The sequence below is a fragment of the Dermochelys coriacea genome, chromosome 8 (genome assembly GCF_009764565.3).
Source record: "Dermochelys coriacea isolate rDerCor1 chromosome 8, rDerCor1.pri.v4, whole genome shotgun sequence".
Lineage (NCBI taxonomy): Eukaryota > Metazoa > Chordata > Testudines > Dermochelyidae > Dermochelys > Dermochelys coriacea.
Window position 1 is genome coordinate 13,383,751 of NC_050075.1, and position 909,730 is coordinate 14,293,480.

At 41.0% G+C, this 909,730-nt stretch overlaps 1 protein-coding gene across 4 annotated transcripts; it reads left to right on the plus strand.

Annotated features, from left to right (window-relative positions):
• The first annotated feature begins 210,104 nt into the window (after positions 1–210,104).
• Positions 210,105–703,483, plus strand: FSTL4 (follistatin like 4). 4 transcript variants are annotated; one of them, XM_043490835.1, is made up of 17 exons: positions 210,105–210,194; positions 225,652–225,701; positions 234,820–234,955; positions 267,529–267,562; positions 376,333–376,581; positions 503,847–504,037; positions 512,753–512,873; positions 633,066–633,232; positions 660,430–660,550; positions 673,520–673,681; positions 674,656–674,790; positions 676,425–676,451; positions 681,850–681,968; positions 685,424–685,573; positions 686,172–686,279; positions 691,574–691,683; positions 697,630–703,483. In XM_043490835.1, exons 3-17 carry the CDS (start codon positions 234,830–234,832, stop codon positions 698,330–698,332), a joined length of 2,523 nt encoding a protein of 840 aa, XP_043346770.1. In that variant the 5' UTR covers positions 210,105–210,194; positions 225,652–225,701; positions 234,820–234,829; the 3' UTR covers positions 698,333–703,483. The 4 variants fall into 4 exon arrangements, with proteins under 4 accessions (XP_043346770.1, XP_038270904.1, XP_038270907.1 ...); XM_038414976.2 differs by lacking the exon at positions 225,652–225,701 and having other exon boundaries at positions 210,144–210,194; XM_043490836.1 differs by lacking the exon at positions 210,105–210,194 and having other exon boundaries at positions 225,289–225,701.
• Positions 703,484–909,730: the final 206,247 nt, after the last annotated feature.

Sequence of the window (909,730 nt, forward strand, 5' to 3'; positions counted from 1 at the left end):
TTAGTTAAGGACATTGAAGTCAATGGTAAATGGGACAAAATACAACATGGTTTTACAAAAGGTAGATCGTGCCAAACCAACCTAATCTCCTTTTTTGAAAAGGTAACAGATTTTTTAGATAAAGGAAATGCAGTGGATCTCATTTACCTAGATTTCAGTAAGGCATTTGATACCGTGCCACATGGGGAATTATTAGTTAAATTGGAGAAGATGGGGATCAATATGAACATCAAAAGGTGGATAAGGAATTGGTTAAAGGGGAGACTGCAACGGGTCCTACTGAAAGGTGAACTGTCAGGCTGGAGGGAGGTTACCAGTGGAGTTCCTCAGGGATCGGTTTTGGGACCAATCTTATTTAATCTTTTTATTACTGACCTTGGCACAAAAAGTGGGAGTGTGCTAATAAAGTTTGCAGATGATACAAAGCTGGGAGGTATTGCCAATTCGGAGAAGGATCGGAATGTTATACAGGAGGATCTGGATGACCTTATAAACTGGAGTAATAGTAATAGGATGAAATTTAATAGTGAGAAGTGTAAGGTTATGCATTTAGGGATTAATAACAAGAATTTTAGTTATAAGCTGGGGACGCATCAATTAGAAGTAACGGAAGAGGAGAAGGACCTTGGAGTATTGGTTGATCATAGGATGACTATGAGCTGCCAATGTGATATGGCTGTGAAAAAAGCTAATGCGGTTTTGGGATGAATCAGGAGAGGCATTTCCAGTAGGGATAAGGAGGTTTTAGTACGATTATACAAGGCACTGGTGAGACCTCACCTAGAATACTGTGTGCAGTTCTGGTCTCCCATGTTTAAAAAGGATGAATTCAAACTGGAGCAGGTACAGAGAAGGGCTACTAGGATGATCCGAGGAATGGAAAACTTGTCTTATGAAAGGAGACTTAAGGAGCTTGGCTTGTTTATCCTAACTAAAAGAAGGTTGAGGGGAGATATGATTGCTCTCTATAAATATATCAGAGGGATAAATACAGGAGAAGGAGAGGAATTATTTAAGCTCAGCACCAATGTGGACACAAGAACAAATGGGTATAAACTGGCCACCAGGAAGTTTAGACTTGAAATTAGACGAAGGTTTCTAATTATCAGAGGAGTGAAGTTTTGGAATAGCCTTCCAAGGGGAGCAGTGGAGGCAAAAGACATATCTGGTTTTAAGATTCTACTCGATAAGTTTATGGAGGAGATGGTATGATGGAATAATGTGATTTTGGTAAGTAATTGATCTTTAAGTATTTAGGGTAAATAGGACTAATCCCCTGAGATGGGATATTAGATGGATGGGATCTGAGTTACCCAGGAAAGAATTTTCTGTAGTATCTGGCTGGTGAATCTTGCCCATATGCTCAGGGTTTAGCTGATTGCCATATTTGGGGTCGGGAAGGAATTTTCCTCCAGGGCAGATTGGAGAGGCCCTGGAGGTTTTTCGCCTTCCTCTGTAGCATGGGGCACAGGTAACTTGAGGGAGGCTTCTCTGCTCCTTGAAGTCTTTAAACCACGATTTGAGGACTTAAATAGTTCAGACATAGGTGAGGTTTTTCGTAGGAGTGGGTGGGTGAGATTCTGTGGCCTGCGCTGTGCAGGAGGTTGGACTAGATGATCAGAATGATCCCTTCTGACCTTAGTATCTATGAATCTAGATTGTGTATGTGATTTTATCTTTAAAAATCATGCGGTATAGTTATTTACTTTTTACTAATGTTTAAGATTTAAAAGATTAAGACTCTTAAGTGCTTGAAGGATGGAGATGTCTAAGCATTTTCAAAGTGCATGCAGGGTGCTAGCATTTTTGGGTGCTATATATAAGCCATGCTTCCGTAGGCTAATTGTGCAGAAAAAGAGCACAGTGCTGCAGTTTCATCTGCAGAATGGTGTGATTGTGCAGAAGTGCTAACACTTACGGACTATGGAGTCTGCTTATTTCCTTCATTTTTTATTATCAACAAAACTTTAATTACAACTTACCTACCACCTTTTGCCTACATTTTACAATGCAATAAATTTCTTTTCTCTCCATGCAATAGGCATCCCGAACAGGGCAGTGCATATGCAGTGGGAAGATATTGATTCCCTGAAGAAATTATAACAGCATTTCTTCCCAAGTAAACACACACACAAAGGCTATTACAATGCCCCCCAAACAGTCAATTGTCTGTGCTTTATTGAACAACACAATACTAGATTGAAAACACAACAAAATTATCATAAAGTGATTGCTGGAACTTAAAGGGAACAAATGCAGGTTTTGGGGCAGGAATTCTGACAGGACTTGATTGTTCTCTCTAAAGAAGACATTTTCTGTTCAGAAGTTTTAGACTTATTTTTTAAAAAAGAGAAAGTTGGCCTTAGGAATCTTAAAATGAATCTTGAAATGATTGTATGTTTAAACTAATCTTTCTATCTGAGGACATCAATAAGATATAGCTATGATTGTGAACTGTGTCCTTTAAAAATGTAGTCAGTGAGCTTTTAGATAGTAGAAATAAGATTAGAAGGAAAAGCTCAAGGTTACTAGTAGCTGCACATGGGGTAAATAAAATCTCATAAAAATCCTGTCTGTCATATTGCTGCTGATTGGAAAATATATATACAGTGAATTAATTAAATTGAAAAATGTTGGTTCTTATTCAAAGGTTGTGTTAATTTGCTGTTAATATTCAATGGCTTAATTAATACAGTAACCAATGCACTATCTGGCTGACCTCAAACAAAGCTTTGTCAGGTGCCTTTATGCTTTATGAAGAAGGCATTCCAAAATAACTTAGCTTTTAAACTCTATGGGCCAGATTCTCAGCTGATGTAAACTGGCAGAAATTTAAATCAATGCAACTATGTCGATTAACGCCTGTTGATGATCTGGCATGCTTTCTCTCCTTAGAAGTTACACAACCATAGTATTTACTTTGAAAATCTTATTTATGGGTGTGGTGTGCTGCGGTGGCTCACTGTTAAAATCAAGAGAGACATCAGAAAAGCTGAAAATTACAAGTGGAAAAATTAGTGAAATCTAACGTTAGTGACAGTTGTATTTTTACTGTTGACAGAAAGAAATCAGCTAAAAGTGTGATATGATTCATGCAGCCACAGGGAAAGGAAGCTGTAAGGGAAATACCATGCTGTCTAGCATTTTTGCAGCAATCTCTAATTCACCAAAAAATGATTTTGGATGAGATGTGAAACAGAGATGAGCCCCCATTTTTATTTACACAATGATGCTTGCAAAGGGAGAGTAGGACCTAGACTAGAAAAAGGTCCCTGTTCTTTCAACTAAATATCAACAAATTTTGATTTATCTCTAATCTTCTTTTGTCTTAAAGCTAAACTGTTGTAATGGGAAGAAGCAAAGAACTAGAACTTAGTTCTAAAAATGTTTCCAGGACTATAGGCAAAAAGCATCTGTGGTACAACATATGTCCTGTCCCCAAAGCAATGGCCTGAAATACCACGAGGCCAGTCATCTGAAAAATCTACAAAAATCACAAGTTAGGCTATGGAGGGAGTTGAGGGGGCACACGTATTCCATACATTACAGTAGTAATGGAAATTTGGGCTGCCATAGGTCGTCCACCAACATCCATTGAAGTCAATGGACCTTTTTTAAACTCTACATATCACAGTACGTGTCTGAGATGAGATTGGTTTTTGCTGTGGCCATAGGAATTGCTGTAAGGGTGCTCATGCTGATGTTCTATATCTGCCCCATTTGTGTATGCTTATGTACCTTTTGGTGGCTACTCCCATGGTTCCCTATAAAGCGCTGTTCAGCTGAATGAGAGCATATTCTGTGATGCAAATTGCTTTGCTGCATTGCTGTGTACTTATCCAAGCTATTGGGTTCCTTCCACCGGCTTTTTGGCTGAAGGTAATTAGAATAAATTTTCTGAAGGCATTAAGTGCATATCATATTTTCTTCTTTTAGGATGGTCACATGGTTAAGGCACTAGTCTAGGACTTGAGAAATGGGATAAATTCCCTGCTGTGTGGTACACACATCCTGTGTTACTTTTGGCAAGTCACTTAATCTCTCTGTGCCTCAGTTCCTAACCTCCTAATGATGATGTAAGGATAAATTCAACATTTGAAAGGTATTCAGATGCTTCAGGGATGGTCGCTTCATAAGTGAGGTATAGACATTCATAATTTAAAAAAAAACTGGTGCAGTTCTTGGGTACAACAGTAGGTGGCGGTTAACTGAACTGAGGGGAAAGTTAAACTGCAGGAATTTTAGAGAAAAAAGTCTGGGATGTTGAAATAAAGAACAATTAGTTAAATATAGGGTTAAAACAATACTACCACATTCTTCAATTCCAAACGGCTGCTACTCTGAAATTTGTTTGTGAAATCCATCTTCCATGCAGTTTTCTATCTGTACCCTCTTTATTTTTAAGATCAATTCCACTGGCAAGTAACCAGACAAACCAGTACACACTAAAAAAGTTTAGATTCCAACCCAGGTTAGTGTTCAACTCAAATATAGTCAATAGTAAAGGAATAAACTAAACAATAAAGTCTGCATATTATGGGAAAATGAGAAATATCAGAGGTGGGTCCCATAAGAAATTGTACTTTACACTAACCTTTTAAAAAATAAGAGGAAGAATTTTCTAAAGGAATTATGCTGTTCTTGTCAAAAAGGCTTCCCTTCATTTACATGGTATATATCAAAAATCATGATATCAAAAATAACCAGTTGTAGTTGCCTTACTCCAATAACTGTGGTTTAAAGACCTGTTTCTGGTCATACTTATAGTGGTTTTGTACCAGTGTAACTCCATTCACTTCAACAGGTTTCAGAGTAGCAGCCGTGTTAGTCTGTATTCGCAAAAAGAAAAGGAGTATTTGTGACGTCTGATTTGTGACCATTCATTCTTTTACGTAGAGACTGTCCAGTTTGGCCAGTGTACATGGCAGAGGGGCATTGCTGGCACATGATGGCATATATCACATTGGTAGATGCGCAGGTGAACGAGCCTCTGATAGTGTGGCTGATGTGATTAGGCCCTATGATGGTATCCCCTGAATAGATATGTGGACAGAGTTGGCAACGGGCTTTGTTGCAAGGATAGGTTCCTGGGTTAGTAGTTCTGTTGTCTGGTGTGTGGTTGCTGGTGAGTATTTGCTTCAGATTGGGGGGCTGTCACCTTAAAGACTAACAAATTTATTAGAGCATAAGCTTTCGTGAGCTACAGCATCCGATGAAGTGAGCTGTAGCTCATGAAAGCTTATGCTCTAATAAATTTGTTAGTCTCTAAGGTGTCACAAGTACTCCTTTTCTTTCTCCTTACAGTGTGTATGATAAACCCATTGTTTCATGTTCTCTGTGTGTGTATATAAATCTCCCCTCTGTTTTTTCCACCAAATGCATCCGATGAAGTGAGCTGTAGCTCACGAAAGCTTATGCTCTAATAAATTTGTTAGTCTCTAAGGTGCCAAAAGTACTCCTTTTCTTTTATTCACTTCAACAGTTACTCCCAAATTTACATCAGTATAGGTGAGATCAGAATCAGGCCCTATACCTCTATAAAAATAACTAAAGGAATATAGTATTAACCATATGAACAAGCTTTTTAAAAAACCACTTTGTGCACCAGGATACTTATGCAAATTGACTGAGCTATGCCTAAAAGAGAACAGTTTTTATATATTCACTTATATAGAATCTAACAAAAATAGCTGCAAGTTCTTATCTGGGAAAAAATTTACAAAATCATACAAGGAAGTGTTTAACTTGGGAAGCCAAGTGTTTGTTTTCCCATGTGTTGATGCTGTGTAATGCCTCAAGTTGCAATGTAAATCCCAGAAAATACTGGACTCTGTCAACCATAAATTAAGCTCGTAAGTGCTGTAAATAAATAAATAAAACCATAATATTAATAAAAACTTAAAAGCATGTAAGCTTTGTTCAGATGGGCTTCAAAACTAACAGATTTATAATGAAGCGGCACTCAGATTTCCCATAGGGAGCCCTGAAGTCTACAGGACCAGTTAATTTTCAACAATGATGCATTAGCTAGGGACTACATCATATATGTATCACATGCTCTGCTCCAAATTGAAGCTTCTGGAAATCTGGCACCCATTTTAAAATTAAAAGCCTTGAAGACACAGAAAGATAGGGTATAAAACAAACCTTAGTTAAACAACTGCTTAACTGACTACCCATACCTGCTTTCTTATGATAATTTTAATTTTGATTGCTTAACTAATATTAAGTTTTATTAACTATTCTTAAAAACAGCAAATAGTTGTATACAATATGAGAACACAAAAATAATATTAGACTATGATTTGGCTAACAAACTAGAACATTTGTTGCTATAATCATTCAGGTTTTCAGACTCCGATCACATAACTGCAATAGAAAATATGTTCAATTGCTATCCAGGGAAGGTGACTTTGTTTAGATTTTTGACTGGGTTTCTTAGAATGGAGCCTAACCTGTGCCAATTGGTTATCAGCTCTGGTGCTGCTTACACAACAGAGGAAAAACAATCCAAAGCTGGATCACAAAACAATTGGGTCACTCACCTACACGCCAGTTTACCAAGGTCTTCTTGCCAATGGCTCTATAATAGTCAATCCTTGTTACCTATTTCATAATCAACATTAGCCCCAGAATCTGACTACTACACCTAAATATCTAACATAAACTACAGTTATGACTGACAGACCATACAGACTGAGTGCAGTTCAAAAACTTGGTCTCATTTTGTATTTATAAACACCTAGAATTTGAAAGCAGTGTGAAATCATTAACTATGGTGGACGCATGTGTTCTACATCTTAGTTAACAGTAACTTGTTCAATTTTAAAGCTACTGTACAACAATCTTTGGAACCTGTTACAAAAGTAAAACACACACTGTAACAGTGACTCTTTAAAACAGATGCATAAGCATGTACGCTTCTGCATTAATTAGGTACCTAGTTTCAGAAAGTGGTCATTTGACAGATGTTGGTCATCACCAAGAGAAAGTTTGTGTTATTTATTACGCGATGTTTGTTCAGCCATCAGCTTTCAGTTCAATTATTGTTCAAAGCAAGAGTTGACACTCAGAACAGGTGGAGTGAAAGACAGACATGACAAAAGACTGTTCCTAGTGTGGTAGTGGGCAACCCGAATTGCTGAAAAATAAAGGTGCCTATCCCAGATACATAATTGGTGTTATGAGAAGGACTCCCAGGTAACTGGCCCAGGACCCCAGTCTTCTTTCCAGGTCTCTTTGGCTTTCACAAAGTGATGTGCTGAAGGAGACAGGCTGTTTTAGCCTATTTCTGCTGGGTGGTCCAACTTGGTTCCTCACCTTGGAGATACAGGAGTGGACCAATCAAATGGTGACTCATAGTACTTCTGAAGATTCAATATATCCAACCAAAATGACACCATCCAAACAGGGAATGAGACATCAATTTGAGTTCTTACAACTGAGACTGGAATTTTGGTCTAGTGTGACACATTTTGTTTCACATGCTTGGGTAAAACAAGTTAGGCCATAACTGTTGGTACAGCTATTTTTGGACATACCTTGTACACCAGCTGGTTTGCTCCATTAGTGACTTATTCCACAAATAACTTTTGTTAGGTCCTTTTGTGGTGCATCCCTTGAACGTGTTTGCAAGTATGTTTGCTCAAATTACAGTTTTTCCATTAACATTCAGCTAGTTAATGAAATGCCCAGTTTAAAATTAATATAATTTATACGAAGTCCTTCCACATTGTTTTGTTGCTCTTTAAACTGGTTTTAACAGTATAATTATACAATGCAAAGTCACTCAAGAGCTGTTATACAGAGGCCAGAACAGCCGTATGCATCTTCCATTTCTGATCTCCTCATTAGAACAACAATGGTGGGATCTTGCTATGTATGGCTGAGCTGAGTCTGTGCATTGTTAATCAAAGAGTTACATTTCTGATTATTTCACTCTGTGGTCAAGTGTCCTTCTGAAAACGGTATGTGGTTTCAGTTCCCCTCTCAGCTCAGGTGTGTTTTGCTAACTTGATATCACAAGCATTCTTGATGGCAAACATTATCCTCCTTCATACTACTTAAACTAAAAGACGTCACTATGAACACAACCCCTTTTTCCTAAACAGATTGACCCTGAGGGAAACACGCAATAAAGTTGGCAATATTCTGCCCAAGAATGCCTCATCTATAGTTGACTTCTCTACACATTTTAATTGTTAGATTCCATCAGGTTCCCCATTTTCCTACTGTATTTGGAATGTGATCTATCATCGATATTTTATATTAATATAATATGATTTTAAATTCATTTATTTATTCACAGACTGGAGGGGTGGGGGGAAGAAGGAAGTCTTTTTAGCTACACCAATAGTACACTCTTGTGAAAGCTTGCAGCAACTGTTTCCTCAGTCTATTGAAAAAATTAGCCATTAGACCTTGGGTTTTTATTCTGAGTCATGTATTCTATCTTTTCTTAAAGGCATTGGTATGTGGGCAGTTATTAAATAGTAATAACTCATAATTTTGTGGGCTTAGTTACTACAAAGGACAGGTTTATTCTTGAAGACCAGATTTGTTTAAAAATAAATGTTTTTATTGCAGGTGTCTATAGTAGTAGTTCCTCCTACTGACACTGTTGACATTTAAAAAAAATGTTGTTTTTATTCTTTAATTAGTGAATATTTCCTGATAACAAATATCTCTCTCCTATAAGGAATATCTCTCCCCTATAAGGAATGTTTGCATGAGATTTTCTGTACTTCATTATGGTTCTTGCAACTAAGTAACCTATAGAAAGGGTGTATAAGGATACATACTGTTAAGATTTAACATAATTGAAAGTATCAATATTGTGACACTGCTTCCCATATTTTTCATAGTAATATTATGATATGATTGACATAATCAGGGCTTTGGAACAGAGCCTGGAGCGCGGAGCAACTCCGGAGCAGTGGAGCGGCAGATTTTTGCATGGAGCTGGAGAGGAGTCAGAGCACGGCTCCAAAGCCCTGGACATAATCATAATGTATTTTATGCAAGGTAGGCATGTGAGAGATCATTGGAAAGGTTATGATTTACTAAATATGATTATTCTATTTGTATGCATGTATAATTTCTGTATCTGCAGTTAGGAATATTGACGATGTATCTGTACTGCAAATTGTGTTTACATATGGGGAATGCCCACTAGACAGAATGCAATCAGTCTAGGGCTAGCTGGGAACAAGTCAATAGACCATTAGGGAAAACAATAGGTCTTAGAAGATGCTAATCTCCTATGTTCCTGGGAAGTCTTCCTGAGGATGCTATAACCAGGCTTTGAGTTATGGCTTCAGGGTCATGTGATCAAATCACCTGGTATTGGAATCCATCTTGGAATACCAGTGTTTTTCCACTGACTGCTGTGAGAACTAAGTTTAGAAACAAAGGGTTCCTGCCATATGCAAAAGCTACTTAAGGCAGGGGAGTGACCTCAACATGGTTGGTTCTTCACTGTCTCCCCACTCAAGATGACTGCTGTAAACATCTAAGACTGAACTGGAGAAGAAAGGACTGAATCTGGGCTGGAGGGGATCTGGCCTGTGAAAGAAATACCTGGAGTTTTACGTTGCAAGCAAGAGCAGCTTGCCTTCAAGAACCTCTGCAGTCTACCTAAAACAACATTCAGGGTAAGAATTTGCTAGTTATAACCAGTTTCTTTAGTATATTAAGCTTAGCTTGCGTGTTTTTCATTTGCTAGGTAATCTGCTTTGATCTGTTTGCTATCCCTTATAATCACTTTAAATCTACCTTTTGTAGTTGTTTTTGTTTTCTCTGAAACCCAGTGTCTGCAGTTCATAACTGGGTGGTGGTGGGGAGGGGGCAGAAAGCTGTTGCATATCTTACTCCATGCTGTACAGTTCTTTGTGCAGTTCAAGATGTATAATTTTGAATTTGAATTCCAGAGGGGGATGTGCACTTGAGTACTGGGCAGTTCCTTAGCTGATCTCAATGTCTGTGTGTAAAGATGCAGCAGGGTGTGTCCCTACCTGTGTGTGTACTGGTAAAGTACAGTCTGAAGCCTGGGAGAAAGCTTGGCTAGCTTGCCTCAGAAGTACAGTGAGAAGGGAACTCCAGCTAGTGAGTCAGGCGGGCTCAGTGGTACCCCAGTTCCAAGTGGCACTCTGGGGGGAACCCATCACAAATATTTCCCAATAGTTAGTGTTAGAGTGATGTAATAGATGTATTCCTTTTCCTTTGTGAGGTGGTGAGAGAGTATTAAAAACCTCTTGAAAAGCAACAAAGATTTTGTTTAAAAAAACCAAGAAAATCCTGCTACTCAGGACTGGATGGTTTGTGGATTAGAAAAATTTAATGCAGTTTTTGAATTCAGCCTAGGTTGGTAGTGATGGAAAGTTGTTACAATTTGATGGTTCTTTGGTCTTGGTGAAATAAGTTTCTGTGTCTCACACCTGGACACCCAGTCTCCCTCCTCCTCAGCACCAACTCATTGTGCCGATTCCTCTGTATATGGGGGCTAGGAACTTCTCTTTCCCCCACAGGCTGGGTGAGGAGGTGGCAGGTCTTCCCCTGGGTTCCTCCTGTGGGCCAGGGCTGCTTCACCTCCTGTGGCGTGTGTTTCTACCTGCCCTTCCTCTCCACGCCAGGCAGAGAGGGGTGCTCCATTAACATTCTGTATGGGTTGGGAGGAGGAGTAGCATGAGAAAGCACACAACTCTGCCTTCCTCTGGTGGCCCATCCTTTCCTGGGGCCTCTTGCAAATGCAGGCTCTGCAGTCCTTTACAATCTGCCCTGCCGACAACATTTGTGCCCTAGTTTAGGATAGCTAGGGGACAAGACTAGCCTTGTTCCTTTGAGACGAGAGCTGCATACATTGCCACCTATGCTAATTTATACAGCTTGATTGAGTGGGTAAATGTCACCACCTCATGAACACACAAACATTGCCTGCCTGCCTGTGTTCCATTGCTAAGCAACAGGGATCTTGCATTTAGTCTTTTCTGGTTTTGCGTAACAAAATTTTTGCGTTCAAGTTCCCATCCTGTTCTTTCCCCTAAAATGTGACTACTTCTGTGTGCACAGTGAATGCATTATGGATGGGAGTATCACAATCTATTTGGTCTGTGAAAATTAATATAATTATGAATGCATTGTATTTACATTGTACATTTTGAGATCTTCAGACAAAAGGTGCATGTGCGTGATCCCGTGGCATCCTACACTTGTTGATTAAGCCTCAAAACATCCCTGTGAGATGATTCACGCAATGAATCAGTGACAAAGCTGGGACTTTCCCAAATTCTAGCTGCTGACTGACAAATGTTTTGACGCACCAGAGATTATTAGAATATGCTTGAATTATAGGTTGTGTCAAACAGTCTGTAAGTGGTGCATGCTCTTAGTCTCCGGGATTGAAATAAACTATATAATATTAATGAAGAAAAACAAAGGTATTGCCATATGGATCAGCATTGGTCCATCTTGTCCAGTATCTCTGCTTTTTGCCAGACTTAATCAGACAATTGCTCTAACAAGACCACTATCCTAATTCTTACCTACAACCATATTCGGAGGCATGTGGTAAACACAGAGGATGTGCTTCTTTTATACTTGTTCTGATCCTACTTTGTCAAGGTAAATTAAATCTCAACTTCTAAAGGCTCTTTGTTTAATTAACTAAGCATGTTTTATCAATTTACATATTTGGGCTGTTTTTTTTTTATCAAGCCAGCATTTTTTCTCTGCAGTCAAGTGATGTATGGAATATCTAATATACTTGGATTTATAGTAAATGTGGTAAACAAATGTATTTGGAACCTCATGTTTATCTTCAGGTAGAATCAGTTGTTTGTGTGCTAGAAGCTGGAGAAATGGAGGGGGGCTTTTGTGAACTTCTTGATAACTGGCCTTTGAGTTAGCAAAGGAAAATCTCAGCTTTTATTTTTTTATTTTTAAAACCAGATGGACTTCCTTGCAAAGAGAGCCTGACTGACGTAAACTTATACAAGTTGATTGCCAAGACTGAAAGAGAGAAGCATCTTGGTTTTCCTTTTTTCAGCTGGAGGCTCAAGGATCTTAAGACTCCTCTTCCCCAATCCTCCTCCATGCTACACATAATTTTTATGCAAGTTAAGTTTGAGCTATGCTAAAGAATCTCATTAACCCTCCCCCCAAAATCTTTAACCTGGCCTTTGCATAGTATAGTGATAATTATAGGTTTGTTTGATTTTTTTGCGAGGAAGCAAACGATTGTTTTGTGACCCGCCTAAAAATGCTAAGGTCAGCTCTGTTTAATAGAAAAGGAGGACTTGTGGCACCTTAGAGACTAACAAATTTAGTTGAGCATAAGCTTTCATGAGCTACAGCTCACTTCATCGGATGCATCATGAAAGCTTATGCTCAACTAAATTTGTTAGTCTCTAAGGTGCCACAAGTACTCCTTTTCTTTTTTGCGAATACAGACTAACACGGCTGCTACTCTGAAACCTGTTTAATAGGTGCTGGGGATGCTGCTGTACCCCCTGGCTTGAAGTGGTTTCCATTGTATACAGAGTTGACAGTTTGGTTCAATGGCTGTCATCACCTCCCGCCCCCATAAAAATTGTTCCAGCACCCCTGGAGCTACTTACATTGGGCCTGGTCTGCACCTAAAATGTAGGTCGACTTAGCTATGTCACTCTGAGGTGTGTAAACATTCACATTCCCAAGAGTCATAGTAAAGGTGACCTAAAACCTGGTATAGACACTGCTAGGTGGATGGAAGAATTCTTCTGTCAACCTAAGTATTGCCTTTCGAGGGGTTAAATTCACTATAGTGACAGAAAAAACTCCTTCTGTGGCAGTAGCAAGTATCTACATTGTGGCACTACAGCAGCACATCTGCAGTTCCATAGTTGTGCTGCCGTAATGCCTGTAGTGTAGACAAGTCCTTGGAATACAAATGAGTTGTGCCTGTGAAATAACCAGGGTGGGTACCTCATTCATACTATTCTTTTCAAAACACAATCAGAGGTGTGTCTATTTCTCTCTAACTAGGGGAGAGAACAAGAGGTAAGAGGTCTTTAAAACAAATCTGAATGGTTATTTCATTTACCCAAGACAGGCTGGACCATGTGTGGAATGACTACATTTCCTTGCGTAGACAAGCCCTAGAGGAGCATGTGTATTTGCATACATTTTCAGATTGAATAGAAAGTGATAGAGACAAAGCTAACAGGCTAGAAGGATTCTTCCTCTTGTTTCCAAGTTTCACTCTGATTTAGCTAAAACTTGTATCTTTTTTTCAATCCTCTCTTTGCTAGCAAAAGTTATATCTTGGGTATCTGTCCATTTCTTAATGTCTCGCGTCCATTTTACTGATCTTTACACTTGCTGCTTTTGATTTATTTTTAGGCATCTGTGAGTTGCCATCTGACAAGGGCCTTGTCTACTCTAGCTCTCTCTCTCCTGATGTTCAGAAACAAAAAATGCTCAGATTGTGAAAGGGCATATCTAACTGTTTAATTAGATTGCATTTTGGATTAAGTGCATGTCATTTTGGTATGAGAGATCGCTGGGAAAATGATTTATTAATTTGGTTAAAAAGAACCTGATCATTGTCCATGGTCAGGTTCTACAAACCAGATATCTGATGACTAAATAAAGTTTTTTGCTGTTGAATGCAACCAGTTACATTACTTAAATTAATTACATATTACAGTACTGTTTGTATTTCTCAACTTCTTTGACATGGTACATTCAAAATCCTAAATATATCTTTAACTGGATAAAGAAAGGACCATTGAGTGATGATATTCCAGTTCCTCAAAATCCAAGAGAATTAATGGTCAAAGAATAAGAATTGCATGGAAAATAGGGGATATATAATATTTCTACCAGCACTGACCAAGATCAGAGGTTATTGAATACAGATATAAGGATGCTCAATAGTTATCGGTGTTAATGCTTTTAATTCAGTTTGACCTCAGAGCCTGTAATGTTGACTCTTCTAAATCAATAATGCTTCCCTTCTAGGAAGGTCTGACCTTGAACACTATTACATGTTGTTTAGCACATCCCATATCCAGGGTAAGCAGGTGAGTCTATGCATCAAGGGTTTATATTTTCAGTAAGCTGCCTTAGTAATTAAAAACAAACAAAACAAGAGATTGAAATCAAATTTTCCTGTGTCAGAGGGACTGGTGGAGAAAAGACCAGCCAGCTCCAGCCTCTCTGTGACCTGTGGAAGAGCTAGAGGGTGAAGATGGAAATCCATTGACATTCATATTCAGGAGTTCCAAATATTACCTTAATGATCTAAACCTCAGTTATGAATAAAATTGTGACCACAATGTTGACCATGCAGACATTTAAATGCATGATTTCACCGCAAATGGAGGAATTAAACATAGTTTAATTGATGTAGTATGAAATGTACATGACATAAATAGGGAATTAAATATTTTTTGTTATTTCTATCTCTGTTACAAGGAGAAAAAGTGCCTATCCACAATTTTTGAGAAGAATTAAAAATACAGTCCTTTAAAGCTGTCCACAAATCCAGCAGTCTGTCCTCGTCAGAAATAAGCCATAAATAAAATTGTACCCAGTCTTGTCACATGTATAAGAAATTCTCACTGAGCTTCCCCTTGCCCCCAAACCTATGATAATACATGGGCTTTGCAGTGTGCCTGAAAGGTCAAGAAATCTGGGTTGTTTTGATCAAGCTGAAGGTCCCACGTGGAGGATGCTTTCTGTTCAGGTTTCAGAGTAGCAGCCATGTTAGTCTGTATCTGCAGAAAGAAAAGGAGTACTTGTGGCATCTTAGAGACTAACAAATTGATTTGAGCATAAGCTTTCATGAGCTACAGCTCACTTCATCGGATGCATTCAATGGAAAATACAGTGGGGAGATTTATATACACAGAGAACATGAAGCAATGGGTGTTATCATACTTACTGTAACGAGAGTGATCAGGTAAGGTGAGCTGTTACCAGCAGGAGAGCGGGGGGGGGCAACCTTTTGTAGTGATGATCAAGGTGGGCCGTTTCCAGTGGTTGACAAGAACGTCTGAGGGAACAGCGGGGTGGGGGGGGAGATAAACATGGGGGAATAGTTTTACTTTGTGTAATAACCCATTGACTCCCAGTCTTTATTCAAGCCTAAGTTAATTGTATCCAGTTTGTAAATTAATTCCAATTCAGCAGTTTCTCATTGGAGTCTGTTTTTGAAGTTTTTTTTGTTGAAGAACTGCCACTTTTAGGTCTGTAATCGAGTGACCAAAAAGACCGAAGTGTTCTCCAACTGGTTTTTGAACGTTATAATTCTTGACATCTGATTTGTGTCCATTTAGTCTTTTATGTAGACTGTCCGGTTTGGCCAATGTACATGGCAGAGGGGCATTGCTGGCACATGATGGCATATATCACATTGGTACATTTGCAGGTGAAAGAGCCTCTGATAGTGTGGCTGATGTGATTAGGCCCTATGATGGTGTCCCCGAATAGATATGTGGACAGAGTTGGCAATGGGCTTTGTTGCAAGGATAGGTTCCTGGGTTAGTGGTTCTGTTGTGTGGTGTGTGGTTGCTAGTGAGCATTTGCTTCAGGTTGAGGGGCTGTCTGTAAGCAAGGACTGGCCTGTCTCCCAAGATCTGTGAGAGTGATGGATCGTCCTTCAGGATAGGTTGTAGATCCTTGATGATGCATTGGAGTGGTTTTAGTTGGGGGCTGAAGGTGATGGCTAGTGGCGTTCTGTTCTTTTCTTTGTTGGGCCTATCCTGTAGTAGGTGACTTCTGGGTACTCTTCTGGCTCTGTCAATCTGTTTCTTCACTTCAGCAGGTGGGCATTGTATTTGTAAGAATGCATGACAGAGATCTTGTAGGTGTTTGTCTCTGTCTGAGGTGTTGGAGCAAATGTGGTTGTATTGTAGAGCTTGGCTGTAGACAATGGATCGTAGTGAGCTGTAGCTCACGAAAGCTTATGCTCAAATAAATTTGTTAGTTTCTAAGGTGCCACAAGTACTCTTTTTCTTTTTTTGAATACAGACTAACACTGCTGCTACTCTGAAACCTGTCATTATGCAAGGCACTGAATTTAGCCATATGGAGTGGAAATCTATCAACTTCATGAAAAATCTCGTACAGATGCAGACAGATATCATCTTCCTCTCGAAATGCAAACTGATGGACAACATACCAAAAGGACTGAAGGTAAAAATTCCATTACAATCTACATACCACACAGACTATGCTGACAGCTTGTGCCACACACTCAAAGAAACTGCGGAATCACCTAATCAACATCCTCTACAGCAAACAGGGAAAGATTAAGAATGAGCTCTCAAAACTGGATCCTCTCATAAAAAACCAACCTTCCACACACACTTCCTCATGGCTGGACTTTACAAAAACTAGACAAGCCATTTACAACACACACTTTGCTTCTCTACAAAGGAAAAAGGACACTAAACTATCTAAACTACAACATGCCACAAGGGGCCACAACAGTGGTTCCCTTAACCCACCCAGCAATATTGTAAATCTATCTTAGCCCAGCAGAAGAATCTGTCTTATCTCGGGGCCTCTCCTTCTGCCCCTCCACCCCCACAAACATGATACAGTTCTGTGGTGACCTAGAATCCTATTTTCGACGTCTCCGATTCAAGGAATATTTCCAACACACCTCTGACCAACATACTAACCCACAGAGACCTTCCTACCAAGACTACAAAAAGAAGGATTCTGGGTGGACTCCTCCTGAAGGTCAAAACAACAGACTGGACTTCTACATAGATTGCTTCTGCCGACGTTCATGGGCTGAAATTGTGGAAAAGCAGCATCACTTGCCCCATAACCTCAGCCGTGCAGAACACAATGCCATCTACAAGCTCAGAAAGAAACAACTCTGACTTCATAATCAAAAAGGTTGACAAAGGAGGTGCTGTCGTCGTCATGAATAGGTCGGAATATGAACAAGAGGCTGCTAGGCAGCTCTCCAACACCACTTTCTAAAAGCCATTACTCTCTGATCCCACTGAGGTTTACCAAAAGAAACTACACCATTTGCTCAAGAAACTCCCTGAAAAAGCACAAGAACAAATCTGCACAGGCACACCCCTGGAACCCCGACCAGGGGTATTCTGTCTGCTACCCAAGATCCATAAACCTAGAAATCCTGGACACCCCATCATCTCAGGCATTGGTACCCTGACAGCAGGATTGTCTGGCTATGTAGACTCCCTCCTCAGGCCCTACACTACCAGCACTCCCAGCTATCTTCAAGACGCCACTGATTTCCTGAGGAAACTACAATCCATCAGTGATCTTCCTGAAAACACCATCCTGGCCACTATGGATGTAGAAGCCCTCTACACCAGCTTTTCACATAAAGATGGACTACAAGCCGTCAGGAACAGTATCCCCAATAATGTCACGGCTAACCTGGTAGCTGAACTTTGTGACTTTGTCCTGACCCATAACTATTTCACATTTGGGGACAATGTATACCTTCAAATCAGCGGCACTGCGATGGGTACCCACATGGCCCCACAGTATGCCAACATTTTTATGGCTGACTTACAACAACGCTTCCTCAGCTCTCGTCCTGTAATGCCCCTACTCTACTTGCGCTGCATTGATGACATCCTCATCATCTGGACCCATGGAAAAGAAACCCTTGAGGAATTCCACCATGATTTCAACAATTTCCATCCCACCATCAACCTCAGCCTGGACCAGTCCACACAAGAGATCCACTTCCTGGACACTACGGTGCTAATAAGCAATGGTCACATAAACACCACCCTATACCAGAAACCTACTGACCGCTATGCCTACCTACATGCCTCCAGCTTTCATCCTGACCACACCACACGATCCATTGTCTACAGCCAAGCTCTACGATACAACCGCATTTGCTCCAACCCCTCAGACAGTGAGAAACACCTACAAGATCTTTATCAAGTGTTTTTACAACTACAATACCCACCTGCTGAAGTGAAGAAACAGACTGACAAAGCCAGAAGAGTACCTAGAAGTCACCTACTTCGGGACAGGCCCAACAAAGAAAATAACAGAACGCCACTAGCCATCACCTTCAGCCCCCAACGAAAACCTCTCCAACGCATCATCAAGGATTTACAACCTATCCTGAAGGATGACCCATCACTCTCACAGATCTTGGGAGACAGTCCAGTCCTTGCTTACAGACAGCCCCCTAGCCTGAAGCCAATACTCACTAGCAACCACACAACACAACCATTAACCCAGGAACCTATCCTTGCAACCAAAGCCCGTTACCAACTCTGTCCACATATCTATTCAGGGGACACCATCATAGGGCTTAATCACATCAGCCACGCTATCAGAGGCTCATTGACCTGCACATCTACCAATGTGATATGCGGCAGCAATGCCCCTCTGCCATGTACATTGGCCAAACAGGACAGTCTCTACATAAAAGACTAAATGGACACAAATCAGATGTCAAGAATTATAACATTCAAAAACCAGTTGGAGAACACTTCAATCTCTTTGGTCACTCAATTACAGACCTTGAGTTGCAATTCTTCAACAAAAAACGTCAAAAAAGACTGCGAGAGACTGCTGAATTGGAATTAATTTGCAAACTGGATACAATTAACTTAGGCTTGAATAAAGACTGGGAGTGGATCGTTCATTACACAAAGTAAAACTCTTCCCCCATGTTTATTCCTCCCTTCCCCCACCGCTGTTCCTCAGACGTTCTTGTCTACTGCTGGAAATGACTCACCTTGATTATCAGTACAAAAGGTTTCCTCCGCATCCCCCCGCTCTCCTGCTGGTAATAGTTCACCTTACCTGATCACTCTCGTTACATTGTGTACGATAACACAATTGTTTCATGTTCTCTGTGTATATAAATCTCCCCACTGTATTTTCCACTGAATGCATCCGATGAAGTGAGCTGTAGCTCATGAAAGCTTATGCTCAAATAAATTCCTTAGTCTCTAAGGTGCCACAAGTATTCCTTTTCTTTTTGCTCTCTGTTCAGTAGTCAGCAAGTACAGATCATGGAGACTAGTATTGTGTGAGTCTGGCATATGTCATTTAATAAATAAACTACCAGGTTCTGTACCAGCTTCAAGGAGAAGCCCCATGCAGAATGCTTTGATATAGTTTAATCTGAAGGGACAAAAGCATGGATTATAACAGCTTCATCCACATCCAGAAAAAATGCCCTATCTTCTGTCTACACATAGATAGCAGCAGTAACAAGGATATTATTTTTCTATCTGATCATCTAGCAGCATCTGGAGATCAAACCAGTCTCCCATATTGCCGCATATATCACAAATGGCAGATACTCGTCTTCTAGTTGACTTCCTCAACCTATCAGTATCATTTTAGACTTATCCAGATCCCATTCTCAACTATTTTTTCTTCATCTATGCTCAGTCTGTGTTATATACTGGGTAGAGAATTCAGTAGCACTGGTTGTCAGTAGAAATGAAGACAAGCTGCTGGGTTCATTAGCATACTGTATCTCTTCCCTATCCATCCTAACCAGTGCATGCATCAAACAAGATAGTTGAGGAACCAAGTATGAGTAAACAGGGTGTGTGTCTGTGTAGCTGTTTGTCTCTTTGAGAAAGAGACAGAGAGAGGAATTTGCTTCTCCTACAGAAATCCAACTGCCTCTGTGGTGGAATGTAGCAGTAATTCAGCACTGCATAGTCAAACTACCCAACAGGTTAAGATATGAAAATGGGAATGGTATCATAGCTATTTAAAAGCAATGGCTGCCCTGTTCCATCATACAACTTTTGTTTACTGGTAATTGATTTTCTCCTTAAAGTTCCCAAGGGTTGGTTTATGAATCCTAGAAAGGGCTAAACTTGCCTTATTTCAATCTTGTTTAGTTTGGTCATTGAAATAACTACCTCTGAGGTTTTAAAATGCATAATGTGACAGCGTGCATTTACTGTCTGATAGGAGTATAAAAATACTCTTGGTGCACACACTGCTTTCATCCCCACTGACGTACTGTTTGGCGATGCATGGTCATTCCTAAAATACTGTACTGTCATACTCCAAAGGGGGGTGTGATAGTTCTAGCCAATCAGTATTCAGAGGTGGCATCATTGGTTTGAAGTTGATATTTCTTGGTGTGGCTACTTCCATAAGGAGTATGTCACCTTTGCCTTTTCAAATTAATAGTTACAGCAGGAATATCTTCAAGGTGATAGGAATCTCCCTGCTCAGAATTGTCTGTATATCTGAGATATAAATACTTAAAAAGTTCCTCAGACACTTTAAAGTAGATGCACATCAATGTCTCATGGCAGCCTTTTAAATATGTATGTATGAGTGACTGATTGTGTCAGTTCCCTCCTTTCTAAGCAACATGGTAGTCAAGATTTTGGTGAGAGCATAAAATATGTGACACTTTTATCAGTATTTATGTAATTACATAGATCAGCGAAGATCCACAGGACTCAGAAAAGAATTTCCCATTTCCCCCTAGTCTCCTAGACATCATTTCACAATTGGCTAGATGCTTTATGGGTTTTTTCACCTTCCTCTGAAGCATCAGGTGTAGACCGTTGCCATAGGCTACTGGACTTCCCAGACCAATAGTGTGATCTATTATGACAAATTTTCTCATTGCTGAACCTTGTAAATTATTTGCACATAAAAGGGGTTTCTTCATGCCTATAATTGAATTACATAAATAAATTGGTGCTCAGCTAGCTTCATCCCTTTGCCGTGCACTCCTGCCTAAAACAGACACTGCAATTTCCTTTCTGAAGTTTTTATGTAGGATTTGCGCTCCAGAGTCTTAAAAAAAGAAAAAAAATCACAGAACAAAACCCAAACTTATGCTGTATGTATGGTTTGTTTGTTTTTTTTTAAATGAAGAGAGCTTAGGTTATAACATTCTGTAGCTGACTTTGCACCCCAAAGTAATTCTGGCTTGTATTTAATAGCAAAAGGTAAGACATATTGTTCCTTTAAGGCTGGATTTATTGTTAACCTCATATATATATTTCACTTAAATGTGACCTCACCTGAGAATATAAATAGTTCCTGAGCTTTGTTTTAAGTGTATCGTAGTAGAAGTACAATCACTTGATGACAGCTCAGTGCAGAGGAAAGGAGTGCTGAGGCAGGAGCTGAATACACTGTTTCCGCTTGGCTTTGACAGTAATCAGGCCAGGCAGATATCTCTGACAGCTGCAGTTAATGGGCTGCCATACTGTGAGGGTACCAGACCTGTAAATTCTTTATGCTCCACAGCAAGTATGAGGACCTTAGTGTAGAGGGAAAAAAAATCAAACCCTTTGGCATTTAACTTTATTATTAAATTCCGGCTTTACTACTAAATCAACAAATTGTCACAGTTTAAACTCCAAAGTCTGTTTTCCACACAGGGCTGTTTTATTTTTCATTTGTTTGAAATAGCTATTGAAATTATTGATAGGAGCTTAAAACTGAGCTAACTCAGTTCAATTTATCCAATACACAACTATTTATAATTAACAGAAAAGCAAAGGTCACTTCAGTGCGTAATAGCTGCCAAGTCAAATGAATAACAATTAGGCAATTTTTTATGCTAAGCTAAAAATTATTCAAGGACTACCTTCCGAATAGCCTTGAAATGATTAGAGAGAGATTCAGGTGATAGGCTCTGGGTAAATAAATAAATAAATTTGGAGCTCTCAAAACTATATACCTATTTAGCTGGTTAGACAGGCCATGTTGGTCCTGAAAACAAGTAATCTTTTAAGATCAACCTGACTGTTAAATCATAGTGACAGCGGAAGCTATTTTAAATGCTTGGCCATACATAATTGAAAAGGGCAAAGGGTGAGTTTTTACATGAAAGGATAGGGTTTGAGTAGTAACTTGCTTCATCTGTGGAGTCTCAAAGAATGATAAAGGAGTACTTGTGGCACCTTAAAGACTAACAAATTTATTAGAGCATAAGCTTTCGTGAGCTACAGCTCACTTCATCGGATGCATTAGCTCACGAAAGCTTATGCTCTAATAAATTTGTTAGTCTTTAAGGTGCCACAAGTACTCCTTTTCTTTTTGCGAATACAGACTAACACGGCTGCTACTCTGAAATCAAAGAATGATGTGCCCATTGTGCAATCCCAAAAGCCATCAGTATGGTTTAGTTATCTCCGAGAGTAGCCTTATCCATTATGTAACTTCCTTTTTAAGAGAGTAGGAATTTGGTCCTAGTAACTCTCTGTAAACTCTTGCATGCATACTGTATGAGGGAGCTAGACATAAAGAAATTGCCTTGTTCTTTTATTATCTGGGTAATGTGTTTCTGTTTGTACAGGTTATTTTTTTCAGCATGGAGCGATGAACAGTAAAGGAAAACATTAAGCTAAGTTACAATACCAAGTTACTCCACCAAAACTGAAACAGATATAAAAAGTAGCAACAATTGCCTAACAGAGCAATAAAAAAGAAGCCTCCTTTGCCTTTACTTGCAGGACATAATATCTGTTCACAACACAATATAATTAGATTGCCACATCACCCCTTGTAAAACTAGAAGGAAAAGAAATTTAGGGAGCATTAAAACTCCTTTCATTTTTTAATGCTGTTAGAGCGCTATGGGATGTAGAGGACTTGCTCCAGCAAAAAGCTCTAGTGAGCTGATAGGTTTTAAACAATTTTATAGGGTATTTTTTTTTATCAGAGCAAGTTTTTCAATACAATGACTTTGTCCTCTCTCCCTCTTCTTGTTTGTCACGTGGTATCAATTTTATGAATAGCATTCTCTGTAAAAATAAGTCTAGGCTAGTACGAAGGATGGTATCCTGCTTAGCTGTCCTCTTTATCTTCTCTTTTAATAAGTCTTTTGCTGAATTTCTGAGGAAGATTTTTTTGTCCGTTCCAGGTCCCATAGATAATGGGAATTAAATGACATTTTACAAGGAAGCGGCTTCCCGCCATCACTTTTGATGGGCAAGATTTGATTGAAACCTACGGGAGGAAAGCAGGAAAAGCGCTCTAGTCAGAAGTCAAACTGAATGAAAACATTCAAACCACTGGCAAAAAGCCTCACTGTGCAGGTAAATGACATATTTTTGCTTGCCTCTAAAATTTTTTTGGCTAGAAATAAACACCAGAGGATGGGTTGGAATCAGAAAATTATTATCCAATAAGGGAATTTCGTTTTCTGCTGTCAAAAGGTGGAATTTGCCTTAGAAAAAGGCATTTAAAAAAAAACCCTTTATTGCCTGGGGATGCTTGGAATTTGCCATTTTCAATGAGAAACAATGTTGCTTATTCATGGAATTGCCAGATTTTTGTCTTGGGTCAAACATGAAAACTTACAGAAATGTTAGTGTTAACATACACATGAGAATCAGATGGACATGGGTAGTTTTGCATAACTCTATCTAGGTGTTAAAAATGGAGCATTAGAGCAGCTGAAGGAAGGCTTTCAAACTGAACACTGGGAAGAAAAATGTTCCTAATTGATGCAATAAAACCTCAAACAGTTTAAGACGCTTTTATGGCTCTGAGCCGGAGGGCTGGGGCCTTGATCATGAACACATCCACCTGAACAGACCCCTTCTTTAGTGGAGGCGCAAGGCACAATGTGAGTGTATGCTCAGGGGAGCACACTTAGTCACTGCGGGAAGGGAGGTGTGTCTTTCTTTGCCCCAACACGTTCCCTTTGTGGCTTGGAGTCCTACAGTCAGCATTGATTGGCTTGCACACTAGCACACCTGGATCACTAGTAACCAAATTGTGGTTCTATTGGAGGAGAAAAGGTCTCCCAGGACTCTTTCCCTGGTCTCAGAACCATGATGGTTTAGCCCCGAGAGTTCAAATTTGGGTTGGTTCTGAATCTTCTCTACCTTTTGAGTATGCAGAATCAGGCTGAAATGTTATGATCATAGGCTTTTTAATGACATTTTCAGACCTTTCACTTCTGATTTGAGTCTCAAAACCTTTTTTTGCCATGTTTTGGCACATTCATTTCTGTGTAAGTGTAGCAATGATGAACTAAACAAAGAAATTGTAAATGATCCTTTCAAACACTTAAAGTTCAGTTTAGATTTAAATCTAAAAATGGATGAAAGTTCGAGTTGTGGGAGTTTCTGAACTAGGTCTCCTAACCTAGTAAAAAACCGGTGAGGGCTGGTGAACTTGCTGAATGAATTACAGAGGCTACAGAAGGTGAGGATGTGAAAATGATGGAAGGAGGGCAGACTGCATTCTCATGTGCTTCCTGAGGCAAGATGCTACCAACTGGGCCATGTTAACATGTTCTGCATTTTAAATATGAATAAAAATTACAAATTGCTGCCTAGATGATGGCACATGCATGTACAACAGCAGGACCTGTATTATTACTCTTACTTTATTTTATGTATATACTCCCCCACCCTCCTACACATGGGTGTTTATAAGTATTGTCCTATTTTAAGATGTGGACAGAGATTCAGATTTTCTGTTAAATTTGCAGTCCCCAAATGAAAATGGGAAGGGGACTCTTTTTGGCCTTAGCTGTTGAATTCTGTTGTACGTTCCTTTTAGTTAATATTGACGACTATTTCTGTGTGTGGTGTAGTAGACATCAGTATAAGTTAAATGCATATAATACCTTTGTATCAGTTCTACTGATGGTTAAAACCTTGATTCCAGCTGAAATGATGCTTGCCTCTTCAATCCTTAAAACTTCTTAGCTTACAAAAATCATTATGACTGCAAGTAGTTCTGCAGGATGAGGATAATTACAGCAACCCTTACAATGTGAGGCAGCATATCAGAGGTATGCATGAGTCTCTTTTGTTGGCTTTGGAATCAGAGGGAGGAATAGCACGATATCCAGATTTATGATCACATGCTTAGGTGGTGTAAATTGGCATCTCGCAGTTGACTTATAACAGCTGAAGATCTGGCCCATGGCATGTTGTTGCTGGAAACATTCCATCAATTGTCTATAGCAGGATGAAAACTGCTTACAAACACAAGGCAATTTTTAGCTCATCTTAAAGACGCTACATTTAAAGAAATATATTTATTATTTATATAGTGCCATAGGTGTGCCTGAAGCTTTACAGGCAAATAAGCAGGCTCCCTGAAAGGAGGAGATTGTAACCTAAATTATACCCTCAGTAAAATGAAACCTTCGCTAACGGCCACCTCCAACAGGTGACACCTTGTCTTCAGCAACTACTCTAAAGTGCCCCCAAAGGTTCCAGTGCAGTTTTGTTTGACATTTAGTTAAAGATTCAGTGCTACTAGCTCACAGAGTTTTGCTGGTCTCTTGGGCGGCTGCTGAAGACATTTCAGCTACAAAGCGAATGGCAGTGGATAGAGCTGAAAATGTATATCCTCAGCACAGGAGCCAAATTCATCCCTAGTGCGATTCACTCCACTCCACTGAAGTTACTCCAGGGATGAATTTGGCCTCTCCTGTAAAAAGCTTGTGTATGAAGATCCCAGGCTTGTCCCTGTGCTAACCCTCTCATATAGCCGAGAATTTGCTGTTAACTACAAAGGGATACGTTATTGAATCTTTGTCAATGCTCTGCGTAAGGAGGGGTGCATAGCTGGGCCACCCCAGGAGGAGTCATAGGAAGATATTGTTTCTTCTCCATTCCCACTTTTGCTTCCATGGAGGAATAACTTATTCCATCCTTTAAAAAGTGGAGGTTATGCTCACCCCTTCTACCAGCTTCGCTCTGCTGGCCGGCATGTCTTTTCCATCTCCCATCTGCCCACCTGCTATGGGGGAATATCAGGCACACATTCCCTGCTCTCTTCCCCATGGACAAGGGGAGCTCTAATGTAGTCACACACGGGGAATGGGATAGGGTTTTACTCACCCTTATCCTCTATGGGCATTTGAATTAGGCAAAGCCACAATCAGACCCAGAGTAATTCAGTGACGGGTATGTTCTCCAAATGACAGAAAGATGTTTATATGGGAACATGATTTGCAGGCTATTTAGGAGTTTTTAAGGTTACCCCATCAGCATGTTGCATGAAAAACTGTATAATGACCACATCATTGACTGGGATTGGGTGCAAGTATTGTATCTCTTTGGAACTTAGTGTAAAAGGGAACACTGGAGAAAAGCAAATGAAATAAAAAGTAAAAATGTTTCTTAATTGTGCAATAGTCACAATCCATCCCTTTGTCAAGCAACTGGAACTATACACTTCCCTTCAACCCTATTTAGTCTCTTCCTGCAAGGTAGAAAGCTGAGGTTAGAGCATAAATGACAAAACTATGAACATTTTCTAGATTTGTTTGAAAGGACTGGATGAGCAGAACACTGCCTGCACACAATAGTTCATGAAAAGAACAATGTGCCTAGCACAATTCTGGGCACTGTGATTAATGATAACAATTTAAGCTGTATGAGAAACCAGTGTAAGGCAGATAATTGTAAAATACCATAACAGAGTGAACATTAAACTGTCAATAATTGCAGATTTTGAATGCACTTTCTATAGGTAATGACTTAAAATTATGCACAGTATAATTCCCAGTCATGGTTGGACAATCAGTTTCCAGCAATACCCAAAGACTGCCTTTTTTGTTGATCTGCCCAGGGGACTAGCCGTTTCTTCCCAGTTCATATATCACTGCTGTTAGCCACATCTTTGTCACCTCAAGGCTAGACTACTGCAATGTGTTCTATATGGAGCCAGTGATGAGCTGCCAAAATCTTAACGGGTTCCTTCCTCACCCCACGAGGGGGTCGTTGCCCATTCCTGCCCCATCCAAGCCCCCCGCGCTCCTTGATGCCCCCCCGGACCCCTGCCCGATCCACCCCCCTTCCCCTGTCCCATGACTGCCAGAACTGGGCAGGAGGCTCTCGTGGACCACCGTAGTGGGTGCCCACCCCACCCCTAAGAGCCAGAGGCACCTGCTGGGGGGCGAGGTGGGGAGTCCCAGCGGTGCTTACCTGGAGCAGCTCCCAGGAAGCATTGGGCAGGTCCCTCTGGCTCCTGGGGCGGTGGAGTGTAGCTGGGGGGGGCAGCGGGAGCGGCCGCTCCCTCCACTGAACACATCAAAAGTGGCGCCTTAGGCGCCGACTCCCTGGATGCTCTGGGGCTGGAACACCCATGAGGAAAACTTGATGGGTGCAGAGCCCCCACCAGCAGCTCCCCACCCAGCCCCAGATCACCCCACCTCTGCTCCGCCTCCTCCCCTGAACGCGCCGCCCTGCTCTGTTCTACGCGCCCCCACCCCGGCTTCCTGTGAATCAGCTGTTTGGCGGGAAGCCTGGGAGGGCTGAGAAGCAGGCTGTGGCTTCCCGCTCAGGCCGAGGATGGCGGAGGTGAGCTGGGGCGGGGAGCGTTTCCCCTGCATGCCCGCCCTCCCTCCCCGGGTTACCTGCTGCGGCGTGGGCGGCCCTTCTCGCGTCCCGGCTCACCTCCACCTCCCTGGGCCTAAGCGGGAAGCAGCGGCCTGCTTCTTAGCCTGCCCCAGCTTCCTGCGCGAACAGCTGATTCGCGGGAAGCCTGGGCGGGGGGGCGGTAGAGAAGCGAGCAGGGCAGTGCCTTCAGGGGAGGAGGCGGAGCGGAGGTGAGCTGGGGCCGGGAGTGGGGCGGGGAGCTGCCAGTGGGTGCTCTGCACTCACCAAATTTTCCCCTTGGGTGCTCCAGGGTTGGAGCACCCATGGAGTCGGTGTTTAAGGCACCACTTTTGTCCGGTTAAATTTAGAAGTCCTTTTAGATCTGGTTGTCCCTTGCGGAACAACCGGTTCTAAAAGGGCTTCTAAATGTAACAACCGGTTCTAGCAAACCGGTGTGAACTGGCTTTAGCTCACCACTGTATGGAGCTACATCTTAAATACATTTGGAAATTGAAGTTAGTGAGGAATGTGGCAGCTTATCTTTAAAGTGGTGTGTGTATGTATTTATTTGCATTACAGGAGCCTCAGTCATGGACCAGGACCCCACTGAGCTCGGCATTGTGCAAACACAGAACAAAAAGATGATTCAAAGACCCTGCTTCAAAGTGCTAACAATCAAAGCAAATCTCGTCACAAACAAATTGCTAGTATGCTAGCAAGGACTTTTGATAAAGCTATCTGTTCGGGTGTAGTATTGTGTGACTGGAGATGGCTAACATTGTACCTATATTTCAGAAAGGGAAAAAAAGTGATCTAGGCAATTACAGGCTCGTTAGTCTGACCTCAGTAGTATTCAAAGCTTTAGAACAAACTGTGAAGGAAAGAATTAAATTCATGAAGGTAAAAGGAAAAGGAGATTATCTTGCCAATCTTTTTTCCAAAGCCTAATTTTCATAAAGATGAGGAAAGAGTCCATACTGTGGACATCCACAGGGTATTAGCTTTTTACATGGACTGGACTAAATGTTTCAGTGATGTCTCCTCAATTGTTCGTCTCCCTCACTGACAAGATAAAGGGGCAACTTGTCTTTTCTCAGAGGATTTCCTCATGGATCTCTTCCTGCATCCTGCTGTGTTATGGTATCGTTAAGTATCCTCCATGTGACAGAGTTTCAGTACACTCTACAAGAGTACAAACAGTGTCAGCTGCTTAACTTTGGTCATGTGACCCTCAGTGACATTTGCAGGGCTGTGAGCAGGTCATCTGTTCATACCTCATTATGCTCTCTCCCAAGCCTCAAGAGATCATGCTAGATGTGAGAGTTGTGTTTGATCCTTGTTCATGTAGACTCCAATACTGCCCCGATCTCGTCCTGCTTGTGAGTCACTTGAAGTGGAATAAATGTTGCAAGCAAATGAAGAAATAAAAAAGGATTACGTACCTGTTTGCTAATTGTTGTTCTATCCTCCTTCCCCTCTATATCAGTCAGAAAATTTGGGATTCTGATGTGAAGGAACTGAGGGGGGTCAAGGTGGATCCACCCTTTATGCCTTTGGAAGGCAGTACAGGTGTGCAAGAGGGCACATGCACTGCCCAAATGGGTACCGCTATGGGAAAAATACCTGGTTTTGGTGCACTGGTGTGTAGACACTTGAAGTGGGACAGACATGCGCAACACATCTCAAAGAACAACAGCTACTGCACAAGTATGTAACCATTTTTTAAAATCAAAGGTGTCTTCAGTTGGTGACTTTTCAGTTTCTAAATCACTCGTTCTATCTGATCTTCTCAGATCAGTCTACATGGAGACATTTTTCTTATAAATATGTGCCCACAGCTTGGCTTTGCTGTGATACTATGGCTTCTGCGTAGGCTAGTGAAAAAGGGCCTAACCTAATAAACCAATATTCTCAGTTGCACTCATAAATGATACAGAGATACTAACAGTTTTTGTAGCTGCTTCTGATGTTTCTAATCAGTATGCTTAAATGCACTCCTAGATGCTGCAGGAATAGGAACTCCCCCCCCCCCCATGCTTTGGAGTGGTTATTACTGACCATCACTAGATTCTTTTATGCTCTTATGTTTTTAAAAAAATGTCTTTTGTTACAACATGTGTGCTTAGCTTCTGGCAGCTTGGGTGATGGAGGGAAAAGACCATGCTACAGCCTGTAGCAGTTAGTTATGAGAACACTTTAGATCTGTATTTCCATGTGGGAGATCTTAATCTGGTGCCACATTGGCAACACTTCCATTTGGAAGGCGGGCTCGCTGATATTGATGGTAGAGGGTGACAGGATGTGGAGGCCCAGATCAAGACATGGCACGCAGTAGGTTAGTGCGCTGCGGATGCAAGGGAACCTGGGCTGAAGGCTCTCTGAGTACAGTGAGTAGTTCTATAAAATGTCGTCTTTAGTGATAAGAAATATCAGGCAGATTTGTAGGGAAAAGATCTTTATGCTGAGTGCTCAGTGTTACATGGCAAACAGGCTGTGCTCCAGTTTGTGCTCCTGAGTGCCTTACCAAAACCGATTTGTATCCAAAGCCTTTGTTAGATTTTTCTTAGTTAGACCTTAATTAAAAAAAAATCCACATCCAAGCAAACTTGAACTTTTGGTGTTTGAACTATGGTTCAAAACTTCGTGACAGTCTTAAAGGAGAGCTCTCTGGGTGAAAGACATTTCCCCCTATTGGATCAGTTTGGGATGTGCTGCCATCTAATATGCAACTCCCTTTATTTTTCTTTGTTCATGACATGCAGACACCGCATTTGACAAACGGTAATGCTGTCTTGAAGTTGTGGCACTGGTTCTGATATTCTAACAAGTTCAAATTGCTAGACAATAGAGACCAAGCTAACAATAGAAGTCAGATTAAAGAGAAGTGTAACATCTGCCTTGCCTCACTTGTGTGTATTATCACTGCATTGATTAGCCCTCGCTGTCTTGCCTTTCTGATCTTAGAAAGCTGTAATTCTGTTGACCCAGAAGCCTCTATTTAGGTCTAGATATTTTTACTAAAAAATATTAAGAGCTAAATCATAGCTTTGCCATATGGCTTTGTGCTGCCCCTGAAGTAGATCATGTCACAATCTGTTTCCTTGTTCCTCCTGCTTCAGGAGGTGAGCGCTGGGGAAATAATCTGTACAAGCCTTACATTTGGTGCAATTTACTTCATCAGCTCACTGATGCGGAGACAGTGACTGGAGTGTAGGTGGGAGGAGCCAAGTTTCTGCCTGTTTCGCACGCTTGTCAACCCACTCTCCACCTGTAGTACTTATTGCTGTGAGGTGTAATAGAAGCAAATAGTCGAGTAAGAGTAAAGTGCTTAGGGTACCAAAGTGCTTCAAGTTAAGCATATTTTAAGTACCTTGCTGATCTGGTACCTATATGCTAAGTGCCACAGCACCATCCCATGCTATACCTAGCTTAAGCCAATGTTCAGTGAGGGCAGGATTTTCAATGCCTGCACTTGTACCCAAGTTTAAAAACTTTGGCCTAAGTCAAAAACAGTACATTCACCCACAAATCTGAAGAGAAGTGCCAGAAGTGCCATGTCCCTCCAGCTCAATCTGATGGCTATTGTATTGCCTTTAGAAGTAGGATCCAAAGAAGGGGGTAGGTTCTCTTATTTTTTTTTCCTGTTTCTTGCTCTATTTTTCCTTCTTTCCAGACTAATATTCAATGGCTTTGCCTGGATGTTAATGAGATCTAGCCCACAAATCAAAACCCTTTGTCACATTAAAATGATCAAAGTGCATTATGATATAATGAAATTAAATACTTGTCTACTGCTTTGACAAAAGATTGTAAGCAGCACAGAGAAATGTGCTATAAAATCCACTATGAGATGTAGCCAGAAACTGCCTTCAGCACTATATCACAGTGCCCTCTCTGTGGACTCAAATTTCAAAACAACTTCCTGGGAAAAAAATGTGAAGCTTGTAATAGGAGAGTAGATTAAGGATTTATTTTGTTTGTTTGGCTTTTGGATTACAAAAGCCCATGATTTAATAAAATAAAATCCCTGCTCCCTGTGCCCAGTCAATAGAAGGGGTGCTTTGAAAGCTAAAAATCAGGCTAACAGTATCCAGTAAATCCCTTAGAATAGTGAAAAGAACGAGGCGTACTTGTGGCACCTTGGAGATTAACAAATTTATTTGAGCATAAGCTTTCATGGGCTAAAACCCACTTCATTGAATGCATGGAGTGGAAAATACAGAAGGAAGGGGTGTGTGTGTATATATAATATATATACACACACATGAAAAAATGGGTGTTGCCATACCCACTATAACGAGAGTGATCAGTTAAGGTGAGCTATTATCAGCAGGAGAAAAAAACAAACCTTTTGTAGTGAGAATCAGGATGGCCCATTTCCAACAGTTGACAGGAAGGTGTGAGTAACAGTAGGTGAAAAAAAATAAGCATGGGGAAAGAGTTTTACTTTGTGTAATGACCCATCCACTCCCAGTCTTTATTCAAGCCTAATTTAATGGTATCGAGTTTGCAAATTAATTCCAATTCAGCAGTTTCTTGGAGTCTGTTTCTGAAGTTTTTTTGTTGTGGTATTGCGACTTTTAGGTCTGAAATTGAGTGACTAGGGAGATTGAAGTATTCTCCGACTGGTTTTTGAATGTTATAATTCTTGACGTCTGTAATTGTGTCCATTTATTTTACGTAGAGACTGTCCAGTTTGGCCAATGTACATGGCAGAGGGGCATTGCTGGCACATATCACATTGGTAGATGCGCAGGTGAACGAGCCTCTGATAGCGTGGCTGATGTGATTAGGTCCTATGATGATGTCCCCTGAATAGATATGTGTACAGAGTTGGTAATAAGAAAAGGAGTACTTGTGGCACCTTAGAGACTAACAAATTTATTAGAGCATAAGCTTTCGTGAGCTACAGCTCACTTCATCGGATGCATCCGATGCTCTAATAAATTTGTTAGTCTCTAAGGTGCCACAAGTACTCCTTTTCTTTTTGCGAATACAGACTAACATGGCTGCTACTATGAAACCTGTCATTATGCAAGAGTTGGTAATGCGCTTTGTTGCAAAGATAGGTTCCTGGATTAATGTTTTTGTTGTGTGGCATGTGGTTGCTGGTGTGTATTTGCTTCAGGTTGGGGGGCTGTCTATAAGCAAGGACTGGTCTGTCTCCCAAGATCTGTGAGAGTGAGGGATCGTCCTTCAGGATAGGTTGTAGATCCTTGATGATGTATTGGAGAGGTTTTAGTTGGGGGCTGAAGGTGATGGCTAGTGGCGTTCTGTTCTTTTCTTTGTTGGGCCTGTCCTGTAGTAGATGACTTCTGGGTACTCTTCTGGCGCTGTCTGTTTCTTCTCTTCAGCAGGTGGGTATGGTAGTTGTAAGAACGCTTGATAGAGATCTTGTAGGTGTTTGTCTCTGTCTGAGGGGTTGGAGCAAATGCGGTTGTACCTTAGAGCTTGGCTGTCGACAATGGATCATGTGCGTGCATGCATGCATCTGATGAAGTGGGTTTTAGCCCACGAAAGCTTATGCTCAAATAAATTTTAGTCTCTAAGGTGCCACAAGTACTCATTCTTTCTGCTGATACAGACTAACATGGCTACCACTCTGAAACCTTAGAACAGTGAGTTAGTTTTTATCTTCACGTCACTCTCTTTGCAAGGTTTGTAGGGGTCCTTGGTGTTACTCTAGCTAGTTAGTCTACTGTTCAAATTACCATATATAAAATAAAACCTAATACTACCTCCCACTCAAAAAACTGAATTAATCTTGAAACCCTGAAAGTCCCCTGCTTTTCTCATCCTTTCAAATGCTGATTTATACTTGGGGCTAGATATTCACAGGTATTTAGGCATCTTCATATGCAGCTGCATATCTGGCTGGATTTCAAAAGCATCTAACTTGCTTAGGTTCATAACTCCTATTGATGTTAATGGAAGACGGGCACTGAAGCAGATTAGGTGCTTTTGAAAATCCCACTTCATTCTTATCTGCATATTTATGCACCTTAATATCTTTGAAAATCTCGCTCTTCGTGCCTCAAAATTCATTATCAAACTGCATTGCTTACATCAGTAAATAGCTGCTCTTGCTGAGAGCTACTGGCACAGCTATGAAGATGCCATATTGACAAGTAGTTCTAAAAATTCTTTTTAAAACTAGCATAAATCTTTATCTGATACACAATTATTTATCTATGTAATGGAATATAATTAATAGCTGATGTTTTTTGGTGATCAAAAAGATCTATTTTTTCCTGAAAATTCTCTGTGATGGGTATCGTGCTTAAATTCCTTAAACAATTAGGGGTCACTAGCCTGATAAATCTTGAGGGTAAATATTCAGTGCTTGGGGAGGGGGAAGTCAGATGGATTAAAGTTACTGTTCTAATTGGAGCTGGTCAAATACAGAAAAAAACAGATTCATATATTATAAGTGTATGACTTTTGCTTTGTCACTATTCCCAGAGTAATATGATTCAGACGCCTGCTGGGAAGCCATGAAAATATTCATGAATCTTGACTGTTTCATGAATTTCAGTGCCATAATCAGCCAAAGGAGATGTCATCCCTTGGAGATTAGATGGTGAAACATACTTTTTTTTTTTTTTTGCTCCATATAAGATGACACAGATTTTAATTGCATGCTTGAAAAGTCCAGGGTTGTTTTGAAGTGAATAAGTGAATCTATTAGTGCAGTTGTTTTTGAATATAAACACTCTCTGATGATGAGTCAAAACCATTGCTTTTGTTTTACTAAGGACTGTTACCTCCATGTTGTTCAGTTGTTCAGAGGCTGAAAACACCATTTAAATTGGGGTCTTAAAAGGTTAAGTGAACAATTAATGTGAAGTGCCACTGAGCCTCTTAAATTGAAATGGTTTTGAGATTGTAAGAAGAGGTATACCGTAACCTTAATGATTCCATCAGTTATTGGCGATAGAATGCAGGGAATGGACCTTAGATGGTGCCTTATTTATGCAGAATTAAAGAGACAGATTTGCTTTGGAAATCAAGGATGTTCCCCTCCCCTTGGAATTAAGGAATATCTTTTCTCTTAGTAGGATTAATCTGGAATATTTGGGGGAAAGAGATCCTTAATGCCCAAAATGCTAACAATGAAAAACACTGGGAAGTTTCTTGTGCCAAATACATTATTGTAGGTCTTATTTCAAACAACATATTCTGAAGTTGAATGGCTCCAATGTCCTGAATCTTTCTTTAGCATCAGAAACTTTGTAATAGCAAAGCAGAAACAGTAAATGGAACTGGATGCCATCCGTATCAAGAGAGAGACTATGGCCTACACAACAGTCTAAAAGCTTTGCTGGTATATCTAACCAAAAAAAATGGTTGAAAAATTCCCGACCAGATCTGTGCAGCGGTGCTCTCATTAATGCAGGATTTGTGTTTCCCTGTTCTCACTTTTGATGCTTATATGCACTGTACAAGCCTGAAATTGCATCCTTTCACATTCTGATCCCTCAGAACTGATGAAAATAAATGAAATGATTGAAATGCAGAATTGTGGAAAAGATTTATTCCTGCCTTTTTCTCCCTAAAATGATGAAAAATATTGCCATAATGAGACATGTTCAAAATTAAGTAGGACATTAAATATGAATAGGACATTAAAGACCTGATTCTGCAAGCCCCAACATTGGTGTTACACTGGTACAAAACCAATGTAACAGAACGGAGAATGAGACTCTAAATCTCTAAGTCCAATAGACTAAATACATCCTGGAATAAGAAAGTACCACTTTAAATCAATGTAGTTACACTGGCTTATGCCCGCTGTACATTTACCCTTATGCTTCTTGTGTGGTTGGTAAATAAACTACACAAGAACTGCAGTTGGCACAGCTTTCAATACCTCAAACATAGCTGTAATGATGTACAAATAGCGACAACTTCTATAAACATAATGAAACTAAGAATTTACCCTGATGTTTCTCATGGGATCTAATTTAAAACAGTGTTCTTGGTGAAACTCGGGTCAAGAATGCAGCAGAAAAAATTTGAGGGAAATGCAGTTTGACAGCACAGCTGTAATATCACCGAGTATGCTAGGTTTAACTATGAGGGACTTTATGAACAAGGACTTTTGGGAAGAATGTGCTTCAAATGGCAACTAACTGGAAATACATAGTAAAGCATTTTTTGTGTGTAATTTCTCATGGTGATATCAGTGCTGCTTGTTCACAAAAGCCGGGAAGAATGCTGTTGCCTCAAGAGCACACATGCATTGTAAGAGCAACTCTGCTATATGCCTGTATTCTGGCTGTGAACAGTTTTAGACAGGACTCTTTCTGCAAACTCTTTTCTTTGCATGGAAATAAATTGGTAAGGGATGGAGAGGGGTGTGTGTATGAGCGTGTGCGTGCATGCGTGTGTATTTTATACAACCACCCTTGGCTTAATCAGGGCAGATGAATATATTTTGCATTATAGGAGACATGATCTCATGCTTATGTGCAGTGTATTATTTAGCCACTGGGGGAAAAGGTTCAATATGCCCAAATCCCATTTTCAAAAGTGGCTTGGCCCTTGTCTTCACTAGGAAAAAAGGTGTGCTCTTAACTCATTTGAACTAACACATAATTACCAATGTGAGACAAAATCCTATTGAAGACCAGGTAGTTAGTAGTTTTAACATCAGTTAGCTGGTGGAATTAAACTCTCCATAGTCTTTACCTTGACTTGCAAATTCATGTGAAAACTATGAACTGCCTTGTCTTCATTACGATTTTATCTTGTGTTAGTTGCCACATGTTAGCTAATCTGAATGAAGGTTATGTAGTGAAGATACTCTGTTGGGCTTTAGATACGTATCATCTTGACTTTCAGTGGGATGTAGGCTCTTAAGATCCTAGATCCTTTTTGAAAAAATGACTTTGTTTTACTTAAGCAGATGTACCCTCAATGTGTCTCTGTGCTGTCTAGCATTTCAGTCAGGTTCTGGTTCCTGGTTTAAAAGATGAGACAGACAAAACTGGAATAGGAGCTCTAGGGCAGCTTGTTTGCTTATCTGTAGCTGTAGTTCTTTTATTTAATAAATGCCTCATATTTAAGAACCCGTTGTGATTTCTGTATGTCATTAGTTGTCTCTCCCTACCCCCCATCTGCTCTCCTTCTTCCTTGAGATCCAGGCTATGGATCAGATTTGTGGTCCCAGTAGCAGCACACCTCTCCTAAGAAGTTATGGGGGGAAAAAACCCACAAGAAAAAATACAAGAGGAAAGGTAAAACTTGAAATAACTGGAAATCGTATAGGATCATGAGCCTTCTGGAACTTCTATTTTCAGGCTAGACATATCTCATGCTACTTTTAGTTCTGCGTTAGGAAGAGGGGAGAGAGGGATTATGATAAAATAAAATGAGCCTATATTAATAGTATATATGAACTTCTGAAAAAGACTAGATCTGTCAAAATGTTTGGTTAAGGTTTCATTTTAGCCAAACCAGTTGATCTGTTTGCTATTCACAGAAGACCAATTTCAGCCCTCACGTAGAAGTCACAGTTACAGGCATTTACATGGGCAAAAATTGGGCCAGTGTATTTGTGAGAATCACATTAGTTAAGGGAGAAAAAGTTAAAAAGACAGAGGAGGGTGATGGGGGTAAGAGAACATACTTTCTCGTTTTAGCCTATTCTTGACATAAGAGAAGCAGAGAATCACTCTAAAGTGCTCAATTCTCTTTAATTTGTTTTAAACCTTTGACAGAGGTTCTATAAATGAAGGGCACGGGGTCCCCAGAGAGAAAAGTCTTTTTACAATAAAAGCAGGAGCCAACCAATATGACTTTTGTGTGGCTTTTTGGTGATATAATGGGATATTTAACTGCCTTTGTATTCTGACTTTTTTTTTTTTGCAAGGGGTGGTTGGAACATTTTAAGTATATAATGTCCCATGGGGTTGTCTGAATTAAAGGTTTTTCTGACTTAAAAGGTATAGGACTTTGAGAAAATAAATGGTGAGACCACCTGTATTCAGGGGTTTTCACATTTGAGGCATACTTTGTTTTAATAAGCCAAGCTCCCTCAGGACTTCTTAAAATGCTACTTTTAACGTGTGGTAGGTTTTCAAGGTCCAAAAGTTATCAGTTTAAGATAAGCTTCTTTTGTTGCATTTAGGAGGAGGGAAATGGATGTAACAGATGTAACTTACCTCAAAGGGAGGTAAAAATGGATGCAAAATTTAATTGTTGCAAGTTTTAATATAGCATTGTTAAAAGCAGGGAGGAGAGTGGCTTAAAAATTTTTCTGCCTCTGGAGAAATATTCTTACATGGGTGTGATTCTCCATTTATTGGTTGAACCAGGCTTGGGGCTGGATGATACCTTTTGGAGTGCAAAGCAACTGAATCACAACAAGAGAATCTGCTCCAGAATATTTTTAAGTATATTAAATGTTCTAGAAATAGATGATTGTTTCATCAGGAAATGGAGGGTCATAGCGGTCATTAAAAATCAGAGGAAATTGTACGAGATCATCCAATTATTATGAAATTAACTTGTGTCAAGCCATTCCACTGCAATAGTAGTAAGAGGAAAACAACCTCACACTAAAAAAAACAAACCCATCATCTCAGATCAAGGAAGGGGTGTAAAATGGAAACTTTTCAACTTTTTTAATCAAAATTGTACTTTGTTACTATGAAAAGTAGCAAGAATTACCATTAGGCTTGTAGTCTTTCTTAATAGTCTTGTACCCAGCTGTTGCTGTACACTGTTGTAGAGTTTCTGAAATTGATCTGCCTTCGAGAAAGCACAACTTTGCTTGATTTCTCATATCCTTTCAACTTTACAATGGAAAATCACAGGCTGTTATGAATGACCCAAATCTTCAATTGCTGACATGGGACAATAGGAGTTAGTTTTCTTCTTTGAAGAAAGTATCTTAAACTGGAACAGAGAATAGGGATTTTCTCCTATTAATGAATGTCCAACCTTCAGCACTGCTTTGCAATCCTTTGCCTTCAATTTAAAAGAGAACACATACTTTGGCATGCACATTTTCGAGACAGGTAATTTGATCTACATTGGGGCAGAGGGATCCAAATCAAGTGATTCATAATATTCCCGCTAATATTCTATATCCTGGAGACAACCCATCCTTAGGGTTGCCGGTGTGCTCTTCCCTTTGACCTCCCTTATATTTAGTAAGTCTTATGGCTCATATGGCTCATGTATTTTAGGTGCATATTTTCTCTTGAAGAATCTGTGCTATAAGCATAAAAGGAATGCTTTCAAGAAAGACCTTTTTGGCACCCGACAAAAGTCATCTGCACATGCCAGCAGCTCCTTTAAAGTAACTTCTCCAGTGCAATTGTGATACAGTGATGTGTTTTCAGAATTTGAAAACCTGCTCGTATGTCCTGGAGTTTGGCTGCTAAAAGACCAGAGAGAGAGAGATTTGGCTTCTTCAGAAAGGTTAAATCCAAAGGTGGTCTCCCCAGGGAAAGAGATTTGTTAACATTAATATTATGGAAAATAATACACAGTGCTTACTGGTACAGAGAAGTCTGTGCAAACATTTACCATTAATTCTTTTGATATTCTTGTGTTATCCCCATGTTGCAGGTGGGTAAAACTAGGAACTGAACCCCCCTCTACACTAGAGAGAGTAAGAGTTGTATTTGAAATCAGTTTGAATATATTGTTCGAGCAAGGCTCCCTCCTACTGTTTTTGACAGTTTTGGCTGCCAATGCACAGAGGGCCAAGTCATGTTCAAACGGGCTTCAGAAGAGATGTTCAAACATGTAGCTAGAACCTAATGTTGATCACACTTTTGGAAAACTGTTTGGCTCTTTCTGTACCAGCCAAATGACATTCATGTTTGATTTAGAGCAGACCCATGTTGGATCTCCTTAGAGCAAATAGAGGGCCAGAAAGTTTACATTACTAGCAAAAGGGCCACACAGAGTGTCAGTGTGAGAGTTGGGATTAGAACCAAGGAGTTCCTGGCTGCAAATCTCCAGATTGTCAGTGAAGCAAACTAAGTGTCAGACTCCAGAGAAGAATGGGGTCAAAGAAAAGCATTGATGTCGGTGTAGTAACACCAGCAGGGAGTTTTGCCAAATGGGTCTAAATAAAGAAAGGATCTAACTGTGTGGGTAACAGATATAGGAGCAGGTCTTTGGTATGTTCTTTGTGCTTAGTCAAGTTTGCTGATGACAGGATTTGACCCAGAGTTATCGGCTAACATTCTTTAGAAATCATTTTAGATTGCATCATAAGAAAATTATAGCATTTGAAATGAATGACAGTTAATTATGATGCAATGTTCTGCCTAGATTGCAGGTCAGAGTATATACAGGGTATTTCACCTTATGTGATATTCCATCATTTTATAAACTAATTAGGCTTACTTGCATCAGTTACTTCCATCCTGACCTACTCCTCAGCCCTGCTGTGATTGTTCTGAGATGCTTTTAAGAACAAAATGCTTAATTGTATGCCAAAAATCAATGGTGATTTTCATACAATGGCCAAGCAAGGCCAAATTTATCCCTGGAATAAACAGAATTATTCCTTACCCCAAGGATGAATTTGGCACATAGGGTAAGGCGTGCAGTAATTCTCCAAAAGGGCCACATTTTTTATTTTTAATGTACTCAGCCTACATATCCCACATCATACATCATTTGAAAGCTTATTTTATGTACATTTGGATGATGTATGATATGGAGCTGTCAAGTAAGCCTGTAGGTGAGATTAAACAATGGTACCCAAGATGAGTGTCCTCTTTCGCACAGTTCCAGAAACACTGCAACATGACTGACTACCAGTTTTACATTAATTTCAACACCTTAGTGTGGAGTTTATTGGTCAAAGCTACCAAAGGACAATGTATTAAAAGTCACCAGAGCAAACATGTCCTTCAGTGATTGGTCCTGTTGTGATGTTTGCTGGAGATAAGCACATAGGAAAGACAAGAAACTTCATGAACAGAAGCATTTGAGAGAGCAACCAGTCTAAGGGAGGCAGCACTTCAAAGAGGAGATGATTACATGTTGCTCAAAATATCTGTGGAAGACTTGATTGCTAAGAACACAGTTTATCACTCAACATGCCTTTCTTCCTATTTGAGTAAAACAAATCTTAGACCAAAACCATCTAGTTACACTGCAACAATACAGTCACCTTATGACATTGCATTTTATTAGCTGATTGAAGGGATAGACAATGATCTTATGTACAGCAAAAAGCTCTTTTCCTGTCCAAGCTGCTACAAAGTTGTAGAAACCGTAGCAAATTACAGGCAAGATTAGAAAAACACTATTGTTCTGCATTTCAGTCTATACACAGCATGGACAAAGCAAGACTATCATTGTTCTATGCAACACAATAATATTAGCTGATTCTTTTCAAGCTGCTAGTAATCTGAAGCAGGAATTGAAGTCATCCAAATGTTTTGTGGATGATCTTCTGTGAGCCTGATGAACAAATGGTTTTATATAATACTGCTTCAATCCTTCAGTCTGAAGTAGCCAAAGTGAAGGCCTCAGAATATTGGAAAATGTTTCAATGGCAGCTGTTCTTGGTCATCCGATAGGATCTTGGCTATATGCCTTCTCCATGCTGATAGAATAATGAGAAGAACAGAGAAAGCTGAATTAAGGCATCAGGTGGAAGCTCAAACTGAAAGAATCCATGAGTTAAGAGCATGCAGCAAAGAAATCACAGTTTACATGAGAGATGTCATTGCTGTCGTACAAATGATGGCTGGAGACAAATTCCACACATTCCGTGAATTGGCTGTTGAGTACTTGAGATGGGTCCTAAAAGCATTTGACAAAGCTATTTCTGTAATTGAATTGTTTGACAAATATGACAACAGTAACTGTGAAAACTTCAGGAAGTGTTGCATCCAACCTTAGATCATGTCCAAGAAATACCAAGTGATTGGTGGATGCCCTATACTTCCATGGAAAATGTTTCTGAATGTGACTTCCAGCAAACAGTCACTTATAAAATTCTTCTGTTCATATATGGTTCAGAATGCACCTGAGTGTGTAGGAGCATCCCCAACATAAATACTCCTTCTTGCTGGAGGCTTTTCCAATGATGAAGTAGCGAAGTTCATCACCAGTAAAGGTGTTGAAAGAACTCAAGACTTGTACAGTATTCAAAAGGAAGCAGACACAAGGATACTTCTGCATGCTGTATGTGCTAATATGGCTTTTGGGTCTCTTGGTGTCAAAGGAATCATGGTAATTAAGTCAGCTGATACAGATGTTTTGGTCTTTCCCTGTTTACTACTGTCCAAAAAAAAAAAATACACAGATAACATGTGGATTGAAACAGGCACCATTACCTGCAAAACTGAAGAGTGTCACTTCATATCTGTGCATGCAATTTGTGACTAACTCACTCCAGACCTTCTGCAATATACTTCCTGCTTTACATGCATTAACAGGATATGACTCTGCATCATTCCTGTTTGGTATTGAGAAAAAAAATTGTTTGTTGTCAAAACAAAAGGAGCTTACTGATTCATTGATCTCGCCAAATTGGGGGAGAGTTATGGACAAGCCGCAATTTCTGAAGCAAGGAAGTTGGTAGCAGTAGTGTATGACTAGAGCAAGAGAGGAAAAGAAAAGAGACCCACAGAGACCTAAATTGTTTGCACCTCAATCTAGCCATCAAAAAAAAGAGCAAGTCATTGGCCAAACACGTACTATATGAGGACAGTTTTGAAGAGCATGCCTAAAGAGCATGTTGGCAAACAAAGATTTGGATCTCTTCATGCACACAGATATTGGATCACCATTGAAACCTGTTTGGAAAAATGTAGATGATGAAGTACTACTTGTATTCTTCAAAGACCAAATGGATCTGAGCCAAAATCATATTTGTGGCTGTACCAGTAGGGGTTGCTACACAAACAACTTTGTCTATAGTCAGAACAACATACCCTGCACAGAACTGTGCTCCTGCCAAAGCAATGAAGGCTGTGGTAACCCATGCACTTGCAAAAGAGATCATACTGATGAACGAGATGATGCGAATGATGTTGACTAGAAATGTCATTACCACCACTATATTTCAATACCTGCACAAATGTATTATTAGATTTTGTTTTTACCCTTTAGATTGTTATGATGTGTTGAAGTCACAAAGAAATTCAATTTTGTTTAGAAATAATACATGCTCATTAAACTAACAAATAAATGCAACTATTTCAAAGTGGCCATTTTAATCTGTTGATCGTGTCATTGTTCATCCCTGTTTCTACGGTAATGGCAGTTCCACGTTATACCTCTACTTAAAATAGACATAAATTTTCAAATGATGGGTGTGTGTGTGTAGAGAGGGTACATTAAATTCACCAAGTCACTGGTGTTTGCTGCTCACCTGTATGCACCACTTAAATCCCGTTTAAGCTCTTGATTAAGGATTAAGCTATTGATTTGTAGATTATATTTTTAATTTACAAACCAATATCTTAATCCTTAATCAACAGCTTAAGTGGGGCATAGGCCTTGTATTAGACCTCTTCACAGAGGTAAATTTCACCCCTAGTAAAATGAAACCACTAGACTCTTCTTCCTTAATAAACTGCAGTTTGAAATCTGGTATCTGGTAGTGAAAAGCTTGTGCAGCAACCCACTGAGTGACCTCACCTCTCTCACCCAAAAGTTACTTATAAATTAATTTAACTTAATTATCAAATGACCTAACATTAAAGTACAATGCTCTTTTCTGGCCAAAGAATTCCACTGACAGTTTTCAAGGTACCAAAATATTTTTTATCTACAAATCAATAGCAAAGCTCCCCAACACTTGTACTATCAGTCAATCAAAGCAGTGATAGCATTGTAATCAGTTATAGCCGCATAGTGCACAATACAGACTACTAATGACATGAGTGTTATCTGAGATTTGCAGGACCTAGTCAATTGAATAGAACAGTAGTGACAATCAATAGCTTTCTATCTGAAACCTGTCATTATAGCAGCACTGTTCAAGCAGCCTGAGTAAAAAGTTGGTCAGCATTTCTATTTTATACATCTTTTGGGGGTTTTTGGTAATTTCAAAATGCTCGGAACCGACACTTAATTTACAGCATACTTGCTCAGAAGTAGGTTTTTCCCATATGCCAGAAACCTCATTCGTGTTTTATATTTTTAATTTTAAGAAAGTTGCTTAAGAAAGAAAGTTCAGCACATAGAGAAACCACACAAATATAACACACACCAAGAGCATATAAATGCAGTGCAATACCATTGCATTCAGAAATGATAGTCCTGACAATCAGGGCTGCTACTCCGTACCTCACCTCGTACCTTTCGCCTTTCATGTGTATAGATGTATGTTTGTGAATATTAGGGATAAAATAATGCAATATAGTTAAAATCTTGGTGTGTCATAAATACAGTGATCATATAAAAGAAATTCCACAGATGAGCCCTATATAAGTAGGGCGCAGGCATGTAAGCCTTCTAAACAAATGTCTTCAAAAACAGAAGCCAAAATTAAGCTCCTAAATCCATATTTAGGCTCCACACTAAGAGACCTGTTGTTTTTAAGGTGATGAGATCCTTACATCTTCCATTGATAGGATGCTCAGTACTTTTGAAATGAGATCACTTATTTAAGATTTCAGAGTAGCAGCCGTGTTAGTCTGTATTCGCAAAAAGAAAAGGAGTACTTGTGGCACCTTAGAGACTAACAAATTTATTAGAGCATAAGCTTTCGTGAGCTACAGCTCACTTCATCGGATGCATTTGGTGGAAAAAACAGAGGAGAGATTTATATACACACACACAGAGAACATGAAACAATGGGTTTATCATACACACTGTAAGGAGAGTGATCACTTAAGATAAGCCATCACCAGCAGCAGGGGGGGGAAAGGAGGAAAACCTTTCATGGTGACAAGCAAGGTAGGCTAATTCCAGCAGTTAACAAGATATCAGAGGAACAGTGGGGGGTGGGGTGGGAGGGAGAAATACCATGGGGAAATAGTTTTACTTTGTGTAATGACTCATCCATTCCCAGTCTCTATTCAAGCCTAAGTTAATTGTATCCAGTTTGCAAATTAATTCCAATTCAGCAGTCTCTCGTTGGAGTCTGTTTTTGAAGCTTTTTTGTTGAAGTATAGCCACTCTTAGGTCTGTGATCGAGGGACCAGAGAGATTGAAGTGTTCTCCAACTGGTTTTTGAATGTTATAATTCTTGACGTCTGATTTGTGTCCATTCATTCTTTTACGTAGAGACTGTCCAGTTTGGCCAATATACATGGCAGAGGGGCATTGCTGGCACATGATGGCATATATCACATTCGTAGATGCGCAGGTGAACGAGCCTCTGATAGTGTGGCTGATGTGATTAGGCCTTATGATGGTATCCCCTGAATAGATATGTGGACAGAGTTGGCAACGGGCTTTGTTGCAAGGATAGGTTCCTGGGTTAGTGGTTCTGTTGTGTGGTGTGTGGTTGCTGGTGAGTATTTGCTTCAGATTGGGGGGCTGTCTGTAAGCAAGGACTGGTCTGTCTCCCAAGATCTGTGAGAGTGATGGGTCGTCCTTCAGGATAGGTTGTAGATCCTTGATGATGCGTTGGAGAGGTTTTAGTTGGGGGCTGAAGGTGATGGCTAGTGGCGTTCTGTTGTTTTCTTTGTTGGGCCTGTCCTGTAGTAGGTGACTTCTGGGTACTCTTCTGGCTCTGTCAATCTGTTTCTTCACTTCAGCAGGTGGGTATTGTAGTTGTAGGAATGCATGATAGAGATCTTGTAGGTGTTTGTCTCTGTCTGAGGGGTTGGAGCAAATGCGGTTATATCGTAGCGCTTGGCTGTAGACAATGGATCGAGTGGTATGATCTGGATGAAAGCTAGAGGCATGTAGGTAGGAATAGCGGTCAGTAGGTTTCCGATATAGGGTGGTGTTTATGTGACCATCGCTTATTAGCACCATAGTGTCCAGGAAGTGGATCTCTTGTGTGGACTGGTCCAGGCTGAGGTTGATGGTGGGATGGAAATTGTTGAAATCATGGTGGAATTCCTCAAGAGCTTCTTTTCCATGGGTCCAGATGATGAGGATGTCATCAATGTAGCGCAAGTAGAGTAGGGGCATTAGGGGACGAGAGCTGAGGAAGCGTTGTTCTAAGTCAGCCATAAAAATGTTGGCATACTGTGGGGCCATGCGGGTACCCATCGCAGTGCCGCTGATTTGAAGGTATACATTGTCACCAAATGTGAAATAGTTATGGGTCAGGACAAAGTCACAAAGTTCAGCCACCAGGTTAGCCGTGACAGTATCGGGGATACTGTTCCTGACGGCTTGTAGTCCATCTTTGTGTGGAATGTTGGTGTAGAGGGCTTCTACATCCATAGTGGCTAGGATGGTGTTTTTAGGAAGATCACCAATGGACTGTAGTTTCCTCAGGAAATCGGTGGTGTCTCGAAGATAGCTGGGAGTGCTGGTAACGAAGGGCCTGAGGAGGGAGTCTACATAGCCAGACAATCCTGCTGTCAGGGTGCCAATGCCTGAGATGATGGGGCGTCCAGGATTTCCAGGTTTATGGATCTTGGGTAGCAGATAGAATACCCCAGGTCGGGGCTCCAGGGGTGTGTCTGTGCGGATTTGTTCTTGTGCTTTTTCAGGGAGTTTCTTGAGCAAATGCTGTAGTTTCTTTTGGTAACTCTCAGTGGGATCAGAGGGTAATGGCTTGTAGAAAGTGGTGTTGGAGAGCTGCCTAGTAGCCTCTTGTTCATACTCCGACCTATTCATGATGACGACAGCACCTCCTTTGTCAGCCTTTTTGATTATGATGTCAGAGTTGTTTCTGAGGCTGTGGATGGCACTGTGTTCTGCATGGCTGAGGTTATGGGGTAAGCGATGCTGCTTTTCCACAATTTCAGCTCGTGCACGTCGGCGGAAGCAGTCTATGTAGAAATCCAGGCTGCGAGCCATCACTCTCACAGATCTTGGGAGACAGACCAGTCCTTGCTTACAGACAGCCCCCCAATCTGAAGCAAATACTCACCAGCAACCACACACCACACAACAGAACCACTAACCCAGGAACCTATCCTTGCAACAAAGCCCGTTGCCAACTCTGTCCACATATCTATTCAGGGGATACCATCATAGGGCCTAATCACATCAGCCACACTATCAGAGGCTCGTTCACCTGCGCATCTACGAATGTGATATATGCCATCATGTGCCAGCAATGCCCCTCTGCCATGTACATTGGCCAAACTGGACAGTCTCTACGTAAAAGAATGAATGGACACAAATCAGACGTCAAGAATTATAACATTCAAAAACCAGTTGGAGAACACTTCAATCTCTCTGGTCCCTCGATCACAGACCTAAGAGTGGCTATACTTCAACAAAAAAGCTTCAAAAACAGACTCCAACGAGAGACTGCTGAATTGGAATTAATTTGCAAACTGGATACAATTAACTTAGGCTTGAATAGAGACTGGGAATGGATGAGTCATTACACAAAGTAAAACTATTTCCCCATGGTATTTCTCCCTCCCACCCCACCCCCCACTGTTCCTCTGATATCTTGTTAACTGCTGGAATTAGCCTACCTTGCTTGTCACCATGAAAGGTTTTCCTCCTTTCCCCCCCCTGCTGCTGGTGATGGCTTATCTTAAGTGATCACTCTCCTTACAGTGTGTATGATAAACCCATTGTTTCATGTTCTCTGTGTGTGTGTATATAAATCTCTCCTCTGTTTTTTCCACCAAATGCATCCGATGAAGTGAACTGTAACTCACGAAAGCTTATGCTCTAATAAATTTGTTAGTCTCTAAGGTGCCACAAGTACTCCTTTTCTTTTCACTTATTTAAGAGTTAATGAATGTATTTAGAAGCTTAACATTAGGTTACCGTTTTTGAAAAATCTTTGCTAGTTTTTTGTGAGGTCATGTATTCTGTGTGCATAATTTTCTGGAAGGGTAAAATGTGTGGTCAAGAGACTCACTCAGTTATAAGTATTTGCAGGATTAGGCTCTTAGTTAGGATGGAGATAACTGAGCAAAGTGGCAGGCTATGTAGGGCTGCATATGATATAATCCTTCCCCCTCCCCCTCTATGAACCTAATCCAGTTTCTGTTGAATTCAGTGCGACTCTATCCCTGGCCTTCAGTAGATCCTGGATTGTGCCATATGTGAAGGTTGTAGCACTTGCAGAAGTAAGCTCCCCAGAAGACCTGGAAAAGAGGCGTGGCTGCTGCAAAGGGGTAGCTAATCATCCACTCATCCTGGAACTCCTCCATAGCTCTTCCTCCTACAGGCTCGTTAGTTGTAAGCATTCCAGGAAGCCTGGTGCTTTCTTAAAGAGCTTTGACACCACCTGTGGCCAACAAGTAAACCAAAATCTGTATTTGTGTGAGGGGAGAGTAAGGGCTCATCCTGTGGGAGCCGGAGGAGTGGTGCTGAGCCCAGCAGACAGGTAGACAATGGTATGGTGCTCCTAGGCCAAGCAGACAGCCTTAGGAGCTGGATGGGGCCAATAAAGATGAGGAGCAAGAGTTGACCAAGGATCCTTGCCTGCAACACAAAAGTTTTTTTACCCTGGTGAATAGGGGTTGATGTTTGGAAGCTGGTTGTAAGACCAGCTGAAAAAAATGGTTAGTCTGTTAGATCAGATACTTGGGTGTCATGTTTGACTTGGACCTCTCTCACATGCAGGGTATGTCTAAAGATTTGCCTACACAACCATCTGGTTTGATGCAAGCCAGAGTACAGTAGGCAGCCATGCTCTAGCTGTGCATTTGTGCCCTACTCATGCACATTAACCATTTGTTAATGCTCTTTGGTCTAGTCCTGTTTCAAAGAGGCTAGTGAGGGTAGATTCACATCCCAGCTTGCCACAAACTAAATGTTCCTGTAGACAAACCCTAACTCTTGCAGATTCTTTCTGTATAATCTAAGATACAGCCTTTCCTATCCCTCCACACAGCTACAGCTCTCTCATCCAGGGGCTCATCTTATGTCTCAATTACTGCAACTTCCATGTCTTCACTTTTGAGGCCCTTATTGGCCTGTCCCCACCCTTCCTATGAACATAAATGGGGAGGGCTCTGAGTTACTACAGAAAATTCTCAGGGATCTGGCTGGTGGGTCTTGCCCACATGCTCAGGGTCTAATTAATTTCCATGTTTGAGATTGGTAAGGAATTCCCCCCCAGGTCAAATTGGCAGGAACTCAGGGGGGGGCGGGGGGTGTTGCCTTCCTCTACTGCATCGGACGTGGGTCACTCGCAGGTTTTAAACTAGAGTAAATGATGGTTTCTCTGGAACTTGAAGTCTTTAACTCATGGTTTGAGGCCTTCAGTAACTCAGCCAGAGGTTATGGGCCTATTACAGGAGAAGGTGGGTGCAGTTCTGTGGCCTACAATGTGCAGGAAGTCAGACTAGATCATGGTGGTCTCTTCTGACCTTAAAGTCTATAAGTTTACCTATCAGTTCTCATTCACTATTGCGAGATTGATTTTTGCCTCTGATCAGCCCATGATACCAGCCTCCATTTCCCACTTGTTAAATTTTCAAACAAGCACCTTTGTGCTTTCTCCCATGCTGCCCCCTACACTTGGGAGGAACTCCTTGTAAATGTCTCCAAAGCTGCTACTTCATTATCCTTCAGATCTCTCCTTAGAACTCTCTTTTGCCATGATGCCTAAAAAAAGTGACAATGATTAGCTGCTGTGATACTGAGAACACAGTCTGTATGCTGACCAATATCTCATTGTTTCTTTGTATTCCCATCTATCTGTATCCATCCGTTGTCTCTTGACTTACATCTAGATTGTAAGCTCTTTGGGGCAGGTACCATCTTTTGATCTGTATTTGTACAGCACCTAACACAATGGGGTCCCAGACCATGGCTAGGGCTCCTAGATGCTACACCAATACAAATAATAAATAAAGCAGATTTAAGGCCATATATTGCAAAGTGCTGAGCACTCTCTACTCTGACTCTTGCTCTCCGGCAAACGATGAGGCTGTTAGCACCTTGAAGGATCTGACCATAGTTTAATATTCCTTCAGTATTTCCTTGGGTAAATCAGCCAGTGAATATTTTCTCATAATCTCTTATGTTATCCCTACATTCATCAATTTAATTGTGTATTACAGCTGGATATGTATTGGTGGATGGATGAACTTTTTATGCTCCCAGACAGCAGCATATCTCTTCGTAAATTCTTTATCATGTTTGTAGAGAAATATACTATCTCATTTGAGTGTAATTAACTTTGTCACTACACAATTAATTTGGAGGATTTATTAATACAACTATTAAAGCTAGCTAATAAACCCTTGAAATCCCTTTGTGCATTTTCATCCACAATGCAGACAGGCAAAATAAAACAAAAACTTTTTGTATTCTTCTGCGAGTGGGAATCCTGGCTCTTACTTGAATTTAAATATGGTGTAAAGGATGCGTCTGATAATGGTTGAAATCCTGAGGTCCTTCCTTATTTTGTTTGGTACATAGGGAAATTCCCATTGCCTTCGCCTTAGACTGAATGAAAAGTCAGGGATGCATTCTACTTGGCTCTTTCACAAATGTGTAATGATCGGAGGGAGGCCTAAGGACTTTATTGAGGTCTGTATATAAAGGCCAAGTACAATTGCAGTCCCTGTAGTCAGGTCAATTCAGCCATTATTTTGTCCTTGCTGTGGGGGTGCACAGTGCCCAATTAGGACACTAGCAGGAAAAATAGGGCTGGATGAACATTTGTGAGGCCTTTTATTCTGTCCCTCTTACACACCAGCCTGCAAAACAGGACAGGTGCATAGGGGAGTGCAGGTTGGACCTCATAAAGAGCTGTAGTCATGTACACATTTGCCCTGGGCTCTGGGAAGCATGGGGAGGAATTCATTCTCTGAAGCAGATAAGTTCTTTGTGCTCCATCTCGCATGATGTGGTGCCATCCTACCCTACCCTGGGCTGTTCGCAACTATCTAGCGCTGAGTAAGAGTTTCAGCATTTGCTCTTGTGTGTTCACTGTTTCTGAAGGAGAAATATTGGTCTTCAGATTTCTTAGCTATCTGGGAAAAAAATCATGTTAGCTTCAAGGTCACTTTATAGTTTAAACTAATCGAAGGGGGAGAAAAGCATACAATAGATGTGAAGTTTTAACTGACTCAAAACACAATTTCCGCAATGTAACTTCAATAATGCTAGTCCGGATTTACACCAACATAACCAATGGTGGAATTTGACTCATTGCCAGCTGCCCTTATTTGTGACAGCAATGTAATTTTCCCAGTCTCGGCTGTTAAAATGGCTTTATCATTGGACTAGTTATATTCCTCAGAAGAAAGAAAAGGAGTACTTGTGGCACCTTAGAGACTTAGAGCTTATGCTTATGCTCTAATAAATTTGTTAGTCTCTAAGGTGCCACAAGTACTCCTTTTCTTTTTGCGAATACAGACTAACACGGCTGCTACTCTGAAACCATTCCTCAGAAGATGATTGTTTACGTTTTTGCTGTGTTCGCTGCTATGGCCACATTTGGTGTATCTTGAAAGCAAATCGATAGTGGTTAATGAGGCACTGTTAAAGTGCACAAGAATTTCATGATTTTAGTGTAATGTTTGAAAAGTGTGTTCCAGCTCTGTTTTTCTTACTCCTTAAGTCAAAGCCTCTACCAGCCACATCATTAATTTGTCCAGAAATTAGAAAACAGAATTTTTATGTTCAGTTTTTACACTTTAGATAAGAGGAAAAAAGTTCAAGTTCTCACTGCAAGATTTTTAGACTCAACTTTGGCTGGATTCACCTTGAAATGGCTAGAATGTGTGGAACATGAGGGAAAAATGTAAGGGAAATGGACAGGCGATGTTTTAAAATAACAATGGGGAACAATCATGCTGAAGCTCCTTGCCCTACTCCTAAGGATCTCCTAGTAGAAATTCTCCAACCTTTTCTTTTTTATCTTAAAATGATTGAGATGTTCCACTAAACAAACAATTACTCCCTTAAATGAAAAATAAATGTTAGTAATAGCACAGGTAAGTGCTGTTAAGGCCAATAGGCAGGCATAATTTTAGCAATAAAAATTGGGTTGAGACACAAAAGTCATGATTCAATCTTTGATTGCTATTACAGCAGTGAAATAGGATGGTGTTTTTATTTTACAGTAGCTGGCTATGGGCTCCAGGACCTACATGGGGAGCCAAGTTTCCAGAGTGGCTGCCGGGCACCTGGACAGAAGTCAGCAGAATTTCTTAGAGGTGGAACCTCAGCACACACAGCCTGTAGAGGTGCTGGATTGCAATGTGCTCATCCTCCACCTTTACTCTAGCTACTTGCCAGGCATATGCTCATGCATGCACATAACTTTTGGTGTATGTCTTTGCTACACAGTTAACTTGGGCTCTCACCTGGGCTTTAGCCCAAGCTCCGGTACCACCCACACAGAAGAACTTCTGAATAGGTTTAGAGTTACTTTATGCCAGGGAAAGCTGGTACGGCTGGGGGGATAAGTTAAATCCCAGGCTCTGCTTTAACTTGGTCTAGAATCTGCATAGTGTGCAGTGGGGACTCAAGCAAAATCATTTGAATGCTGATAGTCCTCTAATGCCCTTCTATCTGAAGGGCAGTCAGGTTCTTCTGCAATTGGCACAATGGACTGTAAAAGAGTCCTTGAGTGTCTCGGCACAAAGAACTATGAGTTATGCCATCTGGCACACACTGATGAGTGTAGAAACAGTGAGGACACAGCAAAGTGCTTGGGCTTTGCAGTGGGAACACTTGCACTGAGTCTAGGCTAACATGGGTGCTCAGACCCAAGTGCCAATCACTTGGGCTAATTGTGCAGTGAAGACATGCCCTAGTAGTTGGTGAATTTGGGGCTACTTAAGTAAGTAAAATTTAAGCATGTGCATGATTGTTTGTGGCATCAAGGCCCTGGCTACCATTCTTTCAGTGTCCATCAGTGCATCTCCTTAATTATCTGGGGGTGGCTGCTGAACAGGACATTGTTTCTTCTTTCCTGACAAGCACTGAACAGAACAGCTGTGCATCACTCTAAACCCCTGCCATTTCTGGGAGCAGGGCACTGGGAACTGAACTTAGGTGACCTTAATGAAAGTGTAGAGGACAATTAAACATAGTGGGCCCAATTAAAATAATAATGGCAACTTGAGGGGACCTCTGAAAATCAGTCTGTGAAATCTCTCTGTGCCTCTATTTCCCCATCTACAAAATGAAGATAAAATTACATCAGCGGGGAAGTTAATGTTTATAAAGTGCTTTGAAATCTTAGGATGAGAAGTGCTGTCTGGCTTAAGTACAAGGCATTATGATTAATTTAATTTTTTATTATTCTTTGAGTGGATTAATTTACAGGTTTGGTTACCCATTGAAAGCAGATATTTATGCCCACATATATCCAGAAAGCCAACATTTCAGAACCTCCCCATTTGAAAAGAGACAGCTGTTAGCAGAGTGTATAATCATGGTGAGATTAATCCTTTGTGATGGTGATAGGAAGATTGTTTGAAGCATTCTGGTATGATAGCTGATCATGGGGGGAGGGATAGCTTAGTGGTTTGAGTATTGGCCTGCTAAACTCAGGCTTGTGAGTTCAATCCTTGAGGGGGCCGTTTAGGGATCTGGGGCAAAAATTGGGGATTGGTCCTGCTTTGAGCAGGGGGTTGGACTAGATGATCTCCTGAGGTCCCTTCCAACCCTATGATTCTATGATTCAAGTGCATGCTGCTGTGAAGAATCTTACTAACTGAACATGTTTGTAGCCAATAATTATATATAACAAAGACCACATGAAAAGATTTTCCTATGAAAAGCCAGTCTTGTCTAACTTCTTGTTAATCTAATACAATAAAAGGGGGGGGATCAGCTTTGTGTACACCTTCCAGGTTCTCCCATTTCGTTTTATGTGGATCACCCCTGCCTGCATAGTGCCTCTGTCTCCCCTGAAACCTTCCTGCAAAGAGGTGTAAAGAGAGAGATTACAGAATGCATTGAGGTATGAATTTCCTGTATCTGAGTACGGAAAGCAAACTAGGAAAGAATGCAGACAGAGAAGAAATCTGGAGACAGTATATTTCTTTTTGTTACGGGTGGTCATACACTCTTTCATAGGATTTGGAAACAATATGCACAATTATTCAAACTAGGGCTCCTGTAATTGGATTTGATGGGCAGACCCATGGGGCTCTACATGGGCTGTGGGGTCTTTTAGTCAAAAATAGAGGGATTCTGCAGTGGGTTATGATGACTCTTGAGTTTTTGCAGTTTAATTTTATAATGAATAAATTTTTCCAGATTAGGAACTGTCATTTTCCCTTTTATTTGTAAAAATCTGCAAAAGTGTGTCTAACTCAGTTATATATTTGTTATCTGAAAATTGATTTTCCTGTCTGAATTGGAGATGCTTTACCATATATCATGAAATGAAATGAAATTTCTGATTGTTATCCAGGCGAAGTATCAAATGGAGTAAACGTTCTATTTAGAGATTACAACTATTTTTGGAGTAATTTTTTTTTCTTTTTTTGGCTAGTTTTGTTTGCAAAACACACCATTGTGGAAGATAGATATGTGCATTCTTTATATTTACAGTATATAGTAAACAGGTAGTTATTTAGAAATTTTAGTTTGTGAATCTGTTTACAGGGAAGAAATTATTTGCATATAAACATTAAATGTAAGTAACAATGACAACTACCACATACCAAGGCCCCTACATATAGAGTTTGATTTCCAAGATTGCAATCAAGGCTGAAATTCTGGCTCTATTGAAGTTAATGGGAGTTTTGTCATTGACTTCAGTGGAGCTTCAATTGCACCCCAAGAGTAGCTGGAGTCCAGGGCATCGGTTTCTTCCCCTTCCAGAAATACATGTCTACTCTCAGCAATCCGCCTGGGAACTCAAGAAACCCCAACTGTAATGACGTAAGTTAAACTACCCATGACAATAAGGTATCCTGCTGTAATGAAGAAGGATCTTTGAGTTCATATGGTTGATCTGAAGGGCATGAGAGCTGACCCAGAGAGTTTAGGGGTACAGGTCAGAGTTGTCTATCAGCCAAGGAATGTACCATCAAGCCCAGATATAAGCCCATGCCATTGGTTGCTATAGTTCACTTAGGAAGGTTGTGTCTGATGTACTGAGAAGTGAAACCATTTCAGAAAAGGAGTGCCTTGACTTTAGCCATGTGACTTGAGATGAAATTGTGAAGTAAACTGTCTCCATAGTTGGCTCCATGAAGTAGTCTGTCCAGGGCTCTGCCTTTAACCCTCATTGCTGGGGGAGCAATGGTAACCAGCACCAGAAGGTTGGAGACTGGAATTGTCCTGGTCATACCATACTTAGTTAATTGCTAAGTCCAACTTGCCTCAATAACAGTGCCAATTAATATTCAGCAGGGGAAATAAGTAGAGCATTGGCAGATGTCTGAGGTTGCTGTAGTAGCATCCAATGACTTGCTGGCAAACCTGCAGAGGAGTACATCTCTCAACTGGCTCTTACATCGTGTCTTAATGTGTTGTCGAAAGGACAGAGAGCAATCAAGCTTTATCCCCAAATAAGTAGGATATGGTTAAATAATGATTGGCTAACTGTTCAGAAAAACCTGCAACTGTCAATGAGCTAATTGATTTGTGAGATGGAAACAAGATGACAGTCTTCAGTGTGTTTAATTTGTTGTTACCTTGGCCAAGTACTTTTTCAAGTATCAAGGTCAAATAACAAGAAGGACTTGAGTTCCTTCAAGCGCCTTCTGGCTATTACCCAACAGATGTCATTGACATATACAACTTAGCTGCCGAGGTACATGGCAGGTCAGCTGTGTGTAGAAACATTGGCGTGAGTACAGATCCCTGGGGAAGTCCGTTGTTCATATGACATGGGTGACTTGAACCATCTCCATGAGGAGATGAAGGAAGAAGGGGACATGCATCAGGGCCCTTATTGTGCCCTGGGTGATCACTACTTCCCACCACCCAACACAGATGTAATGAGGTTGAGTAGTGCCCATATGAGAGAAATTAAAACTACTAATTATTCCTGAAAAAAGGTTTTTAATGACTTCTGGCTATAAAGGCAACACAGACAAAATAAGGAAAGAAAGATTAAAGACCAGCATTGAATAAGGATTAATATAAATGGCAAGTTTCAGAGTAGCAGCCGTGTTAGTCTGTATCAGCAAAAAGAACAGGAGTACTTGTGGCACCTTAGAGACTAACGAATTTATTAGAGCATAAGCTTTCGTGAGCTACAGCTCACTTCATCGGATGCATAGAATGGAACATATATATATTCCAACTTGTATGTGTGTACACACGTGCACACCCACACACACACACACACACACACACATACACACAGAGATAAGTTGGAAGTTACCATACAAACTGTGAGAGGCTAATTAGTTAAGATGAGCTATTATCAGCAGGAGAAAAAAACTTTTGTAGTGATGATCAAAATGGCCCATTTAGACAGTTGACAAGAAGGTGTGAGGATACCTAACTTAAGGAAATAGATCAATATGTCTAATGTCCCACCCACTCCCAGTCACTATTCAAACCCAAGTTAATGGTATCAAGTTTGCATATTAATTCAAGCTCAGCAGTTTCTCGTTGGAGTCTGTTTTTGAAGCTTTTCTGTTGCAAAATTGCCACCCTTAAATCTTTTACTGAGTGGCCACGGAGGCTGAAGTGTTCTCCTACCAGTTTTTGAATGTTATGATTCCTGATGTCAAATTTGTGTCCATTTATTCTTTTGCGTAGAGACTGTCCGGTTTGGCCAATGTACATGGCAGAGGGGCACTGCTGGCACATGATGGCATATATCACATTGGTAGATGTGCAGGTGAACAAGCCCCTGATGGCGTGGCTAATGTGATTAAGTCCTATGATGGTGTCACTTGAATAAATATGTGGACAGAGTTGGCATTGGGCTTTGTTGCAAGGATAGGTTCCTGGGTTAGTATTTTTGTTGTGTGGTGTGTGGTTGCTGGTGAGTATTTGCTTCAGGTTGGGGGGCTGTCTGTAAGATGCAAGATGGATGTAGAAGCCCTCTATACCAACAATCCATACAAAGATGGACTACAAGCTATCAGGAACAGTATCCCCAATAACGTCACGGCAAACCTGGTGGCTGACGTTTGTGACTTTGTCCTTACCCTCAACTATTTCACATTTGGGAACAATACAAACCTTCAAGTCAGTGGCACTGCTATGGGTACCCACATGGCTGAAGACAAGCACAAGTACATGTAAAGTTATTATTTATTAACTAGTTACTACTATTCTTAACACTCTCTGACCAAGTGGGTTTTTACCCACGAAAGCTTATGCTCCAATACATCTGTTAGTCTATAAGGTGCCACAGGACTCTTTGCCGCTTTTACAGATCCAGACTAACATGGCTACCCCTCTGATTCTTAACATTATAGTATCGATACAAACTTAAGATCAATTCAGCTCAAGCAACTAGACTTCTTTACTCCATAATATTACCCTGCATTCATCTGAAAATACGTTACCCTTCAGTCGGCCGTTTTCCGCACTGGCCAGGTACAGACAGTCGAGAAGTGCACATCCCTTCAGTTCAGGGAGTGTGGGTCAGGTTTCCTGATCAAAGACTGGTCCCCTTATGACCAAAACACATACCTTTAGTCCTGTGCCTTCGTACTTTTTATCTTATCTGTCGGCCGTGTTTTAAAACAACCAACCAATCAGGGTGGACCAAATTCTTAGTGTGGTTGCTTTGATTTTATAAGCTATGCGTGGGTGCATAGCTTATCTCCATGTAGCCAAGTATCTCAAATGTGGTCAATGTGTGTTGATAATCCATGTACAAGCACATAGATTATCTCAATACGTATGAGTCAGCCTAAAGTGTTATCTGGTTGCAGCGCATTCTGACCACAAATTTCAGTTTAATTCTGCAAAGCTTGCTTTCTGAAGCTTCCAGAAGTTTGAGGCCTAACATTGACAATATGTTTGTCCATTTTAATCTTGACAATCCTTTTGTTCATATTAATCACACACTTGATAACTGCTGCTGTTAGAAGTCATCTGCATAAAGATCTCTACAAGTTTCTTATCTGGGACCATTGAATATAATTTTAGGACCAGTTCATGGTGCCAAACTATGTCGTATACTGACAAAATGTCAACAAAAACAGTGACAACCTTCTGTCCTGCCTCACAGGCATCTTCAATACAAGATGTCAGTCAAATCACTTGATCCTCAGCACTATGGCTTGATTGGATGTCTGGTTATGAGGTAATCGTGGGCCGATTAAAGACAATAGTTGTTTAAGTACCAGTTTTTCTCTCAAGCAGTTTAAATGTGATGCTGATCAGAGCAATTGGGCAGTAGTTCTTTAGATCATCAACCTTCCTTCCAGGCTTAAGACATGCCACTATGTGTGGCCTTTGTCAGACCTTTGAAACTGTACAGCATTCCAGAGAAGCATGGTAGAGTCTTAGCAGAAAGTCACAACAGGATAAACTCATGTGATGCAGGAGCTCCGTATCAATGTTGTCAAGCCCAGGACCCTTGTTTAAGAAAGCAATCACTGATTCCAGATCTTCCCTACTGAATGGCTGGGATGAGCTGGAGTTGTCTGAGGGGGCTGACCAAATCTTTCTGAGAGGAGTCAGTACCTTCTGATTGTGATCTGTCATTACTTGTCAGCTGTTTGCCACAAGGTGGGCTGCCACAGCATTTGCTGAGATGGGTAGGGTATCTAGGCTTCTCTGTCTGAAGGTGATGGTGGTCCCAAGTCCTATGGCTTCAGTATGTGAAGTCCAGGCTTTTAACACATTTGTGCCATCTTTCCTATTTCTTAACACTAGGACATTTCATTAACATTATTAATGGCTTGTTTTGTCCCCTCAGGAGAGGGAGACTGTCTGACTTTTCTATAGCGGGTTGTCACAGACATCCTAGCAGGAGATACATACCTTACCGCATGGAATCGACTTTCTAGCCACACTTAACAAAATTTCACAGACCATGTAAGCCAAGTTCATCTCATCAGCCACAAACCATGACTCCCTGACTCTCTGAGGAGTGAGTCTGCTGTTCTCTGAAGCAATGCCAGTTGGCACACTTCCATCTCTTGTATATGTATACTTCAGCCACTATGATCTTTAGCCCTGCTATCACTGTTAAAGGGGCGATGGTGAGAGTGTGGGTAATTTTCAAGTGGTAACTTTCAAGCTGAGAGATAGAAAATGGAGCATCCAAAGAGGTGAAAACAAGATTTGATGATGACTCAGTACCTCAATGGGTTTAAGTAGAAAGTATGAAACTGCTTAGGGTCATAAAGGCAGGATAGATTGAAAGCACTTGCTCAATCAAGAAGCATTCCACCATCAGCAGAATTGGTGGCATGGCTGGCATTCATGTAAGGTGAACTGAAGTCTCTGTACGCCACTGCAGGATGTGGGGGGAAAAAAAGGAGTGGAGGTTGCCACTATTAAGAAGAGGGGTGGTAAACATTCATGAGATTTACATCATTTACAGGTAGGTAGTGCCAGGCGATGTTGCCTTCCTCATGTTGTCCGAGTACTTGAAGCTTCAAGTCTGAGTTTCATATAAGTGCAAATTCTGAACTGTTGATGAATATTAGCTGCAATATGATAACTCTGTAATTGAGAGTACTTGGTGGAATGGGCTTCTTGGAGGATTAAAATGTTCATAATCGTATTAGCAGCTTGCTGCTGAAAAACATCATTCTTGGGGGGCAAAGATCCCCTCTGTATTCACCTATAAGATGGGTAGAGTGCCAATGGCCAAGTTTGCAGGATTCGTGCTCCCCATCCTGGGGGATTAATGGAGGACTCCAATGTGAAGGTTCCTGACATGTCCCCCTAAAATCTAAATTCACCAAATAACTAGTTGTTTGCATATTATTCACTAGCTCAAAAGGACAGAATTAAACAATTTAGTAACTGTTCAGGTGAGGGGCATGGTCAGTACCTGGCCCAAGCTGGGGAAGCTAGTGTTCCAATTAGCAGATCAAATTTGGTGATGAATCCTGGTAAAGTGCTACTTGAGGCACGTTGCACATATGCTAAGAAGACGACTGTTCAGGTATCCCCAAACACAAAGCTACCTGTTTTATTGAGGGAGCCACTAGGCTGTATGTTGTCATTTTTCTTCCCATCTCTGCTGTGGATGATTTTGATACTATATCCAATACCCAATAGAAATATAGCTTCTGAGAATGCAAGACACTTACCTTTGTAAGTATCCTAATAACACCAAGAATGCTGTTAAGTTTTTCTCATAGCCACACTCCTCAGCATTCTTTTAATGTGACTTCATAATCTGTTTTTAACTTCCCCCTTTTATGGCCTTTTGTCTCTACCTGCTTAGTACAGCTCTAAAACTGAGTAATAAAAACAAAATCCAAAAGAAAACAATTGCTTCTTGAAACCCAGAACTGTCATCCCACCTCTCACAATCACCTTTTCACTTGAGTTATACTGACATAGCCAATCCATCGTTATTCTGTTGTTTACTGTGTAAGCAGTGGACTGTCTTTGGCATCTCTTATTGTAGGTCTTAAGTGATCTTATCGGTCTTTACATGATCTATATCTATTGTGGTTTTTGGCCACATCTCCTTATTATCTACTGTTTCTCTGTCATCCATTTCCAAATAGGACTGTCTTTTTCCTTTAATGTTCTGGCATCAAAAATTGACATGGTTTGTAATCATCTTGATATCTGAAGTCAAAAGAGAAGCATCGGTATTTTTTCCACATCAAATGATATTAAGAGATGTCTATTTCGTATTTGCGTTGACCTTTACCTACGCATTTCTGCATCAATGATCTGTGCTAGGTTGATTTTTTTTATTAAAACAAAAACTGCCAGTGACACTAATGCATAAAAACAGACTTCTTTTGACTTGTACTATTTCTTGTTCATGCTGAAATCTTCCAAAGCAGTTTTAAAGTTTGATCCCCCAACGGCATTTTCATGCCCAACTTGGATTTGTTTCAGAGTAGCAGCCATGTTAGTCTGTATTCGCAAAAAGAAAAGGAGTACTTGTGGCACCTTAGAGACTAACAAATTTATTTGAGCATAAGCTTTCGTGAGCTACAGCTCACTTCACCGATGAAGTGAGCTGTAGCTCATGAAAGCTTATGCTCAAATTTGTTAGTCTCTAAGGTGCCACAAGTACTCTTTTTTTTTTTTTTTTTTTTTTTTTTGCAACTTGGATTTGGTGATCATAAGTAAGCAGTGTTGCTCATGCTAATTTAGGAACTGGATTGTGACACCTCTTGAAAATGTAGCCCTTCAAGATAAAGTTTGTTTGAAGGGCTAAATTTTCAGATGACCTCCTTAGCTGCCCCTGCGGAAATTGAGCCCACTTACTTAAACATATAAACCATCATATTTCTGCAGGCAAGCTTTGTAACCATGCGGGCATATGCAGGATTTTGCATGCACAAATAAACGCTTTCTCAAATTGAACACAATAAGGAATATCACTGTAAACTTTTCTTAGTGTCAGTAGAACAGTGCTGCATTATGCGGTGTTATAGCTGTGTCGGTCCCAGGATATTAGAGAGACAAGATGGGTGAGGTAATATTGTTTATTGGACTGACTTCTGTTGGTGAGAGAGACAAGCTGTGTAACTTTTATGATGCCCACATCTGTTACATATATCTATACATTATTTATTATAGATATTACAGCCTAGAGAGGGGTTCCAGTGTACTATGCACTGAACAAACACATTGTAAGAGAGAGCCCTAGCCTTGAAGAGCTTAAAATGCTAAATAGACCAGACAAACAGGTGGGAGAAAGGATGTAGTATTATCCCAATTTTAGAGATGAGGCACTGAAAAATAAACAACTTGCCCAAGGTCACGCAGGAAGATGGCAGTATAGCTGGGAATTGAACCCTGATCACTCAAGAACCAGTCAAGTGCCTTAACTACAAGACTGACTTTCTTCTCTCATCATCTGGGGCTGAGTTATTACAGGAAGTAGTCTTCATACTGTTTCACCATCAACATTTGCAAAGTCATCTTGAAGTATTCAATTTGGTACAGTATAGTTTAACTTTCGTCTTTGGTTTTTATGCTGAGCCACTCTCTCACTAAGGTCCCTTAACATCTGGGATTCCAGCTGTAAAACTTTTACCTTGTTCCCAATTTTCCCATGCTTGCTGCCGAACCTGAATTGCTTTTATGACAAGATGATGACAGTCATGTCTATTTACAGTTAATTTGTTCTGACTTATCAGGGCATGGACTAAAGGCTTAGTTTCCCGATACTGGAAATGTCCCTTGGTACATTTAATGTAAAATAATGTTCAATTTCCCTGAAACCTGCTATTCCACTTAGAGCACCGTTGCAGGTTTTCTTTTCAGTATGACATTTAACATGGAGCTCCTTTTTGTGTGTCCTTTTACTGAAGACCTGCTCAGCTAGTCACTGCATTAGAGAATCTGATCTTTCTGTCTTAGGTGAACTTTGTCATGCCCAGGTACTTAAATACTTATGTGATCATTATAACTAAAAAATAAGAGTCCATTCCTTACTATTCCTTGTCTTATTTCATTGACTAAAACAAGACTACTTGCATTTGAATTGCAGGAACATGTTTTGGGTACTGTACATTATAATTGAAATTCAATAGTTACTGAAAATTGAAGTTTCTACTATTTTATTTTTAATTAATTTGATAAATTGGGGGACATTGGGAGACTAGTGGATAGAGTCCAGGAATGGGAACCAGCTTGCTGTGTGACCTAAAGTAAGTAATATAATGTTTATTCCTCTATTTCCCCTCTCTGTAAATTAAGAATAATAAGTTACCCACCTTTACAAAGCACTTTCAGATCACCAGAGAAAGTGTGCTATGGAAAGGCAAATCATTATGAATTATTCAAATGTATTTCTGTAATCGGTTTTATTTCTCCTTGATTGCTTTGCGAGTTAGTAGAGCCGAATCCTGCAGTGCTCATAGTATCTCTTACAGGATGCTGAGCACTCTTATTCCTGTTTATGTTCAAGAGAGCTGAGGGTGCCCCAGCACCCATCTGGGTGCACTCAGAATCTTACAGGATCAGACCTTGAGATGGTATGGCTGGCTTCTCATTTTTGGTAAATGCTACACAATACAGTGTGCTCCATCCCCATTTGTAGTGCCTTAGAAAGCATAAGGCTTTCCATATGAGGCCACTGATGATTAATATTTGTTTATCAAAATACTAACAGGTATAATGAAATAGAACTTCTGTAAATGAAATCAGTCAGGAGAATTCATGATGCCACAAAAAGAAAAGGAGTACTTGTGGCACCTTAGAGACTAACAAATTTATTTGAGCATAAGCTTTCGTGAGCTACAGCTCACTTCATCGGAATGAATGATGCCACAGTTATTCCAGAGATGATACAGGGCACTGTGTTAGTTCAATGACTGCAATTTCTAAGGCCTCTATAAATGTTGAGTGGCTCTTGTATTCCTCATGAAATGGTTCATGGTAGTTATTACTGGAGTTCAGATGCTCATGAGCAAACATGATTTTGGGGTAGAAGAGCTGTTCAGAGTTTCATCAACCAATAAAAATCAGATGCATCTTCTGCCTTCAAGCAAAGCAAAGTGCTTATTCATACAAAACAGGGAACCAGAGTGTATAATATTACACTCTTATTGGCAATCCAGTCAGAAGATGGGGCTAGTTTCTCTGTCTTTCAGAGCTGCATAGGGACAAACAGCAGTTGTTAGCCAGAGCGCCAAATTTACTGCTGGTGTAATTGGGCACATAATTCTGTTGGTGACAGTGAGGTACCTCTTCTTACGGCAGTGCTGAGTTTGACTCAGACTCTAAAAGACATTACCAATATTTGCACATATGGAATGTTAACTTGGTAGAGTCAAAATATTGCAGATGTTTGTGCAAACACTTTTCCATGCCTCCTTCAGGGTCATTGTTGGGAATCACTTTTTGCATAGCAAAATACATTGGTATTAAAAAATGTATTACACATGGAAAAGGCTCCCTGCCTAGATTTTCATACCTAATTGTAAGAGAAATTGCTATTTCTGATACATCGAGTACAGGTGTTATCCTTTTAAGGGCGTATCTGTACTGCAGTTAAAAACCCACAGTTGGCCTGTGCTAGCTGACTCAGCTATTTAACTCAGCTGTAGTGTAGAATTCTGGGATCAGGCTGCAGCCAGAGTTCTGGGATCCTGCCACCTCACAGAGCTCGAGGTCTAACCTGAGTCTGGAAGTCTACACTGCAATTAAACAGCCCTGCAGCCCAAGCCCTGTGAGCCCGAGTCAGCTGGTGCAGACCAGTCACAGGTGTCTAATTGCAGCATAGACATACCCTAAGTGTAAGTAACTGCTCACCAGTGGAAGCAAGGGGTTCACAATCTGGCTTTTCAGCATTAAGCATTTTCATATTTGTGCACATATACAAGTGCATACCTATCCTTTGTATGTTCAGTCACTGAGCTGCATGCTCAAATGATGCATATGGGGAAATGGTGGTTATTCATCCCTAAATGTTCCAAGTGCTGTCTTCAGTTTCAGCTGCTCTGCTCCTGCTGAACTAATGAGCTTGCTAAACCCCACACGGAGTTATACCTAAAGATTCAAATTAGTCTGTCCCTCAACTCCAGTAAAACATTAGTCCTGGTAAGATGGTATTTTTAAAAAATATTGTTTAGCATCTTAAGCAGGTCCTTACTGGGACTGTCTTTTCTCAGTGGAGTCAGAAGAGGGGAAGGAAAGTGCAGATGGACTTGATAGCTGCATTTTTGTGGAAAGCAAAGTCCAGTTTCTCTGCATTATCCTCCCCTGTGATGTAAAAAGATGATAAAATGAGTACAGAGGGTTAAACGCTCTAAGTACTTATTTTCTAAGCGTAGCTTGCAAGTTGGGCCTATTTTACCTTATGTCTAGGATATTTAAAAATAAACAAATGTTCTCCTTTAATATTCTGTCTAGACTGTATTTATGCATATAACAAGGAAATTGCACTGTATGTCAACTTAGTATCTGTGTTAGTGAGCTTATTATTACACAAAGTTTTTTTTGATTACACATGAGTGATCTTCTAAAATTGCTTTCATATAATGCTTGGAAAATATGTTTCAGTGGTTTAGCTGTTTTTTTAAAAAAAAACACTGTGTAATCAGAGATCAAGACCCATAGCTGTTTGAAGGGGGGAGGGGATGGGTGATGAGGATAGGTGGTGTTTGGAGAACACTTGGCTTAATTTAATTCTACAGATTTTGTTTATTGTCCAAAGCTAGATGGTAAAGGTGAGTGCCTGGGGCATAATATAAAAATCAGATTTTAATAATTATGCCATCCTTCAGAACAGTTTCATGTCACAACTGGGCTCTGAGGTGCTCTCTATGAAAGACTAGAAATGCCTAATTAATTTAGCAGGTATAGATTCTGTTGCTTTTGGGCTGTGTCTTCTTTCCATCCCCTGCTGGGGAAAAGAAGAAAAGTAAAGGGAGGGGTAAAACTTGAAAATGAAAAAAAAAATTGAAGGCAGCTAAGAAAAACATGAGCAGTGATACAGGTGCAGTGAACAAAGGGGACAGAGACATTTAGCTTGACTTACAGGACTAGAAGAATTAGGAATGCTTGTCACTTTAAATATAGCAGTTTTCATTTTCTTATCAAAATCAATAATGATAGAGCCACTGTTGTGGTGAGTAGCCAGGCTATTGTGCTGAAGATGGATACAGCTTTATATATTACAGCTGGGTACAATGTATTTTCCCTTTCCCCTGCTGAGCTGTCCTTCGCTCACCAAGTTCTTCGGATGAATTTGACTCCGGCATCTCTTTCTCTCCCATCACCCACGCAGCTATAGATGTATAAGATGTGTAAAATTCATGGCTGGTCCTCGTGAAATCATGTATTTGAAATTAAAGGAAATAACATTTTAGTTTTAACCTGAAAGAAAAAAAATTAATCAACAGAAAAAACAAAACACTTTTTTCAGTGTTTGGGGGAAAAAATCTCCCACCCCTTTATTGTTTTGCTCAGTGAGTTAATTTCCTGCGAAGGCAAATTTTTAGGTAGTTTCATGCTTCCAAATCCATTAAGGCAACTTAGCAGAAATGTAAAATGTTCAAAGAGCATTTTTCAATATGCAGTGTGAGAATCTTGTTGCAGGGGCAGGCCAAGGGGAGAGCATGATGCCTTGGTGCTTTTGATTAACCCAGGACAAAAATGCAGCAGATTGTTCCTTAATCAAAACAGTCTTGTTGAAATCAGCGTGAAAGGTGCCATCGTTGACCTGGGGCTTTGTCGACTGGCTTGTTGTTTCCTTTAGCAGCAAGTGCAGGGCATGTACCTGTGTGGAATAGCAGAAACCGAAGTGTGTGAGGGCATCACCCGCTCCCTCCTTCAGTTCTGCTGTTGCTGTTCCTGGTGAGGCCAGCATTGGGTTTGCCACCAGAAGTAGAGATGCTTGACAGAGAATAAAAATCCCCTTCCAATCTGTTACTCACAAAAGTGCACTTTGATGGAAAGGCATGCAGGGCCTGGAACACACTGCAACCACTAAAGAAAAAAAAAATCCAAGCAATAAATGCAAAAGTGTATGGACCATATGCCTTGTCACTTGTATGGAAAAGCCCTATAGACTTTGTTACTCTGTGGTTGCTATAAATTATGCTGGGGCATATTCAAATGGGTTTGAATCAGTGGGGCACTATAGAAAGCTGATAGGGCACTACAGAAATTATTTTAAAAAACATGTATAATTTCATGGAGAATGAAATCCTTTCTGTAGGGTACTTGTTTTAACCACCCCCTAGAAATTCTAAAGCAGGGATATAATTTTCTGTTCCAAGCTGTATGATGGTGCAAAAAAGTTACTATTTTCTATTCAATTCTATTGAGTTTTTCCATATCAGTAGTCTGGTAGATAAATAATTGTACCTCTTGGGAGCCAAGATTAAGCATGCGATTTTATGTCAGTATAGTGCAGCTTGGTCATGTTCAAAGATTTAACTCTGCATCAGCATTATAATATGATGTCTTCCAAATACCTAATGAATATAACTGCCAATGGAAATCAATACAGTTTTGAACTAATGAAAAACAGCCACTTAACCTTCATCTGCTTTACTCAGATGTTAGTCCCAGTTGTATGAATTATTCTGTTCTTACCTGACTCACTTTACTGACTTTTTATAGCATGACATAACAGAACAGATATTCGGTATTTAAATACAGCCAGTCCAGCAATAGTTTGTACCTTTCTGATACTGACGTTATGTGTAAGTGTCACCATATGCTTGCTATGCTTCCATTGCTATGACAAATGGAATTAAGAGAACAGGGTTTCTTTAGTCCAGAATATAGTTAGTTTTGCTGTTTTCAGCTTATAAAATGACTGGATTGTTAAATGGGCCTGCTCTGAATTTCCCCCCATATGAGCTGGTGCAGTTGATTTAAGTTCACAGTCCTCAAGTACTGCGACATTCATTACATTTAGCTCATTTCAGGCTTAACTAAAGAAACAGTTCAGGTTTAGATGTTTTAAAGACCACACAGCGTTAGTTCTGATATATTTGCCCAGGACTCTGTTTATCTCCGCTCAAATTCCATGTACACTGTTACAGGAAATGTTTGCTTTCCCATACATTTTAAAAAAAATCCTTTAATTTCCTGGACCCCAGCAGTGTTATCGATTTTTCTCATGTTTGCAAAGATCTGTCTTTGGACAAAATGCTTGTCTATGGAGCAAGCCCATAGAAACCCCTGTCTGAGCGAGATGTAGAATTTTCTCCATGTGCTTCTCCCTTCCTGAGAAATTGTGCCCTAGTGAACGAGGTGACTGGAATCAGAGAGCCCTATCATATACATGCCCCAGGCTGACACATCCATTGGGGAGGGCTGTGGAGAAAGGAAGGGGTGGTACAGCACCTTTCAAATGGGAGAAACTGGCCTTTGTGTGGTGAACTGGTAGGATTGGAACAACCAAGGGATGAAAACTTAGTTAATTTCAGGGGACTAGTCGGGAGTCCTGAAGAGACCCTGGAGATGCAGGAGGACCAGGTCAGTGCAGTCAGACCTCATGCAGCAAGTGGTGAAGAACTGGCAGAGGAAGCAACCTGGTGACTGACTGAGAGAGACGGAAGGAGAAAGAGGCATGTCCAGTCTAGCGGGAACAGAGAGAAATGGCACTGAGCTGGGCAGGATCAGGAATTGGGCAGCCGTTGCTGATGGGGTGGATTGTATGCTGGTAGGGGAGCTGGTTGTGGTATCAGAACTATAGGCAGAAGGGGAAGGGAATGCCAAGAGGAGACTTGGAAGTCTGACCAGATGGGTAGTAGGTGATAGGGTATGTGAGTTCAGTGGGGACAAGTGACTGTTGTGAGTGGGGGTCTGCTGCACTATCAGATGGTCAGTGGTGATGTGGTGGGGAAAGGCGGTGTGAGAAATAGGAAAATTGAAGGGGGACCTGGGGTATGACCAGGATGAGAGAAGGCATAGGTGCCCTCCATAGTAAATTCAGTGAGACCCACACAAACCTTTCATCCTGGAGCATAAGTTACACCAGCTACAACCTATTAGAAGTAATAGAGGCATTTCTCTCCAAAGAGCCATCAGATGAGCCAGGGCAATTCCTGCTGAGGGATTCAGAGGTGCTGGCCTCTTTCAGAAGAACCACATTCTCTCTCATACCTGTGTACACCTGGAAGCAGAAAAGAGTCAGGGCAGAGCTTTGACTGCTCTGCTGCACTATCAGTGTATAACCCTAACCCCATAGACACATGACACTCACTGCACTACTTCCAATGCCTCTGACCCTTCCACTGAGCAGTCAGCAGGAGGAGAATTTACTTTAATATTTGTCAAAACCCTGAACGAGCAAAATGGGCTTTATGATACTTGGAAATGCTCCAGGGTTATGATCTGGGCTGTTTCTGCATTTGTATTCACATCTTCCAGAAGAAGGGACCGGATGGACCTGGTAGATAAATTTCAGAATTACAGGAGCTTTCAATTTGTACCTGAAGTAACTTTTTGGATCCAAGAGCTTCTGTATAATTTATATGTTGGTCTGATATCTCTATTTTCAGTGTAGTTATGAATGTTGTTGCTAACATATCATATAGTCTAAATACTGCGAATTGGGCACAAGGAGATATAGGGTACAATGAACATAAATCTTTCCTATAAAGAAAAAGGAGCAATCGCATGGTATAACAATAAAACCTTCAGTCCTCATATTATATAAATGTGCATGGACAGTTGCTTATATAGGACCATAGATGTGCAGGATATTTTACGTTTCCTTTTTTTTTAATGTTTGTATTACAGTGTTTGTAAAATAGGGAAGATATATCATGATCAGTGGAGCTGGAGTCAGAGAGCCCATTTCACCTTGGAGAGTTAGTTATTGTGGGGACACCAGGAAAACAGGGAATGTGAGCGTCACTGATTAGGGCAACTGGACCTGTATTCCCGCTCTATGGTCCACCCAAGAGCACCCATTCTCAGGCTTCCAGCTCATCAGCTCTCACCTCTCTTGGGTGCAGACCCACATCTCTCTCCCTCCTGACCAGAGTGACTCCAGGCTGCACAGTTCCCTGCCTACTCTGTGAATTTTCTAGCAAGTCAGCCTGCCTAAGCAGGCCTGCTTTGCTTTCTCCTTGGAGGCTATAAACAGCAACATTACCCACATTTACATTATCACAGTTTTTTATAAGCAAGCACATTCATTTTTAAGGTAAAAGCATTGCAGAGAAAACATATTAAAATGATAAAAGAACTCTCACACATACTAAGAAGCTTAACAGAGATTATTACAACTCCTAAAAGGGCTCTGGCAACTGATCAGTCCTTCAAATCCCACCAGGGTGTTTCTCTGTGGTGACAAGTTCACAGCCACTATGGCTCAGAACAAGCACTCCAAGAATCTGATTTACTTTTTTATACCATTTGGGTCTTTGATGTGTCCTCATGTAACAGGTAATCATCAGACAAAGGTCCCCATCCTTAGGACAAAGCTTCAAAAGGCTGAATTCTATCATAACTGGAGGATTTATATTTGCATACACCTCATAACCGGAAGGTTTATATTTGCATACAACTTTTTGTAAAAAGTTTCACATGTTTCAGCATGTCCTTTGAAGCTCATAAAACTTCCCAGAGTTTACATTAGTCAGGTGTCCTCGCTAGAGATGTTACATAAAATCCCATGATAATATATAATACAACAAACTACTTAGATACATAAACTTAATTCATTGAGGTTTTACTTCTAAGGTTTGTCAAGGGTATTGCAGGAAATTGCCATTCCTGTCACAGTGAGCAGTTGGGTTGGAAGCAAAGGGCCGCATGGACAGAACACTGCACAAGGTCTCATAAAGGTCCATTTGCCCAACTTAACATGCATTCAGCTTCACTCTTTGCTGATGAAACATGGTTCTACTCTAAGAAGTGACTTTATAAATATGGTGGCTTCTTCCTCATCTGGTCGTCTTCTTATATATATTCAGTCATATTTGCTTTATCTATGTTTGTTTTTACTACTGAGAGCCTTGAAGAGCCAACACAACTATTTCAGGGAGAAGGGGTGGGGGAGAGAGAGATGGATTCAATTTGGCTCATGCTCCAACAGAATTGTTAACTATATTCCAACTGCTGGGCTAAAGTCTTCTCATAGTTACACCGATGTGACCCCTTTGGAGAAAAACAGTTGTTGCAACTGTGGGCAGAGTTTATCTAGTAAAATCTCTATTGATGTACATGTCAGAACTTGTTTTTCAGGTTGAGGCTACAGGCTGAGAGAAAAAACACGTTCTTCCACCTAAGCTTGACTTGGTATCATTGGGCAACAGCAAACATGTGAGAGCACCCCACAAAACTATTTTTAGAGCCACTTTTCAGAGAAGCACCACTTTTCAAAGCCAGCTGGTCCCTCCTCTTCTCACTTTCTTTCATCCGCATCAGTAGAGATGTGTGAAATCTATGCTTTGTGAACTCTCTTGCACAAATAATTTTGTGAAGCTTTGTAGATCTGTGCAAAATTGGTCCCAGAACAAAATGCTGCCATATCCAAAAAAGGAAGGCAGTATTAGATGGTGAAACTAGGAAATAATGCGATTCTTAGCTGTGTCATCACACCCATCTTACAAATGTACAGCAGTGTCAGTAGGCAACTCCTAGCAACACATGCATATCTTGGTATATATGCACTGATCCTGCAAGCACATAAACATGTGCCTAACTTATATATGAGCACCCCCATTAAACTCAGTGGGACTATTCACATGTAAAGCTAAACATGAACATGTTTGCAGGTTTGGGGCCATATATTGTAGGATCATGGGTGGTCTAGAAATAACTAATACAGATGACAGATACTATGTTCCACTTTCCGTAATGTTCTGTATGGGGATGTTAGCCCTGGTGTTCTGGTTGTGTTCTCATGCTTTTTAAAATTCCTTTATAGTACTATTTTGATAAGCCAGTAGTCATTTTCTCTCCTGAACTTTAGGGTGGAAGTCAACAGTGCACAACAAGAGGTAGCCCTGACTACATTTCAGTGATAGTCCAAGTGATTCTTGTTGTATTCAGTTGGGGAGGTTTGGCTGAAGAGTGCTGTCTAAATGTAACTGTCACTCTCCATCGAGCTATGCAAATATACAATTGTTACCATTTAATATGTTGCTGATTCTGGGTCCTAGTCTAAGTTTCTATTTTTAAGGCTATTGAAACCAGACTAGATTAGCTAAAATTTAGACCACTGAGACACCTAAAAGAACATTTTATTATCAGTTATTACTATAACACTAAGTGTTTAAGATCCAATGATTGTTTTACATTACTGCTGACAGCTCCTACACTCTTCCTCATTCGAATAAAACTTCTCGCCATTCCCTTATGGCTTCCCCTGTCTAATGTATTTTTCAAAAATAACAAGGGGAAAGAGCTTTCTTTCAGCAGTTAGATAATAGATGGAAAAAAACCTCAAAGACTTGGGAATCCATTAACTTAGAATCAAGGAGCTGTAAGTGAATGCTTAGCATTTCAGTTATTGTAGGAACATAGGAGTTGCTATAGCAGGTCAGGCCGTTGTTTGTTTAATGCTGGAAAAGAATATTGAATGTGAAATCCCTGTGTAAGTCCTCAGCTTGGTAGACTGCATTTTTCCCTGAATTGTCTCACTTTTGGTGATACACCTCTGATGCAGGTAAAAACTTCCGATAGAAACCATAAGACTTTGCCTATGAATGAAGTACGGGATCATGTATAAATTGGTCATCAGTAGAAAATAACTGTTGCTTTAACACCATAGCTCGGTGTTACTATTAGTAGTCTGGAGGTCTCTGTTTTCCCTGAACACTATATCGAAAAGAGTAAATAGCTATTTTTGAATTCTAGAGGAAAATTTTCAATGTGGTTTGTTCAAGATTCAACAATGATCTTGGGTGAGACATTGGTTAACAATAAGATGCTTTTTATTGGACATTATAGTAACAGGATGTCTTTATGTGGGCACAAAACAAAGTGAATACCAGGTTGCAGAGGCTACTTAACCTCATCCTTTACCTCTGCCAGAATTTGCATTGTGATGCATTAAATACAAGAATGGGTACTACAGCATACGATAACCATCACAGAAAATTCCCCAGGAAGTGGTGGTAGCCAAATTCATCATTGGGGTTGAAATTTGCTCCTGTGCCAAGTGTCAGTATAAGGTTTATTCACTACTTATGTCTTCAAAATGCTGTATTTTAAGGACATAAGTGGCGCATAGGCTTTGTGTTGGCTCTCTTCATAGGAATGAATTTGACCTTATATGCTCAGAGTTACTCTCATAGAGTAGACAGTGAATTTATTTAGTCTGGAAAAAAAGCTATCCTTCTGGCAAGTGTGACAGTTTTAACTGATCAACAGTGCATCTGTGTCAGATGATGGATTAAGTCAGAAGAGAGCTAGCGTTAACACTATGTACTCTACCGGTGTTTCATAATGATGACATTTTCTATAAAATACCTAAAATATCAATGTGTAAAAGTTGAGCCAGCTGTAACAAGACAATAAATACTGTGTTTTGAAAATATAATTTCCTGATAAGTGTTACGTTAAAGCAGAAGCTGCTGGCCTCTGTCTGAAGCGTCTTCTGTATTCTCTCTCTCTCTCATGCCCTGAAATAAGGTGCCCATGCTGTGTATACATTGCAGCATTTAGGGCCCAATCCAGCCCCCACTGAAGTGTCCGTGGCAGGCTCTACAATGGTTTCAAGGGTTGTAGAATTAATCTTTTTTGTAGATCAGTGTCCGGCATTAATGGTTTGTCTCCAGGAAAAAAAAAAATGGGGCCATCTTTTAGAAAACGATGCTTTCTTACCGATTCCACAAAGGTTACTTCTATCAATATCAAGATAATTAAAATTTCTGTGATCAATATTCTAGCTTTTGTGCTAGCCTCTCATGTATATAAACAGGTGTTCTTGTTGTCCTCATGTCTCCTCATCCTGCCCAAGAGGTCTGTTGGAATCGAATAAGAACTGAGTCCAAAAAATGAACCCTTCTGGAAGCTTGGAAAAGTTTGTTACTTAAATGCTTATAAAAATGTTCATGCTCCTCTGCATTTCCTGCTCTCATTTGAGGCTGGAAGCAGAAGCTGGAAAACACTTTAGAAAAAAAAAAAAAAGGGAGGGGGGCCATTCTTGCGGTATGTTGTATGATAAAATAATACTATAGGGCCCAATTCTACTACTTTTACTCAGACTAAGTAGTACCTTTCATTGCAACTAGTTCCATTTAAATTGATCTGAAGGAGACATGGGAGGTGCTTTGTGCACAGGGAAGACCTAATTAGGCACAGTGTTGTATATCATCAAAAAGGTGCCAAGCACCTCTCAGAAAATGCTCAGCACCATCTAGCATCAGGCCTGAGTGGTTATACCACTTGTAAGTGGCAATGAGCCAAAAGGCATGGACTCAAGAGTGGGAACAGAGAGCATTTGTAACGGAAGATTGGGCAGACTATTGGGAGAGCAGGGGATCATGGCCTAGATTGTAGATTAGCTCTTCCCCCCCACCCCCAAAATAAAGGTACTCAAGAGACAGCTAATTATCAGTAGTGGTGGTTATTGAACACAAAACATTAAATATTTATTTCATGTTTGTTAATATTTCTTAGCACATCTAAGTGCTTGTGCCAAACAGTTGTTGCAAACCAAAAAATCCCAATTTGTACAGGTTGGATGGAAATGTTCAGATATCATAGTGATGAGGGACATATAATTGCATAAACAGACGAAGGTGCAAATGTTAGATGCAGGCCCAAGGGTGAGTAAGAGGGGTGAAGGTGTCAGTTCAGAGGTTAATTTTCATTCGGCCTAAGGGTACATGTTTTTACTCGATAAGTGGTTTTGTTTGATTTTTGTTTTTCTGGGACTAGAATGCCTGTGCCGTATGGTTTTTCCTCTACCCAACAGCAGGGAAGCTGCAGCCACCCACACAAGATAAAGTAAAAACTCAGTCTCATGTAGAATTTCACCAGAATTTGAATTGCTACTATTTCCTACTTAGAATAGAAACATTTAAAAACATGGTGGTAATGGTAAGTAGAAATGGATACCAGTATCAAAACAACCCTGAAATCTTGGGGCAGAGGGCTGTTCAGAATCCTGCATTTCAAATTCATATGGGACCCCTCTCCCTATAGTGGACTGCACCAACACGGTGGATGCAAACAGCACTGACATTTGGGAATGTTGAAATCTACAGCTGGATTTAGATCTGTAATTTACAGCTTGGAACCATCTCTAATTCTAACATTTTGTCCCATTTGCACCAACCACTCAAGGTTAAACATGCTTCCTTATGTTGAGGTAGGCAAGCAATGTCATTTGTGCTCGTAAGTCAATTACACACTGAAAATCCTACTCTGTTTCATGGCTCAGAGTATACAGGGCCAGGATTAAGGATTGCCTACTGCCTGACTCATAATTGTTCTATGCCAAGAAGTATTCCTCTTACAATTCATGCAGTCTATTACCCTTGTAAAATGCTAAATTCGCTTTGAAAAGAGAGAGAGCTTGGCTCACAAGTTTTTGATGGCTCTAGATGTTATGCAGAAGTTACAGATAGTCTATTTCATGCAAACAATACCTTGTCACCAAGGTAGTTTTTCCATGTCAATAACTGCTCTTAAACATTTTTCACCTATAGTAGACAAATTTCCCCTGAATATCCTTGGTATTTTTTCTCTACTCCGATTTCTAATAAGATAAAATTCCCAGGTCTACTCTTCCCAAATCCCAATAGAAAGAGATGTCTTTCCAAGAAATAACAAAACACAGGAGTGAAAATATTCACAGCAACTCAATTTCTGCGCAGGAAAAGAAATCCGTAAATGAACAAGAAAAGTAGAATATAAATGTAATTATAAACTGTAATTTTGTGGGTCAGATTTTGAAAGACTTGCATAAATAGGTGACACACACAGAATGTGCTTGCACTAATGAATATTCAATGAACCCTGCCGCCTTCACATGCAGAAAGGCAAAGTTTGCCTTTGTAAATCAGGAACATGCACTTGCAAATAAGTAGATAATTCCACAAGCCACTAATTTGTGCATCCAACATCCACTTGAAGACACAAATTTGTAAGTGTAATAGATGTACACACTTCTGTGCTAAAGTGATGATTTGAAAATTGAATTGCCACAATTTTTGCCGCCACCGCCTTTTTTTTTTTTTTTTTAAAAAAAAAAAGCAAACAAACCCAACATTACCGTGTAAGAATATAATTCAGACATAGATAATCAGCTTGTACTCTTATGGATCAGTATAACATTTCCTTAGGGTTCCAACTTCCTAGTAGAAAAGCTGAAATGTCGTTTGTAAGGAGCCATAGGAGACTTCAGTAAGCATTCAGTGGATAAGAAGGTGCACTGCTAGTGGTCAGATGAGGAGGCGGCACCAGAAGCAGCTTTGAGGAAGTCTGAAATATCTATCTGAGATCAAAGCCCTGGCACTTTCAATTTCCTGAAAACATGACGAGACTTTTGGTGAAGGTCTCAGCCAGTATCAAAATCACACCAGAGACGTAGAACTGAATCTTTTGATCCCATGAAATGTGCAAAATTCACATTTAACAAAGGACTCAAATAGCAGTCAAGTCAAGAATATATGTTCGGGGAGGGACCAAACTGATTATGCTGCATTTCTAAGGATGATGTCACAAATGGTCTTAGAATTTGTCACTAAATTAAGTTCTGTTTCCCTCAGTCACCAGGTAGACTGCCGTAACAATGAGGCCCAGTCCTACAAGGTGCTGAGTTCCCTTGATGTCCAGTGGCAATGGGAATTTAGGATGCTCAGCACCTCACAGGATCAAGGTCATGATTAATAATATTAGTTATGCTGCTGCTGTTTCTGAATTTCTCAGCTGTCCTAGGCTTCCCCGTTAGTTATGCCTTTGAGTGAATGGTAGATATCTCTAGTCAGGGAGACATTGTGACAAGACCTATTTGACCGTATTTACTCTGAAGTGGAAAATGTATTTAGTACCAGCAAGGGGGAAAAAAAAGTGAGCACAAAGTAGCTAAGGATATCTCTGATTTCATTAATGGCCCGATCTCTATCTCTCTCACATTGAAGTCAGTGAGATGCTCCCAATGCTATGCCCATCTGATCATGAGGAGTTTTGCCACTGACTACCACTGCAGTCATGTGAGAGCATGATTAGACCCTATAGGAGAGGCGAGAGGCCCCGTTGAATAGAATGTTCAGTCTTTCCATTCAGTTCTTATGGTAAACCAACAAACATGCCAGGGGCCCACTCCTGCAATCCTCGCTCCATCTAAACTCTAGTAAAGACTAGTCAAACATTATATCCTGAAAGCAGCATTACTTGAAGAAGCATTTTATAGCACCTTTTTCTTTCAAGTGACATTTTGCTTTTTCTTTTTCTTTTTATTCTTTAGGCTTTTTCTCATTAATGTTTATGAGCAAATAAAAAGTAAATTGCTATATTGGGCTCTTGGATCATTTAGGACTGTACATTTATGGACCTCTAATTTGATATAACTTGTGAATCTCTTTTTTAACATTTGCCTCCTGATGGGTTTCTGATCCATTTCACATTCTAAGATACGCACATACATTGGAAATTTAATTCAAATTGGAGGTGACCCTAGTTACTCTCTTAACCTCAGGTGAGGTTACGATTGTTTTACTTAGATCTTGTCATTATGTTTATGGGAAAATAGGGTGCATTCAAATTGTCCTTTTTCATTAAAATTGTACTTCAGACAGCACTTTGTAAGTTTAGGAATGAGACTTTATATCTTAGATGGTGAAATACAGTAGAAATGCTTTAGATTGTTGTAATGTTGCAGATATTTTTTAGAAACTGTGAAACTGCCCATTACAAAAATGCTGTGCTAAATCATTCAGCCCTCACTTAGGCAAAGCTTGCATTGGATAGGAATAATAATAAATAATAATCACACATGTGAATGTTGGCTTAGTAAAATGTGCTAGAGTTGGCCTGTACAATAATCAATATATTTTAAATAAGAATAGGGGGAAAAAATCAAAATCATTCTGAATGAGCAAGTTAGGTCTCTCTGCATGTATTTTTTCCAGAAAACTTATTCTGAACATTATTCAAAAGTACCCAGATTCAAACTTCTGGAGGAGGAGAGGGTTTAATTTTGAAAGAGAATGATAAAAGCTGAAAAATCTAAAGCAGTGATCCAGTTGCCAAGAATATATATTGAGATCCAAGGATACTTCAGTGCTAATACTTCAGGCTTGGTTGGCATGGAACTTTGGGATCATGGGCTTGAATGTTGTTGTTATTTGTTTCTTTTTTATCTAATACCCAAAAGTATGCTATCTGCCTCAGACAGAGTGCATCACTACTTGTTCTGGTTTGGGTTAGTGCACTCTTATAAATTTGAAAATACAGTCAGCCATATCCATGACCCTGCTCCATTCCTTTTGCACCACTTTGGTGGGGCAAAGAGGACTGAAAGCTGGTTTAAACATCTTGTGTAGGGGAATCATTCTATGGCATAAAGTTAGCATCATTGAAACTGTGCCATCTGTTCCTTAGCCCGTTGGCAAAGGGGTGACCTGGACATGAGCAGCCAGCAGAACTCAGAATGATTCTAAAGATGTCAGGGGTCCAACTGGTTTTAGGTCACCCTCAAAACTAGGGAGAGGGAAAGATAGAAAAGTGGTGTGATGCCACCTTTGTCCACATCTCAAGTCTGCCAAGGACAGCTCTGGCCAATATGAGAATCTAGAATATTTTTCAGGTTACACAAAACAAACTACCAATGTGAGACCAGTGAAAAAGGCCTTCACCCCTGCCCTAACATGTTAAGTCTACATAGTATTGTCTGGTTTTGTACCGTCTTGTCTTGCAGCTTTGACAAGCTTAAAATTGTGAAATTCCATAGTTCGATTGGAGATGCTGTCAAGTGTGCAATATTTGGAACCATATACAAGCCACAAGTCATTTACCTTTTTGTATTTTTCACTGTTTCTTTATGAAAATCAATTTAAAAAACCTAATCTTAAAAATGAGGAAGGCTGTAAAACAATAATACAAGAGGTATGAATTTCAGACGAGTAACTTGTTACACAAGAGAAATCAAAGGGCAAAGTTTTGCCCTCAGTTAAATTGGTGTAAACATGAAATAACTCCAATGACTTCAGTGGAATTGCTCTTGATGTACTTTTGATAACTTAGAGGAACATTTGACCAAACTGTCCAATACCTTCCCAGAGGTACATTTTAAAGCGAGTGCTTGCTTTCTCTCCTGTGTATTTTGGGAAAGACACACAGAGCACCCAGCGTAGAGGGCCAGCATAAAGCCCAAGTGCAGACTGAGCGTTCAACATAGAGTTTAAAGAGGACTTGCATAGAATGTGGACTTTGTGCACTGGGTGGATTTCACATCATGATGTGAACACAGCCCAGATCCAGCCATCTTAACAGTTAGACCATTTGCTTTCCTTCTGCTTTCTGGTATCTGAAAATTCAAAGTTTATAATCCAAAAATCTAACAATGCATGGAAAAAGCAGAAACTGACAGTAATGGACATCAAACATTTTTTGCCTAGACCTTGCATGTAAAAGAATATCAGCAGTTTATCTATGCTAAGAACCAGAATTGAATATGACCTGAGAGGATAGATCAGTTGTACCTTCCACAGAATTTGAGTACAGATTACTTATTTATTTAAGATGTTTGAAATGAATATATAATATATTTCAAACTGATTTTTTGATGCTTAGAAGGCTGGTGGATTTAAGCCTTTAGTAATTTTCAGTGGCTTAACTTTTTTTTTCCCTGTTGCACAGCAAACCAAAGCTCTTGACTACTGTGACGGGGCAAGGCCAGATGGCTATGGGAGAGTAGTGGGAGATAGATATATTAGCTCCAGGCTAAACAAATCCCTGGTATCAGGTTAAGTGAAATGGAAGCTGCTCCAGGTCAATGAAGACACCTGGGGCCAATTAAGAACTTTCCAGAAGGCAGGGAGAATGCTTTGTTGATTGGGACACCTGAAGCCAATCGGGGCTGGCTGAAACTAGTTAAAAGCCTCCCAGTTAGTCAGGTGGGTGTGCATGTCAGGAGCTGTGGGAAGAAGATGTGCGGTTGGAGATGCTGAGTAGTATACACCATATCAGGCACAAGGAAGGAGGCCCTGAGGTAAGGGTGAAGTGGAGCTCGAGGAAGTGAAGGCTGCTGTGGGGGAAGTAGCCCAGGGAATTGTACATGTCATGTTTCTAAAAGGTCAGCTACCATAGCTGATACTATTAGGGTCCCTGGGCTGGAGCCCGAGTAGAGGGTGGGCCCGGGCTCTTCCCCCCCCCTCAATCTTTGCCCCCTGATTAATCACTGAGACTGGGAGACAACAGAGACTGTGCAAGAAAGAATAACTTCTCCTCACCTCCCTCGTTGGCTTACGATGAAAATGGCTCAGTAGACTGTGACCCTTGTCTCTAGAGAAGGGTTATGTGGAGGGTCACAGTGAGCCTCGGAGGCTAGCGAAATCCGCCAGGAAACGCGGGACCCACAGAGGCAAGGACAGAGCTTTGTCACACTATATACAAGTATAAAATTGGACAATTGCTTTTTAGCTCCTGTAAATTGATACTGAATCTGTGCATTGCAGGTAGCTTCTCTGTTAAGAATTGTTGCAAATTTTACACTGATAGGCAAAGTTTAAAATGAGATATTTCAAAGAAAGGATTTAACAAAAATCTTAAATAAAATCTGGAAATAATAAAAGTATTTATAAGCTTAAAAGATTGCCATGCAATAGTGATAAGCATTGTTGAGTTCCTGAAAGATTGAGTAGTGTTTTTGTGCTAGCTTTGAAGGAGATAGTATTCATCTTTATTTGTGCTACAGTTTGCATAGAATGGACTTAAAAGGTAGCACACACGAGCTGTACTCCAATTTACAGTAAGAATGACAGTCTGATTTTATCCTTGCCAAAAGCAATATGCCGTCTTGTTTTCAGTAATCGTACAGAAATCAAGATACATTTTAAACTGAGGTGTAAAGTATTCTTTTGTAAGAGGAACCAAGGTGTCCAACAAATGTTGTATTACACAGAACTTCAGCACTATCTGGTGGCACAGTTGCAGAGTGGATATATATTGCTAAGTATGGCATATGAGTCTGGAATATGCAGAGATGCGGCTCTTAGCATCAAAAAGATGGCATAGTAGGGGCTGGCTATCCAAACACAACTCTGGGTTTCAGTTTGTCAGTATGTCTCCCTGAATTGCTGTTATACAATGTTCTGTTAATATCAAAAGAGGAATAGCAAAAGTTATGCATTTGAATGAGGTTGTTGGATTTACACCCAACTTTTGTAAATTCAAGTGAGCAAGGTGTTTCAGAGATCACGAGGAGGGATGGACTATTCTGAACTGATAGTAGCACTGGCATAAAAACACAAAGTTATTGAGGCGAAAGTAAATAAATAAATAAAGATGGTGACATGGCTGGAGGGCTGTGACATGAAGAGGATGCTGCGGAACTTGGACTGAGGAACCACCTGGGGAGGGTGCCCTGGCTGGCAGAGCTAATCCCCAAGATGGCCAGCAGGAGGTGCCACTGTGGTGAGTGAGCCTATTTATATATATATAAATGCAGACGTTGTCAAACCACAAAAGATAATGTTGCCCAAATAAGGGCTGTGAGACTGAATTAGGGCATAAGCCATACAGTATTTGTTATAATACACTAATGTGATAGAGAATCACCTGGCACAGCAGCATTTATGGAGGAAAACTAGGAGTAGATTTCAAATGGTCAGAAGGCTGCAGAGAAGTTTCTGTAGAGGAGGGCGTGAATTAGGAAAGAAGTGCTAATGTGAATTAGGAAAGAAGTGCTCACTCCCATGGCACTGTAGGAAGGCAGCTCATCTTTAAACTTCATTAATTATTTCCATGCTTTATATAGCAGGGTAGGAGTGTAGCCAGAAAAGTCCACTGGAGGTCAAGGGAATTCTATTTGAATGTGGAGGTGGTTAAATCATATGAAGATGAGTAGCAATCCCTGAGTTGTGGGAGTCTGCAGAGAGCACTTTGTTTCCTTGTTAGAAGCAGGTTTGGTGGTGACCTCAGTTATATAGGAGAGTTTGTCTTTATTAATGTGGCTATTTTTAGTAAATCTTACCTTCAGTAAAGCTGCAATCTTTCCCCGTTTTTGGCGTTTTCATTCCCTCATGTCTTGGGGCAATCTTTATGATGTACATTACTTATGAAGTCTCTCTCTGTGTTAGATATAACAAAATATAAGTTCACACTTTAAAAAAAAAAAGTTCATTCTATGCCAGTTCTTCCCTTCACCTCACTTCAAGGTTTTACCCTGTTGCTTAATACTGTTTGCTGAAGTTTGCATCTCTTATGAAGCATTCTTTGCAGCTCTGCTATTAAATTCTCACTCCATTTGTATTTTTGACAGTATATACAAAATTGTGCATAATTGCATTATGTTCTGTGTATCAGTGAGTGTCTGGGAATAATTCTGGCTTGTAGTAATGAATCTTGGTTTATACACACAAAATGCTGTTTTGGTAGCAAAGTATTGGGTATGTTTTATAATGGGATATATATCATTATAAATGGGATACAGTTACAAAATATTTTAAGAGGAAGGTAAATTAGATCATGAAAAGTGCATAAGAGCCATAAATTATGCAGTAGCCTAAAGAATTATTATAAAGAGATCTGGTCCCGGCTTTAGCCCATGAAATCCTTAATTGTGGCCATTAAAATAAATCATATCAGCTACTTTCAGCCTCAGAAGAAATATGACATCCCATGGAATTAACACCTGAAGCTTCAAAATCTCTTGCAGTTGGAAATAAGAATGGCACCTAATTCTTGATGCAAATGTTTTTAATGAACAATATTAAAATAGGAAAATTATAGATACATATAATGAAACTATTATATACAGACATTCAAAAAATGTTTTCCCCATGATGATATTATTATTCTTGGACCTAGAATTTCTTTCCCTCTTAATATCACAAACTAAATCAGAATTAAAACTTTGTCATCTGTGTGATGTAGTAGTGAAATATCATGAGACGGAGAGTTTTGGCATTTGAAGTAGTCATTAACATAGCAGTTTTGTCCATGTCTTAACAGGATATTGTAAAAGTGTCTAGTTTCCTGTCCAAAAAGAGCACCAGTCCTCTTCATCTCTTTTTCCCTCACCCATGTACTGAGCTCCTCTTACTTCTCCTAGATGTGCATTGATGTAACTTCACTGACTTCAACAGAGTTTCTCCTGATTTGCACTGGTATAAGTGAGATAAGAATCATACCTTGAATTGATGACCACTGTACTTGAGTAAAATTACTATAAAAAAGAAAATGGCTATTTTTCATAGTGTCTGTCAGCCTGGACTCATATAATCTGAACACATTGCTTGGAAGTTTTTAAATTTTACTCTTGGGGAGATTTAGCCCTTTGTTTCAACTGATTAGTTCTGGTGCGTTTTCAAATTATATGTTTGACATTTTTTTCTTTGTGAATTGGAAAATATGTTCCTTTTGTAGGTAATTTGTCCTGGCCAAACCACAAGGCTATAAAATAAGAGTTTGGATGCCCCAAAGGGGCCAATTCTTCCTAATATAGACTATTCTTTGCTGTAGCTTCTTGTTGTCGATGTAGACTCTAAGAACTGCAGCCCATGCCAGGCCTTGGTTCTGTACTGTAACAACAGTGATAGGGGGCCAGTATACCTTGTTGCACACTGACATTGGCTGACTTGGGCAGCTGGAGAAATAGGAACATGGGGCAATAGCTGGTGGTGCTTTATTTTCCAGCCCTCCCCTACCTCAGTTTCTTCCAGGCCATCTACATTTGAAAGACCTGCTGTGGTCCACCTTGAATACCTCTGCAAGACATGCTATCGGGCCATATTGTAGTCCATCTGGAGCTTTGCTACTAACTCCTAAAACTCCCTTGCAAACACAATATTTTGGATGGATGCTGTGTTCAAGTTAAAGTGGTAAATAAAATGGTTCTTTTGTGACCATAATCCCTTAATGCTGTGGCCTTGGTGGCAATGTTAAACTGAAATAAAACAGCCTTGAAATAGGAATATAGACTGCAAAGAGCTACAAAAGAATCTCACAAAACTGGGTGATTGGGCAACAAAATGGCAGATGAAATTCAGTGTTGATAAATGCAAAGTAATGCGCATTGGAAAATATAATCCCAACTATACATATAAAATGATGGGGTCTAAATTTCCCAAGTAGCTTTACTTAGGAGTTCACACTGCCATTTTCTCATAATAGTTCTGTACCCTCTTGTAACAAGGAATCTGTCCCTGGCTCTTCATTTCTAGAATGCTCTCATTAAGTCACCCTGTCGCTTGGGTTTTCCATTAGCTTTACAGTTATTTCTAAAACTGTTCAGACTTCTCTGAAAAGGAAATCATTGAGCAAAGGACTAATTGAGATTTCCCAGAGGAGATGCTTGAAGGTGGCTATGACTCAGTGGTTGGCCAGCATTGCTATAAGCCATCCACATCTCTTTGTCAAGGTTAGTTAACTAAAAAGCTTTCTCCTATCATGGACTGTCAGACTGAATTTGTCCTCAGGGTGAGCATGAATCAATGAACTGATTAGCAACTGTTAAGCTGGTTATATTTCTAGAATTGTAACTAGTATGATTTGCATGTGTCTGTACATGCTGTTAAACACAAAGGGACATGCTAACATTTGGTGTAAACGGATGTAGCTCTTACATTCTTCCCTTATGTAAGCAAAGCAACCCACTTCTGCAGAGAAGAATATATCCTGTAAGATTTTCTAATACAAGAAATCAATTGCCCTTCCTTCTTGCATTCCATTTCCCTTTTTTTAATTTTAATGACACTGATGCACTAACCAAAACTGTATCTGAAAAATCAGTTGTCCTACAGTATGAATTTAAATGTGACCCATTTTTGCTATATTGTACATATACTACATAAGGTAACAGATTGCTAAGAGTTTTATTTTTGTTTTACTTATTTCCATCAGGCTTTTGCAGAAGGGTAATATCTTAGGAGAGGAAGATGGCATTAATTTCAGTTCTTACTAGAAAGGGGCACAAATTGAAGCTTTACTCTAGAATCCCTAAGCACACCAAAGCTGTCTGGGATCCTTATCTACGTACTGTTGCCTGAACCCACGGCTAGTTCTTATCTGGTTAGGTGTTTAGTTGATTTTATTTAGGTTTCCTCCCTCCCTGCCTGTGTTTTCTTCTTGTCTTTTAATTGCATTTCAGTCTAAGCCAGTTAATAATATACTGTTATCTTTGTAGGTCACTTTGTTTTTGTTTTGTCTTTCGATTTATTTCGTCTTTGGTATTTGGCGTATTCCCCTGTCCTCTGTGTATTCTCTTTCCAATTACTGCCATGTTTGTTTCCACTTATTGCTGTTTCCCTTGCCCACACTTCAGCTGCCACTGTTGCTTGTCACCTTCCATTTGGCTCTGTGTCTGCTGTTTCCTGTGTCACTGATTCTGTGCCTGCTGCTGAGTGAGAGAAGAGTAAGAAAAGGAGCTGTCTCTGAGCTCAGGCCATCAGGATGGGGGTTTCACATAAAGCAGAACAAATTAAAAAGAGATGAAGTTTGGTGAGATTAGGCCAGTGGATTAAATCGCATCAGGGAGGCCTGAGAGCTCACATAAAAATATATTTTTTCCATCTTTATTATTAATGAGACAGATGCTTCACAGAAGCACGCTCCTACAGTTTAGTTTAAATAGCACTACGCAGACAGCATGTTCCCCACACTCAGGTCTTTGTTTATTAACAAATAAAAATTGAGCAAAACTCAGTACTTCACTAAGGAGCAGATTGTGCTTGCTAGGCACTGGCCCATATTATGGGAAGGGTGGAGGGGAAGGTTGGAAGATTGCACTGCCCCAGGAAAGGAGCTCCTAGGTATAGGGAAATGTGACCAGTACTGACAAGGTCACTATCCGGGAGTGGTCTCTGTGTTCAGGAGCTATCCTTTGGGTGGTGAAGCTGAAGGAGAAGGCTCCTTGCAACCACACCCACCTTGCATGTGAACAGAGCAGTTAGGCAATGCAATCTGGCCATCCATAAACAGGGTATATTTTGTGCTGAAATCATTAAAAAATGACAAAAAAAACAACCCAGCAACTTTAAATTTTATCTGACCAGGTAGTATGGAGTGGGAAATTCTAATGAGACCTGAAAGTGCATTCCAAAAGGAGGTAAATATCAATACTCCCAATTTTACAGATGAGCAATCTGAGGCACAGAGGTGACTTATCCCAAATCACCCAGCTGGCTAGTAGGAGAGCTGGGGAATAGAAGTCGGGTCCAAGCCAGTGCTCTATCAGCTAGTCAACACTGTCTACATAATAACGTGCCAACATAATTTAGCTGGGCTATAATTTACATCACAGTGTGTGTTCCACAGGATACCAAATCTTACCAATTTTGTAATATTAGTGTCTGTATGATCAACATGCCACTCAGTTTCCCCCTTTGGAGAGCAGTCCCTCATTTTAGACCCAAATCTACTTCTGTGAGTATATTGTAGCATTTTACTTTCATTACTGGGCGCTAATGGCAACCAGTATTTGAAGCTAAGATTATAGACAATAGCCTGAAGTGTCAAAAGTGACTGACTACTGTGGGTGCTGAACTTGTAACACCTTTACGTGATCTGATATTTTTTAGAGGGAGTGTGCCCAGCATTTTCTGATCATCAGGCCCGTTAGTGATCCATGGCACTGTTTTTGACGCTTAGTCACTTCTGAAAATTTAGGCCACAAATCCCAAATTCTGTGAAGTTTCTACTACTGTTATTTTTTTCCCCCAGGTCCTCATTTTGAATCTTCTCCTCCTGTTGTCTCTCCCTTGTGGCCTTCGGAGTGTGGAGGGATATGTAGATAGGGAAATGCAGGGGACTTGTGCTCTTAAATCATTTGGAAAATCCCACTCTTTATGTATGATAGAAATAGAATGTGGTATGTACTGACTGTCGCTACTATAAAATTACCAGGTTGGTTTCAAAGGCCCAAAGGGCATTTAGGCTCCCAATTCTCAGGCAATAGGAGTTGGACACTGCTGCCTAACTCCCATTTATGCCTTTGAAAATCTCCCTTACATGGATACATTGCCTGTGGTTCAGATATTCATCCTATCCTATGCAATGAATACCTGCTTAATTTGTACAAGAATCCAGCCTTTCTGGGGCTTTCCATATAATGATGCCCCAAAATGTACAAATAGCTTCATGGCTCTCACCTGGTGCCTCAGATATGTTTGTTCAGTTCATAGCAGGCTGAGGCGCCAATCCAATTGAAGCCTCTAGGAACCACAGTAAATATAAATGTTTAATAATAATGCAAATTTTCCTTCTCTGTTTAATTACTGTTTAAAGCCAGTTCTTTGTTAGATGGAAAAATCTCCATTTCTCAAGTAAAATAGAAGCCATGTTTGGGAATTGTCATTAGTAAGACAAAGTAACCCTGCTGAACTCTATAAAGCAGAAATTTCTCAAGGGAATGCATTATCTTGCTAATCTGCATGAGATTTGAAAGAACATGTTGAGAGCGCTAAGCGATAAGTTTATAAAGGTACCCTAGAAAGAGTTAATAAAGAGCACCATGTTTATAGGAATGCATCTTTTTAAAAGGTGTGCACTGCAATTACTACAAATTTTGCATGCGGTTAATGTTATTTCAAAGAAAATAGTGCTAATTGAGCTAATAAGTGACTAGTTGGATGTCTAACTGGTTGTTTGCAAGCGCAATTACTACATACAGTTACTTTTATTGTATATACAACTGCATGCACACATTTAAAGATCTGGGGATTTTAATCCATCTATAAGCACACAGAATTATACCAAACTATACACAAACTCTCACTCTGTCCTCACACATTACAATTGGTATGGTATTTTCCCTGGAAGGACAATTTGAATGCTTCATACTCTACAGGAGTAAGGGGATTTCAGCTGCTCAGTGGTAAATGACGACAAAGCTCACTGATACACACTGATTATCTGTCATCAGGAGAATTTTTGTGCTGGATCTATTCATTCTTCTCCTTATCTTGATGATCTTACACAATACATCTGCTCAAAATGTATTTCCTCGGACAATGTTGCCTTGTTTTGTGACTTGTCAAATTCAGTAACATTGACCACGTACAGTAACGTTAAGGTGGCATGTGCTGAAATAACTGAACATCATGTGTCACAATAACTGATAGTATTGATACAGGGGACTTGTATAGGTTTCAGAGTAGCAGCCGTGTTAGTCTGTATTCGCAAAAAGCAAAGGAATACTTCTGGCACCTTAGAGACTAACAAATTTATTAGAGCATAAGCTTTCGTGAGCTACAGCTCACTTCATCGGATGCCCTTCATCTCATTGGAAGTTGTCATGGGGCTGTGGAATAGTGAATGGTCAAGTGCTCCCTGGATTCAAGGAGAATTAATAATAGTAGGGTTTTTAAGGGAACTAGAGTCTGTCTCAGCTCACCATTCACCAGTTATTTTGGTTGAAAACAATGTCCTGTTCATATTTGCTAAACCTTTGATTTTATCATTTGAAAAACCATGGTCACTCTGCTGCAGAGCAACACCATGGTGTGGTTTCTACACTTCTGCTTTAAGTGCCAAGCGCAAGAAACCAAACTCTTGTGAATCTCTATAGGAGCCTACATCCCATTGACATTTTGCGGCACGTAGGCTCCTCAGAGCCTAAGTCACTTTTGAAAATGAGGCTTAGGCTGCTAAGTCACTTAAGTGCTTTTGAAAATTGTACCCCATGTGGTTTTAAAATAGTGAACTACTGGTGAGACTTGATATCATTACATTACTCCCTGCAGCTGAACCTTCTCCAGAGAGTTCTAACCTGATTTAGTTCTTGGTGGGTTTTGTTGTTGGCTGTTTCTATTTTTCATAAATGGCAAAAAATCAGCATTAACATATTTAATACAGATCTGGTATAAACTATCCAAGAAGACTTACATTTCATTATACGCATTCAGAAACTAATCTGGCCGGAATAACAATTGTGTCAGCACAATTCTTAACGGAATATGATTGTTCTATAATAGCAAAGACAAATAATATATGACTACAACAGGATGGCTAACTAGTGTAATTGGATATTGTATCACGTTACATAACTTCACTTTAGAGACAGTAAGCAGCAATCCAATAGCATGGAAATTTCATAGCAACATTTGATCTATTGCTTCTGCAGGTAAGTACGATATAAAAACTGTCTTACCTTGCTCACTTATTTCACAGTACCTATACACAGATGAAAAAGCCAACAGCTCCTATTTAGACAGCAAAATTCATGTGCACAGCACTCAGCAGCTTCTACTGATTTATAGACTTCATTGTGTGACGTGGACTGTATGGATCAGGATAACAAAACAGGCTGTTCTGATGGGAGTCACCAGTTGGTGCTGTTACACATAGTCTTAAAAGTTCTTTTTGTTAGCATGTGAGCAGTGTATAGCCTTTGAAGCAGTGTTGTTGTTTTTGTAATGTGGATTGCTTGGGAGGAGCTGTGAAAAACAGTTTGCTCTCTGCCTTCATCTTTGTAACTAAGGTCAACTCTTGGTGCAGAATTGCTTCCGGTGACCTGGGCACTGGTGTTGGGTCTGAGACTCCTGTAATGGAGAATTGCCTGTGCACCATTTGTGAACACCTCTGTTCAGAGACTAGTGTGTACAGTGTGAATAAACAAGTTGCACTTAGAAATACCTCATCTCTGTGTCACTGTTTTCTCCTCAATGGGCAACCAACCCCAATATCTGCTATTGTGTAGCAGAGGGACAATACCATGTGTTCAATATACTGTGTCAAGTTTTATTTTTTCTTGTACTGTGAAAGGTTCCATAATCTTAAGTACAGGTAAATGATTAAAAAAAGGTAAAATGGTCCCTCAAGAATGTTGTTTGTAAAAGGGGCAAAGAAATAAAATGGTGTCTTTTTTAATTCAAGTTAATATAGCATGAAGGAAAGGTGCCAGATTAACTAAACTAGAAACTAAAATATAGAATGGGTATAGCACAGCCAGTAGGAAGGGCAAATTTCCCTGCCTAACCAATGTATCTCAAACCTCTCTTTGACATGGCAGTCAAATCACTGAATCTCCATGCACAGACTCATTCCCTCTGACACGCATGTCCCTCATTCTCTGTACCCCTGATAGCTGTGTGCTGTCCTGTAACCTCCATGGTTTGGTGTGTTTGGATGTAACGGAGATAATGGGCTGTGAAGCTATTAGTGATGGTTTGGATGAATAAAGGTAGAAATAAATAAATTAACCTCAACATTGCGTAAATTAATGATGCTGTTGATGATAGGCCACTGTAAACAGGAAAGGTTCATCTTTCCTGAACAGGACCTTGCTGCTTGCTTTCTAGGTCCATGAACTGGAAAATTAGTATGAGCTCTTACAACTGTTGTGGTTGGAAATGCAGAGCTGTTGCATGTGTTTCACCAATATGAATTTTTAGATTCTGCTTTAAAAAAAATTGACCTGTTCAACAGAATATTTTATGTCCTTAATGGTTTTGCAGTACACTTTAAGTGAACAAGTGATTTTTTTATAGAACTAAACTAGGGGTCTCAAACACGCAGGCCACATGTGGCCCACAGACTTATTTGCTACGGCCTGCCAAGCTCCCCTCACCCACCGCCCCCCCCACCTCCAGTGTGCCATGTCCCCACTCCTCTGCCCACCTCCATGTGCTTCCTGCCACCAAACAGCTGTTTGGCGACGCTTAGGACTTTCCAGGAGGGAGTGGGGAGAAGCAGGGAGCTGCGTGCTAAGGAGAGGAGGCAGAGAAGAGGCAGGGCAGGGGTGGGGATTTGGGGAAGGGGTTGGAATGGGGGTGGGGAAGGAGCAGGGCCTTGTGGAAGGGGTGGAGTGGGGTCTGGGCTGGGGACAGCGGGGGGGGGGGGGGATGTCAGTGATGTGGCCCTCGGGCTAATGTACTAGTCCTCATGTGGCCCTCCTGGTGGTTTGAGTTTGAGATCCCTGAACTAAACTATATAGCCTTACATTTAAAGAAAAACTCCCCCCACCCAAAAGAAGTGTCTTCAGTGCACTATGAAAGATGATTACCGTGTGAGCCATAGACTTGCATTACCCCATAAATCCACTATTCGGGTTGTTTTTGGTACCCTGGTGAGTTACAACAGTTTTTTATTTCTTTCCCAGTCTTGATCTACCATAACTCTAATTGGAAGTAGTGAATTATCATGGTAATTTGAGATATTCTAGGAAAAAGATTTATAAGCAGCAGGAGGGGATGAACACCATTTTTGACTCACTGCTGGGTAAGAAGCATAGGAAAGATGTTACTGTGATAAAAACTGCAAGAGTGAGTAATATGAATACAAATTAAAATTTGAAAGCCAGAAAAAGGTAGAAAGAACAATGCTTTTTCCAGTGGAGGGGAAGGCACCAATGACATGGAAAGCACATGGAAAAGACCCTCAAGGATCTGATTTTCTTAAAATGAGGGCCACAGGCTGTTTTTTTTTTTTTTGTCATAAATGCACAAGGCTAGACAGGTATCTCTTTAGCTATATGCATCGGCATTCCCCTGGTTTCCAGTGCTTCATCTATAACAGGGAGTCCACAGACTGTCTGAGATTTCCAAAGGGGTCTGGCACCTCCATTTGAAATTTTTTAGGGGTCCGCATATGAAAAAAGTTTGAAAACCACTGATCTGTAAGCTAGCTTCTTGTATGAATCATGTCTCCTTCTAGTGGTTGGTCCCAGTGATTACAGTGGCCTGTTTCTACTGAAAGCATTCTCTTTTATCTCAAGTGACAGAGAAGTGTGCCTTTGGTGCTGAACATTTCTGGTTTGATCTCCAGTGTCTGGATATATGAAACTATGGTCTGATGCACCTGCACAAAAATAGCCATCATCCTTGGGCATCATTTTATAAAAAATCTCCAATGGCATGCAGCTAACAGCAGTTCTGTAAAGACTAAGCTCTTTAGAACAGGGACCATGTCGTTGTGTTTTGTAAAGCACCTCGTACCCAGAGGGTGCTGCCAGAAACAAATATATAATAATTCAGTATAAATGATCATGAAAATAAAATATTTCCTTCTGTAGAACTAAAACAGACGTGTCCACGTTTTTTGCTTTTGCATTATTTTCCTTTGGTGGTGGTGATAAAAACAAACTGGAAAAACAAATCTAGGAAAACTTTCTGGGTGCAGGGAGAGTTGTGATGAGGGTGGCAATTTTGCCCTGCTTAAAAAAGAAATACTTGTTTCTGTTCTGACATTGCTGGACATTTTGTTTTACTTCCTTGCTCTGTTCTCTCCTTCAGCCCTGGACACGGAGCAAGGGCACATTCTACTGCTCTCTGTGAATAATCCTTCCTTCCCATATAAAATCTCTGTTTGTTTGAGAAGTCTTTGTGATTGTTAAGCACATTCTAGTTCTCCTCACTCTCTAAGAGTGTAATGATTGTGGATTTTGTCCTCTGGGTGGCTATACTGCAACACAATTTCTTGCCCCATTACTTTGAGATTTAGGCATATGGTTATAATCTGTTTTTTCAAGGTCAGTGATATGAGCACTGCCTGTAATGTTTAGTTATTGAGCAGCATATTAGACATGTAAATATAAATAGTACCCACATTTATCTAGGCACTGACCATGTAATCTGGGTCAAGTTTTCAGTCCTTCCTTTGGCAAAACTTTTTGTGAAATCAGTGGGTGTCTGGTGTTTCAAATGGTCAAAGCCCACTCACAAAAATGAAGACGGAATTATATCTATAATCTGTACTTCCAGTTACAGTGACTTTGCTGGCAAACTAGGTACATGCAAGTGCAAATGGACAGGTAGCTATTTAATTGCCCATTAGCACGTGTTTCCCCAATTTTGTGCACATTTGTGACACCTGCATGAACAAATTATATGCAATTGCAAGCATATTTTGCATGTTGTGTTATGTTCTTGATTTTCTAAAAAGCAGATTCTGAGAGTTTGCCTAGTGTAAGGACTGTAGGATCTAATCCCATCTTTTTTCGGTGCAAAAAAATACATAGTTGGTGTGTAAAGTTTTTAAATATATCTGACAGTTGTCATTCAGCCACAATAAATACAAAAATGAACAACTAAGAGCATTGTATAGGATAACTATGCAGCTGTTTTAAATGGGCACAACTCTATGGAAGCCAGTTAAAAAATAAAACACAATTTTCACCCTGAGGGAAGAAATGAAAATGATAGTCGCTTCATGTAATGCAATTCTGGAAGATAGTAAGGTGATGCATGTGGTATATGAACCTGGTTAGTAGAGAGAGGGTGAAATCCTGGGCATTTTGTCATTGACTTCAGTGGGGCTAGGGTTTAATCCACAGTCTTGGGCCCCTTTCCATCACACCTGTTTTTATCTGTGTGTGTATTCAATTTTTACACAAGCTGATAATTTTTTTGGCTGAATGAGGGTGATCTTACATTTATATAATAACTTTACTTATCAAGAATTCCAAAGCACTTGGCAAATTAACAAAACATTTGCAATCTTTAGATGGAAAACATCACATTGTCTACCACTGAAGAGCAATCACCTCTGGCATGAATTGTAGCAGCTCTTACGCAACAGTTTTAGGAACAGAAAATCCATTTGTTCTGTTATAAAATCAAATGAATGGGAAAAGTCGTCATTATTTCTGAAAAATATAAACATGCTGCTACTTAGGCTGATACCTTCTTTTATTTAAAAACGAATGAATAACCCAGAGAATATTCAAACCTTGACCTTGCTGCAGTTGATTTGCAGACATAAAGAGCCACATTTTGTTGTTTGATAGGTAGAAGACAATGAGAGCTCCCTACATGCCCCTTGAGGATTGGATTTTTCCCAAAGTTGCCTCATGTAAAGGAAGTCTGAATTATTCGTATAGGTCCCATCTAATCGAATCTAAAATGATACAATGAGAAGCCTCAGATTGGGGCCCAGCAAATAAAATTATCATGTACTCTGTTTTAATTTAGAAGTCACCCTCAGTTAGTAAGCATATCTGTACCATGCTCCTTTAGTGCTCAGGCTGAAGGAGAATGTAATTAAATTTAATAGGAACTGCCCTTGTTTTGAAGACGCCCTGCATTTAAAGCTGCCATGAATGCTAAACAAAGACGTATGATTAAGTAATACACAATGTCCTTTTTTTTTAAAAAAAATTAAATTCTTATAGGTCTATAGCAATATAAATAATAACAGACTTCCTCTTTTGCAACATACCATATGGGTGGGTGGACGGACACTCAGTCGCTCTCTCACACTCTTTCTCTCTCCCTTCCTCTCCCCCAGCATTCAAATTCCAACTGAATTTTCCCTCATGCTTCCCCTTTTTCTATTCTCCCATAGCATCTCAAGAATGATTTGAATGCAAATGAGAATCTAAAATATATATTTTCACATTGCAAGTTCTGAGAAATGAGGGTAAGCATTGTGTATTGGTTGTGGCATCTGAAGTTCTTTGGTATTCATACAACATGAGAGATTTGCGTTAGCAGAAGTATGTATTGTTTTATACAGCATGGAGTAAAATAGATCATGACAACAGCTTAAAGCCGTGTTATGACCAGCTGAGCTGTGGCATACATGTTACTGGGTTCAGTCGCCTCAGGAAAGTCATCATTGTTGCCCGCCAATGCAGCTAACTACCTTTTAAACCATGATAGGCATGGTTTTGCTTGGCATTGGTATCTGATCTTTCACGCTTGGATGATGATGTCTTCACCTCATAGTCACGATCAGTCCTAGTTAGATGAGTCTGGCTGATTCCTGTTCGACTGGTCAGTGTCGGGATGGAGCAATTGCTGTGTTTGAGTTTTGGATGGTTTTTTTGCTCTGTGTGTTGCTGGGGGAATCGATGAACCCATCATGCTATGGTCTGGGAGTTGGATCTTTACCATTATGACTAGTAAAGTTAAATAGAGAGGTAGTGAGTCCATTTCTGTCTGAGGTTGCCAATGCCATTCCTGAGTAGGGTAGGGTGCTAAAGTCTCTTAAACAAGCAATGGGTTAGGCCCTTGCTAATGAAACCATCTACTGACTGGTGCAAACATTCATCTTATGACCCTGTGTTATAATTTACTCCGTTACTGAGGAGCTGATGTGCTATTCTTTTTTGAAAATTTGGCCACTTAGTTTGGTGCCTAGGATCTTAGCTCTTCGGAAAACCTGGCCCCAATTATAGGCATTAGACCGTTCTAGGCTCTCCTGGTACCTTTAAATCTCAGTTCTGATTTCCTGCTATACAAGCTGACAGTGCTATGGAACCAGCATGTTCAGCCCTTGGAGAAAAGGACTGGCCAAGTTCAAGGGGAATCCTATTCATTCCTTCTCAAGTCAGCAGGATGTCGTTGAAATGGCACAGGGCCAAGGGGGGGAGGGTGAATTAGGGGAAACAAAGGTTCTCAGCCTCTTATATAAAGGAAATGAAGGCTTCTTCAGAAGAAAATAGAGTGAAAAAACACCCTTAATGTTGTTTTTGGTAATATGTTCTTTCCATACATTTAAAAATAATGACAAAAAGCCATTAAAAATTACTAGGCACCAAGAAGGCCACTGAAGGAAAGCAAATATCTATTGATTTCTCACTTTGCAAATATGGTATTTATCCTCTTTAGTAACAGTGCAGTTTTGCCATTGCAGCCGTTGTGAGGACAACTATTGTAATCAATAGAATGCATCAAATGACCAGGAAAATCCTATTTAGATTTGAAGAAAAAATTTCTGTAATAAATGCTTCAGGGAATTCGGTTGTCGGAATTAATTTTCTTTTCTGCTGCATGGAAATGATTTTAGGCACCTTCTGAAGTGGGAGCATTTGTGTTACCTGCTAAATAGTGTACAGTATTTTTGTGTAAATGGGATTTTTGCTTTGTTCCAATCCAGGGCACAATCTTGTGTGGTGCTGAGCCTCCTATCAGCTTCCCAGCTGGCAAGCTTCCCAGCTACCTCCTAGGCTGGGAGCCTGGGGAGAGAATCAGCTACAGAATCTGGGAGTCTGGCAGCCCTGGCCTGGCTCCCAAGCTCTCTGCCAGGAAGGTTGCCAAGGAGCTGGGAGTCTGGGACCCTGGAGAAAGTGGGAGCCCCGGCACACAGGGATAATTGAAAATACAGTTTCCCTGCTCTTTATTCCGGTTCTCAGTGCAACAGCAGTCCTAGCCAGCTGGAAGCAGCTATTGCTGGGATAGTCCTTCTCAGCTGCTGCTGCCCCAGGATGGAGCATGCTCAGTGCAGATGGAATCTACAGAAAATTTAGCTAACAAACTCTTTAAAAAACAACCAACCAACAAACCTCTGCTGAGCATGTGAGAACTGAAAATTGCCAAAGGCTACCTTGGCTAAATTAGGGCATTTTTTCCACAAGTGCACCAAAAGAGACATCCCTGACATTAGGGCTATCCCTGGCCAAAGCATGGAGCTGGTAGAGCTTCTTGATCAAACAATTGTGTAAAAATGTTTTTAATATGGGTGAAATAACATATTTTTCCCTAATCTCTTTCTTGGAAAGGGCTGAACTGTTTTTGCTGAAACTTTCCAAAAAAATTCAGCCTGAGACAAACATCTGCTATGGAAAATTTTAGTCCAAGGGGTTCAATTTTGGAAAGTTTTATAAGCTTTTGAAAACAGAATTTTATCATGGGAAGTGTTGGGTAACCTTAACTATAGGTGGTGTGACTGTCCCCACCTATAATAACCTAGGCAGATCCTGGCATTAGTATAATCTTTATAAAAAGGAAGAAATAGGTCTTTTGGTGTGTTTAGGCATTAACACATTCCCGATCAGGTGGGTGTCATCTGTTTTGCACTACTTTTTTTTCTATTCTCTCTCTCTCTCTCCTACCATAGCTGAACTAACAATTCAGTTCAGTGTCTTCTTCAAAACCTTTGTTTCAACTTTTCCCCAGTCGTCTTACATTAAGAAGCTGGTGACCTCTTATACTACTAGTAATTTTGCCTTTTGGACACTGAAATAGGCAAGTGAAGGTACATTGAATCTTCTTGTTCCTCATCCCTCAGTTGATCCAGCAGCAGAGGGAACTGAAGCAGTATCTCTAATGCTGATTAAATTAAATAGCTAAAGGAGATTCCAGTGTGTTGTTCCAAGTATGGCCCTTTGGAAAGCCCGTTAGATCTGTTTTCAAGGATCTACAGAGTTTAATAAAACTGTGGCAGTTATGTTGCATACAGAAATAATTTCCCCCAAGCATCTCTCTTGAACTTTCTCTGAACATGCAGAGTAAAAGATTACCAAACTGCCAGTTACCAAACTGCCGTTATACATGTAACTGTAAAACCTGTGGAAAGTCTGTATTTAATCGTGACCTGTTTACAGGGCAAAAGGTGTCAAGAGAAAACAAAGCACCAACTGATTTTCCTGTTGTACTGGACTAGCCTGTAAACCACTCTCTGCAACGCCTACTGCCAGCTATAGAGAATGCCTTTGCAAATTTATTTTTTATTGGATTTCCATGTCTGTACCAACTTCAGTGTTTCATTGCATCATTCCCAGCCATTCTTTTCACTCTGTCATTTTCACTCTTAAACTTCATTGCAATCTTATTTTCAGTCAATGTTTTACACTCTTTTTCTTAAATGGCTACTATCATTGAATTGCCTCGGTAATGCTCTAATCTTATGATTGCTTTCATTTTTATACTGACCTTTTATTAACCTCCTAATTGGTTTAGTTTTTTAAACCTTCTTTCCTTCTCTGGCACTTACATTTTGCATGTTGTTTTCTCTCCCATTTTCCCTGCTTTCATTCTTCTTGATCTCTTCCATGTTTGCTACACATTTTAGTCAGATAACTTTTGACTGTACTTTTAATATCTCATTTGTTGTATCACTGAATTACACACAATTACTCACTAATATAGCCCCTTTCATCCAAGAATTTCAGAGCTGCACCAACATTAGTTAAGCTTCAAAACAATTCTGTATCATTATGCACATTTTATAGATGGGTCAATTCAGGCACTGAAAAGTGAGACTATTTGCATAAGATCATATGACAAGTATGTATATAGGATGGCTAGTGAGAAGGGACATGATTTTCAGAGTTGCTGACCTCCTATGACTCCCATGGTAGTAGCGAGTACTCAGCACTTCTGAAAATCAGACCATAGTAGATTGGATACTGCCTCTCCAATACACACACTCAGGAAAGGCAGAACAGCCATGTAAGTTCCAGGCTAAGTCCAAATGGTGTTCCGTCTGTGAGGCAGCTTTTAAAGTCTCTTCAGAGGGTGAATTATGCTACTTCTGCCTGTTCTCAGTCAACCAACCCTGGTATTACTAGGACGCAGTGCTCTGAGCTGGACAGGCAAGTTGGGTCCCCAATGCCCCAAAAAGCTGCGATTCCAACATAGAAGAACCCAACCAGGAGACACAGCAGAACAGGGAAAGGCTGTAAGGATGAGGAGGGCTTCATCCAGATGGCCCGGGGGTAAGTGCCAGGGTCCCATAGGACTAGAAAGATAAGACCTTGAAATGCACTTGATTTCCTTGCCCCAAATCCTAAATTGGGCCTTAAATTGTTTGGGGAGAGAAGCAGGGCTCATATCTAGTCTCCCTTTTCCCCAAGAAAGTCAGGGAACTCTGGCAATAAGACCACATTTCCTGGGGGAGTGGGACCCTGAAGGGGAGGACTCTGAGGGAGAAATTTCTAAAGGGCTCAAGACTCTGCATAAGGTAAACTGCAAAAGGCCATGTGCTGGCCACAGCCAGACAGCAATGCTTGCAAAGCAAGCCAAAAAGAGTAAAAAGGGAATGAAAAAGTACAGAAAACCTCGGAGGTCCTCTGACTCAGACCTCTCCTACTGAGGATGGAGAGTGTTCAGATTCTGATTTTGAGTGGGACATGGGGAAAAAAAACACAAGAAAGGTTTCTTCTGCTTAAGAGATTGAAACTGTGTGCAAAAAGGTTGTATCCACAGTCTAAATCCAAGCTGAACAGGCTCTCGAGGACAAGCCTCAAAACAAATACTTTCCTTCCAAATCCATCCCTGAGGCAATGATTCGCTGGCACCCATCCTTTGAGGTTGTTATCAGAGAGGAGTGGGAAACTGCTGACAAGGGTAAATGTATACACAAGCATTCACATTAGAGTAACAGTAATGGCAGGTTTTAGCTCTGAAACTTGTAAAATCTAAAGGTCGAGGCTCCAATGGCATCATTAGCGAAAGATATGGTTATCTCATCAGAAAGGGATTTCTTCCTCACAGATCCAGTAGATAGGAAGATGGAAGCTTTCCTCGGATGGGATTCTGAAGCTTCCTCAGCCATGCTCAGAACACCTCTGGCAGCTACATGCTTTGCAAGAGCTAGTGTCCTGGATGGAGGTCCTTAAGGCCCTGAAGGACAGAATCTACTTTCACTTCCAGTCTACTCTTCAGAAAATCTCCATAGCAACAGCATTTGATGCAGATCCCTCAGGGGAAGCAATAAGATTTTCAGCCAGGGCCAGGGGCCCCATCTAGCTTTGTCCCTGGAAGATGAATGCTCATTCCAAACAAATCCTGTGCTCCTCCTAAATTCACAGAACCTCTTCTTTTTGGAGAAAAAACTGGATAAGATAGTGGTAGAAAGCACTGCCAAACTGAAACAGGCCCTCCCCTTCCCACTCAGTACTTTAAGGAGGGACCACAAACCTACTAATAGACAGAAACACTCCTCTCGTTCATTTTCCTCACAAAAGTATCAGAGGAAAGACAACAGGTATCCCTGGAACCGGGGATCAGATGGAAAGTCAAAAGGTGGCTTCACTGCCTCTAAGTGCCCATTATGGCAATGAGCAAATGTGCCTCTATCCAGATCTGAATTTAGGAGGCAGAATCTCCTCCTGCTTTTCAGAGTAATGGTCTGTACTGACCACAGACAAGTGGGTGAGAGAGAGAATGAGTCAGGGATATTCTCTTGAGTTAAGGGCTCTACCCCATTCCTTCTTCATCCAGTCCCCCATCTCCAGCATCCCCCACCAAACACAAAATGGTCTGGAATGAGTTCTCCTCATCTCCTGAACATAGGAGCGATAGGAGGAGTTCCCTCAGCAGAATGGCTTGCAGGACTTGTTTCATGTTCTTGTTTAGAATTGCACCAGGAGTGTCCGAGCCATTCTTGGCCTCAAGCATTTCTACTAAGTGAAGAAAAATGAAATTCTGAATGGATACCCTTGCTTCAGTGATGACATCTCTGTCGCGGGGGGACATTCTGAACTCTGTGGATCTGGTATACACATCTCTCCACATGTGTCCATGCCGCCACAGACTGCTGATGTTTGTGTGAAGCACAGATTGCTACCAGTATCTAACAGTCCCGTTCAGTCTCTCGTTAGCCCCCAGGGTCTTTACAAAGCTACTGGGGATAACCATAGTCAGACCCAGAGCTTAGAGTGGTCACCTATATCCATTTTGGGACAACATTATGATCAGAGTTCAACCCAGGCCACAGCACACAGTGTCAGTCTGGACTCATGATCCGTTACAAGTGCACGGCTTTGTATTAAATAACAAAAGGGCTTCTTGATTCCTCAAAAAAATAATTCACCTGGGAGCAGAGATAGATAGGTGGCAAAAATCTTCTCATCATTAGACAGATTACAGAAGATCCAGGATTTGATGCCCATGCTGGGTGAGTATTTAATGCCAACAATAGCTCAATGTCTCCCATAGGTGCTGACCCTGTGGGTGCTCTGGGGCTGGAGCACCCATGGGGAAAAATTAGCAGGTGCTCCACACCCACTGGCAACTAAGCTCCCCAATTCTCACCTCCTTCTCCCCCACCTTTCGCCAGCGCGCTGCGTCTCTGCTCCTCCCCCTCCCTCCCAGTGCTTCCTGCCCCCCTGCCACCTAACAGCTGTTTGGTGGTGCTTAGGATGGGGGGAGGAGCAGGGACATGGTGCACTCGGGGGAGGAGGCAGAGAAGAGGCGGGGTGGGTGTCGAGCACCCACTGGGCAGAGGGGAAGTCAGCGCCTATGATGTCTCCAGCAATTAGGCCTCCTAGTGAATAGATTCTACTAAGATTCCAGAGCTACCTAGAGGGCAACCATGTCTTGGTCCAGTCGGACAACTGTGGTATATATAAACAAGTAAGAGGGAACAAGGAGTATAACTCTACATGAAGACATGATGGTGATAATGGAGTGGGCAGAAAGGACTCTCTCTCTTCCTTTAAAGGCAATACCTATAAAATGCGGGATGAACCAAAAGGTAGATTGTCTCAACATTCACAATAGTCTTCATTCAGGTACCATTCTTACACTCTGATATTGTAGAAGTTCAGTCGCTCCTCAGTTAACCTTTTTGCCAAAATGACCAAAATACTTCACCAGGAAAGCAGACCCCAGTCCAGGGGTACAGATGCTCTGGCACACAGATGGCTGTTTTACTTATTCCTGCCCTTTCACCTCCTAGGAAAGGTGATCCAAAAGATAAGGCGAGAAGAAGCAAAAGTGATAGTGCTAAATCCATACTAACCAAGGAGACCCTGGTTTTCTGATCTGATAGACATGAAGGTGGAACCACCACTAGAGCTACTGCTGAGACCAGACATCCTTTACTAAGGCCCATTCTTCTCTTCAGATCCAGACAGTGTTCAGCTGACAGCCTGGCTATTGAAAGGGAGGCATTAGCTTCACTTGGCCTCTCTCCCAATGTCATCAGGACTGTGCTGGCATCCAGGAGAGTTTCCATGCCAAAAGCCTACTCCTCCATCTGGACTACGCTTAGTTCATAGTGTCAGAAACGCAACACAAATCCAAGAGCTCCTGGGATTCTGGTTATTCTGGACTTCCTTCAAGAAGGTTAGATAACGGGGTTCAGGCCAACACCATAGTGTTCCAGGTGTCAGCCCTAAGTGCAGTAGTATTCTCGGGATTCGTGGGTACCTTGGCAGAGAATCTTTAGGTATCCAAGTTTCTCAGAGCTGTCAGACTGACCAAACTAGTGATCAGACTTATCTTCCTAAAGTGGGACCTGCCACTGGTATAGAAAGCCCTAACCACCATCCCTGTGAGCTTCTAACATCATCTAGATGGGTCAGACTATACATTGTTGAGGCATACAAGGCATTTGGGATTTCTGTTCCAGGAATCAAGGTGCATTCCACAAGATCCATGATGACCGTGTAGGCTGACAAAGTGTGCTTCCATCACAGAGATATGCAGAGCAGCTACATGGTCATTGGCTAACATCTTTATCAGACACTATAAAGTGGACTTTGTCTTCCGCAGAGGCCTCCTTTGGTAGGAAGGTGCTGCAGGTGGTGGTCCAGTCATAACCTTGCCATTTGAGCATTCCTTAAGGGGGTCTTTCCTTTCTCATTCTGTTCATTGTCCTATCTCTCCCTATTCCAGTTCACTGCTTGCTATTTCCTATATGTACAGTATCAGAATTATGGGAAACTTTAAGCAGCAGAATGGAAAATTTCTCACCTAGTAATATCCTTTATGCCAGCAGCATCTCCCATAATTCTATCCACCCTAGATGGCTTCACAACCGAGGGTCAGCATTTTGTTTGGATAGCTACCAGGTAGGTAGGCAGTGGCCTTGCTGTACACAGTTAATTGGGATCAAAGCTATTGGTACTAATAATTTTCTGAGGTTTTACACATCTTTGGAATGAATCATCTGGTAGCAAGCTGGAGATCTAGTAGCAATCATGGCTAGCATTGACTGTGCTGTAGATTTGAACCACCTTCAGAAAACGCAGATAGGAGGGAAATAAACCATACGTATCAGAATTATGGGACACACCACAAGCAGAAAGGAAAATTATCAAGTAAGAAGTTCTCCATTCTGGTCCCCTGTGCCCTTGCTTATTCAAAGTAACTTGAACACATTCATCATGACTAGGTAATGTTTTTTTTCATGTGACCAATACCACAAGGATCTTGTTTTGAGGTGCAACAAGGAGGACACCTAAATGTAAATGCCCTGCCTCTTCCTCTTTAATTTACCCTTTTAAATTGACTTTGGAAGTCTTCATGCTAATAAAATTAAGATTGATAACTAGAAGTTGTTAACCAGTTTTGTTTTGTTTTAGTTGACTGGATCTGAACACACATTTTTTGACAAAAAGAATGAAAAAAAATTCATCCCAATGATCTGCAAGAGAAGATGGGGACATTCAGAATTCAGATTATAAACTAGTTAAGTGGCTACATTAAAAATTTGAAATCATGTCAAGGAAATAAGATCTTTGCTTTAGAGCTGTGAAAGGAGGTACTGTATGTTGTTGCTGAATCTGTGGTACCAGATAGAACCAGAGAAGGTGGCTCTCTGTAGAGTCTGATTCAAAGCCCATTGATATCAATATGAGACTATCCATTTACTTCAATATTCACTTGAACATGGTGTCGTCTTAAAAAAAAAGGCAGTATCATGAAATACAGTGGCTTAAAAACAGCAGAAGACTTTATCACATGTCAAAATTACAGCTCCCCACCCATGGAATTCAATGGCAGAACTTTCATAGTGTTTAATGGTGGTAGGCCCAAGACTCTAAGGAACCCATACATTGAGCCAGTAGCAAAAGAATGAAACTGCTCAGAACAGATGAAGTGGTGAGGAGCGAGGGATACATACATGTTGTGATTCTGGAGCTGGTGGAAACATAAATGCAATTCATTCTTTTGACTTGCATATAAGGAGTTTGGAGAGCCAACTCTCTTCCAACACATTGTGTTGACTATGCAATTGCAAAGTCAGTACCACATAGTAGCAGGTTATTTACAAGGGGGCAAATCCTCATCCTAGTGTGCTGTCCAAATAATAAGCTTGTTCAACAGAGGTTTCATGTGGGTTCAGGGGAAAGAATCCTCTATAAGCATCCCAGTGCATGTGGACAAAGGGGTTGAGCAATGAGGCTCTTGGTAATTGTTGTGGATCTATGACTACAACTCTAATCACCATTAATTGTACATGACACTCCTGCAAACTATTCTATTGGAGCTTCTTCCACCCCTTTCTTTGGATCTTGTACACATCCTTCTAAGCTTTTAATGGAAGTCTAGAATGCAGGGTGGTGGTGTATATATCAAAACCTACATGCCTGGGGCCACTAAATGGAAAAGATGTGTTCTCATTCATGCATGTTTTGATGAATGACTATTAAAAATAGAAGCAGAGTCTCTTTTATCTAAGAACAATGTATTTTCCAGTACAACTTGGCAATAAATCAGATTGCACTCCTATTTTTAGAAGTTTTCATGGGTTCTGACTACAAAGTTTCTTAGCAATAGCGATTGAAAAATGAAGAAGAAAAGCATAAAGACTTATGAGATTTTCAGTTTGTTGGTCCTTTTCAGCATTATCTTTGGGCATTCGGCATAGTGTGGGGAGCAGAAGAGGATGGTGGGTGTTGCAAATGCTGTAAAATAAAATATAAGAACATGAAAGACTCGTTGAGGAAAATAAAAGACCCCTCTGAATTTCTGAGAAATGGAACAGTGGCATTGCCTATGAGAGAAGATTTCTTTCACTGAACAGTTTTAAGCTTTTGTCTTTTAGAACTTTGGGAAATGGCAGGGGACATTCTTGATGCATTTACAGCTGGAGTGATGCAGATTGCTTCATGTCTGCAGGTCATGGTGATGTCCCACTGAAACTTTCTGCTAAATTGCAAGAGATGCAATAATTAAGAATATATCTCATTGTACTAGGATCCTGTCTACCATGGCAGAAAAACATTCCTAATAAAATAATCTGAATGAAACTGGGAGGAAATTTATGTATTCAGTACTATTCCATAGAAGAGAGTCTGCTAATTTTTGACTAGGTGAAAGTGAACTACACTAATCTGAACGTCAGAAGTTCAGATTGAAATTCTGTGATGAAAAAGATGTGATGAAATGCAGAATAGGGGCTATATCATCCCTTAGATGTGTTTTCACAGCCTTCGGTACAGGAAACGGTCATTTTGTTCATGGAGTTTCTGCCTTTTAAAAATAAAAGAAAATAAAATATAAAGTTTATAGGCAGGCTTTATACCACACCTGTGGAATGGGGAAGGATGCCTTCCCCTAGACCTGCAGTTATCTTTAAATCTGTCTCTGGTCATAGCTAACCATGTGGAAGCACTGGTTTTATTTGCTTGCCCACCCCTCCATGACAGCATTGCTCAAATGGGATCCATGTTCCTATTGGCGCTTTCATTATATCCCTTGGGTGGGGATGCATATTATTATAGAAATGTAGGGCTGGAAGGGACCTCAGGAAATCATCAATTCCAGCCACTTGTGCTGTTTCATGACCAAATAAATCTAGGCCATCCCTGACAGGTGACCTGTTTTTAAAAAACCTGCATTGATAGGGATTCCACAACCTCCCTTGGAAGCCAGTTCTAGAACTTAACTACCATTATAGTTTGAAAGTTTTTCCTAATATTTAACCTAAATTTCTCTCGCTGCAGATTAAGTCCATTACTACTTGTCCTATATTCACTGGATATGGTGAACAATTGATTACAATCCTCTTTCTAGCAGCCCTTAACGTAAGACTGTTATCTAGTCCATCCTTAGTCTTATTTTCTCAAGACTAAACATGCCCCATGCTTTTAACCTTTCCTCATAGGTGAGGTTTTCTAAACCTTTTATCATTTTTGTTGCCCCTTTCCCTTGGATTCTCTCCATTTTGTCCATATCTTCCCTAAAGTGTGGCATCCAGAATTGGACATGGTACTCCAGCTGAGGTACCAGCTCCAGGTAGAGCAAGGGTCGGCAACTTTCGGCCCGTGGTCCATCAAGGTAATCCACTGGCGGGCCGTGAGACATTGACCATCCACAGGCATGGCCTCCTGCAGCTCCAGCCTATGGTTGCCGAACATTGCTGACCCCTGAGGTAGAGCGAGGCAATTACCTCCAGTATCTTACATACAATACTCCAGTTAATGCACCCTAGAACATTGGACTTTTTCGCAGCTGCATCACATTGTTCTCATATCCAATTTGTGATGCACTATAAACCCCATTTCCTTTTATGCACTATTACCACCTAGCCATTTATTCTGCATTTTGTAATTGTGCATTTGATTTTTCCTTCCTAAGTGAAGTACTTTGCACTTTTCTTTATTGCATTTCATCCTGCTGAATTCAGACCAGTTCCCCAATTGTTCAAGGCCTGTTTGAATTCTAATCCTGTTTTCCAAATTGCTTGCAGCCCTGCCCAGCTTGATGTCATCCACAGATTTTATAATTATAGTCCATTACTCAAGTCATTAATGAAAATATTGAATAAATATTGAATATTGGACCCAGGATTGACTGCTGTGGGGACCCACTAAATATGCCTTCCCAATCTGATAGTGAATCATTGAGCATTGTTCGGAGTATGGTCTTTCAACCAGTTGTGCTCCCACCTTCTAGTAATTTCATCTAGACCACATTTCCACAATTTGCTTATGAAAATGTCATGTGAGACTGTCAAAAATCTTAGTAAATCAATTTATATTACAACCATTGCTTCCCACCTATTCACTAGGCCACTAACCCTGTCAAAAAAGGAAATTAGGTTGGTTTGACATGATTTGTTCTTGACAAATCAATGCTGGCCATTCCTTATAATCCTATTATTCTCTAGGTGCTTTCAAGTTGATTTTTTAAAATTATTTGTTCAAGTATCTTTTATGTTTCCCAGCAGTGTTGAGAAATGCCCGGGAGAGTGGCTGTACCCACTCCCTTCCAGCCCAGCCCACTGACCTAGCTGTAGATAACTTTTCCCATAGGACACCCAGGAGGGGAACCATGGACTGAGAGTAAATGAGATATGATTGTGCAGAGGTAGCATTATCCTTCCCCCCCCAGGTCCACCAGACCTTAATCTCCTCCAAACATATAAAAGCAGCGAGGGGCTGATCTATGCTTGTGCTTGAGAAAATTCTCACTTCAGAAATTTTTCTGAACCCCAGTTTTAATAACATTCAACACATTCCTCCATGGTCTGAAATATTAATTATAACTTTCTATTCTTAATTGTGCTGCTGCAGTTTTGTATAGTCCAGTAGATTGTTTTAGATGGCTTAGGGAAAAAATTATTTTATAGGACCTGGCTAGCGCTGCAAGCAAGGAGAGTTGAGAGTGCAATTCTGAAATGACTGGTGTGCAGCTTAGAAGGTTGCTAGACAGGGTTATAAATTATGTCGTGGGTGGTTCATCAATTATATAGACAAAACTGTGAAGGAGAGTGGTTTGTCAGGAAAGATAAGGAAAGAGGGACTGAACCTAGATATATGTTCTATGCTGATGATCTAGTCATTTTTAGAAGTGAGAAAAGTCAGTTGTAGAAGCCACTTAATAAATGTGTAATGACTGTTGGAAGGGACAGGATGAAAAAGAGCTAGAATAAAATGTTAAGTATACTTGCAATTGCCAAAATCACCACATTCCTTTATTAAGTTTACTAATGATTGTAGATTGTGGTCTGAAAAGAAACTGTAGCATGAAAAATCAAGAGGTTTCAGAGAGTTGATTTGTACAGGCATCTGTGTTTTACCTTGGGTCTTTCCAGATATCGCTGAGGAAGCTCGACTGGTGATTAGGCTGAAAATATAGGAAGGTCAGGCTTTCTCAGAGATTTCCCATATGCCTAGATATGAAATACCGTAAGAACAATGTGTCTCTGGTTAATTTTAGTGTTCCCTGTTGTGTCCCAACCTAAACCAGGAAGTGGCAGGGGACAACAAAATTAAAATCAAAGTGTAACTAAATTTTTTTGGGTGTCAAAAACTGTCGTTTTGGTTCATCTGAATGTTTCCCTCCCCTTAGTTTGTTGCAACTCTTATTGTAACACATTTAAATAGCCAGCATTCCTTTCACCACCTCTTGCTAACAGCACTAATCACTCTAGCCAGGTGCTAGTTTCATATTTATACTATCAGCTGTAATTACTTTCTGCCCTGGTGATAGAGAGGTAGTGCCTGTGTCAGGGTTCCCTCCCCACTCTGAACTCTAGGGTACAGATATGGGGACCTGCATCAAAGACCCCCAAGCTTATTTCTACCAGCTTAGGGAAAAACTGCCCCAAGGCACAAACTCTTTGCCCTTAGAGGGTACGTTGCCACCACCAAGTGATTTAACAAAGAATTAGGGAAAGGACCACTTGGAGTTCCTATTCCCCCCAAGCCCTTACACCCCCTTTCCTGTGGAGGCTTGAGAATAATATCCTAACCAAAGTGATCACAGACCCAAACCCCTGGGTCTTAGGACAATAGAGAAATCAGTTGGGCTCTTAAAAGAAACAGAACTTTATTGTGACTAAGGACTGCAGGATGTCCTTGTTTCATGACCCTCCCTTTCAGAGGAGGACTCTGAGAGTTGCAGTGTCTTTGCACAGCAGGGTCACTTGTATAATCATCACCTTCATGCTGATTATTTTAAGAGCTCATGAGGCTGAATTTTAACTGCTCTTGGCAAGTGACTACTTGGCTCATTATATCAATGTACCGTATCACCTCTCAGGGAGTTCGGGTTTTGACATTGAGAAATGCATGTGAACATAATTATCAGGGCTGTAAAATACATAAAATAAAAATAAAATAATAAATACCAATGAACATGAAACAATTCAAATGGACAGGTTTTCATCTGAGATAAATCTCATTTGGCCAAATTCACCTTTCACCATAAATCTGTGCATATCAAGCTTTACCAGGTTGCACCAAGAGTGAATTTGGCTCATGATCGGCTTTAAAGGTTTTATCATAGAATATCAGGGTTGGAAGGGACTTCAGGAGGTCATCTAGTCCAACCCCCTGCTCAAAGCAGGACCAATCCCCAATTTTTGCCCCAGATTCCTAAATGGCCCTCTCAAGGTTTTATCAAGTATATTATTTTTTAAAAATGAAGCAGCAACTGTGAGTGGGGTGCAGAGAAGGGATGAGCATGTTAAAGGGACTTTTGGGTTGCTGGTCTTAAGAACATGAGGGGAAAAGGATACTGCCCAACTTACTTGGGGGGTGGGTCTTTTGCTCATGGTTTGTTTATGAACCTTAGTTGGAGAGTTTTCCCAAATTAATGTTGAGTTACTTGCCTCCTTTTAATAAAAGTTTTTGCTATATTCAGATTCTGTGCTTGCGAGAGGGGAAGTATTGCCTCTTTGAGGTGCCCAGGGGGTGGTGTGCAATTGTCCCAGGTCACTGGGTGGGGGCTCAAGCCAGTTTTGAGTTGTACTGGTGAAAAGGAACCCCTTTAGATACTGAACCCGGCCCTTATTGCTGATGGCTCCACCTGGCAGAAGGGTTACAGTATTAATCGTAGAATGATATAATAGAATCATAGGGCTGGAAGGCACCTCGAGAGGTCATCTAGTCCAGTCCCCACTCATGGCAGGGCTAAGTATTATCCACACCACACCTGACACGTGTTTGTCTAACCTGCTCTTAAAAATCTCCAATGGTGGAGATTCCACAGCCTCCCTAGGCAATTTATTCCAGTGCTTAACCACTCTGACAGTTAGGAAATTTTTCCATTAATCCATTAGGTCTTTAGAGAAATATCATGCTTCTTATGCAATGTCAACACCTCCTTCCATTTACTCTTACTCTTCAGAAAACACAGCATGAATCCCAGATGCTGAAGCTTGCCTGTGTCCTTGACCAATTGGAGTGCTATGAGAAACTAATTAAAGGAAACAAATGGATGAGGGTTTAATATTGGTAAAAAAAGAACAGATTCTTGTTTCCTTTTTCTGAGCTGGAATGGGGGTCTCCGAAGTTCACTAAGCACAGTGAGGTTAAAAATTTTCTTCTGGATCACATGATTCCATATTGGTACTTTCTCAGGGCCTGAGGTCTGAATAGTTTCAGGAATGCTAGAGGGTTTTTGTTGTTTGTTTAAATCTACTTTGTATAGTTGCATCCAATATTGATGTCCAATTACCAGAAAACAGAAAGCAAAAAAGGCCTAATGTTGCTCTGTAACTACATAATTTTCTCTGTTGAGTGAGATAGTAGGTAAGAAAATCAAAGTGAAATGAAAGGATTGCTCAGTAATAGTATTTTGTTTTTGTATAGTCACAGAAAAAAATCTGCCGAAATTATTTTATGAATCTCTCCAAACTGTAACCTTAGATAAAAATCTACTGTACTTGGAGGGAATAATAATCAAAGTGTTGAGATTCATTCAAATGCTTGAACAATTTTAGTACAAAAGTGCACAAAAACTGGTGTTTCTAAAATGTAACATGAATATTAAGCAAAAAGAAAAGGAGTACTTGTGGCACCTTAGAGACTAACAAATTTATTAGAGCATAAGCTTTCGTGAGCTATAGCTCACTTCATCGGATGCATTAAATGCATTTAAATGCATCCGATGAAGTGAGCTGTAGCTCACGAAAGCTTATGCTCTAATAAATTTGTTAGTCTCTAAGGTGCCACAAGTACTCCTTTTCTTTTTGCGAATACAGACTAACATGGCTGCTACTCTGAAACCTATGAATATTAAGCTGTTCCATTTAAATGATCAGTTTAAATGTCTTCACATAGTGATGTTTCTAATAACTGAAAACTAGAAGTCGTTTTTCAAGTTCGCAAAAGAGGTGTTTTTTGGTTTTGCCTCAAAATTCTTACAAAAGGTCTTCGCAGCACAGTTGATTTATTCTTCAACATTGGTTATTTTGAGGTGGGAAGAGAAAGGAATTAACTGGGCCATTTTTGTTGGTACAAGACTTCCTCTATTCTAAAACAAATAAATTGAACCCCCAAACTCTTTGCAGTCATCTTTAATTATATCCTGAGAACTGTACCAAGCTCCCACAATGTCACTTGCAAATAAATCCAGTACTAGTGCACATTTTTCTGACTTCCTGTAATAAAGATACTCTTCCTTCAGGATACCTGGAATTGTATGACTGAAGGTTGAAGTACCATATATGTTTCAAGTCCTGCAAAACCCATTCTGTGGAGAACTAATACGTCTCTCGTCAGTATTATGGCTATTACATTCTTTTATTTTAAAATTAAATCAATGTTTGTCAAACCTTTTGAGCTCTAAAATTACTATATAAATATGTTTTTATTAAACCTGGGGGAGGGATAAACAATCCAGGAAATGTGATATACCTCCCAATAAGAAAAAGTCCCTCAAGATTTCCAGACCCTCAAAATTTTCCGATAAGTTTCTAAAAAATATTGAAGTTTGTACATAGTTAACTGGACCGGTGTTTCTAAGCTTTCTTTACCTGTCACTTACATCAATCCAGTCCAATGTATAATGTTGTTGCTGTACCTTGATGAACTCTGTGCTGTACTCATTTTGTGTGTCCCAAAGAGGGGACTAGGTTCTAAGTACCAACTGCTGCTGCTGATAAAGTTATTAGGCTGTTCCTGAGGACTGTCCTTCTCATGCATCGGGCACCCAGCCTCCCTGTTGATAAGCTCTGCCAAGGAGAAAGAGCCAACCCAGATCAACCTGTGCACAGTAAATTGGATAAGTACCTGGGTGGTAGTTAATTAGTTAAGGAACACCTGGGCCTTATATAGGGTTATGAAGGCTTGGGCAGGGGCTCAGAACACAGAGAGAAAAGAAGTACTTGTGGCACCTTAGAGACTAACAAATTTATTAGAGCATAAGCTTTTGTGACTACAGCTCACTTCCGAAAGCTTATGCTCTAATAAATTTGTTAGTCTCTAAGGTGCCACAAGTACTCCTTTTCTTTTTGCGAATACAGACTAACACGGTTGCTACTCTGAGAACAGAGAGAGGATGCTTCTGGGAAGAGAGGTCCTCGGGGGAGCTGAATAGGAAGCTATCCAAGAGGAGTCTCCCTGGAGAGCAGAGGCTGCTCGAGAGAGGAACAGCCCCCGGAACACAAAAAGAGCTCTCCAGACAAGGAAGTCTGGGAGATGCTCTTAGTTAGCAGGGGAGAGACTGAAGAGCTCCAGGCAGTGGAGAAGCCTGGGGACTTCAAGCCTTCTCCTTGTGCTTTTTTGCATACCACATTTGGTGGTGATTAAATAGGTTAGATCTCTTCAGGGGCATTGTTCATTGTATGCAGGCATCATTGGACTTACTGAAAACACACTAAGGGAAACTGAGACAGGGATGCTGCTGTGTTTCTGCACCACACTGCCATGGGGTGCTCCAGGGGTGAGTGCCCGCCGTTACATAGGGTTATTAAGGAGAAGAATATAGGGAAGGAATAAGCCATTTCGTGCTCTTTGGTAAAAAGGTGAGATGCAGAGGAAAGACTTGGTTTTAAACTGAAATGGTTTATTTCAAAAAATACTGAGACACACAGCAGGGATATTCAGAAAGCAGAGAGGAGAGCAATTTATGGAGGCAGGAGGAGGGAGCTGTATTGCTGGGATTTACGGATGGCTGTCAGTACCACAAGTCGAACAGCCATGAGAGCGTTCAAGCAGCAAATATGTGCAAAAGAAAAAATACACACCCAGGCAGATACCCTGAAAAGGGAAAATCGGGGCTGCACTTAGAATACAGGCTGCTGCTTTATTTGGAAGCTGGCTGGTTTGTGTATATAGGTAAAAAAACATCTAATTCTATTTGTTAGCCCCATCTCACATCTAGTTCCCACATAAGTGAGAGCAATGAGTTGGTTTCTCATTGATCTAAATGTTTTGCACATCTCTAAAATACTCGGCATAAATGGGGTACCACCATGTATGCACATTTGACCTCCCTGAGAGAAACCTGCCAGCAATACATAGTGAAACAGACCCAATCCTGTTCCTGTTGAGTCGGTGAGTTGCATTTTCCAGTCTACTAAGTCCATTTTGCACTGCTTGCTCAAGCAGTACAAAGTGCATGGAAACTGGTCAGAGCTGGCCATGGGAGAATTTCTTCTGTGCAGATAGCACTCTGCTGCCATGTGACTGCCAAAGGCAACCCTTTCACCACCTCTGGCATAGAGGAAGAGGCATATTGGTGGTGGACTGGTAGCAGGGAGGGACGTGGTATAGCAGGACTTCACTGTGCTAATCATCTACTGGAATAAGGTCACTGAGGGAAGCTAGAGTTTCTGAGAAGCAGCTTTAATTTACATATGGGATTAAGGAGCTCCTCTCTGACCTCCTTCCCCACCCAGTAGGTGCAAGAAGCCCAGACCTGGATGAGAATCTAATCCAATGAAAGATTTTCCAGGTTGTCCAGGTTTCTTTGGAGATTGAGGACTAATACCCTGAGACAACCTGCTTCCCTAGAGAAATAAACCCCTTGTGACTATGAGCCCTTATTGTCACCTACCACCCCATCCTGGAACCCACGTGGGGTATCATCAAACTACAACCCACACTTGATGGGGACCACATCCTAAAAGAAATGTTTCCTGAATGCCCTCTTCTGGCCTTCAAATAACCGTCCAAGTTCATCATCAGAAGCAAATTCCCCACAGACCAAGACCTACCGACTGAAAGCAGCACCAGATCCTGTCTGAACAACAGATACAAAACCTGCAGACATATCTCTACTGTTACAATGATTACAGAACACACTTTTCCACATTCATGTGTCATACACATGCCTATCACAACATGTGGTGAACCTCATCCAGTTCACTAAATGCCCCAATAACCACTATGTGAAACCAGTCAGTCACTATGCTCTTGAATGAACTCACACAGGAAAATAAGACAAAAACATCACGTCACCTCTGGGTGGACACTTTTAACAAAGTGATCACTGTATTTCTGATCTATCAGTCCCCATCCTCAAAGAAAACCTGCAGAACGCTTTTAAGACAAACCTGGAAGCTTAAATTCATAACTTTGCTAGACACTAAAAATCATGGCCTTAATAAAGACACTGGATTTATGGCTTCTTATAATAATCCATAACCCTCTAACTCCCCTTTTTGTCCTAGGACTACAGGGCTGTTAATGGGCCACTTCACATTGAATGGTTCCTTAGAATATGTGCTAACTTCTAATGCTAAACTATCTGTTCGATCTTGTATTTATCTGTACTCTCTTAGTACCTTTTCCAGACCTGAGGAAGAGCTCTGTGTAGCTTGAAAGCTTGTCTCTCACTTACAGAAGCTGGTCCAGTAAAAGATATTACCTCATCCACCTTGTCTCTCTAACCCACCTGTAAAGTAGGTTAATATTATATCCAGTTAATTTGTGTGTGGCAGTTTACTCATATGATAAGTCAACATTTTTCAAACTTTGGAGTTTAAAGTGAAGCACATAAATTGATATTTAGGCACCTAAATCAGTGTCCTGATTTCCAGAGGTGTTGAGCGCACACAGGGAATGAGAGCTGATAACTTTACGCATCCAAGTTTGAAAACTTTGGCCTAAGTGATTTATCCCCAAAGTCTCCCAGCCAGCCAGAACAGAAACAAAAGACAGCAACAACACCTCTGGACAAATTGTCCTGATGCTGAATTTTCTGGTAGGAACATTTGTAGCCCAGAGGTTTGGTGTTTGAAATTGACAAAATGGGTGATGTCATGGTGGGTGTGTGCTATTAGACCCCTGGACAAGGAGGATGAGGTCAATGAGGCTTTCTTTGGACAATTAACTGAAGTTTCCAGAACACATGCCCTGATTCTAATGGGGGACTTCAATCACCTGACAACTGCTGGGAGAGCAATACAGCAGTGCACAGACAATCCAGGAAGTTTTTGTAGCATGTTGGGGACAACTTCCTGGTGTAACTACTGGAGGAACCAACCAGGGGCCATTCTCCTCTTGACCTGTTGCTTACAAACAGGGAAGAATTGGTAGGGGAAGAAGTGGGTTGTAACCTGGGGAGCAGTGACCATGAGATGGTTGAGTTCAGGATCCTCCCCAAAGGAAGAAAGGAGAGTAGCAAAATACGGACCCTGGACTTCAGAAAAGCAGACTTTGACTCCCTTAAGGAAATGATGGGCAGAATCCCCTGGGAGGCTAATACGAGGGGGAAAGGAGTCCAGGAGAGCTCGCTGTATTTTCAAGAAGCCTTATTGAGGGTGCAGGAACAAACCCTCCTGATGTGCAGAAAGAATAGCAAATATGGCAGGCAACCAGCTTGGCTTAACAGCGAAATCTTCAGTAAGCTTAAACACAAAAAGGAAGCTTACAAGAAGTGGAAACTTAGACAGATGACTAGGGAGGAGTATACAAATATTACTCGAGCATGCAGGGGTGTAATCAGGAAGGCCAAAAACAACTGGAGTTACAGCTAGCAAGGGATATGAAGGGTAACAAGAAGGTTTTCTAAAGGTATGTTAGCAACAAGAAAAAGATCAGGGAAAGTGTAGGACTCTTAATGAATGGGACAGGCAACCTAGTGACAAATAATGTGGAAAAAGTTGAAGTACTCAATGCTTTTTTTTTTGCCTTCATCTTCACAGACAAGGTCAGCTCCCATACTGCTGTCCTGGGCAACACAGTATGGGGAGGAGGTGAGCAGCCCTCAGTGGTGAAAGAACAGGTTAAGGACTTTTTAGAAAAGCTGGACATGCGCAAGGCCATGGGTCCAGATCTAATGCATCCGAGGGTGCTGAGGGAATTGGCTGATGTGATTACAGAGCCATTGGCTATTGTCTCTGAAAATTCATGTGATCGGGGGAGGTCCTGGATGATTGGGGAAAAAAGCAAATATAGTACCCATCTTTTAAAAAGGGAAGAGGAGAACCCGGGCAACTACAGACAGGTCAGCTTCAACTCAGTCCCTGGAAAAATCATGGAGTAGGTCCTCAAGGAAACCATTTTGAAGAACTTGGAGGAGAGGAAGGTGATTAGGAACAGTCATCATAGATTCACCAAGGGCAAGTCATGCCTGACCAACCTGATTGCCTTCTATGATAAGATAAATGGCTCTGTGGATATGGGGAAAGCAGTAGACGTGATATATCTTGACTTTAGCAAAGCTTCTGATACGGTCTCCCACAGTATTCTTCCCAGCAAGTTAAAGAAGTATGGATTGGATGAATGCATTATAAGGTGGATAAAAAACTGGCTAGATTGTCGGGCTCAAAGGGTAGTGATCAACAGCTTGATGTCTAGTTGGCAGCCGGTGTCAAGCGGTGTGCCCCAGGGGTCGGTCTTGGGGCCGGTATTGTTCAACATATTTATTAATGGTCGGGATGATGGGATGAATTGCACTCTCAGCAAGTTCACAGATGACAGTAAACTGCGGGGAGAGGTAGATATGCTGGAGGGTAGGGATAGGGTCCAGAGTGACCTAGACAAATTGGAGGACTGGGCCAAAAGAAATCTGATGCGGTTCAACAAGGACAAGTGCAGAGTTCTGCACTTAAGACGGAAGAATCCCATGCACAGCTACAGGCTGGGGACTGACTGGCTAAGCAGTTCTGCAAAAAAGGACCTGGAGATTCGGTGGATGAGAAGCTGGCTATGAGTCAACAGTGTGCCCTTGTTGCCAAGAAGGCTAATGGCATATTGGGCTGCATTAGTAGGAGCATTGCCAGCAGATCAAGGGAAGTGATTATTTCCCTCTGTTTGGCACTGGTGAGGCCACATCTGGAGTATTGCATCCAGTTTTGGGCCCCCCACTACAGAAAAGATGTAGACAAATTGGAGAGAGTCCAGTGGAGGGCAACGAAAATGATCAGAGGGCTGGGGCACATGACTTACGAGGAGCGGCTGAGGGAACAGGGCTTGTTTAGTCTGCAGAAGAAAAGAGTGAGGGGGGATTTGATAGCAGCCTTCAACTACCTGAAGGGGGTGTCGCAGGGTTGAGCCAGATGGCTACAGGAGAGTGATAGAAGGCAGATATATTAGCCCCAGGTTAAGCAGATCCCTTTTCCTTGGGTAAGGTAACAGGGGCAGTTCCAGAGCAATCAGGAACTTGCTGGAACCAATTAAGGGAGACAGGCTAATTAGGACACCTGGAGCCAATTAAGAAGCTGCTAGAATCAATTAAGGCAGGCTGATAAGGGAACCTGGTTTAAAAAGGAACTCACTTTGGTCAGTGAGGGGCACGCAAGGAGCTGAGAGTGAGAGGGCATGCTGCTGGAGGACTGCAGAGTACAAATGTTATCTGGCATCAGGAGGAAGATCCTGTGGTGAGGATACAAAAGGTGTTGGGAGGAGGCCATGGGGAAGTAGCCCAGGGAGTTGTAGCTGTCACAAGGTGTTACACGAAACACTGTAGACAGCTGTGATCCACAGGGCCCTGGGCAGGAACCCGGAATAGAGGGTGGGCCTGGGTTCTTTCCATCCCCGCAACTCCCTATTGGATACAGGAGGAGTTGATCTGGACTGTGGGTCCCACCAGAGGGGAAGGTGGACCAGCAGAGACTGTGGGGATTGTTCTCCTTCTTTTTCCCCATGCTGGCCAGTGATGAAGGTTAGTTGAGTGAACGACAGGTTTGAGCCACTAGCAAAAGTGGCCAAACTGAGGTCTGCCGTGAATCTCTGAGGCAAGCAATCCGCCAATAAGTGGAGGACCCACTTTGTCACATGGGGTTCCAAAGAAGATGGAGCTCGGCTGTTCTCAGTGATGGCAGATGACAGAAAAGGAGCAATGGTCTCAAGTTGCAGTGGGGGAGGTCTAGGTTGGCTATTAGGAAACACTGTTTCAGTAGGAGGGTGGTGAAACACTGGAATGGGTTACCTACGGAGGTAGTGGAATCACCTTCCTCAGAGGTTTTTAAGGCCTGGTTTGACAAAGCCTTGGCTGGGATGATTTAGTTGGTGTTGGTCCTGCTTTGAGCAGGGGGTTGGACTAAATGACCTCCTGAGGTCTCTTCCAACCCTAAACTTCTATGATTCTATGAAAATATGTGTCATGAAGTTCTGAACTGAATCAATAAAATTCCCAGGTTGCCACATTTCTCTTGGTTCAACCAAAGTAATTCAGAGTGTGTTTTTAGAATTTGCTCCAGTTCATTTGTTCATTAATTTGTATTGGACGCTGGCCCACTAACATCCCCATAGACTGAGAACTTGTGTTACCCTGCTTTTTAAATTTAATTGCCTTTTTTCTTTTAGGGCAGTTAGAAAACTGCTAATAGAATGAGCTTGTTATGGCATGTGATTAAGACACACCAGTAAATGTAATATTTAATGTGCATTTCTTTCTACATGATTACATGCACTATTATGTTTAGGTAAAATCCTTCATAAAATCAACACAGGAAGTATTCTCTTTATGCCAGTATGACTTGGTAAGGTAAAATAATATACAATAAAACTACAGTGGAGTGAAACCCCACCTGCTTCCTGTGGCTGGATTTCCCCTGTAATGTATACAATATAAACAAGTGACAAAATGGAAAACTACATAGATCTTAGCATCTTGCTGCTGCCTGCGACAGGAATCCATTTAGATTTAGTCTTGACCTGGGTTTAGAAGTCCTGAGCAAGTAATGTGGGATATCATAGATGCTTTCCAAGACAATGGGAGAGCTAAATTAATGGGCAATAACCCTAACTGAGTCAAATTATTATATATGTAACAAATACTAAAAGATAATAGCAGTTTGCCAAATGAAAGTGCAGCTCAGGCTAAGTATATGTGTAATTAAGGAACAAGCTTTCTAAATCTGATTATGTTCTATCATTTTAGTAGAGACTAAAGCAGGTAACAGAAAATCGGATTGCTGAGAGGGTACCTGACAAAGTGACCATGTTTTTTCTCTGAATTCCTCTCTCATTCTGACCCACTATAAAGTTTCTGTGCTGTGATTTTTGTGTTTTGCAACACTTTGACAGTAATTAAGTTATGAAACTAGCTGCTCACCAAGATCAGAGAGGAGAGCAGAGTTGGACCTAACAGATCTTTGTGAGTTCTTGTAATCTCCAATATTTCCTCTTCCTGTTAGGCAAAAGCTTGTTAAAAGGGAGAACAGTGGTTGCAATCAAAATCTTAAAGGTTATCAGGGAGCCAGGAGAATCAATGTTGAATTAAATTCCCTCATACTTTTTACATAGGATTTTAGGAAAGTGTTTCATAGTAAAACTTCTTTCGCTTTGAATCTCAGCGCAATCAATGTTTGTTAATTTTATTTGTATTCTGGAACAAAGCCAGAAGTTTCAGTCTAAATGAGGGCCAACTAGAATGGAATGCCTCCCATAACTTCAGTGGTAGATTGAGTCTAGATGAAGAGTATGGGGGCTGGATCCTCTAGGATGAGAGAATGCGTTAGTAGGTAGATCGCTGGTTAAATTCCTCATTCCTCATTCCTAATTCTTGTGTAACTTTAGAAAATCCCTTTATCACCTCATGCCTCAGTTTTCCATCTGTAAAATGGAGATGATCCTTTCTCATGGGGGTGTTCTGAGGATAAAATCCATTGATGATTGTGAAGTGCTCAAAGGCTACCGTGATGAGGATCCTATCAATACCTAGTAGATTTTGTTTTCCACTATGGCTAATAAAATGCAAGAATAGTCACTTTTCAGCTGTTGATTTTTCTCTTGCTTTTATTTCACCGCGAGCAAAACTCCTCCTCCTGCCTCCTTTGTCTTGCTTAGTGGAAAAAAAAAACATGTCCCAGTGGAGGATATAATATAAAGCCAAACTATCTCCATTGATGTCAACAGTTATTTTGAATTTCTCTTAATCGGGAGCAGGATTGGGTCCAGAGTGTAAATATATTTGCTGCAGCAAGTTCTCACTGGTTAACTCTTCTCTACGTGGTCATTCTTGTTCCACCTCAGGAATGGTGGCAGCTGGAGAACAAAGCAACTTGCCTAGGCATCCTGGGACATACATAAAAAAAAAAATCACACAAGCACCATAAAAAATGCATGGTAAGGCAGCGAAATAGACTAAATTGCAGTTTTCATTTTGTTAATGATTTCCTAACCTTTTTTAAAATTTAAAGTGTTCTATTTTTGCTCAGTACAAAAATCCATAAAGAAATATACAGAGGATTAGAAGAAAATAAAAATGTATAACACTTAGGTTAAAAATGCACTGACTGAATCCCAGATAAGGGAAAGACTCCACACTGTTATGAGGACCTTGAGGTTTAACGCTCATAAAAAGGGAGGGTGTCCAGTAAGAAGAATTTCTCTGTGCTAGAATATGATTTCAATGACTAATGTGTTAGAAACTACTCAGTGCTGCTAAATGCCATGATTTTATTAAGAGTCTTGTGATTTTTTTTGTTATTTTCCTGCCAGGCCTCTTACTGGACTCCAGACTGTATTAATATCTCAGCTTTCATTTAAAAAAAAAGGGGGGGGAGGGAGGGGAGGAGGGTTAAGTTTCTAATTATCATGGTTGTGGAGAACAGTTTGAAAATATAAAGTGAGTTTACTATGAAAGGCAAATAAAAATAACCCACATGTATTATTTTAAAACAGTCTCATGATTCTGAAGTCAATCTTGTGATTTTTTTAGGAGGCCTGACTCATGATTTTAGAACTCTTGGGATGGGCAATACTGGCAAGCTCAATTTTCTAATATGCTAAAACAATTGTGATTTTGGTGGTTTGTCTGCTTTTATTTTGATCAGCCAAGTCACAAAATGAAACTTGTTTAATGTAAGCATAATTCCTTGTTACGGCAAGGAAGTTTAATCTAACTTCTTATACCAGGTCAGGAGTGAGGTACGTTCCCACAATGCATCGTTGGAAAGCTTGCCTGGTTGTTTCTGTGCTATGTCTGTTTTGTGCATAAACGGAAGACTTTGGTACCTTTCATGAGTACTAAATAAATTTTTTTAATGTATTTTAAGTGCTGGTAATGTGTTTGGTGCTGGACAGAATCCAGACAGCTTGAGACCTGAAGACCTTACAGACTAGGCAGAGCAGGCAATAGCAAGGATTCTTTTTAAAGGTTGTATTAAATCACTGATTCACTTCTTGAAGGCAACATACTTGGGTATTTAAGGGTGAAATTCATACATGTGCTGAGGGCTTGCCAAAGCCTTTAAGTGCTAGGTTGAAGGCATAAGAGGGACTTTGTGCATAGATCTTGCACTGACCACATTCACATGGGTGAATTTTACCCACATAATGTTGTCAAAGCATTTTCCAGAGGAAGATAAATATCCAAATGCATCCGATGAAGTGAGCTGTAGCTCACGAAAGCTTATGCTCAAATAAATTTGTTAGTCTCTAAGGTGCCACAAGTCCTCCTTTTCTTTTTGCGAATACAGACTAACACGGCTGCTACTCTGAAACCTATCAATATCTCTATTTTACAAATGAGGAAACTGAGTCACAGAGAGATTAATTGACTCGCCTATGGTCACTAAGCAGGTCAGTGATAGAGCCAGGAACAAAGTCCAGGTCTCCTCAGTCCCAGTCCACTGGAGGTTGCTGCTTCATTCTGAGTCTTTTGGAGTGGTTTGACATTGAAGAAATGGAAAATAACTAGAAAAATAAGTCTAGGTGAAATACTGAAACACCACAGTGGTTTTGATTAGCTTTTAACGAATCATATTGGGTAAATTAGATGATATCTCTCATGAATTTTGGATGTTGAAGGAAAAAAAACACCATTATAGTGCCTATTGTTTTTTTCTTCCAAAATGTTCTAATGCTCTTTTCAAAAAAAAAAACAGCTCCCAGACAGCAAAAAATTCCTGCTTGGTTATGCTCAGCTTTGCTTTTCTCCCCCTCTCCACCCCTCCCCCCAATATGCCACTGAAATTTGAGCTGTTCGCTACAACTCCCCAATCAAACTTTAAAGCATCTGTATCTTTAATAACTAGTACTGGCAATCTTAGCTATTCAATATGGCTGGGTGATGAAAAGATTTAATTTTCACCATAAGATGTACTCCAAAACTCGCTTTAGCAACTGTGCAATTAAATTCAATTTACAATTAAATCTACAATTGTCCTGGATAACAAAACAAAAAAAAGTACTGTTAATTTCTGAAGAGTACATTTGCAAGGAAGAAAGCTTTGTTATAAGTGAAGTGATGTATCAAATGTACATTGATATTGAAATACATAGCTGACCTCCTCTGTGACGGCTTTCACTGTACCTGTGGTAAAACCATAAAAGCCTACATTTTGTGTACTTATGAGTCATGCTGTAGTGTTGCTTTTTAAGAAAGCAGATAAATGATTAGTTCTCCGAAACTTTTCCTGGCTGTATTTTGTCATGATTCTGCTGCAGTTGTCGGAAGCCCTATCTGTTCTATCACTTCGTTGTAACCAAAAGATGACAAAAATGGAGCTGTCTTATGTGAAGCCTTTACTTCTGAGAGGAAAGCATCTGCTTACTTGAATAAAATGTTCTTCCTGCCCTTTCACGCTTACCGGTCATCTGGAATTGCCAGCCAAATTCAGGAGTGGAGGCCTGCATTTTAGCAATGACCTTTAATGTGTAGTATTAAATTCTGCCTCTCTGTATACCAGTTGCAAGCCCACTGACTTTGTTTGGGTTGCAAGTTGTGGACCTTGAAATTCCCCTCTTCGTGTACAGGTTTTGTGACCTGGAAAATCACTGGAACAGGACTGAAATTAACAACCCATTTCATACTGGCCACCAAAAACTCTTGCAGTGTCAATGACTTTCATTCACTATCAACAGGGGCCAGTTCCAACTGGTGACCTAAAAATAAAAGGCTCCATATGTCATTACTATAAAGCCACCAGTCCTCCACAAATACACTTAATTTCTTTCATTCCTCCACACAGCAAATGAGCCAAGTATTGCATCTTGAAGCATAAATGCCATCTAGATGATAAAAAAAAATACCTCATTTTGTTGCTAAAATGCTAATCAAGAGAAAGTTAGGTTAAATATTCCAAAGCTTTGCCAGATATGATGTAAAAATTTAAAAATACCAACAAACGTCTTTTTTTCTTTTTCTTTTTTTTTAATTCCTAGTTACTTCCTGCTGGCTTGTTCTTTCTTGGGTAATTAATTTTAGTAATGAACACCTGTGATTAATTTTTAATAGGTCAGAAAATACACTCAAAAGGATTATTTTCTGTGGCCCTATGGATCCACACTGGGTATTTCAATTCCAGTTTTTTTCTAATATGACAGAGCAAAAGCTTTCCTACTTTTACTGGCCTTGGTTTTGCAGTAGTTAGGATAAGGGTGACCATTTGAGAATTAACCATGGAGCCTCCACAATCCACTTTAGTTGCCACAAACTTTTTCCATAAAAGCCCAGTTCTTTTATTTAAAAAACAAACCAAAAATACTTCATTTTTGCACAACATGTGGTTTTCCATTTGGATCAGAATCAATGGAGTCAAAATATCAGGAGAGAGACTGCCCAATGTACATGGAAGCCGTGGATCATATGAGACAGCTTGTTTTGATTAAATTTGCTGAACAGTATTGGCCACTGGAGAGATGGATAGTTGGGCTACGGTTCTGAAAAGTATCCAGACCTGTAGGTGTTTATCCCAAGTGAACCTTTTGATGTTCGAACATCAGGTGTTTTGACTTTAACCAGGGTCCCCTGCAACATGTATGGCAGTATGCTTATTTCTCCTCCTTTCACCAGATTTAGGAATGACTGTCAGGGTTATGGAGGACAGACAGACAAGAGTAGTGGTTTAAGTAGGACTTAAGTGGTCCTCCGCCCAGGGGTTAATTTCACCCACAGAGGATAAAGTGACTGTTTTATTTCCTTATAAACTCAAATTGAATGGCGAATGGCTTGAACATCTCATTAAGAAAAAGAGGTGAGTTTAATGCAAGCAAGATAACCTGGGTTCTGTGTTTTTCATACAGAGTTCTGCTTTCACACAGGCCATCTCATGCTTACAATCTCAAAATCTGATGCCTAAAATTCCATTCATCTTTGCAAATGATGAGGAAAGTGTAAAAATCGGAATATTGCCCCCTTATTCTCATACAATTTCAAACTTGAATCCAAATTCAGTTTGGGTAAACACATGTTAGCAAAACTGGATACAATCCCAAACCTTAGTTTTCCATCTATCCCCTACAAGTACACAGATCAATTTCTGTGGTAACGTTTTAACACTACAGAGTAGGACAGAGTAGTGCAATCTATTAGTGTTTGCCTTACCTGTTCTCTAAAGTTAAACTGTTACCACAGAAACAGATCTGTGTTCTTAAAACACTCAAATTTTTAAAGCTTCTCTTACTTTTTTTTTTCTTTGTCTCTAGAAATATTTCTGTGACCCTTGGGATTATTTTTTCTTCTCCTTCACAAGATGCTTTTGTGTCACTCCATTTCGAACTTTACAGGCTGCCATCTACTTTTTCAATTTCGTTGTGGAGAAGTACAATAAAAAGGAGAGAAGAGGTGATTTTTTGCTTCTTTCTTCTGTCAACTAACGGTTTGGTACAAACTGTATAGGTTTGAGATCCAAAGCTTTGATTTCTCCTGGATAGAAGATTATAGCTGTGTTGCCAAGGTTGAAAGTCAATATTGAAAAATGTCATAAGCAAAAGCTCTGCTAAGAAAGGACAGAACTTCAAAGGGCTTTTCTAGTAGCCCCATTCAAATTTGCTCACTATGAGCAGTTCTTGTAGACATGCTAAACAGCATAGTAACTCCAGGTACAGGTGGATAATTCTGTGTTAACATGATATGCTGATCTTATTACTGGAAAAATAGGTATCAGAAGAGAATGACTTCTGGCTGTGCAGTTTGTGTGTGTTTGTTCAGCTACTTCCATTATTTATTATTATAAATAATAATATTTATATTATATTATATTTAATAATAATGTTATTTATATTGCATCAGCAGAGAGAATAATGCAGTTGATGATCTAGGGCTCGGTTCTTAGACTGGGTAGCTTCCTTCATGCAAATTTCCCCATCATTGTAGCTTCACTGAATGTATCATGACACTTGTTCCGACAGTTAATGCATGTATTGCCCTCTCTTCTGGAAGTTAGTTTTAAATTTTCTTTTTTGATTATCCCAAACAACACCACTGTAAAAAGGCTCTTTCCTTTCACGTACTGGTACATTTGCCTAAGAGTCTTCCTTTTTAGAGACCTTTGCATTTTGGTGGGAATGGGGATGGTAATCGTCTTTGGTTTTTATACAGAAGATCGTCCCCTTCAGGATGTCATTTAGTACTTAGTGTCTTCTCTCCCACTCCAGTCTTTCCAGTGATGGGCTGGTGGGGTTCTCAATGACAATCTTTACTCTTCAATGCTTTTTGACTGGGCACTGAAGGAACCTTGATTGGGGAAAATAACTTCTAACTACCATAGAAATACTCATCTTTGAGAACTCAACTCTTAGAGCAGATCTTTGATTTATGAAAAGCTTATATGTGCTGCTAAAAGCTTATCCTTATACTGCACCTCATATGAAAACTAAGACATCTTACTATCAAATGGACACTACCACATGATTTATGTGCACAGTTAGTACTCAATTATGCTTCTCATGAGCTGTACAATTGAGGAAGAGGTGCACTGCCCCACCAACAACGCCTGGAGACCTTATGGTGCAGATTGTTCCTTGACATCACGGTCTTATCTTGGGGGATGTGCGTGTGTGTGTGTGTGGGGAGGGCGGGGGGGGGGAAGGTTGGTGCAAAGCAGTCAAAAGAGGCAACAACGGGCAGGTGGGGTCAGCCTCCACCCACACCTGAATCCTAGCAGTGGTTCCCTACCCTGAGCTAATGGATCTGTGGATCCAAGCTAGCCACAACTCAGATTCCCTGAGCAAAGTGCTCTGTGCTTAAACTGTTCTTGCATAGTTGTGGCGGGGGGTGGGCTTACATTCTGGAAACTCCAAGGAAATTTTCCTGTAACTCTGTGGCCTTGTTTTTATGTACATCCCAAACTTGCACAGAGCATTTTGCCATATTTACAAATATTCCTCACTAGCCTATAGTTCGCTACTGTGAAATGGGTGAGGCAGATGTAAAGCTGGAACAGCCCCATCGCCTGACATGGTCACTGCAGACATAAGAACAATTGTAAAATAGGCAGGTGAAGAAAAATTTTCCTCAGTGGAGTTACAGGAGCCTAGCAATTCCTGAAGTACATTGTATCCTTTTTATAATATCATCCTTGGAAGCTGATTATTTTGAGGTACATCATAAACAGGCTTTGTCATAAGAAATGTAAAATGAGGTTGAATATACTTGGATACCAAGCTAGCAATGTAGCCTTCTCTATGAGCTAGGGTATTATAGATAGCATCATCATTATAAGGGCAGTATTGTTTTCTTTTTACCTTGTAATACGCAGCAACATTTAATGACTATCTTGTAATAGCGGCTTAGATTAAACTGAGAACAGGAGTTCTTTGCATGAGCTATATCTAGTATTTTTGTGTGTCTACCTATATATTTAATTGGAGACCGATGCCCTTTTCATACATGGGCATAAAGCAAAATCTAAGAAATGCTATGCACATGTGGCAAGGGGATAACCATAAAGAAAAGTGGTAGATTTCCAGAACCAGAACCTGCCTGTAAGCTGCTGTTCACAATTCCTATAGCAAAGCATATCAAAATTGGGATGAAGCCTGGGAGGACAGAAAAGAAAACTGGAAACAGTTGTTCCATGTGGCGCATTTTCTTTAGAAACCGTGCAAAATGGGGACAGTAATAGGAGAGGGGTCAGTGATTCACCCTCCTAAAATAACCACTTGTTTGCTTGTGTATATATGTGTGAGTAAGTAGGTGCATTTGTGTGTCTCGGGGGGGGGGTGGTACAAATAAATTAATGAAAAACACAACTTAATTCCTCCTCAATAACTGCTGGAAGTGGTGAGGTCCTTTTCGTAGTCCAGCCTGGGTACAGCTCCTGTGAACATTCTGTTGCTTGCACTCACAAGCCTCCCACAATTGGTGAAGAGTCGCACTGTTCTGTTGGAAAGTAGCTGTCAGTGTAGGCCATCGTCATGGGCGGAGACATGATTACACAGGAAGCTATGGTCCCTATCTTGGAGGGATATTGTGGAAGAAGGAATCCATAAATAAAATTATACACCTGGATTTTTGTTGTTTTTTTCCCTGTGGTAATGCAGCTGTGTGCAAAATGCTTATCTTCATTGCACATGCAGTTATTGCAACTATGTTATTGCCATGCAGATATTCAGAGCTGTCTGTCTGCAAACTCTGATCGTAAATGCAAATCAGAGAGCATTGTACATGTGTAATTGTGTGCCTACAGATTTTTAAAAATCATGCCCAATAAGTTGTAGCACATCCATAATCAGAGCTGATATGCAAAATCACACACGAACATAACTAAAAAAATCTAAAATAAAGTAAAAAATCAAATAAACTGGAGAGTCTGCATCTCACTTCACTTACCAGTATCAAGTTGGTCTGTATAAACCGCTGGGAGCCTTTATTTATACATAGGATTGATGTTCCTGCTGTAAACCTACTACTTTTCTATGTTGGACAAAAGCTTTCTATCTGTGAACTTTGTGTAACATCTCCATTTATATTCAGAACACTCAGAGCTCCATCCCCATAACCATTAATGGATTTTTGTATTCTCTTCAATGGATTTGACCTGAAGTCGCGACTGGAGGAAGGTTGGCATTCAGTGGTTAACATTCTGCTTGTCTGATTCTGTGCAAAGCTCAGCTACACCTTAAGGATGTGGAAAACTAACCACTTATAGAACTATGCAGTTATAGAACCAATTGTATACATTTTGCTTTTTTAAGTAGAAAATAAATTTGTTTTATCTGATTTTGAAATCAATTGCATAATGTGGGCTTGAAAGTTGAATTGCAAAGCAAGAAATGGAGAAGGTAGGCAGTGTGAAAAAGAGGAAACTGGGGGAAAAAATCAGGGATGGGCAAAGAGAAAATTCTGTTGAAAAAATAAATACAATCCAGGACACATGCAGTGATGGCCATTAAAAAAGCAGCACTTGCAACAGTTATCACATGATAGTATCTCAACTACAGTTTCCCCCTCTGCGTACAAGTGGAGACAACTGAGGAAATGTCTTTTTAATGGTGTTCATACCATATGTAGGGACCTTGCACATCCCAGTTGGTTCTCCAGTCTCTGATATGTACCATAGGCATCCCAGTAGCTAAAACATGTTTTAAATATAATCCGCTTGGAAACAAAGAAAAATGGGGCCAGACCCTCAGCTAGTATAAATTGGAATAGTTCTAATAAAGTCAATGAGAGCTGCTGGATGTTCACTTGGCGTTTATTTAGAAGCCTAAATTTGGACAGTGGAGCACCATATTAGGCACCCAGTTGAGATATTCAAAGGCATAACTTGCAGTTACACTCCATTTGTATTTATGAAAACCTCCCTCCTGTTTCCTAAGTTCTTCTGTGGGCCTAAAGCTAGCAGTAGATCATGTGACAGCTTGTATCATTCTTTTCTGCGTGCCTTGCCATAGATAACCACTTGTGAAACAAACCCTTCCCCTTTCCATGGATCATCAGTAGGGTTTGAACCCAGGACCATCTGTGCTTAAAACCATGGGCCTCTGCCAACACAGCTAAAGGAATAACTCTATTAGCAGTAGTAGGATCTCATCCTCATATGTGAATTATTCACTAGAGGGGGACATGTTACACATACGCACAAATACCAACACTCTTTTTGCTCCTCTATGGTTTATGGCTGCTTAGTGGGGCGGGGGAAGAAGTCTCTGAGAACTTTTGACTGCACATTTTTATTTGCCATTAATTGTTTCTTTCCTGTGTTAAGCTTTGAGTATGTTCAGACAAGATCAGTGGGTTTGTATTTGTTAGAATGTATTTTGTGAAGATAGGTTTTGATGATTTTTTTTCCTCTCTGTTGTGCGTGTTGCCCTTTGAGATCTTTGAAATGCATTTTTTTCTCCTGTTGTATGTGGCTAACACTGATGTTTTCCCCTTATGATTTTCACACAAACCAACATGACTTCTGCTCCATTTAATACACCCTTTGTGTGACAGCAGCATTGGTGATGTCAGAAAAGGTCAGGGAATAAGATTTGTAAATTACAGTAACTTGAGCTCCCACTGTGGGAGCTCAACAGTAGCAGAGCATAAAGTTCAATTACTTTGTCTTTCTAAAGTCTTTTTTCCTCCCCTTTTGGTGATGCACCAAAATTTGATTAGACATAAGGAAATCTGTTATCTTCCTGTTACAGCTGATTTCATTCAAGACCCTTTCAGCATCCCTTTGTAGAGTCTGATGTACCTGGACAAAAAAAAGCATGACTGAAATCATCTGATGGCCAAATTCTTCTCTGATGTATACTGATTTCACTCTGGTGTGAAGCCCTTGATTTACACTGGGATAAGTGAGAAGAGAATCAGCCCCACAGTGTAGGAGCACGACTGTATGATTTCAACAGGGTACGACGTACATGTCTTTCCTTCCTAATCTCAGTTATAATGCAGGAAGGTGTTAAAGAGGTGGCCACCAGGCTATCAGTAAAACAGGGTCTGCGATGGAAGGTTATATTTTTCAGTAGCAAATTTTGATGGCAAAACCTAGAGAAATTTAACAGCCAGTCTACATGTGCTTATTGATTACCAGAGAGTTTATAAATTTGTCTGTCAGAAGTAGATGTAGATGGCACTGTTTGATATGGATTTTCCATATAATGTAATTGCATTACTTCAATCACTATAAAACTATGAACAGTCGATTGCACAAATGGAAGGGCTGATTGGTGTGTGAAAAGAAAGCCAATGACTGGGATTGTTTTAATGTGATCATATCTGATCTTTATTGTCCTTGTTAAGATAGTAATGAAAATAGTACAGAATAATAAAAATAGTAAAAAAAAAAACTAATTGCAAATCCATTATGACATTCTATCACCATATATCTGGACACCCACAGACATAATGAAAGCTAAATCCTAGAAGTGACCCAGTTACCGCTTGAATTTGAAATTTTGGTTTACTCATGTTCATGGTCCTTTCTGTGTTCAAATTCCTCAAACATCCAAGCTTTGTCGCTCAAATACTCATCGAAAGGCAAGCTTTTTGGTTGAATGTTCAAATGTTCACTAATGGCAAATTTTAATTCTCTAATTGATTATAATCTTTGTGGTTCATGTTTGCGCTGTACTGAGCCAACAGAGGAACTTGTAAACATTGCAAACTAAGATACAATTCTAAAGTGATGGAGTGGGGAGGTCCACATCTAGCTAGTACAGCCTCAAATGTGAATTTCATTTTCAAGAATAGTGTTGCTGTTCCCCATTCCATTTGTACACTTCAACACTACTGCCAATAGGAATTAATCTCATATTTGAAGGATGATTATAACTAGATAAGAATGACATTTTGCAGCAACCTTCCAATTTGTTTTGAATGAAGGATTTTTTTTGTTCACAAGACAATGTGTCTTAATAATTGGCAGCAATGATATGGTCCCAGATTTGTGAGTAAGAGGTATCCAAGCTCCTTTGGAGAAGTTAGTAATTGCTGGTGAGAGGAAATGGTGGGTCTTTTGATTAAAGGGATTAAAGTAGTCAACACTTTCTGATAAAGAAATTACACACACTGAGCATTTTGCCTCATCAAGAACTGAGTAAGAACTTGAGTATCTGACCCTTTCTTATCACTGGTATATGCATTTCCATTTGTTGAGTGCTAACAGTGTGCTTGGTGTTGTATGGAACACAATAGAAGACATGGGGCCAAAGTAATCCTTGGCATAAACTGGAGCAAATCCCATCACTGTCAATGAGAGTTGCATGCGTTTACTCTAGGAATGAATTTGCTCCAGGGACTCAATGTAATTTCAAAACAAAAGAAAACATTATTCAAACTCTGTCTTCATCATGCAACCATTTCATGTATATACTTTAAAATTAAGTAGAGTTAAAATTGAGCACTATTTTCTAAAAGCGGAGGGAGGCTGTCAAAAAACAAGGCAAAAAAATAAACTATTCAATTCTCCAGGTTTTTTATATTGATAGAGTGACAGTTTCAACAACTTAATTCATTCTTAATCCTATCATACTGAACTATTTATTTTTTTTGGATGGTTAAAGAGTAAAAAGTGTTGTTTTCTCTAATTCTTTTTTGTCAGAGACATATGTCATGTGGGAATGCAGCTGTTTGAGTCAAAAGGCCTCCACAACCCATTGCAGAATTTCTTGCCTTCTCATGTAGCTGCCCTTTCCTGTCTCCCACAGTTGTGTCAGTGGAGAATGAAAAAGAATTCGCTTCTGTAGGCTTGTGGTAAACAAGCTTCAAGTTGGAACATTACATGCTTTGGGAATTCTTATATTCCTGAAATATCGATATTAATCTATGCTTTGGGGCACTTAACTATTTATAATGTCATGAATGCCATATATATATTTCCCCATACAAACTACCAGTGGCTCACTTCCAGTAATCATGTCTATTGTCAACAAACTCTTCTTGGCATGGAGAATTAAACAGTAATTATAGCCACAAGCAAACCTATTAACACATGTTAGTTGCTAATTGTCATGCCTATCTTTTGGAAAGAGGAATTCCTTAGTAGTGTCTTATTTAATCTGTCCTGTTTTTATTTCTGTGCTATGTTTTGATTGCTTTATTTGTTGTTTTGTATCTCGGTGGTGGCAGTGTGGGGTTTTTTTGTTTTGTTTTGTTTTAAGCAATTGCCTCTGCTATCTGAGGTGGATGGTGGGGATGGAAAGATTAAACTTTTATTAAGATAGTTATTCTTAATTTTACCAAACAAATTGTAATTGTTATCCAGTCCAGTAGGTGGCATAGGACCGTGACCGCTAAGGGTCATTGTAGTCAGCATGAATGCAGCTGAAACATCTGCAATGGCTGAGTGAACACTATGGAAATATTGACAAGTAGTACATTGTTACCTGCCTTTATTTTGCTAACCGACTTGGTTAGACACCATACAAACCAAGAGCTAAATGCTGGTCACAATGAGTTTAACATATCTTCCCCACAAAAAGTGAAAACATCCCTTCCATAATACCCTGGTCCTTTTTTTTAAAAAAAAAATCTCTTATAGTTACAGGTTTTGTTTGAGACTATTGAATTAGGTTGAACAGTGATGCTAAGGAACAGAACACAATGCTGTCTGATTTACAGCACAGCTGTACAAAGCAATTCAAAATCTGATGGTGTGTTTCTCGGAAATGGATGATCTGATGCCGATGAGTTTGGGAAACTTTATTCTTCATGTTTAATCTATTCCATGTGCAGATAGTCACATTTATATTCACCTTTTTCCTCATATAATTGCAGAAGAAGAAATGGTCCCTTAATCTACTACAATTAACTGGCTACTCCATGTGTTCATGGCATCAATATGTTTTTGTCTTAACCTGTAGTGAGAGCTTTGTAAAGTTATTTACAAACGTGTCAATACAATGACGTTTAGGTTTGACAACTTTTGGCCACCATTTGTTCTTTATTGATCGATCATGGTGCATTGTTGCTCTCCTCAGCTATATTTTGCATTATTACCAGCGATAAGAGAGCATCAATAGTGCTATTACTGATATATATCTTTTGCCCATTAAAATGCAAATTTTAAGGTGTGCTGTGGATAGAAATCTTTGCCCCTTAAAGTGATGAAAGGCCTGGCTAATTATGACTCAAACTATTATTCAGATAACTGAGCAGTAAGTCATTATGAAATTTGTAATCTGAATCATTTTATTTCTCTCCCCTTCCCCCCCTCCCCCCACTCTTGGGCAACAGATAATCTAATAAGGCAGGCTCTCATTTCTGGCATTAGTGCCTAGGATTTTTTTTTCTTTCAATTAAAAAAGCAAATAGAGCCAACAAAATCAACTCATTGTACCAACAACTTAAAACTCAAGCCTCATAAATATTAAATAAGCAGCTAAATGGTGCATAATTTATGTGAAAAGAGATCAAAAGTTTAAAGGCTTAGCTGTTGTGCTGCTCTTATATGGCCAGTGTATCTTTCATACAGGGTTAGTGGGGAAGTCCAGTTTCTGATGCTTTCTATCCTAGGGCTCAGCAGAAACATGGACCTCTGTGCTACTCATGAAAAGTCTCCATGACACTTCTTGGTTCAGTTGTTGTTGTGCCTAATCTTGATTAAGGAGACGAAAATATCCCCTTCGCTTTTTGTTCACAGATCTGAATCCTGGGTTTGTGACCGAAACAGGCAGACATGCCTTTTTCTTTGCCAAAATATAGCATAAGGAAGGTGGTCCACAATAATCACTAGTAAGGACTCAGTTAACCATATAAACTTACATCACGGAAGGCTCTCAGGTTGTGACTGACAACACCCCTGTGGTTTATTACCTTGAATGGGAAAAGCACTGCATTTTGGTTAGTTTGCCTGTCAGCAAAAACTCCCAGGCTTGTGTAATCTCCAGATCATAGTAGTCAGACTTCATGTGCAGCAATACTTTCGTAGAGAGACACATTTTTGGTAGGTCACTGGGTTGAATTCTAAACACAAATGTCTGGTAACGTATCAGCAAAGGAACTGTTGTAGCAGATGCTCAATAACCATTTTTTTAGGATACTATGTGTAGCAGCACACATCCATATAGGTGAGATAGAGTTAAGTCCTGGTGTGTTGTTTTGGCATTTTTTTTTGGACTTAGCCTATACTTGTACCTGAAAGCCTACAATGGGCAGAGAATGCTATGGTTTTAGTGTAGCTTAATTAACTTTGTCACTAGAGTGTTACTTTAACCTTTATTTTAGCATTTTATAGTCATCGTTCTTTGAATAGTGGCATCCCATCGTCCTAGTCATGGCATTTTGTATTTACAAATGTTGGCACAAAGTGAGGATGTGGGACAAACCTGATCTGCTGTGTGGGGTTTGGTTTTTCAGTTTAACGTGTCCTTCATTTTAATTGTCTCTTTCATCTCTCTGTTTCCTGATCTATTATTATTATTATCTATTATTCTACTCTATTTAGCACAAACTTAAAATATTTTTGTGTTAAAGGCAGAAATAAGCTGTTTGCCCCTCAGCAGCTGTTAACCTGGAGATGGTGGATCATTTTGTACAAAATACAAACAGACCTGAAACTTTGTTCCAAACTTAAACAGAAGCTTTCTTGAGAGTTTGGTTAATTTTTCCCTATCTGTCCTTCACCACCTTCTGTAGGTTCAGCCACCAACTGGCTTGTGAGACATAACCAAGTTCTTTGAAAGATCAACAGCCACATTAAAGGAACTGCAGAGAACAGATCTGTTACTTAAAGCAGGTTAAAATGGGAAGCTCCATAGAGGAAGCTATAATTACAGAAATACACAGTTATTTTTACATTGCAGCAGGTAGTATTGGCTGCATGCATCTAATTTAGGCTAAATTTAGCACAGGGTTCAGGGGAAACATTCTTTAACTCCCTTTTGCAGGGGTTGGTGAGAGGATGGAGAAACTTTTTTTTATAAACCATCATAAATTAGGAGCTTTTGGGAAAATGCATCTCTCTCTATAGCAAAAATAGGGTATCCCCAGAATCTGACTCTTATTGGGTAGCTTGCAAATACAAAATGAAACACCTGGGTTCCAGATGGCTCCTTTTGTGTATGGCACTGCCAATCCATCTGGGTTATGGTAAAACTCGCATGCCAAATCTTTCCTATGTGTGGGATACAAAGGGGATTTTAGTAAGTATGTAGCAGTGCTGGAAATATTGATGGGCTGCTTGTGTCTGCTGTACAATGAAAAGGATTCTATTTTGAAACAATTCTCCTTATTGTTGGGCCAGTCATGTCTGATGCGAAACGGTGGAAAGATTCCATTTTTAGACCTTTCTTTGACACAAGTTTGGTCTGTCATTGTCTTCTACCTCGGACCTTGGCTATAAACAGGGCCTCTGTTTCTTAGTGGCTTACCTCCTGCAGCTCAGCTTGTTTCCCCACCCAAAGTAATGAGCCACTATTTGTAACTAGCCACTTTACAATTATTATCTCACAAATAGCAAAATAACGTTCAGGTGGTGGTAGGGGAAATGGCTTTGTAGATTAAACTAAAGGTGAGATGAACCAAAACCTCAGATCCAAAATCCACTGACCTTTGGGTGAGTTCAAAATCTGACCATGAATCCATGTTCAAAATTTGCAGAACCTCCTTGGCCAGATCCTCCGATTGTGTAAATCAATGTAGCTCCTTTGGAGCCAAGAGAGTTATTCTAATGAACACCTACTGAGGATATGACCCACTTTTCTTTATCGTAGCCTGATGTGAAATCCCATATTCCCAACCCCTCTCAAGTTAGAGAGATTTGGTACCAGATTAGAACTGTATGGCCTAGGCCTTTCCCTTTAAGGATACATCTACACTATGAGCTAGAGGTGTGATTCCTGGCTCACGTACACATGCTCACACTAGCTCTCATGTGAGCTAACACACTAAAAAATAGTAGGGTAGCCATGGTAGCATGGGCAGTGGTGACACGGGCTAGCTGTTCTGAGTACAAATGCTCCTAAACCCCCTGGGTACGTACTTGGGGGGGGGCGGCTGCTGCTGTCCATGCTACCCACACCTATGCTATTTTTTGTGTGCTAGTGTGAATATGTATGTGCGAGCTGGGAATAACACCCATAGCTTGTAGTGTAGATGTAGACCAAGACACAAATATCTTGGATTCATGTCTTTGTGCATTTGGCATGTTTCTGTCAACTTTAAACAATAGGGCAAGAGAGACAGAATTTTGCAGACAAGAGGTGATGTTTTCTGCCCCTGTTCATTTCTGATCAGTGGGAGTCTATGGAAAGCCTGAGCCTGAAGAAAATAAAACAATGGAAGAAAGAACTCTTCTCTTAGGTGATCATTTGGGACCCCCTAGAATAGCATTTCACTCCCCAGCCCATGAGTCTCATCCAGCTAATTTTAAGTCCTTTAATGTTTAATGTTGTTTGAGGGCTTGTATTCACAAGAATTTTTTTATCTCAAGTTAATTTATTGTTAATTAATTGATTTCCACAAGGTCATTAACATCTTTGTAAAGGCTAATCTGGATGCTCCCCAAACATTTGTTCCTTGGCTTGTGTCCCTAGGCTGATCCTTGGGGTTAAAAACTGTAGTGCAGATGTACCTGAATAGGAATATTCTGTGGCGTTCCTATAGCTGTTGCTCTGCCACACTGTAATAGCTAACGTGATAAAATCCTAGTTTAGATAAGGCAGTTGTAATTTTGATACATGTTGGGTTAGTCCTAGGGGTGAGGAGTAGCAGCCGTGTTAGTCTATATTCGCAAAAAGAAAAGGAGTACTTGTGGCACCTTGGAGACTAAGAAATTTATTTGGGCATAAGCTTTCGTGAGCTACAGCAAATGCATCCGATGAAGTGAGCTGTAGCTCACGAAAGCTTATGGTCAAATAAATTTGTTAGTCTCTAAGGTGCCACAAGTCCTCCCTTTTCTTTTTTCCTAGGGGTGAGTTAGCTAAAATACATGTTTTTCCTAGAGAAGACAAGGCCTAGGAGTGTACAGTAATTTTGCCCAACAGTATAATGGAGGAACTGAAGAATAACATCTTCAAATTAAATCTATAGGGAGAATTTTAGGTTGGCAGAAATATACCTACCCAAACTGAAATTTGACTAAATGTCCAGGTTAACATACCATTAGTCTTTCAAAAAGTGCCTTTGGATATTTAGCTTTTATCAGTAGTCAGGGCATTTATATTTCAGCAGAAAGACAAATAGTAAATAATGAGTGGGTCTAGCAGCAATTAGCCTATTATAGAAAACTATTAAAATGTCAACAGTTATATTGATAATGCCACAATTCACATCACTCCTCTGTCAGTTTAGAGCTAGATTGCACATGTAGCTAACACCCTTGTACCATTATACTTGCATGCATAATATAAAACATCTTTCCCATAGAGTCCATCTCTTTTTAGTTATATAACTTATGTCTGCATAATTAGATTTTATTCAATCTTTTACATATAAATGAGTTTTATTGAACAAATGTTGTGGCTGTCCACCCGCCAAGTTTCAGTTTAGCACTGTGTGACTGTATTGTTTATGGTTCCTATTTGATTCTATTGCAGAAACAAGTTTGTTTATTGCTTTTAAATCTCCCTCACTGACACCATGTAAAATTAAAGGCAAGGTTAAATTCTTAATCATTTCAGAATATATATATATATATATATATATATATATATTCTGAAATGATTAAGAATTTAATATATAATATTTTACATTTCTGTAACCTTGGATGCCTAATGTCACAAATCAAACAAAAATGCTAGTTGTGCTCTGGCTCATAAGAACTCTGGCGGCTGGCAAAACTGCTGCAAAGCTTCCAAGATACAGGAACAAGTTACTGTTCAGATTTATAGTCTTGAAAAAGTACATCAATATTTGCAGCTATTCAAATTTGTTTCTCTTTGTTTTACAACTGTGCCACCCACATGCCAATATGAGGCTGCATAAATCTAAGCTGTGGATCAGTGGAGTGAGTGGCTGGGGGTGTCTGAATCTTAGAGACAGAGATTTGCTAACTTTTTACTGGTTTCAGAGTGGTAGCCTTGTTAGTCTGTATCAGCAAAAACAAGGAGTCTTTCTGGCACCTTAGAGACTAACAAATTTATTTGGGCATAAGCTTTTGTGGGCTAGAACCCACTTCATCGGATGCATGGTGTGAAAGTACAGGAGCAGGTATAAATACATGAAAGGATAGGGGGTTGCTTTACCAAGTGTGTGGTCAGTGTGAGGCTTTTATCTCATTAGATATCGAAATTTGATTATATCAGCCAAAAATGTGTCAGCTCCCATGTTTGACAGGTCCAGCCCAGGCTTCTTAAATAATTCTGGTGCCTGTATGCTATGTTGGATGAGAAATTACCAACCCACGTATGCCAATGGTGAATTTCGCCACCTCCCTATTCACATACCTCCTCACCTTTTATGTTGAGGGGGCTTCACAGCTTCCTGCCACACTGTGCATTGAAACATATCCGACCAAATCATTTTTACTCTTGGAAAAAGTTGCAAGATCTGCCCCAAGTCCCTCTTATCTCTGACCACTAAGTCCACCCCTTTACACGTTCCCAAATCATTTCCCCCAGATGAATCATAGTCATATCTGGTGCCTTCTCATGGGCCACAAGGCTGTACAGAAGGGGCATCAGCTGGTCCCATAACATGCCCCTCCTCCTGTGTTAGATCAGGACTGCTTCATCACCAAAGCCCAGCTGTGAACCACCTGACTATCTGGAAGCCTGCCTGAGCTCCCAGTAAACAATACTCTGCCTGCAGAGCTACACCACCATCTGCGTGGCCCTTCTGCCAGCATCTGTAATGCAAATACAAAGGAAAATTAACATTGATTCCCCACCTGGGGGGTCTCATGTTCTGTATGCTTCAGAGTGCCAATCAGTTGAATTTGCATTAGCCCCCAGACCCAGCTGGGCCTCTGGTGTTGCCTTCCATATCCTTAATGAGTGGGTACCAAAATCATGTGCTGGAAGCCCCAATCTTGTCGGTCCCGGTCTTAAAACTGTAACAATCTGGTATGTTTGATTCATGGTGATGGGAGTGCCCTCACCATGATTTAAGAGGGGCCCATCGCTCCCTGACCTTATTGTCTCACATGTCCTAACAGCTCTGCAGGGCAGATCCTGGGCTCACCAGCCTGTTGTAAAATAATGGGTTCACCCCGGCTTCCTTGATTTGTTTTTTACCTCCTCAAGGTTAATATCACCAATCTCCCCTTCCAGGGGGAGATATAAAATATATCGTATAAAATGGTCCTTCAGAGAAGACCCCCAAAAGGTTAAAGTCAGAGGGATGCTCCACAAGTGCTCAGAAAACGGACTTGATATCGCACTTGGCTATCAGTGCCCCGGGGCCACAAGATCTAACTATGCACACAGCCTCATCAGTGGAAGAATAGTGCATGGAACACAAGGAATTCCATCGCTAACTGAGCTACCCCATGGGTATGAAAGGTGCTCAATAAAGTGATATTTGCCTGGAGCCTTGTTAGGAACCAAGCTTAGGGGAGACACCTGGAAGTTCTATATAGATAAGCAATTGAATGGCCTTGCTACTCTCTTCTCCTTTAATTCTTGTGTAATCTTTTTCTTTGCAATATGACTCATTCCCACTAAGGATTTCAAAGTTTTGGACATCACATGACTTTACTCTGTAAAGGGGTTCCTAAACCCCACAGCAAACCCATTCCGCTAATATGCTCCATCTATCTTGTTAGGGTTATTTGAAAAGGAGAACCCTTAACACCTCCAGCTTAAGCGGAGATGGTGCTTTTGTCCAGCTCCCCCATTTTCAGTCACCCCCCCACCCTCCTCTGCTGTGCCCTCCATACGCTGCTCCTGCCCTCCTGGGTATACAGGCAGCACCTGACTTACCCCATTCTGTTTCCATACTGCACCCTTCCCTGACTGCAGTGCAAATTGCAGGCTGTAGGGGTCCCAGAGCACATTCCATGAGCATGCCTAAATTTGCAGATGCTACGAAAACAGCCCTGCTTTCGTGAAATGCCCAGCAAATGTCATTATGAGCCTTAGGCCCTTGGCGGGCTTGCTGTGGAATGAACAGACCGTGGTGAACATGAAAACCAGCCCTCCATGGTGCCAACCACTCTAACCACAGCATATGATGTGGTATGTCCCACCAGGTTCTGGTTTGTGTTGGTGCCCTCAATCTAAACTCTTCGTCATAGTTAAACCAAGCCAACAAGTGTATCTTATGCCTGCCTGATTATATCCATATATTTGAATAATGCTTGGCTTCTGTCTGGGTAAGCCTCTGCAATAAAGTCTGCATAGATTAGGAAGGCGGCTTCCCAATTTCCCCATGTTCTAGCCATCCTTGGCTGCTTGGGCATTTCGTTGCCCAGGCTTACTCTCTGTCAGCATCTCCCTGTGCACAGTGATAATATGTGATATTTCCCTCTCAAAATGTTATCCTTAGTACTATTAAGAAGGTGAACTCCCATCAGATCATCTACCCCAGCATAACCATGCTCGTGATTGACCATTGAGGCACCCTTAGTGCTCTGTTGCCCCACAGCTGCCTTGGGGGCAGCAATTTTATCCCACAAATTCACATTCCCTATTGTTGGGGGAGTTGTAGGGTGCTCAGCAATCTCTCTTCCCCCTCTCCCCCCCAATTAAGTACTCCCAACTTCTGGTGAGGGTTTCCATTATTACCACTTCCAAACCCCACCACACATGGACGCTCCCAGCGGCTGCAACAACTGAAGGTTTGCTTCTAACAGCTGTGTAATGCCATTAGCTTCTATAGAGGTGCCCATACTCCAGATACCCCCAAAATAGCTCCTAGGAAACCAGACCCCTCCCTGTAGCCTATTTGCATTACCTCACTAGGTTCGGTGTCTCCTGCCCTCCAGGGTGGGCGGGGTAAGTGGCCACCCTCCTCTCCAGCTCTGCCTTGTCCAGGTAAAAGAGGGCTTTTCTTGCACTGGTGTGGACATAAATAATACCCCCTTTTTTCTGGTCACTGCAGGGCGGGGGGAAATAGTTCAGTGTCCTCATGCTGAGCTATTATGAAGCTGCTGCAGCAAGAAACTCTCTAGGCCAGTGGTTCTCAACCTGTGGGCTGCTTGCGGCCCAATCAACACACAGCTGCTGCCCATGTGACATCCTCAGGGCCGTACAGGTAGTATATATTGTGTGGATGCAGCCCACATAACACACACAGAACTGCATATGCGGCCCACAATAGTAAATAGGAAGAGAACCACTGCTCTAGGCCTTAAAGGGCAGCACATCTCTTCCAACAAACTGGACAATAGTCTCCACTGCTTAACATGAGGTGAAATCATTTTTGTGTGTACACATGAACCGTTCAGGGTAAATCTTTGTACCAACAATGAAAAGCAAGAGCACTGCAGTGTTGATTTAAAAGGGCTTGTAAGGCACTTAGTCTTGGCAGATCTAAGGACATAACTAGTCTGTGTTAATATATATACAAATACTGTAATTATAACAGGATTATTCTGACTTCTCACTAGTGTAAATCAGGAGTAACTATGTTGAAGTCAGAGGAGTTCTATTTTTGCAAAAGAGATGACAGCAAGAACAGAATCAGGCCCAAGCTATTGATAAAACTCTGAGGATGAAGTTCACCCCAATGCAGAGTCTCAGCACAAGCTTGTGCACCACTTAAATCTCACTTATGTCCTATTTTGAAGACATAAGTGCTGCATATGCTGGCCATTTGCAGGGGCAATTTAAATATAAAAAACAAACAAAGTTTGTTTGTGACATGATCTTCCAATCCAAAAAGGTGACTCAAAATAATAGTGTGGTGGCTGAGATATGTATGGAATATATATTTGTCAAATGGATATAGTACTGATTTTAATTTCCAGCTCTACAGTAATTAAAAATAATAATTAACAAGGGAAGTTCTGGGATTTGGGTAAATGGAAGAGTTTTCACAGAGCAGAGTGTTTTATCTGTCATGTATGTAACAGAGAGGCCTTTTTTCTTTCCATTTCAGTCCAGTAAACCAGGCGAGTGGGGAATATATAAACTTTTTCATCTTCAGTATATGAAATTTGATTTGCTTTTCAGCTTTTAAAAGAGCTCTGTGGTTATCATTCAACAGTCTTCCCCTCTGTGCAGTCTTCCCTTCTCCAAGTCTGGAGACTATTTCCCCATTAAAGTTGGTCATTGAACTCCCCTTTTACAGCCTATGCTTTGCTACAAAGAATTACGTTCTGGGGTCATGAGAGCTGGCTTAAACTGGAATGAGGCACTTCCCCAACACTTCCAGGTAAAGCATTGTGTTAAGGAAATAGAAGGGATTTCAGATGAGAGCAGTATTGGTGTCCAACTCAATTGACAGAGTTGTCAGGATATAGAGCCTAATCTAATGCACACTGAAATCAATGGAAAGACTCCCATTATCTTCATTGAGTGTTGGACTGTGTTCATAATTGAGTCATGACCAAGTTGTTGTCATTGTTTTAAATTGTTTCTGTGTGGTTAGTTATTACAGGCACAGTTGTGACCTGTGTTATGCACCTATGCAGGGCAATTTGAAGGGTAAGGATAGAGATTGCCCCACATGGCGGGTCGTAGTGTGGGAGGAAGAGTAGCCACTGTAGGGCCACTACTCTCCCTCCTGTGAAGCTAGGCATGGAGTTGTTGGACGGAGCCTTGACTTGACTACCCCTGAGCAAGTTGGCATGGAGGGGAAAGTAAATCTGTTCCAGGTGTAGGGCTGAGGCAGATTACTCCCCCCCCCCCCCGCCCTGGATTAAGGAGCAGACTCAGGAACCATATGTGACTCTTTTTGCTTAAGCAGGTTTAAACTGTCACAAATAGTTTGAATGTCTCCAAGTTTATTTTACCCACTTTAAATCACTGCAACCATCCAGTCCATTTGTAGGATTCCCTCCTGTTTATATCTGCATGTGGCATGTTAATATGGTTTTGACTTTAAAATTATTATGGTTCTGACTAAAGCCCGAAGTGTACTGATGCTACACAGGTATCTATGTGGATTTAGATATTAAATGTAAAACAAAGGACAGCTTAAGGACTTTTTTTACTAGAAAATATAGATTCTATTCTATATAAATTCCTATCCTGCCTTCATCACTGTATATCTGGACTCTTTCAAGTCATGCATTAAGTGAGGTGACTAGTATCAGACATATGTGGTTTATTCTCTCATAAAATGTTTCACAAAAGCAACAGTAAAATCTTTGCATACAGTATATATTTGGCATGCCTACCTTGAAAAAAAATTCTGATATGCTTCAAAGAATAGCATCTTTCTGCCATTGATAATATTAGATGCTGAACTAAAGTTCATGGAAAGAAATTTTTAAATTTTGACATGGAAGTATTAGCATTAGAAATGTTTAGTACACTGATTCAATCAGGGAAAGGAAATATAATAAAGACCATGTGATTTGTCTGGTCAATCAAACTAATGACCCAGCTTCAGCTGAATAGGAAATAGAGAGCACTTCCAAAGACTTATTTCCAGTCAGTCATAGAGTCAAAAATGTTAATCAAATGACTTATTTTGCAGTAACTGTGATTTTGTTCCTGGATATCTGCAAGCAAAAAATGAAGCCAAATTTGTTGCATTTGTTTATTGTAAGTAATGCACTGAGTTTTAGTTCTGATACTCAACTAGTCTGCATTCATTCTGCTAAATCTCATCAAAATGATACTGACCCCTGCACGGCAGACCGATAGGTAGCAACATTTCCATAGTTGGAGAACGTGGTAAGAATGTTGAAATATACTGAATGATACTGACATTGCTACAATATTTTCCCAGTCTACAAAATTCACCTATATTGCAGTGACCCTGCCCATAATGCCTAATTCATATAAATGCACAAAACATTCTCTTCTTTGAGCCACAAAACAGTATGAGCAACGAGATTAAAGCCTTCTCCTGCTCTAATTGATGCCAGTGGCAAACTCCCATTGAATTCATGGGCCTTGTCAAGGTTCCTTCCCCACTCTGAACTGTAGGGTACAGATGTGGGGACCTGCATGAAAAACCCCCTAAGCTTATTTTTACCAGCTTAGGTTAAAACTTCCCCAAGGTACAAACTATTTTACCTTTTGCCCCTGGACTTTATTGCTGCCACCACCAAGTGTCTAACAAATATATAACAGGGAAAGAGCCCGCTTGGAAACATCTTCCCCCTCAAAATCCTCCCCAAACCCTACACCCCCTTTCCTGGGGAAGGCTTGATAAAAATCCTCACCAATTTGCATAGGTGAACACAGACCCAAACCCTTGGATCTTAAGAACAATGAAAAAGCAATCAGGTTCTTCAAAGAAGAATTTTAATTGAAGAAAAAGTAAAAGAATCACCTCTGTAAAATCAGGATGGTAAATACCTTACAGGGTAATCAGATTCAAGACACAGAGAATCCCTCTAGGCCAAACCTTAAGTTACAAAAAGACACAAAAACAGGAATATACATTCAATTCAGCACAACTTATTTTCTCAGCCATTTAAACAAAACAGAGTCTAACGCATATCTAACTAGATTGCTTATTAGCCCTTTACAGGAGTTCTGACCTGCATTCCTGCTCTGGTCCTGGCAAAAGCAACACACAGACAGAGAGAACCTTTGTTCCCCCCCCCAGCTTTGAAAATATCTTGTCTCCTCATTGGTCATTTTGGTCAGGTGCCAGCGAGGTTATCCTAGTTTCTTAACCCTTTACAGGTGAAAGGGTTTTTCTTCTGGCTAGAAGGGATTTAAAAACCCTTCCTTTTATATTTATGACGGGCCTGAAATGACATTACTGTTCTCTGTACGAGCAGTGCATGTGCTAAAGACTTAGATATAAATAACCTCATATAAACAGTAAAGCTGTTTTGCACCCATCTTATATTATACAGAGGTACAATACTGCCAGACAGCAATCTACTTGAGCTAAGTGGCTTCAATAAATGGAATTATTATATGATCAAGCCAAATAAAACACTACTATTCCTTATATAAAGATGTTGAATATCTATTTACTCATTGTGTTTCATCAAAGGGATAGTATCATACAAGAAACTGTAAATGATTTTGATGACTATGGATTTGCTAGGGAGTTTTAACCTACCCAAATAATTGCATACCTCTGTCTGTGTGAACAGGTGGTTAGCATTGTTGGGCAAGAAGAGTGCTCACCTGAAGTATTCTGTAAATATAATATCTGACAGCTAGACTTCCTTGTATTCTGGAAAGGTGTTTGGAATAAAAGTCTGGCCCTATAGCCCTTATTCATGGAGATACTCCCGTTGAAGACTGGGCTGGTGTAAATCCATTGCAGTCAGTGGAGCTACACGATTTACATCAGCGGAGGATCTGGTCCAGTAGGACTACTTGCTAATGAAAGAGGAGATCAGAATGGGAAATTGCCACAAAGGATAATTCATGATTTTTTCCCAGAAGGTGTAGTTTTGCCATTTCATCTCCCAAAGACATTTAGACTAATTCCCAGAAAAGTAGCACAGGTAGGAATAATGCTAACTCCAGGACTTTTCAAATCCTGATAGCAATATATTTAAAGCAACAATTTTCTTCCCAAACCAGTTGAATTCAAGAGTTACTAAATAACTTATTTGAACTCTCTTTATTCAATGCTTCAGAGACTCCTGGTAGAATAGACGGTTATGTACAGGTAGAGAGTAGGAGGACATTGTGTCCTGGTTTTACAAAGGCAGTCCATGTTACTTAATGTGCTGTCCCTGCTGGTTTTCATCAGGACATTAAAATGACCCAGTTTTCTTCTGCTTTACTATGGTCTTCCCTGCAGCTTACAGGTACGGGTGATATTTAAAGTCAGCCTTTATTGTGAAATGTCAAATGCAAAGGAGACAGGAGAGGTAATGAAAACAACTAACAGAAAGAGGGAGAAGAAGAATCAAATAAAGACTGCCAGCATGAAGTCATGAGAACCCAATAACGAGGCCATTTTGCTCATTGCACTGCCTCCTATCTGTGGGGATATACTATGCCCCCCCCACCTTCCTTCCCAAAATTAGAGAACAGCGTGTGGGCATGCGAATGTTTTGGGAAAGAAATATCCACAGTTTGATGTGGGATATGAGCATGTTGTTACACATATTCAGTCTCCATCCAAAATGAGGAAAACTGGTACTGGTGCAGCATAATAAATATAAAATGATCACTGCCATTATAGTCTAGTCCTGCTTGAAATCTGAGTGGTTTGGACTAGAGTTCATTTTTACACGCCTCTAAATAAAGTTACTGTGTTTTTTTCCCCTCTCTGTCCCTCCTTAAGTAGATACTGTAGCTTAATGAACAAAAGGCTTAATCATGCTGGTATCAAGATATCCTTTTTACAGCCATGCAAATGTTCTTTGGTATATAATTTATACATGCTTCACTCATCTATTACCATTGTTCTTCCTAAATGAGCAAATGCAAATGCTACACTAAGGGGCCCATCTTCATAGCTTACTGAATATAATTCCTGACAGCAACATGAAGCTATTTAGCATAATTTTCCTGTTAATAAACTGCCAATTACAGTAATTTACTTTTTAGCTTCTAAAGACCGCAAGGTAAATGGTGATTTCCAACCCCCTCCCAAGTCATTTCTCGTTTTATTATTTTAATGTTTCTGTGGAAAAAAAAGAGAAAAATGGCACTGACTGGGTTGTTTAAAGATACCCTAACCTAATTTGTTTCCTTTCACAAATTCAGAAGTCTTCCTCATTAAAGTGCTATTTTGGTGTGCGTAGAGCATATGGAATATCAATATTAAACATGACCAACTATGAGGTGGCATGGAGATCTTACAAAACCAGATTGTTTGTGAAGGCTGCAAATGGTTAGAAACACCTGCCTAGCAGTGAAAAGGCAGGTTGTTGTTTATTGTTGTAGCAGCTGTTACTCTTGGGGGAATTCTGTGCTGCTGCACGTGTACAGAATTCTTGTCTCCTTTAGATTTTTTTGCTTCCCCCCAGAAAAATGACTTTCTGACAGGGAAGCAAAGGGAAGCTGCAAGAGCAGTCACGCATCACTCCCTAGCGGTCCAGGTACATCATTTCAGGCACCCAGAGCAGCCGTCAGAGAAGTGAATCACTGTGGGGCTGGGGACACCCCAGCCAGTGGCTCCTACCCTGAGCCAGAATTAGCTGCTAGTCCTGGCTGGGCTGGAGGCAGGAGATGATGGGGCTTCCTCTTCCTCTACAAGGAGTTGCTGGGATTGTGTCAGACCCATCCCTAGAAACCTTACCCAGCTGCAGGAAGCTCAGTATCCTCCCCTGCTTCCTGCCCCCAATGCTCCTCAGCTCTCTCTCTCTCTCTCTCTCTCTCTGTGTGTGTGTGTGTGTGTGTGTGTGAATCACTGTACGGGGAGCTGCTCCTCCATTCATCCAACCCCCATGCATCTGGACTGCCGATACTCAGACACCCCTGCCAAGCCTCACTGGGTACATTCAGAACTCCCCTAGCCTCCATACCTGAACTGCACCCCCACTGAATCTCAACCCCTGCATCTGTAGTCCCCCTGCACTCAGACCCCCTGCCTCTGGACCCCCCCCCACTGATCTCCCTGCACTCAACCCCCCCAACCCTGATATTCCACCCCCTGATCACCACATCCAGAACTCCACACCACTGACTCCCAACTAGCTACACCCAGACCCCCACCCGCACCAAGCCTCACCCCTGCTGAGACCCCCAGTCCCAGACCTCTCCGCTGAGCTCCAATCACCTTCACTTGGAAGCATCTGCAGGGTCCCATTGCCCCTGCATCTGGAACACCCCCCTCCCCAACCCAACGAGCCTCTGTGCATCCAGATCCCCCCACACCTAGAGATCCTGCTGAACTGCCCATTGGCAGACACCCAGATTGGCCCACACAGAATCCTCTCCCCCAACACCTGGATCCCTCCACACTGAGCCCCTCCACACTTGGATCCTGCCTGTCCCACACCTGGTGCAGAGGGGCAGGGCCTCAGGCTGTTTCTGGGGCAGGACCAGACCTTGTGCCATGTCAGGGTCGAGTGCAAACTCGCTGCTGAGTCTGTGTTCCAGGGTTGGGGGTGGGGGGGCTGCAGGGTGATCTCCCACCTTTGTGCAGCCAGTGGCCTGTGGACCCTGCTGCCATGCTGGAGCCTCTGCATTTATTTATTGACAAATAAAACTTGCAGAATTTTTCATTTTTTGTGCAGAATTTTTTATTTTTTGGCGCAGAATGCCCTCAGGAGTAAGTTGTTAAAAAGCTCCCCAACCTCAGAGGCTTATGAAGAGCTTTATTAAAGTCAATGGAGAAATGTACAACAGGAAAAAAGAATATTTAAGGAGGTGTTCATAGTGGAAAAGGTTTAAAGATATTGCATTTAGATACAGTTTTATGTTTTGAACAGGTCGTCATGCACAGTATTTTTTGTACAGCTCTCTCCTCAGCCTTTGTTATTAAAGGGAATTTGCATGAAAACAGAATCTTTGTTCCTTATCTGATCTTCCTGCTTATTTCCTCCTCTTCCCTGCTCCACACACCCACACCTACACCCCTCTGAAGTTATCATTTGTGTCTGATAGGCTAGAACAGCACCCTTAGGTTTGATAGTACAGGAAAATGGTGAACTCAGGAGCAAGCTGATAAGCAGAACAGGAAAAGCATAGACTAAACAGAGTGGCGTGATCTGCAATAGTAGATTGCTTATCAAACTGAAAAGTAAGATCTACAAGACAGTAATTAGGCCTGCACGTTTGTAGGGCGTGAATGCTGGACATTGAGGAAGAGACAGGAGCAGATCTTGAATACAGTGGAAATGAAAATGTGAAGGTGGATAATTGGAGTTACAAGGATGGGACATGTTCAGAACAAATTAATTAGGGCAAGCGTGAAGGTGGTACCAATAAGAGAAAAGCTGATAGAACCTAGGCCTAGATGGTTTAGGGGTGTGGAAAGAAGATCAGAATAAGATATAGGATACAAGGTGTTCAACTTGGAAGTGGCGGATAACAGAAGGGTTGGAAGACCCAAAACTAGATGGAGGGATGTCATATAAAAGGATCTGATTAGCTGTCGAGTTTCTGAGGAAATACTTCAAGACAGACTGGAATGGAGAAAAGAACTTGAAGAGTTGAACCTATAGATAGGACTAAGGCTAGAAGAAGAAGAAGGCGTTTCTGCAGTACCCATTGTGTGACTTTGAGTGGGAATAGGCAGTAGAAACAGATGGACTCTAGAAAACAAAGGTCCTCAGTGGTTAAATATAAGGCAGAAAGATTATGGGACAAAATTTTCAGAAGTGACTTGTGATTTAGTGCCTCAATTTTTGGGTCCCTTAAAAAACCTGATTTACAGAAAGTGCTAAAAGGAAAGTACATTGATCCACTCTGAAAGTCAGTTACTTTTAAGGCTTCTCAAGCAGGGCACTTAAAAATTGAGGCATCCCAAATCTCTAATCATTTTTGAAATTCTTGGCCTGGGTGCCAAAAGTTAGGCATCTAAATCTGGATTTATGCCCCTAAGTAAACATAGCCCATTGACTTCAGAAGAGTTATATGTGCTCAGCACCTCTGAAAATAAGACTGCAGCTTTAGATGTGTAAATATGGGTTCAGGGACCTAGCATGTGTGAAAATTGTGGCCATTGTATGTAAGCATAATTGTTTGTATATAGATTAATTGAAACAACTCTGTTCTTAATGTTTAAATACCTTTAGTTTGGGATCTGCTTAGATCTAGTGGCAAATAAAATGTAAGAAGATGATAGACAACAGTGAACATGATAAATTTTGGCTTTCGTTTTGTCACACACCTAGAACTGTTGTGGCCATTTAGAGGGGCTCTCTCTCAAGGATCTGGTCTCGGAGCCTTGTGTTGCTCAGCACCTGCTGGGTATACTGGGTATTCAGAACACTTACTGGAAGATAACTGTGCTGTAAGGCCTGTGGGTGGGATTATATTAGGGAAAACTACTAGAGCCAGATAGTAAAATCGGTACTTACCGTTACAAAATTTCACCTGCCTCCCCACTTTTGGGTGCAATCTCTTGCAGTAAATTCAGTTCATTGTGACAATACATCATAGACATGAGCCGCATTGCTTTCACCCAGGGCGTAGTTCTCTGACCTGTGGGATCAATTACTTGGGGTAGGACTGTCACTGCAAAGCGAACAACCTGCCTTCCCCAGTGTTATTGCCTTGGTTAAAGTATCAGTGAAGACACACAACAGGGCTTTTAATTTGTGTTAACAGCTCAAGTTAAACCCCAGCTCCCCTGTAGGTTTTAACTTGAGCTGCTAACGAGTTAAAAGCTGTATCTTCACTGCTAGCTAATTAAAGTTAGTTAACTGGAGTTCAAAATGCACCATTTTTTGCAGTCTAAACATATCCTGAAAGACAGAGTTTGTTGGATTATTTACTGTGAATAATATTACTCTCCCCTTCCCCATTTGTTAGTAGTTTATGGACTTGTCATGACTCCTACCAATGTATTATTTATTCCTAAGAATTCAACCAATAGAGCATGTAAACGAATTTTACTCTAATCACCCATCAGATCTAATCAGATCATAAATGACTTTAACTGCAGTTGCCATCAGAACAAAGCAACACCCGTTGCTCACTGGATCACCCATTTCTGCTGCTGATCTAGGATTGTGGTAAATCTATCCGGTTTATAGATTGTTTAACACAGAACACAATTTTTCAATTACCCCATTACCTTTTTTTTGTTTTTTAAATTCTAGGAAGAGCTAACCTATAATATCTTGAAAGCTAGCAGCAGATGACTTCTTTATGACCTGATCCCTGTGGACAGCCTTGGTTTATTGAGTACAAGATGCTTATGCTGACTTTCAGAGTTCTCAGATTTGCACCCAGTTATTCAATAAGCTTTGTTCATCATTATCCACTAAACAGAAAGAGGTCTAGCTAGCTAAATTACTGAACATCAACATGCCATGGCCAGGTTCAATTGTCTTTAGACAGCATGATTCAATGACACCCCAGCCACTTCCTTTAAACAGATCACTGCAAAATGAATAAATTTAATTGCATTATTATTATTATTATTAATAGCGTTTATTTGACACTTCAGCTTCAAATGGCTCTACAGAGAGTAAGGGCCATATTGTGAATTGCTCCTGCAGGGAATGAGGAGCTGAGAATTCCCTTTCCTTACACATCCACTTAAGAGCCAGTAACAATGGTTGTGCAAGGTGTGTTTGATTCTCGCACTTCTTTAGGCAGTAAGTTCTCCAGAGGGAAGCAGTTTCTGACTGCACCAGAAAGCGGAGTTGGCTCCATACTGGGGGAGGGGTGTTGCATTCTGCACCCAATCCCATGGCAGCGCAGAAGCTGCATCTCTCCTTTCTCCTGGAGGCATTGTGCTGTACTGCGGCATAATGCCTCCAGCATCTGTAGATGGGGTAGTTTGCCTAAGCACCATATCTTACTGTGCAGTCCATTGTACTGGAACAATTTATATTCACTTGCCAGTTAAGAAACAAGCGAGGGAATGTTTGTAAAGAACTGTTATGCCCTGTGAAAAACTATTCAGGAAAAACTCTGCCTTGCATCTGCACTGCAATTTTTTTTATTCCTTCCTCTTCTGTTTTACTAAGGACAAGATCTCTAGGATGTTGATATTTAGTGGCACTGCTGGAAATAAACATGCAGACTTTCTCAGTTGTGGGACAGATAGTGGTTAAGTTTCCTAGGGAACATGTTTAAGAATATTGACTTGAGTATCAAAACAGGTGCTTCAAGCTCAGATGGTAAATTGCATTCTACAGTTCTAGATAGAATGAATTGATCTGTAGATGATGGGTTAGAGCTGGATTAAATATTCTTGTTTCCAAAAGAAATTGTCCCAAATGATTAAATTTGCATCTGGATTCAGATCTAAGTGTCATTAAAGTTAGAGTTTGAATGTGGGCTTTCAACTGTGGATCCCTTTCTATCTTTCTTTATATAGTACTTTTTCCTTAAAAAGCAAACACACGACCCTCACCCTAGCTTTCAATCATGGTTTCAAGGAAAAGATCTAATTTTTATTGTCTAATCCTATCAGTCATGTAGCATTTAGTCACATCACAGAAAACACAATGTGACTGATACAACCAGGATACGAGTGAATGCTGTATCAGATCCTAACATCTCAGTTTAAGAACTTGAGGGATTGCTTTTCTAAAAAAGTTTAGGTAAGGGGGAAAAAAAAGACATTCTGTAGCTGTTAAAAATGCATCTACAAACATACAGACACCAATGCTCACTCCTTTAATCATAGCTTGAGAGCCTTTTTATGCCAATTTCGTGCTGCTTGCATATCTTCTAGTTTTCATGCTCACCTGGTGAAATAGTTCTAAAACCATCAATATATAATGAATCTATGGTTACACAAATATACATGGACCATGGTTATCAGCAGGAGTAGATGGAAGACTTTCAGCACAGATCCTGCGCCCATTGAAGTCAATGGCAAAGCTTTCATTGATTGTGCAGGTATGGTGTCAGGCTTGAAATGCAAAATATTTTAATCTTTCAGTTCGCTCTCAAGTGTCTGGGTCCTCAGGAGAGAAGGAGGAAAAATTGATTAACTGCACAAGCATTCAGCTTAATCTGAGTCTGCTCTGGCTTCTGGAAACATTGAGGTGGAATTTTCAAAAATGCTCGTATTTGGTCAAACTAGTGCTTGTACAGGAAATAAACAGACCTCACTGGGAGTGCTTTTAGGTCAGTACTGAGTCCCTCTGTAAATTTCATCCCTACTTCTTACTAGGCATACTCAGAAATGTAATACAGGTATTAGCATTGCCATACCCCTGCTAGCAATACAGAATCATATTTGCATACTCTCTCCCATAATAGTAATTTGATAATGATCCTTTGGCCTCTAGCACTTGAACAAAAGTAGTGACTCTACTAACTGTGACTAAGTAGGAGATCCTTGTCATTTGTGTGAATTGATCACAACATGGAAAACAGGGTCATACATACTTCGCCAGTGTATTACATATTCTGTGTTAGATGAAGTTCTGAAACATCCTATGTCCACAAGATTTTAAACCTTTTTGGGAGTACCATTTTGTAATAGTTCCATGGCTTCAATCCTACAGATGCTACATTCCTCAATAGGGATAGAACTCTTGACCTTTGGTACCAAAAGCACCAGCCCAAGCTCTTGAGCTAATGGAATAACTCTTAATTCTCCGTACCATACCAGGTAAGATTTTATTTTCTATGTGGACCAATCATTAGACAGAGACATGATCCCACAGGATTAGTCAGTGTCTTGCAAGTGCATAGACGAAATCCCAATGAACCTTGGCTGAAGACGTTACACACATAGGAGTCATCCCATTACGCCTCTCAAAATATTCTAATGTTGATGGTTAGCTCAACCGGCCAAATTCATCCCCAGTGTAACTCCACTGACTTTCACAGACTAAGGCTCAAATTGGCCTTTAGTGTGGAGTAGGTTCAAGTAATATTTTGAAAGCTAAAATTGAAATAGACAATATTATTGAAGTTTATTAAAGTGTAAGAAACCACCACTCCACACACCAAGTACTTACTTTTCATTATGTTTAACAGTCATTGCACTTTTTTTTAACCAAGCACTAGAATTGTAATATAGATTCTCTTCGAGATACTCTTGATTGTAATGGGATATATATCAAAAGGGGTTGTTTGGAGTTGCTACATTGGTGTATTCACGTACCTCCCAATTTGTACTAATGGAAGACAAGTGGGAAAATCCTCCACACAGAGATGAGAAAATATACCCCTAAAATACATGTAGTAATGATTATATTCACCTTGTCAGAATATTATTGGTAAGTACTGAAAGTAACTGACTGTTGAATTTATCCTATGGACACTTTTAGTGTGCTGAACAGTGTATGGATATCACCTGTATATCAGGATAAACAAATTTGGAAATAAATTTGAGATGTGGAGTGTTTTGTTGCTGTCTAAGATTTTCATAGGCTACAAACTGTGGTATTAAAGTATATGAAATCTCATGACAGTGTTACATTTTTAATGCAGTTGACTGTTCAGTATGAGATGAATGACTCAGATTAATCATATCGCTTTTCAGCTGCCCTTGGTTGCAGGTTTTTTATTTATAGACTAGAACTGTAGGGCCTTATAGTACTTTTTTCCTGGCCACTGTTGCTAGCAAGTACTTCTTTCTAGCCTGACCCGTCTCTCCCTCTCTCCCCGTCCCCAGCTGTAAACTCATCACTGTAGCCTGTGGCTGGAAGAGCCTGACAAGCAGTTGCCCTGAAACTGGTGTCAAGCTCTTAAACAGAACAAGGAAAGAATTCTATAAGAGAGTGACACTATTGCTAATCTGCCCTGGACCATTAACTCTTGGCTATGTGCATTACGAGTATGCATTGCCAGCCTAGAGACCAAAAGCCCCAAATATACTACCAGCATTTCATCTTGTATAAAGCAGCATGAGGTGCTGCTGACATCCCATTGCATTTACTTAGTTCATCAAAAAACCCAAAGATGATTTAACCTGATGAGATGGGATGAGCTTTCATCACTAGAAAAACTACAATGTGTTTGTAATTATAATTAAGAAATGTGCTAACCCTGTTCACTTAATTGATGTGAAGTCTTGATTGGGTGGAAGGTTGAATTTCCTCAGCTGATGTTAGTGCAAGATGAGCTTGAAATGGGAGTTGTATGAAGTGTTGCCAGGTTTTATGCAAGTTTCTGCTCAGCCCTTTAACCATTCGTGAAGGAAGAAGTAGTTAGCTGCATTTTCAATGGCTTACATGGCTATCATGGCCAATAAAAGAAGAGCGAAATGGCGCTTTAAATAGTCAGGAGCAGCATTTTCTAGGCCATCTGGATAGGGCCAAGGTGCAGAATCTTGGCTCTGGCAGTTGGAAAAATGCTGAACTGTGTCCAGTGACAGACTTCCTGCTCCAACAACCAAGAAAAACTTTGTTTATGCTGAGATTCTTATTGGCTGACACACTTAGTGACTGAGTAGAGAGATGGCAAAACAGTCTGTTTTTTAATACAATTCTTGGACAAAGTAGCTGCTGCACATTTTTAGAGTGTGAATTAAATTTGTAATGACAAAAAAACTGCAAAGCAATGTTGGCAGAAGTGATTTTTTAAAAATCCCTTGGTGAGATGTCGAGGACAGCAAATAAAATCATGTAGGGCCAAATTCTGTTACTTTGTGGCCAAATATAGGTCAAGTAATTTAATCTAAAGGCAGAATTTGGCTCTAAATGCCTATAATAGAGTCCCACTGATATCTACAGGACAACAATTGTATCCAATTTTATTGTTTAGTATATGAAGTCATAATATTAATATTCTCAAGGATTATATGCTCTTTACATCTTCCCAGCACTTTACAAACTAATGAATTAAGCTAAAATAAATGTTTCTGCAACATCAGCTTTGCTGAAGCCCTATCTATAAATGGAGACTGAACAAAATGACAAGAAGAACCTCACAATTAATAGACATGAGCTTATTATAGTATAGCAGGCAAGTGTTTGGAGTAGCATCCACACCTGCTAATTGGCAGTGAGCCATAAAAATAGCTATACTGGTCCACCTAGCCCAGTATCCTGTCTTCCAACAGTGGCCAGTCCCAGATGCTTCAGAGGGAATGAACAGAACAGGGCAATTATCCAGTCATTCATTCCCTGCCGTCCAGACCATGCTTCTAGCAGTTGGAGGTTTAGGGCCACCTGTAGCATGGGGTTGCATCCCTGACCATGTTTGCTAATAGCCATTGATGGACCTTTCCTCCAGAATGTATCTAACCCAGTTATATTTTGGGAAATTCACAGTATCCTATGGCAATGAGTCCACAGCCATGGCACAAGTATTAAAGTGTATTCCTGGCTGTCAGTGTTACTTGGACTATATGCTGGTCATAGAAGCTACCAATGAAGAGCACCCTGAGAACTGCCAAAAGATACTTGTGATGACATCTGAATATGGTCTTGGAGCAAACTAGTTAAAATCTGAATTTTTCCAGTTATCGATTGTGGCATTATCATGGATAAAGAAGTTTTGAAAAAGCTACAAGACAAGGTCGAAGCTATCTTAAAGCACCCCAACCACAAAGTATTTTGTCATTATATTCCTTTCTGGGGATGGTCAGCTATTACCATAGTTTCTTGCTTAGCATACCAACAGTGTTGCATCCTGTCATAGGTTATGCCTGCTCTGAAGTGCCCCTGCTGGCTCAGTGTGATGCTGCAGGCACACTTCTTCAGTTTCCTCCTCCCATGGGTTTTCTGTCTCTCCCAACATTCTTGGGGCTAGGGCCTCTGCCTGGGTCACTGAGTTCAATCCTCTTTCAAGGTAACAAAAGTCCTAACAAAACCGAAAGTATTTTCAGCCCACTTGGGCTTCTGGCTTGGTTTGCAGTCCCTTCTTAGTTACCTTCAGTCTCTCTGTGGCTCTGAAATGGAGTCCTGACTCCCAGAATCCTTCCCTAGAGTCCCCTCACAATCTCCTGCAGAACATCTTCCAGGGCCTTCCACAGAAGCCTGCCCATTCTCTGTGATTCCACTCTCAATCTGAGTTTTCTAGCCCTTTTAAATAAATCACCTAGTTGATCAGGACCAGATGGATGGTGGGGAGTATCTAATCAGCACAGGTGGGGCTCAGCCCAACTTGTCTTAAAGGGACAGCCAACCTGTGACACATCCACTGAATGGACACAATGAATAAATGTTGTTGATCCACACAGCATACCAGGGCTTTTAATGAGGCCCAGAAGTGTATAGCATCCAAAGTGGATCTTATACCAATGCATCTTTGTCTCCTCATGGAGAATGGGTGAGGTCCCAGAGGATGGAGAAGGGCAAATATAATACTTATCTTTAAAGAGGAGAACAAAGAGGACCCAGTGAATTATAGACCAGTCAGCCTAACTTTAATACCCAGAAAGTAGTCCTACTGAAAGGAGCTAGGTGTTCTAGTGGATCACAAATTGAATATAAGTAACAATATGATGCAATTGTGAAAAAGGCAAATACTACTCTGGGGTATATTCATTGTTCCACTCCACTCCACTCATCATGTGAGAGCTCTCAGCTGAAATATTGTGTCCAGTTTGGGTACCCCATTTTAAGAAAGATATGGACAAACTGGAGAAAGAGTCCAGAGGAGCAACAAAAATGATAAAAGGTTTAGAAAACCCAACCTATGAGGAAACGTTAAAAAAACTGGGCATGTTTAGTGTTGAGAAAAGATGACTGTGGTGGTGGGAGGGGGAGGGTATCTGGTAAGTTTTCAAATATGTTAAAGAATGCTATAAAGAGGATGGTGATCAAGTGTTCTCCCTTTCCTCTGAATGTAGGCCAAGAAGTAATCAGCTTAACCTGTAGCAAAGGAGGTTGATATTAGGAAAAAAATTCTGCAGGGCAAGAATTGGGCTCCTCAGACACTTAAAAACTCACCAGTGAATCCCTTTGGCAAACATCATCCTCACATCGAGGGATAGATGAAGGAGGAGTTAAGTACTTGAACAGATTACCCAGGGAGGAATCCCCATCACTGGAGGTTTTTAAGAACAGGTTGGACAAACACCTGTAAGGGATGGTCTAGGAATACTTGTTCCTGCCTCTGCATGGGGGGATGGACTAGATGACCTCTCAAGGTCCCATGCTGCCTTATATTTCTATTCCTGCCCTGTGATTCTATAAAATTTGCTTGTGACACTTCTTGATATGGAATAGGAGCCATAATTTTGCATGTGATGGAAAATCACATTAAAAGACAGTTGCTTTGCTTCCAGATTCCTATTCTGTGAAATGTAACTGTTCTCAAATTGATGGAGAAGCTCTGAACTTATTCTGGGGAGTTAAAAAAAAACCCTCAGTATCTTTATGGGAAACAGTTAACTCTGGCTGCAGATCATCAACCTCTAGTTTCATTCCTTAACTCAAAGAAAGGCATCCCAGAAATGGTTGCAGCATGATTACAGAGGTAGGTGATATTCTTCGGTGCTCACTATTCTACTAAATTCAAAAGTACCAACCAATATGTGAATGTAGATTGTTTGACACATTTGCCATTGGATGTAGCAGGTAAAGATACTGAAGGGGAACCAGAGACCATTGAAATGTTATATGTGGCACAAATTGAACTCTGGCTAGTTACAAATGTCATGGTACAATTCAAAACTAAAAATGATCTAGTGCTGGCTAAAATGATGCATTAAATGGATGCTTCCGCCTCCCCCCCCCGCACGCAAACAACTGTTTTGAGCTTTCTTTGCTGAAAAAGAGCAGGAAGTGAGTGTCAAAGTTGCCCTGTGTGTGGAGCCAGGGTGGTTACTCCTACAAAGCTCAGGCCATGTGTTCTCAAAGAATTACATGAGGTGTCATTTGGGAATTGTAAAAATGAAAGTCCTGGCTCGGAGTTCTGTGTGGTGGCTATGGGTTGATACACAGATATGATACTGCTTTGCCAGTTCCTCTGATTGTCAGCAAATGCAACGTATGCTGAGAATGCTCCTTTGCATCCCTGGGAATGACAAATGAGTCCATATAGGCTATAATGGACCATTTATGGGAATGTATATTTTTGATTGATGTAGATATCCAGAAGTATTCTGTGTGAATTGAGATAATGGAGGAGTTAAGCCTATTGTTTTCCAGAATAGGAGTTCTTGAGCAGATTGTAAGTGCAATGGAACTCAATTCACATCCAGAGAGTTTAAATTGTTAGTCAAAAGAAATTGTATCAAACATGTCACATCAGTTCCTTGCCATCCTGCCACAAATGGGTTGATGGAAAGATTTACCCAGGGACTGAAGTAAGCGATTCATGCTATGGCTCTAGGTAACAGTAGTTTAGAGCACAGAGTTACAAATTTTCTATTGGCCTATGGGAATGCCGTTCATACTAAGACTATAAATCAGACACAAGTGATGATGTTTATGGGGCATAATTTAAGGTTGCACCTGGGCTTGCCTAAGCCTGATCTACAGAGGTCTCACACACAATTTAAAGGGATACAACTCAATTCCTATACACTACATGTAGGTATGTAACAATACTCCCATTTTACAGATAGAGATTTAGAGTCTGATCCAAAGTCCACTGAATCAATGGGAGTCTGCACTGACTTCATAAAGCTCTGGATCAGGGCTACAGACAGGATAAGTAAATTTTCCAAGGCCACGGCCTGACTGAGTTAGTGTCGGAGTTGATATTTGAACACAGGGCAAAGCACATGATGGGCCAATTTTCATAGAGACCTCAACCCCAAATTAATGTTAAATTGTACATGTGAGAGTTTTGGGCAAACAAAAGTTGATGCTCAGATATCTAAGATCTTGCATGTGCATACGCACCCACTTACAAAATGAAAAAGATTTAATTCCCTTGAGAAAACGTGCAAAATATGGGCATACAGTTTTAGGAAAATTGGCTAAATCAGAGATTAATGTTCAGTAAATCTCTGTTCTCTTCTGACAGAAGTTTGAGATTTCTATTTAAATCTATATAGCTATGTAACTTTTATTGGCATGACTGAAAGTGAAATATTTGTATTCAGCATTCAGTATATATTGAGGACGGCAAAGACCACTGGTGCTGATAGTGGGGGAGGTGTTGCAAAAGTGCTTTTGATATTATTAGCATATTGAAAGCCTCTGAAGGATCATTGCGATTAATAAGGACAATAGAGGCCGTCAAAGGCCAGCACTTCAAACTGAAAAGGTTACAGCTATTGGAGGGGAGTTGAGACACTGTAAATTTACAAAGGTCTGCCTTGGAAATATTCCTTAGTGAATGCTAAGTTTGGTTCAGAGCTTTCCGCCTTATTTTGGAGCAAAGACAAATTCATATGGTACAGAAAAGAACACGTAACGAGGCTGGCAAAATAAAATGTGACATTTCCAGCAGAGCTCTGCTAATGGGCCAGCTGCAAGCATTGCAATGCATAGATCACATACTAAAAATGATTCCAGTTTTGGAGAGAGCGAATTAGTAAAACCCTGTGCGATTTCTCCCGATCCATTTTCTTTTGATAGAATTTGTGCTATGTTATGTAGAATATTCCAATTACCTCTGCAGGAGTGCGGCTATTTGTAATGGGATAGAGCTAAGGCAGATCTACTTAGTGAAGGCGGCTTGCTTTTGTTGTCATGTTGTCTTTTCTGGTTGAGTTAAAAATGCAGGTGGCTGCTATAAAGACTTACTGAGTTTGGCCCTGCTCTCGTTTAAGTCAGTAGTAAAACTCATGGGATCAAACCCATACTGAGATTTGGGAGTCTTCTGAGATCTGATCAGAATAGGGCCTGATTTATAGTCCTTAACAGGAGAGGCTAAGAATGGGATCAAACTGAAGGAGAATGACATTATTAAGGACAATGGTGCTTCCTCCTCTTGGTCTTTGGTGCCAGTACACATCAGTATTTCCTATGATAATGTTTATCATACAGTTACTATGCTGGTGAAGGTGTGAACAAGACATGAAGGGGATATCAGCGTTTCTGAGAATCCCTGAAAATGAACAGACAATTCTAAGGATGAAGGGTTGGTGTTATTCTTTCACTTCTAAAATCTAGAAATTGCTTTTAGCTTTGGTAGGAAACTACAGTCTGGGGCATAGATCAGCATTCATGTCGCACTCTCCGTTAGTGCCCGGCCCAGGGAAGCTAATGATCCAACCAGCAGACCAAATTCATTGATGAATCCTGGTCACGTGCCACCTGAGGCACGTTGTGCATATGCTCAGAAGGGAACTGCAGTAAGAGAGGGAGCCAGGAGGAAAACTTAAATGTGAACTTTTAATGTTTAATATTGGACCTTAAAACTGGGCCTCCACTTTGTATGCAAGAGTTCCATGGCCTTTTACCTATTTATCTTAGTAACTGATTATATTCTTATGTCTGTGTTCAACCATGAATGGACACACTTTTCTACTCACAGACACACAGCGATGCTATAATGAACAGAAGGGATTATATGATAAATTGAATAATCCCTCTTTTTATGAAGTTAATCTGTTTATGTACAAAAAGATTTTAACGCTTGAGTCAACTGCAATATTTCTTACCTTTTGAAGAAACAATGTAGAGTTCTTGGCAGCTTAACAGCCCTGTTAAAGATGCCCTTTTTTGCCTGATTTATAAAACTATGTATATTGTGTTGTGACTGTAAAAAAGGGGTTGACATGTTATGGGGAATATAGTGATTATTTACCTCTAGGAAGATCAGTATCAGCTCCCATCTGCTGCACTCTGCTGTGTATTCATAATGATGACCAAATTAAGAAACTTTTTCTAATATGAATGCTAACATTGGGAGAATCACAACTGTTTCCATTTTGGATGATTTCAAAGGTTCCTATACCTACTGAGAAGGGCTGAGTGAATACTGGAAAAATTTATTTGCAAATATGGCTTGGAATAACCATTACAATTTCACGTCACCTGTACTCACACTCCATTTAGTTTTTTTCCAGACATTTGTATGAGTGAATTATTCACTCGTCTGTAATATTTATCTTTAAAATGACTAGACAGTTCATCCCCATATAGAGATGTTCTTCAATGTGAATTCATAAATCCACCATAGCTGGCAGAACACTTTCTTCAGGGAATGATGATCTATTTATTCTCTGTTTTCTCATCTGCAAAGGTTAGCTCAGGCCTTCTTTTGTTTACATGAACTGAAAGCAAACAGCTTGTGTAATATTTTACTGTTTCCTCATTTGCATATAAAGCTTTTACAATGTACTTCTCAACTACTGTAGCCCATCAGGTTAACAGTTCTCTCAGCTGATTATAAGACAGCAAAAGCAATTTTGTAGGACATTTTTTCACACTTATATATACACCCACCCACCCAACACCTATAATGAGCAGAAGGGATTATTTAATATCTTGAAATGACTGAGGAAAATGAGGAACTTTTAAGTGGACAGGGAAATTCGGAGTCTTTGGTACTTTTATTGGCCAGCTCTTCAGCTCATGACTAAAATGGCAGCCATGCTGTAGCTGCTGCCTAGTGATCCTGAGCCAGTTCTTGATCACCACAGCAACACAAAGGGGCCATCCAACTGGCAAATCTAGCCATCTAAGAATTCCCCCAGCATGAGGAAACACTGAATGTTTTAGTATCCCAATTGGAAAACATAGTATGCTTTAGCATAGTCTATAAGCAGCTCTCCTCCTCTTAGCCAGTCCAAATAACTTCTTCAGAGCAAGGTAGAATGGTACTTTCATTCTCTCTAAAATGGATCATACTTTTCTTCACATGTCTAATGAAAATGAATACAAAATAGCCGTGTGTGTGTGTGTGTGTGTGTGTGTGTGTGAAGGAGACACTTATTTTTAGTTAGGCCGTTTATGAAAGGATGTGTGCTGAATTTCTAATTTCTCAACTCCTTCTGCATCATTTATTTATTACTAAGGCTTCTGTCTCAATGACATATATTTAGCGAGAAATCTGAATCAAAGCTAAAAAAATTAGCCCTGAGTATTCTATTTGCAATTTGTGTCCATGAACCTCGTGAAGAGCCATAAAAAGTACAGTGCAGTGGTTCCTAATCCTTGCCTTTTATATCTCTCTTGTGCTGGCTTGGTGGATGGGTGGACACCTCCCTTCTTTGGCCCTTTTGTGCCATGTCTCAGAACAGTTGCTACTATTCTATATTTCAATCCAATCTTTCCTCTCCCTTTCTGTCTCTGTTCCCTCTTCTCTTTATCATTCTCATCTGTCTTTTCCTTTCTGTATTTCCAATTTTTGCCCTCTTTTTTTTTTAATATTGTTGCTCTTGTTTGTACTTTCTCCTGCCTGTTCCCTGCTCAGCAAGAGGCTGAATGGTATTTGGGGTAGGCACAGTGTTCCTTGCCTCTATCCATGAGGGTAAGATAACTGTATCTGGAGGGAACTGCCATTCTGACTTAGAGGAGAAAAGAAATAGTATGTATTGCAATTGATAATTGTTCAAGCTTAATTCTTGGAAAAATTGCTCCAGCTTCTTTATCTTAAGAGAGTTTGGGCCTTAAAGAACATTAATAAGACTTTACCGAATCTTAAATAATGTCCCTTGGTGGTCATTAATAAAGCTAAGCTTTGTCTGGGCAACTCACAAAAGGGGAGATCCATTTTGACAAGCATAAGGCACCCACATTTAAGAGAATAGAGATTTCAGGCTACATCTTCAACTGGTGTAAACTAGGGTAGCTCCACTGATGGTGCTGATTTGCACAAGCTGAGGATGGGTCTCTAAATATCCGTTCTCTTAATTGTGAATCTGCTTAAGAGTTTGCTCCTGAAAATGAAGTTCCTAAGATATACTGACAGGATTGATTGAAGGTATGTTGAGCATTGAACAATGAACTGAAGTGTGCAGTATATTTGATCACATTTTATTGGTAACTGATGAAGTTAACTATTGTTATACTTTGAAGTCTCTTTTGAGGGCTTAGATACTCTGGTAATTAGACAACAAGTACCCCAGCAGAACTATTGCTGGTCACTACTCCTCTGAGAAGTCTTTTATTCTTTCCCCACTCTTTGCCCAGTGGAAACACAATAGTTCTGTTACAAGAGGGCTTTCCTCACCCAAAAAGGACAGGCTGGGATTTGTCCCTAAGTGCAAATTATTCCCAAAAGTCTGTCATAAACCTTAGGCCCATATCAATTTGATCTTACCTTGAAAATGAAATGATTAGATCCAATGAATCATAGAATCATAGAATCATAGAATATCAGGGTTGGAAGGGACCCCAGAAGGTCATCTAGTCCAACCCCCTGCTCAAAGCAGGACCAAGTCCCAGTTAAATCATCCTAGCCAGGGCTTTGTCAAGCCTGACCTTAAAAACCTCTAAGGAAGGAGATTCTACCACCTCCCTAGGTAACGCATTCCAGTGTTTCACCACCCTCTTAGTGAAAAAGTTTTTCCTAATATCCAATGAAGAGCTTTGTTGGGGAAAGCAGCTAAAATATTGTAATCTATTTCTACTGACTTCAGGATTTAACTTCTGGTAATGCCTTGTGTATCCTTTGCTAATGTCTCCATGAGGGATACAGGGCTTTAAATTTGAACTGTAATAGCTGAAAGTAAGAATATTACAGATGCAATTGTAGAGTCACAGATGTGCAACGAACAAATCATATCCACATCAGCTGTATTAGCTGTTTAGTACCAAAGAGATGATCTAATGTATAGTATATAAGTTTCCCATTGGCATGGGAAAGAAGATGGGTCCATTAAAGGAAAAGAGAGTCTAAATCAATGTTGCCCTGTAGGAACTTTCTAACCTGTGAAGTTTCTTTACTCTATCTAAGCTAATATCTACAATGTACACCACTCCACAATGATCTATTTAGAATGTTAACTGATGTAACATTCTGACATAGCTAAGAGAATGACACTGAAATTTTAGTTGAATGGACAAATTAGCTTTGAATTTTCCTGCAGTCATAAAAGCTTTTATTATAATTTTCTATTTCTGCTGCTGGCATATTTGCATTTTGCTTAACAATTTATCTGCAGTCATTTGTCAGATATTATCAGTCTCTTGTTAATAAATTAGGACAGCTTACATTAAGACTTTTTGAATACTACCAGGCTCATTGTCTTCTAAGGGCTTCCTCAGGCACTGGCTCCACAGCAAGCCCATCCTCTTCTGGCCTTAGGAGTGAGACTCAGGATTTGGGAATTGAGCATAGATTTGTCATGTGCAGAGCATTAACCCTTAGGGCATCAGGCTGATCCAGTGACCTGCCAGTCTAATTACCAGCTTGGAAAACCACACAGGCAGTATGGTTCACTATCAGTATAACAATACAGTTGGTCGGGGTGTGTGTGTGTGTTTATCCTCCCATAGTGTGTCTGCACTTTTGCTTTCTACTGGAAAGAATAAGTAAGACCCTTTCGAGTTTGGGTGATCATGTGACTGACCTGCTGATTGCAAACTGCGGAGTTTCTATGCCCTCCTGGTGCTTATTCAGTCGGATGTGTCTTCAGTGTACCAGCCTCTTCCTTTGGTATCTACTCATTATCCAACTACTAGAAAAATGGAGATAAACTGGGACCATTTCTTCAGAGCAGAGATTCTGTCTCTCTCTACCTTCTTAGATCCCAGTCTTCCGTGTCTAAATGGCAGAAGGCCCTTGCTCCTTAGCTCGCTTATACCACTAAAGCACAGCTTCCACTACAAGGTACTTACAATTGTGTGGCTACTTTATGTCCTTAGTTTTTATCTGTCTGTCACCCTGGTGTCTAAGAACCATGCGCATGGGCCACCTCTGGATTCAGCTACCATCTCTGTGATGTCAGCTTGCAAATTTACCTTGCCACTCCTGACCTATCTCCCTCCATTCAAACTCCCATCTCAGCAATTTTCTTGGACACAACTTCTGGGATGTTGCACTGTCAGATTACATTTAACCTGGCTAAAATTGAACTCCCCATCTTTCCTCTGAACCCCTCCCTAGCACTGACTTCTCAGGAACTATTGATGACCCCACCATGTAGTTACTCAGACCTGCAACCTGCCGTTTCCTCCCCGTTACATCCTCTCTATGTCCAATTCTTGCTGCTTCTTCCTTCATAATCACATTCATTAGCTCTGATCTTTTCTCTCTGCCCATGCAACTGCAACTGTCATCCAGGCCCTCCTTGTTTCTCATCAGCCTCCTCTCTGGATACCCTAACACCCAGCTCCACCTATCCAGTTCACACAAAATGCACAAAGTTCACCTTGCAACATGACCACATCACCCCTTCTCGCTGAATCTCTCCATTGGTTCCCCTCTCTGTGATATCAAGTAAATCTGCTTGTTCTCACTTTTTGCATTGTCCATCCCTTGTTTGTGTCATCTGCAAATGGTTCAGACCTTAATGCATGTTAGCTTTTTGAGGCCATCAAGTGAGCATGAAAAATTTGCCCTACCTCTCTATTAATCTCTACAAGCCCCCAACTGTTTTTGAACTCCTTGCTCATCTTTCACCTTGTACCATCACATCCAGGCCTCTGTTCCTTGGACAGTTCCTAGTCTAATTGATTATTTCACCAGCCATGCTGTTTTAACAGCCTTATTAAAGTCTGTGTAAATTATATCGCCAGTCTCACTCCTGTTCTTTTTCATTGTCACTTCCTCAGAGATATGAATCAGACATTAATATCGATTTATCATTTAATACAAGTCACAAGGGAAAATTTGCTTTCATATAATTCAAAGTATTGTTAATGTGGTATGGAGTTTTCAGGATGGTAACGTCCTTTCCCTTCTGTTTGTCTTTGGTGTTAAGAGAAAAGTTAAGATGTTCATTAGGAATATGCAATGTTCTGACACTTTTGGTCTGCATGGAAATATGCAATTGAAGGCATCCTCCCTCCCAGCTTGTCTAAACTTGGAAAGGTGTCTGTATAGGTATATCACGCCCAAATGGCAGGCTGAGAGACGTAGATGCTGTCCTACTGCGCTCTCACAAGTATTGCTAACGTGCTGAATGTTAGCATCTTAAAGCTTATTGAGAATCTGATGCGTGTCTTCTCTCTGTTACTTTTCTATTTGCTCAAGAAAAGTGCATGAGAGTAAGAAAATGCGGATGAAGAAATATAGAGAAAAGAAAAGGGGGAAGTTAAATGCAGAAGGAGGCTGGTGAATCTGAAAATGGGAAGGCAAAATTGACATGTACACTGAGCTGATTTATAATAGTGGGTGAAGATCTTTCCTAACTCAGAACAAGTACAAGCACCCTTGGGATCCCCCACAGTGTAAAGTTAATTAGAAGTGAAGCGAAGAGAAAATGCAGGGAGGAGAAGAAACACGCAGCAGAGGGGGACAGAGGGGAGAAAGAAGTATAGGATGAAAGAAATAGGGAGACCAAGCTGGGGAGGAGAATAACAATATCAGAGGAAAAATGAAGATCATATCTATCAATAAAAAAAAGCAGTGGTATTTCTGCTGGTAGTAAAAATGGTCTCTTCAACCAAAGTGAGTGTAACTCCATTGAATGAATTGAGCTACTCTGGGTTTACAAAGCTATTACTGGGTACAGACTTAGGGACATTGGATTTAATTCTACCTCACTTTTATGGGGCTGTGCAGGGGTATACAAGGGAAGCTGCTGTAGTTATGAAGCAGTAGGCAGCTAGTAACGGATATAAAATCAAATCCAAAAGGTGGGACGAAAAGGAACAAGCGAACCACCCAGTCTGGAAAGCTGTTGTTGCTCTTGAGAAATCAGTTCTGGCTATAAAAGAGCCACTGTTGCCCTAGGTGGTTTTTTGTCATGTACTTTGAAGATACTTCAATATTTGTTATCTCTTGATTATTTGATCTTCAAGTCAAATGCAGTAGCTGTTAAATTTCTGGAGGAGCTCATGAATGAAAGCGAATCAGAGATATATTCAGGAGGAAAGATACAGGATAAATAAAAGGTGGTACAAGCTTCTAAATCATTATTCAGCACTAGAAAGACTTTCATTTTCACTATGCTGTGTAATGAGAGTTTTTGCTTTAATTTTCCTTTTTAAAGGGTACTCTCCATGAATGACATACATCCTGTGTAAGTAGGAATGTAGTGAACTATACATTTAAATTAAAATTCATGAAGTTCTTTTCATCCCTGTGTAAAAGATATTTATTTGTACTTTGTGACCTAAACAATCTGAAAACCCTGACTTGTCAAACACAACTTGGAGATTGGTCCCCATACACTAAAACCGATGACCCTAAACTTTCCTAGAGTCAACAGAACCAACTTTACTAAATTAACCTCACTTGGGTACACACCTGAAGCTGTGCAGGCTACAAATACTGTCATGCTAGGAAATGTAATTGGAGTAAATGTCAGCCCCATTTGTTGCTTTTTATCAAAAACAGTCATTGTATTACTTCCAAGACCCTGTCAAATCATCCTAAATTATGGGCTACTTCAGTGAAAAAATAAATAAAGAAACCCAATTGTTGTCATTGATTGTGAACAAAATTTGAAGAAAGTTTCCAAGCAAGAAAATGGTTTTGTTTCAATAACTCGTATTTTATTTGTATTCATTCTTCATTATTATTATTTATTCATTCATTCTTCATATCGTATTTATTCTTCATATCAATTATCATTTGTCAGGATTGGGACTCCAATGTGCAGGTGCTGTACAAACATAAAAAAAGAGATAATTCCTGACCTGCAAGGCTTATGATCTAAAGACATAAACAGGAGAGGGACAGTGAATGTGCAATGCAGTGTATGAACAAATGAATCTACTTAGGCTTTTAGTTACCTTTTAGTTTAATGGGGGTAAAGGAAGGGAGAAGGAAAAAGAAAGGACAATATCAGTCAAATCTTGTCATCTGCCCAGCTATGGTCAAGTCTGGGTTTTGTAGAGATTACAGAAGAAGCGAGTCATAGGAGGGATTTGAAGGAGGATAAAATAGGGGCTGCTGAGATTTTCTGAAGGATTTTTTTCTCCATGAAGGTGAAGACTAGAAGTACATTTGTATTTGATGTGGAGATGAAGCAGGAGCCAGGGAAGGACTCAGAGGAGTTTGACATGATCAGAGTGATGAGCCAAGGAGATGATTTTAGCACCAGCATTCGGAATAGACTTGAAGGGAGCAAGGTTACAGGGCCAGAAAAATGTTTTCTTGTATCTATTTGGTTTTGTCCTTACCTTTGGAGGCAGTATGGTCTAGGGAATAGGGAACTGGCTCAGGAGACCTACTTTCTATTTCTGGCTCTGCTACGGACAACTCAACTAACTTTGGGCAAGTCCATGTTATAGCTCTGTGCCTGGGTTTCCCCATCTGGAAAATGGGGATGTGATGCCAGGATACTGTGAAATATATGGATTAAAAGGGATATAGAAAAGCTAAGTACTATTTGTTGCACAAATGAAAAATTAGGAGGGGAAAAAGAAAGGCCAGCCATTGAAAGAGCATGGAAAAGGAACTACCCTTTCACTGATGAAAGTTGCCCCACTTGACTTGAGCAAGGCACATTTGGGTGGGATGTTGCATGATTGAAATTTGATGCTGTGCCTGTTCTGGGGATCAAGAATTTTAGTCTATTTCCAGAGCTGTTAATCTGATACTTTTAACCAGATATCTGTATAAAAAGGGCACAAGTGATAAATCATCATTCTTAAAGATGATTGTTAAATATTCTTGTTAGAGACTGTTTTCAATGGTCCATAGCTTTAATCTGCTAAGAGTTTATCTTCCTGGCTGCTGTGCAGATGAAGAGAGTGACTGAAGAAATATTCCAAAACAGGGGATATTAAGCATGCACACTGGTGACTGATGTCTCCTGTTCTCCCAATGGAGTTATCACCTGTTTGATTTAAGTTGACTTCAGTGACACTTTTGCTCTTGAGAATTTCTCCACTTTTGGGCAGAACTCTCTGTACTTTACTTGAAGTTTTGTAAAGAGCTGTACAGCAAGGATACCCTGCTGTGTAAATGTGGCTGGTATTCAGCAGTGCTGGTATTCAGCAGTGCTTCTCAGTGGCACCGTCAGTCACTGGTGCTCTGTGATCTGTATGGGCTGCCTCATTGTTTCTGGATTGAATTTAAGGTGTTTATTTTGACCTTTAAAACCCCCAAATGTCTTGGGACCTTCCTTCCTGAGAGACCCCCATTTCTCCTCGAACTGTACTGCCATAGTTGTGATTGGCAGAGGTGTTCGAGCTAGATTCCCCCTCAATTTAAAAAAGAGGGGACTGGCAGTACAGCATTTGCCATGAGGGGCCTTCAGCTCTGGAACAGTTCAGGACCCTCTGTAAAGTGCATCTGTTTGGGCAGATGGCTGTTAGGGTGGGATTTGAGGGAGCGGATCTCTTGTGGGTGGAGGGAGAATTACATGTTCTGCTGGCTGCTTCATATTATTTCTGTTAGTAATTCATGGCCAGGGTGCCTGGAGCACTGGATAAGTGACCCTTTTTATTGTGGAATACAAATATAAATATATTACATAAAAGAACACAGTAAACTCATCCAGTGTTGGGACAGTAGACGGGGGCAGGGGGAGTTGAATAAAATGTAAACCTGGCATTGCCTAACAAAAATAAGCTAATCTGTAGATAATCAAGTTTCAGAAAGCAAAGGTGGGCCTAAACCATAACTCCAGACTTTGGAGATGTTCAGATCCACACATTGACTTTGTAACTTGGTCTTGTCTCTTCCAAAAAGTGCACTATGCTGACTTGGGGAAATGGCCAGGTAGACAGTGAGATAATCTCAGACTGTATAAGGCCCTATGATGGCCTGTGTGAAATGGGTGGTGGTTCTCAATCCTGTGACTTGCAGATAAGTGTTGGTGTTCACAATACACTGCAGCAATGCAACTGAGCATTTATGGGCAGTTTCAGAGCAAGCACAAGGATTAATTTACCTTTGCACCCATAGGGGCAGGGAAACTGTAGTCTCCTCTACAGAGAGGTGCCACAGCTTTGTGGCCAGAAGAAACAACATAATAATCTACTTTCAGCTCCCTTAATTGTCCTCCACTGAGACAAATGGTAATTGTTGTAAATAGTGCAATATTAAGCCCCATTAGAGCTTGTCTTCTACTAAACAAAGACTCCCTGTTGTTCCAAATGGTAGATGCAGATCCACAAAGGATCATGAAACTCATTTAGTAGATTTAACTTCACAAAATCTTGTCCTTGTATGGAATTTTTACTTTATTGTTTGATATGACCCATATCCTTGAAGCCATCCATTGAGTTATGAAAGGCTGAGAGAGCTGAAAATGAACCCCTAGGTCAACTTCTTTGAGCAACTAGGCCATGTGCTAGTGAAAGAAGTGAAAGTATATGAGGAAGTGAATTTCAGCATGGTGCAGAGGGAAAAATTGAACCTAGTTCTTTGCTTCACAGAGTATGTCAGAGAACTGTGAAAGAAAATTGCTTTTGTCAGCTCACAGGAGAATGCAATTTGTCATTTTCTCTGGAAGCTACATTACTACCTTTATTAGGAAATATTGTATGGCTTCTAATTTTTAAGATAGTGAACAAGAAAAGATATAATTGGAACAACAAAAGCAAGCTACATTGCTGGGACTGTGCTGGGATGCAAACGTTGATGTGACATGGCTAGGATGCATAGAGGGGTTCCTCTTACCTAGATTGTACTATTGATTTTATTCATGTAAATTGGTCATCTCAGTGGTCAACTTGAATCTTGTGGTTGGAGGCACCTAAGAAGGGTTTGTTATGACAGTGTTATAAATTTGTTATGACTGTGTCTTGGTCAGAGAATAGATAGGACATATCTCTTTGGCCCAGAGTGTTGCTGAAAAGATTAGAGATATATTAAGAGAACCTGTCTTCTCTTGGGTGTGAAATTATGCCAGCAATCTGTTGCCACTTCATTTGCAGTGCACAGAACTGAAGACTATTGCAGGAAATAATCATGTGTGTAGATGAAGTATAAAATAATAAAAACAATACTTAGCATATTGTAGTTATATAGCATATAGAGCTTCCAATTACAATTATTAATGAATGGGGGCTCATAACACTGGTTGTTGTGTAGGTAAGTATTACTATACCTATGTCACATATGGGGAATCTGAGGTCCAGAAGTGATCAGTGACTTGACAAAATCACACACTGAATTAGTGACAGAATCCAGATTCTCAGCCACCCCTCCAACCACCAGATGACACTTCCTCCCTTTAAAGAAGCATATTTCAACAAATTGGCCTGTGTAAAAGGGGGTGTAGAGTGATGTACATTATAATATGCAGCTGCACTAGAACCCCTGTCTCTGCGTACTCCAACAGCTGGGTGCAGATTTCAAAAAAAAAAGGGTAACTTTCTGGATGTAGAATACTGGGGAATGACCAAAGACAATGAGTATCAAAGGTCAGTGCAACTATCATACCATTTTTCAGTGTAGCAGCCGTGTTAGTCTGTATTTGCAAAAAAGAAAAGGAGTACTTGTGGCACCTTAGAGACTAACAAATTTATTTGAGCATAAGCTTTCGTGAGCTACAGCTGATGAAGTGAGCTGTAGCTCACGAAAGCTTATGCTCAAATAAATTTGTTAGTCTCTAAGGTGCCACAAGTACTCCTTTTGTATCATACCATTGGCTTCTAAATACCCCTGTGTTCAGAGCAAACCTAGAACTTTTTTTTTTTGGTGCTTTGTAATACTTTGAATTGACAATTGTCCAGATAACTGCAGAATTCTTATTTCATATTCTTCAAGTTAGCAAACAGTCCACATAATGGATCAGGTTTCTACCGTAATATGATCCATTATGATCAATCTAATCAACTCTAACTTATTTTAGAAAGCACAGAGTAGTTTCTGCAAAGACTATGTGGAGTGGTTAAAGCTGCTTCTTTCCAGTGCACAGTCTGAATGTGCTTCCGGCAGGGCAAGCAAGTTTAAAAAATGCCTCTGCATAAAACTGTCAGCCTTTATCCTCCCTGTAAATTTGGCCAAGGACTAGACTTGTTTTAGGGCACATCATACAAAGAAGTTTTAGAGTGTGGTAGAAAAGAGTCGTAGCGCTGCAATTTACAGCAGGGAACATTCACCTGGACAGTAAGTCTGGTGCGTTGAGCTGCAAAATATGCTGCAGTGTATGGTATTGGCTTGTTTGTAATAAAACACCAGTGTTGTGTATTTTATTGTCTTTTACTGCCATTTATTGTTTTTGTTTTCAGAAATACATGTGGTAAGCAAAACCAATAAGATAGTTTATTACATAATAAATGTTAATGGAAAAAAAAAGACCTGACAAAAGAGGCATTGTGTGATACGCTAAAAAACATACTGAAAGGGTCTCATCGTAAGGGGCCAACATGGTGGAAAGTGTTGATCATTTACTGCAAAAATATGGGGAGTGTTTTGCTGCTGTGAGTGGGTTGTTGTTGGGCAATAACCCATGCATTTCTTAAATGTGAGCCCAAATAAATGTTAATTCATCTGAAAATCCATATCAGAAGCACATTGTTCACTATTTGTCATTAATCACTCTCCTATTTTAAAAGTTTCAGTTATTGAATGAGGGAACAGGAAGAATACCATGCGACTCTGGTGATCAGTCACACAGCATTTTGACTAGCTCTAGCTGTGGGAGTGGTCATAATGTACAGTTGTTCCAAAATGTTAAATACTTACAATGTGGTTCCCTTGACCTTTCTCTCAAATTACCAGAGGTGCTTGCTTTAAATTTAGATCCTGCAAAAACTAACACACATGCTTATCTCTGCTCACCTGAGTAGTCTTGTTTTCTTCGGGGGACTACTCATATGAAGAAAACTTACCATGTGCATTAATGCTCAAGGGAATTTAATTCGATCATGGTTAGATTGTGGCTTGTAGTTATGGTGTGCCTTGATGAGAAGCCAGATTAGGACTTGGAGCGTCACACTCTCAATTCTGTTTTCTTCCGTGCTCCCTTGCAGCCTTGGGGAAGAAAGTTAAGGAACCATATCACTTCTATCCCTGGCACAGATTACTTCCTCCTCTGTCCTGGCTCATATCTACTGTCTGGTGTGTTTGAAGGGGCATAGTCAAAGCTCTGTGTACTGGCACTGGGTTTCACTATGACTCTCAATATTGGGTAGCCTGCTCAAGATATTAAGGGGGTGTTTTAGTAATATTAATATCATATGTTGAATGTTGCTATATAGATCCTCTGTGGTGATCCATTTGGTTCTTTCCCTTGTTTGACCATCAACCATAAAAGGATGTATTTGGACAAACAAACTCCTTCAGACTTTGTTGTTTCCGAACTTTCATGATGTTCTAATCTCTTAGGTAAGGAATGATTGATACATAGTCAGTCACAACGCCAATATTTCAGCATTTTGAAATGCTTGCCGTGTCCCATGTTTTATTCAACCCTCTATAATAGAGCAATTCTTTCCAGCACACCTACTACAGCTTCATCCTATACTACAGGAACCTATTCCAAGCTATTACTGCGCTGCTTAATGGTCCCGTGCAGCCTGTTTTGGAAGAGTAGTCTTTAGCTGTGTGTCTCACCTCAGAGATTTTAATAGGCTTGTATATCAAGGCCAAACCTCTATAATTCCTTTATTTCTGTCGGTATTCTAAATCATAGGGGAGCCAGGAGCTTCTTCCAAGCAGGAAGAAAATGACTTATAGCAATTAGGCAGTACCTATTTTTGACTGACTAAAAATATCTCTTAAATTTGCATCTTTAATTACATCAATTGATCAAATTCAGTGTGGTGAGACTGGGAGGAGCTAATCACTCTTTTAACATTAATGATTGAAATTTATCATGTAAGAATCATGTAAATTTATCATGTCTCCTTCAACAATGATCAGTATCATTTTTGGCTTGTATTATTGATTTTGGGTTACAGATGGGTTTGTAAACTTCTTAGTTTTTCTAGGCTGTGGGTTATAGCCTCATATTCGTGTTAGAGGGAACAAAACACTTACAAGCTTTCAAATCACATCACTTCATATCTCTTATTTAACAATCTATGCAACACCAGTGAGCAATTATAACAAGGTTATATTACCATGATAGCCACATTCCAGTTGCTTTGTTCCACAGAGGTTATTACACTTATCTCTGAGCTGCTCCATGTCATACATGGACCGTCCCACTGAACTGACAGAGTTCATGATCCTGCTCTTCATTTTTTCCCTCTTTAATGGGATCTCCTTTCAGCACTTCAGTTCTACAAGGCGGTGTTGGGAGTGCCCATTTATACGTTGCCACTGTGCTTGTTTCTTTCACTTGAGCCACTTACTACTATGAGGTATGTGTTTCCAGATCCTGAAAGAATTCTCTTGTCTCTTCTTGTGTCCTCAGAGACAGTCAAGGATTTAAAAAAAAAGAATTTTAAAAACATTTTAGATAAATGTAAGTTTATCCGAAAAGGCAGGATACAATGCTAACGTTCTTCCATCTGCATCCTGTGCTGTGAATGGGAGTATTGCTTAAGTAAGAACTGGAGGACTGTGCCCAGGGAGATGAAATACTCGTGGTTAAAGCAAAGAGGGCCAAATCGGTCGAAGCATTTATATTTACTCCAGTGAGCTTTGGATCACTGATATCTGGGTTTTACTGAGAGTGGAGCAAAACTGTGTAATAACATTTATCTACCTGTGGCTATGGATATTGGGAGCCTCATTTACTACTTAAATATGATTACAGTACGTTGGGGAAACAGGTACAGAGGGATAAGAGTCTTTCCCAGGGAGGGAAAGGCACTGAACTATTGGTCATAAGACTGGGAATCAAAAGCCCTTGGTCGTAATACTGGTTCTGATGCTGAACCAAGGACACGTCACTTAATTACTGTGAACACTGGTTTCCACATCTCTAAAATGAATATGTGGAATCATGTTCACGTAAGCCTTAGTAAAAATGGATGAGCAGGATAGGGTGCCCAATCTTGCATTAATGAGAGTATTGGAACTACATATGGGTGTGGTAGCTCCTCAGCTCAGGCTGTGCGGGGATGATAGCCAGGGGATTCCTATAGTGGCAGATCCCACTGCTCCTCAGTCCTCCTACCCCACCAATCCTTACCGTAGCTCTGAAATTACATCACGTGAATTGCACCAGTGGAGCCTGATTCTGCCACACATTGCTACTGGTTTTGGCAGAGATAAGAGATAAGAACCGGATTGACAATATCATGATCAATGACAAATGGCAATGCTCACTGACAGATGTGAAAGTGAGAAGAGGTGCAGATGTTGGCAGCAACCACCATCTTGTGACAGTCTCCATCAAGCTAAAACTGAGAAGTGTGGGTCCACCAAATAAGGGACATAGACTTTAACATTGATAAGCTACAGTCCCCTGAAATACAGAAAGCCTTTGTTCTGCAGTTAAAGAACAGGTTTCAAGCACTTGCAGACCTTGATGAAGAGGAGGGGAATGCAGATGAGGAGATCAACAAGAAGTGGGACAAAATAACATCAATTTATAAACAGAGCAGTGAAGCCTGTCTAAGCTACAGGCAGAAGAGAAGGAAGAAGTGGATTACACCCAACACATGGAACGCCATAGAAACCAGATAAGCTCTGAAGAGAAAAATTTTAGACACAAAATCTCAGGAAAAAAAGGACAAATACCATGAACGGTATAGCAAGGCACACTGGGAAGTCAAACACCTTGTGAGAGCGGACAAATGGCATTATATTGATAATCTGGCAACACAAGCAAAGGATGCAGCTGCTCATGGTGAACAAGGAACAGTCTACAAAATGACACATCTGTTACGCATATGCAGCATAAGTTAAGTGGTAGTGTGCACAGTGCTGTGTCGGCCAGCTACCATTGCTTGTTGGGGTGGTACAATGATGTTGAGAGGAGAGCTCTCTCCCGTCGGCATAGAGTGGCCACATGAGAGAGTTGCATCGGTACGTGCTGCTGTAGACATAGCCTTAGTCTGGTGAACTGAGAATATTGGACACCGCTACAGTGTTGTGTAGTTTTCTACAACCTTGCAGGACCTGTTAGAGCCAAATGTCTTTCCTTCTCACTCTCTCCCTCTCACAAGGTAATTACTTATTATCTGGAGTAATAGGTGTGTTTTCCTTGTTTGCTTTGAAAAAACTCATTGGAGATGACAGACAATAGAAACAAGCCATGAGAGTGTTCAGATTTTGTGTTCTGAAAGAACTAATGGGAGCAAGGGGGCAATTTGAATTTTAGTCTGATAACTACTCTTACTTTTTTACCCACTAACTTTAGTGTTGTTTCCTTATTGAACAGGTGCCATTTTGGACTCTACAGAGCTTTGTGTAGAAACTAAACACCTGTAACGTTCCTTCTATGGCTTCAATGTATCCACTGTGTGCGTGTGGCATACCCTACCCCATTATGTTAGGAAGAGACATTCAGATATGGTCAGGGATTTATTGGAATGATCTCCAAGATCCCTGCTACCTGCTAAATTCGTGATGAACACACATCTTTCCCCTACTCCGTTCTGCTAAGGAAAGGAGAGTGGGAAACTCTTCTAACTTTTAACTTTAATTATTTTAACCTGCAGAATTTTCTGAGTAACTTTCCTCAAATAAACCCATATGTGAGTAAAGGTGGAATGCTCTGTTCAGGGAAGTGCTCCAGAAGTCATGTGTAACTATGTTAGTAGGGCTAAATCTATGTTTACTTTAGTTTTTTATTAGTCATCAAAACACAATCCTAGCAAGAATAATTTTCTTATTGACAGATTGAATGTATCTTTGAGTACGTGAACACTTTTAAAATATATAACCTAGTGAAAGTCTGACAGCTCAAACTACCCTTCAGACTTCTAAATGACTTTGTCATTGATGGTGTTTTGATTTCCTTAAATGTGTTTAAACTGGTTACAATTTTATTTAGTGACTATATTTAGAAAAGGGAAAGCAGCTAGCTTTCGGGTTAATCCAGACATCCTAGCAAACAGCACTCGGAAGCACAAGCAATGACTTGCTAACTAGGAAAGAGAACAAATAGGCACCTCTTGTACATTCAGACAAATGTAGCCCATATGTTGTAGGACTACTGCTTACTAAATTAAGGGACAAGAGCCACAGGCACCAACTTTCCAAACTGCCAGGGAGTGCTTGATTCTTGGCTCTGCCCCAGACCCTGCCTCCACTCCACCCCTTCCCCCCAGGCTCCACCCCACCCCGCCTCTTCCTGCCCCTGCTCCACCCCTGCCCTGCCTCTTTCTGCCCAGTTCTGCCTCCTCCCCACTCCCTCACAGCCTCCTGCATCTTGTGAAACAGATGTTCGTGGTGCATGGGAGGCATGGGGAAGTGCTGATCTGTGTGGCCCGCCGGCGGGTGGGAGGTGCTGGGGGAGGGAGGGGAGGGCTGATAGGGGGGCCGCCTGTGGGTGCTCCATGCCTGGAGTGCCTTTGGAGTTGGAGCCTATGGCAAGAGCTCCTTTCGCTTAGAAGTTAGCATAAAACAGTTTGTAGTAATCTCCCTGGAATCTGTTTGTTCTCACCATATTTACAGGTTTCAGAGTAGCAGCCGTGTTAGTCTGTATTCGCAAAAAGAAAAGGTTGCTGCCTTTGTCATGGTCTGTTTTAATGAATTTGAAGTCTTCATTAAGGGCTGCAGAAATATAATCCTAGTAATTCAGCTTTTTATATTTTTTTAAGTATCCTAGAAACACAGAACCATCAAAACCAAGAAGCCATCAGCATAATTTGCTCATGTAGAAACTTGAAAAACCTGGAAGTACCTTCAAGATTACATAAAATGCATGTTACCTATGGCTGGATCAGCATTAGCCTTGGGGAGGGGGTAATCGAAATCCATATTAATAGAGTAGCCCAAGCGAGTTCATACTCTGCATTATTTTGTACAAAGGTCAGCTATCATTCTTTCCAACGTCACAGTTTCAGACATTTATTTTCTCCAATGAGCTCTCGATGGAATAGCCTTCCGTTAGAGTTACAGTGGGTGCCATTAAATGTGCAGCCAATAAATGATGGTTGACGAATTGGAAACTCCATTTTGATAATCCAGGAGGTTTCCACTAACCTAATAAGTAGTAATAGGATCTGCTGGAGGGAGTGGGGGTCTGAAATCTTTTATCTGAATGATGGTCTTGTACATACACACAAAAAAGATTATGAGCAGGAAGACTTTGTGGACTGCAGGGAGTCCTAGAATTTAACAAATATTATTCTAGGTTTTTTTTTAATACAGATAGTATGGATGAATAAGGATGTTGTATGGACCAAACTCACTAACGTTGAGTTGCTATCATGTGCAGTTCTATCTCTTAGTTCCATTTTGAAAACTGTTCTTTCAAGTTACTGGTTTTCTCATGGGACATTCCACTGCAGATTGCAAACCTAACAACTTCTTTCTAAATAAAGGACTCTATTATGGCAATTAACAATTTCTGGGTAGCCATGGAAATAAACACTTTTTCCTGACCTAACAAATAATTTCCTTTAAATGTATTCATTATTCTACCCTTATGCTCACATTGTACAGCTCATCTTAGTGCATAATTTACGTGAGTCTGATTTAAATGAAAATATAGGGCATAATTCAGTTGAAGTGATTGCTACATCCGGGGATAAATGCAGCCCTTTGATGTTGCATCTCTAACAGTATCCTGATGCCAGTTGGCACACAGTTGTCATGATATGCACCCAAAAGGTGGCATATAATATATCTTTCTGGAAAACTAAGGGTATGTCTATACTACCCGCTGGATCGCCAGGCAGCAATCGATCCAGCAGAGGTCGATTTATCGAGTCTAGTCTAGATGCAATAAATCAACCCCCGAGCGCTCTCCCATCAACTCCTGTAGTCCACCGCTGTGAAAGGCGCAGGCGCAGTCGATGGGGGAGTGGCAGCAGTCAACTCACCACAGTGAAGACTCCGCGGTAAGTAGATCTAAGTACGTCGACTTCAGCTATGTTATTTATGTAGCTGAAGTTGCATAACTTAGATCAGTTCCCCCCCACCCCCAGCGTAGACCAGGCCTAAGAACTCACTGATCATTCATATTCTTGCATGATGTATGTACAATAAATCCACCAAGGACTTTACAGATATTTGATGCAAAAAAGATGCCAGAGGCAATCTTGGCAATTAGAGGTCGGTAAGCCTAACTTCAGTACCAGGCACAGGGGCCAGAGCTTGTGAAATTGCAGAACGTTGGATCATTCAACCACAGGGGCTGAACTATCTGTGAACTGAACATGGGTGAGAAACCTGCTTAGGCAAAGATTGTAACTTGCTGAAATTTAAGTTTTAGTCTTAGAAGTGTATTTTCCTTTTGTTTGTTTGTAACCATTTCTATCCTTATTCCTTATAGTTGATATCACTTAAACATATGACTTTTTATTTAATAAACTTGTCTTACTTTCACTATAAACCAGCTCAGTGCTTTGATTAAAACAGAATGTTTGCTAACCCCAGTTAAGGTAATAAGCTGCTGGGTACTGTTTGTTTAAGGGAACAACAAACTTAACTTCTTTAAATGTTCAAGGAGAGGGCTAGGAATCTACTGGGCAGACAGTTTGGGGGAAATTAAGGCCTGGGAGGATGTTGGAGTCACCCTGCAAAAAGTAACATGACAGTGGAAGCCAGAATATGACCAGCATGCTTGTAGGTATCAGGGCTGAGAGTCACAGCAGCGTAGCATTTGAGGCTCTCAGAGTTGCAGGACAGGCACTGACACAATCTCTTACTGGTCCAGGTTTAACCTCCAAAGTGTCACAGATGTATGCGGGCAACTCTCATTGCCTAGAAGGGATGCCATTCTCACTCAACTAAGGGCAGAATTTCACCCATAGTTTTACTGGAAGCGGAGCAAGGACTTAGGTGAGAAAAAAGATGGAATTTTCTCAGAAGAGTAAGATGCAGATATCCTGCACCATAAAAATAAAATGTAAAAAGGTGAATAATTTAAAGCTTCTCAGGTTATTGTTAAATTATTAATTCCTCAATTATATGCAATTTTTTCTTTACATGAATTATCTCCACAGATTTTGCACAAAATCAGCCCATACACCCCTTCATGATATCAATCGTGTCATGATGATTTGCTTTATTTGGGTCATCAAGTCTCATTTGCTTCATACACATTTTTTGGTACTATATGATGTATCATAATCAAATAGGGCAATCAGAGAGAAAGTTCAGGTTTTTAAGCACAACTTCATTGGCTTTACTCACACATTCAGTATGCATATTAAAGATATATGAAGCAATGGTAAACTTTAGATTTAACTAAAAATATTAAACCGAGGGAATAATTTGCAACCAGCAATGTATTTTATGAAATCATCCACCTTTCTGCCCCTGAATATCCACTAACAGACTGCGATATCCTCTTATTTATTGTTGAATCAATTTTGTTTTCCTTTCTGTTATGCTATTCTATGAATATAATTAATTGTGAATGGTCTGAGAAGTCACATGACATTTCAGGTTCCTAATCTTACAAGCAGTTCAGAATTAAATATTCATGCAGATTTACAATATGATTTCCATTATCATATGTGTGACTTTGAAATTCAGTTTCCACAAACATTTAAGTTAATGCAGTTCCGTTGCTTGATTGTTCTGGGAAACCAAACACAAAGAGGGCACAAATGTGGCCAAAAATAATTAATTTCAAAATTTGGATGAATATTTGCAGATTTTTTTTGTTTATGCACCCAGTTCCACTAAAAACCACTAAAAATAAAATGTAATTAAATAGAGGGAGATGCATTCTGCGGACTAAATTATGCAGTTGTAAGAGTCTACTTTGGCAGTTGACAGTTGATTGCCCATTGGTTTCAAAATGAAGGACTCTATGGGACTTTTTCAGTGGCAGCTGAGACTGAGTAACCAAGCTCTATATGTTTTAACATGTGGTCTGATCTTGTTTGGATAAAGTGGATATTTTATCAAGTGTCTGTATTTGGATTTTTAGCAGAAGGCAATATGTTAAACATTTTGTCCAAGTTTATATCAGAAAAGTCATTAATGGATCCCATCAGTTACTATCTCCCAGTTCAGTGGGTACCTTTGAGTTCTCCCTCAGAGATAGCCATGTCCTGTGAACAAGAAGAATGTTCCAATAACTCAGATGGAAATTCTTTCCTCTTGATTCAATTGGATAGAGCACTCAGCTTTGAAAGAAGTACTTAGTATGGTTTTCTGTTTGTCTCCAACATGCACTGGGCTTTTTGAAGCACCAGTTTCTACAACTATTATATTATAATGGAGACCTGGTGTATCCTGCTGTTCTACTTACTCCATTGTGGTGTATGACTCAACATGTTTGGATGGCAAAAGGACATTAGTTATAAACTGAAGAACACCAGTTGCTAGCAACATCTGGTTGGATATTTTACTACTTAAGCAGTTGTGCTCTACAGCCTTAGTTCTGTGTTGAGGTCTGCAACCAAGTGAGGCTGCTGCTCTACTAACTTGTTGCTCTGCCTACCATTTTCTTTTGACTTCACTTTCCAGTTTGGGATTCATTAGACTTTTTATCCTTCTATGAATGAGTTTCCACACTGATGTCCAAACTTTTTACATGAACCAAACATTCAGTTTACAGCTTACAAGAAAAAACAAAATATTTTAGACATTAACCGGCATTTTTTTTTAATGTAGGTGAATTTTACTGCCCTAGAGATCAGTTATCTGCTTATCAACAAAACAGGTATTGCACCCATAGGATCACTTCAGGTTTCTTTCTCACCACAACTTACCTGTACCCTGACTAAGGAGGGAGAGTTTTTCAATAAGTCTTGGAACACTGAGGAAGTTCCAGAGGACTGGAAGAAAGCTAATGTTGTCCCAATATTTTAAGAGGATAAACAGGATGACCTGGGTAATTAAAAGCCTGTCAACCTGACATTGATCCTGAACAAAATAATGGAATGTCTGAGATGGGATTTAGTTAATAAAGAATTAAAGGGGGTAATGTACTTAATGCCAATCAACATGACTATGTGGAAAATAGGTCCTGTCAAGCTAACTAAATATCTGTTTTTGATGAGATTTCGAATTTAGTTGATAATGGTAATCTTGTTGATGGAATATTCTTAGACTTCTGTAAGGCGTTTGACTTTGTACTGCACAATATTTTTAAGAAGAAACTAGAATGATACAAAATAAACATGACACATAAAATGGATTAAAAACTGGCAAACTTGTGGGTCTCAAAATGTAGTTGTAAAGAAGGAATCATCATCAAGCGGGTGTGTTTCAAGTGGGGTCCAACAGGGATCAGTTCTTGGCCCTATACTTTTGAACTTTTTTTTTCCCAATGACTCGGAAGAAAACCATGACTGATAAAGTTTGTGGAAGACACAAAAATTATGGGAGTGGTAAATAATGAGGAGGACAAGTCACTATTACAGAGCAATCTGAATAGCTTTGTAAAGTGGGTGCAAGCAAATAATGTGTGTTAATACAGCCAAATCTAATGTCATACATCTAGAAAAGGAGTACATGTGGCATCTTAGAGACTAACAAATTTATTAGAGCATAAGCTTTCGTGAGCTACAGCTCACTTCATTGGATGCATTTGGTGGAAAAAACAGAGGGGAGATAGATATACACACACAGAGAACATGAAACAATGGGTTTATCATACACACTGTAAGGAGAGTGATCACTTAAGATAAGCCATCACCAGCAGCAGGGGGGGGGGAAAGGAGGAAAACCTTTCATGGTGACAAGCAAGGTAGGCTATGTCCAGCAGTTAACAAGATTATCTGAGGAACAGTGGGGAGTGGGGTGGGGTGGGGGGGAGAAATAACATGGGGAAATAGTTTTACTTTGTGTAATGACTCATCCATTCCCAGTCTCTATTCAAGCCTAAGTTAATTGTATCCAGTTTGCAAATTAATTCCAATTCAGCAGTCTCTCATTGGAGTCTGTTTTTGAAGCTTTTTTGTTGAAGGATAGCCACTCTTAGGTCTGTAATCGAGTGACCAGAGAGATTGAAATGTTCTCCAACTGGTTTTTGAATGTTATAATTCTTGACGTCTGATTTGTGTCCATTTATTCTTTTATGTAGAGACTGTCCAGTCTGACCAATGTACATGGCAGAGGGGCATTGCTGGCCCATGATGGCATATATCACATTGGTAGATGCGCAGGTGAACGAGCCTCTGATAGTGTGGCTGATGTGATTAGGTCCTATGATGGTGTCCCCTGAATAGATATGTGGACAGAGTTGGCAACGGGCTTTGTTGCAAGGAAAGGTTCCTGGATTAGTGGTTCTGTTGTGTGGTGTGTGGTTGCTGGTGAGTATTTGCTTCAGATTGGGGGGCTGTCTGTAAGCAAGGACTGGCCTGTCTCCCAAGATCTGTGAGAGTGATGGGTCATCCTTCAGGATAGGTTGTAGATCCTTGATGATGCGTTGGAGAGGTTTTAGTTGGGGGCTGAAGGTGATGGCTAGTGGCGTTCTGTTATTTTCTTTGTTGGGCCTGTCCTGTAGTAGTGACTTCTGGGTACTCTTCTGGCTCTGTCAATCTGTTTCTTCACTTCAGCAGGTGGGTATTGTAGTTGTAGGAATGCATGATAGAGATCTTGTAGGTGTTTGTCTCTGTCTGAGGGGTTGGAGCAAATGCGGTTATATCGTAGAGCTTGGCTGTAGACAATGGATCGTGTGGTATGATCTGGATGAAAGCTACAGGCATGTAGGTAGGAATAGCGGTCAGTAGGTTTCCGATATAGGGTGGTGTTTATGTGACCATTGCTTATTAGCACCGTAGTGTCCAGGAAGTGGATCTCTTGTGTGGACTGGTCCAGGCTGAGGTTGATGGTGGGATGGAAATTGTTGAAATCCTGGTGGAATTCCTCAAGGGCTTCTTTTCCATGGGTCCAGATGATGAAGATGTCATCAATGTAGCGCAAGTAGAGATGGGGCATTAAGAGACGAGAGCTGAGGAAGCGTTGTTCTAAGTCAGCCATAAAAATGTTGGCATACTGTGGGGCCATGCGGGGACACCATCATAGGGCCTAATCACATCAGCCACACTATCAGAGGCTCGTTCACCTGCGCATCTACCAATGTGATATATACCATCATGTGCCAGCAATGCCCCTCTGCCATGTACATTGGTCAAACTGGACAGTCTCTACGTAAAAGAATGAATGGACACAAATCAGACGTCAAGAATTATAACATTCAAAAACCAGTTGGAGAACACTTCAATCTCTCTGGTCACTCGATTACAGACCTAAGAGTGGCTATCCTTCAACAAAAAAGCTTCAAAAACAGACTCTAACGAGAGACTGCTGAATTGGAATTAATTTGCAAACTGGATACAATTAACTTAGGCTTGAATAGAGACTGGGAATGGATGAGTCATTACACAAAGTAAAACTATTTCCCCATGTTATTTCTCCCCCCCACCCCACCCCACCCCCCACTGTTCCTCAGATATTCTTGTTAACTGCTGGAAATAGCCTACCTTGCTTGTCACCATGAAAGGTTTTCCTCCTTTCCCCCCCTGCTCCTGGTGATGGCTCATCTTAAGTGATCACTCTCCTACAGTTTTCAGAGTAGCAGCCGTGTTAGTCTGTATTCGCAAAAAGAAAAGGAGTACTTGTGGCACCTTAGAGACTAAGAAATTTATTAGAGCATAAGCTTTCGTGAGCTACAGCTCACTTCATCGGATGCATTTGGTGGAAAAAAAAAAGCTCACTTCATCGGATGCATTTGGTGGAAAAAAAAAACCTTTTTTTTTTTCCACCAAATGCATCCGATGAAGTGAGCTGTAGCTCACGAAAGCTTATGCTCTAATAAATTTCTTAGTCTCTAAGGTGCCACAAGTACTCCTTTTCTTTTTGCGAATACAGACTAACACGGCTGCTACTCTGAAACCTGTCATACATCTAGTATCCAAGAATGCAGGCCATACCTATAGCATGGGGGATGCTAGCCTGGGAAGCAGGTTAGATGTCATGGTGCATGTCAGGGTTCCTTCCCCACTCTGAACTCTAGGGTACAGATGTGGGGACCCACATGAAAGACCCCTAAGCTTATTCTTACCAGCTTAGGTTAAAAACTTCCCCAAGGTACAAACTTTGCCTTGTCCTTGAACAGTATGCAGCCACCACCAAGCGTTTTAAACAAAGAAAAGGGAACGAGACCACTTGGAGATGTCTTCCCCCAAAATATCCCGTAAACCCTACGCACCCCCTTTTCTGGGGAGGCTTGAGAATAATATCCTAACCAATTTGTTACAAAATCATCAAAGACCCAAACTTCTGGATCTTGGAACAATAGAAAAATCAGTCAGTTTCTTGAAAGAAAGATTTTATTTAAAAAAAAAAGGTAAAAATCATCTCTGTAAAATCGGGATGGAAAATACTTTACAGGGTATTCAGATTCAAAACAAGAGGATCCCCCTCTGGGCAAAACCTTAAAGTTATAGGTAACAGGAATAAACCTCCCTCTTAACACAGGGAAAATTCACGTTAAACAAAAGATAAACGAATCCGCCTTGCCTGGCTTATCAATACTGGTTGCAATATTGGATTAGGATGGGTCCCAGTCCCAGTCCCAAGAGAGAACAAACACGTAAACAAAGAGCACAAAACAAAAGCCTTCCTTCCCCCGAAATTTGAAAGTATCTTGTCTCCTTATTAGTCCTTTGGGTTAGGTGCCAGCCAGGTTAGCTGAGCTTCTTAACCCTTCACAGGTAACAGGATGTTGCCTCTGGCCAGGAGGGATTTTATAGCACTGTATGAAAAAGGTGGTTACCCTTCCCTTTATATTTATGACAGTGCGTAATCAGCTGAACGTGGGTACCTAATGTGGTGCTGTGGTCAGAAGGGTTGATGCAATTGTTGGATGTATGAACAGTGGAATCTCAAATAGGAGTCAGGATGTTATATTGCCTCTCTATTTGGCACTAGTGTGGCCACTACAGGAATACTGTGTCTAGTTCTAGTGCTCCACAGTTCAAGAAGCATGTTGATGATTTGGAGAGGGTTCAGAGAAAAGCCATGAGAATGATTACATGATTGGAAAATGTACCTTATAGTGATAGACTCAAGGAGCTATAACACCACTCTGTGGCCAATCGGTTTTGTGCAAGTTTCAGAGTAGCAGCCATGTTAGTCTGTATCCGCAAAAAGAAAAGGAGGATTTGTGGCACGTTAGAGACTAGCAAATTTATTTGAGCATAAGCTTCTGATGAAGTGAGCTGTAGCTCACGAAAGCTTATGCTCAAATAAATTTGTTAGTCTCTAAGGTGCCTCAAGTACTCCTTTTCTGTTTTGTGCAAGTGATTTCTGTGATCTGGACACACATTCGCTAGAATGTGAGAGACTGCCAGTTCTTGTCACATGAGATATCACATAGTGACAATGTAATTTCTATCAGTCTAAATTTGAACTGATGATTTCAAGGTGAAGTCTGTGAATTCCGCAACCTTTTACAAATCCACTGAGTCATCCAGACCTCCTTTTTCATTTATTGCAAGACGTGTGCAGTCCTGGAACTTAGCAATTCTACCTGTACTGCAGGAAGTCTATTTAATTTACTGTAACTCTTTGTTGTTCAGTGGAATAAGATGTATGTGGCAAGAAATCATGCTCGTAAAGGGGGATTTTTAAGGTTCCAGAGATCACATTCTTACCCTTAATTACGTCTCGCCGCCTTCTGCTCTCCATAAGTACACACATTTCCAGGCAGATTCTGCCCCAAACATGTACAATCATAAAACGTCATTGGGCAATCTCTGATAGACTCTGATAGTTGCGAGAGATGTACAAACAGTGATCTCTTCTTACACTCATTTTAAACATGCTCTTTTAAAACACTGAAGTATTGAGTCTTAAGAATTAATGCCCTGTGATCTTTAAAGCACAAATGAAACTTTTGTTCTTAATAAGAGAATATGGGTGTCAGTCATGCATTATATAGTTTTGTAAAATGAGAATCCGCATAATACCTTGCATTTGAATATTTCTCATGGATACCTCTTGCTTACACTCATTTTTAATCTAGAGATTTGAATGAAGCCCCAAACAAGACCTTTCCCAAATCCTGAGCTTAATTATCCTTTTAATTCCAGTACAGTTAATCTTCCTATATCTATCTGCTATTTCCTGTCAGCCTTGGTGCATGAAACATATAATAAAAATGATTTTTCTGTATGATACACAAATTAAGCAAAAGGCACACACAAGCATTGTGAAATCAAAAGCTAATCAAGGCTGATTGTTAGATTAGCTAAACAGGTAGACAATTAGCAAAGTTAATATTACTAACCCTGTCTTTCCACACTAAACAGTTAAGGAATTTGTTTTAGTTCCAGTTCATGTTGTCAATATTGCAGGTCATGGGATGGATTTTTTAAAAATAAGGATGTCTATTGTTGGCATGTTATGTTTTTTCTTCATTATAGGCTTTATGCAATAATGAAGATAAATGGTCTGCACGAGGTGGTAGCAGCTCTTTAATGAATTGTGGATTGTTTACTAGAGCAGGGAGAAATTCTGCTGTTTTGATTTGAAGGGACTTAGAATACGTAAGTCAGAAAGAACCTAAATTCCCCTTTCTCCTGCAGAAGCCACACTAAGTTTCATATGGGACTTCTGATTCAAATTAAAACTCAGATGAAGCTGAGTTTTGCCTACATCCAGAATGAAACCATAAATCTCTTCCATGCATCTGAAACTTGTCCCAAGTTCACTCAAAACTTGCCCTCCCACTGGAAGATCCTCATTATGTTTAAATTTAGCTTGAACATCCCATAATCTCAAAAGCCATATTCTAAATTAGCTTGTACTTCCAAGTCATGTTCAAGTGTAGCCTGATGCTCACAGTAATTCACGCTTTTGTGACCACGCTAGGAATGCCTAGCTAGCAGCAGATACAAAAAGTCATTCAAGCATCAAAGCTTGTCTCTCTCACAAAGAGAAGTTGGTCCACTAAAATATATTACCTTATCCACCTTCTCTCTCATTCCAAAAGCAGTAAATGCTTCCTAAAAGCACCAGTCAGTTGCAAACCTTTTCGACAAAGGCTGAATGGTACCATGGTTGCTGGCAGTAAAGAAGGACCTAAAACAGATAGACAATAATGGGTTCAAGAAACCTGCCCAATGCACAAGATCTTTCTCCTAACTCTCTAAAATCCCTTCTGTCTCATATGGATTGAGCTTTACTCAGCTGGCTTTGTTTCCTAATTAGACTCTAGGAAAGCACAGACACTGCAGATCCCAGGTATAGTAAAAATGAAATGTAGAGTTGCGACTCTCCCCCTAAAGGTGATGCCTGAACCCAAATCTCCTTGTATACTCACTTAATAGCCTTACATATGCACATGGGACAGCTCACATCGTAGAGCTATTGGCTTTGTTCTGCTCTCTCACCAATTTTACAATGGTGTAACTCTGGTGACTTCAGTGAGTTATCCCTGATTTACACTTGTATAAGCAAGAGGAGAATCAGACCTACTGTTTCAGGCTGTCCCACAAGATGCTTAAAACCTGCAAGTTCTATATGAGTGACTTCAGGAGGAAATGTGGGTACTCAGCACCTCTGTGGATCAGGCCATGACTACTTTGTTGGATTTCCTGAAGCATTCAGTAGTGGAATTTGGTTTTTGTAGCAGTGCAAGATGTTGGTGGGTATAGGACAATAGTTGGCCTCCTTGCCATCAAATGAGGTCTAGTGAGTAGCTGGGAGAAAATGAAGGTCTATATGGTATGATCTTATATGGTAGCCAAGAATACAGTGTGTTAAATTCTGCAGCGTCTGTTTTTCCCTCTCAAATCTGAAAGCAGACCGATCAAATCCAGTCTAAAAATAGTCAGTTGTTCTCAGCAGAAAAATGCAGAAGGTCAAGTGCAATTACATTAACAATTACAGTTACAGGCTTGGGGGTTTCCCCCCAGTAAAATATTTTTTTCTTTTGATCTTCAAAGGCCTTCTGAATCACTGTTTCCTTTTGGTAGGGGTACATTCTGGAAATTCTGGGAAATAAATCATAAGCACTTCAGAGATTGATATGAAGCCAAGACCTTTTGGTGTTCCGTGATGTTAAATGTATGATGGACTGTCAGAGTGAGAATTTTTTTTTTAAGGGTGCCTTTATTTCATCAAGATTTTCTTTTTCAGTGAGCTATGCATAGAGGAAGTGCTGATTTTAAGGTACCTCTATCAGTTGTTGGTCTACAACTTGTAAAGAAATAAGTGTTTCTAAAATGGGGGGTGGGTGAAGAAATAGGGTGAATCTAAGAAAATTAGTTTAACTCTTCCCTACCTCAGTTTTTCACTAGCCAGGCTGGGAGATGCTATGCCTGCTCCGGTATTTCAAGTTACCATAATATGCTCTTACCTTAAACACAACTGCTGCTAAATTTGCAAGGAAGATTTGCCACTGGACCCAGCAGAAGAGTGTGTTTGGCCTTGCAACTGTAGTTAGAGGTGCTCCTGCAAATAAATGAGACTGGCAGTGGAGAGAGGAGCCCTCTCCTCTGTGAGAAGTATTTGGCTGAGAATGGTTGAAACCTGATGCTGGATTTTGGGTAGAAAAGGCTAGCTGGCTATCTCATGACAAAAAACAACCCTGAAGTCAGGTAATTGTGTCCTGAGGCTGTGTTGGAGAGGAACAAGTATACCAGGAACAAGTATATAGCACGCAGCAAGCTTTCAGCACAAGTATGATGAGTAGGGGCCTTTTGGGCACAGGGAATAACATGAGGAGGGAGGATCTTGGGGCCCAATGAGCTATGTCTCTAATGTTCAGTCAACTCAGAGATGCATTCTTCACTATTGGTAAGTTCCATATTATTTCTGGGATAAAAGGTTGCAGATTCATGGGTTTTTACCAGGAAACTTACTCTTTTCCTGTTGCACTGATTTCTATCACATACAATGCCATGATAATCTACAGCAGGCAGCCAAAACCATAGCTAGTAGGTGCCAGGTGGGGACAGGCTATAGGCTTTTCACCAAGGATTTGTAATCTTCTTCTAAAATGGAGTAAATACCCTTATTATTTCCTTTCTGACCTCTTCCAGTTGCTGTCTGTTTCTGTTGTGGAACACAAGCCAGTCTTGTGCCACACACTCTCAAAGAAACTGCGGAATCATCTGATCAACATCCTCTACAGCAAACAGGGAAAGATTAAGAATGAGCTCTCAAAACTGGATACTCTCATAAAGAACCAACCTTCCACACAAACTTCCTCATGGCTGGACTTTACAAAAACTAGACAAGCCATTTACAACACACACTTTGCTTCTCTACAAAAGAAAAAGGACACTAAGCTATCTAAACTACTATATGCCACAAGGGGCCACAACAATGGTTCCCGTAACCCACCCAGCAATATTGTTAATCTATCCAACTATACTCTTAGCCCAGCAGAAGAATCTGTCCTATGTCGGGGCCTCTCCTTTTGCCCCTCCACCCCCACGAACATGATACAGTTCTGTGGTGACCTAGAATCCTATTTTCGACGTCTCAGACTCAAGGAATATTTCCAACACACCTCTGATCAACATATTAACCCACAGAGACCTTTCTACCAACACTACAAAAAGAAGGATTCTGGGTGGACTCCTCCTGAAGGTCGAAACAGCAGGCTGGATTTCTACATAGACTGCTTCCGCCAACGTACACGAGCTGAAATTGTGGAAAAGCAGCATCGCTTACCCCATAACCTCAGCCATGCAGAACACAGTGCCATCCACAGCCTCAGAAACAACTCTGACATCATAATCAAAAAGGCTGACAAAGGAGGTGCTGTCGTCATCATGAATAGGTCAGAGTATGAACGAGAGGCTACTAGGCAGCTCTCCAACACCACTTTCTACAAGCCATTACCCTCTGTTCCCACTGAGAGTTACCAAAAGAAACTACAGCATTTGCTCAAGAAACTCCCTGAAAAAGCGCAAGAACAAATCCGCACAGACACAACCCTAGAACCCTGACCTGGGGTATTCTATCTGCTACCCAAGATCCATAAACCTGGAAATCCTGGACGCCCCATCATCTCAGGCATTGGCACCCTGACAGCAGGATTGTCTGGCTATGTAGACTCCCTCCTCAGGCCCTTCGTTACCAGCACTCCCAGCTATCTTCGAGACACCACTGACTTCCTGAGGAAACTACAGTCCATTGGTGATCTTCCTAAAAACACCATCCTAGCCACTATGGATGTAGAAGCCCTCTACACCAACATTCCACACAAAGATGGACTACAAGCTGTCAGGAACAGTATCCCCGATACTGTCACGGCTAACCTGGTGGCTGAACTTTGTGACTTTGTCCTCACCCATAACTATTTCACATTTGGGGACAATGTATACCTTCAAATCAGCGGCACTGCGATGGGTACCCGCATGGCCCCACAGTATGCCAACATTTTTATGGCTGACTTAGAACAACGCTTCCTCAGCTCTCGTCCCCTAATGCCCCTACTCTACTTGCGCTACATTGATGACATCTTCATCATCTGGATCCATGGAAAAGAAGACCTTGAGGAATTCCACCATGATTTCAACAATTTCCATCCCACCATCAACCTCAGCCTGGACCAGTCCACACAAGAGATCCACTTCCTGGAGACTACGGTGCTAATAAGCGATGGTCACATAAACACCACCCTATATCGGAAACCTACTGACCGCTATTCCTACCTACATGCCTCTAGCTTTCATCCAGATCATACCACTCGATCCATTGTCTACAGCCAAGCTCTACGATATAACCGCATTTGCTCCAACCCCTCAGACAGAGACAAACACCTACAAGATCTCTATCATGCATTCCTACAACTACAATACCCACCTGCTGAAGTGAAGAAACAGATTGACAGAGCCAGAAGAGTACCCAGAAGTCACCTACTACAGGACAGGCCCAACAAAGAAAATAACAGAACGCCACTAGCCATCACCTTCAGCCCTCAACTAAAACCTCTCCAATGCATCATCAAGGACCTACAACCTATCCTGAAGGATGACCCATCACTCTCACAGATCTTGGGAGACAGGCCAGTCCTTGCTTACAGACAGCCCCCCAATCTGAAGCAAATACTCACCAGCAACCACACACCACACAACAGAACCACTAACCCAGGAACCTATCCTTGCAACAAAGCCCGTTGCCAATTCTGTCCACATATCTATTCAGGGGATACCATCATAGGGCCTAATCACATCAGCCACACTATCAGAGGCTCATTCACCTGCACATCTACCAATGTGATATATGCCATCATGTGCCAGCAATGCCCCTCTTCCATGTACATTGGCCAAACTGGACAGTCTCTACGTAAAAGAATGAATGGACACAAATCAGACGTCAAGAATTATAACATTCAAAAACCAGTTGGGGAACACTTCAATCTCTCTGGTCACTCGATTACAGACCTAAGAGTGGCTATCCTTCAACAAAAAAGCTTCAAAAACAGACTCCAAAGAGAGACTGCTGAATTGGAATTAATTTGCAAACTGGATACAATTAACTTAGGCTTGAATAGAGACTGGGAATGGATGAGTCATTACACAAAGTAAAACTATTTCCCCATGTTATTTCTCCCCCCCCACCCCACCCCACTCCCCACTGTTCCTCAGATATTCTTGTTAACTGCTGGAAATAGCCTACCTTGCTTGTCACCATGAAAGGTTTTCCTCCTTCCCCCCCCCCGCTGCTGGTGATGGCTTATCTTAAGTGATCACTCTCCTTACAGTGTGTGCGATAAACCCATTGTTTCATGTTCTCTGTGTGTGTATATAAATCTCTCCTCTGTTTTTTCCACCAGATGCATCCGATGAAGTGAGCTGTAGCTCACGAAAGCTTATGCTCTAATAAATTTGTTAGTCTCTAAGCTGCCACAAGTACTGCTTTTCTTTTTGCGAATACAGACTAACACGGCTGCTATTCTGAAACAAGCCAGTCTGAGACTGTTTTTTATATAATCACAGATTTCTAATACTCTTTAGCACAATTTCTCCTCTTACAGATTTTACACCATGGATTATGTATTTCATGTGCACATTTGTGATGTTTTGTTTTTAAGAGTACATTAATTGTGCCTAGTACAGGGAAAAGTGGACTTCCAAGATTTTCAAAACACAAAAAGCACCATCCTGATGTAAATTTCTCCATCTCTAAATGTTTAGAGGACTGTCTAGAAATGCTCAAAAGTTCAGTGTCCCTGAGACAGAAACACCAAGCCTCCAAATGCAATCTTAATCCTTATAAGAGACTTGTCTGCTGTGGTGTTTTGTTTTTTGGCATAGTTGGAAAATCATTAAAAATCCCAGAAACTCAACAGACTTTTAAAGGACCCTTGTGGTGGATAACCTGATGAAGAAGTTCTTAGTATACGTCAGGGTGATATTGTTTTTAAAAGAAATGTTTTAAAGCCTTTAGTGTACTTAATGGGTGATGAAATTCTGTTTCCCTGTGAAAAGCAGCTTTCCTTTTAAAGCCTTCAACAGTGTTTGGCATAGTGCAGGACTTGGGAGCCATCATAACCCAGGGCATACTGACTCTGCCCATGCTTCTTTGAAGTCAGCAGAGCTCAGGTTTAAGAAGTTAGTTTACTGAAGCTTATTACAGCTTTTGAAGCCTGATCCCAAGCCCACTGAACTCAAAATAAAAGCTGTCACTATCATCAGTGAGCTTTGGATCAGGCCCTAGGAGGCTACAGGGTTCTGAGGCTAATGATGAAGTAATGGATTGTGACTATCTTGAACTAAAAAGGAAAAGGACAAAACATTAGAACTAGAATAATTTGTGCCAGGTAAACTGCACAGACACAATACTAGACCTTTGATTGCCCACACTAATTTATTAGAGCAACGATTCAAAATCTTATGAAATCCTAAAAGTTAGTGTCACCGGTAAAATCTGTTTTGCTAATTTGCCTTTTCTGTGGATATATAAATTTTGTGAATATATAAATAATGTAAACCCTGATCCTGCAAACCCTTCTGCATGTGGTTAACTTTCGCTGTCAACTGAACTATTCACAAGTGGGAAGTTAAGCAAGTGTGTAAATCTTTAGCTACTTTGTTGTCTTTCTGGCCTTTTATTTTCTCTTTCCCTTCCTCTTCTTCTCTCATTGAATTAGTAATACGCCATATGTACAGTGAATAAATACTTTTAAAGTAAAGGACATACAAATACAGTATATTTTTACATAATTGGTTAAACCTTGGCATTCATTGTGTATTTATTTTTACCTTTAGGTTAAACTATATTATTGAAATCTAATAAAAGAAAATATTTTAAAAGAATAATTAGTATTCAGCAATGTCTCCATGTAGCTAAAGAAGGGAAGGAAAAGAGATCTGATGTTTAGGGCTATTTGTTCTCTTTAAATAACTCTGTGAGGATTGTTAGAATTCATGAAGCAATTGTACGGCAACAGTCATCAATAATCACATACCCAGAAGTCATCCACAGCTGCATCTATGTTCCACTCCATCCACGATCCAGGGCTTTTGCCTCTATTTTAAATAATAATCAGCTTTGATAAACCTGAGAACTGATTCAAAGATGCCCCCTTGCTGGCCATAACCCATATTTAATGACCATGGGGCAGATTCTGCAATTTTTACTCACATTGTATAGGACCTTATTCTATGAGCAGTCCCATGGAAATATTAATTTAATCTCAGAGTAGTGTACTATTCAGTGCGAGTATGGGTATCAGAATCTGGCGCCAGAGGAGTATAGAAGGTCAGCTGCCATTTTCAAAGTATTGTGGTGTAACTTTGGTCATAACAGACAGTATGTTCCATTTTTATTTGTCATAATCTGTGTGAAAGCTTTATTTTTTCTGCTCTTCTCTGCTTTGAACTGTATTGAACATCACAAGGTCTCCTATGACCAGAGCCTAAAATCAGAACCTGCCTATTTTCAAAGCAGTTACCAGCACTAGCTTTTATTGCTTCCCTAACGGTAAGCTCTAGAGGAGATACTAGTACTAAAGACTCCATCCTTCAAGATCTAACTTTAAATGACCCCAAAATAATTATTGTTCCACAGTATAATGTAGTCTACCTGCATAATCTTGACAATAAAGTCCATAATTAAAATCGAAACTTCTAAAATGTGCAATTTAAATGCTAACACATGAGGATGTCCTGAGGCCACTGATATTTCAGATTGAAGGTCAGATCCTGAAAACTGCTGATTCTCCCTTACCCCCTTATGATACAGGGGAAGGGAAGGTGCTCAGCGTCTCTCAAGAGGTATTTCTCCCCTCAGCATGTTGCAGGAGTGAGTCGTCTAGAACAGCATCTATGATCATGCATCTTCAGAAGATCTTTCTACCTGCATCTTTAACATTGGAGAAATGTAACACATGTTGCAGCAGATGCAAAGAATGAGGAACAAGAATACGGTTTAAAATGCTAGCGGTGCATAAAGGTTGTAGCTATGTGGTACTAGACTGTGACTCATGCTTCAGCACCGCTCCTGCAATCAGATTCATGTTAAGCTGACCCCAGCCTGTACATGGATTCCCACTGATGTTAATGGGATTCCATGTATGGGAATTAGTCTGCCCATGAGGATCCGATTGCAGGATCAGAACCATAGACCACTAAATCTATTGTTTTTCCAAATAATTGTTAAATTAACAATATTTTGAGTGTTTATTTTATTTATACAGTGACCCTCCTCATCTCTTGACTAAAGAATGCTGGGTGCTGCAGCAACATAAAAATCCCAGTACAAATAATAAGCAACATAACAAAAAGCCAAACAACGCAGCCTAATGGGCGGGGGGGGGGGGGTGATAATTGTAATTTAAAAGGGCTAAATATGGAATCAGTCAGTTTAGGATCTGAGTTCTGTTTGATTTGTAAATCAGAGTAATTAATATAAAAGGATTTAACATTATTAAATATCATGCATAGTCTTCAATTACCTGGAAATTTCTAAATTGATTCAAGCATTAAACACATTTGTCTTTTCAGTTTGAACTTTAAAGGTTAGCAGAATAATGTATCTTTTGAACATCTGAGCTTGTAAAGAAACTGTACTTTGTGTCCAATTCAAATGTTCTTTATATTCCCAGCACTTATGTAAAATGAAGAACTTTAAGGATTTTCAGAATGTGTTTTAACTGTAAAGCTTTAGATTACTAAAGGACTTTAATAATGCAGAGACATTTCCTCTAGAAAAAAGAAACAAAGACAACCCCCCTTTAAAGAGTCTTTGGGAAGAACTGAGAGCTAGAAAGAGCACTAATTAATAAAATTTTTTTGTTAGGTACAGAATACCTTGATATTTTTTTTTCAATCAGTTTGAAACAAAACATATTGTTTAACCTGAATGAGAGGATTCCATTTTTGTAGCTGTGTATGAATTTGCTACTAAAATCCCTGTTCATCTTGACTGTCCATAAGACTGCATACTGGAAATGCATGGGAAGGTTTAACACCACAAACCAGATACCCCATGAATATTATTTTATTAATATTTCAGTTTGTTATAATTAATTCACGGTGGGTGGATATCCCCAAAAAAATCTATTTTATATAGATTCTTATACCGCACTCATCACTCTAGTATCTGAGCTCCTACCAGTAGTGCATTGAGCAATGTGACTATCATCTGTCACATGCTTATTTTCTTATCCTCTCCTCAGGAGAAGTGTGTGCAGTGAAGTGTTTTGCTTTGAGGGCGGGGGGAAGCATACACACACACACAGAGATATATGTTCGTGTTAGATAAGGCAAGATTATGGGAGTTCATTCCACTGTCTTGGACCAGGCGTTGGAAAAATTCTGTATCGTACCCTTATTGTAGAAAATTCCATTATTCCAGAGGAGCATATTTGTTGACCCTGCATAGTTTTCATCCTGGAATTTTAGCCGATCTTTTAGAGGCAGGGGACCATGCTAGTGAGGAGAAGGACCAAGACATTGAACTCAGTTGGATATCTCCTGGGAAGCCAGTGTAGGGAGTGGGAGGACAGGTTTGATGTGTTTGTGGCAGCATGTGTTGCTGAGGAGGTATGCAACAGCAGCTGGAGTTTTTTAAGCACTGAAAGCATCCTGCACAGCTTTCACTGGAATGCTGATTCTAAGGCATCAAGTAACAAAACCTTACAGTGAACTGTGTCTCCACTCAAAACACACCAATGGTAATTTGAATTTGAGATATCAAATACTTACAACAAACTGCTTGTGAATCTCTTACAGACCAAGAATGATTTAGCACATAATTTCTACTGAATAAATTCAAGAAAGTCACACCGCTCGTAATTGGTAAGGGCCAAATTTTCTGGCTAATGTAATGGCTGTGGAAGGGCTAGAATGCAGCAGAACTGGTGCCTTTGCCTTGTATGTGGAAGGACAGTTGGTCAAATAGCTGCCCAAGGGCCATCTAGAGGAGTTATTTGAGGATGGTGTAGTAAAGGGACGGGGGTATGGCCACTGACTTCATGACTTTATGGGCTTTCTCACCTAGTTTCTCTCACACGTACTGCTGGAATAGGCATGAAAGGTACAGTGACCTACCTACCTACCTCTTTCCTCCATGTGGTTTGGATTTTGTTTAGTGGCTAGAATTTGTCCTTAAGATCTAGAAGTACTCCTTTAAATACCTAATTGGCATTTGTTTTGCATTCTTTCCTGTTGTGCTGTGTAAATAAAAAAACAAAACTAAAAAAACCTTGCGTGCAAGAGGAAGACCAATGACAAGGTAGGCCCATTACTTAATGAGGAGAGAAAGACAGTAACAGAAAATGCAGCAGTGGCCAAAGTGTTAAATGCCTTTTTGTTTCAATTTTCACCAAAAAGGTTAGCAGTGATTGGGTGACTAACATAGTGAACATCAGTGTAAATGGAGTAGAATCTGAGGCTAAAATAAAGAAAGAATTTCTAGAATAGATTCATAGATTCATAGATACTAAGGTCAGAAGGGACCACTCTGATCATCTAGTCCGACCTCCTGCACAGCGCAGGCCACAGAATGTCACCCACCACTCCTATGAAAAACCTCACCCATGTCTGAGCTATTGAAGTCCTCAAATCATGGTTCAAAACTTCAAGGAGCAGAGAAGCCTCCCTCCAGTCAACCATGCCCCATGCTACAGAGGAAGGCAAAAAAACCTCCAGGGCCTCTCCAATCTGCCCTGGAGGAAAACTCCCTCCCGACCCCAAACATGGCAATCAGCCAAACCCTGAGCACATGGGCAAGATTCACCAGCCAGATACCCAGGAAAGAGTTTTCTATAGTAAATCAGATCCCATCCATCTAATATCCCATCTCAGGGGATTTGGCCTATTTACCCTGAATATTTAAAGATCAATTACTTACCAAAATCCCATTATCCCATCATACCATCTCCTCCATAAACTTATCGAGTAGAATCTTAAAACCAGATAGATCTTTTGCCCCCACTGCTTCCCTTGGAAGGTTATTCTAAAACTTCACTCCTCTGATGGTTAAAAACCTTCGTCTGATTTCAAGTCTAAACTTCCTGGTGGCCAGTTTATACCCATTTGTTCTTGTGTCCACATTGGTGCTGAGCTTAAATAATTCCCCTCCCTCTCCTATATTTATCCCTCTGATATATTTATAGAGAGCAATCATATCTCCCCTCAACCTTCTTTTAGTTAGGCTAAACAAGCCAAGCACCTTAAGTCTCCTTTCATAAGACAAGTTTTCCATTCCTCGGATCATCCTAGTAGCCCTTCTCTGTACCTGCTCCAGTTTGAATTCATCCTTTTTAAACATGGGAGACCAGAACTGCACACAGTATTCTAGGTGAGGTCTCACCAGTGCCTTGTATAACGGTACTAAAACCTCCTTATCCCTACTGGAAATGCCTCTCCTGATGCATCCCAAAACCGCATTAGCTTTTTTCACAGCCATATCACATTGGCAGCTCATAGTCATCCTATGATCAACCAATACTCCAAGGTCCTTCTCCTCTTCCGTTACTTCTAATTGATGCGTCCCCAATTTATAACTAAAATTCTTGTTATTAATCCCTAAATGCATAACCTTACACTTCTCACTATTAAATTTCATCCTATTACTATTACTCCAGTTTACAAGGTCATCCAGATCCTCCTGTATAATATCCCGATCCTTCTCCGAATTGGCAATACCTCCCAGCTTTGTATCATCTGCAAACTTTATTAGCACACTCCCACTTTTTGTGCCAAGGTCAGTAACAAAAAGATTAAATAAGATTGGTCCCAAAACCGATCCCTGAGGAACTCCACTGGTAACCTCCCTCCAACCTGACAGTTCGCCTTTCAGTAGGACCTGTTGCAGTCTCCCCTTTAACCAATTCCTTATCCACCTTCTGATGTTCATATTGATCCCCATCTTCTCCAATTTAACTAATAATTCCCCATGTGGCACGGTATCAAATGCCTTACTGAAATCTAGGTAAATTAGATCCACTGCATTTCCTTTATCTAAAAAATCTGTTACTTTTTCAAAAAAGGAGATTAGGTTGGTTTGGCACGATCTACCTTTTGTAAAACCATGTTGTATTTTGTCCCATTTACCATTGACTTCAATGTCCTTAACTAATTTCTCCTTCAAAATTTTTTCCAGGACCTTGCATACTACAGATGTCAAACTAACTGGCCTGTAGTTACCCGGATCACTTTTTTTTCCTTTCTTAAAAATAGGAACTATATTAGCAATTCTCCAATCATTCGGTACTATTCCTGAGTTTACAGATTCATTAAAAATTCTTGCTAATGGGCTTGCAATTTCAGGTGCCAATTCCTTTAATATTCTTGGATGAAGATTATCTGGGCCCCCCGATTTAGTCCCATTAAGCTGTTTCAGTTTCGCTTCTACCTCAGATATGGTAATATCTACCTCTATATCCTCCTTCCCATTTGTCATGCTACCATTATCCCCAAGTTCCTCTTTAGCCTTATTAAAGACTGAGGCAAAGTATTTGTTTAGATATTGGGCCATGCCTAGATTATCTTTAACCTCCGCTCCATCCTCCGTGTTAAGCGGCCCCACTTCTTCCTTCTTAGTTTTCTTCTTATTTATATGGCTATAGAACCTTTTACTGTTGGTTTTAATTCCCTTTGCAAGGTCCAACTCTACTCGACTTTTAGCCTCTCTGACTTTATCCCTACATCTTCTGACCTCAATTAGGTAGCTTTCCTTGCTGATCCCTCCCATCTTCCACTCCCTGTATGCTTTCTGCTTCTTCATAATCACCTCTCTAAGATGCTTGCTCATCCAGCTTGGTCTACAACTCCTTCCTATGAATTTTTTCCCCTTTCTTGGGATACAGGCTTCCGATAGCTTCTGCAGTTTTGATTTAAAGTAATCCCAGGCCTCAACTACCTTTAGATCCATAAGTTCTTCAGTCCAATCCACTTCCCTAACTAATTGCCTTAATTTTTGAAAGTCAGCCATTTTGAAATCAAAAACTCTAGTTGCAGATTTATTTTTGTTAATCCTTCCATTTAGTTTGAACTGAATTAGCTCATGATCACTTGAGCCAAGATTGTCCCCTACAACCATTTCTTCTATGAGGTCCTCGCTACTCACCAAAATTAAATCTAAAATGGCATCCCCTCTAGTCGGTTCAGCAACTACTTGATGAAGGAATCCATCAGCTATCGCATCTAGGAAAATCTGAGCCCTATTATTATTACTAGCACTGGTCCTCCAGTCTATATCTGGGAAGTTAAAGTCTCCCATGATCACGCAGTTTCCATTAGTATTTACTTTATTAAAGACATTAAAAAGGACTCTATCCATATCCAAATTAGATCCCGGAGGTCTATAGCACACCCCAAGCACTATCATAGGAGAGGCTTTACTAGTTTTCTTCCCCAATGTAATTTTTGCCCAGACAGACTCTGTCTTATCCATTGCATCGCTTCTTATTTCTTTACATTCTAACTCATCGTTGATATACAATGCTACTCCACCCCCTTTACCTTTGTTTCTGTCTTTCCTAAACAGCACATACCCTTCAATACCTGTAGTCCAGTCATGACTACTATTCCACCATGTTTCTGTTATCCCTATAATATCTGGTTTTACTTCCTGCACCAGTAGCTCTAGTTCCTCCATTTTGTTACCTAGAATATTTAAGGGACTGCCTGAAGAGATCTCTGAGCCATTAGCGATTATCTTTGAGAACTCATGGACGACAGGAGAGATTCAAGAAAATTGGAAAAGGACAAATATAGTACCTATCCATAACAAGGGGAATAAGGACATATCAGGGAATTAGAGACCAGTCCAGTTAACTTCATTACCCAGAAAGATAATGGAGCAAATAATCACAAATCAGTTTGTAAGCACCTAGATGATAATAAGGTGATAAATAACAGTCAACATGGATTTGTCAAGAACAAATCATGTCAAATCAACCTTGTATCCTTACTGGCAGTGTAACAAGCCTAGTGGATAGAGGAGAAGGAGTAATGTCATATCTCAACTTGTAGTGATGTCCTACAGTCTCACACAACCTTCTCATAAACAAACTAGGGAAATATAGCCTGGACAAACCTACTATAAGGTGGGTGCCCAACTGGTTGGAAAAGCATACTCGGAGAGTGGTTACCAATGGTTCACTGCCAATCTAGAAGGACATACTAAGGCCACGTCTACACTACCCGCTGGATTTGCAAGTAGTGATCGATCTATCGGTGATCAATTTATCGTGTCTAGTGTAGAAGTGATTAATCAATCCCCAATCACTCTGCTGTCGACTCCGGAACTCCACAGGGTGAGAGGTGGAAGTGGAGTTGGTGGGGGAGTGGTGACCGTTGATCCCGCGCCACGAGGACGTGAAGTAAGTGATTCTAAGTTGATCTAAGATACGTCAACTTCAGCTATGCTATTCTCCCCCAGTGTAGACAGGCCTAAGTGGGGGTCCCACAGGGATCTGTTCTGGGTCTGGTTGGATTCAATATCTTTAAAATGATGTGTGTAATGGCATAGAGAGTACACTTATAAAGTTTGTGGATGATACCAAGCTGAGAGTGGTTGCAAGTGCTTTGGAGGACAGGATTAGAATTCAAAATATCTTGACAACCTGGAGAAATGGTCTGAAATAAATAGGATGGAATTTAATAAGGACAAAGGCAAAGTGTTAGACTTAGAAAGGAAAAATCAATTGCGCACACACACACACAATGCCTAAGAAGGAATACTTTGGAAAAGGATCTGGGGATTATAGTGGATCACACACTAAATATAAATCAACAATGTAATACTGTCGCAAAAGAAGCAAACATTCTGGGAAGTAGTAACAGGAGTGTTGTAAGCAAGACACAAGAAGTAATTCCTCTACTCTACTCACCACTATAAGGCCTCACCTGGAGTATTGTGTCCAGTTATGGGCACCACACTTCAAGAAATATGTGGACAAATTGGAGAATTTGCCCTCCTTTGGACTAAAAATGATTACATATCTAGAAAACATGACCTACGAGGAAAGACTGAAAAAGCTAAGTTTGTGTAGTCTGGAGAATAGAAGACTGATGGGGGGACATAACAGTCTTCAAGTATATAAAAGATTGTTATAAAGAGGACAGTGATAAATTGTTCTTATCTACTAAGGACAGGACATGGAGCAATGGGCTTAAATTGTGACAAGGGAAATGTAGGTTAGATGTTAGAAAAAGCTATGTCAGGATAGTTAAGCACTGGAACAGATTACCTAGGGAGGGGTAGAATCTCCATTGTTGGAGGTTTTTAAGAACAGGTTAGACAAACTGTCAGGGATGGTTTAAATAATCCTTAGTCTTGCCTCAGTGCAGGAGACTGGAATAGATAACCAATTGAGGTCCCTTTCAGTTGTACATTTCTATGATTCTATTATTGAAGGGAAACAAAAAGAAGATGAGCATGGGCAGCTGTGAAGAAGGAAGGTGTAGACAGCAGACTGGAAAATAGAGAATTTCAGAGTGGAAAGAGCATGTAAATGAAAACTGATCTCACTGCCAGCATAATAGACATGATAGCAGTTTGTGATAGTTCAGACCCATCTTATCAGGATGACCTTGATTTAAAGTATATTCAGTGTTTTGTTTGACTTTGATATACAACTAGGCTAGCTTTAATAGGACCGTTAAAGACATTTTATCATGTGCTTTGTGCAATATTAGCTTCCTTCAGGAAAAATAACTAAATGGGAGACACTCATTTGTCCGTTGGTGTCCACATAATTCAGTGTTAGATGGCTGATCTTAAGTCTCAGTTAAAAACAAATCACGGTATTGTGAGCATAGCCAAAAGTGTGGTTGTAAAAATGGGGACATATCTGAGTGTACAGAAAGTGTTTATAGACTGTCTATTATGCTGACCAACGTTGTCTCGTTGTTTCCTTGTAGTACCCCATCAATCTGTCTCCATTGGGTGTCTCTTGTCTTATACTTAAATTGTGAACTCTGGGGCAGGGATCTCCTTTTTGTTCTGCATTTGCACAGCATCCAGCGCAATGAGACCCTGGTCTGTGACTGGAGCTCTTACAGTATGTCTATACTGCAGTTAAACACCCATGGTTGGCCTGGGTCAGCTGATTTGGGCTTGTGGGGCTGTAAAATTGCAGTGTTGATGTTCAGGCTCAGGCTGGAGCCTGAGCTCTGGCACCCTGCGATTGGGGGAGGGGGTCCCTGCAGTTTTACAGCCCATGAACCCAAATCAGCTGATCCAGGTCAGCCATAGATGTGTTTAATTGCCATGTGGGCATACCTCTAGGCACTACTGGAATACAAATAATATCATGAAAAGGAGCAATGGAGGAACAACATACAGACATTAAGGCTTGTATTGACAAAGTTATTAGAGATGATGACTAGGAAGAGCTGTAGGACCTTGCAGAAAAATTCCAGTAGCGTCATGTTTGGTGCTTTTCACTATATGAATCTGATTTTAAGCAATGGAACCCATTCCTCCACACTTACTTTATCCATCTTTTGTGGGCTACTTGGAGAAGATCTGTAATCTTTTATCTGTCTCAGCATTTCACAAGGTAACACCTTCTGTTGGTGAAAAAGACAAGATGTTGAGCTACATGGAGCTCTTCCTTAGGTCTAGAGAAGGTAGCCAGAGTGCCTAAGCTAAATACAAGGTGGGACACATTGTTAAACATAAGGAGCTCATACATGCTGTAGGAGACCACTAAAAATGAGTTGGGCATTTAAGGGGTTGCAGGCATTAGGGTGTGTTTATAAGTTGTAATGAGACATAACACTAGTGTCTCTGTTAAGTTCATGGTTTTTAGTGTCCAGCAAATTTATGATTTTAAGTTCCCAGGCTCATTTTTTGAAGGTGTTATGCAGATTTCCGTTGAGGGCATGTATCTCAGGTATGTCATTAGTTTCAAGATCCGTGGCTCCTACACCTGTCTATCACAATATGTAGTGTACCTCATCCAGGGCATCAAATGCCACAACAACAACTATGTGGGTGAAACCTGATGCTCCCTGTGCTCCCACATGAATTCTCACAGAAAAAATGATAAAAGGCATAAACAGCATGTGAGGTGGCATTCCATATGCTTTATGAAAATATGCTTATGCTATGAATATGCCATAACTGAGGTATATGTTATGCAAGATGGCCCATGTAAGGTATCATTGGAAAGGTTATGATTTTCTGAATATGATTATCCCTTTTGTATGCATGTAACATTTTTGTATCTGAAATTAGGAATATTGACCTGTGTATCTGTATTTCATATTTGCTACTTTGGGTCACTCCCACTGCTGACACTGTAGGGACTACAATGGAAAAGCCAGACAGGGCTAATGGCCCATCAACTAATACAATGGACTGTGAAAAGGCTTGGCCTTCCTGTGGACATTCCATAATGCTACTGACTCATGGACGACAGAGTCAGGTGATCTGGTCACCTGATACTAACCAACTCCTTGGTCTGATGTACTTTTCCATGGAGTGGTGGGGAATCAAACAAAGGATTCCTGCCTTATGAAAATTCTATATAAGGTGGGGGAGGAAAACAATGATTGTCTTCAGCTTGCTTCACCTCTGCTCCCCACCCCAAAGAGATACTTGAAAACACCTGAAAACAAAAGCACTCTAACTGAAAGGGTGGGGGAAAACTGCTGGACCCGGGCTAGAAAGGACACCTCTGGCCTGGGAAGAAATCTACCTGAACCAATATCTAGGGTGAGGAATTATTATTTGTAACCAGTTTCTGTAGTGAATCTAGCGTAGTTTGCGTGTTTTGTATAATTTTCTTAGTAATCTGCTTTCCTCTGTTTGCCACCTCTCTATCCACTTAAAATACACCTTTTTGTAGTTAATAAAATTATCTCTTGTTTATAATATAACCAGTTTATGCAATTTTGAACTGGGGGGTGGGAAGCTGTTCATGCCTTCCTCCATATGGAGGGAGGAGGCGAATTTCATACAACTTTGGGTTTGTACCCCAGTGCGGGGGGTGTGAACATCTGGCTGCTTTAGTAAGTCCCTTAAGATGCGTCCTCCCAGAGTTGATCTCAGTGTCTGTATTTTCTGCAGCTGGGGTGACCCTGCCGTTGTGCTTTGCTGGAGGAGGCTTAAGAGCCTGGCTCAGCGAGATAGGATTCAAGGGAGCCCAGGCTGCCAGGAAAACGTGGGCTCAGTGATATCTTCAGCATCTCAGCTGACATCCTAGGGGTTCCAACCCATCACACAGCATATCACCTATGGGCGAATACTTCACAAAGCAATCACTGCATGTCTCACCTCTCAGTCCTCATCTTCAAAGGAAACCTGCATAATCTTCTAAAGATGTGCCTGGAAATTTGCATTCGTAACTCTGCTGGACACTAAAAACCATGGACTTAGCAGAGATACTGGTTTTATGGCTCATTACAACAACTTATAACACAGCCACCTGCCTGTTAACCATTAATTTTCCACTTGGTTTTAAGTGGTCTCCTACAGCACATTTGAACCCCTTATGCTTAACAAATCTGTACAACCTTGTATTTAGCTCATACAGTCTGGATACCTTATCCAGATCTGAGGAAGAGCTCTGTGTGGCTTGAAAGTTTGTCCTTTCCACCAATTGAAGTTGTCCCAATAAAAGATATTACCTTTAACTACCTTGTCTGTCTGTTATTATTTAACATTTGTATTCCAATATCTTGAGGGTAACCAGATTAGGGCTCTCTTGAGCTCGGTATAATATGAGCATAAAGTGAATGACATTTTACAGTTACAGATTAACAATACCTGGTGTGACAGGGTCAGACCAAATGGCTACAGGAGAGTGATAGAAGGCAGATATATTAGCCCTAGGTTAAGTAGGTCCCTTTCCCCTGAGTAAGGTAACAAGGAAGATTCCAGAACAATCAGGAACTTTCTGGAAACAATTAAGGAAGACAGGCTGATTAGAACACCTGCAGCCAATCAAGAAGCTGCTAGAATCAATTAAGGCAGGTTAATTGGGGCACCTGGGTTTTAAAAAGGAGCTCACTTCAGTTTGTGGTGCGTGCGAGAAGCTGGGAGCAAGAGGCGCAAGACGCTGAAAGTGAGAAGGCATACTGCTGGAAGACTGCAGTATGATCAAATATCAGGAGGAAGAGATGAGAATAAAGAAGGTGTTGGGAGGAGGCCCTGGGGAAGTAGCCCAGGGAGTTGTATCTGTCACACAGTTGTTACAGGAACCACTGTAGACAGCTGCAATCCAGAGGGCCCTGGGCTGGAACCCGGAGTAGAGGGTGGGCCTGGGTTCCTTCCATCCCCCCCAACTCCCTACTTGATACTGGAGGAGTTGAACTGGACTATGGGTTCCATCAGAGGGGAAGGTCTCTGGCCTGTTACCCGATCCACTAGGTGGATCAGCAGAGACTGCGGGGATTGTTCTTCTTCCTTTCCCCATGCTGGCAAGTGATGAGGCTAACTGAGTGAATGGCAGGTTTGAGCCACTAGCAAAAGTGGTCAAACTGAAGTCTGCTGTGAACCTCTGAAGTGAGAAAATCAGCCAATAAGCGCAGGACCCACCAAGGCAGAGGAGGAACTTTGTCACAATGGCCGTACAGGGATGTTAGAGGGAGTTAGGATTGTATTCCCCACCTTTCATACACTGCATAAGGATTTCCCACAATCACAGCCTCTGGGCTTTTGAGCACTACGCCACTGGAAACAATTTCTGGAAAGGAGGCAGGAGATAAAACCATGGCTAAGCCCAGGGGTGAAAGCAAGTCTAGGGACTTACTGGTATGGGGCTGGGCTGGGGCTGGCTCTGGCCCCCGGAAGGGGCGGGGCTGAGGGAGGTCAGACCCAGCCCCGGCCCACCCTGTACTGGCAAGTGCCTCCTTCTCCCTCCCCGGGGTAACAACGGCAGCAGGGGGTCTGGCAGCAGTTTAAAGGGCCCTGGGAGGTAGCGGTGGCTGGAGCCCTGGGCCCTTTAAATCATCCCTGGAGCCACGCCGCCGCTTCCCCAGGGCTCCGGCATCAGGGCTCAGGGGATGGGGCTCCGGCCGCCACTACCTCCCTGGGCCCTTTAAATCGCCGCTCCAGCTCCGCTGCCGCTGCTACCCCAGGGCTCCAGCAGCGGGGCTCTGGCAGCAATTTAAAGGGCCGGGGGCTCCAGCTGCTGCTGGGAGCCGCAGGCCCATTAAATTGCGCCTGGGGAAGCTGATCCACCCTGGTACGGCACACTGGTTCTTGCCGGTACGCTGTACCGGGGCGTACCGGCTTACTTTCACCTCTGGCTAAGCCCTTCCTATGTGGCAGCCAGCAGCAGAGCTTACCAGTTGCGTGGGGAGGAATGTGCTTTGCTGTTTAAAGGGTTGCAGCTTATTACTCCTTATTCCCTCCACCAGAGTGGTTGTGGAGCTTTTGGAGCCACTGTGCCTCCTTGAGGTAGAATGCCTTCCAGTGCTTCCCTGGAGTGGCGGAGCTCAGCATCCTTTCAGATGTTGGGCTGTGGCTAAGTACCACTGTTCAAACCTGTTATGAGTGATTATAGTCATTGGTTCAGAAGAGAAGAAATTTGCTGCTACAGTGGAGGAGGGAAGATAGATGTAGAATAAATGCCTAAAAATAACATGCAGACCTTCAGAGTGTGGCTACTGCTCAAAATGTTTTAAAGACAAATAATGGGGAAATTATGTTGAATATAAAATCAGATTTTCTGCATTTGAAGAACTAGAAAACTCACAGCATATAAAAGCCACTGCAGTTTTGTAAATGGATTTTTAAGAAGCACAGTTGAGGAAAAAGCTCCTATGATTTTAAAGATCCTTTTTAACCACAAGGCTTTTGAATTGGATGTACCAATTTACATATGACTAAAATGCCAGCAGATCCCAGTGAAACATTAGAATTCATGTAATGGTGCAGAACACCAGGTCCCTGCAGATTCTGAAAGAAGTATTGAATAGCATAATGGGACATGAAATCATGAGAATTTAATTCTACTTATAATTCATCAAGGTTGTGGTTTGATGCCAAAAGGGAAATGGAGACTCAGATTATAGACATCTAAAGAGGCAAGTGACTTTGTCTTGCTGGTTTATGATTTACTTAACAGCACAGTTTCAGAAAACTTACTAGCAAAATATAAGGCCTTGATTCTGCACACTGATGCACATGGGCAGACCTCTACCTGATGTTCTTTACAGGTGCAGGGATCCACCTGTACAGAGGAGCTTGCAGAATTGGGTTCAAGTATTGTAAAGCTCTTAGAGTTTGAATTGCAGAAATACAATGAAAGGTTATTAAAAGTGTCTGATAGCTGAGCTAACCCCCAGGTTACCGTAAACAGGTATTTTGTTGGATAGCCAAAATCTTTGTATTTTTCTTTCTGGGTAAGGGATACCTAATGATGCAATCAGATGGAATTTCTTGAGTGTTCAGGTCATATTTAAAAAATGTCACTCACTTGCAAGCAATGTAAATAAGAAGAAATGTTATTTAACTTCAGTAATGCTAGAGATGGCTGAACTGGTTTAGATGAAATACAAATTACCTTGAATATTTGTCCAGAACTTGAAATGAACCATTTTTCAGGTTTGAAGATTTTCAGTTAGCTTTCATTAATTAATTACTTTTCAGTTTCTTATGTGTCTTCACTTCCAGGGTTTGTCTGACCTCACTTACACAAGTATACTCTGTTTCCTTTAATGGTGTTCATTCTGATGTATACTGTTGTTAGTGAGATCAGAACCGATTGCTTATAGATGAAAGGAGCAATTCTAAATTACCGTAAGCAAGACTGCTTTTTATGTATATATGGCCTAAATGAGGGATGGAAGTGTCTACAATCGCATAAGATAGCCTTTTCATGATATTTCCTGCTGAAAAAGGACCAGATAAGCTAAGCACCAAGCCAAGATTTGTAAAAATGACTAGTAATTATGGATGTCTCCATTTTGGGGGAAGAGATTTGAAAGGAGCTTGATTTAAAGAGGCAGATGCTTAGCTGTTTCTGAAAATCAGGTGACCTTTCAGGTGTCTCAAGTTGCACATCCAAAAATTCAGGGACCCAAAATCTCTAGTCAGTGCCCCCAAACTTCTGGGTGTTGTCTGAACCAAGTCTTTTCGGATTTATCCATTACTAGTTAACACAGGAAATTGTTGTATCATGCAAAATAAAATACCTTCATAAATAACGCAGGGAAAACCCTGCTTTGTTTACAAACGCTACTTTTTATGAGTGGTAGTGGACATGAAAATTGTGATGCCAGTAAAGACTCCTGGTTATATCTATTTTCATTCGAAAATGCTGAACGCTTTTCTACCTGACAGCTAATACGTGGTGTCCAATCACATGGAAGCAATTGTGAAAGGCCTGGATATGTTTGTGTGCTGTGCAATGTCAGTAAAAACAAAAAACTATTACTGATCAAGAGATCGTGGTTACAAATAAATGAATAGCTCTAGATAGAAAGTTAAATCTTTTGGTCTTGACTCATCCACATCAGAACTGGTTGAAAGCTATCCCAGGTAATAAAAAGACCTTGCTAAAATAAAAGACCTATCTAACCTAATAAAAAAAAAACTTGACAGAGTTACAGTGTCGTTTTCTGGGGAGCTGTAACTGCTGTGTTATAGCCAGTTCATTCAGAACTAAGCTTGGAGCCCAGACACTGACAAAGCTTCCAAAGAGAAATGAATTGTTTGGATCAGACATACAAAGAAGTGCTGTGGTAGAGGTTGAAACCATTTTGGGAGCTGAATACCTTTCTTGCTCAGAAAAAGACATGACAAAGAAACAATGAGGTTGTTTATCAAAATACAGAGAAATCATTTCATATGCAAGCAAAGCTCTGAATAATGTTAGATAAGATGCAACTCATGAGTAAAGAGTCTTTTCTGTAATATGGCTATAAAATAAAGGAGTGACTAAACTTGACATTCACTTGTGCAATCAGATTTGTTGCTTGTGAAAATGTCAAGGTTGAAAACACATTGTTTATACCAAGTCACTTTATTAATTGTGGATAATATTAATTGCAAATGTACCTTTTTTTTGTTTGTGAATCATTTGTGAGCAATCCCCAACCTGTGCGATTGTATTTATTGTTAATAACTATTACTGTATTAGTTGAATAATTTTCAGCCTATGAGTTTTTCACAACTTTTTCACTGCAACAATTTGCTATTTGTTTATCATGGCCTGTGATTGGTCACCTAAGTTAGATAGCGTTGTTTCTGGATGACTGTAACTTTTAATCAGGAGAATAATGAATAGCATGTTTGTATGAATTTGTGAATACTCATTTGTACTAACACTTGTGAATACTCTCTGATTGTTTGTGAGTATTTAGACAACGTATAATAACCCCACAAATAACAGTAAAGTCAATACATTTATTCATAAACCTATTTGTCAATCTGATCCCCCTCCTGCTCACTCCCAACTGTGCTTATATATCCTTGTACATCAGACTTTTGCTGACAAAGTCGCCACATGAAATCAAATTAAGTAAAAAGTTTACTCCCGGTGAGTCATCTAAACTATTGCCCAAATCCTGATGTCCTTATTCAGTATTTACTCAAGCAAAACTCCCTTTGAACTGTAACAGGAGTTTTACTCAAATTTGAGTTTTTCGGATCTATTTCACAAAGAGAAATTACCAGGCAGAGATGAAAAACCTGGACTACTTTGAGTGAAACCCTCTTTCAAAATGTGCTTAAAGTATAAGTAGTTAAGTATTATTTTCACAGGGAAGGGCATGTTCACATGAAGGTATAGCTCTAGATTGAAGAGGAAATTCCATGGACCTTTTAAAAATACAAACTACTTGTCAATTCTTGTTGGTTTGTAGAAACCATTGCTGTACTGTTAGTGATAAAAACAGCAGCTCAAAATAAACCATCAGACCCAGCAATGTGCATGGTTTCTGTCTAGGTCAGGTGTAGTTGTCTTACCTCCTTGGCAATCTAGAAAGTTCATAGAATGTAAAATTTTAGAAACAGTCCAGTAAGGAAAGCTGCTCTTATGATTTAAGAAATGACGGTGCTGGGGTATGTACTCCTGGCTAAAATTTTAAAGACTGGGTGCTTGAATTAGGCTCTAACTCTATCTTTAAGTACCTAAAGAAGTCATTGCATTGTCAAAGTGATTCAAGGCAAGCTGGTATATGGCATTCAAAGCCTAATTTTAGGTAACAATTTTAAAAGTCCTGTTCCTTATCTCTGGGGAAGTGAGGAAGGGGTTAATCTATCTCAAACTAGAAGGGCCACAGCTGTTTGACCTTATTGTGGGGACTACAAGGGAGTGGAGTGAGGTCAGCTGTGGGGAAGGCAGTGCCTGGCTCCTACAAAAGGGAGCTGAGTGGAGAAAGGGGCTCAGGAGGGAAATGGAGGCTGTTCCTGAGTTAGAAGCAAGCCCGAATGGATAGGCTGAGGTAAACCTAACTTCTTTTCTCTGTGCATATGTACTCTTGATTTGAAAAAAATATTGTTTGGCTTGACCTGCTGAGAAACAAGGTGCAGTTTTCATTTTACTGGTTACCTGTAATAATTGTAGCCTGAAAAGCTTTGTCCTGTTGTGGATGTGCCCACCCCCTGCCCTGTACATCTGGTATTCTTCAGTCAGTTTAGGGGATGAAGAAGATTGTGGAGATATAGAGATGACAATGAATTAAGCACTTACACAAAGTGTTCATAATGAATTTATGGGACTGTAATATATCATCTGGAACAAGAACTTGTAAGAACTACAATACTGCACAGCAAATAGTTACCCACTATCCTTAAAGTTGATTTTGCTTGAGTCCAAATACAAAAGTATAACTAAATGTTGCACATGGCTGCTCTAAACCCCAACTATCCTTGTTGGGGGCATTTCATTTTAGGAGGGCTGTGCACTTCACTGGCCAACGGGGATTCTCGCTCTAGCTGCATGGGTGTCAGTGATTTGTTTTTTGTATCAAACCGCCAATGACAGCAGGACTAGTAAAGAAAAAACTGACTACCTGTCCCCTCTCCCTGACAGCAGGCCCACCAAAGAAGAACCAACCTCAAAGTCTGAGTGCCACTTTCAGCTGGAGTTGTGGCCTCCATACTTGTTTGTGGCCATAAATATCTTAAGGCTGGCTCTGGCTACACATTTACTAGCCATCAGGAAATTTGAAAGAAGCTATTTCCTTTTCAAACAATTTCCAGACAGGTCTGATTCAGAAAGATACATCTGGAGGCTGTAGCTTTATGGAGGGTGGAGCTTTACATGTAAAGATATGATTATGTCACAGAGGTCACAGAATCCGTGACTTCCAGGCACCTCTGTGCCATTTTCTGCTTCACCCAGGGCAGCAGCATCCAGCTGTTGCAGGCACCCACTTCCTCCCCTTGCAGCTCCCAGCTGCTGTGGGAGGTGAGGAGATCCCCCCCCCCCCAAGCTGCTATGGGTGGGAGACACCCTCCGGCAGGCAGCGGGGACCCTAGAGCTCTCAGCAGCTGCAGCTGCTGGGCCCTCCTTCCTCCCCATTTTGTCATGGCTATTTTTAGTAAAAGTCAGGGACGGGTAATGGGCTTCTGTGAATTTTTGGTTATTGCCCATGACCTGTCCATGACTTTTACTAAAAATAGCCATGACAAAATCTTAGCCTTACTTATGTGTTATTGGCTTGATGTTCCTACAGCATACTCCCTAGGAGTCATGGAGGAGGCAAATAAAGAGACCTCTATTTATATAATTTTCAGACAAGCATATTGGGTTTGACCCAAACCCTTGAATCTGAACACATTGAAACTGTGAAGTTCTGAGTAGGTACCCAGGTGGTAGGATTACAAGCCAAATGGAGAAGAGGAAGTAGTCAGCCCTCTTGGGCTGGTCCCTTCAGTTAAAAAGTAGAGGAAAAAATGATGATGAGGTTCATTAAGAACATATAAAAAACTGGAGAGGCAAAGGCAGCACCAACTGCACCTGTAGTCCCTGCTATACCTCTCCACTTTCTACTCCAAGTAACCTGAGCTAAAAAAAGCAACAGCTATTCCTCCTGTCCACTGTACCAAATGACATCTCAGAGTGCCAATCTACCTTGACTAGTATTGGCTGCTAGTCTCTAAGGGACTGCATGGCAACACTCAGAAATAAATTACCCATCAAAGTTAATGAAATTCATAGCTATGGCTTACTCAGGGCCCAGCTGTACAGTTGTGAGCACCCACATCACAATTCCATTTAACTCAGTGGAACTATAGGCAAGAGAAAGGGCTGTACAATCTACCCTTAGGGAGTATATCTCTGATCTGCTCCTAGTTAGTTTTGGCCCCTGTGCTACAGTTATTCTGTACTATCAATGGGGATGTTTATCATGCCACAGGCACTTAAAGGTACAAGTCTTAAGCCTAAAAGAGTGTAGCTTCTTTCTGCTGTTGTAGAAGAAAGAAACAAAGTATTAAGTGCTTTGAATGATGCTGAGTTAATGATGGGTTGGTGAGGATGAGTAAGCTAGTTAAGATGAAAAAATAAGAAAACTCCTGTCCTTTCATCTCCAAACATTCACCTTAAATTGTACACGAAATGTTGAGGTCCTAACAGGTTCAATGGATATATTATGGCTGGTGTCACCTGCTAGAGCTGCTACGTAGAGTCTTACCAGTCATTTTTCTTAACATGCAAGAGAGCTTTGACTCTTGGGAAGACATGCTGTGGTTGTGTTAGTTTGGGGTATACAATGCATTGTGTAGCGGTAGCTTGGGAAGAGAGGGAGATGCATGAGCTGCAGGTGAGTTTGCTGTCTCTGGGCTCTGACTAGTCAAATCTTGAGACAGAGTTGCTTCCTGGGAACTGAGCATTGGTGTTGGGCTGATATTTCTGGGGAAAGGGATTGCCCCTTGATCACCTCATTTCAGGTGATCTTTGAATATACCCAGACACTTTCACTGATTTCTCCTCCCCTGAGAAACCAACCTGAGACCACAGTCATCTGCTGATGCTCAGCAGGGGGATGACACTGGTGTCAGAAGAAAGGGCAACAATATAACTTGCATATCTACATTCTTGGGTCAGGCCTGGGATAGAAACAAAAGTGAACATCTGCTAGTATATATAGGCCAGCTAAGTTGTCATCCTCACTAACTTCAGCTAAAAGCCTATATTGTGCATGAGTACGTAGCTAAGTTAGGTGACTTCCTCATGACTCTCTATTTGAGAAATAGTATGTGATCATATAGCTAATGGCAATATCATAATGCATCCATGGAAGGGGAATATTCTCAGAGGAAAAAGTACCATTAAACTGTGGAAGAAACTGACTTGAGGAATCTGCTGTAGTAGCAGCAACATATGAGAGGTCTGATCTGTGTACCTCAGGCTAAGCAAAAATAGACAGTGAGAATGTTTGACCTGGAAAGTTGTAAGGAGAGTCAAAGTCTTGGGAAGACAGTAGCCTAAGGAACTGCCGTAACAGTATCAACCACGTCTGTGAGAGCATGACCTTGGAAACTGTAGATATAAGTGAAGGTGACAGTAAAAAAGCCAGAATGAGAAACAGAACTCGGTTTTTCCATGTTAAAACCTGTATGTGTGAGTGTATTACATATTTTAAATCTCCAGCGGTGTTATGAAAACTGAAACTGAATTCACATCTTAAATGATAAAAATGTGTTAATTAAGATACAGTAGTCATTAGATTATCAATCAAGTAACTGAATTTATATTACATGCGATGTCCAATTGATTTTTAACTTCCTCTCAGAAAATTGCTTTAAGACAGTGCTGCCTAGTGGTTAAACCACTGGACTTAGGTTTTGGGAGATCTGGATTCTATTCCTGGCCCTGGCCCTGGCCCTGACCTACTGGGTCTGGGTGACCTTGGGCAAGTCACTTGGTCTCCCCTTGCCTTGGTTTCCCCAAATGGTGATAATGATGTTTGCTTCCCTTGTGAAGTGCTTTGAGCTCTACTGAGGAAAAGCATTACATAAGTACTGGTATTAATAGTTATGTATGGATCTAATGTCACTAAAGATGTATAGAGTGGGGTGTAGTCCTGATGTTTTAATGCTGAGTCACTTGGATGTACATTGATTTCAATGATATTACATACAAGAGGAAACTACTAGCTCATGATTGGCTGAAAGCAGTTCTGACAGCTTGCCCCTCCTTTACTGGGATGCCCCTGAGCCTGCCTGTTCGTCGGGCCTGGGCCCCCTTTATCCTGTCTTGCTGAGCCAGGCGCTTAAGCCTCCTCTAGCGTGCGCGCACACACAGGCAGGGCCACACCCAGCTGCAGAAAGACACAGACATTGAGATCAGCTCTGGGAAGACTCAGCTTAAGGGACTTGCCCCAGCAGTCAGGTGCCCACCTCCCTGGGAGTGCAGACCCAAAGGTATATTGTCTTGTGCTGTATAGAAAAATCTGCACAGCACAAGCTCATAAAAATTCATCCTCTCTCTCAATGTGATGAGAGATGCACAGCTTCTCCTTCCCCCCCACCCCCGATTTGGATTGCACAAACTGGGTTATGTTATAAACAAGAAATAAATTTAACATTTACAGAAGACTGATTTGAAGTGATTATAAGGGATAGCAAATAGAACAAAGCAGATTACTAAGCAAATAAAACACACAAACTAAGCTTGATTTACTAAAGAAACAGGTTACAAAATGTAATTTCTCACCCTAAATGTTGAATTAAGCAGGATGAAGAGTTTCTGTAGCTTAGAGTTCCAGTTATCTCTTCTTACAGACTGGACCCCTGTCTCAGTCTGGACTCACCCCCGCCTTTCCCCTCGGGTACTTTCAGCAGTCTTTTTTTCTTGGATAGGTAATGGAGGAGAGTCAAGATTAACCCCCTTCCCAGCCTTAAAAGCATTTACCTAAGATGGGAAACCTTTGTTTGATCCCCATTCCCCTACAGAGGAAAAGGATCAGCAGTGTCCAAGGTGTTATTTTTTTATCGGGTGATCTTATCACCTGACCTTGCAGTGTCAAAGCAACCATGAAACCAGGTTTATTTGCAATGTCCACAGGAAGGAACTCCAGGAAGATGGGAGATCCACATCTTTAAAGACTCATTGTCTTTTTCTAAGGACCCATCAAGGCTGATCGCTTATTGTCTGGCGGGCATCTCCAAGTATAACCACAGTTGTAATTGTTACATTGTCAATATTCCTAACTTCAGATACAGAAATGATACATGCTATACAAATTGTATAATCACATTCAGTAAATCATAACCTTTCCAATGATGCCTTACAAGACCCATCTTGTATAAAATATATCTTAGGCTATATTTGTACCATATTTCTATGAAGAATATGGGATGTAATGTCACAGCAGTCATGTGATTAAAACCAACATTTAGCTTTTGCTTAGTTATGCCCATGTTTCTACTGTACATGTCAGAGCTGGCAGTGAAAGGTATTTACGTGATTTAATTAGAGAAGGATCATAGTATTTATTCTAAGGCTCTCTAAAGCTTGAATCTTTTCTTTGTCTCATTCCTGGTATAGAATAACAAGCATCAACCTATCCAGGTTAATGTACTGTAAGTTTAAAGGACTTCTAATTCTTTTCCATCCACTGTGATAGATTTTCTTTCCATGTTTGCATGTAATAGGACGATATGAAGCTGTGTTTTGCAATAAGATTTTATGTGACGCTTCCATTAACTTCAGTGAGTGTAACACACAGAATGAAGGCAGGATATAGCACTTGACATATAGCTAGATAGCCATCATCCTGACCCATTCCCCTTCTTGTTTAGATTAGCTATACAACAATACCACTCCAATAATTGTGGCAGGGCAGTACTGTTTATTAAGGAAGAAGTAGAAGCTGAAATTTGCCTTTTAATTTTAGACAAACAGCCTCACCAAAGCTGCTTTGGATGGTAGTAATGCTGCTGGAGGAAACAGAAAATACCAATATTATTATTTTGCTACACCATAGATTGTGAAGGGTCTGTAAAAACCATGTGTGGTGTCTAAGATATGAAAATGAAGTAATACTGAAGATGAATCTGCTGGGCCAAGTTTTGGTTCCATTGAATTCAGGGGGAGCTTTACTACTGATTTCAGTGGGACTGGGAATTGATCCATTGAATGTAACTTGTCTGTGGAACAATAAGTCTTGAAGTCTTTACTTTTATGTTCAGTTCTTTACTTAACCTTGTGGAAGGAGAGGGCATTTTTAGGAAATGATTTAACCACAGCACTCTAGTATGCAGGGCTAAGCTGTCTACCACTGGGCTCTGGCTCAGAGCATAGTGGAGAGTGTGGGCCTGGACTCCTGCACCAGTCCCTATAGAGGGGCAACTGTGAAAGCCTGTCCCTTGGCAGGGAACTTTATTGATGAAAGACCCAGAAGATACAAGGGTCCAGTCCATGGGGCGCTGACCAAAGGAGGAAGCCATGAACCCCACACTTGATCCTGAAGACTTCCTCATTATTAGACCCTTTATATATACACCCTGAAATGGGTGGACTTGCAGATTTGACTTGGCAGGGGAACTGAGTCACTGAGAGGACAGACCATGGCAGGGGAGCAGTAGTGAGATAGTGGAATACCTGGGAGGCTGGCCCACCTGACCACCAGGTGGCACTGGCTGTGAGTGTTCCCCTTCACACCAGGGCTTTAAAAAAGAAATCTCCATAAAGTTGCTCTGACATCATGATCAAGTTCTTTCCCACTTACTCCATTCCTCCAATGTTGTCCTTTTTTTCTCTTCTTGCCTATTGTTGTAGGTTGTGTTTGTGTCCCATCACCCTCTGCTAGTTGGAATCAGATCAGCTTAAGAATTTATTTAGCAGTGCGGTCAAGTGGCTGCTCATAGGCAACTATAAGCTTTGAAGTTATTCATAGCAGAGAATCTCTTTAGCTCAGTTGGGTAGCGGGCGGCATTATGAAGCAAAGGGTCCTCTGTTCTGTTCATCATTGCTCATCTGTGATATTTAGCTAGTGACTGGTTTGTGAACATCTGTGATCCTGCAATGTGTCATCTATCTGTCTTTGGTGTTTGTGACATGCTATTCACTGTAGCATCTCTCTGAAGCCAATGGAAGTTGCAGACCCATTTTATCTTGTAGGAAATACTCAGCAGCTTGCAGGATAAGTCTCTGGATTTGTGTGAGCCAATCTGTAAGGCAGGGGTCTACATTGTGTAGATGTGCATGCAGGCTGAGTGCACAAGAGCTTTAAAAAATTGTGCATGGGGAGACCCAGGGAAATGGCTAGTCTACTTGAGAGCTGGAATGCAGTGATGGCAGCACAAAGGACCAGCTTGTGAAGTTTCAGTGTAAATTTTTTTCTTCCTTAGGGGCAATAAGTAAAAATAATAACCTTTCCCATGTGTTCAAATAAGAACAGTGTATGTATGCATTAAAAGATTCAAGTTTGCACGTAGGGTCTTGTAACCCTTATCTTTGCAAGTTGGACTCCGTATTAACCAGTTTTTACACATTCATATATGCACAGGAAACCTGTTGCCTTGGAGAAGAAAACAAAACAAAACTGAAGGCTTAAGGGTTTTTTTAAATTTTATTTTATTTTTTAATACTGGAAAAGGAGGAGTACTGACAAAAAATTTCCTGTCCTGAGTGGTGGCAGAACTTTTCTTCATCCCTGCAATCACTGGGAGTGCTGGAAGCTTTAGTCGCTGTACAGAGCTGTTGTAGCAAAATTGGCTTAGCTCCTCTTCAGTACTCACTGGTAGCTGACACGAGGACTGGGAGCCAAGGATGTATCTTTTTCTCCCTTCCTATTCATTCAGAGAAGAGGACAAAGTGGTCTCCTTCAAATGTAACACTTAATATCTGCTGGAAGATATTAAGACCTACATTCCATGCCTTTTAAGTCAGAGGAGACTCTGTATAATGGAGTTGTAATTAATTTCTAAACAGAGTGAAAGTTCAGTATAAGAGATCTGTCCTACGGACATGTATGCACTGTACATCCAATGCCAGTGACTTTTTGCCACATCACTCTGTGATTTTAAATCTATTTTAGGAATAGATCTTAATCCATCTGAGAAACATCTTTCCTTATTTATTTTGCAATAATCATTTATAATTACTTTAAATGCTATACAGAAAGGACATCTTTCTGTAGCAATGAATTGGCTATCAATATCAATAGCCAATTACTTTTGTGTGGATGGGTTCCGGATGGCTGCTGATGGACTGATAACTCTTCCAGGCAAGAAACTATCATTTCAAAGATAGACTGGCTGGCCCTTTAATTTTCAGGTATTACAAAAATTGCACCTTTCACCTTTAAAAATTGTAAATGGCTGAAGACCTGCACTAAATTACTTGATCTCTCGGCGAGTCAAGTTACTCTATCCTCACTGTTACTTTGTAAGGGTTTGCCTTTTTCTGCAGCTCTGGAGCCTCATTTCGATCTTGTTTCATATTTTTTTCTTTCTTGAAGAGCTGTGACCTCCATGAATGTTCACATCCTTCCAGGCTTCCCTCTAGCCATCTCACTGTAGGGTCAATACAAAGAGTACACAGCACGTTTATCCTTGCTCACATATATTATTTGAGCTTGAATTCATGCTGACTGAGATATGTTATGCTAGTGGCCTGTTGAGACCTCTATTATTTCTACTAAACTCTATTTTAGTACTACATGTTCTCACCTACTTGCAAACCTTTGTCTGTTGCATCCTGTCTGACCTCTGGACTTTTAACCATTTGGGATACAGACAATGGGATCCTGACCCTTGATTAGGCTTCCTGAAAATTACTGTAATATATATAATAAACAATTGGGTTTAAAATATGTGAAAGTTCCTGGATTTTTAACTTTCTTATGAGACCAAGGGGAAAGAGTTGGATGGGGGGATTTGATAGCTGCTTTCAAGTACCTGAAAGGGGGTTCCAAAGAGGATGGATCTAGACTGTTCTTAATGGTAACAGATGACAGAATGAGGAGTAATGGTCTCAAGTTGCAGTGGGGGAGGTTTAGGGGTTGGATATTAGGAAAACTTTTTCACTAGGAGGGTGCTGAAGCACTGGAATGGGTTACCTAGGGAGGTGGTGGAATCTCCATCCTTAGAGGTTTTTAAGGTAAGGCTTGACAAAGCCCTGACTGGGATGATTTAGTTGGGAATTGGTCCTGCTTTGAGCAGGGGGTTGGACTAATGACCTCCTGAGGTCCCTTCCAACCCTGATATTCTATGAGCTTGTGTGTATGCACTGAATTCGTGTCTATGACTTAGCTTTAATTATGAAAGCAACTGAGGTCAGAAAACTATGTAGTCAAATTTATTTTTCTGAGTACTTAGAGGCCTAATTATCTTTCTGTCTGTATATGCATAATTTCCACTGACTCCAACAGCAGTCTCTCCCCTGTGTCTGGGGGAAGAAGTTGGTTCATAAATCTAGAGCCAAATCTGACCTGAGTGAAGCAGGTGCCACTCCTTTTGACACAAGTCCAATCAATGAAAATAGCATGTGTTCACACTAGCATTGACCTTGGCCCTGTGTATGTTTGTTGTGGAGGGAGTTGCTGAAAAATGTACACATATGCCATATTGGTTTTAATTCCTCTATTTGAGACTATTTATTATGAACCATTATCCAGTATCTCCTACAGAGCAACAAGCTACCTGTACTGACAGCTTCTAAGTACATAAGAAATATATCTTGGGTGCTGTGACATTTTGTTCCAAACTTTGCCCAATGGCTGATGGTTTCTTCCTCAGAGTGACATATTGATTGTAGGTACATGTAGGGTGGGTATGATTGTGTTCAGTATTTTGAGCTCATCATGTGTTATCCCATTCTTATTGTCATCCAAGGTCCAGACAGTATCAAACTGGAAGCAGTAGTGTAGAAAATTACAAACAAATCAAAAAAGACTACAGCTGTGAAATGAATCAAGCCACTGTTTCTACATTTAGTATTTTCTTTGATGTAAAACATCTGATACTTTTTTGGGGGGGGCTTACAGCTATCAAAGCAAGAATGAAGCTTCGTAACTGCTGTTAGACAATATAGCACAGCCTGGTCATTCAAAGTAACTGGAATCCAGTGGTGTAGTATCTTCATCAAATGTGTGATAATTTACTAACATGTGGCAATGAAATATTGGGTGAGATTTCTTGATCCAGTGGTACCCACAGTGTCCCTGAAGCCACTTTAACCAGCTGAGGGAGGATCATTCCAGTGTCAGCAGCAGTGGTGTAGCTAATGTAAAGGCTATTTATTACCCATATTCTTTGCTGCCAGCATAACTGGGAGGGTGTGGCCAGAATGTCTTTATGCCACTTTTGTCTTGGACTGCATTTTGGCTACATCTAACTGTTGTATTCTAATTGAAGTTGGGAAACTGGCCCTGCTCAGAGTAGTGACTTGGTCAGAAGAGTACAAATATTAGCTTTAAACCACCTTTGCATAGCACCCACTGACCAGTGTTCTGTGGATTTCAGCAGCATCCAGAACTTGGCCCTAAGTGTGTGAGCTTGTGTGTCAGTGGCCACAGGCTTAAGTGACTATCAATGCTAATTGTACTGGCATATGTACACAAACTGACATAATCCCTAGAGGTTTGAAGCTGCTATTAAGCTTGTTCCTTCCTATTAGTTTTTGACCAAGAGGATAATGAAAAGATGACAAATTTCAAGTTGACTTACAAGTAAGAGATATAGAGTTACCATGGATAATTTTATGCACTGTCAAAGCAAAAAGGCTTAACTAAATGTACGTGGGCAAAGAGAGATGCTGTCATCTTAATAAGAAATTAAAAGATGGACTCCTAATAATTGAATCATGTCTCTTGTCACATTTGTATTTGTTTAATGCATGTCTAGTTTTGTTTGAATTTAGTTCTCTGTCACTCCTTTTTAATCAGTTTTGATTCAGGCTCTTGGTTCTACTGTCATAAATCCCTCTGTCATGTTACACTTCCAGCTTCCTGGTAGTATAGCAAATTGTTCCATAACAGACCTGGGTTCAAATTACCTCCACTGTAGGATTTTGGATACTAAAGGAAATGACTTGCTATACTTTAAACCTAAATTTTCAAATAAGATAATCTTATCTCTTCCCCCTCCCCTCTTATTTAGGAGCACTTCCAGTGTAGCATAAAGTGGCCTTAGTGTAAATGAGCTTCAGGCCTGCTCTATTTAAAAATATGATCCTAAATTGCAGTGCAAGGATCTGAAGGCTGGGAGATGGAAATTGGTTTTGGAGCCTTCTTTTTAAAAGCATACAAATATATTCAGGTTTAAGTGAATGTAGATAAAGCCTGAACTTCTGTGGCTTCCTCCATGACTAACCTGTCTTTTCCTCTTCTTACTCTCACTGTATTTACTCATATTTATTTTATAGAGCACAAGCTATACTACCTCGCTGCTTTGTCTTCTGAGTTTCCAAAGATCTTTCCTTTGGGTTTTTAGTTTCCAACACGCTTTGAGCCTGAAGAAAATAACTTTCTCATCTTCAAATGAGCTGGTTTCAGGTCAGCATTAGAGATCACTGTCCAGTCCCTGTCTGACAAGGAACTGCAGTGTCTTGTTTCATTTTTCTCTGCATCAGGAAACTCCCCATTCCCTGTGTCTGACCTAAAATAATCCCTTTTTCTTTTCTGCTTTCTACAATCACCATTTTCTTCTTTAATAAAAATGTTTTGGTCCCTTTCATTCCCAGTTAAAGATATTGCTGCATTGAATTGCTTCAAACTCATCCATCCCTAAATATTCAGAATATATCCATTCTTCCTCACCAACGGTGATAGTGGTTTATTTCTCCCACCCCATCTCTGAAAGTCATTTTTGTTGCCCGCACATGTAAGCTGTGTGAACCAGTAAAGAGTATCTTGTGGCACATCAGAGCTTTACAGATCACACCTTTCAAAAAGTGCCACATTATCCAATGGAAATCTTAGAATACATCTCAGTCACACAGATGCCAGTTGCTGTAGCTTAACTACAAGCTTTCTATTCCCTATATAGCATAAAGGCAAGCAGGGGAAGATGTCAGCTCGTTAAGTTATCGGAGGAGGGCTTCTGGAGGACAGAGAAGAGTGGTAGACAGTAGTTTAACTTTTTTTAAAAAATTATTAAAATTTTATTTTAAAAAGGTGGTAAAATATAAATACAGAAAGGTACCAAATTCTTAGTCTAAAATGTTCAGAGATGCCAAGAACCCTGGTCTGCCATGAAAATAGTAGGAATTGAGAATGCTCAGTGCCTTTGAAAAGAGGGCCACACATTTATGTGCCTAAATATGGAGTTAAGTCTAAAAATATTGGTCTTTTTCTGGGGTATGTAGCTTTCTGGATGGTAGGAAATTGAATGGTCCTGATTATTTTCAATGGTTAATGAGTGAATTTGGTGTGAGTCAATTTATATTTGTGTGTGTTTTTAAAAGGACATTAGAGTCAGTGCATGAATATTGTGCAGCATTGTGTTAACATCTCTGCTTTTCCCTGGAAAGCTGCACTTGGTGCGCTCACTTTTGCTAATATGAAAGGGCATCCATATCCTTTATGGCACTTTTTGCTCCCCTTGGCACATTGCTGTTATGTAAATACAGTCCCATCCCATTGAAATATCTGTGGATTCAGAAAGTAGTCCCCCAACAGAATTTACCTTCATCATTCCGTTGCATGTTGGTGGACAGTGTGTTCCCACCTATGCAATGAAGAGTAGTTGCATGCCAAAGCCCACAGATGGTGGTGGAGCTGCAAGAAGCCATGGTCATCCATGACTTTCCCAAGGTATCAAAATTCCCGGACAGCTCTCCAGGACAGCTGTTTAATGGGGGCTACCTCACTATGGATGGGGGCTCTGTGAAAAGGTCATCTCTGTGTTGCCAGTCTCCTAGTAAACTCTGTCGAGTGGTGCCATCAATTTCCCAGCTTGTGAGCACTGACTTTCTGTCCCAGGTTTGCCCAATTCCTATACCAGCCCCTCCACTGTTGACAACTTCTGACCCCCCAGAAGACTCCCTCCAGTGTTCAGTGTCTCACCTAAAACTCAAATCTGGAAGTATTTTGACTCTGAAATGTTGGTGCAGTGCATCATGGGAGCTATAGTTCAGGTGCCTCTTGCTCACATTAGCATGGCCCCCGGTCAGATTAAATCCTAGATGATGCACCAGGGTTTCCCTTCTTGATGAGAGGAGGTGGCCCATCATTGAACTTGCATGGCTGTAGTGTATGAAGGGAGACGAAGTATAGCTCAGGAGCCTGGCCCATACAGGAGAATGGGAGCATGAGATGCCTGAACAACTCCCATGAGGCTCTGTGGTGACATTTCAGAATAACACTATTTTTATTTTCAGCTGAAAAATTGTTTTGGGGGCATTCAATTTTTCAACATCAACATTTTCTGTAAAAAGCTGATACTTTTTGTGAAATTTTGTTTAATTAAATCCAATTTTAGACAGTTCAAACAGAACACTTGTGATCAATCCCAAAACTTCTGTATTTACTGTTTTTTTTTTTTTTTTTTCTTTTGAATCAAATGAGAGTTGTAGAGAAGAGAATGGAAGACTATTTGGATGCATCCAATGGTGGGGTAATATGTCCGAGGTTCAGGAAAGAATTAGTCCAAGGTTTGAGAAACCAAGATTTTCATATTAAGTTACATGCATAACAAAAAGGTTAGCCTAGCTTGGAGAAAATATAGAGACCTGAATACCTGTGAACTTTGAAGCTTATCTATACTTTTTTATCTCTGGTCCATTTCTATAGAATCTTCACATCAGACCCCTCAGAACCTCCATGACCAACCAATCCTCTTCCGAGCCCTGTAATAGTATCAATAGTATCTGGAGTTAACTTGAGGGAGATAGGCCACTTGACTTCTCTCCCTCATCTGGTAACATTTGGAGGTATAACACTTCCCCTTCCTTCTCATGCCTCCGGGAACAGTTTAAAATAGTTTCTGCTGAGCACATGAAGTAGTGTCATTCAGTGAAGGATCCCCAAGAAATACCATGTGACTTCAATGCTTGTGTCAAAATGCAACAGTCCAGCTCAAGTCTGAACTTTCTTGGGATGAAAATGCATCAGAATTTTCATTCCCATCCCAATAATAGTAATTGTGCCCAAACTCAGCTTTTGCTGCTGTAAAACCTGTAAAGAGTGCCACATTTTTACAGCTGCTTTTCAAACCTGACGAAGGGCAATGGCACTGTATGTTTAATTTGGGGATGGCTATTTCAAACGACTTTAGTAGTAACCCATTTCTCAGAGGATTTTTCACCAGGTATGATTGATTGATTGATTTTGCTAATACATCTTCTATTTTTTTCTTTAGGAATTAGAGCAGTTCCTTCAGCTTTCTGTCAGGGAGTCCCAGTCCTCATTAAGCAATGCAGCTGCTGGTCCCACCAAGTCTGTATTCTAGCTCCTCCTGGAGATTTTAAAACCTGTTTTTTGTTGTTTAGTCTGTAGCAGTATCGATGGGGACTGACTTTGGCACCTTTCTGGATAGAGAGGAATAATGACTCCACATTCAGTAGCCACAGTCAGTGTGATTCTAAACTATGTGGAGCCTAATAACAACCTTGCATCACCTCCATCCCTTGGGGGGTTGCCCCATCACTTAAATGAGATTTGAAAACAGAAGTTCAGCAGAAGGGACATCAGCTGCAGATAAGACAAAAGTTTGTCTTGTAATGCATTTCTTCCCTCAACATTTATTTACTTGAGTCCTGCTTCTTGTCTGCCATTGTAAGCCCTTACAGCAATCCTCATTACCCTGGCTGAGTCATTCAAAGGCCAGAGAGTTCCCTACTGATCAGCTGAGTTTGAGATCAGTGACTCAGAGCCTGGGAGCTAACCTCTGCTCACCCTGGAGCTATTGTCTTGAGTGATCTCTTCAGATATGAAAGCTAAAAAGGAAAAGTCACCTCTTGTGGTCTCAATCGGCCTGATTCACAATTACTCTGCACGTCCTGCCGTTATTTACACCAGAGCAAAGTGAGTGTGACATGCTGTATTCTGATTTCAGTAGCTCTTTTGCCAGCATTTGGCCCCAATGTCAATGGCCACAAGACGCAGGGCAATAGAAAATCGTGCCTTTTGTCAATACACTAGTCTGAATACTATGACTTTCCAGGTGATAGGAGGTGGAACTGAAAGGCAAAGTGACCAATGCTACTCAAGAGGAGAAGGTTATTAAAAGCACTTTCTATCGGCCAATGTGCGTTAGAAACAATAATGGATTAAGCCTGGCTATACCACGAGGAGGGTGGTATCATCTCCATTGTACTGGTAGGGAAACTGAGGCACAACGGGGCGCCGCACCTGGGTCAAGGTCACAAAGTGAACTGGAGCTAGTAAAAAAGCACCTGGTTCCTAGTCCTGCCCTCTAGTCGCACTGGATGTGGGGGCTGGCTCTGTCTTTACCCAGCCCTGCACAAAAACCGATTGTCACTCAGCATTCTGCTCAGGAAGTCCTGCTGACGGATCCTCTGTCTGGCTCTGACCCCTCTCCCTTCCCCCGTCCTACCTGGCTCTCCCGGAGAGGGAGCGCCCGCCTGGCTGCGTGCGGGACTCCCTCCGCCCCGGCTCCCAGCCCCGCTCCTGAGCCCGCACAGGTGTCCGCTATTGGGTAGAATATGCAAATGATTGGGTGACGTCAGGCAGCTCTGGTCCAAGCTGCAGAAATAGGGCAGGATTCAGCATTTACACCTCCTAGCTCCTGGATTGCGACTGACACCAGCGCCAAGATTGTGTTGTGATTTTTATATATATATATATATATATATATTTTTCCGGTCTTTTGTTTAATCTCCCTTGGTTTTTCCTTCAGGCTCCAGCCTTTCATGATTTCCTTCCCTCTCCCCCACAAACGCTCCGGCAGACTTCTGTATCCTTCCTCCCCTTAAGGAGATTTAAAAAAAAAAAAAAAAAGCAAACACACCAAAACTCTGACATCCTCTTCTTCTTCTTCCAGCTGCCACAGGCTTTAAACTGTGTTCAGTCCCTGCCACGGGAATACTACAGGTAAGTAACATGATAGAAGCATCTGATTACATGGGAGTGTGGGGGTAAGGGAGGGCTATGTATGGGCAGTATATCCCTGCCCCCAGTAAGGTTAATGTGTCAGTGTTGTGGGGTTTTAAAACGATCTCCTGTTCCTCCCAGTGTCCGGCCACATGTAGGCTCGCAGAGGGCTTGCTGATCTCTGGGCTGGTGTTAATTCAGAGTCCCTAATGATGACTGACAGAGTTTGCAACATTAACTTAGCGGATGGTAGCCTTGGTTGCACGGAGCGATTTCTGCTCCGGAATGCAGCGTAGGGGATGTGGTTGGGGGGGGGGGGAAGGCAGTAGTGGGAAGGAGGAACAGCTTTGGAGGTGCAATACTTTAACCCCCGTGCACTGGACCGGGATCCCGCAGCCAGAACAGTCTCTTTGGGGGAGGGGGTGCAGTCCCAGGCTTGCCATCTCTCTCCGGTTTCCCGGGGAGCATTTCCCGATGGGCATCGTACGCTCTCGGGGCTTAGGGGAATGAGCACCAGAAGCTATGGGGGGGGAGAGGGATGAGCAGCCGCTATAGCATCTGACCGTTCATTTTTGCAAAAGCTGCTTCTCCTGCATCTTCCTATGGGTCTGCCCTTGCTCCTGCTCGTGTTTACAAGTTTGAATGTGTTACAAGTAACTGCAGAGGCAGCAAATCTGCGAGGAGCAGGAACCGGTGGTTGAGCCTCCGATGCAAGGGGGCCAGCCAAAAATCGCCAGCCCCCCAAAAGAGCTGGTTCTAACCATATCCTAGAGAACCGCTCCTGCTCTTGCCCTGGAATTGCTCTTTCCCCTTCTCTCTCTCCTCACTCGCTCCCTGGCTAGCGCTGGGCTCACCCTCTTCATCTTCTCAGACGCCCCTGATGGAAACCCGGGTTTAGCAACAAGACGTTTTGATAGGGCCCACGGGAGCAGGAGAGCTGCCCGGGTCGGTTTCCCCACTGAACGCATCTACACACAGTAGTTATAACAACCGGCTGTCTAGAGACGCCCTTCAAGCCAGCAGCATTTCCACGGCTGGAACTGCGTTCTCAGATAACGTGCCGGTAGATTTCCCAGCTCCAAGAGCGAGCCTGGCAACCTTTCTTTTTTCATTCTGGGGGCTGACAAAGGAGCTAGGAAACCATGGTCATGCACGTTCAGGTTCTCCCCCTCCCCCGCGCCCTATGACAACCCAGCCTCCTGCACACGTTTACACACCCGGCTAACTCCGTACCCTCTAATCCGGTCTTTCTTGAGTTACTTGTTAATCGACACCTCCAATCATTGGAGGGTGGGTTGTTTTTGTTTTTCTCCCTTTCTGTTGTTTGTGCTCCCCTTCCCGTCCACACCAGCCTCCCTTTCTCCCCTCCCCCGTCTTTGGCAGTGGATTTGGTTTCAGACGCTGTGATGCTTTTGAGATCATCAGCGGTACTTTAAGGCAAGGAGTTAGCTTAATTATGGGGAAAGGGGAAGCCAGAGGCAGGCTGAATTTCCACAGCACCGAACTGTATAGAAGGTTGGCGTCTGAGAGAATTCTTCCCCCGGGCTTCTGAAAGGCTGGGTGGGTGGGTGGGTGGGGGAGTTTAATTAGTTTGAAAATATTTCTCCCATTATTAAAAGGCCACAATGCTCACTTAAAAAGGCAGCTTTAAAGCTGCCCATTGCCTCCTTGGTTATTAGATGAGATCAGGCTTGGGGAAGGGGGGGGGGGGAAGAATAACCCTTTAGCGTTTGTCTGATTTAGTTCATAGTATTCTTTAGGATCGTATCTCCAAATGTAGCTTGGCGTGTGTGTGTGTGTGTGTGTGTGTGGGGGGGGGTTAAGTCCTGGGTCGTTCTGAAGTATTTCCCAGCTCCTTCAGGTTGCAGCGCAAAAGAAATATGAGAAACTTCACAGGGCTCGGGTTCCTTTTTTTTTTTTTTTTTTTTTAAGTCTCTTATTTGCTGAGCAAGAAACCAGGAAGACTGTGTGTGTGTATTTGGAAACGGAAAATGGGGGAGTGAGCATGTTCCATTCCCGGCATGTGCGAATTAGCTGACCCATGGATCTCTCTCTCCCGGCGCCTCTTGATCTTCCCGAAATAGACCGGGTGGTGCGAGGGACCGGCGGGCTGAAGAGAACACAGCCGCCCTTTGGGCTTTGCTGGAGAAAAGGAGCTGTCCACGGACTGTGGTCCTGACATGGCCCCTGGAGGCTGCCGCTGGTCTTTGGCCCCTAGGTGTCGCCTCGGTGGTGGTTCTGCCTTTTACCGTTGTAACAAAATGGTTCTTTAAATAAAATAATAATAATTACACCACAACAACAAAGCCCCACAACAACTTGGAAATTACCAAAACTCACCCGTGCCGGTTGAAGTATTTGTGACAACCCCGTCTCTCCCCGCAACTTCACGTTTGCTACACGGGATTCCGCTCCTTGCTGCGCACGGGGCTGTATCACAGCACGCATTTAAGGGTAGAAAAACCATCATCACAGCGTCGTGTAGACGGGAAATTGCCCCATAGCTCGAAAGAGAGACTGCTTCCTACCAGACTAAAGGGGACGTTAATGATTATCTTCAGAGAAGCTAGGAAGATGAACGCGGAGACATGCATGCAAATCAAGTTTTCCCCTTAGATAAATGTCATTAGTACTGGGAATGGATGGTTGTGTGTGTGTGTGTGTGTGTAATTTGCCTCTTTGTGTATTTACAAACTTGGTTTTTTTTCCTATAGATCTGGGTTATTTAGATCATGGTAACATCCAAAATGTGCTTGGTGTTTTCCAAACATAGAGTAAGACTCCCGTCTCTGCCCTGAAAAGCATACAGTTTGAAAATGTAAAAGGGAGGTAATAGGGGGAAAAAAGGGGGAGGGGAAACTAGGGAGGAGAAGACAGTACCTACCTGCTAGTTAGTGTGTGTGTTAAAGTTGAACATACTCCGTTTTAGCTCTTTCAAGCTCTTGTGTGACAGTGAGTGAATTTTTATAGATAGATAGATTGATAAATGGTAGAGCAGGGGTTCTCAAACTGGGGGTCAGGACCCCTCAGAGGGTCACGAGGTTATTACAGGGCGGGTCTCAAGCTGTCAGCCTCCACCCCGCTTTGCCTCTAGCATTTATAATGGTGTTAAATATATTTTAAGTGTTTTGTTTTTTTAATTTATAAGGGGGGTTGCATTCAGAGGCTGCTATGTGAAAGGAGTCACCAGTACAAAAATTTGAGAACTGCTGTGGTAGAGGAACCAACCAGAGTGAGAAGGCTTTTGGTTAAAAGTTTAGATATTTTAAAAAATTGACTGGATCAAATGTGGACGCCCAACTAAAAAGATGTCACCAATCTTGAACCAACACAGCTGGTCAATGAGAAGCAATACTGCTCAAAGTTGACTCTCAGGAACTTTCTTAAACCTTGGACCATAGTCTATTGCTGTTGCCCTTAACCAAGGTCAACATCTGTGTAATGCAGCATACAAAGAGAAGAGAGACTGTATTCAGAAAAGGGGCTACTTTCCCACCAAAAATAACAGTAGAATTGCACACCACTTCTTCAGCTGAGGATGACCTTGAACCTGTGATCATTGCATTCATGATTTACCATCGCTTACCCTGCAACTGACATTGAAGAATGCTGAGTTAATAAAATATCTGACTCCTCTCCCACATCACCCTTTTAAGTCTTATTTATGGATTGTGCAAACAGCTTTCCAATATTAGTGACATTTAACTAGTCAGTCATGTGGGGGTAATGAAGTGATATTGTAGATAACCATGGGACTAACCATCACATCAGAGGTGATGCAGCAGTTGAAGATGCAAACAGAAGGTCCAGTCCTGCAAGGTACTGAGGGACTCCTGAATGTCCTTCACTCCAGTTGATGTCAAAAGGACTTGATGTTTTCAGAATCTCTTCAGTAGCATGTAGTACCTTGCAAGAATTTAGACAGCGATCAAAACAGCTCTCAACAAAGTATTCCGCTGTTTAAAATTTGTGCAAATGCTCCCTGTCTTAAATAGGATGTGTGACACAATTTTACATATTGTACTTGGTACCATTTAGGCACCTCATTCATCAAAATTGAAGTATTAATCAGAGATGGTGTAAATAATTAATTGGAAATGTAATTTAACGTCATTATGGTTTGCTGAAAGGTTACCTTAGAATGATTTTTCATGACTACTTTTCTTAGATTTAGTAGCATTTTACAAAAATGATGGGTATCAAAATGATTTTACAGGTCACAGAAACACTCGCTAATTATATAATAAAGCAAACTTGCATCTTGTACTGGAGGAGCTAAGGGCCAGATTCTCAGCTGGTGTAAATGGATCCAAGTTATGACACCTAATTTGGCCCTAACATTTTCTCTATAACAACCGTCATAATTTTAGGAAGCTAAGAAGTTTTTCTTTCTAATGTAGGTTTGGCAGAAAAAGATTAGTATCTTACAATAGTTCTTGTCATTCTCTACCTTTAGAATGAGATGCAGCTTAAAAACCTGAAAACAGCTGTGTTAAGAAAAGTCATTCTTAAGTTCTTATTTGTATTATAGCAGCACATCTGGGACCCTGTCATGATTCAGGGGCTCCATTGTGCCAGGCACTACCAAAATAAGGGATTCTTTATAACAACTAGAGTGGTTATTCTTTTAATTATGGCAGATTTCTGCCACCCTTATGCATTGTAAGTACTCATGGGGTAAAGCACTGCTGTCCAGGAGCAAACATTTTAAAATCTAGCTCAGTGTGGGGGAAGGAACCGCAAATTATATATGTTTCTATAGGTTTCATATTGCAGCTTCAACTTAAATTATTAGGGCCAAACTTATCCCAGATGTAATTATACTGTAGCTAGTGCATCAAGCATGAATGTGGCCCCTAAAAATTCATCCATTCTTAAAACAAAATCCGATTTACTGAGACTTTAGATAATTTAAAATTATCTAATATATTGGAATAATTTTTTTCCTTGCTTGCACACAGGTTGTGAACGGTTGGTGTTTGACAGATTTTTTTCTGAGCTCTCAAGAGATTTCTAGTGTTCAGCTAAGCACTTTGTCCAGTAGTTGCTCTCTTTTATACAGATCAGCTTACCTAGGCAAGTCCAGACTGAGAGACTTATTTGGAGAAGGACTGCCCATGTGGGCTTATGTTTTACATATTTGTCTCCCAAATTAGGAGGAAAAAACTGGTGGCACATCACCAATGATGGGCCTGATCCAAAGCCCATCCCTGATCAGTGGATGTCTTCCTACTGAATTCAATGAACTTTGGATCATCATTTATTTTAAATTTAATTGAGCATTATACAGCCATTTAAGATGCAGTATTTGAGAATTAAGGGCCTGATTCTGCAAGGAGCATAGCCACTCTCATTTAACTATCTCAACCCGTAACTGAAGCAGCTCCATGCAAGACAATGCTGCTGAGCTCTCCAACAATTTGGTTCTAATTAAATTCCTAGCATCTGGGACTCGTGACAAAATGGGAATTTTTGTTCAATTAAGGATTATAGAACTTGGCCCACATTTGTATTTCTGGCATCTGAATGAGCTAACCCAGAGAATGCACAGACGTATACTATGTATTAATATAAATGTCAGTATTATGAGTAAAACTAATTAAAATATTGTCAGACAGTGTTGCTATAAAAATAAGTAATCTGTAAATTGAACTGAGAAAGATACAAGTTGTTCAAATCACATTAAAATCTATTGGTGTTATTGGAAGGCAGTTGTTGTGCTGGTAGTTTTTTGATGTTATATGCAGCTATTGTCTTACCTAATCTGAACAATTTAACATCCTGTTTCCATGCAGTTAGTTACTAATTCTAACTGGGCATGGCCAGTTCTTTGATGTTTGAGCTCTGGAGTCAGAACTTCAAACTGCAGATAAGTCAGAAATCTCCAGAATTGCAAAATGAAATTGTTCTATTTGCTGTGATTGTATCAACAAATGATACAAAATGCCTCTATAAAAATGTAAGGAGTAGGACTGCTGTGTCAGTGGTTTATAATAAATGTATAATTTGTAGCGTATTGATATAGTGGCTTTGGTTTATTGCACATTTGTTTATGGCTCTAATAGCATTACATCTGAGAGTTTCTAATTAGAATTTAGAAAGCCTAATAAATTCTGATTTCACCCTGATCTTTCAGTTGATGGTGTTTAGAATAGTACTGAGGAATAGTGAGGACTTAAGCGTGCTGATGAGTGTGCAGAGCAGCAGTAATTGGTGTTTGTTTTATTGACCGTACGCATTCGGGCAGACAAAATATCTAGGACCAAATTCTGCCCTGGTGTAAATGGGCATAACCTTTGAAATCCATGGTGTTAGACCAGGACCAGATACAGTCCTTCACTTGTTTTCCAGCATTTTTGTATCATTGACTTGCTATCTTTCAGGGGCCCTGGTGAAACTCTATTGACTTGAATACAATCACTTCTATTTACTCCTGGGCTTAAATTGGCGACTGCCATGTAACTTGATAATGTATGGTGTTCAGTCCTACCCTAACCAGTATGCTTGCGTCTTTCTATGGAATCTAGTCCAGCTTTCCTCTGAAACACAATATTGCAGGTGGTGTTCATTTGTTTGTTTGGTTTTTTTTAATGTGAAACCAAGAATAACTGGCAGTTTCACCTCATCATGCTTTGAGGAGACTTTTGATTTGAATATAAGGTTGGAACAAAACCAATCTCAGGAAGTTGGGGGAACATGCATCATCCCACATCAAGCCCAACCTGAAAACCAGGCAAACAGTAATGCCACCCTGGACTGTTCAGCTTTTTGCCTGGAGCCCTTGTCCATACCTAGAAATTCCTCCTTGAATGAGGCAGGCCTCTTTTTGGGAGTCCCTGGCAGTGCACTGCCAACTAAATTATGCTGCTCAAGTGTTAGGAGGAAGCCTGGAAGGTGGGAAGGGTTCCAAAGCCAACTCAGAGGCACATGCCTGGAGAAGGTGGTGCAGTGTGAAAACAGATCTACTGGCATTTCTTGGTCCACCAGATGGAATGATTTTGGAGGATCTGCTGTGAGGAAATCTTGGAAGGGTTGTCTCCCCTTCCTGGGATACTGCCACAGGATGAAGTGATCTGGGCCATAGCTTGGGAAATCTCATATGCTCTCTTTAAGAAGTAAAACTCTTTATTTATCAACTCAGTACATGTAAAATACATTAAGATCCTGCAACTAGATCTGTGTAGATTGACTCCCTATACCAATGAAGAGTCCCAGTGAAACCATTGGGGGTCCACACAGGAACTGGGGTCTTCCTCTGCAAACTAATTGGTTCAGTCCTTGCTCAGATGAGCTGGGATCCCACTGGTTCTGCCCATTCAACCAGCTTGGATTTCCTTACCCTGTCCTGGCTGTGCCAGGCTCTCAAGCCTTCTATAGCACATATGCACAGGTAAGGCCACACCCAACTGCAGACACAGACTGAAGTCAGCTCTGTGTGTGAGAGGATTCACCCAGCACTCATGTGCATACCCCCTTTTGGGGAGTAAATCCCAAATAATATTGTCTTGCACTGTATAGAAAGTCTGCACAGTGCAAGCTCATAAAAATTCGCCCTCTCCCTCAATGTGGAGAGAGATGCACAGCTTTTTGTGTCCCCCCCGCTCCCTCACAGCTATGAATTGCATAAACTGGGTTTTGGAATAAACTAAAGCGAAGTTTTATTAACTATAAAAGGTAGATTTGAAATGATTATAAGGGATAGAAAACAGAACAAAGTAGATTACTGAGCAAATAAAACAAAACACCAAACTAGGCTTAATACACACAAGAAACAGGTTACAAAATGTAATTTCTCACCCTAAATGTTGTTTTAGGCAAGCTGTAGAGTTTCTGTAGCTTAGAGTTCCAGTTACAGACTAGACTCCTGTCTTCATCTGGACTCAGCCCTCAGTTCAGTTCCTTTGGATCTTCAGGTACTTTCAGCAGTCTGTCTTCTTGGGCAGGAAGGCAATGGAGAAGAGACCTGTTTGCCCTATTCCCCAGCCTTAAATAGAATTTACATATGGTGGGAAAGCCTTTGTTTTCAGTGGGAAAGTACTAGCAGTGTCCAAGGTGGTACTTTTTTATATATTATCACCTGACCTTGCAGTGTCAAAGGAACCATGAAACCAAGTTTATTTGCAATGTCCACAGGAAGGAACTCCCAGAAGAAGGGGGTTCCATATCTTCAGACTCATAGTCTTTTTCCTAATGGTTCATTAAGGCTGATTGCTTACTGTCTAGTTGGCAACTACAAGTGCAACCACAGTTGTAATTGTTATATAGTCAATATTCCCAACTCCAGATACAGAAGTGATATATGCATACAAATGGGATAAACACATTCAGTAAACCATAACCTTTCCAATGATATCTTACATGAGCCGTCTTGCATAAAATATATCTTAGTTATGCCGTATTCATATTCTTTATAGAAATATGCTTATGATATAGAGCGTCACATCACACTATATTCCTGTAGAGGCTGTAATGGGATAGACCCTTCCTGTACACACAGGGACAACTCCTGCCCCCAGAGAACCCCAGTTCTGCAATATGTTCTGCATAGGCACAAAGCTCCTCCCATGTGGAGCAGCTTGTAGGATCAAGGCCTGTGAAGATGAGCAACACGTGAAGGGCAGGGATAAACCATCTTCTTCTCTTTATCCCATGAACTGGGGTTTGGGTCATGATGCAACCTCCACCATCTTTTATCTGTCAAAGGTGGCACTAAGAACCACCTGTTGACATCTTCTTCTATGCAATCTATCTGTCGCTTCCTCAGCTTTCCTTGGGGTCTCTTTTCTACCACACTCTTCTGCCATGCTATCTTTGCTAGGTCTCCTTCATTCAGTCGTACATCAAATTACTAAAATAAAGGAGCATTTTCCCTCGGAAATTGTTGTTGCACATAACTTGGCAAGTGTACCCATAGGAACTCATTATTCCATTACTTGTGCCATGTGAGTGTAAATAGTTCCACAAGAAACTTTTAAATGTATAGCTGCCATAAATTAGTTGAAATTTCAGCTGAACTACTGAATCTACAAGCTGCATGGGGGTTGGTTTGTTGGTTTGTTTTGTTTCTGTAGGTTTTTTTCACATGATCGTTTGATAGTTGTCATCTTGTTCTCAACAGACTTGAAATAATGAAATCAAGAAGCTTTTGGTCACTTCTGGTGTTGCTTGAGTTTTTCCTGTCAGTCACTTGGGGGTGGATGGAATCGGACAGGATCAGAAGGCTTTATGCGGATGCAGGGAGGTTGCAACAAAAGGTACTGTGAATCGGCTGTCATTTCATGTTCTTTCTAATGCTGCTTTCAGCTTTTTCAATGTGGTATGGGAAAAGTGGCGAGGGTCATATTGTGAAGATAAATACTTGCTGAGGGGGACAATGGAATTACTAACTCTGAGCTATATGTTCTTCTTCCCACCTGTAGTTTCTTTTATTAGTATATTACAATAGTGTTCAAAGTCCCCAATTTGCCAAGTGTTGTGCAAACACGCATGAAGACCTTGTCCCTACCCCAAAAAGTTTACAGTCCAAGTTCTCAATCCTCCAGCTCGTTCTGTGTTGGTGAAACTCTGTACCCATATGAAGCCAGTTGCAGGATTTGGGTCTAAAAATGTATTCATATAAGTAGTAATAGTTACTATTTCGCCACTATACATGGACATTCACCTGAGGATCTAAAATCTTAGAAATTGGTATTCTCATTTACAAAAGGGGACACTAATCCACAGTTGTTTCCAAGTGGCTTGCCAAGATTCTCACTCAGAACCTTCCCACATTTCACTAGATTCCCCAAAACTGAGGCTTGTGATGTAATATGGGAAAATGGAAAGGATTTCTAAAGGTATAATAGTTCATCGTTGCTTACTATTACTAAGACTGCATACAGTCAACAGAGTAACTTTATAGTGGGTTATTTGATCACAAAGCATGACTTCTCATTCATTGTTATATAATTGCAATGCAATCTTAACCATACAGGCACTAGACTTCTGGGAACTGTGCAAGTAACTGAATCTGTGTTTTCATTGCTGAAGTTAAAAAGTTGGCTTTCTTTGCAGTGATTAAACAGAGACTCTCTATAAACTCTGAATAGCATTCTGCATCAGTATTTCAAGTTAAAAATATTCAGACTGTCCTTATCAGTTCTTGAAGTGAATTTGTTCATCATAATAGGTATGTAAATATCTAGTAAGCTCAGATTTTAAACTTATTTTGAAATAATGAGGCCCAGACCAAACTTGTTGGGAAACAAGAATATTTTTAAATGTACAATGAGAATGATGAAACTTTTTATTTTATTATATTTTTGACTTCCAATTTATCATGAACTTTCTAACAAATTGCCTTATGTTTTCAAAATGAGTGACTTTTTTTAAAATTGGCAGACTCTTGAAGCAGTTATTTAATGGCATGCTTGAAGTATGTTAATTGTTACGTCACAGATTCTGGACCAAATATTAGCCATTAAAAGTATTTTTATGAAGGAACAGCCACCAAGACATCTTTATTTTTAAGAATGTTGGTTTTCCTGTGTGTGTGTGTGTGTGTGTGTGTGTGTGTACGTTCATTCTCTCAATAAGATGGTTTACATGATGTGTTTCTCAAGATATACTATAAGTACACTTATTATTCACTGCTGGGGATCACTTCAAAAAATCAATTCTAACCGAGTTGGTGATGACACTGCAAAGATTGGCTTTGTCTCTCACACTCACAGGCACTCTTTCCTTGATTTTTAGAGCAACGAAAATCTGTTACTGTTTTGAGCTGTCGTACCTCTATCCCCCCGCATCATACCATCTATTTTTCTGCTTTGTAGCACTATGCAAGATGCTAGTGCTTGTAATGTTAAATTAATTTAGTATATGTGCTTTAAGATCCACTCGTGTCTTTTGTTTCAAATTGCTTTTTCTTTCTTTTAAAGATAACTAATTGTATCTTGCATGCTTTTTGGATTTAAAAACTGTTGTGCCATTCTTCATGAAGTACATGCTTATTAGAAATTTGATTTTCTTAAAGAATGTTACTCCTAGAAGTGAAATTCATTAATCAAATGATTTAGTATAATAGTTTTATAGTTTATATTAAAATACTTGAAAGACATTCATTCATTTGATCTTGCTCTAAAACCATAAAGTTATTACACCAATTACTTGATTTTGCTCAGGGTGAAAAGATCTAAGCTCCTGTTGTATTTGTTCAAAGATTTGTAAAAGATTTATAAGAAGTGTGAATATTATTAAAACATTGAAATGTTTTTATGTACAAAGGCTGTAGCTGAAATAGCTTCAAGGGGTATAACATTTATAAATGCAGATTAAATAAGAAAGTAGCAGCACAGAAGGCTTGTTGAACAGGCAATACTGTTTGTACAGTGAGGAGTAGAATACCAATAGGAATTTGAAAACAAATTACATGCAACTCTATTCCAGACAGTCAGTGGAATTGTGAAATAGCTTGTCATTCTCTTAATTTCTTTCAGAGTGAATGCATTTCACCCTTTCAGAAAGTACAGCTTGTTCATGCCACTGTTTATCACAACAGAAACTATTCAGGAAGTTCCTATTCTCTCTTGGCTGTATTTGCTTCTGTTTTAACTTCTGTTTTATTTCCTGTCCTATAACATCAGCAACTTTACTGTTCTAGAAATGGAAACATAGTTTCTCACAGTTCATGGATTTAGAACCCGTGACAGTCAGTTGCTTTGACGTGGTGGTGGCTTGTTCATGAGAAATGTCTGTTAATTATCAAACAAATTGTTTCTGATTTATATATAATTGCTGTAATTCTACTAGAAGACATTCTAACTGTGGAATGATAAATGGCAAAATTCCTAAGCTGTAACTAACTAAAATTACGTTTTAAAGTTAATCTTCTTCGAATAAGAAAGGGCTATTTCACAGGTCAAATGATCTCAAGTTAATTTTGTAAAGAGTTTAGTTCAAAATATATCAAAACAAGGGTAAGGGACCCAGTAAGAGTCCCCCACCTTTACAAGTGTTTGCTCTGATCTTCATAGACGCCAGGTAACTGAATCAAAAATATATTGCTTAATTTATGTTCAAATTTCTAAATCTATTTCTTGCTGGTCTATAGTAGAACTTCTTGTGTTTGTGCTTTGAATTTATAAAACAAAAGCAAGATTTATGACTGTTCACTGCTCCCTACGTGTGCAATGTATAGTCACCCTTATGTCCAACAAATCTAAATCTATATTATCATGGCAGAGTGTGTTTTCCTGATGCTCAGCAATCCTCCTCCTTAAAATTATAGGACATTCTTGAGAAAATAAAATCGTATTTCTTCTTTGAGTAGTACTTTAATTAGAATAGTAACAATATACATACACATTTATCGGGTCTAAGTGCCTATGGATGCATAACAAATTAAAACTAATACCATAACTTATTATTAAGCACCAGCAGAGTGCTCAGCAATGTACATGATCCAGCAAGTCTCAATCCTTCAGAAGCTCAATCTTAAATAGCCTGATTCTACAAAGTGTCTATTAGCTCTTGCCAGAACTTCCATTGGAGTTTAGCGAATTCACTCTCCTTGCATGGGATCAAAAAGAGTCAATGTGGCCAGGACACAGGAGCAAAATGCATTGAGTCTTTTAGAGCAAGTTTCTCTCTTAGAATACTTACGAGGTAGGTGACAGCATTTTTACTGAGTTTAGCAGGGGTGGGTTTTGTGGAGGAAGTAAGACTTAAACATTGGACGAGATTCTGGAATCCCAGAAGTTGGGAAAATCCATAATAGCTGCTCTTTTACCCATTGAAACAAAAAAGCAACCATCCAAAATCCACATACCTAACAAAATTATAATGTCTTCACTTTCAGTCTCAAGTAAGGCTATCCAGAAAACAATTCCATTTCACATACACTTTTGAGGTTTCGAAATTGTGTTTTCATTCCAACATGGAGCAAAACCAAGACCTTTTAAAAAAAAAATTGCAAAATATTCCCGTAAGACATTGATGCCCTAGAATAACACAATTCAATCCCTGCTCCAAATCAGACAGAGCAGGGACTAGAACGTGGGTTTCCCACGTTTGCTGTGGGTTCCCTGACTATTGGGCCATTGGCTATTCTGATCTCTCTCTCTCTCTCTCTCTCAATCAGACCTGGAATTCCATCCTGGACCTGAGAAACATTTTAATCAAAACAGATATGTTTTTCCCATGAAACATTTAAGGTTTTGGTGAAATGACCTTTTTTGAGAGAGATTTGTTGACTTTTTTTTTTATTTTTTAATCAGCTGTAGTCACAAGGAAGCTACTGACAAATTTTATCATATTAATGGAGAGATATTATTCAAAAATAAACATTGAACTGAGCTCTTAACATTTAGGTTGTTTTCACATACAGCAAAAAATGGTGAGTTATTTAAGACTAGATCATAACATATGGAATTTAAACATTTGCAGGCTTGAAAACACACATAATCAATCTGGAATGTTTTATGAAGCTTCAGTGTGAAATCTCAACCCTCCTGAAGTTAGAAAGTTTTGCCATTGACTTCAATGGGGCCAGGATTTCATCCTAAATTTAAGCACCCCAAAATAACAACCACTTTCCAAGTTCTAACATTCCTTAGATGCTGCAAATCACATCTGAGCCAATGTATAATGTCTTTGAAGTTTGGCTTATCTGAGAATGGGAATATAATTGTTGTCTTTGGTGGTACAATATTCTCTACACTGCTTTAGTTCCTGAGGTCTTGATGATGTGATGTAGTTCAGAATGCCAAGAAAAGGCTACAACTTTATTGAAATGAAAAACGGAGGAAGTATATTTCCCCACTCTAAACTAGTTTGGTGTTGAGACACCACCTCAAATGATCCAGCCAGAGAAGCTATTCAGGCTCCTGCTGCCAGAACCATATGCCACAAATGCTGCTAAACCTAGGTTTAGCTGGCTTCCCCCTGTTTTAGGTTCCAACCAGGCCTACAAACAGATCCAAAGATGATTAGACCTCAGAACTAGTAATGGGTTCAGGAGGTGGGGGGGTCATTCAACTCTGGATTGCCCTTAAACTAGAGTTTGAGTATGAGACTGAATCAGGGCTTGCACTATAGTTTCATTACCTTGAATGATGGAAATATCACTAGATTGGATATTGTGAGTTGTCCACTATCTTGCGCTGAAATCTTACAAGCACAACTATTTCCTGATAGTTTAGTCAAACCCAAACTGGAACAAGAAAATAGGCTTAGTTTTAAAATCAAACCCAGAACCAAAATTATATAGGGAGTTTTGCACCCAAGACTAATTCAAAATTTTTGGGCAGGTTTTTATTGGAGTTTGGAAGCCAATGGGACTACTCACATGAATCAGAAGTCCCTGCAAGATCAGCACCTATGCCTGTACATTTAGCCCCAATGAAATTATAGTTTTGCAAGTGGGTTAAAAAACACCCAATATTCCCACCATCACTGTAGGCTTTTAAAAAGGAAAGCTATGTTTTATTGAGCATTAAATTTAGATGTTGCTTGAAGAGGGAAGTTAAGTGAAAGTAATTATGTCAGTGAAAGGCAGGTTTTATACACATTGCTAATGTGGTATGAAAAGTTTTTTGCCATATTCCTTCAAGTAATGGCCAGACATCTTCCCTCTGATCTGTGGTGCAGATGAGATTATCATTGCATCTCTTTACTGGATATTCTACATGCAGAACTTCCATCCGCTAATGGGAGTTCCTCAAACAAAAGAACATGCATCACTGCATATCAAATGGAAATGTACCACAAAACATAATACAACATTACTGGCAAATAGCCCTGGACAATATTATCATCCTTTGTCAATGAAAATGGAAAATATTCTTGTACCATTACAGGTATTGCTTGTGGCTTTTTGCTTAATGAACAAAGGAAATATTTAAATGCCACTGATTGCTCATAATGTCTAGTGATTGGCATAGAAGGCTTATTGACAGGACTACTGGGTTCTGTTCTTGGCTATGCCACTGAACGGCTGTGACCTTGGGGAAGTCATTTAAACTTTTTGGCTTACTTTTGCCACATCTGTAAAATGCAAAGCAGGTTGAGCTACTCAAATGAAAGCCACTGAGCGCAAATAATGACATGCTGTTGGTGATAATGAATAATCCCTTGGGTGAAATTTACCCCAGTGCAGAGGACTTATAAGGCTCTAAACACCATTTATGTTATATATAGTGATTTAAGTGAATTGAAAAGTCTTGTGTAGACTGGTGTGACTTCCCCCCCCCCGCCCCCCATACTGCTAGATTGCTCATACTGAGGAGTACCTTACTCGGTTTGTGATCCCACTGAAATGCATGAGTTTACCTGTGGAGTGAGTGCTACTAAATGTGAATGAGGGATCAGAGTGTAGACATAATAACTAACTGTAAATAAAAGGATCCATCATCTAAGGAATCCAACTTCCTTGATCACTTGTATGGATGGCTTTTGCAATGTTTGTATCACCTCATGTCCTGGATACCTATTTATGTAGATAGCTAAAGAATATAACTGCCATTCATAGCTATGCTGCCATTTAAACTGTGGCTTTAAAGAAAACATTTCATACTCATAAACAGAACTGCCATACATCTTAAATGATGCCATGATTTTCTCTTTGCTGGCATTTGGCAGGCGTCAGCATACCAGCGCACCAATCATTTGCCTTACTGTTTGCATGGCATCTGAGTCACTTAAAATTTCAGAAGGCAACAAATGTCACATTAGTCTTCATCACAACCATAAATAGTTATATGTGCACACCAGATGTCAGTGATACAAGTAGGCAGAGTGAATTGTCCATCTGGAACCGTCATTGCACTCATAATAGTTTTTGTCTCAGTCCATGTCTAGGAGTCTCGATTGCTTCTGTTGGAGATCTCAAATTATCTATAAGGTCTAAAGGTCATTGTGCTTGCTCTTTCAGATGAGATCCTAGCTTGCTATTTTAAACAACATAGAGGCCTATTTCACTTTTTGTATTATCCTTCCAGTGTTTCAAAATCCTATGAGTATTGTACTGTTATGGCTGAGTGTAATTCACCCCTATGCGGAGGGCCAAAAGTAAAGTGAGAAATTATTCCAAAAGGAACTCAAGGTGGTACCTAGAACTGTGCTGGCTCTCTTAAAGGGTGAAATTCACCTACATGCATAAAATTTTTATACTATAAAAAGGAAAACATTTAATTTCCTACATATGAGTGACAAAAACAGAACTATTTTCATTTAAATCTTTGACTAAGTAGCTCCCACTGTGTTCTTTACAAGATGTGGTTTTTTTGGTAAAGGCTTGGAGGGACAGATTCTGCTCTCGTTGACTTCAGTGGGAGCATTCAGCATCTCTGAAAATTGAAGACCCATTTGTCACAGGTTTGACACCCATAAAGTGAGGTGCCAAAAATTAGTGGACACTTGGAAATTGTAGGATTTCTCTCTCTCTCTGCTCAGATTCCTTATCCGACAAGTAGGAAGCATGCATCCTGCATCACAGAAGATTTGAGTAGTAAATCAATCAATACTTGTTAAGTACTTTGAAGTCAAGGAATAGAAAGTGCATAGAATCTGTGAACACTTGTGAAAATGTAGGCCAAAGTGAATGTAACTCAGGTCTTTTGAATCTTGGTCTAGTGGTATAACCACAAGAACATTGTTTGGTTTGCTTTGCTTTGGCCCTGAGGTGCACTTAAAGCTAATACTGAGCTGAAATAACAAGACCTCTGGGGGGGGGGGGTGAGAGAGAGAGAGAGAGAGAGAGAGAGAGAGAATAGCTTGCTTGTGAGATTTCTGAAATTGCATCTTCTATAACCTACAAATCTAGAGCTAAGAAAAAATCAAGGGAGAGGAAGCCTTGCAAGCTGTCTGGAATAACAAAGGTGAAGTTTGAGTTCACCTGGTGGGATGTGTGAAGGTTCAGATTGTTTGTTCGTTTTGGTTCTTATGCTAACCACATAGGAAAAATAAGGTCAGTAGAAATGTTTAGATGCTTTTCAATAGTGTTTGGAGCAGTCTCAGGTCTAGAATAGGAGAGTAGTTGTGCCTAATCTAGTCTTAATTAGTGCTAGATAAGGAGTATAAGTATTTCTAGACTAGGGTAAAAGGATTTTTCCTTATAAGAGCATGTTAGTGTGTTTTAACTAACCCTTCTAAACCTCTAATGTAGACAGTGCTGGTCAAAGAGAAGACCAAGTTTCTCCTTCGATTTTCCACTCAACTAGCTAGCACATTCTAAAGAACCATTTACCTTGTTTATATAGCATATGCTAGTTAAATCCCTTTTTATATTACACAAGGAAAAGACTCTGTGTTGAGCTAGCTGACATTTTTTCAACCAAAAAAATGAATTATTTTGCAGGAAGATGTCACTTTTAGTTGTTTTTTTAAAATTGTTAATAGGAAGTTTCAAGATTAAATTAAAATTTGAAAATTGAATTTTTGTTTCTCTCCCCTTCTTCTTGTTTTGGGTTTTCAGTTAGATTTGGTTTCCTCCATCTCCACCCCCCCTCCTCCACAAGGAAAACAAAGATGAAAATTCAGTTTGATACTAAAATTTTAATCTCATTTTGTCAGCACCATTGTGTCAGAACATTTGAATTTGAATTTTGTGTTTTGAAATTCTATATGGGGTAGAAGAACCAGATTTTATGGCTAGCTCTACTTCTACTTCTTGAGAAATACTTTATAGCAGAGGACATGCTTAGGGGAGGGAGACTGGGGAAGAGAATGATCCTACAGGAGAACCCTGAGGAACAGCTAAGTTCTGAATGAAAAAAGGGAGTTTGCATAATATACCTGGAGTGTGTGTGCTTGCACATAAGGTATGTACAATACGGTGAGTGTGCTTTTCATTCCAAGTTTGCATCTTCATCCCTTGGATCCGTTTTATGTTTTGTTTCTCCCTTTACTTTGAGTCTCAGAAATGTACAACAGAATTTACATTGGCGTGTTTTTTGAATCCATTCAACTGTGTTCCCTCATCCAAACAGTTTTTTCCTTATCTTTAACTTCAGTTCAGGAAATTTCAGTAGGTAGCTCGGAATGCTTTCCGCCCACCCCCCAAAGGGGGGTAATTTGACCTTTCTCAGCCGTAGGTAACAAGTTTTCTAGGTACTTCATACATTTTCCCTCCCCGCCCCCCCCAGCTCTGAAGATTTGTTGATAAAGGCTTTCTCCATTGTTTAGCACATGAGCTTAAAGTAGGACTGGAATACTGTATCATTCATTTTTATAGGCAGCAGTACACCTAAGAGCTTGGCATTTACATAAAGAATTAATATCAGTAATGCATTCTGTCATGCATATGTCATGCTCTTTTTTTTTTTATTGCAGGTAACTTGATGAAAACCTTTAGCAAGGGAATGAGAGAATCAGACTCTATTTTAAACAAAATGGGCCAGATTTCTCTCTCGCTGTACTGCTTATTCAGCATTAATTGGGCATAATTAGGCATAATGTTTCTGGTGGAGCAGTTAGAGTATAATTTTTTTCATTCTGTGATCTTCAGTAAATTGTACCTGTGCTCACTCTAGATAAACCTAACAATTAAAACAATTATGTTCTAATTATTTGGAGATGGCAAACGAACTTCTGCTCTCAATTCTGTTCAACAAGTCTAGACTATGCTTGAAGATCAGGTAGTTACATATCAAAGTGCTATGAACTCTGTCCTTCCTCCCTCAAAACCAAACACCTATAGAGCCTGATATACTAATACAGCCTGCAGAGCATTCATATGGGTGGAAGGGTAGAAAATGCAAATATTCAATTGCTTGAAACAAGACAATTGTTTCATTTTCCCATTATTTATCACTTCTCAATTTATACTTGACAATGCACAGAACCTAAACTATTGAAGTCTATGGAAATGGGCAAAGTCAAAAAGTGAAGTTGATAGGATACTTGCTCAGTTGGTGCACATCAAGTATTCTTTAGATCTAAAATCAAGTTTTAGTACTTGCAGTTGCCTTGTTTCTATTTTAGTTTTGATAACACATGCAGACGGTTGCAATGTCTAAGGTGTTCTGTCCAGGCAGGATGTTGCAATGTTCAGTCCACTAGGGAGACTGTCATATTTTTGTTGATAACAACTTGGACCACCAACTGAATACAGGAATGTGACTGTACTGCAGCTGCATTAGAGATTGCTTAGATTCTAATGACTCTGAACATCTGTAATATTAATGCTCTAACTCAGGGTTGGGCAAACTTTTTGGCCTGAGGGCCACATCGGGGTTGTGAAATGGTATGGAGGGCCGGATAGGGAAGGCTGTGCCTCTGCAAACAGCCTGGCCCCCTCCCCCTATCCACCCCTCCAACTGATTGCCCCCCTCAGAACCCCCAACCCTCCCCACTCCTTGTCCCCTGACCGCCCTCTCCCAGGACCCCCCGCTCCCTATTCCCTGACTGCCCCAACCCCTATCTACATCCCTGCCCCCTGACAGGCCCCTCTCCCCAAACCTCCACCCCATCCAACCACCCCCGTCCCCTGACTGCCCCCCGGGACCTCCTGCCCCTTATCCAACCCCCTTCCTGCCCCCTTACCATGCTGCTCAGAGCAGCAGGACTGGCTTATTGGAAAGCCTGGGAGGTGGGCAGGTGCAAGCTGCACTGCCCACGCAGCAACATGGCTGTGGGGGAGGGGTCGAGGGCTAGCCTCCCTGGCCAGGAGCTCAGGGGCCGGACAGGATGGTCCCACGGGCCATAGTTTGCCCATCCCTGCTCTAACTAAAAGTAGCTAGATTTTGGATGCTCTTGCTTTATGCTGAACTGCAGCACAGACTGACATGGGCAGGAATCAAATGTTGATAAGTTCCAGTAGTGTCACAGTCATGTGGCTGTGAAAAATCACATCTGGGTTGGAAAATGCAGGTAGATTCTCATAGGAGAGTTTAAAATCAAACTAAAATGTATGTTGTTGAAAATAAAATTCCCCTCACTTATCTAGTTATCAGGCAGTTATGTAATGGAGGGGTACACTTTCTGATATTCCTGTTGATAAACCATGTAACCTTAGCAGGTGAAATGGTGCCTATTTATTTCTGAAATGTAAAGTCTATGTCCATAGCATATTTCTGGAAATGTGTGAGGGGGATGGGGAAATTTCCCATTAGTGTCAAGATTTTTGTATCATCAAGAAGAGGAGTTTTAGATGAGAAAGGAACTGTTAAAATGCAGATGTGTTCTAACGCAAACTTCCAATGAGCTTTCCTGTGATGGTGTAGAGATTTATTGAGCTATACCTGGGTTTATTATCTGAATTCTAGAAACAATAGTGAGTATAATCAGAGATGCAGCAGTTATCTCAATTAGATACCGTATGGTGAACAGATGACACTATATGATTTGAGCCATCAAAGCTTCTCTGAATGTTTTTACCAGAAAGAGCAATTTAAAATTTGTCCTTTCAACTTCTATACTGAAACCCAGCTTCCTCAACAGTGAATGTTTGTTTGTTTTTTTTCCCCAGCCTGGCTCAGAAGATAGTGAGGGAATGTTTTGTGCTTCATTAGCATCTTTCATGAAATACAGTAAGTCACAGGCGCTGACTTTCAGCTTTCCCTGAAAGTGCTCCACCCCAGCTTGGCCCCGAGGCCCCACTCCTACTCCACCCCTTCCCCAAGGCCTCACCCTCGCTGCACCTCTTCCTACCCCACTCTGCCCTCTTTCCAGCACCTTCCACCCACCACCAAACAGCTGATCAGTGGGAGGCAGGGAGATGGGGAGGAGCTGGTTGGCAGGGCCCACCAAACTGCTGATTGGTGGGTGGCTACTAGTGGATGCTGAGCACCCACTCTTTTTTTTTTCATGGGTGCTCCAGCAGTAAGTTCATAATTTAAACAATAAAAATCCTAAAGTTTTAAACCAAAGCTACAAATTTAAAGTTACATAAATGTTGCAAAGCCAACCAGCTGTAGGCAAACTACTGAAACATCAGGGCTCTACTATGCCTTTCAGGCCTCTTGCTTGTGATAGGACAGTGCAGAGCTATACTGCTTTGCAGAAGATCCAGGAGGCATTATGCATCCTAGAGCTTTTCCTAGCATAAGCATGGAGCATTGCTGTGATGCCCAGTATGCACACCTATCCTTGCACCATTCCCATCCTAGTGCACCCATTCAGCCTCCAATCTTAATGCCTTTCTCGTAAGAAGCTTGGAAATACAGCTTCTCTCCATGCCTTCCTTTCTTTCCATGGCACTATGCCTGCAGAGAATGTGGCCCATTATATATTGCAGGGTTGGGACAACACAGGAGACTGGCTTTGGGAGCTGCAGTTCAAAACAGCTAGAGTAAGCAGCCTACTCCAGTGAAAGAGGCTTTCATGTTGTTCAGTTTTTAGAAACTTCTTTCTTTAAAGGAGCTTCCTAGATGTAAAAGGCACTGAAAAGATGACTGCTTACTGTCTGCTATTTAGGACCAAAGTCATCGGAGATGGCACCAATGCTGAATTTATCCCCTGTGCATCCTGTATCTTGTTGAGTTAAACTGAACTGTGTAGGAGATTGACTGTACAGCTCAAAAGCTTCTCTCTCACCAACAGAAATTGGTCCAATAAAAGATATTACCTCACCCACCTTGTCCCCCAGGACTATCACGGAAACCAGTACACATATTTCAATAGGTTGTTCCAGTGAGCAAAAGCTTATAGGAGTAATAGTGTTATTTGCTTTAATTCGCTACACAGACAACTGCTGTTGGCAGGAATGTTTTATAGCACTGAGAAAAATGCTCATTAGAGTAATGCTCCAGAATAGCAACAGGTGGTTCTGACACATTGTTTTCAATGTGCTTACATCAAAACAGTGGCAGTTCTAAAAATAAAAATGCCATCCAACACAATCTAATTGAAAAAACAGACTGACTAACTCTGCTGAGGTTCCAGACCAAGTCAAAGCAGGTTTTCCTTTAAAACATTTATTTTAAATAAAATAAACTTTAAAATGGGGGAAAGTGAAAAAGGACAAATACATCCAGCCAAATTTTCAAAAATGGGCACTGATTTATTTTTGGGCGCCTCAGTTTCTGGGTGTCAAATGAGAGAAATCTGGGATCTGGCTATTCTCAGTTTGAGGACCTGCATCTCCCATTGAAACCAGTGATATTTGTGTGTGCTCAGCATCAAACCTTATTCTAGGACTATGTCCACTGCATGCACATATATACCTCCTACCCCACAAAGACAAACGAATAAACAAAAAAACCCAACAACCCAGTATTCTTAACTCAGGATCAAATAGCAGTGAAGACAATACAACTTGGATTTTAATTTGGGTTAGCAGCTCAGTTTAAACCTGAGTTAAAACCAAGATGCATTGTCTTCACTTCTATTTTAACTTGACTTGGCTAACCTGAGATAAGAATACTCCAATCCCCACCAATGTAAATATACTGTCAGGGTGAAGTCCTGCCCCAATTGACTTCACTGGTGCCAGGATTTCTGCTCATTAATTGACTCTTGAGCAGAATCCATTAACGCCTCTTTGAAGGGAACTCTGACCCTATCATTGTAAAAACACAAGTATGTTACATTGGTCTATAATTCTCAACCAATGCATTATGTAGTGCATTGCTCCCACTGTCTGTTACCTTTGCTAAAAGGGTTGCATTTGCTGCCATGATTTGGGGCCTTAGTGGCTTTACCAAAGCAAAATGTCATAATTGAAATGTATTACTTTGCAAGTGATTCCTTAATGTAATTGCTTCATATTAATTTAAAAAAAAAAAGAAAATGTGATTCTGCAATACCAATCCCTGCCTGTTCTTTCAAGGCACTTTCTAGGCATTCAAGAAGAGATGGTCCCAGCCTGGAGGGGCTCACAGTTTAAGGAAAGGTAAACAGACAGAAGTTAGGAGATGGGCCAGAAACCAAATACGAATTTGTTTAAAGTTGTCTAGATTCCATTTAGACAACACAATTTCTTGACTTTTTGTGATTTTTTTTTTAAGCATGAGTAACTTTAACATTGTATTAATAGATTTTTGAGTTGCACTTTATTTAAAAAAGCATCTTTTTTATTAAATAGCTTATGAAAGGTTAATAAATGATCATCAATTATCATAGACTCTGGGTCAGTAGGCTGCTTATAACCATGTAGAACAGTTCTATGTATATACACATACAGCTCATTTCTGTAAGTGTGTGTGCACGCGTATGTGTGTGTGTATAATGTATAAATAAACAATATCTATTAATCATCTTTACAAGCTGTTAAGGAATGTACCCTACTTTGGTGCTAGATCTTACCTTTCTAAAACACCCAAACTGAAAAAAACCAAACCTCCAGAACTGAACATCTGGAAAGTTTGCAGTTGTATTTTAACTTTGTTATTTGGGCCAATCTCTATTCTAAATGTGCCTGGGTCCATTATGTTCACCAGTAGACTGAGTGCTGAATTGCCTTTGTTTCCAAATGATCCTGTTGGAGATGACACTGGAATCATTATTTTATGTAGGTAAGCAGTTCTACACAGAAATGGTTTATTTCACTTAGTTGTTCCCCGAGTGTAGAGGAAAATTTAGACATGTTAAGAAAGAATTCCCATGAGGCACTGGAATTAGATCATCAATTGCGAACAGTTAGGACAATCCAGTGCTGGTAGATTACTTGTTCAGTGTGATAGACCACTGATTACCTTCCAAATCAAAATGTTAATTAGTTTTTAATTTATTTTGCTGGCAGGTGTGTGTGTGTGTGTGTGTGTATGTATGTATGTATTTATTTGCTGGTCTCTTAATGTAACTTGTGTGCAGATTAACAGCCATAACAAGTTGAAATGGTCAATTACTAATTAACTTCACTTTAATAAAGTTAACCTGACATGTATAAGGCTAATTTTATGTGACAGTAACACAAAGAGAGAGATTTATTTTAACTTTGTGTTTGTTTTCTTGTATTACTTCTGGTAAAATGCATTCAGATTTTGAAATTGCAGTACAGAGACTGGAATATACCACAGGGATATATAAGCAAAGCAAGAAATGTTGAAGAACCAAAGATTTCCAACATAAACTGAAGTCTTATATGATTCCACCAAAGACTGAATTAAGGGCCCAAACCAGTGAGGTGTTGAGCACTCTTTGGAAACAGTGAGCATGTATAGATGTATTTTTCTGAACAATATGCAAACAAAGAGCAGTAAATGGAATTTGAGCCACTTAATCAAACTATACATTATTTGTGAATATTCATGTGATTCCCAAGAACATTTGCACATCATGAAAGTTTTGTTAATTCATGGTGGAAGTGTTTTTTTGCTATTTGCAAAAAGAAAAGGAGGACCTGTGGCACCTTAGAGACTAACAAATTTATTTGAGCATAAGCTTTTGTGAGCTACAGCTCACTTCATCGGATGCATTCAGTGGAAATTCACTTATGCTCAAATAAATTAAGTGAATTTCCACTGAATGTATCCGATGAAGTGAGCTGTAGCTCACAAAAGCTTATGCTCAAATAAATTTGTTAGTCTCTAAGGTGCCACAAATACTCCTTTTTCTTTTTTGCTGATACAGACTAACATGGCCGCTACTCTGAAACCTGTTTTTTTGCTATTTATTATTCTCTTGTTTAACAAGCTTGTCATTAGAGATGGTCAACATTTTTTCTGACAGAACAGTTTTCCATTGCAAAATACTGATTTGACTAAATCAAAACATTTCATGAAGTAATTTTTTTCTCAATTTTTACAGGCAATTATTGAAACATTCCATTTAGACTTTCTCATGATAGTTTATGATATAATGGAATGTAATAAGTAAATGTTTTGACTTATATTTTATTATAGATTGAGTCAAAATGAAATTTTACCTTCCCAAAACGTTTCCATAAGATCAAAACATAATGTTTAGAATATCTTGTTTCATGTGAAGTTACAAGACTTCAACTTTTGATTCAACTTCAGGACAAAAACAAATGTAAAAATCTTGGAATTTCCTGCAGGACAGATTTTTTGGGGGGGGCCAGCACTACCTGTCATCCACTTAGGGACACCATGAATAACAAATGGTGGACAGTTGTAGTGACCTAGTTTGTGAAACTAGTGAGACTAGGGTATGTCTATATAGCAAAAGTGTTTTACACACACACACATGCGCACACACACCTATCCAACCCAAGCTAGCTTAAATCCACCTAGCACAGTGAACACAGCACAACTCTGGATTCAGAGCGGGCTAATGAACTGAATTCTCAACCAGGGTCTATGCCGGGTCTATATTAGCCATGCTGAAACCTATATAGCTCTCTTTTTACTGCTGTTAAGTGAAGGACACGGGATCATGAGGAAACCCAGTCCTGTATTATTGAGTGTTTTCTTTGCAGGAAAAAGGCTTGAGGGGAATGTTTTAGCTGAGAACCTCATTTGTTAATGGAGGACTGTCACCGTGCCTCTGTAGGTCACAACTAAGAATACCAAATTCAGGATAAACTGCTGAGAAATAGGGCAAGCACACCCTGAAACTGGTAGTTATTCCCCCATAAGAAAAACCAAACCAGCAACAAAAGTAAACTTCTGTTTCACCACACTGGCCAACAAGAAGTCAGAAAAGCAGCTTCCTGAGGCATTCCCGTCCTTGTAGCACAGTGGTTCTCGAACTTTTGTACTAGTGACCCATTTCACACAGCAAGCCTCTGAGTGCAACCCCCTCCCATACATTAAAAACACTTTTTAAAATATGTAACATTATTATAAATGCTGGAGGTGAAGCGGGGTTTAGGGTGGAGGCTGACAGCTCGCAGCCCCCCACCTAATAACCTCACAACCCCCTGAGGGGTTATGACCCCCAGTCTGAGAACCCCCTGTTTCACCACCATGAACGCTAGACTTAATGATGAGTGGTTATTCAATTTAATCAAACAAAAGGGTTCTTTTGATCACAAAGGACCAGCCATATACCTTCAATATACAACTCAAATCTTACCTAATAATCAGGCTGTTGCCAATCCTTTAATATCTAAAATCTAAAGGTTTATTTATAAAAAGAAAGGGGAAAAAAGGTGAGAGTTAAAATTGGTTAAAAGGAATCAAATAAATACAATAAATGCAAAGTTCTTGAATCATGCTCGTAGCAGTAATGGAATAAACTGCTGGCTTGTTAAGTCTCTGGGGTTGCTTCCAAATCATTGGAAGGGTCTCAGTCGAATGGTTAGAATGCTCCCATTAGTCTAAATTCATAATTCAGAGATTTGAGCAGGAAAGAGGCAAAATGGAGATGTTTCCAGGGTCTTTTATAGCTTCTGCCAAGTGAAGAGAAACCCATTGTTCTCACTGTAGAAAATTATGGGGAACAAGATGGTGTTTGGAGACACATGGGCAAGTCACATATCCATGCATGCTTTGCTTAGTCATAGTAGAGGCCACCAGAGGAAAGTCCATTAAGTGTAGATAGGCATCTCCCATGGTCCATTGTGAGTTAGGTGTTTCTTGATGATTCATTTAACTTGAATAGTCCCTTTAAGATGTGCAGGCTAAATACCTTGGTGTTACCACAGGAGAAAACATTTTAAATACAGGTACAGAGTTAATATTCATAATTTCAGATACAAAAAGATACATGCATACAAATAGCATAATCATATCAGCAAATCATAACCTTTCCATAGACCCCTTACTTGACATACTTTGTACAAGATCTGTTGCAATTATATAACAGTGGTAGCAACAACGATGTACATGGTCATATTTTAATCAGATAATGTCACAGAGGACCATACTTAGGTTTTGTCTTAGAGACATTCACTCTTTGCCCCTCTTTATCTTGTGCCCTTTTGAGTAAGGGAGCTGATGCACAGGGTCTTAAGTTATTTCTGCTCAGTACAGAGGTCAGTGCCAAGTTCTTGACCATACTGCATCCATACACATAGCTTCCATCTGCAAAAGAAATTTGCACACTCTGCTCTGCACAGAACAGCATCTTGTAGTGTTAGGCCAATTTGTGTGTGTGGAGATGTATTGATAATCAGTGTGTGTATTTCACTGTACACACACGCGTGTGTGCTACAAATACATATTTTGAATATCATTTTGTTGTACAAGGCTTCATTTGCATTCATCTAGGTTAATCAGCATAACTCTTTGTTTTGCTACTCAATCCATCCCCAAAGCGCATCAATAAAACCTTTATGCCACATTGCCATCATGCATCAGACTGCATATACATCATGTTATATAGCTAGATCTTACTTTTCTCTGTCACTCTGGAGAGTATTTGCCTTGGTCATTATAAAGAAATACATTCTGTCTAGAACTGTTTTGCTTTTTCTCTTAAGGAAATCTGATAGTCCAGGGGTGGCCAACCTGTGGCTCCAGAGCTACATGCGGCTCTTCAGAAGTTAATATGCAGCTTCTTGTATAGGCACCGACTCCAGAGCTGGAGCTACAGGCACCAACTTTCCAATGTGCAGGGGGTGCTCACTGCTTAACCCCTGGCTCTGCCACAGGCCCAACCCCCACTCCATCCCTTCCCACCCCCTCCCCTGAGCCTGCCGTGCCCTCCCCTCCTCTCCCTCCCCCCAGAGCCTCCTGCACGCCACAAAACAGTTGATTGGGAGGTGCAGGGAGGGAGGGGAAGGTACTGATCAGCGGGGCTGCCGGTGAGTGGGAGGCTCTGGAAGCGGGATTGGGGAGCTGATGGGGGGGACTGCTGACATATTACTGTGGCTCTTTGGCAATGTACATGGGTAAATTCGGGCTCCTTCTCAGGCTCAGGTTGGCCACCCCATGATAGTCCATTTCAAAATACTCAGTTTATTGGCAAAAGCCATGGTTCAACATTAATCAGAAGATTGTTACACAAAGTATCCATTCTTTCTTCGTGTGGCAGCTGGAGACACTTCTTTTATAGCAGCAGAAAAGTTTTGTGCAAAAATGTTGTCAAATTATATGTATGTTCATCCAGGTGTCTGAAACCACGATTTGAGGACTTCAGTAGCTCAGACATAGGTGAGATTTTTCATAGGAGTGGGTGGGTGAGATTTTGTGGCCTGCATTGTGCAGGAGGTCGGACTAGATATTAGAATGGTTCCTTCTGACCTTATTTCAGAGTAGCAGCCGTGTTAGTCTGTATTCGCAAAAAGAAAAGGAGTACTTGTGGCACCTTAGAGACTAACAAATTTATTAGAGCATAAGCTTTCGTGAGCTACAGCTCACTTCATCGGATGCATGCATCCGATGAAGTGAGCTGTAGCTCACGAAAGCTTATGCTCTAATAAATTTTAGTCTCTAAGGTGCCACAAGTACTCCTTTTCTTTTTTCCTTCTGACCTTAGTATCTATGAAGTAAGTCAGTGTTATACGGTGGCTCAGGCAAAATAAAGCTGTGTTGGAGTAGCTGGCAAGGGGGACATCTGAAGAAATATGCTATTTCCATTATATTTTTTCCATATCAGGTCGTAATAAGAGAAGGAGTACTTGTGGCACCTTAGAGACTCAAATAAATGCTCAAATAAATTTGTTAGTCTCTAAGGTGCCACAAGTACTCCTTTTCTTTTTGCGAATACAGACTAACACAGCTGCTACTCTGAAACCTGTCATTATGTAAGGTAGTAATAGTGATTCACACTTGCTGACACTACATCTACTTTCAAGTCATAAGAATGGTTAGTCCTCCAGAAGGGCAGCCCTCCAATAGATAAATGCCTTGTGAATAATGATACATATTACATTGATTTTAGAATAAACAATGATTATGCAGTTCAAATACCCAGTTAAATTAGACCTTTTATAGAACTTCATTTTTTATTTTAAGTTAGTTCAATTAACTAACATTAAAAAGGAGGATAATAGGTGCTAAAAGTTAACCTTGATGACTAAAGCTGTTGTATTGTATTAGATAAATGGTATTTAAAATGATTTGCAAGCCACATTCATGTAAAGGTTTTGTAGAGTGAATGAAAAACCTGAAACGAATTCCCTCTTCAAAACATATGATTTATGCTGTGATAAAATTACATTTTTAGTTAAAGAAATTTGCAGTCATTAACGATGCCCATGAAATAAGGGTCATTTATGACCATCTGCTTTACAGCTTCTGTGGAAAATTATTCTTCCTCAGGCTATGCATCCAAGTACTTTAGTGTCATTTCTGTCAAAGTAGTTTGGTTCTGCACTAGTATATTATCAAACTTCATTGTGCTTTTACTTAAGAGGAACAATAATAAATTCTTTAAAGAGAGCTAAAGTGCTTTTTTTTTTTTCTATAAGGAGCTGGTTGAACACCTAAAGTCTGATCTCAGTTACACCTTTGTGCTTTAACTCATTTCTTTTTCTTAGCTAACAAATCCTTAGTTTACTAGAGAACTGGCTACCGGTGTTGTTTTTGGTGTAAAATCCAGAGTACCAATTGCTTTGGGACAAGTGATTGTTCCTTTGCGATTGGGAGTAACCAGAGGTGGTGTAATTTTTGGTTTTAATAACCTTTTAGCACAAAGTTCAGTTTGTCTGGGTGGCAAGATTGGCAGGAGCATCTACGGAGACTGTTTGTGACTGGTATAGTGATCCAGTAGTTCACATTTGTTACACACTTGTTAAAATATAATGACAGAATATACCACCAGTTTGGGGTGTCTGTCCTTGTTTTCTAACTGTCTGCCCTGAGATACAACTGTGAGTGCCTGAGCCTCTCCATACAGCATGACAAAGACAATCACATTTCTTTTGTAAAGCATATTAACATCTATCGATGAAAAGCCCTATGTGAAAGACCTAAGCATCATTATATATAATAGATTATTAAATCTCATCAGGGATCACCGCCAATAAGGCTAGTTTAAATGGTTGAAAGCCTTGTATCTGTTGCGTCCAGAGGTACAGAATTTTAGCAGACATATTCTAATCTCAGTTACTCTAAGGTAAATCCAGAGAAGGTCCACAAAGTCAGATATCTGGATTTACCTTAGAGTAACTGAGATTAGAATATGTCTGCTAAAATTCTGTACCTCTGGACGCAACAGATACAAGGCTTTCAACCATTTAAACTAGCCTTATTGGCGGTGATCCCTGATGAGATTTAATAATCTATTATATATAATGATGCTTAGGTCTTTCACATAGGGCTTTTCATCGATAGATGTTAATATGCTTTACAAAAGAAATGTGATTGTCTTTGTCATGCTGTATGGAGAGGCTCAGGCACTCACAGTTGTATCTCAGGGCAGACAGTTAGAAAACAAGGACAGACACCCCAAACTGGTGGTATATTCTGTCATTATATTTTAACAAGTGTGTAACAAATGTGAACTACTGGATCACTATACCAGTCACAAACAGTCTCCGTAGATGCTCCTGCCAATCTTGCCACCCAGACAAACTGAACTTTGTGCTAAAAGGTTATTAAAACCAAAAATTACACCACCTCTGGTTACTCCCAATCGCAAAGGAACAATCACTTGTCCCAAAGCAATTGGTACTCTGGATTTTACACCAAAAACAACACCGGTAGCCAGTTCTCTAGTAAACTAAGGATTTGTTAGCTAAGAAAAAGAAATGAGTTAAAGCATTGACAGGTAAGTTAAAGTTTGCAAGTCCAAAATGATAGCCAAGATGTAGTAATCTGCTAGTTTTCCAAATGTTTCTCAGGGTCACCCAGAGTAACTTGGGGGATCTCCACCTAGCATCTGGAACAGTTCCCTGTCAGTGTCCAAACAGTTCAGAGATGAAGGATCTTTCTTTGAATCCACCTTTTATATCTTCATCACACAGAAAGCTAGCTGACAGCTTCTGTACCCATGTGGGCCTTCCTTTGTTGGCTGTTCACAAGGAATGCAGAATGAGTCTGTGAATTTCCATTGTGAACTCAGTGGCCCTTGCTTTGAAGTTAGCATCTTCTTTGATGAGTAATTTAGCTATAGCGATATACATAATGCAAATATCCACCATTGCACAGCAATAGATAAGTGAGAACGGTACAAGTAATATTCCATTAATTTTCACAAAGTTCTAACACCTTTAATCTAGGGTTATTTAATTACAGGGTATACATAACGTACTAGTAATGTAATAGCAAACTACGGGATACAGGCAGATGGAAACCATACAATCTACTTCTCCTTTGATATTCATATGCCAGTGAATTGTCCTGAGGATCTCACATGGGCTGGCACTTGCCTGTCAGCATCACAGTCTCCATTTACATTTGCTGGGGCACAAGGAAAAGTAGGTTGCCTGAGGTCATCCAGTAGGCAAATAAGATAAACTTGAACACTGGCCCCACTGTGGCTTCACCAACACAAACACTGAAAACCTTCCAAAGCCTCTCTCCCCATCCAGCAGTGGCAAAAGCCTGTGGCCTCTGTCCAAGCCCTACCTATTAACCAGGCTCAATTTTTGTCTTAGTTTTTCTTGTGTTGTGGTTTCTCTATAGAAAGAGATGATTTAACTCAAGCTTTTTAAAAACATAAAGCACCCTTGTTCTAGTAAAAAGAAAAGGAGTACTTGTGGCACCTTAGAGACTAACAAATTTATTTGAGCATAAGCTTTTGTGAGCTACAGCTCACTTGATCGGATGCAGTGAGCTGTAGCTCACGAAAGCTTATGCTCAAATAAATTTGTTAGTCTCTAAGGTGCCACAAGTATTCCTTTTTCTTTTTGCAAATACAGACTAACACGGCTGCTACTCTGAAATTTAATCTAGTAGTTAACAAGGAATGATGGATTGAAGTATGATGTCACCTTTTCCTATTGCTTTTCCACCACGCATTTTCATCTGCATTTTGTTTGTTTAATATTAGGTTTAATCAGAGCTTTTGTTTAAAGGGCCAATATGTTACAAGAAGAAAAGGAGCTTCCGTGTAAATTTCACAGAGCCTATTTTTACTGATATACCAAAAAGAGTGGGTGAAAGGGTATTGACTTTTCTAAATGTTTCATGTCTTCGTTTTATTTTGATCAATGTAATGGTTGTATTACTATTACAGTTGCTAAACCTTTAAACTATGAAGAATTAAACAACTTGGTAAAAGGTGGGGCTCTAGGGTAAGGTTAAAAGCACTTTTCATTTTTGCACATACTATATGTACACAGACTGAATGATATAGGAATGTATCTGTGGTCTTTCTACCTTGAGCCTCATCTCTCAAACAGCAATATTGGGGAAAGCATTGAGAGGCCCCTGGACGTGTAACTGTCTACGTATTTCAGAACTTCACTGTATGAACAGAATAAATGCTTAAAAAGTCTTATCCTAATCCTGGCTGCCATTTTAGACATCCCTGTAGATCACACAGGTTGTGTCTGTTGAGAATTATATTATAAGAAAATATCCAAACATAGCTGTTTTTTCTACTTTGGCCTGGAGTTAGATGAGCCTCGCCAACTCTTAGTTTGATTTACATTTCCCTTCACTCTAGTTAATGATACTGAGGATAATCTCAAAAAGAAAAGGAGTACTTGTGGCATCTTAGAGACTAACAAGTTTATTAGAGCATAAGCTTTCATGAGCTACAGCTCACTTCATCGGATGCATTCAGCGGAAAATACAGTGGGGAGATTTATATACATAGAGAACATGAAACAATGGGTGTTACCATACAAACTGTAACCAGAGAGATCACTTAAGGTGAGCTATTACCAGCAGAAGAGTGGAGGGGGAGGGGGGAAAAACCTTTTGTAGTGATAATCGAGGTGGGCCATTTCCAGCAGTTGACAAGAATATCTGAGGAAAGGAGGGGGGGATAAACATGGGGAAATAATTTTACTTTGTGTAATGACCCATCTACGCCCAGTCTCTATTCAAGCCTAAGTTAATGGTATCCAGTTTGCAAATTAATTCCAATTCAGCAGTCTCTCGTTGGAGTCTGTTTCTGAAGTTTTTTTGTTGAAGTATTGCCACTTTTAGGTCTGTAATCGAGTGACCAGAGAGATTGAAGTGTTCTCCAACTGTTTTTTTTAATGTTATAATTCTTGACGTCTGATTTATGTCCATTTATTCTTTTACGTAGAGACTGTCCAGTTTGACCAATGTACATGTCAGAGGGGCATTGCTGGCACATGATGGCATATATCACGTTGGTAGATGTGCAGGTGAATGAGCCTCTGATAGTGTGGCTGATGTGATTAGGCCCTATGATGGTGTTCTCTGAATAGATATGTGGACGCAGTTGGCAATGGGCTTTGTTGCAAGGATAGGTTCCTGGATTAGTGGTTCTGTTGTGTGGTGTGTGGTTGCTGGTGAATAATCCATTTCTAACAGTGCACTTGAAGTTTCCAACCAGTCCTTTAGTCTTATTGAAGATTATTATTTAAGGAACCCGGCCAAGATTCTACAGCTCTGTGGCATCTGTTCAGGTTGGAACCTCAAGTTCAAGGGATGTCACAGAAGAGGAAGAAGGTGTCACTGAAGGAATTGCCACATACTAATGAATACATTGCACACAACCTATAACTAACAAAGCTCCAAATCCTGTAGCCTTCATTTGAACAAATTTCCCATAAGGTTCAGTGCTACATTTACCTGGGGTGGGGGAATAAAAAGGATTTGGGATTAGAAGCTTTAATAGTTGGAAGTCCTCCGTATACTCTGTTGTTTTTGAAGTCTGTCCAGCTTGAATGTTGGATAATCAGGCTTGGCAGAATTTGTTTTTTGTTTTTTATAGTTTTGACAGATAATACCAATGTTTATTTTTAAGCACTTTTTTAGATTTCTCTCTCTAAACTTTCACAGTTGTGAAATTATGGGAGGGTGAAACAATTATTTAATGACAGTATACAGTGAGATTAAAACGTTAAGGTTTGTAAACTGTTAAAACACAAACTGTGTATTTTGACGTGATAGTAACAAAGTAAATATCTTGAAATCAACAAATCATACCTTTTTAAAAAAATAAACTATTCATTCCCTAGTCCATTTGTAGCAAGCCTAAATCAAGTCTAAATCACTGGATTTTCCTCTGTAAGATCTCAAGCAGTATTTTTGTTACATTGCCCATCTGTAAATTTTGATGATTATAGATGGAAATTTTTTTTATTGTTTTGCGTGCCTACGGTGAAATTGCTATTTACCAACATTTGCTGATAAAAATCTAATCCTTTGATGCATATGGACAATATTCCCCAAAGGAGGGATAAATCATTATTTTGTTATTTTTATTATGGTATCCCTAAGAACCCTAATCAGGAATTAGGGCACATGGTACTAGGCATTATACAAACAAATAACATAAGGACATCCCCTATCCCAGAGATCTTACTATATATATTACCTAAGTACTAGAGAGATGAAAAAAATAGACAAGTAGGACAGAGGACAAGGTAACAACAGAGAGAGAGATGTGTTTGAATTAGTAACTAGAGTGTTCTCAATTGTCTCAGATAGTCACAGCTTTAAGTGCCAGGGATTTAAACTGGAAGTTCTTCTTCGAGTGCTTGCATATGTGCATTCCACTGTAGGTGTGTGTGCACGTCTGTGCGCTGGTGCTGGAGAGGTTTCCCTCATAATACGTACAGGGACAGCCCCGTCCACATTTGAGCTGCTCCTGCTCTGAAGCCAAAGAAATAAAGGGTGTACCTCCCCCCGCTCCTGGTTCCTTATTACCGTGTGTGGTCAGAATGTATATGTTCACTGTGAACAAACTTTTCACTACTTGCTTGCTTCCTAGTGATACTCATTTTTTCATCATTTGACATTTTTTCCTTTTTGTGTCTTTATTTCTTATTTCATTTAAAAAATTGTATTCTTAATTTGTTTTCTTTCCCCCAGTCAGATGGGCCTCACCTGGTCCTAGGGGAGCATACACCATCGTACCAGGGTTTCAAACCTTGCTTAGGTTCAGAAAGCCTGTGCCGGTCAATGACCCTCATTTGTGCTGTTTCAAGAGCTTAGGCCATATTAGAGACAGGTGTTAAATTTTTCACAGCTTCCAGACCCAAGATGAAGAAGCTGTGGGAGGAGCACCTCTGCTACATCCTGTCTATGGACCAGCGTTAGAAACCCCCCTTTGGTCGTCCAAGGCAAGCTCTTTGACGACTCCTTTCTGTAGTGCTTCCCAAGCTTTGCTTGCAGATAGAAGCTGAAGAAGATCCTCCATTATTGGGACTTCAGAGCAATACTGGCCTCGGAAACATAAGAGGTCAGCTCTTTGAAATCTAGGGTGTAGGATTCAGACTCCAAGGTAGACTCTCGAGTTTCACAATACCAAGAGTCCAGAGCTTTCTTCCAGTTCCATTCCCATACTCATCTGTGTAGGTTTGAAAAGAGAACAGCTAGGGTTTGGTACGTTTGGGCCAGACATACCCGGGGCTCAGTATTGTATCAGCCCCTGCATTTGCCCGATTGGATTTCCCCAGCATCTAGATAAACATCGCTGCTATCTTGTTCCTGGGAGGGAGCTTTCTTCTGATGGTACCGAGAACCTGTACTGATCAGACTATGGTGTTTCAAGTTCAAGATTTGACCCTACCCTGGTTCCACAGGACCACGCTTAGGAGCACTCTCCCCTGGCCTCCTCTTCATGCATCCTCATTAGCTGATGAGGCTTAGATACCAGAGGCATTCTCCCCGGTACTAGATTACTTTAAGGTGTACCAAGAGCTTCTCTGGAGAGTGAAAGTTGCTTTTGTCATTCAGATGGCGCTAGTGGAGGAGAATACCCAAAAGCTGATTGATATTCTCCATCCTGGTGCGGCAGGAAAGGTAGCTCTGCCTAAAAACGATGCCATTATGCATCCCATCAAAGCACTGTGGCAAATGCCTTTCTCCATTCCAAAGGAATGGAATGCGGTCAGGTTCTGTCCCAGGGGTTTGCACTGTTTTACTTGCATCCTAGCTGGGTTCGCCTCGTTGTGGCTGAAGTGAAGGAGGAAAAACTGTCAGGACCAAGCTAAGGCTACCCCAAAGAAAAAGATGCCAACATCTTTTTGGCAGAAAGATTTATTCTGCAGCAAATTTACAGCTCCATATTGCCAATCATCATGCACTGTTGTCAAGATATGGCTATTCTAACTGGGAGGCAGTCTTTCAATTTGGGAATAAACTGCCGGAAGGTTCCAAAAGAACAGATTTCAGTGCCTTGTTGCTGCCTCTTCTCTCAATCAGTTCGGCAGGTCTCCTTGGACACAACGGATTCTGCAGCCATGGCATAGGCAGTAATTATGCACTGTTCTTCCTGGTTTTAGTCCTCAGGGTTTCCTTTGGAGGTATGACACAGAATTGAGAACCTATCCTTGTTCTCATCTAAAACAGATGAGGCTTTACACATGTGGAAGAACTCAAATGGTTTAGAAGTCCTTAAAAACAGCGAGGAGTCCGGTGGCATCTTAAAGACTAACAGATTTATTTGGGCATAAGCTTTTGTGGGTAAAAAACCCACTTCTTCAGATGCATGGAGTCTTAGAAGTCCTTGGGTCTCTACACTCTGGCTACCATGAGGACAAAATATCCTCAATACCAGCCTAAGTAGGAGTATTACCCCTTCTATTAGACTGACTATTCAACATTCTGGGCCTGAAATTAAACCAAGAATAGTGGACGGTTTTGCCTCTTCTTCTAAAGATAGAATTCATCGGGATAGTCCCAGCTTCGACCTCTGCTGGAGCACTTCTGTCTTTTCCCAGATTTTAGACTATACACAACCTCTGTGTATCCATCAAGGATCACATGCAGACTACTGTGAGGAATTGCCTCAGGCTCATAGGCCACATGGCTGCGTGTACCTATGTGACCCTTCATGCCAGGCTGCACCTCAGAGTGTTACAGGTTGGCTCGGATCTGTCTACCACATCCACCACCTGGACAAGCTAGCTTGCATCCCAGGTGTTGCTGTCTCTGACCTGGTGGATGAGTCAAGATGATGTCTGCAGGTGAGTTCCCATTTTGCCACTTCTCCTCTCTGAGTGTGGTGACAGATGCTTCAGCCATGGGTGGGTGTTGCATCTGGGGAGTCTTTGGGCTTAAGGTTGTGAACTGTGCATGAGGCCAGGCTGCACATAAACATTTTTGAGTTATGAGCAATAGTTTGTGCATGTCAGCAGTGCCTGGCTCACATTCAGGGCAAAACCATCCTTGCTTGCCAACAACACTACAGCTGTATTTTATGGGAACAAACGTGTCAGGTCAGACAGCTTCTGCCAGGAGACAGTCAAGTTGTGGAATTTATTCATTCAGAGCTTGGTTACTCTCAGGGTGTCTCACTTGTCGTGGGGTTCAAAATGGTCTGGCAGATTGTCTGAGCAGGTCCTTCAACTTAGACCACAAATGGTCTCCTCAACACAGTCATTTTAGTCCTACCTTTAGTCTCAGTGTTCCACATACAGATTTTTCCACTTGCGGATCTGTTGGCAACACAGAGTGTCTCCACTTCTGTTCCAGGGTGGATCACAGTCCTGGATCACTATCCAATGCTTTCCTTTTTCCATGGGACAAGGACCTATTTGTATGGACATCCACCAGTGCCTCTGATCGTCAGTCATTCTCAAGCTGAAACAAGATCATGGCAGAATGATCTTCATAGTGCCAGCCTGGCCAAGACAGCCATAGTATTCAGACCTGTGCAAGCTGTTGACTTGAGAATCTTTGCTGTTACTAATAACCAGAGACCTCATCACAGAGAACCATAGCTGGGCACTGCACTTGAATCCTAAAAAGCTGCATGACATGGCATAGTTCATCACTGGTAAAAGGCAGAGGAGACTCACTGCTCAGCAGCAGTCCAGAATGTTCTCTTAAAAGCAGAAAACCTCCCACAAAAGCTGCTTACCTGTGGAAATGGATATGATTCTCTGTCTGGGCAGCCTATCGCAATATGTCACCTACTCAGACATTCTGGACTATTTTTTATATGTTAAGGAGTCAGGTGTAGCCCTCAGTTTCTTTAAGGTGCATCTGGTGGCCATCTCAGTGTTTCTCCCTCAAATCAATGACTATTTTACTCACCCTATCACAACCTGAAAGGGCTAGATAGATTGTTTCTGCCTATCAGGGATCCAGCACCACTATGGGATTTGAATTCTGTGGTAACTGCTCTTATGGATCCTCCTTTCATACCTTTAGCTTCATACCTTGTTTGCTTCTACATCTTTCAGCAAAGGTAGCTTTTTTAGTGGCCATCACCTCCACTAGGAAGAGTGGGAAAAGTGAATGCATTGGTCACAGATCTGCCATATGCAGTTTTCTACAAGGACAAGGTTCAGTTTAGACCACATCCTAAGTTTCCACCTGAATTAGTCTATGTAACTGCCAGTTTTCAAGAAAGTACTGGATGTGAATGCTTCATATCTTAAAATTAACACACTTTAAATTAAGGTTATCCAATTACCAGAGTACATAATGGGATAGCCAGGAACAATTCTTCATTAGCTTTCATATCACCTGCATATAAAGTAAGTTCACTTCTAAACACTAAATACAGGCCTTTTGACCTAATGTTAATTAAGTAGAGTCTATGCATAATGTAAAGGTAATTACAGAGTTACAGGACATGAAAAAGGATAGAGCAACAACAGGTTAATTTAGTTACACTAGTGTACATCAGACAGGATGTAGGTAGATTAAGACAAATACAATTAACATCCATTTTAACAAGTGAATTGTCCAGGTACAAAATAGTATTTTAACGCTCCTTTGAAGTCACCTACCAGTGAATTGCCCAAGGGCTCTGATCTGAGCTGATCTGTCAGTATCACAACCCAATTTACCTGTTTTACCTTAAACCACCACTTCTGTAAATCACACAGCATTCGTGAGCACTTTTAGTGAAACAAAAGTGAGGTTGTATAAGAAAGAATGAAGATTTAACTAAAAATAAGAGAGAACCGATGGAGGAAAATTGTTACAACACAAAACAAAATAATAAAATGCAAATAAGTGTACACTTATCATAGTCTCCTTTCCTATACAATAAACTAATCCCCCTCAACCCCCAAGTTCAGTCTGTTTCAGAACTAAATGGTTTCACAAGGGCCAAGATCCAAACAGTCATGAACCCCCCCGCTCCTGAAGAGGTTTCCTCAGTGAATGAATACTGAGTGCCTTTCTCTACAGTCTGTTATACTGAAACAACCTTTTGCCTTTGTTCATAGCCAGGGCAATCTCCTGCCTGCTATTATGTTCCTTTTCACCTCCAAGTGGTTATGATCATTTGCAAGTTTCTTTGATGGTTTTCCATTGACAGTTCAAGGTATAGCAAAACTAGACAATAGAACCTTGTATTACATCAGCAGCTGACTAGGGAGGGGTAATAACTCCTGTTGCTTGAATGGGTCATCTCCAACACACATTACCCTGGTGACTAATTTTCACTCCAAGTTCATAAAGCATATGTTCAACTTTAATATGTTGTTCTTTATATATTATCTTTCCATACTTCTTGCAATGATTGAGTCTTGACAAGTTATGTGCTTTCTGTAGATACCTTAATGTTACTCTTTATGGATAAATATCCTGCAAGACGAATTTTTCAGGTCTGAAGTGAGAGTTGTTTCCTATGACCCTTTGCCAAGTAGCTTCTGTCACTTGGGGTATGTCTACACAGCAACTAGACACCAGACAAGAATTTGTTCCTGGCTGTACATATCCATATATGTTAATAGTAACAATTGCTTTGCACTGATCAGAGTAGGTAGGATATATTGGTTGTGTCACCAATTTCCAAGTCAATCTGTGAACGCAATGGTTTAATTCTCTACAGAGGATGGAGAAATTTGGGCCCACTAGAAGGGACCTCCTCTCTATAAGTTGATAAGCAAATATGGAACTAGAGCTGGCTGAAACTCAGGATTTAGGGACGACAGTGCCAGATTAGCTAGTCACTCAGATTGAACCCATGTGCCCGGGTCCCCAGCCCTGGAGCAGCCTGCATGACAAGGCTCCCTGTTAGCCTGCCAGTTGATCTGGCAGGGAATTCTGTCTACGACTCAACAAGTTTGTCAAACCTGACTGACCGTCACAAGAAATTTCCGGTTCAACAAATCAGCATTTTTCAAAGAAACTCGGTTTTGTCAGAAAATTTTCAACCACCTCTATTTGGAACTCTTATGCCCTTAAGATAGATGAATTCATCTACAGTAAAAAGTTCAATGTATCTAATATATGACTAAATATAGTACCGTGTAGCTTTGTTACATAACGTAACTCGATCCAATGCTAAATTTTCCTGCTAACTAGTCTGAGGTAGTTAATAATGTTGTCCACTACATCTTAAGTCTTGATTTAGCTTGGTAGGAACTGTCACCTATCATCACTCCTATACCCTGTTGTTTTTCGTCTCAGTTTCAACATCTTTTTACTTTTAGAGTGCACTCTCTTGGTATCTTACCATATGGCAGGAGTTCCCTGCCTGCATCTGGTTGTAGGTATAGATAGACATGGCATTAGCTATATGGTGCTATATTTTACTTTGCTTTGTTTAAATGTAGACCACTGTACTTTAAAAATTAAAATAATAAGGTCCATACGAAAACGGAATAAGCATCATATGAGCATGAAACTCTTGTTATCTAGGGAGGCCAGGTGTTACTTCACTCTCAGAGGAAGAAAAGAAGTAAACCTTTGCTTATTTCCATGCTTAGATAAATAAATTTATAGAAACAGTGAGTGCTAAGGGAATGAAATGAGGTTAAAGAGGCCACCATCTGTAACAACAGAGGACTCTGAGCCTATGTTAGAGGATTGAGGATCTCAGATGTACAATGTATCTATACAACCAAGGGCTCAGCAGCAGATGTAAGAGGGAGGAGAAACAGTTCTCAAAATCTGAGGGGGGAATCATCAAAAGCTAATTTTATTGCACAAGTAGGTGCAACAAAGCAAGGATTGAGATCTTATCTTCCAAGTTGGTGGAAGTCAGCATCTGGCTCTCATTGTAAATAAAGGATATAGCTTGTGCTTCTCTCAGCATCCTCCCCAGTTCCTCAGTCTCAGGTATTGGTTGTTAAAGGTGGTATTTTATTTGGGAATTTTCATGAAAATATATTTGTGTGTAGTCATGAATTATTAGCTCAGCTTTAAATTAGAACACCTACTTATGTTCTTGTCAACTGCTGGAAATAGCCCACCTTGATTATCACTACAAAAGGTCCCCCTTCCCCCCCCTCCCTCCCGCTCTCCTGCTGGTAATAGCTCACCTTATCTGATCACTCTCGTTACAGTGTGTATGGTAACACCCATTGTTTCATGTTCTCTGTGTATATAAATCTCCCCACTGTATTTTCCACTGAATGCATCCGATGAAGTGAGCTGTAGCTCACAAAAGCTTATGCTCAAATAAATTTGTTAGTCTCTAAGGTGCCACAAGTCCTCCTTTTCTTTTTACACCTAGTTATGGTTACACACCTACTTATGGTTGAGATTCAAGAGATGGCATAGAGTCTGGGAATATAAGTCTCTTGGTGACTGTTCTGTAGGCATCAAATCAAAATAAAAAAGCTTTCTTTACTAGAAATGTTTTATTAATTAATAAATAGTAATTAATGTTCTGCAAGAGAAGCTGTTGACAGCGCTGATCCTGCAAGGACTTAAGCACATCCTTACTTCTAAACATGAGTAATGCCATCAATTCATCTGGGACTATTCACTTCCTCAAAACTAAGCACATAAATCTTTCCAGGATTGGTATCTGTTTTGCAAGTAAAACCAACATAGTTAATATAACAAAATCCCTTCGACCTGTGATCTTGTAACCCAAAAGGGAAAAAAATATTTATTTGAATTAAGGTTTTATGCTTTTCACTATAATTTGATCAAAAATGATGACTCTGATGGATAACCTACTGATCCATTAAATATTTGAAGTTTGTAGCTGTTTAGTTATTGATTAGAGCCTCATAAGCACTTCACTCTGACAGGGACTATGTTTTAGTGGGTCTGTGTTTATGCTACCTATGAACTATTCCTGTATACTTAAAAAAATAATCTCTTTTTTATAGGAATCGGGAAGCTTTGAAGCCACAAGAAGAAAAGGTAGGAGAAATATAGTGTTTTTTTCCACAATTTGTTTGTCACTGTTGAGTGATCTTGAGGTAACGTGTTGAAACAAACGTGAACCTACAAACTTGAAAGAGGCTACTGTTGTCCAAATTTTCAAGAGCCTGCTTCATAACATTTGTCTGTCAGATTTTATGAAAACCCACCTCCAGATGTTTTCATGGAAAAATAATTCAATGCAAAGTAGCATGACAGTGTCTTGGGGATGTGTGAGATTTTTTTTTTCTTTCCTCCTAGTGTCACTTTTATAAACACATTAGCTGACTAGGGATTCAGACTCACACTTTGAAATCTGCTAGGGAGAAAAAAGAATTACTTGGCCCAAATCCCCTGCAGTTGGTGCTCTGAGAATCTCCATTGCAGGAAGGGAATGTCGGTGTTTGAGGTACTCCCACTAAGGCAGGCTTGAAAATAACAGAGGTGAGCATTGATCATGAGCTTGTTGTGGACATCCTTGTTATGAATAATTAGGACAAATAAATATCCATCTTCCCATGAGCTGGCACAAAGGTACCATGTATATAGACGGAAGGTCTCTGTAATGCCTTTTATCTATTCAATTAAAGACTTTAAATTCTATGAATAAATCACATTATACTTTACTGAAATGAAATTGAAAATCCTATTATCCTTTTTGCTCCTGTAAGTTGCCATTTTAATGTATTTCTCAAAAAGATATCTGCATATAGGGGTTTGGATTTTTTTTAACCCAAATCGTGATGCTAGAATATTCCCCATGAGCCAACTAGTTGGAAGCAACACATGACGGTACCTGATAAGTTAGAGGGGTTTTGGAACAGTAAAGGGGGAGGATGTTTTGTAAATATTGCCTGGGGAGGTGGCCCAGTTGTATAAGAGGGGAAGAGAAAATTATAAGGTTGGGATGAGGACGGTTAGAAGTAAAGATGGAACATTTGATGCTTTGCCTTCCCTGTACTGCCACAAATGCAATCTCTCTCTCTCTTTGGTTCAGGATTTGGGCAAAAGTGTGATACTAAATGGCACACATCAGAGTATTAGGTCTGTGAGCAGGTTACTTATTGTAATCACCAAAGTCCATCTATACAGGTGTTTTTAAAACCGGCATTTTACCTGAACTGGTAACATCATTCTGAGTTTTAGCAGTGAAAGTGGATGCAGTGAGTGGCCAGTTTAATTACTTCTTGTCAGCTGCCTCTCCAGACCATCAACAAGATGTCACAGACAATTATATGATTGCTTTGTGAATAAAGACCATCCAGGGTTTAAAAAAGAAAGGGAGAATGCGATCAGGAGGTACTGATGGATAATCACTAGATTTTTTTAATATGCATCCACAAGTGCGTGGATACAACCACTGGCTATAAACTCCAGGAGAGAAGGAAGAGTGTGATGGGGGAATGCCATCACCAAATGGGTAATAACAACTACAGCAATTAGAAAGTTTGTTCAAAGGTACATACATGTTAAATAAAAGAGTCATGCCAGTGTACTGCTTCCTGAGCTCAGATCCCACTTTCTAAAATGGTTTTTGAATTAGCAACTAATTGGCAGCTGTCTCTAGCAGCTCTTTTATTGTTATAGACAGATGGAGGAAAATCAGCTATCAAAGAACTCATTCTGTTTATCATTAATTTTGATTTTGTTTAGCAGATGTTTTCTGGATCTCTCAGTCACCTGCCTAATCTGTTTTGGTATAATGTGAAGTGGATAACAGTCATCCATTAAACAGATTAATAAATTCCCTAATTTCATTCCCTTAGCTTCTTTAATTGCTCCAGACATACAGAATTCTGAGAAGCAGGCTGTAAACCATCATGGGTTTTATTGTATCTTGGATAATAAAAGGTCAATTTAAAATGTATGTTGCCATCTGGGCAAATATTGAGCTCTTGTTTTAATTTGCGGTAGGTTTGTGTAAGAAGGAGTTCTGTAGGTTCCCAAGGAAGTAGGTCAAACTGAGACAGTAGAGAGACTTTATTATGTATTTTTGTTATATGACCATTGTTATAGGAGAAATCTGATTAGCTGAGTGCATGTACCTGCCTCAAGAGTAGCTGGCACTCCAGAGTTAACTTGCTAAAAAGTGTATCGCTCCTTTAAAAAAAAATCAAGATATCAAGTTGTATCAGATGCCCATAAATCATAGGTGGTTGAAATTCCTTAGGAAGGAATTTTCAAAAGTGCACACCATTGGCCTAACTCTGTTCCCACTGAAGTCAATGAGAGTTTTAACATTGATTTAAGTGGGACCAGAATTAGCCCAACACGGAGCACTTTTGAAAATCTCAGACTTGACAATAATATCTCTTAGGCAGATGGACGTTTTACATAACTCTGTGAGATGGTTGAAGACATTTACTCATATAACTCGTATTACTTCACAACACATTGGGTATCGGTATAACTGCATTTCCAGTTCTGTTGCTATTTATCCATATAGATATAAAGTACCAAAACTGCCAAAGAAGGTATGCTGTTGCCCAAACAAAACTGTCTGTTCTCTTGACTGACAATTTTGAGTCAATGCTGAATATGAGATCCCCCTAAAAAAAATCTGAGGTTATGTGCATTGAAATTAACCCCTTAGTAAACCATATATTATTGTGATTCTTTTTTAAATTCAGGCCAACAAGGTATGAGGTTCAGCCATTTTCTGTTTGTTTGTTTTTTCTGGGGCAGTTTTACTACTTAAAATAACTGAACCACAGTTTTATGCCCATTGTTTATTGAGGATGCAGATATTAGCTGCTAGATGTCTAATAATGTAATAATTCAGTTCTGTGCCTATGAAAATAAAGGCCATGAGTAAAACTTTCAAAATTGCCTAAGCGCCAGATTTTTAAAGGTATTTAGGCATGGAGTGGTATTTTCAAAAGCATCTAGGCCCTAATTCCCACTGATTTCAAAGAGTGTTAGGTGCATTGTTGCTTTTGAAAAATCATACTTGGTGCCTGAATACATTTAAAAATCTGGCCCTAAGTAATTTAGGACCCTAACCACCATTTTCAAAAGGGACTTAAAAGATGTAGTCTCACTGAAAATCGTTGAGGTTTAGGCTCAAATCTCTTAGAAAACTGTGGGACTTAGGCTTCTAAGTTATTTAAGTGCTTTTGAAAATCCCCCTCTCCCCTGAATATCAGTTAATATTGTCTACAGTTCTCTTATTGTTATTGGCCATGTCAGTTTTACTTAAGTCTGATTCACCACTGCCTTGCATCTTTTGTGGTCATTTACACTGGGCAAAGTAGGTGTAAAATGCTCCTAAATAACTATGGTAGTATTTTATGCCCACTTTACACAAGTGTAAATGGTCACATGAGGAACATGGCAGTCTAGAATCAGGCCCGATAAGTATTTCTGGTCATAAGCATGTTTTGTTGCATCACATGCATTTTCTCCAAGCCAGTCTCAGTGCCATGAATATGATCTGTCAATGTGAATTGCCCAGAATATTGGACTGCAATACAAACAGTCTATGGGTAAAGTGATTCTCCAGTTCTGGGGTAATTCAGCCTATCTGTAATCCAAGTATGTTTGTAGAATTACAAACAGCACAGAAGTCAAGAATTGAATGTTACCAAGTATGGTAGGTGTGTGTGTGTGTGTGTGTATATATATATATATATATATAATATATATATATATATATAGCTGATCACAGAAAAATGTGAAAAGATTTTCTAAACTCGATGGACATTTTTATTCAGTGCTTCCACATATGTTATTCAATGTCTTCCTTTCCAGAAAATCCCTTCAGCTGTTCCTGAATAAAACAGTTTGTCCTGTAATAGTGTTTATAAAACAATGAGGAAAAATGGCATTAGAACAGGACATGAAAAGTGTTAAAAGAATATGATTTCTGCCTTGCACAGAAACATTTATTATATGTCTGTATTAAGAAATCGGATGATCCAATCTGAGATTTAGGTCTGTTGTATAATGACCATTTGCACTGACACAATGGCTTTTATCTGAGGATCTCAAAACTAGAGCTGTCTGAAAAAAAAAATGTCCTGTGGAAAACTTGAACTTTTTGACAAAAAAATTTTTAAAGGAAAAAGTTGGAACAGACTGACTAGTTTATACCCTATTAGTCTTTTTATATAACCCTCGCTTCTCCTTTGTAGAATAAATAATCCTAATAATTTTAATTTCCTTTCATAAAGAAGCCCTTTGCGGCTTACATTTAAAAATATCCATTGCTCTTCTCTAGACGTTTTCTATTTCTAGTCTACTTTGTATAATTGTATCACCAAAACTGCGTGCAATACTTGAAATGAGGATGCACTATTGAGTCACATAATTCTCATTTTCTGTATTGTTTTCTATCCCCTGCTTAATACATCTGAGCATCCTATTCAAAGTGAATTGCATAGACATCTTCACTGAGCCAGATGCAGTGTGATCAGTGTCTGACCTAGGCCACACATCCATTCTGTTTTGCTCTCTGAGCAACGGACTTCAAAGTGAAACTTACTAATATACTTAGTAAGTTTAAATTGTTAGCTTCCTTGCAAGTTCCTTTGTGCTCACTACAGGCTATAAAGGGAAACATAATACATTTTTAAAATAAATTTGACTTTGTAATCTGCTGAACTGTGTAAAAGAGTGAAATATTGCCAGAGAACAACTGGGACAAGAGAACAAATGAGTAGACAGAGAGGTGAGGTAAGGGAAAACAACAGCTCAGGAAGAATACAAAGAGGAACTGTAGGCATTGCAAATAGGAGGAGGAATCCTGAGCCCAGAGAGAGTGCGAGCAAAGATGCAGCAGACTAAAAGGGTAACCGAGAAAATTGGGTGGGCAGTTGGGTGGAATCAGAAATGGGCTCACATAAGTAGACCAGAAAGGAGGCATTTCATCTGACTTGTGAAAATGTCCATTGACTGTTTCCAAAGGAGCATTTCCAAATGAAGAGAAGGAATATTTGACTTAAGGGTGGGACATTTTACCTTTAAATGTCAATGAGCTCTCATCATATAATGAGCACGGATGAATAAATCATACCCACCAGTTCTAATGTGTATAGAGAATTCCAGTAGGTTAGACCATGCATGATTTAGCATATTAAAGCCTGAAGATTTGTCCCGATCAACTTCCACTCATCCAGCTGATTTATTATTATATCCTTTACTGGTTTTCTCAAGCACTTAGGCCCCAATCCTGAGATGCTGTGTAATCTCTGGAGGTTCTGAATGCCCTCCTTCCCCTCCCCCTGACTTCACAGGAGTGGAGGCATTCAGCACCTTGAAGGATGAATCCGTTAATGTTGACACTGTGTGATGAATATAAAATGTGTGCCTAAGTGTATGGTTAATTATAAGCCTAAAGGGCCAGTTCTTCAGCAGATGTAAATTGTCAAAGCTCCATTGAAGTTAATGGAGCTACACCACTTTACACAGCAGCTCAGGATCTAGCCCAAAGAATTTAGTCATCCTCTTAATTTGTTTTTATGTTGCTCATATTCATCCATTCAACAAATTAGTGTCAAAAATGCTTTTTAAGTCATCCACCCAAGAAATAATCAAACTGATTTCTTCTACTCTTTGTCCAAACGACTCTATTAAATGAGATGCATGTCAAGACTTATTCACAGACTAATAACAAACTAGCAGAAAGATCACAATTTTGACTACTTGTTCTGCATTAAAATGTTAAAATCCTGCTTAAAAGGTGTTAATTATGAACAGCTCCATGTAGTATGCAGTTTTGCATTATTTATATTGCATTGATTTTAAATGAAAGTGTTAACTGAGCTTTTCTCATTTTGTTCAGTAGTTGTACAGTGCTTATTTCAACGATTTCCCCACTGTGATAACATAATGAACCAGATCCTCAGCTGATGTAAATGTGCATTGCTTCACTGAAGTCTGTGGAGCTGCACCAGTTTGCACCAGCTGTGGCTGGGCCCAAGAACTTCAGTAACATTTAATTTCCTATCACTTGATAGCAATTCCTAATGCCCTAGATGTTCGATTGGCTCAAGAGTTTAAAAACAATGTAAAGAATTGCCATTCCTTCCTTGCACATTTCAGAGGGCCACAAAATATCCTTAGGGCCTGATCGAAGACCCATTACAAACAGTGGGAGTCATTCTATTGCCTTTAGTGGCCTTTGGCTCAAGCTCTTAGTCATGATGGCCAAAGGGCTGGAGGTTATCCCAGGAGCTGGATTTCTTGGATTGTTGCACTGTCTCGGGCCACCTCTGGAAACCATATTCCATGGCAGCACCTGCCTTTTAAAAAACCTAAACAGTGGCCAAACTTCAAACTCTTAAATAAAAATACCTATCTTTTGCAAGGTCATAAGGAGGAGAAATTGCCTTGTACATTGCTTATTTTACTAATTTTAACAATCATTCTCTCTTTGCTTGAAGCAAGAATTCACATCACTATAAATCTCCAGCTGTTTTATCATTTCATATGAATTTTTATCATTACTGGATGTTTTCAGGGCATATATTGTCACAAAATTGCAATCTGATTGCCTAGAGATGGGGAATTGGATGAGGTCACAATAATAATCAAAGGGGAGGCTCACATTAAAAAAAAATAGACCAGTGCTGTAAAATTATAATACTCAAAATGGTATTTCCAATTCCTCCTTCATGTGCGATACCCCTGAAAAGTCTGATGCAATGGAGTAATTAGCTTTGAGGTTGTGGTGTGGGGGAATGGATAGAAATTAATGAAGGTAAAGACAACTCTTCTAGCAGCTGTCAAAGACAATCTTACACTCTTTTTGGAGTCAGATCTTCCCAATGTGAATAAATGGTGAAGTTAATTACTTTTGTACAAACCTGTCTGTAGTGAGAGTTAATTATCACTTGACATATTTCTTGGTTTAAAATTAAAACAGCCTGGGGGTTGGGGGGAATAGTAGAAGAGTCAATTCATTAGCCAGTGTCAAGCACAGTATTAAACAGACAGAACAGCTGATCTCAGACAGATCATCCTTTAGTTGCTTCTGATATGTGCATAGATGTGGAATTCTGGACAAGGATGAGCCAGCCAGAAATGTATCAGAGTGGTCAGTTTCAATGAATTCAAATAGTTTAAGTCCCATTTTCTAATATAAGCAGTGTTAACTCCAGTAGTTATGTTTGGCTATCTAATTATTTTTCACACTCTGAAAATATAAATCGATTCATAGTCTGCTCCAGCATTTCCAGTGGTTACAATAAAATGTGAATTATGTCCTCAGAAAAGCTGTATTTATTGATAGAAATAGCAAGGTGGTGTTCCCTGAACTAAATGCACTGATAATTTTCCACATTTGGATAGTCTGGTTGTGGTGGAGGGAATAGGTAACTTTCCATGGCTGTGAATCTTCATTATACAGTTTTCAGACATGTAACTTTGCTAGTGTCAGGAGTTGAACCCCCTAGATGGATTTAAAAACCTCCTCAAACAGCAAGAAACAAGGTAGCTGCTACAAACAAACCAAATATTAGAATGGGGCATGCAGACAAGCCTAATTTGCAGTATGTCCCGGACTCCCTAGAGGGCAGGGAATATGCACCAACAGTGCAAGAGAGTGGAGAGATTTTGTCCGCGCTTAATTTGTAATGAAAGAGGTGCCAGGACTCAAGCAATTTTGTTTTACATTCACAATTGATGCTGCAAGCCCAGAGGTGCCAGGGCTATGAACTGCCATGCCCTGGCACAAATTAACCACTGGATTTGTGGAAAAAATTAGAAGAGGCCAAATAAGAAATGTTCCTTGTCATGTGATAAAGTCGTCAGTTGCTGAAAATTACTTTCTCTTCTGTTTGGATGTGGCTGAAAGCAGCTGAATTTTTCCATTTGAATACAGAATGAACTGTACTGGCAGCTGAATAAAAACACCCCTACAGGTTTCTTCCCTGGCATGTTTAGCTGCTACACCAAGCTTCCTGTCACCCATTGAAAATGAGACACACAGATTGAACATGTAAACAAATATATTCCTTTTCTCTTGAGCTCCTTTCATTGTCTCTAAGAGTAGCCTTGTCTCCAAGAAGGATCCTGCTAGGTAACCATAATACTCAATAAGAGCAGCTTCAGAAATCACACTTTTTCTCTGGTAAAAACCTATGGTTTAAAGAGATCCTAAAAATAAAAATGTTTCCAGCTATATGGGAACTGACATTCTTTTGGTCAGCCTAGTGAAATCCATGGTCTGACTGGCAAGAGGGCAGGGATGACAAAGTGCAGTGATATTTTTAAAGATGTGTCCCTTTTAGATCACCACATCCTAACCTGAACATGCTGGAGGTTAGTCTGTTGTCTGAGCTGTTAGAATGTGAAGCAGACAAAGCACAAGCACTCAGTCAAAGCTGCCTGGCATTTGCACTGCAGACATTGCCAGCATTTGATATCCATGGATGCAGCAGTGGCTCAGCAATATCAGAAATGGAAAAGCAGGCTCCGAAATCTGTTGGCTCCACTGGAAGTTGCAAGTCCAAAATGACAAATTGCAGCTCTGCTACACTATATGCATTGCTCTTTTACCCAAAGTGGTGCTGTGAAGAGCACATTGGAAGCCTAATTCAAGAAATCGGCAGATGTTGCAAGATGGCAGATTTAAGATTTCAGGGAGTTCCCAGGCTGAAAAGGAAGTGTTTGAGAGAGAACTTCCAAAGTGAAATAACTGATGGAGTTATAGACTTGAAGAATGAGAAGGTGTTAAAACGTTCAGAGGCTCAGTATACAATTGAAGTTTTTGTGGCAAATATAAACAAGGACGCAATGAAGCAACTGCTGGAGGGATTTTGGATTGATGGTACAAAGAAGAAAATGCAGAACCTGGAGGCAAATACATCCTACCTAACATTCTGGGTTGTTTTACAGATATCTTGGGGTGGAAGAGGGGAAATAAGCAACTTCTTTAAGGAGCAAGAAGCCACAAAGAATCCAGGACATCTGTTGATTTTGAAGTGACTCCAAATCACAGCAGCTCATTAAAATGTGTGAAAACCAAATGTCCTTGACAATATTTCAAATGAAAGGGGGCTGTAGTGGAGCGCCTGCCCCACTCCATTAGGCAGGGGCTTAAAAGCAGCACTGGAGAGAGCTGCAGCTGGGAAAAGGAGTGAAAGCACCGGAGGGAGTAGCTGACCACAGCCATGGCCAGCTCAATTAGGGCCCTTATAAGAGGGCTGTGGGCCAGAAGCTGGAGGAGTCTCACTCTAGCCCTGGAGTGGGAAGGGCTATGCCTGGGAGCGAGGTACCAAAGCAGAGCAGTGCTGGGGAAGGGCACAGGGAGCTCCAGCCTGGTAAACCCCGAGGCTGCAGGCCTTGTTGAAGGCCTACAAAAGGTACTGGGGCTGCAGAGGGGTAGCCCGGGGATAGGCAAAGGCAGCAGGTCTTAACCCCTTTCCAATGCTGAATGGCCATTACAGACTGCAGTCTGCCCCAGTGAGCAGGGGCTAGATGATGACTGGCAGTAGCCCCTGAGGCTAGATGGGTTTAGAGGGTTGGGGGTTCCCCTGGAAGTGAAACCCAGAGTAAGGGGGTACTGCTGGGGGCAGAACCCCAAGGAAAAGGGCACCAGGGTCTGGAAGAGACATGGGGCCAGCAGCAGGAGACACACCGGCCTGCAGAGGGCGCTCTGTAAGCTGGAAAAGAGCTAATTCCCATACCACCAGCAGGAGGTGCCACACCCGTGAGTCTCAACCTCCCTAGAGGGGCAGTTGTTTTTTTAATGTTGTCGTAGGAGGAGGAGGAAGCCCAGTGAGGAAGGTCTTGAGAATTGACTGTACTGGGACCAGTCCTATTCAACATATTCATAAATTATCTGGAAAAGGGGTAAACAGGTGGCAAAATTTGCAGATGATGCAAAAATACTCAAGATAGTGAAGTCCCAGGCAGACTGCGAAGAGCTACAAAAGGATCTCACAAAACTGGATGACTGGGCAACAAAATGGCAGATGAAATTTAATGCTGATAAATGCAAAGTGATGCATATTGGAAAACATAATCCCAACTGTACATATAAAATGATGGGGTCTAAATTAGCTGTTACCACTCAAGAAAGAGATTGTGGAGTCGTTGTGGATAATTCTCTGAAAAATCCACTCAATGTGCAGTGGCTGTGAAAAAAGCGAACAGAATGCTGGCAATCATTAAGAAAGGGATAGATAATCAGACCAAAAATATCAGATTGCCTCTATATAAATCCATGATATGCCCACATCTTGAATACTGCATGCAGATGTGGTCGCCCCATCTCAAAAACGATGTATAGGAATTGGAAAAGGTTCAGAAAAAGGCAACTAAACTGATTAGGGGTCTGGAACAGCTTCCGTATGAACAGAGATGAATAAGACTGGGACTTTTCATCTTGGAAAAGAGACGGCTAAGGGGGGATATGATAGAGGTCTATAAAATGGAGAAAGTAAATAGGAACACAAGAACTAGGGGGTCACAAAATGAAATTAATAGGCAACAGATTTAAAACAAACAAAAGGAAGTATTTCTTCACACAACACAGTGTCAACCTGTAGAACTCCTTGCCAGAGGATCTTGTGAAAGCCAAGACTATAAAGGGGTTCAAAAAAAACCTAGATAAATTCATGGAGGATAGGCCCATCAATGGCTATTAGCCAGGATGGGCAGGGATGGTATCCCTAGCCTCTGTTTGCCAGAAGCTGGGAATGAGCGACAGGGAATGGATCACTTGATTACCTATTCATTCCCTCTGAGGCACTTGGCACTGGTCACTGTTGGAAGACAGGATACTGGGCTAGATGGACTTTGGTCTGACCCATATGACCATTCTTATGTTCTTATGTTTTGTGAGAATAGGGAACCTTTATAAGAGTGTGTATTAACCTGTTAGGGGTTTGTACAGCACTGGGGTAGGGAGGTGACCTGTAGAAAGTAGCCTGAGAATTCCAGCACCTGCTGGAGGTCAGTTGGGTTTATAAGTTGTTTGGAGCAGATGGCTGGAGCTTCTCAAATAAAGAACATTAGCCCTCTATCTGTGTTGGTGTGCCTGCCTGGTTTTACTTCTCCAAGACACTACAGTATTAAAGAAACCTTAACACTCAGCAGTGGAGCAATACATGTTGTTGTTTTAATTTATAAAATGAAACCATTCAAGGCTCTGGGTTAATAACAATTCACTATATAAAATGTACGCATTTGTCCACAATGTCAGCACAAAACCCCTCCATCCTTCCCCACAAAACTTGAACCACTCCCCATTCAGCCCAGTTCTCAGGATCTGGGTAGAAAAGGACATGATTACAGTGTTCCCTGAAGGTCAGCACTCAGGCTCTCTCCTAGCCTGAGTTGAAGGAAGGAGGAAGTAATTAAAATAGAATGGCCTGCTTGCAGGTGGAGAGCTGTTATCAATAGCCAGGTTAAAATGCAATGAAGGCATCTGGTTTTGATTATCCCAGGTAGTGCATTGCTATCCATATGAAAGATTCCTTTTTTCTCCCCTACCACATACGCCTGCCTAAATGTCTTGCTGTGATGCAAACCTTGGCCCAGGGTGACTGGGATCTCCAGTACAACACCTGCTTTGTGTTCAGGTGCTGCTGCAAGGTGCAAATTGATTTGAACAGCCTTAGAGAAGTACACTAAACATATGCTATCCTTGTTCTAAGGGTTAAATGAAAAGCTGGCAACAGCTATTTCTGCTGGTCCGCATGGAGTACGGTGTGTAAATACTTACCAGCAAACCAGGTTATCCAGCATCCTCCTGAAATTAGTAAAATGAATTACACAGACTTTAGGCCACAAAACCCTATAACCAGGATAGTTTATAGGCTCTGTCAGAGATTTTCTGATTCATGATTAACCCTCCCGTCCCCCGCCAGGTCCCAGCAGTCTCTCTGCTACACAATAATAGGTTATATTTTCAATTGTAGATTTATTTGCTCTTAAAAAAAATAGGGCTTTACGTTGTAGGGGGCCAAGGACCAATTTCATTTTAATGTAAAATGCCATTTCTGTCTTCAATTGACATTTTAACCCAGAGGGAAATCAATTGGGTTAATGTTTTCTGAGCTGCATCTGATACTCAGAACACTAAAATATAGAAATTATACTGCTCCTATCTACTTAATTTGGATGGCTATCATCAGATGATCACAGCTTTTACCTATGACAAATGCAGTACGTGTGTTTAATAATCATCATGGATAAAGTGAGCTTTTGGGCCCCAATCCTGCATTTGGTTCGATGTGGCTACACAATGGAACCCCAGCGGTAGCATATCCAGAGTGACTTGCATGAATGCAAAGGCGGTGATAATGTAGCAAATGATTGTAAAGCACTGAAGGCTGCTCTAATTTATGGACCTAGTGAGTCAACTGAGCACTTGGGGATTGTCAGAGCACTGGGAAATCCAGATCACACTTTTCTCCTGCCCGTGCTTCCTTTACTCTCCATGGAGAGGTGGCATAGGAACCACTACAGTGGGTCTATGCTATCAGAAGAGCCCCATATGCTCTCCAAGGGGAGATCTTCCTCTGGCTGGGTAAACTGACATTAGGGAAGCTTTGTTCCACCGTACCAGCCCAAACCTTCAGTAATGCACCAGAGGATCTGGCCACAATCATGGAACTGTCACATGAACACAGTACACCCCACCTCCTATGGTGCATAGAGCACTTCCTTGGAGGAAGACCTGCATTAAGTATTGAAAGTAAACTCTACTTTTTTTTCATTTGTATTTCAGTGTCATCTTCCAGGCATTTATTGAAAGGTGCCAGCTCTAACACATCATGTCATGAAGGACATGCTATCTAGGACCACTAGAAAATAGGAGATCTGCATGTGCAGACCTGGGAATGGAGTGCTGATTACACTAAGGCCTGGATACACAAAAGGAGTTAGGTGCCTAAGTTCCTGTTTTAGGCTCCACTGTACTCTCCAAAACTTGTGCTGAACTCCTAAACTCACTCGGTGCCTAAATGTTTGCAATAAAAGTTCCCTAGAAGCCTAGATGCTTGAATGCCTATCTCCTGCCCAAGCCCTAGGGCAATTCACAAACTAGGGGGAAGATAGGCCTCTGGCATGCCTTGCAGATTGGGCCCCTGAGACGAGCTCATACAAAATAGCCAGGGGGGCTGGAAAGGAAGAGGGCCTCCCTCATCACTATTAAATAAGTTCTGTCGACCAAGCTACTGCCACTTGGGGAGATGGAGTTCCTACAGTGACAGGAAAAAACCTTCCGTCATTGTAGTCTGCATCTACGCTATGGGGTTACAATAGCATAGCATTGGCACCATCCCTGCCTGTAGTGTAGACATGGCATCATTTTGTGCATCCAGACTTAAGTGTTTCAGGAGAGCTCTTGAAGAATTGTGGCAGGATGAAGAGCTGGCAATGCCTGGAGATGGTAAGGGGACCATTTATCATGTAAGGGAAAGTTTCATCTTTAAAAAAAGAAAAGGCTCGGAAAATCTCCTCAGACCCAGCAGCCATGAAACAAAGCATCATATTGGTGTATCATTTTAATCTACTTCATCCAAGTCCAAACATATTCCCCTTTGGAGCAAATAATAAAATTCAAGGATAGATCCTCAGTTGTCTCTTTCGGCATAGATCTTTTGGCTTCTATGGAACACTGATTTTACACCCGCTAAGGAACTAGCCACAGTTTTCAGTACTCAGCAGCAGTTCTGTTATCTTATCCCATCAACACAGCTCTCAAGAATCACTGGTGTCTGTGGTTTGGGGGTCGTACTGTGGCATGATTACTGGTACAGCAGCGTGTTTATGGTTCCAGAGTTTAGACTGCATCAGATTTTCTGTTGTAGACCCTTATTTTTCAGGGGGTTTCTGCTTCATTTGTAAATGTTCAGTCCAGGCTACGTGTTTGCAAACGATATCCCATCTCAGTAATTAATGCACGCGTGTGTGTGTGTGTGTGTTAATAATAATTTATGAATCTGTAAAATGGTCTAGTTGTTTTTGGTATTTGGAAAAGAAAAATGTACTGTATGTATGGTAATGTAATTACTTTTCAAAGAAATTTCATAAGGATTTTTATGTGCCTAAATACACATTTACTGTACTCAATAGACCAGAATAGATCTGAATAAGCCATTTTGGTCCATTGAATAAATAAAACAGGTTTCTAAAGCTTTTATAAATATGTGTTTAGTCAGTAGATCTCATTGGCTGCTCTGGAGCTGTTCAAGTCTCTCAAATAAATAATACAAATTTAATAACTTTCCATAAGTGTTTCCGTGCTTGTCATAACCCTACTGTTTATCTAAACCATTCCACTTGTTTATAATATTTAAAGCGGTCATTGGATGAGTGCTATAGAACTCTAGAGCCTTTACACATTAATGCAGTGCAGAGTAGCATTCTTATATCTGATTGTTTTGCTAGGCAGCTGGGATAGGGAGAGGTGGTGTTGCATATATGTAGGGATGTTATGAAAATTGTCAGGCAGCAGCACCAGTTCCTTCACTTTCTTTGTCTTCCTTCTAGCTGGAGGGTCTCACTACTCACTGTCTGTCCTCACGAGGTGCCTGCTGCTCTGTTTAAGAGGAAAAACTTACTTTCCTTCCACTGATCTCTGCTCCAGTTATTTGGCTAGCAAAGTGGGCCATGGGTAAGGGATGCTGTATGTGGCCACACATTAACCTGTCCCAAGGTTTGGATCTGGAGATAGCAACGCCTTCCAATTAATTATAAAACTATTGGACTCAGATTGGGAAATCTTAGTAGCTAATACATTTTGCCAAATTGAAATTGGTGTTTTTAAAGTGGCCCTGGATTGATGGTCCAACATGCTGAATTCCTTCACTGCACAACATGGGATCTGGCAGTGTGAGCTTCCTCACCCTGCTCTGTCAAAATTGTAATCTGAAAGACCACTTCTCTAGTGGGGAGTCCAACCTCTATGCACATTCAGTACTTGGCCTCTCGACTGAGATTGTCACTCAGGGTACCAATTCTAGTGGTTTGTTGTGATATGGAAACCTATGGGAAGACCTCTGATTGATTTCACTGAGGCCATCAGATAATAACACAAAGCCCCAGGTGAAGTCCCCTGAAACTTGGATTTGTCTTCGAACCTTTTGTGTCTGCACAATTGAACAGGAAATCTCACAAAATGCTGCTTCTTACAAGATTTCAATTAACTTCTCATTTCAACTGCAAAATGAGAAATACTGTGCTTTGTTCCCTTGTGGTATTTCTACTTCCCATCCCAGTCAATCCCTAAGGGTGGATTCCTATGGGAATATATTTACTTTAAGCTTACTTAATATATTTGAACATTTTATGATTGTTTCGTTTAAGCAGTATGTAATTTTGGGGGGTAAAGCAACAGTTTATTTGGACTAGTTTTATTCATTTTCAGTATTTACATGTATTATTTTGTTCTTATTCTCTCTTTGTGGGATATTAATGATGTTTATATAGTGTGGGGTGTGTGTGTGTGTGTGTGTGTGTGTGTGTGTGTGTGTGTGTGTGTGTATATATATATATATATATATAATATAATTTTTTCAAAAATTGTCCTTTAAAATCTGCTTTCTTTTATTTGCATTAATAAAAAAAATCTTTTCTTCCTGTCATGATGCATTTATTTTTCCATTCTGTTACATACTTGTTGTTATCATACCTCTTGACTTTCCTGTTTCATACTTTTATATTTCCCATATTCTTTCATGTTTTCTTATTTATTTTTTCCCTATATTATTATGGTTTTATTTGGTTTTCATCTCTTCCTTATTACCCACTAAACACTGTTGGTTCATTGTCACCTTTTAGCAGAGGCAACACTGGCAAAATTTATTCTCTGGGAATAGAGTCACTGAAGCTAGAAATTGGATGCAGTATTATGTGGCTTCTGTGTTCTTACCAACCTGTCCAACTCTGTATTGGCATCAGTGCTGATGAGAGATTATTCAGTGCCAAAAAGGTTCATGAGGAAAAACAGCAATTCATAGAAACAGAGTAGTAATTAGAGCAGATGCAATCCTGTGTATATGGGATGGACAACTCCACACCCTGGGTGAGAGAATATTGACAGCATGCACCCAGCATGCTCAGTGCAAGACTTGAATGTTGTTATATTGTTTATGGAGGAAAGACTGACTTTAAAAATATCAGTTCTGTTTTCATTACACTGCCAGAAGAGATGATTGTCTTTAAAAACACTTTGAAATGCCCCCCAAGAGCCCCCTACACACTCCAGGTTGAAAATTCAATGGCTGGAGTCTGTAGCTGTAGAATAGTAAAATGGTTTAGCCAAACTTGATGAGACCATGGACAGACCTGCTAGACAGGAGATCTCATGTCCGTCAGGTTATTGTGTGCCCCATTCGACACCAGCAATGTTAAAATAGCTGAAAGATTTAACTGAGTTCATAGATACTTTAGATGCAACTGGTCATGAAAATTTTCCTGGCGCACATAATAGCTTAGGTCATGTTAAGGGCTAGGTGAGAATGCTGTAGGAAATGAATACAATAAAAGCGGGGTAGTCGCCATGATGGGAGAGGAGGTGGCTACGTAGGGCTGTAAAATGCTTCAGTAAATGTGTTCTGGGTGCGGGCCTAAATTGGTCTACTTGTCTTATGGCAAGTAAAATCTAGGTTGGAGGCCTCCTTAAAATGGGCATTCTCAATAAAGTCCTGGTACATCTTGGTCTTGACTGGATGTAGATACCCCTGCAAATTTTCTTAACAAAAGTCTGCCTCCAGACATTATGGAGACATGTTGAAAAGTCACCATGCCTTTGTGAGCTTCAAAGAGCTTGGTAAGAACATGGAGCATACTGGAAATGTCTCTTCATACCGTTTGACATTCAGTTACTATAAATCACATCAGAATAGGTCCATGCTGATTTCTTCAATATCAGGCAGTGTAAGTCACTGTACAAGGAACTATATTCATTGATAATTGTTTGCTAGAGCTAAGCAATACATGGCTTCTATCTGCCTGATTAGATATCTCAATTATCTTTCAAGCATTCCTTCCTGAGCTCTTTTTAGTCTTTAAAAAGAGAAAAAATTCTTAATCTTCGGTCTTATATTTTTCCTTCCTTCCGTGCATGCAGGAGCAATTACATTATTAGTTCATGCAGGAGAGGGGGTGATTTATTTTATTATTAGTGCATGCATGAGAGAAAGAGAGAAGGGATTTGTAGGAAAAAAAATTAAACAAGTATCTTAGGAATAGCCAAATGGTTAAGCCAAACCTGATAAGACCATGGACAGACCTGCTAGACAGGAGATCTCACTGTCTGTCAGTTTATCGTGTGCCCCATTATGGCACACAGTTTATTGTGTGCCTCACAATGTTGAAATAGCTGAAAGAGTTCTGCTTTCTTTTATATATACACACACACACATGGGCACACACATGTTTTGCAGTTAGCTCTGAAAACAGGAAATCAAGTAGTCACTCAGGGTGTTAATCCATAGTCTTAAATTCAGTCCCTATACAAATGGTGCACTGCAAACATAGAATTATGGGGTCTGATTCTCCTATTAACACTGCTGTAAATCAGGAGTTCATTTAAGTCAATGTAGTTACATTTCTAGAAAACTGAGTCCATACACTCCTAGAATAGGCTTAAAAACTCATAAAAGAAAGAGATAGAAAAGACCTGTTGAGTCATTCATCATCTTGCCAATTCAATGTTGTTTCCTACACATGGCATTTTCTAGTACATTGTCCATTCTAGTCTTATTTGAATCATGCAAATGAAATAGTAACAAGACTTGTCTTGCGGTGTGTCATGCGTGTATGACACTTAAATGTCACCCAGCACCCATTTTGGCATACACATTTTATTTAGAGTAGCAGCCGTGTTAGTCTGTATCCGCAAAAAGAAAAGGAGGACTTGTGGCACCTTAGAGACTAACAAATTTATTTGAGCATAAGCTTTTGTGAGCTACAGCTCACTTACTGAATGCATCCGATGAAGTGAGCTGTAGCTCATGAAAGCTTATGCTCAAATAAATTTGTTAGTCTCTAAGGTGCCACAAGTACTCCTTTTCTTTTTTACTTTTTTTGTGTTTCGAGCAATAGGTCTTCGATCTGACTTTCCTAGGTCCAAGGGGACTATTCTCAAAACAGTTTCCTTCAGGTAACAGTTCAAAATAAAGAGCCTTTTTTGGTACTGTCTGACCTTTGTTGAAGGTTTAATCAGAGCATGGAGAAGGATAGCTCTAGATTGAGAGTCCCCTTAGTATGCAATATCCAGTCACTTTTTATGATCTCCTTGGAAATGAGGAAAGGGTTTTATTTTACACTTGTTTTATGCTTTTAATTTTTACTTAGTATACAGTTTTTTTTAATAAATATCCTTAAAATTCCCCTCTTCAGGGTTGGAGCCCCAACTTGTGTCTACAGTCTCATGGGGTCATTTTTTTTGTTGAGCTGCAGATTCTGAATGTGGGGAGGAGAGTTTAAACCCCCTTTAAAATGTATTTAGAAAAGGTCAAATGTTTTGTGCAAATAAATGCTTAATGAAGCCTTTTGTTCATTGCTGTCTAGCCAGATTTTCAAAAGTACTCGCCACCCACAATGCAGGGTGAGGGGGGATTTTCAAAAGAGATGCAGCTCTGGCTTTAAGCCACTCGGCTAAATTCCTACAAAAGTCTGTGTCAGGGCTGGATTTTGCACTCAGATCTCTGAGTGCCAGTCCAATGCCTTCTTCGAAAGAACATTGCCGTTTTAGAATTTTGGTGAGTTCTTGTTTGTTTTTTCATTAACGTTACCACATTCCTGTGGCTCAGCCATGAATTAAATAGAGAAGATAGAGAAGATACAGTGCGACCAGTTCTGAGTAGGTGTAGGTTGAATGAAAATGTTAGGGACAGCTGTGGGAAGTGTCTTTGCCTTGGAGTAAAATGAAATGAGATTGCAAAGAATAAAATAGCATCTTTATCATTGATCCTAGAGAGATTATGGATCTCATCAGTGCTAGTGGTATTGAAGACATAATTCATGCTGTCTTTTGCTTTTTGGGTGCCTTTAGGAAATGAAGCCGGCGTCACAAGATTGTATATTTTTCAAGGCAGGGAAAAGTGGTTTTAAAAGTACCTATCACAATGGGATGCTGGATTGGTTGTAATACAAATGACAACACATTTAAATGTCATGCTTTTAACTATTGGCATTCCCAGTTGAAACCAGAAAGAAAGAAAGAAAACAAAAAGTGTGATAGTGGGATTGTGGTTGACTGTAGGGTGTACTCTGATGCAGGAAGCTCCCAGGTTCTAGGCTAGCAGAATAGAAATGCTGGAAGCCATTTGCTTGCCTTGAAACACACAAAAGAAGGAGGAACAAGAAGTGAGCTGCTGGTTGTGGCTAGGAAAGCCAAACAGCTATGTAGAAAGAAGTGGGGGTGGCTGTGCAAAAAGAATACTGCTCATTTTCTTCAAACTAGGGCTGTCGATTAATCACAGTTAACTCATGCGATTAACTGAAAAAAATTAACCGTAAGTAAAAAATTGATTGTGATTAATTGCAGTTTTAATCACACTATTAAACAATAGAATACCAAAGTGTATAGTGCTCACTTTAGATTATTATTTTTATTACATATATTTGCACTGTAAAAATGAAAAACAAAAGAAACAATATTTTCCAATTCACCTCATACAGGTATTGTAATGCAATCTCTTTACTGTGAAAGTGCAACTTACAAATGTAGGTTTTTTTTTGTTACATAACTGCACTCAAAAACAAAACAATGTAAAACTTTAGAGCCTACAAGTCCACTGAATACTTCTTATTCAGCCAATTGCTAAGACAAACAAGTTTGTTTACATTGACGGGAGATAATGCAGCCTCTTCTTATTTACAGTGTTACCTGAAAGTGAGAACAGGCATTCGCAGCATCGCACTTTTGTAGCCAGCATTGCAAGATATTTACAGGCCAGATATTCTAAACATTCGTATGCCCCTTCATGCTTCGGACACCATTCCAGAGAACGTGCTTCCATGCTGATGATACTCATTTAAAAAAAGTGCCTTAATTAAATTTTGACTGAACTCCTTGGGGGAGACGGTATACCTCCTGCTCCGTTTTATCTACATTCTGCCATGTATTTCATATTATAGCAGTCTCGGATGATGACCTAGCACATGTTGTTTGTTTTAAGAACACTTTCACTGCAGATTTGACAAAATGCAACGAAGGTACCAATGTGAGATATCTAAAGATAGCTACAGCACTTGAGACAAGGTTTAAGAATCTGAAGTGCCCTCCAAAATCTGAGAGGGACGAGGGGTGGAGCATGCTTTCAGATGTCTTAAAAGAGCAACACTCTGATGTGGAAACTACAGAACCCAAACCACTGAAAAAGAAAACCAACCTTCTGCTTGTGGCATCTGACTCAGATGATGAAAGTGAACATGTGTCGGTTTGCACTGCTTTGGCTCATTATTGAGCAGAACACATCATCAGCGTGGACCCGTGTCCTCTGGAATGGTGGTTGAAGCATGAAGGGACATATGAATCTTTAGCGCATCTGGCAAGTAAATATCTTGCTATGCCAGCTACAGCAGTGCCAGGAGAATGCCTGCTCTCACTTTCAGGTGACTTTGTAAACAAGAAGCGGGCAGCATTATCTCCTGCAAATGTGAACAAACTTGTTTATCCGAGTGACTGGCTGAACAAGAAGTCGGACTGAGTGGACTTATAGGCTCTAAAGTTTTACATTGTTTTATTTTTGAATGCAGTTATTTTTTGTACATAATTCTACATTTGTAAGTTAAACTTTCATGATAAAGAGATTGTATTACAGTACTTGTATGAGGTGAATTGAAAAATACTATTTCTTTTGGTTTTTACAGCGCAAATATTTGTGATTGAAATAAATATGTAATGAGAACCGTACACTTTGTATGCTGTGTTGTAATTGAAATCAATATATATGAAAATGTAGAAAACATCCAAAATATTTAAATAAATGGTATTCTGTTATTGTTTAAGAGTGCAATAAATTTTTAAATCTCTTCACAGCCCTATTCCAAACATTTCAGTACTTTCTTACTGTGCTTCAATGCTTTATTACTGTGGCTTCTTGTAAAAAGCAAGTTTCTATAAGTAAATTTTATTAACTATCTGACTGTAAAAAATATGTAACTTGTGTCAGTCAGCGTCTTTGGAATTAACCAACACAGAACACATTTCAGTTTGAATTTTTAACTGTAAATTCACAATGTGCAAATAAAAAATGTGCTGAAGAATTTTGAAAATTTCAAATAATGAGCAAATATGATAATTTTGAGATCTGGTTCCTAACACTTCAAAGACAGATAAAGACAAAATTTCCTGAATGGATTATATCCAAACATTTTCTCATCTCCTATTGTAATGATGAATGTATCATTTAACTCAGATTAATGACTATACTAATATTTTTTTAAAACCAGAAACATTACAAATACCACGTAAGAACGTATCATTTCCCTTTTAGCATGCTTGATGGCACAAAGGCAGTCTGAGGTTTTTATGAACTTATACATGAGGTCTAGGGAAAAATCTCTCGGTCTTGGGGAGGAAATAAATGCAAAATTCATTTAGCCTTTGGAGAGTATAGAAGAAATGTCTATTTAACATCAAGATAAATATCTATGTTCTCTATGCTTATTATTTATTGATCACAAGTATATGAGATGTCATCACTTTATTCTTTAGCTGAATTTGTTATTTAAAAATTGCTATAAACATAACCCATTTTCCTTGCTGTCTGTTAAAAATGTAATTATATGTTTGTCACTTGCAGTGATAAAATGACTTTCTGGTCTCCCTTCTAATCTCTCTTGTTTGTCTCTTTTTTTTATCGTCCCTCTCTGGTTGAAGGAATAATCTGACAATATTGATGGAGAACACCTTAGGGCTTGTCCAGTTACTGCAGTATTGTACTTCAGAGAGACAGTAAGGTAAATTACCTTGATTTGCAGTGAAGTATGGAAAAGCTATTGGAGGTTCCCTGTAATAGTTGCAAATCAGCAGACTGTATGGCTGTGGGATAACTAGTGGAAACAATGAGATCATTACCTGTTACTAGATCATTACCGGTTAGGTTCACTCCCTCTGGGGCACCTGGCATTGGCCACTGTTGGTAGACAGGATACTGGGCTGGATGGACCTTTGGTCTGACCTAGTAGGGCCATTCTATGTTCTTATGACATATTTGTCTTTAAGCCCCATAGTCTCTTTCTACTGCTTTTTTTTTAATTTACTAAATTCACAGTAGCCCCAGTCATTAACAAGGACTTTCTCTTCTCCCTTACTAATCTCCATAACCTCTTACTCTCCTCTAGCTCTCTCTCCTCACAATACAAGTGTGCTTAGAGTCTCTCCCATTTTAAAAAACCCACTTGCCTCTCCAACTATTACATGATCTCCCTTTTTCCTTTTATATTGAAGCTCATTGAACATGCTGTCTGTCATAGCTGTCTGAAATCCTGTCCTCCAGTTCAGTCCTAGACCCGCTCCAATCTGACTTCCTCCCCTGGCATTCCACTGAAAACACTCTCACCAAAAGTTTCTAATGACTATTCCTAGCTAAAGCTCAGAACCGCAATACTCCATCTTTATTTTCCTTGACCTGTCAGACACCTTTGAAACAGTCAACTGTGCTCTTCTTAAAATCTTGTCCTCCCTCGGCTTCTGTGACTTTGCCCTCTCCTAGTTCTCCTCCTACTTCTCTAATCACTCCTCCAGCATGTCCTTTGGAGAATCCTCCAGCGTTCTATGGGGGTTCCACAAGACTGTCTTTGTTCCCCTTCTCTTCTCCCTCTACACCTTATCCCCGAGTAATCTAATCTTCAAACACAAATTCAACTACCATCTCTGGCTACTCACCAATCTACATCTCTAATCTTTAGACCTGTGTTTTTCTGTCCAAAGTAAAATCTCAGCCTTTCCCTCTGACATGTTATGGATAACTAGCTGTCAGCTCAAGCTCAAAATAGCTAAAACAGAACTCCTGATCTCTCACCCCCTCCCTCTACTTCCTTTCTTGATCACCATGGACACCACCATCCAGCCTGTCACTCAGACATCTACTTTGACTCAGCCCTCTCAAGGTCCTCACATCCAGGCTATGTCTAAATCTTGCTGATTTTTTCCGCAGAACTTCTATATGGCCTTTCCGATCCACCTGCATGTCTAAAACTCTCATCTAAGATTTCAACACATGTCTCAATTACTGTAACATACTTCTTTCTGGCCTTGGCAAATACAATCTTGTCCCACTCATCTGTTAAGAATGCTGCTGCAAAGATCATTTTCCTAGCCCGTTGTTTTGTAACCAGCCACTGGATCCCCCTTCTCGACTGTATCAAACATAAGTTACTTCTCTTTACATTCAAGGCCCTTCAGGGTCTCCCCCCACTCTACCTATCTTCTCTCATTTGCTACTGAGATGTTGACTCCTGCCTCTGGTCAACCTCCATTGCCCATTTGTTAAATTTTCAAACAAGCATGTTTGTGTTTTCTCCCATGCTGCTGCTCAAGCATGGGAGAAACACCTGCAAAACTAACTCCTTATCCACTTTCAAAACTCCCCTTTGCTATGATACCTCCAAAAACGTGACCACAGTAGGACTGCTGGTGTCCTGAGACCACTGCCCCACTATGCAGGACAACATCATCTCATTGTTTCTTTTGTGCTACCCTTCTGTGTCTCTGAATCCATCTGTTGTCTCTTGTTATATAGTTAGATTATGAGCTCTCTGGGGGCTGGGACCATCTTTTTGTCGTGTTTGTAGCACACAGTGGGGTCCTGGTCCGTGATTAAACTTCCTAGATGCAATAGTAATACAAATAATAAAAATGACCTGCTTGTACTAGGCACTGTGCAAGCACGGAACAAAAAGGCTGTACCTGTCCCCAAAGAGTTTACAATCTAAGTATAAGACAAGAGACAGCAGATAGACTGTCTTGCTGTTGTCTTGTGGTTCTCCATCAATTTTGGTCAGCATGGGAGGTCTCAGGACACCAGGAGTTCAACCATTGTCTCAGTACACCAGGAGTTTGACCATTGTCAAGGCGTTTGCAGTCCCAGTAGAATTTTAAGGGAAAAAAGATGCGTCACAAATTTGCATGTGCTGAGTTCTAAGTGTAAAATACAGCCAAAGTGTGTGTCATGCCCCTCCCCTTGAGTAACTGTCCACTGTTATGCCTACCTGCTGCTTCCAGCCAGTTGAGCTATTCCTTTAGTTCAAGTAGAGATCTGTGCTGTGAAGATGCATTTTCTGGGTTCAAACCCTGCCAAGAACACACGGGGTAGCTGGACATTACACTGATTTGATAGTTTTTCTCCTTGGGATGTGACAGAGAACTTCTAATTAACTAGTGCGAGCATATATGCAATATATGTTGTACATGAATCTACAGGTGAATAGGCTATTCTTGGTAACCACATGCAATCCATATATAATCTGCTCAAAGATACTGGTTTACACAATGTTCCATCTCATGCTGAGCGAATTAGGCTATTCTAAATTAGAACCCAAGTAGCAGAATGTTCAGACAACAATCTCTTTATCAGCAGATGAGGTTACTATTGCAGATCTGAGCTCTCTGCTCTTAGACATGATGAATGTGGTAAAGCTGTGTCTTGACCTGCCAGCTCATACAGTTCTATAAATATTTCAACGAGCAGTTAACTTTCTTTATAGCAACAATTCTATACTTGTTTCTTGCCCTAACTAGAGGAATTAATTCTGATGGGAGTATTTAATACGTTATATCCAGTTTTCCAGCTATACCGTTGGATACTTTTTTCTCTTTTTATCAGCACTGTTGTGGGGGGATAAACATGTCCCATTGGGCTGAAGATGTGGTGAGTGTTGTTGTTCTGATAGTACTATCTGTTTAAACTGTATTTTCATAATATTTACATAGCTTTCAACCTGGTATAAATCTCTGTCCACATCATGGCTTCTCTTACACAGATCCAACCAATTGACTTCATTGTAATTGTAGTACTTTTCATAATAGGCCACTTGTCCATGAAATAACAAATCCAGGAAATGTGCGAATGGAACATATTCTGCTGAAATTAGTGTGTAGATCAACTAATTCCTTAGGCAATACAATCTCATGGTGAACTGGGGTACTGGAACAATTTGTATAGTGGAGGTGCTGAGAGCCATTGAACCAAACTGTAAACCCTGTATATAATGGAAACCACTTCAAGCCAGCAGGTGCAGCAGCACCGCCTGTGCCCCTAGTTCCAGTACCTATGATGGTGAATAGCTAACATTTACAGGGTAGATGCATCAGTGGGAGCAGTACTGTTTGGGAATGTTGCTTCCTTAAAATCACAAAGAAATATAATGCATAGATGAAAAAAATAAAATCTTCAGGAAGAGCCATCAGCTCCCACAAGCAGAAACAACATGTAGTTTAGCTTTCTGACCTTTCATCACTTAACATTTTGAGCCCAACCTCTCTTCAGGGCTATATTTTGAGGTTAGTGAGTTAAAATTGCAACCCTTTCCAACTGTAATAAGGTTGTGTTCTGATGAAAATGACCTACTCCCCAATAAACTGAGTCCCAGAAAAGTTGCAAGGAATTCCATTAACAAGGAGAAAATCATCCAAGCAGTGGGAAGTCAGGAAAGGAATCTCACCCTACTCTGCTGTTAACAACCATCTTGTGACACCACATGCAAGAAAGCACTTCCCTGTGATAATCTGGAACAATTCACAGGACATGGTCAACAGGTAATTAATCCATTTTGGGGTAGGAAAGAAACGGGTAGTGGTTGGCAACCATTAGTTGAGCTTTGCTTGTTTTTTAAATGTCAGAAATGTAATAAATGAGTTAGCATTTAGTAGCTGTGAAATGTGATGAAAACATTGACAGGAAACACCCACTTTTTTAACATAGTAGCACCAACTCTTAGAGTTCTTGCAAAAGCGAACAAAAACACCATTAATTTGACTCTGTTGCAGTCTGTAGTTCGCTGTCTACTCCTCTGGTGCTACCAGCACTTTCAATCTTGGAAGCAAAATTGATACTTATGAAAATATCTGAGGGAAATAATCATCAAATGGATCCCTTAAGCTATATAAATCTATATGGTTTGTCAAACTTCTATATCTCTGTGTATACCCCAGGACTCCATTGCCTCATAGTTCTCCTCTACCACAATATGTGTCATGGCTTAATGTGGACATTTTAGACCCCTTGGAACTTTTCATAATAGTAGGGTATTTTGTAAATGCTGATTTTAAAATATTGACCAATGTGCTAGCTAGCTACCTAGACCTGGTTATGATGAAGCTGATTCTTACAAGGCGTTCATGGACCAGATAATGCTAGGGGGTGATGAATGTGATTTTACATGGCTCAATTGAAGGGCCTAACTACAGTTAATCTTGGAGCATTAAGCCCAGGCTTTTGATCAGGATGAGTGGGAGTTCTTCTTTCAAACTCTACTAAGAATTAGATTTCCAGACCATTTTTTTAACTTTCACTATTTTACAATTTTAAAACTAGAAGAGGGATGTGACAGGGCCGCATTCTCTCAGCTTTTCTTTTTGATATATCACTTAAGCCCTTTGACTGTTGGGACAGAGCAATAAGGAACATACCAAGTACAGAAATCAAGACTGCATAGATGATGTCCAGCTATTTCTTTCTCATCCTGAACAGTCTATAACCAATCCTCTGTAGGTAATGGGAGAAGTATTGCAAGTATGGTTTGGGTTCCATAGCTACATAGGAAAATCATCTGTGTTAGGGACTGCGACCAATTGTACAGAATGTAAAATCGCCTATTGATTATAAATACAATAAAAAAAGTCACTCTTCCTCTTTTTCGCCATCTCACCACCATGCTGCTGCTTGTGCTGCTGAATGACTTTTTAGGAAGCTCAATAATTTAACATGCCTCTCATCTGGAGAGTTGAGACACCCTGGTTAAAATAGTGAGTAATATAGGACCCTAAAGAACTGGGAGGCCTTGGCCGCCCAATTTCAGATTGTGTCACTGGGGGCAGAATTTTTAAAAGTGCCAAAGGAAGTCTACTTGCAACAGGAGTTTGGTGTCTAGATCCTTTAGGCAGTTGTGATTATCCCACACTGGACTTATAAATTCCATATATTCCATTATGGGTCTAACCTTTCAGTCCAATCCCACTGGATAAAAATGGTCGTCCTATTTTTGAATGTTCAGTATTAGCACAATTTGGTAGTGGACCAAATTAAACCAAAGCCAGAGTGTACAGCTGATCATTTATTTGCTCTACCAGTTGTTGCAGTTTGGGTCAAAATAAAAAACAAAAGCTGATCATGCCTCACCATTCACCACAATGGACAATGAATAGGTCAGGGATAGAAAAGTTTCCCAAGAGGTGATAGCCAGTCTCATTTTGAAAGGGCTGAGGAGGATTTCTCAACTCTTTCAGTGAGGAATCTTTAAAACTATTGCTTTTAAACAATGAGGTGTCAAAACATTTTTAAAATCTGCAGTTGAAACTGTTCTTATTTAGTTGCATTGCTCTGGAAATCCCAGATCAGGGCTCCATTGTGCGAGGTACTGAATAAATACACAATAAAAAGATGACTGCCATCCCAAACTGCTTACAATCTTAATAGTCATGATCCTGAATATAAAAATTAGTGCGTTAAACAATCCATTTATATTGAGCAGCACTATTCTGCAGAAACTACTGAACTGCCCACCATGGAATGAAGGGCTGGAGAATCCACATTAATGGATCCTCTGCCCCTGGCCCACCCTTAAATGCCTCCAGTGCACTGCCATGCAAGCAGCTCCCATAGAGACCCCAAATCCTGGAGCAGGTGATACCACCTGGACTGAAGGATGAGTCTGTTTCCTTCTGCTGAGGAAATTAATTTTCCTGAATGCTTCCATAGTATTATAGCAGAGGCTGGAGTAGCTGGTCTAATAATAGAATCTGCTCAATTAAATAAATTGTGAGAGTCTGTTGTAAAGATGAGCTTTGAGCAAATGTTGCAAATGTACCTCTGCCTAGGAATTTTTGTTAACAATAGGTGGCAGTTTTTTAAAGGCAATGTCTGATCCAATAAGAGATGTGGACTTTAACCAAATAAGCATTTCTAAAATGTCTTGAAGTAGCTGAAATAACATATAGCTGAGCTGAGCATTATCTAGATAAACCTGAAGAGAAGGCTGATTTCCATTCTTACCAAGTGGCACTAAAAAAAAAGGTGGAAGACATTTATATAGCACCTTTCTTCTAAGGATCTCAAAGTGCTTTACAAAGCAGGTTAGGTTTGTGTGGCGAGGTTAAATTCACTGAGGTAGAGACGTGTATCCCCATTTTGCACATCAGGAGACTGAGACAGAGAGAGGTTAAATGTCTTGACCAACGTTATATTGTGACACATTCAGGATTGGAATCCTGAGGTCCAATGTCTTCTCACACGATACAGGAAATTCACATTGGTTCAGAATTGTAGCTCACAAGAGATAACTAAATACAAGCAATTTCAACTCCCAATCTCTCTCCTCTTTTTGCACTAAACCAGAAAATTATAAGATTAATGGCACTGAGATTTTTCTCGATTAAGTGGCAAGATTAGGACATTGTTTTTTTTTTACTTGCTGCTTTAGAACTTTTCAAATGAATACATATATATGGTATGAATATTGCAAATATAAGGTACATTTTTCAAAGTCACCAAAGTCATTTAGCCTGTGTCCTATTTTACATAGTAATTTTAGAAGCCAAAGTCTGATAGAAAGCCAGTGGTACTTTGGCTCCTAAACCACTTAAGCATTTTTGAAACATTTACCTCTTGGTCAGTCAATGTAAGGATGGAAGGCCCACAGCTATTCACGGCCTTTAGAGTATTATTTTTAATCTTTTTTTTTCTTCCATGCTTTAATGCATTTTTAAAAATAGCTAGTTTTCTGTAGCAAGAGTGCTACATAGAATACACTCATATAAATAACCATGAGCCTTAAGTGTTTGGTATTCAAGCTGTGAGACCAAATATTTAATGGTAAAATTTCATAACTCTGTTTGAAATTAGGCCTTGTCTACACTACCAATTTTTGTCACCAAAAACTACCTGTTGGCAACAAAACAGCAAGAGCGTACACGCTACAATGGGACTTTTGTCACGAAAAACGCCCTGTTTTGGCGACAAAAAACTTCCACCCCTACAAGAGACTCTTGTCTTTTCCCCTCCCTTTATTTTCGACAAAGAGCCAGTGTAGACACTGCTGATTGTTTTGTCAACAGAACTGGCTTCTGCCAGTATCCCACAATGCCTGCCCTGATTGCTCTGCTCAGTGTTTTGATCTCTGCTGCCCTGCAGGCATGCGCCCCTCCCATTTCAAAGCTCTGGGAAGTATCTGTGTGCTGCTCCCTTTGGGGAACAAACAGGAAGCAAATAACTGGAATGCTCCTGTTTTGCCCTGGGCTAGGAACACAGTAGCAGACAGACGGCTGCGGCAGGGGAAGGGGGACAGACTGCTTTGCCATTCCTCAGCATGGAGAGCTCACAGAGCTACTCATGATGCTGCTCTCCGCAGCTGAGGAGCTGTGGGAGAATTTGGAGAGAATCCCAAGATGCTCAGTGATCAGCTCTTCCTTTCCACAATGCTGCACCTTGGAATACATACCCACAGTGCATTGTTCACCCTGTCGATGATGGTGTCCCCGCTGTGGGCATGATCTGTTGACAGAGGGAGTAAGTGTGAACATCCCTTGGCCATTTTTGTTTTGTAGACTTTTGGGTGTCGACATAAGTTTTGTCAACAGAACTTGGTAGTGTAGACAAGCCCTTTGTTACTAGATGCAATGACAGCTTCTTTTGTTAATTTCACTTACTACTTGCTAATGTATCCAGGACAGCCAGCAGAGTTCAGTGTGAAATAGTTAAGACTGGCACTTAAATGAAAGCCAAATCAGAGGATAAAGTGACAGGAGTAAAATGAGAAAAATCTAAATTAACATAATGGAGGACTTCATGACAGAATATTTTTTTAAAGGAAGTTTTCAAAATTATGTTTCAAAGCAGTTTCTGTCTGATGGCACTGGATTCCCTGCTTAAGGGAAAATGGAGATTGAGTTGCATCCGTTCAGAGGAAGAGCAGGCGTGAAGGCGTAATGGAGAGCACATTTGTTTATTGGAGCCAAACTTGTTCTGAGCTAATGCTAAGGAGGGGAAGGGCATGTAAAAGGGTCAGGATGCAGCAGATTTTCATAGTTTGGAAAGTAGAAAATGTGGTAGGTGCGATGGTCTTGCGAATAAAGCCAATTGCAGGTTATTAAAAAACAAAACCTATTTTATGTATTTAATTTTGTGGTTAAATTTGATAGTCATGGAAGTGAGGGACTGACTGATGAGCCCAGCCACCTAGATTGGTTTCTGGAGGAGTTGCCACTTGCTAGATGCTTCCTGAGTAATAGTTATTTAAGCAGTTCTGTTTCCACTGCTTATTCTACATGCAGTGTCAGGGCACCAGAGAATCATAGAATATCAGGGTTGGAAGGGACCTCAGGAGGTCATCTAGTCCAACCCCTTGCTCAAAGCAGGAACAATCCTCAACTAAATCATCCCAGCCAGGGCTTTGTCAAGCCTGACCTTAAAAACTTCTAAGGAAGGAGATTCCACCACCTCCCTAGGTAACGCATTCCAGCATTTCACCACCCTCCTAGTGAAAAAGTTTTTCCTAATATCCAACCTAAACCTCCCCCACTGCAACTTGAGACCATTACTCCTTGTTCTGTCATCTGCTACCACTGAGAACAGTCTAGAGCCATCCTCTTTGGAACCCCCTTTCAGGTAGTTGAATGCAGCTATCAAATCCCCCCTCATTCTTCTCTTCCGCAGACTAAACAATCCCAGTTCCCTCAGCCTCTCCTCATAAGTCATGTGTTCCAGTCCCCTAATCATTTTTGTTTTCCTCCGCTGAATGTTTTCCAATTTTTCCACATCCTTCTTGTAGTGTGGGGCCCAAAACTAGACACAGTACTCCAGATGAGGCCTCACCAATGTCGAATAGACGGGAATGATCACGTCCCTCGATCTGCTGGCAATGCCCTACTTATACATCCCAAAATGCCATTGGCCTTGGCAACAAGGGCACATTGTTGACTCATATCCAGCTTCTCATCCCTAGGTCCTTTTCTGCAGAACTGCTGCCTAGCCATTCGGTCCCTAGTCTGTAGCGGTACATGGGATTCTTCCGCCCTTAGTGCAGGATTCTGCACTTGTCCTTGTTGAACCTCCATCAGATTTCTTTTGGCCCAGTCCTCTAATTTGTCTAGGTCCCTCTGTATCCTGTCCCTACCCTCCAGCATATCTACCTCTCTACCCAGTTTAGTGTCATCTGCAAACGTTGCTAAGAAATGAAGAACTCTGAATACTGAGAAGGTAGATCAACTCACATTCTTAAAGGTGAACACACAGGCCCAAATCTGAACACTGAGAATGGAAAACAATTTGACATTCAAGGGAAATATGGAGGCTTTTCATCAAGATGCTACTGCACCATTTGCTGGTAGCCTTTCTAACACTGATAATATGTAATGTCAGTCCCCAGCTACAGGCTACAGCATTCTGGAAAGGAATGCCCTGGAGATCTGTGTCCTGACTTTCCTGCCTAAAAGACTGGGCAATTTTCAGGCAAAGCTGTAAAAACAAAAGGCTTCCCAGCTAGTGCTGTGGCCAGTCTGTTATGCTGAATTTATTTTGGAAGAGTAAATAATTTGAATTGTGACTCAGCCAGGGACAGAAGGGAAAGCAGTGGAGTACAACAAGAGAGGCAAGGTGGACTATTTTTCATTACAGTCCTGCTAGGAAGATCAAGAAGTAGCTGTCCCCTGAAAGAGTGCATAAACAAGAATAAGTTAAAAGCTTGGTTAGTTGGGGATTTTTAGCACAGAAACCTGGGCTTCAACCATCCTTCATTTTAAAGCAATGTTCTGACGAGTCGGACAATCGTCAGCTGGTGTGAATCAGCATATGTTCATTGACTTTCAGTGGAACAATGCCAGCAATGCATTTGTTTTGTACAGAATTTCTTGTATTTAGTGGCCACAATAAATGGATGCTAATATCTCAAAGATGCCTTTGAGATGAATGTTTGTCCTACTCACAGCTCAGTTTAGCAGTATGTGCTTTCAAAAGATGCATAAAACTGCTTTTCAAACTAGTGGCCAGCATTTGTGTCTCGCTCCTTACCCTGGAACAACTCCTACAGTCCTTAATGAGCCAAAGCTCCCACTGGTTCATAGATTTTAAGCTCAGCAGGGAGCATTAGATCATCTAGTCTGACCTCCTGTATAACATAGACCATTAAATTCCATCCAGTTACCCCTGTGTTGAGCCCAATAAATTGTGTTTGACTAGAGCATAACATTTGATTTGAAGAGATGGAGAATCTACCATTTACATTGGTGGTTTGTTCCAATCGTTAAACAATCCTCGCTGTTAAATTTTTTTTGCCTTATTTGTCATTTGAATTTGTCTGGCATTAACTTCCAGCCACTGGTTCTAGTTAATCTAGTGGAGGAAAGCATAAAGAGCCCTTTGGTATGTGCTATTTTCTCCATGCAAAGATATTTATACACTAATCAAGTCACATCTCAGTCATCTTTCTGATAAGCTAAACAGATTGGAGCTCCTTAAATGTCTCACGGTAAGAGATTTTTCCTTTCAAATTATATTTTTGGTTCTTTCCACACCCTCTCCAATTTAAAAAAAATCTTTTTAAAATGTGGATGCTGGAACTGGCTACAGTATTCCAGTATCAGTCTAACAAATGCTGAATGAAGAGGTAAAATCACCTCTGTACTTCTACTCAGTACTCCCCTGTTTACACATCCCAGGATTGTGTTACCCCTTTTTTAGCACAGCTTTGCACTGGGAGGTCATGTTCAGTTGTTTGTTCCCTAAATACCTTTCAGAGGCACCACTTTCCAGGATACAGTTCCCCATTCTGTAGGTATGGCCTGCATTTTTAGCTTCTAGATGTATGACCTTGCATCTGAATTTATTTAAACACCTTTTGTTTGAATGTGTCCAGCTTACCAAGTGATTCAAATCCCTGTCCTCATTATTATTTATCTTTCTGTCAGTCTTTGTATCATCTGCAGATTTTATGAACAATGATTTTATATTTATCTCTAGAGCATTGATCAAATAGAACAGATACCTGTAGATCCCCACTGAAACAGCCACATTCAGGAGTGATTCCCTATTGACAATTTCTTTTGGAGAAAATTGAAAAGAACACATGTCCTGACCATGTAATAGGAGAATGATCTTGAAATACAGTTTAATAGCACTGCACAGGATCTTTATTATATTTGAATAGAGTGCTAAATAGGTACAAGAGTAAGGCCAAGTTTTTTATTTTTTTTTCTCATTAAGTGCTATAAGTCACAGAATAAGTTCCTCCAAAAGTTAGCATATGTTCTCCAAACAGCAGGTGTGAAGTACACTTGTTTCCTAAAATACCTGTTCTTCCAGGACTTCACAGTGAGCTTTGAAACATCCACAGAAGAATGGGACGGATGCCAGGAGGTAGGGGAAAAATCAAATAAGACCTAATCTAATTTCTAACCAGCAGCATGAACTAATGCATGTAAGTCTTGCTGCATCTTCTGTAGATACCTTCAGGCCCAATGGAAATGATGGCCAAGAAGAGATCCACACTATTTCCCTTCTTGCTTTTTAGTAAAACAATAACCTTAAATATCCCTAAAGAATTACTATGCTTATGTGAGAGATAGACATGCTAAGGTTTTCTCTCTGTTAAATACAACATCTCATTCCTGGAGGATCTGTTGTGATTCCAGCTGTAGACTCTGAATCTGTTAATCTACAGCTAATACTAGTTGCAATAAATCTAGCCAAGGACTTTTATATTGTTTGTTGAAAGTTAAATGGACTTTGAACCATTATGTAAAATGCAATGCAAGAAGGAAGAGGAGAGGACAATACAATGTGTATATAACAAATGTCTTCACAGTCACTTTTCCCATTAGACATATTTCAGACTCTTAGCCAATAGGTCTCCTTCCATGTCAGATTCAACTACTGGAAGCGGGTAGTGCAGAACTATCCAAGAGAACTCTCTCTCATGCACAAATATATTGCATGTAGCAACATTCTATAGTTGTAGTTGTAGGTCCATAAGCCATTTCAAGGATTCCTCTGTGACGTCAATATCATCCAATTCACCTTTGAATCCGTATTTGGGGAACTGCATTAGGATGTGTTCAATGGTTTGGATGTTCTCACTGCAGTTGCAAGAAAGGAGGTCTTTGACTTTCCACTTATACATCAAATAGCCACATCGTCCATGGTTTGTTTGGATGCAGTTCAATGTGGTCCAAAGTCTGCATGGCAGGTTGAAACCGGGAGGGTGGCTTGTTGGGTCAGTAATAGTGTGCTTTTTTGGAATGGTAGATGAGATCCAGACACTTTGCCATTCCCGGGCCAGATCCAGAGACATGAGGTGGTCACATGTGGTCCATGGTGGTTTTTGTGATTTCAGGCATTGTTGGGATATGTTATCCATAATCTGCCAGATGAGTAGTTTTGTCTAGTGTTCTGCATGTTTAAGTTCCCGTGCTGTGGCTATATCTCAATGGATAGGTGGACATTTGATATTTGCTAATACAGAAAGCCAGAGTAGAGGTATTGATTTTACAGTTCACGTAGTCTGATTTAGTTGTCTATCCTCAAGTTGGTGTGGAAGATGATGACCTTCATGAGGTCCATTCTGTTAAGTGGGAAATCAGGACTAACATCATCAAACTAGTGACCCAACATTGACTGTCGACCTCCTGGTCAGAAAAGCAACAAAATAATATGCAAGAATAAGAGCTATATATAGTGAATACTCTTTAAAAGTCCATTCCAGTTGTAGTGATATCGCAAGCTTCAAAGATAGTCCTTATACCTAAAATGGGGAATATTAATAGAGGTGATAATGTCTCTAGAACCAAAATAAACTTTTTAAAGCACATCCATTGTATATGGGGGTGGAGGTGGGGGGAAGGTACCTGAACTTTATTCTTTAAAATGTTTGGTTGAGTTTGGTTGTTATTTTAATTAAACCTGCTCATCCACCATTAATTATTATATGACTAATCTTGCTAGGCAGAGTTTCCCTCCCCCCACCCATCCCCCAGAGAGATTTGACCTCAAGCCCCATTTAATGTTAATGAGAATTAAGCGTGCTCAGCACCTGAAGTACCAGGTGCTGTAGATCGTCTTGCTCTCTGAGAGTCATGCTGAATGTTTGCTGAACATTTGAAATAACACTGGTGTCAAATATTTTCTCATGCCGATGGCCACATTTAAAGAACACGGACAACTATCGCAGAAGATGAACATTATTTATAGAAGGACTGTATTGTCAAAGTCAAAACAACTTTTCTTTTTAGTTGTATTGAATTCTTTTTGAAAGAATTCCAGTCATGTGTACCTACTTTATATGACTTTTCTCTGTGACTTACGGTGGGTATACAACTCTGCAAAATAGCTTTGTATACTTCTCTCTGGGAAAGGCAGCCCTCTACACTGAACTAGACATATAATTGCAAGATTTACAATGATCTTCCTTTAAAAAAATGCTCAGTTGCCTGAGGTAACTAATGTTACCTCAGTATTTCCTCAGGTAGCCCCTTTATTAAATATAGGGAAGTTCAGGTAATATTATATATTTCAATATATTGTAAAGACAACATTGGAAAGATTTTATGGGCAACAATTGTAAATGGATATTCTTTGCCTAGATTAGAGGCAAACCCATGCATCTGTGATGTGGTGTAATGGAATAGCTGTGTGTGTTAGTTTGCCCTTTTCTCTTACTGAAATGCCAGCCTGACAGCAAGAACAATATTGCTGGTCGATGCTTGATGGGGTCTGTATCAGTGGAGTCAGTTGAAGCAGAGGTCCCCAGATTTTGCAAGAAGGGCCAAATTGACAACATGTCAGGAGCCTACAAGCTGCACATGATATGCATTTTAAAAAAATGCCTAAGATTTAAAATATACAGGCATCCATTTGAAATATACAACTTCTTATTTTTTGCTTGTGTAACCCCAGATAGAATAATAGAAGCTGCTTGTTTTCAGGGCATTTAATTTATATGCTAACTCATCTTAAGAGCCAGAGTTTCACAATACCAATCTGTGTGGCAACCTTTTCCAGAGTTTGCACAGACTTGTTTAGAGACAAAACACAGACCAATTTCCCCCTCTATAGCCCTTAAAATTCTACCTGAAATAACTTCTCCTGGTTTTCCTTTCTCTCCTATATCTTGCTTAGATTTATAAAATGCCTTTCATATACCCAACACATCTTCTCTTGAAACTGCCGTGGTGCTGTTTTGATAGCTGCTATCTGGGTGTCAACAGCTACTTATTCTTTCTAGACTATTGTACCAGAGCTAATGTTTGATCTTATAGTTTTTTTTTTTTTGCTTTGCTGGTTTGTGTGTGGTGACAGACTGAAAAGCACTGTAACTCTCTGTCTTCCCATATGCTCCATCTCTTAAATGTGATATTGGTATTTCTAAATTTAATGGTCAAATTAGTTAAATGATATCCTCTCTTTATGGATACATTTAATTCTTCAATTGTAGCTATTGTTATTTATTGCTATTACAACTAAACTGATTTTTAGGTAATTCTTTATTGTCTTTCAGGTTTCAGAGTAGCAGCTGTGTTAGTCTGTATTTGCAAAAAGAAAAGGAGTACTTGTGGCACAATGAGTACTTGTGGCACCTTAGAGATTAACAAATTTATTTGAGCATAATCACGAAAACTTATGCTCAAATAAATTTGTTAGTCTCTAAGGTGCCACAAGTACTCATTGTCTTTCAGTAATTTTTCATTTTAAAAACAAAGAAGTGTCTGGTTTGAATTCACCAGCATTAATAACCTGTCATTGATCAGCTTTGTACAGTACTGCTGTGACCCAGGGACAGAGTGTCTGTGCACCATATTTAGCCGTCTGACTGTATTGTAGACATGCAGTTAAATCATGAAGCATATGATGTGATTCTGTTTCAACAGTTCCTTAAAGGTATATAAGGACTAGGGATGGATCTGAATAAATAGACTGGATCCAAAAAACCCTGAACTTGGTGGGGAGGGAGCGGGTGTGTGTGTGTGTGTGTGTGTGTGTGTGTGTGTGTGTGTGTGTGTGTGTGAAATTTGAATCCAGATCCAAATATCTGCAAATGAGCCGAACCACCCATACTTCATCCAAACTCTGCATCTAGATGTCCCTGACCTTTGGAGTATATGAATCAGGATCCAAGCTTTGTGGTTTCAGTTCATCTTTAATCGCAGAAAAAATAAAATAAAATAATAGGTGCAAAACACACATACTGAAACCCTACTTGTGTTTGAAATACATATGTCAGTGACATTATTTATTACCATTCCTTTTCTTCATGATCAATTTTAGCCTAAATACTCATAAAATTTACCCCAGCACGGAGAGCGTGCACAAAGACTTTCTCCACAAATTTGACCTTCAATGAATAATGACTCCAAACCCATTAAAGCCCATGGATAGTCTCCCTCTTTCACTCATCTTCTATCTTTGAGTGTTTTATTCTATAACTCAAAATAGGGATTTGCAAACCTTTGTCTATTTTATCATTACTTTCTGGTTGCTATTTATGATTTAAAAGCCTCTAAAAGTGCCCTGTTCTCCTAAAAGCTTTCTTTGCTCCCAGCTAAGGTTGCTTGTGAAAAAGGTCAAGGACTATGCTTGAGAGTGGAGGAGGAAGGTCATGCTTCTAACTTACATTTGACGGTCAGACAGAAGAGAAGAACAATTCCTTAGACAATAGTCACTTGGGTCAGTATTCATGGATGGATAATATATTAACTTCAATATTCTACTTGCATACCATGGTGGTGAGTGAGCTGTAAAGAACAGGGCCAGAAATAGGAACCCTTCCTACTTAGAGTTCCTGGATGGGGTGATCCAATAGCAGCCCTGTTAGAGGGCCAAACTCTGCTCTCATTGAAGTATATGGTAAAACTTGGATTTACTTCAAACTTCAGACTTCGATTTACTTTTAGATCTGTCCTTTCATGGAAGTGCTGATGTGATTCTACCTTCCTTCTCTCTGGAAAGTTGCAACTTACTGTGAGCCATCCCATTGAAATCAAACAAGGTGCTACTCCACAAAAGGCTGGCAGAGTTGGACTCCATATATCTTTTATAAGCAATAGGATAGCGGCAAGTGTGTGGGGCCAGAGTCTGTTTCAGATGGTGTGTAATGCAGTTATCCAGTTCAGCTTTCTGTCCTCCTTACTCAAGTGTTTAAGCACAATGGTCCACATGTTCACGTGCTAAATGCAGTATTTTTTTCCCTCAACATTCAATATTACGATCCCATCCATAAATACTGAGGAAAGACCTGAGGATGATTTACCTTTACAAGCCTATCATACACTGAAATACAATCTTATCTTAGGCTCTGTCTGTACTACAGGGGAAATTCAATCTAAGCTACACAATTTGAGTTATGTGAATAGCGTAACTCAAATCAATGTAGCTTAAATCTACTTACCGCGGGGTCCACACTACGCATGTCAACGGGAGACGCTCTCCCATCGACTCCCCCTACTCTTCTCGATCTGGTGGAGTACAGGAGTTGATGGGAGAGTGATTGGTGGTTGATTTAGCGGGTCTTTCACTAGACCCACTAAATCGATTGCCGATGCATCGATCACTGTTCTCTGATCCCTCGGTAAGTGTAGACAAGCGCCAAAAGACTGTAAAGTTACTTCTTTTGGCTAATCTCTATCCTCTAATTACAATCTTTTTTTTCCCTTTCAAAATAATGAAACAAATTTTGTTTGGGGAGAATCATTCTTATCCACACCACTGCCAAGTCCCAAAATATCATACCAAAGGTACTGGATTTGCGTTCGATAAAGGATAGTGGAATCTTGATTTCCTGCTTGCTAAAAACAGCACATTTTCTTTATCTGCCAATATTAAAAACAATTGTGTAACTTCTAATATCTCTCATTTTGGATGAAGTTTATCTGAGTGCCGATGCACAGCCCATGCAAAAATCTGCACATTACTTAAGCCCTGAGGGAAAAATTCACTTTATCTTTGAGATACCAGGCTTTATGCCAATGAAATGCACAGAGTTATAAAATTCCCATCTCCAACTCAGAGTCAGGGTGACCCCCACAGACAGTCCAGGCTGTGACCTGCTATAGCAGCAGCAACAGTCTCCAGCAGGATATAAAGGCAACTAGATCGGTGCATAAACACAGGAACTGTAGTCTTGCCTCCCCCACAACCGCCATCACCACTTCCCAAGGCATCTAGTTCCTCTGAGACCTTTCCACCTATGACTCCCCCATGCTTTCCCTCATGTGGAGTCTTGCATGAGCCTTCGTTACAGGGATGAATTTCATCCCAGTACATTCTCTGTGTGGATGGAATGTCTAAATCATACAGCTAGTCAATCTTATTAAGATTCTAGGCCAGGGATTGGCAACCTTTGGCATGTGGCCCACCCTAACTAACTAACTAACTAACCCTAACTAACAAATTTATTTGAGCATAGTCTCTAAGGTGCCACAAGTACTCCTTTTCTTTTTGCGAATACAGACTAACACGGATGCTACTCTGAAATTTTTCCATTACTGTGTTTCAAAGAGTGAAAAATCTTCCTTTTCTCTGAGGATTTAGTGGAATTAGTTACTGCTGTTTGCTGTTTTCCATGGCGTATTCTTGCAAATGTGGATATAAATATGTTCATCTAAAATTTATTCTGCAACCTTTTGGTTTTGCTTCATTTTCCTCAATGCTTTGCTGTCCTTAAGGTGGCCACCTTCAAAGTACCTTGCAAATGGCTAAGAAAGTGGATGCAGCTTTTCCAGTCATCAACTGACAATGTGTAAAGTGGTCTATTGTTGCATCAGGGTACTTACTGGCACTGACTCAGATAATTAATTTGGGGACATCCGCACTGACTTTGAAAACTCACTGATAAAATAAAATGGTTTTGCATGAATGACCTATTTTAAGAATGAAATGCAATAGTAAATAAATATCTAATGATCCATTTTCATAGAAGAGTGTTTGGAATTCCCTGCTGGTCTCCCAGCACAGGGAGGAGCATGTACTGGCTAGCCTGAAGCAAGCTGATAGCTCTGACAGGCCCCCCAGTATGACATTGAGTAAATCGAATCATGCATGCATGTGTGATGTGTGAAAAGTGGGCTTTTATCATCCTGGAGGTTGAAAATTCCACCTGTCTCTCGGGAAGGCAGTGCCTTTTCTAATAAGAACCTTGGGTTACTCAGTGGAATTTATCCTGCAGGCCAGGAATAATTTTAGGGCTTCAGCATTCATTGTAGATGCTCAAAACACCACTGCCATGGTATCATTCATCTCTATCAGCAAACCAGTGTGTTTATAAGGGGAGATGGGCAAACCCTGTAATGATGTGGAGAAACAATCTGGATGCTTATTGAAAGCTAACTGCCTCATAGAGGCCTCTGGCAGCTGCTCCTCTCTTCTTTGGTTCCACCTTCCCCATCAGTCACCCCATTTTGATAGCCCCTGCTATCAGTATACTAGGCCTCTTGTATAGCCTCCATGCTTCTTGGAACTCTGATTAGGATTAGAGGGCCGGAATATGATTAAATGAGGAGAGTGGAAATGGGAAGGAGGGGTTGGGAGTTTTCTGGGGTGGGAGCTTGCAGTGGGAACCAACAGTGGGACTGTGCAAATAGGAGCTGCCAATGATTGGGGAGCAATGTGTCAATGGTTGAGCTGAGTAGGAGCTTTGATTCAGGGTAGGAAGTCAGTTGGGACTTCAGTGGGAGCAGAACAAGAGAATAAAAGGCAGATTTGGAAGCGATAGGGAAACTTCTCTGAAGAATGCTTGGGTTCATGATGGGAGAAAGTTCATCCAGGTTTCTTTTCAGCCCAATCAGCCCAGTCATCTCTATTTATAACTTATAAGTCTGTTCTGAAATCAGCCGTCCCAGCTAGCAGAGCTGGGAGTACAAGCACCACAACCAAGCCAACAATGACTCAAGCTGTGGCCAGCCAAGCATATTCAAATTAGATCTGTGCATAATGCTTTTAAATCACATTAGGTACATCTTTTGTGTTCTTGTTTGTTTTTTTTGGACAGATGACATCTGCAAAGAGCTTTCCTGCCCACAATGCAATTATACTTTTGTTGTTTTAAACCCATTTCCCTCCTTTGAAACTCCGTGGTCTGATTTTCCTCTCACTTACCCTGGTGTAAATTAGGAGGAACTCCATTGAAGTGAATTTGTACATTGGTATAAACAAGGAGAGAATCAGGTCCATTAGGCACAACAAAAGCTTTTTTTTCTTCACAGGATGCTTTAAGAACATTACTAGCTCCTTGGAGTCTTATACTTCTTTTCTATTTCTTGGGCCTGGAGCAGAGGAGACTTACATATGGGTGGAGGAGTGAGAAGGGTAAACTTGTTCAGAGATAAGGATACTCCTCAGTCCTGACAACACCTCTTTCTCTAGAGGATCTTAATTAAATGGAGGGCTTGTCCCTTGGCATATTGGTCATTCTGTCTGACCATCCTCTGCTGAGGATTAAAATAAGATTTTTCAATGAAATTCAAGAGGGTTTTTAAGGTTTGATGTGATTGTTTCACAGCAATGTATGGCGAGATCCCCACCCGTGCAGTGGACCTTTAATGCAGTGTAAAGGGGACCTAAAAGCGTGGAAACTTTCATGGGGAGGAGTCTCACAGTGAAGATATTATGGAAGAGAGCTATAAGGCTGTCTCCCAAGAACCACCTCACAAGCCCTGGCATGGGGGTGTGCTTTGGGGCAGAAGAGTAGGGAGGGGAGGAGCGTGGCAGGGCAGAGCTGCAGCACCCTGTTCTCTGAAGGTTCTGTGCAATGCTGAGGAACATATAGTAGCCCTGGGGAGGCTATAAATTATACAGGGCCCCGGGGCTGCCAAAGTTATGCCAGGAGGCTCTCCATCTTCTAAAGCAGCCCAGGATTGGAAGGATGCAAATGTAGTTTAAATCCACGTTAGCCATCCCTCCCCTGGCTGCAAGTGCTATGCTGGATTTCTAAGAGTAAAAATATCTTCAGCAGCTCATCACATTTTAGTGCTCACCAAGTAAAATATACAGTAGATAACATTTTCAGAAGTGCCTAAATTACTTATGAGCCATCCCACCTTGGCACTTAGGAGTCTAAGGCCTGGTCTATACCGGGAGGGATTGATCTAAATTACGCAACTTCAGCTACGTGAATAACGTAGCTGAAGTCGACGTACTTAAATCTGTTTCCCATGGTGTCTTCACTGTGGTAGGTTGACTGCTGATGCTCCCCCGTTGACTCCGACTGTGCTTCTCCTTCTAGTGGAGTACCGGAGTTGACGAGAGAGCACTCGGCGGTCGATTTATCGCATCTTCGCTAGACGCAATAAATCGACTCCCGCTGGATCGATCACTCCGGAGGTAAGTGTAGGCATGTCCTAAGTCTTGTTGACTTTCAGTGAGACTTAGGCAGGAAAACTTTAAAAATTTTACACTGAATCTTGTAGAAATCAGTAAGGAAAAGGACATATATATAGTAAAGAAAGGGGACATTTGCTGGAGCAAAACCAAGGGGATTTATGAAAAAAACATTAAAAAATATGTTGGCATTTGGTATGAAATATCAATGGTTTAGTTCCCATATAGGGAAGCATTCTGCATATGTTCTGTAAACATCATGGGTGTATAAATGTTCCCTTGAGCTCTGCCAACTAGATAACCATTTGGTAGGCTGGCCACTGGACTATATCAGATTCAGGTTCATCTTTACAGATGGGGTTGTAATGAAAGACTGGATTAGATTATATACTGATGGGTCTTGGCATTTTGAGTCAGAAAGTGAAACTTTGTAAATCTTGAAATGTGAGCATAAGTGAGAGCTCATGAGCTTGAATGAGGAAAGGTTTAGGCCAACAAGATCACACACAGGCTGGATTCTAGCAGATGGAACTGCCACAAAAGAATGTTAGACCAGAAAAATTAGGTCGTCATTTTTTCTTAATAGGATTAAAGTCCATTTTTTCTTGCTAGGATTTTTGTTTGGTTTTATTGCCTTTCTTCATCAGAAATTACAGCTGCATAGAAATAGGCTATTGACATAAAAAAAACCCCATCCTATACATAATGTGAACATTGTGAGTATATAAAAGACACCTCCAAAACCATTACACGGGGATTACTTCAGTATATATCATTGGATAGATATGGTAATGCTTGCGAAATTTACAGGATGTTCTCAATCTGACCTATGATGTTAGTGTCATAAGATATTAATGATCTCCCTGAAAGCAATATAGAGGCAAAACCGAGTCTTTTGGTAGGTTTGTAAAATTTAATTATTTTAGAAGGATAAACTCAATAGGTAGAATTCATTAATAAATCAAGTTGAAAAAGAATTCAGTGTAAATCAGTTCCTCAAATGTTTAACTCCACTAGTAATAAACTAATGCGATTTTGAAAATTAGGAAAGTGATCCAAATTTTCTACAGGGCCTTGAGACACAAAGACCCTGGTTTCTGCTTTGTCAGAGCTTTAAATATGACAAATGGAATGCTTGGATTCCAGCTGTGTAACACCAATATTTTCACTATACTTAGGACACCTAGTGATGGATAAACCCTCAATGGTTTTAGAGGTTTGATCTGCTTAAGCATCTAGAACCACATCTTAGGCCTGGACCAAAGACAATAGACTGCCACTGTCTTCGATAGGCCTTAGATCAGGCCCATTGAGTCTACAGACTTGGGTCCCAATCCTGGAAATGCTTGAGCATGTGTATACCTTTTCTAGTATGAGTAGCCCCATATAACTTCAGTGAGACTACTCATGTGCTGAAAATTAAGGGTCTGGACAGAGTACCGAACAACTTGCAGGATCTAGCACCTGGAGGGATGACAGAGGCAATTTAATCTCTCTCTTCTCTGTGCAGATTCCCAACAAAGGGAATAATTATGACAATTATGCTGTACTGTGAATACTTTTCCACCAGGCTGCAAACTAAGATAATTTTACATAAGCCTTTGAACTGCTGTCAGAGTGTGACATCTTTTGGTTACTAGCAGCCTGGGCCAGACTGGACACAATAAACAACCAGTGAAAGGCTCCATCCGATTACCAATCACTCAAACCAAGCAAAGAAACAGGTGCCTCCTAGCATTGCTGACTAATCTTTCAATCAAATGTGCATTTATACTGTTGTTTTACACTTTGGAGTATTCCCGTATTTTTATATCTTCATGTGTGGAACATATGTGCAACACAAATCACTTTAAATCATTCTACAGTTGAGAATTTAAGAGCTCATACAAAATGTGAAGTGATACAACAATTTTCTATTTGTAGTGGGGAGTAATTTTTAAGTCCATAAGGGCACGTCTGTAATGTTTTTTTCTTTTAAGTTCTCAAATCAAGAACATTTTAAATGGATAACTTTAACACTGCTTGTGCAGTGAATGTCTAATAGGAGGAATGAGGGTATTGCTGAAAATAGTGGCTTCACAGCACACACACACACACAAAGAGTTGTCAGTCCCAGCTGCTTGATAGGTTAGCCATAAGTAGAAAAAATAATATAATAAATCCCTCCAGTATAGTCTCCAATAATGTTATAGCACAGTGCCATGTGAGCTCAGATGAGCTGAGTTGTAATAAACTGGGGTAATATAGGGGCATTGTATTAGTTCATCAATTCTTTCCAGATTGATTTCCACTGACATTTCATGGATTTATTTGCATTAATATTATTTTCCCATCCCTCCCACCCCCTCCCCCGCCAGCCTTCTCCATATTTTTGGGCAAGATTTTTTTTAAAAGTTAGAGACACAATAACTTTCTTAATTTCTGTGCCAACCTGCCCCACTCTTTCAGATGCCACTCGAACTCCATGTGCCAATGCAGAAGGGGAAACAAGGCCACAGCCGTACCACCATCCCATTCCTGCCCCTTTGATTGTCACTGGGCTGTAGGGAGGAAGGAGTTCTTTGTGCTACCCAGACAGCAGATCTCATAAAGCGATTCTTCACAACTGCGCTATGTGCCCTCTTTCATTCACATAAGGACCAGCTACATTCTGGCTCTGTGTGTTTATTATACACACAGTATCCTAACTGGCAAGTACAGCTGCAATCACTGTGCATGCAAATAATGAGCTCATTTGTGTGAGTAATTCACAGATTATGGTAGCACTTCTTTATATTCTAGCCTTAATTGCCTGTTTTGTGTGTTTTTTATTTAAAAATTGTTTAACGTTTTAAGTTTTGCTTTTATATCATGGCCTGATTATAATTTTTTTAAAATGAGTTAATAAAAAAGACTCAGAAATCAATTACATTTATTTGACTTGTAATATTAGAGTTATGTTCAATCATAACAGCATAATGTAAAACAGGAGGCTGTAAAATATATTCCAGAGTGAGGTTACACCAAAACTAATCATAATCATATAACTACATTCAACTGTTTATGATGTGTACTGATCTCTAATTAAAGGACAATTCGAGTAACATGATGGGAAATATTTAATTAAACTGAGGTCGGAATGTAGTAAACATCATGACATTGTCAATGAAAGCAAAATGTATTGGGGCAGTCAGAATTGTTAAGTTCCTAAAATGCATCTATAATTATGTCCTTTTGAAATATGTTTCAATACCTCAGTGAGTGCCTTCAAATTGATTCAAGGATGTCCTGAGTGTCACAATATATTTGCTTAAGCTTTCAGTCAAGATTGCAATGCTTTTCACTTGCAATGAAAACATTCCCAGTCAGGAATACATTCCATAAATATAAAAGCGGCTGCTACAAACAACGCTGTTAACTGAAAATACAATTTGCATTTGAAGGACTTAGGACTGTATTGTCACAGATGTCAAATACTCCACTTGTGGTGGTGGTGCAGAGAAAAGCCTGAACATAAGTGAAATTTTTCCATGTGCCATTTCTAGTCTATTTCTACTCCTCCTAATAAGTGTCAAAATGGACTTTGTAATTCAGCCATATCTGCTAATGTTATTCCACATGCCTTCTCCCATTTTATTGTAAAATTTCCAGATTTCCTAGAAAGGGGCTAAGTGCTTCCTGAGACGTGCTAAAGAGTTTCAACCCCTATTGGTTTCATTTTAACACCCTATAGGATAGGACATATATTGCATCATATGGCCCTGTAGAACTTGGTATAACCTGTTCAGATATGTCAGGTCTTGCACAAATGTGTAGTAATGTTTTGCTTGAGAAAATCCTCATAAAGCTGTGGCAGAAGAGTCTCCACTGTGTTTATTGTGAGTGGATTTGCTACATAAAGGTATCAGAACTGGAATTTAATTTGAGTTTCCTGGGCACCTTGAGAAAATAGTTTAAATTGATTAGTTGATGAATTAATGAGGGTTCCATCATTTCCCAAGCAACTGTGTTTCAAACTTAAACTGTATACAGAATCTAAACGTGCTTTTTTGTTGTTTAATACATGGAACTCCTTCCATAATAAGGGCTGCCTGAACAGGTCCTAATAAAATCATACAGATCCTGAGTCAGCAAAGCACTAAAGCACGTGCTTAACTTTAAGCACTATGAGTAGTCCTTCTGACTTCTATGGGATTACTCACGTTGGAAATTAAGTATGTGCTTAACATACTTTGCCGAATGGGTGCCCTGATCAGCTGCTGCCACAAGGATGCTCCAGACTGTCTTCAGTAACTCAAAGGCAAGGCATATTTTCTCCCCATAATCAGACCTTAGATGGTAAATTTTGAAACTGTGCAAAAGCTAATAATGAAATATTACATTTGTGCACTAGCATTTCCTGTCATCAGAGTGGATTTGAAAATAAGTGCTGCGTGAGCAAGAGAACACTGGGAAGCCCAACAAGGTTTGTTGGGAGGAAGGAAGAGATTTTCCATAACTAAAGGAGGCATACAAAAGGTAGGTGGATAGGAGGAGAAGCTAGGCATCTTGGAGATGCAGACCCCATACCTCCTCAGCCTGGATTGTTATCAGAGATGCAAATAATTCTTTCTTTACCCACTTTTGGGGGCTTGTCCAGCTCAAGTGACTGTGTGTAGGATGTGACTAGCAAACACCAGTAGCCCAGACAATGTTTTGAGTAGTCCATAAAATTCAGCCCTAACTCCCTTTACTTGCCTTGAATACAAACATCCACTTATGCACCACTGTGTCCCATTCACATACAACATGACTGTCATCACATAAGCCAACTATCTCACCACCAGCCCCTGAATTCCTTCTGTTTTGGACCTCTCAGGGCAAGTCATCATATCCTATCCTGAGTCCAGGTCCTCCCCTTCCCTCCCACCTTCCACACCCCTACTGTACCTATCTACCTACTTTGTTCCCTTTGTTTGTTACCTGCATGGGGGAGCAAGTTGGAATTTACTGATAATGCTGCCTCTTAAATCCACCACTGTCCTCACAATACAAACAAAGCAGCTATGACATTTCTTTTCAAAGCCAGACCAGTGCATGAATGATGGGAGAACCTGTGAGGTCTACAGAGCTTGTGTTATCAACGTTACTTTGCTGGTGCAATAAATAGTATCATCCAAATAATTTTGTAAATTTCATTTTTAACCAATAAAGCTGCTCTTTCTGCTGCTCATTCTATTGTTCAAAATATAAACTTTAAGTTCAATAAGAAACAGGGTGATATTTTATGTTCACTTTATGAAAAAAACCTAATAAAAATATAAGTGCAAAATAGATGGTAAGCGTTATCATTCTTGGGGAAATAACAGGGTCATGAATTCCAAGTTTGTAATTGTCAGTTTTCAATTTCGGAAAAGTCTGGTGATAAATTACAGGACAAAACCATATATAAAAAAAATTAGAATGTGAAGAACACAGTTATTAAATATAAAAATAGTGAGCATAAAAAACTGGTTCCTTGAGGTGCCCTTTGTAATAGGAAAAGAAACTGTAAATCAGACATTTGGGCCTTTATCCTGCATCTGGTTCATCATGAAGAGATCCTTGTTCTACAGTGATTTAAATGGGACCCTGCATAGGCAAAGTACGCCCAACTGAATTATATAGAGATAGGAATGAACTAGAATATCACTAGACAGCCCCCTCCAATTTCGGGGTTACCAGTAATTTCGTTCCGGATCAGAACTTTGCAGCTTGGGTCCAGCTCCAGTTTCGGTCAGTCCTTGTAAGATTGGCACCACGCTTGATGTAGTGGGCTCAGGCAAGGGTATTTCTACACGTCAAGCTGGAGATGTAAATTCTAGGTTGAGGAGACATACTCATGGTAGCTTTGATCGAGCTAGCATGCTAAAAATAGACTGTAGTCATGACGAAGCACGTAACAGGAGGGGCAAGCTACCTTGAGTTTGTGTCTAGTGTTTCAGACATGACTAGACCTTCCTGCTATCTGTATTGTTGCTGTGATACTGTATTTTTCACACAATAGCTCAATCTGAGCTAGTGTGGATATGTCTCCTTGACCTAGAATTTACATGTCCAAGTCAAAGTAGTCTGACTTCTCACCCTCATCTTTCCTTTTTCTGTATATCCAATCTCTCTCTCTCTCCCTCTTCCCTTGATCTGGTTATACGATGACTAGAACTCCACTTGCCTGCCCCAGATGTACTTTGCTCTCTCTTACTTGCCCAAAGGTTGTTTTTGCAACTCCGATGCAGTGTCGATTTTGTTCCTTAATCAACCACCTGTAATGTGTGGATTTGCATAATATGAATAGGCTACTTTCAATCTACCTTAAGATAGCTGCTCCTATCACATAATTTTTATTGTCTGCATAGAAAACCCCCAATTTAAAATAAATACATTTAGAAGGTGAGACATGACTATGATAAGCTAGTCTGCATGACTCATGTTATGGAATTTCACCTAATGCAAATGCAGGGAATTATTCTTTCTAACTGTGTAAGTGAATGCTGTCCTGACTGATAATTTATGGTTGAACTAGAGCATATCTTTTAGAAAGACATCTAGTCTTCATGTAAAGACTGAAAGTAACATCCAAAATGTGTTTGATACTGTGTGGATGTAGAGGAAGGACCTGTCCTGAATAGCTTATGATGAATCTGAGGCACTGCATGGAACTCTCTTGCATTCATTCACCGTAACTGGAAGTATTAAGTTGCACCATGAAATCTGCCTGAAACAAAAAAGTTTCACCTAGCTGTGGTGATCAGTGTCTTCACTTAGACCTCCAGCTACACATGAATGTGTGCTGTGGAAGTGTGTTTCATAAATCATGCAGTACATAGAATGCCAGATTCATCTCAAATATTCAGAAAATGTGTTTGTGTGGGAGGGGAAAGCAATGATGGCTTTTTTTTTTTAAAGTGAATCCATCTTTTTTAAGTTAATTCACATCTATCATGAGAGGCTTGAAAGAATCAGTGGTTTCTCACTGGAAACGCAGTTTTAATGTAGATAAGTAAATCACTCCAGTTATCCATCCATGTAAAAAGGTGCAATGTTGTTCTTCATGAAAAATTAAAAGCTAAACTTGATCTGATGAAAGTCATAAAGGAAACTGATGAAGCAACTCAGTGGATGAACTCAGTCACTGTTGATAAGAGGAATGATAAACTATATTTTCTTGATCCCAGGGATCTAAATAGAATCTTTAAAAAGAGAACTACTGAAGAAATTATTATTAAAGTTACAAGTGCATGATATTCAAAATGCATTCTAACAGCTGAAAGGGAATGGTATCATTTCCTGAAAATGTATAATTTATTCTAGGCACATTACAATAAGTACAGAGTTTTCCTTCTCCATCCGAGACAGTGTCAGCTCGCTAAATAAACAGACAGGTTGACATGCAGAACACTCTCTTGCTCATTAATAAAGTCAGAGATTCAAACCTCTACTTGAGATATTTATAGAATGAACTGTGTGTGTGTGTGTGTGTGTGTGTGTGTGTGTGTGTGTGTGTGTGTGTGTGCATGTGAGCATCATAGACAGTCAAGTTGCAGGTCGTATTGTCTGGAAAGCTAAAACGTGGCCTGCTGGCTACATTAATACATATGATTAAAAGAAAAGCCCCTAAACTGAATATGCAAGTCAACTCCACTTGAATTAATGAAATCCATGAAAGAAGTAATTGCTTTTTTGTTTCATGGCAATCAAAGGAAAACCATAATTTTAAACTCTCAAAAAATTATCTCCTACAATAGCAAGTTCCATTCTGAAAGCTCAGAAAGAAATGTATAGCACTGGTGTCCCTGTATTGATATTTGTCTGGGCTGTCATTTACTATTGAAATCATATAAGCCTGACAGTAAGGAGCATTTTTTGGTAATTGAAGCATGAAACTAGTTGCAATGCCCTCAATGAGAGAGATGCTGCAGTATCTGAGAATATGGTGGTCAGTTCTACGGGTAAACTTCTATCTGTATTCTTTACAAAAATCAGAACCCCCAAAAGTGAAGGGTAGATTTCTGAACATAAACATAGGAGGAGACACACAAATTTGAAGAACACTCTCTTTCACAGGAGCTGGCACAGACGGGCAATTCAAGCAGCCCTATTAACATTTTAGCAAATGCTTCCTGGACAGAATTGGAGTCTACAAAAATGTTCAAGGTCAGGGGCTACCTGTATCCTCTGTATCATAAGTGGCTCACACTGGGAGAAAATCTGCGTCCATTGGAAAAAATGCCATTAGCTGCTTCTGCTGCTCCTGTTTCCAAATAATTGTGTGGAAAGAGTTTTAAATGGTTTTTATTTCTGAAATTAGTCAAAGATTTTCCTCCTGTGAATTGCAGAGTTAATGAGTAAGTTACGGAGATATAAGCTGATACTTTTGCAAACCAGGAAAACTCATATCCTTCATGGTTTGTGGAACATTTAAAAGGTTTTTTTTAACTCATTCAGATTCCATAATGTGAAAACATATCACTGAACAGACCTTATAATAGGATTTGTGAATATAATTCCGGTAAGCATTAGTAGCAACACCAAAGTAATAAGGATTCCTAACCATATCATACTGAAATGCTAGCACAATAGGAGGTTCACACAGCACCAATTTATGAGCACAACAGGAAGTATCTCCTGCCATCATTGATAGATAACAGAATCCAGGTGAGTGCAGAAAAGGATGTCAAGCAGTGAGGTGAGGAGTGGCAATGGCCTGGAAATGCTGAGTTGTTAGCTTTAGGTGAGGCACAGATGGCTGGAGAAGAGAAATAAGTCCAGGAAGAGAAAGGTCTCTGTGTTGGCATAGCGGCCCCATTGAAGTCAATGATATAACTCCCATGGACTTCAGTGGAGCCAGAATTTCATCCATGGTAGCTAAGATAGGAATATATATGTAGGAAAACAAAAGGAGATACAAATATGAGGCATGAACACGGAGAGAGAGTGCGGAAAAAGCACAGTTCCCATCGTAAAGAGGTTCTAGCCAAGGTTTTATTAATTTTAGTTTTGCCTAAAGAAATATATTGATGTGTCTAATGGGCGGGGGGATGTATTAAATATGCTCAGAGAGAAATCCAAGCTTCAGTTTGAAAAGCATTCAAACATTTTGATACGTTCTAGAGCACTTCAAAGATTTTTTCATCCTTGTCTGATTTGCTGTGAATAGTACCTCAGCAATATGAAAGGAAATTGTATCTTTAAACAAAAAGGCTTCTAAGGCTTTGTGACCTGATTGTCACTTTCATGCTAATAAGTTATTAGAGGCTGAATCAAACTGAAGCCAAAGTAGACAGAAAGGAAAACTGTGGGATCCTTTAAGGGAAAACAAATAGGGATCTCACTGTCTCTTGCTTCTGTCTGCATGCAACTCATTTTTTTCTTTTTACTGTAAAGTCAGATAAAAAGTAGACCAATGTTCTCTATTAATAGAGTAGTCTCAGCCAATGGAAAGTGAATATGTATAAATGGGAAAGATTGATTGACATTTTGCTTTTCCAGAAGTTTTCACATTCTATAACACAGTCATGAACTCTGTGATGATAGAGACATGCCTGATTTATACCTGTTAGCTTTGATAACATAAACTGTGGCAAAAAGTCCAGACATTTAGAGGGTCTTATAGGACACCTGATCCAAAAGTGGGAACATTGGTTGAGGAAGGGAGATAACCAGCATATTTTGGGAATGGGCTGATTCAGTGTATAGTCTCTGCTGGCACAGCTTCTATAGAAGTTCCCTGGAGTACTTTCTAGGGGCAGAGTGTCTGCATCTGCTATCCCACATGAGTGATTCCTCTCACTCTCAACAAAAACACAAACTGCAGTGGGCCTTGTGGATGCAATTTGCATCTCTTCTTGCCAACAAGAATTAATCCGAACTATTTACCCAGCATTTTAGGATCTGGCAACGTCAAATTGATGCAATCATTAAGGTTCTATGGACACTCTGCTCTCCTACCACCCTCTGTCATTGGATAGATGAGAAGTGTAAATCAAAACCACATATCTTTAGAAAGTAGCTGAGTGCTAGAGAATCAATAGAAAATTATGTATAATAATCCATTCTCTCAAATAATATGTGGTTTCAACTCATTTATGAACATTAATACCCTGCTGTCTGCTTAAACAGGGAGAAAACTTATGAATTCTGTGCTATAAAAATACTCTGGCATATGGGAGCTTAAATTGTATACAATAGTTCCTATTGTATTCAAACACTACAGGTTCCAAATACATCACTATGCCATGAATACACTGTGTATTAAACATTGTATTTTAGTAAGATGTTTGTGAGACAATATGAATGTGATTGATAACACTTGTTTAAAATATAAGTATAATTTGCCAATGTATATTTCCTCCCACTTTATCTTTGTATTGCAGAAGCTCATACAATACTTTAGAAGTTGCAACAGGAAAACTTAAATGGTCTGGATGTTTAGCCAAGTTTGGGTATTTGGCTGCTTGTGAAACTCCTCTAAATCTTCTTAGGCCTTCTCAAAATGGTGACAGCATTTGCAACACCTGCCTCATATCACAGGAGTATTTAGCTAATGTTTCTAGAGTATTTGGAAAAAGTAAAATGCTAAGTGTTATGATTTTCTGGACATGAGCCAGTACCAAATTTCTGAATACAAACATCCCCAAACTGGAGAAACCGGGATCTGAATCAGCATTTTACAGCCTAGGCCCTTCTGTTATTTTTCCTTTTCTAGCTCTCGTCCCCTAGGTTGAGGATGCACAATATCATCGGGCCACAGATCCCACGCTATGCTATCCTGCCCTTCCATCTTACTCTCTTTCTGGAGGGTAGTTATCTCTCCCACTGACCCACTCAGCCTGGATCAATGACCCCTGTTTTCCATCTTATTCCCCCCTCCTACATTAGGTATTGCTCCTTCTGTAGTATTTATAGGTACTGAGATGGAAGATTCATCCTTAGAGACAGATTTGGGGTTCTCATTCTTCAGACCAGAAATGGTGATCTCAGTAGTGGGGGAAAGATTGCATGATAAAGAAGGTATCAAGTTTGTGTCATATATAAAAAAAAAATTAAATAGCAGCTGTCATAGTGAAGTTATAATTCCATCTCAGAATCCTACACAAACCACTACAGATATATTTTCATCATTTGGTCTAACCAGGCACCTTGATCCAGTCAGACAATAGGACTATAATTTGTGGTTGTTTGTTTGTTATTCCAAAATGGATCATGTAAATAATAGAGAGAAACAATTATTTCAGTGTGCTATTATATAATCTCAGAAAAGCTACCTTCACCTGAGACTTGCTAGGAGCAAAACCAATTAGTTAAACTTTTAAATGTTTCAAACATGAATAATACTACTTGGGAAAATAGATTAAAACCCTTTAAGGTATTCAAACCATTTTTAACTAGATGCAGATATAAAAGTAGCATTTAAGAGAAACTCCCAAATGTTGAGAAGTAAACAATCCCCCACAAAAAAGGGCTGGTTTAAATCCTGTAAGAGTCTAGCTCACATGTAGGGCTTTGATAGTCAGTCTGCAAATTGATTGCAATGCTCCAGAGAAGGAATTGATTAAAACTTAAATGTTCTGAAATGTATTCCCAGTTGTCCAAATTACTTAGGCACTGGTAATTTACAAGTGGTGTTAATGCTCCTGCTTCTGTTGGAACTTCATACGTTCCACAGAGGAGTGTACCTGAAGCCTAGTGGTAAATTATAAAGTCAGATACTTATGCAAATAAATGGCCTATCTCCTTCAGTTACACAAGTTAACCTATCAGTTCTGAGTTAAACTGTACATACTATGAATTCTCTCAGACTCAGACAGAACAAGGGACTGTAAGACAATGTCTACACTTGGTGCTAGGGGTGTGATCCTCAGCTGATACAGACATTCCCACACTAGCTCTGCTCAAGCTAGCATGTTAAAAATAGCAGCTGAATATAAACCCGCCTAAATGCTTGGCTATGTAGTCAGGCAGCTAGCTAGAGCCACTGACTGTGCTATCCCTGGCTCTGCTGCTATTTTTAGCACTCTAGCTTGAGCAGGTGTAGCATGTGTCTGTCTGCCCAGCTAGGAAACAGACTCTACAAAGTGCTCTGAAAGCTTATAACACTATACCAGCAATTGTCATGTTTAGTGGGAAGCCAGGAGGTTATTCTCAAGCAGTACACTGGTTCTGCAAGATTTTTCTGATATGATTCAGAAATGTTTGGTATTTTATATTTGATTTTTTTTCTTTTAAATAAATATAACAATCATAGTTACCAGCATCAGTACAAAGGAGGACAAAAATACATATAACTGATATATTGTTTTATGAATCAAGTATCAATTTTCATTTATTAGAGCACATCTGACATATGTCTTTTGCAAATACAACAAGAACCATACGCAATCTGAAACAACAACATCCATATAATACATATAGTGCATTAAAATACCAATCAGAACTTCATAAAAACTCTCTTCTTTGGTGCAATGCTAAAAAGGCAAAAACTTACCACTGATTTAATTAGTATTAGGGATTGAGAAAATACTAAAACATTATCTTTTGAGGTGGTGATAAAAAATATTGTACAAAAGAGGTAGAACTCAGCATCTGGAAAATTCTGCAATCCAAAAAATAATGAGGTAGATTTTCCAACACTCCAGATTGACATGGGCAAAAACAAAGATATGAAGGAACTTTTTCATATCTACCTTTAACAGCTGTTTCTGTAGTTTGAAATCTTAACTTAGCATATGCCTTATACAAATGAGAATTTGGTAACTCATTAAAATACAGTAAAAAAAATGGCCGTCTTCAAAGTAGAAAACCAAAGAAAAACTTTGAATCATTAATCTTTTTGTTGGGTAATATCTGTCACTCTCTGTTTAAATAGTGGATTACAATGATTAAAAGATGTTGACAGTAATTGATTAATAGAAACACCCAATCTAACTATAATAAATTGGAGGGTCATATACCATGGCAATAAGGAGTACACAGGCTATTGCTCCATCTCCTGAATGCAACAACAGGACACTATAATCTGGAGGACTAGAGAGCTTAGACCAAAATTTAAAAAAAAAACAATACAAACTTTCCTGCTTACTGAAAAAAAATATCCACCTTGGCATATAAAAATGAGGCAGGGGTAGAATTTGGGACAATTAAATCCCCTGAACATTTTTTTGAATAATCTCTAAAACCGAAATTTATCCTCTAATGATAATCCAAACCTTGATCCTATAGAGCTTCTCCTATATTATATTAACAGAATTAGAAATTCTTCGTTCTGGGGCAACTCTGTACCCACCATATGAGCAAAGCTAAGGGCTTTTTGTTTTAAGCCTTTAGGATAAAAAAAAAAGTGGACCATTGTCCAAATAATGAAATTTTATCCATAAGTAACTAAAAGCAAGATTACTACTACAAGGTGGCCTTCTATTTCCACTCAACTTGTGGAAGATTCTTCCTAAAAATCATGATCTTGGTCTTGTTATAATTGACAGCCAGGTCTTGAGAATTACAATAAGAAGGAAAAGAAGATAAGCAACAGAGTCCTCTTGGAATCTGTGATAAAAACGAGCATGTAATTGGTATGTAATAAAACTGGGAGAGGTCTACCCTTAATCTGTAGTAGAAAGAAATTACCTTTCTTTGACATATACCACAGCAAAAATAAATGAATTAAAAAGAAAAGGTGCTAGAAGGCATCCCTAACGTACTCCCCTACAAGCAGGGAAAATGTTTGTACGTCCTCCATTGTTTTTAGTTCTTACCCTCACCATGTTGCTCTGGTGTAGTGCCTCCAGAATACATAAAAAATTTAAATCAATATCCGTCCTTCTTAATTTCACACAAAATTTGTCTTGGCTCATAGAATCAAATGCCATCTTAGAGCTATAAAAGTGGCATACAATCTAGTACCCTTAACCACAGTATATTTATAAATCACAGAGGATAAAATGAAACAATTATCTATTGTGGCCCTATCAGCCCTAAAGCCAGACTGCTCTTCATGTAGTAAATTAGCCTCTAAAGCCCATATTTCAAATTTAGATAGTAAAAATCTGGAATTAATTTTCCCTGCCACATCAAACAGACTAATACAGTAGAACCTCAGAGTTACAAATACCAGAGTTGCAAACTTATCAGTCAACCACACACCTAATTTGGAGCCGGAAGTACACAATAAGGCAGCAGCAGAGACTCACACAAAAAAGAGCAAATACAGTATGGGACTGTGTTGCACATAAACTACTAAAAAAAGGGAAAGTTTAAAAAACAAGATTTGACAAGGTCAGGAAACTGTTTCTATGCTTGTTTCATTTATATCAAGATGGTTAAAAGCAGTATTTTTCTTCTGCATAGTAAAGTTTTAAAGCTGCATTAAGTCAATGTTCAGTTGTAAACTTTTGAAAGAACAACCATAATGTTTTGTTCAGAATTACGACCATTTCAAAGTTACGCATAATCTCCATTCCCGAGGTGTTCGTAGCTCAGAGGTTCTACTGTAGGTCTGTATGATGCAGGATTCTTTCTGCCCCCATTTTAAAAAAATAGGACCTATAGTAATAGACTTAGAGCTAGACAAAATCCATCCAGTATGATTAATGACAATAAAAGCCAAGACTAGATACCCCCTATCAAGAGTCTCTTGGAAAACTTCAGTGGGTAGAAAATCTTCCCTTGGAGCTTTTTTTCCTGTTGGCTAAAATAAATGACTGGACTTCACTGTCCATTACTGAAGGCCAGAGTGGTAAATCAGAGAGAAGATTTGTCATTGAATCAATTATGGGAGAAGTATATAAAAAATGGTGGGAGGGAATAGTTAAAGACCTGGCCAAAATGTGCAATCCAGGCTTCATCCTTAATATGGGATTCCTCAACTGGAGTATAGCCACCAAAGCCAAGATATGGAAGAATTTTTATCTCTAACTGCTGCTTCAATATTCTTCCACAAGGATCTAAGATATTCTTGGTTTTTGTGATATAATAAACCTTTATATCTTCTTCGGATACCTACTAAATTCTGAAATAAAACTGCATCTTACCCTATAAGCTGTATGCACCACAGCAGACTTTTCCTTTCACACAGTCCACATCAGCCCAAGTGTGCTCATCTTTGAAAGCATTTTTGGAATAATTAAAACCAACATCAATTTGTTTAGAGACAGATGCTGCAAGGACTTTACCAGTAACTCATATCCTTCACAAATTTGAGAGGAACTCTCAGATTTAATAATTACATCTCTGAGAAATCTAACATCATAGTCCACCAATTTCCTAGATAATTTGTCACAAATGGCTGGGGTTCATTTTAGTCTTTTACAACCACATTGCTCCAGAAATTGTAATTAAGGCATCCTCACCCATGAGACTAAAACTCTCTCTAAAAAGAGCACAATTGTAGAGAGAGGTTGATGATCACTATCTGGGGGAGAACGTATTGTGACAGGGACAAGCCAGAGAGCTACAGGAGAGTGATAGAAGGCAGATATATTAGCCCCAGATTAAGCAGGTTCCTTTTCCCTGGGTAAGGTAACAGGGCAGTTCCAGAACAATCAGGAACTTGCTAGAACCAATTAAGGCAGGCAGGCAGGCTAATTAGGACAACTGGAGCCAATTAAGAAGCTGCTAGAATCAGTTAAGACAGGCAGGCTAATCAGGGCACCTGGTTTGAAAAGGACCTCACTTCAGTCAGTGAGGGGGCACGCAAGGAGCTGAGAGTGAGAGAGCATGCTGCCAGAGGACTGAGGCATACAAATGCTATCTGACATCAGGAAGAAGGTCCTGTGGTGAGGATAGAGAAGGTGTTAGGAGGAAGCCATGGGGAAGTAGCCCAGGGAGTTGTAGCTATCACACAGCTGTTACAAGAAACACTGTAGACAACTGTTATCCACAGGTCCCTGGGCTGGAATCCAGAGTAGACGGCGGGTCCGGGTTCCCCCTATCCCCCCAACTCCCTCTTGGATACAGGAGGCGTTGTCCTGGACTGTGGGTCCTACCAGAGGGGAAGGTCCCTGGCCTGTTCCCCGACCCACTAGGTAGATCAGCAGAGTTGTGGGGATTGTTCTCCTTCTGTTTCCACATGCTGGCCAGTGATGAGGTAAACTGAGTGAATGGCAGGTATGAGCCACTAGAAAAAGTGGCCAAACTGAGGGCTGCCATGAATCTCTGAGGTGAGCAAATCCGCCAATAAGTGCAGGACCCACAAATGCAGAGGAGGAACTTTGTCACAATATAGAAAGTATGGAGAAATCCTGGTAGAGGGACTCAAGTTTCCTGGAATTTCATCGACTTGATGAAATATGTGTAAAATGTCTTTCTCTACCCTTCCCCCACTTTTTCCATTTACAGATATCAGACTAAATGTATCTAATAAAGCCTTTAATTTAATAGCTAACCACTTGATCTCTAGGGTTTCAAGGGGAAGTTAAAAAATCTTAATATTTTCTTCCCCTAATAATGAGTTTGCTGGAGGACGTATTCAAGCATTAAAATCTCCCAAAATATTTAAATTAGCCATTGGGAACTGAAACCTACCATATCAATTTGCTCTTCCAGGCACTCCCACAATGATCCAGAGGTTATGGGCAGGGCAGGATAAACATTTAATATTAAAATTTTGGGATCAGGACATTTTTTTTAAATGTACCTTGAGTGCCCTGACATTTTGATTCCAAAGATAAAATGTTAGCTTTCAGGCATAAAGAAACCAAAGTGGCAAGTCCTCCTGATATACAACCCCTTTTTTGATAATCCACTTCCTTCTTGGAGCAAGGATTCAAAATCAGAAAAGACTCTGATTTCAGGCCCAGTTAACTGTTTTTTGTTAAAAAATCAAATAAAAAATTCCAAAACTTAAAAAAAAAAAGCCCCTCCATGTAATTCATTTTATTTTTATAACCAGATAAATGCCAGGATAAAATTGTTCTGATAAAAACTCTCACTGGGTGGAGGGAAAGAAATTGGACTATCTAGTCAAATATAAGAAATGGACCAACAGTCTGATGGAAAGAATTTGATCTCCAAATACCACATTAATCTGTTGAGTAATCTGTATTTTGTGTGTTAAACATATGTTCATTCATTTTGACTTTATTTTTGTTTTAATATGAGGTCCGGCACAAGGGTATTAAATCAGTGTATGTTAGCTACAAAATGTAGGGTGGGATCTTCACATGTTGTGCTCAGCATTGGTTTAATTCTGTTCCCACTGAAATGAGTGGTAAAACTTCCTTTGACTTCAGTGGAAGCAGTTAGAGCAACATTGGGCCATAATTGTGATGATGCTGGTTTTAGTAATGACATCTTGTATAAGAACTTACTTTATCACAACCACATTTATGCAAATTATAGTGTATTTTCCTCCCTTTTGTTGCCCATGTGATGTTATTTTCTCCATGAAAGGTGGGTTTGACCATTCTGAAAGTGTTCTAGATGTCCATTTTCTGGGTAATGTATGTTTTGCTACAAACAGATATTTCTGGTGTCCATTGGCAGATATAATTCATCTACCAATTCTAGTATGCAGATTTTGAAGCCATGTATATCTATATATTAATTACTGGAATAAACTGCTGCTTCTTCTTTGTTTCTTTTAATTCATTGCAATTCATTGAAAAATCACATGTTGCACAGATTAGCTGCTGCTTGGCATCTTCAGTATTTACTGCAGTTGGTTGTACCAACTTTGTGTAGTCTAATAAAATCTATTTAAGATTTTGTTCTGGAAAAAACGTGTAAAGATAATTCGATTTATTTCTGATGTTCTGCCATTATCCTTCCATTTTTCTTATGACTACAAGATAATGTAACTCAATTTCACATATATCTTTTATCTTCAAGGGCTGCTAAGTGCCCTCTGTCACTGAACTTCTTAATAAAATCCTTTAGTGGGGAATACATATTTATTTTTCCATGTTCTGCCCAATGGCAGTCATATAACTGATTGTATTAAGTCTGTAGAAGGTGTATGATGGGAGTATCTTTGATTTTTATAAAGTTCATATCTTTGTGTCAGAAAGAGAGCAATAGAGACTTTCTGTCTTCCCCTGTAAAAATCTTAGTAATGTTAAAAAGTGTAGATTTATTAGTGCAGATGGTATTAATCTTCTGAGTAACTTTGGAGGTATATGTTATGTCTAGAAAAGCACTTTGAGTATCATCTACCAATACTACTTACTTGAACAATATTCTGATGCAGTTAGAAATATCTTAATTTTGGTCCTCTATCTTGGTTTTCAGGGAGGAGTTTAGAGCTACATCAGCCAGTGCAGTACTGCCAACTATTTTGATATTTGGGGTCTTTCTTGTGTGAAAATTTTGGCATTCATTAAAAAAATGTAAGTTTCAAATCCTCATGATTGATGAGAGAAGATTGAAAACATTAACCCTAAATGTTAACATTAACCCTCAAATCCTAGGAAGAAATTTAAAAATAAACAAACCCTAATTTAATTATTTTTTAAAAAACCCATGATTGTAGGACAATCTCTTAATTTTTGGGCTCTGACACCTGATATTTGATTGTTAGGGTTTGTCAGTACTGCAATGTTTGATGATGGTGGCATCCAAGCCTGAAAATATTCTTGCATCTTGATTACTTGCTTTAGCACATAATTTGCAAAGCATTATGAAAATATGGTTAAATATAAATTGTGTACTCAGAGCAGCATAAATCCTGTTATCTATTCATCTTTGGTCACCTTTTAAATTTGCATGACTGACACAAGCTGGGTAAGTAGCACTGTATTAGAATTTGTCAGTTTTTTTGCTCACATTTGAGATGCAAATGAAGTGTTGTGTGTGTCCAACATATATTGATGCTTAGCTTCTGAGTCCTAGCAGCTTTAAAGGTGTTGTGACTCTTTAGATCAGTGCTGGGCAACCCACGGCCCACACGTGGCCTGTCAGGGTAATCTGCTGGCGGGCCAGGAGGCACTTTGTTTACATTGGCCATCTGCAGGCACTGCTGCCCACAGCTCCCAGTGGCCGCAGTTCGCTATTCCCGGACAATGGAAGCTGTTAGCGAAGGCAAGGTCAAAGAAACATGCCTTGCATTTGGAGCAGAAGGTGGTAACGTTTCTGAGAGGAAATTATTCTTGGACCACCCCCACAAGAACATTGTGTCTCCTCACAGACAGCCTTTACCCTTATTGTAGAGTTCCATTGCTCCAGAGAAGCGGAGTTGTCACAGGCTTCATCCCACTGCATGGTCCATTGTGTACTTTTTTCCCCCCTTATCCAAAGAAAATATCATGAAAAGACGAAGATCTGTTATCACTAATAGAGACTAAAGAGCTTGCCTCCTTCCAGCTGTACCTCTCAGAGATTATTTTAACTGGTGACAAACAACCAAGAGTTCCCAACTGTAGTGTAAGGGAAAATATCCAACTATTATAGAGAGTAATAGACTACAAGTGAGCATAGTGGTTTAGAACATTTGAACCTGTTATAAGGGAGAGAAGAATTCTGCTGAATGCAGCCAGTGGGACAGGGATAATCCCTCAATGTGGTGAATGATCCTCCCATTCCTGCAAAAAACCACTACCCAGACAAAAAACAAGAACAACTAAAAACAGACTATATAACAAATCTGATAGGACAGGAACAGTATGTACCAGAAATGCACAACTGTGTCACTATAAAGGCAGCTGCATTGCTTGCCATGTGCCAGCCGCTGAGGGAAGTTGGGAGAGTGAATTCAGTTAGAGAATGTCCAGGGTAATTAATAATTTTCATTTTCTTTGCAGCTTTCATCTCTTTTCTTTTTTCATTCAGAAAGTGCTACAGTTCCAACAAACATTGATATATCTTCTGACACTGATAGTATCTGACACAGCATTAATGCAGCCACACAGGTGAAAAACAAAACAAGTAGCACAGATTTTTTTTGTTTTGTTTTGCAACTCATGTCTTGGGAAAGTTAAGTTCCCTTTTGTAGATGGAGTGAGTTTATCTATGGCTTGACAAACTGGAAGGGAATAAATACATTAGGATCTGTTTCTGCTCCCACTGTAATGAATAGCAAAATTCCCATTGATTTCAGTGGGCTCAGGACTGGACCCTCAGTAATTCGTGTAGAGTGGTGGTTCTCAAACTGTGTGTTAGGACCCCAAAGTGGGTTGCGACCTCATTTTAATGTGGTCGCCAGGGCCAGCATTAGACTTGCTGGGGTCTGGGACTGAAGCCAAACTCCATCCCCACCCGGGGCAGCAGGGTTTGGGCTCTGGCCCTGTCAGGGCTCCCTCCCCACTCTGAACTCTGGGGTACAGATTTGGGGACCTGCATGGAAGACCCCCTAAACTTATATTCCACCAGCTTAGGTTAAATACTTCCCCAAGGCAAAAATTCCTTTCCTTGTTCTTGGATGGTATTGCTGCCACCACCAAGTGATTTAAATAACCATTCAGGGAGGGGCCACTTGGAGACCTATCCCTCTCAAAATATCCCCCCAAGCCCCTTCACCCCTTTCCTGGGTGCGGGGGAACTTGAGAATAATATACCAACCGATAGGTTAACAAAGTGAGCACAGACCAAATCCCTGGTTTTTAGGACACTGAAAAATCTTAAAAGAAGAATTTTATTTAAAAAAAATAGTAAGAGTTACACCTGCAAAATCAGGATGGAAGATAACTTTACAGGGTAAATAAAAAGATTTAAAACACAGAGGATTCCCCTCTAGGCTCAACTTTAAAGTTACAAAAAGGGAGTAAACCTCACTCTTAGCATAGGGAAAATTCACAAACTAAAACAAAAGATAATCTAACACATTTCCTTGCTATTACTTACATCTAAAATTATAGAAACTGTATCAGTTCAGGATTTTTTTAGGAGCTGGGTTACCTTGGTCTCTCTCTTTGTCCTGAGAAGGTACCAACAAAGAGAGCACAAACAAAATCTTCCCTCCCCCTCCCCCTGCCAGATTTGAAAGTATCTTCTTTCCCCATTGGTCCTTCTGGTCAGGTGCCAACCTGGTTAATTGAACCAATTAACCCCTTACAGGTAAGTGATTCTGTACTTCTGGCCAGGAGGGATTTATGTTACTGCTTACATAAAGGTTGTTACCCTTCCTTTTATATTTATGACAGGCCCTCTGTCCCTCCACCCGGGGTCATGTACTAATTTTATTGTCAGAAGAGGGGTCATGATGCAATGAAGTTTGAAAACCGCTATTGTAGAGGAAAGGTATTTTGGGGGTACTCTGTCAGTACTGTGAAGTAGCCATTAAGGTCCAGATTCTCAGACCCTTACTCAAGTTGAATAGCACCTTTACTTCACAAATATTTTGCTTAATTAAAACTTTTCAGAAGGCCTCCACCACAGTCCATGACACTTTCTGCCACTGAAAGTAGCAATGATTGATGCTACCATGCAACATTTCCCAGACATCCCAGGATACTTTTATGATTACGATTTAATGCTGTCCTACCGTGTTACACTTCTCCTCAGAGTTTGACTAGTGTGCCTAGGCTATCAAACGGTTTGAAAAAAACCATCAGGTTTGCTAGTCAGATGGATTGCCTCCTCGGTATTCATTAACTTTTGAAGAAGGGTGGATGAACCTCCACCCCTCTCATAAACATGCTAACACCACCTCACATCCTTTCTTTATTATTTGTTACTTTAGTATCTCTACAGTGCCACACTTGCAACCAAAACACATTTTCTAATTGCAAAATTTGTAGGCCCTGATGCACCCCTAGGTCTCTGTAGTTTCTGCTAGTGTAGACCTTGGAGGACATGCCAGCAATGGAAAGACAGGAAGAAGAGGATTTGGTGGTGAAAAGTGATATATGATCATTGCATCCGCTATGGTGCAGCACAGTGCTGCTCCAAAGAGAGTGTAGGCGGTTGGTGAGGGTAAGAGTGGCCAGGAACACTAGAGGGGACACACTGGTTCCTATGGAGGCATGATGCAACTTAAAGCTGCCCTTCCCCCACAGAAACCCTGATGAAACACAATAGTAGCTGGGGAGAAGGATCCTGGCTGCTGCTGGAATGTTTAATTAACATTTCTTTGTGCTAACTTTAGTAAATCTAGCCCAGGGCCTTAAATAATGTTGCTGATTTTTTTCATCTCAATCCTAATACTTCTGAGTCCACATGAAATATGTGTTGCATATCTAGTCCATTTTAATTTGAAAATCTTTACAGGAAAATGAAAGGCAGTTTCTGTGGGTGGAAGTCTGCAATTTAGTCACCAAAAAACAAAACAAAAAATACACAAAACCCCATCAATTTTTATTCCAAAATGGTAACTTTTTCCTATGAAAATGTGTGTGTGTTTGGGGAATGGGGGAATGCCTGGAGAAAAGATACATAATTTTTCTCTCTCACTGATTGCAATATTTGCTGCCAACAATGACAAAGTTTCAGCCAAGATCAAATTAATAAAAATTCAAGAAAATAACTGATTTTGTATATGAGTAGTCAAAAAGCAAAAGAACGGTAGCATGTCACAGCCCCAATAAGTTGCATTAAATTTGCAAATCAGCCTACAACTCTTTCATCCAAATTAGAATGAAGGTTGTTGCTCTTACATGACTTAACTGCCTCAAAAACAGACAGAAATATCAATCACTTTTCTTCCTTGTTGAGTGGGGAAATAATTTTACAAGCTATTTTATTGTGTTTTAATTATTACTCACCTGGCGTATAAGACCCCTGGGGGATCTCTCTATTTTGTACCCTTAGAAAATATACTTGTGTAATGAAAAGAAAAGGAGTACTTGTGGCACCTTAGAGACTAACAAATTTATTAGAGCATAAGCTTTCGTGAGCTACAGCTCTCTTCATCGGATGCATTTGGTGGAAAAAACAGAGGAGAGATTTATATACACACACACAGAGAACATGAAACAATGGGTTTATCATACACACTGTAAGGAGAGTGATCACTTAAGATAAGCCATCACCAACAGCAGGGGGGGAAAGGAGGAAAACCTTTCATGGTGACAAGCAGGTAGGCTAATTCCAGCAGTTAACAAGAATATCAGAGGAACAGTGGGGGGTGGGGTGGGAGGGAGAAATACCATGGGGAAATAGTTTTACTTTGTGTAATGACTCATCCATTCCCAGTCTCTATTCAAGCCTAAGTTAATTGTATCCAGTTTGCAAATTAATTCCAATTCAGCAGTCTCTCGTTGGAGTCTGTTTTTGAAGCTTTTTTGTTGAAGTATAGCCACTCTTAGGTCTGTGATCGAGTGACCAGAGAGATTGAAGTGTACTCCAACTGGTTTTTGAATGTTATAATTCTTGACGTCTGATTTGTGTCCATTCATTCTTTTACGTAGAGACTGTCCAGTTTGGCCAATGTACATGGCAGAGGGGCATTGCTGGCACATGATGGCATATATCACATTGGTAGATGCGCAGGTGAACGAGCCTCTGATAGTGTGGCTGATGTGATTAGGCCCTATGATGGTATCCCCCGAATAGATATGTGGACAGAGTTGGCAACGGGCTTTGTTGCAAGGATAGGTTCCTGGGTTAGTGGTTCTGTTGTGTGGTGTGTGGTTGCTGGTGAGTATTTGCTTCAGATTGGGGGGCTGTCTGTAAGCAAGGACTGGTCTGTCTCCCAAGATCTGAGAGAGCGATGGCTCGTCCATCAGGATAGGTTGTAGATCCTTGATGATGCGTTGGAGAGGTTTTAGTTGGGGGCTGAAGGTGATGGCTAGTGGCGTTCTGTTGTTTTCTTTGTTGGGCCTGTCCTGTAGTAGGTGACTTCTGGGTACTCTTCTGGCTCTGTCAATCTGTCAATCCCCCAACTAAAACCTCTCCAACGCATCATCAAGGATCTACAACCTATCCTGATGGACGAGCCATCGCTCTCTCAGATCTTGGGAGACAGACCAGTCCTTGCTTACAGACAGCCCCCCAATCTGAAGCAAATACTCACCAGCAACCACACACCACACAACAGAACCACTAACCCAGGAACCTATCCTTGCAACAAAGCCCGTTGCCAACTCTGTCCACATATCTATTCGGGGGATACCATCATAGGGCCTAATCACATCAGCCACACTATCAGAGGCTCGTTCACCTGCGCATCTACCAATGTGATATGTGCCAGCAATGCCCCTCTGCCATGTACATTGGCCAAACTGGACAGTCTCTACGTAAAAGAATGAATGGACACAAATCAGACGTCAAGAATTATAACATTCAAAAACCAGTTGGAGAACACTTCAATCTCTCTGGTCACTCGATCACAGACCTAAGAGTGGCTATACTTCAACAAAAAAGCTTCAAAAACAGACTCCAACGAGAGACTGCTGAATTGGAATTAATTTGCAAACTGGATACAATTAACTTAGGCTTGAATAGAGACTGGGAATGGATGAGTCATTACACAAAGTAAAACTATTTCCCCATGGTATTTCTCCCTCCCACCCCACCCCCCACTGTTCCTCTGATATTCTTGTTAACTGCTGGAATTAGCCTACCTGCTTGTCACCATGAAAGGTTTTCCTCCTTTCCCCCCCCTGCTGTTGGTGATGGCTTATCTTAAGTGATCACTCTCCTTACAGTGTGTATGATAAACCCATTGTTTCATGTTCTCTGTGTGTGTGTATATAAATCTCTCCTCTGTTTTTTCCACCAAATGCATCCGATGAAGTGAGCTGTAGCTCACGAAAGCTTATGCTCTAATAAATTTGTTAGTCTCTAAGGTGCCACAAGTACTCCTTTTCTTTTTGCGAATACAGACTAACACGGCTGCTACTCTGAAACCTGTGATTATGCAAGGCACTGAATTTAGCCGTACTTGTGTAATGAAATTCTTCTTAATGCATTATTCATAGCTGACCAAGGGATATAATAAATAACAAGCTTCTTACAAAATTCTTAGTTATGAACATCTCTGTGCGATATACATACTCCATATATGATTTCTGCCATTCATATAATGAAATATGTATTTCTGAAGAAAAGATTGGGAATGTTGCAATAGTGCCCAGAAATACTGGAGGAGATACCAATCAGTCAGAAGATAGGCTGCTCTTGCTATGGCTCTGAAGTATCTGGATAGTTGGTGGCCAGTCAATGCCAGGGTTCCCTGGAAGGAGAGAGAACTTCATTTTATTGATTCTGCTGTCCAAAATCACCCTCAAATGTTCCTATGTTTCTGGGTAACTGTTCATCACCCCAATTTCTGGGTGACTAGACATCAGGCTATATGGAGTTTTACTAGTTGCACTAGGTACCAAGTGCATAGGAATTCATTGGTGATGTGTCGGTGTATGAGACTGAGAGAGAGAATTTGGTTTTAATTAGCCCAGTGTTGAAAATTTTTAAAATTGAGTACAAAAAGCAAAAACATCAAAATCAGCCTATCTGTCCCTTTGTTAACATTGAAGCTTTTACCAGTATCAGCTCTTTGAGGACATCTGATAAACCTTTTTCTTGTGCAGAACCTCTTAGCTGCTGGAGAGTATATCTTTATTTCAATCTTGCAAGTTATTCATTAGCAGAAAAAATGATCGTTTTATTGTGTTGTCCTTTTGAACAAGTGGATAGTTTGACTTCTCTGTGTAATCTGAAGAATCCCAGCTTTGGGTTCTGTAAAGTATAGAGGCACGCTGATTATAATAGAGACGTGGCAATGCATTCTCCCTTTGACTTGAATGCCCAGCTATCATTCGTTCTATTATCGCCTTTGCTATTGAATGCTACTGCAGCATTCGTTTTGAAATACTGAAGTTCAAAGTGAATGTGGTGCACGGGGCAGGACCTCGTATGCGTCTTGTCTTCTGTACCAGGTATGTGAAGCAGCACTCAAGTCCAGTGAAGTGGCACTCAAGTTATGTACCCACCAGGAGGAGAAAATACTTCAAGTCTTCAAGAAATCTCTACATGGATCAGAACGAGAAATGCATCTCATTTAGTTAAGAAAGCATCCTGAAGGCACTAAGCATTTATGATTGACTATTTATTGCTGCTAAACATTATGGGTCACAAAACTGTGAATTTGACATTTCCAAAAGGCTATATTCCAGCCTTTGTCATGTTTCATTTAGTTTAACATTTTGTTTCAGTAAGGATAGGGGGGAAATGCATTTCTCTTATATGATCTAGTTGTATCCATGTGTGGAGTATGGGAAATATTATATGTGCCTTGGTTTATCTGCTTGATGTTGTTCTGCCTGAGTACAGGGAGTTACCCCAAAAGGGGGTTGTTAATAGAACAAGTAGGAAACTAAACAATGGCCAGATATAAGACATTTTTGGATAAATAACAAGAAGTGTGTTCAGGGAGCAAAGGCTAGAACATTAACTGGGAAGATGATATTTCTAGACACCAGCCAGAAATACACAGTCAGTTTTCCAAAGCTGAGGGGACACGATCAAAAGGACACTAAACAGTCTCTAAAGAGAGGGTGGGGTTTTTTGTTGTTTTTTCTTCAGTAGTCTGGGGGCAGTATGCAGACAGCAGTTGGACAGAGACGGTAGTCCTGTATGTGGTTCCACTCAGAGAGAGGTCAAGGTAGTGAGACCTGTCACCTGAGGGGTCTGACTTGAGAAAGCCCTATAGCCATGAGATTACAGTTAGCAAAACAGAAGGTTTTGTAGCTTGGTGATCCAGTCTAAAGTGGGATGAACCATGGGGTCCACTCTGGAGGAAGTGCAGGTTGAGTCCTGTCACTTGGAAAGAGTACCCCCCTGGAGAGAGATCGCAGCTGCAACTTTGACCTAAACCGTGACACCATGTTCGTGAAGGGGTGGGGAGCGGGTTGTATGTAATATTTTAAAGGCAGAAGAAGGAAGTAGAAAAGGGGTGGGAATGAAGATGTAAAACTTTTGGAATGGACAGATAATGAGTATTCTCCTTTCTGTGTCCCTGATATCTCCTCAAATAGAAAAAAATCCAAAATGAAGCTGAGACAAGTTTGTGTTAAATGACTCATCCATATAACAAGTCTTGCTAGAGGAATACCTACAGCTATGCCACTTTGGGCTGTGATTGTGTCAAATGTAATAAGCTATGTAAGGTTGAGGCTAGTCAATACTTGGAAGGGAGATAGCCAAGGGGAATCAAAGTACTTCAAGGACTCCTCGTGACTTACTATGTGGGACTCTTTCCTCTGGGTCAGTAGTGAAAAAATCCCCCAGCAGGTGTAGAGATTACAGAGACTCAGCACACCATAGTTGGAGTTTCAGAGTAGCAGCCGTGTTAGTCTGTATTCGCAAAAAGAAAAGGAGTACTTGTGGCACCTTAGAGACTAACAAATTTATTAGAGCATAAGCTTTCGTGAGCTACAGCTCACTTCATGCAAGACTGACTTTATTCTGTTTACAGAGACCCATACCTCCTTGCTTTATGCCCCCTGAAGGCAGCATTTTGTAATGTAAACATTCACAACTAACACCACATCCCTTTCTGAAAGGAGAAGGGTAATAAAATCTTTATCCAAATTTTATATTAAACAACATATAACAAGAATAAAATATTAACACGAATAAACAGCACAATGAAGGACTGTGTAGACTGCCTGAAACTTTGGTCTTGTGTTAGGGTTTTATTCTGCCCTTTTAAGACATTTGGCAACTAGTCTCTGACTTTCTTGAATTCTCAAGATCTTATGTAATCCTCCAGGAGTGCAGGAGGCTATTTTTATTTTACTAGATCTGTCCTTGCAGAGAGAGGAGCAGTAGGACCTGTGGCAGTTTTATGTGAGCAGATGGGGTGCTATTCACAGGTTCAGTCTCTTGGTAGAGATCATGGTGAACTGGAGAGCTATCCGGTGACACAAGATGACACTGGTTCTGATGAATGATTCCTGCTGGCACACTAACCAAGTAGGATCAAGGTGTCCTGGCACTGTCCACTTTTCTTGAGAATCTCTCACCCAAACGTGATCTCTGGGATTCAGTACTCCCAAGGATTTGACTCTATGGCATCTGTCAAAGTCCCTTTTCTGTTGGCTTTTATATTGATCTTCCTTCTCCTGTGGTCTCGGGAAGCCATCTGGAAGGGATGGTTAGGATAGTGGACCACAACTTCCTTCCTATCAACAGTTCTGCAGAGCTGAATTCATTTGCTAGAGGTGTTGATTGGTATTCCAACAGGGAAAGATGAGGATCTGAGGATTTTGAAAGAAGTTGTTTTATTGTCTTTACTGTACATTCTGCTTCACCATTTACTCTGAAGGATCTATGGACAGGATGTGACCCAAGTGAAACCATAGTTATCTGCAAATCTCTTAAAGGTGTTGTAGGAAACTTGAGGATCACTGTTAGAGTTGATTTACTGTGGAATCCCCAAATGGACAAAGATAGGTTTTATTCTCTCCACAGCTGTACTTGATGTTGTGTTGAGCTGCCTGACAACTTCAGTGAATCTTGAGAAATAATCAGTCACCAAAGATTGGTTGTGTTATCTAGATAGAAAAGATCAATCCTGACTTTCTGCCATGATCTGCCTGGTAGAGAAGATGGTAGTAACTGTTCTGATGGACTGGTTCTCGTGCGAGCACAAATATATATCATTTCTCAACTTTTGGTTACCGTTTGTTCAGCCCAGGCCACCAAACAGACTGTTTAGCGCTCTCCCCACATTTTGTGATGCCTTGGTGTCCTTCATGCAGTCTGTCAAGGATTTCCTGTTGCAGTGATGCAGGAATAACCAGACTTGTTCCTTTTCACAACAAAACTTGGTTTATGGGAAGACCCCGGAAACTGCCCAACATGGTTTTATAGCAGTTTCTTTCTTAGTCTGTTTTGTCCAGCATTCTTTCCAGTGAGTCATGAGTTGACTCAGTAATTCATCTCCCTCTTGCTTCTTTTTCAGTTCTTCCAGGCCAAGAGCCAAAAAAGATTTTGACAGCCAAGGATAGTGTCCATTAAACATGAAAGGAAAAATGTTCGCCTCTTTGTGTATATGGGTTTAGGTGTGTAGGCAGACTATGGGGAGACCTGATTTAAATTCTCTCGCTGTTGGAAGGGGAGAGAGAAATCACAAATGAACCTAAATTCTATTCCCTCTTCTTTGCTGATTCCCCCCCGTCCCGCCCCCGATGTTGTAGGAAAATATAACTTGTAAATTCTACCTGAAGCACTTTACACTGAGAGTTTGTGTGGTTATGTTAAAATAAGGGATCCTCACAACCATATTTCAAATGTCTACCTTATTCACAAGTGTTAACCGGAGCCACCAAGACAGCAGTCTGCATCCTTCAAGACTACGACCGGAGGTCTGTTGGTGTTGCACAAGAGAGAAGCAAATGTCTACTTTGAATTATCGGTTCCCATGGTACAAACTGCCTTATGATCCTAGAATGCCTGAGCTTTTGGGTTTGTTTGGTTTTTTTAATTGCTGCTGTCACTTGTTATCTGAACCAGAGAAAATAAAATATCCTTTCTTTGTTGCAATGTATTCATCAGTCTTAGTGTTCAAAAATAAGTCAGGAAACATCTTGTCTTGTTTGTCATAGAGGTTTTGTATCTCTGTACATAGAATGTAGAAAGGTGACTTCTTGATTAAGGATTCATTTTCTGTCCTGTCACAGACATTAGTTCATAGTGGTATTCTCACACCGCACATTATGTTTTATATAACTTCATTGCACATCTCAATTAAGCGGAGTTTAAACCCTCCTCCCCCCCCCAAATAACAGCAAATACCCAAAGGGGACGAGTGAAGGGGGAATCCAATAATGCAGTAGAAATGTGGAACTGACAAGGTAACAATGTGAAAGCATCTGGATATCTACAGCTGCCGTTTTCTAGAAGGTGTATCCTTTCTTTCCAAAACAGATGAGGCCTGAGTTTGCAAGTTGCTGAGCAATTGACGGGGACAACAATTCTTATCAACACCCAACAACTGCAATGAGAGTTGAGGGCACTCCAGACCTCCAGGATTTGCTTGGCATCTTGCAGGTTTGCAAGATCCATGGTTCTTTCCAAAGCCAGGGTTCAGATCAGCAGCAGCAGCCACTTTCAGAATGTCAGAAAGTAGGCCTGCCTTGGTGACTGTTTAATGTATAAGCACAAATTTGATTCCACATCCATGTATCATATCAGCGGCATTCTCCTTGTAGTTGTGTATATAGTTTTTCCCTGGTCAATGCAGTGGGATAGTGAAGGTGAAGAATGCTTTACTAAAGGCTAATTTACAATCTCAAATGTTGCCTCTTGTAGTTCTACTTCCAATTCTTTTCCATCTGGACGAGTTATGTCCAAAGAATTCCATTTAATGGTAAGTTTTACTTTTTCAGCGTTGAAAGTTTTGCTTAAAATTCTCTGATTTTGTGAAAAAATGCTCTTCTAAACATCTGTGGATCTAATAATCTATGGTTTCAGTCAGACTTTGAAACTGAAGCATTGTGCCTATAGCTAATTTAGATTGAACAAATCAATGATCACCTTCATTCTTCCTGTTTGAACTCATTTGACCACCTTTTGAGTAAAGTCATGTCTGAAGAAATTGGTGTGTGGGGGGGTACATTTACAGCAACAGGGAAATGGCCCCTCTCAGGAGACAATGTCCAGATGATCAAAAATCAAAAAGGGCTCATGTAAATGGAGACCCTTTCCAAAGTTGTGTGCCATCCACAGAAGACTATCTTGTAATTTTTTCATCAAAGATGCCCAGTGCTCTTTCCTTCCCTTTTGCCCCTTTAATTTTACATGAAGCATCCTTTCTAACCATTGTTTCATAAAACTTTTCAGGGTTTTTTTTCCTTCTGAGTACTTTCTTTTGTCTGTGTTTGACTGATTAGTTTTGAAAAGTTACTGGTAAAATCTTGCATTAAGTCAGCTGTTTATGAAGTAAGGCTGACAGGTGTGATGTTTTCCTGGGGATACTGAACCAAGAAAAGTATTACTTCATGCAGTAATGGAGCTAATGGTATTACATTCAGGACAGCTGTGGATACATCTGGTGTTAAAACTACCGTTATTTAAACTTTATGATGCGGGAGACTGCCAACTCTCCCAATGGCAGCATATAAATTATGTCGATTGCTCATGCACTTTTTTTAACCCTGATTTCTCCTGAATTATGGATGATAGACAGGGCCAGAATTTGCTTTTAGTGTTCCCTTGTGACCATCTGTGTGCTGAGTGCAGTGAGCAGTCATAATCTCAGTGTGTGCAGTCAGGGGATGCATAATGTAATTTGCTCTGTGACCATATAACTTGTATCCTAACCATTAAGGCAGCTTTTACATCTGAAGCTCCCAAGTTATTTTTGGTTAGTGTGGTTATTTCCTTTGAAGGGGAAAAAAACACTTTGCTGCTAGGTCTGTGCAGAAATTCAAGGCTAGAATTAGAAAGGACAGCATGGTTCAGAAACATGAACTCTGTGTCCCACATAGCCAAAATAGTTTTCTTCCCTGAGAGACCAACACACTATAGAGAAAACAGAATGACAGCCTTCAGAATTTCCTTATGCTTAAAACCAATGCTACATATTTTTAACAAAGGTATTTTGTACAGTGTTCTTGCAAGTTTAAGTCAACACGAATGCCAGTCAAGATCTGTTTTTATAAAGTAAAGTAATGCACTTAGTTGACTAAATGTGCTCGCATGCTGGCTAGCACGCAGATGTGTAGCAATAAATAACTTTGGTTGTGTCCTGATATATTTTCAAAAGTCTAAACTCAGCTTGCTCTGAAGTAACCTGATAGAGTCTAGGTTGTTAGCACTGGTCGCCCATTTAAAGAGTAGTTTCAAAATGACTTGCAATGGTTTGAAACATAGCTTCTTGTACAACTGCTGACAGGTAGGTTAGATGTCAGAATATGCTGTGCATATCTAGAATGCTGTGTGAATATGGAGATAAGTAAAGGAAACTGGAACATTGTGTGTCTACATTCACAGGTAGGGTTGGGTGGTCCTCAAGAGGGTTGGCGTTCTGGTTCAGTTGCAATAAGCAACAGCTCTTGTGAGTATTGCACTCCTGTATCAGCCACCTCATGTATGAGCCCAAGTCCTGATTTGCCATTAGAAATCAAGAATCTTTGTTCTGAAGTCAGTAGCGTCAACTGAGCCTTCAATGTATCCATATGACTCCTCATACTACAAATGGGAATTATGTGAGACAATCAAAAGATAACGGGTGAAATCCTAGCCACAATGAAGTCAATGGAAGTTCTGCCACTGAGTTCAGTGGAGACAGGATTTTGCTCAATATATTCTTTCCTTAAAGTAACAGTAAACACATTTAATACATTTTTATATACTATACAGATAGCATATGCTTTCTGCAAAAACAAATCAACACATATATCATATTTATGCTACTTTGTGGTTACTGTTTATTGAATTAGTACCTATTTTAAAATGTATTAATTAGCAAATGTTTGTAAAGCCTGTAGAACATTTATAGCATGATATAAATATTAAGTTTCTGCACTATTACCATGCTTGAATTCTGCACAAGGGTTAGTAAAGCTATCTTCATTCATGTTAATAAGGTGTATTAGTATTGTGCAAACATCTGTGATATTTGTATCTGTTTACAGTACAAACATTTTTCAATAGTAAAGATTTATTTGAAATGTTTCAAACTTGCCACTGAAATAAAGGGTTATATTTTAAAAATAAATGGTAAGTTCTACTCCATAGTGTATTGATTTCAATAGCTCCTCAGGCATGATCACTTTAATAAAATATTACTGATTTTTTTCAGTGCATTAGCTGATCTGTAGGAGTAACTAACTCTGCTCCCACTGAATGATAAAAGTCTCATTGACCACAATGGGTGCAGTTAGGCCAGCTTGGAGCTCTTTTGAAAATCCCATTCTATATCCTTCCAAAACAATTTATATCAGCTGGGTTGTCCTTTTGGGCTCCTTCAAGGTTTATTCTGAACTCAAAAGGACAGAATCTTATCATTGGTTGGGCCGTGTCCCAGAGTTTGTTCTCAAGCCTCTTCTACACTAGAAAACAGACCCATTGCTGACAGTATTTGTCACAATGGACCCTGCTGAACTGCTGTTGAAAATAATTTAGCAGCTAGTGTGGAAAATTTGAGGCACTCAAGACTGCTACAGAAATCACTGAAACCAGTCCCACCTGTGGCAGTTTTCCAAACTCGGGGGAAGTCTGTCCTGTTTGGGTCAATTTTTTACATGCACACTTATCTCGATGTTTCCAGTTGTTACCTTATACGCAGGGGTTGAAGGCTGAAAGTTGGTAGTGAGCACTGATGGAGATAACCACTGAGCCTGTGAATTATCTCTAAACAACGATATTATTTTGATGTCTGTCCTTCCTCTTCCTTCTCCCAGGTGTACATTTCAGTGGTGGGTACTTTTGTAAATGATTTATATAAACAACCCCCTGAATTAACTTTGAGTTTGGACAAAGATTTTTATAAGAAATGATGGTTCTTACTTCCCCGAACCAGTTCACCTATCCCCACTGATAACTGTGTTTACTCAGGGCCAAGTCCTGTCCCCTGCTGCACTGCTACACTGTGGAGAAAAGAACCCCTTTCTCTAGAGAGCATGGCTGGAGCTCTGCCATGTGTCAGGAGATCACTAAGACTGGGGCTCATATTTCACAACCCCAAAAGTCAGGCCCCCAGCTGCGTAAAATGTATGCCACAGTCAGTAGCACTTTGTTAGCCCAGAGTGCACTGTTCCTTTGCAAAAGAGCCGTAATGTGTGATCAGCAGGATATTCCTTCCTCTTCCCCTACTTTACCCCCTGCCCCGAATCATCAATGTAGCAGCAGTAGGAAAGTTCTTGCACCGTGCATCCGACTGGCATCATTCATCTCCTCCCACTGCATCCTTCGTACAGCAGGCTAATGTTTATCACTATGCACCTGTACCCCTGTTACACAAAACACTACAGCAGTAGCGTAGTATAAGACAGCCTGTCTATAATACCCTTAGAAGGTTTGGGATTATATTGTGGGATAATCCCTAGTGCCTTTAATATACAAAGCAGTGGGTGCTTGCTGAGATTAATTAATAGACAAAGTGAAGTTGAGGTGTCTAATCCATCTCAAAAGGCACATTTTGCCAATCTCCTGCCAAGTCAGCGAGCTCAGCACTAATATTCAAGATATCCTAGCATCAAAAGGAAGAAAAGCTCATGTTTCTTTCCTTGTGAGCATTTGAAAGTGCTTTCCTGCTAGTCTATCAGTGTCATAGTATTTTTAAACACAGCAAAATATTAGCTGTGATTTGGTCACAATCAATCAGTGGGAGCCATTGCTGGAATTTAAACAAAGTACACATAGACAGTGGTAGGGCTAATTCAAGGATCAAAGGAGATTAACTATGTTCAGAAAAAATCATGAATGTAATGATGTATTTACATTCAGTGCTGAAGCTGCATGGCACATTCCATACCAGCAGGAGTACTTGTGGCACCTTAGAGACTAACAAATTTATTTGAGCATAAGCTTTCGTGAGCTACAGCTCACTTCATCGGATGCTTGCAGTGGAAAATACAGAGGGGAGATTTATATACACACACAGAGAACATGAAATAATGGATTTTATCATACACACTGTAAGGAGAGTGATCACTTAAGATGAGCCATCACCAGCAGCAGGGGGGGAAAGGAGGAAAACCTTTCATGGTGACAAGCAAGGTAGGCTATTTCCAGCAGTTAACAAGAACATCTGAGGAACAGTGGAGGGTGGGGTGGGGGGGAGAAATAACATGGGGAAATAGTTTTACTTTGTGTAATGACTCATCCATTCCCAGTCTCTATTCAAGCCTAAGTTAATTGTATCCAGTTTCCAAATTAATTCCAATTCAGGAGTCTCTCGTTGGAGTCTGTTTTTGAAGTTTTTTTGTTGAAGGATAGCCACCCTCAGGTCTGTAATCGAGTGACCAGAGAGATTGAAGTGTTCTCCAACTGGTTTTTGAATGTTATAATTCTTGACGTCTGATTTGTGTCCATTTATTCTTTTACGTAGAGACTGTCCAGTTTGACCAATGTATATGACAGAGGGTCATTGTTGGCACATGATGGCATATATCACATTGGTAGATGTGCAGGTGAACGAGCCTCTGATAGTATGGCTGATGTGATTAGGCCCTATGATGGTGTCCCCTGAATAGATATGTGGACAGAGTTGGCAACGGGCTTTGTTGCAAGGATAGGTTCCTGGGTTAGTGGTTCTGTTGTGTGGTGTGTGGTTGCTGGTGAGTATTTGCTTCAGGTTGGGGGGCTGTCTGTAAGCAAGGACTGGCCTGTCTCCCAAGATTTGTGAGAGTAATGGGTTGTCCTTCAAGATAGGTTGTAGATCCTTGATGATGCGTTGGAGAGGTTTTAGTTGGGGGCTGAAGGTGATGGCTAGTGGTGTTCTGTTCTTTTCTTTGTTGGGCCTGTCCTGTAGTAGGTGAATTCTGGGTACTCTTCTGGCTCTGTCAATCTGTTTCTTCACTTCAGCAGGTGGGTATTGTAGTTGTAGGAATGCATGATAGAGATCTTGTAGGTGTTTGTCTCTGTCTGAGGGGTTGGAGCAAATGCGGTTATATCGTAGAGCTTGGCTGTAGACAATGGATCATGTGGTATGATCTGGATGAAAGCTAGAGGCATGTAGGTAGGAATAGTGGTCAGTAGGTTTCCGATATAGGGTGGTGTTTATGTGACCATCACTTATTAGCACCGTAGTGTCCAGGAAGTGGATCTCTTGTGTGGACTGGTCCAGGCTGAGGTTGATGGTGGGATGGAAATTGTTGAAATCATGGTGGAATTCCTCAAGGGCTTCTTTTACATGGGTCCAGATGACCTCACCCATAACTATTTCACATTTGGGGACAATATATACCTTCAAATCAGCGGCACTGCGATGGGTACCCGCATGGCCCCACAGTATGCCAACATTTTTATGGCTGACTTAGAACAACGCTTCCTCAGCTCTCGTCCCCTAATGCCCCTACTCTACTTGCGCTATATTGATGACATCTTCATCACCTGGATGGGGACACCATCATAGGGCCAAATCACATCAACCACACTCGTTCACCTGCGCATCTACCAATGTGATATATGCCATCATGTGCCAGCAATGCCCCTTTGCCATGTACATTGGTCAAACTGGACAGTCTCTACGTAAAAGAATGAATGGACACAAATCAGACGTCAAGAATTATAACATTCAAAAACCAGTCGGAGAACACTTTCATCTCTCCGGTCACTCGATTACAGACCTGAGGGTGGCTATTCTTCAACAAAAAAACTTCAAAAACAGACTCCAACGAGAGACTGCTGAATTGGAATTAATTTGCAAACTGGATACAATTAACTTAGGCTTGAATAGAGACTGGGAATGGATGAGTCATTACACAAAGTAAAACTATTTCCCCATGTTATTTCTCCCCCCCACCCCACCCCACCCCCCACCGTTCCTCAGATGTTCTTGTTAATGGCTGGAAATAGCCTACCTTGCTTGTCACCATGAAAGGTTTTCCTCCTTTCCCCCCCCCGCTGCTGGTGATGGCTCATCTTAAGTGATTACTCTCCTTACAGTATGTATGATAAAACCCATTGTTTCATGTTCTCTGTGTGTGTATATAAATCTCCCCTCTGTATTTTCCACTGCAAGCATCTGATGAAGTGAGCTGTAGCTCACGAAAGCTTATACTCAAATAAATTTGTTAGTCTCTAAGGTGCCACAAGTACTCCTTTTCTTTTTACAAATACAGACTAACATGGCTGCTACTCTGAAACATACCAGCAGGATGACTCATTAAGTTCTAATGCTCTATAGGTGGTTTTTAGAAAGAGTTGTACAATGTTCGGGCCAGTACGTCATTTAATATATACAGGAAGAGATAAGTGTAAATAATTATCATGATCAGGGAATAAACTGATAGGTTTGGATTCAGGGAGGAATCCCACAATTGGCAAGGTGCTTTTGGGAGAGCGTGTGTGAATTTTTCACTTTGTTCTAAAGCATCATGTATTGTCCATAGTGGGAGACAGGACACTGGATTTGGTACTGTAGTGTAATGATTCAATATGACAAATCTTATGTTCCTTTCATGTTTCAGTTTTTCAGGTTGTCATTTATACTGTAAAATACTGAACCCAACAATTATCACCACTGCAGGAGTTGCCTCAAAATAATTCCACCTAAGCATCCAAGGCAAAACTAGAGTGATGCTGTGCATAATTCTGTTGGCAGTCTTCTACATGCTATGCTAAATGAGAGATAATCATTATGAAGTGTTGCTGAGGTTAAAGTGTACTTAAAGCCATAAAAGTGACTATGTAAAAATGAAAAGTTCTTCCACAATGCCTTGATTTATGTGAGTATTCTACGCATATCTTCTTTTCGTTATTGACAAATCAACCTCCTTTTGGAACCAAAGTAGATGTGGGGAAATATCCGGATTCCATTCTACTTAGTACGTATTAACAAAATTATTATCTAATACCAAATTACAGCATGTTTATTACCGGTAATGAGCACAAGGAAGAAAGAACCCAGCTTCATTTTCAGATCTCATGTTGAGTTTGAAAAGCTGCCTGTTAGAAAAATCTTCATTTGATTTGCCAGCTGGATGTATTTGCTAAAGGAAAAGAGTGAGCCAATGTGGACCTGCACGGTATTAGTTATATATAGTCACTGTTCTGACTGCAGTTGCTCTTTTAAGAAACCATCTTGATGAGATTCAACAAACGGGTGAAATTTACCTCTTCCTCATGTTGTCCATATCAATGGGCTGTGTAATCTTCTGATAGAATTCAAAACCAAACTATAAGTTACCTGTCTCTGTAACTTTTGTTCAAAAGTATGCTTTGGAGCAATGGCTGCTGCTCCCCTACATCCACTACACAAGGTTTTTTTTTGCTTCAGGACTCAAGTAAGAATCATTGATCCCAACAGCATCTCTTGATGGTTCCATCTGTGGTATGTAACCATGTGTGTGTGCATGCGCGCGCACACACACACTTGATATTTTATCATGAATCTTGGGATATTACATATATTTTTATGGGGTGTTCAAAATATGTGAGGATCTCAGATTTCATAAAAGAGAGTTTCTATCCCTCATGGTTGTGGAGAAAACCTTAAAAATGTAACCATAGTGCACCCTACAGGCTCAAAAGCCATAAGGTAAATAAGAACCTCATATTTATTACTTTAGGCCAAAATATCAGGATTTTTTAATCTCATAATGTCGTGGTCTAACTCATGATTTTTCAGCGCTAGCAGCTGGTGATACTGCACACACTTTGGGTATATTGCACTCCCTTGATCCCTATACTGAAGACACATTGAAGTCTCTGGGACAAACCCAGTACTTTTTCAGTTTTAGATGTAACTCCAGATGACTGGCAAGGAAGAATAATTGCAAAAGAAGAGACAAAGCTTCATTCATGAGTTACTACAGAAATTAGACTTTTAGAACATGCCTACATGGGGACCTTCAGGAAAATTAAACTGAATTAACTACAGGTATGAGTTTTAGGAGTGCTTTAGTTAAAGCACATTAATTTAAGCTAAAGTGAACTAAGGCCACTTTTGCTTCTGAATGAGAATGTCCACACAGAGATTTAATGCACTTTAAATTAACATCTTTAGTTAATTCGGCTTAACTTCCCATGTAGACAAGCCTTTAGAAGAAAATAACAGGTTTCAGAGGAGCAGCCATGTTAGTCTGTATCCGTAAAAAGAAAAGGAGTACTTGTGGCACCTTAGAGACTAACAAATTTATTAGAGCATAAGCTTTCATGAGCTACAGCTCACTTCATCGGATGCATACATATATACATATAGTGGGGAGATTTTATATACACAAAGAACATGAAACAATGGGTGTTACCATACAGACTGTAACATATGGCCAAACTGGACAGTCTCTACATAAAAGAATAAATGGACACAAATCAGATGACAAGAATTATAACATTCAAGGACCAGTCGGAGAACGCTTCGGTCTCTTTGGTCACTCGATTGCAGACCTGGGAGTGGCGGTTCTTCGGCAAGAAAACTTCAAAAACATACTCCAACGAGTAGCCTACCTGCTTGTCACCATGGAAGGTTTTCCTCCTTTCCCCCCCCCTGCTGTTGGTGATGGCTTATCTTAAGTGATCACTCTCCTTACAGTGTGTATGATAAACCCATTGTTTCATGTTCTCTGTGTGTGTGTATATAAATCTCTCCTCTCTTTTTTCCACCAAATGCATCCGATGAAGTGAGCTGTAGCTCACGAAAGCTTATGCTCTAATAAATTTGTTAGTCTCTAAGGTGCCACAAGTACTCCTTTTCTTTTTGCGTATACTCCAACGAGAGACTGCTGAATTGGAATTAATTTGCAAACTGGATACAGCTAACTTGGGCTTGAATAAAGACTGGGAGTGGATGTGTCATTACACAAAGTAAAACTATTTCCCCTTGTTTATTTCCCCTCCTACTGTTCTTGTAAACTGCTGGAAATGGCCCACCTTCATTATCTCTACAAAAGGTCCCCCCGCCACCCCGCTCTCCTACTGGTAATAGCACCTTTCCTGATCACTCTTGTTACAGTCTGTATGGTAACTCCCATTGCTTCATGTTCTCTGTGTATAGCAGAAAATGGAATCTCTTAATTAGGAAATGGAGCATGTAATTTTTAAAAAAATGGATAATTAAAGGATCAGATTTTTTTACCCGAGTTTTATACTTGGATGGTGTTAATCTGCAACAATATTCTTTGAGCTGATCTCTGCTTCTAAAATGTCATCTATTGAAGACCTGCTGTGGATCTTGTAACTTGAGGGAGAGGTACTCATTGGAAAGCTTTCTCATAAAATCATAAAATAAAATGCAAGGAAGTTAAATGATTCTTGGATATTTTTCACATATGAAAGCAATGAGTTCAGTTGACTACTGTTTTTGGAGCCATGAATACTGGAATAGAATCATAGAAATGTAGGGCAGGAAGGGATCTTGAGAGGTCATGTAATCCAGCCCCTGCACTGAGGCAGGACCAGGTATATCTAGACTATTCCTGACAAGTCTTTGTCTAACCTGTTCTTAAATATCTCCTGTAAAGGGGTGTCCACTACCTTCCTTGGAAGACTATTCCAGTGCTTAAATATCCTTATATCCCTTACAGTTTGGAAGTTTTTCCAAATATCATACCAGCATAAGAAAGGAAGAGCCTGGGGCAAATAGGCATGAACATATTGGCACAACTTCTTAATTTAATCATTAGGACTGAAAAAAATGCTTGATACCTTGAGAAAGCAAGCTCATACTAATATTTAAAAGAAAAGGAACTATACAAGATAACTGCTGTGGCATTAAAGGATAGCCACATGATGAAGATCTGAGAGGAAGTTATTGATAGAACACTACAAAGACAAGTAAAGATCGGTGAGAATCAGTGTGGATTCATGCCAGACAATTCAACAATGGATGCTATCTTTGCATTTCAGAGTAGCAGCGGTGTTAGTCTGTATCCATAAAAAGAAAAGAAGTACTTGTGGCACCTTCGAGACTAACAAATTTATTAGAGCATAAGCTTTCATGAGCTACAGCTCACTCACGAAAGCTTATGCTCTAATAAATTTGTTAGTCTCTAAGTTGCCACAAGTACTCCTTTTCTTTTTATCTTTGCATTGAGATTGCTGGTGGAACAATCTAGATAGAAGAGGTAAACCCTGCACATAGTATTCATTGGTCTTGAGAAGGTTTATGACCATGTTCTGAGAAAAGTCGTTTGGTCGTGTATGAGAATGAATGAAACAGATACCTGCAGACTGTATCAGACTCCTCCAGGAAATGTATGAGGGTGCTGTAACCACAGCTAGAAAGTCAGGTAGAGAAACTGAAAAATTTCTAGTATGAGCTGGAGTACATTATAGCTCAGAACTAAGTCCCCTTTTAATTCATATTGCTGCTCAATGCACTTACAGAAAACATCCAGAGCGTAGCACCCTGGTAAATGCTTTTTGAAGATGATGTACTGCTTGTGAGGAAGATCAACGAGGAAGTGGAAGACGAGATAGAAAGATGGAGGTGCATACTTAACAGTAATGGCGTGAAAATCAGCAGAGATAAAACAGAGTACATGGTTTGCAGATTTCATGATATCTTGCAGGATGACAACAAGACTGGGGGGCCAGCCACTACAAGAGGTACACAAGGTCAAGTATCTGGATTCAATAGTACAGGGTAATGGTGAGCTCAATGACGAACTTTCATCAGAACACGAAAAGCATGGACTGAAGGTGAAAAGTGAGTGGAATGAACTGCAATGGAATACCTATCAAATTGAAGGTCTACAAGACTGTAATTTGGCCTGCATTTTTGTATCATTCCCAAAGGCAGGCACCGAGGAAGAGACAGGAGCTGATCTTGAATATGGTGGAAATGAAAATGTTAAGATGGATGCTTAGAGTTACAAGGATGGATCATGTTCAGAACAAATGAATTAGGGGAAGTGTGAACACATCAAATATAGAAAAGCTGAAGGAATCCATAGGAAAGGGAGTTAAACTTAGAAGTGAAGGGTAAAAGAAGATTTGGAAGACCCAAAACTAGATGGATAGATGTTATACAAAAAGATTTGATTAGCTGGGGTGTTTGAGGAACTGCTTCAAGACAGAGTGAATGGAGAAGGTCTCAAAGAGCTGACCTCATGGCTAGGACTAAGGGTAGTAGTAAAAGAAGTGTAGTACTTTGTACTTGTCTTTATTGACTTCCATCCTGTTGATTTCAGACCAATTCTCCAGTTTGTCAAGGTCAGTAGGTAATTGTGAAAATTTTTATGAAGCCTGATATTTGCACAAAGATTAGCACAAATGATTATTCATCTAAAATTGTATCAAATGTGAGTTATTCATCATTCAGTGTTCTCACGTTTTTAAAAGGCTTCAGTCATGCAATCAAAGAGCAGATGCAATATTATGTGACTGAGGTGAAAATTCACACTTCACAAATAGTCAAAGTGAACAGTTTATGAACAGCTCACAGGCTAAAATTTGTCTACTATACTTTATGAATAACTGATACAGCTGTAGAAATCTGGATTGGTTCATAAATCATTCATGAACAGAATAAAGAGCAGAATTCACAATGTATATTATTCACAGTAAATAATTCAACTAGTTCTAGTGAAGCAGTTATCCAACAATGTTTATATTCTCCACTACTATCACAAAATAGGGGGCGCAGAGAAAGCTCCCTTTGCATCAATGCTGCTCTTTTAGTTTACAGTACACTGTTTAAAATGTATCATACAAAAATCCTCCTCCTGGATTTTGTTTGTTATATTCTTCATCAATATGTCTATGAAGTTTTAATTAGCAAACGCCATAAGTAATGTAGGTGGAGTCTTCGCTGTATTTCAGAGTCTACATAGGAAATATGAGGATTAATTTTATGTATCTAAAACATAAAATGACCCCAGGTGGGATTTTAAAAAGTTCCAAAGTCACTTATGAGTATGGGTCTTTCGATTTTTCACTGCAACTGGCGCTCCTAAGTAATTCAGGCACTTTTGAAAATTCTACCCCTCAATAACACACCATTAAAAAGTGTAATCTTTCATCTTACAGTCTAGCAAGGGGCAATCCCTGTCCTGTACACATGCATGCTCCTCACATCAGTCCCAATGTGAACCAAGGAAAGAATCTTTCAAAAGCTTGAATTTACAAACCTTGCAGCATGGCCCTTAAGGTCACCAAACTTAGGCTCTGGTGAACTCCTGCAAGGAGTAAGTTGCAACAGTATGAATCTTCTGCCACTGGATAGAGACAAATTAGCATTAGGAGGCAATAGTGAGAGTGATCCAATGGATTATATCTCCTACAGTGCGTCTCTAGTTCTATATGTTTGTATACTGTATGTTGTCCGTAGAAAGTTATTTATCAGAAAATACAAGTGAAGCAATATCCCCTACAGTACATCTGGCTGTTCAGAAAATAACAGCATGAGCAGGTCAGAAGTAGCAGAGCGTGCAGCTCCAAATCAGTGCAGGCAGGAAAGTCGAGTCTTTTAGTCCCCATGACATTTCATTAGTTTAGACTTCTCTGAAGTGAAATGAACCACTTACTCCTTGGGTGAACAAATCTGACGCTAATGCCCTGTACTTTGTTGTATGCTATGATCTAATTGAGAATTAATGCATTCTGGTCTGTCCCTTGCATGAACTTTTCTGTGTGTTCCCTTTGGACAATGCAGTACAAGTTTATCATCGGCAGCTTTCTTTGTCATATCTCATTTTCTGTCTTCAAAGACCTAAATGTCTTTTAGGCACTTGTCGTGCGACTTACACCCATGAAGTTAGAATTGTGCTGAAGACTGCAGACTGCAGAAGTTTGTGTTTCTTTCAAAAATATGTATTTGTTTTAGATCGGAATATTTAACTGTCATAATTTTATTCTGTTTTATTTCTCATGCTTCAAAACTGCTTCTCTGTTACCAAGTGCATCAGAGACAGCAGCATCTATACCAGCATGGCTGTACCTATCATACTTATGTAATATTTTAATGTAACATCAATTTAAATTATCAGCACAGACGTGCCCATGTAAATCCATCAGAAGAAGGTTTTAAACAGTTTCCCAGCACAATTCTACTGTGTCAGCTCATGGATCAGTGGCTTGTTCTACAGTTAGCCTCATTGTTTGCAGAAGGAATATTCTAGCAGCAGTGAACCTGTACTAAACTCCCGTCCCAAAGATTAAGAGAAACAACTCTACAATGTACTTAATATCTCTGGTATTCAAAGAAAACTAAAAATTGATCTTCTAGTTAGAAAAGGAGGAAATTTCTGGTTTCACTGATACTTTGGGGCCTAATTTTCACATTAAACAAAGAAGTGGCATAACTCTGATCCCATTGAAGTCAACAGGAGTTTTAGAATTTTTGAAAATTCTACCCTTTGTTTATTCTTTATAAATAAAATCTTAGCTCTATAGAAATTCTTTGACTCCTGTATTTAGATTGCCTGAGCTATGTTCTCTGGTGACGTAACTGAGGAAAATGTTAATGATTTTTGTAATTTCATGTTAATCAATAAGAACTTTTGGTCCTGTCAACTAGATCTCAGCTGGTAGAGAAAACTGGATAAACCTCTCTTCTACTTTCTGATCCCCACCCGTCAGTGAGTTCTGTAGAATTTGGGAACTTTAACTCCTCTGTTGTTAGGTTGTTGTCTTTCAGGAACCCCTTCCTTCATTCACTCAAGTTTTGCAGCAAACATTCTACCGCATCCCTAGATGTAACCTACCTGTTTTAAGACCAGTTATTGTGGGGGGATGGGAGATGGGCAGGAGAGATATGGAGACAGCAAAACTAGGCTGAAAACAGAAACTCAGTTGCTACCTTAACTATGAAGCAACTGCAGTCATTTCATTTTAGTGAGGCTGAAAACCACGTTTATCATTTATAATTTTGCAGCATGTTCTGGTATCTGTCCTCCCATATTATGTCTTTGATCCTGATCCTGGGGAAACCATGGCTTAAACAACAACAACCACAAAAGACTGGCAAATATTGCAGGTCAAAGAAGTTTACCACAGATACTAACACACACTTTGTGCTTCAGGCATCTGTACAGACACAGCCTTGGGCACTCGTCCCTCTTACATTTGCCGCTATCTGAGTCATCATCACTTGTTTCCCCTCATGTTCCCTGGAAATTGAATGCTCTGACTCAGTGTGGTGAACTGGCATTGACAGGAAAAGACAAATTGAGCAGATACTTGCATTGCCCCTTAATTTTAAGATAAATAATTTGTTCAATTTTTGTGAGCCACCAAGAAATTAGTTTGAACTGCAAGTTAATAAGAAATTTGATGAGTTCCAGCATTAAATCTTAAATATAAAACCCTGTCCACACTTTGCTCATTTGTTGCTAATTTTTTTTCAACTTTATGGTTTGCATATTAACAGAAAATTTGGTTTGGTTGCTACATAGTTCCTTTTTGATGTTTTTCTGTCACAATAAATAAAGTTGCCATGTGAGAGACAGAGTAAGAAAAATGCATAAATTGACAGCCCAGTAACAGCTGTAATCTTAAAAGCTGTCCTCATTGATCTTCACACAAGCTAGCAGTTCTGATAATCTGCTTAAAGGAAAGAGGAATAGTGTTAATACTTGGGAAAGCCCCCGCAAAAATACCAATGCTTAGCAATTTTTGTCACAGTTGGGATGTAAAAGTCATTTAGATTTCTCATTCTTCCTTGTTTATTCCTTATGAAGGGGCAAAAGGGAGGGAAGCATTCTAAGAATCTTTACTCCTGTTTTGACCCTGCCGTTTGCATGGAATGCCATTGGTTGGACATAGTAGAATAGTGTTATATTTCAATTCTGCAATGTGCGTTGGCTGCACCATCACGATCTTGCAATAGAAGCATGAAGCTAAGTTGTTGTAACTCACTCTCCTGGTTGGACTGCTCACTTGCTTGGTGCTTGTTCAGAATGCGGAAGCATAGTTGTTTACATTTTTGTGGTCATGTTATCCTCACACAGCATTCCTTATGTTGGGGTTGATTAGAATTTGGCACTCTTGTTTTGTTTTTTTAAAGCCCGTAATGGTGTTGGCCCTGGCTACATTTGAGACTTAGTCTTTGAGCCTTGTACTCATGGGTATCTATATATGCATGATGTGCTCTTTAGGTTTTTCTCCTTTGTGTCTCAATTCATCTGGTGAGTACAAAGTTACTGTTATTCAGTTTGTGTGAAACATGCCCTGTCCTGAAATTCATTTTATTTCATTTGTCCCTTCTCTTAAAAATCACCATAAAGATTTTTCTCCCTCAGAAATGTGTTTAGGATGATTGATGATGTCTGTTTATTCCTAACCTTTTATCCCAATCCCTTTTGCTCCCTTTTTAAATTGGATCCCCCCATTTGATTTAATATCTTTATATTGTAAGGGACATGGTGCCACCTTATAGTTTTTAGCATATGGGTTTTTACTCTGTTGTATACAGCATTTTGAAAGGGAGAGTGCTGTGTACATATATAATTGCTCTATCTATATTACCTTTCAAGTTAGGATCTCTGTGCTTTACTAACATTAATGCATTTAGTTTCCCAATATCCCCTATGACATAAACATGTATTAATATCTTCATTTTACTGTAAGAGGTTAAAGCACAGAGAAGTTCTGGTTTGCTCACAATCACATAGCAAGTCAATGGCAGAACCGGGAGTAGAATCCACACCTCATAACTCCCAGTGTGATGCTTTAACCCCTGGACCATATTCCCTCTTTACTCTAGCTGTCACTTTTGTGGCAGTGGGGAGGAGTGGCTATGCAGAAAAGGGAGGTCCTACATCTTTCCACTCCAACAACACATACGACTAGGTATTTAATCATCACAGAATAAGTGTGTGGATGAACTTTCGTTTTCCATCGTTTGCACTACAGTATTACAGTTCACTAGTAGATAAGTGATGTATAAGGCTAAGATTTTGTCACGGTTATTTTTAGTAAGTCACTGACAATAAACAAAAATTCATGGAAGCCGTGACCTACCTGTGACTTTTCCTTCTGCAGCTCCATAGTTTCTCTTGCCGCAATGGCAGCTGGGAGTTGCAAGGTTCTCTCCCGCACCTCCCTGCAAGGCTGTCCCCAGTCACTGGAACCCTGAGAAGGGCCCCCTGAGGAGGCCATCGCCTGTCACTGGAAACCTACAGGGCCCCATTGGCTGCTAGCTCCAGTCCCGCAGCCCCCAGGGCTGAAGCAGAAAATGTCAAGGAGGTCTCTGGAAGTCACGGATTCCATGACTTCTGTGACATAAAGGTAGCCTTAGTGATGCAGGACTAGACAGAGGAACGGTCATGAGGTAACCTTAGCTTAGAGTTTTCTTGCCAGTCTTAGTGTTATTTTCATATAAATTGGACCATACCCTCAGCTGATGTAAGTTGGGGTAGCTCCACTGAAGTCTACTTATGCTTGCTTTTTATAAAGTACACGCTAAATTATTACAGTAGGCAAGTTCTGTCCATCTCAACCTCCCCTCAATGTTCTACATTGTGAAGAGGATTATAAACCCCAAAGACTATGTTTAAAAGAGCATTAAGAGTGTAACAAAACTTCATAAAGCCGTGACATTCAGAATTTAGGCTGTCATTTTATCCCCAGCTCCTACGACTGTGGATAAAACCGGAACAAAAGAAAAGCAGCAGGAGCTAAGGATGGTGTGTCAGTGTTAACTTTCAATTTCAGCATTTTGTCACTTTATGTAACAACATGAATGTTTTTAAAACTTAAGGGTTCTTTTACCCCCACCATTTTTAAAAATTATTTTTCAGAAGGTTTTGAAAAAAATGCATTTATCTTTTAACAAATTGGAACTGTTCCATCAGGCAAATACATATTTGCTATGAACAAAATAAAGAAAAAGTCTTGTAATCTAACAGCAGTAGTTTTAATTCTCTCCATCTCACTGTGTACCTAGAAGTACGTATACATGAGGACTGGGGAAGAGGAACATGGGTGGAAAGTTATTGCTGCTGTTTTGCTTGTTTAAGTGCTTAAAGGTGTGTTACATATTCTGTTTTTGCCAGCATAGTATATTTTAAAGGCTTCTTATTGTCCCCATGTTTCCACCTCTGGTTCTGGCCAAATCCAGAAAGTTCAGATGCCTGATAAAATGTAAGCCAATGCATGGTGGAAGGTGGGGAGAAGTTATCAGAATTTGTCAGGTTTCAGAGTGGTACTAGACAGTTCAAGTTTACCGAAAAATCTCAGTATTATCAACCAGATGTTCTTTTACTAGGATGGCTATGTTCTCAGCATCTCTGCCAGCCTTAAACTTTGTCCCTACACATCCACAAGAGCAATCAAAAGAGCTCAACAGTTGATATTCAGAAGCAGGAGTCCTGTACTTAACTATTAGATCTCTAGGGACCACTAAACAGTACCTTAAAAAAAGAAAAAAGAAAGAAATCGTCCATGAGAGAATCAGAATAATTTCCTCTCATGAGGAGAGAGTGCAATACTTTAGGAAGAGGAGCTGATTAGCTGTAATGCCCCAGGGAAGAAGCTGTAAAAGGCAACTATTAGCTTAGAGGCTGTTAGCTTTGAGACATATCCAGTAGAAAGGTCAAAATGTCAACGGTTTGTCTAAACATAGCTAAAGGACCCTGTGAAATAACAAAAGCCCCAAAATGTGTCAAAGTGACAAAAAGGACCAAATTGAAATGCATAGGGCATATACTAGTGCTGGAGTAACATTTTCTATTGTAGTTAGGTGACCATACAAAATGCAGCTCTGGGAGTTTGCAAAATCAGCATGATGAGCAACAGAGCTAGATGCTTTTATTTTGAAAATAATGTTTCTCTATATGTTCACTAGCCCTGGAAAGAGCTTCAATAAAGATATAAGAGGACTCAAAGGGAGGAGAATAAATGCTCTTGTTAATTGTATTGCAGCTTGACAGCATTTCGCTTTGGTCTCAAATCAGGGTATATTTAGGGCTCACTCATATTGGTCAAAACTGAAATAAAAGCTTATGGCCGCTCCAGTCTCATACCTTTAAGAACATTAGGAGTGTCCAAAACGACATCCATTCTATGAACTTTTTAACAGCATATCATGTATTTAGTAGATGTTTCAATGGTATCCATAAAATCAGGTAGTTCAATTTGAAAAGGGGTGCATCTAACTTGGGTGCACCATTGTACATCTGGTTGGCAATGACTTAAAAAGATCACTATGCAGTTTTCAATACCATTTTGTTCAACCTTTTAGTTAAAAGCCACCTCGACTAAGCAGCCAATCATTGCTTAGGACACCATCCACTGTTATAAATATCTGCACATACATACTTATGTGACTTTCCTACTCTCTGCAAATGTTTTCTTCTAATTCAACCTGTTTCTCTTTTATTGTTTTTTTTAAATGAAATTGGTTTTCAATTTTCTTCACTTTATAGAGCTCTTTGTGTGCTGACTGGGCTCACAGGGTTTCCTTTACTTCCCTAGTTTCAGAAGAGCTCTAAAATATGTATCAAAAGCAATAAAACTTTAAAGAAATCTCTTGTCCCTATTGGTTTTAAAGGAATTTCTGGTTTCTCTCGTGCCTCCTCATTTTTGAAATTCCCTAATCCCAAAAGAAGAGATCTATGAAGGGTTCCTTTTGGGCTTAGAAAATGGGAAAGGTCTTCTCCCTCAGAGGTTCAAGTCTCAATCACACACAAACAATAATATATATAATGAGGTCATGATGCAGCAGTCTCATTTGGACTGTTATTTTATGCCTCAGACAGTGCTGTAAGAACCCCTGGACTCCCATGCTTACAGCAATTTGAATTTTTCTGGTGGCCCAGCACGATATTTTTGCACTTAGGCTCACTCCTCAGGTTGACAATGTTACAGTCCCTTGGTAGGCTGCCTCTGCTGAGACGGTTTTCCTGCCCCCCGATGGACCCTTTCAAGTGGCAGGTCCATGCTTCCACTTTGTGTAAGTTATTGGAGCTCCTTTTTGAGGCGCCTCTTTACATCAGTGATTACTTTGGCCCAGTGATTCCTTTTAGAGAGAGAGTTGAACATTTAACTACATTAGACTCTTAACTGCTGCATTTTAAAGGTTGACAAGATCAAATATTTGGAAGGAAAAGGAAGTAGAGGAGGGATAGATTTCTACTGTCATAGGCCCACAATTGTAATGAAAGAGCTAGGGTCTGTCTGTCTATTTGCACCATGCATACTACCATAGTGGCTAAGAAACACTCTCTTCCCCTTCTCTCTTTCTGTTTCTCTCTTCCTCCACTTTTATCCCCCCATTACAGCCGCCTCAACATCACAAATGATGGTCAAGTAATAGATATGGACCACCACCCTTCTGTCATCTGTCTACTTTTCCCCCTCAATTCATTTGCATACTGCAATCTTATTGACTAGAATAAAATGATTAATTAAGGGAGAAGTTAGGGAATGCAGACTGGCAGGCAAATGACTTATTTACACTGAGTTGGTGAGTAGGTACCGCCACTAGTTAGTTTCCTTCTTGAGTAACAGCTCAAGATTGATTTATAAAAATGTCCTTCCTTCTGTGTCACACACGGATGTAATACATCCTCATTCAGTTGTTACATGACTGTAATTCTCCCTGTAATGGAACTGTTTGGCTCCTGCCTCATACTTTTATTGTACGGTAAGTCTTCTTTGGGGGGGAAAAAATCTGAGAAGACTGTGTAACCTCAACAGGTTTCAGCAAAAAGTTTGTGCTGATTGGGATTTGATGTCGGAATGATCCCAACCCCATTTCTGAACGTGCTTCTTCAATCAAGTAATGCAGTAGTGAGTCAAACATGCAGTATGCTTTGAGCAGTAAGCTTCCCCCCCCCGCCCCGAAATACCTGCACTAATATGAACCCATTATAGCTAAATGGCTTTATTTATTTTTTTCTTCCCATTTATTTTCTGAAACTGGCAAATTTTACATCCAAACATATTCAAGCCCACAAATAGACTCTTAATAAAACTTTGTATATGCCCAATCTATCTTTTTAGCACCATTATCTATCTTTAGTTATTCATAGGACGCATAGGAAACTAAGGTTTCAGAGTAACAGCCGTGTTAGTTTGTATCCGCAAAAAGAAAAGGAGGACTTGTGGCACCTTAGAGACTAACAAATTTATTTGAGCATAAGCTTTTGTGAGCTACAGCTCACTAAGTGGAACATTTCCTTAATGGGTTTTGTTAATTATTTGTTGGGATTTAAAACTATTGGTTTAGTCTCTCTAGACCCATGACCTGAAATTTAATCTAATTTGGAAAAAATAAAATAAACTATAAAGTGACTCTTGTAAAAGAGGCCATCCTTGTTCTCTCTTGAGACCACCTAAAATATAGGAGCAGGGATATGTGTATGTATTTGTGAGGTTCATATGAATGTTCAGGTTTTAACCCTGTGTCCTTTCTTGCTTGCGCAGTTAAATTCTTCATTCCTGAAAATTACTATGTATGCTCTATTCCCACTAAACAGAGGATAATTTAATGAATTTTGTGGGATAATTTAATGAAGAAAGCTATAGTATTTATTTTATTTTGTTAGTAAGGAGATGCCCAGGTCATGATGCCAATCTCTTTCGTTGTCCACCAGTGAGAGCATTGTGTGGAAGCTTACACTGCCACTCATTTTGTACCTATATGGCCTGCCCCGAGAGCACTTAAAGTATTGTTCCAAGAACGAGACTTCTGATGCCAAGACACAGTTGCATACCACAAAACCTAAAATAAGGAGTTGATATTGGAAATGCTGACACAGGCTTCACTATCATGAAGTCTATATCTCTCTATAATTAATCACATCATTTAGACCTCACAGAGCAATAGCATAGCTTGGGATGAGTGAGGATCTATCTTTTTTTCCCCAAGAGCGGCATTTGAGAATAATGTAATAAGAGGCCAAATAGGTATTCATTAAATATATCTATCTCTTCACCTGCTCATCCTGCAACCAAAAATAATAAAATAAATTAAATTCAGATATGTTTCCATTTTTGGGACAAATATGCTGATGAGTTATTTTGGTTCTATGTGGAGTCTTATAAATTGATATACTGAGTGAGAAAATGAATAATCAGGAAACTGAAAAATCAGTCTATCCATTATGCAGTGCCATCTGGTTTATGCATGTGTCAGGGAGAAATATGTATATAATAAATGAGAAAAGTAATTTTTCTCTTGTAAATGAGTTTACTATGAAGTGGGGCAGTGGATGACCAAAATCAGAGACCATGAGATTTCAAGACTCAAAGGTCCTTCCTCATATCAGAGTTTAGCTTCTGTTGTTTCTGAACCATGGCTAATAATACAATAGAAAAAATAATTTTCACAGTAAATGAGTTGTTTACGCATAGGAATCATACAGTGATGGCTGTTGGTAGGTTCACCTTTTGCTGCAGTGTGGTGCAACATACTGATGGATATTGCTTTGATCCTTCTCCAAGCAGAGATGGGCCTGAGCTGTGGATTTCAAACACAGACTCGTCTCTCAATCCAAACTCTTCCAAAGTTCAGGAGTATTTGACTTTGCTGTTCTAATGGGACCCAATAGAAAGAGAGAAATGATCTGGATCTGAACTTCTTCAAAAGCCATGGAGGCTTACATCTGACTAAGAACACGAGATCTATTTCCACCACTGCAAAAAAATATTATTGAGCCAGTTATTGAAACAGTGTGAAGCGAGAACTCTCTTATTCCAGGGAAGGGGAGAAAAGTTTTATGTGGATGTACACAGAATCACAGCAATTTATAAAGAAGGAAGGCAATTTTTAGAGAAAGAAAGTTAGCTTCCTTAGAGAAATAAATAGGTATAGGAGAAAGTGGAAAGTGTGACCAATGCAATGGTCAATCAAGACTTGAAAAAAGGCTTCAAATATGGTTCTGGAAAATATTAGAAGAGGGGAAGGGAAACGTTTATGTGGATAATTTACACCAAACCCACCAATGTTGGCATAAAAATTAAAGTTTAATAGAAAAGCATCAACAAATAAAGATAAATAATCAGCCAGAATTAATCTCGCTTCTGTTCTTTGCACTGGGAATATAGTTGAAGAAACAGACAAGTCCTTTCTAATTATTACTTTCACTTTCTAACCTTTCCATATACTCTGTCACAGGAAGAAAAGGAGTACCTGTGGCACCTTAGAGACTAGCAAATTTATTTGAGCATAAGCTTTCGTGAGCTACAGCTTACTTCATCGAATGGCATCCGATGAAGTGAGCTGTAGCTCACGAAAGCTTATGCTCAAATAAATTTGTTAGTCTCTAAGGTGCCACAAGTACTCCTTTTCTTTTTATGAATACAGACTAACACGGCTGCTACTCTGAAATCTGTCACAGGAATTTCACTTAAGGAATAGCAGGTGGATACATGACCGTGAACTATTGATCGCTCAGATCTTTTACAATAGCATGTAGAATGCAAGCACTCATTGCAGTGTCAAAGGGTAAAAGACAACTGAAAACAAGAGGAAGGGAAGGATGGTCCTGAAAGTCAGATTGAAGACGGGGCAGTGAGAAGGGCTAATGGAAGAAATTAAATGCAACAGGACCAACTTTGAGCAAAGTTCTATAAGGATTTCATATCTTTCTTTCAGAAGTGTGTAGGGTATTGAACTTTAATGGTTCTGTTTCCAACAGTTACTGTGATCCAGAACCTATCAAGCAGATACTGGAGTGTTTCTTTATTTCTATGTGCTTCACACTATTTTGAAGCACTGTGATAATAAAGACCTAAACATAACAGAAAGATATGCACATTAACTCCTGTATTGAGTTGTTCACTAAACTTTAAATTTGGGTACCTTGGAATAAATTAAGTTTTAAAAAGAAAGGCCTTCTGATGGATGAGGGGGATGTAACTGTAGAGTCCAGTAATGTGTCTCATTACTTCTGTGATTTTTTTCAAAGGGATTTTCTCATTTCTTTCATGATATTTCCAGTCACCCAACCCAGGGCCAAATTCTGTCCTTGGATCAATATGAATCCCAATGACACAGCAGCCAAACATAATTTAGCCTTTAAACTATATTTGGTACATTGTAATAATATCATAAAATTACATTCACTATTAAATACCTATGATATATAATCCTCTAAATAAGCCAATAAGTCTTGATGACTGATCTGCTTCAGGTTTTTCTCACTAAAGAGAAGAGAATGGCCCCAAAGCTTGACTGTCATACATTAATAGCATGGATGTTTTGGCCAGTTTTTTCAAACACGGGTTTACATTTTTCTTCTGCAATTATCTCCAGGTGTAATTTACATTATTTGCTCTTTTGATTTGTTGGTATCCATGCCCTCTGTTTCTTGTTTCATATTCATAAATATAACACCGTGCCAATAATGTGTTAGCACCAAACTTTTGATCCCACAGATATGGATAAATATGGATTTTATATGGATAAATATAACAAATTAAGCAGTTCCCTCAGTGCACATTTTTGGGATTTCAGGCTTTTGCAGTTCAGTCACAGAAAACTTATAATGAAAAGTCTTTTCAGGATAGGTTTGCCTTTTCTTGTACAATTTTATATTTTCCCCTGCTACTACCAGTCTCTTTGATATATGATTCTGAGGATTATACATTGTTAGGAAAGAGTTCATCCTCTAACAGTTATTCTGGTTGTCCATAACTGGAATTCAGTGATATGTTTGGAGAGTGGGAAGGAGAATTGCACTTGATTCAGTGAATTCATGGTTCAGTACCTTCAAAGCTATACTCTGGGAATCCTCTTAAAGGATTGATCAGGTTCAAATTGGACACTTTATAGGAACAGATTGTATCCTGCCCTTTGGTTACAAATGCACATTTTTTTTTCATAGAAGCATACTGATTATGGGGACTTTTTCTTTGTTACTGATTTGTCCTTATTTTATAGGTTTCAGCTGTGTCAATCCAAAGCTTCAGAGTAGCAGCCGTGTTAGTCTGTATTCGCAAAAAGAAAAGGAGTACTTGTGGCACCTTAGAGACTAACAAATTTATTTGAGCATAAGCTTTCGTGAGCTACAGCTCATTGCATCCGATGAAGTGAGCTGTAGCGCACGAAAGCTTATGCTCAGATAAATGTGTTAGTCTCTAAGGTGCCACAAGTACTCCTTTTCTCAATCCAAAGCTTGTTTCATCTCTTCTTGTATCAGCAGCTGTTTCCTTCACTGATTCATATTGGGGCATCCACTTTATGAAGTGTAGCTAAATATTGCTTTCATGGCTGCCAGCTTTATTTGCTTTTCTTGATTTTTGGCATATTCGCCGTTTAAAATTTATATATGCCATGTAGAACGTGTATCTTGAGTTGATAAGTTGGATTTAACAGACACCTTGGACTGGCTCCCCTGAATTTTGCGCACAAGAGGCTTGATTCTGCACCATAAAAATCAATAGCAAAATTCCTATCAGCTTCACTAGTGTAGGGTCTGGTCATAGTCCACTCCATCTCTGCCAGGACTTATTCAAACATTATTTACAACTGATCAATTTCAAACAGCTGCTGTTAAGTAAAAAATCTGCAAGAGAAATGTTTCCTCCTTCCACTCCAATCTGGCATTTCTGCAAAACAATATATTGGGGCACAGAAGAGACACTGCTTCTTTCTGCACTGTGGCAGGTTTAATGTCCAAAGTCAGGACATAGAAGTATAAACTTTATATTACTGGAATGGAGAGATTCCTGCTTTTCCACTGGGGAGACAGTATTTGCTTGTAGGCCTGGAAAGTCTAAAAGATTGGATCTGAAAACCCCAACATTCTTACGTATAGAAGAGCTATTTTTGGTCAGTTTTAGAAACTTCTAAATTGTGCCTAATCATTTTCATCTCCATCAGAGTCTTTTTCTGCTGGAATCATTCTCACTAATTTACCTTGTATGATATGCAGTGATATAGTAACGAGCATCAATTTAAAAAAAATCTCTAAAATTGTGAGGTAATTTTGGAGGTGTTTGTTTTTGGTTTTTAATTTAATATGTGGCATCCTCAGAAAATAAAATAGTGCAGTTTGGTATAAAATTCTGTTGGTACTCTCTTGGAATGACTTGCATTACCCATCCATGGCTTTGGCATTCGTAAGCAATGTAGCTATCTAGAGAGGTGCCAGTGTATAAAGATACAGAAAGAGAGAGAGTGTGTCTGTTTGTTTATATGTATGTGAATGTGTACTATAACTGAAACAATTATAGCTTTATCTTTTATGGCTTTTTGAACAATATTGCCATGTCATCATTTAGATGCAGTATCTTCCCTTTCTGATAGGGCCTCTAGATTAAAGTAGTGGATGATAATTTTCTGTCCTCCTCCTCCAAGGCTACTGTATTTCTTTGGAAAAGTGAGTGAGAAGTGTGTATTTCTCTCCCTAGATAGTGCTTGTGAATAATGCACATGATCTCCAAACCTTCTTATTACCTGAAAGAGTGGGTAGTCCTTGTAGTTATAAAACCTGCTAATCTTTTCAATAGTACAGTAGTGCCAAATGTCATGAGCAAACTTAAACTTTAGCAGGTTGCATCATTAGCAAAACAGCTTGAAGCATATGTCCCATTTTCTATATTTTTCTTCCAGGATGAGTCACCATCTTGTTAAGAAAGAAAGAAAGACTAGCAACAGAAATAATGGTTGTGTTGGTAATGATGCAGTCAACACCAAGTAGTTTTTCTGAGGTGAATTTCCTTTTGCTGCTGCTCCATTTTCATAATAGGCATGCAATGCAAAAAAAGAGATTTGCTTAAAGAGTTATGCAGATTGTTAATGAATTTTTGCCCATTGCTTTACACTAAATTTACAGCAGCAATGACACTGGATACACATATTTGTTAGCTGAACAAGAGGCAGTGCTATTTGTGTATGTCTGAACTGATATTACTTCAATGCGTGAATTATTCTATGAACATATGATATATATGTGCTAGTTAGAGAAGGTGGAAAGTCCCATGCTGTAGTATTTGCAGTTTTATTATCAGCACAAGCAAAATAAGTTATGTTAAGTCAAGTGTATGGGAAGTTCCAAGCAACAAATGTATCTACAATCTGTATTCTTCCCAAAAATTAATATCTAATAGAGATGGGATCATATTTTTGCAGGACTAGATAGTACGTGATTATTATAGGTAGCAACCAAGATGCACAAAAAAATCTGAACTTGAAACTGCGGTGAAGTAATACATGAACTGTTGATTTACTGCAGGTTTTTTATTTAGTAGAGGTTATATTTTTTTTCCTTTTCATCCTCTATCCAGTATATTCTAGTAGTAGAAAACCACTGCAATTAAGGTTGCTTATGTTTTCTCAGATGAATTTTTTCTGGGTGTAAATTTTCCATGATTAGGCACAGCTCAGTGTATGTGTGTTGGATCTTCCTCATCTCAGTTGTTATCAGATAATTTCTGCTGTGTTGGGCTTCTGTGTGTTTTCTTAAAAAAGAAAAAAATAATCCACCTCTTCTATATGTTCCAATCAGAAATGATGTAGACACATAATTCAACAGTGGCTGAATGAATTTTGTTATTTTTTTTAGATTTCCATGAGATCTAAAGGACAAACCAGGTTGGTTCCTAAGAAATTACTGCAGTAGTTTCTGCAGTTCTGAGGATTTGATTTTCATGCAAGTACAATAAAAATACATTTAAATCACATAATACTTTGCAAACATCACTGAGTTCCTATCACTACCTATGAAGCAGGAACAGACGATAGATCCTCTTTTAAATAAGGAAAAACTGAGGACCAGGAAGACTAAGTAAATAATCTTTATTCTGACAGCGACTTGCTGTGTGATTTGTGGCTTTGTTTCCCACATTGTAAATCTGGAATAGTTAACAACTTCCAAAAGTGTGTCTATGGATATTAATAAGCCTAGTTTTCATCTCAAATAATTTGCAATCTTTTTATTTATGCAAACATTGTAATTTGCATTTTTGTGATTTACTGGTGCAGAATTACATAATTACAATTGGTCAGAAGCCTGATATAATGTATCTATTTTTTGCTGTGACTTTAATGTAGGGTGTGATGATGATGCCCAGTTTATTATATTGCTCGTCATTCAAGCTAACTTTGAATTGAACTCCTTGGGAGTTTTGCCAAAATAAGGAATAGGGTTTAGGGATGGGAAAATTATGAAAAGTTGACTGTACATTGTAATATCTTCAACAACGTATAAAAGGCAGAAAGGACCTCGATCTTCATGAATTAATCAGTAGTTAGAGAATGCATAGCCTCATAAATCTGAGGATAGGAATTACATCTTCATTTTGCCTTTGTCTTTTTATTTTGAAATAGACAAAACCCTGTTAAAGGACTTGACACAGCTCCTGAACTGCAGCTGTATTACCAACCACATCTGGCCTTTGTTTTTCAGTCAGAATCCCAAATTTCTCACATTTCCAGCCAAAACCCCATTTGAGGAACAGAATCTTGTCTTTGATGGAGACAAATGAAGTTCCGCTTCTCATCAGACTAACTTGAATACAGTATAACTCCTTAGTCTCTGGCCATGTTTGGTAAATTTAATTAGTGTTGAAAAGTGGCTTGTTTTACAAGATGATCATTTTTTAACCTAGGTAAATGACTTTCTTTATGACTAATAAATTAAACGAATTATATCTTTTTCATGCAGTGCTGTGGGGCTCATAAATACTGCAAGCAGTTAGCTGGTAGTTTCACTTGATTACCTTTTCCATTATTGTTTTTTATAATCCTTGTAGGAGTGGGAAATTCATTCCATTTTCATAATGTGAAAGAAAAATATTGAGGGGGTTCTTCTTTAATTAGTGAACTACATCCCAGGTTTCATTCTTGTCTCAAAAGCAGAGAAGTTCAGTGTTTTAAGCAATGGTGTAGTCCTGAAAGGGCAACAACTGGAATAACTCCGCCAGCATGACCTTGCACACATCATGATGTGCAGAGGACGCCATGATGATGATGAGCCATGGAAATGCGATGTTTACTTACAGTTGAAAGCTCTTTGAGTCGTTATGAAGTGTGTTCTAAATTGCCATTACAAGAGGTAGCCAGAGAAGAGGTAGAAAAACATCTGTCAGAAATGGTTTAGATCAGTGGTTCCCAAACTAGGGGTGCCGCTTGTTCAGGGAAAGTCCCTGGCCAGCTGGGCTGGTTCGTTTACCTGCCGCCTCTGCAGGTTTGGCCGATCACGGCTCCCATTGGCTGCAGTTTGCCGTTCTCGGCCAATGGGAACTGCAGGAAGCAGCGCAGGCCGGGGGACGTGCTGACCGCCACATCCCGCAGCCCCCATTGCCTGAAGTGGTAAACCGCGACCAGTGGGAGCCACAATCGGCCGAACCTGTGAACGCAATAAGTAAATAAACGGGCCCGGCCCACCAGGTGCTTTCCCTGATCAAGCGGCACCCCTAGTTTCAGAACTGCTGGTCTAGATAATACTTAGTCCTGCCAAAAGTGCAGGTGACTGGAATAGATGACCTCTCGAGGTCCCTTCCAGTCCTGTGATTCTGAGACTTCAGAAAGATTTTACACTGAATGACCAAGGTCAAAAGTTTAATGGGGGACTTTTACTTACCTTAGCTGCTAATTAATTAAGAATGTCTTTTAAAATCCTCCATGTGGCTTCTGGACTGCTCAGTGTATCTTAAGCCTTTAAAGTCCGTCTGTTAAAGGGTATGTAGTGGGATGCACCACACAGTCTGGGGCACCACAGTAGCTTCCCCATGTGGACCCTTCAGTTAGATAATCCTTCAGTTAAGTTAATCGCTGGGAATGGCAAACACACAAATATTAGCATGACATTAAATTTGCTTTAGTCTTTAGCTGGTATAAATCAATGCAGATCATTGACTTCAATAGCACTATGTCAACTTATACAGTTGAAGTTCTGGTGCATTATTTCCTAAGTGGGGAAATGTCCCAGTGGCATCGTTGTCATTAACCAAATACTTAATTTGCAGCCATTTGCAAAGGTAACCAAAGTATCAAGCACTGCTACGCTGAAGGTTGTTTCAGGATTTTCATTTTGCAGCACTGTTTGCAAGGATTTAACTAAATTGTATGTAAAAGTTTTCCCTGTGACCAAACTATGGCACTCGGTTGTAAGGTCTCTGGGGCAGGGATCTTGTCTTCCTTTATGTTTCTACGGTGCCTGCCATAGTCATTCCCTGCTCCTGATTGGAGTCTATGTGTGCTACTATAATGCAAATAAATATTCATGTTCCAATTATAAATAAATATGGGGAAGAGAATATCACAGCTGAAATGAGCAAAAATTTTGTGCCACTGGGACCATTGTTCCAGTGCCACAATTGGTGACTTCTGTGAGGATTCCTCTTGTATGACTGAGATCCTCCTACTCATAAAAACATAAGAATGACCATACTGGGTCAGACCAGTGATCCAATATTCTGTCTTCTGACCGTGGCCAATGTCAGGTGCTTCAGAAGAAATGAACAAAACAGGCAATCATCAAGTGATCCATCCCACATTGTCCAAACTCAGCTTCTGGCAATCAGAGGCTAGGGACACCCAGAGCATGAGGTTGCATCTCTGACCATCTTGGCTAATAGCCATTGATGGACCTATCCTCCATGAAATAATCTAATTGTTGTATGAACCCCATTATAGTTTTGGCCTTCACAACATCCTCAGCAAAGAGTTCCAAAGGTTGACTGAGTGAAGAAGTACTTCTTTTCGTTTGTTTTAAATCTGCAGACTATTAATTTCATTGGGTGATCCCTGTTTCTTGTGTTATGTGAAGGAGTAGATAACACTTTCACTTTCTCCATTCATGATTTTATAGATCTCTATCATATCCCTTCTTAGTCATCTCTTTTCCAAGCTGAAAAGTCTTTTTAATCTCTTTTCAAATGGAAACTATTCCATAACCTTAATCATTTTTGTTACCCTCTCTGTATCTTTTCCAATTCTAATATATCTTTTTTGAGATGGGGTGACTAGATCTGCATGCAGTATTCAGGGTGTGGGTTTATATAGTGGGATTATGATTTTCTGTCTTATCTGTCCCTTTCCTAATTATTCCTCACATTCCATGAGCTTTTTTAACTGTTGCTGCACATTGAGTGGATGTTTTCAGAGAACTATCCACAATGGCTCCAGGATCTCTTTCTTGAGTTAACTGCTAATTTAGATCCCATCATTTTGCATGTATAGTTGGAATTCTTTTTCCAATGTGCATTATTTTGCGCTTACTAACATTGAATTTCATATGCCATTTTCTAGCCCAGTTGCCCAGTTTTGTGAGACCCCTTTGTAATTCTTTGCAGACTGATTTGGACTTAATCATCTTGAGTAATTTTGTATCGTCTGCAATTTTTACCACCTCACAGTTTACCCCTTTTCCCAGATCATTTATGAATGTGTTAAATTGCACTGTACCAATACAGATCCCTGGGGACATGACAATTTACCTCTCCCCATTCTGAAAAATGACCATTTATACGTACCCTTTTTTCCTGTCTTTTAACCAGTTACTGAGCCATAACAGGACCTTCCCTCTTATCTCGTGACTTCTTAAGGTTTACTTACTCATGTTTGATGGACCTAAATCTTGGTCATAACTATTCTTTATTAGTAGTGCTGTCTAAGTTAACTTAGGGTATGTCTACACTTACCGGGGATCAACACTGAGGCGATGGATCCACTGGGGGGTTGATTTAGTGGGTCCAGTGAAGAATCACTAAATCAACCACAGATCGCTCTCCCATCGACTGCGGTACTCCACCGGAACGAGAAGCATAAGGTAAGTCGATGGGAGAGTTTCTCCCATCAATGCAGCATTGTGTAAACACCTCAATAAGTCAACATAAGCTACATAAACTAAGTTATTCACGCATTCGCCCCAAAGTGTAGACCAGACCTTAGTGAATAAAGAGACCTGTGCTTTTGGAGTCAAACATCTTGGGGCTTTTTCTCCTATTGGGTCCTTATATTTCATATTCTGTTATTGTCACTTTTGCATGCCATCCATGTGTGTTGGTTGGTGGCACTTGTATGATGCTTCACACCTTCAAAGGACTGTACAAATATTAATGTAATTAATAATTAGTGTTAATGAATTGGTTAATATCAACTTTATTCAGGTTCTGGCCAAAGAGATTCCCATATCTGTACACTTCACCTTGGTGATCTGCAGATTCCAGACATGTAAGGCCACTAAATGCATGTCTAGTTTACTGAATGGAAAATAAACAGCTTTTTCCTTTGTTGTTTTTGGGGTTTGGGCAGTTAGTGGAATCTAGCCTGCACTAAAGTTACCATCAGGAGTTCTATGGCCAGTGGAATGGCATAAATCTATCCATGAACAAAAGCCAGAAATGTTTTAAATGATCATTTTGTTGTATGTAGAATAGGAAAGGCTTGAGCTACCTAGAGGTCTTATATATATCGTTACTTACCCAAACTTGGTCACAGCATTAAAGATCAGTAATATTTGCTTTACAGTGGGAACACAAATGTTTGTTTTTCAAGAACACAGATATTGTGAGAGAAACCAACAAAAGACAAAAAAGATCAAGATGAAGCTGATGCTAAGGTAGAAATTTTGTCCTTGCCAGTCCAGGGGAATAAATATGCAATGGGGGCAGTGTGCTTTTTCTTCAAAAAGGGCAGCTTGCAGCTCCCACCTAGTGTTAGCACCACACTGCAGAATATACACCAGAGAGCAAAGTAACTAGCAAATGGCCCACCTTGATTATCACTACAAAAGGTTCCTCCCACCCCTGCCCCCCCCCCCGCTCTCCTGCTGGTAATAGCTCACCTTAAGTGATCGCTCTCCTTACAGTGTGTATGGTAACACCCATTGTTTCATGTTCTCTATGTATATAAATCTCCCCACTGTATTTTCCACTGCATGCATCCGATGAAGTGAGCTGTAGCTCACGAAAGCTTATGCTCAGATAAATTGGTTAGTCTCTAAGGTGCCACAAGTACTCCTTTTCTTTTAGCTCTGCTTTATGTACTAGTTAGAAATCTAGCCTCGCTGAAGGATGTCTGTGTGTGTGTGTGTGTGTGTGTGTGTGTGTGTGTGTGTGTGTGTGTGTGTGTGTGTGTGTGTGTGTGTGTGTAGGGGTGGATAGTTTAAGATTACTAAAATCCCCTCCACAACCCAGCACATCCACACAATCCAGGACAGGTTACAGTCCTAAGCGAGCAACCAGGATTTGCAGGAACTCAACCTTTTCCATCCTCAAAAGAATGTCCGTGGACTCCGTGTGGGTGATCACACTGTAGGATATCTGGGATCTAAGAAGAAAGCATAGAAACAGATCTAATTTAGTTCTGATTTTTGTAGAAGGGGTGGGAGATCAATGATTTTACCTGAATCAACAAACAAAACACAAAAAGTATAATCTAAAATAAATATTTTACCTTAAACTGCTGACATATATTTCCTAGTGTGCCACATTCTGTTGAACAAGCCAAGCAACTATAATAATGCAAGTTTAGGAGGGTTTCTTCATTCAGAGATCGCAACCTTTGTTCTGACAAATGAACAATAGATACTGTAAAAAGAAAAGGAGTACTTGTGGCACCTTAGAGACTAACAAATTTATTTGAGCATAAGCTTTCGTGAGCTACAGCTCACTTCATCGGATGCATTTGGTAGAAAATACAGTGGGGGGATTTATATACACACACAGAGAACATGAAACAATGGGTTTTATCATACACACTGTAAGGAGAGTGATCACTTAAGATGAGCCATCACCAGCAGCAGGGGGGGAAAGGAGGAAAACCTTTCATGGTGACCAGCAAGGTAGGCTATTTCCAGCAGTTAACAAGAACATCTGAGGAACAGTTGGGGGGGGGAGGGAGAAATAACATGGGGAAATAGTTTTACTTTGTGTAATGACTCATCCATTCCCAGTCTCTATTCAAGCCTAAGTTAATTGTATCCAGTTTCCAAATTAATTCCAATTCAGGAGTCTCTCATTGGAGTCTGTTTTTGAAGTTTTTTGTTGAAGGATAGCCACCCTCAGGTCTGTAATCGAGTGACCGGAGAGATGGAAGTGTTCTCCAACTGGTTTTTGAATGTTATAATTCTTGACGTCTGATTTGTGTCCATTTATTCTTTTACGTAGAGACTGTCCAGTTTGACCAATGTACATGACAGAGGGGCATTGCTGGCACGTGATGGCATATATCACATTAGTAGATGCGCAGGTGAACGAGCCTCTGATAGTGTGGCTGATGTGATTAGGCCCTATGATGGTGTCCCCTGATTAGATATGTGGACAGAGTTGGCAACGAACTTTGTTGCAAGGATAGGTTCCTGGGTTAGTGGTTCTGTTGTGTGGTGTGTGGTTGCTGGTGAGTATTTGCTTCAGGTTGGGGGGCTGTCTGTAAGCAAGGACTGGCCTGTCTCCCAAGATTTGTGAGAGTGATGGGTTGTCCTTCAGGATAGGTTGTAGATCCTTGATGATGCATTGGAGAGGTTTTAGTTGGGGGCTGAAGATGATGGCTAGTGGTGTTCTGTTATTTTCTTTGTTGGGTCTGTCCTGTAGTAGGTGAATTCTGGGTACTCTTCTGGCTCTGTCAATCTGTTTCTTCACTTCAGCAGGTGGGTATTGCAGTTGTAGGAATGCATGATAGAGATCTTGTAGGTGTTTGTCTCTGTCTGAGGGGTTGGAGCAAATGCGGTTATATCGTAGAGCTTGGCTGTAGACAATGGATCGTGTGGTATGATCTGGATGAAAGCTAGAGGCATGTAGGTAGGAATAGCGGTCAGTAGGTTTCCGATATAGGGTGGTGTTTATGTGACCATCGCGTATTAGCACTGTAGTGTCCAGGAAATGGATCTCTTGTGCGGACTGGTCCAGGCGGAGGTTGATGGTGGGATAGAAATTATTGAAATAGATACTGTAATTACAGATGACCTTGACAGTAGGTCATGTAGATGTCACAATATTTGTATTGCTATGGATAGTTTGAAGAGACATGCCGAACAATTAGTGAAGTGAATAAAGGATATTCATATCTCCCTCTGAGGGACTGTACTTTTTAAACTGCTCAGAGACACTTTTGACTTCTAGTTTATTATGGGTCAGGAAAAAGTCAATATTTCTTAGCCTGCCAAGGTGTAGGAATTTTAATGAGTTATTGAGTCAAATAGTTAATCCTCCAATAACAGATTCTTTTCCTTTCGAATTTACAGGGATAAAAACAAAAACATAACAAGGAGCAAGCAAAAATGGGTTTTGTTACATGTGGCAACATTGACTTGCATTTTGTAAAACTATTTTTAACCCTTTGGTGTTTGCAATGGATCCAGAAGTCTTGCTTTTTAACACTGTTGCATTTTCTATCGGCATGTAGCATTGGGAAATCATAAATGGGCAACAAGAGAGATTAATTAAAGCTTGCAGTAAAACGTTGGTTACCAAACTACCTTCATGTTTTAATTATTCATTCTGCAACATCCTTTTGTAATTCTCAATGTTATGCTTATTACAATTAATGCAGCACAGTAATCTTCTAATTTTCCAAAACTCATAATGGAGTGTAATGCAAGTTATTACTCTTTGTACAGTGGCTTATTTCAAAATGTCCTGTCCTCTATAAATTATGTAATAATAGGTCTGTTGTAAGCCCTTCAGTGCAGAAATTTTAGGTGTAGTGCTATTACAGCCTAGAATTAAATTCCCTAGGCTAATAATAATATAAAAAATAGAAAATACAAGTAATGTTCAGTTCATCATATTGTGCTAATACCTAAAAGAAACTAGACATTATTTATTGTTATATCTACATAGGGCCCGGTGCTGATGGCCTCACTCATATTGGGAAGCAATTAACTCCATTAGTAATTCCATTGACTCTAATGAGACTCCTTACAGGAGAGAGATTTCAGAAGCTCTCAGCATTGGCCTAACTTTGCTTCCATTGAAGTCAATGGGAATTTTATCATTGACTTCACTGGGAGCAGAGTTAGGTCAACATTGAGCACTTTTGAAAATGTCACCCTGTAGGAAGCTGATAGCCAACCTAGGTAAGGATACCAGTGTGTCTGGCACATAGTACATGAGGTGCTAAATGGAGGTTTGCATGGTTAGAGTATCTGAGTGATTTGTTTATTATGATATAAAAATGAAATAAAAGCAATAGATTAACTAATAGTTAATAAATATCTGATGTTTTGCTTTTGTAGAGTGAGTTATTTATAGATACCTATCGGCAGACCGCTTATAAATGTATTAAATAGATATCTATCCTGCATATAACTAAATAATGCAAAATACTAGAATGAAGTTAAAGAACTAACCATCCCTAATATACGGTATAGCCAATGTGAACCAAAGCATCTACCACAAAGTTAAGCTTGCACATTAATATGATTAATTCCACCCTACACAAAAATGATTAATCTTTGATTCCCTGCTATGGATCGGTCCTACACATTTTTTTTCTTTCTTTTTTTAATTTTCACAAGTTCTCAGAGTCTTAATTGCATCACTGATAGCCACTGTGGGTTCTGCCAGTGTCAGATGAGAGGACCAAGTGAGTGACCCCTGAGTAGACTTCTCTGAATTCAATAACCTTTAGTTTTACCAGAAAAAAAAGATCCGCATCTAGCTTGGTCATCGATGCTTATACAGGCCAATAGACATTGATTTTTCAATGTTTAAGTTGGGAAGGAAGAATATAATCCCAACAAAGTCTTAAAATACCACATCAGAACTGCAGAATGAACATAGTATAGGTTTTAGTCACTGAAGGCCATGGTTCAGCAAAGCACATGATTATCTTTAAGCACATTCTTATACCAATCACTATTCAGCAAACCACTTAAGCACACACTTTAATGCATTGCTGAATGGGGGCTGTAGAACTGCTAGCCTATGTATGAAGATACTCTCTGTATCACAGTTGCAATATTGTCCATAGGATGCCCATGTATCCTTGGAATCCTTATATCCTATAAGCTTGGAATGTACATGCTAAAACAAAAGAACAATTCAATTCTGTTAAGGAAATATAGTAAATGTTTAAACTTTCTACTTTTTCAGTGCTTTATGGGCAAGATGGCCTACATGCATCATGCGAAAAAAAATACTGTGGCCGGGGAAGTAAGTGTGTTGTGAACAAGGAGACTAATCAGCCTGAATGCAAATGCCTAGAAGACTGCAAGCCCAGTTATATGCCAGTATGTGGATCTGATGGCAAATTTTATGAAAATCACTGTGAACTCCACCGAACCTCATGCTTGCAGAGGAAGAAAATCTACATTATCCACAGCAAGGACTGTTTCTTCAAAGGTAGGATATCATTTATTATATGTGTCCATCTTACCTCAGTTGTGATAAATGACTGTGCTACATGTTATTTCTAAGAGATACATTTTTGAAGGGTGATTTATTCCAGCACGACACTTTATGAAGCTATTAAATCCATGAGCATTGTTACCCAGAATGAAATCAGACTGGTAACTGGTAAATAATGAACATCATTGTATACATTGTATGCATTGTGGTCAGTAGGTACTTAACAATTTCCAATGTAATAACACTTTACTATGGAATTTGTTTTGTAAGGCTTTGAACGGGACAAACACATTAGCAATAGTACACTTTGTTACATAAGGGTTGAAGTGGAAATCGTAAGTGCTCTGTGAGGGGAACAGAAAATCATAATTTTCTCATATAACTGAATGGGGAAACTTACAGTGTCCTGCATTATTGGGGTTTTGGCAATGGATTCCACAGTAGGTGAGAATTAGAGGATTTGTGGATGTGCCAGGGATGTTTCAGCAACAATCAAGAAAGAATTGTATTGGTGGTATTTGGCTATACATCCAATTAATTATCTCCCATGCCATTTGGATCTCTGCTGTTGTGCCAGCAGTGAAAAGAAGAAATAGTGGGATGAGATGAGAGGGATGGGGGAAATAGTGAGTGTATATATGAGAAATAATAGGCTAAAACTGTCATGACCAAGGCTGAACAAGATGAGAGGAATAATTAGCTGGTCAATTTAACTCATAAATACATCTGCCCAATAAAAAGTGAAGTATGTCCTAAGGCTAAGGCATCCTGGAGTGAGATGCTCCCACAGACAGAGTGACCCTAGAAGTTATAATGCACACACCACTATTCACAAATGTTGTCTGTTCTGACAGTGGCAGAAGCAGTGATACCAGTCTTGGAACAGCTGTATTGCTGAATAAATGCATGTCCCCTGCAGAAAAATCAGACATAGCCAAAATGCAGGACGTGAACAATTCACTTAAGCAATTAAAATCTGGATTCTACCAGAATTAGTGGCAAGAGCTAAAGTTAACACAAATGGAACTCTCCTCCAGAGACAACCCCTCTCCCCCATTTAGGATTGTCCTTCATCGTTTCTGTGATTTCTGTTTTTCGTTTCTTCCAAGTTCAATCAGAAGTGACCTTGGTATTGAGCAAATCATGAATGCAGCAGGGAATACATGCGGTGATCCTGAAAAAAGTGTTTTTCTTTTCTTTACGCTCAGCCAGTTCATTGGCGTTCTTTAGATATCATTGAAGTTTTTGGAAACTGGTTAATTGACGGAGATCAGAGAACCTACCTCTAGATAATTACTGTGAAGAAACAGGTTTCAGAGTAGCAGCCGTGTTAGTCTGTATTCGCAAAAAGAAAAGGAGTACTTGTGGCACCTTAGAGACTACAGTTTCTGCAGGATAACTACTGCAAATGTTTTTCAAATGGTCTGTTACATCAAGCTGCGGGTATCTGGGACTTCTGAAAATCAGGACCAGTGTGTCTCAAGTTGGGCATCCAGAAGTTGAGACACTTGGAACAAGTGGCCACTTCTGAAAATTTTGTTGTATGTCTAATACAAGTTAACCTCTGAATTCATTTGGACCAGTTCAAAAGCAATGTATGTGGACTAAGGACCTGATTCTATTTCACGCTAGTTTTATACCAGCATGACTCCATTGACTTGAAAGGTGTTCCTTTCGATTTATAAGAGGGACCGTTCATAATGAGTACCTATACTAACTCTCAATTTCAGGTCTACCTGGAATGCATGGGATGTATAACTCTCATTAACAATTATGGGATAGCATAAAAATGGGGGGAAATTGAATTGAGAGAAATCAATTTCAATTGCATTGCTCTAAAATAATTTTAATAGTGTAGTCTCTTCTGTATTTATTTAAATTTGCCATACAATCTCTCTTTTGGAAACTGTACTTCTCCACTCATTAACCTGTGAAATTTTCAAGACAGAAACATTGTGAGAACCAGCATGTAGGAAGATAGCTACCTACCAACTGGGAAACTGTTGTCAGAGCGCAACTATAAACGTCCCTTTTAGAAGTTGCCTTCCATATCAGGAGTTTCATCTAACCACCCCAATATCATCATGAGCCATCCAAACAGCATTCCTTGTAAAAAGAGAAAGAAAATTAAGTGGACCAAATTATCTGCTTGTGCAAATTGGTGCAACTCCATTCACGTCAGTGGATCTATAACAGTTTACACCAGCAAAGAATTAGAGTTGGTGTCAGCAACTAATCTGAGAAAAGAGGGAGAGGTTTAGATGTATAACTTACACTGCTGCTTAAATATAATGAAGATCAGATGGCATTAGAAAACCCTTTCTACAACTAGTCTTTACCAAGTTCTCTTCTTTTGTTAATTCCTCTGTTACCTTCTATCTGATATGCCTGAAATTTAGGGAGATTATTATATTGGTCATTGCAGCATGATTATCATAAGGATTAGAATGGGTTTAAAGTAAAGATTTAGCTGCTCTGTAATAACTCATACTGTAGATACAGATAACTGAACAATATGGGTATTTCTGTTTCATACATTAGACCCCCATCCTGCAATCAGTTCTGCATTGTTGGACCCATTATGTCCATGTGGAGCCCCACAGGCACAAAGGATACCCCCACACAAATTCATTTGTAGGATCAAAGATTGGACGATAAACTGTCTGTCGGCTCTCTTTTATTCCCTATTTCTACAACAGCTCTCACAATAAGTTCTGGCCCTGGTCAGCCTTTAAACACTACCATAATTAAGTTATAAAGATGTTAAATAAGAGTCTGGTCACAAATAGGAAATATAAATACTCAACTAGCTTATTCATAATTACAGCCAATTCCTTCCAAACATATTTCCATTATTATCAATGGGTCAGATCTTGAAGGGAGCTGTGCTCCATGATTTTTAAAGCATATTTTCTTAGGTAGTGTGCCGCAAGGTCACAAATCAAGTGAGGTTGCACTAGCAGAAGCCATGTGATATAACGCAATGTACCGGGAGCAATCACAGATTATTTCCAATCCAATGTGACATGCCGTATAGAGCACACACTACTGAATATAAAGTGTAGCTGAAAATTACATTTATCAAATGTAGTTCTGGGTACCAGAAGAAAGAAGAGTGGGGTGTTCCAGATTTCCCTGTGGTAATTAGGTGGTCAAGTATGAGAATAATTCCTTTATCTTTACATCATTGGACACATGATATTCAGAAGTATTTAAATGTCTGCAGAGCTATTCATCACCCCTTGTTTAGTCATAAGTGTTTGTACATGATAATAATAAAGGGTATTTTTTTAAAAAAAGTTGGATTCAATGGCAGAAATATGTCTATTTTTGGTACTTCTATGACCCTCTTTACCATAGTATCTGAATGCCTCATAATCTTTAATGTCTTTGTCCTCACAACCCCTCTGTGAGTTAGGGAAGTGCTATTACTCCTGTTTTAGAGAAGGGAAACTGGGACACAGAGAGACGAAGTGACTTGCTGAGGCCATGTAGGAATTCTGTGGCAGAGCAGGGAATTGTACCCTGCTCTAATCACTGGGCTATCCTTCCATCTTTAATGAGGGAGAAATGGTTGCTGTTTCCATCTTTCAAGTGTGATGCATTGTCATTAGAAGCTAATTAGCCTCAAAATCAATGTATCTTGTCTTAAAAGGGACCCAGTGAAAAGGGAGAGTGTAAAGGCAGATATAAAAGAATAAAATATAGGTGGGTCAGTGGAATTAGTTTGTTTTATAAACTTTTTGAATCTGCCTAGGTCTGTTTCTATAAATATTGTTGATTCTGTTTCATTTGCAGAAAATAAACCATTAACAAACTACTTTGCACATACAAATTAATTTATGAAAGCTTCATTTTTATTGATGTGTCTTTTTGGAAATACTGGAAACAGGGCAACAGCAACAAGCTGATATCTCATTTTGCCCTAGAAGAGTAATCGAATGTTTCTACTCCTGGAGTTTATGCTGATCCTTATTTAATTAAATATTGTACTGGAATTAATTGATCTATGGCATTTTCCCTCAATAACGTATTAGTGAGAGGCAAAGTAATTAACAAGTTACATACTTTGTCCTTGAGATGAATATCCGTTCCCTGTGTTCTAGTTCCACATACAGCATAGCCAGTTACAAGATAAGAGATACTCAGTTTGGAAAACACAGTATCATAGTGTCTTTTAACTTTCTAAAAAAGAGCAGGTTCAACAAGTGAGCTCGTGATCTATTTCCCAAAGTGCTAAACCCTGACAAATTCAATTGAAACCAATGCAGCTGCAAGTGCTCATTGCAGTTTTGAAAATTAGGCCTTATACTTCTCCCTCCTCATTAGAAAGTTGTTGGAATTTTTTTTTTCATACTTGCATATAGTCTGCCCTTTTTAAAATGATATTTTTGAACCAGTTTTTTAGTCATTCTTAATTTTATATACTGTTAAAGAAAATGAGTTCTTATTTCAGTAATCAGTGTCCTTGCAATGGCTGCGTTATATCTAATGATACAGTGTCATGCTTGAATAGTCTTCTGAATAAACCATGAAATTATGTCAGAAAGAAGTAGTTTTGTGGTTTGGTTTCAAGAAACCCTTAAACATTTCAGCAATGGAGCACTGTTTAGAGTCACTCTTCAGCAAATAGAAGTTGTGTGAAAAAACTTTCACACCCGGGCAAAAAACAAGACAAGCAAAAAAAAAAGAGATTTTACAGATATTGGGAAATAAAATTCTCCAGTCAAAACGTATAAAGAGCCACTTACCATGTGTCTATTAGAGGAAGCATACTCTTATAGTTAACAGATATCAGAGTAGCAGCCGTGTTAGTCTGTATCCGCAAAAATAAAAGGAGTACTTGTGGCACCTCAGAGACTAACAAATTTATTTGAGCATAAGCTTTCATGAGCTACAGCTCACTTCATCAGATGCATTCAGTGGAAAATACAATGGGGAGATTTATATACACAGAGAACATGCCCCACTGTATTTTCCACTGAATGCATCCGATGAAGTGAGCTGTACCTCACGAAAGCTTATGCTCAAATAAATTTGTTAGTCTCTAAGGTGCCACAAATACTCCTTTTCGCGGATAAAGACTAACACGGTTGCTACTCTGAAACCTGTTAACTATAAGAGTATGCTTCCTCTAATAGACACATGGTAAGACACATGGCTCTTTATACGTTTTGACTGGAGAACTTTATTTCCCAATATCTGTAAAATCTATTTTTTTTTGCTTGTCTTGTTTTTTGCCCAGGTGTGAAAGTTTTTTCTCACAACTTCTATTTGCTGAATTTGTTAGTCTCTAAGGTTCCACAAGTACTCCTTTTCTTCTTATAGTTAAAACACTGGACTGAGATGCAGAAGTCCTGGGTTCTATTCCCATGTAACCCTGGCAAGGGTATCCCTACACAGCAATCGGAGATGTGACTGCAGCATGTTGTTGACTTACCCAGGCTAGCTTTGTACCAATAGTAAGTGAAGGTGTGGCATGCTCCCATGACTTCACTGCTGGGCTAACTAGATTAAAATTAGTTTCAGTATGTCTACACAAGAAGCAATCAAACCAGTGATTGCTGTGTAGACGTACCTAATAGTAGGGAAGCTGCAGCATCATGGGCTAGCCATTCGAGTACATATATACTCAGGGTCCTGGGTGGGTCTATTTAGTTTGTGCTGCTGCCCATTCTGCTGTGGCTTCCCTTGAACTAGCTAGATCACAGCTAGCTTGAGAATGTCTATATGTGCCGTAGTCACACCTCTGATTGCAATGCAGTTACATCCCTAATCTCTCTGTGCTTTGGTTTTCTATCTGTAGACCAAGAATAATAATGCTTCCATTAATCCACCCTTTATCTGTCTTATCTGTTTGGACTGTAAGATTTTTGGAGCATGGATTGTCTCTTAATGTATGTTTCCACAGCACCTAGCACAATAATATTCAGCTTGATCACTTTGATTGATTGGTCCTTCAGCCCTGATGTAGATTGCGCTGTTCTATGATCACAATATTATTAATACTAATAAACTGTTAGGCTGATAAACGTATATACTGGAATAATAAATTTAGCTGTTTGCACTGTTCCGTCTCAGTGGCTGGAGAACAGAGCCTGAAAGTGCAAAATGGTCTGTTTGAACTAGATATGAGGTTTATCTCAGTCAGTCTGCAAGGGCTCTCTATTTGTTTTCTATAATCAACATAAGTAGATACTTTAATTATTTGAGTAAGATTATGTTGACAGAGGACTTCCTCAAGGTGCATTTCCCTCTTGGCTTCTTCAATTAAGATTAAAATCCCCAAGTAGCAGTATCTGAATAACACTATAGATTGAATCCTTATGGTCTGCCAGTTTACCCAATTATCTAAATGTCAGACTTGATGGCCTTTACACATAACTACAGATCAACCACATTTCACTGTCTGAGCAAGGTCTACACTTACTCAAAGATAGTGTCTAAGATGTTGGTTTCTTCATTTTTGTTTATTTTGATTTTTTTAAAAATTTGTCTCTGTTCTTGATCTGTTAAGTGCTCAGTTGTGCTGCTTTTGGGGATAGCAGTGTATAAGGACAGGTTGATTGATTCACGGTACCCCACTGGCATTTTATTCTGTACTATTATAGTTACTAAGAGGATGAATGCGAAACTGGAATGGAATCTGGACAATGGGAAAATAAAGGATATTTAAATTTCTAAGCTAACTCCGCCTTCATCCGAGCATTTTTTCTTACTACCAGTCTCTGTGACAGCCTGTGTCCTTCTGATCTGGGTCATTTTATTTCTTATGCAAAGCTGTTAGTTTCCTAGGCAGAGATTGCTCTCATACCTTAGACTTGTGCTTTTACTTTTTCACCAAAAAAAAAAAGATACCCCACCTCAGGGGGTAAACCCCCAGGGAATAAGGGTTTGATGGCTTTCCACTAAGCCTTCATGAAGAAAAATTAATCATCCCTGGAGGCATTCATGTCAGGAAATCCATGGAAGATGATTTAAGATTCATCCTGGTGAACTCATATTTTATTCCCCTTTTTCCCAGTATTGGCTCCTTAGTCCCAGTATCACAACATTTACTAGCACCAGCAGATGGCAGTTAGATTAGTACTAAAGTTGTTTCAGTCCACTGCAGGTGGACCAAATTGTCTGAAAGCAATCTGGTTGATTGGCAAACAGACTTGCTGAATGAGTGGAGAGTGTGGACAACCACTAATTTGTATCAGTAAAAATGTTCAGGATACAACAAAATTTTGTTTTTGTAAGACCTTACCGTAAAGGCATCGTGGAGTATGTTGTTTGCAAAATTGGAATTGATCAGCAATTTGATGCCCAAGAGATGATCCAGCTGGACAGACATCTACATGAGAACCTGGGATGCTCAAAGGTGAGTTCTAGGGAAATACTGGAAGAATAAGGTGGAAACTAGGCACAGGCTAAGGGAGAACTGGAGAAGAGGTTCAGGAAATTGGATCCCCACAAAACTTCATCTGAACACAGACTTTGGATGACAATTCATCTTCCTGATCTCCATGGGGCCAGTGGGACTCTGATGCTTTTCTGACTAATAGTACAGTTGTACAAATAGAATAAATGTGCTTGCTTAGAAGGAGCTGTGTGATCACTTATAACTGTTGGCAATACGCTGTTCATAGCCCTTGGAGAGAAAGCAAAGTGCAGGCCCTGGCTTTTTAGGCAATCTGGCTTGCTGAGGATATCACGCTGTAAGGGAGTGAGCTACACAGCCTTAAAATCCCTGGTCAGGAGTGAGTGAAACATGGGTCTCTGCCCAAGAAAGGTGATGACTGAAAGCCAGAAGTCTAAGGCAGGTATCCTTGGTGAACCATAGAAGGGTAATGCAGGCGCAGTTGCCCTGAAACTGTGGCACTAAGTGCTTAGTGATTGTAATTGGGCAACAAAATATACAAGGATGAAATTCCTTTGCCTTTTAGAAAAAATATTAATTATGGACAATAAAAAATATCCACAAACACAATCACAGCTGTTCCACTTATTTGAAATGCACTTTTGGTCTATGACTTTTCTATTTAAGTAGATGCACAGACACACTTTGGCAACATAGCAAAATATTGTCTTTAGCACAGAGATTTGCCATCCTTAATTTGTTTTCCCACAGCAGAAGTTCTTTTATTTCCACTTCCATTCATTTTTCTTTTCTTCTTTTTCTTTACACCCACTTAGTCTCTTCACTCGTTTATCTCTCACTATTTTTGTGTGTCAAATACTGTGCATACACTATTCCTCTTGCTGAAATTCCTTTCCATTTTCTCCCCTAATTTATGAGTTTCTTCAAACACTTGGTAACAATTTACTTTCCTTGCAATGTACCCACATTAGAAGATTTTTCTTCCATTTAGATTTACTGTATGTTGTTGCCTTTTCATGGTTTTTTAATTTATTTTTTGCAAAATCAGCAGACTTGAAATGCTCCCCTGTCAGTCAAATCTATGTTACAGAATGAAGAGCTGCATTGACTTTCCCTGCTTCATTCTTCGCATATACTTTTGTCAGATTCTGACATACCCTCTTCATCCTATTATACTGCATTTTATACAAAGCTCAGCTTTTCTTGCTGGGATTTGCAGTGACTTTACACTACAGCTTGTCGGATTTAATTTGTACTACTGTATGCATTCAATGCCACTAGCTTGACAAATTCTTGACCGTTCCATTACAAACGCATTGTACTATGCTGATTTCCTTATCAATATTTTGATTCCGTCCAGTCTATACCACATCTCTAATTTTATTTTATCTGACAGCAATTTTAACTGGAAAATTGGAGATGTATGGGCTCATGAACAAACTCTAATATTATTATTCCAGTCCTGTTTTCTCTCTCTCTCCTCCTCCCACTCCCCCCAAAAATGTTGGTAATATTTTTTCAATAAGCTAAATAGATTTTGTGCCTTTACATTAATATTTAATTTTATTTTGCAGCAAAGGCCTGGCAGCAATTTGCATCCTTGTATAACTTTTGCCAAATTTTGCGCTTAGATGAAATCAGTGAGAAGCATATGCATGAGCCTAAGGTCAGAATTTAGCACAAAATCAGTGTGGAATTCCATATAGTCTCTTCAGTGGGCATAGAAGATAGTTGCTTCTGGGTTCCCTATTTTCAAAATGATGATACAGACTACTTACCAATATGTGCTCTTTTCCTGGGACTCTGGTCAGGTGAAAGGAAATGGATTTAGTGCCTTCACATAAGAATGCCTCAGTGCTTTGGAAGAATATATTTAATCAAGGATGTTGATTACAGTAGTTTCAGGGTTAAAATGGGACTGGACCCATTTCTAGAAAATATATTGTTCTACCATGAACAATTCTTTATTGGGAGAGAGTGTGGATTGGATAGATTAATAGGACTTTTCCATCTGCAACCTCTCTGACCTTGATCTCTCTCCATTCTGCAATACTATGAAGGTTTCTTTCTAATTATGAATAGCTCAAGATAATCTTTGTAGGCTGACAGAAATCTTAGTGTTTGAGTGCAGGTAAGCTACAAAGCCTCTGAGTAAAAAGCACACACAGGCAGATAACGAATCACACAAATGTGTCTTTCGACTGGCCTTGTATAAGACTGATTCAGCCCCAACTGGTGTTATTTTTACTACTGGACCTTATTTGCTGGCTTCTGTACCTTGCACTCTTAGAAGCAGCTTGTTTTGGGGCTTCAGCATTCTGAAACATTTCTGAGAGGATGTTCATATATTTGGTTTAATTTAATACTTATGAACTAGCTCTGTTTAAGAGTTTACAAACTTCCAGGAAATCTATTTGGTTTCACACTATGTAGCTGTCCAGATGGAAAAATCAGTGTGTGTGATATCCAATGGCAGCTGTCCTGCTGACAGTTAGTATCTGCCACTTTAAATTTACAATATTACTTGTTCAGATGCCTCCAGTGGAACTAAAGCATATTGAAAATTGGTGGCAAGCATGCGATTAATCCCATTTAGAAAGAGGCTCGGATCTTCACAATGCAGGATCGCCTCATTAATAATGATCTTATCAGTATCCAGGACATCTATCTAAGGGATTTCTAGGACTGTAAAACTAGATAGCTACAATAAATAGTAGTATTTCTATATTTTAGTATAGTAAAATTACATTTAAAATATTTATTTGCTATCGACAGAGTTGATATATATATATATTTATTAATTGTATAAACTACATTAAAGACATCCACGGTTGTACAATGTACAGCTGCTTCTCTCTTCTGCTTTCTCATTTAAATACCAACAAAGCTAAATAGCTTCTGCTCCCCAACCCTTCAATTGGAACCCTCTCCTGACTTCATCTTTTTGGGATTGACTCTCTAGCTATTCAGGGTGCATACTAGAAGCTCCTAAGGCAGTGTTTCTCAAATGCGGCCACCAGTGGCTTTTCTTGTGGCCACAGCCTCCTGGGCAGTGATGGCAAAGCAGTGGTCCCTCCCACACAGCAATCACAGGGTTTGGATATTGCCCCCCTCTGGAGACACAAATGCTGGAGAAGCAGGTAGCTAGTGAGTTCCCCACCTTCTTGGGGATGGTAGGGTTGGCTCCAGCCCTGGGGTGGTGAGCATCAGGCTCTGGCCACCGGGCTCCAACCCCCAGCTGTGGGGCTCACACCCCCATCGCCCCTGACCTCCACACTGCCTCCACCAGCCTGTCCTGTTACCCCCACTTCCTCAATATCAACCTCCCCATCCAAGGCTTAATTTATCCGTGGGCTTGCCAGGACTGAGTAAGTCTGCTGATGTGAAAAGTGATATTTGTATGTTTGTTAATATCACTTTTCACAGCAGCAGACTTACTAGCTAAAAAGTCTTTTAAAAAAAGCAACCAAAAAAGCAAAAGAAACATCAACAAAAAAGACAAGAACCCGCAGAGCATCTTATTTGTGTTTCTATTCTGTGTAGGTTCAATAAACAATAGAGACAACTACATTATTTTTATTATTGAGTCTGCAAAAAGATTCAATAAATTAGAATGATTTGGACATGTATATGTGCCTATTTATTTGTTTTTCCTAAAGTTAATTAAATATTTTAGGAAAAATTTGTCAGCGTGGCCACCACCAAGAGTTGGTAGCTGCACTTTGAGGCCACCCAAAAATTTGTTGTGAGAACCGCTGTCCTAAGAGGTGATCAAGAGCTTGGTTCCCAAGAAATAGAAATCCTTCTTGGACCATATTCTGACTTGGTGTAGCTTCAGCTGAGGATATTTCCCCTCTGTATTCAATACTAGAATTAGTTAATAGACCTTTTCGAGGTGTTGATGAAGAAGATTATTTACTGTAAATCCAGCTGTCTGGCTTCCTCTGTGAAGGCTTTATTCATCCTACAGCAGCATGTAGAGCACATAGCTACCCTAGCACAGGCATAAATAGCAGTGTGCGTGGTGAGACGCAGCTCAGGTGAGTAGAGTACAGCCAAATCTGAAGGGCATGGGTATGTATGCGATTGCATGCCCTACATGCGCTCTACTTTCCGAAGCCTTCCCTTCCTGTCTAAATGGCTTTTTTTAGTGGAGTCGTGTCCTGCCACCTCCCTGCTGCTGGAACCCTTTCCCGCTGCAAGGAAAGACTCTGGCATGGAGTGCGGGTGTCAGCCATTTCCCACTGCCTCCTCTCCCCTTTCACTGACATATGTCACTAGACACTGCAGCATGGACACTGCCTGCTTTTCACGGCTGTGTGTAGTTACATGTATACTACACGCTGCCGTCAAGGGTGTGTAATATAGCTTTAAAGTGTTCTGAATAAAATCCCGGCTGCATTGAAGTCAGTGGCAAAACACCCATTGACATCAAGGGTGTTAGGATTTCATCTTGTACAAAGAAAATATTTCCCTTTTCAGTAGAGAAACCAAAGAAACACTTTGGGTCCCTTCCTTTGGATCCAGAATACTTGTCCCTCTCTCTCCCCTTCCCCACCATCTCTTATTGGAAAGGCTATGTTAGGATTCTAGACTTGTTCTTTCATATCAAAGTACCAATATTTTTGTTCTTTATATATTTTTATTTAATTACAGTTATTTTCATGAATTTTCTTTTCCGTATTTGTGTTTTTATATCCATTAATCCCACACATCCCCACTTTATACAGAAACTCAAACAGATGGTTTTCAGTTTTTAAAAGTCCTTGACTAAACCCCCAGTGCACATCATTTTATCAAAAAGAAAAGGAGGACTTGTGGCACCTTAGAGACTAACAAATTTATTTGAGCATAAGCTTTCGTGAGCTACAGCTCACTTCATTGGATGCATGCAGTTTCAGCTACTCTGAAACCTGTCATTTTATGAGTTCACAGGGAGGACAAGTTGTCTCCATTGCAAAAAAAAAAAAAAAAAAAAATGGAAACTCAAATTTCTCTTGCCAATTTTTTTCTGTAAGCAACATAATTATTTGACTTCTGTAACATTCTCAGTATTTAAATAATAAATACTTCCTCAATTCTTCCACTCTTATTCATGTCAGGCAGGCCCTTATCACGTAAATCAGTAGGACTGTTTACATAGTAAGATATTACTTGACTTGTGTAAGAACCAGGCCCTGCATGTTTAAAGTTAAAAGTAGTAACAATCCCCAATAGAATAGAAAATATGAACCTAGGGAAGAAAATCAAAAGAAACAACACAGATGAAGTCCCCACAGAGAGTAACAACATATGCCAATTAGACTAACAAAGATGAATCATAAAAGAACAAAAGCATCTGATTAGAGTCTAATGCACATTATCACTACTGAAACCTTTGTCTGGGAACATTACATCCTATAATGGCAACCTCACTGGTGTAAAAGGGACTGGAATCAAAGGACTTCATCAGATACAGTATAGGCGGATAGAGGATAAAAGAAGGAAAAGTATGCAATTACATTGGAAAAACAAAAGGAGTACTTGTGGTACCTTACAGACTAACAAACAGCTAATGAAGACTCCAAGTGAACCTCTTTCCTCCCTCCCCCTCCTCCTAAAAGGATAATTGTTAATGAAGCAAATATTTGATATAATTTACAAGCTGATAGGATATCTCTATCTCTTCAATAGAGAATTATGTTAATAGACACCCCTGGATGTTAAACTATTCAAGCTAATTGTAAAAATGTCTCTTCAGTGGAACCAGCTAGAGGTGTGGTGTCTGTATGCTGTTCATCACTAAGAAATCCAAATGTACATTGCAGTGTACTGGCATGCAGCCAGCCACAGACTAATCTTGTGTGTGATGACAGATTTCAGATATGGTCAGTAAAGCCGTAATGGAAAATAAAAAAAAATGTACCACGGATGAAACGGTGGGGGAAAAAAAGTGATTTTGGGTAAATGGTCCCCATCCTTGTGCTTTTAAAACTCCAACAAAAGGCAGTGGTGTTTTGGGAGTGCAGGAGTGGGTGAATTATGTGAGCTGTTCTGCGAAGTTGCATAAAGTTTGCTTTTAAATGGGGGGTAAGTCATTCATGAGCAGGATCCTTGATACATGTCTGTGGACCTAACTCGTGGACTCCTTTCTATTTCAGCTGTTTCATCTCATCTTATCTAAGTATCTATCTGTGAATCCTTGTCAGTCTGATTTTAGAGGGTCTGTGACCATAATATCCATAAAGAAAACAGGAGTGGAAGTTTACAGCACCCTGCAATATATGCATAATACCTGGCAGAATTGGTCCTAGTGTTATCACATTGTGCATCAGCCAAAATAATTAAGGGATGTCCCTGCACCAGTGCCAATAGTTAAAGGAGGAAAACCACAGGATTTTTCATTCTGAGTCCGTTCCCTCCTATAATTTAAAGCAGATTGGTTGAACTGGGGTCATGTAAGCCCACAATTTATGAAATATGCAATCTGTCAACTTTGCTTCTGAGCAAACTAGGCATTAAACTTAGTTTGGCAGTTCACTAGTATGTATGAACATAAGAGAGGGTGTCATTGCTGTTTATATAGTTACTGAAACACACAACAGTGCTATAAAGAGCCATTTGTATCTGAAAAGAAAAGTTCACTCTAAATTTTTATGACATGGTAGGAGATTGAGAAAGTGTGAGATGGCCGCAGCTGGAGCAGCAGCTCAGTGATCATTTAGGGTAGAGATACATAGTGCAGTTAATTATTCTTTAGGGTAGCATAAACTCATCCACTCAAACACCAGCACTGGAACATCTGAAATGCATTCCTTTCACTTAAGCTGAGAGGGGAGAATGAAGCTTATTTTGATCCCTAGCATTAACACTTAAGATGAGAAATGAAATGAAAGCTGAGGGAGGTGGGAAAATAAAAGCAAAAGGTGTGGGGAAATAGGTGGGAAATTAAAAGGAAAGGATGTGGGAAAAGGTGCCAGGATGTGGCTCACACTTACCAGCTAGTGTTCCTATAAAAACATTTGTACTGCTCGCTAGAGCACTTGTTAGCTGACAGGGTGCTAGTCTTTCATTTTCGTACCTGGCTAATATTAGCCATAATACACACGGAAAAATTAACTTCTAGCTTCTCCTTACAGTAGAAAATGGAAACAGAGCAGTGCATAAAAATTCTGATCTTGGGAAATACAGAGAACTTCCTGGAAAGTGCTGAGTGTCCTCAATGCCATAGAGAGTGCAGTCTTTCTATCCAATCAGTCTCTTATTCTTCCGCAGAGTTTGTCACGGGTGCAATTAGTATCCTATTATGGTAATGTTTTTCCGATGTGGGGTGCTGATTTTGAAGTATTGCAGCCTTTGGGAAATGGACTGAGGCCACTCATTGAATATAAGCCACCAAACAACCATCAGATAATAACAACAACTGACTGCAAACTGAGGTCTTGCATGCCAATTTCTAACCAGACAGGTTGGGTGAGGTAATATCTTTTATTGGACCAACTTCTGTTGGTGAGAGACAAGCTTTCCAGGTTAGGGCATGTCTTCACTGGCAATGTTAAAGTGCTGCCCCAGTGCTCTAAAAAACCACCTCCTCAAGCTGCATAGCTACCAGCACTGGGGGAGCAGCTCCCAGCACTGGTGCACTGTCTATACTGGCATGTTACAGCACTGAAACTTGCAGCACTCAGGGGTGTGTTTTTTCACACCCCTGAGTAAGAAAGTTGCAGTGCTGTTAAGTGCCAATGTAGACAAGCCCTGACATTGAGCTCTTATTCAGATTTGGGAAACAGCTAAATACAAGGTGAAACAGATTGGTTAGTGTAAGTAGTTAACACATATTTCAAGGGACCATTCAAGGTGAAGTGGCCAGTTAATACCCCTCCAGTCATAGGGGAGGAAAGGGAAGGGAGATAGCTGGGTGATGTGTGTGTGTGTATTAGTGAGTCGTAAATTGTTGCAAAGATCCATAAATCCACTGTCTCTATTCAGTCCGTGATTTTTAGTGTCTAGCAAAGTTATGAATTTAAGCTCCCAGCCTCATCTTTTGAAAGTGGTGTGTAGGTTTCCTTAGAGGATGGGGACTGAATGTATTGAAATATATATTAACTACTTATATTCCGTTCCACTTTGTATTTAGCTGTGACATTAAGTATGTTTCCCAGAACTGAAGAACAGCTCTGTGTAAGCTCGAAAGTCTCTCTCACCAACAGAAGTTTGTCCAATAAAAGATATTACCTCACCCACCTTGCTTCTCTAATATTCTGGAACCGACGTGGCTACAACAACAATGCATACAATTTCTAACTGGGTAGACAAGACAAAAAAAAGCCCATTCTTGCATTCATCTGGTAGTGCTGGAGAAAGCAAACTGTGGTTGGATTATTCTAAAGGAATAGACAGTTTCAAGAATTCCCTTAAGTGTCTACCCTAGTAATAGTAACAGAGTTAGTTGGCAAGCACGGTTCACCTACTGTAAGACATGCATGGATATATCCCACAGTGGCATTTTCTTGCCTCGTGCAAATGGATTCTTGTTATTTTCCTGCCTAAAGGGAATGTTTGTGACTAAGGTATAAACAAGGATTTCTTAGGGGTACTGTAAGTTCGGGGTCCTGTTGATACTACTTATTTTTGGAGGCCAGCGTACATGCTCTTTTTGATGGTTATGAACATTCATTGCATAGGCAAATTAATAGGCTGTCTGGACCTCTGCTAAAAGAAAAGGAGTACTTGTGGCACCTTAGAGACTAACAAATTTATTAGAGCATAAGCTTTCGTGAGCTACAGCTCACTTGGACCTCTGCTGAATCCTTTAAAAATAATAACTGTTACACAGAATGACCCCCTCAAGGATTGAACTCAAAACCCTGGGTTTAGCAGGCCAATGCTCACCTCACTGAGCTAATATAACATCTTTTGCTCCCAGTCCTTACTTATCTTTAGAATGTTGGCATTTTTCAAATCATCAGTAAAATAAAATATTTTAGAAAGGCATATACAGGGTTTATTATTGAAAAGTTAGTTCTTGATAACAACTAACACTCAATAGCTATTTCCTTGTCTCTGCACAGGGAAGGCTGCATGTGATGTGTATCAGAAAGGTGACCATTTATATCACTGGTTTCAGAGTAGCAGCCATGTTAGTCTGTATTTGCAAAAAGAAAAGGAGTACTTGTGGCACCTTAGACACTAACAAATTTATTAGAGCATAAGTTTTCATCTGATGAAGTGAGCTGTAGCTCACGAAAACTTATGCTCTAATAAATTTGTTAGTCTCTAAGGTGCCACAAGTACTCCTTTTCTATTTATATCACTGTTGTTACCACAATCACCTTTGTACCATAAGTTTTGTACAAAGTATGTCATATACGATATCAATAGAAAAGTTATGAATGGCTAAGTATGATTATCCTGTTTATATATATATATGTATGTTCTTTGTACCTGAAGTTATGAATATTGGCTATGTACTTGTATCTTACACATATGTTGTATTCCTGGGTGACACCCCCCAGGCGGATTTACATCAGGGCTAGACAGCTATGTATTGATGGCCCATTAAGGGCACTCAACTCTCACAATGGGCCATTGAAGAACTGCATCCCGCCCAGTAGGTCTTCCTGCCGGGATGCCTCATACAGTAAGGACAAGAAGCCAATGGCCATCCCCCTGTGAGTCAGCAAAGCATGTAAGGACATGTGATATGCTCATGTGACCCGAGACTCCATCTTGGGCCAGTAACTTTCCATACACACAGGTTTCAGAGTAGCAGCCGTGTTAGTCTTTATCTGTAAAAAGAAAAGGAGTACTTGTGGCACCTTAGACACTAACAAATTTATTAGAGCATAGAAAGCTTATGCTCTAATAAATTTGTTAGTCTCTAAGATGCCACAAGTACTCCTATTCTTTTTCCATACACAGACGCTGTGGGCTTTATTTGGGACAGTAAATTGCCATGCACGTGACCAAGAATATAAAAGATACCTGAGACATCTCCATTTTGCTTCTTTCGTGCTCTAATTCTTTGGACTGTGAATTTATAACTAAAAGGAGTATATTGAACTATGTACTGAGGACCTTCCAATCTTTTGAAAGCTATCAGAGAGATTTTTGAAAGCCAGCATCTATTCTGTTACTGCTACAAACCTGATATAAAGACTTTCCAATAATTTGTATATATATGATATTAACCATTTTAACTCTATTCTGTTCTTTTATGAATAAATCTTTAGTTTGTTTACTAAGGATTGGCTGACAACGAGATATCTGGGTCAGATTTGAGATACATATTGACTTGGATGTAAGTGGCTGATCCTTTCGGATTAGAAGAACCTCACATATAGTGAATCAGGTTATTAGTGTCAGGTTTCAGAGTAGCAGCCGCGTTAGTCTATATTCTCAAAAAGAAAAGGAGTACTTGTGGCACCTTAGAGACTAACAAATTTATTTGAGTATAAGCTTTCGTGAGCTACAGCTCACTTCATCAGATGCATTATTAATGTGGTACTGCGGAAGCTCTTTTGTTACTGGTTTAGTGAATCTAATTATAAAATAAACCACCAGCATTTTGAGGATTGACTGCCTTATTTCTTGCAGTCTGTCCTGAGTGTGGCATTCTCAGTGTGGTCCATCTTAGGCACCCGTTCACACTTCAGTATATCAGAAACTATAGAATAGTCACTGTTAGTAAATGCTGACTCTTTAATGATGACCACCATCTAAATTCTATTTGTGTGTGTGAATTTGTGTAAGTCAGTTTTCACTGTTTGTGTTGCAGTTTCTCCATGTGTAAAATGGAGTTAATGCTATTTACCAATAGTACTTGAATTGTGAGGCTTAATTCAATGTTTATACAGTAATTAGAGATCATTAGATAGGAGACACTGAAGAAAACTGTTGTTTTTTCATTCTGGCGTGACTTAATGCACAAATGATTTTATTAAAATGTTCCAAAACAGTTCACATTTGGATTGAGAATAAACTTCAGAAATGCCAACCAGAAGGAAAATTACAAAGGTGTGAGTTTAGAGCGAAATTATTCTTTCAGCCTTATTGGCCAGTGATTGTGATGTCATTTCTTCTGGCAAAGGAATCAGGAAACCTAGAACTCATTTCCTCAAGAAAGCATGAAGCTAAATGATGTCTCAAATGTTGCCACAATACATTGCTCATGATGTGTTCAATAGAATTGGGTCTAGCTACAAAATTCAGGATTGGGGTTTGAATTTTCCTAATGCTCGTGTGTTTAGATCAAAGATTTTGCCATTATGCAGTGGTCAGTCACAATATTAGTATTAGAATCTGGATCCAAATCTCCCCCAGATCAAAGATATTTGGACTGAGGGTTGATTTGGGTTCATCTTCAATATTTAAACAATATCTACAGTAATACCTGTTTCCTCTTATGGGTCCTACTATAAAAACAACTTACAAACACGTTATTAATTTTTGACAAAACAGTTGCAAGTGAGTTTTAAATTATTCATATGACCAAAACCCATAAATCAATTAATGATACTGAACATTTCACATGAAATTTATTGCCAGTGACAAAGGTACAATACCAACATAACAAGCTTTCAAAACCTGCTGGGTCATTGTCTCCGTTCATTAGAGGTGGTGGAGGATAACTGCTGTTGACTTTTGTATTCAAGTGCTTTTCAAAAGATGCATTCCAAAGTAAATAATCATGTTCATTGTATGCAAAACCTGATACTAATCTAGATGTACAGTAGTAGTAATAAGCTGCAGTTCCTGACAAGGGCCGCTTTTCTATAGAACTGCTATCCCTCAGAGCACAATTAGAGTGAAAGGTCAACCTTGTCATAGTGATATGAATTTCAATTTCCCCAATGGAACCACATTTTAGTCTATAAAACTCTGCATTTGTAATTCAGATTTATGAAAGCCACCTGAGAAAGCATGAAAAGAGCCCATATATAGAAGCAGAGGAATCATTGTTTGAAACATGTCCAAAATTTGTCACATTCATAAATGTCACTAGCAGTACAACATCGGACTTTCATTCTCACCAGTTGTGTTAATCCCATTGCAGATGTTCATTGAAAGCAGTTTAGTGGCATTCAAGTTTATTGCAATTTTCCTGATTTTATTATTTCATGCAAATTGACACACAAGCATGAGTTCCTACATCATGTCAGGGGCAATCCTACCTAACACTTCAGAAGAAGGCAAAAAACCTCCCATAGTGAAACTGGCCTATTTGTCCAGTACTTTTATAAGTGCTGGTAGAATAAATTCCTTTCTGTCCTCTGAAGACAGTCGGAGAAGTCTCTCAATTACACAGAAGAGATGTGCTAAGAAAAATGTTATTCGACTAGAGTTCCACATTTACTAACTGATATGCAGCTGTTCTGTCTCCTATTTTCCAATAGGGAATAATACCACAATTTGCTCACATCTTTTTGTTTCTTAGTACATTTGGAGCCCATTCTCAAGACATCTTGGCCGGGGTAATTGATTTTAGTTTTATCTGTTTCCAATTCCCAATCCTATGTACCCAACCCAGTGCTTGCTTACACATGAATGATTAAGAAACCACAGTGATTTACCAACATCCAAATATCCATGCTCAGGGATGATGGGAACTAAGTGTCCAAAAGCAGATGAGGAAATGCCCAAAGGGATATATTATTTAAAGTCAAAGCTATAATATCTCTGTGTGACTACTTAATGAGATTCTTCTATACAGGTAGAAAAGCGATGATAGCATTCCTGGCAGTAAAAGGAAAGTATTACAATAAAAAAGAATATATTCATACTGACATAATGATCTTAAATAACTGAGCTGTAAAACATAGTGGGCCCAAACTATGGTGTGGAATTTATTAAAAAAAAAATTTAAAACCGTTAATTTTACTGCATTTGCTAGTGGGCAGTATGATTGAATCAGGGTCCCAGATATTCTCCATCATTTCTCAAAGACTAATTATTTGTTAGATAACTTTATAAATTGCTTCTTCATATCTAGTTCATTTTTTGCTTTGTATATGAAAACAGAGTTTATAGATTTCATTCTCATGTTTTGAATATGCCGATAAATTCAAATCTCCCTTTTGAAAATCATGCTGGCTGACAGAATGCCACCTAGTTAGAGTGTCTTTCCTAGTAGGCAGTTTGAAGTGAGCTGTAGGTCACAAAAGCTTATGCTCAAATAAATTTGTTAGTCTCTAAGGTGCCACAGGTCCTCCTTTTCTTTTTGAGAATACAGACTTAACACGGCTGCTTACTCTGAAACCTGGATAGGGGAGAAACTCCAGAAAAGCAGGATTGTCTGGTTTAATACCCTAAACAGAGGTATTTTGACCACAAAAAAAGAGGATAGTATCTGTATAAGGGTCCCTGAGGAGGGAGAAAGAGTCAGGGTGCTGCAAAGTGACCTCTGGCCAGAAGAGGATAATCAGGAGGCAACTGCCCTGTTTTACTGGAGCATTTTGCTGTAAGCAGGATTGGATTGATTCTCAAGCGGTCATGTGCCAGCCATCTCATATAGAATGCTGTAACTCCTTCATTACGGTCAGAATGTCCATGTGCCTGGGCAGCAGAACAAGATCTGCTAGATATTTGAAGCCAGAATGGAGAAGCAGGTTTCTCTTATCTATGCAGTTTATCATTTAGATAAACTAGCAGCTAATTCTAGTGTTGGTCCATATTAAATGGATTCCGGTACCCACTATTCATTGGATAAGCAATGAAGAGTCTAAAAATTATTCCAGTACAGTCTGAGTATTTGCAACTTCCACTGATAGCAACTTTAGAGATTTAGAGGAATGATCCCTTAGCTACAACAAAATCATACACTAACTTACCAGTGGGACAGAGTTGGACATTATTACAGTTCTGTGAGGTGGTAATTCAGAAACGAACAATCAAGTGCCAGAAAAATGACAATTTCCAGTGCTGTAATATACTTCCAGGTATCACATCAAAATGAACAAAGTGAGATCGGTCGCCAAATCCATTAATTTACCCTCGATGCTGAGTGTGTGCTGTATATTTTGGAGGAACCTGAAGAAGCAACATGGACCACATGCTAGAACATTTCCCAATCACTGCTGTAGAATTCTTCAGGCAAACCACAAGGAACGTAGCACAAACATGTAAAATAATTTATTTTATTTTTTAAAAATGCTTCATTTGTAAAGTTCAGAAATCGAATTATTTCTTAATTGAAGTGTTTACTGTACTTTGAAAGACTTCAAATGGCTATACACACAGTGCAATAATGTGCCATTATTGGAACACTCTTTTTAAGTGCTTCAGTCTAGAATTGCATCAGGCAGTATTTCAAGATAGAAATGCAAGAGAGAGTGAATTGATTTACATTAAAAGCATCAAAAATTAAACATAAATAAATGTTATGGGCTTTTTATCTTAGTTGCAGAGAAAGCACAATATTTAGGTTTCCAGCTAAAAAATTTATTTATTTTTGTTTGTTTGTTTTGTTTGTTTTTTGAGGGTTTATTGCTGGGGGGCTGGAGAGCAAGGACAAAGAAAGAGAGAAAACCAAAGTAGTTTCCATAGAAGAGAAAACACAGTATCTGAGCCTAACAAACAATGGTAACTGGTTTGCAGTATGGCCTGAAACTGATGGGGAAACTCCTCAGTTGTACGTAGAAAACAGAATGGCATCTCCCTCCAGATACATAACTACAAACTGCATCCTTCTGCCCGCCATTAAGTTTAGGCCTTTGGGAGATCTGTGTTTAGTGTATTCAGGAAAGTGTTTGACACCTGCTTTTTCTCCAGTGCATTCTTCTCTGCACTGATTCGGAATATGACAACTCAGGCAACTTGTTGCCCATTTCTGTCTTGCAGCTTATTGAAGAAACTCTGATCTGATCAATCCAGTTTGGCTCTTCTGGTTTGCTGATATCATTTGTGATGTTGTGACCCTATTGTGTTTTGTGGGCAGGGCTTTTCTCCCTGCTGTTGGCAAGATGGCTGAGATGATGCTTTCCTGAATTGCTTTGCACTTGCCTTTGTGGATTCAAACCCCAAAAGTGACATTCACAGCTCCTTCCAGGGTCAGCTCCTCTGTATGAACAATGCTCAACACCTTCTCATTACCCATAATGAATTGTGGATAGAAATGTTACCAAACAGAAATGTACCTGATTGTGCTTGATACTCAGTGGGTCAGATTCTGCAACATTTACTCAGGTAGACTAACTTCAATAGGACTACTCACCTGAGTACAGGTTGTAGAATCAAGCCCTCACTTAGATGTTTGCAATTCATTGCGGAGACAAAATTTTACCTAGAAAACCTGAGACCACAGCTTTACAAGCTTTTATAAGAAACAAAAATCATTCTTTTTCAGTTATTCCCAAGTACATTCAGCATACAAAAATATGAAACTGGTGTGTGTGTGTGTTTATAAAATATATATAAAAAGAGACTAGCTGTCTCCAGAGTTGGGGAGAATGTAAATTGATGTTGGTATATCAGTAGGCTCACCATTGTGCCTGTCAATACAGTTTTAACTGTAAATGTAACCTTGAAAGTTAGAATTTGTGGTGATAGCTAATTGTACTCCAATATCACTTAGAGACCTCCTCTATATTTCAGTACAAAATTGACCTTGCCTACAGTTGGAAAGGCTTGAATCGGTGTACAAACGTCTGTGATCAAAAAATCTCTTTGAAAACACAAAAGTCCATGCCAGTGGAATAAAAACAGACTGCCAGTAATGCGTCAGGAAATAAAAGAAAATTAGCAGCTCAGGCTAAATATGTAGTCAGTGCCTGGTTTTCTGAGTAGTGAACCCCAGGTAATTCCCATGGACTGTTTTGAGCAGCTGACCATTTTGCCATTTAGAGAGATTACTTCTGCATTTGTTCAGCAATCGCCAAGCAGGTACATTTTGGAAATGGTGAGACTTCCATCAGTAACTGAGAGTTACATTATACTAAAATTAAGGGAAAGATTAGCTATACTAAATTTGTTGTTTATTCCATACCTGAAAGCTAAATTGCCAGGCCACAATTGCAGTAGATCAGGCAATTAACTATGCAGTTGAATGCACCAATAGCACCTTTCTCAAACTCTGTGTGTGTGTGTGTGTGTGTGTGTGTGTGTGTGTATACATATATATATATATTTGAATTTATTTTAAAATACTGATTTCCAGGGGTTTGCTAGTTTATATTACGTTAAGTAAAGTGATATTTGACAAAGCTCAATCATGAAAGACGATCTCACTGAGTTCCATTTCAAACTTGGCAGAATGAATGTGAAACTACCTTGAGCCTCTTTTTTCAATACTTCCTATGCCATCTGGAGTATCACACCAAATTGAATTCGGTGCCAGAGAACAGATGAGAAAAAATGTTTTAAATCACCAACTTCCGATATCTTTATTTTTCCTAACTAAGGTTCTGAAACAGAAAAGTACTTAAGCATGTGCCTGGCTTCAAGCAGATGAGTTCAAATTAATGGAACAACTGACACACTTAAAGTCATGCCTCAGTACCTTGCTGAATCAGGACCTAATATTCTATCTTTCTGTTTTGCAATAAAACACAAACAGAACAGTCATTTCTCATGTTCTCTGAAATCTACAAAAGGGAAGAAATTCTGGAAAAGTCACTGTTTCAGATCACCTTAAATACAGTAAAACATTCATTCCACTTTACATTCCAAGGCATGTGATATTTTTATTAAGGAGGACAAGCTGGCTCAAATAAAATAAGAACCACCCAAACTTTTGCACAAAACATGAATCAGATTGAATCGGAACTTTTTATGAGTGGTAGCAATCTGTGAGCAGATCTTCAGCTGATGTAAATGGTCATAGCTCCATTGCCTTTAGTTGAGCTATGACAGCTCTTACCAACTGAAGATCTGCCCCAAGACCTATTCAGCACTGGTAATATTATAGCATCAAGCAAATACTACTTGAAATGTCCTGTTCAGAAGCAGATGATCATGAATAGACTCATAGATATTAAGGTCAGAAGGGACCATTATGATCATCTAGTCTGACCTCCTGCACAACGCAGGCCACAGAATCTCACCCACCCACTCCTGCGAAAAACCTCTTACCTATGTCTGAGCTATTGAAGTCCTCAAATCGTGGTTTAAAGACTTCAAGAAGCAAAGAATCCTCCAGCAAGTGACATGTGCCCCAGGCTACAGAGGAAGGCGAAAAATCTCTAGGGCCTCTTCCAATCCGCCCTTGAGGAAAATTCCTTCCTGACCCCAAATATAGCAATCAGCTAAACCCTGAGCATGGGCAAGATTCACCAGCCAGATACTCAGGAAAGAATTTTCTATAATAACTCAGATCCCACTCCATCTAACATCCCATCACAGGCCATTGGGCCTATTTACCATGAAATGGGGAAAGCCAAACTACAGTAATTCTGCACTGTTTGGAGATTCAAGCAGGGGTAACAAAAAAAGAAAGATTATTAACTAGCTTTCAGAAGAATATGGGGATAGTAATGGTATTGGTGAGATAAAATGGCTGTGCAAAGGGTAAAGGAGGCAATACTCCTGGAAATAGAACTAGATAGAACCATTTCAGCACCAACAATATTAATATTCAGGCACCAACAATTCCAGATGTTGTTCTGACTTTTCCTTTCCTGCCCTGTTATTTGTACACTTCATAAGAACATAAGAATGGTCCTACTGGGTCAAACCAAAGGTCCCATCTAGCCCAGTAACCTGTCTTCTGACAGTTGCCAATGCCAGGTGCTTCAGAGGGAATGACCAGAACAGGTAATCATCAAGTGGTCTATCGTTGCCCATTCCAGCTTCTGGAAAACAGAGGCTAGGGACATCATCCCTGCCCATCCTGACTAATAGCCATTGATGTACCTATCCTCCATGAACTTCCTTCTGTACAAGGAGAGCACTTCTTTTTTTCTTACATTTTCTAAAGCACTAAACACCTGTAGTGCAGAGGGAATGGGGAAACCTGGTCAGTGACAAATATAGACAGCTTTCATGTTGGATTAAATAGGGAGTAACCAGGAGAATGTAATTTAGAAGGTTCAGGTTTCAGAGTAGCAGCTGTGTTAGTCTGTAGCCGCAAAAAGAAAAGGAGTACTTGTGGCACCTTAGAGACTAACAAATTTATATGAGCATAAGCTTTCACGAGCTGCAGCTCACTTCATCGGATGCATGCAGTGGAAAATACAGTGGAGAGATTTATATACACAGAGAATATGAAACAATGGGTGTTACCATACATACTGTAACAAGAGTGATCAGATAAGGTGAGCTATTACCAGCAGGAGAGTGGGGTGGTGGGGGGAGGGACCTTTTGTAGTGATAATCAAGGTGGGCCATTTCCAGCAGTAAATGTAAATTGACAAGAACATGTGAGGAACAGTGCGGAGGAGGGGGAAATAAGCATGGGGAAATAGTTTTACTTTGTGTAATGACCCATCCACTCCCAGTCTCTATTCAAGCCTAAGTTAATTGCATCCAGTTTGAAAATTAATTCCAATTCAGCAGTCTCTCGTTGGAGTCTGTTTTTGAAGTTTTTTTGTTGAAGAATTGCCACTTTTAGGTCTATAATCGAGTGACTAAAGAGATTGAAGTGTTCTCCTACTGGTTTTTTAATGTTATAATTCTTGACGTCTGATTTGTGTCCAACTTAGGCTTGAATAAAGACTGGGAGTGAATGTGTCATTACACAAAGTAAAACTATTTCCCCTGTTTATTTCCTGGCCCCCCCCCCCAACGGTTCCTCACACGTTCTTGTCAACTGCTGGAAATGGCCCACCTTGATTATCACTACAAAAGGTTCCCCCCCTCCCCCTGCCCCGTTCTCCTGCTGGTAATAGCTCACCTTACCTGATCACTCTTGTTACAGTGTGTATGGTAACACCCATTGTTTCATGTTCTCTATGTAAATAAATCTCCCCACTGTATTTTCCACTGCAAGCATCCGATGAAGTGAGCTGTAGCTCACGAAAGTTTATGCTCAAACAAATTTGTTAGTCTCTAAGGTGCCACAAGTCCTCCTTTTCTTTTTTAGAAGGTTCAGCAGACTTTGAATTTACTTAGCCATCTGAGGTGGGATTCTCAGTCTTGCAGCTGTCGGAACACACAATTGCTGTGTTGATTCAAGTCCAATAGGTGTTAAGTGGATGTTATCTTACTCTTCTTCTATATTCCCAGTAATATGTTCTGCCTTTAGTAAAGGATGTACGCCCAATGGACTACATTTTTTCCATGTCATATACACCTTGTTCCCATTGAAACTAATGGCACTTATACACATGCATCATGAGAACATACTCCTATCCATTCAATAAATCAAATGCTTTGCCAATCAAATGCTTTTCTACATTGCTGTAAAAATGTCAAGAAAGTTGAAGAACATTTTTCCTTAAACCTTTGTTGGACAAATGGTGAATAATTAAAACGAGCAACAATCTTTCAAATATTCAGTAAAGGAAGGGATATTCTCTAGAAATGAGGTTTTCCTTGATCTGGGAAGCCTGTGGATATATATGAGCCTGCACACTCCTGCACTCATTTCGTCAAACCCCTTGTGAAACCAAAGAGGTTTTACTTCTTCAGTCACTGTAAAATTCCACAAACAGATTTCAGGTAATGTTTACTAATTTAATTAAGGCCTGCACAATTAACCATCTGTGTGCTAAACCAGTGCTCTGTCAGGTAGCACTCCACCTAACAATATCTTGATCTATTAAATGGATGCTTTAGAAAATCTTAATAGCTTAATGAACCCTGGGAGACACAGAGAGATCACTTTAAAAAGCATCCGATGAAGTGAGCTGTAGTTCACGAAAGCTTATGCTCTAATAAATTTGTTAGTCTCTTAGGTGTCACAAGTACTCCTTTTCTTTTCACTTTAAAAAGAAAACTGAGAAGATTAAAAGATAGAGATGAGCATCAAAGATTAATCTGATTAGACCATGATAAAGGGTACTGGAAACTGAAGGAGGGAAATTGAATACATGGATTAAATTTTAGAACTGAGGGAGATTCAGAGGCAAGGAGATTTAGAAATGCTTTAAAGATAAGAAGCGCTGACATTTGAGAATAGTTGATTAAAACCCATTCTGCACAAATGCTAATTTTTATTGGGTGCTCAGTGTAAAAATCCATGGAGTAAACTGAAATTCTAAATACTGGGGAATACTAAAAGACTCAATGCTGCCAATTCAATTAAGTGGCTACAGGAAAAATAAAAAGATACAACTTCCATCAGAGTTCATTTCAGCTCCTGACTGTCTGGTGTATGATTTACATTTTTTGCTAATGTGCGTTCAGAGGAATGATTCCTATAGAAGGTGTCAAAAAGTCAGTGGAATACTATTTAAAATCTGCACGCAGCAGAAACCTTACAGTGTGAGGTGCTAATAAAATCCTTTGCAATTACTAGGTTGCTTTTTTGCATTTTGTTTTGAAGCTGTATTCTAGTTTGAGGTCTATTAAGTACTCGGTTATCTGCCTGAATATTTTCTCTTTAAAAAATGAAACTTCACCGAAGCACATTAAAACTTGACACATTCGACTAATGAGTGATCTGTAGATGTGGACTATTTGATAGCAATTCAAAACTCGCTTTTAGTAGACACTTTTCTTGCTTAAAAAGCTGAGGGAGTGTGGGGAATTTCAATCTAAAATTGAATGGTTTGTTAAAAGTATAGCTATTATGGTGGTTGCATACTGATGGCACAGTAGGAGCCCAGGATCACAGTAGGAGTGCAGTGTTCTTACACAATGCATTGCGGCTGAATGCACAGCTGAAATTCGGGACTCATGAAATTCATGGATCATGTGAAGACCCTGGCACCAGGAGTCAACTGAGATGATGAGTATGCAATTTACAGAAATACAGCTGCAGACAGTGGGTACTAGCTGACTGGCTACTTTATATGAATTAGCACATCTGCATGGAAGCTATTGTTAGCATCTCACGGTGTGGTCTATTTGGCTGTAAAGCATACCTATAAATTCTGTTAACACTAATTGAGTGAGCATCAATCATAAGTTAAAGAAAAAAGGAAAGATTGCCTGGTAAGACTAAACACACGCCTTTTACTAATAATCCTTTCATTTTATATAGTGTTTCCAAAGTGATTTATGAAGATTAATGAAGTCAGCCTCACAAGAATACTGAGTAGCAAGGAAATAGTAATCTGCATTTTACAGATCTGGAAACTGAGGGCTGGTCTATACTACACAGTTAGGTCGACATAAGGCAGCTTATGTCAACCTGATTGTGTCAGTGTCTACACTACAGCCTTCCTCCCACTGATGTAAGTGCCCTACTACACCAACACAATAACCACCTCCACGAGAGGCATGAGTCTTATGTCTGTGTAGTTAGGGTGACACAGTGTCTGTGTAGACACTGCATTACTAACACCAGCTGTCTGGTCAGTTTCACAGCAGGACCTGGGAGCCAGGGCAAGAAGCCAGGGCGGCTTTGGACCCAGCTGAGAGCTGGGACAAGAAGCCCGAGGGGAGACAGGCATGCTCAACCCTTGGTGCAAGGACTGCCGGAGGAAGTGCTACTTTCTCTGATGGGGTGGGAGGGGAAGAGGCAGAGCTATGCTCCTTCCTCCCCCTTTCAGATATCAGTGGGTGGAGCTGGTACAGTAGAAGCCCATGCTGTATCCTGTAAAAGGGTGTAGCAGGGATTGGGTGTCCTGTGCTCCCACTAGCACCGTGCCTGAGTTAGTCACCATGCCTCCTCGAGTTTTCACAGGGGCAATTCATTTTACACCTCCTACTAGGCAGATCTACAGCCCCAGTCTAGTCCTAAATGACTTACCTAATGAGGGCTCACAAGAGTTATGTGACAGGTAGGGTACACGTGCTGATCCCCTGAGAGTCAATGGCAAAAATTGACTTCAGTGGAGTCAGGACTTCACCCACGTCTTCAGACTCCTTCAGACTCACTCCCCATGCTTTAGCCACAAGGCCATCCATCTCTTTTAGAGAGAAAAGGAGAAGGACAAAGAAGAGAGAGTGACACCCAGCTATGGAGTTATAGGACAAAACAGAGAGTGGGGCAAAGTTGGAGGGACTACGTGAAGGGACAGATAAAAGGTGGATGCAAGCTCAGTGAAGTGGATTTTGAAAAACAATGCAACTGCTATACATTCACTCATATAACAGAACTGGCAAACCCCCACAATTCTGGCACTGGAAAAGAATGTCGAGAGGTATGTGAATATTGCAAAATCCACAATTTATGGGTTCCAGGATTTTCTAGTAATTTTGCTGAAGGGAAATGTGGAAAAATGTGGAAATGAAGAAAAAAGGAATATATCATTGTTATGATCTTTCACCTTGGAGTTCTCTTCAGATGCAGAAGATACTCTTTACAAAGAAGAATAACAAATTTACTAGTTTACAGTTATATAAAACATAACATTTCAAGTAGAGAGAATATCACAGTCAATCCAAACTAAATGTTAAAAATAGGATCTTCCCTTTGAGTTGGGCTTATTTTAATTGAAAACATCCTGCTGAGCTAAACAAAGATTCAATTGTAAAATGTGCCATCTTATTTTTCACAATAACTGTAATCACGTATTCAGGACCTTAGTTGCTAAATTTATTTATTTGTGTATGTATTTATTCATTCTTTCATTTCTTCTGCCACCCAAATGGTTTAGTTTATCAGATTTAGTGAAGGCAGCTGTTGTTTGAGAATAATGATAGAAATTTTATTTTTCCAAAATACCATTACATAGAAAAATAATTGAGAGGCATTGATGGGGCTTTATTTATTTATCTTTCTTCAGAAAGCTGTGATGAATGTATTGCAAAGCACATAGAAACAAACGTCACTGCATCCAGAGTGTATGCAGGCCTTTCAGTTTGGTATCCAAGCTCAGAGAACAGTTTCACTTACAAACATCATTATCCACTTCTAACGCAGATGCTCATCAAATACATTACATGCGTGTGGTAGGAGCAGGGATTATAGTCCCAGTGCTGCATTGAGCTCTCTACAGACAGATCCATGCACCAACATGGAACCCTGCTATGATTAGTAGGATCATTGCAAGCCCTATTTTGCCCCACTGCAAAGCACTTTACACTGATGATTGGCATACATGTACGTATGTATTTATTTGTATTGTGTTAGTGCCTCTGAATTCCATACCATAGTGCTCGCTATTCTTTCAACACAAAACAAAAAGTTGGTCCATGCCCCAAAGACTGTACAATCTGGTTGCACTGATACAAATAGACAGGGGGTTGGGTTCTATTCCAGTCAGCTACTGACTTGCTTTGTGACCTTGAAAAGCCAGTTGTCTCATTCCTCAATTACTTCAGATTCCTCATCTGTAAAATGGGTATAACAGCACTCTCATCTACCTCACTTTGCAAGCCTGTTGTGCAGGTTTTGAGAGTCTCAAGTGAAAGATGCAGTATGAACTTGAGGCATTTATTGTAAATTCTTCTAATAAATCTAGAGAGGGACAAATGTTACAAAACATTTTAGTGGATACTTGATTTTATTTTTATATGAAGGCACTTCAGCTGTTTCCATGGACCTTTAGTTTGCTATTCATGAATATTTTAGTAAATGAGTTTACAGGCAGGAATTTTGCTGAAACAGCCAATTTTATGAAAATGTTGCCGAAGACTTGCAGAAAGCTAGATTCAGATTTCTAGTCTCAAATACTTGCTGTGGAAACCTGAGTCTGAGTTCTTCTGGGAGAAGACACATGCTATGTGACCTGTCAAAACAGCTCAGATTTTGAATATTTTATACTCACACCAAACTGCTCATGAACAAACTACAGGTCAATCTGAGGAGGGATGGCATTTTCTTTCCCAGTTAGCTCAAAGTGTATAATTTAGTGACTAATTCTGAATAACCAATAAATCTGCTAACTTAGCATTTGAGGAGAATGTGTAAGCAGAAAAAAATAAATCACCAAATAAATTATTCATCACAATTCAGATTATTTGCTTTGTTCTGTATAGATCATAAGAAGTCATATAATAAAGAGGGTTTCAGAGTAGTAGCCATGTTAGTCTGTATTCGCAAAAAGAAAAGGAGTACTTGTAGCACCTTAGAGACTAACAAATTTATTTGAGCATAAGCTTTCGTGAGCTACTGCTCACTTCATCGGATGCATTCAGTGGAAAATACAGTGGGGAGATTTATATACACACACAGAGAACATGAAACAATGGGTTTTATCATGCACACTGTAAGGAGAGTGATCACTTAAGATGAGCTATTACCAGCAGGAAGGGGAGGGGGGAAGGAGGAAAACCTTTCTGATGATAATCAAGGTGGGCCATTTCCAGCAGTTAACAAGAACATCTGAGGAACAGTGGGGGGTGGGGTGGGGGGGGAGAAATAACATGGGGAAATAGTTTTACTTTGTGTAATGACCCATCCACTCCCAGTCTCTATTCAAGCCTAAGTTAATTGTATCCAGTTTGCAAATTAATTCCAATTCAGCAGTCTCTCATTGGAGTCTGTTTTTGAAGCTTTTTTGTTGAAGGATAGCCACTCTCAGGTCTGTAATCGAGTGACCGGAGAGATTGAAGTGTTCTCCGACTGGTTTTTGAATGTTATCATTCTTGACATCTGATTTGTGTCCATTTATTCTTTTACGTAGAGACTGTCCAGTTTGACCAATGTACATGGCAGAGGGGCATTGCTGGCACATGATGGCATATATCACATTGGTAGATGCGCAGGTGAACGAGCCTCTGATAGTGTGGCTGATGTGATTAGACGCTATGATGGTGTCCCCTGAATAGATATGTGGAAACAGTTGGCAACGGGCTTTGTTGCAAGGATAGGTTCCTGGGTTAGTGGTTCTGTTGTGTGGTGTGTGGTTGCTGGTGAGTATTTGCTTCAGGTTGGGGGGCTGTCTGTAAGCAAGGACTGGCCTGTCTCCCAAGATCTGTGAGAGTGGATGGGTCGTCCTTCAGGATAGGTTGTAGATCCTTAATGATGCGTTGGAGAGGTTTTAGTTGGGGGCTGAAGATGATGGCTAGTGGCGTTCTGTTATTTTCTTTGTTGGGCCTATCCTGTAGTAGGTGAATTCTGGGTACTCTTCTGGCTCTGTCAATCTGTTTCTTCACTTCAGCAGGTGGGTATTGTAGTTTTAAGAATTCATGATAGAGATCTTGTAGGTGTTTGTCTCTGTCTGAGGGGTTGGAGCAAATGCGGTTATATCATAGAGCTTGGCTGTAGACAATGGATCGTGTGGTGTGATCTGGATGAAAGCTAGAGGCATGTAGGTAGGAATAGCGGTCAGTAGGTTTCTGGTATATGGTGGCGTTTATGTGACCATCGCTTATTAGCACTGTAGTGTCCAGGAAGTGGATCTCTTGTGTGGACTGGTCCAGGCTGAGGTTGATGGTGGGATGGAAATTGTTGAAATCATGGTGTAATTCCTCAAGGGCTTCCCTTCCATGGGTCCAGATGATGAAGATGTCATCAATGTAGCGCAAGTAGAGTAGAGTCATTACAGGACGAGAGTTGAGGAAGCGTTGTTCTAAGTCAGCTATAAGAATGTTGGCATACTGTGGGGCCATGTGGTACCCATCGCAGTGCTGCTGATTTGAAGGTATACATTGTCCCCAAATGTGAAATAGTTGTGGGTGAGGACAAAGTCACAAAGTTCAACCACCAGGTGAGCCGTGACATTATCGGGGATACTGTTCCTGACGGCTTGTAGTCCATCATTGTGTGGAAGGTTGGTGTGGAGGGCTTCTACATCCATAGTGGCTAGGATGGTGTTTTTAGGAAGATCACCGATGGATTGTAGTTTCTTCAGGAAGTCAGTGGTGTCTCGAAGATAGCTGGGAGTGCTGGTAGTGTAGGGTCTGAGGAGGGAGTCTACATAGCCAGACAATCCTGCTGTCAGGGTGCCAGTGCCTGAGATGATGGGGCATACAGGATTTCCAGGTTTATGGATCTTGGGTAGCAGATAGAATATCCCAGGTCGGGGTTCTAGGGGTGTGTCTGTGCGGATTTGTTCTTGTGCTTTTTCAGGGAGTTTCTTGAGCAAATGCTATAGTTTCTTTTGGTAACCCTCAGTGGGATCAGAGGGTAATGGCTTGTAGAAAGTGGTGTTGGAGAGCTGCCTAGTAGCCTGTTGTTCATATTCCGACCTATTCATGAGGACGACAGCACCTCCTTTGTCAGCCTTTTTGATTATGATGTCAGAGTTGTTTCTTTCTGAGGCTGTGGATGGCATTGTGTTCTGCATGGCTGAGTTTATTGGGCAAGTGATGCTGCTTTTCCACAATTTCAGCCCGTGCACATTGGCAGAAGCACTCTATGTAGACGTCCAGTCTGTTGTTTCGACCTTCAGGAGGAGTCCACCCAGAATCCTTCTTTTTGTAGTCTTGGTAAGAAGGTCTCTGTGGGTTAGTATAAAGAAAAGGAGTACTTGTGGCACCTTAGAGACTAACAAATTTATTAGAGCATAAGCTTTCGTGAGCTACAGCTCACTTCATCGGATGCATCCGATGAAGTGAGCTGTAGCTCACCAAAGCTTATGCTCTAATAAATTTGTTAGTCTCTAAGGTGCCACAAGTACTCCTTTTCTTTTTGCGAATACAGACTAACACGGCTGCTACTCTGAAACCTGTGGGTTAGTATGTTGGTCAGAGATGTGTTGGAAATATTCCTTGAGTCGGAGACGTCGAAAATAGGATTCTAGGTCACCACAGAACTGTATCATGTTCGTGGGGGTGGAGGGGCAAAAGGAGAGGCCCCGACATAGGACAGATTCTTCTGCTGGGCTAAGAGTATAGTTGGATAGATTAACAATATTGCTGGGTGGGTTAAGGGAACCACTGTTGTGGCCCCTTGTGGCATGTAGTAGTTTAGATAGTTTAGTGTCCTTTTTCTTTTGTAGAGAAGCAAAGTGTGTGTTGTAAAGGGCTTGTCTAGTTTTTGTAAAGTCCAGCCACGAGGAAGTTTGTGTGGAAGGTTGGTTCTTTATGAGAGTATCCAGTTTTGAGAGCTCATTCTTAATCTTTCCCTGTTTGCTGTAGAGGATGTTGATCAGATGGTTCCGCAGTTTCTTTGAGAGTGTGTGGCACAAGCTGTCCCCATAGTCTGTGTGGTAAGTAGATTGTAATGGATTTTTTATCTTCAGTCCTTTTGGTATGATGTCCATCTGTTTGCATTTGGAGAGGAAGATGATATCTGTCTGTATCTGTACGAGTTTTTTCATGAAGTTGATAGATTTCCACTCCATACGGCTAAATTCAGTGTCTTGCATAATGACAGGTTTCAGAGTAGCAGCCGTGTTAGTCTTTATCCGCAAAAAGAAAAGGTGTATTTGTGGCACCTTAGAGACTAACAAATTTGTTTGAGCATAAGCTTTCGTGAGCTACAGCTCACTTCATCGGATGCATTCATTGTAAAATACAGTGGGGAGATTTATATACACACACACAGAGAACATGAAACAATGGGTTTTATCATACACACTGTAAGGATAGTGATCACTTAAGATGAGCTATTACCAGCAGGAAGGGGAGGGGAGGAAGGAGGAAAACCTTTTGTGGTGATAATCAAGGTGGGCCATTTCCAGCAGTTAACAAGAACGTCTGAGGAACAGTGGGGGGTGGGGTGGGGGAGGGGAAATAACATGGGGAAATAGTTTTACTTTGTGTAATGACCCATCCACTCCCAGTCTCTATTCAAGCCTAAGTTAATTGTATCCAGTTTGCAAATTAATTCCAATACAGCAGTCTCTCGTTGGAGTCTGTTTTTGAAATTTTTTTGTTGAAGGATAGCCACTCTCAGGTCTGTAATCGAGTGACTGGAGAGATTGAAGTGTTCTCTGACTGGTTTTTAAATGTTATAATTCTTGACGTCTGATTTGTGTCCATTCATTCTTTTACGTAGAGACTGTCCATTCTGACCAATGTACATGGCAGAGGGGCATTGCTGGCACATGATGGCATATATCACATTGGTAGATGCGCAGGTGAACGAGCCTCTGATAGTGTGGCTGATGTGATTAGGCCCTATGATGGTGTCCTCTGAATAGATATGTGGACAGAGTTGGCAACAGGCTTTGTTGCAAGGATAGGTTCCTGGGTTAGTGGTTCTGTTGTGTGGTGTGTGGTTGCTGGTGAGTATTTGCTTCAGGTTGGGGGGCTGTCTGTAAGCAAGGACTGATAGCTAGTCTTTTCTTTCAGCTTCCAGATTCATATTAAGATCTATTCCCTAGAAAACACTTATTTATCTCTGACCATTTTTTATTCTCTGACACTAAATTTCATAGTTTGAAATTTGAGCTGTGAGTTAACTCTTTCCTGGTTTGAAACTATTTAACTCACAAGGCCTTAGTGTTCTGCTTTTTAAATCTAGCTGAAATTAATGAATCTGTCTCCTATATAAATGTCCTAATAGGCTGGAGGAGAAGAATTGAGGACTGTCTATTGTGTTCAGTAAGAGATTAGCATAGTGGTTTCCATCTTGGCTGATATACCAGGGATTGACCTGGGGACCTCCAGAGCTAAAATCACATGCTGCTACGGGTTGAGCTAAAGAATCAATTCACTCTAGTTTTCACTGTAGCAAACTCATATTCTCTGTGGACTGGGCACAGATGGTGACCTGTAAAATGCACTCACCAGTGAGTTACATTAGCATAAGAAAATCTGTTTATTTGATAGAGTGATGCTTTCTTCCAGATGGTCATAAAACACTCTGTAAAATAGATATCCTGGTACTTTAATATGGTAAATATGCTCTAAAAATAGCTGAGAGCAAGCATTTTTTAAATTGTGCAAGGTATCTTGGACACCCAGTTAACCGAGGGACTCCCTGTGCCGGGGAGTGCAGCCTCTTTGTATGAAAGGTTTTAAAAATGTATTTGAATGTGTGAAGCATGTGGCTGTGGTTCAGTTCTGTGGGTTACTGGGCAGACAGTGAGAGTTTCAGATCCTAGTGCAGGCAATAGGGTACAGTTATCCCTTCAAGGAGAGGTACTTCAAAAGGGTGCTTTTTGATCAACTGTGTCCTACTGGGCATTGCAGATCTGCAGTGGAGGATTCAGTTGTGTCACTCCCCTCTCCTGGGCTAGTACTGAAGATGACTATAAAAGAAGAGAGCGGAAAAGCATGAAATACTGCATAAACCCTCAGATACATGTATATCCTATAAAGGGAGGTAGGGAGGCTAGTGCAACTACTGAGTGTTATCTTAAAGCACCTTTGCTAAAATAAGAACTGCCAGAAGTATGTTTTCTTAGAAATTATTATTATCGTTATGTATTATGGTAGTGCCTCGAGGGCCCATTGTGCCGGGCACTGTCTAAACGTATGTAAGAGACAGTTTCTGCCCTGTACAGTTTTCAGTTTAAAGTGTACTACAGACTCACAAAATGCATTAAATGGTGAAAGTTGCTTGGAATGAGTCTGTTAGTGGTACCCGTAGCCTAGACATAGAGCAAAGAGTTTTCAATGCACATTTCCATGGAAAATAGAAGACTGACCAATGACAAAATTTACAAAAGCACCTAGGTGATTTATAAGCCTAATTATTTTTTTTCAACCATTTCTTAGGAGCATAGGTTTTACATTTTCCTTGGCGACTAGGTCAGCAGGTCACAAACTCTCAGTGATGGCCTACCATAGGGACCAGTCCTAATACTGAACCTGTTCAACATTTATACCAGCAGCCTTCCCAGAACATCGTCTCAGAAATTTGTCTGTGCTAATGATGTTGCTCTGACTAAACAGGCACAGGATTTACCTGTCACAGAACAAATCCTAACCATGGACTTTAAACAATGGCAGAATATTTCTTATATTGTCAGCTAAAAGCAAACCACACCAAGACTGTTGTGTCATCATTCCATCTAAATAATCAAAAGACGAGGGTGGAACTGCATGTGGACTTCTGTGATCAGTAGATAAGACACAATCCCAGCCCAAAACATTAGACTGAAGCCCCACATAGCACTAGCACCTGGAAAAATGGTCATGATAAAATAAAGTTGTGTGTAAATCTTGTCTAGAAACTGACTGGGACAGCCTGCAGAGCGGATACACAAATTCTATGGACCTCTTCACTGGCACTTTTCTGCTCACCTCTCTGGACACATAGCTCCCACACATCACTTGTCAACTCGCAACTTAACATTGCCATGTGGATCATTACAGGCACAGCAAAATTAGGGCCACAGCCATGGCTTCCTGTATGGATATACATCCACCCCCCGCAAAACTGCCATGACAGGAGAATCCTTTGGGAATCCCATTGTATTCAAGGGGACAAGGATCTTCCAATACAAGAAGACCTAAATAACAGCAAGATTCCATCTCAAATCTACAAAACTTTTTTTTTTTGACTTGCATTGCAAAAGCTTGAAGACTCATGGTTCTCCCTCAAAGAGCAATGGTGAATAAGGTGGAACAAACACCTCATCAAGGAGCTAACCAAAGAACCCAGTCTTTCCTCCTTCCCACGGAAAATATTGCATCCAGAGATACGCTTACTTTTTCCATAAATGGTTACCAAGGCAGAATCCTATTTGTCACTGCGGAAACAACTTTCAGACTATGGAACACCTCATCAATCAATGTCCCAAATGACCATATTATGGTAGTATCTTTGGCATCCACTCCATGTCACCTGAAGCAATTAATAGGATGGCCAATCTAGTCTTGGACATCTAACATTGCTGTTTCTAAGCTATAGGAAAAAAGAAAATGACTTTCAACTCTCATTGAAAGCCAATGGGACCTAGACTCCCAAGTGCCTAAGTTGCTGTGATGTTTTGGGGTTAACCCAGACTGGTAAGGTGTTCTGTCACCACCAGTCCTGTAATCTTGGGTGTCTTAATTCTGTGAAGCTTTGGTTTAGATCTCCTACCTGAGTAGCCTGCCACAAGCACAAAGTCTCACCCTAGGTTCCACCAGTCTGGTTACTTCTTGAAGGGTGAAAACAACAGCCCTTCCAGTCCTGAATCACCAAAATCCATCCTTCCTGAGTTCTTAATTCCCAGGTGCTCAGACTTTTCCCGTCTTGCTCATCGCCCTCAAAGACATGAAGCCACCCCACATACACCCCCTTGTCAGCTAACTTTGGCATGCACTCCACACAGTTTGCACACCGTGGACCTGTTTATGTAAAAATAAACAAAATGTTTGTTTAATGGAATAAACACAGATTCAAAAATGAAATAATAAGGGAAGCAAACACATACAAGACACACACAGGAAATACACACAAAGATGCAACCTCCGGCTTTACGCTTCTATATTAGATAAAAATCTCTTTTCTAATACAAGTTACCTATTGCCTTTGAATAGTTTCCCTGCATACCCCTAACTGTGGGTGGATCCATAGTTTCACAGACAGCTTCCCACTTAGAGGCTGTACCTCAGTTTCTGGATGAAAATTTTCAGTTTCAAGTCTCCTTTTTAAAAAGCTTTTCTCCTTTCTTTTCCCCCCTCTCCTGGATTGTGACTCATGGTTATTCAGAGTGGGAGAAATTCCCAGTTGTCTCAATGTCTTTCCATTAACTCTAATGGCCCATCATTTGTCTTTTCTTGGGTTGTACAATGGATTGTTACGTGAGTCAGGTTTTGCATAAGCACCTGGCTTTGGAGTTGCCTCTCCATTTGATGGCTCGCCTACCTTCTGAGAGGTGGAGCCAAAGTTTATGAGCACAGTTCTATCTGTACACAAATGCATAAATCCATAACCGTAGCCTGTATACATAGCTCATAATGATTATCAAATTTAGAACATTATAAGCTTTCCCAATAGACCTTACTCTATACATTTTATGGTACAATAACATTGCATACAATCTATTGATTTTTAACTGCTTATTTTGGGGGTTTAAACTTTCTGTTCTCTCTCCCCGTCCCCATCATGCCCCATCTGGCCCTGGATTGTCACAGTTGCTTATACAAATTTTGTCCTGCAGCAAATATCTTTCTTTGTTTTGGCAACAAAACGTAAAGAAGTCACTTGAATGAAAAACAATTCTTTTCTAAATGATCATTTCTTTAAGGCTGGTAAATTTTAGAACTCCTGAAAGTGGGGATCTGATAGCTCCAGCTAAAGCCAAACACAGTGCAGACAACCGTGTGGGAGTTACTTCAAAGTTCTACTTCACTTTACTCCTAACTGGTGTATCATTTCTAGTCCAGTTTTGGATCTCCCTGGACAAAAGATGACCCATTAGGCTCGTTTGTACAATGAGTTTGTGTGTTCAGATGTCTACTGGGAATTAGATTGAGATAGCCTAACTGCTATAGAAATGCATGACTGAAGAACCAAGCACTCTTTGCTGGAAAAACAAGGAACTTAATTTAATTCCTAAATGAAGGTAATTAATGAACCTGCCAGTGCGAAGTGGACGGGGACTGGGAACTGTTGCATAGGGTACTTGCAGAAGATGAAGGCGGAAAAGAGGAATATTTCTGGAACTTCATGTCTGCCTGTCAGTATTGACACAAAAAGAGACTATAAGGGAAGCCACATGATAGTATTTACATAACAGAAGTTTTAGGGGCACATGGGAAGGGAAAATACACCAAAGGGAAGGAAAAATGAGGAATTTTGCTGTTAGACTTTTCTTACTAGGTCTGTTACAGGCATGGCCCCTTGGCCACCAATGTAAAGATGGGAAGATTCTGTAACGGAGGCAAATTCTGACCCACTTTATGGGAGGAAATGGAATGTGCCTTGGACTAAAGAAACTGACAGACTTTACTAGATATTTATATCAGCAAATAAAATGTTCTAAAACTGGATCAAGTTCATTCAATTTGTATCCTGTAGTTAGAGGTTCTTCTAAACCTCTCTATTGAGGGTCATGTTTGTCTATGTTAATATCTCAGTTATTTAAGACAGCTATTCTTTTTCTCTTCTGCTGCACAGTTTAGTTGAAATCACTTTCCTGTGACTGGAAAGGCAGGTCAGTGAGTAATGTTTTTTGCTTCTTTATTGAAAATGCTGCAGTCTGTAGATTGTATTAACAAAAGGACAGGCAGGTTGGCTGCCGAAATGCATGATCATCTGCAAGTTTCTGATGCACCACAGAAAACTAGACAGATTTAATGAAATTTGATTAGCTGCCTAGAATCTGAAGTGTATGCTTATGCAGCATGGAAGTCATGGACACAGCATCATACCAACCAGTGTATGAGCTTTCCATTACTTTCCCATTTGTTCCATATAACAGTGAGCACCAGACCATTTTCCCCCCACTGATGTGCTAAAGCCTGAACATGGGCTTGTTGCCCTCTCAAGATGTGAGAAATGTCACTTGAATGGAGAAATGACAAAAAATTAATTAGACAGGAAATTGTGAATAAGTTCTAAGTTAGATTTTTTTCTGTCATTTTACTTGAATCTTCCTCTATTCTCATGCTGCTAAACTAATGGAACAAAAAATGGAAGCCAGAAACAATGTCTCAGTGGGGTGAGGGAAGACAGGGTCAGCAGGTTTGGTCCCCAGAGGGTGTGAATGGACTTAGAAGTGGGGTTTGTTCATGATTTTAAATCTTTATGCAAAGCTGCTTGAGACGAGATCAGTAAGAAAGTTAAGCAGATTCATTCCTTGCAGGTTTATTTTCAGAGACAAGTTACTGGTTTGCTCCATCATTTGCCGCCACTTATTTTCAAGAGACATTTGGGACCAGATTTTTAAGTGGTGAGCATGAAAGCTGGTTGGAAAATTTTCATCAAAACGGTTTTTCAACAAAAAATGCCTTGATGGTTTTTTTTTGTTCTGAAAAAAATAAGTTTCGATAATGATGACACGTAACATTTGTGGAATGGAACGTTTCAATTTTTCTTATCAGAATTAAATTAATAGATTTTATATTAAATACAAAGTTTTAAAAGTTCTACATGGGAATGAAATGTTTTGATTGTATCTAAACCAAAAGTTATGATTGACTTGAAACAAATTTTGGGGGATTTCATTTCATGGGAAATTAGTTGGAGGCGGGGAGTTCTGTTTGGGAACAGAAAAAAAATTAAAAATGGTTGAATATCCTACAAATAGAAAAATCCAGCTAAGATGCTAAGCCCTTTTGAAAATCATCCCTCAGTTGTGTCTGTAGCTTAGATCTGCCTAGCACAGTACAGTCTCGGGGTCACTGGAGAACAGTGGCTACTAGATGTTATCTATTATGTCATGTGCTGTGCTCTAGATATGTTTTTCTGACTTTCAATAGCTAAAAAAACTCCAAGAAACTGGCAAAGGATCTTGCTGAACTGCACACTAATTGGGGTAAACAGCAGCTAAGATGAAAAACTCATACCCTCTCTGAAGCCCATGAGACTTTAGGCTTTAGATTTTCTGTCATGGAATGGGAAGACAAAGTGATGATTTTTTGTGGTCCCATGATGACTTTGTTAGATTTTACTTTACATAATGAGTTGCTCAAAATCAGAATACAAGTTACTTTGGTGTCGCCCCAAAATGTGAGCAGGTGGCAGTCTGCAGTTTTGGACTCACTTCTCAGATGTAGCTAGTACCTTCGGCTATTTTAAAGTTTAAAAGCTTCATTTTCATTTGCAAGAGCAGATTTGGGCATAGGCAATGCAGCATATAGAATACTTCCATTGAAAAGGAAACTTTCAAACTGCCAAAGAAACTTGCTTCTTTTGAGGAGTTGAACCTAAAATAGAGCCACATTCGGGTGTGGTGGGATTTTTGCAGCATCTGTGTAACGTTGGGGTCTATCACTTGTTTAAGTGATAACAATTGGCAGCATATAATGGCAGTGATCCAAAAGGAGGTTGTTTTTTGTGTGTGTTTCTTCTCATGCAAGTCATTTGTTTTCCACTTGATGAAGACATTATTCATGGAAGCAAAGCTGTACAGACATGTGGCTAACTGATTATTGATATTGTTGCATAATTACAGTATATGCTCTGGAATGATGAACAGAATCTTTGGCTACTTACTATATTTTCCTTCCCCTTTTGAGGCTGTAGTCTTGAAGGAGATCAATAATTGAGAAGTGATTAAATGATGCTTTATTAGTCTATTTTATTATATATATTTATGGTCATGATGAGTGAATGTCATCTGTAATGGAATATCATCTGTAGTGTTTTATGTACTTATGTAAAAATCTCCATAAAAATGAGAGATGGAGAAGTAGCAAACAAATTTTCCTTTTGAAACTCTTATGAACATAAAATACCAATGCTTAGCTCAAAAAGAGTTTCTGCTGCAGTAGAAACCCAATTTAAAAAAGGAACTGAAAACAGACCCCCTTGTCATGATGACTTGCTTTGCTGGCTTTGCATAAGTGTCCTCCTTCTTATCCTTGACAATTTTATAAATGGCCAGAACCTCAGCTGGTGTAAATTCACCAGTTAGGGATGACTGGGGTCACAAGAAGATATTGAACACTGAACTACATATAACTTCAATGATTTATTCCAGCTGAGGATCTGGCCCTACATTTTCATTATAATTTCATGTATTGTTTCACTCAGTGCCTTCTAATCTTTTCTTAAAAAAAAATGAATCATAGAAATGCAGGGCTAGAAGGGGCCTCAAGAGGTCATGTAGTACAGGTCCCTGCACTGAGGATCAATTATACCTAGACCATCCCTGACAGGTGTTTGTCTAACTTGTTCTTAAAAACCTCCAATGAGGAGGATTCCACAACCTCCCTTGGAATCCCATTCCAGTGCTTCCTAATATCTAACCTAAAACTGTCTTGCTGCAGACTAAGCCCATTACATCTTGTCCTGTCGTCAGTGGACATGGGGAACAATTGATCACTGTCTTCTTTATATCAGCCCGGTATTTGAAGACTGTTATCAGCCCTCGCCCTCAGTCTTCTTTTCTCAAAACTAAACATGCCCTATTTTTTTTAACATTTCCTCACAGATCAGGTTTTCTAACCTTTTTGTTGTTCTCCTCTGGATTCTCTCCAGTCTTGTCCACATTTTTCTGAAAGTGTGGCACCCAAAACTGGACATGGTGCTCCAGCTGATGCCGCACCAGTGCCAAGTAGAGTGAGAGAGTTATCTCTCATGTCTAATGTATAACCCAACCTTTTTCACAATTATAACCAATTGCTGGCTCATATTCAATCTGTGATCACTATAACCCCATGATCCTTTTCTATAGCGCAACTGCCTAGCCAGTTATTCCCAAATTTGTAGTTCTGCTTTTGATTTTTTTTCCTTTCAATATAATGCTTTGCACTTCTCCTTACTGAATTTCATCACGTTGAATTTAGACCAGTCTCCAATTTGTCAAGGTCACTTTAAATTTTAATCCTGTCCTCCAAAGTGTTAGCAACCCCTTCCAGCTTGGTATCATCTGCAAAGTTTATAAGCATACTCTCCATTCCATTATCCAAGTCATTAATGAAAATATTGAACAGTGTCAGATGGAGGACAGATCCCTGCAGGAACCCACTAGTTTCTCCTCTACACCTCTTTTTATGTCCTTTGCTAGGTGTCAGTTTTTACCCTCATGTTACTTGATCTGAAGACATGGGAACATAAGAATTGTTATACCCAGCTAAGCCAATGACCAATTTAGTTCAATATGCTGACAGTGCAGAATACTAGAGGAAGGTATAAAACTCACAGTGGATGATTATATAATATACCTGCAGGGAATTTTTCTTCTTAACCCTAGGCAGTGAGAGGTTTGTATCCATCCTGAAAACTGATGGCTTATGAGTATTTATCCTTTCTAAAGTAATTGCAGAAGCTCTTCTTATAAGAATCTAGTCATTTTTGGATCCTACTAAGTTCTTTGTTTCAATAGTATCTTGTAATAGTAAATTCTTCAGATTACTTACACTATTTTAACTTCCATGATCCTCATTTTGATGTCGCCTTTAATATAAATAAATAGCCCCCTTTTTCAATCTATGTCTAATTTCCATATATCAGTTGCTTGGCATTTTACATTCATGTACAGATGTCTTTAAAATTATTCTTTGCAGTCTGCTTAATGATGGCACTTTTAATGTCTCCCTCATTTCTGATTTTTGTCTCTTTCTTACTTTATAGTTTAATGTTTGGTATAAATTTGTCCAAGCCCAGCCATCTGTTTGCTTTTGCTGCTTAATCTTTTCTCTGTACTGTATAGAATTGCTTACAGCATCCTTCTTCCCTAGTCATGCAGGAATCCATGCATAATCCTACGTCCATGTAAATCAATGAGAATTCTGCCTCTGAGAATGACTCCTTATTGCTTTTCAAACTTGTCACCTAATATATCAGAATTCCATTGCATTTATACAATCCCCATCACTTTGTAAAAGAGCCTAATTGCTCTTTTACGTTCCAAATGTGGAACGTCTTTCTGGTTGCCTGTACATGATGATCTGTCTAGATCAGTGATTCTCAACCATTTCCATACCAGGGCCTCATGTTACAACAGAAAACAGTTTGAGAACCTCCTTCCGTGTAGCTGTAAGGAGAGGGATGCTGTTTGTGTCCCTCTGAAATGTGTTTGTGACCTCCCTGGGAGATCAGTCACAAAACTATGTGACGGAACAGAGTGGTGGGTCCTTCACTACTTCAAGTGTGCAGTACTTATTTCTTACTCAGGATTAGTCCAAAGATACAGCAGAGAAAAGATAGTAAGCTCCGTAGGCCAAGGGCTATGGCTTCCTTTATGTATGTGGATAGTGCCTCTCTCTTTGTGGGTGCTACCAAACTACAAGTAGAGAAAAAAGAAAGGAGTTCTGCCCTGAGGTAGCTCATAAAAGTTGACACCTAGCAAGGTACATAAAAGGCAATAAGAAGAGGCGCAAAGTAGAAACTAGTGGGTTCCTGCAGGGATCTGTCCTCCATCTGACACTGTTCAATATTTTTATTAATAACTTGGATAATGGAATGGAGAGTATGCTTATAAAATCATAGAATCATAGAATATTAGGGTTGGAAGAGACCTCAGGAGGTCATCTAGTCCAATCCCCTGCTCAAAGCAGGACCAATACCAACTAAACCATTCCAGCCAGGGCTTTGCCAAGTCGGGCCTTAAAAACCTCTAAGGATGGAGATTCCACCACCTCCTTAGGTAACCCATTCCAGTGCTTCACCAGCCTCCTAGTGAAATAGTGTTTCCTAATATCCAACCTAGACTTACCCCACTGCAACTTGAGACCATTCCTTCTTGTTCTGTCATCTGCCAACACTGAGAACAGCCTAGCTCCATCCTTTCTGGAACCCTCATTCATGTAGTTGAAGTCTGCTATCAAATCCCCCCTCACTCTTCTCTTCTCTTCTGCAGACTAAATAACCCCAGTTCCCTCAGCCTCTCTTCGTAAGTCATGTGCCCCAGCCCCCTAATCATTTTCATTGCCCTCCACTGGACTCTCTTCAGTTGTCCACATCCCTTCTGTAGTGGGGAGACCAAAACTGGACACAATACTCCAGGTGTGGCCTCACCAATGCCGATAGAGGGGAATAATCACTTCCCTCGATCTGCTGGCAATGCTTCTACTAATACAGTCCAATATGCCGTTGGCCTTCTTGGGAACAAGGGCACACTGTTGATTCATATCCAACTTCTCATCCACTGTAATCCCCAGGTCCTTTTCTGCAGAACTGCTGCTTAGCCAGTCAGTCCCCAGCCTGCAGTGATGCATGGGATTCTTCCTTCCTAACTGCAGGACTCCACACTTGTCCTTGTTGAACCTCATCAGATTTCTTTTGGCCCAATCCTCCAATTTGTCTAGGTCACTCTGGACCCTATCCCTACCCTCCAGTGTATCTACCTTTCTCTCCAGCTTAGTGTCATCCACAAACTTGCTGAAGGTGCAATTCATCCCATCATCCAGATCATTAATAAAGATGTTGAACAAAACCAGCTCCAGGACTGACCCCGAGGCAATCCGCTTGATACCAGCTGCCAATTAGACATCAAGCTGTTTATCGCTACCCGTTGAGCCCAACAATCTAGCCAGCTTTCTATCCACCTTATAGTTAATTCCTCCAATCCATACTTCTTTAATTTGCTGGCAAGAATACCATGGGAGACCATATCAAAAACTTTGCTAAAGTCAAGATACATCACATCCACCACTTTCCCCATATCCACATTTATCTCATCAGAGAAGGCAATCAGGTTGGTCAGGCATGACTTGGCCTTGGTGAATCCATGTTGACTGTTGCTGATCACCTTCCTCTCTTCCAAGTGCTTCAAAATGGATTCCTTGAGGGACCTGTTCCGTGATTTTGCCGGGGACTGAAGTGAGAGTGACCGGTCTGTGGTTCCCTGGGTTCTCTTTCTTCCTTTTTTTAAAGATGGGCACTATATTTGCCTTTTTCCAATCATCTAGGACCTCCTTCGATCGCCACGAATTTTCAAAAATAATGGCCAATGGCTCTGCAGTCACATCAGCCAACTCCCTAAGCACTCTTGGATGCATTAGATCTGGACCCATGGACTTGTGCATGTCCAGCTTTTCTAAATAGTCCTTAACCTGTCCTTTCACCACTAAGGGCTGCTCACCTCCTCCCCATACTGTGTTGCTCAGTGCTGCAGTCTGGGAGCTGACCTTGTCTTTGACTGTCAAGGCAAAAAAAAGCATTGAGTACTTCAGCTTTTTCCACATCCTCTGTCACTATCTTCCCCTGCAACATGCAAAGGAACTCTGACATTTCAGAAAACAGAAATCTCAGTAAATGTGAACGTATTTACTTGTGGCGCATTAATATCAAAAGACTGCAGGAAGATTAGTTTTTGTTGAGAACACACAACTTCATTATTAGCTAAGATTATGTTTGTTATGGAATGTGACATTTCTTTTCATTTATTTGTATGTTTGTTCACTCTGTTTTTCCCTTTTCTCTTTCTCATATTCTTACATTTCCCTCCCTTACTCTCATCCACTGACCTGCTGGGCACTGTGATCGGGTGTCACCCCACACAAGGCCTGAAGGGGCTAAGTGGGCCAATTAACTTCCCAGCCTGCACCTGGAGGAGGATCAGGGAGCACAAGTTGATTAAATGTGGCTCAGCTGGGCAGGACCAGGAGGTGGCAACAGAAGTTGGCTGAAGGAAGGCAGGCTGTAGTGACTCCCTGGGAGGACAGAGGTGTGTTAAGGACAACAGAGGGTAGTTCATGTTTACTCCCTGAGAGGAGGGAATTGGGAGGCTGGCAAACCCAGAGGCGGGGAAGCCAGGAAAGTAGGAGAAGGCTCAGGGAAATAACAGCAATGGATAGCAGAGCAGGCCTTGCCTGCTAACTGGAGGGCCCCTGAGCATGAACTTGGAGTAGAGGGCAGGTTCCCCTACTAGCCTTGGGACCTGGCACAGACCAGGCAGAGGACTGTGGATTGTCTGGGACAATTTTTCTTGGAAAGACTTCAATACCCTTAAAGCCTCCTGCTTGCTGTGCAGAGTTGGGGGGAGGGGGCGGTGATGTCAGGATGTCCCCCTCCCCCTGCATCCCCCTACCCATGTACCCCATCTCTGCAGAGTGCTGGGGCCGGGGGGGACGGAGAACACAATAGGGTTCGAAAGTGGGTCAGAGCTTGCTGGTGGCTGCTACTGTATCTGAACAAGCAGGGTTCAGACTGGTGAGTGCCAATCTACTTAAAGGGGCAGCGCATCACACACACACACACACACACACACACACGTAGTGTTGTTGTTATAAGTTGATACTTCCTGCAATGCACATATATTCTCTGTAATTTTATTTTTTTTCAAAGTGTGTTATTTTAGTTTTTTGACTGGTCTATGCATTTCATAATTTTTATTTCTCTCTTATGCTTAAATTTAATTATTTGAGTAGTGAGTTCTAAAATGCCTGACCTGGCTGGAGTAATTATCCCTATGGTGACTTTTAAAAAATATATATTGTATCTAGGTTTTTTGTTTCTACTGGTGGTGCACATCCATACATTACCTTGATAATTTGGAATAACAAAATTAATTCCGCATACGGATGGAAAAAATTAGAGAAAACATTGCCATGGACCACTCCAGTCAGGTCTTCAGTCATCGTCTCTCTCTGGGCAGAGACCCTTGTTTCACTCTCTTCTGACCAGGAGTTCTAAGCTTCCTGACATACACTGTCATATCTCCAACAAACCAGACTACCTAATGACCAATCCCTGTGTATTGCTTTCTCTCTCAGGTCTATGGACAATGTATTGCCAACAGTTACAACATGTACAACATATGTACAACAGTTACATAGCTCTTTCTCAGCAAGCACATTTATTCATATGGCAAAAAAAAGCAGTACAGAGGGAAAAAAAGTTCCTACACACTGACTAAACACTTACCAGAGGTCACCCCCAACTCCAATACAGGTATTGTGGTAGGTGGCAGTCTTTCCAATCCTTCAGCAAAGTTTGGGGTCCCCCTAGGAACCAAGATCCTGTCAGTTTGTTGAATCAAAGGAAGACCAGGAGGTTGTTTAAACCTCAACAATTTATTCCAAAAGCTCTTTCTTTATTTCATGACCTCTGGAAAACCCAGCTTCAACCAGTGTATGCAAAGCACCCTAGGGTGGTACTTCTCTGAGGTTGTTTATGGTTTCAGCGACTTGCCTTAATCACCACCGATATTTTTTTGTTCCTGGGGGATCTCTGGTAACCCTCCCTCTCACATACAGTGGAAGACAGTCATACATAAATCATTCATAAATTTAATATAGTGGTCCCCAAAGATATCACCTGGGATTGCAATATCTGTCACACCAATTACCTCTGAGGTGAATTTTCTTTCCGGGGCAGATTCCCAACTCAACCAATGAGAATTGCAGCAAATCAAATGCCACTATTTCCCCCACCCCCCAGTTTTGCATTAAACAAGAGGACAAGGGGCTATGTAGAAGGGTGTTTAGGCTGTTAGGACACAGAGGTCAGAATCAATGTTGATGCAACTGTCATCACAGAAAATAGAAACAAAACAAAACACAGGTTTGGATAATGAAATATATGAACTATACAGAATAGCATCTTTCGCCACAGTAGCCAGTGTGCCAAGCTGCTCTTCATGAGTATCTCTCCATGTACATAAAGTATTATTGAGTCTTATGTTCTGTACATCACACACAATCACAGATAATCAGGAAGGATGATTATAATCTAGGAAATGTATAGTCAAATAATAAACTCAGACAGCAGCAACAGGGTTAGAGACACCTTCTTCCTGGTCTGCAGCCAGTTTCCCTTCTCCAGTTGTGAATATGAAAGCATTATTAAATCTGACTTGTGGATGGGCAGACTACATGCACCAAGTGCCTTCTGTGTGCCAGGGAGTTTACATACTCCCTGCAGCCACAGGATAGTACAACTGCTGTTACTGAGTAAATGAGCCAAATTGGCTTCAGTAGAACACTTGGTGTAGGCACAGCTAGGGAAGGAACTGGAAAAAATATACCCTGGGGCTTTCTGAACATGGAAATATATTGGGGAAGGGGGAGAGGAGAGAGAGAGAGAGAAATCTTATCAAACTCCAAAAATGTAGCTGATAAATTATTATAATAATAATAATATACATTTCCAAGAAGCATGTTTTTTTTTATATTAATCTTGGACTTCTAGGGTGGGATTTTCAAAATGTTCAGTGTTGGCCTAGTAAAACTCCCATTGCCATCATTTAGAGCAGAGTCCCTGCACTTTTTTAAAAATCCCACCCCTATTTTTCCTTTGATATAATGCCTCCAATTGGTATTTTTCAGAGCTTAAATAAAAACACAGAATAACCTATTACAAAGCACGGACACTAAACAATTAAATGAATTACGTAGCATTTTATTGGCATCCTCTATATTTCTGTTGGCATCTTGCAGAGACATATCGGATCAATAAAATGCAAGCTCCACTGTAGATGTCACTTATGATCAGGAAAGACCCTACTTATTAATTGAGCAAATACAGCAGCTAGAACCAGCAGACTTTCCCATGCCATTATGTCTTGATATGAACAAGTCTTCCTAAATTTGAATAAATAGCAATGATACGAGGTCACAAGGATAACAGATGACACAAGCAGGTGTGTATCAACCTAGGGACAGTTGTATTTTTAGCATTACACCAAAATTGGCATCAACAACCTATGAATATAGTCATTTTGCAATTGTTTATTGGGTGCTATAGATCAATAAGATGAGCGGTACAAATGATTGGAAAAATAGATTTAGTTATTGTAAAATAGCCAGAGAAATTGACATGTCTTTTGGACTCTGATTTAAGTTTTTGTATATATTGTTCATCCAATAAAATGTTTTCGAAACATCCCTTTTTAAACACAAGTTTGGGACCCAATCCTGCAAAGTGCTAAGGGTCCCAAATCCCACTCCAATTTACCTTGCAAGATGAGGCCTTTATTAGGAAGAGGATCTCCCTTCTAGCATTTACAGTTTTTGAGGAAGATCTAGATCCAAATACAGAGACTTCTACATTAGTGTATAATTGATGTATCAGGCACAATAATTACCCAATTTGTTTAGACAAAAGGCTAAAGCAGTGCATTTTCTGGGTCCTTAAATGTTGTGCAAAGCCTTGAATTTCAGAACTGAGCAAAGTCTGGCAATCTAAACTCTTAAACCTCATTAATTTGGTCTTTTCCTAGTGCAGTGAAATTTTCTCCTTTTTACTCACTTGAGAACAGCATAATTTTGCATATACACTTTCATCAGTACCAAAAAAGCTGTCAGTCTTTCACTATACAACTGTGTGAACTCAATGATTAAGCATTGCTCAGCATGACAGTGAGTGAACCCAGCTTAAAGTCCAACCTCATGAGTACAGCTCGCATGGATTTCATAGTCTTCCATGACACAACATAAGAGGACCCTAATTGTGATTCCTGAGCCTACAGTTCCACAGCACTGGCTGTATGAATCTCAGATACTGACCTCCCTTGCCACAGCTCATATGTCATACCTCCATAACTAGTCACACTGCAGCAGTTCCATGGACTGCAGACCCATTGCCATAATTGGTACATAAATCACACACAGAGAAGGAAAGCTGGGACTAGAAACTTGGTCTTCAAGCTCTAGAAACACATGTTCTTCATCATGTAAGCCAAAGCAACTACCATAGTGATGGATTCTGCGATCTTTAAGCTCTTTTTTCTGTGACTTGTCCCATTGATTTCAAATTGTATCGTATGATTTCAGTGGAACTTTTCAGATAAATAAGTGCTATTCAGGATGAGTAAGGGTAGTAAAAATGGCCAGCTAACAGTAATAGTAGGTCTCTCACCTATTATTCTGTAGACACTTACTTCCTCACATCCTGCCAGTAAACTACAAAACACAAAGGTGTGTTCTAATGATATACTTTCCTGCCTCAGTGATATGCACCAACCATTCAAGGAAATCTAAAACTGTCTTTTAAGTCAATGGAATAAGTCTGAATATACACTAGTGTAATTGGAAACAAAATTTGTTTCAATGCCCTTCAAGAAATATTAAAATGTACCTTGTTGATGAGGGGGATAGTGTCCTCAACTGGATTCTCTTTGGAAGGAAAAACAATCAAGACTTTAAAAGGAACAATAAGAGACTGTTTTACCAGCCAGCGACAGACAGCTGAGTGGAGATCACAGGAGTCCACGCCATTTCATCAGAGCTGGATGAACCTTAATAAAAATCCCCTGTGGTCACTGGAAGGCATGTAGAAGCAGAGGAAGAGTCAGAGAGAGGGAAACATTCATTTAAAAATCAGGAGACTAGTCGAAAAGGGAAGGAAACTAATTTACACAAAGCCTTCACTCTCCCTTCATTCGCTCTTCGTGGCCAACGACTTGGTTTCTGTAGATTTAATTAGGGATAGGCCTGGATCCAGATCCAAATTTTCACAAAGTTCAGGAGTCTTTGGGTACAGGGATTTTGATCTGGGCCCATTTGAAATTTTTATGTTAATATAAATTTTCCAAAAAAGAGATGTCACATTTTGGAATTGCTACTGCTGATGGTGAATGATGCAAACTATGTAAAATTCCATCACAGAAGACCGAGAGGCAGATGAGTAAGTAGTAGTTTGTCCAAGAGGTACAGTTTTGGGGCCCAGATATAAAAGCAACCAGATCATAAAGAAACCCAACACACCTATTAGTTTAATGCTGCCAGATTGAAATATTGTAATTTACTCACTTCCTTCCAATCTGCTAATATTAATAATAAATTATATATTAATAACTTGCTAGCATCCACAACATGTTAGGTGCTATGACCACAGACAGTAAGACCCATTCCCTGTGCCAGAGAGCTTGCAGATGCCCAATATAAATGGGCAAGACAAACACACAGCACAGTAGCAGAGTGTCCAAGGTAATAAGAGTCACTCAGCTTCTTAGTTACTTCTTTTTTCTTCCTGCCCACCCCAATATCCTTCTCCTTCCCTGCCTCTTCTGAGGGGCTCCAGCCAACTTGCTACCCCAATTTTCTCATCTTCTGTGCTGCCCACTCCACCCTATAGATACAGGCTCAGTCTACATCTGGTGCCTGTTGCCAGATGCAACTTTTTTTGTGACACTTCCCCCAAACACACCTCTTTATACTTTTTTGGTGGCATGGGTTACACAGTGGTCTCCTTAAGCTCCTGAGCAAGCTACCTCACAGCTATCAGTGTAGGAGGGGATGCAAGTTCTGCATAGCACTTTTTTTTTAAAAGAAAAAGCTACTTCATTCCAGATAACTGTGAAAGCCAAGAGAGGCCCCCATGATGTGTACAGGGTTGCCAGATTTGTAATATTTAAAAATCAACAGGCGTGCTTCCCCTTCCCCTTCTTCTCATTTCCAGCCTCTTTCCCCTGAGGCCCTGCCTCTTCCCCCAGAAGTTTTGCCCCAGCCCTGCCTCTTTCCCCAAGGGCCCGTCTCCATTTTCTCCTCTTTCCTCCCTCCCCTCGTCACTCGCTGCTTTCCCCCTCTCTTCCCCCCTTCCCCCAGGTCGAACTCGGGAATTGCAGCCACCAAACGTGGGTAGAAGGCGGCCCCGGTTGAGTAGGGGATGGTGCAGGTGATGACCTGGCACCTCCCTATCTCCCCTCCCCCCCGCAGTAACTGGATTTAGGGTGTCTGATCAGTAGATCTGACAGGATACCTGGCAACTCTAGCATGTGTATAGTATGCTGAGCCTGATTGTCCTCTCACCTTCACTAATGGAAGTCAGGAATAACTGCATTAAAGTCAATTGAATTACACCAATGATTGCAAGAAGTGCTGGAGGGAGAAAAGAGGCTCTCTGAATCTTGAGATTCATAGTTTTGTATGGAAGGCACAGTTGCTAATCTGCTATCAATGTAATTTAATAGCAGAACACACAAACAGAGCCTTATAAGGTGTCATGGGCTAGGATCAACATGATGAGGTTAGCATTGGAGTAATGCTAATGCAGAGAGTGAGCTGTAACATTGATGCAGTAGCCGTTAATTATTTCACCTACAACCATAAGGTTGATTGTATCACAACCTCTAATGGTAATAACTCTTGCTGTATGCATAACCCTTGTTCTGGGAATCAGAAAATCTCTTTTGTCATACCAGGGTCAGAAGCTGCTTTATATTCCCTGCATGCAGGCTCTGATTCATACTTGAAAGTTGCTCAGAGAGTGCTTTGCTGCAGACCCAAGTCATGGTTGGCAACATTATGCACTGTCATCTTCCCTCTAGCATCAGGAGGGAATAAGGTTTTAATAGCAGTTACATGGCTCTGTTTTGCTCGTTCTGCCAAGAGTCTTTCATGATTTGCAGGCATGTTGTGGCAATGGGCAGCACAAAGGCTGCCTCCTCTTCAAAGGAAGCTTTTTCATTTTCAAGGTAAAAGGAATTTTAAGAATAAAAATGAAACTCTCAGGACCAATAGTGAGGAGGAGTAAAACTGGACTCAGATATTAGCAATCGACGACAAGACCATACCTGTCTCTGTGTGGGTTCTATGCTCTGATTAATTCATGGAATTTAAAGTCTAGAAGTCGCACTCAGTGCAAACAGAAGAAGCTAAATAAACCATTTCACCATTTTGTTTTGATTTCTGAACATTTTGGTTCTCAAAGAAATAAAAGCATATTTTTGTCTTATTTCATTCCATATCTCCCTCAAAACCATGTGCTTTACTGGCTCACTTTTAGCAGACTGTGCTGAAGAAGTTACGATTAACTGGATATTTTAATTAGCTACTACCATGTTCTTTAGTATGGCTTGATTAACTAATCTGATTACTCAGTCTTTATTTGTATGTTTTCCATCAAAGGAACAGCTTAGTGTAAAGGCAGGCTGCAAACCTCAGAAGACTAGTCATATCATTTGCAAGGAAAAACTCAGCAATTCACCTACCCATCTCCTTTCTCCTCCACCCCAAATGAACAAATTAGGAAAAGATATTGTCACTTATAACAAGAGTGAAAGAACTGGACAACAATAGATTAATGATTAAGACAGAGTGTGGAAAGGATGAGAAGATTGGAAGAAGAAGAAAATATTTATTAAAAGATCAGATTGTTGAAGTGTCTGCTGAGAATTATCTGTGACCAGGAGACTGGTAAAACAGGAAGACAAACACGTGTGTGGACACTCTGATACATGCAAACCTTTTACCCTGGAAAAGTGCCCCTCTATTCACTTTTTCTCTATATTAGTTTCTGTCTTCCTCCCTGTCATTAAGATGGAGCATTCAGGAATGCTGATTGTTATTTCTAAATGTCACAAACCAGTCTGCTGTAAAACCTAGCTTTGTAAATGTGTTAACTGTATGCTCTTCAGAAAAGCCTTTCCTATATAAAAATGACACTCTCAATGCTGCCACCCTACATAAAACCCTAAAACACAAGTATAAAAGCAGTGTAAACCCCTAAAATACATAGGCCAGGTCTCCACTAAAAAATTAAGTTGACCTAACTGATTTGTTCAGAAGTGTGACAAATCCTCCCTGCTGAGCAATGTAGTTAAGCTGACCTAACCCCTGGTGTAGACAGTGCTAGGTTGACAGAAGAATTCTATCAACCTAGCTACTGCCTCTTGGGGAGGTGGATTAACTACAGAGAGAATCCATCCCACCATTGTAGCGAGTGGCTCCACGGAAGTTCAATAATAACTAATGATTGCTGACTTCTGGAGTTGTACCACCTGGTGACAATGGCTAAAGAGACTTATTTTTTAGACTTCTTAATATCTACAGCTATATCTACACTTAACCCACTACAGCGGGGCAGCACTGTGTTGTTGTAGTGGGTTAAGTGTAGACATAGCTGTAGATATTAAGAAGTCTAAAAAATAAGTCCCTTTAGCCATTGTCACCAGGTGGTACAACTCCAGAAGTCAGCAATCATTAGTTATTTAAACTAATGCAGGAAATCTGAGAGTTATTTTCAATCTCTCTTGTTCAAATGATAATTGAGGGAAGGGGCAGATAGTCATCTAGAGAGGTTAGTGGAATACTTGATCATAGTTTAGGAGATAAATCAATCGTTCACCTCTTCAGTTGCAAAACAAATTAAATAAATTGCTTGCCTAGCAAATATGACAAAGGTTAGTCCAAGAGAACAGGTACAACTGGCACTTATTTCTGAGCAGAAGGGGATCACATGAGTTACCCACTCTCCCTAACTGAACAGTTATCTGACTTGAAAGAGCAGCGCTGGAGTCAGCTGCAGCATGAGTTTGAGTGGCTGATTTTAGACAAATGAGACTGCATGAAATGGTGGTCAATAAATCACCCATCCATGGAGGCTAGGGATATTGCAGAGCTGATTTGCAAACCTGAATGAGGTTTTCCAGCAAACCACTCATAAAATCCATTGCTGCATTTGATTGCAGTTACCATGTTTCTTCCTGCTGTCTTCACAAAATAGGTAATTTAACTTTCCACAACTTTATGATACTGTATGCAGAAGAGAAATGTATGATGTGACAGAGTGCATGTCAGAAAATAATACCCCAGGCTGCTTTCTTTGTCAGAGGAATTGTGGTGACTCCTGCAGGTTCCCATGGAGTAAAGTATCTTTAGTAGTACCAGACTGCTATTGTCCTATGACTGTGACAATGAGACTGACCCTAGTGTCACCCCCCTGTGACAATGAGACTGACTAGTGTAGCATGAATTAGTGTTAATAGTCTGAGAACCTGATGTTGAGTTGTAATGGCTACTTATGTTCTTCTCAGTTCCAGCACTGCTTTACACCAAACCGAATACCTACCTCATTGGTGTTCTGTATCAGTGCCATCTTCTCTTCTTCTTAGGTCTTTTGCAAATTGTTGCATATGCAGTTGGCAAAATTAATTTGTATAGGGCTGTGCAACATCCTGTAATGTGTCTGAAGACTTCCTGAATTGCATATGACGTCTTACTTTGAATTCTGCCAAAACTGGAAAGAAGCTCTAGACTATAGTACATTCTTGGGAGCGCTAGATTTTTTCAGATATGGGAGAAAAGCACCTGGCTATATGTGGATTTAGGAAGATTTTATATTTCAGTTACTTCCGTGTGACCTTGATTTGTTTTACATGTCTTCTGTAGCCTTTCATAATATTGATAGGTTGGTATTACCAATGGTATCTTAAACCACAGTGATTTGTGTTACAGTATTGATATTAGGAAGGTGAGAACCACCAATAGAAATATCCTTAGGTTGGGAGACTCTAGGAGCACACGAGGATGCGTAACCACAAGTAATATACTCACACTCGTATACATGACAGTGTCAACTCCTTTTTCCTTATTTGCACTTTGACTCCCATGAATATTAGGGTGCCCCATTTCTCATAGGCTACCCCCTTAGTTCCCCTTATTCTCACTGATGTAGACATCAATGAGTTACCATAGCAATTTGAACTTAATACAGAATCCCCCAAAGGTTACTATCTGGGGTCTTGAGTATTAACAGGCTCTTTGCGGCATATTTTCCAGTCTATTCCGCATAGCTTCCAGAACATCAGCACTTAACCCATCTTTTTCTGTAATCTTATGCTTTACTGGCACGGGGTTATCTCGCAGTCAACTAGTCATGCCAATCTCTTTGAGGCCTGAGGCCTTTTATGACCATGCTATGATCTTGTAGGCCTGTAGGCCTTGCATTACAGCCTTATCATAGTAACTAATGCACACGCATCTTTGATATATACTTATGAGTCCTAGATCCCTGTGGTGTGAGCTACACTATTTAGCTACACTTTTCTATTTTTTTGTTTAATAATTTTTAGTGAATAGAACTTTATTGTAAGATATTCACTATAATATTTTTCCCTCAGATGAAAAATGTTGATGAATTTATGTAATGAAAATGCCAATCTTTATGAATTCTGTAAATTAGCATACAAATTATTAAATTAAAGCAGCCCAGAACTGATCAATAAGAAGATGTGATTTGGGGCTTTTCACAGCCATGCTGCAGTTATTTATTACTGTAAGACAAGGTTTTTATCCTTGACTAAACAGGAATATTTAGGAGAATTTAATGCCTAGAGATTAAATTCAGGTGCAGTAATGACACTCACAATTTCAATATAGTATTAAATCCCCTGCAGCCAATAAAAACTCGTGTCTGTTATTAATAAGATCAATAACTTCTGATTTATAAATACCTTTCCCTGTTGTCACAAAGAAATACTCTGAACATAACAGTAAATTTAAGACTGTAACACATGAAAACCTCATTTGTTTTAGCAAAAGCAAATTAACATGACAATGTTTAAAAAAACCTTAAAAGTAAGATTTAAAACTTCTGAAAAAATATGTCTTTAAGAAAAACAACACTTTTCTGAGCCCAGAGTCTGAATTTTTATAAGGAAAGAAGCAATTCTCAGCTTGAATAAACTGTGAAACATTTGAAAATAATTGCCATTAGTGTTTTTGGAGACTACCTTAGTATAAAGTGTCATAAGGTATGACAGTATGCAGCTCGGATTTATTGTAAGAGATTATAAACCAGTTTTCAAACTGCTGTAATACCGGATATAAATTAGAAAAGCATGACATTGCTAAGCAGGTGGCAAGAATTTAGCAGATTGGCTAGACAGGTGGTGAGCTCTGACTATTGCTTACCATGCAAAACTTACACATTTCACTGTTACCTTATTCTTCACTTCCCATCCATCCCAGTCTGTCTGTTTTGTTCACCTGTTGTCTTTTGTTATAAATGGGATTGTAAACTCTTTGGAGAAGAACTGTATTGCTACTTCATATTATCTGTTCAACCCCAAGAATAATAGGGTTCTTGATCTCTGAATGGTACTTCCAGGCACTAGCACAATACAAATTATTATTATTATTTTATGTATTAATCTTATTGCAAATGTTGAAACACAAAATGGGGAAGAGATGGCCAGCCCTCTGTAGAGATAGAGATGGTTAGGGACTATTTAGAAAAGCTGGACGTGCACAAGTCCATGGGGCCGGACGAATTGCATCCGAGAGTGCTGAAGGAATTGGCGGCTGTGATTGCAGAGCCCTTGGCCATTATCTTTGAAAACTCGTGGCGAACGGGGGAAGTCCCGGATGACTGGAAAAAGGCTAATGTAGTGCCCATCTTTAAAAAAGGGAAGAAGGAGGATCCTGGGAACTACAGGCCGGTCAGCCTCACCTCAGTCCCTGGAAAAATCATGGAGCAGGTCCTCAAAGAATCAATCCTGAAGCACTTAGAGGAGAGGAAAGTGATCAGGAACAGTCAGCATGGATTCACCAAGGGAAGGTCATGCCTGACTAATCTAATCGCCTTTTATGATGAGATTACTGGTTCTGTGGATGAAGGGAAAGCAGTGGATGTATTGTTTCTTGACTTTAGCAAAGCTTTTGACACGGTCTCCCACAGCATTCTTGTCAGCAAGTTAAGGAAGTATGGGCTGGATGAATGCACTATAAGGTGGGTAGAAAGCTGGCTAGATTGTCGGGCTCAACGGGTAGTGAGCAATGGCTCCATGTCTAGTTGGCAGCCGGTGTCAAGTGGAGTGCCCCAGGGGTCGGTCCTGGGGCCCGTTTTGTTCAATATCTTCATAAATGATCTGGAGGATGGTGTGGATTGCACTCTCAGCAAATTTGCGGATGATACTAAACTGGGAGGAGTGGTAGATACGCTGGAGGGGAGGGATAGGATACAGAAGGACCTAGACAAATTGGAAGATTGGGCCAAAAGAAATCTAATGAGGTTCAATAAGGATAAGTGCAGGGTCCTGCACTTAGGATGGAAGAATCCAATGCACCGCTACAGACTAGGGACCGAATGGCTCGGCAGCAGTTCTGCGGAAAAGGACCTAGGGGTGACAGTGGACGAGAAGCTGGATATGAGTCAGCAGTGTGCCCTTGTTGCCAAGAAGGCCAATGGCATTTTGGGATGTATAAGTAGGGGCATAGCGAGCAGATCGAGGGACGTGATCGTTCCCCTCTATTCGACACTGGTGAGGCCTCATCTGGAGTACTGTGTCCAGTTTTGGGCCCCACACTACAGGAAGGATGTGGATAAATTGGAAAGAGTACAACGAAGGGCAACAAAAATGATTAGGGGTCTAGAGCACATGACTTATGAGGAGAGGCTGAGGGAGCTGGGATTGTTTAGTCTGCAGAAGAGAAGAATGAGGGGGGATTTGATAGCTGCTTTCAACTACCTGAAAGGGGGTTTCAAAGAGGATGGCTCTAGACTGTTCTCAATGGTAGCAGATGACAGAACGAGGAGTAATGGTCTCAAGTTGTAATGGGGGAGGTTTAGATTGGATATTAGGAAAAACTTTTTCACTAAGAGGGTGGTGAAACACTGGAATGCGTTACCTAGGGAGGTGGTAGAATCTCCTTCCTTAGAGGTTTTTAAGGTCAGGCTTGACAAAGCCCTGGCTGGGATGATTTAACTGGGACTTGGTCCTGCTTTGAGCAGGGGGTTGGACTAGATGACCTTCTGGGGTCCCTTCCAACCCTGATATTCTATGATTCTATGATTCTATGATTCTTATCTTTGTAGTTACTTTTTTTTTACCTTTTTCATTTTGGGAAGAAGGGACAGGTTCTTTGTAGTGGTAAAAACAGGATTAAAACAAGATAAAGATCTAAAAGTTGACATTAGAAAATAACTGTTTAAATTGTGCCCCCTCAAAACTGTTGGCACAGTCTTATTAAGAAGCAGGTATTTTTCTACAAGAATCAGATAATTGTTTGCACAAATGGGTACTTTTACACTCGGTTATATGATTTGTACGTGCAGCAGATTTACACCCAGATACAAATCAGGAGCCAACTTTTGAAAAATTGACCATTACTCCCTTAGACTACTGTACAATTAGACAAAATAGGGATATTATATACTGAACATTCCTTACTTCTGTTGATAAACAGTACCCTTCTTAAAAAGATTAGAATTCCCCTTTGCAGATAGCTTCTAGTGGACATCATCTCAGAAATCATAGGGGAAATGCGTACGAACAAATTTTTTCTGCTTATTCTGAAACACCTTTTTATACACTTGCTAACTAAAAGGATGAACATCTGGTTTATCTGAACCTAAATGAGATGCTGGTAGAGCTGACATATGAATAGGCATGTACACAAATGTCTTGTTAATACATTACAAATACAAAATGCCTATATTTCTAGCCTGCAATGATATTCAGAAACTATATGCAGAAATTACTTCACCTACTACTAAAATACAACTGCCTCTGGAATGGAACATTCAGAGCACAAAACAAAATTATATAACCATTTGGCATACGAATAAAGATTAATAGTGCATCCAATTGAAATGTCAAGCTGAATTTGGTAGGCAAAATGTGGTTATTACCCAAAGTGGAATTTTTCTCAGGCAGTGGGGTTACATCCTGTGTGATAGTCCTAGAGGATTTGTAAAGATCTGAAGCAGTGAAATCCTATCTTTTCTATCTTATCTGAGAAGCAGAAGGGAGAGAACCAGCTAAACTACTAAAAAGAAAAGGAGTACTTGTGGCACCTTAAAGACTAACAAATTTATTAGAGCATAAGCTTTCGTGAGCTACAGCTCACTTCATCGGATGCATTTGGTGGAAAAAACAGAGGAGAGATTTATATACACACACACAGAGAACATGAAACAATGGGTTTATCATACACACTGTAAGGAGAGTGATCACTTAAGATAAGCCATCACCAACAGCAGGGGGGGGAAGGAGGAAAACCTTTCATGGTGACAAGCAGGTAGGCTAATTCCAGCAGTTAACAAGAATATCAGAGGAACAGTGGGGGGTGGGGTGGGAGGGAGAAATACCATGGGGAAATAGTTTTACTTTGTGTAATGACTCATCCATTCCCAGTCTCTATTCAAGCCTAAGTTAATTGTATCCAGTTTGCAAATTAATTCCAATTCAGCAGTCTCTCGTTGGAGTCTGTTTTTGAAGCTTTTTTGTTGAAGTATAGCCACTCTTAGGTCTGTGATCGAGTGACCAGAGAGATTGAAGTGTTCTCCAACTGGTTTTTGAATGTTATAATTCTTGACGTCTGATTTGTGTCCATTCATTCTTTTACGTAGAGACTGTCCAGTTTGGCCAATGTACATGGCAGAGGGGCATTGCTGGCACATGATGGCATATATCACATTGGTAGATGCGCAGGTGAACGAGCCTTTGATAGTGTGGCTGATGTGATTAGGCCCTATGATGGTATCCCCTGAATAGATATGTGGACAGAGTTGGCAACGGGCTTTGTTGCAAGGATAGGTTCCTGGGTTAGTGGTTCTGTTGTGTGGTGTGTGGTTGCTGGTGAGTATTTGCTTCAGATTGGGGGGCTGTCTGTAAGCAAGGACTGGTCTGTCTCCCAAGATCTGAGAGAGCGATGGCTCGTCCTTCAGGATAGGTTGTAGATCCTTGATGATGCGTTGGAGGGGTTTTAGTTGGGGGCTGAAGGTGATGGCTAGTGGCGTTCTGTTGTTTTCTTTGTTGGGCCTGTCCTGTAGTAGGTGACTTCTGGGTACTCTTCTGGCTCTGTCAATCTGTTTCTTCACTTCAGCAGGTGGGTACTGTAGTTGTAGGAATGCATGATAGAGATCTTGTAGGTGTTTGTCTCTGTCTGAGGGGTTGGAGCAAATGCGGTTATATCGTAGCGCTTGGCTGTAGACAATGGATCGAGTGGTATGATCTGGATGAAAGCTAGAGGCATGTAGGTAGGAATAGCGGTCAGTAGGTTTCCGATATAGGGTGGTGTTAATGTGACCATCGCTTATTAGCACCGTAGTGTCCAGGAAGTGGATCTCTTGTGTGGACTGGTCCAGGCTGAGGTTGATGGTGGGATGGAAATTGTTGAAATCATGGTGGAATTCCTCAAGAGCTTCTTTTCCATGGGTCCAGATGATGAAGATGTCATCAATGTAGCGCAAGTAGAGTAGGGGCATTAGGGAACGAGAGCTGAGGAAGCGTTGTTCTAAGTCAGCCATAAAAATGTTGGCATACTGTGGGGCCATGCGGGTACCCATCGCAGTGCCGCTGATTTGAAGGTATACATTGTCACCAAATGTGAAATAGTTATGGGTCAGGACAAAGTCACAAAGTTCTGCCACCAGGTTAGCCGTGACAGTATCGGGGATACTGTTCCTGACGGCTTGTAGTCCATCTTTGTGTGGAATGTTGGTGTAGAGGGCTTCTACATCCATAGTGGCTAGGATGGTGTTTTTAGGAAGATCACCAATGGACTGTAGTTTCCTCAGGAAATCGGTGGTGTCTCGAAGATAGCTGGGAGTGCTGGTAACGAAGGGCCTGAGGAGGGAGTCTACATAGCCAGACAATCCTGCTGTCAGGGTGCCAATGCCTGAGATGATGGGGCGTCCAGGATTTCCAGGTTTATGGATCTTGGGTAGCAGATAGAATACCCCAGGTCCTGGCTCCAGGGGTGTGTCTGTGCGGATTTGTTCTTGTGCTTTTTCAGGGAGTTTCTTGAGCAAATGTTGTAGTTTCTTTTGGTAACTCTCAGTGGGATCAGAGGGTAATGGCTTGTAGAAAGTGGTGTTGGAGAGCTGCCTAGTAGCCTCTTGTTCATACTCTGACCTATTCATGATGACGACAGCACCTCCTTTGTCAGCCTTTTTGATTATGATGTCAGAGTTGTTTCTGAGGCTGTGGATGGCACTGTGTTCTGCATGGCTGAGGTTATGGGGTAAGCGATGCTGCTTTTCCACAATTTCAGCTCGTGCACGTCGGCGGAAGCAGTCTATGTAGAAATCCAGGCTGCTGTTTCGACCTTCAGGAGGAGTCCACCTAGAATCCTTCTTTTTGTAGTGTTGGCAGGAAGGTCTCTGTGGGTTAATATGTTGGTCAGAGGTGTGTTGGAAATATTCCTTGAGTCTGAGACGTCGAAAATAGGATTCTAGGTCACCACAGAACTGTATCATGTTCGTGGGGGTGGAGGGGCAAAAGGAGAGGCCCCGAGATAGGACAGATTCTTCCGCTGGGCTAAGAGTATAGTTGGATAGATTAACAATATTGCTGGGTGGGTTACGGGAACCATTGTTGTGGCCCCTTGTGGCATATAGTAGTTTAGATAGCTTAGTGTCCTTTTTCTTTTGTAGAGAATCAAAGTGTGTTTTGTAAATGGCTTGTCTAGTTTTTGACCTTCCTGCCAACACTACAAAAAGAAGGATTCTAGGTGGACTCCTCCTGAAGGTCGAAACAGCAGCCTGGATTTCTACATAGACTGCTTCCGCCGACGTGCACGAGCTGAAATTGTGGAAAAGCAGCATCGCTTACCCCATAACCTCAGCCATGCAGAACACAGTGCCATCCACAGCCTCAGAAACAACTCTGACATCATAATCAAAAAGGCTGACAAAGGAGGTGCTGTCGTCATCATGAATAGGTCAGAGTATGAACAAGAGGCTACTAGGCAGCTCTCCAACACCACTTTCTACAAGCCATTACCCTCTGATCCCACTGAGAGTTACCAAAAGAAACTACAACATTTGCTCAAGAAACTCCCTGAAAAAGCACAAGAACAAATCCGCACAGACACACCCCTGGAGCCAGGACCTGGGGTATTCTATCTGCTACCCAAGATCCATAAACCTGGAAATCCTGGACGCCCCATCATCTCAGGCATTGGCACCCTGACAGCAGGATTGTCTGGCTATGTAGACTCCCTCCTCAGGCCCTTCGTTACCAGCACTCCCAGCTATCTTCGAGACACCACCGATTTCCTGAGGAAACTACAGTCCATTGGTGATCTTCCTAAAAACACCATCCTAGCCACTATGGATGTAGAAGCCCTCTACACCAACATTCCACACAAAGATGGACTACAAGCCGTCAGGAACAGTATCCCCGATACTGTCACGGCTAACCTGGTGGCAGAACTTTGTGACTTTGTCCTGACCCATAACTATTTCACATTTGGTGACAATGTATACCTTCAAATCAGCGGCACTGCGATGGGTACCCGCATGGCCCCACAGTATGCCAACATTTTTATGGCTGACTTAGAACAACGCTTCCTCAGCTCTCGTTCCCTAATGCCCCTACTCTACTTGCGCTACATTGATGACATCTTCATCATCTGGACCCATGGAAAAGAAGCTCTTGAGGAATTCCACCATGATTTCAACAATTTCCATCCCACCATCAACCTCAGCCTGGACCAGTCCACACAAGAGATCCACTTCCTGGACACTACGGTGCTAATAAGCGATGGTCACATTAACACCACCCTATATCGGAAACCTACTGACCGCTATTCCTACCTACATGCCTCTAGCTTTCATCCAGATCATACCACTCGATCCATTGTCTACAGCCAAGCGCTACGATATAACCGCATTTGCTCCAACCCCTCAGACAGAGACAAACACCTACAAGATCTCTATCATGCATTCCTACAACTACAGTACCCACCTGCTGAAGTGAAGAAACAGATTGACAGAGCCAGAAGAGTACCCAGAAGTCACCTACTACAGGACAGGCCCAACAAAGAAAACAACAGAACGCCACTAGCCATCACCTTCAGCCCCCAACTAAAACCCCTCCAACGCATCATCAAGGATCTACAACCTATCCTGAAGGACGAGCCATCGCTCTCTCAGATCTTGGGAGACAGACCAGTCCTTGCTTACAGACAGCCCCCCAATCTGAAGCAAATACTCACCAGCAACCACACACCACACAACAGAACCACTAACCCAGGAACCTATCCTTGCAACAAAGCCCGTTGCCAACTCTGTCCACATATCTATTCAGGGGATACCATCATAGGGCCTAATCACATCAGCCACACTATCAAAGGCTCGTTCACCTGCGCATCTACCAATGTGATATATGCCATCATGTGCCAGCAATGCCCCTCTGCCATGTACATTGGCCAAACTGGACAGTCTCTACGTAAAAGAATGAATGGACACAAATCAGACGTCAAGAATTATAACATTCAAAAACCAGTTGGAGAACACTTCAATCTCTCTGGTCACTCGATCACAGACCTAAGAGTGGCTATACTTCAACAAAAAAGCTTCAAAAACAGACTCCAACGAGAGACTGCTGAATTGGAATTAATTTGCAAACTGGATACAATTAACTTAGGCTTGAATAGAGACTGGGAATGGATGAGTCATTACACAAAGTAAAACTATTTCCCCATGGTATTTCTCCCTCCCACCCCACCCCCCACTGTTCCTCTGATATTCTTGTTAACTGCTGGAATTAGCCTACCTGCTTGTCACCATGAAAGGTTTTCCTCCTTCCCCCCCCTGCTGTTGGTGATGGCTTATCTTAAGTGATCACTCTCCTTACAGTGTGTATGATAAACCCATTGTTTCATGTTCTCTGTGTGTGTGTATATAAATCTCTCCTCTGTTTTTTCCACCAAATGCATCCGATGAAGTGAGCTGTAGCTCACGAAAGCTTATGCTCTAATAAATTTGTTAGTCTTTAAGGTGCCACAAGTACTCCTTTTCTTTTTGCGAATACAGACTAACACGGCTGCTACTCTGAAAGCTAAACTACTGTCACCAGTTCTTGCAGCATTCTGGGATTTCACTGAGGAGTCTCATGCAAAAACTAACCAGGAGGTTAGTTAGACACACACATCTTACTCCTGTCTGTGCTCCCTTGCACCAAGCCAGACCCAGGACCAGGAGCGGGGCTGTGACCGGGAGGTGGGGAGGAAGAAGACACAGACGGGGTAAGGTTGGGTAAGGAGTAAGGCTGTTCTCATTGGTATTGATGCAGGAATACAAAACTAATTTCAACTGTAGAGTAATGATTGTTCAGATTTACTCTAACTGCTGCTGATGAGCATTAATGTGTAATTTCAGCATATTTTATTTACGCTCGTAACTGCTATGAGCATCAATCCACTTGAAAATGTCAAAGGCATTGACATGAGAACATGCCCCAAGGTGTCTGACATAGCTCAGTCCTAAATTGTAATATGGAATAGGTACCAAAAAGTAACTTAGGTTGTGAAGAGAAAAGTAGCTTCAGATTCTGGCAAGCTTTAAGAAAGGACAAAGAACAACCCAAGATGCTCAAATAAGATTTGAGAAAAATCTTTTCAAAAAGCTATCAATCAAGATACCAGTGCTGCTCTGTGTAAACAAAATTAGAATTGGAGACTTGCAACCAGTAGGAAATCAAATCTGTGACTTAAGGAAAAGCTGAGATTCCCCAGCAGGAAGTAGAGCTCCTTGCCAAATGCAGCAAAGTAAAGTTTGTCTGTGCCGAGCAAGTAACAGAGAATGTTCAGATGCCTTTCAGAGAAGATGGGCTGCTTTAAAGGGCCTCTAAGAAAAGCATGAGAGAGGATGACTAACCTATGGAGGAAAACCTTGAGCTTAGTTGCAGATTGTTGGGGGTTCTTGTGAGCTAGCTGAAAAAACTTGGCCAAGGAAGCATGTCTTGTTTCTTATGCAACATATGGGATGAGAGGTAAAGAAAGGTTTCAGAGTGGCAGCCATGTTAGCCTGTATTCGCAAAAAGAAAAGGAGTACTTGTGGCACCTTAGAGACTAACAAATTTATTTGAGCATAAGCTTTCATGAGCTTCAGCTCACTTCATCAGATGCATTCAGTGGAAAATACAGTGGTAGAGAAAGTGTTCACTGTTGCTTGCTTGCTTGCTTACAATAACTACATTTTAAAGATTGGTGAAATTTTAGGGATTCTACACAAAATGAGGCACAAAAATTAGATTTGCCAACTTTCTAATTGCACAAAACACCATTGCCCCACCCCTTCTCTGAGGTCCCACCTTCACTCACTCCACCCCCCCTCCAGCCATCACTCACTCTCCCCCATCCTCACTCACTTTCACTGATCTGGGGTCGGGGGATGGGCTCTGGGGTGAGGCCAAAAATGAGGAGATCAGGGTGTGGGAGGGGGCTCCTGGCTGGAGTTTTGGTGAAGGAGTGGGTGCAGGATCCGGCGGGGAGTGTGGGATGCAGGAGGAGGCTCAGGGCAGGGGCAGGGGTTGGGGTGCAGGAGGGGGTTTGGGGTATGGGCTCCAGCTAGGTGGTACTTATCTCAGGCAGCTCCCGGTCAGCAGCACAGTGGGGCTAAGGCAGGCTCCCAGAAGTGACCAGCACATCCAGCTTCTAAGTGCAGGGGCCAGCTGGTGCTGCCTCTGCAGCTACCATTGGCCACAGTTCCCAGCCAGCTAGGGTGACCAGATAGCAAGTATGAAAAATCGGGACTCTGTGTGTGTGTGTGTGGGGGGGGGGTAATAGGCATCTATATAATAAAAATCCCCAAATATCAGGACTGTCCCTATAAAATCAGGACATCTGGTCACCCTAGAGCTGGCACTGGAGGGCGGGGGCATCAGGCAGAACTTCCCTGATTGCCCCTCCACCTGGGGGCTGTAGGGACATGCTGGCCGCTTCCGGGAGCCACACAGAACCAGGGCATGGAGCCTGCCTTAGCCCCGCTGCACCGCCGATCAGACTTTTAACAGCATGGTGAGCGATGCTGACCGGCACCAGGGTCCCTTTTCGACCAGGCATTCTGGTCAAAAACCGGACGCTTGGCAACCCTAACGAAAATCCCAAGAGAGAGGCTACTTTTGTGATTTTTCTTCCAACTAGTAGTACCTGAAATCTCTCACAATATCCTGGTCTCATGAGATCTCCACTCTAACTATTCATACATAATTGGTATGAATAGGCATCCAAACATCTGGATGCTTTTCTGAGCTGTAAAAGTGGCCATATTTTTTGAGGTTCTCTCATGCAATTGTGAGTTAGGGTAGGAGGCCTACAGTCAAGATGAAGAACTATTCACTTAGAGCTTGTCAAGCTATTGGCTGTGGACATTCATTGTTCTTTCTGGCAATGCACTGTAGTGTTCCTCTTTGGCTTTTCCCTTTTGCTCACCAGCTGAAGCAATACAGAAACAGTGTTCTCCTATCAATGTCAAAGTCATAAGTCCAATTTTACAGCATTGTGTTCATGCTCGTGAAAATTGATAGGTAATTTTCAAGTTTTGGAAGAAACGTTGATCAGCTTCCACAGCTCATGCATTAGTACAGACTAATCGTGAAATTACTTCTCAGTAAGTGAAGCTGGTATATGGCACCTTCTTCATCAATTCTTCTTTATTGATACAGAAAAGCAAGTTGTCCTGTCTCAAATAAAGTGTTATTGCCATTTATTAATGGTGCATGGCACTTGTAATACTTTCACAGCAGAAGCTGGTTTTTCTAGGCATCATCGTGTAGTGCCAGCAATGGTCACACAGAAACTGATGGTACTAAAACATGAAGTAGATTCGTTCCATGGATGCTATTTACAATCCTATATTTTTAAACAGCTGGAATCTAATGGAGAAAAGGGGCTGAGGAAACATGAATAACCTTTTAATTTTGGATACCTGAGAAATAATAGGAACAACTTCTTAACCCACTCTGCATGCGTGTCTGAGCTCAGGAGCAAAAGTAATCATCACAGTGATTCAAATGTTTGTTGTACATTTAAACATATATTTTTAGCAGCAATAAACTTTAGGGCCTGATACAATGCCTATTGAAGTTAGGGTAATTTTTTTGCCCCTATAAATGCTTTTGCGTTTTGAGGGTGGGATAAAACCTTACTTGTTTATGCCTTCACTCTATGTGCTGCAATAAATATATGTAGAAGTGTGTGTGTGTGCGTGCGCCTGTTGTATAGAAATAAATGTGAACATACACATATATGCACATATACACACAAATAGATATGTATCTCTATCTACACATATACATATGTGTGTATTTTACATATATATACACACGTGTATTACACACACACACACACAAATGTACACTTCTCAAGGAAGTAGCATTTAACCACTACGGTTGTGAAAAACCTATTTGTATTAACAGATAAATCTTTATTTTCAGACCAGTCCCATTTATGAAGTAGCCAAAGATGCATTCATAACACAGAAACAATTTGAGGCGGTCTAGGAGTTCACTCCATCTAATGTCTGTCACTTTTATGGATTCTAGGAGTTCATTGTACATACATCACAGACAGCACAGCAGTTCCTATTTGGTTGTCTGAGATAACCTGTTGCCACTGTAAAATATCTCCCTCAGGATGTAGCCTGGAACTCAAACAATTCCCCAAGCAGTTTTCCTCTGTGTGGAATTACATTGTAACTGCTGAGGTTTGCAACTAGACTGTGCTGCTTTAGTAAAATAAAGTTCATGCAGGAGTGCAGTCTGACTCTGAAGATGATTGACTGGACTGTAACCAGATTTTCATACAGATTAGTGAAATATCCATGTCTGAACAGAAATAGAGAGAAATAAAATGCACAGTGGAGACAGCCAACACTAGGAGGGATCTTTTGTTTATTTTTGCAAATCATTGTTCAATGGGTTTGGTTTTGGCAAATCAAAGTTCAACCTTGTGTAGTTGAAAATCAGGTTTGAAATTCAGTTAAAATAGGACATGTGGGGTGGTGGAAGGCAGTCAGCTGATCAGCTTCAATGCTCCACCATCTCTAATATTAAGGCTTGCTCTTTTCAGTGTTGCTGTTTAACCAGTAGCAATTACACTCTCGCATTTCTCTCCCCTTCTCTTCTCCTTTTAAATCTGATTGAGGCTCTTTCATGCAAATGTTTTCCCAACTGTACACAAATAAGAAAACAAGCAATTGACTGGAGAGTAAAGAGAGAACACAGCAAATATAATAATGTGGTATTCCTCAGAAGAATCATGCCACAGCAACTAGCACTGGAGAATCTTAATCAAGTCATTTTTCTTCCATCTCCAGAGATGGAGATGCAGAAAGTGCTAGACAGAGTGGGGCAGGATTTGAAGTGCTCATAGAGGAGTCCCCATAGATTCGAATCCCTGGAGCTCTGCTTGGCAGAGAAGTTTGGGTGGAGCGGTGCTCTGCAGCTATGGAGATCCCTGACCATTCTGTTACTCCCAGGGCTAGCTCTGAGGGTACAATAGCTGCTGCTCCCTGACCTTTGAAGAGCCAAGCAAATAACCGGAAACTTCTGTGCTGCTAACTTCTGAACTAGCTGGGAACGAATTCTACATAACGAGTTAGCCATTGACATCACAAAGGTTCCATCCACACTATGGCTTCTGTTGTGCCCACAGCAATGATGTCTACAAAGAGCCGCTGCTAGTATGATTGTAGCAGTGTTTCCCTAACCAGGGAGGGCAAGGATTTCTTTCTTATGACTGTGCAAACCAAACTCTACTCTGGAATATCAAGGAAAACATGCAGGCTAGCACATTACTTCAGCCAGAAAGTGTAGAAAATGCCTTACTTTGCTCCAGAAGTCAATACAAAGACAGACTGCAGGCTGAAACAATGATGCTAACAATTTTTGTGATGTGGAGCTGCTTCATTTGTATAGCTAAGTTTCACCACTTGGTGTGTATATTTAGCCAAAAACAGCCTTTGTTAAATCCACAGTATCAATTGACAAGATACAGGTCACTTAAGCAAGAGTAGAATCAGGGGTGAAAGTGAGCCGGTAAGGGCCGGTACTGCGTACTGGTAAGAACCCGCACCAGCCCATACACGGCCCATACCCTGCCCCCTTTTGCCTTCCATGTTGGCGGCCCTGCTGGTAGGGTCCGTACCGGCAGGGCCACCGACAGAGCGGGGGGAAGGGGCAGCACCGTTAAAGCGCTGTCACGGCAAAGGACCCTGCAGTGCTTTAACGTTCCTGCCCCTTTTGGCCCCCCAGCTGCCAATAAGGGGGATGGGTAAAGGGAGCAACTGCCCTGGGGCCGGCGATTTAAAAGGGTCCGGGGCTCTGGACGCCACTGCCGCTACGGCAGCAGCGGTGTCCGGAGTCCCGGGCCCTTTAAATCAACACAAGAGCCCTGAATGGCATGGGCTAGCCAGACTGGAAGGGCTGGCTGGGGGATGCTTACCCCCAGCCCCGCCTCTTCCACCCGAGGCCCCACCCCTTCCGGGGGCCGGAGCCGCTCTGCCCCGTACCGGTAAGTGGTCTCAGTTACTTTCACCCCTGAGTAGAATTGAAGGGAATGGATGTTCTTGGAACTGTTGATCAGTAATAGAAAATCCTCTGATCAGAAGAAAAATGCTAGTGCTGTAAGGCAATTGCCACATTTTTGCTTTCTTTTTAAGATTTTCAAATCTTTTATAGTACTCATTTTATATTATGGCTAAATCTTTCATACAGACAGCAATGTTTAGGGGCTGTCACTGTTTGGGAGTCCACTGATGGCTACTTTTGAGCATGCATGCTTGCCCTCTGAAACATTTTTTCCTTCTGATGTTTCAGAAAACACTGGTGTGAAAATGCTTTACCAGAACTAATGCACTGAACAAGCTGTGCAGACAATCAGTGGATTCCTAAACAATGACTGTTCTTAATCATTGCCACTGGCAGCCGAGCTCTCATCAGTTTGTGAGGAATAAGACCAGCTATCAATAGGTGTATATGGCATATAGACCCCCATGTACGATTGCTTTCAGAAAAATTCTACCAGCAATTCATTTCATGTCATGTCTTAAACTGTCCATAAAATAAATTTTCCTGACAGATATGCAAGTAGCAATGTTCGGGTTGTGCACTGAATTGAATATTTTTCAGTCTGAGCAACATAGAGGTAAAAATAAATCAGCTGCTCAGATAAACAGATTGCATACCCACTGTGACACTGCATATGGAAGATGGGTGGCATATGTTTTAGTATATTTTATATGATAGAAATTTGAGTATGTTTCTATATGTCAATAATGAAAATGTAGCAACCAAATTTTTGTCCATTGATGCATATAATCTGGCTTCATTGAAGCCAGAGAGTGCAGCATGGGAATCCTAATGGGAAAATTTGGCTCCTTAATTTAAGCATGAAAATTAAGAGTAGAATACATCCCTTATATCCCAGTCCTGCAAAAATGTATGTACATGATTAACGTAAGGTACTCTGCATGTCCCATTGGTAATCCCATTGATATCAATGGGACTAAATCTCAGTGTATAAAGTTGAGCTCATTCATCACTTTTTGCAGGTTTTGTGGACTTAGTTTTCAATTTCCATAAATATGAGCTATCTGAATCTCAATAAATTCTCGTAATGGAACTTATAACACCAGAATTGTTTACCCTCATTATGACCCTTGCTCTGATATGGTTTTTTAAAGGATAAATTAAGAAAGCTCCTGCTAGATCCCAACTGGGTAATTACATTCTGCTAATTTGAAATTTCTTGTCACTTCAGTCAGATATTTTATTCTTTTTCATTTGTTGTGTAGTTTTGCTGTATGCCATGAAACAGCTGCCATATTTCCCCCCGAAGAGGTGGCTCTGTTTCAGTGCTATGAGTCTATATCTTGTTTGAATGTCTATTTGAAAAGTTGATAGAACGCTTGGGGGGTGGAAATGTTGGATGAATTGTGGCATAGGACACAATCATAATAATTTATTATTGGAATTCATACCGTAACATAAATTTTATGATTTTTTTAGTTACAGATAACATAGTGAAGAAGCAATTCTGCAGCTAACAGTGTTCCAAAGCATTGTACCTATGTCTTCTGCAGTACTAATGTCATTGATGATCATTGTTCATTTTTACTACCAAAAAAAGTCCTTTCTATTGTATTTTATATAGAAATTGTGACATCCAGTGGCCACTTACATTCTTAATGAGACTCAATATCTGTCTTGATTGCCCTTTAGTAATATGTGTCTGTTCCTAAGTGTTTCAAGAAGAGATATTAGAATCAACAAGTATTTCTGACCTGCTCTCCTCTTAAAAAGGCATATTCTATGTCTGTGTCAAACCAAATACTGCATTATTCAGCATATTCTAAAATGAAACAAGTTGTTCCCTGGCTCCTAGGTCTAATTTAATAAAGGGCTGTGAAAATGAAAAGGGCACAAATGATATTTTTGTCCCTGTGATATGCATGTTGAACAAGTTACTGTCAGGGAGAGAGCTGTTTCTAGAATCAAGAGGAAGAATATATTCTTAAATTAAATCCATTAATATTTGTAGATAGAGAATGACATAATAAATAATCTATTGGCATTTTAGTCTTCTGTTGACTATACTATCTGAAAAGCCAAAGTATTAGAAAGACAAATAACAATGTATGTGAAAGTTTCAATTTTGAGCTGGTCACCTCTAGATAAGATTTCGTGATGATCTGCCTATGTAACATTGTCCTCTACTGCATGTCCTCATAGGCCCTATATTGCTAACAGCTAATGGAGGGTTTTCTTTAGCTAAAGTAGAAGTCTGTGCTCTAGAAGCAGGAGGCCTGTGTTCTAGTACTGTTGTCATTGTTAAGTTCCTAGTGACCAAGGTGTGCAGCATGGGAACACCTGAGAAATTCCTGGTTAGTAAATAGAGCTGGTTGAAAACTGATACCTATTTTTCGAAAAGAGGAAAAAACAAAAAAAAGGAGGAGGAAATTTCTAAGTTGTTTTCATTTCAAAGTGTTTGAGATTCATAGATTCATAGATACTAAGGTCAGAAGGGACCATTCTGATCATCTAGTCCGACCTCCTGCACAGCGCAGGCCACAGAATCTCACCCACCCACTCCTATGAAAAACCTCACCCATGTCTGAACTATTGAAGTCCTTAAATCATGGTTTAAAGACTTCAAGGAGCAGAGAAGCCTCCCTCAAGTCAACCATGCCCCATGCTACAGAGGAAGGCGAAAAACCTCCAGGGCCTCTCCAATCTGCCCTGGAGGAAAATTCCTTCCCGACCCCAAATATGGCGATCAGCTAAACCCTGAGCATATGGGCAAGAGTCACCAGCCAGATACTACAGAAAATTCTTTCCTGGGTAACTCAGATCCCATCCATCTAATATCCCATCTCAGGGGATTTGGCCTATTTACCCTGAATATTTAAAGATCAATTACTTACCAAAATCCCATTATCCTATCATACCATCTCCTCCATAAACTTATCAAGTAGAATCTTAAAACCAGATAGATCTTTTGCCCCCACTGCTTCCCTTGGAAGGCTATTCCAAAACTTCACTCCTCTGATGGTTAAAAACCTTCGTCTGATTTCAAGTCTAAACTTCCTGGTGGCCAGTTTATACCCATTTGTTCTTGTGTCCACATTGGTGCTGAGCTTAAATAATTCCTCTCCCTCTCCTGTATTTATCCCTCTGATATATTTATAGAGAGCAATCAAATCTCCCCTCAACCTTCTTTTAGTTAGGCTAAACAAGCCAAGCTCCTTGAGTCTCCTTTCATAAGACAAGTTTTCCATTCCTCGGATCATCCTAGTAGCCCTTCTCTGTACCTGCTCCAGTTTGAATTCATCCTTTTTAAACATGGGAGACCAGAACTGCACACAGTATTCTAGGTGAGGTCTCACCAGTGCCTTGTATAACGGTACTAAAACCTCCCTTATCCCTACTGGAAATGCCTCTCCTGGTGCATCCCAAAACCGCATTAGCTTTTTTCACAGCCATATCACATTGGCAGCTCATAGTCATCCTATGATCAACCAATACTCCAAGGTCCTTCTCCTCTTCCGTTACTTCTAATTGATGCGTCCCCAACTTATAACTAAAATTCTTATTAATCCCTAAATGCATAACCTTACACTTCTCACTATTAAATTTCATCCTATTACTATTACCCCAGTTTACAAGGTCATCCAGATCCTCCTGTATAATATCCCAATCCTTCTCCGAATTGGCAATATCTCCCAGCTTTGTATCATCTGCAAACTTTATTAGCACACTCCCACTTTTTGTGCCAAGGTCAGTAATAAAAAGATTAAATAAGATTGGTCCCAAAACCGATCCTTGAGGAACTCCACTGGTAACCTCCCTCCAACCTGACAGTTCGCCTTTCAGTAGGACCCGTTGCAGTCTCCCCTTTAACCAATTCCTTATCCACCTTTTGATGTTCACATTGATCCCCATCTTCTTCAATTTAACTAATAATTCCCCATGTGGCACGGTATCAAATGCCTTACTGAAATCTAGGTAAATTAGATCCACTGCATTTCCTTTATCTAAAAAATCTGTTACCTTTTCAAAAAAGGAGATTAGGTTGGTTTGGCACAATCTACCTTTTGTAAATCCATGTTGTATTTTGTCCCATTTACCATTGACTTCAATGTCCTTAACTAATTTCTCCTTCAAAATTTTTTCCAGGACCTTGCATACTACAGATGTCAAACTAACTGGCCTGTAGTTACCCGGATCACTTTTTTTCCCTTTCTTAAAAATAGGAACTATATTAGCAATTCTCCAATCATTCGGTACTACTCCTGAGTTTACAGATTCATTAAAAATTCTTGCTAATGGGCTTGCAATTTCAGGTGCCAATTCCTTTAATATTCTTGGATGAAGATTATCTGGGCCCCCCGATTTAGTCCCATTAAGCTGTTTCAGTTTCGCTTCTACCTCAGATATGGTAATATCTACCTCTATATCCTCATTCCCATTTGTCATGCTACCATTATCCCTAAGATCCTCTTTAGCCTTATTAAAGACTGAGGCAAAGTATTTCTTTAGATATTGGGCCATGCCTAGATTATCCTTGATCTCCACTCCACCCTCAGTGTTTAGCGGCCCCACTTCTTCTTTCTTAGTTTTCTTCTTATTTATATGGCTATAGAACCTTTTACTATTGGTTTTAATTCCCTTTGCAAGGTCCAACTCTACTTGACTTTTAGCCTGTCTCACTTTATCCCTACATGTTCTGACCTCAATTAGGTAGCTTTCCTTGCTGATCCCTCCCATCTTCCACTCCCTGTATGCTTTCTGCTTCTTCTTAATCACCTCTCTAAGATGCTTGCTCATCCAGCTTGGTCTACAACTCCTTCCTATGATTTTTTTCCCCTTTCTTGGGATAGACCGGTTTTAAACATTTTTGTGAAATGTTTTCAATATTTGTTTTTGAAATTTTAAACGAAAACATTATCAAAATGCCTATAGCTTTTTGTTTAATAAAACTCGATAAATTGCTATAACTGTTTTGATTACAATGTCAATAATGTTTTGATATGAAAATAATTAAAATATAAAACGGGCATAATTTTTTTCACAAAAAAAGCTATTTTTCAATAAGAGAGGAGAAAAACACCGTTTCTTTCAAGTATTTTTGACCAGCGCTATTAGTAACAGGTTTGTTATGATACTTAATCATATAATGTATTCAGTCTGGCACAGGTCCTAAGATATAGATTTGGTGTGGCTTATATCTGCGGTTTTTGTTGTTGTTGGGTTTTTCTGGATAAAAGAGATGATAAAACCTAGCATTCGGACAGAGGGGAAATATACCCCAATGCTCTCGAAGTCTAAAAAATCTACAATTTTGCTGAAGAGGCCTTTGTCCTGCAGTGCATTAGGATGACCAGATGGCCCAATTTTATAGGCACAGTCCTGATATTTGAGACCTATTTTAACTCATTTTTTCTTGCTGTTCAATATCATGTGAGTTTCTGATGTGTAAAAGTATCAGACGCTCTTGCACACAGAGATGAGTGTTTAGAATAGCTGGGTCTAAATTAATCTTGTTCAGCTAAAGTAGGCCTTGATTAGGTGGGTTTGCAGTTTCCTGCAATCTGTACAACTGATCCAAAAACTCTAGGCATTAGGGACTGAGCTAAGCTAACAGTATCTGACAGCCCATGCAGGAAAAGATGTGCCTTAGTCTTTGACCTCATCTGGCTTATGATTGTAGCTAGGGTTGCCAATGTACTGATTGCAGAAAACTGAACACCCTTGCCCCACCCCAGCCCCGCCCCTTCCCTGAGGCCCCACCCTTCCTTACCCCTTCTCTGAGGCCCTGACCCTGCTCACTCCATCCCCCCTCCCTCGGTCGCTCACTGTCCCCCACCCTCACTCACTTTCACCAGGCTGGGGCAGGGAGTTGGGGTGAGGGAGGGGGTGAGGGCTATGGCTGAGGTTGTGGGCTCTGTGGTGGGGCTGAGGATGAGGGGTTTGGTGTGGGTCGGGGGTTGCGGTGCAGGAGGGGGTGAGGGCTCTGGGGTGGGACCAGAAATGAGGGGTTTGGAGTGTAGGGTGGGGCAGGGGGTTGAGGTGCCAGGGGGGTGAGGGCTCCAGTTAGGGGGACAGAAATGATGGTGTGGGAGGGGGCATCAGGCTGGGGCACTGGGTTGGGGTGTAGGAGGGGTGAGGGCTCTGGTGTGGGCTGAGGGTTCAGAGTACGGGAGGGAGTGTGGGCTCTGGGAGGGAGTTTGGGTGCAGGAGGGGGCTTAGGGCTGGGGCAGAGAGTTGGGGTGTAAGAGTGGGTGCGGGCTCCACGAAGGAGTTTGGGTGTGGGTGCAGGCTCCAGGAGGGAGTTTGAGTGCAGGAGGGGGCTCAGGGCTGGAGCAGGGGGTTCGGGCACAGGAGGCAGTTTGGGGTGTGGGCTCCAGGCGGTGCTTACCTTGGGTGACTCCTGCAAGCATCCAGCATGTCTGGCTGTGCACTGCACCTCGCCTTTACTGGCCAATGGGAGCTGTGGAGCCAGCACTTGGCGTGGGGGCAGCTCACGGAGTCCCCTGACTGTGCCTAGGAGCTGGACTTGCCGTCCGCTTGTGGGAGCCGCGCAGAGCCAGGACAGGCAGGGAGCCTGTCTTAGCCCCACTGCACTGCCAGCTGGACTTTTAGCAGCCCAGAGCCACTAGGGTCCCTTTACAACTGGGCATTCTGGTAAAAAAAAATGGACACCTGGCAACCCTAATTGTAGCTGAAGTGGCAGGGTGATAGGATGGCACATCCAGCATAGAGAGGAGACACTGGAAGTCAGTGCCTTTTAGAGAGAAAGAAGGAAAAAGAAAAACCCTCCCCCTCAAAAATATTTATAAATGAAGAAAGGCTCAACAACCATCTTTCCTGGCTGGAAGCTTTAGCTTTTTCTTATTTGATACCATGCATTTTGTATTCTGTTGCAGTGCTACAGGTCAACTCTTCACTATGCTCTCCTCCCTCCAAAATCCCAGAAGTATAAGGGGAGATTAATCACATTAACTCCTTTTTTAAACGCTCCTTTTATTATGTTACTCAGTGGCGTAGGACATATGAATTGTTTAAAAGTTATCTGGAGCCTTTAGCGGTGAATAATTGAATGGATCTGGCTGTTTAGCTGATACTCTGCCTTCTATATATGTGCCTAAAGGAAATCAGAAGGGATTTAATTCTAAAGACGAAAACTTTTAGGTCTTGATCTCCTGCTGTGTGCTCAAGACAAAGTTATAAAACTTTTGGACTTTCAAACATCACCCCCACTGTCCTTTTAACTCACTATCTTCAAGTCTCTAATCCAAATATGCATGGCAGCTGGAAACTGGACTGTATTGGAGAAGAATTTCCACTGTCTGCAAAGGGTTGCTGGTGCTGAAATTTCAGGGACGGAGGGGGGAGGGGAAGGGGGCTTGGAATATGGTCCACACACCTGGAGTGGGACAGTGGTGCCTAACAGCCATCATCAGCAACACCTCTATGAGGAGGTTGCTATTGGCCAATCCCAGCACTTCTTGCAGGCTACTCCCATAAAAAGAGACTGTAGGCAGAAGCAGGCCTTTTCCTGTTCCACTCATGTTGCTAGAAACCCCACTCTCTTTCTCTTATAGGCTGGTGATTGCATGCATAGAGTTGACATCATGTGTTGCATTTTGTGAGTATGGGGTTATGCACTGTGCATTGGATAACTGCAGAAGGCTTACAGTTCATTGGGTCTTGGACTGTTGGTATGGATTGAAGGACACTAATAAGGCCTTGGAAAGTTAGACTTGTCTGGATTTGAGTATAAAAAGAGGGTCAGGACAGTGACAGCTCACTGCAGCTATTGGCTCTTCCCTTTTCCTGTTGCCAGGATGAGTTGCCTTTAGGTGGTAACTTGTTTTAAATTTATAACAGAGCTGGCTAAATCAAAGCTTGTATACATTCTCCTCTGACTCCTGCTGTTCACGTGCAGAAGATGTGATGACTTCCCTGTGTGTTGGCACATTAATACATACTTCAGCACATCTCTACACTGCATATTGTGTGTCTGTGCAGTCTTAACAAATGCAATGCAAGTTCCGTAAGCTTATGTGTGGTTGACCCAAGCCTGTAAGGCATTAATATTATGCTGGCTCAGTCACGCTCATTGGGAGTAAAGCTGGGCCAGCTCAGGAAAACTGCTGGATTTAGTCAACAAATTAAGGCCTGTTTTGTTAGTCCTGAGAGAAATAATGGGCTCTTATGAATGTCAATATCTGATGTATATACTTATTGGTGACTCTCACATTTCTTTCATGGCATTCATTCTTTTTTGCTTGGTCAATGCTCCTCTTCTGTGCTCTCACTTTCAGGGGTAACTTTGACATTAGAAGCCTTTGAAAGCAGTGTTCTGAGGTGCTGTCTTCTTTTTGTCTGTCTCTCTCACAAGTACACTGGATTTTAGCTCACCCCTCCTCATGTTTTCCTATATATGTTGTCGTGAATGGTGACCCCCGCCCCCGATAAGACAAACACAAAGCAGTAGTTGGTTTGAATGCAGATTCGTTAGTTTTCTGAGACATAGGGATGATATATACACAGGGTTACCAGATACAAATCTATTCTTAGGGGGCTGTCATCCCTTGCAGAATGTGGCTTAATGTAGGACACACACACACACACACGGCTGCTCAACCTTGAAGTGAGAGACACTCTTCTGTCTCTCATCATTTCCAGCTCTTCTCTACAAGGCAGAGTTGCATGAGAATCACTGGGCAGTGTACAATCACCTTTGGATAATGCTTGGTGTTTTTGACTTACTCATTGGTCAATATGGTATGAATCTTTTCTCACTCAAACCACTCAAGCCATTTTAGCTTATGCTATTGGAGGGGAGAGCAATGGTCCAATCCCCTGTAGGAGGATAGAGGGGAGATTAAATGTAAAGGGTTTTATGTACCCACATCTCCTTCCTTTTGCTGCCATTACAGAAGGGCTTATGACCAAGGGGGCTGTGGTCAGAGAGCAAGATGGAAGGATCAGCAGAATAGCATACAAATGAATATGTTTTCTTTGAAATCCCTTTAAGTATCCTAAGTTACCACCAACAAACTCATCAGTAGCATCCCCTCCACAGCTTTTTCCCATCACCATGGGCAATGCAATTGGAGAAGGCTGGATGAACTTGAAGCATGTGTCAGTGCACAAAGCAGGGGTGGGGCCCAGGTCTGGTCATCATGGGTTCTGGCCTTTGCATATTTTGCTGTTCATTCCCACAAAGCTCCACAGAGCCTCAGCCTCCGTGTGACAGAAAGGGTCATGTACCCACCTCCCAGAGGAGGCAGCGTGGCAGGTCAGCAGCAGCGGGAGATGTGGATGCGTTTTCCCTTCGGAACTTTGTCACACATAAAGAGGATCTAGCCCTGTGTTTTTTCTGTGAGATTAGTATGCATCCATCTAGTTCTGACCATTGCCTTCCATTTTAGCAGCTTCATTCAGGCTGCTTCAAATTCCCTTTCGATCATTTACAAGGTTTCCTTGGTCTTGTTTAATGTTTTTCTGAAAGTTGCTCTTCCCCACCTTGTATGTTACAGGGCAGGGCTCCTAGCGAGAGGGATCCAAAATAGGGGTTAAATGAAAATATTTGTTTCATAAACACAGGACCAGGACAGAAAGAAAGACATGCCCCTTGTTAAGCATTTTTCAGTCAAGCCTTGCTAAGAGGCACTTGAAGGCTTTAATAGATTGTGAGCCTGCTGAGCTGGGAAGATTATAGGCTAAAGCTTTGTTCAGCAGAGTTTGAAACTGCAACTCTAGCCTCAATAAGGTGCATTCATTTCCATTTTCCACGTCACTCTCAGGGTGGATTTTGCACCTCTGATTTGGTCACTTAATTGAATTATTTACTGCTTTATCTTTGGTAACAAAACCTTATCATTTTACTAATGTATTTCCAGATTATAAGTGTTTCCAATCTCCTGCAGAACATGACAAGGTAAACGTTAATCAGAGATCTATACAGCTGGATTTATAGGTTCTTTCAGGCCTTAAGCTCTTAATGTTAATTAAGATTTTACTGAATGCCTTTCAAGTGTTCTTTCAGCATTTTCTTGTTCATTTTTAGCATCTCATTTTGTCCATCAGCTAAGAATATTTTTTACATTATTAAGAACTCTATCATCACCAAAACCTGAGAACCAACCTGGGGTCTTTACCCAAAGCTGAAATAAAAAATGTAACTTTTTTTGTGGTTTCAAAAAGAGTGGAAAACTTAACTTCCCTTTAAATATTCCCTTTCTCTCCCCGATTTCACACACCTACTGTTTAGCTTATTGAGTGTGATACGTAAGCCTTAGCCAGGCTTCCACTTTCGTGTCTGGAGATCTAATTGTGGGTGCCATGAAGGCAACTTTTATATTTTAGTATCTGATCTTTGGGTGCAATAACAAGTGACATTAAAGGCACACACACATAACTGTGGTCCAGTTACTTGCACCTGGTGGACACAAAAACAGAGGCCAGGTTTTACAAATATGTCCCTTATTGTAGACTTCGTAACAAAATTCCACAGAATGATGTGCATGATTTTATGGCAGCCATATAAAAATAACATTCATATCCTTCTGTGCCTGAATACTTAGTGTTGGTTATAGTGCTTTTTATATTTCCTGGCCTGCTGCTGTTGGATAAAAACTCACAGGGGACTTCTTACTTTCTATTTCTTTTTTTGCCCTCTGCTGCAAATCTTGGTCAATAATGTCTTTTGTTACCTTTTTTTCCCTCTGGCCTACCATACCTGTCATAACTTTCACTTACCTTCTTATTTCTCCAGCAATATTGCCCCTTGGGGAGGGGGGACAGATCAGTAACAGATTACTTTAGTGTTTCTATCCCTCATATGAGCGTCAGCTGACATCTTATATTAGCTCCAATAATGCACATTATCTACTGCTGTCAGAAGCCAAGACTGTGCTTAAACAGGACTTTATTTTCCATGCCTTTCTTCTCCATAGGTCAGTAATCTAAGAGAACAGTACTAGTATGTCCATTATTTATTTGGTAATACTAGTCATGATCAAATTAAGGATGTTGCCAGCAGAAGTACTTGTTTATGCATCCCTAGCATAAAAACTTAGGGTATGTCTTCACTACCCACCATATCGGCAGGCAGCGATCGATCCAGCGGGGATTGATTTATTGCATCCAGTCTAGATGCAATAAATCGACCCCCAAGCGCTCTGCCGTCAACTCCTGTACTCCAGTGCCACGAGAGGTGCAGGCAATCGACGGGGGAGTGGCAGCAGTCAACTCACGGCAGTAAAGACACCCCGGTAAGTCGATCTAAGTACGTCAACTTCAACTATGTTATTCATGTAGCTGAAGTTGCATAACTTAGATCAATTTCCTCCCTTTCCCCAGTGTAGACCAGGACTTAGTTACCACTATTCAGACACAAGTGACTAGATGTTTATCTTATGTAAATTGGAGTAACAGCATTGAGTTCATTTTATACCAACTAGGGATCTGGCCCCACTCCATCCATTTGCCTGAATCTCCCAGTTTCAGCACGTTGCTGTTTTTCAGTATATTGGGGCTATTGCCATTTGTTATCTTGTTATGTTCTGAGCATTGCTCAGAAATCAAAATAAACTTTTCCAATTTCTGGAGCTGTGTTTCCCTGGCTGTCAGCATTCCTCTTAGTTCAGCAGAAGCAATGAGCTCAGCAGCTGAGAGGTGGGAGGTCTCCTGTGTTGCTTGGTAGTGACCCACACACACTCCAAAAGAAGGCCCTTTTAGTCCTTTTTAGATCAGACTGATAGCAAGTGTGATGCCGCTTCTTCTGAACCATGGGAAAAGGGAAAAAAATAGGAGGGATCCATAGGGCTTCTTCAGGATGAAGAGAACTCTGCCAGGGAAACGGGAAGCTGTTTTAAAAAGTTACTTTAGTAAATTATTGTTATCAATATTTATTTATTTTATTCAGAAAACAGAAGTGGGAAGAATCAGTGTCTAGTCCACATTTCTATCACCAGAAATACATATTTTGTTTTTGACTGGGAGAGAAAGAGATGACATTTCCTTTCAACACAGTTAAAACGCGACAGTAAATATATTTCCTAGAAGGTGTCATGGATATGTTATTATTATTAACAAATGCACAAGTGGTGCAACAAAGATGGAAAAAAGTACAAAATATAAAATGTACAGGAGGGAGATAAAACAGAGATGTGTAAGAACTACGAAACTTAATAGCCATATTAGCCTTCTGGTGGCTAATGGCTTAGCTTGGAATGTTATGGATCCGATCATGAATGTTCGTTATTTCACATATTCTGTACAGTTGGAGCGGTATCAAGCCCTAATAAAGTTCCAAGGTAAGATTGGTCTCTAGGATCCAACATGGGGAAAATATCAAAAGGGCTTAGGCAGGCATCACACATTTTAGCCATTAAGTAGTCTCTGGATCAGCAGTGTGGACTCTGGAAAGTCCTCGTGGTAGACCAGCACGAGATGAGCAGACATTCAGTAGGTGTGCAGTGTCCTCAGCTCCACCACAGTTACACAGAGGGCTGTTCCTGAGTCCCTAGATGTGGCCATATGCTGTACACCTCACCACCCTGCATCTGACACATTTGAACTTTCACCAGAGATTGCATGGCCACTTGAACCCAGGGAGTTTCTTATCAGGCTGAATGAGGAGTTTCCTAGAGAGGGAGCAACTTGTTTGCTTCTATTTGCCATAAGGTGGCAGCATCCAGCATAAGATGGTCAGTAACTTAGTTCAGATTTGTCTTCTGCTGATGAGTCTGTGGCAAGGTGCTTCCCATATGTCTTTGAAAAGTAGTGGGTGTGGTATCTCCTGAATTTTGTCAAGGAGGTTCTTTGCTGCAATGTAACACCTGATGTTAGGAGGCGGGATGTTAGAAGGAGGGACAGTTAGCCACTTGGTGTTTGTTGGTCTCATAGCTCCTGTTGTTGGTCTCATCGTTTGATTCTGTTTTACATCAACTAGGTTTGTGTATAAAGAGTTTAACCACATAGGAGCACAGTATTCTCCAACTGAGTTGCAGAGAGTGAGCACTGAGCTCCACAGTATTTGTGCATTAACTCCCCAAACTAAGCCTGTATGCTTATTTCAGATGCCATTTCTGCTTTGAATCTTCTGAGCTGCGTTGGTGTGGTGGCCCTTGTAAATATACAAGATAATGATCCTTGTGGGATATACTGTGTACAGATATAAGTAGCTTCATGTGCATTAGTCCTTCCTCTTCCTCCTGCTGTTGCGTTAGTTGCATATGTTCCTTGTCTGATCCATCTTCTAGCTTAATGCTTCTCAGACTCTGATATCTTCCACAGCTCTAACAGGACCTTTCCTTCTTCTATCGGGTCCCCGTAAGCCCTATGGAGGACAGCCTTTTGATTCCTGCTACTGGCCAACTCGCTTCAGAGTTCACGAATGGCATCTGTAGTTTATTAAATGGCTTTGAATAAACTGAATATTGATTTTCAAATAATTGTGCAGAATTAGAGAGATTTCCTAATTCTTTCCTTATGTGTGGACTAAATCTTTGTAAACTTGCTTTGTTTCAATACAATTCCTTCTGCAGTTTTCTGGTAGATGTAAAATGTTCTGTCCTTGCAATCAATTGGCAACACATTACATAAGAACACAGGAATAGTCATAATGGACCAAATCAATAATGCATCTACCCTGGTGTTCTGTTTCCAGCTGTGACCAGTGCCAGAAGCAAGATGTAAAACTCTGAAGAATAATTATTCAAAACTATGTCTATATGGGAAGCTTCTGGGCAGCTGCTGGGTGACTTATATCCTGAAACAGGAGAGTTAATTTCCCTTATACATTTATTGTAGCTACTGTAACTGTGAACAATATTCTTAGAATCTGTGCAAATGTCTAATTCTTTTGCAAACCCTATCACACTCTATTTTTAAGTGAGTTCCACAGCTTACTTTTTTTTCTCCCACGCGTGATGCATCAGTATTTCCCTTGGTCAATTTTAAATGTGTTGCCTTTCAATTTCATTGTCTTTGTTTTCCCTTTCTTATGGGAAAGGGGACTGCAAATACTGTAGAAGTGTCCAACTAACCCTCTCAATCCCATTCATTAATTCTTATACCAGTTTCATGTACCCTTTTGTTCATTTCAGCTCCAAACTAAATAGTCCTAATATTTTTAAGTCCCTGATGATTTATGGAAACCTTTCTAAACATCTAATCATTGATATTGTCCTTCTCAGAAACTTTGTTATTTCTGCTACATGTATTCTTTTTGAGATGGGGTGGGGATGAGGTTTGACCAAAGCCTAAACAGTGGTCAAGGAGGTAATATACTATTGTCATATTATAATATCTGTATGAGTAGTCTCTACGGGCCAGATTATGAACCTTATATTCACTTTGAGTATAGTACCTTACTGCTCAACTGCCTTACTGAAATCAATGGGACTATTTGAGAAATAAGGTAGTACTCAAGGTGAGCACATGGTTTACAATCTGGCCCTATATCTGTCTGTCTGTCTTAAAAAAAATCATGCTAAGTTTTAGAGTTGTGCTTCCTATTGAGCAGGTATAATATTGCTTTAGGGAGAGTCCAAGCTTCATTCCAGGCTCTCCATATTAGCAGTGTCTGGGGGTACTGGAGATGTAGTACATTCACTTTCCAAGGGGAAGCCATCGTTTTGCGACCTTCCCTCAAATAGTTGACTGTGAGAGCAGTATTAACAAGTTCTATTCAGCCCCCTTCAACCTAAGGGTGGGTTGTCACTCAGAACTTATGACATAGGCAATGCTTTATGCTCCTTGACTCATAAATCAAGCATGAGTGGATGTGTTTTGGGAGAGCAACACATCCTTGTTACAGTTGAGTATGTCATATTGTTTATTGAAACTAGAAAAACAATATGTGAGGTAAGTCATAGAAGAGGAATTTAACTTGGCATTCGCTGGAGATTTAGAAAAAGAGCATGATAATAGTGTCAGGCATTGTCCCAGAAAATCTAAATCCTTATATCACCCTCAGTATAATGTCAATGAGAGTTGTGCTCATGAAGCTTGAGTACTGTGTAAGTAGACTTAGTGTCTAATAACAAACACAACTCTAAAAACTACACACCTCAGGTTAATTTTACAGGCTAGAGAGTTTATTATGGTAAGGTAATTGCACCAAACAGGAATGCCATATCCTATAGATTTAACAGAAATACAGTATGTAGCATGTCAGATCCAGGTTGCTAATCTTTAGAGAGCAAAAAAATGATTTCCCAAGTTGAATGTGTATTCAAATGTATCCCTTATGTCACCATTTGACAGTCTGGGTGTCTCGCCTACAAAGTACTTAAATTTATATTTAGTTTTAGATCTGTTTTTGTGATTCATTACCTCTATTAAGTCATTTAAGAGCTATAATCACTGTTATTTTGGTAGGCATGCATAGATGTAGGTAAGTGGGGTAAGAATGCATCTGACCTGAAGAAAGATACCTACATTTTCCATTATTTCTATCAAATGTTAAGATACTTAAACTATCATTTCAGAACACTGATTTAAAATTAGTTTAATAACATTTTTTTAAAATCATGTGTCCAAATTGGTTGCAGATATGACTCAGTTCCTGTTGTCTTTCTAGATATTTTTAACAGCTGATGGATATCTGAATGCACTAGATAGCCAACGAAGATGCTTTTTGATTCAAGTCAAAAAAGTAAAAATTCAGAATCTAAGCCAACACAGTGATTTTTAGCAATAATATATTTGGGGGGGGATCTTCAATTATATATTTTAATAAAAAGAAACTGCTTTCTGCTTCACACTAATATAATAAATGTCAAATGTGAGCAGTTTTGCTGGGAAGATATATTGCTTGACTCTGTGTTGCAATAAATCACTCAGTGATAGGATTTAAAGCTACAGGGGTGACAATATAACCACCTTTCTATAAAAGAGTTAATATGGCTATATATAAAGTTGGTCTGAAAAAGGAAACTGATGCCTGCCCATAGCCAGCTGGAGGACTCCATAGAATGCAGACTGCAAAGAAAAGGAATATATTGAAAAATAATTGCAAAACAGGCATGGAAGATCTTTTGATAACTTTGTTGGCTACCTCCTTATGTGCCTTTCTGTCATAGGGAAAATGTGCATTACGTTTGTGCTCTGAACTCTTAGAATATTAGAGGAAGCTGATATTCACAAACTTGTAATGTATCACCATACCTAAGATTTTTTTATTTTTTACACTCTGATTTTCTTACAGGGCCAAATGTTCAGATCTGAGGAGTCTGCTTTGCAATGACAGTTTTTCTTGTGCACAACAGACTTCCAGTTTTTGGTTCAAGCCAGTCAGGGACTCAATAGCTAGCCGGTATAATTTAGGGGAGCTTGTGGCTCTTCTGATCTATGCCAGGGGAAACTGAGAATCTCCCCTTTAGAATTGCCATTTGTTACTATACAGCATGATCACAGATGTTGCACACTGCTGAGCTGATCAGGAGTGAGCAATGTACTATCATCGTATCCAGAAAAGTTTAAGCTCATAAATTCATTGATGTTACAAAACATGAAATGATGGTTCACAGAACCAATACTTCTAAGAAGTATTGAACAGAAATTCTGTGATCTGGTCTCCTGACATGAACCACTGTGAGTGAGCTATGTGTCTTTGAAACAAGCTTGGTCATTAAAGATTCAAAAGGGGACAGTACTCTTTCATCGATACAAGAGGTTAGTAGCTTTTCCAACTTCATATTTAGTGCAGCTGTTTATTTCATATTATACTCACATTTTTTGAGAGCTAGGTAGCTGCAAGATATTCTCATTGCAATCACATCAGAAAAAAAAACTAGCTATTGTATAGTGCCCCCATCAACACAATTAGGGGAGAGGGAGGAATTTTGCATGCAAGTCTAAGAGGCATTAGTTGTTACAGTTCCCAAAGGGAAGAAAAACCTCATTCAATCAATTCATTATTGTGGCAGAATTTACAAAGGAATCGCTACACAGAGTGGTAACTTACTTCCCTATTAAAATACACACATGTGGAGGGAATAATTGATGAGCCATATTCATGGCCACCTGTAACCGCATCAGCTAATGGGTGGTGAAGTGGGGTAAAGCTTTTAGCAGCAGTTATTAAAAAGTACTAATATTAAATATAGGCCCAAGCCACAAAATGCCGATTTGGATCTGGGTTTCAGACATCCCAAACCTCAAGGATATTCTGATCCAGGATTTCAGTACAGCCCAATATAGAGGTACAGGAAATTGCAAGATCCACTATTGATTTAGAAGGCTTGATACCCTCCTAACAGTTTTGTGCATATTTATTCTTGAGGTTTTTGTTCAAGCACATCTCCAGTTATTATCAACAATAATGTGAACATCAAATACATGCTTAGGAAATATATTTTGCCCAACATACAGGTGGGTCTCATATTCCGTGGTGCATTTTGCATTAACTAACATAACATCTGCAGTTTTGATGCTGTCTCACAGCAGTGCTACTATGGTGCCATGACACAGAAGATTACTGGTAGCCTCACAGTGTCCATCAATCTCTGGCTTCATGTTTCTCCATTCCTCATTTAAATGTAGTTCTTTCGCATTTCACTCCTTTAATGAATTGCCATAGCAGCAGATCATTATTTCATAAATGGAGGGAACCATATCAGTAGATGTTTCTAGCAGGTGATGTTTTAAATGTGCAGTCGTTGCCATTTTGAGCTACCTTGTTCATATTTTGCCTGGCTCAAGCACTACTCTGATCTCTATTACATCCCTCATTTGGAAAATCGCAACTGAATGTAACAGTGAATATGGATATCAGAAAATTTCCTTGATTAATTTCCAGTTTATGTTTTTTCTTCACTCTCCATATTTTACAAATAAATGCCCAAGGAAAATACATACAAATGGAATATAACTATTTCCCAAATCAACTTTTTAATGTGTCTTTTGTGGGAGTTAACTTGAAAAACAAATTGATTCTACAGTCAGTTTTTTCCATCTTATGATACAGATTTGTGTTTTCTGTTTTTAGGCTCAGATCTGAAGATAAATTCCTAGGTACTTTTTAACCTGACAGAACCTACAGATCTCACTCCATTTGACAAGGAAATTTAATTTGTTTCTAGTGAGAGTTAATGAATGGCAGTATGAGATCTGTATTTTGACAAGCAATCAATAGAGTGCACATTTATCATCATTCTTGTATCATTTTGAATATCTCCTAGAACAAATTCATGACATGACATGTCATAAAGCTCACAAAATACAGGAAACATCCTGATAATTATAGCTGAGCAAATAGTAGGGAAAGCTGTCCACTAATATGCATTCACATACAAAAGCTGTTTTCACCAATTAATTTTTGATTTATGATCTGCAGACCAGAGCTACATACCTACAAAATTAGCAAGTTATATTGAGTAACAAACTAGAGAATTCCATGACAACTTTTTACGGGGGAAAAAAGGCAAAATTAGCCAAATAGATTGCTCATATCAAATTATAGTCTTAGTTCTTTTGCTACTGTAGGCAAATTATGTACAGTAAGTGGCAAGGATTTTAAAAAAAGACAATACTCTCTACTGAGCACTGGATATTTTGTTTAGTGGGTCAGCATGCACTATATTTTACACAAACGTACTGCAGGTGAAGTAGAAATGATGGGCACAATGATTGTATAAAACAAATCATGCAAAAGTAATTCTAAGATTTCCATCCATGCATTTTCATATTTCATCCTTTGAATGGCCCTTGGCATTCTGCATTCATTTAAACTGATACAAATGCTTTCTTGTTTTTTGGGGGTTTTTTTAAGAGCATAGTATTGGTACACTGTTACTGTAAATCTGACTCATGCATGCCATCACTACACAAGTTCTGTATACTAATGTTTATTTGTTTTCATGGGTCACTTTAAAAGTCTTTGAAACATGAATTAAGCTAATGGGTGTAGGGTTGGTATCTTTGGGATGACAGGATGTTACATTCCATTAGATTTTGATAGAATTTTTTCACAGCTCTCAATAAATTTATCTGACAGCCATAGACATGTTTTCTACTTGACTGACTGTAACTCAAAACGTTTTGTGATATTACAAAACCTAGCATGTGAAGCATAAAATTTTATATTATCAGTTTAAAAGTTTTCAGATGTTTGGCTGGTATATTAACAAAAAAGCTCAAGAGTGTATTTTATTTGCTTGACTAAGTTTCAGTTTGGAAGCTTAGTCGTGTTAATATGACTGTTCACTGATTATCAAGGACCAAATTAGCAAACAGACGGATCAGTTAATTTTTTTTATTGTTTATGTGGATACAGCTAAACCTATAAAATGATGGTCTGATGTCTTCTACTGTCTTCTTAAAGAGAGGAGCATTCCAGCACATGGTGAAGAAATGACCGTATTTGTATTTTACATGTTTGAAAAATTAAATTTAGAAAATACATTTGATTTTTTTTAATTGTAGGAAAAACAGAGTGGTAAAAATAAATTTAATTGACAACTATGGGGCCTGATTCTAATCTTATTTACTCTATGAGTCCAGAGTAACTCCATTAAAGTCAATGGGGTTATACCAGTATGAAACTAGAGAGAGATCCAGAATTAGTGCCATGATCTGTAGACATGCTGTGCCATGGGGGGAAAAAAAAAGGTTAGGAAATCTTTAACTGCTTGAAAGGGCAAATATAATTAAACACACAGAGCAAAATTGTTACATCCCTATCAGTATTTGCTTATGGTAGCACCCACTGTGTGCTAGGTAACTCAAAACATTCAAGAACAGGCTCACAATCTAAAGATATGCAGTGGTGTTGTAGCTATGTTGGTCCCAGGATATTAGAGAGACAAGGTGGGTGAGGTAATATCTTTTATTCTCTCTCTCTCTCTCTCTCTCGGTAAGAGAGACAAGCTTTTGAGTTTACACAGAGCTCTTGTCAATCTAAAATAGACAATAGGCAGAGATTGGGGAAGAGGAACAACTATAGGCAACGTATTGTACAAATCAACTCCCATTAGTGCTATGATCTAGATAAAATAAGACCTAACCTGACATTTGGACTAATCTTTCTTTTACTTTTTGTGAGCTTTAAACAGTTTGTTATTTTTGTGATATTATTTTGCACACCAGCACTTCCTGGTGAAAATATAACAAGAAGCACTCTTCTAATGTTAGTTTGGATTTATACTACACTAAGGCAGTATTTCTCAAACTCAGGTCCACGGACCCCTGAGGGTCCCTGAGAGTACTCCAAGGGGTCCGTGGAGCCTGCTAATCAACTCTGTTCCCCAGTGTGAAGGAGGCGCTGGGCGGGAGGGGGAGGAATGAGGACCCTGGGTCTGCACCGCTCCCAGAAGCGGCCAGCACATCCCTGCATCTCAGGAGAGGGGGAAGGGGGTCTCCGTGTGCTGCCCCTGGCCAGAGCACTGACTCTTCAGCTCCGATTGGCCGGGACTTCCGGCCAATGGGAGCTGCGGGGGTGGTGCCTGCATGCAGGGGCAGTGCACAGAGACCCCCTGGACCCTCTGCCTAGGAAGTACTGCCAGAGGGATGTGCTGGTCACTTTTGGGACCTGCCCAAGGTAAGCACCGCCTTCCTGCACCCCAAACCTCTGCCGCACACCCCTCATCCCCTCCCGCACTCCACCCCCCTACCCCAGCCCTGAGCCCCCTCCCACACCCAAACTCCATCCCAGAGCTCGTGCCCCTTCCTGTAACCCAACCTCCTGCCCCAGCCTGGTGAAAGTGAGTGAGGGTGGGGGAGAGCGAGTGATGGAGGGGAGGGGGGATGGAGTGAGGAGGGTGGGGCCTCTGAGAAGGGGCAGGGTGGGGCCTCGGAGTGGGGCAAGGACTGAGGGGGTTGGGGGTCCCCAAATAATTTTAAATAAAAATGGAGGTCCTCAGATTGCTAAAGTTTGAGAACCGCTGCACTAGGATGTACCTGAAACAAACCTTATACCATTTGGGACCTGATCTTGCTTTCAGTTAAGCCAATAGGATTTGTGCCATCGATTTCCATAGGAGCAGCAGCAGCATTCATTCCTTTTCCTACAACCAGTTGTTGTACTTTATCCTCATTAGTTACAATGCTATTTTCAGCAAGAAGAGAAACATGCATATTACATCTCCATATACAAACCGATCGGGCTGTCTGATTAATGTTAATGCTTGTGTACAAACGTAACAAGTTCTACTAAATTTACAAGATAATTAGAATAACTTTTTGCTATGGCGGCAGACATGTGATCAACATGCCCTATTATCTAAGAGAACCTGCTGTGTTTGAAGGACTTTTCCTATATAAAGCTTTAATTAGATCACTTTTTCAATGTACTTATCATAGGAGCAAAGATCAAGTTACTAATACCAGAGAAGTCACTTTCCATAAAGCTCAGGTAACTTGTAGCACAATATAATTAATTACCCTGGCCATGTGTGTTTATGCTTCCAACTATAAAGAGGACAGTTTGAGAATTAACTATGACCGCATTCCTTCCCATGAATGGAACATCGAAATTCACTCTCTTTGTATCTACTTTATTATGGATTAATCATAAACAATTTCTCAAGTGTTTGCAGAAGAGAGACTCTCTCTGGACTTTCTGACTTGGGGACATTCTGAGTGAGTGGGAAATATACATCACTTCTTTCTTATGAGCCAACAACAAATACAATGCCATGCCAGTAAAAGTGTTACACCAGACATGCCAGCACCAGACCTCCCATTTGAATGAAGAAAAACAAAATCTGCACATTTTAACATCTTTCCATGCTGCAATATTGAATTCTAATCTTCCAACTGCAATAAACCTCAGAGGTTTATCCCCTTTGGGGGTTTCATTTATGTCATGTACTGTTTATACACAGCTACTTTGGGTTTTGATGATCTATATGTGAATGAAACTGGCCTGTAAAACATTAATAGGATCAAACCTTCCTGGCTATATATAGATACTGTATTGTTTTATATTCAAGTAATCTACTAGTTTTAATCATAATTCATTGCTAGTAACTTAACAACAGTCTTTATTAGATACATAGGTAACATATATAGAGAGAGCATCTTAACTCAAGAACTATCTGTCTAACCTCAAACCATCTGCCTCCTCCCACTGTCAACTGCCACATCCTGAACATGCTATTCATTCTCTTAAAGCCACAAAAGCACCGTGGATACCATAAGCATAAGGAAATATGTCTGTTGATCCATCAAAGGGGCATGTAGCTTGTATTGTATCTAAACACTTGACTATATTCCATGTGCTTGAAACAAATAGAAAGAGTTATGAATATGGAACAGGGAATATGAGTAAAAATAGTCTTGTGTCTGAAACTAATCAGACTGAATTAATTGCTATAATCAGCTCTTTCTGTTTGTTTTTGGTACCATTTGGGGAGACAATGGGTTAGATGGCAAATATGTTATGAGGGAAGTTGTAAAAAATGGCTTACTCTACTTTGGAAGAGTCCGCTGGGATTTCTTCCTTTTAATCTCACCTCCCACTTGCTTTCCAGAAATCTTACTCATCCCACAGGTCAAAGAGTCTGTTAACATTGCAGAGTTACTGCTTGATAGTTATGCTATGTGGTCCCCTTCTCCTCCTCCATCATTTATATACTTTCCACGCTTCTGATTTGCAGAGTTCTGGCTGAAATAGGAAGTGAAAGTGCCAGTTTGCTACAGGAAAGTCTTTTTACAGTATACCTGGCCAGATCAGCAGCAAAAAGTTACGGAAATCTCATGGGGAAAGGTTTTTCCCCAAATATTTATAGCTGTAGACAGCTTCTTTTAACTGAACCTGAGCTTGCATACAACGAAAGAGTAGGGACAATATGAACAATCTTACCAAACCCTTCTATGGCCTGATCGGGTATGGAGCTGAGAGCCTCTGTCACTGTGACCACCCTCTACTCTTGCACTTGCAGACTAGCCCCTGAATTATGTTAATTCCACCACCAGAGTTCAGTGTGGCACACGCATGAATTAACATCCAGGTATTGGATTTTTATTCACGTTACCCTAGAATATCTGCCATTCTTAGCACTGAAAAGATAAAAGATTTTCTCCCCCCCTTTAATTCTACAGTAAGAAGCTTCACTTTGTACTTTAACAGCAGCATATAAAGAAAAATTCCACTGCCGACTTCTCAATTTTGCGATATTGTTACCTTGACGGGCCTCAAGCTGATCAACCTCAGAACTGGTACCCTGAGCCACTCCAAGGTTATTTGCCTTGTCAGCAGCAAAGAACCTGTAGTGCTTGAATGACTGTCCCATTGATCATCTATCATTACACAGTTTAAGAGAAGCACATTCCAAAATAAGAATGAAGATTTCCACTGAGAATTCAGTCCAAAAGATCAATTGTACTATAACCCTTTATTTAGTTACTGTCTCCTATTTCATTATTTTTGCCCATCATATTTTGGATCTTTAAAAAGAAAGCAAGGGTAATTGTTGCCTTGAGAGAAAAGAAAAATGCTTTTGTGTTTCAGGGATAGCTGGTAAAAAAAAAAGTGTATTTTTCTTCCTATTACATTGCAGTTTTCAAGATTCCAAACCTGCAGTTATATATTTATAGACAGAACCAGGGCCTGTGTTATGTTGAAAAGAAGCAACATGGTTTAGTGGCACAGTTAGTGGGTGGGAAATGGAAGACCTGGGGTTCTACTGCCAGGGCTGAATCCTGACCAAAGAGGGTGGGGTCAGAGTTTTAAGCCCTTCATCATTTCAGGCAACCATTGCACGTCAGTAGCTTAAAGGCAAATTGTGATGCCTTCATTCATTGTGAGCAGGACCTTACTGCACAAAGGACCCTGCTGATTTTTTGATTTCACCATTCCTGGAAAAAAGATATTGTGTAACATTATTAATGGTGTGAAAAAGTGGCCCTAATGTTAACAAACTGTCAAATTATTTAAAATGAGCAGTTTCAGATTCACACAGCTTGAGAGATGGAATCACTCATGTTTTGTAAAATTTTCCGTTCAAAATGTTACTAGATTATCAAATGCAACGTTCAGCACAAATTAAAAAGTTCCCCATTGAAAGTTCCTTATTTCTCTTTTAAAATGTCTTCACCCTAGACGTACTGTTTCCTCCTTTTTATGAGTTTTTTCTTTAGACGTTAACATTTTAAAATTGCAGTAATGCCCTCTAGGCTGTCCATTATGATCTAATAATTGGATGTCTTGGAGGTCTAATAACTTGCTGAACAACAGCCACAGCATGTCATTATTAGACCATTATACAGGTCCTTGACAAATAAGAAATAATCATAAGGCACAATAAGATTATTGTAAGTATTACTTAACGCGTGAATAGCACAAATTTCAGTGCCTGGGTGCAGTTTCGGGAAGTGCCTAAAATCTTGAATGTTTTATTACGAGTGTTTTTGGATGCCTTCGGCCGGCAAGGTTTGGAAGGCTACCTCCAGAGCAGGCGTGTTTGGGGGTGGTGGTGAAACAATTAACCATGCAATTCAGAACTTTGCAAAAGGTTCAGCTGTAAAAACAGGTGATGGTTCAGGGAGATGCCGCTAGTGAGGGGAAATGTTATTTCTTTCTGAAATTTCTTGCTCATCTCTAAGTCTAAAGATATTTTGCATTTTAATCAAGTTACTTTTATTGATTAATAAGTATCAGCCTGACCAAAAAATATAGAAAGAATGATGCAGATCTCTATGTTGCTGTAATGACGGATAAACCAAAATGACTATGGGACAAATCATCTGGCCAGTGAGGAAGGGCACTTCCATATTAAACCTCCTCACAAACCTTCCCATGTAGAGGGAGAGGTCAGCAATCAGATTCCTCCACAGAACTAATAACCTCTTCCCCAGCCTGGACCTCCCTGCTGAGTTAGGGATCCACACTTCATGAGTGGTACTGGTGATAGGCTTGGGAGATTCCCTTTATCTTCATGGAAAACCTGAGTAGAGTCTATACTGCCTGGGGCAGTGTAAACTCATCCACAGTCCCTCCATGCTAGGCAAACCACCATTAAAGGGAGGTCTGGGGCAGCTGCTGGCTAGGGATTTCCTAACAGGGCAATCCAATAGGAAGCAAGAGTAAGACCATGAGGTCCTAGAGCTGGCACAGGAGACCCTGGGTTCTGTGGGCACAAGCACTAGGGTTTACATGGCGGGGATAGCAGAAAGCTAACCCTACACACCCACAGAATGATCCAATTCAAACTCCATGAGTGGATCCTTGCTGAGTTCACCACCCAACCCCTCTCTCCTGGGTGTTTCCATAGGATGGGGCAATTCAGGTCTTTATTAATATTACTGGACAAATTTTCCCTGCATAGGAATTCATTATTTTTATGATGGTCCAAACAAACAAGATCAAAGAGACAAGCACCTTATTAACAAGCATGATTCAAAGTAGTCAATACAAAATGATAGTGAATAGCTGATTCTAAAAATAGAAAGCTGGTGAATTGTTAGGAAAGTTAAATATATTTTAAGAGCACAACAATATCAGTAAAATGTTTCTTAAAGCCAGAGGGCCTTAACATTTATTAAAGTTTTCAAATATTACATGTGCTATCTAGAACTATATGATAGATGTACCACTCAGCCATAAGAAAGTGAGCAGTGGATACCTCTCAAAGGAATCCAGCCAATTTTGCTTTTGATAATAGGACTAAGATAGAGGACTGTAAAATGTCAAACAGCAGATTGTATAGCATCATCAACTGAAGCAGACATATCGAGCAAACATACCATTTATCTAACAAAGGTCCATGTGGTTTTGCTAATTTAAATTACAGGATACTTGGACTGCAGGTTGTGATGAGATTTTTTTCTCTCAGAATTGAAGTGGCAAATGGTGGGCTACAATGAAAAGGTAGCTACTGTCAAAAAAACAAGCTAGTTGGCCCAATTCATCCCTGGTGTGCGCCACCAAAGTCAATGTAGTTATGCCAAGGATTAATTTGGTTCATTGGATGCAAACCGGTTTAATTCAATACAGCAAATGAATGTCATAGATTTTTTTTAATTGATGTACATTGCCAGGCAGAAGATTTTACAGGTTGTTGATCAAGTATGGATCCACAGGTTGACAAACACAGATCTTCCTAAGTGTTTCTATCCCAGGCTCCCAAACAGTCTGTTCCCTCCCTTCAAAAAAAACAGAAAGCATTTCATTTAGAAACAATTCTGATTACATATATTTTCTTTCCTTGATTTTGTTCTTTCCTTGGCCTTAATTTCTAAGCACATTTGCAACAGAAAAAGGATATCTGGTTTTTAACTTAGGCTAAGTCTACACTACGGTGGTAAGTCAACCTACGCTACGCAACTCCAGCTACATGAATAACATAGCTGGAGTCGACGTACCTTAGGTCAAGTTACTGCGGGGTCTACATCGTGGGGGGTCGATGGGAGAAACTCTCTCGTCAACTTACCCTACTCTTCTCATCGGGGGTAGAGTACAGGGGTCAACTGCAGAGCGATCTGCTGTCGATTTGGTGGGTCTTCACTAGACCCACTAAATCAACCACCGGTGGATCGATCTCAGAGCATCGATCCCGGCTGTAGTGTAGATGTAGCCTTAGCATCCATCTGCTTCTGCTGTTTATCTCCCACTTCACCTGAAGCCTTAATCCTCTGCTTACAATCACATCTTATACCAATCAGTTCACCTAATAACAGATATAAGGGCCAGATAGGATCTCTTGTGCCTCCTTATTTATTATGATCATTTGTGTTATGGTAGCCCATGGCACTGGCACTGAAGCCAGTGCCATATTGTGCCAGGTGCTATACATATATAGAATAAATAGACAAGACAGGCAAATAATGGGAGAAAGGAAGGCTCATTATCCTCATTTTACAGATAGGGAAATGAAGTACAAAGTAAATTAAGGGACAGAGTCAAGCACTGTATCCAGGTCTCCTGAGTTCCAATTCGATGCTTTAGCCACAAATCATCCTTCTTTTCTTAAGGGCACATCCTCATTCCTTTGAACAGGCTAAGTAAATAAGCTGTGAATGGTGTTGCACCAACAGAACACAGCAGTGCTCCTCCTCAGAACTCTAACAAGCCGCCTCATGCATCCTCCACTCCTCTGCTACAGAGGCAACTGTCAGTGCACCAGCAAGCACCCATGGAAAGATCCTCCATGAAGAATGTAATTCACCTGCCTGTACTTGCTCCCTTGTTCAAACACACCAACTCCACCATGTTTGGGTCCGTTCATATCCCCACTGGAAGTCGGAAGGGTTCACTCCATGAAAAACAATGCTTTGTTTCTATGCAGCTTCCCCAGTAATAAAAGCATGAGAAAATATGTAGAGAAAATATATTTCAAGAGTACTTGATTCTAGAAAGTGTTTTTAAAAGTTTTCCCAGGAGGCCCAAACGAGTTTTTAAGAATGCCCCCATATACAAAAAATGCAAGGAGCCTTGCAGTGCAGGTGCCCGTAGTACTGCTCAAGACCACGCTATTCAACTAAAAAAGATACAACCCACAGGATCATGAGACTTTTGGGATAAAAGATTAAACCACAGATAGCAAGCATCGCACTAATGGAGATGTCAGTTCTACACAGTAGGATTTCCTTAAACTAATTACCTCTGATTTGTTGAAGCAGCAAGACAGAAATCCAAGTCTAAATTTATGCAGAATGCCTCTCTCTCCATTTTCAGCAGCCCTGCTCACTTCTTGCAATCCAGCAGCAGGCCTTTTCCTGTTAGGTTGTTTTTTAATTGTGAAGATTTAAAAATATGAAAGTCATATTATTGGCCCAGATGTTCCATCAGGAACAGGCCCACATCGGAGTGGTGCACAGTCACTTCTCCTGTGGGGGGAGGTCTGTCTGGAAGACATTGCACCTCAGGGAAACACATGCTCTGTTGGGCTCGCTGTCATTCAGGGAGAACACACTAGCCACCCCTAGGGGGGCTTAGCATGCTGCATGGCCTTTGTGGGCTGTATTGTCTGGCTCATTGCCATACCTCCTCTCTGCCGATTTTGGGGTAGCTAGCACCTAATGAGGACCAGAGCCTTCCTTTCTTCCTGGAGAGCATCGGACTGCAATTGTGCCTAGCCCCTTTACAGAAGGACATCAGATGGGAGAAGCCTCCTTATGCCTCCAGACACCCATGTAAAGTCCAGCACATCCTGACTCTTTACATTACAATGAAATTAATACTTTATTCATGTTTAACTATCTCTTCTCAGGAGTTCATGTCTACTAAGGCAACTGGCGGAAGCATACAGTTGCCCCTCTCTTAATCTTCAGAGGCCCGAGCAATGTGCCCGCTTAGTAATTATCCTTCTGACAGCGTAGGACTTGAATCTTCCACTGACTCCCGATGTGCTGTCACATCCCATTCAAGCGAGATGGCTTTTGCCACGATTTTGTAGTCTGTGCTGAGGAGCGAGACGGGACGCCAATTTCGTAAATCGCGGAGGTCCCCCTTCTTCAGCAATAAGGCGAGCACGGCTCGCCTGCACGAAAGAGGGAGGACCCCGCTCGGCAAAGACTCGGCCCAGACGGTGACTAGGTCTGGGCCCAGGACATCCCAGAACATGCGGTAGAACTCCACGGTCAGCCCGTCCATGCCCGGAGATTTATTGGTGGGCATGCGACGGAGGGCTTCCGAGAACTCAGCCAGAGTGAGAGGCAGCTCTAGCCGGTCTCGGTCGCCCACGCTGACCGTCGGGAGCTCCTCCCAAAGCACTCAGCAAGCGTTAGGATCGGTCGGATCCGGGGAGAAAAGGCTTGCGTAAAAGGCTCTTGCCCTCTCGCACATCTCCACCGGATCCGTGAGGGGGGTGCCATCTTCTGCCAGTAGGCAGATGATATGTTTCTTAGCCCCCCCTCTTTTTCTCCAGTGCGTAGAAGAAACGGGAGCCGCAATCCATCTCCTGAAGGAGACGGATGCGGGATCGAACAAAGGCACCCCGGGCCCGATGGTCCTCGAGGGTCTGGAGTTCCTCCCGCTTCTCCGGGCACGCTCCGCAGAGGGGTGGATCCTCGGAGCTGGTGGCCAGACGCCTCTCCAGCTCTAAGACCTCCCGTTCCAACTGCTCTATGGCCGCATCCCTCCGTCGGCTGGCGCCCCGGGTGTAGTCACGGCAGAAGAGCCGGGCGTGCACCTTCCCTAAGTCCCACCACCGCCGCGCCGAGGGAAAGGCACGCCGCTGCCCTCGCCAGGCCAGCCAGAACTCCCGGAAGGACGCCACGAAGCCCGCATCCTCCAGCAAGCTGTTGTTAAAATGCCAATAGGCCAGCCCCGGCCTCTCCGCGCAGAGGGAGGCTGTCATGGTGGCTATGTGATGGTCAGAAAATGGGGCCGGCCGGATGCTGGAGGAGTGGGCTTGTGAAAGATGAAAACGTGATAAATAAATGCGGTCCAACCGGGAGTGGCGCGACCGATGGGCCTCTACCCCGACAAAGGTGAACATGGAAGTGTCATCCGGGTGGTGGTCGCGCCAGACGCACCAGGGAGTGGTGTTCCACTATCTCCTGGAGGATGGCAACGGCGGCTGGGCTCTGCTCGGTCCCCGAGCGGTCCCGCTCCTCAAGGATGATGTTAAAGTCCCCTCCCATGACCAGGCACTCCTGAGGATCCAAGATGCCGAGGAAGGCGGATGCCTGCTGATAGAATTGCAGCCGCTCCGGGCTCGCTGCTGGGGCATAGATGTTGACGAGGTTGACTACCAGCCCCTCCATGCGGACCCGGAGGTGCAGCAGGCGACCCGGCACAGCCTCGGCTACCCCCAGCACCTCGGGCCATAGGTCGGGGGAGAACAGGGTTGCCACTCCAGCCGTATGAACTGTGAGGTGGCTAAAGTAGACCCTGTCCCCCCAATCCAGCCGCCAGCTGTCTTCGGCGGTCGGATCCGTATGGGTCTCCTGCAGGAAAACCACAGAGTACCTCCCCTCTCGAAGGAAGGAGAGCACCTGGGACCTGCGGAGACCCATCCTACAGCCACGGGTGTTCAATGTTGCGATGGTAAAGGGTGCCATGAGGAGAGCTGGGGGGGATCCTCGCCGGCAGGGATGCTCGTGGCTCCCGGCGGGCCGCGCAGCAATCCGTGACCCACCCCGTAGGTGAGTAAGGAGTCACGGAAGTGGCGGACCCGCTGGTAGGCCGCGGCGCCCTGCCTCCCGGTCCTTTTCCCCTCCCCCATGAGGGCCCTTGCGGCCCGGAGGATTTGATTAAAGTCCCCCCATCGCTGGAGGGCAGGCTGGACTTTGTTGCGGGAGCCATGGACGTCTTCTAGGAACTCCCGCAACTCCTCTCGCAGCGCATGGGGGGCTGGGGTTATGGTCTGGTTACTCCCCGACGGGGCCCTTGGTACAGCCCTCTGGCCCAGCGAGATGGGCAGACAGGGTGCGGACCCCCGACGGGGCTCTTGATGGGTTGACCTGAATGCTGGGGCGATAGGGGGCGGCGGAGGGAGGATAGCAGCCCCTGGTGGGTCGGGACGGGTAAACACAAAGGCCACTCCCTGGGAGTCATCTGTTGGAAAGAGTAAGGAGACAGTCCCAGGGGGGGCAATAATATCTCGGGAGGTGGGCGGGACAAGGGCAGGGGCAGGGGTAGAGGTGAGAGTCTGGGTTGGGAGAGGGCTCTCACTGATGCCGGGCACAAGCTCTCTGGTGGATTTGGCAGCCACGGCATCAGGAGGTGGACTTTCTTTTGTAGGGTTCTCTCCCGGAAAGGAGGTCGAATGCTCCTCACCAGCGAGGGATGCCCGTGGTGGCTCAGGTTCCAGCCGAGTGGCACTGGTCGTCGCCTCAACTGGCTCGGCGGCTCTCAACGGGGTGCCCTCTGCAGCCGGGTTGATGGAGGAGTCCAGGGGCTCCTCGGAGGTGGGAGCAGAAGCAACGGTTAGGGGGAGGGAACATGGGGAAAGGGGGGCTGGAGTGAAGTCTCCCAGATCGAGGCCCGCTGGCATAGGATTGTCCTCCCCCTGGGTGACCGGGGTCAGACCCAGGGCCTCGATCTCCTCATATATAGATGGGAAATTGTTTTCCGCTACCCCAGGATTCTCCCCGCCGGCACCTGACGCGACGGTTACTTCGGGGCACACTGGGGTTTCAGATGGTGCCTCGGGGGTCTTGGAGGGGAGGGACTCCCGTGGAGGGGAGATACTGCCTCCCAGTGCTGCCACGTCTTCCCCAGCCGGCTCTAGTGGATGGAACTAGTCCATGGGTAGAGCGGAAGGCTCGGCATCAGTGCCCCCCTTCCTGGTCTTCCGGGGGGCCTCCGCGTCACATGGGAGGAGCGGAGCTCGAGCCTTCCGCTTGCCCCGCTTCCCCTGGACTAGGGCCCAGCCCTCCATGGCATCATCCAGGGGCTGGCTAGTAGGGGTTGTGTCAGGGGGCAGAGGCGATGGCTCAGGGACTCGAGGGGATAACGGTGGGGCAGCACAAGGGAGGGAAGATTCCCCTTGGGGCGGGCCCTCTCCCATGCTTGGCGGTGTCCCTGCCGCACCCTCCTCCACAGGCCCCGCCAGATTGCAAACAGCGGGGGCGGGGTTCTCCCGCTCGTCTGGGCATAGTGGGGGAGGTGCCCCTTGGGCCTGAGCGGGAGCAATGGTGGACTGGGAAGGAGGAGGGGCGGTTTCGGGCGCCGGGCAGCCAGGGGCGTCGGCGATGACGGGGCCGGTGCCCTGCCGGGGCTCGGGGGTCCTGGATGCCCCTCCTTCCCGGGCCAGGGGGCAGTCCCTCCGGACGTGCCCCATCGTCCGGCAGAGGTAGCACCGGGCCTCCCCCATGGAATAATGCACCCGGTAATGGGTCCCCTGGTAGGGGACTAGGAAGGACCCCTCGAGTGCCTCTCCATCACGCGCCGGTGGCGGCAGTTGAAGCTGCACTTGCCGGCGGAAGGAGAGGACGTGACGGAGGGCGGGGTCTTTGCAGCCCAACGGGAGAGGGCTGATGACAGAGATGGGCTTTCCCAAGGCAGAAAGGGCGGGTAACAGGGCGACATTGGGGAGAAAGGGAGGGACAGAGGTCAGGACCAGGCAGACGCCCAGGTCCTCTAGCGGCTCTAAGGGCCCCCCACCGCCAGGCCCTTCTCCACCGCCTCCTGGGTGGCGGCCTCCGATGCTAAGAAGAAGACGACCTTGCCATACATTTTGGAGGCCGCCACAATGGCCGTGGGCCCCACCACCCTCGCCAACGCCCGCACATAGGTCTCCACGTGGGGTGAGGCGGGCACCAGGAGGCAACGGATGCCGTGCTTCCTGGTCATGGTGGGAAAGGGGCCCCGGCCGCTCTAGATGGTAGTGGAGGCGGTGGGCTGGAGAAATGATGTAGCGGCAGGCGGGGGGGCTGCCGCCACCTGGGCGTATGCTCTGGGGGCCGGGGGAGGGACACCTGCAGAGCTGGTGGAGGGAACAGCGGGGAGGGGCGCCCCAACTGGAGATGGGGCCGGGGCATTGGCGGCAGCCCCTGCCATGGAGGGCCTGGTCTTTTTAGTGGGGCCCTTCCCCTTCTTCTTCCCCTGGCCCTTCCCGCCGGCTGGGGGGACTCCCCCCAAATCTGAGGGGGTGATAGACGTGGCAGCAGTGGAGGTCACCCCGGTGCCTGTCGCTGCTGGTGCCCCAGCGGGGGCGATGGCAGATGGTTTGGCAGCGGAGGTAGAAGCTTGGGGGGGTGACAGAGGGGCAGGCGGGGGAGGGGGAGCTCGGGCTACTGGAGGGGTCTCACCCGTCTCATCCCCCGCCATCATGAGCAAGGAGGAAAGGGGGGACACCAAAAGGAGGAGGGGAGAGGGGAAGCAGGTCGACCACTCCTCCCCGCTAGGCTGCAGGCAGGGGAGGAGGGCGCCAAAAGGGGTGGGCTGGAGGGGGGCAATCAGGGGTTAGGGGTCAATTACCGACACAAGGTGGAATTCCAGCTCCTCTTGGTGCACTACGGGAGGGGAGGATACAACAACATTGAGGGTGCAGTGAAGAGGGTTGCAACTAAAATGGGGAATTGCACAAGCGCATGGGAGAGGGCATGGGCACACGGAGCGAGGGGCTAAGCGGTCTGGAGTTAGGGCAGGGAAACCAAGGGGCTAGCTTCAGAGGCTGGGGCGGGGCAAACAAACAAAGGCTGCAGAAGGAAATGGGCGGGGCAGGCAAACAAACTGAAGCTAGTAAGGGGGGCTGGGGCAAAAGAGGAGGCAAAGCAAGTGGCAAATGGGGCAGGTAGTAAAGGGCAAAGCTGGGGGGTAGGCAGTCCAGGGGGGGACACATGTGTCCATGTGCACTTGCACAAGTCTTTTTTAAGCTGGCTGCTGCTTCTGGCCCAAAGGGTGGAAATAGGGCGTGGCAAGCCAAGCAAGCAGCTGAGTCCAGAGGCAGGAGCGGAGGCAGATGGTATACAGCCAGTGGGGGTGGTGGAGGGGGCAGCGGTGGTGGTAATAGTGGTGGAGGTTGGGGGGGACACACAGATGGATCGGGGGGCAGCTCCACGCCACACCCCCTGTGTCCCTACAAACACAGTCAAAACCCCCACCACAAGAGCACAGTTTGAAAATTACTTAGTCTTAGGGCCCCCTCCACGGTGGTCTGCAAAGTCTCTAGGTGCTGCCCCACTGGCAGATGGTCCTCTTCTTCTCCTCCTCGGGCTTCAGCAGCTCCAGGCAGCGGCCTCTGCAGCAGCAGCAGCTCCAGGAACTCCAGGTTGTGGTCCAGGCAGGCAGAAAGGACCCCTCTCAGGTGGTGGTGTCCACAACAGCAGTGGTTGGGGTCCCTCACTCCTCCTCTCTGGGGAGTGGGCTAGCAGCACCCGAGAGTGGGGGGTCCAGTAACCAGGTAGCAGAGAACGGGGTGGGGGGTGTCTGGCCCACCCAGGGGAGCAGTTGGAGCAGCAGGGAGAGCTTAGGGCCTAGCAGCAGCAGGAGTAGCAGCTTCCCACCTCCCTCCAAGCTAGAAGGCTATGGGAGAGCAGTGGGAGGGAAGAGAGATTTGCTCCAGGCTAAACAAATCCCTGGTACCAGGATCAGTGAAATGGCAGCTGCTCCAGGTCAATTAAGACACCTGGGGCCAATTAAGAACTTTCCAGAAGGCAGGGAGAAGGCTAGGTTGAATGGGACACCTGAAGCCAATCAGGGGCTGGCTGAAATTAGTTAAAAGCCTCCCAGTTAGTCAGGTGGGTGTGCATGTCAGGAGCTGTGGGAGGAAGTTGCGCTGTTGGAGAGGCTGAGTAGTACACACCATATCAGGCACAAGGAAGGAGGCCCTGAGGTAAGGGTGAAGTGGAGCTTGAGGAAGTGATGGCTGCTGTGGGGGAAGCAGCCCAGGGAGTTGTACATGTCATGTTTCTAAAAGGTCAGCTACCATAGCTGATACTATTAGGATCCCTGGGCTGGAGCCCGGAGTAGAGGGTGGGCCCGGGTTCCCCACCACCACCTTTGCCCCCTGATTAATCACTGAGACTGGGAGACAACAGAGACTGTGCAAGGAAGGATAACTTCTCCTCACCTCCCTTGCTGGCTTATGATGAAGGCTCAGTAGACCGTGACCCTTGTCTCTAGAGAGAGAAGTGTTACATGCAGGTTCACGGTGAGCCTCTGAGGCTAGCAAAATCCGCCAGGAAATGCGGGACCCACGGAGGCAAGGACAGAGCTTTATCACAGTGGATAGAAAGCTGGCTAGATTGTTGAGCTCAACAGGTAGTGATCAATGGCTCCATGTCTAGTTGGCAGCTGGTATCAAGTGGAGTGCCTCAAGGTTCGGTCCTGGGGCTGGTTTTATTCAATATCTCCATTAATGATCTGGAGGATGGTGTGGATTGCACCCTCAGCAAGTTTGCAGATGACACTAAACTGGGAGGAGAGGTAGATATGCTGGAGGGTAGGGATAGGATACAGAGGGACCTAGACAAATTAGAGGATTGGGCCAAAAGAAATCTGATGAGGTTCAACAAGGACAAGTGCAGAATCCTGCACTTAGGATGGAAGAATCCCATGCACCGCTACAGACTAGGGACCGAATGGCTAGGCAGCAGTTCTGCAGAAAAGGACCTAGGGGTTACAGTGGATGAGAAGCTGGATATGAGTCAACAGTGTGCCCTTGTTGCTGCTTTCAACTACCTGAAAGGGGGTTCCAAAGAGGATGGATCTAGACTGTTCTCAGTGGTAGCAGATGACAGAACGAGGAGTAATGGTCTCAAGTTGCAGTGGGGGATGTTTAGGTTGGATATTAGGAAAAACTTTTCACCAGGAGGATGGTGAAGCACTGGAATGCGTTACCAAGGGAGATGGTGGAATCTCCTTCCTTAGAAGTTTTTAAGGTCAGGCTTGACAAAGCCCTGGTTGGGATGATTTAGTTGGGGATTGGTCCTGCTTTGAGCAGGGGGTTGGACTAGATGACTCCTGAGGTCCCTTCCAACCCTGATATTCTATGATTCTATGAACATACTGTTTCTCAATAATCGAATCAATTCATTATGCTGTGTATTTGTTTTGGGTTGGAATCTTAAGTAATTAGACATTCTTTAAGCTCATTTTCCTGTCATCGTTAAAAACAGCTGTGTAAAGCCCATTTGTTCTCCCTTTCCCCTGGTCTTTGTCTTAGGATGCTGTATGACAAATTTAGCTTGCAAGGAGAAACAATGCAATCTAAAGAAAAGGTGTAATTTGGAGAGTGCATAAGAGACACAAAATTGTGTATGTGAGTACATGTATATAAGCTCTTGTTTTTGTGTAAATGTGGATCAAGGAATGGATAGATAGTAGGGCTGGTCAAATTCGTTGTTGTGAATAAATTAAGCAGTGAATGTTTCTCTTATATCTGTTTGTGAATCATTTGTGAAAGAGTCATGATTTCTGTTGTTGTATTTGTTATTCGCAAGTATTCACTGAGTAGCTTGGATGAAAAATTCTAAGCCTAAGGATCATTCATGAACTGTTCACTTTGACTATCTGGTATTCTTTATTCACGGGGTGAGATTGGGCTCCTAAATCACATGGTATCAGGTCATCTCTCTGATTGCATTACTGATATATTTTTTAACAGGAGCATAAGTAATAAAAGGCAGATAGTGAATAACAAGTACAGTAAAAACTGTGTTATCTGGCCCTGTACCAACTGGAAAGCTCTATAAATTGGCATTTCTCATCTTCATATTCATAACCAGTTTATAGTCTGGTTGGCACAGGGCTGGCAGGCTCCCTACCTGGCTCCACGTGACTCCCCAGAAGCGGTGACATGTCTCTGCTGCTCCTAGGTGGAGGAATGGCCATGAGGGGTGCGGGGCTGAGGGTTGGGGTGCAGGAGGGGATAGAGGGTTGGGGACCTGTCCCTGCTGTTCCTAGGTGGAGGCATGGATAAAAAAGCTTTTACTGTAGTTAGTAGGAATACCCTTGTTTGTGTGTGAATGCCGATGGAGAGAGAACAGTCATTTCCCAAATATTAGTGTTAACAAAAACTGATTGGTGCGAATAATTGCATGTAATGAATATTAAGCTGTACGACCATCCATATGGAATTGGAATGAACATTGTTTTAGCAGTATTGGACTAACTCTCATATATAGACAGATGCTGTATTTTGGAAAGCAGTGACTCAAAAATGAGTTGGGGATCACGGTGGAATCTATTTGAACATAAGCTCAAAGTGCGATGCAGTGGTTAAGAAAGCTAAAAGCTATTGGATGTGTAAGCAGCGGGATGTTGCATAGAACCTGAAAGATGTAATTGCATGCCTGAAACCAATACTGGAATGCTGTGTCCAATTCTCATATCCATACTTTAAAAAAAAGAATGGTCGACAATGTGGAAGGGTTTGAGAAAATAACAAGAATGATTCAATGTCTGGAAAACCTGCCACACAGTGGGACATATAGTGAATATATTTAGTTTATACAAGACACAGCCAAGAGGTGACTTGATCACGGTCTACAAGTACCAGCAAGGGGAGAAGATTTCTGATAGTAGAGGGTTCTTTTAGCTAGTAGATAAAAGTAGTAGATAAACAAGATCCAATGGCTGGAAGCTGAAACTAGACAAAGTGAAACACAAAATAAGGCACACATTTTTAATGTGAGAGTAATTAACAATTTGAACAAATTACCTAGGAATGTGGAGGATTCTCTGTCAGCTGAAGTCTTTAAATCAAAATTGGATATCATTCTAGAAGATATGCTATAGCTCAACCAGAAGTCAAGGGACTGATGCAGAAATCATTTGGTGATATGCAGGAGGTCAGACTAGGTATTGTAATGGTCCTTTCTGGCCTTAAAATCAATAAGTCTGGGATACACAGATGTGGTGGTGATATAGGCATGTGATAAATTGCATTTGTTATGCATCTTCTCACCTGCATGCTGCCCAGAAACCCATGTCCCATGGGACTACTTCAAACATTCCACACCTCTGCACCTTCAATTCTACTTACAGAACATTTGCTATAATAAACTCTGGAACTCCCTTTTCCCCTTGGTAAACCAAAATCCTGATTCATTAACTTTCCATGAAAGCTGAAAAGCTCATCTCTTTTCTTGGGCATTTGCAGATGATGCAGATGGAGGGATATATCATTAACTTAGATTTTTGATGTTTCAGCCAGAGGTAGAGTTTATTTGTTGCAATGACTATATATTTTAACGTTGTGAATTTGAATGTATTTTAAAAGCTCCAAGAGCAATGGATGGGTTCCTTTTGTTGGTGATCAAATGAAACCACTGCCGCTGAGGTAAATTTAACTCTTTCAAATTGTAAATGTCCAGTGCTTAATAGCAGCCACTCTATCATATACATTCTGTTCTATTTCCCTGATTTATTGCACTCTTGTGTGGCTCTTCTGCGGCTTTACAAAATATGGCTATCTGAAAAATATGGATATCACATTAACTGAAAAATATCTTTCAGATTGGCAAATTAGTTTTGGTATTTATTTATTACATGCATTTTTCTAGTAGCAGCAGCTGAAGATTGATACTGTTCATGAATTTACATTATGTTAAACATCTGGTCCTCTTAAGTGTAACTCTGGTAAAGTTACAGCTAACATGTAAATTCAAAGCAGGAGTAAAATAGGTACTTAGACTCTGAGGTAATTAATGGTTTGTCAAGTAGACTGCCAGATAACATACTGCAATGAGAGCATTTTAAAATTAACCAAATTCTACTTAAATGTCCAATGTAGGGCCTAAAACTTGTACTGTGTATGGATGGTAGAGATCATTGTCATTGGCTTTATTTGATTTCAGCAGCAGTGTGTTGGGTTATTTGCCATGTTGTTTGACATTGTATAAATGTTGCAGCGAAGTTGCCTACAGTATAGTTATTGTAAAACAATGTCCTGTATTTTACAGTAACTGTGGGCTTGTTCACATGGCATGGCAGTGCACACTAAAGGAGTATGAATTCTAAAGTGCACCAGTGTGTTGCACACTAACTGGCTGGGGTAGACTTTACTGGCATGCACTAAAAGTTCCCTAGTGCATGTTACTGTAATGCTGATTGAAACTGTGCTACATTAATGGCCACTAGGGAGCTTTTAGTGCTTGCCAGTAGAGGTTATCCTGGCCAATTAATGCTTAACACGGTGTGCTTTACAATTAACTCCCCTAAAGTGTGCACACTGCCATACCAATAACTCTTGTCATCACTCTATAGGATTTGAAGCCTTTATTTCACAATAATTTGTTTATTTGATTTTGTGGGAAGGGGCATGGATTATCACTGTCCTAATTCCATAAGAAAATACAGTAATAATGTATATCCTTTTTCAAGTACTTGAGGAATAGGAGAGAGTGCTTTGAGGGAGGCTTGTTCTATTGATCGTTCTATGCATGCAAAGGCCAAGTGTTCAGTTAAACTGCAACCTCAGTAATTAACTATAGAATATGATATAAATAAATACTTATAAAAAGCTGCTTAGTTTTATTTTGTTTTATTTGTGCAGTATTGCTCATCTATGTATTGAAAAATACAATGCAGGAATCCTGGTGTCAAAAAATAAACAAATGAGCAAAAAGTAAATGTTGATTGTGTATGCAGAGCATATTATTGGCTTAATGATAATAGTAGCCATCTTGTTCTTAGAGATGAATATGGAATCATATTTCAAAGATAAAAATGAGGAGGTAATTACATTTTTGGATATTCTTGACCCAAAATTCAATGCAAGGTTTCAGAGGGTTTGAATGTGCTCAAGTGCTTCTCTGGCTGAGCCATACTCAGAATACAATACATAGCTCTGCGCCCAGAGAAGCAGCAGAACACACAAGAATGAAAGATAGCCCACCAATGTCAATAAGGACTTTTCAAAGCCTCTGATTGATTTTGTGGACAACCAGCAGTGGTATCCGTGGGATGACTTGCTGAATCAGAAATGGACATTGATCTGGTATGGGAAGTACTTATTTGAAGTTATCGAAGTGTCGAATGATTGCTTTGCTTAGACTGAGGTTTGGGTCACTTTTTATTTTTTCTAAACCAGTTTCCCAAGAGGCAATGTTTAGACCCTGCAAATCCCACAACTGAGGAAGGCTCAAAATTTACAAGGGTCCTCCACTTTGCAAGATAACTCTGAATTTACTACAGGACTCTAGAGTCTGCTGTATATTGGCGCTATGCTAGATGTCTCCAGTGGAGTGCTGATCAAGTTATTCTTTGCTTACCCATTTAAGGGTCTTAAAGCTTTTCCCTCATGACTACACAGAGGCAGTCAGAGAGAAGAAAGGATACATCCATCTGACCATGTAAAAAGAGTAAATAATAATAAATAATAATAATAATAATAATAAAAAGGAGATGGTAGAAAAAGAGTTGTAGGGCATTTGTATGTGGAGAATAAGTATTTATAATACTTAATAATACCCCTCAAATCATCCCTTATTTTCCTCTCCCTAACATGTACACTGGTAGAGTCAGACATTGGCAATATAAAAACTGAGGTCAGTGTATTCTTAGAACTAAAGAGTTCATGTAATTGGGTTAGTCAGATTCCAGAGCCTAATGCTTAAGGGCCAAATTTTTACAATGATAGGCATGCAAATAATACTGATTTCTTTTAGGCACTCAGATGGCCCATTGGCAATTTGGCCATAAATGGAAAGGAAATTAAGAATGTTTCTTAAATAAATTCAGATTCTATAAAATTTTAATTAGAGATGTTGTTAATGCTTCCTGCCTCAGGTCTATGACATTTCCTTTCCATCAGATAATCAAATTTTAATATGATTTATAAAAGAAACAATAAACCAGCCTACAGTATGTCACCTTATCCTGCTTACAGAAGTGTGTTTCACTTTGGATTAGCCTAGTAGGCAAAGCTAGTGACGTGTGAGGATATAAGAATAGAAAATTTCAAAATTCTACCTTTGTGGAAAAAATGTGGGTTTTTTCCCCCATTGTAGGATTAATTGCCAAAATACTGGACAAAATCTGAACAGAACAACTGATGAGATGGGCCCTTCCTCAAATGCCTTTGATGTTATCAGTTGAAGGACTAGTTTGCAAAAACCACTTCTTTTTGTGTCCCACTTATAAAAGGAAAAGAAAACAAAAAAAGCTAGTCTTAGTGTTGTTTTCTTCTGCAGCGTATTTGCTCCTCAAGCTAGGAAATTACCATGAGAGCTGTGGTTCTGCAGCCTGACAGGTTGCCTAAAGCAGCCAATGCATTCTAAAGTAACTGACAACGAAAGGACAACGAAATGACCCTCCCATTGTTGTCTTAGTTAGAAATGACATTTTCCAAACACTTCTTTGTTACCACATTCAGTGGTGGTGAAGGGTTGCCCTGAAAATTAGTGCCACTGGAGTTCACCTTCTGTAGAGCCTTCAAGTATTGTTGTTATGCTTCACCCCTTGGAATAGCTGAGGTCAGAGTTCCTTCACTAGCACAATACTGCAGTTAAGGGCAAATATCTGACTGCAGCTGTGCCACGTACAGCACTCTCAATTGCTTTACAGCTGAGCATGCGGATAAATAATCATGTGTAATTCACCTTGCTGGCTAGAGGCAGACAGCTCCTAATGCGATTCCCAATCATGAAATGCTAACGCACCAGCTTCAGGCAACAAAAGAATCTGTACTGAATTAGGATTAGCTACAAAAGCGCAAATACATAAAGGTAGATTGCAGCACAGGTTAGGAGAAGGGTATAAAGTTGTGTGTGTTGCCATTTGAAACTTCTAGGTTGCATTCAGTGCTTAATTTGTAATGAAAGAGGTGTCCGGCAATTGTCAAGCAATTAGGAATCAGGGCTCAAGCAATTTTTTTACTTTCATAACTGACACAGCAAACCCAGAGGTGCTGGGGCTATGGGCTGCCCCAGCTCAGCCCCGGCACAAATTAAGCACATGTTGTTACTACAAGTAGGTATGGGTAAATTGATTTGGATAAAATAAGAATTAGCACATATTTCCAGGAAAACATCTCCTGTGTTTTCTGAGGTTCAAAAAAAAGTTTGGTTAACTTTGTATTTTTCTTAATTGAATCATCAGGTACCTTTGCACTTCCTTAGTTGGAATCCTGACAAGACTGAACATTTTGCCATTGACTTTGATGGCTTCTGGTTCTGGCAACTATCTATAATGGATATCTTACTTCTGTGGATACAAATTGGAATGGATCCAGCAGCTTGTACTAGTTTAGGGCACTGATCCTGTAAATACTTATCCACATGATTAAATTCACAGACTGGAAGTAGCCCCACTAAGTTCAAGTTAAGCATTGGAGCTGCACATGGGTCATTTTGGAACTCACTTGGTACCGCTTGACATTTTGATTAAAAAAACAAGAAAGATATGCAATTAACATGGCACACATTAAATGGATTAAAAACTGGCTAACCAGAAGGTCTCAAAATGTAATGGTAAAGGTGAATCATCATTGAGCAGGTGGGTTTCCAGTGTGGTCCTGCAGGGATCAGTTCTTGGTCCTAAACTATTTAACATTTTTATCAATGACCTGGAAGAAGACATAAAATAATCACTCATGAAGTTTGCAGGTGACAAAGATTGGGAGAGTGGTAAATAATAAAGAGGATGGGTCACTATTACAGATCAATCTGGATCACTTGGTTAGCTGGGTGCAAGCAAGCAATATGTGTTTTAATACAACTAAATGAATGCATCTAGGAACATTAAAATGGAATTGTGTATGTGTTATTGTGGCATTGCATGTATCTTTGAAACCACCCACTGCAGAGAGATGCATATACTAGTTCAAACTGGATTCTCCAGAGACAACACACAAAAAAAGGGTTTTGGCTAAATAGCAAGGTATTAAACTGGTCCTCCTCCTCCAGGAGCAAATAGACAGGACCTCTGTTCCACAGAGGACTCTGATACTTAGGTAGGGTGAAAGGACTGGGCCTACTGAAGACCCATCAGACTGAGTGCTTGTGTTGAGCTGAAGCTGTGATGAACTTGTGAGCACAAGTGATCCCTGTTAGCGGAAGGGATGGGGAGGTTTGAAGGATTGCTCCTGCCAGAATCCATGTTAGGGTGAACTCTGCTAAGCATATTAGTGTGTGTAGGTTCTTTTATTGTGTTTAATATATTTTCTATGAAGTGCTTTACCTTAAGAATAAAATAGGCTTGCACAGAAAGAATAGTGTGTAGGGTTGCCAACTTTGTTGGATAATTCCTGGAGGTTTCATCACATGACAGTATCTTTAATTAAAGATTAATCTTTAATTCCTTGAGACTCCAGGACGATCCTGGAGGATTGGCAACCCTAGCAGTGTGGTAACTTATAACTGTAGCAATTACCGCTGTTAACCATCTGTGAAGAGTAAGCAGGTCTCTTTGGGTAACCTGTCTGTGCTGGGAAAAACACAGTGACGGCAGGGAACTGTGCAGCCTGGAAATACCCCAGACAGAAGGGAGCAAGGCGTGGGTCTCCACTCAGAGAGGCAACGGCTGGAGAGCTGGAAGCCTGAAAGTGGCCACTGAGGGGAAATGCATGTGCCATTGCCCTGAACTGTGACAGCCATGGTTCTGAAAAAGATTGGGGATTGTGATAGATAATCACCTAAACACGAGCTCCCAGTTTGACGCTGTGTCCAAAAGAGCTCAGGAGATCTTCGGATGCACAAACAGGGGAAGCTTGAGGAAGAATAGAGTGGTTATTTACCTTTGTGTTTGGCACTGGTGCGACCCCTGCTGGAATACTGAGTCCAGCGCTGATGTTGACAATTCAAGAAAAGTGTTGGTAAAAGGATTCAGAGAAGAGCTGAGGGTTCAGAGGGTTAGCCTTCGATGAAAGGGTTAGAAAACTTAGTTAGTGGTAGATGCAAGGAGCTCCATCAGTTCAGCGTACCAAGAAGGTGAAGGGGTGACTTGATTACAGTCTTTACGTATCTAGGTGGGGAACAATATTTGATAATGGGCACTTCAGTCTAGCAGAGAAAGATATAATATTATCCATTGTCTGGAAGCAGAAGCTGGACAACTTCAGACTGCAAGTAATAGTGAGTTTAATTAACCATGGGATGATTTATCGGGGTCCTGGTGGATTCTCCATCGCTGGGAATTTCAAAATCAGGATTGGATGTTCTTCTAAAAGATCTGCTCTAGAAATTATTTTCAGGATGTTCTATGGCCTGTATTATCCAGGAGGCCATAATAGATGGTCACTGTCCCTTCTGGCCTTGGAATCTATGAATCAAATAATTCTTCACATTTAAAGTTGCATGGAAATTTCTCAAAAGCGCCGCATTATAATGCCCTTTGCAGAATAATATTTTAGCAGCAAGATTAGGTTTTTCCATCAAAGAAAGCCTTCTGTTTCCCTCCTTGTTTTTATTTTAACAATGTTCCTTTGAAGGATGTTTCGTCGCCAAAGTTATTTCCTTGTTATCTGCCTTTACTCAAAAATGAATCGAGGATCAGTTTTGGATCCCACTGTAATAGTCTGCTGCAATTCACAGAAACCTGGACTACAGTTTTCAAAAGGGGGCAATTATTGTGGAAACTAGATTAATGAAGTGTCATCACAATTTAGCCACATTCACCATTGACCTTTCCCAGAAAGGATTGGCTTGATAAATGTACTTCATTACCAAGTTCTGACATGAAAATAGAATCACACTCTGTGTTTCTTGGCAGGCTGATCAATATTTTATCTGCCAAAGTATGCAGAAGTTATAAACAGAATGAATTGTGCAACTGCTACAAAAACATAGCAAAAAACCGAATAGCTCTGAGTGAACGGAACATGTAAATGTGACAGGTGTTGTTTGCAGCATTTTTGCAATCGGAGATTAATACTCTGTTTTGTTTTTTTATTGTTTTTTTGGTTTTCCTAATTCTAAGGATGGCTAGGCATCAGAAGCTTTATAAGTGCTTTAAACAGATAAAAAGGACTTGTTTCTTCAAAGATCTCCCATAGAAAGTAAGAGAGAAATCAAAGACTTCTCTATGTTGTGATAATTTTACAGTGTGTTGACTCGCTTTCAGCTTCATCCCAAGTAATGCAATGTCAGCAAAAGCTGCAGGGAGAAGGCTGGGATTGGCGGTGGAAGTGTCATTTCAGAATGTTCATGGAGGATAAGTAGGTATTTAGATTGTTTATCTAAACTTTCGCCAGAAATCCCAGTCTTTGAACTTGGCAAATATGCCGAGGTTTTATCCAAAGTTCACAGGAGGGGATTCACCTTGTGTGGGATTTATTTGAAAGTCATAAGCAATTTCTTTTAGGGTCCTTGTAAGCAGCATGCACAGTTCGCAGAAGGTAAACAGACTGATCTCCAGCAGTATTAGGGAAACAAAGGCATTTCTGTGCCCATGGTATCTCGTATCGTGGGAAGAAAAAAACATTCAAGCTATCCCTGGGGAAGGCTTACAGTATTGTACAAAGAATTACTACCAAATGACATTACCTCTGCATTTTATGAGCAGCAATATTTAGAAGCGACATGGATGCTACAGAAAATTTACCTAAATGAGGAAGGTGACTTTTTTTTTAATAAAGATTATAGTCAGCCTGAATTGGAGCACATGGAATCTTTTATTATGATTTTATTATTAAGTGTATTTATTGTGTGGTTTTAAAAAAAAACTCTGTTAAAAGAACAGTGTTTAGGTTACAAAGTAAAAAATTAGAAAATCCCAGACTGATGGTTGTCCATACAGCCTTAATTCTGCCTCCTCCTGCTGAGTGCTGAATAAGATCAGAGTTCTGTGGGAACAAGTACTGTAGTGTGTGATCATATATTTAGAGATATCATCATAATGCACAAGGGCTCTGAATTAAGGCTGAAGGAGCCCCAGTCCCATTTGGGGGGATGGGTTTCTGTGGCTATGCACTTGGTTGTGTGGGAACTTGGCCAAGCTCTCTCTTAGAAAGGAAACTGTAGCTCCACATGCTGCCCTCAAAGACGGGGCGAAATGAGGTGCTGGGGACAGGTGTTGGGTTTGAGAAGCACCAGGGAGGAATTTTTAGGGACAGGGAGCCCAGCATGATTCCTGCCCCATGTGACATCCCCAGTGGGGTCCTGTAACAGGTCTAGGAGTGAGGGCACCCCAAACTAACTCGCTTCCGCCCTACCCTCCTACAGCTACTCTGGTTGCTCCCAGGTGTTCCCAGTACAGTGTCTGCAGCTACTGCGGCTGCTTGGACAGAGATGTGTCTAGTCATAGAAAGTTGGTGTGCTTAGTTATTATTCTGGCTTGCGGACAAATGAAGTTTTCTTGATAAATGGACATGAGAAAAGGAAAATAGTATTTTTTACAACAAAAGCTGAATGGAATTTCTTGGGATAAGGAAAAGGCACTTCCCTAACTAAAGGGTTTCCCCAGCCAAATAACAAGGGTCTGCCGCAAACAATGCAGGTGTGAGAGTTTATCAGGAGTGACGTTCTGCAACAGCTTTTCAGGGGGAGCAGTGGGGGCAAAAAACCTAACTAGTTTCAAGACTGAGCTTGATAAGTTTATGGAGGGGATGGTATGATGGAACTGCCTACAATGACATGTGGTTCATCAGTGACTGCCAGTAACAAAAATTCCCAAGTGCTGGAGATGGAACACTAGATGGGGAAGGCTCTAGTTACTACAGAATTTTTTTCCCCAGGTATCTGCCTGGCAGGTCTTGCCCACATGCTCAGGGTCTAACGGATCACCATATTTGGGTTTGGGAAGGAATTTTTCCCCGGGTCAGATTGACCAAGACCTGGGGGGTTTTTGCCTTTCTCTGCAGCATGAGGTACAGGTCACTTGCAGGATTAAACCAGTGTAAATGGACTAGATGATCACAATGGTCCCTTCTGACCTTAAAATCTACGAGTCTAAAAGGACTCAAGAATCCTTTATAAGGGAAAGTGTTAGCAGTCTAAACATAGGAGTTATTACCAGCTTCCCCTATAATACAGTGCCATAGGTATACTTGGTGCCTTATTAACAAATAGATCTCATTAGGTTATAACTCCCCGGTCCTCCAAACAGGCATGTGAGTGACTTTATACAGGTGTGTAGTCCCATGAGGTCAGTGGGACTATCAGTATGTGAAGTTAGTCATGTATATAAAGGACTGCAGCTGAGTAAATAGATGAACAATGAATTCTTTGACAAACCATCAGGGAAGCAAAATTACAGAGGTGTAAGGAGTGTTGACCAAAAATATCTTGCCTCCAGACTGCCAAAGTTCAAACCTAAGGGCTGTTAGCAGATGTGCCTCAGCTATTCTCATCAGCTGTCATGAGAGATAGTGAAAGAGAAATCATTGCTAAGGTAGCCAATACCTAAACCAAGCAAGGTTTTATACATCAATGTCTTGAATTGCACTGGAGGTCACAAAGACCTGGATAACAGTGACAAGATTTACTTCAGAGAAGAGGTCTCAAGCTCCTGGCCAGAGGCCGATTGGAAAAAAGTGTTTCTGGCCACCACCACGGTCTGTGAATTGAGGTGCTTTGGTGTGCCACTCTGTCTTAGGAGCTTCTTTGACAAAAGGTGGACATACCCCTATCAATTAATGTGAGCAGACTTCCTGCACCCTGTAGGTGCTTCCCCTTTAGAACTGGTCAGGAATTTGTCATTGACAAATGCCAGTTCACGGAGACTGAAACCGTTCATGAACAGGGCGGGTTTCAATGAATTTCTTGACTGAAAAAAAAAGTTGAGAATATTTTTTCAAAACCGTTCAAAGGTTTTGCTTCAATATTTTTGAAAGGAAAAATGGAATTTTTCAAAATGACACTTCATTTCTAAATTTCAGCTAATCAGACTAAAAACAAGCTGTGGGGGAAGTTTTAGGTACTGCTCCTGGCCCATGCTGTACCTGTCCAGTGGATAATGGGAATATTTCAGGCTCTAGTTTGGCTATCAATCTGGTAACTTTCCAAACACAACGTTAATTTAGAAAGTGAAAAGTACTCACTCAGTCTTGTTCCCTCTTCCTGTATCTGGAAAAAAGCAAAGCACTTGAAGCTCTCCTCTGGGGCTCATATGGTTTGATAAACTCTTTCTTTTTTGTCCTGTCCTCTTCTCTTGTGTTCAGTAATAGTATTAAAAATTAGCCCCCTATGCATGCTCTATTGGGACAGAATTTACATTCTCCTCCTCTCCTTTTCTCTTAGTTTCTGTGATGCTAAAGCTAATAGTGTACACTTTACTTAATCAGGACATGTTTAATCGGAATGTCTCTAAGGGAAATGACTTAAAGCAATTACTGATGCTTAAATAATTCTTCTTAACGCCTGTAGCTCACGAAAGCTTATGCTCAAATACATTTGTTAGTCTATAAGGTGCCACAAGTACTCCTTTTCTTAGTTGATTTAGTGGTGCCTTATGTCTTTTGAGTGTCTGAGTATCAAGCTGGTTCCACTGACTTTTCTCCCTGAACAGCTTTCAATCTTAGCAATCAGTCCTTAGTTGTAGTATATGCATATATAGTGTATGAATTGCTTCAAAGTTCTCCTGTTAGGTAATATTTAGAAGCAGGACCGAGTCACAGATTTCAGAGGTGCTCAGATATGCTGCTCTGGTTCAGCCCATTACTGAAATAGTCCTCAGTGGCAAAGTTCACATCTGAATCCAAGTTGTCCAAAATCTTCTGGAGTTTTTTTTTGACTCAAGCACATATTTTAAAGGAGTCAGTTTTTAAAGCAAATAATAATTGATGAACTGTAAGCTTTTCACAGCTGCACACTGTAATGTTCTTGCAGAGCTAAATGAAGCTCAGAGCAACTGCTGAATCACTTCGATAAACAGGCCATGAAATCAGGACTGGCAGAGCCTACTGAAGTAGTAACATTTTCCAGGTTACAGTGAAGAGAGGAGAAATAATAAGAAAACAGTGACAGCACATACTCCCAATGTGTTCTGCAAATGTGCAGAGTGATTGAAAATGGCAAAATAATTGTTGAGAAGCATCTGTGAAATGTTTTGTGAAATGTTTTCTGCCAAATTCAAACCTGGCACAAGTGAGCACAACTCTGTTGATGTCAATGGACTTGCACCAGGTCTGCATTTCCCCTTAGACTTGAGAGAGTGAGACATGAATCCAAAGAGCTTGCAGAAGAGTTGTATATGTGTGAGTTGCATGCAGTTGTTATAGACACCACATGCTAGGATGTAGAGTATCAGAAAGGAAGGGTGCCCAGTGGTTTAATCTGGGATTTGGGAGACCTGGGTTCAACTCCCTGCTTAGCCACATGCTTCCTGTGTGATCTTGGACAAGTCACTTAATCTCTCTCTCTCTCAGTTGCCCTCTGTAAAATGGAGATAATAGCACTGCCCTACCTCACAGGGATGTGGTGAGGGATAAATGCACTAAAGATTGTGAGATATTCACATACGGCAGTAATGGGGGCCACGTAAGTACCTAAACTATATAGTAGCTTCTGCATTTCTGGAGTTCTTAAACAACAGGTGGAGACAACTCCCTCAAAACCCAGCTTGGAAAAACAGTGTGGAATTCCTCCTCTGTTTTAGAGGCCCGGAGGCCAACCCCTGAAAGAGAAGCCACTGAAAACATAAATCCTGTCAGTCTGGAATATCTAAACTGAGTTCCAATTACAAAAGGAATCCAAGTCGCCAGTAGCTACTAACAAGCCATGATATAACTTGCAAGACTTACCAATGAGACTATTCCGAGATGAGAGAAACTGCTAATGATAAGTTCATGTTGTAAAGGAAATTGCTGGAGGGCACTTAAGTGGAGACAAGAATTTGAATAAGTGAGAGGGCATAAATATTTCTGTGATTCTTTTTTGTTTAACAGCCATGTATTTTAATACCTACAAACAGTAAACATACACAAACAAATAGTACCTCCAAAAACCTGAAGAGAGAGAATTTAATAGATAAAGCTACCGGATTCCAGGCACAATGTAAGAACATTACAAGTGTCATTGACAACAGGGAGGAGGGAGGGAGAAATGATAAAAATGTAGAAGTTGTCCCTAGCAAGGCCTATATACAGCGGCCTCCAATACAGATTGCTAGCAGCCAGAGTAGGGACAAAAGACTAAAGGACACTCCCTTGTAGAGTAAGGAAATGAAAGATGCTTTATCATTGCTAATTTAGCTGCTCTTGCCATTTATTTGCCACATGAAGGAAGTAAGGTAATACCGTATTATCCCTTCCTTGGCACTCCACTGAGTATATGGGTGCAAAGTCTTGCCTGGTGTAACTCGGTTTAGTCACACCAGGGAGGAGTTTGGTCCATGGAGAACAGTGGACATAGCATTTTAATTAGAGATAGGCTCAAGCTACAAAATGTGGATCAGAATCTGGATTTTGGACATCCTGAGCTCAGAGGAGTTTGAATCCAGGGCTTTGGTTTGGCCAGTTATAAAGATGAGGGCCATTTGCAAAATGGACCTGGATTGAGGTTTTGATTTAGAAAATCCACAACATTTAGGGTTGTTTGCTTCAAACTGATCTCTAACTTTAATAAAATATTTCATGCTCCTTGGGTCCACTTCTAACTTCAGATCCTTAGGAGCGACTCCTACAGACTAATGTGAACTGCCCTGGAATACAATGGATGTTGTACCTGTGGATGTGAGGATAGGAGCCTCATGTTGCCCCTGTGCTTTAATAAACATTCTTAATAATTTCTTTATATATAATGGAGAATTGGGAAATGTCTCTGTCATTTTTCACCCATATGGTGCATGTGTCTGTGTTTCTGTTTATGATGGTTACTGGCTGTGAAGTTAGACCAATTAGGGCTGTTAAAGCAACCAAGCAGGAAAAGCAAAACAATGACACAGAGAAGAATCCTTGAGGAAACAATAGAAAAGCTGTTTGTTGGAGAATCCTCACACCTGACTCCATCCAGGCTAAGAATTGTTTACTTTCCCTAAGACTATGCCTAGGATCAAAGAAGAAGAAGAAACTATTAGACCAGGGGTTCTCAAACTGTGAGTTGGGACCCCAAAATGAGTCGCAATCTCATTTTAATGGGGTCACCAAGGCTGGTATTGACCATGGGCCCAGCAAGTCTGAAGCCAAAGCCCACGCCCCACTGCCTAGGGCTAAGGTTACATGCCCCCTTCTCAGCGCCCTTGGGCGCCAGCTTTGCCCTGCCCCTGGGACAGCGGGGCTCCCCCATCCTGGGATAGTATAGCAATTTTTGTCATCAGAAGGGGGTCATGATGCAATGAAGTTTGAGAACTGCTGCATTACAGGATCCCTGGCCTAAAGAACGGAAGGGGGTGAGCTAAGGGGTGTGTGCGCATGTGCGTCCGTCCCCAAGTGAGCGTCAGGAAACACACAGAGCCAGAGAGAGCATGCCTTGAGAAGGAAAGTCTGCTTTATACCAACCCAGAGATGGACATGACTGGGTTAGATTAAATGGACCAAAGCCTTCAAGAAATGTTTAAGAGTTAGGTGAGGGGAAATATGCAATAGATGATTATTGTTTTTACCATTTTGTGAAAGACTCCTGCAAACAAGCAAAGGTAAGAGCAGCCCAAGGGAGTAGTGAGGGATCACAAGAAGCAGACCTCAGCTACTTAACTTCACTTCAGCTACAGTGGTTCTGGGTTGGAACCCAGAGGAGAGGGTGAGCCTGGGTTCTACCAGCTCCTCCAGGAAAGAAGGTATAAACCTTGTGAATAAAGGGGCAGGGATTACTGAGCTGAGAACAGGCTTGAAGGCCGGTATAAATTCAATACATTTTAGATTTTTGTTGAAGTTTTTATTACCTTGGAAGGGGTGAGGCTCTAAGAGACCTGGTCAGAGGGCCGACTCACCGGAAGACTCACCAGATGGCCTGAGCTCCTGCCAGCAGGGGGCCGACAAACACAGGAGGGGCACAACAATGAGTATGTCTTCTACACCTTTGCTCTGCATGCCTTGTGCCTTTGAGTGAATGACTAAATAATACTTCCTTGTGAAGCTGCTGCCAGGGTCTGTGTCACTGCAAATTTCTATTGTCACAGGCTTCTGAAGGGAATCTCTTACTGTTGCCAAATATGGTTGCTACGTTTTTGACCAGAACGCCCGGGGCCGCTAAAAGTCTGGTCGGTGGGGCTAAGGCAGGTTCCCTAACTCTGTGTGGCTCCTGGAAGTGGCTGGCATGTCTGGCCCCTAGGCACAGGGTCAGCCAGGGGGCTCCGCACGCTGCCCCCCACCCCAAGTGCCGGCTCCACAGCTCCCATTGGCCAAGAACTGCAGATCTTTGCTGGACAATTCCCCACACTGGACATAGCAGCAGCAGGAGTGGAAGTAAAAGCAACTTGATGCTCTTCTAAATGCCTTTTGCTGGATATGATAGGATTTGCAAAGCCTCTGGAAGTTGCTGCTAGTGGCTGTTGCTGACTTTGTCCATCTCTGGTCTCCATTGTGGTTTGTGTTGTGTTTTGGGACTGATCTGTGCTGCAATTTAAGGGGCTCAGTTTCAAATCATGTGTGTGCTCAAATCTCTGTAGTACACCATTCTTTAGCAAGCACCATGTCGGTGGGGATGGGCTTTTCAAAGGATGAGGCGAGGTGCGATGAGTTGTTACATTTCCATCTGATAATTCCTTGCAGTATCTACAGAAAAAAATAGTGATGGGGTGCCACTTAAGACTGTGGCTGCTTGAACCATGAGGAAGGAGTGGGTGGCAGGTAGAAACCCCTTTACAAAATCCTAGTGATGTGTGTGCCACTGAAATTAGTGCATACCCGCACCTTGGCCGCAAATACAGTTCTGATTTTTATACCTGGCCAGCAATGCACATAAATAATTGGAAGGGGCACCGTGTGGATGTGTGGTGGTTGCTGGGTATGTGTAGGCACAAGCATCATTGAAAAACATGGCAGCAGGTTGAGTAGATGAGACTTTCTTGGGATAGAGAACACATACGGAAGGGTAAAAATTACATTGGGTTGATAACTGGTGAGATTGTGAAGTGAGCTCTCTGCCCAGCAGATCCCTTCCAGCAACCGAGTTATTCAGGAGACTAATTGCTTAGTGGTATTTATACAACAAATGAAGCATCCAATTAGCTCCAAAGTGTTCCAAAGGCAAGATATGCCAGCCCCCATGGTGTTTGTGTTCAAACTCTCGTTCCCTGTAAATGTCTGCTCTGCTTCATCTGGCAACATGTTCAGAGCAAGCTCCTGTTATAAGAATGGCATTTTGGTATAATGTTCCCATTCTTTTCAGATTTGATATATTTGATTGCATTGACACATTATGATAACTTTTCTTTATGTAGCTGTGCTCCCTTTTTGGCTCAAGTCACAGCATTCATGGCACTGTGCCACAGCAAATTAATTTTGCAAATAGGTGTGTAATGGCTCAATGATCTGTTGCCAAATTCCAACATTCTAGGGTGATTAAGTCTAGGCCAGAAAGTTTATCAATTTTAAGATTAATAAATGGGAAAGAAGCATGGTTCGAGCACAGGGACAGGATTCAAGAGTTCTGCCACTGAGTCACTGTCAGAAAGGTGAAATCTCTGTGATGAGCTAGGGGGGTGAGTCCGTGCTCATGTAGACGTACTCTTATTGAGCTGGCGTGCTAAAAATAATAGCATGGTTAGAGTAGTGCAGCAGCATGGGTTAGCTGCCCCAAGTACGTACCTATGGGGCTAAAATAGGGGGTTGTACAGGCTGCCACTGCCCATGCCACTGCAGCTATGCTACTATTTTTAGCCTGCTAGCTCCCTAAGAGTCAATGACAGGGTTGTCCGTACCCAGACTCAAAGCGCGCAGCTGTGTACGGCACCAGGAAATGTGGGGCACCAAATTTGTGTGCTGCTCCAGCCCCTGCTCCGACTCTTGCCCACGGCCCCTGCTTCTTTCCGCCCTACCCCAGCCTTGCCCCCATTCCCCTGAGGAGTGCAGCAGGGCAGGGCCTGCACTCATGGCGGTGGGAAGTGCAGCAACCCAGCGCCAGCCGCGCCGCTGGTGAGTGCTGGGGGGTGGTTCCTCCTGCCTTACATGTTAGGTAATGCCTACATTTATATTTCCCATGTGACCTTAGCTCTGCCCTCTTATGCACATGCATTATGATACAGTATTTAATTACATGATCCCTTACTACTTTTACCCCAGGACCCCTGCCTCAGTGAGTGCAGAGGATGGATGTTCCTCAATGAATGAAGCAGCTATACAATCTTCTTAATTTAGGAACAGATACTGAGTCCACTGAAAGACTTGCATGGACTTCAGTGGGCTTTGAACCAGGTTTTCAGTATGTGGATTTATACTTCAGAGACTTCACACCATGCAAACCCTGCCCTGAATGACTGAGGAACTGATTATGACTCTTATGGACAGGGTTGTTTGGGCAAACTCAGTATCAGTATCACCAAATGGCCCACCTATAATAATAAGATAAATTTAAAAAACAGATCTGGAAGGAAACCGGACAGATTTATTTTCCCTACTTGTGGTATTCATCTGGAACACTGGAGAGAACACCCCTCTCAGATGAGGGGAAAAAATACGATTGCAGTAGCCAAAGCCAAAAATATATCAGGATACCAAAACTGTTTGATTACAATGGGTAAGGCAGTTGATTTTTCTCTAACTAAATGTGTGACAGAAAGAAACAGAGATGTGGGTGCCACTCAGAATGGGAATAAACTGATATGATGTTGGAAAAAGTAAATATAAATAAGCAAAAGAGAAAATTGGCAACCCAGTATTAGCACAACAGGGTAAGCGGGTGTGTATAAATTCAGTTACTCATTCCTAGATTAAAAGGAGGAAGGGCCAGAAGCTCTGTGGAGATAACAAAAAAGAGAGGGAATTTTTTGCATTGCTTTCCAGCAGTCCTTCTGATCACTGCAGGAAGTTTGATGGCAGGCACTGGAGTGGTCTATATCCGGGGGGGGGGGGGGAGAGGCCTTCAGAAAGTGTAGGGGATTGACAGAAGGGGAAGAGAGATCCAAAATATCTTGTTGATATTAGTCTCAGCATGGATCTCTCTAGGATGTGGATTGGAAAATACCACCTGAAGCAATGAAGGTAGGTCCTGCCTGTATGCCTTACATCTAGTCAAATCATGGTATTTTTAGAGGCTCTGAGCACAGGGGTGCCAAAAAATATTCTGAATGGATGTGTCCACTGTCAAAGAAATACATCCCACTTTGTAGTATTAATCCAGTTTTGATTGGAGTGGGACAGAGAGGGAAATGCTCCTTATTTCCTCCTGTCTTTTTCTCCCATCAAAGTGACTAACCAAACGATGCAATCTAGCAACAAAGAGGATGGAAAATCTGTCCCTGAAAGAGCCTCTTCTCTATGGAAGAAGATTTACTTTGGGTTATTGTTGTCTTGATACACCCCAGATCTACCTAAGCAATTCCCACCTGTGCTAAGAACAGACCCCAAAAAGGACAATAGTGGGCCTTAAATTAAAAAGTTTTTTTAAAAGCTGATGTCAAGAATTAAACTGAATAAGAGCCTCAGTCATAAGCCTCTTAAATTAGAGTAAGATGCTCTCCAGACTCACACAGAGGGAAGTCATTGGGGAACTGCCTTTCATGCTTTTACAATGCTGCCTCAGTAGGAATTTCTAGGTAATAAACATTGAGTCTTATTCTTTGCTCAAATACACCAATGTCGCTCCAGAATAATTGCATTGAGGCACCGTTTTTACTGAAAGCAAAATCTGGCCCTGGACTGGATAGTATCTCAGGGGTTAGCATGACCACTTTCTGCTTCAGTCCCATGCAGGGTGATAGGTACAATCAGTGCCATGAACCTCAGCTACATTTAGGTCTGTAAGGTTGTCACCTATTATTTTCCCGGTGTCCAATTTATCAGCTTGTGATGGATGTAAGGTTCTCTCTTTTTGTAGCACGTTGCCAGTGAGATAAAATACTTATTATCACTGTGTATTTCATGCCTCATTTGCCAAAAAGCCTTACAATTTTTAGTTAGGGCAATGCCACCATTTACATGGTTCAGGGCTGTAGAGTGGCACTTATTTATGATCATAAAGCGTTGTAAACTCAGAATTTAGTTTTCCTTATCACTGGGTGTCTGTATTTATTTTATAAGTTTTGTTATATAGTAGGAATATAATTTAATATGGGTGGAGATTATTAGGCGTAATGCAGCTAATCAAAACTTTATCTGTATGGGATCATGTTTAAGAGCTTTCTTGAGGTAGGATTTATTAAAAATGCTAGCTATTACAACAAGGAAAGACTATAGGATCTTCTTAAAGCATAGCATCTGAGAGCTAACATTTGCACAGACAGACTGTCTTTAATTGTGCCTTACTGTTCCCTTTAGAAGTACAGTCCTTTACACAGATCAAAGTAAAAATACATGGTCAAGTAATACAATCTTATGTTTTAGGTGACACTTGCACAATGGCAGACTACAGCCATCTTAAAAGCATACTCCTGGACCTTCAAGCTCATCACCACAGCCAGCTGAGCAGCCCTGTAGAGGACAGAACATCCCAGAAGCGCTTGTTAGTTGAAGACATGTTTAAGTACTTGGATATAAACAGTGACGGGCACCTCAGCAGCTCTGAACTGGCTCAGGTGGGTTTATCACTCAATGAAAATTGGATTATGAAATGGATTGCATTTTTCATTCAAAGTGTAAATTGAATATAACACAGCCAAATTCTTGTGAGAATAGTTGTGTGCAACTATCTGTCTAACATTAGGTGAAGGAAGACAATTCTACTGTAGTATATAAAAGGTCTTTTCCCCTCCTCCCTTGGGAGACCGAGGCATTTTCTCAAGCAGTTTAGGATACTTTACAAAGAAAAATATGGCAGTTTATCCAGGCCTCTCACCATCCCCTCCAAAAATAATCCCTCACTATTTACAATCATTCCTTGAAATTCTTCCAGCTAGCTGACAAATATAGACTTAATTTGCCTTTAAAAATAGATTTAAATTAGAAAATGAAGCTTGCCCCCCCACCACCTTCCAAACACTGCATTAGTGTTACAGTAAGTTTAAAATATTTGTTCCTCCCTCATCTCTTTGCATTTACTCAAGTGTTGATTATCGAACATAATAAAATGAGAGAAGATGCAGAGTCTGGAAAAATAATAATCTTTAATTACCAACATGCTATGCTGTTTGAATTAATCTAGTTGGTAAAGTTAACCAAACATGGAGCACTGGGAGTTGAACTGATTTCCACGTGTACTCAAGGTGCAATCAGTTTCTAGAAGGTGCCAGAACGGAGGTACTGAGAGAGTCCTGACCATGGAGAGTACCCTGACCTGATCGTGGCACCCTATGTACCAGCAAGAAGGATTTATATACTCTGTTCCTTTCGCCAAAGCTTGCTGGCTACGAAACGAGAAGAGGAAGACAATCACTCTACACAACATACAGCATTAGATACATCACATATTCTGTGCTGGAACACCATCACCCGCTAAATATGTGAAGGATTTCCAAGTAGCCTGGGCCCAGGAGGTGTAGTATGTCAGCCCACAATGGGTGGATGTGCCCTAGCACTCACCTACCATGCCTCAGCCATGGATAAATAGTCCCAGACATAGATTAAATGGTGAAGGTGGCTATCCTTTGGAGCAGAGAAGCATAACTTCTCAAAGTGACAAATTAGCTCCTAGCTATGGGTCAAATAGCTGCATTCAAGCCAGTGACCCTGCTTGCTGCAGGTTTCTGTACCAGTTAGTCATTTGGCTGGCTGGGATGAGAGAGTGGGATTGGCCAATGCACAAACCCCTCCGACTTAAACCCACTGCCGGCAGGAAGCTTGTCTCCCGCGTCTTAAGTCCTGCTGTGATACAGGAGTGGCAGACAGAGGATGCTAGTGGGAGACCCCAGTCGGAAATCCACATGCATGGTGGTGTGGATATGAGGGTCACTTGTCATAGACACTGGAGCAGTTGCGTTTGTATCCTCAGAGCAGCCCATTTCGGGGATATTGCTGCTCCCCCCCCCAGTCCAGGAAAAGGGGAGAAAAATTGTTTGTGAAAGACTTTTAGACTCGTAGACTTTTAGCAGGGCATTGCCTGTCGAAAAAACTGGGGTTGGGATTTTAGGAGCTCCAGTGTTAGGAAAGTATTATTTCAGAGAGTAAATAGTTGCATTCTGAATGGAAGGTGAGCATCTTCAGAAGAATTGTTAAAGAATAAGAATTCTCTGCTGTAAAGTTGGATTTGAGTGCATCATAGAATGTTAAATGATAGCCATGGGCCGTGGGCAGAAGTGAGTTTGAAAAAGCCCATAGGGGAGCAAGCTACAGAAAACAATAACAGTTCCACAGGTCTCTTAGCACGTTTGTCTCAGCTCACCTAATTAAAACTACAGGAAAATTTTAAAATTAGGGAAACAAACTCAGAATGTTTGTAATTAATTATCTGTGTATATTTACTATTCTATTATGGTTTACATGAGAATAATTAGAAGCAAATGGCTCTTAGGAAGCCACTTCAGTTGCAAAAGTTAGCATTTTATCACTTCGCTCTAGATAAGTATCTCTAGTTCTCACTCTTCTGGGTAAGCATGTATGCTTTCAGCTTTATCAGGAAAATGAATCCACTGGACAAACGGCAGGCTAGCAAGCTTACTCCTCTTATGAGTTTATTAGTGGGTAGAACAGTTTCCTGTAGCTTTAATCCTAATGCAGTTGACATGACATAAGTTTAGACAATTCAAGGTATCAGAGTATATTCTCTTAGATCTCATAGCTATGAATATATAAAGTAGCTGATCTAAATTTGATATTTTTTTTTAAGGAAAGGTGATGGATGTAAGACAATATCTTTATTTTACGCATACTGACACTTGATTGTCTGTTCTACTCTCATATTTCATTCTCCATTTATGTGACGCTTACTCCATCAGGACATTAAAACTGAACTTGCACTGAAAAAAGGTTTAGCCATTTATAGTTATTAGATCACACAGTGTAACTCATTTGCTCCATATTTCTAGGGAAAAAAATAGAAGGCAAAACTCAATGAGCTAGTTTTTTTCATAGGGTTTGGTTTATAATTAAGAATTAAAAAGAACTACTATTTCAGTTGGGAAGCAGCAAGGTCTAGTCAGCACAAGAGTGGAAGTTGGAAGCTCCTGAGTTTTAAAACCAGCTCTAGCATTAATATGCTATGCAGCTTTGGGCAAGTAGCTATGGGTTTGATTTTTCCAGGGTGCTGCATATCCACATCTCCCAGAGGAGAACACGCTTAGACCTTGTCTATACTAGATAGTAGGAGATGTAGTATGTATTCATCCGCACTGGAACTGGAAGTGTGACTGCAGCTCAGGTTGGCATAACTGTACTAGCTTTAATATAGCTAGCGCACCCCAAAATAACAGTAAAGATGCAGTGGCCCAGACCCTTAGCACAGGCTGACACTATGAGTATGGCTCCAAGGTTCCGGGGGGGAGGGGGGGCTTATACAGCCCATGCTGACCCTTGTGCTGCTATGTCTTCCTGGCTATTTTTAGCCATGCTATCTAAATCATAGCTAGGATGGGTATGCCTATCCAAGTTGCAATCAAACCTTCAGTTGCAGCATAGATATAACCTTATACCTATATACCAGTATAGCTTATTCTTTTTCAGTGACATGAAATCAGCTATACTATAACTGCACTGCATATAAACTAGGGATTTTACCAGCATAACTATGTCTGTTAAAAAATCATACCCTTAACTGACAGAATGATGCCAATAAATCTTTTTCAGTATAGACCAGGCCTTATATTAATCTTTGGTCCTTGTGTATCGGTTACAGTGGTGCCTGGGCCTTCTCTTACCCAGTGTCATCTTCACCCCCTCACTATTGTTTACAAATGACTGGCAACAGATGAAGCAAAAGAGAAAAGATCTAGAGCACTGGTAGTGGAAGTTTGGTGCTGAAATGGACTCCTGGCATCGTAACAATGCTTTTTAACTCTCATGCCATTGCTGACTTGCAGGGTATGCTACATGGCAAGTTGCTTTCCCAGAGATTATTTAGGGAGGGATATATTTAAATTTCCCTACTTTATGATTTCAGCTAATTTGCCTTTGCTATGTAAATTGGTGTTTGATCTGAGCTGGGTCTTTTAATTTGTAAGAGTTTTAAATCTGAAACCTCCAAAGACGGGCGCTTTGCTGCAAAGCAGAAGAGGTAAATAAAATAAATGTGGTGCCGCGGGAGATACTGTGATCGCATTTTCTGTGGCCAGCACATAAATTGGCACTTCTTGTTTCCTTTCATTTATTTAAAAGGGAAAATAGGCTGCAGGGAATCACAATCTCTCCTGCTATGGTGGAGCAGCAAGGTAGAGGCACTGCTGTAAAAACCAGACTCGTTTGCTAAGTTGATTGTCATGATTAAAGGCAACATTGTAGCATTTAGGCATAGCCCTTCTCCGGGGGCAATGTGCAGCAGCACTGTCCCAGGAGGAGCCGTGGAGGCAGAATGCGTCCCAGAGCCCTGCAGTGTGGAAGGGATGCAGCCTCTTTGAGGAGTGCAGCATACAACTCCTAGACCCTCCAGCCAACTCCACTGGTTATCCACTCAAACCGCCTCATCGACTCTTTTCTCATCCCCTCCCGCTTTGGAGCATCATGCATCCCTGAGGAGCGTTACCTATGCATTGTAGTTCTGCAAGTCTCTTATATAAACTCCGCAAGGGGGTGGCTCCTTATTCCATCCCACTCCCACTGTGCACTCCTGTAAGGGCTAGACAGAAACCAGCCCTAAGAGGAGGGAGAATAGCTTTGCCAGTTTGTTTATTAAATTCAAATCAAACAATTCTTGTTCAGTGAGAAAAGATCCTTGGAAATAAAAAAATGAAGAAGTATGGTCACATTTTCTCCTTTTAGGGCCTAATCCGATTCCAGCCATAGTCAATGGAACGATCCTACTGAAGTTTCCTTCGGAGTCCATTACGGTGAAATATGACAAAAACTTCAGAGTTGTGGATATACAAAGCTATTAACAACTGTGGTAACTGGAATGTTATTTCCATTTAAAACTCCAATGTATTTTAAAGTCATTTTCATAAATCTACTGAATACATTGCAGCTAATACGGGTTATTTTTTTTCTTCTGACATGAAATCAAAGGAGCTAGTAAAAACTTGTCAGTCATATGAAAAGTTAATACATTTTCAATATAAAAGAAGACAGGGAAATTTCTATCTTTAGAAGATTGAGCTCTGAAGTTATGGTTGATCTCACTTTTATTGAACATTTTTACTTGTTAGGTGAAGGGTCATTTTTTTTTAGCATTATTACTTCAAATTTTCTTTAATACAATAAAAGACTAAAATTGTAAATAAAAGAAAGATTCTTAAAGATTTTCCTGCCCTGAATATTCTACATTTCAGCAGTTTTCTTTATACTCTTTATAAATTGAAAGATCCTGTCATTTACATTAATACATTACATTATTACATTACTTAATTTTGATTATGAATCTTTGAATTAAGTGTTTGCTAAAACTCTGTCCATATATAGAATGAAATGTGTAAAGGGTTTATATATAGTCTAAAGAAACAATTGTCAGAGGTAAAACATATGTTGAGAAATAAGTGTATAGTACATATGTTTTGGCTGTTGTCTATACTAGTCATTAAGACAAGTAATACAATTTTGTCCATATCTAAGAGGGTTACATAATCTATTTTATGTCTAGGATTATTTTTACCTTTAAGTTTTCCATGTTGAATATTTTTGATACACTTGCAAGGAGATATTATTTTATTAGGGAAAACATGTCCAGCTCTGTTCTCATCACATGATGCGCTGTGGAGAGATCACTTCAAGTCACCAAAAGGTGGCACTTTGTTAAATAGAGTTTGAGTAGTACATAAAGGCACTTGGAACTAGTATAAATAAAACATTTGTTGGGGGGGGCAGTATTTTTGGAAAATGCTGATTTGTGGAAACTGATTTTTTGGTGGAAATGTATCGCTCTCAACTAAACTTTTGTTGTGAAGGTTCCTCAGCATGCCTTTTCCTGACAAAATCAGAGAGAGCGCCAGCCCTTGAATAGTTTCATAGACTTTAAAGCTAGAAGGGACCATCATGATCATCTAGTCTGACCTCCTGCATGTTGCAGACCACAAAACCTCCCCCACCTATTCCAGTAATGGACCCATAATCTCTGTTTGAGTTACTGAAGTCCTCAAATCATGATTTAAAGGAGGAATGGGGAACCTACAGCTCATGGGCAGGTTCATTTTCATCCGTCCTGTGGGCCACATACATTCAACTCACCTGCCTGGGAGCAGGCGGGGGGCAGGGAGGGATGGATGACTCAGGGCTGCCCCCCACAGCAGGGCAAGCCGGTGCCTGCGGGGCTGGAGCTGCGAATGCGGGCTCACCCCACTATGGGTGGGAAGCCCTGAGCCTTCCCCCCAAGGCAGGTGAGTTGAACATGTGTGGCCCGCCATTGAGATATATTTTTGGTGGGTCAATGGCCCCTGATACAAAAAAGGTTCCCCACCGCTGATTTAAAGACTTCCAGTTACACACAATCTGCTATTTACTCTAGTTCAAACCAGCAAGTGACCTGTCTCCCATGCTGCAGAGGAAGGCAAAAAAGCCCCAAGGTCTCTGCTAATCTGACCTGGGTGAATATTCCTTCCTGACCTCAAATATGGTGATCACTTACACCCTGACCATGAGAGTGAGACCCGCCAGCCAGACATTCTGAGAATTCTCTGTAGTGACTGAAAGCCCCTCCCATCTAGTGTCCCATCACCAGCCACAGATCTGCCTATTGATGGCCTGTTTATATCCATTTTTTTGTGTGCCAACATTGTCCCATAATTTACATAACTCTTCTCCCTCCCCAACCTTTTATCTCTCTGATGTATTTATAGAGAGCAATCATATCTCCCCACATCCTTCATTTTGTTAGGTTAACTAAGCCAAACTCTTTAAGTCTCCTCTCATAAGGTAGGTTCTCCAATCTCCTAATGCACTGTAGCACAACTTTTACTGGCAAAAGATTTCATTTTCATGTTAACACACCCCATGCTGCACAAATATCCAGGTCATACGTTGAATTTATTATAAAGCAAATATGGTAATTTCTTCCCACTGTGTTTAGGATTCTTCTTCCTGCAGCAGGCCCATAACCGCTATTAATCTTAAGCAAATGTCTACACCTTAAATTTGATTTTTCATGGGTTGGGAAATATTGAAAAGAAAGACCAATAACTGTACTTTGAGTTCAAGAGAAAATGCAGCATTCACTGGTGTTGCTTGATCCACATATTGTGAGCAGTTGATGCTTTCACATCATATAGACATATTGTAAATTGCTGCAAGACTAGATTACTTTATAACTAAGGGTTGGAGGACATGCCTTTTTTATTTCTTTCTTCCAAGTTTAGAGGTCCACACATGTCACAAGAGAGAATGTTCCTGAAACAACTGAGGGTAAAAGAGTTCAGTGAGTCGGTAATAACTATCAGAAAAAGCCAAAGGAATAACAACTAGAATATGAATTTACTCAAGCCCTTACTTAGTGATATAAAGCGTATAGATTCCCTTTATGACATATAATTCCTTTTTATTAATATACTGAGATGGTGATATTACATTGACATGAGTTAGCATTTGTGGGCTTCATTTCTTCAGCTAGTCCCCCAAATAGAAAAGGAGTACTTGTGGCACCTTAGAGACTAACAAATTTATTTGAGCATAAGCTTTCGTGAGCTACAGCTCACTTCACCGATGAAGTGAGCTGTAGGTCACGAAAGCTTATGCTCAAATAAATGTGTTAGTCTCTAAGGTGCCACAAGTACTCCTTTTCTTTTTTGCGAATACAGACTAACAGGGCTGCTACTCTGAAACCAGTGCCCCAAATACTAACCAAATTTATTAACAAACAAAAATCTTTCTAAGGACCTGATCCTGCAAGCAGATGCCCTGCAGAGGACTCCTGGAACTGTGCAGAGCCACAATGACTTTAATGCATCTGTACAGAGGTAAAGGTGCAGTGTTGGGGTCTAAGTTCTCCTTCTCCTCTGAGTCCCCCAGGTTGCAAATGATTGTTTCCTGTAGCCTGATTCTGTCCCCATTGATTTCAAGGGGTGCAGAATTGGCAGTTGAGTTCATAAGTTTCTTTGGGGAAGAGATCTTTGGTAAAATTTCAAAAGTGCCTGAATCATGTAGAAGCAGTGGGTACGTCTATACAGGGATAAAAAAACATCTCACAGGTCTCAGGTTGCAGGGCTGAAAAATCACTGTGTAGACTTTAGGGTGGGAGCCTGGGCCCCTGCGAGGGTGGATGGTCCCAGAGCTCAGGCTCCAGCCCAAACCCAAATGTTTACACAGCAACTTTTATCCCTGCAGCCTGAGCCCCATGCACCTGACCTGGGTCAGCCATGGCCCTGCCGCAGGGCTTTTATCCCTGCGCAGACATACCCTTAGGCACACAGGAGAGTCAACTGGACTTAGGGTCCGACATGCAGAAATTACTTTTGAAAATGTTCCCCTTAGTGACATAAGGGGAGATTGTCAAAGGGACAAATGATAGTTAAGTGCCCAACTGCCACTGACTTTGAAAATCTCCCCCTTCATGACTATAAGTGACTTAGATGCTTTTGAAAATGAGACTTAAGCTCATAAGTGAATTGAACACTTTAGAAAAATTTAGCCCCTATTTCTATTCATGCAGCAGTAAACTAGAAGTGGCCAAAGCAATGGGCTGCCTGTGCTTTAGCCCCCCGACGCTAATATACTGTAACTAGCAAAGAAATAACATCATCTGTGCCAGATGCAACTATTCGAAACAAGTTTATCAGAGGACAGGTATTATCCTAAAATATTACCCTTGTATCTAACATTTCATGGAGTCTTCAGTAACAAATTAACTCACTTCACCAGCTGGAATACCTGGGTGCAAGAGTTATACTGCGAAGAAAAAAGCTACAGTTATGATAAGCCCTGTTCTACACCCATGCTGATAAGGAATGGCTGACATCCTAGACCCTTCAACAGTCAATTCACAACCAATTGCCTCATAAATTACAATAGATGGCTACAAAAAATTTCAGATAGGACTGTAAAGATGAAAAACAGGAAAATAAAAATACCTGCATTGATTTCAAGATAATGGTTTTTAATACTTGTCAAGTTTAAACCCCTTGCTAGTTGTGATGTGCACTGTGTCTGTTAGGATCTCCTAATATTAAATTTATACCATTCTCAGTTTTTGGAGCATATCATTTTTATTTGTTGAAATGGTAAATTTTCTTTCAAAATTACCATGTGTCGCAACTCAGCATTAGTATAACTTTCTGTTCCCGCAGCTAATGGAGAAAGAAGCTCTAGAGGATGATTTCTTGGATTGCACGATGGAAGATCTTCTCCGATTTGATGATTACAACAATGATGGTTACTTAACCCTGCAAGAACTCTATACTGCATTCCGTAAGTCATGATGCTCTTTCCCACCTCTCCTTTGCAATGACAAAATGTGGTTTACAGTCCAGGTGTTATATGAATATCCTTTAGGACAATGTTCTGTCTCCAAAAATGTGTGTCTGAAATAGCTGTTTTCATTCTGAACTTTCCATGGTATGTGTATGAGGGGGGATGGGAGGGTCAGGATTGGCGGGGGATCGTTTCCTTAAGGTAAGGTGTGCTTATCAGGAAATAACTGAATTTTATGGATTTGATAAAGAGATACAGGCAATGAATTATTTTGTTGGCTTTCGTTGTGCTTCTTGTTAATGGTATTTAAAAGATATTGCTGGATTACTGGAAATACCTTTTATTTCCACCTTTGCTAATGAATTGCCGTGTGATCTTGGGACAAATCTCTGTACCTGTTTAACCATTTGCAACATGTATACTGGCTCTGATTCAGCAGGGTGTACGTAAGCAGTGTGCAACTTTAAGTTCTTGAGTTATCAGTTATTTGCCTGGGTTGGTAAGTTTTATGGATTCTTCTTTGAGTAATTAACAGTATCCATTATGAATCATGTATTGGTACTTCAAAGCTAACCCTTCTGATTTCTACCAAAAATAATAATACTTTTTGTGCTTAGACAAAGCTTGTTTATCTGAGTATGTTAAAGGCTTTACAAACATTAATGAAGTTTCACTCCCTCCCTCTAAAGTGTAGATATTATGGCCCTGATTTTCGCAAGATACATCTGTATATGCATAACTTTAAGCATGTAGGTAATGCTACTGAAATCAGTGAAACTAGTGGCATTTCCAACAGGATTCTGACCTTGTCAATTTAACATTTGTAAGATAAAAAGTATTTTGGTGGGTGCTTCTGCCTCTTATTCCTCTTTACAAACTACAGAACTGCAAAGTAAAAGCTCAATATTACCTCCCACCCCACACTCACATTAAACATAGTACCTTGCTCCATGAGTGGTCCCAGTGATTACTCATGGAATAAAATTCTATGCTCATCATAAGTAAGGGCAGCAGAAGTGGGCTCTGAGTCACTTGACATATCCTGAAATAGCATGCTAATGTTCAGTATTATTTGTCCATCTAGAGTAATAAGGCAAATGGAATCACCTTAGAATTGCTGTTTCCACAGATTCATCTTTTCTAAAGTGAGTGGCTTCTGTTATGTTCATTTCAAGTTTTAAATTAAAAAAGGTTTGGGATAATAATTTTTAAAGTGCTCTAAAATTAGTCCCAGCTGGCACCTTGGACCTGTTTTAAACCACATATGCATTTAATTAATCAACTCATGCTGCAAATAATAGATATGCAATAAAACATAAAACCTTGTACATTAAGAAGACTATAAAGTGAATTAACCCAGCTATAAAGACTTGACATGCAGTTACTTGGGAGCATATCTGGATCAAAGGGTTTTCAAAGTCACAGGAACCCTAAGCTAAATTCTAATATTGCTTTGAATGGATTTGTAGTTCAGTGAATTTTAAATAGGTAATGAAAATCAGACAGGTGTGAGATACTACCTAAAGAACAGTCAGTAATTGATAAGCATTCAAAAATGTCTGTAGTATTACTTCTTGGTTTTCTTTAAGATATTTTAAAAGAACTTACTGTGGAAAAGAATATTCTCCACCCAAACAACAGAATAAGCCCATTTTGTGACTTTATTCTCCATTTTATATTTCCCCAAATAATAACTTTTATTAGGATAAGTTGATGGTTTGTCAGCATCCTGAATTAGAAAGTGGGATGATTTATGTATCTGTAGAAACTTTGCAGCTTTTGTAAGTAAAAAGAAAATCCTGGTCAAAGTACAACTTTTCCTGGGAAATGTATTTTATTAATATGATTTTGTAGAATGCATTTCAAACATGTTTGCTCTTCACATAGTTATCTTAGGTGCATAGTTTGGTTTTCAAGAAAAGGAGTACTTATTGCACCTTAGAGACTAACAAATTTATTTGAGCATAAGCTTTCGTGAGCTCCAGCTCACTTCATCAGAGGAAGCCAAAATGCTGCTTTTAAAGGTACAACATCCTCCATCTTTTTCATAGATGTGGACCCATAGACCCAGTGCATAGACCCAGTGCATTGGCATCTCTCTTGCTTAGATCTATATGAATTAAGTCAATCACTTTTGAATGATGGCAATAGGCTTGCAAAGATGGCTGTTCAACGGACTGTGAAATCTAATTATCAGAATTCAATGACATCATAAAGTCTGAATCTAATTTATCCTTCCCCAAAATCGTTATGTTAAATTTGTCCCAATGCACCATATACCTGTACAGTGCTCTAATCCAATGGAGGTACAAAGATGACCTTCATGGTTTGAAGAGCTGAACTCTCCACTGTGTCATTCTTTTGCTGCTTTTAAAATCATAGTTCATTTTAAAAACTCCCATGGCATTTCTGTAAGAGCTACAAAGTTGTCGGTCTGCCTCTCTCATGCTTGCTTGGTAGCTTTCTCTCTCCCCCCTCCTCCCCACACTACTGTCCAGAAAGTATTTTTAACATTATGATATGCTGATCAGTTGTAAATGAATGCACCAGAGTAATTGCATAACTTATCTTTCCTGAAAAGTGGAATGGTTCTGGTTTCAAGCTACTAGTATCTAATAGGTACTAATTTAACAGATGTTTTAAATAAACTATTTACATACAAGTGTTGAATTAACTCTCACTTTTGGATTATGGGCAAAATAATGGATATCTCACTTTGTCTCTAAATTAATCATTCTATTCTGCTTTTCTGAAAGATATGTTGTCCTTTTAATTAATCCACTGAGTACAATCCCTCTGAGTTTGTTTGCATTCATGTAAATTGCTCTAAATAGCTGTTAGCAAGGGAGAAAAATGCTTAATATTTAAATTCTTCCTGATCATACATAAATAACATGTCAAGCGGTATAAATATTTTCCTGATGGGTCTTGCAAGAAAAGCAAATTGTGGGTGTCTTCCAATCTCTGATTATTGAACCTTATCAGACATCCAGGCTCAAGAGACATAGTGAAAAAAATCCCAGCTGTAACTTGATTATTTCAAGATGTCCACATCCCAGGAAATGTGAAGAACACTGGTAAGGTGCTAGCTTGGCTGTTTTATGTGTTTGCCTGCTTCTTACTTTCTATCTTTCTTTCATAAAACTCAACAAATGAATAACAAGTAGTAATAGGCCTAGCTGTTTTAAGAACGAGAGCAGAGAAAACATCTAATTAATAAGCATGGAAACAATCTAGTAATTTGGGAAGCATGTTACTCAGCTGAGTAGGATGTTGAACATGCCCAGATGAGTGATTTTTGGGTAGCTCTTCAGGAACTGTGTCAGACTGGAGGTAGTTAAAATTAGGTATGTCATTGCTGGCCTTACCTTTGTCATTCCCAAATGAGAGAGTAGTAGGTTGGCAGATGCAAAACTGTCTGGGAAAACTCTAGCTCTATATTATATCATCAATGTGGACAGGTCAATTAGTAATACAAATATGACAAAGACAAGGAAAACATGTATTCAGTCAAAATTGCTTTATCTTGTCAATATTGCTTTAGTTAATAAGAGGTTATTAACAATGAGATAGAAATCCTGTTAAATTATAGCTCATTGGGTTTTTCAAACTGACATTCATTTTTGACAGCTTGGCTTTGCATTTCATTAGATTATAGGAAAGCAAAAAACAGCCCTTTAGAGATTGCTTTGACTATCCTAAAACAGTTCCACTATTGCCGGTAGGTCACACTGGGTTTAGAAAGCTTTTGATTGAAGTTGCTCGATACAGTATGAATATGTCATTAGATCAGGTCAGAAATTATGACACAAGATAATTTCCAAATCTCAAAGCACTTATGGCTCTCAAAGGTTGCCTTCTGTGCCCTATGCTTGTCATTGGGCATTGTCAAAGTGGAGCCCTGGGAAAGCCTGCTATATAGTAGTTTTTCTAGTACATGAATAGTGAGATTTTGAGATGCTTAATGCTCTAGCTAGGAAAAAAGAATTTGAATGAATACTTTTCAAAAGAAAAAAGTGAAATACTTGTTTTTCAGTCAATGCATTGATTATCCTTGTCATATTTCAAAACATTTTACATATAAACACTTTACAGAGAGAGATACATATATCTCTAAGTACATCCACATTAAATGCACAGCTGTAGTTTGGGAGGAACAATCATTGCAGGAGAATGAACGAAGAACAAATTGCAGACAGGATCAGACCATTTTAAAGTACAAACTAGTGGCAGTAGAGCAGGAAAAAAGGGGGGAACAAATAGGAACCCATCTGTCTATAAATGTAAAAATGTTTCTCATTCTGACTTTCTCATTCCCATGCTTTGTTTTGAAAATCAGTTTTGAATTTTTTTCCCCCTGTCCTTTCTGGTTCTGATTCAGTTCTAAAACTCTAATTCTTCACGCATCCCTAATGTGCATTAAAAATGCACAAAGGAGACTGAGTGACTTAATGGACTGAAAGACTTCTACTTTTAGGTCTGCCACAGACTCACTGTATGGCCTTGGGCAAGTTTAAAAGCCTCTGGGCCTGAGTGTCATAGTCTGTAAAACAGAGATAATCATACTTCCCTCTTTCCTTCCCAGGCGTGTTGTGAGGCTTCTATAGATGATGTTTGTAAAGCCCTCTTTAAAGTCATTAGTATTAATAAAATGTTAAAGGAAAACGTTTGCTACTTTGGAATTACACACTCAAGCAATGGAATTTATTTAGGACCTGCACTATATGTTTGTCTATTGTCTAACAGTGTGTGCGTGTACAATATATTTGTATAAAGCATCAATACTGTATTGATCTTAACAAGAGTAGAAGAGCAAAAAAGGGCCCTACAATTAGCATGAGAGGGGAGCACAAGCCTAAGTGGGATGCTTAAGCCCAGTTAGAAGCTCATCCACATAAACACCATGTCACTGGAGGGTCTCTGGTTATAGCAGAATCCTGGGAGAGGCAAATCTAGGGAACAGCCATGCTATGTAGAATTCTTGAATTCTACCTATGGGAAGAAAATTAAACTCCATGGCAAATTGTTGAGAAGGGTAATGCCAGTTAGAGCTGCATTAAGGAACTCCCTGTGAGATGTAAAGAAAAAGCAGCCATGGGCGGGTGGGGGTGGGAAGGGGAAGCATTGGCAACAGAATTTAGCTAATCTGCAGCCATAAGGGAGGGAAATCTGGTAGCCACATGATGAATCTTGTGCTCTGTGAATGTTGTCAGACCATGCATTTGGGCCTGAGTTTCTTGTATATTCCCAGGTTGAGTGGCTGTAGCTCCTTTTAATGGGAGAATAAGGAATAAGGGCATATTAACTTCTGTAAGCTAAGATCCTGGTCTGGCATGATTTGTTCTTGACAAATCCATGCTATCTATTCCTTTATAACTGTATGATCCTCTAGGTGCTTACAAATTGTTGTATGCTAATTTCCATATCTTTCCAGCTATTGAAGTTACACTGAGTGGTCTCTAATTTTCTGGATCATCTTTGTTCTCTTTTTTAAAGACAGGTACTATGTTTGCCCTTCTCCAGTCCTTTGGGACCTCACCTGTCCTCCATGAGTTCTTGAAGCTAATCACTAGTGGCTCTGAGATTCACTTCAGCTAGTTTCTTAAGTACCCTGGGGTGAATTTTAATAGGCCCTGCCACCTTGAATACAACTAACTTCTCTAAATATTCTTTAACCCGTTCTTTCCCTATTTTGGTTTGTGTTTCTTCCCCCTTGTTGTTCATATGAATTGTGTTAATATCTGGTCACAATTAACCTTTTTAGTGAAGAATGAAGCAAAATAGGCATTAAACACTTCAGCCTTCTTGGTGTCATCCATGTTAAACTCGTCTTCCCTGCTCAATAGTGGACCTACACTTGTGCTATTCTTCTTTTTTTCATCCTTAGCACTTTGTACATGTTCCCCCTTTTTGTAGGATTCCTTTTTGTTTTTCAGGTCATTAGAGAGCTCCTGATGAAACCATATTGACATTTTACCATTCTCCATATCTTTTCTTTGTGCTGGAGTAGTTTGTGGTTATGACTTTAATACTGTCTCTTTGAAAACTGGCAGCTCTCCTGAACTCCTTTTTCCCTTAGATTTTTTTTTCCTGTGCGACTTTTCCTACTAGCTCTCTGAGACTCACGTTTCTAAAGAAAAGTTATATATATACTTTATATAGCACACATGCCCCTATATAAATACATATATCCTTGAACATATGAGGCGCATGGCTTTCTAATGTAAAAATAGCAATTCTATATTATATATTTAGATTAAGTTTATACCCATCTGTGCTCCTGGTCAGTGGGATGTTGTGGGTTTTTTGGATGCTTGTTACTCTATACTTTGGTAAGATTGGTCAGGTCTGCTTAATTACATTGGACAACTGTATTGTGATATAAGGCATTTTGCTTTAGATGTGCTCCTCTTAAGCCATAATATTGTAGCTGTTATATCTGCAGGATCAAATCATCATCGTTCTAAAATATTGAGAGTTTATGTTCCATGGTCTGCCCCTTAGGCTGTTTCTTCTTGCTATGTGGTCTTCTTCCATGGGGCTGCAGATATCAGTGCGCGGTGGGAAATAATTCATTAACTTACCAACATTGACTTGTTTCTCCTGTGAGTTATGCAGTATCTTAACTTCAAACATGCTGTAGCAAGCAAGGGAGTTCCAGCCTCCCAGATCAGATTGATCAGACTGAGGCAGTGGTAGAGGATGATGCTAGGCACCCAGGGGAAGAAATGAAGTTTCCCTTCAAATTGACCGAGGCAACTACTTTTGAGCCCTGTTTGCCTCAAAAAATAAAATGTGCAGCTGGGTTTTTCGGAGATACTGTTTATTCTGTGGCTCCCAGAAGAGTGAATTAGAAGCAATTTAGCAGAACAGTCCTATACTTTCTGTTAAAAAAAAAAAGTTCGGCAAACTAGTTTGAATTTAAGAAATTCTCACAAAATGCTAGATGCACAAAAGTAAGTATTTTGATTTCGCTACTATTTTATTTTGAAAATTTGATCTCCCTTCCATACATCAGATGGAGATGGGATATTAGATGGGTGGGATCTGAGTTACCCAGGAAAGAATTTTCTGTAGTATCTGGCTGGTGAATCTTGCCCATATGCTCAGGGTTTAGCTGATCACCATATTTGGGGTCGGGAAGGAATTTTCCTCCAGGGCAGATTGGAAGAGGCCCTGGAGGTTTTTCGCCTTCCTCTGTAGCATGGTGCACGGGTCACTTGAGGGAGGATTCTCTGCTCCTTGAAGTCTTTAAACCACGATTTGAGGACTTCAATAGCTCAGACATAGGTGAGGTTTTTTGTAGGAGTGGGTCGTGAGATTCTGTGGCCTGCATTGTGCAGGAGGTCAGACTAGATAATCAGAATGGTCCCTTCTGACCTTAGTATCTATGAATCATCATATCTATGTACAGTGATAAGTCACACCATTTACTAGCTGAGTATTTTCCAGTGACTGCAGCAACATTTTGGAAGCCCTGGGAAGCATAAAGTAATCAGAATTTCTGTAGTGGGCTTGATCCTGCACTTCTTATGCTCACACAGAGTGAGTCACATTTTGCATTCCTTTGTCTAGTTGGGTGCAGGAAGGCATTTGTTCGTCCACCACAAAAAAGTGCGTGTGTGTGTGTGTGTGTGTGTGTGTGTGTGTACACACTCGTGTGTGGAGGAAACCAGCATTACCCCTACCTTTGTTGTCCCATAAACCCCAGAGCTCTGGGTCCCTTCCAGCAGTGTCTCTCTCCCCCTGGGCTCTCTGTCTCTGGAGCTGTGCCCTCATTTTGCCAGTGATGTGTGCCTTTTACATATCTGTATTCTTTGTCCCTCAGAGTTGTCGTCCCAGGGCTCTGTGTCTCCCCAAAGCCCATTCTTCCCATTTCCTCCAGGGCTGTTTGTGTGTTCATCCTCTTGTAATTCATGCTATTCCTATTAGTCAGTGGGTCTCCATCCAGTGGAGTAACCAGAGCATCTCCTACTGGTCCATGCACATTATGAGTCCTACAAGAATTTGGATTTGTGGGTTTTCTCCAGTCTAAATACAGTATTTGGTGTGTAACTTCTCCCCAGATCCTCTAAAAGGGGCATGAGGCTTTTGGTGTCTTTTGCCACATAGAATGTAGGGTGGAGTTGAATGGACGTGAAAAGTAATTTCCCCTTCAAAAACTGAACTTTTGCCTGCTGGCATAATAGAAACACATTCTGGCAAAGTTTGAATTTTTGCATTTTAGTGAAACTATCATGAATGTAAAAAGAAAAGGAGTACTTGTGGCACCTTAGAGACTAACAAATTTATTTGAGCATAAGCTTTCGTGAGCTACAGATCACTTCATCAGAATGCATCATGCTCAAATAAATTTGTTAGTCTCTAAGGTGCCACAAGTACTCCTTTTCTTTTTTGCGTATACAGACTAACATGGCTGCTACTCTGAAACCTATCATAAATGTAAAATTGCAAAGTTTTGTGTTGGGAATGAAAAATATCTTGCTGTGTTCCATTAGGGTGTAACGTGCTACTCACTGCTTCAGCAAAGCTGTGAAAGTGTGGTTTTGTTGTAACATGTTGTATATTCTCAATAATTTTGCTGTGTTTTGTGAAAGGAAAAGGCATTTTCACAAAGGAGAAAAATCTTCCACTTTGCAATAAGAAAGCATTTTTGCTGCAAATCTAATTAAATTTCTCTTTTAAAAAAAAGCAAACCATTGCATTCGAGCAAAATTAGGGAAATACCACATTTTATGCTCAAAGCAAAATGATGTTCAGTGTAAAGAGCTGTGTTTGCCAATGGAATGAACACGTTTCCCTGGGCAAAATTTGGGAATGCTTTCACATTCTGAGCTTGTACACGCAAATTAGATCAATATAAATCTTATACATTGTGACAACATGATTTGTCTGTGGATGAACAGGGAGTCTCGTGAAGTAACTGTTACTGAGAATCGCCAAGAAGTTTTTAGACTTGGTAAATTTTATTTATTTTAACTATTTTAAGATTTGTGGGGTCAAAAATTTTTGGACAAAATTTGCAGTCAAAGCCAGAAACTTTGATGTAAGAACAAATTTTCATGCTCTGTATCAGTTTGACTGTTTTGTCTTACTCCACAATATCAAATGCACACTAGTGCCAATGCATTTATATGTCAACTGCAAGAACATAGTAATTTTTCCAAATACCTTTCATTTCAAAAGATACCAGCTGGAAAATGTTAGTGGACTTAATACATAATGATTGGAGAAAACGAACTAATTACAAGTTGGTATTGGAAATCTATTGTGTACAAATTGCAAAGAAAACTCATTAAAATACAGTGCTTTGGTAATTTAAAAATGTTCTTCAGGGGACATTGATTTGTTATCTCTGTTTTTAGATGTAAGAATTTCCAGTGTTGAGTAAAATAAGTGTTTCAAAGGTGACGTAGTGATATGTCTTCATACACTCTTGCAAGACTGGAATATCTAAATATTTATAAATGTGTATGGATGACTCACTGATGAATAAAGCTGGCTGAATGCTATATCCCAAATAATTATTTGATACATACCAGCAGAGTTCATTGAAGAAATTTTGCACATGCAAATAATAGTATTTTCAATAACTTATGGATGCAAAATTGCATCAGTAAAATTAAATGTAAACACAGTTACTTGTAGGCCCATATGATAGGATCTAGATCTAATCCTAACTACACATTTGTACCTGCATATTCAAGTAGTTAGAGGTCTGTTATAATTTGCATTAGCCGTGAGTGCAAAATTATAGGCACAATTATTTGCTGGCACAATTTTTTTTCTGCAGAAGTGGAGGCTGTTTCTAAAATTTAGACCCTAAAATGTTCTAGTTTTCTAAAATTTTTGCTGAAATTATCTGTTTTGCTAAGGATTTTGAGAGGACAAATGTGAGACATGGTTAATCTACCCTGTAAAAGCATTTTTGGATACTATACATAAAAATGGGGCCACGGGAGGGGGAAGGCAGAGGCTGTTTTAAGAAACCAGCTTTTCCACTAAGGGGTCTTAGAGATAATAAATATATGGGAGGTGTACAATTTTATATACTACTTTAGAAGGATAAAATGGCAACACGCGTACCAAAGCATTTTGGACAGAAGGAATGTTTGCTCAAGTGGGCCATCTTGGGTTTTGGTGTATTAACTACTGACGAGAATACCTTTTTTATTTTATTTCTTTGCCACAGTTTTTTCGCATGTTTTCTTTTTTCTCCGCCTTTTATCTCATTTAATAATTATTAGGGGGTGTACTGGAACTTGTGCTGCTGTTCTACCTGGCGGATAGGGTTGAATAGCAGGGAGCAGTGCAGGGGGAATATGGAGGTGGAGAGGGAAGAGAGACTGAGTGACTGCAGAACCAGTTCCATGGCTGCAATGGCCATTCCTCCAGGGTGACAGGAGCAATAAAGCTGCGGTAACAGCTCCTCTCTGGCCTGCAAAGGAGGATTTCTCTCCCAAAACACCTCAGCAAACTGTATGGCTTCTCAGGCTTTATGATGACACCAGGATTTGGCCCCAAGAGCAGGTTTTGCTGTACGCATTGATTTTCAAACTCGGGGACACAATGAGACTATCAGGGAGATGTGGGGCTTCAGGTGGCCAGGCCAGGGCAGCAGTAGGGAGAGCTAGCAGGGAGTCCACAGCTGTCAGAGGAGAAGGGGCACAGCCCCACCCCGGCAGCAGCCTGTTGTATTGCTCTCCCTCGCCCTGAGTGCTAGGGACTCCCTGTACACTCCTTGCTGCTGCCCTGCCCTGGGCACCCGGCCAGCCACAGCCCTGCGTATTTTAAACCCCTCCAGAGCACCAAGCTCTACACAAGGGGAAGGGAAGGCGAGGAGGAGCCCAGTCCACTCTGCACAATTCTGGGCTCCTCCAGGGATAGAGCAAGCTGGATCTTACTGCCACCCTGGGCTTGAGCCACTAGCTCCCCTCGATGAGTCACTTGCAGCCCCAGACAGGCAGGAGTTCCCAGGAGGAGGGGGTTGTTACATGATTCCCATGGAGAAGGGGAGGCACAGCAAAAAAAAGTTTGGGAACCTCTGCTGTAGTGTCTGTAATGTGTCATTTTTAAACATGTGTCCTCTTGATTCCCAGTGTTCACAGCTTCAAAGGGAAAGTGATGAGCAACATGTAGAAAGAAATGTCTCCTGCGGTGTGTACTGCCACATTTCTGAAGCTATGCTGAAATCCTATTATGTGCATCATACATCAGCTGTATTTTTGTTATATTTATGCAAACTGACAAATAGTCACAGCAGCTCCTATTTTAAGCCATATTCAGATCCAGTAATCAACAGACTGATATCCGTGCAACATTAATGGAAATTTGATGCTTAGAGAGAGAATTTTTCATCTATCTAGTAAGCTGAGGTCACAAATCTGATATACTAAAAGATATTACCGCTTCCACCCAGTCTCTCTCATATCCTGAGACCATCACGGCTACAACAACACTGCATACTTGCCATGTGTCAGCCACAAAAGCAGAAGCATCTTTGAGCTGTCATTCAGTTTGCCACACAAACCTAAATTATTTGTTACAAAAGACCTTAGATACACTCCTGAATACTGACAAGCATTAAGAACAGCCTCCTTTATGGCTATTTGAAGCATGGCACAAGTATGAAGCAGTTTTCAGCTCTTGGCATTAAAACTTCCAAATGATTTCTAGAGAGAAATGAACCTGGAGAGGGATGGGGTAAAAAGAAAAACTCCCATGGTGAAACAGGTGAAGTGGAGTAGAGTGGGATAGGGGAATAACAATAATAAAATTATTGTGCCAAAAAGAGCAAAGAGGGTGAGAATGAAAACTTCATTCACAAACATCAAAATAGATCCTTATTTTAATATACTCTGTGTGTGTGATTGTGTGTGTGTGTGTATGTATATGTATATATATATTTAAATGAACTCACCACTGAGATAAAAAGCTTTAAATTACAAGATACAAAGGATTGAGAACTTGAACTAGTTCTACAATCCTAAAAATATACTTTCAGAGTTTCAACAAAGCATCTGATTCTACGGGCTCCTGATGTGGGTTGGTGGCCACCCAGCGTGTGGGGCTGGAGCAGGGTGAGCCTCCGAATCAACCCACCTGAGGGAGTTGTGAGCCACAGCCGAGCAGGGCAGTTGCTGAAGGTGCTGTGGGTGTCCCAGTCCCTTCCCAATCTCCACCACCCCACTGCCTCCTCCCGTGCCAGGGAGAGAAAGGGTGGGGCATGGGCAGAGCAAGAGTGCTGGGCTGCAGGAGGGACGGAAGACACCCGGGGACCACTTGCTGTGGGAAAGAGCCTCCTCATTGTGCTTCACTGGAGATGGGTGGGCCGCGCCCTGGCTTAGGCTGGGAGTGCCGTGCATGGCTGAGGGTATCATGCCTTCCCAGGGAGGCTGTGTTTTTATTTATGTGTATTTATTTTCCATTCATTTTTAATGGAAAACACAAAGATCAGCTGGGGCGGAGGACGCTGAAGATGCTGCATCTAGGGGAGCGTAAGGTGTAAATCCGGCCCTGGGCAGAACTGACATCCCTATATTTTGGAGAGCACAAGGGCTGCTCTCTTCCCAGAGTATAGAGGAGGTAATACCATGGTTCTGATCTCCCACGCACCAGTCAGCTGGGCGGGGGGAAGCTTCACTCACAAATGGGCACAGGAGCGAGTGCACTTCCTCTGACCGCTCAGAGGCATTCTGTCTCCCCAAGATAGAAATCCCCTCAGTTGCTCCCTCTGACCCAGTGTGCCAAATTCAGAGTAAGCAGGTGCAGCACCGTAGCCCGAAGCACTGAATTTTCCCCAGAGTGTTCCCTGTTGACAGGAGATGGATTTGGCTCTGAACGTTGTTTTCCTCTTTTCTTTTAATACAGTAAACAAGTAACATCACTTCTTCTGCGATGTGTTAACATTGGTTACCTATTGATTTTAGTGCATTAAGCAAATTATATGAAATGCTGTTGCAAGTAATAAGGTTTGTGTTCTAGCACATAAACAAATGAATAAACCAATGGCCAAAGGCTGCCTTTCGGACTTTGCTTTTCAGGCCCTTCCAGGTCCAGCCTTAGTGAAAATGGCGAACTTGTATTTTGGTGCCCCCACCCCATCACTCCAGGCTCCCTGGGTTCCCCCTCCACCCCCCATCACCTCTGGGCCCTATTGCCTCCTCCAGTGTTTAATTTGTATTGAAAGATGCCAGAGCTCAGCCCTGGCACAAATTAGGCACCCCAACTCCCTTCCTCAACCCACAGCCCCCTCCCACCTTCTGAATCCCTCAGCCCAGAGCCCCCTCCATGCCCTGAACCCCTCATTTCTGGCTCCACCCCAGAGCCTTCACCCTCTCCTACACCCCAAGCCCCCTGCCCTAGCCTAGTGAAAGTGAGTAAGGGTGGGGGAGAGCGAGCATGGAGGGAGTGGGAATGTAGTGAGTGTGGGGTGGGGTTTTGAGGAATGGGCGAGGAAGGGGGTGGGGCCTCGGAAGGAGCGGAGCTAGGATGTTCAGTTTTGTGCCTTTTGCCAGAGCTCATGGCCCTCCTGCAGCCCTCTGGCAACTCCTGGCTCACAAGGAGCACCATTTCAGATTTTGGAAGGTGGGAGGAAACTTTAACCATGATTCCAGGGACTATTTAGACACCTGAAAACTCTAGGGTTTTTGCAGATAATAACTTAGGAATTTGCTGGCAGGAGCGCTCTAAAGAAAAAACAAAATATGTACAAACTCCAATTAAAGCCGTGTTAAAAGTTTATATGTAAATTTAGAACAATCAGGAGATAATACAGCAATATAGTCCCAATCCCAAACCTTGAGGCATCAATTCTGGAGCTTTAACAGATATTAGAAACACACATTTGATACTTTGTACGCTATCTTTAGTAGAAATAAATAAAATCTGCTTACTTTCTCTAACAGACACACACTGTGTTACTGCCATTATCTACTCTATTTTAGTCAATTGTTTTTCACTAAAAACATAATTTTAACATATGTGATTAAGTTTTATTTTCTCTTTTATTAAGCGAGGGAATTTATTTTTCTAATTATTTTGGCATTTATGTTTACTGATCACAATCATGTATGTGACTCACTAACATTTGACTCCATCATTGCTATTATTATCATAGTTGGAACTGCATTGATTTTCATGCAAGGTATTTTACAGATATAACTAAAAATACAATTTGAAAATAAGCAACCTTCATTTGCCCAGTGTCTAAAGTTATGTGTTTAGCTAATGTTTTTTAAACTGGCACTGCTAAGGTTGTACAAGCTAAAGTTACGTTCTAGAAGGATACTATTATTTGATTGTACCACTTTAAATAATGAATGACAAAGCACAATATGATCATAAAAGTAATAATAATAATTACTCCAGCCAGGACAGGTTAGGCATTTTAGAACTCACTACTCAAAGAATTAAATTTAAGCATAGGAGAGAAATAAAGTTCTCTTTATGAAATGCATAGACCAGTCAAAAAACTAAAACTAAAATTACAGAGAATACATGTGCTTTGCAGGAAGTACCAGCAAGTAACAACAACAATAGACGGGGTGAATGTGAAAGAGACACAGTGTGTGAGCTGGGGGAGCTTGTGAGAGACTGCGCGCTGCCCCTTTAAGCGCGTGGCACTCACCAATCTGAAGTCACAGCACCTTTAGACACAGCAGATCCATCCCACTCTTGGTGAGTCCTGTCCCCCCGCTCTGTGGAGATGGGGCATATGGGTGAGGGGGGGGACAGGAGACAGCCTGACTTCAGTGCCCTTTCTTTCCCTTCCCCCGCCCTGATAGAAAACAGGAAGCTTTGGCAGCAGTTGGACAGGGGTGGCTCCAAGGCAGGGGGCAGGAGCCGTGTGGCTGCAGACACCTGCAGAGCAGCACGGAGAGGGTCACCTCTGCTCCAGAGGTGCCCCGTTTCTAACAGCGCCCTGGGATTTTGCCCAGTTCGCCCTGGGCCCTGCAACTAAGTGCTAATACAATTCTGTCCAGAAGATGCTCAGGATATAGAAGTAATGAGCTGCTGGATTTTCTCTCTGTAAGAGTTATTTAAAAGCAGCCTTTAGGGAATAGAAAATTTCTCCTTTTCTCCTCAGCTATCTATAAACATCATGCTTCCAAGGCTTTTAAGGGGTGAGAGAAGAATAGTGGGTTAGTTTCACCCCTTTAGGTCCAGGGATAAGACCAACAGCTACTAGCAATCATCGATCACATTTCCCTTTGTTAAATATTAGGCAGGGGATGAATTGGCAGGTATAATTTTCTTCAAGGAAAGAGAAAGGGAGGAAAAGAAAATTAAGGGACTTGGCTGGATATCTTATTTAACCATTTCTCCTCATGTGATAACGAACAATTAATTGAGCATAATATTCCTGCTTTATAAGCTTTCTAGTCTTCCTTTCTTCTGAAACAAAGGTATTTCAGTAAATCTTACTTGAGCCATTAATCTTCTAGAACACAGGTAACTGAAGTCCTTTATTTAATCCCTGCAAAAGTCCAGCATATGCAGTTGTGATTCAAGCGTCCTCAAACTGCTGTCCCAATGTGCTTTACTCCTTACCTCTAGGAATGAGAGAATGGTCCAGCCATCCTGCTCACTCAGTCTGTTAAACCTCAGCTGAGAGGAAGAGCAAAGAGGCCAGTTGAGATGGGGAGATTTTTTGATTTTTGTTTTTATGTGCGGGCTTGTGCACTAAGAACTAGGCTGAGATCAGTTTGCATTTGTTTCAAGAGCTGTCAAATGATAACAAAGGTGGGTGACTCCGGTCATCAAGATTCAGTTCACTGGTCCAGAGAAAAGTGGCTCTATATCCTACTTCTAGCCTGCTAAACTTTATTATTCCCTGTTAGGATACTGTCACAAGGTAGGACTTCTCCCCGGTTTGCTGAGAACTTCACTGCCACACCCACAATCTCTTTGAGGTTCATAGAATCATAGAATATCATTGCTTTATTGCCCAAACTTACACAAACAAACAAACAAATAGTTCCTCTGTTCACCCTTTACATCTCAGGATCTCACTGCCTCCCCTCCCAGGAGACTTTGGCAGCCCTGCTTTCTGACTCATCAGGTCTCTCACACTGGGTTGTCTCCTCCTTCCCCACGCCCAGCTGCCCTCTTTTAAAGCCTAATCTGGGTCAACTGATGTGGCACAGGGGCACTGGCCCTGCTCCATCTTAGAACAACCTGTGACAGATAGCTTCATAACTATTAAGACCATGGAATTGATATCTGAGTGCTAATGTCTCACTTGGAATCCCCATGCTGGTAATGAACTGTAAGGAAGAGATTTCTGCCCATATCAGAGCACTGTACATTTACTCATTTGTATGATGGGTTGTTTCACCTTCTGTTGAAACATCTTATAATAGATCAGTGTCAGACAGGATGCTGTACTACAGGGACCATTCAGATATGCCAAGTCTTGTGTCCCTGGCATCCCCAGAGTATTTTAAGTATGTCATTTCCTCAGACTCTGAGTACTCTGGTACCATCTCTCTTACAGGTTTTTATAATATGGACTCCTGAATGTCTAACCCTGTCTGCATTTAGTCATGTATATAACTTAAGTCATTTGAATAGGCCCACTGTACTTCAATGGGACTACTCATCTTGTAAAGGTACACATGTGTAAGTATTTGCAGATCAGGTGCTAGGAAATCTCAAGCTCCATTTTTCCTACCAGTACAGGCATTTTCCAGTGGGATTCTTGACAGAACAACTAGAGTTAGGTACAATAAATTAGTGAGAACATTGTCAGGATTAGACTAGTTAGCAATGGAAGCTGCTGTTTCACCTCCCTGCCATCAATAGGTCGATAAAGCAAAAGGTGCCTGTGGGTATGTCTACACTTCAATGTATGCCCATTATTCCATGTCAGGGAACCCTGGACTTGAGCGTCTACATTGTATTTTATCTCTGTGTTAAGACTTTTCTAACCTGTGCTCAAACCCAGGGCTCTAGTGTCCACACTGCAGTTTGCAGACCCGAGTCAAAGTAACCATATCCCAGAATCTCTAGCATACCCCTTTCCCCCTCCCCCTCGCCTCCCGGAAATGTGGCTACTCTAGCCCTAGGACTATGGAGCACTGTGGGAAAATTTTACTGCCCTCTCTGTTTGTTACCAGGAAGTAGCTCGCCATTGCAAACCCAGGAGGCTCTCTGATAGTGTGCTTCTAGATCAGTGATGAGAAGAGAATGGGTTAACACTGACCTGAGCAGCTGCTGTTTGCAAAGCAGGGGTGTGGCTTCCATTTTCAATAAAGTGGATTGCTGATTGTTGGGATAATGAGGGCTAAGGAAGTTGTCCCATGGAAGTATGGGGTATTTCTGGCTAACACCTGGGACCCAAATAAAGCAGGGCTGCATCTACATTGCAAAGCAATGGGGCTCAGACACAACGTCCCAGCTTAACTCAAGCTCAGACCCTCCAGCCCTGCAAGGTCCTGGGACTCTAGGTCTGAGCCCTACAACTCTGGGTCTAAGCCCTGGGCTAGTGCAGTTTTAGTGTAGCTGCAAGGCGTTAGATTTGAGCCTAGACTCAAACGCAGGCTTATGTTGCATACCCTAAATGCCATTTCATGCCATAATGCTCACACTTTGAGCACTGATTCTAGATTACTCAATTTACACAACAAACCTACTGTACATGTCACAGATAAAATTCCAAATCCCCAAATTATTTTCAGAGGAAAGAGAGAAAGGTAGGTTGCTTATGTAACCCCCTTTGATGCTTGCTAGCTCCTGGAACACTGAACTGAGCCTCTAGGGGTACCACCCTCTGGACTACAGCAATGATGACTCCAAAGGCTCCAGAAAGCATTTCCCTGCCAGCACCAGGGATGGAATAGACTGGAAACTCTTAAAAAAGCCAGGGAGAGCAAGTGATTTGTATCAACAGTTTGCTGGGTCTAGGAGGAGCCAAGATTGCTCAGTCCCTCAGTGGGAGGAGACAGGCTGTCTCGGAGACAAAGGGATTAGTTTGGGTTTCTCTTTTGGACTGTTTGGATTTGGAGCTGAGAGAGGAGAGGAACAGCACAGCCTAGGTAGTCTCTAATCAACTCCCGCTCCCCACACAGAGGGGACTTTAATGATGGTGGGATTTAGTATCTGATCAGGAAGTGCCAGCTTTGCAGATACCAGGACTATGGGGCAGCGAAACAACCTGGCGCTGGCTACCTAGAACCAGCCAAGACATCAGTGCTTTATTTGTATTGGGGCTGAGCACCAGCACCTCTAGGCTTGGCTGTTTAGAGCCTCAGCCCCTTTAGTCTTGCTGCATCCGTTATGAAAATAAAAGAAACGCTTGAACCCCAGTAACTGCTTGTTTGAGCCCTGGCACTTTCATTTCAAATTAAATACTGCAAGACCTCCACATGAATCCAGACCAGGGAGCCAGGAGAGGGCCCTGCCCCTCTCAGGGGTGAAGACACCTTTCTTTTTTATTTGAGCTGGCCAACACTCATCACAGGTATTATCTTCAGCATAACATTTGCCTGGAAAGGTGCTAGGGAGGAAGCTGGGGGAGGCTTTGTGAAGTGGTGAATGCAGGGAGGTGGGGATTTGTTACATTGTTGTTTTTCAGTATTTTAGTTAATCATAACCTTGTCCCTCCCTAGAACCTTTTTTTTCTGTCCCCAGTAAAGTCCCCTGTGTTATATTGGTCATTCCAAGTGGCATTTCATGTTTTGGAACTTTTATTCACGTATTGTGTTGTTTGTGTACTGGGTTATATTCCAGAGAGAAGTATGAGTTTCTTCTGCTTAGAAATGGTTGTATCTCAGTAGCAGATTGACATGCCCATGGCCTCAGCTGCCTTGGTCCACTGCACTTTTCCTCATCCTGCAAACGTTGGAAATCTTGAACTTTCAGGAGTAATTTAAATCTCATATCTCACAGCAGTCTTTCTAAAAGAGGCTGTTTCCTCACCACAGAGATGCTTCTTCACCACTTCCACAACAGGAAGAAATTCAGGGTACTATGGAATGTCAGTCATTTCAAATCTGTTAGGCAAAGTCTCTCCATTTACACAGCTCAACAGACTTGCTATCTCCTACTTCTTCAGGCATGACACTCTGTTCCCATCTCATCCCCAGCAGTACCAGCAGAAAGAAATGCATTAACACTAAAAAAGGGAAAGTACAACCACAATAAGATTGTAACACAAGAATAAGTAGGGTTACTAGAATTGATAAGAAGGTTCATTGGTTCCTGATATCAAATAGAACCAGGGGGCATGAAAATTGCCTGTAGGATTTGGAGATGAGAATCATGTGATCCAGAGCTTGGTCTGATTAAGAGGAAGAAAGAGGGTTATCAGTGTAGGCTTCTGAATCATGTGATGGATAGGAATTGTGTTTTCTATTTTCTCTGCTTCTGTTCTTTAGTAAACTCAGGAACAGACGTTGATTTCACATGATAGTCACTTGATGTCCTTATCCAGGCTCAGATCAGCTCTTCTGCAATTACCCATTAAATATGTAACAAGTCTAGTAGTATTGAAACTGGACCTTTATTTGGAGGAATTGGAATACCTGGCTCCAGATGTTATGTAGACCAAGGGCCAAATTCTAATCTTGATTACACAAGTGTTAATCAAGAGTAGCTCCACTGAAGTCCCGTTACTCTGGATTAACCCTGGTGAAAGAGAGCAGAACTTGGTCCATAGTTTCTACAAATCCAGGGAGAGAGCCATGGATAACTTAAAATAATAGGTATTTCAAGCATAGATTTGAATAAAATTCTGGTTTTTAGTTAAATCAGATTGACAAGAAATTTTCTTGGATTTGAAAACCCTCTCCCCAGCCAAAGAAGTTTATTTAATGAGTTAGATTTTGCTTAAGAGCCGGACATATTAAAATGAGTTTCTGAGGAATGTTTGAAATAATGGTGTACAAAAATACATTTCCTAGGATTTTTCCTCTTAATATATTTTATTTGCAAAATTGCCTGTAAATTATGCCTTGAAATCTTTCTTCTACTACCTATGAGAAATTTGTTGTTTCCCATCCTCCTGTTCATACTTTGCTTCTTGTATTTACTTCACTGCATGCAGTGAAGAAATTAATAGCTTTCCTTTAGTATTTACTTAAACAGGAGTCATCCTTTATATTTATAAGTAGATTTAGGGCTCATGAAAAGTGCTTAGCTGAAATTTCCAATAAATGAAGTCCTCTCTTTATTTACACACTAGTGCTAGCTTCTCTGCATTGCCCGAGCCTTGTGCCACATCTCTGATCTGCAGGGGCTACTTTTCAAAATGAATGGCTAGGTTATTTGCTACATCCATTTAGTCTTTCTCCATTGCTAAGATTGTCAATGAGGGTTCCAAATAAAGTAATGGGTGGTTGTGATCTGGACACTTGTCCACTAGGAACTGAACTGATATCACCAATCCATTGTGCCACCAAACTGCCATCAGAAGGTGAGGACTATTGGTCACAACATCCAACCAGCTCTAAATTTGAATAGGTGACTTAAGCTGCAATTAGAGAAAATACTTCAGCATGTGCTTAATCAAATCCCTGTTTAGGAAAACATTTAAACATGCACTTAAGAACCAACGGCACTTAAGTCCATACTTAAAGTTAAACATATGCTTATGTGCTTTCCTGAATGCTTTCCCAAATCAGGGTCTTAGGTCTGGTCTACACTGGGTGAGGGGAGAGAGATTGATCTAAGTTACGCAACTTCAGCTACGTGAATAACGCAGCTGAAGTCGATGTACTTAGATCTACTCACCGCTGTGTCTTCACTGTGGTGAGTCGACTGCTGACACTCCCCTGTTAACTCCACCTGCGCCTCTTTCTCCAGTGGAGTACAGGAGTCGACGGAAGAGCGCTTGGGGGTTGATTTATCTTGTCTAGACTAGTCACGATAAATCGACCCCCGCTGGATCGATCGCTGCCCATCCATCCAGCGGGTAGTACAGACATACCCTTAGAGTTAAATGTCTCTTTATCTCTTTTACAATAGTCAGTCTCCTGTTTTTCTTCTTATTATTATTATTTAAAATGTACACATCAGTAGAGTTTATATGACCAACTTTTTCTTTTCATTTTCTAGTAAATTATATGTGAATAAATTGTTTCCACTCTTCAATCAGTTCTAACAGGTACTGCAAAATAAAACAGTGATTAGAAATTCAAGTGCCAGATAAAGTACAAAGAAGTGGCTGAATTCTGAACAGCTTGCCAAAAAAAGTTAAGCAGAATTCTCTTCCTCTCAGAGATTTCTGCTGGCTTTCTTTTACCCTTCCTTATTTTATTTTGCTTTTAAGCAGATGGCTTGCAGACATAGGGTCTGTGAATATAAATGTTTTGTTTTGGTGCACAGGCCCTGCAGCAAACAAACTTCTCTTGCTTCTCCTGGAAACTCTGCTCATCACTAGTCAATTTTCTGCTTTTTAGGACTGAGTGAGACGCCCTATGTCCCTTCCTTCTTTCAAGAGCCACTTCCTGCAGCCAGTGTCAGCATGTGTGGCGATTAAGGTCCCTCTATTTAGAGCTGTAACAATGACGGTGCCTGAAGGTACCTGATAGCTTTCAGCATTGGATTCGGCAACTTTTTTTCAGCCTGATTCAGCTTGTTCCCTTTATGCCAAGAGATTCTGAAATGTTGATTGTTACCACTGACAGTGCACGGATTCCATTACACTGAAATTGTTGCTTAAAGCTGCAAACGTTTTCCATGGTGTGCATCTCATTTTTTTCCTCTCCAAAAGAGCCCATATTCTTCTAGTTCAGCTGGAAACTTTTGAATATGACAGGATGACTTTTCCCCAGAATGATGACCTTGCTGTTATGGTTGTGGCTTGCTCATCACCACTGATGTGCTTGTTATTTTAGCCTGGGGTGCAGTAAAATCACTGCCAGCCAGTCTTCATCATTGTCTGAAATGTAACAACTACAGGGTGAAAGGATCGCCCTGGTGTAACACGCAGAAGAACTAGAGTAACTTTAATGCCAAGATGACTCTGTTGTTATACTGAAGAGCAGATTCCAAACTGGGAGCAGCACGACACATTAGATTGAGAAGAACAGTATTTGTGTTATATAAATCCAACAGTGGCACAACCACACCAGTAAAGCAAGGAACTGAAGTACACACACCTTTGCCATGAAAAGAGTGAAGGAAACCAAAGCTGCAGAGGACCAAAGTGTGCCCTGACTTAAATCCTGTACAAACCATCATTTCACTGTGATATCTAGATGTGCCCTAATCATCACCTAACCACTACTCATTTGGTTAATTATAGTATATGTAATAGAGGGCTTATTCCATACCATACTTAACTGCTTCCTTACTCATTCAAATCAGTTAAGTGATCTATTTAGTCTTTTGGAAAACTCTTTTAGTCTGTTTAAGGTTTATACGAAGTCTGACATGTGAAACTTCAATTATTGTACTCCCATTGCACAGCAACTTTCAGCTGTCAGGAGGCAAGCTGTGGCCACTGAGGTTTGCTGCATGCCCTGGCATGCTTCTCCTTGGTCTACCAGATGAAGAGGAGAGAGAAGCTACTGGAGCTACCCAGCTGCAAGTAGCAACAGTTCTTATGGTATGTAGGGAATGAATAAAGTAGGCCTACTCTCTTGAACAGCTTGGAAGATGATTGATGTCTGCTTCTAAAATGTAGCAAATTCAGAATCTGTTTTCTCAATTTAGGAAGGCTCAGAGGGATTCTGGAGGCCATTTAGGATGACCAGATGTCCTGATTTTCTAGGTACAATCCCGATATTTGGGGCTTTGTCTTATAAAGGCACCTATTACCCCTATCCTGATTTTTCACACTTGCTGTCTGGTCACCCTAAGGACATTGTGACTTGCAGTTTCAAACATCTGCACATTGCAGTGGTGGTTCTAATGGAGGAAGGAGGAGCATGCAAGACCAGCAAGCTAGAAAGCAGATAGGAGGGGAGACAGAGGAACTGTATACAAGGCATCCACTGTAGAAAAGGCAATAGGCCTGCTCCCATGGTCATCAGAACCCTCAGTTATCAGACTATCATGGCATTGTACAAATATTTGGTTTTCTGAGCTGAGTTTAAGATAGATATAGATGATAAATCTCAAATCCAATATATTTTATCCCAGCAAATAATTGTTATCCTATTAATTTTTTCATCTCAAGAAGCTTATCTGTAAGAAATGGGAGTTGTGAATTCTTCCCTCTGATGATTGAACTGCAAATTGCCAAAGGAAAGTCATACAATTTTTGAAAATACATTCCAGATGATAAGGTCCTTTTCCTGCCAAGATCTCCATAAACAGACTAATTATTTCCCACATATACCTTAAAAGAACATTTCCTTGGTGATGGGGAATGTATGGTTTATGATGAATAAAATAATCTGGTTAGAGGACTCTCCTGGTTAGTTAAAGACATTACAAAGATGCTGACTAACCACCAGTGGCCTATTATGGAGTGGCATTTATGATAATTTTGGCATAAATTAATTATCCTCCTCTCGTGTCTAGGCCTAATGTAAAGGAAGCAAGAGAAAACAGGAGATGACTGGCAAAGGAGGAGAAAAACAACACCTGGAAAGGAGAGGTTGATTGAGGCCTATGTCCCCATCCTGCATTCTGTCCTTCTTGTCATAGAGTATAAGCACAGAAGGGGCCACAAGAAAATCTAGTCTGGCCTCCTGTATATCACTAACACTGAGCACCCAAACCCCAAAAGTAGACAAAAGTGTTACAGCCCACAGGAGACATAACTATTATGTGCCACAGAGAATAGGAGGAACCGAGGTGCACCAGTACCTGAGCCCACTTCGATGACAGAGAAATGATTAAATGAGAGAGACCCACATAATCCTGGCAAGTGACCTGCACCCCCACAAAACGGAGGAAGGTGAAAACATCCTCAGGTCACTGCCAGTGTGACCTGTGGGAAAATACCTTCCCAACCCCACATATAGCGATCCATTAGACTTTCAGCATGTAGACAAGACCCAGCTAGGTAAGCACCTGAAAGAGAGAATGCTTGGTACCACATCAGAGCCTTGGCCCTCTCCAGTGTCCCATCTTCAGCTGTGGCCATCTTATGCTTCAGAGGAAGGAGGGGGAAAAAACCCTTCCTGACCCCTTCGGGTGACCATCTGAAGCCTTAAAGCACAAAACATAAACCTGAAGGGACCCTAAGGGCTGCCAGTCCCCATCCCCCATCATACAGTACGACTCATAAATATGTCCAGCTCTCGCTTAAAACGAGTAAGTTGTTTTCCTCCACTATTCTTATTGGGAGACTGTTCCAGAACCTCACCCTTCTGATGGTTAGACACTGTCTTCTAATATCCAGGCTAATATTCATAGGCCGTTTATACCCATTTGTTCTCGAGCCAGCACTGTCCTTGAGCTTAAATAACTCTTCACCCTCTCTGCTGTTTACCCCCAGATGTATTTATAGAGATCAATCATATCAATTAATCTCAAGGTTTGTTACAGTAGGCTAAACAAACCAAGTGCTTCCAATGTCCTTTCATAAGATAGAACCTATATTTCCCTGATCATCCTAGAAGCTCTTCTCCCCACCTTTTCCGGTCTGAATTCATCTTTCTTGAACATGGGTGAGCAAAATTGTACACAGCATTCCAAATGAGTCTTACCTTGTAACAATGGCATTGTGCCTTGTAACAATGGCATTAACACTTCTTTATCTCTGCTGGAAGTGCTTGCCCGATATGTCCAAGGATCACACTTGCGTTTTTCACAGCCGCATCATATTGGTAGCTCAAAGTCATCCTGTGATTGACAAACATACCCAGGTCTTTCTGCTCCACCACTTCCAACTGATGAGCCCTCAGCTTATAGCAGAAACTCTTATTATTTGACCCTACATGCATTCCTGTACTTTATACTACTGCATTTTATCCTATTTCTGTTACTCCAACCTTCAAGGTCATGCAGATTTTCCTTTATAATATTCCTAATCTCCTCTTTATTGATGATACCTCCCAACTTTGTGCCATCAGCAAATTCATTAGCACACTCCTACTTTTTGTGCCAAGGTCATTAATAAAAATATTGAATAAGATTGTTTTGAAGACCGATCCTTGATGAACTCTATTTGTAACTCCCCTCCAGTCCAACAATTCATTCTTCAGCACTCTCCCCTTTAACCAGTTCTTATCCAACTATGTCCAGAGCCTTCAGGTTGCAAAAACTCACAGGGACACTTTGAAGGGAACTATAATCCAACCTCAATGGCCTAGAAAAATAACAGACTGTATGAAACTATGAAAAGAGAAATGCAGTTTGGTCAAAGCACCAAGGCTCTGTCATTCCATCAATGAATCTGAAATTACAGAGGTGGATTCCCTTGTGGAATTTTTTTTTAAGAGAGACAATGTCCTTTGTATCATCATCCCCAGTTGCTGCTGTAAAATCTGTTATTTTTTCCCTTGCCCTTTCACCTTGCAAGAAACAGAAAATCATAACAGAGAGGTTTTGTGCATGAAGTTTAGGAATAGGAACGCTCACCTACAGGAACTCAAGCTACTACTCATATGAGACACTGTGTGCCATTTGCCACTTAACACTTATTTTAACAACACTGCAAGGTTGTTCCATGCAGTTTAGTCTACTGTCTAGCTAGCATATTTAACTGTTAATCATTTTTGTCTGTATTTTAAGAGGTTTATTGTTCTCCCATGTGTGTATCTGGTATTTGCACTTCTGAGGTTTCAAATAATCATTTTTGGGCATGGAAATAAGGCTGTTTCTTCACTAGAAGCACTGCAGCTGCACCTCAGTAGCACGTCAGTGTAGACACTACAGCAATGGGGTGGGGGGTTCCTGTCACTGTAATTAAGCCACATCCTCGAGAAGTAGTAACTAGGTTGATGGAAAAATTCTTCCATCACCCTAGCACTGTCTATGTTGGGAGTTAGAGTGGATTAACTCTGTCACACGGGAGGCGGGGGCTGTATTTTTCACATCCCTGAGTGACGAAATTGGGTCGACCTAACTTTTTGGTGTAGACCTGGTCTTAGGTAACATATTTTACAGAGCGGAGGGCCAAAACCTCAGCTGGTGTAAATTGGTGTAGCTTCACTGAAGTCAGTTATTTATTTGGTCCCAAAAGAGGGCCCTAGATGGAAAAGGTCTGGGCTTGGGAACTAGAATTAGAGACTAATCTAGTCATGGTAGTATTAAAGCACAAAAAAGAAACATGATTTGGAAATGGAGAAAGAACAGGAAATGAGTGAAAAAGAGAAAGATGAAGAATACTTCAAGTAGCAAAATACAGAGGGACTTTTGAAGCAAATCAAAACGGGGGTAGGGGGGTGTAGTATGCTCCCTGGAAGCAGCAACGAGAGGCACAAAATATAGCCTTGATATAAAGATACAACTCTAATGGAAGTCAGTGGGGGTTGCCCTCACTTATGCTATGGCTAAATGAGACCCTAAGGTCACGTCTACCTTATGGGCACCACAGTGGCACAGCTGCAGAGCAGTGCTGTAGTTATGCTATTGTAGTGCCATAGTGCAGATGCTTCTTACAGAGACAGAAGAGGACAGGGGGGTTTCCCATTGCTGTAGTTGATCTGAATTGCTGTAGCTAGGTCAATGAAATTCTAGCCACATCTGCACCGGAGCTTAGGTCAGCTTAACTATGGTGCTCATGGGTGTGGATTTTTCATGTCCCGGAGCACCATAGCTATGTCAACGTAACTTGCAAGTGTAGACTAGGCCTAAGTCTTAAAAGAGACAGAGACAGACATGGGACACTAGCTGTAGTAAGAAAAAGACTTATCTGTAGAAAACCAAAGGGGAGTGGTTGATCTAGCCAAGGGGAATTAGTAAATCTTTAGTTCTTTCTACTTGTATTTGTTTCTGTTAATCCAATTATTGAGCTTACTGTATTTAGTTGCCAAAGAGATTGCTGCCCAATGGTTTATACCACGAACTGCTTTTTGTATCACCTCAGAGAACGTTACTAGTTAATCGCAGAACATTTACTGATCATTTAAGTGCATTTTTATGAAACATGTCTATGAAAGGCTTCTTATAAATAGACTTCTATGCATTCTGCATCCTTAAACACATTATTGTGAAATTCAGTCACGTTAAAAAGGAAATCTTGTCAAACGGTAAGCTCCATAAATCTCTTGAAAAATATTTTTTCTTAGTTTTACAGCCATATATTCAGCACCGAGGGCTGGATTCTGCCCTTGGTTAGAATGGTGTAAATGTTTGACTTCAGGGGACTTACTCAGGATTTTCACTGATGAAACTGAGATTAGAGTCTGGCCCGGCGTGACTGCATTGCCACAATGGAATTCATCGTCTGTGTACAAGGGTGGAAAATGAGAAAGGAAAAAAACCTGATTTATTTATGCTTTTTGGAGCTTGTATTTGTATTCCAGGCTCAAAGTGTTTGCAATGCATACAGTTCATGCAAACTGGCCTATCCATGTCACTTCACAACTCCATTTCAAACCATTCATCCTTGTTTTGCTTATCACCCAGCCTTCGGTTTTGAAGAGGTTAAATCGTTGTGTGAACAAAGTGAGAAGCTTTCTGATTGATTAGACTTTAAATGCTTTCTTCATTTAGAGCAACCAATAGCCCGAACTGCTCTTCATTGGCCAAATACTAAGATAAAATTCTATTTTGTTCATTTGCTATCCTTACATTCATATGCTAGAATATAAAATAATTAATCCTCATGCAGCTTTTGCAGTAGTACACGAATCTTGTTTGTATTGCTCAGTTGTTTCAAACACAAGGAACTTGCATGGTTGCTTAACAAATTGACTGCTGAAGATTTGTTTAGAGTACTCCTTTTTCATCTTGACTTTTTTTTTCTTGGAGGGATGAAAAGCTTTCTATAGGCTTCAATATACTGCATATGCAGGCAAATGGCAGCATATTAGGACAGAATATGGAATTTATCTTTACTCCTTTTGAATATAAATGCAGTTGAAAGTAAATACTTTTCGTTTTCAAGAGCCATTTCCCATGTTTTCCTCTCTCATCAAAAACTACAACAGAATAATCAGAACAAACAAAATCAAACTTTCTTCCCGCCAGTTTGTGAGCCTTTCTCGATGTCATGGCATATGCTTTTTTAGACTATCAGCATCTATCATCAGAAGCTGTCTCTTGATATGTTTGTGTAATGCATAGAACCCTTGGACACCTATCCAAATTGGGGACTTATTAGGGACTGATAGCAGCCTTCAATTACCTGAAGGGGGGTTCCAAAGGGGATGGAGCTAGGCTGTTTTCAGTGGTGACAGATGACAGAACAAGAAGCAATGGTCTCAAGTTGCAGTGGGGAGGCCTACGCTGGATATTAGGAAAAACTATTTCACTAGGAGGGTGGTGAAGCACTGGAATGGGTTACCTAGGGAGGTGGTGGACTCTCCATCCTTAGACTTTTTAAGGCCCAACTTGACAAAGCCCTGGCTGGGATGATTTAGTTGGGGTTGGTCCTGCTTTGAGCAGGGGATTGAACTAGATGACCTCCTGAGGTCTCTTCCAAACTTAATATTCTATGATTTTATGACTTTCGGCACTACCATAATAGGAATCAATAATATTAATATACTACAATTAGGAATCAGTCTTTTACCCTTTGAAGTCAATGGGGATTTTGACTGAATGGGTCCTTAATTTGTAATGCATTTATACAGTATAATAATTACTACATGTTTCCATTTTGCCTTGTGTAGAAAAGGCTTTCAAGTACAAACTGAAATTTAGACTTAATGTGTGAACTATTTCTGCATCCCTAAGGCAATTGCAGAGGTTCATTTTTGTTTGATAAGAGTGTCCTGGCTTTCTTGAGTAGTAGGACTGTGTTCTAGTTATTCCCGTTTGCTGTTTGTGGTGTTTGATGTGAAGTTTAAATGAGCAGGTTAAAGAGGTGCCATTGACTTGAAATTATTAAAGTTAATTATTGAAATTAACTTCAAAACAATAAGTTAAATTTAGTTAAAAGTAATTTAAGTAGGACGCTTGCCCCCAAGTGATTTTAGGATCCATTTCTTTAATTTTTTTAAAAAATGTATTTTTCTCCCCTGCCATATGTGCGCAAATGGGGCAGGGAGAATTATACAGGTGAAATAATGAAACTGACTGTACCCAAAATCTTGTCAAATGCATAAAGAAACTAAAAATAGATTGGGAAATATTTTCCTTTTTCTCTTTGAGTTAGATTGGCCTTAGGCGTTACCTATAACAATAGTAGATAAAAATGAGACTGTTTGTGTGATTATTAAATTGATGGTATCCCTTTCAATAATCTAGTACAACACACTGAACTTTGTGGAACCTGCCCAACAAGCAAGATAGATAGGTCTCTTAATAAAACAAAATATATTCTTGTTTGTTAAGCCTGGGAATTTTATGCTAGATTAATGGAAGTCAGTGGAGACTTTAAAAACTAAGGGGGCAAAATTTAGATTTGGAACTGATTCATGGAACAGTTTTCAGACCTGTCCCTGCTGCTGCCTCTCCAATCCCCACAGACAGACCCTACTGTCCCCCCCTTCCACCCAATTCCCTATAGTTCATGTGCTGGACAGAGTCCCTTCTGGGCCAGCAGCAGATGAACCAGCAGTATTTAGCAAAAAGAAAAGGAGTACTTGTGGTACCTTAGAGATTAACAAATTTATTAGAGCATAAGCTTTCGTGAGCTACAGCTCACTTCATCGGATGCGAGCTGTAGCTCACGAAAGCTTATGCTCTAATAAATTTGTTAGTCTCTAAGATGCCACAAGTACTCCTTTTCTTTTTGTGAATACAGACTAACACGGCTGCTGCTCTGAAACCAGTATTTAGCAGAAAGAGAACTTTATCTGCTCCTTCCAAGGAGTGCTGCAAAGACAAACAAGTCAGAGGCAGAGTATGGGAAGTGCATTACTGGTACTAAGAATATGACCAGTGTTCAGAGATTTAGTCAGGGTTCTTTTGTCAGATCATCCATCACAGATCCTGTAAGAGATGCCAAGTTAAAAGAACAAATAACAAGCTACTTGTTGGCCTAGGCAGACATTTACCAAGTTTACGTTGTTGCTCCTCTCAAAGGACTGTGGGCTGTAATACTTTGGTCTCATTTTGGTTGCTGGATTTAGTGTGTGGGCTCTGGCTGTTGTTAGTGGCCTGTGTTATACAGGAGGCGAGACTGGATGATCTGGTGGTCCCTTAAACTCTAGGACTCTGACTCTCAGATGGATTCAGCTTTTCATTGTTCGCTTAGATACTATTTGTGTCTACCTAGAAACCACAAAAGGCAGGGCAAAAATACACATACCCCCATGGTTTTGGAATCCCAGAGGTTGCATTTTATACCCCGCAGGGTGCAATTAGCAGTTTGTTTAATTGTTACTGTTTTAGTTTGATAGTTACACTTCCATTGGCTTTGGTGATGTAAGATCAGACTTCAGACTGAGTAAGCTTTTTTTGCCAATGTTTGCATTGTTTAAAAAAAAGAAAGTTAAATAAAGATTACAGTGTTGGAGAGGTGATGAGATAGTGGTTTAAGGGTCTGAGTTGAAACAAAATGTCAAATCATACTGTAATTTTAGTAAGTTCATTATGAAGTCCACCAGGGATTTTGTTATTGTCAAAGGTGCTCAAACACTACAGTGACAGGCAGCAATATCAAACCCTAAATCCTGTGTTCCCTGTAAGCTGCATGCTTGGGCGGCCGCTCAGGAGAGATTCAAATGCCGCCCAACTGATTAGGGGAGCACAGCCGGCAGCATGTGTTCAGGTGCCCCTCTCCCTGCATTGCGCCGTCCTGCAATGGGTGTGCAGGGGGTGGGGGAGGAGGAGGAAGCTGATGTCAGGGTGTCCCCCTCCCCATGCCCCTGTACCCCATCTCTGCAGAGGAGAGGGGACACAGCCTGGCTCAGGACTCAGAGCTTCTGTGGTGAATGGTGAGTGACTGAGCGCCTTTCTTAAAGAGACAGTGCACTGTTTCTGAGATTTCCCCAGCAGCCAGCTCACACAGTCTCTCTCTCTCTCACACACACACACACACACACACACACACACACACACACATATATATGGACACAGAATCTCTGGGTCACACACACACATATATGGACACAGAGTCTCTGGGTCACACATACACTCTGTCTCTTTCACATTCACCTCCCAACACATACTTGTATTGTTGTTGTTGTTGTTACTTCTTGATATTTCCTGCAATGCACATATATTCTCTGTAATTTTATTCCTTCAAAGTGTGTTATTTTAGTGTTTTGACAGGTCTATACATTTCATAATTTTTATTTCTCTTACACTTAAATCTAATTATTTGAGTAGTGAGTTCTAAAATGCCTAACCTGTCCTGGCTGGAGTAATTATCCCTATGGTAACTTTTTAAAAATATATATTTTATATTTAGGTTTTTTTGTTTCTACTAGTAGCGCACATTCGTACACAGCTCGGTGCACATAACAAAATTTATTTTGCACATGGATGGAAAAAATTAGAGGGAACATTGCCTAAAACTGATAATCACTATAAAAATAAAATAATTGATAAGGTGGTAATAAAAAACATTTACAGGGCAAACTTTCAGATGGGCCCTAAGTATATAAACAGCTAAGGTCAGATTACTGTCTCTGTCTATTCTTATTCCAGAAGTAAGAACTTCCAAAGGCTATAAATAACCCATTACATATTATCCAATTAAATTATATAGGACATTATTTTAAAGTAGACTACAATTACCCAAACTGGAATGTGGCCAAGAAACCATAATTTGTACCGTAACACTTGTGGAAGTGCTCTGGGATCTTATAAAACTAATGTCTTGACTACTTGTAGTTATTAATCTTCTCCTCTCATCCACTGAACCCAATGGAGGTAAGACTGGTGTTAGTTAAAGGAAAGCCATGTCTTGCCTTTCCAGAAGCACTGATACACAGGGCCCTCTTTGTCATTTACAGCATCACAATCTTTACTAATTTGGCAGAATGGACTTATGCTCTTATTCATACCTCACACTGTCAATATTTATCTCTTTTGAAATACTGGCATTTCTATGACACATTGCTGTACACATATCTTTATGTTGGCAATATTTAAACCAAGTTTGTTTCTTGTTGTAAAAATAAAAAGGTAATGGTTAGCAATGTGCAGTTTAGAATGTGCGATTAGGTTGCATAGACACTGGAGTTGTATGCGCAGCCATCTATCTGCAGTCAAAAGAGTATCTAAGTGAGAAAGATTAAAAGATATCTAGAATCAATACTACTTGAATCAGGTTTTCCTTTTATTGGATTAAAAATGTTTCATGAGAACCCTGAGGAGAAATTTAGGCTAAAGGCAAAGAAGAGATGATTATTATACCTAATAACTTCCAGGCGTTCAGAAATATTTTGAGTAAAAAAGTAAAATGCCAATTTCCAAGAACTATATTAGTTTATTTAAAAGAAGAATGTTTATTTGTTTTTAAATCACTGCAGGAAAACAATCCTTACCCGAGAGCTGTAAAGTTAAAAAAAAATCCCTTCTACTTAGAGGTAAGAAGAATAGTTAAAAAACAACAACTTCCTGTTGCCTATTATTTAAAGAACCAGAAGAAGGCACCCTGCTTTACGGCATATTTTAAAAAAATAAAATCCCAGCTATCTTTGGTTTCCTTGACAAATTGGTTATACAGCATAGTAACTCACGTGCAAGAAAGTATGAAGATAACTCTTCTAGAGTTGCTCTAGATTTACACCAGTGTCAATCATAGCAGATTTGATCCATTTTCAGTGAGGAGATCAACTTACGTATTCATTCAAAACTGACCAACACCTTTCTAATTTGAGATATCCAGTAGACACAATAATCTCCTTGTGAATAATCTATATGCCAAAAATGATTCACTGAATAACTTCAACAAATTAAGTAAGTGAGAAAACAATAATCTGTTTGCAAATAATTTGTGAACAAAAAAATATGTCATTTGTCTAAAAGATAATTTGCTATAAAATTCTCCCGGCTCTGTGTTTTTCCAGCAATCTAAGACTTTTGTGTAACACTGCAGTATCTGAGTACCTTCCATCTCAAATAGGTTGGCAATAGCAGACTTTCTGGGCCTTCCAGCTTTCTTCCTTTTTTAGGTTATAGAATGTTCTCCTTGGGGTAGGGCTCTCGGTTGTTCTCGTTTTATTTAAGGGGAAGAAGGAGATATAATATTCATCATTATTAATATACTAAAGTATATCAAAATATTACTATACAAATAAGTCAATAAATAAATAAATAAAACCCAGGACTTGAATGGGATTATCTAAATAGAAACCCCTGTTGTTTCAGTCTGTCAGCTTTAAATCTGGTCTATCCAAGTCATTATCTTGCAATCAAAATAACATCTATTATGCATAGCAGCACATTATTATCAACAGCAGGGTCATTTTACAACTTACTACAAAAAGGAATTAAAATAATACTCCTGGTATTAACAGAAAATAATAAATTCTAAACCTGTTAGCATATTTCATCTAGTTCCTGACGAATACAAATGCATTGCTTCTTACTGTATCTTTAATAAATACAATTACTATTGTCACCTTTCAGCAGCAGGGATTTTTACCCTTTAGGTTATTGTTTATTGAATCGAGAAGAAACTGAATCACTAAACATGTTAGCCATGCTCACCAGATCACTTCTCTCTACAGGAAGGGCCTTGTAGATTTGATCACATAATTGGTTTAATCCAAATATTTTAAAACCCAGTTATAACCCTAAAGCAGATGAATTTTTTCTTTACGTTAACATATTAGAGAAATTGTTATATTAACAAAACGTGAAGGCACTACACTATCTTGTATGTCACCTATATAGTGTGTGTTTCATTCAAAACTGAGAGCAATCATACATTTTACATAAATGCCTTTTCGTTTCATCTGTATATGTACCTTGAATAAGCTAGGTGACCAAATATTTTTAGGGGGAGAGTGGAATATAGAATCAGTGATGCCGAAATGTTTTTGCCAATTCTTGTCAATTTAGCCAAATTGTCTGTTTATAAAAATTCAGAAAAAATTGAAATGTTTCATTTTGATATTTTCAAATGAAAGTTTCAAATTTTTTTGTTTGGAAAAATATTCATTTAAAAATTTCCTTTAATTTTATTTTAAAATATTCCAAAAACATTTTAAAATGTTTGAAATTGAAACAAAATGTTGCATTTCAGGTCAAATGAAACATTCCTTGACCCTGTATGATTTTTTTAAACTTTCTGGTACATTGAAAATTTCAAAAAATGTCATTTTTAATCTGACCTGCAACTTATTTTTATTATTGTTTTTCAAAATTGCCTGCAAACCAAAAAGCCCATTGTTCACCCAGCTCTGAGCTTGACCTTTGCTGTTTGCTCTCCTGAGTTGGTCATCTTTCATACAAAGTCTAAAAGGCCAAAGGGAAGATATGGGTTCATATCTTCTCTTTTTATACCTTGTGTCCTACCCAATGGAATCTCCCTCATCTCAAAGGTCAGTGAATTTAGCTTTGGGTTATCACCTGTGTATTTAAACTCACATATATATATATATATATATATATATATATATATATATATATATATATATATACAGTGATTCTCTGGGATCCTTGGTAGGAGAATAAGGACCAGATGTAGATAAATGCTGTAAATGCTGACTGGGATTATTGCCATAATTGAAATCAAACTGTTTCTCTAAATCCTTTCATAAAGGTCATGCCAACACTAGGAAAAAGGTTGAACCCTCTAACTAGCTAACACATATTAAAACAACAACCTGCTTTGTCTAGACTAAGATTTTAACAGATATTAACTAACGTTAAAATACACCTTTTTTCCTGAAGACAAAGACAAAGTCAGAAGATGTCCACTCTCTTTCAAAAACAACCTGCTTATGATATTTCACTCTGCAATAATTTCAGCCTTTCTTAATGCATTGTAGCAATACGGAGAATAGCCATCTTTGGCAATTACATGTTGACTGAAAATTCAAAATCCAGGTAATTCATGAGAACTTGCCTGAGAGGTAACGTGATTATTCTCACTCCATTGTTGAGAAAATAATGATTCATGTTTCACGACAAGGAACAAATCATGCCTTCTTTGAACTTGTGAACTTCAAATGTGGTACACTGCCACCAGCCCTGTAAAAGGCATGTTTAGCACATTCATAATCAATTATTTCACACTATTTGATGAGGTTCAACTGCTGTCAACTCCTCTTTCTCCTTTTGCTTACATCAGTTTTACATTAGTGTAAATCTGTTTTCTTCAAAAGTGTTACTCCTTATTTACACTGGAAGAAAATTAAGTCCAAAGCTATTAGATGAAACACCACAACCCTATAGAGTTTATGTTTTAAAACAAATTACCTAACTTTCAGGGGACTGTTAATTCCTTTTATTGACTAGATCAATCAAAACTGTTTTAAAGCTGAGTGATCTCAAAGGCCTTGAATACACACTACAAAACTTAACAAAAGGCTGGGGTTCAGTAAAGGCAATACGGAAGTAAACAATATGTGATTTTTGCTGTAAATATTTTACATAAAAGCAATGTAGTACCATCTAATACATTGCTTTACTGGAGAGAAAGAAATGTAATAGTAAGCAGGATAAATAGGGTTGAGAAGTAGATATTGTTCAGGGTATTTTGAGACTAACACATGTCTTGCTTCTTCTAAATGTGGTTTCTTGTATTGTTTGGAATATGTTAAATTGGGCTGCAATGTCTTCACTCTTACAGTGGCCCTACAAAGCAATGAAAAGACCGAATGTAAAGCACAATAGAGTTTCTTCCTTTTCTGATTTCTAGCAGAAGGCATTCAGCTAGAAATGTTGGTGCTTGCCTAGAGGTGAATAACAATTCTCGCTCTCAGAAATTTGCAAGTTTGAATACTTGTTATCTATAAATCTCAGTTGACAGTTCAGTAACTTAACATCACTCAGTTCCAGGGGATAGAACTGACTCTAGACCCAGCAGGCAGGAAATACATGCTTGCCAAACTACCCTCTGCTCCATCCCACACCTGTACAAGTGGAAAGCACTGGGGTAAAGAAGTGGATCTCATGATTGAGGACTCAGTCAGAAATTCAAAGCTACCAGGGGTTTTTTAAAGAAAGCTCCCTTGTTCCTGCCTACAATCAGAAATTGCCTGATTTTCTTTCTCCCCCTCCTGGCACTGTTTCAAGGAGAAGCAGACATCAAATATTATTTTTATTAAATGAGAAAATAATATTCATTACTGTAGGGGAATCTGGATAACAGTAAGACTCAAGAACTCTGGAGATGTCTTTTTAGTCTGTTTAGACTCTCAGTTTCAGTCCATTCACCATAACTTTCATGGTTGTAATGTCTGTGGCCATGATATCATGTCTACACAGCAGCTGGGAGCTGTAATTCCCAGCTCGGGTAGACATACGGGCACTAGCTGTGCTCGAGCTAGGTCTCTAACAATAGCAGCGTGGTTGCTTCAGCACGGTCAGTAGCTTGGGCTAGCCATCTGAATACACACCTAGGATCTTGGACTGGGTTGTACCCAGATGGCCAGCCTGAGCTGCTCCCACACTGCTATTTTTAGTGTGCTAGTTTGAGCAGAGCTAGCGTGTGTATGTCTACTGGGAATTACACCTTCCAGCTGCATATAGACACCCTGAAGCAGCAGCAGTGCTGAAAGTTCTGAGATGTTGAGGGACATTCTGAGGGCATGAGACCCTTCCCAAAAATCTGAAATTCAGGTCAAAATCTTGAAGTAAAATACCTATACTCCTTTTAGTTGTCAGAGGTTGAAGAACAGAGGTTAGCAGACACCATAATAACCTAGTAGCTCAAGGCAAATTTCAAAACAAGAAACTCCATCTTCCAACTCGCACTCATGTGAATCATCCTTAGTTATGCAATTAGTCCTATTGTCTACAATTGCAAATGTAATTTAGGGCTGTCGATTAATCGCAGTTAACTCACATGATTAACTCAAAAAAATTAATTGTGATTAATCACAATTTTAATCGTACTGTTAAACAATAGACTACCAATTGAAATTTATTAAATATTTTGGATGTTTTTCTACATTTTCATATATATTGTATTCTGTGTTGTAATTGAAATCAAAATGTATATTATTTTTATTATAAATATTTGCACTGTAAAAATTATAAACAAAAGAAATAGTATTTTTCAGTTCACCTCATACAAGTACTGTAATGCAGTCTCTTTGTCATGAAAGTGCAACTTACAAATGTAGATTTTTTTTTGTTACATAACTGCACTCAAAACAAAACAATGTAAAACTGTAGAGCCTACAAGTCCACTTAGTCCTACTTCTTGTTCAGCCAATCACTAAGACAAACAAGTTTGTTTACATTTACAGGATATAATGCTGCCCTCTTATTTACAATGTCACCAGAAAGTGAGAACAGGTATTTGCATGGAATTTTCTTAGATGGCATTGCAAAGTATTTACGTGCCAGATATGCTAAACATTCGTATGCCCCTTCATGCTTCTTCCACCATTCCAGAGGGCATGCTTGCATGCCGATAGTGCTCGTTAAAAAATAATGCGTCAATTAAATTTGTAACTGAACTCTTTGGGGGGTTCAAATGTCCCCTGCGCTGTTTTACCCTCATCCTGCCATATATTTCGTGTTATAGCAGTCTCAAATGATGACCCAGTACATGTTGTTCATTTTAAGAATGCTTTTGCTGCAGATTTGACAAAACGCAAAGAAGGTACCAATGTTAGATTTCTAAAGATAGCTACAGTACTTGACCCAAGGTTTAAGAATCTGAAGTGCCTTCCAAAATCTAAGAGGGATGAGGTGTGGAGAATGATTTCAGAAGTCTTAAAAGAGCAACACTGCAATGTGTAAACTACAGAACCCAAACCACCAAAAAAGAAAATCAACCTTCTGCTGGTGGCATCTGACTCGGATAATGAAAATGAACATGTATCGGTTTGCACTGCTTTGGATCATACTTGAGCAGAACCTGTCATCAACATGGACACATGTCCTCTGGAATGGTGGTTGAAGCATGAAGGGACATGTGAATCTTTAGTGCATCTGGCACGTAAATTTCTTGCAACGCCAGCTACAACAGTGCCATGCAAATGCGTGTTCTGATTTTCAGGTGACATTGGAAACAAGAAGCGGGCAGCATTATCTCCCACAACGGTGAACACGTTTATTTGTCTGAGTAATTGGCTGAACAAGAAGTAAGACTGAGTGGACTTGTAGGCTCTACAGTTTTACATTGTTTTGTTTTTGAATGCAATTATTTTTGTATATAATTCTACATTTATATATTAAACTTTCATGATAAAGAGGTTGCAATACAGTCCTTGTTATGGAGGAATTGAAAAATACTATTTCTTTATAGTGCAAATATTTGTAATAAAAAATTAATATAAAGCAAGCACTGTACACTTTATATTCAGTGTTGTAGTTGAAATCAATATATTTGAAAATGTAGAAAACATCAAAAATATTTAAATAAATGGTATTCTATTGTTGTTTAACAGTGCGATTAATCATGATTAATTTTTTAATCATGCCATTAATCACGATTAAATTTTTAATTGCTTGACAGCCCTAGTAATTTCCAGTTGCATCCAGTGACTACAAAGGGATAATCACATGAATTCGGGCTGCAGAGCTGGGTCCCAGGTTGAAGAAATCAGTTTTATAGTAGAATTGAAAGCCTTTTTTTTAATTTTTAATTCAGTTTGACTTCACTTTTTTGCCAATACAAACCAGGGAGAAATGACTTCACTGAGCAAGATTCAGTTGTGGGCAACTCTAGCAGAATACAAACATGCAATCATTTTATAGATACTTCTGTTAATGGATTGCATTGTGATTGACTGACTCCTGTTATAAATTTTGTATCCCTTGGACACAACACATATGCCTTGATTAGAAATCACAGCTATGTAGGTTGAATCCCATTCTTAGACATATTGGGCATGATGGTTCAAGGATGAGCTGTAACTTTGCCCTTGCTCTGTTTCTCCTTGGGAATCATTTCCAAGTGACAGGCCTACACCAGCACTTCTCTGAGTGGAACTCTGTGATTCACCCCACTTATAAACTGGATCACCAGGCCAGAGTATGCCCTGCTTACCAACTGTATCACATCAGCTGGCCCAACTGGGTTGGCTCTTCTATAGACTTTGGGAACTAATGACCTATATGAAATTGCAATAACTAAGGACAGCTTCTTTGAAGTATTATTTGTTAATCCATAGGAATGGAACAGATAGAAAGAAAAGGCTTAAAAAGCCAGAAGACTTAATGAACATTGTCTAACTTAAACTTAGCCTTTCCTTGCTTGTTTAAGTAGGTCCCACTTGACCTGGGCATCCCCAAATGTTCGGCAACATCTGCCTCTCTGTTAGTCTGACCTCCCCACTCTGTGGATGGCTTGCTCAGGTCACAAACTGTCTTTTATCTATTTCAAAGTTACTTCGTTTAAGAGTTGTTTCCCAAAGACTTCTGAGGTTTTGAGTAGGGCTCTTGTCCTCTGGTCAGATTTCTTAGTGCAGATGGGTCAGAGGCAGATTGTCAGCAGTCGATTCACTGTGTTGTCCATTCACGCACTAGGCAACTGAATGGAAATCAGTGCTGAGTTCCTGGATACCTGGGAATACCAGCTTGGATTAACTCATGGTTCCATAAAACTAGACACATCACAATAATCACCAAGTCCATAGTTATTTGTATCAAACAATCTTTAGTTGCAAGGTCCACAACATTTAATGTATAAAGCAATAGCACCAGTCAGCTATGCAGAATGGGGTTCTTTTTGGTGCAGTTATTTAATTTGCTTCTACATCATTATAAGTGTTTAACTGACCATGTACTACATTGGTGCTTGGGAAATGAATGTTCCAATGTTTCTGTAGAAGATTTAAGTATAGTATCTGTGAAGAATGTGGGCAATATCTGTATTAATGTTATGAATTTATATATATATATATATATATATATATATATATATAATATGTATATATATATATATAATATATATAGTATATATATATAATATATATATATAATATGTAAATTAAATAAATGCACAAAACCTCTCTCTGTAGGTGTCAGGTAGTGTTATTGGTTTATAAATTAAAGCTGTGGACCTTGCAACAAAAGTTTGCATGTACTTACTACTTGCCAAGTGTGGATTGCAAGCTGTTATCCTTTTTTTAGGATATCCATCCTAGCCTTGCTGATTACTGTGCATGCTGCAATATAAAACATTTTTGTTACTGGCAATTCATTCTAGGGCAGCACACATGCTACGGAACCCCGTGCATTTATTTTATCTCAAGAGAGATGCAAAATTTTGGGGAAAACATTGTTCCATTGCTAATTGACTTACATTCATTTCAAGTTTTCCAATTGTATATTTCACTTATTCCATGTCAAATGAAATTATGTAGAGAAAAAATGTTAGTTGGCATGCACCCAGAACACAGGTTTCACTTCGTAATTTCTGTATTTAAATATGTGGTATCAATGATTACAATGTAACTCATTCTTATTTGCCAGGAAATGCCTTAGGGGGGTTTTGCATTGATCTTGTTGCAAGCCATCTCTTCATGTAGCAGAAAAAGAAGATGCACCAAGAACTGATCTGTTTTTAAAACATACTATGCTGGCATTAGGTGGTAATTGACACAATTGTCATTATTATGGAAAGGCAGGAATGTGTTGTATGAGCAATTAATTGAATCTGAGATGGAATGCATGCGATTATTTCTCTGTCATACTGCTTCTATGACATCAGGTTTGGGCTTTCACTAATATCCGTTTATAGCACTTGAGAAATTTCAAAAAACACACACACACATTTTCTTGAGCCTTATCTACTTGAGCAAAATTGAATGTTGCCAGCAAAGGGTGTTACCAAGAGGTGCAACTGTACCAGTGGTAACTGTGATTTAACTGCAAATGAAGCCAAGGACATACCACTTTCAGCACCGTTTCAGAAACTGTGGTTAGCAACCATATACACTTGGCCTTCACAGAGAACTCCCCAGCAGTGTGAAACACCCTTTTGGGACATAGACTCATAGGGTTAGAAGGGACTGCAAGGGTCATCTAGTCTAACCCGCTGCCAAGATGCAGGATTTGTTATTTTTAACCCATCCAAGACAGATGGCTATCCATTGAAGGAGTTTCCACAACCGCCCTAGGCAGTCTGTTCCATTGTCCTGCTGTTCTTACAGTTAGGAAGTTTTTTCCTGAAATTTAATCTAAATCTGCTATTCTGTACTTTGAATCCATTGCATCTTGTCCTGCTCTTTGTGGTAAGAGAACATCTTTTTATGGCAGCCTTTCAAGCATTTGAAGATTGCTATCATGCCCCCCTTAATCTCCTCTTTTCCAAACTAAACATACCCAGTTCCTTCAGCCTGTGCTCATATGGCTGGCATTCCATCCCTTTGATCAGCTTTGTCACCCACTCTGGATCCTTTTCATTTTCCCTACATCCTTTCTATACAGTGGTGACCAAAATTGGACACAGAACTCCAGCTGAGGCCTAACCAGCACTGATTAGAGCAGTACCTCCCGTGACTTGCATGCAATACCTTTGTTAATGCAACCTAACATTGCATTTGCTCTTTTTGCAACAGCATCACACTGTTGACTTATGTTGAGGTTGCGACCCACCACAACTCCAAAATTCCAAGCCAGTTATTCCCCATTCTCTATTTGTGCATTTCATTTTTCTTCCCTAAGTATAGCACCTTGCATTCATCTTTGTTGAATTTAATTTTGTTGCCTATAGCTCAGTTTTCCAATTTATCAAGATCCCTTGGAATTGTAGCTGTATCCTCCTAAGTGTTTGCACTCTTCCCCCTGCTTTGTGTCATCTGCAGATTTGATCAGTATGTTTTCTATACCTACATGCAGTTTGTTAATAAAGATGTTAAATAACACTGGACTGAGAACTATGCTGTGGATCCCAACTCGAAACCTCCTTCCAATCTGACATCATTCCATTAATAGTCACTCATTGTTAGTGGTTGTTTAAACAACTATGTATCCACTGAATGGTAGTTCCTCTGAACCCTGCATTTCTTATTTATCAGAATGTCAGGCAGGACTGTGTCAAAAGCCTTGCTAAAGTCCAGGTATATTATGTCCATTGCCTTCCCCCATCCACCAAACTAGTTACCCTGTTAAAGAAGGAATTAAGCTGGTTTGGCATGATTTGTTCTTAGTAAATCCATGCTACCCATTCATCCTCCAGGTATTCACAAATTGAATGTGTTATACATTGCTCTAGTAGCTTCCCAGGTATCGAGGTCAGGCTGACTGGTCTATAGTTCTCTGGCTCCTCCTTTCCCCCCTTTTTAAAGATGGGCGGTATGTTGACCCTTCTCCAGAGTTCCAGAACATCACTCACCTAGCATATCTTAAATAAGAACCCTCCTCATGTTCTCTGTCGGATAGTTTGACTTATAATTGCTGGGTTAGGAGGTTGATTGGTTAGAGTGAGAAAGTCCACAGTGCAGTTACCTTTTTCTTATATTAGTCTTCTTTTAGCATCTCCCCTTCTCCTAGTTCTTAGTTTCTTTTCTCCTTCCTGCCTTGGCAATAATGCTGAATTACAATAAAGTAATAGCTGATCCCCCTGCCAGTCCTTCTCTATTAATTTAAATATTAAACATCTGTCTGTAACTTTATTAAGTAATCAATGAATTGAATATTTGATACCCTTTAAGCTGTTTTGTGGCAGTTGAACATGGAGGGGGAGGATGGCTCTTTGGTTGTTGAGCACTCTTTGCTTCTTGCATGGTCTAATTTATATTACATTTTCCATAAAGTTCAGATGGCAGAAAGGTTCAATATCCAATGATCTTCTTTTACACAATTTAGCTTCCCTCCCCCCCACGCCAGTACCTGCACACCCTTAGTATAAACCACAGGAAATGCATCTGCATTTGAGTATGCTTCATCATTTGCAAAACTTTTTGGTTCAACAAGCTTTGTTTTTAATTGACATCAGTCATGCGATACATTTCCAACATTTCACTGCACCATACCATGAATATCCTCCTGGCAAGTCAAAAGGTGAATAGCGAAGCTCTGAATCCTCTGTAAAAAGATTCTGCGCAGGTAGGGGCTTGAATGATATCTTCGTCACCACCAACAGCAGTCTTGTGAAAATGGAATAAGTATAAATTTGCTTTTGGCAATTTTATGATAACTGAAGGCTTCTGTTGTTCTGCTAGTGCAAGAGTTTGGCATGATAAACATTCTAGGCCCAGTATAATTACTGACAGAGCATATGGAGCTCTGCAAAGCCTAAGACAGTTTGTAGAATTCTGCAATTTGTGTTATAATACATATGTTAAAAGTGCGACATTTAAACAAGCTTTTTGCAACTTAGTTCACAATTGTTACTTCATCAACTCCAATTAAACACCATTCTGCATTTGTTATGCAAATCAACCTTTAAAGAAAAATAAAAAGGATTACCAGCAGTTGAAGCAGGTTCTTTCATAATGAGTGCTTTTCTTTTGAATACAAATATACAGTTTTATTGTTACTGACAAACTTGGTCTTCTGCCCTTACTTTTCAGAAGGTCCTTTTTAATTGATAGAGTTTCTTTTCTCTGTGATCCCTGCTATAGGCACTAATTACTTTTTTAACCCATTCTTGTTCATCTTACTAAATATGCATAGCATTTTGAAGAACAATCAGTGCTGATGAAACTACGAGATCCTAGGCTGCTAGTCCTAAAGACCATTATTTAATGGAGAATCCTGGACATTATGGGCCAGGTTTTCAAAGGTATTTAGTTGCCTAAAAATGCAGATAGGTACCTGTTGGGATTTTCAAAAGTGCCTCAGCACCTAACTCCCATGTTCTATTGATCTCAATGGGAATTAGATGCCTAATCTGTTTAGGTGCTTTTGAAAAATCCCAGTAAGTATCCGCTTGCATTTTTAGGCACCTAAACACCTTTGAAAATCTGGCCACATGTGCATAACTAATCAAACTTGAAATAGAACCAACACCAGGTAATTCTGGGTTTATGATTCTCCAATGAATAAAAACAGACAAAATCCTATGCACATTTCCAGTTCTAGCAGAATAAGTGTGAGAAACTTTTAAAATCATGTATAGCCAGAGTCATCAACATCTCAAATGAGTAAATTAAAATCCAATAATAATTATACTTGTTCACAGTTAAATCCAAATCCACTTGAGAAAGCCGTAGCTAATGAAAAATTTCAGGGTTATATCATTCCATTAATTTTTTTTTGTCCAAACATGTCCCTTTTTGCAAATTCACTAACACAAAAGTGAACAGCATAAGATCTGCAACATATGAGCAGGCTGACTTGTGCAGTTCCCGGTGTGCGTCCTTAATGACTATAGGCAACTGTCACAAGGGCAAATCACTGTGATATTGAACCAAATATCACAATTCTCCATAGTGAGCTCAAACAACCCTTTTAATGTCCATGTTTAATGTCCATTTTGAATTGTGCAAGATGCTTCACATGTAGTCAGGTGTCTCCATCTGCAAAAATCAACCCCAAGATTTTTGCATTGGTTTTCCTACTGGAGAGAATCGGCTTCACTCATCTGTATGCCCTGCTCCTTCCCAATCCCTTGGAGGCAATGTGAATCCCCAGGAATGCACAGAGGGAGCAGTACCAGCATTTCTTGTGGGTGAAGGGACTTCAGTTTTGATTGGCCTTTGTGTAGGCTTCTTCCTGCCCCTTTCCTGTACTGCTGTGTAAGAGTCAGACACAGTCTGGTCTACAGTACACTTCACTATGTGATTAGGACCCCATTCAGTTAGGTACTCAAGCACATGTGACTTAAGCATGAAAGTAATCCCATTAAAGTCAACAGGATTATTTACATCCCGAAAGTTAGGCACATGCTCAAGTACCTTGCTGATTTGGGACCTCAATATGTACATGTACTACACTATCACACAAGCCTGTAGATGTAAGAACACTGCTGAAATGATTGAATTTGCAGACCAAATGTAGGTCCTGGGAGTACAAATTTTGAGATTGTCATCAGCATTATTACAGGTATTGGTCCCTGCAAATAGTAGAGCATTGTTAAGTCTTCGAATGTGAAATCTTGGTGTTCAGAGGTTTTTTTTATTCCACAAACTGAAATTGAAATTATTTGTTGGACATTGAGAAAATAAAAAATGTGAATATCATAAAAATGCATTCCCATCTTTATGTTTTTATTTACTCGTATAAGATCAGACAGGAACAAATGCTTGATAGAAGCATATTACAGGCCTAATTGTTTCAAATATCCTTTCATGAAGAATAGAAACTGGCCTAGTGGAAGCACAAAGCTTAACTATTCTATTGACAGTTTCATATACCGGAAAATTTCTCATCCACTTTTCAACCTGTGGTTCCTACCCTGTTCTAAAATATATAGTAAAGAGAGATAATTTAAGTGACCTTTACTGAACCAGGATCACCTAGAGCTGACAGTTTTACATTTAAAAAGAAAAGGCAAGTTGATTTATAAGGTCTTTCCTTGAAGTCCTTTAAAGCAAAATTACCTGTCATAAAGGTCATGGATATCATGTCTAAAATTTGGGTAAAATTTATAACTGATTTATAATCATACTAATGCCACTAATCCAACTGCCAGTATAAATCAATGACAAAGTTCTCAATTTGCAGTGGGAGAAGTGAAAAAAGGTCTGACTAGACTCACTTGGTACCTGCCTACTTTGGAACTCTGAACAGAACACTGAGCTGCTGTATGTTCAGGTCATTTCCAAAAGTGTTACTTTTTCCAGGCATCATGTCCAATAATCCTGTCACTTGTATGGTCAGTCAGCATTGACAGAAGCTGTAATGTTCAAGGCAATACAAGTGGCTTGGCTGGGGGAGGAAGACAGAACCTGAGCGACTTCGAGTGGACCTGCAGAACAAGTTTTTGTCTCCTCTCCAAATCTTCTTCTTTCCATTATGCTCAAGCCATTATACAGTGGTAGCCCCAGACTTTTGTGAGGATCACTGATATGATTCTTTGCTTACCTGAATCATTTTATCTGAAGAGGGAGGGAAGTCAATCTTCATGGCATTGCCAGCTTTCTGCTGACGAGGAAGCGGTGTCCAGCTGCTGGTACTGTGACTGGTTGCCAACAAAAAGAAAATATTTCCACGGGACAGTTATCCAGATAACCAGGGGATTTCAGGGCAGCTTGAGCCCCAGTAACTAGAGGACTTTATGTGAATTCTGGTGAATTTCAGCACTGATGTGGTCATATGATCCAGTCACAAAACATCTGATTTTCAGAGATGTCAAGCACCCACTTTTCTCATTTACTTTAAATGGAGTTATGGGTGTTAGTCTGACCCTAATTAACATCCTCACAACCCCATACTGTGAGATAGGTAGGTAAGTCTTGCCTGTTTGTTACACATAGAGATATTGAGACAGAAAAGTTCAGTGTCTTGACTGCAGACACAGAGGGATGTAGGGTAAAACTGGAATTAAAGCACAGGTATCTCCAGCTCTGAGTCCCACATGCAGTCCATTAGATCTCAAGGTATCCTTTCCTGTGGTCAATGGCCACATCAACTCAGAAGAGAAGAGAAGACAGATTATCTCCGAGTAGATGGGAGGAGGCTTTTGTTGGCACTGTCAGCAGTAGTTGAGGTAATAGTGCACCACACAGCTGCAAACTTGTCTTGCATTCCCCCCGTCAACATTGTAAGTTTGTGGTTCCAGGTTTTTTGGACATTTCGAAAGGGGACTATAAATAATCCATGGTCTTTAGGAAAAATCACATGGACAAATTCTCATCCCTCTTCATTATGGTTGATTTACTCTTCCAAGATTATATCTGCAAGGAAAAAATTAGGACAAGGTTTTTAAACTTGAGAACCTAAAGTTAGGCACCTAAAGTTAAGTGTTTAAATGAGTGGACTTATGTTTTCTGTTTTTTAAAAGAAAGCTGAGACTATCCTTTATATTTCTAATTACCTAACATCAGATGAGCCCAAAACCAAACCTGACTGCAGAAATTATGACCTCTGAGATGGTGCCAGCCATTGCTGAAAAGGTCAAATTAGACAAAAATATTTACCCAGTTAACACAACAATAAGCGAGATACCATATTTAAGTGAATGTGTACTGTATATAGTGATACATAAATAACACATACAATGAGTTGCAGCTAACATTTTTTAAAAATCTGTTTTATTAAAATACAGATAAGTTGTTCAAAATAGAATTTTATTTTCATTTTGTTTTTATTTTTCTGCTTCAAAATTGGAGTTGTTTCACCAACTATAGGTATCTGAGATCAGAGAGATACAGTACCCTCATAGCAATGGATAAGATGGATGATGCATATTTTGTTTTTCTTCCCTGTTTCTCCAGTCAGTAACATGCACCAACTTAGCCGAATGATTCACATCACAAAAATAAAATGTACGTTACCAATTCTGCAGAAATGAAAATAATGGAAACTGTTTCTTTGGAATCTCTATTTAAGGGAACATGCTATCGTCAGAATCATACGGCATCCCTGGAGAAATTGACATACTCATGTGTACATCATTGAAATGAGACTGGAACGTTTGAAATAAAAACCCCATACTTTATGAACTATCCTAACTGGGATCTGCTGTAATGATGCTTCTATATCAGTCAGGGATAAAGGTAATCACAAAATAGCAGAGTCACATTTTCCATACATTCAGAGACTGTTGTTTTATAAAAATTCAGATTGCGCAGCTTCAATTGAAACTGTGTCTGTACCTCTTACTCATCTGAAGTGAGTTCATCATTTATCCTCATTTATATTATAAACAATTCACAACTGCTACATGGCAAGTGAAAGAAGGATGAAATCATTGGAGTGAAATTAAATGCATTATCAAAAACACACAAAGACATACAGATATATGTCCTCTGTTTCAATTTCCAAATATACTTTCTAGAAATTCAAACAAAACAGCAGACATCAGTCTTTTTCAACCCATGTGGTTTGATACAATGGAAGACCATATAACAGGGACGGCCAACCTAAGCCTGAGAAGGAACCAGAATTTACCAATGTACATTGCCAAAGAGTCACAGTAATATGTCAGCAGCCCCCCATCTACCCCCTAGCCCCCAGCTCCTGCTGGCAGCCCCCACCAATCAGCACCTACTTTCCCCTCCCCCTACAATCAGCTGTTTCACATGCGCAGGAGTTTATGGGGAGGAGGAGTGAGGGCATGGCAGGGGCCTTGGGGGAAGGGGCGGAGTGGGGGCAGGGATTGAGGCAGGGCAGGGGGTTGAGCAGTGAGCACCCTCCAGCACATTGGAAAGTTAGCATCTATAGCTCCAGCCCCAGAATCAGTGCCTAGGTAAGGAGCTGCATATTAACCTCTGCAGAGCCGCATGTGGCTCAGGAGCCACAGGTTGGCCACCCTTGCCCTATAAGGTTTGGATCAGTGCCATAAGTAGGAGTAGCAAATTCCACCCCTCGAAGCTGGTTGATGTCCACCCGGATATTCATACCTGAGTTAAAGCTGCTTGAAGTGCCACAGAGATGTGTACAGCATATGGTGCCTGGTCAGACAGGAAGTAAGTCAAAGCTCCTAACTCTCTGCAGAGCTATAGGTTCTCGTCTCCCTTTTCCTTCAGATCATGACTGCACAAGGTTGAGAGACTGTGCCCCCACCTCTTTCAAAGATTCACTCCCTCTCTAACTTTTCCCTGTGAGGGAACAATTTGAATTAAATACCACAAGGTGAACCTTACAAAATTTCCTAGCCTCTCTAATTACTTCCCATGGGTTTCGGGATACAGTCTGGCTCTTAATTATTCAACTTTGTCAGAGTACAACTTTAAGCATTTTTTTTCTGTGGCTATTTATGTCTTGCACTGATTCATCATTAGTATGAAACACAAGTCTGTAATTTAAAGCTTGCTCTGTTTTATTGTGCTTACATCCCATGTACGCAAGGCAAACCTATCTGAGAATATCACACACACAAAATTACTAGAAAGCCTGCAATTTTATTGAAAAGCTTTCCCTAATATTTTGAGAATGTAGATGTTAAGTGCTAGTAATATTTAGGGTATGAATGTGAAGTCTTTAATGGCAGTGTGATAGTACAGAAGGCATGTTTATTGTGATTTGTCATTCTGCTAGGGTGTGCTGATTGGTAATGTTTCTTGGTGGGGTTTTGTGTTTTGGTTTTTTTTGTTTTTTGTTTTTTTCATTTTTATCAGATAGACTCTGAAAGAGTTTAAAATACCTCTGAACATGTTCAAACCTGCAAGTAATTCTTATAGTATGAAACTTATGGGAAAACCTACAAGTAATTTATTATTTATTTTACAATTTAATTAATTCACTACAATATAGATACATAAAGATACACACACACATAATAAGTCATACAATAAGCTTTTTTTTCCTCCTTATTGTCAAGTCAAAGAGTTTTCCTAGATAATCTCCAGCAACTCTTAATATAAGGGAAAAAACAATAGTGATTTTACACGTACTGACTAAAACATTCAGAGCTTTTGGCACAGATCATGATTCCATTCAGTTATATCATTTCACAAAAAAAGTGATTGCATCCATTATTATTATTATTAATTATTTTTGCTATGGTGGTGCCTAGAGGTTCCAAATGAGATTGGGAGTCCCGTTGCACTAGACACTGTACAAAAACATCCTGCAAAGGCTTATGCACGTGTTTAACTTCACACACCTTAAACCTTCCCATTAGCATCATTGCAACTGAGCGCCATAGAGCAGGATGAGTGCTGTAGTGAGAGACAGTCCCTGCCCAAAGATCTTACTATCCAAGTAAATGAGACAGACAAGGTGAGAGTGGAAATGAAAGGTCTTGTCTTCGCTGTTAAAAAGGGTGCATTTTTATTACCTCAGAGTAGCTAATGTGCATGAGCTATCCTAAGGTAAAAACACAGTGAAGACAAGAGACTTTAGTTTTGCTTAGGTAAACTAGACAAGGTATCAGTATTATACAACTGCCTGGGGTTGACTTCACTTAGTTTACCTAAGTAAAACGAAAGGGCCTTGTCTTCGCTGTGTTTTCACCTCTGGATAACTCACATTCGTTTGTTACCCCAAGGTGAAAAGCAAACTTTTTTTTTTCAGCAGACAAGGCTAAAGGCACAGAGAGATTAGGTGACTTACTCAAGGCCACACAACAGGTCAGTGGCAGAACTAGGATAGCTTGCAATTTTAACAAACACTTTCTATGATTTTTATTGAATAGTATTTATATACATTGGTAATGTTGTTATAACCTTTGTTCACTCATTTCTAATCAACATGCACTCTTTTTTTTTCTGCAAAACACATGAAAACGCTCCTATTCTCCATACAATGTGTCTTTTGTATAAAGCTGTTGCTTTATAAGCTACTCCTAAAAAATACTTTATCCCTATTCACCAGTGAACCTCCAAAGGTTCAGTTTGGGCAAGTACTGAGAAGCTGACCTGGTTTATCTGAACAGATCGTAACATTTTTTGCAAGTAACATTGATATCAAATGCACCAAATTTCTATAATTTTAGAAAACAGTCATGAAATTAATATCAAGTTGGGTACTAAAAAAAGTGTTGGGAACTTTTCTACCAACTAGACAATGATCCAAGTCGGACATTAGACCCCTGGCTTCATATCACTCTCATGGACTAAACAACACCTGGCAGTCCCCAGCCCACCTGGATCCAAATCTCAATTTTCCCAGCATAACATAGAGTTCCTATTATGTTGAGTATATTTCACAAATAACTTTCTTTTTATTAATGGAAATAATGATTTCTTCTCCTGCTCCCTTCCGGCTCACAAAGCCCCCCCTTACAAACGGCAGTCCTTCCTTCACCCTGTCGCTGTTCTAAAACTCAGACTTCCCATAAGAATTCAAAATCATCTTTTACTTCATCTTTAAATCCTCTTTGTACAGTTGGATTTCACAAACCTCCAGTAAGATGTATTGTTCCCCTTTGTTTTTAGTATGATGTTCTATCTTGGCCATTCGTGCTGCCCTTGGCGCCCCTGCATGGTAAGTTCTGCTCTTATCTGCATGCTGGGCTTCTCATTTTAACAGACAAATAGAATCCTAACCTTGGATGTTCACATCTGGCTCACTTTGGAGTCAGTGGAGCAGCACACCTTTGTCTGAAATTTCTTTCATCCTTCCTATTTGCTCAGAATTCTCCATCTCCTTCTTCAAATCTCCCTTTATGGCCCACTATTTTAGGCTTGCCTGGTTTGATTGATGGTTTTCTGTGATCCTGTTGGCTCCTGCTGTTGTGACTGATGCTTTAAATGTGTGTGCTGGTTTTAGCCAAATGAGATTATAAACTCATGGTTTTGGACCTAGGTAGTGCCCAGGAATTGTAAAGCATTGTGCAGAGCTGTAAGTAATAAAGAATAATCTGAGGGTAGAATTGGTTCCATTGCAGTGTTGGGAGCTGGTAAGAGAAAACTTCCTTCTCGTACACATAAAGAGAGGGGATTTAGTAAAGGGAAACTGTGATGATGACCTGGGAACTGTGAGAAAGCTGTGATGATTTCACTGAGCTTTCAGTCATGTCAATAAATTAAGGGACCCAATCCTGATGTCCCTTTTCAGGCAAAACTCCCATCAAAGTATTTTACAGAATCATAACTAGATAGTGGGTTTAAATTTGTTATTCTCTAAAAGATCCTTGACTTTTAAATCTAAATTATTGCCTAATTTAGACCCCAATCCTTCTGTCACTTTCTTTGAGAGCCATTGACTACACTGGGAGCAGGATCACCCCATTCCCCTCCAAAGCAACCACACTGAAATCAATAGCATTGCAGCAGTGCAAGTCAGCCCAGAAGTGGCCCTTGATATTAATAGTGTTAATGACAAAATTTCAGTATCCTGGGCCAGATTTTTTACTGACATACCACCATTGACTTCAGTGGAGTTATGCCAGCAGAAAATCTGGCATAGTCACTTCATTGGAAAGTGTGGTAATTACACAGTAACTTACTCCAGCATTACTGTAATAACTTCCAATAGTTACGTAATTTATGCACATTGCACTTTGGCACTAGTTTTTAAAAATTGCTAACTAGTAGGTGTCCATTGTTGTTAGTGCTGTGGAACGCTGCTGCAGCATTGTTACTGCTGCCAGTGTTGCTGTTCTTGGCGTCATGATGCCAGCTGCACTCACAGACAGTGCAGCATGTTCATTCAACAGACCTCAATATTATTCATAAGAAAGATCACAGGCTTGGTTCAGTGGTGAAGGCACTCGGCCAAGTTTATTGTTGACAAAGCAGGGCACTCGCACCCCATAGGAGCTACGAGTACACTAATATATGTATGCCCGCAACAATGGTACCTGTTCAGTTAACACTCCAGGATGCTCTACATGTACAAAGTTGCCCCTTCTATGACTTCTCCTTTTTTACATTGATACAAACAAGTTATGTATTACACTCCAGACATTCTCAGTTACCACCCTTCTCCTTGTACCTGTAGTTCGAACAAAACACCCTGATCCTGTCATCCATACTTATCTTAGGAGGGTCGGCGTCTTCCTGTGCCATCTCTTAGGAATGCATTTACATTGGTACTTGAGAGATGTGTGTGGGATTTTTTATACCATCCTCTCCAGTCAGGAATGTGCTTACTTGGTTAGCCAATACCTGGTGTGTTCCTATTCTGCCAAGGCCAGACCTACACTGGTTCATAGTCCTTGGTTCACACTGCTAGTTATGCCTAGGGCTCCAGCAAGGCTTACACACAGTAACATTTGTTTAAAATTTGAAAAACAAAAAATATCTGTCCTTCATTTGGATAAATCAAGATCCAAAAATATGTTTCTACATCCATATTACCATGGCTTTTGCAAAGCTCTACTCTTTCTAGTACCAGAGGCATGGTTCATTTTCACTATGTTCTATTCATGGAGAACCCTTCCTCTGCATGGAAATAAGGATCAGACACCTCAGTGGCAGCATCTACCCTTCTCTGGACCCCTGATGCGCCCTATGTAGTCCAGAGTCCGTGGGTAGAGAGCAAGTGGAGGTGTCAGGGCATGTGGGACTGTGTGTGGAAGCCACCATAGAAGAAAGTTGGAAGAATCGCCAGTGCCCAGAGACGCTATGTGAGGTATAAGGCTTCTGCTGATAGCAGTTGTTTCCCATGAATTTCTTGGAACTTTCCAGGTCTGGGTGCTGCCTCTCCAAAGGGAAGCAAATCTCACTCCTCTGAAAGGTCAATGGAGGACAATCTCTGAAAGGGATTTGTGGCCCAAATTATTTTATATTTTTCTGACCAGAAAGAGAAAATAGGGAAAATCAAGGGCCCAGTCCTGAATTTTGCACTCTAGAAAAACTCTCATTGACATGAAAGTGTCCGAAGAAAGGACTAAAAGTTTCATGACTGGGTCTTCACTCTATGAACTTGTCTGCACTAGAAAGTTTTGCCACTATGACTATACCATTATAGTGAAAGCAGCAACCCCACTCCCTCATGTTGATGCAGTTACAACAGTATAAAAGTAACAGCCGTGTTAGTCTGTATTCGCAAAAAGAAAAAGAGTACTTGTGGCACCTTAGAGACTAACAAATTTATTTGAGCATAAGCTTTCGTGAGCTACAGCTCACTTCATCAGATGCATTCGGTGGAAAATACAGTGGGGAGATTTATATACACACACAGAGAACATGAAACAATGGGTTTTATCATACACACTGTAAGGAGAGTGATCACTTAAGATGAGCCATCACCAGCAGGAGCGGGGGAGAAGGAGGAAAACCTTTCATGGTGACAAGCTAGGTAGGCCATTTCCAGCAGTTAACAAGAATGTCTGAGGAACAGTGGGGGGTGGGGTGGGGGTGGGGGAAATAACATGGGGAAATAGTTTTACTTTTTGTAATGACTCATCCATTCCCAGTCTCTATTCAAGCCTAAGTTAATTGTATCCAGTTTGCAAATTAATTCCAATTCAGCAGTCTCTCGCTGGAGTCTGTTTATGAAGTTTTTTTGTTGAAGGATAGTGCCCCTACTCTACTTCCACTACATTGATGACATCTTCATCATCTGGACCCATGGAAAAGAAGCCCTTGAGGAATTCCACCAGAATTTCAACAATTTCCATCCCACCATCAACCTCAGCCTGGACCAGTCCACACAAGAGATCCACTTCCTGGATACTACGGTGCTAATAAGCAATGGTCACATAAACACCACCCTATATCGGAAACCTGCTGACCGCTATTCCTACCTACATGCCTCTAGCTTTCATCCAGATCACACCACACGATCCATTGTCTACAGCCAAGCTCTATGATATAACCGCATTTGCTCCAACCCCTCAGACAGAGACAAACACCTACAAGATCTCTATCATGCATTCTTACAACTACAATACTCACCTGCTGAAGTGAAGAAACAGATTGACAGATAAAAACATAAACACATTGTTTCATATACTCTGTGTGTGTATATAAATCTCCCCACTGTATTTTCCACCAAATGCATCTGATGAAGAGAGCTGTAGCTCACGAAAGCTTATGCTCAAATAAATTTGTTAGTCTCTAAGGTGCCACAAGTCCTCCTTTTCTTTTTGCCTGTACTGGATAGTTTATGCTGGTTTGGGAAGGAGGAGCAAGCTATAACAGTGTAAATCACCCTTTACCAGTATAACTACATCCACACTATTGGTTATACCAATATAACTATTTCAGTAAAAAAAAATCACACTCCGAACCCATATCATTATACTGGTAAAATTTTTAAGTGTAGGCTAGACCGACAGTGCCCTGCTCTACCCGACCCTATTTCTTTAACCAAGCTAAACAATATTCAATCTTCATGTTATAAGGAAATTCTGCAGAAGAGTCTTGCTTTGTGTGGGGATCACTTTGCCAGGGTTTGTATGGTAAATGCACATATACATTAGCCTCGAAAAGAACCCACAGTAAATCCTGAAATTGTTAATATAGTTTGGAAATTTTTAATGGAATACCAGTGTTAACAATATAGAAAGATTGTTCGAATAGTATTAACAGTCCAAAATCAATATTTCTGCATTATCCCATTAATGAAACACCGTGGTTATGTATTCTGGCTTATTTGCAATACTCCTGTCACCTGGACCAGGAAAAAAAAAACAATTTCCAATAAAGCAAGGGAAAGAGACAGCATAACATATTAAATTTCCACACTATTTTATATTGCAATATTTTTAATTACATTAGCTTTCTTGCCACGTAATTACTCTGCAGCTGTATTCATAAGTAAAAGCTGTGTGCCTGTATTTGCAGCACTTGTGGCACCTTAGAGACTAACAAATTTATTAGAGCATAAGCTTTCGTGAGCTACAGCTCACTTCATCGAAATGCATCCGATGAAGTGAGCTGTAGCTCACGAAAGCTTATGCTCTAATAAATTTGTTAGTCTCTAAGGTGCCACAAGTACTCCTTTTCTTTTTGCGAATACAGACTAACACGGCTGCTACTCTGAAACCTGTATTTGCAGTGACTGTGTTCTGTGCCTAAGGTGTAACAATACTTATGCTATGTTTTATATGTGCATAATTTAACTGGGAAAGTTGCTAGATCTTTAAATACAAACTATAATTATAATAATTGTGTGTGCTTTTTGGCAAGTTCAGATTGTGTTCATTGTTACAGATTGCATTACTTAGTTCACGTCTAAATGCTATTGATTTCATATGGGACACTATACAACTAATCATGAAATAGTGTTTTAAATATTTTTATTGTACTAGAGAGAATAAGCCAATAAGACTGCAAAATGAATGCACTAGAAAGGTCAACTCTATTAACATCATAAAATGGGATTCAGTGCGGGAGGGGAGAGTTAAAATGCCACTGTTATAAATACTAAACTACCAAAAATAAACCATGATGGGCCTGATTCTGAACTTAATCTGGCTTCAGTCCCAACGTATCTCCATTGACTTCACTTGACCTATTCCTGATTTGTACTAGTGTATTACAATCAGTCTCAGGTCCTATGTAGAACAGTATAACTGCTGAGTATTTAAAGCAATGTAATAATATGGAATTGATCCCAGTAACACAAGTAGGATTCATATTTAAATTGTACAGCAGATCCCTACAAGAAATTTTTTCTAAAGCAAATGAATTAAATTAACAGAAGAATATACACAGAGACTGAAAATGGAAGCTCACTGCAGAGATCAAGAACAATTTCTTAACATTTGCCAATAAACTGTTTATTCAAGTGCAATACCTTCAGTTAAAAACGCAGCCTGACTTTTCCAGCAATCTATGCCTGTGCTAGAGAGGCTGAACTATGATAATTTCCCTCAGATGGAAGGTGGAATATTTTATCTAAATTTAATAATGGAAACTTTGCTTCTAAGATGTTATTCCTGGTGACCTAATGCTGTGCATTCCATATATATACTACACACACAAAAACTACATTAAAAGAACATGATTACAGTTGCAAAGTCAAAATATGGTTTCCAAAGTTAGGATATGCTAGAATTAAGGTTCAGACTTAATTTGGTCCCATTGTGTATATGCATTATGATCACATACTATTTTTTCCCTGGCTCGTTCAGTGCACAGAATGGACGATGCTCATTTAATATTTTGTTTTCTGCTTATTGTTCAATATGTGGCCCCCATACCCTTTTTAGTGCACACCATTCAAACCCTACTCTGAAGACAAGAATTGTTAATTTCCTTATATGCTTTTCTATGGTGCTCATCAATATCGTATCTGAGAGCTTCACAGATATGAATGAATTTATTTTAACAGCCGTGTGCAGATTGGAGGGAAAGTATTATCCCATTTTGCAGATGGGGAGCTGAGCCACACTTAAGGGCAAATGTATCCTCTAATTTTGGATGCCAAATTTGAGATGCCTAGGAGCTGATTTTTCAGATTTTTTTTAGTATATAGCACTTTATATGTTCAAAGCACAGCTCCCGTTGACTTCCGTTACAGCTGTGAGTGCTCAGCAGTTCTGTAAATCAGCCTCCAGAGTCTCAAGGCAGGAACCCAGAAAATAAGAAACGTTAGTGAAAACCTGTGAGAAGTGTGGTTTATGTGACTTGAGTAGCATCACATAGGAAATCTATGGCAGAAGCAGAGATAGAATCCAGTTCTCCAGGGCAACATTCAACTGCTTTAACAATGCAACCATCTTTTTCTCTTCCTGCTGTCCCCTGCCTCATACACAACACACCTTCCAATTTCTGCAATAAATGAAGAAGGGGTCCTATAGATAACTCGTTTTTACTCCCCAACACTGATTCATCCCCAGAGCGGCTCCATCCTTTGCACTGAATGAGGCAGGGGCTATGTGGAAAAAATAGCATATGATCATGTAATTAAAGACCATCATAACATATATGTAAGAATTAAGGTTGCACAAGCAATTTTTATTTTGGCATTTTTTTACCTGTTGAGTGCTTGACTTTGCCAACCTAAATAATGTTATTTTAATGTGTGTGTGTGTGTGTGTGTGTGTGTGTAAGTAATTTTGTAGGTTTTTAAAGAAGCAAACTGAAAACCCCCCAGAAATTATATCATGTTGCATTATATTGATATCCACTTGGGTTATCAGCAGAATTGGAATCTTTAGATCCACCACACACAGCTCTGCCACGTAAGCTAACAGAATAAATGACAGCAGGAGTAGGATGCCATCCTATTTGTGGACCACAAGGGGGGGATGGGATTTTTCAAAGGCTTATAACTGGGCCAAAATTGGATGGATTTTCACAGGGACAGCAAAAGCCACATCCCCAATACAAAGGCCAGTCCCTTTCCCCACCCCACCCCAGCCCTGTCAATTGCAAGTTCCTATTTCAAAGCATGGGGGCAGTAAGAGTTTTTCAAATAAAAAGGTAATCAGAATTTTTTTAATAGGCAAAACAATGTATTTTTCCCTACCCTCAATCTCGGAAATGGCTGAAATATTTTTCTGAAATTTTCCACAAAATTCTGTCTGAGGCAGATACCCAATAGGCAAAATTTCAGCCACAGTGATTAAAGTTTGGGCAAAGTTATAAGCAACTGAAAACAGGGTCTTATAATGGAAAATGTTGGGCAACCTTAATAATAGGCAACACTATCATCCCTGCTTACAATATGAATGGATTTTATACAGTGATGACTAGTTGGAGGTGCCATACATGCACAGCCACTAGGGGAACTGCATACTTTTCTAGACATCTGATTTCTTGTTCAACCCAACAGTAGGGTTAATTTTTGTAAGAACCAGAGGAATTCTTTTCATTCCCCTGAGACAGATATTTAGAGAGAAATAACATTGTACATACTCAGTGCATCTACAGAGGAAACAAAACCTTCCAGTTAAATATTTAATATAATTGACTATTGACATTTTTAACTAGATACAGTTTTATTTTTATATTATTTAATAGAAAACGTACAGCCTGTGTTCAGAAAGTAATTGTATTTGTCCTGTACTTGGAGTAAATTATGAAATTTCCAGTTAGAAACTCAATGTATACACAAGCTATAAATGTATAGTCATCTGAGTCATGGTATTTACACAACGTCACAATGTTCTTCACGTTTTCTATAGCTATTACATACAGCTGCTGCAGTATAGTTTTTTCCTTAAATCTCAAGTTACATGTAACATCTGTTTGTGATAATTCTTAACTAACTTAAAAGAGGTACCTATAAAATATTGTTAATCTCCAGGAGGCATTTGTTTGTCATTTGGATGAAACAATCACAGTTTAAATTAACGGATTATGAAAAATAGGGCACCCTAATATATGAGAGCCACATACAGATCTGCTAATTTAATTTAATTATTTTATTGCTTGTCCATTAAAGAAGCATGTGTGATCTTGTCCAAGAAGTATGACATTAATAATATAACTACAGTGAAGAAGGAAATTAGCATTAAGATTTTATGTGTTTTTTCTATTAATCCTTCATTAGAGGTTTTCAAGGGTCTGCTGCTAACACAGATGGAAGTTATGAACACAGGAAATTAACTGCTTAAAGTTCTATGAAATTGAAATTGCATTTAGCATCTGTACAATCTAAGAGAAACCTGAGCAAACTTTCCTCTGTCTTCTCAGTGGATTAGTACATGACCTAGTAGCATATCGTATGTCGAGAGATAAATCGGTCCCTTGATCAGACCACTGGTATGATTTTATTAATAAGGTGAACATTTATGCCTCTAGAGTGCAGGCATTATTCACACATACTGTACATTCTGCAAAGCTTTGTGTTTTAATATCATACAAGCTGCCCAAACTTGAAGTAGGAACTTATGCAGAATAACAATATAAAAAGTCTGATTACATGTGTTTAATAAGAGAAATATTGTTCATATTTATAATATATATTTATTTGTGTGCATGTTTGTGAGTGTTATATATAGAAAGATGGAAACACAGAACAAACTATGGCCTCATTGCTCCATGATAATGGATCCTGGAACCTGTATAGAACCCTATTGAAATCTGTAGACATTGGTGCATGGGGTCTGTCACCTGGAGCTCATTGCAGGATCAGCTGCAAAGTTAACGAGATGTTAAATGCTTCTTTTCAGCCATAGTGTCTCCTGGATTCTGGGGAGCATGCTAAAGGAGCTTCACCTCTTTAGCTAGTCTCCCACCAACACTGCAATCTTGCACTCACCAGGAGGCCATGATCTTCCCACACTCCTTGCCCCTTAGCAGCTTTTCTCCTGCAAACTTGGGAGTTTGGTTTATTTTTTCTCATTGTTCATGTAGCCAGTCTTCTCCTGAATACGTGAGCCTGGCACCCTGCCCCTGAACATGGCTGTCTTTGGGTTTGTATATAGGGAGTGCTGAATTTCTAGGCTTGTGTTTAAGGTAATGGCCATGTGATTTATCCATAGAAAAGTAAAGAGAAAAGGAAACTTGAATGATTTATTATCAGTGAACATATAGCACCTGTGAGCTTGTGGGGGGCCAGATGATGGCCTTTATCAGGGGAATGGGTGGAGCTGCAACCTCCAAGGGAAACTCCAGAAGATGTTATGCTTCAGGAGATTCCCATTCCCATTATGCAAATAGGATGGTGCAAGCTGTTTCCCTAGAGTGGTGGGCCAGCTCTGTGAGCTGGTGTTGGTAGAGGGCTGGAGCATTACCCCATCAACTCTCTGCCCCCAAGGGGTCAATTTGCATCAGGTGTAAACAGAGAGAGAAGTCCCAGTGCTTCTGCTAGCACAGATTGCAATTGTCCTTGACCTTTGTGAGGTGAACACAAGGAGAGTAAAAGTGTATTGTGCCATCTCCTTTGTCTAACCACTTAAGGGTGAGGGGCAATCAGGTCATATAGGAAAGTAGTTGTCTTACAATATTTTTAGGTGCTAGAACCCATGGGTGAGGGGCAATTGGGTCTTCTAGAAGAGTAATTGTCTTACAATATTTTTAGGGTTTGTAGCCCATACAGTTGTGCCAAACCATTTCCCTATGGCGAGTGAAATGCAAATACATTGTATCATTCTTTAATTTATGAAAAGATGCATTCATTTCTGTTATAAAGCCCTCCTGTTTGTTTGTGCAATTGAAAAAAACACAGATATCATTTATTTACGTACCAAAGAATGCCCAATATTTCCTCTGTTTTTGGTATTTCCCTGAATTCACAAAAACTAAAATAAACTATAACAAAACAGGTTTCAGAGTAGCAGCCGTGTTAGTCTGTATTCGCAAAAAGAAAAGGAGTACTTGTGGCACCTTAGAGACTAACAAATTTATTAGAGCATAAGCTTTCGTGAGCTACAGCTCACTTCATCGGATGCATCCGATGAAGTGAGCTGTAGCTCACGAAAGCTTATGCTCTAATAAATTTGTTAGTCTCTAAGGTGCCACAAGTACTCCTTTTTTTATAACAAAACAGTAATAGCCAATAGATCTTGCATTACATTAATAATGCTGAATTCATGGTTTACATGTACTGATACCAGAATAGACTAAAAGTTTAAACCATATGTGAGATCCATTACCAGAAAGTTAGATGCTATGCTTTAGCAGCAGCCTGCTAATTAGATTGGTATGCCTTGAAATAACCTTGGGTGGTTTTGTATAGGTTTTTTTACAAAGAAATGTTTAAAAACCTGCCTTCCTAATTTGTGTTTGATCCAAAGAGCTCTGACAATGCAGTAAAAATCAGACTGTGGTATTTGTAATATTAAATTTACTATGTGCAATAACATTTATCACTGTCACCATGATTATCTGCCTCTAATTAGAAAGAAACTAAGAAATATATCAACCCTCAGATGCTACAACATTGAAAGGAGCTAGTTAACCTTCTGTTTAAAAAAAGACCAACAGAAATAATGCTTTTATGATAAATCCATGTGGCTCTCTTGACACCTGCAAGAGCCATGCGAAAGAAAACTCATTAAAATACTTTAAAAGAATATCCTGACACAAATTGTCATAATGAAGAATGTTTCATTACTTAAAATATTTATCTTGAAATGTAAGCTGTGCAAACAGTTTCACACTGCAAAAGACATCTAAGAAGTTGTACATCTTATTGTCACGCATTGTGGTGAGCTTCTGCACTGGGTGCATGGGTCTCACAGACCCATGAATCAGTGACCACATATTTAAGGTAGCACTGAGCACCAAGTGCCAAGTTTTCTTTATACCCCTCCCCTGCTGTCTCCCCTCCCCTGCAGCCATGCCGCTGCATGGGCAGTGCTCTGACCCGCCGCTCCTGCCGGGCTGCACGGCTTGTGCCCGCCCACCTCCCAGGCTTTCCAATAAGCCTGTCCTGCCACTCTGAGCAGAATGGTAAGGGGGCAGGGAGTGGGGGGGAGGGGAGGTTGGATAAGGGGCAGGAGGACCTAGGGGGCTGTCAGGGGACAGGGAGCGGTTGGATGGAGCGAAGGTTCTGGGGGAGGGGGAGGTGGATAGAGGGTGTGATCCTGGGGAGTCCCAGGAGGGAGCGATCAGGGGACAAGGAGCAGGGGGGTTGGATGGGTCAGGGGTTCTGAGGAGGGCAGTCAGGGGGCGGGAAGTGGGAGGGGGCAGATGGGGGTGGGGGCCAGGCTGTTTGGGGAGGCATAGCCTTCCCTACCTGGCCCTCCATACCATTTTGCAACCCCAATGTGGCTCTCGGGCCACAAAATTTGCCTGCCCCTGTTCTAATGTATTTGCAGAGTGTTTTCTTGTTACCCTTTATGTCTCTAGCTAATTTGATCTCATTTTGTGCCTTGGCCTTTCTAATTTTATCCCTACATACTTGTGTTATTTGTTTAAATTCATTCTTTGTAATTTGACCTAGTTTCCACTTTTTGTAGGACTCTATTTTGAGTTTTAGATTATTGAAGATCTCCTGGTTAAGCCAGGGTGGTCTCTTGCCATACTTCCTGTCTTTCCTACACAGTGGGATAGTTTGCTCTTGTGCCCTTAATAATGTCTCTTTGAAAAACTGCCAACTGTCTTCAATTGTTTTTCCCCGTAGACTTGCTTCCCATGGGATCTTACCTACTAACTCCTTGAGTTTGCTAAAGTCTCCTTCTTGAAATCCATTGTCTTTATTTTGCTGTTCTCCTTGCTACCATTCCTTAGAATCATGAACTCTACCATTTCATGGTCATTTTCACCAAAGCTGCCTGCCACTTTCAAATTCTCAACCAGTTCCTCCCTATTTGTCAAAATCAAATCTAGAACAGCCTCGCCGCTGGTAGCTGTCTCCACCTTCTGAAATAAAATATTGTCTCCAATACATTCCAAGAACTTGTTGGACAAGCTGTGCCCTGCTGTGTTATTTTCCTAACAGATGTCTGAGTAGTTGAAGTCCCCCATCACCACCAAGTCCTGTGCTTTGGATGATGATGTTAGTTGTTTAAAAAGAGCCTCATCCATCTCTTCTTCCAGGTTATGTGGTCCGTAGTAGATGTCTACCATGACATCACCCTTATTTTTTTTACCCCTTTTATCCTTACCCAGAGACTTTCAACAAGTCTGTCTCCTATTTCCACCTCAACCACAATCCATTATATACAGGGTTTACAGTTTTGCACAATGGCTCTCAGCACCCCCACTATAAAAATTGTTCCAGCGCCCCTGATTAAGACCATGTCTTCTAGTCTATTCTATAGAACGTCTTATCCCATGCTCATCATGACAGTATCTAAGCACCTACATTATATTAAGCAAATGACTGACATCAGTCACATGTTTGTTCTCTCATACTCTCCCCTGGGTGACTGAGTGAGAAGAGTGTGTAAGGAATGTTTTTGTTTTGGATTTTTTTTTTATTTTATTTTAACCACATACTTAACTGCTGTCTTGAATAGGGATTTAAGCACATGCTTTAATGCTTTTCTGAATCAGGAACTAAGGCCATTTTCTTTCATTGTGCCCCAAAAACTCCTCCTTTTAAAAAAAATAGTTGTTGAAACTTCTGAAACAAATTCATGAAAGAATCTATAACAACGTTTTTCCTCTTTTCTAAAGTCCGAACTTTACACTTCCTTCTATGCAAGGATATCAGCACTGCTGGGGTTTCACCCATTGAATCAAAATGGTTTGGCAGCGAGCCAAACTGCACTGAAAGCCTTTCTATGCATGCATTAAGCCCCAGGGCATGCTTGCAATGCGCTAAACCACAAGGCACGCAAGCAATCAGAAACTGCATCAAGCACAAGACGCACTGGCAACGAGGCACATTCCCTATTAATATTTTCATGCTTCACAACAACAAAACAGAAAATATTCTAGTGCTTAAATAGCTGTACATAAGTTGTGTGGGGTGGGTGGAAATCAAATAAATGAAGCATGCTGGTTCCAATTAATAAGTGACTGACATGATGCTATGAGCTAAATTTCAGCTAATTGTTTGTAGATGTGCTGAGGTGGGGACAGAAAAGGGGCAAGAAATGTCTTTTCACCCAGCCCAGTACCTAGGAGAGTGCTTCCTGAGTGTCATGTATCTGCACGCCATAAGGGGGCTAGAGTTGTGGTAGGGGTGAGGCCACCCTCCTACATCACTGCTAATAGCTGCAAAAAATACTCTAAGGATACTTCACACTGCTCCTTTATGGGTCAGGGTCACTGCTAAGTACTCTGTCCCCAAACCTCTGATCTATTCTGCAAGGCACAGGCAGATTGTCTCAAACCACCTCAGCTTGCCCTCTACAGCTGCAGAACAGCTCAGAACAGCATTCAGAGATACTGATAATGATAAACATAGAAAGGTTCAGTGTAAAGATGTTTAGCGGCAAGGGGTCAAATCTGAAAATGCATGTATGTATTTTTGTGTGAGCCAGCCAGTCAGGTTTGCCAGTACCCTGGAGCAATCATTCTTATCTTGATTTGTGCACGTGTGCCAAGCATGTAGCAAATCCTAACCTGCGTGTATGCATCAGTATATTTACATGCCTAATTCAGGTAGCTGCACATATGCTACTCCTGGGGGAATGTCTGTGCCCCAAAATTAAAAATTTCTGTGCTCATATTAAAATTCTGCCATTTTTTTGTCAAAATAGCACAATATAATCACACCCGTTTCAATTATTTTCGTAATTTATTTCAAAATACCTCTCCACGGTTATGTCTGTAGCAAGACAGACAACAAAAAAGATTCCCCCAGGAGTCAAGTGTTAAACAAACCCGTACAACAACCCAATTCCTGTTTCTCTGTTATGCTTTTGTCAGGTGTCTCAGTCTGGGTCTGTCACACATGCCACCTGGGCACATCTTGGGGGAAACTCTGCCCCTTCCATCTCTTAGTTGATGCTTGGTTGTTAGCCCTGCTGCTGTAGGGTTACCATATTTCAAGTTCCCAAATAGAGGACACTGCCGTGATGACAGGGAGGGGGAAGGGGAAGGGGAAGGGGAGCTGGTGGGATACAGTTGGGAGCTGCTGGATGGGGTATTTGGCAGGTGCTGGAGGCATGTGTGTGCACTGGGAGAGGGTATTTGGGGGTGCTGGAAGGGGTATTTGGGGTTGCTGGAGGTGTGTATGTGTGTACTGGGATGGAGTATTTGTGGGGTGTTGGAGGGGGTTACACAGCCACCCCCAGCCCAGACACCTGCACCCCCTCTCCCCCAGAGCCCAGCTATGGGTGGCCCCCTGGCCCAGACACCTACACCCCTTTTCCTATCAGAGCTCAGCCGCAGGCTCCACACCATGCAGCTTTGTTACTGTCCCACTGGGCAGAGATGACCCATACCTGCTGACAGTGGTGGTGGAGGCACAATTTAAAGGTTTGGCCACCCCCAGAACAGTTCGAGTCACCCTACCTCCTGGCTAGGCTTCCCCGCTTACTCTCAGTCTCCCCTCTCAGAAAGCAGCGGCCCCTCCCTGCAGCTCCCAGCTGTTGCTCCTGCCTTTCCTTGTGGGGCACAGCTGGCTCTGGCAGGTGCTGAGTAGGGAGAGGGTCTGGCCACACCATATGACTAAGCAAGGCCAGAAAAGCCCCTGAATCACAGCCTGCCTGTGACTCCCATGCAGGCACACTGCGAGCTGCATTCTGCTGGGTCCAGCAACCCCTAGCAGTGGCCAGCAACTCTGGAGCGCCAATTCTGTGAAAAAAAAATGAAAATCTGCCCAGAATGTTAATTCTGTGCAAATTCTGCATTGTGTAGTGGTGCAGAATTCACCCAGAAGTGTGATATGCACCCTCCATTTTGGAATATGGGCATTTGAAAACTTGGCCCAAACATTTTAGCTATAGCAATGGCAAAGCACACCACTTCACCTTCTCCAGTGTGACTGACTAATGCAGGGGTGGGCAAACTTTTTGGCCTGAGGGCCACATCGGGGTTCCAAAACTGCATGGAGGGCCAGGTAGGAAAGGCTGTGCCTCCCCAAACCTAACCCTATCCTCTCCCTCCCACTTCCCACCCCCCGACTGCCTCCTTCAGAATCTCTGACCCATCCAACCCCCCCTACTCCTCATTCCCTGACCACCCCCTCCTGGCACCCTTGCCCCTAACCGCCCCCCTGGAACCGCACCCCCATACAACCCCCCGCTCCCTGACTGCCCTGACCCCTATTCACAACCCCAGCCCCGGGACCCCACCCTCTATCCAACCTCCCATTTAAGCCCCTTTCAGAATGCAGCCCTACGAACATGGGCGGAGGACTCAGGAGGAGCAGGGGCAGCTGCGCAGCCAGAGAGAAGCGGCAGTTTCCCCTTCAAAATGCTGCTTCTCTCTGGCCGGCTACGCAGCCACATGGTGCTCCTCCTGAGTCCTCTGCCCACGTTTACCGCGCTCCCGCACCGTCCACCTTCTCCCCTGTGGCTGCAGGTTAGCCTCCCTTCCTGCTCTCCCATGCCCCTGCAGTGCAGCCCCCTCCCGCGCTGGTGGCATGACGAGCCAAGGCTGTGGGGGAGGAGGGGATAGTAGGGCAGGGGCCAGGGGCTAGCCTCCCCCGGCTGGGATCTCAAGGGACGGGCAGGACGGTCCCGTGTACCGTAGTTTGCCCACCTCTGTTCTAGAAGATAATAAGATGATAAGTAATAGTCAGCATGGATTTGTCAAAAACAAATCATGTCAAACCAACCTGATAGCTTTCTTTGACGGGTAACAAGCCTTATGGATGGGGGAAGCAGTAGACATGGTATATCTTGACTTGAGTAAAGCTTTTGATACTGTCTCTCATGATCTGCTCATAAACAAACTAGGGAAATGAAACATAGATGTAGCTACTGTAAGGTGGGTGCATAACTGGTTGGAAAACCTTCCCAGAGAGTAGTTATCAGTGGTTCACAGTCATGCTGGAAGGGCATAATGAGTAGGGTCTTGCAGAGATCAGTCCTGGGTCTGGTTCTGTTCAATATCTTCATCAATGATTTAGATAATGGCATAGAGAGTACACTTATAAAGTTTGCAGATGGTACCAAGCTGGGAGGGATTGCAAGTGCTTTGGAGTATGAGATTAAAATTCAAAATGATCTGGACAAACTGGAGAAATGGTCTGAAGTAAATAGGATGAAATTCAAAAAGGACAAATGAAAAGTACTCCTCTTAGGAAGGAACACTCAGTTGCACACATACAAAATGGGAAATGACTGCCTAGGAAGGAGTACTGCGGAAAGAGATCTGTGGGTCATAGTGGACCGCAAGCTAAATATGAGTCAACAGTGTAACACTTGCAAAAAAAAAAAAAGTGAACATCATTCTGGGACATATTAGCAGAAGTGTTGTAAGCAAAACACGAGAAGTAATTCTTCTGCTCTACTCCGCACAGATTAGGCCTCATCTGGAATATTGTGTCCCGTTCTGGATGCCACATTGTCAGTAAAGATGTGGACAAATTGGAGGACGTCCAGAGAAGAGCAACAAAATGCTTAAAGGTCTAGAAAACATGACCTATGTGGGAAGATTGAAAAAACTGGGTTTGTTTAGTCTGGAATAGAGAAGACCCAGAGTGGACATGATAACAGTTTTCAAGTACATAAAAGATTGTTACAAGGAAGAGGGAGAATAATTGTTCTTCTTAACCTCTGAGGATAGGACAAGAAGCAATAAGATTAAATTGCAGCAAGGGAGGTTTAGGTTGGATGTTAGGAAAAACTTCATAACTATCAGAGTTGTTAAGCACTGGAATAAATTGGCTAGGGGGGTTTTGGAATCTCCGTAATTGGAGATTTTTAAGAGCAGGTTAGACAAACACCTGTCAAGGATGGTCTAGATAATACTTAGAATTAGGCTGGATGCCTTCATACCTTAACAGATCTTGTGGTTATTGGGTGGTTCTACTGAGGTCTGCTGTGCCAGCTACTTACACAGAGCTTGGATAAACAGAGAGAACACACACACACTGCTTTGAAATCTAAATCTGATCACTTTGAATACCAATAGGCTAGTCTTCTATTAGTGCTGTGTTCTGTTGCCATGAGTGCAGGGGACTGGATTAGATGATGTCTCAAGGTCCCTTCCAGTCCTATGATTCTGTGATTCAAGTTAGGGGGTGTGACAGCACTGCAGCCCCCCAGTTTCAGAACCTATGGGCTTAACTGGTGTTCTGAGTAGAAATGGTGAATAGGAATGATTAGGCCCTTAAACAGTTCCATAGATGTTTGTGGAACTAAAAAGATGCTTATCCAAGGCCATAACTATCAATGCAATTTAAATCTCAGCAGCATTAGAATAATCAATTCAATAGGAATTCAGACATCTGTCCACCTACAGAAACTTCTTTCTGCCTTTTCAGCGTTATACCCTCAGCCCTTGCAAAGCCCCCCTCAAACAGATGTCTTTTGCGTTCCCAGAAAGTCACAAATTTCAGGCTATTCCATCTCAAGGGAGGACAGCAAGTTCCAGAGTCTTGGAGCTCTCACAAGGGGTCCAGCTCAAGTGTCCCTGCAGACCACAGAGGTGGTAGCGTGGCAATGGGGAAAGAAGTGGTCGCTGTGTAGGCCAGTGCCAGCTATTTAAGGCTTTATAAGTCATAGACAATACCTTAATCTCTGCCTGAAAATCAGCAGGCAAACAATGCAGATCCCATAGCACTAGTGTTATATACTCCCAACACAATAAGTGATCCACTGCATTTGTGGTTTGATTGTGATTTCTTTGGTCAGCTGTCCCACTTATCTGCAATGTGTAAAGTGGGATAGAAAATGAAAACAAAATTTGACACCTAAAATTAAAAAAAAAAGAAAGAAAAAAAGACATTTGTACATGTGGTTGACTCTTAGCTACATTCCCTTCATTAGATAACAGTAGTGACACAACCACCTCTTGTGGACCCATAAACTACAAAATGGAAAAAAATACATAACTAATTTTCTGCTGGCAGCCGAAAATATACCAAATGTTTCTACTCCACAGAGGAATAAACAGTTGTTTAGCATCAACACCCTATTGATTTAATACCATGGCATGAATCAGAATGCTCACAACTAGATACTGTAGTTACCAAGCCTCTGCAGAATGATCTGTCATTTACACAACACTATCAGACCTGGTTTGCCTATGGTTTAAAGGAAACAGGCTGTAGCCGAAAACTGCATGATATTTCAAATGTTACCCTATGTGGCAGGCATCTGTTGAATGTTTTCTTCACAGCTTTGTAAAGCAGAATGTAATTTATTATCAATCCCACTGCGGCTTAACTCTAAACCAAGATTTATGCTAGAAACTTTTAGCGGTATAATAATGTCAATTAGGGGGAGTGATTTTTTTAAAAACATTTTTATACCAGCCAAAGCCCTAGTATAGACATAATTCTTGTGTTTCTGATATAGCTTTGATTAAACTATACCAGAAAAAGCACATTTTGGAAGCTGTGTGTACTCTAGGACTTGCTGGGATATCTATAGCTGCATTTTCTAGTATAGACCTGGCCTAAGTTTGCTCCTCAGATGAGATGTGTAGGAATTTACAGACTCCCTTCTGGAATAAGCTGTGCTGTGCAATTATCCCTAAAATCATAGAATCATAGAAGATTAGGGTTGGAAGAGACCTCAGGAGATCATCTAGTCCAACCCCCTGCTCAAAGCAAGACCAACCCCAACTAAATCATCCCAGCTTTCAGAAAGCCTTTGACAAGGTCCCTCACCAAAGGCTCTCAAGCAAATTAATACTCCTGGGGGAATTCTGCACCACTGTATGTACAATCCAGTCACCTGTAGGAGCTGAGAGGGACTGGGCAAGGAGGGGCCCTGTAGCTGGATTGGGGGGGGTTGGTATCTGAGCCAGGGGTGTCCTGTGGCTGCACTCTGTGGGGGAGAAAGGAGTTCAGATGTATTGGCTGGGGGGGCGGGGGAGTGGCTAGGCTCTGGGGGAAGGGGTTGTGGTCTGATCTCCTGGCTGGGCTCTGGGGGAGGGAACGAGGCAGGGAAACAGGAGCTGGGTTAACATAGGGATTTTTTTAACTCTTTATTCCTGGGGGGAAATTTGTGTGTGTCTGTGTTGTTACAGATGTAATTGCTAACAGGTATTTTGAAATAAATTACCAAAATAATTGAAACTGCCATGATTATGTAGTGTTATTTTGGCAAACAAAATTTTCAGAATTTTGCAGTATTTTTAATTTTTTGGCACAGAATGTCCCCAGGAGTAAAACTAAGTAGTCATGGGATAAGAGGAAAAGTCCTCTCATGGATCAATAACTGATTAAATGATAGGATACAAGGAGCAGGAATAAATGATCAGTTTTCACAGTGGAGACAGTCATCTTGGATAGTTCCCTCAAAAGATCTCAATGTGCAGCAGCAGTCAAAAAAGCGAACAAAATGTTAGGATCCATGTTAGGAAAGGGATAGATGAGAAGACAGGAAATATATCATGCCACTAGATAAATCCCTGGTATACCCACACTTTGAATACTATGCGCAGTTCCGGTCACCCCATCTCAAAATGGATACATTAGAATTGGAAAAAGTACAGAGAAGGGCAACAGAAAATGATTAGAAGCATGGAACAGTTTCTTCTATGAAGAAAGATTAACAAGACTAGGACTGGTCAGATAGAAAAGAGACGACTAAGGGGGGATATGACAGAGGTCTATAAAATAATGAATGGTGTGGTGAAAGTGAATAAGGAAGTGTGATTTACCCCTTTATATCGCACAAGAACCAAGGGTCACCCAATGAAATTAATAGACGGAAGATTTCAAACAAACAAAAGGAAGTACTACTTCACACAATGCACAGTGAACCTGCGGAACTCATTGCCAAAATATAACTGGGTTAAAAAAAGAATTAGGTAAGTTCATGGAGGACAGGTTCATCCATGGCTATTAGCCAAGATGTTCAAGGAACCAACCGCATGCTAAACCTCTAACTGCCAGAAGCCAGGGCCAAACAATAGGGGATGGATCACTCAATAATTGCTCCATTCTGCTCATTCCTCTGAAGCATATGGCACCAGCCACTGTCAGAAGACACGATACTGGGCTAGATGGACCATTGGTCGGAGTAATAAAAAGAGTTATATTATTACATGAAAATGCCAAAAAGATTACAGTATAATGAACATGGAATAATTTATCTGTGGATGATATTTTTAAAATTAAATTGCAATCTAACATTCCAATAATACATTGCAATAATAAGAATATTAGGATGATTAAAAGATATTTAAAATTCTAATCCAAATTAAATGATTAAGCATAGCACCAGGTAAAGGGATGCATGGTGTATAGGTTAATCTGCAATTGATTTTGGTAAATGGGCAAGTAACTAGCTGTTGTTTAACACTGCACACTGCCGTAAGGCTCTGCCCTTACGGGTGAGTGAAGTCTATGCGCTACCATAGTGTTAACTAGTTCATCTCAACACCAGTAATATTGGAGGTTATAGTAAATGTGATTATAAAGTATATAATCTTTTGCATTCATCTTCTAGTACAATTATTTATGCATTTGTACAGGTGCACAATGGATCAACCAAATAGAGAGGTACAAATATTAGATTTACTTTTTTCCCTTCTTTGGAGGGGTAGTCTTACTCTGAATGTCCTACACTGGAATGATTCTGCAAGTGGAAGTGGGATGGAGGGAGGTTGACGTAGTGATCAGATCACAGGACTGGGACTCAGGTCTCTTTAGTTCTGTTTTCAACTCCACCACTAACTAGCTTTATGACCTTGAGCAAGTCTCTTAACATCTTTATGCTTTCATTTGTAAAAGGGGCATAACACTTGAAGATTGTACCTCATGGGAGTATTGGGAAGATTAATGATTGTAAAGAGCTTTGAGATCCTCAGATGATGGACACTTTTTATACTATAAATGCATAATTATTAATAGTAATATTATTTATGAAGTATTGGCCAATTATCTATCAGTATACTAGCTACAATCTAACTATACTTGTTAAAACTGTATTGCTAAACATTCTATAATGACTAGAAAAAGAGAGAAGGATACCTGCTTTGAGAACAGGGCCGTTCCTGACATATTGTGTATGCTAATATTATGCTCTGGCAGTGTGATGTAAATGTCTTCTGTTTGACCTAGAGATTTGATGAATTGCCTAATCAGGCTCTTCCCACAAATCCTTATACCACATGTAATTTCATGCCCATGCCACTATATTAATTAATTACAGGTAAAGTATTTGTTATCCAAACTATCAGGAGATATTTGAAAATGCCTGTATTTTAGGGTTTGTGATTGTGCTGGCTTGCTGAATTTTTCTTTTTTTAAAAAGAGCTTGCATATTTTCATACTGCCTACTAGGATGTAAGGGGGTGGTAGATTTTGTCTATTGTGAAGGTATTCTGTATAGGTTCTTACACTGCCCTCATCACCATAGTGTCTGATGCCTATTTTGAGATTAAATTAAGCGGTGTGAATGACATCTCTCACTGTAAAAGACAAGGTGGGTGAGGTAATTCATTTTATTAGACCAACTTCTGTAAGTACGAGAGACGAGCTTTTGAGCTGCAAAGAGCTGTCCTTCAGCTCTTGAAGAAGAGCTCTGTGTAGCTCAAAAGCTCGCTCTCTCACCAACAGAAGTTGGTTCAATAAAAGATATTACCTCACCCACCTTGTCTCTCTAATATCCTGGGACTGACATGACTACAGCAACACTGCATCTATCTCTGTGGTTTGTTCTTTTTCTGATCCTCTCCCCCAGGGGAGAAACGTAGATACAGGGCCATGTCTTGTTCTGATAGGGTCTTTGTTTTTGTTTTCTTTAAATTAGCTGCTGCTTCTCTTATGTCAGAGAAGGCAAGTTGGAGAAGTCCACCTTGCACTTGCAGAGAAAGGTGATGAAGTTTGTGTTGGTCCTTAGTTCTTGGGGGAGTTTGTTCCATGGTCTCTGGCTGGTCCCTAAGAAAGCTCAGTCCCCTACGCAGCTGAGTTTCACTCTTACAATAGAATGTTCCATTGTGCCAGAGGAGCACAGTTAGTTGTTGATCGCAGACATCTTCCTGAAGCTTTCAGCTCTTTTAGATATCATGGCCCCAGGCCATTGATAAATAAAAAGACAAGACCTTGAACTTGACTCTATATACATGAGTATAAATGAGGATAAAGTATGGCCTGGGGAGTCAAATGTTTCCTTGTAGACTAGAATAGGAACCAAATCATTTCCCCATTTATTACAACAGGAGTTTTGCAACTGACTGCAGTAGGAACAGAGTATAAACATAAGCTAATAGAGCTTAATTATGCATTGATTAGAATACCCATAAACTGATGCAAATTCTGGCTCTGCCCTACAAATAACACAGTACAGTGGCTCTCAACCCTTTTCTGCACTGGCCCCTCCTCCTTCTCTCCCCCTCCTATGTAGCACAGATCTAGCCGAGATCTTCCTCTGTTTAACAGTATAGAATAGGCAGGGTGGTTGCAGCCACCTGACAGCTTTTGTGAACCCCTGGGGCATACAAATAAATACCAAAGTGAGAAGCCCTGATGGAACAAAAGCAGCCCATACAGCCACAATCTCTTAGAAAATGTAATATGCCTTAACTGATTTCTAATTGGTATAGCTGGGTTAGTATTTATTTATTATTGTACAATGCATACTCTGAGCTAAATCTTCATGGAATTTTGTGAGACAAAGAAAAGGCAGTTCCATAGCCTGAGGTGATTCCTGCTGCCAGATATCAAAGGTTTGATGCAAACAATGGTGGTGTGAGAGCGTCTCAACAAAAAAAAAAGTTGTAAGAAACCCTAATAATGGAAAGTTGTTAGGCAACCAAAATCTAGGGTCACTACAAGCTCTCCCTGTAGTGTGTAAGTGTATGTGTATCAGTCTTCCTAAAAATATTATGTACTATGTTGTTATTTATGTATCAATAGCACCCGACATGTAGTTAAGGTTGATCAGCACTTTCTCTTATAAGATCCTGTTATCAATTGCTTATAACTGCTAGACTTAAACATTTCAACCTGAACTTTTCCATGCCAGGTGTTTGCTTGATTTTTTTTTTTTTTTAAATTTCAGCTAAAATGGTTCATCTGTTTCCAGGAATAAGATTAGGGAAAAATACATTGTCTTGCCTGGGTTAAAAAAAGTTCTTACAACAGTTTCACTGAGAAGCTCTAGTGCCCTCATACTTTGGAGCAGGGAATTGCAATTTGGGAAGGGCATCACATTGGTGTCAGGGATGTGCTTTTAGTCATCCCAGTGAAAATTCACCCAAATTTGGCCAAGCTATGAGTCTTTGAACAAACGTAATTCCTCTATGCCCAATATTTTGTTAGAGTTTGACAGCTAAATTCTCTAGCGATTCTGTCTGCATTGAGTATGTTCCAGTCATTCACAGTTCCTACAGGTGACTGGATTGTACATGCACCATTTTCACTGAGCGATTAAACATGCAAAGACTGAGTAGGATGTTCCCTGCAATTGTTTTTTTCTCCTCAGCTGGAGGCCACTGTGGTGCCTAGCACCAGAATTAAGGGCAGTAAGATTGTCTCTTTTGCATGGTCAAAGCTCCCCCTGTTGACAACCAGGCAGTATAGAGGAGGAGGAAGTTGCCTGATTTGAAGGCAGAGGGTTCAGAGGTGAGAGAAGTGGGATAAAAGATTGAACGTGAGATTCAAGGGATGTCAGGGTGGGGGATAGCAGCCTGAGGACCAAGGGGTTGGGAGCAGGAGCTGGAAGGAGGAGACAGAGGAAGGACAAGAGGAGTACAGAATCTAAAATATTTCTACACATTTTTTCTGTGAGATCAGTTCCATATAGAGAATCCACAATGATGTGGAGAGATATGAAGGTTTTATTAGGACCAAAAGGGAATCCTTTACAATCCACCATTCATGACAATTATTGCTGAGATTTGCAAAGCCACTTAAAGGATTTGGACTCCTAATTCCCTGAGGTGGCTTTGAACTTTTTAGTCTATGTATTTGACATAAAGCAGTTTCAAAGAGTGAATTTTATTTAAGTATACTTGGGAAACCTGGGTTCAAGTCCCTGCTCTGGCACAGACTTCCTGTGTGAAGCTGGGCAAGTCACTTAGCTGCTGTGTGTGTCAGTTCTCCATCTGTATGAGCAGGATAACCGTACTTCTGCCCACCTCCCCTCACAGAGAAGTGAGGATAAATCCATTACAGATCAGTAGACACTCAGATACTATGGCAATGAGGGCCATATAAGTACCAAAGATAGATAGATATAAATATCCAGATCTGTTGAATTATTTAATTATGTATTTCTATTAGTCATTTGAGGTCTTTAACTCTAAAAACCCACTGGTGTGGCTAGTTTCTCTCAAATGATTCCATTACACATAGCAAATAGGAACATCTGAAGGATTCTTACCATTGAGCTGCTGGCCTGCTTCCCTCCAGGAAATCATTTTGAATAATTAAATTTTTAATTATAGTGCTGCTAAGAGTCTCACATATGCCCTTAAATAGTATTCCAAAACCGCAACCTCTCTGCCTTGTGGTGATTTTAGGAGATTTAAGACCCTTTACAATTTCATCTCCATTTAGTGGCCATGGAGTTGGAAATAAGCTAAGGGAGCCACTTTTGTGTTGTTTTCCACAACAGAATGTGCTTAGTGTTCTCCACATAAATACTTATGTGAACCTTGCCAACTGGGCAGTGAAAGATTCTGACCTTTTAGGGTTACAGTTAACTCCCTTGCCTTGGTGTGTTTTATTTCCATCTTTTTCTGCGAGTAGAAACTTTGAAAACATTAATTTGTTAAAAGCCTGGAAGCTACAGAACGTAACAAAGAAGAAGAGAAGCAATCGCAGCTTTGTCATTTGAGGAGGAGGCCAGCGCTAGTGTCCTATCAAATTTAGTCCTAAAAATATTTTACCATTATTGTAAAATGCCCTTCAGCTGGCACCAAGTGTTCCTCACACACTGAGTTAATACATTCAGCAGCACAGACTCTTTAAGGTGAGAATGGAATCTTGTTGCCCCTTGACAGAGAGGGAATAATAGTGTAATACAATAGAACGTTTTTGAAATGCTAATGCACATCACCTGCAACTTAATTTTATTTTTTCTTATTGCCTTTTTTGTATGACATTTCACAGTCCCATAGCTTCAATAGATGAATCTACATCATAAAAATGACACACCAGTGATTTAAGAAAGATAGTCCGTCTGAGTGAAATGGATGGAGCACTTTCAAGTGTCAGTTTAGCACCTATTACATAGGGTCAATGTTCGTTTTCAATACATCATTAAAGCATCCTGTTAAATCACTCAGAAAATGTTCATGTTCTTCTTTCTGAGCCACTGTGTTCGATTATAAGGATAATGAAGTGTAACTGCACATAAATGGCAGCATTACACAAGCATATTTTATTGTTTTCAGGGACACTGTTTTAAGTTATTCTGAAAATGAAACATAAAAAAAGAAAAGAAACACCACAAAGAAACACAGAGTACGTCTTTAGGTGATACTCCCATGCTTATGTTTGCAGTAAGCTACCAGCTCCATCAAATTTGATATGTAGTGAAGTTATTCCCCACTCTATCAATTTTACAATATACAGTACTCACTAAACTAATATCAATAAAATCAAAACTGCCATCAGCCTAGTAGTTCTTAAATTACATTATAGAAGATATATTTCTCTTATTTCAAGAAGAACCTTGGAAAACCATTTATTTCAGTAGACTTCACTCCGTGAAGGTCATTTCAAGTGCAAGATTATTATTGCATGCTCCAGATACTATTAATGGTCCAGGGGCTCAGAGGTACCTAACTCTTCATTAAAACTTTGACCAGCAATTTCAGATTAAAATCAGACCTCACAGGACATGAATCAGAACTTAATAATAGACAACTTTAAAATATTTAAATGTCCTGAGGAAAGATACCATCAAAAATATAATCCTACTAATCATCCCTTTCAGCAATATTTATTGGTATCCAAGGCAAGAGAAATATTAACACACCGATACTTTGATATGAAAACATGATTACAGTGTTGTATGAAGTATCAGAGGGGTAGCTGTGTTTGTCTGGATCTGTAAAAGCAGCAAAGAGACCTGTGGCACCATATAGATTAACAGACATATTGGAGCATAAGCTTTTGTGGGTGAATACCCACTTCTTCAGATTAGGAGAGGATAACACATTGTGTTCTTTAGGCTAATATAAATGGTTATTTCCCTTTACTGTGGCTTTTTATGGATAGAACGGCTTTCAGTTACAGAATATCAATGCAGTTATGTCACAGCCTGTGCCCAACCCTTCACACACATTTAGACCATAGCCTTTTTAGCTCAGGGGTTGTCTTCTTCCATTTGTTTGGACAGTGCTGATCACTCTTTTGGTATTCTCAAGGTTCCTTCCCCACTCTGAACTCTAGGGTACAGATGTGGGGACCTGCATGAAAGACCCCCTAAGCTTATTCTTACCAGCTTAGGTTAAAAACTTCTCAAGGTACAAACTTTGCCTTGTCCTTGAACCCCATGCTGCCACCACCAAGCGTGTTAAATAAAAAACAGGGAAAGAGCCCACTTGGTGACGTCTTCCCTCCAAAATATCCCCCCAAGCCCTACCCCCCCTTTCCTGGGGAAGGCTTGATAAAAATCCTCACCAATTTGCATAGGTGAACACAGACCCAAACCCTTGGATCTTAAGAACAATGAAAAAGCAATCAGGTTCTTAAAAAAATAATTTTAATTGAAGAAAAAGTAAAAGAATCACCTCTGTAAAATCAGGATTCTAAATACCTTACAGGGTAATCAGATTCAAAACACAGAGAATCCCTCTAAGCAAAACCTCAAGTTACAAAAAGACACAAAAACAGGAATATACATTCTATTCAGCACAGCTTATTTACCAGCCATTTAAACAAAAGGAAATCTAACATATTTCTAGCTAGATTATTTACTAACTTAACAGAAGTTCTGAAGAGCATTCCTGACCTGGTCCTGGCAGAAGCATCACACAGACAGACATACCCTTTGTCCCCCCCCGCCCCGGTTTTGAAAGTATCTTGTCTCCTCATTGGTCATTTTGGTCAGGTGCCAGTGAGGTTATCTTAGCTTCTTAACCCTTTACAGGTGAAAGGGTTTTGCCTCTGGCCAGAAGGGATTTTATAGTTCTGTATACAGAAAGGTGGTTACCCTTCCCTTTATATTTATGACAGGTGTATTGTAAATAATAATAAAATATTACAAAACATGATGCAGTGGTGGTGGGTTTTGCATGACATCAAAGAAAAAAAATGCCTTTGAACCAATCTCTACAAAATAGTGATTTCCCGCTATGTTAGGGTGTTCAATAATGTATGTGTCTACACATTATATGGAGGAACCCCTATTTTCCCCCAGATAATTTGAACTCTTTCTTAGCTGTAAGTATAACTACAAATGAATGCAACTCCATTCCCTGGGTGCCCTTAGCCTCTGACTGCCAGAAACTGGGAGAGGACAACAGGGAATGGAAGCACTTGGCATTGGCCACTGTTGGAAGACAGGATACCGGGCTAGATGGACCATTGGACTGACCCAGTATGGCCGTTCTTATGAATGGCCCAAGAAGCAGGGGTGCTGGAAAATTTGTATAGTAGGGTTGCTGAGAGCCATTGTGTACAGGGTAACAATTGAACCAAACTGTAAACCCTGGATATGATGAAAACTGCTTCAAGCCAGGGGATGTGGCAGCACCCCTAGTTCTAGGACCTATGACAAGATGAATTAACATCAAGTAGGAAACAATGTGAATATAAACCTATTTATATGGGTCTGTGGAATCAAGAGGGAGGGTGTCAGCTCAGCAACCCAAATACACACGAAAACACACCTGCAGAAGATGGCAATAACTGTGGTGGGGTAAAGCTTGGATAAAAGGCTTTAAGAGGTGGCTAATGACTTAGTTTTTCAATGCTTCAGTTGGGAAATTCTTACCAATAACAAGGCATTTGTCTCAATGACAGGCTTATTTTAAAAAATGTTCGAAGCAATAACTATACTTGATTATGACAGTTAATGGCATGAGTTTTTTTCCCGTTCAACTGTAAAAGATTGTAAAAATCTGCTACCCTGCTGCCAGTAAACTGCTCCGCAGGTTACGCACTCTGCAAATCAGCTTTTCTAGAGCCCAGTCCTCCTGTCAGTGCTTGAAAGGAGGCATTGCTTCAAAAGTTGCTGATTCACATAATGAGCTGAAAGTAATGGCAGCAAAGTAAAGGCTTTGCCTGTCATGGGGATATAACAGACCACATCTGGAACATGAAATGATTGTGTTCAGAACAGCCTATTTATAGAGGCTCTACAAGATCATACACCTCATTTTTACGCCTGAGAGAAATGCAAATTTAAGCGTGCAGTGATCCAAGAGTCTGCTGCATTTCTTTCATCATTCTCTCAGCCTATGCACAATGCACCCACCCATTTGATGGCATCATCATCAGCCAGATAGACCACCATTGAAATACGTCAGTGGGCACTCTCGAGGATAGGCAACACAGGACTATGACTGCACTACGAACCTTACAGTGGCTCTGCTGTACACCTGCAGCTGTAAGGTCTCCTGTATAGCCGCTCTAGGCTGGCAAGAGAGAGCTCTTCCACTCGCATGATGAAACCACCCACAGCTTTGTTGGCAGGAGATGCTCTCCTGCCGACATAGCACTGTCCACACTGGCACTTTTGTTGGTGAAACTTTTATCGATCGGGGGGGTGTTTTTTCACACCCTAACTGACCAAAAATTTTACCGACAAAAGTGCTAGTGTAGACATAGCCAAAGTCTGAAGCTGACCACAGCTGCATCGCGGATCATTAGAAAAGTTTTCTTGAATAGAAATTGGCCCACAGTTGCCCGTTCTGTTCAAAACCAATTCAGTGCTTATGACAGGTGCCTTGGCAGATCAAAACCTGGTGGACAGATGGTTGGGTCAGTGACCGAGCGAGATGACTGACCAATGGTCACCGCTGATCACTGTTGACCTGCAAGACATCATCCAAATCCCGAGTGATTCGCTGGAGGCTCAAACACCTTGAAATACACTGACAGCAAGAATTTTGGGCAGTAACTCAACACTTTGTAGGGGGTCCTTGTCTGTCTTACAAATGGCAATACTCTTGCTTGACGCCGAGTGCATGATAACTACTACTCATCACTTCTTTTCATCACTGCTGCAGGTATAATATATTAGATAACCCATTCTTCTAGGATCCATATGGTAGGGAACATGCAAGCTGCAGTAACCTAGAACAGTAAGATTAAATAGGGTGATTGTCCCTGTAAGGAGATCCTCTCCCAATACTGACACAAGTCCACACTGTTCTTTGCTCTGAATTGCTATGCTTTTGTGCAATAAGTAAGCACAATTTCACAATACCATTTATTTTAGTATTTAACCTTTTTTTTTAACCAAGAGAGAAATTGTTTGGCCTCAGTTTTATCCATCTGTAAAATGGGGGCAGAAATGTTTGGAGTCTTAGTAAATGTTTGTGTAATGCTTTCAGATCCTCATATGTGCCATATGAGTAACAAAGCATAAGTAATAGTTTCAAACAAAAAAGCGTTAGTGGATTGATTTTCAGTTCAGAGAGGATGGATTTGGTTTAGTTGTTCATTCAGCACAAATCCCTCCAATATATGGTTTCAACGTACTTATCTGCAGACCACACAGGGCCTCACAAGCTTCAGAAATGTAATTACTGTGGAGCTGCTGCAAAATGCTTGTCAGAGTTGGGAGCTTTGCTGAATAAACCCCACAAAGTAAGTTACAGTTTGTGGGCTTCCTACCCTTCAGCCAGGTTCATTCATTATCGTAAGGCCAGAATATTCCTATTTGGCTTCTAATGATGGCCATTCTAAATTTAAAAATAGAAAACAACAGAAATTGTGCCATCAAGCTATGGGGAATTTCAGGCATCTTCACAAACAGAAGCCAACAGAGAACATGTATTGATCGTTAATTATCTGTCTTAGGAATAGCCCACCTTTCTGATTCCCACTACAACTGGAAACATTTTTTGGTAAAATATATTTTTGGCAAACAATGCAGATTTGACAACACCAAAATATTTTGCAAGTTCACATTGATTTCACTGAATTGTTCATGCCAAAAACAAACAAACAAAAATTCCCCCAAAGTCAACACATTCCCTTTTGACATTTTCAAAAGTGAACATTTCAATATTTCTGTTCAAAATGACTTTGTTTAGAAATTTCCTTCACAATACCTTTTAAAACATTTTTCAAAGCTCAAAATCAAACCCAAGCATTTAATTTTGGGCCAAACAAATGTTTCAGATGACCCTAAACTAAATTATTTTCAACTTTACGATTTGCAGAAAATTTCAAAAAATTTTGGTTTTGGTGTGATCCAACCCCCTTTCTTTAGTTTATATTTCCAAATTGCCAGTGAAACAAAAAATCCATTATTCACACAGCTCTCATTCTTAGCACACCCCTTAGAAACAAGCAGTGGTGTTTCCTGACTGCTTTATTTTTTTTTTTTTGCTTTGCATACATTTCCCAAAAACATTCTCCAGAGTTTTCTTTTTCTTTGTTTGAAGTTGTTCTACCTGAGCTCCCAGCTCAGTCCATGTTTCCTTGGATTATTAAATAACTTTGGGATATTTTTATCCCTTACTAATGTGACAGTATACCAATATCATCACGGTTCTCCAACCTTTTTATGCTTTTGAAAACTTTTATTAGGTAACCTTGACCTTCCCTCTTCTTTATGAGAATTAAGTTATGTCCTTGAAACTTTCCTCCTCATTTCAAATTTTTATTCTTTGGTTCTTCTTTGTTTCCCTGCTCTGCACCTTCACCAAGGCATTAGCTTTCTAACACTACAGTGATGTAATATTCCCAGTGAAGATCTACCCAAGTGCCTTTTGCTGAAGCAAGAGTCAACCTGTTCTTTTGCATTCTGTTCAGACAGTAATAGTATCAGTTTACTTTTCTTTCTTGTTGCTGTGCATTGAGATCTGATGGTTTCAAAGGTTTCTACAAAAACAAATCAAATCCTGAACAGTATGTTGCATGGTTGTAGTTAGCACCTAGACAGGTTCTTTGCTCAGAGGCTAATTATTTTACATTTGTCTACATCGATCAGGATCTGCCTTTTGCAACTCCAATCACTTATAAAATCCAAAATGTCTCATAGACTCATAGACATTAAGGTCAGAAGGGACCATTATGATCATCTAGTCTGACCTCCTGCACAATGCAGGCCACAGAATCTCACCCACCCACTCCTGCAATAAACCTCTCACCTATGTCTGAGTTATTGAAGTCCTCAAATCATGGTTTAAAGACTTCAAGGTGCAGAGAATCCTCCAGAAAGTGACCTGTGCCCCATGCTGCAGAGGAAGGCGAAAAACCCACAGGGCCTTTTCCAATGTGCTGTGGAGGAAAATTCCTTTCCAGCCCCAAAAATGGCGATCAGCTGAGCATGAGGGCAAGATTCACCAGTGAGATACCCAGGAAAGAATTCTCTGTAGTAACTCAGATCCCATCCCATCACAGGCCATTAGGCCTATTTACTATGAATAGTTAAAAATCAATTAATTGCCAAAATCATGCTATCCCATCATACCATCTCCTCCATAAACTTATTGAGTTTAATCTTGAAGCCAGATAGGTCTTTTGCCCCCAGTGCTTCCCTTGGAAGGCTGTTCCAGAACTTCACTCCTCTGATGGTTAGAAACCTTCGTCTAATGTCTTGAAAATGGGTCCATTTTTCCTCATTATTTACTCTGCCTCTGGATTTTGAAAACTAAATAATTTGTTATTTTTAAGTAAAAATATCTTACCTCATTTGCAATGTATTTTTAGAATATAAATTAAATTTTTATATTATAAAAACAAAGAACCAAATTCTGCCCAAGTTCAAGTTGTGCATACATATCTAATAGCGGTATTTGGCCCAGAGTTTTCTTTTGGACTAGCAGCTGTGTAGCAAGATTCAAACTAGCATGACTTTAGATGGCCTAATTAAGGACCTCTCCAAATTGGGATTTGGAATGGAAATGCTGACTGACAGCTAGAATGATGACCAATTATTTGTCATTGTTTCACAAATTGTAAAATTAAGGTTCCTTAGTGAGTATTGTTTCACATCAGTTTTCTTGGTGGCAAGAAAAACCGGTGCTGAACTGAAGAATTGGGTGGGGGAGAAGTAAATATAAAAAATAAAGGCTAATATGACCTTTAAAACTGGTCATTAAAGGATATTGGAACACAGTGATTTCTGAGGCAAAAACAATTGAAGAATTTAAGTATTACCTTCAGGATTATTCTACCATGTGATTTAAATCTTCTGGCATTTCAGACCATTGTTTTACTGATAGGTCAAAGACAAAAATGATTTTTTAAAGGAGGACTTAACTTTTAGAGAAATGTTGCCAACCTGGTGTTTTTAAAGGGTCATTATCTGTACCTATAGTATAACAATTCTGGACCAAGGATAAAAAAGCACTTCCTGTGTGTAGCCCTCAAAAAACGGCTCTGGATCCTTGTACTGATTTGCATTGTATATTTTGTTGTAATTTCTATGTCAAACCAAGAATTTCCAAGAATGCTCATAACATCCAGCAATTTTATTGTTTCACTTATTACAGAGCATAGGGTTCCCTCAGTGCAAGTGGTGAGATCCTAAGTGGAGTTGTAGAATTTTGGTAGCTATAGAACTTCAGAGGCATTTAATTCACTTTTCATCTGATGGCTCAATAATTTTTGCTGCTGCTTCTTCGAGTAGGGTCCAAATGGGTGCTCTACTATCAGCCCTTCTTCCCCTCTGCTTCTGACTGTTCTTTGCTGGACATTCAGATAGAGAAGGAACTGTGGGCGGTTTGCCCGCACAGCCCCTATATGCCCTTAGAGAGCGGCACAAGGTCGTATACAGCACATGATCAGACTGAACGGACATTGATAATAGTAAATCTCCAATCAAGGGCTCGAGGGGTGCATGCACACCTGAAGTGAAGCACCCATAGGGATACACATCCCAAAGAACCACCGGTCCTACACAAAGTGAGTAACTTCTTCTTCCTAATATATTTTAAAATTCTTACCCACAAACCTCTGAATACCAATTTTGTTCAATGAAGCCTAAAATGAGCTGAAACTGTTTGATCTATCTCTTATGTGCCCCTGTGTTTGTATCTATTATTTTACTGAAAAACAAGATACCAGGAGATAAATTATTTGAGGATGATAATAAAAAGGCGCTCTACATGAGGATATACAATAGGCTGACTCTGGGTACTCCATTTATTTCCTAGATTTATTGATGACCTCATAACTCATGAGTGGTAAAGGAAAGAGGAGTTATGAAAGGTCATCAATAATAAGCAGAAATAAATGATGTATCCAGAGTAAGTCCATTGTGTTTCCTATCTATGCACAGTTCTTGATGATAAATGTAGTTGAAGATGACAGGTTGAGGAGACTGAAAGGGAACTTTGTGAGGCTCTAGACAGTCAGGAGTCAATGTAGCCCTTAGTCTCTACTTTGACAAGGAGCCTTCATAGGTCAGAAATATTCAGCTTCATCTACCAGAATACACCTGTGTGGTTTGGAATTCTACAACAAGAATGTTGCTTCTTCATTCAGAAACAGGCAGGGAGAGTGTTACTTATTGCTCAAGTAGAAATGTGAGAAGCCAGGAGAGATGTTAGTATTACAAAGGATAGTGTTCATTGCTTCTATTCCTAAAGGAAGCAGTAAGGTGAGATAACACTGCCTATTTTATTATCTGAAGAGGTTGACAACAGGAGGCTTCAGACCCCAGGGAAAGCCAGGAAAGGATCAAAAGATTCCAGTAATAGCCACTTTAGTGATGAATTTATGGTATAACAGCATGATGATGCAAGAAGTATTTAGATAATATTTCATGTGGTGTTAAGCTGTTAGTTCAAGATTTGTGTTAGTATAAATGTAAACTGGCTTGAACTCTAACTGTGACCTCATCACAAGGTAGGTGAGATAATATCTTTTATTGGACCAGCTTCTGTTGGTGAAAAAGACAAGCTTTCAAGCTTACACAGAGCTTTTCTTCAGGTCTGGGAAAGGTACATAAGCCTGCTCTATACCAGGAAATTAGGTCAGTATAACAATGTTGCTCAGGGATGTGAAAAATTCACAGCCCCTGGACAATGCAATTAAACAAAGCTAACCCTTGGCATAGACAGCATTAGGTAAATGGAAGAAATCTCCTGTCAACCTAGCTACCACCTCTTGGGAAGGTGGTTTACCTACACCAATGGAAAGAAACCCTCTCATTTGTGTATGTAGTGTCTTCACTGAAGCACTATAGCAGCATAGCGGTGCTACTGCAGCATTTTAAGTGTAGACAAGCTCTCAAAGTGTCACAGCTATAGACAAGGTGGAACAAATTGTTTAGTAGGAGGAGTTAACATGTTGTTTGAGACCATTTAAAGTGAAAAGGGCAGCTAACACCTCTGTAGTGATAGGACAAAGGAGGGTTAGTAGGTAATAGATTGTTATAATGATCCATAAATCCAGTGTCTTTATTAAGTCCATGATTTTTAATGTCTGACAAAGTTTTGAATTTAAACTCCCACACTCATCTTTTGAAGGTATTGTGTAGGTTTCCTTTGAGGAAGTGGGCTGAGAAGTCAAACATGGAGAAATCATTTTGTGAAAAGTGCTCGCCCTGGATGATAGTGTTTTTGTCTTTTTATCAGTTTTCTGTGTGAGATATCTAAGATACATGATACTTCAACCCCCACCACCCATCCATCAAACTACCTCTAGAACTCCCACACCAGCATCAACTTCCTGGACCCCACAATCAGCTTCAGGGATGGAACCCTACAGACTACTATATACAATAAACCCATGGATTATCACACTTACCTTCACGGATTCAGTAATCACCCCAAACACAGCAAGAATTTGTTATCTGCAGCCAAGCACTCAGATACCACAGAATATGCTCTGAGGAGAAAGACCAGGGTACACACTTTAACACACTTAAAACCACTTTCACCAAATGAGGACACTCCACCAGAGAAGCTATCGCATCATGCAATGGGCCACAGAAATACCCCAAGAAACTGCTTCAATCTGGGGGGGGGAAACAACCTTCCAACTGCACATTCCTAGTTGTTACCTGCCCACCATACACTGGGACCCCTTCGGGATACCATTAAACAATTACGACCCACATTCGAAAGGAATCTTTCCCAAACTCCACCTTCTGGCCTTCAAACAATCCCCAAGCCTCCTTAAGCTCATCATCAGAAGCAAGCTCCCCATAGACCAGGACCCAGCAACTCAAAGTGGTATCATACTCTGCCATAACAACCAATGGAAAACCTGCAGACATATCTCCACTGCTACAATGATCAACACCCCGCAAAATACACCTTTCATAACACATGGGTCCTACACATACCTATCACAACATGTGGTGTATTTCATCCAGTGCATTAAATACCCCAGTGACAATTATGTGGGTGAAACAACACAATCACTACACTCTCAAATGAACTCACAAAGAAAAATGATAGGTAAACACTTTTCACAAAGCATTTGCTCCGTATTTGACCTCTCGTCCTTGTCCTGATGGAGTGAGCAAGCTCTCTGGCTACTCACAAAGAGCCTTCTCTTTTCCAAATCTGCCTCTACACAAACCTAATATAACCCAAAGTGAACAACACAGCATGTCCTCCCAAGAGTCAAAACTTGCTTGCTCATTAAGAAAAAGAAGGTTTAAGACTCTGTGTAACATCGTCACCTGATGATGCGTGTCACAACAGAATTGTAAACTAACCAGGGTCAAGCTGGAGAAATGGTCTTGTAAGGCATGAGACTGGGACTCAGGAGATTTGGATTTGGTTCTTGCTCTGCTGCAGACATCCTATGTGACTTTGGGCAAATCACTTAAGATTTCTTCTTTTTTGTACCTCAGTTCTCCATATGTGAATGAGATTATACATCCTTGCCTTACAGGGATGTTGTGAGGAGAAATTTGTGAGGTGCTCAGATACTGTGGTGATGGAGCCATAGATAGATCAGTTCTTGAATAGGAAACATCTAGAAGAAAACTAGAAGAAAGCTAGTGTTGGTGAGTCAGTATGTGACACAACCCTCTGAAAAAGCATTGAATTCCAGCACGTTGTTAGATGGCACTTTGTTGCTGACAGTGCCGTCTTTCAAAGGACAATTGAAATCAACTTCCTGACCATTTGTCGTCATTAAATATTTCATGGCACTATTTTGCAAAATAGGGATGATTTAACCTTGGTGTCCTGGTAAAATTCCAGTTTCTTAATTATGTCATATTCAATCTACCTAAATTCTTCACTTCCTCCTTTGTTGTGTAGGGTTGTATGCTGTTAGACATTTGATGTATTTCACCCAAGTTGTAGGTGCACCCCAGTGGTGGGTAAACTGTATAGGTCCAGATTTTCAAATGTAAATGCACACAATTGTAAGCCTATAGTTACATGCACATAAGTGGTTTAGGTCCTCTCTGCCTGAGAGATTTGGGGACAGAAGCTGATATTTTGACAGATAGGTGGAAGCTCTTAATCTGACAGCTCCTTGTTTACCCACAAAGGTCATTTTCAGCTAAGAAGTCTCACCTTTGCAACTTACATTCCCACTTCCTCAGACAGAGATGGAATCTGTTGACTTTCAGGCAGACTACTTTTCCATGCTGTTGATAGGAAATGGATTAGAAATGGGTGTAAGGGAGTATGGTGTTGAGTTTGTTTTTGTTTGTGTTACTCCTTATATGCATCTGGGATGAAGAGAATTCACAATTAGTTATTGATTTATTTGTAAGATTTGTTTAATGTAAGTGCACCCAGAGACCAGATGGGCAACATTTTGAAAAAGCCACATAACTAAATAAATATGTTATGTGAAGAGTTACCCAGGATGAATGTGCATGTTGGTTATTTGCTGATGCCCATGCCATTTAAATGTCTGTCTAGCTATCTGATAGCTAAGAATTGCATGTACGCTGAATAGATAAATGCATAACACAGGTGCATATGACAGCCTGTGCACAATTTTGTAAACCCATATTTAAAAATTCAGGCCATAATTGCAGGGCAGCTGTACAATCAGGTAGTATAGACCAGTGGATCTCAAACTTTTTTGCTGGTGACTCCTTTCACATCTCAAGCCTCTGATTTCAACCCCCCCTAATCAATTAAACACCCTTTTTAATATATTTAACACCATTATAAATGCTGAAGGCAAGAGGGGTTTGGGGTGCAAGAGGGGTTTGGTTGACAGCTCACAACCCTCCAGGTAATGACCTCACGACCCCCTGAGGGGTCCCAATCCCCAGTTTGAGAACCCCTGGTATAGACAGATAAGCATTTGAGGGTTGCTTGGTTATATGGTGCTATAAAATTGCCAATCTCTCTCTATTTACTTAGAGCCAGTCATCATTTAAGAGTTAGACTGTGGTTTTTAAGTCACAGCTCATGCAGAGGTTGGTGTGGAAGCACATCACCGGAGGAGAAGCACTGGAGAGATTGTGCATCAGAGACAGAATCCCAGTGCTGCTCATTACAGACATGAGGCTAGCAACTGGCTCCATGTCTTAGGACACAGATTGCTCCACTAGTGTGCAATGGGATGGGAGTTATGGCCTCACTGCTCACACTAGTGGGGAGTAGTAGTGAGTGATCCCTACAGTCTGGAAGCACAAGAAGTAGAAGGGACCTGCTTGCTTCTACTTCTACAAGAAGTAGAAGGGACCCACCCTCCCATTTCTGAGCAACCACACAATGGCCAAATACAAAGTCTTTCAATGAGAAGTTCAAAGAGTGATCGATGGCAAAAGGACAGGTCATATTTCCAGTATGCAAAAATCCTGGAGGCTACAGGCTGATGGAACTTGAAGGAAATGGTAAAAACAAGCAGTGCGTGGAAAGATCACAGTTGCCACCTCTACAATACAATAAGTATCATGTACCACAACATAGCAACATTTCTCTAAGTCTGTGGGGGTTTTTACTCAGAGTTTTTTATTTTGTCAGGAAAAAACAAAATCTTCTCTGTCTATAGAGTTTGTAAATAGAAATATGCTTTGTCTCAAAAGACCAAGAAGCAAGTGTGCATCCTCCTAGTGCTTTTAAAAAATGTAAGATCTTAGGAAACATGACCATGCTTCTTTAGAAGAATATGCTAGTTTCATACTGTTAATTATAAATAACTGGCCTTGTATCTGTAAGTTTACAGAACAGCTCAATACAGATGCTGCTTCTGGTTTCTGCAATAAAATTCAGGAGATGGGAGGCCATGTCTAGACACTTAAGTGGGAATCAGGAATCCTGGATTCTACTTCTGTCTCAGCAAGTCATTTCACTTCACAATACCTCTGTTTCCCATCCCCGCTTTGGTCTTGTTTTCTCTGTGTAGATTGCCAGCTCTTCAGGGCAGGAACTGTAACTTACTGCGTGTTTGTACAGAGCCTAGCATAATGAAGTTCTGATTTTGATTGGGTGCTCTAGATCAGTGATTCTCAAACTAGAGTCACCTCTTGTTCAGGGAATGCCCCTGGCGAGCCGGGCCGGTTTGTTTACCTGCTGCGTCCGCAGGTTCAGCCAATCGCAGCTCCCATTGGCCTCGGTTCACCGATCCAGGCCAATGGGGGCTGCGGGAAGTGGCGTGGGCCGAGGGATGTGCTGGCCGCCCTTCCTGCAGCCCCCATTGGCCTGTAGCGGTGAACCGCGGCCAGTGGGAGCCGCAATCGGCTGAACCTGTGGACACAGCAGGTAAACAAACCGGCCCGGCCCGCCAGGGGCTTTCCCTGAACAAGCGGGGGCCCTAGTTTGAGAACCACTGCTCTAGATGCTATAATAATAATAATGAGGCCCAGCTTTACATAATATTTAATCAAAACTTGGCAAAACTTAACTCTAGTACTACAACTGAAGTGTTAGAATTGGTTAAATAATGTCTCAATAAATTACTATTAATTACACAAATTAATAATAATGAATAGTTGAGCCCATTAAAATATAGGATTTGAGATTGCTTTGAATGGATAGAAATCACAAAGGAGTATACATCAAAGCTTGCAGAAAGCTTGTCAGTGGGTGGGTGCCCTATAATTATGTATTATGCCTTCAGGAATCAATGTCACGTTAGGTTTGTGAAAAGCCTTTTCATTCTCAAAGCTATAATTTAAGCAATAGATAATATATGCTGGCATTTACAAACTGACTATTGATCTTATTAATATTGGATATTGGGTTGCAAGTTTTATCTGGAAATGCTTTTAACTTTTATGCTAAAGTTATGTTCAGTAGATGTAGCTTGATGATGTAGAACAAATACAGTTATCTGTGGGGTTTTCCTCGTACACGAGCATTATGTAGTCAAGCTGCAGTTGGAAGCAATTGAGCCATAAATGCTTATGCTCTGTACAGAATTATGGCTTGTTGTTGCGTACTAATTTTTATATAAACATGCCTGTCATTTGTGTCTCTCAGAATGATCATTTTATTTTTGATAGCTATCGCATGTTGTGAAGCAATCATTTAAACAAAGCTACTCAATACAGATACACGTACTGCAGTTAAGAATGTGTGTGTATCTATGTCAAACAAATGCCTTCTATTGCCACTTAGCAGTATTATGGCTCAGAACTAACCAGAAAGCAATGTGGTCTTATGGGTAGATCACTTGACTGGGAGTCAGGGAGGGGTGGAGTTCTGACCTGCCATCTGATCCTGGGCGTATCCCTTCCCCTCCCCTCTTGAGGGGAGAACACTCCCGTTCTAAGTGTTATTGTGTTGTGGCTCTTCTCCCAGAGTGGTGGGATGGAGGTTTCTTTACTCATGCTCCACATTTCTTTCAGAATTCAGTGCTATAGTTTTTCTCTGGAGAGAGAGCACAAAGCTGTAAAAAAAAAAAAAAAGACTGTATTGCCTTGAGAGTGAAACGTCTAGTGAACTGTCCTCTTCACAAAGGCCAATTCTTTAATTTAGGATAATAAATCTCTGAAATGATTTAACATGGCCAATCAACATAAATATTGTAATTTGGGATGTATTGATTCTCCAACTATAATTCCAGATGAAACTGTGGGGCCTGCAACTGTGCTTGTTTTATTTGCAATCTCAAAAACATACTTTTCTGTTAAGATTCTTTGTGTGCTCATCCAACTGCAGCTAGTCTTTCATGCACCTAGCAATGCATTAAGTCTCCTTCAGTGAAGCCACTGAGGCACCAGCAGTAAGCATTCCTCCTCCACTCTCAGTGCAACTCCAATCCACCCCACCCTCCTGGTGACCAGTCAGCATACAGACACCTCAGGAGGAAGAGGAGGAGGAGGAGGTGCAGGTTGTGGCAGCAGATTCAGGGTCTTGCTAGCAGAGAGGTGAGAAGGAAGGAATGGGATGGCTGGAGCCCTCAGTAGGTAATGGAGTGACAGATGCTTGGAAGGGGGAAGAATGGAGGAATAAGCTAAGGCAGCTGAAGTTCAAGGGGAAATGGGCTGGGATGATTGGCCCAAGAGCGGGGCGGGGGATAGATTGAAGGAAGAGGCATTCCTCTTGAGACCCTGTTTCCCCCATCATGTTCCCCAGGGACCTCCCTTTGAAGACTCACAGATCATTCTCCAGTTTCAATTTCGGGTCAGTCTTTGCCCAGTTGGATAAGTTCTATGCCAGAAGCAAGCTCCCCCATCTCATTGAAGCGTATCATGGCAAAGGTTGTATAATGGTTTATCCTTCAGTGTTCTGCTGTTTCATTGGTAGCTGATGTATTTGAATGTTGTCTCTAGCACATGTGAAGTTGGGACCTAATCTCATTTGCTTGGATAAAAGTGTGAGTGTGATGGTAAAAAGATTGAGAACCACTGTGAAATAATAATTACTTCTCAATTTGTTGAAGTTATATCCTGAAGAATTCCATTATATCAAGAAAAAATATCTTCTCCTTGTATGTATAACTTTCTTTTTTCTAACTTAAACAAAAAATATTCTGACCAAAGGAATAATTATTATCTTCTGTAGAACTTAAAAAGCATTTATAAAACTGCTGATTTTCTTTTATGATACAAGAGAGAGCTTCTCAAAATGGAAACTTTTTCAAGTGAGAGAAAAATATTCTGTCATCTATGGAGACCTTTTATCATAGTCTAGACTATCTCTTCAATTCATTATGCAACTCTTTTACAATACTCTGATTGAATTCATAAGTTTATTCAAACAGATTTCCATAATCTATGTGACCATGTAAACTATAGACAATTTGGATAGTTTTGTAAAAGTCAATCTGAAAATGGTTTGGTAAGAAAAGGAAGTGAAATGCAATTACAAAAGGTTTACGCATTGCCGAGGCATTGAATATAATACACTTTCAGTACCTGAGTTGCAGTTTGAAGCAAACTGACATATGAAAAGTTGGTATTTAAAAATTAAATTGTCAAAGAATGCAAATGGCACACAAAAGTAGTGTGATGTGTGGGTTGGGTGTGAGAGAGAGAGAGAGAGAGAAAAAATATGGGTGTATGTATTACTTCTGTAGGCATCAAGATTTTTGTGTCTCTGATTCTCCATTTCTTGAGAAAGTCCCATTTGAGAGGAAAACTATTTTCTTGGGGAGAAAAATGAAAAACCCACTTCTGGACTTTCTTTCAGCTGAAGTTTGTATTTCAAGCACAGTCTCTGAAGCAGTTAACTTTTTAAAAGGTAATTCTCTGAAAAGTAAAGGACCTTGAGAAGTCATATAGTCGAGAACCCTGTGCTCAGGCCGTATCAGGGATACCTAGACCATCCCTGACGGGTTTGTCTAACCAGTTCTTAAAAACTTCCCATGATGGGGATTCCACAATCTCCCTTGAAAGCCTATTCTCGTGCTTAACTATCCTTATAGTAGAAAGTTTTTCCTAATATCTAACCTAAATCTCCCTTGCTTCAGATTAAGCCCATTATTTCTTGTCCTACCTTCAGTGGACATGGAAAATAATTGATGACTGTCCTCTGTATAACTGCTCTTCACATATTGGAAGACTGTTACCAAGTTCCCCCTCTCAGGGTTCTTTTTTCAAGCCTACACATGCCCAAGTTTTTTTAACCTTTCCTCATAGGTCAGGTTTTTTTTAAACCTTTTATCATTTTTCTTGTTCTCCTCAGGACTCTCTCCAGTTTGTCCATATCTTTCTTGAAATGTGGAGCCTGGAACCAGGCACAATACTCCAGCTGAGGCCTCACCAGTGCAGAGTAGAGCAGGACAATTACCTGTCATCTCTTAGGTTAATACACCCCAGAATATTAGCCTTTTTTGCAACAGCATCAGGTTGTTGATTCATATGCAATTTGTGATCAGTGATAACTTCCAGATCCTTCTCAACAGTACTAGCACCTAGCCAGTTTTCCCCCATTTTGTCGTTGTACATTTGATTTTTTCTTCCTAAGCGCAGTACTTTGCACTTATCTTATTGAATTTCATCTTGCTGATTTCAGACCAATTCTCCAGTTTGTCGTGGTCATCTTGAATTCTAATCCTGACCTCTAAAGCGCTTGAAAGCCCTCCCAGCTTGGAGTCATCCACAGATTTTATAAGCATACTCTCTACTCCTTTATCCAAGTCATTAATTTGGTAAGACTAGAAGAGACTGAGAGTGAAACCCAGGCCCTGTTGAAATCAGTGTTAAAAATTCCATTGACTTCACTGGGGTCAGGATATAATCCTCCATATTTATTCTCTTTCAATGACTTACAGATCAAGGCTCCAAACCTGCAAACATTTGTTTACATGTTTAACTTTATGCATAAAATTAAGCATATGTGTAATTAGTTGCAGGGATCCCATCCTAACTGAGCACAGTTTACAAGTAAAAGATTTTTGCCCCCTTGCTGCCAGTATCTGAGATTCTGTCTGCAATCAAAATGTCAAGATGAGTTCTTTCTAGACTGCTCATTGCCAACAATAGCAGTCTCAACTTAATTAATAATTCAGTTGATGCATTACCTGGAAATGAACCCAACTCACTTTCCTATAACTGTGATGGCTCTGTCGGGCTAATGAATCTGTAAAGCCTTACAAAAAATTTTTATCAGCAAATTATGTTCAGAATTCTCATGGGGAAGATCTGTTGACTTAGAATGTGACATTTTTACTTTACTCTTTCAGAGAAGAATCACACTCATATCCAGCTTCTCATCCACTGTAACCCCTAGGTCCTTTTCTGCAGAACTGCTGCCTAGCCATTTGGTCCCTAGTCTGTAGCGGTGCATGGGATTCTTCCATCCTAAGTGCAGGATTCTGCACTTGTCCTTGTTGAACCTCATCAGATTTCTTTTGGCCCAATCCTCTAATTTGTCTAGGTCCCTCTGTATCCTATCCCTACCCTCCAGCATATCTACCTCTCCTCCCAGTTTAGTGTCATCTACAAACTTGCTGAGGGTGCAATCCACACCATCCTCCAGATCATTAATGGAGATATTGAATAAAACCAGCCCCAGGACTGACTCCTGGGACACTCCGATTGATACCAGCTGCCAACTAGACATCGAGCCCTTGATCACTACCCGTTGAGCCCGACAATCTAGCCAGTTTTCTATCCACTTTCTAGTCTATTCATCGAATCCATTTTTTTTTAACTTGCAGGGAAGAATACTGTGGGAGACCGTATCAAAAGCTTTGCTAAAGTCAAGATATATCATGTCCACCACTTTCCCCATATCCACAGAGCCAGTTATCTCATCATAGAAGGCAATCTGTTTTTTCAGGCATGACTTGGCCTTGGTGAATCCATGTTGACTGTTGCTGATCACCTTCCTCTCCTCCAAGTGCTTCAAAATGGTTTCCTTGAAGATCTGCTCCATGATTTTTCCAGGGACTGAGGTGAAGCTGACTGATCTGTAGTTCCCCAGGTTCTCCTTCTTCCCTTTTTAAAAGATGGGCACTACTTTTGCCTTTTTCCAATCGTCCGGGACCTCCGCTGATCACTACAAGTTTTCAAAGATAATGGCCGATGGCTCTGCAATCACATCAGCCAATTCCCTCAGCACCTTCAGTTGCATTAGATCTGGACCCATGGACTTGTGCATGTCCATCTTTTCTAAATAGTCCTGCTCACCTCCTCCCCATGTGTTGCCCAGGACAGCAGTGTGGGAGCTGACCTTTTCTGTGAAGACTGAGGCAAAAAAAGCATTGAGTACTTCAGCTTTTTCCACATCATCTGTCACTAGGTTGCCTCCCCCATTCTTTAAGGGTCCCACACTTTCCCTGACCTTTTTCTTGTTGCTAACATACATGTACAAACCCTTCTTCTTACTCTTCACATCCTTTGCTAGCTGCAACTCCAGTTGTGTTTTGGCCTTCCTTGTCCAAGGTCACACAGAAAGTCTTAGCTGGAGAGGGGACTTAAGCCCAAGATTCCCAAGTTCTAAACTAGGTGCCTTAATCACTCAATCTCATCTTTGAGAATTTACCAGTGACCACACCAGGGCTTACAATTTATCTTCCTTCCTAAGGATGCATGTGGAATGAATCATCGTCTACCTAACGTAGGGGTTTTGTATTCCTTTATGTCTTACATACATAAGAAAACCCACTATAACATTTTTCACGTATTTCAGTATAATGCTAGGGCTCTGAAAGTACCTGTGTTTCTGCCTACTTTAGTTATTTCTGGTGGGGTGGAGGAGAGATGTGTGACTGCCTAGAAACTTCTTTCTATAACCAAATTTTTAATCAATTTTGGAGGTGGGTGAAGGAGAAATGGTAAAAGTAATAGGGTTCATTGTTGTTGTTACTGTTGTAGGTTTACGCCTTCAGCTCGTGACAGGAGCTTGTAATGGTCATTACTAAGTAGCAGCCTATAAAAGGATTTGAACTTCTGTATGCCTCTGACAACTAGGATTGCCAGGTGTCCGGTTTTTGACTGGAATGCCTGGTCGAAAAGGGACCCTGGCAGCTCCAGTCCACACAGCCAACCGGGCCATTAAAAGTCCAGTTGGTGGTGCAGTGGGGTCCCGGGGCTAAGGCAGGCTCCCTGCCTGTCCTAACTCTGCACAGCTCCAGGAACCAACCGCTGCCTCCATGTGCTGCCCCATCCAAGTGCCAGCTAAGCAGCTCCCGTTGGCCGGGAGCTGTTGGGGCAGCACCTGCAGACGCAAGGCCAACACAGGGAACCCCGGGCTGTGCTTCCGCCTATGGGCCACAGGGATGTGGCAGCCGCTTCCAGGAACTGTGGTAAGAGACATCAGGACCCCGCTTTCCCTCCCGTACCCCAACCTCCTGCCCCAGCCCAGAGTCCCCTCCCACACCCAAATTCCCTCCTGGAGCCTGCACCCTCACACACACACCCTGCCCCAGCCCTGAACCCACTCCTGCACCCCAAACCTGTCATCTCAGGCTCCACCCCAGAGTTCACACCCCCAGCTGGAGCCTGCACCTCCCCTGCACCCCAAATCCCTCATCCCCAGAGCCAGCACCCCCTCCTGCACTCCAAACCCCTCAGCCTCAGCCTGAGATCCCTCCTGCACCCCAAACCTCTCATCCCTGGCCCCAGCCAGAGCACTCACCCCCCCAAGCCGACCCCCCTTCCGCACTCTGAACCCCTCATTTCTGGCCCCACCGCAAAACCCCCACCCCCACCACAGAACCCATACCGCCCTGCACTTCAACCCCCCTGCCCCAGCCCAGAGCCCTCTTCCACACCCCTCATCCCCAGCCTCACTCCAGAGCCTGTACCTTCAGCCGGAGTCCTCACCACCCCATCCCGTACCCCAACCCCCTGCCCCAGCCTCGTGAAAGTGATTGAGGGTGGGGGAGAGCGAGCGACAGAGGGTAGGGATGGAGCGAGCGGCAGTGGGATCTCGGGGAAGGGGCGGGGTAGGGGTGTTCGGTTTTCTGCAATTAGAAATTTGGCAACCCTATTGATAACCCATGAAATAGATAGTATAAAGAGGGATAAGAAATCAGATATTAACAGGGGTTTTTTTTTGTTTTTGTTTTTTAACTATCAATGGGGAGTTGCAGTGTAGGAAATTCAATGTACTAGTGGATACCCCACATATAATGGGTGTATTATAAATTTATATGATTGTTTTTGGTATTTTCAGTATGAAATTTAGTGAAAAGCATATGACTTCCATATTGTGGTAACACCAGTGGCTCTGATTCTTTGTCTTTACTGTATTCAAGGCAAAGTGGTTTTGTGGTCCATATTGTAAATCTAGATATATTATGAAGGTTGTGGCTACATAGCGATTGGGGTAATGCAGATGTAGGTAGATAAGTCAAGGATCAACATTAATACAGGTCCAGAATTAAAGACACACATACAAATTTCCAGGCTTTAAAATATCTGTTTTTTATAATTAGTGATTTTAGTACATTCATGTGTACTCACTATTACAACCTTAACTGCAATATTTTGGTCTGGGAATTCCCTTATATTTTTAAGAGAGTTTTTTAAAACACCAGCATGCAAAAACTTGTTGCAAATTATTACCACCCATTTTCCCTAATACATTATATTTTGTTCTAGGTACATTTGTGGTATAAATACAATTTCTAATATTCAGTGAAATAGATTTGGATCCAATATTTCACTAGCAGCATTTTGTAATCTTCTTGAACATGATTGTTTCTACTGATGGAATATACAAACCCCACCAGCTGTACCAGTAGCGTTTATAGATTTCCTCTTCAGCTAATAAAAATTACAAATTCTTTGAATTCAGATGGGTCATTTGACATAGTTTTGAAACTCTGCTAGTGCAGCTTTATGTTGGCAGAACTTCTAAATTCCACCAGACCTTACAAGAAGTTTATAAATGCTGCCAGATTTTGGCAAAATTCATAACCAGAATTTAGAACCTACTCTATAAATTATTCTCTGGCTAGAAGCAACACATGAAAAATTGAGATGGAAAGGAGGTGTTTTTGTTTAAGATGGTGAAAATCAGAGTTATTAGAGGAAAGCTGTTGGAGTCACAACCATATCTCCAATTTAAATCAATCTTCTTCCAGTGGATATTGCAACTGGTAAAGCCATAACCACATTGTCCAAAAGCTATTATATGAATTAAATTTGAGATGACTTTAGGTATAATTTATTCTCTCTTCTCCACTACAATTCTTCTTTAAAAAATACCATGTTTTTCCCTTAGATATCCACGAGCAAATCCCATGAGCTTACAAAATGCACATGCATATCCGAGTGCACAATTTGGCCCATAATATTTATTTTCAATCAGTGTAAGTATAGCTTCAACTAAAACTTTCTAGCAGTGTAATCTTTAGAGCCATTTCTGTATTTCTAAATGCCAAGTGTTCAAAAATAGTGAGATTGGATTAAAAATCATAAGATTTTTTTTAAAAAATAATGTTTTGGGTCTTTTTATTTTCCTTCTGTTTTTTCAGCCTTTAGGATTCATGCTTGTTAGCCTTTTTCTGCAGCCGTGGGGGCTGGAAAACTTCTTTAAACTGAAAGCTAAAATTCTCATGTAATCATGACTCCAGGAGCTAGGGCTTTAAAGAAAAAAATATGATATTTATGAATAAATCATGGGGTTGACAACACCGCCATTTTGAAGGTATACTCACAACAATCATCTGTTACACAAAAACTACAATGTGATTTCTTTTCATCTAACCTCCCTCCCCTAATCTTTGAAATATTCTCAGTAGAGATTTCCATTCCGGTGGGATAAACTGCCTCACTGGCTATATAAAACCTGTACTTACCATTTACCTAGTGGTCCCTTCCAAGGATTTGCTTGTCAGTACTAGAACTCCCTGTGGAGACTAAACCCACTGAAACTCCAAGCCATGTGTCTTTGAAATGCTGATTCAAAATTTTGTAAAAAGCTCTTGGTGCCTGCCAAGAATCAGAGATGAGCTCTGATTAATTATCTGTTCAGTTTATATGGTACTGTTAAAAGGTTTTTAACTGCAGGGGTTCTAATTTTAACCACAAGAAATCCTGGTCACAACAATAGATGTGCTGATTAAATAAATCATGTGGCTCTTGGGGGGATTAATATTCTTTTTTCTTTTGTTTCAGTTGACTCCAGTATTTTTTGTTTTTTTGTTTAGTAATATATTTATTTCTAATATTACACTTATTTTGTCTGTACATTTTTGCATTCTTCTGAGTTTCTATTAAGATACAGGTTGTATTAAGAAGATGGTATGGTCATATGTGAAATAGCTGATGCGTAAGTTCTGATATTATGAGCCAATATGTTCTTAATATATGCAAGATACATGATATCTGAATAAAACTATTGTTGCTGTGCAGTAACTTGGAGTCTAACTGGCTAGGTAGCTCCCAGACTTGCCTTTGGCCTGTTTAGTTGGAGTCATTATTTAAACAAAAGCCTATAACATCTATGAAAGCAATATTTATAATGAGTGCTTAGGGAAAATATTACTGAAGTACTCATGTATGTTTGGAAACAGGAAAATACATTAGCAAAAGTGGACATCTAAAATTGAGAAGCCCACCCCCATCTGCCACTTGAAGTAGCAATGGCAGGAGACCCTTCTCCCTACAGAGAGAAAGGGCAGTGGCCATATTTTCCTCCAAATCCCGACTACAGGGTCCCCCTTCCCCGCCTGGAGAGGTGAGGTGGCAACAGGGAGGGGAGCCCCTGGTACTTATCCCAACAACCAAGTGTATTGTACTGTAAGTGTACTGGCTGTATTTCAAGGAATCCCTGTTGAGGTTACAGGGACAAACCATCCCGATGAGTCGAAAGAATAGTAAATATGGCAGGCGACCAGCTTGGCTTAATGGTGAAATCCTAGCGGATCTTAAACATAAAAAAGAAGCTTACAAGAAGTGGAAGGTTGGACATATGACCAGGGAAGAGTATAAAAATATTGCTCGGGCATGTAGGAAAGATATCAGGAGGGCCAAATCGCACCTGGAGCTGCAGCTAGCAAGAGATGTCAAGAGTAACAAGAAGGGTTTCTTCAGGTATGTTGGCAACAAGAAGAAAGCCAAGGAAAGTGTGGGCCCCTTACTGAATGAGGGAGGCAAGCTAGTGACAGAGGATGTGGAAAAAGCTAATGTACTCAATGCTTTTTTTGCCTCTGTTTTCACTAACAAGGTCAGCTCCCAGACTGCTGTGCTGGGCAACACAAAACGGGGAAGAGATGGCCAGCCCTCTGTAGAGATAGAGGTGGTTAGGGACTATTTAGAAAAGCTGGACGTGCACAAGTCCATGGGGCCGGACGAATTGCATCCGAGAGTGCTGAAGGAATTGGCGGCTGTGATTGCAGAGCCCTTGGCCATTATCTTTGAAATCTCGTGGCGAACGGGGGAAGTCCCGGATGACTGGAAAAAGGCTAATGTAGTGCCCATCTTTAAAAAAGGGAAGAAGGAGGATCCTGGGAACTACAGGCCGGTCAGCCTCACCTCAGTCCCTGGAAAAATCATGGAGCAGGTCCTCAAAGAATCAATCCTGAAGCACTTAGAGGAGAGGAAAGTGATCAGGAACAGTCAGCATGGATTCACCAAGGGAAGGTCATGCCTGACTAATCTAATCGCCTTTTATGATGAGATTACTGGTTCTGTGGATGAAGGGAAAGCAGTGGATGTATTGTTTCTTGACTTTAGCAAAGCTTTTGACACGGTCTCCCACAGCATTCTTGTCAGCAAGTTAAGGAAGTATGGGCTGGATGAATGCACTATAAGGTGGGTAGAAAGCTGGCTAGATTGTCGGGCTCAACGGGTAGTGATCAATGGCTCCATGTCTAGTTGGCAGCCGGTGTCAAGTGGAGTGCCCCAGGGGTCGGTCCTGGGGCCCGTTTTGTTCAATATCTTCATAAATGATCTGGAGGATGGTGTGGATTGCACTCTCAGCAAATTTGCGGATGATACTAAACTGGGAGGAGTGGTAGATACGCTGGAGGGGAGGGATAGGATACAGAAGGACCTAGACAAATTGGAAGATTGGGCCAAAAGAAATCTAATGAGGTTCAATAAGGATAAATGCAGGGTCCTGCACTTAGGATGGAAGAATCCAATGCACCGCTACAGACTAGGGACCGAATGGCTCGGCAGCAGTTCTGCGGAAAAGGACCTAGGGGTGACAGTGGACGAGAAGCTGGATATGAGTCAGCAGTGTGCCCTTGTTGCCAAGAAGGCCAATGGCATTTGGGGATGTATAAGTAGGGGCATAGCGAGCAGATCGAGGGACGTGATCGTTCCCCTCTATTCGACACTGGTGAGGCCTCATCTGGAGTACTGTGTCCAGTTTTGGGCCCCACACTACAGGAAGGATGTGGATAAATTGGAAAGAGTGCAACGAAGGGCAACGAAAATGATTAGGGGTCTAGAGCACATGACTTATGAGGAGAGGCTGAGGGAGCTGGGATTGTTTAGTCTGCAGAAGAGAAGAATGAGGGGGGATTTGATAGCTGCTTTCAACTACCTGAAAGGGGGTTTCAAAGAGGATGGCTCTAGACTGTTCTCAATGGTAGCAGATGACAGAACGAGGAGTAATGGTCTCAAGTTGCAATGGGGGAGGTTTAGATTGGATATTAGGAAAAACTTTTTCACTAAGAGGGTGGTGAAACACTGGAATGCGTTACCTAGGGAGGTGGTAGAATCTCCTTCCTTAGAGGTTTTTAAGGTCAGGCTTGACAAAGCCCTGGCTGGGATGATTTAACTGGGACTTGGTCCTGCTTTGAGCAGGGGGTTGGACTAGATGACCTTCTGGGGTCCCTTCCAACCCTGATATTCTATGATTCTATGATTCTATGATTCTATCAGCTGGATGTGTGCATAGGCCAGACACCTCCCTTCCCCCACACTCTTCTCTTGCCACACACAGTCTTTGGCTGAAGTGGTCTTTGAAGGGTCCCCGGAGTGGAGTCTGGGCATTAATACCTCATTGATATTTATGGAGCAATTCACATCTCTCTTAGCTATTGTTTCAGGCTCTCTACAGACTCAGACAGACATCACATTTTCAAGTTTTTCTTTGCAACAATGTTGGCTTGACACTTTTTCTTTAACTGAAAGCTGAGATTCCTGATCACAATATTCCAGGAGCTGGGACAATAGTCACAGGAACGAATATCAGTTATGCTTTAAATCAGCTGCTGCTCCCATTAGTGTCTGGGAGGGGATGTGAAGTTCTGCTGTCCCAAACTACATGTCTGGGAGGTGGGTGGAGAACTTGGTGCTCAGTGAAAGTAACAAATAATTAGAGAGATGAATGCTGGGGTGGGGGAGTTGGTTGGAGAGGGATAGAGAGAGAGAAATGTTGGAAGGATAGAAAGTGAAGTGGTGGAGGGAGAAAAAGAGTGAGAGAGGTGGGAGGGGATTGGAAATGGCATGAGACAGAGAGGCAGACGATGGGATGGAGAGAGCAAAATCCAGACAGAGGTGGAGAGGATATAGTAGCCCTCTATTGAATTTATTTCTGGTCACCCACAAAACATCTAATCTCTTCTCCCATCTTGCCCCATTCCACCTCAGTCCCTTCAATTTTACCACTCCAGTCCTTCTACTACCATCTGTGTGTGTGTCTTTCTCTTCCCTGCTCTAAAGCATGAGCCCAGGACATGTTATGCAGATTTATGTAAATTTAATGCAAATGTATGCAGGTCTATACCCATTTTATTTAGATAACATCAAATGATTTTTGTTTTGATGACAGTGGCAGTTATGTAGTCATCCAAACTGAATTCAAATCATTTGTATCATTCTGGTCCGGATCCAGGGATATAACTTCACACCATATGTTAATTTAGATTAAACACTTGTCAGCCAAGAGGAAGACTATAAAATGAACTGCACCATGGGACATGGAGAGAACTGCTTCCTAGAGACATGTGGCAGACTGAGACCTTGAGAGCCTTTAAAATGAGAGATTTTGTTTTGCAATGCTGTAGGTAATATTTCTATATATTGTAATGCAAGCTCTATGCCTGCCCAGGGGTGCATTTCGTAAGTATCTAACTATATGTGTTTATGTTCAGTTATCTTTTATTTTCTGATTTTTCTGTACGTAACTGTAATTTACCAATAAAATCTGTTTTTATTTTAATCACCTAGACTGGGGCTTTGGAAACTATTAGTGGGGGCAATCACTGAGTGCCTTAAAGAGAAACTAAATACTGACTTCAATGAGGGCAGAATCCAATGTGGGTAACAGCTTGAGTAGAAGTTCAAGCATATAGGAGAATGATGAAAGGGCTCAAGCTTTGCCTTTGGTCAGTGTGGGCATGGAGAGAGCTGAAGCGCCGTATTTATCAAGTATCCTAAGCATGGTTACAGTCAGAAAGGATGCAAAACCCAGCATAAGCATCAAGGATAAATTCACAATCAACGCTGGAAACAGCAGTGAAAGTTCCAGGAATAATATTAGCAATGCTTATTTACAAACTCAAAAGATATGATATCCCAGATTGGTTATTTACTAACACTGTATGCTGAGAGATGCTGAAAGCAGTGTGTAAATATAAACTTAAATGCCTGGAATTTTTCCAGCAATCTTAGAAACATCATGGATCATTTATTAGTAGTCTTTATTCTGCATACATGTGTTATTCTACTTGCATGATGCCAGTATGACGCAATCTTTCAGAAGTCACAACATGAATTGGAATGGAGGGTATTGGATCGAAGCATTTTGATAGAGCTATTTGTGAAATCTGAGTAGTTTTAAACTATTTCTGAATGCTTGCTGAACCCCAATACCCTGGCCTGACTTGTCTCTATTTTCAAAGTAATTTACTTACATGTTATAGCAATTCCCACAAGTGCTGCTATAGTTAGTGGTCTGTCAATGTTTCCACAATAAACCCTAGGGGTTTACAGAGCAGCCATAAAAATTCACTCCATGGAGAACTTGGTATGCCAAGTCCTACACCAGAAACTTTTTTTTTCTCCTCAAATCAGGTATAAATCTGTTAAGCCACTGTAACTTATAGGAGTTTTTAAAAAAAAAGTTTAGTAGTTTCAGATGTTTTCAGTGCTTCTATAACTCAAAGACAACATAGTTCAAATATATACAGTGATTGCCCTTAAAAAGTTCCATTAGTTTGAAAGACTGCCCATGCTAATTGAATTCCATTCCCATTTTAAAGATAGGGCTTATCTGAAAGACTAGTAGAAGCTTTAAAGCCAGTGGACATTTCAAGTGTATATATTTGAACTAAGCTATTCTGGAGTTACAGAAGCACAGAGACGATTGAAACAACTAATTTTATTTTACACTTCCAGCTTTTAACTGGAAAGGCAAGAAAGGGTTGGAAAACAGTTTAGGGGAGAGCTAATAAGCTACTTTTGCAGCTGACTTTCTGTGCATGTTCCGTTTACTGTCCTAGACTCAGAGACAGGGCTGATGTCATTGTAAGAACCATGAAAATAGACAATTCAAAGCAAAAATATTACAGTGAAAATTCTAAGGTTTAAAATTAGCAACTGTACAATAGTTAGGTTTTCATATTTCTTTTTAGTGCACTTTCCTATTGTGCAGCATAGTATCTGAAATACATGGATTATACCAAAATCAGTGACTTGCATTTAGACTCCCAGTATCAGGCGATAACACATACATTCACGTGTCTAATAGTATTTGCTCTGATTGCAGCCACAGGCTTAAAGTAATACGGCCTGTTGCTGGTTCTTGAAGGGACTTATTTGAGATTGTGCAGTTTACACAGCTGTAGATTTCAGAGTAGCAGCCGTGTTAGTCTGTATTCGCAAAAAGAAAAGGAGTACTTGTGGCACCTTAGAGACTAACAAATTTATTAGAGCATAAGCTTTCGTGAGCTACAGCTCACTTCATGGGATGCATTCTACAGCTGTAGATAACATCATATACAGATAACAGACTCCTACAACAATATTCTGGTAGAACATGGTGAATTAAGAACTCAGAGAAAGCATTAACTTTAACCCTCTACATTACCAAAATAATATTCAAAGATTTAGGAGTGCAATTGTCCTTGACATTAATTGGAGGAGAGCAACGAAACACTCATTCATCAATGTCAAAACATAGAAATAAATCCCCTGGCTTTGGATTCAAAGAATAGCTTTAAAATTACTTTCTCCATGTTATTCTATGAGCAGGACAGAGTTGGAAATTACAGTATGTCTCTGCCTTTTTTTTTTTGTGACTAAAACGGGCAAAAATTGCAAGTCAAGTGTTTTAATGGCATGATGACTATTAGGAGTAATTAGGAGAAGCCATTAGTCCATTAACAATTTTACCTTTTAAATTAATAAATTGACTAGAAAAATGTAAGGCCATTATAGTCTATGCATGGCAGTGTTGACACAACATGGGAATGTTTCATCAAAAATTAATCATATCAACATCACTCTTTGAATCTGTGGTAAATAGGAATTTAATATAAAAACAAATATATTTATGTAAACCATTATCTAAAATAATCTACTTACACCTATTTACATAACGAATCTCTCACTTATCACCCTTAGGAGATTAGATAAGTAAGCAGTGAACAACTTATATTTATTCATGTACTTTCAAGAATGAATGAATGATCTCTTCCTGCATACACTTAATATTTTCCTTCTGATTAGTAACATGGATGGAAGGATAGGATTTTACAATAGAAAATGTTATGCTTATTCCTTTAACAGAAAAGGCAACCTAGCTTTCAAAAAATGTGTGTACAGAATGTTTGCTTGGTTAAACTTTAATATAATTGATATCAACAAATGTACATACTATGTGAATAACTGGAGAGTTATTTAAATTTAAATTTAAATGGTAAAATATGGGTTTAAAGGAATTTGTATATGATTAAGAAAGCATATAAATATCTAAGTAGTCATTCAAACCCAGATCCCCAAAGAAAGATTTATGTGCGAGTTAGATTCTTCAATGTCCTTTTAAATGAATGGTCCCTTCTGGCCTGAAAATCTCTGACTCTAACATCCATTGAAGCTAATGGGGATATGTGTTGAGGGACCTCTCATCACCTTTGTTGTGATTCTTCTTCACTTTCCTCTTTTACTGCTCTTCTAGATATACATGTTCACTAGCTGGAATATTGTTAATCTGCCCAATAAGCATAAAAATCAGGAACATGGAAATATGGGACTTGTCATACTGTCTCAGACTGTGGTCCAGCTTGTCCAGTATCCTGTCTCTGACAGTGGGCAGCACCAGCTGTTTCAGAGGAAGGTGCAAAAACCCCATAGTAGGCAGATATGGGATAATCTGCCCCATGAAAGCTCATCTGAATCCCTCATAGGTAGAATTTGATTTAAACTCTTAAGCATGAGGATTGTATCCCTTTCAAGACTCTTTGATTGTACTAACTTCTATAACTCTGATTATTTTTGTTGTCCTTATAATTGACTTTAATACACATCACGATGGATGGGCAAGTGGGGTTCATATATTAGGTCAGTTACTAAAGAACAGTTAAATGGGGTTTTAATGTTTAGTTTCTTTTTTTTTTAATTCCCTCATTCTCGTATTTTGTTTTATCTAAAATACATTATCATCTGGACTGTGAAGAATTGTCCAAACTTGATTGGCGTGAGAGAGGGAGTTGTCTTCTCTAAGAATAACAATAAGTAGAATCACTTCAGTAAAATGGTGATTGTGTTCCCACTCATATTTTGAATTCCAGATCAGGATACATTTTATATTTTCAGTACAAGATTAGAAAGCTATCTGAGAGAGTCATAGCTCGTGGACTTCATGAGTAATGACAGAAAAGGTTTAAGGTACTAAATTCTTTCATATCTCTAGAAATATGGTTATGCCTTTTTATGATTCTGAAAACAGCATTACTAATTTAATGGAGGATTTACAATAAAATACTCCTTGAGGTAGCATACCCAAGGTACTGAGGATTTATAAATTACATTAATAATTTGAATTATTGCAGTTACAATATAAAGCTGAGGTGTGTATATTTTCACTTGGCTATAGAAATCATTTTATTATATATATTAATTCAGCTTACAAGCCTTATCTCAATACTGCATTGCTGCATTTTCTTTCCATAGAAATCAAACTCTGAAAATGTATTGTTGCAATAAAATAGATAGTGGTTGATCGCTACTAAAGGACTTGATTCTCCCTGGCTGCCAGAAGGGTGGGGAAAATAACCCATAATGCCAGATGGGGCAGCTAAACCAAAGAGGGGAATTTTGCTGGGGGAGGGTCATAGTGTTCGAACTGCTGTCCCCCTCAAGGATTTCTCTAAAAGAAAACATAAGAGCCCCACCGGTAGAGGCTGCCTCAGGGATGCACTGATTTAGTGTAGATATTCTAGCCAGATATCCTCTCAGTTAGTGGCACCTACTTTTGAGTATATAGTGGCTTACTGAGGTCCCTTCCCCCCACCTCCAGTTAGAACAGGGATTATGGATGCTCAGTACTCTTTTGATTTTCCATAAGGCAGCTTTCTGGCAAATCCTGGTTTCAGCTCATCCTTTACCTGATATTGATGGAGGGGGAAAAAGAAAACAAAACAGACCCCTGGTGATGTTCAGTAGTAAGGCTGGTTTTTCTGTGTTTCCAGACTGTTATTCAGGAAATGTTTTGTTTGTTTTTGTTTGATGAATGATACTCTATTGACTCTGGACATGTCTACAGCTGAGAAGGTAATAAAACACCTCTAAATAAGATTGATTTGTTGACCCTCAACAACCTGCAGAACCTGTGACAGCAAGGCCATGTTCCTTGCAATATATATTGTTAAAGTGTCTATTCCACAGCTTTATGAAGCCAGGCTGTCAAGGTTCCTTACCCACTCTGAACTCTAGGGTACAGATGTGGGGACCTGCATGAAAACCCCCTAAGCTTATTTTTACCAGCTTACGTTAAAACTTCCCCAAGGTACAAACTATTTTACCTTTTGCCCTTGGACTTTATTGCTGCCACCACCAAACGTCTAACAAATATATAACAGGGAAAGAGCCCGCTTGGAAACGTCTTTCCCCCGAAAATCCTCCCCAAATCCTATATCCCCTTTCCTGGGGAAGGCTTGATAAAAATCCTCACCAATTTGCATAGGTGACACAGACCCAAACCCTTGGATCTTAAGAACAATGAAAAAGCAATCAGGTTCTTAAAAGAAGAATTTTAATTGAAGAAAAAGTAAAAGAATCACCTCGGTAAAATCAGGGTGGTAAATACCTTATAGGGTAATCCGATTCAAAACATAGAGAATCCCTCTAGGCAAAACCTTAAGTTACAAAAAGACACAAAAACAGGAATATCCATTCCATTCAGCACAGCTTATTTTCTCAGCCATTTAAACAAAATAGAATCTAACGCATATCTAGCTAGATTACTTGCTAAGTTCTAAGACTCCATTCCTGTTCTGTTCCCAGCAAAAGCAACACACAGATAGAGAGAACCTTTGTTTCTCCCCCCATCCGGCTTTGAAAGTATCTTGTCTCCTCATTGGTCATTTTGGTCAGGTGTCAGCGAGGTTATCCTAGCTTCTTAACCCTTTACAGGTGAAAGGGTTTTTCCTCTGGCCAGGAGGGATTTTAAAGGTGTTTACCCTTCCCTTTATATTTATGAAACATGCAAATAATTTTTAACAAAAAACAGATCATGTGTGAAAGTTTTCTCAACACTGTTACATGGTCTGTCCAGGGGGGCTGGAAACAAAACCAAATATATCTTCCAAATACCCTAGATATTATGTCAGTTATAGTTATTATCTCTAGAACACATCATGCATATACACATAGGAATCTGTCCTTGGTTATCTTCTCCTCTTCCTCTACATTGTCTAATTAGATAACCACATCTTCTCTCAGCATCTCACCCAATGTCTCTCTAGGCAGTAGATTCATCCTTTTTCCACCTGTCCTTTTCCTCTTCTTCAGTCTCATGTTTACAATTACCCTCAGACAGCTCTTCCTAGTCAGACATCCCACTGCCATTCTAAAGTCCATGAGCCAAATTCAGCCCAGATGTAAGTAAGGGCCATTTTTTTCCTTGGGTAACTCTGTTGAAACAGAGACTAATTCCACTGAAGTCATGTGAAAATGAAAAATCATGTTAAAAGGCTTACTATAATTTTCAGCATCTCCTGCTCCTCCCCCAGTTAATGTTTTTGTTTTCTTGGGTTAGTATTCCCTTCTGACAGTAGCTATTAAACTGAGCCTTGTTCAGACAGAGAAGACCAGATCCTGCTCCCACTGAAATCAATGGCAAAATGTTCCTGGCATTCCGTGGTGCTGTATTAGGTCCTAAGGTAGTGAACAGACTTTATTAGTGAAGTATTCAGCTTCTAAAACAAATTGCAGGTACTGGTGAAGTACATAGATGGATAACTTTGTGTCCCATGAAGTACATGTTAAACTCCCCCAGGACAGGAGTAACAATGCCATACATCTGTGGGCTGTACAACCCATTGTTCCATCTCCACCCCAAAACACATGGGTTTGTTCAAGCTCATTCTGAGATTTTGGGTGAAGGTTTATATTTGATTCATATCTCATGGGAAACAGTTCATCCATCCCTATGTTAAGGTGAGAATTAAGTTTTCACCCATCTGATCTTAATTAAGAACACTTATAGGATAAAAATTATTTTGTCCTTTAAGCAGAGCTTAAGCAATAAAGTGGATCGTTTCATTTTTCCAAGCACTGAAAAAGGTATCTGTGAACAAATGTAACAATGATGAAAGGTAACAATTTATTTACAGGGTTTAAACTGAAAAGATCTAATTAAAGATACAAAGTATTTTTAAAAAATAGAATCAACTTCTGTATAGACTGTCATATGAGAAAAGGAGGGCTGGCAACCACATTTACTATGTAAATTATGTCTAAACCATGCTAAACCAATGAGTTTTGCTCTATAGATGCTCATTCCAGGTTGCTCCCTATAATGACCTCAATTATACATGTCTTCATTGTGAAATTATGATTGCCTTTGGCAGGCTGCAGGTGACAGGAGAGGAAAGATTTCCATGATAAAACAGCACAAGAAGTAATACCTGCTCACATTAGCATGCATACCTTGCTGTGTAAGTCAATACAACTCCTGTTTAACAATCTAAGAAATAAAATAAGAAAGAGGAGAAGGGATAGGGAAAAATGTGAAAAGTTATCTTGATATTAATAATAATAAATAACTTAGCATATTTTAGAAATATGTCAGAGTGGGATCTGTATTTTCAAGGAATTCTTTATGTCTTACAAGTGGAGTGTGAGTGCACAAAGACACCGAGTGCTGAGCTACATTGGGTCCTCCCACAGTAAAGCATATTTTATAGTAATTTGGGGATTTGTTTTGCCCTTCTCCTGATGTTGCCAGTACTAACAATTTTATCACAAGCCTCATGGTGTTTGCATTGCTGTAGAAAAAAGCTTGAAAATCGGATCCAACCGCCCCCTCTTCCCTCTCCTCCTCCCCAAAAAGGCTCAAAAACCAGAAGGCAAATAAAACCTCTTTGTTATGTATTGTTTATATAAAATCTCATGATATTTAAACCAGTCTTGTGATTTTGGCAGACCAGACTCATGGTTTTTCAATGCTTGGAGTTGGTAATACTGTACAGTTGACTTCTAAAAGCCACTCCATACCATTTCTGAAAAATTAACCTACTCCAGCAAACAAGCAGTTTTTGGAAGCTTGGAACCAGATTTAAAAGTCTGGACCATATTCACAAACAACTGGGAAGGAAACAGGAACCTGAAAACCACTGAGCCAGTATTTTTTTTTTTAAAAGCACTCATGGAATTTTTTAAAAATGTTTGTTCTGATATATCAATAATTAAAGCAGTTGTGGATTTTTCTCTAACAATACTAAACATCTAGAATATCACTGTCTCCTAACTATAGTATTTTAGAAATGGATCCACACTGTATATTTTGGTTTATTCTGGTAAAGAAAAAAATTATCTTCCTTTTTAATGTATTGATCTGTTAAGGTACCCAGTACATTTCCAAACCTACATCTATTCAAATCCAATCCAATAGCTCATCAGGTTTTATTAGTTAGTACTAAAGGGAAGTCTAAAGTAATGACGGCCTATCTCTGCTGCATTGTGTTGCCCGCAATGGATCCTAGACTTGCATTACTCAGTGAAGCAAGTTTGGGTGTCAACTGGCAGGTCATCCTATCACAACATCCTATCTTGTATGTAGGCTGAATTTTCAATCTGTTCTTTTTACAACAATGCAATTGTTGCTGAGTTTTGTTGTTGTTGTTTTTTTAATGCCTGTGACTTAAGTAGACATAAACCCTTCTCCACAACTATTAAATCTTTTTACCTCCTTTTTGTGCCAATTATCCTTATTTCTTACAGCCTTTTAGAGAGATTATTACATCTCTGCAAAGAAGAGTGGTGAAACTCACTGGTTATGTGTTGAAAGTGCCCAGATTCCCTAGAATGCACAGGAGTTTCACTCAAAACCATGCAAATAGAAATCAGCATGCTTAACACAGTTCAAAATGATTATATGCAACAATCCTACTCTTGCTCTGAATACAAGTTACCCAATTAAAAGAAAAGGCAAGTCAAAATTAATCTGCAGTGAATTAAGAGAGAACAGAAACCAATTTTAGAGGGCAAACAGACCCTTCATCTGCTTTTTGCGGTATTACAATGAGGGCCGGATTAACTTTTTGTGGGCCTGGTGCCAAACATATTTGTGGGGTCCCCTGGGGAATGATTGTAAAAGGGGCTGGGAGCAAAAGCACAATGGGGCGGGAGCTAGGGTTGGTCCCTGGAGCAAGGGAGGGGCCGGGGTAAACTGCAAGCGCAGCAGGGCTGGGGAGGGGGTCAACAGAATCTCCCCCTCCCGCCCCTGCCCACATACAGCGGCTACCTACCTGGTTCGAGCCCATTCTCTTCCTCTCTCTCTCTCTGCACTGAGCTGCCCCACTCCCGCAGCAGCAGGACAGGTTCTCTTCCAGCCCTCTCGGGTGGGTGTTGGGAGTGGGAGGAGCGGAGGCTAATGTGATTACTCCTGTAACTGGACTTTTAGTTTCCAGTCAGCACTGCTAACCGGACACTCAGCTCCCGTTTTCTACTGGAGTTTCCAATGTAAAATTGGAGACCTGGCAACAGGGCTGTCAGAAAAGCCGGGTGGGGAGGGGGGGAAGCAATCATTTTTAAAAGTGAGAGGGCTAAGCCTTAAGTAGGCGGGGGGGGGGCTAGGGAGTGGAGAGGAGCTAGTGGGCAGGGTCATGTCTGCTGTACTGCCCAGGTAGGTTGGAGACTGTGTGGATCAGCTGACACAGTATCCCCAGCCCAGATGACTCGACAACCAGTGGTGGATTTAGAGTTAGTAGGGCCCCCTGGCCCTGTGCTCAGCTTCATTTTTGGGGCCCCTCCTTGGGACCCAGACAAGAAAAAGAACATTCTCTCCTATCTCCCCGCTGACCCCGTTTTTCTTTCTTTCTTTCTTTCTTTCTTTCTTTCTTTCTTTCTCCTCCTCCTATAAGTAATAGCAAGTAAATGAAAATAAAGTGAGGTACCTTGATTGTTCTTGTAGTCTAACTTATTTTTCCACAGACCACTTGAAAATCATGGAGGGTCTCATCGGACCATATAATCATAGAATATCAGGGTTGGAAGAGACCTCAGGAAGTCATCTAGTCCAACCCCCTGCTCAAAGCAGGACCAATCCCCACTTTTTGCCCAGATCCCTAAATGGCCCCCTCAGGGATTGAACTCACAACCCTGGGTTTAGCAGGCCAATGCTCAAACCACTGAGCTATCCCTCCCGGCAAGTATGACCATTTAATCATCTTTCCAAATATTGTAATAAAACCTTTGGGGTGCAGGGTCTGGCCAGGACTTAGGGTGCAGGAAGGGTCTCAGAGATGGGGCAGGATGTTGGGGTGTGGAGCGCTTACCTGGGGCAGCTCCTGTTTGGTGCGATGGGTGCAGGTGGGAATGGAGGGGGCATTCAGGAGCCCCCGTTTGGTGCTCAGAATGGGGGTGGGGATATGGAGGGGTGCAGGAGTCAGGGCCATGGGGTGTGCGGGCGGGCTGGTTATATGTATGGGTTGCAGGAATCAGGGTGGGGAGGTGTGAGGGGGGGTGCATGGATCAGGGCAGGGGGCTGGGGCAGTGGTGAGCTGGCGCTGGTTCCTACCGGTTTGCTAGAACAGGTTGTTAAATTTAGAAGCCCTTTTAGAACCAGTTGTTCCATGAGGGACAACCGGTTCTAAAAGGGCTTCTAAATCTAACCGGCCAAAAGTGGCGCCTTAGGCGCCAATTCCATGGGTGCCCCAGGGCTGGAGCGCCCAAGGGGAAAATTTGGTGGGTGCAGAGCTAGGCTCCCCGCCCCACCCCCGGCCCCAGCTCACCTCCGCTCCGCCTCCTCCCCTGAACGCGCCGCCCTGCTCTGCTTCTCCGCCCCTCCCCCCCCGGCTTCCCGCGAATCAGCTGTTCGCGCGGGAAGCCGGGGCAGGCTGAGAAGCAGGTGGCGGCTTCGCACTCAGGCCCAGGGAGGCGGAGGTGAACTGGGGTGTGAGGAGAGCTGCCCGCGCTGCAGCAGGTAACCCCGGGGGCGCAGGGGAACCCTCGGCCTGAGTGTGAAGCCGCCACCTGCTTCTCAGCCCTCCCAGGCTTCCCGCCGAACAGCTGATTCGCGGGAAGCCGGGGGCGGGAGCGGAGAAGAAGAGCTGGGCAGCGCGTTCAGGGGAGGGGGCAGAGCAGAGGTGAGCTGGGGCCAGGGGTGGGGTGGGGAGCTGACGGTGGGTGCTCTGCACCCACCAAATTTTCCCTGTGGGTACTCCAACCCTGGAGCACCTACAGAGTCAGCACCTAAGACACCACTTTTGATGTGTTCAGTGGGGGGAGCAGCCGCTCCCTCTACTCCCCCCAGCTACACTACCCCGCCCCTAGGAGCCAGAGGGACCTGCCAGATGCTTCCTGGAGCTGCCCCAGGTAAGCACCTCCGGGACTCCCCACCTCGCCCCCCGGCAAGTCCCTCTGGCTCTAAAGGGTGGGGTGGGCACCCAATACGGTGGCCCACGAGACCCTCCTGCCCAGTTCTGGGGGCAGTCAGGGGACGGGGTGGATGGGGCAGGGTCCTGCGGGGGGGACGCCAAGTAACGTGGGGGGTTGGATGGGGCAGGAGTCCCGGGGGGGCGGGGGTGGGCAACGACCCCCTCATGGGGTGAGGAGGGATCAGTTGTAAAGATTTTGGCAGCTCATCACTGCCTACAGGAGGCGGGAGGGGCAGAGAAGAGCAGGTTGGGCCCCCTTTGGACCGTGGGCCTGGCGCCATGGTAAATCCGGTACTGACATATGTTCCTATCTTTTTAAGTCTTTCTTTTCCATGACAGTTGTGTGAAAGACCCACAAATAACATGGGAAACTCACTATTGCCCTGTTCCAACAAAGCTAAGTTAAGCACATGTTTAACTTTGGGAATATGAGTTGTCCTGTGGACACGAATACCCACTGGGACTACTCTCTTTCTTAAAGTTAATTGTCAACTTCAGCGCTTTGCTGAATCAGGGCCTAAACAGGGGATACAGTAAAACTGAGTATACTCAAAGTATTGTCAAATATACAAAATCAACAAACAAACAAATGGCAATTTTTCTCTCGACTCCTTTTGTTGCTTGTAAGCACAATAGCTAAAAACAAATACATTAACACAGAAGTGTGTTTTTTAAGTTGACTATGTCCATTTAACATAGGGTTGCATCTGAATAAACATGGTTGTATAAGCATATCTTGGATAATGATAAAGATCTTTGGTAAAGCAATGATTAAAGGCATGATAAATAATTATAACTGTTTTAATGTAAAAGTATTTAGAACTTAATGTGCTACTAACCGCGTGCTCTCGAACATACTCAGTGAGAAAACAAAAATTGATTGTGTTTTTGTTTTTCAATTGATCTGTACTTATTATGCATTGTAATCTCAAAGTGACCTCATGGATATTATTTCACTAAAGTCTGGCAACTATTAAGTTTTTTTCTTTACTAGAAGTAGATCTGTTTTCCACTAGTGCACTTCTAACATGCAAAACTAAAGCCTGTTTGGCTATAATTTGCAAAGACATCTAATTTTTATTGCAGTAAATCACTCAAACAAAATCGTGCTGAAGAGGGTGTTGATAGGTTTTAGGAGTGTTTTGTAGAATTTAATGCAGTGTGAGAAACAGTGCATGAGATTAAGGAAAAAATGTAACAAGAAATAAAACCCAATTCTCTAGTGAATGATCCTCTATTTCATTTATCTTTAAAGGAAGATGGTCCTGATTAGCTGGACTGCATGCTACATATTATATTAATTAACTGTTGTTATCCTGTCAAGTACATTCAGAATGCATAAAAAGGAACTCTGTACTTTATTCAAAAACAGCTACAATACTAAAACATGTAACCAGCGTGCATACACAGGTCAGAAAGTAAGGAAATTATGTTAGATCAGAGGTAGGCAAATTACGGCCCACGGGACCCTCCTGCCTGGCCCCTGAGCTCCTCAGCCCCTCTCCTGCTGTTCCCCCTCCTCCGCAGCCTCAGCTCACTGCACGGCCCGCGCAATGCTCTGGGTGGCTGCGCAGCTGCAGAGCCGTGGCCTGACCCGGTGCTCTGTGCTGTGCGGTGGCGTGGCTGGCTCCAGCCGGGCGGCATGGCCGCCTGTCCCAGTGCTCTGGGCGGCGTGGCTGTAGCGCCACCAGCCACCGGTGCTCCAGGCAGCACGATGAGAGGGGCAGGGAGCAGAGGGGGTTGGATAGAGGGCAGGGGAGTTTGGGGTGGTGGTCAGGGGGCGGAAATGTGGATAGGGGGCTGAGTGGCCAGAGGGCAGGGGTCCCGGGGGGCAGTCAGGAAGGAGGGGGGGTTGGATGGGTGATGGGGGCCATGGGCTCCAGGGGGCAGCCAGGGGACAGGGAGAAGGGGTGGTTGACTGGGGCAGGGGTCCCAGGAGGGCAGTAAGGAATGAGAAGAGGGGTTGGATGGGGCAGGGGGCAGTCAGGGGCAGGAGGCCCGGGGGCAGTCAGGGGACAGGGAGCAGGGGGAGTGGATGAGACAGGAGTCCCGGGGGAGGGGCGTGAGGGGATGGGGGTGTTGGATAAGGCAGGAGTCCCAGGGGGCCGTCAGGGGGCAAGAAGCGGGGGGGGGGAGGTCTGGCCATGCCTGGCTGTTTGGGGAGGCACATCCTCCCCAACCGGCTTTCCATACAATTTCGGAAACCCGACGTGGCCCTCAGGCCAAAAGGTTTGCCCGCTCCTGTGATAGAATATGGTGTTATAATTAGTAACCGTGGCTACATATTGCACAGCCCTAAGATGAATACACCAATTGGAGTTTTCCGAGAACAAGGACAAAAGGATTTTAGAAGCAATGTGATCCAGTGGGTAGGGAACTCATCTGAACTCGGACTCAGGAGGTCTATTCCCAGCTCTGCCACTGACCTATTGTGTGACATTGGGCAAGTCACTTCACCTGCCTGTGCCTCTGTTTCCCCTCTTACTCTTTGTCTCTCCTGTCTATGTAGATGGTAACCTGCTTGGGGGCAGGAACGTGGTTGTGATTTCCCCTACTGGTGAAAATCTTTATAAGGAATACCTTTTGCACTGCTTGTATTAAAGATACAATGTTCTCCTTTACTTTGACTTATACCATATGCAATGTGCTAAATTAAAAGGAAGACAACATCTATCGTTGCAACCTATGCATGAACATAAACAATATTTTCCATGTCTTTTAATTTCTTTTGACTTTTTCATTTGCATTGGCTCCTTTTGAGTAATTAACTTGGTGACTTTTCTGGTTTAGTGGGTTTTCTCCCTCTGGTAGCATTGGGAAGACTAAAAGGATTTACTTCATATGCTCCCACTGTTTGTCAATCTATCAAATGATTGCAAACATTTGTGTGCAAAGGCCTGTCAGGTGGCTGGTATGTGGCATGAAACAATCATCAGCATCAAAGTAGACAGCTAGCTCAGAAAAGATGACTGCTACATCCTTCTTGTCCATATTCCCCCCAACTAAGTCAGAAGGTATTTAGTGCCTAGTGTGCTGCAAAGTGTGTCCACTGCTGGAGGTCTTAGGCTGATTCAGGACTGTAAAAAATCAATATAACATTCCATGTGCAGTGTGCAAGAGATCAGACCTTCTTCCACTTCATATTCCTAGGGCTACTTTAGAAAGAGCACAAATTGTAGGCAAGAAAGACTAGCTATAAAAATTATATTAGGCTGAATTATTATTGTTGTTTGCATTATGGTAGTGCCTAGAGACCTCAATGAGGGTCAGGGCCTCATTGTGCTAGGCTCTGTACCGATACATAGTAAGCAAACAATAAATAAGAACAGGTAGCAGCCGTGTTAGTCTGTATTCTCAAAAAGAAAAGGAGGACTTGTGGCACCTTAGAGACTAACAAATTTATTTGAGCATAAGCTTTCGTGAGCTGCAGCTCACTTCATCAGATGCATTTGGTGGAAAATACAGTGGGGAGATTGATATACACACACAGAGAACATGAAACAATGGGTTTTATCATAAACACTGTAAGGAGAGTGATCACTTAAGATGAGCCATCACCAGCAGCGGGGGGGGGGGGCGGGAAGGGGGGAGGAGGAAAACCTTTCATGGTGACAAGCAAGGTAGGCCATTTCCAGCAGTTAACAAGAACATCTGAGGAACAGTGGGGGGTGAAGTGGGGGGGAGAAATAACATGGGGAAATAGTTTTACTTTGTGTAATGACTCATCCATTCCCAGTCTCTATTCAAGCCTAAGTTAATTGTATCCAGTTTGCAAATTAATTCCAATTCAGTAGTCTCTCGTTGGAGTCTGTTTTTGAAGTTTTTTTGTTGAAGGATAGCCACCCTCAGGTCTGTAATCGAGTGACCGGAGAGATTGAAGTGTTCTCCGACTGATTTTTGAATGTTATAATTCTTGATGTTTGATTTGTGTCCATTTATTCTTTTACATAGAGACTGTCCAGTTTGACCAATGTACATGGCAGAGTAGTAGTCACCTACTACAGGACAGGCCCAACAAAGAAAAGAACAGAACGCCACTAGCCATCACCTTCAGCCCCCAACTAAAACCATTCCAACGCATCATCAAGGATCTACAACCTATCCTGAAGGGCGACCCATCACTCTCACAGATCTTGGGAGACAGGCCAGTCCTTGCTTACAGACAGCCCCACAACCTGAAGCAAATACTCACCAGCAACCACACACCACACAACAGAACCACTAACCCAGGAACCTATCCTTGCAACAAAGCCCGTTGCCAACTCTGTCCACATATCTATTCAGGGGACACCATCATAGGGCCTAATCACATCAGCCACACTATCAGAGGCTCGTTCACCTGCGCATCTACCAATGTGATATATGCCATCATGGGCCAGCAATGCCCCTCTGCCATGTACATTGGTCAAACTGGACAGTCTATACGTAAAAGAATAAATGGACACAAATCAGACGTCAAGAATTATAACATTCAAAAACCAATTGGAGAACACTTCAATCTCTCTGGTCACTCGATTACAGACCTAAGGATGGCTATCCTTCAACAAAAAAGCTTCAAAAACAGACTCCAACGAGAGACTGCTGAATTGGAATTAATTTGCAAACTGGATACAATTAACTTAGGCTTGAATAGAGACTGGGAATGGATGAGTCATTACACAAAGTAAAACTATTTCCCCATGTTATTTCTCCCCCTCCCCACCCCACCCCCCACTGTTTCTCAGATGTTCTTGTTAACTGCTGGAAATAGCCTACCTTGCTTGTCACCATGAAAGGTTTTCCTCCCTCCCCCCCCCCCCCGCTGCTGGTGATGGCTCATCTTAAGTGATCACTCTCCTTACAGTGTGTATGATAAAACCCATTGTTTCATGTTCTCTGTGTGTGTATATCAATCTCCCCACTGTATTTTCCACCAAATGCGTCCAATGAAGTAAGCTGTAGCTCATGAAAGCTTATGCTCAAATAAATTTGTTAGTCTCTAAGGTGCTACAAGTACTCCTTTTCTTTTTGCGAATACAGACTAACAGGGCTACTACTCTGAAACCAGTCCCTAATCAGAGTTTCTGACAAAAGCTAATCAGCCCTAACATACACAAAGGATGAAGTGGGTGTTTTCCTGCTATTATCTTCCTTGCAAATTCCAGTTTGTCTGGAACCACAGCCACTGTGGCTGTAATATTGTTGCTGTTTTTTTCATGGCCACTCAGCTGCCCAGTGACAGGCCCATGTCATACGTCTGGTGTACCCATTTAAACTGTCTCACTTAAAGCATCCCCATCGCTATCAAAATGAAAAAAAGTACTTAATGTTTCCATATTTCTGAAATTGTCTCCAGAGAAGTGACAGATTTAAGGGGGAAGTGCTATTATCTGAATCAAATTCCAGTTCTGATAACTCTCGTTACTTAATCATGATGAGACTCCTGCTGTTTCTTCACAAGTTTTTATTTCCATAATGTCAGTGTTTGTGCTTAAAATAAAAATCTTGTTTTGCTGTTTCCCTCATGGCAGCTGCCTTTCAGTTAGCATTATACAGCAACTATTAAGCAATAGAAACCCACAGGCACAGAAGATGTCTGGATTCCATAGATGTAGGGGCTCTCTAAATCAATGCACTGCTGTCTTGTTTGTTCTGCAGCCAGAGACTAAAGCAATATTGCACCACAAATGGTGTTGAATTTTCCACATTATCTTAATGGGTTATTAACTTGAAAGCCTAGTTTTGAGCATTTAAATGCGACATAGCTTCACAGATTTTTCTTGTTGGAGCCTTGTGAATAGGGACAAGGGGGAAAAAACCATCTTAGGAGAGAGAAAATTGTGCCGTTTTGGTGGCATTGCAGCTTGATTGCTCTGCTGCTTGCTATCTGCATTGGCAGTAATTCTGACATCAAATGTCTTACCTATACAAAAATCTTTATAACCATTAGCCAGGAAAACAGTATGACATTCTTTGGATTTAAAGAAATATTAGAGGTGCCTAGAGCCTGAACTAGACATGTATTTTAGATGTAGGTGAAAATCAATTAAAATTTTAAATTTAAAATATAGGAAAGATGTTGCAATTTCTTAATAGAGGAAAAAAGTGCTACATAATGCCACGTAATATTTGACAAATGTTGATTTTTTTTTATCACTGGTAGCTTCCATATTTTACTTTAAAAATTCAAAGCAGATAGATTTACTCAAAAATGCAGTTACAATATTTTGTTGATTCAGTATATGTAATTTTAATTCTGCTTCTTCATGGAGGAAATGAGCACGTCTGATATCACTGCTCTTCTTTAATTAACAAGGAAGCTGCCTGACATCCAAAGAGCATGAGCTAGTTATAATAGAAGATTTCATTGCAATGTATCCTATTTTGCTTTGTTGCTTAGGCTGGTCCTTTTTACTGTGTATATCTTTGTCAAAGCTGAAATCTTCCCAAAGAATCAGTGGGAAAATACTGGCTTTGTTTTGGTATTGATAATTTCTCCCTTTTCCCCCTCCCTTTTTCCAGAGGTGGTTCAACTCACTCTTCCGGAGGAACAGAAGGTTAGCATTACCACAGTAACAGTTGGACTGAGCGCTGTATTGACCTGTGCCATCCATGGAACCCTTAGGCCCCCAATTATTTGGAAACGCAATGGAATCATACTGAACTTCTTAGATTTGGAAGATATCAACGTAAGTTTTGAGTTGTGATTTTAATTTGCTTTCTAGTGGATTGCGTATGACTGTTCATTTAAAAGATGATACCTTTAAGTGATCTGTTTTATTACAATGGAATATTGGAAGATGGGTATTTTGTTCAGTATGGACTATGACTAGGGAGGAAAAGGAAACTGAGGCAGACAAAATAAACAGTGGGAGCATGGATAACATAGTACAATAACACCTACCACCAACATTTCATCCCTCATGATTCATGACAGTCCAATGAGACCGAGGGCCAATGGGTGCCAATCCTAAAAATCATGGGCAGACTGGCTACATAAGCCATGAATCTTCCAGCCATCTTATTCCCAGTGAGAAGAGACATATTTATCCATCATGAGGAACCACAAGTCTGTAGCTGACAGAAATCTCTCCTATACATCCAGTCAAATAATATACATTTTAATCCCCTTTTCTCCCACTCTCCACTTATATTTTGGGATGATCAGGGCTAAACCTTTCATGAGCTGCTGGTTGGTTGTTGGGAAGTTTGAAGTTTCAGCTCATTCTATAGGGCATGGCAATGCCCATCCAGGAAGCGTATCTATTAACTCATCCTACTACCCTATGTTGATGCCTAATTATGAATATGTGGGCTAGCTGCTTTCTTTCTTTGTGCTTTTTTACATTAACTTGGCGAGTTATGGACTATATTAAAGACAATACTTGAATAATGATAAAAGCTTATTCATTTCATTAATAACATTTCATTTTAGAGAGGATGGGAAATAGTGTACAGAAAATATGGTGCCTATTTCTTTTCTCTTAGCATTAAAATAGCAGTACATCAGATTTTAATTACAGAACAATATTAGTTGATTTATATTTTCGTTCAGCTCTTGTTAATTTTAATATTTATTAATTTAGTTTAAAAGCTGGTATATACAGTATTATATCCCACTAAATTGTTGTGGAATCTGGATTGCTGAAATGTAGAGAAGCCATTGTTTTGTTGTCTGCATTAAAAAATGAAAACTACAAAGTGCAAGATATAAGTGAACACTGCACTTTTGTATTGCATTTTTCTTTGCCATTGTATGAAAATGTTGTTCATGTGTGTGTGCATGCATCCTAGATGCGGAGAACCTGTATGCCTAAAGACTATTTTATTGCAAGCACAAATTGGCTATGTTCACCTTTCTAAACATTCTGTTCTTTCCATCAAAGCAAGTGCTACCCTTTTCAAGTGTAATTCGTGTTGCCATCTGGAACATGACATTGAAATGCAACTTGAAACCAGCAACATATTGCTATAATATTAACATAGGAATGTAGAGGAACGTTAATGAAGACAGGCAGGGTAGCAAAGCTAGCCAGAAGCTAGTATACCTGACCTGATTTCTTATAAATATCCTTCAACAGTCTGATGTGAATAACCACTTTTGGGTCATTGGCATTACAATCGCCTGGAATCTTGCCAAGATACTAAGTGCAGAATTGTGGCTTTCAAAATTATAGCAGAAAAGTGACATAACAAAATGCATTGTGTGGTTTTGTTAATAAATAACTGTGTGTTTACTATTTGGTACAAATAATCTTCTGGAATTAGACTCTTTCTGGTCACAGACTAGGCTCGTTATCTGTAGTTCGTGAAGGCGGCATATCTCACCAAAATGTTTAGTTTAGCTAATCATAAGTCAGTCAGCATCATGTTAATCAGGAGTCCAGGAACAGACTTTTTTCACTAGATTCACTATAATTTCACTGTAATTTTCACTAGATATGGGCTGAGAAAACTATTTTAGGATTAGGTTTAAGACAGGATTTGGTGGTCAAGCTCAACGTTAAACTAGGGCTAGGGCTCAGGTTTAACTGCTTTGAATCTTCACACTCAAGAGTAGGTTCTTACAAGATTTCAAACAAAAATCGGGGAAATCCATGAGATCAAGTGTTCTTAGGAGATACTGTCCACATCCATACTGAAGGCCCCTTTTGTGACCTGGAACCAAAACCAAACTCCAGGAATTTAAATTCCAACACAGCCTTAAATTAGAAGGTGCTTGGTTTGAGGTTTCAGATCAAATCTAACTTTTGTTATATTAATTAGAATTTTTAAGGGAAAACTTTCAAAACCAAGAACACTTTAATTCCTTTTTAAATCACATAAATTTAGCATTAGGACAAGTAGACTCCTGGTTTACATGATTTTCAACTGTGCCTGGTATTGGTGAGTTGATTATAAACAAGACTTGTCTTTGAACGTTAAGAGGAAATATGTCCTAACGCATAAATGGGATAATTTATGCACAATCTCATCACTCCTTTGACTAGTACTCACTTTGGACCTGAAACAATCTCAGTCAATCATTCACATTTTAAACTTGTCTCTGCTCTCAGTTATTCATGCTGGCTAGGCCTCTTCCTAAGGGGATATCACTGGAAAGTTTATCAAAATGGCACTTGCAAAGACTTATATGGAGGAGAAGCAATATCTGTTTTTTCATTTTAATGTTTCACATTACAGTTTACTGTCTTTTTCATCTTGTCATCTAACACGTTACTACAGTAAACAGCTTTTACAGCTATTAAACACCTTGACATCTTTTCCTTTAACTAATCTCCAAAGACTTTTACTACTATTTACACTCCACTGGCATCTGTATTATTCCTTCTTGTTATTAGTGATGTCACACAATAGGTTTTTTAATTATGATCTTTCACCTCCAGCCCTTTATCAGAATAATCTAAAGGACTCTGTGGATACACATACATCATCTAGTAAGCGGGGAGAGGCTGTGTGTTTCAAGTATTGCTCAGGAGGAGGAGATTTGAGGGATAAATACAGTGGTTGCCACTAGAAAGTTATCATTTACCACTAGATTGTTACCTCTCAGTAACTATGGTCTAAGTGTAGGGAATATCTGCGGAAACTGACTGCATGTCTCACGCCCTCCCTAAACATCATTAAATCAGCGCCCTCTGAGTGGGGGAATCTCATGTCCATACAATTGTCTTTCTCAACCCACTCTTCAAGTATGGAACTGGGATGTGAATATGTGAAGCAGCAGTGAGTCAGTGCTGCTCAGCTCTGAAAATGAGGCACGAGTCTCTGCAGGTAATTCCAGAATTAAGCAACGCTTCCTTTGCTCATGAGTGCCGTGGACCAAAAACATGGTATACTGGCATTGACACCATTTCCCAAGGTCATTCCGTTTTGTCACAATCTCACAACATTGCATCCCATGCAACATGAAGTTGCATTTGAGATGATGATGTTGCATCTTGGTATGTATGCATAGGCATTTCTTGGATGATTGAGCACATGGGACTGGAAAGGCTAGCAATTTTTGCCATTCAGGTTTGCAATGTGGGTGTCAACTTTTTCAGAGATTTGTCTACCATTGCTCCAGTTGGATGTGGGCTACATTAGATAATTTAAAGGTTGACTGTGATGCTTTGCAGTGCACAGGAACAAATCCGCACAGACACACCCCTGGAGCCCCGACCTGGGGTATTCTATCTGCTACCCAAGATCCATAAACCTGGAAATCCTGGACGCCCCATCATCTCAGGCATTGGCACCCTGACAGCAGGATTGTCTGGCTATGTAGACTCCCTCCTCAGGCCCTTCGTTACCAGCACTCCCAGCTATCTTCGAGACACCACCGATTTCCTGAGGAAACTACAGTCCATTGGTGATCTTCCTAAAAACACCATCCTAGCCACTATGGATGTAGAAGCCCTCTACACCAACATTCCACACAAAGATGGACTACAAGCCGTCAGGAACAGTATCCCCGATACTGTCACGGCTAACCTGGTGGCAGAACTTTGTGACTTTGTCCTGACCCATAACTATTTCACATTTGGGGACAATGTATACCTTCAAATCAGCGGCACCGCGATGGGTACCCGCATGGCCCCACAGTATGCCAACATTTTTATGGCTGACTTAGAACAACGCTTCCTCAGCTCTCGTCCCCTAATGCCCCTACTCTACTTGCGCTACATGGATGACATCTTCATAATCTGGACCCATGGAAAAGAAGCTCTTGAGGAATTCCACCATGATTTCAACAATTTCCATCCCACCATCAACCTCAGCCTGGACCAGTCCACACAAGAGATCCACTTCCTGGACACTACGGTGCTAATAAGCGATGGTCACATAAACACCACCCTATATCAGAAACCTACTGACCGCTATTCCTACCTACGTGCCTCTAGCTTTCATCCAGATCATACCACTCGATCCATTGTCTACAGCCAAGCTCTACGATATAACCGCATTTGCTCCAACCCCTCAGACAGAGACAAATACCTACAAGATCTCTATCATGCATTCTTACAACTACAATACCCACCTGCTGAAGTGAAGAAACAGATTGACAGAGCCAGAAGAGTCCCCAGAAGTCACCTACTACAGGACAGGCCCAACAAAGACAATAACAGAACGCCACTAGCCATCACCTTCAGCCCCCAACTAAAACCTCTCCAACGCATCATCAAGGATCTACAACCTATCCTGAAGGATGACCCATCGCTCTCTCAGATCTTGGGAGACAGACCAGTCCTTGCTTACAGACAGCCCCCCAATCTGAAGCTAATACTCACCAGCAACCACACACCACACAACAGAACCACTAACCCAGGAACCTATCCTTGCAACAAAGCCCGTTGCCAACTCTGTCCACATATCTATTCAGGGGATACCATCATAGGGCCTAATCACATCAGCCACACTATCAGAGGCTCGTTCACCTGCGCATCTACCAATGTGATATATGCCATCATGGGCCAGCAATGCCCCTCTGCCATGTACATTGGCCAAACTGGACAGTCTCTACGTAAAAGAATGAATGGACACAAATCAGACGTCAAGAATTATAACATTCAAAAACCAGTTGGAGAACACTTCAATCTCTCTGGTCACTCGATCACAGACCTAAGAGTGGCTATACTTCAACAAAAAAGCTTCAAAAACAGACTCCAACGAGAGACTGCTGAATTGGAATTAATTTGCAAACTGGATACAATTAACTTAGGCTTGAATAGAGACTGGGAATGGATGAGTCATTACGCAAAGTAAAACTATTTCCCCATGGTATTTCTCCCTCCCACCCCACCCCCCACTGTTCCTCTGATATTCTTGTTAACTGCTGGAATTAGCCTACCTTGCTTGTCACCATGAAAGGTTTTCCTCCTCCCCCCCCCCCCCCCCCGCTGTTGGTGATGGCTTATCTTAAGTGATCACTCTCCTTACAGTGTGTATGATAAACCCATTGTTTCATGTTCTCTGTGTGTGTGTATATAAATCTCTCCTCTGTTTTTTCCACCAAATGCATCCGATGAAGTGAGCTTAGCTCACGAAAGCTTATGCTCTAATAAATTTGTTAGTCTCTAAGGTGCCACAAGTACTCCTTTTCTTTTTGCGAATACAGACTAACACGGCTGCTACTCTGAATCTTGTGAGTACTGAAATTCACATTATTCAGTGTTCTATTTAAAGGCATTGGGGGAAAGAAAGGAAAGACAGTATGCTTCTTAATATACTTGAAGTCAGTTAATTTAATTACTTCAATTTTTTCTTTTAGTATGCCTCAAGCAGAAACTCAATTGCATTTCTGCTTTTCACAATAAGGTTAGAAATTTGGCTAATTGGAAGTGCAGCAGGAGATTAATTGTACCTTTTTAACTTCAGGGAAATCCTCCCTGCTTCTGGCACAGTTGCAATCACACACAAACCTACTGGATCTTCATGCACTCAGAAAAACCCACATATTATACTTCAATTAGACTCTCCCTCCTCTAAATGCTAATAGTTATTCAGGGAACCAGATCAAAATATAAACCCGACCATGAGTGGTAATCAGAATCCTTCCAGCAAAGCCGTGGCACAGAACTAGGAATACTCTATGAGTAAGTGATTTAGCTGTGTTTTACTGCTCTGTTCAGTCTCTTGATAAATGTACTGTGAGAAGACAGAAATATGATCTAAATTAAAATAGGAATTGACAAAGATGGACAACAAAAGAGTGGATTAATCCTGAATTTACACAGACACTAAAACTAGAAGATTAAAAAAACCTTGTTATTTATATGCCTTTTTTCTTTATAATATTTTTAAGACATTTTGATTGGCAACAAAATATTTATCACTTTTCACTGCTTATTTAAGGAGAAGCTTTCATGAGTAACACAATAACAATTTGTCTTGTATGATCTATGAAGAGCTCTGTTAATGAATTCAGTCACATAGCTATTACAAAATGCCATCCTAATGGCACATGTAATTAAATGTTTTTTTCCCCTTGAAAACATTTAGGATTGCCTTACACACCAAAATAATATTTAATCATAAGGAGAACCTTTGTTACTATGAAGTAGAAGCCACATCAATTTTCTTAAAATGAAAATTTATTTTTTATATTTGTCCCTTAGTTGAGATGTAGATGCTTTAGATAGTGATAACAGGTTATCTAATTATAAAGAGTTAAATGATGAAATTTTTTTCTTTCTAAAGTGTATCATTTTGCTCTCCAAGAACAATTAGAGCATTTTTTTGCTGATATATTAAATTGGGAAACCACTCCTAAGTCCAAAATATAATAAATCAAATTATAGATCCCACTGTATTTATAATATCTGCAGAGCTGTTTCATATTGGTCTGTGTAAAGAACTGGCACATAGAATGTTTTTAAACTCATATGTTTCAGCAGAGATGTTGGAATTTATCTAAATTCATAAAATAACTGAGTGCCTCCTCCAGAAATATGGAAAGAACAGATACGCAAACAATTGGGCTTACAATTTACATAACAAATGGACTGCAGAATCCAAGAAAGCAAGAACTTCTTGGCTTACCAAGTATCACATGATAGCTAATACATAAATTCATCTCTGCCTTCCATTAACATTTCACATTAATTTGTACAGTTTCCGTTTAAATCCCCATTAGGTCATTAGTCCAAAAATAGGGGTTTTTTTTATTACACATCATTAAGATATAGGTTTGATGCTGATGCTGGATAGAATGAAATTTACGTGCTATCTAAAGATTTGATTAGTGACAATTGCAAACCCCAAAAGCCAATTGCTTCCTTGTTGAAGACACACCAGGGAATTAAATGCATGGAAGCAGGAGTACTTAGTAGCTAGTTTATGGCTCATCTTTCCATTTGTTTGATGAAAAATCAATAATTTCCCTTATAAAATGTGCTCCCAGGAGTTAACAAAATGCAGTATGTAGTTTGTTTACTTCTGTAGCTTGTGTGTGTCAATTAGTTTATCTTGTGACAAGCACAGTAGGGCTAAATTCTCCATTGTGTCCCCAGTTTTTCCCTTTTATAGAACTGTCCACTAGCAGTTCTACACATTCACTCTAGCATTATGCTTTTTTATTTTTATTATTGGAATTTTTCTTAAAAAAAACAAACCTTCATTCAACACTTCACTCTTTTTTGATTTTCTTACCCTGAACATTTGTGAGATTATGCGGCTATTATATAAATTGATGGCACTCTCTCATCTGGAGTACTATGTGCGGTACTGGTCACCTCATTTCAGAACAGAGGTTACTGAATATGAGCCGGTTGAGACCCCAGGATGAGGAATATAATGGAAAATAACTCTCATGTGAAGAGAGGTTAAAAGATTGGGATTGTTTACCTTAGAAAGGAGCCAAATAAGAAATATCAAATAAGTGCACTTTCTAAGTTGTCTTCAGCAGTAGCCCCATATAGAGTGCACTGCAGTAGTTTAAACTTCCTCAAGAATGTTATCAGTCTGGGAATTTTTGGATTCCTGCTCACTACTGGAGTGCCAGTTACCACTGTAGTTGTTATGAAGTCTGGATCAGAGAGGAAAGTCTTCAATCTCTTGGCCAGGCAAAGTGAAAAAATACTTCCAGTCACTGCTGCTAAGTGGAGATCCAGTAGCTATTGAGGATCCAAGAGACCCCCAAAACTGAGAAGCCCCTTCACAAACGGAAGGCATCATTCTCAAAAGAGGAAACAATTCTTTGTTTCCCCTTTACCACCAGCATCACGTCCATCTTGTCTGAGTTGAACTGCAGCCAGCTCACTGGTTAGTCATTTACAAAATAGCTCTTCAAAGATCCAATGTGTGAACCTTCAGACCAGCCTCCTTGAAAAACAGATATTAGAATAGCTACAGTGTTCCTTGGTCAAACAGTTCATGTTGAGAAAACCCTGAAGTCTCAAAGACTTTTAGATACAATGTTATTTTTATGTACCATGTATTAAATAACTGATCTTTTCTCCAAACTTTCTTCAGCTCTCATACCTTTCACTACAATTTTGAGAACAGAAGAATATATTATTTTCACCTACAATAAGGCACCTAAATCCGCAATTTGGCACATAAATAAGTGGCCTGATTTTTACATGGCCCCACAGCTGCAATGGGAGTCAGTGGGCTCAGCACCTCTGAAAATCAGGACATTTTTAGGTGCTTAAATATATGCCCAGTTTTAGTCACCCAGTTTTAAAAATGATGGTCAGTGTTTGCACATAATGATTCAATCATGAAATGGTACAGTACTTCGCCTCAGAAACTCAAGACACTTCCGATTACATGCTGCCATGTGATATGACTACCGCAGGCTATCATGCTCATCAGCTGTGCATATGGTTTAATAATAATCCCATGTAAAGAAACATCCATTCTGAGCAAAGCACAGCACTGAACAGATTAAAAAATAGTCAGTCACACTGCCAGCAAAACCAGCCAAAAGAAATCACATTTCCACTGCTTCACAACAAAGTAAAAAGTTCTTACCCTCTTGATGAAAACAAAAAAGGCAAGCTTTTGCAGATTGAAAACCACCCATTAGCTACTGTCATGCTGTCTGGAGTGATTCACGACCGTGAGTGCCAACCTCAGGGCAAACTGTCAAGAATCAGGGCAGAGACCTCAATCTGGTTGTATGTTCTATAATTAGATTTTACCAACCTAGTAACAAATGTGAACTTCTGAAGCACTATAACAGTCTTACCGTGGAGTCACAGACACTCTCGTTGGGCATTCCAGTCTATCTTGCCACAGGCAAGCTCAACTTAGTGACACTTGGTTGTTATACACCAAAGATCTCAAAATACTCGGGTTGCTCCCAGTCCTAAGAGACCAGTCACGTACCCCAGGTCAATTTCTACTTTAGATCTCTCACCAAAGACAATGCTTATAGCCAGTCCTGTAATAGGCTAACTACAGAGTTATTAACTGGGAAAGAGTTATTACAAAATTAAAGCAGTAAGCATATATACATAAATGAGTTTCAGTTTATGGTTTTACAAGGTGACAGACTTGTAGTCCTCTGTCAGCTCTGAATGTCTTTAAGGGCTAAATAGGGTGACCAGATAGCAAGTGAAAAATCGGGCCGGGGGTAATAGGCCCTTATATAAGACAAAGCCTCAAATATCCCTATAAAGTTGGGACATCTGGTCACACTAGGGCTAACCATGTTGATCCTGGGGGTCTGTGCTTCTGTTTTGTAGCTCCAGCCCTTTGAGAGACCAAACAGTAAAAGACAGATGAAAATTTTTTTTGTCAGCTATTTTTATTTCCTTCTTTCAGAATTCAAGCTGATGGGACAAGCCCTTTTGCATGTATCCTCTCCATCTGTGTATTGTGATGTCCCACAAAGGCTCATTTAGTTTTGATAGGCTTCTTGATGGTTGGAAGAAGATCCCTCCTGACTCTGTTCACAGTTTCAGAGCAAACATTTTTACAGTCATAAAGCAAAAACTTAAATATTACTTTATAGCATGTGATAAAGTTAGTATAAGTGAGATTAATACATTCATTAATTTACAAGGATTTCATAAAGTCTAAACACATTGTTATAAGTATAATAGCCATCTTAACTGTACTAACACATACATCAGGGATGGGGAACCTTTTTTCTATCACGGGCCATAGACTCACAGAAAAAATCTATCGCGGGCCACACACAAGTAAAAAGCAACTTAATTTGGGGGTGGGGTAGTTTGAGAGAGAAAGAGAAATATAAAATGTTGAACTCATCCACCTGGGGGGGAATCTTGGGGCTTCCCCCCATGGCAGGGAAAGTGGCACTCGCAGCTCCAGCCCCATGGCGGGGGAGGGCGCAGAGGCTTGGGCTTCCTTCCTGCAGCAGGGCAAGCCAGCTCTCATGGCTCCAGCCCCGTGTGGGGGCGCCGATACTTGCCGCGGGCCGGACGAAATTAAGCAATGGGCCAGATCCGGCCCACAGGCCGCAAGTTCCCCACCCTGACATACGTGAAACAGACTGGTTTCCAGCAATTAATTTGTTAGTGCTTGGCAAGAGCTGGCACCTGGTCTCCCAGCATTCCAGCTACAGAAAACTCTTTCCTCTGCCAGAACAGCAAACTACTGAGTCGGACAAATTCCCAATTTTACCTGGGTTCAGATTTTCTTCATTTTCATCTTCTAAACAGCAGAAGCCAATCATATTTTTTGATGAATTGGTCACTATTTTTTGTGAACTGACTAAAGGAAAGTTAAAAAATAAATTAATTGCAACATCTCATACATCTGTGGACTTCTCACCAAGAGCACAATCCAACTGCAGTTAATGGAGTTATTTCCATGGACTTTACTGGAAGTTTGATTGGATTCCCAAGAGTCAATACGATTTTGTCTGAATTAAGACTGCAAGTTGAGTCCTGAGAGGGCAGATCCTGAAAACTATCTGGAGTTACAGTTTGTACCTTTTGCAGATGAAATGTTCAATATTTAAGGAACTTGTATTGACTTTGTAGGTTCTGGTTTTGTATGTGTCCAAAAAACCCATATTTAGGGACTACCCTTGCATCAGTCCCCACAGGAGTTTTGTGCATCACTACAGTTGTGTACCCACTACTCAGTCTGAATCTTAAGCAATACTTCACACAACATGGCTATTCTCTGCTGCACTGTACCCAAGTTGGTGTACTGGTATATATTAGGCTAAAAGGGGCCAGAGTGAGAGCAGTAATTGCAGATCTGCAGTAGGCATGGGCAGGCCTCCTTATGGCAAAACCTGGATTCCTTGTTACAAGTTCACAGGAACTGCTCCCCATGTACCTAGTTGCTCACACTCTGTTGCTGGAGTAACTAAAGATACGCACTTGAGTCAGCTGCTGATGACAGTGATGGGAAATCATATTTCAGATACGTGTCTTCTCCTCCCACATCCATGCATATCCCTCTATTTTGCAAGATCCATTCCCCATACACATCCACCTTATTTTGGCTGATTCTGGATCCAATCCATAGACCTCTTAGGATGTATATAATAAATCTGCTCTTAAAAATCCATCTTAAATGTGTGATTTTGAAATCCATTCTAGAATTAACAGCCCAAGTGATAATTAAGTTAAACTTCATATAGGAGCAGGCTGTATGAAGGAGGAATAGTCCTGTTTGTTCTTAAAGTAGTTTCCATTGTTAACTAATAAAAAGGTCACATGTGAGTAACTCTTCTGAACACCCTCGCTGATGGAACAGAGGCTATTAAAATGATTAAGCTCTCATGCAGACTTAGATTATACAGTAATCAAGTGATGTGAGGAAATTATGGGATGTTGTACAGTTTGAGAGAACCTCTTTTCTTTAAAGTCAAAGATTAAGAAATTGCAATTGGTCATACAATACCTAGCAAGTGAATTAGGTCCTTCTAGGCCCTGGATGATGAAGGTTAAATGCTAAATTGATATTTATGATGTTTTCAAGATACATAATCTCTTGTACTGGCATCATAATAAGATTCCCAGATCTTGTATCTATTTGGTGCCTTCAATGGAATTTTCTTTTCTGGTTCAGAGGCTAAAATTAAATAGGTTGTTAGTGTAACCACAAAAATATCAACATGAGAAACATCTGGCTGTTTGTTTTGTCCTTTGAAGCGCACAGTCTTAGAACGTAAGGCCGTTTTGTTCTCAGTAAAACATCAACATGTATGATGAAAATGTAGATCAATAAGGGGTTTTGAACCATCTTCTGTCTTTACCATGAACAGTACAATCTGTAGCCTTGTTATTTATTTAGAATGTCTCTGGGAGTGTGTCTGCTGCTTTGAAAGAGTGCAGGTCAGGCTACCCTCTTCAGCACCTCCTGCTGGTCATTGTTGAGTAGAAGTAGGCACATGCCTCAACACCCCTTTCTCCTTTTGGGTTTCTGTTGTCCCTGGCTAAGAAGTGCCTCATCCTTTGCAGTGCTGCAAGGCAGGGGAGAACTTGCCTTCCAGTCTCATCCCCACTTCATGCGTCTATGCAAAACAAGATACACTCTAGCCCCAAAGGTGTTTAGCCCGGTGTTGGAATTATTTCAAAGCACTAGAACCCCAGAAGTTCCAGAAGGAGCTCCAGAAGCTCTCAGGATGAGAGCTGAGCCTAAATGAAAGATAGCCTGCCTACTTCTGGTACCTAAATTGTATCACTGGTTCAGGCAGTTCCCCTCCCGTGTCCTGCATGGAAAGGCATAGAGATTGGCCACATTCACTGTCTCTGTCCTTAGGACCCCAAAGAGAGTTCTCTGTGGAGTCCAGTAATTGCATGAGGGATGGGGGGGGTCACTATTAATTAATATTATTATATGTATTGAGATAGCACCTAAAAAGCCTAGTCATTGACCAGGACTCCATTCTGCTAGGTGCTGTACAAATGGGGAACAAAATGATATTCCCTACCTCAAAGAGCCTACAATCTAAGTAAGTACCTAGTGGGGTTAGGCCCATGATGTGATGTACATCTATTCCCTCCATAGTCCTGAGATTACTCAGAAAAGGTAATAAAGCTGTAGGTACACTCTCAGCAGCGAAGATACCCCCCACCCACACGCACACCTCCTTTAAAGGGAAGGAAAATAGTGGGACAGTGGACCACAAAGCTAGGGGGAAGGCAAAGGGTTTCTTCAAGTATGGCACTGTGCCTCAGACACACCCATTGAAATCAATAAATTCTGGAAGGTGAACAGAAAGTTTGTTCCTTAGGAGAAGGATGCCGTCCCCATGAGGAGCAACTTGGAGTCAACTCAGTGGGGAGACCTTTGTGGCGTTCCAAAGCTGGGGAGGCAAGGAGGTGTGTGTACATGTCAGTATAAAATATCAGAATGAAGTTCACAATGTCTAGTGTAGACAAGGAGAGTGAATACCAATTTGAATTAATGATTTCAGCTAACAGAATCTGTGGGTTTTGCACTTTTAGATGGTGAGTCACATTGTTTGAATATGTTGTTCAGCAGTAATGTTCTTTTTCCAGACTACATTAGGGAAACAAATATACATCTTTGAGACAAGGTAAACTTGATGCAGGTGTATCTCTGCATATTCTGAAACATCACAATTCCAGGAGGTCTGAACTGTTTATATTATTCAGGAGACTTCAATTTTTCTCTTTTCTTTTTTCAAATGCACTAGCGAGCAGATATTAAATCTCTTTTCCTGCTGCTATCCCTGAACACTTGCCATCCATAGTCCTCCCATCACAACTATTATTAGAAACTGTCTGATTACAGGAAATAAGAGCAATACCTTGTTTGTTCCAAACCCTTCTACAATCTAGACATTAATAATTTGATCGTAATTCCCAAAAGGAGCAACCAGGGAGCAGAATGTGTTAGCAGAGGTGTGTATTAGCAGAGACTTTGTAGTGAATTAGGATTGCTCTTCCCTCCCTTCTTCATGAGACTTTTCTGTATACACATTTTAAAATAATTATCCCAGTATTCATTACAGAGAAAATAGCTCAGTGTGTTAGTACAAACAAAGTAATAAAATATAGGTTACAATAAATCACTAATAAGCATTTTAGAAATACATAGAGCTATGTGGACACTTAGATTAGATAGGCAAATGATAGATAAAGTGGGAGACAGAATATCTAAAAGGTTCTGATGTCATGACCTACCTAAGTGAAAATCTGGCCCTATTAAAGTTAATTGGAGTTTGACATTGACTTTAATAGGGCCAGGATTTCACGCAAGAGGTTTATGCCATTGAAATAGGAAGAGTGTCATTTTCCAGTGGGATATATGATACTTGCTGCTACATTTGGAACGCTCACATTTTTAGCCAAGAAGAGTCACAATATATCAGACTTTAAACCTGCAGGATTGAATGACAGGATATTGCTGTCCTTAATATCAAATCTATGTAATTCTGGGCAGAAAAAGTCCACATTTGGGGAGGAAGAAGAAATTATTATGCTTGTAGTTTGTTTAAAAAACAGATGGCAGGTGTTTGAAGCTTCTGAGAAATTTGGAATGTCAGATGTAATCCTGCTATAGATGGATCAGATACACACTCTTGTGTGTGTGTGTGTGTGTGTGTGTGTGTGTGTGTGTGTGTGTGTGTGTGTGTGTAAAAACAGGTAAGTATACAAATATTCATGCACGTTTTGTTTTTACAGCATATTCCATCTGAGATCTGAATTAATCTGAAAACATTATTTATTAAAGCTTCACAACATACCAGAGAAGCAGAGCCATGAATGCAACAGAGATCTCCTAAAATTAAAGGGAAGAAAGAAATTAACTGAGGGAACTCACTGCTGCAAGGTATTGAGGCAAATAGGATAATAAGATTAAAAAATTGATTCAATCTTAGGTTGAAATCCTGACCCATTGAGATCATTGGACTTCAATGATTTCATACACAAATGAACAAAGATAGTTACAGTAACTCAAATAAAAATGTCAACGACTGTCAATTCTTATGGTTCAGAGTATAAGATGATTATTGGTTGGAGTCAAAAAGAAATCTCTTCCCATGATATATCATTGCATAAGTGCATCATCTGGGACTGGTGATTTGCTTTCTTCTGGAGTTCCTGGTATAGTGAACTATTACAGGCATCTGTCAGGACCCCAGCATTGAATCCTGTCCTGCCACGTCCTTTGGCAGCATTCTTAGTCATTGTGTTACGGAGATGCACTGAACCGCTACCCCTGACCAACAGCCTTAGTGCTAAACGTCTACAGGCCCACAGCAGCTACACCTCAGGCCCCTGACTGGATGGATAGGCAGCACTCTCACTGGGTGTCTGGACTATGTAAAGTCCCTAACAGGAAGAGGAAGCTGTCCGAGCAACAGACCAGTGCCTGTTGGTTGCTGCCTAGACCACCTTACCCTGTTGACTTGCTCGCTTGCCCTACGTCACCTCCCCAGCCCACTGACTGGGCCCGTTGGATTGGATCTTCTGGCTACTCACCTCTGTGAGAATTCTGACCATTGCCCCGATTGACCTGCCAGCTACTTGACCACTTACTCACCCTTGACTTCTGCTCTGGAACGCCCCCTCGCCTGCCCTCTGCCCTCAGGCATTACAACATCTTAAGACTATTGATATGGTAACACCGTCATTCCGAGGTAACTCATCAGGAAGTCTGCTCCTTGATTATTATTATAGTATTGACTTTGAATATGTATGAAATTCAGGGAGCATGTAGAAGTCAGCTATTATCTACAGTATAATAAAGAAGCTCTGGAAAATGCCCCCTTTCCATATGTTTCTATCAGAAAAAATGTCCTATTAGTACAATAATAGAAAAAAACAAACTAAATTCTCCAGGCTGCCTTTGCAGTAGCTTTCTTGCACTTGTTAAAGGCTGAATTTAACCCAATTTAAATTACTGAAATGATAAATGTCACAGTTCAAGGCAAGTGCACCTGTATTCCCGCTCCATGGTCCACCATGGGCACCCATTCTAGGCTCCTAGCTCCTCTCCTGGGTAGAAACCCATGTGTCTTTCCCTCTTGCCCGGGGTTTTTCCAGGCTTTACAGTCCCCTGTCTACACTTATTCCCAGCAAGTCAGACTGCCTAAACAGGCCTGCATCTGCACTTTGCTTACTCTTAAAAGGCTCTGACCAATGTAATTGCCAGCAGTTATGAGTTACCACACAGCTGTTTCTAAGCAAGCATATTTATTCTTAGAGTTAAAGCATTGCAGAGAAAACATATTAAAAATAAGAAAAGAAACCATATGCATGCTAATAAGCTTATCAGATCACCTCTGCCAAATCCAACCTCAGGCTCTGGTAGGTATCAGTCTTTCCATCACTTCTGGAAGGATTGCCCCCCCAGCTGCCTGGGACAGAGGGTTCTGTCCATTTGCTGGATCACACTATCCCTGACAGGTGTTTGTCTATGAGCCTCTCCAGGTAGTGATACCTCCCTGGAGATGTTACAACCCAAGTGAATTTACCTAATCATCCCTCACTGTTCTTAGTCCCTTGTGGGCTGTGGTCACCCTCCCCCATGGAAGTACAGTCAATCCCTGGCTCACAGTGATACATAAAGTTAATATAGTAAGATCTCTCAAAGATATTTTAGGAGATTGCCATATCTGTCACAATAAGCATGTTTAAAACCAAGAACAAATAATTCTAATGAAGCATAAGTTCTCAGCTTGTCTCTGGAAATGAATTATTAAAAGGGCAAAAGAAAGTGATTTCAGAGTCCATGACTAATTTAGTTTTTATATGAATCACTCATGAATCTATTGTAAAAAAGATGAGACATTTGGTTAGTGTGGAGAAATTATTTTCAAAGTGATAGACGTTGTAGAATTTGCATTGTAATTATAATCTCATTACATTTCTGGGTACATTTTGTTTTAAACATTATCAGATGGCTGTTTCAGGGACTCTGAGGATCAAGCAAGATTTTCAGAATACCAAAAAAAAAAGAATTAACCAAATTTTAATCACAATAGTGGTCATCAATAAATACTGGCACTGTTTCTTTACATTTAGTGAGAAATACATTGCATAGTGAGGCATAAAATCAGCCCTGAGATTCTGTAATCAGTGGGTTTGAAAAACCTCAGTTCTAGAGAGACAGTTGACAGGAGATCATGTCTCATCCAGTCTATGAAATGCATTTAACAGCTCAAATGGTGATCCTTTGTTCTTGCTTTTATATGGGGTGTTTCATATCATGTAAGTTCTGCTGGACTAAAATGACAAGAATATCATTAGCTGAGGTTGTATATGTTGCTAGGTCTTGATATCAACCCTTTGACAGCTGCTGGTAATTACTGGCATTGGTAGTGCTTTATCATCATCAAATTAGAAATCCACAGGGCCTTTTCAGTCACCCTTTAGACAGGTATTTATCAGCTTTGGGAAGCTGATGCCAGTTAAAATCAAGGATGAATAGGATTTCAAACTCTGGGTCAGCACAATGGGAGGGGTGTGGGGCACACCATGTTTTCACTAGGTACACAAGGCAGCAGGCAGAAGCAGTTTTAGATGATCCAGATGTTTTCAGACATAAATATTATAAATAGAGTTGGGCCCAAACCAAACCCTCAGATCTGATCTCCTCTGAAGTTTGGGTGAATTTAAAATTCAAACTCTGATGGAAGGTGTACAAATCTTTACAATCGGCCAAACCAGAAAAGACTAAACTTGGGGGTGTTCAGAATTCAAAGCCATAACTGCATTTGTAACTTGGAGTTCCCTCTGCGTCCTTGTTACCTTAGCCTAACATCTAGCTCCAGGCCAGGCCTTGGTCAAATATGTAGGAGGAAGGCAGAAGGATGCTCCCTCTGAGTCTGCAGAGCCATTCCAAATGCTGAAGTAGCCCTATATTCCACTAAAAGTGCCCACCACTCAGAGAGGTCCGACATGATGCACTATGTAGCAATGGATCTTCCCGTCCCCTCTCTTATGGCCCACCACACCTGCCCGTTACACAGGAAGGTTGAGCACGGCGGTGGCCCACATAGTGCATATCCCCAGTGTGCTGTCCATCATCCATTCCCACCCTTTTTCCAAGATGAATCACAGTGGTTCCTTTTGCTAAGAGTTAGTGACAGAGGAAAGAACTAAATATGTCCAAGTGATCATCCATACCACATTCAAGTCCATCTCTAATACAGTTTTCCCATGAAGTATTTCAGCAACAAATCACTAAAGAAAGATGTGCATAAAATTCTTCTCTGCTGTGAGGCTAGACCACAATATGGTACGCGTAAAGGCTGTGACAGAATAGTTGGTAAAGGCATACCTCTCACCCTGCCAAAGCCCACATCCCATGGTGCACAGTGTGTGAGAAAGATCCCAAATGAAGACCATACAAGGATTATGAAGGACAAGAGGCTTAATCTGCAGCCAGGAAGATTTAAATTAGGTATTAGGAAAAACTTTCTAACTCGATGGGTAATTAAGCCCTGGAATAGGCTTCCAAGGGAGGTTGTGGCATCCCCATTTCTGGAGGTTTTTAAGAATAGATTGGACAAACACCTGTCAGGGATGAGCTACTCTAGATTTACTAGATTCAGATTTACTAGATTCAGGCTCTGCCTGAATGCAAAGGTCGGACTTCATGACTTCTCAAGCTCCCTTCCAGCTGTACATTACTATGATTATTCATGCAGGATAATCTGAAAAGTGCTGTGGGATTCATTCCTTTAGTGTAAATAACTCAGTAACCACAGCTGTAGGATTCTTTATTTCTGATGTAAATAATTTTCAGTAATAAAAGCAAGGGGACATCAAAGGTATGTGGAACTGAGGCAGCTGTGATTAAATTAATTATATGTCTCAAAATGAGAGACCTGGGTGAAAGAACCAGGAGTTTTGTGTTTGCTTTGTTCAGTACCAGGAACACTAATATTGTTCAGTAAATAATTATAGTAGTACATGATGTACCTTTTTGGTCTGTTCACACAAAGTACTCAGGTTTTCAAATATGGTCAAACATATTATTTGCACATGATGATACTAAGGATGTGCAGCCAGATTAGCTGTTAGCTTCTACCTGGCTATTTGCTTACAGAAAGAGACCAGTTTGTACATACTCAGAGTATTTGTTCAACAAAGTAGATACTTGGGATTGCACAAGTTTATCTTTGAAAATTAAAAATTAGCTGGTACTAGCCCTGCACAGAAAGAATGCTTTCACTCATGGCACTGGGCTGTTGTTTTTCCATTATTTCTTCCTTTTTATTTTTTAAAGTCAAATTATTTTTGCTTAAACAATTACAAATCATTCTATAAAATACACATGATCTTAATATGTGCTAATTGCCCTTTGCATCACTCTGGCAGGGCAAAGGGACCTCAAACCTACCCTAGAAGAGCAGCTGGGCATTCCCCCTTGTGTACTGTTCAAGCTTTCTTAGGTAACACAGAGTCGGTGTAGCTGGTTCTACGTCACCCAGTCCTCCCACCTCAGTGTCAGAGGTACACACACGTTAAGCAGCTGTGAGCCTATTCTAATATGCACTGTGGGCCAAACTGCCCTCCAGGACTGGAAGCCAGAAAAACATCAATGCCTCCTTTGAACCTTCCACCTGCTCTTAGGTGCACAAGCAGAAAGCTGGGGCACACTGGGGATTGAACCCAATGAGTCAAAGTGTGCTACTCATTCCCTTTCTCTCAGCTTCATTCATTTAGTTATGTAACAGTACAGGACTTGTGACATTACAATCACATATTGGGTTGTGAATTAAATTGTTTCACCTGAGGCAAAATGTGACCTGGATTTACAAACAAAAGTTTACACTTCTTTAAATGTGGTGTATCAGAACCTTAGCAGATCGTGATGTCAATGAACACATTGGGAAGGAGAAGTAGGATAAATAAACATGCAAAATCTTGGTAATCAGTACAGATGGAAGGGAAATGGAACACAGAAAAGGCATGTGTCATTTGTCTAGAGTAGTTTTGTTTTAAAATTAACTGTATATGGTCATGACTTTAAGATTGCTAAATATAATAGCAGGCTCTGATCAATTTAAAACACTGGCTTTTAATTTTGCAAAGTTTAATGTATCCAGAGAGTGAATTATCAATCCTTTTTTTGAAGGGTCCCTGCAAAATGTAAATGATACTCACAAGGAAGTACAGCATTTTTTATTTCAAAGAGGGGAAAAGTGATACAGGCTGTAGAATAAGACAGTTTGCTCTCTGTCACTGCTTGAACTTATCAGTCATGAACCTGCTGAAAAACAAGGATTTTTACTAAAACATTTAACAGTTGTTTTATAATGAGATTATTAGATTGTACCACATACAAAGGCAACTTTAATTCTGGCATTACCTAACTTTCAATGCTTGACTTTTCAACCTACATAATGTTCTTCTGAGATAGTGTGGGTGGGTGTATGCATGCATATCACAGTTCTAGGGCAAATGGCACCTTAGACCCCCTTAGGTGCTTGGTTTCCTGTACCTCATTGCTGGAACCATGCAGTCCAGACACTCTTAGACAGGCTCTCTGGGAAGTAGTCCCCCCTGTTTCTCAACCATGATAAAGCAACAGGCCCAACTGTGTTAAGCACCTGTAAGCCCTTTCACTTCGGAGACCTGTGAGCTGAATAAAGTGACTCAGAAAATGTCTCTTCAAAGCAAAGCATTATTTATTCATTCCCCCAAGAGGTCCAAGCGCACAAAGCAAAGGGTAAAAACAATAAGAGATCTATATACATTAGTCTTAGTTACACTTTAATCTTTCCTAACAGCTTCTATAAGTTCCCCTCAGGTCAGCCAAGCTCCATGTCTGGCTGGGAGAAGCAGACTGTCCTGCTTGCAGCATGTTCTCTGTCTGTGTGTTGCCTTGTGAGCTGTGTGCTCGCAACTAGAGTGACCACCTTTTCAAAAGGCAAAAGCAGGACACATGCAAGACCCCCTGCCCCCTCGCACCTCCTCTTTCCCCTGGAGCCCCCAACCCCCACCTCTCCCCAAGGCTTTGCCCCTGCTCCTCCTCTTCCCTCTAAGGTCCCACTCCCTGGCCAGGTTGAAATCCAGAGCCAGGCCGTGCTAAGAGCCACTCAGCGACCCTGTCCCTCTGTGGGGAGTCCTGGACCCTTCACCTGCCCTAGGCGGGGGCTGGGGGGCCCAAGAGCAGCCCCTGGCCTGTGTCTCCCCCCCTCCCCCCCCCAGGGCTCCCCACAACAGCCCGGGTTCCCTTAGTGTCTCTTAGTACTGCCCAGCTTCAGCTTTTGGCCTGGATGGGCATGGAGCCCCAGAGAGAGAGGAGGAGTGGGGGGAGGCCTTCTTGCAGGGGAGGGGGAAAGAATAAGACCCACCTCAGCCCCCCACAACAGGAAGAGCCTCAGGAAGGTGTAGAGTGGAGCCACAGGAAATCTGCAATAATTCAGCTTGGGAATGGGACTTCAACTCTGCATTTCAGGACTGTCACGCCCAATTCGGGGCAGGTGGTCACCCTAGCTCTCACTGGCAGTTCGTGGGCAGCCTTTCTTAGCTCACCCATATGCCTTCCCTTTTCTAAGCCTTGGGTCCTGTAATGGTTTAGTTCCCTTGATCTCTCTTTTCTCAGACTTGGCAAAATGCTGTAGTCACCTCTTCATGGATGTAAGTCTGCTAGAGTGTTTGTGGGCATGCTCCTTATCTAGGCCATTATTTTATCTTTCTTCCTTTGTTCTTTTAACAACCCCTTTTGGTCTAACTCCATAGCAAATTTATGCATCATATTCATAAATGGTACAGATATTTCCCAGTTTGTTACAATGTGTATACGTAAATGTAAAATTCTGATATATTAACTGATAGGGTCCATAGGGAAAAAACAGAGAAAACCATAATATGCAAAAAGGAAAAAACAGTCATTAATGTCACAAAAATACAATGTTCTTTCTGTAGACAATATACAGGATTGGGATAGAATGTAATAATCCCAGGTTTTGATATCGGTCATCCTAGTAATGCTCTTATCTTCAGTCATGGGGATTTACTATATATGCATAACTGCCTACACACTGCAAATATTACCCCTCTATGTTTGACATTAAAATATGGTATTATCTCAATCATATTTGATAAACTTCTTTTTTAAGAATCAGAAAATAGCTTTTAAAAAAGCTTTTCTTAGAGGAACAATATATTACAGGAGAGGAATAATAGTATAATCTTGCATCTGTTTGTTTTTGGAAGGATCTTTGCTTGTACTAATATATTTGTATGCATCAGAGAAAATATATCATCCATAAAAAAGACAATTACAGAGCACCAACCAAGCGTTTCAAACATTATTCAGCAATGTCTATAAGGAAGCAACACTTGAAAGAAAGATTTTATTGTTTTGTTTTTCTATAACTTCATATAAATCATTCCATAAAAGTAGCCATCTTACTTTTATTGATCAAAACTCAATCTGAGCTGCACCTAGGATTAGCTTTCAAAATGTTAAATATCCCGTATAATATGCAGTTTGCTTATCTGGTGCAATTTTTTTTTTTTATTAACATGGTTGCCACCTGGAGCTGAGTGAATGGTTGATTTTTTTCCGTTTGGCCAGCAATCTGAAAAACCAGAAAATATTTGGTGTATGTATTTCTGTGTGTCCTTATAACCTTTACCCCAGTGGTTAAGATACCTGCCTGTAATTCAAGGGACATAGGTTTGAATTCCCACTCTGGAGCAAGGACTTGAACTCAGATCTCCCCCTTCTCTGGTGAGGGCCCAAACCACCAAGCTATAGTCTATTTTGAGGTAGCTAGCTGTCAGTGTCGCCTGTTGAAGCCGTTCTACATTGTATAAATACATGAATATTCATTGAGCCAACAAGAGAGAGAATGACTCATAAGCCTGGTAGTTTGGGCACTCACTTGGGAGAGGTAACAGATGTGGATTCAAATCTTCTTTCTGCCAGATTCAGAGGAAGAATTTGAATCTATTTTATATAGATTTACTTCTGTCCTTTAGATCTGTGGCCTGAGTTTGCCCTTTACCTTAGAAAGTCTCAGCACGTTGATTACCAAAGGCTATATCTACCCTACAATGTACATCAGTATAACTTATGACTAAGTCAGCCCCCTGAGTGACGTAAGTTACACCAACGTAAGTGCCGGTGTAGACAGCGCTATGTCGGTGGGAGAGCTTCTCCTACTGACATAGCTTCTGCCGCTCATGGAGGCTGAAGTAGTTAAGCAGGCCAGGAGAGCTCTTTCCCAATGGCTTAGGGCGGTTACATTAGAGATCTTACAGCGGCTGAAATGCATCGGTGCAGCTGTGCTGCTGTAAACTCTAGTGTAGCTGTGCCCTAAGACAGATCTTTGCTTCAATACAAATGCAAGTTTTGGCCTAGTTTCCAGGAGTCGTGCAGTACAATTTTCTGAGTTGTATCTTGCATGTTATATTGTTAGACGGACATTTTTCCCTGAATACAGATTTATGATAGAAGAGTGATTGAGCTCAGTGGGAATGATCAATGCACTATGCTTAGTAGCATTTGCAAGTTCAGGCCCTAACTTTCTGTTAGCTATTTCCAATAGATCAGGCTATACATTTTAAACTCTTAGGGTGAAATTCTGGCACCATTGCAGTCAATGGCAAAACTCTCATTGACTTCACTGTGGCTTGGATTTCACCCTTAGTGCCAAATTCTGAGTAAATGTTTGAAGGCAGACCAAAAATTGAAGGGGACACACAACTTTGTAAAGAAGCATTGGCAAAACCATAAATTTATGTGCTAAGGTCATGCTAGCAGAAACAACAGTAGCCATGTCCGTAGTTATTTCTGCCACCTGTGATGTTGTAGGCATCAAAGAGTATGATCTGGGATGAAGGGGCATGTTAGTCCCACTGGCAAGCTCCACTCATGCTTCAGGCACTTCCTTATTCCATCTTGTAACGTGTACAAAACAGAGCTCCAGGGCCACCTTTTCTACCCACTCATGGTCTGCCCTGGATTGATAGTGTACCCTCTTTGATGCCTGGTGTGGTTCAGGGACAGAGATTTAAAAGAGTCAGTTAGCAATATTTTTATTTAAGCCCCAGCTTCTGGAATCAAGAGATTGAATGAGAATTTCAGCTTCCATATTTTAATAAAGTCAGTTTCTAACCCTCATGGTTGCAGACAAAAATCTTTATAACATGAAGCAAGGGAACCTTCCACACAAAGATGGACTACAAGCCGTCAGCAACAGTATCCCCGATAATGTCATGGCTAACCTGGTGGCTGAACTTTGTGACTTTGTCCTCACCCATAACTATTTCACATTTGGGGACAATGTATACCTTCAAATCAGCGGCACTGCGATGAGTACCCGCATGGCCCCACAGTATGCCAACATTTTTATGGCTGACTTAGAACAACGCTTCCTCAGCTCTCGTCCCCTAATGCCCCTACTCTACTTGCGCTACATTGATGACATCTTCATCATCTGGACCCATGGAAAAGAAGCCCTTGAGGAATTCCACCAGGATTTCAACAATTTCCATCCCACCATCAACCTCAGCCTGGACCAGTCCACACAAGAGATCCACTTCCTGGACACTACGGTGCTAATAAGCGATGGTCACATAAACACCACCCTATATCGGAAACCTACTGACCACTATTTCTACCTACATGCCTCTAGCTTTCATCCAGATCATACCACTCGATCCATTGTCTACAGCCAAGCTCTACGATATAACCGCATTTGCTCCAACCCCTCAGACAGAGACAAACACCTACAAGATCTCTATCATGCATTCCTACAACTACAATACCCACCTGCTGAAGTGAAGAAACAGATTGACAGAGCCAGAAGAGTACCCAGAAGTCACCTACTACAGGACAGGCCTAACAAAGAAAATAACAGAACGCCACTAGCCATCACCTTCAGCCCCCAACTAAAACCTCTCCAATGCATCATCAAGGATCTACAACCTATCCTGAAGGACGACCCATCACTCTCACAGATCTTGGGAGACAGACCAGTCCTTGCTTACAGACAGCCCCCCAATCTGAAGCAAATACTCACCAGCAACCACACACCACACAACAGAACCACTAACCCAGGAACCTATCCTTGCAACAAAGCCCGTTGCCAACTCTGTCCACATATCTATTCAGGGGATACCATCATAGGGCCTAATCACATCAGCCACACTATCAGAGGCTCGTTCACCTGCGCATCTACCAATGTGATATATGCCATCATGTGCCAGCAATGCCCCTCTGCTATGTACATTGGCCAAACTGGACAGTCTCAACGTAAAAAAATGAATGGACACAAATCAGACGTCAAGAATTATAACATTCAAAAACCAGTTGGAGAACACTTCAATCTCTTTGGTCACTCGATTACAGACCTAAGAGTGGCTATCCTTCAACAAAAAAGCTTCAAAAACAGACTCCAACGAGAGACTGCTGAATTGGAATTAATTTGCAAACTGGATACAATTAATTTAGGCTTGAATAGAGACTGGGAATGGATGAGTCATTACACAAAGTAAAACTATTTCCCCATGTTATTTCTCCCCCCCCCCACCCCACCCCCCACTGTTTCTCAGATATTCTTGTTAACTGCTGGAATTAGCCTACCTTGCTTGTCACCATGAAAGGTTTTCCTCCTTTCCCCCCCCTGCTGCTGGTGATGGCTTATCTTAAGTGATCACTCTCCTTACAGTGTGTATGATAAACCCATTGTTTCATGTTCTCTGTGTGTGTATATAAATCTCCCCTCTGTTTTTTCCACCAAATGCATCCGATGAAGTGAGCTGTAGCTCATGAAAGCTTATGCTCTAATAAATTTGTTAGTCTCTAACGTGCCACAAGTACTCCTTTTCTTTTTGCGAATACAGACTAACACGGCTGCTACTCTGAAAAGGGAACCTTAGTGGCTCAGAAACCAGAAGACAAATAAAAAAAGACAAATAAACCAGAAGACAAAATAAATCTCATTATTTTAAAACCAGTCTCATGACTGAAGGAGGGTAGGAGGTCCTGACTCAATTTTTGAAACACTTGGGGGTTGGCAGTCCTGCAATGGGAGATGATAGAGCCCTCCTGCCCAGTAATTGTGGCTGGAAGGATCTGGATAAAGGGCTTGCTCAGGGTAAAGTCTGCTGACTGCAAGACCTTAGCTTCCCTCAGTACCTCCAGGCCTGTGGATTGGGGGCAGCATTGGATGCATCTGTCCCATCCCCATGGAAACTTTCTCTACTAGTCCTGAACAAAGACACACATTTTGGCCTACACAGATTTCCACTATTCTCACTTATATGAGGGTTTGATGCATGTAACTCAGAATTTGGCCCCTTAACTGAATTTTGTATGTTTTCAAGATCATATCAAACAAACCAGATGGACTGTATTTTATTCTGAATGGGAGTATTTTAAAAGGTGGCATAACCGATAAAACTTCCTGTAGGGATTTTCCTGTTGCACATTGCATATGCAGCTTTCCTTCCTCCATCCACACTTGGAGTTTGGTCAAACATTCTTGGGTTTTAACCAGTGGAGTAATTTTGCATCCCTGTTTATTATTCATCCTGTTGTATTTATTTTGTATTCCTCTTATTACATAGCATGAAATTTTACTGTACTTTTCCAGCGAAATTCTGCAAAGGATTTCATTTAGCATGCTTCATGCATTGAGCTAATTAAGGAAAAATCATTCTTTGAGCTAATTAACTATGGGGTTTTTAAGTGTTTCCTTCTGGGTTTTGCATAAAAGTGTAAACATTTTAGAGCATCAGAAGTCTGAATGCTAATGAAAAGAGAAAAGAAGCTGCTGTGTATGTTATTCCCCAGTATAGTCCTGTTTGGGATCACTTGCAATAACTTGATAAGCAGAGCACAAGGGCAAAATATTCAGATACCCAAACCTAGCAACAAAGCCATAAGAATTCTCTGGAATAACTTTCATTTTAACTTACACATGGAGAAAATATAAGTAAAGCTGCTGCAGATGAGAGCTAGGGAAAGGCACATAACCAATTAAAAAAATCAAAACATTTTTTAAAGAAATGCTCTTTCTCCTTACCTCCTAACTAGGCTGTTTTTAAAATCCTTTTTGATATGAGGTGTCTTATAGGTAACTGATGGTTTCAGTTCTTTCTCATCGAGACTCTAGGTCAAGATGCACTGTGTTAGCGATCAGCATACATCCAAACAGTCTTTAACTCACCCAGAAGTTAGAGCTTGCTTTATAACCTTAGTAGACAGATATTAAATTCCACTATAAATTACTGATAGATGGCTGGAGACTGTCATCTTTTTACAAGCATCGAGCATCCTGTTAACACTAAGCAAAAAAGTTCACGCTCAATTGAATTACTTTAGTTGCATCACCTTACTCTTAAATTGTCACTCATTTCCTCCCACATACTGATTTATGCATTCTGAAATTTACTACTGAAAATTCAAGCTGTGTTGCCAAGTTGAGATCCTATCAAAGCAAGCTGAAAAAGATAGCCTAGTCTTGAGTGACGTTTAAAATAAATTTGCTAAATAAAGCCTCTTTCTTGTCTTTGGTTACCTATAGGATTTTGGAGAAGATGATTCCCTCTACATCACCAAGGTAACAACTATTCACATGGGCAATTACACCTGTCACGCCTACGGCTATGAAGAGCTGTATCAGACCCACATCCTTCAGGTGAATGGTTAGTAAATGGCATATATGACAATCCACTGAAAACGTTCCTGTAAGCAATGCTGAATGTTAATCTTGTTCTCACAAAGTTATGAAATGGAGCATGTCGAATTTTCTCTGTAAAAGGAAAAAACACAGCTCTTAGTTTGCATACTCACATCATCATACTGTGCTATGTTAGTATTCGTTAGATATATCTAGCCTTATAGAGTTAGTTTTGCCTACCAAAGCCTACCAGCCATTATAGAACAAACAAAATGTTTGGTAGTATACTACGGAATTTTCTTGTATTAAGCTGTAGCGCTTCACATCATAGTGTGGACAAATGACTATTTTTATCGGTAGGAGTATTATTTCAAATCACAAATTTCATATTTCAGAAACTGATTCCTGTTGTATTAAATAGTTTGGAATGTTTAAATAAATATTCCATGATAGCACAATACTGTTAAATCCAGTTATTTGGTACAGGTCAGACTATCAGCTGGTGTAAATCAGCATAGTTCCATTGAGGCCAGTTTACACCAGCTAAGAATCTGGCTCTTTGGATTCCACAGTGATGAGGATCTATTCAACAACTATAAACATCTTTCTGAGTGATCATGTAGGGACAGATTCTGACATTCTTACTCTGATGTAATAGCACCTTATTTCTTAAAGAGTGCTGTGGAGTAGATCTCCAGCAGTGAAGAGCTTATATTCACTTGTGAATCACCTTTTAGCTTTCCCAAGGCTAGTGGCTGGATTGGTCCCCAGCATAGTTTAAAACAGCATAAGGGCATTCTGCCCCAATTCCTCCTTGCCCTTAACTGTCCCATACCTGGAAGAAGGAGGAATGAAAGAGTCAGCTCTGCACCACTGGCTAATCCTCGGCCGTCCCTTTAAGGCAACTGTCTGGCTGATGGGTGCTACTGAGGAACTGGTGGATCTGGCTCACTGACTTCATTCATACACAGTGAGTAAGGTATTTTCAACTTGAGTAACAGATTCAGACTTTGGCCCCACACATGGATATCCTTTAGAAGGCCCTTAGCTCCCCCACTCATGCAATGTAACAATTTGTTTAAACGCTCTGGGCCTGATTTTCCAGAGCCTTTCCCTGGTGCCATCATTTACAAACGTGGATGTTACTTCCCCCATATGCAAAGTGGATGTTACTACTACTGCCTGGATTTGATAGCGTTTCATATTCTCTTGGCACTGAAAGTGATCATTGTTAGTGCACAGACTCATAAGTGAGCTGTAGCTCACGAAAGCTTATGCTCTAATAAATTTGTTAGTCTCTAAGGTGCCACAAGTACTCCTTTTCTTAGTGCACAGACTGATACACTCTAGCTTCAGCCAATGTATTAATTTGTCCAGAGAATCAATTTTTTTGCAAAATATAGCTGTGTTTACTCCACTCCACCTGAATGAATATTTGTGTGTCTGATATTTTAAGGACTTTAGTTTTGTGGAAATATTTTGTCACAACAAATTATTTTTACAGGAGCGTCCTTAATGAGCTGTGCACTTTCCAGACATTCAAAACGAGACATAGCCTGAGAGCGGCTAAGGACAGAAAAATACAGACAGATCAGTAGATGGAGGTTAAAGCAAAGTGAAATAATAAATAGGAATTTTTATGCAAGTCAACTAAAGCCATAGTTAGGCTCTCAAGAGACTTAAGTATGATCAGGGTAGGGGCCTTGTGGATAAGTTCAGGGAGGTCTGTCTCCAAGCTATCATCTGGTGGGCCAAGATACCCTGACCAACATAGAAAAGTGGGATTGGGGAGGAGAGCAGTTCTCTTTTCTCTATGGCAAGTCTACAGAATCCTGGGGAGGTAAGCCCCAGCCTGCATCCAGCTGTCCCCAAGCTCAGTATCTTTTTCTTCAACATATCTCCACTGCTACAATGATCACCAGCCCCCACGACACACCTTTCAAGATCTGTGGGTCCTACACATGCCTAACATGTGGTATACCTCATCCAATGCACTAAATGCCCCAATAATAACTATGTGGGTTATTATCCAGGTGCACACAGGAAATGATAAGACAAAAATAGCCTGTTTTCACAAAGCAATCACTCTATATCTGCCCTATCAGTCCCCATGCTCCAAGGAAACCTGCACAACACTTTCAGAAGATGAACTGAAAGCTCAAATTCATAAGTTTGCTAGACACTAAAAATCATGGTCTTAATAAAGACACTGGATTTATGGCTTATTACAACAATCTGTAATCCACTAACCCTTCTTTTTGTCCTATGACTACAAGGATGTTAAAGGCCACTTCACCTTGAATGGTCCCTTAGAATATGTGCTAACTTCTTATACTAAACTATCTGTTCTACCTTGTATTTAGCTATGACACCCTAAGTTCCTTTTCCAAACCTGAAGAAGAGCTCTGTGTAGCTTGAAAGCATGTTCTTCTCACCGACAGAAGTTGGTCCAGTAAAAGCTATTACCTCAACCACTTTGTCTATATTTTTCCCAGCATTGTTTGTATCTTCACCTGCCTTTTTCTGGAGCTGTTTTTTTTCCTGGGTAACTGCTTCATTCTTCCAGAATGTTGCCTCATCTTCCTTTCATCTTCTCAGAATGAGCTGGTCTGGTTTATGTAGACCCAGCAGTCTCTGAAAGATTGTTTAACTGGACTCAGATGCTTTTTTTTTCTTCCTCCCCTTCCCCTGCAAATGACAGTTCATTCTGTTGCAAGATCATACAATGCATGGGGGAGACCGAATGGAAGACGTTTGCAGGGCGTTTGACTGGAATCTATCTTAATGTTTATGACAATAATTTCTCATCTTTTGGTATGGTAACTTGCAATGTCTTAGAATAAAGATAACTAGAATGAGTGAGAATAGGTTTCCCTTCTCAAAATGTTACTTGTGAGATGACTGGCAGTTGGGGAAAAAGCAGACTAACAATTTAATTTTTTGTACATTATATGATGTATTATGAGCTTTGAATGGAGTTTAGTTGGTAGGTAACAATGTAGACTTTGTCATTACTTAGAATTTAAGGCCCAAAGGCTTTTGAAACTAAAGCCTAAATGCAAAGAAGATTAAAGGAAGTGGGATTTTTCAGTCAGTGGTTCTAATGAGAGGCATACTCAAGCTTGTCTCTCAGATGTAACTTGTTGGGAGGGATGTGTGGTATTTGTGGATGAATGTGCTTGGAGGGAGAGTTTTGCAGATTAGCTCTGAAGTTTTTCTTATCAAAAGGAGGACTTCACAGTACAACATTTTTTCTTCGTTTGCCTTGTAATATTGTAAAGTACACTCCCCAAATACTAATATAAAAGTCATGTGCACTCATGTCAAAGAGAACCACAAGTTTGATCTAGTAATACTGTAGTCTGTAGAAATCTTTGTCTTACTCAGTGTCCCGTATTCCCATGTGAGCACTTGAGCTTTGCAAAACTGCTTTGTTGTAGTTCTTAATGTGCTTGGCTACTCTCCCACATCACTAAAACTCTGCTTTTATACTTGAGTGATTACTTGTTCCAGCATCTGATGTTGGGGCAATGGAACAAAAACTGATGACAGAAATATGCTGCTTCACCAAAAGAAGACATTGTGGGTGTCCCAAGACACAGTACTTCTCAGGAATTTCTTGTCTTTTTACTTAACGGTTAGGGAGAAATTCGGGAAATTTCCTGGGGAAGCAGAGAAGAGGAAAGGAGCATAACTGTAGCTGCTGAGTTGAGATCCCATGAGTCATTCTGCCTACATGGATACTTGCAGGCAGAATGGCTTAGGAGTGCCAGGGTACTGCACTCAGCAACAGCAATGCTTCAGAAGAGGGTAGCATGTGATTCCCACTGCCCTGCACCTGCTGCTGCTTGCAGTGAAACATGTAGGTAGGAGACTTGAATCTTGATTGCGCTCACAACCCAAATGATTGCACACATTTGGAGCCATGGAGCTCTACCAGGTAAACCCACTGTACGCCTCATGCCCATAGTCAGAGAGGGAATGTTAGAAGCAGTCAGATATGACAGTGATGTCTTATATGTACCTACTTAAACCAGTGGTTTCCAAACTTCGGGTCGCGACCCAGTACTGGGTCATGGAATGCAAGGCACTGGGTCGGCTTGCTCAGCACCGAGGGACCTTGGTGGCCAGCCAGTAAAAACTACTAGTCCCTACTTGTTCTGACACCGCGCTGCGCTTTAGAAGCAGCCCGCAGCAGGTCCGACTCCTAGGCACGGGGGCCACAGGGCTCCACGTGCTGCCCTCGCCCCGAGCACCAGCTTCGCACTCCCACTGGATGGTTCCCAGCCAATGGGAGCTGGGGAGCAGTGCCTGAGGGCGAAAGCTGTGTGGAGCCGCTTGTGCACCTCCGCCTAGGAGCCGGACCTGCTGCTGGCTGCTTCCAGGGCACAGCACGGTCCGTGGTGCCAGGACAGGTGGGAAGCCTAGCTCTGCACCCCTGCTGCACTGCTGACTGGGAGCCACTGGAGGTAAGGCCCCAATCCCCTGTCACAGCCCTGAGCCCCCCCAAACCCGGAGCCCCCTCCTACACTCAAAACTCCTTATCCCCAGCCTCACCACAGAGCTGCAGCCCCAGTCCAGAGCCCTGACCCCCCTCCCGCACCCAAACCCCCGGCCCCAGCCCAGAGCGTCCTCCCACACCCTGAACCCCTCATTCCTGGCCCCATCCTGCAGCCCTCATCCCCCGCACCTGAGGCCCTCCCACACCCCTAATCCCTCATCTCCAGCTCCAATGGGTCATGGGCATCAACAATTTTCTTCAACTGGGTCACCAGAAAAAAAGTTTGAACACCACTGATTTAAACTCTTCATGGTAGCTCCCTGCACCCTTCTACTGCAACTCTAGCATACTAGAGATGGGCAGAGAAAGATAATTCCACTCCACAGAGGATTCTGATATTCTGAAATTTGGTTTTGTCCCAATTTGGGAAAATAACCCCAAATCCTGGAATTTCTCCATGAAAGGCAATGGAACCTCGATTCTGGGTCAGTCCCTCATGGGACCCAGGGACCCTCAGAGCCTGAAAGTGTGGGCTTCCAAGGAGCCATAGGCTGCCGAAGACTCAGGCAGACAAGCTAGAAGGAAAACCTGCTTGGCAGGCCGGTTTCTGCCATAACCCAGCCTGGGTTCCATCAGAACTTAATTGAAATTAAACTGTCCCTAGGGAACCTTTCGATTTTTGACAAATCAGCAAATTCTGATCAGAAAAATATTTAGCTGGTATATTTGCAATTGACTCCATTCATGACCACAATGCAGCCCTAAGGGAATATTTGAACCACTGACATTTTTCCTGTTACAAAACCCAAACCCCTACAGACGGTAATACCCAAGGAGGTAATAGCTCAGAAATATGAAATGTATTCTTTTTGAGAAAACCATGGTAGAAAGGGGCATCGAAACATTGCAGTGTATTTGGCCTCAGTCTATTGCAACTGAATGCTTTACAACACATCTGGTTTATTAAAGCAGTGAAGATGCATTTAACTGTAAGTAGACAAAGAAACAACGTTCCTCATCCTCCCAGGTTTATTGACCATTTTTAAGGTATTTTCTAAGTCTACTGATACTATCTACTTGATACTATCCTAAACAGTATTTTGGCTGAAGCTAAATTAAGTGGAAAAACAATATCCTCTAATTTACGCTCTGGGTTGATGGCATTGAATAATCAAATGTAATGTAATAGTGCTATGTGGTTGGTCTTTGTTTGTCTGGATTAGGATTATTGATAAAGCAACACATTTTTGTGAAAAAGCAGAAGGTTCTGAAGGATCCTAATGAAAAGAAAGGCGGCAATCTCTTCAGGACCTGCCTAAATCAGCAGCCGGTAATACTGTTAGCCGGATGGAAGCGGGGGGATGAAGTTGTTTCTTCAAGGGCACATGTGGTACTTAGTATATTTGCAGGCCTTCATGTCATCTTTCAGATCCCATTTGGCAATATCAGCAAGCAACAAAGAAAGGAACAAACTTGTGTTCTGCTCTGCTACTCTAAGTCATTCCACGATTAACATGCCAGGCCGGTTTTTGTATTATTTCTTTCCTTTGCACTCAGTCAGTCATTGCTTTCCTATTTAATGATGTGTTGATTTATCACATCCCCCGTCACATCTTGGCACATATATGCAACAGTTCTAAATGCATAGTTACAACTATACCCAGTGATAAGCATGCTCAGTTCCAGTTTTCAAAACACGTTTCCTCTGTTCTTTTCCTCCACTTAATTTTATACAAGGAAATGACTTTGGCCCCAGTGTATACTCCATCCAACCATAAACACCAATCTTCTGATTAACTTCAGGAATCTCCTGTCTCTTTTAGGAATGTAACATTGCCATGTGATGCCACATTGATTAGGTTAAAGATAGGCATGAATCATGAAGTTCAGATCCTAATCCAGATCCAAACATCTCCCAAAGTTAAATGTTGTTCAAATGCAGGGTTTAGTTTGGGGCCGATCTCTGTTAGTTAAATGTATTACAGGATAATCTCATCTATTGCAAATCCACCTCTGGAAACGTTTCATTTCACCCAACCACATAAACTGTTGACACTAGTTCCCTTTTTGTCACAGTGAAGATGGCTGCATTCCAGAGAGAATGTCCCTGTCTGAAGACAAAGATCCTTTCCAGAATCTCATTTGAATCTTAGAATAAACATAGGTTTAGTTTCACATTACTGCTCATTGTAACACAATGTTTCCCTTTCTATCCAAATATATATGAGCAAAATAAAGAAAAACATGTTTCCTCAGGCCTCTCTTTGAATTATTTGATTGGTTTTCTACTTCATTAGGTCAGATAATTTTGTTTTGCCTCTAATGACACACCACACATATACTTCCATTACAGGAAGCTTCAGCCGTAAGATATATTAATGATTCTATGGCTTTGTAGCATGCTGTTAGGCTCTTTTTTTGTTGCTGTTGACCCTACCATACTTCAACGACGTTATTGTTCTTGATACAAATCCACAAAAGGACTTAGGGGCTATAACGCTCAGCATTGCAGCATCAAGCTTTTAAATGCTTAGCCACCCAATGGACTCCATGAACCCTGGATTAGGCATGGGGAAAGAAAGTTGTCTAAGAATGGGATCCACCAAAGCCAGCACTTCAGATGGGGAGCAACCTGACACAGCCAATAGCAAATGCTGAGGCGAGGGATGTGACCTCCTAAACCCGATCCCTATGCCTAAGAAATTAGGTACCTAAATTTTTGCTGGAGGGAAGTGCCTGTTTTCTCTTGAGATCCAGAGCCATGAACCCTCTCCTGGAGTCTGGTGCCTAAGCTGTGTCTTGTAAGAACAGCAGACGCAATACTTAACTCCATACAAACTAGCTGGTTGGGGGGGGAAGATGTGTGGGTGGGGCTCCCTTATAACCTTTATTCCAAAGGTAAGGCCACTCACCTGGGATGCTGGCACACCAGTTCAATTCCCCCCTCTGCCTGATGAGGTGAGAGGATTTCAGTTTGGTTTCCTAACTCCCCAGTGGGTGCCCTAGCCACAGGACTAATGAATCAGTCTCTCTCTGGCTCAGTGCATGTTTATTTATTAATGGAACAGCTTCAACAGGAGTTGAAAATCCCATAGTTCCACCTCAGAATATCCCATAGTTCCACATCCTGGTTGAGTGCCTTAACCATTGGGTTAAAGGTTATAAAAGAGTCCTACTCTATCACCCGCCCCCCCCACCAGCACATTTTGTCTGAAGTTAGGCATGCTCTGAGAACGCCTATTGGGTGAGGCCACACAGGTGATATAGGCAGGGCAACATTTAGTATACCTACTTTGAGGATCCTGATGGAGCTTAGGCCTCACCCATCAGAACAAAGGCAGCAGTGCACATATCCAGAGGCAGAAATCCTAAGCACCTCAAGAACTTTAACAGCAGAAATGTAGACAACTCCAGGGTTAGGTGGCACCCTACAGGGCATTTGAGGATCATGGTGGATTTGGGCCTTTGTCTTCTTGTTTTTGTAATCCGAGGCTTGAGGACCCCAGTGCGAGGTTTAGCTGCATATTTCTTAACATCAGCCCCTGGGTGCAGGCTAATGGTTTCATAACTTTGCAGTTCTGTAAATGATTCCCAAGGATCTCAGAGCACTTTACAGGCATTAATGAATGAAGACTCAGACTTATGACGTAGTTAGCATTGTCCCCATTTTACGTAGGCAGAAACAGGGCACAGACAATTTGAATGATTTATCCAATGTCAAGCAGAAAGTCAGTGGCAGAGCCGGGAATGAAACCCACATTTCCTGACTTCCAGTTTAAACTGTGAGTCCCCTCTCATAGGGAACATCAAGGCTGGTATATGGTTAGCATTTCCACATATGCAGTATTAATATGGCTTGGGGGGAATTGAGCAGCATTCACATCGCACTCCCCATTGGTACCTAGCCCAGACCAGGGAAGCTAATGATCCGACCAGCAGACCAAATTCAGTGATGAATCGTGGTCACACTTTACCTAAGGCACATTTAGAAATACCGCCAATGACATGGTCAAAGAGTTTATTAAAGTGAAATGTAAATAAAGTCTGATGCTAGTTTTGATGTGTATGCATAAGAAAGCTAGTACAAGGAAGGATATACAGGCTTGGATAAACTATGTCAGCTAACATCCTTTATGCCACAAAAATCTCAACACCATATGTAGTGGCTATGTGGCACATGTAACATGTGATCTTATGTGTCTGTATCTCATTATTTGTATAGCAGTGGCAAAAGCAGAGAGCAAATATACATATACTAGCTTGCTCCTAATATCTTAGGAAGAAATGAACATGCTGAAGGATCAAAAATTAAAACAAATCCATTCACATTGTCCTTACAAATAGATCTTTGATAGGAAGAGTACTTGGAAATGTTTTTTTCTCTTCCATTTCCTAAAATCGCATGAAAATTCTGTACTGCATATGTTGAGTTTAGTGGGAGAAAAAGCAGTTTATCATTTCTAACAAAAAGATTTGCTGAGGATAAAGACTCTTGTAAAATTGTAATCAGCTACAAAAACTGATGGTTTGCAAATCAAGAGACCACTGGGTGTAGAGAATAATTTTCCTTTGTTCCTATGCTCTGAAAAACATCAGCATAACTCATAATAATGTATTCCTTGAATACAGTTTCCATAGGTAGTTGGATCTTCAGCTCAATTATGAGGATCCTCTAGGAGAATTTGCCAACAGTGGAAACATGTTTTGAACAATGCAATGTAAATGTGGCATTTAACTGAAAAGAGGGAGGGCTGCAGATCCTTTTCATTTGTGAACTGAAAGAATTAAAACATCTGAGGAATGATTAATCCATTAATCACTAAAGCATGTATATACTGTGGCAGCAATGTATTGCTTTGGGGCTTGATTTGGTCATCCATATTCGTAGTGACTTGCACCTTATTACTGTGAGCTCTTCTATAGAAATGAATGGGTCTACTCACAACGTAAGATGGCATGAGTAAGGATGGCAGAATCAGGCCCTTTGCAGACAAGTCTATTAGCTAATCTCTCTATTGCATGACTTCTGTTCCTTTACAACTTTGTTTTATATAATGGCATTTTTATGTTGCCTTTTGCTGTAGACATAGTATCATTTTGGAGATATATATTCACAAAGGGAAATGGTAAACTATAGTCCATATATTCCAAAGTCTTAAGCTGATATCTTTGCAAGTTTAAGAACAAATGTGCTTACCTGGACAGTACTAATTTGTAGCAAGGACAATAGAAGTGCAGTCTGTAGTTTACCAGTTATCATAAAACAGTTGCACATAATGACTTGCCTGGATAATGAATTATGATAAGACAAGAGAAAGGCAATAAACGTTAAAATGGGACCAGAGGAAGCAAGGTGTGGGGAAAAAGCAGGAGTAGATGCTCTCAAATTTGAAGGTGAGAGAGTAATGTGATTCCCTTATTAACCATTCTGAGAACAATGTGCAGCAGGCCATAATTTCAAATTAAGCCAGTTTTAGTGTAGTACATTGATTCAGTGCCTAGGATACATAGTGGCTACATTTGGCAATGTAAATCTGTTCTAGTCTCTGGTTGCTAATAAAGTACGTGAATGCCTTGAATCCAAGTAAGCAACATGAAGAAATAGGAAGATCCAAGTAACCTCTGCTTTGTTAATTAGTACCCTGTTCATAGAGGGTTTGATCATGCACCATTGAAGTCAGGAGAGTTTTGTCATTAACTTAAATGGGAATTGGATAAATCCCAGAATGATGTAGTACAATACAGTACAATGACACCTAACCAATCTACACAGCTTTGTGAGTAGTAACTAGGTAATATTTAGAAAGTGCTATGAACGTGTTAAAGAATGATTGCTTGAGACAGCACCACTAGATTTAGGGTAAAATTTTCACATGCACCTCAATGACTTAGGAGTTTAAGTCCCATTTTTGAAAAGTGACTTAGGCCCAGATTTTTAAAGGTATCTCAGTGTTTCTTTTCTCAGCATTGCAACACATAACTGACTTGGGAGTGAAAGTCTTGTTTTCAGAAGTGAGGTACTTAAGAGCTTAAATCCCGTTAACTTTCAGTGAAACTCAGGCTTCTAAAGGGCAGATTTTCAAAGGCATTTAGGCACCTGACAAAGAAGATTGGTGCCTAGTGGAATTTTCAAAATGCTTGTGTGCCAATTGATGGATGCCTAACTTGCTTAGGTGCTTTTGAAAGTCCGACTAGGCAACTATCTGCATAGAGGCTAAATACCTTAACAAATCTAGCCCTTAGGAATCAAAACAAACCTCATTGAATGTCGTGGGACTTAGGCTTCTTAGATGCTTTTGAAAATGGGATTTAAGCTCCTAAATCACTTTGGCTCTTTCGAAAATGTTACCCTTTGTGTGTCTCCATGAAACAAACACTGCACTCCAGGTCTTCATAAAAGTTCAGTGAGGTGATTATGTATTTCACAGATGGGGAAAATGAATCAGAGAACTTTAAAGGGTTTGTTGAAAGCTACAGAGGGAATTGATATCAAGACTGGGGTTGTTGCTCAGGAGTTTCTGGCTTGCAGCCTACTGATGAAACCAGTAAGTCTCAGCTTTGTTAAGTAGTGTGCCTTTGTCTAACCCTAAGGGCTTTGCAGTAAACAAAAAAAATCCAGCAATTGCCATGCCAAAATAAAATCTGAAATCATCAGTCATGCTTGGAGATCCCTATCACAACAGTGCCCTCTGAGCAGTCAAAAATTAAAAGGCCATTTGAGCAGGAAATGGGCTAAAAAATCCCAGGATAATTTATATTAGAAAATATGTATCTTTCCTATCCTATGGCTTCATCCTGCACCCACGGAAGTCAATGAGAGCTTTGCCATTGATTTTAATAAGAGGAGGATTAAGTCAAATGCCAATAAATTTATTTGTTTAGGAACTGCACCCTTCTAATGTCAGTTGACTAAAACTAAGCTTGCTTTTTATAGTAGCCTTTACACACAGCTCTCTTGAAATATGAAATCTGAACAATCTGGTTTTTAGACCTCTAGACAGACTATGATTAGTAGACTTGGTAGGGTCAGAAACTAAGCTTGTCAGTCTGGTTAAAAGTACTTGTGGTTTGTGTTACTTATTGCCATGGATGACAGGGCACTAACGGTGCATTGTGTTTTTTTTATGAATAGGAAATAAAATGAATCTAAATATCTAATGCATAGGTAGACTCTAAAGACATTCCTTTGTTGTAAATTCTGGAGCAGTTTTTTTCTTCATTGCCTCTAGTCACTTGAACAGTCTTTTTCAAATCCATAAAAACAGACTTGAAGCCTTGATTTCATGTCTGACTCCATTCAAAAGATTACTCAGATATAATAACTCCATACCTATTTTAGGTAACCAGTAGGCAAGGGAAAGAGAATGGCATCTTCTCTCACTAGTTATGCTCATCAAAAAGAAGCTTTAAGGAGCATGTTGTTGAACTTAATTACTAGAACTACCCCAAGACAGATATCAAGCACCCTAGCAAGCCGTAGATAAAGTTCATTTGGTAGAGTTTCTTTCTATACCAGCTGTTAGATGAAGGTACTTTTATCATCCTGGGCCTATGCATCCTACGGAATTGCGAGTCTTTAAACTGTTACTTCATTGACTCCCAAAATTTCCTAACTGAAAAACTAAATAATTAAAAACTTAAAAACATGTATGAAATTATTTTAAGATATTTAAACATACCAGAGTGGATAGTGAAGAAATGGTTAATGGGTAATACTAAGGTTTGTTGAATTGAGCAATGATTGCAACATGACTCAAAATCAATTAACTTGTTTGAAATTGTAATATAATTAGTAGTACTTCCAATCAGTACACAAATGCTTCCTGCAAGAAACTGTCAATTTTTGGATACCTTCCAACTTAATCAATAATTTATAAATAGCCTATTTGCTCAGAATCATATGTAGTAAACATTTAAGCAATTTTATTTTAATTCATTCTTAATAATTAAAAATATTGAATAGTTAGGTGCCTTTTGTTGAATAAGTGCAGGCAGAGAATCCAATTCTGCTTCCACCAATTTCAGTGCAATGTTTCCAGTTTATGTTAGAGAGCAAGATCGTTAGGCCCTGGGCCAGCAAAGCATTTCAGCACATGCTTAACTTTAAGCACATGAATAATTCCCTTAGGTCCCAATGCGACTCTCATTGAAGCTGATGGGAGTCTTTCCAATAACTTCAGCCAGAGTTGGTTTAAGGCCTTAGTGAACAAAAAAATCAAAGGTGATTTGACTACAAAATCTGATTCAAGGATAACCTCCTGAATTTAATTTTGGACCATTTTTGTTTTGATTCAGTCAACAGAATACAGTAATGATTTTTCTACACTGCAACCTTAACTCTAGTATACAATGGAAAAGAGAATGTTGTTTGTTTCACAATCCTTTGGATCAGGCTTTTTCTACAACAGAGATCAAAGTCAGTGGATTACAAAGCACAAAGAGAAATGACAATTGACAGGTTAGTTTAAAATCACCAATTCCTTATTTCCACAGTGCCACCAGTTATTCGTGTATATCCCGAAACTCAGGCACAGGAACCTGGCGTATCCGCAAGTCTCAAATGTCACGCTGAAGGCATTCCTAATCCCAGAATTACCTGGCTAAAAAATGGCATTGATATCATGCCAAAATTATCCAAACAACTAACACTCCTAGGTAAGGACAGAATTCTGGCTAATTTATGTACTGTTAAAAAAAAAAGGAGTTAAATGGTTTATGTTGCACCTAAAAATAGATGTTTTTTTTCTTTTGCTGTCACAAAAGTATGAAAATTATGTTCCATGATCTCTGTTCCTTTTTTCTATCTCTTTCTCCAGTGACTTTCCCATAAAGTACAATGTTGTTTGGTGTAAACAATTACAGCATTCTATTAAAACGCAGTGTACCTGATTCTCCACTGCTTCGCTCATGGTTTAAATCAGGGACAATCAGAAAGGCAATATATTACATTCACTTTGTACAGGTATAAATGACTACACAAGATGCAAAACTATTGAGAATCAGGCTCAGACTCATGAGTCTCCCTTTTCAGATTAACATCTGCAAATGAAATTATTTCTCATTGCTGATTTTAGGCCCCCATTTTCAAAAGCTAACAGGGAGCAGGATAATGTGTAAATTGTACTTGCAATACAAATATAAAGAAACGAGACCTCACCTAACAAACAGTTAAAAGGGTATTTTAAATGACAGTGCATTATAGGAGAACTACACAATAGGTGGGATTGTGTAGAAAACGTTCACACCCTGCTAAAATGGTGAAAAATCAGCTTTTCATTGGTTTGATGAAAAAAATGCGTAGTATTTGTATGATTTTGTGCACCAAAAAAAAAGGGAATTTTACAAATTTTTACTCGAGGCAAATAAGTGAGATGTTGCATTCTGTTTGGGTATGGAATTTCTCTTTATTTCTTTGTGGTAAGTCTGTATTTGACACTAGGAAAAGAAAACACTTCCATCCTCTAGCAATCCACAAACTCCTCAAAATCTCAGTTTAAATATGGAAAATATTCAGAGGTAAAAACTTGTCACTTTGCAAGCCTGTAATGACAAGCCTCTTTAGGAAGCTAGGGCATTTGAACAGCTGTGTTATCACAGTGAGGAACAGTTTATGGATGTCTTCGTTGCAGCAAATGGAAGTGAACTTCATATCAGTAGTGTTCGATATGAAGACACCGGTGCCTATACATGCATTGCTAAAAATGAAGTGGGAGTGGATGAGGACATATCGTCTCTCTTCATCGAAGATTCAGCCAGGAAGACTCGTAAGCTTAATTTTTTCTTTATCTTTTTAGGAACCCACTATTTATTTTTGTTCTAATGCTATGTGGTTTATCTGAAGTTACCATTTCCCCTCTTTGGTTTTAATCACTGTGTACCTGAACAAGTTCAATGGAAATTTTGCCTTAGTAAGGATTTACAGGAAGAGGCCTAACCTGAATGTAATCTGCTTTGTGTTCTTTAGTCCACTAAAATAAGCATCACATATTTGCAATTACAACTTGGTCCTGGAATCAGTCCACACAATCTGTGGAACTCCCATTTAAGCTAGGGTGAATTCTGCACACATAATGATTACAGAATCAGGCTCTATTTTGAGAAGATATCACATGAGGTATGATAGATGACTTACTGTATCACATCGTTGAGGGTCTTTTGTGTGTTAGGGTTGTGTTGAGAAATAAGCATAAATAGCTTTACTAAAGTAACACATTGCTAATATTTTTGGCTGTAAAAGACTACAACCCAGAGATTTCTTCTAATGATTGCCTGATTTTAAAAATGAAATTTCATTGTTCTGTTTGTGCAGACTTTTCCTTTTTCAAGACAGTTAATACTCAAAATAGCCAAATATTGGATGCCTAGAATAGTGATCTGTGAAACTGTTCTAACTTTAAGGGATGTCATCTGTTCAGATTGCTTGAATATTTTAGTGTACCTGTATCACATTGAAAAGAAGCAAAACAGGTTTTAAAATATTAAGATTATTTTCCATAACAAAGACAAATATTTTGTCATCCAAATCTTAGCCACTGTCTTCAGTTAGAGTGCAGCAGTGTTATATTAGCACTACCCAACATGAAATCGCAATATCGGAAGAGCTGATTGGTTGCTACTTTGGAGTAATTCTCCAGAGTGCTTCTCCAAATGATGCTTGTAAAGGTTCTGCAGATTGTACATGTGTGGGCTGCTTAGGTCACCTTCCAAAATTACACCACATTCTGAATCAGATGTTAACAATAGATACACACACCCATGGCAATACTTGGTTCATTAAGTAGAACTGTGTATTCTTGCAAATATCAGTCACTTTCACTTGAACACTTGGGCAAGGGAAATTATACCCTGGTGAGAAATAATTTGAAATATTACAAATTGAAATTCAATTAGTATACCTAAGGATGTTGTTTGAATCCTAAATAAAAATATACTGTTGTTGCATAACATTTCCAGAGGAAATACTGGAAAGCATTTTGTTGGTATAACTGTCTCTTCTAGGCTTCAGAAAGATGTTATACTTGCTTCATGAAAATGTACAGAAAATCACTGTACTGTACCTACAATTACGTTCAGGAGAACATTCTGTACATCAAGGCTTGATCCTACAGTCTTGGTGCAGGCAAAACTCACATTCATTGTAATGGGAATTTTACCAGTGCAAAGACTGCAGGACTCTCCCACAAGGAGAAGTTTGACTTTGGAAATGTCTGTTTTTCCTGATGTTTTATTCAAATCAAATACTTTGCCTGGATGAATGCTGTGAAGTTTTCACAAATTAAACAGTTCACTTAAAATCAGAGTATTAATTCAGTTAACTGCTACAATGAAAATTTTGACATTATATGTTTTTTTCTTTTCTTGATTATTTTCTGGCTTTCCCAATTTTCTGATGCTGCAGTTGCAAACATACTGTGGCGAGAAGAAGGTACTGCAGTAAAGTTGTTTTGTTGTAATGATAATGTGCTTGTCTGCTTCAATAATTCCATAATGGGCCATTCTCCACTGACTTGCCACTAACTTTATCGGCTCTCATGGTTGTCCGATTAAGCTTCATATAATATATGTCACTTTCATGATCTAAATCCTGGACATAATCCCTTCGATTTTTTTCTCTATAATAAAATAATAGGTGGTCATGATGCATTTGAAATTCTTGATTTGGCAGAAACAATCACTAATGCAATTTAATGTTAGATTCTTAGCAAATATCAATAGCTTAACAGAATTTCCAGAACAAGTATGATCTCAATTTACTGCAAATGAACAAATGTAGATATAAATTCAGTATGTTCCATTTTTAAACATGTGCTTCATGCTGTTCTAGGCCTGTTCCTTACTAGTACAGTATGTACAAATGTTTATGTAAACCACACACACACACTGCTTGTGTTCATATGTGTTGGGTGAAACAATAGTTATTGCTCCCTCCAATCCTTTAAAGATATGCGGGGCACAGGATGCCTCATTTCTTCATGTTATAATTGGCAATTAAGAACTCTAATCTGATCAGATTTATAGTGTGTCCTGCACAAGGTCAAAATTTCTGTAACTTGAAGGCTAAATTAGAGGAAAAAAGCATCCTAAGTAGCTAATGGACTCAAACTCTTCTAGGAGACACTTGTGGCCATTATTTGATTCGATTTTGTGTGTGCATGTACTGTAGTTATGTGCAAAAATGGGTATTAATATATCTACATACTAATTTGCATATGCTATGGCAGTAAATGAATATGCAAAAGTATCTAAACAGTTGTACCCCAACTGGATATTTTTCAGTTTAGCCACTTGCATACGTAGTTATGGCAACTGCATGCACAAATGTGGACATTTGGCTTTGTGCACTTTTTGGATCTTGCATATGTGCCTCCAAGCCACTGGAAAAATTGGCCCCTGGACTATAAAACACTATAAAAAGATGTGAATGGTGTTTTTTTTTAAAGTCCAGTCACAAGCTGGCGTTGCATTGGGTGCAGGCTTAATTTGTGCAGCTTCCACACAAGGAAGCCTAGATCTTACTAGCCTACTAGCATTATGGATCGAGACTTCAGCAGTGAATACTTTGTTCTTGAGTAATTTCCTTAATGTATCTGGCACAAGCATCCTTTCCTTCTGCAATCAGGCAAAGCATATATTTCCATCCTACCAGCTGAGAGTACAAGGACCATTTCACACCCAGTCCTCTACACTATGCAAAGAGAGGATCTTACTGCTTCACTTGGCTTAAGGCTTTTTGTTTTGCTTTGGCTTTGCCCTCAGGATTTTAGAGGCATAAGGAGAGTGACAGTTTTCAGTGACCTGTAGTTCTTCATCTTGCATATGAACACCCAGAGAGTATCCACTGTCCCAGTCTCTCCAGTAGCGCTGATGTCATATGTGTAAAAGCATTAGGTTTTGGGTCATTAGAAGTGGCAGGATCACTAACTTGAGCAGATTGTCCTGAGACAGTTCTTCCCTATTCCCAACTCAGCACCAGCTACTGTGTAATACACAATGATGGAGATTGTTTCTCCACTGCTGAGCTTCATATAAATTGCACTGTGGGCATTTAGATTTGCTCTATTCCAGTGTATAGTTTGCTCAGATCTGAAATTGCTGTTGAATTAAATCAGCCAAGCGTCACCTATCTAATGGTGCATGGTTGTTTATATACTGTGTATCCCATGTTCTACCTTAAAGATCCTCGAGGGGAGGGGGCGAGATAACTTCACATGGAATAAGCAGACAGAAAAGTAGGAATAAAGGAATTAAAGGAATACGTAAAGTTGAATAATAGTTCTACTAAATACAGTTACTGTAAACTGACCAGAATCAAACCTGCACATTTCTAAATTAAATTCTGAATTTTAGAGGGAGAAACAGTGCTAGTAATAGCAGATTTACTATCAATGTTCCTGAAATAACTGTGTGTTTAGAGTACGATAATATAAATCTTTCCCTCCATATTAGAAATTAAGTTGTAAAATATTCGATCTGCAAATTCATTGTAGAGAAAGGTGCTAATTTAGTGAGATATAACTTGACAAAGAGAAAAGGCTGGATGAGAAAGAGGGCTTTTTGTTTGTTTTTTTACATTTAATTTTACTTATTTTTCCTCGCTGTTAAAATTAAAGCTGGTGATTTAACAAACATTATTAACCAAAAGGATGGGTACAGCTGAATCCATTAAGGCAGTGGTTCTCAACTATGGTCCACTGCTTGTTCAGGGAAAGCCCCTGGTACACCAGGCTGGTTTGTTTACCTGCCGCATCCACAGGTTCGGCTGATCGCAGCTCCCACTGGCTGCGGTTCACCGCTCCAGGCTAATGGGGGCTGCAGAAAGCGGCGCGGGCCGAGGGATGTGCTGGCCACCCTTCCCGCAGCCCCCATTAGCCAGGCACAGTGAACCACAGCCAGTGGGAGCCGCGATTGGCTGAACCTGCGGACGCGGCAGGTAAACAAACCGGCCTGGCGCTCCAGGTGCTTTCCCTGAACAAGTAGTGGACCACAGCTGAGAACCACTGCATTAAGGTGATCAAATTCTCATGTTGTCATATTACAATAAATTAGATGTTGTTGTAAACTAATGATGTGAGTTAATGACAGTATGTTCTGCTTTTTGCTTTAAATCGGAGTTAAAATAATTACAGTTGATCATTGAAAGAGGGCTATATTTTCAAAAGTTTTCATGTACACAACTATAACCCAGGAAATGAGTGCACACAGCATGCTCAGCCAGTTTCACATAGAATTGAAAATATATGCAATAATTAATGCTTTTATGTGCATGTATCTTGTACAATGAAAATAGTGTATGGAAGAGTGGGTGGCTCAGATATAGAATTAATCGTCACACTATTTTCAAAGCTAGAATGGTTTTCATTATGTCTGGGGCAAGGGAGGACAGGGAGAGCACACGAATAAATAATCATCCGTATTATAGATGTATATAAATTTAAACACGAAAGCCTTGTATTACCAGTTTTAGCTATTTAAATGCTTCAATCGGTTTGGATTAGAATGAGGAAAACCATTACATGGATTGCCCTATTGACACTGATTGGACCATTCCTGTGTGTAAATCAGTAAGGATTGAAGTGCATGTTTTTGATATGACAGTCGAACTCCAAGGGTTAACTAGTGAAAAGTAATTTTTGTGTTCAAAAGATGGATTGAAAATTACTGACCATAAGAGCATTTTAATTTAATACCCTGTAAACCCCGAAAAGAGTGTTATCTTCAATAAACATCTTAATGTTTTAAATAGTGCCTGGTCCTGCTTCCATTGAAGTTAGACACAGAACTCACACTGACTTTAGTGGAAGTAGATTCAGGATCATTATGTTAAAACATTGCAAGGTAACTAAAACAAATTGGAAGAGTAACTCCAAATCTGCACAGAACTGAAGGCATTATCAAGCAGTGTTTTTGCTATAAAGGACTACTAAAAGCTGAAATGTGCATTCATATTCTTAACCAACTCATTGAATAAAATAACACTAATAATGTGCATGTAGATAATAACAGGCATCTATCACAATTGTCATAATTTATTACATGACTGTTTTCACTTTTTAAAATGAAACTTTTATTTTACATATGAAAATTTGTTCACTCATTGCACAAAGGGCCAAATTCTGCTCTCCAATACATACACTCAGTTCCCATTCAAATAAGTGAGAGCTATGTGCATGCAGTGAGGGTGGATTTTTGGCTATAATGCCTGGGCAAAAAGACCTAGTGATGTACTTCTGGAAAATTAGCCCTTAGCACCTACCAAGCTACTTAGTCCTTAGGTAGAGCCTGAATGGAAATTCAACATTTATGCTTTTTTCAGAATGCATGATCCCTCACTGTGGCATCACCTTCAAGGATCACAGCTCCTGTATCCACTTGATGCCTTAACTGGGGTATTTCTGTGGTATGGTTCAGAGGCTAATCTTAAAGCATCAGATTCTCAGTGCAGCAACAAACATATCAAAAGCTAAAAAGTCTCCCTACATGCAGTTGTACTCTGAAGCCAGATATTTCACACCAAGAGAGTTTAGATTTAAGGAACACCCTTCCATGCTGAAATTTCTTTAAATAAATACACCAAATATTTTATGAAATTTGCTAAACCTGTGTTAGCCCCAATCATGCATAGTTCTTACTGTAAAAATCTCCTATGATGATTCAGGTGCCAATCCTGGAAGCACTTAACGCATGTGGCATAACGCTTTAGATGTGAGTAGTCCTAATAGGATTTATAGATGCTAATCTAAGAAGAACTTGTCCCAATAGTGTGGAGTTGCTCATGTTTCTAAGTGTTTGCAGGATCAGGAACTTATTTTCTATGGATCAAATTTTATTAAAGACAAAATTCTATATCACCAGTGCCATAGAAGTTTGGCAGATAAGTACACTATCAACATTAGCTGAGATAACAAAGGCCATTGGAAGAATTTATTTAGTGGGTGGTATAAAAATTTAAAGAGTGTTGGGATCTTTCTGAGTATAGTGTTTGAAAAGATTCCCTAATCCATTTTCTAAGATATTATTTACTGCATTTGCATTAGCTGAAGAAGAATCAAACTATCAGTGTTGTAGGGCATTTCTGCTAAACAGAAATGTGAAATTATAATCTTACACCAGAAATCCACTGAGAAGGAGCCAGTTTTTCAAAAGCTCCTGGAATGCCCCAGTTTTGATAGATGAGTGCTATTGCAATGCTGAAATATTCCACATTTGTGAATTACAGTTTGCAAAATTTCAAAAATGTATTTGTTTTGGTGGCTATTTTTGGTTCACGCAGATGGTTTTAGAATACAGGATGGATTTTTTTTAAATGTATTTCACGAAATAATCAAGCAACGCTTTTATTCATCTTTACAATTTGCAAATTGCAAAAGGTCAAATTAATTGTAACTGTGTGACTTTGAGGGGTTATTTTGTTTGTGTGTTTTTAGCTGACAGTTCCTTTTTGGTTGCATAACAGTTAGCAAGCTATTTCCAGTATAAATGGAAAGAGAAAAAAAGTCATGATTTGGCAAGGTTAGAATGTCACACACATTCAAATTCTGAGACAGATATAATCATGGAAGACCTCAAGATATTTCCCTAACTTTGTCACTGCCACCACCAAAGCAATGTGTTTTTGAATGTGTCTGTATCTCCTTCCTCACACCTTGAAGCCCTTGTTATGACATGAAGTTTGATTTTTGTGAATGCACCAACTGCATCCAAATTACCAGTTTTTATGTAAAGTGATTTTTTTGTTGTTCCAAAAATAAAAGTCTAGAAATGTGGTTTTGTTGTTGTTGTTGTTTTAAATTCTGCTTCTTTCGCTTTGCTTTTTTTTCTTAAAGGCCTAAGTGTGGGAAATATGTTTTATGTCTTTTCCAATGATGGGATCACAATCATTCAGCCAAACGAATGTGAGATCCGAAGACATATCAAACCCAGCGAGAGGATTTTTACAAGTTATGTAAGTTTTTGTTTTGATTTTTTGTAATAAAGTATCCAAGTCATCTGTCAGCTTGTGCTCCCTAGATCTTGTGAAGAGAATATACAGTAAGAGGAAAAAGTTACATTATCAAAGTGTCCAGTTGAGGATGTGCAAGGTGGGGATTTGGTGAAGGTGAAGGAAGTTTATCCTTGGAATCACAGAGTGTCTCGGGCCTGGCTTGCCAATATCCAACACCTTGGGAAGTCATTTCCAACTGTGCCAAGTGGATATAAAATGCTACCAAATCAGAACTGGGCCACAAAGCAACTAGGTCTCCCCAGCTGAGGGCTGCCCCATGGTGGCCCCTGCTAACGTAACTCTGGTGTAAATGGATTTTATTCCTTCCTTCCTCATCCCCCACCACTCTACAGCCTCTGAGTGCAGGTGGCGAGGGAGTGTTGGTGGCAGGACAGGGCATGCAACTGGAATAGTACTGTGTTCTGTGTATTCTTAGCTGGCAGATGACCACTTGAGATATGGCTCAGGAATCAGGGAGGCACAACTAGCTGCTTTGCAATCCCTGTCACAGCTACACCCAGGAAATACTGAGCTTTGGATCTAAATCTATGCAAGCATTGGTACTTCCACAGTATTTGTTCTATACAGTTTAGAGATTTTCAGTTAGCAGTGTCTATTCAGCTCATGCCAATTGCCGAAGCTATATAGGGGTGCACAGCTGAACCACCATCAGTTCCTTCTCAGCCACCTCAGCCTGAGATAGAACTCTACCATGTCTATCTTGAGCATGCCTTGGCTTTTGTAATATTTCTATAGTGGTTAGATAGTTTTTATAGTTAGTTAGATAAATAGTTAGAGGATTGTTTTACTCCTTTTCTCCTTAGGGAGACTTATTTTTTCCTGGTAGGGCATGCCTGGCTTGCTAGTTTTCACACTTTATCTCTCCTGCCAAGAGACTATACCTGTGAGTGACAGCCACACTTAAATGTATTCAGTGCTTGCAGGAGTCCCACATCTCCCAGAAGTTCAACTTCTGCCTGGCCCTCAAATCCAGGGGAAGGAAAAACAGGGAGAATAACTCAGACTGCTAATGAGGAAATGGGTGATTTAGAACAATTTACTGTCCAGTCAGAGAAACCTTGGACAGATAGGTGACAGTTCCTCTACAAATGATGAACTGCTTAGACTGGTGGAAGAACCAACTCAACATCTGTGCAGGCATTCCTTTCTGTCAGTCAGCCCCATCAGTCACTTTAACGACAGATGCATCGCTGTTGGGATGCAAAGCCCACCTCAGTACCTGCACAAATCAAGGCAGATGGACAACTCAGGAAACCAGTATCCACATCAATCTGTTGGCGTTCAGGGCTGTCAAGGCTTGCCTTCATTTCCTACCCCTCATAAGGGATAAATCAATCACGGTCATGACGGACAACGTATTCTGCACATTCTATATCAACAAACAGGGAGCAGGAAGATCTCCCTCTCTATGCCCTGAAGTCATGAAGCTATGGAACCGGTGCATTGCTCATCAGATCCGAATCTCAGTGGTCTAACTCTGAGGTATTCAGAACACCACAACCAATGTCTTTAGCAGACACCTCTCGCAGGTCTACAAACGGGAGCTAGACACCCAAGTTCTCCCAAGCATATTCCTAAAATGAGGACTTCCAGAGGTGGATTGCTTCACCACCTCCAGGAACAGGCAGTGTACTCTTTTCTGCTCAAGAGAGGGTCTGGGCCACCAGTCCTTGGGAGATGCTTTCTTCTATCTTGGAAGAACTATTTGGTCTGTGTTTCCTCCAATGTTGCTGATATTAAGGGTGATAAACAATATCAGGCAGGACAGAACCAGAAATATTCTAATAGTGCTGACCTGGCTAAGACAAGCTTGGTACCTTTACCTGCTTCACCTGTGTGTCCAACCGTCATTCAAGCTCGCAACCATTCCTCCTCTCCTGTCACAGGATGCAGGCCATGTGCTTCTTCCCAACCTATTGGTTCTCTGCCTCAGGGCATGGCTCATGGGGTTAGAATCCTCCTGCTCTACGGAAGTATAACAGATATTATTACTGAACAGTTGAAAGAGGTCAACCTGCACCTGCAGAAATGAAATAGATGGTGTTGCTGCCTTATGCCTGATTTGCTGCCCCTTTCAGTCATCCTGGATTATCTGTTGAATCTAAAGAAATTAGGATTATCAACTAGTGGAGTTAGGGTCCTTCTGGCTGCAATATCAGCCTTCCATCTTCTAGTAGAAAGATTCTCCATATTTGCTCATCTGGTATCAAGTAGGTTTATTAAGAGTCTGGGGACTCTCTGGTCTGCAACCAGATTGAGGCAACATTTATGGCATTACTACATATTTTAAAAACAGAATAAATCGTGGTGTTCACTCTGCTTTCTGGTTCACTCTCAAAGCTCTGTGCACAAAGGACCACATGCCGCCAGAGGATAGCCAAGGCCCAGTGCACTCCAGCTCCATCCCCCCAACCTACTTCTATGCCAGGGCCGGGTGGGAGTGGTGGGCCAGGACTTAGATGCACAAGCTCTGTTCACCAAACCATAGGACTTCTCAGCAGGCTAAATCCAGCTGATTTCCAGCCTTTGTGCACCCACAAAGTAGTGCAAAGGGGCCAGAACTCAACAAGATGTGGCCTTCCAAGCTTTAGATTCCTAACTAAACGATATTGTACTTTGTTAGGCACCTGAGAGGTACCAACTGAAAAGTACCATTTCTGTTGGAATAACTTACCGGTCATCAATAATAATGCACAAGATGGGAAAGCAAGCATATAAAGAGAAAGCTATCACGAAAAAGGAGAAGCAGCATTACAGAAAATATAGCAAAGGACAAATCCTGCTGGCTCTAATGACGTTTATTCCCACTGGCTTCAACAAACGACCCAGATGTGAGTAAGGTCAACAAGATCAAGCCCACACCATATGATACTTTTAAATACAAGACGTTTCCAGGTTGGAGTTAAGGGGACTATTGGACTCTTCTGCTGCTACTCTAAATGCACAAGGACTTGAGAGCAAGATTTTCTAAAACTGAGAATGAAGCTATAGGAACAATGCAGTGCAATAATTCCATTAAAATATAAATCACTGTGTTTTAAACCCAAAATGAGATTTATATTGCTAATAAATGTTGACAGCACTATAAGTCCCCTTGTACCAGGGGATACTTCAAAAGATTCTGTTCTGTGCAGCATCATGATTATTTGAATATAAATGGGAGCTTGCAGCAAGCTCCAGTTGCTTAATCTCACTGGGATAGATCCAGATTACAGTGTGCTACTTAATGCAATAATTATTTCATGTTTTCCAGGTAAAAAGTGGGAGAGGGGGAAATAATTTAGGCATACAATAGTCCCCATGGATTTTTGTTCTATGATTCCAGGCTAAAGTGCAGGCTGCTTAGAGCATGGCCCTGAACTTGCACAAATTAAACCTATTCTTTTCTCTTTCAGGAAGAGATCTGTCCTAGAGTTGAAGATGGAGCTGTTCAGTCCTGCCTCTGGGCTTCAGCTGTCAATGTCAGAGACAAGTATATTTATGTGACACAACCCAAGCAGAACAGACTAATGATCATTGATATCCAGACACAGAAAGTCATGCAGGTACTTACCAGGAGAGCTATTTATTCCATGATAGCAAAGTGGTTTTGATCTGCTAAAGAATTAGGTCCCTACCCAGTGAACCTCTGACCTAGCTCATGTGTCGGACAGATGTACTATTTTCACTCATCAGGGTATACTGTCATTTGCTATGCTATAACCTCATTCTCAAAAACCTGCTTTATGGCATGATTCTCATAGTCCTAGGAATAAGTCTGCAGTCACGTTTGCAGCTTCCTAGCAAGTATTTCTGACCTACACTTACTGGGTTGGTTTCTGACCTCAGTTATAACCAGATTGCCCAGGTGTAATGCTATCTGAAATTGGCCCCTGTACTTGGGAGATGAAGTGTTGTCTGATTAGCCAAATCAGAGGACTGGAATCAGGCTACCTAATTTCTATTTCTGGCTCTGTCACTGTGATTTTTTTCAGCCAACTACACAAATTTGTGCCTCCATTTTCCTAAAGTGTGTGGGGGGGTGGATAACGAGTTCCACGGGAATGTTCACATTCATCTTTATAAACAAATGTTAGCATAAATAATGTTCATAATCCACCTTCACTTGGCTAAATATGAATACAAATATTTGTTTCTTTGAAGTCTATGGATGTTGACCCCCTACCAGCCAAATTACATTATGATAAATCACATGACCAAGTCTGGGTCCTTAGCTGGGGGAACATGCAGAAGTCCCATCCAACACTGCAGGTAAGTATTATGTAAAGTTAACATTTTACCAATAATGCAGCAATAAAACCCGACCTGGAGTTTAGCATGAGAGCAGAGATTTGGCTTCATGCTGTTATTTTGACATCTATTTTTTCATCTGATACCCACCATAAAAATGAATTAAGCCGTGTGGCTGCATTAGGTTGCCAATATCGGCCTCCTGTATGGATGAGCTGCTGTAGTGCTGTGCTGTTCTCTCTCTCAAGTTATGCTGACAGTACAGGGCCTGATTTTTCAGATATGCCGAGCACCCACAACTAATGTCAGTAAGCATTGTGTGTGTGTGTGCGCGCACAGCCGCCCCCCCCCCCCCCCGAAATCAGAATCCTAGTGTCCTAGGAACTGGATTTTGTTTCTCTCAAAATAAAAAAAAAAGAAAAGTTCCTGAATGGCACTTCCTGCCCTTGCTTTCTGGTCTGCAGAGACTCTCAAGGCAATGGCCCCACTGTGAGTCTGCCACACGAAGGGATCAAGTATAGGATTCTGGAGGGCTAGGCAAGGGATGGGCAATCTCCATGAGGTACTGGAGGTCAGTTCCAAGGTGAAAAGAGGCTAGAGAAATAATCTACTGAATGTAGAGAGAATGAGATGGGTGGGCTGGAAGTGGTGAGGCACTGGGAGATCTACCATTCCACAGATCCTCTTGACCTCCTATCTCCACTCCTCATAGGAAAGCAGGAAGCTTAAGGATCACAGATGCCTTTCTGGAAGATAGATATGCTTTACAAGTTGTTGGGTTCAGTACAGGAGTAATTGGATGAAATTTAAGGCCTGTGATATTGGGGAGATCCAGCTCAATGATCTAATCCCCTCTCCCCACGATGAATCTAGGGCTAGGTACAGGCAGGTACTTAGCTGTTGCAATGCCTAACTCATAGGCACCTAGTGGAATTCTGAGCCCTGAGGTAGCTGCCTAAGCTACCCATGCAATGCATAGGGAGACTTAGGTGCCCAAGAAGGAGATTCTTGGGAGCCAGCTGAGCAGGGCATGACCTAACCTAGCCAGGACTGAAATGCAGAGGAAAGGGGTGGGGCCTAGACCCCAATCAAAAGTATTTAGGCAGCTAACTCCCATTGATCTGGGCCTTAGGCACCTGACTGACAGGCTAGAGGGAAGTGCCAATATTCTTAGCCACAAACCCTCTCCTGAAGTTAGGCGCCTAAAAGCAAGATCAGCTTTTTCTCATGAAAAACCAGAGAGGAGGCCATACAGACTGTTATGCCTGATTTGGAACAGGGATGTGAATTTGAGTCTTCCCCGTCTCAGGCAAGTGCCCTAATGGCAGGGCTATTGAGTATTCTAGGGACATGCACAAAGACAAGCCGAAAAATTCCCAGCTTACTTGGCCCTGATTTTGTGTGGGGCCCAAGCCCAAAGGCATGTTTAGCACATACTAACGCAACTGAAAAGGAGTACTTGTGGCACCTTAGAGACTAACACATTTATTAGAGCATAAGCTTTCGTGAGCTACAGCTCACTTCATCGGATGCATTTGGTGGAAAATACAGAGGGGAGATTGATATACACACACAGAGAACATGAAACAATGGGTTTATCATACACACTGTAAGGAGAGTGATCACTTAAGATAAGCCATCACCAGCAGCGGGGGGCGGGGAGGAGGAAAACCTTTCATGGTGACAAGCAAGGTAGGCTATTTCCAGCAGTTAACAAGAATATCTGAGGAACAGTGGGGAGTGGGGTGGGGGGGAGAAATAACATGGGGAAATAGTTTTACTTTGTGTAATGACTCATCCATTCCCAGTCTCTATTCAAGCCTAAGTTAATTGTATCCAGTTTGCAAATTAATTCCAATTCAGCAGTCTCTCGTTGGAGTCTGTTTTTAAAGATTTTTTTGTTGAAGAATAGCCACCCTCAGGTCTGTAATCGAGTGACCGGAGAGACTGAAGTGTTCTCCGACTGGTTTTTGAATGTTATAATTCTTGACGTCTGATTTGTGTCCATTCATTCTTTTACGTAGAGACTGTCCAGTTTGACCAATGTACATGGCAGAGGGGCATTGCTGGCCCATGATGGCATATATCACATTGGTAGATGCGCAGGTGAATGAGCCTCTGATAGTGTGGCTGATGTGATTAGGCCCTATGATGGTGTACCCTAAATAGATATGTGGACAGAGTTGGCAACGGGCTTTGTTGCAAGGATAGGTTCCTGAGTTAGTGGTTCTGTTGTGTGGTGTGTGGTTGCTGATGAGTATTTGCTTCAGATTGGGGGGCTGTCTGTAAGCAAGGACTGGCCTGTCTCCCAAGATCTGTGAGAGTAATGGGTCGTCCTTCAGGATAGGTTGTAGATCCTTGATGATGCGTTGGAGAGGTTTTAGTTGGGGGCTGAAGGTGATGGCTAGTGGCGTTCTGTTGTTTTCTTTGTTGGGCCTGTCCTGTAGTAGGTGACTTCTGGGTACTCTTCTGGCTCTGTCAATCTGTTTCTTTGCTTCAGCAGGTGGGTTTTGTAGTTGTAGGAATGCATGATAGAGATCTTGTAGTTGTTTGTCTCTGTCTGAGGGGTTGGAGCAAATGCGGTTATATCGTAGAGCTTGGCTGTAGACAATGGATCGAGTGGTATGATCTGGATGAAAGCTAGAGGCATGTAAGTAGGAATAGAGGTCACTAGGTTTCCGATATCGGGTGGTGTTTATGTGACCATCACTTATTAGCACCGTAGTGTCCAGGAAGTGGATCTCTTGTGTGGACTGGTCCAGGCTGAGGTTGATGGTGGGATGGAAATTGTTGAAATCATGGTGGAATTCCTCAAGGGCTTCTTTTCCATCGGTCCAGATGATGAAGATGTCATCAATGTAGCGCAAGTAGAGTAGGGGCATTAGGGGACGAGAGCTGAGGAAGCGTTATTCTAAGTCAGCCATAAAAATGTTGGCATACTGTGGGGCCATGCGGGTACCCATCGCAGTGCCACTGATTTGAAGGTATACATTGTCCCCAAATGTGAAATAGTTATGGGTGAGGTCATCTGGACCCATGGAAAAGAAGCCCTTGAGGAATTCCTCCATGATTTCAACAATTTCCATCCCACCATCAACCTCAGCCTGGACCAAGAGATCCACTTCCTGGATCTCAGCAATTACACAAAGTAAAACTATTTCCCCATAGTATTTCTCCCCCCCCCCCACCTCACCCCCCACTGTTCCTCAGATATTCTTGTTAACTGCTGGAAATAGCCTACCTTGCTTGTCACCATGAAAGGTTTTCCTCCTTTCCCCCCCCCCCCCGCTGGTGATGGCTTATCTTAAGTGATCACTCTCCTTACAGTGTGTATGATAAACCCATTGTTTCATGTTCTCTGTGTGTGTATATCAATCTCCCCTCTGTATTTTCCACCAAATGCATCCGATGAAGTGAGCTGTAGCTCACGAAAGCTTATGCTCTAATAAATGTGTTAGTCTCTAAGGTGCCACAAGTACTCCTTTTCTTGAGTGCGGGCTCCAAGCAGTGACGTGGGCCCACCAGCTGATCCTTAGATGCCTACAGGGTTAGATAGCAGCTGGACGGTGGTTCTGAAAATGTCAGTGGCACCAAATGTTGGCATTAGGTGCATAAAGAGGCAGTTAGCCACACAAATACCGTGTGAACCTGGCACCTCGAGTCTACACCAGCCCTTATGTTGGAGCTTGAGAGTGGGAGGATCTTCTCCTTGCTTTCCTGCACAGCAGCTAAGTGCCCAGTTAAACTATTCAGGCCAGATGTTTGCCCATAAATGATCACCTTCTTTACAGCAGTTGCCATGTTGCCATACAGATTTTACAAACCAATTGGGTCCTGCTAAATAACTGAGGACTCCTGCACTGTTGTAACCTCTGGCAAGAGAACAACAGCAACTAAACAGAAGTTTCTGAAGCAATCTCAGCTAACTTTCCTGATGACTAGCATGGGTTCCTGTACAAGATACAGGGAGACAAAATGGATTCTCTTTACCCTTTCGAACTTAATAGCTTCCCTCCAGCTGTGAGAGGTTTCTGTAATCAAAGGAAAGATGGCACAGACTTGTGATTATTAACAAGGCAACACCGACTGCACAGCTGGAAACTTGTGATAGGGCTATAGTCTCAAGTGGTCCTTTCTGTTATCTCGTGAAGTGCAGATACGCATGGATAGCATTAGATTAACATCAGCAGCAGTCTACCTTTTGTTTTTCTGATCTCTCCCTCCCTCAGAAGTTTCCAGTGTTAAATTTGATGAGGTTCCCCACACACACACACACACACACAAACAAAAGCATTAATGATTTCCCACAGTCTGTAATAAAGAAATTCACCTGTACAGCTTGACCTTAATTTTCTACCTCTTCAGAAATCAGGGGTTTATTAAACAAAGTTATGCAGCCTATTAAGGGGCTGCAATTGTTCAGTTGTTACTAGTTTATGGGAAAGCAAATGTATAATACTATTTCTGGCTTCATGAAAGCACTCGGCAAAAATTGGCATTTTTCTCAAACAATTTAATTGGAAGAAATGGAAATGGCATGACCAGAAAGTTTGAACTAAACCTTTTAAGGAATTATTTAGCCTTACATTCAAAAGAACTCTTGTTAGCACGTTACATTAGTAGAAATTTCTAATGAATTGACCTAAACCATCTTGAACCAAAACAACACCAGTAAACAATTTCTGTATTTAACATTTTAATTGTTGAAAATTTCTATCTCCTCATTTTTCTGGGGTTATAAGGGAGATGATAAATCAGAGCTTCCATGGCAGCAGAAGGTTTGCTTTGTTCTGAAGGACAGCATTTCGAGAGAGTGCCTTTCTCTGCTCTTCCATGTATTTTACATGGTGCAATAGATGGGTGAACATTTCTGCTCCTTCAAAGTGATAATTAATTGCTGTGGGAGTTAGCATTAGATCATTCAAGCCAGTGAATTATCATTGTGCATTTAAGTGAGTTTAATAAATATGAAATAAATGTTTACTTTAAACAGTTTGGAATACATTATTGTAGCTTTAGTGTTGTCACACTATTTCAACTTGTGCATGATTGCTTTGTGTACCGATACAAACATCATCTTATGAAAGCAGAGAGAGTTGTGCACTTACCTTACAAATGTCAATCCTCAAATGCCATTTTAAATAACATTTTTTCAGGGCAGCTACTCCAAACACTATTTTGAAAGTATTAATCAATTTGAATGTCCTAGGTACATGGCAAAAATCTTTTTGGTGTAACGCAGTTCTGTAACCTGTATCTACTTCTCGCTTCCTTCTTGTTTTTCCTATGCTCAACATTTTGTTTATTTATTGTAGGTAATATCAGAGGCAAGTGCAGGGGAAAATCAGCATATCATCCGCACGCCATTTGAAGATGTGGATGATTTTTTCATACCACCTACAAATCTTATTATTAATCACATTAGGTAAGGAATGATCCTAATGACTTGTCATCATCATGCTTTGTGGTTCTAGGGAACCTTCTGTCTAATCAGCTTAAAGTACTATATAAACATTAATGAACGTGTGATGTGGTTAAGTATTATTTTCCCCATTTTCCTGATGTGGAAACTGATGTAAGAACAGGATAAGCAAATTGCCGCCAAATGATTCAGCAAGTCTGTGTAGAGACAGGAATAGAAACTTGAGGTTCAGGCTCATGCTTTAACCACAAAGTCATACTATAAGAAATCTAAGATTCAAAGTGTACCGCTGAGGGTATGTCTACACTGCAAATTAAGGTGTGCTTGTACTGTTTGCAACTGTAGCTAGCAAACACATGACAGCACAGGCTTCAGCATGGGCTAGCCATCCCAGTACAAGCCCCTAAGGACTTGGTAGACATATCCTATGATTTATTGAGCTGAGTGATAAAAAGTTTATTCTCATCTAAAGTTTGGCTGTTGAACACATAACTGGCCATTTGCATGCTAAAATATTGTGATGTGTGTGCAGTAACAGCAACTGCACAAATGGTGCATGCATTTTTAAAAAAAATGAGTACCAGGTATTGTGATTACAGTAATTTCCAAGGGAATTACAATTTAGCTAAGACACTTAACTCAAAATAATACACATTATTTCCTGGTATTAATGTGACAACTACATGTTAACTGTTGAAATCAATGGCAAGTACATAGTAATTGATTCTATTGCTACCACGTTATAGCACAACTACTAATCACTTTATGTAGCCAATATAGCTCAGTTAAGCTAGTTGTGTGCCATATTCTGCTTTTTAGACCCCAATCCAACCAAGTACTTAAGCACATGCTTAACTTTAAGGTAGTTGCTGGATTGGGGTTCTACTAATGACTGCCACACTATTAATGACATTGGTGTGACTATGTGCAGGTTTTGACCCAATGTAAATAGTTCTGCTTGCTGAAACAAACAGTAATTTGACACTTTCAACTGTCTGTTAATTCAGATAAATACCTAGACCTTCTTCAAGTAGTGTCCCTATGGATGCTCCACAGATGTGATGTGCCCCACACACCTTTGATTGGAGATTTTAATAAGCAGTGTCCATTTGGCCCGTGCAGGTGCTTCTGATACCAACATGTCCCACACTGAGGCTATATCAGGCTGTGCAAGCAAACTGCCCTCAGTTCCTGTGTTGGTCTGAGGCAGAGCTTAGTGTGTCCGCATCATGCTTGTCTCGGCTGCTCGCTGAGTTATTTTTACGTAGTTTGTTAGTAAGTAATAATAGTTAGATGCTGGCTATTGAAAGATTGTGTTGTTCCCTCTGGGGAGAGCTTCTCTGCATAGGGCATGCCTGGTTCATAGAGGTTTAAATGTTGCCTTGTGTGTAAAGAGGCTATCCCAGTCAGCAATGGACACTTTACGTGTTTGTTGCCTGGGAGAGCCATATAAGTGTAATATCTTGTTTAGCCCTCACATCCAAGCCACGGAAGAACCAGGAAATGAAGCTGTGACTGTTAATGATGGAGTGTTCCTTTTGCCTCACTTTGGAGACAGGTCGGGAGACCTCCCCCTCCTTGCCATCAGTCCCGAGGGAATTTTAGCACCCCTTCACATCCAGGGCCTTCCTTCCCATGGACATCATGACATTATCATACTCTGTCAGAATTATTCAAGGGAGCCCCCAGGCTTCAGTCAGAAATGGTCTTCAACTTCTAGGTATCGTTGCCAAACACCCTTGTCCTGCCCCCCCCCACTCACTCCTGCCCCCTCCCTCCATCACTCACTTTCCCTCACCCCACTCACTTTCACCAAGCTGGGGCAGGGAGCTGGGGCTCCGGGCTGAGGGTGCAGACTCTGGAGGGAATTTGGATATGGGAAGGGACTCTGTGCTGGGGCCGGGGGTGCAGGCTCCGGGAGAGAGTTTGGGATCGTGAGGAGGCTCAGGGCAGGGGTTGGGGTGCAGGAGGGGATGCAGACTCTGGGAGGGAATTTGGATGTGGGAAGAGGCTCTGTGCTGGGGGCAGGGGGGGCAGGCTCTGGGAGGGAGTTTGGGATCGTGAGGAGGTTCAGGGCTGGGGCAGGGGGGTTGGGGTGTGGGAGGGGGCTCCAGGTTGAGCCTGGGGCAGGGGTTGGGATGCAGGAGGGTGTGCAGGCTCAGGGAGGGAGTTTGGGTACAGGAGGGGGTTGGGGTGCAGGCTCTGGGAGGGAGTCTGGGTGCAGGAGGGGGCTCAGGGCAGGGGGTTGGAGTGCAGGAGGAAGTGAGGAGTGCAGGCTCCGGCCTGGTGGCGCCTACCTCAGGTGGTTTTCGGAAGTGGCGGCATGTCCAGCAGCAGCTCCTAGGCTCAGGGGGCGGCCAGGCAGCTCTGTGTGCTGACCCCGCCGACAGGCAACGCCCCCGCAGCTCGTATTGGCCGCCATTCCCCATTCCTGGCCATGCCTCTGCCTAGGGGCCACATGGACATGCTGGCCACTTCTGCGAGTGGCATGGAGCCAGGGCAAGTATGGAACCTGCCTTAGCCCTGGTGTGTCACCAGACTTTTAGCAGCCTAAAATCTCCCGGATTGGCTTCAGTAGCCTCTGGGCAATCGAGATCGATTCCAGGAGACTCCCAGCCAAACCGGGAAGGTTGGCAACCCTACAAACTTCTAGGTCGCATAGCAGCTTGCATTTTTGTGACTGAACATGCAAGATTATGCCTTCACTGTTTCCAGGGGTGGCTCAGATCAGCTTTCTTGCCAAACAGGTGTCAGTTCCTCAACAGTTTAACTGCTACCTGGACTGGTGGAAGGTTCATCGTAATGTAGAGGTGGGGGGCCCCCTTTCTCCAACATTAACCATAACCACAGATGCATCTGTCAGAATGGGGAGCTCAATGCTCTAACAATACATGTTCACTCTGAGACCACCCCCATATGGTCACCCCAAGAAACCACCCTCCAGTTAAGAGTCAGAGCAGTCAGAAATGTCTCCCTTCATTTTCTGCCTCTCCTCAGACAGGTCTACGAAAGTCATGACAGACAATGCTGCCTACATATTCTATATCAATTGGCAGGGAGAAGTGAGATCTCCTTCCCTCTGCACCAAAGCATCAAGGTTATGGAACTGGAGCACAAAACATTGCATAAGAATTTCAGCAGCCTATCTCCCAGGCAGGCAAAATATCACAGACAACACTCTTAGCAGGTGTTTTTTCCCAAGGCTACAAATGGGAGTTGGATTCCCAAGTTATTGCTGGTGTAGTAGCAGACTTGGGGATTTTCAGACGTTGATCTCTTCACTACCACTATGAACAAAAAATGCCATCTATTCTGTTCAGTTAGGTCATAATTCCTTGCGGGGGGGGGGGGGGCCTTCCTCCTCACTTGGATGAAGAAGCTGTTTTATGTGGTTCCCCAATGCCTCTGATTTTCAAAGCGGTGAACAAAATCAGACAGGACAAGAACAGAGTTATCCTAATAGCCCTAACATAGTCAAGGTAGGCGTGGTTTCCCCTAGCTCTTTGTCCAGAGATAAATCTTCCAATCCCTCTTCAGCTCCTATCCCAGGATGCCAGTGGAATGCTGCATTCCCAATGTGAGCATTCTCCACCTCAAGGTGTGGCTCCTCAATGATTTGCGGGGTTAGAGTCGGTCTGTCCGTCAGAGTTACAACAGATATTATTTTAAAAATAGGAAAGATCCAGAAATACTTACCTTCAAAAATGGAGAACATTTAGTGTCTGTTGTGAATTCCAAAATGCTACCCCTACATTTGCCTTACATCCGGTTGTTCTGGAATGTGTGCTGCAGCTAAAGGAAACAGGACTATTACTTATTTCTCTCAAGGTTCATTTGGATTAAGAGTGTATCATACCACTACTGCTTGATGAGGTCACAATCTACATACATCTATGGCTGTACTTAAAAATATCCAGTATCCGAGAGCTGCACTAAGGTCTTCGGTACATATGCCTTTCTCAATGCCTCTAGTTCTGATGCAACAGCTGGCAATGCACTTTTTTCCTCTGTGCTGGACTCGATTCCAAAGTTCCCTCCTTGTTATGGGAATACTGCTCCATTACCCACCTTCCTTCCCCGTGCTTTGGAGTTTCCTTCTGTGGCTCAGAGGTGAAAAAGGAATGGAGCGCCAATGTGCCCATGCAACCTGATATAGCCTCAGTGCAAGCCGAGAGGCTATCAACAGCATGTGTAAGGATATCACACATGCTGCTGATATCCTCATGTGTGGGCTGAACGGACATTGCTAATGAAAATTTCCAGTCAAAGGCACATGCACCAGAAGTGGAGCCCCTATGAGGAGCACATCTTTGAAGTACTACAGTTACTGCACAGGGTGAGTAACCTCTCTCTTTTGGGGGGGGCGCTAGTTCCCAGGATGCCCTACAGACTCGATGGCTGTCCATTAAAAGAATATGAAGAGCAAGTTTTTTCACTGAGATTTCAGAGCACAAATTTCACATGGTCATAGCACCTCTTCAGCAGCTGTGTGCAGATAACGCACATTCTAACTCACTTTTTCAAATTAAAGTTTATGATAAAAGCCTGGGTTTTCTCTTATTCAGGCACTTGGCCAAGTATTAAGGGAGTCTTGAAAGAAATGCTGTAAAGAAAGTATTTTTTTTAAGAGTAGTCCAAGTGCACTCATTCAGGAGAAACACTGGTGTCATCTCCTATTTCCTCCACAGCTAATGCCATGTGAATCTTTACTGCAGCTATTTTAAGTGACGTTTCCAAAGGATCTGAGCATAATGGGAAAACGCAAGGCTAAGCTCAGTGATTTTCAAGGGATCATACAGTACATTGGCTAATTCTTCAGCAGTGAAATCACTGCTGAGTGTCTCACTGACATTCTGTTTAAGATTAAAGAAATAAACCCACTGATTGAAGCAAAATATATATTTTAACTGTGTGAAAACAAGTCTCGTGTCACATTTCATAAAGCAATCTTAATCTTTCAAAGACCAGACAAACATCTCACTTAATTTCCTTCTTTCTGTATTGAATGAATAAAAAGATATTCCATGTAAAATTCATTTTCACTCACACAAGTGAATACAAGCATCCTAGGGAACACAAAAGGTGCCGTTTCTACTGTCTTCCTTTCAAATTAAGTAGAAACATTGCCTGGCTATTGCTGACCTTTTTCTCTGGTCAACAAAACTCAACTGCATTGCAGCTTGTTGCTTTTATAGAACATTTTATTCAGTATTCATTTTAGTTTCTGTCCTCTCAAAACTGAAAACAAAGACCCCCAATTTCCACTGCAATGGTGTTGCAGTGGGGATCCACCGCTAAGTTCCTTAGCCACCCATCCTTCCAGCAGATGGTGTGGGAGCATGGCACAGACTGTGTGCACTGCAGCAGCCCCAGCTACCATAATGGTCCCCTGGGGCCATTGGCAGCAACTGTAAATTAGAGCTCCCCTCAGATAGCTCTAACTTACGCTAAGGGACTGGCCCAGAATCAAGGGGCACAAAGATGCCTTGAAGTTTTCTTTGCATCCTCTCCCCTCTTTAGGATTAGGTCCAAAATAAGTTTTAGTTAAGTAGTTGTAATTTGGAGATATAAAACATCTGAAATACACATTGAACTATATTGCACCAAAATAATTTGTAACTCAAGCATGACACATAAAGTACCCAATCCTGCACACTGCTCCCACGGTTGATGGGATTGTTCATGAGAGCCAGGAGTTCTTGCATGTATAACGGCTCGTGGGGTCATGTCCCTAGTTCGTAATGACATGTTAACCAAAAATGTAGGGGTTTTTTTTTAGCACATAGCAGAAGAATTAAAATGTTAGCAGTTTCATAGAGAAAAGCGAACATTATTACACACAATAGAAATCAACAGCATGGAGTCTGCCACTTCGGCTGATTTCAGTGTTCTCTCAAGCATGTTGTCACAGCTCCAGAGATGATGGCAGTGTCATGTTTTATATTTCAGGTTCGGTTTCATCTTTAACAAATCGAAATCTGCAGTTCACAAAATTGACCTGGAAACTGTGACCCACATCAAGACTATCAGCTTCAGAAACTATAGCTGCAAACCACAGAGCATGGCCTATACCCATTTGGGCGGCTACTTCTTTGTCCAGTGTAAAAAAAATACATCAATAATAGCCTCTCCCCAGCTCATTATTGACAGTGTTACAGATTCTGTGATTGGCCCTAACAGTGACATATCGGGTACGCCCTATATTTCCCCTGATGGACGCTATTTGGTCAGTGCAGCTGAAGACAGTGGCAGGATTAAAGTCCAGGCAATAACCATCCAAGGGGAAATCAAGTTGATTTATGACTTACAAACACATGTACACGTATCTGATCTGGCATTTCAACCCTCTTTCACTGAAGGCAATCAGTACTATATATATGCTACGTCACATTTGCAAACAGATGTGCTTTTTGTAGAGCTGTCAACAGGGAAAATGAATGTACTGAAGAATTTAAAGGACCCTATCATGTCCAAAGACTGGCCCTGGAGCAGCTACACCAGAATTATGAAAGACAGTGGATTATTTGGACAGTATCTTATTACACCAGCTAAGAATTCACTGTTTGTTATTAATGGGAGACAAAACACATTACACTGTGAGGTTTCAGGTATCAGGAGGGGTAACACGGTGGTCTGGGTTGGAGAAGTATGAAAGGGCACAAAACTAGAGCTTGCAGCAGACAAGTACTGACTGGATCTTACACTGCAACAAATAGGCAGTAGCATTGTATATTTTTTCACTGGGGAAAAAAACCTGTATAAGCTTCATGGTGCAACACTGGTCTACTTGCAAGTTTTATAGTATAAGATATGATCTGCTAATAGAAATTGGGTTGTGTTGGGATATTTTTTGGAAGTATGATTTACGGCTTGGCTTATGAAAAGAATGTATACCTGGAAAGAGAATAATTTCTCTACCAAGGTATTGAATAAGATGCATAACTGGATGATTCTGTAGAACAAAACAGCTTCTGAGTTTCAGTACTGATGAGTCTCTCTGTTATGTTGAAGTCATCAGTTTTCTTTCAGTCAGTCTAACTACAAATCACCTGTACTTCTGACTGTAGGGCCCTGATTATACAACCCTTAACATTGCCTGAACATGTAAGCAGTAAAAACACATTTTAAACTGACCTTTGTAATAAGAAAAATAAATCACAGAAAGCAGTTTTCAAAATGCAGACATCTAGGTGATAAATTTAAAGGAAAATGATCAGTTTCCTTTGAGGGATGGTGTTAGAAGAATTCTTTGATATAATTTCAGTACCAAACATGACAGAAGTATCTACAATCAACTATCTTTTTTTTCTTTTCTCTCTTTTGCTATTGGAATGCAGGGTGTATAAAGAACATCGTCTGATTGTATTTGAGAAACTACTTAGTGGAAAAATTGGGGATGGGAAGGTGACTTTGAAAGCCACAAAACACTGGTAGTCAGATATGCAGAATCTATCGTATCAGGAGATAAAGCACTCTTCCTTCAGCACCATGTGACTCAAGTCAGATAGGACATAGTGTGAAAAATCATTTCCTGCCTGCCAGATAGCATAATAGCCAGGGTTGTTCTCAATGTAGGCAGAAACATTTCTAGAAATTATTCATTTCCCTCATTAGCAATTTACCAACACTGAAGCGACTTAGTTCTTCATAAAACAATGGCTACATAGCCAACTCCATCTCCACCAGTTTCAGTAACATTTTTAACAAACCATTCACCCATTATAATTGTAGTCTTAATTTACATGTGTCTCTTCAAAGATTCTGGAAAAGATTATTTTTGCGTTGCCTTTCTCCTCCCATTTATATTACACTTTTTTATCTTCAATTACCATTTAGTTATGAGAAATTAGGTTCATGTAAAAATCAAATAAATTACCCCAGAATGCAACAGCTGGCAGTGAGAAAGTTAAGTTGATTTCCCATAAAAATAAACATCCATTTGCACTTTTATAGAAATAAAAAGCTTTTCTCCAGTTCTGTTTCGTAGCTGTCAGTGTTCATCATCATGAACTAATCAGAACAAGAGTAGTTATGGGTAACTTTTCAAAGTGGTGCAAGCCAGACAAGTACTATTAAAAACAGTAAGAAATGAGCAGCTAAATTCTACACACTGCTTTGAAAATGTAATCTTGATGTTAGTGCAAACTCCCTTTTCCAGGGACAGCATCTGTTACATCATAGCACCTGGTCTTTTGAATTATATGAAAGTATAACTATGCTCTAGCATGACCTTGATGGCCTAGAGTTTATACGAAAGCAGTTTTTGAATATATACGGAGATACTTAAAGGTGCGGTAACTATTTTCTAACATAGATGTTTGTCACCCTCCTCATAAAAAGGGATTTTAAATTGAAAGGACACAGAGTAACACTGATAACATTCCTTTAAGCATTAGCTTTTAATGAAGGAGTTGCATTTTATAGGCTGGCTATAGACATCAAGTAATTTATAACCATCATAGTTCTCTGATGAGTATAAATCTGTTTGGACAGACGAAAAAAAGGCAATGAATCCTATGAATTCATTAGATATGAAATCCTTTAAATTGCCCTTTAGCATCTATAGGATGAAACCTACATATTTTCTCTTATGAGCCATAAAGGTTAGAAGACATTATCCCATCATTAAAACATGGACATACCTTCATTTAGAAATGCATGGTGCTCATGAGTCTCTACTCATCTAGTGAGGAAACATACACCTGTAAGGAAAGGAGGAGATCAACTTTGTAAGTACTTTTAAATATGCACAACTCCTTTCTAGAACAAAGCTGTGTCCATACATTGCAGTCATCTTAAACGTGTTTTATTAGGCCAGACCACTGCGCTAGTGTTATCTTTTATGACTTCTTGAATATTTTATTATGCCTATTGTAAGTTTCCTTGTAGAGAAGTTCATTGTCTCATAGATCAAGCAAATATTACTTTTTTAAGAATATTTTCAAAAAATGTAAATATCTGTTCAGGTAAATATTCTTACAACTGGTGTAAATAGGCTGTGAAGGATGTATAATAGCCCTCACATCTTTCTGTTTGTCTCAAAATATTGGACTAGAGGTCACTCAAACTCCCACTTTAACCTTCCAAAGATGTTCCCATTTTTCCTTCCGCAGCCCAAGTTCTGGTGACGTGTTTTCTAAATTATCCTAATGGTTATAGCATACTTAGACAATGAAGTACAATTTAGATTGTCCACGCTACTTGTGAACAGTTCCACTCATGGTCAATCTAACATTAAAGTGCTGCACACATTTGTTATTCTGGATTTGTTTTCTTATGCCACAACGCTCACCCTTTTCTCTGTACCAAAAAGGTTTAACTTGTGTTTGCCTTTGATTGCAAGCATATTAAATCTCCTTGATTGCAGTTTCTTTTTCATTTCTTTGATATGTAAGTAGCAATTGCTTCATCACTTCACATTTTTCCTGGCTAATGAATTACTAATCACAATGATTAATTGAAATGAATTTAAATTGGATTAGCAAATAATTAGTTACTTTAATATGCTGATCTATCACTTAGGCGTCTATTTGATGGACACTAGGATCACAGACAATAGTCACTGATTTCAGTAAGAATCTAGTCCCTGATCATTCACTGCTTAGATTAAATGGTAATACAAAAGAAATACCATTGCTGATCTAATCAGTAATTTTTCCCCTTTCTTTTTCATTTTCTAAATATGGAAGGCCTCTTATTTAGCAGTGCTAGCTATTCAGTCCAAGACTTGGGCATATAGCTGGTTTTGAAACAGTACAAGCTAAAAAAAGAGGATGAGTACAAAGATTCAGAACCAGAAACTGTGAATCACCTGTTATTACTGAGTTTTTTAACCTCCGCACCGCATAAATCAACTAAATATCCTTGGACATTCCTCAAATTTAGGATGGGTGCACATTTGCAATTTGTTACGGGTAACAGTGAAAATGTTGCGGCAGGAGACTTTCATGTCTGTTCACTAAACCGAGTCAGAAATTTCCTTTTAATAGAAATGCGGGTGTTGGAAAATCTTGACCTGGCAGTTTGGGTCACTGAGCAGTAAATCTAAATTGGAATGCTCCATCTTCTTTATATCATTATTATTATTTCTTACAGTGCTCAAAAGTCTGCTGAGTGTCTCACGATACAGGTAAAAAGACCATGAGTTGTGTTCCTTAATGAGCTCGCATGCTAATATCAGACATGATCTTACAAGGGGTTAACAAGATAGAAGGGAGGAGGTTGGGCAGATGTACATGGTGACATTTATATGAGAACATGGTTAGCCAATAAGGGTGCAGCTTGATGGAGTAAAGAAATGTTCTGTCTCTTCCATGGTGTCCCTCTGTCTCATACCTGTCATGATTTTAAATGAGAAAAATATCCATATGTTTATCTGAATACAGTTGCTTTCTGTTCATTTAGCTTTCTCTCCATTGGACTGGACAAGTCTTCCTGATTAGTAAGTTTCCACACAGCCAAATTCCGTGTGTGACTTTTATTGACTTCTCATGTCAACATGAGAGCAGCCAGAGCCAGTCAGAAGTTGGCCTAAATGGACTGTGTATCTAAGAACATGCCACTTTATACCCCCATAGTTTGCCTGTTATATTGTGAAAGTTAGGGCCAAATTCCACTTGCCTTGCTTACACAACATCTGATAAAGGCAAGTAGGTGGTGGCTGATTTCCAGATGGGATTACTAATCCCACCCTATTTCTGATCTGAAAGCTACTGCATTTCCTGACTCGCTGTTTTGCAAAAGGGACACTCTCTCTCTTTCAGAAGCAGCAAAGCCCTTTAAGCTATAGAAAACAGGCCAGAGATCAATTTTAAAGTCACCCCCTCTGCTAATGCTACTACTTCCTAAGAGTTTATTCTTCATCCTAACTACCAACCTGTATTCCCCTGCCCCACCCCAAACACAATGCAGCCTACCCCTCTTAATACACTGTCCCTTTCTCCCCTCAACCTGTGTCTTGGTGTACTTCTAGTAGCCTCCTAAATAGATAATGCCAGGGGCTATCCTGTCTGAATTGCATCATCCCGCTCCTACGTCACTATAGCCTGATGCTGCTGCTCAAACTACTTATTCTGGGATGCACACACTACACAACACCTCTGCATCATACTTGTCTTAGTCAGCCACAATTATCATGCCATCCAGTAGCTTCATTGCCTAACCCGGTCCCCTGGGTACGGGGACATTTAGCATTCTGACCCAGGACCGGACAAAAACAAAACCATTAAAAAATCTCTGCAGCCGGGGAAAGAAGAACCTGTGCCTTTCTTTAAGCAATTATATGGTGCTCAGCTATTACAGTAGTGAGCATGATATGGATGCCTAAAAAGAAAAATGTTGGCTTAAATAACCCAATGCTGCAACTAAACATTATTTCCTATGCAATGGATTGTAACAAAGCCACAGGGAAAGGAAAGGCCAGTGGAGACTTTGATTGTTTGCAACAACATTTTTTAACATCAGGATTTTGTTTAAAAAAATAGAGAGAGATCAGGGATTAGGGAAGAAGAGGCTGAAATCTGGCCTATTGGTGAATTTTGTACACGTTTACATTTTGTAGGAAAAAGGCAAAATCCAAAATAAAAGAGGGGGACTTCTCTGAAGCCCTACCTGTGCCTAAGAAATCAAGATGGTGTTACATCTTTGGAGATTGCACTAGAAAACTGTTGCCAGTTGAAGGGAATGGCCTGAGCTTTTGTTTATTCCACTGAAGGACAGCCTTGCAAATGAATGAGCCGTCTAAATAAAGCGTATGCAGTTTTTTACTATGTTACAGTCATCGTCTACTCGCTAGCGCTTGTGAGTCAAAAGAAATCGGTGCAAAACAGTCTGATATATTTTTTGATAGAGGTCTGAAATATTAAAATCCCATCTTCACCTGCTCAAAATAGGTAGACCTTACATGTCAGTGCAGGTGCAGGTTATTTCCTTAGCCATACCTATGGATCGCTGCCAGATATATCAAAGGCTACACTGCTGCCCTATCCAAGCATCAGTTGCACCCTGTTCACAGAAATGCAATTCCCAGAAAGGGCAAACCCCAGTCAACCGAGCTGGAAATTTTTCAAAATTTCTTCCAAACACCAGTGTTAATGACTCGTGTGATTTTTTGTACAAGACCCGGACATTTGATTCTTTAAAGCCCAGGCTAATTGAAACCAGTGATGAAGCTCAGCTTTCATTTAAAACAAAAAGTAAGTTTCTAGCCCTCCTGGTTGCAGAGAAGATCTTGAAAACTTGACCCTGAGTACACCCTAAAGGCAAATACTAAATTCCTCAAAGTGGCTTTTTTTAAAAAAACTGATTTTTAAGCCCATCTCAGGATTTGGCATTGAGTGCGGGCTGACACGTGATTTTTGAATGTTTGGGTTGACAATACTGGAAAACAGAAAAAAATATATTTGCATAAAAAGTTTGCAAATTTATTTTCTATTTTCAAAACAGCTCAAAATGCTATTAAAAAAATTACTCTCACTGTGATAATTCTGTCACACAGACTGCCACTGCCTTGAAGCTAGCTTAATTATTAACTTCAGCATATTGTTATAAGAAGCACATGGGATCTTTATAGGGAAGAAGGCAGCACGCCGCATTTATTGAGAATACAACACTTAGCATATACTTGTCAATCTCACACACACAATCCTGCCAATTGATGTTTATAGTTACCAGTCTAGAGTCTGGATCAATCTAGTGGCCAGCCAGATGGGGAGCAGGGCTCTGTCGGTCGCAATCTGATGCTCCTGGAATGTGGCAAGACGAACCCAAAGTCCCAGGGCAAAGCATCCTGTTCTTATAGTCCTTTTTCTCTGTTGAAGTGTCAGTTTCTGACCAGTTACTCCTTGATTGGTGTTAACGTTCCAAAACACCTCTGAGAGGGTCATCCTGTCCTGGTTTCAATTTAATCAATTGTTTTTAGGGGTGCGAGCCTTCACCTCAGGGTTGTCAATTTGCCCTTCCTCAATCATGGATATGTGTTGATGGTTCTTTGGCATCAACAAATCTCGATAAGAGTCTTCGCTCCTCCTTTCTTGACCGTCTGGTTAACAATGGCCTTCACACCTTATCTTTTCATGATGCATGCATTCCTCATTCACACAAACAGTCTTTTACAGAGACTTTGAGAATACAAATAGTAGTATTTAATATCGAGCAAAAAGGCATTGCAAATTAAGTTTGCTAAGTTTTACAATCAATAACCAAGACAATTTACATTGAGATCCAGGCCTTCAATGTTCCTCTAATGTACTTAACATAGACACAATACAGAATCCTGTCTCTTACTAACTAAACCTTAAAACAAAGAAAGCCCAATTTGTAATGCATATGGAAAAACAAAATCTCATAGTCCCAGAGAGTCATTCCTTTCTGCTATTCAAATGGGGTGGCTAGCAGGATGAAATCAAATTATACATTAATTCTTATAGTGCAATTCTAAAATCCTGCCCCTACAATAGAACCTCTCTCATTACATAGTATGTCTTTGACAATTGCCTGAAACCATCGGATAAAGCCCATAAACACAAAAGAGGCCAGGAAACCACATGACTATAGCAATCAAAAAGAGCACTTACTTAGTCAAACAAGCCACTCCAAGTTTACAAAGGTTAGAGCTTAAAGGTTAAAAATCATGGTTCAAAACTTCAAGGAGCAGAGAAGCCTCCCTCCAGTCAACCATGCCCCATGCTACAGAGGAAGGCAAAAAAACCTCCAGGGCCTCTCCAATCTGCCCTGGAGGAAAACTCCCTCCCGACCCCAAACATGGCAATCAGCCAAACCCTGAGCACATGGGCAAGATTTACAAAGGTTAGAGCACTGGCATTTTCAGAAGTGCGATTCAAATGAATGTTTCTGGATTACCACAGGGTTCCATCCCTGTAGTCTGAACTTCATGTCTATTCATGCCCATATCACTGTCTGAACCCCCAGTGGCTACCCATCCATATACTACAGCTGTGCAGTTTCTAGCTACTCTGAAACTTAAAACAAGAGGAGCTGGGGGGGGACTGTAAGTCAAATACTCTCCCATTTGTCCAGGCAAATGAAAAGTAACCGATCATTTGTAATGAATGCACTATGGTGCCTTTGAAAGGTACCTAAAGTGTAGAATTGAGACTCTATCTGCGAGTAACATATTGCAGATATTCATTTTATTCAGAAAGACAAAACATAACTGGCAGATAGCTTAAAGAAATTTTATAAAGTGTCTGTGTATGTACAGATAATATTTTTATGGTCTGACCATCTTTATGACAAGTGGGCATAGCATTTAAGAGCGAGAGGCATAGTATTTTATACCCTCTTATTCCCTCCATCTCACCCTTTTTATTAGGAAGCTCCAAACCCGTCAATCAGGATTCTCCTACGGGTTTATTTTAAATTTACTTCTCTGGCATCTACCACTTTCAGACTATATGCATTTTATGTGAAGATGGCTTCAAACACCAGCTCCGAGTTCAGATTGGAGTTCAGAGCTTGAATTTATACATAGATCTGAACACTGTGAAGTTTGTAAAAGTTCACATTGAGCCTTCACACATGAGTTTAGAAGTGGGGCACTGATTCAGGCCTATAGCTTATGTTACATAGCGTCAAAGACAGTGTCTTCACATTACAGGGTTCAACAACCACCTTCATTTCAAACATGCACATCCCTGCGATAACTGATTACCTTTTGCCTATCACCATTTGAATTCTAATGGTGCTACTTTTTGGTCAGTTCACCATATGGCGGGTAAGTCTCAACTTTGTCTTTCATGGTGTTACAAGATTTATAAATTTAAGACCAGAAGGTACCATTAGATCAGCTAGCTTGACCTCCTGTGTAGCACAGCCATTAAATGTCACCCTGTTACTCCGCTACTGAACCCAATAACTTGGGTTTGGCTAAAGCATATCATCTAGAAAGGAATATGGTCTTGATGTGATGATGCAAAGAGATGGAAAATCCAAGAGGTCCCTTGGTAGTTTATTCCAATGGGTCATCACCCTCACTGTTAAAAATAAATAAATCTGCGAGTAATTTGAATGTGTCTGGCTCAGCCTAACCTTTCCTGGTTGTTGTGCCTTTCCTCAGTATTTTCTCCCCCATGAAGGCACTTATACTGTGCAATCACGTCACCACGCAATATTTTTTTCTGACAAAGTAAACCGATTGAGCTGCTTAAAAGGCTCAAATCTCCAGCCCTTGAATCATTTCTGTGACTCTCTTCTGCACCGCCTCCCATTGGTGAATATCCTTTTTGAGATGTGGACACCAGTGCTCTACGCAGTATTCTAATATCAGTCTCACCGATGCCAGATACAGAGGTAAATATCAAGCTCCTTGCTCCTACTCATTACGCCCCTATTTATGCATCTAAAAATCAGATTAGCCCTCTTTGCCACAGGGTCACATTGTCCCCCTAAATCCTTTTCAGAGTCAAGATACAGTCTCCCATTCTGTAGGTATGGCCTACATGGTTCCTTGTTCCTAGATGCATAACTTTATATTTGGTGTATTAAAACACATTTTATTTTAATGGGACCATCTTACAGCATGATCTGGCTCACTTGGTATGACACCATCTTCATAATTATTTACCACTCTGCTAATCTTTGTATTAGCCACAAATTTTAATCAGCAGTGATTTTATATTTACTTCCAGATCATTGATGAAAACGTTGAATAGAATTGGGCCTGCTACCAATCCCAATGGTGGTGCCTAGAAACAATTCCTTTAGACGAGGACTCAAATGACCACTGCTTTTTGAGATGTCAGTTACCCAATATGTAATCCATTTAACATGTGCTTTACTGGTATTGTCGAGTGCTAATTTTTTATTCAGAATGTCATGCCCTACTACATTACATGTCTTTAAAAAGGCAAAATATATTATATCTACAGCATTATGTTTATCAACCAAATGTAATCTGTTCAAAAAATGAAATTAGGTCTTTTGAAAAGTAAACTATTTTCCAAAAACCAAGTTGACCAGCATTAATTATATTCCTATCCTTTAATTCTTTATTAATTGAACCCTGTATTAGCTTTTCAATTTTTTGCCCAGGATTGATGACAGGCATCATCCTGCTTCCCCTTTTTCAATATTGGCACTACATCAGCACTCTTCCCATCTTCTTGAATTTATCCAGTATTCTAAGGTTTATTAAAATTTAACACTAGGGGCCTAGAGATCTCCTTCGGTAACTGTTTGAGAGCTAGTTAGCTGATATAGAAATGTTTATCCCTCATAAATGTTGTTTAACATCCACCTAGATTATATTTGTACTGCAAAGGAATTAATCATCCTTGTGTGATACAAGTAGACCATCCTGCTTCTTTCCAATACAGAACAGAAATACTTGGTTAACTCTTCTGCCTTTTTTTCATCATTATTAACAATGTTACTATTTCCACTGAGCTAAGGGCCTATACCAATAGCAAAATTTCTTTTGTTCCTAATGCAGTTTAAAACTCCTTTGTATTGTCCTTAGCCCTTCCAGCAGTGTATTTTTCCTTGATATCGTTCACTTCTCTTAACAATTTTCTACAATCCGTAGCTTCTAATTTATATGGATTTCTATCTATGTCCTCTCTGTTTCCATTTCTTAAATGTGTTTTTGTTAATATCTTATTGTTGCCTTCACTGCCGAACCAGAATGAGTTTTCAGCGATAGATGTCCCAAGAGTTTCCCATCTCCACAGAAGCAGAATTTTTAAAATAATAAATAAAGAAAATAGCAACTGAAAAAAACACATTCTTTCATCATAATATAGAGCCTGATGCAAAGCCTATTGAAGTTGATGCAAGGCTTATCCTTCGCTTCACTGGGCTTTGGCTCAAGCCCATTCATCAGAAAACATGCCCAAAATTTCTAGAGGGTTCAGTATCTCACTGCAACACCACAGTATAACTTCACCCTTTTTCTTCCCCATCTTCCTTAGGTGTTTGCTGCTACACATCAGGAGCACTGTAGTGCTATCTTATTAAAGCACAAGGAATTGATCACTATTAAAGGTAGACTGCTGGACTAGAAGGCCAAATAGTCTTCTGTGGAATGGACAACTCAAAAAGAAATACGTGTAATACAACACTGAGTCTAGTGATGCTATTTAATTACACACAGTTTCCATATAGAACATGTGCTTCAACCCACCTTGTAACTCAGTAAAACTGATTTACTCTAACTTGAAAACACCTTCATTGTCCTGCAAAATCTAATAAAAAACTGGGTGGGAGACATTTGTTTTAAAAATACAGACCATTTGTCCCTTAGAAAGAAAGAGAATCGCTTGCTTTGGTGTTACATGCACAGTGTCCGAAATAATTAATAAACATTGATATATTTGAGGGTTATTATATTTCTGTAATTCAAAATGTGTTCTCATTTTCCATCAGGCATTCAGATTATTTGGTATTATGGTACTGACAAACAAGGAGGCAAAGGCATTGGGAGATGCAGTGCTAAACTATATTGCCTCCAGGCAGTCCTTTCCCTTCTCTCCAGTTGGAGAGCTGCCCAAGCTATATGGAAAAGTTGAGAACAAAGAAAGACAAGGCGGGGAGCAGCACTCAACCTCAGAAGGGAGGGGGGCAGGACCATAACATGGGAGTAAGAGGAACAGAATGAGTTGTTTCCCATGGGTTTTTCTTTTTTACTTTCATATTTTGGAGGTGTGTGCATCAGGGTCTCTGGGGGGCATATGGAAACAGAATACCTAATTGATAACAAATAAACTAATGAGACTCCCACCAAGGCAAGAAGTTTATCCACTTCCAGCAATCAACTGACCCTTATTCACCATCAAAGATTAAATAAATAGGACTTATGCAATAACCTGATGGTCAATAGTGCATATAATGTGAGGGAGCTCTGGCTTGAGATTTTCAAAACCAAGTAGGGGACTGACATGAATGTGTGGCTAAATCTATTAGTTGGCTTTGAAAAATCTCAGCCTGAATTTCTCTGGTAGCCAAGGTTCAAATCACAGAGGGCAGAAGGCAATAGGTTCATTTTGAACACTAATTTGCATTTTAATAGAACCGCATTTGACTGCTTGCCAAAGCAACGTCTTTGAAGCACTCGATCTTACTGCCATTTGCCCGTGTGGGTTCATTCTTCATCCTGGCTTTCAAAGTGTCCATTAAGTTTGCCATTAAACACAAGTCTAGAAATAGCATCACAAAGCTCTTGGGAAATTCACACTGCTGCAGCCACGACAGCACACAGGTATGAAAATGAAAAGTAATGCCAAGACTTCTTTGCGACCATGACTTTAATTTGCAGCGTGTGAGATGAGCTCAAGGACAGGCTGCCATGCGTCCTTGTGAGGCAGCTGGAGAGAAGGTACAGCACAGCTTGAGCAAAATAATGTCGCCTAAATTAAACCCACCACTGTTGCTCATTGGATATTTCCAATGTTGCATTTTTTTCTCTTTGCCTCAAGAAAGCACTCCCAGTTGCACATTTTGTCCCACCGTTGACATTATAATCAATCTCTTTTAACTCCAGAAAAAAGTCTCTCTCTGTAAATCAGGGATTGTGAGTGAATTCATTGTACAGACAAACCCATATAAAGATCACAGATCCATTGTACACCTCAGAGGACTTTGGCTGTTTTTTCACTTAGGCTGGTTTCCCACCCTTAGCTCATTCAACTCACATTTTAACTTCTGTGATCTAGTTAGTCCTGTAACACCCAGGACCTCTGGTCCATATAGTGAATACCCTGCCCCCATCCACACATACAAAGATGAAGAAGATTTCTAGTGTGTCTCAAGGCAGATTGTCATTTTAAGCAGCGGCACACAAACCATGTAAAATGGTCATTTTCAGCTCAAAAAGCCTCCTGGTTGTAATTACTATACATGTGACTTTTTCCCTTATTTATTTATAAAATAAATATACATTATTTTTAATACATCAACTTTAGTAGAGAGCGATTTGTACCGACACAGTAACAGTTTGTGACATTTGAAATAAATTTGTGTTTACTTTGATGTATTATATAGTAACGATGACACAGTGTATTTGCATTAACACTTGGTCTATGAGCCACAAAAGCTATCTATAAATTATTGTACTCGTAAATGCTCTTTTTCTGAGGATTTTTTTTTTTACAATAAAACTTGTAAAAATTTACCTTGACAAGCTCAGTTTATTCTCAGGAATTCCCAACCTGGCATACACACTTTTACATTGGATGTGTGTAAGGCCTCCCACGCGCTCTTTTCAAAGCAAACAAAAAAAATAGAACTGGTGAAAAAAGTGCCCAATAGTCTTAAAATCTGCTGTATTTAGTATCAGAAGTAACACACCATGGATAGTAGTAGTTTGAGCTGCCGTCGGCAATGATCAAGGGTGCACAGTGGTACTTCATTCACTACAGCCATTCAGCAATGCCAGTAAAAGGGGCCATTTAAGACAAATAAAAAACAGTTTTTGCTTAAGATTGGGATTTTCAATAAGAGTTGATGCTGAATTTCCTTAGACCCCTCATTTGAAAATTACTCCTGGGGGAATCCTGCGCCACTGTGCAATGCCGAATTTTGCAGAAATTAATGTTGTGCATGCAGAATTTCCTTTCCCCCACAGAAATGAGCTGCAATACTCCTAGCCACCCCCTAAGGGCTGATGGACCCGGCAGAGTCCAGTTCGCACATAGAAGACACTGCTGGGGGGAGGGGGAAGGAGCTAGAGTTCTCAGCATGCCCTGAGGGAAGGACAGGGCAGCGGTGTGCAGGAAACCCCGTGCAAGCTTGGGACCAAGCATCAGGCTGTTTCTCCCTCTGGATTCCTGAGGTACGGAGCAGGGAAGGTGGGTAGCTGTCTGGGCAAAGCGGGGAACTTTCTGGGCCGGCGGGGCCCCCACATCTGAGGTGTGGGTATCTGGGCTGGTGGGGTTCGGGGGAGAAGGGAGTTCGGGTGTATTGGCTGGGGAAATGTGCCAGCTGTACACCTTTATGCTGGTACAGCCAGCTTCCTGCCACCCCTGTGCACCCAGCTTACTCCACATGCCAGGAAGGAGGACGGGCCATATCTCCTTTTTGCTCATGGCCACATCTCCATGCCTGCCCCTGTGGGAGGCAGCCGTTCCTCCACATTCCTGGGCTCAGGAGATGCAGTTTTCCCTGCCCCTTTTGTGTGATGCTTTGCTAGGGAAGCTCCTTGCATCATCCACCCATGCAAGTACCAGTCACAATTTGGCCCTAGGATAAGCCAAAAGATTTTGTATAAGCTCTACCTAAAATATGTGACAGATCCATTTCATTTATTGTCACTTCATATACTGGAATATTTTATTTGTTTTTCAATTTATTGAATGTACCCATCAACAAATAATTTGTGGCACCTATGCAAAAGCCACAGCCCAAACCCTGAATGCACACATTAGCGAGAACAGCGTAAACCACAATAATAATTGTATCATGACATTGTCGCCTGCATTGACTCCTGACTGATCAACTGCAAAGAGTGATCATGGTGCTGTTTGCTGATATGGCCAGACACAAGCAAACCCAGCTGCTTCATGGTTTGTCACGTCCAACCTTGGCCCAATGAAAACCGGAGTCCTAAACAAGGGATGCCAGTATGGGCCAGTGGATAGGGCACAGGGGACTTGGGAGATCTAGGCACTGGTCCTGGCTCAGATCTAGGCACTGGTGTCTGACCTCAGGTAAGTCACTTCCTCTCTCAGTGCCTCTATTGCTCCTCCACCTTTTGTCAGGCTTGTCTATTTAGACTACGTTCTTTGGGGCAGGGACTCTCTCTCTCTCTCTCTCTCTCTCTCTCTCTATTGGTACAGTGCTTGGCACAATGGGGCTCTAATTTTGATTGGAGCCTCAAGACACCACTGTAATACAAATAGTATGAATAATAATAATCTATTGTCAATCCCCTAAGCCACTCTGTTCCTCTCCTATACATGATTATAAGTGTTGTGGGCCTAAATCAAAGGAAATAATATACCTCTAATGGAGAAAAAAAACCTTATTTGCCACTGAATGTAAGACGGACAAAGCATTATATATTTGAAAGGTTTACAGAGTGAGAGAGATCAAACTGTTTTTTGTTGTGCCCTTAAGCTTGGCTCTATGAGAGCGTGAGGGGGGATGGGGGGAACCAACAACAAAGCTGCTGATAGTTCACTAATTTAAATACAGAAGTCGGCTGTTCCTCCTTGAACTAGCAAAGTTCCCCACACATGCTATTGTATAAAAGATTTTAATCAATGTTTCTCTTTCTACTTCATTAAAAATAGAAGGAAGGTCACATAAGCAATACAAAGCAATTTTTGTAAACCAGCGTGCAGGAAGGAAAATTCCCCCCAAAGGATATTGTGCTTATATTTTTAGTATTTGTCTTGAATTTCTTTGTTGAAGACAAAATGTTCATTTAGAAGTTAACAACACAGAGTTGCACTTTTTGCCCTCCCCTAACCTACATTTCATTTTACCAGCACAGCCCATTCAATCCCATTGTAAACTGTGAATCAGAACTCAGTTTGGACCCAGTTCTTTTTAACTATGATGTCTCCTATATGTGAATAAGGGCCCTAAGTAATAGTATCTTATTCCTCCAGCAGTCCCACTGAAGTCAATGAGATACAACGTGCTAGGCCCCGTGAGTAAAGGTGGCAGAATGGGTGGGCAGTAGTCTGGTATTTGTTTGGGAATATGTATTTACATGTATAATACATAAATGACCAACTTTATAACCTTGATGTTTATTTAGATTGAGATCTTCACAGCTTATTTATTATTCAAGGCCATAAATATTCATGCTGCTCTACAAACCAAAAAACTATGAGGATGTGCCAGTACCAAAGAACTTGACTGCAATGGGAATTCTTGCATGCCTTAGGGATTGCAGGATCAGGTCCCTAACATTAAGCTGAGCTAACATAACTAGAGAGGGTAACAAAACAGCTCATTGGCTTGGAGGATCTGGGGGCTGTGCTGTAAAGAAGGGAGTTTACTGACATTCCTGGTAAGTTTATGAGGTTCATAAGTATAACAGGCCAATTTCTGAGCACATTTACTCCAGTGCAATTCCCACTGCAAGCTAAGAGCAGAATTTGGCCCATCCTATCTTTAGAGCTCCTTTAGTAAGCTCATTTGAGAATCTAGATTGGACAAATACAACAGGCTTAGAGACAGTCTAGTGGAAAGGCCTATGAATGACTCTAGGCATGCATAGTTCCTGTCAAGTATAGGGACACCTGTGAAACCATTTTAAGGGTATAAAGCCTAATATATGCAGACGTGAAAGCCAAGGTATCTGTTTCTAGTTGATTAGCGCTGCAGAACTCAGACCAAGCCCTGTACAGTCTTATTGTAGCTAATGGGATTGTGCAGGGTAGAAATCAGGGAAGACTCTGATCCTTAGTGATTGATTCAGATGCATCATGGTAAAGCTGGTCCACTTACTGCATGTCTTTCTGTTTGAGAACATGCATCTCAGTCAGAGCAAAGGTCCTGATTGGAGCCTCAAGTTAAAAATTATTTCAGTCCCTCAGCTAGGTTCCAAACTCACAGTATTTTGTGAACAGTAAGTGAATCTCTTACTGCAGGCAAACATTGGAGTTACCTTACAAGGGAAGTCAGAAAGCTGAGAAGCAGAGTCTCAGAAGAGACCCTGGTCTCTCTACTCCACCACCCTTACCAGATTGCAAGGAGGCAGAGGCAAAAGCAAGCAGCTGCCCTTCAAGTAGAAGGGTGTATTTAAATGTTTAAATTAGCCATGCCAAAATAACTGGTTGCTAAACCAGGCAGAAAACATCCCTGCCTTGCTCCCCTAACTTTGGTATTTAAAGGAACACTGGCTGACAAAAGGCACTACATCCAGTGACCCATAAATGCTCTTTCTGAACTGCCAACAAACAATATGACATTTGAGAAGTACTGATAGAAGAAAGATCTTTAGACTGGATAAAAAAATTGCCTCCACGATAATCTGTATAAACACAGCTAAGAACTCAACAGGGGAGTCAGAGGAAAACCACGTACTCTCTCGATCCCATTTATTGGAGTCTCTGATAGAGAACAGTTCCCTGCAAAACCACTATTAAAACCACTGACACAATTTTTTAATAAATAATCATCATTAATATTTGAAAAAAATTATCCTGTGGAGGAGGATGGGAGGAGTGTGAAGATCCATTCTGAAACCCTCTAAAAAGGATGCAAAGTAGGAAATTAACTATAAATGGAGGAAACCGCAACTAGAACTGAACTATTGATTGACCACATAACACAACTATATATAATTGGATGCTATTTAGCTGGTTCAGCTGATGTTCAGGTATAACATGTAGAAATAAATTTTAAAAATTGGATTCTCTACCAGTGCATAGGACTGAGATATACTAATTGTGAGGCTAAAGCAAAGTACAGAGTCATGTTCAGGTACAGCAGCCTCAAACTTTTTCAGGCCCTTTAAAAAATTGATAAAGCTCAAGTCCCTGAATTCAGACTTCACCAGGTTGAAGCATCTCACTTTCACAGTACGTGACATCTGACAAGACTGAAAACTAGAGATGAGTAACGTGCCTGATAAATGTATGCTGGGGTAAGGAATCAGAATCGCCATCCAAAAATCATGTGTCAGGCCCCAAAAAAGTCATGAGAGTTTGAAAAAAAAAAAAAAAGTTAAGTTCTTTTTCTTTGCTTCCCAGTTTCTGAGCTTTTTAAGCTGTACTTGGGTCATATATTCCAGCTTTTCTCTGCAACCATGAGGATAATAAGCTTATTTTTAAAAAACAAACAAACTAAAGATACTCTCCTAATCACATCCTTCTACCAACTAGGACTTCAAGACAACCATCAAATATCACAAGTTTCATGATATAATAGCATGAGGTGGCAACACCAACTATTGGCAAATTTAAATAAAACTCACATTCACTCATCCAACAGTTTAACTTGTATTAGCATTTCCGTTATTGTCCTACTGTACAGTTTATTGGAAATATGGATATGCCTGAACTTCAGATGAACATGAAAAATGAGTGAAAAAAATTTGTCCAAATCCACAAAATTTGAGCTAAAAATGAAATTATACTTAGTCGCTCATCACTACCACAAACTAGGAACGTATCACAGAAAAGAAAGTTCCTTCAATTCACATTGCAAACCTCAGGATAATATTTCCATTTTGCAAATGAGAATACTGCTGTGTCCTCATTTTGGATGTAGGAAACCTGGAAGTCCATTGAGGCTAGGTGAATTGCCTAGGTCAAAGGAACTAGGAATTAGGACACAGACTACTTGAATCCCACACTTTGGCTTTAGTCATAAAAATCAGCCTTTCCCTCTTTTTCAAAAACAACAGCAACTTGATTAAAAGTTTTAAAGGTGAAAGTTGGGAGAAAGACGAGTCTAGAAATAGAACTGAAAAGAGGTGGAAGGATGAAAGAGAAAGACAGTACGGGGATAATCAGAGAGGATTAGAGTAGAGATTGGGATATAATTCATGCAAAAGAGAGGATAAGAAAAGGGTGTTGAGGCAAGGGAAGATAGGGGGCAGAATAAAGAATAATGGCATCTCATCTGCAACTTTGTGCACCCTTATGGTTGGTCCCTGTGTAGATATGCAGAAGTGAGAAAGTGGAAGAGCTACTTGCTCCCACTTGCCCAACGCACAGTGGCACTTGCACCATGCTTGATCCCTTGAGCTGAAGGATTGCACATTGCTAATGTTCCCCGATGGTGTTGCAGGAACACCAGGCAGCATTGTATCTCTATAATGTACAGTGTTTCCAGGGCCAGCTCTAGGCACCAGGAAAACAAGCAGGTGCTTGGGGCAGCATTCCGGTGCCAGCCATGCCGCCCCTAGAAATGTGCCCCCGCCGCCCCAGCTCACCTCCGCTCCACCACCGCCGCCTCCCCCGAGTGTGCCGCCGCTGCTCCGCTTCTCCCTGCTCCTTCCCACGCTTGCCACGCGCAAAACAGCTGTTTCGCGTGGCAAGCCTGGGAGGGAGTGAGAAGCCGAGTGGCGGCGTGCTCGGGGGAGGCGGTGGTGGTGGAGCGGAGGTGAGCTGGGGTGGGGAGTGGTTCCTCTACCTCCCCCGTTACTTCCTGCACTCCCCCCACCCTAGCTCACCTCCGCTCCACCTGCTCCCTTGAACGTGCTGCCTCTCCCTCGCCTGGGGGGGAGGGAGGAAGCCGCCGGAAGCAATGGGCGGGGGGAATGTGGCACGCCCAGGGGAGGAGGTGGGGCCGGGGTTGGGGCGGATCCGGGGACAGGGGGGCACGAAAAAAAAGCAGGGGTGGTCAAAAATATTTTTGCTTGGGGTGGCAAAAATCCTAGAGCCGGCCCTGAGTGTTTCCCAGCACAACACTGCATCACCCACTATTCAAAATTCTACTTTAAATGCAAAAACTCTGCTCCTCTGTCTCAGCTTCTGCCGCCTCCCCATTCCAGTCTTTCCAGGCTCAGACTCACATTAACGTTTATAGAACTCAATAGCACTTCCCCAAGCCTGTTTGTCTAAAGAAATAATGGCAAGTACAGCGTGCCCTTAGTTCACCAAGCGAGGCAGACATTTGAAATGTCAATCGGTCTGCTCTGGAAGACCTATGGCAGCCAATGAAAGAGGCCCCCACTGGATAATGGAAAAGGAATGATGCCTCCCCAGGTACATTTCCTTGCATCAAAGCAGTTAACTGTGAGAGCATCATTTTTCATCAAGTATATTTCTACAAATCTCACTTTAATATTGTTCTCTCAAACGTTTCACTGAAATCTGTCGTCTTTTCAGCAAGTTTCCTGTAATCCCATGTCACCACTAAGCTCAGGTAATTGCTAATGGGCAAAAGGCAGCCTCTCACTCCTTCACTTTATCTAACTTTGTAGGGCTTAGAAAATAAAAGGCTGAATACCCTTGCTGCTGAACATCTTCCACAATTTCCAATACTTGGCAAAACTATTCCATGAAAACAAATGATTTGCAGGCAGACTTTGTAGGAGGAAAATATACCGGCAGGGTGGGGTTTAGATAGAAGTGACTGCCCATAGTTAGAGTATGTCATTTACTCTAATGGGAATTAAAAGAGAAAACAGAGGAAGCTAATACCAGACTCAAAATATTCTTTTCACTCTTTTTGAGGCAAGGTAGAATCCTTTTAAAATACATATCTTCTCCCCCAGCCACTCAGGTGAATCTGGAGCGACACCACTGACTTCAGCTGAATTATTGCAAATGGCATAACAGAGCAGTCAGTATTGGGCCAGTAATGTGATTAATTAATTGCTACTCAGCATCAAAGCTATAATGCTGCATAGTGTACTTCAAATTCTGAAATGGTTCCAAGATCTAATATTGTCTGTTTGCTACCTGTTTTATTGTCTCACTTTTAATTATACCTCAGTACGATTCTTGAGTTCACTGTGGATAATAATAATAACTATATTTAATATTGTGTCCTAGCTAGGATACAACCACCTCTGGTAGAATGCGGCAGCCAAGTGGGCAATCCAATGAGAATGGGAACGTACGGAAATTTTGGCCAAGCCCTTCTGCGTAAATCCCTACTCTAGGAACCAGAAGAGCCACAAGCTCTTTAATGTCCATGTGGAACAGACACATCCTTGGTTTTTAAGGTATATTCTGAAAAACAAACACACAAGACATTACATTGAAGCAACAGGCCAGATCCTCAACTTGTGTAAATCAGTATAGCTCCAAGGATATGAACAAATATATCTTACCTGGAAGGACAAAGCACCTTGCTGACTCTGCTTGCATTTGAAGCTGTGGATACCAGGTGTCCATGTAAGCCATCCCTTCTGAACTCTATAACCAAAAAGGGGATCAGTGGTTTAGGACAATGCAAATGGCACAGGAAATAACTAACAGCAAAATGCATCTTAAATTACAATTAATATGCTCAGGCACATGAAACACAGGGCATCTCCCCTGGCCATGGACCTACTTAGCCATCCTTGGTAATTAACTCTGATGAATAGACTAATGAAGCAGATTAACTGAGGACTCTACATTCAAAGGCACTAGGTACCCCATATATAATATAATATATGCTCTCCAGAGGGGAAGTAACGTGTTACCTATTCACCCTTTGCACTCCTCTTGCCACTCTTTAAGAACCAAACTCCACCTTCAGGCTGTCTCTGAACAAAAGGCTAAAGTAGGAGGTGCTTTAAGTCCCCACAGGAGAGGTTAGGGTGTAAATTAATTGTACATCTTTGTCTGACCTGCTTAGAACCATCCATAACCTCTGAGTTCCTTAGGCTACAGAATCAGGGCCATCTTGCATTTGGCAGTGAAACCTCAGAGAGCTGTTCTTGGAAAACCATCTGGGTTAGAGCCTAGCAATACATGTGCTTCTCAGGCACAAAGAAAAGGAGTACTTGTGGCACCTTAGAGACTAACAAATTTATTTGAGCATAAGCTTTCGTGAGCTACAGCTCACTTCATCGGATGCATTCAGTGGAAAATACAGTGGGGAGATTTAAATCTGTATTTTCCACTGAATGCATCCTGATGAAGTGAGCTGTAGCTCACGAAAGCTTATGCTCAAATAAATTTGTTAGTCTCTAAGGTGCCACAAGTCCTCCTTTTCTTTTTGCGAATACAGACTAACACGGCTGCTACTCTGAAACGTCTCAGGCACAGTGTGCCATAGTACTCCCTGCACATATTTAAAGCTGACTCTGTCCTTTCTGCATTGTTACTTTTGTTTTAATCTTTATGCTTTTAGTCTAGGGAAAATTAGTCTGTCTTTCCATGAAACTGGGGCAACACCAAGACACAGATGGCTGAATAGCTTATTTTCTAATAGCAGCTGTAAAGTAGTCCTAAGGCAAAACACACTTTTGACAAACATCATGTGCTGAAACAAATTCCGCTTAATTAAGACATGACACGTGAGGTGGCAGACATTCTAGCTTGTCAACAATATTAACTGCAGCAAACGTTGCCAGAGGTTATGCTTTTGACTAGATCTTAACAGCACGGGGGGGGGGGGGGGCCTTCAAAGCATTTCCATGTTTTCTTTATGGCACAGCCAAGCTGGCCATTTTTAATTAGTATTTTTATACTTTATAAATTCAACTTAATGCTAGTGAAAAGATTCAGGCTGATAATCTTTGGAGATGGAAAGCCTCTGTTATTCACAGAACAGACTCCTCCACACTGCGCTGGTAATGGAGCTTGCTCTTCACCTCCAGAGCTGAAAGGGAACTTAAAGTTTCCAAGCACATTCAGTTCATGGATGCTCCGCTGTGACGCTCCAAGTTCTGACTGAACATCAAGCCAGGAAACCCATTGCCTTCCATATTATCTTGCAGTGGCCATTCCATTGTTTCCATCCTCAGCCCTGAACAACTACTTGTGACTTAAAGCAAACACGCTAGGCCACACTAAGCCCCATCTGACCACATTGAAATCAATGAACTTACAGCAGGGATGCACTGGACACCTTGGACTCAGTTCTTCAATACGTTGCACCACTCTATCAATAGAACGCAATAGCGAGTAGAGACGGGTTATAAGCAGAAGCAGACAGCTCAACGTTCATGGCCTCCCACTGAGCCAAAGTCTGTGGGTATAGTTCCATAGATTTCAATGGGCTTTGGATAAGGCTCAAAGTGAGAGAAAGCTTATGTTCCAATCTGTCTGTTAGTCTATAAGGTGCCACAGGATTCTTTGCCACTTTTAAAGTGAGAGAAGTAACTGTTTTTGCCATTCACTTTCCCCCCATCCCCTAAGAGAGGAAACACACACAGCTCTGAAGCTACACTTTTCCATTGCTTTGGGTCCACGGTGAAAAGCACTGTAATCAGCTAAAGTGGCTGGTGTTTTCACTTTGCTTGTATTATGAAATACAATCAGAGCTGTCCTCCAATGCCCTGCATATCCAAACTGATTCAAAAATGCTGGGAACATCTGAACTTCTGGGCCTAAACACAGAGGCGGACTGCTGCTCACGCTCTCATGCCTATCAGAACTGGGATCATATAGAATATGTTAAATGTGCTTTTACTTTGAGGCTTCCAGTTATTAAAAACTAAGCCACAGGAGACTGATTTGGATTGGTTCTTTAAGTCATCTTACAAAACCCTGAATCATCATCTGCAGTGAGTGAAACCACAGGGTGCCCTATCAGAGCACACTGTAAATATTTTTGAAAAGCACACCAATACTAATAAATTAGGCTCATGAGGTAGCAATTGTACTAATACAGCATTGGAAGAGATGCTCACTGGGGGGAATAATGTATTCTCTACATTGCAGGAGAAACTACGAAGACAGTTAATAGATGCTAGTCAGGGGTGAAAGTAAGTCGAGTGACTTACCAATACTCTGGGGCCAGCTCTGGCCCCCCGGAAGGGGCGGGGCCTAGAGCGGAAGGGGCGGGGTTGAGGGGGTAAGAGCCAGCCCCAGCCCACTCTGTAAGGTAAGTCCCCCCCCCCACCGGGGTAGCATCAGCAGCCCGAGGCTCCAGGGACTATTTAAACGGCCCAGGGCTTCCCTCTTTTACCACCCTGGCCCTTTAAATAGCCACCGGACCCGTGGGGTGGCAGAGGCCCCTGGAGCCCCCGCTACCCCAGGGTTCTGGGGGCTATTTAATGGGCCTGCGGATCCCCTGCTTCTACCACCCCAGTCCTTTAAATAGCCGCCAAAGCCCTGGAGTAGCGGTGGCGGGGCTCCAGTGGCTATTTAAATGGCCTGGGCCATAGAAGCAGGGGAGCCCCAGGCCCTTTAAATAGCTGCCAGAGCCCTGCAGCTGCTACCCCAGGGCTCCAGCAGTGGGGCTCTGGAGGCAATTTAAAGGGCCTCGGGCTCCAGCCACTGCTGGGAGCCCCAGGCCCTTTAAATTGCCCCCGGGGAAGCCGGGCTGCCCCAGTATGGAGCACCGGCTCTTGCCGGTACACCATACCGGAGCGTACTGGCTTACTTTGTGTAGCATACATTGTTCAAACTGCCACCGACTGCCTTGAGACCATCGTGGAAATGCGAGTCAACAAGATTTACAGTCACTTTCACATCTGCTCAGCAAGAGTGGGAAGGTCGAACAAATTCTGTGTGTTGAAAATTCAGTGCCAACAAATCCCAGGTCCCCTATCCCTAAGTATAGCTGGTTTGTTTCCAGCACACTCAATAAAGTGAATATGGCAGCTTCAGAGGATTTATAGTCCATTCTTGCTGTCAGAAGTAAAATGTTCTATGATCTTCTGCAATTTCTTGAGAAATCTTATGCTGAGCTTTTGTGTTTGGTGGAAGCAACAACTAGTAGTTACAGGATAAGACTGGTAGTCTTGACTCAATCACAACCTTACGCTTTGTCCACCCTAGAAAGTTTTGCTTCTTTAACCACACTCCCATTGATAGCAGGATCAAGCATTACAAGAAGCCAAACAACACTCCAGTGAAGAGGAAACCTACATGTCAAGCATAATTCACCTTGTCCAAGCACTTGGTTCCTATAGACATTTGCTGATAAATAAACTGAAAACAAAAACAACACTCATGGGACTGATGTGAAGCTTGGCACCAATCACTCTAATTGTCCTGCTTGTGTACTGCTGCCTTTTCTTCCTCATGTGGCTTTCTATGTAGAGTCTAAGCATTTCAGAACAGCAACTGTCCTGTATTTTTATATACCACTTTGCACAAGTGCTACTGGACTAAAAATAATAGGAATAAGCAACTGTTTTCTAACTATAAAATATCAACAAAATGCAGAGTGTTTTGCAACCTTGAAAAATAGATCATTATTTGAAAGGTTTCATGGGAGATGGGTAGGGTTGCCAGGTACTCTGCACGGCTCCCGGAATGCAGCAGGCATGTCCAGTGACCAATGGGTGCTGCAGGAGTGGAGCCTGTGGGTAGGGGCAGTGCACAGAGCCCTCTGGCCGCCCTTCCATCTAGGAGTCAGAGAGGCATGTTGTTGTGAACCGGGAGCCACCTGAGGTCAGCGCCACCTGGAGCCTGCTCCCACACCCAAACTCCCTCTCAGAGCCCACATCCCACACCCCAACTCACTGCCCGAGCCCCCTCCAACACGCTGAACCCCTCGGCCCTAGCCCAAAGTCCCCTCTTGCACACCAAATTCCTCAGCCCAACCCCAGAGCCCACATCCCCAGCTGGTGCCCTCACCCCCTCCTGCACTCCAACCACCTGACCCAGCCTGGTGAAAATGAGCAAGGATGGGGGAGAGCAAGCGATGGGGGGAAGGGGGTGAGCAGGGGTGGGGCCTTGTTGAAGGCAAAGGGCAGCGGGCGAGGGTGTAGTTTTTTTAAATTAGAAAGTTGGCAACCCTTAGGGTGGGAACCATCCCTTTGATGATTATTCTAATCCAATCACTAATATCCTCATGCCTATGTATGGGGATGTACATGTTTAATGCCCATTAAAGCTAATTACAGTGAAGCAGGTAAATTGCCACTCAGATATGGTGCAAATTGCTCTCTCACTCTTAGTTAATGAACATGCCCCTTCTGGTGTATAGCCCGTCCTCTTCTGGGCTGTGGAGTAAAGTAGCAACACTTTAATAAATGGGTAAAAAGAAAAGTTTAATACTCAAGGCTTTCTTAAGCTGTTTTATGATCATTATATGAGTTTGATGATTTTTAGGACTTTAGTTCAAGCCGCGTGTAGCAGCAAAATGAAACAGCTTTTTGTTAAACTTGCCTGCCCTCTAATGAATATTTACAAATGTGACTTTCTGATTAATCCAACATTTGTTGCATTGCTGGTGAGAAAACTGGCCCTACCTGTTTACCAGGAGATCCACAGGATGGAAAAAGTAATTGATTTAGCTTACCTCATTGGGTGGGTTCTTTTAGTTAATCATCTGTGCCTTCCTCTGATCTAAAATGTTGCTTGTTGTGAACATTCTGTGAAGTAAAATAATTCTATGATGAGCGAGATGGACAACAAACCCTGCTATTTTTTAGGTAGAGGATGGATGTCTCATACAGGTGTTCACTGTCACTATTGGGACCCTATAGAAAACTCCCAGAGCTAGCAAAACTAATGAGCAACTACCCCCTCCCACCTCTTTCTTCCTATATTAGGAAACTTGCTTAGGGATGCATGGGAGAAATGAACAAATTTATTAGAGCATAAGCTTTCGTGAGCTACAGCTCACTTCATCGGATGCATTTGGGAGAAATGGAAGCAGTTCCCAGTTACCAATCGAGTTAGTCACAACTCCCAAGTTATCAAAGCATGTGGTGGCACCAATAACTCTGCCTGAGGATGTTGATTGCCCAGCTCAATGAAGAGCACCCTCTTTAGCTAAAAGTATGAACACAAGACTGGACCTGTTGTCTCTGCAGCAATGTGTTGATTGTCAAGGACACTGTAAAGTTGCATGCTTCAGTAGGGAATGTTAACTCTTGAACACTGTCATTCCATTACCAGCAGTTGTTTCCTTCCTTCTGTTTTGGTAGTACTGAATGGGAGCATGGATCAGCATTCATGTTGCATTCCCCGTCACTACCCGGCCCAAGCTGGGGAAGTAAATAATCCAACCAGCGGACTAAATTTGGTGATGAATCCTAGTCATGCATTCCTGAGCCGCATTGCCCATATGCTAAGAAGAAGGGAGCACTCAATTAACAGACAGTCTTGGTTATTTGTTTTCACTGGTTCTGAATGTTGCTGCCACCATTTTTTATTCTGAAGGCCAGATGGTGTGTGTCCTTCCAAGGGGCTTAAATTGATCAATCAGTTTTAGGCTGAAATTACACACTGGGGGATGGAATAGGGCAGGGATTATTGAAGACACATGAGATGTGTGAAAACCACTGGTAGAAGATACAGGGACTGTCCTAAGGGCAGCTCTCTCGTGCTCTCTTTTTCTGGGAGAAAAGCATTATATGGCTCATGATTCCACTCTGATGAGGAGGTCTGGAAGGCAGAGCGCCTGTTGGGCCAATGAAACTTGTCTTGGGGTCACATTTAAGGGTGTGCACCAGGACGAGGATCATTAGCAAAAGGTATAACTAGACATTTGCCCATTCAGTTACCATAACAGCCGATACAATCATAGTCAATTCACATACAGATTGTGCACATGTGCAATAGTTAAATTCTGCAATGTTTATAGTGCATCCTGTTTTCTCTTTCACAAAATACAGATTTCCTTTCTTTTTTTTTTAAACTATCATCAGAGATTCAGGTTTGCTATTTATTTCCTCTCCCTTTCTTCTGCTGCCCTTTCATATATGGCTTGCTCTCTCTCATGCAATGAAGCCTACTGAACCAAAAGGACACAGCTAAGGGGAACATCATTGTTTTTAAAGCACATTCAAAAGGCAAGGATGAAAGGTATGCACTAAAGTACATTGTTTCCAATATGCTACATTCTATTGAGCTTCTCTGAAGGTATGCTTTTTTGAATTTCTTACAACATGTGTTCAAGTTACCACTCATTCTGCACTTCCTCAGAAATCTCATAGCCAAGTGCTAAGACCAATTTAATACATCGGAATTGAACATGACTGTGTCTGTCAGAGGTAGCCCAACACAAACATGAATACATGCAGTGTTTGCCTGTGTCTCTCCTCCTCGCAGAAATAGGATGGGAAAAAAAATCACCTCAGATGCCTACTCTTGTGAGACTTGTTTTTCCATAAAGTTGTCTCTCCAGGCCAATGATGGGAATGAACCCAGTACCTTGTATATAGAAGAAAAGAAAAGGGCAGAGAAACGAGAGTGATCTATGGGAACAGGATGAGAATTCGGTTTGCTGTGGGAAATGATGGAACATCTCAAGCTTTGTCTGACGCCAAGGGCTACTAGAATTGTTTTTGTCTGCATTTAATTTGTAGGAAACACAGTGGATTGACAGCCATGTAGAGTGAACTCTTCTGCATTGGCAGAAGTGTACTATGTGTCTTACCTTACTATTGGGCCAATGCCAATTAACTGGGTAAATATCTACTGGGAGCTACATTTCAGTATATGCCTATCATTTATATCTGCATGGCCATTCCAGCACATGCAGGGCTAGATTCCCCTCACTGCCATACAAAATAGCCATGCCATGCTTAGTGGACAGAGGACAGTTCAGTATCTCTGACCCATTCATGCCACGAGATCTGCAACAACTGTAAACAACACCATGAATGGAATCCTGACCCAGTTGTGACTGACTTCAATGGGGCCAGGATTTCACCCTGTATGTTATGTGAGAATATGTGAAGTAAGTCACTCTGTAGACACATCATCTTGTTTGGATAAGTAATTCTGCATTAACTGAATAGTTTCCAGTGCCTTGTTCCTGGCATTCAGTGGGTTACAGTCTACTGAAGTTGGTGAACTTCAACAAAATGCCCTTGAGTTGAGGAAGCATTCACCCTGAGTCAGATACCTTAGCATTTTCTGCTCAAGCACTGCATCCACCCCAACAGCTTTTAATAGCGGACATAATGCCCTAACCACTTTCAAAGAAGAAGTGTCCATGTTCTTATACAGTATATGAGCATATTCATCCTCTGTCTGTCTGCTACTTGCAGTACATTACATTAGACTATGTACAAAGGGAAAAAATAAGAACTATTCTGTTCTGAGTCACTTTTGCTATTTGAACCAGGACAAGTTACTGTAGAAAAATTAGAGCATCGTTGGAGCCAAATACAAATGTGTACCCAGAATCACAGTTAGATTAGATATTTTGTCCTCAATCTATCTGTGATCCAGTAGCAGTTATTCCCTGAAATCCTGTAGGTAATAATAATGAAAGCAGGTAGCTTCAGTTGGCCAGTGCTGCAACTCCATGACCAAAAGCTGCTTTTCTTGCATGTGTATGTACTTACACACAAGTGTTTGTTGGTACTACTACCACTTTATTATTATTATTAAATGTTTATATTACAGAAGCTCCTAAAAGCTACAACTAGGTTGGGCCCCAATGTGCTCAGCACTGTACAATCCCTAATGACATGAAAATGGGTGAAGCAAACATTCATAAACCCAGGAAACTATCCTCTACATGCAGACACAATCCAGATAGAAGGTGGGGAAACTCCAGTATTGTCTCAGCTTTGATAATGGTAACAGAGAAAAAAAATCACTCTGCAGTCCACTTCATAGTTCCTGCTATGGCACAAACATGTTAGAGAGAGTTCAAGAGCTGGAAAAACTTGTTTAAGACCCGTTTTGCTCTCTTAAAAAAAAAAGGATCTTTGCTTCCCAAGAGAATTATTAAAGATTAAGAGATAAGGGTTCCTAAATATGGCAACAAAGCAAAATGGGACTGAGGGGGCGGAATATGAACTGTTACATGGGTCTCTCCATTCTGGAACCCTGTCACACAGACCAACACAGCAAATAGATTGGTAAGAGTCCTTTGTCGTTTTCTCTGTTTATCGGCACATTTTGTCCCTTGCAACCTCTTCACTCGGCATTTTGTAATCAATCTCACACCTGTTTTAGTCCTCGTACTTCATTCAAAGCAGCAGCAAATAAACATATGTGAGACCTTTGTTCAAAGACCCACCCCCACATGCTATTCTCCCCAAGATTGTTCACAAGGTCACCCACTTCTAACTGGAAAGACCTCAAAATCAGTACAGCTGAGTATAAAAAGGTCAACCAAAGCAATCCACTCAGGTTTTACATTACACTGTCATTTGGCAGAGGAGTGAATATAATTCATTAGGATATCCTATGAATGTGTTCTGAAAGGTCTTAACCAAGCGAGTATTATTCAACTGTAAAACAATTTTATACATTTGTTATTACAAAGTGTCAGAAGGTAATAGATACTAATGAAAATAGTCACAGTGGGCCAAAATCATCCCTGGAGTAACTCCATTTGCTGTGTTTATTCTGCCATTGTACACTATGAACTCCACCCCCCACCCCCACCCCGACAAGATTGAACATTAGACTATTCCATGCCTTGACAGATTGGGTAACCAGAATTCCATTTTTGAATCAGTCAGGTGTTACACAAAAAGGTGTCCCCATGGGTACCCTGAGATTGAAAATCTTGACCTTTGGTTCCACTTTAGTAGAGCAAGTCACACTACATTGACTTGATGTATGAGTGCAAAAGAAAGAGTTGGAAGAAATAAGGAAATCTTAGTAGAGATAAGTAGGATTTACAATACTGTTGTCTTTAGCAACTTAGACTTTTCAATTCATTAGAAATCCAGATAAATTAGCTGTTTGGATTCATTTAAAATTATTTTTTCTCTTTGACCTAGCTTAGTTTATCATTGCATTCTCTTCTGCTGTCTGGGAAAAGAAGCTTTTCAAAATGAATTCAGTAAATTTATTACTAAAACATTAAGCAGTTATCAATTACAAACTGATATATAAAAAAGCCCAGCCCCATACAACTTCCACAGCTATATTTGCTATGCCAAATGCAAGCAAGATGCTGTACTAAAACTTAGAGACCTTATAAAAGTGTTTTCATAACTAACACATGTACATCTTGGGAATTCCATTCTAAGTCACTGTCTAGAAGCAAAATATTGCAAAGGAAAGCTTGGCACTTCAAAGTGATTTAATCTAGGTTCAAAGCAAGATTTTATTAACCCTGTTAATAAAAACCTCCAATTTTTACATCCCTGCCATTTTCTATTATAGCAAACAAGATATGGTGCTTATGAGGCAATATTATAATGCTTTGCCTGAAAAGATGTTAACAAAGGGAATGCTAGATAATTACTATAAACATTTCTGACCTTATATTTCTGAAAAAAATGTTTGCTGTTAAGTCCAATATTGGGCATACTCTGAAAATTCCAATGTGCAGTATCCTCTATGCGCACACACACAGGGTTACAGACAGGCCCCAGCCCCCAAATAAGTCATTGCCCATTATTTTATCTTTATCCAAGAAAGGCCTATGTGACCTCTGGATCCTATCTTCCCTAAGCACTTTGAATCCATAAAATCTTACAGATAAATGATGTTTTGCCTTCTGAGTAATTAATCAAATGTTCACATCCCATGTGGAACCAAAATAGACATAGTTTGCACGTGAATGCTATATAAGTAACTTATGTTTTACATGTTGGGATTATGAGAGATCATATTGTATCCTGATTCTGGCTTCTAATACTGAATACTTATATACCACTTTTAAATAATAGTTCTGAAAGTGCTTGACACAGATGGGTTTTCAGATGGGGAAACTGAGGCAGGGGATAATGGACATGTCCAAGGACACAAAGGAAGTTTGTGGCAGAGCATGGGACAAGGGAATACAGAAATCCTGACTCCTAGCCCCCTACTCTGACCATTAAGCCCAAACATATTTACTGAGCTATGTGCCGATGATGATGCTGTGAAGACACTACTACAAGGCTTCCACAAAACAAATAACCTATTCATGTATTTTATTTAAAGCAAGCAGTTTTTCCCATGAACACATGATCTAAAACAGTGGTTCTCAAAACCGGTCCGCTGCTTGTTCAGGGAAAACCCCCTGGCAGACTGGACCAGTTTGTTTACCTGCCGTGGCCGCAGGTTCGGCCGATTGCAGGTCCCACTGGCCGCGATTCGCCGCTCCAGGCCAATGGGGGCTGCGGGAAGTGACGCGGGCCCATTGGGAGCTGCGATCAGCGAAACCTGTGGACACGGCAGGTGAACAAACTGGCCCGGGCTGGCAGGGGCTTTCCCTGACCAAGCAGCGGACCGGCTTTGAGAACCACTGATCTAGAATACACTAACCCGATGTCAGTCAGTAGATACTACGGTGTTTTCCATTATGCAAAACCAACCATATACTTTCAGTCAGAATGACTTTTATACAGAGAGACCAAAATAGGAAAGAACAAATGTAAGCACACTCCACGACAATAGAGCACACAATTTATGTCTGGGGTATCCTCTCTATATCAAGAAAATGGCACCACTCCATCTGGGAGAGGAGGACTTCTGGCCATTAAAAGGTGGAAAACACTAAAAAAATATCATTAATTTCATGGATTTATTTCAATGAGATACAGCCTACATACACAACAGTAACAAAACCTGGGATAAGGTGCCTGGCAATAGCGGGTCTCTCGCCCAATTCTGCTAGAATGTTGTGAGAATGCAGCTTTCCTGCTACTGCTATTAGTTTTTATAGAAGACTCCATTTAAATTTAACCCTTGATGATGGTCTGCAGTTTGTCAAACGGGAAATCCTGACTCCTGTGACAAGGCTTCCATATTTTGACTATGTAAGGAAACTTTCAGTGGGATCTTTCCATATGTTCCAATTTGATTTCTGCCTGTAATCCATGCTGCTTTATTTGGATGATATCCACAGAATGCCTGTGATTTTCCTTTTCAAATACCATTTGCAACCTGCTACATGCTGATTTGGGAGTTTAAAGGTCTATGGGGGAAATGAGTGACACTGGCATAAGTAATTTGTTACTGTGTGTGAGACTGTAACAGGATAAAAAAATATGCACCAGCATTACAATGAAACAAGAGTTCTTTTTACCTCCCCCTGGTGGTAGTGAATTTCTAGCAAATAAAATCAGATTCTCTTCTTTTCTAATCTTGTGCTGTACTGTGAAAGAAGTAAGGGAAATGGGGTTAGGGAAGTGGTTCTCAAACTCTAGTTTTCCTGGTGATACTCTGCTGCTTGAGAGAATTGAGAGGCTGGAAGAGAAGTACTGGGGTGGTTGGAGTTCAGGAAGGAAGTGCCAGATTAGGGGACTTGGAAGCAAGGTGGTCAGTTAGAAGGATATATGGATGGAGAGAACCCAAGGATGAATAATTAAAATATAATTTCTTATGTGACAGCTAATATTACAAACCGTCCAGGTCTTCAAACCATGCTTTTCATATTTATCTCATGTCTTCCCTAACAAGTTCCTGGTTCTGTGAGAGACTTGACATAAACTCAAAAAGAGCCTACAGTTCTGACTTGGTGGAGCCCAGGTATATCCAAAGGATCATGATAAAATTTGGAAAGTGCCTTCTCAAAGCCCATCCACAGAGCAGAAATCTGAACAGTCACAGAGGAGGTATTATCTCTACTGCTCAGCTGCCTGCCAGATAACAAACATAATGTATCCACAGGAATAGAAAGGAAGAGCAACAAGGACACAAGAAACACGATTTATAAATAGAAACTATAATCCGCAAAATTTTGATTTTACGCCCATTCAAGTAATCTTCTTTGGTTAGATATATATGATATCTAAAGAAGTTTCCTATATATCCTATAGATATTTAGAGCTCAGAAAATAATTTTACCATGCTGGCTTGCAGTATTATTGTTATAATATATATGTGTAATTTTTGGCAGACTGTAATTTTGGAGGCTCAAGATTCTTTCTATTAAATCAGATAACAATTAGATAATTTTAAAGAGGGCAACACAGTGCTTACAGGCACTTCTGCAACAAATACAAGAGAATTTTCTCCATGGAGCATCCTGTACAAAGAATAGGGTAATCTGAATTTTCTGTGCCCAGGAATATGCTGGAACTGCTCCCTCCATGCACTTCTAGTGGGTTAGGCAAGGAAAGGCAGAAAAAAGAGAGTCAGAACTGTGCCCCCTTCTTGGCATAAGGAGCAGACTGGGGACACTACAGGAAAGCCAGCAGCACCATTCTGCAGGCTCTCAAAGTGTGCCACCTATTATATCCAAAAGCAAACATATTGCCTACTGGCCAGTAGGAAGAGCTACAGTTAAGTGCCAAGAAGATGCGGCTGACACAATAAGGTCCAAAAAGTGAGTATTGATTTTAGGTGCCTTCATTTTTTTTGGTGCTCAACATAGGACACCTAAGAGGATGGGTGTTGTCATTGCCACTGACAGGCTGAACATATTTGTAACAACTGATAGCAAAACAAACATAAACGCAGGAATGCCACTGTGCATATGAACAGTAACAGAAACCTCATTGTCCCTCAGGGCAGAAAGAATAGCATGGATGGTGTCATGATGATATTGATTTGAGAGTCATATTTTTACTATAAACTAATCTACCACATCAGACTCTCCATATGATCCATGTCACTAGTCGCCATAACGTTCCAGTAGAATTAGCCCAGAATGATGTTGGGTAGTTTCCAAGGGCTCCATTTGGAGAAGAAGTCACAGAAGGTAGAACTAATAAGTGAACATCTTGATGATCAGAATTCTGTCTACACTGATAATAAACAGAGCCAGACTAGGACAGAGCCATGATCATGGTACTATGGGCTTAAACTGCAGCAAGGGAGGTTTAGGTTGGACATTAGGAAAAACTTCCTGTCAGAGTGGTTAAGCACTGGAATAAATTGCCTAGGGAGATTGTGGAATCTCCATCATTGGGGATTTTTAAGAGCAGGTTGGACAAACACCTGTCAGGGATGGTCTAGATAATACTTAGTTCTGCCTTGAGGGGACTGGACTAGATGACCTCTTGAGGTCCCTTCCAGTTCTATGTTTCTATAATGATATTCTTTGCTGGTGCTACTGCTGTATAATTAGTAGTAGGTTCGTCATGGCAACAGTATTTTCTGTACTTCTACCAACAGTAACCAGCTCTTTCCAGTCCTGGCTTTTTCTTTCTATAATTTGGGAGGGAAAAAACTACAAAAGTCTCTGATTATTCTGATGCTTTGTATAGGCGCTTCTTTGGATACATTAGCAAAGACACCTGGGTGGTTTTGTTAGATTTTCCTCTACAGACACAATAAACCAAGTCTACCCTGTATGCTTCCAACCTGGAAAATGTCCACTTCAAAAGCATAAATCCAGAATTTAATTATAGCAATGCAAAAAAGTCATCTGTGGCCACTAACCTCTGGGGAGGACAGTGGCTTTGGGAAAGAGGGAGTTGAACTCGACAAAATAATAATCAACCAAACCAATTTTGTTCAAATGTTGTAGGGGACCTTAGATTTGGCAAATTGCAACAAACTGAAAAATCTATCCAGGCAAGTTATTTACCAACTCCCAACATACACACACACACACACACACACACACATACACACACACAAACTGTGACTCATCATGACTATGTTGCTATTATGGTTTCCATAGTAATAATGCTAGGAAAATGTAAAGGATAGAGAGTCAATTGGTATTGTAAATAAACTGGGAGCTAACTGGGAGATACTAAAAATACAGTGCTTTAGGTAAGATACAATCAAACTTCCTTGCTACTGGGATATGTTATTTGCTCTTAAGTCTGAACTATATGTAGTTTGCCCATATACGACATTGATGGGCAGACCGTAAATGGCTGTAATAATAATAATGAATACATTATAGGTCTTCTTATAGGTACCTAGTACACATAGACCAAAGCTCTATGCTCTTCAAGAAAGTATGAAACAAACCATGGAAACCTTCGAAGTTATAGTAGTGAAGGATAAATACCAGTATGGGCAGAGAGCTGATTAATATACTCAGTGGAGCTCTGTTATAAATGATTCATAAATGATTTATAAATGATTTGCCTCCTGAAAATGCTTTCTTCCCACAATGGAATGGTTGATTTTAAAATATTCTAGGCTATTCAAGAATGACAAGTGTCAGGGAACCAAACTATGCTCCGTTCACTGAGTATTCTACTACACTCTGCAAATTGGTTGAAAAAAACATTTCTTCAATGCTTCAAAGACTTTCTAGGAGGATATTTAAGGGCATATTCCACATTAAGGGAAGATGGCACTTTAAGGGGCACATCCTAATTATACGTCTCTGTATGTAGAGTTCTAGGCCTACGAATGACAAAATGTAACATACATGCTATAGAGGATATTTTTAGCCTTGCCATTCTCCTGATCTCTAAAATGCGCTTATTTCTCAAAATAAAAGTTATTGTGGAAAACACTGAACTTACTTTACTGCGCACACACTCAGGAGGATGATAGATGCTTTCATTATCGTGGATTCAGGCATACCTATGGCAGGTCAGGCTGCCCTCTGTCTTCCTGCTCCATCTCAAATAGGCAGCAAGGTATTGAAAGGTACAAGACTCTTCCTCAGAGAATATAATAGCATATACATGTCCACAAACCAAATCACAGCTGCTTAGGCCTACCTATTTTAATACTGACCCTTTAACATGCTCAGTTACATCAGTACTTCTTCGCACACATGGAGCTGAGCTCAGATTTTGGCCTACTGACTTGTAGTCAGCTCAACTAGCAGAGAGACCATTTATAAAACTCCAGGCTGAAGGTCCTGGATGGAATCCCAGTGTGCTAGACAAATATGGCAAAATTCTGCTCCCACAAGACGTGCAGAAGATCTTGATTTGCATACTCTGTGCTTCCTAAGTGTGCACAACTCCCAGTGTAAGCAGCAATGGGAGCTCTGCATATGATGGAAAAGCTGGATATCAGTTGAAAGATATCCTACAGCTCTGGTAGCAGAATTATGCTCAAGACTTGCTAAAAAATGAATCCATATACACTCTGCAGACTTGAAATTTTTATCTGGATCTGGTTTACCATGCATCGTTTTGTTAAGTAGTGTCACTTTAATATCCTGATTAGCATGGTACATCTTTTGTTTTGTCTACATAATGGCATAAGTCATACTAATTGAAGTAACACAGTGTGTCAAATGCTATAGTGCATGATTTATTTAAGACTTGGATGTCTGGTCCAATTAACTCATAGTGCAAATTGCACCAGGTTGTGTCCCTTTTTTGTCTTCTCTAAGAGAGAAAGTTGCAAAGCAAAACTGCAGAAGTGTTTTTCATTCTTCACTATCCCGATGACCTAAGAGGAAAACAGATGTTAACAGAGAGTCATGGTTATTTAAATATTTGCGTCCTTTGCTCATGCAATAGATTCATGCCTATTCATAGGGCAAAATCATTGACCAAGGCACTTTCTCCTACTAGGAGCAGGCTTCAAGCTTTGCAATACATTCTGAAGTTGCTATAGCAAGCACGGGAAGAACTGTCCAGGGAAAAAAGGATGCCAGTGATATAAGGCCATATGGTTGAGTGAAATCAGATTATTGTGACAAAATTGCTTTTTTTGAACGGAGTTTAGAGGTTTTTATAAACTCTTTTACAACTCACAAAAAAGCATCAGTCAGGTGGATTGCCATTGCAAGTGTGACCTTATTAACATCCATAGAATCATATCTTTTGAACTAGCACTACAGAAATCTGTTGTATTGCCTGGTACTGTACTTTTGCAGTTCACAAATGCAATTGCAAAGTGGTTTACATGACAATCAAGTATCAATTTCAGGCTGGGTGAATGAAATGAGAAGTGGAATAAAGGAAATGCTAATGAGACCACAACCATCACCAAAAAGAGAATAGAATTCTTTTGGTCACCCTAATTTCTCCTATAATGAAATGAAACAGAACAAAATATTCAGCACTTGAATAGATGACAATTCAGTGCCAGGAAAGACACATGTAAAGACAAAAAGAAAAGGAGTACTTGTGGCACCTTGAGCATAAGCAAATAAATTTGTTAGTCTCTAAGGTGCCACAAGTACTCCTTTTCTTTTAGTGAATACAGACTAACACGGATGCTACTCTGAAAGATGTAAAGACAAGAAAATATGTCACAAAACAGCAAAAAAAAAATTGCAGATTTGTCTCCAACACATTGTTCACACTTATAGTACTCTAAATAATTACAATGCTATCTTATTCAGGCTCCAATTTAACAAAGCACTTAAGTATGTGCTTAACTTCAAAGTGTATAATTAAGAAAGCACAAACACATACTTAAGTCCCATTGATTAAATGGACCTTAGATACATGCCTAAGGACTAGATTTTTAAAGGAATTTAGGCATTAGTTGAATTTTCAAAAGCATCCTGGCACCTAACATTCACTGAAATCAATGAATTGTAAGCATATAGGAGCTTTTGAAAATCCAATTACGCACCTAAATATATTTAAAAATCTGGCCCTAAGTACTTTGCTGAATCAGGGCCTCAGTGACTTAATTACCATTTCTTCTGGTTGCATAACTTGCTTGCTGTCAGCCTGCATGGCTACCACAAACTCCAGACCTTTTGCCTGTAATCCAGAAGTATCATTTTCTGTTCCCTGATGACACCTTTTTATATGCATCTGAGCTAAAAATTTTTAACCAGTGTAGAGATAAAAACACTATGGGATTATTACAGTTCATGCCGCAAAAAGAACACAATGAGAGAAACAAAAAATAAATAGGTTTCAGAGTAGCAGCCGTGTTAGTCTGTATTCGCAAAAAGAAAAGGAGTACTTGTGGCACCTTAGAGACTAACAAATTTATTAGAGCATAAGCTTTCGTGAGCTACAGCTCACTTCATGAAGTGAGCTGTAGCTCACGAAAGCTTATGCTCTAATAAATTTGTTAGTCTCTAAGGTGCCACAAGTACTCCTTTTCTTTTTTAAAAAAAATAAATAGGGACTCTTTGTTAGAAAATACCCTTTAATTATGAACCAGCCATTGTAAAGTGACTGCTCCAGTAAGACATCTTCAGTTTAAAACTAAAAGAAAAAGCCATTCAGGCTCTGATTTAAAGACTCTAAATGGGAGGTTTCCCATTTATTTTTTCAATGATTTTTGGATCAGGCCTGAAGCATGGTGTGTGGGGTGTGTACATGTGTGAGGGTGGTTTTATATATGTTTGTTTCTATTAAAGCAATCATTTTAAAGCATTTCTCTGTTCAGCAGGTATGGAGAGCCCTAAACATCACAGTGACTAACAATATGCTCTATATGTAGGACTTTTATTATTTTAATATGACAGAACATGAATCAAGATTGCAAACTGTTAAATGTAATTAAACAGAAGTTGTATCTCATACTTTAAAATAAAAATGGAGTAGCTCTAAATAGTCCTATACAGAATTGCTGCATATCAGGACAAAATTCCATGACCATGTAAAGATTGCAAGTAGCATTTCATGTCTTTTTATTGTTGGACAAGGTATTACATTTGTCTTGTCTTACCTGTTCCTTCTTTTTAAAGAAGGTTATATCATGTTTGCCATTTTGCAGCTTAGCTCTCTGTAACGTCTGCAGAGTGGGTGGACGAGGTTGAAGGAAGATTGATGTTGTTACAGGGAAGGGACAAACTTGTTTACCCCTAATTTTGACCTCAGTTCAACAGTGACTATTTGAAAGCTCAACTTGAACTTGTCTAACTATTAGTTCAAATGTTTAGGTTTGTGTTACACAAAGGCAAGAGCCATAATGAAGAAGCAAACACAGAAAAGAAAGGGAAAAATCCCTCGAAAAAAGGTAAGGTGAGAAATGGAAGAGTAAGCAGAATTAAAAACAAACACAAAGAGACCGTAAAACAGGAGGATTGGGTGGGAGGGGAAGAGAATTTGAATAGCAACAATATATTAAAATAGCACCAACTTATACCAGTTTGACCTTTGGCAAGATTCTCCTATTGCTAATGCCAAGCACATGCTTCCTTTTAGGTAGAAAAACATTGTTTTAAAATTTTAAATGTTCCTATAAAAAAAACATGGATTGAAATTACAAAATAAAAACTCGCAAAAAGAAAAGGAGTACCCGTGGCACCTTAGAGACTAACAAATTTATTTGAGCATAAGCTTTCGTGAGCTACAGCTCACTTCATCGGATGCATTTGGTGGAAAAAACAGAGGGGAGATTGATATACACACACAGAGAACATGAAACAATGGGTTTATCATACACACTGTAAGGAGAGTGATCACTTAAGATAAGCCATCACCAGCAGCAGGGGGGGGAAAGGAGGAAAACCTTTCATGGTGACAAGCAAGGTAGGCTAATTCCAGCAGTTAACAAGAACATCAGAGGAACAGTGGGGGGTGGGGTGGGGGGGAGAAATACCATGGGGAAATAGTTTTACTTTGTATAATGACTCATCCATTCCCAGTCTCTATTCAAGCCTAAGTTAATTGTATCCAGTTTGCAAATTAATTCCAATTCAGCAGTCTCTCGTTGGAGTCTGTTTTTGAAGCTTTTTTGTTGAAGGATAGCCACTCTTAGGTCTGTAATCGAGTGACCAGAGAGATTGAAGTGTTCTCCAACCCCTCTGCCATGTACATTGGCCAAACTGGACAGTCTCTACGTAAAAGAATGAATGGACACAAATCAGACGTCAAGAATTATAACATTCAAAAACCAGTTGGAGAACACTTCAATCTCTCTGGTCACTCGATTACAGACCTAAGAGTGGCTATCCTTCAACAAAAAAGCTTCAAAAACAGACTCCAACGAGAAACTGCTGAATTGGAATTAATTTGCAAACTGGATACAATTAACTTAGGCTTGAATAGAGACTGGGAATGGATGAGTCATTACACAAAGTAAAACTATTTCCCCATGGTATTTCTCCCCCCCCCCACCCCACCCCCCACTGTTCCTCTGATATTCTTGTTAACTGCTGGAATTAGCCTACCTTGCTTGTCACCATGAAAGGTTTTCCTCCTTTCCCCCCCCTGCTGCTGGTGATGGCTTATCTTAAGTGATCACTCTCCTTACAGTATGTATGATAAACCCATTGTTTCATGTTCTCTGTGTGTGTATATAAATCTCTCCTCTGTTTTTTCCACCAAATGCATCTGATGAAGTGAGCTGTAGCTCACGAAAGCTTATGCTCTAATAAATTTGTTAGTCTCTAAGGTGCCACAAGTACTCCTTTTCTTTTTGCGAATATAGACTAACACGGCTGCTACTCTGAAACATGGGGAAATAGTTTTACTTTGTGTAATAACTCATCTATTCCCAGTCTCTATTCAAGCCTAAGTTAATTGTATCCAGTTTGCAAATTAATTCCAATTCAGCAGTCTCTCGTTGGAGTCTGTTTTTGAAGCTTTTTTGTTGAAGGATAGCCACTCTTAGGTCTGTAATCGAGTGACCAGAGAGATTGAAGTGTTCTCCAACTGGTTTTTGAATGTTATAATTCTTGACGTCTGATTTGTGTCCATTCATTCTTTTACATAGAGACTGTCCAGTTTGGCCAATATACATGGCAGAGGGGCATTGCTGGCACATGATGGCATATATCACATTGGTAGATGCGCAGGTGAACGAGCCTCTGATAGTGTGGCTGATGTGATTAGGCCCTATGATGGTAACCCCTGAATAGATATGTGGACAGAGTTGGCAACGGGCTTTGTTGCAAGGATAGGTTCCTGGGTTAGTGGTTCTGTTGTGTGGTGTGTGGTTGCTGGTGAGTATTTGCTTCAGATTGGGGGCTGGGTACTCCTTTTGTTTTTGCGAATACAGACTAACACGGCTGCTACTCTGAAAATAAAAACTGTTCACAATCTCCAAGTAGTTCTTCTGATCCCCAAAAACTTGCCAGAGATTTGTAGAATCTCGACCTCCATAACATTTCACCACTTCTGGAATCTCTGCAAGGTCTCTCCATCAGTAGCCCTCTTGTACATGGTATTTTCTAAAATAATATGATACAAATGCAAGCCTAATTCATTAACATTAAAATGACAGCAAATGTAATGAAAGTTTCACCTAGCCAATTCCAGCTTAATTTCAAATAAATGCAAGCCTTTCAATTTGTCAATACTTCAAACACTAGAAAATCTTCCTTCTACCTAGTCCACCAGCTCTGCAGACTTAAACTTTAAACTTAAGCTTAAACTTAAGCTTTACAGGATGAAACACAAGCTCAAATTCTTCTTTGCATTTGCCCTGCATTGCACCTCTGAGCCAAAGCAGTTCTACATTCCCTGTAGCCAACCATAGGGGCTTACCCTAGGGGATGCTATACCACTGCCCTCCCATACTCATATCAGGGCACGTGGCTAGAGGCGGGGCCACTGCTGGGGCTTTTCCTGCAGGTGCTATTATGGTTTATAGAGCCATTGGCAACCAGTTTAATTTAAAGCATACATGGTCCAGGATTTGTAGTTGAAAGGCATCTTTGTCTCCCGTCCTCAGCTGCAGCTGAGGAGTTGGTCCTCTGTATTTGGCACCACTTTAAATTCCAGCGAATCGGATGTATCAGGAAGAAAAGAGGTAAATATTTATCTACTGTTTGAAATAGATATTGAATGATGATAGATACTGAATAGCTAATATAGAAAATTGACTTTTATGCTTAAAACAGCACAGCACATATTCATGAGGGTATGTTTGCTATGCATCGAGAAATATCTCTAGAAATACAGGAATTACTAACATTTCAACTAACTTCTTTAATAAAACCAGCCCTAAACAGCCAGTATTTTGTCAATGCTTATGGAATGGACCTTATAGTATAAAATCTTCAAACCAGTAAGGAAAACAAAACATTTCATAGATTAGTTCTCACAGGGAAAAAAAGAAATTGATTGACACCAGTCAAATATGAGTAGCAAGAATCAGTGAATTCTTGCTATAAATGGCAATACCGATATAGTATTGGAGTTGCATACATGTATCCAAGGCCAGAATTTGGTCCAATGGTGGTATCTAAGGGCCAGATCCAAAGTCCATTGGAGTTATGTATCAGAGGGGTAGCTGTGTTAGTCTGTATCCACAAAAAAAAACCGAGGAGTCCGGTGGCTAACAGATTTATTTGGGCATAAGCTTTCGTGGGTAAAAAACTCACTTCTTCAGATCCATGGAGTCTTCAGATGTATTGAGGTTATGATTACAGGGGGGTTGCAACCATCCCTAAATGCTGAAAATGAGAAGCCTTAAGCCTAAACTTCCTAATTTTTAATAAACATAGATTCTTAAGTCATCTTAACATAGTAATTTGTATTTAATTTCCTGTACGGGGGGAGGGTGCGGAGAAGATTGGAAGAAACAGATGTTGTCCCCCATGGTCTGTTGAAGAAAAAAGAACCATGAAAATTCATCTGTCCATCTTATTGCTTTTTTATTAGGTAACACAGATGCTGGGGAAAAAAACTGAAGAGAACTGAGGTATTCAAAACACTAACTTCTCCTTTGGGGGGTGGGATTTTTTCCCCATGATTTGCATTATGCAGTAAATAATAAGAGGGATAGGTAGCAAGTGTGTTTTTCCTTCCACCTGTAGAAAGCAGAACAAACATCTGTTTTTGCCTTTTTTGTTTGTTTGTTTTTAAACTATTCGAGATAACAATGCTGGCTCTGTAGTAAAGCACCCATTTTTCAAAGGCTACGTGACAAAAAATGGTTTGCCTGGTTCATCTGGTGTAGTGTTTGTATTCCCTGTTTCACAGAGACCCCCTGTTTCACGGAGACTGCTGAGAGGGAAGAGGGAGTCCTTATTGTACAACTGGATACGATTGCAAGCCTTTGCCCGCGGTATCTGAGTCTTTCAGCACTTTGACGCAGCCTGGAAACAGCTTGGCATGGAATGAAAAGTATATTAGAAATACACTGAAATGGGAAAGGCGGTCGGAGCATTGCAGAAGCGGAACAGCCACTGGTTATATGTGGAGGAAGGACATGGATACTTCAAATCACTCTGACGTACACAGAACTCTAAATATGTTTCCGTCAAACACAAATTAATGGACGGAAATCAAGAGTAAGTGGGTGAAATTCTATGGTTTGTGTCATGCAGGAGGTCAGAGTAGATGTTCTGGTGGTGCCTTCTGATGTTTATGAATCTATATCCAGATCCACCGACCATAACCAGTTATTTAATATGATATGAATGAAGCTGCATGAACTCCCCTTGGGTTACAAGGAAAGTCACCAACACATGGGCTTTGTCTATACTACAGCTGGGAGTATAATTTCCAGCTCAGATAGACACATAGCTCTGTTCGAGCCAGTGCACTAAAAATGGCAGTGTGGCCGAAACAGCACAGGCAGTGCTTGGGCTAGCTCTACTATGTACCTAGGATGGGACTGTACTTGGGATTGCCAGTAGAGCTGCCTCCATACTAGGAACTTCCACTGGCACAGCTATGTCAATCAGGGATTGCCCCTCTTCATACCCTGACTGACAAAACTATGCCAGCAGAAGTGTGTAGTATACTTAGCCTCAGGCTCTGAATAGCCTTAGGAAAGTGCAAGTTACCTCACCCTCTGTTCCTGGAGGTCATGGATATGTGAACCTGGGGATTTGGGACAGACCTGGCCCTCAGAGAGAATAGACTGAGGAAGGAGTTGATTTAAATTGACTCCAATGAGAAAAGACAAGGCTTTGTCCTGACAAAGAATGTAAATGTCACAAATTATAGGGAAAATATGCAAATTGTTGCGAGCTGGGTCACATTAATTGCAGGGAATTATGCTGTTATGTGCAATAAAAAATATTTAAAACCCCAGGCCACCCTCCCATACTCCATTAGAGCAAAACTGAAAAGTTTATCGCAGAATCCTACTCAGCAGCAGGCTGACTTGGATGAAAGAAACCAGACCATGACTCATTATGTAAATAAACCCACAAAAGTCCTGATTTTAGACATGAAAGCCCTGTAACAAACACACTGCCTTAATTAGATGGATTGTTTCATTTCTGGGCAGGTGCCCACAGATTATGCAAGGGGTGCATTTTATCAATGTCTAAATAAATAATCAATCCGTTAAATCAATTTAAAAGCTTTGGCATAACCCAGTTAACAACTCTTCAGGAAGCTTCATCCATTCATCATTACAATGATAGACTTGACCTACTACATCAAAGCAATCATATCAATATATCAGTGTGCAGTATTAGTGACCTTTAATCCATGCATTAGGAACATAATAAGCCATGAGAACCCAAGAAGAGTTGTGTTCTTGTAAATTATTTAATATCTATTACTAATAGGGAATTTTCATGTAGCACTTACTATAATAATAGCCTATGAAGGATCCCTCAATACAATCACAGTCTATTGTCTCAATGGGAGTTTTCAGATTTTAAAAAAACACAGCAAGTGGTATAAATCTGTATATTATATTGTGCACTTGAGAAAAGTACATATGTAGTGAAATGCTTCATCACAAAGTACAAACCACAGCATCCAGCACAATTTTGTTACCCTACGGCATTGGTCCACATTAATGGCCCTAACATTTCAGGTTTTATAGGCAAGGATTTGTTAGGTAAAGAAGTGCCCCCTACAAAAAAAAATCGACCCTACTTAAAAAATTCCTTCCCTCTAAACTTCAAAAAAAAGCAACGTCAACTCAATATTTGTAGGTTTCAGAGTATTCCATTTCAATATTTGTAATTGCTCGTACATTAGACTCCACATTTCAAATTTTCAATCTGGGTCATTTTCGTAAAGTTGAATTTATTTTATAAAATAAATCCACCAAATTCAGGTTATTAAAAAAATAGCAACTTACATTCAAAAACCTGAAAGTGTTCTACAAACAATTAAGTCTCTTAATGCCCCTGTAAGATAGGAACATAACGTCAGCTCTATTTCACAGAGGGCTAAACTGAAAAATTAAGAGGTTATGGAACTTAGCCAGGATCACACAGCAAGTTCATGGCAGAGGTGGAAATAGAGCATCTGTCCCCTAATATAACCATTAGAAATATTCCTTTTCCAATTGTCTCATGCTCAAACCAATAAGGTGCTACAAGACCATACAGTACTACACGATATCGCTGCACGGTCAACATAAAGCATTTCTCACACCAACTGTATCTGGCCTTTTACCTCCTTCTGCAAATAAATATACAGGTTATGAGTCTGTGCATAAAAATTATGCATTACGCCTCATTAAGGCAGTAGGTTTTTGACAGCCATGGGCAGTGGTGAGCTGGAGCCGGTTCGCACCGGTTCACGCGAACCGGTTGTTAAATTTTGAAGCAGTGTTAGAACCGGTTGTTAACCCGCTTCTCTGCAGGGGGCGCTGAGGCTTTGATGGGCACCAGCCGGGAAGTGATGTAATTCCTCCTCCGGCTGCCAGGGGCACTGCACTGCAGGAGCCATGTGGGCTGCTGCCTGGCCCTGGGCACGAGCCCTGTTGGTGCTGCTGCTCCCCTGGCCCTGGGGCTCCTGATGCTGCCTGGTGGGTCCCCAGCTGCTCTACTGGGCCTGGGCTGCATCCTGCTGCTCCAAGCCACTCAAGCCGTGAGCACCCACCACCTGCCCGCAGCCAGTCCTGGTCTCCAGCCACCCCCGCATCCCCTGCCCGCAGCCAGCCCCCATCTCCAGCCACCCCCTGCCCTGCCTGCAGCCAGCCCCTGCTGCACACACCCTCCGCCCTGCCTGCAGCCAGCCCCCGTCTCCAGCCACCCCCGCACCCCATGCCCACAGCCAGCCCCTGCTGCATGCACCCTATGCCCTGCCTGCAGCCAGCCCCCGTCTCCAGCCACCCCCACACCCCGTGCCCGCAGCCAGCCCCCATCTCCAGCCATCCCCGCACCCCGCCCCTACCTCCAGTCACCCCCTGCCCTGCCCGCAGCCAGCCCCTACCTCCAGCCACCCCCTGCCCTGCCCGCAGCCAGCCCCTACCTCCAGCCACCCCCTGCCCTGCCCGCAGCCAGCCCCTGCCACACTCACCCTCTGCCCTGTCCGCAGCCAGCCCTGCACCCCCTGCCCTGTCCACAGCCAGCCCCTGCCACACGCATCCCTGCCCTGCCTCCAGCCACCCCCTGCCCTGCCCGCAGCCAGCCCCTGCCTCCAGCCATCCCCGCACCCCGTTCCCGCAGCAGCCCTTGCCGCACTCCCTGCCTGCAGCCAGCCCGTCTCCAGCCACCCCTGCACCTCATGCCTGCAGCCAGCCCCTGCCGCATACACCCCCTGCCTACCCGCAGCCAGCCCCTTCCTCCAGTCAACCCCTGCCCTGTCTCCAGCCAGCCCCACACCCCCTTACCTCCAGCCAGCTCCGCACCCCCTGCCCTGCCCGCATCCAGCCCCACATCCCCTTGCCTCCAGCCAACCCCGCACCCTCCTGTCTCCAGCTCCACACCGACTGCCCTGCCAGCAGCTAGCCCTGCCCCACGCCCCTGTCTGCAACTGGCCCCACGTCCACTGGTGCCCTGCAGTTCCCAGGGCAGTAACCCTGCACACCTGCTTCAATGAGGGGGGCAGGGAGCAGCTGGGACCCACACGTGCACACACTAGGGTGACCAGACAGCAAATGTGAAAAATCAGAATGGGGTGGGGGGGTAATAGGAGCCTATATAAGAAAAAGACCCCAAAATCGGGACTGTCCCTATAAAATCGGGACATCTGGTTACCCTAGCACACCCCCAGGGAGTGGCAGGGACTCACACATGTGAAACGGAGCTCATTTTTAGTTCAGGCCCATCTTTTTAAAAAAGAACTTTAGGCAGGGTTTACATACATCCATATTTTCCCGGACAGGTCAGGGTTTGGGTTCTTAAATCACTGTCCAGGAGGAATTTTTAAAATTCCCGGGAAAATACAGACGTATGGTAACCCTGTTGGTACAAAAAATACATACTGGGGCACATCCCTTAAATCATTTTATAGGGAACCGGTTGTTAAGATTTTGGCAGCTCATCACTGGCCATGGGTTTCATATGGAGGATGGGAGGTGTTTTACACATATCATTTCAGCAGGCTGATTTGGGTGTCAAAAAGTCAATGGGCCTTGGGCTCCTAAGTGTCTAAGTCTCTTGACTTTTTCACCCAAGGTAGCCTGTTGCAGTACCTTCTACATGGCTGTTAAAAATCAGACTTAGGAGCCTCAGTCAAATAGTTGCTTCTTTCAGAGTAGCAGCCGTGTTAGTCTGTATGCGCAAAAAGAAAAGGAGTACTTGTGGCACCTTAGAGACTAACACATTTATTAGAGCATAAGCTTTCGTGAGCTAAGCTCACTTCATCGGATGCATTTGGTGGAAAAAACAGAGGAGAGATTTATATACACACACACAGAGAACATGAAACAATGGGTTTATCATACACACTGTAAGGAGAGTGATCACTTAAGATAAGCCATCACCAACAGCAGGGGGGGGAAAGGAGGAAAACCTTTCATGGTGACAAGCAAGGTAGGCTAATTCCAGCAGTTAACAAGAATATCAGAGGAACAGTGGGGGGTGGGGTGGGAGGGAGAAATACCATGGGGAAATAGTTTTACTTTGTGTAATGACTCATCCATTCCCAGTCTCTATTCAAGCCTAAGTTAATTGTATCCAGTTTGCAAATTAATTCCAATTCAGCAGTCTCTCGTTGGAGTCTGTTTTTGAAGCTTTTTTGTTGAAGTATAGCCACTCTTAGGTCTGTGATCGAGTGACCAGAGAGATTGAAGTGTTCTCCAACTGGTTTTTGAATGTTATAATTCTTGACGTCTGATTTGTGTCCATTCATTCTTTTACGTAGAGACTGTCCAGTTTGGCCAATGTACATGGCAGGGGGGCATTGCTGGCACATGATGGCATATATCACATTGGTAGATGCGCAGGTGAACGAGCCTCTGATAGTGTGGCTGATGTGATTAGGCCCTATGATGGTATCCCCTGAATAGATATGTGGACAGAGTTGGCAACGGGCTTTGTTGCAAGGATAGGTTCCTGGGTTAGTGGTTCTGTTGTGTGGTGTGTGGTTGCTGGTGAGTATTTGCTTCAGATTGGGGGGCTGTCTGTAAGCAAGGACTGGTCTGTCTCCCAAGATCTGAGAGAGCGATGGCTCGTCCTTCAGGATAGGTTGTAGATCCTTGATGATGCGTTGGAGAGGTTTTTAGTTGGGGGCTGAAGGTGATGGCTAGTGGCGTTCTGTTGTTTTCTTTGTTGGGCCTGTCCTGTAGTAGGTGACTTCTGGGTACTCTTCTGGCTCTGTCAATCTGTTTCTTCACTTCAGCAGGTGGGTATTGTAGTTGTAGGAATGCATGATAGAGATCTTGTAGGTGTTTGTCCCTGTCTGAGGGGTTGGAGCAAATGCGGTTATATCGTAGCGCTTGGCTGTAGACAATGGATCGAGTGGTATGATCTGGATGAAAGCTAGAGGCATGTAGGTAGGAATAGCGGTCAGTAGGTTTCCGATATAGGGTGGTGTTTATGTGACCATCGCTTATTCGCACCGTAGTGTCCAGGAAGTGGATCTCTTGTGTGGACTGGTCCAGGCTGAGGTTGATGGTGGGATGGAAATTGTTGAAATCATGGTGGAATTCCTCAAGAGCTTCTTTTCCATGGGTCCAGATGATGAAGATGTCATCAATGTAGCGCAAGTAGAGTAGGGGCATTAGGGGACGAGAGCTGAGGAAGCGTTGTTGTAAGTCAGCCATAAAAATGTTGGCATACTGTGGGGCCATGCGGGTACCCATCGCAGTGCCGCTGATTTGAAGGTATACATTGTCACCAAATGTGAAATAGTTATGGGTCAGGACAAAGTCACAAAGTTCTGCCACCAGGTTAGCCGTGACAGTATCGGGGATACTGTTCCTGACGGCTTGTAGTCCATCTTTGTGTGGAATGTTGGTGTAGAGGGCTTCTACATCCATAGTGGCTAGGATGGTGTTTTCAGGAAGATCACCAATGGATCACCTCCTTTCCCCCCCCTGCTGTTGGTGATGGCTTATCTTAAGTGATCACTCTCCTTACAGTGTGTATGATAAACCCATTGTTTCATGTTCTCTGTGTGTGTGTATATAAATCTCTCCTCTGTTTTTTCCACCAAATGCATCCGATGAAGTGAGCTGTAGCTCACGAAAGCTTATGCTCTAATAAATTTGTTAGTCTCTAAGGTGCCACAAGTACTCCTTTTCTTTTTGCGAATACAGACTAACACGGCTGCTACTCTGAAACCTGTGATTATGCAAGGCACTGAATTTAGCCGTATAGAGTGGAAATCTGTCAACTTCATGAAAAAACTCGCACAGATACAGACAGACATCATCTTCCTCTCCAAATGCAAACAGATGGACATCATACGAAAGGACTGAAGGTAAAAAATCCATTACAATCTACATACCACACAGACTATGCTGACAGCTTGTGCCACACACTCTCAAGGAAACTGCGGAACCACCTGATCAACATCCTCTACAGCAAACAGGGAAAGATTAAGATAGAGCTCTCAAAACTGGATACTCTCATAAAGAACCAACCTTCCACACAATCTTCCTCGTGGCTGGACTTTACAAAAACTAGACAAGCCATTTACAAAACACACTTTGATTCTCTACAAAAGAAAAAGGACACTAAGCTATCTAAACTACTATATGCCACAAGGGGCCACAACAATGGTTCCCGTAACCCACCCAGCAATATTGTTAATCTATCCAACTATACTCTTAGCCCAGCGGAAGAATCTGTCCTATCTCGGGGCCTCTCCTTTTGCCCCTCCACCCCCACGAACATGATACAGTTCTGTGGTGACCTAGAATCCTATTTTCGACGTCTCAGACTCAAGGAATATTTCCAACACACCTCTGACCAACATATTAACCCACAGAGACCTTCCTGCCAACACTACAAAAAGAAGGATTCTGGGTGGACTCCTCCTGAAGGTCGAAACAGCAGCCTGGATTTCTACATAGACTGCTTCCGCCAACGTGCACGAGCTGAAATTGTGGAAAAGCAGCATCGCTTACCCCAAAACCTCAGCCATGCAGAACACAGTGCCATCCACAGCCTCAGAAACAACTCTGACATCATAATCAAAAAGGCTGACAAAGGAGGTGCTGTCGTCATCATGAATAGGTCGGAGTATGAACAAGAGGCTACTAGGCAGCTCTTTCTACAAGCCATTACCCTCTGATCCCACTGAGAGTTACCAAAAGAAACTACAGCATTTGCTCAAGAAACTCCCTGAAAAAGCACAAGAACAAATCCGCACAGACACACCCCTGGAGCCCCGACCTGGGGTATTCTATCTGCTACCCAAGATCCATAAACCTGGAAATCCTGGATGCCCCATCATCTCAGGCATTGGCACCCTGACAGCAGGATTGTCTGGCTATGTAGACTCCCTCCTCAGGCCCTTCGTTACCAGCACTCCCAGCTATCTTCGAGACACCACTGACATCCTGAGGAAACTACAGTCCATTGGTGATCTTCCTGAAAACACCATCCTAGCCACTATGGATGTAGAAGCCCTCTACACCAACATTCCACACAAAGATGGACTACAAGCCGTCAGGAACAGTATCCCCGATACTGTCACGGCTAACCTGGTGGCAGAACTTTGTGACTTTGTCCTGACCCATAACTATTTCACATTTGGTGACAATGTATACCTTCAAATCAGCGGCACTGCGATGGGTACCTGCATGGCCCCACAGTATGCCAACATTTTTATGGCTGACTTAGAACAACGCTTCCTCAGCTCTCGTCCCCTAATGCCCCTACTCTACTTGCGCTACATTGATGACATCTTCATCATCTGGACCCATGGAAAAGAAGCTCTTGAGGAATTCCACCATGATTTCAACAATTTCCATCCCACCATCAACCTCAGCCTGGACCAGACCACACAAGAGATCCACTTCCTGGACACTACGGTGCTAATAAGCGATGGTCACATAAACACCACCCTATATCGGAAACCTACTGACCGCTATTCCTACCTACATGCCTCTAGCTTTCATCCAGATCATACCACTCGATCCATTGTCTACAGCCAAGCGCTACGATATAACCGCATTTGCTCCAACCCCTCAGACAGAGACAAACACCTACAAGATCTCTATCATGCATTCCTACAACTACAATACCCACCTGCTGAAGTGAAGAAACAGATTGACAGAGCCAGAAGAGTACCCAGAAGTCACCTACTACAGGACAGGCCCAACAAAGAAAACAACAGAACGCCACTAGCCATCACCTTCAGCCCCCAACTAAAACCTCTCCAACGCATCATCAAGGATCTACAACCTATCCTGAAGGACGAGCCATCGCTCTCTCAGATCTTGGGAGACAGACCAGTCCTTGCTTACAGACAGCCCCCCAATCTGAAGCAAATACTCACCAGCAACCACACAACAGAACCACTAACCCAGGAACCTATCCTTGCAACAAAGCCCGTTGCCAACTCTGTCCACATATCTATTCAGGGGATACCATCATAGGGCCTAATCACATCAGCCACACTATCAGAGGCTCGTTCACCTGCGCATCTACCAATGTGATATATGCCATCATGTGCCAGCAATGCCCCTCTGCCATGTACATTGGCCAAACTGGACAGTCTCTACGTAAAAGAATGAATGGACACAAATCAGACGTCAAGAATTATAACATTCAAAAACCAGTTGGAGAACACTTCAATCTCTCTGGTCACTCGATCACAGACCTAAGAGTGGCTATACTTCAACAAAAAAGCTTCAAAAACAGACTCCAACGAGAGACTGCTGAATTGGAATTAATTTGCAAACTGGATACAATTAACTTAGGCTTGAATAGAGACTGGGAATAGATGAGTTATTACACAAAGTAAAACTATTTCCCCATGGTATTTCTCCCTCCCACCCCACTCCCCACTGTTCCTCTGATATTCTTGTTAACTGCTGGAATTAGCCTACCTGCTTGTCACCATGAAAGGTTTTCCTCCTTCCCCCCCCTGCTGTTGGTGATGGCTTATCTTAAGTGATCACTCTCCTTACAGTGTGTATGATAAACCCATTGTTTCATGTTCTCTGTGTGTGTGTATATAAATCTCTCCTCTGTTTTTTCCACCAAATGCATCCGATGAAGTGAGCTGTAGCTCACGAAAGCTTATGCTCTAATAAATTTGTTAGTCTCTAAGGTGCCACAAGTACTCCTTTTCTTTTTATAGTTGCTTCTGAAAGTTTTACCTGTGGACTTTTTCACCAATGTCAGCCTGCTGCTGAGTTAACCTGCCATAAAATTTGACAATTTGGGAATGTGACATTGTTTTTTTGGTTTTAATGGTTTTAAATGCAAATAACTTGCACACCAATCTTCCTTCATAATTTTCACTCATCTTTCAGTAATTAATATCAATTTTATTGAAATAACTGGTATTTTACTAACAAGCACATCAAAAATGGGACCTGATTCAGAAATATATCACAACAGGGATCCCAGAAAAAGAAGCAAGTTTCTTTCTAAGGTTTCTCACATCAGGTTGTTACATATGGAGCTGCCCTCTAATAATTTATGAATACTGTATGTCAGCCTGATTATTGGGATGGTGGTTACGATATGAATGTATTGATTTAAATTCAGTAGGGGTCTGTCTGTAATACCTGGGGGCAGGAGAAGGATGGCTCAAGATAGCCAATCATTAAAAGTCTTTAAGAGTCATTAAGGGACAATGCCAGTCTCTAGCCAGCCTATTAAATTAGTTTGACCAGGAATGGCCAAGACCTGCAGCAGAACAAAGAACTCTGTCAGGGTTCAAAGGCTCCTGCATTGGTGCAGAGACCAGACCACAGCATTGCCAATGTCAAGAGTTTAAACAAAAGATAATATGGTGTGTTTTGGTCAGTCTTGGTTTTTTGAACTTCCCCTCCCAATGTGTCCAAGCCCAGAAACAACCAATGTGATCATCTAGTCTGACTTCAGGTATAATACAGGCCCCTAAATAATTCCTAGAGCAGATCTTTCAGAAAAACATCCCTTCTTGTTTTAAAAAGTATCAGTGATGGAGCATCTACCACACCTGTTGGTAAGATATTCCAGTGGGTAATTACTCTCACTGTTAAAAATTAATGCCTTATTTCTATTCTGAATTTGCCTAGGTCTCAGCTTCCAGCCATTGGAACATGTTATACCCTTCACTGCTAGATTGAAGAGCCCATTATTAAGTATTTATCCCCATGTAGATATGTATAGACTGCACTCAGTCACCCTTAACCTTCTCTCTGTTGAGCTAAATAGATTGAGCTCTTTGAAGCTACTAGTATAAGACAGGTTTTCTAATGCATGCATCATTTTTGTGGCAATTCTCTGAACCCTCTCAAATTTATCCTTGAATTGTGGACACCAGAACTAGACTCTCTCTCTGTGCACATGTGTGTGAGAGACAGAGGATGCAAATTAGGGCAGGTCTACACTCGAGGATTGACGCTCTGAGATTGATCCACTGGAGGTCGATTTAGCGGGTCTAGTGAAGACCCACCAAATCGACTGGAGAGCGACCCTGTACTCTACCCCCAACAAGAAGAGTAAGGTAAGTTGACAGGAGATTTTCTCCCGTCGACACCCGCAGTGTAGACCCCACAGTAACTAGACCAAAGGTACGTCGACTCCAGTTACGTTATTTGTGTAGCTGGAGTTGCACAGCGTAGGTCAACTTACCGCAGTAGTGTAGACATACCTTAGTGCTGCCAATTTTATGGAGTAAGGTAATTTTGGGCCCCAGTGCAGGAGCTCTCTCTGCTTCATGATGATGTAGAGTTCTCAGCTTCTCCTCAAACCCCCAAATTATATTTAATTCTGTGCCTTCCACACCTGCCCCTTCTCCCCCAATCCACTACTCCAGGATTCTTCATCACTCCGTCCTAAGGTGTTAGGGGATGCCAGAAAGCTGGGTGCTCTTCTCCCCCTGCCCTTCCTGGGGAAGTGGGGAAGCTCCACAGGTTCTTTACCCCCCTCTCCCTTGTGCTAGGCCTGATGTTGCAGGGAGGCAGAGGGGAAGGGGAACAGGGAGCACACTGACCCATTGTTCACAAGAGGGGGAAGGGGTGCAAGGCCACCCTGAGTTGTTGGGCTCTTTCTGCTCTCCCCTCTTCCTGTGAGAATGGTGTCAGCTGCTCCCTCTCCCCATCCCAAAAGTCCTCTCTCCTGAAGGGAAGTGGGAGAGCTCTGCTTGCCTCCTGCAGTAGCTCTGATTTGCTGCTCTTACCAAGGAGGCTGGTTGCCTACCCCACTTGCCTATCAGTTTCCTCCATCACTGGCATGACAAGACTGAAATTAACATGGGGGCTGGGACTTTTTGCCTTATCGTGAGACCGGCTCCCGCCCCAGCCTAAACTGTGAGAGTTGGTAATGCTGATGCCCAGGTGCAGGATCCTGCTGGGGATGTCTGGAGAAGCCAGGCCTCGCAAGGTTGCCACCAGGCTCAGCAGGAAGTTTAGGCCAGATAGACATGCGTGCAGACTGGTTTAAAATCTTTTCCCTCCAATGCTTTGTTCCTACAGCAAAATAAAAATGATCTTAGGTTTAAGAAGGCTGTTTGGTCACTATATCTCTGGGCACTGGCTCCCACACAACTGCAGATGACCCAACCTGCTGAAGCCTTCCAGGGCAATGAGGGCTGATGCATAGCGTACCGTAGCCAGCTCCCAGTCTCAGAGTAGGAGCTTTGCAAAATTCCACTTTGAGACAAATGAGGCCAAACACTCTTAAGGAGTGGTGGAGGAGTTTACACTCAGAGAAACTACTAGAAGGACACAAGATGCTACTAACCCTGTAACCAGTCCACACAAGAGATCCACTTCCTGGACACTACGGTGCTAATAAGCGATGGTCACATAAACAACATCCTATACTGGAAACCTACTGACCACTATTCCTACCTACATGCCTCCAGCTTTCATCCAGACCACACCACACAACCCATTGTCTACAGCCAAGCTCTACGATACAACCGCATTTGCTCCAACCCCTCAGACAGAGACAAACACCTACAGGATCTCTATTGAGCATTCTTACAACTACAATACCCACCTGCTGAAGTGAAGAAACAGATTGACAGAGCCAGAAGAGTACCCAGAAGTCACCTACTACAGGACAGGCCCAACAAAGAAAAGAACAGTACGCCACTAGCCATCATCTTCAGCCCCCAACTAAAACCTCTCCAACGCATCATCAAGGATCTACAACCTATCCTGAAGGACGAGCCATCGCTCTCTCAGATCTTGGGAGACAGACCAGTCCTTGCTTACAGACAGCCCCCCAACCTGAAGCAAATACTCACCAGCAACCACACACTGCACGACAGACACAGACAGACACACCACTAATCCAGGAACCTTTCCTTGCAACAAAGACCATTGCCAACTATGTCCACATATCTATTCAGGGGACATCATCATAGGGCCTAATCACATCAGCCACACTATCAGAGGCTCGTTCACCTGCACATCTACCAATGTAATATATGCCAGCAATGCCCCTCTGCCATGTACATTGGTCAAACTGGACAGTCTCTACGTAAAAGAATAAATGCACACAAATCAGACGTCAAGAATTATAACTTTCAAAAACCAGTTGGAGAACAGTTCAATCTCTCTGGTCACTTGATTACACACCTAAAAGTTGCAATTCTTCAACAAAAAAAACTTCAAAAACAGACTCCAACGAGAGACTGTTGAATTGGAATTAATTTGCAAACTGGATACAATTAACTTAGGCTTGAATAGAGACTGGGAGTGGATGGGTCATTACACAAAGTAAACTATTTCCCCATGTTTATTCCCCTCCTCCACCTCCCACTGTTCCTCAGACGTTCTTGTCAACTACTGGAAATGGCCCACCTTGATTATCACTACAAAAAGTTCCGCCCTCCTCCCCCCCCCCCGCTCTCCTGCTGGTAATAGCTCACCTTAAGTGATCACTCTCATTACAGGTTTCAGAGTAGCAGCCGTGTTAGTCTGTATTCGCAAAAAGAAAAGGAGTACTTGTGGCACCTTAGAGACTAACAAATTTATTAGAGCATAAGCTTTCGTGAGCTACAGCTCACTCTCATTACAGTATCTTTGGTAACACCCATTGTTTCATGTTCTCTATGTATATAAATCTCCCCACTGTATTTTCCACTGAATGCATCCGATGAAGTCAGCTGTAGCTCACGAAAGCTTATGCTCAAATAAATTTGTTAGTCTCTAAGGTGCCACAAGCACTCCTGTTATTACCTTTGTTTTCCTGTTATGCTCTAGGAGAAAAAGCTCATCACAATCAACACCCACAAATTACCAGCAGTAGATTTTTAAAGTTGGGCATGCACAACTCCCTGATGAGAATGTGCTAGGTCCTATTCAGACAAACACTTAAGCATATATTTAATTTTCAGCATGTGCTTAAACCCCATTGACTTCAATGAGACTTAAGTCCTGATTAAGCAGAGTGCATAAGCATAGTCTTAAATGCTTTGCTAAATCAGGTCCATAGTCAGGGGTCTGTGAACACGCAATGCTTGTGAGTGACCCAAGTAGCAAGTTTCAGAATGGTAGCCGTGTAGCAATGTACAAACACAAACAGTGGTATCCAATTGCACACTCACCTTGTGTATCTAAATGGATATAATTAATAAATAATCCCCCTGCCCCAAAAGAGTTGAAATCTCCTGCAATTTGTGGATAAAATGTGAAGCATACATTTAAATAATATATCTTCCATCTTTAAGAGCTTTTCTACTAACATTTTGAAGTAACAGCCATTAAGCTCTGTGTATTTGGCACAATACTAACATACAGCAAAGCATGAATTAAATTTGGCTGGAGGATTTCTCCTATAATTTAGCATTAGTTAATCTAGCCACTATTTAGTGTCCCTTTAACACAATCCTGGATTTTAAAAAAAATCAGAGAACTCTCTTCAGCTCCGTCACTCCCTCATTTCTTCTTGCAAGCAATGTTTACAGTTTCAATTACTTTGGATCCAACCAGAGTGAGTGGTTTTATTTAAAATTCAATCAGGCTTCTGGTTTTAAACATCTTTTTGTGCATGTGTGTAGCACCAACAATTGACAAGAGCTCTGAATTTAACATCTGTTCCAACCCGTAAATGGTTTTAATTTCAGAACTGAAAATAAATATAAAGCAATTACAAACTGCTCACTCATAATAAATAGTGTGTTTGCTACAACTACTGCCATCAAGTCAGCAAAAATGCTATGAGCCAGAGCTGCAGAAATTAGGAATTTTCAAAAATTGGGCAAACCAAAGAGGACCCAAACTTCAAAATTGGGACCTGGATTTTGAAATGCCCCCTTCTCCAGACACATATACAAAGTGGTGGGGCCAGTCTGTAACAACTGTGCTATCTACAGAATACACAGTAATGAGTTAGAATCGGTTGCTTGTTTTTGAATTTCTTTTCACATTCTCAGTATTTTTTGAAAAATGGGCAGAGTTTGGTTATCATGAAACCCAGTACTTGTAGAAATGACTAAAGTCAGGCACAGTGTAGGCAAGCAACATGCATTCTTCCCCACACAGCTTGATTTTTGCATCTTAGTCCTGGTCCCTGTTATTAAAGTCTTGGGTCTACACACAGCTTTGCCAATGGCCTCTACTGCTTTGCCGGAAAGCCTCTGATATTTCATTCTGAACAAATATTAAGTATGCCAGATGTTGCCATTTTGTGAGCTGTGCCAATGTCATAAGAACATAAGAATGGCCCTACTGGGTCAGACCAAAGCTCCATCTAGCCCAATACCCTGTCTTCCGACAGAGGACTGTGCCAGGCACCCCAGAGGGAATGAACAGAACATGTAATCATCAAGTGATCCATCCCGTCGCTCATTCCCAGCTTCTGGAAAACAGAAGCTAAGGTCACCATTCCTGCCCATCCTGGCTAATAGCCATTGATGGATCTATCCTCCTAAATTTATCTATCTAGTTCTTTTTTGAACCCTGTTATGGTCTTGGCCTTCACAACCTCTTCTGGCAAGGAGTTCCACAGGTTGATTGGAAGTTGTGTGAAGAAATACTTCCTTTTATTTGTTTTAAACCTACTGCCTATTAATTTCATTTGGTGACCCCTAGTTCTTGTGTTATGAGAAGGAGTAAATAACACTTTCTTATTTATATATAAGAATATATATATAGAAATATATATATATTTATAAATAACTCTTTCTCCACACCAGTCATGATTTTATAGACCTCAATCATATCTCCCCGTAGCTGTCTCTTTTCCCAGCTGAAAAGTCCCAGTCTTATTAATCTCTCCTCATACGGAAGCCGTTCCATACCCGTAATCATTTTTGTTACCCTTTTCTGAACCTTTACCAATTTCAATATAACTTTTTTGAGATAGGGCAACCACAGCCGCACACAGTATTCAAGATGTGGGCGTACCATGGATTTATAAAGAGGCAACATGATATTTTCTGTCCTATTATCTATTCCTTTCTTAATTATTCCCAGCATTCTGTTCGCTTTTTTGACTGCCACTGCACATTGAGTGGATGTTTTCAGAGAACTATCCACAATGACTCCAGGATCTCTTTCTTGAGTGGTAACAGCTAATTTAGACCCGATCATTTTATATATTTAGTTGGGATTATGCTTTCCGATGTGCATTACTTTGCATTTATCAACATTAAATTTCATCTGCCCAGTCACCCAGTTTTGAGAGATCCTTTTGTAGCTCCTCACAGTCTGCCTGGGTCTTAACTATCTTTACTACTTTTGTATCAACTATCTTTAGGATGTCCACTGGGATAGCAGTGAGTCTATTTCACTTGTGATCTAAAGGAATATTTGAAGCAGTAAGTAAGTAAATCCACTGTGACAGGGTCAGGCCAGATGGCTACAGGAGAGTGATAGAAGGCAGATATATTAGCCCCAGGTTAAGTAGGTCCCTTTTCCCTGGGTAAGGTAACAGAGAAGGTTCCAGAATAATCAGGAACTTTCTGGAATCAATAAAGACAGACAGGCTAATCAGGGCACCTGGGTTTAAAAAGGAGCTCACTTCAGTTTGTGGTGTGCGTACGAGAAGCTGGGAGCAAGAAGCTGAGAATGAGAAGGCATACTACTGGAAGACTGAGAAGTATAAGCATTATCAGACATCAGGAGGAAGGTCCTGTGGTGAGAATAAAGAAGGCGTTGGGAGGAGGCCATGGGGAGTAGCTCAGGGAGTTGTAGCTGTCACACAGCTATTACAGGAGCCACTGTAGACAGATGCAATCCACAGGGCCCTGGGCTGGAACCCGGAGTAGAGGACGGGCCTAGGTTCCCCCCATCCCTCCAACTCCCTACTTGATACCAGAGGAGTTGAACTGGACTGTGGGTTCCACCAGAGGGGAAGGTCTCTGGCCTGTTCCCCGATCCACCAGGTGGATCAGCAGAGACTGCGGGGATTGTTCTTCTTCCTTTCCCCATGCTGGCCAGTGATGAGGCTAACTGAGTGAACGGCAGATTTGAGCCACAAAAGTGGCCAAACTGAGGGCTGCCGTGAACCTCTGAGGCAAGAAAATCCACCAGTAAGCACAGGACCCACCAAAGCAGAAGAGGAACTTTGTCACACCGCTTATTCGTGTCTGAATAACACCATAGCAGAATTTTTGGAAGCCTTCACAATCCAACACTAACTTCAAGCACACAGCAGCTGACCTTCCAGTGATCTGCCTGCACACGATCCCATGGGAGGAGGTCAGGAAAGAATAATGAACCCACTGCGATGCATATCCCCCAGTCGGCGAGGAGGAACAGTGGATTTACTTTAGCTGCTGTGGAGCCATTCAGCAGCCCCATGTGGAAGATATTTTCCTGACCTCAATTCCACCAACAGCTAGTGAGCTTTCCAACTGTATTTATATAAGCAACAATGAGTCAAGAGGGTATTGCCAGGGGATTAAGAACTGGCTGTGTAAAATTGATAGCCCAAGTTACATGGGCTTTATAATCATATACAAGATGGAAGGAAAAGTGATGTCAAATTTTAACCCTACCAATATGAACTGCGTCTTTCTAAATTTCAAACGTGGATCGTCAAATGACACTATTTATTCATTGCAAGTAAAAATCCTGGCAAATAAAATATCCCTTGCCCTTTTGAGCCTTATCTCATAAGATTTTACTATACTGGACATATTTGTATTTCAAACTCTTCTGGAGAGAGTACACGGACAGGGGGATTCTCCCACCGAGTTCTCTGGCAGCACACAGACAGAGAACAAACATATAGCCAATCCTTTGTGAACACATACTCTAGTTCCCATGTATAGAAATGTACATTTCTGCCAGAGTTTCATTCCTGGCTCAGTCATTATAAAGAAGATTATCATTGTAGGTAGCATCAGCATGGACTGATGCAGTGGATTTATCCCCTGAAAAGGTTTAGTTATATATTTGGTCTAGCAATCACTGCACGCCTCTATTTGACACATGAGGCTTGATCCATTTCATGTGTTTATTGTCTCCCAAAAGCCTTATTGAAGAGGATTTAAGAATGCATTATACATAACACAGGGAATCTGGCACACACTCATTTCAGCAAAGGTATTGTTTTAACAAGCCGCTTATTCCATCAGGACTAGCTGCATTTCAAGTTGTCTGTGTCACACCCAAGTTCCGGACGTTAGAACAATGCAGTCATCCACTGCTTCTCAGAACTCTTTTAACAAAACTTACATTTCATTTCTCATTTTTCTTATTTATATTTAATGTCAGCACTTGATGGGGATTATAGTCATCATTGAACCTGCCTAAAATGGAAACAGTTTGAAGGATTATTTAGGAGGTGGGGTTGGTTTTTGTTTGTTTGTTTGTTTGTTTGTTTGTTTGTTTTTTAAGTAAAACAGTCCTTTAGCCATTATAAATGATTCTTCAAGTCTTCAGAAGGATAAAAGTGCTTTCAAAAGCCATTATGCCTGCCATATTACAATTTCCTTCCTATAATGTTTCACTTCTGATTCCTGACAGCCTATAATAGAATAGTTCCTACAGAGCTAGTCACCTTACACATAAGTTTACCTGCCACAGAAGAAAAAAGCCCACTTTTCAGTGCTATAGACTGAGCATTTGACAATTTGGTATTTGCAATAGATTTTTGGCACAAATTGGCTTCAGACTGGCTACCTACTGAAATGCTTTTGAATTCATTTCCCCAACGATAGAACTTTAGACTTTCCCTTAATAATGTAACCATATGAGTCCCTAGGAATTCAAATTCAATGTGTTTTTCCTTCTCCCCGTACCATTTCTAAGAGGTTTGTAAACTACAGGATCAAGAAAAAAGGTTTATTATGCCAATCCAAATATTCACAGTTGAACCTGGAAAGAACACCAAGAGGATCTCATGCATCCAATGAAGTGAGCTGTAGCTCACGAAAGCTTATGCTCAAATAAATTTGTTAGTCTCTAAGGTGCCACAAGTCCTCCTTTTCTTTTTGCGAATACAAACTAACACGGCTGCTACTCTGAAACGTGTTACTATGTAGCTATGTTTCACATAGTTTTCCTTATTACTCTTCTGCTTGGTACTCTCAAGAGAGAAGCGTCAGCTCCCTATTAAAGCAAAGAGGAGTCAGTTACAGATTCCTGTGTGCTGTACAATCAGGTTACAGTCATCCTGGAACAGAAAATTTTGGAGGAGTACAACAAGAGGATCTGTGCTGAGCTCTCATTATGGATATTAGTGGCTGGCACTTGACTATGATGGACTTTCTGTTGCCAGTGCAATAGCAAATATTGCACTAACGGGCAAAGCCAAACAAGTGGCAGCGAAGCCTGTGGGGAAGAGCAGGAGACCCCCCTGAAGAGCACTTACAGCTCTCCCAGAAAAGCTTAATGTTCGTGAGCACTGACTGGGATTCAGATAGTCAGAGCAGTTACAAAGCTTTATTCAGAGGACAGATTTCTGGTGTGTGACATTCTTGACAACATCATGGAGGATGCTATATCCCAGCAGTACATGGATCTTTTTATGTGCATCTGATCAGGGTAAGCAGTGCAAAAATAAATGGAAGTCAACCATCCAAATACAGTTGAACTTAAAAAGAAAAAAAAAGAAAGCTTAGAAAAGTAAGATATCATTCAAAAGAGAGATGCATTGCCATTCAAACCTTCCTGAAAGGGGTTTAGTGTTGCCACTGAAGGAGACAGCCTTCACAAAGTCTACCCCTTCCTTCAGCTCAATAGAACATACTGTCTATTTTCTCTTCCCCAAGTAGCATTCATAGCATGAGCTCCCCAAGTGCTGCAATAACACAGATTGCAAAGAATTCTCCATGCTGGTTTTCAACCTCAAATGTAGAGCCGGAGAGCCCCAATAGGTTAAACTAAGTAACAGTGAGAGAAGAGTATCAGGCTTTTGATCCGTTAACAAGCACAAAACGAAAGATCCCTCAGCTACACAGCTGGAAAATACTGAACTTGCGAATTGAAGTGAATGTGAAACTTTCTGCAATTATTATCTGTAACAGATATAAGTAGCAGTGGGTGAATCTCAAAAGGTTTGTTTTCAAATGGATTCTCACACAGACTTCTTTGAGCAAGAACAGAGCTTCTCAAGAGATATTATTGAAGCAGTTTCATATAATGGTTAAAACAGGGAACAACATCATCTCAGGGTTACCTTGTGCTCCCCTTTCTGCTTGTTATATCCCATCTGTTAGCTTACACTTACATTGTAAGTTCTTTGGGGCAGCGACTTTCTCTGTTATATGTCTGCACAGTGCCTACCACAATGGAGCCGGGGCCTTTGTGCTACTGCAATACAAATAGGAAATTATACACTACATGTGTCCTGACATGCTGTGTAACACTGAAGCTGTCACTTCCACCCAGTGCCTCAGTTTCCCCTTTGTAAAATGGGGGGGGGAATATTCACTTTTTTAAAGCATCATTTATTTCTCAGATGAAAGGCACCAGATAGAAGTGCAAAGGCCCCCCATTTTAGTAAAAGGAGTGAAGCGTTGCAGCTCATGACCACAAAGGAGCTCTCTGAGCCCCTGCTTCTACCAGAGCTTCTTCTCCCTGGGTTTATGTAAACATTGTTATTTTTAAATGTGTGTATATTCTGACTGGAGCAAGATGATGGCAAATGCATTGAAGTGCAACTGATTATACTTGTCAGCTCATTCAAGTTACAAGTGGATTTTAATTATTTCAGCTTTTCAGAGAAATGATCAAAAGTCTGCACAAAATTATCAACTTTCACATAATCCCATTGCTGCCAACATTTTTTATTCTAAAAATAAGATTTTTACCCCCACATTCCTAATATTTCCATTGCATTATTTCACCAGATGTTTTAAGCAGAATTTATGGCTGTAAATTTTTCCATCTCTCATTGGTAATATTTGGTTTGGCCTTTTCAGAATTATAAGAACAGAAGAATAAATTATTTCATTTTTAAGTGACTGGATGGCTCAGAGAGCTTGTAACGTAATTACCAAGTAATCCTTTGCTATCATACATATATAAAACCGAAAACCAGCGGCAGGGTACTTCAATAGGTTTAGTTTGATATCAACATCACATATCACAGAGGATACTACCCTCCGTTAAGTCCCACTCCAACATGGTACAGAGTACCTTCAACGTCCATTGATTTCAAATGAGATACATAGGTGCTCAGCAGCCTATAGCCTGTCGATACCTTGAAATGACCACTGAAGTTTTGTCCACATGGTTTAGATTTATGTTTTGCTCCCTCTGCCCTGCCCCCCAGCAACTTTCAAACAATGAAAAGGCATTTGTGTTAGAAACCATACATTCACTTGTTCCTGTCAAATGACTATGAAAAAAAGTATTTTGCTTCTCATTTTTGCTGGAAATGCTTCATTAGGTTCATAATTTAGATATATGGTGTCTAGTTCATGTCTGCGCAGTCAAATGCACACGCTTCTTAATTATTTTGAAATGATTAAAATGGAGCAATAAATCCACTGTTTGACATAACATCATTATTTGACCCAAACACATACCATAATGGCTTATTAACATGCTTCCCACATTTACTGAAATTTTTTCAAATTAATTAATTAATTAATAGCTGCAAATGCAGTGATCATTCTGAATAGTTACGCCTTATTGCTGCATTGTTTTGTCATGAGAACATAATTATTATGCCCATTAAAAATATATACACATTTTCACCTTATGTCAAAAAGGTAAATGAAGCTGGTCTAAGGGTAAAAAACTTAATGAACAGAAGGGATTAAAAATCAACAAAGATTATCAAGTCTGCAGTACTAATTTTCTAAATTGGCAAATTCACTCTTTGAATTTAGAAAATATGGACATGCACAAGTCCATGCGGCCAGATGCAATGCATCCGAGGGTGCTGAGGGAGTTGGCTGATGTGATGGCAGAGCCATTGGCCATTATCTTTGAAAACTTGTGGTGATCGGGGGAGGTCCCAGACGACTGGAAAAGGGCAAATATAGTGCCCATCTTTAAAAAAGGGAAGAAGGAGAATCCAGGGAACTACAGACCAGTCAGCCTCACCTCAGTCCCTGAAAAAATCATGGAGCAGGTCCTCAAGGAATCCATTTTGAAGCACTTGGAAGAGAGGAAGGTGATCAGGAACAGTGAACATGGATTTACCAAGGGCAAGTCATGTCTGACCAACCTGATTGCCTTCTATGATGAGATAACTGGCTCTGTGGATACGGGGAAAGCGATGGACGTGATATACCTTGACTTTAGCAAAGCTTTTGATATGGTTGTGACATTCTGTACCCTGGGGGAGCACCCAGAGTGGAAATAAGGCATATATTTTTAACTGTGAGGGTAATTAACCATTTGTACAATTTACCAAGGAGCATGGTGGATTATCCCTCAATGCCAGTTCTTAAATCAAGATCAGAGTAATTATTTTGAGGATGTTCTATGGTCTGTGTGGTACAGGAGGTCAGACTAGAAGAGCACATAGGTCCTTTATGGCCTGTGAATCTATAAATCAAAAACCGTATTATTAAGAACAAGAGCTTCAATAAAGGGCCTGGAACCAAAATGAAGGTGACACCATTCAAATCCTATAGGGCTTATTATCCCCAAACTTCTCCACATTAAAGGTTCCTTAGTAACAGGTCTCCCAGGCCAAGGCCATAAATTAAAATAATTAAATAATTCCATAGATAGCCTTGTATTTCCTGGAATTGACACCACCTGGTATCAAATTAAATCCTGCTTCATCTCATCTACCAGAGCACGTTTAACCATAACCGTAATTACTGAATTGTGGACTTTTTTTTTAAAGAAGTGGCTTTTGGGAGCTGTGGTCCATGCTCCCTCTTGGACTGGCCACAAAAAAAAACCCCAAGGAAAACTAAGCAGAAAATAGGCTGATAAAATGCTTACCGGGATGAAGAGAGCTAAGGAGAAGGAACTGAAGGCTCTTCTCCACATTCCTGCCCCAATTTACAGATTACTGGGGAACTTTGAAGAGATGCAACCTAAGCCTGAACGATCAACAAGATGCAGCCCTTCTATGTTTTGAATGAGCAGAAAGGCAGCTTTGCAGGGAAAGTAAGTTACCTTTTCACTTTGCATACAGCTTTGTATTGGATTCATATTAACAAATACAACTTTACCCAGATACTTTTCCCCGAATTTTAATTCTTATTCAGGGGAGAAACCCCATCTCTCATCCCCCAGAATCCTGGCTTATTCCTATTCAACTCAGGAATCATGCCTGCCTTCTTGTCCACTGCGTAAACTGTCATGAATCTGGGAGAATAAGGACATGTCTACACTTGCCATTTGAAGCGCAAAACGTCCCTTTTTTGAGTAAAAACCGTGGGAGCATCTACACTTGTTAATGACTTTTTGTGGTGAAACTCAGATGTTTTACCGCAAAAAGAAAACGACTTTCACGAGGGGCACACAATTCACGAGAGGCACACTTCATCTTCACTGAAATTACAGACAGAACTGCCATGAAGCACAGCACATGCTGTTAACACTTCCTTTCCCAATCACAGCAGCAAAGTTTAAGGATTTTCATTTGCAAACTTTTCCCTCAAGGCATCCCGGATCCTAACTGCCAGACGTTATGCCCCTTTAATAGCCCTGGTGTCAACTGCTGAAACTCAGCAGCTAGGCATTCAGCCTCCATGCTCCACATATGAGTAAACCTTGCACTCTTCCCCTCACAAATGTTATGTAAAGTACAGCACATCGCAATAACCATGGGATTAGTTTCCTCACTCATTTCCAGTCTACTGTACAAACATCTCCAGCGAGCTTTCAAACGGCCAAATGCACAGCACCTACTCAGCCTTACTGACATCTAGGTTTCCAGTATATGGCTTCATGAGCCATGGCATTAATGGGTCTCCCAGGATCACAAAAGACATTTCCACTTCCCCGACGGCGATCTGCTGCTCTGGAAAGAAAGTCCAGCTTTCTGTAGAGGCCAGTGTTTTTAAAGATACATGCGTCATGCACCTTTCCGGACCATCCAGCATAAATATCAGTGAAACGCCCATGGTGATCCACTAGCGCCTGCAAAACCATGGAGAAGTACCCCTTATCATTTATATACTCGGTGCCAAGGTGGGCTGGGGCAACAATAGGGATATGCGTACCATCTATCGCCCCACCACAGTTAGGGAAGCCCATTTCTGCAAAGCCATCCAAAATGTCATGCACACTATCAAGAGGCACAGTCTTGCGCAGTAGGATGCAATTAATGGCCTTGAACATGAGTTTCCATGGCATCGACGGTCGAGCTCCCTACTCCAAACTGGTTCGCAACCGACCGGTAGCTATCTGGAGTTGCCAGCTTCCACAATACGATTGCCACATGCTTCTCTACATGCTTCTCTCTCAGTTTGGTGTCCTTGCGACATAAAGGTGGCTTTCCGCATCTGAAATTTTTGAAGCCACTGATTGTCATCCCAGACATGCATAAAGATACGATCTCACCACTCAGAGCTAGTTTCCCTAGCCCAAAAAAGCCATTGTACAGTGCACAGCTCCTCAGTTAATGCCAAAAGCAAACAAATGTTACTTATTTCCATTTCAGGCAGCTCATCAGGCATCTCCGACTGCAGTTCTCTTTGCAAGTTTAAGAACAGCTGCACTGCCACGCGTGATGTGCTAGTGACAGTTATCAGAGTAGAGGATTGCAGTGCAGGATCCATTCCTGCTTGTAGATGTGGCGAGGAAAGCAGCCAGACAGCAAGGAGTGTTAAAAAAATGCCGCAAAAGAAATAAGGAAGTAATAGGGCTGCTGGGACATGAAGCAGTGCATCAGGGGGTACTGAGCAGAGACCCAGAATGCCTTCTGCTCACCCCTCCCTTCCCACAAGACCTATCGAGAGAGCTGCACTGTGAGATAGCTGCCCTTCAGCGCCTCTGTCAATAGCGATGGAAGTGCTGCTAATGTAAGCACTCCGACGCCTGAGGAATTAAGTGAGTACACAAACCAGCGCTTTGCTTTCACCGGTTCCCTATCACCAGTGAAACGTACAACGCAAAAACTGCAAGTGTAGACAAACCCTAAGGTACTGTGTGCCTGCAAGCCCAGTACTTGATATACAAAATTATGCAGGTTTCAGAGTAGCAGCCGTGTTAGTCTATATTCGCAATAAGAAAAGCTTATGCTCAAATAAATTTGTTAGTCTCTAAGGTGCCACAAGTACTCCTTTTCTTTTTACAAAATTATGCAGTGATGCATATTGTGATCCTAAGGGCAGGAGCAAATCCCTTAACGCCCATAGTGGACTAGAACCAGAGAGCAAGATTAAAAGAATACAGTATTAGAAACTGTGTCAAAAACAATTATTTATAGAAGTATTATATCTTTACCACAACCTTTTTAGCACAATACCTCCCAAAATATAATAAGCAGGGCTATTATATAAAATCTTGAGATGTTATCTTCTCTGCTAGGATTTTGGCTTAGAAGTCACACGTAGAGATAAACTAGAAATTTTCCCCAGGGAATCACATTTCCAATACTAATACAAAAGCTTCAGACTCATTGAACCACTGGGAGTCATAAAAACATGAAACTTGCAGAAAAGGCAAAATTGTTGCATTTACAGTCAAGCAATTTTGGAGGCATTGCATTGGAAATTATTTTTTTTTAAATCTGCTGCCCAAGCATAAGCTTAACTTGGCTAAATTTACTATTTAGTCTCAAAGGTATATGAAATGAGCTAGTCACATCAGGAATTACCAGTTGAATTAAAGGAAAATATTTCGCATATACACCTTTGCTTAAGAAATCCAGGAATATTGATGGTAAATTTTTTCTGAAAAATGAATTTCCAAACTGTCCTCTGGCTTATCTTAAAGGTTGTGTATTATCTAGTGAATAGGGTTCTAATAGGCCTGTGAAATACCAGACAAACTGGTTCCCTGTTTGAAACTAAATCGCTAAGCCCAAAGATCATGTAGCAAAGTAACTGACATGAAAAAAGGCTGTTGTCCTACATGCTGAACTGGTGTCCTCCTCCTTTCGCTATTCTACGCCTGTTTTGAATGCATTCATGTAGAAGTGATTCTTGCTAATCTTATTCTTATCAACAATTGCCAGGACTTCGAACTGTAATTTTGAATTAGCATAAAATAAGTCCCATTGTAATTCCATGTCTCTGCTCCCTGGGTCCTATGCAAGAGTTTTAAGCAATCTCGGCTTTGTGAAATGATTCATTTCCCCTTGCTGTCAGTGCTGCTTTTATTTACCATAATTTTTCTATGCCTAATCCCTCAGCCTTAATTTCTGACCTTTAGCTCAGCAGCAATATATCAGTTAGCTTTATGGTTTCCATAGGACTGATAAATGCCTGTTAAACTGAAAGACTGGATGTACCAGTAACAATGTCACAACGGGTTACCTCATTTTCTGCAGTTGCATTCCAAATCGAAAGCAGAGACATTAAATTAAGCCTGGTTTTGGCTGTCCAAGTCAAGGAAAATGCTTATATGTATGTGTGATGGGATGTACAAACCCCACATTGGTCGGGCTCAGGTTCATGAACTGCTTTGTGTTTGATGATCCCTGCCACTTCTGCAAGGAACATCAGACCTGAAGGGAGGATCCAAAGGGGAGAAGCCCAGCTCAAAGCTGTAGGCAGACTTGAGAGGAGAGCAGATCTTCAGTCCGTAGTTCCTGGTGAGGGTTTAGCAGAGACTCAGAGCAGGAACCACTTGAAGGACAGCTGCCTGTCAGATCCCCCCTCCCTAGGGGAAGTTGGACCTCATGCAGAACAGTTACTTCAGGGCTATTACCAGTGATTCACCTGTGGACGCTGACCAGGACACAGCCTGACAGAGGCTGTCTGAAGGAAACAAGGCTGGCTGCAGGCTTGCGTTAGTTCACGTGTGTTTCTTTTCCCTTTGGATCTTTGACAGCCCCAGATGGGGTGCACTCCAATGGGATTCAGTCAGAAAGCTCAGTGTCCCACAGCTGGACCCATGCTGTCAACTGCCTCCACACGGAGGACCCAAGGCTAGTGAGTCCAGGACCCAGTCACACCAAAAAGACACACATTGGGAGACCAACTCCATGACAGTGGGATTGAAACCAACTGCTCCCTGTATGTTTGTTTGGAAATACACTCAGAACATAGGGCCTAGGTAATGTTGAAAATGTTATTTCTCACTGTAATGTGTACAAAGAGGAAACAGAGAAGAAATTAATTTTAAAAATGATATCCCTTTGTTGGAAGACTCAGGCTAGGATGCTCCCCGGTGGATCAAACCTTCTGCCTCCCTGAACAGCTTATGTATTCTCTCTCAATGACTAAATGATCAGGCCTTTGTGAGTTATGACCTCTATAAACCGTTTGTTACCAATAGATTTTCAGCCATCTCTTTACATTGATATTTTGATGTATTTATTGCCCCATGAATCAAACAAGCCAGTTTTCGTTGGATTTCACCTGTGTCAGTGCCCAGTTTTCAGGGGTAACTGGGCCTTAATGTGACTTCCACTTCTATATTCAGATTTATTGCATCCACAATAAACTGTGGGCATAAACATCAGGTCAGTCATAACAGAAGGTCAGAAATCACTGTGGACTTGACTCCTATTTCATGGTAATTCTAGTTCAATCAAAATGGCTGCTGCACTAATTGTTTTTACCAGTGCATATGACTTGCTTCTGTTTGTGTGCCATGTTTAACTAATGGGATTATGCTATGGAGAAAGTAAGAGAAAATGCTTCATTAATTGGCTTGCTTGTGTTGAGAAATTATCATGACTAACGCACATGCAGCGTGATCATGATAATACAGATTTAATCATTCCTGCAGTTTTCATTTAAGCACTTCCAGTCAACGTGCATAGAAAACACATTTCACATGAAATTCAAGTTAGATGGTGAGCACAACTTTTGTATAAAGTATTAAATTGTTTCTATTTATATATATAAAAAAATTCGGAATCAGATGATAGATTTCTGGCTAGGATCAACGGTGAAGAACACAAACTCACCACAGTGTGACTTGATTAAAACACATTATGAAGGAAAGATTGCAGAAAGGCTGCCTGCATTTCAATTTAGGACAAATTCAGCTGGCTTGTTTTGCAACATGGCCTTTTGAGCGCTAGGAGCTGCTTAAAGCATGTGATGTGTTTACTGCACATTCAGATAAGCTAGATTCCAGAATGCCACATTTTCCATTCCAGATACATTTAAAATTCCTGTTTCGCAAGCTGTTCTGAGACCAGTTATTTGCTATCTGGATCTTAATGCATATGTTCAAAGGTGCAGATAGCAAGAGAACTGGATGGCTTGGGGGAACTGATGAAAGACGACAGTCCTCTACAGGTTACCCTTTCAAATCTGGCCCCGAATGATAGTGAGAGTTCAAGGGTCTGTGTAATAATACCTCTCTCTTTCATAGCTCAAATGAACATAAATAAGAACAATCAATTTACCTAGTGAACAGGTATCCAAATCTCTAGTGGCACTAATAGGCACCCTGGGTGGCAGTGTCATAAGAGAGCTAAAGCAGTGATTAGACATGAATACTGAACTACCCTCTGACCCTTCAAGGTGGTCTACACAGGTCAGTGGTGAGGCACTTTGGATAGATGGTATGGTGGAAATTTGTACTACCATTCCCCATGCTCTGCAGATAAATAGAAAACTTCGAACTCTGGGGCTGTCAATCACCACAGCAAGGAAGGTATGTTCAGCTTTGCTCTATTCTTCGTCCAGGTAATTTTTTCTGTCCCCTGTGTAATCACTTAATATCTAGCTTCTGGGTTGCTGCACAATTTAGTTTCTCAAAGATAATATTCAGCTTTGTTCTTTGCCGGTTGGGAAATAGGTTCCCATGTACACAGTGACTGTACTGTACCCCATCACAGCCAATTTTGTATTCCTAAAAGGCAGGAAAGCGTCATGCTGGAGATGTTTAATTCTTTATATACTTTTTACAGTGCTATGAGACAGACCACTTCAGAAAGGACAGGAGCAAAGATCCATTTTCACAGAGCCCACGAATCACAGTCTGTGCAAGACTTGCAGCAAAAAGCTCCTGGGAGGGAGTCATAAAACTGTGCTCTTCCACCATGGTATTGGCAAAAGAAATAGACATAAGAAATTCAATTAGACTGACTGGCCATCTGAAGAGAATCAACAGAAATACATTCAGGCCAAAACAATAACCTAAAAAACCACTGTCAGAGGGATAACTGCTACAATGTGTTTTTTGTCTATTGCTGGAATCAGTGAAATGGAAATACGTTTCAAGGGATGTGGCATCAGGACACTTTTATAATAAAGATAAAAAATCTCTGTGATCGATGTGGCCCAGCACCTCGCTTTGACATCATCCCATCAGGATCTGTCACAGCCCTCCTAGAAACGCCCTGGAACTAACGACAGCTGAAATCAAAGTCATCAGTTTCCTTTCCTTCTCCATTTGCTCTATACAAACCCCCTCTTTCTAGACAACACTGGATGCTACATCACATGGTGCAACTGCCACAATGAACATTTTGTCATCTGTGACTCAGCAGTGTTTTGGACTAATCTTGTTTTCCCCATTGTGAAGATATGTAACTTTGGACTGGGTGGGGAATCTCTCCCACCATCACAAGGACCATTATTATATTTCCTTGGCTAAACATGACACTATTCCATTCTTCATCATCTAACTCAGCTTTATTGCCAGTTGGGGTTCAGTATATTGTATATACTGGATATATGAATTGTCAGACTGGATCAGACCCAAGGTCCATCTGGTCCAATGTCCTGTTTTTGACAGTGGCAAGAACCAGGCACTTCACAGGGCAGAGTAAGAACTACCACATATGTCTAATCCTCATCTATAATAGTTTGAGATTACCTTAAATCCTGAAGCACAACTTTTAATATCTCTTCCAAAATTTGTCATCAGAAATTATGATAATTTTGGCTATTCTTAATATCCATGTATATATTCAATACCTTTTTTGAATCTTGTTAGGTTCAATATTTCAGCTGGGTTTGAAAAAGATCTACCAGGGCCTTTAATATAATCAGTATTTCCAAGACTACAATTATATTCCACCTTCACTGGGTTAGCAGAAAAATGCCCATAAAGGCTCCCTTATAAAGATAGTCTATAATAGGCACTGTAAATAAAATGAAATATCTGGTAAGAAGAAACTTCTGCATTTGAAAATTTTACTGGTGATTTCTGCTCCTGGTGGGTCTTTATTATGTCAGATGATTTCATGCACTCCCTTAGCACAAAATAAAATGCCATTCTAGGAGGAATTACTACCAGAAAAATCACTCATGAAAGAACAGATGAATTGCTGTTGAAAGACATTTTACCAAAACATCAGGCTTTGGGGCATGAGGTTTTTTTTTTTTGCTTCCAAATATCCTGATTTTTCATGGAATAAGTAATTATCAAGACTGTATGTCACAGAATCGTAGAAATGCAGAACTTCAAGGGACTTAAAAAGTCATCAAGTCCAGCTTCCTGTGTTGAGGCAGGATCAATCATATCTAGACTATTCTGACAGGAGTTTGTACAACCTGTTCTTATAAGCCTCTAATGATGGGGATTCCACAACCTCCCTTGGAAGCCTATTCCAGTGCTTACCTGTCCTTATAGTTAGAAAGTTTTTCCCAATAACTAACCCAAATCTCCCTTGCTGCAGATTAAGCCCATTACTTCTTATCCTACTTTCAGCAGACATTTTTCAGAGTAGCAGCCGTGTTAGTCTGTATTCGCAAAAAGAAAAGGAGTACTTGTGGCACCTTAGAGACTAACACATTTATTTGAGCATCAAATAAATAAATAAATAAATGTGTTAGTCTCTAAGGTGCCACAAGTACTCCTTTTCTTTCAGCAGACATTGATCACAGTCCTCTTTATAACAGCCCTTAACACACATGTCCATGCTTTACATATGCATGGTATTGGCTACACACACTGTATAGAAACATACTACGGCTGAGATGTTCAAAGTCATTAGTGGTATTGGAAGTTGGATGTTTAAATCCTGTAGGTGGCTTTAGAAGTCTCAGCATAAGAGTTTTGGGGGTTGGTAGTTGTACTAAGAAGGTACCAGTGTAGAGGTGGTTGTACCATTCCTGTAGTCTGTGTGTCCAAGAAGGGCCATTCGACTAGATCTTTGACCAGCTCCTTGACTGTTTCTCATGCTTGTTTCTATAATGAATTTGTTACTTAGGAAATGGTGGTTGTTAGTCAATCTCCAGTCTGTATAAGATCCCCTATGTTTTGGAAAAGAATGAGAAATTTGCCATTTCCAACATTCACAATCTTCCAATCCTACTGGCATGTATAAAGTTACTTCATGGAAAAATTTGGCTCACTATGTTCAAATTATGCAGGGCAGAAAACCTGAACAACTGTATACTGTTCAGAAAATGTGCACACTTCACCCGCACCTCCAAAAAGGGATTCATGACTCACTTAGACACTTCACAGCTATTCTTAAGGGAAATAATTAGATACTTATTGCAAACTAAATAAGCGTGGTTCAAGATTCTCTACTATTGCTTCTTACAAGCAGAAGTAGTACTGCATTTCAAGGGTCCAATTCATTAGGAAGGCTTATATACAAATGCAGATTGGTAAACTATGTTCATCACAAATCCCCCGGCAATGAAGCATTAGTGAAAACAGTGTTTAAGTGAACTCCTAGCTTGAGCCAAAGAGAGGTAGAAAACAATCTATAAATATTAAATAAAAGTGGCTGATGCTATCCATTACTAATGACCCAGTAAACACATTGCTAGATTAGCAGTTCAAAGTTAAACTGGTAGCACAGTCTGAGTACCTTAAAAGAAGCCTGTTAAAATTGTTGCTTCTAAGAGAATGAGCCAAATTCATCTGTGGTATAACTCAATGGAAGTCAATGGAGTTAAACCAGGGATAAATTTGGCTCATTCTGTTTTAGAAGCAACGGTTTTAAAAGACCTTCTTAAAAATCTGGCTGTCATTTCAGGTAGTCATATTGTGACAAAGCTAGACACAAAAATTTAGCCTAATATCATTTCCTGTACATTACAATAACAGGAGAAGGGGGATGGATGGTTCAGGAGATCGAGAATGCAATACAGAGCCTGTCATCAATTGACAGGTTTCAGAGTAGCAGCCATGTTAGTCTGTATTCTCAAAAAGAAAAGGAGTACTTGTGGCACCTTAGAAACTAATGAATTTATTTGAGCATAAGCTTTCATGAGCTACAGCTCACTTCATCGGATGCATTTGGTGGAAAATACAGTGGGGAGATTTATATACACACACAGAGAACATGAAACAATGGGTTTTATCATCACTCTCCTTACAGTGTGTATGATAAAACCCATTGTTTCATGTTCTCTGTGTGTGTATATAAATCTCCCCACTGTATTTTCCACCAAATGCATCCGATGAAGTGAGCTGTAGCTCACGAATGCTTATGCTCAAATAAATTTGTTAGTCTCTAAGGTGCCACAAGTACTCCTTTTCTTTTTGCAAATACAGACTAACATGGCTGCTACTCTGAAACAAGAAGGGAATGGCCATGGAAACTGAATCACATTCTTAACTTTAAAGGCAATTCCTCCTGCATACTGTACAGCACCCAGGATATCCACCTATTTTTTCTGGAAGTTATTAGTTTTCATTAATCCTTATGAAGTGTACCACCCTGAGAATACATGCTCTCTTTTCCTGGGAACCTCAGATAGGGCCTCTGACATTTTTTATTTCTTTATCCAGAATATATACATCTTCATTTTCAGTAAAGTTCCTATCATTGAGCTGGTTTTACAGCACAGGTGACTGAGGAACATGGAAGTCAAGTAATTTCCATTTGTCTGGATCTTGACCTATCTGTGACTCTTGCCTCTTGCCATTAACCTGTCCTGTTTTTTACATTAATACCATACTGTAAAGATAAATATCCATCCATTTACAACTTGAAGAACCAAGCAGCTTCTATGCAGTATTTTTCCTGCAACTGTAACCATTTAAAGGAGGTACCTTGTATTTCCCACAGTAAGATAATGAAAGTGTGGGTCATAAATCTACTGTTTTTCAGATAGTGTTACTAATTATCTGCACTATAACAATTAACTTCTTGACTATGACAAACAGCCACCCGTTGCCAGAAATAAAAGTCAGAAGTAGAGTTTATGAGACAATAAATTATGCTCTGTGTGTGTAATCAATGGCCCAACATCTAGGAATATTGCCCCAACAGGAATTTGCTCATTCACCAACTTAGCTTTTATGATTCTTTTGGGAAGAGCTTTGTCAAGACTGAAACCCCAACTCTGGCACTTCTAGTGCAGAAGATAGGGGCCCCCAAGGATTCTAAAAACTAATACTTGCCACTTCTGGCTTGTATTAAACTCCCAAGGTTACAGCTTTTCTCTGACCTTGGCTTGGTAACCACTGCCGCCACACAAATGCAAAAAAAACACAAAACCTTTGGCCCCAGGAAGAAACACTTGGAAATTCCTCCCGGGGGGGGGGTACCCTCAAACCCTTTCGCACACACACACACACACAGACACAGGAAGAGCTGAGAAAGAAAACAAAGGAAATTAGCTGTGCTACCAGCTAATCAAACAACATGCACAAACCTCTTAGAACACCAAAAATCCAATCCTGTTCTTAAAAAGGTAAATGTTATTAAAACAAAAAGAAAGAAAATACATGTGGAACTTAGGCTTTTGCTAGATTTTAAAAGAGGAATTCCAAAAATTAAACACCCAAACTAGCTTTCTTGGGGGTTCATCTTGAAGGTTACAAGCAAACAAAAGCATCAGGGGTTAGCACAGAGGAGAACCACAAGCCAAAATAAGAAATAAACCTGATTGTGTCTCACTAAACATTTTCTATACAAATAATTTCTTCTAGGTAAAAAGAAAAGGAGTACTTGTGGCACCTTAGAGACTAACAAATTTATTTGAGCATAAGCTTTCGTGAGCTACAGCTCACTTCATCAGATGCATTCATCCGAAGTGAGCTGTAGCTCACGAAAGCTTATGCTCAAATAAATTTGTTAGTCTCTAAGGTGCCACAAGTACTCCTTTTCTTTTTGCGAATACAGACTAACACGGCTGCTACTCTGAAACCTGTCATTCTTCTAGGTACTTTTTGATACCTGGTTCAAACCTTAGACAACATTCCTGCTTATAGTATTGCTACTCCATGTCCCTCCAGCCCAGAGCCCAACAGACAAAGAGAAAATTTTTTTTCCCTATTTTAAAAAGTTCTACCTTCCCATTGGCTCTTTTGGTCAGGTGCCCACTTTTTTTTCTCCCTTTATCTGGAGGACTTTTTAACCCTTTACAGGTAAAGCAAGTAAAGAACAGCTACCAAGAGGAATTTTACAGCTAACTGGCTGGGTGTCCATCCGTAACGATGCAGGTTCTGGCGGGACCCAATTAAGAGTGCCAATTCAGGACAAATTGCTTCAAGCAAGGCAGTTTACAGTCCAAGGCTGGGGTTTTTCCACCTCTAAGGTAAATCAAACCAGCCAAACAGAGCAGACTTTGGTCTCACCCCACTGGCTAACCACAAGTCATACAAGCAATTCCCTTAGACACTCCAGTTTCCTAGTATCACCACCAGTGCCACTTGTTATGGGGACAAATGGTTATGAAAACCAATACCCCAGTAAAAAAAAAAAAGGTTCTCTTGATCCCAAAGGACCAAGCCTCAGATCCAGGTCAATATACAAATCAGATCTTACCCACAAATCACGCTGTTGCCAATCCTTTAGAATCTAAAATCTAAAGGTTTATTCATAAAAGGAAAAAGATATAGATGAGAACTAGAATTGGTTAAATGGAATCAATTACATACAATAATGGCAAAGTTCTTGGTTCAGGCTTGTAGCAATGATGGAATAAACTGCAGGTTCAAATCAAGTCTCTGGAGTACATCCACAGCTGGGATGGATCATTCAAGTCCTTTGTGTAGAGCTTCCATTTGAAACAAAGTCCCTCCACAGGTAAGAAGCAGGATTGACGACAAGATGGAGGAGCTGCAGCAGCTTTTTATATTCTCTTACCATGTGGTCTTAATTTCTTTGTTCCAAAGACAAGCTGTCCATCACATGGCATGGAAAAACCTGAGAGTTCTGTCCATAGGCATGTCCCTGCATACCTTTGCTGAGTCACAAGGTGTATCTGCCTTCTCTCAATGGGTCAATTGTATAGTTGGTGGTCCTTAATGGGCCATCAAGCAGGCTAGGCAGAGCTGACACCAACTTATCTGGGGTGTCACCCAGAAGCATAACACAAGTTTGAAATACAGACAGTATACAGCCAATACTTATATCATTAAATACAAAAATGATAATATATACAGATGGCATAATCATAACGAGCAAACCATAACATTGTCTTAGACACCTTATTTAACCCCCTTTATACAAGATTTGGTGCCACTACAGGGCCTTGGTTGCAACAATGTTCTGTACAGTCCCAGTTCAAGTCAATAACTTCACACCCTCAAAGGGAGCTATCCCCCCCACTTTATTTATCACAAGCCTATAAAGTGATTAGTCACACAGGACATGTGTATACAGTGTAGCTGTAGCCCTGACAGTAACATGATACTGGAGAGAAAAGATGGATGAGGTAATATCTTTTACTGGACCAACTTCTGTTGGTGAGAGAGACAAGCTCTCAAGCTACACAGAGCTCTTCTTTTTCAAGTCTGGGGAAGAAGAGCTCTGTGGGGCTTGAACGCTTGGTCAACAGAAGTTAAGCTTGGTCAACAGAAGTGCAATAAAAGCTATTACCTCACCCACTTGTCTCTCTTATAGGATGTGAACAGCCTGCAGAATACTGCAAGGATCATATTGCAATGCATTGTCTGCCACAGGAACTCTAGGCATTTCAGGTGCCATCACTGTATATAATGTACAACATACACATGTGCAAGATTATATCAGTTTACACACTTCCCCTGTCAACAGCCTAAATATAAGTTTCAACCACAAGTTCTGAGGACAGTGCACAGGTCAAGAGAATGTCTTCTCCCTAACTCCATGCTTCATACATTCAAGCCAAGGCAGTCCTGTCATTTGAAAAATTCTGAATAAAATCCTGGTCTTGCTGAAGTCAATAGGAGTTTTGTCCTAGGCTTCAACGGGGCCAGGGTTTCACCTTGAAAGACAAGCCAAGTAGCCTGTCAGTCACCCTTACTAGATGATTATGGTCATGTCTCTCTTTCCCTTCAGAAATGTTGATAGAAATATAGACATTAATGGACTGGAGTCTGTTACATGGTCACGTGTTTTCCTGAAATGACTGGGGAATGCAAATACTGCTTTGGGAACTTTCTGAACCACTGATAAAATGTCACTGCAGATATTCTTGCCTATCATCAGTATTGTCACTACTAGAATACAAAGGTAAAATATATCTTGCCTATCCAGACAGTAGCGGTGTGTGCTTGTGCGCCATCCATCATACCCAGAACATTGCGGATTCAGAGTCTGAATGCACTCCAAGACTCTATTCCTCAGCATGAGCAAGTCTACTCTCATTATCTGCTCTCAGTTCCAATGGTGTAATCAACTAAAGTCAATTACTGGTGGATCTGATTTCAGAATTTGTCCCTAAAGGATTAAATAAATATACAACAGCATTAGAACATACTCTTCAGATTCCCTCCATCTTATTTCTTTTGTACGATTGTTAAATGTGCTTGCATTAAATGTCTCAAGAAGAGTGTTTGTATCTACACTGTCCCTTTCTCTCTAGTATTAACTCACTCTCAGCGACTGTCTCTTGCACCCAAAATAAAAATAGTCCTAGCAATCTCTCCCTATTGAATGAGCCTTCTTATTGGAATATGTCTGATTCGTAGATTTTAAGGCCAATGGACCATTATGATCATCTGGTCTGAGCTCCTTCATAACAGAGGTCTTAGGACTTCTCTGAATTTATTACTGGGTCACGTCCAGTAGAAAAAGATTAGAAAAAGAGCTAATCGTCATTTTAAAATTTCCAGCAATGGAGAAGTAAATTGTACAAATTGTCAATTACCCTCCATATAAAAAGCATCCACCTCATTTCTAGTCTACATTTGTCCAGCTTCAACTTCCAGCCATTGGATCTGGTTGTCCATTGTGTGCAAGACTGAAGGGCTCTCTGCTATCAAATTTCTGCTCACCATGTGAAATGTCATCAAGTCATCCCTTAACTATCTCTTTGATAAGCAAAATGACTTGCACCTTCAGTCTCTTGCTACAAGGCATGTTTAGTATTAATCCAGTCGTTCTTGTGGCTCTTCTCTGAATGCTCTCCAGTTTTTCAACATCTTTCTTGAACTCTGGACACCAGAACAGGATACAGTATTCCACTAACAGTCGCACCAGCACCCAAGATGTAGGTAATATTACTAAAGCTGTGTGGGAAACAGAATTTCAGTCCTGCAGAAAACATCTTCATTCTAAACTGGAACAATACAACTGGAAATGTGAAATAGTCCACAGAAAATAATTTTCAAAAAAATCCACCTTCAAATTTTGAAGAACTGAAACAAATATTTGAACATTTCTGGACCCGCTCCCCAGGGACCTGGACAGTCTGCCTGGCAAGCAGCCAAGCTGCACCCAGGAAATCTGGCCAGGCTGTCAGGGAAGTGAACAACCCAGGGAGCTGGCCACCCAGGAAGCCGACCTGGAGGGCCAATGGAGAGTTGGGCAGTCCAGACAGCATGGAAGCCAGGCAGGCACATCCAAGGAGCCAGGCACGCCAGCAGCCTTTCTGCCTGCCTCAGTTCCACTAAAACATTCACATTTCTTTAAATCAGCATTTTCCAAAGGAAAACTGTTCTAGTAGAAAACTTTCAACTGCCTCTAAATATAACCTCCCTACACGATATTCATGTTTATACATACAAAGATCACACTAGCCCTTTTGGCCACAGAACTTTTCTGGGAGCTTATCTTCAGCTGATTATTCACTGTGACACCAAACTTATTTTCAAGTCACTGCTTCCCTGGATAGAATCCTCCAGCCTGTAACTATGGTCTACATTCTTTGTTCCTAGACTTATGACTTTACATTTTGCCGTATTAAAGCACATTTTGTTTACTAGTACCCAGTTTATCAAGTAATCCAGATTGCTCTGGATCAGTGACATGTTTTCTCCATTATTTACCACTCCCCTAATCTACGTCATCTGCAAATTTTATTAATAATTTCATTTTCTTCCAGGTCACCATTAAAAATGTTACAAGAATAGGGCCAATAACTGATCTCCGCAGGACCAAGTTACCAAGTCAAATGCCTTATAGAAGTCTCTTACACCAACACTATTTCCTTTATCAACCAAACTTGTAATCTCAAAAAAAAATGTCAAATTAGTCTGACAAGATCTACTCTCCATAAATTCATGTTGACCGATATTGATTAATAAACAATTAAAGGAGAGTAATATAATTAAGTCCCATATTAGCTGTTCAATTATTATTCCTGGGACTGATGTCAGACTGATTAATGCCTGATCATCCTCTTCTACCCTTTGTAAATACTGGCACAACATTAGCTTTTTTTTTAGTCCTTTGGAATTTCCCCAGACTTATTGAAAATCAACATTAATGGTTCAGAGAGCTCCTCAGCCAGCTCTTTTAAATGTCTTAGATTTAAATTATCTGACCTCTTGATCTAACTTTAGTAGCTACCTTTTAAATTCCTCAATTACTGTTGAAATAGAAAATATTTTATCATTATCATATGAGATTAATACATCTAGCTTTTTCCCCAAAATACAGAACAGAAGCATTTATTGCTCAATTCTCCTTTTTCTGCATTATTATTGACAATTCTGTAATTTCCGTCTAGTAGTGAACTAATACCATTGTTTAGGTTCCTTTTGTTCCCATATATTTAAACTCCTTATGGCCATAAACTTTACTGGCCATAGATTTCTCCTTGTGTCCTGCTTCCCTTAGCATTCCTAACTTCTTATTTATATTTATTCCTATCAACTTCCTTCCCCCACCCTATTTCTATACATTATATCAGTAGTCCCCAAACATGCCCCACACCCTTTACCTGTAATGGAATCTTTCTGTGCCTTCCGGGAGCCATGGTGGGGAGCTGGGGCCAGGAGTGGCGCAGGAGCCAGAGCTGGGAGCAGAACCGCTGGTGGCCCTGGGCCATGGCCAGAGTCGGGGGCCGTGGCTGGGGGCCAGAGCTTCGGCTGGGGCTGCGGCTGGTAGCAAAGCCTCAGCCGGAGTTGAAAGCAGAGCTGCAGCATGGTCAAGACTGGGAGACAGGGGCCGAGGCCATGGACGGAGCTGTAGTTGGGGCTGAGGGCAGAGTGGCGCTGGGTGGTTCTCCCTCTCCACCCCCGCAATGGGGGGCTGGCCCTGGGCCCTGCCGTGACTCCCCAGAACATTTGATAATACAGTATAGCAGCTTTTTCTTCCCCTTTAAGCCAGGCTGGTTTTTTAGTAGTGTAGCCTTCTTTCTCAATTGTGGCTTTTTGGTCCTCTAGTAAAATGTTCTTAGACAGCTCCCAATTATCATTCATAATTTTTTGTTTAAATGCTTTTGCTCAGCTGATTTGTCTGACAATTGTTTTCATCTTTGTGAAACTGACCCTTTTAAAGCACCAAGTATATATTTTATATGTTTTAGTTTATATTAATATTTATTTAACTGGTTTGGACTTTATGATGTTTGCACATAACAAATATGACCAAGTCATGATCATATAAGCTATCACCAATTTTTAGTCCTGTGATCAGTTCTATTAAGACAAAATCTAATGCAGAATTGTCCTACGATGTATGCAACACTTCTTGAGTTAGGAAATTGTCATCTAGACTTTTTTTTTTTTTTTAGAAATTCCTATGATGTTTTAGTACTGACAGCATGAAACTTCCAGTATGTCACACAGATTGATGTCCCCCGTGATAATGGAGTTTTTATCCCCCTATACATTATAGGTAGTTAAGGAGTCAACCAACCTGTTCTCTAGTGTGATTTGGCATTTTATAGCAGACATCAGCTAAGATCCCATATCGTGCTTTATCTGTTAGAACAGTTGATCCACAAGCACTCAAGAACATTTACTTCTGAACAGTCAGTAACTCAAAAATAGGTAATGACATTTTTGAGAGTGCACCTCGCCTTTCTAACTAGGTTATAACCAGTGATTTTAGCGTTCCAATTGTGCTAATCTTCCTTTCAGTTATATCAACCAGTTTGAATAATTAAACAAGAGGAACTGAAATGGCTAATTTATTAACATAAATTCAATCTCTTAGCATTGGTATATAGGCAATTAACGAATTTCTTCTCTTCATCTCCCTTGGTGCCTTGATTACATTTTGTTCACAACATCTTGATTTTGTGCTAAATGAGTGCTCATTTGTTCCCCCCTTTCACCTCTCATTTTGTTGTTAGTTTAACAACCTCCTTACTAGTATAGCCCTAGAAGATCAGTTCCTGTTCTACTGAGATGGATCCCATCCAAACTACAGCTCCACTCCCCATAGAAGGTGGACTAAATGTTGCACAGAACAAAAACCCTTTACCTTACACTACTTACCTAGCCAGTGGTTCACTTCCAGAATCTTCCACCTTCTGTATCTCTTCTCTTACGGAACAGAACAAATCTCCAAGAAGATTACTTAATATTTCTCTCCTTCAGCACTCTTCCAGGTTCCCTGAAGTTGTCTATAATCTGTGAGATATCATGTGAAGCAATGTCACTAGTGCCAATAATGCACCATCATCAATGGAGCCTTGCCCACTGACCTCAGATCCAATCTCAGTCATATCTTGTGTCTTGTCTTCCAGGAAGACAACTCCATCTAATTTTCTGCCTGTCCCTTGGAGAGCATTCCTTCCATTATTCTTAGCACAGCATCCCTGACAGGGATCATCGGTCTTCCTTCTCCCCTGTAAATGTTATAAGTTCTGCAGACACCCTGCCTTTACAGCCAGCTCAGTAGGGCTTCCAACAAGCTCTTTGGATTGTATCCCATGTATTGGCAGCTGTCTCCTCATGACCTTTCTTACCCTGACCCCACCAAGCACACTGCCACTTCTTGGCTTGCACAAGCCAGATTTAACAGTTTATTAAATTATTAGTTCAGAGGGATGGGGACAGAGTTTCTCTGCAACTTCTGTCTGAAACTTCTCAACTCAGTGAAAATGAATTAGTGAGTCTTGATTTTGTGCTGAATATTGTTTTTGGGCGCGGGGCAAAGAGAGCCAGATGTGATATATTAGCAATATAACTAGAAATGAAGAGGAGAGGAGAAGGGAGTACAAAAAAACGGAAAACAGCACTTTCCCCACTGGCTCCATTAATCACCCAGATGCATATGCTTCATCAATTTGTAGTCATTTTATTTTATTTAGGTAAGTAGGTTTGCTTGCCAAGCAGGTTTTCCTCAAGTTCTCCCCCATCCTAGCCTCACTGCACGCTTCTCACAAGAGGATACTGCTATATTTACAGATGGGCTGAGCCAGTGAAGTTTGGGTCTGGATCTAGGTCAGATTTCTGTTTGGAATAAAGGTTTGAGGCAGAACCAGGGGAAGGGTCAGGATTGAAAATACCCAATTCTCACAAGCTGTTCTGAACTCAGGAGATTTCCACTTTCCACATCCTAATGGAAGCCAAAAAATAGCTCTGATCTGGAACCAAAACCAAATTGGACTTACCTGCAGAGGTTTGAATCCAATCCCTTTCCCCTCCCCAGAATTTAAAGGATAGGTGGTTCTGGTTACTCCTCCTTCTCTCTACTCATATCATAAGATGTTCTAACATCCTCAGCACTGGATATTGATTTAGAACTTAGCACAGATCCCTATTCAGATGGCTTCTTTACCACTCTGGGGGTGCAGCTGCCCCTCTGTGTAGTGACATAGGCCCAAAGTATGGAGAGGATTTACCCCAATCCTTGCTGCAGACCAGTACCTTTGTCCACACTGGAGTACCAGAAGAACTCCTCTGCTTGGATACACACAATTCAGTTCCTTTATATAACAGCTTTCACAACTAATGCACAGGTTCAAGAAATACAAAGGACGTTAACACCATAAACACCAAAAGAGACAAAGGTAAGGTCGTTCATTCTTACAAACCTATTGAAAGGATCAGAAACAAATCCCAGTAATTTGTCTTTTTTATTCCCAAACAAAGGATGTTCCTGACCTGGCAGAATTGCCATCAGTGTACTCTCTCTGTACAGTACATGCTTTGACTATTATGCAGTGGATAAAAACTTTTAAAGGTTCGCTCGCCATGCTCAAAGGTTATGTTTTCCCTGATGGAATCCTTTGACTCTGGATTGAAAACACCTCTCTCTCCCATCTATTACCATAGAACACAGTCAGCTACAAAGGCAGTAATTGACTTATATTTGTCTGCTTGTTCCCCACTTCCAGGATGCTTTGAAGAATAATTTAAAAAAAGGAGAAAACCATTACTCCTTCCATAAATTAAGTTCAGCATACCACACAGAGAAGTTAGAGTATTTTATGTTTTTAATCTTTTTGGAAGGTTGCAACATGACACTACTTTATTTCTTAAAATCCAAATCCTTGATACACAAAAATTAAAAACAAAGAGAGACAAAGCAGGCTGCTCCCTGAAGACCGAGAGGTACAACTCATCCCATCTTGCTATAGGATGTCCCTTTACAAGCTGATTGTTTAAGGCCCATATTGCATGCTTTCCTGCAGGGCCCCCTAACCTGAAAACAGGACCAGGAAGCCCCTTAAAGTGATCATTTGTAATTTTAACACAGTTTTCAATACATCACAACCATTATTTTTATGTGCGTAAGAACAACACATAGCTATGTTTTCACACAGTCTTCTAAATGCTTGCGACGCTGTTCTCAGACTGAAGGCTCCAATCAAGTCTGATCACAATTACCTAAAAAAACATAATCTCAGCTCCAGACTCCATATGTTAACCATATGTGGAATTATGGCCCAAATGCACCCTTGCTATTCCTCCATCTGAATCAATGAAGTTGCAAGAGGGATCAATTTGCCCCTATATGTTAGGTTTAGAGCACGGAATCCATTATTTTATTTGCTTTCAGTATATATTCTCTGTCATACACAAAACCTTCACCTAGCTGCCAAGTCGGAGGGGTGTCTGTTGGCAAGCTGAACATTTGAGAAAACATAATTTCCTGCCTTTCATAGTTTATGTTTGAAATACAGTATTAAAATGTCTATCAAACTGATTCAATTGCTAACACAAAAGCTTTGCATCAAAGAGAATTCAGACATCAGACCATATTCTCAACATTTATATATAGAACAGAGGGCTTTTAAAAGATCAGGGTTTGGGGGTTTTATTTTAGACAGAAAACTTCATATACATTTTTGCAAAAGATAAATATTTGCTTCTGTTCCTCCAAGAAGATATATTACATTTGGGAAGAGAACACTGCAGATGCAGCACCCAGAAAAAGTGATTAAAATAATAAATAAATAAATAAATAAAGGGTGCCTGTCTCACAAGCCCCAGTGCAAGATATCAAGTGTATGAACTCATAATGTAGCATTACTCCTGAAAGTGCACCTTTCCAGTACTGATCTGAATCTCCCTCAAGTGGCTTGGCTGCAACATCTGCTAAATTTTACAACCCGCTGATTGATTCCAAAGGGTACTTAATGCTTCATTAAAAAACAAACAAACCTAAAAAATAATTTTGGGTGGCAGAAAGCTTTTAGTCAGCCTGTTAACCCCATGGACAGGGAGAGGAGGGCGAGATATAGTTTTTAATTGCAAGGTATTAGAGAAAGACACAGATCACATATTTTACCCCTTTGTTGGAACCTTCTCAGAAGGAGGCGCAAGCCTTCTTGGTCATGGGAGACTTGGGCCATTCATTTCTAAAGTGATTTTTTTTAATGCCTAGGAAAACTGCTGGATGTACAGGCCTGCTATTTATTCAAGGAAGCATGCAAAGCTTCCCCATACCTCTCCAACAACGTGCCATAACCCTGACCCTGAGGAACACCCCTCCTACCCTAACCCCCAAGGACTAGAGGATAGGTCAGTCTTTGTGACCATTCAGACTTTGGCATCTTTGCTGTCAACAAAATTACTGGCAAGTGTGTATGTGGTGGGTGTTTTTAGGACCTGGACACCTCTTCACTAACAATTGGACTGAGCCACCAAATCATTTCCCATCACCAAATCACTATCAGGTGCTGCAAAGTTGCAAAGTATTATAGGAGCACCAATCATCCCCAATCATGATCATGACCCCATTGTGCTAGGTGCTATACTAACATGTGCACAAGACGTGCACAAGTCCATGGACGTGCACAAGTCCATGGGGCCGGACGAATTGCATCCGAGAGTGCTGAAGGAATTGGCGGCTGTGATTGCAGAGCCCTTGGCCATTATCTTTGAAAACTCGTGGCGAACGGGGGAAGTCCCGGATGACTGGAAAAAGGCTTATGTAGTGCCCATCTTTAAAAAAGGGAAGAAGGAGGATCCTGGGAACTACAGGCCAGTCAGCCTCACCTCAGTCCCTGGAAAAATCATGGAGCAGGTCCTCAAAGAATCAATCCTGAAGCACTTAGAGGAGAGGAAAGTGATCAGGAACAGTCAGCATGGATTCACCAAGGGAAGGTCATGCCTGACTAATCTAATCGCCTTTTATGATGAGATTACTGGTTCTGTGGATGAAGGGAAAGCAGTGGATGTATTGTTTCTTGACTTTAGCAAAGCTTTTGACACGGTCTCCCACAGCATTCTTGTCAGCAAGTTAAGGAAGTATGGGCCGGATGAATGCACTATAAGGTGGGTAGAAAGCTGGCTAGATTGTCGGGCTCAACGGGTAGTGATCAATGGCTCCATGTCTAGTTGGCAGCCGGTGTCAAGTGGAGTGCCCCAGGGGTCGGTCCTGGGGCCCGTTTTGTTCAATATCTTCATAAATGATCTGGAGGATGGTGTGGATTGCACTCTCAGCAAATTTGCGGATGATACTAAACTGGGAGGAGTGGTAGATACGCTGGAGGGGAGGGATAGGATACAGAAGGACCTAGACAAATTGGAGGATTGGGCCAAAAGAAATCTAATGAGGTTCAATAAGGATAAGTGCAGGGTCCTGCACTTAGGATGGAAGAATCCAATGCACCGCTACAGACTAGGGACCGAATGGCTCGGCAGCAGTTCTGCGGAAAAGGACCTAGGGGTGACAGTGGACGAGAAGCTGGATATGAGTCAGCAGTGTGCCCTTGTTGCCAAGAAGGCCAATGGCATTTTGGGATGTATAAGTAGGGGCATAGCGAGCAGATCGAGGGACGTGATCGTTCCCCTCTATTCGACACTGGTGAGGCCTCATCTGGAGTACTGTGTCCAGTTTTGGGCCCCACACTACAAGAAGGATGTGGATAAATTGGAAAGAGTACAGCGAAGGGCAACAAAAATGATTAGGGGTCTAGAGCACATGACTTATGAGGAGAGGCTGAGGGAGCTGGGATTGTTTAGTCTGCAGAAGAGAAGAATGAGGGGGGATTTGATAGCTGCTTTCAACTACCTGAAAGGGGGTTTCAAAGAGGATGGCTCTAGACTGTTCTCAATGGTAGCAGATGACAGAACGAGGAGTAATGGTCTCAAGTTGCAATGGGGGAGGTTTAGATTGGATATTAGGAAAAACTTTTTCACTAAGAGGGTGGTGAAACACTGGAATGCGTTACCTAGGGAGGTGGTAGAATCTCCTTCCTTAGAGGTTTTTAAGGTCAGGCTTGACAAAGCCCTGGCTAGGATGATTTAACTGGGACTTGGTCCTGCTTTGAGCAGGGGGTTGGACTAGATGACCTTCTGGGGTCCCTTCCAACCCTGATATTCTATGATTCTATGATTCTATGTGTTTGAGAGACAGAGAATCCCTGCCCTAAGGAGCTTCTAACCTAAATAGACAAGACAGAAAAAGGGCAGGAGGGAAAACAGAGACACAGAGAGGTGAAGTGACTTGCTCAAGGTCCCAAAGACAGTCAGTGGCAAAGCCAAGAACACAACTCTGCTCTCCTGACTCCCATTCCTGTTATCAATCCACAGGCAACACTGCTTCTAATTTAAGATTACTTTAACCCAGTGACCTAAGGATGAATGGAGTCCATATTCATATTGGACTTGAGTCTTAAATAAAGTGATATTTTACATATTTTTTAAGTGGGGGAACAGAAGACTTTTTTATAGACAGTGACAGCAGTATCTGAAGAGGGATGGGGAGAGCAGATGACCATATTGTATCTTCAGAGTTTATGTTTAGACATAACATTACATGTATTTCAACCTGATCCACTTGCTACAGAAAAATACAACCTTAACACCAAAGAGAATTAAAAACACATTGCACCATGTTTGCTTGTCTGTTATAAAGCAAGCTGTAAGGCTTAAGCTGCAAAGCCTTAGGTGGATGTTGCTGAATTACATTTATTTGTGGAAAGAGTGCAGCACATTGGCACATGTTTCTCCAAGAAAAAATATTTGGAGACCTAACGCAGAACTGGTACAACACACATCACATACATCAAGCCACATAAACCAAAAAGATTGCAGGCCATTGTATCCAAATTTTGTTCCAGATGTATTTGTCTATTATTGTAGATAGCTAAGAAGGCTGGGTATTTCTGTAGGAGACACCTGTGTTGTTTTCTGTGGCCCTAAAAGCTATACAGAATAATGGAAGCTGAAAGCCACTCAGCTATTATCTCATTGTCAGCAGAAGTATGAAGCACAGAGTTGTTGTACTGGTCACTTGGGGTATATCTACACTGCGATTAAAAAAGCAGCAGCCCCACATCTCAGAGCCCGTATCAGTTGACTTAGGCTCACAGGGCTCAGGCTGTGGGGCTAAAAGGTACAGTGGAAATAGACTTGGGCTGTAGCCAGGCTCTGAAAATCTCTGTGCCTGAGATCAGTGTGTACTCTGCAATTCTATAGCCCTGCAGCCCAAACGCCATGAGCTCAAGTCAGCTGACCTGGGCCAGCCACTTTTATCGCAGTGTAGGTGTACCCTTAGAGACTAGATGTGTTGCAATATCATATAAAGTTCTTGTGTTGAAAAGAAAAGAAAAGAAAAGAAAAGAAAAGAAAAGAAAAGAAAAGAAAAGAAAAGAAAAGAAAAGAAAAGAAAAGAAAGCCGTTAGTGGTGCTCCAAGGGTAAAGTGCAGATGGCTGTCCTAACACACAATTTGCTCACTGAAAACTTAGATGCTTTGCTTATATTCTCCAGTCTTGGAAAGACCCTGAAGACCAACCTGCCTTTTAAAAACTTTATCTTTATGTGTCTGATTCATTTGACCAATATAGTTCCAAAATTAGAACACAGGGAGAAATTTTAAAATAGGTTTAAATACGTAGAGCTTGGCTGAATGACAATTATAGGACACGGGTGTAGGAGACACGATAACCCATTCTAGCATCTGAAGGGTTTAAACACACAGAGGAAAATAATTTAAGGTGGTATGAGACAGTATTAGCTGTAAAAGGATGAAATTTTAAAAGCAAAACTTCAGGCTGAATGCAGATTCCACTGTCGGGAAGTTTTCCCTGATAGACTGTGGAAAAACCATACTTAACCACTAAGAGAGAATCCCACAGCATGTGAGGTACCAGTGGTTTGAGACCGATGATCCCACAGCATGTGAGGGATCATCGATTTCAAACCCTGGTCCCTCGGCAGTCCTCAAACCACAACCACCACTTGACAGCTCACTGGTACCAGCAGGGAGGGTGGGCTGGTGGACCCAAGATCACCACAGGCACTGCTCACAAAGTTGCTGATTGGAAGAGATGTCCAGCCTCTCTGATTGGCTCAGACGCTCTATTTAAACCAGAAAGAGGCACAGAAAGTTATCTGAGCAGCTAGGTGAATCCTTATCTGAATGCTACATCAAACCCTGCTTTCTCACTTGGCTCCTGAGCCCTGCCTTGTTCCCAGTTCCCATGGCTGGCTGACTGACTGACTCTGACCCTTGGCTTGACACCTGACTCTGTCTCCAACTCTGACCCCCCCAGCTCCGACTACTAGGCCTGACCATCACTGCCCTGATCTCTAGGTCTGACCACCTAAATCCTGATCCACAACACAGTGGTTGGCAAAATAGCTAACTGATCTTTTCTCTATGATTCTGTGATATGGGACTTATACACCAGATATCTAATATAACCTTCTCCCCTGATAAAAGTGCAGATCTGCACTGCCACAGCAGGAGGACATGGAGGTATTGGGCCCAGTTCACAGACTATGCTAGGCAAGGTGTTTGGAAAGCAGCTGTAAAGCTCTTCCAGAGATATTGTATTCTATTCTCCTCAAACTTTACTATTTCTTTGTGCCTGTGCTTACCCATCATCTTGATGTGTTGTTCTCAGAGGCACCTCTTTATTACTTATTCTAATCACACTGACTTTTCTCTATTTCCTGCCCTCTCTTTAGCCTAGACGGTTTTTGTCTATTTGTCTTCCTCCTTTCTAAATTTATTCCATCAGTTAGGAGCGTCAGTCTCTTCACACACGGCACTGCTCAGTTTCTCTGCACTCTTCTAAACAAACACCAATGATGGGGTGGGGGTGGGGGTGGGATCTATATAATCTGAAGTTATAAAGTAACTGAATTAAGCAGACATGGTTTTGGAAAGAGCAGCTTTGGGACTTTGTTCTTCTCACCACTATAAACATGAGTCACAATGGGTTTGCATTTGCTCCTGATAAATTGATTGCTTCATTGGTAAGCTGTGCCATTCCTGATAGGGTTTTGCTTTTTCCTTTCTCCCCGCCCCTCCCACTTCCTAGAGCTTAGTCTGAATTTGTATGTATGTCAGAAATAATGTTTACCTCCTCTGCAAAGCTGTGACATTTTTACATTTGGCCAATTGGTAATAGAATTCAGTTTAGACAAAATAAAGTAAGTAATGATGAGCAGATAATCCTTAAGCTTCTCATAGACATATCAAAACTGTGGCCTGATCCTGCAAAGAGATCTATGTGGGCAGATCCTTAGGTTCATGATCTCATTGCACACAGCTTTCTCTCTCTCTCTCTCACACACACACACACACACACACAGAGAGAGCTAAATCCTGGCCCAATTGTAGTTCATATGGGAGTTTTTGTCATTGACTGAATAGGACCAAGATTTGGCCATAAGTACAAACATAGCATAACCCAATATAGTTTCAGAGCTCTTACTAAGTCATTGTGTACCTACTACAGCTGCACACTGCAATTTATGGACACCTTGAAGGCATGTCAAATTATATGAGCACCTGTGTAGTCAGTGCAGTTCATCTATAGAGGGTTGCTCCATTAGGCACCAGTTGTGCCTGGTCTCATTTATTGTGAAGAGATTCCCATGGTCCTGGATTCCTCCAGGACTGAGACATCTGTAAGACTGTGCCTGGTGTGCATTGTGTCATGCATGGTGACAACAAATTCATAGCCATACATTTTGTACTTTGCAGAGCAAAGGTTGTTCACCTTGAGAACTCTTGAAAGACAGTCATACTTAGCATGCGACAAACCTTCCACATTAAGTTGATATATACATAGAGTTGATCCTATGGTTTGTCTGTGCTTTCTCAGACAAGGACTCTTAACAAATCTCACATTGACAAATCAATGTCCAGTAGCCTTTTGATTATTTATTGTGTTAATCAATAACATGTAACAGGAGCACCACATGAAAATTGCTACCTTGCCTCAGTGAATCTTTCGTTATGCAATTTGCTGCTGCAAGGGGAATCATAACTGGAACATTAATCTCAACAGCCATTCAATTGTTTCCCACCGTGGCTTATGTACACCTACTCCAAATCCAGAGACACATTCATACATCTTATCAGCATAATTGAACCATGGCCAACTTAAACTTTACCAATTCATGAGCACCTCCAGAACTTTCCAAAGACATGCCTGAAATCTCACAAGCCTTTCTGGAATCAGGCTAAAGCTCTCAAAGCATCCTCATTCAATCCTGAGGCACAATGGAAAGAATACTGGGATAATGCTAATGTCCCTCACAAATACTTGATTGCCCACCCCACAGAAGAACTTCCAGGCTTCAAATTATTTAGGAAACAATAGTCCACATTGAACCATTTGAGAACATTGCATGGCAGATGCTGGCATCTTTTATATCTCTGGAAGATGGCAGACAATGCACAATGTGAGTTTGAGCACCAGTCACAAACTGTGGACCACTTTGTAAATCGGTGCCTGCTTTGATCATTTGCCAGTGGCATCTCAGCTTTCCGCTATGACACATCTGACGCTATTCACTATCTAGACTTGGTTACTTGAATGTTGCTAATCATCTCTCTTGCAATAAGAAACGAGACTACTTATTGTGAAACTAACTGTAAACCAAGTTACAAGGTGGATGAGGCAATATCTTTCATTGAACCAACTTCTGTTGGTGAGAGAGACAAGCTTTCAAGCTTACACAGAGCTCTTCTTCAGGTCTGGTGTACGTAGCATATCTGCAACGGCATTCCATGCCCTAAAGCATTCTATAGGGACTGAGATGTGCAAAAGTATACATGCAAAATGAGAATTTTCTCAGGGACGTGACGGTACATGCCTTAGTTGCATTTCTTAAACTAATTCTAATTAAACTGTTGTGCCCTCAGACAAAGTTGACTCCCCAGGGCCCATGCTGAATAGCTGGGTTGAGCACTAGGGCAAGGAATTCTCTCCCCTGCACCCAGTCACCAACTGTGGAGCTGTTGCAGAGTCACTTCGTAGTCACCACTGCAACCCTGAGGCTGTACTAGACCCCATGGATTTAATACACCCCTTACATGTGGGAAAAGTTCTCCTTAGCAGCAGATCCTCCAGCTCTCTGTACTGTGCTTCTCGTACAACATCCTGCTTCATTGATTTAGTCAGAATGATTGCACCATTGTTTGCTCACTTTGTACTAGTATAAAATTGGACTCCCATCTCTTCTCTGCTCTTTTTAAATGCAGTCTTATCCCTTTTCTAAAAAAAGAAAAGGAGTACTTGTGGCACCTTAGAGACTAACAAATTTAGTCTCTAAGGTGCCACAAGTACTCCTTTTCTTTTTGTGAATACAGACTAACACGGCTGCTACTCTGAACCCTTTTCTAAAGGCGGTAATGTGCTAACAGCAGTGAATCAATCCAACCTGATAATACATTCTCCCAATGAATTTTACAATGAACCAGATTCCCGCGCACGGCTGTTCAGTGAGAGAACATAGCTGAGTACGGAATCTTATGGAAGTGGCACAGTATGAAGAAGCACAGTTATGAATGGCCAGAGTACACAGAAACACACACCTTACAGGAAGGATTGAGCCTAAAAAATGATTTCTGACTGCAGTGAAATTAACCAGGCCTTCGACTAAAACTAAAAAAACAAGTAATTGTGCAATGTGAAGAATTGGGTCTCTTTTTATCATTTTCCAAATAATTAAGCTCTGAAAAATTTTAATTCACTTATTAGCAAACAGAACATCTGAAATATAGGCCCACATTTGCTGTGTATGCCCCTGAAATAACACAGATAATGCAGCAGAACACACTTGGAAAATCATTGGCCTCAATCCTGCAAAGATTTAAGTCAGTGCCTAAATTTATGCACTGTGAATAGGCCCACTGAAGTCAGCTGCATAAATCTTTGCAGGATCAGAGCCTTAGTTAGCTTAAGGTAGATGGCTGGCAACCTATCCAACAAAGCTGTGGTTGGAGGAGGGCCCAGTTGAACTGAAATATAACATCTGGTGTAAATCTGTAGTATCTACATTGACGGCATTGGAGTTATTCTGGACTTCATCCAGATCAGTGAAGTTATCATCTTGCCCGTGATAACTTCCTGGCTTTAAGCCCAGATCCACAAAGCAAGTTTGTGGATCGCTCTAGGGCTTACGCAGGATATAGGCATCCAGACACCTAGCCTGAAGCAGCAGTGCACATGCCCAGAGGCAGAAACTTAGGGGCCAAGGGAACTTTTACCCTGAAAACATAGGCGTCAAGTAAGTTTAGGCACCTACAGCATTCACAAGTGTTTTGTGGCTCACAGTGGAGCCAAAACCAGGGCATTAGGCACCCAAGTATTTTTGTGGTTAGGAGCCTAAATGAACTGCAATATAATTATCATCAATCCAGAGACAGTTAGCAATACAATAATAAAGATTAAGCAAAGTGTTAAACACTCGGTTAATAAAGATACGCCAGAGTCCATCAAATCACTACAGAATAGAAGCACCAGATGAAAGTATTGTTGGACTATACCAAAGAAACAGAGACTTTTATAACTTATTGTGTCTCATTTCAGTAAAGACAGATTGACTAAAGGATTGAGTGCAAGGTAAAAAACACTAAGACACACATTTATACAGTATGGGAGTGAAATGAGGCAAAATGAAAGGATATAGTTACTTAGATGATAAGCTTTTGGGGGCAGGTCACACCTTTTTCTTGTGTGTGTACAAAGCCTAGCCCTGTGGAGTTTGATCTCTGATGGGACTCCACCCCTAAAAGCTCCCACTATACACAAACAATAGCTGATTTCAATATGAAACGAATCACCAAATTAGGTTAATTCTCAATTTCAAGTCACTTCAAACTGCAGTCCTCAAGGATGCAAACATTAATAAATGAATTTCCTTAGGAGGCTTCCTTTAATCTTAAGTTATAAGGCAAGCTGAAAGTACACTGAATTGGCATTTCTGCTATTAGAAGAGTTTCTGTTGTTGTTGTTTTTAAAATTACCACACAATGAATATTTGCACCACATAAGGCAGCTTGTCTATTTTCCATTAGTGTATCAGTAGGTGGTAGCATTTTGATGTTATAATGTCACAGTAAACAAACAACACTTCAAAAATGCACCAAGTAGATTTCCCTTAAGAAAATTTAATGTAATCTTCCGTTTTTCCTCACATTTTAGTCATTACATTCTCACATTGTAGAGGATGCTAGGTATTTTGGTTACATGGCAGAATTTTCTCTTGTACTCTGTATAAGCCATGGACAGGGACATAAAAATATAAGAAGGCCATACTGTGTCAGACCAAAAGTCGATCTAGCCCAGGATCCTGTCTTCCAACTGTGGCCAATGCTGGGTGCCCCAGAGGGGATTGGTCCTGCTTTGAGCAGGGGGTTGGACTAGATGACCTCCTGAGGTCCCTTCCAATCCTGATATTCTATGATTCTATGAATGAACAGAATAGGCAATCCTCAAGTGATCCATCCTGTTACACATTCCCAGCTTCTGGTAAACAGAGACTAGGGTCACCATCCTTGCCCATCCTAGCTAATAGCCATTGATGGACCTATCCTCCATGAATTTATCTAGTTCTTTTTTTAACCCTGTTATAGTCTTGGCCTTCACAACATCCTCTGACAAGGAGTTCCACAGGTTGACTGTGTGTTGTGTGAAAAAAATACTTCCTTTTGTTTGTTTTAAACCTACTGCCTATTAATTTCATTTGGTGATCCCTAATTCTTGTGTTATGAGAAGGAGTAAATAACACTGTCTTATTTACTTTCTCCATACCAGTCATGATTTTATAGACCTCAATCATATCACCCCTTAGTTGTCTCTTTTCCAGGCTGAAAAGTCCCAGTCTTATTCATCTGTCCTCATATGGCAGCCGTTCCATACCCCTAATCATTTTTTTTTTGCCCTTTTCTGAACCTTTTCCAATTCCAATACATCTTTTCTGAGATGGGGCGACCACATCTGCACACAGTATTCAAGGTGTGGGCATATCATGGATTTATATAGAGGCAATATTATTTCTGTCTTATTATCTATCCCTTTCTTAATGATTGCCAGCATTCTGTTCAATTTTTTGACTGCCGCTGCACATTGAGTGGATGTTTTCAGAAACTATCCACAATGACTTCAAGATCTCTTTCTTGAGTGTTAACAGCTAATTTAGACCTCATCATTTTATATGTATAGTTCGTATTATGTTTTCCAATGTGCATTACTTTGCATTTATCAACATTGAATTTCATCTCCCATTTTGTTGCCAAGTCACCCAGTTTTGCGAGATCCCTTTGTAGTTCTTTGCAGTCTACTTGGGACTTAACTATCTTGAATAGTTTTGTATCATCTGCAGATTTTGCCACCTCACTATTTACCCTTTTTCCAAATAATTTATGAATATGTTGAACAGGACTGGTCCCAGTACAGATCCCTGGGCGACACCACTATTTACATCTCTCCTTTCTGAAATCTGACCATTTATTCCGACCCTTTGTTTCCTATTTTTTAACCATTTACCAATCCATGAGAGAACCTTCTCTCTTATCCCATGACAGCTTCCTTTGCTTAAAAGCCTTTGGTGAGGGATATGATTATTTCTGAATTTGATTGTAGTGGTCCCTCGCTCTCCAGTGAGGAGGGAAGCCACTCTGCCTTGTTGTCAGGGTCAGTAGTCGTCGGGCTGCACCGGCAGGGCCGAGCCATATGCAATGTATGGGTCTGGGCCCATCTAACAGAGGCAAACACACCACAGTAGTCTGGGGCTTCTGTCCCTACCCATGGGTGGGGCAGCGCCCGATGTAGTCTTTAGCCCCCAGCCTCTCAGCTGTGGCTGACACCAATTAACAGTCTGGTGCTCTAGCCCTCGGGGCAGGGCTGGGCTGATAGCAGGCTGTACCAAAGACTCTGGGCCTAAGGCAGCCAGAAAACACACCCAGTCAATAGCTCTAGCCCTTTGGGCGGCACAGAGCAGGGAGCAGGCTTTGGCCTCAGCTGGTAAGCAGAGGAACCAACAAACATACACAGTCTTGGGACCCGGATTGGGATGAGCACCCACACAGTCTAGGGTCTCCAAAAGGGTTGAGCACCCAACAGGCAATCTAGGATATTGGAAGGGGTGGTCAAGGAGCACAGGCCTCCTGGCCTAATGTGGGGAGTCAGCAACCCCAGAGGTGGGGTGGCAGGGAGACGTGGACCAGCCAAACTCCACTGTGTCCCAACCCAGGGTGGTGGGCCACTGGGTCGGCGGGGATCCAGCTGCAACACACCGACTGAGTAGCGGTCAGCCCTGTAGCCAGACAGTCGTTGTCAGCCCCTGGGCTGCTTCCTACCTCCCCGGGGTTTGGTACCTCTGGCATCACTGGTCCTTGAGCTACTCCAGGTATACCGCTGACGGTAGTCCTGGCAACTCCTCATCTGGGTCCATCTCCTCCGGGGGCAGGGTGTGGCAGAGTACAGATTCAGCTCCTGGTTTCCACAGTAGGGCAGAAGCTCCAACCCAACTGAGCTGCAGAGCCTTCCTTTTATACTTCCTGCCCCGCCCTCGTACTTCGGGTGAGGGGGCGGGGCGGGTTCAGCTCTGCTCACCAAGGGGAATGTAGTGCTCCCTTGCTCTACAAGGGAGGGAGGCCACTCTGCCTCGCTACATGGACATTTCATTTTTACTTTTTAAGTACATGACTGTCAAACATACTTTATTGCACAAAGTGCTCAAAGCAGAGGTACTTGGAAGCTCAATTCATATGTTAAGAGATTTGGATGTCTTTAAAGAAAAGAAGCAATGACATTTTGAACAAGTCCCATCAAAATAATGAACAATGTTTACTCGTGCAGCATACACCATATGAACGTATGGACCGTTATTTTTCCTCCTTGTCCAAAAAGGTTCACAATTATGGGGGGGGGAATTCATGGAACTAAATACTAATAGATTTCCTTTGATTAAAAGGACATCCTAGCCACAAGTCACAGAAAATCCTTCAGCTCGTTTTGTGAATGAATTGCTCAACCTGAATTGAGCTGACGAAGAACTCTTGCATGGTGCCGAGAAAGAAAGTTAATCAATTACTAAGCTTGGAAAATACCCAAGAGAGAAAGTGAATTCTCCAGTTTATATTATGATTGATCCCTGATAATGAAGAGGGTGGGGAAGGAAGTGGTACATTCATGTACACATTTGATGTTGATATATTATCTGCATAAAACACCAAATATTAAAAAACAATTATTCCCTAGACTCCTCAGAGATAAGAAACTCCATATCATTTCTGGAAGCATAATTCCTAGCAGCTTTCGTAGCCCCATGATAAAAACAAATGGCATATAGCTAATAATTTAGATGTAGCTGAAAAGAAAGGGGATGGGAATCCTACAGAGAGGGAAGGGAACTGTTCAAACAGATGAGCAGAGCAGAGAATACAGAAGAGCTACAATGACCATATGATGAGTCTGTATTGTAGTATTAAGTGTTTTTCCTGTCAGAAGCGTTGTCAAAAACCTTCCCACCTATCAGTAATGGAAGTGAATAAACTCAGTGCTCACCACAAATGTTGCCATGGCAGTGAGAGTAAGATTACAGGAATAAAATCTGGCCAGTCAAAGGAACCTATGATTACACTTAAGACAAAAATCAAGGAGAAAGATTTACATTTGCACTGCCTTCTTTTCTTTTACAGTGGTGCAGTTATACCTTGCCTTCAAAAAGTCTGAACAAGCCAGTACATACATTATTACTCCAAATAAACTTTTACATAAGTGGTTATTCACTCCCACAGCAACATACAAAAACCCAGGAACCTTTCTTAACTTTCCTTGAAACTGATTAATCATTACAAATCCAAAATGGAACAGCCTAAAAATTACAGGATTAGCACAATGGCTTGTGATTCACCCCCTTTATTCACTCTGAAGTCGTAGGACGAGATGGCATTTAGTCCACAATTTGGGAGAGGACAGAAGTGCACCACCAGAGCAGGCAGCCAGCAGGCACTGTGCAACATGCCTTCTAGACCTCCCAGGCATGTGAGACAGCTTAGCTATACCTATACTCCTCCAAGGGCTGCAGCATGTTCTCCCCTCTCCTGGCCAGTACACAGGATGGGCAGGATCACAGCTCCATCTCCTTAGCCCTTTCCCACCCTCAGTAAGGTGGCAAGCAGCCTTAAAGATGCTATCCAGAAATAGTCCTTGAAATCAGGGAAATAGGTTGACTGCGGTAGCATTGGGACCCAGCTCTCAAATATACGAGGCCAGCCTGGGCGATACAGCGTTACACAAGAGAACAAATGTTGCTTTTCAAAGCAGCAGTTCCCCACACAGTACCCAATACCAGACTAGAAGCGTAATCCTGCAAAGTGCTGAGTATCCTCAACTCCCAGAGAAATCAGTGATCTGAAGATGACAATGGACACGTTTCAGGAGACTCTCAGTAAGTCAATGGTTCAGGCTTTTAAAAACTCAGATGGCTGTCGTGTTCACTTTAGTGAAGTGAGCGCAGGTCTGCACACCAGAAATTGCCACTGACTCACTTTCTTTTGAATGGAAGTAATACCAACTGTAATGCCCTGAGAATAAATCTTCCAGATTTCTGACCAGGACTTTGGAACAATCAAAGAAGAGACTGAAAATCCACCAGAAGTTTTAAACAATTTCACTTTCACTTTAGTCTTTGTTTTGTGTGAATATTCTAGCAAACAAGTTTCCTGGCAGAAATAGGCATGGAAACAGCAAAGTTTAAGCAATAATTGAAGAATATTAATGAAGAGACATTTATAATGGACAATATTTGCAGCAGAAATCTTTTTCTAAGAGCTATGCACATCCAATTAGGGAAGCATGGCATGTAGACAATATGTCCATTTGATACTTAAAGGACTATCTATCGGTGAAACTTTTTGAGCAACCCATATACCAATGTGGTGAATTATTTAGACCAAAGACATAGAAACTACAGCTTTCCTGTGTGGATAATTCACAAACTATAAGCTACAACTGTCAAACAAGCTGTCAAACAGCTTTCCCTTGATTTAAAAGCAACACATTTTAAAGGCATTGAATGTTTATTCTATGAAAATTTCTATGAGTTTCCCGTTTTCCAAACAGATTTACACATTTGAGCTGGAAATTACACTTCACAACTCCTGTGTGGTTCCGCTACTTGGTTGGGATCATACAGCTAAAACAGATAGGTCAAATATTTAAATAAATATGTAATGATATGTGAAAGAATGTGAAAGTGAAAACATTATGAGTAAATAATTAATTAAATCCAGATTGTGTGGCTGCCTGAGTTCTTTGGCGCATTCAGAGAGCAGAGTGGCCCAGTGAATAGGACACCTGACTGGGAGTCAAAATCTAGATTCTATTCCCAGTTTTGTCATTGTCTTACCACATAGTCTTGGTGGCCATTTACCAGTTCTGTGGCTCAATTTTCCAGTCTGTAAAATGGGGATATACTACCACAGACCTTTGTAAAGCTGTTGCAGAGCTATGCATACGATATACTATATAAATGCTAAGTTTTATTGGGATATTGGTATTGCTGTCTTCCATTTTCTTCTCCCCTCCGCCCTCTGGAAGATGAATTACTTGCCTATGTCTTAGCAAATGATGGTCTTCTGGAAGTCAGAATCACTGCTCCCTCACTTCCTCCTTCTAACCCAATGATCAAGAAGGGTGAGCCCTATTTTGATCTCAAAGTCTTCATATTAATAACATCATACATTATATCTGACAGCCTCCCACTGTCCCTCTAACCTTCATGTGGCTGCTTCTATTGTCAGCATTATTGGCTCTCTCATTTCGCCCCCCCAACAATCGAAGTGAAGAGATGTTTTGACTAGAACCACACTCTTTTAGAAAGTAAAAGTCAGTAATAATTTGGAGACATCCTGGAGTATAATTTGAGGATATAATTTACTAGACCACCAGCCAAAGGTGAAACATAAATGAAGTGTTCCCTGAATTTATTACGGTGATTTGTATTCTCAAATCCCTAAGCAGCAATTGTTAAATGAATACATATAGCAGGTTCATGACTAATTAAATGGTAGCTTTCTAGCTGGTCATTAAGTTACAAGGCATTTTGTGCTCAAAAGCAGAGTTTCTCAAACTTTTGCATCTCCAGTGAAAAAGGAGAATTGAAAAATAAAGATTTTTTAATATAGCATACGTTATACAGAACCCCCAAAATGCATGTAGTCAGGGGAATATTTCAAAGGATATATTTTCTCTTATGCTGTTGCACCATTTCATCATTATTCAAGAAGATAGATTAGTCACCTAGTAACCAGGCAATCAGGATGCAGGAGGGAAGCCCTCATGCCGGAAACAGAAGAGGAGAACAATGGAGAAAAGAAATGATCATCCCCATCCTGGACAGGCCAAAGAAATGTCAAATCACACATGCAAATCATTTCCGACTTCATTTGTAAACTGTGTGTGACCACCTTTTGTTATGTATACGCACAGTGCCTAGCACAACGGGGCTCCAGTCCTTGACTGGGTCACCGCAATTTCAGTGCAAGGCAATAATAAAACAAAACTTCTAAGCCAATAGAAGCCATGCAGCAAGGCCACAGAGCAACTCTATGCTTCCTTTCTAAAACTAAAAACCTGTGGATGAAGTGCAAGCGTGCATAAGAGAAATGACATGCGCTAATTAAAAGCATTACACAAGCTACAGTAACCCATTTACCGTTCGGAGATCCCAGCTCACAGTCCTGTGCTCATCTATCAAACAACTCAACCTCTTTAAACCTGTAGTTTTAAAATTTAATATTCAATAATACAGAAGTTATTTTCTTGAGGCATCATTACGGAGAAATCAAGCCACTTTGAGAGGGCTTGAGACATAAGTTTTTTCCTGGAGGTGGCTCTTGTCTCAGTAGGACTCTTGCAGCTGAACATTTTGGTCATCCTGTTGCCCCACAAGCATCTCCTTCTTGCTCTGCCATTGCTGCAGCTCCAGACTGAGCACTATGTTCCGATCCTAGAGAGCTTGCAGAGCCATTATATGCTCCTTCTGCCATCTCTGCAGCTGGTTCTGCATCCTGAAGAAACTTTGCATAGCTGATTGCATATCCTGTTGCAGTTCTGGTTGCAGATCTGCAGAGATTTCAGCTCCTCATCCATCCTGTGCTGAATCTCCTCAATTCTGGTCCTGCTGTCATTGTAAAGAGCTTCTTTCTATTTTTCAGCTCTTCCTGGAGACAAGAGGTCTTGACCTCTTCACAATTGTTCCTTTAGCAGACTCTTATCCTCTTCCTCCTCCTCCCATTTTAGTTCCACTTCTGACAGCAGCTGCTGGGCCTGGGAGGTGCTGATGTCTGGGTCTTGCTGTTGGTCAGGATCTCCTGTAGTCGCTCCTTGTCTGCTAGCTTCAGTTCTTGGTGTGGCAACAGCTTTACACCCTTCAATGCGGTACTGTCTTTCTCCTCTAGGATGCCTGTCCACTGCATCCCTCACCTCCTGTTTCAGCTGTTTGATGGTGTCCATTGACCACAATAATCATATCTAGCTGCCCTTTTAGGAGTGGCTTTTCCACCTGAGCTTCCTAGTGACAGGCAACCTGGCGTTCCTTGGATTCAGAGTCTATTGGCTATTCTGCAGTCATGCCAGGATTTTTTTATACCCACCCTGAATTTCCCCAAAACCCCCCGCCCCCAGTTTTGTGAACTAATTACATGCAGTGTTGCCAGTTTAGTGATTGTTTGGAAATTTGAATTGAAATTGAAACATTAATACACACTTTAAAAGCATATACCATGTATGATAAAATCCATGTATCTGAAAAAGTACAATAGATTTGAAAAGTATGAACATAGACTAGCTTCCTTATACAGCTGTTGTTTTTATGACCATGACAGTGCATTCATTTTGGTGATGTTGGCTAACCTAATAATTTCAAATTATGATTTATAAGCAAAGTCTAAATGAGCTCTCCCTGACAGCTAATGATGAGCTGGAGGCTGGGGGGAAAGGCTTCAGGACCAGATTGTATTTACATTCACACCTAATCTACCTAGGTATCCAGCAAACAGAGCTGTGTTGCCCAAGTGATAGATTTTGGCTGGGGTTGGGTTACAAATCACTTGAATGCGGTGGGCGGAGGGAGGTGTAATGAAATGTTGTTATTCTTATTGTATGAGTAAAGGGCAGTAGAACTGTACTTAGCCTGTGCTGATTTAGGGCATTGAGAGAGAGGGTGGGGACAGGTGTTTTGCTTGATGGTCTGCCTAAGTCACAAGTACTACCCCTGCCCCATGTCCTGTGCAGCTGCAAGCCCCACTCCAGAGCCTGGCAGCTGTGCCACAACGCCATCCAGAACCGCCTGGTGAAAGCCATCGCACCGTGCCTGGGGTAGATCGCCGTGAACTCCACCACCCCCGGGACGGACAGCCAGTTGCTACCTGACGTGGTAGTCACCTACGAGGACCAGAAAAAGATCATCCTCATCGACATCACGGTCTCCTTCAAGAACAGGACCCCAGCCTTCCGCGAATCCCGAGTTTGTAAGCTGGAAAAATACGCCCCCCTGGCCGACACCCTGAGAGTGAAGGGCTACAAGGTGCAGATGGATGCCCTGATTGTCGGAGCCCTGGGCACTTGGGACCCCTGCAATGAGCATGTGCGGAGGACCTGCGGGATCGGTCGATGGTACGCACGGCTCATGCGGCACCTCATGGTCTCAGACACAATCCGATGGTCCAGAGACATCTACATCGAACACATCACCAGCCACCGACTGTACCAGGAGGTGTGAGCTGGTACAACATCATGCATCAACTATGGGAAAGGGACTGAGAGACTTTTTTTTCATTGGACCATATGAACTGGAACCATAAACTCACTGAACATTAAATCCCACCAAATGAAGGTAGATCCATCCTCATCATCGTATCCGCTTATTATACTCCAGACCTGAACAGAGCCATTATATGGACAACATACTCCCATATCTCAATGTCTGTACTTTGACCCGTTAAACTTTTACTCCCAATCGGGGAGATTGCAGATTATGTATTCCTTACTCCACCCGCTCCTAAACTGAACTTCGCACCCCTTGATAATCTGTACCTTATTCTCTGATAACCAGAAATTTCTATGCCTAAACTCTGTACCATTTTTTTTACTTCAACATTATCTTAATAAAATTATTAGACCTGCCCCTCTCCACTGTTTAAAGACAGAGCTGATTAGGCTCCATAGATAGTCTTTTGTTCTGTTAAGTGACTACTACAGCTGAAATCACTGATAATCAGGGCTAAGTACTTTAGGCTGGCTGTGGGACAGTGCTTCTGTGAAAGAGATGGCCCAGTCTGCACTAGCTGTGAGGTTCCCCCACTGAGAGCTCAGCTGAAATCACTGAGAGCTGGGTGGAACCTCAAGAGACCAACTCTCAGAGGTCACAATGGCAGGTGGCAGAAGAAGGTGATGGAGCAGGACCATTGGCAACAGAGCGATGGAGTGAATGGTGGCACAACAAACAACAGTGGCCAGAGCGAACAGTGAGCAACTGGAGGAATGAGAAAGCTGTCTTCTTGCACCCACACCTGGGAGGGAACTCATGTGAAAGCACCTCTGAACTCTGAGTCTCCACTGACCAAGGACAACAGTGGTGAGTGTTAATGAGGCTGTTACACAACACAGTTCATGCGAACAAACATGGCTGTGGGATCATACTTTCTATTTAGGCAAGAGATATCACACACTACAGAAACGGGAGGGCAATGTTAAGTGCATTGTCACTTGTTCATCCTGAAGTTGAACACTGGTTCCGATCAAGACCAGCAAATGCTCGCTATCTTTCTGCAAGAAATTCAACTGACTGGCTAGACACATGTGGTGCAACAGTGAAAGATTCAACAATTGAAAAAGTGAAGAACTCTCTCACCACATTCAAAAAATGTGCATACATGGCTGATGAATGCACCGATGCAAATGGTCATCAAGTATTAAGTCATTGTGTACATTATCTTGATGTCAGTGGTAGGCCAGTACATGCATTTCTAGATGTTCAAATTACAGAAGACAGATTGGCTGTGACAACCCACATCTTAGAAGAGTTAAATGCTTGCCAATTGGACCTCAAACAGATGGCTGCTTGTGCATTTGATGGAGCTGCAAACTTCTCTGGAAGACATGGTAGAGCACAAGCTTTGCTCAGAGAAAAGTGTAACCCTAGTCTCTCCTATACAAACTGCAGAGGCCATCTACTCCAACTAGCGCTAGTATGAGCTGCAGACTCTTCAAAAGACATTTTAAAAGCTATAAATTTAATGTCTTCATTACATTCTTTTTTCAGCGAGAGTCCAAAAAAATTGAATATCTTGGAAAATATAGAAGATACACTGGGACTGAAGTTCAAATTAGTCCAATCTGGGAAAACACTCTGGCTTTCTCATGAGCGATCTTTGGCTGTTGTCTTAAAATTACTCCAGCCATTATTACTGGCTTTGGAAATTATCTACCAAGATAGAATGGATCGAAGTAGCGAGGCTGGTGGATTACTTTTGCTACTACATTCAAAGAAGACTATTGCCATTCTCTCTCTTGTAAGTCTACTGTTGAAACCACTTGGGTCATTAAACAATGCCATCCACGCATCTGCTACAACAGTAGTAGATCTTTGTCCAGCAATAGACGCTACGTTTGGATCAATCAGAGAGCTATCCATTGAAAAAGTACTGGAAGAAGCAAAGATTTCAGTCCAGAAGGCATTTATATTGAATACTTAAGTGAAGAGGACAAGAAGTGTTTGTTAAGACAACTGAAAAAATACACAGACTTGATTCTTAAAAATCTTCAACAGTGTCTTCTAGTTTCTACTCAACCTCTGCGTAGCTTTTACAGATCCCTGTCTTATAAAACACCAACAGTTGAGTGGAGTGAGGCACTACCAGCAATGGGGCTGCCACGTGCTCAGGACAGAATAGAGAATTTGAACACAGAGTGGAATATCATATGATGAATGAATGAAGATTTGACTTTAACTTCTTTTTTATCATCACTAGTGGCTCGATCTGATCTTTATGCTATCTTTCCTGGGCTGAAAGAAGTAGGAATTAATCTCTGCTACTCCCAGTCACAACAGCTACAGTTGAGCATTCTTTTTCATCATTGAATAGAATTTTGTGTTTTGAAAGAAGTCACCTTCTGTCTGATCATGTGAATGAACTAATGAGCATATCAATTGAAGGAATGGAAGTACTGGACACACAAGAAGCCACCAAAGATGACTGCATTGCATTCAAGAAGTTCATTAACAGAGTTGTGCAAAATTATAACAAGAAACCAAGAAGAATGTAGATGTAGTGCTTCATAGAAGGCTTGAGTAGCCAACTTTAATTTGTGTGATGATTTTAAAATCTAATAAAATGGTCATGAAACATTTTTCAGTCTTTACTTTGGTGCCATACAACCCACCTTCACCCTCATGGTCTCACCTCTCATTGGCCCTGACCCCCCTCACCCATAAATTTGAACACCCCCCCCCCCAATTTCAATTCCTGGGGAAAACACTGAGTCATGCTATCCTTGTTATCAAGGCTGCAAGGGAAGACTGATATTTGCATGTCATCGTTCTTTCCAAGTCCCGTAACTTGGCTTTCAAATCTTTCTCTACTTGGCTGACATGGATATTTGTTTTCTTAAGTTGGTTGTTCACAATATCATTATTGCTCAGTTCCCCCTCCAGCTGAGCCTTCATGCGCTCATGCAGGTACTGGATGCCCCTCTTCAACTGCTGGGCTTCTTGGAGGCTAACCTGGAGTTTCCTCTGATGAATGTCATGCTTGTTTGCCAGTGTGTGGACTCGTTCGCTCATCTTAGCCACAATCAAGTGGCTGCTCTTCTTCAAGACGAGTACTTTCTGCCTGCCCTCTAGGCACTGGATTTGTTCCTGTTGTTTGGCCGGTTTCGGTAGAAAAACCTGCATTTGGGTCTGCAAATTACTCAACCATTCAGTAAGACTATCAGTGCCATTGTCACCCTCATGAACTTTTGACTTCCTCTAAGTCTTTGCCCCAGTTCCCCCAACCTGGGTATCCTGATGCCTATCAGAGCTCTTCAGGCTCCTATATTAAGCTACTTGAGCTCCTCACACACTCATCCTCTGTGGCTGAGGACTGAGTTAGGGCATCCCAGGCAAGCGGGGAAAAGTCTAAAACCCATGGCCGACCCTACCCCTGAAGCTTGCCCCCTGGCCCAAGCATCTGGGGCTAGCCCAGGAGTGCAATCTTGTATATTTCCATAATGACAGTCCCTCAGTCCAAAGTTCTTGTAGGTCAGCATTTTATAACATGCCTTTCTTCTCCATATTTAAAGCAAATTACCCACAGAATACCACTCTTCATGGCCCAAAACTGTGTTCCTTTAGTCCCCTGTCCCCAGGTCGCCTCCTTTGTTCAGCTGCTGCAGCTGCCTGGGTCCCAATATCCTTAATCGTCCAGACCTCCCCATGCATCTCAGAGCCCCATGTCAGCCAGCAATTCAGATAATCTCTGGTTGCCCAGGGGCAGACCCAACCGGTGTGCCCCTTTTGGCAACAGTCTGCACACCAGATTGGCAGGACCATATGTCCCCAGTCCCCCTCCTTTCTGGTGTTCATGCAGAGGTGACCCTGTCCCATCCCTACTGCAGCCATTAGGCTCCCTGCCAAGCCCTGGGATGAGAACTTGTGGGGTCATTGCAGCTTCTCCACCTGTCTGGGAGGTCAGACATTCACAGCCCCAGATAGCATAGGCACCTCTCTGCCTTCTCGGCCCTTCTTGATGGGAGAGGGATTTTCAGTCCCTCTTCAGGTGCTGCGTGTAAAGGTGGAGGCAGCCCCCGAGCACGTCCTTGTGGCACTATGTGGTGGTGCAAATGTGTCCCCCCCCTTCATTTCCCCAGTGCAGCAGCGGATTTACTTTAATTGGCCAGGGCAAGGAAAGACTGACACATTATCAAAATGCCATATCCCCTTTTTAATCAGGTTTCAGGACAGGAATAATTGAAAAAAAAAAAACCAACAGTTCATTAGGATACTGATTCAGGGCTCCCACACTTATAGTCCACACCCTCGTCTCTGAATCAGGTTAGGGTGTCTACTGGTGCCTGGCTTCTACTCCCCTCTTTCTTGCTCCACTTTCTGTTTATATGGCTCAGCCTCTAGGCAGAAAAAGGCCTCCTTGATTATCCCCAGGGAGCAGGCCCCAGCCTGTATGTTAAAGGGATACTGTACATTTCCCCTGATCCCTATACATTCTTTCACATTATTATATTATTATTAATTATTATTATTATTTGTATTGTGGTAGCACTTAGGGGTCTCAATCAGAAATCAGGGCGCCAAAGGATACAAAAATATAACCAATAGACAGTCCTTGCTCCAAGGAGTCTACTATCCAAGTACAAAACAAGAGACAATAGGATACAGACAAGCCGACGGAAGGGGAGTGACAAGCACAGTTCTTATATTCCTGATGTATTGACTTTGTTTCCCACAGTAAACATTGTGAGGAATTGATCAAATAACACAGGGAAACAATGAAAGCAGGCTAATTACTAAGATGCCCAAAGTCAGAATAAAGTGGAAAAATTGTATTGTCGTGGAAGACATTTCTTCCTGCCTACTAACTCCAGTATTCCAGAGGAATGCAATCCCTCAGCAGTATTTATAGGCAGCACTCAGAAGAGAGATAGTCCTAAACCAAGCCCCTATATCCCAATAATCCCTAAACATCAACAAATCAGTATCTAGCTCCAAAAAAGAACATTGCAGCTTAGCTTATCTTTAAATCGTACTATACTGAGCAGTTCTGAACTATGAATGGAAAATCTCTGTCATAGCCTTTCTTATCACAGCATATTCAGCTCAATAATAGAATCCGAAATGTCTATAGCACTTCCTTACATTTTTCAGATCATATTGATCAAAGCAAAGATGAATCTGGTGGAAAATAAAAGTGACTAATATTAAAGATGCCTTACCCAATTGAAATCTGTTAAACTAAAAAACAAAACAAAACACAGGATGGTATGTGTGACATAATGCAATAGGTACTAGATGTTAAATTGTGTGTTAGAGCAATAGCCGAGAGAAAGGAGTTCAGATTCTGGGACAGAGTCTCTTTGTTAAAACATGTATGTCAAAAGGCATGAGCAAACATAGTAAAGGTGAAATTAGGGAACAATTTTGTCAGCTACTGTGTTGAAGTTATCTTGAACTTTTAGCTCATAAAATGTGTTCAGTTATGTTTCTAGAAGTTTAAAATTTAACTCTCCTTTGCTACTGCTATAGAACAGTGCATGCATCCAAATCAACTATCAACTTGATTACATCCACATTACATGGCTTTTTTCATCATAAGGTCTCTGTGAGGTTCAATCACTTCAGTCAAATGGCTTTTTAGAGAGAAAGAGAGACTCGCCTATTGATCCCTAAAAGAGGCCGCGGCTATGCTGCTATTTCATTAAACGCTTTCACGTGAATTTCAAATGTGTGCGTGAAATCCCTTCCCATAGGGGTAGAAGGTTGTGTTTGTTCATGGCTCCGTAACATTCTCTGCATATCATCCTCTGCTTATCTTCCCACACGCTGACCTTCTTGTCCCTTGTCTTTTCCTTTTTATGAAGTTTCTCAGGAAATATGTCTTCCAGTTGATGCCGAGAAAGACAAAACTCAGTAAGAACACATGTCTTGACTTTACTAGCTTCTCTAAGAGACACTTAGATTGAAATCCATCCCCCCTCCTTTTATTTTCTTGTCCCTTATAACCATGCAGATACACAATATGATGGATTTCTTTGTATGCTTGGAGAAAACAATAGAAGAGTTAGGCTTTTGTTTAATTTCCAGGATCGAACTTCACATACACAAGGGGTGATATGACTTGTCTTCCTTCCAGAAACGACATCAGCAGCTGGCAATTTAAACCAGATCCATCAATACTTGTCCGATTACTGTAACTTTTATTCCTAATATGTACTATAGAATGAACTTAAAATTAATAAAGGATTGGGAAGGTATACACGCTATCAATATATTTGACTTTAAGGACTTGATACAAAGTCCATAGAAAGATTCCCACCAACTTCAACAGGTTTTGGTTTAAGCTCTTAGTTTGGTGCAAGAATACTTACATTATGTAGTATATGTAAAAATTGCATGCCAACTATTTAAGAGATGAGCTGAGAATTTTGCTCATTATAGTGAGACACACGTTTCAAAGAAAGAAATCTATAGTAAAGCGTAGTTGAATTGGAAACTAAATCTCTGTAGCTTCTCATCAGGGGCAAGCTAATGATGAAAACTAGAAAGGCCTGCAGTCTTTACTTGGCAAAGCTCCCTGTGTCACAATGGTCTACCTTTATAAGAAGCTGTTATGTATTTATTATTACTAAGCTTTCTCTAATCATAGGTATTTGAAGTCTCTAAAGGGAAGATGAGCTGTCAAAACTAGCAGGGCAAAGAAAGGTTTGTTTTTGCCATTCCCTTAAGGATTTTTTGTTTAGAGGGATAGGAGAGTGGAGTTGCATTTCTATGCCTCAATAAGAACCTGAAGATATTGTCCTTTAATAACTGATTCCTTCTCTACACTAGAAATTCTTTTCTGTGCATACATGCATGTATATGCTTCAAGAGGAATACAGAATTGGTCCTCGGTATGCTAATAAATAAATTACACAATAAGCAAAGAGTTACGTTGGTCTCAACTATGCTGATTCTAGAAATAATTTTAAAAACTAGCTGGGTTCTCAAACTGAGTGAATAATTGATAAGTAATAATTTATTCATCAAGCTTCATCTCTATGTCTTACAAAGTGTTCAAGAGGAGATCTCGAATATATTCTCAACATTTTCCCCTTTTACAAAAATAGCTCGCAAACAGTTGGTTGTGAATATTCATTATTCAAAACCTTGAAATCTGCACGATGTGGGCCAGTAATATAAATGATGTCATATTATTTCTGTTCCTTGATGACTTATGTAACTAAACAGCAGAGCGTAAAATTTGAATATTATAATTTGATATGCGAAGTGTGCTCTGCCTGGGGTTTCCTCATCCATCCCACCATTCCTATAATGATAAAAGATGTGGGGGTCTCGGCTATATGGGAGATGCGTCCTGGTACAGCAGGGCGGATCTCCAATATGAAAAGGTTGAGAATCACTGTGGTACATCAACTCAATCTGATTTTTTTTTAAACATTCTGGCTTAAAATTCACATTTCATGTGAATTTGTCTCTGTAAAACTCAATTTCTCAGTTGATCATAAAAAGCCAACTTGAAAAAATTTTCATGAACAGGGTCAAATCAACACTTGTTTATGAATTCAAAGGACTATGCGTGGGGGAATATTTGCTTCCATTGTCTCAGTGTTAATAGGTACCTACCCATTTGCTAGCTGTATGCTAGGAGAGAGGTCTGAAGTTTTTCAGAATTATTACAGTTGCTTGGAATCAAAATGAGAAACACAAAGGCAAAAAGCTGGAGGCTTGGTACAAAATGAGGAGCTCCCATCAAAATAGCAGGAAAAGACATTTGTCCTTTAAAACAAAAATTGAAGGCTTCTAAGGAAAAAAAAAGGCAGATTAACCTTAAAATAATAGGTATTAAAGGAACTGAAGGGAGTAACCTTTAAGGCATGTCTTCAAAATGAATCCCTAAGTCTTGAATCTGAATACCAGCGGGGAAGAGAGAGAGCCTTGAAATGAGCAAGCATTACTCTGGCAAGTCATCAGAGCCGACAAAAGAATTTAAAAGTTTTGAGCTAGAATACTTCCTTTCTGTAATAAAATCAGAAACCTAAAAGCAACAGGGAGAGCAAGTGGGCAAAAGAGAATATCAAGGGGAAATAAATCTCTTATTTTAAATTTATTTTGTGGTGCAACCACAGAGGAAAAGATTAAATTCAATTTACTCTGAGTGGGTAACAGTACAGTATATTATCTATTGCTTTATATCCTGCTATCCTTAAAGTTTTCAGTGAAACACAGCTTCACAATTTCTTTCTGTACAACTATCTCTAAACTTTCAGGACGGTGAGTTGTGTACTATTTACCAGGGAACCACGAATGTTCAGAATAGCCATCTGTAAAATCAGGACAATGACACTTCCCTGACTCACAGATAAATGGATGAACTCATGGAAGACAAGGTAGCCTAATGGCTAGCACACTGGACTGGGACTTAGGAGACTTAGGTTCTAGTTGTGGCGTGGTCCCTCTGTGCCTCAGTTTCCCCTTCTGTATAATGAGGATAATGATGCCTGCCTCCTTTGTAATATACTTTGTGATCTACTGATGCGAAGTGCTAATATAAAAACGAACTAACTTTGTGAAGCAGATAATGCAGCCATGGGAAAGGGGTCACCTAAGCATCATAACAGAAACAATCAAAATGTTTACATTTGTGTGCTTTACTTTATAATTACATGCTGTAGCATTTTTCCTGAATCTAGAAAGCATTCATAGGTTGCAAGTTCTGCTTCTGTGATTAACATTAAAGCTCAATAATTAACAAACCGCACAAATTAGCATAACTATGAGATCTTGACAAAAAGATTATAACCCCTGAATATTCAAAGACAGAGCTCACTATGGATGCCTTACAGGAGGCTCAATCCTCCTGCACCAAAGCACCTCCTGCTTCCTAAAGCTGGACTCACCCGGAACAGATTTTTATAGTGAATTCCTGGACTCTGAAGAGAATAAGAGTTTTGCCATACACTTCAGTAGGGCCAGGATTTCATCTTTAGTTACTAGAAAGCCACGCTGCCAACCCCAACAAAGATCAGTCCTGCGTCCCCACAAAAGTCAGAGCCTTGGTTGCAAAAATCATGAGATTCTAAAAATAATAATTTTTTTCTGCCTTCTGTTTTTGAGTCTTTAACTGTCACATTTTCAAGCTTCTTTCAACAAACACAAGGTTGAGACACTTTAAAAGAGAAAGAAAGAAAGAAAGAAAGAAAGAAAGAAAGAAAGAAAGAAAGAAAGAAAGCTGAAAATGCAGGAGCTGGAGCTTTAAGAAAAACATTAAACATCATGAGACTAGAGATGAACTAATGCAAGTTGGCAACATCAAGACAGAGAGGTGGAGATATAGAGCTCCAGCATATTGCCCAGTTTTGTGGTGAACACTCAAAAAAATTGTGTTACGTTCACATTGAAAAATACACTTTTTAATGGTACAACAGCAGCTACCTCCATCCCCCAGCAGAGAAAGAGGAACCCAAGGAGACTCCTTATATATTATTCCTGATGGAATTCTGTGCCCCAAGATTAAAAATTCTGTGCCAAAAAATTAAAAATTCTTCACACTATATTTTAAAGCTCTACAAAATTCTGCATATTTTATTTGTGAAATATAATCATATAATTTTCAATTATTTTGGTAATTTATTTCAAAATACCTGTCAGCAAGTATGTCTGTAACAATACAGACAACAAAAAAGATTTAGGAAATGTATTTTGGCAAATAGATTCCTTGCTAGACATATTAGAACATCTATATGGCTTCACAGAGCAGATGGCAATACTAATATTTCCATGTATGTCAAGCACAGAAGATTTTAAGGGTATATTTACATAGTGAAGAAAAACCTGCAGCTGACCCATGCCAGCTGACTCTGGCTTGCAGGGCTCAGGCTGTGAGGCTGCTCCATTGCTGTGCAGACTTCTGGCCTCAGACTACAGCCAGAGCGCTGGGATCTTCCCACCCTGCAGGGTCCTAGAGCCCGGGCTCCAGCCACAATCCAGAAGTCTACACAGCAATGAAATAGCCCAAGTCCCTTGAGCCCGAGTTGGCTGGCACGAGCCAGTTGTGGGGTTTTCTTTGCGTGAAGATGTACCCTAAAGGGCAGAACATCTTTAGGAGTGAAGATAGGCCATTATCTGGCACAGCACTTAAATAGTTGCATAATCTGAGCACCTGAGTACCCCTATTGCCAGATTGGGTCCTTAGTGAGTGGCATGACTAAGTAGTATTCAGCATGTCACTGTACAGTCACTGGACTAGAAGTGAAAGGGTTACAGACAATAGATTAGAAGGACAATGGGAACAGAGGCTCCAGCACAGCAGTGGGGAGCACAGGCCACTGGCTGCCCAGAGGGAGAAGGGGTCACCCTGCAGCCCCTCCCGTCCAGGACACGGACATGGCGGTGAGACTGCACCCAACCCTGACACCTCGCAAGGGCTGGGCCTGCCCCAGAAACACCCCAAGGCCCTGGCCTTCCATGCTGGGCACACCGCGATAGTGAGTGAGAGGGACAGTCTCACACACATGCCCAGCCCTGATCCCCAATCCAGGTGTGGGGCATGCAAGCTCAGCCCAGCAGGATTTAGATGTGGGGTGAGAGGGTTCTGTGTGGGGCAATATGGATGTAGGAGGCTCAATGGGGGGTCCAGTGTAGGGGGATCTGGATGCACAGGAGCTTATTTGGGGGGTTCCAGGTGCAGGGGGAGTTGGAGTCTGGGGGGGCAGTCCAGCTGAAGGCAACTGGGGATCAGCGGGATGATCTGGGTGTGGGCGGGGATGATGCTCGACAAGGGAATCTGGGTGCAAGTGGATCTTCCTGGGGGGTCTGGGTGATTAGGACTTGGTAGGATGGGGGTCCAAGTACAGCTGGTTGGGGTTCAGTAACTTCTAGGTCTGGAGCATTTAGGGTTCCCATTTTCAAGCTTTTCTCTACAAATATGAGAGCAAGAAGCTTGTTTTACTTTTAAAATGAAAGCTGAGATTCTCAGGTAATCACATGATTCCAGAAGCTGGAGCTTTAGCAATCAACCATCAAGAGTGAATTGGCAACACACGCATGCATGCCTGCCCACCCTTTCTCTCAATGCCTGCAACAAATTCATCCACTCTTCCTCACCCCATGTATCCACTAACTTGCCAGAGAAAGTTACAACCCCTCCAAGGATTAGAGGCGGTTTTGGGTTAAGCTCCCTTTCTGCAGAAGGGTAATGAGAATGGAGTTAGTTTAGAAGCTGCATGCTGAGCAGCCTGCAGGCTGAGTGTTTCTCAGCTGTAGCTCCAGTTGCCCTGTTTCTGCTTCTGGCTGGAATAGAAACAGATACTGAGATAAGCAAATAGGGAGGAGCTGAAGAGCCAGCTGGAGACTGAGCTGTTGCCTAACTGGCTCAGCTTTGCAAGAACCCCTTTTCTCCAGATACACAAACTTACCCACATCCCAGTATGGAACTTTGGGGCACCCCACTGTTAAGCTTTTGCCATACTGAACATTACCCATATCCTACCCTCTTTTCCAGTTTCTAACCCGCGAAAATGCATTATTTTTCATTCACAGGCAAAATCGTTGTCAATGTACTAGGGTGAGATTATTCCAGATGACACAGTGACAAATATGGGATGATGGACAGAGTAGATTAGACAGATTAGCTCTCTTTTTATGCAGTCTTCTTACAGTTACTAAATTAGCTAATCGCTTGATATTTACTACCACAACTCATCTGATCTGTGCCATTAGGATATTGGATAGGTTTGAGTGCCTGTACAGAATTTGCACAAAATAATCCATCACTTCATAGAGGGCCAAGCATTCATTAACTGGGCTAATTGCTGCCAATCCAGACATCTGTGCTCAGCACCTTAAAAAAAGAAAAAGATAAAAACTGGTTTCCTGAAATGTTGATGATGAAGAACTTGTCCTGAGGTTACTCAATCCCAGCTCCTATGTTCCAAATCAGCCATTCAGAAAGAGAGAGCCAGACAGGCAAACTTATCAAACAAGTTGATACATTTCTTTTGGGGAGAGTGGGGCATGTCTCCTGGAATGACTGTTTTTAGAAGGACACTTCCCCCTCATTTCCAACTTCCAAAAAGCTGAGATAGAAACTTAAAGAAAAATAAGAAGCTGGAGATTGAAATGAGAGTCCCATTAGACAAATGGAAGCTATTCGGGGAATTTCTTAGCTGGAGATTCATTTCTTTTAATGTAATCCTGAGTGATACGGATGCTTGAATTCCCCAGGTATTATCTTTCATTGAAAAAATATGGAAGGGGAAGTTGCTATTCTCTATTTCAGGGATTCAAACTTTTGAACAATAATGTTCCTGATTAGAAACTTGTTTCAGAACAGAAGTTGGAGTGGGGGAGAATTTGAACTAGTTTAAGAAACCCCAGAGTTATTGAACTAGAAATTTATAAATGACTTGTTCACTGAATTAGACAGTATTTTGGGACATCTTGGTAGCAAAAATTAATTTTAAAATAACAAGAATTTAGTGTGTTTGGCTTTTTCCTTTCCCCTTGCTAACACTTCAAATGGAATGATTATATATGAATGGCAATTATAAATGAGCAATTACTTTTTCTTTATCTGCTTTGGAAAGTATTACTGAGTTATTTCATGAGATTACTGAACTAGGTAATCTGAGAAGGTTTGGTTGTCATGATGAAGAAAAGCTACATCATAAGAATATTTGATAGGTGGAAAGAATTAAAGGAGTCTGGTTAGTCACAGCAACATCTACTAAATATACAATAAGCTCAGGCAACTTTAAAAGGAGACAAAATTCTATGATACATGGAAGAAAAAGTGTACAGAGGACCAGGATATGCCCATAAAACGAAGTAGATATAAGTTTGTTATAATGAATTTAGCAAGTGGACATGTAACGGAATAAAAATTATCATTCTCTAAAAATTTGTAACTAAGGGTAACAAAAGAAGAATTGGAGAGTGTGTTTCACTAGAAAAAGTTCCAGGGATGTTTGCTTGAAATGAGATAGTAATTATTTGTATTGTAGTAGTTTTTAGAGGCTCTGATTAAGGATCAGGGTCTCACAGTGTTAGGAGTTATACAACCAGTCATGAATTTTTAAAACAACACTGCAATTTGTCTGATCTTCTCTGTAAGTTTGTTCCATAGCAGAAGCCTTGCAACCAAGATGGCTTTGTCCATAGCTCTCTCTCCTGCCTGCAAGGGGGTGCACTCAAAGAAACAAAGGAAAAGTAAGAGGTGCAGTTAGCCAAGTACCTGTGACAGTACTGTAAAACAAGTGGGTCCTCCTGGTGTAAGGGAGGGGGAAATGTGCAAAGATAGGAAAAAAGAAAAAGCAGAAATCATTCTAGAAACTCAGTTTTCATTTACTTTTTTAAACATGTTTGCAAACAAAGAAAGATTCACCCAATGTGAGTGTGGTACATTTGAGCATGACTGACGATGACAATATTTTCAGTGTACCATATAAATGGAAAACATACGGTCTGGCTATTTAAATCTAATCTGAAAGTCTAAATGATGGGAAACAGCTGCTGGATGAATGCTAATGTTGTAAAGAACAGCTTTATCATTTTATCAGTTTGGTTTTTCCTGTATCCATTCTAGACACCCCCACAGTTCTGCCAACTTACTTTACAGAATCTTTCTCATCAAATGTGAATGTACTCATGCTGTTCAGGTGCGTACAGAAGCTTTTCTTCTGATTTGCAATTACTTATGAAGGCTGGTAGCCTTTAGTGGCTCAATAATACATTCCTTGTGTACCCAAAATGCCCTTTGATGTGGTGGTTCATAGAATGCAAGGCCAGGCATTTAATCTTTAAATGAAAAAGATGCTGACTACGTTTAGATAGCTTATTATATTCCTAAACATCTAAAGAAATAATTGCATATGTAACAGGGCAAACTAAGGGCTGGAAAACAGCTTGGAATCCCTGAAAGCTTGGTTCATTTTCAGAAGTTAAATCACACATTGTCCAACGGATAGAGCACAGAAAAGTTGGATCCTCTTCCATGTTCTGCTACCGACTGACAGTGTAACCTTGGGCAAATCACTTCTTCTGTCTGTGACGCCATTTCCTCTCCAACCTTTTGTCTTATCTATTTTGATTGCATGGTCTTTGGGACAGAGATTGCCTCTCAGGTGCCTGTAAAGAGTCTAGTACAATGAGGCCGTGATTCCTGTAGGTGCTACTGTAATGTACTTTTTTTTGGAGGATTATGAAATGTTCAGAGGAGTACTATTCCCGCCCCCTGCTAGACCTGAGCCAGCAGTCTTGTGTGAGAGGCTTTTCTGGCTGCAACCAGAAACAACCATCTTGAAAAATTCTATGAGAGAGGATTTTGAAGATTTTTCAAGTCCCATTTTGCACACTCATCAGGTTGGGATCTTCAAAACACATTAAACCAGTCCTCATCTCCATAGAATATCCAAGTCCTTATCTTCAAGGAGCTCCATGACCTGGACCCAAGGCAACTGAAAGATCTATAGCTCCAGGATGAAAACCATGGTTGACAGCTATACTCCTCTGGTGCAATGGAACTTTCTACAACAAAGGTATGTTACCCGGGGTTCTTTCAACCAAAGCTCTTGGTAACTTTTACTCTTTGTGAGGTGATGTCAGGAAATAAATCAAGGGAGACACGGCCGTCCAACCGATTAATGACTGGCACAAACAGGACAACACAAGAATGCTTTTACTTTTAGCTAAACTTTACTTAGTCTCAAGCACTTACACATGTCCGCAACAGGTTAATAAAACACCCCCAACCCTCAATAATTACCGAAGCTAAGTGTGGCTCTTGAATGACACAGTGGCTGCCGGTGGGGAACACAAGATGTATCCAGAGGGAGAGTCCAGTCCTGAAGAGTCCCACTACCTCAAACTTTTCCCCCTTATTTATCCATTAGTAATAGAATGACATGTCCCTTAAAGAAAACTTGTCAAGCAAGCAGTTTCAATGGTCAAGCAAGAGGTTCCTTCTGATTATTGATTAACCCAGTGTGGGTTTTTCCAGAGTTTGCAGCCTTGAGACCCTGTTTGACACATTCCTGGGGGCACATCCTGCTCTTCTAAGGTGCACGTATCAGCAACTTCAACACAATTCTTATCAAGGAGGATGCGGGGTCAAGCTGCCCTTTCTGCTTCTACCCAAAACCCCCTCCCCTCCTGCCCTGGTCAAACTGAGGCTGTGACATGGCCAATTTACAGCCTGCTGACTTGGCTGCTTTTAGCAATAAGCCATCGTGGTTTCAGGCACTTTACTGGTTTGCCAAAATCTCCCCATACAGGTAAATCTCATTTATGCAAGAAATGGAGCTTTCTCAGGAGCTAGCCCAAGACTGTGGAATGAACTCTCCCAGAAACTAAGAACCTCACCACCTTCCAGGCTAAGTGGAGAGCACATTTCTTTAATCTTGTCTTCTAACTTACAAACAGCAAAGTGTGTGCATGTGTAATGAAAAACATCCAAGCACAAAACACCCCACTACATACATGTCTCTCCAAGGAGAACTAAACATGATGGATGTTAGTCACGTCACTTAATGCATTATTAGATGGCATTAAGATACTATGGAGATGAACATGGTTCATGAACCTGTATAGAATAAAATAGATACACCCAGCTACCACTGGATTTCAATGAAATTTGAGCATCTAGTTTACTTACACTCCTTTGAAAATCCCAACCCTAATGAAAATCAGACTCCAGAACTTTTGAAAAAAGAAAAGGAGTACGTGTGGCACCTTAGAGACTAACAGAACTTTTGAGGTTCAGCAATCACAAGTGAAAACAGGGGTAGAAACATTAAATTAACCCAAATGCCACAGTATTGTGCTCATTAAGCACTTCTCTGATTTGGAGAACTATACGCTATTATTATACGCAGTTTTTTTACCCATCTTGACTCTTTATCTTAGGGGGAAATACTGTATATTTCTCCACAGGATGAACAGAACACAAGCTCTCCATCTCGAAGACTTGAGTTCAGAAGGATATAATGGAAGTTTCACAATACCTTTTGCAAAGCATCTTAATACACATTAGCTAGACCATTTCTGCTTCTGAATTAATTCAAACTTCCTTTCACTATTGGTTATAACCTGTGAAATATGATGGTTTTTATGATTAAAGCACCATCATTCACAGGCCCAACTTAAGCAATTCATTTGACAAGAAAATCTTTGTCAGGCAGAAGAGGATAATTTAGCCTCCAGAGTTGTTCAACTTTACACAGTTCTGGAATGTATAACACTTTTATTCAGCCAGCCAATCAAAATTCAGGATTATACTGTGCTGCTGATCTCTTATTTTTATTACATGCCTCGTGATCCCCGAAAATTAAACATGTTTTAAAAATACCCAGCCTGTAAAATTCTTTCACAAGCTGCAGCTGGGAGAAAATTTGTTGTTTACACAAAAGATATTATTCCAGAAGCTAAGTGGCAAAACTGGGGCCATCCACCATCCAGCTATGCACACAGACATAAGCATCTGTCATACGCACAGTTAGATTTTCAGAGTAAAAATGAAGGGGAGATTGAATGCCTCAGGGCATTGTTAACATGACATGGATTCATTTGTATAGGTCAGTGGCTCACACCCAGCCCAGATCTGAAAAGGATGGTGGTTTCTGACACCATCATCAGCTTTGTGAAATGAAATGGTGGTCTCAGTCCAGTTCTTAATACTAATAATTTAAACCAAAAAAAATCACCCACCATTATAGCTGGCAGCCTGTGTTGGCTAGTCTTAGAAGAAGGAGTGAATTCATAAGAACGGCCATACTGGGTCAGACCAAAGGTCCATCTAGCCCAGTATCCTGTCTTCCGACAGTGGCCAGTGCCAGGTGCCCCAGAGGGAATGAACAGAACAAAATGGGGAAGAGATGGCCAGCCCTCTGTAGAGATAGAGGTGGTTAGGGACTATTTAGAAAAGCTGGACGTGCACAAGTCCATGGGGCCGGACGAATTGCATCCGAGAGTGCTGAGGGAATTGGCGGCTGTGATTGCAGAGCCCTTGGCCATTATCTTTGAAAACTCGTGGCGAACGGGGGAAGTCCCGGATGACTGGAAAAAGGCTAATGTAGTGCCCATCTTTAAAAAAGGGAAGAAGGAGGATCCTGGGAACTACAGGCCGGTCAGCCTCACCTCAGTCCCTGGAAAAATCATGGAGCAGGTCCTCAAAGAATCAATCCTGAAGCACTTAGAGGAGAGGAAAGTGATCAGGAACAGTCAGCATGGATTCACCAAGGGAAGGTCATGCCTGACTAATCTAATCGCCTTTTATGATGAGATTACTGGTTCTGTGGATGAAGGGAAAGCAGTGGATGTATTGTTTCTTGACTTTAGCAAAGCTTTTGACACGGTCTCCCACAGCATTCTTGTCAGCAAGTTAAGGAAGTATGGGCCGGATGAATGCACTATAAGGTGGGTAGAAAGCTGGCTAGATTGTCGGGCTCAACGGGTAGTGATCAATGGCTCCATGTCTAGTTGGCAGCCGGTGTCAAGTGGAGGGCCCCAGGGGTCGGTCCTGGGGCCCGTTTTGTTCAATATCTTCATAAATGATCTGGAGGATGGTGTGGATTGCACTCTCAGCAAATTTGCGGATGATACTAAACTGGGAGGAGTGGTAGATACGCTGGAGGGGAGGGATAGGATACAGAAGGACCTAGACAAATTGGAGGATTGGGCCAAAAGAAATCTAATGAGGTTCAATAAGGATAAATGCAGGGTCCTGCACTTAGGATGGAAGAATCCAATGCACCGCTACAGACTAGGGACCGAATGGCTCGGCAGCAGTTCTGCGGAAAAGGACCTAGGGGTGACAGTGGACGAGAAGCTGGATATGAGTCAGCAGTGTGCCCTTGTTGCCAAGAAGGCCAATGGCATTTGGGTTGTATAAGTAGGGGCATAGCGAGCAGATCGAGGGACGTGATCGTTCCCCTCTATTCGACACTGGTGAGGCCTCATCTGGAGTACTGTGTCCAGTTTTGGGCCCCACACTACAGGAAGGATGTGGATAAATTGGAAAGAGTACAGCGAAGGGCAACAAAAATGATTAGGGGTCTAGAGCACATGACTTATGAGGAGAGGCTGAGGGAGCTGGGATTGTTTAGTCTGCAGAAGAGAAGAATGAGGGGGGATTTGATAGCTGCTTTCAACTACCTGAAAGGGGGTTTCAAAGAGGATGGCTCTAGACTGTTCTCAATGGTAGCAGATGACAGAACGAGGAGTAATGGTCTCAAGTTGCAATGGGGGAGGTTTAGATTGGATATTAGGAAAAACTTTTTCACTAAGAGGGTGGTGAAACACTGGAATGCGTTACCTAGGGAGGTGGTAGAATCTCCTTCCTTAGAGGTTTTTAAGGTCAGGCTTGACAAAGCCCTGGCTGGGATGATTTAACTGGGACTTGGTCCTGCTTTGAGCAGGGGGTTGGACTAGATGACCTTCTGGGGTCCCTTCCAACCCTGATATTCTATGATTCTATGATTCTATGAACAGGTAATCATCAAGTGATCCACCCCCTGTCGTCCATTCCCAGCTTCTGGCAAAACAACAAAAAAAAGCACTTAGAGGATAAACTGCCACCTCTTCAGGATCAAGCTAAGACACATCTTTGGGGTAGTGCTGGGAAGCCTGCTAACACTACTGCCGCAGTACATGTTCTGGGGATACAAAGAAAAAAATACCCCTAAATATTTGCTTTCATAGTCAGTTCATGATTTTCAATATTGAATGCATCATTTCAATCAGGGAGTTCACTGCTTCCATATCTTAAACACAGTGATTCATAGCTGTATAATTTATAGCCAATGACGCTCCATGTTCTCTGCATAGCTTTATACTCTATTTTTTAAATCTCTACTATGCATCTTTTTTATGACGCTGATGAATTTTCACTTATTTCATTTTGTAATATGCAGCTCTGCCACCAGTAATATGCCTGGGAACAAGATGATTACATCTCAAGAGGGTTTTTATTTTTCCTCTATATGCATAGTTTAATACACTGAAGATAAAATACAGTTTAAGCTGAAGAGGAAGAAAAAATACTTTATTAATAATTCTGGGCTCTCTCTTACAGCAAATTCTCTACTTGGAGAAAAGAAAAACCACAGTCAAAGGTAGACAATTAGATGTAGAGGTCAGATTTTGACCTGATGAAATTGGCATGGCTATTTAGGCAGAGAAATTTCCGTAGAGTTGCTATAGCAATGAGAACTGTTTGGTAAAAACTCATGAGAGATTATGATAGAATTAGAGATAACTGTAAATGGTCAAAGATGCTATGGGAATAGAAACCTCATGTGTTTCTGAGCAACACCCCTCAGAAAGCACACTGATCTCTCTGGAAGGTATTGTATTAATTTAAACATTTCTCCAGTAAGTTCACTGAACGAATGATCGCAATACCAAAATGAGCATCCTCTCAATTACAAGGAGGTATTCATGAATTTTCTCCTTGGTGTGAAACACATTTTATTATTAAAAACTGATAAAATATTTGGCAGCGTGCCAATCAAAGTGCTTTACAAAAGTTACTACCAGTGCTGGAAGTTAAACCTCTGAAACCCTCACCAGAGATATATGGTATTAAATACATTTTACAGCTTGGTAAACTGAGTCAGGAAAGGCAAACAATTTATTCAAGACCCCAACAATGAATCAGCATCAGAGCAGGGAATAGACAAAACAGAGAAACACACATTAAAATTCATGTGATGAGCATGAAAATAAATATTGAGCAAAAACATGGGAAAGGAGGCCTGCCCTGCAGACGCCATTGTGTTTCACTAATGATAGAAAGCTGCAGTCATTCTCTTGTTTATGCCAGTACATGATTGATGGAGGAGCTCTGTGTTCATATGGGCCTTTGGACACTGCTCATGCAGGAGTGTTCTCACTTTCAATGGTGAACTTAGAGAAAGAAGCTCCTTTTCAGTAGCTAGAGTAAGAGGAGTTCTCCCTATACACCAGCTACTCAATGATATTCTTACAGAGGTCAATTCATTCCTAGCAGCAAAAGTTGCTAGGTAAAAAATAAATCAAATCAAATCAAATGCATGAAGCCATTCAGACTGGATGCTAGTTTCATTTTGAGGCAACTGTGGCGGGGCATTTTCAGCAAGTCACCCTCATACAAGTAATTCCCTTGAATTTCTTTCATGGGAACTGCATGCAATCCAGCGCTATATGAAACTGGAAAAAGGCCAGATTTTACCTAGACCCTTTTATACCCGTGCAGAATCTTGTGAGCAGGTGTTATAGGTCTCCCTACCAGTGCACAGAAATTATGAGTCTGTTACAACTCCCCAGCCACAGAGTTTTGGCTCTTTTGCTTTAGCAGCTCATGCTTTTAGTTCTGGAGGTCCCCAGTTCTATCCCCAGTATGCCTGCCAAGAAGGCAGCCATCATAATCACAGCAGAGAATCAATTTCAAGCAGGATGAGAAACTGCATGTTATGTAGCCAGAGTGAAATCATTACATATTCATCTGCAACGTTGCTTGACCCTGCAGGGCAAGATGAAGCAGTTCACACAAAGAATGACTCCAGAGTTTCTACAAAAGGGGTCCTGATCATATAATTGGAGGTGCAGCATGCTATTTATGGCAGCAGCAAGGACTAGTGCATCTCCTTTTATTGCAAATGAGATATAAGCTTGGGTTGAATAAATAAGATTGATGCTGGAACAGTAAGTGGAGTTTAAGACTCCATTTACCATTCATAATGGTTAAAGTAGGTTGAATCAACACAGCAGCTCTCTCACCACACTAGCCAAGAATAAGCAGGAGTTATAGAGCAGTGCTGCTTCCTCCCAGACAGCGAGCAGAAAGAGCTTTGATACTTTAACCCCTAGCAATATACAGAAAGGAGGAACAGTTTTGTGAGGACTGAAGAGCTTACTTCTTTTGCTGTTTTGCCAGGAAAGATGATATTCTGATGTATTGTGCTGCCAGCTGAAGAATCTTACTGCTATTATTTCTGCTCCTTGCAATATGGCAGGGCCTGAACTGGAACACCAGCTCCAAACTGCCTCTCGCTTTGGGGGAGTTTTTAGTTTACATGCCAGCTTCATGACTGGAGACAGTCTCTCATACAAAAAATGACTGGTGTAGACTGTGGCTGTCTTGACTTCAATGAAAACACACTGGCTTCCATCTGCTGAGGATCTGGCCCAGTGACTATACAGGTTTCCAGAAAAATTGCCTTTTGGGCCATACATCATGTGTGTGCTTGTCCCATTGAAACTAAGGGTAGTCAGTAAATGGTCAAACAACTGAGTGGGCGCCGTACTCAAGTCACTCAGGGACGTTTAGATGAACAAGGACATCCTAACGTTTGGCACCACTGACAATAAAAACAAACAAATACAAGTTACAAGCTGCCACCCAGTAAAGAGAGAGGCCAAAGGAAGCTGAAGGCTCTTGAAAATAAATACTTCTCTAAACTTGATGGTTTCTTGTCAGAACTTGTACAAAATTACAAGAACCACTCCTAGAAGAACTTCAGTTAAGATTAGGTTTTAAATGGTAAAGATGTCGCCCAGCTGTCTTTATGCAGGCAAAACTTCCATTAAGTTTTTTTACCTTCCTAAGGCTTTCTGGATTGGAGCATTGTGGTATTAAATCTAAACAGGAGCTAAAGTCTATCCCTGGTGCAACTCCATTGACTTCAGTGGAATTAAACAAGATGAATTTGACACAAGTACTCTAGATCAAATGATTTAAATTTAGAGTATTTATTCCCAAAATATGTTAAAGGATTTCAGAATTGGACCAATAGCATGCTAAGGTATTTCTTTTAAGGAAAATGAATGTGGTGATCAGTTATTCCTCTGCTCTTTTGGATGAATGGGGTGTAAACTGGAATAGAACAAATTAGTATGAGGAATAGCCTGCATTGATTCAGGTACTAATATAGCAAACAGCAATCTGATAACTGAAATGTTTGTTTGGAGTTTTTTTGGGGGGAAAGGAGTTTAAGAGCTTTATAAATCATTTTTTACTTCCTTAAAATGCATCATCTAACTGCTGGCAAGCATTCAGAACACGCTTAAGAGCTGAAAAATTTGTTTTGACAGTGACTTCAATTCTGACTGACTACCCCAAAATACGTAATGTGCTGGAAACCTTGACATGTCAAGCCAATATGCTAAGTAAGTGATATGAGCTTAAAATCATTTATGAACAATTACTCCAATTGATTTGTACAGAGAGACAACAATAGCAAACAGCATCTGCTTCTCTGAGACCCATGGTACATGGGTCTAAAACTATTAAAGGGGATATTCTAAACTATTAAAGGATCATGATATTAACCCCTTAGTTAATCATTCCCCTTGGCAACCTCATCACAGCTATTAATCTGTTGGATACATCCTTCTAGCTATACTTATCAAATAATCAGAGCTATGCTTGATATATTGCCTGCACTCCTAATACATTCCATGTCCTATTTTTAGGTGGCCTTAAATATAATAGAGCTAGGTAAATGCAGAAAATGTCATTTAAATTTTTTAATGAATTTGTTTCAGCTCTGTTAATGCCCCTTTTATGTTTACTTGCTGTGAACGTTCAATCATCTCTTACCATCAAAAGTGTTCATAGAGAAGGAAATTCAAAGTTGGATGTGTGCATATCCATGGAAACCAAATTTTGAAGTCATAAGAGAGCATCAGCACCAGAAGTCCAAGTGTGCTCATCCAATTGGGGAAATCCAATTTACCTGACCAATCATAGCAAAGCAATACAGCTTAAATTTTCAGTGTTTGCAATTAATCTATTCTGGGATGAAAAAGGTACCGGTATGTGTTGAATAAATTCAACCAGAATCTGATTTGAAGGCCATTGAAGCCACTGGAAAGATTCCCATTGATTTCTGTGGGATTTGGATAAAGCCTATAAAGAATACGTTTGAGGAAATCAAAACAACAGACCAAATGATGCATCTAGTCCAGTATCCTGTCACTGACAATGACCAGTACCACATGTTCAGAGGAAAGAGCAAGAAGCCCCACAATAGGCAGATGTGGAATAATCTGTTCCCCAGGAAAGTCTCATCTCAATCCCTAATAGTTAGAGATTGGTTTAAACTCTCCAGTATGAGGTTTTATCTCCCTTCCAATATTCTTTTTGTTAGCATTAACAGTTACAATGCTGGATACTCTTGTCATCCATATAAATATCCAACCCCTCTACGGGCCTTGCTAAGTTATTGGCTTCAATGACATCCTGGGGCAATGAGTTCCACAGTCTAATTGTGGATGGTGTGAAAGAGTATTTTCTTTTAGCAGTTTTGCATTTGCTGACTTTCATTTTCATTGAATGCTATCTAGTCCTTGTGTTAGGAGGCAGGGAGAACAGAACCTCTCAGTCTAATGTGAAATCATGACATGCTCGTGGATAGTCCATAAACTGAAAAAAGGGAACGACATACACGTTATTCATTTTGAATGATTCACTCAGCTCCACCTTTAAATATCACTCACTGTGTACACTATTTTTCCTATTACCTGTCTAGTAAATGGTAGTATTATAGCACTTCTGTTACTCTTTGTCAGTGAATTTGAATTTTAGTGAGACCAGCTCTCTCCCTCTGTTGGGCTTGAGGTCTCCGCCACTCTCCTGTGCAAAAGGAAGGACAGAGCCTGAAGAAAGGTCCCTAGGCTGATACCAATATACCTCTTCATATAGAAGCTACATCTAAAATGTATTCATGCTTTTCAAGATGAGGGGTGAATTAGTGCTAAAGGGGAAAATATAAAATTACAAAGTGCATGAGAAGGAACGCTGCGTTCTGCTGAATGCATAATGATTTGTCACGTGAGGATATAATTCCATTATCAATGGCAATTTTTTTTTCTGGAGGCCTTGTTGAATGAGAAATCTCACACCTTTAGTACTAGGTAAGGAAAGATCAACCTCTGTTGACTGGTTGAGCTGCCCTCCTGCATTATATGCTCTTTTTGTTTTGTCCTGAAGGACATCTCCCAATTGTCATCCTTTGTTTCAATATAAAATTTGTAAAATGTCTTCTCAGAATGCTTGAAAACGGAGCCTTGTGCTTCATACTAGGGCTGTCAAGAGATTAAAAAAATAATTGTGATTAACCACACTGTTAATAATAGAATACCATTTATTTAAATGGTTTTGGATGTTTTCTACACTTTCAAATATATTGATTTCAATTACAACACAGGATACAAAATGTAAAGTGCTCACTTCAGATTTATTTTTGATTACAAGTATTTGCACTGTAAAAAAAAAGAAATAGTATTTTTCAATTCACCTAATACAAGTACTGTAGTGCAATCTCTTTACCATGAAAGTTGAACTTACAAATGTAGAATTATGTACAAAAAAACTGCATTCAAAAATAAAACAATGTAAAATTTTAGAGACTGCAAGTCCTCTCAGTCCTACTTCTTGTTCAGCCAGTCACGCAGAAAAACAAGTTTGTTTACATTTGCAGGAGATAATGCTGCCGCTTCTTGTTTACAATGTCACCTGAAAGTAAGAAGAGGCATTCGCATGGCACTGTTGTAGCCAGCATCACAAGATATTTATGTGCTAGATGCGCTAAAGATTCATATGTCCCTTCATACATCAACCACCATTCCAGAGGACAGGTGTGCATTCTGATAATGGGTTCTGCTCAAAAATCATCCAAAGCAGAGCGGACAATGCATGCTCATTTTCACTATCTGAGTCAGATGCCACCAGCAGAAGGTTGATTTTCTTTTTTGGTGGTTCGGGTTCTGTATTTTCCACATCGGAGTGTTGCTCTTTTAAGACTTCTGAAAGCATGTTCCATACCTCATCCCTCTCAGATTTTGGAAGGCACTTCGGATTCTTAAATCTTGGGTCGAGTGCTGTAGCTAACTTTAGAAATCTCACACTGGTACCGTCTTTGTGTTTGTCAAATTTGCAGTGAAAGTGTTCTTAAAATGAACCACATGTGCTGGGTCATCATCTGAGACTGCTATAACATAAAATATATGGCAGATTGCTGGTAAAACAGAGCAGGATACATACAATTCTCCCCCAAGGAGTTCAGTCACAAATTTAATAAATGTATTATTTTTTTTATGAGCATCATCAGCATGGAAACATGTCCTCTGGAAAGGTGGCCAAAGAATGAAGGGGCATATGAATGTTTAGCATATTGGGCACGTAAATACCTTGCAATGCTGGCTATAAAAGTGTCATGCAAATGCCTATTCTCACTTTCTGGTGACATTGTAAATAAGAAGAGGGCAGCATTACCGCCTGTAAATGTAAACAAACTTGTTTGTCTGAGCCCTGGTCTACACTACGAGTTTAGGTTGAATTTAGCAGCATTAGGTCGATTTAACCCTGCACCCATTCACACGACCAAGCCTGTTTTGTTGACTTAAAGGGCTCTTAAAATCAATTTCTGTACTCCTCCCCGGTGAAGGGTTTAGCACTAAAATCAACCTCACTGGGTTGAATTTGGGGTAGTGTGGATGCAATTCGATAGTATTGGGCTCTGGGAGCAATCCCACAGTGCTCCACTGTGACCGCTCTGGACAGCACTCTCAATTCAGATGCACTGGCCAGGTAGACAGGAAAAGCCCTGGGAACTTTTGAATTTCATTTCCTGTTTGGCCAGCGTGGTGAGCTGATCAGCACAGGTGACCATGCAGAGCTCATCGTTACAGGTGACCATGGAGTCCCAGAATCACAAAAGAGCTCTAGCATGGACCAAATGAGAGGTACTGGATCTGATCACCGTATGGGGAGAAGAATCCGTGCAGGCAGAACTCTGTTCCAAAAGACGAAATGCCAATATATTTGCCAAAATCGCACAGGATATGATGGACAGAGACTACAACAGGGACACACAGCAGTGCCACATGAAAGTTAAGGAGCTGAGGGAAGCCTACCAAAAACCAAAGGATGCAAATGGTCACTCCGGGTCAGAGCCCCATACATGCTGTTTCTATGATGTGCTGCATGCAATTCTAGGGGGGGAAGTCTCACTCAACAGGGATGAGGATCTACCACTATCCCACCACTGTCCATAGACACCTGCAAGGCGGGGATTCTCACTCAACAGGGATGAGGATTTTGTGGATGAGGAAGTTGAGGATAGCACGCAGCAGGGAAGCAGATAATCCCTTCTCCCCGGCAGCCAGGACCTTTTCATCACCCTGGAGCCAATACCCTCCCAAGGTGGGCTCCCGGACCATGAAGCCAGAGGAGGCACCTCTGGTGAGTGTACCTTTGTAAATATAATACAGGGTTTAAAAGCAAGGGTGTTTAATGATTAATTTGGCCTGAAGACTTGGGATGCATTTGCAGCCAGTATAGCTACTGGAAAAGTCTGTTAATGTGTCTGGGGATGGAGCGGAAATCCTCCAGGAACATCTCCATGAAGCTCTCCTGGAGGTACTCTAAAAGCCTTTGCCATGCAGCGAGGGGAGACCCATTCATGCTGAGCTATTGGCGTTTGGCTGAGAGGGATCCTGATACTAGCCACTCGGTGGGTGGGAGGCAGGAGGTGAAGCACATGTGCTATGTAATGTGAATCGCTTGATTCAGTGTGAAATAGTCTTCCCTTTGTTCTCTAAAATGTATCTTTTTAAATACTACTCTCCCTTTTTTTTTCTCCCGCAGCTGCAAATGTTTCTAATGCGTAGAGGAAAACAATGGCAGAGTGCAGGAAAGCGTTAAATGAACGCGATGAGAGAAGGGAGGAGCATGCTGAGAGGAGGCAGGATGCAATGCTGAGGCTAATGGGGGAGGAAACTGACATGCTCCGGCGTCTGGTGGAGCTGCAGGAAAGGCAGAAGGAGCACAGACCGCCGCTGCAGCCCTGTGTAACTGCCTGCCCTCCTCCCCAAGGTTCATATCCTCCTCACCCAGATGCCCAAGAACACAGAGGGGGAGGCTATGGGCACCCAGCCACTCCACTCCAGAGGATTGCCCAAGTAACAGAAGGGTGGCATTCAATAAGTTTTGAACTGTAGTGTGGCTTTGTCCTTCCCTCCTCCCCTCATCCACCACCCCACCTGGTGCTTCCCTCCTCACCCACCCCTCCCAGGCTACCTTGTGAGTTTTCTCTCTATTTGTGTGATGAATTAATAAAGAATGCATGATTTTGAAACAATAATGGCTTTATTGCCTCTGAAAGCTGTGATCAAAGGGGGGAGGTTGGTTGGCTTACAGGAAAGTAGAGTCAATCAAGGGGCGGGTTTTCATCAAGGAGAAACAAACAGAACTGTCATACCATAACCTGGCCAGTCATGAAACTGGTTTTCAAAGCTTCTCTGATGCACAGCTATGCTCTTCTAATCACCCTGGTGTCTGGCTGCGCGTATTCAGCGGTCAGACGATTTGCCTCAACCTCCCAACCTGCCATAAACATCTCCCTCTTACTCTCACAGATATTGTGGAGCCCACAGCAAGCAGCAACAACAATGGGAATATTGGTTTTGCTGAGGTCTAACCTAGTCAGTAAACTGCGCCAGTGAGCTTTTAAATGCCCAAATGCACATTCTACCACCATTCTGCATTTGCTCAGCCTATAGTTGAACTGCTCCTTATTACTGTCCAGGGTGCTTATGTATGGCTTCATAAGCCATGGCATTAAGGGGTAGGCTGGATCCCCAAGGATAACTACAGGCATTTCAACATCCCCAGTGGTAATGTTCTGGTGTGGGAAGTGAGTTCCTTCCTGCAGCTGTTCAAACAGACCAGAGTTCCTGAAGATGCGAGTGTCATGTACCTTTCCCGGCCATCCCACACTGATATCGGTGAAACGTCCCTTGTGATCCACCAGTGCTTGCAGCACCATTGAAAAGTACCCCTTGCGGTTTATGTACTGGCTGCCAAGGTGGTCCAGTCCCAAGATAGGGATATGCTTTCCGTCTATTGCCCCACCATAGTTAGGGAACCCCATTGCAGTAAAGCCATCCACTATGACCTGCACATTTCTGAGAGTCACTACCCTTGATAGCAGCAGCTCAGTGATTGCGTTGGCTACTTGGATCACAGCAGCGCCAACAGTAGATTTACCCACTCCAAAGTGATTCCCAACCAACCAGTAGCTGTCTGGCGTTGCAAGCTTCCAGAGGGCTATCGCCACTCACTTCTCAACTGTGAGGGCTGCTCTCATTTTGGTATTCTTGCGCTTCAGGGCAGAGGAAAGCAAGTCACAAAGTTCCATGAAAGTGCCCTTACGCATGCAAAAGTTTCACAGCCACGGTGAATCATCCCAGCCCTGCAACACTATGTGGTCCCACCAGTCTGTGCTTGTTTCCCGGGCCTAGAATCGGCGTTCCACAGCAGGAATCTGCCCCATTACCACTATGATGTCCAAATTGCTAGGGCCCGTGCTTTGAGAGAAGTCTGTGTCTATGTCGTCATCACTATCATGATTGCGCTGTTGTCGCCTCCTCGCCTGCTTTTGCAAGTTCTGCACATACTGCAAGATAATGCGCAAAGTGTTTACAATGCTCACAACAGCAGTGATGAGCTGAGCAGGCTCCATACTTGCCGTGGTATGTCATCTGCAAGAGAGCAGAATTGCAGCGGAAGCGGTGGATGACAACAGATGCCACGAGAATAGGTATTTATACAGAACGATGAGAGCACCTGCGAGGTAGATTCATGGCGCCAGGAGAGCAGAGTTGCAGTGGAAGCGGTGGATGATGATGACGGTTAGCGGTCCTACTGCATTGTCTGCTGAAAGTAGTATAGCATCTGCATGGGAAAAAGGTGCAAAACGATTGTCTGCCATTGCTTTCACGGAGGGAGGGGCGACTGACCCTGTGGCCTGCGCTGTGCAGGAGGTCAGACTAGATGATCAGAATGGTCCCTTCTGACCTTAGTATCTATGAATCTATGAACCCGTTATGTATCTCTTTAGGCCAAGATTTGTGAAAGTGACTAGTGATTTGGAGGGGTCTATACTTTGGTGCCCAATCTGACATTCCCAAAAGGGGTTTTGATGTTCAGAATTTTCTGAAAATCCAACCTCTTTAAGATGTCTCAAGTTGAGCACCCAAGATGCTTTTGTTAATCTTGGCTTTTGATTTTTTTGAAAATACAACAAACTCTCAACAGATTTACAGTAAAATAAACAAGCATCACAAATGGAGACCAAAACAATTACTCTGCCTCCACAATGAGTTCACTCATCTAGTTCACTGGACAGTTCAGACCCACCTACCCAGATCCATTCATGCTTTTATGTCTCCAAATAAAAAGCCCAGAAGAAAAAAGAAAGCTCTACAGCAGTGGTTCGGGACCCCAAAGTGGGTCACGACTCCATTTTAATGGCGTAGCCACTGTTGACTTAGACTTGCTGGGGCCCAGGGCCAAAGCCCAAGGCCAAGCCCAAGGGGGCCAAGGAGCAATGCAGTTTGACAACCCTGCTCTACAGCATGTCCTAGAGGTCAGCAAACTCGGTCTCTGTCAGCAAGAGCGGAGGAGCGAGTTAGAAAGCTGAGGGTGACCCTCACTGAGAACATCCAGCCAAACTCGTGCTGGTTTGTTTGTTTGAAAAAAGAGGGTATGAGCTTGAATGCCTCAGCTGATCTCACCCATGACCACAACACCTGGAAAGCCAGGCACTCCCTTCGACAGCTTCGACAGCCAAGGCCCGGACTGTTTACTGACATATACTAAGCCCTTAATAATATTCTTGCTTTCCTCTGAAAATGTCTGAGTATGAGGAGCATGGGATAGGTTGTTTTAGACATGGGATCAGGTTACACATATTTAATAATAATTTTCTTTGAGTATTTTATTGTTATGTTTGTATGGTTTGTATTTGATGTTTATGTTCATAGCTATACAAGCGATCTGATGCGAGGAATGGGAGTCGCTCCTTCAAAAAGAGCAGGGCCTTCCCGAGGCCTGGGAGCAGTGTGTGGGGCTGAATTCGGAAGTCAGCATAAAGCTGGAGGACTCTATCTGTAGGAAGGCCCCAAGAAATATTAGAATCAATAAAGTTTTTCCTTCAGAAAATATGGCTTGTCACTAAAGGTGCAATCAAAATAATCAGGTCACTCTGGGAGACGACACTGTAATAATTGGACTCTCTTTCCCTTAATTACATTTTCAGCACAAAAATAAATCAGAGACCACTTTTGTGTGGCAGCTGACACACAGGAAGTTTGACAAGGGCTTTGGTATCTATGCAAAAATACCTTGAGCCTGCATATATGGTAACAGCATTTGAACAGTCATTCAGAGCAGTGCTATTTTTTTTTATTTTGCTATCCTAGGGAGCCTGAAATAGGCTTCATTTACACCAAACAATACCTGAGTTTTCAGCAATTTCAGTAACTGAGGATAGAGAATTCCTATTCTGTCTGGTTACTTCTCTCAGAGCTGTATTTAGAAGAGCATTCCCAGGATACTTTCAAACAACAAACAAACCAATATGGTTACATTTATAGCTCTGATTCAGCAAGGTACTTTCGCACATTCCTAGCTATAAGCAATTTAGTAGTCCCACTGAAGTCAATGGGATTGTTCACAGGCTGACAGTGAGATGTGTGATTGCTGAACTGGGGCCATAGTTAGGACCTGGTGTAGCAGAAATGTACCATTTCCCAGTGGGCATGAGTGTGTGGAAGCACTAGTGCGGGGTGCAGAGGCTCCTCCCTGCTCAGTAGAGGATACCTCCCTTTTCTTGCATGTCTGCAATGTTAAATTAGCCCCTTTTCCAAATGAAAATCTTTCTTCTACTTCTAAGCCTCCCTCCTACTCCTCTTTCAATGTCCAGGTTAAGATACGTCATTCTTGTAAGGTTCTTGGTATAATCATATTTAAGAGTGAATTGAGGCTCAAAGATCAAGTGGCTTGCTCAAAGTATACTGTGACACAGTGACAAGGTTAGGAATAAAAGCAGGAGTCTCACCTCTCAACATACTAGGACATTTCCTCCGAGAGTCTTAAATATTCTTCCTTTCTCTACCCAGTGCCACTTGCCAAGCTTCTGCATCCTTCCAACACTCACCCACAATACACTTACATGTTAGTGAGGCCCTCCCAGGAGTAAGAGGGTCCAATACATTTGGCACAATCTGGAAAATATGGGGCAACACCACTGCTCTGTCACCATGCTTTCTTGGAAAATTTCGGCACAGCCAGAGATATGAGAAAGTGGCATCAGTGACAGCTGCCTGGTTTAATGAGCAGATTTCAAACATCTGGCCATCAAATGTATTTAAAATGTGGTTAAGCAAATTCTCTGATCCCTAGGTCAGCTATATGCCATAAATTTAATAATTTTAGCAGCCTAAACAGTTCAGAGGCACTTCATGTGCAAAATGGGAAATTAGAAATCCACCTTCAATTTGAGGGCTGTCCATTAATTTACAGTCCATTGATTTAAAATAGTTTTAAACCTTAAATTATGCCCAATTTTGGGAACGTTAGTCTATGGTCTTGATCTTAAATAGCATCAGTTTGTTACTGAAGCAAAAAATAAGAAAATTCACCTTTAGTTTAACTTGCTGCAAGACATATTGGGGAGTTTATCCATCATCCCTTGAAAACAAAAGCTAGAGTACATCTTGTAAATTGCATTATCCCACTGTGAGGCAGAAGTAATTCTGAATGCAGAAACTAAAAATCACGACTTTGTAATTTGTTAAAACCAAACACACACCTAAATAATTTTTGTATTTGCTATTTTTATAGCAACGTTCAGTATTAAAGTGACTACAACTGCAATTCATCACAATGAACAAACAGAAAATTGTAGCTCTTTTGCAGTGCAGAAGAATTTACTATGTAAATCTGTAACTTTTTTTTTCTGTGAGAACTAAAATGCTTGGTATGGTCTTAAGTACCACATTGAATCATGCAAAATTATTAGTTTCAATGGTGAAATTAGTTGCAGTTTGTAGAATCATAATGCTACCTCTTATTGTGCAATGCCAAATAAGGACGATCATCTTAAATTAGGCAATGAATTCTCATCTAAGGCTGCTGGTTTCAGGCAGTGTTTAGGCTTGCTATGCAAACTTTTAAGTCACATGTAGATTGTGAATAAATTTAATAACAAACGGGGTCTGTTTCCAGCATTTTTGCAGCTAATAGTTGGTTCTCCGACTGGACTTTTTAAGAGAAGTCACTAGCCTTAACTTTTTCAGAGATTGACTTCAAAAGAAAGGAATTTTTCCTTCTTATTCTCTTCTCGCCATCCAATTTTCATTCTGCCTCAGCACTTTTTTTTAACCTTGCTGACAGGTAAATGCATCACTTTCTGAAATTGGCACTAGAATGATCCTTTAGTACAACACAGTGGTACTGCTCAGCTTCACTTTATACTACAGCATCAAAAGCCTTCTATTTCATCTGATTTTATGTCAAGAAAGAGTGTCATTATTGGTAAATAAAGGGATAAAAAGGTTATATGAATGTCTGAAAAAGCATATCCAAGCTTCCACATATGGCCATTATCCAAAATCCAATTCTAGCCAAATAACACTGCACCCTAAATCTACAAAACAATCTACAAGAATGGAAGGAATAAGTTATCCTTAGGTGATGGTCTGGATAAAGTGAGTAAGAGAATAATTTAACTTCCACAAGGAAATAAGACCACTGCCAGTGTTACACCAGGCCATGCAAATGGTAATTAAAAAATAATTACAGTGACTCTTAACATTCCTAATTGACAGTCCAGATTTAATTATAGAGCAGACACCACCATTGGGTTTGCATTGATTGATTGATGGACCTTGAGAATATTAGGGTTTGAACGAGCCCACTTTTCACTATGGTTGTACCTCAGTGTGAATTTAAAAGGCAAAGGTTAGGTTTAATGGGCTCTATGCATTTGCACAGGTTCACTAGAACCAGAACTAATGGTTCTATTGGATGATACCATGTGAATTGTCCCAGATTATATTCCCCAGTGAGCACAGCTAGAAGCTGAAATACTTCAGCAAACAATTGTTTTACAAGGTTTATTAAAATCCAGAGAGTGCAAAAAAAAATTTCCTCCACCTTTGGCAAACAGTTCATGGATATGGACAAAATCTTGCAAGCGCCTGCTCGTGTGTGAATTCAGGTGAACTCCAAAGCAAGCTAGATTTCAGGTGTGTTTGAGCTGAAGTTTCCACACAGCTCCAGGCTGATACAGATGAACAGGGAAGGGCAAAATGTAATCCAGGTTATAAAGAGATACGTGCAAGCTATGAAACATCAGTCACAAAGAACAACTGAAGTTCAAGGAGTATAATAAAATATCAGAAAAGGAAAAAATGGAGACTTTAAAGAAGCCTGCACAAGACACATTAAGATAAATAATAAGCAATGTTTCAAATAAATAAAGAACAAGAAATCATGGAAAACAGTAGTGCATCTAAACTGATGGCAATGGTAGGTATAATTTATTAAGAGAAATGGTATAAGAGAACATTTTTCAGATTTTCCCGGTTCTTCCCCTTGATGGTAATCTTATTTATCCTGTACCCAAGGACCATAACCTTGGAGTTGCATTTAATTCTAATTCTCTTGGGAATCATATTTATCGGGCACTAAAATTGTCATAGTAACATATCAGGAAAAAGTTAGCGGTTAGGACAGAGCCTATCACTGGACTACAGGTCAGCAAAAGGTTACGTGGGAAATGAAAACTTCACCATTCTATTGAATGACTTCTGTGCATTCCCACTACTTAGGGATTTTTCTCCACTGGGTGGGAGACAAATGGTAAAATGTAGAGAGAAGAAAAAAGGGAGGGGGATGGAAAGAAAATACAATGGATTAAGGCATAGTTTAACTGATAAATCTGTCTTGGCACAAAATGCAACCTGCTTTGAATCTGTTTCTTTCCAATTAAGAGCCCAGCTTCCAGCTCCAGCAGATGCTTAATTGGAGACAGAGGCTGTCAGGCAGGCACCAATACAACAATCATTAACAGGTAGTTTTAAGCCATTAAAATGCTCTAGCTTATCAATTTCCTTTTCATATATTGTTGCCATAAACAAAAGTACCACCTTCCTCATGGAGGCAAGAGCGCCTAGCTGGAGAAGTGTGCGTGCCAAAAACTCCGCTTCAATTCAGAGGACTGAAGTTATTAAATTAGTACCCAAGGGTTTTGATTCAGTGGGGGACATAATGGGCCTTCCTGTCTGGTGTCAGTGTAACATTAGAATGGTACTAAATGGCTATAACAATAGGTAAGCAGAAGGGCATCTGTTTCAGATTTGACTAAAATTGTATAATTATATCTTGGTACATGATAGTTAGATAAAATCACATATGAACAGACCTGCTGTTAGCTTGATCCAAGTAAGGAACCAACACTTAAAAATCCATTGAAACCACTCACAATGCAAACCTTGATGCTACCTTAAGAACTCTACATCTGTGCAGAACATTCTATAGCAATATAAGATAGTGCCAATAATCCAGGTTTTTAATTATAAACATAAAGGAACAAAACAATTATTGTATCTGTAACCCTTCATTACTACAAGATGTCCCTATTTTGCAATTTTTAGTACTAGCAAATTACATAGTGTTTTAGCAAACAATTTAAATAGATAATGTCATGCAGTGAGGTTTGAAGAGGGTGTCCCTATAATATTTCACTAACATGTCACTTACTGCCGCAAAGAATTCACTTCCATATATCATTTACTGCTTGCAAATCTGGCAATCTAGACAAACACACTAATTAAAGACAAGGAAGTAAAAGGCAGGTATTGATTATAAGTGCTGAAGCACTAGAAAACTGATAACATATATGCTGTTAAGGAGTTAATGAATGATTTCGCTCTGACCCCATACTCTATGTACACCCAGGTAGTTAAGGGCAATCCAGTGCTATGGTCATCCATTATTTTCAGTGGGCTAATAAGACTACATTGGAACATGGTCTTACCTGTGAACTGTAGCTCAGACATTTCCACTTATACAAGTCCACATTTTAAAACAAAACTTTATAACCAAGAAGTGGAAACAAAAACCCTCTAAATTAGGCAGATTGGAAGTCAAGAGCCCTCCAGTATTCTCTAGTGGAATGATTTCTCAGATGCACTAATATAAACATAAAAGTTCAATTTAATTGTACAAACAGAGCAGGGATGTTGGAACAATTTGTATAGTGGGGGTGTTGAGAGCCATTGAACCGAACTGTATGATGGAAACCACTTCAAGCCAGCAGTCCTAGTTCCAGCACCTATGAAACAGGGAGGATATAATGCACAAAAAATGAAATATGAGGCAGCTCATATGAGGAAGTGAAAGCAAAAGGAGTCCTCTCCAGCCTGCCTTCTTTATCTCCTGCTTATCATTGACCAAAAAGGTACACTTTATTTAAACTATTATCGCTCACATCTAAGTGACCCAAATGTGAAGTGATGTGCAAAGAATTCAAAAATATTTGGGCTGGTAAAGGCAAGTTGGGTATAAATGTGAATGTCATCTTTTGCCCCGCACTTGAAAGTTAACAAAATTTAATACGAATTAAAATGAAGGGCGTGTAAAATGAAGACAGTGTAAGCTTCCCTCATATAGCACCTCAAACCTGACCTTCTGAGCCCCAGCCCCCCATGAGCTAATCAGAGGTGGGAGAGAAAATAAGATGAAACGATAAACCTCATTTTCACTTGTGGCCTAAAGAAAGATTTGATCTCATAGGGAGATATGCTGCCCTCAGAGACACCATTGTAAATCCAGAATTACTCCTATTATATCAGTGAAGTTATTCTAGATTTACACAGGTATAAATAAAGGTAGAATTTGGCCCAGTAGCACTAGTTAACTTTTCAGAGCATTAAATTCACTCAGAGGTTCAAGAATAATTATGTCAAATATTACCTGAATAAAATCAATCTTGTAACCTGCAGAACGGCTTGTGTGCCATTTTCCAAGTCTGATTCAGCTCCAGTTTGGAGAGCCAGGCAATTTATAATTTTCTCCTATGCCACCTGCCCCAGGGTTCGCTCCACTCACCACTGTGGCACCTCCTTGTGGCTCATCTGGGGATCAACTCACCGCTGGTTTGAGGCTTGCTCTCATGGTTTCTCAGCCCCCTTGTCCCAGTCTCTCATTCTGTGGCCTCTCTCACGCCCCACAAGCTGCTGGATTTCCTTTTCATGGCGTGGCCCTCCAGCCAGGTCACTATAGTTTTCCCTCTTTTGGGGAAATAAAGTCTCTCGAAGCAAATCACCTCAGGCACTCTTCCAAGTCCACTGCCCTGACTGTGCCACTGCCCCAGTGACTCGCCGCAGAACTCAGTCTCATCCTCTATGCTGGGTTTCAGCCTAGACCCTACAATCAGCAGCTAAGGTCCATGCAGCCTCACCCTTGCTACAGTTTTCCATCTGCTTCTTCTTACTCCTTTTTCTCAACCCAGAGAGTGACTGCAAAATCTCTCCCCCCAAGAGCCCCCTTATTCTCTCCTTTCCCTGGCTTCATACAAGCCCAGCCTCTTCCTATCCAGCTGGGCTCCCTCCAGGTTCAATTAGGGCTGTATAGCCAACAAACAACTCTCACAGGTGCTGTCCCTCCTGTCAAATAGCCCCTTCTGAGCCATTTTAACCCCTTCAAGGGTGGTGTGGGGCAATGTTCTCTCTAATTTTTTCCATCTGTGTGCAGAACGAATTTTGTTATGTGCACCAATATCGAAGTAATGGGCACGTGGACCACTAGCAGAAACAAAAACCTAGATATAATATATATTTTTTAAAAGTTACCATAGGGATAATTACTCCAACCAGGACATGTTAGGCATTTTAGAACTCACTACTCAAAGAATTAAATGTAAGCGTTAAGAGAGAAATAAAAATTATGAAATGCATAGACCAGTCAAAAAACTCAAACAACAGAACTTCGAAAGAATAAAATTAGAGAGAATATATGTGCATTGCAGGAAGTATCAAGAAGTAACAACAACAATAATAAGTACAAATATGTGTTGGGAGAGAGAGAGGGGGGTGTGTGTGTGTGTGTGTGTGTGTGTGTGTGTGTGTGTGTGTGTGTGTGAGAGAGAGAGAGAGAGAGAGAGAGAGAGAGTGTCCTTGTTCAGACACAGCAGCAGTTGCCAGCAAACTTCATTCCATGTTCCCCCCCGCCCTGCGGAAATGGGGTACATGAACAGGGGGAGGGGACACCCTGACACCAGCACCCCCAATCCTCCCCATTCTGCACAGCAAGCAGGAGGCTCCCGGGAGCAGCTGGCCAGGGACTCCAAGACAGAGGGCAGGAGTAGCATTGCAGTGAGGGGAGGGACACCTGATGTGCACGACACTTGATAGACTGCTGGGTGGCCCCCCAGCCACGCAGCTTAGAGGGAACTTAGGTGTGGGGTGCACACCCCATTACATCACTCCTCACGTGTGGGAAAAGCTCACAGTCCAGTCCATAAAGAGTACGCCGCCTTTTCCTTCTTCTAGTTCCTCCTCAAAACTCGTCTCTGCTCTAACACAGACAGAAAGCTGCAGCCTGAGAATGACTAAGTAGGTGGCAAGTTGTGATCACAGGTACTCACTGACTGAGAGTTATTCTTTTTTGCTGGTTTTGGTTGGGAGCGGGGGTGTTGTTACCCTGCCTCCTCCAACCTGCTTTTACATCTCATTCTCCATGTTTCAGAGTAGCAGCCGTGTTAGTCTGTATTCGCAAAAGAAAAAGGAGTACTTGTGGCACCTTAGAGACTAACAAATTTATTAGAGCACAAGCTTTCATGAGCGAAGTGAGCTGTAGCTCACGAAAGCTTATGCTCTAATAAATTTGTTAGTCTCTAAGGTGCCACAAGTACTCCTTTTCATTCTCCATGTTGTGTCTTTTAGATTCTAAGCTCTTTGGTATTTGTTGATATAGCACCTAGCACAACAGGGCTTACCCTGATTAGCCTCTAGGCACAAATGCAACATAAGTATTTTATAAGTAATAATAACTGAAAAACCTTTGACCAGTCCCCCCCACGTCCTCGCCCCCCCCGTCACAGCTGTGCACAGCCACCTGCATTTATAAGCAGCAAACGATACACAAAATAGAAAATATTTGGTAAAATAAACTATACCCCATGCTCTTTAAAACTGCTTCATATTATAAATCATCCTGTGAAGATGATTAGTGTTGGTACTCTAAAAACAAAAAAAACAAAAAAAAAAATTCTTCCCCTTCCCCAACCCTCCCACAGCTTTTACTTAAGTGGACAGTTCAACCAAACAAAATAACCCTGGGGCAGCTCAACTAAAACAAGTGTCTCAAGAGGAACTGTACTTTTTAGGGTGGAAGAGTGAAATGTCATAATTCACATATATTCTGTGTTCCGCTTTGCTTTCCGCTTTGCTCAGAAAGATGTCCCTGACAAGTTTGCTTGAATAGATGCACACGGCTAACAACAGACCACCTAGTTTCCACACAATGGACTGGCCATTATGAGTAACTGCCATATAAAGAGACATCACAATGTTTATTCCAGATATTTGAAGTAGTTGTCCTTTTGTTACATGGCCTCTCCTGCTAACCCCTTCACTCATTGGCTGGAAGGTCATTCTACAAGCAAGGTAGTTATCTCGCTCTGCTTAGCAATACTGGACTTCTCTATTCCATTTGGGGCAAAATACTTTTTACAAACTAAAGGACCCTCCACCAAACTGTGATTATATGTCCTGTCATTATACCCAATTTTATAGTTGGATAAACTAACACACAGAAGCAGTTACATTTCCCTGAAGTCACAGAGTAAAGCAATAGTAGAACAGAACCCTGGAAACCTGAATTAGGTCTGGATTTTAAAGGCATATAGGGGTTGCTGTGATAGTATATACCTGTGTCCACACCCTAACACACTATTGTAAAAAGAAAAGGAGTACTTGTGGCACCTTAGAGACTAACAAATTTATTTGATCTTTATACAAAGTATGCCTTGTAATATATTATCTGAAAACATATAATTTGCTGGTTTTTAGCATCCTGATCAAATGTGTCTCAACACTGTATGTAAAGTTATAAGATTCCACTGTGTGATGTTATTAACATGTTCTAAACTGAGGTTGGCAAACAGGTCTGTCTCAAAGAAAGGAATGTGTCCTCTGCTTAATTTTCATTAATTGGGGAGGACTGACCTTTTTAAAATCAGACCAGGTCCGAGGCTCACTGCTGAATTGGGGCCGAACCATCAAAACACTGCCTTCCTTCAAATTACAAAAACAAACAAACATGAAAACAACGACAAGAAGTTAATCTTGTCTTCCTAACATCCCAGTAGCCAGAATCTGGAGATGATTTATTGTTTTCCATTGAAATAATGCAACATTCCTGGTTTTTTCAATTGCAAATGTAGGCAAATCTTGACTGGGTCAACTGAGATATTGGGTTCATTCAAATCCTATGTTCAAAGGAAAACTAGAAAAAAGTAAAGGAAAAACAGTTATTGAGAAGCTTGACAAGATTATTTTGTCAGTTTTACAAAATTAAAAACCACCCTTGTTTGTATATTGCAACCAAAGCCTTTTGTCTATACACCCAACTGAACTAGGTTGATTGTGATAAAGTTGGCCACCCCAGGACATGGTTTGCTTTTAAAAAGGTCAGTTCTTCTCAAATGTCTGTTTCCTCTAGATTCCCAATCCAGGGCAATAAGCACTGGAATCATGACTGTGATGACACCTGCTTCAAGTTGAGTATGCAGGTATTCACTTTGCTGGTACATGGGTTTCTGAAATGGTATAGTTCAGATTGTTTTGGTGTCACAGACAAACTGGAGGATGTTAATGGAGACACCATAGCACTTCACTTTGCAGAGATTCAGAGGAGCAAGGATTAGCTCATTTTCTATTGGTAGAAATGGGGCTGTATTCTCTCACTAGTTATTTAGTGACAAAAAGGAAACAGAATAATAGAATATCAGGGTTGGAAGGGACCTCAGGAGGTCATCTAGTCCAATCCCCTGCTCGAACCAGGACCAATCCCCAACTAATTCAATAAAACCTAAGGATAAAATTCCCTTCTCCAGTGTAAGTGTCTATAGTCCACATTAATCCACGCACGGAAATCCTACTGATACCAACTGAAATTCCACATATGGAACCAGTGCTGAATATTCATCAGAGATCTTTAGGTCAGAACAGAGAATGATTTTTTCCAAATTTCTCTCCAAGCCCTATTAAACGTCCTGTGCACATTGTTTCCATTACCATTGTTCTAATAACCTTGTTAGTTGCATGTAAACATAAGCTTTCCCCTTGCTAATTGACCTATTCTTCCTGTCAGATTCATTTAATAATGCCATAGTCCAGCATATTTCACATCGCAATACCTGGATTGCAACACTATTGAAAGAATCAGGCAACAGGAGAAGGAGGTGATTATAGAGGAAACATTTGTATTTGGTCATCAGCGATGCAAATGGACACTTACAGAGAGAACTCAGGAAATGTTACCACATTGGTGGTGGTGGGACATAATGTAGAGGCGGGTTGAAAATTACTAAGACCCATGAAAACAGAACCTGCAGATCTTAGGCTAGTTAGAAAGGCTAGCTAAGAAAAATATTCTGGTATGGGAGGATTCAAACCTCTCAAGTTACTCACGGTCATATTATCAATTCACTGACTTATTGGACATTGGAAATGTGTGGAATGAAAATGGCTCTTTGGCTCGGCCTGGGAATTGGTAAATCAATACATGAAATCTTTACCCCCGCTTTACTCATAATAAACAACTCATCAAGGTGGGGAAGGGAGAACTAATTCAACTTGTGCTATGTCTACCCTACGGACAAGGAGTATGATTCCCCAGTGAGAGTATAAATAGCACTGTAGCCATGGTAGAAGAGGGTTGTCAGCAGCGGCATGGTTTAGCTATGCCAAGCACAATCCCAGCTGACCCCCATGGGCACATACTCCACCCAGCTAAGCCATGCGTCTGGTGCTACTACCCATGCTACTGCTGCTACACTGCTATTTACACTCACTAGCTCAATGAGCACTAACATGAGTGTGTGCATTAGAGCAGAGGAATTACACCCCTAGCTTGTACGGTAGATGGAGCCTAAAGTAAGGGAAGTAGACTGTACAATTGGCCTAGGTAGTGCCATGCCCGCCATGCAGGACTTTGGAGAGCTTTTGCAGTATACATTTACGAGCAAGCTCCAATATGCCAGAGACCAAGCCCACCCCTTGTCTGAAAAGCTCTTGAAAGGAGGTCACGGCAAGGAAAGAGCTTTTGTTTCCTGCGCTGTGTCTCTCACTTTTGTTGTTCTAATTGAGTTTTTGTGCTGAAAATAAATTTCTTTCTGAAGAACAAGGGAAGAGTAGAACAAATCCTAGCTGCCTTCCAGGGAGCTGTAGTCATTTCAACATCATCCTGAGATTTAGACCTTAAAATGAATTATAAATGGACCAATTTTGTACTGCTTAATGGAAGACCTTGTGCAAGACAGACTCTTATGCCAGCTGGGACAACTGCCTTAAAGGTAATGTATGTTTTATAACCGAGGAAAGAGATAGACTAGTTTGGGATGGCTTATCTACAAAATCAAGGTGCCCAAGGGCCAGATTCTCTTCACACTTACAGTGGTGTACATCGGGAGTATCTCCACCAAAGTTTTTGGAGTTACACAGATGTAATATCGGTATAAGTGAGTGGAGAGTCAGGCTCCAATGATACAATCTGACAAAGCATTTCCTTTGTACCTTGATGCCCTGTGTGATCTCTTAAGCCCAGTGTAACCACCATTCTGTGATTATCAATTACAAGAAAACAAATATGGCGCGTCAAAACAAAGATTCACAATTAGATAAGCGCTGGCTTTGGATTCTCCATGTCTATTTCCATGAGTGTAGATACAGAAGTGGGCCCTACCTAAAATCCCTGGATGTGGACCTTGCAGAGTTTGCTGCTTAGCCCAATATTAGCTCCATGAGTGTTACATAGCGGTACTATATTATACATCTTGTGTGTTAGACCATTACCTGAGTGACAGTTATTGGTGTCCTGGTAGGAAGCAAGCAGATAGTGCTTGTGGGAAATGATATAGCTCAGATCATTTAGAAAGAGAAATGCACTATTATTTTTGGATGTGTGCTTCATTTTGGGTCTCTGTCCCACCATGGAGTCCCATACTTTGATCTCAGAAGATTACTCAGACATTCTTTCGCGAGCTTGAGCAGAGACAATTCTTGATTTTACTTTCCACTCACCCAGGACATTGACAAAGGGCAGGTCTACATTAGAACCGCTACATCAGTGCAGCTGCACTGCTGTAGAAAGTCTGGTGAAGACGGCCTATGCCAACAGAAGAGCATGGAAGCTGTGCCTCCTGCCGACATAGCACCAATGTGGACAGCACTTAGGTTGCTGTAACTTGCTTCGCTCAGGGGGGTGTCTTTTTCACACCCCTGAGTGATGTAAATTACATCGACTTAAGTGGTAGTGTAGACCCTGCCCATAGTCTCACATGTTTGATAAATACATTCCGGGCCCAGTTCTCAAAAGTGGTCGCCTAAATTGCATTTGTGCATGCAAATAAGCACTTCACAGCAGAAAAGGCAGTTGCTCATCTAACTGCCTATTTACATGTATATGCAAAGCTGCACACGCTGTGCAGAAAGCTGTTTTGGAAAACCTGTCCATCTCGTAATGTTGCAACCTTCACTGGTCAATGACACTTTAAAAGGAGAGATGAGACCAAGACAGCCCAAGGATAGAGAAGGCAACATGATTTAATTGACATATCCACAGCTTGTGTTTAAAATGAACAAACAACTCAGGAATGGATCTATGTGAGGAACTGGGGAAACACTCTGAACAGCTACTTAGCCTAGATCCAGGCTGCACAGAAAGGTATTCCGAAGAGTTCTCTCAACAGAAGAGGCAGGGGGCCTTACATAGACACCTTGCATTAACATTTCAAATTAAACTACTTGCTTTGGAGCAAGGCTTGCTCCTCTTTCACCCCTCTTTGTGTGACATTACTGCTGTATCAGAAAACTCCCTGAGACAGACTCCAGTTGGCTCCCTGCTCACCAAAACACCCAGAAATCTTAAATTGACCTCACAACATACTGAGCACCATGCCGCAGTCTGATGCTTAAAAAGGTATCGCACTCTGAATAAGACCTGTGGCATTAAAACTTTCTCAACGTATCTATATAATATATATAATACAGTGACAGGGAAATAAGCTATGTTTTACCGCATGAACTTTATGACCTAGAAAATCAAGCACTTATGTGTGAGTCAGTGCCACTGCAATTTCATATGCTTTGCGCTCCACAGCATATGGTCTGATGGTGCTATTCCTATCTCTGTCCCCCAGAGAGCTGTCTGAAACAGAGAAATAGCATGGTACATTTGAGTTTATAGGGTATTAAAAGGGACTACAGTGAATGGTAGCCAAGGCACTGGAGTGAATTATTTATAGGCCAATTGCACTTTCTCCTAAACTACCCTTCAGATAGGTCAGGCCTTGACACACACATTAAGATCTTGTTAAGGCCAAACAGAGAGTTGAGGCTCGATAAGTTAATGAAGATATTTCAGTATTACATAAAATACTGTATTGCACTCGGGAAAAAAAAAAAGTATTGCACTCGGATAAAAATCCTTCACAGTAATGTTTTCAAACTGATGTGACTAGGTTCCTCAGTTTAGGGACATAAAATAAGTTCCCATAAAAACTACGTAAGTTCCTTTTTTTCCCCCTTTTAGGGCAGGTTGCTGAATTTCCTCCCTTGAGTGCAAAGGTCTAAGGGCAGGGTCAGTAGTTTTGAAGATGGGTCAGAGAAGGACACAGCACCCAATTTGCTTACCAGCAGTACCACGAACAAGAATCACAGTGAATCAAGAACCGTTCTCTTAGCAATAGCACCAGCCAGGCATAACTTGTCCGTAGGCCTCATTCCCAGGGAACGTGGAACCAGCAGAGCAGTGCTGAAAGCTACAATGACATGCTGGATTATTTTTTTGTATTTATTGTAGAGTAAATCCTGTGCTTTTCTGGAATAAAGCAGCTCTCAAAGCCCAGAATGAAGCCTGTGAGAGTAGAAGATAAAGTTCTCTTAACAGGGGATTCCCTTAGCCAGTGCAGAAACTGACTACCTTTAGGGCCTCCTCTCTGAGAAATCATTCCCCAAGAAGAGCCTCCTTTAATCAGTCAAGGATGAAGAGCGGAGAACTCTATGGAGTCCGTTAGGAATCTTACCATGAAGATTAAGTATACCGGGAACCACTCAGATACCACCGAGAATCATATGCTACATCACTACAGAGAATTCATCAGAACAAACTGGTAGGCAAAGTCAATTCTTAGGGTTCAGCTTTAATGGTAAAAAAGGAATCTTCCGCCTATACTTTCTACTGAACCAGGACTTGTGCTAGGATTTCCTGCAGGACTTCTGCAAGTCACTCAGCTAGCTCACTGGTCTGGCAAGGATCGAGGCTATGCCAAAGTATGCTTCAGAGTAGGGTAACCAGGTGTCAGAGCACTTGGTCAAAAAGGGACCCTGGTGGCTCTGGTCAGCACCACCAACCGAACTGTTAAAAGCCCGTTCAGCCATGCTGTGGGACTAAGTCCCTACCTGTCCTGGGGCACTGTGCTGCACCCTGGAAGCAGCCACCAGGTCCGGCTCCTAGGTGGGGGGGCCACAGGGCTCTGCGCGCTGCCCGAGCACCGGCTCCACACCCGGCCAATAGGAGCTGCGGGGGGGAGGGATGCCTGCGGGCAAGAGCGATGCCTGCCACAGAGCCTCCTGCCCCCACAACCACGAGACAGACCTGCTGGTCACTTCTGGGGCACAGCACAGAGCCAGGACAGGCAGGGAGCCTAGCTTAGCCCTGCTGCACCGCTGACCAGGAGCTGCCTGAGGTAAGCCCATGCCCCAACCCTGAGCCCCAACCCACTGCCCCAGCCCAGAGCTCCCCAAACCCAGATCCCCCTCCTCCACCCCAAACCCTGAATCCCCAGCTCCACTCCAGAGCCTGCTCCCCCAGCCCAAAGCCTGTACCCCCTCCTGTACCCCAACCCCTAAGTGCCCCCAAACCAAGCGCCGCCTCCTGCACCCTACAGCCCACATCCCCAGACCAGAGTCCTCACCCCCTCACACCTCAACCTCCTGCCTCAACCCGCAGCCCCCTCCCACATTCCGAATCCCTTGGCCCCACCCCCCAGCCTGGATCCCCCTCCTACACCCCAAACCCCTCATCCCCAACCCTACCCCAGAGCCTGCACCCCCAGCCAGAGCCCTCACCCCTCCCACATCCCAACTCCCTGCCCGAGCCTGGAGCCCTTTCCTGCACCCTGAAACCCTCGTTTCTGGCCACACCCAGGAGCCAACACCCCCATTTAGAGCCCTCACCCCTTCCCGCATCCCAACCACTTGCCTCAGCCCAGTGAAAGTGAGAGTGGGGGAGAGCAAGCCAACGAGGGGGGGAGAATGTAGTGAGTGGAGGTGAGGCCTTGGAGAAGGGGCAGGGCTAGGGTGTTCGGTTTTGCAATTAGAAAGTTGGCAACCTTACTTGAGAGCCAGAGAACAAATTACTGGTTAAACAGAAACTTAAGCAAAATACTAAATTAAGAACTTCGTCGGCCCCGTATGGGCTACAGTTACCAAAGGCTTTTCCCTCATCTCTCCCAGGCAATGTCCTGACCCGGGGACTCCTGCAGAAGCCTTCATACCCTTTGCAGTTCTCGCTTCCTGAGCTATCTTCCCAGAAGTCACTTAACAAGCGTTCCTCCCTTCTTCCAAGCCAGTGGCTACTGCAGAAGACTTTGTGTTCCCTGAAGTCCTATAGCTCCTTTAAGCTCTTCCTGGTCTTTATGAGGATCTGGGGCTTTTCAGACTATCATATGGTGGGAGCGGGGGGTGCATCTCTCCTTAAATGGGCCAGTCACCCTTTGAAACCTATCTGCCACAGAACTTCATTGTTTCTGGCCAGAATCACACCCACACCTTCTAAAAGCCGGATGGAATTAACAACTAGATTGTTGTTAAATTAACTCCACGATGAGTCAGAAGATTTTACACAGCCTCTTCAAGCAGGTTTCTGACGTCTGCTGCTAGCAGGGCAAAGCTGAGTAGCAGAAGATGCCTATGGCTTTGGTGCATGGGAGCACGTAGGAAAAACCAGTGGAGCTGCATAATCAGTCAGAGCAGTACTAATCCTCACCTTCCCCCCCCCCAACAAAAATCTCCTTCTGAGAGGCAAGAAGTCATGGTGATCTCTTCTGCAGCTCACAAAGGGTGCAAATCCCATGCTGCACAAGCTGCCTAAATCCTGCCCCATTCTGCCACTCACAGTGGGACTACAATGGTTTCACAGTAGTCAGAGCCCACTGACACCCAAATCTGGACATAGCAGGATTTGCTAATAATTGTTACCTCCAGATGATTGAGCCTAGACCAAGTACTATGTCATTATTATTTATAAGGCACTTTGAAGATGTAAAGTTCTACATCAGCACTAATGATCTCAGAAGTCCTGGTCACACTTGTTTCACATGTCAATTTGCTGGCAGGTTTGTTTCAGGTTCTTCTGCAAGACAAATTAAAGAGCTGTCCCTGTGAATAGCTACACCTAAAGAGAACAAACCAGGCAAGCACACAGAAACTTCAGACGTTTAAAAACCCAAGCCAAAATATTCCAATTTGGTGTCTAAAGTTAGATGTCTAAACAAAAATGGTATAATTTTAAAAAGCCAGGTTATCTGCCACTCAGCACTTCTGAAAAGTGGGGTGAGAGCCTCACACTTGCTCCAATCACAATATACTGGTTAACAAATCGGTAAAGGGACCCGGAAAGTCCCATTATCTAGCCAGAGGAGGATTTCTTCCGGTGTCGGAACTGGTGGAGACAGCCATGCCGCTGACTTCTGAGGGCCTGCTCACAAGCCTTTAGCATAGGGGGCATACTGAGGCAGATCTGGAGGAGCCCATTGGGGCAGCAATGCTGCAGAAATTTGGGGCTGTGCTGTGGCCCACAATGGCAACCTGGGGAGGCCGTCTTAACTGAGGCAGACCACAGAGCCGATCTAAATTACTCTTGTAGCAGCCAAGAATCATGGGGGTGCAAAGATAGCTAAAAGCCAGCATTGTCCTTCCTCCCCCGGAGCTCTTAGCAGCACAGTCTCATCCCAGCCTTTCTTTAGTGGCGCTTAAATACGAAGTTAGGTGCCTGGCTTGAGACACTGAAGTTGAAATTTTTGGCCCACATTTTTGCAGCATAGAAACAAAGAAACTAGCGTTCTCACTGATCATTCAGCAACTGTGCTGTTCACAGTCCTCCTCTTGCAGGGCCATTAGACTGCCAGCAATCAAACCAGAAATACCGTCTCAGCGGTAAACTGGTGATTACACATTTTTAGGAGAGTTAATGGCACATTAATTGATTTTATTGCAATTTATGGTATTTGCATAATGATGTGAATCAGTATAGATATAGAAATGCAGGATGTTATAAAACGTTGAAGTGCAGCAAAAGCCCAGAGAGTTTGCATCTCCTCAAACCCCAACTCATTTTCCCCTTTCATTTCTCTTTTTATAATGTAATTATTTTGCAAAGCTCCTGAAGCAAATTCGTTGCACTGTGTCAATGGGATAAACAGCAGTCTAGTGTATTTGCCTGTGCTACCAAATGTATATCCAATATGATCAACTGAAGGTGCCAAATCTTTAATAATATGATTTTTACTTGAGAAATCAAATCTGTCTCTTAGACTGAGGATCAACTTTTTCCCTCCATTCTAGCACTTCCTGGTCAGTTCAACACAATTGCTGAGCTAATGGTCATAGAAAATGTGACACACCTCTTGCCTAAATCATTACTTTTCAGAGTGGCTCTGGGCTTATTTGTTACAAATCTTCATGCAATCTCAAAGTGCTTTTTTGGCATACTATGTTTCCAGCTCACAGGGACTTTGGTGAAGGGATTAGTTGTAGACCCAAAATCATAGAGAGAAGACCTAGAAAAGATTAATTAAATCTACCAAATCCATCCTACTACCAGTGCAGGATTGTTTCCTATTGAACACTTATTCATGTCCGCAAGACAAATTATTTCCAAAAGTGATTTGTGATTCTGGGTGCTTCAGGGACCAAATTCTGAGCACCAATCCTATGAAAACCCCTTTAAGGTTTGACATTCAAAAATTTAGTCATCCAAAATCACTAATCATTTTACACAAATCCTGGCCCTTGTTTACTTTTCAAGGTCAAAACACACACACACACACACACACACAGCTGTGCATTTGGAGTGTCTGTTCAGAGAGTTCTAACGAAGTGGAGGTCAGCTGTGATGGGTGTTTTCAGCAGGTCACTAGTCATCACTGCTTAAGGCAACTGCTTTCCAAAGGTACTTCCCATTTGTGCTTGTTTGTAGGGATAGTATAGTTAGAAAAAAGAAAAGGAGTACTTGTGGCACCTTAGAGACTAACAAATTTATTTGAGCATAAGCTTTCGGATGCATCCGATGAAGTGAGCTGTAGCTCACAAAAGCTTATGCTCAAATAAATTTGTTAGTCTCTAAGGTGCCACAAGTACTGCTTTTCTTTTTGCGAATACAGACTAACATGGCTGCTACTCTGAAACTTATAGTTAGAAAATGAGTCTTTCTTGCCATTATCTTGTACAGAGCTACTATGGTGTTTATTCACTGCTTCTTTCAGGGATTGCAATAGTGGAGAGATCATACCACTCTGGCCAGTACACGCGCTTTACACAGTCTTGTCCTATATTGTAAGATGTACTGTAGCTTCAGGTACACTCTGCATTTTGGTATTCAAAGTATCAGGCAGAAATATAATTAAAGGTGGGTTATTAAGACTTAAGAGCAGTTAAAGGAGGTTCTGTTATCAATTAAGAATTGAGGAGAACTGCATTTTTGTTTCCATGGGTTCCAACCAGTATGAGGCCCTATAATAAAGTAATGCTTATTAACATACGTGTGGTAGCCATTGCCCTAATTTTCAATAGGATACATTATCTATTAATTCTTGATTCTTACCCAAGAGACATCTTTTCTAGATTCTCATGCCCTATCACACATACAAAAACATAATGGGCAAGATTCTTAGCAAGCTTAAAGTGACAAACACTTTCTGGTATATCTGCCCTGAAGCTGGGAGGTGTAGACAGACTCAAGCTAGTGTGCTAAAAATAACAGTGTGGATTTTGCTGCATTAGCAGCAGTTAGGCCAGCTGCCCAAGTCCAAGGCACACACCCCGAATCCCTGGGTCAGAGCTCAGGCCTCTAGCCTGAGCTGCCAGGTGTTGCATGAACCACAGTGTTATTTTTAGCATGAGCTCCAATCTGTCTACCAGTGCTGAGAATCACACTTCCCCCAGTTGCAGTATAGACATATGTATAGAGGCCAGGCTGTTCCTCAGCAATTTCCATCCAAATATTTATGTTTAAGGGTGCAAATAAGACAAAATGCATAAAGAGAAGTGAGAACTACTCAAATCTAATCCTAAGAATCATTCACTAATACAAATGTATAAGCTTAACGCAAATAAATCAGACACTTGTTTCTGTTTCTGCCGTAATATCAAGCTGGGAGATTAAATATTGTTTTCTTCGGAGATGAACAAAAAGTGTTTTTACTATGCATTCCTGCTCTTCTGTCTCTGCGTCTAGGACAGGGGTGGGAAAACTTTTCGGCCTGAGGGCCACATCAGGTTTCCGAAATTGTATGGAGGGCCGGTTAGGGGAGGCTGTGCCTCCCCAAACAGCCAGGAGTGGCCCTGCCCCCCATCTAACCCCCCCTACTTCTCGCCCCCTGACTCCTGCCCCATCCAACACCCCCGATCCCTGTCCCCTGACGGCCCCCCCAGGGCCCCTTCCCCATCCACCCCTCCCTGTCCCCTGACTGACCCCAGAACCTCTGCCCCTGACTGCCCCCCGCTGCCCCATCCAACCCCCCCTCCTTCCTGACTGCTCCCCCGGGACCCCTGCCCCCATTCAACCCCCCTGTTCCTCACCGCCCTGACCCCTATCCACACCCCCTCCCCCTGACCACCACCCCAAACTCCCCTGCCCTCTATCCACCCCCCCCCCCCGCTCCCTGCCCCCTTACCGCGCTACCTGGAGCACCGGGAGGTGGTGGTGTTACAGCCGCGCCGCCCAGAGCACCAGGGCCGGCGGACGTGCTGTCCGGCTGGAGCCAGCCACCCCACCAAGCACTGGGTCAGGCCGCAGCTCTGCAGCTGCGCTGCCCGGCAAGAACTCGCAGCCCCGCCGCCCAGAGCATTGTGCCGGCCGTGCAGTGAGCTGCAGGGGAGGGGGAACAGCAGGGAAGAGGCCGGGGGCTAGCCTCCCAGGCCAGGAGCTCAGGGGCTGGGCTGGAAGTGACCTGCGGGCCATAGTTTGACCACCTCTGATCTAGGCTCTCCCTGCCTAAAAAGAAAGGCATTATGAAATTACTGGTTTCAGAGTAGCAGCCGTGTTAGTCTGTATTCGCAAAAAGAAAAGGAGTACTTGTGGCACCTTAGAGACTAACAAATTTATTCCACTCTATACGGCTAAATTCAGTGCCTTGCATAATGACAGGTTTCAGAGTAGCAGCCGTGTTAGTCTGTATTCGCAAAAAGAAAAGGAGTACTTGTGGCACCGTACTAATTTGTTAGTCTCTAAGGTGCCACAAGTACTCCTTTTCTTTTTATGAAATTACTGTAACACAGGAGCAGATTTACCATAAAACAAACCATATGGTAGCACGGGGCCTCCAACAACAGGGGGGCCCCCAAAATGCAGGAGAAATATCTGACAACCTGCCCCAACTCCTGGCCAGTGGCGCAGCAGGGCTCAGGCAGGCAGGCTGCCTGCATGCCGTGGCCAGTGGCGCCACGCCGCTCCCAGTAGCGGACGGCTGCTGGCATGTCTCTGCATGCCCCTGGCAGGGAGGGAGGTGGCTCTGCACACTGCCCCCACTCCGGGAAGCGCACCGAGACCCGCTGCCCCCCACTCCCCACCAAGGGGCGTACAGAGACATGCCAGCAGCCACGCAGCAGGGCTAAGGCGGCTCCCTGCCCATTCTGCCTCCCTCCCTCCCTCCGTGCCTCTTTACTCGCAGAAGCAGCTGGCATGTCCCTGAAGGGGCGTCTCCGCACGCTGACCCCCGCCCTGAGCACTGACTCCACAGCTCCCATTGGCCAGGAACTGCGGCCAATGGGAGCTGCAGGAGGGTGGCAGAGCCTGCAGGCAATGGCGCGCAGAAGCCCCCTCCCCCCTGCCTAGGAGCCGCGACTGGAGGGGTGTGTGTGCCGGTCGCTTTGGGAGCCACGCCGCCTGAGGTAAGTGCTGCCACCTGCCCAAATCATCTTGGATGATCATGGGAAAGCCCAGATGGGTAGTGAGACCCAGTGTTAGCAAATATTCTGTTTGGTTACAACCTTAAAACAGAAAAGGAGTACTTGTGGCACCTTAGAGACTAACAAATTTATTAGAGCATAAGCTTTCGTGAGCTACAGCTCACTTCATCGGATGCATTTGGTGGAAAAAATCACCAAATGCCCCTAGCTCCAGGTGGGCTGAGGAGTCTGCCAGGAGAAGACTGCAGGGTTTAATAACTGAGTGGGAAGCCTCGATGAACTCCATCAAGCTACAATGGCCACAATGCATGTGAGATAGGTCAAGAGTGCATGATAAAGGAATTTATTATGGCTATGCCATCATCATGTAATTATTATTTCCATGGATATCTAGATTAGACTAGATAAAATAGACAGACACAGATATCTATATTGCTTTAGCATGTGACAACTGCTGAATTTTGTCCTATGACCATACAAAATTTCCAGTATATATATTACTCAAAATACTGGCTTCTCTGTTAATAATTAAAAAGTCTGTGCTGTGTTCCTCCTCTGTGTATGGCTTTCAATTAACCTGAACATTTTTGTTTAGCAGTTTGTGGAAAGGGGGAATGAAAACAAATCAGTATCTTTCAGTGAGAGGCTGAATGAGTTGTGCCTACTGCAAACATTCTGAACAACCAAGCTGCTGTACACAAAAACAAAAATAGAGATTTATGATGACTGCACCTCTGCAATTCTGAATGCCGTGTAATGGCTTCTTGATTGCACAATACAGAATTGACTACATTAATCCACTTAAAGTGCACAAACACTGAATGTAGAATCTCTGAGATATCTAAGTGGCGTTCCTTAGAATAACAAAACAAAAAGTGAAAGACTGTCAGATCCACATGCCAGTGGGCACAATAGAAGATATCAGTGCTTATCCTGAACAATTATTTTCTGGATTTAATTGTTTTTATTATGGACATTGATCTTTAAGATTTCACATCGCAGTCTGAGGGACATTAGCTGTAAATACACTCCAGACAAAAGCTAATGCAAAAAGGCTCATACACAGCAGTATTTAAAGGAGTTTTATAATGATACTGTATACTTCATAGAGTGCCTTTCAGAGGAGGCTCTCAAAGTTCTCTACAAACAGGAAGTCTCAAAATCCACGTGTTATTTTTATACCCATTTTATAGAGGAGTAAACTGAGGCACAAACTGAGATCAAGTAGCTTGGTTGAAGCTCCTAGCTCCTAGGACTCCTGAACTCAAGCTCCTAGACTTCTGCTTAAAATAAAATATACCTTTTATGTATCACATACTATAGTATTACTAGATTTCTACATGTTTATGTAGTTTCTTCCATGATCAGCTATCCAGCAAGCTATCCAGCAAGCTGGACAGTTGGCAGAAACTGTCAGGCACTGCCTCCGATAATCAGGCCTATTGGTTGGAGCACAAGTTGCAGCTAGGCATAAGGTTGGGCCTTGGCCAAGTGTAGGCTGAGGTCAAAACCGAGATCAGAGTCCATAGACAAACCAGAATCAGAGCCATAGGCAGAGTCCAGGTGCAGGCCAGAAATTTAAGCTGGGTATTCAGGGTCCAAAGATAAGCCAAGTTGATATCAAAGCCAGTGTCCAGAAATAGGCTAAAGGTCAAAGCCAGGTAGTCAAAGTCCGAGGGTCTGCAGAAGGTGGAGGCAAGGCTGGAATGGGTCTGGAGTGAGGCTGGCGTAGGGCAAAGACAATACTGGGATAGGTCTCAGGCAAGCCTTGGAAAGGACCAGAAACAGGAGCAAACAAGAGTCTGGTGTGCAGCAAGGCAACAGGAAGGTTCCTGGCTGGGTAGCACTGTTGCTCAGACTGATCTGCAGTGCTGGTGGGGATGTGGAAGTACCTGAGTCTGGGGATCAGCTGACCCAGACTCTGCTTAGCGATAGGTTGCTGATGCATGCCCGTCGGCTGAGTCATCTCAAGCTCTGCTGGAGTGGTAAGTCAGTCAGTGTTGCTGCCTGGGTCCTGACTCGCTGCAGCTCTGGTGGAGGGGCACCTGTTGAAGCACTGGGGTCACGTGGGCATAAGCCTGCCCATATCTAAAGCCTAATCCATCTTAAGGGGCGGAGCCACTGAACCCAGACATCAAATAATTTTTGATAGGGGACAACAAATGAAACATTGGGACGGCAGTGATGGGCCCAGGGATACAGAGGGGGACACTAGCAGAGAACCCCAGACAGCGCCTACTGCTCCCCCAAAAGCATCCAGGGAAGCAGTGGATACAGCCTGGAGGAACTCTGCCAGCTGAGGAGCAGCCCTGGCTTGGCTGCGAGTTTGCCTCACAGAAACTCCATATACTATAGTAAAGCATCTTCCTAGTTTATTAAAAAACAGAGAGTGCTTGAAAAGCATGCATTTAAACCCCTGCCCTGTACTACTCCAACTTTCAACTGCTCAGCTCCTCAAAGATGATCATCAAATCATAGTGGGATCCTTGGCATTTATTCTAAGCTTGCTCCCTAAATTACTGCCTCTATTAAACCATCTGACTAATAGAATACCCATCAATTCTGAATATTCTGAAGTATTACTCATGCTGCTGCTTATGTATCAATGTTCAACCTATATTATAGTTAAGAATTGCAATCTTTTTATGATACATCATAGTTGATCTTGATAATTGTAAAATAAGAAAAAATTGTACTTTAAACTAAGGGCAACTCTCTCATATCTAGAAGTCTCATCACTCATGCATGACGAGTGTTATTGGAGACGTAGCATTATGGTACTGCTATTTTGAAAGTATATTTTAAGCAATTTTTCATTCTCTGGAAGAATTTCTGGTTTTTGAATGTTATAATTCTTGACGTCTGATTTGTGTCCATTTATTCTTTTACGTAGAGACTGTCCAGTTTGAGCAATGTACATGGCAGAGGGGCATTGCTGGCACATGATGGCATATATCACATTGGTAGATGTACAGGTGAACAAGCCTCTGATAGTGTGGCTGATGTGATTAGGCCCTATGATGGTGTCCCCTGAATAGATATGTGGACAGAGTTGGCAACGGGCTTTGTTGCAAGGATAAGTTCCTGGGTTAGTGGTTCTGTTGTGTGGTGTGTGGTTGCTGGTGAGTATTTGCTTCAGGTTGGGGGGCTGTCAGTAAGCAAGGACTGGCCTGTCTCCCAAGATCTGTGAGAGTGATGGGTCATCCTTCAGGATAGGTTGTAGATCCTTGATGATGCATTGGAGAGGTTTTAGTTGGGGGCTGAAGGTGATGGCTAGTGGCATTCTGTTCTTTTCTTTGTTGGGCCTGTCCTGTAGTAGGTGACTTCTGGGTACTTTTCTGGCTCTGACAATCTGTTTCTTCACTTCAGCAGGTGGGTATTGTAGTTGTAGGAATGCATGATAGAGATCTTGTAGGTGTTTGTCTCTGTCTGAGGTGTTGGAGCAAATGCGGTTGTATCGTAGAGCTTGGCTGTAGACAATGGATCATGTGGTGTGGTCTGGATGAAAGATGGAGGCATGTAGGTAGGAATAGCGGTCAGTAGGTTTCCGATATAAAGTGGTGTTTATGTGACCGGCGCTTATTAGCACCGTAGTGTGCAGGAAGTGGATCTCTTGTGTGGACTGGTCCAGGCTGAGGTTGATGATGAAATGGAAATTGTTGAAATCCTGGTGGAATTCTTCAAGGGCTTCTTTTCCATGGGTCCAGATGATGAAGATGTCATCCATGTAGCGCAAATAGAGTAGGGGCATTAGGGGACGAGAGCTGAGGAAGCATTGTTCTAAGTCAGCCATAAAAATGTTGGCATACTGTGGGGCCATGTGGGTACCCATAGCAGTGCCGCTGATTTGAAGGTATACATTGTCCCCAAATGTGAAATAGTTATGGGTGAGGACAAAGTCACAAAGTTCAGCCACCAGGTTTGCCGTGACATTATCCGGGATATTGTTCCTGACAGCTTGTAGTCCATCTTTGTGTGGAATGTTGGTGTAGAGGGCTTCTACATCCATAGTGGCTAGGATGGTGTTTTTAGGAAGATCACCAATGGACTGTAGTTTCCTCAGGAAATCGGTGGTGTCTCGAAGATAGCTGGGAGTGCTGGTAACGAAGGGCCTGAGGAGGGAGTCTACATAGCCAGACAATCCTGCTGTCAGGGTGCCAATGCCTGAGATGATGGGCATCCAGGACTTCCAGGTTTATGGATCTTGGGTAAGAATAAATAGAACACAATAAATGGACACAAATCAGACATCAAGAATTATAAATTTCAAAAACCAGTTGGAGAACACTTCAATCTCTTTGGTCACTCGATTACAGACCTAAAAGTTGCAATTCTTCAACAAAAAAACTTCAAAAAACAGACTCCAATGAGAGACTGCTGAATTGGAATTAATTTGCAAACTGGATACAATTAACTTAGGCTTGAATAAAGACTGGGAGTGGATGGGTCATTACACAAAGTAAAACTATTTCCCCATGTTATTTCTCCCCCCCCCCCCACCCCCACTGTTCCTCAGATGTTCTTGTCAACTGCTGGAAATGGCCCACCTTGATTATCACTACAAAAGGTTCCCCCCCCCCACTCTCCTGCTGGTAATCGCTCACCTTAAGTGATCACTCTCCTTACAGTGTGTATGGTAACACCCATTGTTTCATGTTCTCTATGTATATAAATCTCCCCACTGTATTTTCCATTGAATGCATCCGATGAAGTGAGCTGTAGCTCACGAAAGCTTATGCTCAAATAAATTTGTTAGTCTCTAAGGTGCTACAAGTACTCCTTTTCTTTTTGCGAATAGTGATGTGACTGAAGCTATTCATGCTGCTGAATAATGCAGCCAAAAATTATATACACTGCTGTCAAATTCTGCTTTTAGTTATGAATATAAATCTAAAGTAATTCCATTGAAATCATTAGATATTCTAGAGACCTATACTCATGGAATAGAATTTGGACCAAGAACTACTCAAAATGTGCCTTCATTTACTAAACCATTTACACACACCAGCAATGGCCAGAAAGGTGTGTCCATAGAATAACTTCAAGACAAAGACACACCTGAACATCTTTACAGTCCCAGACGTATAGAGTGTGAGGAATCATACCAGAACACCACCAAAGCTTTCATGTTAAGCAAACCAAAGGGCCCAGGCATTACTGATGAGAATGATGCCTCTGCAAGATCAGGACACCTGTAAATAAGTGTTTCTTCGTACATTGTTAGAGCATGGAAAATGTTCATCACTGAATGGTCCCACCCTGGAAATACAAAGAGGGGAGAGACTATTTGAAATTACTCCTGAGGACAGAAGTAAACCACAAAAATTAGATGTGAAAAACAATGTTATTCCACCCTCTGCCAGCACAGGATTCTTTCCCCATAGTTTATTCTTGAGTGCTTTGATCAATCAACATTTTAAAATATCTTCAGTGGGCTACAGTTGAAGAGATAAAAAGAGCATATTGAGTTCTGCGAGAAGGTCAGTTTTCCTAATTCCTAATTTGAAGCAGTTACCACAACACATGATGTTACCAAAAGCACCCAACAATGAATTGGCATATGCTATCCCCAAAGTACTGTCCTTTCAAGGTGGTACTTCTGGGAGCAATAAAGACACATAAAAACAAGCCCAACATCTGAGTATATTTCTAATTTCCTTCTGAAAGGCAAAAAATCCCCAGCACTGACTATGCCAGTGTAATCATTTAAAAAAAAATCCAAATGTGCAATTGGAAGCAAACAGGTGGTCTGACACAACATGATATTAAGCAGTAAAAAGCCCCACAAATGTAATAACATTGCACATAATTTGGATTTCCTGCTGTACTCTCATGTCAGTTCTCTTTAGCAGGCTTTATGGCAAATGCCAGCCACTACTGAGTAAATGCACACCATGCACTGCACCCTCGCAAACTAAGTCAAAGAACATGGCTTGGGATAATAGAGAAAAGCACGTTTTGTGGGTGTTATACAAGAACTGGGGTTGATCTACTTTGGTTTTTAGTTGTTAGTCACTTATTTGACTCCAAAAAAGGGTGGCTACTGAATACAAACTCAGAAAATACCCAGTGCAGAATGGATTAATTTAATAAAACATGGCAAAGCATCAATTTGTGAAGAAATCATCCTTTTCATTCTATTAAAATGGAATTTTTTTTTTAAATCTCTACAGTGTATCAGAAAGAGATGCAGGCCAAGTGCTGCCCTAGCTTTCTGTGAGACTAAGGGGCCAACTGCTCCCTATGCAGGGTATTCTCATACACAGTCAATCCACCAGCCTGGAATCTGACTTTTGGTTTAACCATGCCCATCTGGGCCCACAGAGGCAGCTCATTGGTGCAGACCTTAGACACCAAAATAGCTCGTCCTATACTTCATTGGATCAGAACTCAAGTATTCTGGATCTGTGCTGAGAGAAGCAGTTTGCAGTGTTGCAAATTGTATTTAAATGTTGCTTTATTATGGTACATGTCTGCAGAAAAACCACTTTCCATGGCCTCTCCTGGGCTGTGCACTGCTCTGTAGCTCTCTGTGAGGCTCCCTGCTGCCTGTGGTGGGACTGTTCGGGGCTATGTTCAGCTTTGGCTCCTCATCCGGGAGCATCCTCTTTAGATGACTGACCTTACAACTTCACCTCTCAGGATGGAATCCTGTGATTCTCCCACTCTCAGACAGAGCCCCAGCATACTGCACCCTGTGTACCAACCGTGATTCCTCAGCAGGCCTGACTGGGCTCAAGCCTTGTGAATCTGCCCCCCGGGAGCTGTGAACATAACAAAACAGTCTTTTGAAAACAAAGTATTGTCTAATCTCAGGACTAGGAACAAAGCATAACAAGAGCAAAGGGAGGGAAGGGATAACCCAATAGTGTATATGTATGATTGACTTATCTAAAGATTAGGCAGGTCTAGTTTATCCAGACAACTCCAGTTCCAGGATTGTGGAGGTGATTGTGGCTGGCACCTCCACAGCCTCTGTCTCTCTAACCTGAACTTCAGGGGTGTCCATTTATCAATCCCAGAGTTCTTTGTCTCCCTGTATCTCTTGAACCACCACTGGGGTCAGGGATAGACTTGAAAGGAGTTGGTTCTCTGCACAATAACAAACAAACAGATGTCCTTCACAGGTGGGCTTTGTGGAAAGCTCTAATTAACGCTCGCATAAGTTTCTAGGTACTTGGTTTCAATCTGCTTTCTTACAACAGAGTAGTCAGTGATAGCAATGCCTCTAAAATGTTGACTTTACTGACTTTAGTCAACTTTAACAAAGTTACCTGACTGACTTGGGAAAACTTTGAGGCAGATCTTCCCTTTTTCTGATTCTTCCTGCCCACAAAGATTCAAACTGGAAAGCGCACACCAGATGAGGTCATGTTGGCTGATTTTAAACCTGGACTGAATAATTAGAACACACAGCACTCAGGGCAGGTGACCTGGCCGGGAAATAGATGAGGATCATATAACTATTTGATTTACTTAAATGGAACCACATTTTTAAAAAAGAAGACCAAGGAGGCTATGACCTGAGGAAGCATGAATCACTAAGGGGATATCATTAGGATAGTAAACAGATGGGAGAGGATAGAATTTTTTTTCCAATTATGCCAAATTCTAAATTGCCCCATGTGCAAATCAAATCCAGCTGGAAGACCCCATGCATCCCTTATTTAAACTCAAGCCTTTGTCTGCTTGTCTTTAGTGAGACTCATTCCCAGCTAGTCGTTAAGTGAGCAGAGCTAATACTGGGCAACCGCACACAACATTCTCTCAGGCCTGAAGTACCAAACATTTGAGTAATATATTTTTCCGAAGCCTGCTAATCAGTTGTTTGAAAGACACAGGATTGTTTTCTTTTCCTTTTTTAAAAGTACAGACCATTTCATATCAGCACACTTCGAAAGTGTTTTGAAAAGGGAGAACTCCGAGTTTAACCCTGTTTTTGCAGCTACATCCTCTGGATATGCATGTCATTCTGTAAACAACTTATGCCTGTTCCAATCCTTAATTTTTGCTTTTAGCTAGTACAGACACCAATTAGCCATAAACTCTCCACAGGAGAAAAGCTAGTTCTGCTGTGGGGAAACCTAATGACTGTGACTCAGTTACACTTATACATACAGACCCATAAAAAATACAAAATATATACCAAAAAAAAAAAAGGAGTTGCCTTTTCTTACAAATAAACAATATCACACAGTGGTGCTAGAACTAGAGGTGCTGCTGCACCCCTGGCTTGAAGTAATAATAACAAACACCAAATACACAGTTTCCCTCATCAGCACCCCCACTATAAAAATTGTTCCACGTATCCTGATATCACATGAACTAATAGTATCAACGTCAAAAGGAAAAACAATGACTTGCAATGTGTTCACGCTCTTAGCTGGCTGATCCACCAGGCAGCTTTCTCTGTTTATGTCCGGTCTGACTAGGAAGAAAAGGCCTTGATCCTTTAAGGTTATCAGTATATATGTAGACACAAAGGATAATATATATTACTCATCTATGGTATCTATCTATTTAATGGGAGATATAAGCTATTCAGCACAAAAAGCATAAAATGCAGGCATTATTTTAAGGTGATAGACATTTTACAGTTATAGCTCAAATCTCTCTTCTGGATTTCAATACAATCTTAACAAAATAAGTAAGTAATTTATATGCAGAATTGAATAAACCCATTCCACTCTGTCTCTGTCAAGGGAGGTTGTCTTCTTGAAATACAGACAGGCTACACTTGCCTTTCAGTTACTGGATGAAACAGATCACTAATATAACCAATATACGGAATAATATTCCTAAAAGTACCATTTGATAAGAGAGTGCAGAATTATTTGACCCTGGCAATTCCCAATACGCTCATGTGCTGCTGCCAATAGCAATCTCTCCTGCTCTGACTCCAGCATAAATGAAAAACAACAGCAGCTAAAGGCCTTTGAAGCATGCCTCCTGCATAAAAGAACCAGCACATCTGCAGCAATTATTTTCTCATTGGCTTGAGCAATTCTGAACTCATCATAGGTCTGAAAAGTCCTATCATTCAGTTACTTCTCAGAAACTGTTTAATTATCAACCATCAGAACCTATAGCATCCCTCTGTTTTATCTGAGGACTAAAGCATCAAATGCGTTGCCAGCTCATTTCAGGCAAGCACTAAGGGCCAGACGTTTAAAGGTATTTCGGTGGCTAAAGATGCAGCTAGGCACCTAGTAGGATTAGCAACCAATGGGAGTTAGGCCCTGAACTTGCATAGATACTTTCAAAAATCCTACTGGGTGCCTATCTGTATCTTTATGCATCTAAATACCTTTGAAAACCTGGCGCTAAGTATCTGCAGGAAGTGTACTTGTGCTAATCCTGCAAACACTGCTACTGGCGGTAGGCCCTGGTGCAGGACATAGCTCTATTCATCAATCTATAAGTTATTCATTGCCATTGTATTCAAGCATTTAATGAGACACTCACTTAAAAAGCGTATTAAAAATAAAATTCCTTGCCTGCATTATCAATAAAGCTTTAGATTATTAAAACAGTGATTTATTTAAAAATAAACTGATTTACATGTCACCAATTTAGCCAAGTTTAAGCATTGAAAATAGACTAACCAACATCACATTTATTTTCTGGTCAGTTTTGTTTCCTGGTCTTTGTGCATTAGCACAAGGCTGCATTGTCTGGATTGCTAACCCCACAGTGGAATGTTTAAATCCAAGCTAAAAACTATTTTCACTTTTAAAAATAGAAAAGCTTCACAAAATTTCTGTATCTGACTTTTGGACCCAAACCACTTTGATCTAATGTCAAGATCAGCTGGATTTTAGATCTTTATTTCTGACATTTAATATTTCCATTTTCTCTCCCTCTTACTGAGTGCCATGGTCTGGATATACAAGTAAAGGCCTGGTAGCTGGTAACTCCAGTATTCCAATCAAGGGTCTGGCACTGACCGGATATGTGTAAAGAATGTTGATGATGAACACTATACAAATGCTAAGTATGATTAACTTTCCATTTCCATACCCCGCAGTCTCCATTGAAGCAGATTTGTACATGCTTAATTTTCAATAGAATCAATATGTATGCACTTGTACATGTTTCAGGAAGCACCATTGCAAATTAGTTTTTAAAAAACACCCAGGTGTGAATCTCTCAGCAGCAATGTATTAATAGAAAATATTTCTTACTGTCCACATTATTCTGAGGTTATTAAAATTGCCCAAGTGTTTTGGCCAAAATTTTCAAACAAGGGTGCCTAAAATTAGCCATCTGAACGCAGATTTAAGCCACTAAATAAATAGCCTAATTTTTAAAGGGGTAAGTAGCCAGAGATCCCATTGACTTGTGTTCAAGGAGTATCTTTGAACTTAGAAAACGGCTTCACTCATTGTTTATTTAGTCCCGTTTCTGTCTGTCTATTATAGAAGGTTATTTCTTGTTCTTAGGAGTATTATACTTAATAAAACACAACTTCACGGATTTGTGGAGGTTTCTATTTGAAGATGCCCTTAAAAGTTCTTGTCTTTTTCTATTTGCATTTTCTTACTGAAGTATAACAATTTGTTCTCACTCTCTCTCCCTTGCTGGGATCTTTGCTTGACTATTCCTGTCTCATAAACTGCAGTATAGATGTTGCCAGATCAAATAATCCTGCATTATCACCTCCAATTAAGCAATCTGACTAAGTGAATTCACCAGGGGATGGAGGTGCATTTAGATCACTCAACCTGTTTTTTAAACTCCCTGTAGTTTTATATTTTCATTTCTTGGGTTGCCACAGGCAATTGTATGGACATTATACAGGGACTGAAATACTGCCATCAGTTATCCTGTAGAGTTCCCAGGAGGGAGGGAAAAAATTGTAACAGCGCAGCGAGACCAGGCTGGCTCTTATGGAGGTAGCCTACAGTATGTCATAGCTTCTTGCTCGAAAATAACTATACTACACAAGTAGCTATTTTCCTCCCACCTTCTACCACGCCATCTTATTTTTATGTCTTTTAAAACTGCAGAGTTTTGTATTAGCAGCACTGAGCTTGCATTGCATTAGTAAATCACAGCCTCCCCTTATTTAAGATGTGGACCTAATGGACTAGTGACAATTGGTCTCAGGGATAGAGAAAGTGGTGGTGACCAGACAGCAAATGTGAAAAATCAGGACAGAGGGTGGAGAGATAATAGGAGCCTATATAAGAAAAAGACCTAAAAATCAGAACTGTCCCTATAAAATCGGGACATCTGGTCACCCTAGGTGTAACTAAGCTGGTCACAGCCAGTCAGTCCCATACAGAAGATGGAAGAAGCATATTGTCGGGGAGCAATATTATTAGCTTGTAAAGGAAGCATGATGCAGTGACAAGCTGCTTGCAGTAATATTCTGCTTATTTCTGCCATGACTGCTCTGCGGTCATTACCAGCTGTTATTCACCTGGCTAGAGAAGGGGTCAGAACTATTTTCATTTCCTGCTGCTATGTCACGTACCCCTTCCCCTCTCCAGAATGTCATTTCCCCAGTCCTCTGGCTCCAGTTTTGTCCTTTCATGTTAAGGAGTGGGGAGATAAGCGCAGGAAGGGATAGTGCAATGGCAGCAATCCCAGCTTTACTCCGACCCAGGTTTCCTCCATGCTTTGGGATCCCTCAGCTATCCCTTTCAGACAGCTTTACGCCACTCTGGCAGCACAAAGCAATCGTAGTGGGGCTCAGGATCTGGACCTAAGTGTCCAACAAATCCAAGATCTACAGGCAGGGGAAACCCTGCACAAAGTGCTGTTTTACATCTCATTTTAAAAGTGGTCAGGTTCAGTGTGAGGATCAACTGAGAGAGAAGGGAGGGCCCACTCCTAAAAGGTTGCACCCATCTCCCTTCCCTATGTAGATGCCAGCTGGCAGCCACATTCTGCACTAGTTGCAGGCTTTTGAGGCTCGCCTCAGGTGGAGTGTACCATAGTAATCTAGCCTTGAGATAACAGGTATGTGGGTGACCACTGAATACCTGACCATGTAACCATATCCTCAGGCCCACCCAAGCTGCATTCAGTGCAGGCTCAGGGGGCTGGCTAGGGGAGGAGGAAAGGTTACTTAATGCCCCTTTTGTAGCTTCCTGATCCTGGGACCAAGCATGGGCTGGCTTTCTCCCTAGCACTACTTAGAGCAGTCTCAGTGCTACTCCCAGTTACTCCTAGCTGTCTATGGCTCCAGGGGGGCATGCCAGAAGCCAGGCTTCACCTCATCCACCATGGATGGGGAAAGAATTATACCAGCTCTGGGCCACCAAAGGATTCTTCCTAGCCTGGGGAAATCCTCAGAAAGCTAGTTCAGATGGCTTGAAGGCCCCTTTACACTGCCAGGGACCTAGCCTCTTTGTTACAAGGCCAACATGAATGAAACATGTCTTTCCTTTTTTAATATTAAATTTTAAAAACATGCTTGGGTTTTCTTTGTAAAATGTATAAAATACCAGCTGAAGTGACATTCACTCTGTGAAGCTGCATCTCTCCACCAAGGCTTCCAGAATGAAACACAATAATATTACAAATACTGGCCATTAATAACTGAGGAAAGCTCCTTCCCTGTGTTATTTTTCATCAGAATGTTGTGATATTAGGTGATAGATAGATAGATAGATAGATAGATAGATAGATAGATAGATAGATAGATAGATAGATAGATAGACTTTTTTTTAGGCAGTAAATTGGCCTTCACAATAATGGGCTTTACTGTATGTAAAGCCCTGGAAAATAATGCACTGGGGAGAAGTTCAATAGTGAACAAAGCTCATTTGTGAAAGGGAATTTGCTTCACAGGGAAATAGAAAAACACTGCCATCTTTTGGACTAAAAACCTATTTCAGAACAGTAACTGGTTGACTATACACAGTAAATAGTTTGTCGCCTTATGCATACAAATACGGATGCAACGCTAGCCAGATGTAGGCCTGAAGAGCCTTAATTTTACCAAAGCCCACAAATAATTTCTGGGTCTAATTTAATTCTACAAATGAAAGGATATTCAGGCTATAGTGTCAGGACTCCGTCCCTAACTCTCCTTCTCATGCCTGATTAGCAGTGTCAGAAATATCTTTCCTGGTGTTTACTAGAGGACTTGGAAGTCCCAGTGATATGGATCGCGTGAGATCCTAGTACTTAATTGAAGTTAATTGAAACTTTAACTAAAGTATTTCTCTCTCAAGGGTTATACAGGGGTTTTCATCAATGAGGTTTTTTACAACAACAAAAGTTTCTTAACCAGTTTGAATAAAAAAATCATTCACCCATTTAATTTTCCCTTGCATGTTATAATACTGTCACTTCTTTAGTCATACACAAGGTCATCCAGGAAAAAGAGGGTATGCAGCACCGGAAATTTTTTACTTCAGTGGGGGCAGGATTTCAACTCAGAAGTCCTTGCTCTCTTGTTCCTTCTCTAACCACTACACTGTTCTTTTGTTGAACTCATGAATACATAGGGCCAGTTCCCTAACCCAATGTTAGCCTCACATGGCCTTTCCCAAAAAGCACTATGTGTGAGTTTGATGTTGCTCTAATTCAGGTTTACTTTATCTTTCTATGGCCTCTTCAGGGTTGGAATTTTAAAATTATAAAAGCAGTTTGACTCTGAAAATAAGTTTCGCTGGTCCAATGGACCAAGTTCTGCAGTGCCCAGGCCCAAAGGGATGAGTTAAAGATGGAATGTCAACCTCTCCTTCCACTTCTCTTTGTACTTCTCAGTTTCAACATCAGATTCTTACTGGGGTTTTTCATATGGATTTGTATATATTATTTTTTGTGCATTGTGTTTTGGTTGGCTTTTCTTGCAGAAGCGGAACCTGTATGGGAAATTTCCTTTGAGCCTGAAGATATCATGAATAGGATTAGCAATCATCTAGGGCTTTATCCAAGACCTAGAAATAAACGGGAGCCTTTTCATTGACTTCAATGGGCTTTGGAACAGGCACATAGATTATTCTTCATAGGAGAGTATTCCAGTTTTCACATCTGTTGCAACAATGGTAAAGTGCATGGAAAACCATCTCCACTGGTATCACATTTACACTTTCATAATGACTGATCTGTTGCCAGTTACATCTGTTGCATCGTGGTCTCAACTCCACTTCACTGACAACTAAAAAAAATCCATGACGGTGAAAATCAAATGTACAAGGAATAAAAGTTAACTGTTTTGAGGTTCTTAAAAGCTACTTGGTAACAAAATATCAGAAATCAGTTAATCTAAAATATTAAAAAAGGAGCAGAAACCGAGCTTCCGGCAGAATACCATTTTAATCATTACATGTTTTTTTAAGCTACAAACTGTCAAAAATCTAAAAACTCTTTTCAGTTGGTCTTTCAGAATAGCAGCATTTAAGTACCAGCTACACTGGATTAAATGCTGAAGCTGGAAGAGTTGCTTCTTTTTTTAAAGAACTGGAACTAAAAGAGTAGATTATTCCCCTGTAACTCACACCCAAACTTCATAGCACAATATTTGTTGTGCTTGGCTCATAGCTCATTTGAATTTCACTTATGTAAACTTAAGTGGTGTGATTGGTGGTGGTGGGAACCCTTGAAAAGCCACAGATGAGTGTCAAAAAACTGCTCTGAGGAATGGCAAATATTATCCTCTAAGTGGGAAAGGAGCTTACTGAGGCAAGGCAAACTGCCCAAAGTGCACAACAGATATTGCATTCTAAAAGGACTTCCTTCTCTATCCAAGGCTTACTGTCCTAGAAATAGAAAAGCAACTTTTAATAGCTTCAGAGATTTCTACCACTTTCAGATCTCAGTTTCAGCACTTACCTACCTGCCCAAATGGGGTCGGCTCCTTGGGAAGTCGCTGCCTAGTTTTTTGTAAGCCTCTGCTCCTGCAGCACCATGCCCAAGAAGTCTGTTACCAGTTAGTTGATGGCCCTGAACATATGGCTCATTGTTCAATGGCGTTCGAGCACCTAAAGATGCAGATAGGCACCAAGTAGGATTTTCAAAAGTTCCTAAGTCAGGCACCTAAGTCTCACTGAAATCAGTGGACATTAGATGCCCGTTTTTGAAATCCCAGTAGGTGCCTATCTGCAATCTTTAGGCACCTAAGTAACTATGAAAAATACTATGAAAATTTGGCTCTTTGAAGCCTACATCACACTGAAAGCCAATTGCACAGACTGGTTTTAAACATTTTGCCTGGTATCTGCACCATTCCAAACTGATCAGCTGCATGGAGCTGTTTCTTGGACCAGTGTTATCTATTTTTTACAAAAAAAAAAAAAGTCAGCATTCACAACAAATTTTGAATATTGTCCATTTTCACCAGTGAGATGGCTTTTTGTAGCGAAAATGGTAACATTTAATCCCACAGCAATAAAGCAATGCAAGTACTGTGTACTGACTAGCTTACTGACGAGCAATCATTGCTTCTACACTGGAGTTCGTTGGGACAACATGAGAATAGTTGTGGAACACCATCTTGGACAGACCACTAACTAAGGACACAGAGAAAATGCAAAAGTTTGGGAAAACTATAGGAGGGTTTCCATATTTAGGTCCCATTTTATTTCTAACCAGAGCCTAAGCAGGTTCAAATAAATGGCCTTGGCTCATCTTTACACTAAAGCGAAGTCAGTTCAGGATTAGATCTACCAATTTCAAAAATCCCATGAAGACGTGAAAATGTGATGAAAGAGAAGCAGCTATTAAGCTACATGGTTTATTGTCTTGTCAGCTTGCCTTACTTATGTCTGAAATAGAGATGACAAAACCAAATGAGGAGGAAAAAAAACATGAAGCATGTCAAAATGGATTTTATTTTGTCATGGAAACACTAGATTTTTGTGAGAACCGAAAACAGGATTTAAGGATATTCCTCAATAGAAGTTCAACTTCCAACTAATTCTCCTTGACAATTTAGTGAAGCATATTATAATCTTCACCAGAGACTGGAGTGTACAACTCAGGTCACTCCCTGCCCGCCCACCCCCCCCACACACACTTCGTAGCATAACTAAATGAGGAAAATCCTCTCACAATCACACCCCATGTTGTGTGGTTTGCTGTTGAACACCAGCTTAACTTGCAATGCAGCTGGAGTAAATCCACTCAACAAGCCAGTCCATTGGGGGAAGTCACAGTTCTTCAAAAAGATGCAAATAGATGAGGAAAAGGAAAAAAAAAAGCCAAGCATTAGAATTCTCCTAATTTTGTTAGAAATGGTATAAATCCATCCATAGGACTCTCTGCAAGAGCCAAAAATGACTGCTCAATTGATATTGCAACAGCAGCCTTTTACTGAGACAGAAAGATGACCCATATAATAAAGTGATGCTCAGGGATGCAAGACAGTTTAGTCAACACATAGGCAGAATAAGTGATGGGCCAAAAGGCCACTTCACAATTTGTCTCTGTGGACTTCCACCTTAAAAAGTCGAGTGTATTGACAAATACTGGAATGCTTTCAAAGTGATACTCTATATTCACCGTATCTGTGCTCTCTTCTGGTGATGGATTCGCAAGGCATTGACAGCATTGTCATCAAAGTTGGTGGAGCATGAAACCATACAATGCAGTCAGAAGGATGAAGTTACAAGAAAATAGCAGCTGAATGATTCAGACCATTGGGATGTTTTTAAAAGGTTAAAAGGCTCTCTCAATGGTCAGGGACATAGAATGGAAGGAGTGGTGGAATAGGGTCTGAATTTCTCGATGGCTTTGAATCACCAAAAACCTCACAATTAAAGATATTTTAATCATTCTCAAAATTCACCATAAAACAATTTTAGGCTTGAAACACAAAGAAAGAGTTAGGATAGTAATAGGAAGGTAATTCAGGGCACAAAGGTAAAGTCAGGCTAACATTAAAGTAGTGAACACAGTAAAAGCTCTTAGCAAATTCCATGCAGAACAATTCCCCTGGCCAAAGACCAAGCGAAGGAAAAGAGGCAGGACCCTTTGTTAGTCTGGTAGAGGTTAATTGTGTTGTGGAGGTGGTCACCCCAGTCTCTGGAAGGGAGGCAGAAGCCATGCCATCAGGCAGCCCTGCAGCAATGCTGCTAAAATGCATACTGCCCAAGTAAGATACTCTGGTGATATCTGGTGGACACAATGGGGAGGTTTGATAAAGCATGAATAATATTGGAACGGACGTAAAAAACATAGTCCTAGAACTTTATAGCTCCTCACGTACTGCAGGAAAGGAGTGTCTTATTAACAGGAACTCAGCAGAAACGCCCTGTGTCATGGGATAGAAAACCCCAATGAAGGACAGGAGGAATTTTAAAGGGCCAGGAATGTACTTTCCACCATACGTGTAACAATCTTTCCACTGGATCCTTGCAGGCAAACCCCTGTGGAGATCGACTAGCTTCAACATGGCTTCCTAGGGGCACCGAATTGCAGGACTGGGGTCTAACATATCTTTAAAGGTGCATTTGCAAGTGACTGTATGTTTTTAGAGCTATTATTTGTACATTAAAAAAATGTGTAAGGTGTAAGGGCTGAAACGGACTGTTTGAGAAACAAGTGACAGCACTAAAGTTCTATTGAAATCTAGCTCCGTCATTGCCTGCTAATGAAAATTAGTTCATTCTGGAAGCTGGTTAACTTGTGCAATTTTCTGTCTCTAGCAGCCATGTCTTAGAACTCTTGTATATTACTGGCCTACACAGCTATGCAAACCAACTCATGTTAATCTATAAAGAGAAATATACAACATTTATTCATAGTACTTAATATTCGCTGACAGAACTGACGTGGATAGAATCCAGCTGTGTCTCTCTTCATTCTTTGCGCTATACAGAACTACGGTATACAGAACTACTGTTATTTTCCATTCTAACTGTCTGTCACTGAATTATTGATATGAAGAATTCTAGTTGGCCACACATCATTTGCCCATTTTAAAAACCTGGCACACTATTGACTCTCACAGAATGCAGTATTTCTTGCTGTCACAGCCATGGGTAGGCACAGAACAAACATCTGCATGATAACTGAGACACTGCTGTTTAGAGCACAGAACAGAACAAGGTTTTCATGGTTTTGTTAGGTATTTCAAAACTTGTTGTACAAGGAAGAAGGAAATCCAAGGATGATCAGCTAGAATTCCTGGCTTTGTAGTGTGGTTTTGGTTAACAAACAGAGGATACATACAGTTTCTGGGACTGTGATATTATTCTATTCTGTGCTATGAACTGAAGTCTTCTGCTGCTAAAAGAGATCGTGTTTGCATCCCAAACTATGAGATAAGGTCCGAGGATGGAAGACAGCAGAGAACCATCAATACTATCCAGGACAAATATATTTTTCAACAAGATCAAGTAAATATGCTTACTGCTGTATGATGAGAGGAAGGAATCTGGTTCAACCATCTCATGGAAACAGCTTGCATACGTCTGAAACTTAAATGAGCAATGGACTCAAATTATTTAAGCAAAGTACATTTAAAATAGATTTTTCCTATAGCCTAAGGAGGGTTGAGAAAGAAAAAGAGAAATATATAATAAATTAAAGAGAAACGCAATGCAACAGACTCAGGAGAGTTTCCCCACTCTGTTTTTGGATTGTTAATATTTATGTTTCCCACTTAAGCTCTAATTATGAGAATATCATAATAATAATCACACACACATCACACTTTCCAAGTGAAGATATCGAGAGTTTTACAAAAGGAGTCCCCACTCTGTAATCCACAGAGAAAAGGAAGCACAGCGAGGTTAAATGACTGTTCCAGATTACATAAGAAGTAGAATCAGGAATAGAACACTTGCCTCCTCACTTCAACTCCCTTTCTCTAATATACAGCCCTTGTCATCCATCCAGCACAAAGCTGCTTTATGAAGGAATCACTATCCCCACATTAAAGATCAGGATACTGAAGCACAAGGTGAAGACGTGGGATACCTAAGGTGGCAGTGATGGCACTAGGAATAGAACCCAGGTCTCCTGAAGATGAATCCAGTGCAGTATCCACTGAACAACACTACCTCTCAACACAAACTCCCAAAAGCTGTGTTTCGGCCAGTACCATTGCTCGACAAGATCCAATAAACAGACATTTGGACAAATGTATTTAGTGTTTGGAATATTTTTGCAGCTAATTCTTTGCACCACTTATCTAGTCTACACACTGCATGTAAAAGGAGGGAATCAAGTATATGAACATAGGTCACACAGCTGAATTACTCTTAACTGTGAAGTATTTCTCTCTTCAAAAGATAATGTAGCCAGAATACTTCTCACTGCCCCAATAGGTGTGTGTGTGTGCTTTAGCGCACACAAACACACACAAATGTGTGCCTCCTCTGCAAAAACAAGCACGTGTAAATTGTGCACATACACTGATAGGCACGGGCAAACTGAGGGATTTGCTTGTTCTACGAAGTAGGGCACAGAAAATCAGACCTCTTTTTTCTGGCCACTAGAACTGGTGACAAAAATGAGATGGGCTCTCATATGTATCTCATTAAAATGGAAGGAAGACAAGCTTCACAAAATCCTACCACTTTAGCCCACTTGGTAAAGCAACTGTCTTTGGACTACTCACAGCTCAGCTGCTGCAGAGACAAGATGGTTTTGTCATTAAGGCCTGGGATTCATGAAATGTGTGTTCAATTCTTGTTTCTACCAATAGGTGAGCTTACGCAAGACACAGACTCTTCAGTGTCTCTGTTCACCATCTGTAGCATGGGAGTCCCCATACTTCCTTTTTCCCGTACTTTGTCTGTAACTGTTCAGGGCAGGACAGTTTCTAATGTGTGTGTTTGTTTTTTACAATGCCTAGCACAACAAGGGCCAGATCCTAGTTAGGAGTCTCTGGATTCTATTGTATTAATATTAATTGTTGTAAATAATAAAGCATGTTGCCTGACAACTATTTAATGTCATAGTGGACTTGGTAGGAGTTTTCTTTTTTCTTTCCCTAGCACACTTTGGTATTCTTGATGGGAGATGTCAACTTCTCTTCAATGTAAGGTGTCATTTCTACATGGTAGGAGAGCATATTATTAAGCCGAGTGGCAGTTACTGAGTATTTTTACTGGGATTTGGAGAGGAGTGTTTTAACAAAACGACAGTCAATGCTTCATTTAATATTTTAATTGGCTAATTTTTCATTGACCAAGCTCTCGAGTTCTGTAAGCCTATGGCTTCACAAAGGTCAGCTTTTAAGTTTTATACTTTATAACTGGATGACAATTATTTTTTTTTAAATATATGATTCGGTCATTAAGGGCTTTTCAAACTAGCAATGCTGCTACGGCAAAACATATGTCTGTAACAACAGACTAATCACCTTCCTCCTCAAATCTTTTTTGCATAGAGAACTGCAGTTAAACATTCTGTTTCAGGAAACAAGGATAGCAGAAATTCAAGAATCTCCCAAGCTTGTAGTGCTGCTATGAAATAAATAAATAAAGTCATTACATGGGTACTGCCAGTGTGCACAACACTTACCTACAACTATACAGACTATTCTAATACCAATGTATTCCCCCCCTTTTGACTTGAAGTATCTTTCAATTAAGCAAAGAAGCTATTGCACTACCAGTGCAATGAAAAGCGCAAGCAAGAAATAATGCCTTTAGCCCACAACATTGTTTTTGTGTGTCCTCGATTAATTGTTTGTTCCTTCTGATGTCAGCTCTATGGTTGGAAGCCATATGTCCTTGTTTAGAAGTCACATCTTCGATTACATTTAATTACTTCCCCCACCACTGTAAAACTGAGGGCGACTTCTATTAAATTTAATTAATTTCTTCTGCAGATGGCAAAGGTGTGACTACTAAACACAGTGTTACTAAATGAGGGTGACTTCCAAACAGAGATACACTGAAGAAACAGCATAAAACGAATACCTCTTGTAGTTGAGCATAGTTCAGAGACGCTGGCACTTGATGGGGATACGCATACAGGAACTCCTCATTTAAAGTCGTCTCGGATAACGTTGTTTCATTGTTACATTGCAGATCAATTAGGGAACATGGTCGTTTAAAGTTGTGCAATGCTCCCTTATAAGGTTGTTAGAAGCCGCCTGCTTTGTCCATGGCTTGCAGGAAGAGCAGCCCATTGGAGCTAGCTGGTGGGGGCTTGGAACCAGGGTGGGCCGGCAGCCCCCCCATCAGATCCCCGCTCCCCTAAGTTCCCTGTGCAGCAGCCGCCCAGCAGGCTACCAATTGCTGGGCAGTTCAGCTGTCCCTCCCCGTCCCCCCCACTGCTGTGTGCTACTCCTGCCCTCTGCCTTGGAGCTGCTCCTGGGAGCCTCCCACTTGCTGTGCAGGGAAGGACGGAAGAGGAGGGCTAATGTCAGCGTGTTCCCCTCCCACCTACTCCTGACTCCTCTCCACCCCCTCCAGTCCCCCCCCCCCACTTACCCCTTCTCCATATAGAGCAGGGTAGGGATTGGACAGGGCTCAGGACAGAGGGAGCTTGCTGGCCACAGCTGCTGTCTCAACTTCCTGATCTTTTTAAAGGCAGTGTACTTAGAGTGGGGTCAATGTACTTAAAGGGGCAATGTGCATCTCTCTCTCTCTCTCCCACACATAGGGTGTGTGTCTCTGTCTGCCATGCTGTCTCCCCTCTCTCCATTCCTGTTGCCTTGTAGAGTGTGAGGCTACATTAACAACGTGTTAACTTTTGAGGGCTCAGCCAAATGCTAGTTCATCATTTAGCAAAAAGAAAAGGAGTACTTGTGGCACCTTAGAGACTAACAAATTTATTAGAGCATAAGCTTTCGTGAGCTACAGCTCACTTCATCGGATGCATTTGGTGGAAAAAACAGAGGAGAGATTTATATACACACACACAGAGAACATGAAACAATGGGTTTATCATACACACTGTAAGGAGAGTGATCACTTAAGATAAGCCATCACCAGCAGCAGGGGGGGGGGAAAGGAGGAAAACCTTTCATGGTGACAAGCAAGGTAGGCTAATTCCAGCAGTTAACAAGAATATCAGAGGAACAGTGGGGGGTGAGGTGGGAGGGAGAAATATCATGGGGAAATAGTTTTACTTTGTGTAATGACTCATCCATTCCCAGTCTCTATTCAAGCCTAAGTTAATTGTATCCAGTTTGCAAATTAATTCCAATTCAGCAGTCTCTCCTTGGAGTCTGGTTTTGAAGCTTTTTTGTTGAAGTATAGCCACTCTTAGGTCTGTGATCGAGTGACCAGAGAGATTGAAGTGTTCTCCAACTGGTTTTTGAATGTTATAATTCTTGACGTCTGATTTGTGTCCATTCATTCTTTTACGTAGATACTGTCAAGTTTGGCCAATGTACATGGCAGAGGGGCATTGCTGGCCCATGATGGCATATATCACATTGGTAGATGCGCAGGTGAACGAGCCTCTGATAGTGTGGCTGATGTGATTAGGCCCTATGATGGTATCCCCTGAATAGATATGTGGACAGAGTTGGCAACGGGCTTTGTTGCAAGGATAGGTTCCTGGGTTAGTGGTTCTGTTGTGTGGTTGCTGGTGAGTATTTGCTTCAGATTGGGGGGCTGTCTGTAAGCAAGGACTGGTCTGTCTCCCAAGATCTGTGAGAGTGATGGGTCGTCCTTCAGGATAGGTTGTAGATCCTTGATGATGCGTTGGAGAGGTTTTAGTTGGGGGCTGAAGGTGATGGCTAGTGGCATTCTGTTCTTTTCTTTGTTGGGCCTGTCCTGTAGTAGGTGACTTCTGGGTACTCTTCTGGCTCTGTCAATCTGTTTCTTCACTTCAGCAGGTGGGTATTGTAGTTGTAGGAATGCATGATAGAGATCTTGTAGGTGTTTGTCTCTGTCTGAGGGGTTGGAGCAAATGCGGTTATATCGTAGCGCTTGGCTGTAGACAATGGATCGAGTGGAATGATCTGGATGAAAGCTAGAGGCATGTAGGTAGGAATAGCGGTCAGTAGGTTTCCGATATAGGGTGGTGTTTATGTGACCATCGCTTATTAGCACCGTAGTGTCCAGGAAGTGGATCTCTTGTGTGGACTGGTCCAGGCTGAGGTTGATGGTGGGATGGAAATTGTTGAAATCATGGTGAATTCCTCAAGAGCTTCTTTTCCATGGGTCCAGATGATGAAGATGTCATCAATGTAGCGCAAGTAGAGTAGGGGCATTAGGGGACAAGAGCTGAGGAAGCGTTGTTCTAGGTCAGCCATAAAAATGTTGGCATACTGTGGGGCCATGCGGGTACCCTTCGCAGTGCCGCTGATTTGAAGGTATACATTGTCACCAAATGTGAAATAGTTATGGGTGAGGACAAAGTCACAAAGTTCAGCCACCAGGTTAGCCGTGACAGTATCGGGGATACTGTTCCTGACGGCTTGTAGTCCATCTTTTGTGGAATGTTGGTGTAGAGGGCTTCTACATCCATAGTGGCTAGGATGGTGTTTTTAGGAAGATCACCAATGGACTGTAGTTTCCTCAGGAAGTCAGTGGTATCTCGAAGATAGCTGGGAGTGCTGTTAACGAAGGGCCTGAGGAGGGAGTCTACATAGCCAGACAATCTTGCTGTCAGGGTGCCAATGCCTGAGATGATGGGGCGTCCAGGATTTCCAGGTTTATGGATCTTGGGTAGCAGATAGAATACCCCAGGTCGGGGCTCCAGGGGTGTGTCTGTGCGGATTTGTTCTTGTGCTTTTTCAGGGAGTTTCTTGAGCAAATGCTGTAGTTTCTTTTGGTAACTCTCAGTGGGATCAGAGGGTAATGGCTTGTAGAAAGTGGTGTTGGAGAGCTGCCTTGTAGCCTCTTGTTCATACTCCGACCTATTCATGATGACGACAGCACCTCCTTTGTCAGCCTTTTTGATTATGATGTCAGAGTTGTTTCTGAGGCTGTGGATGGCACTGTGTTCTGCATGGCTGAGGTTATGGGGTAAGCGATGCTGCTTTTCCACAATTTCAGCTCGTGCACGTCGGCGGAAGCAGTCTATGTAGAAATCCAGGCTGCTGTTTCGACCTTCAGGAGGAGTCCACCCAGAATCCTTCTTTTTGTAGTGTTGGCAGGAAGGTCTCTGTGGGTTAATATGTTGGTCAGAGGTGTGTTGGAAATATTCCTTGAGTCTGAGACGTCGAAAATAGGATTCTAGGTCACCACAGAACATCATTTAGCAGTAAGGCATTCCCTGTGAAATATCCTACCCTCTATCTTCACCACCTCAACCAAGCTCCACAATCATCATGGCTGTGTACATATTAAATTGTTTGTTTAAAACTTATACTCTGTGTGTGTGTGTGTGTATATATATATATATATATATATATATATATATAAAATATAGTTTTTTGTCTGGTGAAAAAAAATTTCCTGAAACCTAACCCCCCCATTTACATTAATTCTTATGGGGAAATTGGCTTCACTTAACATCATTTCACTTAAAGTCGCATTTTTCAGGAACAGAACTATAACGTTAAGTGAGGAAATGCAGTACGTAATAAATACAATCCATCGGACAGATGTAATACTGACATATGGTGAAAATCAATTTGAGAGAACATGGAATCATAGAATTGTAAAGTTTGGAAGGGACCTCAAGAAGTCATCAAGTCCAGCTCCCTGCACTATGGCAAGATCAAGTAAACCTAGACCATACCCAGGGCCATCCTTAGGATTTATGGGGCTCTATGCCATATTATTAAACTGGTGCCCCTATGCCCGATAGCAGCCCGGGGAGGCGAGGTGGGGGACGGGGCATCAAAGGACAGCGAGACGCCCGGCCCACCTCATGGTAGTGGAGAGTCACAGTTCCACGCAGAGACCTGCGTACCCTATCCTCACACAGAATGAACATGCAGAACGTACCTAATTAAAAGCACTAAACTTGGGAATAAAAAATGTCAGTCACAGGTTTTTTGATATGCCCTGAAGTTTGTCGGAAATTTATTTGCAAAAACTTTGTAGTAAGGGCGAGTCAGCTGTCTTGCTGAATACAACATTAAATTTTATGGAACACATGATGCAGCTCTTCTCTGTTTTACATTTTCTTAATCAGTATTTCTAAGATGATTTTATATTTTAAATGTACTCTTAAGCCTTCAAAAAGTAATCATTCCAGATTACTACATATTTAACTCACTGAAATAAGACATTATTTTAAATTAATCAGTCACAGAGGTTTAGTGTGTTCATAACAATGTTCATTGCTTTTAGAAAAAGGGAACACTAATTTACTTTTTTTGATCTCCATAACAATAGACATGTTTATGAAACTTCACCAACTTTAAAAAATATAAGGAGTACTTGTGGCACCTTAGAGACTAACAAATTTATTATTCATGCATCCGATGAAGTGAGCTGTAGCTCACGAAAGCTTATGATCTAATAAATTTGTTAGTCTCTAAGGTGCCACAAGTACTCCTTTTCTTTTTGCGAATACAGACTAACACGGCTGCTACTCTGAAACCTTTAAAAAATATGTTTCCAAAGATTTTAGGCATAACAAAGGATTTTATATCTTACTAAGGTACTGGTTTTGCTGGAGGGTTCTCTTAAAAGTAGTTCATCAGATAGTCAGAAGTAAAGAAAGGAAAACTCTTTGTCCAGCTATCTGGAAGAAAAGTGGTGTTTTCCCTTTAAGGGCTCTCTTCAAGGGGTGGGGTGGGGATGAAAGGACAATGGTATGGACAGAAAGGACAGGAAGACTTTGGAAGCAAGTTTTTTTACTATAGTAATTAAAATTAAAATGTTAATTTTAGATAAAGGTGGTCTTTTGAAGGATTTATTTAAAAAACTATATGATCCAAGCATTTAAGGCTAAAGATGATTGTGCACCTAAAAATCTATGCAAGGATTTTTTAGACATGATTTTATAAACTTCACCAACTCATGAATGAAATATTTTTAAAGCAAATTTTAAACTAAGGTCCTGTAGACTAACATGTTCTGAGTAAATATTACAGTAATGCAAAACTGTTTTTGTCAGTAAATTCAGAAACTTACAGTATACATCTGGGGTTTGGCAAATGCCTGTTAAATGGCTTCTTTACCACTTGAATGGCTCTTTAACAGTTTCAATGTTGTGCTAATAGGTCTGGCAGGCTTTTTCACTTTTAAGTTACTAGATCCCCTCTGGAGTAATAACAGGTTAGTCTCTAAGGTGCCATAATGACAGGTTTCAGAGTAGCAGCCATGTTAGTCTGTATTCGCAAAAAGAAAAGGAGTACTTGTGGCACCTTAGAGACTAACAAATTTATTAGAGCATAAGCTTTCGTGAGCTACAGCTCACTTCATCGGATACATTTGGTGGAAAAAACAGAGGGGAGATTGATATACACACACAGAGAACATGAAACAATGGGTTTATCATACACACTGTAAGGAGAGTGATCACTTAAGATAAGCCATCACCAGCAGGGGGGGGGGGGAGAGAGGAGGAAAACCTTTCATGGTGACAAGCAAGGTAGGCTATTTCCAGCAGTTAACAAGAACATCTGAGGAACAGTGGGGGGTGAGGTGGGGGTGAGAAATATCATGGGGAAATAGTTTTACTTTGTGTAATGACTCATCCATTCCCAGTCTCTATTCAAGCCTAAATTAATTGTATCCAGTTTGCAAATTAATTCCAATTCAGCAGTCTCTCCTTGGAGTCTGGTTTTGAAGCTTTTTTGTTGAAGGATAGCCACTCTTAGGTCTGTGATCGAGTGATCAGAGAGATTGAAGTGTTCTCCAACTGGTTTTTGAATGTTATAATTCTTGACGTCTGATTTGTGTCCATTCATTCTTTTACGTAGAGACTGTCCAGTTTGGCCAATGTACATGGCAGAGGGGCATTGCTGGCCCATGATGGCATATATCACATTGGTAGATGCGCAGGTGAACGAGCCTCTGATAGTGTGGCTGATGTGATTAGGCCCTATGATGGTATCCCCTGAATAGATATGTGGACAGAGTTGGCAACGAGCTTCTTTTCCATGGGTCCAGATGATGAAGATGTCATCAATGTAGCGCAAGTAGAGTAGGGGCATTAGGGGACGAGAGCTGAGGAAGCGTTGTTCTAAGTCAGCCATAAAAATGTTGGCATACTATGGGGCCATGCGGGTACCCATATCGCTGATTTGAAGGCTTTCCTCTGGAGTAAGAGTCACCAGGCTGCAGCAGCTAGCTGTGGGAGCCTGCAGGAAGGGTCAGAAGAGGAATAGGAAAGTTAGGAGGGTGGACACTAAGACCCAGTGGTGCCCCAAATTTTCAGGTTCCCTACAGAGCCTAGTATTCTGCATATGCCTAAGGACGGTCCTGACTACACCTGGGAAGGTGTTTGTCCAACCTACTCTGAAAAACCTCTAATTATGGGGATTCCACAACCTCCCTTGGAAGCCTCTTCCAGTGCTTAACTATCCTTATAGTTAGAAAGTTTTCCCTCATATCTCCTTGCTGTAAATTAAGCCCATTATTTCTAATCCTACCTTCAGTGGGCATGGAGGACAATTGATCACAGTCCTTCTTAAAACAGCCCTTACATTATTTGAAGACTCTTACCAGGTCCCCCACACCTCAGTCTTCTTTTCTCAAGCCTAAACCTGCCCAGTTGTTGTTGTTTTAACCTTTCCTGATAGGTCAGGTTTTCTAAACCTTTTATCAATTTTGTTGCTCTCCTCTGGACTCTCTCCAATTTGTCCACATTCTTAAAATGTGGAGCCCAAAGCTGGACACAGGACTCCTGCTGAGGCCTCACTAGTGCCAAGTAGAGTGAGACAATTACCTCCATGTCTTACATATGACACTCCTGTTAATACACCCCGGAATATTAGCCTTTTTTGCACCTGCATCACACTGTTGACCCATATTCAATTTTTGATCCACTATAACCTCCAGATCCTTTTCAACAGTACTAGCACCTAGAAAGTTATTCCCCATTTTGTAGTTGTGCATTTGATTTTTCCTTCTGAAGTGAAATACTTTGCACTTATCTCTATTGCAGGGGTCGGCAACCTTTCAGACTTGGTGTTACGAGTCTTCATTTATTCACTCTAATTTAAGGTTTCACGCACCAGTAATACATTTTAACGTTTTTAGAAGGCCTCTCACTATAAGTCTATATTATACAACTAAACTATTGTATGTAAAGTAAACAAGGTTTTTAAAATGTTTAAGAAGCTTCATTTAAAATTAAATTAAAATGCAGATCTTATCAGTTTAGTGCAGTGATTCTTAACCTGGGGTGCACGCACCCCTTGGGGGTGTGAGATACCCTTTCTGGGGGTACGAGACGTGAGATTTTTTTAGAAGGTAAATCATCAAAAACACAAATTAAGCAAAGGCACATAAGTACAGCTACTTTGTTTCATCAATCCTATGTATTTATTAACATTATACATTTTTAATGATTACTGTAGTATACTAAGTTTTTAAGTTTTTAAGCTAATTGTAGTGTAATTTTTGATAAGGGCTGCAGAGCACTGGGCCCAGGCCAGGAGCAAATCTGTGGGCTGGCTGCCAGTACCCCAAGCCGGCAGGAGGCCTGAGCAGGGCCAGACTCCCAGACCCCGGCTGGCAGGGGGCTGGGCAGCTGGAACCCCAGACCAGCAGCGAGGCAAGCAGGGCCGTAACATACAGGGCTCAACAAGTAGCCAGCTGCACAGCTTTGTTGAAAACTGCCTGATCTAAACCCAGCAAAAGAGATAAGAACAGATTCCAGATTCTAACACTCCACTGTGGATTAACTCAGAAATATCACACACAAAATCACCTATGTATCAGCAGAATGGCAATGACTGCACAGACAAGTTGTAAACAATTTCTGCAACAGCAATATACAGAGAAGAAACAGAAAAAAATGTACATTCAGACCTCAGAGTTATGAACACCAGAGTTACGAACTGACCAATCAACCACACACCTCATTTGAAACCAGAAGTATACAATCAGGCAGAAGCAGATACCAAAAAAAAAGCAGATACAGTACAGTGCTGTGTTAAACAAACTACTACTAATAAAAGGAAAGTAGCATTTTTCTCTTGCATAGTAAAGTTTCAAAGCTGTATTAAGTCAATGTTCAGTTATAAAGTTTTGAAAGAACCATAATGTTTTGTTCAGAGTTACGAACATTTCAGAGTTACAAACAACCTCCATTCCCTAGGTGTTCGTAATTCTGAGGTTCTACTGTACTGCAGTTCAATCAGTCCTGGTGGACAAAGAGAGGGTGAGATTGTAACCAAATTTACCCCTGTATACACACTCTTCTAAGAATCTTTGTACAAAATATGCCCAGTGAGGTATCATTTGAAAACTAATAACTTGCAGATCAATAATATTATGGCAAAATGTATAGCAATATTATATGTAAAGTTATGAATTCCCCCGAAGGATATTGGTAGCAAATGTCCAAACTCATGTAGCCCTGATTAGGCTGGAGGGGTCAAGTAGGTCTATTTTAAGCAAAGGAGTGTGTGTTTACCTCAGTTTACATGTAAGTAGTAAACAACGTCCTTGAGACAGCAAGGGGGCAGGAATAGACCAATCTACATTTTAGCAACCAACTGCATGGAACCACTTTCACCATGAGACTCCTTGCCTCTGTCCTCATAGCAAGAACGAACTCTATCTAGGGATAACCCTCAGGAAAAAGCATTTCAAAGGATGATTAGCCTATAAAAGTGAGGGGCAACAACATCCCATGGTTAGGGTTGCCAACCCTCCCGGTTTCGTCAGGAGTCTCCCAGAATTGAGCTCAATCTCCTGGAGGCTACTGAAGCCAAACTACAAGATTTTAGGCCACTAAAAGTCTGATGACGCAGCGGGGATAAGGCAGGCTTCCTCTCTTCCCTGGCCCCACTCCTGGAAGCGGCCCGCATGACCTGTGCCCCCTGGGAAGGCGCAGGGGGTCTCCGTACACTGCACCCGCCCCGAGTGCTGACTTCACAGCCCCTGGGTTCATAGGGATGTGCTGGCCACTTCTAGGAGCAGCACGCAGAGCTGCCTGGTCGGGGGCGCAGTGGGGCTAGGGCAGGCTCTGCCCCCATAGCTCCCATTAGCCACAGTTCCCAGCCAATGGGAGCTGCAGAGTCGGTGCTCAGGCAGTGTGTGGTGACCCCTGACCCCACCAGCGGCCACAGGGATGTGCTGGCCGCTTCCAGGAGCAGCACAGGGCCAGGGCAGGCAGGGAGCCTGTCTTAACCCCACTGCACCGCCGACCAAGAGCCACCCGAGGTAAGCATCACCTGGCCAGAGCTTACACCTCTCCCCCCCCACAATCCTCTGCCCCAGCTCTGAGTCCCCTCCTGCACCCAACCCCCTACCCCATCCCAGAGCCCCCCCTGCACCCAAACTCCCTCCGAGAGCCTGCACCCTTCATCCCCTGCTGCCCTCCAATTCTTGTGACAAACCCTAAGCCCCCTCCCAGAGCCTGCACCCCACATCTCACCCCGCACCCTGACCCCCCCACCCCCAGGCCTGAGCCCTCTCCATTACCCAAGCTCCTTCCCAGAGCTTGCACCCCACACCCCCTCCTGCACCCCAACCCCCAGGCTCATATCCGAGCCCCCTCCCACACTCCAAACCCCTCGGTCCCAGCCTAGAGCCCACACACCCACCCCTACCCCAGCCCAGTGAAAGTGAGTGAGGGTGGGGAACAGTGAGCAACGAAGGGAGAGGGGATGGAGTGAGCCATGCAGGGCCTCAGAGAAGGGGCAGAGAATGGGCGGGGGGCCTCAGGGAAGGGGGTGGGGTAAGGGTGTTCGTGTGATTAGACAATTGGCAACTCTACCCATGGTATCTCTCCCTATCCATCTCTATTTCATTGAAGAAGACAACAGACTTTGGACTTTGGGACAGATCCTGACTTAAGAATCTGGTCAGCAATGTTGCTGGGGACCTGTGGTAAGAATTTCACCTTGAATCAAATCAAGTTTGCTAAGTTTTAGTTACTAGAAAGTGTTTTATCTTTATTTCTCTTGTGACCATTGCTGACTTTAATGTTTTATACTTGTACTCACTTAACATCTCTCTCTTTGTAGTTAAATTAACTCATTTTATTCTTTAATCAAAACTAATCCAGTATTGTCTTTAAACTGAACTGTGTGGATAACTCAATTTAAAATAGCAAACTGTTGTACATTGACCCCTATCAGTGGCAACAGACCTACAATATCTGGACTATCCAGGAGAGGGCTGGACAGTGAAGAATACATGTTTTGGGGGGAAAATACGAGACTGGGAGTGCGTTGTGGTTGCCTTGCAAATAGTAACCCAGACTGGTGGAAACCAGTGTGACTGATGTGTGGCTGGCAGGCTGCAGCTGTACACAGACATTCAGCATGTGATTTGATGCTGGCAGGCTGTTTGTGAGCGGCCGAGGTGGGAGCTACACCAGCAGAGTATTGTGAGGCACCCACGAGTGCAGGACGGGTTGTGACAACCCCTGATTGGTATGGATTGCAACCTGGAATGTCACAGAGGTTACTGAGAGGAAAACCGAGGTCTTCATCTACAACTCCCATCCTAAACCCTCCTTCTTGGTCTCTATCTCATGACCTAACCGTATTGCCCCAATGTGAAGAACAGGTGGGAAGGAAAGAGGTAATGGCACAGATGAAATCAAATGGAAGTTAAGTGGAGGAAGAAGCAAAGTAGTGCTTGAATGTGGTGGGTGCCATATTTGATGTTTAATTTACAGAAGTGGGTTGCCTCTAGTTTCTTGATGTGTTAACAACTCATTGTGATGGAAATGATGCTAGAAATTTCAGGCTCATGCAAGACTTTTTCTTACTGAGAAAGGTGAACTGGTAATCAGCGGGGAAGGGTATGCAAAGATTTCTAATCTTTCATTTAACTGTTCTTTGGACTCTGTTAGGTTTGTAGCAATATTTGTGCACAAGATGAAATGCATAATTAAAACTCCCCTGTTCTATGACACACCTTACCTGCCACTCTCTTTCTGTACCTGTTTTGGTATCGTATTTTACTGTTTTGTGCCATCCCAGCCTGTGATCTTAGGTTGCTAGTCCTTCACAGGGGGATCAGCTATTTACCTAGCACAGGAATACTGTGAGTGTTACTGTACAATCTCAAAAATATAACACTGAGATACAGATATGGTGCACACAGTATCCCTACAAAGGGGCAGGAGGGCTCAATCTACCTTTTATTTTCAAGGAAGCTGAAACATCTTCTCACTGTTATTCATTGCCATGCTTCCCAGATACTAATTGACAGGAATTAATGGAGAGCTGGTAAATCACTGGCATCTTCCTTGGAGCATCCTTACACAGAGTTAGCATTGCCAACTGACCCCTCTTCGCAGAATGGTTGATACATGATGGAATTAACATCATCCTGAACTGGCAGCATGTAAATTTCTTGCTCCAAATGTCTTGCATACTTACAATTCCCATTACTATTATACTGTAACATTGTTCAACACAAGTGTTGTTTACTAATAAATTAGTTTGAATTTATAATAAACTCGATGGTGCCTAACTGATAGGTCTAAAAAAAAGCCAATTATCTGACACTTTCAGCTATGATCCTGAAACAGATGTTTGAATGTGTAAAATTAGGTTGTGTGGCTTGATGCTGCAGATACAATTGCAACCTTCACTTTTATTGCCACTCATAAATGTTAAATGCAACTAGATCTACATTTGAAATTGAGTTATCATTTTTCCTCTTATCTCCAAAGCCAAGATCGGCTTACAGACTTGTCATACTGGTAATTATTCTACTTGTCTAATGAATGTACAGAATTGAACTGAAATGTTGTGGAACCTGATTAGCATGCATCTCAAACAAATAAAAAAATTCTTTCTAGGCTTCCAGAAGCAAAGGAACTGGCAGTTCAGCAAAAAAAAAAAAAAAAAAAAAAGGTCTTCTATTTACTCCCAGGAGAAGCATTCAATAGCAGGTAGAGAAAGTTGGTTTCTTATTCCCTGACACCATCCGCCAAGCTCTGTGTGGACCATCGAAGGATGAGCTGGGGCAAGAACTGAGGAGGAAAAACATTGCCCCTTTACGGAAAGCATCCAGTCATTTTCCAAAAATACAGTTCATGCTCTCCTTTAATGGTGATACCCTGGCTGTCAAACTCCCAGGGTGAACAGAACTCAGGACCTTCCACTTCAAAAAGGTCAGGGATCCTGAACTTGGATTAAACCAGAATCCTCCTTGAAGACAGAAATAATTAATAATAATAATATTTAGCACTTATACAGCACTTTTCATCCAAGGTCGTAAAAATATTTGCGACAAAGGCCCAGATTTTTAAAGCCAGATAGGGATTGCTGTCAATAGGATTTAGGGTCCCAAGCACTAAATCCCTTTCAAAAAATGAGTTAGACTCCTAAATCAGTTAGGTAATCAACACTGAGCTTAGCAATACCTCAATTCCTTTAAAAATCTCAGCCGAAGTCTCTCAAACACACAGGAGCAGAGAAGGGTGATATTCCATCCAGCAGAGGGCAGCAGTAACACACTAGTGGTTACATTATACCGGGGTGGGCAAACTTTTTGGGCTGAGGGCCACATCTGGGTGGGGAAATTGTATGCAGGGCCGGGGCAGGGGGTTGGGGTGCGGGGTGTGGGAGGGGGTGCAGTGTGCAGGAACGGGCTCAGGGCAAGGGATTGGATCAGAGGAGTGTGCGGGGTGCACGAGGGGGCTCAGGGAAGGGGGTTAGGGTGCAGGAGGGGTGCGGAGTGCAGGAGGGGGCTCAGGACAGAGGTGCAGGAGGGGTACGGACTACGGGAGGGAACTCAGGGCAGGGGGTTGGGGTTCATGGGGGTGCGGTGGGGGCTCAGGGCAGGGGGTAGGGGCGTGGGGTGCGGTGGGGGCTCAGGGCAGGGGGTTGTGGTTCAGGAGACTGAGGGCAGGGGTTTGCGGTGCACAGGGGTGTGGCAGGGACTGAGGGCAGGGGGTTGAGGTGCAGGAGGAGTGCAGAGGGTGGCAGGGGGCTCAGGGCAGGGGGTGGACTGCACAGGGGTGCAGGGTATGGCAGGGGGCTCAGGGCAGGGGTGCAGGAGGGGTGTGGGATGCAAGATCCGGCAGGGGACTTAGGGCAGGGAGTTGGGGAGTGGGGTGTAGGAGGGGTTTGAGTTCCGGCCCGGCGCCACTTACCTATAGCAGCTCCGGGGTGGCAGCGGCGCACACCGGGGCAAGGGCAGGCTCCCTTCATGCCTGCCCTGGCCCCACAAGGCGCTGCTCCAGGAAGCGACCGGCACCACATCCCTGTGTGGCCCCTGGGGGACAGGGGTGGGGGCACAGGACAACGCGCACTGTCCTTGCCACGCCTCCAGGTACCTCCCCCAAAGCTCCCATTGGCTGCATTTCCCCATTCCCAGCCAATGGGAGCTGCGGGGGGCGGTGCCTGGAGGCAAGGGCAACACACGGAACCCTCTGCCCCACCCTTCCCCGGGGCCCTGGGGATATGGTGCCACTCACTTATGAGAGTGGCGCGGGGCCTGCGGCACCACGAGGGGCAATCCCATGGACCGGATCCAAAGCCCTGAGGGGCCGGATCCAGCCCGCGGGCTGTAGTTTGCCCACCCCTGCATTATACTATACCATGTCTTGTGGTACATCATGGGGTAACTGAAAAAAGTTAATTCATGTCACCGTTGTACTCAATAGACGGAAACCAACTTCCTGGATGACCAGAGCTGCATTCCCTGTTTCTATCATAAGTAAATGTAACAAAATAAATCACCAGGCCATTTGCTTGACGGACAAGAAAGAAAAGAGATAGTAACTAGAGGACAACAAAGAAAATCAAATATGGCATAAATGTTTCAAAGTATCACCAAAATTAAAGTTGGGAAAGAGCCGTTAGGTCACCTAACGCAGGACAAGGATGAAGGGCTGTTGCTAACCCACCTCTAATGGAAGATTCCAACAAACACAAAGGATCATTCTCCATTGTTTGTTCACAAGGCTTATTCAAACTGAGCTGGGGAAGAGGTGTGGAGCCATTCTGTAGCTTTATGGCCATTATTCAGAAAAGCACTTAACAGGACTGCCAACCCCAAGCACTCAAAAATCAGGAGCCTGCTCCCTGCAAAATAATAAATTATTTAAAAAAATAGAAAAGGAGTACTTGTGGCACCTTAGAGACTAACAAATTTATTAGAGCATAAGCTTTCGTGAGCTACAGCTCACTTCATCGGATGCATTTGGTGGAAAAAACAGAGGAGAGATTTATATACACACACACAGAGAACATGAAACAATGGGTTTATCATACACACTGTAAGGAGAGTGATCACTTAAGATAAGCCATCACCAGCAGCAGGGGGGGGGAAAAGGAGGAAAACCTTTCATGGTGACAAGCAAGGTAGGCTAATTCCAGCAGTTAACAAGAATATCAGAGGAACAGTGGGGGGTGGGGTGGGAGGGAGAAATGGGAGGGATGCATCCGATGAAGTGAGCTTTAGCTCACGAAAGCTTATGCTCTAATAAATTTGTTAGTCTCTAAGGTGCAACAAGTACTCCTTTTTTAAAAAAAAAAAATAGTAAGTGTTGGGTTCTTTTGATTGCCAGGCTTTTCTCCGCAATTGTGAGGCTTAGAAACATACTTGTTTTTTAAATGAATGCTGAGAGTCTCACATCATCACCTGCTTCCAGGAGCTGAGGCTTTAAGAAACACTCAAAACATGACAGCCGAGATAAAATCACAAGAGCTGGCAAAGCAGTCCTAAGGCATGTGCTTTCCCAAAGTAAAGCAGGTGCCTTATGTGCTTTCCTGAATCCGGGTGTAGAAGTGTGACTCACCCGCTGGCACACCCCCTTGTGGCCGAGGTGTGGAATTTCAGGACCTTCCCCTAGGTCACCTCCTCCAATTGATAGCCATTCAGGCTCCGGTGGTCCAGTTCTTATAGTGACTCTGCTCTCCAGCCAGGTCACGTATAGCTTCACCCCTTCCAGGGTAACAATGTCCCAACATCCAGATTTGAAAACACAACACACCACAAATGGATATTCAGCCCCTCTTTCCATGGCCTGGGAGCCCTGAGGCCCCTCAAAATGTAAGTAATTAAGTAAATCAACTCCAGCATGTTCTGCGCTAGCAGCCTGAAAGCCCCAGTCTGCTCTGGATTCTTATTTTGTCCTCTGCCCCTCTCTAGGGCCCACTGCCAAGAGAACCCCCTCTCCTGCAGTCCTTGTCAGTTCCTTTCCCCTCCCAAAAGACCGCTACTGCAGCTGGCTGTCCTGCTTCCCACAGCCTTCCTCAGCACTCCCTCTCGCCTCTTGCTCCAGCAAGGAGGAGAAACCTGTACGTGCTCACTTCCCCCTCGTCTCACTTCCACCCTGCCTGACCCCACCCCCCAAGTGTAACAGCTACCTCCATTAACCCCTTCCTAGGTCCAACTCCCTTATGAGGCCTCTCCCCCAGGTTGATGCCTGTGTTGAACAAACAATCACAGCAGGCTGGATGAGTCCCTCTTCCCCTTAGAGGGGCACCCATGCACCTCTGCCACAGGGTTTAGAAGAGGAGGAAGTATTCTTTTTCCCCTCCAATAGTCCATGAATCAAACACACACAGCAAAGGCAAGGAGGGATTTTCAGCACTGTGTATCCTAGCAGAGTACACTGAGCTCTAATGCTGTTTCCCCCGCCTCCCTTCCCAGAGTACTTTATACTCCTGATAAAATACTGAATGACCCCTAACCAATATTTCTTGCAAACCTTTACAGGAGCCCCAATGAGCAGAGCAGTAATTTGGGGGAGGACGAAGAAAGGGAAAGCAGAAAAGCAGGTGTTAGATGTATTGTCAACTGTGGGGAATAGTTTTGTTCACATCTCAAAGTTTATTTTTAATAGCAAGCAGGAAACAAACTTTCTAGCCAACAACATCTGTTAAATTAGCACTATTCCCCCTTTGTTCTTTAAGGAGGATTAATCTTCCTTTTCAGATTTACTTTGGAGAGGCAATTCTTGACTTTTCCTCAAGCACATAAAACTGTGATATTCTTTCAGTATAATAAGCAATTACTAATTCTTCCCAATAAAATCTGATTGAGACTTGCTTTCCAGCAGAAAATTAGAAAATATTTTGGTTGAATGCTCTCGGTGAATGAAACTCAAACTTAGACCGACAGTTCTTTTGTACAGTGAAAGTTTTTCAGCAGATCTGGACAAAATAAGCATATCGAATAAAGAAGCACCAATACAGTTAGCAATGCACCACTCCCAAAATAGTCAATAACAGACAACCTGGGAAATGGAAAACAAGATAGTGCCAGGAGTAGGAGCTGATTTTGTAAATTACATGACTGATTCTGATTTGGTTTTAAATATTATACATGATCCTAATTTTCATGTTACTAATGCTACTAAAAGGCACGGAATCTGTCTAGTGGCGAAATAGGCCACTGGGAATGAAAACTTATGGTCAGTATTCTCTCTGCTTTGTTGCTGACTCACTCTGTGACCTTGGGCAACTGTGTTAGTGTACCACTGTGCAAAAGGGGTTCAAGAATATTCATCTACCTCACAGGAACATTGAGAAGTATGCATGGATGTTAAATGCTCTGAGATCCCTTGACAAATGCACTGACGTATCGTAAGTACAGAGTATGATTTATTAACACAAAAATGAATTCCTTTCTTTTTTCATTCGTTAACAAGCCTTTTTTTCCCTCATCTTCAGCTCACACTTTTGGGTAGTTAGAGGTTTCAGAGTACCAGCCGTGTTAGTCTGTATTTGCAAAAAAAGAAAAGGAGTACTTGTGGCACCTTAGACACTAACAAATTTATTTGAGCATAAGCTTTCGTGAGCTACAGCTTCATCGGATGAAGTGAGCTGTAGCTCACGAAAGCTTATGCTCAAATAAATTTGTTAGTCTCTAATGTGCCACAAGTACTCCTTTTCTTTTGTGGGTAGTTGGCATCTATTCTCATGCTCCTGTATAAGCATTTAGAACATATCCCTTGGTTAGCTAGCCTTACTCCTACTCCTTCCCTATTATGTATGTGCAGTATATCTAATTAAAAAAAATATATCAGTGCAGCCATAATGCTTTGCCTTGATGTAGCATATACTCCACATTAAACACCAGGAGGGCACATTACGTATTTTGCTGCAGCTGGGCAATAAGAAAAGCAATTACTCACTAGGAAGTTGTATGTAACGTAACAGGAAACGTATCAAGCAAACCTATTGTCTAACATCTGCTAGGAAAAGAGTTCAGAGGTGAGAGTGAATAGATTTCAAACATTATCCCAACACAGAACATCTCAATTCCTTTTAACAGCTGCAGGAGATCACAGTCATTAATAAAACTCTAACTCCCTAAGGAAGGGAAGGGGAAAAATCTTGGATGAATAGTTGACATTAAAAGCCACAACCTCACTGCAACAGCAACCCACCTTTGTTTCTCCCTCTCCTCTCAGCTGTCGGGGGCTTACCTAGAGCATGGACATCACAACAAATAAATTATTGGCTGGCAGAAGGTTGAATCAGTTCCCTAAGGATCTAAGAAAAACACACAAGATAATTTAAGAAAAATGCTTTATATGAGTTGCCTAATGGACCACGTAGACTTCCTATTCTGTCTGAATGCGTGATTGTGCATGTGTGTGTGCATAAGACCTTCCTTCCCCTGGGTTCTCCTGTATATGAGATGAATATCTCCCAAGGGCAATACTGGTGTCAGAGAAAAATAAACCAGAAATCCCAATGAAAAGGGAAAGTGGCAAGTTCAGGATGCCAATATCCATATTGAAATAATGTCAGTGATACAGAACCATGTCACAAGTACAGGCTTTACCAACAAACCATGGTTCAGCCATCAGCCTCCTCACTCTAAGCATCTTCCAAGGTCTTATTGGTCCTTATACATTTCAAAGCCTGTTGATTTCCATTTCAGAGGAGACCACGCATTATACCTAAGCTCGTGGCAGGCCACAGAATGCCGTTAAAGACACTACCCTCCCCCAAATGCTTTTTTCATCGTGAAGTATTCACTCTGTTGGGCTGGTGCTCCAGGCTCAAGTCTCAACTATTTTCCTTGTACAGTGCATCTCCTGTCTATAGCCCCCGGATCTGGGATGACTCAAAAGCTTCAAGTTAACTATGTGCTTTAATGCTTTTCTGGACTGAGGCCTTTATCAATCAGGATTCTGCATCCCACTGCTGTGCGGAGTAGTTAGAGAGCTTTCTTAGCAAGCGAGAGATAGTGGGGTTATTGCCCACATTTTCCAAACTGGGCAAGGGCAAGTGACATCTAGTAGACTAAGCATGAGGCTTGGAATCAGGAAACCTGGGTTCTAGTCCCAATTCTTGGCCTCAGCTACCTCTATTGCATAGAAATAATGATGCTTTCCCACCTTCGTAAAGCATGTAGAGATCTACAGATGAACAATTGATATATAGATCCAAAATATTGTTATGCTGAATAATAGCTATTAATAGCTCGCTAATAATAATAATATTCTGTAATAGCTGCCATGAAGAGTGTGTGTCTTGGATCCAAGGACAATCCCAGACCTCATTAGACCCAACAGATATACTAAACACTTTCTGGCTCAACAGAATGTGCAGCCTAGCCCTTTTATGAAGTAAACCAGCTGCAGATGATAGGAACTACCACCCAAGGACTAAAGTCACATGGACAAGCCAGAGCTAAACCTTGTACATTAATAGGGGTTTTTCCTAGCTGCAAACACAGGATACTGGTTGCAGGCTATGTGTGTTGGAGGGAGCATGTCAAAGCAGAAGGAGTTCTCAGCATGACCCTGAAAGGAAGTAAAGAGACACAACTTCTCAAGGCACAGAGCTTGCTGCTGTGGTACATCTGAGGATTTCTGACCACGAAAACCTCATCCTGTTCTCTGTTTCTAGTGCGCTCTGGGAAACAGAATTTTGTGTACTTTTTTGGATAAGGAAACAAGATTATACCAGGCATATACCCAATGAGTATCACTAATTTCTCATCCAAACAGAAACAACCCAGCTAAAACGTGTATTTTTGCTAAGACTTAGACCAAAGGGGCAACATTATAATTAATGTGACACTAATGTATGAAACATCCACAATAGAACTATCATTCCTTTTTCCCTTTATAGCATCCCCAACAGATAGGGAAGGATATTTACAAAGATCACATGTGTTCTCCCCAGGAATCTGACTCAGTCAGAGGCTTCAATGCTAGGATTTTTAACATCCTGATAATTCTATGCTAGCACTGGCTTTTCAGGAGATTCAATTTTCCTTTCACAAAACAAAACTCTGGCTTTAAATGCATGAAGAAAGATATCGTACTGGTTGGAGACTATTGGACTCCTGGTTGCTGCAGCTTTCCCTGACACAGCATCTAATCTACACTCAGCTTCTAAAGCACACAAATGCAGTTTGGGTATTTCAACATAATAAAGACTGTGATCATGCAACAAGGACAATTTGGCTTGCAAGGATAATACAGCTTGCATTTGTGAATCATGCCTTAATACTTCTAATCAATTTTCTATCCACAGATATTTTGTAAACATTAATGACTAGCCTTATATCACCCCTATGATGATGGTGAAATATTCCCATTTTACAGATTAAAAAAATCAACAGAGATGTTAAATAATGTCCCCAAGGTCACAAAGGAGGCAAGTAGCAGAAGTGAGAATAGTTGTCATGTTTCCTGCATGAAGGCCTGTGCTTTCACCACAAAAGCATTCTTACCATCCAGAGCAAATGTAGCCTTCTCAATGTGATCCCCAAGGGCTGATCTTTAACACTCGGCCAGCTCTTTTTTAAGCCTGCAAACAATAATGGGAACAATGTTAAAGACACAGTTATCTACAAGATCAAATAAGGAAATATAGCCCTAGCTGTGGCCAGAATCTGGTAACTAAAGGCCCCTCCGTCCTCATTTGCGCCACACCAAATTGTATTTGCAGAAATAGGGAGGGCAAGTTTTAACAATCAGGCCCAGTATGCAACAAAGGCCCAAGAAAAGGGACAGGAAAATAAAAAGACTAGAACAGGAAGCGTCACATGCTAGGGCAATCATTTTATTTCGTATAACTAATCTTGCCTGCACCCTCAGTTTCATGCATCAGTATTTCTGATGCAAATCTACAATAATAGGAGTGGGATAACCTCAGGTTTGGGTGAAGCTGAAAATGCATCTAACATGAGGGCTTTCTTGTAACGAGGGGCAGCTGAAAGGGTGTTTGTCCTATATTCATCCTCACTGCACTGTTCAAATCACTCACTCTGGGCTAAGTGGAATACAAACCAGGTCCTGATGGAGAACCATAACCCGAACTTATGATGCCTCTGTGGCATTTAAATATATTTATGGTGTTACCAAACATTATAGTCTCAGTTATCTAATTAAAGCAATTTTAGTTAAATAAACGACGACTCTTCAGGCTGTTCCAAATAGCTTTTAAGGACATTTAAAAAAAAAAAAGGCTGAAATCAAAATAATTCATTAAGCGGCAATACTCGCTAATGAAACTGCTTCCCATTAATTTGATTTTACAAAAGAAATTCCTCACTGCAATATGACAATAATGCATAATAATAATAATATGCTGTAATAGCTGCATTTCTTTCAATAAAACCTGCACTGGAAAAGCACTTACCAATTTTCTTAATAGTTTGCTTGTCTCTCTAATAAACAGAGCTGTAGGACAGGAATTCATCAGTTAGGGAATTAGCTAATACAACTTTTTACCATGGAAATCAGATACAGAGGCAGACAAGAACGTGGAAAAGCAGTCAAGACAAGGCCCAAAACTTTTAATCTGCCTCCCTAACTATTAAAAGATAGGATAAGTATTACAAATGAAAGACCAGGTATAAAAGATGCTTGAGAAGAAAACTTGGCAGAATATTGGACTGAATCATTTAAAGGTCCATAAACTTTTCTACAATCTCAGTCTCTCATTCCAGCACTTACCTAGAGTCAAGAATCTATACTGACAATGAGATGAGACCCATTTCATGCATGGAGATTAGTTTGGGGCCTGTGCCATGGAAGGACTCCCATTGACCTCAGTGGGCTTTGGATCAGGCTCCAAATCTTAAAATGAAGGAAAACCAGAGACAACTTATCATTAAGGTTACCATTTTTTCACAAAAAGAAAAGGAGTACTTGTGGCACCTTAGAGACTAACAAATTTATTTGAGCATAAGCTTTCATGAGCTACAGCTCACTTCATCGGATGCATTTGGTGGAAAATACAGTGAGGAGATTTATATACACACACAGAGAACATGAAACAATGGGTTTTATCATACACACTGTAAGGAGAGTGATCACTTAAGATGAGCCATCACCAGCAGCGGGGGGGGGGGAAATGAGGAAAACCTTTCATGGTGACAAGCAAGGTAGGCTATTTCCAGCAGTTAACAAGAACATCTGAGGAACAGTGGGGGGTGAGGTGGGGGTGAGAAATATCATGGGGAAATAGTTTTACTTTGTGTAATGACTCATCCATTCCCAGTCTCTATTCAAGCCTAAGTTAATTGTATCCAGTTTGCAAATTAATTCCAATTCAGCAGTCTCTCTTTGGAGTCTGTTTTTGAAGTTTTTTTGTTGAAGGATAGCCACCCTCAGGTCTGTAATCGAGTGACCGGAGAGATTGAATGTTCTCTGACTGGTTTTTAAATGTTATAATTCTTGATGACCCTCTGATCTCACTGAGAGTTACCAAAAGAAACTACAGCATTTGCTCAAGAAACTCCCTGAAAAAGCACAAGAACAAATCCACACAGACACACCCCTAGAACCCCGACCTGGGGTATTCTATCTGCTACCCAAGATCCATAAACCTGGAAATCCTGGACGCCCCATCATCTCAGGTATTGGCACCCTGACAGCAGGATTGTCTGGCTTTGTAGATTCCGTCCTCAGGCCCTACGTTACCAGCACTCCCAGCTATCTTCAAGACACCACCGACTTCCTGAGGAAACTACAATCCATTGGTGATCTTCCTAAAAACACCATCCTAGCCACTATGGATGTAGAAGCCCTCTACACCAACATTCCACACAAAGATGGACTACAAGCCGTCAGGAACAGTATCCCTGATAGAAAAGGAGTACTTGTGGCACCTTAGAGACTAACAAATTTATTAGAGCATATGCTTTCGTGAGCTACAGCTCACTTCATCGGATGCATTCCCTGATAGTATCCCTGATAATGTCACGGCTAACCTGGTGGCTGAACTTTGTGACTTTGTCCTCACCCATAACTATTTCACATTTGGGGACAATATATACCTTCAAATCAGCGGCACTGCGGTGGGTACCCACATGGCCCCACAGTATGCCAACATTTTTATGCCTGACTTAGAACGCCGCTTCCTCAGCTCTCGTCTCCTAATGCCCCTACACTACTTACGCTACATTGATGACATTTTCATCATCTGGACCCATGGAAAAGAAGCCCTTGAAGAATTCCACCATGATTTCAACAATTTCCATCCCACCATCAACCTCAGTCTGGACCAATCCACACAAGAGATCCACTTCCTGGACACTACGGTGCTAATAAGCGATGGTCACATAAACACCACTCTATATCGGAAACCTACTGACCACTATTCCTACCTACATGCCTCTAGCTTTCGTCCAGATCATACCACACGATCCATTGTCTACAGCCAAGCGCTACGATATAACCGCATTTGCTCCAACCCCTCAGACAGAGACAAACACCTACAAGATCTCTATCATGCATTCCTACAACTACAATACCCACCTGCTGAAGTGAAGAAACAGATTGACAGAGCCAGAAGAGTACCCAGAAGTCACCTACTACAGGACAGGCCCAACAAAGAAAAGAACAGAACGCCACTAGCCATCACCTTCAGCCCCCAACTAAAACCTCTCCAACGCATCATCAAGGATCTACAACCTATCCTGAAGGACGACCCATCTCTCTCACAGATCTTGGGAGACAGGCCAGTCCTTGCTTACAGACAGCCCCCCAATCTGAAGCAAATACTCACCAGCAACCACACACCACACAACAGAACCACTAACCCAGGAACCTATCCTTGCAACAAAGCCCGTTGCCAACTCTGTCCACATATCTATTCAGGGGACACCATCATAGGGCCTAATCACATCAGCCACACTATCAGAGGCTCGTTCACCTGCACATCTACCAATGTGATATATGCCATCATGTGCCAGCAATGCCCCTCTGCCATGTACATTGGTCAAACTGGACAGTCTCTACGTAAAAGAATAAATGGACACAAATCAGATGTCAAGAATTATAACATTCAAAAACCAGTCAGAGAACACTTCAATCTCTCCGGTCACTCGATTACAGACCTGAGGGTGGCTATCCTTCAACAAAAAAACTTCAAAAACAGACTCCAAAGGGAGACTGCTGAATTGGAATTAATTTGCAAACTGGATACAATTAACTTAGGCTTGAATAGAGACTGGAAATGAATGAGTCATTATACAAAGTAAAACTATTTCCCCATGTTATTTCTCCCCCCCACCCTACCCCCTACTGTTCCTCAGATGTTCTTGTTAACTGCTGGAAATAGCCTACCTTGCTTGTCACCATGAAAGGTTTTCCTCCTCTCCCTCCCCCCCCCCCCCCGCTGTTGGTGATGGCTCATCTTAAGTGATCACTCTCCTTATAGTGTGTATGATAAAACCCATTGTTTCATGTTCTCTGTGTGTGTATATAAATCTCCCCACTGTATTTTCCACCAAATGCGTCCGATGAAGTGAGCTGTAGCTCACGAAAGCTTATTCTCAAATAAATTTGTTAGTCTCTAAGGTGCCACAAGTACTCCTTTTCTTTTTGCGAATACAGACTAACACGGCTGCTACTCTGAAACCTGTCCTTTTTTCACAGAAGTCACAGAATCCATGACTTCCAGTGACCTCCGTGAATTCAGCCCCAGCGGCCGAGGGCGGCAGTAGTGCAGCTCCTGGCTGCTGTGGGCAGCAGTACCCCCGGGACCTCCCGGAGCTCCAAGCCACTGCAGGCTGGGGGTAACCCCAAAGCTCTGGTCCTCCATGGGTGGCAGGGGCCCCGAGTTCTGGGGATCTTGAGCTGCAAGCCACCACATGTGACAGGGCCGCAGCTACTGGCCGCCGGGGGCACCCCACAGCTCCTGGCTGCTGCCGGTGATGGGGGACCCTGAAGCTCCAAGCCCCCACAGTGGGGTGGGGACCCCCAGAGAATGGAGCAGGCCCTCACAGTTGCCCTGCAGCTGAGCTCCCCATTTTGTTATGGATATTTTTAGTAAAAGTTACTGAGCGGCCACAGGCGTCCTTATCATAAACAGCTGGACAGAAATGTAATGCTCTGAGAGAGGTTACAGAGACTGTGATGGGTTGGGTCACAGAGACCCCCTTGGGACTGCCACCTGATGTACTGAGACTACCTCTGAGCTCGTTTTCCCTGGCAGCTTGGGACTTCAGAACCCTGCCTGGTTGTGCCTGACATGCTAGCCTGCTCCAAACACAGACCCAGGTCTGAACCACGTCCCCCAAAAGCTGCAGACTTAACTGAAAACAGCTGAAGAAGTGCTCCTGTCTCTAGCACCCAGAAACCCAGTTCCCAATGGGATCCAAACCCCAAAATAAGTCCAGTTTACTCTGTATAAAGCATACATAGGGTAAACTCATAAATTGTTCATCCTCTATAACAGTGATAGAGAGATATGCACAGCTGTTTGCTCCCCCAGGAATTAATTATTTGCTCTGGGTTAATTAATAAGTAAAAAGTGATTTTATTAAATATAAAAAGTAGGATTCTAAGTAATAACAGATGGAACAAAGTAAATTACCAAGCAAAATAAAACAAAAACATGCAAGTCTCAGCCTAATACAGTAGGAAATAAATGCAGATAATTTTCACCCTCAGAGATGTTCCAATAAGCTTCTTTGACAGACTAGACTCCTTCCTAGTCTGGGTCCAACAATCACTCACACCCCTGTAGTTACTGTCCTTTGTTCCAGTTTCTTTCAGGCATCTCTTTGGGGTGAAGAGGCTATCTCTTGAGCCAGCTGAAGACAAAATGGAGGGGTTTCCAGGAGCTTATATAGTCTGTCTCTTATGGGTGGAAATCCCTCTCTCCCCACGTGTAGAATCACAGCTACAAGAATGGAGTTTCAGAGTCAAATGGGCAAGTCACATGTCCATGCATGACTCAGTTCTCTACAGGCAGATGCCATTGTCCACGTTAGCCTGAACGTTCCCAGAAAAGCTCAGATGTGGATTGGTGTCTATCAAGGTCCATTGTTAGCCAAGTACTCCCAATTACTTGAATAACCCCTTCACACTATGTTGACCAAATCTGCCTTAGGTGCTTTCTACAGCAAACATTTTAAATACAAGCATAGAGCCAATACTTATAACGCCAAATATAAAGATGATATATGCATATGAATAGGATGAATACATGCAGTAGAACGTAACCTTTGCAAAGATATGTTACATGGAATATCTAGCATAAAACATATTCCAGTTATGTCATATGTACACTCATAAGCATATTTCTAAAAAGTATTATGGGGTGCAATGTCACAGTGACCAGAAAGCAAGTGTGATAAACCGGAATGGGGAGAGGGGTAATAGTTGCCTATCTAAGACAAAGCCAATAATATCAAGACATCTAGTCACCCTTGAGGGGGGTCCCAGGATGAGTAAGTGTGGCAGCTTTATTGTCAGGGAAATCAGGGTGGATTAGTGGATAGCGCACTGACCTAGGCATCAGGAGAACCAAGTTCTACTCTATCTGCCACTGACCTGCTGTGTGATGGATACTGGGCAAGTCACTTCCCCTTTCTGTACCTGTTTTCCCTCTCACCCTTTGTCTGACTTTTCTATTTAGATTGTAAAGTCTCTTGGACAGTATGATGGAGAATGATCCTACTAGAGTACTAGGTTACTACTCTAATACAAGTAATCATGATAACAACCTTTGCTGGAAGGTTCTGAAGTGCTCAGAGAAGCATTTGTCTACAATCTCAGTGGGGGCCTTTAGGCACTGCTATAGTACAAACCAAAAACAACAAACTGGAACATCCCAAAGAGCTTTATGGAGAAGAACCACCATGACTCTTGGGACTCAAAGGCACTTATTTTAGAAATACTTTATCATTGCCCGTACCTGGCCATTTGGAAAAGGGATGAGCCAGGAAGGCCCAAAGGCTAATCCTGAGCAATTGGAAGCTTAAATCTGCTCCCTGCATAGATACTAGGATGAACATATATTTAGATCTTCTTCAGTTAAATACAAGACACCTGGTTCTTGGCATGGCTGGCTGGAAGATTATGACCGTGTAATGCTGCCTGCAGTGGCTCAAGAGCACAAATTCCAACCTCATGGGGAGACTGAAGAAGCAGGGCAGAAATCCCAACTTGGTTGTGAGTTCTAGGCTTTGATTTCACCAATCAGCTATCAAGTGTAAACGCCTGAGGCGTTATAAAACCCTTAACATGGAGTCACAGACCATCCTCTTGGGTATACCGATCTATGTTGCCACCCACAGGAGCGTACCTTTATAATAGATGGTCTCTTACACTAAGAATCACAGCCATATTCAGGTTACTCCCAGCCCCAAAGAACCAGTCACTTATGCCAGGTAGGTTGCACCTTAGATCTCACACCAAAGACAATGTAGCTAATCCTATAATAAACTATGTGTAGATTTATTAAATAGGAAAAGGAAATAAGAGTTATTTACAAGGTTAAAGCAGGTAAACATACATACACAAATGAGTTTCTATCTTAAGTTTCAAAAGGAAATAGAAGCTTCTATAATAAACAAGCTCTATCTGTCTCTTAGGGATAATGCAGGCTAAGCAACTGGGATCTCTTGCTTATGCCTAGAAACCTTATCCACGCCCAAAGTCCAAGCAACATAGTAATCAGTTCCTTTTGTTTGGGGGTTTTAACCCCCACCAACCCTGCAATCGGGGCTGTAAAGTCAGCTGTTGGGAAGAATCCACTTGGATGACTCATCTTCACAGGAGGAGGGCAAGACAACTAATGTAACAACTTTTGTTCGCAATGAGCACGTCACACTAGTTAATGTCTCTCTCCTGTCTTACAGTCACAGAGGCTCAAAATACAACCTCTCAAATGTTACATCATCATATGGGATACAGTGAGATTACAAGGAAGATTAATGAATGAAGCAACTCACAAGCATTCAATAAAGTCTAAACACTAAACATATTCTTATCATTCTACTACTTAGTTTAACAATACTAACCCACCACTGAGCAAGACTGATTCCAGCTATGTATTTGCCAGTGTTCAGTTGAGAACTGGGGACTTTGACATGAGCTGGCACCTGGTCCACCAGCATTACAGACCTAATGTAGGATCAGTACACCAGTACATGTTACAGATTCTTGTGTCCATGGATGGTTCATCAGACAAATCCTTCAAGAATGGTGATTGTGGTGTCTTCATTCTGTGGCCTAATAGAACGAGAACAAGAAAGAGCCCTAGTTCAGGCTATATCAGTTTGAGCTGTATGGCCAAACTGAAAGCTATTCTCACTATTCTGCAAGAAGTACACAGAGCAGAAAGAGGTGGATGGTGTGATATTTGTTGACTCCCAGGCAACAATTCTTGGTTCCTTTAGAAGAAACCAGAATGCTATCAACAAATTATAAGGAGGCTCAAAGGATCAAATAGTGAGTCAATATACTGACTTGTCAATGGATTCCATCACACATTGGTGTGTACAGGAGTGAGATACCTGATGATTTGGCCAAAATTGGAAGATCAGAAACACAGGATGGAACAACAATGGTTGAGAATATGCTGCCCTAACAAGGAAAATATTAGCTGAAATAAAAGGTCAAAAGATGGCCGATCCTGTGATTGATATACAAGATCTCAGAAAATAATATCCACTGCTGTGGATTGGTGGCGGGGCACACTCCATGAATGAAAATCAACAGCAATGGGACTAAGATAAGTCCATACTCTGTAAAAGAGTTAGGAACTGGTTTACCACCTCCCATGTTTTTGAATGTAATATTGTAAGGAAAGTGAAGCTTTTCTGATGGGACATCTTGGATCAAGCCATTACAAAAGACCACGTCTGAGTTGCTGAAGTTATTCTCGAACTTGATACGATTGTTGCCAGACAAGTCAACAACAACTACATCATCAGTATTCTGAATAGCTGCTTAGACATGATTTTCTGCTATAGTTTTGGCTGACACCTGTGTTATTAAATCTATTTTATTTTATGTTGTTGTTATGGGTTTGCTGAGTTTATTAGTATTGAACTGACTGTTGCTATCACTTTGGAGGGACAGGATTAGAATTCAAAAAGACCTTGACATATTGGAGAATTGGTCTGAATTCAACAAGGTGAAATTCAATAAAGGTAAGTGCAACGTACTACCCTTAGCAAGGAAAAACAAATGCACAACTACAAAATGGGGAATAACTGGCTAGGCAATAACACTGCTGAAAAGAGTCTGGGGTTACAGTGGATCACAAAATGAATATGAGTCAACAACATGCAGTTGTATAAAAAATACATCATTCTGCAGTGTATTAACAGGAGTGTCATCTATAAGACTTAGAAAGTAAATCTCCTGTTCTATTCAGCGCTGGTGAAGCCACAGCTGGAGAACTGTGTTCAGTTCTGGGCACCACTCTTTAGAGAAGAGGTGGACATTGGAGACATACCAGAGGAAAGCAACAAAAGAGATAGTTTGGAAAACATGACCTATGAGGAAAGGTTAAAAAACCAAGGCATGTTTAGATTTGAGAAAAGAAGATTGAGGGAGGACCTAATAAGTCTTCAAATATGTTAAGGGCTGTTACAAAGAGGACAGTGATCAGTTATTTTCCATGTCCACAGAAGGTAGGACAAGTAGTAAAAGGTCTTAACCTACAGCAATGGAGATTTAGGTTAGATATTAGGAAAATTTTTCTAACTATAAGTTTAGTTAAGCTGTAGAGTAGGCTTTCAAGGGAGAGTGTGGAATCCCCATCATTGGAGGTTTTAAGAACAGGTTGGACAAACCAGTCAGGGATGGTCTAGGTTTATTTGATCCTGCTTCAGCACAGGAGGAGTGGACTAGATGACCTCTCAAGGTTCCTTCCAGCCCTAAATTTCTATGTTTCCATGACTTTTAAAAAAGTTTTACAGTTTTACATCTGTCGTTTTCAAAGGTGTCAAGAAGATTAGAACCACCATTTTCTAGTATTTCCAATGGGAATCAGACAGCCAGATCCCTTAGGCAGCTTTGAAAATCTCAGCCCTTTAATCCATATACACTAAGACAGGGGTGGGCAAACTTTCTGGCCTGAGGGCCACATCGGGGTATGGAAATTGTACAGTGGGCCATGAATGCTCACACAATTAGGGGTAAGGGTGTGGAAGGGGGTGAGGGCTCTGGGGTGGGACCAGAAATGAGGAGTTTAGGGTACGGGAAAGGCTTGGGGTTGGGGCTGGGGATGAGGGGTTTAGAGTCCAGGAGGGGGCTTCAGGCTGGGAGGGAGATTAGGGCATGGGCTCTGGGGTGGGGCCGGGAATGAGGGGTTTGGGGTGCAGGAGGGTGCTCTGGGCTGGTACCAATGGGTTCAGAGGGTGGGATCAGGGATGAGGCAGGCTGTTGGGGCATGGGGGTGTGCGCAGGCTTTGGGGATGAGGGGCTTGGGGTACAAGAGGGAGCTTGGGGCTGGGATCAAGGGGTTTGGAGGGCAGAAGGGGAATCAGGGCTGTGGCACGGGATTGGGGCATCGGGTGGGCTCAGGGGTGCAGGCTCCAGGTGGCACTTACCGCAAGCAGCTCCCGGAAGCATGTCCCCCCTCTGGCTATGAGGCACTGCCAGGTAGCTCTGCGCGCTGCACCGTCCACAGGCGCCCCCTCTTCAGCTCCCATTGGCCAGGAACCATGGCCAATGGGAACTGAGGGGGCAGTGCCTGCAGATGGGGCAGCACACAGAGCTGCTTAGCAATGCCTCTGTGTACTATGTAGGAGCTGGAGGGGATTCATCCCGGCTGCTTCCTGAGAGCTGTGCAGAGCAGGGCAAACCCCCAACCCCTTGATCCAGTGGGAGCTGAGGGCTGGATTAAATGGTCTGACAGGCCAGATGTGGCTCATGGGCTGTAGTTTGACCACCCCTGCACTAAGAGAAGATTCTTGTGTTTTTTTTTTAAAACAGTAACACTTATTTTTATTATGTGCCATTTTTTTCCTACTTCTGAATGGCTATTCAGAGATAAGGAAACACTATAGGGAGATTAGTCATTTAGGAACTTGGGGCTGTGAACATGGAACCGTGCTGAGAGACCCACGCTGCCCTACACACACATATCCCTTGCCTCTGAGAGAACCGCGCCCCCCCGACTCACCCATGCCCCCTCACCATTGAGAGAACCACCTCCCCTTACCCCCCGTTTTATCCTTAGAATTTCATTATTTTAAGTTTTCAAAAATTCCATTAGTTTTCATTTTTCAGATGCACTGTAAAACAAAGGCTGAACAGATGGACATAGGGGTTGCAAAGGAGCCTCATCAGTGGTGTAGAGAGCCATGAGACGGTTGGCATGCGGAGAAGCATGGGATAGTGTTGACCCATTTAAGTCTCTGTAACCCTTGTGGGGTACCAAGAGGTTATCTTGGAACTGGCTCTGAATAGGCCAGTGTAGAGAGCTGCTGGGGATGAGACCATGGGGACTTCCTGGAACGGGGAAGCAGAGAGGCAGTAGCTGGTACTTCAGCTTATAACATGGAAGAGGGGCTGCAGTGAAGCCTTGCAATCTGCCTATGGATTGAGAGGGTAAAAATCCATCCCTCAAACCTTTGCTAGTTCCCTGCACATAGCCCAGTGACACAGGCTGCAAGCACAAAGGGTTGTTCCTTGTTCAAGAATAAACATTTTAAAAGGACACAGCCGTTTCCTTACTGGTGCTCTGAATATTTGCATGTCTAAACCTGCATGACTGCTGCTGTCCTACTTAATTGCACTCAAGCCTGGATTCTCAAAAGGATGAGTTTCAAAAGCAACCAGCTAAAATGACATGCAATGCTACCCTCTGGTGGCAATTTTTTCACCCACCACCACTGCATTTAATTCACACTCCTCAGCTGTTGCATTGCAGTTCCTTTTTAATGATTAACGATCAAACTACTGCATAGTGGGATGATGTTGTCTGACATGATACAAATAGACCAGCAGATATTGTCTCTTTCCGGATTTACAAAGGCTATGTAGATCTTAATGCAGATCTGAGCTCTCTTCTGAAGGTGCTCAGCAAAATACAGAAGAAGAGCAAAAGAAGCAAAGGGCTTAAAAAATAAGCCATAAATATAACACTTTAAATGTGTGTGTGTGTGTGTGTGTGTGTGTGTGCGTGCGCGCATCTCTGCTGAATACTTCGTCTCTCTGCCACTGAAATAAGATAGGCCAGCGCCTGACAAACCGACTAAAAGCTTGTATCTGATTAATATTTAAAGAAGCTGCTGAGCAATGTATCCTGTGCCAAATTTCAAAAAAGTACTCCTCAGTGATCCTCTACAGCAACAATATTCCCAATAGATTTATGAGCCCGTTTACATGGGATTTTCCACGGTGAAGACAATTAAGTTCAGCAGTGGCTTAACTCTGCTCCAAGTGAGGCCAATGGGAGTTTTACACCATTAACTTAAATGGGAATAGAGCTAAAGCCAACCTTGAGCCCTTTTGAGAACCCCACCCTCTGGCTTCTAAATCTACTAATAGATACGAGTGATGGGTCCGAATCCCCATTTACCGCTAAACCAGAGCCTGGCATTTTTCTTCTCTTTCAGGGTTAAGAGGTTTGCATTTGTTTCCTACACGTGGCTGTACTAGGTTTTATTCCTCCATTTGAAATAGGTAGTAAGGTGTGTCTGAGATCAGCCACATACCCAATATAATCAAGATGCAGGAAGTCTGCCATGCTGGGATGCCAGAGATCAAAGGGGAAGCACATGCTATGAAGTAATCTGTCAAAGAGGAAAACAGCTACCCGTGGGAAATAGAAAACAGATGCATTTTACTTCCAATTTTAAAGCATTTTTGGTTTTCTAAAATTAACAGAAAAAGTTCAGAAGAGCTGTAGCCACTTGTTGCATAATTTTCCTGTGTTCAACTGGCTGGCTCAGTCTTTTCCTGTGCTCTACAGGCCGAGTGAAAACTTCTGCCAATGGAAATAGTAGTTTTCTGCATATGATAGCGAATTCTGGCGGTCTCGTCTCAGTATGTACTCATGAACCTCATGCTTCAGAGCTTCAATTCTCATCCATCAGGGTTTAAGCCACTCTCTATCAGAGACCAAAATGAGACCTGTGGAGTTGCAGGGAGGAGGAGATTATCCCAGATCTGCCAATTGTGGGGTTCTCGCACCTTCCCCTGAAGTATCCTGTCTGACAGATGTTGGTCACTGTCAGAGATGGGACACTGGACCAGATCCAATCTGGCAATTCCTATGTTCCTGTCGTTACAACCTAAAGTCTGGAAAATTATTTACCCATTTTTAAGGTTCAGTGTGAATTTACCCTTCAGAAGATCCATAAATAACTAAATGAAAGGGGGAAAATTAAGAGGTGACTTAACTGTTTTGTATGTTATATGTTGCTTAAATGAGTGTAAATTGGTCTAACTTACACATCAAAGGGACAAGAGAAAGGGTTGTAGCAGGATAAGCAACATGAAACAGGAGGGATTTATTTAGCGTACAAAAGGGGTATAATTAGAAACAACTGGATGAAATTAAGGGATAATTTACATTGAATAAAGAGAAAAGGTGCCTTCTTTATAGTGAGTCCTATTGACCTATACAATAGTTTTCCAAGGAAAGTGGTGGACGCATTAATTTATTATATTTAAAGCTACTCTTCTCCAGGAACAAGGCAAGGGATGGGCACTTGTACCTAACAGAGTCTAGGCCTTTTGTGTTTTAAGCTGTCTTGACAATTCCTGAGGTGGGAGGGGGACTTCTCCCTGAAAAAACCCTGTTTGTGGAGACCCTCCTGGGTTGTTGGGGATTTTCCTGCCCTCTCCTGAGTCACTTTGAATAGTACAGGAGGAAGGGGAGCTCCTTCCTGGCTAAAAAGCAAAAAGGGGTTGTGACAACATGTTCACTGTAGGGAAGGGAAAGAACTCCACTTCTTCTCCTAGATTCATAGATACGAAGGTCAGAAGGGACCATTCTGATCATCTAGTCCGACCTCCTGCACAACGCAGGCCACAGAATCTCACCCACCCACTCCTATGAAAAACCTCACCTATGTCTGAACTATTGAAGTCCTTAAATCATGGTTTAAGGACTTCAAGGAGCAGAGAAGCCTCCCTCAAGTCAACCATGCCCTATGCTACAGAGGAAGGCGAAAAACCTCCAGGGCCTCTCCAATCTGCCCTGGAGGAAAATTCCTTCCCGACCCCAAATATGGCGATCAGCTAAACCCTGAGCATATGGGCAAGATTCACCAGCCAGATACTACAGAAAATTCTTTCCTGGGTAACTCAGATCTCATCCATCTAATATCCCATCTCAGGGGATTAGTCCTATTTACCCTGAATATTTAAAGATCAATTACTTACCAAAATCCCATTATCCCATCATACCATCTCCTCCATAAACTTATCAAGTAGAATCTTAAAACCAGATAGATCTTTTGCCCCCACTGCTTCCCTTGGAAGGCTATTCCAAAACTTCACTCCTCTGATGGTTAGAAACCTTTGTCTGATTTCAAGTCTAAACTTCCTGGTGGCCAGTTTATACCCATTTGTTCTTGTGTCCACATTGGTGCTGAGCTGAAATAATTCCCCTCCCTCTCCTGTATTTATCTCTCTGATATATTTATAGAGAGCAATCATATCTCCCCTCAACCTTCTTTTAGTAAGGCTAAACAAGCCAAACTCCTTAAGTCTCCTTTCATAAGACAAGTTTTCCATTCCTCGGATCATCCTAGTAGCCCTTCTCTGTGCCTGCTCCAGTTTGAATTCATCCTTTTTAAACATGGGAGACCAGAACTGCACACAGTATTCCAGGTGAGGTCTCACCAGTGCCTTGTATAATGGTACTAAAACCTCTTTATCCCTACTGGAAATACCTCTCCTGATGCATCCCAAAACCGCATTAGCTTTTTTCACAGCCATATCACATTGGCAGCTCATAGTCATCCTATGATCAACCAATACTCCAAAGTCCTTCTCCTCTTCCGTTACTTCTAATTGATACGTTCCCAACTTATAACTAAAATTCTTGTTATTAATCCCTAAATGCATAACCTTACACTTCTCACTATTAAATTTCATCCTATTACTATTACTCCAGTTTACAAGGTCATCCAGATCCTCCTGTATAATATCCCGATCCTTCTCCGAATTGGCCATACCTCCCAGCTTTGTATCCTCTGCAAACTTTATTAGCACACTCCCACTTTTTGTACCAAGGTCAGTAATAAAAAGATTAAATCAGATTGGTCCCAAAACCGATCCCTGAGGAACTCCACTGGTAACCTCCTTCCAACCTGACAGTTCGCCTTTCAGTAGAACCCGTTACAGTCTCCCCTTTAACCAATTCCTTATCCACCTTTTGATGTTCATATTGATCCCCATCTTCTCCAATTTAACTAATAATTCCTCATGTGGCACGGTATCAAATGCCTTACTGAAATCTAGGTAAATGAGATCCACTGCATTTCCTTTATCTAAAAAATCTGTTACTTTTTCAAAAAAGGAGATTAGGTTGGTTTGGCACGATCTAGCTTTTGTAAAACCATGTTGTATTTTGTCCCATTTACCATTGACTTCAATGTCCTTAACTAATTTCTCCTTCAAAATTTTTTCCAGGACCTTGCATACTACAGATGTCAAACTAACTGGCCTGTAGTTACCCGGATCACTTTTTTTTCCCTTTCTTAAAAATAGGAACTATATTAGCAATTCTCCAATCATTCGGTACTACTTCTCCTGGGAGAGGACTGAGAAAACATGCGACAGATGCTAGTCGAATTGCTTAATGCGCTGCTGGAAGGCGCTCAGATACTCTGGTGATGAGCACAGAGCAAGAATTGACCCAGAAAAGTTTAGAATCTGTCTGCTCCTTCTCAACCCCAGGAGAGACCTCATGGGTTGTTAGTCAGTGTGAACGCTTCCCCTGTCTGGAGAGACAGGGCCCAGGGAACATTCAGTCACAGTGCAGGCTTGTGTAAAAAGATGTGGCTCTGCAGCACTGGAAGCTAGCCCAACACAATTTACTCTTGCCTCAGAGAGGGCAAAACCACCCACATAATCCACTTGCCCTTCTGTGCAATCTCAAAACAAGGAAAGGCCGCTGAGTGTTTCCAGCTCAATGAGAAGAATAAGAGGAGCAAATAAAGGGTCCATCTTGAGCAAAGAGCCAGGCTGACCATAATCTTGAACAGGAGACTGTGGCTGTAGGAATTAGGATCTAGGAGGGAAGATATTTTCCTGTACTTCTGAGACCTTCCTGCCTCTATTTTGACTGGTTAAGGGTTTGGTCTTATTGGTTATATTATTACAGCATGCAGTGAAGGAATCTCTTGCCTTCCTGAGGTATCAAGCTTCTTATGAGCCACCGCCCTCCTGTTCCAAAGGAAGTACGTATAGGGAGTGGCAGGTGGGTGCATGGAAGCTTGCACCACTCTTCTTTAAATGCAGTGCTTCCACCAGTGCTTTATTACAGAAGGCAGGTAAAACGGTTTGTCCTAGTCTGGGGTTATTCAACTGAAGAGGGGCAAATACCTGGGAAGTGCACAGTAGG

Excerpts from the sequence above, each read along its gene's own strand:
- FSTL4 (XM_038414976.2), top strand. Across the intron at positions 676,452-681,849 it reads CATACTGTGGCGAGAAGAAG|GCCTAAGTGTGGGAAATATG; the intron begins GTACTGCAGTAA and ends TTTTTCTTAAAG. Across the intron at positions 681,969-685,423 it reads AGAGGATTTTTACAAGTTAT|GAAGAGATCTGTCCTAGAGT; the intron begins GTAAGTTTTTGT and ends TTTCTCTTTCAG.